General features: G+C 40.0%; 4 protein-coding genes across 14 annotated transcripts; 2 read left to right on the top strand and 2 right to left on the bottom strand.

Moving 5' to 3' along the window:
* Positions 1-27108: 27108 nt before the first annotated feature.
* Positions 27109-30857, top strand: FEZF2 (FEZ family zinc finger 2; the record flags this gene model as incomplete). Its single annotated transcript, XM_081317465.1, has 4 exons — positions 27109-27999; positions 28506-28640; positions 28819-28951; positions 30592-30857. The coding sequence occupies 4 exons, from the start codon at positions 27109-27111 to the stop codon at positions 30855-30857; spliced, it is 1425 nt and encodes a 474-aa protein (XP_081173591.1).
* A 26710-nt stretch (positions 30858-57567) lies between these two features.
* Positions 57568-86614, bottom strand: CEP15 (centrosomal protein 15). Of its 3 annotated transcripts, none has more exons than XM_081315626.1 (5): positions 86522-86614; positions 83585-83666; positions 80592-80715; positions 60550-60624; positions 57568-57993 (listed from the first exon to the last, which is right to left on the bottom strand). In XM_081315626.1, the coding sequence occupies exons 2-5, from the start codon at positions 83635-83637 to the stop codon at positions 57859-57861; spliced, it is 387 nt and encodes a 128-aa protein (XP_081171752.1). In that variant the 5' UTR covers positions 83638-83666; positions 86522-86614; the 3' UTR covers positions 57568-57858. The 3 variants fall into 3 exon arrangements, with proteins under 3 accessions (XP_081171752.1, XP_081171754.1, XP_081171753.1); XM_081315628.1 differs by having other exon boundaries at positions 60550-60690; XM_081315627.1 differs by having other exon boundaries at positions 86485-86607.
* A 405-nt stretch (positions 86615-87019) lies between these two features.
* On the top strand, positions 87020-91243 carry LOC308661525 (E3 SUMO-protein ligase KIAA1586-like). Of its 9 annotated transcripts, XM_081316480.1 has the most exons (4): positions 87096-87165; positions 87932-88034; positions 88656-88704; positions 89231-91243. In XM_081316480.1, the coding sequence occupies exon 4, from the start codon at positions 89245-89247 to the stop codon at positions 90604-90606; it is 1362 nt and encodes a 453-aa protein (XP_081172606.1). In that variant the 5' UTR covers positions 87096-87165; positions 87932-88034; positions 88656-88704; positions 89231-89244; the 3' UTR covers positions 90607-91243. The 9 variants fall into 9 exon arrangements, with proteins under 9 accessions (XP_081172607.1, XP_081172605.1, XP_081172606.1 ...); XM_081316473.1 differs by having other exon boundaries at positions 87100-87165; positions 87932-88070; positions 88656-91243; XM_081316475.1 differs by lacking the exon at positions 88656-88704 and having other exon boundaries at positions 87100-87165; positions 87932-88070.
* A 21146-nt stretch (positions 91244-112389) lies between these two features.
* PTPRG (protein tyrosine phosphatase receptor type G) lies at positions 112390-815039 on the bottom strand. Its single transcript, XM_081320042.1, has 29 exons — positions 814111-815039; positions 630819-630923; positions 423722-423901; positions 411454-411602; positions 319840-319935; positions 280731-280797; positions 252463-252620; positions 246733-246925; positions 216806-216990; positions 212885-212993; positions 210470-210519; positions 206428-207193; positions 192942-193074; positions 159244-159335; positions 146768-146859; positions 135132-135228; positions 133576-133658; positions 133222-133356; positions 130242-130376; positions 128600-128763; positions 125990-126125; positions 124696-124842; positions 122566-122659; positions 121666-121742; positions 120822-120950; positions 119994-120140; positions 117424-117566; positions 116569-116704; positions 112390-114499 (listed from the first exon to the last, which is right to left on the bottom strand). Exons 1-29 carry the CDS (start codon positions 814193-814195, stop codon positions 114353-114355), a joined length of 4230 nt encoding a protein of 1409 aa, XP_081176168.1. The 5' UTR covers positions 814196-815039; the 3' UTR covers positions 112390-114352.
* Positions 815040-881849: the final 66810 nt, after the last annotated feature.

The following is an 881849-nucleotide window of genomic DNA, read 5'->3' on the forward strand; positions in this document are numbered from 1 at the left end:
CTTGTGAACTCTCAAGCTTCCTCCTTCCATTATATATTCAAGATGGACAGTGATTAATATTTATATGTTTCTTATATGTAAGGGTGTAGGTCTATACATATGTTGTATAGAGTACATTTTAAATGTGTGTTATGTATATGTACACTTTGAGAGCAAGCGACTAAATTTCATTTTTGATGTGTGCCGTTGTGCCCACAGTAAAAAAAATGACAATAAAGTTATCTTATCTCTTATCTTATCTTAACCCCTGGGCAGAAATAAGAACTGCAAGTGACCGCCCCGCCCTCCCCCCCCAATAATCTCATAATGGTCATTCCTCAAAATGAATTGGGAAACCTAGAAAGGTCAGCAGGACTCAGGACTGAGCATGTGTTCTTGTGCATTCAACAGAAGTACAAGTATTTGGTTCCAATTCCTTTCTTACAAGCTGATCACACCCTGCCTCTCCTAGAATCCCTTCAAAGGCCGTCAATTAGTTACAATTGTAAACGGGCAAATGAGAAGCAAATCACATTTAATTAATTGGATTTGGTTGGACAGACCCTTCATTTACTGTATGGCTAAAATTATTCTGCTATTCTAATTCTTTCCAGGGGAGAATGTGGCTGCTGGCCCATTACTCAAAGACCAAACTACACCTCTCAGTAAGGACTATGTGCTCTGATGTTCCTCCAGTAGAGAGGTGCAATAGGTAAATAGGTAGCGTCTAATCCTACATTTATATATATATATATACATTTATATATATATATATATATATGTTTTCGTAGATGTCTGTATGTGTAGGTCTAGAGTCTCGGGTTTCTTCCCGCGTTCCTTTCATCTTCAGAAAGTTGTGGCGACGTTTCGACGAAATCCCATCCGTCATCATCAGGCCGGAGTGTTCCTCCTGCTGCTTTCAGGAGCAATGCGTGGTCTGTCTGTTCCTTTCCTTCCAACACAGCCCCACCGGCAGTTGGAAGGAAAGGAACAGACAGACCACGCATTGCTCCTGAAAGCAGCAGGAGGAACACTCCGGCCTGATGATGACGGATGGGATTTCGTCGAAACGTCGCCACAACTTTCTGAAGATGAAAGGAACGCGGGAAGAAACCCGAGACTCTAGACCTACATATATATATATATATATATATATATATATATATATATATATATATATATGTAGATCTAGAGTCTCGGGTTTCTTCCCGCGTTCCTTTCATCTTCAGAAAGTTGTGGCGACGTTTCGACGAAATCCCATCCGTCATCATCAGGCCGGAGTGTTCCTCCTGCTGCTTCCAGGAGCAATGCGTGGTCTGGCTGTTCCTTTCCTTCCAACTGCCGGTGGGGCTGTGTTCTGAGGCGTGGCTGTCTTCTGATTGGGTGGATGCGTGGTTGTCTTCTGATTGGTTGGAGGCGTGGCTGTCTTCTGATTGGGTGGATGCGTGGTTGTCTTCTGATTGGTTGGAGGCGTGGCTGTCTTCTGGTTGGGTGGGGTGTGTTCTGAATGGGTGGGGTTTTTTGTTGTGTTGTAATATCCTGAGTGTTGTGATTTGGTGTCCTGAGGAGTGGGCTGTGTAGTGGCCTCCAGAGCTTTGGTTTGGCTCCGAGTTCGAGGACCTGCTATGTATCTCTGGTATGGGTCAGTCAGGTTCGTGTGTGCATTCTTCTGTTTGGGTGATGGCACTTTTGCTTGACTTGTTCTGTCTTTTATGTGGGAGAGTTTTTGTTCTGGGTGTGGATGAGTCTTGCTGGGGCTGGTGGCATTTGGGGTTGTTTGTTGGTTTTTTAAATCCTTGTTTGCTGAAATTCGTTTCTCTATCAATGCTGGTTTCCAAATGGCATGTAGGCGGGAGGTGTCGTCTCGCTTGTTCATACTGTCTGGGTGTTTTTCTATTTCAATGGCTTCTCTGATTATTCTGCTATTGAGATGTTCTATTTTGGCGATTGTTTTTGTACCTTCAAAATTGATGTTGTGTCCCGTAGTGTTTATGTGTTGTACTAGTGAAGATGTGTGATCTTTCTTCTGTACTGAGTTCTTATGTTCTTCTACACGTACCTCTATTCTTCTGTTAGTCTGTCCGATGTATGTTGCTGGACAGGAGGCGCATGGGATTTGGTATATGCCCTGGTTTTCCAGTTCTATTTTGTCTTTGGGGTTTCTCAGGATGGTTGATATCTTTCTGTCAGTGTTAAATGCGGTTTTGATGTTATGTTTGCGTAGTACTTTACTGATTTTGTCGGTTGTTCCTTTTATGTAGGGCAAGATGGCTCGTCCGTTGTTCTGTTCTTCTTCTTGGATGTTTTTCTGTTTCGGAGTCCCCTGCTGAATCATATTGGTGATTTTGTTTTTTTGGAACTTGTTTGCTGTCAATATGTCTGTCAGGGTGTGTAGTTCTGTTTGTATATGTGTTTCATCCGCAAGGCGTCTGGTTCTTGTTATTAGTGTTTTGGCTACTGAATTTATTTGTGCTGGGTGATGATGTGATTGCGCATTGAGGTAACGGTTGGTGTGTGTTTTCTTTCGGTAGACTGTGTGTCCTAGGGTGCCGTTTTGTTTTTTGTATATAAGTACATCCAGGAAAGGTAACTGGTTGTTTGTTTCAATCTCCATGGTGAATTTTATTTTGGGATGTAGGCTGTTCAGGTGTGTCAGGAAGTTTTCTAGCTCCTTTCTTCCGTGGGGCCAGATCACGAAGGTGTCATCCACATATCTGAGCCACAGTTTTGGTTTGTTTGTAGTCTTTTCCAGAACAACCGACAAAATCAGTAAAGTACTACGCAAACATAACATCAAAACCGCATTTAACACTGACAGAAAGATATCAACCATCCTGAGAAACCCCAAAGACAAAATAGAACTGGAAAACCAGGGCATATACCAAATCCCATGCGCCTCCTGTCCAGCAACATACATCGGACAGACTAACAGAAGAATAGAGGTACGTGTAGAAGAACATAAGAACTCAGTACAGAAGAAAGATCACACATCTTCACTAGTACAACACATAAACACTACGGGACACAACATCAATTTTGAAGTTACAAAAACAATCGCCAAAATAGAACATCTCAATAGCAGAATAATCAGAGAAGCCATTGAAATAGAAAAACACCCAGACAGTATGAACAAGCGAGACGACACCTCCCGCCTACATGCCATTTGGAAACCAGCATTGATAGAGAAACGAATTTCAGCAAACAAGGATTTAAAAAACCAACAAACAACCCCAAATGCCACCAGCCCCAGCAAGACTCATCCACACCCAGAACAAAAACTCTCCCACATAAAAGACAGAACAAGTCAAGCAAAAGTGCCATCACCCAAACAGAAGAATGCACACACGAACCTGACTGACCCATACCAGAGATACATAGCAGGTCCTCGAACTCGGAGCCAAACCAAAGCTCTGGAGGCCACTACACAGCCCACTCCTCAGGACACCAAATCACAACACTCAGGATATTACAACACAACAAAAAACCCCACCCATTCAGAACACACCCCACCCAACCAGAAGACAGCCACGCCTCCAACCAATCAGAAGACAACCACGCATCCACCCAATCAGAAGACAGCCACGCCTCCAACCAATCAGAAGACAACCACGCATCCACCCAATCAGAAGACAGCCACGCCTCAGAACACAGCCCCACCGGCAGTTGGAAGGAAAGGAACAGCCAGACCACGCATTGCTCCTGGAAGCAGCAGGAGGAACACTCCGGCCTGATGATGACGGATGGGATTTCGTCGAAACGTCGCCACAACTTTCTGAAGATGAAAGGAACGCGGGAAGAAACCCGAGACTCTAGATCTACACATACAGACACCCGCGAGAATCTACGAAAACATATATATATATATATATATATATATATATATATATATATATATATATATATATATATATATATATGGAGTATAATACTTTTAGAATATATGAAATGTTAAAACATTGAGAGGGTCTATTTGAATGAAAAAGGTTGGATATTTAAAGGTAATGAATTTTGAGAAAATTATGACTGATAAGAGTGGTCTGAGGGGAAACTAACCATCAATAAGAATCTTGAAAACAGGACATATAATGACTTAATCAGATGACTTTTATAAATACAATGGAAACACAAGCTAGTTGAAAAAAACATGTTATATGTTGATGTTATTGTTATATGCATAAATACTAAAAAAATGTTTACATTCAACTTGGTATATATTGAAAATATTAAGAATTATATTAGGCAAAAGAAGAATATTACAGGAAGAAGAGAGGATCAAGAAATATATTACCAACATATTGATGAATTGTAGAAATTAATTATCATTGATTGTTTTAAATATAGGAACCCAGACAACACACTGTTCATGAAGCACTAAAGACTGTTATTTGTAAATAAAATAAAATAAAATATATTTTTAAAAAAGTTTTAAAAAATATATGTCGAGCCTGCTTCCAAATTGCCTGATTGTTTCTCTTCCTCCCCCAGATCTTTACCAAAAATATTCCAGAGAACACGGAAGTTTTGACTATCCTCAGATAAATTAAGGAAATCACACTAGTTAGTTCGGTACTCTCGGAATGCAGATATTGCTCCTTTTGGTGCAAAATGTTTACTTTTTTCAGGTTGTCAGAACCTGGAGGGTAGAAAAATGGGATTATATTTTTTTTATTTAAAAAAAACACCCTCTGGTTCTCTTTTCTTCTGCTGGCATTGGAGACTTCCACTCTGAAATCCTGCTGAGCATCAGCATCACTTGGAAAAGAATCCAGCCTCACACAAATGGCAGTAGCACCATGCTTCACTCTGTCAAAATCTCTTCCATCTTCTGAAAGTTGCATTAAGCTTTCTTTCTTCAACAGTATTAGTTCATGGGCCATGGAGATTGGAAATGCAAGCAAATTGACACATGTCACCATTTATTAGTCCAATTTGTTTCAAAAGTCCCAGCAGCTCCCCTGCTCTCTGCTGCACAAAGTAGGTAGTGTAGGATCTCGGTAGTGTAGGAGGCTACTCTGTTGTCACCTTAGTGACACAAATACACACTTAATTCCACCCCTGCCCCCATTTAAAATTAGAATTTTATGCTCCTTATTCTCAGTTCAAAGTGATATAGACTTATTGCTGCCACAACGGTTTGAGAAATGAATCAGGACAGGTTCACAGACTCAAACAGAGTAATTGTGTCAAGGAATGAGACAACATTTATTGGTCAAACACTACGGACTGCAACAAGGTTTCTCAGCCTTGGCAACTTTAAGATATGTGGAATACAACTCCCGGAATTCCCAAGGCAGCACGCAGCCTGGCAAATTCTGGGAGCTGAAGTCCACAAATCTTAAAGTTGCTAAGGTTGAGAAACACTGATTTAGAATGCTTGAGTCAATTAACTTCATTGGGAAATATACACCTACTTTGAAGAAGCAGTTCATCAAAAACACAATTTTGCAAAGGAGCAATGTCTGCGGGAAGAAATCCAGTGGAACACATGATGCTCATTGCTCAGAATATGCATATGGAGCTTTCACAGTTAATATTAGAACCATCCCATTATTAGGCCATTTCAACATCACAAAAGGTTGTGCAAAATTTGAGATTTTCAATATTTCTTTATCAATCAAGAGAAATAAACATTTTTCAGCAACAATAGTGGAAAAATGACTTACAACCTGTCCTTGCACTTAAGACCTGTTGCAACATCCCCGCAGTCACATGATCAAAATTTGGGCAGTTAGTGTTTACAATGACATGTATTTACAATGGTTGAAGTCTTTGGGGTCTCGTTATTTTCCTTTGCCTCTCCCGGTGGGCTTCCAACAATGGGGAAGCCAGATTCACTTAATGACTGTGACAAAAAAAGGTTGTAAAATAAGGTGCTGATCACTTAATGACCACTTAGAAATGGAAATTGGAAAAGGGCTGATCTTCAAGAAAGGGGGGAAAAACAGACCCAGGAAACTACAGACCAATGAGTCTAACATCAATATCTGGGAAGATCCTAGAAAAGATAATCAAAAAACAGATCTGCAAACAACTAGAAGCAAACAAAGTTATAATTGGTAACCAGCATGGGTTTGTTAAAAACAGATCATGCCAAACCAATCTTATTTCATTCTTTGATAAAGTGACCAAATTAGTAGACCAGCGAAATGCTGTGGACATAGTATACTTAGATTTCAAAAGTGGAATAGACAACATCACCACCAGATGGATTTGTAGGTGGCTGACAAACCATACTCAATGAGTAGTCCTCAATGGCACTACATCCACATGGAGAGAAGTAAGCAGTGGGGTACCACAAGGCTCCATCTTAGGCCCAGTACTTTTCAATATCTTCATCAATGACTTAGATGAGGAAATTGAAGGGGAACTCATCAAATCTGCAGATGATACTAAACTGGCAGGAATAGCCAACACCACAGAAGACAAGCTCAGGATTCAAAAAGATGTTGACAAACTGGAACAATGGGCCCTATCCAACAAAATGAGTTTTAATGTGAAGAAAGGCGAAGTTCTACATTTAGGCAGGAAAAATCAAAGATATAAGTACAGATTAGGTGAGACCTGGCTCAAAAACAGTAACTGTGAGAGTGACTTGGAATCCTAGTGGATGATCACTTGACTGTGAGCTAGCAATGTGCAGCAGCCACCAAAAAAAAGCTAATACAATCCTGGGTTGCATAAACAGAGGCATAAAATCAAGATCACGCAAAGTATTAATACCACTTTATAAAACCCTATTGAGACCACACCTGGAATACTGCAACCAATTTTATTCACAAAAAGATGTTGAGACCTTGGAAAAAGTTCAGAGAACAGCAACTAAGATGATCCAAGGTCTGGAGACAAAAACATATGAAGAACGGCTGCAGGAGTTGGGTTCGGCTAGTCTAAAGAAAAGAAGAAGTTTTTAGAAGCAACCTAGAATTAAGGAGAAAGTTCCTAACAGTGAGGACAGTGGAACAGCTTGCCCTCAGATATCATGGGTGCTCCATCACTGGAGGTTTTTAAGAAGAGACTGGACAGTCACTTGTCTGAGATGGTATAGGTTCTCCTGCTTGAGTGGAGGGCTGGACTAGAAGTCCTCCAAGGTCCCTGTTGTGATTCAGGGTCAGCCTGTGGGTTCGGCAGTTGGGTCGGAAGACTCAGAGGAGGAGGGGGGTGTTGAAGACCTTGCTGAGGGGGTTGAAGATCTTGCTGATGTGAGCCCTCAGCCAGGTCCCTCCCACTTGGTCACCACGGAGACCCAGCTGTGTGAGCCTGACAGCGTGGATGAAGATGACCCACAGCTGGCCCTGTTCAAGGACGCCCGACGCAGGAGGCAGTCAATTAGGAGCAAACAGAGGAAGGCAATGGGGCTTCTTGGAAGGAGGCAGAGAGAAGCCACGCCCTGAACTCTATATAAGGGGAATGTGTGGGGAGGGCTGGTTTGCTGAAGGCAACCGCTTGGATAGTTCGTGTTTCTTAAAGCTCCTGTTTCTTGGTTCGTGTCTTGTTTGTTTTTGTAGCTATAAATTTGGCAGGCATCATTCCAGCCTCTTGCCTTATTGTAAAAGGGGTTGTCCCTGCCTTTTCTGCAGGGCCGGTAGCAGGCTGGTACAGAACAGTCCCTTCCAGCTCTATTCTATTCTAAATTCCTATCCCAATTGTGGTCAATTGTAGTCAACAACCTATAAAGAAGGGGACAGAGGGCAAAGTCTACAATTTATAATGTTATATCTATTTCAATCAGCTGGAAGGGACCTTGGAGGTCTTCTAATCCAATCCCTTGCTCAAGCAGGAAACCCTACACCATTTCAGATAGGTGATTTTCAGTCTCTTCTTAAAAACCTCCAGTGATGAAGCACCCACAATGTCTGAAGGCAAGCTGTTCCACTGGTTAATTGTCCTCACTGTTAGGAAGTTTCTCCTTAATTCCAGATTGCTTCTCACCTTGATTAGTTTCCATCCATTGTTGCTTGTCTTGTCTTCTGGTGCTTTGGAGAATATGTTGATCCTCTCTTCTTTGTTGCAGCCCCTCAAATTCTGGAACATTTCTATTCTTTCACCCCTCATCCTTCTTTTCTCTAAACTGGCCATACCCAATTCTTACTATCATTCTTCATATCTTGAAGGCCCTTACTCATATTAGTTGCTCTTCTTTGCGTTTTTCTAAAGTCTCAACATCTTTTTTTGTAATGTGGTGACCAAAACTGAATGCAGTATTCCAGGTGTGGTCTTATTAACGATTTATAAAATGGTACTAATACTTCATGTGATTTTGATTCTATGCCTCTATTTATACAACCAAGAATTGTATTAGCTCTTTTGCTGCTGCCACACACTGCTGGCTCATGTTTAAGTGACTGTCCACTAGAACTCCAACGTCCCTCTCACACTTACTATTTTTGATCCAGGTTTTGCCTAGTCCTGGGGTAGGCAACCTTGGCTCTTTTATGACTCGTGGACTTCAACTCCCAGAATTCCTCAGCCAGCAGGAATTCTGGGAGTTGAAGTCCATGAATCATAAAAGACCCAAGGTTGCCTACCCCTGGCCTAATATGTACTTGTACCTTTGGTTTTTCCTGCTTAGGTGAAAAACCTTGCTTTTCTCCACATTAAATTTCATGTTGTTGTTTAAGTCTGTCAAGATCTTTTTGGATCCTGAACTTGTCTTCTGGGGTGTTGGCTATTTCTGCCAGTTTAGTGTCATCTGCAAATTTGATAAGTTCCCCTTCTATTCCTTCATCTAAGTCATTTATGAAGATATTAAAGAGTACTGGGCCTAAGACAGAACCTTCTGGTACCCCACTGCTTACTTCCCTCCATGTAGTTATAGTACCATAAGGACTACTTGTTGAGTGTGGTTTGTCAGCCAGTTACAAATCCATCTGGTGGTGATGCTGTCTATCTCACATTTTTCTAGTTTACCAAGAAGTAGTTTGTGGTCTAATTTGTCCAATGCCTTGCTGAAGTCCTAAGTATACTACGTCGAAAGCATTTTGCTGATCTACTAATTTAATCACTTTGTCAAAGAATGAAAAAAGATTGGTTTGGCATGATCTGTTTTTAACAAACCTGTGCTGGCTACTGGTTATAACTTTGTTTGCTTCTAGTTGTTCGCAGATCTGTTTTTTGATCATCTTTTCTAGGATCTTCCAAGGTATTAATGTTAAACTGATTGGTCTTTAGTTTCCTGGGTCCATTTTTTTCCCCCCTTTCTTGAAGATGGGAACCACATCAGCCCTTTTCCAATCCTCTGGTAGTTCTCCGGTGCTCCGGTATTTTTTAAAGACATGGTACAATGGTTCTGAGATAGCATCTGCCAGGTCCTTCAGAACTCTAGAATTAATCCATCAGATCCTGGTGATTTATCTTCCTCAAGGTCAGACAGGTGTGTTCTTTTACCATTTTCTTGGTTATTTTAATTTTTATTTCTAGTCTGTCTTTTACAGTTTTGTTTTTGGTAGGTTGGGCTATAGTTTCTTTTTGCATGAAGATTGATGCAAAGAATGAGTTAAGCAGCTCTGCTTTCTCTCTACTGCCTGTTACTTCGTTGACATCTTCTCCCTGTTGTCAACTTTTCCTTGACTTTTTTCTTGTTGTTTATATATTGGAAGAAACTTTTTTATTATTATCCTTGACTTTTGTTGCAAGTCTTTGCAGGTTTGGGCTTTCTGCTGATATTCTATCTTAGTTATGTGTTCTTCTTTCCATTTTTTTTGTACTTATCCTTTTTGTCTTTCCATTTATCAGAGAGACCTTTGTTCAACCATGCTGGTTTCTTCTTGGGTTTCTTGATTTTCTTTTTCAGTGGTATTGTGTTGAACCAGCTTTTATGGTTATATTTTTCAGTGTTTCCCATGCTTCTTGAGTTCTTTTCCCCTTTTGGATTTTTATCCATGAAATTTTTCTTCCGCTTTCTCAGGGTTTGTTAAAATCAGCTCTTTTAAAGTTTAAGACATTGATTGGATCTATACTTACTCTGTAGGGACGCGGTGGCTCAGTGGGTTAGGACGCTGAGCTTGTCGATCGGAAGGTCGGCAGTTTGGCGGATCGAATCCCGAGTGCCGCGTAACAGAGTGAGCGCCTGTTACTCGTCCCAGCTTCTGCCAACCTAGCAGTTCGAAAGCACGTAAAAATGCAAGTAGAAAAATAGGGACCACTACGGTGGGAAGGTAACAGCGTTCCGTGCGCCTTTGGCGTCTAGTCATGCCGGCCACATGACCACAGAGACGTCCTCAGACAAGCGCTGGCTCTTCGGCTTTGAAACGGAGATGAGCACCGGCCCCTAGAGTCGGAAACGACTAGCACTCATGTGCGGGGGAACCTTTACCTTTACCTTTATACTTACTCTGTTGGAATCTGCAGAATAAGGTGAATGCTACCATTCATTCATTCATCCCTGTGAATGCTAACAATGTATAAGCCATGGAGAAGTTATTTTTCTGACATTCTCTTATTGTTAATACTGAGCTCTGAAGTTATTTTTAAATACATTGCTTTATCCCAGAAGATGACAATGGCATATCATCTCTCTATTGTGCCAGAAAAGCTACAAGCAATCCTCCCTGAAGTTAAGAGAACACAGGAGACAACTCTTGCTATGAATTTTAAAAAGTGCCAAGACAGTTGCATGCATGTATCTTTTCCTGCAGAGAGAGATAATAGGAAAACAATGCCATAATTTATTATAAGTTTAATTGTGCTTTCAGCCTGCACCTCCTTTTTCCCATTACAGGAGGAAGGAACCAAGCTTGATGTTACTATACCTGTGTCTCCTAACAGGCCATAATAATTAAACTAAAAATTTAAACTAAAAGATATTTTTCCGAAGATTCCATTACCTGACAATATTGATATGATTTCAAATCTTGATATGATATGATTTCAAATCTTGGCCCTGCCAGTACAGCTGAGAAGAATCTTTGAAGTAGCTAATCCAAAGCTCTGATCAAAAGGACCATTCATGAATTATCACCCTCCTAACAGGTTAAAATAATGATGTCAAGGAATGCTTTGCTCATCTGAAACAAAATTTATTGGCCAAGCACTACCATCTAGCACAGGGGTGTCAAACTGCCGGCCCGCGGGCCAGATGCATCCTAGCAAAACCGTGCCCACCCCATTGCCGGCAATGGGAAAAAAGTCGTAATACATCATGACACGTCATGTGACATTGCGAGTTTGACACCCCTGATCTAGCACAGTGTTTCTCAACTTTGGCAACCTTAAGATATGTGGACTTCAACTTCCAGACTCCCCTGGCTGAGGAATTCTGGAAGTTGAAGTCCACATATCTTAAAGTTGACGGGGTTGAGAAACACTGATATAGCACGTTTGGATCAATGAACTTCATTCAGAAAATAAATACTTACTTCCAAGAAGCAGGTGGCCCAGCCAAAATGAAATTTTGCAAAGGAGCAATGTGTCCAGCAGCCTCTTCATGGGAAGAAATCCAGTGTAACATGTGATACTGAGAATATGTACTCTGTCTGCATTGGATAAGAACCTGGCCTTTGGTATTAATCCAATCAAACTATATAGAACCGTGGTGGCGAACCTATGTCATGTGTGCCACAGGTGGCATGCAGAGCCTTCTCTGTGGGCTCGTGCACTGTCGCCCCAGTCCTAGGCCTTCAGCTGGGTTTTATAAAACCTTTTTGCTTTAGGTCTCCACCGCCATGTGCAAAAAAAAAGGTTCAATCAATCAATCAATTTCAATGTCTCGCGGGAAATCGCAAAGTTGGAATTGATTGATTGAACTTTTTAGTTCCACCCAGTCTGCCGTTACCACCACAGTCATGCCCACCCAATGGGCCATGCCCACCCAATGGGCCATGCCCACCCAATGGGCCATGCCCACCCAGCACCCAATGATACATAAGTGGGGTTTGGGTTGCAGTTTGGGCACTCAGTCTCTAAAAGGTTCACCATCACTGATCTAGAACCTATCTCAGATGTCTTCCCGTGGGCTGAGATGAATTTATTGCCTTTGCTATTTAAATTCTGGCGATAAATTGTTACTGCTTTATCAGCAAACTGGTATGCAGTTTGGTTGCATATCTGAAAAGTATATGCAACCAAAGTAGATTTTAATGAAATATCTGAAGGGAAATTGTGGGAGAATAGCAAGTTGAACAGGAGGGTGGGGTTAAATGTGTCATCAGTTTGGAATCTTTGCATTCCCACAACAGACATAAGTCTCTTCCTCCCACCCCCATGAATTCCATTGACCCTTATTGCTAAGGTAGCTTTGACCCTTTGTTGACCAAAATCTTGTGTATAGGTAGCAAAAATTATCTTTTCTGTGCTTTGAACTCAATGAATGCTTCTGATTATTTGCGCCTGACAGAAGTATATAGAAAGGGATGTGATGGCACACCCCCAGTTGTTTTTTTTTTCTTGAGGAGTTGTATTTAAGGTCCCATGATTCCTAGCATGCCCACAATGAATAGTAAAAGATTCTGATTTCTGTTGAGAACAAAATTAGAAAATTATTTAAGGCAAGTCTACAAGGTTAAAATGCTGATGAATTTATGAATTGAAGTTTTTGGTTCTTTGGGCCATAAGTAAACTCTCATAATCAAATATAAATGCCTATATTGTCAAGTGCCGGGGAAATCAGGAGATTCAGGCAGTTCAAATGAATATAAAGATTTATTACAGGCTTAAGCTGAAGGGCAATGCACAGGAGATCAGAGGGGCATTCAAGGTGGGCTGAACTTAGATCTCTTGCAGGTGCACAGGGACTCATGACTTATGACCCATTTTACCCCTCCCTTGGATTCAGCCTGGTCATCTCCTATACAATATTTGCCTATATAAATACTTTCCCCCAGTCTTAATTTCATAATTTAGGGTGTTATTATTTTAATTCAATTTAATTTTAATTCATCTTCCAAATAAGCAGTAGTAGTGCGTCTCATCCTCCATCCTTACTCTTTTTGTGATTTGAGACTCTAAATCTGTATTTGCCGCAATAACCGAAATTTTATGGGAAATGAAATGCAGAGAGTACATACAATGTTGCAGAAGCCCTCTGCCAAGATGGAAGTGGCTTTTTGGGTCAAAACAAAGAAAAACACTCAGCAACAAACTAGACAGAGGCAGCAGGCTAATATGTAGATCAAACTGATTAAATACACACAACAGTGGGATGAGAAAACTTTAATCTGAACATGTCAGAAGATTAAGTCAACAACAGGTGCCAGAAGTACAAAAATAGTTTTGTGGTTGAATGGGAAGACGCTGAAAGCTGAGAGATGGGCAAGCATTGCAAAAGGCAAGATTATTTTGTGCTGTGCCCATCATAGACACATTGGCTCATTTGCAATGCAAGAGAGACAGTCACTGAAATAAACAAACATGTTATGACTTTTTTTTTCTGCCTGGAAGACAAGCCAGGTGGTTGGATGGAATCAGATTGACAAGAAGTTTGCTTTTTATAACACATAAAGTGTATTGCTGAATTTGCAGTACATTCATAAAAGGATGGATTCTTCAGACTAATTACTTCCTCCAGGATCCTGTAGAGACCATTGCATGCTAATAATGGTGGTTACCATTCCAGTCTATTTATTTATTTTATTTATTTTATTTATTTTAATTCCATTTATATCCCGCCCTTCTCTGAAGACTCAGGGCGGCTTACAAGCTTACACATGTATATCCAGGAAAAAAAAATAACTGCAGACAGGAAGTCCTGGTTAGGTTTCTGCACACGGCAGTATTATCATGTCATGGCTGATTACCGCCACAGGCGCTGCACACCACTTCCATCGAAGATGATGCAGAAGCTACCGAGCTAGCTACAGAGAATACACAGCCAGACAACAAGCACGGGAAACCCTATCTTGCAGAATAACAGCTACTTTATCAGGGGCATTGTGGAGAAGAGGTGGTCAAAAATGTCAAGATGGCGTTTGTAAGCATCCTGGGCGAAGCTACAGTTGTGCAATGATGGCCGCCATCTTGACTTTCTGAACACTTCTGAAAGACAATCCCACAGATTTCAATCACTGCAGTGACCACTTGTTGGCTTTTGGACCCAATTCAAAGTGAGGGGTTCAACTTGCAAAGCCCTACATGGCTTGCTATTAAGATAGATTAAGGATTGCTTTTCTTGTGGGGTCAGCTAAGGAGGATCTGCTTAAAGCATCAGGCCGTGAGAGGTCAAGAAAACATGGGCCAGTAAGTAGATCTTTTTTGTGGTTTTCCACAATCCTATGAACACACACACACACACACACACACACACAGGGACACATCTGGGTCTTTTGGTCTTGGCATTCTGAAGACGACTGAACAGTTTGTTTTTTCCAATGGGGTTTTGATAACTAAATTGATGGTTACTGGGCAGCCATCTTTTAACTACATTTCAAGCTGATTTTTACAAGTTTTGAGAGGTTAGTTATGTTGAGATGATTTTATGTTTTGAGTTGTCCACTGCCCAGTCTTCTCAATGGATGATTTTTTAAAAATAAAATTGTAAAATAACTGAATGCATGAACAAGTAGTATGTTACATGTGGTATCATTAAGGCAATTCGTAATGGAAGCAGCCTGCAAAAGAGCAAGAACATCTGATGAAGAAGAGATGGAGCATAAGCAAAAGAAATACAGAATGTTAGGTGTAGCCCACCAAAATGAAGTATAACATGATTCTAATAATCCTGGGGTTTTAGAGAACCTGAACCACTTAAAGGCTACGTTGACCTTAAACTTGGCCCAGAAAGCCCTACAAAATTTCCCAATAATTTGAATTTTTCAATAAGATGATAGGATAGGATAGGATAGGATAGGATAGGATAGGATAGGATAGGATAGGATAGGATAGGATAGGGCAGGGCAGGGCAGGGTAATGGAATGGAATGGAATGGAATGGAATGGAAGAATAGAATAGAATAGAATAGAATAGAATAGAATAGAATAGAATAGAATAGAATAGAATAGAATAGAATAGAATAGAATAGAATAGAATAGAATAGAATAGAATAGAATAGAATAGAATAGAATAGAATAGAATAGAATAGAATAGAATAGAATAGAATAGAATAGAATAGAATAGAATAACCCTAAATGCAATTAATCATTTTAATATTTAATTAAATTTAAATGTATTATGCAAAATAAACTTGGCTAATTTCAAAATAAAATTAACAGAATCTCAGAGACTCAATGAAGATGACAAAATGCTAATAGGCAGCAAAAGAAAAAAGAGTTATTCAATACCAGGGTGATGTGATTACCATTTGCGACCTTTCCAATAAGGAAAGTTAATGGGGGAAGCTGGATTCACTTAACAACCACATGATTCACTTAACATCTCCACTGATTCACTTAACAGCCATGGCAAAAAAAAGGTCACAACATTGGGCATGGCTCAGTTAGCAACCACTTTGCTTAGCAATGGAAATTCTAGTCCCAATTGTGGGTCGTAAATTGAGGGCCACTATAGCATGGCTGTGTCCTAGATCTAGAGGACAGGACGCAGTTCAAAGGTCTTGATAGTTTAAAGCAATGGACTGAAAATAACAGAAGGAAATTGGTCCAAATAAATGCTTCATGCTAAAACACAACTTACACACAATGTATGATGGCTTAATCTTTGTACCAGGGGCCTTAGTAACAAAACTTGTGAAAACAGTCTTGGGACATAGTTGATTGAGCGGGTATGAAGACCCACCCCCCACAAGAAAGATAAGTATAATTTCAAGGTGGCATCATCAGAGACAACTTCCAGATTACTAGAAGTCCTTGTTCCATTTCACTGGAACAATCTAGAACAGCAACTTTATCTGGTCTGTCCCCACCTATCTTCTGCTTGCAGAAAGTGGAGTGACAGTGAGGATGATCAAAGAACTAGAAACGGTCCCATGAGCAGAGACTGAAAGAGCTATTTTTCTACTAGAGGGGGGAAATCTTAAAGAAGAATATGGTCGCACTCTTCAAATACTTGAAAAGATAATGGACAGAAAAAAGGTGAAGATGGATTTTTCTTCATGATAGGGAGCAGGCTAGCTCCTGCGTGCCTATGCAAATCGGGCCTCTAGCACCATGTGGGTGTGCGTGGCCCCCTTTTCGCATGCAGGTGCATCTGCATGTGAAAATTTCCGAGCTCCTGTCTTTCCCTCTGGGCCGCCAGCACGAAAAGCTTGGTGACCTCTGGGTTAAGGCACCAGGTTAGAAACCAGGGGATTGTGAGTTCTAGTCGCACCTTGGACCAGAAGCCAGCGAAGTGATCTTGGGCCAGTCCCACACTCTCAGCCCTAGGAAGGAGGCAAGGGCAAACCACTTCCAGAAAAAAAAAACTTTGCCAGGAAAACAGCATGAATTTGACCTGGCTACAGAAATGTTGTAGCTTTTTAAATATAAGGTTATTTACATTTGATATCTTATGGACTTTTAAATGTAAATTAAGAGACCATTTAATAAACACTGATTTTTAGTGTGTAGATCGTATTTTAAGATATTATATAGATGATGCTATTTCTTTAAACCTAGAGAGAAGAATTTTATTCTGTTTGTTTATAAAATTTATTGGCTGTCCATCTTACCTCAGGGTAATTCTGGGTGGCTTACAATCATAAAATTGTACAGAGATGAAAACATAAATAAAATAAAATATAGAAGGTAGTTTTATTGTATATATATCTAGTAAAAAAAAGGTGGAAGTCACTTTTGTTATGCTTGTTTGATGGACTTTTTGTAAGGTAATTGTTTTGTCATTCCCTTTCCCTTTTACGTTAGTTAATGTATGATGTCAAAACTTTGCTTATAAAATTTATTGGCTGTCCATCTTACCTCTTAACTCTAGGTGGTTTACAATCATAAAAAATAAAACTGTACAGAGATTAAAAACATAAACAATAAAAATATAAAAGAGTAGTTGCATTGTATATATCTAGTAAAAAAAAAGCTGGAAGTCACTTTTGTTATGTTTGTTTGATGGACTTTTGTCCTGTTATTCTTTTGTCATTCCTTTTCCCTTTTATGTTACTTAAAGTATGATGTCAAAACTTAATTAAAATGTGTATGTATATTTCTCTCTCTCTTTCTCTCTCTCTCTCTGTGTGTGTGTGTGTGTGTGTGTGTGTGAGAGAGAGAGAGAGAGAGAGAGAGAGAGACTATGAGAGTAAACACATTCCATAGAAAGCAGACTCTGAAAGAGAAGGGTTTATCTGAACACTGGATTATATTTTTATTATTTTTTTTAGAGATTTTATTACGGTTTTTTTCCCTTACATACATATGTTTTTCAACCAGTGTGTAGTCTGGGTTCAAAAGCTCTAATACACAGTCAAGTCCTAATCTTTGGTTCTTTCCTCTAGCCATTTGTAGAATGACTCCCAGGTTTGGTAGTATTCTGTTTCTTCTTTATCTTTCAATCTCATCCATTTTCTTGCCTATCTTAAGATATGTGGGGTGCATCTCATCATCATCCAGCTAGAAAGGCAATTTATAGTTTGGGAGAAATATGTCGACGAAGATTCTCAGTCATCCAGACAGAAGTTGAGCCGTGGCAACTGGGCTACAAAGAGAAGCCCATTCGCCATGACTCAACTTCTAGATAGTATGGATAAATGAAAAGATCACCCAGCACATCCTGATGACAACAGGTGGGGAGAGATGTGCCACTTCCTCCCCCTTCTTTCCCAAGCCCCTTCCTGCAACCCATAAGAAAGCAAGTTGTTGGGCATAATTACAGATGCTACTGTTGTGGACACTAAGTTGATGTTGAATTTAATTACTGCAGCAAGACTTTTAATAGGTCAATATTGGAAGAAGGAGGAACTGCCGACTATAGAAGAATGGACTTTAAAAGTTTCTAACCTGGCAGAAATGGCAAAGATCTCGGCTTACCTGAAAGATCATTCGCAAGAACGTTATATTATGGAGTGGAAAAAATGGATTGAATATATCCAGAACAAATATGGGACTAAAAAGTTTCATTTAGCATTTGAATAAGTCTTCCTTTCTATTTTCTTCTTTTTTTTATATGAAATATTAGTATTGCTTGTAGTTATCTTATATGAGCTAGAGAGTGATAGATTTAAGAATTTATTGTTGGTAGCAAATGGATGCTTATGATTGTTCTTTGTTTGTATACCCTGTACTTAGCTCTGGGAAGTGGGGGGGGGAGGGGGGAAAGGGGGGAGGGGTAGGGAGGGATAGGTAGGGGGGGAGGGGGGATTGTTAAAGATAAAATGTATTTTAAATTTTTCAATTAAAAAAAAAAGAAAGCAAGTTTTTTTTCTCCCCGAACTTTCCTTGAAGTGACTAGCGAGGGCTCCGGCCAAGCACCTGTCTAGGGCTGACTTAAAAGAGCCATAAAAGAACAACTTCAGGACACGACGGATTTATCCCAAGAGCATTGCAAGCCGGGGATGGGTAGGTTTAGGTCCCGCCGCAGTTTCCACCCAGGCAAGCTGTGGAGGAAAGCGCCCCACGCAGGGTGGGGGGGGGTCGGGGCCCGAAATGCCTCTGATCTTGCCTCTTAGCTCTTGCTCTCCCAGCAACCTTTCCTTCTCAGCAGGAACCTGGAGACGACGACGGAGAAAGGGCCGGATCCTTTAGCGGAAAGTTGCAGGTCTGACTAGAAGAGTAGGCTGACATCCCTTCGAACTTAATAACAGGATGACCGAATGACCGAATAGCAGAATGACAGGTGAGTTGGAAGGGGATCTTCTAGGTCATCTAGTCCAACCCCATCCCCCACCCCCGCCGCCCAAGCAGGAGACCCTATACCATTTCAGACAAATGGCTGTCCAGTTTCCTCTTGAAAGCTTCCAATGATGAAGCACCCACAACTTCTGAAGGCAAGCCATTCCACTGGTTGATTGTTCTCACTGTCAGAAAAATTTCTCCTTATTTTTAGGTTGAATCTCTCCTTGATGAGTTTCCATCCTTTATTCCTTCTCTGGCCTTTAGGTGCTTTGGAAAATAGGTGGGTTTCCCTCCTCTCTGTGACAGCCCCATCAGATATTGGAGCAGGACATGTCACCCCTGGTCCTTCTCTTCACTAGACTAGCCATGCCCAGTTCCTGTCACCGTTCTTCATACGTTTTAGCCTCCAGTTCCCTAATCATCTTTGCTGCTAACTTTGGCCTGAGCTTGAGCGAGTTCCAGCGGGGAAAAGGCTATCCTTCTCTCCCGCCCCCCCCTTAAATGTTTGGCCAGCTGATCTCTTAGACTTTGGGCCTCGCTCGAGGGCCGGAGATGCTAAACCGGCGCTCTTCTCGTCCCTTTGTCCCATCCCTGCATTCCTCGCGAGCGATCCTGTTAGAAAGTGAAGCGCGCGACAGGTTCGGGGGAACCGGGGGATCCCTAAGCACTTAGTGAAGGAGAGGCAAGCATTACAGAATGGGGTTTTAAGAAGTCGAGGAGAGGCGGGGGGGAGGAGGGACGGGGGGGGGGGGAGGCCGTATGCAAGCAATGGGAAGAGGCCAGGAGGAGGCGGGTTCCCTCTCTGCCCTGCTTGGGGGGATAGGGGGGGGCTGCTGGATGATGGCAGCGAAGAGGCCCCCCTTCCCCGCCTTCTCCATCCGACGAGGGGCAAGGAGGAGGAGGAGGAGGAGGAGGAGGAGGAGGAGGAGGAGGAGGAGGAGGAGGAAAGACCAAGCGACCTGGCAGCAAAGGGCAGGCACACAGGCACACACTCCGCCCAATTCGGATTGGATTTGGTCAATCCAGAATAAGCTCGGGAGAGAATTGCGAGCTGGTCCAAAGGCTCATGGAAGACCTCCCCGAAGGCCCCCGTGCGGGATCAAACCCACTCTTTGCGCAGGTCCACAGGCAAGGAAGACTCTTTTGCTTGCTTCCCAGAGGAAGCCAAAAGGGAGGCTCCCAGTCTGCTTGCCCAAATCAATTGCGGGTCTCCCCCATCCCGGTTTTTTCCGATCCCCTTCGTTTATCTTCTCCTCCACCACCACCCCTTTTTAGCATCTCCTATTTCCTTTTAGGGACGCGGTGGCTCAGTGGGTTAGGACGCTGAGCTTGTCGATCGGAAGGTCGGCAGTTTGGCGGGGTCGAATCCCGAGTGCCGTGTAACAGAGTGAGCGCCTGTTACTCGTCCCAGCTTCTGCCAACCTAGCAGTTCGAAAGCACGTAAAAATGCAAGTAGAAAAATAGGGACCACTACGATGGGAAGGTAACAGCGTTCTGTGCGCCTTTGGCGTCTAGTCATGCCGGCCACATGACCACGGAGATGTCCTCGGACAAGCGCTGGCTCTTCGGCTTTCAAACGGAGATGAGCACCGGCCCCTAGAGTCGGAAACGACTAGCACGCATGTGCGGGGGAACCTTTACCTTTACCTTTATTCCTTTTTAGACGTCCCGGCGGCGTTCATTGACTTTATAGCCCGAATAACTCCAGCTGCGTTCAGGGGCGTTTGCTTCTCCCGCCTGGAGGTTTAGGACTTCGCTTTTTTTTTCTCTCTCTCTCTCTCTCCCCTACTTACTTTCTTTCCAGTCTGCTGTTGCGTCTCCCCACACCCCCGCCTCTGTTTCTCCACACCCCCCCCTCCCCTTCCAGTAACAAAACAGCAACCTCTGAAAGTCGCTTCTGCCAACTTCAACTCACAACCCCAACCTACAGTTTGTAAATATTCTTTGCGGGGCAGGAACCTTTACAGGAGACGTCGCCCCTTTTTTTACCAAAATGTCGCGGGCGCTTTTTACGTGTGGGGGACGGTAGAACTCACCCCGATGAGACGGTAAAAGTGTATTTCGCAAGAAAGAGACGGAGATCACCTTCAAGTCGAAGTCAACTGACGCAAATTTAATTGCGGGGTTTCCCCCACCCCCACCCCAGGGTGGTTTGTTTTAACCCCTTTCGGATACTTACGAGGATTCTCACGCGTGACACCCCTTGCTTTCTCGTCCCCTGGGGTTCCTCCTCGGGATCAAGCCTATAGGATGCCAGCACTTCAATACATCCCAAAAAAGAACACGGGTTCCAACGCAACGACCCACTTATCCCTCTTTCTCTCCCAAACATTGCAACTGCCCGGATACCCTCCGCCACCCCGCACCATTCATTACTCGGGAGTAGTGATTCACAACGCTTCCCAAACTTTTCAATCGTGTTCCGACCCGATTGTGTGAAAGGGCCCGAAATGACTCTTGGGAGCCCACCGGATCTCTTGAGAGCGGGGAATCCTTTGCGAGGGAGCGAGCGGTCCCCAGCTGTGGGTCCAGACAAAGTTAAGTTGGATAGTAAGGCGCCCTGGAGGAGGGGGGCTTTCGGCCGGGTGTCTGGACGCTGGAGAAGATAGGATTTGAGGGGGTTCTTGGTGTTCTCTGAGATTGGTTGGGTGTTTTTTTTTTCCCGCAGACGTTTCGTTACCCAAACTAGGTAATATCATCAGTGCTAGATACGACTTTCCAGGCAGGCAGCATCAGCCGGCGAGGGAAAGGATCGCCTGTTGTTAGCTGTTAGTAGATCAGAGCTCCGGGAGAGAGACTAGGAATCAGTCAAAGAATCAAGGAGCCGGAAGAGACCAAGGAGATCCCCTAGTCTCGACCGGAATCCGGTTAAAACAGTTTTGACTGCTGTACTGGATTATTGGTGCCCCAACCAAACTTCAGCGTACATAACAGGATGAGGGGAGTCCGGATTAAGCCGGGACAAAACTCCCAAGTCCATTTTTCAGTCCCTTCCCTTCCTTGGCGAGGGAAAGGCTGTGAACCCGCCGTAACGCGGATCTAAGCCACGCCAACGGGGAAAGGGGCGTCGAGGGGCCGCCGGTTGGACAGAAAGCGAAGCCAAACCGGGGTCCGACCGGCGCGGGGTAGGCCGAGGGAGGAGAGCTCCTTTCCCCCCCCCCCACTCCACACTCCCCCGAGCGCCACGGGGAGGTTTCAGGAGGACTCAGCGCCGGTGCCAAGCCTCCGCCCGCCGTTCCTCTTGCTTCGGCTTCCCCTCGTTTACAGCAAATATTTGCTCGCCTCCTTCGCCGGGCCCGAAGTTAATGACTCAACGTGTTAGCGGGGAGTAATCGGGAGAAAGAAAGGGAAAGGGAAAGAAAGAAAGAAAGAAAAAAGTCCGCGCCGTGTTTATTGTGTGGGTGAGCTTGTTGAGCGGCGCTCGACGAAGCTGCAATTAGGGTTAGAGGGAGATTAATTAACGTGCGAGCGGCGAGGTGCAAAAGGGGTCTCAACCCACCACTCGGGATAAGCGGCGAAGGCGGGGGAGAGAAGAGGTTGGCGGCGGCTGATTAAACGCTTCGCCCAACGCTTCGATCCTCTCTTGCCCAAGCCCAGGGGTCGGCAACCTCGGCTCTTTTATGACTCGTGGACTTCAACTCCCAGAATTCCTGAGCCAGCATAGCTGGCTCAGGAATTCTGGGAGTTGAAGTCCACGAGTCATAAAAGAGCCGAGGTTGCCTACCCCTGCCCAAGCCCGAAGCCGCCGCCCGTTCGCTCGCTCGCTCCGCAGGCCCCGAAGGAGCCGAGACGGAGACGGAGGCGGCCGGCCTCGGCGCTCGCAAACGGGCCGCACCGGGAGCAGAGGCGAACCGGACCACTCCGGGAGTAACTCGGAGGAAGAGGCTCCTGGAAGGGGTCCCGCCCGGCTGAGATTGTTGGGGGCAATTAAGCTGACTTTGTAATAATGCCGCTCGGGGGGGGGGTGTATGAAAGCCCTAATAAGCAGGCATATATTTATTTATTTTTATTTTTATTCCATTTATATCCCGCCCTTCGCCGAAGACTCAAGGCGGCTTACAAGCTTAGCAGTAGCCTTCATTCTATGTATATGCCTGCTTGTTAGGGCTTTCACACACACACACACCCCCAAGCGGCATTATTACAAAGTCAGCTTAATTGCCCCCAACAATCTGGGTCCTCATTTTACCTACCTCGGAAGGATGGAAGGCTACATAGAATGAAGGCTACTGCTAAGCTTGTAAGCCGCCCTGAGTCTTCGGAGAAGGGCGGGATATAAATGGAATTAAAATAAAAATAAATAAATAAAAAAACTAGTCTGGGTCTCGAACCGGAAGCAAGCGGGCAGTGGCAGAGGCCCGGGCCGCGACTGACTTTCCTTGAGGTGGCGGACCCGAGGCGGTCGGCTCTCGCTGGTCTCGCCCCCTTGAGCCCAGTCCCCGATCTGGGCTTCGGACCGGCCTGCCTGCCGGGTCCCAGAGCGAGACTCGCCCACTGCACCAGCTTCTTCCGATTGCCGACCCTTGGGCCCAAGCCGAGGAGGCGCTGAGATTGGCTCCCCCGTGCCCGGGATTCCCTTCCCCCTCCCCCACTCCAGCTCTGCATCGTAGCCCCCAGCTCGGTTCTCCGAGAACTAGATTCGGTTGGGGTCGTTCGCACCTTTTTCCAGCCACACCAGGACCACGCGCTGCCCCCAACTTTAATAAGTATTGCTTGACAACCCCCCCCCCTTCTATGGGAAGGGCCCTTCCGCTTCGTTGCTCGGGGCCCGAAGCTACCAGCCCCCAAATCTTACTCTTACATTCCCAAAAGAGGCCGGCAATTGGAGGTGGTTGTTTTTTTGCCGACCACAATTAAAAGTGCCACGTCCGGGGCTTGAACTCTGCGCCCTGAACGTCTTTTCAGGCCCTGAGAACTGAACTAAACTCACAAGGCTTCGGACACTCAAGATCCGCGCTTGGCTGCTTCTTCCCCACGAGCAGGAAGCCTTTGCAGTATATAGCTCACTCTTTTCTGCGGTGGGATCTAGCATAGGTAATCTCCCCTGCAAGCTGGATCTCAGGAAAGTGCCTCTGAGGAAAAGGACTGCAATAATACACCTTCAATTCCTTTGAGCCATGGCTGTGGATTGTGGGAGTTGTGGTGTGTGTTGCTAGCGAATGAGGAAAGCCATCTCAATCCTCAGCACCGCTCAGAGAAGCATTGGCTCTAGAAATGGCGGGGAGGGAGATGCTCAGAAAGCAACGGAGATCCGTTGCAAAGTAGCCGAAGGCCTTATGGAAAGATTCTGGTCGTTCTTTCCCCCCACCCTCCCTCCCCGATCTTTTTGGGCAAAAGGCTGAGATCTGACCTCTAAAAGTCACTTTAGACGTGAGATGTTTCATTAGAAACTGGGTCTCGGTGTCAAGCCCATCCGGCGGCTTATTTTGACACCAGGCTCCAAGCCATTCATCCGGAAGGGTTTTTTTTCTCGTAAGTAAGCCGAATTTTCTGCACCCCACAAGCCTACCCAAGACTCAGGACTGGAGACTTGCAAGCGCTAACTCGACCTGGCGGCTGTGGCCCAGCATGACTGGGGGAAAGCCCGACCGCTTCTTTCAAGCCTCAACCATAAGGGCTAGAAACGTGGCTTTAAAAAGAGAGCAATCAAACGCTCACTGCACTAGCAGCACGAATTGGGGTGTGTGTGTGTGCTTGGAGTGGGGGGGGGAGGGAGGAGAAGGCTGATGTTGTATCCCGACGAAGCCTTAAGAGAACCAGACAGCTGTTTCCCCCCCCCACTTCTAACACTCGGGGAGGGAGCCGAAGGGAGCAAACCCGCTGAAGTAAGCGACGCCTGCTCGAACTATGAAAGCCTCTCCGCTTTTTAAAACTTCAGGGCAGTTTCTAATTCGCCCGAGGCGTCCGCCGCCCTTTTTGGAAGGTGTCTAAGATCCGGGAACAAAACGGGGTGGGGGTGGTGGAAGGGGGAACAGCAGGGTCACACCCCCCCTTGCTCCTTTCTCTTCTCTCCCCTCTGAAGTTGGCGTTGTGGCCGATGCCTCCTCTTTTTTTGGGGGGTGGGGGTGGGGGTGGGCTCTTTGTGTTCCTCAGGTGAAAGCGAGAGACGGCAAACAGCCGCTCGGCCGGCCTTGGGACACCTTTCGCTAACGCTGCACTGAAAGCGAGCTTCTTCCGAAGTACCCTTCCCTTTAAAAAAAACCGTGGAAAAATTAAAAGAAGGGTATTCAGGCCTTACTTTACCTACTGCGGAAGCCTCTCTTCTCCCCCCCCCCACCCTTCCCCTCTCTCTCTCTCTCTCTCTCTCTCTTTCTCCCTCCTTCCCTTCCCAATAATCCGTCTCTTTATTGCTGAAAAAGAAAAAAAATCAGGTGTCTTGCAGCGCTTTAGAATCTGGCCTATTGAAGGAGTTTTGAGGCAGCTCCCAATCGCTGGAAGGGGGGGGCGAATCCCCGAAAAACGGGGCAGTCTCCCCTCTTCCCCCCCCCCCGCCCCGCTAGGTGGAACGTGGACAATTTCTTCACACCTCCCCCTCCCCACATACAAACATATTCAAGTTTCTAGTTCTCTCTGTTCTCTCCCTTCTCGGCTTCTTCTTTTTTTTTCCCCACACCCTTTGGTAATTGTAAATTTCCCTATTTGAAGTTGAGAAAGGAAAACAATAAAAAAACCTCTGGTGCATTGTTAGGAATATTTTTTTTAAAAAAAGGGAAACAAATATGCAACGACGCACACAAAGAAAGAAAGAATTCAAGAAAGAAATTTTAAAAGAGAGAGCGATAGCGAGGGGCCAGTGTCACTTCAGCCCTGCATTTTGTGAAAAAGGAGGGGGGGGACTTCAACGCCCCAGTGAAAACCCAACCTCGCTCTTGGAAAGATCTTGGGCGTGTGTTTGTTTGTTTACTGTTTGCTTGTTTGTTCGCTGGTTTGACTGGATCCGTTCGTCTTTTGCCAAAAGCAGGTGGCCGGTCTATAGAAACGCAAGACTTTGGGCGCCAGCCTTCAACGGCGTTTAATTCGTATTTACGCCTCCAGGACCTAATTAAAATTGCTGCTTTCGGCCGAGGCGAGCTCCAAAAGCTGGGAGGCGGGCCGGCCGGCCGGCCTTAAACTGAGACTGGGTTTTCCCCGGCGACTGACTTTCTTTCTTTCTTTCTTTCTTTCTTTCTTTCTTTCTTTCTTTCTTTCTTTCTTTCTTTCTTTCTTTCTTTCTTTCTTTCTTTCTTTCTTTCTTTCTTTCTTTTCTTTCTTTCCTTTTCTTTGCAAAAGATCTGATTGGAAAGACGCGCTGTCCCAATTGAACGAGGAGCGAGAGAACTCAACTCCTCAACCCTCCTTCCTCTCCTCCTTTCCCCACTTTTGGTTAAAATAAATACAGCTCCGCTCGCCTCTCCTGGGCGTGTTTTTTTTTCTTTCCGCTGCGCGATTTGTTTGGCGCCCAACTTGCGAATAGCACTTTCCGTCTTAATTTGCCACATGCAAAACGACTCTTCGGCGTTTGCAAGTTGCTCTCCACCCCCCCCCCTCTCTCTCTCCCCGACTCCCCCCTCCCCCCCCATCCCTTCTTCCCTTTGGAAAGGCTCTCGCAGAAGAAATCCAGGGTGTGCCTTAAATTGGAAAGGAAAGGGGGGGAGTTCCTTTATTCTGCTCACCCCTCCCATCCGTCCAGACCTGGGCCGAACGTTTGGCTGAGAAAAGAAAGCCTCGCTCGCTTTCTGCCTCCTTCTCGCTTCCCGCCTGCCTGCACGGTGGCCAAAATCCCGTGTCACTCGGCTTGAAGTGACTTCGTGTGATGTCAGCTTGAAATGCCAGGGACGTTGGAGAAGATGCTCGCTATCCAGGTCTGACCGGGCGGCTACACTGCGGGGCTCGGATGCGTCGAGCGAAGGTAACTCATCCCCAGGCCGGGCTCTCCCCCTCCCCTCCTTGTCCCCTCTCCGCCCCACCGCCTCTCGGGGGTCACGCCATCACTCTTAAGCGAAAAGAGGTCGCGGGGTAGGCAGGGGTGGGCAGCCTGCCTCCCTGCCTATTCTTTCTCTCTTCCCCCCCCCCCGCCCCACCTTCTCCGCGCAAAATATCCCAGGCCAGGCCGGCTCGGCTCGGCTCGGCACGGAAAGGCTGCGGAGTTTGCCGGCGACTTTTTTCTGGCGCGCGTTCTGCTACTAAATGAACGAGCAGCGGTCTGATCCCCCTGCGCTCAGCCGGTTCATTTGAATGTAAATGGGAGGAGGAGATGCGGGGATGGGGGAAGGAAGGAAGGAAGGAAGGAAGGAAGGAAGGAAGGAAGGAAGGAAGCTTATTAAATGGATTTGTCTCCTCTACTGAGCTCGGGAACGAGCCGAGTTGGGCTTGACTTCTCCGCTTTTTTTTCTTCTTCTTCTTCCCGGTTCTTCGTCTTCTTGCTCTGTCAATTTTATGGGCGACCTCCGGCTGCGGATCCCCACCTTTGCTGTCGTTCCCTTTCCTTCCCGCTCTCCGCGCAGATATGGCCTCGTCGGCTTCGCTGGAGACGGTCATGCCTTCCGCCTGCATCCGGACCGGAGCCGCCAACCCCGCCAAGAGCCTGGCCTTCTCCATCGAGCGGATCATGGCCAAGGGCTCGGAGACCCATCACAAACCCGCCGCCGCCGCCGCCGCCTTCGAGGCGAGGCCGAGCGAGTCTCCGGCCAAGAAGCTGCTGAGCCTCTGCTCGCCTCTGCCCGGCGTGATCCCGGTCCAGCCTCTGCCGGCCTACGAGGTGCCCTCCAAGGCGCTGCTCAACTACTCGGAGCTCTGGAAAGGGAGTCTGCGGCACTGCGGCGCCGCGGCGCTGGGCAGCTCGACGGGCGCTTTCTGCAAGAGCAACTGCGGCGCTTGCTGCAAAGGGGAGCTCCCGCCTCCGCCGCCTCTGGGCCAAGCCGCCTTGCCGGCCGCCGGCCGGGTGATTAAGCCCCAGGTCATCCACCAGACTCTGGCCCTGCCGGCCAACGGATCTAGCCTCTACTACTTCAACTGCCTGGACTCTTCCTCCTATCACCCGTCGGAGATCCTACAGGGCCAACTCTTCGCCTCTGGCCTTCTGCATTCTCCTAGCCCGGTTGCCGCGGCCGCCGCCGCCGCCCTGTCCGCTCATCAGAAACTTTTCCTGCTGGAAAATGCCAAGTTGGCCGCTTTGGCCCCGCCGGAGAAGTTCCCCAATCCCCAGTACCCCCACAAGGAGCGCCTCCCGGGCCAGCTGGACCAGGTGATGAAGGAGAACTCCAGCCTGGCCGGCGAGAGACCCAGCGGAAAAGCCCACCACGCCAAGCTGGGCGGGGGGTCAGGCGCAGGAGGAGGCGGAGGCGGCACCTCGGCCGACGGGAAGCCCAAAAACTTCACCTGCGAAGTGTGCGGCAAGGTACGGGGCGCTTAACGGGAAGAGAGGGCCACCCTTGGGCTTCTCCATCACTCCTACGGGACCCGAATTATTACGCGGTGGTGCTGAGGACTGAACTGGGGCGGGGGGCGCACTCCTCCTGCATTGGTCTGCCAGGCCATCCTTTTGGAAAACGAGGTTTCAAACTCACCTCCTTCCCCCAACCCACTCTGGCCGGTCGTTCTGGCCGCCTTGCAATCTTCGGCGGGCCGGCGGTTTATAAGCCGCCAGAAAGCTCATCGTTGGGTCGCCTAACACTGGCACCCCCCCCCCGGCTCCGCAACAACACGCGTGGTTCCGTTTTACAAAGGGTGAGAGGCGGCCCCGAGGTTAAGGGGAAGAGAGTTTGGTCCGGGGGGGGGCATTAAAACGAAACCGCAGACCCAGCCCTTTTAGCCCCCTTCGGACTGGCTGGCTTAAAGAGGCTAAACGTGGCGAGAACTCCGTACTTGGGCCTAAAAAGTTCCCTGCCTTGTCTTTCTTCGTAGGTGTTCAACGCCCATTATAACCTAACCCGGCACATGCCTGTTCACACCGGAGCCAGGCCCTTCGTGTGCAAAGTTTGTGGGAAAGGTTTCCGCCAGGCCAGCACGCTCTGTAGGCATAAAATCATCCACACGCAGGTACGCTGGGTCTTAGCAGAGATACCCGTCCGATTGGTGTGTATTTCCGTTTCCTTAAAAAAAGGGGGGGGAAGGGGAAACTTGAGTAAGTGCCACGCTTTTTCGGCGAGGGTTTTGAAGGCAAGAAAGCGCGACGAGTAATTTCAGAGCAGCGGCTAACTCCCCTTTCCACCAACAGGAAAAGCCCCACAAGTGTAACCAATGTGGGAAAGCCTTCAATAGGAGCTCCACGCTAAACACACACATTAGGATCCACGCCGGCTACAAACCGTTCGTCTGTGAATTTTGTGGCAAAGGATTTCATCAGAAAGGTATTTTGACCGGGCAACGTTCTTGACCTCTGTGCGCGCACCTATTCGTCTGAATCGCCGAAGAGCTCATTGGGGATGGGAGTTTGGGGGAAGGATAGAAACGTTCTTAAGAATTATTACCATTCTTTGGCGAGAGGAAAGCCAGCTTGCCTTTGCGCCATATATATATGTATATATATACATATATACATATATACATATACACATATACATGTGTGTGTGTGTGTGTGTGTGTGTGTATCTGGAAGAAACAAATTCGTTCTGGGAGAACGCCAAGTTGCAAACGGGAGATCCGTGGGGGGGAGAATAGAAGAAGGTTGGGGAAATAATTTGCCGCCCGATTTTTAAGCGCCTGATCAAATTTCGGCTTCCAGTCGGGACGAAGGTTCTTAATAGAACCTTGGCGAAACGTTCGGCATAGAATCTTGGAGTTTCCGGCAACGCCAAAAGGTAGCGGCGAAACGGAGCGGATTTTGACGTTACCAGAAGGTGACCCCCCACAAACGTCCCGGGGACTTAGCCTGGGCTGCAAGGAAGGACTAGTTCAGTCCTGTCATTTGTCATTAAAACTGGGAAAAATAAATTCGGCCCTCTTCGGGCACGATCCGGCAGAATGAAAGCACTTCGAAAAAAATAGTAACTCCTTTGGCGTCAGTGGGGGAGTAAAGTAAAGCCCTCGTTTCCGCGCATCCCAGTTTAATCAGGCAAAGGAGAAAGTGCCGAACCGGGACTGAATCGTGTCCTCTGCCTGAAATTGAATCGGCGGAGAGTGACTTTTTTTCCCCGAAGGGCGCCGCGGGAAGAGTTGCTCGCCAGTGCCTTTGTAGTTTTGGGGGTTTTTTTTGTCATTCTCCAAACTCTCATAAACTGGGAAGTGTTTTGGGGAAAATAACAACTTTCAAGCGAGCACAGCGCGGTTTCTTCCTGACTGGCTAGGAATTCCTCTCGCATTTAGCGATATGCAATTTGTAAGTTGGAGGTGTCTCGCGTCCCGGGCCTCTCCCTCCTCCCCACCCCCACCCCTCCGGCCGATCCCCATCCAGGTTCTCCCATTTGCTCCGGGTCAGGACGCTGACCCGGCCTCTTAATTTTTTAATTCGTTAGCTGGCATCGCGGCGTGGCCGTGACACAGATTGAGTTTGACAACTTCTTGACTGTCCCTTGCAGGACACTTTCTTAATGAAGCCGCGCAAAAGAGGCGGTTGCCTGCAACGCCGGGGAAAACCTTGCCCAAGAAAGCGGGGCGGGGGGGGGAGAGGGGGGGGAGAGGGGGGGAGAGAAATCTGCAATCTGCTGCCGTCGGCATGAGACGCCGAGCCCGCAGCCCCCTTCAGTCAACAAGAGCCACGGACATTTCTGAGATGTCAAAAACTTGTGGTGGTGGTGGGGGGGGTTGAACTTGGCTGGTTTGAACTTGGGTTTTTCGCTCGCTCGCTCGCTCGCTTTGTGGCGAGGCCGAGTTCCTTGGTGCAGGGCCAACTCAAGCACCAAGCGCCGCAAAAGGCCTCCTCTCTCAGGAATGGCCGGGTGATTGCGCCGCTTTCCGACCTTCGCCTCTCCTTTGCTGACCCTCCCTCCCACCCACCCCTCTCTCTCTCTCTCTCCCTCCCTCCCCCCCCTCTTCCTGCTTCCTCCGGCAGGGAACTACAAAAACCATAAGCTGACCCACAGCGGCGAGAAGCAGTACAAGTGCAGCGTCTGCAGCAAAGCCTTCCACCAGATCTACAACCTCACCTTCCACATGCACACGCACAACGACAAGAAGCCATTCACGTGCCTCACCTGCGGCAAAGGCTTCTGCCGGAACTTTGACTTAAAGAAACACGTGCGGAAGCTGCACGACCCGGCCGCCGCCGCCGCCGCCGTGCCTTCCTCCAAAGAGCTCTCCAGGACCGGACCGAGCTAAAAATGGCCCAGCGCAAGTACCCGCGCTCGGCACGGCCGACGGAGCGGAGGGCTTGTTCGGCCAGACTTGGAGAGACCGAAAGGCCGAAAAAGGCCAGAAAAAAAGCCGAGAGAAGGACCGGGTTTTTTGTGTGTGTTTTTTTTTTTGTTTGCCTGTCAAAAAAATAAAAAAGGGATGTACATATACATGCAGACATATATGTATATATGTATGTATGTATACATATCCTTGCAGGAAGGAAGGAAGGAAGGAAGGAAGGAAGGAAGGAAGGAAGGAAGGAAGGAAGGAAGGAAGGAAGGAAGGAAGGAAGGAAGGAAGGAAGGAAGGAAGGAAAAAAAATCAATTTAATTCTCTGTTGCTGCTACCGATTCTATGAGTGTTTCCAGGGCTGTAAAGTCAAAATACACCCGCAGATTGGTTAATAAAATATGTATATAGAGGACTGTAAAATTAAATTTTAATGTCCACTCGATTAATTAAGGAATATATCATCTCCGAGGCAATAAAAATCGCTTAATGTGAGTCGTATTTCCAGGTCCGGCCCAGAGCTACATTTTTTTTAAAAAAGAAATAATACAATTCTGGTCCAATTTATTAGTAATACTTGTGGTGGACTCCACAATTCAACCCTCAGCGACGTATATTCTCTACTATTAGTAGTAACAGTAAAAGAATCCGAAGCTTAACTCCCTCCCACCTTCAAGGCCTGGAAAAGAAAAATCTTCCCTGCTGTGTGTACGGGCCTTTCTCCCCCCACCCCACCCCGATGCCTCGGCTGCCTTTTCAGCAGAAATTGTTGTCTCAGCTAAACAGGAGTGGAGATTGGCGTGACCCCGAGTTCCTGTGTAAACCCAAAGCGATTCGGAGCAAAAGGCTAAAGTGCAGCGACCAGGCCAGGCCGGGCCAGGGGGCTCCCAGCAGAGGGTGGGACCACTAAGGAGAAGCCTCCTCCTTCCCCACCTCCATCGGGGACTTTTGAGGAGGAGGAGCGGGGGGGGGAGGGCTACTTCCAGTCTTTGCTCCAATGATTTCCCCCCCACACCACCACCACCACCAACTTTCCCTGGCTGTTCTATTGAATGGGCCGCTTTTAAAGACCGTCTCTTAAAGGCGGCGAAGAAGGGGGGGGGGTCGGCGAATCGAGGCTGGCGAGAAACGACGAGCCAAAGGATCGCTGCTCTCGCTTCTCAAAAGCGCCTGGTCGGGCCGGGCCTCTCTCTTTGCCCCGAACATCCCAGCGGCGGCCAGCCTCCCCAATCCCTTTCCCTCCACCCCCACCCCGCTAGCGATTCCGATAAAAACCAACCTTTTGGGATGGGGGGGGGCGCGTTGGCAGAGAGAAAGAGAGAGATTTTTGCAGCCTCCCCAAGCTTGGCTTCTTCCCCTCTTAACTGGGGGAAATGGGAATAGCTCGATTGAATTACGCATTTATTTGTTCCAGTACGGAGGAAGTCAGACATTCTGGCTTCCAGCAGATCACCGACGGCAACCTGCGAGCGCAAAAACGGGGCCCTCCCTTTCCTCCTTCACCCCCCCCCCCGCAGGCGTCTGCCACTAACACCCACCACTACTACTTCCTTCCTGGTTGGGTGGGTGGGTTGCGGGGCGGACTGTGTTTTTGTTTTTATCTTCTCGTCGGCGGGTTAGAGAAGAAACAGCTTCTCAGCTCGGTGGCATCTTTCCATCCTTGGTTGGGGAGGGAGAGACCCGGGGGTGGGTGGTGTGTGTGGGGGGGGGAGGACAGGGAAGCGATGGGAGACGATTATTCTTTAAAGTGGATATTCATCTCGAAATTGGAAGCTATAATGTGCCACCTTCTGGTCTCCCTCAATTAAATTCTTTTTTTTCCCCTCCTAAAAAGCGATTTCCCCAAATGTGGTGGTGGTGGTCATCATCATCATCATCATCATCATCATCATCATCATCATCATCATCATCATCCTAGCTGCTGCCCGTCTTCTAATTCCCGGACGCCAAGGAAACGATGTCATGCTTGCTTTCCGAGTAATGACCCAAATTAAGAGGGGAAACACAGACCCTCCAAAGCTATTATATTAATCATGTAATCATCCACAGCAGGCTCCAGAAATGTTCATTAAAAAAAAAAATTCAAGGGCTTGGATTAAGGGAAGGAGGATGCTTGGCTGCTCCTGCTACTCCTCTTAATGCGCTGATGTCTATTCCGCCCACAAGATCAGGCACCGGTGCCCACGCAGTTCCCGTCGCTCCTGCCCAGCGGCCAAGGAAAGCGGGAATTAAGCCGGACACCCTGGTGTCTGGGGACAACGTCCTCGGGACTGTTCAGCTTTCCTCTGCTTAATTGAGTGCTTAAAATGCTCAGAAGCGACCGAGTTGAATGGAGGGCGGTTTCTCCTAGCTAGCTAGCAGCGGGCAAGGCAAGGCCGCTTCGATCCGGCTCCTGCCTTTCGGCGGCTGTGCCAGAGTCACAAAATAAGTTGTGAAGTCTGTTCAGTTGCCAGGCCGCTGGTGCAAAAACTAGCCAGGCGGACAAGTCCAAGTTAGCGCAACTTGAAAAGGAACGCCAATGACGACAACAGAGAGAGAGAGAGAGAGAGAGAGAGAGAGAGAGAGAGAGAGAGAGAGAGAGAGAGAGAGAGAGAGAGAGAGAGAGAGAGAGAGAGAGAGAGAGACCAGGTTAGAGGGAAAAACAAATTCAACCCTAGTTAAAAAGTTCGATTGGAGAAAGGAAAACCACCAGTTAGTTTTGAACCAAAATGCTCGCCAGGGAAATAATGTGTCTTTTTATCTCTGTCTCTTCCATCCTTTCCAGGCCTTTGATTTGCGTTCCCATTTTCATGGTTAAAAAAAGCACCGCCCGCAAAGCCTCGGGTCCTGCAACAGGGTTTTCTCCTTCTGCTCTTACTTACTATTTCTCTTTTACTGCAGCTTGGCGTTCCCATCCATACCTCATTTCCACGATAAATCTTCCCAACGTTGCCTCCTTCGCTGGCTAATCTCATTCACCTTCACTTCTCGCCCCCGTGCCTCATTTATTGGCCACCATCATTTACAGGCAATCAAAATTTTCAAAACTTTTCCTCCAGCTCTTCAACGCCAGCCTCCCACCAGAGAGGAAGAAAACCAAGGCTTCTTCCAAAATCTTGCAGATCTTTTGAGGAGGGGGGAAGGGAAAAGGGACAGCCATCTCCACCGCTTGTTTGCTAGCTATGTAACCTGGCTATGCAAACTGTTGTTGTTGTTTGTGTGTGTGTGTGTGTGTGTGTGTGTATGCACTGCAGTGCAATTTCCTCAGCTTTATTTAGAATGGTGGAAATGATCTTTTGCAGGCTTCCGCAGGGATTGTGCGTTGATGTTGCCTGAATCAAACATCCAGGTGGATGCCAATATTTCAAGTTTAGGGATGGATGGATGGATGGATGGATGGATGATCGGATGGAGGGATCTGGATGGATGGAGGGATAATTTGCTCACTTCGAAAATCGATAAATTGCTCGCTTTGATGGGTTGTATAATAGATAACTGATCAGTATTCAGCCTGGTCAAGAAAGCAAAACGACAAGATTTCCCTCCTCAAACATTTGCTTTTGCATGCTGTCCTCGGGTGAGAGAAGAAAATCTAGCAGAGAGTCATTTGATAGTGAAATGGGTGGCATATACGTTTAATAAATAAAAAAATAAATTTAAAGTTAGAATATGTAAATAAAACTTTAAACTGGATTTGCTGTTTTGAGGGTGTTCCCTGTACTCAGACTCCTCTAAATGTTGCTTCCATATATTCCATAATATATTCCATACATATTATGTGATCTTGCTAGAAACTGGGTTTGATGTAGCAGTGGGCAATCGAGCTCTGAATGTATAGGAAAAAATAATAATGGCAACAATTATAGATTAAAGGTGGACAACCGGAAGCGTAAAATCAGTAGGACTCTCCATCTTGAAAAATGTTGAAGAATGGCAGATTTAGAGCTAAATGGCATGGTTCAAATCCAGTAATAACCCAAAGGAAAACATGTACTGGGATATAGAGAGTCTGATTCATAAGGTTTTGTTGCTTTGCTTCTGGGATTCTCTCTTTGCCTCTGGTTCCACTTGATGGACCTCAGAATTCTAACTATCAAAAACATGAAGTCCATCTTTCAGAAAGCTACAAGCTCTCCTCCTTTTCTCCAGATGTTTGTCTTGTCCTTTAATGACCAGTTTTCTAAAAGGCTGTTCCAAGATTGGTTGGGGCAGCATATAAGGATGGTATTCCTACCTAGGCAACTCTTCTACATCTGCTTCTTGATCAAGTAAGTGGTCAACAAGGATAAATTTGAGAGATAATTTAAGAGACGGGATGCGATCAAATAAAACAGGCTGCCACAAGAAGCAGGGCAGAAAAACAAAACATTACCTGCACCATGTATTTCTTAAGGACATTTACTTGTTGATGGGATTTGTTTACTCCATCTATGCGCTGCCTAACTCACCATCCAAAATGACTGTGGGTTTTTAACAGACTTCCTGACAGTGAGGACAGTGAGGGCAATTCAACCAGTGGAACAGCTTACCCCCAGAGATCTTGGGCACTCCATCACTGAAGATTTTTAAGAAGAGGCTAGAGAGTCACTTGTCTGAGATGGTATAGGACAGGTCCTCCTGCTTGACTAGGGGGCTGGACTAGAAGACCTCCAAGGTCCCTTCCAGCTCTATTCTATTCTATTTACTTCTGGAACAAACAAAAAAAAAACATTTCCTGTTCAAAACATCCTTTGACCTCTTCATAAGAATGGCTTTAGAATCTTGCAACTTGTTCCTTCAAATCTCTGGTATTCCTTACCCTGCCTGCCCATCAAGTCAATGAGAAAAAAGAATTACTTTTGTTTTCCAAAAGGGGAAGAAAAAAAAGAACACCTGAAGTTTTATTTGATAGATTAAGCTTTTGGAATTGTGGAATTGAAGGATCTATCCACCCAAAATATTGTTTTTATTAACTATCTTGCTATTATGAATATATTTACTCTAAAGTAAATTGTATTTTTATTTAATGGGGCTTGCTCTTTCTCAAGTGTACAGTGAGCTGTTCTCCAACTGTTCCTTACAGCAGATAGTATCACAAGAATCAGTAACTTCTTATTAGTCATCATCAGAATCCAGGTTACTATATCTTTCCAAAGGCGCTAATTTTAAATAGAGAAAGAGCCCCACAAAGTCACATGCACTCATCCAGAAAGATTGAAATTTACGCTATCAGGCAAAATACGAATTGGAAGCTTTCCGTTTCTTCTTCTAGGAGTACAGCTTCTATACATTTTTCCTTTGATTCCTGGAGAAATGTGTTCAGTTTTTTTACATTGGAACAAAACCCCTTTGACCCTCTAAATGATAGTGAATGATATTCTTCACCCTTAATAAAGCTGGCCAGGCTGCTAAGAATTGTACTTTACCTACACTGGGGTTAGCTACAGTATCTGGATTACAAAACCTCAGATGACCAGCAGATGGCAGTAAAGAGTTGGAATATTCTCTGTTTCATTGATATCCTCTAGTGGTTATCTAGGTTTTTGCAACCCATCAATATACCCTTAATAGTTGGACAACATGTAAAAAGTCACACTGTTTTGTACAAGGGCAACTTTCACAGTTCATATTAGATTGGGGCCATACTAGGGTAGCCTTCTGGAAAACAATGATCAGTGCTGCTAAACAACTATTTTTAAAAAGATGCAGCAGTTCAAATTTAACAGCTCTAGAATTACCTTCAAATTTTGAAAGATTTTGATTTCGCAGTAAAACCTTCTCCAACAAATGTGTTAGTCAGTGCATCATATATCTATATGTGCATATACATATTTGGAAATATTTTTGTGTGTAAAATGCTTTTAGAAAACATCCTCCTGTGAGTATTTTTCACTCTGTAAAAAGAACTCTCCTGATCCCCTAGATTATTTTAAAGGATAAAGTGCCAGTTTCTAGGCAGTCCTTGGTATAAAAATATGGATTTTTATCAGAACAACAAGCTTAGCTCAGTGGCAGAATTCCCATTAAGTGCAATAAAGCCAGGATATTGCATCTGGAAAGTTGGCTGGCAAATTGGAAGCTTCCATTTGGAAACTTTTTAGACTTCCAAGAGGTGCTACTACGGCATTTTCTGCCTCATGAGGGTCTGAAAAAGGATAACTCATTCCACGTTTTTTTAACACCAAGTCCTTGTCTCCGTTACACCTGGTAAGGTGATATTTCACATGGGGCTGTAATTGCAGGAACTCAAACTGAATGCCGACACTTCAATCACAATAGGAGAGATCAGGCAAAAATGCATACATCTCATCACACTGAGCAAACGACTGGAAAAATGGGGTATTTCAATCATGCATATACTAGTGGGAGCACAATACAGTTTCACATAGAGGAGACCTCTCCAAAATGAGTTCATGGCTCATAGATATTCTTCTTCTAAGCTAGGGACGGGCAAGGTTTATTTTCTTCTGCATCTGGTCCATGGTTGAGGCTGACTGGAATCTGGAATGGAGATAAAAGAGCCTGAGTTGAAAGCTTGGGTAGAGCCAACCCCAACATGTATAAACTTGGCAAAGGGGACTGAAGATCATGCAAAACTAGATATTTTAACAGCTCTTAATCTATCCTCAGATGCCTTCATTTGGCTCCCAGGTTGGTGTTCCAGATGACTTCTTTTGAGAAGGTCCTTTGACTATTAACTTTAAAATTAAGTGGAGTACTGGCATCCAAAAAACAAAATGCCAGATTTACAGCAATGCCCTTGTCTCTATTTCCAAATCCCACAGAAAAGGTTGAGATCATCCCTGCAGTGGGACTGGTGTTTAGTATTTTATGACTGTCCATACTCACTTGGTCAATTATTTTATGAACAAGGAAGTCTTCCCTAGCCACCATTCTAGGAGCATATCTTTCATGTGTTCCCAAACCGGCAATCGGCCTCCCAGCTCCAAAAAGCAACTTCTTTGTAAACCAAAGTGAGGTCTTCATCTGATTCTCAGGTTATTCCTTTTACATTCTTCCCATAGGCTGCTCCACAGAAATGCCCAAATGCTTTCTTTACACTGAACATACAAAACTGCCTTTTACCAAATTTGACCTCTGGTCTATTTATCCAGCTCTCCATTGTCAGGAACATAAGCAACCTCCTAGAGAACTGAAGAAATATTTCATGCCATTTTAGGCTGAGCTACATCAGCATCAGTGGAAGTAGCTTATTCTCAGTCCGTGTGAGATTGGGTAGGTTTTGCATTGTGCAAGTAGGGTCTTAAGGGAGGATAGGATAGGGTAGGATAGGATAAGGTAGGGTAGGGGAATAGAATAGAATAGAATAGAATAGAATAGAATAGAATAGAATAGAATAGAATAGAATAGAATAGAATAGAATAGAATAGAATAGAATAGAATAGAATAGAATAGAATAACTTTATTGTCACTTTGAATGTACACCAATTGGCATACATTAAAATGTAATTTCATTCCATACAGGTTACCTACAGGTAATATTAATGCATTAGATTGTCTTGTTTATTATGCCCTTCCTGTTGCTTTCAGAAGTCCTCCAGCTCTTTCTGGCTTGATTACATATTATCTCAAATAACTGGACCTTAAGAAATCCAGATGAATGAGATGTTGTGTATGTCAATAGTACAGCATGGGCCACAGCACACAGAGGGAAGACAAAGCAAACATGGATAATCCATCCCTTGTGATTTCTGTGTCGCTCTATATAAGGCCAAATTTAGCAAATGGCTAATAATAGCATGATACAGACGTAACTATTTCCTAGTTTCTCCAATGGAAATCTGAACCCATTTATATACAGAGCAATAAGAGATTTAGACCTAAGTGCTTTCCTAGATGTGAAAAGGCTAGACTACACTCGACTTGACCGAGATGTGTTTCTACACGTGTATATCCAGATTCTGAAATTTACATTGATTTGAATCAGGATTTCAGAAGAGTACTCACACCATTTCTCTTCCCTTTTTTAGTCTAGTAAAACTAGACTCCTTACTGAAAGCACTACGAATGAAGCTAAGGCTTAGGTTCTGCGAACACAAAATGTAAAAGTCAAGGAGGGGACTCTGAAAAATCAAGAGTAATTGAAAAAGAAACCAACTGAACACAGCATGATTAGATGTGGTCATTGACAACACAAGGGGACTCTAAAAAGGATCTCAAGAAACAATTATTGATAGACAAACCTGGAGAAATATTGCTCAGGGGATCATCAAGAGTCAGAAGCAACTGAATGAAGAGCAGCAAAATGTCCCAAACATATACACTATTCCTGAAAAACTATCCATAAACCTACACTGTAGCAGTGTAAAGTTAACAGTATTGGGCAGTCGCAAAAAAATGGAACTGGAATACACTGATCATCATTATCCAGAACCTTCATAAATAGCTATTCAAGTTGTAAGTGGAGGACCTGGCTGTAGACACTCTCTTACTTAAAGAATATTATTAGTTACAGGTTGCTATATTTGCAGTTTTTTTCTTTTTTCACTGCCTGTGCTGGTTGACATATTTCCCCCTACAACATGTATGCAAATTGCCTCCTTTATATAGGCAACGACCCCTTAAAAAAGATTGAGGACAAAAAAAAGGCATACAAAGGCTGAATTCACAACACACTTAACTTGTGAAAGACCCAGCAGCTACTCTCACACAACTTTTATCAGGTTGTTTTTTTGGCTTGTGTACTGTGGCTTAATGTGCACACGCAGCCCATTTGCTTAGTTTTATCGTTTCATGCATTGTGAAAAGCAGAAAACTGGTGACTAAATTAAGTGTGTTGTGCTAACCTGTGCATAGAATGGTTAGCCAAAGTTCACCCTGAACACTACAGGCAAAGTATATATTGAATGTTGTTGCTGTTTTATTTTATTATTTTATTTGTATCCCGCCTTTATTGTTTTTACAAAGAACTCAAGGCGATGATCAACTCAACAATGAATGGAAGGTCACAATCGAGGTGCAACTTTCCATAAACTATACCAGTGCAGTTTTGAATTGTATGTAGCTTTCATCTGAGTTTATAAGTGATCGCTTTGAACCAGGTTTACTCAAAGTGGTGAACAAAATGCAATGGATTGTTATACACATTCAGCCAGATGTTTAGACTGGATTTCCATTATCCTTATACAGATAAAAATATGAGATCACAGCTGCCAGTTCTTTAATTGGTTTTGCTCTTTATTTGCATCAAGTTCTTCCAAGAACCTAGGATGCCTTGATGTATCGGCAGGGTATATGTGCAGATCCAAGCCGTGTGGCCTTTTGTTAGTGACAGATGGAAATTTTGTCAATGAGCATATTTCCTAATTGGGATCCAGGATTTTTTTGGTATGCCACGCAGTGTGGCAGTGTGCGGATAACCGCTGGGACCGCCATGCCTGGTTTATGCCATAATCTTTCAATTTTGATTTTTCAGAATTTGATACTTTTGGGATCTTCCCTAATTCTTTGTCCTCTTTGCTACTATCGCCCGGTATTGCCATATCAGTTGTTCACATTTTCTTCTTTTCAGCCGCAGTTAAACCTGGTGTGTTATGACCCAAGATTTTATCAGTCTAAATCCAAAGATCTTACAATATTTTCACCCGCTCATTTCTTATTATTGAATATTATTTGACACAAGATATATTACTGACCAAGCCCTTGTGTTAATGTAACATATAATTTAGCCTGTTTGTATATACAGCATCTTCTAGAGCCGCGTCTCCTAAGCAATATAGCAAATGAAATGCTACCGTTCGTGCTATTCAAAACAAATTTGCACACAAGGGGGTATAAGTGCAAATTGTTTGGGAAAAGTTTCTGCAATATAAGAGCCGCTGTACAGAAGGAGTTTCACCTCTAGTGCCTACCAAGATTTATTTATTTGTTTAGAAATGTTAACACAGCTGCTCATCTTACACTGGAATTCTCTGCATTGACCATGAATAAGATACAAGCTAATAAAATTTCTACAAATCAATAACAACAACAAAAGAAACCAGGAAAAGCCACCTAGCAGAAATGAAAGTATGATAATAATCCAACTTAATCACACCTATATTAGTCTCCCCCCTAACTTCCTGGCCTTGCATCTCACAGAAAAGCCAAAACTTTCTGGAAGCCAGCAGGATGAAAAGATGGCGCCATAACGTGAGAAGATCCCATAAGATGATGCTGATCCTCACTCTCAGAAGATGTTGTTGGTTCATAGAGGTGCCTGGAATACACCCAACCCCTTGGGATCTGGTGGGATGGGAAGAAACGCTCACAGATAAGCGGTCCTACAAGTAAACGGCTTAAAGTCAGTTGAGATATGCTGGGAATTCCACAAAGCAACATCTAAACTTCATGCTGCTCTAGTTTATTGCAGTAGGTATATGCTCCTGAGCTACACCACTTGCATTACTCTAGACCAGCATTCCTCATCCTGGGATTCTCCAAACTAATCAGATTAGTTTCTGATTCTGTGGGTTGAGAATGTTGTGAATTGTAGCCCCCCCAATACATGCACTGGAAGATTATATGGCTTTTTTTTTGGAGGGGGACACACTGTGTGAACTGGAAGAATCTCAGCAGAGTTGGAGGCACTCTTTTTTTCATATATTTTATTGACTTTTTAAAACGTAAATCGCTTAATAGTTGGTAAACAGTGTGTTTGCTGGGTTTACGTTTGTAAAGAAAAGTCATTAACAATTGGCTTCTATAATTCATAATCCACACAGTACATTTAATTGATTTCCCCTTTTACCCCAAAATGTCTTCTTTGCAAACCTTGAAATAATACAGTTCTTATTATTTTGATAAATAACAGTTACATATATGATTCCCCCCCAAGATTCCTAGAAATAATGATCGCATCAATATGATATTTCTTTTCTATCTAATCATTCTGGTTGTGGAGGCACTCTTTATAATGACTAACTCTGCCACATTTGGATCCCTCTCTGGATTTCCACCTGGCCTACCTAGATTTGTTATTCCAAGTACAGTGTCTTCCAATCCCATCACAACCCAAGGAAAACGGGACTGTTATTTGGTTGCAGATCCTGTGCTGTTTCTTCTAATAAGATAGAATGGTGGGGGTTATGGTGCATGGTTTAACCAGAACTTTCTACCCTACCCCCAATTTTTTTTTTATAAAACAACACAATCAAGGTTCTGCAAATGTTTATGAAAGGGCACAACTCCAGCTAGAGGGGAAAACAAGAAATTTATTAAGTGGTAGTCTTTTATCAATTGAGTACATATATTCAGGTGCATAGGCATCGGGAGAGGGTCAAAAAAGTGAAGATTGGTGGCCACAACATATTCCTTTCTTGGTGCAATAAAAAAAAAGCAGGACTTTGATTACATGACCGTGGCTGCCATCTTGGATTTTTGATCCCCTCCTTGGGGACACCCCCTACTGGGATGGGGGGGCACCATAGATGGTGGATACAGCAGCTGTTCTTCTCCATATATTACGCAAGGCTTACATTTTTGTGTTCAATTTCTTGCTTCTCAGCCTTTCCCAATGGCAAACTGGGTTCTTCCATCCATTCGTTATTTCCTCCCGTGCAACTCTGGTAAATATTAAAAATGCTTCAATCGAGGGGGATAGCAATTCTGTTGCACATATACACAGGCACACAGGCACACACGCACAAAAGGCTCCAATTATCTTTTCCCTCTCAAGATGTTTCTTCTGTCCATGACTGCTCACACTTCAGCAATCTTGCCAGCAAGCTTCAAATAATGTAATTTCCCCCCACCCACCCCCCCCAAAAAAATAAGGAGAAGAAGGGGGTGGGGAAATTCTCTTCCAAAGCCGTAGTCATGAACATGAACAGCTTGAACAGGCCTAGTGCCTAAGGGGGGGGTTAGAGGTTCCTTTATGTAAAGAATGACACTTAAAACTTGCCAGCATTTGCAGGCGTGTGGTGTTTTTTTTTTAAAAAAAAAAGGGGGGGGAGGAGAGGAGGGTTGGAATCCTAAAATAATAAATGAAATCCCTAAGGGTGTAATATCCATTTGCCTGGCTGAGCCTTCCAAGGCTCCCCTCCCATCCAGCCAAATGTTCCTGTCTCTCTTCCCTTTGCGGAGGGAGCCCGGTACCAGTATGTGGGGTGCGGGTGTGTGTGTGTGTGTGTGTGTGCTGGGGTGTGTGCGTGCCTGGATGGGAGGGAGGCTTATCCCAGGTGCATCCCAAGGCAATCCTAAGGAGATGCTTCTTAACTTGCTGGGCTGGGAAGCAGGGAACCTTCAAGGCAGCGGCGCGGTTGCCCTTTTCCTGCACTTCACTCTCCAAATGTCTGAGCAACCGGGTTTGCTGCTAGAAACATGTTAATTGCCAACAGAGCTCATTAAGGCATGCACATGCAAAACACAGCAAGGGAGATTAAATGGACAAAAGCGCAATAATGAACTGTCAACAACTGAGCCCATCTACAAGACCAGGAGCACTCAAGAATGAGGCATTTAGAGGCAACAAAGGATTGTCTGGGACAGGAAGAAAGGACGACCTAGACTTTTGTTGAGTCAACACAATTGATTACAAATGAGAGATTAACAGGATAGCTTCAGAGTTTTTTTGAAGGAGGCAGAAGAGAAAAGTCCAATTAAGTCCACCGAATGTTAACTACATCTCTTTCCACAGCCAGCCCTGGAGAAATTCTCATTAAACCATCCCTGGCGATCCCCTTTTTGGAAAGTAATTTGTCTCCCTGATGAAGCAGAGAAAGGGAGAGAAAGAAGCGCGAGTTCTTGGCACAATGAGCTTAGGAGACACACTGCAAAGAGCCAAAAGGGGAGTTAATGAGCATCTGACAAGCCGCTTGGATCTGGGCTTGGCAGAAGAGTGATGAAAAGATGGAATTGGCCAACAACTTTTCTTTAGATCAAACATAAAAAGGCCAATCTGAAACAGGCCTGCTCAAAGCTGGTGGGGAGAAAGAAAAGAAAGGGCCCCCCCTGCTGCGGGGATGGAGTGGAGCCCTCAACTGCCCCGATCAGAATGGGAAATGCCTTGGCATCTCATCCGCCTCCCCTCCCCTCCCGCCCCCTGCCCCCCCCCCCGCCCCCCGGTGCTGCCGAATGGCCAATCCTTACACTCCTCCGCTCCTCCGGCAAGCTACACTGCAAAGCTTCCCAATTAGGCGATGAATGGGGATTTACAGACCCACTACATTTGGGGAGGGGAGAGATAATAAAATTCATACATGGGTGTTTCAAACTGTTCTTAAGTGTTGGAGATTAGAAGGAGGCCTCTGGGAGGGGCAAGTGCCCCCTCCCATCGTTTACGGCTGCTGGGTTCTCTTAAGCATGGCAGGGTCAAGGGGCAGGGCTGACTGGGAGGTCACCTTAATCTAGGTTAATCTCAGGCCGAGTAAGCTGGATTAAGGGATGGGTCCTTATTTCGAGAGCTCCAGGACAGATTAGCCAAAACGGCCATCTTGCCCTGACTGGACCTGATGTTTGTTCTATCATTTCCTAGAGAACAGATAGGTAGATATCCAAGCATCCAGTTTTTTGGTATGGGGGCAGTGGAGTTAAATCTGCCAAATAATAATAGGACAACTCAGCAGTCCTACAACACTTTGCTGACATGGGTGAAAACACTTTTCAGCTCTCGGTTGCAGCCAGAGCAATTTTAGCTGGTTGCTTTGATCAATAAATAGTCCTACCCCATTGGGGGGGAGGGGGGCTCCAGACATTACTGGGCCCCATTTTTAACCCTGCCTCGTTTTCCCATTGCTTCTTCTATCTTTTTCCTTTCCATAAAATATTTGCTAAGAGAAGAAGGGTAACGATAGCAGTAGGAAAGCCTCAATTTGGAAGCAGCCCAAAAGGTAACAGGATCCATCTCTGGCTTCAGAAAAATGTTGGCTGTAAGTCAGGGAAGAGCTTCTATCAAATTTGTGAAGTGTAAGGTTTTCCCAGGAAAATGTGGAATGTTTGTGTGTAGTGTTTGTTTATCCCTCAGTGAAATACATATTTTACATGTACATAAACATGCATGCTCACGTATGTGTACAGGAGTGGGCGAATGTGAATTCATTATGTACGTTTGGTGAATCTCTAGCTATAGGTGAATAATTGCATCAATCCACATCAAGGCATGACAAAGGACAGCCAGCAGTAGACAAAGTATACGTGAGGTTGTGCGGATTGCTCAGTCAATATGAATGGTTGCAGGCTGAGCATATAAGGGCCAACTGTGTTCCTGTTTGTAAAGTGTATTGGGCAATGTATAAAATCTCTCCTGTGAACACCAGACATGTAACTGAAAATTGTAGAAAACATATCTAATCAGTCTATCAATCAATAACCACCGCCGCTCCTTTGTTCTGATAACAGGTTTGAGCTGGCAAAGTGGGGATTCGCAAAATGAGAAATCAGGTGAGCAGGAGGTACACCAAGACCCAAAGTGTTCAATGAAAGGTAGGAGAAGGGGGTGGGACTTTTGGTTAGCTGGACTGCAAGGAGATCAAATCAATCAAGTCTAAAGGGAATCAACCCTGACTGTTCTTTGGAAGGTCAAATACTTTGGCCACCGAATGAGAAGATTAGGATTCACTGGAAAAGATCCTGATGTTGGGAGAGAAGGCAAAGGGAGAAGGGGACAGCAGAGGATGAGATGGTTAGATAGTGTCATCGAATCAGTGGGTGTAGGTTTGGGCAAACTCCAGGAGACCATGGAGGGTGTGGGGCAGTGGTGGGATTCAGCCAGTTTGCACCATTTTGGCAGAACCGGCAGCTAATTTTTTGTTGCCCAGGCCCAGAATGGACTTCCGGAAGCGGCATCCACACAGAGAACCGGTTGTTCACATATTTGAATCCCACCATTGATGGGGGCAGGGAGGCTGGCATGCTATGGTCCATAGGTTCACTAAGAGTGAGACATGACTTAGCGATGGGACAGTAACAACACTTTGGTGAATAACATTTAATTCAAGTTATGGGTATCACCTTTACATCAAAATAAAATAAAATCAGTTGCAATTTCTGTCCTACAGCACTTACCGTAATTCGTCAGGGCATTGTCTCCTTACTGGCCTGCCCTTATGCACTTTAACTTTCAGTGTGAAAAGGGTTGTGCATCTCTGGTTTATGCTTATTATCTATACCTGTAATCCTACTTGCTGTGTAGAATTTCTACAGAAGGAAAAGTTGGAAGTTTTTAATAGATTTTCCCAGGTTTCTGATGACAGCTTTGCTTGAGTTCTCCTCCAAAGGAGATTGTCTGGGTCTGCAGCCTCTTTGAAGTCCTTATGGAAGAGACGAAACCTATGCTGACATGGAATCTAGAGAGTTCTCCTATACTTTCTGCTGGGAATCATCAGAAGTGGTGGCACCTTCTCCCCATGTTAGAAAAGCTGTATTTATCACATCGGGAGGCTGTACTCAATTGCTCGGGTAAACAGCATCTACAATCATATGTGATGAAACTGACTTAATACAATCATGGCCTGATGGCATCATCACAATGGGAATTTCTTCCTGCTCTTCAAATTCTCTCCTTCTGTACTGCTGTCTTATATCTGTTGCCTGAGATACTAATCACACAAAGATATGTGATGATGCACACAAGGATGCAAACTTTTGAAGAGATCTTCATGCTGGGCTGACCTGGCATCTGTGATGCTTGATGAAGGAACAGAGATGAATGGTATCTGTCAAATCTGATAGCTATGTTTGTACATTTCCAAAATTTGCAGGTACTTAGGACCTGTTGTAAACATACATTAGTCCAGGATATACTTAGAAGGAGTCTAGAAAAGAATCTAGAGAGTTGATGAAATCTGAGACCGTTTTGAGGTGAGCGTATACACACAAATAAATATTGAAATTTTCATTCAGTGAAATATATGCTTAACGAACTTCAATGTAAACAGACTTCACATACCACTAGCCGTATTTCCTCTAAGTAATTTGCATGCTAAGTTCATTACACAAATAACATACATGCCATAATTTTAGTCAATTTACTAATTTTGGGTGATGACTTCAACATGCTAATAATATAAATCAACACAAATGATGTAATTGGTGTAATTTTGAGATGAAACCATCATGCTAATTATGTACATCCCTGTGATGCCCTTTGCAAGCCATGGTGTTTCCTATGATACTCTATGGAAGTGAAAGATGGACTTTAAAGAAGCAGGATAGGAAGAGTGTTTAATGCTTTTTAATTTTTGTTTTGGAGGAAACCCCTGAGAGTATCATGGACCAATAAACAAATGGATCCACAGACAAATCAACCCAGAACTCTCATTTGAAGCACAAATGACCAGGCTCAAATTATCCTATTCCGGACAGATTGTGAAAAGGCCTAGCTCTTTGGAGAAGACTAACGGACAGAAAAATGGAAGGAAAAAGAGAAGAAGAGGACAATCAATAGCAAAGTAGATGGGTTCAACTACACTAGCAACAAGTGCATATTTGAAAGGCCTGAAAGACCTGGTTAGAGACAGATTGTCACGGAGAAAAAACCTATACATATGGTCACTAAGTTGACACTGTCTTAGTGGCACTTAATCAGTCAATAATTAATTATTAAAATAAAATTCCAATAAATGTGGAGAGAGAGAGAGAGAGAGAAAGAGAAAGCCATTAATTGAAGTTGGGGGAAATATCAAGGCATGTCTGCAAAAGTAAGATAGGATAACTATAAAATGACCAAATGGCAGTTATGAGCAGAGAATTTGCTTGCATCGATAACTAATTGCATTGGAACTTTGAGGAGAAGAAAGATGTAAGGCACAATGAAGATGATGAGAGAGAAATGCTGTTTTTCTCATCAAGGTACAAGATGAGACATCAGACCAGCCATGACATTATTTCCATGGGATCTATTGTTGTCCTTCCATGATGACAATGAGGATTGTGCACTGAGGTAAGAAGCCATATTAATGCCATAAAAGATAGGAAATATCTTAAGGTATCAGTTAATCTAATCTATCTGGTAGGAAAAACAGTAATGTCTTCCTATCAGTCCAATAAACAAGCAAGATTTCATCTTCACATTCTTATAGTAGAAAACTTACATGTAACAACTGAACCACAGCCCAGAGGCTGCTATTTCATCTCCTATCGTGACCATAACATAATATGTACTATTAAGAGGTCAGGAGTGCTTTTTGCAACAGAAGACTTGGTAATTGAAGAATGCTTACTAGTTCTCTGGAGAATGATCCCAAATTGACATTTATTTATATCGGTACTGAAAAAAATAGAATAATTCTCTGGGTGTACTTGATCATTCAATCATTCATTCTATTATCTTTTATTGGTTTCCTACCATTTTCTTAACCAAGCAATGGTGGATTAGATTGTTGATTCATTTATCCCTGAAAGTAATATATTTATCAGTTTTGAAGTATGTATTCCTATTGTGGAAATTGGTCCTTGGATTAATAGATAGTGAGAAGAGGGTGAGCCTCAGTTTCTTTACTAGTCAATCCTTTCTCCTAGAGATAACAAAATCTACGCTGAAGCATTTTTTTCTTTTCCCAGACATGCAGACTGGGTAGCATGGAATGAAAACAAAGGAAGTTGACAAGAGGAAGAAGAAAGCAAAAGAAGGGGAGAATTAAAAAAACCCAATAAAGAATCTACAAATCAGTCTGTCTGTCTATCTATCGATCCATTCAGCTGTTTAAATCATTAATAGGTAGATGAGAATTGCTTATAACTCAACTGAATTAACAATTTTCTCTGTTAGGTCCTTTAGTTCTACTTTAATGGACCAATTTTCAGATTCTGAGATAAAATCCTCTATTAGCTTTAAAAGAGTTGGAAGGAACTTTGGAGGTCTTCTAGTTCAACCACCTACCAGAGCAGGAGACCCTATACCATTCCGGATGAATGACTGTCCAATCTCTTCTTTAAAACCTCCAGTGATAGAGCACCCACAACCTCTGGAGGCAGGCCATTCCACTGGTTAATTGTTCTCAATGATAGGAAATATATCCTTAATTTTAGAGGGGATCTTTCTTTGATAAGTTTCCATCCATTACTTCTTGTCCTGCCCTCAGGTGCTTTGGAGAATAGGTACTTTGCCACACAAGATCCATTGCAAATGTTAGGCATTCTACTGGGGACACCATCATTATTATTATTAATAATAATAATAATAATAATAATAATAATAATAATAATAATAATAATAATAATAATAATAATAATAATAATAATAATAATAATAATAATAATTTATTTGTATACCGCCCTTCTCCCGAAGGACTCAGGGTGGTGAACAGGGCAATACATATTAAGACAAAATACAAAAATTAAAAGAGATTAAACAAATGCCCACAACTCTTACAATAGATTAAAACACATTAAAAATAATAAAAACCCAACCCCATCCCATCAGGCCAGGCCAGCTTGTTCGAAGAGATACGTCTTTAGATCGCGCCGGAAGGAGCGCAGGTCGGGCGCCATCCGGAGCTCAACCGGAAGACGGTTCCATAAATCCGGCGCGCCCACAGAGAACGCCCTCCCCCTGGGGGCCACCAGTCGGCATTCTTTGACCGGTGGCACCCTGAGGAGGCCCTCTCTGTGGGAGCGTACTGGGCGGAGGGAAGTTTTATTTTATTTATTTTATTTTAATTCCATTTATATCCCGCCCTTCTCCGAAGACTCAGGGCGGCTTACAAGCTTAGCAGTAGCCTTCATTCTATGTATATGCCTGCTTATTAGGGCTTTCACACACACCCCAAGCGGCATTATTACAAAGTCAGCTTATTGCCCCCAACAATCTGGGTCCTCATTTTACCTACCTCGGAAGGATGGAAGGCTGAGTCAACCTTGAGCCTGGTGGGATGCGAACCTGCACTAATTGCAGGCAGCTGGTGTTACTTAAGGAGGCATTAGCCCACTGCTCCACCAAGGCTCTTGATGCCGGCCGCAGGTTGATGCCGGCCGCAGGTGCTCCCCAAGGTATTCCGGATCCATGCCATGTAGGGCTTTGTAGGTCAATACCAGCACCTTGAACCTCACCCGGAAGACAACTGGGAGCCAATGCAGCTCACGGAGCAGAGGTGTAACATGGGAGTATCGGGAGACTCCCAACACAATTCTCGCGGCTGCATTCTGTACCAGTTGGAGCCTCCGAGTGGTCTTCAAGGGCAGCCACACACCATGGTGCAAGGCAGTGTGTGGTAACTAGGAAGTAGCTCCTCTTCATTACCCTACTTCACAAAAAACCCTTTTAGATCCAGGAGATCCTAACCACCATACTGCAGTTATACTGTAAATGAGCTGGTAGGAACAAATTCTTAGAGAAGGCTATGGTAGTTCAACTCCAGGCATGTTTGTGTGGATTATATAACCCAATCCAATCTACGTTTAGACACAGCTTCCTTGTGATCACCTTGATTGAGGAACTTAAAGGAAAAAGATGGAGATTCTGTTTATTTTATTTGACTAGCTGGTGGCTTCTGCTGCCATCTTTAGTCAAAACTAAGGGTGAGGAAGGCACAAGAATATTATAGTTTTGTTTCTATCAGCAGGGATAGATTCAGAAACAGAACTAGGGCTTCTACATGATCCTATAGAACTTCCTTCAAAGCACCATCACTTTGATCGTACCTTTTAATATTTCCATGAAGTTCCTGGATGAGATCATGGAGTAGGGGATGGAACAGCACATTGTTACTATAATGGTGATACCTCCATTTTGATGTCATTTGGAGCTTATGGAAACACTGAAATTTTCTCTGTACCTGTACATGTGAAACATGGGGGCCAAAAGCTAAATCCTGATTAGAAGCTTCCACAGGGAATTACTTCCCATTTTGCAGTAATCTGAATCCCAAATAGTTTTCCTTAAGAAGTGACTTCTATCATCTTGGTTCCTTGGCAAGGCTCTGGAAACTTCTGAAGGGTAAAAAAGCTACAAGCTGGCGTGATGCTTTGCACCATGTCAGTTTCCTTCCTCCCCACCCCTCTTCTTTGGCAGTTTTCGATAATTAGAAACAAGCAGCACAGTGGGTTTGGGTATTGCTATTTATTAATATTAATATATTAAGTCTTTCCTCTTCATCCTCTATATCAGGGGTCCGTGGACCAGTACCGGGCCATGGCATGCCAGCAACCAGTCCGCACAAACAAGCAAAGCCCCATCCGTGAGATACAGGCAGCACACAAAACCACACACTCTCCGGTCTGTGGAAAACCCTCTCTCCACGGAACCGGTCCCTGGTGCCCAAAAGGTTGGGGACCTCTGCAATATATCCATGGTGATGAGTAGATGCACTTTCTTTAGAAAAATAGAATACAGGTAGTCCTTGACTTATAATCATAAGTGAGCCCAAAATTTCTGTTGCTAAGCAAGACAGTTGTTAAATGAGTTTTGTCCCATTTTACAACTTTTCTTGCCAGTTATTAAGTGAGCTCAACTAGGCTTTAGGCTCCCTTCACTGCAGTTAATAATATGGTTGTTAAGTGAATTTGGCTTCCCCATTGACTTTGCTTGTCAGAAGGTCACATGACCTCGGGACAATGCAATCATTATTAATATGAGACAGTTGCCAAGCGTCCAAATTTTGATCATGTGACCATGGGGATGCTGCAATGGTCATGTGAAAAATGGTCATACGTCACTTTTTTCAGTGCTATTCGTAACTTTGAACCGTCACTAGACAAATGTCCATAAGTTGAGGACTATTTGTAAGTGATTTGAGTAGCAATCAGAGATGGAGAACCAGCAATTCTAAGGGCCAACTAAACAGGAGGAAGAATGCCCAAGACCTTTTGATACAACATTCCTCAAACGCTCTTTGAATTGCCAAGATGATTCTTCCTTGCTTCCTTCCCTGTTTGTTTCTGGCATTTGCCAAGAAGTTCTGCAGAAATGGAAGCTTTTTACGTATGCAACAGCCTCTTCCTTCTGATTCATTCTGTTAACAAACCAGGGATGTCATTACCTTGGATGGTGCCATCGCAGAAGACATCCAGACAACAGGCAAAGCGGAGGCTGACTCAGGCAAAATAGCCAAATTGCACCCAAGAATGGCTCAGCAGCCAGAAAACAGTGTGTGTGAGGGGGAAAGGAAGCACTGAGAAACCGGCACATGGTAGGGCAATGCTTACTCTTCAGACATGCTCTAAACACCGTTCATAGACAACACAGAAGAACCACAACAGACTTCATTTCAGTCAGGGACCAAATCAGTTTGAAGAGATTAGATCTCCCCGTTTTTTCCCTATTCTAGTTTTTGTTCTTAAAGGAAGCCTAAAGCCTAAAGTTGAGCTCTTGTTTCCTTTGGATTATTAAGTGATTAAGAATGTACAATGCCGCTTAAGATGCTTCGCTTTCTCTCTTATTAATAGACATAGTGTTTCAGGTTGATGTCTGCTAAAACCTGAGGGAAAAGGTTGAACGGTGCAGCTAAGCATGGGTGAGAAAGCGGAAAAAAACCCAGGCTACTTTTAGGGGAGAAGACACAATCAGTGCCCCACAGATAGATATCTGAAAATCAAAACATCCCGAGCGCTGGCTGAATAGATGAGCCTTTTCCCACTGCCACCAAATACGGCAGCATAAAGATATTATGACGATTAGCTCCCCTTCATGACCTCATGGCACTGCTTTGAGCCTCGGCAATCTGTGAAGCAGGCTTAAGTTATCCTTTGCTGTTTTGGTATAAGAGTAGTATTTTCCCATGACACTGGCTTAAGAGTCATAGAGCAGCTTCAGTGACCTTGAAGGAAAATCAGGGAACTACAGTGACTCTCAAAAGAGGGATTGACAATAAGAAGTGACACGTTCCATAACAATGTAATTTTCCATTGACTGGAGGATGGGTGGATGGTGGTACAATTCATCCATTGTATTTGTTATTCATGTACTCCTCAACGTACGACCACAACTGAGCCCCAAATTAATAATAATAATAATAATAATAATAATAATAATAATAATAATAATAATAATAATAATAATAATAATAATAATAATTTATTTGTATACCGCCCTTCTCCCGAAGGACTCAGGGCAGTGAACAGGGCAATACATGTTAAAAGACAAGAATACAAAAATTAAAAGAGATTAAACAAGATGCCCAAAAACTATAACAATAAGTTAAAATACATAAAAAGCAATAAAACCCAAACCCATCACCCATCAGGCCAGGCCGGCTTGTTCAAACAGGTAGGTCTTTAGATCGCGCCGGAAGGAGCGAAGGTCGGGTGCCATCCGGAGCTCAATGTTGCTATGTGAGGCAGTTATTAAGGGAATTTTGCCCCGCTTTACGACCTTTCTTGCCACCGTTAAGTGAATCCCGGTAGTTGTTAATGACATGATTGTTAAGAGAATCTGGCTTCCCCGTTGACTTCACTTGTCAGAAGGTCACCAGAGGTGATCACATGACCCTGGGAGACTGTAATTGTCATAAATATGAGTTGGTCGCCAAACACCTGAATTTTGATCACGTGACCATGGGGATGCTGCAAGTCGTGTGAAAATTGGACATTTTTTTCAGCGTCATTGTAACTTCAGTCAGTAAATGAATGGTTGTAAGCCAAGGATTACCTGTATGTTGCCTCTTTATAAGTTTAAGTCATGCTCATATTAAAAATGCATTTATTCGATACATACCTGCATTCCAAATACACAATTAATTGGATTCATCATTCATTTGCTTGAGAGGATTTTGTGATGGTGATGACGTTAGTGGAGCAACTACGTCTATTTTTTTTAACTCCTCGGGCAGAGTGGGCTATCTGTACTTTCCTTGTTCTGTTTTTTCATTCATAACTGATGGCTGTGAAGGAATGCTCCGTGTGGAGAACACTCTTGAACAGAAGTGATGCACACCTTTTATTATTATTCATGCAATACACTCCAGGTTGTTTTCATACTGCTAAATAGTTGTTTAGTCAACACAAACTGCAGAAAAATCTGACTAAAGTGAGAAGGAAGCAAATTTGCTATGGGCTGGGGAAATATGGCTCCTAGACTTTGAGGGCTAACTAACTAGAAGTGAACGTTGTGATTCAAGTTTATTTTGGTTCTGGAACTATTGGAAGCAGCTAAATTCATACATGTGCAAAAGTCCAAATGTGTCTGGTTTTGACTTGTAACTCGCTAAAGCATGGACTGGCATGCAAATGAACCAAGTTTTGCCTTGGATCTCCTAATGAATGTGCTGGATTTCAGTGATGATACTCCAAATTAACTAATTTTTGTTATTAAGCAAAGAATAGAAACAAAAGCTTCCAATCTTTGCAGCCATGAGAGACGAGAGAAGGCATATGTAAGCCTAAGCTTGTTCTTGCTATGATAAACCATGGTTTATTGTTATAGCCAAACACATCTATAAGATTAGTTAGAACATTAAAAAGTAAACAAGAGTACAACCAGCTTATTTTTGTATTTTTAAATGCACATATATATTTATGAAATCACACTTAAGTCTGCCTTTCCCACAGAAGAATTGTGATGTAGAATATGGGTCAGGGAGAGGTGTGTACAGGATGTGTTTGCAATAACGGTAAGCTTTTGAGGTGCACATATAATGGTATAAACAATAATTACACCAGTTTCCCATCTTTCCTTTGTTTCTCATGACTTCCTATTTTCTTCTTCTTCTTACTTTTACCTATTACTCATAGCCAGTTTTGTATAGTGATTAAAGTGCTGGCCTAGTAAATAGGAGACTGTGAGATCTAGTTCGGCCTTAGGCATGAAAACCAGCTGGGTGACCTTTGGCTTGGCACACTTTCTCAGCCCAACTCATCTCATAGGGTTGTTTTTGTCAGGAATGTGAGGCGGAAAGAGTATTAGATACATTCACTGCCTCAAGCTGTTTATAAAAATTAATAGATGTAATCCTTGACTTACGACCACAATTGAGTCCAAAATTTCTCCTGCTAAATGACAGTTGTTAAGTAAATTTGCCCCATTTTGAGACCTTTCTTGCCACCATAAATGTTAAGTGAATCACTATAGTTAGTAACACAGTTGTTAAGTGAATCTAGCTTCTCCATTGACTGTTTGTCAGAAGGTCTCAAAAGGGGATCACATGACCCCGGGACACTGCAACCGTCATAAATATGAACCACTCCCCCAGCATCTAAATTTGATCACATGACCATGGGGATGCTGCAATGGTTGTATGAAAAATGGTCCCAAGTTACTTTTTTCAATGCCGTTGTAACTGAACGGTCACTAAACAAATGACTTTAAGTCGAGGTATACCTGAAAAGGCAAGATATAAATAAATGAAAATAAATGAATTTCTCCTAGGACAAAAAAGGCAACCATTTTAGGCCAAGGGCCATAATTGGAAGATGAACGTATTCTGCAACTCTCGTAAAATGGGTGCCAGGGGGAAAGGAATCTGCGTTGTTACAGAATTCTGGCAACAAAAACACTCCATGGAAAAGTGCATACTTTGTATGTGGATTCAAAGTTCAATCCCCAGGATCTTCAGGAAGGGAAAATATCTACTGAAAGCTTGCAGCACTGAAAACGTTGGCAATATGGACTAATAATCTAGATTCTGTAAAGATAGCATGTTGTGCTCCTATGTGCTGGAGCAAGCTGACATAGGAACATACCGCACTGTCTTCAAGCTCATGTGAGCAATGATGTATGTAACTCTCAAGACATGCAGTAGATCAGCTCTTCCTCTTTTCTTTTAATTCAACTGGGTGGCAAAGAACCAAATCTTTACAGAAGAAAACATTACCAACTTGTCTTCGTGACAGAACATTGAGTAGGTATAAAATCGCAATGGTCTCTATGCCAGGTTTTGTTTTGTGTTTTTTTTAAAAATCTTCCCTGCTTCTAAGATAAAAGCTTAATTTGATATTTTTATAGTTATATAACAGTAATATTTTGTGACATTTTGTATTGTGACACTATAGATGAAATTGTCATCGGACTGACACCCTTTACTGTTTATTACTTAATTAGAACTGTTAACAACACTGCAGAGAAGCGTGCTAATCTGCCATCACATATTATGAAAACAACGTTATTGTTACAAACACCAACACCCACTCAACAGGATAGTTCTAAGATGGCAGTTTCTGTTAAAAAAAAAAGAGAGAGAGAGAGAGAGAGAGAAAACCTGATTTGTTTAATGGACACTTTAGCAGTGAAGAAAAAGAAGTTGATAGCAACTTCTAGCAATTATCTTTCAAAATGAAAATATTTGGTGTAATAGCAGTTTAATGGGGATTTTTGTTTAACACGTTTTAGAATTGAAATTCACATAGTGGTAAACAGTAACCACCATAAATGTTGAGGCCTTGAAATTTCTGAAGGTTAAATTTGTCCTCCTCAAATCTTTTGAAGAAAAGTGGCAATAGTCCGCCTGCTCCCTCTGCTGGTCATTAACATGTTACTTGTCTGTCTAGACAATTTACTTGTCCCCATTGCTCTCTCTTCGGGGGAACTATATCTGCTTATTACAATCTCATGCTTAGCTGCTCATATGCCTCCTTTTGTCTTTCTCAGACAATGAGCTAAAGAAAAATGCCCATTTCATCAAAATACAAGGACCAAACCAAGCATATTGATTAGAAACAAAGTCATCCATATTATGGTAAAACATTAAACACCCCAGTAAATGCTTCCCTTATCTCTGAATTAACACAGCTTTAATACAACAAAACTCAAAGGTATTTATTTCTTGGAAATAGGTTCCAAATCTTCTCAAAGTCTGGTATCTGGCTCCCATGATTGGTGATGTATCAGCAATGCTAAAAAGCTCACATTACTACTAATGATTAAAGCATAGGAATGTACTGATTATGTTCCATCAAATCATTTGCAACTCTTAGTAACACAAGATTTTCTCCACGATGATCTATCCCTAACCTGGTCTTTCATTCCACCACTGTAACCGAGTCCATCCATTTTGCTCCTGGTTGTTGTCTTCTTCTCTTCACTTCCTCCATTCTAGCATGAGGGCCTTTTCCAGAGCGATAGATCTTTGCATAATAGGTCCAACTTAGAATAGTATGAACCTGTTAATATGTGCCCCAAGGGAGAACTCTGGATTGCTTTGTTTGCTGATCCATTGATTTTCTTGACTGTCTGTGGTATTCTCCAGAATCTTCTTCAACACCACAGTTTCAAAGTGTCAATGTACTGCTTAATTACGCAGTTCTGTTATTGGTAGTATTTACTGGTACAGATTAAGTCTCTAGCCCTAAATAAAAAGGAATCCTATCTTTCCCTTAAATTTTAGCTCTGAGGAGCTCCATGCTTCCCACCTACCAGAAATCTGTATCCCTAACATCACAGTATAGAAAGAGTAAATGCATAGTAATTTGTTAAGTATATTCCCTTGCTGTCAGCTATAGAAAAGTACATAAAATGAAGGGCTTGCGTGAATAATTTCAAGATACATTTGCTCTAAATATTTAACTTGACAAAATAACTCCACAATCTGATATGAAAACTTTTGGTGTACGATTAATAATTAATTCCAAACCCAAAGTTGGATAATTCTAACAAGCCTACAAAATCAAATTGTAAGCTGGATTCAACCTGAAATATTCTAAGGAAGCACTCAAATCTTTAGTCACAGAATTTGTGTTTCTTCAGATCTGACACAGGGTGTGCAAATTCGATGGGTCCTATTTGAGTCTTCATCACCTGATTTCCTACTGAGCTGTTAAGCCTATGCTACATATCAATAATCTATAAATGTCATGCCCCCTCATTAAGAAAATCCTTTTATGGGACAATAAGCCAAATCGATACCTTCTACACTTTTATTGGGGGAAAAGGCATCTCTCCATAGCAAAAATGAAGGACGAGTAACATTACATTATTTCTCATCTTAATAGAGTAACTGAACAGCAGAGTGTACATCTTGCATGGCGTTGTTCGTATTTGAGATCAAAGTCACTTCCATGTGGCTAACAGGCCTTTAGGGAAGAACTCTTCAATGCAGATTTAGAATTGAGTATCTTATCCAACAAATATTTTAAAAAAATATTTAACGATCCACCAATCTGAAGCTTGAATAAATTCCCCCATGGACATGCTTCTGTCTTTGCTTCCAGTTTATCTTGGTGCTGATTTTATGTGCTTTATTGTTGAAGTGATATTTTTTTTAAAACCAATTGGGACTTGTGTTCTTCCTAAAAAAAATGGCTCCCATTTAGGAATGGATTCTTCTACTTTGGCCCAGTAGAGAGTCTGAAAAAAAAATAAAAAATAAAACATGACATGCAATTTAACTGCTTCACAATAAAACCTATTATTTACCAGGACAACAGCAGAAGGATCTGAATATATGAAACATTATTACAGCTTGCTTTATGTTTGAAGTAATTTAGAGAAGGCCAAACTACTTAGTGGCTAAAACTTAAATCCCTCAATTATACAATATAATGGAGATTGGAAGGATCTCACTACTAGAGTAAATATGCAGTAATTGGATGTGCCCTCTTGTGGTGAATAATGTATTAAAAAGGTAATCCTTCAATTTCATAATTATTTCTTTGAGACAGATAGTTTCTTTTCTTAACCACGGTGTTATTCGCGAACATTTTCATTTTTAAAAACCTTGTCCAAAACATTATTCGGAGGCTAAAAATGGCTTGACATTTACATAAGCACAACCGTGAATTCTACTGGTTTAAAGAATGTTTTTGTTCTTTAAATCTACAATGTCAAACTCAGAAATCTGTTCAGGGTTCCATGAGGTTTGCTGGCATTAAAAACTGTGATATTCTGGGATCCACTGCTAAAATGCAGATCTTGATATTAAAGAATAGGTCCCTTTGTCCAATAAATTCAGACTTGCCCTACTATCCCCTGAATTAAGTTATTATTACCTTTTTACCTCACTTTTTTGTTCTTTCATTCTCAGAGGGCAATAAAATAATCTGAGTTATATATAAATCTCAAAACCAGAGCATTGGGGCTGGTGGAAAAGATCTTGCTCGATTCAGATTTCTGCTTAATAATTATTTATGGAAGTAGCCCTAACAAATATTCTCATTCGATGCCCAACAATAGCCTAATGTTTTACCTAATAAATATTTCTTCCTTGAAGAATTACCCAAACCATCAGTCTCATCCTTCCTGTCTCTCAATAACTCATTTTTTAAAAAATTGTTCTCCTGCATTCCCATTTCTAAACTGTCTCCACATCAATCATTTTGATGCCATTTTCTTGTGCAAAACCCACCCAGTGTTTGCAGTTGTGAAAATGCTGATTCATCCTCAAGTATTGCCTTTAGCTTTTGAAGTATTTAGAGCTAGGGGCGGGATGATGTCCCTCTACTCTCTATAGCTCTGAATTTCAGAGGAAACATGGAACCGACCCGTCTCTTTTTATTTAGTTTTTATTCAGATTTTTAAAATCTCACCTTTATTGTTTTTACGTACAACTCACAGCAGAAAACATATCTAATACTCCCATCTTCCTCCTATTTCCCCCACAATAACTTCATGAAGTGGGTTGGGCTGACACAGACTGACTGGCCCTGAATCACCAAGCTGGCTTTCATGCCCAAGATGGAAGTAAAGGTAAAGGTAAAGGTTCCCCCGCACATGCGTGCTAGTCATTTCCGACTCTAGGGGCCGGTGCTCATCTCCGTTTCAAAGCCGAAGAGCCAGCGCTTGTCCGAGGACGTCTCCGTGGTCATGTGGCCGGCATGACTGGACGCCAAAGGTGCACAGAACGCTGTTACCTTCCCACCGTAGTGGTCCCTATTTTTCTACTTGCATTTTTACGTGCTTTCGAACTGCTAGGTTGGCAGAAGCTGGGACGAGTAACAGGCGCTCACTCTATCACGCGGCACTCGGGATTCGACCTGCCAAACTGCCGACCTTCTGATCAACAGGCTCAGCCTCCTAACCCACTGAGCCACTGCGTTTTAGCACTGTTTCTAAACTTGGAAATGCGGGAGAGGGCAGAGAATTGTACCACATTCATTTGATACTTTGGGTCAGTTTTGAGGACCTTCAAAATGCAACATAGTGCAACCGAGAGGCCAAAGCTGAAACAAATACTGTAGTCATTTTGCTACAGTACAAGTTTTTTTTTAAAAAAAGAATGTCTTTTCTTTATTTTGGTGAAAAAAGTCCCAATACAGGTAGTCCTTGACTTATAATCATTCATTTAGCAACCATTTGAAGGTACAATGGCAATGAAAGCAGTCTTACAATCAGTCCTCACACTTATGACTGTCACAGCCTCCCTATGGTCAGGTGATCAAAATTTAGGCGCCTGGCATGTAGTAATGATTGGAGGGTCCCAGGGTCATGTGATCATCATTTGTGATCTTCCCAGCCGGCTTCTGACAAGCAAAGTCAAGGGGGGAACACCGAATTCTCTCAGTGATCCCATGATTCACTTAATAGCTGCAGTGATTTACATAACAACCATGGCAAAAAAGGTTATAAAAATCAAGTGTGATTTGCTTAAGAATCTCCTTGCTTAGCAAGAACAATTCTGATCCCAATTGTCATATGATGAGGCCGAACTGTATATAAAAAGAGAGTGGGAAAACAGTTTGGAAGCTTTCAATTCTCACAACGAAATGAACATTGCACTACATTACACTGAAATGATAGAATCCGATATTAAACTGAAACTGGATAGCAGCCTTTATTTTGATAAAAGGGACCTTAAAGTATACTATTGCATTTTTAAAAGACTGATTTCATTTAACAGCAAGATGAAGAAAAGAGCTGAAATCTCAGCATTAAAGCCAAATACTTGAGAAATTGTTTTAGACTTACTTCAAGGTTAACAATTTCAGGGTGGAGAAGCAAGTGCTCTCTGGATTGTAGCTTTTTCGCTTCTGCCTCTATATCCTGGAACATACAGAGAATCTTTTGAAAAGACTTCAGGAATTCACTTTTCTTTTTTTTTTTTTGCAACTATGGAAATAGAAGTAGTATTCTAGCCATACAAGTTGCAACTAATATAAATCACACCAGCAAACATAAGACAAAAAGAGACAGACCTTAGAATAGAATAGCATAGCATAGCATAGAATAGCATAGCATAGCATAGCATAGCATAGCATAGCATAGCATAGCATAGCATAGAATAGAATAGAATAGAATAGAATAGAATAGAATAGAATAGAATAGAATAATAGAGTTGGAAGGGACCTTGGAGGTCTTCTAGTCCGGGGGTTTTCAATCTGTGGTATGCGTACCACTGGTGGTACTTCAGCAGCTGGCAGGTGGTATGTGTACGATGGGTTGAATAGCACCGTAAAAAGTGTAAAATGGATGAGGTAAAGCGATGGCAGCGCCACACAGGCCTGTGGGCGATTCACCTGGAGCTGCGTGTGGTGTTGCAGGGGCTCTGCTAAAAGCCCTGGATTGGCGCACGCAGTTCCAGTTGATTGGCGCTTCCAGCACACCTGGAAGAGAAAAAGAGGAGGAGGGGGACAGAGGAGAGGATATTAAAGGAGGAGGGGAGAGAGAGGAGAGGATATAAAAGGAGAAGCACCAAAGTAGTGGTGAATATTAACAAATATGGATAAATTCATCATACATTTTGCCACTGCAAAGGGAAAGTGATTCAGCAAAGGAACCACCACTGAATAAATTAAAACCGGTAATTCCCCCCCCTTTTTTTTTAAATGGTTTGTAACATTTTATTAGATTATACAATAAAATACAAAAATACAAAAGCAAATAGTATGACACAGTGGGAAGGAAAAAGGGAAAGAAAGGTGAGGGGGAGAAGGGGGAAAAGAAAAGGCATTGACTTCCAACTCCCTCTGCTGCAATAGAACGAAGCATTAACATCAAATCTCAACTTTTTATTTTCGATAATAGAATAAACTACTAGCCACTTCTCTAAAAACAACTCAGTCTAATCCGTAAAACCCAAAATTCCTTTTTAGTCATCAAGTTTTTGACATCTTGCTAAGCACTGGTGGTATTTGAATACTGTCGTATTCTAAAAGTGGTACAATCTGTGAAAAGGTTGAAAAGCCCTGTTCTAGTCCAGCCCCCTGCTCAGGTAGGAAACCCTATAACATTTCAGACAAATAGCTACCCAGTCTCTTCTTAAAAATTTCCAGTGTTAAGAGCATCCACAAGCTCTGGAGGCAAGTTGTTCCATTGATTAATTGTTCTAACTGTCAGGAAATTTCTCCCTAGTTCTAGGTTGCTTCTTTCCTTGAGTAGTTTCCTCCCATTGCTTCTTGTCCTGCCTTCAGGTGGAGAATAGCTTGATTCCCTCCTCTTTGTGGAAACCCCATATCACGTCACCCCTAGTCCTTCTCTTCATTACACTAGACATACCCAATTCCAGCAACCGTTCCTTATATCTTTTAGCCTCCAGTCCCCTAATCATCTTCTTTGCTGTTCTCTGCACTCTTTCTAGAGTCTCAACAACTGTTTTACATCATGGTGATCAAAACTGGATGCAGAATTCCAAGTGTGGCCTTACCAAGGTGTTATAAAATGGTATTAACACTTCATGTGATCCCTCTGTTAATGCAGACTAGAACTGTGTGGGCTTTTTTGGCAGCTGCAGCACACTGCTGGCTCATATTTAAGTGACTATCCACTAGGACTCCAAGATCCCTCTCACAGTTCCAAGTTGCTTACAAGCTAAAGAGAGAAAAAAATGGGTAAAATCCTCTCCTTCCTGGTTCATCAGCATGATATTTATTAGATCAGTTGCAAAGGCTTCCAGTAAGGTTCTAAGTCTTTAACCACCCACCACCCCCACCCCCTATGATTTAGGACCAGTATATTTATTAAATGTATTAATTTCTGAGGCATAGTGCTATGTCTCTGTCATCAGTACAACTCTCAGCAGTTAATGTAGAAAAGGTTGAACGGATTGCTTCCTGTAAAATAAGCCTCTTCTGAAAATGGCAGGCGTAAACAAAAAGCATTTTGGTATTGCATAATGACAATATGGGATGCGCATTTTGTAATTTATTTTACATTGAGCTACACAGTTTTTAAATTTTCAATATATGTTTGCAGCATAGATTATTTACAATAAGACATATCACTTCATTATTTTATTAAATCTAGAGGCCCTTCAATTCCAAATAATTCTGGTGGCTTACATATAAAAAGTCACAAACAATTGAAACAAAACAAAACAGAGCAACAAAAATGATGAAGTCTGGAATAGCACAGCAACCACCCTTTCTCTGGGCCTGGAGGCAAAGCCACGTTTTCAAAGATAGAACACCTTCATGATGGAAGCCTTACACCAGGGGTCTTCAAACATGGCCTTTTTATGACTTGTGGACCTCAACACCTGGAATTCCTCAGCCAGGCTGAGGAATTCTAGGAGTTGGAGTCCACAAGTCATAAAAGGGCCAAGTTTGAAGACCCTTGCCCTACACCATCCCATTCTGTGGGAGGATACTGTCCCAAAGGACATGCATTGCAACAGAGGAGAGTCTCTGAGGTCCTGATTTTTCAATTGAAGGGACCAGGAGCACGTCTATTCTGCCCAACTTTACAGAGAAAGCAGAAACTATTTGAGATAATCGGTCTTTCAAATAACCAGGCCCTATGCCATGAAAGGTATTAATAGGTGATAATCTAAATTGCATTTGGAGGTCAAACTCAGTACAGGCAACCCAAAGACAGTGTTCTAGAAACCTCAGTTAGACCTGCCAATCAATCTGCTAAGCTTGTAAGCCGCCCTGAGTCTTCGGAGAAGGGCGGGATATAAATGGAATTAAAATAAAAATAAAATAAAAATCTTTATCTGCCAGCTAGCTCAAATATTCTTCACAGTGGCCTTTCTTGAAGTTCCAGCAAAGAGCAGGTCACCCTAAACAAGACTGCTTTACAGCTGTTTGCAGATGTGATAAAGGCAGAGAAATAACATTAAAATGCCCCTTATTGCCACAAGGTAATCCCAATCATGTTCAACCAGATTTGTTCTTTATCTGCCACCAATGGTGCTCCAAGGGCCTCTTTTGTCACTTCACCTCTCAGATGTCTATGGAGATCCTCAGTCATCCAGGTCACAGTTGTCCCAAAGATGCTTTTTCGTGAGGCAACCGGACTTTCTTGTTTTTTCTTTGAAGACATTTTGATTCTCATCCAGGAAGCTTCTTCAGCTGACTGGATGATGGGGAAATGGAAGGATTTATACTCCTTGCAGACAGCTGGCCATTTGCATTCTTTTGGAGAGACATTGAGGCCACCTGGAGGCGTAACTGTCACCTGAGTAGTGCAAATGGATGTGGAGCCTTCTTAGAACTGTTGAAACAACTGTATTATAGACTGGAGATAGATGATGTCGTATCCCTCCCCCTCTATTGAGAGAAGGCTGTTCAGTTTTGACATAGATGGCCTCCTTGACCCCTCTTTCAAACCTTTCTGTCCAAAGCTACATCTCCCTGAGTTCTTCGGGGGATCAAGGTGCCCCCAGGGATTGTCACATTAAGAAAGCTAAATGAAAGCAACATGGTCTAAAGAACTCCAGCACAAATTCATTCCAGGATGTGATTTAAGCTTCAACTAAACTGCCCACCAGGTTTTGGGAACAGTCCCTTGCTCGGCGGGCAAATTGGTGGTGCATGCCATGGTATGATCTTGGATCTGTTGGTGCCTGGGATGGTACAAAGTTTAGTTTTGATTCCCCTTATTTATTTATTTATTTGTTTGTTTTTATATACCGCCCTTCTCCCGAGGGACTCGGGGCGGTGTACAGAGCAAGGTAAGTATACAGTTAAACAATAGTAAAAAACAAATGAAACCCCAAGATCTATCAGGCCAGGCCGGCCTGCTGGTATCCCGCCTAGCAGCTCCCTTCCCCCCCCCCTATGGCAGACTGACATCTTGCAAAGCAAAACCATTTTACAGCAGGTATGACAATAATAAACAAAATAAGCTATTCCAGGGTGCCTAATCTATTGGAATCAGCACACCCATAGGAAATATTGAAAGCACATTACATGTATTCTCACAAAACACTTCTTATCTTGGCCATTACTCCCCACAAACCACCTGTAAGTAAGTAAACATTTACTTAAAACACAAGTCATAAGACACAAGCACAAGGAATCTCTCTCTCTCTCTCTCTCTCTCTCTCTCTCACTCACTCACACACACACACACACAACAAAGCACAGGGCTACAGTCCCCTTTCGTTGTTTGCTTTCCGAAAATGTTGCTGAGATATATGTAGCATGAAAAGAATTCTTAGAACTAACTATTAGGCTTGAGACTGGCCCTTTTAATTATTTCTTGAATTTACATGACACTAACCCCATAAAGATGCTTACAAAAAAATTAAAACACCGTTGGCATAACATACCGTAAATATATAAATAACTTACTAGCTTCCTACTTTAAAAAGAATATTTTTTTAAAAAAAATAAAAATCTGGTATTCGTATCTAATCCCTGCTTCATCCTAGGTTTGCAGGCACCTTTACAATCTGAAACTAACTCCACTGAGAAGCTGCATGAGGAAGCACTTGCAATGTTTGTTGTCAAATTCTTTTCATCTTGTATCCTGTGTTTAAGCTTTTGTTAAGAATTTATTTTCTTTTTAATTCTTCTATAGGATAATTAAGCAATGATGCCTCTGCAACTGAGGGAGCATATAAGGCAATTAAATAAACAAACTGCCTCAGAAGAGTGAAAATATAAATGCTAAGATGTAAAATATCTACAGAAAATAAATGAGAGCAAATTCAGCTATAATTATGTAATTTGGAACCCCCTGCAGTTTAAGGCAGCTTCAGAAACACATCATTAAGTGTACAAGTGGCAATTTTTTTGCTCTAATTCAGCAGCTCATCCAACAAAGTTAAAACCAACTTTTAAAAAAATAGGTTAAGAACTATTTTAAACTTCCACCACAGTTTTCATGAATCTCTTACTGGTGGGAAATCAAAATTTAGCAGGGTAGTCAAACGGTGTTCTGGTGGTAGTAAACATGGACTTTGGAGATTTCATACAGCTGATCTCAAATCTACTAATTACATGTTTGAGTTCAGACCTCTTCTGTCAACAAGAGCACTAGTACAGTTGGAAGAGAGCACAGAATCAGAAGAAGAAAAAATGTAGAATGTTTAATTATAAATGGTAAGTTGATTGGATTTGATGGCTATGCTGATCTAATGAATAGGTACTTAACGATGGGGTGTCGCCAGGAGAATTCACAACAATTCAGAGAAGAAAATTCTGAAAGGGACTTCCTATAATTCCCAAACCATGGTGGTGCCAAAGAATACAGATACTGACACAGATTTTAAAAGTACAAAACTGGCATGCTTATAACAAATAGGGTAACTGCTTGGAATACTGTTAGAAGGAAAATCTACTCTAATGGAAAGACTGAGGAATTTACTGCAGGTGGAAATGGAAAAATAACAAACAAAACCCGGGCCCTATGAGAGAGATTTTCAGCTCGTGGAGGGAGGGGACAGGAGTGGGAGAAATACAAACTAATTTCCTCCTTTCCATATACAGGTAATTCCTTGACTTAAGACACCATTGGGACGAATATTTCCATTGCTAAGCAAGTCAGTTGTTAAGCGGCCAATTTTAAGACCTTTTCGCCATGGCTGTTAAACAAATCACTGCAGTTGTTAAATGAGTCATGTGTTCATTTAAGTGAATCCAGCTTCCTCCATGGAGTTGGGCCTGTTGGAAGCTGGCTGGGAAGGTCGCAAATAGTGATCACATGACCACGGGGTGCAGCAAGCATTGTAAATAGATTTCCATTGCCCTTTTGAGCAAGTGATTATAGGGATGCTGTGATAAATGATAAGTGCAAGGACAGGCCATAAGCCACTTTTTTCAATGCTGTTGTAACTTTGAATGCTAAATGAATGGTTGTAAGTCAAGGGCTACCTGTAATACACTTCAACCCACATTGGACTTAAGGTTATCTCTTAAAAGGGATGGTTTGCAATGATATGCATTAAGTTACTGCATTACTATGTCAGTGATGTAGTTAAGGGTCAAACTCTAGAACAATGTTTCCCAACCTCGGCAACTTTAAGGTGTCTGGATTTCAACCCTGAGAATTCCCCAACCAGTATGCTGGCTAGGGAATCCTGGGAGATGAATTCTAGCCATCTTAAAGTTGCAGAGGTTGAGAAACACTGCTCTAGAAGCTAATTTCATAATTGCAAGACAAAAGCTGCAATCTGTCTGTGTATAATGGTGGCCAGAAGGCAGCTCTGCTTGGGTGTGCTTCATATGATCTCGTCAGCATTATGTAAATACTTGTTCCGGGGAACAATTGCAACATTACACCAAATATGCACCTTTGGAAAAGTTGTGTTTATACCATGACATATAGAAAAATGGGCTTTATTTGCATCACTGCAATAATCTAAATCTAGGATGATTATACACTACAATACAGAGGAGAACAGTAGCCATCATAATGGAAAACCACTTCCACTGTCAAATCTCAAAGGTGCTTTTTCAGGACTTTCTTGTTTTTCTTTGAAGACGTTTCGCTTCTCATCCAAGAAGCTTCTTCAGCTCTGCCTGGATGGTGGGGAATGGAAGGATTTATACTCCTTGCAGAAAGCTGGTCATTTGCATTCCTTCTATTCCCCACCATCCAGGCAGAGCTGAAGAAGCTTCTTGGATGAGAAGCGAAACATCTTCAAAGAAAAAAAAAGAAAGTCCAGTTGCCTCCTGAAAAAGCACCTTTGGGATAACTATGACCTGGATGACTGAGAATCTTCCATTGTCAAAAAGAAATTATAAAGGAACTGATAGAGGAGAAACATCACATGGCAGAGCTATTTTAACATCTCAAGGTTATTATACAATAGATTTGTCTTCTGCAACATAAGACAGGCCTAGATTGAATAGATAAATCACAGGAGTCTAGATTTCAGCTGAATACAAGTAGTCCTTGAAACAGTTTGTTTAGTGGTTGTTCGAGGTTACAATGGCACTGGAAAAAGTGATTTATGACAGTTTTTCACACTTACAACCGTTGCAGCATCCCTATGATCACGTGATCAAAATTCGGATGCTGGGCAACTGGTTCACATTTATGACAGTTGCTGTGTTCCAGAATTACGTGATCCCCTTTTGTGACCTTCTGACAAACAAAGTCAATGGGGAAGTCAGATTCACTTAACAACCGTGTTACTAACCGAACAGCTACAATAACTCACTTAGCAACTGTGGCAAGAGAGGTCGCAAAAATGGGACAAAATTCACTTAACAAATGTTTCACTTAGCAACAGAAACTCTGGACTCAATTGTAGTCAAAAGCCAAGAACAACCTGCATTAGGAGACACGTCCTGACATGGAGGCCTTGTTCAGTAATGGAACCAATTGCTGTACCCAGAAAAGAAAAAAAAAAGAGGAATCTTCCTTGCTGGGGAATTGGACAACTCTGGGAATGATACAGTACCTTGAAATGTTTTGCCACAAGCAAAGGGGCTGCATTATGTAGCCAGCAAAATCCCCTCATCTCAAGAAGTCTACCAAACCTAATAAATAGGGTGTCTTTAAAAAGGTAAAGGTAAAGGTTCCCCCACACATGCGTGCTAGTCGTTTCTGACTCTAGGGGCCAGTGCTCATCTCCGTTTCAAGGCCGAAGAGCCAGCGCTTGTCCGAGGACGTCTCCGTGGTCATGTGGCTGGCATGACTAGACGCCAAAGGCGCACGGAACGCTGTTACCTTCCCACCGTAGTGGTCCCTATTTTTCTACTTGCATTTTTACGTGCTTTCGAACTGCTAGGTTGGCAGAAGCTGGGACGAGTAACAGGCGCTCACTCTGTTACGCGGCACTTGGGATTCGACCTGCCAAACTGCTGACCTTCTGATCAACAAGCTCAGCGTCCTAACCCACTGAGCCACCGTGTTCCTTAGAGTGTCTTTACTTTCCAGAAAATACCTGAATCTACAAAGGTACCCAAAGGTGAGTACCCTCATTGACTTTACAAGGCGAAATCTTCATGAGGAAAATGTTAAGAATCAGATTAACCCAATGGAGGAATTTAAATGAACTTGTTGTATGCTGATAAATCCCTTCCCTTATTCTTACTGATATACAGTACTTTCTTCTGGAAATCCGAACCGCAGGCTTTGAATTTCGGATAAGCTGCAGTGAAGCCGATTCACAGCTTGGAGTGAAAGCATTCGGTGTGCATACGTGATGAAGGCAATACTCCCTCGTAAAGCCAGCTAGCAAAGTAGCATAGCTACAAGAGAGGCAGCAGTCTTGAAGCTCTTCCCTGCTCAAGACAAAAGATGACTCGCTAATAATGCATTCATAACATGTGCACAAAGATGAAGAAACACAGCAAGCTGTTCACCAGACATTCGGAACTTCAATGCAAACTCACCTCTATTTGCTTTTCTTAGGAAATGGGAACATGGGCTCCCTACTTCCATGTGCTCCACTTAGAGACAACTAGACTCGATTTAAGAAAAGGGGGGGGGAAGCTGCCGCTCCCCGAAGCGATGACAACCCTGCCTTTTTCTGTGGGCTTTCATACACAAACACCAAGCTTCAAGCGCAGGCCTTTTGGGCAAAATGAGCGCGCGCGGAAAGGGGTGTGGGAGTGGGGTGTGAAAAAGCCAAAACTGAACAGAAATGGAAGAGGGGAATATAGCAGATGGCATCATCAAGAGCAGAGAGTGAGTGTGAAGAGTAAGGCATTTAAAGGGGGGGGGAAGAGAAACCAGAAAGAAGAAATTCCCAAAGGGACTTCCTATAATTTCCAAACCAGGGCAGTGCCAAAGAATACAGATCCTCAGAAAATTTCTTTTTTAAAAAAAAAAAGAAATAGTACAAAAGTGGGATTCTTACAATAAATAGGGCAACTTGGAATACCGTTAGGAAGAAAAGCTACTCTAATGTAAATACAGGTTAGAGATGTGGAGAAAATTTATTACAGGTGGGAATGAAAGAATGGGTCTGTCAGAGAGTTTCTCAGTGTGCAGAGGGGAGGGGGGCAGGAGTGAGAGAAATGTAATGTTTAATTGGGAAAATGTGACAATCCTAGACCATGCCAAATCCAAAACTGCCAGGGAATTTCTAGAAGCCTGGCACTCTGACAAATCAGCCATCAATAGACACATAGCCATTAATAACATCTATAGACTATGCAAAAGAGACAATCAACCAGCCCAAAAGAGAGAAAGATTCCAGCACCTCTCCACCAGCAATCGGCACTCAAATCAGCAAGGTCAACTTCAGACCAACAATCAAGTAAGCAATACCCCAGTCAAGAAAGTGCCGAAGAGCCATTAGTAAACAGCCCAACCAAAGAATCCCTAAGACCGCCCCACCCACACAGACAGGCAAGACCCCAGAATATAAACCGACAGCAAACAGCATTCCTTACTACCGGTAGCACTGATGGATGTTACCTAGTTACAGTATTTATATATGTAAGGGTGTAGATCTATATGTATGTTGTATATAGTATGTGTAAATGTGTGTTATGCATGTGTACACTTTGAGAGCAAGCAACTAAATTTCATTTTTAATGTGTGCCATTGTGCCCACAGTAAAAAATGACAATAAAGGTTTATCTGTGTCTGTCTGTCTGAAACGTCTGCAAGAAAACAAGCAAGCTCAGAGAACACCAAGGACCCCTCTATTTAATATTTCTCCTAATGTTCCTCCTTCCCATCTACCGATAGTCCTCGACTTACGACGACTATTGGGACCACAATTTCCATTGCTAAGCAAGGCGGTTGTTAATGGAGTCACACCTGATTCTATGACCTTTTAAGTGAATTCTATGACCAGTTATATGAATCATACAGTCATTACGAGAATCTGGCTTCCCCCATTTTGCTTATCAAAAGCTGGCTAGGAATGAAAGATGACTCCCAGGGAGATTTTTCAATGTGCAGAGGTGGGAGGGGGGACTGGAATGGGAGGAATTTAAAAGTTCTCCTTCCCACATAATATAATCAGAGCAATATTGAGCTCCTGGTATTTCTTTAAGGAGATGGTTTGCAACAATAGGCATTCTGAAGTCCAGAAACAACATGACAGGGCAGATGGAGTACAAAATAAAAGTTCTGCTGCAGCCTGAACAGAAAAAGTTGTTGTAGTAAATTTCCCTGGTACAATTCATTCCTAATTTACTAGAGTTTCATCTGATTGATGAAACTTATTTTCATCCCAGCATTTTATGTCTATGTATGAATATCCCTTTAGGAACATTCCAGCCCACATCATTTCAATGACTGCCTGGTTTTTCCCCCCTTCAAAATGTTGTTTATAATAATAGGAAAGAAAAATACTTTAGGGCAAGAGGGGGAAAAACAAACAAACGAACGAACAAAAAAAGCAGCGCTGCTTTGCATTGATTTTAGTTGAGAAGGGCACTTTGGCAAGGCCTACGTACCAGATGTGTCTTTTTGTTGCTCCTCTCCAGTTAGAGCATATTCTGAAGTCTATTGTCATCCAGAATACTGATTTAATGACAGCCAACTGACAAAAATTGTTGCTGGAAGCTGAAAGGTACCTTAAGGGAGGAAAATGATGTCACTGAGATTTGATGGCATTTTTTTGTGTACTGCTAATAGCTGGAGGCAGCCATGCCGATTTTAGTTTTCCTTTGAGGTTCAGTGACAAGGTTTGCTTTTGGCAACACTTTTTAATCTATAATGGTCAATTGGACAAACACCTTTAGCATATTAACTGCAGATTCAGATGGGTGGCAGTGGCTCTTTGTATTTTAATCTAGGGCATTGGGGATTTATAAAAATATCAAAGACAGCTAGGAGTAAGAGAGCAACAAAGGCACCCAAAGGTGACTTTTGAGATTCCTACAGAAAGTTATTTATTCGTTCAGTCACTCCCTACTCACTGGGACCAACTGGATATCTTTTTTCTTTTTCTTTCTTTCTTTCTTTCTTTCTTTCTTTCTTTCTTTCTTTCTTTCTTTCTTTCTTTCTTTCTTTCTTTCTTTCTTTCTTTCTTTCTTTCTTTCTTTTTTCTCTTTCTTTCTTTCTTTCTTTCTTTCTTTCTTTCTTTCTTTCTTTCTTTCTTTCTTTCTTTCTTTCTCTTTCTTATTTATTTCATGTTCAATTTATTTTGCCACATCTGTCTGTCAGTAAGTGCTTTTCTGAGTTCTTCAAAACTCATGCTTACGTAATTGTGATACTATCAAGCCACTTTTACTTCTGACAGCCTCTTTTTCAATTTTTAGGCATCAAGATCTTCTTCATTGGTTGTTAATGTTCCCACTCACTCTCTTTCAGCTCAACCACCTCACAGGATTGTTGTCGGGAAAATAGGGGGAATATTAGGTATGCCCATCGCCTTTAGTTACTTACAGAGAAATAAAGGCAGAGTAAAAAAAATCTAATCAACCAATCAATAAAGTTTTGTGTGCCTGAAATATCTAAGCTTTACTTTTGTTCTTAGTGTTTCTAATAAGCAGCCTGTTTTCACCTCATCTAGTGCTGAATCTGAAAAACTGGATAGCAATAGCAACTGCATTTAGAATTACTGCCCCATAGCACTTTATTGCACTCTCTATAGACAGTTTACATATTGCATATTGCCCCCAACAATCTGGGTCCTCATTATACCAACCTCGGAAGGATGGAAAGCTGAGTCAATCTTGAGCCTTGTCAGGATTGAATTCCAGGCTGTGGGCAGAATTAGCCTGGAATACTACACTTTAACCACTGCACTACCAGGGCTCCTGAATACAGACAATCCTCAATTTACAACCATTAATTTAGTGACTGCTCAAAATTACAATAGGATTGAAAATAGTGACATATGACCGTTTTTCATATGACCATTCCAGTATCTCCATGGTCACATGATCAAAATTCAGGCAATCAGAAACTGGCATGTATTTAGGACAGTTGCACTGTCCTGGTGACCCCAGTGATCATCATTTGTGACCTTCCCAGCCGGCTTCCCAGCAAAGTCAATGGGGGAAGTCAGAGTGGCTTAACAACTGCATGATTCACTTAACAACTGCAGTGACTCACTTAACAACTGTGGTAAAAATGACAAGCAACTCACTTAACAACTGTCTTGCTTAACAACAGAAATGTTGAGCTCAGTTGTGGTCCTGAGGACTACCTGTAGTTCCCCAGCTATGATGAGAACTAAGAATACAAATTTTTATAGACTGCAGAACTTATCTATTTATTAGAAGTGTATGCTGCCTTTTGTACAAGAGTTCAAAATGGCAAAACTCTTTCCTCGTTTGTCTCCAAGTAGTTGTTTGGTGAGAAATGACTGGACTTATGTTGCCCAGTGTCTTCCCACTCCACCTGGTAACTTCATCTGAATACCAGAGTGTCAAAGCATCATCCATTATTGCAATCACCTCTTGGATCAAATGTTATTCAGCCATCAGATAGCAAACATTGCACAAGATTTTACCTCAACTTGGTGGGGAACAATATTAAAGTCTGTAGTGGGATAAGATGTTGGGACTCTAGAAAGAGTACAGAGAAGAGCAACAAAGATGATCAGGGGACTGGAGGCTAAAACATATAAAGAACAGTTGCTAGAATTGGGTATGTCTAGTTTAATGAAGAGAAGGACAAGGAGTGACATGATAGCAGTATTCCAGTACCTCAGGGGCTGCCACAAAGAAGAGGGAGTCAAGCTATTCTCCAAAGCACCTGAAGGCAGGACAAGAAGCAACAGATGGAAACTAATCAAGGAGAGAAGCAACCTGGAACTAAGGAGAAACTTCCTGACTGTTAGAACAATTAACCAGTGGAACAACCTGCCTCCAGAAGCAAGGTCCCACAGCAGAGAACAGCAAAGTCTTCTGCCATCAACATTTAAACTTAATAAATGAAAAAAAATCCATTCTACTACAGGTAGTCCTCGACTTATGACCACAACTGAGCCTAGAAGTTTTGTTCCTAACCATGGCAGGTAAGTGAATTTTGTCCCATTTTACGACCATTCTTGCCACAGTTCTTAAGTGAACCACTGCAGTTGTTAAGTTAGTAACACGGTTCTTAAGTGAATCTGGCTTCCCCATTGATTGGTCTTTCAGCAGGTCACAGAAGGTGATCACGTGACCGTGGGACACTGCAACTAATAAATATTAGTTGCCAAGCGTCTGAATTTTGATCATGTGACCATGGGGGTGTTGCAATGGTTATTAGTGTAAAAAATGGTCCTAAGTCATTTTTCCCAGTGCCTTTGTAACTTTGAATAGTCACTAAATGAACTGTTGTTAAGTTGAGGACTAACTGTATTTATTTTTTTATTTATTTTATTTAATCCCATTTATATCCCGCCCTTCTCCGAAGACTCAGGGCGGCTTACAATTTTAAGCACAAACCAACGTGCTTAGCAATAGCCTTCATTCTATGTATATGCCTGCTTATTAGGGCTTTCGCCCCCCCCCAAGCGGCATTATTACAAAGTCAGCTTATCGCCCCCAACAATCTGGGTCCTCATTTTACCTACCTCGGAAGGATGGAAGGCTGAGTCAACCTATTGGTAGCATGACAGTAAATATCCAAAGATAACAGAGCATTGTCTAGTTGAAAATTATTTAAGAAGAAATGCTACATCCTTTTTTTCTGGGAAAATACGCAAATTATAGGGAGTGATGCACAAAACCTATCAGGGGTTATGATTTTTAAATAAAGTTAGTCTTAAAAAGGTATAACTTAATAGGATTTTAACATGTAAATCTGCAGCTGGTATGTGTGGCTTTTCATGCATACAACCAGTTTCTTCAATCTTATTACTTGTCTTGATCTTTTTAAGAATGGTTAAGGGTTTCAATTTCTGTAACAATCTAGTATTCTGAAACTTAATTGTTTTGATGCTATTTGTACCCCAGTTTAGAGAGTATGAGGGGCCAAAATGACTACATTTCATTTTTTTTATCATTACACATTATTTATTCATTATCAACGAAAGGTGGGTTGTAGAGTAGGGGATTATTAGTTTTAGTAAAATGAGGGGAGGGGATAAAATAAGAATGTGTCAGTAGTTTTTTATTACATTCCAATAGTAACTCTTTCTAGAAATCTTATAAAGAAAACGTTGGATTAAATGCTTCATCGTTACTCAGAAACAGAACTTAATGAAGTTAGTGCTGCTTGCTCCAAAGTAAGTAAACATAGTACTGCTGCCAAAATAATTGCAAATTTCAAAGAAATTTCAGCCATTTCTCTGTTTTGGAAGTGTGTTTCAATTACAACTGAGAGAGGAAAAACAGCTCTTTTTATAGCTCTGAAATGATTTTACTCAATTTAATTTAAATATAGGCAAATACAATGACACCTCATCATGGCATCGGTGTTTTTCCAAGAAAACCAAATCAACAAATCTCCACATGGTAACTGTGAAATGTACAATGCCTGTTATTGGGAACAATTTTCTAAAGTTGGCACATAAATCTGAACCTTATTTTCAAGGTTCTAATATAGTGTTCTATGTAGATCTCATTCCTGTTTTATTTTGTTATCAGAAAGCATCTGCAGTGCTGCCTGCCTGTTAAAACCAGAATAGAACAAATACATCTAAAATCAGTAATGCTGTTCTTTCCTGCCAGACAATTCATTTTCATGGTCTTCTGTTTCTTTCATGAATTTTCTGATAGTTCTGGTATTCAGACTCATTACTCAGAACACCACAATGGCAGAAATAACATAAAACTTGAATTTTCCTCCTATAGCAGGGATGTCAAACTCAATTTCATTGAGGGCCGCATCAGCATTGCGGTTGCCCTCAGGGGGCCGGGTGGGTATGGCCAGGGTGGGCGTGGCCTACTGGGTGGGCGTGGCTAGAGTGTGTATGGCCTACTGGGTGGGCGTGGCCAGCTCTACATCGTTCGCATCAAGGGTGCCTATGGGGGCCTGGGCAGGAGTGGGACAGATCTGAGGGTCTCTGGCAGAAGGAGGGTCTCTGGGCCAGGGCCAAGGCAGTGGGGGCCGTTCCCTCACTGTTTCCAGGATGGCTTCGCGGGCCACATGAAACCACTTCGCGGGCCGGATCTGGCCCCCGGGCCTTGTGTTTGACAAGTCTGTCCTATAGGTTCTCAATTCTCCCCAGTAAGATAGAAACAATGGAGGACTTAATTGGAATGTAAGAAGAATGTACAGTAAGTTAGATTATGTATCTATGAGTGAATCATTGATCTCCATTATTAGCTAGCTTCGCTATAAAATATAGCGACAAATGATGAAGAAAAGGATGGTCACCATTTCTTCCTTCTTTGCAATTATTTCTTTTTAAAGATCACACTGAAATTTCTCCAAGTTTTTAACTGCTCATTCTGCCAAATGTAGCCAAATCCCAGTTCCTGTGAAGAACTCCGAGTCCCACTATGTGCAAATTTTTTTTTCTGATCCAACCAGAAATAATCTCAAAAGCACTCTACTGAAATATGCACAAGAAGGTTATAGAACCCTCAGCTCCAAAAAGAGCAGAGTGGGTGAGTGGGTGATCTGTCATAACATGTTTGGAACAAATCAATTAAAGGGAAGCAATTTCCCATATTTTTTTCCCCAAAAGAAAAAGTAACACATCTCTAGTCTTCAAAGCCATATTGCCCCATGGGATAACTCTAGAACAGAGGTCCCCAACCTTTTGGGCACCAGGGACCAGTTCCACGGAGAGAGGTTTTTCCACAGACCAGTGGGTCTGTGGTTTTGTGTGCTGCCTGCATCCCACAGATGGGGCTTTGGTTGTGTGTGGACCGGTTGATGGCATGCTGTGGCCCGGTACTGGTCCACAGACCGGGGATTGGGGACCCCTGCTCTAGAACAATTAAATAATGATAACTGCCACTATACAAACAACCTCCAATGGAAAGACAACATGAAAATTAAGGCATAATTGGGAAAAAATAATACTGAGAGAGATAACGCACATATGCCCATGTTTTAAAACATGCAAAATCAAAGACATTGATCTAAAAAGTTAGAGCAAGAGACAGTGATTCATGAGTGCGTGACAGACTATAAGGCAGTTGACAAGTAAGCTTCTTGCTGGAAGAATAAAAAGATTAACCTGCCATAACATAAGAAATAAGGGACGCGGTGGCTCAGTGGGTTAGGACGCTGAGCTTGTCGATCGGAAGGTCGGCAGTTTGGCGGGTCAAATCCCGAGTGCCGCGTAGCAGAGTGAGCGCCTGTTACTCGTCCCAGCTTCTGCCCACCTAGCAGTTCGAAAGCACGTAAAAATGCAAGTAGAAAAATAGGGACCACTACGGTGGGAAGGTAACAGCGTTCCGTGCGCCTTTGGCGTCTAGTCATGCCGGCCACATGACCACGGAGATGTCCTCGGACAAGCGCTGGCTCTTCGGCTATGAAACGGAGATGAGCACCGGCCCCTCGAGTCGGAAACGACTAGCACACATGTGCGGGGGAACCTTTACCTTTACCTTACCTAACATAAGAAAAACCCTTCTTATCTGAAAGGATCAGTGTGTCTATGCTCAACTAAGTCAGTAATCACCCATTTGGAAATGGTTTCCTTAGAGACAGTAGAACTTGCTGACTTTGAGCCAGAAGAAAAAGAAGGCATAAGATTTCTTACAACTTGGCTTGCTCCTAGAAAAATGTTTGGTCATAAAATTTACGGAGATAGCCTTTACTGACACGGGTGAACAAGTGTGAAAGCAATATAATGAGCCCATCAAACTTTCTCTGAAAGGCCTGTAGAAGCACTTAAGGATTGCTTTATATTTGGAGTGTAGAAACATAAGGTGATTTGTCTCAGTGCTGTAGACTAAAATATAATGGCAGTAAGTCTGCTAAGAGCTGCACCTTGTAGTAATTTCCAATGGGGAAAAAAAAGTTTTTAAAAAGAAGTTAAGAATTGCATCATACTTCTCCGTAGCCATTTTATTCTAGATTCGTTTAATAACCGTTCAAAGTTATGACCTTTGCAGCATCCCCATGATCATGTGATAAGAATTCAGGGGCTTTGCAGTTGGTTCACATTTATGACCGTTGTTGTGTCCCAAGATCGCGTGATCCCTTTTGCGACCTTCTGACAAGCAAAATCAATGGGGAAGCCAGATTCACTTAACAACCGTGTTACTAACTTGATCAGCTGCAGTTGATATTTAACAACTGTGGCAAGAAAGGTCACAAATGAGGCAAAACTCACTTAACAAATGTCTCATTTAATAACAGACATTTTGGGCTCCATTGTGATTGTAAGTCAAGGACTACCTGTATTGTAGGCAAACTCTGTCCACAGCTTGGAGTTTGATCCTGACAGGAGTCAAGGTTGACTCAGCCTTCCATCCTTCCTAGCTCATTAAAATGAGGACCCAGATTGTTGGGGGCAATATTCTGACATTATAAACTGTCCAGAGGGTTCCGTAAAGCACAATAGAGCAGTATCTAAGTCTAAGTGCTACTACTATTACTATTATTTAATCATTCTGAGGATAGTCTCTGGTTTTTCAGAAATTAATTTTCCAAATGGAAATTCATTGTACTATACCCCAATAGTATACCCCAATACTATACCTCGGGGACCACCTGCTGCCGGCGTCGACCCCCCTCCGCCCCATGCGTTCCCACAGAGAGGGCCTCCTCAGGGTGCCTCCAGTCAGAGAATGTCGGCTGGTGGCCCCCAGGGGGAGGGCCTTCTCTGTGGGCGCTCCGGCTTTGTGGAATCAGCTGCCGGTTGAGCTCCGGATGGCACCGGATCTCCGCTCCTTCCGGCGCGGGTTAAAGACCCATTTATTTGAACAAGCTGGCCTGGCCTGATGGGGAATTACTTAGGGTTTTAATATTTATATATATTTTTATTGTTTTTATTGTGGGCAATAATTTAATTCTTTTTTAACTTTTGTACTTTTAAGATATGCCCTGTTCACCGCCCTGAGTCCTTCGGGAGAAGGGCGGTATAAAAATTTAATTAAATAAATAAATAAAATAAATAAAAGATATCTATTTCAAGGCAGGAACAGTGTGTTTTGCACATACCTACCTTAGACTTTTTGAGTGCTTTAAAAAAAAAAGCTTGAATAAAGCAAAAGGCTTTAAAGTTCTCCACACATTGTAGTTTGTAATCTTTAATGGGTAGGAGTCATACATAATAGTTTTGTGGGACTGCAAATCACAAAATCAATGGGATCCCATCATATTTATAGGTTTAATTATGAGAGGAGTTTGGGACTTAAAAATATGTGATACATTCATGATCAATATAACACAATATCCATGCTCTATGGAATTGTCTTATTATGTCAAATTAATAAACATCATCTAGAATGAAGTTATGTCTCCCAAGTAGTTGGTTTCATTCTCCATAGTGGAAAACAGACAGTCCTACTTGCACTGATGTATCAAATAGGCTTAGCTCCTATCTCATTAATACAAGTGTACCTTTTTGCTTTCTTGTGTATAAATGAATAAACTGCAAACTGCAAAGAAAGTTCCTTCATTTTCTATAAAGAAAATGTGAAACATTTATTTTTTAAAATACAATTATGACTATCATAAAAATCATCCACTACACTTGGCTTAGAAAAATAATGACTCTGGGTGGGTCATGATAATAAAAGAAATTACAGTAAAAAAATAACACATAAAAATTAGGCAACACATATTACATTTCTGTGGATTTTCTTAGCATGGGAATTGGTTAATAGAATTATTATGCAATAGTGGAAGGATAAATCTGCATCTGAGATGCAGCAAAGAATATGTACTATTCATCAACATTTAAATTAGTCTTTTTTTTTGGCAAACAAATAGGATCTCCCCCCCCACCCAACCTTGTTAATTGGTATGTTTAAATTATATGAATCCTTTAATATTACTATATGCATTTGTATTTTTATTCTGTTGATTGTCTTGGCACAATAAAATAAATTAAGAATAAGAAATCCACAAATGGAGTTAGGTGGAAGGAGCAACAAGGATGAAAAGGCATCATCTCAGAAAAGCAAGAGGTTGTTGCACAGCTGAGAAGTGGAACTGCATAAAAAATCACACAAGATAACTTGTAAGAATGGAGAGAAAAGAGGTCAAAATCAGAAGCAGCATTGAATGTAGAGATGAATGTATGCAGGATCTAAAAGCAAACTGAAAAAAATGTGTAAACAATGGGGGCTACAGTATGTTGTTGGAACAACAAAGACAATTGTTTTAAGCCAAATGCTAAATATATGAATTCAGGAGCTAATGAAAGAATAGCGAGAAAGTTGTTGCTTTAACTAAGGTGCTAACAATGCAGATATTAAATTTAACTGATAGCAATAATAATGCAACAAAGCCTTAGTTGACATCTTAATAAAAAATGATGGCAATTCAGTAATTCTAAGAACAGCCAGCACACTGTTTTAGGAGCAATATTTTTAGCAGTATGTCAAGTTTTGGTCAAATCAAACCTATAGCTGAAAGCAGAAAGAAATACTTTATTGTCTCGTTAAATCCCTTTACTAGGCAATTTAAGAGACCATTTGTGAAATAGTCTTCTTAGTGAGCATTTTTGTGGCATTTGTCTATGATCCAATGAACACACTAAGAAAAGGGCTATTGGTTATGATTACACAGAACAGCTGACATGATAGGTTCAGATCAGCATATTCCTAGGTACTAGATAACAGGAAAACTAAGGACAATCATCAAAATAATGGGAAAAAGGCTTTTCAGGAACAGTCCCTATTGGGTGCAATGAAACAGAATTCTGATTCAGAGAAAGCTGATTCTCACGACCCTAGTCTCTCTAATCTTTTTATTTTGGTTAGAAATGTATATGCTTGACATGTTACAGGGCTACACTTCACTTTTGGCTGGATGCAATTAAAAGTGTTAATCACTATTTTCAGAATTCATCAGGAAGAGATGGTTAATGTTACACGGCTATTTTGCAGTAAAGTTACCGCTTCCAAGCCATGAAAACTTACGTTTAAAAGCGTTATATTTCTTTTATGAGCTGCATCAGCTTCTTGCGTGTGCCATGTCTGCTCAGCGTCTTTGTCTCTTAGATGACTCTCCATCTGCTGAAGCAACACCAATCTCCGAGAGAGTCTACAAAAGGGAAACATTATGATAAGTGGGCAGGCTTTTTTTCCCCTGCACAACCACCAGAAAAACAACAACCTTTTACCCTCACCCAATTTTTCTCTAATTATATTGAATACAGCGTGGGAGAACAAAAAAAGAAGGGGAAAGCACATAAAGTTCCTTTCGTGCTGTGCTCCCAGGGAGAAAGTAACCATCATGTTGTACAACAAGCAGTCTCTGCATAAATGAGACAATCGGCACAGAACACCTCAAACAAGATGGGCCTGCAAGGCACAAACCTTGGCTCTTTTATGACTCGTGGACTTCAACTCCCAGAATTCCTGAGCCAGCCATGCTGAGGGAAAAGAGAGGTTTCCAAGCTGAGCCATGCTGGCTCAGGAATTCTGGGAGTTGAAGTCCACGAGTCATAAAAGAGCCAAGGTTGCCTACACCCTCCTTTCGGGCACTAGTTAGGAGTTAGTTGCATTCTATTACTAGGGGTAATTCTGCAAATTTTAGAGATTTTGTGTTCAGGAGAAAAAAACTGTCATGTTTCTCATCCTGGTTATACATCTCTCTGCACAATTAAAAAAAAAAGATTCCAGTTTTACTCCCAATCCAGATTCGTTGAAAATATGTTTTTTTTCCTCTCAAAAAACCCCATCGTTCCAAACCTTTCCTATAGAAATGAGGCTCCGTTCTGTTCTCTGCATAGATTTTAAAAAGGCTTTTGGGAAAAAGTATTCAGTGATTTCAAGGAAACTCTCCTGGGAGGAAGCAATAAGACTGCAGTTTGCTGAGAAACGGTATTCTGTATATACACTATATGCACAAATGAAAATTGTAAACTGAGGGTATAAAATGCGGCTCGGCAGCCTTTTAATCTTACATGTGGGGAGAGTTTCTTTACAAAGGAGTTGGAAGAATAGTCTCAGAGATGAAGAAAACTGTATTAGCATCCAATATACAAAAGAAGTAAGGCCCTTATTACAAACGTAAGGCCCTTATTATTACAAAATTCATCAGTTTTGGGGGGGGTGTTGCTGGGTCAATTCTCTGTGCAATGAATACTGGGATATATTAAACCAATAATAGAGGAGACTGCTTTTGCTTATTTTGGCACAGATGTATTATGAACTTGGACTTAGTATGTGCATAGATTGTCCACAAGCTGTTTTTCCATTTTCTTTATTAATTGCTGTGTGGCAAATGACTACAGTCTTAGGGAGAAATCTTTACTACTACCCATTGTATCATCTCCATAAAAATGGCGAAATCTGAGATTGCATCTAAAAAATAACACATGCAAAATAGACATTCCACTATAGAGCTATATTCCCTCCATCAAACATACCCATTCAACTGAAGTTAAAGAAATATCAGCTACATTCAGATTTATGTAAACTATTCAGAGATTATATTAAATAACATTGTCAACCTATTACTTTCTACATTATTACCACACACTTATATTATGTCATTATTTTATTTTTTAAACCTTCATCAATTTAGACTGCTTTGTTATATTAGCTCTACTATTTCCATTTTGAGAAGAAAAATCCAGTAGCAGAAATAGATTCTTCATAGATTTGGGCATTACACTTACTACAATTTTGGCACTTTTCAAAAGCTTTTTCCCCCAAGAATGAATAACTTGTTTTTTCAACCACAGAAACAAATGGAGATGGAATATTTGCCCTTAGAAATCTAATTACTTCCATGTATTTTAATAATTTTTCTCCGACCAGACTGAAAGATTAGAAATGCACATTAGGTCATTTGAGGAGCTCTAGGAGAGCCTAGTACCAGAGATTGCACATTAGGATATAAATGGGGACAGCCTATTTAATCTCTCCACAAATGATCTGGATTCAGCTCTGAATAGTGAGGGATCACGTCTGTGGATGAGATCAAACTTTTAAATACAGAGATGCACACAAAAAAGATCTCCTCAAACAGAGAGAATAGAACAAAATGGCAAGTTGAGGTTCATCCTAGGATAGTATGAAAATGTGTGTATTAGTGCTAGAAATTTAACCCACAGAAAGTATATATTGATTAGGTTATGCATGCACAACAGTTGATCAGAAATAGGTTTTGGTTTTATGGTGATGGTTCAGTGAAAAATTTGCTGATGTGTAATCCCTGTTAAAAAGTAAATGTCAAGGTAGGGTTCATAGGGTGTGAAAGTAAAGTTGCCAATAACATACTTATTTGTACACATATACAGATAGCACATTATGCTATTAGCCACTGAGAAACTAGTATAGGATGCAACCATTTTCTTCAAATCCAGTCAGCATGTTTCCTACAGATTGCAGGAAAGCAAAAAGCTAGAATAGATTGATTTGGGGCTACATATCAAAATTCTGCCTTTTGAACAAGAAAATTGAGGTGTTTAAAACAAAGCTAGGATATTGCAGTAACCCTAAATATTCACTTTTTAAGGAATGTTTTAGTAATCTGGATAGAATCTGAAGTGTTAACTGCAACACAGAGAGAAATTCAATGAAACAGGACATTATACTGAATTTAGAAAAGGCGTATCAAATCATTAAGCTGTGGCTGGAATTCAATCAGAAAATTCAAGGTTGAAGAAAAGGAGTTCACATTATGGTTTATTTGAAAAGCAGCACTGGTGGACAGCTCCCCCTAGAGGCAAAATATGGCACTTCTTAATAAAAGGCAATACAGTATGCTATTTTTCCGTTATTAACATTTATTATTTTTCTAAAAGATGGTTATCTTTAATTTAGAATAATCACAGTTGTTCTCAGTTTGATAAATCAGTTCATAAATTTGGGAATAGTGCTTCAAATTCCTAAGCATTCATAATATATTTTAACTGTATTTTTCTAACATCTAAAACAGGACATCTTCAAAAACTACTTACATTTCTTCATGCTGCTTAGCAAGCTGAATTTCTTGTGTCAAATAGGATGCCATATTTGATCATATTAATAATTTCAATTACTCTATGAAAGAAAAAAGGTAAAATATGGATCCTTCAGAAATATATATTTTATGATATTTATTAAGAAATAATCCTAAATATAAATGTTGAATTAGTGATGGAAACATTTTGCTGTAAAAAGATGAAATCTTTTAACAATGTTAATAGCATTAGAGTACATCTTAATAATATTTAAGACAAAAGTTCAGTACTGCATCCACCTGTAGATATTTCTTCTTCATTCTTCCTTAGTTTTATTTTTGCACTTGCTTTATTTTCTTTCTTAATTCTGCATTTTTTAGCTTTGGTTGGTCAGTTTTTAATTGTCCAATAAAATAAAGAAAGCATCTGCAAACCTTTTTTATAGTAATTTTATTAAATATTGCAATTAAGAATACAAGTTAAAAAAGATAGAAAAACGAATACACGCAGAAAAGGAAAAAGGGAAAAGAATAACAAGAATATAGCAAAGAAAAAGAAATATATAAAGGTGTGACTTGCCACATTCATCATAACAAGTGCCAACATCCACTCTTATCTTTTCGATATTAGAAAAAATATTCAGATGCCTAAAGATTCAGATTGTTTGTTGTTGTTGTTGTTAAATAACTTTTTACTAATGCAAATGTCTTTTTAAAGACATAATTAGTCTGGAAAGCAAACTCTGTGCAGGTTATTTGTAGAACTTGAAAAAGCAACACATACAATGAACCTTTGATTGAACAAAGTCTAATGGGCTTATGATACAATGGGGCCAGATCAGGGAACATGAATGTCATCCCTGAAATAACGGAAAAGTCAGTTCTTTGTAAAATCTGTAAACAGTAATAATATCCCACACTTGTATCAATCATTTGCATAACTCTGCAATAGGTATTTTTATGTTATTTGCATTGATTTATGCCATGTAACAGAATCATTTCTACCCAATAGCCTGTTAAATTGAGCCTTTATAATAATAGTATTTTACTACATTTGGATTTTATTTTTGGTGCATTAAAGGGGACATGACAACATCACTTGGCTGCATGCCTGGATTAAGTTAATTTAATTTGGTATGGACTTGAATGTGTCTGTCCAAATACCAAGCACATACCTCACTATTGTGGTGTGAAGGCATTCAACCCTGAAGCAGTGTAGGAAGCTTTTAAAAATGCATAGGTTGAACAAAGCTTTTTACTGATTCTATTTCTGCATTCTAACCTAGGAATGGAATCTGCTTTAATGCTCACTCATTTTCAGTGCTTGAATAGACATATCAGCAGTAATAATTTCTGACCAACTGATTCAGTTTCTCAAGTCTCTTCTCATACTATATTCGAGTTCAAAGATCATGCTAGCTTAGTTTAATGCAAGTTACCATGTTAGTCACTGTTGCCTGCAAACTGATGTAGAGCATTTCATGAACCCAACTAACTGTAGCTGATTCATCAAAATGTTTAAAGTATGGCTTAGCATGAAGTTGCCTTGATAAATAAGGACCATGTATGGAAAGGCTACCGGTTACTGCCTGAGACAGGTTGTGATGTTATACAGGTAGTCCTCAATTTACAACCTTTTGTTTAGTGGCCGTCTGAAGTTACAAAGGCATTGGAAAAAGTGATTTATGACCGTTTTTCACACTTAGGACTGTTACAGCATCATCACGGTTATCTGATCACATTTTGCAACCTTCCGACAAGCAAAGTAAATGGGGGAAGCCAGATTCACTTAACAACCGTGCTATTCAGTTAACAACTGCAGCAATTCACTTAAGAACTGTGGCAAGAAAAATTGTAAAATGGGGCGAAATTCATTCAGCAACTGTCTTGCTTAGCAACGGAATATTGGGTTCAGCTGTGGTCCTAAGTCAAGGACTACAAGGGGACGGTCAGGAACACAAACAGCCAATAATTAGATGTATTACAAAACCATGAGTAGGCTTGGTCTGCTTTAGTGCAAAATCCAATCTAGGCAGCCACTACAATAAGCCCCCCTACAAACACGTTTTGTTGCCCTATAAAAGCAGACCAGATTTATGCAAATTGGGGAGGGGGGCACAAGATGTGACTTTCTGAACTATAGTTTACACCTTAATCGCAGCTTGTTGGATCGTTCAACAAGAAGCAACTTCGGCGGGAGGCGTCGACTCCAGCCCAAATCACTTTGCAGAAGGCAGCTCGCTTGAAAAGCCCCTGGGAAGAGCGGTTCAGGGACGGTGCGAGCTTGCTCCCCCTTCTCACGTTCCCTTGCACGCGCGCACAAGCCCCCAAATCTCTTGGCTCTTACATCTCTACTACAAGGATCTGGCGCTCATGAAGGAAAACTCGCGGAAAGCGAGTCGGGTTTTGAGTACGTCCGGTTTGTACGAAACTTGGCTCGCACAAAACAGATTTCCCATTTGCATCTGAGCTCCCGAAAAACCCCATGTAGGCTGGCTATATCACTCTACTTCAGGGGTCTTCAAACTTGGCCCTTTTATGACTTGTGGACTTCAACTCCCAGAATTCGTCAGCCAGGCATGCTAGTTGAGGAATTCTGGGAGTTGAAGTCCACAAGTCATAAAAGGGCCAAGTTTGAAGACCCCTGCTCTACTTTTTTTAGTACCTCCTCTTTCTTCCACCCCCCCCCTCCAACACCGCGAACAGAACGGTCGGCTCTCCCGACAGTTCGGGAGCTTCCAACTTAATAAAAGGGAAGGAGGGGGGGGAATGGAAGTATTTTGAGAAGACGCGCGGGAGACCCCATTCCGGAGATGGGAGATTCGTATCCATCGACGTGGGAAATAGGAACATACTATTCCGGGACGGATGTGGGGGTGGTAAACAGGAAAAAAAAAACCTAACAGGAGCCAGACGTACATTTCTGCGAGATGCAAATTTTAGGTGATGAAACTACCTTTGCTACGGAACCCTGCCACAGTTAGGAACGGCTTTTCAACCTCAACGGCCTCCTCATTAGCGCCATTAAGCTAACCCAGGGGTAGGCAACCTCGGCTCTTTTATGACTCATGGACTTCAACTCCCAGAATTCCTGAGTCAGCATAGCTGACTCAGGAATTCTGGGAGTTGAAGTCCATGAGTCATAAAAGAGCCGAGGTTGCCTACCCCTGAGCTAACCCAACGCTTTTCGCTCCCGGCAACTTGTTATCGCGGTACCATCAACGGGGAGGGGGCGGGGCGGGGACGGGGGGGGGAAGAGAGAGAGAGAGAGAGAGAGAGAGAGAGAGAGAGAGAGAGAGAGAGACAGCGCGCGCGCACCGAACCATCGCCGCTTTCTGATTGGTGTACGGTCTGGAGGGGGGGGCGGGGAGTAGAATAATTTAGGAATCTGCTGGCCTGGCGTGGTAACGGAACGACGTGAGGAGGGCGGGGCTTCCCGTTCGATATTTTGAAAGGGAAACGTTGGATGCTCGGTAACGAAATAGTTTAGGGGGCCTCTCCGGACTGTGGGGGGAGGGGGGGGAGAGAGAAATTCGCTGAGTTCGGGTGGAGCCGGAGAAAGCCTAAGTTCCTGAATTTGAGAAAGGCCTCGTACCTCTGGTAAAGTGATTGGTTTTGTCTCCTCGCCGCTCCTCCTCTAACGAATCACACGGGCTCTTCAGGCGAAGTTCAAGGGTTGTTATTAAGGGAGGGAGGAGGGGGAGAGGCGGTCCAAAGCCGTTCCCGCTTTTTGTACCCGGCTTGTGCCGTGTGTGTCAAACTCGCTTGCGTCATGTAATGTATGGTTTTGTGTGTGTGTGTGTGTGTTTTTGTTTTCTTTTGCCTTTGGGGAGCCCGGGTGGGCACGGCCTGTGTGGGCCCAGCCAGTTTGACACCCCTGCCCTATACTTGGTGGAGCAGTGGGCTGATGCCTCCTTAAGTAACACCAGCTGCCTGCAATTAGTGCAGGTTCGAGTCCCACCAGGCTCAAGGTTGACTCAGCCTTCCATCCTTCCGAGGTAGGTAAAATGAGGACCCAGATTGTTGGGGGCAATTAAGCTGACTTTGTAATAATGCCGCTTGGGGGTGTGTGAAAGCCCTAATAAGCAGGCATATACATAGAATGAAGGCTACTGCTAAGCTTGTAAGCCGCCCTGAGTCTTCGGAGAAGGGCGGGATATAAATGGAATTAAAATAATAAAATAAAAAAAAATACTAACTTTTTTTTAAAAAAAAAAAATGAGGGTTCAGCCGGTTAGCACTGGTTTCAGCAGAAGCGACACCTATTTTTTGTTGTTGTTGTTGTTGTTGTTGAGTTCGGCGAACCGGTTGTGATAAATCTTGTGTTTTCCAAAACGGGTTTGGTTTTCATTCCACTTCCTTCCAGGCGCGGAGGGCGGGTGGGTGAGGAGAAATTCTCCCCCAAAAGTCCGAGAGAGGAGCGACAGAAACCTAAACGGAGACACGGCGCCTTCCATCACGTTACTCGGGTGAAAAAAAACACACTAGGTGGTGCTTCTCAAGAGGTAATTTCAGAAATAGACGCTTCATTTCTGCTGCATAGGGGGGGGAAAGGGGGCGGACTTCAACTCCCAGAATTCCTGAGCCAGCCACGCTGGCTCAGGAATTCTGGGAGTTGAAGTCCGCGAGTCATAAAAGAGCCAAGGTTGCCTACCCCTGAGAGTGCAACTAATGATGAGCAGGAAAGCTCTTAAAAAGGGTTCTGGGATTTCGGACATTCAACTCTAATGTAGTTCTTTGTAACAGGATGGGCTTTCCTATTTTATACCCAGACCTATGGTTTAAGTTTAAATAGCAGAAATTCAATTTCATATAGCAAACCTTAGTTTAGTCGGTCTTTTAATATAATAAGCACTGTTTTAAGTGACAGGTGCTATTTCGGATGGCAAATAGCGGTTCAGTGGCAGCAGCCTGTGATTTCATATAGCAAATGCTTATTTAAGTTAAGCAATTTTGTCATTTTATGGAGTAAACTGTTGTAAGTAGCAAGAGATTTCATGAGTTGTTATTCCAGAAACATTGGTTTTAGCCCAGAGATAGGTCATTGCGTATACTAAACACTGATTTGGTCAGAGATCGCTTCTATACAGGTAGTCCTCAACTTACAACTGTTCATTTAGTGACCAGCATTGGAAAAAAGTAAGTTATGATCATTTTTCATAGTTGTAATGTGTTGGCATGTAACTTCCATTGTTGGTCCTTTATATTTTTTTCTTTTTTTCCCGATGCTCTGTGATTATATATTCTTTTGTTCCCTTATGTATTTGTCCTTTATTCTTGAAATACCTTATTTCTAAATACTAATACTGATGTAGTTTATACATTTTGTTTGAATCATGATATTTTTTCTACTTGAGCAATACCAGCTTATTTTTGTGATATTTTTGCCTTGTCCCAGCTATTGGCTTATCTTTTACGATTTTTCCTTTTGCTTTCATTTCTAATTATCGCCTACTCTTTATTCTATAATTTCCTCTGATTGTAGTAATATGTTATAAACCTTGCATTCTTTATTAAATATCCTTGCTTGGTTATTGATGCATACACCTTTCAATAAGTTTGTGTACAATATCTTGTACAATATATTTATCTTTGATAAAGAGTATTAAAGTCCATAACTAAATATTATTATAATATATTAAAACATTTTTTAATTTTTTTGCAGTAGCCTTTAAAAGGATGAAAAGGCAACAGAGTTTGGCAGATTTTTTCAATAAGAAACCAAAATCAGAACCAGTTGTATCAGAATTGGCCTTGGATGGTACAAAACAGTCACAAGCACAACCACTCCATCTTGAAGAAACCAGCACATCAGTTATTGAAATAAAAAACGATAACTCCAAAATTGAACATAGTCTTCCTGAATGTTGGACAGTGCAACAATATAACAATTTTAAAGAAAAATACAATGGACTGGTAATTTCTAACAAAAAGTTAGGTTGCGAGTATTGTGCAAAATATGACTTCACAAAAGAGAAAAGTGTTCATGTGTCAAAAGAATGGAAATGTTTTCAGATTGAGGCATCAGGAAAAAATAAACAGGTACAACAAGCTTCTCTAAGGAAAAAAATGAAAGAACATTTTTCATCAAAAGCTCATAATATTTGTAAAGAGAATTTAAAACAATGTGAGCAGGATTCAGTAACAAAAGTAATAGATACGATGAATGAAAAATATTTACGTACTACTTGTAGAGTATTTAATACAGTTTACAGCCTGGCAAAAAGATGTAAACCGTTTTCAGACATAGAAGCTGAGATAGAAATGCAAATTAAAAATGGATTAGATATGGGAATAGGATTACATTCACGTAAAACTGCTGTGAAAATAGTTGATTTCATTGCAAAGGAAATTAAAAAAGAAATATTTACTAAAATTATGGAAAAGAATCTGAAAATATGTTTGATTATTGATGAAGCCTCAACGATATCTTGCAAACCAGTTATTATTCTTTTCTTAAAAGTTGAGGATTCAGTTACATCACCAACAATTTTTGTTGAACTAGTTGAATTGGAAAAACAAGATGCAGAGACAATATGTTCTTCAGTTATGGAAAGTTTAAATAATGTTGGGCTTACCAAGAACTACCTAGAAAAGAATTTAATAGGATTTTGTTCCGATGGTGCCAGCATTATGCTTGGGAGAAAATCTGGAGTGAGCACTAGGATAGCAAAAGAGTTTCCAAACATCATAATATGGCACTGTTTAAACCATCGCCTCCCTCTTGTTTTAGATAATTCGATAAAAGAAATAAAGCAAGTAAATCATTTTAAAATATGTATTAATAAGATATATACTATTTTTCATCAATCCAATAAGAACCAAATTGAACTTACCAAGAGAAGTTGCCTAACTGTTTCTAATATATCAAACACAATGACTATTAGTCTAATCGGCCTACCTTTAAAGGAATGGGATCCTACTCCTACAGTGAAAAGATGGTTAAGGATAAATCACACAGCTGATGATGCTCGGATAAAAGTGAAGAAAATTGCAAGTGAGGATGCCAATCAAGAAGCAATATGGAAATATCTTAAATAACAGTTTTATTGCTTTTCCCCCTCAAGTATTATTTAATATTTTTCATTAATATTTTAAAACTTTCTTATAACAATCTAGTTTTGTGTATCTTTTATTCTTATTTAAGTATTAAATGCATGAAATAATGAACTACCTTTCAATATATCGTTCTTTTATACTTATAGCAGTCATTGGGGCAGAGAACTGTTTGTTAAATTATTTGAATCCCACCACTACCTTATAGGATACAGAAACAAATGAAACATCCGTTTGATACAAGTGATGTGTCAGATAATCAAGTAAGACAATTGATTAGAAAAAACAAATGCCCGTAAAATACGTTGCATCCCTTCATTTCCCACTCGGATTTGTTTCTTGCAACTGAAGCAACCAATGAAGCTTCCAGGATAGGAAGTGAAATGTCTCGTTTTTCCTCAAAATCAGTCCAGTTGCCTTTTCAAAATAACTATTTTCTTGTAACTTATAATGTTCAGAATGCAGTCTTCTCGTTTGAGGGTCCCTGAAAGGGCTAGTTTTTGCAAGTCAAAGGAAATGGCTTCCACTCCAAGGAAAAACATGGTTTCATCAACTACAAAAGGAGCCATAGACATCATAAACTACAAAGGGAGCTGTAGTGCTAATAGCTTTATTGAAATGCTAACCCTAAAATTCTCTGTAACGCTTTGCTTTAGAAAATTGATAGTAAAGAAAAGTACTGAAAAAAGTTTGTGTGCTTCCTTTGCCAAAAGTTCTGTGTGCTTCCTTTGCCAAACGTTTTATGTTTCAAAAAACTTTCTAGAATAAAGCTAAACTTGTAGAGGGTTAGTCCTGTGCAAAACGTGACTTTCCTAGCTTGCCAACTCTTTTTGTTCCATTATATTCCCCCTCCGTGTCCTGTTTATTCCCTTACAAGTAATCCCCGACTTACGAGCGTTCACTTAAAGCTCGTTAGAAGTTACACAATAAGCTCCCCATAGTGCTTATGAGCAATTCCCGAAATTATGACTATTGCAGCACCACAGAAGTCACTCGCCCTTAAGAGCGACCACATTCACCCTGGTTATTCCCCCCCCCCTCGCCCCGGGTCTCCCTAGGCACCAGGCCTTCAATACCCTGCAAAGATCGAGATCCTTCGCTTTCTTGGCTGCTCCAGGCCTTTGGTGCATTTGCAGAGAATGGAGGCCTAAAGTAATGCAAGATCATGCGAGATCAGTGGGGTGAGATCTCTACTGATCTTGCGTGATCTCAAGATAATTCAGGCCTCTGTTCGCTGCAACAGGGAATGGAACCGAAGCTGGGGGATGCTTCTGTGGCCCAATCTGGGTGCCGGATGCCTTTTCCAGGCTGCTGCTGCTGCCTGGAAACAGGCCACCGGAGGGTTGTAGAAGCATCTCCCGGCCTCAAATCCGGGCAGCAGCAGCCTGGAGAAGGCCGGCCGGAGTGCAGTGGAAGTGTCCCCCGGCCTCAGATCTGGGCGGCAGCAGGAACCACGGCAAAGAGGAGACGGATCTTTTTCAGGTGAGTCTGGCATGGCAGGAAGGGAGGGGAAGCATGAGGTATCTTAGTGGTTCGGGATGGCCTTAGGGGCCTATTCCATCACTAGGCCCTCCATGGCCTTTCCCACCCTGAGATATCTCATGTTCACTTAATGAGCCACGTGTGTCTTAACAAGCAAGGGAGTGATCTTGTTCGAGGTACAAGATTCACTCCCACAACTTTGCGAGTTACAAGTGGAATGGGCAGGCTCCACTAAACCCGTAACTTGACGGCTGCCTATATTTATTTCACAGATCACTGTTGGATGCTAAGTCACTTAAGCCAAACTTGGCTAATCTTAAAAGTAAGCAGGGTGGGTGGGACCTGGTAAGTGGTATGATAGGAGTGCCTGGTTAGCAGGAATATTTTGAAATCTTGAAGAAAAATATGGATGTCATTTTGAAGCCCCTTTCCAAGACATTTGAGAATTCATGAAGGTCAGATGTGACCAGAGATCTACAGAATAGCAAATATTTCTGTCTTCAAGAAAAGGAGAAAAAAGATTTGGTTAACCATTACTAAATTAGACATATATTACTTCCAGACAAGAACTAGGAAAAATAATTAGCAGTCTGTTAAGTATCTAGAAAAGGATATAATGCTTGGCAGGAGCCAACTTTGGTTTATCAAAAACAAGTCATGTCAAATGAACTTGAGCAGTTGATTAGACGTGTAGTAGACTTAATGAATCCTTTCTTTAGTGTGATAAGATCCAACTGGAGAGCATGGCAAAATGTGAGTAAATTATCACTAGTTGGATACAGACTTGATTCAATATGTCCAATGAATGTTGTATATATTAAGGATTCCATATCAAGCTGGAAGAAAGTAATGAATGGCATAGTAAAGAGTACCATTCTAGCCTTCTCTATATATTTAAAAATGACTTTGATGAGGGGTTAGAAATCACATTTACCAAATTTGTTACAATGCAGAGATGTGGGTGATGGAAACGCTTTTGAGAACATTGTGAAGATTCAAGAGAATTTTGACAATCTGGGACAACTAGCTACCAGAAACCAGCAAGATCAATTTCAAGAGACAAATCCAAAGTCTTTCAAATGGATAGGAAAAATAAAATGCAGGCATATAGGATTATAACATGGGAGAGAGTATCATAGTGTGAAGGAGTATATATGAAAAAATATCTGGGGTCTTGGTGGATCATGGACTGAATATATGCCATTAGTCTGATGCAGTGATGTAAAAACAGATGTACGGTAATCCTAAACTACACCAATGTGAATGCAATGTCAGGAGAGGGAAAAATAATTTTTGACACTATTCTGCATTAGTTAGTCTCTGTCTGGATAATTGTATGCAGTACAGTTCTGAGCTTCCCAGTTTAGGAAATATACTGAGAAAAAGGATGGTAACAAAGATGGTCTGGAAGAAGAAACTTAAGAAGAACAGTTAGAGGCACTTAATACGTTTAATTTAGGAAAAGAGGTCCCCAACCTTTTGGGCACCAGGGACCGGTTCCATGGAGAAAGGTTTTTCCACAGACCAGAGTGCGTTGTTTTGTGTGCTTCCTGCATCCCACGGATGGGGCTTTGCTTGTTTCTGCAAACCAGTTGCTGGCATGCTGCAGCCCTGTACCATTCCACGGACTGGGGGTTGGGGACCCCTGATCTAGGGAACATGAAATTGTAGGGAGACATGATAACTCCCTTCAAGTATCTGACTGGATGTCACAAAGAAGATGGGGATAGACTTGCCTATTAAAAAGCGTTCTTCAAAAATGTTCCAGAAGACAGGACAAGGAAGAATGGATTAAGCTACAAAGGTGTGATTTCAGTTGGATGTCAGGAAAACATTTGGAACAACAACAACAACAAAAACTCTTAGCACACATGAGTTTTTCAACAATGGAATAGATTTCCTTACATGGTAATAGATTGCTTTTCATTGGAAATATTCAGACAGAGGCTGCATGGCCAACAGTTAGGGATACTATAATAACGGATTCCTGCACTGGAAAGGAGATTGGGCTGAATGAACTCCTAAGTTCCTTCCATTTCTAACATTTTATGATTCTGATTCTTGTTTGAACTAAAGTTGAGTGTAGTTAAGTGCTTCAAGGGAAATCTTGTTTCAGAGTGTGCTACAGTGGTTTCCGTGGATGGTACTTCAGACATACATCACTGTGACGAAATCCATCTTCCCCAATGGCAGATCTTCCATTCCAATCAGTTCTGGGGGAAAAAGAGAATTATATTCCAATCAGTTCTGGAAAAAAAGAGAATTATATTAACTTTAGTTCCTTAAAACTGCTGCACTTTTTTTTCAAGCTCATGCAAAGGGAGATATTGTGTACAAATGAGATTCAAAGCAATTTCTTTAAATCATTTGTAAATAATGCACAGCCTTGTCTGTTATTTAAAGCTTTTCTCACCATTGCTGGGTCATAGGCTCGGCAGTATACAATATTCCCATTGCTTAACATTTTGGCTTAATATGGTTTTATGATTGAAGTTTTAAAAAGGAGGGGTGAATTTTATGATTGTTCTTTTGCAAGATCTAATCATCACATTACTGTATTGAAAGCAGTAGATAGGAAAAGGTAAAATATGTGAAAAATGGTTTGTAAACACTTGTGCCTGTCTCAGAAATGATTCTGAAATAGAACCTCATGATCAGGTTTAGTAAATTTATGATGATGGTGATGTAGAATTTTTGTCAGTTTGGTATGGTGCTGAAAAAGTTAAATAACCTGATAAATTCAGGTCATTTTAGAAGTTTGAGTGAATAATAATAATAATAGTAATAGTAATAATAATAATAATAATAATAATAATAATAATAATAATAATAATAATAATAATAATAATAATAATAATAATAATAATAATGTTGGAAGGGACCTTGGAGGTCATCTAGTCCAATCCCCTGCTTAGGCAGGAAACCCTATATCATTCTAGACAAGTAGCTGTCTAGTCTCTTCTTAAAAACTTCCAGTGTTGGAGCATTCATCACTTCTGGAGGCAGGTTGTTCCACTGGTTAATTGTTCTAACTGTCAGGAAATTTCTCCTTAGTTCTAGGTTGCTTCTCTCTTTGGTTAGTTTCCACCCATTGCTTCTTGTCCTGCTTTCAGGTGCTTTGGAGAATAGCTTGACTCCATCTTCTTTGTGGCAGCCCCTGAGATACTGGAACACTGCTATCGTGTCCCCCCTTGCCCTTCTCTTCATTATAGTAGACATACCCAATTCTAGCAACCGTTCCTTATATGTTTTAGCCTCCAGTCCTCTAATCATCTTTTTTGCTCTTCTCTGTACTCTTTCTAGAGGCTCAACATCTTTTTTAGATTGTGCTGACCAAAACTGGATGCAGTATTCCAAGAGTGGCCTCACCAAAGCATTGTAAAGAAGGGCAGCTAAAGTCTGGAGGGATGTCTGTCCAGAGGGATGTCCAGTAGGTAGAAAAGAAGAACATTTTCACTGTGTGTGTGTGTGTGTGTGTGTGTGTGTGTGTGTGTGTGTGTGTGTGTGTATACATACATACATACATACATACATACATACACTGCCCAAGAGGAGTAGAGGTACAAGTGATCTTCATGTTACAATAGCAATTTGGACTGGGAACTCCATCAGTAAGCAACACAATTGCAAAAGCATGACATCACATGGCTGCATTGCTTAGTGATGGATATTCTGGAAATCTCTGTTGCCACCATTAAATGAGGACTATGCAGGTTATTAAGTGAAGAACTGCAAGTTCCAACTTTCGTCTGGCTTCCCATTGATGTTGCTTGTAGGAAGCCATCAAGGAATGTTGACAAACACAATCATGTGAACACAGCTTGCTGTGATATTGTAATTATGAGTTGGGCATTGTGCACCCAGGCAACGATTTGGCTATGTTGTGATGGCTGGAACTCTGAGGATCTGCCATAAGTTCTTCTTGTTCTGCACTGTAACTTTTAATGGGGGCTGAACAAATGAATGTAATTCAATTTCTTTCTCTGAAGAAAGGGAAGGTCAAGTAAATTCAAGAAAAAGAAGGAAAAACTTAAAGAAATATAGAGTCATTGCTTAATTTGAACACTAGATGGCAGTTAAACACAACTGAATGTTGAATCCAGCTAGTTGAGTATTTTAAAAAACAATTGCTGTAACAGAACGATAAAATGCTCTCATTTAATTTGCTATTAATTGTATTCTTTGAAAGATGTCGTGGCCTGATATTTTCAGATTATAGAAATAAAATACAGGTAGTTCTTAACTTAAAACCACAACTGAGCCCCAACATTTTGTTGCTAAGCAAGACATTTGTTAAATGAGTAATACTCCATTTTATGACTTTTTGCCACAGTTGTTAAGCAAATCACTACAGGTTGTTAAGTGAATCATGCAGTCTTTAATCAAATCTGACTCCCTGCATTGATTTTGCTTGTCAGAAGCTCCCCAGGAAGGTTGCACAAGACAATCCCAGGATCTCAGAACCATCACACATATATATCAATTGCCAAGCACCCAAAGTCTGATCATGTGACCGTGGGGAATGCTGCAACGGTCATAAGTGTGAGAACTGGCCATAAGTCGCTTTTTACGGGACCATTGTAACTTTGGTAAATGAATGGTTATAAATTGTGGACTACCTTTATAAGAAAATGAAATAAAATATTTAAGTGTATAATGCATAATGTTTTTGGAATGTTGGATATGGAATCTACCACTCTTTACGTTGTTAGTTGCGAAGTCGTGTCCGACCCATCGCGACCCCATGGACAACGTTCCTCCAGGCCTTCCTGTCCTCTACCATCTTCTGGAGTCCATTTAAGCTCACGCCTACTGCTTCAGTGACTCCATCCAGCCACCTCATTCTCTGTCGTCCCCTTCTTCTCTTGCCCTCAACCTTTCCCAGCATTAGGCTCTTCTCCAGTGAGTCCTTCCTTCTCATTAGGTGGCCAAAGTATTTGAGTTTCAAACCATTCTTTATAGCAATCATGAATTAGCTTTTTTTAAAAAAACTTTTTTGCTAATATTTAAAAGCATATTTTATTATTTGGACCATTTTACATCTTTGATGTAAGTGCCATTTGGTGTATCTTTAAGGGTGCTGAACTTTTGTATAGGTAGTTATGAGCTATTTCTTAGAAATAAAGAGAAAAGGCACTCATTTTCCAAAGGAGCTTGCTAATGGGAAGCTGTAGGAATTGGAGGTTACTGCAAAGTTGCTTTTCAGCATGAACTTCATGGCAATCCTTCTGAGAAGCAGCAGCTGTGGGCAGCATGATTAGTATTCCCACTGATAGAACATTCAACTTCTACTGCCAATTGCCTTGAAACTATAACACTAAGACTTCTTGTATTTATGGTCTATGGCAGGGGTCTTCAAACTTGGCCCTTTTATCACTTGTGGACTTCAACTCCCAGAATTCCTCAGCCAGCATTCTGGCATTTGAAGTCCACAAGTCATAAAAGGGCCAAGTTTGAAGACCCCTGGTCTATGGTAAGATTGTTTCAAGCGATCAGGTGAACGGGCAGGAACAGGAAGGGAATCCTGGGCTGTGAATAAACTCTGAATTTCTCCAGATCTTCTCCATGCCTTGCATTTTTAAGATTTTGAACCTGGCAAGGTATTTATATCTGAACAGCTTGGAGAGGTAAATAAAAATGTAAATATGACATCCTGTCTTTCATACATAAAGGGGTCTAAGTTGCCCAGTTATTTTGATCAAACTGCAGCTTCGATTATGCTAAACTCCAAGAACTGCAGTTTATTAAAGCCACAGTTAGGAAATGTCTGAACTACAATATAATCTTGGTTTGAACTATTTGTAGTCAGGAAAAAAACACATTTACATTTCCTGCATTTGTATATAACGTAAAGCTAGTTTGTATAGAATTGTGGCAGAAGACTTATACAAGGAGGAAATAAAATGCATGCCTGAGACTTCTACTTATTAATCCCAGTTAATGTTATTTAAACTTGACTGTAAGATATGAAGGAGATTGTAACTTAAGATAGGATGCTTTTCCACTGTTAAAATCTATTTAGACAGAATTGGAAAAACCTATAATCAATAAAAGCTAATTTGCATGTGAATATTTCATATTAAAGGTCATCTATCTCCAATACAGGGACGCGGTGGCTGAGCTTGTCGATCAGAAGGTCGGCAGTTTGGTGGGTCGAATCCCGAGTGCCGCATAACAGAGTGAATGCCTGTTACTCGTCCCAGCTTCTGCCAACCTAGCAGTGGGAAGGTAACAGTGTTCTGTGCGCCTTTGGCGTCTAGACATGCCGGCCAAATGACCATGGAAATGTCCTCAGACAAGCGCTGGCTCTTCAGCTTTGAAACGGAGATGAGCACCGGCCCCTAGAGTTGGAAACAACTAGCACACATGTGCGGGGGAACCTTTACCTTTACCTTTATCTCCAATACATTTGTTTTATATTAATTTAAATGCATTATTGCAATCAGATATATGCATGTAATAGTAATAATCCTATAGAGTTATGGGCATTTCAGCACACTTGAATGTATGGAGCTTGAACAGGTATAATTGTAGAATGACTTCTTGCCAAATTCTAAGTGCTACTTAAATTAATTGAACTTGAGCATATTGCTTGCTTATGTCTTTTGCTTTCATTGGGATATGTACCTATTAAATGTTATTTTATTACCAAATAGCAGGTTTATGTAACAAGATAAAACTGCAAAGATTTAAAAAAGCGTACTTAAAAGCAAAACCAATACAATATATGGCAATATTCAACACTGAAAGAACATCTTGCTGATGTGAACTAGAGGGGGTGTTAGATCTACTGTCTTTTTCTTTTAAGGTTGTATGGCTAATGTGGATAAATAGAAAGTTTGGCCTAGATAAGTTTGCCTAACACTTTCGAGCTTGTGAACACACATATAATTCTGAGAATAATTCACAAGTGCTTTTTAAATACTGGTACTGGAGGTCTTGCCTATTCATGAGATAACTGCAATGGTTTTTCTATTAAATTATAAACCATAGATTGGGCTTGAATGCTATTGGGTTTGTTTTAGCATCTTATATGTATTGTTCTGAATTGTCTTTGCATTGCAGATATTTCCTTTCTTTCAAGTTGCCGTATCAAAGTAATGGCCATTTCGATGAGTACCCAGTCCTTTTTCCCAAACTGCTTCCATCTTAACCTATTACAAAAACTCTGCTACTGATAAGCAACCTTTGACTTGCTTTGTTGTTGTTAGTTGCGAAGTCGTGTCCGACCCATCGCGATCCTATGGACAATGTTCCTCCAGGCCTTCCTGTCCTCTACCATTTTCTGGAGTCCATTTAAGCTCACGCCTACTGCTTCAGTGACTCCATCCAGCCACCTCATTCTCTGTCATCCCCTTCTTCTCTTGCCCTCAATCTTTCCCAGCATTAGGCTCTTCTCCAGTGAGTCCTTCCTTCTCATTAGGTGGCCAAAGTATTTGAGTTTTAACTTCAGGATCTGGCCTTCTAAAGAGCAGTCAGGGTTGATCTCCTCTAGGACTGACCGGTTTGATCGCCTTGCAGTCCAAGGGACTCGCAGGAGTCTTCTCCAGCACCATAGTTCAAAGGCTTCAATTCTTTGGCTCTCAGCCTTTCTTATGGTCCAGCTTTCACTGCCATACATTGCAACTGGGAAGACCATAGCCTTGACTATACGCACTTTTGTTGACAGGGTGATGTCTCTGCTTTTTAGTGTGCTGTCTAGATTTGCCATGGCTTTCCTCCCAAGGAGCAAGCGTCTTTTAATTTCTTGGCTACAGTCCCCATCTGCAGTGATCTTGGAGCCCAGGAAAATCAAATCTGTCACTATCACCTGTCTTTTATAATGGTGGGATACAAATAAATATGCATATAAATATCATGTTTAAAAATTTGCACTGCCTTTTTGCATTGAACTGGAACTAATTCCCTTATTTTATATGGAAATATTACTTCAGATAGTGTGAATTCAAACAATGCGACCATTTTATAGGATTTGTTATTTCACTAATCAAGACCTAAGAGAGATACTGTGGTGTAGTGGTTAAGATGCTGAACTAGGAGCAAGAAGACCTAGATTTTAGACCTAACTTGAGGCAGAAGCCAGCTGGGGAATTATGAACCAGGGCATAACTGTTAGCCCCCAACTGGAATGTGAAAAAAATAATAATCTAACGTGACCATTGGAGTGAATTTCTAGCTAGAGTAAGTGGAGGGAGATAGAATGTATATAATTATTTTTCTAAGAATAATATAGAAAGCAGTACAAAGTGCGTGAATTTTGTTGCTTCATTCTATAGAGCACGATCAAAGCAATAAAATACAAGTCTAGAATAGTTTACTTCCACTTATTGCAATGAACTGATAAATTTTGTTCCTTAGATGGTCTCAGGAAAAGTGACACTTAAATGTCAACTGTACTAATTAATTCCATCAGAATGGTTTCATTCTGGAAGGTTACTTTGTAAACATTTTGAAGAAGTGTAGTAATATTATGAATCCATACATCCTCTAATAAACCAAAATGTTTCTCCTAAGATACATAAGTGATGTAATACCTAATGACTAATTTATATTCCTTTAAAGTATTTGTTTGTACAATCAATATTTGATCAATGAGAGGTAAAATGATTAAAAAACATGACAATAAATGAGCAGTTTGTGACATATATGGCAGATGATTGTTTAGTTCTATTAGGGACAGAATTGAACCTTGGATTTCGTGAAGGAGATAAATGTACTTGAACTACTTCTATTTAATGTCTTATGATTGCGGGATATTCCTTTTATGCTTTGATAGTCTTGATTTTTCATGGTCGTTTAAACTTAGATTTCACCTCCCCTACATATTTTTTATTATTGTTCTTTTGTTGGAGATGATTTGGCACACATAATTTGGGTTATTTTTAAAAAAGTTTTTTACACGATTATTGATTTTAGTTGCAACATTTAAGACTTCCTTGGAATTTTACAGCATTTAAAAATATTTTTCTGAAGACCTGTAAATGTAATATCTGTCATGGTTCCGATAGATGAGACCAATTAAAGCAGAACTCCGAGGCTTGAGTTTTCCTCTAAGAACATGTGTATTGGTTACAAAGTATTGGCACAGTCAAAAGTGAAACCAAGACTAAAGTTCCCTCCAAAAGCAACTGTATTACAAAGTTAAAATCCCCACCCCATAACCTATGCAATCAACTGCATTTCCCAATAGAATAGTTTGGCAGGCTTTCTGACATTAAGCTCAACCCTCCCCAGCCAAGAGAACAGAAATGACCTTGGTTCCCAGGGGATAGAGTATTATTTAGGCTAGCATAGAACTTCCCATTCCTCTTCCCCACAATCCTGTGGCAACCAAAAACAAGCAAGATGGCTTCAGTCAGGTTCATTGCAGGGTTGACAGTCGGATCCCCTAAAGAGAAAATAAATCCTGCAGAAAATAAAAGGTGAAATTAAGAATCTCCCTGAGGTTTTTGAGGATGCTTATCATAAAATTTCTTTATCAATTAGTTTGCCTTAACGTCTGTAGTTTTTACCCAAGTAGCCTCTGATAAAGGATATCCCTTCCACTGCACTAGGAATTGTAATTTCCCTTTTTATAACCTAGAGTCAAGGATTCATTTAATTTCATAATGAGTTTTCCCTTGAACTAAAAGAGGACCAGATGCTTTCTTAGAAATTGGTCACAGTGACGATTCTCTCAGAGGTTTTAGCAAACTGCAGTGGAAAATAGGGTGAATTTTTCCCAGTAAGGAGGAAGTTTTCAACTCAAATGTCATAGGATTCTAACTATAGGGAAAGGACCAAGAAATTTTGGTTCCAATTTCTTACTGGGCAATTTAAATCTTAAATATTTAGTTGAAAGATAGACTTTTCCTCCCCCCCACCTGAAACAGTCTCTAAGGGGACCGGTTCGTATCAGCTTGTTGCTTGTAAGTTTTTGCAGCTTGATTTAGAGCATTTTTACATTAGTCCAAACAGTTTGCCACAATGTCACCCACTGGTCTAATGTTTGTGAGGCAGGTGGTTCCTGGGGGTATTGAGACATAGGAATGAACTCTCGGCCGGTTGCTATTTTAAATGGACTAAGTCCAGTACTGCTGTGCACAGTATTATTGTAAACCACTTCAGCAAAAGGTAGGAAGTCAGCCCAGTTAGGTTGTTGGTAATTAACGTAGCATCTGATGCATTGTTCCACCCTTGAGTTAGCTCTCTCAGCTGATCCATTCATGCTCAGATGAAAAGCCGATGAAAGCCCTTGAGTGGATCCAATTAGCTTGAGAAAGTCTTTCCAAAACTTTATTATAAATTGAACTCCTCTATCAGACATGATCTTGTTTGTGACACCAAGGAGGGGGGTATATATGCTTCAGAAACATCTTAGCTAACTTCTTTGTGGAAGGGAGTCCTGAGCAGGCTATGAAATAAGCCTGATTGGAAAAGAGATCAAAGACATTCCATATTACTGTATTTCTTCTACTTTCTGGTAGCTCAACAATAAAGTCCATAGCTATGTCCTCCCAGGGTAGAGAAGGATCCACTACCTACTGCAACAATTCAGGGGTTTTCCCTGGTCATTTTTCATGGTGGCGCAAATGGCACAGCTTTTTATATAGCTTTCAATGTCCTTTTTCATCCCTGATCACCAAAACTGCCTCCCGACCAATTGCAATGTCTTTAAGAATCCAAAATACTATCAACCCTGCAATGAACCTGACTGAACCATCTTGCTCATTTTTGGTTGTCACAGGATTGGCGGGAGGAGGAATGGGAAGTTCTATGCTAGCCTAAACAATACTCTGTCCCATGGGAACCAAGATCATTTCTGTTCCCTTGGCTGGAGAGGGTTGAGACTAATGTCAGAAAGCCTGCCAAACTATTCCACTGAGAAATGCAGTTGATTGCATAGGTTATGGGCTGAGAATTTTAACTTTGTAATATGGTTGCTTTTGGAGAGAACTTTAATCTTGTTTTCACTTTTGACCATGCTGATAGTTTGTAACCAATGAAATGTTCTTAGAGGAAAACTCAAGCCTTGGAGTTCTGCTTTAATTGGTCTCATCTATCGGAACCATGACATTAAACCAAGACTCCTGAAATTTTAATAATTGGGGTCCTGAGCCCCAGTTGCCTACCTAACACCTGTAGGAGGACAACAAAGACTCAGGGAAGAATCTGAGATGGAGAAGAGATGAGAGGTGTCCTTGAGCTTCAGCATGGCATTGTTCCCTCCAAAGGAACTGTATTACAAAGTTAAAATTCTCACCCCATAACCTATACAATCAACTGCGTTCCCCAATAGAATAGTTTGGCGGGCTTTCTGACATTAGGTTCAACCCTCCTCAGCCGAGGGAACAGAAATGACCTTGGTTCCCACGGGACAGAGTATTGTTTAGGCTAGCAATCTGTCAAGATGCCATAAATTCTGGACTTTCCAAGTAAATAGACCCTATACTCGGAAAAAATTATGATACATCACTTAAAGGAGGAATTAATAGCTACTATAACAGTTTGTTGATATGTATTTGTTGACATTTGAATTATGTTTTTTGTTTACAAAAGTGCAAATATAGTCAGTTTTTTGGAGTTGGTTTTTTTTTGGTAGTGGAATTTCCTAGCCCTTTTTAAATGAAAACTATGGATTTGAAGTCATATTTATATGTTTAATATTTTGTTACACTTTTTCTTTTAATTAATTTGGTATAAATGCAAGAAAAAAATGAAGAAAAAAAAGAAGAAAAAAATGAATTCTTGAATAAAACACCAGAAATGGATTTGACATTTTCCTTTTTAAATACAGTACTGGAAACTTCAAGGCCCATTGCTTCAAGAAAAACCTAAAACAAACTCAAGATAATAAAGTTTGAAAACTATAAGAATCTAAATTTGTATTCGTTCATCCATCACATTTCTACACTGCCCATCTTGCCTAAGAGATCCTGGGCAGTTTAAAATAAAAAGGGACCAGGTTAATTTCTATTGATTCTAGCATGACAGCATTGACATACATTATTTTTTATAAGAAATTGTTTACAACATTAAAATTAATTGCACAAAAATCTCACATTGTTTATGGTAATTTGATAATTAAGACAAGAGAATCTGCAATCTTTAAAGGTTAAGCTTCACAGCCACTATTGGTGGAAAATACTGCAAAATTTTCTTCTCTGATACTAATTAATAACTTCTGGGATGACAGGTGGTTAAAGCAGTCTGGATGTGAAACTAAGCAGCAATTGCTCTGGTTAGCCTGTAGATGGCAAAGTACCAGAAATATCAGATTTGTTGCTAGAAAGTTAAAAATAGCTCAAAAAGTACTGGTAGCACACTTCTATATTGTTATCAGAAACCTACACAGATGTGCCCATGAAGTACTGGGGAATGAGCTCAATTGAAAATGATGTTAATTATTTATATTGAAAAATTTCTAATTCCATATAAAATGCTAGTGGCATGTCATTTACTCAAATTTTGAACAGTTCAATTCTTTGGGATTTGTTTTTCCCAAATGTATTTTGAGGTTATCAAGTATTCTTGTAGTCAATAAATATATAGAAAGATCTGCAAACTATCATCAATGATATTACCGATGCAGAGAGTTTCTGTGGATAAATCTTTCATCCTATCTTTAAATATATCACAGGGAACTGGCTTTCTTATTCCTTTATTTATGTAAAGTTTCATAGCTGTACTTGGGAATATCAGATTTACGTGGATCTTAATTTCTTACATTTACAGTTGGATCTGAGTTCATCTTCTGTAGGAATACAGATTAGCGGATACAGCTATTATTTTAACAGCCTTCACCAATATATAGTATTCTGTAATATTATATAATGTTATTTTATATAGTCCTATATAATATTTTAGGGACGCGGTATGGCTCAGTGGGTTAAGACGCTGAGCTTGTCGATCAGAAGGTCGGCAGTTTGGCGGATCGAATCCCGAGTGCCGCGTAATAGAGTGAGCGCCTGTTACTCGTCCCAGCTTCTGCCAACCTAGCAGTTCAAAAGCACGTAAAAATGCAAGTAGAAAAATAGGGACCACTCTGGTGGGAAGGTAACAGCGTTCCGTGCGCCTTTGGCGTCTAGTCATGCCGGCCACATGACCACGGAGACGTCCTCGGACAAGCGCTGGCTCTTCGGCTTGGAAACGGAGATGAGCGCCGGCCCTTAGAGTCGGAAACGACTAGCACGCATGTGCGGGGGAACCTTTACCTTTTTATATAATATTTTAAAAATATTGTTTATCAACAAAATTTAGTCATTATTACAAGAAATCATTCATCACTAGCACTCTGTATGCTACTATTATTATACATTTCCTTGAATGTTTTATTTGTTTTATAATATTCCAAGAAGACTGAAATGATTATGGGGAAGTGATGATGGTATGAAGTCACTCAAATGAGTGGATTCAAAATTGTTAAGAGTTTATAATTTATACGTTTCTTTTAGCAAATTGCAATATTATATGCAAAGTGCTACTTGTTTAGTGTTAGCAATATGTTTATAAAATTGTGGCAATGTGTATAAAAATAAGACCAATAGATTAATGAATTCATGTATTCAAAAAGTGCATTTTACTTCTTCTTTGGTTTCTTCCAGATCTTGGACAAGTTATATCTGCTTTCCCAAGTTTGTTTTGTAATTTATTTTAGCACTTATCTTGAGTTATGCCATAGATATGTGTTTAAGATCAGAGTGATGATTGTGGTAGTCACCCTAAAGAACTTGACAGCTAAAGGGCACATTAATGATGTTTTTGGACAAGTTCTTGAAAATTAATATTTAATATTAAAGATAATTTCATAAAGATAATTTAATTAAGGTTGGCAAGGAATCCTCATATTGGACTAGATGTTTGCATCCTCTAGATCAGGGGTCTTCAAACTTGGCCCTTTTATGACTTATGGACTTCAACTCCCAGAATTCCTCAGCAGGCTGGCTGAGGAATTTTGGGAGTTGAAGTCCACAAGTCATAAAAGGGCCAAGTCTGAAGACCCCTGATCTAGATCTTTTCTGTTTCATCCCATTGTTGGTCTCAGCAGGTGGCAGCGCAAGGCTGAAACTCAGTAGCTAGGCGAATGCTTAAAGAGAGGACTTCCAGGGAATCCCCCAAAGTGTAGGCTAGACCTGACAGGTGGAAAAGGTCCTAAAGGCAAATGGGTGGTTCCATGAAATGGATGTAATACAATTCCCAGGAGACCATCACTTTTTGCTTTGTTTCAACTTTTAGCTGCCAAGCCCCTCAGAGTTTGTCCCTGGCTTAATGGCTGGCACAGGGTTTTAGAATTGTTATGATAGGAGGTTTTCCAACTTTTGAAGAAGTAAATATGGAGGCCTGCTTGGAAGTGAGAGAAGGAATGGGAGGGCCAAATTATTTCTTTTTGCCTCCCTCAGAAGAGAGAACTGTTTCTCACTAATTAATATTACAGAATGTTTTTTATTCCTGTTCTAGTCTAGTTTGGAATGTGCACTGCACAACTGAACCATTTAAATAGATTTATCTCCCAAGAAAACCAAAATCCAGTTTCAATCAATAAGGCGTCCTTTTCAAGGAATGACTAAAATAGAAAATGGAATCTGACTTTCTAGTAAGTCTGGAAAAGGCAGCTTCATTCTAAGTTATGAAGGATAGTTTTTAATTTGTATGCCTATATAGATATATATAATTTATTTTAAAATGTTTTAAAAAACATTTACCCAGCAGTTGATTCATGGCAGCTTCACTAGTCCAAGAGATTAATTCTATATGTTGATCTTTTTGGAGACAGTTTTAATTTACACAGGACCTGTGCACCTATATTGAAATGATCAATCAACTATTATAAATACATCAAAAACCATACTTTATTTTATGTATAGCAATACAATTTACATATTAAATAACACTATAATAGAATGATTTAATATACTTTTAAACATAACAAAATGGAAATTCTTCAAGTTACAAAAAAGAAAAAATCAAAATTAAGAACTCCCCTAAAACCAAATACCACATTTCCCCAATGGGTCAAAGAGATAAACTTATCCAGTGACTGGTTAAGTCTAATTCCTATTGCACACACTGACAATGGAAATTAAAGAAAATCCAGCATCAACAATCACTGTTCCAAAGAAATAACCTGTGTTGAATCATTTTTGGAATGTGATGGCATTTCACTACTTTAGTACACATAAAAGATGTTGCACGTATCCACCACAAAAGGAAAGAAATGAAGTTGAAACTAGAAAAAAATTAGCTTTATATGAAAATATAAAATTCTATGATTATATACCATTGATACAAAGTTCCCAGAAGATGCTTATTCAAGCAACAAAATATTTACAGTTGTGATGATTTCTGTTATTTCAAAATGAATGAAATGAAAAGGATGGCTAGAGATGAACACTTAGTTCTTTAGAAACAATGGCTGCTTGCTAGTTTCAAAGGTTTAACAACAACAACAAAAGTCACCACCCCAAATGTTGGAGAGTTGTGACATTTTATAAAATTGATTATCTCCTCTTCTGGAGACGTGTTTATTCTTAAAACTCAAGACGTTTTTTCTTGAAATTAATTATCCTCTGTAGAAAAGGGTTCCATTTCAAATATCTAACAAAAATACTAAAAACAGTCAAATAGCTAAAACTATAATGTCTGAGGCCAAGTACTTTCACTGTGGTTTGTTTGTCCCCCTGTTTGTATGCCTGCCCTACACAGATGGGTGTAGCTGGTATTGTTTACAATGGCAACCAAAAGAGAAAGCTCAAACGATGCACAAGCCAGAGTAGAGAATTAAACCTGTAACAAAAAAGAAATGCATTTCCAGTTGATATAAAATTCACTGTCATGAGCATCGATAATGGGAATGGGTAGCAGAAGAAAATAAATTTTGAAAGCACGGCTGCTAAGTCATTCATTTCATAACATTTCCTGTTTTTCCCCCCTCCTATAATTGGACTATTATTTTTGCTAGGAATTTGTATTAAGCTTCTTTGGTAAAACTAATAGCTCTATTTTAAAAGAGAATAGCACTTTACAAGAAAACAGGCATTTATAACAAATCATTGTGCTGTGTCATGAAAAAGGAAAGGGAAAATAGTTTGGTACTTTCCAATCAGTCTTCTTCAGCTTAAAGAAGTTTAGAAGCAATAGGAAGCAAGTTTTGTTCTTCTCATTGTAATCCCAATTAGAATAAATTTGAATACTTTCTCTTCCTTGTATATAGGCATAAATATATACATAAGAATGATTGCGTTTATATTCTGAACTGAATAAAAAAGCATTATGAATGATTGATGAATTAATACAAAGGGCTACTAATATTAGCTGGATTCAACAATACAAAATAAAACATATATTTGAGATAGACTGTACACAGTGAGTGAGCTCAGATATTTCAATATTCTGGAATTTAGTAAAGAACCCAAGACCTTGGGGTAAGCAACCAAATGCATAAAAAGGTCACGTATTTGAGAATATCCATGTTATAACTATGTTTTCTTAATTCCAGATGACTTTTGAATAAAGCACTCAGGATTACAAATTAATCAACATTTAGAACTCATTTTATCCACGTATGAATAGAACTTGACTCTAGCAAGAAATACGAGTGACAATATCTCATAAGAATTGTGAGGCTACTTATTTGTTTGTTTAAAATTATAGCTTATATCTATCCTGAAGAGCAAGGCAGAGTATAACTGTAACATGAACAGTAAAGGACTAAACCCTGTTAAGCATTTATCTGGAGAAGCCACAAAATCGAGATGTTAGTTGTGCTTAAAGTAAATTGAACCTAATGGGAGTCAAATTTTGATCAACCTGCTCCATTGATTCCAATTATTAATTATGCGAATGTATATTTTAGTCACATAAATGCCTAATAACAAGCATGCATAACTGGTACTGAAGAGAGATGAGATGGTAGCAGTTGTTTTTACTATACGCTCTGCCATAATTCTGAAGAAAAAAAAAAGATTTCCCAAACTCCCATTTTAATGGTTGTTCTGACATTTGCAGAATAACTTTCTGTATCCCTTCATGGTTCTGAGCCTGCTCAGGCTTTTATGCTGCTATTTGCATAACAAAAATATAAATGTTAATTGAATTAGGCACTCACTATTTTTCTTCTACTACTGCTCTAGTTCTTTTTTGGGAGCTTACGTTACTGTCTTTTAAAACAAAATGAGAAATGTAACCCCAGTAGTGCAGTTTTTCATATCACAGTGAAATTATTTTGTGGAGTTCATTCTTACATTTAATCTTGAACAGCACCTCTTTCCCCTGAATCTTTCTCTATTATTGTTAATCTCTTTGCCTGCAACATTAAGCTTAACGGTCAAGAAAATGAATGAATATTAAGTGGAAGGTTATTACATGTTAAATGGAGGTACACAGCTATGGAGTAGATTCTACATGAGAACTGAACACCCAGTTCAAATGATATTTACTTTGGACTTCTGGGGAAGCAATAGGAGACTGAAGGCAGCTCCATGGAGAGTAGAGCTGGCAGAAAGAGAAGCCGATGAATGGATTGGCTCCTCAGAATTTCTCTCTGGAGCGAGGAGAGGTCAGGATTGCCCACAAGTGCTCCATACAGTAACTCCCTCTGAGGACACCATAAGCCAGCAGATTCAGGTGTATTTTAGTACTCTAGGAGCTGGGAGAAAGTCAATTTGCTTATGCCATGGTCCAGTGCCTTTAAATGGATACTGGGTTTGCAGGACTAGGAAGACCTCCAAGGTCCCTTCCAACTTGTTATTTAGTTACTTCCTCTCTTAAATACTTTAAAATTTCTTATTAATGGCTTTTTTGATGTTAAGAACCTTCACAAGGCAAGTTGCATTATACTGGGTGAGTTTCTTTATCCTTCATGAATGACGTTACATGAAAGCTTCAGGACTTTAAAATGAATTTCTTTTTTATTTTTGAATAAATAGCAACAGGTGATTACTGTATAATATTGATTTTAGAAAGTTATAAGATTAAAGGACTTGAAATAATTTCCTGCAGATTTTTTACAAGTTTATAGAAATGTATATGAAGAGTTGGAAACTTAGGAAAAAAACCAACACATGATAAGAGGGGACTTTCGAAGTTGACTAGAGGGAGCCAGAGAGAATTAAAGATTACAATGAAAGGAGAAAAGACCTATTAACATAATGGAGCAATATTATTTGAATGTAGGGTTCAAGGGTATTTGAGAACAATGCACTCAGAAATTACTCTTAAGATTGTCTATTATAAAAACGGATTTTAAAGGGGCTATAGAAGAGGAACAGATTTCACTGGACAAAGTGGTGATTAAGGGTTGATTTGAATGTGGATCTGAAAGTGAATTTAAAAATGCCGGAGAGCAAGAATAATATGGAGAAAGATGCCACACTGAATTTACAAATGAAACTGGCTGATGAGGGCACATATAACTAAATCAGAAGAGTGACTTGGATAGCTTTCTTATCTTGGATTTACAAAACAGACAAGTTATACTAATGAAGGAGTTTTTGAGGAGACAAAGAGGAAATAATAAGAAATCAATTGGAGGGACATCATTTGAAGGGATTAAAAATCAAGATTTTAAAAAATAAACAGAAGTAATATAAGATTTATTTGATCAAGTTTAAACTATATACATTGTTTCAGGTTAATGGGTTGGTTTTTTTTGACTAGGACCAAATGACAAAGCTTTAAGGATTTGTTTATAGATAACAGATAAGAGATGAGAAAATATTTCTTTTGTGATATTTTTAGAGAAAATGCTAAGCTAAGTTACTGTGTTAAAAGAATACAGTATTATAAAGTTGACTTATTTGATTAAAAAGGTAAAGGAGTCCTTGCGGATTTTACTTCACTAGTCATTGCTGACTGTAGGGGGTGGTGCTCATCTGTTTCAAGGCCGTTGAGCCAGCGCTGTCCGAAGACATTTCCACAGTCATGTGGCCAGCATGATGTCACGAAGCACTGTTACTTATTTGATTAAGATTAAAATATATATTTTATTTATCCCTGGTAGCTCTTAATTGACTTTTGCTGATTGGGACTGAATGACAAGATTTGACAAGTCTTTTCTTAAGAGATGAGATGGGGGAAGAGGAGAGCTTTTATTGAAATATCAGAGAATAAATTACTAAAGCCGCCTGTACTTGTACAGAGGAAGGGGAGATTCATTTCTTTATGTATCCTTTTTAATTTTTTTATTCTATTTTTTCTTTTCTCTGCGGTTTTTATTTTCTATGTTCTTACTTTGCATTGTTTTTGTATTCATAAATTTTAATAATTATTATAAAAAACGCAAATGGCATTGACTTTGAAAACCATCTTGCTTCAGTAGAGACTGATCTAATTTAAACTTACAATCCACATTCAGATTTACAGTTAGGAAATGGTGGCTTAAGTGTAGTGAAGCTGACTTCCTTTCCATCAAAATCAAACATTCAACCGAAAATGGAAAAAGAAAACAGAAACATGCATTTTACCTGTTAAACCAATATTTTTTGACACATAATTTGGGTGGGAAACAATTGACATTGTGATTGTGTTTAATGGTTGCAATTTTCTGAACAATGTTCATTGATAGCAGTTGAAATGCAGTCCTTGATGTGCAGTGTGCCTCTTAGTCCTAATAGATGTAATACAAATTTTATTTTATTTATTTATAAACTTTATTGTCCACCTATCTTACCATATGGTTACTCTGAGGGCTTACAATTATATCTTAGTTAAAACAAAAAAAGTTAAACCTTAAAACCAAAGACACATGAGGAGGGAAGGAGTGAAGTGGGAGGGAGGGAGAATCTGTTATTACTCAATCAGTTGTGAAATATTTAAAAATGGCGTTGGTTGATGTAAAACTGATTTGTTCATTATTAGAATCCTTAAAAAGGGGATTAAGTCTGCTTTCAATGGATATAAAGTCACAAAACACTATTTTATCAATGAGTGTTGGGCATTTATATCTGCTAAGAATGTGTGCATTTTATTTTTAATAAATAGTTAATATTCTAATTATATTTATTTACGTTAACTAACATTTTTCTGCAAATATGTATTGATATGCTACCTTATACTGCAATAACTGGAAGAGCAAATACCAGCCAAATACCTAGGAAAATGCTAAGTTATAACTGATTCTGTGATTCCTTCTATGGGCTAGGAACATTTGCCTTAAATGGAAGAATATCTGACAACCCATTTCTGTCCAGTTCTGGAGAGTCCAGTTTTTTTAATCTACTTTTACAAATTATAGTAATTTTTTGTTTTGGCTAATTCTGGATTCCTTTCCATGGAAGTGCAGCCACTTCTACATTGACAGCTCAAGGGAGAACATTTAGATGAGGCAACTTCACTTTGGTTTGTTACAATCCACCATTTCATACCTTGTTACCTTCATATGCTAGCACATTATTTTATCTAGTTTGAATTGGAAACAGAGATAAACAAACTCCACTCATTCAGAGAACACACAAACTGGTTTTTTTACTAAGCTAGTCCAGATAGCCATTGGGTGGAATCTAATGGCCTTCCTGAAAACATCTACTTGTCTGTTCTCTGATGTTTGAGGAACTCTCAGGAGTAGCTATCAAAACTGTAAAGGAGGATTTCTTTAGCTATTGAAACTAATGTTGTCATCTCTACTGAATTACTCTACATCTTCAGCTTATATAAAAAGATTGTATTTCACTAGAAGCTAGTTCAATTCTCATTTGTACAATGTAAAAACATAGGAAAACAGTACTGATAAAGATCAAAAGCTGTCTCTTCCACCAGTACCAATGTCACATCCGGAAGCATAATGTAAGCAGAAATAGTATTGCCCCCATCATTTCCCCAGTAACTGAAACCGAGAAGCCTATCCCCTCTGATATTGGAGATAATATATAGCCTTCATACTGAGTAGCCATTGATTCTCCATGAATTTGTCTCATAAAAGCCTTGTAAGGGGACCATATATTCAACTGAACTTCACAAATGGTTTGGAAAGCGCAACTTGTTAAAGTAATTTGGAACAAAAAATTAAATATTAAAGATAACGAGTGGAGGGTTTTTTTTAAGGGAGCGAAACATTAAGGTTGTAATCCTATATACATTGATTCAGTGTAATTTACTTTTGAGTAGACATAGGATTATTCTGTAGAATAATATGTATAGTATCGAAAAATGAAATTATGAAATTGGGAAGTACATACTAATTGTGTTAAAAAAAGAGGAAGAATGTAATCTTATAGGTAGTTTTTTTTATTAGATCGCTTCACCAGTAATATGGATCAGTACGTTTTAGCACTAGAGTATGAAAATTACACACCTGTAAAAACGGCATCTAACAGCTATCAAATTAAGAAATTCTTTTCTCCATCATATAACATACTGTAAAGACAGAGGTTCTGTTCCAGAAACTTAAGGAACTATACATGTAAATGTGAATAGTGTATGAATTGGAAATATTGCTAAATACTTTTGGAATAAAATGACCTGATTGAACATTGTTGCACTGTAATTAAATTATCCTTAGTGGAAATATGATCAAAATATTTTCCTGAAATGACAATGCGATAAAAATACCTGGGAATTAATGGAAGTATAAATTCGAGATCTGAAATTGAATCACAAGTCTGAGTTGCTTTGCATTTTGGGAATATAATTTTATGTGTTTCATAGAAAACACTCCATTGAACTCTGTCAAGTCAAAAGAGGAATTCCAGACAATGCAGAGCAGCTGTTCAACTGAATTTCAACAGCTTTCCAAAATTTATCTAGCAATCACTAGTTTGCGAGAGAAAATGAAGAACACTACTCATCCATGTTACTGGAAAACAAAAGGACTATAACAGTACGCAAATTAAACAATGAATATTGGAATAGGTCAAGGATACAGCATTTTTTTTTATGTAACTCAAAAATATTTCTCTGGCCTAGCATCCAAGATTGTAAAGCCAAGGCTTATGAGAATTAATTAAACATCATGGTATTTCAACTAATAAGTAGTGTGTTTGTTGTCATGGAATGTCGTCAAGATTTGTTTTCTTTTGTATTATATCTCTATAGGCAGTTAACACTGATCATATAGTGCAAACTAGATAAAATTGTGTTTCACTGTGTGAAATAAACAGAGGTGCAAATGCTCAGTAGGATACCATTAAGACGTAAAATGGCAAAAATAAATATCAAAACTTTTTATCAGTGTAAAAAAGTAATTGGGTTATTGTATAACCTAAGAGTCTGGCAAAAAAGGCCTCAAAAAGTTCAGTCTTCAGAAATTCCACAAATTAAGTGCCTTTAAGTATTCCTTTTAGACAAGAGATTCCATACTTTCTGCAGGATCTGATTCTTCACTGGCCATAACAACACCATTTTTGTCCATTGCCATGGTGCCATTTCCATTTTCTTTCGTGCTGATCAGGCTTAGCATTGCTTTGTAAAGGAATTGGTACTGCTCCTGGAACAAAAAAATCAAAAGGCGTTAAAGTACCTAAGATTTAAGCAGGCAGAATGTTTTATTTATTTATTAAATTTTTAGGCCACCCATCTTATTGATACAGCACCTCTGGATTATAATATAATAAAAAAGGTAATACAAGACAGTTAAAATTGGAAGAATTAAATAGGAAAGCTAAAACCCAAGACAATGGGCAACTTGAGGGAGGCAGAATCTCTTCTACCCTGTCAGCTACCTCCAATGTACATGCCCCATTGGGGCTCCAGGCCAGGTGGCGGAACAAAGTTTTCAGGCTCTTCTGAAAGGCCAGGAATATGGGGGCAGACCTCTCTTCCAACAGGAGAATATTCCAGAGGGTTCTCTGGAAGTTCTCCTAGACCCCACCAACCAACATGATTTGGGAGATGGAATCCAAAATAGGCCTCTCTCACTGGAACGAGTGAAGTGGGCTACTCCTGTCAGGATGAGATGGCTGCTCAGATACCCTGTGCCTTTCCCATAAAGGTCTTTAAAAATACAGGTAGTCCTCGACTTACAACCACAACTGGGCCGAAAATTTCTGTTGCTAAATAAAACAGTTCTTAAGTGAATTTCACCCATTTTATGACCTTCTTTGCCCCAGTCGTTAAGTGAATCACTGCAGTTACTAAGTTAGTAACGTGGTTGTTAAGTGAATCTGGCTTCCCCACTGACTTTGCTTGTCAGAAAGTCGCAAAAGGGGATCCCATGACCCCGGAACACTGCAACCGTCACAAATACGAGTCAGTTGCTAAGCGTCTGAATTTTGATCATGTGACCATCAGGATGCTGCAATGGTTTTAAGTATGGAAAACGGTCATAGGTGAGTTTTTTTCCCCAGTGTAACTTCAAACGGTCACTAAATGAACTGTTGAAAGTCAAGGGCTACCTGTAATGATCAACTAACTTGGAGCCAGAAGCAAACAGGTAACCAAATGCAGTTTGTGTATCAGCGTTGTCACATGTGCCAGCCGAGGGGTCAGTAGGACTGTCCATGCTGCTACGTTCTATTTTATGTCCAGATTGGATTTTCCAGAGTCAGTTTTGCCTGTTAAGATTCCAGTTGGAGTCCAAAGAGGTTTTCTTTCTTTCTTTCTTTCTTTCTTTCTTTCTTTCTTTCTTTCTTTCTTTCTTTCTTTCTTTCTTTCTTTCTTTCTTTCTTTCTTTCTTTCTTTCTTTCTTTTTAACTCTTCACACAACTCACTAAGCTTTACATTATGGCATAACTTTCACTTTCCAAAATGGTGCAACGGTTCATCTTTCATTTTTTAAAAAATAATTTCCGTAAAACTATATTGTAACCCCCTCCCCAAAAGAATGCATCACACTTTTCTTCAATATGTTTCTATTCACTTTCAATCATTAATGAGGGCGTTGTATAAATGATCTTGTCTGGACATCGAATAAGACTGTTTGCTTGCACGCAGGAAATCTCCAATAAAAAGCCTCTACAGCAGGGGTGTCAAACTCGATTTCATTGAGGGCCGCATCAGCATTGCAGTTGCCCTCAAGGGGCCGGGTGGGTATGGCCAGGGTGTGCGTGGCCTACTGGGTAGGCATGGCTAGAGTGCGTATGGCCTACTGGGTGGGTGTGGCCAGCTCTACATCGTTCACATCAAGCGTGCCTATGGGGGCCTGGGCAGGAGTAGGACAGATCTGAGGGTCTCTGGCAGGAGGAGGGTCTCTGGGCCAGGGCCAAGGCAGTGGGGGCCATTCCCTCACTGTTTCCAGGATGGCTTCGCGGGCCACATGAAACCACTTCACGGGCCGGATCCGGCCCCCGGGCCTTGTGTTTGACATGTCTGCTCTACAGGATAATATGAAAGAGAGGGCATGTTCACCCTCCCTACAGTGATCCTAAAGTTATGCATATTGCTGAAGAATGGCTCTTAGGATAGAATCCAATGATCTTATTCTACAAGAGCGAAAAGAACAAGTACAAACGAACAAGAACTTAGGACTGTGCACAAAACCTATGCAAGGATTTCAATTGTTTTTATTTTTTGTTGAATGATTTCTTGGTAAACCACAACTATCTTTCCCAAACTTACAATGTCTGTAAATACTCCAGGCCTCATCAGATTGATCATTTTTGCCACCTGGAAAACATCAACAGCATTTTCATTTTCCAGTTGCTGAGACAGGGTAGTCAGAGCACATAATGTTCCAGCTGCCACTGCTCCATACCTACAAACCCAAAGAATAATTTTATTCTCTATAAGAGATCCAGGGGATGTCTTGTCAGGCTGAATGGAAACTTGTATGTCTCTATGCCAGCTTTAATTTCTCTTGAATTTCCCACCTGAGTTTTTGTCAAGCATTTATTCTCAGAGGAATAAAACAAGGGAAGATGAGGATGAGTGCACATATGGAAAAATATGTTTTCTGTTACATTTCCTCAGAATGCAATTAAAAGCAGAACTTATACCTTTAAGCATGAAAATAAAATTCAGTGACCATAACAAATACTGGAATGGATTTACCAAAGATAATCTTACAGTGTTAAAAGCAAGCTTAATTTTTTTTGTCTGCCCAAATCAATAATTAGATTACTTTTGAAACAATTTCTAACATGGCAAGTTCAGCAAAATGACTACAAACCAGATGAACATTAAAACTAGCCATGGGGTAATACGAGTCAGCAAAAATATCTATTTAATATTATACAATATTTGTAATGTACAATAAAAACATTTTAAAACCCTTCTTCTCTATTCATATTAACACCATTTGTTATAAAATTGGATAGAGCAGAATTTTTTTTATGAAACTTTAAACACAATTGTAATATTCCTACAGAAGTCAATAATACCTTTTACCTCCCTCCTAGATGAATGTTCACAAAATTTTACATCTCTTATACCTTCTCCAATCTTTATAAAAATTATTTTAGTGAATATACATACTCATCATGAATGATGGTTGGGCCATCTCTCGTTAAGGCCTCTTCCTTGATTATATTGATAAGTTCAAAGGTACTGCTGATTGGGGCGTCCGGATTTGGCCATTTGGGGCACTGAAAATGGCGAACTTCCAAAACATAATCATCCTGAAATAAAAATCAGCCCAACTATTGACCATTTAAATTCCATTTCTAGATTTGAAATAACTAAAATTTATATCTTTAGCCCCTACAGTGTATACATTTTTCAATAATTTTTTTTGAAGGAGATGCTAAGATGACAACCAATTAGTGATTCCTTTTACAAGCTTCTGCTATGGACCAGCCTTATTTCCCCTGCTTCAGTCTCTCTCTCTCCCCTCCCTCCCCATTTTCAATATCCAGAGGGGGGGGGAAAGAAGGAAGGAAAGGAAAGAACCCATATAAGCCTTAGTAATAATATTGGGGTTTAAAACTCCAGTAAGATAGTGAAGCAGTGAGAATCAACTCCCATTTCCTCAATGGAGAACATATACTTTGAGTACCCTGTCTTAAGTAGGGGAGCACAAAAGATAACTTTTCCCATAGGAATCCTCTGAATCCTTTACAACCACATTACTTAACAGTAATCCTTTGATAGAGGAAGAATTACTTATCTCTCCAAGAAATCAGAAATGAATTCATTTATGATTCTAAAGAGTGTCTTCCCCAATATTACTAGAAAGGAAAAAGGTGATTCTTAGTAGCACCTAATGGTTGTTATGATCTCTCTTTGCTCAATTTTGGGGAGTCTACTCCAGATGCGATAGTGGTATCTCTGAGGTTGCTCCATACCCTGTTTTCTAAAATTTAGGTGACATTTCTGCATCAATAAATTTCTCTTATGGATGTTGCATGTCATTAGATCTACTGTATGCTGAGTCCAAATATAATACCTAAACAATGAGGATGGTTAGATAACACACTGCACATTTATTATGTGTGAAAATCCAAATGCAATTATTAATTACACCATGGTAAGAAACACCCAAAGCAAAACTTACTATCAACTAACAAAATAAGGAACAATGTTATGTTGCAATTATTTAAAAATAAAATAAAGGAGAATATTTGTAGCTCAAGATGGAAATGAGGGGTCACTGGTGCTCTCCGAGCTTGGTTGTTTTCTTGCAGATGTTTCATTGTTCAAACTAGGTAACTGCACTGATGATGTTACCTAGTTTGGGTAATGAAACATCTGCAAAAAAACAAAAAACAAAAACAAGCTCAGGGAGTGCCATTAAAAATAAAATAAAATAAAAATAAAAAAATGACATAGAAGTGATATATAATCAGTCCAAATGTCAGATAATCATTCAGCCAAAGATCCATACGTATAGGACATCCTGGCACTTTGCTGCAGAGCATAACAAAACAAATTAAATATTTTTGGAACAACAGCTTAGCTTTTCTGAAACTTCAGTTTCAATCCAAGCTTAGTTTCTTGTATAGAAGCATTACATAAATGTCAGCCATTTGTGATTTGAGATGACTGAACGTCTAACAATTAGAAGTCATTTCTTCACTGTAGCGTATATCCTAAAATTGCATGTGGAATGTGGAAAACATTTTAGTAAATCTAAATTTACTAAGGAGGAATATTAACCTTTGAACCAAACCTGACCGTTACTCTATGTCAATTCCATGTAGGACAAATTACAGCCTGAACAAGTTGCTCTCAACAGGATCTGGGAGAACAGCTAGTGAGTATGTGTTGTAAATGTTGCCCTAAATGGCATGGGTCCGGATTATCTTAGGGAGCACCTGCTACCAGCATCAGTTTCCCATTGTCCTGTGCGTGCCCACAGGGAGGGCCTCCTTAGGGTTCCGCCGGTTAGAGATTGCCGGCGGGTGATTCCCAGGGGGAGGGCATTCTCTGTGAGTGCACCCGCCCTTTGGAACGAACTGCTGATGGAGCTTCGGACTGCCCCCGACCTTCGCTCTTTTCGCCGGGACTTAAAAACCTGGTTGTTCGAATTGTCTGGCCTGGACTGAGGGATTTTAAATTTTAAAGTATTTTAATTAAATTATATGAAATTAATTTTAAAATTTTAATTTTTACTGTTATTAGGAATTGTGGGCTTTTATTAATTTAATTCTATTTAATTCTTTTTTGTATTGTTTTAATTGCCCTGTGAACCGCCCTGAGTCCTTCGGGAATAGGGCGGTATATAAATTCAACAAACAAATAAATAAATAAATACATAAATAATAAAATTTCTAAAGGAAAATAATGAGCTTTAAAAACGGCTTTTGTTTTTTTTAAAGAAAAATAATTGGGACCTCAAACCCACTGGGTTTTTGTTTGAGAAGTCATTCCATGCTTGGTTCTGCAAAAGCTTAAGTATTAAAGCTTTCTACGGCAATGGTATTCCGCAAGCAAAATTGGGATACTCTAGAAACAAGCTCTGAGAAGGAAGGAAATGAGATTAAGACCGAAGACAGGCATTGCCCGTATCCCATTGCAAAGCATTCATCTCAAATATTAACCAACATCAGCAGGAGTCTGAATGGCAAGCAGACTTCAGATTCGCCTCTGGAAGATATTTTATATACCTGAGTAGCCTCAAGGATAAAGTCATGGATGATGATCTGTTCTTCATTAGAGAGGCACAGCCGGTCCTTGCTGATAAGGGTGACGGTAAATGCCTCGCAGTTCATGGATTCTTCCCGACTTGGCCAGTATACAAACTCATCTTCTGCCTGAAGACAATTGAATCAAACGGAAAACACTGGAATATATTTCTTTAAACAGGCAGAATTCACCAGGTCAAAACTTCATTTAAATAGGCAAGATCTCAAACTAATTTTATGCAAAATTCTTCTCTTAGGCAAAAAAAAAAAAGCATACTGCCAGTATACTCTGTTCTTTATCACAGCAAACCTTAACCTTCATTTGGTTTCATGGGGAGATGCTTATTTCACAACATTGATATAATCCATATTTAAACGGATAAAATTTTTCCCAGTAATACAGTTATATAATTAGGTATTGTTCCATAATGCCATGCTCCGGGCATTGCTATAAATACAAAGATTATCTTATTTGTTTTCTACCTATAAAGCCATTTAGGTGTTGATTCAAAAATTTAAGATTTTTTTTTAAAAAATATTTTCACCTAAAACGTTAGTAAATAATCTTTTTCTACTGCTTGATATATAGGGCTCTTTTTGCTATACTGTGGCTGGCAGATCTACAAATTTTCCTGTCCTTAGCTATTTTCCCCCCCTGGTGCTCCCAAACTTCTTTGCATAACCTGGATAACAAAATTGTATTGTCTGGCTATAATTTTCATTGAAATAGAGGAGAAGCAGGTAAATAATCTGGCTTTTTCTTATTGTGCTACCATACAAATATGCAGTATATGAAATGTAATAACTTACTAAACTCTGGTTATCTGGAAGCATGACAATGATCTGTGCATTGTGATCCCAGATCATTCTCCAGAAGTCTTTAGTAGTATGTGGCAGGGGATGCTGTGTGATGATGAACTCATTGCTCCGATAGTAGCCCTTTAAAAGAAGCAAAACAGCATTTTTTCATAAATGGAATAGTTTGTAAACCTTAAATGCCTTGGGTGAAGACAGAAGTAATTAAATTGCTAAATTTTAATGACAACTTACTGGTTAATTTATCCGAATAACAATACTGAAGAACATTACATATTATCTTAGTTGTGTTTTTTTATTTTGTTTTTTCAGAATACACACTAACACGATCAACTGTACTTTTTTCAAATAATATGAGCAATTCACTTTTGGACCGAATATCAGATTCCTGCAGTAGAATTTATTGCTTATGTATCACTTGGTTTTCAGTGTTGCTTCAGTTTAACAATTCTAAGCAGCTTAAAAAGCAACAGACACATGATGAGCAATAATGCAAAACACACTATTAGTGAACATATTAGCCTAGATACCTGGCATACTTTATTGAACATACAAGCAATTCCTCCTATAGAACTGAACATAACTTTTTAATTACTGTTCAGCCTCTTCTTTCCATGGGGGCGTGGGACAGACTGTGCCTTAATTTTTAATTTATGCAAACTAATTTTTTTTAACTGTATGCAGAATCTACGTATAATGCTCAATACAGTTCTGTTATTAAGCAAAGGAAGCATATTTTTTACTGAAGTACAAGACAGAACAATCTACAGAGACAGAAGCATTTAATATTTGGATTTTTTCTCTTGTTTTACTTAAACATAAATGATTATTATCTTACCATAATGTACGAGGCATTAATGTAATCAGTTCCTTTCATGCCAGGTAATGGTGCTAGTCCTACCCTTGCTCGCTCAGCTGCAGCATTAAACAAATACATTATGTGTCAAATAGATCTTAATCATCATGGTAGGATTATTTAAACAAAATACAGTTTTCCTAGGACCTCATTTAGATGATAAAATAACACAGATTAAATTGATACAAAATTGACATGAAAACTTAATTTCGGAAATAAAATGTTGCTTGTGCTGTGTTCTACTGGCAAAACCACCCAATGAAAACTTAACTAACTCCATGAACCTTACTGAGAACAGGGATTTTCAAACTCTTTCAGGCTGTGGAATCAATTAAAAAAAAATTCCAGACTCTCTGTTTCTTGCCTCATAGACATACACACACAGTGTTATCATCAGCACAAACAACCCCATCTTTTTCAATGTACCTCAAAAAAAAAAACCACACACACACTTGTTAGGGGTGCCCTGTCCATATTCAACTGAACTTTTTTGCCCTGGAAACAGTTTTCAGGAAACTGTATGTACACCAACCCTGGAAGACTGCACTTGTTTACTAGAATGCATTTATAATTTATGAAAATCATTAGCAGTTCTTTACTTTATGCAAGGACCAGTGTAACTGAATTATATGCTATAATATAAGCATTCCAGAACTATTATATTTTGGTTTAAAAACAAAAGTATTTGGGACAAGCCAATTTTTAAACGGGCATCTCATATTCAAGTATTGGTGTTTGGTCTGTATGCAGCTTTGTCAACCTTGACTCTGGAATATAAAGCAATTGAATCCATTCCCTGTCCCACTTAATGCAAATATACTTTAAAAGTTAGTGGAATGAATTTATGCCGGGCAAGAATCAAATTCAAAGATGAGATCTTACATGGCACTACTGATGAGTTTCTGTTCTTCTCTTTGTTGCAATCTTTTTGGGCACTAAAGCATTCTATATATTTTGCATTGCATTGCATAACCAGCTGCAAAATTTAAACAGAAAAGGAACAAGATTATTTTTGATCAGTCTTTTAAAATATAAGTCTGCACATACTTTTCTATTTCTGAAAAAAAAAGAATCCTTAGAAAACCAAAATGTATTATCACTGTTAAAAGAATTCAGAATGCAAAAAACAATCAAACACCCTACATTAAAAATTCTTTATACAAATATTTATTGGTTCTTGCATGTATAATTCTCATTTTTAAATAAATGAAATTTTATTTCACCTTAGTTTGACAAGTTCCGTTTAACTTTTCATGAAGATATAAAGTCTAAATATGTACAATAAAAAGATGTCCCTGGAAAATAAAACCTTTTATTTTGTAAAATATAAAAAAGCTGTGCTTGATGATTTTTTCCTCCTACTTACTGGGAACCTTAAACATTGCAATTAATATCAACTTATTTAGGATACTAATAAAGGAGAATATTTGTAACTCAGGGTTGAAATGATCCCCTCCCATCTTATTTAGGATAATTTATTTTGTTTGCCAGATAAATTTTTATAATTTATCCATTGTGCAAAATGAATAGTTGTGAACAATTTGTGGGACACTTTGCAGATAAAGCCCCTTGCAAATATTTCAGTTTTGATTCCACAGCTGACTGATCCTGATAGATATATTTGGTATTTTCAAATTATGTGAAAATACAGGAAAGATCATTGGATCATTATATCTATGCCTAAATCTTACCTTGTAGGCCATTTTAGGCAGCCAGTATGCATTGCGAATGAATAATAAATACGGTATCTGTTTGACTTCTTCCAAACTTCAAGGAAGTGACCGTGAAACTCTGTTTTTTAAAAAGTATCTTTATACTTGCAATACTGGACAGGTAGACCTCACTTAATGACTGCCCTGTTTAATAACTGTTTGAGTTATGACTGCCTGAAAATGCAACAGCCTGTGGTCACATAATTGACATTTGAGTACTTTGCAACTGATAGGCATTAACAGCTGTTATGGCGCCCCATAGTCATGTGATTGCCATTTGTGAACTTCACAACCAGTAGTCAATGGAGAAGCTGGCGGTAAAATTGCAAGTCGCAATCACATGATGTCTTGCTTAATGACCACATAGGAAGAGACATCATAAGCATGTCATTGTCATGAGACAGCATTGCTGAGCGATGGAATTACCAATCCCAATTATGGTCCCCAAGCAAGGACTGTTTATATCATTGATTGGTAGGAAGAATGCATGTCGTGTTGCCCCTATAGCCCTCAAGATGACAGCAGAAGAGCAAAAGAATGATGTTTATGATGATGTGCCATTTTTGGATTAAATAAGACATTGAATCAATTATGTTAAGTATTTGAGAAGCTTAATCTAACCTATTTTAGTTAAAATAATATCACTGCACACACAAAGCACATTTCAAAAAATGGAATTTCTACCCTTTTCCCCCTTGCTATCAGCTTCAGGTTTCTGAAAATATATTTTAAAGACTCCTTTTCCTGATACTTACAATCCTCCCTCCACCTTAAGCTAGAATAGTCCCCTATTTAGTTTTAATTTTAGACTTAATTCCCTAAGGAAAAAAAACCCTCATTATGAGGGCATCGCAGAGGGCATTACCGTAGAGCGGATTCTGCAGGGCTGAACCATGACTCAAGGATATTATCAACCCTACCATTTCAATTTTCTTGAATTACTTGAATGACCTAAGTATCACAATGGTCAGGAAGGGCAGCAGTAACGATGGAAACCATTCAAAACTACAATTGATAAATCATGTAGGTATATTGGAGCACAGTGCTTGTGTGGTTAGGACACTTGGTTGGAGGTTAGCAAGCCCGTCTTTGAGACCCTAGTGCCGCCATGGGATGGGGTGAACTCCCATCCTTCACTCCAACCCCTGCTGGGGTCATGAAAGGGATCCCCAACTGGGCATCCCCCGGGCAACGGTGATGTCACCAGCTAATCCTTTCAACCCAGAAACGTCTCGGTGCTTCTGACACAAGTGCAATGAGATGTAGGTATCGCATCCATGTAGCAAATGTCTAAGTTTACTTTGAACTGTTTCTCCAGTCGAGTCTTGCTCCCAATGCCAGGTATGAGAATGCTGTTGACATAACTATGTAGCTGATTGGCAGAAACTTCAGTCTCTTTCCCGAGAATGGCTTCCAACAAGGCATCATGAATGAAAACATACTGCTCCTAGGAGATGCAAAGAGAGATAGGCATGTCTACCTCTGTTCTGAATGGAGTGCAAGTCCTTTTGAGTCATGCAAGGCAGGATATTTGCAACAACCTTGGATCAAATATTACTTACGTAGCTTTTCAGTTTCACTGATGGTTCTATTTCTGGAGTATTTTTCCTTTTTCCTCCTCTGCTTGTTTATTACTTTTTTTGTAATATCTTAATTTTGTAATATCTGTAACATCTGTAATTTTCTTCCATTCTAACATAAACCATCTCCTTTTCTTAAAATATTTCCCTTCTTTACTTTGATTAAATTAAAATAGTGTTATGAATGTTAAAAAGTGAAATTATGGGATGACTTCTATCAGCTTTTCTCTCTAACCTTTCTAAAAGGGATGGATGTGCATTTCAAATAATGCTAATAAAATGATCTTGACAATATTTAAAGTTTTGAAATTTGGGGTCTGTAGCTGTCCCCCCAACTCCATCCCAAATAATTTCTTAAGCACTTTGTTTACTCTGAATTTTACATACAGGTGGTCTTCAAATAATGATCGAAACTGGAATTTGAAATTCTGCCAGTAGACAACGCAATTGTTAAACGAGTTGTGCCTGAATTTATGACCATGGTTGCCGTAGCTGTTGAATGAATTACTGCAATTAAGGGAATCACATGATTGTTAAGGGACTCAGGCTTCACCCATTGACTTTGCTTGTTGTTAGCTGTCTGGAAAGGCTGCAAATGGCGACCACATGACCCTGGGATGCTGCAACCACTGTAAATACATGCTGGTTGCCAAGCACCCAAATTTTGATTTTATGACTGTGGGGATATTGCAATGGTCTTAAGTCATGTCACTTTTTTCAGTGCAGTTGTTGTAAGTCAAGGACTGCCTGTAAATGAAAAATAATCTGTCTGAATATACGCATTCGTAAGTATGGATGATCACATAACTGTGTGGTCACTAAGAAGCCACATTCACTTGCATCACATAATGATTCTTTATATATACCTGCAGAATGAACAGATACAGACACAACAATTTAACCTGCAAATTGTGTTATTTTAGCAGTAACTGCAATAAGCAAACTTCATATAAAAAAATTTAGTTGGTAGCGACTGACTGCAGCAATGACAACGAATACATTTCTGATTCTTACCTCCGTCTGGACGAGGTAGTTGCGCTGTGTCCTGATGTGTTTCAGGAAACCCAGGACATTAACTGTGCTTTTGTCTTTTATTTGTTGCAGCATACTGTCTATTACAATGTAGGTACCAGTCCTGCCAACACCAGCACTAAGCCCCAAACAAAAAGATAAAAAGAAATGAAGCAGTAGAAAACATAATTAAATATTAAGAAAGAATGCCTTGATGCTAATACTAATTTTCATAACAATCATGGAAGTGCTGTAAGCAATGTTCAACCTGAACCTCTTCAAATAGAATAGGATATGGCTCGGGATACTGGGAGTAGTCCCAAATTGGCATCCTAGAATATGCTTTGGTGATGAAACAAGTTCTCTGGGGAATTTTGACAAAATGGCTTAAGGTATCCTAAGTTTATATCCTTTAGAGATCTCATTGCCACCACCCCAAATGATACATGTAAATGGTTCTTATATAATTTGTAGTACTTCAACCAATAAACCTCTCTATGGTTGATTAAATGTTTGCTTTGCCAGAAGGACTTCAAGATGTTCCTTTGAAGATAAAAATGTCTTGTGTTTTCTTTCTCTTTCTCTCATGTTCAGCTGTCAAGTGCCTCTTTCTTCCTTTATCTTTCTTCTCTAAGATCTTTATTTGCATGCTAGCAAAACATTCTTTCATCACAGCCTTCACCTCACATTTGGGGAATCTTCCTATGTCACAGTGCATATTAATGTGCTTTTCAGGGAGGATCTAGCCTGCAGAGGGAATATATGGAAGCTATTTCCCTACTAGTGAAAAAGTCAGGATGATTCAAATCCGCTTTCCAATTGTTCTGTGATTACTGAAGTTTCAATTTTAGATCAGATTTTGGAATCTTTACTATTATTTAATTTCAAAGATGACTAGATGGGAAAGCTTAGTTTGCAATCAGTTAGCAATCAATTATAGTTGTGCAGCAACCTCAAAATGAATGATGCTCAGAACCTTGTTCTGTAATTTCTCCTTTTTGATATATCAAACATTTTCACTGCATAACATAATATCCTTTTTGATTCAGGAGAATGAACTTTACCAAATAAAGCATGTGGAAAAAATTATGAGTTCACGTACTGATGATACACCTTTCCAGATGGTTTCTTTTTTCAGATTTATAGGAAAAAAAATACTCTAAGAATGCTAATATCTACACATTCAGAAAACCCAAGCTCTTTTTTGGCAATCAGGATACATTAAGAAGTCTCATGAATGCAATTATACCTATTTCCCTGACAATGTGTTTTTTGTTTAGTTTTTTGCAGAATAGAATAGAATAGAATAGAATAGAATTAGAGTAGAGTAGAGTAGAGTAGAGTAGAGTAGAGTAGAGTAGAGTAGAGTAGAGTAGAGTAGAACAGAACAGAACAGAATTGGAAGGGACCTTGGAGGTCTTCTAATCCAGCCCCCTGCTCAAGCAGCAGAACTTGTATCATTCTCAGACAAGTGACTGTCTAGCCTCTTCTTAAAAATCTCCAGTGATGGAGCACCCACAATTTCTGCAGGCAAGCTGTTCCACTGGTTAATTGTCCTCACTTGCTCCTCTCTTTGATCAGTTTCCAACCATTGTTTCTTGTCATGCCTTCTGGTGCTTTGCAGAATAATGTGACCCCACCCCCCTTTGTGACAGCCCCTCAAATACTGGAATACTGCTATCATGTCTCCCCTATTTCTTCTTTTCTTTAGACTATCAAACCCAAGTCCTGCAGCCGTTCTTCATATGTTTTAGTCTCCAGGCCTTGGATCATCTTAGTTGCTCTTCTCTGATTTTTTTCCAAACTCTCAACATCTTTTTTGTGATATTTTATTTTATTTATTTATTTTAATCCCATTTATATCCCGCCCTTCTCCGAAGACTCAGGGCGGCTTACAATTTAAGCACAAACCAATGTGCTTAGCAACAGCCTTCATTCTATGTATATGCCTGCTTATTAGGGCTTTTGCCCACCCAAAGCGGCATTATTACACAGTCAGCTTAATTGCCCCCAACAATCTGGGTCCTCATTTTACCTACCTCGGAAGGATGGAAGGCTGAGTCAACCTTGAGCCTGGTGGGACTCGAACCTGCACTAATTGCAGGCAGCTGGTGTTACTTAAGGAGGCATTAGCCCACTGCTCCACCAAGGCATATGGTGACCAAGGTGTGGTCTTACTAGGATTTTATAAAGTGGTACTAATGACACAGTGCTTTTCAATACTGTTTCCAGAATAGTTTACATTAATAAAAAAGAAATAAAAAATCCAGAACCAGATGACATTGTAAGTATGATTGTGACTTAGAATGAAACCTTGGTTTAATCCTAGATTCCATGAATGAACTTGGAAAAATAATATTGTGTCTCAGACTTGACTCTCTCTGTAATATGTGTTTCCTGTTACTGTGGTAAATGAAGCTATTTATTTTGGTACCGAATCATTATGTTGCTAAATACATTTAGAAGCATGGTGATTTGTAAAGATGCCAGCAGTTAAAAGAACAAGTGATGCACATATAGATGCATTGTTGTAAATAATAACCAAACCACCATTGCAACTGTACATTAATCCACACTATGTTGTCAACAAGAATTGACAATGTCCAAACATACCTGCAATGTACAATTACTGGACCCATCTCAGCAGTTCTGGCTGCAGAGGATCTTCTCACAAATGTCAGCACGGGAAGTGCATATTCAGGTACTCCCATGTCAGGCCACTGTGTGTAATGGTACTGAATGAGCGTCCTTTCATTTTGACGTCCTTTGGGATTTCCCTTTTGATCCAGAAGTCGTGAAACATACAAGTAGAAAATATTAATATTAGTTAACATCAAGGTTTCTCTGTACTGCTGTTTAGCCCTCTCTGGACACCCTAGAGCAGAATAAACTCAGTGGTGCTGAAATTTAAGGATTTTATGTGAAAACCCTGTAAATTCTAATATAATACTATTATCTAACAACTGAGATACAAAATCAAATTTGGGTTGGTCACCAGGAACAGAGATTTACTCTTCTGAGCTTTCGGACTTATGCTGGAGCCCATCTTCAGGGAATTTCTCTACTGGAATATGTGCTCTGGGCTCTTTTGTGAGTTGTGTTTATGTGGTGGCTTCCTATTAGGTGATTGGTGTGTTGATAGCTGGCGTTTGGCTGTTGTTTCCTTGGACTGCCAAGCCCTCAGCTCCTAAGTGTTTGATAAGCCGGTGGTAATTCCTGTTATCTGACAAAAAGTACATCTCTGGTCCCGGTGACTGACCCAAATTCAATTTTGCCTCATTACCCTGGGAGACGTATATTTGCCTTCAACTGAGATACACTTTGCCTTACAAAGAAACCTTTGTAATTATTGGACTACCCTATCAGTTTATAAGAGGTAGCTTCCAGTAAGTTCTCACAGCCTGACATGAGTTGAAAATTGTACCCTCCAAAATGCAACTGAGTCAGGTTGAGTCTCTGAGTCTCTGTCTTTCAGGTTCATAGCTATATTTCACTTGACTTTAAGGAAGAACAGTAAAAATTGGCCCTCCCGAAGTTCCTTGACTACAATCTCTGTAATCTTTGGCTATAATGATTGGACGGATTGGCAATCTTTGTACATTTTTAAAATCTAACAAAACTCACAGACACAATCTTGTTCTTTTGCTTAATTTGCTTAGCTTTAATGTTGAGCCCACCCAGAAAACTATTATAGTAATTTATGATGCCTAATATGAATTCCTTGTTCAATAGTGTCAAATTTGAAAAAAAGATATCGATGAACTATTTTCTTTTTCATTTACTTGTAATTTCAATTATTGTACTCAATTCCTTTCATCTATTAAAATTTTTTAACTTCCCAAGCCTTGTCAAATTGTAAAAACAGACAATTTGATTTTCTGCTATGTGTGTTGCATTGTTCTTGGTTTTCTGGTCCTTTCTGCTTTATTGTACACCAGTGGCCCCCAACCGTTTGGGCACCAGGGACCAGTTACGTGGAGAGAAGTTTTTCCATGGACCGGAGGGTGCGTGGTTGTGTGTGCTGCCTGCATCCTGTGGATAGGGCTTTGCTTGTTTGTGCGGACTGGTTGCTGGCATGCCGCGGCCCAGTACTGGTCCATGGACCTGGGGTTGGGGATCCCTGTTGTACACTATAGAGTCTTGAGATCGCAACAATCTTCGAATATTGTATGCATGTATGAATGAGTCACATTAGTAGCAATATCCCAAATGGACATTCATTTTTGAACAAACATAGTGTAAAGATGTTGCTCACTTTTTTCATTTTTGCATTCCTCACTGTGAAGCGACGGACAGTGTAGCAAGCATGTACTTTTGTGCTCTTCAGTGTGACAATGATATGGCCATATTCCTCACTGTTTTCGGTTGGCCAATATTGGTCACATTTTCTCTGAAGAAAGAGGAATAACATAAAATGTTAAAGTCTGTATGATGCTAGAGGATATGGAATTAAGGAGGATTCAGTCTGACATCTGGCTGCATAAAAGAGCTATTTCTTTTTTTTTAGTTGTTCTGGAAAAAATGCTTATTACGTTTTTTTAACCCTTTGTTAAAAATTGTATATTTATTGATAGTTATTGCATGTAACAATTGTTAGGACATTATTTATGAAATATTCTTCATAATATAGATTATCTAACATACTTTTACACAAATTCATCAGTCCTCGTATAATTTAATTTTTGTTAATAGCTTATTATATATATATATATATATATATATATATATATATATATATATATATATATATATATATATATATATATATATACACACACACACACACACACACACACACAAATATGAGCTGCCACTGCTGTGGCTACTGCCTGTAGATGGCCTTGGGCTAGGCTGAAACAGGAAATAAGATTTCTCCCGCGTCTGGGACTAAGCAAGTGTATTCTGAATGCTTAACAAACATTTAATACACACACACACACACACACACACACACATATATATATAATGTCAGAATCCATTTATATCACATTTCATAATTGTATAGGTAGAACAATTTCTGGGGATTCTGCCATCTCTCCGAGGGGGGGGGGAGGATGGTTACTAAAGCGATTTTCAAACAACAGGGGATGTTTTAACTGGGGGAGGGAGGGGGACAGACAGGTCTGGATTGTATCTTCATTTACAACTGAAAAGGAAAGCAATAACCATAAAACCAAGGAGAGTTCCCTTTCCCATGGAAGGACCTGACACCTAGCAACTGATGAGAGCCTGACCAAATGGATGAGGGGAGGGGCTGAAATGGGAATGTTTTATATAGGATTGAAATGTAACTTTGTTAGATTCCGTCTTGTATTCCCACAATCGATTCCATCCTAGTAAACATTTTCCTTTTTGGACTAAACTTGCATCCAAGAGTTCTTATTTCCTAAGATGTGGATTGAGGTGGGTCCTGATATATATATATATATATATATATATATATATATATATATATATATATATATATATATATATATATATATATATATATATATATATATATATATATATATATATATATATATATATATGTTTGTCAGGCTATAATAATAACAATAACAATAATAATAATAGAGTTGGAGGAGACCTTGGAGGTCATCTAGTCCAACCCCCTGCTCAGGCAGGAAACCCTAGACCATTTCAGACAAATGGCTGTCCAGTCTCTGCTTAAAAACCTCCAGTGTTGGAGCATTCACAACTTCTGGAGGCAGGTTGTTCCACTGGTTAATTGTTCTGACTGTCAGGAAATTTCTCCTTAGTACCAGCTCCAAACTTAGTTCTCTAGGTCTTATTTTTCATGGGCTACAAACATCTTCAAAGTGTTTTTTAATTTCTTTTTCTAGCAGCAATACAGTTCAGTCAATGTTAGCTAGTGAAACACCTTTTTTGTCCCATTGTTCTTTTAAGACAGAGGTCCCTAACCCCCGGGCCGTGGCCCATTTTGAACTGGCAGCACAAAAACTGGCTGGGGAGTGTGTGCATGCGCAGCTCCATTTGCGAGAGAGTCGGGCATATGTGCCTACTCCTTGCACAAATGGAGTTTCCTGCACCTAACCCTTGCATGGAACCCTCCCCACTGGTCTGCCAAGCTGAGAAGGTTGGGGACCGCTGTTTTAAGACAGCTCTGTCTAATTCTCCTCTAAGCTTTAATCATCCTCAAGTAATATTACCCAACTTTGGGGATTTAAATTGTGTGGATTGATGGCTGGGAATTCTGGGAGTTGAAGTCTACACAAATGTGGTGAATGCTCCAACACTGGAGGTTTTTAAGAAGAGACTGGCCAGCCATTTGTCTGAAATGGTATAGGGCAGACATGTCAAACACAAGGCCCGGGGTCCGGATCCGGCCCACAAAGTGGTTTCATGTGGCCCGCGAAGCCATCCTGGAAACAGTGAGGGAACGGCCCCCACTGCCTTGGCCCTGGCCAAGAGACCCTCCTTCTGCCAGAGACCCTCAGATCTGTCCCACTCCTGCCCAGGCCTCCATAGGCACCCTTGATGCGAACGATGTAGAGCTGGCCATGCCCACCCAGTAGGCCATACGCACTCTAGCCACGCCCACCCAGTAGGCCACACCCACCCTGGCCATACCCACCTGGCCCCTTGAGGGCAACCGCAAGGCTGATGCGGCCCTCAATGAAATTGAGTTTGACACCCCTGGTATAGGGTTTCCTGCGTGAGCAGGGGGTTGGACTAGATGACCTCCAAGGTCCCTTCCAACTAATTATTATTATTATCTTAAAATTCCCAAGATTGGGAAACACTGACATAGAGTATATTCAAGGTTTATAGTGATAGGAAGTCGCTAAAGTGGTCTAAACAAATTAAGGAACCCCTAGCAAATGGTGTTAGTTATATTAGTTAAATACTGTTTTATGCAGGAAATAAATTACTTTCACATCATGCCTTTTATAGGTTATCCATGAGCAGAAATAAGATCTGCCTCATCTATATTATAAATATAGATTTATAACAACAACAACAATAGTAGTAATAATAACAACAATAATAAAGACCTTGGAGGTCTTCTAGTCCAACCCCCTGCTCACGCAGGAAACCCTATACCATTTCAGACAACATTATTATTATAGAATTATTATAAATAAAAATTATTATTAGAGTTTATGCTACAATGAAACACATTCAACTCCTTAACAAAACTGAAGAAAGATCACACATCTCTGGTGAGAACTGAGAAAAATATTATGATAATAAATGCAGACTATTCTGCTTACTCTTCCTTTTTCCACAAGATTTGTAATCATGATGATAATTCCAGTGTTTTGCTCCCAAATCATTCTCCAAAAATCTTCAAATGTTGACTTTAAAGGGCCCTGGGTGGCAATGTAGGCTTTCGCTTTGTTGTAACCCTTCAAAGGAAATCACAATAATATGTAAGATAAAAGTATCTGTAATAGCAATCATATTAATAATGTATATATCTCTGGAGCAGAGCTCTTTTCTACTGAACGTTTGAGGAGTTTGGAGTTGAAATTGAAAAATGGAAAGTTCTAATGCATTAAGAGTTTCTGTTTCTCCTGAGGGACAAGTTTTCTCAAGAGACCTGAGGAATTAACAAAACAACTTACATCAACATAATTGGCATTAATGTAATCGCTGTGCTTTGAATCCTTTCCTGGTAAAGGTCTTAGTTTCACTCGACTGTGATCATCTACAGAAAAGAACAAGGAAAATGTACATTTAAGAAAGTAAGCCTGATACATTTTTCTTTCTTTCTTTTAATATATGATTGACTAATGAAAGAACAAGGGACGCGGTGGCTCAGTGGGTTAGGACGCTGAGCTTGTCGAACAGATGGTCGGCAGTTTGGCGGGTCGAATCCCGAGTGCTGCGTAACAGAGTGAGCGTCCCAGCTTCTGCCAACCTAGTAGTTCGAAAGCACGTCAAAAAAATGCAAGTAGAAAAATAGGGACCACTACGGTGGGAAGGTAACAGCGTTTCGTGCGCCTTTGGCGTCTAGTCATGCCGGCCACATGACCACGGAGACATCCTCGGACAAGTGCTGGCTCTTCGGCTTTGAAACGGAGATGAGCACCGGCCCCTAGAATTGGAAATGACTAGCACGCATGTGCGGGGGAACCTTTACCTTTACCTTTAATGAAAGAACTGAAAAGCCAATTCTCACGTCAGAAAATGTTACAGAGGAATTGGACTGATTTAAAAATAGATTGTTTGCCAAATAGGAAGTGTTTTCTCAGTTGATAATCAAAGTGTTTTGACTGTTTTATTGGAACACTCGATAGTATCAAAGTTATTAATCAATTTAGGGTGCAATGGAATGCCAAAGACAATCAGGTAAATACTTTGGTGAGATCCAATTAAGTTTCTGTTAAGAGAAGTCACAGAAAGGGGAAACTTCAGTTCTGGAAAGTTGGAAATTTTCAGAGACAGGCATAAGAAAAACTACTTTTATGAGTGCATCAGAAATTTGGCAATGCTATCGTTCAAAATTGGTATTTATTTCAAATCATGGCAGGAAAAATGCATACGCCCCTGGAGACTGGTTTAATGCAGTTAAAAAATATAATGTGTGCAGGGGAAAGGAATATGTGAGTGTAAATTTACTTACCAGTATTAAATCCTATCCTTTTAATTAATCTCCATTTTATTAAAGACTTTCTGGAAATTAGTAGATCACATTGGAAAAAAATTAGTCTAGAATATCGAGCTGCGAATTTCTTCGAGTCGCTTTTCTAAATAAAATCTGTATGTTTTTAATGTCAAAAGATTATCATTATCTATCTCAGAAAACAGGCCTGAAAGAAGCATATTATCCATTTGTTTGAACTTTCATTATTTTATTTTATTGTAAGTATACTGATAGAAAGCCAGCTTGGTGCAATGATTAAAACACCAACCTAAAAACTGGGAGACGGAAGTTGTATGCATGAAGCCAACTGGGTGACATTGGGCCAGTCCCTCTCTGTCAGCCCTAGGAAGGATGCAACGTCAAGCAACATCCAAAAATCTTGCTATGAAAACTGCAAAAACTATTTCAGGCTGTCATATGGACTGAAAACTGATTTGATGGTACAAAAAATAAGTATACTGGTAAACTGGGACACCATTACAAGATACACAGTTATTGTTATTTATTACTTCTCTGAAGGCCATAATTACTCACAGGCTAAAATGTTGATGTATCTGTTTTTGTGCTTGTTGTCGGGGTGATTGGAATGTTCAGCGGTGATGTTCATGTCAGATGTACAACGCTGCACTTCCTGTTAAGAAAACAAATTAAAAGAGCAGATAAGTGCCAAACATTTTATTTGACTCATTTTGCAAACTGTTCATTCAGAACATATTGAAATGCTGGGAGATTCCCCCAGCAAAATACAATGTAAACATATTCCAGCAAGTTTTATGAAGAATATTTTCTAGTTCCAAGTATCTGATGAAATCTACAGTGATTAAAATTCAGTCTAGTGTAAAATCCCGGACATAATTGTACATGTAACTATTTCTCTCATAACAACACCCTGAAAGTGGTTCATTGTAACTATAAGCCATTTTTGTGGCTAATCAGTTGTAAGGGTCCAATATGAAACAGTAAAAAAACACTATTAAATAAAAAGATGAACTGAACCAGATTTGTATCTCAGAAATAAATAAATATGTATGTATGTATGTATGTATGTATGTATATAGTGGCTATTCCATAGAGTTTAAAAAAGATCAAATGACTACAAAGAAAATACATATATACGTTATATATTCATCATGCTATTTCCTTTTGTGTTAAGATTATAAAAAGGAAAAGAGTAAGTAGTATCAATGAAAAATAAAATACAGAAAAAAGACAAGGAAATCTAAGTAGATCTACTTTATACCAATATGATTCACTATACCAATCCATATTGTTTAATCTTTACAATCCGTTCTTGTTTTTACTATATCCATATACTGTTTCATACACCACTTTTGGTACTTTTAACCGTATCTTTCACTTTCTGAAAATCTCCTACTACACCTTGTCTTTCCTTTTTCTCTCAACTCTTATACTGTAATTAAATTCTCATTCTCTCTATATAGCCAAGTTACCTCACTGAACATCTTTTGTATAGGCACCTTCCACATTTATTCAGTACCCAATCATTTTGACTCTTACATTTGTCTTATTACCCAGTTCTTTTGTCCCTGTTTATATAACCCATTCTCTTTTAACACAGTTCATACGTAACCAGTTTCCATATAACAACTATATACGCTTTCACACAGCTGTTTTTGTTTCTTTTGATTGGTATTCATTACTTGCAACAGAACACATATTACCTGCCAGCTTTCTACTAGCATTTCATATCTTGAACTTTCTGCAGACATTTTTATGTCCATAGGAAACACTCTATCAAGATATACACATTCACCTGCATACTCTTATTTTTTCATTATTTCTATATAATTCATAGTCATTCACTCAATTCTATCAAACAAAGAAGAGGGAGTCAAGCTATTCTCCAAAGCACCTGAAGGCAGGACAAGAAGCAATGAATGGAAACTAACCAAAGAGAGAAGCAACCTAGAACTAAGGAGAAATTTTCTGACAATTAGAACAATTAATCAGTGGAACAACCTGCCTCTAAAAGCTGTGAATGCTCGAACACTGGAGGTTTTTAAGAAGAGACTGGATAGCCATTTGTCTGAAATGGTAAAGGGTTTCCTGCCTGAGCAATGGCTTGGACTATATGACCTCCAAGGTCCCTTCCCACTTTATTATTATTATTAAACCTATCTACTTTTATCTTTACTACATTACAATTGAGATTCATGGTTCTTCATACAATCTAATATTTGCTCCAAATCATTCAGATTTCATCTACATTGGATATAATAATAATAATAATAATAATAATAATAATAATAATAATAATAATAATAATAATAATAATAATAATAAATAATAATAATAATAATAACAATGATGATGATGATGATGATGATGATGATGATGATGATGATGATGGAAGTGACCGTGGAGGTCATCTAGTCCAACCCCCTGCTCAGGCAGGAAACCCTATACCATTTCAGACAAATGGCTGTCCAGTCTCTGCCTAAAAACTTTCAGTGTATTAAAGTGTATGTGTGTGTACGTGTGTGCGTATGTTTCTACCACCTACCTATCATCCATCCATAGATAGGTCTGTCTGTCTGTCTATCTATCTATCTATCTATCTATCTATCTATCTATCTATCTATCTATCTATCTATTGATCTATCTAACATCTAATCATTTATCATCTATTTCTTCATATCTACAACACATCTCTAATATCTTAACAAGTGTTTATACACTTGCTCATAAATTCCATCACACTTGTTTTATTCCCTGCTCACTGTTGATCACTAAGCATTCCATCTATCATTTCTTTTGTTAAGATCCATAGTAACAAAACTTGTTGCAACCTAGTGATTCTCTAGAGGCTTAGCAGCCATGGTTAAGAATCTTCCTTTAGTGGAGGGCAATTTTGAAAAACTCTTTTGGAATTCCTTTCTTGATAATAACACAGGTTTCCGTCACAACTGATCTACACCTTGCCATGACACAGTGTAGCCAAACTGTTCAGTGTATATGAAATACAACAGACATGTTGTTTTTTTAAAGAGGATCTTTCCTTTGACAAAATGGTATTGTCTTCCATCCTGTTATAAGACTTTCTGCCCAATGTTACAGAGACCATGAGAAAAGATAGCTTGTTGCTTATCTGTAAATACACAAATTTCAGTAGTCATTGTGTACTCACACAGCTATACAACTTTCTCAAGAGAGGCAGTACTTTGATACAATCATATAGTTGGAAGGAGTCATGTTGGTCTCTGAATCCAATTACTTACCCAGAGTCAGAATCTAAATTAAAGCATTTTAAGCAGATAGCTGACCTTTGAATACATCCAAAGTAGGGGAGCTATGACTTGACTAATTGGTTCCCCTATTATAATGCTGCCAGTGTTAGGAAGTTGTTTTCTATCATCCAATTGTAATTTGCTTTCCTATAACATAATATTCTGTATCCTGCAGTCTGAAATCTCTTTCTCTGTGATGCCCTTTGAAGAATTTGAACTGGGGGGGGCATATCTCAGTCATCTTTTCTCAGGCGTTAAGTACACAATTTCTTCAATCTCTTGCCAAAACATTTTGTTTCTAGTCCTAGTAATAATTAATTAGCAGAGTAACTCTATGTGATAAAAAAAATAAATCTGAAAATTACTATGGTACAGGGACAAAGATGACAAGGATTTCATTAGTGACATTGCCTGGATGACATATTCAAAGAAGGTTTATATCTAACATTTTTTGGACAGAGTGAAAGCTGACTTGGGGATCCTGAGCTGCGAGGCCACAACAGGAATGCAGACGATACAAGCTTGGACTTTGAAATGGCCAAAGTCCCACTAATTCCATCCAAAGAGAGAGGAAGGGTCTCTTCATCCATCCGCCAATCTCGTGTGCATCATTTTCCATCCTGCATCCAAGTGCAGGTCAGATGCAATGGTTTCCACTCTTCTGATCAACTTTGTATGGAGTATGCATGTGTGTATTGAGAAAATTTGTGTTGCTATGTTTAGTTTTGTTAAATAACATCAGATTCCCTTATCCACTGTAGACTAGGGTTGTCCTCAGACACAGGCTAAGTGTAAATCCCATGATTTAAACTGAGAAATGGGCGCAAATAAACTTAATCATAAAATTTTAAAAATTGTATGAATTTGGATATCTAGGGGAGGAGAGTGGCATGCATGTACTACAGGTAGCAAGAAAAGTGTGATTGTTAAGAAATAGGACAGCTCACATGAATTCCTAAGTGTATGACAGCTACTGGATCTGTGGAGTATTATGAGGCCATCTGGTACCTTCTTTCCCCTCCAGGTTACAAAGATGCCTACAGATATCTTAATCTTTATAAGTAGCAAAACTTCAAAATAAGGGAAGTCATTAGTACAGCACAGCTGCTGCAAAGAACAATCAGAGCTAATTGCCAGAAGGAATTACCAAGAGAAATGTTAATAATATCCACCTTAAATTGGAGTTCAGGATTATATAGTAATGTTACAAAGGGCTGCCTTGAAATTCAGTCACTGCTGCCCTCTAGTGCAAAGTATTCACCTATATTCACTATTTCTAACCCAGTGGAACAAAAAAAATATGGCTGCAGGATTAGGACTTGGTTTATCTATCTGTCTGCCCATCAGCAGGATGACACTTATCAACAACAACAACAACAACAACAACAACAACAACAACAACAACAACAACAACAACAACAACAACAATAATAATAATAATAATAATAATAATAATAATAATAATAATAATAATAATAATAATAAAGTTGGAAGGGACCTTGGAGGTCTTCTAGTCCAACCCCCCTGCTCAGGCCGGAAATCCTATACCATTTCAGACAAATGGCTTTTTGAAAGGGGCATAGAAGTTTGAACATCCATCAAAACAACTCTCCTAAAACTGAACAGAATTGGATTAAATTTGGTGTGGGAGGAGAGCCTGAAAAAATACAGATTGTGGACTCGTTCCTTCTCCAGAAAAAATAAAAACTCTTTATTCTATCCTCATTCCAATACAGACAGATAAGAGGAGGCTGGACTAATTCTATCATGTACATCAGATTGGAGGCAACGTATGTAGAAATGGAGAAATGTTTTAATTGTTATCCCTTTAGACTGAGAATATGGGGAATAGAATTTTCACCGGGGCTGGAGAGAAGTGAATACAGATATTACATCCTATATATTTTGTATAGGTCATTTGCAGTGTACATCTTTGGCCATGGATCATGTATAAATAATTGAATAATAGTAAGATACTTAATTATATATAGAGGGTATATTTATGATACATTCAAACCCCTATTTCTAGCATGAGTAAAATAGACACCCATTTATAACTCATCTCTCTTTTGTCTCTCCTCTATGGTTGTAAAATCTTTATAAGTTGGTTCTAATCTTTATTTTTTTAAATGATGAGGAAAAGAGAAAAGGGAATAGTATTTTATTCTCAACACTTCCATCTTTAATAACCCAATTAAACTCAATAATAGAAAATACAGAAGCAATTACATCCACTTAAATGAAAGAACTGCTTCCACAATTCAATTTTTATTCTTCACCATGAATTCCTATGTCACATTTTATATTTTAAAAAGGAATAAACTACAAAAGTGGCATGTAATTTGTAATTGTCATTATTTATGCAGAACAATGTCAGTTTGTACAACATTTTACACAGCAAAATAAATAACCCTGTTCATCTAGCATTATAATAAAACAACCTATAAAATAAATTTGATTCAAAACACTTATGATTTGAAATTCCTTAAAAAAATAACTTAATTCAAAGTGGGAACAACATTAAATATATGCCATGGAACCACTACAATGTTATATAATGCTCAGAAAAACATTATTATTTTTCTGAAAGGCTGTTCCAAGGTCAGGAACTTTAATTAGCCTTTCTAATGCTTAGAGGTAATGGCTCTCTTAATTCAGCTGAAGTCTCAGCTGGACCATATTAGGCTAATAAAGTAGGTGGCCTGGGAACAGATATTGTACACTACAATGAAGGAAGAACATAATGATGACTGATTTTCAAAAGCAATGACTGATTTTACAAAAAAAAAAAACCTTAGAAGACGGGAACTGAGGAAAAAATCTAAGCTTTTCAGATCCAAAAATGTGTATTTTATTATTCAACGCTTCAACAAAATATTCTTGTAGAAATATTTAAGATTGGACAAATGTAACGCACAAAATTTAGGCATGCTCATCTGGATATCTATTTTCTCATAGTATACTATAGCTATAATCTGGCTAATGAAAAACCAGGGTCAAACATTCAATTATTTAATATACCGAGTAGCTTTGGGTTAACTTGACTCGTGTTAAGAAAGTAACATGGGAATGGATACGGAAGAAGTATGCATTGCTCATATTTTCATATATGGTGGACTTGTAAAAAGGTTAAAGCTTTTTGGATTAAAATTTGGTGGAATATGCAAAAGATATTTAAGAAAAGGATAAAGTTTTCTCCACAATTGTTTTTATTGGGTATTATTACAGATACTACTGTTATAGATATTAAGTTGATGTTGAATTTAATTACGGCAGCGAGACTTTTAGTAGCGCAATATTGGAAGAAGGAAGAACTGCCGACTATAGAAGAGTGGACTTTGAAAGTTTCTAACTTGGCGGAGATGGCAAAGATTTCAGCGTATTTGAAAGATCAATCGCAACAGAGATACATTGTGGAATGGAGGAGATGGATTGATTATATTCAGAATTCAGAATGAGCCTTGGTGGAGCAGTGGGCTAATGCCTCCTTAAGTGACACCAGCTGCCTGCAATTAGTGCAGGTTCGCATCCCACCAGGCTCAAGGTTGACTCAGCCTTCCATCCTTCCGAGGTAGGTAAAATGAGGACCCAGATTGTTGGGGGCAATTAAGCTGACTTTGTAAAAATGCCGCTTGGGGGGTGTATGAAAGCCCTAATAAGCAGGCATATACATAGAATGAAGGCTACTGCTAAGCTTGTAAGCCGCCCTGAGTCTTCGGAGAAGGGCGGGATATAAATGGAATTAAAATAAAATAAAAAATAAAAATAAATATGGGACTAAAAAGTTTTATTTAGCATTTGAATAAGTAGTGGATCTATATGATGTATAACAGTACGCTCACACAGAGAGGGCCTCCTCAGGGTACCGTTGGCTAGACAATGTCAATGGCGACCCCCAGGGGGAGAGCCTTCTCTGTGGGAGCGCCAGCCCTATGGAACCAGCTCCCCCCTGAGCTTCGGATGGCCCCAGATCTCCAGTCCTTTCTCCGTGGCCTCAAAACACTCCTTTTCCACCTGGCTGACCTGGACTGACAGGGATTTTAATTATGTTTTTAATTTTTAACTCTTAATTTTTAATTTATTTTAATTTTAATTTTTATTTATTCTACAGGGGCCTTTAATTTTAATTTTTATTTAACTTCTGTATTTATTGTACATTATTGTTGTTAGCCGCCCTGAGTCCTTCGGGAGATAGGGCGGCATATAAGTCCCAATAATAAATAAATAATAATAAACCAGTTAGTAGTTATTTTATTAATATTTTGACGATGGTGAGTTAAAGTGCGATAGAATTTAATGTTTTATTGTTGTTAGCATATTTTAGATTATTTTTGCTTGTAATTTTATACCCTGTATTCAGCTCTGGGAAGTCGGGGAGGGGGGAGGGGAGGGGAGGGAGGGGTTGGGGAGAGGGGAGGGGGAGGAGGGGGGGTTTTGTATTTAAAAATGTATTGTAAAACTTTTCAATAAAAAAAGGAAGAAGTATGCGTTGCTGAGATATTCCTTGTAGAAAGAAGGGAGGCATGTCACATATTTGTTGTGACCTTTGGTTTTGATATCCATTCACACCAGAACCCTATTTATTATATTTCATTATCAAACCCCAGATAGACTCAGTGCAACTAAATTCAGCCAACCACAAAGTGATAATTAAAATCCAGAGATGAATGAAAAACAACAAAAAATAAACACTCAACTAACAATTAAAGTCAATCTTCAAAGGGCAACTTGAATAAAAAATGTCTTTGTCTAATGGCAGAAGGATAGTAGAGAAAGACCTAGGCCATTTTACTGTAGAAGCTTGAGGTTTTTGTTATAATTCTACTGGATTTATATTGGTGCAGCAGCATAGAGGCAGTATTCCCTGATGTGAGATTGCTCATTTATTCTTGTTTAGTTTATTTAAATGGGCAAAAATAAATAAAGTAATAGTTTGGGAAATTACTGGGAGAAAATTATAGACTGATAACAATAGGAAAAATGATCATTTCCAGGACTTTTATTAAATTTTGAGTTGTCGTTTAGTTTACACACTTGGAAATGTGTGAATTATTCAGACAATTCGCATTGGGACTCTGAATTTTTACATTTGGGCTGCCCTTCTGCAGTTGATGTTTGTGCTTCCACAAAGAAGTTGTTCAACTTATGCTTATTGGCAGCCATAGGCCAGAATATAAATAATGAGATATATCTTATCAAACCTATCAGTGCAACAGCTGAAATGATAAGATCTCTGTTATATCAGACCAAGGCTCTATTAAGTCAACATTTCTTTTTCTGCACTTAATCAGATGTGCAAAATGAGGAGCAGATTATTCCCCAGTACGCAATTTTCAAAGATGCTTACCACTATAGAGGAAACAAAGACCCATCAGTCTACTTTTGACTCACCAAGGAATAGCTAATATATCAACAAAATTGACATAACAATCTGAGAGGTATGAAAATATAAGGAAGCTATATTTTTAAATTTTAATTTTTGAGGAAGAGAAAGGTATTTTCCTCAGGAAAAAAGGTTCCCTTTTTGATAACAAATATTTTAAATAGAAAGAGGGATGCGGTGGCTCAGTGGGTTAGGACGCTGAGCTTGTCGATCAGAAGATCGGCAGTTTGGCAGATCGAATCCCAACTGCCGCATAACAGAGTGAGCACCTGTCACTCATCCCAGCTTCTGCCAACCTAGCAGTTCGAAAGCACGTAAAAATGCAAGTAGAAAAATAGGGACCACTATGGTGGGAAGGTAACAGCGTCCCGTGTGCCTTTGGTGTCTAGTCATGCCAGCCACATGACCACGGAGACGTCCTTGGACAAACGCTGGCTTTGAAACGGAGATGAGCACCGGCCCCTAGAGTCGGAAACGACTAGCACGCATGTGCGAGGGAACCTTTACCTTTACCTATTTTAAATAGAAGGGAAATTGCCAATGTAACTGAATCCAGAGAGAAATGACATCAAAACTGATAGATGAAAGCACTTCCTCAATAATAGGTGGGATTTATATTTTCAGTAGGATGACATTATTGTCACCAAGTCCTGTTATTCTGCTATTTTCCTTGTCAGGAGCAATTATTAATCTGAATTTATGCAAAACTCTTTTAATGGATGTTCAAATTAGAACGAAATCTCAATTTAATGGACTAGTTGGGGAGTGGGCAGGGCTGTTATTCCCGATTGTCTGTTAAATTGAAAAGCACACCATATAGTCACTTGCATAATATTGTTACAGATTTGCATAATATAATGATGCAAATGCTACAGGATTTTCATCTGCAACATCCACAGTCTGTGGCACCGATAGTCCACTTGACAGAGGTTTGTGGTGAAGAACTAGAGACTCAGCGAAACAATAAAATACAAAAGAGAGTGAGTAGATCATCAGATTGGTGACCAATTAGTATTTGTTGTCAAAAAGGATCCTTTTATTGATTACAAAGTTTAAGAAGAGTCATTGGATCCTCTACTCTCCTGAAATTAATTTCTTAAGAAGAGATTTGCAGTTCCTCCTTATCTCAAAGGGACTGTAAAGAAGGCTTAAAATCATAGGATCCAATTAGACTATTTAATACAATTTTCTACTCAATACAGTAATCATTTGTAGTAAACGGTTGCCCAGCCTCTACTCAAGTGGTTCCTCTGCTGGTTCCATTGTTGAATCTCTCTTATAATTAAAAGTCACAACTAATATTTCCATACTCCTCAGGGTTTCTTTCTTTCAATGTCTGATAAAAAAACATTTTCAATCACACAGAAAGGACGACAGGAACAGGACATTTTAAACTTATCTGCAGGGGAAAAAATTACATATAAATTTACTACTTCTTTTCAAGATATGACTTTTTTCAGAATGACCACATCATTGAAAAATAGTCTAAAATATAGCAATGTAGACTATAGGCATATGGAGTTGGCTCTTGTTTCATAGGGATGCCTTAAAAACACGCTATTTAATTCTTCTACAAATTCATTTTAACTTTATCATTCTGATAGGCTTTGGGGTTAAAATTTCAATTATAAAATGTACTAACTTTCCCTTTGGTGGAAATTTGCAATTCAAAAAGCCAGACAGGCAAACAATCAAAGGCAGCATTGGTCAATAAACATACTGAACAGTATTAGGTATGTCCATTGTCCAAAGCACACAATGACTATCCCCCTTTTTTGTTAATGGCAGTGATTTCAGACACAGCTGAAGCAAAGTTTCCAGATGTGTAGCTGATTACTTTGAATAATTAAATGGTGTCACAACCAGCTGTGATGAATTGGACTGGGGTCTCAATTCATAAATAATTGAGGAGACGAGACTGCATTTGATCAGTCCTATCAACTCCTGCTCTCCCGAGGATAAATGTTGGTCCTGAATACCACCAACATTGTTAAATACCTCAATGTTCCTGTTCAGTCATCCAGCCAAGAGTCAATTTGACTAAATCACTTTTAACACCTTGCACAGCCGCTGTCCTCATGAATACAAAATGCTCATGAGTGGCACAATAGGATTTTTCCCTATTATTTGGGGGTTGGTGTGTAAATTATGAGACAATGCAGCCAATGCCTAAGCGAATAAGCAAAAACCTTCAGGAATATGCTTGAGAGGATCATGTTGAAGAAGATGCTTGCTGCCTTGTTTGTACAAGACTGAACACAGAAATGCTCCTTATCAAACCAACAATCTTGTAACAGCCGTTTATGTGTAAGTGTAGCTGCTTTTTATGATTTAATCACGGTCCTTTTAACACCTAATTATTAAAATATGTTGGGCCCTGAAACCATATTTCTCCCTCTGGTCCTGAGAGAGATGACACAACAGCTGCATGCTATTTTTGGCTGTGAGAACTCAACGATCCCTCCTTCTTGACAGCTATTTCTAAGCCCAATTGTGCTGAAAAGAACACAGTATTCAGAACGATTAATACTGGCTTTTGGAAAAACTGTTTTTGCTGATTAGAGCCTGAGTCTGTCACTGTCATTAAGCATGAAGCTGTGTTTATCTAAGCCACATGATTTTATAAACCCAGGGAGCACATGGAGTCAGATGAACACACAGCTGCAGCAGGCACTTGTGTTTCAAAGCTGTAAATGTGTTCAACATGCATGGCCTTGGTTTTGATTGCTGATGGTCAGTGCCATATCATAGTTATCATACTATTGGTATTAAATTATTCCAGTTTTTTTTCCTTGAGTGAGATGCAGCTTTTTCAACTTTCTCAACTTCCAAACATTGTGGTTTAATACATATTATCAGACAGAATTGACTGATCATTCATTCATTCATTCATTCAGTCAGTCATTCATTCATTCCATTTATATAGGTATTATGGTAGCTCCAGCACCGGTTGTATAATGTCATGCCAGCACAGATGCCACATTTTTACTTCTCTGAGTCTCATAATCTCTTGAAAATTCTTTCAAAAGAATGTGCCCTCAGCAAGATGATTCTGCTTGCATCACACTCAAAGCACTTTCTTCTTTGGCTGAGAGATGAACGTTGCTAGATGCCAGCTCCCTTGCCCACCTGATCTCTCCACTGATACTCTCCAGGTTTTTCCAATAAAGGAGAATATTGTAGCTCAGGGTTGAAATGAGGGGTTCTTGGTGCTCTCCGAGCTTGGTTGTTTTCTTACAGATGTTTCATTACCCAAACTACAGTAGGTAACACCATCAGTGCATCAGTGATGATGTTACCTAGTAATGAAACATCTGCAAGAAAAACAACCAAGCTCAGAGAGCTCCAAGGGCTCCTTCAGTGTTTCTACTTCCCAATCAAAAAGTGTAGTGGCATGAGAGAGTTACAATCTTAAAGTAAGTTCTCTGAAGTCAATGGAATTTATTTCAGAGTAGACATTTTGGACTCTTCATGGAATCATAACCAATCACTTATATACTGAAAAGGAGTTTTCTGTTCTAAAAGCTTGCAACACATACCTCAAAATCTTCTGAAAACCCATGCTGGTTGTTGGCATACAATTCACCGATATGCTTCACAAACTGTTTGACAGGAATAGCTTCCATGTCATCTGCAAAATGAAAAGGAAAAAAAAATCCACTGTTTATTTTTTACCAACAAGGTTGATGTTTCCTCTATATCTGTTTATTACTTATCAATAATATGTTTATAAATATCTTTTAATCTGCATTCTCAAGTGAAATCAGCCCAATATATCATTCAGATTGTCTTACCATTTCCTTTAGCTCAGGAGTCAGGAAGCTGCAGCTTTCCAACATTGTTGAGCTGTAACTTACAACTACCAATGTCTTTCATCTAGCGTCATGCTTGCATGGACTGCTGGGAGTTGCAGCTGAACAGCATTTAGAACAAGGGTATCCAACCTTAGTCACTTTAAGGCTTGTGGGCTCATGCTGGCTGAGGAATTCTGGGAGTTGAAGTCCACAAGTCTTTAAGTGGCCAAGGTTGGACACCCCTGATCTAGAAGAAACCCATTCCTGCTTTAAATTTTGACAACATTAATAAATTTACTGCCAAAGTTCTCTGTGAGATGGGAAATACCTAAATTTGACAAAATAAATAAATAAATAAATGTCATGGCTCTGTTGTGTCAAGACAGGCTGATTGTAGAGAGCCCATTTTGTTGTATAAATATTTTGTTTAGTTGGATTTGTGTTTTCATTGGAATATATTTTGTTATTTGCCTAATTGCAGTCAATGCTAATAAAAACAGGACAGACTGCCTTGTTTTTGATGAACAAAAACAAGTGAGGTGTCTGTGTTTCCTTACTTTGGAATGTGTCTTGAAGGGAAGAGCAAGACTTTTTGGGATGAATATCATTTAATGATGCCATCACACAAATAATGTACTTTGGGCCATTTTGAAGATGACATCATTATGCAAGTGGGTTTACTTTTTGGTGCAGCATGATGCATGTGAATGTGATCGCTAAACAAGGCAAAGATACTTTCTTTTTGACTTAGTGGAATGATTCCAAAGCATGATTGGTTGCTGCCTTTTGTTGCAACTTTTTATTCCCATTAACTTCACTCTGTCTCATGTAAACTTCACTGATCCTTACTCTGTTTCATTATATTCTATGCAGCCATATTTTTTTCTCTCCACTATAAAATATTTTGCTTTTATTCTTATTTTTTGCAATAATCATTCTCTTACACGCATTTTTCTCCCCCATTAACTCTTTTACTTCATCATTCCACAAGGCATCTTTTTAATATTTCCATTAGCGTAACCTCACAGGCTTCTAGGGCATTTTGAACGATAATTTCTTCACTCTCTTCCACGCATCTCCCATATCCATTCTCCTTACATCCACTTTCCATTCATTAATCCGGATGGATTAATCTACCCTTCTATTTATTGCTATGCAGGCCTCATTTTTCTTCTTTCACCGATTTTCTGATCTTCTCCCGAATCCATTCTTGAGTCTATTAAAACCTGATCTGTTCCATATTTAGAATCTCTCTGCATTCTTAGATCCATTATTAATTACTTTTCCATCATAAAAAGTGAAATCAAATTAAACCATGGATCGTGTTTTGTGGATTTTGAGATTAATGAGTTTGTCATTTTTAGACTATGAATTTGAAAATCTTCCTTTTTTTGAGCAAATGCCACAAATCAACCATTCTTATTTTTTTTTTGTTTTTCAAAAAGCCCAATAATTTCTGCTGTGCTCTTTCCTCTTAATTCCACCCACTCATTCATATCAAATAACAGAATTTCTTTTCTTTTCAAGGTCATTTTTATGCCAAATGCTGCATAGTGTTTCTCAAAATTCAGTCCTATGTCATGATCAGTATTCACAGTATTCATCTTTGCCCTTTCTGTTAGAATCGCCTTCCTTCCTTCCTTCCTTCCTTCCTTCCTTCCTTCCTTCCTTCCTTCCTTCCTTCCTTCCTCCCTCATTTCATTTCATTTCTGACTTCACAAATGGACTAAATAAATAACTTTCAGAATGTCTCCATCTAATATGCATTTATTATGAGGGCAATAATATGGGAAAACATGCCTTCCTAATAATAGCAAGGCTCTTACATAAAAAATAGGTCTTAATAATTTGTATTTCAGTACAACAAAATAATAAAGTTAGTCAAGTGCTATGTCATCTTTATGTAAACTAATTTTTGACACAGTGACTGAAAGATTAACAACTTTTCAAAATTTACATTACAGCTACTTTTGTACATTATGGAATTTAAAACATGTTGGTTTTCTCAAAATGCTATTTTTTTCTGTCTTGTCTGACCTAACAATGGAATTGCCTCCTTTGCTGAGTGGTGCGTTGCAATGTTTCATGAGCATGCAAAATCACAAAATCAACTCTGACGTTTTGAAACATACAAGAATACGTCTATCTTCATGAAGTAGATGTTTAGCTATGTTTTGAGTAAGCCCACTGAGTTCAGTGAGACATGTTAGTCATGCTTGAAATTATATGGTATGAATTTCAATATATGTTTCTGTCAGTATTTTGCCTTTTTCATTGAATTCTTTTCTTTGCCTTTTAGCCTGAATTTATCTACTGAAGGCTTTTTTATTCTTTTTAGCCAGGACTCCACTGTAGGTGGAGTCAAAAGAGTCAAGATGGTAGGCACAACTGTGAAATAGAAGCCACGCCCCTTTTTAAAACAATCATACCATCCCATTTACCCACCTTCCCTGAGGACACCCCTATTTACAACCAAACAAATGCTGGAAATACATTATGTAACAGGGTCAAAACTTGTCCGTCTGCCAATCTGATAATTAATTGAACACTGATCAGAATGCAGCCAAATTGGATATAGGGAGAGTTGGAAACAAAACAAAGTTCAGCTGGAAAATGGGCCAAAGACTGCAGAGAAAAATGATCCTGAATAAAATCCTAAACTGACATGCATCGGGCAATTGCTTACAATGATTGCTAAAATCTTAAGCAAATTTAAAGGGAATTGCTGCATGGAGGTAATTTATTTAACTGCTGCTGTTAAAAACACCTAACATGTCAGGAAAAATGTGATTCAGAAATCATAACCATTTTAGTCTTCTGAAGAGATGAACAACATCCTATATCTAATAAAGAAACCTATTTGTTATTTTATTTGGGCAAGTTGTTTCTTCTCAGGAATTCATTAGTATCACAATCTAGCCCTACCATAAAAATCCAAAGGATGAAACAAATAGTTTTTATAAATGTATAAGACTCAGAACTATTTTGGTATTTTCCTCAACACTGTGCTAATAAATCCTTAAGTTGTGTCATTATGAATATAATGTAACCCTATTGTAAAATTAGCTTAAACATTAAATCTGATTGTTTTACTAAATATTAGGCCACATCACCTTTGCATAGCAACTGTGGTTCTGCCATTTACTAATCAAACAACCTGACCAATTTAAGGAACTTATAAAGGCCCTTCTCCCTTATCTCTGAATGGACAGGTCACATACAAGGCAGTCTTGATAATAAATCCTGTGCATGTCAAGATACAGTATGCTAGGATGGGGAAGTGACCAGACCCAGATTGAAAGCCAATATAGAAAAGTAAGTCCCTTTGTATTTACAAAAAAATATAAAGCTCACCCATTTAAGACTCCAACACTGGAAGTTTTTAAGAAGAGACTGGACAGCCATTTGTCTGAAATGGTACAGGGTTTCCTGTCTGAGCAGGGGGTTGGACTAGATGACCTCCAAGGTCCCTTCCAACATTTTTATAAAACTTTTATTCATTAAACATGAAACTCAGTCAAGTGAACACTCAAATTGACTGGCACTAATGGTTGACACGGGGTTGCTGCCAGCATCCTAGGTATCAACCAGGTATCTCCTTAAAATGTAAGATGTTCCGAGTAGCGCAGTTTTTTTGTAGCTTTGCTGGAGTTATTGCAGGAAGCTGCAATTTCTTGATGTATTTTGAAAAGTTTTTGGACATAGTTCCCAGTGCACCGATGACAATGGGTATTATTATTGTTGTTGTTGTTATTATTATTATTATTATTCAGAAATATACAATAAACTAATGAGAAATGGATTCATTCTGCTTAATATCTGGTCAGGCTGAGTGTTATTTTTGCTTTTTTTGAGCGTCTTCCTGAGTGGGCTAGACTATGTCCTGATGTGGAGCTGATGTACCTACTCCGGGTGTGTGTGTGAAATGTTGTGCTGCCTTCAACTTCTTGTAGGAGGCAGGTCTGGGATGGGAGACCAGCAGGCTGTGCAGCTTGGAGTAAAGTATTTTTTATTAGATCACTATAATAGACTGAAAGCTCTTTAACTAAGTGTGGGATGGAATAAGAACTGAAGTCAGTCTTCTGTGCTTGGGGTGGGTGGATGAGAATAAAGAGGGGGCTGACTGTTTAATGGAGCCTGTGTTTCCGGGCTTTGGCAAAGCCCTTGCCATACATTTGCAAACAAAGGGAGAGGGAGAGGAAAGAAGAGAAGTTGAAACTATGTAATGTATTTATTCTGATTGTGCCTTTATTATTATTAATTTTTTTTACAAATAACTCAAGTTGGCAAACACACCTAATATTCCTTCGTCCTCCTATTTTCCCACTCTGCGAGGTGAGGTGAGTGATTGGCCCACAGTCACCCAGTTGACTTTTGTGCCTAAGGCAGGACTAGAACTCACAGTCTTCTGATAATTGGCTCAAAGTTACCCAATCAGCTTTCATGTCTAAGGTGGGAGTAGCACTCATAATTTCCTGGTTTCTAGCCTGAACATAGAGTATAGGATCACAGGGCTGTGTCCTATGTTCTGTGCATCAGGCTAGAATGAGTCTAATGGCCTTAACCAAACTAGGTGATGAAAAATTGTAGAACTGGAGACTCCTACATTTTAAGTAACTAGTAAGACAATATTAAGGGACGCGTGGCTCAGTAGGTTAGGATGCTGAGCTTGTCGATCAGAAGGTCGGCAGTTTGGCGGGTCGAATCCCGAGTGCCGCGTAACAGAGTGAGTGCCTGTTACTCGTCCCAGCTTCTGCCAACCTAGCAGTTCGAAAGCACGTAAAAATGCAAGTAGAAAAATAGGGACCACTACGGTGGGAAGGTAACAACGTTCCGTGCGCCTTTGGCGTCTAGTCATGCTGGCCACATGACCATGGAGACGTCCTCGGACAAGCGCTGGCTCTTCGGCTTTGAAACGGAGATGAGCACCGGCCCCTAGAGTTGGAAACGACTAGCACGCACGCACCTTTACCTTTACTTTTTAAGACAATATTACCCATCCACCAATAGTTTTGGTGTCACAACCAATATTTATAGGTGTTACATGATGACAGGCTTTGGTTGTGACTCAGGTAATGGGAAGACTTATTTTTTCAGCAGCTTGTTTTTTTGAGATCTTTTTCTTGGAGAATAGTAGATAGGTGATAAGTGTGCATCTTGAGGTGTTCCCATGATATGATTAACTGGGTCTATGAGCCAAAAAATTTGATCTTTTCAGGATCTTTTGGTATTCCCAAAGTATAGTCTTCCCCTTATCAAGCTAAATATATTCTGGGAACTGAGCTAATATGCCATTGGTATCACTGTGCTCTCGACAACTTCATCTCCCAGAATTGCTAGCTGGGGAATTCTGAGAGTTGAAAATTGAAAATTCACACATCTTAATATTGCTGAGGTAGAACGACACTGCTCTAGAGGTCTGCAGTCTCTTGCTCCAAGAAGAGGCGGAATGTAAAGGAAACGTATGAAATAATTAATCACAATTTCTTCCAATTAGGAAATAATCTAATATGCTGCCATGCCACAATGACCACGGAGGGATACGTTAATTACTGATGTTACACACAGGCTTTACCTTTAAATTACAAGGAAAGCATACAATCGGTCTGTAAATGAGAAATGGAATTCTTTCCTGAACAATAGCAAAAAGTGTAATTTATGCTATGTATTTAAAACATTATTTTTTAAAATATTTTCCTCTCGTGCTAAGGAAGAATCCTGAGAATAGTTTATATAGTTCAGTTCAATCAGGCTAGGTATCTGAACAATCACCATTTGCTCTACAAACAAACACATGTTTGTAGATCATGGCTGACTCACATAAAGTTTCTTGTAAATACTTCTTGGGGAAAAAAAATCTGTTCCTTAAAGTTCAAGCCAACTTTCTGTAGCCCTGTTAATGTGATCCCCATTATATCTGAGCCCCATTATCTCCTGGTCTATGGCCCTTCCTCAGGGATGATGGAAGTTGTTCAAAATAATTTGCAAGACCTAGGTTTGGCAAAAGCCATTTAAGAAATTTCTTGCTTGCATCTGTTCAATTTTTTGGGGGGGGTGGGGGGGAGAAGCAGGGGAGAAAAACTACTAATATTAGGAAGCATTCTCAATGTTTAATGTATATTTTAAAAATGAAATTGCTTTGCCTTTTTGGAGAAGAGGAATGGCTGTACTGCTTTTCTTTTCTTTTTTCTTTTTTTACTTCTATGATTAGCTAGTAAAATGGTAATGGAGGTGTCTAAAATGCAGCAATCTAAGAAATGAAAAAAATTAAAAGAGGGTTAATAAACGTTCAGCAAGGCTGCCATTCGGGGACAGTTTCTTTCCCCTAAGGCAGACATGTCAAACACAATGCTTGCGGGCCAGATCTGGCCTGCCATGTGGTTCTGTCTGGCCTGGGGGACCTGCTCTGGAAACAGCGAAGGACCGGCCTGCAGCACCTCAGCCCTTGTTGGCTGGCACTGATCTACAACCTGGTGCCAGCCAACAAAGCCAGAACATGCTTAGCCTTAGATCCACGGGGCAGGTGCCACCACCCCGCCCCCTGGGCGCACATACAAGAGGTAGTATGCAGGTTCTCCTGTCCGCACACCCAGGGGGTGGGGCAGAGGCGGCGGGGCAGCTCCTTGCTGGTTCCAGGGCTGTCCTGTGGATCTAAGGCTGAGCACGTTCTGGCTTTGATGGATGCTAACAGGTTTTCGATCAGCGCCATCCTCTCTCCCACCAGCACCTACATAGGCCGCTCGCTGACCTAGCCTCGCAGCCACAAGGCTTCCCCCTTTCACCAGGACCGGCCCTGCCTGCGTGGGAAAGCGACGGCCAGCAGCAGCATGGATACCGGCACCATTGGCAATCTCTCCCCCTCTCATCTCCCCTTCCTGAGCGCGGAGGAAGGAAAGAGATGAGAAGGAGAAGGAAAGAAGGAAGGGAGGGAGGGAGGGAGGGAGGGAGGGAGGGAGGAAGGAAGGAAGGAAGGAAGGAAGGAAGGAAGGAAGGAAGGAAGGAAGGAAGGAAGGAAAGAGAGGCAACTTGGTTGGAGTTGCCCCAGTTCACGCAGTTCTGCTTCAATCCTGGATCCATTGAAACTTCAGCTCAAAGGAGAAAGCAATATTGTGTTCTCGTTTGTCATAGACAGGACTTTATTGGCAATCCAAGTTAACACTAGTATTCTTGCACTGTGAACTCTTAGGAAAGGTTCCCCTCCTTGTGTGTTGCAAACAGCCATTTCCTGTGGGGAAAGCAGGACAAAGCAGAGTGGGGGAAAATATTTTCCATTGCTATATTTCCAGTCTGAATTAGACCATGGCAGGGTCCCTGGCAGGAGAGCTCTTTTAGGGATTATGTATTAAAAGAAAAGCAACTAACTTACCTCTGTTCCTAAATGCTAAAGCTGTTGCACATAAAAACAGAGGAGCTCAGATCAACTACCACAGCCACCATTTTGACAGTTTTGTTGTACTGTCGTCTGTGGACACCCCCACTAAATGCAAGCATGGGATAAACTGAGCCTGGTTTGTTCTCAGTCTTTTAAGTGGCCACAGACTCCTAGCAAAAGTGGCGTCTGATCACAAGGTGAGGAGGCATCGAGAAATGTTTCCCCTTTTGCATTTGAGCATCGAAGAAGGGGCAGGAAAAGAGAAAGGGTAAGAGGAAAGACAAACAAAAAGAAGGAAAGAGGGGAAGGAAGAAGAAGGAAAGGAGAATGAAGAGGAAAGGGAAAAGAAGAAAAGGGGGGAAGGAAGGAAGGAAGGAAGGAAGGAAGGAAGGAAGGAAGGAAGGAAGATTATAATGAGAGGGAGGAAGGGTCTGAGGCAAGTCCTGCCTTAGCACTTGGCCACAAACAGCCCTGCTGCCCTTTTGCCATCCCCTTGTCCCCTCCTCCTCTCCTGGTGGTCTCCCATCCTATCACTGAGGATGCTTTGGTTACAAAGCTGGGTCCCCTCGCAGGAAGAGGGAGTGGGCCTCCCTCTGACCCACACATTTTGCCCTCCCGCACACACCATGAGTATCTTGGCCAAGGAGAGCGAGCCAATCAGCAGCAGCCTTGAGGAGGAGGTAAGCACAGCCGGGCGCTCCCTTGGGAAAGGCTGAACTGGGTGCTTGCCCTCCACTGCCCAGGGCTCCAGGTAGCCTGCATCACTGGGGGTCCTCTGCATGGCCTGAGAGGGACATCAAGGCTCCTCTGCTCACCCTGGTCTCATCTTTCTCGGCTGGAGACAATGACCCCCCCCCAGGCCCACCCATGACACCACAGGCACCCCCTACATGAGCGACGTTGAGCTGGCCACACCCACCTGGCCCCCCAAGGTCAACCACAACCCTGATGCGGTCCTCATGCCTAAGGGTATGAGACATTGTTTATTTATTTATTTATTTATATATGTGTTTAATAGCATAGGGGAAAGTGAATATATGATCCTGTCAGTGTTTGGTGTTTCTCTAGGTTGCATAGTTGAGATGATGATGAATTATAGAGAGGACTCGGAGTTTCAGCATAAATTCAGATAGATGAAAGCATACTTATAAGATATTTAATTTTATGTTCTGCAGTGAAGTAAATTTCCTCAGATGAAAGTAGGGCAGTTAAATTATTAGACAATTTCTGCTTTTGTGGACTTACATTAATATAATGTATTCTGTATTCTGGACATGTTAAAAATCCTCACAGGACTGATTTTTTTTTTTAAAAAAAGAGAAGTGCAGGATATTTTACAGTTTTAGATACACTGTCAAATTGCTTCCACTGTGTCATACAACTAAATCAAATTAGGTTCACTCAGCTCAATGAAATAGCAGTACAGTTCCACAGAGAGATATTTAACTATCAATTTAAAACTACTGCAGGGTTATCACTTGCAAATAAGATTACTATAAGGAGTTGGCATTTGTTAAAATGTCACATGTACTTTGCTTCCAGAATCAATATAGCATGAAAGATTTTCTCATGTTCTCATGTTTTCCAAAAGAGGGGGAAATGAATCAGAAGTGATAGTGTTTTATTAACAGTAGGAGACTATCAAAAAGAAGAATTTTTAGAAAGCTTTGGGGGAAAAGAAGTCCTTACCATAATAGGAATAAGAATTGATAGTCAGGCATTGGGAAGCGGCATCAGCAAATTATTTAGGAGGATGAACCTGGAAGATTTTTCTGGCTTGAGCAAAAAGCCCAGAAAAAAGCATCGGGATGAATTAGGCCCTTCCAACAAAACTTGTCTTTCTGTATTATCCAAATGTTTGTAGATACTGTACCTCATTCTGGGTATTCTACTTGAATAATCTACTTTGTTGTTGTTAGTTGCGAAGTCGTGTCCAACCCATTGCGACCCCATGGACATTGCTATTTCCTTAAAGCTGGAAACTTTCAGGGCAGATAGTAGCTCTACCAAGAGGCAACAATCTTCTCTACAGTTTATATGCAAAGTGGGAATAAATCAGAAAGAGGCACCTTCCCATTCATTTTGGTTGCTCTCTTCTGGACACAGTCCAGTTGATCATTTGGTGCCTTCAACGGGATGAAATATTATAAGTAGGGTCTGACCACTGCAGAAGAGAAAACAATGACGTAAAATTCCTGATTTCAATATCTGCTCTAAACATGACTGTATTCTTACATATATAAGACCCTTTCCCTTAATTTCGCTTATCTTATAAATTCCTAATGATTTTGTGTGTTTGTGTGAGAGACAGGGATTATGAAATTCTAGGGCACAGAAGTAGATAAAGAGCTTCAAGCCCAATAGGAAGATCACTGATTAATGAATTGCCTACCACTTATTTCCAAAATGTTGTTTAATCATCTGTTTAGATCACTCTACTCCACTTCTCCCCATAAAAAAGGGGAGTTGGTCAGTAGGCTCAAGAAAGTAAAAAAAACCAAACAAATGTACAGAGAAAAACTGCAAGTAGCCATCATTTAAAACACCCAGTCCTTCTTATGTGTGAATCCAAGATCAGGCGCTTCCTTTTGGTATGCAACAAGCCTGCTCTATTCCAGGGGGTCTGTAACCTATCCTCTAGTCATGCTGCATTATCCTTCTCATCAACCTCAATGGCCTTGCTGGTTGGAGGTGATTAAAGTTCCAATCTTATGTATCTAAGAAAGAAGTCTACTGCAGAAAGATGTTGTACAGCGGCTTGGGTTTCTGCATTAAACAGTAAGGGGGAAAGTTGTACGTTTTGAAATGTCAGCATATGAAATAAAGAGCTGGATCAGAAATGTATTCCCTAGCATTCTGGTTTTTTATATCTTGGTAGATTTTTAACTGGGAAAACATTAGTCAGTGTGAAGTCTTTTGTCACAACAGCTGAAAAGCTCCTTCCTTTGAATATGTAGCTCCTCTTGATCATTTTTATGAGGTAATTTATGTATTTCACAAAAAATATGGTAAACAGAAAGAACTTATAGTAAATTTATAGTTCAATGCATAGGAACTGCCAAGTTGGAGATGATTATTTGTGCAATTTCTGATATTCTCGGGGTGATTACATGATATAATGTTGTGCTACACAATAAGGTGAGAAGAATGTTATAGAGAAATGAAGGACATTAATACACTGCAATAACTTGTATAGTTCCAGACAATTCTGATATATATTTTACAGCTAGCAGGACAACATACGTGAAGAAAAGCTATGTCAGATTAGTTTACCCAGAGACCTTTCTTTGGAGACAATCTTATAAAGATTTTTGATATCCGGCTAACAAGATCAGCTTTCAGTGACATAATCCCAAGTGACTCCTCCATGCATGTATGCTCAGGTTAACAATTTAAAGAGAATATATTCCAATCATCAGTATTATAAAACTTTCATAATCTGAAGTGCTAATAGAAGTCATCAATTCATACAAACTTTGAATTTGTTTATCTTTATATGACATAATTGGATTGTAATTATTTTTAAGGATTTATCAAAAGAATCAAAGTTTTCACAGAATTTTCACAGTTATTTGTTTGTAACTTGGAGTGGATCACCTTTTCCCAAATTGATGTTCTTTAGATGTGTTGGAATTCAGCTCCCATAATTCCTGACCACCATGTTAGACCTGAGCTGGATGACCTAATAACACCTTTTCATTTTTTAATTATCTCTGAAACTGTTGATCGATTAATCTAGTAACTGCAAAACTCACACCACTGAGTTCTTTACCCAATATAGTACATTATATTCAAAAAGAAAGAAAAACCCATTAACATAATCTTATTACAATACCCTTTACAACCTGTTAGAGAAAAACCATGACTTTCCATAACTGCTTTGAAATATATATTACGCTTCATTTTTAAAGGAATTAAAAACAGTATACAGCAATAATCAAACCTTCCCATCAGTAGAATTCAATTCATATTCACACACAAAAACATTGTATACGGAATTATTTTAAGCTATCAAAAATAAAAGAATGAACAAGCTGTGAAAAGATAAAAACATGCAAATAATTCCTAAACAAAAATGACAGCCAAATCTGTTTATACTCAAGTAGAATAATCCTAAGTATATTCTTAGCATTGAGCTAAAACTGACAAAGTCCAAAAAGATTTACAATATTGAATGGCTGTAATTCTGCTTACCCCAAATAAAGCTACTTAGTTTGTTATATAAAAAGATGTTTACTGACTCTTTTTCCCCCCAGGTGGAACTAAATTAAAATGCTGGGACCTGATGACTACCTATATGGCAGTATCAAACCAAACAGAAATATATATCCAAGAGCTTGTCTTTCCTAAATCAGGAAATAGAATATTGTTTGTGTCAAAATCTTTATATATATTGAGATGGAAGAACTGGCACTGCATTGACCAAGGCTTTCTTCTTAGCATAAATACACAGGAAGATGCTGCCCATTCACCCTTATTGGACATTAAGGTGAAGATTTTGAACTTCAGTAAAAGAGTAAAGGCTCATTCAGGACAAATGGTGGGAGTCAGAAAAGACAAATTCTGCATGACATACGGAGGTTTCCTTTGTGAAATCATCAAGAGGGTTTCATCCAAAGAAGGAAAAAGTTAAAATGCCATACAAAGCCTTTTACTCTATTTTGAACAACTACTGTACAGAAACAGGTGTACAAACCACAATAGGCTTAAACCATATGAAGAAATTAGTGACTGTGAAGAGCAGCTGATTTTAATTATACCCAAACCAGTATAAATTGTTAAGCAAATTCAAATGGTTGCATCTATGATCAAACCAAGGCATAAATGAATGAGGCAAGGCCTTTCTTACCTGGGATGGGAATAATGGGGACGGTTTCGTTTGGTACCACCCGAGGAGAACTGCTGTCTTCTACGTAGAAATGAGCTGTCTGAAAACATTTTCTGCAAATGGAAGAGAAATAGCATCACTACCTCCAGGGTTTAGGGGTACTTTTCTACAGATCAGACAGTTCAGCAGGCCAGTTGAATAAGTCCACTTCCAATTGCCTCTTCCCCTAATGCTGGTTGTTGTTACTGTTGGTTATTTAAAGAAGAAAAAAAATTAGGATGCCAGGAATCTCCATTGGGGAAAGAACTGTTAATTAATTTAGGAGCACAGGATCTTATCTATTATTACAATAGGTAGTCCAAGAAGTTTAGCAGCTGTGAGGGTGAGTTTTGTTCAGGTTGTTCTTAAAATAAATTTCCAAGCTCTGCAATAGCTCCTCAAAAAGGGAATTAAGAGGGACAACCGCAGCCCCGTGGGAAACAGATAGCATCTAAAACTGATGCTGAGGATCTTCAATCCTTCAGAAAGTTGCCAACTTTCTAAAACCTAACCCAACTTCACCTCATTTCTCACGGAGCTCATCCCATTCCTCTATGCTGTACTTCCTAGGAAACGAGACCATGCTCAGCAAATCCAACTTTGCTGATAAGCAAGGTTTCCCCGGCCCCGGAAATGATTCGGAAGGCAACTCCGATGCCACAAGCCCACCACACCCACCAGAGACGCCCAAATCTGAATGAAGGAGTCCATGTGACCCAGGCTTTTCGCTGCTGTCTTTACCTGTACTTAATGCAAAGCAGTGAGCATAAGCTGGTCATCATGGAGAAGGCACTGAGAAGGAGAGCATCCAGCGCTCCACTGAGCCTCTGCATGGTGATGCTCAGCAAGACACGCTTTTCCAGCAGCAGCGTCACTGCTTGGTGCTGCCTTAATGAGCTGCCTGCAGCTGGAAGTGAATATTTAATGAGCCTTGCTCAGCATGAGCTGCTCTTGTGACGGGAGACAAGAGGGCTACTCTCAGCTGTTAGGAGCTCTTTGCCAAAACCTAGACAGAGCAGAGATCCCCTCTTCCTGGTCAGCTTGAAAACAAACAAAAATAACTTCTGCACTTCTGGGCAGAAAGCTTGCAACATCAGCCGGGTTAAGTTTCCATGACAAGCAGAGGGCTGCTTTTTGCTGGTAAATGTTTGCAAAGCATTCTCTGCTGGCCAGCTCGGTTTCTGGAATTAGGGCCAAGCCGAACAGCTCACCACCATCCCATCCACTCTGCTGACACGGTTAAAGCAATTTCTATGGGCATTGTTTGTAGCCCGGAGTTACATAGTAGGACACTTTGAAAAGAAAGGAGGATTAAAAACCCACAACACAACTCACAGCAGCTTTCAAAGGCCAAGGGAAACACTTAGAAGAGTTTGTGTTAGCTTGAATTGCGCTGACATCAATTCTGAGGCTGTCAGATCAAGATGTGGGCATAGTGGAATTCTGGTAGCATTGTTTGGTTAACTTGAGCCCTTCTCTCGCTCCATGTATTTATTTGACTGACTGCCCTTCAGTTCCCAGCCCAGTGCAGGCATTTCACGTGCAGCTTTGCCCATGTGAAGAAAAAGTGCCTATGAAGAGCTGTGGGACTGGAGCCTTAATATCCAAAGTTAATTTTGGAAAAGGAAGAGAATGCAGTCTTTCTAATACCTTGCTCCTAAAGCCATGCGCTGTGAATTAAGCAGGAAAAAGGGTTTTACAAGTTAATTTTGCAGTGATAAAGGAATCAAAGTTCATCACTAAACAAATTAAAGGCTAGTTATTGTGTTCAGCTGAACTTTGATGTAGAAAAAAATAACTTACTTATTTATATATCAAATTTGAAAATCACCCATCTCCCTCACAGGGCAACTCTGGGCAGTGTACAATGACAACATAAAAAAGCACACAATCCTATCTAAATAATATATTATTAAGCCATTAAAACAGGAATAAAAGGATTAAAATTGAAAGTTAAAAAAGAGTGGGAGGACCTTCAAGGCCCTAATCAACCTCACACCTCCATGCTCCTTATCCATCAGGTAAATAGCTCTCTCTCTCTCTCTCTCTCTCTCTCTTCTCTCTCTCTCTCTCTCTCTCTCTCTCCCTCCCTCCCTCCCTCCCTTCTCTCTCTCTCTCTCTCTCTCTCTCTCCCTCCCTCCCTCCCTCCCTCCTACTATATATGTGGTATATCTGTCCTAACAACACTCTTATAACAAAGATTGGGTGGAAATGACTATGCCACCCACTATGAAAGACGGCTGTGTATGGACTGGAATCCAGGTTTCCCAGTTTTAACGATTGACGCTCTATTCATTATACCACACAGACTTCCAGGACTATCAAAATAGGGACATCTGGCAATCCCAATTGCTGTGCACTTATGGCACTAGATAAATAATGAAAGCAACGGCCTCTATAGAACTGCTGAATCAATATGCAGGCACTGGAGGTTTCCCTCGAAGCAAATCACCTCTTCTCTTTTTTGGCAAGTATATTTTCTGGTTGTGTAACCTATAGAACCAAACCTTCCTATAGAAATGAGTTTCTCTTTCTTGAACATCTTGACTGCTCTTTTTTTCCCCTCCCTTCTGCCGAAAGAAGTACTTGGCTTCTATTTGGTCTGCCTTTATTTTAGACTGAACACCCTGGGGGCGCAAAGGGGCATAAATCAGTCACAGTGAAGGAAAGGTTATGAATATGGATCAGGCAGAAGGCGCTGGTATTTCATGCCTTCTGGAGTTTCTCTTCTGAGTGAAGAAAATCCATACAGGATAGCCTTAAGTATTTTTTTTCCTTCTAGTGGAGAGGGAGAAAAGGAAAAAGAGAACCCTGCACACAGTTCCGCTTCCTAAAGTATTCTGTGCAAAAATAATTATATTTACCAAACAAAAGACAACTCTGCATGTATTTATGCTGAACAAGTATAGGAGGACAAATATAATTTAATAAACAGAAGGTACATTAGAGCAGCCTGGTTTAGTTCTCTGCTCTCAGAAAAATCAGCACCCTAATATGCTGCATCTAAGTTTGATTATGGGTTTACAGGAAGATTACAGGATTCTGATATTTTTTATTAGACTAATAAGAAAAGCAAAGTTTACCTGCCACAGAGATAGCCACTCGCTTTTTACAGTGGATGTCTTGGAGAACAAAGGGAGTAAGAGAATACTTGCATGTTTGAGAGAGCAACTCTGATTTTATGTTGATATAATATTGAAACATTCCTATAATTATTAGACACGTTTTCATTAGAATTGATATCCAGATGATCTCTAGGACCAATGGGTTGTTTGCCAGTGATCTGGGAATGGCTACATGATTCAGCTTAGATTTAGCCAAGGTGCTCACGCTGTATATTTAGTAAAAACCAAATTGCTCTAATTGCTTCAGGCCATCAATTCTAAGCAGACACCCAGCAATGCCCAGCAGATTTGGAGCTAACAGTGGTTAGTGTTCCATGTACATAATTTGCTGTGTAAGTCTAAATAACATTTTATAAACTTACTTTGCCTAAGGTTGCAAACTATGCTACACAGTTAACTACAGTTATTAAGTTAAAGGTAAAAGATAGGGAAGACCCTAGAGATACAAGAAGCTGCTGGATGCTGAATCAGATTTTTGCCCGAGAACCGTCAACTCTTAATGAAGGCACAGGGCTAGGTAAAAATCTTTCCCACTCCTGCTTAGTGATGTACAGAATTGATCCTGGGCCCCATGAAGAAGGGATTTCAAGCCACGATATGGCAAATGGGTACTATTATATACTGCTGGAAAAAATGTTTCTGCAATAATTTTTTAAATTTTAAAAATATACTGCAGGAGAATAATTATTATAATATTTGAATTTTCTGATTACACAACTAAGACCTAGTCTATATGAAAAAAAACCACAGCCAAATTTAGGGTTGTAATGTACAATGCATGTAAATGTCCCCATTTTTGTTGCTTTAAACAAAGGTAGCTCCCTCTCTGTTGGCAGATCATTATGCCAATTCTGCACACCTACATAACTGTTATTAGGAAATAACCTTCTAATATTCTGGAGAATGGAGCTTTATCGCAGAATCCAAGAATACTCAGGTTGTCAGATCTCTGTAATAACAAAGACTGAGAAAAATTGGTTTTTCATCAAATATTGTAGTTTCTGAGTTACTATTGCCAAAAACTGTAAGGATGAACACTTTACCCTGGAGTTTCAAAGTACAATACCTTATTTATCAGGTATTACTGTACCAAAGTGCCGGGTGAAACTTCATTGATATTCATTGATGTAGGTCAGGGGTCTTCAAATTGGCCCTTTTATAACTTGAGTTACTTCAATTCCCAGAATTCCTCAGCCAGCGTGCCTGGCTGAGGAATTCTGGGAGTTGAAGTCCACAAGTCATAAAAGGGCCAAGTTTGAAGAGCCTTGATGTAGGTCCAAGAAAGAGAAACAGGAAGAAATGAAGCATATAGTTATCCCCATCATACCATTGCTTTCAGTGTAAGCAACAATATGACAAGGGACAAAAAGGAGTAAGAATAAAGTAATAAAGGCGGGATAAAAATCTAATAAGTAACTGATCAAATAAATTAAGGATATAAAATACGAAAGATAAGAGGAAATATATACATAAACACCATTCAGTATGCCTGTTTATACTTTTCTGTCTTCAAAAGGACATACATTAATGTATACACTGCCTTTTTTTTCTTCATATATTAATAAACTGTAAGATATATTCATTTGCCTTGTCTATAATACACTATGTTAGTGATTTTGGATTTGTTAAGTGAGACTGTACCAATTAAGTATTTGTAAAAGAAATTAAATTTTATATATTTAGATAAACTAATTTGCAATGACTTTGTGGCTGCATTATGGAGCATTTGTGTATTTCAGATTCTATGTTCTTATATTATGCATTGAATTTGTTTAATCTTCTTAAAAGCTGTTTTGAGAGTAATTTGGAAAAGCAGCAACAGAATTTAATGGCCATGAACACCAGATTATGGAAGTCTTGTTACAAAGTTGCACAATCGAAGAAATATTTTATAATTACAGTGGCATTCTACATTTCCAGAATAATTCATAAAGCCCACATATTTTCTATGAATCATTGAGAACTCTGTTGTCTTTGAAAGAAAACAGTGTGTTCCCTGAAGCAGACCCATCTTTCTCTTTCAACCACCATTCCTATCTCCATATGCTTTATTTCTGGCTGACTTTCCTCAGGGAATAGTAACTTTGTGAGATCTCAGACATTAGGCAGGCCACTGTGCATAGAAGCAAAATAATATACTCATATATGTACATGTCAACAGGACAACACTTTGAGATTTAAACCCTACTGAACAAGAATGAGAGGGATGCACATAAAACAGAATTATTGCCTAGAAAAAAACTGATTAAAAAAATTGTCAGGTAATTTCTCAGGAGCTGTTGTGAATTGGTGGAACTACAAGTCTTTAAAAATCCAGAAGCATGCTTCTTTAGTCAAAATAGTTAAAAATTCTTTTTTTAGAAAGATGGGAAGCTTTGATTTGTTTTGCATATCACTAAAGTTCAGCTTTACTATTCAAATGTTTTTAAGTAAGCTACGCTAAGGAATCATTCCTAAATATAAGATCTCCTTCACACATTGGGGAAATGAGAATGGTGATTCATCTGCACACCTGTTTTTTTTTTTAAATTACATACTTTGTTGTGCAAACCTGTGTGTGAGTATGCCTTGGTATCACATTACTGAGGAGCTCAATAACTGTGTCTTGAATTTTTCTGTTGATATTATGCAGTCAAGAATCATTTTTCTTTTCCTCTGGAAAAAACAGCAAAGATTGGAGGTAATGTTGCATTTAGTTTTCTGCCTTCCTTAAACTAGTAGCTTTTGGCTTGAATGCCAAACATGCTGGCCTCATTTGCAGGAAAAGAGGTGGAATTTGTACCTGAACCTTGCAATGTTGGAGACAAATGGATCCACTAGGTACAGTGAGTTATTTTTTTTTAAAAAAATTCCCTATCATTTGAAATGCTGTAGCCTGAGCACTATATAACCCAGATCAAAAGGGTGGGGTTAATAACTTTGAGAACTGTGAAATAATATCTCCTCTCTCTGAAATAGTTGATTGTTGAAGAGATTTATCAAAAGTTTCTGTTTGGGAATTTTCTGGAAAATTCAGTGCCAGCATAGTCTTGAGAGTGAGAAATCTTGAGATTCGTATAGAAGAGGTTGCAATTCCTTTGCAAAGAAAGTAGTTTGGGGATTTACAGAACCTGCATTCTTGTTCTTGAGTTTCTACAGTTGTACAAAAAAGTGGTTGTCCTAAAAGTATAAGTAACACTTTTTGTGTTCTGATTTTATTGAGGACATCAAAACATCATATTTAGAAAAACTGCATTCCAAAGGAAGAAAATATACAAGACTTGGTTAAAGCACAAAGTTAGAAGCCAGGAAACTCTGAATTCTAGTCCTGCCTTAGCTATGAAAGCTGGCTGAGTGACTTTGGGCCAGTCACTCTTTCTTAGCCCATCTCACCAAGGTTGTTGTTACAGGAAGGAGTAATAGATATGCTTGTCACCTTGAGATATTTATAAAAATAATAAAGGTAGAATAAAAATAAAATAAGGAAAATAAGGAAAATATGCGACAGCCCAGATATTTTCAGGCAGACAACCCAAATGCCTCAGTGCAAAAAAACATTTCTGTAATGTTCTGTAGAGCTTAAACTCAGAAACCAAGAGAAACATGAGAGAGAAAACTAAGCCAGTAAACATTCTTTAAAATCACACAATTAAAGTCGTGAGGAGAACAAGGTAGAATTACAGCAAAAAGAATAAGTGAGGGAGTTAGTGGTCCTCAGAACTCAGTTACAGGAAGACAAAGAACCATCGCTCTCCTGTTTATCTATTTAAATCTTGGAATTAATTGCCTGCAGAGCAGCTCTTCGTTATCATATATGCTGCTGATAACATAATACATACTCCCTCCCCCTCCCGTGTAGCAAACAACCTTGCAGTTAAAACATTTGCTCTTCTTCAGTTCTACCACAGCATCAAAGCTGGCAGCAGATCTTCAGGAGACTTCACCAGAAAAGCATGAATGATGTGTATCAACTACAATCCACCATCAAGCAAAAAATATATATGTTAATTTTAGGTGAGAAATGGCTAGTGAACGGTGCCTAAAGATGACACTTGCTTACTACCGAAAAGCATTTGATAGGATTATAGGTCACTGATTTTTATGAGCCAATCCTGTGGGCTCTCATAATTATGAAGCCAGTAGAGAGAGAACTCCCATGAACAAGTGATCCGCTGAAAAGGAATGAACAGCTAGCTTGCCTGGGTGACACTAGGCTCCACTGGGACAACATCTGTCTCTCCATTCATACAGGACATAATGGGGGGGAAAAAGGTAACTCTCTAGACAACTTTTGCTTCAAGGATTCCATTTAAAGTTTCCTAAGGTGACAAATGATCCAGGGAATAGTAGAATGAATTACAGCAGGCACAGCAAAGCAGCTTTGGATGTGAATTATCTGCTCTGAACAAGGTAACTAACCATCCAACCTCTTATTTGGATCCCTTTCCTCTAGATGTGCTTCTATTACATTGGGAAGAATGGCAGACATTATAGAGGGATCTATAAAAACTGGTTTTGATAAGAAAGCACACAGTCTCCGCTGTGGCCAGACCTCTCTGGATACTGACTGATGGAAGCTTTTCATGATTTTAGCCAAGGTCTTTTCCTCTTTGTATTTTGCCGGGAACTGAACCTGAGGCTTTTTCATAGAATCCAAAGTGTTATAGCTCTCTGAAATTGGAACTAGAATATCTTCCCATACAAGTTTGCTCATCCACATTGCTCACTGCACCAGAATTAATGGTAGGTGAACAAGCAAAAGATCTGAGATCTGATTATGGAGAACACAGTACTTATGTAGGTATTCCTTGACTTACAACCACACTCTGGACCAGAATTTCCATTGTTAGGTGAATCTCGCTTGATTCTACAACCCTTTTTTTGCCATGGTTGTTAAGTAAAACGCTATAGTTATAAAGTGAATCACAGAGTTGTTAAGCGAATCTGGCTTCTCCTATAGACTTGCTTTTTGGAAGATGGCTGGGAGGGTTATAAATGGCAATCACATGACACATTGTAACATGCGATCCAAGGCAAGGCAAGGCAAGGCACCCAAATTTCGATCGTGCGTCCAAAGGTATGCTTCAATAATTGTTAACTGCATGGACCGGCTGTAAGTCATTTTTTCCCCAATGTCATTGTAACTATGAACAGTCACTAAATGAATGGTTGTAAGTCAAGGACTACCAGTAAAGCTAATTCTGCAGCCATTTTATTTATACCTTGGAACTTCTAATAAATATTCTCACTATGCAAAATTGCATTGTTTCAGCTAACTGAATTGTTAAGAAAAGTATATTTTATGCTTTTCTTCAAATCAAATCATTTTTATATTATGAAACATATTGAACCCACTATTTTTTTTCACAGAATAACAAACAGTGATTCCTGAAATTAGTTGAAAAAATTCTCACAGAAAAGAAAGTTTGGGAAAAGGTGGATGGGGACATGTTGGGGATTCTAACTGCACAGGAAATGCTCATCAGTTGGATAAATGTTATTCAACATTTCTAATGTGATTCAACATTTAAAGTAACATACAATCTTTCCAAAACATGTATTGCTATTCTTTTATTATTGCTATGTCATCTTCCTTTATTCTCATAATACTAGAAATTATGAAATTGGCAAAAATTTCTGAACAGGATATATCATACTGAATTAGCTTCTGGAACGCAGTACCATTAGCTTTAGAGCCTTAAAATAATAGGTACATTCTGAGAAGAATGTAAATATCAAGGTCTGTTTAACAGCTCAGAGAAACTCCATGTTCCAAGTCAGTACAGTATAACTTTGATTTCAGAACTGTAGCCAAGATGGCTTATTACTCAGTGTTCTTTGTAATCTTCCAAGCTTTCTAGCAAGAATCCCCAAAATTGTAATTCCAACACACATTTTTTTTTAAAAAAAATAAGTAGGAAAAGAGAGCCTTCACCATAAAATCACAAAATTCATACTGGTCTATTAAAATCAACTTCACCTTCAGGTTTTCCTATGAAAATTGTTGGCCAGGAAGTTAATAATTTATATGGAAGATGAGAATATGCTGCATACATATCCCTATCCAATGTACTAAGTTGATACCAAAGAAACAATACTTCTTAAAATTAGGACTAATGCAAATAAACGGTTTTCCATAATTCGATTGTTCTAAAAACCTCCACTGTTTGGGCTAAACAGGAATTTTTGTAGGCCAAGCAGGAGAGAAATCCTCTATTACAAACACCGAAAGAATGCCCCATACGTTTGCATGGACTGCATAAGAACATGGTGGTGATAGGTTGAGACCTTTCCTCTTTCTCTAACAATATCCCCTGAGGATGGCAAGGACAATTGTGAAAGCTAATTTCGGATGACTTAATAACCTTGAATAGCAAGTAATTGCAGTTTTTGTGACCTCTGACAGCTAGGAGAATGAGAGGCCCTCGCTGTATTTTAATCAATACTTTGAGCATCTGTGCTACGCTCGGCAGTGAATGAAAGAGTTTACCAAAGAAATTAGGGCGTGCTCCCCATCCTATACGTTATCAAACTAGTGAAGGATTTCTTTTTTTCAATTTTTTTAACGTTTTCTTTATTTTAAAACCGCTTTTAGAAAGAGGAGCAAGTTGCTAAATGAACATCTGCCGTAACCTAACCTAAATTTATCAGTAAGCCTAAATGATTTCATGAACAGCTTTAGGGTTTAAATAGAAGCCTTAAGTCAGGCCTGGGTACCTTGGGACCTTCAGAGTAATTTCAAGGTGTCTATGCAAGCATAAATGTCTATGCGAGAGATTGGCTCAAGCTTCTGAGAACAGCTACCTGCTCTTCCTGCACTGAGAGAGAAAAGGGAGGATCAGAGGGAAAATGTTAACTCCACCCATTTTGACTCTAGGTCCACCCACAGCTTGCTTAAGCTTGGATCCATCGCATGGCCCATAATGGATTAACTGTGAAGGAACTGAGAAGAAATAGTGCCCGCTACTTCCTTGATTTAATTATTACACTGGTCTCGCTTTAGCACTTTTATTTATCTATCCCAATAAATGACCAGAAATAACAGGAATATATGTCTCAGAATGAGGAAGGTGTTAAATGCAACATCAAGAAAGGACAAGATATTACTAATATTTTGGTGGCAGAACTTGGATTGACAGGAAGGTTTTGGACTGAAGAAATTCCATAATGCTATGGGTAGATTAATGGAGTTCTCTGAGGAGAAATCCTTGTTTATTGCCAACCCTTGCTTTGAGCAACATAAACACAGATTTTCCACATGGATTACTATTCAGTGCTTATATCATTGGAGTGTGATGACTTCTGGGATATTCTTTTGTCCTCTGCTTTATTTAACATCTAATGAAACTGCTAGAGGGAAAACTGCTAGAGCTTTAGAGGAGGGATGCTTTCAGGATCATCAAACTCCAAGGAAGTCAACAGTAACTTTGAATTGTCCAATTTTGATATTGGGCTGCCTGAGTGACAGCCACTGAAATTAAATTTAGTCAAGGCAATATGGCAAGTGGGTGGGAAGTTCATCTTCATTCCGTGGCCACTGGCTTTGGAGGTGGCAGCTGTGATGAGGAACACGTTTGCATTACTGTAGCCACTGACTCAAAAATTATCCACCCTGAGGCAGTCTGCAATGCCTTGGTTACAAGCTACCATGAACACTATAATGGGCACAACTAGTGCAAAGTTTAGCCAGGCTGCAAAGTAAGTCAAAGGAAAGCAATTACATAATACTTGTACTGAAAGTTGTCTATTGGGCACTGTAAATTGTCTATTAAGTGCAATTTGAGCAGTTCTGTTCATCTTGAGTCATAAACAGATTAAAGCCTGCCTGTTTGAGAAGTTCCCTTTCCCATGATAAACCTCTCCAGTTATGTAGTTCAGAAAATGAAAGTACCACAGGCACTCATGCATTTTCTTTTTGGATTACTGCAATGGACACAACATGGGGTTGTCCTTGAAGAACATATGGAAGCTGCAATTGGTCCAGAAAATGATGGCATGAACTATTATGGATGTGCCTAAGTATACCCAGATTACATCTTTGCTTCATAAATTGCATTTGCTCCCAATAGCATTCCAGATGAAATTAAGGGTGCTAGTTGTCACCTATGAAACCCTACATGGCTATCGTTGACTCTCTTCTATCAGGTATAACAGGACAGTCATGGTCTGGGTCCCATCTATTAAAGAATACCAAGGTCCAAAAAGCCAAAAAAGATACACCTATTAATGATGTTAAAAATACTGGAGAACAAGAAGAAAATTAGAGATGCCTTTTAGATTAGAGAAATAACACAAAAATTTCTACAAAGAAAACCAAAGACAGCTGAAAATACTGTACTGAAAACTTTACAAATGGAAATATAGAATGACAGGCACGTTTGCAGAGTGTAAGTATGTAGGAGTTGATTTCCTTAGAGAGTTTTTTTCTAGGAGTACAGTCAGAATAATCTAGATTATGGACTGCAGGTATGACATACACTATACCTCTGAAGGACTGGTATAAATGTGTTTCTTCAGAACGTGGAAAGCTTCACTAAGATAACTCTAAAGTATATCTTGGGAGAATTAAAATACCATTGAACAACAACATTGAAATAAAGATCTCTGATTAAAATTGATGCACTTTAGAATGTTGCTGAAATGGGATTCTTAAATAATTCAATTAAAAAGCCAGAAATAACATTCATTCATAAAATTCATGGCCTCCATCGTCTATACAATAATGTTCAAAATATAGGAAATAAGTTTTTACTACAGAATGGAAAATATGATTTAATAGTTATAAGACATGATGGTGAGATGTCTTTCATAATTGGATTATAGTAACTGAAGGATACCATTTCTTCAAAAAGAATTAAAACAATAGAAAGGAATTGCACTGTATTTAAAACAACCAGGTTCTGCATACAAATCCAAATGAATAAAGAGTGAGTTATTCTATTTGTGGATGTTACAGAAATAGGTGGAATAGATAATCTCTAGAACAGTGGTCCCCAACGTTTGCAGTTTGGCAGCCCAGGGGGGGGAGGGGAACCAGGCTGCATGAGGGGTGGAAGGGCTGGCCCGCACAGGTCAACTTGCATGAGCAGCAGGCCAGCAAACACGGGTATGTGCGCACAGCTTGAGGCAGGAGACTCTATATCATTTCAGACAAATGGCTATCTAGTCTCTTCTTAAAAACTTCCAGTGTTGGAGCATTCACTGCTTCTGGAGGCAGGTTGTTCCACTGATTGATTGTTCTAACTGTCAGGAAATTTCTCCTCAGTTCTAGGTTGCTTCTCTCTTTGGTTAGTTTCTATCCATTGCTTCTTGTCCTGCCTTCGGGCACTTTGGAGAATAGCTTGAGTCCCTCTTCTTTGTGGCAGCCCCTGAGATATTGCAACAATCCTATCATGTCCCCCCTCATCCTTCTCTTCATTAAACTAGACATACCCAATGCCAGCAACCACTCCTTATATGTTTTAGCCTCCAGTCCCCTGATCATCTTTGTTGTTCTTCTCTATACTCTTTCTAGAGTACATTTTATTATTACAAAAATGGCACACATAGCCAGGTGCATTATTCTAAAGACAGAAAACAGTTAATCCAGGATAATATTAAGTAAGTCTTATGCCTCTCAATTTGTGGTTTTGGACTCTCATAATTTTTCATCTATATAGGAATAGAACCCCAAGGCATCTGGAATTTCTTGAGAAGACATAAGAAGTAGGTATGTATTTACATTTGCAGAAGGATGCCATGTTTGATTCTGTACCAGATGGAGGTGATATCAGCTGAAGGATTCATTGTAACACATTATTTGATGGGGGGGAATGCCTAATTTTTTTCAGTGCAACCTATATACATAAAACACAAGTCTCCAGGGCACCAGTCACTCAGTCTATAATGTTATGTCCTTTTTGCCTTACATTTATTCTCTGATGCTTCACAATGCCTCCATGAAGAAACAAAGAACCCTCAATCTTTTTTGTAAGAATGAAATAGAAGATAAACCTAAAATAGGCTTTAAAAAGAGAGGGGAAAATCACCTAGTATTCTTCAGAGAGCTGTGACGGTTAAGGCATCATGTTAGAAACCAGGAGATTATGAGTTCTAGTCCCTTGTTACGCACAAAGCCAGCTGGGTCACCTTGGGCCAGGCACACTCTCAGCTCTCTAAGAAGGAGACAATGGCAAACCACTTCTTATCAAGAAAACTGCAGGGACTTGTCCAAGCAGTTGCCAGGAATCAAGACTGATTCAAAGCCACTTACTAACTAATCCGAAAGGAGAAAAGAAATTCCACTTTGCAGCATTATCTTGGTGATACTTATTGCATCAAAATTATTAAGGTCTATTCCTGGAAACTAAAAACTCTCTTCTTCTGCTTTACACAGTAATTCTCACCCACTGCCTATCCAAAGATGTTTATTTGTCTACTTTCCGGCAAGCCGTGATAATATATTACATTTTAAAATCCAGCACGGGTTTTAAAGCCCCAATAGATGCAGGAGAATCTATTTAACACATTATCAGTGATTTCCTCTTTGAAAAACAAAACCTCTTTGATACCCTTTTGGTTTAGAAAAAGAACACAATGAGGTGCGAGACAAATACCATTACATACAGTATGTGTATGCCCTTTGCTACTTATAAGCCGACTGATTTTATAAATTAGGCATGCCAAACCCTATTTTAGGAAAGTATATAAATTATCTTTAAAAATATAGCGTAGAATTAGGGGGTTGACTTGCTAGCTAGTGGGTCAATTCTAGCTGTCTAATGTGAAGATGAGTTGGCTTGTGGATTGCACTGTGTTTCCTTATCATGTTTATTTAGCCAGAACAAAATTACCAAATGGAACATGCTTGGCGCCATCAGTATTGCCAATGTGCAGACAGATGTCAACTGAATCACAATTTGCTATGTTTTATGGAGAGATAATCGGGCTCATATAGCTGATCCATCATTTGGAAACGGTGTTGCTAGAATGCGTACACAAGAGACACAATGAGCTGGAAAGTTAAACATACCTATATCTAATCAGTGAAATGCATGCTAGTAAGAAAGAGAACAGTGCAAAATAAAAGTCTGCTACTGTCTCAACTCAGTGGGGAGATATAGCTAACACTTTCCCTAATTACTGGATCCATTTACTCAAATTTGACCAAGGTCCAACTAAACAGACTAACTAAAAGTCTAACTAGAAAAAAAAATTCAAACAAAATAAACTCATAAAATAGTTTACAGAATGTTGCTTGAATTTGAATGATGCCAGAGATATCATTCAAGTACCTGCCTATGTGGATTTGGAGACTGGGATATACTGTATAATTACTTCCTCTCCCTCCCACTGCCATCCAGCAGATGGTAAAGTTTATTTTAAGACCCATGCAATGTGTAGAAAAGAATTTTTCAGAAAATGGCCAGTACAATTATTTTTTTCTACACACAAACAAATCTTGCAGTAGCAAGAGGTTCGGGGCATGATAATTTCAGTAGACTAACAAATGAATCATTTTTTTCTTTCTTTCAGAGAGACCGTGTGGAAGAATATACAGTGTTTAATTAACATCCCTTTCCTTGTTTGGAAACACTTCCTCTTTCTCCTCCCCCTCCACAAGGCTCCCTGCTTGTAACCCGGTTTGCAGGGCATTGTCTGAAATTCAGAATTTGCAGGGATGGGGAGGTGTTCCCCCCCTTCAGCTGCGCAAAAACTAAATGTTGCTGTGTGCAAATGAGAAAGCATGTCAGTGTGTGGGGGGGGGAAGGGGGGGGAGAGAGGTCCCTGACTTCAAATTAGGCCCGGCTGTGCTATAATCACACAAAGCTGATAACCAGTTTGCTGACAATCTGCTGCTCAAAGACCTACAGTAATTGGAATCCCAGACTGGAGAGCCCGATGATGCAAACCTTGTGGGTTTTACACCCTGGTCCCTGTTGAAGCCACTTAACTGGATATTGAATTGCTATTTTAAAGAGAAGAGAAAAACAAAGCCCCTGCTTGCCGATTTTTTTTTTTACCCATGCACGTGGCATCATTAGCAGCCAACTCGTTAATGCTTATTTTCACAACTGAAACAGTGAGCTCTAAGCCCTCATGTTTGCTAATAAAAAGATCTATGGAAGAATACCCTTCCCCCCTCCACCCCTGCTCTTCCCCAAAAAGCAAATACGGGCTGATACTGAAGACCAGACAAAAGAATTTCAATCCTATGCCTGATTTGCTAATTAAGGAACTCAGGCCTGCAAACAGCTTATTTAAAAAGGATATCCAAACATGTATGCTGCTTAAAAAAGATGCTACCGTACAGCCAGTTCATACAGTAAATTGGCCTGTTCTTTAATATTAGAATATTAATGCTGTAAAAGTCACTGTCTGATCATCTCTTCATGGCCTTCTGAACAATAGGATCCAGTTGTATTCCCCCCCCCCAATCTAATGGGCAATGTTTGCTTCAAAGTTTATACTATTTGGCAGCTGAAGAAACACTTGGCGGAGGGAACCTCTCCCATGACATATCTGCCTAATGGGCATAGGGCTACAATGGATTCAAACTCCATGCAGAATCTAGACAAAGGCTGGATTCAGAAATCATACCAAGCCTCAAGGCAGTTGGCTATATTTTATCAGGAGGGCTGGGGGTTATTATTTTAATTTTTTATTAGTTTAATATTTTTATGTTGTGTTTTTATTTCCCGTAAGCTGCCTTGAGTCACCGTGAGTGAGTAGACAGCAATATAAAATTTTCCAAATAAATAAATAAATAAACATTAGAATACTATGTGAACACTGTGGCTTATTCAACAAACCATGGTCTAAAATGATAAGTCAATGCCAACTGTAAATATAGTCATAGATGGCCCAGCTAGGATGCTGAAGGGGACCCACTCCTGCAGACAACACAAAAAGGAGCAGCAGTAATCCCTTGTTGAAGGCAGTAACAGGAACAGTGTAATTTTTGTACAAATCCAGCCGTTTCCAAGTGCGGCTATTTTAATAAAATACTCTATGGTTGCACATTATCTTAAGATGTGGTATCTGTGGGCGGGCGGCTTTCAAAACAATGAACTATATCAATATTCATGTTTTGAACACATAATAGTGAAGTATGACAATTAATAGGGAAATATGAAAGTTATGGGCATATTTTCATTGCAACATTTAGCATCCCTGAGTTATCTTACGCATAATGCTTGTCAACACTTTATGTCAGGAACATAAATCACATCTTCCTTTACAAAAAATTATACTGACTGCAAGAATTACTACTGAGAATTTCAAGTCCTCTCAGAAACAGTATGCTTTCAGGAGCCTATAATTCAGTGTGCCTGAATCTCTCTCTCTTTCTCTCTCTCCCTCCCTCCCCCGCATCCATCCATCCATCCATCCATCCATCCATCCCATTTATATGGCTGCTCATCTCACAGAAACAATTTGGGGCAGTGCATAATAGTCTACTGGAAAAAAATAATCATAATACTCTATAACAGAAGTTAAGTTTTACTAAGAATAGTTGAAGAGATTCTAATTTCTGAAATCTATGTCAAAACAGGTGAAATGGCATTTCAGCAACATGATTAAAGCCTCACCCCTTTTGTACATGTGACAATGTTACACGCATGTAAAAATGGGTGAGGCTTCTACTACTGTATGACCGCACGTGCCACATTTCTGTTTTGATTTGTTCTTGCAGATACTAGCAATTGTGCTGAGTAATTCTCAACTCTTTATCTTAGGACTGTATGTGTGTGGTTTATGTTTACCCAAAGGTGTTTTTTCATGAGGCAACTGGATTTTCTTTTTTCTCTTTGAAGATGTTTTGCTTCTCATCCAAGAAGCTGCTTCAGCTCTGACTGGATGGTGGGGAATGGAGGGATTCCTTTGAGACAGCCATAACATGGAGGACTGAGAATCTCCATAGACATTTATGTTTACACAATTATGGGGATAATTAGATTTGGCAGACCATTTTAGCACATTTATAGTAATTTTTATTGACCATGATATATCCACACTGAATTTAGAAGATCTGTTTCAGCAATTTCAGACTCATAAGTAGGGGAAAACAGCTCATTTCATAATACAGAGTGAAGCAAGTACTACAAAGCAGCTGTTCAAAAATGGTTATACTGCTTTGTTTTACACAATAAAGTTCATCACAGGATAACAGCTGGCACAAATTAGCAACTTGAGACTTTCTTTTCTGTAAATGTAATGTAAAAATTAAGGGTAGCAATATAAAAAAAATGGCAGATGAACAATTGCAAAAAATAATATCACCTCAATTCTTTAGTTTGGATTAGGGATCTCTTTATAACAAGGTGAACATAAGATGGGTAATAACTTAGGAGTCCAAGAAAATATCAAGTTCCTAAAATTATGGCACATGTTTATCCTGGAATAAGTCGCTTGAATTGACAAATTTTAGATAGATAGATGATAGATAGATAGATAGATAGATAGATAGATAGATAGATAGATAGATAGATAGATAGATAGATGATAGATAGATAGATAGAGTGGTGGGATTCAAATATGTGATCAACTGGTTCTCTGTGTGGATGCCACTTCCAGAAGTCCATTCTGGGCTAGGGTAACAAAAAATTAGCTACTGGTTCTGCTGAAGTGGTGCAAACTGGCTGAATCCCACCACTGGATGGACAGACAGGCAGACAGATACTGGATACAGATACACATACTGGATTGTGAGGTCTTGAAAGCATCCACCTGTTTCTGAGAGGACTTGAATAGATCAACAGTGATTCCATCAGAAGAGTTTGCAAGCAGTATAATTATTTTTGTAAAGGAAGATGCAATTTATGTTCCTAGCACAAAGTGTTGACAAGCATTATGCGCAAGATAACTCAGGGATGCTAAATGTTGCAATTAAATATGCCTGTAATTTTCATATTTCCCTATTCTGTGTTCAAAACACATTTGTTAGGGCATAATGAAGAAAATTAATATATTTTCTAAACATGGACGAGTATATACATAAATTAGGATCAAGTTAAAAAGCAACTTTTCGTCCATTATTTTCTAAAATGTGATGTTTGTAATTAAAAAAAATTAATTCATATTCTCAAGTCTTAAGTTTGATTATTTTTTGTATGTACAGTAAACAATAATGTAAATTAAATCTTTTCTAGTTTATATTTAAATTCAGAGTCTGAATAGCATAAATGTTAATTAAGTACTCCATTTGATGACAAAATGAAGAATTGGGCTAATTTCAATTTGCAAAGTCCCCTAATTACGTTCTGTTTTAAAAAGTGAGCATTGTATCATACTTTTAAAGAAAAATGAGTAATTTAATTATTATTCATTCATTTTTAAAAACATACAAACCCCATACCCATTAATACTTTTTTCTATAATGAATTATATGGAGATTCCATTGATTTTCCTGATAAAAAAAGATTTTAATGTTAAATTAAATGTTTCCAAAGTTAAATTTAGTATGATTTGCAGATGCACACTTCCTAGGCATACTAATAGGAAAAATAACAAGATATACCTTTAAATATGAATACTTTCTATTAAAACTCAGTGTGGTTACTTATTATTTTCAGATCTGGAAAAGCATTAATTTGAAAGAACGGGTAAGAGACAGCCTGCCATATATGTGATTGCTAGAAATAAAAAAAAACGATTTGATGTCATTTTTAATAGGAAGATGCAATTACTGTCAATCAATTAGTAAGACATCTGTAGAGTCCACTTTCTGCATTGACCAACTTGATTTTGCCTGTTATTCTACCACAACCTGCATTTTTATAAGTTATCCGTCAATGCACATCCAAGCACGTTGGGACAAAATAGAAGAAGTTGTGGTATTATATTTTTTATTGCATCCTTTCAGGCATTTGAAAAGTGCACAGGTTTTTGTCTTCTCAGACTGGATCTTTTAATCTCTCTTTACTCAACTACATTTCTGAACACTGACCACTGATGACCCTATTTGCCCTAATTCTTCATGGGAGTGTAGTGCTAAAAAATTACAGTTCTCAGGTTGTATTCAAAAGAATGCAGAATAAGTTAGAAGTATTATTTTCTTTGATTTGGAAACTGTACTTCTGTTTAAGTCTGCGGAGATTCTCAGTCATTCAGGTCATAGTTGCCTCAAAGGTGCTTTTTTCCTTCAAAAGGCAACTGGAATGTTTTTTCCTTGAGGAAGAAGAAAACGTTTCACTTCTTATCCAAGAAGCTTCATCAGGTCTGATGGGAGGGGGATGGAAGGATAGGTTCTGATAGTTGGGGGTGGGGGAGAGACAGAATGGAAGGATTCTATTTCTTTGCAGTCATCTTCCATCTCAGAGAGCGCAAATGATTGGATGACTAGAAATGCAATATTTCCATTCTCCTTCGACATCCTATCAGGACCTATCCCTTCACCATCCAGTCTCAACTGTCAGTACCTGTCCTTCCATCTTCCCGCCATTACCTATCCTTCTATTTCCCCCCTCTCCATCAGAACTGATGAAGCTTCTTGGATGAGAAGTGAAACGTTTTCTTCTCCTTCTTCAAGGGAAAAAAACCCACTCAGTTGCCTTTTGAAGAAAAAATAGCATTTTTGAGACTTCTGTTCATGTAAACTATGTGCATTTGGCCTTTTCATTATTTGCAGTCATAGTTAATTTGAAGTTCTTTGTACTTGTGTAGGTACTTGATTTTTATTTCACAAATAAAGAACCTTAGATTGGTTTTTGCTAACTAATTATGTTATTTTCAGCCCACTTCTCTAGGTCATTTTACTTTTTTTTCTAGTGTTTTAAAGTATTGGCTATCCTTTACAATTTTATAACATCCAAGTCTTAATAAAAACCTCATTTAACAGAAGATTACAATGACCCTGACCTTATGCACTCCTTATGATGATACGCCAATCCATTTTGATAAGGAATCATTGATGGGATTCATGGTTCACCACAAATGTGGATCCAATGAATTCACTGCATAGACCAGGGGTAGGCAACCTTGGCTCTTTTATGACTCGTGGACTTCAACTCCCAGAATTCCTGAGACAGGCTGGCTCAGGAATTCTGGGAATTGAAGTCCACGAGTCATAAAAGAGCCAAGGTTGCCTACCCCCTGGCATAGACATTCCATCCAGCCTTACTTAATCAGTGTGCTAACATGGATGTCATGAAGTTTGAAAAAAAATAACAGTAACTTTCAAGCAATAATTCTAGGGCCCCGTTGTCTTGTAATAAATGTTGATTTCACTACGGCTAGGGATATTTAAAAAAATGAGTAAGCTGAATTCAGACATGAATCAGTGCAATGGCATAAATTTTTTTGAAAATGCATATAAAATGCATACTGTAATTGCCACAAAAAGCACAGAAAAATACTTAACCATAAAACACATTTAAATTTGTAAGAAAATGAATAACACTATAACTGCAAGTGGAGCAAAATATAATCATTCTACTCTTACTTGCAAATTTTTAACAAAATCCGCTTAGCATTAATGATAAATCTTCTAAAATGTAATGGCTACATTTAAAAAAAATACTATTTAATTGAAAATACATAGAGCTGTACTGTGAGAAGCATTTAAAAGAGTACTTTATAAAACATGTTAGCACCAAGGAAGATTCTTCAAATTGCTAAAACCCTACCTTGGCTCAAGCGCCTACTTCAAAAAATTATCTCTGCTTATCTCTATAAGCATGAGTGTGTATCACAGTATTGTGTTGCTGATCCCATTGTGTTGTGGGACTTGGGTTTGGCTAGTCTAAAGAAAAGAAGAAATAGGGGAGACATGATAGCAGTGTTCCAGTATCTGAGGGGCTGTCACAAGGAAGAGGGGGCCAGGTTGTTCACCAGAGGGAAGGATGAGAAACAATAGCTGGAAACTGGTGAAGGAGAGAAGCAATCTGGAATTAAGGAGAAACTTCCTGACAGTGAGGACAATGAACCAGTGGAACAGCTTACCCCCAGAAATCACTGGAAACTTTTAAGAAGAGACTAGACAATCACCTGTCTGAGATGGTATAGGTTCTCCTGCTTAAGCATGGGGCTGGACTAGAAGACCTCCAAGCCCCTTCCAGCTATATTCTATTCTTACAGCAGCAGCATTAAATATAGACATCCTGGGTTACCTTTGAAGCTGCAGGTCTAGCCAGGGACATAACTGCCGTAACATTTTAAAGAAAAGATTTGCAAAACATCTCATTCAAATCCTCTACTCTACCACCCTACTATACAGGTAGTCTTTGACTTACAACCATTTGTTTAGTGACCATTTGAAGTTACAACGGCACTGAAAAAAATAACTTATGACCGTTTTTCACACTTACGACCATTTCAGCCTCCCCATGGTCATGTGAACAACATTTGGACACGTGGCAATCAGCTCATATTGATGATGGTTGCAGTGTCCTTGGGTCATGTGATCACCTTTTGTGATTTCTTACAAGCAAACTCAATGGGAAAGCCAGATTCACATTACTAACTGTGTTACTAATTTAACCATTGCTCTGATTCGCTTAACAGCCGTGGGCAGAAAAGCCATAAAATGGGGCACAATTCCCTTATCAACTTTCTTGTTTAGTGAAACTATTTTGCTTCTGACATAATTGTTTTATATCTAACATAGCTACTGCAGAATTTAAATTTGCTTATTGGCTGAAATTGATATTCTTTTGTCAGAACTTTATAATAAGGCATTTTCTCCAAATACGTCAATTTTACAGGAAAAAAACCCAAACCAATGGAAGTGTAGTAAAATATCCACCCACTTGATCTTAACTCCCCTCACCTGTTCCCCTTCTTTCCTCTGTCTTGAGAAGAAGACACTTCATGGAAATATCGGGGTGAGCCCTTGGATTTTATTTTGTTACACCTTCTAAACAAAGAGAGACAAAAAAGTATATAAAGCTTATAAACAGAATTCCTATGATATGCCCTACACAGTAATGCAGAAATGTTTTCTAACTGAATTGACCCAAATTGCTGTGCTATTTTTTTCTAAACAACATTCCCTGCTAGTTTCCCCCCACCCCCAAGGCTAATTATATTCCCCGAGCTGTGATTTATAGGTATGTTAATGATAATAATAATGAAAACATTACACAGCTTTTGCTTGGCTGTCTAGTTTCTATCCATAGAGCCGAAATTAGAGGTTCTCATGGCTGAAAAACTGGGGAGGAACTAACTTTTGTTAGAATATGAGATTGACTATATCTCAAAAAACAGAAGAGAGATGAATACCATAGAAGGATTGGGGTATACGATTACATAGCAGGTGGGATACATTAGGGCTGTTCATCAGAATACAAAAATGTTTACTTTCAACAAAATATTTTTTACGAAAATAAAAACCACCTCCATACTGACTTTAAATTGTAACATGCCTAGAGAGCAATAGGAAGGGAGGTTGAGAAGCAGTAGTGCAACTGGATTAGCTTGAAGTCCAGAGTTTAAATAGTAGAATAAATACAGTTAGTCTTTGACTTATGACCACAGCTGAGCCTAAAATTTCTATTGCTATGTGAGTTGTGTATTTTTGCCCCATTTTACAATCTTCCTTGCCACAGTTGTTAAGTGAATCTGGCTTCTCCGTTAGTCACAAAAGGTGATCACATGATTTCCCCCCCTCCCCGACGCTGCAACTGTCATATATATGAATCAGTTGCCAAGCCTGTGAATTTTGATCACGAGACCAAGGGGATGCTGCAACAGTTGTAAGCAGGAGAACGGTCATAAATTGCTTTTTCCAGTGCCGTTGTAACTTTGAACAGTCAGTAAATGAACCATTGTAAGTCGAGGACTATTTGTAAAGCTGAGTATCGGTGAGATGGTGGTCATAAAAAATTTAATACATAAACAAGCAAATAAGAGAGTGTGCTTCTCTCCTCTGAAAAAATCCATAAACCCAGAGCAAAACATTACTCTGTGGCACAACTGCTGAGAGTCAGCTCTCTCCCCATGTGCTTAGCACAAAGCCTGAGGGTGTTTTTCAGAACATCAGTCAATAGGCTTTTGGAGAACTTTATTTCAGATTATTTCCTTTGCAGCACCTATAAAGTCTGCTATTCTATAGAATACATCTCCACAATGCATAAGACATGGAACTGGAATACATTTGGGAAACTGTAGATCGAGAACTACCAGATCAACCCTGACTGCTCTTTAGAAGGCCAGATCCTGAAGCTAAAACTCAAATACTTTGGCCACCTAATGAGAAGGAAGGACTCACTGGAGAAGAGTCTAATGCTGGGAAAAATCGAGGGCAATAGAAGAAGGGGACGACAGAGAATGAGGTGGCTGGATGGAGTCACTGAAGCAGTAGGCGTGAGCTTAAATGGACTCCAGAAGATGGTAGAGGACAGGAAGGCCTGGAGGAATGTTGTCCATAGGGTCGCGATGGGTCGGACACGACTTCGCAGCTAACAACAACAACAACAACAACAAGATGAGTTGCATGGTATGGGTTGATTGGTTTGCTTTTTTTTAATCTAGAGAGTTGGATAAGAACAGGGTCTTGCCTATTTTAAAAAATGATACTCTTAAGTAATTGGATAAGCTTTAAGAAATCCAGTTCCCATGTTTTTCTACAAAACTGACACTTCATGGCCTTGGCTGCTGTTGCCTCAGCTCTGAAGAATATCACCAGCAATTAAAAACGAAATTTTCACACACACTTCTAAGAAGTTACTCTTACGCTGGTTGTTTATGTTCAGACTGTTTCATCCATTTTCCTTATGGATGTTACAGTACTTGCATCTTATTTTCTGACTTGATATTGTAATGAAAATGGCCTACAGGTAGCACTCCATCCTTGCACTGTTATCTTTTGAAGCAACCTTTTAGCAATGGGGAGGGAGAGGATCAAATTTAAAAGAAACTGAGTGGCTCTGTGCATAAAAAAAACATGAAGTAGCATGTCAGGGCTAATTTAGCCACACGAGTCAGTTTCTATAACAACTAAAGAATGCCAGCATAGTACATATGACATTCCTATTCTTGAGTCTCTTCCCTAACAAAAATGGCCTTAATTATTACAACATGTTTAAAAGGCTTTCAAGAGAATGTTTAAGTCTGAAAACAGACTTGTGAGGCAGGTAGGTTATCGGTGAAAAAATCTTTAATTTCCACAACACAAGTACTCCTCGACTTATGACTGGTTGTTTACACGCCGAAAAAAGGGTACTTATGACCCAGATTTGAAGTTCTGATGGCTACACCTCCCCTCATGGTCAATGATCACATTTTGTGTGCTTGCCAATCGACCTGTGTTTATGGCTGTTGGCAGTTTCCCACAGTTACTTCTGGTTTCCGGCAAAAAACACTCGTTGCAGACAGTGGGCTCACTATCAGGTCCACAAATCCTTAATTGTCTCCCTCCCATATATATATATATCTTTTTGTGCTTTGCTTTGGGGCCTGCCACTGAGTTGGGGGAAGGGGGCATATTTGCTTTCACTTGGGATAACTTTTGCTTTCTGCTTTCCTTCTTCCACCTCTATCCACTTGAGAAAGAAATGGGTCTCCCTTATCAGGGAGACGGTTGCAGAGAAACGAAACTGGAGAAGACCTTGAGATGCGTGCCAACTGTGCCAGTTACCCGCACATCGTGCCACCTGTGGATTCACTGGATTTCAAATGGACATTATGACTTTGGTGGGAGGAGGAATATTGCTGGTTTAAATTATACCGCTCAAGCGGGATTTTCCCCAGATCTCGTCTTGACTTCCCTGCTGTCACTAACCAACCCCTAATAAAAGTTTCCTTTTGAGACAATGCTGTTTCAAGAGTTCTGCTTTCTTGGGTGGTTAGCTGAGATGGGTCTTTATACTCAGTTAATGGCCACAATGTTCGCTCAACGACCACAGCATTTGCTTTACAACTAATGAGTTTGCTCAACAACTGCTGTGGAAAAGGCTGTAAAATCAGGTGCATTCATGGGATTATCTGCTTAACAACCGGCACGACTTAAGACTGTAATTCCAGGCTCAGTTATGGTCTTAACTCCCCTTTTAGTACAAGTGGAAAAGGAGGACAGAAATAACCCAGCTACAAGATGTTACATAGGCTGAATTGCTAGAATTCCCTCCAAAGCAGCCTGCCTTGTACTTTGTGAAGTTTGTTGTAACACCACCGAGGGAAGTATACCGTGTTTCTTAAAAGCCACTACTGACATCTAATAACTCCTACTGACTGGCTTGATTCTTTTTTTTTAAAGTAATGAAGCTAAGCACACTCCCCTGTGAACCTACACATACCAATGAGTAAAATATGTAATGGAATGGTACAGTCTCAGATATCAGGCTTGATGGGCTGGAATAATTAAAATACGATTTGCACTAACCAGACAGGGGTGCAAATCAGAAACCTTTGTCGCTGGAAATGTGAATTAATTTCCTTCCTCGCTGGAAGTCAGGAGTGGCTGTAATTTATTTTCCATTTAAGAGTTGCTGTTGTCTGAAAACTAAAATGTTAATTGCCTCTTCCTATTTTTATACTCCTGCCCCCCCTCCCAACTGAGTCAAACTCTGTTTAGAAAGAAATGCTGCTAAAAAAATGTCACTTAAAGCAAGGAAACCATGTTAACTTTGTCTCTAAAAATAAGTTTGCAGTGACAGTCTTGCACACGTACAGAAAGGCACCATCCTAAACGGTAATGTGTTTCATTTGAATTAGGCTTAGCTTTTCTGGTCTGTGGCCCAGAGTTTATTATTGAGCATAATGTTTAGCGCAACCAAGTGGTCATTGACTCATGACTCCTCACTTAATGGTCATCTGAAGTTATGATAGACCTCTCCAAGGGGTAGCTATGACCCATATTTGAAGGTCCAATGGCTTCTCCCACCCACCCCATAGTCACGTGACAGCACTTTGGGCTGCATTGACATCCATTTGCAGCATCCTATGGTCATGTGACCAAGTTTTATGACAGTTTCAGCAAATGCTGGCATTTACTTCCTTTTTTTTTTTTTAAAAATCACGCCCATAATGAACCGTAAGTTCACTTAATGTCATGGCATTTGCCACTTAGAGATGAGTTTAAGCCCATCCTCTCTATATTCAGATCCCAACAACCTTCAGGCACTGCAACAGAATCTTGAAAGAGTCACTAGGTTGGCTTGGAGTCAAGATGCACAAAGTTTTGCATATTGATGATACCTGACTCCATGCTTTCAAGTTGACCTCATCCAACAGCTTCCCCAAATGTGTGAACCAGTATTCCCCCCCCCCCTCTTTGATGTTTTAAAGATACATAAAAATACCAATCTAAGACATAAGATCTTGGTATCTTGGATCACAGTTTGAGATATCTACATGATTATGTATTGCTGGCATAAGTTGGTTTGCATGTTGAGAGTCACCTGAACAGCAAGATGGTCGGCAAAGAAATTTGATAAATAAAATCTCACAGTGACGTTACTGGAAACAAAAAACACCTCAAATAAGGATTACATATATAGAGTTGCGGACTACACAGTAGGAATGCTGTTATAATGATGCTGCCAGTTACCCACCCGGCCAGCTGTAATAGTCACTGAATGAAAACCAATTCTGTTGACAGGTTGAATCAACAGAAGTATAGTTTACAAATTTTAGAAGCAATTTTGTGGTGCATTGATCTTGCTGCCTCTCCAATCTTGTATCCAATTTGGAGTACCACACTCAGGCAAATTGGAAACCACTGCAGTGATCATTAGAGTAGCAACAAAGTTCTATAAAGCAAAATGGAAAGAGGTGGGCATGTTTAGCCTTCAGAAGAGAAGATGGATGTGTGATAGGATAATAATGTTCAAATATCTGAAAGGATGTCACACAAAGGACAAGTCCTCTCCTGTTCCAGAGTGCATAACTGCAACTTTCTAACTAATATTCCAAATAATAACTATGAAGAATTGAAATGAAATAAAAGACTCAGATCTCTTGTCTCTAAAATGATCAGGCATTCCAAGAGGAAAATAAGACAGCAGTTGGTACAACAATATCAACTGGGTTGGAGCTGCAGCATACGCAGTTAAAAAAGAAAACAAGGAAAAAATGCCCTTTAATATTAATCACTGCAATGGTGTGTAATTATAACCCAATGGTAGTCATATTTTATGCGGGAATGAGGTAGATTAAGTTCAGACGGAACTTTCTAGGAGTCCCATTTCAGAAGCTTCCAGCAAAGCAAAGGAAGGAAAGGAAAAGGAAAAGGAGAACATTGTTTCCTACAGGGAAGTAAATATGCAAATATGCATCATTCAGAATAACAATTATTACTGTGTGTATGATGAACAAGAGTAAAATAGCAAGCAAATATTCTGCAGGAAAGCATAAGATCATATCCAAGTGGACCAAACTCTTAGAAATCAAAAGCACCATGTTTCAAATAACAAAGACCGGCAATTATGTTTTCAGGTTCTCTAACACATGTCATAGGAATACTGTGGTTCCTGTGGTTAGGACGCTGGGATGCAGGCTAGCAAGCCTGCGTTCAAGACCTGAGTGCTGCCGTGGGGCAAGGTTGAGCTCCTGTCCTTTGCTCCAGCTCCTGCAGGGGACATGAAAGGAGCCCCCAACTCAGCGTCCCCCAGGCAATGGTGATGTCACTGACTAATCCTTTCAACCCAGAAGCCCCTCAGTGCTTCTGACATGACTGCTAAAAAGACATATCATGTTAAACCATATTATAACTCAAAGAACTGTGATGAAACCAGGTTGATACCACCCAGTAACTCATTCCGGCAACAAACAGGACATGAATGGTGGGTGTGGGGAATATAAAAGCTTACCTCTGCCGAGACTTTCGGTTTGCTGACAGCCATAAATGGATGCCTGGAGGACGGCTCCCATCTTCCACGTCCAGATTCGCATCGCTGGGGGGTCCTAAAAGGACCAAAGAGTCGCCCTGGAGGGGTGTCCAGACAGAAGGGGCTTCTGCAGAAATGCGGGGGGGGGCAGCAACCCCCTTGTTAGTGCCTGCATTCCCTTTGTACTGGCGGATGAAAGACTGACCATAGGAATATGGCCAGCTCCTAGGCTGCAGACAGCCGAAGTCAAAGCTACAATCAGGCAACATTAAAGCAGCGTGGAAGAGACGAGGGTAAGATTTCTCTCTTATACCTTAATCATCTTCTTTTCACCTAATTAAGCTGCTAAGTACTTTCCCCCCTGTGAAGAGGGAGGGGGAATTAAACCCTCCCTTCGGAAGGCGGTGAACAAACTCAGGGGTGTGGGTTTTTTTTGGAAACAAAGAACGTTTAAGAAAGAAATAACAAAAGAAAAGAACTCTTAAAGTACTTGGGGGACACCCAGTGGCTAAATTTGAAATTGCAATTCTGACTTTCTCTTTAAAAAAACCAAGAAAATACTTAAGAAAATAAGATAAAGAGTAACCTTGAACATCAGATGTGAAAGCTTACAATAGAAGAGTTTCAAAAACAAATTCATGCTCTGTGGGAAATATCTTACCAAACTTGCCAGCTCCTTTCTACAGCTGGCGATGAAATAAGAGCTTTTGGAAAAGAATTAGAAAGTATCTCGATGAAACAAACTCAAATTCAAACTGTGACTACAGCTAATATTTTACTGGGACAGAACTTAATAGAAGAAACTGAACAATTAAATACACTGACAGAAGAATTAAATAGTCAACAAATACAGGTTTTTGAAGATGGTGATGGAGAAAATATGGAAGGAAGTTTATTTGAACCAGGACAATTGTACCAAGTGGTGAAAATAAGATCATGGCATCCGGCCCTCTCAATTCCTGGCAAATAGATGGGGAAGAAATGGAGGTAGTGACAGATTTTATTTTCCTGGGCTCCAAAATCACTGAAGATGGGGACTGTAGTCAAGAAATTAAAAGACGCTTGCTCCTGGGGAGGAAAGCCATGGCAAATCTAGACAGCACACTAAAAAGTAGAGACATCACCCTGTCAACAAAAGTGCGTATAGTCAAGGCTATGGTCTTCCCAGTTGCAATGTATGGCAGTGAAAGCTGGACCATAAGAAAGGCTGAGCGCCAAAGAATTGAAGCCTTTGAACTATGGTGCTGGAGAAGACTCCTGCGAGTCCCTTGGACTGCAAGGCGATCAAACCGGTCAGTCCTAGAGGAGATCAACCCTGACTGCTCTTTAGAAGGCCAGATCCTGAAGCTAAAACTCAAATACTTTGGCCACCTAATGAGAAGGAAGGACTCACTGGAGAAGAACCTAATGCTGGGAAAGATTGAGGGCAATAGAAGAAGGGGACGACAGAGAATGAGGTGGCTGGATAGAGTCACTGAAGCAGTAGGCTTGAGCTTAAATGGACTCCAGCAGATGGTAGAGCACAGGAAGGCCTGGAGGAACATTGTCCATAGGGTCGCGATGGGTTGGATACGACTTCGCAGCTAACAACAACAATACAAGAATGCTTTGATGACCCTGAGGTGAAGAAGCGTAAAATGGCATGGCAAAGGAAGAAAGCAAGAATACGATTGAAGAAATATGAACATTTTTAGGAGGTCAAATAGATAATATTAAAATAGACAGGATGATACTGGGATTACGAGAATGTTTTGATGAGTAGATAAAAAATATTAAGTAATAAAAAAATAATAAAAATAAAAAATAAAATACAAATGTATGAATATTAACATTGAAATATTGAGTTTTTCTAAATGATATGGGTTGAGATGTATATATGCTAAAAATGATAGAATATAACTAATATATTTGGATGCAGAGACATGAAGGATGCATTGAATGTTAAAATGGAACAAATTTTGGTTAATCTTTAATATGTGGAAACTATAAATGAGAAATATCTTATTGCCCTCCTCTTTTCTTTTTCCTTTTTCTTTCCTTTTTTCTTTTTTTCTTTTTTTCTTTCTTTTCTCTTTTCTTTCTTTTTTTTCTCCTCCCTGTGATTTGTATTTTAATGACTACTATTTGAAATATTGTATAATTGTTATAGATATGGAAATGAGATAAATGAGAACTGGATTACACTACTAGATATTGAAGAGAATTGTATAAAAGAAAAAGAGATTTTTTAGTGATATGAAATTGAGAAATCTTAAACGTTTTAATTTTAATATCAATGTAAAATTAAGCTAGAAAAAACAGATAAGGTGTTTGATGTTTTAAAGATGGAATGTTAAAATATGAAATATACTAAAAGACTGATGGATATATATTCAAAAAATAAAATAAAATAAACTATTAAATGTTTGATGGATAGCAATAAGAAATATGTTAATTTAGATAAGAGATAGCATATATCGAAGAAAAAAGAGAGAGGAAGTATTGGTTATAATAATGTGGAGATCTGTAATAATATGTATTTGTTTGAAATGGAAGTATTGTAACTCGGATACCACGCTGCTTCTTAAAGATATTATTGTAAATGTTGGAAAACTAATAAAATATTATTAAAAAAAGAAGCTTACCTCTGCCTACAGGTAGTCCTTGATTTATAACCGCTCATTTAGCAACATTTGAAGTTACAATAGTACTGAAAAAAGTGACCTACAACCGGTCCTTGCACTAATGATCACTACAGCATCCCCATGGTCACATGATCAAAATTCAGGTGCTTGACACCTGGTATGTATTTATGACATTGCAGCATTCTGGGGTTATGTGATTGCCACTTGCAGCGTTGGAAGCCGGCTTCCAACAAGCAAAGTCAACGGGGGATGCCATATTTGCTTACTGACCATGTGTTTCATTTAACAACTGCAGTGATTTTCTTAACAACCGTGGCAAAAAGGGCCATAAAATCAGACCCAACTCGCTTAAAAGCCCCTTTGTTTAGTCAAGGAAATTCTAGTCCCAATTGTGTTTGTAAGTCAAGGACTACCTGTATTATCTTGGTTACTTTTTGTTCAACTAGTTAGACTGAAGATAGAACAGAGTACAAATAGTCAAAAGAAAAAGAAACAGAGAAGAGCAGGAGAACCCCAGTTTTGGGAGAAGCATTTGATACCATCTTGCTTCTCTGTAATTTTCATGAACACTAGATGGATCTTTAAAATTAATTGCTCTTTTTCACTTTACTGGTCATCAAACCACAGTTTTGGTTATAGAATGTTTTAAGGTAAGTTGGGAATCATCAGTAACACAGGAGATACTTGGGGGACACAACATGTTAATTCCCAAGTATAGATTCTATTGGTGCCTGGATTGGCCATTTATTTATTAATCATTTGCTACTATTTGAAGATTATACAGCTTTTATTTCTCTTTAAAAATTTAGTGGTTTAAATTTATTTAGAATCTACCCATATAACTGGCTATTAGACAGATGGTGACAGTGAGCTTAATAATAATAATAATAATGCACCTATCCATGCACATATATATTTATCTCCCAGTTATATCCACACCAAGGACTGTTCTTGTTTACACTTATCCTCTTCATGGTGTGCTTCTGTGTGGCTTAAAAAGCAACTATGAGCAGCTCATGAGAATAAATCCACAGAGAATAAATCCCTAAAAAAATAGGTAAAAAGGTAAAGGTAAAGGTTCCCCCGCACATGCGTGCTAGTCGTTTCCGACTCTAGGGGCCGGTGCTCATCTCCGTTTCAAAGCCGAAGAGCCAGCGCTTGTCCGAGGACGTCTCCGTGGTCATGTGGCCGGCATGACTAGACGCCAAAGGCGCACGGAACGCTGTTACCTTCCCACCGTAGCGGTCGCTATTTTTCTACTTGCATTTTTACGTGCTTTCGAACTGCTAGGTGGGCAGAAGCTGGGACGAGTAACAGGCGCTCACTCTGTTACGCGGCACTCGGGATTCGACCCGCCATAACCACCATTTAAAGTAGATGCTTACTACTGATTTTTCTTAAGGATGAAAGGAAACCAAAGAAAAACCAGGACCATTATGTAAATCACAGCCTGATGTAATCAAAAATATGAACGTCAATATGAAGCAGAGTGATCTTTGTTAGAATAGATTCTTGTACACTTACCATTTACCTCTGATGGCCTTGAAATGACTGCCATTTATCTCTGGGCTAATGCACATATACCAAATATCAATGACTATTCAGTCACGATATTCAGACATGAGTGAGGGTTACAAGAAGTGCTGCATAGTTTAAGCTCATACACTCATCTTCACCTCTTTTCTGGAGACATTATGAGATTAGAAGCTTCTGCTTCTAATTTTAGACTAAAACTAACTTCAGTAGATACTAGTCAAGATATAACATGGGTTGGATGTTTGGGTATCATGGCAAACTGCAGCTAAAGGAAATGGCTGCATCGGAGGAGAGGATACAAAAAAAAAGGCCCACAGAAGCTTGTTCTTGCATTTCTGAGTATGACTCAGCATTTGGATGCAAACATTTTAAAATTATGTTTTATCCTGCCTTTGTTAATTTTTAAAAATTACTCAGGACGGTGAACATGAGAGAATAGCCCAAAATCTCATAGTTGGATGTGATGCCTAAGATAGGACTAGAACTCACCACCTTGTGATTTCTAGCCTGGTGCCTTAACCACTAGATTTGATCTTATGGACTCTGATGGGTATGTGTGAGAAATGATGCCATCAAATCAAAAAGGAAGCAGAAACTTTAACCCTAATCAACATTTTCCTTAACATTACCTATATTGTTCATTTCTTGCTTTGTCCTAAATACCTTCTTCCACCTTTTCCAATCTTAAAATCATCACATTTAGTTTTAGTCAACTTAGTAAAAATCCATGGTATCTGAGTAGGAGGTGTGTGGTGTGTGTATGTATGTGTGATGATGCATTTGTGTTTTATGGCCACGGAGGACTGTCCTGCTATTTGTGTTTATGGAAACTCACTAAGGGGGTGATAGTTGTGTATATATTTTAAAATGCTCATATTTTATTTTTTTAACTGATGGTTACCAATGTAATAATACATTCAATACTTCTTACATTGTTCGGTGATATAGTCAAAGATCAATTGCAAACAACTAAAAAGCTATCTCACCTGGGATTTATTCTGGAGTAAACCACTTATGATTGTTGCTGTAGATCAGTGGTTCTCATCCTTTTCTTCACCATGGACCTCCTTTAAATAGTTTTTGTGGCCATGGATAATGGACACAGACCACCAAGACTTAACTCAAGATTTAAATCATAACATTTCTTCAAGCCTTTGGGGCCCCCCAGGGGTCCACGGACCACAGGTTGAGAACAATTGTTGTAGATAATATAATCTTATGAAATGAAAGCTAACATAGTTCACAGTGATCCCAGATACCTTGGACCATTCATCTAATCTCAACTAGATGCAGCATTAAAATGATTTTTTCTCCATCTTTATGTTCTCCCATACTGTTGAGCTCCAGCTCCTGTAACCCACTGACTGTTACTCAGTAGTGATGGAAGCTGAAATCTAACAGATCCAAGAGGCAAGATCTCGAATCACTGGTCCAAGGTCTCAGATAATGGAGGACTTCCTCAGAATTTCTTGATATTGGAGTCCTTCACATACAAAGGGCATGTCTTTCTCCTGCATCATTTTCATGACATAAAATTGTTGAGCTGGAAATAAATAGCTGATTGTCAAAGGGTTTTTTTTTCCTCATGACAAAATAGGAAATAGCCCAGAGGGAACAAATTCACAAAAACATTTACCATAATATAGTTGAAATTATTTAGAAAGGCTCACCTCCAGTAAACTAGCACAGCAATAAGAAGGATTAGGCACACAAATGTCAAGGCTGAGACCACAATGAGGGGAATGATCCATTCCATTTTGCCACGAGTGGGTCTGTTGGTCATGCTGGAAATATTCTTGTCTGCTGTACAATAAAGCAAACAGCGACAATAAAATAGGTCATTACGGGCAAACTGTGATAAGTAATTTTTAGAGGTAAACAACACTAACGTATTGCCATTCTATTCCTTGCACAGAAGTGAAGCTGAACTGGTTATGCAGTGCAGCCCAGCAAGGCTGGAATCCATTCAGTGAGAAATTCCCACAGATTTATTTTCTTTTGGGTGAGGATACATCCTTAAACCAACACAGGCAAAAAGATGATAGATGACTTTTAAAATATCTGCTTTGTTCTACAGATCAAAGAGAGGTTGCAAAATGTTCAGATGAATATTCTGTAAAAAGTGGAATTCATGGTGAACACAAATTTTTCAAACCTCACTGAAAAATAGGCAGACACGTTATGAGGTGTAACTGCATGTTTTACTTCTTAAAACTCCTCCACATTGCGGAAACTGTCCCTGGTCTGGAGATATATAGATACACACACACACACACACACACACACACACACACACACACACTATAATCACAAATGCTTAATATTTTATCAGCAACGTATTTTCTGGGTTCCAACATTTAACTTACTAATACATGTTAAATTCCTTTCTCTCTACCTTTTCTTGCCATTGATAAAAAGTATAAAATATACTGAATCTTCTTTCTCTTTCATTTTCAGTGTCAATCTATCCATTTCTGCATAATCTAATTTTTTAAAATTAACTCTTCCTCCGTTGGTAAATCTTCATTTTTCCAATGTTGAGCGAATACAATTCTCGCTACAGTTAATACATGTAAAATTAGATATATACACTCTTTCTTATAATTTCCTACTATTACGCCTAACAAAAATAATTCTGGCTTAAAATCTACATGTTTTTTTAGTCATTTTCTCTAACCATATGTGTATTCTTGACCAGAATCTTTTGGCTTTGGGGCATGTCCACGAAAGATGTAATAAGTGCCTGGTTTTTGTCTACATTTCCAACAATTGCTATATATGCCTGGTCTGGAGGTTTTTAATGGCCTGCTCCAAAGGGGCTTTTCAAAAGTTTGCAAGTGGGAAGGATTTGAGTCACTGGTTGTAACATTTCACTGATAGAAAGGCATTGCTGCCTATGAATCAGTCCTACAGTTCTTGGCATGGATAAAAATGTAACACTCTTTTGCATAAACTGTCCTTCAGTGCAATTGGAATGTCTTAGATATTTTAGCAGAAGTACTGAAGTCATCATTTTGTACATAAACAAACAAACATACAGGGAGTCTTTGGGACTGGAGTTTCTGTTTTAAGTCGAAGCAATTGTAAAGCAAGTCAACACATGAACGGATCTGATTTTACAACCATTTTTACTACAGTTGGTGATCTTGGTTAGTCCTTCCCTTACAGATTTAGAAAGAAGGCAAGGACAAGCCACATCTGGAAATATTGCCAAGAAAACTGCAGGGACTAAGAGAAAAGTATATAGGTTTTATCAATGGGCTTTCTCCTCTAGCCTCACTGAATCAATTGGTTTTGCCATCACAAATGTACTCCTTAATATCTCGGTGTTTTCAGCCAACAAGGCATCTTTTTAAAGATAAGAAACTTTATATATTATATATACTGATTTATGTGAATCTAAGATCAGTTTACATTCCAGGTTAAGATAACCTTGATAGATATGCATCACACTGAATGTTAATATGGCATTTGGAGGTTTGCAATTTTTACCTTATGAAATTGATAACACAGGGAACATGGAGAGAACATGAATGTATTTACAAGACAGGGCATAATAATTTCAGCTGGGACACCTGATGCAAAAATGCAGCCTCCTGCCCATATTTGCTAACAAATTGATAAAATGACCTGGTATTTAATCAACCAACCTCAGTTCCAGGACAAACCCTCTTTTCACTCCACTAGATGGTTCAAAAGAAGGACATAATAAAGAAACAGTAAGAGAGCATGAGGAACAAGCAGAAGGACAGCAATATCCACAGCAATCACTTTTGCGATCCTCTACATCTCTTCGCTAGTATGGCAGTGAAATAAATTTGAAGATTATTTTTGCAGTCTGAAATGCAGAACCCCCAAATCAAGTTTAATTTTACCTGGAGAATCAATAAGGCACAAGAGCACATTTTATGTTAAAAGCAACTGTTACTGTATAATGCAACATATTTACTAAATATGCCTCTTCATACCGATTGGAATGCATACAACATAAAATCACGAGCCATGGGCTTAGTTGGACTTTACCTTAAACCAAGATACCCATGTCACTCTTAAATTTACACAGCTCTACCTACATATAAAACCTTTTTGGAAACTCTACTTAATTCTATTGTGTAATCCTATCCCTTGGCTACTTGTGTTTTCCGATTTTGTTTTCAAACAGCAGCAAATCTTAGAGAAACACAGTTGTCCATTTATGAAAGGAAGGAAATACAGAGACAGCAGAAGCAGAAAACAACATTGTCATCTGCCGGAAACGTTATAATAATAAAAATCTTGTAACTGTTACTCAGAGTGGACAATATTTAAAACTAACACAACATTAAAATCAGTTAAAAGAAAACTTAGGCAGAATAAGCAAAATTACAAAAAAAAAACCCATGAAGGTAGATAACATTCAGTTAAAAATTACAAATGGTTTCTGAAGTCAGAAGATTTTTAGTAAGAAACATTCTGCTATAAACATGCCCTAAGTTTAAAAAGACAGCCAATACATAAATATAAGAGAACAGGGTTGGATGAGAGGATGATTAGAATATGGAAGAGACAAATGAAGGAGAGATTAACCATTAGCAGACAATACCTAATAATGGAGGATGTGATGTCTTAAAAAGCCCTGCAGATTAAAGGATTAAGTAATGTTTTATGGGGATAGAGGCATGATTTGAACAATGGTAGGCAAACCACTGTGAAGGGTCTTCCAAATATCATTACCGTGATCTTTAGCTATATTTCTATCATTCAAGTTAGTCCACAATTTGTTCACTTTATTATTATGTTAGTCATTCCCAAAGGTCTGTTTATCATCTGCACCACAGACTGGTGTTTGTAATGTACTCTGTTTATTTGCACAAAGTAAAGGCAACATCTGGTTAAAAGCAATACAACTTGAAACTTAATTACTGATAATTTTCTTAAATGCTCCAGCAGGTAAAAATATGAAGACATCTTAAGGAAGAGTAGACCAGAAATAGATACTATAATACACTCCAAATGTTTTGCTGTATATTCGCTTCTTGTTAGCTGCACTGTCTGAGATCAATGCAAATTGATTCTAAAACACCTAGAAGATATCAGACTTGAGTGAGTTTATATTCCTGAGTCATAAAATTATTATTAAATTTCTATACTGCCCATCACACCTAAGAGACGCTGGGTGGTTTACATCATCATTACAGAAATGTATTCAATTGTTAAAAAGAGCCGTTTTGATTAAGGCTATGATAAGTTTTAAAAAAATATGATTCTATGAATTTATGATAAATCTTTTATGGGTTTTGAAATATAAAAACGTAGCAATATTGCCATTCAAGCTTGACATCTGAAACGTTTCAAATGTCTTAATATCATAAATACATTCATTCATTTCACTGAGTAGAATGAAATATATGTTTTAAATATGGATGAGTAGGAGAACAGTGTTGGAAATTTATGATCCACTCAATATTTTTCTACCTTCTGCTAAATAGCTGAGTTTAAATGATTAAGAATGAATAAAATCTCTACATTTAAAAAATAGCCTTAAATATTCCATATGATGGAAACAAAACACTGTTAAGTTTAGAGGACTCTTATTTTAAAGACATTTTGTTTGTTTGTATGTATGTATGTCACCTAAATCCCTGGATTCACATTAGGTGGCAAGGAAGAACTATGTTAACAGTTTGTAGCTAAAAGCTACTTATTTATTTACACAAAACATTTGCATCCTGATCCTTTTCATTAATTCCAAGTAATTAATATCAGCAAATAATTTAAAATAATAAATGAAAAAACCCTTCATTAAACCTAGTGTAAAACAATTAAAATATCTTCACACCAAAAATTTCAATCCACAAACGTTTGCTGAAAAACCCATTTTTTTTTGTTGCATTGAGAAAGACAAAAACTGTGATGGACATTTAGAAGTCAGAGGGAGAAAGACCACTCTTTAAGTCAGGACACTGTTCTAGAAAGAAGAGGCTAGTTGTGAAAAAAACCAAACATACACCCTGGTTGTGGGTCTCTTTCACATCCTCAGTAGAGGTGATCACAACATCTCTTCTGAGTTCAATGAGCATGAAGAACAGATTCTATTTGAAGAATATTCAGCCGTCTTCTCCCACCAGCACGATGTCTTTGACCACACTCAAAGCAGCCTTGAGTAGAGTTCAGTGCAATAACCTGTAACAATGTAACTTTTACTAGGGTCTCCCAGTCTAACTTAAACAGAACACAGCTGATAGACCAGCCCAAGTAAGGCAAAAGCTCTCCTGACTTCAGACTCTACCTGACAGTCCTAGTAGAGTCTGTAAATCCACGAAATCCACAAATCACAGACATGCTCTTTCAGGGGGAATGACTCTCTACTAAGAATCTGTATAAAGGACTCCAAATGGTTCCTTGGCAATAGCAACTCCATATTGCTGGGATTCAATTTTAACTAGTTTTGTTCCATCTGTCCTCTTACTGCCTTGGGACATCAAGTAAGGACCTCTGTTGCATTTGTTGCCTGACCTAGATTGGAGATATATAATTGATTATCTTTAATACGGATGACACCCCTTTTGAAACCCATTCATGACTTGCCCCAGTAGTTTCACATTAATGTTAAAAAGTGGGGGAAAGAGTCAAATCCTATGGCATCATATATAGCAGTGGTCAAGAGTCTGATCACTCATCTCCTAGGCTTATAAACTGGAACCACCCAGCCAAGAAGGAGTGGAACCATTACAATGGCCTATCACCCATACTTCACATATGATTCAGTGGGAGACCAGGGGCAATGATATCAAATGCCACTGATAGCTTTAATAGGACCAGAAAACCTGCATTTCCTCTATTAAATGCTGACTAAAAAGGAACAAAATAACCTCCATCCCAGGCAGTCTAACCACTTTTTCCATTATCTTTCCTTTAAGAAGAGAAGATGGTAGGTTGTGTATAATGTCAAATCAAGAGAGGGTTTCTTTACATGAGAGACACCCCACTGCCTCCCTGTTTTCAGAGGCCGTTAACAGATGTTTTCACTGTTCTTGACGCCTTCTACTGCCATTTCCATGTGCCTTATCCTTCAAAACATCAGGAAAAGCATGTTACCCATTTTTCAGCATCAGCAGCAAAAGCGGAAGCATTGCTACACTCAAATTTAGGTGTGATGTTCTTTTGCAAACATGGTGGAGCATATATGTATGGAGGGAGCTTCCCTTTACACCTGGATATGAAGTCCTTGGCCTGTAGGTCTCAGCTGTGACAGCTTCATCATTGAGAAGAGTGGGGAACAGTTGCCCAAGTTGCTTGCTAGCATTACAGATGGAGCACCCCCAAATACTCCATATGTCCATTGCAATTTAGAAACCAGGCTTAACTCTTTCTAGGTATATATTTCTATCTCTATCTGGCTACAGACGCATACGCACCATAAACATGTATCTTGAGAGAAAGGCAGAGAGAAACTTAACAAGACATTTATAATTGTGGACACGGGTAACAATTGCCTTTCTAAAATCTGAAATATTTTAGTATGCATAGAAATAGTATAACAACGTGTGTGTGTGTGTGTGTGTGTGTGTGTGTGTGTGTGTGTATATATATATATATATATATATATATATATATATATATATATATATATATATATATATATATATATATATATATATATATATATATATATATATATACACACATATATATATACATATATACACATATATACACATATATACATATATACATATATACATATATATATATATAAAATCCTGGAGAAATTGCTCCCAACATGAGTCCATTACTGACAAACTTATAAAACAGCAGCCTGTTTTGGAGGGGATAAGGGCACAATTGAAATATACTGCATACTGTTAGTTGTTATATGAGAAGAAATATAGGTAATAAAAATGTTCTCCAAGGAGTGGGTGCACTGTAGTATTTGTGTTTTTTATACTGCTTTTTTATTTAGACTTATATGTATTATGTTTGTATTATTTGTATTTGAATAAAATTAAAATTAAAAAAGCAGCCTGCTGTAGAATGTTAAAAACAATGCGTAAAATATATAGAAAAGCTTGCACATTTCTATTTCTCTGCATCCCAACAACTTTGCATAGTAATAAAAGGCTAGCTCTTTTAATTTTCAATTTTTAAATAAAGGCAATTCAGAAGCAAAAACATCCTGTATGGGTTGTTTTTTTTGTAAAATTGCCCATTTTTTTTAAAGAGTGAGGAAACTGGAGTTTTGCTAAGGAATGCAAACACTTTTTGATGGCATATGTCACTGCTACATTAATTCAGTTTGCCTTTTGCTTGCTTGGAATTCATCCCAGGCAGAGAATAGAGGAGAATGAATATATGTATGTATGTATGTGTAGACACCCAAACACACAGAGAAAAAGAGTTTATGCCTCAACAACATTCTACCTAGCTTAACCACCAACACTGGCAACTATTTGTCAGCCAAGTGAAATTAGTAAACTTTTTGATGGCAATTAGATGCCTAAGAAAACTGAATTCAATAGTTTTCACCAACTTTGAATCTCTATGAAGATAATTATTGCATTAAAGATCCCCTAGTATTATGAACCAAGATCAAAATGAGATTAACTAACCATGCTAACCTAACCACTCACAGTGTCAAATATGAATTTATTCTACATTATGGAATTTATTTATTCCATAATGGCTCTTAGGAGAGCACTTGTTCACTGCAGAGAACTATCATGAAAATATTTCCTTGAATAAAATCTTCCCTCAGTCATGTCTGGTTACCCCCCAAACCAAGGGCAGTAAATAAGCTTAATTCAGTGGGAATACAGACAAAAGGCATGAAATGAGAGATTACTAGGATCCAAAACACAGCCAAGTAGATCCATTTTTCCCAGAGATCCCTCTTTAAAGATGACATTCTGTGTCCTAATGAATAAACAGTGAAATAGAAACAGATCAAGATCCAGTGGTTTCCACTACAGCAGAAGCCATTTAATCAAATCCAAGATATTTTAAAGTTAACACTACTCTATTACTGTAGTGTTATACTGCAATATACCGTACAATTCTATAATATGAAAGGAGGTAATAAAATAAGCTAAAATAAGCTAGTTTTATTTAGTCACCGGTACGGCTCTCATTTCTCTGTACACCTTAGTATGTTTTTCCTGTTTCGACTGGCATCCCGTGTTCTCCTTTTGTAGTGTCATATTATGTATACACAGTCTGCCAGCAAAATCTGGTCTGAGTCTTTTGTTTACCTACATGCAAACTGGCATCTACAAGCTGCACTGCAAAAATATTCATGAATGACAAGAAATGATAACTTAATAAATCTTGCCACATATGGAAGAAGAGGGGGGACCCCCTCCATGCACAGATGCTTAATTATCCTAATGAGGTTATCTCTAAAGGTTTTTTTTGCACGAACTCCAACTTATTTTAAATACCGTACTGTGGTATTTTAAATACTATGCTGACATCTGAGCAGACTAGACCCTAGACATTCAATGTGAAAATCCATTGCTCCCTGATGGATATACTGAAATCCATTGCTTTCTAGGTGATGGATGGTGGTAGGAAATATAACTTTTGCCACAGCAGATCCTAAAATTTAAAGCTTTAGCAGTCTTCAAAAAACCCTGAAAACCAGTGTTTAAGGCACCAGGTAGAAGCCAGGAGACGGTGAATTCTAGTCCTGCCTTAGACATGAAAGCCAGTTGGGTGGATTTGGGCCACTTACCAGGAGACTATAAATTCTAGTTCTGCCTTAGGTGTGAAAGACGGTTGGATGACTTTGGTCCAGCCACCCTCTCTCAATCCAACTCACCTCATGACATTGTTGTAGGGAAAAGAGGAGAAGGAAAGAGCATTATGTTGTTTGCCGCCTTGAATTACTTATAAACATAATAAAGATGGGATATAAATAAATAAAACAAAAATAAGGGTGGTAAGACAGTGATACGTTTTTTCCTAAGGACAACCAGACTACGTGTGTCAGGGACTCTTTAAAATACACTATATTAACTCAATAGAAAGATGAGGTTTCCACCAGGTACCTGTGCTAATTTGGACACTATATTTTTTCTGTGTGCTTCCCCATTCCCATCTCCTTTCTTTTGGGAGCACATAATCTTAAACTCAGGATCTAATGTCTTTGGGAGCCGTGACTATAATGTGCTTTACATGTAACTATTATTTAGCACTGGGACTACTCAAAATTTATGTATCCCATTCTCAACCGTTCAAAAACAGGACCCCCCAAAACTTTTCAACTCATCAACTCCTTCATGAAATTTCAGACAATTTGTTACTCCACCAAACATTTATTATATGAAAATAATTTAACACTTACTATTTTAAATAATAACAACAACAACAACAACAACACCATTGACCCCTTAGATACTCCAATTGACTCTGGAGGGTCACTGTTGACCATTTTGGAGAAACCTGATCTAAAACGTCATCAAATAGCTTGTACTTTCCCAGCTATAAGCAGAAAGTCTAACAAGAAGGGGAGGGGAGGCAGCAATTAATTCATTACAAAACAATCTGCTCCGCCGGGCTTCCGGTTTGTGCGCACAGCTCTTCCGGATGCCAGGAACAGTCTGCTTCCTGCTGTCCATTCTTTCTTTTTTGGAGAACCCTGAAAAGGGTCAAAAATCACCCTGGAGGGGCAATTACCGTGAGGAGGCCTTCCCTCCAATCGCGGAAGGGCGGCAGCCCTCCGCTTGAATCTGGGACAATCTCCTCTGGCCCGAAGAAGAGGAGACTGGCCATAAAAATGGCCGATCACTAAGCTGCTCCCTGCCGAAAGCCAAAAGCACTACCTAGCATGAAGAAGCAATCTGAAGGACCTGGGTGAGCCTTTACCTTTCCTATTCCCTTAATCATCTTCCTGTGGGACTTTCCTGAAAATCTCTTTCCCTATTTTTTGAGAAAACGGTGAATATCTACTCTGGGAACAAATCTTAAAGCCTTAAAGAAACTCAATAAATTCAGCAAAGAAATTAAGCAATTTCATCTGTATTTACTAAAATGCTCCTATTTGTTGCTGGGGATCCACTATCCTATTTTCTCTCTAAGCTGTGAATTAAGGAAAAAAATTGGACTAATGCTACAAAAGTTCTATATTAATTTGGAAAAAAATTAAGTTTTTACATTGCATTTTATATGTTATTGATGACATCTTGTGGCAAAACCTGGTACAGCAAGTAAGTTTCTTTTTTCTGTTGTGAGAGCTGACCGAATAACAGAGCTGTCCTTGACATTATTTTTAAAGATAAGTGTGGGAACACCTGGCACTGAAAACAACTCTTTTATTAAAATAGCCTCCATGGAAGATTTAGCTGCAAACAATAATGAAATGGATGAATATATACCACCACTTGACTATAAACTGATACTGGACATGATTTTGGCAATGACAGAGCAAATTAAAGTCAAACTGCAAGAAAAATCAGACAACTCAAAGCCACCAAATCAAATTTTGACTTTAAATGAGGAAAAGATAATCCAAAACCAAATAGAAGAAGTGGAAACTATCACTAAAATAGGAGATTTCAAAGAACAACAAATGCAACCTACAGAAAACCTTAAAGTCCAAACTTTAGTGGCAACTACAAAACTTATAACTCAAAAAGCAACAGCACCTAAAGAAAGCAATACTAAGAGTGAAGACACTAAAGGCCTTCGAATACATTATATTGAGAGTTCAACTAATCAAATGACAACCGTAACACCAGCTACTACTTTCTACCTAACCCAGATAGAATTGGAAGAAGAAAAAGACTTGACTGATCTAACGACAACTATACTACATCAATCATCAAAAACTGAACTATCAAAGCAAAACTACAATGGTTACAAAGGGGACATTTTCCTTGCAAAATTGACATATGGATACGTTCCCTGGATTCAAATAAGGGGTATAGGGAGAAAGGGAGATACATTTGAGAATTTAAAGATGCCAAAAGGGAAGCCTGATTGGCACAAAAGGAAGGCAAGAGTTACATTTAAAAAACTGAACTTGTTTCTTTTTTGGGATTCCTAAAGATAGAGTATAAAAATACCTTTCAATGGATTAAGGGGAATCTCTAAAAAATATAACTGATTTTACATTTACAGTAGGTTTTAGATCTGTAAGGGAAAACAAAAGTAAGCTTTTAGAATATAATTCTGAACTATATTATATAATTTGGAATGATATATCAAAAGATAGTATTTTAACAATTGATGTACGGTTAAGATGACTTTTAGAATATATTAGTTGTTACTTTTGAACTATATTATAGAATCTAGAATTTTATATATAAAAGATAGTATTTTAATAATTGTTGAATGGTTAAGACAAAAATATCTTTCTAATAATTGGTGATTTGTTAAGATGAAAACTAGACTTTAATGGTAAAACATAAGAATGTTTTGTAATGAACAATGTAAGTTTTGTAGACAAGAGAACTATTCTTTATTGAAATAGGGAATTGTGGGTTACCCAAAAATTAAGCTTTCTTTTGTTTATTATAGGCTATTCTAGAATATTCTATTGCAATTAGATAAAATTTAAAAATAGGATATTGATATGTATTAGTGAAAATATATTGAAAATTTTGTTAATTGACTAGGTTACAACTAGAAGTGTACTAACTTGACTATTTTGACTATGTGATAACTAAGGGAATCAGAGAGGGAATCCCTGTTGATGCAACCTGAACTATTCACAACTTGTTATCTGTTATTTTGACTACCCAACCACCGTATTGCTTCACAAAAAAATATACATGTATACGTAAATATTTAAAAAATCAATAAAACTTGTACAGAAAAAACAACAACAATCTGCTCCACCCTCTGCAAATTCATTAGCAGTGAGGCACATTTTGCTTACATTCATTACAACTTGCATTGCAGAGCGACAACGAATGGGTTGTAATTTGAGTGCACATATACTTCTTTCATATTTTCTGGCTTGATGCCATTTCACCCATAAATCCTCAAGTATGGCTTTAGTTAATTATTACTAGGAATGAGAAGGGCGGGATATAAATGGAATTAAAATAAAATAAATAAATTTTCAAGCTTGCTCTGCTCTACAGAATTAAAACTATGCAAACCCTTTCCTGGAATCATGTATTTAGTAACCATATCTACCTTTGACTTTTAATGATTGGCCAAGCATTCCAATCAGATCGATCAAATTATTTGACCTTATCTGGAGTTAAAGAGATATGTGTGTCTATGAGTAAGACTCAGAAGAAGGGGCTTGGATGCCAAAGTGCCTATGCCATTTTCATATCCAGTGTTTTTAGAACATCTGGTTTTCTTGATTTGCCCTTCTTCAAATCCATGAACATCCTTCAAAATCTATTTTGAAAAGCAAAATGTCTTACAATTCATCACCCAAGAAGAATAGCTCAAGTGTTGGACCCTTTCCAACACAGTCCCTTGTTTAGATGATTAGATTAGATTAGATTAGATAACCTTTATTGTCATTTTTTCCTGTGGGCACAATGGCACACATTAAAAATGAAATTTAGTTGCTTCCTCTGAAAGTGTACACATATATAACACACATTTAAAACATACTATATACAACATGTGTATAGACCTACACTCTTACATATAAGTAACATATAAATATTAATCAGTGTCCATCTTGAATACATAACAGAAGGAGGAAGCTTTAGTGCTCACTAATACAGGTTAATACTGTATGGTACAAAACTGTGACTGAATCTGGATGTTCTGCTTTGGATACCACGGAGCTTCCTCCCAGAAGGTAACAAGGGACACAGATTGTGAAGAGGATTGTGAAGAGGATCCCTGACAATCTTGCGGACCCTGCTCAAGCGACGCTTATGTGCTATGTCCTGGATGGAAGGGAGGGAACTGCCAATGATCTTTTCAGCCATCCTCACCACTCTCTGCACTACCTTCCTGTCTGAAGCAGTGAATGTTAAGAACTCGTTTATTCTGTAGAATCCATTCTGGGTCAGTCACTGGGACCAGAGGTTTAGTCTTCTGAGCTTTTGGACTTGTGCTGGAGCCCATCCTCAGGGAACGTCTCTCTACTGGAATGTGTGCTCATTTATTCTATCATCTGTGAATGTGCCTGTCTCTTCCAATGTGGTAGTCCAATAGTCTTCTTATGTATTTGGAAGTTTTCCCTCTTTTAATTATAAGTTTTTCATTTATTCTAAACTAGCTATATTTCAACATTCCCTTTAAAACACACAGTTTACTAGTCTAGTCTAGTCTAGTCTAGTCTAGTCTAGTCTAGTCTAGTCTAATCTAATCTAATCTAGCTATACTTCAACATTCCCTTTAATACACACTCACAGTTTACAAGTCTACATGTCCATCTAATTGTAGGACAAAAATGGCAGAACTTTGGGGAGGAGTCAAAAGAGGAATCAGCCTAGAGTCTCTATGTAGGCACAAATGGACTACGTTCAACTTGTCTTGAATTCCGTTGACCCTTATCTAATGCCAAGGTAATAATAACCATTAGTTGAGCTGTGCATAGGCAGGACTAGTAATAACTAAGTTTAATCAGAACTTCATGTGTGGTCCTGATCTTTCACGCTTGACAAATTTGGATTCTGTTATTCAAAGGATGGTCTTTACTCCTTTAATAGTGTCTGATTTTTTTGGGGACAACTGTGCTATTGTTCAATTTTAACTTATTATTGTTCTTTTAATGACAATATGTTATCTATTGTTTTTGTAAAAGCTTAAGACTATTAAATATTTTGGAGTAACATAAATTACTAAAATGAAGGCTGTTATGTGGGGAAAAATGTATTCTACAGAAATAAGACCATATTCATGACACAATACATTCAAGTGCAAACTGGAAATGAGGAAAGCTACATTAGGAAAAACTGAAGAAGAATACCAAGCACCAGAGATTTCTGACCAGCAAATAAATATGTGCAACCTTTATTATTATTATTACTCTTTATCTTGATCAATTGATGTATGAAATAAAAATGAACTGTTTGGACTACAGTATGGAAATTTGCTTCTGTTACAAAATATGTACAGGCTATCTATATTTCTAATTAGTGTAATTAAAATATGAATCCCCCCCGAATTGGTAACAGTTGAAAAGCATTGGGGTTAATTTTGTTAATTGTGTTTTAATGATTGAAAAAAATCCAACCCACTTCCACAAAAACAACTCACCTGGATGAATGGTAATAAATCTATTATCTTTTGGTAAAGATGTTGATGCTGTTTCTGGTCTTCTTGGAATCTCACCAGTATATTGTTCATTTATGAATAGTGTCGGCACTTGGGTGGAACTGACTTCATTGAATTCAGTGTCTATTCCTGTAACTCCTTCTCCTCTTTCAGGAGTCCTACCTGTTGGTACAATATTTTGGCTTTGCTCATGATCAGATATAGTTTCATTTCCTCCCTCCTCCATAGTTCTGTTGGGAGAAAGAGTGGTGTTTGTAGCTTCAGTATTATCTTGTGTTTCAGCAGCTTCGGTCAGACCACTTTTTTCTTTTTTCTCGGAATCCTTTTCTCTCTCTTCCTCATGCTCTCTTTCGCCATCCTCGCTTTCACTTTTTTCATCTTTCTCTCCATCCTCAGCTCCTTCATTGTCTTTTGTGAGAGCAGAATCACTGTCTGGTGCTGGAGAAGACAATGCCTCGGTGGTAGCCACCACTGGCCTGGCCGACTGTTTATTAGTCGAGGCAGAGGTCGGGAGCCGAGTTGGCCAGACCGTACTAGGGAAAGAAGAAATACCACTGCTACTAAATCCTAGACCGGCCAGTAAGGTGCTAGTGACCACGGAAGCCACTGTAGCCTGGCTCCCACTAGAGGAAGGCCCCATCCCCGTTGCCATGGAGACAAAAGAAAAGGGGAGGCCTGAGGATGTCCAAGTAGAAGAACCAGAACTGATGGGAGCCATGTCGGCTGAAGGTGCTGGAGAAGCTGTCGGCTTGAAGAAATCACGAGGGGGAACAAGAGAAGAAAACACAGCAGAAAGAGCATCAGTAGAGGTACCTGACATGCTACCTCTGCTCTTTTTTCCTTTTGTTCTCTTTTTCTTTCCAACCACTCCATTCTGCCCATTATTCTGTTTAAATAAGACAAGTATATTTCAACCGTTATAGTTAAAGCTAGCTGGCAGCAAAGACAAAATTTACAAGACAAACAACACAAGAAGACATAAAACTGCTTATTATGTTTGAAAGAGGCCCTTCTGCTGTCCAATTACAGATACAATTACTTTAATCTAGAAGATTAAGAACACCATCCAAAGCATATTTACTTAAATTGAAGACCCGCTACAGTCACTGGTTGACCTCTAGGGAAATGAAGCCAGAATTGCAGTCTAAATAAGTCAAAAGAATGTATTTAAGGGAGTCTTGTCATTCTTCTGCATCGACAATGCAGCTAGCATCCAATCACTTAAGGAAAACATGCTTACATTTTCCCTATAGAAAACAGTTAGGTAATATGGGACCTAAGAACACCATTTTAGATTGATTGTACATGAATATCTTTTGCCAAATCTGAACAACTTTTAAATTACATAACGCTGCATTATTTTCTGTTATTATTATTTGTGTTCCATTTTGTAAAATGTAAAATATGTTTATAGAGTATGTGTGGATCAGTTGTAATTTTTCTCTTTTTTCCCAAGCAACTATTTTTAAGATACAGTAATAATGCCTTCTTAAAAGGTATGCAGTTTATAATATTAATAGCTTAAGAGTTTTCTTCATGTTGCCTTGGATCTTCACTGACAACGCTGAAGTATTTTGGTGTATGGTAGCTTTTGGTGTGTACATAGCTCCCAATTAAAGAGGAGTCAAATTATCTATAGGAAGTTTAGGCAGTTCCAAAATAGGAAATTAAGATTGCGGCAGCAGGTTCTCCATTATTTTTATGTAACATACTGTAGTTCACTGAAAAACCTTGACTTTTCAAAAGAATGGCATGTAGACAGGATTTTAAAGAAATAATAGAGAATGGGGAGGGATAATATTAAAATTAACTTTGTTATCGTCAAAATCATTAACATGAACTATAACAGATCTCCAAATCTATTTCACTCAACAATCTATATACTGCTATAACTTTACACACCACAAAGAAATTATTTATATATGTTGGGGAAGCAGAACTCCAGACTGAAAATTCTCTATTGTTTAAGATGGGGCCTAGATTGGCTGGAAACCCTGACTACTGTGGCCCATTACAGTTAGTTCTCAACTTATGACCATTCATTTAGCGATCATTTGAAGTTACGATAGCTCTTAAAAAAGAGACTTATGACCAGTCTTCACCCTTATGACCATTGCACTTTCATTGTGCTCAGGTGATTACGATCCTGGTGCTTGGCAACCAGGTCACACTTAATAACAGTTGCATTGTCCTGCAGTCATGGGATCATCAACTGGGACCTTCCCGGTCAGCTTCCAAAAGTAAAGTCAATAGGGAAGCTGGTAGGGAAGTTTGCATGTCAAAGTCATGCTTAATGACCACACTGATTCACTTAATGACCATGACAAAAATGTCATAAAATTGAGTGCGGTCACATGATGCCTTATTTAATGGTCCCAATTGTGGTCATAAGCCAAGGACTACCTGTACATTTGGATAGTACCAAACAGGAGAAGTGTGTCCTACAACACTGCCTTGCAGAGTGTTATCTATTCATTATGCCAGTATGAAATATGTACTTGGCTGTGAGTTGCATACATTTACAGCATCAATACTGGCAGTTTGGGATGAATTTAAATAAGAATAAACCTTAATGTTATTTAAATTAATCTTACAGGAATTCCAGTGTCCCTAATCATGGCATAAACATGGCTTAATGAGAAACAATCCACTTTTTCACAATACTTTGCCCATCTTAATTGAGTTTATAAAACAGTAATTAAATGAGGCTATGTAATCCATGGTAAGTACCTTGAAAGCATGCCATCACCATTATATTCCAAAATAGATAGTTAAGGTAACGACCTTGTAGGAATATCAAAGCTAGATCACCGCTAGAGGTGTTCAAGTCAATCTTTACACAAATTAATATGTATGTTAATGACTAGATTTGCTCAATCTATTGGTACAGAATGGATAGTCATAAATAACTAACATGATAAAAGCCAAATAGCAACTAGAAGGATCAATCAGATGAGCAATTTAGACCGGAATGATATGGAATGACATGCTTTAGATTTAAATGTGATAACCTCTGAGATATAAATATGCACATACACATATACACACATACACATTCTCCAGAGGTTCCTGTTATTGTGTTATTGTCTTCTGTCAAGCTTAATCCTACTCTCTTGGAACATAGAAGATAAATTGAATATATAATGCTGGTTCCTTCAGCGAAATGTGAAGAAACTTCTAGATGATCTCTTATTGCTAGGGTGCAATTCCCAGCTAGCATAGGGAGTGATATGGGGAACTGTAGCCTCAACACATCTGGAGGGCATGAGACTGGACAAGACAGATCAAACATTTCTGTCACAAAAGCTCAGCATAATTTTGGGTTCTTAATAGAACTGAACAAAATTAGCCACCAAATTGTCTGCCTGCTAATTTAGTCCACCGAGAGTTACTTGAACATAGTGCAATGTTCTTCGGGGCAAACTTTGGCTTACAAAAACTATTTTTATAAAACATTAATGATGAATTAGAATAGAATAGAATAGAAATGGAAGGGACCTTGGAGGTCTTCTAGTCCAGCCCCCTCCTCAAGCAGGAGAACCTAAACCATCTCAGACAGTTGAATGTCTAGTAGTCTCTTCTTAAAAACCTCCAGTGATGGAGCGCCGACGATTTCTGGAGGCAAGCTGCTCCACTTGTTGATTTTCCTCACTGTCAGGAAGTTTCTCCTTAATTCCAGGTTGCTTCTCTCTTTGATCAGTTTCCAACCATTGTTTCTTGTCCTGCCCTCTGGTGCTTTGGAGAATAATTTGTCCCCCTCTTCTTTGTGACAGCCCCTCAAATACTGGAATACAGCTATCATGTCACCCCTATTTAATACTCAGAGTACAATGATTTCAAGACGTGTGATCTTGCAATCCTAATCCTAATCAACCAGTGTTGAAAGATAGCTCAGAACACCCAATCAAACATTTTGGAATCAATCAGGCCACATTTTATGAGATATTTGTTACGCTATGCTGCCACCTACTGGAGAAGATGTTATAAATGCTTTACAATCATTTTAGTGAATCATCTCACTTACCACTCCTGTTTTTACTATTCTGGTCCCCTCAAAAATTCGAGTTGTGTTATCTGGAGGGAGGGAGGGAGGGAGGGAGGGGAAGAGAAAAGAAGGCTTGATTATAAAACCATAAAGTATTTGCCAAACATTAATTTAGAATCTATAACAAAGAAATACTTTAAAATCAAGAGAAGAGAGTGTATTTGTAGCTGATGGTTGAACTGTGGGGTCCTTGATGCTCTGAGCTTTAAAAATCCCATTGAGACTGTTAAATATTAGAACTACTCCTACTGAAGAATAACAGTAGTAGTACAAATAAATGATTCTTAACTGATCTGTGAAGTTTTTTAAAGTTTGCTTTTCCCATACTTATATTTCTAAAACTCATAAATCCATATAACTGGATTTTTATCCTCAACCAAAATACCTTCCTGTTATTTCTAACCTCCTTTATTTCTCTACCAGCCTATAAGTTCCAGAGTAGACTTTCCCAGCCTCTAAATATATTTGGAATTTAGGAAGCTGCAGTCCCAACAGATCAAGAGGCTGTAGATTGCGGAAATCGGCTTTAAAAATAAACAGGCGCCTTGCTATTTAAATCCGAGTGCCAATTAACTCTACAAAACACACAGTGAGACAATTTAAGATAAGTGCCATGAAAGCAATCTTAATGAATTTGGTACCGTGCTCCTTGTTAAACTAAGCAGGCTGTAAAACCGGATAGAAGACGCTACATTTTGATGCTCACAATATAATGGACAGTTCACTACATCTAAAGGTTTCCATATAAACAAAATAAAATTATAAGCCACAATTTATAAATTCTAAAACCTTAAACAAAAACATATTATAACTGTGCTTTTTTACATAAACAAGATTAAATAAATTAATCAATGGACTATTGGGGAGCAACAGAAATTACAGGTATTAGGTAACTAGAAGATGTTGTTAGAGACCTAGATTGGTCTTCAAACCACTGTTTCTGGAATTAAAATTGAGCAATTGACCTTGATCATCCTGACTTTGGAGCTTCAATGCGAGCAGCATCATAAACACCCATGAAATCAAAATGTTATCCTTCCTGATTTAAATACTTTAATTCTCAATGAAAGTAGCTATGCTCTGCATAGATTACTACCAGTCCCATTAAAAACAGGGCTGAAGAATCTCTTGTGGTGCATTTTTAACATGATAGAAAATCCAAAATAAAGAACCAGGATTAACTGATGTAATTCTGTACCAAAGGAATCCTTCTTTCCTTTCCAAGCTAACATTTCCCTGTTTTTAAGCATGACAGGCCCATTTATTTCAAACCAATTACACTACTTAGATAGACTTGGGATGTGACAAAAATCCATCAAGCTATTCATGTCCTCGATAAAAGAACAGTAGGAACATCAATTCTGCTGTCTGCTTCACTCAGTCACATATGAAAGAAAAAATCAGAATTTATTTGTTTGTTACATCCATCTTTTCTCTGTGAGGTACCTTTCCCTTACAGTATATTCATACAATAACATGCTGAGGTGAATTGGCCTACGAGATAATGAGTAACCCAAAATCACTTAGAGTTCTTTCTATCTGTGGGAACTTGAGCCTTGCTTCTTTTGGGAGCTGCTGAATGAAATCCAAAAACCTCTGTGCACACCAGGGTATTTCAATGTATACATGGAATCTTCTGTGACTTTTGCTTTTCAACTTTCTACAGTTAAGAAAATCCTTGCCTTCCAGGAGCACCTTTTCAAGATGGTTACATATCCTTGTTATAAATCTCCTGGGAAATTAGAAGCTTGCTGCTTCCTGGATCTGGCACTGTGCTTGTTAGAATTCACGTAGCATCTACTCTATCGTGAGTCCTCAGTGACATTGAGCTATAAAAAGGCTAATAGAGCTAAAGGTATTTAACTTAATGGTAGTGTTGTAGTTAAGCAAGATCACATATAGGATGCAAATACAGCTTAGGGAAAGTAGAGCAAGGAATTCCTCCCTACTGAGATGATCCTCAAGCACAGAGATAATTGAATGTAAAAATACATCTTTACTCAGGCCACTGAACCACAGGAAGCGATGGCTGCAAATGCACACTGGCTCCAAACTCCCAGTGTACATGAGTAGCCAACAATGATGAATACTGCTCACTTCCATTCCACTAGGAATAAGACTCCAAGCTTGGAAGGAAATTCAGTATCTTGTGAGCTCATGATACTATAACTTAAATAATGAAAAGTCTGTCGCGGAACAATTAACATTCCAACCAGAAGAGGATGGGTTTTCTCCCTTAAGCTATGTTTCTACTTGCCTTGAGTAGATGTAAGCACAGTTGGAGGTAAGCACAGATCCTAAGTCCTACAGCTGCTTGCAAACTTATTTTTTTCCTATATACTTTTGTTGGCTGAGAGAACGTTACAGGGGTATAGGAATTTTGGATGGTGTTACCTTGAAAGAGCATTGTCTGGCTAAAATCACTGCGCATGTCATTTCGGCAAACTGCTTGAACTCTGAACAGATAAAGGATGTCAGGTGAGACATGGCTAATGATGGCTTTCTGTTTAAAAAAAATAGATGTTATTCAGTTTTATCCCTCCCAACAGGATGCTGAATGATCAGTCTGTAAAACATAAAAAAATACTTGAATACATTTTATGGAAATGGTAAGTTTATTTGAATAGAGAGAAAGTCCATAGTAAAGAAATAGTGCCAAAGGATAGAGAAATCAACGCAATGTCACACTTTGGACAGGAAGAAGGATTACCCTTTCTGCAAAATAAGCAAACAACCCCCAATGAAATTGGAAATAAAATGATTTGAATAATGATTCAAGCCAAGTTAGCCAAATTTCATAATATTATAAGGGCATCTGCTGATGAAAGAAGAGGCAGCAGCAAATATCTGTCCCCATATACGGTGGCACCTTGGTACTCATCGTTAATTGGGTCTGGGAGACACAATGACTACTAAAAACGATGAGGACCAAACAAACCACGTTACTTAACACAGGACCCTTTGTTTCGGCTGAAAAGGGTAGCGAGTCACAAGGTACCTGACACCAACAAGTTCTAGCCTGCATGTCGAATACCAAACAAGGATTACCAGGACAAAATTTTCACATCAAAATGCACCGAGTACCAAATTCAATGGATTTTAAAGCAGTCAAGTACTGAGGTATGACTGCATGTTCCTACGTTAGGAATCTGAATACTAAGTCATTATGGGAAGATATTAGAGATGTACAGTATTTAGTTGCCAGCAATATCTGAAGCTGGCAAAAATAACATGGATCTAACGTGGCTAGCTTCAATATGTCTATAGGCACTGTTTTGGGGTGGTTTTTTTTGAACAATTCATACTTTCTCTTGGATGTGCATAGCTGCATGTTCTTAGGAAAATCTGCATTTGAAAACAAGAAGCATTACAGAGATAGTGACAGGGTGCATCTGCCCTGTCACTCCTTCCTTAATGCTTGCTGAACTCTTTGTAAATACTGGGTAAAAAAAAGGAAAAGAAAAGATATGGCTCTAACAGGGACGATGCCCACTCAAGATTCAAAACACCATGCCTGCTTTAGATCCGAGTACTGAACACATTGTAGGAGACATTGATAGTGGCATCACATTCCAAATTTCTCTTCCCAACCAGAAATTGCTGAACCACAATTTTTAGCATCCTTGGTCAGCATTACCTAGGGTGAATGATGAAGTTCTAATTTAGTGGCATCCGAAGGGCCCCCGGTCTATTTCCTTGTAGCGTACAACAGGCACACAAGTGTGCTTACAAATGTTTGAAGAAATTCGACTGATACTGCTGTTTGAAAAAAAAATGGCTATATGGAAGATTGATCTGGATTTATCTCTCTTGGCCATGAAGACCTATTAGATTTATAATGCTTTATTTATATTTGCCTTCATTCATGATTAATTTATACTCTACTTTTCATTCATGAGCATACATGATGCCATCTCCTCTAGTTAATTCCAATCACAACCACCACAATTGTGAGATGGGTTATGCTGTGAGTCACAGGACCAAAGTCGCCAGTAGGTTTGCATGGTTGGGGGAACTGGATCCTGGGTCTCCTTCTAGTCTAACATTTTGACTACTACACAAATACTGGCTCTATGGATCATTTAATGCAAAGCATCAACATGCTTTTCTAATACAGTTTATGTCTCTGATTCAACAGCTAGTACAAGAAAAATCTGAAAAGATGCAGAATTTCAAAGTGATGTCAAGTTTATTAGATCCTTGTCTGGGTTATTATGGTTTATTTCAGCCAAGGAATAATTCTACCTGGTCTCTTAGGCTTCCATAACAAGTCACCAAGACATCAAAAAGTTGACACATGCATCATGACATCATCATCTCACAATTGATGTAGTTATATATACTCGGGTTCCGACATCTGTCACAGACCTGTTTAGCTGTCTCAATTGTGTAATGATGCCACAACGATGACATAATGCACAGGCCGTCATGCCTTTCCTTCCTGCTAAACCTTGTAGCTGATTCTACAGGCTTTCTCTGAATCGTCCAATAACTGAACGCTGAACTGGACAAAGGAAATGTGAAAGGAAATTCTTCCTTTAAACTGTTATTTTCAAAAAGAATTTAGGGTCCTTTTACAAGTTCCTTAAATTCATATGCAAAAAAAAATGGCTGGCCCAAAGAAACAATTATTTAGTTTTTGTGGGAAGAAAAAGAACGCTCCTTTGGATTTTATAGTTCTCTGACTAGGGTAATTCAGCAAAAATGCCCCAACATGGATTTAAGGAGTGTATAACGTACTTAATTGTACAATACCATGAGAAAGACAAGCTGTTTGGGGGAAAAATGTGTACTTAAATGCAAAATTTATGAGGGTTAAAAGAAACTGAAATTAATGCAGAAGTGGGATGAAAGAGCCTTGCAAGTGGATGAACTAGAATGAACACATGCTACGTCAGGAACAAGACTGACCAGCTTAGGAGACTGGTCTTGCCACTCTCTCATAGCCTGATTGCCCACAGAAGGTGAGAAAGTTTGCATCCTACTTTTTATTTTCTTTCCAAGACTGTGGGAGTAATCTTTGGGGGATAACACACAGGAGGTACAGGAAAGGAAATATGCCTGTGTAACAGCTGAAACAGCCAGTTAAAATAGAAACATCCATTTGGATTGGCCACAGACTGGAGTTGGCTGGAAAGCCTGGCTTCTGAATGCCAATTAGTCTAGCATTCCTAACAGCTAAGCAATCAATCTTGAAGGAACCCAAGGAATTGATAATGGGCCACAGATACACCTTGGAAAATGTTCCAGCATTTGTGACTAAATAATTCTCATGATTAATGTTCACTGTCTTTATTATTCATTAAAAGGATAAAAAAAACATCTCTCTCTTAAGGGGGGGGAAGGATGACAAGTTTAAAATGATAAAGCCCTAACCGCTACATCTCCTTCTGCATGATTGCTTCATGATTTCATGAAGCACTAGATTCCTCCCCCCCCTGATAACAACTTCATGTGTGCGTGTGTGGGGGGGAATTGAAAGCATAAATGAAAAATTGAGTAAAAAAGTGCCTTAATCTAAGAAAGAATAAGAGACATATTATTCTAAAACTGAATGGCACCCAAGGAGGATGTATTTGCAAAGGAGAAAAGATAACTGTCATTAGAAATTTAACTCACTGGGGCTGCAGTTTTTATGTGCATCTACAATGACTGATTACATTATTCCAGAGACTTTCTTTGATTAACTGAGCCCTCACAAAATGGAATATGTCATTCTCCTTCTTTACACATCAAATTTTAAGGACTTTTGTAATTGTCGGGGAATTTTAAGGACTTTTGAAGTTGTTTGTCTCTGGATTGATATTTCAACCTACATGTGTATTTCCATGATTTGTGCTCATGTATCCTGTTAAATCTTAGCTGTTTCTTCATTACACAATCATATTAACCCTATAAATAAGGTGAACTTGGAACAGGCCCAGGGTACTGCCAATAATTTGTAAGATCACTACCAGTAGCTTCCCTTTAAGGAAAACTTCTCAGAGAGACATTCCAGATAAAGTGTAGGGAGAAAACATAGACTTTTAATACAACCATCTAAATTGGATTCCTAAGGGCCAACTTCTTAGAACTTTCCTGATATACAGGCTCTATGCTCTTCTAAACCATTCACAGAAAGAATGAGATTAAGGTGATTTCTTATTATGAAATGGGTTCAGTTCTCAATGCCATCCATGTTGTTAATGGAACTCAATGCAAATTTGAAAAATCAGTTTAAGCCCCTAGACATTTTATATCCATAATTTCAACTGAGGACAGAGAAAGTGAGGTTATCTTAACACTAATGGCAATGTCAGATGGCTGTAGCTTTACCAGGTCCTTGTCACTGTCCTTAGTGAATGTCTTCTCCTTTTCATCTTCGTTTTTACTCCAACTATAGGAAATCATATAGTTCATAATGGGTGGGTGATAGATAATCTCTGGTTGATTCCAGGTCACCAGCAAGGCTGTTCTGTTAACGAGTTTCACTTTCATATTGACAGGAGGGGTGCTGCAAACTAGACAAAAGGAGAAAAAGAAACATGATATGCTGGTAGGATATGAGATGAGACAAGTTACCAGAGAATTGTATAAAAATATAATTTTGGAGTCAGACTTGATCTTGAATTGTACTCAGCTGAGTGTCTACATACGTACGCTTATTGTGACATTCTGACAATATAAACTTGTAAACATCTAAATCTAGAATTTCAGTCATGCAGTTTCTAGGGTGCTTGTATCTCTATTGCCTCAAGAATTACCAAAGAGGAATTTGAAGAGAGTTGCTTAAAGAGGAGCTTAAGCTCCTCCGACCATGCTTTTGTTTTTGAAATTTTCATTTTGTATCACAGCAAGAGAAAATATAATTAACAGAGATCCAGTCAGTGGTGGGATTCAGCCAGTTTGCACCAGTTCGACAGAACCAGTAGCTATTTTTTTGTTGCCCAGGCCAGAATGGACTTCCGGAAGAGGCATCCACACAGAGAACTGGTTGTTTACATATTTGAATCCCACCACTGGATCCAGTGGACCAGGCATAAATAAAATAACCAGAATAACCATAATCACAAAGATGGCATAATTGCCTTACATTCTTTTAACAAAATGCAACATTATCAACCATGCTATGTCTGTCAGCAAAAGTACTATGAATATTGCTACCTGAGTATATTTTCAGAATGAAACGCTCCTTTTGACCTCTTAAATTTGGTTAACAATTTATGTGTCAGGCAAGGAATCTAGATGCACATTTCCCTTTCTCAGATTTAACAACAAATTGCCTAACAATTGAATCTGAAAGGCACATATTGCTCTGTCTGTCTGTGTTCGTCTACCTATCTCTCTATCATCCAACTTTCATTCATTCAAATTCTACAGTTGCCTATCTCAGGCAAGTGATTCTGAGCAGCAAACAATCGTAAAACTGTTATAGTACAATACAAATTAAATATATATGGCAGTCAAGAAAAAAAATCTCATTCTAGATTACAGTGTAGCCAAGAAGCAGGGCCCTTCACACCCTATGGGCCTCAGGCTTGGTACAAACCCAGGCCTTCAAAGTTCTACAGAAAGCCAGCAGGGCTGGGGTAATCCTCAACTCTGACAGGAGAATACCTCAGAGGGCAGGGTCTACAGCAGAGAAGGCACGTTTTTTAGTTCCTGCCAGTTGACATTTTCCTCTGGATCCTAAAAGTCATAACTGAAAAACTGGAATTGGGTATGTGTAGTTTAACGAAGAGAAGGGTGAGGGGTGACATGATAGCAGTGTTCCAATATCTCAGGGGCTGCCACAAAGAAGAGGGAGTCAAGCTATTCTCCAAAGCACCTGAAAGCAGGACAAGAAGCAGCGGATGGAAACTAGTCAAGGAGAGAAGCAACCTAGAAATAAGGAGAAACTTCCTGACAGTTAGAACAACTAACCAGTGGAACAACCTGCCTCCAGAGGTGGTGAATGCTCCAACACTGGAGGTTTTTAAGAAGAGACTGGACAGCCATTTGCCTGAAATGGTATAGGGTTTCCTGCCTGAGCAGGGGGTTGGACTAGATGACCTCCAAGGTCCCTTCCAACTTATTATTTTTATTAAAACGATTGTCTGTGCATCTAACCTGCAGTATTCCAGAACTATGGATTCCTCTATGTAATAGTGAGGCTAATCCATGCTTGAGTCACTGCAAAAATAATACTATGACAGGTTTCCGCCCCCCACAGACTGGAAATGATTTCCCAGAATTGCACTTATTGGTAGGGTATTTCTGCTAACTGTAGTGCAACAGGTATGAAGCACTTTCTGGAAGTCTATATTTTATAAATGTATTTTATAAATGTGGGAGTATAAATCATCATATGGGATTTTCAGCTCAGGAAGAAATCACTGCAACCACAGCAAATTATTTCTAATATTAAGGAACGGCCAGAATAGAGATCATAACTCAGCAACGATAAATTGATGAGGAAAACTCAAGTGTAAATATATACAGTACCAGTTCTAAGGGGAAGTCAGGTGAAAGGATATACCATGTTTGTGAAACTAACTGTTGAATCTCTGAATCGTTTTTCCCCCACACTCTTAAGTGACAGAAATAAATATATCTTAATGATGAACGCTAGATGGCACTAATAAGCTACTGATAAAAATCACATCCCCCCCAATAGTTATTTTAAGATAGGAATTCATGATTCATGGACATATCAGGACAGGCTTTCAGATGCTCTTGAAAAATTCTTAACCCATTGTCCCTGAGAATATCAGGTAATGAGGATCCCCTTGGCCACATCCCCAGGGTCAATAGGGTATACTCAGTGCTTTTTTTGTAAAAGAAAAAGGTGCCGGAACTCACACATGTCATACAACCCGCCTTGCCTACCCTACAAGGTTCCATCCAAAAAAGGTGCCGGAACTCCGTTCTGAGCATTCTATGAGAAAAAAAGCCCTGGGTATACTAGGGGTGTCCAATCTTGGCAACTTTAAAACTTACTGGATTTCAAGCATAGCTGGTTATGGAATTTTGGGAGTTGAAGTCCACAAGTCTTAAAGTTGTGTACACTATCGTTTTTATGAACACTGTCATTTTTATCATTCAAAACCCTTCTCCAGCATTGCTGCAGTGATCCTTTGGTTGGCCATCAGGATTCATATCACTCATACTGCAGCTGCACATCATGAGCTAGTGCAGAGGGTGGAGTGGCTATATTAGTAATCGTAGTTCACCTCTGAGGCTCAAGAAATATTTTTCTTTGGAAAGTTTATGACCCTTTAGGAAAAACAGCTGGGGCCTTGGACTGATTTTGGTGGAGTTATCCCAAAGTTAAGAGCAGTGTTGCTCTGAACTCTCCCATCTCTCTTTTAGAAAACAGAACAGAAGAGAACAGAATAGCAGAGTTGGATGGGATCCTTGAGGTCATCTAGCCCAACCCCCTGCTCAGGCAGGAAACCCCATACCATTTCAGACCAATGTTTAACCAGTCTCTTCTTAAAAACTTCCAGTGTTGGAGTATTCACAACTTCTCAAGGCAGGTTGTTGCACTGATTAATTGTTCTAACTGTCAGGAAATTTCTCCTTAGTTCTAGGTTGCTTTTCTCCTTGATTAGTTTCCATCTGTTGCTTCTTGTCCTGCCTTCAGGTGCTTTGGAGAATAGCTTGACTACCTCTTCTTTGTGGCAGCCCCTGAGATATTGGAACACTATCATGTCCCCCCTTACACTTCTCTTTGTTAAACTACACATACCCAATTCCAGCAACCGTTCCCTATATGTTTTAGCCTCCAGTCCCCCAATCATCTTTGTTGCTCTTCTCTGTACTCTTTCTAGAGTCTCGACATCTTTTTTACATCGTGGTGACCACAACTGGATACAGTATTCCAAGTGTGGCCTTACCAAGTCATTATAAATTGATGTTAACATTTCATATGATCTTGATTCTATCCCTCTGTTAATGCAGCCCACAACTGTGTTGGCTTTTTTGGTGACTGCTGCACACTGCAGGCTCATATTTAAGTGATTGTCCACTAGGATTCCAAGATCCCTCTCACAGTTACTATACTGAATGAGGTACCACCTATAGTGTACATGTGCATTTGGTTTTTCTTTGCATGTCCTTCTCTACACTTTCCATATTCTATATTATTCTATGTAATATATCTGAAGAGAGGGATGTCCATGCAATATGGCTCAGAACCATAACTTCCTTACATTAATTTAAGAAGAGAATGCAAAGCTTTATTGAAAGAAGTGAACAAAGCATTTTAATTATGCAGTGGTTACGTGCTGACATTCCATAAGGGAGAGGCTGTGAACCCACAATAGTGGTGAGAAGCGTGTGACTTTACGGCCTCCTCCAGCTTGTAAAACCATTACTGCACATTATATCTGGAAATCACATCCAATAGCTGTTAATTCACATACTCAAACTAGGAAGTTTCATTGTCCTTTTTTTCCCTTGTAAAAAATAGAAACCTCCAAAAAATGAGGGGGCTGGTGAAAGAATCTGAAAAATGAAGTCAAGGGTTTAAATGTCTTCACAGTATCTTCACATGGTCCCTCAATTTTTGAGACTTATCAGGAATATATTGTACAGTATCAGAATGGGCCAACCAAATCTAGGAAGAGGCCAGCAGGCCTTTTTTCCCCCCTTTCAGTAGTAGAAGTAGCTGGGAAACTGTAAAAGTTATGAAGGCTTCCTGCAGAAAATGAGAAGCCTGTCCTAATGAGGAGAATAAAACAGGAACAAAAGTCCTGGCAGAAATATTGTGCAAATGGTAATAAGACACGTAGAAAAAGAACCTAAGTCAAAAAAACCCCCCACAAACCATTAAGGAAAACTATCAGAAGCTTTTAAACATACGTTCAAAACAAAACAGAAAACCCCATCCAAGAAATAGCCATAGAGGGTGGTTGGGCCACTAGACAACAAAGAATGAAAGAGATGCTGAAAGACGACAAGAAGGCTACCATGAAGGATGCTGGATTGGCAACTGCCTTTCCTGCAGACAAAAGCAACAGATAGACAACCCTGTCTTGAAATTGGAACAGGGTAACATAAGCTTTCCTTTCACTGAGTCTATCTCTGCGAAGATCTTACCTGGAAAGTCAATACAACCCAGGTGGCCAGAAAGGTCCAACAGAGACTCTACTTCCTCAGGGTCTTGCGGAAGAACAGGGTAGAACAGGGGTGTCAAACTCAATTTCATTGAGGGCCGCATCAGCATTGCGAGGGGGCTGGGTGGGTGTGGCCAGGTGGGCGTGGCCTACTGGGTGGGCGTGGCTAGAGTATGTATGGCCTACTTGGGTGGGCGTGGCCAGCTCTGCATCCTTCGCATCAAGGGTGCCTATGGGGGCCTGGGCAGGAGTGGGACAGATCTGAGGGTCTCTGGCAGAAGGAGGGTCTCTGGGCCAGGGCCAAGGCAGCGGGGGCCGTTCCCTCACTGTTTCCAGGATGGCTTCGCGGGCTGCATGAAACCACTTCGCGGGCCGGATCCGGCCCCCGGGCCTTGTGTTTGACATGTCTGGGGTAGAACAACGACTAATGACCCTCTTTTACCAGTCTACTATAGAGAGCGTCCTCTCGCACTGTATTGTGGTTTGGTATGCCGGTCTGACAGCCTCGGATAGGAAAGCATTACAGAGGGTGGTGAGCACAGCACAAGACATCGTGGGCTGTCCCCTGACACCACTGGATGACATCGCCAGGGCTCGCTGCCTTGGAAGAGTGAGGAAAATTCTCAGGGATGACTCACACCCTGGACGGTACCTCTTTACTCTCTTACCATCGGGTAGGAGATATAGGAGTATAGCCAGCCGTACCAACAGGCTGAAGAACAGCTTCTATCCATGGGCTGTTAGGCTTCTGAACGGGAAATAATTTTATAAACTTTATGCATGATTGACTTGCGAGGCCGGTGTGTTGTGCAATTAGCTCACGTGGTGTAATAAGATGGAGGGTTTGTGTCACTGTGAGTTGGGGGTGGGGGCACGAAGGGAGGCTCAGCCAATCTCAATGTATACATGGTTGTACTTTGACAATAAAGGTTCATTCATTCTTAATCAGCTTAAAAAGCTCAAAGAATCAAAAGAGAGGGGCAATATTCTCAGAGAGAGGAAGGAAACAAGAAATAGAGTTTCTCAAAGATCTGTGTCCATAAATGATCGTGATATACAGTAGAGACTAACACTGAGCTGGCTAAATCCACAGATGACATCATAGTATTCAGGGTGGTGAAAAACGAAATGTGAAGCGTTCCAGACAGATCTCTTAAATTAGATGAATATTCATCTCAACGGCATACGCAGTTCAATTTAAGTAAGTGTAAAACTATCTCATTGGGGGAAAATATCTTAACTTCACGTATATACATGGGGACTGAGTTTATCTTTAATCATTCGGGGGGAAAAAAATCTTGGTGAAACTGTAGCTAGCTTAACTGAAGATGTAGAATTTCTGTGTGATGGCTGTGAAGCCAAGGAAAAAGGAACTGTCATCAGTGGAATGCCTTTATATAAACTGTTGGTAAATCCGTATCGGAGAAATTCGAAAAAGGAAACAGTAGAAACAGTGACAAAGAGGGCATTAAAAGAAAAAGAGGGCTGAAACATCTACTTTAAAACAATATCTGAGGTCCTTTTGCACAGAGAAAAGACAACTGAAGGAAGATATGATCAAGGTAAATGAATCATGCACAGTATGGAGTAAGTCAGTGGTCCCCAATCTTTCCAGCTTGGGTGGCCTGGCGTGGGGGAGTGGCAGGTGTACATGCACACAGCTTCGCTCGCACGAATGGCACTTTGAGCAAGCGCCTACCGCTTGCACAAAGCTCCATTCTCATGAGCGAAGGGTGCTTGCGCTCGTGCGTGAAGCTCCATTTGTGTGAGTAGAGCTTTGTGCGTGAGCGCAAGTGCCTGCCAATCACATGGCCCAGTTCCAAACCGGCTGTGGGCCAATAGTGGGCTGCGGCCCAGGGATTGGGAATCCCTGGAGTCCGGTTCTTCCACAAAAAATACAACTGGAGTAGCTTACTGGTCTAGCTTGCCAGAAGGAGATTTACAACAGGTAAAAGAAAGGACTTCTTGCTACAGCACATAATTAACTATTGGAATTCATTACCACATGATGGGATGACGACTATTATCCTGGATGGCTTTAAAAGCAAATTGGATAAATTCATGGAAGATCTACTGGCAGGCATTTGACTTAATGCCTTGATGTTAGCTCTGCTTTGAGGGAAGGCTATCTCCATATATCAAATGCATGGCAACAATAGTAGGAGAGGAGGATCTCCTACAATGTTTGGTTGGAAACATCCACAAGCATCTAGTTATCCACTGTGAAATTTCCACTTAACAAAAAAACAGGCATTATTTGAGACTTTGGTTCAACAGTTCTTGATTAAACTGAGATGTTAAATGCAAACTAGAAAGCAACTTCAATCTTATCTGTATTGAATCCCTTATTCTCTACTCAATGATTGGCTAAAATTATGCTAGACTTCAGTTGTTCTGAATACTATGCATTTTAATGACAGGCCTGCAAGCAACATAAGCATTTAAAAATGCTTATGAAAAACAGATATTTTCATATTAAATAATTACAATAATTATTCACGATACCATTTTCACCAATTGTTATGGCTCCATCATTCTTTTGCTAATTTAATTTTCAAAATGAAAACAATTAGTAAACAGTATTTTTCTTGCCAGTGCTCAGAAGACATGGAATTAGATATTGGTGCTCAGGGAATGTCTGCAGCAGAGGTGGTCCCCATTTATAAGTCTCCATTTTGCTTTTTTTTTTTAGAGCTCTGAGAATCATCAATTCTCAGAATAAATAACTGTATAATTTTATCTAATATGTGGGCTGGACAATGTAACAATGATAAGAATACAACCTGGTTCAAAAATCTTATTCAAAATGTGTTCATCATTGGTTCCTCATTAAGCTGGGAGAGGCAGGCTGCTGCAGAGTTCAGTCCTGGATCTTACTCTCCTTCAGTATTTCTATGATGACTTGGATGAAGAGGTGAGGGAACTACTTTTCAAATAGTGAAGTGAAAAAGATGCTACAGAATGTACAGTACAAATAGAAGAGAGTTTTTGTAGCTCAGGATTGAACTGTGGGGTCTTTGATGCTCTCTGAGCTTGGTGGTTTTCTTGCAAATATTTCATTACCCAACTACCCCTCAGTACTAGATGGGGTTATCTAGTTGGGTAATGAAACATCTGCAAGAAAACAAACAAGCTCAGAGCATACGGCAGTCCACACAGAATGTATAATACCCATGAGCAATGCCTTCCGCTATAGGTGTCATTTTTAGGATCTCATCTCAGCTACAAAGGGCAGCCAATAGGCATATGGCAGATACACCTTTTCTCTTCCAAATGCAAAGAACTGCACAGCCCTCGCATCAGATCTATTGATAGCACCAACTTTGATGGGGGTAGCTAATAACTTCTAAGTCAGAAATACCCCCAGTTCTAATGGGTAGGCAAAATCAGCTGTTAACAAATGAATGAAAATGCATAGAAAAAAGTACAAAGTTTTCCATTTAGGAAATAAACAGCAAATGCACCTAAATTATATGCAGAATACTTGGCTTAATAATATTACTTAAGAAATGGTACCGGAATTATTCAAATACTATATAATACTTCTCAACCTATACTTATCCTAAATAGACTCCATCCCTTTTTGTCCATTACATGATATAATGTTCTTACAAATAATCTTTCAAATTAACCAAGATCTTCGCCACCTCAACCAAATCAGAAAACTTTAAAGTCCACTCTTCTGTAATCGGCCGTTCCTCTTCCAGCACGTCTATAATTATTCCAAACAATAAAAAAAATTGCGAACAAAACTTTAACCTCCATTTGGAAATCTTCTATATATTCCACCAAACTTTAATCAAAAAAAAAACCCTCACCCTTTCCACAAAACCACCACATATAAAAAATATATTGCGTCTACACCCAAATCTTTTCCCACCTCCCATACTTGACTATGAGTACGTCGTAAAAATTCCATAGACTTCTGCAAATCCTGCTATTTTCTCTTCTTAGATCGTTTTGCAGCAGCACGCGTCACCCTCTGTTCCATAGAATCATCCGACGAAGTTGTAGCTTGATCTCTTCCAACACCGTTGTCTTCTATCTGACCATCTTCGACCTCTTGATGCACTCCTTCTCCAGATCCCTTTTCAGGTTTTTTCTTTTTTCCTTTTTTTTTCTGTTCTTTTTTTCTCTTTCTATTTTGGGGTTCTTTTTCCTGTTTTTAATGTATATTTAATATTATTAAGGTTTGTTTTATTCTATATAAGCTAGAAAGTATTTCTTTTTTATTTTAGTTTTTTATATATATTTAATATTGCCAAGGTTTGGTTTATCCTATATAAGCTAGAGAGTGATGGATTTTAGAATTTATAGTTGTTAGTACATGGTTGTTTATGTTTGCCTTTCTTTTTTTTCTCTCTCTCTTTTTATATATATACCTTGTATTCAGCTCTGGGAAGTCGGGGGGGGGGGAGGGGGGGAGGCAGGGGGGGGAGGAGGGAGGGAGGGAGGGGGGGAGGGAGGGGGGAGGAGGGAGGGGGAAGGGGGGTTTTTTAAAGGAAAACTGTATTTTAAAACTTTTCAATAAAAAAAAAAAGAAATGGTACCGGAATATTGCAGGATCCAATCTGAGTTGGTCACTGGGACCAAAGGTTTAGTTTTCCAAGTTTTGGGGCTTGTCTTAGAGCCCATCCTCAGGGAACCTCTCTCTCTCCATGCCTGGTTGTGTGTGGCATGTTGTTTAGTTGTTATTTAGGGCAAGGGTCCTCGACCTTGGCAACTTTAAGACTTGTGGACTTCAACTCCCAGAATTCCTCAGCCAGCAAAACTGGCTGAGGAATTCTGGGAGTTGAAGTCCACAAGTCTTAAAGTTGCCAGTCGAGGACCCGATTTAGGGTGTTGATAGCTGTCTATTAAGTTGTTAAACGCACTGAATATTCTTTGACTGCAAAAGTTTGTGTGATGTGGCTGGGCACATGCAATTTTAAACGGCATCGACAGAAGTATGGTTTCAAATAATAGAAAAAGTAACATCTTCATGTCATCCTTGACCAATGATGGCTTCATGACACATCCATGTAGTTTTCTTGGCAGCAATACATAAATGGGGTGCAACTGTCTTTTTCTGGGATATTTTATTTCTCTAATCTGGCCCCCACCCTGATATTTCCTTGATGCCAAGACCCCCACCAAACTGGGCCAAGGCCTGCCAGACCCTTGACAGAGCACAGCTATAATCCTTGTGGTATACTAGGATGAATCTACTTTAATCAACATAAAGTGGAGACACTTTTCACATCTGCAGCAAATTAATTACAGAGCTTCTTTCTCTTGCCTTTCCTATTACCTTAAAGCATATTTAACCTTGTGTTTCTCAGCCTTGAGCTGAGCAACTTTGGGCTGAGAAATTCTACTGTGCCTACAATATCTTCTTTTTCTAACTGTTCACCCTGTGCATATTTGAAAGGATCAGAAACCAACCTGGATCCAGAAACCAGATTCAGAATGGGAGGAGTGAGTCTTACTTCTATTTCCATAGCAATTACAGCTTATCCTCAACTTATAAATGATTTCCTAGTGACCATTAGCAGTTACAATGGACCTCCCAAAAGCTACTCACAACATATTTTCTAAGTTATGGTGGCCTCACCTGCCACAGTCACTTTGGCTGCTTGGCCAACCAACTGTTCTGTCCCAGCCTATGGAAGTACTTGCTCAACTGCTTTACTCACAAGGAAAACCCCTCTTCATGGAACCAGGCAGGACCCACAAGAAAAACAACCCCTTTTTTATTTTTACACACCTGACTCAATGTCCAAGACTTCAGAGGCAAACAGCCCAATCAACAAAACACAAAGCTGCAGCGTGAACAGTTGCCTTTGGCAACCAGCACCTCCCATACCTCCCCCTTATAGTCCAGCCAGGGCGTGGCTTCTTAATGGCCCTTCTTTTGCCTCTGGAGCCACCCCACTACCTTCCTGTGTCTTGCTCGCCTCTCCTCTCTGTGCCTCCATGCATCGGATTGGCCCCAGCTGTTTTTCATCGTCATCCAATTCAAGCTCCCAAAACTGCTGTGTCTCTGCCTCAGCATGAGTAGAGGGGTCAGGCTCCTCGTCTGACTGTGAGTCTTGGTTCTCCTCAGAGCCTTTCTCCGACTCCAATGTCACTCCAGGCCTCTCCTCCTCATCTGAGTCCTCAGACTCGGCTACTGGATCCACTGGCTGGTGAGGAATCACAACACCAGCTCATTTGTATGGCTTTTTGAAGTATCCTATGGTTATATGACTGTGATTTGTGAGGTGTTTTTTTTGCTGATTTCTGGTGTTTACTTCCAGTTTTTGGCAAAAAAACGCTCCTTGGGGAAAATTGAATTGCTCCACAACTGCCACAAATAACGTCAAAAAATTGGGACTGGTCCTATGATGCCTCTCACAGAGGACTGAAATGACTTACAACTGCAACTCCAGGCTCAATTACAATAATAAATCGAGGACTACCTACCTGCCCTCTGCTATGGATAAAAATGTCAAAGATCATGCCGAAAGTTAAAACAGGTTATGGCAAGCTGGCATTTTTCTTCTCATTTTTCCCACCCAACTATGAATGATGGGCAGAGACAGGTGACATCCAATAGCCAAAATAAGGTCTTCCAGAAATGACTATTATTCTAGGTTCCTGTGGTTTGTTCTAACTTCTATAGCACAGCAGAGCGAAGTATTTTTAGAAAAAAAATGGCTCCAGGTTTGATAGGCCTTTCAAATGGTCAAAAAGAAAACTTTCTTCTTAAAACTACGAGAACTTTGTTCAGCTATTGAGAAGAAGAAAATACACAAGGGAGGAAGTTGCCTGGAAACTCAGAGCAGATTGCTGACGTGCAACTCCCAAGGCGAAATCAGCCTGACTAACACAGAAGTGAGAAGATGGATGGGAGGCAAAGAAGCGAATATCTTGTTTGAGTTAATGCAAGGCTCATTTGGAATCTCACTGAAAGAGATACCCTTCTGGACAAGCCGAGCCAGCGATGCGAGAGAGAATCAGTGACACGGACAAATCAGAAATGAATTTATAGTAAACACTGGCAAATCCCAAGGAAGCTATACACCTTTGATAGTGTAGGAGCTCCCAAGATAAAATAGACTTTACTTTCACCAGATCTATCTGAACTCCTTCAGAGGAGATATAATACAGTAGCTGAAATAATATCCCAGACAGGCAGACTAAAGTCACATTTCTCCAGCGTAACGTAGAAGCTGCTTTTGAGGAGTTGTGAAAAACATGATCAATATGGAAGGCAGGATATCCAGAATGGATAAACAAATCCTCCAAGTAGACTAGCTAGAACTTGTCCAGGAAATAATGAAAAATATTGCTCATAAATCTCTCAAAGATTGATGAGCTATTTGCAAATCTGAAGGCCAATGTTATATATTCACACTTTCTGTAGTGACAGGCAATTTCTGTGGTATATCTGCAGTATGCCTCTCTTTCATATGAATGACACCGTCAGCTCTCTTGGAAGTCCAACTTGTAAGCTTTCTTGAAGATACAACCTTCTCATATTTCCAATATGAAGTTCTTTAATGATTAGAGAGTTCAACATCTGGTAATCAAGGACTGTACTTAGGGAACAATTCTTTGTGAGGAAAAAAGAAGACAGAGTTTCTTGAAATAATTTATTGATAAGAATCATAAATATGGTTTATGGTGGACTTGTAAAAAAGTCAAAGCTTTTTGGATTAAAATATGGTGGAATATGCAAAAGATATTTAAGAAAAAGATAAGGTTTTCTCCGCAGTTGTTTTTGTTGGGTATTATTACAGATTTTACTGTTATAGATACAAAATTGATGTTGAACTTAATTACGGCAGCAAGACTTTTAGTAGCGCAATATTGGAAGAAGGAGGAACTGCCGACTATAGAAGAGTGGACTTTGAAAGTTTCTAACTTGGCAGAAATGGCAAAGATTTCAGCATATTTGAAAGAACAATCGCAACAGAGATATATTGTGGAATGGAGAAGATGGATTGAATATATTCAGAATAAATATGGGACCAAAAAGTTTCACTTAGCATTTGAATAAGTAGTGGTTTTATATGATGTAATATTAGTTATTTGTTAGTAATATAGTTATGATTAGGGGGAGTGAAAGTGCGATAAAATTTAATGTTTTATTTTTCTTGTTAGCATATTTTAGCTTAAGTTTGTAAGTTTAATACCCTGTATTCAGCTCTGGGAAGTCGGGGAGGGGGAAGGGGAGGGGAGGGGAGGGTTGGGGGAGGGGAGGGGAGGGTGGGGAGGGAGTTTTTTTCTATTTTAAAAAAAATGTATTGTAAAACTTTTCAATAAAAAAAGAATCATAAATATGGCTGGAGTATGGGTGCCACGTGGGGATTTATGTTCCTGGAATAAGGTTATACAATCACAAAATCGATAGAAAGCAAGATGTGAGTTTCTCCTTCCCCTAAGAAATCTAACATATTTGGAAGGCAAGGATGACTAGTTCTTTTTTTTATTTCTGAATTGATTGGAGTCTCACCCCACCCCCTCTTGCAGGATATGAGTCTTGCATTCAGGGGCCATTGAAGGATGCCACTGTGCTTCCAATGAACATGTGGATTGTGTGCGTGAAGCCAGTCCATTTCTAGGAGTACTAAAACATGTAAGAGAAAGGTGAAGAAGAGCTTAAGGAGCTGGTGATGATTCCTGGTAGTGAGTTGTAGTGATTTACTACTCTCCACGACAGGACCTGAACATGACAGTTGGCCACAAATCATCTCAACCCTATCAGGAGAGTTGACAGGCTGAGTAAGAAGAGTACATTTGTATACACAGATGATTTAATGAAGTTGCCAGTAATGCCAAAATCTATTAGAGCCTGTCTTCTAGTGCAAAATGAGATTTGCAAGGTAACAGGAATGGCTAAATGTCTCTATACAGCTCTGCAGGTCTGGATTCTGCTGAAGCTCTAGTTACTGCAGCTATGGAACCTTTGGAGATAGAACCATCTCAATTCTGATTGGGAGCCTTTAGATCACCTGTTGGCCAAATGCTCTTCTTGCCATAATTAGAGTGCTCTATTGATGCAGTGGCACCCTCATGTGTAATGGCTAGATTCTCCACAGTACAGACAGAAGTGGATAGTAAGCAGGCTTCTGTTGAATCCCAGCTGCATGGGTTTAACTTCAGAAGTTTCCAATGTGTAGATGGAGTGAGAGAGGGAAGGGAATGAAAGGAAATAATAGCATCTTCACTTCCCATACAAACTTCCCCAATATCCATGCCCAAGAAGTGTGTAGTGGGGTGCCCCAGGGCTCTGTTCTGGGCCCAGTGCTCTTCAACATCTTCATCAATGATTTGGATGAGGGGATAGATGGGGAACTCATCAAATTTGCAGATGACACCAAGCTGGCAGGAATAGCCAACACTCCAAAAAATAGACTTAAGATACAGGAGGACCTTGTCAAAGTTGAACATTGGGCGCAATCTAATAAAATGAAATTCAATGGTGAAAAAAGTAAGGTTCTACATTTAGTCAAGAGGACTTCCAGTTTTGCGCAGTAGTGACTGGTTGAGGGTTTGCAGATTCTCTGCACCCCCACAGCTAATTTTGCCCTGCCAGGGGACCCTAAATGTGTCTAAGTCACCCTGGAGAGGTGGCGAAGAAAAAAGAGTGCTCCAGCAATTCTGGAATGGCGGTGGTCATACCGTTTGACTTTGGGAAAGCCTTCTAATCTGACAGGAGAAAGGCTGGCTGTACTGCATTGACCAGCCCAAGCTACTTGCAACCGAAGTCCAAAAGTATTAACCAGCACAACTGTGAACAGCGTGCTTGAAACTGGTTGAGGAATTTGATCTCCTCTTTTCTATTCTATATTTAATTTCCTGAAAAAGATCCCCAAGAAGCAAAATACTTCCAAAAGGGAAGGAGGGGGATTTCCGCCCCACCCTTATACTATGGAAATGGCAAATTAATCTTTTTATGGAGGATCAAAATTTATGGAAGTGAAATAAATATAAAACCTGAAATTTAAAAGTTAAATCTGTATAAATCTAAAATTGTTGAATTGTTAAGACTCTCATTCTAAAGATAATTGTTCATTTTGGAAATTGAAAAACAAATAGTTGCTGACATCTAGTGGTGAATGAAGACTATGACAGCTATGATTTTAATATAAGACTTGGCAAAACCTGGGAAAAGCTAATCTTTCTTTGTGACCTTCAAAGCTTTAACAGCAAAGAACAGCTGTGACAAAAAAAAAGACAATAATCTGGGCTGTAGACAAAGAGAGAATTATAAATTTTAGGAAAAAAAACCTTTTTTGAACTATTTGGATTACAAATATCTATTTAATCAGGTCTCTAAAGCTATTTGCAGAGAAAAGAAAGGAAGAGAAAAACTTGGTTATCATGGATCAGAGTCATGTAGAAAGAACATATCAAGAAAACATAAATACTCCACATAAGGAGATATATAGTATACCGCAACTAATTCAAACAACAATGACTTTAAACCACAAAAAAATCCAAAATAACTAAACCAATCTATTTCCAAGTTAACGCTACAGCAAAAAAATTCCCAGAAAACAACAACAGAGAAGGAGCAGATAAAACGGATAAATAGATATAAAATTGAGAATAGAGACTTAAAGATGGAACTTAACAAAACAAGAAACATGATTTAATCCTAGTGGAAAAAAATTCACAAGAATTGGAAAAAAACAATTTGTCCCTTAAGACTACAAAATAAATCTGAGGACAAGAAAACAGATTGGATAAAATGGACTTTAGAGATGTCAGGAACATCGGAGAGAAAGTAAATGATAAGAAAAGCGGAGAGAAAGAAAAAGATTTTCAACAAACATGGAAAGGCAGAAGCCCTGTACAAAGACACTTCATCTGATTTACTTTTTATATCTACAGTAACATTTACGAACTTATGGAAAAACCTTTTGATTCAGCAAAATACATTGATTAAGAAAGATATGGGAAGGGAAGGAAAAAGACCAAAGTGGAAATCAAGAAAATATATGATGGGACCTACCAGAGAGAATACTTAAAAAAGAAACATTTCTTTAAATATGGTTAAAGAAATAGAAAAGATTTGGAATATGTATGTCATTCTAAGAGGGATGAATCCCCTAAATAATATAGTATGCTTCCCCCCCCCTTTTATTCTATTTCTTGATATGAGTAATACAAAAAAGTTGAAATGGCTTAGATAAAGGAAATGTTTTAGATCTTTAAATGTGATTGAATTTAAGAAAATTATAATGGATAAAAATGTTTTGAATAAGAGTTAAAGGAATAGATGACTAGATGTATTAAATGGAATATTTAAAGATTAAACATATTTTTAATTACGGTTAAAAAGAATAAGAAATTTTGGACACAAATATATATTAGCTTAGGAGGGATATATATTTTAAGTAGTATGTTATTTTTAATGTTTCTTTACTCTTGCTCTCCTTTCTTTTTTTCCACTGTTTTATTGTATCTAGATGGTTCATATGGAAAAAAATAGAGTTAAATTTTTAAATGTAATTAATTTTTGAGAAAATCTTAACAAGTAAGAATACTTAGAATTTTGTGGGAGAAACAAATTAAAATAAGGACTGTAATAGGATCTACAGAGAAGACTCCTGCGAGTCCCTTGGACTGCAAGGAGATCAAACCAGTCAGTCCTAGAGGAGATCAACCCCGACTGTTCTTTAGAAGGCCAGCTCATGAAGCTGAAGCTCAAATACTTTGGCTACCTAATGAGAAGGAAGGACTCACTGGAGAAGAGCCTAATGCTGGGAAAGGTTGAGGGCAAGAGAAGAAGGGGACGACAGAGAATGAGGTGGCTGGATGGAGTCACTGAAGCTGTAGGCGTGAGCTACAGTCAAGAAAAAGCAAATGCACAGGTATAATATAGTGGTACCTCACTCAATATAGTAACTGTAAGAGGGATTTTGGAGTCCTAGTGAACAATCACTTAAATATGAGCCCGCAGTGTGCAGCAGTCGCCAAAAAAGCCAACACAGTGCTAGGCTGCATTAACCGAGGGATAGAATCAAGATCATGTGAAAAGTTAACATCACTTTATAATGCCTTGGTAAGGCCACACTTGGAATACTGCATCCAGTTTTGGTCACTACGATGTAAAAAAGATGTTGAGACTCTAGAAAGAGTACAGAGAAGAGCAACAAAGATGATGAGGAGACTGGAGGCTAAAACATACTGTATAAGGAATGGTTGCTGGAATTGGGTATGTCTAGTTTAAGGAAGAGAAGGACGAGGGGTGACATGATAGCAGTGTTTCACTTTCTCAGGGGCTGCCACAAAGAAGAGGGAGTCAAGCTATTCTCCAAAGCACCTGAAGGCAGGACAAGAAGCAATGGATGGAAACTACCCAAAGAGAGAAGCAACCTGGAACTAAGGAGAAACTTCCTGACAGAACAATTAATCAGTGGAACAACCTACCTCCAGAAGCTGTGAATGCTCCAACACTGGAAGTTGGACTAGATGACCTCAAGGCCCCTTCCAACAACTTCTTCTTCTTCTTCTTCTTCTTCTTCTTCTTCTTCTTCTTCTTCTTCTTCTTCTTCTTCTTCTTCTTCTTCTTCTTCTTATTATTATTATTATTATTATTATTATTATTATTATTATTATTATTATTATTATTATTAGCATATAAGTCACCATCAGCTGAAATAATGCAGTGTACTCCTGCTCTGAACACTTAAATCTATTGAAGATGGCAAGTCTCAAAGTTGGCTGCTATCTACCAGACAGAATCCTCAAAATTAACTCTAAAGCGGAGGTCCCCAATCTTTTGGGCACCAGGAACCGGTTCTGTGGAAAGAGATTTTTCTGCAGACCACAGGGTGTGTGATTTTGTGTGCTGCCTGCATCCTGCGGATGGGGCTTTGCTTGTTTGTGCAGCCCAGTTGCTTTCATGCCGTGGCCCGGTAGTAGTCCAGGGACCAGGGGTTGGGGACCCCTCCTCTAAAGTACGCTTTTGCCATTATCTAAATCAGGCCTCGCCAGCATGAGAAGAGAGGATGTATGGTCTGCAGCTCTCTCAATCAATAGACTCATCACGAAACTACAAGGATTTAATCAATAGAGAAGCTCTTGGATCTCAAGAACATACATAATCCACTCAGAACAAGGAAGGTTTGGATACACATCATATTTGTCTGGCAAGAAAGTGGGCATTTGCTTTCAAATGGTGCAGCAGCAGCAGCAGCAACTGTTGTTCTTGGGCTCCTGTTGGATGCGTGCTCATTTGCTGTTGTTGTGGTGGTGGCTGGCTCTGCCTACCTGCCAGTCAGATATTTGACGTGGTACAGCTGGGTAAGAATCTTTGCTGTATGATAGGATGAAGCTATTTCAAGAAGCTGATTGCCCTCTCACCTTATGAAGTAGAGGCAATGTGATTTTGGGTTGTGGACATAACTGACCAATCCTAGCTCCAAACGTAGCTCCCACAACGGAGTCTCCCATCCAAAGGCTAACCATTACTTTTTTCCCCCCTAGCTCAGATAAAAATAAGCCAAAGTAAGCTAAAAGGCGGTCGAGTAATAGGAGAAAAAGCATAGCGTTCCATAGAAATTTGGCGGTATACGGTCCCTTCCCAAAGATCAGAAGGAAAAAATCCCTTCCTCTTCATGCAGCTGAGTTGATTTCTCACACTGATAGAAGAACAATGAACATAATAATGCACCAGCTACTGTTCACAGGATCAATTCTTATTATGTCCTAGGACCTGGCTGAAACATATTTTAAAGCTGCCCCCCCACCTTTTTCTGACATGAAAAGAAATTATGATTATGATCAGAAAAGTGCTGGATATGCCTGTGTTCCAAAGGATTTTCTTCTTATTGTGTATATACCACCTTATCATTTAGAGTTAAAAGTTAGAGTTTAAAAGAACAACCTTTGAAAGCCACCCACCCCTCCAGGAGGGCTTGTGTGCAGCTGTGGGTTGTGCACCAGTTACACCCTTTCCTGGATCAACAATCCCTGCTGTCAGTAACCCACATCTGAGTTACCTCCTGTTTTCACTCTGGCAACACACTCTTACAGGGCGCTGATGTCATATTAAATATATTAGATACATTTATAACCTAATCCTTGACTCTAGTCATGTTCTACATGGAAGGACCTTAGGTGATATTTTTTTTTAATCCCATTTATATTCCGCCCTTCTCCAGAGACTCAGGGCGGCTTACAATCTAAAGCACAAATCAATGTGCTTAGCAATAGCCTTCATTCTATGTATATGCCTGCTTATTAGGGCTTTCGCCCTTCCCCCAAGCGGCATTATTACAAAGTCAGCTTATTGCCCCCAACAATCTGGGTCCTCATTTTACCTACCTCGGAAGGATGGAAGGCTGAGTCAACCTTGAGCCTGGTGGGACTCGAACCTGCACTAATTGCAGGCAGCTGGTGTTACTTAAGGAGGCATTAGCCCACTGCTCCACCAAGGCGCTCTCTCTCTCTCTCTCTCTCTCTATCTATCTATCTATCTATCTATCTATATATATATATATATATACAGTATATATATATATATACACAGTATATATATATATACACAGTATATATATATACACAGTATATATATATATATATATATATATATATATATATATATATATATATGTATGTATGTATGTATATGTATATGTATATATGTATGTATGTATGTATATGTGTATATATATATATATATATATATATATATATATATATATATATTCTATCAATGGGTTTCTATCCCATATAAAGATGTCTCACATCAGTATCACAAATAAGAGGGGATACTATATTTAATTCAGGTTGCAATAACACGTACTATATAAGATATTCTACACTTAATTCACGGTGTTAGATACTAAAGAAGAAGCAAAAAGAAAGCAGACAGAAAACATATTTGAAAAGTCTTTTGGGTTTCCTGTTTTTAACCCCATAATACATTTTGGTTATTAATAGAACCAAGAGAATGCAACCTTAATGTAGAGGTTCTGAAGCGTGTTAAACATCTGTTTGATAGTATAATACAAATAGAAACATGCCAATCTTATACTACCTTATGAATATTGTTTCTAGATCTGCTTATTGTTGTGGGTTGCATGTATATACAGGTAGTCCTCGACTTACAACAACAATTGAGCCCAACATTTATGTTGCTAAGTGAAACATTTGTTAAGTGAGTTTGCCCCATTTTACAACCTTTCTTGCCAAAGATTTTAAGTGAATTACTGTGGTTGTTAAATTTGTCAAACTTGTTGTTAAGTGAATCTGGCTTCCCCATTGACTTTGCTTTTCAGAAGGTCACAAAAGGGGATCACATGACCCCGAGACACCGCAACTTTCATAAATATGAGCTAATTACCAAGCATCTGAATTCTGACCACGTGACCATGGGGATGCTACTATGGTGGTACGTGTGAAAACCGGTCACAAGTCACTTTTTTCAGTGCTGTTGTAACTTTGAAGGGTCACTAAATGAACTGTTATAAGTTGAGGACTCCCTGTATGCATTTTACTTTATTTAAAGCTTCTATATAGACTATCAGGCCGTATCTCTTGTTTGTTTCCAGGACTGCTCAGCATAGCAGCATAGCTACTGTGGCTTTGCTTTCTTCCTTTGTGCGGGATGTAACTGTTTCTAGACTGAGATAGATGGAAACAGATGGTGACGGAAAGAAATCTGAGAGAAAAAATAAGAATAATGATCACTGATTGCCCTGTCTAAAAGGGGAGCGAGTGGGAAAGCAGCTCTTTTGTTCTCTGAAGTTCCCTAGGGGAGGAATCACACATCCTGCACACTTCAGTTGCACCTTATACATTCATACTGATATGGCCAACACATTTTAAAAGGATAAAACGGGTAAACTTGGAGAAGCTGTACATCCTTATGCCCCTCTGGCTGAGAAAATGAAAGTTTAAATCTAAAGAGCTGGATGACAACGATTTGGAGAAAAAAAGACACAGGTAGTCCTTGACTTAAGACTGTAATTGAGACCGAAATTGTGATTGTTATTCATGCCGGTTGATAAGCAGGTCACCACATGACTGTTCCCAATTTTACAATCTTTTTGTGATGGTCGTTAAGCAAACGCCACAGTGGTTAAGCGAATCCATTGTCTGCAATAGGTATTTTTGTTGAAAATTGTACATAAAGAGCCCTAGTGGCGCAGTGGTTAGAATGCGGTACTGCAGGCTACTTCTGCTGACTGCCGACTGCCAGCAGTTCGGCAGTTCGATTCTCAACGGCTCAAAGTTGATTGACACAGCCCTCCATTCTTCTGTTGAGGGCAATAGGGTGACTCTGTAAAACCACTTAGAGAGGGCTGTAAAGCACTGTGAAGTGGTATATAAATCTGACTGCTATTGCTATTGCTAAATACCAGTTTCCAGCAAAAAATGCAAATTGAGGTAATGGGACCTTGGGGTGCTGCAAATGGCTGTAAATATGAGCCAGTTGCTGAGTGCTAAAATACAATCACGTGACCATGGGGGATGCAGGTGGCTGTCAGAACTTTGAATCTGAGTCGTAAGTAGCCCTAGCGGAGGTCTGTTGTAGCTTTGAACCGTCACTGAGTAACCAGTCATAAGAGGACTACCTGTATAGTCAAGAAATAGTACTCAGCCTGATAATCAAAGAAACTCTATATAGGAAGACGCATGAAGGAAAAAGATAGTCCAAATAACCTAAATTCACACAAGAACTATCACAATACCAAAACAAACAATCACAAAGAGCGTTGCAATGTCATTAGCAATTGGGCAATGCTCCAGTTGGAAGCAGAATGCATTTTAAAGCAGAGCCTGCAACAGAGAGGATTCAAGGGGATACTTGAGAAATATTCCAGATACAGATTACAGCCAACACCACTTTGCAGGTGCTCAATTACAATCCTTCGTTAAAGAAGGCTAGGGTTACAATTAAAGCTAGCACATAAAGGCAAATCCCTATTGATGAGGAGCCAGGCGGGGCACCTTTGGGGAGGCAATCAGGGATCTGTGCCAGGAAAAAAAAATCTGATGTCAAGAGAACCTCTGGGGGATTTTTCGGGAAAATGTCGTAAAGCTTGCAACAGCGCACCTACTCCCAAAGCCTTAGTGACAATAAAACAAAAATGCTTCTGTAAACAACAGCTATTATTTTAAATCAAGAGATACTGAAACAGAGGACAAGGAGAACACAGGCTTTCCAATCATTGTATATTCCCTAGATGTGCTTATATGGTTGGGAAGCTTCCAGTATTCAATCCCCCCTTCCCCAAATCAATATCTGCTTCATTGATTATAGAAAAGTCTTTGATTATCTTGATCATGATAACCTCTGGCCCTGGTTGCTAAAATCTGTTTTACTGTAAAATAGAATTAAGTATCCATTATTATTTTTTATTCAGGACAATTCATGGAGAATACCTAATGGTTTTAGATTGATCTATATTACTATTGGTTTTTTCCAATTTGGAGGGGAGCTATGCCATTTAATATGCTGATCAATAAGTCACTGTAACAGAAGGAACATACAAACAGCATGCACATTTTAAGCCACAAAACTTATACTATCAGACAACAGAAAGGGATACGCAGATATTTAATTTTACTCCTTGTGAATAACAATTCAGCTGTGCTTGGTTGGCATTTATAGGGTTACTGGCTGTTTGTCAAGGAAAAATATTCTTTGTACTTTCTGTGTGAACTTGCAAATATGAGGTGGTGCTCAGTTGCAAGTGTAGATAAGAGGGATCAGACAAGAGATTCGGTGCTGTGAGCAGATTGTATTAGCAGAGGAACTCTGCATATGTCCCTAAATGCAAATTCATAAGATGGAAAACTAAAATCAGTTCCTCCAACAGACACGGTATTCCAGAAAGGAAAGAAGGGTGAGATTGGGCAGAAGCCAACTTGAATCCAATTATTTGAGGAACCTGGATAAAAATGTTTCAGTGCAGAAGAAAGAGAACAGAAAAGCCAATTACGGAAATATTTTTTGACACTAGTAGGGTAATGGGAAAGAGTGATACTCTGTCTACACCATCCATAGTCGCATATCAATTTATGGTATATTTTACCTGAAGAAAAAGATGATATAAGGAATATTGTTTTACTTCACCATATTTTTCTTTTCTGAGACAGGCAAAGAAAAGAGGTAAAAACAAGGGATCTAGCTAAGCAGAGTTTCAACATTCTTAATTTAAAATATAAAGCTTAATTTAAAATATAAAGATCGTGTCATAATTGCCTAGCAGAATGGGCAAATGGATTAATAGTCTATATCTGATATTATCTCTGGAGCTTTTTTGACAGCTGGAGTCCTAAGCATATTGAGGGCTATGGACACAGTGTTGTAGAGTTGACCAAATATTTCAGTCAGTGAAGCATCTTCAGGTAAGATGCTGTGTTGATAGTATTATCAGTAACATTTAACAGGAAATGACACTATAAAGAAGAAATAGTTAAATCAGTTCCCAGAATTCCACAGCCAGGCACGCTGGCTAAGGAATTCTGGGAGTTAAAGTCCAAAAGTCATAAAAGGGCCAAGTTTGAAGACCCCTGAGTTAAATGCTTATCAGTACTTCCCAGCCTTTACTTTGGAGTAGAGACCCAAGGAAATTATACTTTAGGGCACTAAAGGAGTTGGAGTCTTTCCTTATTACTAAATCTGGAATGTGTGGTTTTACTACTATATATCAGACCAGAATCAATAAATCTTATACCAGTTGAGTTATTCTGCTTGCCAGATCAAATTTAAACATTGTTTTGAGATCTATGAGGACTTAGCTTTTCACCTTTTAAACAATTTTAAAAATCATTTTTTATTTACTTTGACAAGAGAAATATTTTTGGGGGTGGGGTGGGGGGGAAGGTTTCTAAAAATCATTAAAGTTTGCTGAGATCTCTTCATAGCTTTCATCTTTATTTTTGATAAGGCCTTTTAAGTATTAAAATTATGTGGGATTTACCACAGAATATTGCTTTCAGTTCCCATGCCATCTCTCATAATTTGCAACAGTTGGGTGATCTAGAGCTGTCTTCTCTGATGGGTTCCATAGATAAACCGTAACTCAGACTCTCATATAACATAATAGCATTTATACTTATATGCCGCCCCATAGTGCTTTGGATGGCTTGCAATATAAGCATTATTTGCATATTGCCTCTGACAATCTGGGTCCTCGGAAGAATGGAAGGCTGAGTTAACCTTGAGCCCTATCAGGATTGAACTCCAGGCTATGGGCAGAGGTAGCCTGCAATACTGCACTTTAACTACTGAGCCACAAAGGCATGTTCTACGTAGATAACATAGAACAACCAAAGAAGAACTAAATCTTAGGTAAGAACTAGATTGTTCCCCAAGGGCCATTGTGTGAACTTTGATAATTAGTAGGACTACGCACAGATGCAATGATAAGGGGCAAAATGTGATATAGATAGAACACTTGTGATCATGCAATAAGGAGCACTTTAAAGCTTGTTTTTTCTTGGATCCATAAGCCCAAGAAAAGACAGATCTTTTAAGGTGTTCTTGACAGGTGCTGTATGCACACCCATGCAAACTCCAAGGTGAAGATTTCTGCAGGCTATAATGATTAGGAGTACCATATCAGGGCTGCAAAAATATTGACAAACACTAGGCGTCAGCAAGGGAGTTTTTGCATTGATTTGATAAAATCAAATCGTGGCTGAATGCCAAAATGTTACATGAGACTGCTGAAAACCAAGAGGATAAGGTTGATAATTAATTTCATGTATGATTTATGAGTCTCTGTTTTGGAACTCAGTTTTGACCTGCAGCTACAATAAAATGCGATTAGCTAATGTGTGACTCAGTGTATTTTGTGAATACAAGCTCGGTAATGGATGTATAGTTCAGTGGGTTGACTAGACCCAACCGACCAGAGAAATAAATAAATAAATAAACCATGGGTTAATAGGTTATTGAAAGACGTCCAATCTCTCTCGTTCACCCAAATGCATTTTGCTCCTAATTAAGAGGCTACTTCTTGGGTAAGCATAAAACAGAGCATGAAACACTGGATATCCTGATACCCTGAAACAACTGAACAGACAAGAAAGGAGATAATTAAAATGGAGCTAACTGGAAGACTAATCACTCTTCAAATCTCTGTTTAATCGTTGCAATATATAGCCGTATGGAGAAGAACTGTGTAGCACCATAACATACCCCATATAAAACTGTCAAAATATAATATCACAGGCTGCAAAAACAAGCAATAAAAAGAGGATGTGATTACTGAGAGGACAACAACAACAACAACAATTTGGCACATAGCTGCGTAAATGGTACAAATTATTTACAGGAACAGTGGGGGCAAACAAAATAGGGCCAAGCTTTGCCAAGGTATGGTCACCACCCATGGAGGACTGTTTCTGAAATAATCTACAGGAACAGCTATTTCAATGCAGAGATTTAGCCCCAGAATATCCAGCTTGAAACACCATTCATGGATCCCAACTTCCAGTTATTTAATTTTTCATGACAGTAGTTCACACCATTCAGCTGATCAGCTATTTTATTCTTCATCACCTTTGCTTGAAGCAAGTGCTGGAAAGCATCACCTTGCTGTTTCTCAGCAAGAAATTTAAGTCAGCTCTGTCACCTTCAGAGTGTTGTATGACCATTCATTTTAGATTGGTTACACTAGAAGAGAGGTGGGTTGTTTTTTTTTAAGTCTGTAAAAATCTACCAAGCATTGTTTCCCACTTAGCACTAGACAAGCTGGAGAGGTGCATGGCATTTGTCACTGTAGGCACAGTTTTAGCTTCAGACAGACCCTAAAGGAGGAACAAGCTTAAAATAAACATTCATTATCTTATTCAGCCCACTGAAAGCCAGAATAGGTGGCCTATACCTGCAAGCTGTTAGAAGAAATACTGGTATTTTACAATGACTGTTTTCACTGACCAGGAGGAAAGGATAATAGCAAATGCTAGTTAAATTCAGTTAATGAATCATGAGATGTAAAGTTAGTTCTAGTCCAGGGGTAGGCAACCTTGGCTCTTTTATGATTCGTGGACTTCAACTCCCAGAAATCCTGAGCCAGCCATGCTGAGGAGAAAGGGAGAGGTTTCCATGCTGAGCCATGCTGGCTCAGGAATTCTGGGAGTTGAAGTCCACGAGTCATAAAAGAGCTAAGGTTGCCTACTTCTGCTCTAGTCAAAACCAAAGTTGAAAAACCAGCAGTCTTAGGCCAGACCTCTAGGTGGATTCACATTCCAATTTTGGCTACATTAAAGATAGTTTTGACATCATAAACCTTTGTTACGCTCTCCTACAAGCATTACTCAAGACAGATTGAATCCATTTTGACATAAGCCGAGATTTTGAAAGAGTTCACAGTGCCATCCAATCCATGGTGACATAAACAGTAGCTGGAACAAAGAATAGCTCAGGGAACGAATCTTTCTGTAGAGCCATCTAGTCCAAGTTCATCAATATAGGCCCAAGAACAAATCCTGGCCAATAATTTTGCTATAATAATGGAGTCAGTACTATTTTAAAGGGGAGAAAAGTCTTTTAATGAGTCGTACTGCGATCCTTTTTGCAGAATTCGCATCTAGAAATTCTCAAATGAAATGAAATATACAATGAACCGGTGTCTCTTTCAGGCTGAGCTGCACAATTATACTGCAAACAGTGTGCAATGTACTTATGATTGCTAACTTCATGGCCTTACGGCAATCATCCAGAGGGGTCAATAATCTTAACCACACAAAAGTGTTTTGCATGTATCAGACCTTAAGAAATAGCTTTGCACTGAATACAATTATCCAGCTACTTAATGCTCCACACATAGCAAATATGAATCAAAGTGAATTTGCCCAGGAATTTTACAATTCAAGTCAGGGGTTTTAGTTTAGACAGGCAATACAGGAAACAGAGCAAGTCTTAAATTGAAGAGATCTGGATCATTATAATGGAGTAAAGTTGCCTATCACAATTTTGCTTTTCTTTTGTTTTAATTAACTATTTTCCTGCCATATTTATTTATTTATTTATTTATTTATTTGATTTATATACCGCCCTTCTCCTGAAGGACTCAGGGCGGTGTACAGGGCAATAAAATAAGAATACATTAGTTAAATAATTTTAAAACCCAAATCCATCAGGCCAGGCCGGCTTGTTCGAATAGATAGGTTTTTAGATCACGCCGGAAGGAGCGAAGGTCGGGGGCCATCCGGAGTTCAGCTGGTAAGCGGTTCCAAAGGATTGGTGCACCCACCGAGAATGCTCTCCCCCTGGGGGTCACCAGCCGACATTCTCTGACCGGTGGTACCCTGAGGAGGCCCTCTCTGTGGGAACGTACAGGACGGAGGGACGTTGACGCCGGCAGTAGGTGCTCCCGTAGGTAATCCTGTGCAATCTCATCAATTGGGAAGACACATTAACCCCTTAGTAGTGTCTGATATATGTTCTTTTCTACACTGGTGCCATTGGTGTCTGTCAACTCAAGCTTTCATTGAGGAAAAATTAAAGTACAATAATTTAAATATACCTATCCCTCATTTTGGGAGGAAGCATAAATTACAAATGTGGAAAATAGAAAATTCAAATGCACTTGCTTTAATTGATTGATTAATCATGTGTCATCAAGACGGGGTCAATTCTGAGTGACAACCTAGGCTCCCCAAGCCCTTTAGGTCTTCCAATGATACATCCATCATCGCTGTAACTGAGTCCATCCACCTTGTTGCTGTTCCTTCTTCCTATTTAAATTTTATCAGTCCATTCTCAAGACTGCAGCTATTCCTCCTTTCTGCAAGGCCATTCTTACGTACCATTACAGAAGGCAACCTTAGCAGCAGCTCAGTATTGTGTTCTAATGATCAACCTATTCTCCAGAGCACCTGAAGGTAAGACAAGAAGCAATGGATGGAAACTAATCAAGGAGAGAAGCATCCTGGAACCAAGGAAAAAAATTCCTGTCAGTTAGAACAATTAATCAGTGGAACAACTTGCTTCCAGAAATTGTGGGTGCTCAACACTGAAGGTTTTTAAGAAGAGACTGGACAACCATTTGTCTGAAATGGTATAGGGCATGGGTGTCAAACTCGCGATGTTACATGATGTGTCACGACATATCGTGACTTTTTCCCCATTGCTGGCAATGAGGTGGGTGTGGTTTTGGCGTGACGCATACGGTCTTTGGGCCGGCAGTTTGACACCCCTGGTATAGGGTTTCCTGCCTGAGCAGGGCATTGGACTAGAAGACCTCCAAGGTCCCTTTCAACTCTATTGTTCTATTCTATTCTATTCTATTCTATTCTATTCTATTCTATTCTATTCTATTCTATTCTATTCTATTCTATTCTATTCTATTCTATTCTATTCTATTCTATTCTATTCTATTCTATTCTATTCTATTCCATTCCATTCCATTCCATTCCATTCCATTCTATTCTATTCTTCTCACCAACTCCAGACAACATGATCTGTGATGAGGATCCTGGGAATTGTAGTTCAACAATATCTGGAGAGCTACACATACTCCATTATAGCCAATGCCACAAACCAAGAAAAAACTACCTAGGTTTATACATAATGTTGTAAGAAAATCATTTGCTGAATTAGCCATTTCATTGTTTTTAGATGTAATGCTAACCCATAAAGCAAAATTATTTAAATTTCTCGATGTATTACCCCATATTATTTATCCATTTATTTCTACAATGCCAAAAGTTGGCTTGTAATCTTTGCTCTCGATAGGATACAATTCTATGGAGCTACTTTTTATTTTGGGTAACGAATTCAGAACCATTCTTACTGAGCCCAGATGCCAATAAAATAAATAAAACACTCTACATAAGGGTGCCGTAACATTTTTGCAGCAGCTATTAACATGGGAATGCAGGCACTCATTCAAAGCAGGAAAATCTTTGTAATTCTATGCAGCATATTTCTAAGGGTTGCTCTGAAAATAAAAAAATAAAAAAAACCAAGTCCAATTTGCTATTTTATTCTAATGCAAGCTATTACCTTTCATGGGGGCCCATAGGTGGCCAACACATCAGCAATAAATATTCATATTTTCTGATAATGTTACAAAGCCCATTCCAATCTGCCACCAACACGCTGTCATTAAGGAGCCTGAGAACATTTATTCTGTTAAGGTAACCTTACACTAAAGACCCGGTTGTGCTTCTACCCTGGACTACCTCGCAGGTCTAACAATAATGCCTTTAAAGCTGTACTGAGCCAACCTACTCCAGCACCACAGATTTGAGTGTTTTCAGGTTTTTAATAGATACTTGGGGACCCACCTTAGCTGAAAAAGCAGGATGTATCTAAAATTCCTGAACTGATTAAATGGGGATTCATGTCTCTCTGGCATTTTTGTTGCACCCAAAAGGCCTCCTACAGAGAGCAGGCAGTTTAATGCAACATCATCATGGAAACACAGTAAAGTTAAAAGGTGGTCTAAAAACTCTGCTTTTTGATATTTTCACAAAAGTGCCTGGCCTCCCTGCCCTGCGGCAAAAAAAGTCTGCAGTTTCAACAAAATGATTGGTAGTGACAAAACAGAAACTGTCTCAGGAACAGTAACTTTAATTTTTGCTGTTGTGTTTTTTTTTCCATCTGAACCGTCAAGCCGTCAAATTTATATAACATTAAAAAAAACTGTACACAAGCACAGGAAGAGGGGCAATTCATTGGAAAAAGCACGACACGTGTGTATGTGTTTGCGTGTGTGAATCCCCCGTGGGATTTATTACTAGTTCATCTGTATGTATCAGTCCTTCTTTAGTGCCAGTTGAGACTGGCAACTTGGTCATTAAACAAATCAGACGCTAAGCAAAATCTCAACTGTGTTTACAGTCTTACTTCAGGTTTCTTTTGCTTTACAGATCTGCAAAGGTTGTAGATGTGACAATTGGTTGCAGAGTTATTTTTCCATCACCACTGTAACTATAAATGGTCGCTAAATGAGGCAGTGGCTAACCAAGATTCCTGAGCGCTGCTATTTGAGTGATGTGAAATGTGTTGAAAACAAAGTACATTGATCAAAAGCCTAATGATCACCTGTGCTTTCCTGGCCATGCTTCCCTGATCACTCCATGTATACAAAGATGCTGGCTCAGGAATTCTGGGAGTTGAAGTCCACAAGTCACGAAAGGGCCATCATTCCTCCTCCCCCTGCCCCTAGAAGGGATGATGCTTCCCCAGATCCTTAATGGACAAAGTCACTGTACCTTTGGAGGCTTCGGTGCCCAGTGGATTTTCGAACATGCTAGTTAAAAGTTGGTTCCAAGCATCCTTCACAGCTGACTTGGAAACAATCCTGTTGTTTAGACGCTGCTGAGGCCGGAAGTTATTCCGTAGGTATTCCACAGATTTCACATGATCTTGCTGTTCTGTGGTAAATATGGAATAGAAGGCTTCCAGCTGAAAGCCACGATCAGGATAAGGGGAAAGGAGGAGAAAAAAGACATTAATTAGAAAAACAATGTGGTGAAATGTGGGCAGCTGATAATAACACAAAATGGCAGGAAGTCCTGATGCCAAGACTGATAAATCAAACAGGAAAACGTCTGCCCACTGAACTCCCTGCCAGCAGCCTTATCTAGCCTCATTGCTATTCTGCCAGGCAGCCAAGAAAACGCTCTAGAAAGTTAATGTCAAAGAGAGTCAAGGAAAAGATTATTTCCTAGCCTCTCCTTACTATAGAGGCTTCAAGATATATATATATTGCGCTCTGTCTCCATTTCATTTTATGTTGTGTTGTGTTTTTATTTTACTACTACTATTACTCTGCCAAAGTGGGATACACAATCATTCCAGTGTAACATCAATTACAGCTCAAGGTATGACATATTCCCATATTCCCATTTCTTCTTTATAGAAGATCCCATACCCATGGTGTTGCAGGCTAGCCATACTATTAAAAAAAAGGAGTCAATGATAAAATGGTCAAGAAATTTTGGATATACGATTGAATTAGATAGATGGCAGCAATTGTGGGAAAGAAACTATAAACTGACAATGGCGACAGCGTATAAAGAAAATATGTACAAGATGTTCTACAGATGGCATATGTCTCCAGAAAAACTAGCTAAAATGTTTAAGGACAGATCTATGAAATGTTGGAAATGCCATCAAATACCAGGCTCTTTCTATCATATGTGGTGGACGTGTGCAGAACCAAAACCCTATTGGAACATAATCAAATCATGGATAGAAAAGATGATACATAGAATTAAGACCAGAAATATTCCTGTTGGGTATTTTACACAGAGAAATATAGCAAAGAGAACACATATTTGATTATTCATATAACCACTGCAGCTAGGATTGTGTTTGCACAAAACTGGAAGGCACTGAAAGCTCCTCCAGAAGAAGAGGTGATCAGGAAAATAATGGGATGTGCAGAAATGAATAGATTAACAATGATAATTAAAGATAAGACAGAGTCAGAGTATTATGAAATTTGGGGAAAATTTTATGAGTGGGTGAATATGCTTAAAAGACAGCTAACACTAATTTAGATGGAAGAAAAAATGAGGAGATAAGGATATTATCATACCTAATGTAGACATTGAAAATCCAAGGAGAGGAGCTGCTCGGACATCACCCCTGAATTGTATCGGAAGAGGAATGGGAGGGAAGAAAGGAGAGGAGAGAGGGAAGAGAGTAGAGGAGGGGGAAGGAAGTAGGAAGGTTGGAGGGAAAGAGGAGGAGAAGTGGGGAGAAACGGGAGGGGAGTGGTGAGGGAAAGAGGAGAGGAGAGGAAGAAGAGGGAAGTAGGAAAGAAAGGAGAAAGGGAGAAAGAAAGTAGAGAAGAGGGAAGAGAGAGGAGGGTGGATACAGTGAAAGGGGAAATGGACGAGCAGCACCCAAACTTACGTGTATGTATTTATGTATGGCGATATATAATACCTACAGCATTACTGATATAACAAATGTTAAATACCTGAAAAAATGTTTATATTTCATTGGTTAGTTTGTGGTATATTAAAGGAACTGTGAAAAATAAAATAAAATGGAAAAAAACAAACAAAAAAAACCCAAGGTAACTTAGCTCTAAGTGTTTCTCAACCTTGGCAACTTTAAGATGTTTGGACATCAATGCCCAGATTTCTCCAGCCAGCATGGTGTTGACTTCCACAAATTTTAAATTAACAAGGTTGAGAAACATGCTCTAAATGTGCAGGGGAAGAAAAAAAAAAGAAGGGCTGGGAAAGAAATCCACCTGCATACGTTTTGTCTGCAAGCAGAAGCCACAGCTGGAGTAAAAATAGAACTTTTGTCTATCAAGTTTCCTCTTATTTTCAGCCGGGAGTATTTAACATTTTCTGGAATGAAGGCCACAGTCCAAAAACTAGTAAGTAGGATGCATTTTAGAAAAATTGGCACATTAAAGGCATGTTCAGATTGGCACACTCCCCTTTGTAAAATACTTTCTATAAAAAATGCTGACGTTTTGGCTGCAGCCACAGAAATAGAAACTTTTTGTAAAAACATAATTTCTAAAAGGAGAAGGAGTCTAGCAGACAGAGAAAAACTGAGGTATGCCATCCTGTCTCACAAGGGATGAGCTATGTCTCCCTTTCTTCCAGTTTTTTCTTGTTTTCTTAAATAATATTTCTCCTTTGGATAATGTTCTTGTAAAGCAGGAATCCCAAATGAGTCTGCTTTTTATGACCAGCAGATGAATCTCCTTACCTTAACTTAAATATCTTGATTATGTAGATATATTCTAGCTATAAGACAGCCTAGGGGTAGGCAACCTCGGCTCTTTTATGACTCGTGGACTTCAACTCCCAGAATTTCTGAGTCAGCATAGCTGACTCAGGAATTCTGGGAGTTGAAGTCCACGAGTCATAAAAGAGCCGAGGTTGCCTGCCCCTGGCCTAGGAGATAATTGAACCTCATCCTTATAAGAATTTGATTCACATTATCATTTAAGGAATTTAATTGAAAATATCATTTAAAGAGACCTTCAGCATGATAGTCAAGGAGCAGAGAATCTTTTGTTTAACAGAAAGAAGGCAAAAGAGACACTGCAGATGTGTTTTTATAGCAAAGATGCATAATCTTAGGGACAGGCGGCCTACAAAAGTGAGCACATAAATCCAGGAGTGTGAACATTTTTTTTAATTTTTAAAGCTGCACAAGGAAACAGTCATTAAGTACATAAAAATCGTATTAGAGATATTTCATTCATTTATACTAAGCTAAATTTAATTTTGAGCGCACACTATTACACACAGAGAGAAAGAACTTGGCAAGTTTAATCTTTTGCTATCAATGTTCCACCACCTCTTGTCTTTCTAAAGTTTACTTGAGTTGATTTAGCAAGTGTTGCTAGAGAGCGCCACTAGGCCACATGTGATTTGTGAACTTTTCACTGCATTGGTGAAACTGCTATAATGTCAGACATTTGGGGACATTTAAAAAGCCAGTGTGAACTAGTGCTTAAGGTGCTGGATTATCAGCAGAGACCCAGATTCCCATCCTCTCTTATGTTTGGGGATCAGCAGGGTAATTTGGAACCAAATCTCTCTTTGCCCTAGACTGGGAAATTGAAAAATACCTATTTACTGACCCACATTAGACTGTATGGTACATTATGGGCCATATTCTTCAATTAAAGCGTTCAACCTGAGATATATTGATTTAACCTGCCAATAATAATACTCCTTTGACACTACTAGAATAACATACTATAAAGGCATCCCACAGTTATTCACTTCTAAGAATAACCCAAAGAGCATTACAAATATCATAATATTTGAACCATAACCAAGGAATCTTGGTGGCACAGTAGTTTGAATGAAGTATTGCAGGCTGACTCTGCCCACAGCCAGGAGTTTGATCCTGACTGGCTCAAGGTTGACTCAGCCTCCCATCCTTCCAAGGTTGGTAAAATGGGGACCCAGATTGCTGGGGGCAATATGCTGACTCTATAAACCACTCAGAGAGAGAGCAGTAAAGCACTGTGAAGCGGTATATAAGTCTAAGTGCTATTGCTATACACATATACATATATTTTCTTTTCTTCTCCCAATTACCTTGCCTAGTGTCTTAATACACTTTAAGAGAGCCTGGATGTCTTAAGTACTGCATAGATTTGGACACAGGTCCTCCCAAGTTTCCTCTGCAAACCACTTAGAGAGTGCTGAAAAGCACTGTGCAGTGATCTAAGTCAGAGGTCACTACTGTTTCTCGTTTGGTGGACTGAAGGAAAAGGGAGGGGGAAGCATTTTACAGATGTGGGCAAACGGGGTGGGGCTAGTGCCCTCATGATACTCACTAGCCCTGCCCTGTTCTTGCATGATGCAGTGCCTTGTTTTCGCACCCCGCGATGTGGCAGTGCCCCATTTTTGTGCCCCATGGCACGACGATAGTCCATTTTAATTCCCTAAGACACAGCGGTGGCCCATTTTTGCGGCATCTTGTTTTTGTGCCCCATGGCCGCAGCACTAGCACAAGCGAGGGGTGTGTGCAAGCAAACACACATGCACTGGCCAGCCTGTCCTGCGGTCCGGTGAACAGCAGGCCACACCCACTACCGGCCCACGGCCCACAGTTTGGGGACCCCTGGTCTAAGTGCTACTGCTATTGCCTATTAATGTGAACTCTGGGAACAAATACTGAAATATTTGATTTAATCCATTGTTTGACCTCATTGGATAGAGAAATCAGGACAGAACAATAGTCAAGGAAGACATATGAACTTGGTGTCCCTCTTGATTGAGAAGTAGTGGGATGGGTGACATCTTGATGTTTTCAATTGCTTCATATGGGTTATTGAAGATTTATACTCATTTATTCATGTAAATTGGTGACTTTTCCATGAACAGTTAATGTCTACCAAGAGGCCTTTGTTGCAATGAAATGTATTTACACTAGCAACTAAAAGAGGCAGGACAAGTGTTAACTATTTTTTTTTTTGAAAAGTAAGACTAAATGCCATTGCCTCTTTGATTGCTAAACAGTTAAATATTCTCTACATTAGGACTTCTCTCACTGAAATTATCTGTTGTTGCCTTGTGCTATTTTGTGTGTTCTCTAGTAAGACCTCCTATGAAACCCTTGTAAGGATCTGTATACCCTTTTCAGACCCAGCACAATGCAAGTTTCATGGTGTTCTAACAATAGGCAAAGACGGTATATTAGCAAAAACATTACTTTCTCAGCGCAATTATCTCAAACTATCAAATCTGTGTCTGTACACACCTAAAATGACTTAGCAGAATTTTCCAGCAGAAATGTGAAGATGGAAAAAGAATGAAAAATTCTGTGTAAATATTTATACCGTGGTTTAAATATATCTGAACAGAATAGTAATAGCTAAAATCATTTAAAAGGAAATAAGATGTCGCGTTCTATTATCTTCTTGTGTGGAGTGGCTAATGTTGAGCTTCAGAGAACAATAAAACAAAATCAGATTGCTTCCTTTTTCTATCAAGAATATATTTTGTTTTTTTTGTGAGACAGAGGTAAGTCTTTTCTACTCTCCCAAGAAAAGGAGATGAAATCTGGTTACAGCACATTTTATTTATTTTATCTATTTGTATCTTGCCTATTTCTATTTTTTAGAAATAACTCAAGGTGGAAAACAGATCCAAGATACCTTCCTTGTTCTATTTTCCCTTCAACAACAACCCTGTGAGGTGAGTTGGACTGGGAGAGAGAGCAACTGGCCCAAGGGCACTCAGATGGCTTCCATACCTATGGCGGGACTAGAACTCATGGGCTCCTGCTTTCTGGCCTGGTGCCTTAAACACTGGACCACTAAACCTTTACAATCCAGCACACTCCAGATTCAATTCCTAAAATTCTGCTGGCCATGTTGGGTGGGTGAAGGGATGAAGTCTCACACACATGTGGTGAAAAAAAATGGGTTAAATTAAAAAAGAAAAACAAAACAAAACAAAGAAAATAATGAATCAGGCAAACTGCTTATAATACCAACCTACCTGCCGATAAGAGATGGGGACAGGCATTCGGAAAACAATCCATTCCACAATTTCGCTACACGGAGGTGTAGTCAGCGACCCTGTATACCGATAGTAACTTCCCAAAGAAGCTGGCAGGAGATCCCGTAACACAAAAGGGTCCAAGAAGGTCTCTTTCTCTGTAAAATAAAATGTTTTGAAACACATAAAAGACAGAACAATGGGCATTGCAAGAAGGGCCAATATCTATTTTATATGAGCTCCAACACATTTATTTTCTGCTTGTCGAAGGTGCAGGTAGTCCTCAACTTACAACCACTCGTTTAGTGACTATTCAAAGTTACAACGGCCCTGAAAAAAGTGACTTCTGAGCATTTTTCACATGAGTGGCACGGCATCCCCATGGTCACGTGATCACCTTTTGCAGCCTTCTGACACGTCAAGTCAACGGGGAAGTCAGATTCACTCATAACCACACTACTATCAACTGCAGTGATTCACTTAACAACTGTGGCAAGCAAGGTCATAAAATGGGGCAAAACGCACTGAACAAATGTCTTGCTTAGCTACAGAAATGTCAGGCTGAATTGTGATCCTAAGTCAAGGGCACTCTGTAGATCTTTTAAATTGTACGTAGCAAAAGCGCCTGTTGCTATGGGCAATCCTTATCTTTCTTGAGGGTCTTATGAAGTCAGTGTAGGACTGAATCTTCCCTAAAACAATCTAGAACATTCCACATTTACATGACTTCCTTTTTAGATATACAGGCCTCTCCATCCAACAAAGTAGGGAATGAACAATCCAGTGTTATATATATATATATAATATATATATATATATATATATATATATATATATATATATATATATATATATATATATATATATATATATATATATATATATATATATATATATATATATATATATATATATATATATATATATATATATATATATATATATATATATATACATACATACATACATACATACATACATATATGGAACAGACAATGCTGTAATTTTTTTTAATAAAACCCAATGGTTGTTAGAATGAACAGATTTTATATCAGATCTGTATGTCCATGATACCACTGCCATTGCCACTAACAGAAATTCAGAGGTAATATTAGCGTATTTGTAATAAGCTCAACCTGCATAGCAAGTTACAGTGACAAATTGATTCAACACCAGAAATAAGACTGAAAGAGCATACCCACAAATCCATACTGAACCGATATTCAGATCAGGTTTCTCAAACACAGATCAAATCTTTCATCAACTAGACTCACGGTTAAAACTTATGACAAATATGATTTATATTATGCAAACCAGAGAAGAGCTGTTTGTTCAGCTGTGGAATAGTATTTCCATATCGGGTACGCATCGCATGTCAGTGGTCCAAGCCAACAGCATATTTCAAGAGCATATAATTAGTGTAATATATATTCTGTTTTAACAAATTCAAATCCAGTATACTTATTTATCAGCATTACTCTTCTGTTGTAAGTTTGCAATTTCAGGCAAAGCATTTGAAATGTGACAGGTATCAACAAGCCCTTGAAAATTGTTAATGCCCACACATATAAATATTTCGTCAAGTCTGTCAGTGAATGTTCTAATATTGTTTACAGCTGGAAAAAACTAGGAACTGCTATAATGTTTGAATAATATGTGGGCCATAAAACTGCCTCAACATCACATGAGACATCAGGTGCCCCAAAGCTGATTTTGAAAACAAGGGTGTTATGGTGACTTTCCTTCCTTTCCTTTCCCTAATTGCTTTGCATTGCAAAGCAACCTAAAGGTTTTTAAAATACATTATAAATGTGCTTTGTCCTAATTCATCTGGGGCAGGGGTTTTCAAACTGCTGGCCTGTGGCCCGGATGCATCATGCCGAAACCGCACCCACCCCAGCTTCGGCAATGGTGTCATTGCAACACATGATTGACAGTCACCTGATTGCACTTTCTGACATCCCCATGGGCTTCCCATAAGTAAAGTCAATGGAAAAGTGGGCAGGAAGTTGGAAGTTGCAATCCTGTGGTATTCGCTGAACAACCTCCATGGTCCTTGGGTTACTATGGCAACACCAGAATTGCCATCGTTAAGCAACATGCTCCCACGACATTGTGCTTTGTGACTACATCATTTGGTGATGGAGGATGGTGCAACTGGAGCATCCCCATCTACTGTGGTTGGAATAACGGCACATCTAAGGCCGAAGAGATTAAATTGGACAGGCTTCCATTTGGTTTGGGTGAAAAGCAAAGCTGCCTGTGTCACAGTAAATCTTGCACAAAACAGAAATATGAGCAGGAATAGAGGATTACTGAAGGGTGCACATAATTGTAGAAGTGTTTTAACTGGATTGATTATTCTATCAGAACACATTTGTCCGTATAATGTCCAAATAATGGTCAAATAGGTGCTCTTAAGTTTGGTATTATCAGAAGAAAACTGGATTAGATTTAGATAAAATAGTTTGTTACAGAATTAGAGGTCTCCTGAAAGAAGAGAGTTGTTCCGAACATCTGAGAACCTAATTGTATTTACATGCTCTGCCCCAAGATTCCAGTTCGAGCTTTTTTTCTCTGGCAACCTCCATTTTGTTTATTAAATTATTGGTAGTCCTCAACTTATGACAGTCGAGGCCAGAATTTCAGTTGTCATGTCCAATTTTATGACCATTTTTGCCATGATTGTTAAACGAATCACTGCAGTGGCTAAGTGAATCATGTGGTTTTTAAATGAGTCCAGCTTTCCCCATTGACTTTGCTTGCTGGAAGTTGGCTGAGAAGGTCATAAATGATAATTACATGACCCCGGGATGCTGCAACCATTGCAAATACACACCAGACTTTTGAAAATAAAATTTCTCCAGACCCTTGTAGTCTGGAGAATATCAGAGTGGACTTTCTTTCATATTACAGGGATACAAAGTCAGGATAAAGACAGAGAATCCATACTCTTGTCTTGATTATTGCGACTGATCATGCTCTCCATGGTGGCAGTGCCTAGCCAAACCTGACTGATCTCCAAACAGGGAAGCAGAGTGGGACCTGGTTAATACTTCCATGTAAAACCATCAGGACATGGATCAGGAAATCCATGTAAGGGGCAAAGAACCAAGGACCATTCATAAGGTTGCGGCATAAGTGATTTATTGAAGCCTATCCTCAAGAATCTAGTCAACTAATGGTCATCGTTAAATTGGTCCTAGATAAGGGTCAATGGAATTCAAGGGGAGGCTGGACTTGGATCTCTTGTGGCAATGCAAGGACTCCAAAGTGATGGCATGTTTAACTCCACCCTCTAGCTCTGCCTGCTCTCCTACAATCCTCAGGCTTCCCTCTAGGAAGCTGAAAAAAAGAATGGAAGGAACTGTGAACTACTTTTGTATTGTTGCCAAAAATACACTACCAATATGAACATATCAAAGAAACCAAGCTTGACTTGAGGATGTCTTTGTCTTCCCTATTTGTTGGGGGGGGAGGGGGATATTGAAGGCAACTGAGTAGTTTTTATTCATTGCTTTGTTAAAGCTGCTTCTGTATGGATGAAATTTATGTCTGGTTGTGAACTACTGCTGTTTTATATAATTTTTTTTATTCGCTGCATCCCATCCTCATAATTATTGATATAAAGTAGGTTAGAGGCAATTTAGCAGGTCAACAGAAAGAGATCAAGGTCTTCAAATGTATAAAACTATGAAACCCATTTCACCAGTAATGTATTGCAGCCCATTTGACATTAATTGTTTTTCAATTTTATTCCTTCTCCTGTTTGCAAATGTGGACTAAAAAAATACGTAATTTCATTTTCACGTAAAGACTTTTTTTTCCAGAAACCTCTATTTTCCGTTTCTAAAATTTACATTTTAGAGAAATAAAACAAAAATTAAAAAGAACAAGCCATTTGCAAAGACAGAGATCTTTGGTTCTTTTGCAATTATCCCCTGCGGTTCTGATGATTAACCGGTCAGATTCCACACTGTTGCCATAAAAAAGGGGAACAGCAAGGTTCTTATTAAATGCCTTATACCAAGAATCTGTCCCAACAAAGAAGCTTCCTCCATGCTGTGAAGGCTGATTTCCCTTGTGCTGTTGTTGTCTTACCTTCACCTTTTTTTTTATTGAGATATTTGGTAAATTTGCGTGGATAAGGAGCAATAACATAATCTGTCTTGACCTTCTAGTAATTTTCAGACTGATATGTTCCTAACCAGAAGGGAGGGGAAAAAAGGAGTACGGTCTTTGGGAATACAGGAAACATGCCTAACAGTCAGAAAAGGGAATTCAAAGCATATGTTCATCTAGTGCTTTTAGAAATTTCTTGGCAAACAGATTTGATAGTAACCTCTAATACACTGGCTTTAAAAAGAATTAAGACTAATTCCCGGAGAACATCCATGTTATTAAGCACAATGATAACTAAAACCACAACAGTTGTATTAAGAAGGAGAATAATTCGGATTGCTATGTGTCTGGCAATTCAGTTGGAAAGTGCATGTTAAGTTAATATGACGTCTTTTCACCCGGTTTTCACAGTATGGCCTAGATTTATTATTATTTTTTAAATCCTTCAGACCTTTTCAAGTATAAGTAATGCAGGTAACTCAGCTGAAAATGTTGTAGTTCCTCCGGTGGCTCTCACACTTCACACCTTTAACTTTTTTTTTCCTACAGAGAGGCATTCTCTCTGCTTAGCCAATGTGTGAAATGCAGCACAAGTGCTTTTCATCCTTCATTTCATTTTCCAAATAAGCTGCTAATTGGGAGACTTACAAATCTTGCCAAACTCAGATCATAAAAGGAGAGGATAAAAACCAGAAATGTGCAGTTGGCATATGTCTGAATATAATCCTGGCGATGAGGCGGAGAGTAAACAATGCAAAATGGCCAACGTGAGAAATAGACTTGTTACCTACTGGGCATGAAAATTGAGGGCAGCTGTCAATATCTCCTCTGAGATCTTTCTGGACCATAGAGGAAGCATCCTTCAGAGAAGACATGACAGCTGCCACGCACGGAATGCCACGTTGCAGTGGTTGGGCTTTCTGAACGTTCCTCGCTGCTGCTTAAATTATTGAAATGTCCCTCCTGATGTCTTTCCCACTCACTGCACACCTCAGTATTGTCTTTAGCCCACTGCAGGGAGCTCTTATACTTCTTTCTGGGGCAGTAACTCAGGGCCATATTCAATAATTTGTTACGGAGACACTCTCCCACAATCACAATGACTTCTCCCCAAGTAATGAGCATGTCAATATTTTTGTTGGCATCAACATGCTAAAGAACCTCATGTGGTTAAAGAACCTGCTGTGTATCATGAGAAGAACTAAAGTAGGGGCTTAAAGGTCTCCCTAAAACTGGCAAGTCCAAGATAATAATAGGTTTGTTTGTTTATTTGCTTCCTTACTGTATGGCATATCATACACAGACTTGCAATATATATTATTTTCCCCAAATTAAAAAAAAACACAAAATATGAAACTTTAAAAAGATCTATATTCACATATCAATGTCTAGGCCAGGGGTCTTCAGATTTGGCCCTTTTATGACTTGTGGACTTCAACTCCCAGAATTCCTCAGCCAGGCACAGTTGAAGTCCACAAGTCATAAAAGGGCCAAGTTTGAAGACCCCTGGTCTAGGCAATCTAACCACTGAAGAACAACACTGGCTCTCAAAATGCATGGCAATGAAAATAATAGCAGAGACAACGTTACTGAATTACATATAGTCTGTGAGTTACAACCATTCAAAGTTACAGTGGCACTGAAAAAGTGACCTACCACCAATCTTTGCACTTAACAACTGTTGCTGCATCCTCATGGTCATGTGTTCAAATTTCAGCATGTATTTATGATGGATGCAGAGTTCTGAGGTCATGTGATTACCATTTGCAACCTTCTCAACTGGCTTCCAACAGGCAAAGTCAATGGGGGAAGATGAATTTGCTTAACTACTGCATGATTTGCTTAACAAATGCAACGGTTTGCTTAACAACCATGTCAAAAACGATTGTAAAATTAGGTTTGACTCACTTAACTATCACCTTGCTTAGCAATGGAACTGCTGGTCCCAATTGTGGTTACAACTTGAGGACTATCTGCACTTAGTTAGAGCTCTCTTGTTCATCTTAAAGAGTTGCTTCCAAGTAAAACCTGATACCAGTCCCTGCTATAGATCTGTGATCAATCGTAAAACATGCTCCTTTGTGTTCCTCTTCTCAGAAATAAAATTTCAGCTTGGATGTTCTTGGGGTTTATTTGGCTTATTTTGTCTCTTTGCCCTACTTAATTCACATTTGAATTTCCTACTTAGAGCTGCCTAAATACAGTTCTGCCATTCACTAGCAGCCTTTCTACTCCATGTTTCACAAACACTGATGTCTTGCTTCAGTCTTTCTCTTCCTTCATTACAGGTGCCAGGAACAAGATGCTTTGGGGTTGGGATACCTAACCAAGCATTCTTCCCTGGTGTAAATGTTTTGGGATTATATAAAGTGCACATGACTGTATTTGTACATGTATGCCGCTGAGATATTTTTGGAGAGATATCTTGAAGCACGCTTTTCTTGTAACATATGCAACTTTGTGCATAGTAAATAGTGAGTGGCCCAACCAACTGCCATTGGGGTGGTAGAACGTCCAAAAACAGTGCCACCGAGCACTGTCAGGGCAAGCGAATAGAATAGAATAGAATAGAATAGAATAGAATAGAATAGAATAGAATAGAATAGAATAGAATAGAATAGAATAGAATAGAATAGAATAGAATAGAATAGAATAGAATAGAATAGAATAGAATAGAATAGAATAATTTAATTTTTTAATTTTAATCCCATTTATATCCCGCCCTTCTCCGAAGACTCAGGGTGGCTTACAATTTAAAGCACAAATCAATGTGCTTAGCAACAGCCTTCATTCTATGTATATGCCTGCTTATTAGGGCTTTCGGCCCCATCTCAGGCGGCATTATTACAAAGTCAGCTTATTGCCCCCAACAATCTGGGTCCTCATTTTACCTACCTCGGAAGGATGGAAGGCTGAGTCAACCTTGAGCCTGGTGGGATGCGAACCTGCACTAATTGCAGGCAGCTGGTGTTACTTAAGGAGGCATTAGCCCACTGCTCCACCAAGGCTCCAGAATAGAATAGAATAGAATAGAATAGAATAGAATAGAATAGAATAGAATAGAATAGAATAGAATAGAATAGAATAGAATAGAATAGAATAGAATAGAATAGAATAGAATAGAATAGAATAGAATAGAATAGAATAGAATAGAATAGAATCTGGAAGGGACCTTGGAGGTCTTCTAGTCCAGCCCCCTGCGCAAGCAGGAGAACCTATTCAATCTCAGACAGGTGATTGTCCAGTCTCTTCTTGAAAATTTCCAGTGATGGAGAGCCCACGATTTCTGGGGGTCTCCAAACATGGAAACTTCAAGACTTGAGAACTTGAATTCCCAAGTGTTAAAGTTGCCAAGTTTTGGAGACCCCTGCACTAGAACATCAACTGAGAGCAAACCCCACTCCTTACTAGTACTGATGATATTACCTAGTTTGGATAATGAAACCTCTGCATCAATACAAGGAGGCTCAGAGAGCACTAAGGACCCCCCCTCAACTTTGTGCATGTTGGGATACCAGCAAAGATGTTCCTCAGCTGTTTCTAGGACTAACCATCTGGATAGCAGGGAAGGCAAACTCAGCTGGGGATTGAGGAAGAGATTGCAAACTGGAAGTTGGAAATTGTTGCCTGTGGCCTGCGGAGGACCCATTACTGATTTACACCATCTGCAGTAGCTGACAGATGCAACAAGACCGCCTTAACTTGAGCAAGCTTAGTAGCTATGAATTTTCTATCTACAGATTAACAGTATTATCTTTAGAAATAAATTATTTCAGTTCAAATGATGGATAATACAATATCTGATCTCTGTTTTAGGAACACTTTCCTGAGGGTTGCTGGTTGATGGCTCTGCAATGAGAAATAAATCTGTGTGTCATCAAAAACACACAAGCCAACAAAAATGGTTCTATGGAACTTCCCTAAGACAGATTCCCTGAGGCTGTATTCAAATATGTTATCCTCATTAACTTCTTGTAACATTTTGTTTGCATGAGTTCCATATGTTCTGAAAGAAAAATTAGAATCATGCAGGAGTATTTTTAAATGCTGGGCCAATACATTATGTAAAGTACAATTCAAATATGTGTTACGGGTCTCTGAGAGGGAATCTCATCTTCTGTTTCCAAGGATTTTTTTCTCCTGTACCATATGCTGACAGTATTATATTTTAATAATTAATTGTTCATCAAAGAAAAGATGAGCAGGAACGCTAAATTCAACGTTATTCAAATTGCAAAAATGAATAATGCAAGATTTTTATATTAAATACACACTGAGATACGTACTCAACATCTCATCCAGCTCTGCCCGCCTTCCCTTTTTAAACACTGTGAAGTAAAATATGAATTTCCAACCAAGGGAAACGTATTTAGACAAAGGAGAGCTTTATTAGAATGCAAACTCAAAGATTCCTCTGATGATTAAATTTTGGTGATCAATTAAGTGGAGTTTATTTCATGTGTCTGCGAAGCCACAGTCAATTGCAGAAAATGAAACAGAAAAGAAAGCGTAGCTTCTTTTTACAGAATTAAATCTAATTTCTGCATCTGTGCTGATATTCTTGATAGACTCTCCTAAACAGATTGCATTGGCTAAGTAATGCAAAATAAACCTTTCAGCGGAATATGTAATGTTACGTTACCGCAATTTGTAGGAGAGCCATGCTGGACCACTGTGGTGAAAAATCATCAGTGTGGCAGAATGTTGTCTGATTAACAAATTTTATTAAATGTCATAGCTTTCATGAGCTTACTTCAGAGGGTTTTTTAAATCATTCATAGATTGTGGTACATTTGTATTTAAGTATAAATGCTATATATGAGAATGAGCAGTTTGTACCTGCCCCTGAGTATTCAGCTAAAATTCAGCATCAAATGTTCTGATTTGAGCTGGTATGATTTTTTTATATATATTTGTATAAAATAAGGCACAAAATAGATAGGAAAATAGAAGAGTAAATTATGTTTTAAATGTTGGCCAAGGTCAATATAGTAACTTTATTCTTTAACATCCCCCCAACTGCCCCATGGAAATAGTGATTCAAAAATATTGGCCTTGCCCACACTAATGATACTGTATTGTCATCCAGTCTTTGGAGATGTAAAAAAAACGGGAAAGAAAGATACAAAAAGGTTATTACATTTACTATATATAGTGGGCAGCTGGACCAGTTACTCTCTCTCATCCCATCCCACCTCACAGGAGTTGTTGCTGGGGGAAAATAGGAGGAGGAAGTTACGTTGGATATATTCATCATCATATTGAGTTGTTACAGTAATAAAGATGGGAAATAAATAAACAACTCATGATCTTCTTGTTAATATGCTATCAATCATATCAAAACAAACGAATCTTTATTGTACGTATAGACTAGCATATGGGAATGAAGTACAGCCATTAAGAAGAATTACAAAAATAAATTATAAAAAAACCTTAAAAAATTAAAGATATTAGTATAAAAGATATCAAAAATGAAAATTTTAAAAAAGGACAGGTAGGAGCATTGGGCATTCTTGAAAGTTTTAAGTTCAAAGGGGTTCTTGAAAATACTTTAAATAAGTGTTTCATTGAGTTTTGTTTTTTAAAAACAAAAACAAAAAAACCTTTGGTTGATAGTTACACATTTGGCTAAACTTCATTCTCTGAGTTTATCTACTGAGATGGTGTTTCTTAAATTGTCCTCTTGGCTAAAATAAATGTTGTTGCTATTGTTAGTTGCAAAGTCGTGTCTGACCCATCGCGATCCCATTGACAACATTCCTCCAGGCCTTCCTGTCCTCTACCATCTTCTGGAGTCCATTTAAGCTCACGCCTACTGCTTCAGTGACTCCATCCAGCCACCTCATTCTCTGTCGTCCCCTTCTTCTATTGCCCTCAATCTTTCCCATGGACAGTACCAAAAGGCAAAATAAATGATTGACCCTCAATTTTTAATACCTCTAATCTGGGTCCTTATGAATTCCCTTAGTTGTTGTACTACATATATTTATGTGTAATTGCAAACAGAGTCTCACCAGGATGAATGGCTTCTCATGAGACCTTAGGACCTGCAATCTAGTATCAGACCAGTGGTCTGATCATCTCAGTAATGTCTCTAATTGGGCACAAATTTTGGGGCACAATTTTATAGGCGGGGTTTAGGCAAGAGTCTTTCTGGATCTTGGTTTGAGATACCAGGGATTGAAGTTGGACTCTTTTGCAATAAAGTAGGGACTCTAACACTCAGAATTTGTTTGGAATGGAAAAGGTTGTTATCTGGAGCTGAGGCAAGGTCATACATTCTCTTAATGAGGATAAAGAAACCCAGAAGCACAGGAGATCAAAAAAGCTTGAATGTCCCAATCCCATGAAAGTGTTTGGACTAACACATTCATTCTTGCATTCAGAAAAAAAAATTGGCATGTAGGGGCGGGTCACAATGCACACCCCATCTAAATTTAACAATGATCTCTAACAGCAAATTATTGTTTGCTGTTAAAAAAAGATGTATGTTTGTAGGCAGATATGCTTGATGTTAATTTTCTATGAGGTAAAGATCAACAATTTGGGTAGTGTTATTTATCAATGGGCATTATCTTTTCTATGTTTCAATACACTGATGCTCCATGACAAAAGTGGTCAAGAGATAATTAGTGGAATATAGAGCTTTTTGTCTTCCTAGGCCATCAGTATATTGAAATCACAAGTGATTAATCTCTGTTTTGGGGTGACAGATGAAGATGGACTCTGACCAGTTTCCTTTGTATGAAAATCCCCGATCAGGAAAGCAACAACTATTGTTCTATTAACAACCTTAACAGGAACTGCTAAATAGCACAGGAACAAAAAAGCAGTGTGCCTTTATGCTCAAATAACTGTACGTCAGCAGTTGGCTATCTTAGGCATTTCATACAATTCCAAAAATCTTTCCAGTTCCGCTTAGCTTTTTTTTTAAAAAAAATAATAGCTTCTGCTTATAAAACAACTTAGGAGTATGATGAATATGGGTTCATTCCAGAATGCTCTAATGGTTATTATCACTTCCCAGTATCATCCTGCATTTGAATTCTGAAAGCTGAACAGTAAATTATTTCTGGAGGAATGTTTGGCTGAACTATTAAAATGGTCAGTGACCCACCTCTTACTGTCAATGCTGCAAACATTGTCATGTTTTTGCACTGACAATATAAGAGACAGCCTGTTACTTTAATTGCTTCATTTGGGAGGGAGGAAATCACCCGGAAATTGTGATAAGATTGCAAAAGCCCCCCCCCCTACAGAATGGGAAGTGAAACCTCATATGTAAAACTAATTGGATAATGTGATTTATGACGTGTAGATAAGGGCAGGGATTGTGTGTGTGTTATGGGTTTGGGGGGAGGAGATTTCAGATTCTGGCATCCCTCCATGAGTGCTGATGTTTCGTTTCATTATTAAGACTTTTAGATAAACAATGTTTGCATTTTTTTGAACTGTCTCATTTATCGGAACCATGACACTTACATTATGAAATGAACGCAAATGTCTTAATACCAACGACTTATGGAACCTTTAACAATTGGCGACTCTTTAGCTTTTAGCATCAAGACTAACACTGCAGAAGCTTTATAACACACACACATACACAAAAAGGAAGGAAAACTTATTTAGTTAGGCTGTAGTCATGGGCATGGTGTCTTGGGAGACAGGGACATAACTAGGTATGGCCAGAAGTCAGGACCTGCTACTTCATCCAAACATTCTGAACACAAGGAATTTTCAGGTTTCTGAAGCCTGGGTCCTCCAGCTGTCTGGACATTAAGACTCATATTTCTCAGCCAGCATGGTCCAATACATCTGGAGGATACCAGGTTGAAGACAGAACTTGTAAAATATGATTCTAAATAAAAACAAGAAAATAATTGGACAAATATTGATCTTTGAAGGCACCCTCTTCTTGATTCCCGTTGCAATATAAAATTAGGAACTTTCTGATAAGAGCATTTATTAAAAAGTGTATATCCACAGTAGTCAAATTTAACCCTTTCCATGCATCTGGCATAACATTTGATAGAAGAAGCTAAGAAAAGTTTTTATACGAGACCTTGGGGAATCTACTACCAGTCACCTTACTTCAAATTAGACAAGATGCATTAAGATTCTGACTCTAAGTCAGTCTCCTATACACACCTATTTCCCATGTCCCCATTATTCCAGAGAAATATCAGATTATCCATATTTCTCCATTCTCCAAAAATCAGGTCGACATCTGCAGTGCTTATCATGATCTAGCAAAACATGGATCTGTTCCCTTGAACATCTTGAGTTGGCCAGAAAGATTCCATCTCAGCAGAAAATCTTTTACAACACCCAAGCTGCTATTAATCTCCTTCAAGTGTAAAAAGTAGACCAGGTAATTTGGCATAAGATCTACTCAAGAGAGACAAGCAGTGAACACAATTAAAATACCCCTTTTTTCTTTTGTGTGTTTTTTCTTCTCTTGGGTTAGGAGAGATACAAAGATGCAGAAACTTGAACTTAAACAAGCAACTGTTTGTTCACATCTTTGGAACTGCTGATAGTCTGAGCTCACACAATGGTGATGGAGGGAAGAACTCCAGGTTCTGAGATGTACATTTACCCACTCAACAACTGTGTCTACCAACAGCGGGGAGGTTAGGGAGTAGGAAGGCAAGGTGGGACAGAGAAGTCCGTTGTTGTATCTCGGAGCCCTGTGGCTACCCTGGTGTGCATCATTTGTACTTGGCCTTTGATCCTTTCCCTTATGCTGATTGTCTCATTTTCTTTTCTATTTTTATTCTCATACATTGCCCTCCAGAGTCACCTGGAGTCTGGCAGCCTTATAAATATGCTAAATAAATAATTAACTGACACTGCACAGTGATGCTAAATGCTGCACTTAATTACATGAAGAGTATTTTTCCTTGAAATAATTATCTGTGAATTGGGAGATTAGGGTGGTTCTCACATTCACAGATAAGAATGGGAGAAGATGTAAAATAGCTGCAGACGGTGTTTCAGGTAATGCTTTTGAAGAATTAGCTGTAGCTCCAAAGGGATCATTTGTCTGGTGAATTTGACTTGTTTTTGTTTTTGTTTTAAATTTAACCAGGGCTTCTCTCTCGCTCTCTTTTTCCTACCTTTCTTCTTCATCCATCTGGAAGAACAAGGCATGGACAGTCTTGTCAACGTCATCTGGGAGGAATTTGATCCTGTGACTCCTAAGGAAGTGGACAGGATTATGAGGAGGTTGAGCTCCTCCACATGCTTACTGGACCCGTGCCCTTCCTGGCTGGCATATGCAGCTCGAGAGGGGACACGAGGCTGGTTCCTGGCGGTCATCTCCGCTTCTTTGAGTGAGGGTCACTTCCCCACCGCCTTGAAGGAGGCGGTGGTGAGACCTCTCCTCAAGAAGCCCACCTTGGACCCATCCTCACTGAATAACTTTTGTCCAGTCTCCAATCTTCGCTTCCTTGCGAAGGTTGTTGAGAGCGTGGTGGCGCACCAACTCCCTCAGATCCTGGATGAAGCGGTTTATCTAGACCCGTACCAATCGGGCTTCAGGCCGGGCTACAGCACGGAGACGGCATTGGTCACTCTGATAAATGATCTCTGGAGAGCCCGGGACAGGGGCCATTCCTCTGTCCTAGTCTTATTAGACCTCTCGGCGGCTTTCGATACCATCGACCATGGTATCTTGCTGCGACGCCTCAGGGGACTGGGAGTGGGAGGCACGGTTCTGCGCTGGTTCTCCTCCTTTCTCCAGGGTCGCTCGCAGTCGGTGTTGGCAGGGGGACAGAGGTCGACCCCGAGGCCTCTCGCTTGCGGAGTCCCTCAGGGGTCGGTCCTCTCGCCTCTCCTGTTCAACATCTACATGAAACCGCTGGGCGAGATCATTCGCAGCTTTGGAGTAGGGCACCATCAGTATGCTGATGACACCCAGCTTTTCATCTCAACTCCAAACAACATCAGTGATGCCCTCAACGTGATGTCCAGCTGCCTGAAAGCGGTCCGGGAATGGATGGGGAGGAACAGGCTTCAACTGAACCCGGACAAGACTGAATGGCTGTACGTACCGGCAAGCCGGGATACTAAGAACATCCCATCCCTTAACATCGGGGACAAGTTACTACCCCCTGTTGATAGGGCCCGCAACCTGGGTGTCCTCCTTGACTCGCAGCTCTCCCTGGAAGATCACATAGGAGCTGTGACCAAGGGGGCCTTCTCCCGGGTTCGACTAGTTCGCCAATTACGGCCTTATCTGGACCTGGATGCCTTACGTACAGTCACCCATGCTCTTGTGACCTCTCGCCTAGACTATTGTAACGCTCTCTACATGGGGCTGCCCTTGAGATCCACTCGGAAGCTTCAACTGGTGCAAAGTGCAGCGGCACGGACACTCTTGGGAGCCTCCCGATACTCCCATATCACACCTCTCCTCCGTGCGCTGCACTGGCTTCCGGTTGCCTTCCGTGTGAAGTTCAAGGTGCTAACAATGACATACAAAGCCCTACATGGCATGGGTCCGGACTACCTACGGGAGCACCTTCTGCCAATGTCAGCACCCCACCGTCCTGTGCGCTCCCACAGAGAGGGCCTCCTCAGGGTGCCACCGCTCAAGGAATGTCGGCTGGTGGCCCCCAGGGGGAGGGCATTCTCAGTGGGTGCGCCAGCCCTCTGGAACAGCTTACCAACCGAAATCCGGATGGCCCCCGACCTCCGCACCTTCCGACGCGAATTAAAAACTTACCTGTTCCACCAGTCCGGCCTGGCCTGATAGCTCTAATTGGGGTCCCAGTTTGTATTTTACTATTGTTTTTTTCACTATTGTTCATTCTGTATGCCCACCTTATTCTGTACACCACCCCGAGTCCCTCGGGAGAAGGGCGGTTTATAAAAACAAATAAATAAATAAATAAATAAATTATATTAGTCAAGATTCCTTTATGTTTTCTGCTGACTCAGCAAGAAGGAAAATGTGCGTGAGTGTGCTCTTGCATGTTTCGGTGGGCAAGAGCTGTTTGTGAAGGAGAGACAGAAAATGTGCAGGTGTGAGTTAGGCAGCCATATAAATTGATATCACAAATATACAAATTCATTTTAATTATTAGGTATTAATTAAACATATTTTTCTTGTTTGCCATCTTGTGCAGTAGCTTCTATCAGGTTGCGTATGGAGAAAGAGAAATGCACTAACGTACAGGTATATCTGTGTGTACAGAAAGAGGGATGCATGTATGTACAGGTGTGGTGTGTACAAAAAGAGAGATGCATGTATGTACAGGTGTATGTGTGTAGACAGAAAGAGAGAGAGAGGTGTATGTTTTACAGAAAGAGACAGATGCATGTATGTACAGGTGCATGTATGTGTATCAAAAGAGAGATTCATATATGTACAGGTATATCTGTGTGTACAGAAAGAGAGATGTATGTATGTAAAGGTGTGGTTGTACAGAGATATGCATGTATGTACAGGTGTATGTGTGTGTACAGAGAGAGAGAGAGAGAGAGAGAGAGAGAGAGAGAGAGAGAGAGAGAGAGAGAGAGAGAGAGAGAGAGAGAGAGAGAGAGAGAAGAAAGAACCATGACAGTATGTACATATACACATTTATAATGAGGAGCCTGCAAAATTGGTTTCATCTGGAGCTAGCAACCCCAAATGGGGAAGCAGAACATCCAACCCAATTTTTGTGGGAGTTTATAATATTCTTCTTATATATTCATTTTTCTTTACCATAGGGAGATTATTTTAAATTCTGTCCCATCATCTTTTTGCATTGGGTAGCACAACCATTTTCTGAATAGCCTTTCTCTCTCCTACTACCGTGTTTGCCGAAAATAAGACTGGGTCTTATATTTTTGTTTTGGACCAAAAGACCCATTAGACATCGGGGAATGTCTGACTCTGCGGCCACTCTCCCGCTCCCTCCCACCGTCTGCTTACCCGTGCCCAAAACGGCTTATGTCGCTTTCCAGGGCAGATGTTCGTGAGGCAAGGGCAGTGCCGGCAGAACACACCTTCAGAGAAGAGAGCAGCACGGACAGGCGGGGGAAGCCAAAGGACTGGGTGGCTCAAGCCTCCCCTGCTGCCTCCCTCTGCCTGCCACACTCTTTCCTTTTGCCAAACACTCCTTTTCCAAGTGCCCCTTAGGCGCCCAAAGACTTTTCACAGACGGACAAGTGACAGAGACTGGAAGCTTTGTCTGCTTGCAAATGGGGCACTTGGAAAAGTGTGCAGTGGAGCCAGGCAGAGACAGAGGCATTGGGGGGAGCCGCGCGTGAGGCAAGTGATCTGGCTCGCTGCCCACTCTGTCCCATTGGAGGCTCATGCGGCGACACCGGCAGCAGGTGGAAGTGTGGGGGGGAGGCAGAAGATCTCAACATGCTGCCCACTCTGTCCCATTGCCTCTTGGCTTGCCTGCGGCTGCACCATAACAAGCAGCTGTACAGCGCATCAGGATCGTCTGCCTACCCCTCCCCTGTGCCTCTGCCTTCTGGTGGTGCCTATACCTCTCTGGTGGTGCCAGCAAGTTTCCCATGAGCCAGGTGGCCATGCAGCACATTCAGATCGCTTGCCTCCCCCACCTTTGCCTCCACCTTCAGACTTACCTACGTAGCGCCAAGGGGCTGGTGGGCTGCTGCTGCCAGACACTGTTGCCCCCCACGCACGTGCCACATCTTGTTCTGGCCCTCACGCACGTGCCACATCTTGTTCTGGCCATGCCCACCCCTCCAGGCTTATTTTTGGGGTAGGGCTTAAATTAGGCCCACCCCCAAAAATCAGGGTAGGGCTTATTTTCGGGGTAGGTCTTACTTTTGGGGAAACACGGTATACTATTTTTTTATGTTATTTCTCTCTTGTAATGTCCTGTCATCCCTCTTGACAAATTTTACTTCTGCTCTTTCATCCCACATCACTTCAGGTTGTCTGCTTCTGCTAGAATGCAACCCCCAAAATAAAATTAAAAGAAGGATATTTCACTGAATTCAATAGAAATTGTTCTTAATAAAAGGTTTAGGGGTCTAATAATAAAACACAGTGGATTTTGACCAATATAATTCATTCTCCAGGAATTGTGTTCAGATTGCAGCTGTAATTGGCAGCCTGAGGTTTCTGCAGCTGTGGTAACATAATAATGAAAAATTAAAATTATGTGAATTGGTTGCTTTTAGTTGCAGATACTGCTTCCCCCACCAAAGTATGGAATGCTTACAGATTAAGATCCCAGACAAAATCAATGTATAACTACCAAGAATTTGTGCACTTCATTTATTTTTCCTAATTACCAGAACTCTGGGCATTTTCAAAAACCACTGAAGCTTGCATTATTTTGAAGTGCCTCCATTAAGGTTTCTAACAGAAAATTAATAAGTATTACTGAAGTTCTATTAACCATTTTTAAAAAATAACCATAAAATTAAGGCAATAACTTCAGTCTAAATGGACCAAGTTAATATGTTAACCCTTGTCCAGAAAGTAAGTTGGCTTCTCGGTGGGCATTTGAAAGATTTCTATTTTTTTTCAAGTTGTCATGAGGTTTAATTAATATGAAACTAGAAATGTTTGAAGACTGATGAAAACCAGTCCTTTTTTTTTAAGCTTGAATAGCGAAAGAGAAATGTTGTACATTAAAGGAGATTAATGCTCTCACTTTTAATCTCATTCTAAGCTACACTCATTCTCAAGTAGGTTGATTACTTAAAAACATTGCCTTAATGGTCCAGAATCTGGACTATTGCTTTCCTGAGTTCCATTAATGTGATAATAATGAGTTATAAACTATTAAGTGATCTGGCGCCAGACTTCTAAGGCTTTCCTTTTTCCAAGTTACATGATCTCAACATGACTCCAATCAATTCTGGATCAGTGTCCTTCCAACATGAGGACATATGACAACTCAAGCTTGGGTGACCTCTAGAAGTTATATAAAAACTGGAACTTAACAGAGACAGATCTTGTAAAGTGGGATTTGATCAAGGTTAACTGGCTACTTTAAAATGAACAATTTTTTACCTATTCGAGGCAGCTTGTAAATTGGATGAGGTGAGCTATAAATCAAATTAAATAACTGCACTGATGCAGTTAAGTTTGCAGTAAGCTCGCAATACTTATGGCTCTCCAAACAGCAGAGAACTTTTAATTCTCTCTTCCTTTTCTGCTGAAGTCAAATAGCTACATTAAAAAAGTACATTGCTAATTTTCACTGGAGTTTTTTCAGATCTGTCCTTAACACATACCAATACATTGCCACTGGAAGGTTTTGAGGATCATCTTATAAATCAGGGATTGGCAATGGTTATTCCAGGTAGCAGGTTCTCTTCCTAAGGATTTTATAAAATTAGTATACTAACAATCCTCAAGTTACAAATGCTGTCCATTTTTATGAACTTTTTTGGTGATCATTATGTGAACACCATGGTTATTAAGCAAAACCAATGGTTTGCTATGGGCAGTGCTTTTTTTGTAAAAGAAAAAGGTGCCGGAACTCACACATATCATACAACCCGCCTTGCCTCCCCTACAAGGTTCCATCCAAAAAAGGTGCCGGAACTCTGTTCTGAGCGTTCTATGACAAAAAAAGCCCTGGCTATGGGTATGATTTCGCCAAAAATCAGAAATGGTGTTTTTTGGCAAAACATTCATAAAATATAGTCATGTGACTGTGAGATGATGCAAACAGCCATAAATGTGGTCTGGGTGCTAAGTGCTGGAAATGTAGTCATGTGACAAGGGAGGGACAAATGCAGTGCTGGGATTCAGCAGGTTTGCACTGGTTTAGCAGAACCGGTTGCTAAATTTTGTTGAGTTCGGAGAACTGGCTAAATGCACACCGCTTCCGGAAGTCCGTTCGAAGCCTCAGAGGCCTAGAGGAGGCCTCCCAGGCCTAGAATGGCTGGCCGGAAGTGTGTGGATGCCACTTGTGGAAGTCTGTTCTAGGCCTCACAGGCCTGGAGGAGGCCTCACAGTCCTAGGACGGCTGACCAGAAGTGCCTGGATGCCACTTCCAGAAGTCCATTCTAGGCCTTGGAGGCCCAGGCCTGCATCCATGCAGAGAACTGGTTGTTCAGGTATTTGAATCCCACCACTGGACAAATGGTCAAAACTTCAAATACTTTGTAAGTATCCCCCAGGTAGGTCAGTCAGAACTATGTGAAATGACAAATCATAAATCAAGGACTATCCATATAGCTAAAAGACACTGAAATAATGCCACTATCAGAAAAATAATTTGGAAATATGGCTTACTAAACTCAGTTGGCATACTGACTAAAATCAAAATGTGGTCTACTGAGCTTTGTGCCTTCCACATTTGTGCATGACTCTGAATCATCAACATGAACTTGGAATTTGCTAGAGATAGTATCTGGTGTCTTATCAGAGCTTCTGTTATCTATGTCCTATACAACCACCACAGACATAGTGCAAAGCTGTCTAATGAGGGATACTAGATAACAAATGTGGTGACCAAATCTCTTATGCGTTCAACCAGTGACTTATTTTAAAACTTTGACACTGCCGAAATATCATAGAACTTTCTTTAAGGCTCATACTAGGTGCTTTTCCATCAGCTTTCTAGAGGACAAATTCAAATACATGATATAAAATGACCCAGTGGTGGGATTCAGCCAGTTCGCACCACTTTGGCAGAACTAGTAGCTAATTTTTTGTTGCCCAGGCCCAGAATGGACTTCCAGAAGCGGCATCCACACAGAGAATTGGTTGTTCACATATTTGAATCCCACCACTGAAATGGCCCCTGTGGATCAGGGACATTGAAACCGTTAGACATGTCCATTCTCATATGGAATTTATCTCATATTTCTCATGTGGAACATTTCTCATGTGGAACTTTTTTTAACTTTCTATAGGACTAACAAATCTTTCTGGGAGCTCCCAGAGTTATATTTTTCTATTTTTAGCAGACAAACACCTTGATATCCTTTACAAAATACTGCAGCCAAATATTCTAAAGGAAACTCCATCTCTGTTGTACATGGCATATAATACTTTTAGACAACTCCATTGCATTTTAAATGTATCTCATTTATGCAAAGCATTATGGAACTGGTTATTCTTTTCTGTGTTTGATCAGAACCAATATCAAATTCACAACTTCTGCTAGTTTGAGGACCACAAAGGTTTTATGAGTCATGTGGAGAATCAAATCCAAAAATATTTGAGGCCAGGATTTGACTATTTGGGGTGCATATGGAGTTTTTAAGAGGAACACTTGAGTGCTTTAAATCTTATGGCAACTATTATCCTCTTAAAAACACCTTAATGCTCCAAACTGTTTAAATTTTATCCATGTTGATGATCACAAAACTAGATGATGGTGAGGGCCCTGAAAGTCCATTTTGTACACTGGGAAATACTCAAAGCTGGTTCACACTTATCAAACTGAGTGTTGCTTTCTGTTCAATACGGTTAATGGGAAGATCTGAAAACACATAAATGACTCACACTGGAGATCCAAACTGGTCCATTTTGTGCTTCATCATATTCTTTCCAATTTGCTTTTAACAATTTGAGACATTCGAAGCGGCACTCATTAATATAGGCACGGCAGACACAGAATGTACAATCCATAACACATGAGAAGCAAGCATGATACATGTGAAGGAATGTCATACAGTACAAGAAATTCGAAAATCATTGACTGCTGTGGCCATAGAGTTTACATGGGGATAAATGGCATGCAATTACAAAAACCTGCCTAACATAGGAAAACTCAGATAAAAACTTTTAAGCATTACTTTCTACCTCAGTTCTGTTGTTTCTCATATTGTCTATTTTTATTCACATAAGATCATAGTTTAATTCTTGAAAAATTAAACTTTATGCAACATCGGAATTCTAAGAAATGGATCTCTAGAGAAGAGAAAAAGAAGCTTTTTCAGTGGCAGTTAATTCTGCATTGATCTTTTTATGTTGACATATCTCTATCATCATTAAGCTGGTGACAGTGTGAAGGACACAATTATTTATGTTCCATCAAATTAGTCAGTAATTCAAGCCCCTGACGAAATCTCTAGCCAAAATAGCTCTCACTCCTGCAGAATGTGATTCTAACATTATCAATCTTTCTTATTATCTAAAAGGGCACAGCAAAGTGAGACAACTTTGACAAAAAAAAAAAGAGATGGTCACAAGACCGCCATCTTGTATTGATACATACAAAAAATTCACAGATGGGGGGGATTAGAATTTTTTTAAAATCCCACCTTTATTTTTTTTAATAAACAATTCAAGCTGAGAACATAGCTCATATTCCTTCCTCCTATTTTCCCCACAACAAAAACAACCCAAAGGAAGTGAGCTGGGCTGAGAGTGTGACTGACTCAAAGTCACCCAGCTGGCTTTCATGCCTAAAGTTGAACCAGAACTCACAGTCTCCTGGTTTCTAACTTGATGCCTTAACCACTTGACCAAACTGGCTCTTTTTATAAATAGCACATTTAGTGCAGTTATTTGGCTGAGATTGTTCTGGCAGTAAAGAGGAGGAAAGAAAGCCTAAACACTAGAGAAACTATATATAAAAGAGCCTTCCAAATATACCCACCAGATATACTGGATTTTAAAAGCCATCATCTATTGTCAAATCATGCAAACTAGCGATCAATGGTGGCAATAGAATTTCAATAATTTGGAAGGTCCTATATTTGGAGACTTACTTATAGAACCTAAGATTGTACATGTTTCTATTATCTTTTTAACCTTTGAATTTGATTACTCAAAGAGTTTTGATTGAAATAATTCTTCTAAATAAATATCCTAATACTTTCCCTTAATTCAAGGGTTCCCAACTGGGGGTGCTCGAACCCCCTGGAGATGCAAGGGGGTGCAAAAACTTGGGTTTTCAAAATTATAGTGTATATGCATAATTGATTGCCGTTATTTCAAACTTTTGTAAGGGGTGAGAGAATATATCAGAAGCATTCTAGGGGTGCGGCGTATAGAAAAGGTTAGGAGCTGCTGCCTTAATTGAACATCATCATCATCATCATCATCATCATCATAGAGTTGGAAGGGACCTTGGAGGTCTTCTAGTCCAGGGGTCGGCAACCTAAAAAAGGAAAAGAGCCACTGGGAACCGGTTCCATCACAAATTAAAAAAAGTGGGAGCCGCGTGCGTGTGTCTATGCACGCGCATGCGCAAAAAAAGTTTTGCGCATGCGCAAAATGGTTTTTTGCGCATGCGCGGACTCACGCGGTTGCCATTTTTTTTAAAAGGTGAGATGGAACCGTTTCCCGGTTGCCCGACGGCGATGGCCCGTCTGCAAAGCTGCCGCTTTCAGCAGCTAGGCAGACGGGCCGCGGCAGCTTCCTCAAAGAGCAGCGCCCCTGCCCATTCGGAGAGGTGCGCGCGCACCTCTCCGAACGACCGGAGGTGCGCGCGCAGCTCCCCAAACCTTTGGAGAGGTGCGCGCGTACCTCCGCGCAAACGGGCAGAGATGCCGCTCTTTGAGGAAGCTGTAGCGGCCCGGCAGCTTCGGAGATGGGCCGCTACAGCTTCTTCAAAGAGCGTCATCTCTGCCCATTCGCGCGGAGGTACGCGCGCACCTCTGGTCGTTCGGAGAGGTGCGCGTGCACCTCTCCGAACGGCCAGGGGCGCTGCTCTTTGAGGAAGCTGTAGCGGCCCGTCTCCGAAGCTGCCGAAAGCGGCAGCTTCGGAGACGGGCCGCTACAGCTTCCTCAAAGAGCGGCATCTCTGCCCGTTCGCGCGGAGGTACACGCGCACCTCTCCAAAGGTTTGGGGAGGTGCGCGCGCACCTCCGCCCATTCGGGGAGGTGCGTACGCACCTCTCCAAACGGGCGGTGCCACTCTCCATTTGGAGAGGTGCGCGCGCACCACTGCCCGTTCAAAGAGGTGCGCGCGCACCGGGCGGCTGGGAGCCGCAGGAGACGGCTCAAAGAGCCGCATGCGGCTCCGGAGCCGCGGGTTGCCGACCTGTGTTCTAGTCCAACCCCCTGCTCAGGCAGAAAACCCTATACCAGACATGGCAAACTCGTGACATCACGTGATGTCACACAACATATCGGGACAGTTTTGCCATTGCTGGCAATGGGGTGGGTGTGGCTTCCGGATGACGCGTCTGGCCCGCGGGCTGGCAGTTTGACATCCCTGCCCTATACCATGTCAGACAAATGGCTGTCCGGTCTCTTCTTAAAAACTTCCAGTGTTGGAGCATTCACAACTTCTGGAGGCAGGTTGTTCCACTGATTAACTGTTCCAACTGTCAGAAAATTTCTTCTTAGTTCTAGGTTGCTTCTCTCTTTGGTTAGTTTCCATCTGTTGCTTCTTGTCCTGCCTTCTGGTGCTTTGGAGAATAACTTGACTCCCTCTTCTTTGTGGCAGCCCCTGAGATATTGGAACACTGCTATCATGTCACCCCTGGTCCTTCTCTTCATTAAACTAGACATACCCAATTCCAGCAATCCCAGCAAATTATGAGTATAATTTGAATGGATGTCTCATTTTGATCCTTTGCTTCTGGAAGGTTGGCATGCTTTGGTTGTTATCTGGTTAAGCCTCCTATATCTGGCCAACCAAGGAAGCAAGAGCTATACACATTTTTCAGAGAGATATACTTAATGTTGTTGTGGAGCATAAACACAATCTTGAAAATTGTAAATGTAAATTCCCAGCTGGACTTACAAAAGTAATTAAGGAGGACTCTCTTTGAAATGTTCCTCCTGTAATCTGTGTGTTTTTTACGCACCTGAACTCAAAATCCTCTACTTACTTCCCACAGTTCCTCATGTGAATTTATTAAGCAATGTCATCTTGTAGGGTGGCAAGGTCATTTTTATTGTTTTCTTAATAGGTTTATATTGCTGTATTTTTAAACCTTGCAACTGCTTCATGTGGGAATGATTAGCACAGAAATTAAAATTATATATAAATATCAAATTACAAATAGAATTTATTTTATTTTGTACATGAATGGGTTTGACGTTATGGTCCTGTTATTTGCAAATATATGAGGCCATGCCTATAGTTCATTTTAATGTGATAATTAAATATATCATTTCCATGACAATACAAACTTACAAACAGAAGGCAGAATTTGGTGGGATTTCTAGCATATGAGGTTCTCTATAAACCAGGGGTCTTCAAACCTGGCCCTTTTATGAATTGTGGGCTTCAACTCCCAGAGTTCTTCAGCCAGCTAGAGAAGGGAACTAGGGGATTAGCCATATTGGATTTAATTCTCACTAACAGAGATGAAATGATAGAAAGTGTCAAAGCCACAGGAACCTTGGGGGGAAGTGATCATGCAATATTGGAATTCAACATTATGGAAGCACAAGCAATAGAACACAGTCAAACTAGAATCTTGGACTTTAAGAGAGCTAATTTTAATAAACTTAGAGAAAGCTTGGTAAGGATTCCATGGAAAGGGGAAAGCAACTCAAGAAGCTTGGGAAATTTTGAAAAGTGAGATAATAAAAGCCCAACAAAGAAGAAAAATAACAGCTCTCAAAAGAAACCAGCATGGCTGCATAAAGAACTCTCTGATAAATTGAAAGATAAAAAGGACAAGTATAGAAAGTGGAAAGAGGGGCACATAACTAAGGCAGAATATGAGCAAATAGCCTGAGCCTGCAAAGATAAAGTGAGGAAAGCTAAGGCTCTAAATGAACTAAGGCTAGCGACCAAAATCAAAAATAACAAAAAAGCTTCTTTCAACAAGTAAAAAACAAGAAAAAAGTTAAGGAAATGATTGGTCCATTAGTGGGTGAAAGTGGCAAGAAGGTGACAAGCAACAGGGAGAAAGCAGAACTATTTAACTCGTTTTTTGCATCTGCCTTTACACAAAGGGAAAAAACAGACCAACCTATCAAAATTAGTGCCATAAAAAACAGAATAGAAACACAAGTTAAGATAGGCAAGAAAATGGTAAGTGAGCACCTGTCCAGCCTAGATGAGTTTAAATCACCAGGACCAGATGGATTACACCCCAAGGTTCTCAAGAAACTGGCAGATGTGGTCTCAGTAACACTGCACTATATTTTTCAAAGATCCTGGAGCACTGGGGAACTACCAGAGGACTGGAAAAGAGCTGATGTACGGTAGTTCCCATCTTCAAAAAAGGAAAAAATATAGATCCAGGAAACTACAGACCTATCAACCTGACCTCAATACCTGGGAAGATTCTGGAAAAGATAATGAAACAACGAATCAGCGAGAGGCAAACAAAGTCATTACTAAAAGCCAACATGGGTTTGTCAAAAACAGATCATGCCAGACAAATCTTACTTCATTCTTTGACCAAGTGACAAAATTAGTAGACCAGAGGATTGCTGTGGAAATAATTTTCTTGGATTTCAGTAAGGCATTTGATAAAGTAGATCACAACCTACTACTTGATAAGATAGAAAAATGTGGGTTGGACAGAATCACCACTAGATGGATTCGTAGCTGGCTGACTGGCCATACTCAGCATGTGGTCCTCAATGAAACTGCATCTACGTGGAGGGAAGTGTGTAGTGGGTGCCCCAGAGCTCTGTTCTAGGCCCAGTGCTCTTCAACATGTTCACCAATGATTTGGATGAGGTGACAGATGAGGAACTCATCAAATTTGCAGATGACACCAAGCTGGCAGGAATAACTAACACTCCAGAAGATAAGCTTAAGAGGATCTGGACAGACTTGAACACTGGGCGCTATCTAACAAAAAGAAATACAATGGTGAAAAAAGTAAGGTTCTACATTTAGGCAAGAAAAACCAAATGTACAGGTATAATATAGGTGGTACCTTGCTCGATAGTAGTAACTGTGAGAGGGATCTCGGAGACCTAGTGGACAATCACTTACATATGAGCCAGCAGTGTGGTGTAGCTGCCAAAAAAGCCAACTCAGTGCTAGGCTGCATTAACAGAGGGATAGAATCAAGGTCATGTGAAGTGTTAATACCAATTTACAATGTCTTGGTAAGGCCATACTTGGAATATTGCATCCAGTTTTGGTCACCACGATGTAAAAAAGATGTTGAGACTCTAGAAAGAGTACAGAGAAGAGCAACAAAGATGATTGGGGGACTGGAGGCTAAAACATATACGGAACGGCTGCTGGAATTGGGTATGTCTAGTTTAATGAAGAGAAGGGTGAGGGGTGACATGATAGCAGTGTTCCAATATCTCAGGGGATGCCACAAAGAAGAGGGAGCCAGGCTGTTCTCCAGAGCACCTGAAGGCAAGACAAGAATCAATGGATAGAAATTAATCAAAGAGAGAAGCAACCTAGAACTAAGGAGAAACTTCCTGACAGTTAGAACAATTAACCAGTGGAACAACCTGCCTCCAGAAGCTGTGAATGCTCCAACACTGGAAGTTTTTAAGAAGAGACTGGACAGCCATTTGTCTGAAATGGTATAGGGTTTCCTGCCTGAGCAGGGGGGTGGACTGGATGACCTCCAAGGTCCCTTCCAACTTTATTATTATTATTGTTATTGTTATTATATACAGTCAGTCCTCATTCAGTGATCATAATTGGGACTGACAACTGGCTAAGTGAAATGGTCGCTAAGTGAAACATCATGATTTTATTATCTTATTTCAGTTTTCCTTTGCTTTACAGACCTGTGAAGGTTATAGATGCAAGGATAGGTTGCAAAGTTAATTCTTCATCACTTTTGTAACTGCAAATGGTTGCTAAACAAGACAGTCATTAAATGAGGACTACCTTTCCCAATCAGACTGATATATGTGCAAAGAGTTCTGGGATTCATAAATTATAAATAAAAAAATTACACAAGGAGAGAAAGGCATAGAAAAGACACATTACTATGTTCTAGGAATTTTTTCATAAGACAATGAGGTAGATCTGCAAAATACAAGTATGATTAGGTTCCAATAGATATTCCAGCAGCAAATGGAAGTGGAATGGGATGATTTTAGTAATCTAGAGGTGAACTGAGTCCTTAAGCACAAAACAGACAGAGGATACAACTAAAATATTCCAGGTCACGTAAACCGTAGACACAATTTCTTCATCAAATTATAGAATTACCAAAGTTGCTCTTTTCACTTTTTCTAACAGATTCTTCTGTTGCCCAGCAGGCACTAGATAATAATATCTATTTCTGAAGAAAATAACATAGTGTTTAGCTCAGTGTCTAGTTTTTACTTTGAAGCTTAAGACTGATACTTATAAATAGCAACAAACCTAGAGGAAATTCCACAAATGAAGAACTTGGTGTTACATTATTTTATTGCCAGTAGATTTATTGTAACATTAAAAGCTTCTGAAAGGAAAGCAATTAATCTGGAAACCTATTTGTTTTAATCTAACACGAAAACTGGTTTTAGGTTTCCAGTCAAGAAGGAAAAAATGACGTTAAGCTCTACAACAACTTCTAAATGTCTAAAACCAATCTCCTTGAAAAGGAGTGAAAATAGTGTGCAGATAGAACTGAGATACATTGAAGTCTTCCAGTCTCTTCTTGCCAATTGTAATGGAATAATTAATACTTTGCAAATCATTACATTAAAAATCTGACGAAGCTGATTTTGACACAGCTTGCAAATTATGAATTACTGGTAATAAGACTTTCAGGATATTTCTTATTTTTTTTAAATAGAAACTTGTGATGTGCTGTATTTATTTCATTACTCATTCCAATTCATCCTTTGGATTATATGCATTAGGCTAAGAGAACTAGTTACATTTATTCCAGTGACAGAAAGATATCCTCCTAAAATTTATTCTGAGATAAATTAATTATCTGTGGAAGTTAAAGATCCATTATCAGCTTTCCAAAATTGTAGAGACAAATACTTCATAAAGAAATAAAACAATTAAGCACTTATTTTTCAATTATTTTCACAAGATCAATGTTCAGCAAACCAAATATTATCAGAAAGCACAAAATATAAGAAACCATAAAATGCCTATCTGGTTTTCTTTACAAAAAGAAATGTTCCAAATGAAATATTCCAAATGAAAGCTAAGAAGGGACCTCTTTTAATATTAGTCCAAAGCTGTTTCAGCTAATAAATGTTACTGAGATTTACAGCATCTGAAAAACAGCTTCAATACCCTCAAATATCATTACAGGAGACACATACGTACAACTCAGGTTGCCTTTTGAAAAGGTGACCGACCCACTGTGGGTCTTCTACTCTTCTTAGCACAAGTGAACTTTAAGAAACTACTTACCATGATGTACGACCCCCTTCAGCCCATGGATAATAGGTTCAAGTGCTGGGTTGTCCCTCTGACTGACCTAGATGTAAAGGATACGTACTTGGTTAAATTTATTATGGCATTAGACAAAAGAATCTCACTGTAATCTTCCAAAAGAAAGGAGGAAAAAGAGAAAATATACTCTGGGCACGTTACTTAGTTCAGATCTTTAAGATAATTTCTTCTCATCAAACAAGAAATGTTTAAGATGGATAATGCAACATAGCAGATGAAAGGGGCTAAATAAAAATAGAAAAACAGCCCTAAGACTTATATTCTGTTTCACAGTGCTTTACAGCTCTTTCTAAGAGGTTTAGAGTCACTATATTGCCTCTAACAATCTGGTTCCTCATTTTACCAACCTCGGAAGGATGGAAAGCTGAGTCAACCTTGAGCTGGTCAGGTTTGCAGTCAGCCTGCAATACTGCATTCTAACCACTGTACTGCCAACAGGCTCTTGACTCAAAAGAAAGTCCTAAAAGTCATTAAAATATTAAGCATTATCATCACATATCCTAGCACAGTTGAATAGTTGATAGTGCTCCAAGAAGCAACGGATGGAAACTAATCAAAGAGAGAAGCAACCTAGAACTAAATAGAAATTTCCTGACAGTTAGAACAATTAATCAGTGGAACAACCTGACCCCAGAAGTTGTGAATGCTCCAACACTGGATGTTTTTAACAAGAGACTGGACCACCATTTGTCTGAAATGGTATAGGGTTTCCTGCCTGAGCAGGGGTTTGACTAGAAGACCTGCAAGGTCCCTTCCAACTATTATTATTATTATTATTATTATTATTATTATTATTATTATTATTATTATTATTATTATTATTATTATTATGTTGTTGTTGTTGTTGTTGTTGTTGTTGTTGTTGTTGTTGTTATTGTTATTGTTATTACACAGCTACACATAAAAAATATCTTAGATGTTTTTACTTAGCTTTACTTGGAACAGCTTACAGCCTGGGATGATGCTTTTAACACCATTAAACAGTACCAGCTGCCTATTCCAAGTCCTTGGGTAGGTGAATAAAAATGCCAAATTCAGTCTAAACATCAGGCTGACTGTGCAGCCAACCATAATAAACACGTAGTAAACAATTGCAGTAACAATGTACAACTCAAAGCAACTTTATGAGCATTGTGTACAAACAAGGGCCAAGACACCTGGCCAAGTACAAATGCAACCAACTATCCCCGGCATTAAATGGTACTTAGCATACAGTTTCTTAGATCAGTGTTTTTCAACCTTTTTTGGGCAAAGGCACACTTGTTTCATGAAAAAAATCACGAGGCACTCCACCATTAGAAAATGTTAAAAAATTTAACTCTGTGCCTATATTGACTATATATAAAGTAATTCTCTTGAATAGGAATCAAATAAACACAAAGAAAGTATTTTATAATTACTTTTCAATTTTTCCCACGGCACACCAGGCAACATCTCGCGGCACACTAGTGTGCCGCGGAACAGTGGTTGAAAAACACTGTCTTAGATGACTGTGGAGAGGGGAGAAACCTGGTAAAAGGCAAGATATGCTCACCAAGTGCAATGGGGGGGAAGGGGGGAAGGGGGGAAAGTGTCTTAGGAATGACACTGTTCAGTAAGCTAGAGAATAGAGAAAGTCTGCACTAGGTTTTAAGTCATCATCATTTCCTATGCTACACAGAATACTTTCTGCTAATGATAAGAACAGTTTTGACATATTGCGGCCCATATTCCACAGGCACAACTAAAGCCATCCCAAGCGTGCAAAACTAGGAAACATACTGTTGCCCATATTCTACTAACTAGATATATCCATTGCATTGACACCTACTTAACAAGTCCTTTCATTTTGTTTCTATTACCAAAATGTAATCATTTCCCATATGCCAGTATAGTTGGTAGGAGGAGATAATTAGGCATAGATGTGACCATGCTATTTCAGTGTTACTAGGCAGGCATTACATATAGTGTACAGTGTTCATTTGCATCTCATTCATAATTCATGAACACAACTGTGTCTGCATTGACATCTCTCCTACCCCATCTATTTGTACAAAGATATGAATAGCTGGGAATGTAAGCCAGAGTAGATAAGGCCCATTCAAAGCAGCCACGGAGACAGAAGGATTTGTCCTGGAAGACTGCAGCTGATGCAGCGCACAGAAAAATGCCTTAAAAACATTTCTAAGAAGAATCAATAAGAAGTGAGAATTGAGGCACTGCACAGTATGAGACATCATGCATGGTGCATTATGCATCCGTGGGATTGATACTTCCATAAAAATGGCAGAAGTAGAGTTGACCCATGGAAATACTAGCCACATTCCTTTTATGTACATGACCCATATACAAAAGGGGCAGAGCTTGTGTTGTAATGGAATCACAATATGTTGATATCCCCTGTATATGTCTATTAGAGTACATTTCCCTTCCTAGATCCTGTTGTGCTTGTATGTATGTAGCTTAAGTAATAAACAGCAACAGTGATAAGGCTGCATTTATTTGTATCTTTCTTGAACCTCAAGATAAATGATGAGTAGAGAGAAAGGTGTAATAAAGACCCCCTTTATGATCCCCCCTGCGTGAAACTGTACACTTGATTCTTGCACAGAAAAAGATTATTCACACCTTGAATGTAACCCCTTGCTCAGCAGATTTGATCAATAGCGGAATTGCAAGAATCTAGAAATCCATTAAGCCTGGCTTCACAGTTACAGAGGAAAAAAAGAGGAGAATTTGTCAAGAGGGAAGAATGAACATTTGCACATATCATTTATATGTGCATATAATTCACTTGGATGGAGACAAATTTAATTTAATTTAATTTAATTTAATTATGGGACTTATATGCTGCCTTATCTCCCGAAGGACTCAGGGCGGCTAACAACAATAAAAACAACAATAAAAACAATGAATACAAATATTAAAAGAAATTAAATTTTACAAAGCCCCACTAAAACCTGTAAAAATCAAAAACATGATTAAAACCCCCAACATCAGTCCAGGTCGACCAGTTGGAAAAGGTATGTCTTTAGGTCGCGATGAAAGGACCGGAGATCTGGGGCCATCCAAAGTTCTCGGGGGAGCTGATTCCAAAGGGCAGGCACCCCAACAGAGAAGGCCCTCCCCCTGGGGGTCGCCAGCCGACATTGTCTGGCCGACGGCACCCTAAGGAGACCCTCTCTGTGTGAGCGCACAGGGCGATGGGAAGTCGTTCCTGGCAGCAGACGGTCCTGCAAATATCCTGGACCTAAGCCATGTAGGGCTTTATAAGTAAGAACCAGCACCTTGAACCTCACCCGGAGGTACAGTACAATGTCAAAATAAACACAGTCTTCAATTTAAAAGCACCATTACCCTATTTCCATTGCTATTAAGAACTTCCCACCTTAGGGTAACTAGCACAAAGGTAAAATGAACTGGTAGCATTTATTTGCTAATCACTTTTATGATTAGCTTCAATTTTTGTTTCTTAGCATACATACCCCTATTCTAGGCAGAGTAAAGAGCCAGCATTTTGTGTGCTGAACCTCTACGGTCCCATCCTATCCTATCCTATCCTATCCTATCCTATCCTATCCTATCCTATCCTATCCTATCCTATCCTATCCTATCCTAGGATCATACTATAGGATCATACTATAAGATCATACTATAATTTAATGCACAATTAATTATGTTCATATTTTTTATTACCTGCAGTCAAAGTGATAAGTGGACAGATTATACTGTATTGGTTATTGGAGATCTCAGAAAGCGGCACCAGGGTCCTGGATTGAGATAGTCCTGATTCAGCTTTTAGCTGACTGAGAGAAAAACAATGGCCCTTCCTCATTTACATGCTAAAATGCAATAATAATAATAATAATAATAATAATAATAATAATAATAATAATAATAATAATAATAATAATAATGATGATGATGATGATGATGATGATGATGCCATTAAAGGGGTATATAAAAAGCTTTCTGGAGATTGAGATGTTTGACTAGGTGATGAAAAGCTATCACTTTATGAGTTGATCAACGCACAAGGAAAAAAAAATCCTAATATGGATGCCAATCTGGTAAAGACCCAACTCTATAATTTTCTAGCCTTAACATCTGTAAAGGATGGAAGACATAGTTACAATTTTCTGGAGAGCTAAGGTAGAGAGAGGGGTAATTGGCATAAAGTGCTATTGATTCAAGTCTACTGAAACATGGAATTCTACTAAGTCATAAAATATTCAAAAAGAAGGCCAAGCTGTTGTTTGAGGTGGGTGCAGTGGGGAAGAAGAAAACAGCAAAAGAGTGTTTCTTTAAAGTTCATTCCTCCAATAATTCCATTAGATTAAAAAAGGAAAGAAGCTTAAGAGCTGCAAAACAGATCTTTAGCTAGTTTCACTGCCAGCTGGAAGGGATCAACTGTAAATTACTGAAAAGACATGAGAGTAAAAAAAAATAATACACCCAGGTTTTTTCTATTCTGAATTATTGGCAACAGCAATCCAAAGAAAGAAACATACAAACACATTGAGATGGAGCAAAAGCAGAATACCAGAATAGACATGTCTCCCAAGCTTCTCCAGAAATGCAAACATATCTGTTGATATTGAGTTCTACAATCATCTCAGACATAGCAGGAAAAAGGAACCCACAGCTCTAGTAGAGGTAGGACTTTGGCCAATGAGAATCCTGAAAAGAACAAGACATAAGGCTACCACCAGTAGGCAATTTAGGTTTGTAAACACTGAAGAAGATGCTTGTGAGTGCTCTACTATAACGTCCTCAGTTGTGAGTCCTCAGTTGTGAGAAAGTATTATCATTCAGTTCAATGAGCAGCTACAGTTGGTGGCAATCCCCTTTTTTCTCCAGCTGGTTACAAAATACGTGATTCTCTCCCAACGCCACACTAAAGATTCCGACTGTTTTCTGTGAGTCATAAATTGTGAAGCAATTGCTTTCAAGCCCATTAAAAGCACTCCAATATGGGATTATAAAGCATTTCACAAGAGGCAAGAAGAATGCCATCACCTAGTCTATCAAACTCTGAAAGGGCAGGCATTTTCTAGTCTAAAAGAGATGGCTATAATTTTGCGATGCTTTCCTCCCAGAAGTGAATTATAATTTACTTTTCTTTCACTATGCAACATTTGGCCCTTGACTTGGAAACCAATAATCTTCCATCTTTCAAAAGTTACCCATCTGCTAAGGAGAAGAGCCAAGACAACTGCCATGCCAAGAATGAAAAAGAAAAAAAACAACAACAACCAGCTGCTTGCTGAGTATCAATGCAGTGATATTCCAAGACTCTCTTTTGAAAACTCTACCCAGTCTTTTCTTAAGACATAGGTGGGAAACCTTTTCAGCCCTAAGGACTTCATCAGGCTCCATAGCAGGAGATGCTTTCACACATAAAAAAATGCAAAACCCGCTCCCTCTCTTATGAACTTATCTGGATTTCTGCTCTCATGTGGCTTTTTACAAAAAGGCAGCGGCATAAACAAGGCAAGAAGGCAAATAAATAAATAGATAGATAGATAGATAGATAGATAGATAGATAGATAGATAGATAGATAGATAGATAGATAGATAGATAGTAAGTAATAATCCTCAATCATTTCCCCTGCTGTATTTTGTGACCCTGCAGGATTCTTGCTGTCAGGAGCAATGAAAAACTGTGATCTAGGACAGGAGATTGGGAAAAGGGAGAAGAAACTCCACTGCTATCATTAGAAACAGGATCACTAGGAGATGGGAAGATTTGTTTCAAGGAATCCTGCTGAATTGCTTTTCCATTAGTAAAATATGCCCCCCCCTCCTTTTTAAAATAATATTAAATTGAAATTTAATGTTTGCTGCTTGCCAGGTTCCACACATACATAAGCTCACATGTGTTCAAACAGAATAGTTACTCAGAGAACTACTATTTCTAAGTTCTAATTAAGGTTTAATTCTCATTTTTATTCACAAGCATTAACATCAGGGAACAGCTACCTTAGATAACAAGTTTGGAAGCTATAGATGCTAGATAGGTAGGCAGGCTGACAGAGCACATGTACATACTTATAACTTTCAACTACAGAGCAAGTAAACTAAAGCAGCCTCTCAGGAATCAGAGGGATTTTGTAGTCTGTTCAACAATTCATAGCAGCACTGTATAGTTGCTGATAAACCTAGAACTGTATTAAACTTCAAAGAGAGAAAAGACTAAGAAAGGTCCTTCTGAAGCATTTTCTGAAGGAAGGAATGGTAGGTGCCTTGATGAACACAAAATTGCACTGCAACGGGATAAAGTGAAGTTCTGGAACTAATGGTAACAATAGACTGTGGAGTGAAATTTTCCCTAAAAGGAAATGGGGGAAAAAGTTTGCCCCTAATAATTTCCTTTAGAGAAAAAAAGAAAGAAACAGAGTTACCTTTCCATCTAATTTTAAGCATTTTCAAAATATCTAATGTCTTTGTTAGGCACAATCCAGATTTTTGCAGTCCAGAAATGGTGACGAGCGGAAACAAATAGAAGCTAAGTCACTATTAAGAACCCTGAAGTCAAACAATTTGTTTTAAAAACATAATTAAAGTAGGCAGTTATAGCTGGCTGCAATATTTCCTACAGATGTTCTCCTTGATTATCACAACCTTTTGGGTTCAAAGTTAACCGCCAACAGGATGGGGCTTCTCCCAAGCACAAGAATGGAAATGAGGGGAAGTTAAATCACGGAATGAGGCACTGGACTTATTGGGGGCTTTGTGAAAAAGAATTTGATGCTTTCTTTATGTTCCTTTAAAGTCAAAGTTTATATGGAATGGAATGGAATGGAATGGAACGGAACATAACAGAACAGAACAGAACCTCGGAGCTCTTCTAGTCCAGCTACCCGCTTAAGCAGGAGAACCTATACCATCTTAGACAAGTGACTGTCTAACCTCTTCTTAAAAATCTCCAGTGATGGAGCACCCACGATTTCTGAGGGGAAGCTGTTTCACTAGTTAATTGCCCTCACTGTCAGGAAGTTTCTCCTTACTTCTAGGTTGCTCCTCTCTTTGATCAATTTCCAACCATTGTTTCTTGTCTTGCCTTCTGGTGCTTTGCAGAATAATGTGACCGGGCCCCCCCTCTTCTTTGTGGCATAGGTTCGCCATCATTGCTTTAGGGCAACAATGCTCTTTTAATCTACCTCTGTGCGTGTCCAGAACCATCACCATCACTGTTTTATATATATGGTGATGGTGTACACACACACACACACACACACACCATATTCTCATGGCAATGTACAATAATCAATAAAACAATGGAAATCACCCTCGGATGTTCTCAGACTTTAAACTGAGAAGCAGTGATTTCACTAATGCAAGGAGACCTGGAATGCAATTGCTATTAAGCTCCAGTAAATAACACCAGATCCTTTAAATTCAGCATTTGGGGCATATGGAATAAATATATCCAATATAAATATTGAATGTGCCTGCCATGCTGTTAGGTTCCTGATCAAACAGAGTCAGCCTCGAAATGCTGCTGCTGAACGATTAACCAGCAGGCTACAATTCCTAAATGAGGCCTTCAAGGCAGGACTTTAGAGTTGAAATCTAGTTTCACTTCACAGAATTAGAATTAACTTATTACTTTATGAACACTTGAAGTTGTATCTTTGGATCTTTGGGTTATTTATTTCGCCTATTGCATTATGTTTATATCCCATTCTTTCTTTGAGAGTTCCCAGCGGCACATCTGATTTCACATAGTAAGTGGCTCTCAAAATATTGTGATGTTCTGGAGATGTTGAGCTTGGATTTCCAGATATTAATCCAGTGCTTTAACCACTACACTATATTGCACTGGCTTTCTTACCATCTTATGAAAACTGCCTTCCCAAGAAAACCATTGACCACATAGTTATATAACTGCACCATTTTTCTCCTCAACCAAGTAGGCAATGACCTGTTTTGGAATGTAACTAATTCTGTGGTCCTTGCTTAATCATCTGAAGATTGTGACTGAATTCATAGTTAAAAGTGCCCTCTTTGCTTGGAGGTTTTTCTCTATTTTCACAACTCAACGCTAATTTTTTTAAAAAAAAAACTTGAAAGGAGAGAGTATTGTTTCTTTTACAGAGTCTCTGACGATATTTTTTAAAAGACACTTACCGGCTGACATTTTTATCACCTAATCGCCTCTTAATCTAATTTGAGCAAACCTGCATATGAAAAACTCAATTGAAATGACAAGTAATCACGTATCGAGTGCCCGGGTTGTTATTTAAAAACCAAGAAACAGCAGAGGGAATTATAAAGGAGGGGTGCTGGTGGAAAGTGACCCTTCTAATAAGCTACAATCTCATTTGAAAAAATATTGCTGTGACTTTTGGTTAAAACAAACAATCCTTTCCTGTTGGTGGTAACTTAAACCATTACTATAGCAACATTTCAAAGGTGATTGCCCCAAAGGGAAACATTGAAGCATCAAAAGAAAAATTTCTGAGCTTCTTTATAACTTTCAGGTGTTGTTAGAGAATGCGTATGTGTTACAGAAAGATCCAGAAGCCTGAGGCTTCTATAGCTATCTTAGAGGTTTTCATTCAAGTGTATTCATTAAATAGAAACATAGAAACTGACAGCATTTAAAACAACAACAACAACAACAACAACAACAACATTGGTCCAACATTGAGCCTAGCCTTTGAGTTGTTTGTTTCTTTGTGTTCTTTTTATTAGTCTATTTTAATTAATGTTTATTTCATTCATTTATTTTTATGTTATTATTTTCCATTTCATTTTACTTTTCATTTATTTTTTTAAAATTTCTGTCAGACGATGGGCATGTTTCAACTCAGTTACTGATGACTGACCTACTACCTCCGCTGGAAGTTGGTGCCAAGCTTTCACCACTCTTTCTGTGTAGAAATACTTTCTCATACCACTTTTAAACTTTCCTCCTGTCACTTGGAAGTTATGCCCCCGCATTCTTGATTTTTGCTTGTGAACTGCTTTGAGTTTGGAAAGGCAGGCAGTAAAAAGAACCTTAGCAGATTATGTTAAGTAGAATAATGACTATACAGTGCATTGATCTTCCTAGCAAGTAATGTATTAATTTAATTCACTTCTTGTAGCATTAGGAAGAACATTTAAGGTGGGCAATGTCAAAGAGGTTACAAATATTTTCCAGGTGATGTTAAAATGGCTTTAAAAGGTATTGTGTTTGTTAATATAATTTAAAGAAGCCCAAACTCCTTTGAGGACTGAGAGCCCTCAAAGAAATGTGGAATGAATCATAGTATTTCATAATTTCATAAATGGCATGGGTCCAGATTATCTCAGGGAGCACCTGCTGCCAGCATCAGCCTCCCATCGTCCTGTGCGCTCCCACAGGGAGGGCCTCCTTAGGGTTCCGCCGGTTAGGGAATGCTAGCAGGTGATTCCAAGGGGGAGGGCATTCTTTGTGGGTGCGCCTGCCCTATGGAATGAACTGCCGGTGGAACTTCGGACTGCCCCAGACCTTCGCTCATTTTGCCGGGACCTGAAAACTTGGTTATTTGATCTTTCTGGCCTGGACTGAGGGGGTTTTAATTTAATTTTAAATTTTAAATTTTAATTTGTTTTAATTGTGGGCTAGTCTTAATTTAATTCTATTTTAATTGTATTTATTTGTATTGTTTTAATTCGCCTGTAAACCGCCCTGAGTCCTTCAGGAATAGGGCAGTATATAAAATCAATCAATTAAATAAATAAATAAATAATTTCACATCACATCACGTTACAAGGACACTTGGCTAGAAAAGTTGGTCTTCCTTTCTGTCTTTAGATTCAGTGCTGAAATGTGTAATCAGAACAGTTGGATGGTGAAGCTCTGATAGATTATATTTATATTATATATATTTATAAAAGCCAATGCAGTCTTAGGCGGCATCAACAGAGGAATAGTATCAAGATCATGTGATGTACTATTACTATATACTGCAGTGGTGAGACTACCCTTCCAGTTCTGGTCACCATGATACAAAAACAATTCTAGAAAGAGTCCAAAGAAGAACAACAAAGATGATTAGGATCTGGAGGCTAAAGCATATAATGAATGGTTGCAGGAACTAGGTATGTCTAGTCCAACAAAGAGAAGGATTGGGGTAACACGATAGCAGTCTTCCAACATTTAAAAGGCTGTCACAAAAAAAGAAGGAAAGACAAGAAGCAACAGACGGAAGCTTATCAAAGCACAATAACATCTATAAGTTCCTAGGACAGTATGTCTGGAACCCTAAATTAAATAAAACTTTTCAGTTCACCAAATCTCCTGAAATCTTGTTGATTTCTCCAACCTAGTGAGATGTTGACTTAGATATCTCTCATCCATATCACTCCCAACAAGCCTGGACGGTATCTTTTTTCTCTCTCCCAATTTTGCAATGATTTTTGTACGAAGATTCTTGAGTTGCAATTAAAAAGTGGCGGTGTTATATCTAGCCAGAGAATTCTATGTTAATGTCATATGATAATCCAAAATCACTGTTTGACCTGTTTCTGTCTTATGCCCAGTGCTTTTTTTGTAAAAGAAAAAGGTGCCGGAACTCACACATGTCATACAACCCGCCTTGCCTACCCTACAAGGTTCCATCCAAAAAAGGTGCCGGAACTCCGTTCTGAGCGTTCTATGAGGAAAAAAGCCCTGCTTATGCCAACCCTATTTTAAACAGTTCAGATATAAGGGAAAGTCTAGGTTATTATAAGCTGGAATCTTTGCATAAATATCAGCATAAGATAGTGGTAAGAGAAGGCGAAGCAGTTAGTTTGACTTCAATCACAACTTCATAAGCTTGACATCTTGAATGCTGTTCAACAATGCCACTGAGTGTCTCAGGAATATGTGATTTAAAGAATGCTCTTGCAAGGAGAGAAAACTGAACATTTATTCAAAGCAATTCCAACATCCTAGGATTGCTTTATTTCCTCTAAGAAAATAATACAACTTTCTTTTTCTCCCCCTGCATACCATCTACTTATTTAAGCAGCAGCATGCACCATTTCACAATGCACCAAAAGCTGGATTGGAAAACCTCTACATCAGGTGTTAACATTTTTACCAGGATGAAGTCTCCGTTATTATAAAAACAGCCACCAGCAATATACAGAGTTTTCAACACTTGCTGAGAGAGGATGGAGGAAGAGACACTCACAGAGGTCACTACAATGTGTCCAGTTTTTTTAAAAAAAGAGAAAGGCCAAACACAAGAACAGGTATTTCATTTAACCTGAAAGGGAAAAGCCGTGAACATTTCTTGATAGGAAACCATCTATATCTGTAGCTTCTTTGCCCTTAATGATGATTTTCCCAAAGAGATGAACATTGCAGTGTATCTACACCTCAGAAAAGAATGACTGTTGCAACTCCAAAGGTTAAGTAACAATTATAACAATTTATGGAGCACTGCAAATACATGTCTGCAGATCCACGAGAAGGACTTAAGTGAGAAAAATTGTTTGGCCTCCACACAACAAAAGCAATTGGGCCTGTTGATGGATAGTGTGTTACAACTGCATTTTATAAAAATTTATAGCAATTATTCTTGGCCCAAAGAATTAGAATCCAGAATGAAATGGGCCTTTCTTTTTAATATACTTTTGATAAGGTGAATATTCTAAGTAATTTTATTCAGAACTGATGCAATCTTCCTAAGACTTCCTGGATGAGAATTGGGGGAGTGGGGTTTGCATTTCAAAACACCCACTGCATGTTCACAGCAGTTCCTGAGCCTAGGAGAGATATTCTCTCATGGCATCTCCTGAAAATCACCCCTATTAACCTGGGGAGTAAACAGAACTGAAAAACAGAACAGAACAGAAAAAAAAGATTCAAATTATGAAGTGCAGGTAGTCCTCAAGTTACGAATGTAATGGAGCCTGACCCATTCCTACTCAAAAACCCGTGGGAGTGAATCTCATACCTCCAACGAGATCACTCCCTTGCTAGTTAAGACACACACAGCTTGTGAAGTGAACATGAAGTATCTCAGGGTGGGGAAGGCCATGGAGGGCCTAGTGATGGAACAGGCCCCCAAGTCCTCCCCATCCTACCAAGATGCCTCAGACCTCCCCCCCCCTTCATGCTGTGCCAGACTCATCTTGAAAATATCCATCTCCTCTCTGCTGCGGTTCCTGCTGCTGCCTGGATCTGAGGCTCGGGGAACCTTCCGCAGCCCTCCACAGGGCTGTTTCTGGGCAGCAACAGCCTGGAAAAGGCCTCAGGTGCCTGGATTGGTCCTCTGGAGGGCCACGGAAGCATACTCTGGCCTCAGATCTGGGTGGCAGTGGCCTGGAAAAGGCCTCAGATGCCCAGATCCAGCCTCCAGAAGCACATGGAAGCAGGACAAGAAGCAATGGATGGAAACTAGTCAAGGAGAGAAGCAACCTAGAACTAAGGAGAAACTTCCTGACAGTTAGAACAATTAACCAGTGGAACAACCTGCCTCCAGAAGTGGTGAATGCTCCAACACTGGAAGTTTTTAAGAAGAGACTGGACAGCCATTTGCCTGAAATGGTATACAGTTTCCTGACTGAGCAGTGGGTTGGACTAGATGACCTCCAAGGTCCCTTCCAACTTATTATTATTATATTATTATTAGATCTGGGGGGCAGCAGACTGGAAAAGGCCTCCAGCGCCCAGGTCCAGCCTCTGGAGGCATGCAGAAACATCCCCCAGTTTCGATTCCATTCTCTGTTGCAGAGAACAGAGGCCTAAAGTAGCATTAGATCATGTGAGATCAATAGCATGAGATTTCGCACCACTAATCTTGTGTGATCTTTCATTACTTTAGATCTCTCCGAACGCACCGAAGGCCTGGAGCAGCTAAGAAAGTGAAGGTCCTTGGTCTTTGCAGGGTATTGAAGGCCTAGTGCTGGCTCAGGAATTCTGGGAGTTGAAGTCCACGAGTCATAAAAGAGCCAAGGTTGCCTACCCTTGGCCTAGGGAGACCAGGGGTTGAGGTGGGGAGGGAGGGAATAACCAGAGTGAATGTTGCAGTGCCACTGTGATCATTCGTAAGGGTGAAAAACTGCCATGGTGCAGCTACATTTATAATTTTGCAATCTGCTCGTTAAGTACTAGGGGGTGCTTATCACGTAACTTTGAACATTCACTAAGGGAACGCTCACAACTTGGGGATTACCTGTAAAAGGATCGTGAAAAAGGGCTTTCTCCATGGTGGCCCCTTCTTTATGGAATAACTTTCTCCATAAAGTTCAGTTGGCTGCCACCCTGTTGCTCTTCTGAAATGCCCTGTGGTTTTGTCAGCAGGTCTGACAAATGGAGACAGAATCAATCAAGTGGTTGATCCAGCTGCATTAACAAAGGGGTAGAATCAAGATCACATGAAGTGTTAATACCATTTTACAATTTTTTGGTAAGGCCACACTTGGAATACTGCATCCAGTTTTGGTCACCACAATGTAAAAAATATGTTGAGACTCTAGAAAGAGTACAGAGAAGAGCAACAAAGATGATTGGGGGACTGGAGGCTAAAACATAATAAAGAACGGTTGCTGGAATTGGATATGTCTAGTTTAATGAAGAAAAGGATGAGGGGTGACATGATAGCAGTGTTCCAATATCTCAGGGGCTGCCACAAAGAAGAGGGAGTCAAGCTATTCTCCAAAGCACCTGAAGGCAGGATAAGAAGCAATGGATGAAAACTGACCAAAGAGAGAAGCAACCTAGAACTAAGGAGAAATTTCCTGACAGTTAGAGCAATTAATCAGTAGAACAACCTGCCTCCAGAAGCTATGAATGCTCCAACTCTGGAAGTTTTTAAGAAGACATTGGACAGCCATTTGTCTGAAATGGTATAGGGTTTCCTGCCTGAGCAGGGGGCTGGACTAGATGACCTCCAGGGTCCCTTCCAACTTTATTATTATTTGTGTGATTGCTCTCATGAGGGGTCTGGGGTAATTTTTCTCATATGGATTTTTTTTAATGTTGCAAGCCACCTGGAGTCACCTATGAGTGACAGCTATATAAATTTGTTTAATAAATAAATAAATACATATTACAGAATCTGGAAACATGGGATAGTTTTTTTGTTCAGCTTTCCACTTTTTATGCAAGCATGCCCCACTGAGTTATCTAGAGCTCCTTTTCCACCAGTGTTTCTCAACCTTGGCAACTTTAAGACAGATGGACTGTAATACACAAAATTCTCAAGCAATTGAATTTCACCTGTCTTAAAGATGCCAAGGTGAAGAAACACTGGTGTAGACAGGCAATCAGGTACACAAAAAATGCATGACATTGGAAGCCCCCATTGCCTTCTCGACCTTCACCTCACTGCATTTGTTATTTGTGGCAAGGTAGACTGGTGGAAAGGTATGTTTGTCTGGTATTCACTCCTGGCACTTGATACTGGTTTTTGTTGTTGTTGTTGTTGTTTCTGTCCTTGTTTTAATTGGTATTCTTCTCATTGCTTTCATTACCTTTTACAACATGACAAATCATACAGCTAAGAATAAACAAAAGAAACCTACTTTCCCTTATTGGCATGATTGCTGAAATAATATCCTGGAAGCATTTTTCCAAATGTACAAATGTAAATGCTGTTTATTCTTTTCTGCCCTTCTAAGGCAATCAGATAATAAGACTAATAACAAAAGCAGAGCAGCTATTTAGCCATTCAGCTAATGAGCTCTCAAAATAAATCATTCCAAAAACATGTTTTGATTGTGAACAGAAGCGCAAGTGCAAAAACAGCCCTTTTTCTTTGGCATATCCAACGGCAATTAGAGGCTGATCTTCTCTCCATCACCAGATCTCTGCCCCTTTCAAAATAAAATTCAAATTCAAGTAGGCATACACCATTCATAAATAACCCAAGCCAGTGTAATAATTCAATGTTAAGTTATGCACCCATTCTTTATATGCCTTTCTTCCAAATTTCTGTTCTCTTGTAATGTCTGCATTTAGATGTGAACCAGTCCCTGAAGCTTTACACAAAATCACCCTAACCCTGGACCCACTAATCATATGGCTATAAGAACAGTATTACTTTACACTGTGCTTCATCAAATGGAGAGCTGTTAAACTGAGAAATAAACAGTTCAGTTGCTTGAATTCAGAGTGACAGACTATATTGTTAGTATTTGTTCAAATATACACATTATTAGCTAATAGTTTAGTCGCTAGACTCATGTGTTATTACAGACATACATAGTTTGAGGCTTGAGAATTCCAAAGTTCGTACCAAGTTATAATTTTCAGTGTGACAAAATGGGAATATCCTTAAATATAATATGAATCTTACGATAATTGTATGAACTATGTTCAATTTTCATTAAATCTAATGCAAATGAAACCAAAGGCAGTTTTTGTCTGTCTCCCCATCACTCAACACACCATTTAAACAAAATCATGCATTCTTGCCCTAATATAAGATTATTTCTGTGAGTCCTAAATATGGAAGTTTGTGAATTCAGGAGTTATTAAAAGTGGAATGGAACTACCAGTGTTTTTTTTGTAAAAGAAAAAGGTGCCGGAACTCACACATGTCATACAACCCGCCTTGCCTACCCTACAAGGTTCCTTCCAAAAAAGGTGCCGGAACTCCGTTCTGAGCGTTCTATGAGAAAAAAAGCCCTGGGAACTACTATGAAAAGGCAAGGATGGCTATACAATATGGGGACTAGAGAAACAGGTAACTATAAAATGAAATATAGCTGTTTAGAGATGAAATACAGCTGTTTAGAGAAAGAAACAAATAAAAACATCACAGACACTTGAGATGATATTTTACTAGCATTACTTAGGCAACTTGGATGTAATTAATCTAGCTATAGTTTTAATATTTAATAATTTAATATGACAAGTTCATATATCTAGGTGCAGTCCTGAAACAATGGTGAGGCATATACTTCAAGCAAAGTCATAATTTGAATTTGGTCATACACTGGGACTTGTCCATGGTTTATAGCATAATGTGAGACAGCCAATAGACTATCATGGTGATTAAGAGAAGAGTAATTGAGGTTTAGACCCTATTAGAAATCTCTGAACTACAATAATTTGGTTTACAAATACATTTAAGAGATTGCTAAATGGTTACTCTAATTTGACAGCTTTAATTTCCCTCCTTGATCAGAAACAAGTGATTCAGATTGAAGAAATTATTTTTTTCTCTGGGTTGAGAAGGTAAATATAGCATCTGAGGAACCCATAAAGTCCAGCGTCAGTTACAGTGAATTGAGTATGATGAAGTCAGAGTGAATAGATAAAGAGAACTGAAGCCAAGAAAGATGTATGAATAGTTGAGAGCAAAAACCCAACAACTCATGCACTGTTGGTTTAGTACTTGTCTGCAGCAAATGCAACTTGTGAGTAAAGAAATAGTAATAGGCTTAGAAAGATCTTGACCTATGAATATCTGCAAATAGGACAAGAAGACTTGCCATCCAGACTCACTGTATTAATGAGATGGGAGGCATAGAAATTTAATAAATGACTAAATAATAAGTTGGGAATTTGTCTCCAGATGAATTGTGATCCTCAGATGTTTGAGCCTCATTTCAAAAGAAGGAAAGGAGAAGGTTTTGACTTTGGGATTTGAAGATTAGATTGGATTTGACCAGAGAAATATTATAACTTTTTTTAAAAGCATATTTACATTTGATAATTTACTATTTGTTAGATGAAATTAAGATAAAATTTTATGACTTTTAAGCACATTGACCATTTTTAAAATATATTTTATAGATTGATGTTGTTTAAACTAAGAGAAAGGTGAGTTATATTGTAATATCTCTGTACTTTTGTTCACTTTTGTTATATTTGATGTATAATTTTTTGGTCACTTTTGTTATTCCTTTCTCCTTAGGTTAATTTGTATTTTAATGTTTGATGTTGAAATCTAATAAAGGTACAGTATTGTCCCAAATATGAATTTTCAAAAGGCAATTGGATTTTCTTTTTCTTTTTTGCTTGAAGACATTTCACTTCTCATCTGAGAAGCTTCTTCAGTTCTGACTGAATGGTGGAGAATGGAAGGATTTATATTCTTTGCAGTCATCTGGTTGTTAGCACTCTTTCTGAGAATCATTGAGGCCACTTGGAGGTTTATCTGTGCCCTCAGGGACACCTGAATAGTGCAAATGGATGTGGAGTCTTCATGGAGCTGCTGAAAGGCCTGTGTTGTAACCAGGAGATAGGTGGTGTCGTATCCCTCCCCCTCTGCTAAGAGAGGCCTGTTTGATCTTACTGAAGATGGCCTCTTTGACCCCTCTTTCAAACCAGCGGTCCTCTCTGTCCGGAATATGGACTTTGCTGAAGGAAAGAAGGAGAAAAAAAGAAAAGGAAAAAAAATCTCTGGCTCTCCTAGAAGCCAAGGTATGGAGCAAAATGCATGGGCCAATATACCACAGATATACATATATACAATCCTGCCTCAGCCAGTTTTCATTAGAAAGGTCATCACTGCTTGATGTCTCTGTGGAAGCGTCTGACAGGCAAGCTTGATGTGTGCGTTCAATGCATGCAGAAGAGGGCTTCCCACTTCAAATACAAGAAGCGTGGTAATTGTATGTGACAATATTGCAAGAAGGACGAGATGAGAGTAGCTAAGATCTGATATACATGGTGAACATTTGCTTTAATAAACTAACCGGGGAAAGTTAGTGTTTGCTATTGCAGAAAGTCCACTGAATTGGATGGCATCACATTAGTTTGAAACAACTTGCCATGCAAACTGGTCCCCGGCCATCAAAATCTGGTAAAGCAAGGTTTTCTCTTAGCCCTGAGGAACTGGAACATGTAGTGAGCATTAGTTTAAATGCTGCCACCAATCAAGGGCCTTTATTATTTAGAATAAATTTATTTTCAAAAATGGCCAGGGCTTTTTTCCTCATAGAACGCTCAGAACGGAGTTCCAGCACCTTTTTTGGATGGAACCTTGTAGGGTAGGCAAGGCGGGTTGTATGACATGTGTGAGTTCCGGCACCTTTTCCTTTTACAAAAAAAGCACGGGAGATGGCGTATGTGCCCAAGAAAAGGCTCCTGCATATTCAGAACAGGAATTTATTTTTAAAAGCCACTTAAGGGTTCTACTCAATAGCCATTTTTTAAAATCATAAACTGCATTTTATTATCAAATCTTTTCTGCTGCACAATACAAACAATAACACTGTGAAACTACATTGAATCCCTTGTATTGTGCAGGGAATAAGGGAGCTATAAAGTCACTTAGTAAAAGAAGCAAGTGTACCTTTTGTGAAATATGGCCGTTGCTTCTCAATACCCCATGGTGAGTGTTATTAAATTTAAATATGGATACGGTTAACCACCGGATCAGTGCAAAAATTCAGAAAGTTTAAAACATATCCAACAAATTATTGGCTTTTTGTCCTGTCTATACAATCCAATTGCAGACAGAGCAATGAATATAGAACTAGATTTTCAAGGTTTTGCTGTGAATAACAGATTCATCAGATAGACAGAATATTCCAAGATAATCATACACCTAGGAAAAATTCATGTGGACTACACCAATGCCAATCACGGTATCGACTGCATTGGAAAAGACAGCACTGGTGCCATTCAAAAGCAGGCATTGCAATGTTCTGATGGTGTTGTGTTTTTTAAAAAAAAAACAACAATTGACCAAATACAGAAGGCAGTTCTGACAAGAATTAAAAATAATAATAATCTAATTGTAACCACTCAGTATTTTTCAGGAATATTTGCTTTTTAGATATGCACACAGCAAATAAATGTAGATGCAGAAAACCTTGCAAAGACCACTGAAAAATGTCTCTGGCATTTAGGAATTTGCCCAGAGGAGGCATTTATTTTCCCTCATTATGGGCTTAGTTTGTGGGTTGAGCTGAGGAAAAAAAAAACCTTGCCTCACAGTGGCAGACATTGCTTTACTTTAATTAAATTAAATTAAATTTAGCCCCAGTTACTAATGTCTCCTTTGGATATAGCCCTTGAGGTATTCAGAGATGCTACGTGTGGTGTGGCAAGGAGACAGATGAAGCAAGCAAGCACACAAACAACAATGCACAACACATTGAACAAACCATATCCTTATTTTTTTAACCTAACATTTTGGCAGAAATTATTAAGTAACAGAATACTACTACTACTACTACTAAGGTCTGAGCTGCAGGGCTAAAAATAAGTGGATATTTCAAGATGATTTCAGTGGATTCAGGCACTGGAAATTTGGTTTTCTTCTAGAAGGAAGTGGAGGTGATATAAAAAAAGAATTATTTACTTATTTGTTATTTATTTTTTATATGAAACTATGCCAGATTTTCATGGATAAAGAGTAGGGGTAAAATTCCTTAAAGCCACATTTAATACATTAAACAAATTTAAAACACTCAGAAATACTGCATGTTAAACCATTAAACAGTTTAAGCCATTATGGCACAAGATATAATGAGCAATAAACTTGGATGCCGGAATCAATCTTAAGACAAAAGTCTACAAACTTGCTGAGACTCTTTGGCAAACATTGCAGGCTTTACTTTAATAGGGCAAGTCAATAATAGTACAAAGTACTGGATGAAATTTAATAATTGATTATATTTACTGGAGCCAAGAAAACGATATAATTTCAGCTTTAGTTCTATAACTGATTTTGATATGAATGAGGAAAGCCACGGTGCACAAATGCAAAGGATATCAACTGGTTTTGAGTGTGTAACTCTACGAAGTGCTCCACAGCTGTTTCACATGTTTTATGTAGTTTTGTGCGTGAACCAGTTCACAACTAAATGTTTTGCACTTCCCGGCATGCGATAGATAGATTTCTGAACGTTTTGCCATCAGACCTCACTGTAATGCAGTCTTAAAAGTACCGTATATTGCAGGATCCAATCTGGGTCAGTCACTGGGACCAGAGGTTTATCTTCTGAGCTTTCGGACTTGTGCTGGAGCCCATCCTCAGGGAACTTCTCTCACACATTGTGTCAATAGACTTTCCTTGTCATTAGGTTGCAAAAGGAGATCACATGACCCTGGGACATTGCAACCGTCATAAATATGAGCCGGTTGCCAGGCGTCTAAATTTTGATCATGTGACCATGGGAAAGCTGCTATGGTTGTAAGTGTGAAAAATGGTCACAAGTCCCTTTTTCAGTACTGTTGTAATTTTCAACAGTCTACTAAACAAATGGTTGTAAGTTGAGGATCGCCTGTAGATGGAAATGTGTACATGTTGGCTGTTCTCCAGAAGAAAGTTCCTTCTGTTTCATCGTGAACCTTCTAAATAATAGAATTTCCCTATAAGCAACCAAATTGTTATTGCCCTGAATTATACTGGATTGTATTTATGCTTCTTAGCAATCGGCCAGACTCTAGGTTTATACTTCTATCTGGAACAAGAAGGATCCTTTATTTAAAATGTCAAGATAATGTCAATAGGGAAAAAAAATGCAAAGCAAAACTAATGAACAGTCCAACAATGTTCCTCTGTAACAACACCTCAGAAAAGTAACTGCCATGCTTCATTTTAATAGCAAAGCTGTATAAATGACATCTTCTGAGGTTTCTTCTAGGTGTATCACAACATCTTCAACTCTTACTCCACTCAAATGTATGGTTTAGAATTCTTGTCCTGTGTTATTGAAATACCATATAAAATGGAGAAACTCAAAGAGTCAGGATGTTCAGGCTTGTTTTTTCTTTCAGTGACCTAACAATATGTTCTCTCTGTCATTGACATTTCCACAGATTGTTTTATTCCCACTTAACAAAGGGCACTAAAAGAGCACCAGTATACGAAACAGGTCTATTTGTTGTTCTCCAAATGCAAACGCACCTGTGACTTGCATACTTGTGTATCTTGACAATTATCTCCAATCAAGTGTCTATCAGGTTATTACTATATATAGCTATGATATTTACTCATGGTTCCTGATATCTATCATTTGGATATCTTGTGAAACTGTAGCCTAGCATTACATGCTGGAAACACCTTCAGGTTTAAGTGTTCTTCCTTTTGTTCTACAGTGCAACTACTGTAAACAACTCCGCAACAGCTGAGGTGCTCCTCTGAACTCTATCCTTTCATTTGGATTGGCTATACTTTCTTTAAAAGTGGTCAGCTTTCTATCTCCTTATTCAAGTTGGCTTGTTGAAAGGTAACCTTCTTGGGGTTCACAGCATGTAACAAATTGGTTTGTTGAAAAGTAACCTTGTTGTGATCCACAGCATGTAGCAAACAGGATAATCTAAACCCAAAATGCAAACTTTGAAAAGATTCTTTTCAAGGCTGTAGTGGAAAAGGAGGGAGAAATGGGTAATTCTGATGCCTGCTTCCACTTATTCTTGTTACGGTAAGCTGTGAAAAGAGTGGTACAAGCATTTGACCCTACCTAGGTGCTAGACTAAACATAGGCTATTTATAGTCAATGAAGACCTCAACATCTTTGAAGCTCTTCTTGAAGGGATTCAGTAGACTGGCACTGCTGGCTTTTATTGTTTTATAACCCTGGGCTTTCTGGTTTCTCTTTCAAGAATATTACTAAAAGGCAAACTATGGATGGTGTTGACTAGAATGGCTAAATGCATGTTTTAACCCTGGGCTTTCTGGTTTCTCTTTCAAGAATATTACTAAAAGGCAAACTATGGATGGTGTTGGCTAGAATGGCTAAATGCATGTGACAGTCTCTTGCTGTGTCCAAGGGGGGAACAGAGTTGTGCAACGTGGACCCAAAGTACAGCAATTTGTCATACACTGAAATTAATGAACGAGAACTGGGTCAAGCATAGTTAGAGATTTTTAAGCCCAAGATGGTAGAATCTCAAAAATTGAGTTACTAGAGATCAAAATTTAGAAAAGTCTGACCATAAATTCAGGAAAGGCCTCCAAATCACCACAGCCCAGATGACAATGCCAAGAACATGCCAAGCATGGGCTGTTAGACGGAATAGTAGATTCTGTTAAAGTGGTCAGCCTTTTGAGACCTTCTTCTCATCCAATGGATTTGCACCTCTAACCACCCGTTGATGAGGAAGTTTCTGATTCCGATTTGTTAAAGTTCCAATTATTTTCTCCCAATTGTGACTATGGTAGATGTCTGGAGAAAAACTGATATGGAATATGTATTATGTGTAAGTAGCTGATGGATGGGATGGTCTTTGTTCTCCTTTCCTTGTATACCTTTATATCTTTACATTTTTTTAGATTTTAGATTTTATTAGATTTATATACCGCCCTTTCCCGAAGGACTCAGGGACCAATTTAGACCAATTCAATTATGCTTTTTCCCCCCTTAAAGGATCACATATGAACATGTGTTTTTTTAAGCCCTGTGTGCATACAAGGGAGGAAAAAAAACATGGTTTTTAAAAAACGAACACTATTGCTTCTACATTACATCATTATGAGAATGTGGAATACCAGAAGGGCAACCATTTGCTTAATGACATGAAAGGGAAGGGAAGGGAAACTGTTATCCTGAAATCTGATCTACTGTAGACATACAGGGAATATATACCTTACAAGATTAATTTAGATGTGCTACTATGACCAGGATATTATAGAAACAAAAACTATATACCTACAGTATAACCTTAATCTTGTTTCCTTATAAGTGAATTTTCAAATTATGCTGGAGACCTTGATCATTTAGAAGCATTATAATACAGTGTGTCAAGCTGTGAAAGACAATTTAATATGCAGATAAAAATAGTTAAGAATGGAACTGAAATAATGCAGTTAAGATATAAAGCATACGTTAGGAAACATTCACTGTTAAAAACTATTGAGTTTGTTATTATCTGTTTTCTGAGTTTTGTTATTATCATTCACATTTTTCCTTATCATTTGTAATCTGTCTAATACAATTTTCTCATGATACTCTTTCAGTTTTTCTAAGCTTTTGTCTGAATGTTGTGCTGCTGTCTGATTCTGTTTCCTCTTCAGTAATGTCACCACTACAGGCTCCACAGTTAAGTTACATACAATTCTGTAGGAGAGACGTATAAGGGGAGTAAGGAAACATCTTGGCCTCTGTCATATCATAGCCCCCACAAAATTCACAAGTGTCCTCTGATCTTTCATTAGAGAGATAAGAATATCTGTTTCCTGCTTTGCTAAATGCTATTTGTGTTTGCCAGGGAAAGAGAGACAAGCAAGATAACACCCCATTAGAAAGTGAAGGTTGGTGCTTCATCATTTAAGCTGAAAACAAACCAAACCAAACCAAATTAGAAAAACCCACACCCAAACCAAAACAAGGAGTTTACATGTCCGAAATGTGTGAAAAGTATCCATGGTGTAGGGAAAAAGAAGGCTTTTTCCACATGGATATGAATCATTCAATGCAGCTAAGTTGAGAGAATCAGAACACATAAAGCAAATTCTTCAGTAGTTCACATATTGAAGCTGATTCACAGTATTAGGAAATAATATACTCTGGTGCTTTAAAGTGAGATATAACAATTCATCCTTTATGGTTTTGCCTAAAGTCAAATGACTATTTACTATACACAGAATTTAATGGTACAACACTCTGGCGTTTGGTTCAATCAACTTTTTCGGTTCACTTTTGATGGAAAAAAAGCATGGCTTTGGCTAAATCATTTACTCAAACTTCAATGCATGTCAATTACTAAGATAATTACTAATACGGAGTTACTTTTTTAAAGATCACTCCCCATATAACATATTCCCACTGGAAGACTGTTTCTGAATAGTAAGGCCCAACCAAGAATGGAGGCGAAATGCCCAATTCCAGATTATTTGAAGAAGGAACAATAAATAGCAGGCTATCCTCTTGTATTCTGTTGACTACTCATAATAATCAAAAACAGTTTGTATCCACCCATTGTGCACCTAAATGTAAACACCTTGCTTACTAAGCTGGTCAGTTCTAATTTCTACAGCCCTTCCTAATATTGTTGAATGAACAGATAAACAATATATTCTCTAGATTAACTTGTGTGCAACATCATTCCACAAGAAATATTTATTTTTGCCATTTTCTTCTTTATGGATTCCAAGAAATTTTGCCTGAGGTTGAGATCTAAGGATGGAGATTTAAGAATGTAAACCTGCTAAACATATTGATGACTAAATCAGGAAAAGGATAGTAGGAGAGATTATCTCTATTCTGGAGTTTTTTTCCCCTTTTCCTTCAAAAAGTAACCTTCCTAGCCCACAAGGTTGTAAACAAAGCTTGTTTGATTCTGTCTCCACAGGGTTAGCCTGATCTTTTCCCCCCAGAAATTTTGTCTTACATTTAAGCTGAATTCTTTTTATTACAGTGTTCTGAAGAGTTCAGAGACGAGGCTCTTAATATGCTATCAGAATATGATTCATTGCCTTCCTGTAACTTGCTGTGCTTTCTTCAACCCCCTTCAGATATGTGAAGAAATTACTCCTCACAGTGTGACCTCACATATCCACACCAATCCCATATAAATCAAGGTTTGATTTTGTTACATTTCATAACACTAATGCAGAAAACTGCTCATCCTAGCCCCAAACATTGAATAACATACAACAGCAACTACCTAATTACTACTAAATGTAAGACAGTTTTCTAAATATTGAGTGGACCATTGAGAGGTAGATGCAACCCACGTCACATTCAAAAGGACACGTAAGAGGCTTTGGGGGGATTTGTACAGTGCATTGCATGGCTCTAATATTCTTGTTTGCAAAATAGCACTACCAATATTAGTATCACTAATAGGAGCTGTGATCGTGCACTGGTTAGCATGCAGTATTGCAGGCTAACTCTGCCTACTGCCAAAAGTTCAATCCTGACTGGCTCAAGGTTGACTCAGTCTTCCATCCTTCCAAGGTCAGTAAAATGAGGACCCAGATAATTGGGGACAATAGGCTGACACTGTCAACATCTCAGAGACTGCTGTAAAGCACTATGAAGTGGTGTATAAGTCTAAGTGCTGTTGACACTGGTAGTGCTATCACAGCTTGTTGCTATTACCTCATAGGTTTTAACTAGAGTATTACAGGTAGTCTTCAACTTACAACTGTAATTGACCTGTAATTATGGTCATGGATTGTGCTGGTCATTGTGGGTCATGAGTCATTTTACAACCATTTTCACAGTAGTCATCAAATAAACACAACAGCCATTAAACAAACCCATTGTTCACAATGGGTGGCTTTTGTCAAAAATGGAAGTACATGCCAATTTCTGGCAAAAAAAGTCATGAACCACTGTCACATGAACGCGACACACCACAAACCCATAAATGTGGGTTGTTGAGAGCCCGAAATGTGATCATGTGACTGAAGGGGGAGGGGAAGGTCGCTGATGGAACTCTGAATCTGGGTTTTGAGTACCTTTTTGCGGGGTCCATCATAACTTTCAATGGTCACTAAGTGACTGCTTGCAAGTTGAGGACCACCCGTACTTCTAAATGCACTTTCATCCATAATTGTTACATTGGCTCTAAAAGTCAATTTCTGACCACCAAACCAAAGCTTGATTAATATAAACTGGATGCATTTTATAACTACCGTAGTAATTAACTTGAAATATCTCAATTACACACATGGAAAACAGAATTAGTTTTCATTTTCATGGTTGCAGATAGAACAAGAAGAGAGTCTTGTTAATGCCTACAAAGAATTGGAATGAGTTCAGGGTATTAGACACTACCAGGCTAAGAATGAATTCATTCTCTAAGGCATGGGTCTTCAAACTTGGCCCTTTTATGACTTGTGGACTTCAACTCCCAGAATTCCTCAGCCAGCGTGCCTAGCTGAGGAATTCAGGGAGTTAAGTCCACAAGTCATAAAAGGGCCAAGTTTGAAGACCCCTACTCTAAGGAATTATGTTTTATGCAATCAAAATGCAACAGACCTCCTTTAGGTCAGCAAAACTCAAAGAAAAGCAGAAGAAAAAGCTTTAAGGAGGAAAATAAGCATAGCTCCATGAATCACTGTGTGTGTCAGTATCCATGGATGCCAACTAGGTACTCTATACACAAGTGTATATGTGTGGGGGGCATATGTATGTTTGTGTGTGAAGTGTGGAGGGGTGGAATGAAAGACCTCACTGGTTGTATATTATAATTCCAATCTTGTCTGCATTGCTTCCTCTTACTTGTTGGTTGTATTAACTAATTATCTTTTAATCATTGACTCCTTCATTCCTGCCAAACAGAAAGTATTAAAAACTTCTAAAAATAAATCACATCACATCAGAATCATGTATATAAATGTCGTGGATGTGTAATCTGTAGTATTTATTCCCCATGACAAGTTTCCAGGAACTGGCATAAGTTTGGCGCAAGAATACAAAACAGTCTATTAATAACCAAATTAGTTTGGAAAACTTGCCTTTTCATTTAGTTGACTACTAAGCAACAATGTTTATAAGGGGTTAAAACAAATGAATATAATTTAAGGCAGGGATCTTCCTACTTTTTCAGGCAAGGAAAAAGAATCCAGAGCCCCAGATCAAAAAGGGGCCAAGAGTAAGAAGTGGATATTAGAAAAGTCTCTACTCCTGGATCATCATCCAGCATGCATCCACTTCCAAAATATCTGCTTTGCAGAGAAATCACAAGCAAGGACAATCTCTATTGTTCAATTAAGCTTTTGATTTTTCTCTACTCGAATCTTACCATGACATATTTATTTATTATTATTATTTTTTAATTCCATTTATATCCCGCCCTTCTCCGAAGACTTAGGGCGGCTTACAAGCTTAGCAGTAGCCTTCATTCTATGTATAAAGGTAAAGGTAAAGGTTCCCCCGCACATGTGTGCTAGTCGTTTCCGACTCTAGGGGCCGGTGCTCATCTCCGTTTCATAGCCGAAGAGCCAGCGCTTGTCCGAGGACATCTCCGTGGTCATGTGGCCGGCATGACTAGACGCCAAAGGCGCACGGAACGCTGTTACCTTCCCACCGTAGTGGTCCCTATTTTTCTACTTGCATTTTTACATGCTTTCGAACTGCTAGGTGGGCAGAAGTATTCTATGTATATGCCTGCTTATTAGGGCTTTCACACACACCCCAAGCGGCATTATTACAAAGTCAGCTTAATTGCCCCCAACAATCTGGGTCCTCATTTTACCTACCTCGGAAGGATGGAAGGCTGAGTCAACCTTGAGCCTGGTGGGACTCAAACCTGCACTAATTGCAGGCAGCTGGTGTTACTTAAGGAGGCATTAGCCCACTGCTCCACCAAGGTTCACCAATTTTGGACTTTCCCAAATATGAGAAGAATACAAACATTGGTTTGTTTGGTTTTTTTAAAAAAGAACCATACGGTAAAAGTAAATTTCTTTTACCAAGAGCCAAATTCCTAAACTGACAAGAAATATAATTTATGGTAAGGTATAAAACACACAAGCTAGACTCCAGCAGTATGTGGATCGAGAACTACCAGAAGTACAGGCAGGATTTCTAAGAGGCAGAGGAACTAGAGATCAAATTGCTAACATACGCTGGATCATGGAGAAAGCTAGAGAGTTCCAGAAAAACATCTACTTCTGCTTCATTGACTATGCTAAAGCCTTTGATTGTGTGGATCATAACAAACTCTGGCAAGTCCTTAAAGAGATGGGCATACCAGACCATCTTATTTGTCTCTTGAGAAATCTATATGCGGGCCAAGAAGCAACAGTGAGAACTGGATACGGAACCACTGATTGGTTCAAAATTGGGAAAGGAGTCCGGCAAGGCTGTATACTGTCACCCTGCCTATTTAACTTATATGCAGAGCACATCATGAGAAAGGCAGGTCTAGATGAATCAAAAGTTGGAATTAAGATTGCCGGAAGAAACATCAACAACCTAAGATATGCAGATGATACCACTCTAATGGCAGAAAGTGAAGAAGAACTAAAGAGCCTCTTGTTGCGGGTGAAGAAGGAGAGTGCAAAACTTGGGTTGAAACTAAACATTAAGAAAACCAAGATCATGGCATCCGGCCCTCTCAATTCCTGGCAAATAGATGGGGAAGAAATGGAGGTAGTGACAGATTTTATTTTCCTGGGCTCCAAGATCACTGCAGATGGGGACTGCAGCCAAGAAATTAAAAGACGCTTGTTCCTAGGGAGGAAAGCCATGGCAAATCTAGACAGCACACTAAAAAGCAGAGACATCACCCTGTCAACAAAAGTGCGTATAGTCAAGGCTATGGTCTTCCCAGTTGTAATGTATGGCAGTGAAAGCTGGACCATAAGAAAGGCTGAGCGCCAAAGAATTGAAGCCTTTGAACTATGGTGCTGGAGAAGACTCCTGCGAGTCCCTTGGACTGCAAGGCGATCAAACCACTCAGTCCTAGAGGAGATCAACCCTGACTGCTCTTTAGAAGGCCAGATCCTGAAGCTAAAACTCAAATACTTTGGCCACCTAATGAGAAGGAAGGACTCACTGGAGAAGAGCCTAATGCTGGGAAAGATTGAGGGCAAGAGAAGAAGGGGACGACAGAGAATGAGGTGGCTGGATGGAGTCACTGAAGCAGTAGGCGTGAGCCTAGATGGACTCCAGAAGATGGTAGAGGACAGGAAGGCCTGGAGGAACGTTGTCCATGGGGTCGCGATGGGTCGGACACGACTTCGCAACTAACAACAACAAATAAAACACACAAAAAAACATCATGGCCTGCCATTGTTAGGGAATGCCTAACTAATTTCTTTTATCCCAATCATTATGATCAGCAGGCACTCCAGTTATCAATCATCTCCCAAACCTCACTGGGACGAAGGTAATACGACTGCTGTGAATGACTACTATAATTTGTACCTATTAGCTATCCAAGTATTATATGTGAAAGTCTGTGGTAATGAAACGTACTCATAAACTGTTGGCTACCCAATTAGATATCTTTTGCTGAACGAACACAAAAGTCATTTCTATTAAAAGCAAAGCTGATTTAATTCAGAGGGTAATAAATCAATGCATTCTAAATATGAACATCAATAGATTCTATAAATATTCTACTGCTAGCTTCACTTCCCAGTACCGAGAAAGATGAAAAGAGTATCTTTCCAATGAACAATAAAAAACATTTCAAAATAATAAAAAAGGGCATAGCTACTTGGAGAAAAAAAGGAGTCAAGGAAGCAGAGGACAATGTTAACATAGACACACACACACCCCAATACTAAATGTATATTGTTAGCCTATCAATTAACAACAAGTGCTATCATAATTAAGAAGCATTTTGAAGAAAGATAACAATTTATGTGACAGAAATGATATACAACTGAAATGTCCACAAAAGCTGCTTTATGTGAGAATCTTCCTTTATTTTTATTCCCACAACAGCATCCCTAGAGGGTAGCATCGGTAAACAACTATGAGACCAAACTCACGGACTTAGTTTCCATGAGTAAAGTAGAATACAGTATGAGCCTGAATGGGTTTTTATTTTTGGTTTTTTTTTGAGAGCAGGAACACATGACATTATTTATACCTGCCCCACCCTGTTGGGAAGGTAGTATCTCTCCGTTTTTCCTTGCTATGCATCAAAAATATTATTTTCTAACTTGGTTTATGTGACATGGTGTGGTTTGTCTACTGTACTTCATTTTATTGTAAATGCTTCCAAGTCCAACTGGCTAGGGGATCTTATGGTAGGAATGCTGCCTCCCTTCTGATGTGTAGATGATAACTTTGATGAAGGAATGTAAAACCCATAGGAGTAAGGATGTGAGAAAGAAATGCAAAGGTAGGCCTGTCTTGATTTTCTTTCGCATAAGGCCTACACTATCTTCTATCTTTCAGGCCCTGCACTGCAACCCAAGTTTGAGAGGGAGGGGTAACTAGATGAAATTGACACACTTATTATCACTTTACAATGCCTTGGTAAAGCCATACTTGAAATACTGCATCCAGTTTTGGTTACCATGATGTAAAAAAGATGTTGAGACTCTAGAAAGAGTATAGAGAAGAGCAACAAAGATGATTAGGAGACTGGAGGCTAAAACATATAAGGAACTGTTGCTGGAATTGGGTATGTCTAGTTTAATGAAAAGAAGGACTAGGGGTGACATGATAGCTGTGTTCCAATATCTCAGGGAGTCAAACTATTCTCCAAAGCACCTGAAGGCAAGACAAAAAGCAACGGATGGAAACTAACCAAACAGAGAAGCAACCTAGAACTAAGGAGAAATTTCCTGACAGTTAGAGCAATTAATCAGTGGAACAACCAGCCTCCAGAAGCTGTGATTGTTCCAACACTGGAAGTTTTTAAGAAGAGACTGGACAGCCATTTGTCTGAAATGGTACAGGGTTTCCTGCCTGAGCAGGGCGTTGGACTAGAAGACCTCCAAGGTCCCTTCAAACATCATCATCGTCATCGTCATCGTTGTTGTTACAGTGACAGAAATGAGGGTAACACTTTCCTTTTCTTATTGTCCTTAAACTTTGCTGATGGAGCAGTAAAATGGTGACCATTTTTTAACCAGGTACATAGCATGACCTCACTGGTCTGGCATGGTGGGAAGGATAAAGAAGCGTGGGAATCTACCAATCAGAAGCCTTGGTAGGTATAGTCCAGAAAAAAACATTAGGCCATCACTATGATGAAAAAAGAAGAAGAGGTTGAAGTTGAGCTGAAGGCTCTTGAGCAGAAAAGACCCTGGTCCACATAATAGAACTCAAGAAAATTGTAACTTAACATGATGTGTTAGCCCTCCTTATTTATCCACTGAATCTGTGTCTGCAACTCTGAAATATAGGAGAAGGAAAGGCAGAGCCTGGGGGTGGAGTCAAGAGAGGAATCAGCCTGGAGTTGTTACGTTCCCACAAACGGTCCAATTCCAGCCCCTCTTGAACTCCATTAACTCTTATCTAGCACTAATTTAGTGGTGACTGTTAGTTGACTAGATTCTGGTGTATAGGCATGACCAATAAATCAGCTTAACTGGAACTGAAAACGTGATCCTGATTCTTTCCACCTAACATGTAGTTTCTCTATCGATATAACTGAAAGTCTTTTCTTATTTGCTACCTTTTCCTCTTAACCACAGATGCCAAAAATATGACACCATAAGCTGACTTTCTCTATTTCTTTCATCCATCCATCCATCTTTCCTAAACTTGCAGATCTCTAATGAGATTTCGTTAAAAGGCAAAAGTGAAGGGCAATGTTGAGGTCAGTAATCAAGTGAAATAAATCTGAGCCAAACGGTAAAGCAGACGCTATAGAGCAGCTCATAGCTGAGTTTTAAGGAGCCAGGTTAAGAGTACAGGAGGATCCTGTCTCAATTTGCTATCTCTTTCCTATTTTTTAATGAGTCCCCAACATTCTCTTGGGATGGGCAGATTGGCAAGCTCTTTCAAATCATGATTTTTACATAAAAATTACTTCCAGTTGCTTCTGCTGCTTTCTGAGCTAAGATCAAATAGACTCCACATTTCTTTATATGGGCAATAAACTTTCTCGTTGAACACAATAGTTCTTGATGCTCTCTGAGCTTGGTTGTTTGCCTTGATACATTTCATTACCCAACTAGGACACTGATGTTAACTATTTGGATAATGACACATCTGCAAGCAAACAACCAAGCTCTGAGAACACCAAGAACTCTGCAAAACACTTTATAGAAAAGGAACTGCTATTGTGCTATATCTGCTACATCTATTGTGTCTGTTTATCCACTTATCCATCTTTTGTTAACCTAATATTCACTTCTTAAAATAAGTTTTAAAAGCTCAGTTGAACTATTTTAAGTGCAAAATGACAAGGCAACAGTTTGTAATCTTGTTTACTTACTTCTGTCTCATTAAAAGTATTATGTGAAAGCCTCAGTTGATTAAAGACATGAGAGATGGCAGAGACCAGTAACCAAAGACTAGGGGTAGGCAACCTTGGCTCTTTTATGACTCGTGGACTTCAACTCCCAGAATTCCTATGCTGGCTCAGGAATTCTGGGAGTTGAAGTCCACGAGTCATAAAAGAGCCAAGGTTGCCTACCCCTGCCATAGGCTCTCATCTGTGACAAATATTTCCTACTCATTTTCTCTGTTTCGCATAACTTTGCTTACTGTTAGAGGGAACAGAGCGATGGATATATAAGCACTTCACTTCAACACCCATTATACTTCTCTGTTTTTATCCTACATCTTGTATCAATAAAAACTAATGACATTTATGCCCTATAGGTGTTATCAGCTGAATTAAAAGCCCCAGCCCCGGAAAATCCATGTGCATCATGACCTTCACTACTACAGAATATAAAAAAAATAAAGAAAACTAGAGTGACTTTTAATTTACTCAATGTGGCCCAGCGTATTGGCTCTTGGCAATCATCCTTGAAATCTAATGAACTTGGCAAGAAAACTTTTTATATAACTAAAGCTGAATTATTAAATAAGGGTAATAAAAATGAGGGTTTTCATTATTAAAAGTGACACTAATAATTACACGGTATACTGTAACTCACTTAATTTAGAATCTAAAGGTAAAAAGAGAATGTCTGGATATTATTAAAGGAGATAGACTGCGAGCAATAAAGCACATCAGCTAGGAAGGAGTGAGTTTAAATCTCATCCCAGGTAAAAAAAACACATTAGGTGGATTTAGGCAAGCTATTCTTCCCTCAGCTTCCATTTCCCCTGATCTACTCTATAGCGCAATTGGGCTTATTACAATAATGAACACAAATAATTTTGTTACTCTACTCATAAGTGAATCACAGCAAGTTCTCACTGCATTCACTGCAGCTTATTACCAGCTAAGTGATTATAACAGATTTCTCCTACCTGATGACCTCTTATGTTTTGGGAATATATCTGTCAGTTTCACATCAGCATGGCTGTAAATCTTGCCTCTCCAGATATTCATCTCCTTATTCAAGAAAAGGCTTACTTGGCAAAAGGCTCACAGACGCAGCTGGGCAGGATTAATTCCTTTCTTGCAAGCAAGAATGAAGCCAATCAGATGCACACAAACGATCTGTCCACCACAATTTCCAAATTAAAAGTCTTCCATAGGTCCATACACTTGGGTTTAAAGGCTTTTAACTCCTGCCTTTCCAAATCAATGGATACTTGGACATTCTCTAGGTCCCCTTGGAATGCACCTCATCAATGCAGACATAGCAGTTCTCCCTCGAAAAGTCAACACAGATTCCTTCCTTGGAAGCTTCATGCCTTGTATCATCTTTCAGAGGAACTTGGACAGGCCTTCAAGATTCCTTCACTTTCCCTTATTACAATAAGGAACATTGCTTCGAAGGGTTGACATCAGACTTGAAAGCTTGAAAGAAGCCTTAATGGCTCTCTTACATGTCCCCCAATATCAGCTCTACATTTCTTTACATCGCCTTAGCAATAACATGAGATATTAGAAATATCTATGGGAGGAATTCACAATGTCTTCTCACTGGACTGAATTCATCTTTAGGAAGCAAGGGAAGCTGTAGCCCACTGGAGAGCAGAAGAAGAAAGGCTAGGACAGTCACATCTCCTAACCAAATAAATACAGCCCAAACCGTGAGGGTTTCATTGAAATCAAACTGAAGGAGAAATGATACGTTTTTTTTAAAAAAAACATAGGAAGATAGACCTCCCTATCTTCTCAAACATTCTGTTTCTTGGAAAAAGGACTACTATAATATCATTATCATTTATCCTTCCTTTGCTGGCTTCTTCAGTAAAGAAGATCAGAGAGATGGCTCATGACGAAAAAGTACCTGGTTAAGGAAATCTGATCTGTGGATTAATGCAGCAGATTTATATCCTGCCCTTCCTCCAGAAGTTTAAGATGGTTTATTTTGTACTGCTGCTATACTTTTATTCCAAAAGCCACCAATGAGAGGCAGGTAGAACTGAAAGATAATGCATGGCCCAATATCATTCAGTGAACGTTCATGGTGAAACCAGCCCTGAAACTGTATCTCTGTGGTTTTAAGCCAATACCCTACCTATCCCACTAATCACTGCTAGTAAATACACGAAGCACCTAGATACATTACATTACATTACTCACAGCTGGTTACAACAGACCTCCCTAGAGCTACTTATGACCCGGATTTGAAGTTCTGATGGCCGTTCCTCCGTAGTCATGTGATTGCATTTTGGGTGCTCAACAACTGGCCACACTGACAGCTGTTTGCAGCATCTGTGCTCATGTGACTATGATTTATGATGTACTTTGTTTTTATTTCTGATTTCTGCCAAAAAAAACACCCATTGTGGACAACGGATTATAGATCACTGCAAAAAAGGTTGTAAAATCGGATGCAGTCACATGTGACTTGCTTTAATGACTGGCACAACCATAATTATGTGTTTGATCATGGTCATAAGTTGAGGACTACCGGTACTGACTTTATGTGGCAAGATGTGCAGAATATAATTTGCCCTTGGCATTTGTAAACAAATGAATGATACTTAGTTTATGACCTACCTGTTCTCAGGTATGTACACACATACAGCATGTATACACAGAAGTGAGTACTGAGAATGGTTTTACCAATAGAAAAGACCAAAAGTTTATTAAATGGATTTTTAAAAATCTGCTTGGTTAAAGTAAAGGTAAAGGTAAAGGTTCCCCCGCACATGCGTGCTAGTCGTTTCCAACTCTAGGGGCCGGTGCTCATCTCCGTTTCAAAGCCAAAGAGCCAGCGCTTGTCCGAGGACGTCTCCGTGGTCATGTGGCCGGCATGACTAGACACCAAAGGCGCACGGAACGCTGTTACCTTCCCACCGCAGTGGTCCCTATTTTTCTACTTGCATTTTTACGTGCTTTCGAACTGCTAGGTTGGCAGAAGCTGGGACGAGTAACAGGCGCTCACTCTGTTATGCGGCACTCGGGATTCGACCCGCCGAACTGCCGACCTTCAGATCGACAAGCTCAGTGTCCTAACCCACTGAGCCACCGCGTCCCTCTGCTTGGTTAAAAGAAGTCAGAAAGACATCTCAGGAAAACACTAGTATTTTTTTTAGTTTACAATTTTTCAGGCAAAGATCACAGAGGAATCTCAGCAATATTAAGACATTTCTGTCATGCCACATAAAACGAGGTTAAGGAGGAAGAGTCAACCGATAATAGCTTAGGGAGAAAAGTTTTATTTCATAATGTCTTCCGAAGACCCAGTTCTACTTTTGGGTCGGTACACCACACAATTCACAGGAGAGAAAACATCTACAAGGGAAACCAACCAGAGCATAGGAATACCTACACAAACTCCTAGAAATATATTTGGGGATTCAAAATAGCTTTCAAAAGCCTTGCGATATTGAAACCCTCAATACTGGTATGCTTTAATTATACTGTGGTTTTACTTTTTACTTTCTTTTGGAGACAAAATAAGAGAGAGAGAGAAAAAAAAAAGATGCATGGAATCGTACTTCTCAGCCTCAAAAGAGATTCCTTTTGGAGCAGGTAGTCAGCGTGTTGCACTTTCTCCCTGAGCGGGAGGTAATGAATTGTCTGTCTAATATATATCTTAGCTGTCAGATAGAATATCAAATGCGAACACCCTTCTGGTAAGCTGATAAACACAATTTAAAGTTTGGAGTGGGCTGGGGAAAACGTCTTGAGTGGTGCAGCAAAGTGAGTGGAGCCACATCACACATGGGGTTGCTATGAGATTTTCCATTTTTTCCTAGATTTGTTTTAGCGGCATTGAGCCTTTTTAAAGCTTTCACTACAGCTTTTTTGCGATTCTTCTATCTGAAAAGGCAAGACAGCATGTTCATAAAATGGGTAGTGGGCTCCAAGGGTATTTATTTATTTATTTTTTAAAAAGAAGCTTCTACACCACATATGCCCTTGAGGTCAAAGCTTTGTCTTTCTTAATCTAGTCAAATAATTGGTCGGGAAAACTGTTCAAAGATGAATGCGTGCAGTTCAACAAGCAATGAAGCACAGGGACATGTTATTTTTACTGGGCTGTATCCTACGTATGGCTACGTATAGCTATAACTAAGTATTGTACACTTATTCCTTATTCCTAGATTCCAAGAACAACAGTGATTATAATTTTTCATCTCTTTCAGTGTACTATCCATCTTATATTATAAGTTGAAAGTTTCAGATATGATGCCCAATTATGTCATAATTATCCTGGTACAGCGTGACAGATATGATGAGCCTTCAAAGCTCACTCTTGCTCAATTATCCAATAATTAGTGGGCTCAGCTTGCTACTTATGGTGATACTGTGAGTCTTATTCAACTTGTAAGGGGCGATAACTTTGCGATAACTCCACATGAAAGCAAAATACAAGTTGTAGTTAAACTGTATGAATGGAAAATGAGAGATAATGCTTGCATCTTGTTATTCTAGTTTGATGTTTTAAACAATTTCTCTCCTATATAAAGATAGTGGGGGGGGAGGCCAGGTTCGCTTAATGGTGACGTGAATCACTTGACTGCAATGATTTGCTTAACAATCCTGGTGAAAGAGGTCGCAAAATCAGGCGTGATTCACCGAACTCACTTAACGACAGAAATTCTGGTCCCAAATAGCTACCCAGGGTCACTCAACGTTTACATGGGAGGCATATAAATTTAATAAATAAATAAATAAAATGGTGGTTGTAAATTGAGGATTGCTGGTACTTGAAGATTTTGATTATGCAGACAAAGAACAAATAGCCCAGTGGTCAGGATGAGAACCATATCTTTCCTTATATGAATGAGGTTATTTTTGGAAGGTTTCTGGTATGTCCCCCAAGGCCCTGAGGTCTAGGGACTGAGTCTTGGGGTGGTGGGTGAACTGCACTTAGGCTTTTGAACTGTCATTAGAGGAAGGCCTACCTCATCTCCTTGCTAACAATCGTCCAGAAGTTGTGAAGATATTTCTTTTGGGGACAGTCTCTTTTCATGTACAACACTACATTTAGGCAGGAAAAATCAAATGCATAGGTATAGTATAGGTGGTACCTTGCTCAATAGTAGTAACTGTGAGAGGGATCTCGGAGTCTTAGTAGACAATCTTAGTAGACAATCACTTCAATATGAGCCAGCAGTGTGCTGCAGCTGCCAAAAAAGCCAACACAGTGCTAGGCTGCATTAACAGAGGGATAGAATCAAGATCAAGTGAAGTACTAATACCACTTTACAATGCTTTGGTAAGGCCACACCTGGAATACTGCATCCAGTTTTGGTCACCATGATGTAAAAAAAATGTTGAGACTCTAGAAAGGGTACAGAGAAGAGCAACAAAGATGATTAGGGGGCTGGAGGCTAAAACACATAGGGAACGGTTGCTGGAATTGGGTATGTGTAGTTTAATGAAGAGAAGGGTGAGGGGTGACATGATAGCAGTGTTCCAATATCTCAGGGACTACCACAAAGAAGAGGGAGTCAAGCTATTCTCCAAAGCACCTGAAAGCAGGACAAGAAGCAACAGATGGAAACTAGTCAAGGAGAGAAGCAACCTAGAACTAAGGAGAAACTTCCTGACAGTTAGAACAATTAACCAGTGAAACATCCTGCCTCCAGAGGTGGTGAATGCTCCAACACTGGAGGTTTTTAAGAAGAGACTGGACAGCCATTTGCCTGAAATGGTATAAGGTTTCCTGCCTGAGCAGGGGTTTGACTAGATGACCTCTAAGGTCCCTTCCAACATTATTATTATTATTATTATTATTATTATTATTATTATTATTATTATTATTATTATTATTATTATTATTATTATTACTACTATTGCTGTTTTTATCAAATTGCGGTTTTGACTATGTCAATGGCTGCACATATGCAGCATATCTAGCCAGGATCCTGAAATAAGACATTTTCCTGGGTTTATGCAATACATGGAACTATAAATTAACCAAGGGTTGGTTTCACAAAACGCATTAAACTATAAAAAAATGTAATCCAGATAGATAATAAAGTTTACCACATTGTACAAATGCAGCTGCTACATCGTTAGCCAATTGATTTACATGTGTGTGGTGTTAATACAGCCACTGTGTTTTGTTTCTCTGCTACTATTTGTTGCTTTATATTTCTATATTTTGCTGTGTGATGTTTAGATCTCTGTGGGAGGATAGGCAGGATGTAGATAATTTAAATAAATAAATAGATATAAAATACTCCAGATGGTAGAGGACAGGAAGGCCTGGAAGAACGTTGTCCATGGGGTCGCAATGGGTTGGACATGACTTTGCAGCTAACAACATAAAATACTCCAGATTTTAAATGAGAAAGCAGAAAGAATGGTTGCATGCATAGTAGTTTCTCCAAAATCATAATCTGTTTTTGTCATGTTGTATGTTTTCTTTCCTGTATCTTAGCACATTTTTATTGCTGCACTCTCCAATCATAGGCCTTAGGCTAGTGCTGAAGATTAATGCAGATTGATAGAGAAACAGATACAGATATAAAGAGACAGCTACATTTCACATAAAATAGTTTGAGGTTCCTTGTTCACACTGAAAGATATATCGTTTATATGTGTGGCAGCCTTCCGGAATAAAGTCAAACCATCACTTTCCCCTCAATTTATCCTTTAAGTCAGGAAAGGAAAACCATTTCTCCAATATAATGAGACAAAGGAGCCGAAGACCACTTCAATTTGGCTTGGCCTATCAGCCATCACAGGCAGGGCCCCTGGAAAATTCAACAAGTCCTCAGGTGTGCTGAACCTGTAAATGAGCTCACCGAACATTCAGTCTGGTGAAAAAAACCCCATCACAAAAAGGAGTTCCATAAATTCACCGAATTGGAAAAAACAGTTTCCCTGAGAAATTTAGTTACTGAATTTAGAAATAAGATGCCATTATGGGGGGGAGGGAGGGAGGGAGGGGGGAGCAAGGCTGTTGAGAGGAAAAGCGCTAACAATGTCAATTAATAAGTTGCAACCAAATTTCAAGTTTTCCTCCAGCTTAACTGGCCAGTTGATATTCTGCAAACCTGAGCAATGTGCTCTGATAACAAGGTAACTTTTATGATAAATGTGCTCTCCAATCTGTGCACCAGTCAGGCAGCTATAAAAATCAGAATAATTCATGCAAAGGTTTCCATTATGTTTCTAAAAACACTTATTTACATTTTAAATTGCAGAGCAGACAATATGAAATATCCTTCATTTAGACAGGTGTAAGTGAGAAAACAGATGCATTCATTAAGCGAGGAACAATTCCACAAACATTAACAACAACAATCATGGAAGGGGGATGGGAGTACTTTACCACTTGGCTTAAAGACTAACAGGCACAAAATAACTTACCTGAAAAAACACAGCCATGGTTCCTATGATCCTTTTTTCTTGGATGGCTGTCCCGAAGCTGTCAAAGTCATCGGGGTTGTAGAAATAAATCTGCATCTGTGAAAAATGGGGAGAAAAGGCATTTTTGAGGACCTGAAGGCAAGATGATACGTGGCTTTGGTCAATCCAGGAGACAAAAGATTAAATCTCTGGCTTTGTCATGAAGTTTACTGACTAAATCTTATTCTCTTTCCCTCTCGGGCTACCTCACCTACAGTTATGTTATTTTATTATTACTGTTACTTACAGGTCTAGGAGGATTCGATAATGTCCAAGAAGATGTATGAAAACGCAGTTTCAATTTAAATCCCATTTCTCTTAATAATAACACAGAACTTTTGAGACCAAGCTATAACATCTACTTATAATAGGTATCCAAGAAGATCAAGGTCAGATGAGAGATAATAGAGTCATATGACAACTTCTGGACTCCAGAAGATGATAGAGTACAGGAAGGCCTGGAGGAATGTTGTCCAAGGGGTCGCAATGGGTTGGACACGACTTCGCAGCTAACATCAAATGTCAACTTTGAATCTTGAAGTTCCTTTTTGATAGATCCCTGCCTCATTTAGACACTTACACCAGGGGTTCCCAACCACCCCGTCTGTGGACCGGCACCGGTCTGTGCCATGCTGGAAACTGGGCTGTGCAAACAAGCAAAGCCCCATTCATGGGATGCAGGCAGCACACAAAACCACGTCTCCTCCAGTCCACGGAAAAACCTCCCTCCCACCACAAAAGCTTGGAGGCTGCTGACCTACATCATCCCAGTTGCTGGCTGAATAACACGTCAATAGTTCCCTGGTTTTAAATATGAGTTTATATGTGATGAAGAGGCACACATGTCATTAACCACTGATGGTGACAAGGACTCCCTTGAATTAAAAAAATTGTTTCCCTATCGAATTTCTACACAGGTTCATCTTTTTTTGTTCTTGCTGAACAAATTGTTAGGAAAACACTTTTATCTGAATTACTCAGTTGTATTTATATCTACAGTGTGTTCTGTACCAGCCTGCTACCGACCCTGCAGAAAAGGCAGGGACAACCCCTTTTACAAGAAGGCAAGAGGCTGGAACTAAGCCTGCCAAATTTATGGATACAAAAGCAAACAGAACAAGACACGAACCATGAAACAGGAGTATTCAAGCGGTTGCCTTCAGCAAACCAGCCCTCCCACGCATTCCCCTTTTAAACAGTTCAGGGCGTGGCTTCTCTCTGCCTCCTTCCGAGGTGCCCCATTGCCTTCCTCTGTTTACTCCTGATTGACTGCCTCCTGCGTTGGGCGTCCTTGAACAGGGCCAGCTGTGGGTCATCTTCATCCATGCTGTCAGGCTCACACAGCTGGGTCTGCGTCGTGACCAGGTGGGAGGGGCCTGGCTGAGGCTCCCCTCAGCAAGCTCTTCAACACCCCCCTCCTCCTCCTCTGAGTCATCCGACCCAACTGCCGAACCCACAGGCTGACCCTGAATCACAACACAGTGGTACCTTTTAACAATTGTGACAATGATTTAGTTTTTAGGTTAAACACTGCATCACTTTTCTCCAAGGATTTCTCTCTTATGGAAAAAAGAAATACATATACAGTATAAATAAGGCAGAATGTTTGAACAGTTCTGCCTTCAGAGAAGAGAGACTGGTTGGTATGGAAGCATATTAGCTAGGCATAGTGATCTACAGCTTATACAAATATGAAAGCAATCAAACCACAGCTTTACTCCATCTGCTTTTCTGCAGCAACTGTCCTAATTTATGAACTGAAAGGCATTACAAATTAGGGGCAGGCATTCACACAGTAACATGTGGGTGGCCTTCTGTGTTGAATAACCAACATCTGTGCATCAACCGCTGTTCTATGATGATAAACCTTTGCTGTGTTAGTAACATCTGCAGCTGAGTAAATTACTTCATCCGCATGGGTGTTTTCAGCAGTCGCATCACCTGTCTTCGGCAATTTCCAAATAACTAAGCGTGCTAGTCTGCAAAAGTGAAATCCTAATAATTGATGATTATTCTGGATTGGGATTCAGCTGATACAAAAACTAATCTTGCTGTGTATCGAGTTATCACAATGTTTAGCATTATAGTAAATTAGATCATCAATTTACTGGTAGTCTGTAAATTGCTAAATGAAGACTATCTGTCTCTAGCTCGGATCTGTAAACTAGCATCTGGCAGTGGTTCTCCAGATTCTTTAGCCTTTCTTGTGGATGCTCATAATTGAAACTATTTGCCAGAAATCTTGGATGAATTTTTAAGAAGAGCATATATGCCGCTGAGCTTCCAATTAAACCTGCCTTGTGAATAAAATATATATACTGAATCTATGAGCATTAGGTATTCTAATATTGTTTGCCCCACCTGATATTCCTACAGTTCTTAGCTAGTGTGGCCTATGATGGTATTAGTTGGAGTTACAGGACCTTTGTATCTGAAAGGCACCAGGTTCTACTACTCTGATCTCCAAATATGGAACACATGTTCTTTGGAAGCTCCAAATCATTATGATTCTTTCCTCCCAGGGCTCTTAGTATGAAAATAATGCAGCAGAGAAGTTATGGTCTGTATAGTAATACTCTAGTTTAACCACCCTTTATAATATTCCCTATAATCTAGAGTTACATCCAACTATTTCAGAAAAAGTCAGGGTACTTTTCTTTACCTTCTAACATTTCAGACTAATCTAGTCAATGAATTTTAAATCGATTCAATCTCTATAGCCCAAATTAGCACATTTTCATCTCTAATCTATAACCCTGAAGAGCAAAAGTGTGTGTTGCTTTTAACTATGAAAATAAAAGTGTTCTGAATTATGAAAATGGCACTAACAGGGCATTGTTCTATAGCCAACTGCTTGTGTTATATTCTGGAATCCAGTGATGCCAAGAAGCTGGACTTTCAGAAAATGAGGCCCTCCAAACGAAGCAGAATTTCCTTTCAAGATGTAATGGCCAACGAGAATGTCCCTGAGAGATAGGAATAGACGGGATTACGATCAGATAAAAGGCAGTTAAGAAGCAATGGGGGTATAGCAAATTCTTCCTAGTTTCTTGGACTGTAAAGGTCAGGGAACAGAGATGTATTTTCAGACTAGTAAGATTCTGTTACCTTTACAATAAAGGTGGCTTTAATATTCATGGCTGGTACTTCTTGTCAGGACTACATCTAAGGGCTGTCATCAGATTTGAAGTGAGTGAAATATTACAAGATGTTGATATAAATCAGAGTGGAAAGTTACACCAACTGCTCTTGCCATCCTTTTTTTTTTATTTATTTCCTGAGGAAGAGCATGGGAATTTAGGAGATAATACATTGGGGCTAAAAGATAAGTGTTAATTATGTTAACTTCTTATTCCCAGCCTCATAGATCATCCTCATAAAAAATAACAGCCTCCAGGTTTGGGAAAAAGTCAATTTATACAAAAACAAATTCACATATTATACACTGATGTTCAAATTAAACATAATTTGGCCTTCCATTTGGACTGCTTCAATTCCATTTACCTGAAATCAATAAAACCATCAATAAGGATACATTACATTTTATTTCTCATTCACAATAAACTAAATCCCATTTTTTTTTTAAAAAAAAATCATAAACATATTTTATAATACAGTATATTATGGTAGAATAATAATATTCAATAAATGCCAAACAATTTGAAATCAGATTGATCATATTATAAGGAAATTCTTGTTTTTATTTGTGTCCCTAGATATAAAGAAGGGCATTGATATATTTTATACATATAATATTTGATATCAGGAGGTCTGCCTGGATGTGAATAAATTTTTGATGAAGATGTTCCCTGAAACTCATCAGGAATTTCCTTTATCTCCTTTTTTCAGAAAATTGGCACTGGACTTATTGGCCTGCTTTATTGTCCAAACCAAAGACATTTCATGTATAACTGTGACTCAGCGTAAAGTATTATTGCTGACAGGTCTTATATTTATCTTCCATACAAAAATGTATTGATATTGTGAAGCAATTCAGAAATTTATCATATATTAATTGGAACAAATTCCAGCTGTTCCCTGTAGGTTCTCATATCTCTATATAAATGTGTAATAAATGGGAGATTCATTGTTTATTCATCGCATTTCTCATGGGACTCTGAACAGTTTCACAATACAAATATGAAGCAATCATAATCTAGCAAAGTCAAAAGGCAGAAGATACACAAATCCAAAAAGCAATTCAGTAGAACCATTGGGAAAAAACAGGTGTCAGCCCCCAAATATCCTCTGAAAGGGCTCCATTTTCACTGTTTCTGGAAGATGACTAGAGTTGGTGAGAGGTCCATTGAAATGTGGGCAATGCTACAGTAAAGCAGTGTGTATCTGTGCCTCGATATCCTACACCTCTTGGAAGTGGAGAAGCACCAGTTACAGATCTAATAGGTTGGGCTGATTCAAGAGAGTGAATGTAATCCTGAAGATAAGTAAGTTGCTAAGCCATAAAGACTATTATGTTAACACCACAGCTTTGAATTACACCCGGATGACAAAAGAAAGCCAGTGCAGAGTCTGTCATACAGATTCAATATGATCTGCAACCTAGAACTAAGCAACCTAGGACTAAGAAGAAATTTCCTGACAGTTAGAACAATTAATCAGTGGAGCAACCTGCCTCCAGAAGTTGTGAATGCTCTAACACTGGAGGTTTTTAAAAAGAGATTGGACAACCATTTGTCTGAAATGGTATAGGGTTTCCTGCCTAAGCAGGTGGCTAGACTAGAAGATCTCCAAGGTCCCTTCCAGCTCCATTCCATTTCCATTCCATTCCATCCTGGACTGATGAATACTAGATAATAGACTAATGGCTCCATTTTGAATCTACTGAAGCTTCTGAGTGGCATTTAAAGGCAGCTCTATATAGTGCATTTCAGCTTTGCAGACCGGCAAGGAGGGGGGAAGGGGATGGTTCCATGCGAGAGTGCAGCTCTATTTGCACAAGTGGCTGACACATGCACCTGCTGCTCACGCAAATGGAGCTGGTGTGTGGGCTCACCCTCTGCACACATAAGTAGAGCTGTGTGTGTGCTCACACAACGCTTCCACAGCCTGGTTCTGAATGGGCCATGGCTTGTGTTGTGCTCCCCTGGTTTAGTCAATTGGTGACAAGGGCATAAGTCATTGTACTAAGATTCTCATGTCCGAGGTTGGTCTACAACTGGTGATAATTCTTGATGGAATTACTTTATGGATTTCAAAATGATTTTCCAATGAGCCTTTCCTCAATTAAAGATGTCTTTTTAATCATCAATTATCATCCATGAAATATGATTCTCACAGACCACAAGTATTAATCATTCAGTATTGTAAAAATGAAGTTAAACCAAATTTACAATCTTTGATCTCTATCCACTTTCATCTTCAACACTGGTGCTCCCTCAACCCAATGGGAAAACTGATGAATACTACTTTGTCTGATGAAGGGTTTAATGACTTAAAAAAATAATCTGAACGCTATCTTCTATATGTAAAACAGAATGATTTTATATCCCTGTCTTTCTTTTGAATATAATCCATTTTTTTAAACTAAAAAGTATTTTCCCATTGGAATCAGTTGAGACAGTAGCTATAAAGACCTAGATTTAAGAAGGGTATCTATCATATTTCTCAAACCATAAAGACCAACATTTATCAAATCCAGGATACAGAATCACCTGGCAAGTGGACAGTGTTATAAATTGAACAAATAAATAAAATCCTGTTTCCAGTACTGGCAAGCCAAATGTCTTTGGAAACATTATAATACTGGCATGAAAAGAATAGCTCTTCTGCAGTGTTTGGCTCAGATATGCACCCTGTTCAAATATTATAATAAGTCACAAAGCTTGGTTAGAGCACCCAAGTCAATGATAGCTGCCTCCAAGGAAGGCAGTTATAAAACTGTGTACTCAGACATGGGAATTCCAAGTGTAGTTAGTTGCATACAATAATAGCCTTGATTGGCTACCTTGTTAAAGTACATGCAGGTGTTTTTGAAACAAATGAATCAGTCCCAAAGGACTATTGAGTGCACTGTCATATTTGGATTTGGCATGGAACTATAATTTTGATTCTGAGGGGTCCTTGGTGCTCTCTGAAGTTGGTTGTTTTCTTGCAGATACTTCATTACCCAAACTAGGTAACATCATCAGTGCTAATTCTGACTCTTATTCACACAACCATTTGGTGTGAACTGACAAACACCCAATTTGCAAGTAGCAAGTAACAACTTGCTACTTTTGAAATCCTGGGTCATTAATGGCACTGACATTTTAAATCAGCTCATTGCAAATTAAGTTTTTAAGCCATCAGAGTTACCAGTCATTAGGAAAACCAATGGTTTCCTGCTGTAAGATGAAGTGAGCTAAATTCCTCTCCTTACTTAGCCTTGTTCATATGTACTAAAAAGGGTATGAAATTGTGTCCTCCAGGTTCTGAACTAACTACAGTTACCCATAATGCATAATGCCGGAGAGATTTAGTTTGTTCAAATTCAGGATCGTTAAATTCAGCTAGGATCAAATCAACTTTCACAGACCTTCATAAGGTGGCAGGCCTTGTAACCACACTAATTTTGCATCCAAAAGCTGCTTTTCCAGACAAAGAAAAACTGTGGTTGGACTGCAGTGGAGATAAACTGAAAAATAGGAATCTGAGTTCCAATTTATTTACTGTTTTTCTCAACTCCCCTGTTTTGTTGTAAACAATAATTTGTATCCAAGGGACTCCCAACTGTACCATTTTTTCTACTCAGCAAGGTGAGGAATCTCTACAAATTGCCTGGAAAGCACCTATAATTCAGATTTTAAAAAGCAAATCACTAAAATACATTTTAACTTTATCTGAAGTTACTCCTTCAGTCAATAAATACAAAAGCATAAATAGGAATCATGATATCCAGGAACGCTGCACCATTTTTTCATTATTAACTATATTTAACATTTTAAATATCCATATAGTAGCTATCATAGATCATAGAAGAATAGACTAGACTAGACTACAGCTGGAAGAGACCTTCTAGTCCAGCCCCCTGCCATCTCAGACAAGTGACTGTCCAGTCTCTTCTTAAAAACCTCCAGTGATGGGGCACCCACAACATCTGAAGGCAAACTGTTCCACTGGTTAATTGTCCTCACTGTTAGGAACTTTCTCCTTAATTCCAGGTTGCTTCTCTCTTTGATCAGTTTCCAACTATTGTTTCTGCCCTCTGGTGTTTTGGTGAATAATATGACCCCCTCTTCTTTGTGGCAGCCCCTCAAATACTGGAATACTGCTATCATGTCTCCCCTATTCCTTCTTTTCTTTAGACTAGCCAGACCCAAGTGTTTTGTACCAGCCTGCTACCGGCCCTGCAGCAAAAGCAGGGACGACCCCTTTACAAACGGCAAGAGGCTGGAATAAAGCCTGCCAAATTTATTCACATAAAACAAGAGCAAGACAAGACACCAACCATAAAACACGAGCTAAGACGCAGGAACAATCCAAGCGGTTGCCTTCAGCAAACCAGCCCTCCCACACATTCCCCTTAAATACAGTTCAGGGCGTGGCCTCTCTGTGCCTCCTTCCGAGGTGCCCCATTGCCTCCCTCTGTTTACTCCTGACTGACTGCCTCCTGCGTCGGGCGTCCTTGAACAGGGCCAGCTGTGGATCATCTTCATCCACGCTGTCAGGCTCACACAGCTGGGACTGCATCGTGACCAGATGAGAGGGGCCTTGCTGGGGGCTCTCATCAAGCTGTCCAATCCCCTCAGCAAGCTCTTCAACACCCCCCTCCTCCTCCTCTGAGTCGTCCGACCCAACTCCCGAACCCACAGGCTGACCCTGAATCACAACACCAAGTCCTGCAGCCGTTCTTCATATGTTTTAGTCTCCAGGCCATGGATCATCTTAGTTGCTCTTCTCTGAACTTTTCCCAACTTTTAGAGCTGGAGGGGACCTTACAGGTCATCTAATTCAACTCTCTGCACAAGCAGCATGCATTCCCTAGCAATTTATAAAACTGAAATGTACATTAAAACCAGAATAATATGCAAAAATGCAATGCAATAATACACTTCTTTTGTCATGATGGGCGCATTTAAAATAATGTAAAAATGCTCAGCCCATACATAATTACACTAAAGAGTATCAGTTTATTTTGTTCAGCATCCCTAACCTGGTTCTTCTTGGTGATACGATGCTGACTCCAGAGGATGGGAACTGTAGTCCCAACAATATGGTTTGGGAAGGCAGCTCAAGGTTTTTACCCAGAAAAGCTGTTTAAAAACAGTAAGCCTTTATAATGAACCACCAACTAGCCGCAGAGGCAATAATTAAGCCGGCTGATAGGAAGCCAAATTATTTGGGGAGGAATTCAGGGGAAAAACGGATTCCAAGTACAGAATATTGGAGGAAGTATTTGGGATGATTTGCTTTGATTCAGTGAAGCCAACTATTAAAGAGACTAATCTTTAATTATTATTACCTCTCTCGGCTGCAGTGTGGAAAGGAATTATCCTCAACTGCCATTTGCTGCAGAATATTAAATCCTTACTCAGAACCAAATTGTATGCAAAGTCTCTATATCCATGTAACAAATATCTTTGTGAGGTTTTAAACAGGACAAAAATATTTAGGGGAAGGCTAAGTTTTATCATAGTGCATTTGATTTCTTGTTGCTGGAATTTCAAAAGACTTTGCAGTTTAAATATCACTTTCCAATTTTAAGGAACCCGTGATATAAATGAGTTTACGAACACGATTCTGTGGGCAGAGAAATATGCTTGAATCTATTGCTTTCAACTGGGTTGTGTTGGGGTGTGATTTATCTTTTTATATTGCTCCAACTGACCAAATATTAAAGCTAAAGGGCTAGAAACTTAAATGTTTTCAGAAGATAAAAAAAGACTAAAAAAAGAAATCCCTAAACTCCGCTGAAGATGTTACCTAGCCTGGTAACGAAAATTTCGGAAACCAACTACAAGCTCGGAGAACAAACCCTAACCCTCAAGCAAAGGCTTTCTCTATTTTCTTCTTCTTCCGTTTTAAGGGCAAGATGATTAATTCTTGCACATGATATAACATCCCAAAGAGCATCTTTTAGTAACCTTCATTAAGAATGTGAAACTCATGTAGGTCTGTTTACGACTGAACTACACGTAGTTTCCCTCTTGTTTAGTGGTCAGAAAAATATTTCTAAGGAATTGACATTTATGGGAACAGATCTTTCCTCTCATTTATTTTCTGAACATTAGATATATACTTTCTTGGCACTCCATGAATTGAAAATTAATTCCTCGTTACCGTCTTGTCCATTTTTAAAAACCCACTGAAGCTCATGGCTATCTTTTGGCTGAGTTGCCATGTTGTAAGAGTGGGAGAGAAAATGTCTCACTCCTCTGCCTCCAAAGAATTAATAATTTAAAAAGCCACAACAATCTATCACTTTCCCTCTTACTCATCTTTTTATGTCAAATGAAAAGCCGCAAATGCTTCACGTTAGCCGTAACCCTTTGAGAATTTGAGTTGCTAATTTCTGTAGCTTGTCACATACTATTTAAGTATTTATCATGCTTCTTCTGAATTACCCTTGGGCTAAGGCAATTCACAGTTTGAGATGATGACAGATAAACCACCAGATAAATACAAAAGAAAAATGGATGGAAACCAAAAGAGGGACGTTCCAGTTTTTTACATATGATTATGACAATTAGGTTGAACAGATTATGAGCATTTTTATGACCGAAAGGGCCAAGTGATACTGTTTATAACTGGACTGGTAGAATGGGACCTGCTATTTCATGTTTCCTTTGATCCATCCAGGTGGAATTAATCTTCTGTTTCCTTCCCCTTTCCATAAATCTCAGGGTGAAATGCAATCAATAAAACAAACCATCTTAAACTCCTAAAACAATAAATCATAAAATAAACCTACAAACAAACACGACTATTAAGCAATTGATAAAAGTCAGAAGCTTGGGAAGCTAGCCAGATCTTAGCATGGCAGAAAAATGAAAATATTCTCAATGCCAACTAGATCAATGGGGCAAAAACATTTCATGATTAAGGTGCCACAGTCAAAAAGACCCTCTTAAGTATTTTATAGTACAGGTGGTCTTCGACTTACGACCACAATTGAGCCCCAAGTTTCTGTTGCTAAGTGAGACATTTGTTAAGTGAACTTTGCTCTATTTTATGACCCTTCTTGCCATAGTTGTTAAGTGAATCATTGCAGTTCTTAGTAACACGGTGGTTAAGTGAATCTGGCTTCTCCATTGACTTTGCTTCTCAGAAGTTCACAAAAGGTGATCACATGACCTCAGGGCACTGCAACCGTCATAAATCTGAACCAGTTGCCAAGCATCTGACTTTTGATCATGTGACCATGGGAATGGTGCAACAATCATAAGTGTGAAAAATGATCATAAGTTAATTTTTTCAGTGCCGTTGTAAGTTCAAATTGTCACTAAACAAACTATTGTAAATCAAGGACCATCTGTATAGTTATGCCACAGCAGGGATTAGTACACAGGGAGATCTTAGCATTGAGTAGACAAGCTGCTTGCACAAACCATGAGCCCCAAACTCTTTAGGGTAGAATTTGACCACACAGCACCTATGAACATCAGAACATTCATTAGTGCAGGGGTCTTCAAACTGGACCCTTTTATGACTTGTGGACTTCAACACCCAGAATTCCTCAGCCAACATGCCTGGCTGAGGAATTCTGGAAGTTGAAGTCCACAAGTCATAAAAAGTAGAAAGTAGAAAGCTGAACAAAAAAACTATCCCGTGTTTCCAGATTCTGTAATATGTATTTATTTATTTATTAAACAAATTTATATAGCTGTAACTCATAGGTGACTCCAGGTGGCTTGCAACATTAAAAAAAATCCATATGAGAAAAATTACCCCAGACCTCTCATGAGAGCAATCACACAAATAATAATAAAGTTGGAAGGGACCCTGGAGGTCATCTAGTCCAACCCCCTGCTCAGGCAGGAAACCCTATACCATTTCAGAAAAATGGCTGTCCAGTTTCTTCTTAAAAACTTCCAGTGTTGGAGCATTCACTGCTTCTGGAGGCAGGTTGTTCCATTGATTAATTGTTCTGTCAGAAAATTTCTCCTTAGTTCTAGGTTGCTTCTCTCTTTGATCAGTTTCCATCCATTGCTTCTTGTCTTGCCTTCAGGTGATTTGGAGAATAGTTTGACTCCCTCTTCTATGTGGAAACCCCTGAGATATTGGAACACTGCTGTCATGTCACCCCTCGTCCTTTTCCTTAAACTAGACATAACCAATTCCAGCAACCGTTCTTTATATGTTTTAGTCTCCAGTCCCCTAATCATCTTTGTTGCTCTTCTCTGTACTCTTTCTGAAGTCTCAACATCTTTTTTACATCATGATGTCCAAAACTGGATGCAGTATTTCAAGTGTGGCTTTACCAAGGCATTGTAAAGTGGTATTAATACTCCACGTGATCTTGATTCTATCCCTCTGTTAATGCAGCCTAGCATTGTGTTGGCTTTTTTGGCAGCTGCAGCACACTGCTGGCTCATATTTAAGTGACTGTCAACTAAGACTCCAAGATCCCTCTCACAGTTACTACTATTGAGCAAGGTATCACCTGTACTATCACTTGGTTTTTCTTGCCTAAATGTAGAACCTTACTTTTTTCACCACTGAATTTCATTTTGTTAGATAGCGCCTAATGTTCAAGTCTTCAAAATCAGTGGTCTCTCATTGCCATCCTTAATTCTGAATCATGAGGACCATTGATACCATTCCTTCATCATCACATGAAGGGAGAGAAGGAGGATGAATCTTGTAGGAGTATTTAATTATGAGGCCAAGCTCATAACAGCCTCCAGTGTGAGAAGCACTAATGAGTGGTAACCAAGTCCGAGAAGAGCTCAGATCTTTACTATCCACCCAGAAGGTTAGTCCAGTTCTTGGGAACCACATTTGTGCCAGCTCACTCAGAAGTTCCCTCTTTTTTTTAACCTTCCTGAAGGCCAAATAGCTTCCTGGCTATAAAGAACACTTTACTTTGCTCATCCGTCATCTCCTCATCACACTTCATATATTCATATAAAATACATTTTCTGAAACACCTCCCTGATTCAGTAAAACTGGTGGTGGTTAAATGGATGGTAAGATGTGTTTCTTTTCATATTGACTGAGCCAGTGTCAGGGCTTAAATATTTAAGTCCCCATTATTCAAGTTCTGCATGCACATAGTGTCTCTCCTAACCAAAACCCAACACAATAGAAAAAAAACATTTAAACTGTGTGCATTGTGTTGTTTCCCTTTGCATAGGTCTTATGCCAAACTACATGATCTACTTTTTACACTTGAAGGAGATTAATAGCAGCTTGGTGTTGTTGAAGAATTTCTGCTGAAATGGAATTTTTCTGGCCAACTCAAGATGTTCAAGGGAACAGATCCATGTTTTGTTGGATCATGATAAGCCCTGCAGATGTTAGCCATATTTTTGGAGAATGGAGAAATATGGATAATCTGATATTTCTCTGGAATATTGACATAGGACATATCTGGGCTGCCTTAGAGTCAGACCCTTAATGCATCTTGTCTAATTTGAAGTAATTTGACTGGAAGCAGCTTCCCAAGGTCTCATATGAAAACTTTTCTTAGCTTTTTCTCTGAGATCTTATGCCAGATGAATCAGATTAAATAGTGGATTTTCTGCATGGAAGGCAATGCAATTACTGGTGGTTTATGAAGAAACAATAACCTTAGGTCAAGACAGCTTTAGATATGGGGATCAAGAGCTACATGCCAAGAAAATTATAATGAATTCATCTACTTAGTCATACCCATATCATGGTACAATCATGTATGACATTGGCATCGATCTATAAGAAGACAATTTTCTGAAATAATATGCCTCTCCATCCTAGTCATGAGTTCTAAGATACTTTAGTTGGATTCAACACTTCACATTACATCCATTTGTATTTCTGTAATGAAATTGCTTTAGTGTTTTTGTTTTTCATGACATGAAACTTTTTTTTCCAGCCCAAAATTGCTTTGTACTCAGAGTAACAGCCATATGATTCACCATGAAATGAAGTCTGGAAAATCATTTTGGATAAATGGAACTATAAATTCAATACTATTTCCATGACAACATAGAATAGATTGTAACACTGTGAACACCAGTAAAACCTTATAAATCATTCAAAACCAACAAGAAATCTGCAATACGTTTTCTATTTCAAAATATACAAGAGCTGTGAATTATAGCATTGTAGCTATTACCTCACTAGAAACTTAACTTTCATCTCTCTTTTACCTCTGAAAGTCTTGTATGGATCTTAAAATAATTCTTCCAAATGCAGGCCACATTGATTGGAAAGAAAAATGACTTGTTACCTTGTAAGATTAACATGCTAAATCATATACATTTGTAGATCAGATCCTGCATTCTATGGGAAGAGATATATATGAATAGTATAAGTAAGGCATATTTGGTTTGGGCAGAAGCTACAAATAACAATTTTTGGAAGGGAGCCCTATAGTAGTGGGGAGTAGTAGATGGAGTTTAAATATATTCAACCTAATGTAGTATGCTTATATATGATGTACACACATACATACAGCCTACTGCATGCATGTTTATTATCTTAAAATGGAAAATATTCCACCAATTTTCAGTGATAATGGCCAGAGGAGATTTTTGGAGTCATTTTTCTCATTAAGCTTGTTTAACTCACTGCACTTCATACTATAGCATATAGTGGCACATTGGAAGACATTCAAAGAGTTGCCTCACATCCCCTCACATCACTATTGTGGAAAAGAAAAAAAAGTCTAATTGATTGGTATTGCAATACCAGGTGATGCACTAATTGAAGAGAAACAGCTAGAAAAAAATAACAAAATATCAACCAAAAGGGCCGCCCAGATACACAGACATTTTGAACTTAGTAGACCTGAATATTCTGATTTTGCCAAAACCCACCTTACTCAGTACTGCCTATATACTCAGATGTTACCTTACAGCTCTTAGCTCTTTGAAGATTAAAACAACAAAAATAATAATAATTAATAAATAATAATAATAATAATAATAATAATAATAATAATAATAATAATAATAATAATAATAATGGTGATGATGATGATGGTGGTGGTGGTGGTGGTGGTGGTATAAATAAGTTTTAAAAAGCCATTAGGAATAGCAGAAGGAATCGACAAAGAGTCCCAGAACGCTGCCCAGATATATTGTCTTTACACTAACCACAACACCAGGATTACAGCAGACAATGTTCTTAGTTACCATTAGAAAGTAATGGAATGTATATTCCTGAATGCCAAGATTAAGAAGGGAAAATGTGAATCATGCACCACTGAGTTTGATTTTTAAAAGGATGTTTAAACATATTTTCTTTCTTCATCCTGTCTAAGCCCAGGATGTGGCATAGAAGTCAAAATAAAGGTATTGTTAAGATTAATATCCCAGAACTTCATCTTTTTTTAAGCAAGCAACAGTTGAATATATTCTCCACAAATTTCCCACAGACTCATTTTGGAGTTACAGTGCCACATGAAGGCTTTCCTGCCAGGAAACAAATAAGCCTTCAAGCCAGCCAAACCCACAAAGAATATTACCTTCTTTGAGAAAAGGTAGATTCATGAAAAATGCCACAGCGGTATGAATATTTTGATAAAACTCAATGCTTTGGCAAGAAGGAAGGAGGTTAGGTGAGGTGAAAACTTGCCGTTGATGGAATCTGTCTCTAGTGTCAACAGAAACATGACTCAAAATACTCAAGACTCCTTTGAAAGTGTTCAATTCCTTACATGCCAAGCCTTTCTCAGAATTAAGAGGTTTGTCTCTGAGGGACACACCTCTTCCTAAAATGTCAAAAGGAGACAAATAATGTTTCCTGGAACAAAGGCACAGAAAGAATCCAGAGACTTGTCAATATATATATATATATATATATATATATATATATATATATATATATATATATATATATATATATATATATATGTGTGTGTGTGTGTGTGTGTGTGTGTGTGTGTGTGTGTGTGTGTGATATGTTAACTCTTAGATTACCTTGCTAGGCCCCAAACATGGGGCAAATCTTTATTTCCTGTTTTCAGCCTTATCTCAAAGGCCATCGAACAGGCTGTAGTCACACCAGACAGTTCTTTGTTAGTAATTTACACACACACACACACACACACACACACAGACATATATATATATATATGAGTCAAATTCTCATAAGGGTATGACTGACTGATGAAGACTAAAGAGTCAGAAATGCATCTTAGTCTCCTTTAATTCTTTGTTAGTAATTTACACAAATATATCTGTCAAATGCTTGTTAACTATTTTTAGATTACCTTGCTAGGCCCCAAACATGGGACAAATCTTTATTTCCTGTGTCAGCCTAACCTGACACACACACACACATACACACACACACATATGTCATATACTGTGTGTGTATATATATATATATATATATTCGTAGACTTTCACGGGTACAGGTATGTAGGTCTTGGCGTATTCGGGTCTTTTCCCATGTAAGATTGAGGGTGTCTTGGTGACGTTTCGACGAGGTCCCACTCGTCATCTTCAGGCTCACACAAGCACGAAGCCGAAGACACCAGCCTGAAGATGATGAGTGGGACCTCGGTGAAACGTTGCCAAGACACCCTCAATCTTACACGGGAAAAGACTCGAATAAGCCAAGACCTACACACACACACACACACACACACACACACACACACACACACAAAGACTAGGACAATATTTTTTCCTATACTTTTCTTTAAATAAATAACTTTCTGCTATCCACTATCAACCTCTTAACTTCAGGGCAATTATCTCAAGCCTGTTTATTCTTAGACTGGTCTTGAGTAGCATACTTAACATTGTTACATCACAGAATGATGGTTATTATTCTCCAAAGTGTTATTTCTCACCTAGGACTAACCCAGTTATGAGATATACAAGTAGACCTTGACTTACATCCATTTGTTCTTTGACCATTCAAAATTACAACAACAGTGAAAAAAACACTTGCTACTGGTCCCGGCACTTATGATTATTGCAGCATCCTCATGGTTACATGATCAGAATTTGGGCAAATGGCAACCAGCATGTATTTACAACAGTTGCAGTGTCCCAAAGTCATGCAATTGTCATTTGTGACCTTCCCAAACTTCCAACATGCAAGGTCAATTGGGGGGGGCTGGATTTGCTTCATGACTGCATGATTTACCTAATAACAACAGTGGTTTGCTTAACAATTGTGACAAAAAGGCTTATAAAATTAGGCATGACTCGCTTAAGAACCACCTGGCCCCAGTTGTAGAATAGAAAATGGAATGGAATGGAATGGAATGGAATAGAATGGAATAGAATAGAATAGAATAGAATAGAATAGAATAGAATAGAATAGAATAGAATAGAATAGAATAGAATAGAATAGAATAGAATAGAATAGAATAGAATAGAATAGAATAGACCAGACTATTTAGTCTACAGACCAGACTAAAGTGATGCAAATAAAATAAAATAAAATAAAATAAATGGTGAATTTAAAATGCTATACTCAAATGTTTATGTTCTTCACGAACTGCATTTTAGATCTAGGTCACGCACAATATACAGGCATAGTTTCACTCACAGTGTACTTGGTAGAAATGTTATTTGTATCTCTTGCAAACTGTTCTGGGCTTTGAGAAAGGGGTTATTATTGTCTGTTGAACTGCAAATTGTACGAGCAATTACAGTGAAAGAAGTTTGTGGGAAGAGTTATTTATCTTCAGCATTTGATTGATACTGGTCACAGTATATCTGTCTCTGCATTGACAGAATCATCATTTCAGTAATGATAGAACAAAATTCTAAATGGCAAGAAAAATATCTGTAACGAAGAATGTAAAAGGACAAAAGGTAATTGGATTTTGCGTGAGCTCTCTTTTGGTGACTATTTCAGATTTCTAATACAATGGAACAATAATAACAGAAGGCTAGCAGTTAAAAGAGAGTTCAGAGATGCCAGGCCTTTGTTTGTGAGTAGCGGTGCCTGATACCTTGAATTTACAATCCATTTTTTTCCAGACAGAGTAGCAAGGCCAGAAATGTGGACGAGAGCTGGGAATACAAATACTGCATGAAGGACTGAATGCTTGTTGTCCATATGACTGTTTCTCTGATTTGTGTATGTACTTTCTCTCTTCAGTAGATTAAGGGGAGCTACTCCTGGAGAATTATCTAGCAGGAGGCCTTGTCACCTCCCAATCTGGTAGCTTTTTATGGTACACGTCTGCACATGTGGCTTCTGTCAACCAGTTTCAAATCATAATGAGCTAAGAACTATAAATCCCTTTTTCTCTGACTTGAACCCTATCATCGCTTTGAGTTCAGGAACCAACTATCACACTTAAGATGCAAAGAATAGCCTGAGGTTTGTAGAGCTGAAGGTCAGACTAGATGGACGCCAGGGCATAAGATGAAGTCATTTTCTTTAGGAACCAGGAATGCAGGCAAAAATCAGGATTTATAACCAGATGCCAGAAGCCAAGAAAACAGTTGGCAAAGCTGAGGAACATTAGCAAGGATGATGTTGGCTGGTTGAAGATGAAGGTGATAACATCTTATAACAGAATAACAGAGTTGTAAGGAGCCTTGGAGGTCTTCTAGTTCAATTCCTTGCTCAAGCAAGAAACCCTATCTCATTTCAGATAAATGGTTGTCCAGTCTCTTCTTAAGAACTTCTGGTGTTGGAGTACCCCCAGCTTCTGAAGGTAAGTTGATTGAGTCTTTATTTTGCATATTCTGGAGGCCAGCCGTTCCACTGATTAGTTGTTCTAACTGTCAGGAAGTTTCCCCTTAGTCCTAGGTTGTTTCCCTCCTTGATTAGTTTCCATTCATTGCTTCTTGCCCTGCCTTCAGGTGCTCCAGAGAATAGGTTGAGTCCCTTTTAGATATTGCAACACTACTATCATGTCACCCCTAGTCCTTCCTTTCATTAGACTACTAGACATACCCAATTCCTGCAATGGTACTTCATCATATCTATTATTTATATCTTATCTTTTATTTTTACTTCAGTCTCCAGAGAGAACTTGGGCTTCTAACCTATCACCACTATCACCCACAAAAACAGGGAACGCATCACAGCATGCTTGTGAGTTTTAGCTCAATATTAAAATTGACTCAGTTCCCTTGGTTGCCAGCATTATCCCTTGTTTTCCTTCTTCTATGACTGGGTCCTGCTCTGATGACTTGTCTTCCTCTCCATGGTGTCTATTTCTTTTTTGGATATTTGTTTGTTTGTTTCTGCAATGTGTAGTCCACCCATTTATGATTTTACCATTGCTGAAGTAGATATACAAATTGAGACTTGTGTTTGCGTGTGTTTGGGATGAGAGGGAGAAGTAAAAACTTTGCAGCTGTTGAACTCACATAATTGTCTGAGCTGTTAATTATCCTCTACTTTAAAAGACCTTTTCTTCATTTGTGGAAATATCACGCATAAATTTGTATGAATGTCAGCTTTCTGGCAAACATCTTTCATTTTGCTGTTGGCCCTATACGCTTGTATGCAATAAATCTCCGTCAAGTGGCAGGTGGTAAAAAGTGATAGAGAGCCCTAATGAGACAAAGTGAACAGTGCCGTATCACTCAGCTAACTTCTTGCATGAATCACAAGATTATGCCTCTTCTGAGTTGAAATCCTGATGAGAAGAGATTTGGGATGGGGGATGGCAATAATATAGAAGTGGTTTGTCAGTAGCTTCTGCTTTTTTTTTAACACCCTAACCTAATTCACTATCATGTGATCTCCTGGTGGCCTCCCATCCAAGTACAAATTAGGGCTGACCCTACTTAGGTTTTTCAGAACAAACCAGGCCACACTTAATCTATATGCTACATTCAAACATTTGCAAAGAGAGCTTGATATAATTTTATACATTTTTCCTCTCCTTATTGAAGGAATTTCTCTCTTCGGCAAGTCTCCTGGAATGTCTTGCCCAAATACACTGTGGAAAAACCTGTGCAAAAATAGTCCCATAATCTGAGAAATAACGTAGTTTGCAACCAATGAAGCACAATCTTCATTACATAATCAAATAAACAAAGATGGACAAATTGTGGTCATTTTTTTCTACAGTCCTCAGTGTAACAACATATTGATAACGCGTAAGTAATCAATCAATGAATTAATTTTCAGTAGGATAAATGTATACAATCTAAGTTCATAGAGACATATGTTGCCTATGAACACTTTGGCTACGCCTCCTTAAAAACCTCTAAAATTTCTCACCAAGTAAATGTTTACATGAGGATATAATTATTAACTACATGATTATGTACTCAGATTTGTATCCAATTTCAATTACATATAAATAGCAACAGAGTCCCTTAGCAGATCATGGTCTGAGTGTGGTCCTACATCTGCCAAACAGTTGTGCCTAATTATGGTAAAGCAATGCTCAAATTTTGAGAATTGGTCCTCTGAAGTACTTGCTAACTTTTCTAAGTACAGATCCAGGCATTTTCAAAGCTAGTTTCTTCATGGATAGTAGGGAAGTTTTTGTGAAACATTCTAGTTCATCAGTTCATGAAATGACATGGCTTAGGTGTGTGTCCTATGGATTATAGCAAATTTAATAGTCTGCAAATACCACGGCATGGTCCTAATTTATACAGCATGCGCCACTAATGAAATTCCCAGGCAAAGTCATGTCATTTCATGAACTGATGAACTAGAGAGGGGCAGGAAAATATTTTGTCAATCTGTTGAAACTTCAAAAGAGTCTGGTCTGCACAGCCCACAAGAAAAATCTCATTTCTAGAAATGTTTCCAATTGTTTCTTATCAAATGTACATTCAGGTCAGTTGGGTCTCAGATCCTCAAAGTGTGATCCCCAGTTTCATTTCATCCCATGGTACTTCCCTTCTAACTCTGCTGTATTTCCATAGAATACTATTCAAAACAAATTGCTGTTATTTACTCTTTAATGAGTTCTCATACTCCTTTGCAACATCAGTTTTTTAAAAAAACAATTTGCAAACAGAATGATAAAAGCAGTAATTTAAGGTAATAAAAATACCACCATGAAAACCGTACTTCAGGGGAGGATGCTAACGCATCCAATCTTATAATCAAGTATCTTTCTAATCCCAATAATACCAAAATCTCCTAAGAAAATATCCAATTGGTTGGGAGCTCTGAAATGTATTTTATTTATTTAAATTGATTTATACGGCTGCCTATGAAAGGTCCGGTGGCGAAAGGATCATGAGAGACAGCAGGCTTGGTTCTTGAAAGTTTATTCAGGGAGAACACTGGACGGCTGACAGCGGGGAGGAATCCTCCTTTTATACAGGAGCTGTCAAACTTCTGCCCAATACGAATGGCGCGTTCTCCCGCCGCGGTTGTGGTGGCCAATCGGCTTCCGGCAGATTTTGACAGCTCTCGCGTTACTGCGCCTGCGCAACTCAGCCGGTGGTTTTGACAGCTGTCACTGTCAGCTGGCTGTCGCGCATGTGCGTTTGGCTGCTGGCGGCTTTTGACAGCTGTCAGCTGTCAGCCGGCCGCTGCGCATGCACGATTGGCTTGCGACAGCCTTTTGACAGCTGTCATCTGTCAAGCGGCTGCCGCGGCGCCTAATCCTTGGCGGATTTACCTCACGGGTTCAGAATGCTTAACTATAACGTTATAACAGTAATAACAATATATAACACCCCTTCCCCCCCTGTAACAATTGTGGCTAGACTGAGTTTTTTCCCTTCAGTTTGTTCCCGGCCCATTCAAAGTCTGCGAGGTAGGTGGGGGCCCTTGGTCCTGCTGGATCGGCGGAGGAGGGCCTCCCCCTGGACTTGTTCCCCTATTGTCTCCTCAGAAAAGGGTGGTAGCGGTGGTGAATCCCTATTCTCAGCTGGTGGAGAGCTGGGTGGGGGAGTCACAGGGTTCTGGATGTTTGGTGCTTGTGTGGAGGCGGGGGGAGGGATGCGTCTTAATGGCCTGATGGATCCTGGGACAGGAGATATGTCTTGGGGGTGGTTCTGGATCCCCCTGGACCGGAGCTGGTCTATATGCCTTCTGATGAGGTTCCCGCCCCCCTAAGTCCACAATATAGGATATGGGGCTGGTTTGTTCCAGGATGACTCCTTGGATCCATTTGTCTCTTCCCCCATAGTTCCTTGCCCAGACGAGTTGGCCGGAGGCGAATGTTCTAGGGGGAGTGGTTTGCTCCTCTTCGGCCGCTGGCCTGTCTGGGTGCAGTCTGTCCAATTTTGTAACTAGCCGGCGGCCCCAACGCAGTTCAGCAGGAGACTTTCCAGTAGTTGTGCAGGGTGTGGAATGATGAGCCAGGAGGAACTGTGCCAGGCGGCGGTGCCAGTCCCCTGTGATAATTTTGCGGAGGGCATCTTTGGTGGTCCTCACCATGACCTCTGCAAGGCCATTCGACGATGGGTGGAAAGGGGCCGACGTGACGTGTCTAATAGAGTTGTTCTTGGTAAAGATCTGGAAATCATGACGGGTAAATTGTGGGCCGTTGTCGGAGACCACGTCGTCTGGAAGGCCATGCGTTGCAAAAATTCCTCTCAACCCCTGTATGGTGGCAGCTGTAGTCATGCTGGTAACCGGGATGACCTCTAGCCATTTAGAGAAACTGTCTACAACTATGAGGAATACTTGTCCCTGAAAGGGCCCAGCGTAATCTATATGGACCCTGGACCAGGGGTTCCGAGTCACCTCCCACTTGTGTACAGGTGCCTGAGGGTGAGAGGGTCTGGTTTGTTGACATAAGTAGCACCCAGCCACGTGTGCTTCTATGTCCTTATCTATGCCAGGCCACCAGATGTAGCTGCGGGCCAATGCCTTCATTTTGACGATGCCTGGGTGACCATCATGTAATGTGTGTAAAGCCCTTGTTCTGTGCTTGGGTGGGACTATAACCCTGCTGCCCCACAGTATGCAGCCTAAGTGGGAGGACAATTCATGGCGCCTTGTGAAGTAAGGCTGGAAATCTGTGCCCGGGCTGATGGCCTGCCACCCTGATGTGACCCATGCCAATACCCTGCTGAGGATTTTGTCGTTATTTGTTGCTGCAGCAATATCTTTTGCTGACAGGGGGCACTCGGGTAGTTCCTGGATGGCTAGGAGGTGGCCTGCTGGGGCTGGGTCTGAGTCTGTGCTGGGCATGGGCAGTCTGCTTAGACCATCTGCGTGGCACATTTGCTTCCCTGGGTTATAGACCAGCTTAAACAAGTAGGCAGATAGGAATGTGGTCCACCTCAACATCCTGGGAGACAGGATTTGAGGGGTCTGTCTGTCCCAAGTGAACAGACCCAACAGGGGCTTGTGGTCAGTGAAAATTGTGAATGGGCGGCCGTATAGGTAGTCATGGAATTTTTTTATGCTAGCGCCTCTTTATCGATCTGTGGGTAGTTGCGTTCTGCCCTTGAGAGAGTTCTGGAGTAGTAAGCGACAGGTGCTTGTGTCCCGTCATTTTGCAGATGGCTCAGAACTGCTCCTATCCCATATGGGGAGGCATCGCAAGCTATGCACAGGGGGTTGTTTTCCTTATAATGGGTGATTGTTGAGTTGTTTGAAAGTAATTATTTAAGTTGCCTAAAGCTGTTTTCGTGGACTGAAGTCCACTGCCATGGGGCTCCTTTGTCCAGCAACCTGTGGAGTGGCTCCGCAATTGTTGCCTTTTTGGGGAGGAAGGCATGATAAAAATTCAGGAGCCCAAAGAAGGCTTGAAGCTCAGTTTTGTTTTTGGGGGCTGGGGCAGCTTTGATGGCTATAATTTTTGATTCGGTGGGGTGGATTCCCAGAGCGTCTATTTTGTAACCTAAAAATTCAGTGGAAGGCACACCTATGGAGCATTTCTCCCATTTTAGCTTTAGACCTGCGGTGCGGAATCTGCTGAGCACCTCCTGCAGTCTTTCAGCTAAAACATCCTCAGTTTCCCCTGCGATCAATACATCATTGAAATAGGGGCAAACCCCAGGAATTCCCTTAAGCGTTTTTTCCATGACTTCCTGGAATATGCCAGGAGCCACTGAGATGCCGAATTGCAGGCGTGTTACTTTAAAAGACCCGCGGTGAGTTACGATTGTTTGGGCGTCTGCCGTTTCCTTGGTGACCGGGAGCTGCAGGAACACATGCGCCAAATCAAGCTTGGCAAAAATGGTGCCAGACTTGATTTCAGAGAGGACGTCCTTAACAGCGAGGACTGGGTAAGCGTGGGGGCTTAATGCACGGTTGAGGGTCGCCTTGTAGTCATCGCAGACCCTCACCTCTTCATTAGGCTTGATTGGGGTAACTATAGGGGTTTCCCAGGTTCCCCCGTCCGTGGGTTCTAATACTCCTAGTTTAACCAGCCGGTCCAGTTCACTCTCAATTTTCCCCTTGAGAGCGAAGGGGACCCTTCTGGCCTTGATTCTGACAGGTAAGACCTCAGGTTTTAGCTTCAGGTCTATCGGGGGGCTGGTGTATTTACCTAACGAGCCATCGAACACGTCTGCAAATTGTTTGCAGACTGCTTCAAGGGCTCGGGTTTGTGTAAGGTTAGTGCCTTCTAATCGAATTCCAAGGGCTTCAAACCAGTCAAGGCCAATGAGGCTGGCCCTAGTCCCTTTTGTGACCTGGGCAGTGAGTTCCCTGTGGAACTTTTTGAATTTGACCCTAAGATTGGTTTGTCCCCTTAGCTTTATAGGAGCCCCTTGGAAATCGGCGAGCAGGATTCGGGAGGGCTGAAGGGGAATTTGACGCTTGCTGCGGCATCTGATTCCCTGGAGGGTGCCCCATGATATAATGGAGACTGAGGACCCCGAGTCCACCTCCATTTCACAGGGGACCCCTTGTAATCTGACCCAAATTTTCACTTTTGGTCTTAAGTGGTGGATGGCTAGGGAGCCCTGGTCCGAGAGTACAGTTAGAACTGAGGGCCGAGGGAACTCCTTGGGCTGGGGGGGTTTGTCCTACCTGGCGGCGATGCCTCTAATTCGTGGAGGTTCTCCCGGTTCTGGCTGCGGCACACAGCGCGGATGTGTCCGGTCTTCCCACATCTGTGACACTTGGCATTCCTGAAATGGCAGGTGGCTCTGGCATGTGACCCGCTGCAGCTGGCACACCTTGACCTTGCGCCGGGGGGGTTGAGGTTTTTGTTAGCGGTCCCGGGTCTGTCTGGCCTTCGGTTTCCATCGCGACGTGTTTGGAACTTGTTGAACCTTGGGAGGATGGCGTCGACTCCAGTGTCATCCTCAGGTTCCGTGTCATGTTCTCTTATGCTGTCTTGGTGGACCGACCCGTTGGGACCACTGCCAGGCGAGGACGAGTCTTCCCGGTAACTGTCCTCATACGCCATAATCTCCAGAGTGACTTCAGTGAGGTCCATCGTTGGTTTGGCCACAATCTTCCGCTGCAGCCGTTCGTTCCGCAACCCGGCTATTATTTGGTCGCGGACCCTGTCCTCTAGGTCGGGTAACTGGCATCTGCGAGCGGCGTGTCGAAGCCCCATGATGAAGGCTGTGGCTGACTCACCCGGTTGCTGACATCGGCGGGCGAAGTTTAGCCGACAATATAACTCTGACTGCCTAGGCATGAAGTGTTTGCTGAGGCGATCTGTCAGTTCTGCGTATGGGATGGTGGCAACCGGGTCCAGGCTACAGAGTCCAACAGCAATATCGTAGACTGCTGGCCCGCTGAGGCATAGTAATGCCGCAGCCTTAAGGCGGTCTTCGGTGATTTTATTCACAAGGAGGTAGCCTTCGACCTGCCCCCAGTGCGACTCCCAACCTTCTGGGTGGCTGATGTCGAACTCTCGAATGTGACCGAGATTGGCCATGCTGTCTGGGTCCGCGGTTCTGCCTTGACAGAGTGAAAGGTTCCCTTTCCCCAGCCAGTGACTTCAGCAAGTGACTACAGCGGCTGGCGGAATTGGTACTCCTTCCTCGGTTCGTGACTTAGCTCAGTGACTTAGCTCTGAAGAGACCGCGTATCCCACCTTCGTCGCCAAGTGAAAGGTCCGGTGGCGAAAGGATCACGAGAGACAGCAGGCTCGGTTCTTGAAAGTTTATTCAGGGAGAACACCAGACGGCTGACAGTGGGGAGGAATCCTCCTTTTATACAGGAGCTGTCAAACTTCTGCCCAATCCGAACGGCGCGTTCTCCCACCGTGGTTGTGGCGGCCAATCGGCTTCCGGCAGATTTTGACAGCTCTCGCGTTACTGCACCTGCGCGACTCGGCTGGTGGTTTTGACAGCTGTCACTGTCAGCTGGCCGTTGCACATGCGCGTTTGGCTGCCAGTGGCTTTTGACAGCTGTCAGCTGTCAGCCGGCTGCCGCGCATGGGCGATTGGCTTGCGACAGCCTTTTGACAGCTGTCATCTGTCAAGTGGCTGCCGCGGCGCCTGATCCTTGGCGGATTTACCTCACGGGTTCAGAATGCTTAACTATAATGTTATAACAGTAATAACAATATATAACAGCCTATCTCACAGTGCATACAAATTATGCTGTGGCTCAGGAAGCTTGAAATATATTTAAATCCTGACAATGAAATTCAAAACACAGATCATACATAACAGATTGCCGTGATCTTTGGACATTATATTGAAGTGTATTCCATGCCAGTGTTGAAAGGCTGACTTCCTTTTATACATATGTATTAAAAACACTGTAAACTCACGTAATCTCATGGTCATATGATTTTGGTGGACCAGCACAAAATCTCTCAGGATGTCAATAACATCACTGCAGTTTCATCAAATTTCAAAGACCTACTGTAAGGTCCTGCCTCAGCTAATTCTCCCAAGAAAGCAGAACTCTTGAAACTGGCATTGTTTCAAAAGGGACTTTCATTGAGAGGCAGTGAAAACAGGAAAGCTAGGCAAGATCTGAATAATTCGTGTGAAACATTACATTAAACCCCTCTCTTCAAAACCCTTCCAAGGTGCCCAACTGTTCAGTCCAAATCCAGCCAATCCACAGGTGTGAAGGTCTTATGGGAAATGGCAGTTGAAGGAGTGATAAAGCTCTGTCCCCAGGCATTGCAACCTTTTCTCAGTGGAGCAGAGATAAGGCAGGTGGCCTTGGGCACATTCCTCCCCCCTTTCACACCCAAGGGGATACATCAAAAGTTGAAAGCAAAAGAAACACATCCTAGAGCCCATGACCTCCCCCCTAGCATTAGACTTATATACTGTTCCATAGTGCTTTATAGCAAAGGTCCCCAACCCCCAGGAACTGGGCCATGCAAGCAAGCAAAGTCTGACCTGTACACATGTGGGATCCAGGCAGCGCACAAATCCATGCTCCCAGTCCACAGAAAAACCACCCTCCATGGAACTGGTCCCTGATGCCCAAAAGGTCGGGGGTCACTGCTTTACAGTCCTCTCTGAGTGGTTTTTACAATGTCAGCCTATTGCCTCCAACAATCTGGGTCCTGATTTTACTGATCTTGGTAGGATGGAAGGCTGAGTCACCCTTGAGCCTGATAGGATTGAACTCCAGACGTGTGGGCAGAGTTGCCTGCAATAACTGCATTCTAACCACTGCGACACCAGGGCTCCCGATGATGGTATTGAAACCCAAAATTGTGGCCAATACCTCCTTATTTACTCCCTTTAGCTTGGCCAGGATAGATGCCACATTCCAGAAAAGAGGGTTGGTTTGCCTGCGGGATACTTCATTTATAACCAACTTTGTTACTTTGGTATAGGGACGCGGTGGCTCAGTGGGTTAGGACGCTGAGCTTGTCAATCAGAAGGTCGGCAGTTTGGCGGGTCGAATCCCGAGTGCCGCGTAACAGAGTGAGCGCCTGTTACTCGTCCCAGCTTCTGCCAACCTAGCAGTTCGAAAGCACGTAAAAATGCAAGTAGAAAAATAGGGACCACTACGGTGGGAAGGTAACAGCGCTCTGTGCGCCTTTGGTGTCTAGTCATGCCGGCCACATGACCATGGAGACGTCCTCGGACAAGCGCTGGCTCTTCGGCTTTGAAACGGAGATGAGCACCGGCCCCTAGAGTTGGAAACGACTAGCACGCATGTGCGGGGGAACCTTTACCTTTTACCTTGTTACTTTGGTAAACAGAAGCTTCTTGTAAGCTGAGATGTTTGCTTTGGCTCAGCACTAATGACTGCAAAGCTGCACACACGCCTAGCTTCAACTTTCTACCGACCGGCCTTATACAATCAGGGCCTTATCGGAATAATCAGGAAAGCAGCTTTCCAACTTAATTGCCAGACTGTTGGCATTTGAAGCTGCTTATGCTCGGCCTATAATGTCTACCAAGAGGAGCATGCTGTTTTTCTTGTTTACTTTAGGCAAGTACAGAAAGAAAGGATCAAGGGCCTGAACAGCCAAACTCCAGGAGGCGACAATAGAGCACCCTGAATAATACATAAAGCAGCTCTACTCTTATCCCTAAAACCACAGGTGTGAACCAGATGTCACCCTTATCTCCTCTCCAGATTATAGCAAACAAAATCCCTGCTTGCTGCATACAAATTATACGGTAGCTCTCAGGAAGCCTGAAATATATTAAAAAGCCTGATGCTGATGTTCAAAAACACAGGTAATAATCACCAGCAGACTGCCAAGCTCTTTGGAAAGTATGTTCAAGTGTGTTCCATATCGGCCTTCAAAGGCTGACTTCCTTTTTTTTTTTGCTTTTTAAAAAATTGGTTCTGAGAATTCCGTCTGTACAGGTAGTCCTTGATTTACGACCCCAACTGACCCCAAAATTTCTGCTGCTAAGCAAGGCAGCTGCAAAGTAATTTTTGCCGATTTTACCACCTTTTTTTTTTTGCCACTGTTGTTAAATGAATCATGTGCTGGTTAAAATGAATCCGGCTTTCCCCTAATTGACTTTTCCTATTGGAAGCTGGCTGGGAAGGTTACCAATAGTGATCAGTGCTGACCCCAGGATAGGCAAACGTCATAAATACAGGCCAGTTGCCAAATGCCCGGATTTTGATCAGGTGACCATGGGGATGCTGCAATGGTCGTTAAGTGTGAAAAATGGTCATAAGTCACTTTTTCTTTTGAATGCCATTGAAACTTCAAATGGTCACTAAAGGAATGGTTTTCATTCATTTCATTTTATTAAATTTTAAGTCAAGGACTCCCTGTAGTGCCTGCAGAGGCCACAATGGTAAGGTAAACTGGCTAAAAACTGAGCAATAGTGGGGAATTTCCCAACAAGCTCTTGTTTCTTTCTACTTTACTACTTTTGCTATTAAATAAATAAAATGAAACACTAATGAGCCAGCCTGACATTTTGTTTTCTAGCAGCAACTGTATTCTGATGGGGCATCCATAATTTAGTTCAGACCTTGTAAGCAACGCTAGCTGCTTGCCACAGACAATGCAAGGTTATTTTTTGTGTATCTTTGCCACTTGGCTCTTGTCTTTATTGTAACTTGCATTGATCACTTCTTCTTCTTATAATATTTGCTGTGTTGAAGGTCTAAAGATTAGGTACCCAGACTAGGCTTCTGTTTGAAGCAAGCAAGGGGAAAAAACAAACAAAAACACATTATGCAGGAAAGGCTTTGGTATGCTTCCTCCAAAGTAGATTGCCCTGCCAAAATGCCAAATCAGAAACGAAGACTGACTATATTTACACAATTCTTCAATCTTTTTCCTTATCTCCTTGCAAAAGTAGTCTCTTGGAGACTCAGGGTATTTATTAGCAAAAAGGTTATAGCTGCTCAGTTCATTCAATATTTATTTTTCTCAAAAGATGATCCAGGAAATGGACAGGGATCAAATCCCATTTTCAAAAACGTGGCCCTTAATTAATTCTACTCTAACTCTCCTCCTGACTCATCCTTCACCCTGGTCTCCAATCTATTGAAGCGGAAGACTCTATTCCCAACTCAGAGGATGTTTTCCCAACTACACAACATCCTTTTAAAGACAGACTCTTTTCCTTCCCCCACCTTTCCCCAGATGTGATACCTTGCATGGGTTTGCTGGCTTAAAACTGCCTTCTCGGGTTACTAAAATTTACATAATTGCTTTTTCATTTTTAACTGGGGAACTCAATCCAAAGAATGGCTGTCTCATTTTCACGCAAAAGGAAACTACCTTGTAGTAGCCGTACAGGGTCAGAATGACCCATGAGCTCAGTCTGAAAGAAGAACAGATGTTTTCCTGTGCCATCTGGGAAACACATTTATCCTTTAGGATAAATACTTCTTTTCCTAAAATCTGCATTGCATGGACATACCCTGCACTACAACTGGTCAAGGAAGTTCCTCCAAAATGAAAATGGCAGAATAGGTTTTTGAAGTAGTAAGCTACCCTTTTTTTCTATGTTTCCAAAATTACCTTTCTTGTATCCTTTTCATTCCAGCTGCAGGTAAAGAAGTGTGTGTTTATTATAAAAAAAAATGTACACCTCACCTTCCATCTCCAAAGTGGATGGATAACAGCCTTCCATGTGTTATCCTTACAACAACAACAACCAGATAAAGCCGTATAAGTTGATGGATGTTACAGGTCAGGCCAAGGGCCTCACTGCTGACATGGGATCTAAACCCAAGTCTAGTCTAGCCACAGACTCTCACCACAGTGCCATTCTCTGCTATTATAGACAATTATTTTTCTCACAGGCCATAAATACAAGTTAGGGGGAAGGGAAAGATGCCAAGAGATCAATGCAGTCCCTTCCCATCAGTATCACGTCAGCAGTGTTTGAAGCTAGTGGAGCTGAATCCGAACAGATTTCCCACAGTGATTATGAAGTTCCAAAATGAGGTTACTTTGTCCTACTTATAATTCTATATAAGAAACTGTTTTGGGGAAAGCATGATCTTGAGAAGAGGACTATTAGAGAGAAGAGACTGGTTTAAGCTGATTTGGAGAAATCATCTGAGGGTTTTTAAGAGCATTTTACTCTACCCTACTAGCAATAAAGACCTTTTTAGGAATTGTTTCCCTGAGTTTGCCAGCCTCTCTGGACCTGATCAAGAAATTCAGTCTTGAAATGTAGACTGAAATCACTTCTACCTTCCTCTCTGATTTACAAAAAGACTGGAAATCAGATGGACTTCTCATAACCTTTCTACACTGGATTGGATCAAATCACATCCACTTTCTGTAGAAAGAAGACAGAACTGGGCCATCTATTGACTCTGATCTTTTGATTCCTGCCATATTTACCATTCTTGAGCTATTTATTAAGGTTAATATATCAAGAAGGCCACAGGTTGAATTTTCTTAAAACTTGAATATCGTGCTGAACTACTCAAGGTGTTTTTATCCTCGGTGAATTACTGGAGCACATAGCATATTAATTTCTTCACAGTCAGTAGAGTTGGCACTAATAAGTACTGACTGGCCTGTTCTCTTGAGTTACCTAGATAATGCTGAGACAGGAACTTACATGTGAATGCTATTAATGGAAATGTACTATAATTTTAAATATCCTTGTGTAAAAGTTTTCCTCACAAAAGTCTCTTAGTGCTTAAATACTTCATTCACTGAAGGCATTTATAAAACAAGGAATGAATTTTCAAATGCATGTCTTTGAGTAATAACCCTCTTGAGACAACACCAATTGCTAAATATTGCCTCAATTTAATAGCACACAGCTCTTAGGAAATGAAAAAGAATCGAGGTCTATTAAATCATTCACAAATGTAACAAAGATTATGATAAATATTGCAGGCTAGGCTTTAGTACTTCACTGGATAAGAAGTGGAATTATTTTGTCTCACCAGTCATCAGACATCTCATAAAATGTAATTCAAAAAGAATAATGAAAGAATAATCAGGAAATTCCTTCCTTCAGAATGGAGCAGCATCAATATAATATATAATATAATATAAAGAAATATAAAGACTATAATATAAAGAAACTGCATATCTTGTTTCTTTGTGCATTTTGTACACCACATAAAGTGTGAAATCCAATTGAGGCCTAGATGTACTTCCCTGATGACCATAGAAATACTGAACAAGGGTATGCTGAGAAAAAGTAGCCTTGATCCCATAAACTCCTAAAAAAACCTTCTAAGTCTGTGATTAGCAGTTCTACATATAGAAGGCCAAACTCTCTGGATACAACCTCCGAAGAGGGTGTATCTGGCACTCAAAGTCATACCACACTATCTGCAGAATGTGATCTCTGGTTATTAGCTACATATATGTCTTAAGGATCTTAACTTTAACCAGCAATTGCCAACTGCATTTTACAAACGCAGTGATAACCTATTTCAATGTTCTACTTTCTCTGCCTCCAAGTTATCTGAATTAATTTACAAAACATAAACAGGAATCAAACCAAAGTTCTATCATTAAATCTACAAACTAGAAGAAGAGGCAAGGAAAACACACACACACAAGAATATAATTGGCTATTCTAAGATACAGAATATTCAACACAATGGTCTTTGATCTACGAATGTTCTTCTTGATTTTTGACTAGTGTTCTTTTCCAGGACTCATGTGTAAGGAGTAGTCAACAAATAAACTCTCCTGAAGATCCTTACTCCTATCAATGTCACTCAAATAACATTAAGAGAGAAGAATAGCCTTGCGATTCTTAGCCCTGAAGGTTCATTTTAGATCACCATATTTGTAGCTCACATTAGCCAACCGGATGCCTTTGTGAGGTTCATAAGCAGGAGGTGAAAAGCTACCTCTTTTCCGATCATTGCAGCTGTTATTCAGAGACTTGGGTGTAGATTTGTCCTCCATCAGTGTATCCTTTTCTCTGTTACAATCTTCATAAATAGACAAGTCCCTAACACCTCATGTGTGTTCTGTGTTGCATAGAGGCTGATGTTATCCAAGTGACTCTTGCAAAGTTCTGGATGCAGGATCATGAAAGGCCAGCAGCTCATACAATATAAACCTCTCTAAAGTGTTTGTCAATGCTTTAGCAACTGATTTTGCAGCCACCATCACAATAATTTTATTCCATGTTGACTGTAATCTATTCTCTGCTATTGTTTCATTCTCATGTTGATGCAAGCAAGATGTAAACACCAGGAAATTATTCAAGCTTACAAAAACACTAGAAAGAGTCTTCCCTAAGTAATTCTTTTCATAGCTTCAGAAAGCTGTCATAACCTTAAAACAGCATCTACATGAAACACACAGAAATCAAATAAAGCAGTAATTTTCTTTTGGTACAATTAATGTTTTGTGATTTATACAATAACAAACTGTCAAATCACGAAAAGCAGTGCTTTAAACAATTAGGGTTTTATTTTTTGAACACGGCATTACATGTGATATTTTTTCTTCTCAAGTTTCAAATCCACTGCTGGAGGGTAATGAAAGAATTTATTCTACTGCAAGTACAACTGTTCAGAAGTTCAGTGCTTGGAAAATACTCTCAGGTGTGCTGGATAATCCTTTCTCTGCTTTTTTCAGAACTATTTATCCTCAAAAAAGGAAGATAATTGCTAGGAGGTAAGTCGGTCGAAGCTTACAAAAATATGGCCTTATTTGAAACACAAAGCAGTTGATAGCGCACAATATTGCCAATGCTTCAAATGTTATTCAGTTGCTATTTTATTATTGGATTGCCTATCCTTTCAGTTGTTTTGGTTGGTAAGTGACAGGACTGCATTATACAACTATCAGATCTGAATTGCAAAATTCTGTACAATTACTGCATGGAAGGAAAGAGTGAGCATTTTCTCCTTGCTATCCTGTTCTAGTGATTGTCCAGATTTTGTAGGCAGGTATGGCAGACCCCACAGAGTCTCTTTGGACTTTTAAACTGCACAATAGAATCTCCCATATACTGGCTCCATAACTGAAAAATAATTTAGGATTGGGGGAAAAACAAAACCCTATACGATCAACTAAGAGGAAAACTCATTTAAACGCAATGCCTTGCAGCAATTTATGAAACTCTATGTAGTTTCTTACAGGTTCAGGTTTAAATAACTTTTATTGATAGAGATTTACAGAATAGTGCTGCCAAATACTTTACATGATGGGTAGACTATCATTAGTTTTATATCTATGCCTGCAAGCCCCAACCTTTTTTGCGGGGAAGTGGGCAGTGGAAGACCCTCAGACGTTCTCCAGTAATATTGCCCAATAGACTAAGATCATAGTTTTCTACTATTTTGAGGTAAAAAAACCCACGTGAGAAAAGCTATAGTATGAGCTATAAAATAATCTTGCATTGCTTATGGATACTTTTTTTTGAACTTTCTAACAGACTGCCTGAACCATCATATAGTATTCAGAGATGTTCTTAGAAAAGAAAGTTATGACAGTAACTTTGTGCTCATTGTGCTAGAAAAGTGTTTTTGAAATACCTCATTACCATTTTTATCATCGATGCCTATCTCTGTAAACCTAACCAATTGCTTGCATTGGTAAATATTACTTTATTTTGTCCTGGGTGATTTTCCTGCTTTTTAATCCCTGGAATTCATGAAAATTAAAGGGGAAAAGATCTGCAAAGTCAGCAGCAATTAATAATTTATGCTAAACCCTAACCAGGAAAGAAATAGTTTCTTCTTCTGCCTTCCAAGGCTGAATGTGTAACAATCAGTCTTGACGGTAGCTTCTGAACCCACAAGTTGTGGGTTCATTTAAATTTTCTTTACTCGAGTGATTTCCCAGTTGAGAAAATGCTATTTTTAATGAAATCGAATAACATTAATTGGTTGAGATGAGAAGCAAACTCTGCATTAAACACTGCATCAGTAATTCACATCTTTCCATCTGGGAAGCTTCGTCTAGAACAGGGGTGTCAAACTCAATTTCATTGAGGGCCGCATCAGCATTGCAGTTTCCCTCAGGGGGCCGGGTGAGTGTGGCCAGGGTGGGCGTGACCTGCTGGGTGGGCGTGGCTAGAGTGCATATGGCCTACTGGGTGGGCATGGCCAGCTCTACATCGTTCACATCAAGGGTGCCTATGGGGGCCTGGGAAGGAGTGGGACAGATCTGAGTGTCTCTGGCAGAAGGAGATGGGACCGGGGCAAGTGCCAACGCAGTGGGGGCCGTTCCCTCACTGTTTCCAGGATGGCTTTGCGGGCCACATGAAACCACTTTGTGGGCCGGATCCGGCCCCCGGGCCTTGTGTTTGACATGTCTGGTCTAGAACTTCAGGAAGAAGAAAGTGTCTAAACTAAAATAAAACTGACATTGTGTGACTATTAATTAAAAAAAACTGATCAATTTGAGAAAAGTATGGCCATTTATTGGGTGCATTTGCATATTTTTAATATCGAAGTTGCCTTCAATTGATATCATGTGCCCTATTTTTTCATGCATTTTATCTCATCTAAAAACAAAATGCACAAATATATCCTATACATTTTTTTGTTCTGCCTGTATAAAAACATAGGCTTTTGATTTATCCAGCCAAGTTGTGCTGGTTGTGTTTCTTAGGGATTTCACTGTTAGAAGTTTGCCCAGTCCAATTTCTGTTTGCAAAGAATATGTCTTCCTGAAACTATTCTGTCACTTACCATTTTAACATGAATACAACAATCAAGAAGAAGTTTTCATATAGACCAGGGGTGTTAAACCTTGGCAACTTTTAAGGCCTGTGGACTTCAACTCCCAGAATTCCTCAGCCAGCCATACTGCCTGGGGAATTCTGGGAACTGAAGTCCTTAAATCTTAAAGTTCCCAAGATTGGATCTAGACCAGGGGTGTCAAACTGCTGACCCACGGGCCGGATGTGTCATGAGGAAACTGCGCCCACCCCATTGCTGGCAATGGGGAAAAAGTTCCGATATGTCGCGCGACGTCACAAGTTTGACATGTCTGATCTAGACCATTTTCTTGAGCTCTGATTTTTTGTAACTCTCAAAGATATTCCCAAAATTATGTGACTGAAATGCAGCTTCTATAAAAACAATCTTAGAAGACTCTGAGCAGCTTAACAACATTCTCAAATGTTGAGTTAAATCACAGGAAATTGCCATTCTTGGTTTCTATTTCATCAAAAATGACAGTTTCAACAATATCAAGCCAATGGAATGGAATATCAAGATGATATCGTTGCACTTTGATAATATTAGAAGTTGTATTACAATTTCTAAACCTCACTATAAAGGCAAATTTAGACTGAATTCTTATGGCCCAGAATTTAATTTAACCTATCCTGTCTCAGAATAGCTTCTTCAATCTGTCAAAGAATCTTGAAATGTAGAGGTCAATCAACATTCTCACAATCTTCATTTCACCAATAAAAATGTATTTAATTTCACAATTTAAAAGTAGAAGTATACTTGTGCATTTTTCAGTGGACATTCTTAAAACTTTGATTTCAGCTCTATATGTATCCTTCCTAACCCATTCAATAATAATTATGAAACATTAATTATTACATGGAAATACCATTAAGGAAGGTAGTGGCATTGTACCTTGGTTACATTAATTTCCTTGACAGTTAATCTAAGCCAACATGCACCCGTAACTCCTCCCTTCCCAAATACTGTCATTCAGCAGCAGAGTTCATGGTTTGAGAAATAATTTTTTTCTGGTATAAGCTAGGTTGAGAAGGAGTAACTGACTCAGTGCCTTAATTCGGATTTGAAACTGACTGTTCCCCAGTCTTAATCCAATTCTCTCTACTTCACACTATAATGGTGTAACTGAAGAGGAAATGTGATACCTAGAGAATTCTGATACCTGTGTGTATATACACACATTTTATGTGTGTCCTTGTGTGTGTGTTTAAGTATGCTTGACTCATTTTACTCAAACAGCAAAACCTTAGCACAATTTTAATCGAAGACCAGGCTTAGGTAACAGGACAAATTCTTTAAATACTATTGTTAGAGAAGAGGTCCCCAACCTTTTGGGCACCAAGGACCGGTTCCATGGAGAGAGGTTTTTCTGTGGACCGGAGAGTGCGTGGTTTTGTGTGCTGCCTACATCCCGTGGATGGGTCTTTGCTTGTTTGTGCTGACCAGTTGCCAGCATGCCACGGCCCGGTACTGGTCCACAGACCGGGGGTTGGGGATCCCTGGGTTAGAATATATGCATGCAGGAAGATGGTGGTGTAACTGATTTATAGGTATTTTACAATAAGATTACTTACTAGCAGTAAAGCTGACCTATTCATTTTTTTTCTGCTCTTCTTGATCCCAGGGTATCAATATAAAAATGGGGAAAGCTTGTCTCTAAAATTACCCCAGTATGTAAGAAACATATTCTACTGAAAGAAGATCTTCTATCTTGAAGGTTATAAAGGGTGGAAGGAGACACTCCTGGGAACATGTGGCTTGTGAATCTCTACCTTACTTCTTGGCCATATCACTGCAATCAGAATTTTTATTTTCCCCAGTGAAGTGTTGCAGATGGGTGGCTCTCAATAAGATGACATCCATGCATTTTGCATTTCTAGATTATATAGGAGAAAGTTGAGGAGGTGGTAGGCTGCTCATTTTGGCAGCAGCCAAGTCTCATTCTCAGAGTAGGTTCCAAGCTAATATTTTATATATATATATATTTTTAAAAAGAATCTGAAATAAAATCATAGGACTAGTGGTATTTCCTCCCATTAATACTAAATAAATATAAAAGCGTAATGTAAGGAAACTTGTATTCTCTGTCCTCTTCTAAAGAAAAAGATCCAAGAGAAAATGGAAATGAGTTTGCCATTTCCCTGTGCCTCCTGGATATCAAGTGATACTTTTGGAGCATAGCACTGCTTCCTTCACTTTTTGAATGCAGACTTCAAAATAAACAATTTTGGGATGGAGTAGAAGAAGGAGAAGTTCTGTGCTATATACCTCCTCAATAAAAAGACGTATCAGAGAGTGTCCTTGGGATAAAATGGCCCCAGGATAAAAATCATTCAACTTCAGCCCATCAATCAAAGCTGCAGATTCAATCACCACTGGTTTCTGACATTCCAAGAAGGGTCTGCTAAACACTTAAAACATACTCATTCATTCATTGTTTAACACAGAAATTTTAAAAATCCTTTTAATAAATTTCCATAGGATAGTTTAGAACCCGATATAACAAAGAGCACAGAAAAATATACTTTGAATGCTGCTACGCTAGCCGGTCCCATTTAAACATTTATACAGCTTTTCTCAGTCTGAGTTCTCCCAATGAGGGGTCCTTGGTGCTCTCTGAGCTTGGTTGTTTTCTTGCAACCGTTTCATCCCCCAAGCAAGGTAACATCCTCAGTGCCAATAATGATTGGGGTTTACTCTGGAAAGAAAGCAACCAAGCTCAGAGAGCACCAAGGACCCCTCCTATTGTTTGCTGCTTGGTGTTAATCTCTACTTATCTGGTGTGGTCTTAGAGGTTCTTTGGTTGGGCTGTTTCCTATTAGCTTGTTTGGCAATTCCTTGTCTGGGGTATTTTTTACTTCTTGATTATTGGCCTGATGTTAATCTTGGAGTTAATGTATGCACCCCCACCAACACTGACAGGGTTAGCTACTGCAATATGAACTGAGTACAAACCCCACTCCTTACTAGCACCGATGATGTTACCTAGTAACATCATTCATCATTACTGTCAGAATCCATTTATATCCCATTCCTAAATCCCTATCTGTATATTCCCAAATCTCACACCCCTCTTTCTGGATTCTGCCATTCCCAAGGAGGAGAAGAGAAAATGTTAATTGGACATCCCTATCCATTAGGTGCAAGGTTGTTTATTCAGCCTGCCTGGAGGCCATCATCAAGGACCAGGGGAAGAGCCTTTGAACTGAGAAGAACAAAGAAAGAGGGCGGGGGAGAGATTCTGGTTTGTATCTCCGATTAGAATCTGAAAGGAAGGAAGTAAATGTTGTAAAGGCATGAAAGATCCCTCTTCCCATGGAAGGTTTTGACACCTGAACCTTAATTGATCCGGGACTGACCAAATGGACTGAGGGGTGGGGGTTTTACTGGGGGACACTTTAAAAGTATCAGTCTGCAACACAGTTTCCAGATCCTGTCTAGATTTCCCACTGACAATCATGTTTTAGTAAAAGTTCCTGCTTGGACAATCCTGTCTCCAAGAGTTCTTCTTTCCTAAGATGTGGATTGGGGTGGGTCCTGACAATTACCTAGTAATGAAATGTCTGCAAGAAAGCAACCAAGCTCAGAGAGCAGCAAGGACCCCTCATTTCAGCCCAGAGTTACCAATAGTCTCTTTTATTAGTTCTTCCAATGTATCGGTTGCGTGGAGGTTATGGCATTCCAGTGGCAAGAACTGCTGCTCTTTATCCACCTCGGCTTTGGGGCGAAGACAGTGCTAGCAAAGGCCACCAACAGTATCCCAAATGGCTGGACTCCCAGGAAAATAGTAAGTCTGTGTTGTGTCCCTGCTCTTCCACTTCAAAGGTTTTGCCAATTAAAGATATAGCCTCTTTTGGAAACCAAAAGCAGCTTGTGAATGCAGGGTGGGGTGGAGAGACCCATCTTAACACTTTTCCAGCTTGATGAAAACAAGGCAATTGCCACCATATACTTGCAAATTCAGCTGAAGAAGAGCATTCAGGTTCCAGCTTCTCTCCCCCCCCCCGCCTCCAATTTTTGCAGAAAATGCTTTCAGGCAGAACATCTGTTACTAAGCAGACAGCTCTTTTCCCTGAATGATTCCTATATTGGGCACAGCCATTAATCAGCACCTATGGAGACTAATATACCTAGACGAGACTGTGCACACACAGCTCTGAAGGTATACATTTCCATTCTAATTGTCCCTTTGCCTATTTATCTTTGTCTAGTAACCTGTGGACTTGCAGGGAGGGAGTGCCTCTTAATTACTATAAAGCTCTTTCTTTTGAAAAATCTAGGGATAGTGGTGGTGATGGTTGTAATAATCTTAATAATAAACACTCATATTTTCTTTATGGCCCTCTCGCTGCTGCTACACAGAGCACTGGCCTACACAAACATCAGCGCAAACTGGCCATTTTGAATTTGAATACATTTTTGGTTTTATTTCCTGGTTTTCATACACTTAGGATGTCTCAATCTTCTCCTCTACATGCGCCCCCACCCTACGAAGCAATCTTGCATATTCAAACATTTATTTATCATATTTAGAAACCACCCATCTCTCTCCTTCCTTAAATTTTGGTTAAATTTAGTTAAAGAAAAATTAGCAAATTTCTTGAAGGTCCCATCTTCTTGCGCTGATATCTGATTACCACAAGTACGAGCCCTGTGCAGTGGCAGATAATACATATGTGTTTATTCAGAAATAAATCCTATGGTGTTTAACAGAAAAGACCTAGAGGAATAATACAGGGAAATGATAGGAACTTGCTTCCACACAGTATCTTGAGGAGAAAAAAAATCCTGGGATTTAAACCATTTTCACTATTCAGAATGCACATAAGGCATCTTTTTAATTATCTGTGACCACAGAGAACTTGGCAACATAAAAGGAAGTTTGGATATTTAGCTTAGTCTCGGATGGAATACCCCAGAATGGAATAGCAGAATAGGTGGAAAATATGATAGTAGGTAAACGAGGATCCTGATTTCATAACTCTGGCAATAATGCAACAGACTTGTAACCTAAGGCTTGAGAGATTCCTTTCAGATAGTCCTAACTGGATTATCACTAATGCTTACTAGTATCCTGAGAGAAATTCTCCCAATTTTAAATAATCCAATAGCAATTACCAACAGCTTTTCTTTTCACTGGTACAAATAATGATTTTTTCAGAGCTTGTCAATAATAGAGATAAAGATACGATTTATCTAAGAATGAAATGCATTCTTATGCCCGTCTAATGTTTTTAAGAGTCAGGCGCTATCCATACAATTCCAAATGAGGGACCAGGACTCTTACAAGTAGACATCCAGGAAAATGTATTTCTTGTTAGTTTTATGCAGCTGATAAATCACTTGAAAAATAAATGGAGACTAACAACCCAATCCTCTCTAGGAATAGATGCGATTAAACTCAGTGACACAATTACCCTTGGTGGAATCTAAAGAAGTAATATATAGTTTACTCTCTTGGTTTTAAAGCCAATCACAAATAACAGATTTAAACTAGATTTATATTTACCTGCTAGGCTAAAAGGTGCTGATCTGTTGATGAAGACACAATTACCTGAGTTTATGTACTATAAGTCACAACAATATTTTATAAAACACAGAGACTGAGTTTTGAGTGTGTGCAATCCCAAGCTTATTCTCAAAGAGCAAATAAATAATAAAGATGATTATGACTTAGTGCAATTTGTGTGCCAAGCCATATGCTGGGGTTCATTGACCGCACTCAGTAATAATGCGGTTCCTTGGTTTTAGCATCATGTAAAATGTCATCTTACAAAGTAAGTTTTATGGCTTAGTTTTATTTATGAACCTATGAACTATGACTTGTTTCATAGACCATATTTGGAATAAATCGTGGCTGTAAGTGACTTGTGAATGCGGCCATACAGCTGCACATATTTATTATTTATTCATTTTCTATACCGCTATAATCACCACAGACTTTCTACTTTCTGACATCAAGAAAACTACCTCTAAATATTTGTAGCTCAGGGCTGAAATGAGGGGTCCTTGCTGCTCTTTGAACTTGGTTGTTTTCTTGCAGATGTTTCATTACCCAAACTAGGTAACATCACCAGTGCTAGACTAGACTAGCACTGATGAAGTTACCCAATTTGGGTAACGAAACATCTGCAAGAAAACAACCAAGTTCAAAGAGCACCAAGGACCCGTCATCAAGAAATCTTCAAGGCATACCTCAAATATAGTAATACATATAATTCCTGATTGCATCAACTTCATCATCTAAATATTACCTGCCAAAGTTCAGTATTTTCCCAATTTCTGGAAAATCATTGGGGGTAGCTTTTCCATAAAAACACTGTTTTGTGGTCTCATCTACCGACCTCTCAAAAATGGGAAACCTCTCATAGATTTAGTCTAAAAGAATGTTATTGGGTGGATTGGTTCACTTGATAAAGGTTATGATGCCCATATTTAAAAGCCAAAGGATAAAGCATAGTACTTGGGAATTGCATCCAGGAACTTTGTAGTTAGGAGCACAGGACTCACTACACAGCTAATATGTGATTACAGTAATAATCACTGCATTTCACATCAATTGCAATTTTCTTCTTCAAGGATTATTTCCTTCTTCAAAATCTTCAAAGATGTGTCAAATGTCTTTGAACATTTGTCAATGTTCAAAGTCAAATTTGTCAAAGTGTCGAATTTATTGCTGGAGTCAAGGTATATGATGCTATGGGTATCAGTTCCTTTGTTCTGCATATGGGTTGTAATAAAAACGCCTGCCTGGATATCAATTCATACAGAAGTTAAAGTTTTGGTTACATTAGTTTACTGTTCTTAAACATCAGCCAGGATTATGACATTATATGATGATGCTAATTCAAACTGTGTTTCGTTCTAGGAGTCTGGGGAAAAAACAGATCTAGTTTTTAAGAAGGTATTGGACAGCCATTTGTCCAAAATGGTATAGGGACTCCTGCTTGAGCAGGAGATTGGAGTAGAAGATCTCCAAGATCCTTTCCATCTCTGGGTTTTTTTGTTTTTTTGTTTTTTGGGATTCTGTACTTCTTGTCCATTGTCCTTTACTACCCAAATAACATGACCTGGTAAAGTCAGTGATGGGATTCAGCCACTTCGCACCATTTCGGCAGAACCGGTAGCTAATGTTTTGTTGCCCAGGCCCAGAATGGACTTCTGGAAGCGGCATCCACACAGAGAACCGGTTGTTCACCTATTTGAATCCCACCACTGGGTAAAGTCTGTTCTGATTGTTTATAAAAGAACAGCATCATATTTCAAGGCTCAAGCTGTACCATCCACTGTTTACAAAAGCACATTTGGGAAGAAAGCGTTCATATATTATTACATAAACTAAGCTTTTACCTTCTTTCTCTCCTTCCCTTATGGAAAAGCCTTGGTCTTACCTTTCACAGTGTGTTAATTAATTGCTTGCCAATTTCTTTTCCTCCCCCAGTAACCTATCATAAACCTTGGATGATATGCCAAGGAGAGAAAGCAAGCTGTACTTACTTTATTCCATAAAGGGTTTTGGAAGTCTGTAACACTGCAAACTCCTGGTTTATAAAGGCTTGATAGAATCATGATCAAATAAGTAAGCCAACCTGTTCTATAATGTTTCATCTCAATCTTTTCATGCATGACCATTGGGGGAGCAAGTGATGAAACAGGCATGACGCCGTGATGCAAATAAAGGATGCTACTGATATATAGCAACGGTTTGTATGTATTTACTTAGATGTACCTTCCTTCTTCTCTCAGGTTGTCAAGGAGAAATACATAGTACAGCATTCCATTCCCCCAACATAGTTAGGCTCAAGGAAACTGAGAGTGAGTTGGGCAGCCATATAAATTTTCATTAATAAGTAAGTAACAAAGCAAGTTACCCAGTGAGCTGAGGGTAGGCTTCTGTCAGACATTGGGGTGCACATATGGAAGGGCAAAATTTGACTCTTGACATCCCCAAGCCAATCTCAGCATTTTGACATAATCTCAATTTGGATCTCATCTTCTCACACCCTTATCTTCCCTCTGTTCCTTCACAACCCAGTACTTAATTTTGTGAATTTCTGGAGACAAAATTAAGGAAGAAAAAACAGGTGACAGTTGATTTAGGCAAATCTTAGTACTGCTTGGACTCACTATTTTATGTTCAATACCACAAAACTGGATTTCTCTTGATCACAATTTGGTCACTTCCCAAGAGAGTTTGTGCAACTTGTGCCATGGCAATACCACCAAGTCATGTGGTATGACAGATTTCATTTGAACAATTGTGAGCTTGCAAAAACGTATGTAGTTTTACAGAAAAACTACAGTACATGCCATTGTTCAGCTACTTCTGCAATTATATCTTTCTATTGAGCCATGGCAGTGCAATGGTTAGAATGCAGTATTGCAGGCTGACTCTGCTCCTGATCAGCTCAAGGTTGACTCAGCCTTCCATCCTTCCAATGTTAGTAAAATGTGGAGCCAGACTGTTGGGGACCAATATGCTGATTCTGTAAATCACTTAGAGCAGGGGTATCAAACTGCCAGCCCACAGGCTGGATGAGTCACCTAGAAGCCACGCCCACCCCATTGCCAGCAATGGCAAAACTGTCCCGATATGTTGCATGACGTTACATGATGTCATGAGTTTGACATGTCTGACTTATAGGGTACAATAAAGCACTATGTAGTGGTATATAAGTCCAAGTGCTATTGCTATTCTATACTTGTGAAACAGAGTACCGAAACTTCATTTAGAGACCAGATCACGGGGAATAACAGAATAACAGAGTTGGAAGGGACCTTGGAGGTCTTCCAGGCCAACCCCCTGCTCAGGCAGGAAACCGTAGACCATTTCAGATAAATGGTTGTCCAATCTCTTCTTAAAAACTTCCAGTGTTGGAGCATTCACAACATCTGGTGCCAAGTTGTTCTACTGATTAATTGTTCTAACTGTCAGGAAATTTCTCCTTAGTTCTAGGTGGCTTGTTGCCTTGATTAGTATCCATCCATTGCTTTTTGTCCTGCCTTCAGGTGCTTTGGAGAATAGGTTGAGCCCCTCTTTTTTGTAGCAACCCCTTAGATATGGGAACACTGCTATGTCACCTTCTCTTCATTAAACTAGAGATACCCAATTCTAACAACTGTTCCTTGTATGTTTTAGCATCCAGTCCCCTGATCATCTTTGCTGCTCTTCTCTGTACTCTTTCTAGAGTCCAAACATCTTGTTTACATCATGGTGACCAATGGATGCAGTATTCCAAGTATGGTCTTATCCAAGGCATTACAAAATGGTATTAACATTCTATCCATCTGTTAATGCAGCCTAGGACTGCATTGGCTTTTTTTTGCAGCTGCAGCACACTGCTGGCTTATATTTAAGTAATTGTCCACTGGGACTCTAGGGAGTCACTGGTCTACTAGGGAAAAATGCATGCATGTTGTCCATAATTTGCAATAGCAATTAAGTGATTAAGCAAAGCAGTTATTAATTGCAACTATGTTTGTGATCTTACCTCAACTTCTTTTACTTTCATCTCTCTTGTAACTATGAAGAGTTGCTAAATGATGCAGTTGCTAAACGAGAACTACCTCTAGTTGCAAATGATTAGAAGCCAACAGCCACATTTGCAATAATAATAATAATAATAATAATAATAATAATAATAATAATAATCATAATCCAGAATTCTTCAAACTCCTAGTTTATTATTCACCAACCGATCTACCCTTGGTTCATGCTGCAGATAGGAGTAGTTCTACTAACCAGAAATTTACTGGGTGAAAAGACTTAAAACATACTTAAACTGGGATTCTAGGCTTTTCACTCTGGTAGTAAGTTAATAAGCCTATCCATAGCAGGGGAAGTGATAAAATGTTTGTCATTGTCAGTGACAATGCAACACAAACATTACCTCTTCTGGACACACATGTGATGATGCAACACAAGTATTTGTTTTCTGATATCCTTTTGGCATTGGTGCGGCTAGCTGAAGACATCTATGCGTGAGACCTTGAAAACAGGACTTTAAGCCATGAGAATCAACAAGCTGGAGTCCAGATGACTGTAAAGCTAAATCTGTCCACCCTATCACTTTCTGATAAATTTAAATAGCCCCATTAGCAGGGAGAATTAAGTAGAAGCAAATGTCCTAATTATTTTACAGTTCTATAACGAGTTTAAACAAAGTAGACACATTAATAATTTAAAACTGCCTAAAAGATAAGCACGAGGTAGGTGCATTCTCATAGCCTTTTTTCTGTTGATAATTTGTTACAGTGTGACACCAGGAGAATCCAGACCCCTTCATTGGCTAGTGATATTTAATTTTTACTCATCCTTAACTCAATCCTACATAGAAGTCTGGCATCCCATCTGAAATATGCATATTGGTAGGGGAAACTTTTCTGTTTCAAAATAAAAAGCTAATGTTCCACCAATTTCCACCAAAAAGACAACGCTCATTTGTTCGTTCTCGCAGGTGTTGTGTATGCAAGTCCAAGGTTAACCTTTAATTTGTGCAACCTGAACTAGAATTCCCCTGAGCTATTTTACCCCCGAGTTAGTGCTCTGTACTTCTGCGCTATGTAAAACCATGTTTTCGGAATTTGGCAGGCAAGCTGTTCTGTCTACCAGAATAATTTACAGATGGTGTCTATGTGACACAACATATTTATTGTGCAATATTCTCAGGCTATGTAATTTTCCCTATGGTTAACATTGCCTCGGCATTTGGCAAAAGGTAGATGAAATTAGTTACACTTCTGAAATTCTTCATTCACAAAACAGCTTCTTGAGGAGGGTGAAAAAAAACCCAACAGGCTAAATAACAACAATAAGAAGAAACTTCATCTTTTTTGAACTGCAAATCAAAATATACTGGATTAGATCATTGATTGTTGGTGCTATTTCTGAATTTCCATATGGTTAGTGTTCTTTGCTTATCTATAATTTCTGTAGACTATATTTCCTTCCTTTTTTTCCTTGAACCATCTCATAGCATTTGAACGTCTGATTATTTATGGCTTTTCCGGGATTGAGGAGTCAACAAAAAACATGTAGATAATCTTTATTTTACTTAGGTATTAAATTTATATCCCACCTTTATCACTTTATAGGTAGCTCAAGGTGGTGAACATACACAATACTCCTTCGTCCTATTTTCCTCACAACAACAACAACCCTTTGAGGTGGAGTTGGGCTGACAGAGAGAGGGACTGGCACAGAACCACCCAGCTGTTTTCATGCCTAAAATGGGACTAGAACTCACAGTCTCCTGGTTTCTAGGCCAGCATCTTGACCACTACAGCAAACTCTTTGTGTGTCTGTGTGTGTGTGTGTGTGTGTGTGTGTGTGTGTGTGTGCGCATCAGGTAATTGCATGCTTAAGCAAACCATTAACATGAAATCAGTTCCCTGAATCAAAATGACAAAATAACTAAATAAATCTAGAAAATCATGTTACATTTTCATTTGATAAAAGTTGGTCACAGGTTCATAATTCCTAGGGCTCTTAAGATGACAGAGAAGTATTTGATTTCTGAAGTTATAAAGCAGCTTCCCCCAAACTGATGCAATTTACCCCTCCTCAATTGTACTGGGACCACATCTCCAAGAACTGCCATCAAGCGCGAAGGCTGGAGACTCTGGGGTTTGCAGTTCTAAGCAGTTCTGAAACTCCTAGAGGGCATCAAGATAGGAAGGCTGCCCTAAAAGTAGGTCACATGTATTTTATCTATTTATTTTTTTCAGAAATGCAAAGCAACTCACAATATCATATTTGTTGTCAAGTTTCTGACATATGGGCTTTTCAAGTGACTCTGAGGCATTGTTTACCTTAAAAGTCCTTTATTAGCCTAATACACCAGCAAATGCTTGCTCGAAGGAAGCTGGAATCTGAAAACTCCGCCCCTTGCACAATATATTAAAACACAATTCTCCACCTTTCTAATTTTGTCATAAATCATATTCTCCAATTAATTTAAAGAATCAGTTTCCCTTCCATTAGGAACCCCGCAGAGGTCTTATCTTCTTTAGTTAGAGATGGCCTTGAAGGTACAATCCTCCTCTTCCCCCCCCAACCATAAACTCAATCTCTTAAAGCAATACACAAGTTTAACATAGGAAATGGCTACTTCTTCATCTCTTGTCAAGCAATAACATTTGATGTTAGCAGCGTTGACATCTGTGCAATTATACCTACACAGCACAACAACCAACAAAACTGCTGAAATCTCCCAAACCGAGAGAAGATGAAGAGAAAGGGAAGCCTTAAAGTTCTCATTAACTTTTTGAAGCCAGCATCTACTGTAAATCAGGGGTGTCCAATTTTGGAACCTTTAAACCTTGTGGACTTCAACTCTCAGAAGTCTTCAGCCAGCAAGAATTCTGGGAGTTGAAGTCCACAAGTCTTAAAGTTGCCAAGGTTGGAAGACTCCTAATCTAAACGTTCTGTTGTGTCGTTGTTTTCATTTTTAAAAAATCACTTTTTACGTATTGTAGGTTATTTTTAGAATGTTTTGCATTATAATTATTTTAGTGTTCGGTTCCTTTGTCTTTTTTGTGTGTTTTTATTTTAAAAGCAGTAAAAACGATTTTAAAAAGCCAACTTGTAAGTGTGCCAGGGGTCAGGGGTTAGTGAACGACAACCACCATCAGCAAAGATCTTCTTTATTGTCCTGTCATATGTCAACTGAAATATCCGGGAGATTGCATGACCCCAAAATCATAACTGAAGTGGAGAGAGGTAGAACATAGGATGAAAACTGGCAATTCTGTGAGGAAATTTCATACTTTTTATACACATACATCTTTTTCTTTTTTTTTAAAAAAAGGAAAAGGAAGCAAAAAAGGGGGCTAAAAAAATCCTTATACTGCAATGTTAGCAGATTTGTATGACAAAAATAAATCCTGAACTGTCTCACTTCGATTCTTCAGAGCTCGGACAGCTGGCTAATTTTAGCAGTACAGCAAACCTATTAAGGTAATGGCTAGGTGAGTGAAGTCGGGGGGGGGAGGGGAGGAGGAAAGGCAGGGCATGCATAATTGCTTTTTCATTTTTTTTGGCATGGTTTTCCAATACTGCAGATGGCCGGAGTGTTGGCGTTGTTGCTGTGGCGTTACTTCAGGGATCACACGAAGCTCTTTCATCTAGCAGCTACTCACACTGCCTATTGGAGGCTGATCTTCTGGTTCACTGAATGACAGGTCTTTCTTTCTTTTTTTTTTTTTACTCAGTTACCTCCGCCTTGGTATGTCTTTGCTTCTCACCCACTGGTGAGTTGTAAATGATGGGGCACGTCTGAAGACGCCTTTGTCTGGCTCCTTTACAAAGCATAGAGACAGCAAAGGAGTGGGTGGGGATACAGCTCTAGGTCACTGCCTCTTGATAAGGAACAATGGCTGGGGTTGGTACATCATGGTATCCTAAACAAAGCAGAATTGACCGGTTTTCCACCTTATTCGACACCAGGGACTGAAACCAGGTTATTTAAGCACTTTGCATCAACCAAGGAAACAATTTTAAAAATACTGTATTAAAACTTGTATGGTTCTCAAATTTCATGAGTTTTGGGTTAACTCAGGGGTGTTAAACTGGCGGCCTGCGGGCCGGATGCGTCATGCCGAAACTGAGCCCACCCCATTGTCGGCAATGGAAAAACAGTTGCGATACATCGCGACACATCACGTGATTATTATTATTATTTATTGAACTTATATACCGCCCTTCTCCCGTAGGACCCAGGGCGGTTCACAAGCAATTAAAACAACATTACAATACAAAAAGTTAATAACAATTAAAATAGATTAAATTATCCTTGATTAAAAATCTAAAACCCCTATAACTCTGATTTTAAAAACCCAATTACAATAAGTTAAAATTAAAAATTCTCAGTCCTGGCCGGAAAGCTCAAAGAGCCAGGTCTTCAGGTCCCGGCGGAACGAACGAAAATCAGGGGCAGTCCTGAGCTCTACGGGTAACTGGTTCCAAAGGGCAGGCGCGCCCACAGAGAAGGCCCTCCCGCTGGTTGTTGCCCACCGGCAATCCTTTGCCGGCGGCCCCCTGAGAAGGCCCTCCCTGTGGGAGCGCACAGGACGAAGGGAACTTGATGTCGGCAGCAGGTGTTCCCTCAGATATTTTATTATTTTATTTATTTTTATTTTATTACATTTATATCCCGCCCTTCTCCGAAGACTCAGGGCGGCTTACAAGCTTAGCAGTAGCCTTCATTCTATGTATATGCCTGCTTATTAGGGCTTTCATACACACCCCAAGCGGCATTATTACAAAGTCAGCTTATTGCCCCCAACAATCTGGGTCCTCATTTTACCTACCTCGGAAGGATGGAAGGCTGAGTCAACCTTGAGCCTGGCGGGATGCGAACCTGCACTAATTGCAGGCAGCTGGTGTTACTTAAGGAGGCATCAGCCCACTGCTCCACCAAGGCTATCCCGGACCCAAGCCATTTAGGGCTTTATAGGTCATCACCAGCACCTTGATGTTGCGACTTTGACACCCCTGGGTTAGCTTGTACTGAAATCCAGAAAGGGATCCTTTTTAATCCTTACTAGAAACATTTAATTTAATTTAATTTAATTTATTAATATTTCTATACCGCCCTTCTCCCGAAGGACTCAGGGCGGTGAACAGGGCAAGAATAAAAACACAGTTACAAAAGTTAAAAAGTAATTAAATACATGCCCACTAAAAAACAATTAATACATAATAAAAACCCCAATAAAATGACAATAAAAACCCCACCAATCCCCCCTCAGGCCAGGCCGGCTTGTTCGAACAAGTATGTTTTTAGATCGCGGCGAAAGGAGCGAAGATCGGGCGCCGTCCGGAGCTCAACTGGTAACTGGTTCCATAGTTCTGGGGCGCCCACAGAGAAGGATCTCCCCCTGGGGGCCACCAATCTACATTCTCTGATCGGTGGCACCCTGAGGAGTCCCTCTCTGTGGGAACGCACAGGGCGGAGGGAAGTTGATGCCGGCAGCAGGTGTTCCCTAAGGTACTCTGGACCCCTGCCATGTAGGGCTTTAAACACCATTACTAGTACCTTGAATCTCACCTGGAAGACAACTGGTAACCAATGCAGCGCACGGAGCAGAGGTGTAACATGGGAGTATTGGGAGACTCCCAACACAACTCTCGCGGCTGCATTCTGTACCAGTTGGAGCCTCCGGGTGGTCCTCAAGGGAAGCCCCATGTAGAGAGCGTTGCAGTAGTCTAGACGAGAGGTCACAAGCGCATGAGTGACCGTGCATAAATCATCCCGGCTTAGATAGGGCCGCAACTGGCGCACCAGGCGAACCTGGGCAAAAGCCCCCCTAGTCACAGCCACTATGTGATCTTCCAAGGTGAGCCGTGAATCTAGGAGGACTCCCAAGTTGCGAGCCCTATCTACGGGGGGTAATAGTTCACCCCCCATAGAAAGAGATGGAATATCTGAGTATACAGGTAGTACAACAGTACAACAGTTCACTTGGTGACCAAAGTTACAACAAGACTGAAAAAAGTCACTTCAGACCATTTCTCACACTTATGACCATTGCAGCATCCCCATGGTCATGCGGTTTACACATTCGGATGCTTGACAGCTGACTCACATTTAGCACAGTTGCAGTTTCCTGGGTTGCATGCCGATCCCCTTTTGTGACCTTCTGACAAGCAAAGCCAATGGGGATGGCAGATTCGCTTAACAACCATGTTACTAATTTTAACAACCAGTCAACAAATGTGGCAAGAAAAGTCGATAAATGGGGCAAAACTCACTTAGCCAATGTTTCATTTAGCAACATAAATTTTGGGCTCAGCTGCGGTTGTAAGTTGAGGACCACCTGTATTCAAATCTAGAAATCTGTCGATGCCTGGAATCCCAGGACCCTGGTTGCTTGTCCACACAACATATCATAATCTTGGATTTCTAAATTGGTTCATACATGCAAAGGCAAGAACCAAATTACGTTTGGATTTAATATCATGTGTGATTGTAAAAAGCAAATTCTCCCACCAGGAATGCATGTCTTGTGACACGTGGACAAGGACTTGTCTGGAACAAGGGCGGGGGGAGCTGAAAAGTATTAAAAAGAGTCAGCTGAGACCTCACAGCGGAGGAGATCTGTTGTTACAGAAGGATCTGTTCTCTTGAGTTCCCATCCTCAGGAACTTTAAGATGTGTGGACTCTAAAAACTCCCGAAAGGCTGAGAAATTCTGGCCACTGAAATCCACACATCTTTAAAGTTCTAACTTTTACGTGCACACATCCTTAAAAAAAAGGAAAATAACATTACAGTAGCAATTTGGAGATGTCTAGAGAGAGAAGAGAGAAAGCCAAAGGAAAAGGAGGCGATCGGAAACCACAAAACCCATTGCTTAGAAGGTTTTTCCAGGAGGAAAAGGATGAAAGAGTGAACTGAGGAAGAGCTTGGAGGAGGAGGAGGAGGAGGAGGAGGAGGAGGAGGAGGAGGAGCAAGGGCTGGAGCAGGAAGTGTAAGAGGAAGGTGTGTGTAAGTGACAGATGTGAAAGAGAAATAATAAGCCATCTGGAAAATTGGAATGAAAATTGTATGCCATAAAGTGATTTGGGTGAGCAGAAGAATGGTAGTCTCTCCAAACCTTTGGCCTTATGGGATTCAGGAGGGACACTAGGACAAGGAGAAAAATAGAGCTGGCAAGAGATATTTGGAGTTCACCCAGAGGAAAGCTCCCCTGGGAAGGATAAAGCCTGGGGGATACAGGAGATGGAGGACTCCTGAATTTTATTACAAGAAATGACTTCAGACTAAATGCTTGCTGGAAGAAACAGAACAGCTTAATCTGGAGGAAAGAGCAGTGGGTGAGAGAGAGGAGACAAGAGTAAAAGTAATGAAAGTCAAAGAACTAACATGTAGAACAAAGGAAACCGAGGGCCAACAGTGAAAACGTTTCAGGGTGAAAATCTAAAGATTATTTTGAAAGAATTAAATTGCAGTAAGATACAAAATAGGGACGCCGTGGCTCAGTGGGTTAGGATGCTGAGCTTGTCGATCAGATGGTCGGCAGTTTGGCGGGTCAAATCCCGAGTGCTGCGTAACAGAGTGAGTGCCTGTTACTCATCCCAGCTTCTGCCAACCTAGCAGTTCGAAAGCACATAAAAAATGCAAGTAGAAAAATAGGGACCACTACGGTGGGAAGGTAACAGCGTTCCGTGCGCCTTTGGTGTCTCGTCATGCCGGCCACATGACCACGGAGACGTCCTCGGACAAGCGCTGGCTCTTCGGCTTTGAAATGGAGATGAGCACCGGCCCCTAGAGTTGGAAACGACTGGCACGCATGTGCAGGGGAACTTTCACCTTTACCTTAAGATACAAAAGAACAACCTAAAGCGATAACTATGATGCAGGTGTTTCAGACACTGTTAACATCCAGTATATTTTGTAAATGTCTGTAATAAATCTAATTTCTACCAAACATTTCTTATAGAAAAGAACCCAGCACAGTGTCTCTATCTGTAGCCATAGATGAAGATATTCTACAGCAAGCTGGTTAATTGAGCCCTGATTTGTATGACACAAGTATTAGGGATTTTGTGGGGTAATGAAATTAGAACTCATATTAAACTAACAGATGAAAGTTGGAATTTCTACCAGCACAACTGCAGTGAATTTCAGCCTAGAAGCTACTTGTGCTTCTCTTATAAAATGATAGATGCTGCAATCATAATCAGAATGTTACAAGGGTTTCTGTGCTTTTACTTTCGTGCTGAAAGGTCCAACAGCAATAAAGCAATGCAAGTAGTAGGCACTTAAGTTTATGAATGTCAGATGCAGGGCTTCACATATGTCACTGCACAGTATTGAACGCTACAGCCAAACATTGGTATTTTTATTATTTATTAGGATGTAGTCAGGGCAGGAAATGCAAGTAAAGTGGAAAAGAGAAATGACGGCAATGCCAATGAATCAATTCCCCTTTTGTCGTTTTAATGCATTATTGGTCTAATCATTCCAAAATGTTCTTAAAGGATTCTCATGCCTAACTTGAACTCTGGACACCATTTTTCAGTGGCTTTTTGATTGGCTTTTCTTCCTCCCAAAGCTATCCTACCTTCTAGTGAAAATAGCTTGAAGAATACACCTCCTGCAAGATTTGGATTTTCTGTGTCAGAGTTCTTCAATCAGCTGCCCCCACATGTTACTCTATCATCCCCCTAATTCTCAGCCAACATACCAGCATGGCTTCAGTGCAGGTAGTCCTTGACTTATGACCACAATTGATTACCAAATTTTTGTGGCTACATGACAGTGGTTAAGTGAGTTTTGACCCATTGTATGACCTTTCTTGCCACAGTTGTTAAGTGAATCTCTGCAGTTGTTAAGTTAGTAACACTGTTGGTAAGTGAATCTGGTTTCTCCAATGATTTTGCCTGTCAGAAAGTCGAAAATGGGGATCACGTGACCCCAGGTCACTGGAACCGTCATAAATATGAGCCAGTTACCAAGGGTCCGAATTTTGTTCACCTGACCATGGAGATGCCGCAACAGTGGCAAATGTGACAATGATCATACATTACTTTATGCTGATATAATTTTGAACAATTACTAAATGAGAGGTTGCAAGTTGAAAACTACCTGTCTACGAAGAAGGAATCTTTAGGGAGGATTTAACGGGACAAAGCAGGATGAGAAAAAGAGATCCACTGAACATACTAAACAGCTGCTGAAGCCATGTCAACAAGAACAGTGAGAAAGATGCTAGAAGATCAAGTAGCTATTTTTGTTCCCTTCTTTAGGTTAGAAGCAAACTCCAGAATCAAAAGTAGTGAAGCTATGCAATTTAGTGAGCATATTGTGACAAGGAATACCTGTGTGAATCTGCAGGATGGATGCAAAGTGCAAAAAGCTCTATAAGAAATATAAATTATTAAGCTGACATCCCTGTGTATGGGAGAAAAAAAACACAAATTATTTTAAAGCATTAGTGCATAACAATAAGCATAACTAGTTTTGAGAAAAGCTCCGTCTAACCATATGGAAAGTTCCTGTCCCTTTTCCCACTCTGATAAACCTCCAACTGTGCACATTCTTTATCTGAAAAATTCATTCATCACAAGGTATAATATGATTCACCTTCAGTGGTTAAATGCAACGGAACTGCTCTGGGAATTCAACACATATACTTTTGAACACAAAAGGAAAGCTAAAGTGAATGTAATTTATTTAAAGGTGGCCACAGAAAGTCAAATAAGTGAACAAGTTGTTAAATCTGGAAATTGTATTGTAGATTTCCCAGTTGAAGGTCACATAAAGAGCGTTAGTAAAAAAAAAAAAGAATCCTTAGAAGCCAGCAGATCAAATTTAGTTAGAAAGTTTGGAAACTGTGAGAGATTGTTCAGTTCGCTCGCAATAAAAAATAGTTCCATACACTGAGGGAGAATTGGAGAAACCACAATTCCTATCTAACTGCAGGAAATATCCATGCATCAGTGTTGGTTCTCTAACCAGGTTTGGGGTTCAATGGACCACAACTTCTTGGATCTCCTTCAGATGGGCAACGAGTTAAAATGACTGAATGGATAGGAGTAGGACCATCTCCTTATGCATGCAACAAACTCACCTCAATAACTTTATTTTTAAAATGCCTAGTGGTTAAGGCACTAGGCTGGAAAGTGGGAGACCATAAGTTCTAGTCCCAACGTAGCTATGAAAACTGTAAGTTCTAATCCTGCCTTCGCTGGGTGATCTTCTCTCAGTCTGTCCCTCTCAGCCCAACCCATCTCATAGGATTGTTGTTGTGGAGAAAATAGGAGGAGGAAGGTGTGTTGGATATGTCTGCCACTTGGAGTTATTTTTTAAAAAATAATAAAGGCAGGATATAAATAAATAAATGCCTTGTATCATTTAAATTAGCTTTCATTACTATAGGCTATTTATAGCAAAAAATGAAGTACTGTACAGTTTAGAGCTCTTTCCAAACATGATTCAGATTGGCGATCAAGTATCCACTCAATTGGTGACTATGAAAATGTGCTAAAGGGAAAATTTTCCTGGTTTTTTTTTTAAATGTAACTCATAGCGTCTTCTTTCAGCGTTATGATGATGCACCTCACTCTTATAGTTCAGAGCTGATGAATTATATTGTTCCCTTAGACAAACTACTAAAGAAGACTATGCTCCGGTTACTTTGAGCAAAGTGGAAAATGTTGATTTTATCTCTCACTAATACCCACTCAAATTGTACAAACGAGTGGGTGGTTAAAGTGCCTTAAGAGAAGGCTAATCTCTTGCAATCTTGCCAATACTACCCGATAGCAGCAATTTAAAGCACTTATATTACTCTTAGAAATGGTTCATATAGTTTACAAAAGCCACAAAAGCAAAAACACCTGTTACTTATACAACCACTTTCTTCATTTCGGTTAGGGCCAGAAAACTTGATTTGGAAAATTTCATTCCTGGGACCTGCACTGTTTGAGCTACAAAACAGTCCTCATTTATTTACTAATTAAAATCCATTATAGGTAGTTCTCGTTTAGCAACCACAATTGGGACCGGTAACTCAGTCATTAAGTAAAGCAGTTGCTGAGTGGAAACCATATGACTATGACTGTGCTTCTGATTTTACCTCAGTTTTTGTTTGTTTCACGCAACCGCCTACAGCTGAATAGAGATTGTTTTTCTTTCGTTTTGAGAATATTTTGAAATGGGGTAAGTAAACAAGTGAAAATGAGAGGTGGTCATAAATGTGAGGACTGGTCTCTAAGGTATTTTTTTTAGCACTGTCATAACTTCCAACAGTCACTAAACAAGGCAGTTGCTAAGCAAGGACTATTTTCAGATGCAGATGTCCTATTTTCTCCAAATATGTGAGTTAAGCCAAAGATTTAATCAATGGATTTTGAAGGAGATGAGTTTTTCTTTTTCTTTTTGAAGCTGACATAGAGACAGACCGAATCCTTCTTAGTATGAAATATAAAATTGAATTACAATTATTTGGAAGGTAAGGAGAAAGCCTCCTCAACCACCTCAATTTGATTTGGAAAGAACTGCAGCTTTGCTTTATTGATTTTTCTGTGTATTCTTTTAAAGGAGATCAGAAATGACTTAAGCTCTAACCAAGTACAGTATTCAAAAAACAAAAACAAAACTAAACTAAATACTTTCAGAGAAGACAATCTTAACTATGGAAAATATAGCCACGACAATCCATGTTATGTGGAGAGCATCCTTCTGGAGAAAGTTTAAAAAATGTCCCCATCTTACTGCGGGCTTCATACTTTGCCAAGAGACTGCATTAAGGTGACTTTTCAACCAGAAACAAATGCAACAATTCTTGTGTTTAATAAGGACGGCCAGTGCAAGTGCTCACACCTTGTTACCATCCAGTGAGACATGCCCCTTCCTGGATTTTTGGTAAAATTGTGTCACACTTTGAGAAAGAAAACAAGCAGATGTGTTAAAATTGTCTACAGGTACTCGTCCCAGCTTCTGCCAACCTAGCAGTTCGAAAGCACGTAAAAATGCAAGTAGAAAAATAGGGACCACTCCGGTGGGAAGGTAACAGCGTTCCGTGCGCCTTTGGCGTCTAGTCATGCCGGCCACATGACCACGGAGACATCCTCGGACAATCGCTGGCTCTTCGGCTTTGAAACGGAGATGAGCACCGGCCCCTAGAGTCGGAAACGACTAGCATGCATGTGCGGGGGAACCTTTACCTTTACCTTAATCCTCCATTTATAACCACAATTGGGACCAGAATTTCTGTTACTATAAACAAGCTGGTTGTTTAAGTAAGTCACACCTAAATTTACAACCATTTTTGCCACAGTTGAAAGGCTGAAGAGAATCACTGCAGTTGTTAAGTGAATCATGCAATCACTAAGAAAATCCAGCTTCTCCCATTGACTTTGCTTGTTGGAAGTCAGCTGGTCACAAATGGAGGTCACATGGTACACTGCAGCCATCATAAATACATGCCGGTTGCCAAGCACCTGATCTTGGGGATGCTTGGGGATGGTCATAAATGCAAGGATTTGTTGTAAGTCACTTTTTTCGGTGCGGTTGTAACTTCAAACAGTCATTAAACGATTGTAAATTGAAGACTATTTGTACTCCTAGTTCTTACATGGTCAGATTTATGACATTGATTTAAATCACACTGCTGGAACAAAATATTTGCACTAAATGAGATCTATCACTTCCCATCATGCTTTAAAATACATTAATAATAATGGGCCTTCAGCAAAGAAGGTAGTACGAAGTTTCATCCTTCCTGGATTGGGAATGTAGCCAAGAATTCAACCACCCCTTTCCACTTCTATCCGTAATACAGCTTTATGACTTTAGAACTAGCAGAGGGAAAGAGAGAGAGATGTCTGGCAGAAGTGACCTTCTCCATCAAACCTAACTTCAGTATGCAGAAACTTTTTTTTTGGATGCTCAATTGTACTCCTCTAAGGACATCTCTGTCTTTGCTTTTGTACAGCAAAGATGTCCCTCTGAAGATGACCCAGAAACTGCAGCTGGAACACAGCAGCCTGCCTCTTGGCAGGTGTGAAATACTCTTCATGCCCTAAGTTCTTCAGGGATTGCATTGCCTACCAATAACTTTCTGAGTAAAATTTCAAGTGTTGGTTTCAACCTATAAAATCCTGCATTATTTGACTCTTAGATATGTGACAGTGAGAACAATTAATCCATGGAACACCTTGACTCCCGAAATTGTGGATGTTCCATCACTGGAGGTTTTCAAGAACAGATTGGAGAACCATTTGTCTGAGGTGGTATAAGTATTACTGCCATAGGTAAAGGGTTGGACTAGAACAGAGGTGTTAAACTGCTGGCCTGCGGGCTGGATGCGTCACGCAAAACCGCACCCACCCCATTGTCGGCAATGGAAAAAAAGTCACAATGCATCTGACAAGGATGAGCAGAGCAACTCTTGAGCGAAAGAGAGCTTGCACAAAAAAAGAGGATACTGAGAGTAGTTAGGTTTACACAGCAACCACACAGATACACTGAGGTGTGTGCAAAAATTTTACTTGTGGGATAAGACAATAGCACAGTCCAGGAAAAAAAAAGTCCAGATCATACACGAGTAATGAAAAAGATAGCAGATAACAACAGTCCAAGGATTATCCGATACAGAGTCTTCTTACCAGTCCGTAAGTCAAACACAGTTCTACAGATTTAGCAAAACAGTAGCAATTGGTTAACGCTATACGAAATATCTGGCCTAGACCAATTACTAGTTATGAAAGACTACCAATCAAAGACTGATACACCGTTTTGTCAAATGCAGGATTTTTTATATTAGCATGTTTAAAATCCTGTGCCACTGGAGTCTTTGCAGGCTTACAGAGTTCCATGTTGTATTGCTTCAGCAGTTGGCTTATTTTTCCAGCTTGCGATATCTTGTAACCTTTATCGGTCTTTACAATATCCAGACCCAAATAGTGATTGATCTCACCTAGATTTCTAATCCTGAACTTCTTTTGCAGTTGGGAAACGATGTTAGTTGCATCCTGTTCAGTCTTAGTAATAATTGCTATGTCGTCAGTAAACAGCAACAACAAAGAAATTACATCATTATCTTCCTTCTTAAACAAACATGGATCTGCGATGCTGGCAACAAAGCCCATTGCAGCTAACTCGTTTACAATACACTTGTTCCATTCATATCCTGATTGTTTCAAGCCATAAAGACTCTTCTTTAGTTTCCAACAATCAGTTTTCTGGTCTGTTTTTACACCTAGTGGTTTTGTTATATAGATAGTGTGTTGTAAAGGCGCATGCAGATATGCTGTTTCTACATCTACATGGTTTATTTTGTACCGATTCTTAGCTGCCCAAACTAATGCTGCTCTCAACATAGTAGGTCTCAGACTAGGTGCAAACACTTCATCATAGTCCTTGCTGACTGAGCAAATCCTTGAGCAACTAAACGTGCCTTATGGGTAACAGTCCCATCTACACCCCTCTTCAGTTTGTAGACCCACTTGCAACCAATTGCACGCTCTCCTGGTGGAAGTCTAACATTTTCATATACATGTAGATCCTGCAAGGATTTCAACTCTTTATCCATTGCAGCCTTCCATGCACTCTGATCCTTTGCTAGGATACAGTTTAATCTCATCAAAGTTAGAAGGCTCTATATTCACCTGACACACGATACTAGCCTCATACCTATCAGGTTGACGCCTATCACGAGTCGAGCGTCTAGGTAGTACAGGACATGGTGTTGGACTCTCCTCTTCTACCTCCTCTACCTCCCCTATCAACTCCTCCTCTTTTACGGTTACAGAAGGTTTATCCTCACTTCTGTTTTCAGTATCAGGGTTATCACTAAAAACGATAGGATCAACACCAACACTTTCCTGCTCCAGTTAGCACTAGCACTACAGTACACGCTAGTGGTACCTTGTTCCCAAAACATAAATGACCTATGGTTGGACTCATAGCCAACAAAAAACATTTTCTTTGCTCTATGTTGTCCCTTTCGCCTCAGTGGCGATGGAATATGAACCCATGCTGGGACTCCAAATGTGTGTAAGTAACTCAAATCAGGTTTCCTACCATGCCAGCGTGTATATGGCAATTCACCGGTTATGGAATTAACCACAATGTTTAAGATGTGGTTAGCACACATTGTCGCCCCTCCCCAAAGTTTTTTGGGCAATCCAGAATCAGACAACATTGTTCTAGCCATAGCCTGCAGCGTTTGCCCTCGTCACTCAATAGGTAAAGGTAAAGGTTCCCCTGCACATGCGTGCTAGTTGTTTCCAGCTCTAGGGGCCGGTGCTCATCTCCGTTTCAAAGCCGAAGAGCCAGCGCTTGTCTGAGGACGTCTCCGTGGTCATGTGGCCGGCATGACTAGACGCCAAAGGCGCACAGAACACTGTTATCTTCCCACCGTAGTGGTCCCTATTTTTCTACTTGCATTTTTACGTGCTTTCGAACTACTAGGTTGGCAGAAGCTGGGACGAGTAACAGGCACTCACTCTGTTACGCGGCACTCGGGATTCGACCCGCCAAACTGCCGACCTTCTGATCGACAAGCTCAGCGTCTTAACCCACTGAGCCACCGCGTCCCTAACTGACAGGTAGCTTCATTCAACTTCTACAGGAACAAGAGCCGCGAAAGCCTGCATAGAGATAATCAGCCCTGCTTGGATTGCCTAGAAATCCTCACCCCCTTTTTCCCCCCTTCCTTTCTGGTTTTAAAGAACTTTTCCCCCTTCTGCCTCTAATTCCCTCTGCTTTCCTGGAAGCTTCCTTCTCTCTTCTAATTGATGGAGCTGCTTTGGAAGCCATAACATTCTGAAAAGTGGGATGAAAATGCAGCCAATAAATAATCCGCGCAGCTTATGCAAGAGAAAACATTTGGAGTCCCCAGCAGACCTTCTGCCTATAATTGCTGGAAATTCGTGAAATAGTTTCCCATTGTTTCAAACTAGGAATCACAGAAACACTGTTGTGTAAGCTCTGAAAAGGCATAAGCAGCCACCAAAACCCCACCAAAACCACCCTCCTAGACTATCTCATAGACTATCTCCAGTTTAAACAAAAAAATGGAAAAATTCCAGTTCTGCTCCCATGTGAATATGACACTGTCGATGACACACCATCATTCCTTCCACTATGTTGCTCTATTTTCCAAATCAATTCACCTGGTGAATTTAACCAAGGGCTTTAAACTGCATCAGCGAGCTCGTCAGAACTGTTGGTTATAGAATGTTCCAAGTGTTTATTTCAACTTAATGAATGGGGCTGCATTCCTGACATAATCTCTGCTTATCTCTACAATCCCACAAAATGTCTTGCTTTTCCATGAAAAATTAAAAACCAGCTAGTCGTCTATCTCAGACACTTTGAAGGTACCGATCTTATATTTATTTGTCTCTCAGCTCCCCATCTCAGAAGAAGACACACAACCCAACTTGGCAAAAAGCTCCATGTGTGGACAGCGTGTAGCCTTATTATTGCAATTGCTCATCACCCTTCATCTTCCTTCTTCATCCTTCCCTTCCACTTTTCTCAGTCTATTTCTAACAAAAGGGCTTAATGAAAACCATACATTTCACAATGCGTGCCTTGGCCACGCACGCACCAGATTTGTTTGAAAAGAAGATTACGCCTCTCTAGGAAAAAGATGGGAGATGAAACCATTAAAAATGCACGACACATAATTAGTTTATCGCTGCCAAAACTGGCAGGGGGTAAATCTAAGAAAACACAGGAGATGTTAGTAAGGGATTCCTTGGAAAGATCAATGAGGCTGCTACCACCAAGTAGAGAGAAAACTCTAGTTTATCTGAACTCTCCAAACTGTAAGACTAGAGGCTCTCTCTCTCTTTTTTTTTTTTTTACAATGTCAACTTCTGAGGGCTTCAGATTTCTGTCGGATCCATCTGCCTTTCAGTTGCATTGCAATATGCTCCACAGCATGTGGTCCCCACTTGCCTATGTTATCTTGACTGGAGCAGTACTGTGATGCCTGCACATTCTGAAAGATGCTGTGATGTTGTATAAAAAGCCAAGCGAAGAACGGAGTACTTCCAATCTTCCCAAGTATATTTACAATGCAATAGCCGTTATACCATCCACCTTCCAAGTACGCATAGTGTTTATGCTCATCGCCTCAGAAAGACAATCCTGAGACAAAATTTCAAGATTCAAATAGCTTATGTACATACTAACAGGACAAGATTAAACATGTCTTTCAGATTCTGAAAATACTGATATTTTCAGGATATCAGAGAGAGGGCATGGGAGAGGGAGACCGAAGTTCACTTGTTTTTCTTAATCACCCTTCAGTTTGGCCTTATTGACCAAAAGCAAAAATCCTATCCATAATGTTTCTTTCTGATACCTTGAAAAATCAGGAAAAAATAAATCTTTCCATGAAAAACTTCTTGTGTGTGTTATTTCCCCCCCCCCCAATTCTGCTATAAAAAGACTTTGTACAAATTTTTTACAGACAGACCCAGATTTCCAGTCGTTTAATCATCAACTTACATTACTAGTAACTTTGGCTGGATGAATGCTTTTAGAAATCAGGTTTATTGATCTCTTATGGCATGAAACTGATTTATTGGCTTATAGGAGATTTTGGCTATGACTCCATCAGGCTTTGTGAAAACTTTTGAAAGATGAATTTTTATTCTTGGTCTTTAGGGTGAAAATGCAGCAATACGTGCATCTTAATAGTAATTATTTATTTGTCTTATACACTGTTAACTTTTCTCATGCTTTGCCACGTCACGAATCTTTGCAGATATTCATAACTGTAAGTATCAAAGTCTTCTGCAACAGATAAGAAAAGAGGAAACAGCATTGTGCCACTTAGATAAATGAATTTGCATCATTAAGGGAAAATCAAAAGCAACTTAATCTCTGTGGTTGCACACATAGAAGATGTTAGAAAGTTTCAGTTCAACAGCATAGCATTCAAATAGGAATATGTGTGCTATTTTGAACATTTTTTCTTTTGCTTTGTTTTTTTAACAAAGCTCAAACAATTTAGCTCATGAAGTTAAAATTCAAATTTCAGCAGGAAAATGGCTCATCCATTTCAAAGCACCCAAAATGTTTCCCAGTTTACATACAGAATAAAAAGGGTAGAATCCACAGCAGTTACAGTGGATCCTCCCCCAAAAGGTATTTATAACCATCTTCTGAAGTACTTAATACTTCTGAGGTACTTATGATCCTCTTCATCCCCCCCCCAACAGTCACATGACCGCATGTTGGGTGCTCAGCTACAGGTCTGTATTTATGGCTGTTTGCAGCATCTCACTGTCATATGACTGTGTTTTATAATATTTTTGCCAAAAATGGGCATTTACTTCTGGGTTTGGGCAAGAACAGCCCATAGTGAAGAATGATACTCACTTTATGACCGTGGAGATCACTTTATCAATGTGGCAGTTGCTTAATGACCATTACAGGGGAAAAAAGTTGTAAAAATAGATCACATTGTGACTGCTTTACGACTGTCATGACTTACAGTTGTAATGGGCAGGCTCCATTACGGGCATAAATCAAGGACTACCTGTATTATAAATTCTCAGTGTATATTTTCAATCTATTTTTTGGCATATTTTGCGTATTGGGGGGCAGGAGAGATCCCACACCCTACCCAGACCTCCAGTCACAATTGCAACTGGGTTTCTTTTTCTAGAAATAAGGAAGGTTTAAAATAGAGAGTAATTAAGTTGTGGAAAGCATAGCCATTGTTATTTGTAGACCTTAAGTTCAGCACTAAAGCTAAACTTGGAACAGAAGAAGTGAAGACAACAATTATGTGTGGAAATATAGGTAATTTCCAAAGATCTAAGGCCAGAGGGAATGAATATGGAAGGAAAGTGAATGAGAAAAGACCTCCATGTCTGAAAGGGGGTACATGAATAATGTTTGTGGCATGCACACCACGGTCTACAAGAGCTCTACAAGTAATGCAAAATATTCTATCACAATTAGGCAAAGCTGCTATTATGCAGCACCTTTTGTATGGTGTCAGGCAGTAATTAACTTGTTCAAGATAAAACAGTAGGCAACTGTGAAAATATTTAAACACCATTTTTTCCCCTGACCTAAGTGCCACTTGCACAAAAGAATGTGAATGTGAATCCAACTGGCACAGAGATAATTGTTATCAGCTGAATAATACTTAGGTCTAACACTTACCCCTTGCTTACTTGCCACTGTTTCTACTGCTAACTTTGCTCTTAGACACCCCTAAATGGATTTGTTCTTATATATTCTCATGTGTATTTTCCCCATGGGAGACATTAACTCATAAACTCAGCCTAGCACTAGCATTCTAGGGGCATTCAAAAAAACAGTAGCGACCTTTGAACACCAAGGTGTAAAAGGGCAGGGCTAGAAATGCGAGGGATGGCTAGAAAAGAGTTGTCGCTGTAGAGCAGGGCTCTCCAAACTTGGCAGTTTTAAGACTTGTGGACTTCAACTTCCAGAATTCTGGAAGTTGAAGTCCACAAGTCTTAAAGTTGTCAGGTTTGAAGAGCCCTGCTACAGACTAAGAAGAAGCTATTAGAACAGTTCACTACCCTCTGTCAGCAAGAAGGTGCCATTCGATCATTACTTTAATTTTGGTATCTTCCCATGCTTTAACCAGCTTGAAGTTAGGCAAGTGTTGCTTCTTGAAATCGCTGCCTAGAAAAACGTGGCTGCCACAAAATCAGAACTACCTCTTTCTCTGGAGATCACTAGCAACCCATAGTAAATACGTAGGCCCTTCTTCCTCCTTTTCTAAGCAGCAGTGAAAGCAAGATGCCTACTTGACCTTTGAAGGCCACATTTATTGGGTAGGCCAGACCAAAAGCTGGCTGGTAGTCCTCAACCTAAACCCACAACTGACACAACTGACATTAAACACTGATCAGAACCAATTCTATGATTCCCTAAGAGTTAGTTTATAGTTTATAGTTTATTTGATTTATATACCGCCCTTCTCCTTGGTAGGGACTCAGGGCGGTTCACAGGGCATATATAAAAAAGACAATACAAAAATTAAAAAAGGATTAAACCCATGCCCAATTAAAACAGTAATACAAATTTAAAAAACAATTAAAAACCCATAATCCCCCATCAGGCCAGACCAGCTATTTCAAACAGGTGGGTCTTCAGGCCCCGACGGAAAGTTCGGAGGTCTGGTGCCATCCGGAGCTCCACCGGCAGTTGATTCCATAATGCCGGAGCGCCCACAGAGAAGGCCCTCCCCCTGGGGGCCACCAGTCGGCATTCCCTGACTGGCGGCACCCTGAGGAGGCCCTCTCTGTGGGAAGAGTAAACTTCCAAGCCTACTAGGTCACAATCCCAAACAACTCCCTTTGCAAATGCCTTTATTGTTGAAGACTTTTTCCCCCCTCTTAGCCTGAAGGCTGCTCTATGGAGATGCACAGCAGCATCGTTCAGAGTTATTTCATTAATATATATATTGAAGGAGCCTTTTTAACTCAGAAGAGGTTCACAGAGGTTCATTTAGCAGGTATGGGGCCAGGTAGCTAAAGTCCATTTGACTTTGTAATCAAACAGTTTAAATCATTTTTCAGGATGAAGCACATGAGTAAAAATGGAGGGGGAAAAAATGACATAGCACAATATATGCCCACAGATAAACATTTGCCAGCTGTGCTTCTGTTATGTGTCTCCAGGCTGGGAATCCACCTGCAATATGTAAAATGGTGCCTGGGGAGCTCAAGTAGCTGTGGCACAGCAGCCAAGCGAGGGAGAAAACACTTGATAGAAAGTTATTGCATCCACACAACGCAGGAGGAATTGCTAATCTTGCTGCCTATTTTAGCAAATCTGGTGAATGGAAGAGAATGTTCTTTGCAGCAAAGGGATGAGATAAATAAAGTACACACACACACACACACACACACACACACACACACACATTCGAATGTCATCAAAACATATGATGTGTCCTTCAAGAGAATCCAGGTCAGCACAGTACAACGCTGCTACATATGTCATTCGCACACATGTAGTCCTCAATTTGCAACTGGTTGCTCAGTGACTGTTCAAAGTTATGATTGACCTGAAAAAAAAAGGGACTTACAACTCGGATTCAAAGTTCTGGCAGCCATTATCATGGGACCAAAGTTTGGGTGCTGAGCAACATGACCATATTTACAGTGTTTTCAATGGCATAAATGTGGGCATGGTCATGTGGCCGTGTTTTACAATGGTTCTGCAGAAAACCAGCATTTACTTCCAGTTTTTGCCAAAATCATGTCCATAGCAAATTATTGGTTCTCTTAATGATCATGGTATTTGCATAACGACCACCACAAAAAGGTCATAAAATTGAGTCAGTCACATGACAGACCTGTTTTACAACCATTATCACATATGACCTTAATGGGCAGGCTCCATCATGGTTGTGTGTTGAGGACTACCCCGTGTTACATTGTTTCTGGACACTTATGCTACTACTTCCTGTTCCTGTCTTTTTGTAATCTTCCCTGCTGTGCAAATTTAACTTACTATGCCTTTGGGATAGGGAATCTGTTCTTTCCTGCTCATGCAATTGTGTTTACTTATGGCACTGCATGAATAAACTAATAGTAAACCTACATAACTATGGTGGATGATAATTGATCTTCAGAAAGTGATGTGTGTGTGTATATATATGTACGGTATGTGTGTGTGTGTATGCCTTTAAATATGTCTAGTTCTGAGGATTGTGTATGTGTGTGTGTGAGAGAGAAACAGAGAGACTTTTTTTGTGTTAAATGCTTTTTGCTTTTTCTACCATGTTGGAATGAAGGGAAAGAAAATGTTTCCCAATTGGACAAAAAGGCATTGGAAATTTGCAGTAGATCACCAGCTGTAGAGCTCTACCCAAAAATTTAAAATACCTTTGAGATGAGAGGGCATCCTATGTGGCAGAATGAAATGTGCTCCAAAAACCAAGAGCTTGATTTGATTTTAGCCTGAAATAAAATAAAGGAAAGGAGGCTTCAAACAATCAGGGGAGATCTACCTATCTTAAAGTGACACATGTTGCCATTCTTTTATTTGAGTTTGGTTATTGCTATTTTCACCCAAAAGGAACGTTATTTGTTGAGTTTTTTCCTATTGGCTTTCTTTTGCCTTTTTTTGTCTAGCTGGTACAAGTTTTAATGGTAGATCTTCTGGCAGCATGAAGACCTGGGAGGCAGCTATACAGTAGGTATCAATTAAATTGAGCAAATTTATCAATTTCTAGGGTTCTAAGAACGTTCAAATTTGGTTATAGAAAACAGAACTGAAAAACAGATTTGTTTTTACTTCTCATGTATTTCCCCTTGCACCCTAAGTAAGTTTTGAACATAGGTAGGAACAGGGTGGTAAATCTGCTGAAACTTTTTTCCCCTTTTGTTATTTCACAAATCAAAACTCTCCTACTGTCTCCCAGTTGTTTCTCAGTGTGAAAAATATTTTTTATCTAGACATATTAGCTCCAGTCAATGGAAGGAAAGGGGGCACTGGGGGCGAAGGAAATACTTGTAGATTCTATAAATAGAGATAAAATGATGAAGCAGGGTCTCTGTCCATCTATTCCTTCCCAAAAGCGTGGCAGGCTGCTTTAATGCAGAGCTTTATGGAATATTTTATTTGGTCCTAAAATAAAACAGCTATTTCTACTCTTTCTGGGACTGCTCAGTGCCTTTTAAAAGCAACGGTTCTTTTTGAGTTAGTTATGGAAAGTATTTTAAATTAGAAAATGCTTACCCAAAACAGCAAAGTAAGAAGAGCAGATAATCCTCAATTTACAATTTACAAATTTACAAGCCATTTGCTAGTGACTGTTCGAAGTTACAACAGCACTGAAAAAGTGACTGTTTTTTACACTTATGGCTGTTGCAGCATCCCCGTGGTCATGTGATCAAAATTCAGTTGCTTGGCAACCGACTCATATTTATGGGGTCATGTGATCACCTTTTGTGACCTTCTGACAAGCAAAGTCAATGGGGAAGCCAGTTTCACTTAACAACCGTGTTACTAACTTAACCGGTGAGTCACGTAATAACAGGAAGGGCATAAAACGGAGCAAAACTCACTTAACAACTGTGTCGCTCAGCAGTGGAATTTTTGGGCTCAATTGTGGTCATAAGCCGAAGAATACCTGTAATTACTTGTTATTGTTTCCTGGGTTATAGTCATAACAGTTATCTTTGTTACCATGCAAACAATACTTTGTACTAAGTTTTTCTTTATCATTTATAATTTTCAAAGAAAAACAGCGAGGGAACAGACGAGCAAAAAGCAATAAAAAGAAGAAAAATAGCATTTCCTTATCCTTTTTTTTACATTTGATAGTGCTTCAAGAGCTGTGCGCTTCAGATATAACAATATTTAGATAAACACATATGATCTGCATAGTTCACTGTTCTTTTTATTCGTTGAGTATTTATTATTTCATACTATGTTAAACAATGGCTAAACAATTCCCTCCTCAATCTAAAGTACAATATTATGATTGGTATACATTATATCTTTTATACAGCCCTGTATTACGAATCAGCCATTCAATAACTATTCAGAGTGGCATTGATCTCTGGAATGGGATAGATTTCACAGTCAATGGAGTAAACATTTCCCTTCATACTTACAGTAGACATAAAATGATTATATATTGACATATAACTCAGGTTAATTAACTGTGAACTAGCCAGTATGGTTTCTGCCTATTCAGTATCAAGTCTTTTCAAATGGAGGTTTATATTCTTGTCCTACTAAATTAATATACAGACTTCAATGGCCTCACCTCCACATCCCATCCAATTAAACAGCTTCTATCCATAGACCTTAGGTGCCATCTTATGGCAGAGCATTGTTCAATAGAAAAGTGAAATATGGTATGTGGGGAAGACTTTCCCTAGATTAGGTTGCAAAGAAAATGGAGGTATTATTGTATTCTCATATTTGCAAGGTTCCTTTAATGTACCTTTATAATACAGTAGAATTAGGTTATCTGGTTATGTTTCCTGCCTGGTGTATCTGATAAGATTGACAGATATTTATTTGTTTGTATTCTGCCCTTATTATTTTTGCAACTAACTCAAGAGCCAGTCTGGTCTAGTATTTAAGGCAGCAGGCTAGAAAATAGAAGATCAAGTTCCAGCTGTGTGACGTTGGGCTGGTCACTTCCTCTCAGCCCAGCCTACCTCACAGGATTGTTGTTCTGTGGGGAATATAGGAAAAGAAAGGTATGTGGTTCCTAATAATTTCTGAGTACTTATTACACTTGGTACTATATATATTTATTTTCTAATGCATTGTTTTGTTTTTAATTTGCTTGAAATTGTTTTTATATTCTATGATGTACACAGCCTAAAGTCACTTGTTGAGATAAATATTCACAGATTATCTGATAAATAAAGAATGGTTTAGTGTTTTATGCTATTCAGGATAATCATTATGCATAATTTCAGTGATCTGCCTATGGCTATTGTCTTTATAAGTTTATTTTTGTAAAAAATAAAAACCCTACTAAACAATCCTGTGTTTGTATACAAGGATAAAAAATTAAGAACTTGATTCTGTAAAACCTCTGCAATTTGTATTTTGAAGGTAACTATCTGAAAAATCAAAGCACCTTTCCCTTTTAATTTTATTTAAATTCTATGGGCTTTGCTTCTCAATGAGAATGCTATGATACAGATAAAATGTAAAGCAGTCCTACTTGTATCTAAAATATGAGCCCCCCCCCAAATCAAGTGAAACTGTACTATCTTTTTTATCCTCATTTTATCCATACAGATTTTTTTCATGAATAAGAATTAACTAAGAGAAAACACACTGCCTTACCAGCATGTCAAGTACAAGATGCAGTAGAGGTACCTCTAATTCCAAAAAAAGGTATGTCACACCTGATTTTGCACATTGATTTATCCCTTGTCTAAAATGCCTATCACTCCCTTAAAAGGCTTTCCTTCTCCCTATCATCTCAACCACAGCCCCATCTCCTCTCATAAGAACATTACTCTTGTCAAGTAAATTGAAGGTCCTATTCAAATCACAGCTTCCTGCCAACTCTGATCTTACATCCCATCTTTCACGCCATAATCTGTTTAAATGGAAGAAAAACTGCTACAGAAGAAATGCTGAAGCTTCTTTCCAGTAAACTTGCATGGAAATGGTATTTGTCATTTTCCATGGCTCAGCAAAGAGGCCAGCCATAATGGAGACTGCAGATTGTATTATGTTGGGAAAATCAGTTGGTGTTTTCTGAAGACTAGCAACATGTCAGATATTCCATTTCTGGGCTTATACCGTAGCTGGCTCCTGATCAACTCCTCTTCTGGAAAATGAAGCATATTTTGTGCAAAGTCCACACATGACTGGATTCAGATCAACCTTCAGCAATGCAAGTTCACAGAAGCAAATGCTGAATTATTTCTTCAAATTTAATCCAATTCACAGGAATCTCAATTACAAAAGTGAACTTTTGATACCTCAGAATACTAAGAAACTTCCATCTTTCTGGAAGTCACCTGACTGATTACAAAATGCATATTTACCTTTCAATTAAATCTAATCAAGTTTTAAAGCATTATGATTAACATTTTTTAAAAAAAACATTTCACATTAATATGTAATACTATGTAAACAATATTACAAGAGTTACAGATTTATTTCAAAGAGACAAGGAAACTTTATGAAGAAACAAATTACTGAAAATATGAAGAAACGCCACCATACAATTAAGGCGGTAGATAATTAGCAAAATATTTTGATTGCAAGATGCCATGTAGAATTCAGCAGCCATCCCAATTCTCTCCCTCAGTTGGGTAATCAATCCATTTTCTTTTCTTCCTTACATTTTCTACATCTGTTTTGCCCTTATTAAACCATTAACTATCCACTTATTCTGCATGGCAAGTGTAGGATGAATATCTTATGAAACCCCTGTAGTTGAATTAAAGTGAATACGTATCTGCTTTAGTAACCGTGAGGATCCATATCTACAGTACATCACAAGGAAAGCTGTGATAAAAGGAACATAATTTAACAGGAAGCTGTCAAACTGTGAGTCCTGTATGGATGCCAGAGAGGCATTATTACAGCTGGCAGGGAAACAACGAATCTCCTAGGCTAATCTACCTACAGGTTTAACAGAAGACCTTCATGCCACATGACAACATTCTTCTGGAACTGCTTTTCCATGGGGCATATGCTGTTTTGAGATAACAATTCAAAAGATGCTTTTTGAACTCAGATCACTAGTGTTGTAATTGCTAGGATCAGAGGGAATGCATTACCAATGACAGCATCATCAGCGTATAATAGGCATGGGCATAGAGTGGTCCACCAGATATTGTTAGAAAATAAATCTCAACAAACCACACCACTAGACATTCTAGCTAAAGATGGAGCTTAAAGTGCTGTTATGCTAGGTAATCCTCATTTACCAACTGCCTTGTTTAACTGTCATTCAAAGTTATGATTGTGTAAAAACAGCACCTTTGCACCAATTCTTGCATCTGAAATTGTTGCAGCATTCCATTGGGACGCTTCACAACCAGTGTACATTTAGGACTGCTACACCACCCCAGGATCATGTGAACTCTGCCATTTGGGTGCTTCACAACCAGCTTCAGACAAGCAGAGGTAATGGAGAAGGTGGAAATAAAATGGTTACAGTCATGCAATGTCTTGCTTCATGGCCATGATGACTTGCTTAATGACCAAATAGAAGTTATAAGCCTGTCACAGTCATGTGATTTTCCACTTAGCAAACATGACATATAGCAATAGAATTGCCAATTTGTTTGCTAAGCAAGGACTACCTATTAGACATATTGCCTATACCAGCAATCGGCAAGCTAATGTTTTCCAGATGCTTTCAATTTCCATCAGTCCTAGCTAACCTGGCTAACAAGTAGCTGAACTGTAATCCAAACATTTGGAGGGATCCATTTCCCTTCCTGAGACTGATTAACAAGGACACATTTCTGCCCCAAAATCCTTTAACTAGAGTTTCCTTTAGGATGGTTGATCAGAAATCAAAGGAAGGAGAAACAAGATATGCCAGAAATAAACACAGCCGTTGTCTCCCTTTGAAGCTAAATTCAGTGGATTAAACTATAGGGTTAATTAGAGAATTATGGGCTGAGCAGAAATTTTGGACCATGTAGATATCAAATATTAAAATTTTAACTAGTAAAAAAGGACAGACCTGTTTGAGAAAGCACATACTTTGATGAAGTTGACAGCAATAAACCTAGGCATGAAAATAATGGAAAGCTTTAAAAGAAAACTCACTTGCTTCTTCATGCTATAGGTTCTGCCAAGTAACCTAACTAGCTATTTTATGCAATTGGTATATCTTGTTCATTGTAACCTTATGCTCTTGTAAGCATCATTGCTCTAGTATATCTTATTCTATACCTGGCATGCATTATAATCATTTGATCATCATCCCATTATAAATAGATATATAACTCTCACTCAGCAAAACATTAAATTACAAGTTGGATACCTTAAGTAAAAAGCAAAAGGATGAAGAATTGGATGATTCCAGGATTCTACTTATTGTTGTAGAGAAGAATAGCAGAAACACATGTGTGTGTGTGTATGTGTATGTTTGTGTGTGTGTGTGTGTGTGTGTGTGTGTAACAAAATGGAATTTTTTAATTTAATTTTATTTTATTTTAATTCCATTTATATCCCGCCCTTCTCCGAAGACTCAGGGCGGCTTACAAGCTTAGCAGTAGCCTTCATTCTATGTATATGCCTGCTTATTAGGGCTTTCACACACACCCAAGCGGCATTATTACAAAGTCAGCTTAATTGCCCCCAACAATCTGGGTCCTCATTTTATCTACCTCGGAAGGATGGAAGGCTGAGTCAACCTTGAGCCTGGTGGGATGCGAACCTGCACTAATTGCAGGCAGCTGGTGTTACTTAAGGAGGCATTAGCCCACTGCTCCACCAAGGCTCATTTTGCTAGCCATATGACTGTGGAAATGTCTTTGGACCTTTCAATGGCCTTGAAATGGAGAAGAGCAGCATCGGCAATGACTAGCAGAGGAAAATCCACAGGACTCCTTTACATACATACATACAGGAGGCCATAGCCCACAGCTGCATAATGGATGGAGCCAGAGGCTCAGAAAAGACCATCCCTAATGCCTCAGCATTGCCATTACCCTAACGGCAAAGGAGACAGTAGGACATTTCTACTTTTAGACTTGCAAGATTCCATTAATGTAGCCTTACAACAAAGGAGAAGTAGCTCAACTGTTTGTATGTCCTGTCTGGTTTATCTGGGAAGGCTGACATCAATTTTGCAAGTTCATACTCTTTTCCAAAGAGAGTAATTTCTGGAATAGCCTCCAATCCTCAAGGAACTCTGCTGAGCATCTGGTTGCTACAAGGTCACAACATCAGCAGCAAGTAGATGCACAAATATGTGGAATGCCATGATACAACTAACACAATAGCTGGAACATAATTTGTCTCAACCTGCATTAGCACAACAAATGACAGCTCAACCAATGCTACTGGGTTCCCATGGGAGCTGGGTTGAGGAGACTCCTGAGACTCATTCTTCATCCATTATGCAGTTGTGGGCTATGCCCTCTCTCATCTGGCTATGGCTTGGACAGCACTTCTTTCTTCCATTTTTCAAGGCCTTTCTCAGATACTTCTTAGGACTTGTTGCCTTTTCGATTCCCTTAAATGGTTCATTGCTCTCTTTCCCTTTCCCAAGGCTATAGTATATTGCTTCATAGGAATTCAGAAGAGTATTTCCTTCACTAAGGAACTTTAGTTGTTTTTCATGCTAATACAAACTGCATAGATCAGGGGTGTCAAACTGCCGGCCCACGGGCTGGTTGCATCATACGGATGCCACGCCCACCCCAACCCCGACAATCTGAAAAAAGTCATGATATGTCGCGACATGTCATGTGATGTGGCGAGTTTGACACCCGTGGCATAGATTATGCTGCCTGGCTTCATGAATAAGTAGCATGAATAAAACATCATTTGTTAACGTTTTCTTCAAATTGGGGTCTTTGCATTGTTCCTCTCAAAACAAGCCAGAGAAAGAAGACACAGCTTGTTTTTCCCTTTTAGACTAAGCCATAGAAATCCTGATTCACACTAAGCAAACTGTGTTGGAGACATCCATAGTTTGTTGGCCCTGCCAAACATCAAGAGGAACCAGTAGACTGGATCAAAATTATATTATGGCTTAGCTTGCCATGAGAACTGATGGAAACTGTATGCCAGGGGTCTTCAAACTTGGCCCTTTTATAACTTGTGGACTTCAACTCCCAGAATTCCTCAGCCAGGCATGCTGACTGAGGAATTCTGGGAGTTGAAATCCACAAGTCATAAAAGGGCCAAGTTTGAAGACCCCTGCTATATGCCATCCTTTGGAACTTGGGGTTGTATTACTCAGCTGAAACAAGTAAAAATTAACTAGAGAAGGGAATACAATTTTAGAGATAAATCAATGATGAGTTCATTTTTAAAGCATGCTTATCTAATGAAGATCTTTCATTGTCAGGTAAAGCTTGCTCAAGTGTGATAAACCTGTGATAATGTCAATGAGTTCTGGAAAACTATCCTTACTAATTATACAAAAAAGGCAGTTTATCTGATTTTGACATAGAGCTAACACTTCAACTTCACATGAACACACATGCATGCTTTCTTTGCCACTGTCTCAATTGTTGCAGATGTTCTTTTGAAAACAGAAGATGGAGATGAAGAGTGATAGGGCCCTCAGTCTTGTTTCTCATTCCTCAAATCAGTCTCAGCATTCATCATTATTCCAAATTCTAAAAGGGTAGGACAGCTCACTGAAAAAGTCTTTAATTACTATTTGCCACAAGTGCATGTAATTTTCTTTAATACTAATCAGGATTAGATTTAGTAGGAAAAATGAATGCCATCTAATGGATTTAATTATTTGAAATCAAGTTGACAAAAGAAGGTCAAGAGGCAACTTGATTATTGTGGATAAGGAGCTGCAAAAACACTTGTGGAAAAATTATTTTAAAAAGATGTAAACAATCCTGCAAGCCGTGGGCAGATTAAAAAATATCTATGCTATGCTAGATGAGCACAGCATTCATTCCTTGGCATGTAATGGGATATTTCCCGGTGAGACTATCAACATATTGGCAGACACTGAAGTGATTTCTCAGACAAAATATCTTTAATGACACTTAAATAATTTCCAGGTCATATTTTGGCATGGCTGCTATCAACTGACATCAATTCCAGATTACATCATTTATCTTTAGGGTTGGGGTTAGGTTTTTTTTTTGTCCTGAGGACATTTGATGTCTTGCAAAGAGAATGTTTACGTATCTTTTCTCTCATGCCCCCTGAGAAAAAAGGAGAGGAATGATGGGAGCAGGGGTGGTGATTCAAAGTAGGAAGCATATATTTTTATATGGGTTAGGGGTTTCTTGCCTCATAATAGGGCCCCCAAACATTATGCACCAGTAGGAGGAGATCAAGGATAGTATGAACACTCTGATCAAATGGCTAACATAGCCATCAGAGGAAAATCAGAAAAGATTCATTTATCAAAAAGCAAAGTCACTCCCAAAACGTTCTCTAGCATCCCAGTTCAACCCCCCCTTCTTTTCTTTTCTAAATGAGTAAGAAATACCATTTCCAGCTCACTGAGCTCTGAGATTTTCTTGGAAATAAACATCATGATGGAGATTGGTAATTTGCTTTCTAGCATGCTCGTTTCCATTTAACTGATTTAATTAGAAGAATATTTTTAACAAAACAAAACAAAAAACTTTAGTGGGACCGTGTGTTGAATATCATGGGAAGTGTTGGCAAGTTCACTGGTACCCACAGGGACCATACTGGTGACCCAAGGACTGTAGTCTTTGGACTTAGTTAAAAAGCAATCGTTATCTTAAACAGAGCACAATGCCCTGCTGTTAAAAGCTTTCAGGATAAGCTTCAATGCTAAGAAAAATAGATGCAAGGCACATAGAGAAATGATAACTGGTGGCTGTTTCAGTTATTTGTACTTAAATTCAATATAAGCTAATTTACAGGTGGGACAGATTGTACCAAAGGTTTCCTGCAAATGGCTACTACAAATCTGGAATAGTTTAGACTTTAAAGTCAGTTTGATCAAATGGTAAGTCCATGTTTTTGGATCTAAAGAAAGAGAACAACACAGAAGAAACTATCATACAATGACCTGGTAAATCAGATGCAAAGACAATTTAAAGGCCTTCTTGAATTTATCACTGCAAACTTTTCCTGTACTCAACTCAAGACTTCAAATGTATTTCCGAGGATTAAATCACATTACACGCTTGTTTACTATTTTAAAGGTAATATACTTTTCAAAATTGTGTTTTCTTAGCATGGCAAAACACAAACAGCTGCCTAAATTTCAAAGAAGGCTGAAAAGGTGGATACATTAACAGGCAAAGGTGTCTGGATCCTATTCTAGACTACAGAACCTAGAATCAACTCTAGTGGACAACTCTAGCTGGGTCAACGTGTGCTGGGAACCTGCTGCTGTCTGAGCAGCCGGGTTGCTGGGAACCTGCTGCTTGTGAACAGCCAGGTTGAGAATAATTAGCTGCTGGTGAGGCTGGGCAGGGGCTGCTCCCGCCCAGGGTTGGCGCCCATGAAAGAAGGACACAGAGAGTTCTCGGGATGAGGGCCCCGCTGCTCCTGGGATGAACACCGAACCACGAGGAGCGGTGTACCTCGTTTATTTATAGTTCAAATTAACCAATCATGATTACATAGTTACATCGTGCCAATCCTGCGTGCTCTTCTAAACCTATCCTGAAAGGGGACATTGGTGCTAATAGTAGATTCAAATACAGTAATGACCAATCACCTGCAGGAGGCGTCAGAATTTGCCTTATATGGAATAGCCAATGGTGTGAAAGATTCTGTAATTATGCCCTTATATGGCTGTAGCCAATGACATCTCTCCAAGGTTTTTTGTTTACTTCCTTATTCATGATTCACTGAAGACTTTCCACGGTAGAAAAGTACTAGCCAGCTTCATGTATAGGAACAGAGATCATGGTTATTCCAACAAACGTGGGCAGAAAATGCTTTTTGATTTATAATAGATTTCAAGACCATTACAGGCATAATGACACAGTGAATGCCTCTCACCCCTCGTCCTCAAAATGGCAGGGAAACAGCTTTCTATGTCAGTGTTTCTCAACCTTGGCAACTTGTAGATGTGTGGACTTCTAGACTCCTATGCTAGCTAGGGAAATTTGGGGAAATGAAGTCCATACATCTCCAAGCTGCCAAAGTTGATAAGCCCTATTCTATGGTTTGTTTTCAGTTGGTCTCTACATGTACTTCCAGTGCCACTAAAGAGAAAGGATCCACCAAAACACGCATTTAAAATACTGTAGATAAGCTCAAGTACTTTGGCCACCTAATGAGAAGGAAGGAGTCACTGGAGAAGAGCCTAATGCTGGGAAAGATCGAGGGCAATAGAAGAAGGGGACGACAGAGAATGAGGTGGCTGGATGGAGTCACTGAAGCAGTAGGTGTGAGCTTAAATGGACTCCAGAAGATGGTAGAGGACAGGAAGGCCTGGAGGAACGTTGTCCATAGTGTCGCGATGGGTCGGACACGACTTCGCAGCTAACAACAACAGATAAGCTTGGAAGATTCCAAGCAACCGTGATGGTCACTTTAGGAGAGGACCACATATGTGAGTCGGCTTCTCCTTGATATCTCCTAAATATTCCATATTTTGTCATTGAAATGTTGTCAATATTCATGCGTATTTTTCTAATAATTAGGATTGTAAGTTTTCACTGCTTTTTTTTTCTAACAGTGAAGGGAAGCTTTCCAAATTAAATCTTACATTTTCTTCCATATCCTGAAAAAAGCATATCCATTGAGATTTGTCATTATTGAAATTTATTTAAATGAAATTGATTAATCAGATTCAGAAGCACCAGGTGATTAATCAACTAAAATCCTTTAATCGGTTGACAGCCCTCCTAATTACACAAATAATAACCCTAGGGCACATTTATGTGGGAGCAGACAGATCAGATCAGACTGAGCGATAAAAAAAATCATCTTTTAGCATTAACTATTCAAAAGGTTTGTATACCTTCTAAAAAAGTTTAAGGCTTTTCAATTGTAACTTCTATAGATTTAATATTAATATATTAATTATACTTTTTAAGAAAATAAATATGTTTCTCAATAGTGCCTGATTTGTACCTATATTTATTAATATTTCATTTCATGCTTGTTTTCAGAACAATCTATTTTTAAAGCAACAGCACTTTCCACTAAATAGTTCATATGTTTTTTTGACACCCCCCCCCTTTTTGGAATAAGTCTTTCTAAAAGGGCCTTGCTGTTAATGTCCTCCATTGCAACAATCTTTCTTCTTTATTACACTTCCTGAACCCAACAAGAATTGGATAAAACTAGTAGAAAATTGGAATTAGGTGAAAATAAAATATCTAACGTTTAGTGTATTTTCATTCCATAACTGCAGCATCATAGCATTGACATACAGTTCTAAAGTCTTGAAGCTTAGGGGAAAAAGTAAACACCCACATCAATGTCAAACTGGAGCTCTGCTCAATGGATAGATCTTTTTAAAAATAAAATTCTGCAAGTACCCTGACATCTGAGTAACTGAAATCAAGTTGCCTCTGGCAGGCAGCAAAATGACAATATCATAAAATAGACTAAGCTGTTCTTAGTGAGTTTACATGGAACTAGTCTTGCTGACTGTTGGCACATTTCCAGGACAGAATATAATTTTAGACACACACACACACACCCCATTCTGACTTCCTTTCAATTACCACAGAACAAGGAAGGAAGGAAGGAAGGAAGGAAGGAAGGAAGGAAGGAAGGAAGGAAGGGAGGAAGGAAGGAAGGAAGGAAAGGAGGGAAGGAAGGAAGGAAAGGAGGGAAGGAAGAAAGGAAAGAAGGAAGGAAGGTAGGAAGGTAGGAAGGAAGGAATGTTTCTCTAATGGAAGTTGAAATATTGTGTTGTATAATGGAACTTTCACACTAATGGAATTACTAATTAAAGGTTCAACCACTTATGTAGGTATTGATAGAGGAGGAGATTTACAGTTATAGATTTATAGCTCAAGGTTAAAATATGGGGTCCTTGGTGCTCACTAATGGACTACAATAGCCAATATATAGGACAAATAGGCAGAAAAATAGCAGAGAGCATCCATGAACACAGTGGTGGGATTCAAATAATTTAACAACTGGTTATCTGCCCTAATGACCGTTTTAAGGAAAAACAGAAACAGGAAAAAATTCCAGAGCCACAACCCCAACTAATACTTGGTGGTGAACCTTTTAGAGACTGAGTGCCCAAAAAACGGCCTCGGCCCCACCCTGCTACCCACTCCCACTTTGCCCCCACTCCACCTGCCCCGCCAATGGCCACCATGGCCCACTCTCAGCCTGCCCCCACCCCGCCGTCTGCCCTGTCCACTCACAGTGCCACTCACCACTTCCACGGCCCACACAGATCGCCCAGGTGGCCCAGCAGCACCCAGGAGGCCACGCCCTCCTCCCACGCCCCACAGCATCAACTGCACATGAAGGGGCAGGAGGGTGGAGTCTTGTCCCTGGTGCCTGGCTGCCATGTCCTTGGCTGTGCTGCTTTATGGGGGAAGAAAGGGGCCACGAGGAGAGGCAGAGCTGGGGCAACAGTGCTGGTGCCCACAGAGAGGGCTCTGAGTGCTGCCTCTGGCATCCATGCTGTACGTTCTCCACCACTGCACTAGAGTTTAGTTTAGTTTAGTTTATTAATATTTCTATACCGCCCTTCTCCCGAAGGACTCAGGGCGGTGTACAGGGCAAGAATAAAACATAAAGTTACAAAAATTAAAAAGTTATTAAATACTTGCCCATAAAAACAATAAATACATTAATAAAACCCCCAATAAAATGATAATAAAAACCCCTGCAATCCCACCCTCAGGCCAGGCCGGCTTGTTCGAACAGGTATGTTTTCAGAGAGAGAATTCCTGGAAGCCTAGCTCTCTGACAAATTGGCCATCAATAGGCACATAGACATAAACAACACCTACATACTGTGCAAAAGAGATAACTAACAAGCCAAAAAAGGAATAAAAAGACCAAAACACCCTCCCCCCCCAAGCAATCAACACCCAGGTGAGCAGAGATTAACACTAAGATTAACATCAGACCAACCATCATGAAATAAACAATACCCCAATCAAGGAATTGCCAAAAAAGCTATCAGTAAACACCCCAGCTAAAGAACCTCGGAGACTACTCCTACCAACACCCAGAAGGCAAAAAGTAAGGGGTTCCTGTGGATTTTACTGTGCTAGTTGCTGCCAACAATAGCGGGCAGTGCTCATCTCCATTTCAAGGCAATTGAGCCAGGGCTGTCTGAAGACATTTCTGCAGTTATGTGGCCAGCATGACATTGCAGAGTGTTCTTACATTCCCACTGAAGTGGTACCTATTTATCTACTTGCATTTGCAATTTGCAAGCTTTCAAACTGCTCGTTTGGCAAGAGCTGGGGCAAGGATGGGAACTCACTCCGTCGCCACTCGGGTCTTGGAACCTAGGCTGCTGGCTTTCCACTGCTTATCCACCGTGCCACCCCTACCGACAAGGCAAGCCACTAGAAAATTTATTTATTTATTTATTTATTTATTTATTTATTTACTTATTTATTTATTTATTTATTTATTTAATTAATTGGATTTGTATACCGCCCTTTCCCGAAGGACTCAGGGCGGTTTACAGGGAATTAAAACAAGAAATGCAAAAATTAAAAACAATTAAAAAGATTATAACAGTCCCTGAAAGAGTAAAAACCCCAATTAAAATTAAAATTAAAATTAAAATTCTCAGCCTGGGCCAGAGAGCTCGAAGAGCCAGGTCTTCAGGTCCCGCCGGAATGAACGGAGGTCGGGGGCAGTCCTAAGCTCCACGGGCAGCTAGTTCCAGAGGGCAGGCGCACCCACTGAGAAGGCCCTACCCCTGGGCGTTACCCGCCGGCAATCTTTTACCGCCGGCACCCTGAGAATACCCTCCCTGTGGGAGCGCACTGGACGAAGGGAACTTGATGGTGTTCCCTCAGATATCCCGGACCCAAGCCATTTAGGGCTTTATAGGTCATTACCAGCACCTTGAATCTTGAGAGCAAACCCCACTTCCTACCAGCACTGATGATGTTACCTAGTTTGAGTAAGCTCAGGGAGCACCAAGGACCCCTCACAAACACAAGAGGGAAAGTGATTGACTTTCCAATGCTATTTGTCATGCTCCCCCTCGCCCCCCCCCCAAAAAAAAAGAAAAAAAAAGAAACAGGAAGCCATATGAAAATACCAGTCTAAAAGGATGGTGGCTTTGGACAGAACAGAGAAACAGACAGACAATTTATCTCAAGGGTTTGTTTCTCAGGCCACAGGAGAATTGAAGAGAAATGGGTAGAGGGGAAGCAGAGAAGACGAAGATATTTCCTTGTTTCACTGGAGGTCTTATTAGCAAATACAGGGCTTAACAACAGGTTTGAGTAGCAAAACATAATGTAGTTTGGGCTGCTTGTTTTATTGCACAAGAAGTAGATTTACAATTGTTATATAATGGTGAACCTTACACAAACTATTTCCATAAGATAAGGTTAATATACCTAAAGTTCAAGCAAGTGAAAAGCAATTAGTCAGAAGGGTTAACATACAAACTCAACTTAAACCCCGTCTTCTTCGTGTGAGAAGGTAGAGAGGGCAAAGTACTTCCTTCCTATAGAAACAGGGTATCGGCACCTGTTGGTCTACAGCAGATTATGAAGCTAACTTTGAAGAAGGAGTGCAAGAATACGGTTAAGCAAACATCAGCTCAACCCTGAGACAGAGGAAGAGAAAGAAACTCAAAAAAAAAAAAAGCGGGGAAATCCTGCCAGGCTTTAAGAACCTATTATTATATCAGACATACAGCAGTAAAGTAGAGTTTTAGCAATTCTTGGGGTATCTGTTTCCTGAAGGACTCTCAGTGGGAGATCAAGGGGGTGGGATGTGTAGATAGTTGGAGAGGAGAATTTGTATTAGTGGATCTGTTAGTGTTGTGTTGTAGGGAGTTCTGAGAAGCTTTTGAGCTTCTAAGCATCCTCTAGAGCAGGGGTAGGCAACCTTGGCTCTTTTATGACTCGTGGACTGGCTCAGGAATTCTGGGAGTTGAAGTCTACGAGTCATAAAAGAGCCAAGGTTGCCTACCCCTGCACTAGACATACCCAATTCCAGCAACCGATCCTTATATGTTTTAGCCTCCAGTCCCCTAATCATCTTTGTTGGTCTTTTCTGTACTCTTTCTAGAGTCTGAACATCTTTTTTACATCGTGGTGACCAAAATTGGATGCAGTATTCCAAGTGTGGCCTTAACAAGGCATTGTAAAGCGGTATTAACACTTCACGTGAGCTTGATTCTATCCCTCGGTTAATGCAGCCTAGCACTGTGTTGGCTTTTTTGGCAGCTGCAGCATACTGCTGGCTCATATTTAAGTGATTGTGAATGTGTGGATGTAACTACAAGACTCCAAGAGCTGACCAACTAGCCAAAGCTGGCTGGCTAGAATTCAAACTCTTTCTTCCATTATATATTATGAAAGTCACTGAGATGTAGATGCTGCTAAATGAGTCAGAATGTTCAGCACATGACTATGAAGTTATTTCCCTTCATTTGCCTTTTCTGCTCAATTGCTTCCCTTTGGAGCAGAAAAAAAATCATTCAAAGGAATATTTTTAAGTCATTTAAGAAACCAAGCCCTCTCTTTATTCCCTCTACCAGGCCAGTTTAAAAGTAATTTTACAGTAATGGTAAAGATAGAAGAGAATATCTGTAAATCAGGGTTAAACTGTGAGGTCTTTGGTGCTCCTTGAGCTTGGTGGTTTTTCTTGCAGACATTTCATTACCCAACTAAGTACCATCATACCACTAGTGTTATTATCTAGTTGCGTAATGAAACATCTGCAAGTAAATCAACTACAGGAGAGCACCAAGGAGTCAACAGCAATGGTAAACCCTGGTTAGTTGCCCTACTTTCTACCATAACTTTAATTGGATAACACAGGATGGTCTAGAATTGATCGATTACATTTTCACTGGAAATGATAGTGAAAATTTGCAACAAGTTATCATAATACAGGTACTGCTCAACTTATGGCCAGTCATTTAACATCCATTTGGAGTTATGAAATCCTTGGAAAGGGCACTTTGCAGCTCGCAAACCACTTCTAGCAATCATAAAATATAGTGCTGTTCCCACCCGGGTATGGTTCACTTTTATGACTGGTTGCAGTATTCCGTGATCATGTGACTGTAATTTGTGATTATATTTTGCCAGTTTCCAGCATTATTTTGCCAGGTTTTGGGAAAAGACCCACCCATTTTAGAGAATGGATTTGGACTTATGACCACAAGTCACTGGATGACCCACCCATTTTAGAGAATGGATTTGGACTTAAGAATGCATGATTTGCTTAGCAACTACTGTAAAAAACAGTCATAAAACTGGGTCTGGTCACGTAGGTGCCTCAACTTTATAAACATTACAACTTACGAGCAAAATTCTAGTCCCAACTGCAGTTGTAAGTCAAGGACAGCTGAATGTCTGAACCAAAATGTTCCTCCTGCATATCCCTGACAGCTTCTCCATCACTGTACGTGGAAGTTACATTCCTCTGGTGAGAATTTGGAATATTTGCATCTTCCAATAGCAGAATCCCTATCTCATGCATAGAAACTGAAATTTTGCTGCATTTCAGATACAGCTTATCAAATAGGGGTTATAGCTTTTATTACAGAAAATGAGTCCATAGCAGAAAGAAATATATGTCAGACTGCTACATAAACCTCAACAGTCCCAGGAAAGGTATGTGCCTGTAGGTTTGTGGGTGGTTACTGTTCCTTTTTAAAGATATACCTCCAATCCACACTTAACTGTTTAAATTAGAGGAGTGAGGGAGAATATTGACCCAATGTTATTTGTTCAGCTTCAAATCTTAGCTTGGTAGGGTTTTCTGTTCTCTAATTTTTCCCTAAGAAAAGCTGAACTATTTCTTGACTAGTTCCTAAATAATCAAGCCAAAGTCATCTAGATATTAACCTGCCTCCATGATGGAACACAGAATTCATTTTAATGCAAGTCCTAATTAGATAATCTAACAATTTAAGTCATGCTAAATCAAAGGATTAAAGGAGATTAAGTCTTCATTGAGGACTGCAATGTGGTCCTTGGAACAGGATTCCTATTTACTTAAGTAAATTACTATACATTATTCTAAAATAGTGTTCACATTATAACTGACAATTAAAACCATTAACACAAAAGCTCATAAGTGGCTAAAAGCTCACATCAAATAAATATAGCCACGATTGAAATACTGCTTCTGATTTTTGCTCTTCACAGACATAATCAGCATCTTGCACGGAAATGAAGCAGGCAATCAGCACCAACACAACTATGCAAAGATACATTACCTAAATAAAGATAATTGAATACCCAGCGTCCTTTTCTACAGATATTCTTTTGATATAAAATAGAAAGAACTCTGTTACTGTTAACTGGGCATTGCTAACTGGGCATGCTGGATGCAGTTCCTACAATTCTCAGGCAATGGGCTACCATATCTCTAGATCAGACATGTCAAACACAAGGCCCGGGGGCCAGATCTGGCCCATGAAGTGGTTTCATGCGGCCTGAGAAGCCATCCTGGAAACAGTGAGGGTACGGCCCCCACTGCCTTGGCCCTGGCCCAGAGACCCTCCTCCTGCCAGAGACCCTCAGATCTGTCCCACTCCTGCCCAGGCCCCCATAGGCACCCTTGATGCGAACGATGTAGAGCTGGCCACGCCCACCCAGTAGGCCATACGCACTTTAGCCACGCCCACCCAGGCCACACCCACCCAGCCCCCTGAGGGCAACCGCAATGCTGATGCGGCCCTCAATGAAATTGAGTTTGACACCCCTGCTGTAGATGATAGGTTAAGGAATAGTCTTCAAAGTCTTGCAGAAATCAACAAGTTCCTAATAAAGGAACTGGAGATTCTTCTCAAGCTTAGCAAAAGCTAATTTAATACCCCAGCAAATCCTTTTTATTCATACACTAGCCCAAAGGGATTAAAGTGTGGAATTTCATTTAGTAACTCAAAGTTACCAAACAAATATTGGTTACAGACTCTGCATATATAATTTTGAATTCAATGTTCGATAACCCATCATTTATATCTGGAGGCACTTAAAAGAGATAAATGCACAACTGATCTGTAATGCTTGGAATGGGCTAAAAGATAATGGTTTCTCTGTCAGTTGTGTCCGACTCTAGGGCACGGTGCTCATTGTCCAAAGACAATTTCCGTGGTCATGTGGCTGGCATGGTTATATGGCAAAGGCACATGGAATGCTATTACTATCACACCGAAGTGGCACCTATTTGCATGCTTTCAAATTGCTAGGTGGGCAGGTGCTGGGGCAAATAATGGGAGCTCCTGTCTCCTACCTGGGCTGTCAGCTCTCCAGCTGACAAACTCAGCATCTTTATGGGCTATGAAACAATTATTTTAGCTACATTTCAATGCCACACTACTAGAAGCATTGTTGAGTAGCTGTTTTCTTCTTTGGCTAGTTTCCTGGGATTAAATCCAGACTGGATTCAATTTTATTTCCCAATGGAAAGTATGAAAAAAAATTATCATGACAATTGTGGTTCTGTTAAAATCAATTCAAACCTACTCAGTCTGGATACACCTTGGTTAACCTGCAGCAACTCAGATACTTTGGCCACCTAATGAGAAGGAAGGACTCACTGGAGAGGAGCCTAATGCTGGGAAAGATTGAGGGCAAGAGAAGAAGGGGACGACAGAGATTGAGGTGGCTGAATGGAGTCACTGAAGCAGTAGGCATGAGCTTAAATGGACTCCAGAAGATGGTAGAGGACAGGAAGGCCTGGAGGAACATTGTCCATGGGGTCACGATGGGTTGGACACGACTTTGCAACTAACAACAACAACAACTATGGTCAGGTTCTGCCATTGTGAACCTACTGTTTAAAATCCAATCCATCACAGTTTATAATTACATGTTTACTGATCTCGTATGCTCTGTGAAGCCAAATATGCTTGTTCCACAAACTATGGCAGCAGAGTAATGAACCCTGTCAAGGTAAACACAGCAGGAAACAGTATCCCAATGAAAGAACTACCAGTTCAGGCAAACAATCAAACAGCAGCCTAATCAAGGAACTACCAAGAAGAAAACAACATTCCCACCGACACAGACAGGACAAGCCTCTGTATATAAACCGAGAGCAAATCCCATTATCTTCTAACCACAGATGATTTTACCTAGTTGGGTAATGAAATGTCTGCAAGGAAACAACCAAGCTCCAAAAGCACCAAATACTCCACAATTCAACCCTGAGCTACAAATATTCTCTCCTGTTGGTAAATATATTTTGCCTTCATTGATCTAAAGAAACATGAAGCTAGTAAGACCTGTCCTGAGACATCATGGAATCGAATAAGGCTACTGCAAAGAGTAGCCTTATTCCTTGATCACTCCTTACTGAGTGCATAACTTAAGTTGCATAAAAGTTTCATGTTAGCAAAGCTAACAACAAAACGTGGGATGCTGGAAAGGACAGCTTGCAGTGGATGGCCAAGAGATCCTAAGCAATATGTTGTGGAGAGAATCTTATAAATAGACACAATAAATGTTATTGTATCAGTGCCTTATAGAACAATAAACCTACTCTGAGTCTGAAATGTTTGCATTTAAAACACTCCTTCCAATCTAGGATTGTCTCACTGACTTTTTATTATACTCAAATGAGGGCAAAGTGCACAAAGTTTTAGAGCAAGAGACTCTGGCTAATTTTTCCAAGAGGGATTTAGGAAGGAAAAATACTTATAGCATTCCACAGGCTTCCCTGTTGCCAAATGTGGCTTTTGATCTGTGAGTAAAAAGATGTTTCTATTGATTCGGCAGAGAACCGGGACTGGAAGGAAGGGTGTTAACTTTTTTACTTAAAATCCCTTTCCTTCCTCGAAGCAAAACATAAACCGAACATGATTGCATGTGAGACCAACATTTTCTTCTTTATTTTTCTTCTGCTTGAAAGATAACAGCTATTGGATAAATGCTATGCCTTTGATCCAATCTCTCGGTAGAGAACGTAATGAAAAGGATGTTCTCATGTATCCTATCCCCTAATTTAACATATAAATCACTTCCAAAAATACAATCCAGATGGGCTGGAAGGAAGGAAGCCAATTAACTCACACTGCCTTACCATCTGACACGTTACTTGCGATAATAAAAATACAAACAACATGGTCAAACAATAAGGTTCTCTCTTATATCTGACATTTCCAATTAGTTTTCAAATTTGGTGAGCTCTCCCGCCCACTCCTGCGGCAAGCATTCTGTTTTGCAGTCCATATTAGCTCTATATTTAAGGGGGGGGGAGAGAAACCCTTTGCAGCTGAAGCAGATTTATTGGCATCTCCCAATGGAGCCTCTTTGGAACTGGCACATACCGTCCACATCTGGTTTCCCCATTAGATTTGCAGCACATTTGGTTTTCCAGTGCTCCAGTGACCGAGCCACTGCCAAGCCTGGAGGGTAAAGTTCTCATGGGCAGTCTGGAAATGTTTTTGATCTGTGCCTGTGGACCACTGCGGATGCTGATGCTTCTTCCTTTCGATGGGTTTCCTAGAAATTTAGCCTCTGGCATTTGGCAAGGCTCTGATTGGCAGGGAAGTTTTCACAGTGATATAATTAACACTGCACAACCAGACCCTGCCGTGTTGAACTCTCTCTCTCTCTCTCAAAAAAACAACAACCCTATAATGCTAGAAAGTTTGGAGTTGTTGCACAGAATACCTTTATCCAGAATATATCTGGGGCTCAGTTTCAGAAGGAGCTAAGGGGTAGGCAGCAGACAATCAAGCCATTTAGGACCTTCTCTTTTCCCTGACTTTGGAAAAGAAACATTTAACTTTCCTGGTCAGAAATATAACACAAATGAGCCTCAAATATTCCTCAAGAAGAGGTGACTGTGAGCTAGGCAATGCAGTTCATTATTTTTGCTATCGTAATTGCTATTTTAAGTATTCTGTGTGGCTTATGCCTTGATTTTAGGCTTTTTCTTTTACCGTAAAATACGGTATGTTAGATAGTGCCAGTCAGTTAATTTTTTAAAATATTTATTATATATGCAAGTGCCTTCAAGCCAGTTTCTTAGTCAGGCAACTGCCTAAATTAATCCCTGCAGTTTTCTTGGCAAGGTTTTTTGGTAGTGATTTATCATTGCCTCCTTTCTAGCAATAAGAGAAAAGGACTGGCCCAAGGTCACCCACCTGGAGTTGTGCCTCAGGCAGGACTAGAACTCACAGTCTCCTGGTTTCTAGTCTGGTGCCTTGGCCAGTAGACCAAACTGGCTCTCGATCAATTTTGGCAATTGCTTCTCAGGAATAATTTTACTCGCCAGAAGATTACTGTTCTGTACCAGCCTGCTACCGGCCCTGCAGAAAAGGCAGGGACAACCCCTTTACAAACGGCAAGAGGCTGGAATTAAGCCTGCCAAATTTATTAAGATAAAACAGAGCAAAACAAGACACCAACCATGAAACAGGAGCTATGAAACAGGAACTAATCAAGCTGTTGCCTTCAGCAAACCAGCCCTCCCACGCATTCCCCTTTTATACAGTTCAGGGCGTGGCTCCTCTCTGCCTCCTTCCGAGGTGCCCCATTGCCTTCCTCTGTTTACTCCTGATTGACTGCCTCCTGCGTCGAGCGTCCTTGAACAGGGCCAGCTGTGGGTCATCTTCATCCACGCTGTCAGGCTCACACAGCTGGGTCTCTGTGGTGACCAGGTGGGAGGGGCCTGGCTGAGGGCTCTCATCAGCAAGATCTTCAACCCCCTCAGCAAGCTCTTCAACACCCCCCTCCTCCTCTGAGTCATCCAACCCAACTGCCGAACCCACAGGCTGACCCTGAATCACAACAATTACCTGGCCCAGCTTGGATAGATTCACCTCTTTACTGCGGGCAAGAATGAAGCTGAGACACAACAGATACAGTACAAAGAAGTTGAAGAATGTGTATATGTCTCTACTTCAGAATTTAATCTGAAACTATTTCTTCCCACGTTGCCAAACGGATGTACTTTGGGAGGTAACTGTACATTACCCAGAGTCACTCTGAGAGTGAGATTGGGGGGGGGGGTACCTAAATTTGACAAACAAAGAAATTAACTAGGTTTACATAATGATTCTCTCCAACCTGGAAATTTCTGTTTGCCAGATCACTAGACCCAACTCTTAGAGATGCAGCTAGTTAGATAGAAAGGATTGGTTTTCCAATCAGTGCTACTTTCCAGACCGGTTGAAGTACAAAAAAAGGAACAAAGGTTTCTTTCTCAACCTATAGGGAAGGCCACAAGATTGGAGAAGGCTACTCCAAGATTAGCCAATGTTTAATCTTATTAATTAAGAGGGATTTTGAAAATTGCCATCAAATATACTAGAAAGCACCAGGTTGAGAAAGGCTGGCGTATATTGCCAAGGAAAGGAAAATAAGGATGTGTATCCAGTTCTCTTGTGATCGCCTTTTGCAACCTTCTGACAAGCAAAGTTAGTGGGGGAACCAGATTCACTAAACAACCATGTTACTAATTTAATTTCTCTCTCTCCCTCTCTTTCTCTCCCTCTCTCCCCCTCTCTTTCTCTCTCACCCTCCCTCTTTCTTTCTCTCTCCTTCTCTCTCTCCGTTTCTCTCTCTCCCTCCCTCTCTCTCCCTTTCTCTCTTTCCCTCTTTCTCCCTTTCTCTCTCTCCCTCTCTCTATTTACCTCCCTCTTTCTTTCTCCTTCTCTCTCCCTCTCTATTTCTCTCTTTCCCTCTTTTTCTCTCTCCCTCCCTATTTCTTTCTCCTTCTCTATCTCCCTCTTTCTCTCTCTCTTTCTCTCCCCCTCTCTATTTCTCTCTCCCTCCCTCCCTCTCTTCCATTGTCCCTTCCTTCTTTCCTTCCTTTCTTCCTTCCCTCCCTGTTTGTCCTTCCCTCCTTCCCTTCTATTGTCATTTCCTTCCTTCCCTCCTTCCAAATCCATTTTTACCAAGAAACCTGATGCCCACTTAACTCTTTATGAAGCACCGGAGGAAAGTTGGGGAAGATCTATCAACGATACTTGGAGGTTGCTAGCTCATTTAATAAGCTTTATTCCAGCAACAGGAACACCTCGTATTCGCTCAGAGTAGATCCACGCACGCACACAATGCTGCTGTGGACCACGGGGCAGGAAGGTGCCCTTCACACGGGATGGATGGAAGACACGCCAAAACGCCCTTCGCTCCGTGCCTTCTGCAGACGCAGCCGGAGTCCCGGGTGGAGGGAGATCCAGGGCTGAGGCACACTCGGGGAAGCGCATGGCAGCAAATCACAACCAGCTGCTCTTGGGGGACGGAGGCACAAAGCTGGCCAAACAGGGCTTGGAGCAGTTGACTGTCCCGGACTCTACAGCTGCGCTTCCACCTTTCCCAAGGCAGCCCCCGCAGACAGAGCACAGCGCAGGGAAGACGCGCCAAAGCTTCTCTCAGAGCCTCCCACTGCCAGAGGCCTGTGGCGGCAGCATAACAGGGCTTGCAAAATGTGGGGCGGGCGGCGGTGGCTGCTCAAGGCGCTGCCCAAAAGCAAGCATGGCAAAAGCAAGCAGGCAGAGCCTCCTGCTGCTGGAAGCCTGCTTGCAAAAAGTGAGGCGGGCGGCGGCAGCTGCTCACAGCACCAGCCAAAAGCAAGGCAAGGCTGCTATCAAGCCCCGGGCACGAAAATCAACTGGGTGTGGGGGGGAATACGTGCAGCAACCTGGCTACATGGCCTGCTAGCCGCTCATTGCTCTGCCGATCAGTTGGGTGGTTGAGACTCCGGATTTGAGCTGCCGACAGAGCGCACCGCAGGGAAGACGTGCCAAAGCTTGTCCCGGAGCCTCCTGCTGCTGGAAGCCTGCGACGGCGGCATAACAGGGCTTGCAAAAAGTGGGGCGGGTGGCGGCAGCTGCTCACGGTGCTGGGCAAGAGCAAGCAGGGCAAGGCCGCTATCAAGCCCCAGGCTTGACAATCAACCGAGTGGGTGTGGGGGGAGGGAATCCGCGCAGCAAACCAGCTGATCGGCAGAGCAATGAGCGGCTAGCCTTGGTGCGTCTTCCCCCGCTGTGCTCTGTCGGTAGCTCAAATCCAGAGTCTCAGCCTCCCAGCTGATCGGTGGAGCAACGAGGGGCTGGCAGGCCAGGTAGCCGGGTTGCTGCACGGATTTTCCCCCCCAGTTGACTGTCAAGCCCGGGGCTTGATAGCGGCCTTGCCCTGCTTGCTTTTGCCCGGCGCCATGAGCAGCTGCTGCCGCCCGCCCTGCTTTTTGCAAGCAGGCTTCCAGCAGCAGGAGGCTCCAGGACGAGCTTTGGCATGTCTTCCCTGCGGTGCGCTCTGTCGGCGGCTCAAATCCGGAGTCTCAGCCTCCCAGCTGAGGAGGCGGGGGGAGGCTGGGGGGAGGAAGGCGACGCCGCGTACCACCAGCCAGCTGCTCGCATATCACCAGTGGTACGTGTACCACCAGTTGAAAAGCCATTTTATAAGGGACCTTGGATATCTTCTAGTCGAACCCCCTGCACAAGCAGGAGACCCATGTTGCTGTCCAATCTCTTCTTAAAAGTTGCTGTCCAATCTCTTCTTAAAAACATCCAGTGATTTCCGGGGTCAGCAATCATGCAAAACCCAGAAGCGGGAAGGCCTAATATCTTATTTCTGAATGTAATATAAGCAAGATTTGGGGCAGGAGAAAAGCTGGTCTGAAACAAACAAACAAACAGACAAACAAACAAAAAACAGTGTAGCTTTCCATGCTGACATCTTTCATCTTTAGCGGAAGGATGCAAGTCCTTTTCCATTGGAATGCCAATTGGGATAGTTGGATGATAGGAACAAGGGAACTGAAAGGAAATGACCTTAAAACTGTGTATACCTGCTGGGACCCTCCAGGCATTACTACTATAGTGGCTGCCTTTACGTTTGTTCCAGAAACTTTCATTAGTTTAAAACCCAGCTCCCAGGCTAGTCTCTGAAATAACTCCACATCATATTTCTTTCCAAAATCATATGGAATTTATCATAATAGGCTTTTACAATTTACCACTGAATGCTGGATTATTTGAGTCTTTTTTGGATAAACCGCCTCCCTGTTACATTAAGTCATCCTGTGTCTAAATTTCACTCTCTTTTCTGTCGTTTAATCTATGTCAAAGGTATTTTTTTTTAAAAAAACATATTTGAGGGTATTACCAACATACTCTCACATTTCTAAATATGTCTGCTAGATTCCAAACTTTAAGGATAACTATCTGGCTCTTTTCTGTATAGGAATGCACTGTGATCCTGCTGCAGAGAGGTTCTCTGGATGTAAAATTAAATATCCACTAAATGTCCTCATGGATCTTCCTTCATTCTGAAGCATAATTTCAGTAAAATAACTTCTTATGTGCAAAAACAAAAGGTACACAAATTGTGCCACACGTTTTCATAAGAAGCTCAGATCAAAGCAAGAATTTTTTTTCCATTAAAATAAGTTCACTTTTCTTGACCAACCTCAACTGGGAATCTTCTCCCATTGATGCTATGCTCTGAGCCAGCAGATCCATTACTCTGGCCCCAGTGAAATTCAACTTTTTCTGCTTTGAATCTTCCTGGCAATCCAGCACCGCTGATGAAATAATCATCCTTTAGAAGGATGGCAACTGGAAAGAGAAGAAATGAAAAAAGGAACAAGATTGATTTTTTTTCTTTGCCATACGTATCAGCTTCACATTTATTATTGTTTCATAAACCACTTCTTAAAAAATCTTGTCAAGAAGACTGCAGGAATTATCCAGGCAGACTTTTGAGTACTGGACACAATAGAAGGAGAAGGAGAAGGAGAAGGAGAAGGAGAAGGAGAAGAAGAAGGAGAAGGAGGAGAAGGAGAAGGAGAAGAAGAAGAAGAAGAAGAAGAAGAAGAAGAAGAAGAAGAAGAAGAAGAAGAAGAAGAAGAAGAAGAAGAAGAAGAAGAAGAAGAAGAAGAAGAAAATGGATCTAATATTTCTAATACAAGAAACTCAATTTTGCTTTCAGGTATGAAGTACAGGTACAGTTATGGCTAGTCATTCAGCAACCGTTCCAAATTGTGATGGTGCTGAATGAAGGGACATATGACGTGCCCAAATTTATAGCTGCTGCAGTGGCCCCATGGTCACCTAATAAAATTTGGGGGCTTGGCAGCCTGCTCGCATTTATGACCATAGAGGCACTGCCTACCTCTCCCTTTCCCATCTCAGCCAACCACCTGGGAGAGGCCTTGGCCCACTTCCCGACTCCTCCCCTTAATTCAACCAGATCTTCGCATACCTTTAGATTTCTCAAGTATGTATTCAACAAATGTACATGACTTGAGAAGATTCTTTGGCAGAGTACTCTAGAAAGAAAACAATCTGACGCAGCAAACAGGTCTCTCAGAGGATCTTTTATACACTGACTCCAGCAGATCATTTTCAGCCCTTTCTGCAAATTACAAGGTGAAGAAAATAAGGTTGCACTCCAGCACCTTGTTATATATGAGAGTCCCACTGAAATTACACAACAGTTTGCCATCATGACTTGGGAATTAATTAAGCCAGAAAGTAATTCTGCCTAAGAAGAAGGTGGGAAAAATCTTGTTACTGCAGATCCTTGTATCACACATACACACTAATTTGTGTGTGCGCGCATCCTAATGAATGATGCAACAAAGAATTCTACAGTGTGGTGTATCTACAGTGTATTTCTGCACTGTGCTTCAATAAAATGGGACACAGTTATTACAAAGACATACATGCAGGTGGCTAAAAATAAAATTTCTGAATGATACATACATGAACAATTAGATAAGACTGAATGGAAGAAACAATGATTTGGGGATAAAAATAGATCCAGAAGGTAGCTAAATGGGCAAGTGAGCTGTGGTGGCACAGTGGTTAGAATGCAGTATTGGAGCTAACTCATTGTTCACTGCCAGAAGTTCAATCCTAACCAGCTCAAGGTTGACTCAGCCTTCCATCTTTCCGAGGTGGGTAAAATAAGGACCCAGATTGTTGGGGGCAATATGCTGACTTTGTAAATCGCTCAGAGAGGGCTGTAAAGCATTGTGGGGCAGTACATAAGTCTAAGTGTTGTTGCTATTGCTATTGTTAAGTGTGGATCAAGACTATTCATAGCAGTTTTCCTTCAGTGTTCTGAATTCTTTATTTCATCTCTGGAAGTATTCTTCTAACAAAGGATGTACATAGGATATATCTCCCTACATGGCACTTAAGAAGCTTAGATACTAATACTATTAGGACAAAACGTACCAAAAGATATGGGGAATGATAGCTTTTGCTGGCCAACTTACTATTAATTGTACAGTCTAAATAATCTGGACTGTAATCTCATTGTTTGATTCAATGTACCCTCAAGTCAGTGTTGAGTCCTGGCAACTTCTTGGCAAGATTTTCGGGAGTGCTTTGCCATTGCTTTCTTCCTAGGGCTGAAGGAAAGTGACTGGCACAAGGTCACCCAGTTTCTTTTGTGCCAAGGTAGAGCTAGAACTTACAGCCTCCCAGTTTCTACCCTGGTGTGTACACCAAACTTGCTCTCTCTTGGCAATTAGGTACACATTTGCATGTACCAACAGCACCTACAATTAATTCATTAAGAAAACAAACAAATAATGTGACAGCCCCTTTATTGACTTTCCAGGATCATTTCCTTGCTAGCAGACTTTCTAGATACAAGGCATGCTTTATCTAGATCTTGGTCTTAGATAAAGACAGTACAATGAAGAACAAACATGAGTTAGTTCTGAGCTGTTCTATAACAGCTTCTCTATAAAAATGTTTTCATAACAAATAAATATTCTGAAAGACACTTTGACCCAAGACCTTCCGAACATTGAAGACCAGTAGGAGTAACATATTGACACAAGTCCACAAATAACAAAAGCTCATATATAATTATTGCATAGGCTGAAATGCCATTTGGCTTATCTGAATCCAGTTTGGTTTCTTAAGAATAACGTTAAGAATATTTGTGTTGTTTCACTAATGAAAACAAAGCTAATCATTCTATTATAAATTAAATGTATTAAACATATGGTGTGGAAATGGAGCGGGTCATGATTAATACAGCATTTTTGCAGATTTTCTATGTCAGAATGAAAACATCTATTAAAATGTACAAACATGGATGAGGGGGAAAGAAGCCAATTAAAGAGAGTTCTTTCCCCCTTTCTTTTTAAAAGTGACATGTACTAGGAAGCAAAATGAGATTTAAAGAGGGTTCCCCCCCCCCTTCTTTTTAATGTGACAAATGGACAATCCCACAAGAATATAGGCTCCTCTGAATCTGTTACAATGCACAGCGGGATTCAGCTGCATTATATAAATATTTGATGATAGCTAAATCATTTATGCTCTGTCAGGGGTCATTTTACTTGTTTTAGATTAATAATTAAAAGGATAATTAGGAGTATGTATAATCTGAAATGTTCACCTAATTGCTCGTTTTACAGTTATCTCTTACTGGATTTTGCAGCATCTCTCTCTCTCTCTCACACACACACACACACACACACACCTACGTATATGTGCCTGCATTTTGGATCTTGGATGTCTCTTTTTTTCTAGTAACACCATCTCCAATATTTTACAGGCATGAAATATTCCTGGAGTTCTGCACTAATCTATTTGCAGATACACCCGTCAGGCATCATTCTGTGTATTAAAAGTGGCACGGATTACCTGGAGAATTTTTTATTGTGCTATATACCTTAAAAAAGAAGCACCTGGATTTTCTTACAAAGATCAGTAGCGTGACAGGTCCTATCTTCCAGTTTAAAGAAGACGTGAGACACAAGGAAAAAAACAATGAAAATCCAGAAAAAAGCAAATTCAGACACCTATCTCCAAATTCCTGTCCTCTTTTTTTTGACAAGTGAGTTGACTTTTGATGAGTGACAGTCACAGTGTGTCTCCTGAATTCTTCCTTCTGGGAGAAGGATGTGAGGAATGAAAACAAGTTAGTCTGACAACCAGATTCATTGTAGCCAATCATATATTTCTACATTTGGAACTTGGGATGTTCCAAATGTTTCTTTGTATTTATCAGCCATTGCCTGGGCCAGAAACCGCACATCAGACTGCATTCCTGAATTAAATTGAATAATCCTTTGGTTTATAATGTCTGTAAAGAACACTGATTCTCAATTTTGGCTGACTTTTCTCTACTCTATGGTCATCGAGCCTCTGTGGGATGGAAAAAAAGGAAATGGAGCAAAAGTAGCTGATTTCTCAGAAGAGATAATATTAATGTTCAGTTTTAATTTTTTAGGGTTTTTTATTCTGCAGCTTAATAGACTCAAAGCCCTTAAATGATGAAGGGTGAACCAAACAGAAAAATAGGACAAAATGAAAAATTAACACATGCCCCCCCTGTACAGTTTTTACCATACCTTTACAATAAATTATGTGGACATTATCTCTGGAATATAGGCATATAATTTTTTTTTAAAAAAAACTATCCATAAATTTTGAATTTTGCTTGTCAAGTCCAAATATTATTTTGTTTGTCAAAATCATAATTCTGAAATTATGTGAACATTATCTCTGGAGTATAGTCACATAATTTTTTAAAAAAACTGTCCAGAAATTTTGAATTTTGTTTGCCAAGTCTAAATAGTATTTTGTTTTGTCAAAATCATAATTCTGCCATTTTATAAAAACTTGAAAAATAATGGAACAAAAGGTTTACATAACCTCATAAATGAAAAGGAACATCAGAATAGTTCAATGCTTTTTATAAGTGTGTTTTATATACTTAAATTTTGTCATAAGCCTTAAAGCACTGAAATGAATGAATTGTAGCCCATGTGCTATGCTTTTGCTTGTTTTTAATATAATCCAAGTAAGTTTGGCCTGGTTATAATGGCAAGTTTTACTTGCTAGTAATCTAGAAAACTTATTTGATGTATAAGTCAGAATCAGAACTTGGATTCATTAACAGTGTATTTATTGTAATCATCTATCTTTATCATAGGAATTTGTAAATAAAACTAAACAATCCAATAATGGTGACATCACATGGGAGTATAAAATGATCTCTTTTTTATTTATTTGCCAATTTTTACACAATTTGGATTTGAACAATCTTCACAGAACATTAGAAATATTTTTTCGATATAGCTTTTAAATGCATTTTGTCTGTTAATATAGTTGCTGTGCTTTTTTTAAAAAAAAAAAAGAAAACCCCTATTCTTAAAAATGTTAGGGGAAAATAAAAAGGTAACCTCTCACTTTGATCAAATTTTCTATTTTTAAAACCATTTTTTCCTTTAGATTTGTCTGAGTGATTGCTTAGCCTGGGAAATGGTTCTTTATGGATAATCTGTTATTTTGAACTGCTTATTACAAAAGGCTAGCAAAATACTGTCTGCTTGAACAAGTATTGGCTATTACATTTTAATAGGTTTAAGCATTTAACAGAAATAGCTTTACTGAAGCCCATCAAGATGAAGGAATTGGATGACCTAATCTTGGGCATCTTTTTTAGTACTAAATGGAATCAGAACCTGTGAGATAGTTATCTTCCAACCTTCCACAATGTAAGTACGATACCAAAAAATAATAGAAGTTGGTGAGCTAAAATCATTAACTGGAATTATAAAGTCAATTCTGAAAAGTGAAAGGTGAACTATCTATAGTCCTAGAGCTGTATAGAGTCCCAAACAACTATTCTGGCATATTTAAAGTATCTTGGGATTTGGGCATTTTAGAGGAGGGGGACTGGTTGATTTAAGGAAGGGATGTATTAGTGTCCTATATTTTCTTTTTGCTTTTTAGCCTTCGTCTTCTCAAAAATTTAGAGCTCCACATTAGAGGGCAAAAATATGTTTTTAACTGTACGGCTCATAGCCCATTTCTGCCTTAAATACAGGTAGCCCTTGACTTACGATCGTAATTATGATCATTAAATCAAGGCACCCCTGTGACTAGAAGTAATTTTCTGGACTTTTTCACAGGAGTCATTAAGTGAACACTACGGTCATTAAGAAAACCCATTCATTTTTTGGTTTTTTTTTGTCAGAAACTGGAAAAAAGATAGCAAAACATGGTTACAGGAATGTGGAACACTATAGTGGTTTATAAAGCTGACCCACCCAAAATATGGTCACATAACCATGGGAAGAATGTAGAGCACCACCGATGATGATTGGTGGTGCTTTACAGGCTGTAAACTTTGAATAATGGTAAAACGTCTTTAAGCAAAAGCTACCTGTATGGATATTACAAGGATCCAAAAGTGTGTTCCTTCTGTTACCTCATGTAATACAATACTATTGAGATGTTAGGATAAATACATTATTTATTCTAGACAGCATGTTTCAAAACAAACTTGCAGGATTGGTGTGTAATGAAGAGAACCAGAAAGAAGCAATTCTTTGCTACAGATAAACACACTTTGCAAATAACTACACAACCAAACCAGATTTTGATGTGTCCTGTGTACAATTAAACCTTTAGGCCAGTGTTTCTCAACTTTGGCAATTTCACAGTGGCCATGCTGTCTGTGGAATTCTGGAAGTTGTAGTCCATACACCTGGAAATTGTCAAGATTGAAAAATTCTGCTCTAGGCACTTCCAAACCACAGACTGCAATCGGCAGAAGGCTTTTGCTCTATGTTGGATTGCTTAGACATTTTTATAAAAACTCTCTAAACCAAATGGGATTTTTTTTAGAATCTCAAGTCTGCATAACCTGAATCATTGAATAAGGACAATGTCCAAGGCATGACTTGACATAATCTTGTGCTTAACATAATTGTGATGTTGCAACAAAAAGGCAAGTACAATTTTAGATTACATCAACAAAAGTGATAATTTCCAAATCAGGGGAAACAATTGTGCCAATTTATCCTTCATTGGTGAGATCACCTTGGCTATTATGTTTAGTTCCATTTGTTTTCTGCATTTGTTTATTGTATTTTTTTTATTATGTTATACTATTCCATTCTTGTTCACCACCCAGAGCCTTAATTGACTGGGACGGCTTGCACATTTATAGACATATACACACACAATTTTTCAAGTACAGCAGGGTACTAGAAAGTTTTAGGGAAAAAAAAGACTGAAGGAACTTGGAACATGTTTTGCCTTGAGAAGAGAAGACTGATGGAGAACACGACAGCGCTGTTCAAATATTTGAAAGAGATGTTATGCAGAAGAAAGTCAAGATATGTTCTCTATCACTGCGGGGTGCAGGACATGGCATAATGGATTTAAGTTACAGGGAGACAAGTTTTGATTAAATGTAAAAAGAACTCCTTAACAGTAGGAGCAGCTCAACAGGAGAAGCAATTACCCAGGGATGTGGTGGGCTCAGCTTCACTAGATGTTTTTAAGTGGAGGTTAAACACTTCCCTGTCATCATTTGGGAATCCTTCACTGCCAGAGGGTTCAATGGAAGGGTTTAAATAGTGCCTTTCAACTCTATGATTATATTATTGCCTCATAATCCCCCTATTAAAATTCTACTGCACAAGATTTGATAGAAAAGTGTGACCCACTGCCTGGACAGCTACGGTTATTTCTGACTACAGCAGAAAACCGTCTGCTACGATCAGTGCTTTTTTTGTAAAAGAAAAAGGTGCCAGAACTCACACATGTCATATAACCCACCTTGCCCTCCCTACAAGGTTCCATCCAAAAAAGGTGCCGGAACTCCGTTCTGAGCGTTCTATGAGAAAAAAAGCCCTGGCTACGATTAAAAAACAAAACAAAACAACCGCAATTGTTTCTACCAACTTTAGGAGTACACATCTCCTTTCCAGATCTATTAGATCTGTTTGTTACCCATCTCGCTTCGAGGTGACTTTTTGGGTTGTGTAATTGACTGACTGAAAATAAAGCAGAGTCAGACCAATGTTTTTCAGTCTGTCTATATAGGATATGGTTTCCTTCGTGACAGGATCAATAAAGGTGCCCATCTTTATGCAGAGGGAAAAATGCAAGAATAAAGTTCCAAATTTATGGAACTCAGAAAAGAAGGTAGCAGTGAGGGCTGTAATGTTTCTTTCCCTAGGAGTAAATCTATTCAGCACAGCACGGCTTCTTGTTAATAAACATTTATGAGCTTGTTCTTAATAGTGCGATTCATACAAGGTTTCTATGAGGAATGACAGGGGGAGAAGCCTATGAAACCATAGATATAAATAATAAATTCTCTTGGGGGAACAAGCGCTACCATAATAACATCGTATGGGGAAGAAGGTATCAATACATTGGTTTTGTAAAAAAGAAAAAAAGGAGATCTTTATTGAGCCCAAAGTTTTAAATGGAATGAAGATACATGAGTGTTGCACAATTGAGAGATAGAGGGAAAGAAAGTGGATAAAAGGACCTAACATGACTGGGTGACATTTGAGACTGGAAAATAAATAGGACAGTCTTTTCAAGTGATTCAACTAAATAAGTAATATTTTTTCCAAAAGTCTTCTGATGACACAAATGGATTTCCCTTCCTCCAGTTCCCTTTTAGATTCCACATGGTGAAAGCAGACAACAAAGGGGTTATAGGCATTTACAAGTGACATTTCCAGAATTGAAGGTATGGGAAGCGAGCGGGAGAGAGAGAGTGAGAGAGAGAGTGAGAGAGAAAGAGAGAGAGAGAGAGAGAGAGAGAGAGAGAGAAGGAGAGGGAGAGACAGAATCATGTTTAGAGGCTGCATATCTCTCTATATATCTAATTTGAACATATAAATAGATGACAAGGTTTGCCATCTGTATACCCAAGCTAATGCTATGTTTAATGACTTCATGAATTTATAGTATTCAAATTTATAAGATGTGCAGTACGGCACAGCCTGTGTCTGGGAAGGCTCACTGAGGTAATGCCAGGTGTACAGGAAGGGCATTTCACTGATGAGTTAGTTTCCTACCTTTCTTACTTTGTGCATGGTTATAAAAGCTTTACAAAGCATTGCCTTGGCATGGATAGACCATGACAGAATACCACATACGTACTTATTGCCCATCACAGAGAACACTGAATGCTTGCTCCTGAAAATATTTACCATTAATAAAACTTGTGATGCTGACGCTAGCTTTCAGTGCCTCTGAAAACTGAAATTTTCTGGAAAACTCTTGGGGAAACTGACTCCGCAGGGCAATTAAATTTGGACAATAAACACCTTCACAATACCATTTCCCTTCTCGCATGATTTTGTCTGAAATACAGGCAACCATGTAGGGGCGCAACAAGTGCATTTTGAGACAATAGATGCAATGTATTTATTTATTAAGACATACGCAAAGTTATCATGACTTACTACTGGATGGCTACAAACTTTTTCTGAGGGGGAAACAGGTATCTCATTTTCAGCCATAGATTTACTTATGCAAAGTACCAAAAAAATTGTTGTTCAGTCGCTAAATTGTGTCCAAGTCTTCAAAATCCCATGGATTATAGCACACCAGGCCCCTGTCCTCCAGTGTGCTGTTGTTCAGTCAGAAGAAATATACATGAATAACTACCAAAGATTTGGAAAATATGCACTAGAATGATAACAATGCAACCATTATCTGAACCCATGACATTAATTGCTATTTTTATTTAATACAATTATATTTCAACACTACAAAATTTTTTAAATATGTAAGTCCTAGAATTCTTAGCCTTTAGAGCAGACATGTCAAACTTGCGACGTCACGTAACGTCGCGCAACGTATCGGGACAGTTTTGCCATTGCTGCCAATGGGGTGGGCGTGGCTTCCAGATGACGGCATCCGGCCCATGGGCGGGCAGTTTGACACCCCTGCTTTAGAGAAACTCACAAAACATCTGTTCTTTTAAGCTTACTTCTTTATTGCATTTAACACTACCCACTGTAGTGGAATGAAATAAAAGGTAAAGTTAATGACCTGCACTATATATCCTTACCTTTTAAACACATGATTTACAACTTACATAACTTCTGAAAGATGTGTTTGAGTACTAAATGTTTATACTGCAACCTGCCTTCTCAAAAGAAATTCCCGACTCACTTCAGTGAAACTTATCTTCCACACAACCTACCCGATGTTAAAATTAAGATCAATGTTGACATTCATAAAATTCAATGGGGCTTACTTATGAATTCATACCATAAGCTGCAAAGTATGTTTTTGATTGATACCAGGGTATCCTCTATATTTGTCAATGAAAATGTGCATCTTCTATTGTTTTAGTTTTAACACTACAAAAATAGCCTTAAGATCTGTGAAAAGTAAACAAAGCTGGTACTGAGGGCTGCAGAACTTATGTTTTTCTTTTCCAAATAATATTTTGGGGGACCAAGTATATTTATGAAAAGTATGCTATCTATAGGATATTAATAGTAGCATCTAGAAATAAATTACTACATAAACGTAGTCTTTACAAAAACATGGCATATGGACAAATAAAAATGCCAGTTTATTAAGAAGAAGTTGTTGCTTATGTTCCTCTTGAATTTTTATTAATCCTTAAAGGATTCTTCTCATAAACAGTTCCTTTTCAGAATTCCAGACCCTGGTTAATAAATGAACTATAATTTATTTTACAGCATAAGCTTGTTAACATAGTTAGAGCTTTTTCTTGCTTTACATATTTGGATATAGATTTCCACAATGAGTCCCAGGATAATACACCAATATTAAAAAGCTTATAAAAGCATTATTACAATATGGGGGGAATGGTGTTTGTGTGTGTGTATTCTGATCTGTGTAAACCACAGAGTCACTCGTGGGAGATGGGCAGCTACATAAATCATATAAATAATGAGTAAAATAACACAGAGATTGGGCTCGGTGCAAGCAGCCGTCAGTTAATAACGGTTAATGTCATGCCCAAGCCCAGAGACGAAATTATAAGATCCAGTCGAGTCCAATTGCTTGTTAGCTTTCACCTAATGGGCAGAATCTTGACAAACTAACGCTATAACTTTCTAACCCAGAGGTTCCCCAACCTTTTGGGCACCAGGGACCAGTTCCATGGGGAGAGGTTTTTCCGCAGACCAGAGGGTGCATGGTTTTTTGTGTTGCCTGCATCCGGCGGATGGGGCTTTGCTTGTTTGTGTGGACCTGTTGCTGGCATGCCACGGACCGGTACTGGTCCACGGACTAGGGGTTGGGGACCCCTGTTCTAACCTACTAGATATATCCTGGGAGATTCTAGGTCAGTGATGGTGAATCTTTGGGGCTTGTCATGTCAAGAATTCAGAACATGCCTTCCTTGATTCTGCTGGCATCTCTCTCTCTCTCTCTCTCTCTCTCTCTCTCTCTCTCTCTCTCTCTCTCTCTCCCTCCCTCCCTCCCTCCCTCCCTCTCTCTCTCTCATACACACACACACACACACACAAACACACACAGAGAGAGAGAGAGAGAGAGAGAGAGAGAGAGAGAGAGAGAGAGAGAGAGAGAGAGAGAGAGAGAGAGAGAGAGAGAGAGAGAGAGTGAGTCACATGGCACTTTCTCTCCAGACTTTCTCTCCTCTGGACCCTCTGGAAGTCATGCAAGAGGGCCCTGCTCTCCTGCAGTCTCTGGAGCCTTTGAAAATTTCTACTGTGAAGGGAAAGTATCCTTCCTTGGATACTTCATATTGCTCTAGCACAGTGTTTTGTTTTGTTTTGTTTTAAAAAAGCGCTCTGAGAACCCCTGCAAATCCCCTCAAGGTCCACCTCTCAGAGATTAGTGAAATCAAAATGATTGGCTAGATATTGAAGATATTGGAAAAAAAGTGTAAAACAATGCCACTCCTCTCATTATAGTTTTTATTTGGTAAAAAAATAAAGTTGTCTTCTTGAAAAGTATTTTATTTATAAGTACAGGATACCCAATGGGTATCACATTGTTATTTTCACATGTCAATAAATAAATAATGTATCATTTTTCATTTCTAATAAGGTAAATAAATATAGCCCATACAAAAAAAAAAGCTGTTTTGGGATCCTTCATATTTTTTTTAAAAAATAGGAAAGGGTCCCAAGATTGAAAAGTATAAGGATCTCTGGTCCAGCAGAATTTGTTTTAGCCTCTAGATGGCAATATAGAGCAACCACCCAGCCAGTTGGACAAGCCATAGGATACCTTAAAGTACAACAGAAGAGATAGATAGATAGATAGATAGATAGATAGATAGATAGATAGATAGATAGATAGATAGATAGATAGATAGATAGATAGATAAACATTTATTGTCATTTTTTACTGTGGGTACAACGGCACACATTAAAAATGAAATTTAGTTGCTTGCTCTCAAAGTGTACACATACATAACACACATTTAAACATATTATATACAACATATACACAACATATGTATAGACCTACACCCTTACATATAAGTAATATATAAATATTAATCACTGTCCGTCTTGAATACATAATGGAAGGAGGAAGCTTTAGAGTTCACAAGGTTAATACTGTCTGAAACAAAAGATAAAATACAAGTGCAAAAGGGACACCACCTTGTTCAATGATAAAGCTGCCTTCCCTAGTGCAGTTGGCCATCAAACCTTTCTAAAACACGATCTACATAAAGCTCATTTAACCATCCACTGCATAGGGAAATTCATCTATGGAAGGAATTTCAGTACTATCTACAGAAACTGAATCCAATGCATGAGTATAGTGTATAGCATTGGGGTGGTGCTCAGGGCTTACTACCACCACCTTCCAAACTTTCCTTGAACATTTTTCATTGTGTCAGTGGCTGCCAGAAGCAGGCTAGAAGTAATGACAAATGGAAAGCAATCAAGCCCAGCAAATGAACAGTCAAACAGAGCAATCCTTACCAGTTTTCCCAGTATTTTTCATCCAAGTCTTGTTAGAAGATTCATTATCGAAGCCAACCAGGCGTATTTCCTGATATTCTGCCCCAATGTGTGCCTGGTGATCTATGATATCGATTGGGGACTGGTGAGTTCTCCCACAATCCGCATTTGAAGTAACCCAATGCTCAGGACCATATGCCCCTGGTTCCAAAGAGATAAAAATAATTCAGTTATTATTATTTTATTTATATCCTGCTATCATCATCATCATCATCATCATCATCATCATTATTTTACAAACAACTCAAAGTGGCGAACATGTCTATTACTACTCTTTCCTTCTATTTCCTGTACAACAACTTCCCTGTGAAATGAGTTGGGCTGAGAGTAAGAGTGACTGGACCAAGATCACCCAGCTGGCTTTCATTGCTAAGATGGGACTAGAACTCACAGTCTCCTAATCACTAGACCAGACTGGATCTGTACAATTGGCTTGTATAGGTTTTTTTTAAAATGAACTATAACAGGGGTAGGCAACCTTGGCTCTTTTAGGACTCGTGGACTTCAACGAGTGATTCAGGAATTCTGGGAGTTGAAGTCCATGAGTCCTAAAAGAGCCAAGGTTGCCTACCCCTGAACTATAATATTTGTAGCAATGATTCAACCAATAAAGAGACCAACCTGAATTACAAAATGGCGACTTTAATCTGAATTGCATTCTTGGCATAAGTCATTACAATATTTGTAAAGAATGAGCCTCTTCTTTTTTAACTGCTTTTTTTACTGCGAGGACAATTCTCCCATCCCTTTTTTACAGTATACAACTATTGTGCGTGATATTCAGAATACAATGCCAAATATCTTCCAAGTGAAAAAGAGTTAACAGCAAAATTAGCATACAGTTTCAAACTATGGGGAGGCATTAATTTATACCTAACCCATTTTTGAAGAAGCAAATATTTATTAGCTGGGATAATTTAATATTCTATGGAATCTCTAAACAAGGTAGTAATTTGTAAAGGAATCTTTTTATTCACTGCATGCCACCACAGCGTTTAGAGCTGACTAGCTCCTTGCCCATGAAAGCTCAAATGTAGTTTTAATTGAAACTGATCTTCCACTACAGATTTCAAATTAATCCTTTTTTTCTAAGTGTCTCATGCTCCAAATACCATTGCCTAGAAAGGGAAAAAAAGATATCATAAGCCATTAGTGGAAGAAGCAGAGCACTTTTTCTAGCTTGTGGGATATTGATTATCCATTCGCTGTATCCAAGCTCAATTGCCACTCTACTTTTTTTAAAAAAATAAATAAAAAAATCCCTTCCATAACAGACATTTTATGAGTTCTGTTTCCAGTCATTTTTTATTTCCATTTGGCTGGGCAATTGATTTTTAAAAATTAATATGAATATTCAATTATGTTACTTATATCATTTCAAATCATTTTAAAAAAAAAATTGTACTTTTTAACAACTGATTTTTTTATATAAAAAGTATAAAGCACTGAAGGATCGCAATATCACAAAAAGAAAAAACATCCATATTTATTTCAGCTCCTTTTAGTATTGCTGTCACCATCAAGTGGAACCGAGATTATGCCTACTCAAAACTATTGACAAATATCGTAGAAATAACACTATTTTTTCTCCTACTACAAGCCACCTTGTTCAGCAACCTTCTCCATGAGCCTTGGGGGGAGGGAGGAAACATAATTTTGAATCTCCGTTTGGTTATATAGGCAAAAGGCTATAGAATCCTTCCTTAAACACAGATAGCGTATGACCAGACCCAAATTCAGAATTTAGACTACTGTTAAAAATATCCTTTCCAAACTATGACCTATGTCAGACTGAAAGATTGAGGGCAAGAGAAGAAGGGGACGACAGAGAATGAGGTGGCTGGATGGAGTCACTGAAGCAGTGGGCGTGAGCTTAAATGGACTCCAGAAGACGGTAGAGGACAGCAAGGCCTGGAGGAATGTTGTCCATGGGGTCACGATGGGTCAGACACGACTTCGTAACTAACAACAACAACAACATGTAAGACTTCCAGAGAGATCAATACAACCATGGATAGAATCTATATTTTTAATTCATTCATTGTAGGACAGCAACAGCCATTCTTCAGCTCACGTGATTAGACCGCTGGACTAACCATTAACAAGCCTGCGTTCAAGACCCAAGTTCGACTGCATGATGGGGTGAGCTCCCATTACTTGCTCCAGGCTGCTGACGTAGCTGTTTGAAAGTGTGCATCCATGAGTAGATAGGTAGATAAGATAGGTACTACTTCAATGGGAAAATTTACAGGGACATGAAAGGAGCCCTCAACCAGGCATTCACCGGGCAATGTCATCAGCTGATGCTTTCACAACCCAGAAGCGCCTCGTCAAGGTGCTTCCGACTTGAATGTAGTAGTAGCCCCTCAATTTTTTTTTGTAGACCTCTCAATTCAATGACTGGTTTTCAGCAATACAATTGCCCAAATTTGGTGGTGAAATTTCCCATTTTGACAGTGGAAGGTACAAACGTTGCACCGGAAAATGTAATATTTAAAAGACAGTTAAAGCACGGAAAATTTAAGGTAAACTTCCCCACCAAGGTCAGGAAACAAAAGATAAATCTAGTTGGCTCTCTCAGTTTACACCATAATTCTCTCCAACACAGCCCTCAGCCTTTCAAGCCTTAAATAAAATAAATTATAAATAAATAATCATTCAGTGTTTGGGGAGACGTTGGAGAAGAAACGCTAGAAGAGAACAGTGTGTTCTCCAGAGAAGAAGAGAAGAGCCAGTGATTGGGAAGAAAAGGCAACAAGAAAATGGAAAGTTTCTTTGTGGAATCCACTGATGAAATCTGCAGTACCTACACATCCTTCTAAATCTTGGATGCGATCTGAATAAATAAAAAAGTAACATTACTAGTCCTTTAAAAAAAGAAACTTAGAGAAAATATGCAGATACTATTTTCCCTGATGCTTCGTACAGTCAAAAGCGAAATAAAATTTGCATATAGAACAAAATGCAAGAATAATCATACCTCTGAAACAAGACACTATGAAAACTGTTTACAGAGTCGTGGCAACGTAACATAAGAATGATGGTAAGTGTCTGTAGAGCCTTTGTCAGACCTTATGAAACACAGAGAATAACTCATCTACATCTCAGAGTTCAATATCCCTGCTCCATTATATTGCCTCCGCCGCCGTGTGCAAAAAAAAAAAGGTTCAATCAATCATTCAATTTCAACTTCTCATAGGAAAAAAAGATCTCGCAAAGTTGGCATTGATTGATTGAACTTTTTAGTCCCACCCAGTCTGCCGTTACCGCCATAGCCACGCCCATCCAGTGGGCCACGCCCATCCAATGGGCCATGTCCACCCGGCACCCGACGATACATAAGTGGGTTTTGGGTTGCAGTTTGGGCACTCAGTCTCTAAAAGGTTCGCCATCTTTAGGAAGCAATAACTATCTGCAGTGGAAATCCTTTTCTATCTACAGAGGTTCTCTTCATTGATTCTTAATTGACTGGAGAAATTTTCAGGGAGAAGATAATCTTACTACGGACAGCTGCTTTCTGCAGATAAAAGGCAATGCACAGGTTAACATACATCCACATGGATAGATAGTCCCTGCTTTCATAATATCTAGTGAGAGTTTTTGATATAAAGTACTGATGGTCAATGCAGTGGAAATTTGCATAATGGACTCATCCAGTTCAGAAAGAAGGGGTAAATTTTTTACAACTGAAATTCATTGAACTGTCAGCTATGTACAATTTTAGAACTCCTGAGGTTCATTTTTTCAGGTATTTCTGTTAGATTTTAAGATCTATATTCTACTTTGTAATCTGGTAAGAGGGCTTGTCCTGTCAAAGTATAACAATCAGGGCTTTTTTTCTCATAGAACACCTGGAACGGAGTTCCGGCACCTTTTTTGGATGGAACCTTGTAGGGTAGGCAAGGTGGGTTGTATGACGTGTGAGTTCCGGCACCTTTTTCTTTTACAAAAAAAGCACTGATAACAATAAACACTTTTAAAAAAAATTGTGCAAAGCCATCATGTGGGATGCAGAATGCTTAACGTTGGAGCCAAAAAAACAAAACAAAAAACAAAACACAAAACCCAAGAAGGTGAGAAATGTAATGACCTATTTCAAACTACTCCTCCTCCTCCTTCCTCCTCCTCCTTGCTACTCCCCCTTCCTTCTCCTTTTAATTCCCTCACCCTTCCTTTGTAGAAAATAAACAGTCTGCTTCATATAAAAAAGTGGGAATATTATTTAGGGCTACAATTCAAATGTTGGTGTTTATCCTTCCTTTAACGAAAAAATCTTTTTAACAGCACTTTTAATAATAGCCCCTTTATTGCGTAAGCCATCTTTAAATAGAAGCCAAAAATTAGCTTATTTTGCTACTTGCAATTGTACATCCCAAATAATGACTTCACCTCACTAATGGAATCCATTAAAAATAATGAATTCCATTTAAATCTAATTAAACTTAATATAAACTTTCACAATTTTTTGGTGCAACAGTTAAAAATATTTTACAGAGCGCCTATAGATTAGAAGTACAATTTTTAAAAAGAGATATTTACACCCAGGCACTTGACTTTTCTTTGTCTCCATTAGCTTTCCAATTACTGTTTTCGTTGTTTTTCTAAAAAAAAATGTCCTGCACATATATTTTTTAACACAATAGCAACTGTTAATTCCCAAGTATCTATGCATCTTTCATTTCTTGCGTGTTTTTAATATGTTTTTAATTGCCAGAGAAGGTGTCTTGGAAAATATATTTATTCTTTGCATGCCTCCTATTATACATGCAATATTTTAGCCAGCTTTTCATTAAAAGCAGTCCTTCTGAGTAGCACGGTTTTCTGATGACAATTCTTCTTACTTTTATGCTGATTTAAGTGAAATAGCAAACCAGAAAGAGCTTCAATTTTCAGCTCTTTATGACAGTCGCATTGGCAGAGTAACCCTATCATTTTATACTAACCAATGTCATTAAAGAGCAATTATGGCAAACACATATTATGAGCAGCCGAAACCAGGAAGAATCGGGCCTGAGGATGGATAATACGGATCAGTGTGTTATAAAATGAGATAATGAAGCTACTAGTTATACTAACACTGCTGTATCTTTAATTCAGGACATTCTGCACTTAACTAGGCATTCTAGCAAGGTTTTCTCTTACTAGAAGACAACTTTAATGTCCCTTTACTAATGTGCCCTTACTAACTATAGATTGCCAGAAGATGGCACAGTAGCAAATGTCAGTCCTTTCCTATTCTACACATAGTACACAGTCACATTTTGTAGTTTTGATATGTCACACAAATATCTCTCTGTAGACTTCCAGAAGCCTCTACCGAAGAACCAGGAGTTGGTACGTTTACGTGTACCACCTTAGCAGAAAAGAGAGTAAGACTACGGGTTTGCATTCATACAACTCTACTAACATGGTCTATCTAATCATTTTGCCTGATAACATGGGAGAGACACTTCATCTGGGCCACAGAGATAATCTTCTTCTCTGACGCACCATAAGATGCCTCAGCATAATGACACATAATTACTGAAAACTTCCTGAAAGAACGTCATTTTTAATCCATTTAAACTGCTGTACGTTCATACATATGGCCTCCAGAGTCACTTTTGGTGAGATGGGTGGCTATACAAATTTGATTATAAAATGTCTATATGCAAATGTTTATAACTACTCAATGCAATGCTGAGGAGGACAAAATTAAATTCTCAGGGACAACATTATTATTTTTAACAACAACAATAATAAAGTTGGAAGGAACCTTGGAGGTCATCTAGTCCAACCCCTTGCTCAGGCAGGAAACCCTATACCATTTCAGACAAATGGCTGTCCAGTCTCTTCTTGAAAACATCCAGTGTTGGAGCATTCACAGCTTCTGGAGGCAGGTTGTTCTACTGATTAATTGTTCTAACTGTCAGGACGTTTCTCCTTAGTTCTAGGTTGCTTCTCTCCTTGATTAGTTTCCATCCATTGCTTCTTGTCCTGCTTTCAGGTGCTTTGGAGAATAGCTTGACTCCCTCTTCTTTGTGGCAGCCCCTGAGATATTGGAACACTACTATCATGTCACCCCTAGTCCTTCTCTTCATTAAACTAGACATTCCCAATTCCAGCAACTGTTCCTTATATGTTTTAGCCTCCAGTCCCCTAATCATCTTTGTTGCTCTTCTCTGTACTCTTTCTTTCTTAAATTGTAATCTCAATTTAAGTAGCTTTTAAACCTATTGTTAAATGAGCCACAAATGACAACCTACAGTTTTGTAATCAATTGCCATTTAAACCAGGATTTTAAGAAATTGTATGTGTTTTAAAAAAGCTAAATAAATATATTCCTATTGGCAAAAGAAGAATGGGATGGACTATGCCTTGTTCAGAAATTTACCCCCAGACAGAGAGATGTTATCATTTAAGATGTCACCCAATGTAGTGATTGTTCTCTTTTATTCATTTGTGGCAAAATTCAAGAACCAAAGGCTGTAACCTCTTACCATATAAAAGGCTTGTGTTTTTAATATCAATTCCACCAATGAATAATTCATAAATAATACCACTAATTGCCATGAATGAATAAGAGAGAACAGAAACGGAGTGTAGTATTCTGATTAATAAGATCCTTCTGCCCATCTAACTGTCTCTTTTCCAGTAAAGATATGTCTTCTCTTTGGTAATCATTTTTTGCATCCCATATTCAAAAACAATTCTTTTCATTTTTGTTTTTGTGACTGGAGTTATAGAAATATTCCCTAAAGTGGAAAACAAACCATTTCTTTTGTTCTTAAAGCACAGCGCTCTGAGTATCTGAACAAAGCTATGAAAAAGGTATTCTCAACGTATTTATGATGATTTAGTCTGAGTCATCCATAATTCATTTTATTCAAATTTGTACTACTGTTATTAAATTTCAATTAAATTAAATAACTCGACATTATCCTAAAGAGTTATCACATGGCATCAGTACTGGAAAAATAATGCATTAAGAGACAAGGTGTGCAAAATGGCTGAAATGAACAATCCATCAGCGTTTTAGAAATAATTTATTTAAGTCAACTCCTGATAATTCAACACTTAGAAATTCAAATAAAAAAGGATATGTGCTATTTACAAGGGCGGAGAAGCTTCAACTCTTGAAGGACACTGAGTTGCAAATAATAGGGAAGGACACCTGCCTCACTATCCTTCTTTACTTCCCCCACTTCATTCCAGTATTCTGCCCCATTTGCTCAAAATATGTGGGAAGTTCTACCACATTACACAGATCATTGCAATGAGCAAAAACTTTAAGGAATTCCCAACCTCTCAATGCCCAGACACAAGACCTCCAAAATGAAACAGCTTCTTCTGGCATCATTCCTTGACAGAAACAATGAAAGATGAACACAACTGGCCCAGCTACCACCTCAAAGTAGTGGTGCTTCACTCAGAAGCCAGATATGAATATAATCCTCACTTTCTTAATGGGAAATAACAAAGAGATACAGAAACTTCAGCTTCAAGAATAGCTCAGACAGAAATTGATCTTCTGTCCTTTTTTGGCTTCGTGGAGGACTTTATTGAAGAAGCTGTGCAGAGAAGAGCAACAAAATAAAGGGTCTGGAGGCTAAACTGTACAATGAATGTCTAAGCCTTAGATACGTTTAACCTAAGAAAGAGAGGGCTTAGGGTGACATGATAGCTGTCCTTCAATATTTGAAGAGTTGTCACAGAGGAGTCAATTTGGAAACTACTCAAAGAGAGAAACAACCTAGAACTAAAGAAAAATTTCCTTACAGTGAAAACAAGTACTCAATGGAAAAGCTTCCTCCTGGAGTTGTGTGCGCTCCATTGCTAGAAATTTTCAAGAAAAGTTTGGACAGCCATTTGCCTGGGATTCCTGCCTTGGGTAGCGGGTAGAAGACCTCCAAGGTCCCTTCCGGGCCTATGATTCTCTTATTGTATAAGGAGATCCAACTGGCCATATTTACCTTGTACAGAAGTTATTGAGATAAAGATGGCTTATAATTTACATTTTATGGCTTAGCATAAAGTCTTAATCTATATATTCAAGGCTTAATCAATAACCCTGGATGTGCATCTTTGAAGTGAGTATGCAAATTATTCTGTATTTATTTGACTCTTCAAAGAATGTTATCAGAAAAGATAGACTGTCGATGTTCTCTGTTGGCAATGTAAGAAATGTGAAAATATAGTAACTCATATGATTAGATCACGTCTGCTTTTGACTTCTTTTTAGAAGAATATTGTAACATCTAGAAATAGATCTATGGCACAGACTATCAAGTTAAGATGTCAATGCTATTTTGAATTATATTCCAAAATTGTACAAGCTGACTGTTTGAATAATATTGGTTATAATCAAGCATAAGGAATAGCCAAGAGAATTATACTGATACTGGAAAAATACTATTGTCTTAAATATCAAAGACTCCATTCAAGCAACATATAATTTATCAGTTTTTGAAAAGGCTTTCTTTTTCTTTTCTTTTTTTTAAATGACACAATACATTTAGTTTTGACATAGGTTTCATAATATTTTACAAGTATAGACAATTTTAAAGTGTAATTTGATACATTATCAAATGATGAAATGGATATATATTTAAAAGATTTATCATCAATATAGTGTGTTAATTTTCAGGGCTTTTTATTTCGATTTTATTTTTTCACTTTTTATTTACTTTGCTATTACAATTTCAAAACCAATACATTTGTTGGATATTACTGTTTTTGTTTTAATCAGTATTTTACAGTATATTGTTTGTTTGCTTTTCTTTTTAAAAAATTGCTATTGTTTTTGTAATATGATGTGCAAATCCATCCACTACATAATAAAACTATAAATTTAGTCACCAAATAGAACACGTTTCTTAATATTAGGATTTTTTTTTTGAGAAACAGGTTGAAAAGAGCAGCAGTACTGTAAATAACTATAAGACGGCAGAAAACGATATTGAAAATGCTAACACTTTGCTGCCATCTAGGTCACGTGGACACTTACCTCCAATATTTTGCAGCCCCTTTTAGATCAGGGGTCTTCAAACTTGGCCCTTTTATAACTTGTGGACTTCGTCCCTGGCTGAGGAATTCTGGGAGTTGAAGTCCACAAGTCATAAACGGGCCAAGTTTGAAGAACTGTGTTTTAGCTGAACATCTGGAGGACTTCAACCTGTGTAACCTCCCTGACTTAAATGCGTTCACCGGAAACTCTGCAGAAGAACAGTACTTCCATTTACCGTATATACTTGAGTATAAGCCGAATTTTTCAGCCCACTTTTTGGGCTGAAAAATTCCACTTCGGCTTATACTCCAGTCAACAAAAAAACTTACCGAGGACTTGTGCGCGGCCGAGGCTTTGGTGCTTCCGGGATCGCGCGCACCTCTCCCAAGCCACCGCCGTCCGAGACCTGCCGAAGTTTGGGGAGGTTTGGGGAGGTGCGCGCGCACCTCCCCAAACCTCCCCAAACGTCGGCAGGTCTCCGTTCCTCCGCGCCCTGCCTGCCTGCTTCTTTCCGCAGCGGAAAGAAGCAGGCAGGCAGGGCGCGGAGGAACGGAGACCTGCCGACGTTTGGGGAGGTTTGGGCGCCTCCCCAAACCTCCCCAAACGTCGGCAGGTCTCCGTTCCTCCTGCCGACGTTTGGGGAGGTTTGGGCGCCTCCCCAAACCTCCCCAAACGTCGGCAGGTCTCCGTTCCTCCTGCCGACGTTTGGGGAGGTTTGGGCGCCTCCCCAAACGTCCCCAGGTCTCCGTTCCTCCGCGCAGACCTGCCGACGTTTGGGGAGGTTTGGGCGCCTCCCCAAACCTCCCCAAACGTCGGCAGGTCTCCGTTCCTCCTGCCGACGTTTGGGGAGGTTTGGGCGCCTCCCCAAACCTCCCCAGGTCTCCGTTCCTCCGCGCAGACCTGCCGACGTTTGGGGAGGTTTGGGCGCCTCCCCAAACCTCCCCAAACGTCGGCAGGTCTCCGTTCCTCCTGCCGACGTTTGGGGAGGTTTGGGCGCCTCCCCAAACCTCCCCAGGTCTCCGTTCCTCCGCGCAGACCTGCCGACGTTTGGGGAGGTTTGGGCGCCTCCCCAAACCTCCCCAAACGTCGGCAGGTCTCCGTTCCTCCTGCCGACGTTTGGGGAGGTTTGGGCGCCTCCCCAAACCTCCCCAGGTCTCCGTTCCTCCGCGCAGACCTGCCGACGTTTGGGGAGGTTTGGGCGCCTCCCCAAACCTCCCCAAACGTCGGCAGGTCTCCGTTCCTCCTGCCGACGTTTGGGGAGGTTTGGGCGCCTCCCCAAACCTCCCCAGGTCTCCGTTCCTCCACGCAGACCTGCCGACGTTTGGGGAGGTTTGGGGAGGCGCCCAAACCTCCCCAAACGTCGGCAGGAGGAACGGAGACCTGCCGACGTTTGGGGAGGTTTGGGGAGGCGCCCAAACCTCCCCAAACGTCGGCAGGTCTGCGCGGAGGAACGGAGACCTGGGGAGGTTTGGGGAGGCGCCCAAACCTCCCCAAACGTCGGCAGGAGGAACGGAGACCTGGGGAGGTTTGGGGAGGCGCCCAAACCTCCCCAAACGTCGGCAGGAGGAACGGAGACCTGCCGACGTTTGGGGAGGTTTGGGGAGGCGCCCAAACCTCCCCAAACGTCGGCAGGTCTGCGCGGAGGAACGGAGACCTGCCGACGTTTGGGGAGGTTTGGGGAGGCGCCCAAACCTCCCCAAACGTCGGCAGGTCTCCGTTCCTCCGCGCCCTGCCTGCCTGCTTCTTTCCGCAGCGGAAAGAAGCAGGCAGGCAGGGCGCGGAGGTCCGGAGACCTGCCGACGTTTGGGGAGGTTTGGGCGCCTCCCCAAACCTCCCCAAACGTCGGCAGGTCTCCGGACGGCGGTGGCTTGGGAGAGGTGCGCGCGATCCTGGAAGCACCGAAGCCTCGGCCGCGCGCAAGTCCTCGGTAAGCTCCGGGCGGTCACTTGCTTCGCGTCTCCTGAGGGAAGGGGGGGCGACTGGAGCGGGCGTGTTTCCTCGCCTGCTGGGCGCCGCGATTTGCCCGGGGAACGCGCGGGCCCCGAATGGCAGCGTGGAGCCAGGAAGCAGGAAGCAGGGAAGCAGGGAAGCAGGGCTTCCCCGAGAGCCGCGGCCACACAGGGTATTCCTGTGTATTCAGGCTTGCAAAATGGCGGATCGAGCCTCTGCTGGCGGCAGAGGCTTGCAGAGCGCGGATCCAGCCTCCGCCGGCGGCGGAGGCTTGCAGAGCGCGGATCCAGCCTCCGCCGGCGGCGGAGGCTTGCAGAACGGCGGATCGGCTTATACTCGAGTCAACAACTTTTCCCAGTTTTTGGGGGTGAAATTGGGGGTCTCGGCTTATACTCGAGTTGGCTTATACTCAAGTATATACGGTACTTAAATATGAGTACAACTCTATATATGATCCAGAATATACATATTAAGCTCAAAGAAAATAGAGGAAACTAGATTGGCCTTCAAGCCCAATGCAATTATAGCATGGACTATAACACATGGTTGCATGGGTGGAATTGTGGTCTGGATCCATTCTGTATCCATACATTCAAGTGAAAGCCAAGTGAGAGTCAGTAAAATACTTGTGCAGCATGTCCTTAAAATCTTTCATGACACAAAGCATCTGTTAACTAGAAGCTGAGATACAAAGAATCATAGGAACTGTCTATCCTGAAGGAATAGGAAGGCAGCCTCGAAAGAAAGAAAGAAAGAAAGAAAGAAAGAAAGAAAGAAAGAAAGAAAGAAAGAAAGAAAGAAAGAAAGAAAGAAAGAAAGAAAGAAAGAAAGAAGTCACATAATAATGAATGATATTGTATAATCTTAATGTAATAATTTCGATTTTAATTATGTTCTCCTGCTTCTCCAAATAATTCAGAAAAAAAGCCACATGTGCGCTACGTCTTCTGTATCCCATTCCCAGGACAGTATAAAGTTGTTGTTTTTTAAATCTCATTTATATCCAGCCCTTCTCTGAAGATTCAGGGCGGCTTACAATCTAAAGCACAAATCAATGTGCTTAGCAATAGCCTTCATTCTATGTATATGCCTGCTTATTAGGGCTTTCCCCCCCCAGCGGCATTATTACAAAGTCAGCTTATTGCCCCCAACAATCTGGGTCCTCATTTTACCTACCTCGGAAGGATGGAAGGCTGAGTCAACCTTGAGCCTGGTGGGACTCGAACCTGCACTAATTGCAGGCAGCTGGTCTACTTAAGGAGGCATTAGCCCACTGCTCCACCAAGGCAAGTGTTGATACATACTCAGCATTGGCTTGAAACAAAAATCAAGATTATTTTTGGTTTGTTAGCTTGAGTTATTAGCTCACAATGGACATAACTAAAGGGACAGGAAAGTTATGAGTAGCATACATATATTGGTAGTCCTTGACATGTTGAACCGGACTTAGGGGATAATATCAATTGTGAATGTGTGCAGATGGCCCCTGTCTCTCTGGCCACTTGCAGGCCTATGAATGCAGGGTCATGAAAGGACAGCAAAGGAAACAGCCAATATCCTAACCCACCTGGGAACATCTGGTGTCTTGGGGGAACACCCAAAAGGGAACATTTTAGCTACTTCTGCTTTCTTCCTTCTTATCTACAGTGTGTCAGCCTTAAAGGGCAAAGTCTTTATCTTATGTTTGTCAGCTTTGCTGGGTGAATTGCTTATGTAATCAAAGAAGGTATAAAAATAAGGCTTTTCTGATATTTGGGGCTTTTTCTCTCTTTTAGAGAGGCCCGTCTTTGTTCAGCTGAATAAAAACGTAAAGCTTGAAGGCAACTTCTGGTTTCCTGCATTTTTTTTTCTCAAGCAAAACCTCAGAACCTGCACAGCAGACTTACAACAGTTCATATAGCGATCTTTCAAAGTTAGAACAGCACTGAAAAAAGTCACTTACAACCATTTTTCACACTTACGACCGTTGCAGCCTCCCCATGATCACGTGATCAAAATTCAGATGCTTGGCAACTGATTCATATTCATGACGGTTGCAGTGTCCCAGCCCCATGTGATCCCCTTTTGCGACCTTCTGACAACCAAAGTCAATGGGGAAGGCAGATTCACTTAACAACTGTGACTCTTGACAACTGTGGCAAGAAAGGTTGTAAAATGCAGCAAACACATTTATCGAATGTCTCAGTTAACAATCAAAATTTTGGGCTCAATTGTGGTCATACGTTGAGGACTACCTGTAAATTTGATACAGCTGAAAAGGTCTATAAATACACGGAACCAGCTTCAGTGTTAAATTTAGCCATAGTTCACAGATATTACTGCTGGAAAAAGGAGAGATTCTGGAATAAAATGTTGTTGGATTAAGACAAGAAGTATCCCTAAAATGTATTTCTGTAAGAGATAGCTTGTCTGTGCCAGTTTTTTTAAAACAAAGTTTTATGCTTGTACCTGAACAACCCTTTCACAACAATAGATATAAGTAGAACTTACTAAACAGGAAAATACGTTACTCTTCAATATTAATAGCAACTTAAGAGTCACTAGAGCAATTTACTTTATTTTTCAAAGTGTCCTGCATGAGTAATATCTAGAAAACAAAAAACCCACATGGACCTGATATGTATGCAAAGTAATTTCTTGTTCCAGTGTTATTCTCAATTGAAACTGGAAATTTAAAACAAAACACTGAAACGGTGGCATGCCCTAAGAGAGCTTCCCATCAGATCGTATACCTAGATTTGCAATGCAGAAATTGAATAAGGCATAAATATTAGGATCTACATCTGTCTGGCTTTGAAGGAGAAAAGGTGATATAACGCTCACAGGGGTGCACACGTGAATGGGTAGCTTCCTTCCTAAAGAAGCTGGGTCTTTTGCTGAGTTCACACAACTGGAAAGGTGAATTTTATTTAAAGAGGTCCCAACAAATACAATGTCAACTTTTATATCAGCTGTGAATCACCTTTACCGTTACTGATCCAGACAGATGCAACAGCCCTAATCAATATTCTACCCTTGGAACCACCCCAGGGCACAGCCAGATGTCTCTGATAATAAGGGAGAAAGGCAAGAAGATGTCAAACTTGTCCTGACATTTCTCTTCAGGGTCTAAAGTTTATTCTCTTGGAATAAAAGAATACTAATTTGTTCCATGAGTAATAGCTTTCAGTAGGCTTGTGCTCCATGAAAATGTACTCTAACATCAGGTCTCCTGGATACTTTGGGCGATAATTCGCAGAAATCCTGAGCATGAGTTTGGAGAAAGCCAGTGTTCTCCTAAACTCTGGCAGCACTCACTATTGACTGCTCCGCCATCACTACTCTGGCAGCATTTTAAACAATAGTTTACATCAGGGGACCCCAACCCCCGGTCCACAGACCAGTACTGGGCTGCAGGATGCCAGCAACCGGTCCACAAAAACAAACAAAGCCCCATCCATGGGATGCAGGCAGCACACAAAAACACGCCTCTTCCAGTCCATGGAAAAACCTCTCTCCACGAAACCGGTCCCTGGTGCCCAAAAGGTTGGGGACCTCTGGTTTACATGATAAGAAGAACCTGATTGGATCATGCCACAAATCTATCTAAACCAGCATTCTGTCTTAACAGTGGCAACTGGAAGCATTGAAAAAGCTCACAAATCTGCCATGGAGGGCAATCATCTCCCTCCATTGTTTTACTTCCCAGGAATCAGAACCTCTGGCTAGAATACAGGAAGTAGCCATTAATATTAGTAGACCCTGAGTTGTTTGAAGTTGAGCTCTTCCATTCCTGTGTGAGCTTGGTTTGTTTGAAAGATAATGATGGTTATGTTTGGAAAAGTATAATGCTGTGTAGGAAGAGTTGCACCCAAGACACGATTAAATGCTTCTTGTTTTAGAAGAGAAAAGATAACTAATTGATAGCAAACTTCAGAAGATTAACCACTGTTAATAGAAGTATAAGTAAAGATTGCTTGAGCTGTAATTCCTTGTGTATCTCATCAATGGTATTATCATTCAGCAAATACATAAAGCTTGAGCGAGTCATTGTTGCTGGGCAAAACCATCACATCAGTGAATGAGTGATCAGTAGAGGAATTGTTGTATACATTTCCTACCCCTGAAAGGAACCATATTAAAATATAATCTGATATAATACTTATATTTCATTTTTCCCTTTATCTCAGCATTGGGCTTCAGTTTCACACATTACCTTTCTAGAGAACCATGTAATATTAATTCAGAAATCAATCATCATGATCCAATGTTACATTTATTCAATATTGTCCTACCAAAATATTATTATACATAAAACCAGTGATGATTATAAAAATTCTGGATCATCGTCACAAATAGTGTTTTGTTAGCATTCAGCTTATACAATTAAACTAGTCAAGGTTAAACTCTTCCAGATAACTTTGGAGACATGAATATTCATCATCATTATTGTGTTTCTATTGTTTTGGAACTGATGTTTATTATATTATTATTTTTACCATTGTACTTCTTTCTTCTTTACTGTAGATGTTTTATTAAACTTTATCTTATGTATGCTGCTAGCCTTGAATGAACTGCTGGCCTGCACATTTAATAAGCAGTCATAATTGTCCTAAGAATTGTATTATTTCCCTAAACTTATAGCATTTATGAACTTTGAAATAAAAAATGTACTTTTAAATTTAAGAACAGCTTCTTAAAGGAAGCGGGAAAATATCTTCATTAGAGAATAGTCTTCTTGGAATTTCATTTTAAATTTGGCAATTAATGATCGACTGGTTTTTAGTCTCATTCCTGGTTGCTTGTCCAGTTTGCAAGCATCACTTGAGTACATATTGAACTGACTACAAGGAAATAGCTAAATGGAAGACAGATATTTCACTTCATCTTGGGACTTTTAACTAGTGTCAATGTGACAACAGATGATACAGTCCAACTGTTCCTCACTCTAATATTCCAAAATGCAATTGTTCCCAAGATGTCCTACAAGCAATTGCCATCTCCTACTTAATGACACTAAACACTTCCCAGAGCTCACCTACCTCTACTATTCGTTTCATAGCCTAACCACTGATGCAAAAGTATCACTGGCACAAATATTAAGTGACTGAATAGCACTGATCAGCCCAAGCCTTTATTTTAGACTCCATAATGGTCTGTAGCAGATGTGACTGTAGTAGCATCTCAGCAATTCATCGTTAGCATAATTTTCAGCAATGAGTATTCCTCTCTGGAACTTTCAAGCTAGGGGTGAAGAAACTGTTTTGGATTAAGATGAAATTGTTAAGCTCTCTGAAGGATCTTAACCTTTACTTTTCTTGCAAATGGCAGAGAGCTAGGTGATAGGAAGAAGCTCCGAGGTCCAAAGCCTTCTAGAATTGAAGCAGGACTCAGCCAACCCTAATCTTAAGGGGAGCTTATGTGCATACTTGAATTGATGCCAATTATGTGTTAGTCGTGATAAACTACCAGTATGCCTTTTACTGTTTAGAGAGGGGTGCAGTATCTGTAACCCTGTTCCAGAACCTTCCTAAAAGTTGCAATCTAATGGAAACCACATGCTAGAAACTCAAAATGATAATTGAATATATGTCAACTGCATCTAACCAATTTAATTCATAGTCACATTTAAATTAAATTTAGCTTTCATTCTAGTCTTGCCCATTCTTTAAATTGCATTGATTGATGGACTGATAAATTTGAAGGGGGGAGGGGTTCTGGGACACCATTCAAAGGCCAAGGTCAACCCTCTACCCCAGGCCAAAAAGCATATTCTGACTCTAGAAAACTGGGCCTAATCTGAGGTCTTTCACACATTTATTAACCAAGCATCCCCCCCCAAAAAAAATTTAATCAAATCTTTTGGTCAGGAATGCAAATTCTCTATCCTCAGCAAGGAAAGAGAACTAGAGAAAGAGACCAAAAATGAATAAACAAGTTCACATAAAAATTGAAACAACTATTTAAGACCTCAGATCTTGCCCTGCAGGTGCCACCTATTTCAATAAAGTGCTGGGAGAGAAAAGGAGGAGATGTACTTCCTTTTCTATGTCTACATAATGTACATATGAAGGAGTTACACCATTCTGGCCTTTTCATCTAATCTGGAAAAGGGAAATGTGGGATTTAGTCATCCTTCTTGTGCTGACAGGCCAAATCTCCTTTCTGGTTTTATCACAATAATAATAAAAGACTAACTTTTTTTTTTTAAAAAAAAAGTATGGAGCCTTGCTCAGTATCAGAATTTGAATCACACAGATGAATGGGATCAAGCTATCAAAACTTTAAACTGAAATTTGAGATCGTTGTGCAGCTTCAGGTCTTAGCTCCAACTCTTGGTGAACCTTGCCTTGCTTCTTGCCTCCTGGATTTGAAGTCTAAAGCTAGGCTTTTCAACGTTTTCACCCACTGTACCATTTTTAGGAAATGGCAACATCCAAATACCACCAGTCGCCTAGCAAGGTGTTAAAAACTTGATGACCAAAAAAGAAATGAAAAGAAAGAAAAAAGTGATGAAGTACAGGTAGTCCTTGACTTACAACAGTTCGCTTAGTGACTGTTCGAAGTTACAATGGCACTGAAAAAAGTGTCCCCCAAGCCACAGCCGAGCAAGACACCTGCCTGCCCGCCCGCCCAGCAGCGCTCCTCCTGCTGTCCGAGGTTTTCATTGTTGTGAGCATTTCTGTTGAGGATTGGGAGTGGGGGTGGGTTGGTTTTTATTCTCCCCCCCCCCCGTCTGCTGGGTGATTGCAACAGGTTTTGGTCACTTCACATGACCCTGAGATACTGTGACCGTCATAAATATGAATCAGTTGCCAAGCATCTGAGCCTTGGTGGAGCAGGGGGCTAATGCCTCCTTAAGTAACACCAGCTGCCTGCAATTAGTGCAGGTTCGCATCCCACCAGGCTCAAGGTTGACTCAGCCTTCCATCCTTCCGAGGTAGGTAAAATGAGGACCCAGATTGTTGGGGGCAATAAGCTGACTTTGTAATAATGCCGCTTGGGGTGTGTGTGAAAGCCCTAATAAGCAGGCATATACATAGAATGAAGGCTACTGCTAAGCTTGTAAGCCGCCCTGAGTCTTTGGAGAAGGGTGGGATATAAATGGAATTAAAATAAAAAAATAAAATAATAAATAAATCTGAATGTAAATCACAAGACCCTGGAGATGCTGCAACATTCCAGCCGATTGGTGCTTCTTCTGGGTACAGCAGAAGCGGCAGGATCAGCGCCGAGCTCCAGCTGGAGCCTGGAGCTGATCCTGGCGCTTCTGCTGAGCCCTGACAGCCCGGCAGCTCCAGCCATCTCTCTCTCAGGCTTGTGCAGTGCTGCCACCGGTTCAGCTCATTCCCCTCCCCTGCTACCACTTTTCTAGGATGGTCGCGTACCACCTGCCAGGTGCCAATGTACCACAGATGGTACCCGTACCACTGGTTGAAAAGCCCTGGTCTAAAGGTCTAAACCTTTGGGAAGGCTGCTGTAGATAGCCAACTTGCTTTGTGCCATGACAAAGTGATCTTGGTATGGAGTTTTCTCTTCAGTCCTTTTCTACACTACTTTCTACTGCAGCTTGGAAGCATTAGCCAAACTCGGTTGATCCCAAACCCTGATCCCTTGGCCAGGATTAGTGCTTGGAGAGGGCATCTCAAGGGTATCCTCAAGGGCTTGATTGGAAAATTGGGGGGGCAATATCTGGGAGAAAATTTCTCCATAACTTTAACTTACTACTTCCTCCCTGGATTGACACCACACCATTTTTAGAAGCTGAAACAAAGTTATACATGGCTTCAGATCTTGGGTTCCCCCCCCCCTATCTTTCCCAGCAATAAGATGTTAAGTTTATTTCAGGGATAGTATCTTAATTCTAGATTACTTCAACAGGTAAATGTTTTAAAACTCAAACAATATCACCCTTAATATCTTCATGGTCTCAAAAGAGTTTTCATAACACATATTCAAGTGTTCCAAAGTCACGTTTGGAGGGCAAATCAAAGTCAAAAGCAGAAGTGAGCTTTAAGGAAAGTAAATTGAATAGTTAAGTGCAACAAGCAGATTCTTTCCCGTTAAGCAATCCAGGCCCTGTTGCTGACACGGCAAGTGTGTTGGTGTCCTGCTTCCTCCTTTTAATTAGCTTGTCTGAGAGACTCCTCTTCAGGGGTGAGTAAAATGGATACTAAATATAGCACAGCTAGTAGGAAGGCACCAAGCGTGAAATGAAGCAACAAATGCTGTGAAATGTAGGTCAGTATCTTGGGTTTCTTCTACATGTAAACTTGACTCTGACTTTTGAGACCAGGTTAAGAACAAGAGACATTTGGATAAATACCAAGTTGTTTTAGCCCCCTTCTGATGACAGAGTTTTCTCCCTGGGCCTACAGAAAACTAAAGTCCAGAATGCAGTACGAAAAAAGCTTCATGTGCCCGAGATAATTTCCTTTCAGGTTGCCCGGCGTACTTAACCTCTAGAAATTAGTTTCTTCTTTTAGATTAAACAAGTTGGTGTGCTTTAAAACAAAGAGCCTAAGTGACGATTCTTGAAAAAATAAAAACAATGCTCCGCTCACGTGCACACACCTACAGACATTGTGTGCGTGCCACAAACCGATCTCAAGTGGAAAGGTGCATTCTGGTTTGGAAAAGGGAATTGGATATTGGAGTGGGAATATTGAAGAGAAGATGCCCACAATTTTATTTTATTTTATTATTGATTCCTCTCATTTATGTAGCTACCCATATTGCTGAATGGGAATCTGGGTGGTGTACAGTAAAAAATAAACATTAAAACACATCATCATCATCATCATCATCATCATCATCATCATCATCATCATAATGTTATTAAGACTAGCAGAGATTTTCTTTGGTGTTGCTGATAATGTGGCCATCTCAACAAATTATCATTTCCTCAAGATCCCCAAGCCTGTTGAAAAGAGCCTTGTTTTGAGGGATTTATGGAAGGCTACCAAGGATGGGGCCAGTCCAGGAGATTGTTGTGCTCTTCTGGCCAGAGTCACCTCTGGTGGGAGAGAGGGAAAGAAAGGAGGGAGGATTCCAAAGAGACGTTGTGTGGGCATAACAACAGAAAAAATGCAATCTTCTGGGTTCTACTAACTGTAATTCCTTAACAAATGGAATCTGTGCCTGACCTGATGGGATGGGCAGAAATAATTGGAAATAGGCTGTCAAGCACTGGAGAAATCAGAAGATTCAGGCACTTCAAATGAGTGTGTAAAGATTTATTGCAAGCTTAAGCTCTCTACAAAAGATTTGAGCTACTAATAGTCAAAGGAAATGATCGGGAATGAAGTAGGCATTCAAAGTGGGCTGGACTTAGATATCTTGCGGGTGCGCAGGGACTCATGACTAATGACACGTTTGACCCCTCCCTTGGGCTCAGCCTGTCATCTTCTTCATAGGCAGCCCCTCAAATATAATTTAGCCCCCTACCATGAAAGGTTTTAAAGGTCAAAACCCAGAAGCAAATTGGCAACCAACAGAGCTCTTGGAGCATGCCTAACTGCCCACACTGCCTCATTTTGCAGCAGCTGAAGCATCTAAATACTTTTGAAGGATAGTCCCACATAAAGCACATTACAACTGTCCACCTGGAAGATGACCAGGACATAAGTGACCATGAGCAGAGCCTCTTGATCCAGGAATGGACTCAACTGATGCACAATACAAAGCTATGCAACGGTGTTCCTAGCCACAAGAGCCACCTGCTTCTTAAGCAGGAGTTGCAACTCCAGGACAAACTCAACTGTGCACCAGGTATACCTTCCAGGCAATGAATACTTTATGATTGGCCACACATCATAATGGAAGACATCTGTGAATGGCTAAATTCCCTACATGGTAATCATTTTATGAGACTACGTAAACCAGATTCCCAACTCTAGATAAAAGGGGGCAGAGAGAAACTTTGACCAGCTTTCAAGATTCTGTTATTCTATCCTGTCATGCTAAAGAGGCATTCTTGGAATCTCTGCTGTCTGGCTCTGGATCTTGCCTACCTCAAAGGGCTGACAGGATTGGATGACAGCTACCTTCGTCCCTTGCTCATGCAAACAGCTTTGCTAGCTGAGGATAACAAATCCAACACACAGCATGACCTCCAGGAGGCTCATACTAACCAACTGGTTAAATTAATTACATTTATCCAGAGTCTGAAAGACACATCACATCACTCTTGGCATTCTTCCTTGAAAAAATCTTCATTATCATCAACAAACATTATGGTACAACTCTATAGAACCTCGGATTTCCCTGTAATTTAGGGAGAAAAAGACAATAACAGTCTCGTTTTGGTTGAGAGCCTAATCTTCCTATTGGTATTACACTTAGAGCCATAGCTGGCCTTATCAGCATTACTGATTCCCAGCTGACTGGGTAGATTCATTAACAAAACAATCTCTGGTGACTGAAATGAAGTCTCATTCTTCCTATCATTGGTGCCTTGCTGTTTGTTGTTGCCTCTTGCTGTGCACACAAGTAATTAACTTACCATGCTCCACTAGCTCCTGACACATTACTTGGCATCAAAAAATTCACCGGCAGGTAGTTAAGTATGCAGCCCTATTTCTAACTCTACAAACTTTGTCCGAAACCATCCACTTTTCAGGGGATATAGCTACCTCTTCTTGATTCAAGCTGAGAGGGAATGGGGGTGGGCACGCCACAAAGCAGGGCAACTGGGAATGGTAAGAATCCTACTTTATCTTTTATATGACCCTTTGGAATATTTTGTGCATGTATTGTCTCAATGACCTTAACAATGAGCTTTCAAGAAAGCAGAAGATAATGGATCTTTCAGTGCTGTTAAAAGCACAATGGCTTGCCTGGGGCCATCTTTAATTAATGTTACTGGTTCACAGTTCAACTGCTTCAAAATAACTGTCCTGTGACTGTCCTTTCCCATCCTGCATGACTGATTTCCTTAACTTCTACTTCTTGGTGGAAAGGCAGGTTATAAATAAAATCACGCCATTCATAAATAGTATAGCCCTATAGCTCAGCTATAAATAAACAGAATCTGTGTCTCTATTTCCTGCCAGGGTTATGCCAAAAAACATAATTTTATTTTAGTGGTTGTGTAAACACTTCTGCTCTTAGCAACTATGCAAAAATAATGGAAGAACAGAGAGTATTTGAAAAGAGATGACTGCTCACGTCATGAATTTAGGTTTCCATAGATGGAAACAAGAAGTGAAATGTCCACTGTGGTATCATTGTAGGAACCCCAGGACTTATTTGTGACTATCATCAGATGCACATATAAAAGAGCAGGGACTCCATTATGTCATCATTTCTTGGTCATGTTTCTTTGTCATGATAGTTGCTTGCAGACACCTGCTCCATGAGACTACTCTTTGAAATTCCTCATGGAACACAGTGATGGTATCTCTTCTGAGTTTAAAAAATAAGAATTCACCTAGAATTCATTTTTGCAAGGACTACTGATACCTCTTTCTTCTTTTTCTTTGTTACCATGTTGGTTTAGAATGGGACAACTCACCACGGCCAACTTCCTGCAGCCAATTCACTGCGGGAAAACTCGCTGCACCCAACTCGCTGTGGGACAACTTGCCACGCGACCATTCAACAAATACAAAAAGTTAAATTAATTTTGACGGAACAAAAAATTAAATTAATTTTGACGGAACGGAATGAAGAAAGTCAATCCAGAAACACAAGAGTTACAATAATTTGGACAAAAACATGGCCACCGACAGAAAAAGTAACTGAATGATTAACAATTAAAATAGCATCAAATTGTCCTGTGGAGAGTTAGCCATGGTGAGCTGGCCGTGGCAAGTTGTCATAGACTAGACTCTTCCTAAATTTGGGGGTTCTTATTGTTCCTTTGCCTTATGCTATTTTTGAGTTTTTATATTGTTTTGTTTAATAGTGTTTTTAACAACTTTAAATCACCCAGAGTTGCTGAGAGTCAGGATCCATATCGAGCTAATAAATAAATGTTGGTTGCACAGTCAGTCAGATGTTTAGTCAGGATTTAGCATTTTTGCCGGTAGGTCTGTCCTGATGTTGCTCCTATGATGTCTTACTATAGGGGCCCACACTGACACATCAGTAATGCTGTGTTATCAGGTAACAACATCCTTCCACAGATGGATAAATCTGAAGTACATTTTTAGTGCTGCTGGTAGCAGCTGTGGGAAATGATGCTTAGCAACACTGGAAAGGCCACATTTCTCACAGAAGGGCCACCCTTTAGAAATGCCTCAATGGTATTTAATATGCCCAGGATTCTAATCTACCAATCAGCCTTCTCCAATCTGGTTGCCATCCTGGCTTTGATCATCTGAATTTCTGACCACTGACGTTCTTGTTGAGAATAGTGATGTTGAAGGTCACACATTTGAAAGGCATCATGACTGGAGAAACCTGACCTAGATCTAAAACGAACACAAAGCAATATGTGAGATCTTTTCCAGTTAAACTAAAGGCACGGCTCATAAACTCTTCGCCATCACGAGAGCTAAGAACAGTGAAAATAACATTCCCATTAAATTATTAAAATTATCCAAGCCGCTGCAACTTTAAGGAACACTTATGATCACAGAAGTGAAACGATACAATAACGCATGTTAGCACCACTCGGCTCCAGAGAAACTACCAAATACTTTATTTTAATCAACACCTTGCAAATTTACTCAAAATACAGGAATCTACTTTTTTTTTTTTAAGTGAAGAAATAGTGTAAGGGCTGTCACTGAAACGATAAATATAGAGACCGCTACGCAAAATGAACTTGCAAACATAGAGCTGTATTATAACAAGAGAAGAAGCCTACAAGAGATATACTTGAATGTTGCTGATTTTAATCAGGTTTTTCAGAACAGAGCACGTACATTTTGTCTTTGAAAGAAAATGCAGCCTGGCATTTCAGTAGTACTGAAGCTTCTTCCCTACAAATCCAAAATGTAAAATGGATGTGTTACTTTGCACATTCATATCATATCATTATCATCATCATCATCATCATCATCATCATCATCATCTGTTAAATTTATATGCCATCCAGTGATTCTGGGCAGTTTGCAATTGTTAAAACAAATACAAAACAAAAACCCCAGCAGAAGACGAAAGCTAATGGCAAAGAAAACAAACTAGAAGAGAGCAAAAAGGGAGAAAGAAGCATCAGTCTTCTCTCTCGTAGATCTATGGACAAAAATGCATTCTATAGAAATATCCTGCCAAGCTCTGCAACCAAGGCCTGGCAGTAAATCTCAGAATTGACATTTCACAGCTTGGCTTGGCAGAAGTCTCACAAATGCAGCTTAGCCAGTGAAGAATCTCTGCTGCAATCAAGAATGAAGCCATGTAAAAGTTGAGTCCCTACTGCCATTGAGAATATGTAAATGTCTCCTGCTTGCTGTGGTTTAAACTCATCGCTTCTTTCTCCTTCCTTTGCACAAACTGAATGATGACTGTGAATCCAAGAGGTGGTACATTTACATAACTCCCCTCTTTGGCCTAGGAATTGCTGGTTCTCACTTGAGGACCTAATCCCAAATTTCAATCTATGCAAACTCTTTTTTTTTATTGAGTGACATCTCCCTTGGCTGGTGTTCATCAACAGTCCATTAGTTCAATTTTATAACATCTTCTATGTCAGTCCATGTATGATTTTAACAGAGGTAGACCATATTTAACATTTGGATGAAAATGACCACAGTGGATAGGCTGATGGTTGGCCATTTCATACACCCAGGTGGACTTGGGTTTTTTAAAAAAAATTATCCTGGGTCTATTTTTGGAAGAAGTTTTTAATTTGTGGGTTTTTAAAAAGTCCATGTTAAGGCTATGTTTATTTATGCATTTTATTTATTTATTTGGAGTTCTTAGCTGCCCAACTCCAATGGACTCTGTGTAGCATATAAAAGTAGAGACCTTGCATTAGCTCTTTCTACCTGAAAAGGCATCCACACTGAAGTCAAGTGGGTTTTCTAAAAGGAGTTTTAAGATATCCATCATTAGATTAAGCTCATAGCTGTCAGGCCCAAGAACCAGGAAAGATATGTGGTGATTCTTCTGAGCAGAGTCCTTTATTGCTCCACACTTGTAGACAGAATCTTGCCGGGTTAAAGCACTCTACTATCTACTTCAAGCATATACCAGAGTATATGTATTAGGGAGGAGCTGTCTTTACCCTCTTTCTCTCACACAAAATATGTGGACTGAGGTCCTTCTTTCTTCTCTGAAATACACTCCCTCCCCACTGGTTATCCAGACTACTACATTCCATCACATCACATTGGAAGGCTCAGAAGTACGTATTTCCATTCCGTATTGATAGACAGAGGAAAAAAGTATTCTCTTGTCCCTAGTTATACCATTGAAATAATGTGACCATTTTTCAAGACCAAAGTGCCACTGACTGATCAAAACACCATAATTTAATATTTTACCCTTGGCCATCAGGATAAAGAAGTAGCTAAAGCAAAGGGTTACTGTGATTGAGCACAATTTCACCTTTATAATGATAAAAATGTTACTGAAAGGAAAAAAAATTCAAAGACCTGGCATAAAGGAGCTAAAATAATAAATTCCTATCAAATCTTGCTTTAACTTTATGAACCTCAGGTATTACTTTCCTGTAAGTATTAACTAGGTCATCTCAAGATAAGATTATCTGACAATGTCTAAGAAATGTCCTATTTCTTATACACTTTCCTTGATCTATGATAATTTTCCACATGGTAATATTCAACTTTAATAAACCTTGGTTTTCTAGGTTTCAACATTTTTCCTTCATGTGAGAATTTGTCTTTTCTTTTCATTTGCATATACATGGCTTTGTTTGATTGAATAATTGTTGCTTTGAAATTCTCTTGAACAATTTTTATTTGAATCTCTCATTCAGGCCAAAAAATGTGAGGGCCTAAATTTGAAACCTCAAACTTCAACATCTACCTGTTTAGCCATTCCGTAACAGGCAAAGGTATAGCTATTGATTGCTCACTGTTTTCTTTCCAAAATCTTTCCAAAGCATGCAATCAACTAATATACATAGCACAGCGGGGGAAGATAGGATAGAAATTAAATCACTAAATTTAACTTTACTGCAAATGCTGGGTAGAAGTCTCTACATTAAGAAGAGGAGGATCAGGATTAGGAGAAGTTACTGCTAAGTATATGTACCATAGACTTCAAAGTCTGAAAATTATACAGAGATATCCAACCTTAGCAGCTTTAAGACTTGTGGATTTCAGCCCCAGAATTTCCCAGACAGCCTTGGTAAATTTAAGTCCACAAGTCTTAAAATTGCCAAGGTAGGATACCCCTGATTTATACCATGCCCTTGAATGTCTGCTGTTATTTGTTGTTCAAATGACTTTACATATTTTCTTCAGGATCAAAGTCTCTGTTCCAAGAGTTTCCATATCTATATATATCTATCTATATCTATCTCTATATCTATCTATCTATCTCTATCTCTATCTCTATCTCTATCTCTATCTATCTATCTATCTATCTATCTATCTATCTATCTATCTATCTATCTATCTATCTATCTATCTATCTATCTATCTATGTTAAATGCTTGTTAACTATTTAGATTACCTTGTTAGGCCCCAAACATGGGACAAATCTTTATTTCCTGTTTCAGCCTAACCGAAGGCCATCGACAGGCAGTAGTCACAATAGTGACAGCTCATATTTGTTACCAATCTAAAAAAATTACATATATACATACATACATACATACATACATACATACATACATACATACATACATATATATATATATATATATATATATATATATATATATATATATATATATATATATATATATGAGCTTGAATAAATATTCTTGGCAGGAAAGTTTCAGTGGGTTTTGGTAGAACGTTAGACGGCAGACATTGAGTGTTAAAATCCTGTGCAGAGGCATGTCTTTCTGATACAATGAGAAAATATCAAAATCAGATATTCAATGGACTGTGGTTGGATCCACTGTTATTCCCAGGTTGGGACTGGCCACATATTAAAGCAAAAAAGAAGTCAAAACTGCTTGGTCATTCTGGATATCTGTCTACAAACATGTTCCTCTACTGCTGGACTGCCAACATGAATTTGAGCAATCTGAACAATTTTTAAAAATAACAATATCTTGTTATCTTCATTGTCTCCCATTCTTCATATTTTCAGCAAGACCTCATCAGCACACAGGGCAAGAAAGCTTATGTTCTCTTTCTCCATTCGATATGGACAGATGGAGTTGCAAATGTTCCTTTAATCCTTGACTGTGGCACTGGAATAATATGACTGTTTTTCCAGACCATATGTCATTGACTGATTTGTCTGGAAAAAAAAACCTCCACAATGATTCTACATAATTTCTTTTGAACTATAACTTATTGAAGCAAATGGAAAATGTTAAAGTGAGATAAGGTAAGCATTCATTGCTTATTTTACTTAAAGGACTTAACACAGACCAAAAGAAAGATTCATGCTAATGTCAGAATAGAAATTCAAATCTCCAAGGCTTAAAGTACAACTTTTATGCAGTTTGCACAAGAGAGGCTTGATTAATAATTCAAATAAACTTGACAGCATAGAGTCTTATTTAAAGTTCTAATCTGAACTAATGATGACCTGGTCAGTTTTGGGGCAATACTTCGATTCTCTGAATAGGCCATTCTTTGAACTAAGAAATCTTTGTCCAGATTAAAACTTGTATTAAAATTAATACATTTTAACCAAGGCATTCTTCAATACATTTTAACAAGGCATTATTCAATCAGATGTTTATATGTTGCAGGACAGAATTTAAAATGGAACCGGAGACAGGAAAAACAGAATAACAAGAGTTGGAGGTGACCTTGAGGATCTTCTAGTCCAGGGGCAGGCAACTTCGGCTCTTTTATGACTCATGGATTTCAACTCCCAGAATTCCTGAGTCAGCATAGCACTCGAATCCCGAGTGCCGCGTAACAGAGTGAGCGCCTGTTACTCGTCCCAGCTTCTGCTAACCTAGCAGTTCGAAAGCATGTAAAAATGCAAGTAGAAAAATAGGGACCACTACGGTGGGAAGGTAACAGCGTTCCGTGCGCCTTTGGCGTCTAGTCATGCCGGCCACATGACCATGGAGACGTCCTCGGACAAACGCTGGCTCTTCGGCTTTGAAATGGAGATGAGCACCGGCCCCTAGAGTTGGAAACGACTAGCACGCATGTGCGGGGGAACCTTTACCTTTACCTTTACCTTTACCTTAGGCATCTTCTGCTCTGCCTGAGAACTGCACTTTGAAGGAAGAGAAGGAACTTTGCAAGCTGCAGTGTGATCATAGAACTTAAGATGAAATCCAGTGATCTGCCCATGGGCAAGTTCTGAATTTCTCTAAAGGAAGAGCTTGTTTGTTTGCTTTTTATAGCCTCCCATCTCAGACAAGGACTCTGGGCAGCTTATCGTGCCAATCGTAGCAAATTTTGCTGCAGTTTTCAACTTGTTACATATGTCCACAAGCTTTCCCATTTAAAAAGCAAAGCCAGAAATCATCTTATTTCAATTGTAGAGAAAAATCCAAGTTTGGCCCAGAACTGAGTATTTGTGCAGAAAACAACAAGCACAGTTGTTAAAAGAGGTCATTTTCATTCTTCATCTTTAGTTTAAAAACTAAATACACATTTATGAAGTTAATTGTTAAGAAGTTAATGCAAATATAATGTATATGATACATATATACAGGCCTACACATGAAACAAACATACAAGTAGTCCTCGATTTGCGACTGTAATGGAGCCTGCCCATCATCGGGGTAACATCATCATCATCATCATCAAAAGTTGGAAGGGACCTTGGAGGTCATCTAGTCCAACCCCCTGCTCAGGTAGGAAACCCTATACCATTTCAGACAAATGGCTGCCCAGTCTCTTCTTAAAAACTTCCAGTGTTGGAGCATTTACAGCTTCTGGAGGCAGGTTGTTCCACTAGTTAATTGTTCTAACTGTCAGGAATTTTCTCCTTACTTCTAGGTTGCTTCTCTCTTTGGTTAGTTTCGACCCATTGCTTCTTGTCCTGCCTTCAGGTGCTTTGGAAAAAAGCTTGGCTTCCTCTTCTTTGTGGCAGCCCCTGAGATATTGGAACACTTGTGAGAGTCATAAAGCGGTCAAGCACCTGACCAACTGGATTTCACAACCTTTGTTGTGATGGTCATTAAGCAAATCACCATGGTCGTAAAGCCAATAGTGCAATTGTTAAGTTAACCAAGAGTTCTCAATGTGTACGGTTTTGACAAAAATCAGAAGTAAATGCTGCTTTTCGACAAAACTGTCAAACAAAAAAAATGTTCATTTGATTGCAGAACACTGAAAACGGCAATTAACGCGGCCTGACTGCTGAGTGCCCAAAGTGACCCTGGGGGTGGTAGTGGTACCATCAGAACTTTGAATCCAGGTTGTAAGTATCACCCAGGGATACTTTGAATGGTTGGAACTGTGAAGTGGTAGCTAAGCAACCAATCATTTTTCCAGGAACACTTGTAATAGTTTTATAATTTCTGGCTATATTTAAGCCTGAATGTGCAAGGGTTCTCCAAGAACTGAAAAATATTTCAAGGGTGCCTCTAGGGTCAAAAAAGCTGGGGGGGAAAAGGGGGGGAGATGTTGTAAAATGCCAATGAGGCTCAAGTGAGCCTTTTGCAAGTTGGCAATGTCCATCAGGCACAAGGATGTGGTATATTTATGCCTGAATTGTAGGCAAATCAATATCATAAATAGTTCTATAAACGGACATCAAATTGCCTTGCTGGACTGCTGCACCTTGTGACTCATCATGCAATGTTTTGGCAGTTGATAATAGGCCAGAAAAAGAGAGAGCAAAGGCAAATGCTTGGCTAGGAAGAGCTGCAGTTAACAAAAAAAAGGCAAAGTCAAAATAGGTAGAAATAAACGTGTAGGTAGCAAAGGATAACAGAGACCCCAAAAAAGGCAGATATCAAGAAATAAGGCCTTGAAGAGAAGAAAGGGTGATGGCTCCAAGAGTTTTTTAAAAATACATCTGCTACCATCAAGTTAAGATTTGTTTTCACACTCCACCCAGCATTTTGCAGTACAGTCTTAGCAAATTTCTCAGTTCCTGTTCAAAGAGCTTGGAATTCTTAGCTTTTAGATTCTCAAACTGGCCGAGGAATTCTGGGAATTGAAGTCCAAATGTCTTAAAAGTTGCCAAGTTTGAAAAACACTGTCTTAAGAGGAAAATCCCACAATGAAACTACTGTGTAAGAAGAGTACTCTCCAAGAAGCTATTTATTTGCACTTGTCCAACATGACATAAGGAACTAGAGTTGAAGTGACATAGGCACTTGGAGGCTAAGAAGCTTTGGCTAATAACACAACTTGGGAGAAACATCACAGGACTGTACATGCAGTGACTTGATGCTTTTGAAGACGATGGCTTATGAAGATCATAGAGCATTTTGGAATAAATATTCCCATTTGGGTTCCTCCAAAACTTAATTGCATTTCCAGAGACTTTCTTTTCTTTTCATGCTCCTTCAGTTTCGAAATCTTGAGAATATTTTTCGTGGCAGTGACAAGTTGGAAAATGCTCTCCAAAGAAGCATACAGGTAGTCCTTGACTTACGGCCACAACTGAACGCAGAATTTCCATCGCTAAGTGAGAGGGTTGTTAAGTGAGCTTTGCCCCATTTTATGACCTTTCTTGCCACACATGTTAAGTGAATCACTGCAAATAGGTTAGTTAGTAACCCGGTTGTTAAGTGAATCTGGCTTCCTCATTGACTTTGCTTGTCAGAAGGTCGCAAAAGGGGATCACATGACCCTGGGACACTGGAACAAGAATAATAATGTTGGAAGAGACCTTGGAGGTCATCTAGTCCAATCCGCTGCTCAGGCAGGAAACCCTATATCATTTCAGACAAATGGCTGTCCAGTCTCTTCTTAAAAAATGTCCAGTGTTGGAGCATTCACAGCTTCTGGAGGCAAGTCGTTCCACTGATTAATTGTTCTAACTGTCAGGAAGTTTCTCCTTACTTCTAGGTTGCTTCTCTGTTTGGTTAGTTTCCATTCGTTGCTTCTTGTTGTTGTGATTCAGGGTCAGCCTGTGGGTTCGGCAGTTGGGTCGGATGACTCGGATGACTCAGATGAGGGGGAGGAGGGGGGTGTTGAAGAAGAACTTGCTGATGATGGCTTGGAGGCTCCGCAGAGCCTTCAGCCAGGCCCCTCTTACTTGGTGGAGACCCAGCTGCGTGAGCTCGACAGTGTGGATGAAGATGACCCACAGCTGGCCCTGTTCAAGGACGCCCGACGCAGGAGGCAGTCAAGTAGGAGCAAGCAGAGAAAGGCTGTGGGACTTCTCGGAAGGAGGCAAAGAGAGGCCACGCCCTGAACTCTTATAAAGGGAGTGTTTGGGGGAGGGCTGGTTTGCTGAAAGCAACCGCTCCGATAGAGGATCAAAGCTCCGGTATCTTGTTTCATGTTTTGTTTGTTTGTGTAATAAATTTGGCAGACGTTTTCCAGCCTCTGCCGTTTGTACAGGGGTTGCCTTTCTGCAAGGCCGGTAGCAGGCTGGTACAGAACACTTGTCCTGCCTTCGGTCGCTTTGGAGAATAGCTTGAGTCCCTCTTCTTTGTGGCAGCCCCTGAGATGTTGAAACACTGCTATCATGTCACCTCTTCCTTCTTTTCCTTAAACTAGACATACCCAATTCCAGCAACCATTCCTTATATGTTTTAGCCTCCAGTCTCCTCATCATCTTTGTTGCTCTTCTCTGCACTCTTTCTAGAGTCTCAACATTCGTAAGTATGAATCAGTTGCCAAGTGTTTGAATTTTGATTATGTGACCATGGGGATGCTGCAATGGTGGTACAGAAGTATGAAAAATGGTCATAAGTCGCTTTTTTTAGTGCTATTGTAACTCTGAAGTCACTAAATGAACGGTTGTAAGTTAAGGACTGCTGTAGATTTTTTTTTGTTTTCTTTTTGATCCCAGGACCTAGTCTGGGGTTGTATTATCATGTTCCTTTGCATATAATCACTGCAGATATTGGTTAGCTTTTAAGTCTTTAATTGGTATTTTGAGGAAACATGTCTCATAAAAACAAGTTAAGGAAAAAATAATATTTTTTTTGCAATCATACAGTATAGAATAAAAAGGATTTTATTTCAAAATAATAGAGTTATAAATCCCATGCCACTAGCCTGAAAGTATTTTACATATTTTTGCTTCAACAAAGCCATTTAACGAGAAAAACAGCATTAAAATAGTGCAGAATAAAATATTATGCAGAAAACTATTCATTACTTGATACCTAATTGCTCATGCATCTGGCAATGAGGTAGTACTTATTTTGACACAAAAAAACCCACCCCACCCAATATTGGAATATTGCATTATTTATTTTGTTTGCAACTTGAAAATCTGACTTCATGCAGGTAGTAAATTCTACCCCTTTGCAGTAAAATGCTTCCCACCCAAGAAGGAAACACTTAACCCGGGCTAGGCAACCTTGGCTCTTTTATGACTCGTGGACTTCAACTCCCAGAATTCCTGAGCCAGCTGGCTCAGGAATTCTGGGAGTTGAAGTCCACGAGTCATAAAAGAGCCAAGGTTGCCTACCCCTGACTTAACCGATATAGGTTGTCCGCAATTTACGATCACAACTGAGCCCAAAATTTATGTTGCTAAGCAAGACGTTTCTTAACTGAGTTTTACCCCATTTTACAGCCTTTCTTGCCACAGTTCCTAAGTGAATCACTGCCTCTGTTAAATTAGTTAACATGGTTGTTAAGTGAATCTGGCTTCCCTGTTGAGTTTGCTTGTCAGAAGATCAAAAAAGGGGATCCGGTAACCCCGGGACACTGCAACCGTCATTAATATGAGTCAGTTGCCAAGTGTCTGAATTTTGATCACATGACCCTGGGCATGCTGCAATGGTCAGAAGTGTGAAAAACGGTCATAGGTCCCTTTTTTCCAGTGCCATTTTAACGGTCACTAAACAAACTGTTGTAAGTCGAGGATTACCTGTATTCAAGAATAGAAATATTGATTATAAAGATGAAATTATTCAGCACAGGGATTCTGAAAACTAGCATTAGAATATATAGCTATAACCAATCCAAGTTGCTTACTACGTGTGCTTTACACATCAAGGCGCCACCATATCTTCATACAATGATTATTCAATTTTCATAAGGACATTACTGGAAGTTGGCAGTATTGCACTATTTCTGTTCTAATCTGTAACCACATTTTAATTGAGAATGAACTTTAACTGCTTGTTGTCAATGAGCCCAAGAGTTTGCTAGAGGTTTCAAGGAAACTTTCGGGGTCCCCCCCCAACCAAACCTCCTGTTGTTTTGCAGTTTAAGAAATGATTAATGATTAATTCCAAGAAATGATATGATCCACTTTCAATGGCAGTTCACCAATATCTGGATGACATATTTTAAAAGTATTGACACACATGTTAATGGTTGTCGACACATCTGAACACCAACTCTGACAAAGTAGAAATGTAGAAATCTATAATGCACAACTTTTTAATCTAGAAGGGACTAGGAATATTAACTTTATTAATAAATCCAGCAGGGAAGCATTACAATGTAAAGAACCTGCCTCTGAAATCTTGCTGCCAAAATAATTCTTTAAATGCTCAGAGAAATTAACTTTATCACCTTGCTAAAGCTGTTTGCCACTTTGAGGGATATTTCATGATTGCCTTTGCTGGGGAATAACTTGAATTTCTTGGCCTCAATTACTTCCAGTTGCCTTCTTTCCCATTTTGGCCAGCCGGCTTTGTGAAATGTCATTCTCTATTAAAACTATATACCATTTCTGCATCTGCTGACTTGAGGTCACTAGAGGCACCTCTGCAAAAACAAGACAATAAAAGAGAAGGAACAAGCATTTGATGAATGTGAAAGGCATGGCTTTTATTTATTTATTTTTTCTCCTTTTGCTGCACAGTCAATTTTTATCAATCATAGCTTTCATTCTAATTTTCCGAGCATCGCTGCATTTAGTTCTAATGCAGAGGGAGAGAATGTCAAACTGCTACAACTGAGACATCGCAAAATAATCTCCCAAGAGTGGACATAAATTTGCACTCTTCTGATCTTGGATTTTGTGCAAGTATGAACCTCAACAAAGAACACAGGGACAATGCATTTATTTTCCCAAAAAAGCCAAGTGTTTGTTGGTCTGTAGAGCTTCAACACTTCTACTGCTGGCCTATGAGGACAACTCGAACAAGAATAGTTACTTAGGCACCATTTACAGAACAAAGAATGATTGTATTAGAAAAGCAGTAGCTTTTGCAAATGCAAGCAAATGCACCATCTGTCTATAAGTTCCACTTACATTGCAACAAAACGTATTTATCAAAGCTTCTAAGGGGGAGATGCTCAAATAATCAGGACTAACCTTCACAAAAGTGGGATAAGTTGTGAAATTCACTGAAATTTAATAGGATCTTTTAGGTGGTTTTGAAAGGGAAATAGATAAATTCATGGAAGAATGGAATTCATGCAAGCTTCCAATGGTTCCTCGTTCTGATGGCTACTTCAAAGTCCTTCTATAATAGCTGCTAGGGAACAAGAATGGAAGCAAATGCATGATGAGCTGCTTGGAAGTTCTTGAATACACAAAAGACAGAGTAGTCCAGAAAGGATAGAGCTGGGCACTGATCTAGTGGATGCTTGCTATGTTGTCATGGCAGCCATTCATAGTGTCCACTATGGTTTCTGCAGCTGCTGCTGACAAAGCACAATCCCTTGTTTGAATGGTTTTTGGGTTATACTCACGCATTCCTGAAATCTTGCTTTATTTTATTTTAGTAGCAGGTTTATATAGCTGCCCATCTACCAATATAACTCTGAGTGGAGAACAACACCAAAACCACAATGTAGGAATCAATCAAAATAGCAAGTTGAGACAATTTAAACACACACACACACACACACACACACACACGCAATCTTATCAGCATACCTCATACACATAAACTGGGGTCCATGAACTTTCAGACCAGACCACAGTGCCTGGGGGCAAAACCAAGACTTTGTGGCTTTGTGGCCTTCCAGAACACCCTGAGGCACCATGCCATTCAGATCTTGGGGAGAGGGTATTTTACAAAGCAGGAGAAGATATGCTTTCTAGACCCTTGGTGACACTGCTTCATCACAGTAACCCAGATTATGCCAAATCTGCATAAAGGCAGAACCCATTAGAGATAGACTGTCCATTTCATTCTGAGACTTTTTGGAACCAACGTTATCCATTTCAGGAACAATTCTAAATTGTCTAAATCTTCCCACTTGAAATACGAGTGCTTCTCTAGATAAAGGTGAACTCCAATAACAGGTAAGATGTGGCTTGGCATCTCGATGACACTTCTGAATAAGGTGAGACACAGAAATATATTGGGCCTCCCCCTAAGGTACAGTGAGGGGAAAAATATTTGATTCCCCTGCTGATTTTGTAAGTTTACCCACTGACAAAGAAATGATCAGCCTATAATTTTAATGGTAGGTTTATTTTAACAGTGAGAGACAGAATACTGTATTTTAACCTTAGCATTTGTGCTCGACTATGAATATTGTTTTCAAACGGTAAATTCCATGTCAAAAAGCACCATCTGATTAGAAACCAAATGATTCATGGTAATGACTGACCAAATTTCTTTACTAAGAAAGACCCACAAACATTTTTGTAAGGCAAATGTTCAAATGAAACGAATGTACTGAGCGTCCTTTCTACAGGACAACAATTCAACTACAAGTAAAAATAGAAGTCCAATTCTTGTTCCATCAAATTGAGCATCTGGTTATTTCTCAACTAGCATATTGTGGGCTTGATTATGGCCTCTATAGTTATCACTCTCTTTACTAGGTATGCTAGGTATCCACTACTGTAAGGTAACTAGACCTTACATTCTGATTGTCATCTATGAAAGATCTAAATATACAGAGATAGGGAAAACTGTTGTAACCATGCTGCAAGGGATCAGTCCTCACACTCAGTGAACCAGTAATTTTGGCCAACAACTAACCCTTCTCATTTTTCACCCCCAACTCCAAAGAACGGGGCTCCACTCCTAAAAAAAAAAATCTGGGTTGCCTCATTTATGACTTAATTAGCAAGAGTGTTTTAATCAAATTGTATAGTCTTCCAAAGGTTGCCTTAGCAGCAGATGTCACCATTGCTGAACTGTTTTATGTCATTTTAAACCTAATCAAAGATGGTGCCATACAGGTGAAAGCACACACAGAATTCGTTTCTACAAAGGGAAACAAGAAGCTTTGTTGTTGAATAAGCGCCTATTTACTGTTCACCTCAATAGCAGGAAAGTTTTCATCCATCCTTTGCTTCTTGAGCAATTATTTCCTTGAATACAGTTTTGAACTATAAATTCCATTCTATTGCTAAGAAGGGGGATTCTTAGATTGCTACCTTAATCCTTCCTTAATATATTAACTGGTCCTCTTCTAACTAGGTCTCTGTCATGCTTGGAATCTTAACTTATGTAAATTTCATCTAAGCAGAAAAGAGTGTCTGAAGTTTCATTAGAGTCTCAACGTGCATTCATAAGACACACCGCTACTTTTCTATTTGTTTTAAAAGGTGTTTACTGTTCTAAATATGCTCATCATAGTAGTCATTACCTAATGGCCTGATCTTTCTAAGAGGCAACCCTAAACATTAGCGCTTGTTTTACTTAATGTTTATTTTCCCTAAAACTGAAAAAGGGCAACCTAATCTAGGGTTACAAAAGAAATGAAAGTCCCATGTAGCATACTCTCTCAAAGAGTAATGGTATACAGATAGTCCCCAACACACAACCATTTGTTTACAGTCCGAAGTTACAATGGCATTGAAAAAAGTGACTTATGACCAGTGGTGGGGTTCAGCCAGTTTGCACCGGTTCGGTAGAACTGGTAGCTAAATTTGGTTGAGTTCAGAGAACCAGCTGAATGAATACTGCTTCTAGAAGACCAGTCCAGGCCTCGGAGGCCTGGAGGAGGCCTCCCAGGCCTATAATGGCCCGCCAGAAGTGCATGGATGCCACTTCCGGAAGTCCGTTCTAGGCCTCAGAGGCCCAGGCCTGCATCCGAACCAGTTGTTCAGATATTTGAATCCCATCACTGCTTATGACCCTTTTTCCCAGTTACAACCATTTCAGTATCCCCATAGTCAGGTGATTAAAATTCAGATGCTTGGCAACTGGTTCATATGTATGATGGTTGCAGTGTTCTGGGGTCATGTGACCACCTTTTGAGACCTTCTGACAAGGTAAGTCACTGTGAAAGCCAGATTCACTTAAAAACCGTGTTACTAAGTGAACAACTACAATAATTCCCTTAACAACTGTGGCAAGAAAGGTTGTAGAAAACTCACTTAACAACTGTCTCGCTTAGTGACATAAATTGTGGGCTCAATTGTGGTTGTAAACAGAAGACTACCTGTATTTTAAGAGATGTACATCAAAGTAAATCTTTTTTTTTCAAACAATGCTTGAGGAAGTGACATTCTAATGCAACTCTCATCTTTTTTTTTTACACATTTAAGCACATAAAAAGCTGACTTATATTTGGTCAGACTTTTTACTTTCCAAGCTCAGTACTTTCTATCACAACTGGTAATGACTTCTAAATCTATTTGCATATCACATACTGCTTAACTCTCTTTTTAACTGGAAATACCAAGGATAGAATTTAGGAACGCAGAACACCCAAAACGTGGGAGCTAAGCAACCATCCAAGTGTGCAAAACGTAAAGCAGCCTTGAGTGTTCCCGACCATCTGTTCTAAATTTTTAAGCATCATTTACCTAAATCTGAGCATTCCCATCTTAGAAGAGTTCAAGTGCTTTTTATGTATGCACAAGCGAGCGTAAGGAGGAAAGGAGAGGAACCGGCCCATCTGTTTCCTTAATCCAGTAAGGACAGAGCTGAATGTAATGACTGCAGTTCATGGCAGGCTGATTCACCAGCTATGAGAAAAGTTTCCAATGCCTCCCCTGGTGTTTCTATTGTTTATCAAACCACTGATAAACGAATTCCTTCATTTCCAGGGATTTCTTTTCCAGGTTTTTCCTTTCCCACCTTGATTTGTTAAGTACAGATAGTCCTCGACAACGGAGCCCCCAAAATTTCTGTTGCTAAGTGACACAGTTATTATTAAGTGAACCATTTTACAACCCTTCTTGCCACAGTTGTTAAGTGAAACACGGCCATTGTTAAATCAGTAACATGGTTGTCGAGTGAATCTGGCTTCCTCATTAGTTTGCTTGTCAGAAGGTCTCAAAAGGTGATTACATGACTTTGCAACTGTCATTAAGTATGAATCAGTTGCCAAGTAGCTGAATTTTGATCGTGTGACCCTAGGGATGCTACAACGTTTTTTAAGTGTGAAAAAATGGCCATAAGTCACTTTTTCAGTGCTATTGTAACTTTGAAAGATCACTAAATGAACTGATATAAGTCTAGGACTACCTGTACCTCAAAGCCCACATTTTGCTGGGGGAGTTTCCAACGTGGTTTTAGTCTTTCCATGCTTTCCCCTTCAGCTTTCACTGCAGGATATTCATTGGGCAATTGCTGCAGCTTATTTTAGTAGTTTTAAGGGGTACTGAATGAAATGCTTTTAATTATTCTGCAGGAGTCTTGCTTTTACAGTGGGCGTTTAGCTCTGCGCGTGCCGAGACATAATGATCTGGAAAGCATGGAAAAATCCATACTCCAGTTGGTCTCTGACAGCTGTGACTGTCAGAAATTTAAAATTACATAGAAATAAAATAAATCCCCCCTGCAAGATCCCTATAAGCCAAATATATGCACAAAGATGCCTGACCCATTCAGTCTGTCAGGAAAGAGATTTTTCCCTTGTTCTGGCAATCCAGTCTAGCATTTCTTATCCTTGCAACTCATTCTGCACGTTGAACCCAAGCATAATCTAGGCATAGGAAGCTGTGACTAGCAATTTGGGAGGAACGCAGAGTCTGAATCCAACAGAGATGAAGCATATTGAGTATCTTTACAGATCAAGGGAGAGAATAGTAAACTAGCGAAGGGGGTGAAACCAAATGACATTTCCTGAAAGGAGACATGGATGGATGGATAGATGGATGAATGGATAGATGGATGGGTGGGTGAATGGAAACTTTAAAATTAATATATTGCACCAGATGGCACATTTGTCCTTTCATATTTGTTTGTCTGTTTACTTATACCCCACCTTTATTATTAAACAACTCAAGACAGTGAACATACCTAATACTCCTTCCTTCTCCTATTTTCCCCACAACAACAATCCTGCAAAGTGGATTAGGCTAGGAGAGAATGACAGGATGGCTAAAGTGGGATTAGAAATCACAATCTCCTGGTTTCTAGCCTGGTGCCTTGACCACTAAACCAAACAGAGCTATAACTTTGGGATGTTGGTAGGGATGAAAATAATGCCACCAGGAACTTAGAGTGTCTATGAAGATTCTAAGTCACCCAGGTCATGGTTGTCCCAAAGGTGCTTTTCTAAAAGGCAACTGAACTTTCTTGTTTTTCTTTGAAAACTTTTCGCTTCTCATCAAGAAGCTTCTTCAGTTCAAGAAGTCAGAGGGTTTGCCACATGAAGTGTAATGTATTGGCCATAACTGTTTTAAATCACTTGCTTAATGTCCGATCACTTGCTTAATGTCTGACCTAGATTTCTCTGTTATATAATGGTTGCTGTTACTGAAAGCCAGACTTGCTGTCTCCAGGCTGATAATTAGGTTTGGGGTGGGAAACTGTTACTTTAAACCTATTGGTCGCCGCCTAGAGGCTAACCGTATAAATAGCTGTGCAGCAGCCATTAGGGCTGCTTCTGTTCTGAGTTAATAAACTAGTTTGCTGTTTCAACCCTTCATCTCGCTTAATGCCTAAAGAACTGAAGATATAACATAAAGCATTTGCCTTGTCTCGGTTCAGCTCCAGGTTTTTCTGAAGCCATTGTTTAAGTCTACCATTGCAACTGAGGTGATTTATTTCCACAGCACTCCAGTACAATCAAAAGGTTGCCAGCCTATATTTTTCAGAACTGTAAAATCTCTGTGTTCTAAAACCATCTTGCAGATTATTTGCTAGAGATATCCACTGAAAGCACCAACAATGTTGATGTTTAGTAAAGTGTTGGCTGTGTCCAGAACTTTCTTTGTAACTTGGCACAATCCAAGAATATTGTATTTCTAATGTTAATGTTTTTCCTTAATATTAGGATTATGGAAAACAGTAGACTAAGTACCTCCTAAGGGATTCCAAGCCTAATGAAGCTACGTTTTTCACTTGTAACAAAGTTTGTAACTTGGGAAGATCCCATTAGTTTGGATTTTACAACACACACACACACACACACACACACACACCAAATGCAGTGGTTAAAAATGTCTTTTGTAGGCTCTCAGAAATGTAATGCAAAATATGACATTTTTTTAAAAAAAAGAATGAAATCAGTTGAACCAAATTGGGTGATTTAATTCACTGAATCTTTGATATCTTCCCAAGAAGATACCACAATTGAGCCCAAAATTTCTGGTGCATAGCGAAAGAGTTGTTAAGTGAGTTTTGCCCCATTTTATGACATTTCTTGCCACAGTTGTTAAGTGAATCCGGCGTCCCCATTGACTTTGCTTGTCAGAAGGTCACAAAAAGTGATAACAGGACACCAGGATACTGCAACCGTCATAAATACGAGTCAGTTGCCAAGCATCTGAATTTTGATCACGTGACCCTGGGGATGCTGCAACGATCCCAAATGTGAAAAACGATCACAAGTCGCTTTTTACAGTGCCGCTGTAAGTCAAGGACTACCTGTCTTTAGAATTATATATCCAACAGACTGCACTCTTAATGCTGGACAACATATATTCACTGATGTTATTATTTATACGTAAACCAATGGCGAACACCACAAAGAGTGAAATAATATATACAGGAAATAGCTTAGTAGCATCTCTTATTAACCCATTCTTGGAAGGACTAAGGGCTAACTGAACCAGACAGGAAAGACATGTCTGCTTTTCTGCATGACAGATAACCTCACTACAATCTTAACAGCAGTTAGTGCAAATTGCCCATAGTATACTATCCTTTCCCAAACATCCCACTGCTTGTTTACTGGGTATTAAGACGCTACAAATAAATGAAAACGCTTAGCCATACCAACAAATACAAATAAATTATAGTTTCTCAAGAATGCACTGAAAACAGGGTGGGAGAAAAAGGTTTTCAGAAATGCAATTATGCTGTGTTTTGGTACGTTGTAATTACTTACAACGCTTTCCCTGTTTACAGTCATCATCCTTCCATCTCTCCTTCCTGCATCTTTGTGTAAATAATAATAATGACACTATATGATTTCTTTAAATAAGGGAATTCAAGCAATCAGGCACTTCACTTCTCTGAGCGGTGCAGAGGACTCCCATAGAGGTGCCAAGGTGACTGAACAATAGCAGTGCTGAATACATCTCTCCCTGAGGAATTCTTCACAATCTAATCTGTATGCAAAAACCTAGTTATCTTAAATGTAAGCCACAACTTCACAATTGCATGCACTGAAGGGTAATGCAGGCCACTAATTTCCCATCTAAAGTTTTTTTTTTCTTAATTGTAAATGGGAGATCACCCTTTGACAGGAAACTCAAGCCATTAAAGTTCCAGCTGTTATTCTATCAATTGCGGATTGTGATAGAGGGGGAAACAAAGCCTACAACGATCTGAGGGGTTAGGGTCTGCTGCCATCTATCTCAACACAACAAAAACAAAACACCCAACCAATTTGTATTTGCAGCCACGTTTATAATAGCAAACATCAGGGTATAAGAAGGCCACAAACATCTAATTACTTTTTGTCTTCCAATATTATAGATTCAAAAGTTCATGGCAGTCAGTTAGTCTCCATTTTTAAGTGAACCTGGTCTACTTTACACCTTGTGAAGAAATATAACATGTCTCCCAGCTAAGTGATGCAATCTTGAATTCAACCTCTGTAGAAAAATGTGCAGATAAAACCGTATACACCCATGTATATTTTTGAAGGAAACTATATATACCGTATATGAAAATATTATTTGGGGGAAATTGCACATAAAAAATTTAAAAAAAACTTTATTCTTTTTTTCCTGAATTCCAAGCTAATTTGGAATTGGATGGAAGAGACTTCCAACTGATTCCAGATGAAGTAACACGAACAAGCCTTAAACTCATGCATTCTCTCTGCCTTTTTTAGGATTATAAGAAGATACAAAGCATTTGCTCGGGTTTCAATTAAATGAAGTCTGTTGCAATGGCAAATAAAGAAAAATGTAGCTGCTTTATAAATGAATTGATGATACAAACAAGCCTTATCCTATACTTTAAAACCCTTGCTTGTACATAGAAACTGTAATTAAAACAAAAGACAGTTCCAAATTTGTGGGTATATTCAATAGCTCTAATTTTCTCCTTACAGCTGTGCTGGAAAAAGAAACAGGCTCAAAGTCATAAATGTTAGTCCTAACACAACTTCTGAACCTGTCACTTGGTAGTTCATATTTGATTAATGTAGAGTGATAGCTTCATAGAGTTGCATATTATGCACTTTCAAGTATAAGTCAGCTAACATAAGCAGTCAAGTTATCTGATACTATTAACTTAAGAAGTCACTGCTTCAAAGAGAACTATATAATTTGAGTTAATCCTACTAGGAACCTTGGCAATTATCTTAATTCCTCTCCTTGTATTCTGATTTACTTAACCATTCATTTGGTCAGTGCTCAAGTTCTTATCTCATGTTTCTCTATTCCTTATATTTAATCAACTGGGTATCTTTTTAAACTAAATTCTGAAACTGGAAACAACCACACTGGGAAGAAAAGAAATGGAAAACAAAGGATACCAAAGTAAGTGATGGGATGGCGTCAACCTTACCAGGTAGACCAAACAGGAAACACAATCAGATAAGCTAATTCTATTTTATTGTAAACTGAATCTTGCAAGTCTGAAAGTACAATACACTCATTGTCTCCTTTGCAGTCTGAAAAACTAGGGAGGGTTTCTCCTCAGCCTTTTGCCCCACCCACTATCCAGCTGCAGGCTATGCTGTCTCTTATCTGTTCCCTAAGCAATATCTCCTCACTCCCTCTCCCAAGGTCTTTCCTATATTCCATCACAGATGGAATTCAGTCTCCCTATCTACCCACCCCTCCTACTGTTAAATCACGGGTGTCGAACTCGTGACATCACGTGATGTGTCGTGATGTATCATGACCTTTTCCCCATTGCCGGCAATAGGGTGGGTGGGGTTTTGGTGTGACGCATCTGAGCCATGGGCCAGCAGTTTGACACCCCTGTGTTAAATGGAGCTTCCTGCTTCTCTTATTGAATGGGAGAGTTTCAGCTTCTGAATCTGCTAACTCAGGGATCTTCAAACTTGACCTTTTTATGACTTGTGGACTTTCAGAATTCCTCAGCCAGCATGCCTGGCTGAGGAATTCTGGAAGTTGAAGTCCACAAGTCATAAAAGGGCCAAGTCTAAAGATTCCTGTGTTAATTGTTGACAGCAGGCAAAAGTCTACATGTTAAAGGGACCAAAAATGAGCTGCTACATTAGCAGATTCTGCTGCCTATGTTGCCTGGGAGACCCCCAACAGGGAAAAGCTCCCCTAAATGAATGGTAAAATCCTGGAATTAATGGCTTATTAATGGCTTATTTAAATTATTTCGTCATACAACTGCAAACATAGAAATCTAGTTCTACTTAGGTTGTTGTTATAGTTAATAATAAATAAATAATAATAATAAATCACATTCTATTTATTTGGAAATTAATAATAATAATAATAATAATAATAATAATAATAATAATAATAATAATAATAATAATAATAATATGAAGAAGAAGAAGACGAAGTAGTAGTAGTAGTAGTAGTAGTAGTTGGAAGGGACCTTGGAGGTCATCTAGTCCAACCCCCTGTTCATTTCAGACAAATGGCTGTCCAGTCTCTTCTTAAAAACTTCCAGTGTTGGAGCATTCACCCCTTCTGGAGGCAGGCTGTTGCACTAGTTAATTGTTCTAACTGTCAGGAAGTTTCTCCTTAGTTCCTAACTCTGATTATAATTACTCTGAATACAATTAATCACAGTTTCTGCAAACAGCCCAGAAAGTACCAGTGGGAATGATATATGATGTTGAGACTTTGTCAGGAATGTCAACAGATTCAGCCCTGGACAAACCAACCAGAGAAATAAATTATGAGCCAAAGGGCCTTCAGTGTGTAGATATTCCCCTTGAAACAAAACCAACAAAAAGAGCATCAATAAAAAAAAAAGCACTGAACCATTGACACACGCCAGTCTATCAGTTCCTGTGACACTCACTTACCCAGTCCCAAAGACATTGTAGATCAACAGGAGAAGTTTGAATGGTTGCCTACAGCTCTACATGTATTAATCAAAAAGCATTGTTTCTAGTTCTCATCGCCAAGCAAGCTTTTCTAATATTTCTTTTTCTTTTTTTCTTTTTTCTTTTTTTGCTGACAGCACAATTGGCTTCACAATGTGAAGTATGTGCAGATGCAGCTACCTTTATTCTTCATTTGTACTCGAAAGCTTCACCTGGACCCCTTTAAAAAGTAAAGAAGTCAACTCAGTTAGAAAACAACAACAACATCACATTGTGATGAACTTCTGGATGCCCAGAAAAGTGGGGAGCGGGAGGGAATGCCCTTCAGCAGAACAACAGAAATGCATGGAAACGGTACAACAGGGAGAAAGCACATGGCAGAAAGCAGAAAATGTACGTAAAATAAAAATGTGCTAAACAGATCCGTTATCAGTCTTTGTAGAGCTTTGGGTAACTTTTAGAACAAAACTTTTCCTTTACCTGTAATAAAGAAAAGCAAATAAAATACTTGTGTAATAGCCGTCAATCATATCCTCTTTGAATTCTGCTGTAAACCCTCCAAAACATGAGCCTGGTATGTTCATAGATGTGATGAATCCTTGGGAAACAGTCAAGGATATCCACTGCACGCACGCACACACACACACACACACACACACACACACACACACACACATGGTCTGATTACTGGAAGAACCGATGTGCCCCCCACTATTTACATTCCCACTTCAAATCTACCAGGATCACTCCCTGAACTCAAGGAAGAAAGCCAATATTCTGTTTGGGAACCATCTGGAGTCAGAGATGCAGTGCTCATCCATCAGCACACTAGTATCCCCAAATCTGTAAGGAGAAAACATGCTCTGGATCACAGCCCTAATGAGAAGCTATTTGAAGTAGAGTAGAAATTCTGCCTAAGCAATTGTTCGTTTGGAACCTAGCAATCTTTTTTTTTTTACTGCACTCCAAGCTGGGCAGCTCCTCTGTGAAATGGAAGTCATATCCTTGACCTGTTGGTCCACTCTGAATAAGGCTGGTCTGGTTCACTTACCAAGGCTGACAAGGAAGGAAGGAAGGAAGGAAGGAAGGAAGGAAGGAAGGAAGGAAGGAAGGAAGGAAGGAAGGAAGGAAGGAAGGAAAAAAGAAATGTCTTCATGGAGGTATTACTGAGAAATAGGGCAGCCAACTATGTTTTATTTATTTATTTATTTAATTAAATTTTTATACCGCCCTATTCCCGAAGGACTCAGGGCGGTTTACAGGGCAGCATAAAATACAATATAAAAATAGTATAAAATTAAAATAAATTAAATTAATTAAGCCCAACAATTAAAACAATATTAAAAGCTAAAACCCCTTCAGTCCAGGCCTGATAGATCAAAAAACCAGGTTTTCAGGTCCCGGCGAAATGAACGCAGATCAGGGGCGGTCCGAAGGTGGGGGTGGGGGAAGCTTAATAAATGGAAAGATACCATATTTGCTTCCTCCAACTTTTGCAAATGATTATCCAGCACACTTCTTGCTGAACAAAGAGGAGAATCCTCATCAAAGGCTAGAAAGTGAACCAATGAGAGAAGATGAACTCATTAAACACAGGTAAAGCTCATTACAACTATTAACATCTAGTTTACTCTCCCTAAACTGATACTCTGCAGATGAGTTGGACTCCCTGGTTCCCATCCATTAAGGCAGGCATGTCAAACTGCTGGCCCGCGGGCCGGATGCATCACGACGAAACCGCGCCCTCCCCATTGCTGGCAATGGGGAAAAAGTCATGATACGTCACGCGACGTCACGTGATGTCGCGAGTTTGACATGCCTGCATTAGGGCCAATCCTTTGGAGACAGTTGCCCTAAATTTAAAATGAATTGCCACCACAATTCTATCAATGAATTATGAATATGTCTTAGCAACTGAACAAAAGAGTATATAATAGCAAGGATCTGACTTAATTATAAGAATTATTTTTATAAGATTCTTTCTTATAATTACAAGAACTTGGAAGGGAAGAGGGACTGAAGGACGTATTCCCTTGATTTTTACTCACATGGTTAACTTGCTTGTTATATTTTTACTTCCCCATCACCTTTCTCAAAAAGATGAAAATATGAGTCTTGTATAAGGGTAATACTTTTACTCATACTTTTACTTATACAAGACTCCTGGGTAAATTAGGTTAAAATTTAGTGTTTCATTTGCCAAGATCACTCAACAACCTTTATTGCTGCATGGGGAATTGAAGGAAAGCCTCTTTGCACAAACTCTAGTCTTTCTTTGAACTTTGAAAACTGGGCTAAATGTTTAAACAGGAGGGAAGGAATTAGATCTTACCAGGTAAGCATTAGCCACAACATAATGAGAAGATGAACAGTACAAAGCACAGGAAAGGGACGAGGAAAACGTGTAAGAACTATTGTTAAATCTTGGGGTATTTTGCAGGAGGTAGACTTTCAATTTTATAACAAGAGAAAAACCAGCAAACTTCCTAATAAGTCCTGTATCCCTACAGACCCAATTATACTGTTCAAAATGATGTTTAGGAGGAAAACCTGGAGTGGACTTATCTGCAAAAGAACTGTGAAATTGATCCCGGTTCTGATGATAAATTCTAGGATAAGAGTGTGTTCAGAAACGCCTTGTTGTTTTATTGTCTCACTTGAGAGACCAATTTGCACCTGGTAAAATCTTAATCTTTTGAGTAAAAAGTAGGTCTTGCAAGCCTACTGCCTGTCCGTCACTTGTATGAGAAGAGCATTTCTTTCTAAGAAAAGAGGATATTATTTTAGCAGCATTACTGCAGAGATATTCTAGTTTTAGAGCAGTTCCTTAGTAATCCTTATTGATGTTCAGTCACCTTACACATTCTTAATCCAACTTTTTAGTATTGATTTAAGAGGTTCTTTAGTTGGACCTAATACACCTTATTTTAATCAATGTCTAACAGAGAGAGTGGATGAGAATATTTTATGTCTTTGCAATATTCAGCTTATATAACTTAAACAATACTGTATCTCCTTGTGGTGGAACGTAGTCTGGATTCCCGGGAGAGAGGGTCTGCATTCCAGAGGGTGAAGAAACAGTGAAGGTTAGATAGTTTTGTCAGGAGAGAGTTAAGAAGGCTCCTCCCTAGCAATTCTCAGAATATGTATTTAATCATGCAAATAGTGGCTTCAGTTTGGCAAGATTTCTGTGGATAGATGAGGAGCAATAACGGAAAATACTCAGAAATATAACAAGCAGGTACTGAAGCGCATAACGCCAGACATGTCTGGAAGACAAAATCACAAAACTGTGTCTCACTTATTTTGGCCATGTCATGCAGGGAAATTCACTGGAGAAATCAGTTATGCTGGGAAGAGTTAGCAGTAAAAGGAAACCAGTCCATCAAAGCACGTAGTGAATGGATACCACCAAAGCTGACACCAGCCAGAGCACAGAATAACTCAAAGAAGTAGTTCAAGATCAGAAGATGTGGAAAGACCTGGCCACAGATCGCCAAGAGTCAAGACATGATTAAATGGACTTCATCATCATCATCCATCCATCCATCCAAAAGTAAATCTACATGTCTTTCTTGATTCTTGGAAGCTGACATTTCTATTGAATCAATTGTAACTATCTGAAAGGTGCATATTTTTGAAGGCATCCCACAAGCAAAGAAAATAAAGAGGATTACCTTTTAATCAGCCTGAATATTTAAAAATCTGAAAAAGATCAAACTGATCTCGTTATTTTTGTTATGAGAACCTTTTTTGAAATAATATTATTCAGACAGAGCAGATCAAATGTGTACATAAAGCCCTTGAATCAAAAATCTCTTATAATAGAAACTACTGTATAGCAAAGAAGCAAAAAGGGTAAATAATAACTTAGGACAAATAGAGTTCAATAATAAACCTAGGACAAGTAGAGTTGTAGTGATTAAAATCAGCAGTTGCAGGTCACAAATGGCCAACAAGCATTATGAAGCCCTCAAGATATTTTTTATATTTTCTGCATACAGTTAAATTACATACATTAAAATGATACTTATAGAGTGGCAAAACTACCTGAAAAGTTTAAATGGCACCGCAAGTTTAAAAATAACAAGGGTAAACTATAAATTGCCTTCCCTGACCTGTTCCTGTTTAGATGTGTTGGATCAGAATTCCTACCGTCTCTAAGTGACACACAAGCTATGGACAAAAAAGTTGGAATTCAGGAAATTGGGGAGTTTGCAAAGTTTTTCAGCTTACTCTTTTTTTTACATTTGAAAATTGTGGTTTCTTTCCACAGAAAAATACTATAAATCTAGTGCACCCATGCCAAATAAATGTTTGGTTTCCACCAGCTTCATGAGAACATTCTGAGCATTTGGCATGCATATTGCCAATCACATATTGTTAATCAAATTGTTTCTATTTCCTTTGCATCTACATGCACATTTGTGTGTGACAATAGAAGAGGGTATTCTATGAGCATCCCCTAGCCTGGAAAATTATATCTTATTAAAATTCCAGTCTGGCTGATTGTCTAATAAAAGGGACAAACCAGACATGACATTAAAAGCATCTTTGTAACATGCACAGTGGGTGTTATATTGTTGTTCCTTCTATTTTTGAGTGCAAGCAGAACTCATTGATACCAATGAGGAATTTATTCCAAATGTTTATCTCTAAACATTTCTATGAGTATATTGCCAGAGTGACATCACTAATGGAAACTCCCTCTTCCCCAGCTGCTGCAACCCCAATAATTTTTAGATCATCAAACCACACCCTCTGCGTCAGCTATTTCCATTTTCAACTATCCCAATGAAACTCTTATTCAGTTTTTTTTTGTTTGGATTGAAGGGGGAGATGAAATAGCATCATAAGTCAGTAGTGGGGTTCCAAATTGAAATAAAGAGGTGAGAGCTTCATTCAACTTGTAGGGCACAGGTTACTACTACTACCGTGTTTCCCCAAAAGTAAGACCTAACCGGAAAATAAGCCCTAATGTGTCTTTAGGAGCAAAAAGTAATATAACACCTGGTCTTATTTTGGGGGAAATGTGGTACAACTTCCTCCTCCTCCTCCTCCTCCTCCTCCTCCTCTTTCTGAGGGTTTCTCACTTTTATTTTCTGTATCCCAGCAAATCTTTTCCTCTGTTGACGTAAATATTGTGTTAGCAAACCTCAAACCTGTCCTACAGATGAGACCTCCCTGAGTGCCCAAATTAAACAACTTCTAGAAAGATGCATTAATTTTAATTATGTCCCATTAAAGCTAACAAATAGTTAGTACCAGTGGTGGGATTCAGCCAGTTCACACCAGTTCAGCAGAACCGGTAGCTATTTTTTTTTTGTTGCCCAGGCCCAGAATGGACTTCCGGTAGCGGCATCCACACAGAGAATCGGTTGTTTACATAGTTGAATCCCACTAGTGGTTAGTACCCAATAGTTTGAGTCTATTGATGGAAGTACTGGACTGACGCACTGACTGCATTCAAGCTACCATTTGCAAAAATAGAATTTTGACACTGAAGTCTGGCAGCTAATTCACACAAAAGACAACTTAAATAACATTGCAGTCTAAAGGGTAATTTCTCTCAATTAAAGATGTATAGAAAAAAAGAGTAAATTGTTCACTGTGCAAAATAAATGCTTGTCCCTCTATCTTGGGAAATAACTTTAGGATCAAATGGCTGTTGAATACAAAATACAGGATCAAAATGGTATTGAATTGCTGTTATATATCACTTCTACCTGTATTTCCCTTTCAGATACAATAAATTTCCCATAAATTACTTTTTTTCAAATCAGGGATTATGCCCGACAGTCATAGATAACCTGAAAGAGGTTACTTTTATACAGGACTCACATTTGATTTGTGTTATTTCCGCAGAATAGCTCTGTTTACACTTCATAACCATTTGACATATTTAGGTGTCTAGATATGGTAATAGGAAATGTCAGGTTAAACAAGTGAAATTGCAAAGGCAAAAATAGCTTAAGAATGAAGATTGTGCAGAAACGTTCAAATGACTTTGATTATACTGGCAATCATTCAAAGGGTTTCGGGCATAACTGTGAAATTTTATTATATCTGGAAAATGTCATGGTAGACTTGATGTCTTTACAGAAACTTATAAAACCTGAGAACATATATGGCATTTTGATATTCATTCCTTTATTAGGCAATGTATCAATAGCCATGTAAGAAAACCCTAAGATCTAGGAACAGAAGCATTTCTTCAGTCACACCAGAGTTATTTTGAGCTCTAATTGTGCCCATTTCTTTCCATTGTTTCAGTTTAAAACAAATTAAATTCAGATAGACCTCAACATATGACCAGTCACTTTATGACTGTTTGAAGTTACAACAGATCTCCACAGAGTTACGTAGAACCCATTTTTGGAATTATAACAGGTGTGTGTGTGGGTGTGTGCGCGCGCGCACACACACACACACACACACACACACACACACACTGCAGTCACACTATCACATTTTGGGCGATTGGCAGTTGGCTCATCTTTACAACCATTTGTAGTGTCCCATGGTGAAGGGACTGTGGTTTGCTGTGGTTTTTGGCTGGTTTCTGGCTTAGCAACCATGGTGTTTGCTTTACAGCCATGTTAAAAAAAACAGTCGTAACTTTGAATCCAATCATGTGATGCCTCTAGTTACTACTGCCAATAATTTACGATTGAAATTTCAGGCTCAATTATGGTTGTAAATTGAGGACTACCCATTCTGTGACCTGTTCTATTCTATCAACATTATTTTTTGAGGGTTGGGGCAGGAGGAAGACTCCAAAATACTTACTCAATCTGCTCCCATAAGACAGCCCACTCAGTAGCCCATCACACCCAGTCTCAGAAGTAAGTTCTTATATTTCATTTAGGCTGCTCAGGACTTATTACAACAGCTTAAATTAATATTTTTTTATTTTTTTTTATTTAATTAAATTTTAATCTAAATCTAAAACCTTATCAAAGGCCAGAAGCATTCCAGGACAAACCAAGCCCACTATATCTTAAAAGCACAAAATGTCAAATGACAGCCAACAGGATAATATAACATCAGTGCTGAGAGTATTGCCAATATGTTTTTAAGCACCATTCTAAGAGCTAGACCTCTCCTATAAAGCCCTACTTCCAACACTCCGTGCTTCAAGTAGAACCAATGCTATATATCAGAGGTCTCCAACTTTTCCGGGCTCACGGCCCAGAGGGCAGGATAGCAGCTTTCAAATTGGTGCGTGTGCGCACGCAAACAGCATCACGCACACTGGTGCGGCACTAGCGGCCCGGTTCATGCCTGCACTAGTGGTCCCATTTTTGCATGCGCAAATGGGCCACGCACACCCGCCCAGTGCTAGCGGACCTGTTCGCACCCGGCCAGCCTTTTCCGTGGCCCACTGGCCAAGAGGCCATAGCCCATAGGTTGCTATATATGTACTACTTGGCGATGCAGAGGATCCCCCATTAATATTTGAGGAAACAGGAAATTTGATTTGATTTTGAATTTATTAAATTTATATGCCCGAGGACTTCTCCCCGAGGACTCAGGGTGGCTCACAACCATAAAAATTAAAAAACATAAAGTAAAAAATTTAAAAAAGAATTAAACAATAGATGCAATAAATACAAGACAATTTAACCCAGTAAAAAGCCTAATTAAAACCGTAGTCAGTCCAGGCCCACTTGTTGGAACAACCGGGTCTTCAGGTCACGGCGGAAGGACCAAAGGTTTTTTAATTCTCACTCAATCCTTATGGAACACTACAACCCCAGAGATTCAGGAAAAACATGAAAGTATTTAAATTAACTGTTCCAAAGAAAATGCAACCTATAAAGTTGCTAGGAAAGACACTGTTTTATGGTTTTAGAGATACATGAAAACCATCAGAACTCTGTGAAGCCAGAAGTATAAAACAATTATAATATTCAATTAAATAAAGATAAGGGAATAACTTAACCACAAACAACAAGAGAGACATAACATGGTAAAAGAGGTCAGAGTCATTTGAAGCACACAAAACGTGGTCATTGCCTTCTTGTTTTAATCTAATTTCTGTCTCCACATGGGGACATTTATTTATTTATTATTTGGAGAGTGGGGGGATGCTTAAGTAGGACAACGTTTGGTAGGAGATCGTTAAAAAAAAGGGCACAAAGTAAGGACAGAGAAGAATGTAAGGTTAAATATTAATACTGATTTAATTTAAATTAATAAAGTTAATGAGACCATTCCAAATGAAATGGAATGGAAATGGTAATCCTTTATGATGTGAAAAAAAATTACTATTTGGGAGGCTATTGAGGACTACATCTGGCCCTGGAGCTGAACATTGCATCTCTGTCTTCCTATACAAACACAAGCAACACTTGGAGTTGAGAAAATTTGCAAAATCAAGATACATGATTTTAAGTCTCCAAAGTCCTGTAAGCAATCAACCTTATTTGCTTGCCGATGTTTTATTACCCAACTAGGCAACATCATCAGGGCTTTACTCCCTGTTTCTATATAGTGGTTTGCCCTGCCTATGTTGGTTAAGAATGTGGTTTTCTCCATGGTAGAACACAACCAAGCAAATACCAAGCTCAGAAAAAAACAGGACTCCCACAGTTCAGTCCTGAGCTATGTAGTTCTCTTCTATTTAACAGGTCTGATTGTGCTGTCAAACCAAAATGGATTAAGCCATTACAATCTGGTTCACAGAATAGTAATATATTGCCTTGTAGAGGTGTGTCTTGAAAGCTGTTGATTATACCTTGTGTTGACTGAATGACTACTTCCTGCTGAGAAGCAGACACTGTAAGAAGAATATAAGGCAGCCAGTTTGGGGGAAATAATTCAGCAAACAAGCAAACAGAGAGAACAAGTATGAGTCTGTGAAATTTGGACAGGTTCCCCCCCCCCCCCCGACCAAGTAAACAGTGCTTTAGGGTTACCAAATGTGGGCTGCAAAGAGAGGTCTTTGGAACAGCACTGATGATGTTAACTAGTTTGGGTAATGAAACATCTGCAAGAAAACAACCAAGCTCAGATAGCAGTAAGGTCCCCTCAGTTCAACCCTGAGCTAAAATATTCTCCTTTATAGGCTGCAAAGATCTGGATAATCAGGAGATGGCAGAAAGGAGTTAGAATTTTCCGATATCTCACTGACATGTAATAAATCACTCAGATTTTTGCAGTTGAAATATAATACAAATGTTGATGGAATAAGTGAAAGCTGGGAAAAGTTATTAAGAACAACACCGCATACAATCATCATGCGGGAGAATCAACATGTCAAACGAAAAACATTTTGGAAATCTTAGCTTCAAAACACACCTATCTTTGTAATTTTTAAAAAAGGCGGCAAAAAGTCCAAGCACTTGTAAACCAGACTGGTTTCAAAGGCTAAATTCCTGGAGGCTACTTAAAATGAGTTGAAAGTGGCAAATAGAATGAATAAGAATCAATTTTCTCTAAAGCTCTCCTCTAACCAATGAGAGTACCTTCTATTGCCTTCTCCCTCGTTCTCTCTTTTCAAAGAAAATTGTGATTGATGAGATATCTATATAGCAGGAGCTGCCAAGCCATATTTGCTTGGACTACACACCCAAGAACCGAATTTCCCAAAACCCCTGGGGGAAAAAAAAAGAACACCAAGAACCAGGAGAAAAAGTAGAAATGACTTTACTTAAATTAGCCTTTAACGTTAAGTAAAATATTAAATTAAATTCCATCAATGCATTCATTCCCCGTGGATTTCATAATTTGTCCCACTGTGACAGTAACATTTACAACTCAACATCAACTTTCAGAGCAGCTCTGGAGAATGTACTCACAAGTTTTGGAGGATCTGAAGGTACCCTGGAGGTCTCAGAATGTATATTTCCCTGGTGTAAACTGCATGTGATCTCAAAGAGCTATCATTAATGCCTTTCAGCAATGTCAGTGTTAAGCCCCGTGCTGGTAGAGCGAATGAAAATGGGAACATTAATCCAAAGAAGATAGGAGGGGAGGAAATATAAAATTAAAATTCAATTTACTTTTGTTTCATCTACTTTTTAACTAATCTTTGAGGGGATGCCACAAAGAAGAGGGGAGGGGGTCAACCTATTTTCCAAAGCACCAGAAGGCTAGACAAGAAGCAATGGATGGAAAGTAATCAAGGAGAGAAGCAACCTGGAATTAAGCAGAAACTTCCTAACAGTGAGAACAATTAACCAGTGGAACAACTTGCCTCCCAAAGTTTTGAGTGCTCCAACACTGGAAGCTTTTAGGAAGGGACTGGACAACCATTTGTCTAGAGTCTCCTGCTCAAGCATGGGGTTGGACTAGAAGACCTCCAAGGACCCTTCCAACTCAGTTACTGTTCAGATACACTAATCAAGTAATAGATATTTAAGCTTTACTGATTTTACTCAGGTACCAGAAGACCAAGGAATACCTGTAGTTACAAATGCCAATATGTGTCCATGTTGACTGGTATGCCTGTATTAGTGATAGGTGAGAATATCTATTGCCTTTTTCATAAGAGTTCACAACTCTCTTGATCAACATGATGGAAAGAATCTGAGATTAACAGAAAAATGAATTCCTCCATCCATTGAAATAAGATGGCACTGTTTTTCTTTAAATACTCATTTGACAGATATGAAACAAAGCAAGTACAACACAATCCACACCCAGCTGGGAACAGATGTATTTATTGAAATACACGTGTGTCTCTCTCTCTGTGTGTGTTATGTGTGTATATTAAAAAATTAGCAAATATCCTCTGGTCAACTTGGGCCAAAAACAAATGACATTATTTTCATGCAACAGTATTAGCTTGACAATTATTTGTTATTTTGATGCCATTTTAATTAATTCCAATAAAGGTTTTACCCCCTGTGAGAAAGATACTTGTCATCTAACTCAGTTTAAATCCCGCCCCAGTGTATACTCTTGTATGTTAACTATTTTCAACATACTTAATCCAAATATGCTTATCCAGAAACCATATATTTTGATGAAGTTAATCCACTTAAACATCATGTACCAAATGCAATCCATTCCTTTGTGTGAATTTAGCATGTAACATAGGAGTGGACTATAAATAAACAGCAACATCTGTGTTAAGAGTGGCTTTAAGCTTTAAAATAATCTTTGAATTGGACCAATATGTGTTTACTTGAAGAACCTGAAAAGCATGGAGATATGGGGTTAGTTAAAACCATCACCCATAAGAAAGAAGATCAGATATTTGGCCCAGTCGCTTCATTCTTTCTGGCGCTACTAGTACTAGCCCTCTGCTCTTCCCCAGTAGCATATTGGATGCCTTCCGACCTGAGGGGCTCATCTTCCAGCATCGTATCTTTTTTTTCCTTTTGGTACTGTCCATGGGGTTTTCATGGCAAAGATACTGGAGTGGGTTGCCATTTCCTTCTCCAGTGGATCGCATTTTGTCAGAACTCTCTGCTATGACCTGTCCATCTTGGGTGGCCCTGCACGGCATAGCTCATAGCTTCACTGAATTACCCAAGCCTCTTCGCCACAACAAGGCCATGAAGGGGAAGATCAGATTAGTATTTGATTTATGAAAATCCCTTGTTTACTTCGTTGAAATTACTGCTGTTAAAATCATTTGCCAAACAGTTGTTGTAATGGAAAGTTATTACAGAAACCAGATGGATGAAAGGATTGCAGCTATTGGAAATCCAGAGCCATGGAAATAGATTTCTTCCTATATAATAGGAGTCTTCGCTTTTTTGCTGCTCCCTATTCTTTTCTTCACAGTAATCCAGAACAAGGATTAAGAGTATCAAGGGGAAAACCTCTCTCGGTTCCTCAGATAATACATAGGATATTTTTTTATTTATTTATTTATTTATTTATTTATTTATTTATTTATTTATTTATTCATTCATTCATTCATTCATTCATTCATTCATTCATTCATTCATTCATTCATTCGGTTTATATACCGTCCTATTCCCAAAGGACTCAGGGCGGTTTACAAGGCAAAATTTAAAAACAATCCAATATAAAATTAAAATAAATTAAAATAAATTAAATTCAACAACAGCAAAAATAAATGTGTTATGATTACCTATAAGCTGCCTGTAAGTTTGTGTGCTGTACAGAGGAATCTGGATCAATACTTATGGTGAAAAATTGTAAATTAGATACCATAAGGAGTGCCAGTTTGGTTTAGTGGTGAAGCCATCAGGTTAGAAACCAGGAGACTGTGAGTTCTAGCCCTGCCTTGGGCATGAATTCAGCTGGGTGAACTTGAGTCAGTCATTTTCTCTTGGCCCTAGGAAGGAGGCAACAGCAAACCACTTCTGAAAAACCTTGCCAAGAAAACAGCAGGGACTTGTCCATCTCCAAGAACCAAAACTGATTGAATGAATTTTAAAAAAAAAAGATATAAAAATTGGGCAGGATTTTCCTCCATAAAATTCCACAGTGGGAGTTTTGATCCAAGGAGGGAGCATTTACAAAGTGAGCAGATGTCCAGCTTTTAGCATTTCTCAGCGAAGGGCTGTTTTCCTCCATATCGGCTGTCTGTGGAACTCTTTGGATATTCATCTTGTGTGTATGTTTATTTTGTTTGTGTTTGATTGATTTTAGATTGTTATGGAGCTTTTGTTGCTGTATGTTGTATGCTGCCGAGAGTCATGTTTTTGTGAGATAGGTGGGAAAGAAAGAAAGAAAGAAAGAAAGAAAGAAAGAAAGAAAGAAAGAAAGAAAGAAAGAAAGAAAGAAAGAAAGAAAGAAAGAAAGAAAGAAGGAAGGAAGGAAGAGGGAGGGAGGGAGGATTTGCATGAATGATAGACATCTTTGAAAAGAAATGCATACTTGTTCCACTTCATATCTAAATGATCATACCAATTCAGTGGATGCTGAAACATTTATCACTCAAACTGCATTAATCACATTACTGGCTATGCTTCATAATGAGTTGTTAACCCATATTTACAGCATCTAGCATATCGACCCCAATGACTCTTAATGGTTAGGAAGCAGGGAAGGATGAATGCATTATTTTACTAATCCCTTTCCAGTGCACTGGGGCTGTGCAAAGGCACACCACCAGTGTTTGGCTGCCAAATCCCTCTCCTTGTTATTTTGTTTGACAAAGGAAATGCACCAATGACCTGGAAGTGATCCTTCCCCTCAAAAGGCTTTTCCTCTTTACACTTCACAATAAGCCTTAAGAGTAGCCCACTGCATAGAAAAATGGATGTGACTGAAATTAAAGAAAACCTCACCTAATTCTCACAGGCTGCAAGCTATCAATAGCCTTATTTATAGCTCAGCAGTTGCTTTAGCCAGTAAGAAAACGAACAAGATACCCTTTGTGGCTCTCTTGTCTTTCCAAAGGAAAAATGAGGCAAATGATCAATTTACAAGAGAAATAGAACTCAGAACCCGGTTGCTTCACCCCCACCCGTGCACTTCTGAAAGCTAAGGGTGATACTAATTTTCTCTGATGTCTTTTCCAATAATCCATGCCTCTGAGCTTGAGTGCTGACAGGAAGAAGTGTTGTATTTCACAGCCCTATTGCAGGAGACAGTTTTAAGATCATTTATTTAATTATGCAAATGCCACTCTTGTGACAGGCCAGAAGCGGACTCAAAGTGAACCCCCCCACCCGTGCTTAATAATAAAAATCCAGACCCTATCGAAGAAGATTCATTATCTACCGCATAGGCAACTCTGACATCATTATAGCTCTGCAAGCAGCAGCGCAAATCTAAGAGTTGAGGCCGCACTTGAAAGTTAAGCCATTATTTTTAGATTTGGGGTTGAATCAAACTGTTTTTTGTGTACGCAGCTTTAATTGGTCGGAGGAGACTGAAAGATGCAGGAAGAAAGTAGGATCTCACTTCATTTTGCTTGAATACCCGGGCTGTTCTGCATGCAGAGGACAACACTTTTATTGAAAAGAAGAGAGAATCGGAGAGGGTATAGCTACTTGGGAGTTGTAAATCTTCACAACCGCAAGGACTGTAAGGTGTGCAAAGAGAACCAGCTGCAAGTTGTCCTAAGATGAAACGGTTAGTCAGCACCAACCACCATAATAACTGAATGGTTCTGATAGTCAGACCTTGCCAGTCACACTAGGTCAGGGGTTCCCAACCAAGGGTGTGAGACGATATTCCAGGGGGTGCGAAAACTTATAGTTATAGGCATAATTCGTTGCCCTTATTTTGAACTTTGGTAAGGGGTGCGAAAATATATCAGAAGCATTCTAGGGGTGTGAAAAGGTTGGGAACCACTGGACTAGGCAGACCAAATTAGGAAACCAATTGTGTAAGTAGAACAATATTTCAATAGAATAGAATAGAATAGAATAGAATAGAATAGAATAGAATAGAATAGAATAGAATAGAATAGAATAGGATAGGATAGGATAGGATAGGATAGGATAGGATAGGATAGGATAGGATAGGATAGGATAGAATAGAATAGAATAGAATAGAATAGAATAGAATAGAATAGAATAGAATAGAATAGAAATCTGGAAGGGACCTTGGAGGTCTTCTAGTCCAGCCCCCTGCTCAAACAGGAGAACCTAAACCATCTCAGACAAGTGACTGTCCAGTCTCTTCTTAAAAACCTCCAGCGATGGAGCGCTCATGATTTCTGGAGGCAAGCTGTTCCACTGGTTAATTGTCCTCACTGTTAGGAAGTTTCTCCTTAATTCCAGGTTGCTTCTCTTTTTGATCAGTTTCCAACCCTCTGGTGCTTTGGAGAATAATTTGACCCCCTCTTCTTGGTGGCAGCCCCTCAACTACTGGAACACTGCTATCATGTCTTCCCTATTTCTTCTTTTCTTTAGACTAGCCCAGGGGTCAGCAACCTGAAACAGTGAAAGAGCCACTCGGAACCGGTTCCCTCACAAAAGGAAAAACTGGGAGCCGCAAAAAATGTGTGCACATGAGCATACATGCGCACATGCGCAGAACAGGGTTTGACTGAAGAGTGGATCCAAGGCGAGATATGCACCTATCCTGCATATTTGAATTGATAGGTTGAACTTTTTTAGTCCCACCTTTTGGGGGGGGGGACTGCACATGGCAGAGGACTGGGAGCCGCAGGAGACGGTTGAAAGAGCCGCATGCGGCTCCGGAGCCGCGGGTTGCAGACCTGTGGACTAGCCAAACCTAACCCCTGCAGCCCTTCTTCACGTGTTTTAGTCTTCAGGCCTTGGATCATCTTAGTTGCTCTTCTCTGCACTTTTTCCAAAGTTTCAACATCTTTTTTGTAGTACGGTGACCAATAGACTACAGGTAGTCCTTGACTTATGACTGGTAGCTTAATGTCTGTTCAAAGTTAAGATGGATCCCTTAAAAGGTACTTAAGGACCCAGTTCTGAAGTTGCAACAGTCACCACCCCTGCAATCACACAATTGCGTTATGTGTGCTCAGAAACCAGCCCACATTTACAGCCTTTTGCAGAGTCCCAGGGTATGTGACCATAATTTATTACGTTTTTGCCAAAAACCAGTGTTTACTTCTGGTTTTCAGCAAAAATACCCCATAGTGAATGATGAGTTTGCTTAAGGACCATGGATTTGTTGGGGTTCATTTACTGACCATGGATTCACTTATTAACCATGGTGACTCAGATAATGACCACTGCAAAAAAGGCTGCCAAGTTGGGTAGGTCGGGTAGGTGACCTGCTTTATGACCGTCATGACTTTTGTCTGCAACGGGCAGATTCAATAAGGTCATAAGTTGAGGACTACCTTCAGTTTTCTTCCTGCATTATACAGGTAGTGTTTGCTTACCAGATTCCCGTTCAGTGACTGTTCAAAATTACGATACTGAAAAGGAAATTTATGACCGATTCTTAACATTTACAACCAGTTCATAAAATTTATGGTGCTGCTGCAGCATCTCTCACAATCTGAGGGTCAAGACTTAGGTGCTTCGTAGCGGGCGCACATATATGATGGCCACAGCATCCCGTGGTCTTGTGAATGCCATTTGCAACCTTCTCGGCCAGATTTCAGCAAGGGAAGTCAATGGCAGACACGTGCCCATTGCACTGAATGAGCCCCAGTGAATCCCTTAATGATCCACAGCCAGAAGTAATGTCACAGGTTGGCATGATCACATGACATTTCACTTAATGACTAGGCCGCTTAGCAACAGAGTTGCCATTCCCAATTGCGGTCAGTAAGTGAAGGCTACCAGTATATACAGGTAGTCCTGGGCTTACGAGCACAATTGAGCCCATACTTTCTGTTGCAAGACATTGGTTAAGTGAGTTTCGCCCCGTTTTATGATCTTTCCTGAGACATTTTTTTAAGTGAATCACTGCAGTTGTTAAGTTAGTAACAGGGTTGTTAAGTGAATCTGACTTCCCCGTTGACTTTGCTTGTCAGAAGATTAGAAACGGGGATCAGAGGATCCATAGATACTGCAACCATCATAAATATGAGTCGGTTGCCAAGCATCTGAATTTCAATCGAGTGACCAATCAAGTGCTGCAACGGTCGTAAGTGTGAAAAATGGTCATAAGTCACTTTTTCCAGTGCTGTTAAACAGTCATTAAATAAACTGTTGTAAGTTGAGGACGGAATGTATTTCACGCTCTGTAAAGCCATGGGATGATAACCTTTTTTATTATTTTAATGAGATCGCTAAGCACTCTCAATTTCCTTCAGTTCCCCCACAAACCTGCATCAGAAAGTTGCGAAGCTACTTTGGAGCAGATTTTAGGAGCTACTCTAAGAGTAGGAGGGCCTGCAATAAGAATAGGCAACCATGTCCTTACCACTCCATCAGTCGTGGGAGTCAGCCGGTTCGCACCAGTTGGGCAAAACCGGTAGCTAATTTTTTGTTGACCAGGCTCAGAATGGACTTCCGTAAGCGGCATCCACACAGAGAACTGGTTGTTCACGTATTTGAATCCCACCAGTGCCCTGAAGTGTTTCTTTTCGAATATACCATTGGATTCTGCCTACAAACATAGCAATAGCACTTAGACTTATATACCACTTCATAGTGCTTCACAGCCCTCTCTAAGTGATTTACAGAGTCAGCCTATTGCCCAACAACCTGGATCTTCATTTTACCAACCTCAGAAGGATGGAAGTCTGAGTCAACCTTGAGCTGGTCACGATTGAAGTGCTGGCAGCAGGCAGAATTAACCTTCAATTGTTGTTGTTAGTTGCAAAGTCGTGTCCGACCCATCGCGACCCCATGGACAATGTTCCTCCAGGCCTTCCTGTCCTCTACCATCTTCTGGAGTCCATTTAAGCTCACACCTACTGCTACAGTGACTCCATCCAGCCACCTCATTCTCTGTCATCCCCTTCTTCTCTTGCCCTCAACCTTTCCCAGCATTAAGCTCTTCTCCAGTGAGTCCTTCCTTCTCATTAGGTGGCCAAAGTATTTGAGTTTCAACTTCAGGATCTGGCCTTCTAAAGAGCAGTCAGGGTTGATCTCCTCTAGGACTGACCGGGTTGATCGCCTTGAAGTCCAAAGGACTCGCAGGAGTCTTCTCCAGCACCATAGTTCAAAGGCCTCAATTATTTGGCACTCAGCCTTTCTTATGGTCCATAGCCTGCAATACTGCATTCTAACTAATGTGCCACCACAACTCTTATAGTATGACTCAAGTATTTAAAGTAATAATAATTGCAGGCAGATATTACAAAATGAGTTTCTTCCGATTTAAATGAAGTTCATTCACACGGTGTCGAAGCTGAGTTTCTGTTATTAGAATTTCTAATGTTCCCGGGGAAGGGATTTGCATTCCCTGTGTGTCTCTGTGTTGTTGTTATTTGTAAAGAAAAGAGTGTTGCTACTCAATCTCCTTGTAATTGTATTCTTTTTTTTTCCAGAATACCTCAATCCTATGTAAAATGTCACAACCAGGCACAAAAAAAAGCCCTGTTTGACTAATCTTTTGGTAAGCTGTTAACATATTTTTTACAAAATTATCATTCAGGGTAAAATAAATTAAAAAAAAAGAAAAGAAAAAAGGATTGAGCTTTTGTGTCTAAACCATTGTTTAGCTAATGTGGGAATAAAATGTCTCCATGGTGTCAAACAGAATTACAGTTCATTGGGGTCTGCTCAAAGATAAAGCCTTGTATTTCTATTCTAAGTTGCTGCAAAGATGATAGCAATGTAAAAACAAGGAGGCATTTCTTTACTTTTGGATTTTAGCCTCACTAATCCAAGGGAGAAAGATGGAGAAAATCACCGGGATCTAGTATTGCTTTCTTCCTGCAATGGGTAACAAAGTAAAACTTGCTCAATACAGCTGAACGGCAGTGAAATTAAAAACAACCACCCCAGAAAATTAGAACAGCTAACCGTGTTAGTTATTCCAGAGTCAGTGGAACAACAAAGGGCAAGTGATTGACAAGAACATACGGGATTTGACCAAAGAATGAAAGTCTATAAAAATGCTCCAGAAGTTCCAGTTAAAGGTCAAACACTAGTTCCTTCTCATAAACTGTGTTGCAAGCACCCCTCGGCTTACAGACATTCACTTAGTAACCCTTTGAGGTTACAATAGCACTGGGAAAAATGATTTATGACTGGTCCTTACATGTACAACCACTGCAGTATCCCCAGGGTCATGTGATCAAAATTCAGGCACAATGGCAACAGGCAGCAGTGGGATTCAGCCAGTTTGCACCAGTTCGGTAGAACCGGTAGCTAACGTTTTGTTGCCCAGGCCCAGAATGGACTTCCAGAAGCGGCATCCACACAGAGAACTGGTTGTTCACCTATTTGAATCCCACCACTGGCAACAGGCATGTATTTGAGGAGTCCTGGGGTCATGTGATCACCGTTTATAACCTTCCCAGCCGGCTTCTGACAAGCCAAGTCAACATGGGAAGCTGCATTGACTTAATGACCATGTGATCCAATTCACAACCACAACTGCTTCTAACTGTTTGACATTAGGGTTGTTAACTGCTTAGCAACTGCAGCAAGGAAGGTCGTAAAATGACTCACCAAACAGCCACTTTACTTCACAACACAAATTCTGGCCCCAATTGTGGTTGTAAGTCAAGGATTACCCCCTGTTCTGTACCAGCCTGCTACCGGCCCTGCAGAAAAGGCAGGGACACAACCCCTTTTACAAGAAGGCAAGAGGCTGAAATTACGCCTGCCAAATTTATTGCTACAAAAACAAACGGAACAAGACAAACCAAGAAACAGGAGCTTTAAGAAACAGGAACTATCCAAGCGGTTGCCTTCAGCAAACCAGCCCTCCCACACATTCCCCTTATATAGAGTTCAGGGCGTGGCTTCTCTCTGCCTCCTTCCGAGGAGCCCCATTGCCTTCCTCTGTTTACTCCTAATTGACTGCCTCCTGCATCGGGTTTCCTTGAACAGGGCCAGCTGTGGGTCATCTTCATCCACGCTGTCAGGCTCACACAGCTGGGTCTCCGTGGTGACCAAGTGGGAGGGGCCTGGCTGAGGGCTATCATCAGCAAGATCTTCAACCCCCTCAGCAAGGTCTTCAACACCCCCTTCCTCCTCCTCTGAGTCATCCGACCCAACTGCCAAACCCACAGGCTGACCCTGAATCACAACACCCCTGTACTCTCACTTCCTTGGAGAGACGTTGCCAAAGGACTGACCTTGTCCCCAGCTGGGGACTCAATCCCCTCCCTTTGAACTTCAGCACTCAATTACGAAGTAAAATGGGGCAAAACTCACTTGACAAATGTCTCAACTCAACAACAAAAATGTTGGGCTCAGTTGTGGTGGCAAGTCGAGGTAAGTCCTATATTCAAGAAAGAGAAGATGATACGTTTCAAGCCTGCCAGTCCTCTTGTTTCAGCCGCAGAAATCACCTCGTTTCCGGCTCTAATGCATTGACATGCTCCTGACCTTGATGAATGCTTTAGCAAAACTGCACAGGTCGATACTGATGCAACAATGATGAGAGAAAACCTAAATCAAAGTCTTATCTCTGGGCTCTTTTCCCAAGTATCTGAGGATGCAAAGACAGCTACAGATTTCTTGCTATATTGCCAGGATCTTCCTTGCTCCTCCGATGCTATTGACCCTTTCTCTGCCCCCCACTCTTTCCTGTGTGAAATGAGGTTGATCCCCAATGTATGAAATCTGCAAAACCTTGAAATTTTCTAAGACCCATCTTTTCCCCAAACTGCAGCTTCCATGGCACATATGTCACTTAATCCCTTAATTTTATTCCAAGGTACCCAAGTGATCCTGGTATTTATTCTAATTGGATTGTCTGCAATGAGCCTACTTAAGTGGCTAAATGCTGCAAATTGTTCAGCATGACATAACAATGGAGTGATCTCAACCACTGTGGGGTAGGTAGGAAGCTCTCTCAAAGCCTGAAACAGAATGAGGCAATGCACATCTCTATCTGGCATGAATCCATTAATCCAAATTCATTTTCAAGCAACAGCTGCAATACTCCCAAGAAAGCTTTAGGTTAATATTTTAATATTGCAGGCAACTGCAATCAGTAAATGCATCTTATTAAAAAGCAGAATGTGCAAAATTTTAGCTGCACGTTATGAAAGGGACAAGAACATAATTGTATTATCGATGCCAGGCGCAGGAGAAACATGTTATAAATGCTACACTATCATGTGAAATGTTTTTACTGGGTAAACACTTTTCTTTTACTATACTTATTTATTGGGATTCCTCTTATGTGTGTCCCAGACTGGCGGATTGTATCCCAAATGAAGACAGAAGAACATGACGTAAACTTATTGAAGCATTGGCTTAAAAAATATCCGTACAGGTTGACTTACAACCATGTATTTAGCCACCATTCAAAGTTACAGTGGGACTGAAAAAAGAAACTTATGACTAGTCCTCGCACTTATATTCACTGCAGTATCCCCCCTAGTCACATGATCAAACTTTGGGCACTTGGCAACCAGCATGTATTTATGACGTGATCATCATTTGCAACATTCCCAGCCGGCTTCCAACAAACAAAATCAATTGGGGTAGCCAGATTTACTTAATGACCGTGTGATTTGCTTAATGATCACAGCAAAAAAGTTCGTAAAAATTGGGTGTTGTGGAAAGTCAGCTCCCCAGAGAAGGAAATATTAAAAAGGCAGAAAAAATATATTTCCTCAAAGGATCTTGATGAGGCAGGAAAGCATGCCCAGTTTTCTTAATAGTCCCAGGTCTCCCTCCCCCAAGCAAGGACCAGCTCTATAGAGATGCGGATGTAAATCCAGGGAGCTAGGAGATTAAGAAGACAAAGACCTAAAATCTACATACCCATCCAAAGAGTCATCAGCCCAGCACCAGGGAAGCAGGACATGAACTTTGGACATAATAGGATTAACCCATCACCATCAGAATACCAAAAGGCACACTCAGACTCAGGTCAAAAGTTCATGACACAGGAAATAGCCTCAAACAGGAACAGGAAATCACTCCAAACAAAAGGCTCAAGAGAGTATAAAAACCCATTCCCTACATGTGCTCAGTCCTTTTTTCTGCCAGACCATCTTCCTGTCTGGCTCATCTCTTCAGTAAATTACAAACTTCTTCCTAAAGCAGTCACCATGTTTATTCCCAGCTTGGATGGAACCATGATGAAGACTTTTCTTCCAACAGTGTGATTCACTTAACAACCATATCACTTAGCAACAGAGGTTCCAATTCCAATTGCGGTCATAACTCAAGGTCTTACATGTAGCATCAATTCAGAAAACACATCCAGGGGTGGAAACAGACTTCTAGTTTACCGTAGTATAAACATTTTTCTGGATGTTAATGTAAGACAAGACAAAGAACGGTTTTCTCAAGTTTTTCTTATTAAAAGGCCACTTTTGGCATTCAAACTGGAGCTTACCCTCTGTAAGAGGAGTACATACACTGATCTTTCTGTATAAAACACAATTCCCAGGGTATTTTGTTTTTTTTTTTTACTATTCTATGTGATTTTTCCTCCATTTGGGTCACTGTGGCTTGTATAGCTGTATCTGTAGTGTTTTACTGTCCTTGTAACTCAGCGTTCTATCTCAGAAGAGGCCTGACTATTAAGATGAAAAGAACCATGGCAATTAAGCTAGAAAATTAATTACATACGGTAACTATCAACAGTATACAATACTGGTTAATCAAAAGATTTCCAAAAATATTTTAACACCAGGCCAGTAGTGACCAGTTGTCACACTTACCAGTGTTGCAGCATCCCCAGGAGTCAGGTGCTTGGCAACCAGTATGCATTTATGATGGCTGCAGAGTCCCAGAGTCCTGGGATTGTCAGTTGAAACTGTCCTAGGCAGCTTTTGACAAGCAAAGTCAATTGGGGGGGGGGGCAGATTCACTTAATGATATTCTTAACAACTGTCAAGGGCTACCTGAATTTACCATCCCCTCTAGTTACCAACAAACCCTGGTATATACTGTTTCAGGAAAGCAGACAGAATGTACCCTCTCCAGAAGCAGGAATCACAAAATCCTGGCTGAGAAGAGACATCCCAAATAGTTTGAGATCAAGTGGTGGATAGTCATAGCTGGGCTTCAACAGCCTGTCCAACATATGCTATTTACCACGAATCGGTTTTCAGGGAGTGAATCAGAGCAATCCGATTCAAAGGAGCAAGCTGTTCTGAAAACACCACGGTCTGATAGTCATGCCGGGGGGAAAATTCCAACTCCACCCAAGACTTCAGATAAGTCTTTTCCTAATCAAAACACAGATGGGCTACTTCTGAGCCAACCCCTGCCTTAACTTGGAACTCAGCTTCCCAAGAGTTCAGTAGTGAGAGAAAAGCAACTTGAAAAGGAAAGAGTTTAAGAATTCCAGGGTTGGGGGGGTGGGGTGGGAGCCAAGCATGAATTTACAAAAAGAGAGAGAGAGAGAGAGAGTGAGAGGCAACAGCATATTATACATGCCATTCAAAAGAGATAATCAAAAAGCTGCAAGGTCCCAACACTTCCTGACCAGCAATCAACACCCAGATAAGCAGAGATTAACACCAAATAGCAAACAATATGATGGGTCCTTGGTGCTCTCTGAGCTTGGTTGTTTTCTTTCTCTTCTCTTTCTCTTTGTTGTGATTCAGGGTCAGCCTGTGGGTTCGGCAGTTGGGTCGGACGATTCAGAGGAGGAGGAGGAGGGGGGTGTTGGAGAGGTTGCTGAGGGGGTTGGAGAGCTTGCTGATGAAAGCCCTCAACCAGGACCCTCCCACCTGGTCACGACGCAGACCCAGCTGTGTTAGCTTGACAGCGTGGATGAAGATGACCCACAGCTGGCCCTGTTCAAGGACGCCGGACGCAGGAGGCAGTCAATCAGGAGTAAACAGAGGAAGGCAATGGGGCACCTCGGAAGGAGGCAGAGAGAAGCCACGCCCTGAACTGTATAAAAGGGGAATGTGTGGGAGGGCTGGTTTGCTGAAGGCAACCGTTTGAATAGTTCCTGTTTCATGGTTCGTGTTTGCTCTCTTTGCTCTCTTTATGTTTTTATGTTAATAAATTTGGCAGGCTTAGTTCCAGCCTCTTGCCTTCTTGTAAAAGGGGTTGTCCCTGCCTTATCTGCAGGGCCGGTAGCAGGCTGGTACAGAACACTCTTTCTCTCCTTACTAGCATAGATGATGTTACCTAGTTTTGGGTAATGAAATGTCTGCAAGGACACAACCAAGCTCAGAGAGCAGCAAGGACTCCTTATTTCAACCCTGCTACAAATATTCTCCTTTATTAGCAAACAATGTCCCATCAGGAAACTACCAACTCAGTAAACAACAGCTTAATCAAGGAACCTCCAAGAACAGTCCCACCAACAACGACAGGGAAGCCATGTGTATATAAACAGAGAGCAAACCCCTCTCCCTTCTAGCACGGATGATGATACCTACAGTAGTTGGGTAATAAAACGTCTGTGAGAAAACAACCAAGTTCAGAGAGCACTGAAGACCCCCCATTTCAGCCCTGAACTACAAATATTATCTTCTATTGGTAACATATTTGTTCTATGCAGCGTGTCTTTTGTCTATCTTGGATGCAGTAACTCTCTTAGACCCTCCCAGTCTTCACGTTTCATGTCTCCTGCTTCATGTTACTCACTGCCTCTCTCCTAGGATTCTGATTATAACTCCTCTAAAAGTCTGGACAAGTTGACTTCACATCTGATCTACAATTTGGTTTCAGCTTATCTCATTTCTTCACTTCAACTTGATTGCTAATCTGAAAAAAAGAACTCTGACCTTTATAACTGTTTGCCTCTTGGGGAAACTTTATTACACATCTTCTTCAGTTTCAGGCAGAATGATTATGTTAAACGAAATAATGGGTGAGTAGGTGGAAGCTGAAGAATTCTAGGGAACCCTGACTGGGTTCACCAATCATACTAAGCCCCAATGTGATTTGCTAGGTTTTGGCTAAGCCTATTCTGCACAATTCTGATTTGTAAACTATGCGTTATGCCAGCATGCATTGTGAGAACCCAGCCAATTATAATTTTAAGAAGTCAAGGTATATAATTTAATTTAATTAACCAAAGTGTGATGTATAAAGCCAGCCTTTTTATTCTAGCTGGAAAATTAATTCATTTTCAACTAATTTCCAAAGTTAAAGCAATCAGCTCTGCTGTAAGAGCTCTAAAAACTGTTAATTAAAACAAATCCTTGTGTTTACTACACCCCACTTCTCTTCTGCTCTAAACCACAACTTTGGGATTTAGAAGGAGAATCAAGTTAGCTATCAGCAAATCCACATAAAGTTCAGAAATGCTTAACACACCTCAGTGCAGGAAATCCAAAATGAAGACAAGGCTAACCAGTTGGGTATCAGACTGATGGGTTTCTATTTACTCCTAAGTCAAGAATGTAGATGTGGTTCTCCCTTTAAATGGATTATTTGCAGAATCAATATTAAAGCTGTTTGTCAGACAAAGGCTTATCTTCTCAGGGGAAAGATAAAAGTCACAGCCAAAGTATTACCTGTGAATGGTACACAAGCAGAACAAATGCAGCTACAAGGTAAACCATTCCTTTTTGTTTCAAGCAAACTTCATGTACAAAAAGGTCAGCAAAAGAGCTATGTGGCTACCTAATTTGGTAGTTATCTTATCCTTTTTTTAATGTGAAAAAGAATCAGAGCAAGGTGCATAGGGATTACAACAGTTAATTACTTGGTGCCCTGCCCAAAATGAAACTCCACCAACCTTCATCTTGAGGCTACAGAAAATGGTATGCATTTTTCCCCCTTTTATAGCCAGGTGATCCTGGAAAGTAAATGTGATGGGGAAAATGTAAGATTGGCCCAAGACTTTTTGGAAGGACAGCAGCCTTACTTCCTAAGTAGCTAAAATGGGACACCTCTGTTTTTTCACTAATTATCACTGGAAAGAGGCACGGTGGTTCAGGGGCTTAATGAAACTGGATTTGGTCTTTGTTCTGGCTGTTTGAGTCCTAGCACTGTGCGGCAGAGTGAACTCCCGTCACTTACTTCAACTTCTGCCTACCTGGCAGTTCGAAAGCATGTTATATGAGAGTTGTTGTTGTTGTTGTTGTTGTTAGTTGCGAAGTCGTGTCCGACCCATCGCGACCCTATGGACAATGTTCCTCCAGGCCTTCCTGTCCTCTACCATCTTCTGGAGTCCAGTTAAGCTCACGCCTACTGCTTCAGTGACTCCATCCAGCCACCTCATTCTCTGTCGTCCCCTTTTTCTATTGCCCTCAATCTTTCCCAGCATTAGGCTCTTCTCCAGTGAGTCCTTCCTCCTCATTAGGTGGCCAAAGTACTTGAGTTTTAGCTTCAGGATCTGGCCTTCTAAAGAGCAGTCAGGGTTGATCTCCTCTAGGACTGACCGGTTTGATCGCCTTGCAGTCCAAGGGACTCGCAGGAGTCTTCTCCAGCACCAGAGTTCAAAGGCCTCAATTCTTTTGCGCTCAGCCTTTCTTATGGTCCAACTTTCACTGCCATACATTGCAACTGGGAAGACCATAGCCTTGACTATACGCACTTTTGTTGACAGGGTGATGTCTCTGCTTTTTAGTGTGCTGTCTAGATTTGCCATGGCTTTCCTCCCTAGGAGCAAGCGTCTTTTAATTTCTTGACTACAGTCCCCATCTGCAGTGATCTTGGAGCCCAGGAAAATAAAATCTGTCACTACCTCCATTTCTTCCCCATCTATTTGCCAGGAATTAAGAGGGCCGGATGCCATGATCTTAGTTTTCTTAATGTTTAGTTTCAACCCAACTTTTGCACTCTCCTTCTTCACTCGCAACAAGAGACTCTTCAGTTCCTCTTCACATGCGAGCGTGAACCAAACAGGGCTAACAGGCAGCTAGTCTACTACTCTACATTAGCATTGTAGCCTCCTCGCTCATGTATCATCACCATATGCTAAATAAATAAATATCACTGGAAAGGGAATCAAAGGAATTAAAATTGATGTGTGAAAGGATTTTGTTATTCACTGCTGGTCACGTTAGGTGCACACAGGGATGAGCTGAAATATTTAGAGAGGCAGGAAAGGTCTTTCTGTAACTTGAGTTTTGCCAAATAGGCAATCGTGTATTAAATAAATGGACTTTGCTGGAAATGCTAACAATGTGAAATATCATATACTGACCAACTACAAGGGCAAAACTCAATAGTAAAAAAAAAAAGGTTGTCAGGCTTCTCTCAACAAGCCAGGTTCCAAACAAGCATGACAGACATTCAGAAACACAAGAGTTTCTGAGAAATAAGTGATCATAGAAAAGGTAATAAAAAGCGTTATGAACGAATTCCAACAACTGGTCGGTATCAAACACAAGCCCTAATACTAACCCATTTCTATTTTTCACTTGTCTTGGTAATAGACCAATCTTGTTTTCAGGCTTTTTCTTCTGATCTTGTGAGAACTATCATCCCCAAAAGTGTTATTTATTCTCCTTGTGTTAAATAGGTCTGGTTTCCCAATGCACATAAAGAAGGCAGTGATGCTGGGATGTCATCTGGCAGCAACTGATCTTTCTTTCCAAAGTAAACTTTATTAAGAATTTCAAGTTATACCCATATGACATGACCAAAATAGCAACCTCTTCTTCACTAGTAGTAACTATATTTTAATGAGTAAAAAGTGGAGATGGAATATGACTACCTGACCAGAAAACAAAACAACCCAAAGGCATATGAACATATACAAAAACCATATACAAAAACATAAGAAGAACTGTTGCAGGAATTAGGTACAGTGAAAAGAAGGACTAGTGTTCCAATATTTCAGAGGGAGTCAAGCTATTCTCCAAAGCAGCAAAAGGCAAGACAAGAAACAATGGATGAAATTAATCAAGAAAAGAATCAACCTAGAGCTAAGGAGAAATTTCCTGACAGAACAATTAACCAGTGGAATGAGTTGCCTCCAGAAGTTGCTGGTGCTCCAACACTGGAGTTTTTTAAGAACAGAATGGACAACCATTTGTCTGAAATGGTATATAGGGTTTCCTGCTGAAGCAGGAAGGTCCTCCAAGGTCACTTCCAACTCTGTTATTCTGTTATGCAAAAGCAAGATGGGTTATTGGACAACTTCTTAAGGCACTCCAAAATGTTCCGGAGACCAATGTTAGCAATTTGCTTTCTAGTAAATGAATATTTTGTGACGGGACCTGCTCATGCCAAGTGGGACCATCATTTTATGAACAGGCTATCCCTCCACAGCCCTTTCTGAGAGTGAAGGTGCCAAGCTCTCAAATTCTAAATGTACCCACCAAGCCCAAAGTTTTCCTTCCTTGGTCTAGCAACCATTGTGCATTGCGGAAAGAATTGTGTGCATAACCTCCTCTGTAGAAATCAGCAGTGCACATAGGAATAGGTCATCTAACTAAGATTAGATAAAGCATGATTTGGACAAGGCTAAGGGGACAGCTGCGTGCAGAAATGCAGTGTGGCAAGATTCCACTTCCCCCAAATTTGGCACCCAAGTTTAATAAAAATCAAACCATATATTTCAGAACAGATAGAACCATTCCATACCAAGAAGTGGCAAATTAGAGGAGATTCCTTCCTAGCGCGTCTCTTTTCTTCTTACTAGATTCAGAGGCCAGAAGCTTCGGAGTTGTTTGATGGCTTGCCCATATTCTGAAATATGAGGACTTTGCAAAACAGAGCTTCACAGTGTGGGTTGGCATGAGGTAAGGTGGCTGTATCCCCTGCCAGGATTGGCATGTCTGCTTCAAAGCTTTCCTAGGTTATCTCCACTAAGCTTTCATGCAGAGCCACCCTGGCTCGCCAGAAGACTCAGCAGAAGGGTTGACTATATCTGTGCCTGTACACATAGATGATCTGGGAAAAACCACTGAAGTTCTATACTGAATCCACAGAGTGCCTCATGCCTTGAAGAGAAATAGCGTACTTGGGCTAAGGTGTATCACAAAGTGCCTTTTCAAAGACAGACACAGTCGTCTACTCTACAGATTTGACTATTGTTAATATCTCATTAATCCTTTATGCCAATCTTAAATAAATGTCTCATTGTACTCCACCAGATTTATTTCACATCCAGAATAATCAGGATTCTTATGGTGGATTGACGTGTTTATTTAGAAGCGAAAGTCTGTTGCATTAGATTAGTTGCTTTTTTTTCCTTTAGAAACTCTGTGTACAAGGCAGCTTTAGTCATTTATTTTTCGACAATTTTTTGGTTCACTTTGAGAACAAAAGTCTCCCTATCTCATATAAACACACATCTAACCACGCAGAACTTCCCAAGCTGGGTGTAAAAATGCAGAGAAATGTACTATCTACAAATATATATTTTAATAATTCTAAATTCAAAAAGATACTGTGATGGAATCTGGTGTTGAGTTATGGGAGGGCAAAGGCAAACATCACCCTTGAGTCATTACTAAGCAGGAAGTGTACAGACTGGATCCTCCCCAATTTCTTCTCAGCATTTATCAGACAGTTATGCACAATGTGCTTTAGTCTGGCAAGATGTTGTCAATTGGCAAAGAGCAATAAGGAAACTGCTTTGAGCATTTACATGTGTCGCTCTTGGTTCCCCATGCCTGATAGAAATAGCTTCAGTATGAAAGTATGCATTTGATCACATAGGTCAGGGGTCCCCAACCCCCGGTCTGTGGACCAGTACCAGGCGATGGCATGCCAGCAACCAGTACGCACAAACAAGCAAAGCCCCATCCGCGAGATGCAGGCAGCACACAAAACCACGCACCCTCCAGTCCACAGGAAAAACTCCACGGAACTGGTCCATAGTGCCCAAAAGGTTGGGGACCTCTGACATAGGTATCAGGGACGGCAGGTCCATATCCATGAAAAAAAGGGAAATTAGGGGTTTGTGCTAATATAGGCTTTCCCTGACATAGTATTATGCTGTACAACACCCAACTTAATGTAATCTGCTGGTTGATATATAAACCAATATTTATGGTTTAGCTCACTGTGTAAAGAAAACAAATGTTATTTGTTTAAGCATGGTTAAAATAAATTATGGCATAATAAAAGTTATACATTCAGATGAGAGCTAGTTTAATGCAGTGGTTATGACATCAGATTAGAAACCAGGAAACCACGAGTTCTAGTCCCACCTTAGGCACAAAGCCAGCTGGGTGACCTTGGGCCAATCATTTTCTCTCAGCTGGGAAGAAGACGATGGCAAACCACTGCCGAAAAACCTTCCCAAGAAAACCGCAGGGACTTGTACCTTAGTGACATGTTATCAAAACTAGGCATGACACATCAAGGTTCAGAGTTCAGCTTTGATTCTTGACCTTTTTAAAGACTCTCTTCACATAAATAATGGAGGAAGTGGTTTCCTACTTTTAATTACCTATTAAGTCTGCCTTTGTACAAAAAAGGACACATGAGCGTATCAGTGTAGATAAGCAAAATATCCCCAACAGCTTGTTTTGTTACTCTATATTAAAGAGACAAAAATTCAAACACAAAAATGAAGAACAGTGGTAGAAAAAGTCTTTTTCGTTTGTTCTCCTAGAAGACTCACTGAACATAGTGAGAACTTACCATCTGGCAACATCCATCTGACCTCTCTACATTTCCTGAATCCATGGATATATACAAACAAAAAGTACTATTTTTTTTGTTGATGTGATATCCTACCTTTCATTTGGGAGCTTAAGGTGGCATACCCAGATTCCCTCCTTCCGTCCATAACAAGGAGTTGTGGGCCAATCCAAATAATGGCTAGAAGTCATTCAGATTCACAGAACAATTTTTTTGTATTCATGCTTTGATTTTGCCAAAGGAAGAAATAATTTAAGGAGCATCCAATACTAAAGTTAATGGCCATTCCTAAGACAGAAAGACACTTGTATAGGATATTTTGAATTTCATGCCAGCCCTACTTCATGTGATAATGCCAATGCTGTTAGAAGTGTTGTTTTGAATCTTGCAAAACTTGCCCAGGGCAAATGCCAAGATAGGAGGGCTATTCAGTGACAAGATGAAAGGAGACAAACAGCTTTTTGCCAGGGGCTACCCATTCTGAAGCCAAACCTTCTGACATGAAGTTGGAAATTACATCATGAAAGATAAAGAAGACAGAAAAATATCAGAGACCGTGCAGTGTACTTTGAGAGAGTATTAGGATCAAAGGCTTAATAGATTCAGATCTTTGTATAGGAGAACATAGTACCATGTAAAGATATTTGATTATTCAAATGGCCCATTGTAGTGGCAGTTTAATGTTAAGTAAAGAAGCCATTTGTGAGATTAGGTGAGTTGCATCATGTCAGACTAGTAAGTGAAACCTAATTTCAAAATAAGCTGGCTATAGTTTACATGAATTCTTAATGATATTTAACATTAAAATATTAATATGAAAAAGTAACATGGACTTAAGACATTCATTCATTGAAACAATCTTAATCTGAAGAGCAAATGAATGTCTTACATTATGCTACTTTTGAGATTGCTTTTTTTAAAAAAAATAACATTTCTATATTTCTAATACACACACACATAGAGATATAGTATTTATAGATCTAGACTTACATCTAGATATATTTTATTGTAGCCTCAACAATGCTTAAATAAAATAATTACTCAGTGCACTTAAAGAATAGACACTTCCCAGTTTCACTATTTGACAAAGATAATTATCTTTGAAAATATCAGCATGAACAGGGGCAGAGTAGTAACAGCTTACCAATTACAGAATAACAGCTTACCAATTACGATTTTAATGGTAAAAGACCTACATTTGGTTTCAGGACTATCAAACAAAAGAAACTGAAGGCATATAATAGTAAAGATGCTACCCATAGCCCATAACTACTGTACATTAAAATCAATGTTATAGCTTGGCAAGATATGTAAACCAAGTCAGTATGTTTATAAGGTTCTATGTCATACACTGATTATTACCTTAACAATAATCAACTATATCTTAACAGTTCCAACTTTATGCTTCTCATCCTTTGCTTGTACAAAATTTATACATAGTGATTGACTGACCAGTCAATTTCATTCCTTAAGTCATTCCTTGGATATGAATTCCATCAGTATTTATGACTCCAAAACTTAAAACATGGGATTTGATTATTTATTTTACTTGTTACACATATTTTTAAACTAGATTCAGGGCAGTTTAATATGCTATCACGAGGACTAAAAACTTAACATAGTCAACGCACAACTCAAAGCAACTATAAAAAGGTAAAGGTAAAGGTTCCCCCGCACATGCGTGCTAGTCGTTTCCGACTCTAGGGGCCGGTGCTCATCTCCGTTTCAAAGCCGAAGAGCCAGCGCTTGTCCGAGGACATCTCCGTGGTCATGTGGCCGGCATGACTAGACGCCAAAGGCGCACGGAACGCTGTTACCTTCCCACCGTAGTGGTCCCTATTTTTCTACTTGCATTTTTACGTGCTTTCGAACTGCTAGGTTGGCAGAAGCTGGGACGAGTAACAGGCGCTCACTCTGTTACGCGGCACTCGGGATTCGACCCGCCAAACTGCCGACCTTCCGATCGACAAGCTCAGCGTCCTAACCCACTGAGCCACCGCGTCCCTAAAAACAAAAAGCAACTATAAAGAGAAGCAAAACTCTGGCCAACAAAAGAACAAACTACTGTACACATCAAGAAGTCAGCCAATATAATAAAATTCTCATTATAACCTTTGTAACACCTGCTAAGACACCTTTGTAATACCTGTCAAGACAGAATAGTCTAAATCAGGGGTGTCAAACTCGCGACGTCACGTGACGTCGCGCGACGTATCGGAGCTTTTTCCCCATTGCCGGCAATGGGGTGGGCGCGGTTTTGTTGTGATGCATCCGGCCTGCGGGCTGGCAGTTTGACAACCCTGGTCTAAATGGAGAAGGACAATTAAGAGATAACTAGGAGGAACTCAGGGGAAAAGTGATCCCAAAGGTGTAACCATCTTCCTTTGACCTCATGGAGTCAGAACCCTACGGACTTGCACAGCATGGACATCTCAGAAGAGAAGGATTTGTAAGAAGAAATAACATACCTGTGTAAATTGTGAGTTCCTTTAGAGATATATTTCTTCTTAATCTACCTGATCCGACTTACCAAAAATATATTCATTTTCACTATTTGATTTGGTGATATTATCTGCAGCCCAAAGGGTTTTCAAAACAGCTTACAACAATATATAGGGCAAAATGATACGGGGAGCAAAGAACTTTAGTTTTGCACTTGATGTTCTTATATTTCCTTCCAGCTCTAAACATGCTTAGCTTGTTTAAGACAATTTCCTATCAACATTTAGAAAATTTGTCCAACAAATAAGATATATTTGTCCATACTTTGATTCTTCTGTTCTGTCCTCTTTCCCACCAACTAGGACGAGTAGAGTTGCGTGGCCTGGTCCCCAACCAGGATTTGACAATTCAAGTCACATCAATATAGCTAACGTTATTTTTACATCAGTATCATTCACTTTTATGTAGATTAATAATAATAAATACATGCCATTATCAACAGATTTTCCATTACGGTCCATTTAACCTCATAAAATGTAATTGATTCGTATTTGCTCTGTATCTGATTTGTGCTCTGGGCTAATTTCTGAACTGTGCCATGAAAAGGATAACTAACTAAAACAGCACCATTATTTCTCTGTGGGATGGAGAAGCCTAATTTTAAAGTCTATTGCTTCTCTCAGTCAGTTTACATATGCAGACTATTAGGATCCTAATTCCTTCCTTCCTTCCTTCCTTCCTTCCTTCCTTCCTTCCTTCCTTCCTTCCTTCCTTCCTTCTAGATTTTCTTTTCTCCCAATTACACTCAAAACAAACCACTGCTCTCTCTCTCTCTCTCTCTCTCTCTCTCTCTCTCTCTCTCTCTCTCTCTCTGTGTGTGTGTGTGTGTGTGTGTGTGTGTGTGTGTGTACATCTTAGCTTAAATGATGAATTCCAGCCTTTTGGGATGCCTTGAGTTTTATTTTATTTTTATTTATTTTAATTCCATTTATATCCCGCCCTTCTCCGAAGATTCAGGGCGGCTTACAAGCTTAGCAGTAGCCTTCATTCTATGTATATGCCTGCTTATTAGGGTTTTCACCACCCCCCCAAGCGGCATTATTACAAAGTCAGCTTATTGCCCCCAACAATCTGGGTCCTCATTTTACCTACCTCGGAAGGATGGAAGGCTGAGTCAACCTTGAGCCTGGTGGGACTCGAACCTGCACTAATTGCAGGCAGCTGGTGTTACTTAAGGAGGCATTAGCCCACTGCTCCACCAAGGCTCCTAAGTTGGCCTTCTCTCAATTGTCTTTCCCTCACTGTTTATTTCTTCATTGTCCAATTTTAGGTGGAGTATTTTTGCTTTATTGCCTTTACTGCTAACCAGGTAGGCCTTCATCGCAGCTCTCACCTGTGCTTGATCGAGCTCATCCCTTGTCAATCACCACAGGTGCTTGAGACATCAGTTCCCATGTTTCATCTTCTTCAGCTTTTCCATAAAAGAGAGCAATGAAATCCGCAAGAGGACAGAGGTCGCACAGGCATGATCTGGTCCAAAGCTCAGCCACCCTCTCATTCCAAGCAACAATCAAGAGCTCAGCTGGACCATGGAGCATATTGCCAGGAACCCACCAGTTCCCCCTGGAACCCATATACACCGTTTATTTATTTATTTATTTATTTATTTATTTATTTATTTATTTATTTATTTACTTACTTACTTACTTACTTACTTACTTACTTACTTACTTACTTACTAGATTGATAAGGCCACCCAACCAATATGACTATGGGCAGTGTTCAACCCAAAAAACAAAAATACTAACCCAAACCCACATAACAATAAAAGACATCCTATAAACAAATATAAAATCTAAAACAAAAGTTGGCGATCAAGCTATGTTTGTCTCTAGATTAACTGGGAATACTACAAACCTACATGTTTTTTTTTAGTTAAACTTTATATGTTTAGAAAGGAGAACATTATGGAGAAAAGTCTTGTTAATATTGATGTGCAAACAATAACCCTTAGTTTGGATAACAGAATGATAAGGTTTAAAGTACTTGCTTTAAAAAAATAGCTCTTTAAAAAGGCAGCTACATGCTACAGAAGTCCAATTGATCAGTGTGCTTCCTCTACATCTGTATTATTCTTTAGGAAGCTGATGCTTCGAATCTATGTAATTAGGGTACTTTGCTGACTTATCTGGTTTTGTACAACCCTAAGCAAATCTGAATATATGTAGTCGGGAGTCTAATTAATTTTGTAAATGAGCTACCATTTTTACAAGGAATTAATTTCAAACAATGAGCATTAATTAAATCATTATTTTTCTCTTGGTGTGCATACATACAAATAAACACACACACACACACACACACACAGAGAGAGAGAGAGAGAGAGAGAGAGAGAGAGAGAGAGAGAGATCTCAGGCACACACTTATAGGTGTTCCTAACCTTAGGACCACAACTGGGAGCAAAATATCCATTGCCAAGCAAGGCAGTTTTTAAGGGAGTGGCATTCAGTTTTACCATCTTTTTTGCCACAATTGTTAAGCAAATCACTGTAGTTATTAGGCAAATCCAGCTTCCCCCACTGACTTTGCTTTGTGGAAGCTTGCTGGGAAGGTCACAAACAGCGATCACATGACCCCAAGACATTGCAACTATGGTAAATACATGATAGTTGTTCCTGAAGTTTAATCACATGACTGTGGGGATGCTGCAAAGTTTGTAAGTAACAAATGTGTGAGTCTCTCTCTGTCTCTCTGTCTCTGTCTCTCTGTCTCTGTCTCTCTGTCTCTGTCTCTGTCTCTCTGTCTCTGTCTCTCTCTCTCTCTGTCTCTCTCTCTCTCTCTCTCTCTCTCTCTCTCTCTCTCTCTGTGTGTGTGTGTGTGTGTGTGAGAGAGAGAGAGAGAGAGAGAGAGAGAAAGAAATGGCTAAAATGGTTGAAAAAATTGCAAATTACAAAAGTCTGTGTGGGAACTGGATTGTACTTCTGCCACAAAGAAGAGGGAGTCAAGCTATTCTCCAAAGCACCTGAAGGCAAGAGAAAGAAGCAATGGATGGAAACTAATCAAGGAGAGAAGCAACCTGGAACTAAGGAGAAATTTCCTGACAGTTAGAACAATTAATCAGTGGAATGACTTGCCTCCAGAAGCTGTAAATGCTCCAGCACTGAAAGTTTTAAAGAAGAAATTGGGCAACTATTTGTCTGAAATGGTACAGGTAGTCCTCAACTTACAACAGTTCATTTAGTGACTGTTCAAAGTTACAACGGCACTAAAAAAAGTGACTTATGACCCATTTCTCAGTTATGACCTTTGAAGCATCCCCGTGACCATGTGATCAAAACTCAGATGCTTGGCAACTGGTTCATACTTATGACTGTTGCCATTTCCCAACCTTTTGGCAATCAAAGTCAATGGGGAAGCTAGATTCACTTAACATCCAGGTTACTACCTTATCAATTGTAGTGATTCACTTAACAACTGTGGAAAGAAAGGTTGTAAAATGGGGCAAAACTCATTTCACAAATGTCTCACTTAACAACAGAAATTTTGAACTCAATTGTCATAAGTCGAGGACTACCTGTATAGGGTTTCCTGCCTGAGCAGTAGGTTGGACTAGAAGACCTCCAAGGTCCCTTCCAACTCAGGTATTGTATTGTATTGTATTGTATTGTATTGTATTGTATTGTATTGTATTGTATTGTATTGTATTGTATTGTATTGTATTGTATTTCTATTCTATTCTATTCTATTCTATTCTATTCTATTCTATTCTATTCTATTCTATGCCTACTTCTCATTTATTCTTCATTTTAGATTGGAGTCAAAAATAAGAATCCTACTGAAATTCATTTTTCCAAAAATTGCTGGCCATGAGGCCAATACTGGCTCTAAAGAACAGGATACAGACCATCTGGTTAATATATGTCCACTATTTAATCTCTTAGCAAAAATAAAACTTAGATACTAAGATACTTAATTAAGTATCTAATATTTAATGAGGCCCCAATGGTCATGTGAACCCATGCACTGGAAACTGTAAGGATAAATCTTATTTTTTAAAGTGAAAAGTTCTGCCCATTTGCATATACCTTGAAAATGCAGTATTTTCAATTGTTTGAAGGACAAGGACACGCATGAACCTAGTGACAAAACAAATGGAAACTTCCCCAGTTGTGACAGCTCCTATGTTTGTCACGTACTCTTGAACTAAAGGCAAAAAGAATCACAACCAGATGTCAGAAAAGCTATTTCTAGAAGCTAGCCTCTTTTGCCAAAAAAACATGAGTAAGATTAATCACTTTAACCTGACAAGTTTAAGAGACTGTGTCAGCAAATCTGTGTTGCTCTGATAGTGGGTTATGGAAAACTATAAGGAAGACATTGGGATTTTATTATTTCCAGTAATTCCTTCTAAACTAGAATATTTTTTTTTCTAAACTAGAAAATCAAACTGTTTGCTGAACAGAGTTTTGTATAGGAGTAAGAACGAAAATAATTCTCATTTCACAAAGAAAAGGCATTCTTGTTAACCTTTCACATCAGCACTAAATAGTCACTGCTGATGTGAGTTTTCCCTAGGAAAATCTAATTTAATTATTTATTTATTCATTTATTCATTCAGTTTGTATGGCTGCCCATCTCAAACAAGTAACCTTGGGTGGCAAACAACCCTAAAATTTTATTCCCAATATTCTTTTTGTTTTCAGTATTAGTAGCAGGTCATTGTTCCTCTCCTGTTAGCTTGTGTTCTAACAGCATCCTTGCCCTTTGAGTAGAAACATATCAAGTTATGGCCTTGTATTTCAAATGCTGGGTAAATGTGTTATGAAATGAAGGGATTATTGATTTTCTGCTGAAGACAATGGGTCCTAAACTCTTCTAGAAATCCTAGCTCTTAATAATCATAAGCCTGGTAATCATTAAAATATTTTGACTAGCTAGCAACCCCTCAAATGCAAGAAGTATCACCAAAACTAGGTTCTTTTTTCCAATCTCTTAATATAGAGCTGGATTGTCCTTGTATGAGAATTCAGATTTTTATTTTCGCCTTAATACAAGTTTTAACTCTGGAATTTCCTGGCATTTTGTCACTTTACACAGAACATTAGTTGGAAGACATCTGGGCCCAATTCATTACTTTTCAAAATGTGTTTTCTCTCTCCCCTTAAATTGCTACAAACAGGGATTATTTGAATTTATAGTGAACTTGCATGCTGTATATTACTCTCCTAAACATCCTAAGCAAGCAAAAATCCACAATTCTCATTAAAAAAATGTTAAACATAGTGATAATGCCTTCCACTCTTTATAAAATGTGAACCACCAAGGAAATAGCCAGCATTTTATGTGTCTAGAAAATAATAAAAATGACTTATTCCATCAATCACATCAAGCCACAAGGGCTTTTATAGGATTGCCCTGTGAATCCAAAAGTTTTATCTACTCTAATGTGGACTAGGCAGATTCTGAACCTGACAAGAAATGTAACATCCAGAATGCAAACAAACATTACTACCCATTATTTTCTTGCCAAAGTTAAAAGCAGTCAGTTCCCAACGACAATAAATCTACCGTTTAAATAATATACCTTCATTCTACTCCAAATAATAACATTGCTTTGGATTATTTTACACTAGGGATACATTACATTTTGACTTATGACAGCAAATGGGGCTGGAATTTCCACCACTTAGTGATATGGAATCCTGTAGCACATTTGCCTCACTTAATGACAACAATCCTTGAAATCCTGGTTGTCATTGTTCGCATTATCATTATCATTATCATTTCACGTCTTGAAATAGGATCTCTCCAGTTTTAATCCAATCTTTTACCCTTAGCTCTCTGCCCTTATCTTATAGCCTTTATTTCCAAGAAGAAATACTTGGGATCAAGTAAACATTTTCCAAATGTTTGTCACCATTATTTTCCAATGCAAGGTATAGTTAGTAACTGATATCAAAGGGAATAGATTCTGACTAATTTTGTTGGATTCCATGCCTTTTACCATATGGATTTGTCAAAATTCATTACGTACCTTCTAAGTTTGTGAAACTCCCACTATATGCAAGATCAGTAACTGACAGTAGATCTTTCTGAGTGACCGTTCCTTATCTGGAATGTCTTCAGAGAAATCTTTCTCTTGCTCAGAGTTTAATATTTGTGAGGGATGTTTTTCCTTTGTCCCTGTATTCCAGAACTCCATAAACTAGGTTTTACTTCTTTGAAGGCTCATGTGATTGTTTTTTTCTACATGTTTCTTTCTTTGATGAACAATTCTATGCTGTTTATTCTGTACACTTTATGCTGCGCTGGCTATTTTTTCTAAAAAAAACTTCTAACAAATGTACTAAATCCATTTAAGCGTTTTGCTTAAAGCAGAACAATTCCACCTTTCCATCATTCCACCTTTTTTTAACCAACCTTATAAAACACAATGTTACACATCAGCCGATCTAAGAGAATTTTGATATTTTAGGCAGATAATGCGGTGCTAGAAATATTTAGGACTGGGTGTAAATTTAGTCACTGAAAGAAGAAGTAGGAAGCAAACTATATGTGAATATCTCTCAACTTCATGTTAGCTTGTGAACAAGACATCATGCTGGGACAAAGTGCGGGTAGAATTTAGTTCACTTGCCAGTCCTGACTAATTCAACTATCACTACAGAATATTTTCTAACACTGAAGATTTTTGTGGGAGGAGATGAATTCTGTTTCCCAAAATATACTAGTTCCAATACCCAGATAACAGGTTTTTACCAATTTTAACACACACAAATGGAAGTGTTTTCCAATTAGAACTTCTACACCTCTACACAACATCATGTCTCCAGGGTATTAGTAAGCAACTTCATCAACAGTTGTTGATAATGATGTGTCACCTATCAAGATAACAGTCTGGATTCTGTAACAACATCTGTTACATTTCTGTATTAGGAAAAAATGAAGAGGAACATAGTTTTGAAAACATTTCATTTTACTTTTAATCACCCAGCTAGACCTTCTGTTGTTCTGTAAGCCAGCATTAACCCAGAATGTCACTGCCAAACAGGATGATGCAGAAATGGCCTTCTGAATGTTAGTATTTCCACTAGAAAAACAACAACTGAAAATGGGATTTTCATGCAAATATTTTCTGTAATTTTGGAGCCCAGTTCTAATGAATTCTCCTACTAAAGTCTATAAAACCAAATGCGTAATCTTGAGGCAAGGAGCTAGGGAACAACCGTACTAAGAGCAAGTTGCAGATTTGCAGATCTAATGCAAATCCAGTTCTGTTATTAAATAAATGTGGTGGGTTGAATTATGACAGGATTTTCTTTTAATCCAACACAAAGCTGATAACCAAATTCTAGACATTAACATTGAGAAGTGCTTTCATATAATTCCATTTGCTATCCCATTCCATAATATTCTGAACCAGAACCACCAAACTTTCTATTTATGATCTTCAGAGTATGGCCTAATTCGAAACAACTATGAAGCATTTATTCTCACTTCCCTAACGGTTCTTATTGTGACAGGAAAACATAATGTCTTATTTAAATGGAGATGAGCTTAGAAATGGAAAGCGGAGATGGATAGTTTTAGTCGTCCTACAAGAGAATTTGTGTGTGTGTGTGTGTGTGTGTATTAATTGGAGATGCAATAGCTCTGGCAGATCGCTTCCTTTTCTGCAGTTCTATCAAGGAACCGTTCCCTCTGCTATGTTTGATGTTCAATCTTGCTTTAAACAGTCCCAAGTGATTAAACTTTAACAGCCATGGATTTATTGACTTGGTTTCCACTTTTTTGCTATTAGTAAGGTTCTGAGAACACGACTGAGGTCTCAACGAAAGGCAATTTTGCACTGTTGAGCCACAGCTATTCTTATTTTTAAACTGAACAGGGGCTGCAAAAGCTGGTTCTTTAACAAGCTGGTACAACTGGAATTCAAGAGCTGATATGAGTGATAGTTGAAATGTAGCACTGGTTCCGAGGAAATCTAAATTCCAGTCTACCTTCACCAGGAAAGCTGACCTGGAGATTTAGTTAATCTAACTCCCAGGTTGTTATTACAGAGAAAAACTATACTTTGAGCTCCTGAAGGAAAAGTGGGATATAAATCTAAGCAACAATTCAACAAACAATGAAAAATGGAAGTGATCGACCAGACCTCAAATCTAACATCTTGCAGGTCAGGATTCCAATTTTAAGAATTTTTATTTATTTGTTTGTTTAATTTATTTGCCATCTACCTCACCATGGGGCTAGTCTAGGCAGCTTACAACAATTAAAAGGAAGAAATGAAAAGGAGTGTAAACAGAAGAGAAGTAAGATAACAGAACAATAAAATAAACAATGAAAATGAACACAACAAGATAAGATAACCAAAAATATGGACAGGTGGAGAGCAGAGAAGAAGGCAGGGAGATGGAATGTGCCATCAATGCAGCAGCCACCTCCAGAATCCATGACAGATGGATGTTTTGCCACACTGGACTTGCCTCTCCACAAGTAATCAGTTCCACTGCCAAGCTATTAGAACAGGAGTCTTCAAACTTGGCGTTTTTATGTCTTGTGGACTTCAACTCCCAGAATTCCTCAGCCAAGCATGCTGGCTAAGGAATTCTGGGAGTTGAAGTTCACAGTTCATAAAAGGGCCAAGTTTGAAGACCCCTGTATTAGAAGGTTTTCAGCCTTCCTTTAACTACAGTTTTTACTGCCCTACATTATGCTCACCTATAGCTGTAATAAAAATTTGATTTGATGCTGTCCTATATTACATGGTTTTCTTCTGGAATACATTTTCAAAGCACCTGAACAGCACTATCACATTCCCCCCACTTTTCCTTTCTCAAAGCTAAGGATACAGTACTTCTCAGAGAACTTAGTTTTCCATTCCTTGCTCATTTTTTTCTTCATTGACGCCATTTCACTTTTCTAAACCATTCTTAATCTCCGGTGTTTAGACCGAGACAGAATACTCAGGAAAGAGCTCGATTAACAAAGAACCTAACTGAACTATGATTTTCATTATTTTGAATCAATACTTCTATTGATTCAGCCCAAAACCACATTTCCTGTTTTGGGGGAAAATGTAACAGAGACATTTATCTTTTGATCAACTACAATCCAAAGCACACCTCGCACTTACTGTTACTGAGCCACACGCTCCACATTCCTTCCTGTATGTCTGTTTTCTGTTTCTCAAGTTAAACATTTTGCATTAATCTCTATTATACTTCATTCTGTGACTAAAGTTACTTTTTTGCTAACATATTCATACTGAGTTTTGTTTCTTCTAAAGTTTTAGCTATCCACCTGGTCGTCCGTCTGTCTGTCTGTCTGTCTGTCTGTCTGTCTGTCTGTCTGTCTGTCTGTCTGTCTGTCTGTCTATCTATCTATCTATCTATCTATCTATCTATCTATCTATCTATCTATCTATCTATCTATCTATCTGTTCTGAACCAGCCCTCCTCTGGCCTTGTAAAGGCAAACCCCTATTTAGAAAGAAGAGACTGGAGAGCGTCCAAGGCTAAAAGGCATCCGCCAAGATTTATTACGCAGTTAACAAAAACACTAGAGCTTGTCTTCTCAAGCGGAAAAGTTGCTTTCAGCAACCAGCCCCTCCCCAAACACTCCTTTTATAGAGAGCTCAGGGCGTGGTCTCCCTGTGCCTCCTCCCGAGGAGTCCCACATTCTTTCTTTGTTTGTTCCTGCTCGACTGCCTCCTGCGTCGGGCGTCCTTGAACAGGGCCAGCTGTGGGTCATCATCTTCCGCACTATCGGGCTCACGCAGCTGAGAAGAGGGCCCCGGCTGGGAACTCTGCCAAGCCTCCACGCCATCATCAACCGGTTCGTCTCCCACACGGTCCTCCTCCCCCTCATCTGAGTCATCCGACACATCTGAGCCGGCTGCCGAAACCACAGGCTGGCCCTGAGTCACAACACTATCCCGCACCGCAGGGCCCTTCCCCCGGGTCTGCCGATCCGGATGCGGTCGGGATGGGAACTGTTCGTGAAACGCAGTCACCAACGCAGGGGCATGAACGGCGGTCGCGTCTTCCCATGTGAAGTCCTCCGGCCCGTACCCTTTCCACTCGATCAGGTACTGGAAGCGACCTTTCAGCCAGCGGGAATCCCTGATGCTGGCGACCTCGTACTCGGGGGTGCTGCCTCCATCACGAGTTCCTGATGGGGGAGGTTCCGCTTGGCGAAGTGGACAGTCCGGTTGTTCGGGGACCAACAAGGACCGATGGAAGACGGGGTGCACGCGCAGGGAACGTGGCAGAGTTAAACGATAGGCGACCGGATTGATGACGGCCTCGACTGGGAACGGTCCAAGGTAACGGTGGTCCAGCTTCCTCGCCGGCCGAGTGGATGGTAGGTTCCTGGTGGACAGCCAGACCCGATCCCCCACCGATAGTGGAGGCGTATCCCTTCTCGACCGATCGGCGAACCTCTTGTAGTCGGCCTTGGCCTTCTCCAGCTGCCGTCGCACCAACCGATGGATCGCCTGTAACTCCGCCATAAATTCGTTCGCTGCCGGCTCCGATGAGTCCACGGGAGAAAGGGGGAAAAACCCGGGGTGATAACCCACGTTGGCCAAGAACGGTGTCATCTGCGTGGAGGTGTGCTGCGAGTTGTTAAAGGCAAACTCGGCTATGGCCAAATAGTCCACCCAATTGTCCTGCTGCAGGTTAACGTAGCAGCGCAGATACTGCTCTAAGATGCCGATGACCTTCTCGGTACCCCCGTCGGTCTGAGGATGATGCGCGGACGAGAGGCAAACCTTAATGTCCAACGCCCGCATCAACTCCTGCCAAAAGCGGGCTGTAAACTGGGCCCCCCTATCGGAGACGACTCTATCGGGAAGGCCATGCAGCCGGAACACCTGTTGGATGAACATGCGACTAGTGGCGCGAGCTGACGGTAAGCCGCGACAGGGGATGAAGTGCGCCATCTTGGTCAACATGTCCACCACCACAAACACTGTCGTGAAGCCGGAGGATGGGGGTAGATCCGTCAGAAAGTCCATGGACACAGCCCCCCAGGGTCTCTTGGGTGTTGGCAAGGGCTGCAGTAAACCAGGCGGGGCCCCTGTCGCTGACTTGGCCTGCCTGCAAGGAATGCAGGAGGTGACATAAGACTGGACATCGTGTCGGACTCGGGGCCACCAGAAGGTACGGGAGACCAGGTTCAGAGTCTTGAACAGGCCAAAATGCCCCGCAGCCGGGTTATCATGACACTGGCTGAGGACGAGTCCCCTGAGTGGCCCTCCTGGAACATAGAGCCGGTCACGATAATACAGGAGTCCATCCGCGACCGACCAAGGCGAATCTGGCCCCACCTCTTCCTTCCGCTGAGCCACCCACGCCTCCTGCTGCTGCGCCTCCCGGATCCGAGCCCGTATATCCACCGGCTCCCGCACCGCAGCAAAAGACTCGACGGGGATCACTGTCCTGGGCGGAAGCTTGTCTTCCGCTCGGGTGTATTCGGGCTTTCTGGACAGAGCATCCGCTCTCTGGTTGTGCCCGCTTGGTATGTACCGCACCCGGAAGTCAAACCTCGCAAAGAAGAGGGACCACCGGATCTGGCGTTGATTCAAATTCCGAGCGGTCTGCAGGCTTTCCAGATTCTTGTGGTCCGTCCGGACCTCGATCTGATGCCGCGCCCCCTCCAGATGATGCCTCCAAGCCTCGAACGCCGCCTTGATGGCCAGCAGCTCCTTCTCCCAGATGGTATAGTTGCGCTCCGAGGGGTTCAATTTCCGAGAGTGATACGCGCAAGGGAAAAGGGTACCGCTGGGCGTCGTTGCCTGGAGTAACACGGCCCCAATGGCAATGTCGGAGGCGTCCGCCTCCACGACAAACGGCCGTTGCGGGTCGGGATGTTTCAAGATGGGCTCCTTCATGAAGGCGTCCTTCAAAGCCTGGAACGCCTGTTGTTCGGGGGCGTTCCACTGGAACCGAGTCTTCTTCTGCAGGAGCCGGGTGAGGGGGGCTGTCAAGGCAGCAAAGCCAGGGATGAATGTCCGATAGTAGTTGGCAAATCCAAGGAGTCGCTGAACGTCCTTCACGCGACGCGGGGGTTGCCAACTCTGCAACGACTCGACTTTACTCGGCTCCATGGCGATGCCCTCAGGAGAAATGCGGTGACCCAGGAAATCGATGGTCACCTGGTAGAACTGGCACTTCTCCAACTTGGCAAACAGCCGATGTTCCCGGAGGCGCTGCAGGACCTGACGGAGATGCTGATGATGCGCTTCACGCGACGGGGAGTAAATCAGGATGTCGTCCAGGTAAATCACGACAAACTGGTCCAACAGATCCCGAAAGATATCGTTCATAAAATGCTGAAACACAGCGGGGGCGTTGGTCAGGCCAAACGGCATCACCGTGTACTCGAAATGTCCATAGCGAGTACCAAACGCCGTCTTCCACTCATCACCCGGCCGAACCCTGACGAGGTTGTAAGCTCCACGCAGGTCCAGTTTCGTGAAGATCTTAGCCTCCCGGAGTCGGTCCAAGAGCTCGGGGATGAGGGGAAGCGGGTAGCGGTTACGCACCGTGATGGCGTTGAGTTTCCGGTAGTCACAGCAAAGCCGTAACTCGCCCGACTTCTTTTTGACGAAGAGCACGGGCGCAGACACTGGCGAGGACGAGGGCCGGATGAAACCACGAGCCAAATTCTTTGTCAGGAAGTCCCGCAATGCAGCCAACTCGGGCTCCGACATGGAGTACAAACGCCCCACTGGGAGAGGCGCATCAGGGACTAGATCAATGGAACAGTCATAGGGCCTGTGCGGGGGTAATTGGTCCGCCTCTGACTCGCTGAACACATCAGCAAAGTCGGACAGTTCGGGAGGCAAGGAAACCCCTGAGGAACCCTCCACCTGGCCGGCACAGATATGGCGGGTGTGGTCCACGCACTGCAAACTTGGGAAGGTGACCAAGTTCTGAGACCAATAGATCTGTGGATCATGCGCCCGGAGCCACGCCAGTCCCAAGACCACGGGCAAGTGCAGATCCGAAGTGACGTAAAACTGAATGGCCTCCACATGGGTACTGATGGCCATACACACGGGTTGCGTGGCGGCCGTAATAGGCCCGGACAGGAGCACTCGACCATCGATGGTCTCCACAAGCATGGGCGGATCCACTGGACACTGGGGAACAGCCCATTTGGCCACAAAGGCCGAATCCATAAAGTTAGTGGTAGCCCCAGAGTCAATTAAGGCATGGACCGGAATCCCCTCTGGCTTGCCAGGAAGGATCAGTCGTGCCTCCAGAATCAAATGCCGTGGAGGTTCACAGGCACCGTCGGAACGGCGTCGCTCGGCGTGGTCGTTGTGGGTCGCCCGATCTTTCACACCGTCTAGATCGGGCTCGGGCCGTTTCCCGATAGCAAAGCAGGGGACTTTCTCGGGGCAGGCTTGGTCACTGACGCCCGCTGACGCTTCTTCGGGCAAGAAGCAGCCAAATGTCCAGGGTCCCCACAGTAAAAACACAACCCCTCCGATCGTCGTCTGTCCATTTCCGTCACCGATAGACGGGACCTGGCGGCACCCAGCTCCATTGGCTCCTCCCTCTGGACTGGGGGCTCACGCACAACAGGGGCGGCAGGGGTCTGTGGGGTGGCACGGCGACTCTTACGCTGCTGCAGCCGGGCATCGATCCGCAGACAAAGATGGATCAGCCCATTCAGGTCTGAGGGAATGTCCACGCGGGCCAGCTCATCCAACATCTCCTCTGACAAGCCATCCTGAAAGGCATCCACGAGCGCAGCCTCATTCCAGGCGGAATCCTGGCTAAGCAGCCGGAAATCGCTGATATAGGCCTGTAGAGGGCGCTGACCCTGCCTCAAAGCTTTCAGGCGTCGGGTGGCAGTCTGCGCCTTAATCGGGTCCTCGTACATGAGGCGCATATGGTCACAAAACCCCCCAAAGTTATCCAACAAAGGGCTAGGCTGTGCCAACAGAGGCGTGCCCCAACGAGCTGCATCTCCCGACAGAAGGCTCAACATGAATCCCACCTTATCTCGGTCAGTGGGGAAATCAGCTGCTCTCACGCTGATATAAAGCTGGCATTGTCCCAGGAAGGCAGGAAACAGTTCTGGTTTACCAGCAAATTTATCCGGCATAGCTATCTGACATTTCCTCCTGGGTGGGGGTGCAGCATGTACCTGAGCTTGCAGTTGTGCCACCTGAGCTGCCAGCAAAGTGAGTTGCTGGGTGAGCTGGGCATTCTCGGCAAGAAGCTGCTCCATCGTAGTAATAAGGGGTGGGTGGCTGAAAGCAAACTGTTCTGAACCAGCCCTCCTCTGGCCTTGTAAAGGCAAACCCCTATTTAGAAAGAAGAGACTGGAGAGCGTCCAAGGCTAAAAGGCATCCGCCAAGATTTATTACGCAGTTAACAAAAACACTAGAGCTTGTCTTCTCAAGCGGAAAAGTTGCTTTCAGCAACCAGCCCCTCCCCAAACACTCCTTTTATAGAGAGCTCAGGGCGTGGTCTCCCTGTGCCTCCTCCCGAGGAGTCCCACATTCTTTCTTTGTTTGTTCCTGCTCGACTGCCTCCTGCGTCGGGCGTCCTTGAACAGGGCCAGCTGTGGGTCATCATCTTCCGCACTATCGGGCTCACGCAGCTGAGAAGAGGGCCCCGGCTGGGAACTCTGCCAAGCCTCCACGCCATCATCAACCGGTTCGTCTCCCACACGGTCCTCCTCCCCCTCATCTGAGTCATCCGACACATCTGAGCCGGCTGCCGAAACCACAGGCTGGCCCTGAGTCACAACACTATCTATCTATCTATCTATCTATCTATCTATCTATCTATCTATCTATCTATCTATCTATCTATCTATCTATCCATCCATCCATCCATCCATCCATCCATCCATCTATCCATCCATCCATCTATCTATCTATCTATCTATCTATCTATCTATCTATCTATCTATCTCAGTTAGCTGAAAATAAGCACTGATAAGGGGGCTGGTCTCAAGGGGCCTAACTCTATAGTTCTATGAGAACTGTGGTTCTCCAAAAAGAATAGCTGATGGCTTTATGATACTGTAAGACTTCTTTCATGCTCCTAATTAATTAATCAATCACTTTTGGGAATCTAAGCTGGCAACCATAGGGAAGCAACAAGTCATGTGAAGTTGTCTTCTGGCTTCTGAAGAAACAAGAATTTAGAGTTTTGAATATATTCTCTCTTTAATGTACTGCTTTGCATCAGACTAGCAATTTACAAATCGAAAGCACTGATGTTCCCAGCATCGTTTAGTGACATGCACGACGGCTCAGCAGTTAACGATGCTGAGCTTGTCAGCTGGAAAGCTGACAGCCTGGGTTCAAGACCCAAGTGCCGTGCAATGGGGTGAGCTTCTGTTCTTGCTCCAGCTGCTGCCAACCTAGAGGTTCAAAAGCATGCCAACGCGAGTAGTTAAATTGGTACCACTTTGGTGGCAAGGTAACAGTGTTCCATGCGCCTTTGGCATATAGCCATGCTGGGCACATGACCACAGAAAATGTCTTCAGACAACACTGGCTCTCTGAAGTAACAAACAGAGATGAGCACAGTGCCCTTGAGTCAGACACGACTGACAAGGAAACCTTAATCTTTTTACTAGTGGGGAGCTTTTATTTATTCATCTCTACCATTTGCTAAAGGAAGATATTTTTTTCTTTCATATGCATCTACTGAAAGCATGCATGTCTCCACTACTTAGCATATTGTAAATTAGCAAGAACTGCTTGAAATAGAATACATATTAATCTCAAAATGTTTATGTTCACAAGAAGCAGCTGCCTTATTTTAAAAATAGCATTTCTGAATTTAGGGACATTCTGAATAACTGCCTATTATTAGACATACATATAACTAGATTTGAGGGTTAGTAATCTACAATTACTGGGTGGTTTATCAAATATGAGAGAATTTTCTACATTAAAGTTAAGCTGAAAGTTATTATTACCTTTCCATGGTTATTATATTGTAAAACACCTGAAAAACCAAACAGATTTGAAGTAAGATAAATATGTCACCCAATCATAGATTGGCTGGATTAATATGAAATAATATTTTAATGCAAAAATGCTGACGGGCAAGCTACATAAAAATGATAAAAATACTAAGCCTTGAAAATGTAAAAATAGATATATGAATAATGAACATCTCTCCATAAAGCTGAGTTATGAAATCCTAAGGCAGCATTTACTATCTTTAAATAGTTGTAAATTAAGAATAATTCACATGAATGAACCAGGTTTAAATGACAGTCAAGAATACAATAATATATTTATACTATAATATGGACACAGGAGAGCCAATATGGTTCAGTGATTAAGACATCAGGCTAGAAACCGGGAGACTGTGAGTTCTAGTTCGGTCCTGGAGAGAAAGCCAGTTGGGCAACCTTCGGCCAATTACTTTCTCTCAACAGTAGGGAGAAGGCAATGGCAAATAACTTCTAAAAAAAACCTTGCCAGGAAAACAGCAGGGATTGGGTCCAAGCAGTCTCTGAGAACTGGACACGATTGAAGGGGGGAGAGGGGAAATGACCCATCCAGAAGATTTGATCTCTTTCCAGAAGATTTGCTTTCATTACCTAAAACTGTAAAATGACAAAACAGGAACCTAAAAGAATTTGCTATGAACGGATTTGTAAGGCAGCACATTAGAGGTATTGCTGGATTCAACATTTCAACAAGGATGTGGCTAACATGGTGATAAAGCAAAATGCTAAAGGTGAAAAACTCGCACTGGTTTGAAATGTACAGGTACAGTATAGGGGGTACCTTGCTCACTAGTGGTAACTGTGAGAGGGATCTCGGAGTCCTAGCAGACAATCACTTCAATATGAGCCAGCAGTGTGCTGCAGCTGCCAAAAAAGCCAACACAGTGCTGGGCTGCATTAACAGAGGGATAGAATCAAGATCACGTGACGTATTAATACCACTTTGCAAGGCCTTGGTAAGGCCACACTTGGAAGACTGCATCCAGTTTTGGTCACCACGATGTAAAAAAAAATGTTGAGACTCTAGAAAGAGTACAGAGAAGAGCATCAAAGATGATTAGGGGACTGGAGACTAAAACATATAAGGAATGGCTGCTGGAATTGGGTATATCTAGTTTAATGAAGAGAAGGACGAGGGGTGACATGATAGCAGTGTTCCAATATCTCAGGGGCTACCACAAACAAGAGGGAGCTAAGCTATTCTCCAAAGCGCCTGAAGGCAGGACAAGAAGCAACGGATGGAAACTAATCAAGGAGAGAAGCAACCTAGAACTAAGGAGAAACTTCCTGACAGTTAGAACAATTAACCAGTGGAACAACCTGCCTCCAGAAGCTGTGAATGCTCCAACACTGGAGGTTTTTAAGAAGAGACTGGACAGTCATTTGTCTGAAGTGGAATAGGCTTTCCCGCCTGAACAGGGGGTTGGACTAGATGACCTCCAAGGTCCCTTCCAACTTTTATTATTATTATTGTTGTTGTTGTTGTTCTTGTTATTGTTATTATTATTATTATTATTATTATTATTATTATTATTATTATTATTATTATTATCTGCTGATTCGGGAGTTGCATGACACAACATGTGTCTAAATGGAGTAAAAAAAAATCCTCCTTCGTAAGAAAGGCGGGGAAAAAAGAAACCTACCTTCTATTTCAAAGTGAAGAAATCTGAATTACCTTCTATAACACTCTATTCTCAGCACAAAAGTGACACTGAAAAGAATACACCAACATCCATTTTTCATAGACACACAAAAAAACTGTGTGATACATGCCCGAAACACAATTTGTACATTTCTAGGTGTTAGAGACAAAAAGGATTACACACACACACATAAAAGGACAACATACATACTTTAGGAACCTGAAGAAATATATACAGTATATAAGCAAGAACAATCTGGGGAAATTTTATTTATTTATTTATTTATTTTTATTTATTATTGGGACTTATATGCCGCTCTATCTCCCGAAGGACTCAGGGCGGCTAACAACAATAACATACAATAAATACAGAAGTTAAGATAAAATTAAAATTAAAGGCCTCTGTACAATAAATTAAAATTAAAATTAAAATAAATTAAAAATAAAAACATAAAAAATTAAAAACATAATTAAAATCCCCGTCAGTCCAGGTCATCCAGGTGGAAAAGGAGTGTTTTGAGGCCGCAGCGAAAGGACTGGAGATCTGGGGCCATCCGAAGCTAAGGGGGGAGCTGATTCCATAGGACTGGCGCTCCCACAGAGAAGGTCCTCCCCCTGGGGGTCGCTAGCCGACATTGTCTAGCCGACGGTACCCTGAGGAGGCCTTCTCTGTGTGAGCGTACTGGGCGATGGGAATTCGTTCCCGGCAGCAGATGGTCCTGCAAGTATCCCGGGCCTAAGCCATGTAGGGCTTTAAAGGTAAGTACCAGCATTTACATTTAAAAGGGTTCTTTTTTTGAGAATTTAAGTTAGAAAGCACCTTCCTTTCTCCTACCTACCTATCTCCTACTTACCTACCCAAATTACATAAACCGTGCTGAGGATGATTCAAAAGACAATGGATATTTTTGAAACTTTTTAAAAGATAGAATATTGTTCTATTAACCAGTGAATAAAGATCTAAATATGCTTATATGTGATACAAGAAAAAAAATATCTTTCCGAGCCTGTTGCTTGTAATCCTTTAAACTAAGTATTGAATATGACATCTTCCACCTGTAAAATATCTACTCTGCCACTTAGCTGTAAACCCTCCAACTGGGCTGGAATTAATTCAGTGGAATAACCTAGGAAATGCAATTTGCTAAATGAAGGATTAGCTACTTCATCACAATGGTCTGTTTGCACATGGTGCTAAGCAATAATCTAGTTTGTTTGGTTTTGGCTTAGTGGGTAAACCACATGATTTAATTATATATGCAAACCAGGCCACTAAGATTAATTTCAAAAATACTAAATAAGCACTATATGTAATATAATGCTCAATGTGTCAGGTATTGCTTAGTATCTCTGGGACAGAAAAGAGCTTGATCTAAAGTGGGAATAACTTTTGCCATTCAGAATAGACAATATTCTGTTTGATAAATTAATGGTATATTAATAAGCTAACACTTTATCTGTTTGTATGGTGACCAGTGCTTTTTTTGTAAAAGAAAAAGGTGCCGGAACTCACACATGTCATACAACCCGCCTTGCCTACCTTACAAGGTTCCATCCCAAAAAGGTGCCGGAACTCCATTCTGAGCGTTCTATGAAAAAAAAAAGCCCTGATGGTGACAGGTAAATAAGCACCCACATGTATAGTGCTCTAACAATATCTCCTAGGTAGAGGAAATGCCAGACATTCAAAAACACAAAATAGTCTTTGCTTTCATCCTTCAAGTTCAACTACAAATATAAGGAAAATGAGAATTTCTGCCAGTAGTAATTTCAGTTCTGCTAACAGACAAATGCCTGGAGTTAGTTAACAAAGATCAAAAAGCAGGTCTCTTCCCCTGTACAGAAGAAAAATGTGGCTGCTAAAGCTTGTTAGGATTTCAAACAACCTTTTCTAAGTTACCTCAAGGGTGCTTTTTTTCAAAAGGCAACTGGACTGTTTTTTTTTTCCTTGAGGAAGATTGTATTGCAAATCAGGGCTGTTTCCAGAGGAGGCAGAGGAGGAGAGGACCTGGAGCTTATGGAGCGAAGGAACTGGATGAGGCTGTCGGCAGGCCCAGAGGAAGAGAGAGAGAGGCTTTTGGAGGAGTTGGTGGCAGCAGCAGCAGCGTGCTCCAGGGGCGAAAAGAAGCAAGGCCTCTTAAAGGAAAAGGTGGAAGAGTCAGGATCAGAAAAAGGAAAGAAGGCGAGGTTGTCAGAATACAAGCTAACTTGAGGACTAATCCACATGGAGCCCCATTTCCATCTGTCCTGTTTGCCATCGTTCACTCCCTAGAGACTAAAATGGACAATGTGAAATTTGAGTGGGCCACGAACAAGGAGTATATATTGGAGGTGGTGACCCTTTGAGAGCTGTATGCAATGAAATTTCATTTTGATGTTTGCCGATTGGTGTACATTCAAAGTGACAATAAAGTTATCATTAAAGTTCATTAAAGAAGAAGAAAATGTTTCACTTCTCATCCAAGAAGCTTCATCAGTTGTGATGGAGGGGGGGGTGGGGGGATGGGAAGGAAATGGAAGGATAGGTAGTGACAGATGAGACTGGATGGTTGAGATTGACAGTCAGAAGCTATCATTCCATCCCCCCAGTGATCCACTCTCAGTCGTCAGTAGCTACCTACCATTCCACCACCATCACAACTGATGAAGCTTCTTGGACGAGAAATGAAAAGTTTCCTTCTTTTTCCTCAAGAGAAAAAACAAAACACAAATCCTGTTGCCTTTTAAAATAGCACCTTTGAGACAACTATGACCTGGATGACTGAGAATCTCCATAACTTTCCTAGTTTGTGGTCTCCAGGTGTACTCAACCATAGGTCTAAGCAACATAGACCCTCTGTACTTTAGGCACTGATTGTCTCAAATATCTAACAGCAATTCCAATATATAAAAAAGCTAGATTTACCCAAGTTCCTATGAATTGGGTTTATTGCAAGGATAAAACTGGGTATGGCTACGGAATTTTGGAAACAGATATATGTACTTCAGCTGTTATTTCTCAATGAGTATGTTAAAGCAAAGCCTCATTAAGGCCTTTGATCTGCTTTCCATTTGTCTCTTGAGTCAAAGGAGGCCATTACCTGCTTAAGGGATGCAAAAAAACAAAGTCCCATCTCTTCTCCTTCTGTAATATTTTGGAAACCATTTATTTCTGAGGCCAAGATAAATCCATCACATTTCCACAATGATCTCATGACCGGTGTGATGTTATTTCCCCTTGCCAAAGATGCCCAAATGCACTTATTCATCTTTTGTAACTGTTGGATACTGGGTTCGTTGCTTTAATGACGAGACGAGGCGAGTGAGTTCAGCAAAGATCATTGTTTATTGATTGCAGGATCTGAACTGAGAAACAGGGCTGCGAATGCAGCAATTTATACCCTGGCCTCTAGGTGGCAGCCAATAGGTTTAAAGCAACCTATTGCTGCCCTAGAGGTAGCCAATGGCGGTGCTGGAGACGGGTTGTCTGAAGAGCTGGGAGCCGTTAGCCAGCTTCCCTACTTAAGCACCTTCCAGCAATTAACCCACGTGGTGTTCCCTTAACAAGACAAAGCCCAATACATTACAGTAACCACACTTCTTTACAACTCCAAACCAGTCTCATTCATATGGCCAGGTTAGAATTATACAGGTTAGAACAGTGATGGCGAACCTTTTAGAGACCGAGTGCCCAAAAACCACCCCACACCTCCTGCCCACCCCCACCTGCCCACAGGGCCACCCACTGCCTCCACAGCCTGCCACAGCAGTTCACTCAGGTGACCCTGCAGTGCCATGGTGGCCACACCCTCGTCCAGTGCCCTGCAGCATCATCTGCACATGACGGGGTGTGAGGGCGGATTCTTGTCCCTGCTGCCCGGCTGCCATGTCCTTGGCTGCACTGCTGTGCGTGGGTCGCGCCTGGGGGTGACTCTCCTCTGGGGGGACTTCTGGTGAGGAGGGGGCTCTGGGGGGAGGTGGGGCTGGGGCAATGGTGTGCATGCCCACAGAGAGGGTTCTGAGTGCCGCCTCTGGCACGTGTGCCATAGGTTCGCCACCACTGGGTCAGAACTTCAAAGTAGGATTTGGGTTTTACTTCTAGCAAATTGTGGTTTGAAAGGGAGCCATTTGAACTACCAACTTGCTATGTGGAATGGAATGGAATAGAAATAGAATACAGGTAGTTTTTAACTTACAACAATTTCTTTAATGACCAAATTTTAATGTTCAAAGTTACAATGGCACTGAAAAAGTGACTTATGTCCAGTTTTCACATTTACGACCGTTATAGCATCCCCACGGTCATGTGATCAAAATTCAGATCCTTGGTGACTGACTCATATTTATGATGGTTGCAGTGTCCCTGGGGTCACGTGATCCCCTTTTGTGACTTTCTGACAAGCAAAGTCAATGGGGAAACCAGATTCAGTTAACAACATTTTGACTAATTTAACAACTGCAACGATTCACTTCACAACTGTGGCAAGAAAGGTTATGAAATGGGGCAAACTCACTTAACAAATGTTTCACTTTAAAAAACAAAAACAACAACAGAAATTTTGGGGTCAATTTGGGTTGTAAATTGAGGACTACCTGTATTTGATTCGGCCAAGTGTGGTTAGACAAACAAGAAATTTGTCTCCAGTACAGAAGCACTCAGTGTACTTGCAAAACAAGAGAGAAAATTATAATAATAAAAATGTGCAAGCAATATAAGGGGGTATATAAGAGCTAATAAAAGGATAAATAATGCTATAGCTACACTCTATGGGTTAACATCAAATTTTAGATGCCAATGAGCGGGTATTTCACAATGGAAATGAAAAATATCATTTTAAAAATGAAATCTGGAGTAGCCTGTTGTAGATGCTACATTTCCCAGCATTCATCAGCATTTCCCATCTCAAATAGTCAACACTTCTGTATACAATGCACTTTATTTCTAGCACTGTGGTTTATGTAAATATTCTGTCATTATAGTCTTTTATGGAACTTTGCAGCAGCTTTAAAAAAAAATGCAATATTTTAATCCTGCAACTGCAGTCTCATGCTATGCTTCATTTTTAGGACACTAACATTATTTTGTTCTACTGAGTTGGCATTCTTCTCTCAGTATTAATCAAAGCTGTGATTACTTCTGTTTTATATTTTGTGATGTTCTTTTTATTTTCCTATTTTAGCTGAAAACTTTCATACGGAATGATTGTTGCTTGTTATGCATCTTTCTAGGCTTTATTCACTGAGAATGAATGCAAATGGAAATTCAGCATATAAATAAAAGGAACTAAGATGATGAATTGCTGAAATGCTGAGCTATTGACAAAAAAACTCAATTACTTTTTATTTTATTTTAATTCATTTTATCTTAACTTAATTTACATTCCCCAAGCCACTTAACGGTAAAACTGGAAAAAAAAGAAAAAAAGACAGCAATAGAAGTCTACTCTTATACTTGAGACATTATTCAAAAGTAGCAAATACTCAGCCGGAAAAACAGCCAGATAGGCACAGTAGAGCATTCGTTAGCCGGAAGTCTCATACAATAAATGAATTCAGATCACCATCTTTTCAAACCTACAGCTACCTTCAGCAAAAAATGTGGAAATGTCACATATTTTTATACTGGTTTTCTTGCTGTCGCCAGGGACACTTTTTCAAATTTCACTCAATCCCTGTGATTTTGTTTGCCTAACCTGAACACACCTGCAAAGGCAACACTCTAATCTAAAATGCACAAGCAGTGCGACATAATTTCTCTTTTTCTGAACGAGATTAATTTGGTTTAAACTACCTAAGACATCTATCTCCCACCTCTCTTTCTCTCTCTCTAATGTAAAATGGAAATAAACAGGCAAGTTGCTCTAAGAGGTGTCAGGCTATTTAAATGGAAAGTGTTATCATTCGTCTTGGCCTGGCAGTGTGAAATCTCAGAAGATGGGAAATTCAGTGCAAATAAATGACAAGGTATATAGGTGCCGTCATTTTGTCTGCTACTTTGAAATGTCAGTCTAGCAATGAGCAAATGGGCACACTATTTCTCTAAACCTTTTATGCACAGCCCGCACAGCACAAATAGAAAGCCATGCCTTCTTAAACAATAACAACAACAACAACAACAACAACAATAATAATAATAATAATAATAATAATAATAATAATAATAATAATGGTGCCTTGGAGGTCATCTAGTCCAAATCAAATATACCTAGTTACAACCTTTCTTGCTGCAGTTATTATTAAGTGAATCACTCGTGTTGTTAAGTTAGCAAGATGGTTGTTAAGTGAATCCGGCTTCCCTGTTGACTTTGCTTGCCAGAAGGTTGCAAAAAGTGCTCAGATGAACCCTGGACACTGCAACCATCATAAATATGAGTCAGTTGCCAAGTGTCTGAATTTCGATCGTAAGTCACTTTTTTCAGTGCCGTTGTAACTCAACAGCAACTCAATGAAGTAAGTTGAGGACTATCTGCGGAAGAAGAGAGAGGTTGATTTTTTTTTCCAATCACCCATACAACAACTGTAGTTTGCAAATATTTTTAATTATTTAGAAAATGATTGTCTAGTCGTGGCCCACCACTAGGCTGTGAGCTGTTCGGAAGCAGCGGGCAAGAGTCTGCATTAGCTTGCGCATCCCCACTTGTATGAACAGTGGGCAAGACACACGCTCCATCTGCACGAACCAATGGAGCTGCATGTGTGCGCTTGACAACCATTCACACAGAACCATCTCCTCCCCCCCCAGCTGGTCCACAAAGCTGGAAAGGTTGAGGAACTCTGGTCTACCTGTTGCATAATTCAAAGATAAAGCACAGATAGAATTTTTTTTAAAAAAAAAACCCAGTATAAATCCTTATTAAGTGCAAACAAATGTAGCACAGCAAACACGGATTACCAACTTCCTAAATCATCCGGTTTAAGAATTAATAAAATGCACAAAGCTTGCAGGTAGTAAAACAGCAGTTGAACTATAAAAAAGAAATCAAATGCATGAATCTTTAAATTGTTTGAGCTTTATAGTCTCCTAGTTAGATTCCTGAAATGCATTGTTATGCAAAGGGTGCCTCTCAAAGCAAGCTGGGAAACTCACAAAGCCTAAACAAGGTAGCTAGACTTGCTACCTGAAATTGCTCAATGTTACACACTACGAGTTTCAACTTGTAAGAAGGGGTCCCAATTGACAAGATATTCACACTTGCAAATTCATTGGAAGGAGCGAATTGATAAAAGCTCAAACAGTGGGCAAGAAGGTTTTAGAATTTATTCTATTAAATTTTAATTCTAACAAAACTAGAAGTTCAGATACTCAGATAAATGAGTCTAAATAACTGCAAATGGGAATTAAGAATGCTAACCGGTTAGATCAGGGGTCGGCAACCGGAAAAAGGAAAAGAGCCACTCAGAACCGGTTCCGTCACACAAACAAAAAAGTGGGAGCCGCAAAAAGTGCGCACGCGTGCGTCCACTCACGCGCATGCGCAAAAAACATTTTGCGCATGCGCAAAATGGGAGGCACCTGCGCGGCGACGGGTCTCCCCTTTGGAGAGGTGCGCGCCGTCCCGTTAGATGAATACATTAGCTTTATTCCTAAATTATATACATATGGTTGAATAATCCATCCTGGACATTGGTGGTAAGCTTCCTCATCCAGAAGACCAAGTAAAAACAAAAACATCCACAGAAATACTGTAGCAGAACTAATCAAAGTCTAGGAAATTAGAAGCATGAGGAGTGAAAAATTAAATGCAGGGAAATGTCATCCTTACAGATAGACCTGTTCTAAACAATTAATCATGTGGATATAAGCAATTTGCTGCTATCCTTGTATGTACTGTGAGAAAGAGATAAACAATACGTAAGTACATTCATCCACTATTCCTGGGAGATAGAATTTTTTATTTCACTGCAAAAATGGATAATTACTTAGAATTTGGATTCCATACGGGTGTACAGTTATCGTGTACAAATTTAAGATTAAACTGAAGAACTCACTATTTTATTAGTGAAGAAAGGACAGCATCTATCTATCTATCTATCTATCTATCTATCTATCTATCTATCTATCTATCTATCTATCTATCTATCATCTATCTATCTGTCTGAAATCCAAAGCTCACAGTGGAATATTTGGATAAATCCTGTGATAACTTCTCCAATTCTCCTCCCCTCCCAACCCCCATCTTCTGCTTCTCCAGACTGAAATCCTAATTTTAACAAAAGAAATCTTAGGAATTACTTCTGTAAGCTAATGAGCCCTGTCAGCCATTTGAAATTAAGTACTCTATTGTGCAAGAAGCTAATTATGCTGAGATTAAAGCCAGGAGTGATGGGGACATTTACAGTATTTCTAGCAATTAGAATAGCTTGCCGTACCAAAGAATACAACTTGTATCTCATAATATTGAAAGAAACCACAGCTAATCTAATAAAAACCCTTGTATATGAAGAGTTCGTGCATGTGCTTTCTTTCTAGAATTTCTTTTTTTATTCATTTTTTTTTACTCATGATATCTCATTACTAGTGTTAACTATAGCTGCTTTGGCATGATTCCAGATGATGATAGATAGATAGATAGATAGATAGATAGATAGATAGATAGATAGATAGATAGATAGGACAGACAGACAGAATCCAAATCTTGACCTTTGAGTACATACATAAACATAGTTGTTACCCTGAAAGCATCTTGCCTTTTTTGATACATCCCCGCTTTATTTAATTTTACAATTTTTAATATTGTATCCTTGATGCTTATTTACTTTTTATTTAAGCTGCAATTCATTTTTTGTATTATTGACTGTCACGTGGCTTCTTGTCAACCACAAAGAGTCTGTGGATAATGACAGGTATAGATACCAGGAATGAATGAGTGAGCGAATGAGTGGATCAAGATTTTGTCTACTGCAATTTAAAGCGTATTCCAGGAATTGGTTTTTTTTTCATCCTTCCTATTTTTCTCTGTCAGGATAGATAGACTATGAGTAAATAATAAGTGCTCTCAGGTTGGACAGTTAGAAAATTCAGATACGGTAAAGCACATTTTATATTTTATTAAATTTAGGGGAATGTTATTAGCAGCAATCTCACAGAAAGTTCACTGAGTGCATTTTAAGCCTTTTGTTCCTTCATCTGACAAAAGAATCTTTCATGTGTTATCTCTACCTTTATTCATTATGCTTACACTTCAGCAAAATCCGATTCTTTCTTCTTTGACATTTCCCAGAATAGATTTCAACCTCCCTGTTAAGCATTATTTAAAGTAGTTCTCATGTATGATGGGTATTGCATTATTATTTTTCCTCCCCCTATATTAAATAACACAATTTCTTTTGTATTTCACATATCATTTCAATCTGTGACCCCCATAAACTTAATTTTAGTAATCCCAAGGGCCTGGTACATTAGCATATCTCTTGCCTAATTTTCCCTCTAAATCTTCTCTTATTATAAATGAGTTAATATTCTCTCTTATGTTCATGTATTTGTATTAGTATATATGGATCAACTGATTCAAAATCACTTTTATAATTCTAACTAACATTAACCTGGAAGTTAAAAATTAATGCACAGTGTTATGAGTTTATATTACATTACCACCACATAAATTACACCATGGAAGAAAATTAAAGTTGTTAATCAATATGACCTCTATAGCTCTGAAAAATTCTATAGATATTTGGAGATACCAGATCAAAAAGAGTGAAATTGGAACAGAAATAATTCATGTATAGACAGTCCTTGACTTATGACAATTGGGACCAGAATGTTCATTGCTAATCAAGATGGTTGTTAAGTGAACTGTGCCTAATTTTACAATATTTTGCCTGTTGTTAAGTGAACCCAGTTACCCTCACTGACTTTTCTTGTCACAAACTAGCTGAGAAGCTGCATCTCGGTGCAGATAGGGCCGCAACTGGCGCACCAGACGAAGCTGGGCAAAAGCCCCCCTGGTCACGGCTCCTATATGGTCTTCAAAATTGAGCCGTGAATCCAAGAGGACGCCCAAGTTGTGAGCCCTATCGACGGGGGGGTAACACCTCACCCCCCATCATTAATGATGGAACAACCTGGTTAACCCGAGATGCACAGCCACTCAGTCTTGGCAGGATTGAGACGAAGCTTGTTTCTCCCCATCCAAACCCGGACCGCCTCCAGGCAACAGGACATCACGTCGAGTACATCACTGGGGTGGTTTGGGGTGGAAAGAAAAAGTTGGGTATCATCAGCGTACTGATGATACCCCACCCCGAAACCACGAATGAGCTCGCCCAGCGGTTTCATGTAGATGTTGAACAGGAGGGGAGAGAGGACCGACCCCTGAGGGACTCCACAAACGAGAGATCTCGGGGCGGACCTCTGCCCTCCCGTCAACACCAACTGCGAGCGGCCCAGGAGGTAGGAGGAGAACCACTGAAGAACTGTGCCTCCCACTCCCAACCCCCTGAGACGTCGCAGCAAGATACCATGGTCAATGGTATCAAAAACCGCTGAGAGATCTAAAAGGACTAGGACAGAAGAACATCCCCTGTCCCGAGCCCGCCAGAGATCATTCACCAGTGCAACCAATGCCCTCAATCTTTCCCAGCATTAGGCTCTTCTCCAGTGAGTCCTTCCTTCTCATTAGGTGGCCAAAGTATTTGAGTTTTAACTTCAGGATCTGGCCTTCTAAAGAGCAGTCAGGGTTGATCTCCTCTAGGACTGACCGGTTTGATCGCCTTGCAGTCCAAGGGACTTGCAGGAAACTTCTCCAGCACCATAGTTCAAAGGCCTCAATTCTTTGGTGCTCAGCCTTTTTTATGGTCCAGCTTTCACAGCCATACATTGCAGCTGGGAAGACCATAGCCTTGACTATACGCACTTTTGTTGGCTGGGTGATGCCTCTGTTTTTAGTGTGCTGTCTAGATTTGCCATGGCTTTCCTCCCAAAGAGCAAGCGTCTTTTAATTTCTTGGCTGCAGTCCCCACCTGCATTGATCTTGGAGCCCAGGAAAATAAAATCTGTCACTACCTCCATTTCTTCCCCATCTATTTGCCAGGAATTGAGAGGGCCAGATGCCATGATCTTGGTTTTCTTAATGTTTAGTTTCAACCCAAGTTTTGCACTCTCCTTCTTCACCCGCAACAAGAGGCTCTTTAGTTCTTCTTCACTTTCTGCCATTAGAGTGGTATCATCTGCATATCTTAGGTTGTTGATGTTTCTTCCGGCAATCTTAATTCCAACTTTTGATTCATCTAGCCCTGCCTTTCTCATGATGTGCTCTGCATATAAGTTAAATAGGCAGGGCAACAGTATACAGCCTTGCCGGACTCCTTTCCCAATTTTGAACCAATCAGTGGTTCCGTGTCCAGTTCTCACTGTTGCTTCTTGACCGCATATAGGTTTCTCAAGAGACAAATAAGATGGTCTGGTACTCCCATCTCTTTAAGAACTTGCCACAATTTGTTGTGATCCACACAATCAAAGGCTTTAGCATAGTCAATGAAGCAGAAGTAGATGTTTTTCTGGAACTCCCTAGCTTTCTCCATGATCCAGCGTATGTTGGCAATTTGATCTCTAGTTCCTCTGCCTCTTCGAAATCCTGCCTGTACTTCTGGTAGTTCTCGATCCACATACTGCTGGAGTCTAGCTTGTAGGATTTTAAGCATAACTTTACTAGCATGTGAAATGAGTGCAATGGTGCGGTAGTTTGAACATTCTTTGGCACTGCCTTTCTTTGGAATTGGAATGTAAACTGATCTTTTCCAATCCTGTGGCCACTGTTGAGTTTTCCAAATTTTCTGGCAAATTGAGTGTAGTATTTTTACTGCATCATCGTTTAAGATTTTGAATAGCTCAGCTGGAATACTGTCACCTGCACTAGCTTTGTTGTTGGTCAGTGACCACCTCATCATGGTTATCAGGGACATTAAGCTCATTCTTGTATAGTTCTTCTGTGTAATTTTGCCACCTCTTCTTAATCTCTTCTGCCTCTGTTAGGTCCCTGCCATTTTGGTCCTTTATCATGCCCATTTTTCCATGAAACGTTCCCTTCATCTCTCCAACTTTCTTGAAGAGATCTCTGGTCCTCCCTATTCTATTGTTTTCTTCTATTTCTTTGAACTGTTCATTAAAGAAGGCATTCTTATCTTTTCTAGCTATTCTCTGGAATTCTGCATTCAATTGGGTGTATCTTTCTTTTTCTCCCTTGCCTTTCGCCTCTCTCCTTTCCTCAGCTATTTGCAAAGCTTCCTCAGACAGCCATTTTGCTTTCTTGCATGTCTTTTTCTTTGGGATGGTTTTCATTGCTACCTCTTGTACAATGTTCCGAACCTCCGTCCATAGTTCTTCAGGCACTCTGTCTATCAGATCTAATTCATTAAATCTATTTGTCACCTCTACTGTATATTCATCAGGGATATGATTTAGTTCATACCTGAGTGGCCTAGTGCTTTTCCCTACTTTCTTCAGTTTAAGCCTAAATTTTGCAACAAGAAGCTCATGGTCTGAGCCACAGTCAACTCCTGGTCTTGTTTTTACTGACTGTATAGAGCATCTTTGGCTGCAGAGCACATAGTCAATCTGATTTCTGTGTTGACCATCTGGTGATGTCCATGTGTAGAGCTGTCTCTTGGGTTGTTGAAAAAGAGTGTTTGCTATGACCTCATATTCTCTTGACAAAATTCTGTCAGCCTGTGCCCTGCTTCATTTTGTACTCCAAGGCCAAACTTGCCTGTTATTCCAGTTATCTTTTGGCTTCCTACTTTAGCATTCCAATCCCCCATGATGATAAGGACATCATTTTTGGGTGTTAGTTCTATAAGGTGCTGTAGGGCTTCATAGAACCGGTCAATTTCATCCTCTTCAGCACTGGTGGTTGGGGCATAGACTTGGACTACTGTGATATTGAATGGTTTGCCTTGGATTTGAACTGAGATCATTCTGTCATTTTGGGGATTGTATCCAAGTATTGCTTTTCCTACTCTTTTACTGACTGTGAAGGCTACTCCATTTCTTCTGAGGGATTCTTGCCTGCAGTAGTATACCTGATGGTCACCTGATGATTAAATTCACCCATTTTAGCTCGCTGATTCCTAAAATGTCAATGTTCAGTCTTGTCATCTCTTGTTTGACCACGTCCAGCTTGCCTTGATTCATGGATCTTCCATTCCAGGTTCCTATGGAGAAAAAATCTTTACAGCATCGGACTTTCCTTTCACCACCAGATACATCCACAGCTGAGCGTCCTTTCAGCTTTGGCCTAGTCGCTTCATTCTTTCTGGCGCTACTAGTACTAGCCCTCTGCTCTTCTCCAGTAGCATATTGGACGCCTTCCGACCTGAGGGGCTCATCTTCCTGCGTCATATCTTTTTGCCTTTTGGTACTGTCCATGGGGTTTTCATGGCAAAGATACTGGAGTGGGTTGCCATTTCCTTCTCCAGTGGATCACGTTTTGTCAGAACTCTCTGTTATGACCTGTCCATCTTGGGTGGCCCTGCATGGCATAGCTCATAGCTTCACTGAACTATGCAAGCCCATTCACCATAACAAGGCAGTAATCCGTGAAGGGGTGAACTTTCTAGCAGCCCCTAAATGGTAAATTCTGTCTATCTAATAATATGTTGCAGAAGGGGTTCATCTCTATAAGATCCCTTCTTTGAGAGTTTATCATCTTTGCGGGGGCCTCAAGGCAACTTTTCCAACTGCTGACCTCCTTCTTTGGAACCATGCTAAGCAGGGGTCCCCAACCCCCAGGCCACAGAATGGTTAGGAGCTGGGCCACATAGCTGGAGGTGAGTGGCAGGTGAGTGAGCAAAGCTTGATCTGTATTTGCAGCCACTCCCTAGGACTAGCATCACCATCTCAGCTCCACCTCAGATCATCAGGCATTAGATTCTCATAGGAATGCAAAGTCTACTGTAAATTGTGCATGCAAGGAATCTAGGTGGCACACTCCTCCTACCCTCCCCCCCCCCCCCGATCCATGGAAAAATTGTCTTCCATGAAACTGGTCCCTGGTGCCAAAAAGGTAGAGGCTGCAGACATTGAGATGTAAACAGGATTTCAGAAAGTTCATCAAAACGTTTTCAACAGGGCTTGTAGATGAGAATGTTGGGAAGATGAATGAATGTATATTTTATTAACTTCTGGTGCTGGGCTTTGTATACTCTTTTAATCTTAAAAAGGTTGATAGGATATACAAGCCACTGAGAACCGTGTAAGTCGGATGGATGGAAATTTGATTTGAATAGGAGTGAAATTAAATATTTTGCTGTCTGAGTAAGGCCAAAAGGCTTTTTACCTTTAATTCCATGTGCAGAAGCTGGTCACACTAGTAGCTGAATTTGACATCAGCACTAGCCAAAGAACAACCTCAGTCACAAGAGCCTAGGTAGGACAACAAGCTGGCTATGGACTGGATCAAGGAGGGAACTCACGAGCATAAATAACTCTGCCCTCAATCATATTAGTTTTCCATGCAGAGTTCTTAAGTTCATGATTAAATGTCAGTCCTTTGAACTCAAGTAAACTACCTCTTTGATCTCAGAGATACATTGCTGATACATTAATATGCGAACTGATCAATTGCTTTAATACTTCATTAAGTAAAAGCATATAATTTTCATGTGACATTTTACCACCAAAGACTCCTTATTAGCTCCTGGGTATTTCTAGTGATCCTGGATTTCAAAGTTTTACATCTGTTTATTAGAGACAGAAAGATTCCATTCCTTCTATCCTACAAAAATGTCAGGGTAAATAGTTGGATAAGAAATCGTACACTGGCTTCATCTCTTAGCCAGATGGATAAGAATAGGTGGACTATTTAAATCCATGTGTGTTTGCATGTATCCATTCATGTGTATATGCCCATGTGTGGACGCACGTGAAAGAAGACATGAGTTTTTTGTTTTGTCTTATAATGTATTCATTACTGAGTTAATACTATCAAAAGGCAGGAAATGTAAATCTTACATGCATGCATACATATATTTTAAAAGGCAAACTGAGCTAAGGAGAATGAATGAATAGGGACTGCAAACAAAGAAAAAAGCATTGTGATTTCCTTCTTTTGTAAAAACATACCTACTTTAATATTTTTTTCCCTTGCATACTGTTTATTTGTTCAGGTTTCAAGGACTGTTTTTCCCCCATCATGTTACCATTGTCTTATGTCTAGTAGATCATGAATAGTTAATAGGATGTTCATGCAACACTATAAAGGAATGACATACATACACTATCAAGATCCAACATTTTAAAAGATAAATTAAAAAGGAGTCGTATTTTCTTAATCCAATCTTTTTTTTCCCAAATAAAGGAAACACTTTTACTTACGCCCTCTTTGTCTAAAAGTTGAAAGAAGTTGAATTCCTAGTCACAGTGAGATTGGGTAGTACATAAATTTAATGAATAAATAAATAAATAAAAATATGTTTTTCAGAACAAAACAGAACAATCCATGGATTCAGAGGCCCCCAGGTTTCTGAGACTAGAGAGCATATTTAACATTCTCTGAACATCTCTTGTGCTCCCTTCACAAAATGGGAGTCATGGCACTTATTTATGATTGATATGGCTACTCCTCCCTCTCTCCCTCTCTCTCTCTCTCTCTCTCTCTCTCTCTCTCTCTCTCTCTCTCTCTCTCTCTCTGTAAACTGGCTGCTCCCTTTACTCAACTTTCTTTGCCCCTATCCCCACGTTTTCTCTATCCCCTCAGTTTACCTTAGTCATTTTTTTCTGCTCCAAAGACTTCAGTTATTCTTTTCTCTGATCCAGGACTGCAGCCGCTACTTTTTAAACGTATTTTCTGAGGTGGCTGATGGGCCTTTGGAATCATCATGGGCACTTTTTGAAAGTAAAGGTAATTCTGGAGGGTGGTACTTTTCTTTGTTGGGTCCTTGGGGCTCTCTGAGCTTGGTTGTTTACTTGCAGACATTTCATTACCCAACTAGGTAAGTTCATCTGTGCTCTGCTGGTGTTACCTAGTTGGGTAATGAAATGTCTGCAAGTAAACAACCAAGCTCAGAAAGCATCAAGGACACAAAGTTCAACTCTGAGCTACAAATATTTCTCTTGTATTGGTACTTTTCTTGTCCCTTGTTATATTAAAAATTAAAATAAACTTTAAAAGGAATAACAATAGGAGAACAGACTTGCAGGTACCAATATAATGCCTACTAGTGCCATATTGGACATCACAGCTTCAGTGAATTTTAGTAGAGTGGATTATAAATTGGGAAGAAGAGTGACTGTAGATAGTAACCAATTACTATGGATAGAAAATTGTTTGCATAGATTAACCTTCAAACACCCACTTCATTATTGTGTTACAGACTCATAATTTTACATCATATATTATAATCATAACCTATTAGTATATTTAGAAGTTCTGATTTGATTTTATGTACTCTGAACATTAGTTAAATTACGTGTAAAGGATATAAAGAACTTGGTAGTGTCAAGATATCTTGTACAATAAACATAAATGATACAAATCTGTACTCATCCAATAGGTTTCAGCCATATTTACCTGTCATCATAAATCAGCTATTCAATCACATTTATGCAAGTACTTGAGTACTTTTTTGGTGTGTATTAACGATCCTTCTCTCTTTCTTCTATAAAGCCATTCATGTACTTCCTTGTTTTTCTTTGAAGACATTTCGCTTCTCATCCAAGAAGCTTCTTCAGCTCTGAGTGGATGGTAGGAAATGGAAGGATTTATATTCCTTGCAGGACAGTTGGTCATTTGCATTCTTTTAGAGAATCATTGAGTGCAAATGGGTGTGGAGCCTTCTTGGCTGCAGTGAAGAGACACAGGGGAGAAAACATCCTGCAGCCAAGAAGACTCCACACCCATTTGCACTACTCAGATGACCCTGAGGACACATAAACCTTCCAATGGCCTCAATGATTCTCTAAAAGAATGCAAATGACCAGCTGTCTGCAAGGGATATAAATCCTTCCATTCCCCACCATCCGGTCAGAGTTGAAGAAGCTTCTTGGATGAGAAATGAAATGTCTTCAAAGAAAAACAAGTAAGTCCAGCTGCCTCCTGAAAAAAACACCTTTGGGTCACAAAGGTGATTACATGACTATCCAAGACAGTGCAACTATCATAAATACATGCCAATTGCCAAGCAACCAATTTTTGATCACATGACCATGGAGATGCTGCAACAGTCATAAATATGAAAAATAGTCAGAAGTCACTTTTCTAGTGCTGTTGTAATATTGAACGGTCACTAAATGAATGATTGTAAGTCGAAGACAACCTGTATGTCTTATGATTGAAAAGGCAGTGGATTTACTTACCTCATACAGCAAATTTGTCCTCTCTGAAGCTTCGTAAACTTCAAAACGTCTGGAAAACCTACACCTTTGTTGTTAATACAAAGAACAGACCCAGTGTTTTGTTTACGCTTTCAAAATAAAGACGTTAAACACTGACAACGGCAAGAAGTGAGCTCTTACTCAGAAACCACTTAACCATACCCCTGAATTTTGTCTTACAGCTTCATCAATCCATTTCTAATTCATTTTGCAGCTTTACTTTAGCAGCTGAACTAAAGCAAACTGTAATTACGGGTAAAATGAAAGCAATTAAAATTAGTTTACTTTCAAAGACTTCAAACCCAGACAACTTTTGTTTTTCAACACGGAAGACTTGAGGGTAATCATTTTATACAAAGTGAAAGGATTGACTCATGAGGTTTCTTGTGAAGATTTAAAAAGTGTGGGTGTAAACTATTCATTTGTGTTCAACATCAAAATAGATTTAGGATACTTCATAACGTAAAATGACAACAACAAACTTGGACCAATGTGATTGAGCTTAAGTTATCAGTGTGGCCCATACTCTGACCCATAACAATGAGAACAACCATCTCTTGGGGAAAAACACAAATGAATAAACAACATTCCATAAATTTTAAAATCACAAACAAAATACTTTTAAAAATACCCAATAAATAACATCAGTTCCATCATCCTTGCCAATCCTGACAAAGCGACATCAGGCTATCCATACAGCTTCAGGGAAGGAAACAATCAGAACAGTAGCTGAAATTAGTACAAGCTTGGTTTTTTGTTTTTTTTCTTATTTAAATATTTAGACTGTAACCCATTTCTCCATAACACAGCTTCTTCAATGACAGCATTGCTGTAAAACAGTTTACAAAGGTAAAACATTTAGTTTTAGAAAGACAAATCAAATGATCAATTAAAAAACGTAAAGTACATTGAAAAGGATAATTATGTCAGCACCTATCCAATGGATGGTGACAAATTTTAAGGGAAGTTTCCTCATTAAGTTGAGTCTGCTTTTATCATGTGGGTTTTACTCGGAGCCTAGCTTTAGGAAGAATTACACAACTATATTCAACACGCAACACGCTGCCATTCCTATCATTTTACAAAATTTCTACTCACAATCATGTATTCACTCCCAAGCTGCACTCCTATTCTTGGCATTCATTCACTAGTTTTTCATATTAGCTTAAGCTGATTCTTTTTAGATGAATGCTTCAAGGCAAATTAGGAAAATAATTCTTTATAGCAAAAATTAGCGATGGGGAGGGAAGGATCAGTTTTATGAAAGGCACATATTCAAGATTAAAGCTTCAATGAAAGAGAAACAAGACACTCATGTTCAGGTAATCCTTCATTTACAACAGTTCATTTAGGGACCATTCAAAGTTACAACAGCACTGAAAACAGTGACCTACGACTGTTTTTCACACTTACAACCGTTGCAGCATTCCCCGTGGTCACATAACCAAAATTCAGATGCTTGGGAAGTGGTTCATATTTATGACAGTTGCAGTGACCTAGGCTCACGTGATCAGCTTTGGCGACCTTCTGACAAGCAAAGTCCTTGGGGAATCCAGATTCATTTAACAACAAAGGTACTCACTTCACAAATGCAATCATTCACTTAACAACTCCGGCAAGAAAAGTCATAAAAAGGGGCCAACTCACTCAAGAAATGTTTCACTTAGCAACATAAATTTTGGGCTCAGTTGTGGTCATAACTTGAGGACTACCTGTAATTTCTATTCTACGAAGGAAATATTAAAGAAGCAAAGTTCTAGTCCCAGAACAGGAAACATATGACCACATGAAGGAAAATGGGGGATGCAGGGTTGGAGATTTTTTGTTTTTTAAAAAAAGCCCTGATAGTGCTGATCACATGACCTAAAACCAGGGGTGGGCAACAATTTATTTATTTATTTATTTAGATTTATATACCGCCCTTTCCCGAAGGACTCAGGGCGGTTTACAGGGCATTTAAAAGACAGTCAATACAAACGTTAAAACAAATTAAAAGAGATTAAATAGAACCCTGAGAAAATTAAAACCCAGTTAAAATTAAAGTTAAAAATATTCTCAGCCTGGGCCAGAGAGCTCGAAGAGCCAGGTCTTCAGGTCCCGGCGGAATGAACGGAGGTTGGGGGCAGTCCTAAGCTCCGCAGGCAGCTGGTTCCACAGGGCAGGCGCACCCACTGAGAAGGCCCTACCCCTGGGTGTTACCCGCCGGCAGTCTTTAACCGGCGGCACCCTGAGGAGACCCTCCCTGTGGGAGCGTACTGGACGAAGGGAACTTGATGCTGGCAGCAGGTGTTCCCTCAAATATCCCGGACCCTCGCCATTTAGGGCTTTATAGGTCATCACCAGCACCTTGAATCTCACCCGAAGGGCAACTGGAAGCCAATGCAGCTCGCGGAGTAGAGGTGTTACATGGGAGTATCGGGAGACCCCCATCACGACTCGCGCGGCCGCATTCTGCACCAGTTGAAGCCTCCGGGTGGTCCTCAAGGGCAGCCCCATGTAGAGAGCGTTGCAGTAGTCTAAACGGGAGGTCACGAGCGCATGAGTGACTGTGCGTAGGGCATCTCGGTCCAGGTAGGGTCGCAATGGCGCACCAGGCGAACCTGGGCAAAAGCCCCCCTGGTCACAGCTCCTATATGGTCTTCAAAAGTGAGCTGCGAATCCAGGAGGATGCCCAAGTTGCGAGCCCTATCAATGGGGGGTAACACCTCACCCCCCATCGTTAGAGATGGAATAGTCTGGTTGACCCGAGATGCCGGTATGCACAGCCACTCAGTCTTGGCAGGATTGAGACGAAGCAATGGCTACTTTATGACTTTATGACCTGTGGACTTCAACTCCCAGAGTTCCTGAGTCTCTTAGTTCCTGCCTAAAACCCACCTCTTTTTCATCTGTATTGCATGAGGCATGGAGAACCATTTGTCTGAAATTGTATAAGGTTTCCTGCTTGAGCAGGGGGTTGGACTTGAAAACCTTCAAGGTTCCTTCCAACTTTGTTATTCTGTTTCAGCTGCATGGCCATGCACTTGCTGTTTTTGACTGCTGTATGCAGATGTCCTTGGGAAAGCATGTAGCATAGTCTAAACTAGTCAAGTGCTATTATTCTCCTAGGTGATGCATTAACTCGTGGCATGACAAGATTCATTTAAGGATATTCCATTAAATAAGATATGTTCAATGTTCTTAATCCTTCAAGAGCTAAAGGAGGAAAAAGCCCATGAAAGTGATCAGGATTAAGCAGATAATCTACATCCTCCTGCTTTTCTTCCCATAATCACAATATTAAACTTATTAACATCTTAATTGAAAGCAGGGCTTCGTTTAGAGCAGATTGTAAGAAGGGGCTGCTCAGATCAATATAATCACTACTATTACAGGAAATTCTGAATTTATGACCAGTAATTGGGACCAGAATTTCTGCTGCTAAGCATAGGAGTTGTTAAATTGCACCAGATTTCTGCCATGGATGTTAACGAATCACTGCAGTTGTTAAGTGTATCATGCTGTCATTAAGCAAATTCAACACACCCACACCCACACACATTGACTTTGCTTGTCAGAAGCCAGCCGGGAAGTCGCTGGCTTCTGTGATAGTGATCACGTGACTCAAAGACCCTGCAACCATCATAAATGCATCCCAGCTTCCAAGTACACAAATTTTGATCACATGATTTTGGGAATGCTGTGACAGTCATTAAGTGCAAGGACCAGTCATAATTTGCTTTTTTGGTGCCACTGTAACTTTGAATGGTTGCTCTTTAGGACAAAGAGATGACTAAAACTCCCCATGGAGTGTACATCAAATTATCTCTGTAGTATTAGACTGCCAGTGGCTTAGCAGGTGGCTTCTCAGTGATAATATATGATAAATATGTGTGAATCAATCATAGAACAAGTGGAAGAAGTAACAGAATTAAAGGCTAAAAAAGACCACCTCTTCTTAAACAATGCCACAGTCATGGTCATTTATCTATCAACATCCAAATATAATACAATTTACATGCAATCCAAAAATAAAATACAGCAACATTTCCTGATGGTTTTTGAAATAAACTAAATCATGAGTACTTAATGCATGGATCACACACATTTTATGTAAATGAGCACACGATTTGATGGCAGAAGACTGATAAAACTGCTGCAAGAAAAAGAAATGTACAGCAGTAATATGAAATAAAGGAAACATTCATTCTAAACAGATATGCACACTATACCCCTAAGTGTGGGGTATATATCAAGCATGGTGGATATTTGTACACATATGAAGCTTTAGGAAATTTTAAATTTGCACTGATGTACTTATTGTTCGAGGGACGCGGTGGCTCAGTGGGTTAGGACGCTGAGCTTGTCGATCAGAAGGTCGGCAGTTTGGCGGGTCGAATCCCGAGTGCCGCGTAACAGAGTGAGCGCCTGTTACTCGTCCCAGCTTCTGCCCACCTAGCAGTTCGAAAGCACGTAAAAATGCAAGTAGAAAAATAGGAACCACTCCGATGGGAAGGTAACAGCGTTCCGTGCGCCTTTGGCGTCTAGTCATGCCGACCACATGACCACGGAGACGTCCTCGGACAAACGCTGGCTCTTCGGCTATGAAACGGAGATGAGCACCGGCCCCTAGAGTTGGAAACGACTAGCACGCATGTGCGGGGGAACCTTTACCTTTACTTTACTTATTGTTCATACGAAGCAATGTTCCATTTCTAAGCATTTTCTTTTTTAGTGCTGGATTATTAAGATTTCGCTGTTCTCCAAGGAATCTAAAGAATTCATTTTTAAGTCTGGTGCTTTTGAGTGGTTTAGTTTTGTTAGTTGCTTTTTAACACTTTAATCTGTATTGCATTCTATTGTGTTGACTTTAGCATTTCTGAATTTTAAAGTTAACATTTTCCCTCCTCACATTATTGTTCTTTTAAAGATGATTATACTGTACAATCCTTGGAGAATTTGCCTTATTTATTTGTAAATACTGAATAAATAGAAATAATAGGGTAAGGCTTAGATGTTTCATGGATTTTCTTGTAACATTAAATTGTCTTTCTTGGACAATATTAATACAAAATTAAGAAGATAATGTAAATTAGTTAAACACACACAGAGAGAGAGAGAGAGAGAGCAGATGGGAATTCTAATGGAAGAAAGAAAAAATGTGGTGATTAACAAGTATTGCTCTAAGGGTATAAATGTAATGCTAAATATATATAAAGGTAAAGGTTCCCCCGCACATGCATGCTAGTCGTCTCCGACTCTAGGGGCCGGTGCTCATTTCCGTTTCAAAGCCGAAGAGCCAGCGCTTGTCCGAGGACGTCTCCATGCTCATGTGGCCGGCATGACTAGATGCCAAAGGCGCATGGAACGCTGTTACCTTCCCACCGTAGTGGTCCCTATTTTTCTACTTGCATTTTTACATGCTTTCAAACTGCTAGGTTGGCAGAAGCTGGGACGAGTAACAGGCACTCACTCTGCTACACGGCACTCAGGATTCGACCCGCCAAACTGCCGACCTTCTGATCGACAAGCTCAGCGTCCTAACCCACTGAGCCACCGCGTCCCATTAAATATATATACGTAACCACAAAAGCACATGCCCCGAGTTATGCCCACTTTGGTTTTAAATTCTGCTCATTGGCATCTTATATGTTCAAGATATAAAAATAAGTCTGACATTCAAGCAAGAATGTAATGAAGTAATATAATTGGCATTAAGAAACATGTCTCTGGCTACTGCAAATATTCCCTTTTCTCCCTAATTGACCTAATACATTCAGCAATGTGTAATCTGAGCCAGATGTAGAAGGTACATTTTGCTTGCTGTTAAAACCATCTTCAACTTGCCTACAAATTGGTTTCAGAAGGTCCAAAGCCCATAATACAAGCAATCCACTCAGCCAGTTAAGAAGGTGCCAAGAGAGCATTTTTCCACATTTCCCCAGACTTCTCATCTGTAGAACTGTGACATTCTAAGTAAGAAGATTAAATTAAACTGATTCCTTGAGTTTTCTTGCTTGGCGCTACATGAACCCTCTCACTTCTTATCAGCATAAACCAGATATTTATTGTAACAATAAGGATGTTTTGGTCTGTTTCACTTTCACTGAAGCCTCCAGATATTAAATGAGATCACTTACTTTCCTACAATGCAATTTGAAGAGACACATTGGGGGGAAAAAATGGTAGGTGTTAAAAGGTTAAGTTCCATTAATTCCAAGGAGTGTTATTTCCTTCTTCCCCTTCAGTTCTTAGCCATCAATCTGCACATTATAATACGATGGTCCAGTTAATTCCATAATCACACACAAGAAAAGGGGAAAAAATGAAGAAGGAGATTATCCAGCTTACATTTTCTCTTCCTCTTCTCTAAGTCCAAGAAAGTCCACCCTACACATATTGAAACATCAATTCCCTAAACCTGGCAGTCTAAGTTAAGTACTGCATCATGCCATTTTTTTTTAAAAAAATGTATCTTTATTTAAAACATTTATGTAGCCATCCTTCTTCTAACCAACTCTGGGGGGTTTTTAATCAAAGGGAAGACTGGGCAGGTCCCAATCAATCAACAAGTAAAAATAATTTCAAATCAGGTAAACCCAATCCTCCTCTTTCTTTTACATCTTGTAACCCTTTATATTTAACTTGTGATTTTTTTCCCCTGCCACACAAATTTAGATATATCTTTCTGCCACTGTTTAATTTGTATATCAGTTGTCAAAACAGGTATTGTCTGAAACAGAAACAACATTCTAGGCAAAACATTAATCTTAATCACAGAAATCCTCCCCAACAATGACAGCTTAATTTTCTGCACAATTTCAGTATTTACAATCATGCTGGAGACGTTCTGCAGCAAGCTAGCATCTTTTTCATTGTTTAAAATTTAAGTAATAATTAAAAAAAATAAAATCCAATTGAATACTGAGTCCACTGGCGCCTACAGGCACCGTGGTGGAGACACGTGGTGTAGGCTGTGAAGGTTAAAATTTATTTTTTCAAGTTGTGAGTTCACTTCCCCGCACTGTATGCTTGTTTCACTCTAGAGCAAACTCACCATGTGACGTGACGTGTTGTGACGTATCGTGACTTTCCCCCCATTGCCGCAGCTAGGGTTGGCGCAGTTTCGGCATGGTGCATCTGGCTCGGGGACCAGCAGTTTGACACCCCTGCTCTAGAGTACTTTACACAGTATTATTTTAAAATCATTTAAAGGCCTGATAATACAAGTAGTTCTCGACTTACAGCCTCTTGTTTAGTGACTGAAGTTACAACGCACTGAACAAAGGGACTTATGACTGTTTTTCATACTTACGACCATTACAGCATCCCCATGGCCCGGTGATCAAAATTTGGATGCTTGGCATCGGCTTTGGCTCTTATTTATGATGGTTGCGGTGTCCCAGAGTCCTGTGATCACCTTTTTGGAACCTTCTGACAAGCAAATTCAATGGGGAATACAGATTCACTTAACAACCGTGTTACTAACTTAACAATGCGAAAAGAAAGTTTGTAAAATGGGGCATAGTTCACTTAAGAACTGTCTCACTTAGCAATGGAAATGTTGGGCTCATGTGTGGTCATATGTTGAGGACTACATATAACCATATTATATTGCACGGTTCACCGTATTTAAACATTCAAGTACAGACAGAATAAGCAAACTCTAAAAGCATTACTTAGGGTTGATGTTGCATCTATTTAATCCTGCATGATTCTGGGAGAACAGTCGTTTCCTGTTCTAGGGTGTTGTCCAGAATCTCCACAAGGAAAGTCAGTAAAAATAACCTGCTGAGTTTTGTTGCAAGACAAAAAGTTTGGGATATTTCCCATTTGAGGAGGAAGTAAACTTGTCTGAACCACAGCCATTTTTACTCCTTAGAGAATATAAACAATCTAAAGTGCTTGAAACCTGTTTTATTTTATAGGAAGTACCATAAAATGAAATAGCTTTTTTTTTTACCCAGACACTATAAATTTGCTTTAAGAGTATTGTCTCTTTTAAATAAAACTTGTTTAAATTAGAGCTCAACCAATGTAATCAGTCTAATATATAGTTGTAAAGAAAAGGAAGTCTCATTTTAAATAAAATAACACAGAATATTTCTGGGAATAACCACGAACCTTTAAGAGATAAAATCACACTCTTTTCTTTCCTACGAACGGAATACAAATGTTCCCCCCCCCATGATTTGAAGGGAAGCAACTACGAACTAAAAAGGTCTGCCAGGAAGAAGAATTGTTTAATATTTGCAGTAGCTTAATCTTTCTCACTTGCTGTGATGTATTACCAGAGATCTTTCTAACATTTCATCTGCTTTATTTGACAAGCACATTACAGAAATGAACTGCAGAAGGACTAGGTACACAACATATGAACTACAGCCGCCATCAAAAATGCTTGTTGTTTGCGTGGTATGCTTCATCATGAGAGCTTGCAAGTATTCAGTGTGTGTCCTCAACAGTGATCCTACATGACAGTGTTCATCAATCTGGGCGCACCCCAGATGTGTGAGGTTCCAAAGTGACTATGCTGGCTGGGGAATTCTGGGACTTGAAGTCCAAATGCATCAGGAAAGAGTACCTTGACAATATAGTACAGGTAGTGCTCAACTTACAACCGTAATTGAGTTTGAACAAGAGAGTTAAGTAAGTTTGCCCCACATTATGACCTTTCTTGCCGCAGTTGTTAAGTGAATCACTGCAGTTGTTAACTTAGCAACACGGTAGTTAAGTGAACCAGGCTTCCCCAATTGACTTTGTTTGTCAGAAAGTCGCAAAAGGTGATCAAATGATCCTGGACAATGCAACCGTCATGAATACATGAAGTGGGAAAAAGGGTCAAGAGTCATTTTTTTCCAGTGCTGCTGTAACTTCAAATTATCACTGAATGAATGGTTGTGTAAGTTGAGGACTACTTGTACCCTAGTATTGCAGGTGTGAATAATTCTCTTTTCATAAAAAGGGAAGAGCTAGGACATCTGGCAAAAAATATATATATATATAACCATACTAAGAGAGGACAAAGATAGGAACTATTGAGGGCAAGCAAAAAGAAAAAAAAGGTGGTGGGGGGAAGGCAGATAGGGTGAGAAGAAGAGATGACAAGGCTGGAAGAGAGATTTTTGTTTATTTATTTAGAAATTTTGTATTGCCGCCTACTCACACATGACGACTCAAGGCGGCTTACGTAAAGGGAAAAACACCCTATTAAAAATAATAAATAAAAAGAGGTAAAGTAATAAAATAATATGATAACCCCCACGCACCCCCACTCCAGTGACAACACACAGAATGGTAGGACCACCGGAGGATCAGAGCTGGATATGCAAGCAATCCATCCTTTACATTCCTACCCCTCATATATTATGTATACAAGATTTTTGCCAGGGAAAAAAAATTGCATACAATCCATTTGTGTAAGCTTTATGGAATGAAGAAGGAAGAAAAATCAGTTCCTTAGCCATCTGGGGCTAGGGAAAAAAGTTTGCAATAAAAAGAAAGTGGTTCTAACTAAAGGAGAATGTTTGTAGCTCATGGTTGAAATCAGGGCTCCTTTGGTGTTCTCTAAGCTTGTTTATTTTCTTGCAGACGTTTCATTACCCAAACAAGGCCACATCATCAGCGCTAGCGCTAGAAATAGTGCAGCCTGCAAGAAAGCAACCAAACGCAGAGAGCACCAAGGACGCCCACAAAATGGCTCTCTCCAAATATTTTTATTTATTTCTATCCTGCCTTTATAACTCAAGGCGGAAAACAAATCCAACACACTTTCCTCTTCCTATTTTCCCAACAATAACCCTGTGAGGTGAGCTGGGCTGAGAGAACCAGACAGGCCCAAAGTTACTCAGCTGGCTTTAGTGGCTAAGGCGGAACTTGAACCCACCATCTCCTGCTTTAAAGCCTGGTGCCTTAACCACTAGACCAGACTGGTTGCCTTAAGAAGGAAAGCTTCTGAATTCACAAAATGGCAGCAGAGGCAACTCACAAGATATCCATTGATCAGAAAGCAAACTGATTAAAAATTTTCTTGCCATACATACCCCTTCAACTTTTTGCTCTCTCCTAAAGCCAACATATATTCTTAAAAAAAGGATAATAAAATCTGATTTGATTGTTAACCTTCAGGAGTTATTCTTGATTAAAGAATTATGCAAGTGTAATAAATATATACATTCATGTGCATTTATTACACTTGCATAATGCTTTAATCAATCTTGATTGTTTTTGGAGAAGAAACAGTTGGAGCAAGAGCTTTGTGGAGACTAAAAAATCATATTCTTTCAGAAGTGAAGCTCCAGATAGAATCCCCACAATAAATCCCTACACAGCTACCATTCATTTAACAACGATAGAAAGTTACGACAGCCTCTGAATGACTTATAACCCTTTGTCAGGTATTACTGTCCTATCACCCCTACAGTCACATGACTGCAATTTGGGTGCTTAGCAACTGGCTCGCATTTATGATGTTGCAGCGTCTTGCAATCACATGATCACGATTTGCAACTTTCCCAGCCAGCTTCCAACAAAAATAGCCAATTGGGTAAGCCAAATTGGCTTAACGGGTTGTGGTTCACTTAACAACCAAGTGATTTACTTAATGACCGGGATAAAATGTCGCTTGTTAGTGAGACGGGTGGCATATAAATTTAATAAATAAATAAATGAACACAAATACAAATGATCACAAAATTGGCTCCTCACCACTTCACTTAGTGATTGAAATTACAGTCCTAACGGTGGATATTAAGTCAAGGACGATCAGAATAAAGAACTAGGAGAATTTATCAGCATGCAAACTACCGTAAGTTCTAATTCCCCAAAGGCACCCATTCCCCTGAGTTTCTTCACTATCCGAAATAGCCTGCAAGCTGTCTTAGCTTGCTGAAGCTTTTCAAACAATCATCTACTTTAAATTTTGAATAGAGTACAGTGAAGGTACTTATGTGTTGGTTTGTTTTTTTTATTCCATTTTGATTTGCCTTTCTTTTTTCTTTTCTAACATTATTTTTCCATCTGGAATTCTCCTTTGCTACACTGTTCCTCCCCTACCATTTTCCTTTTTGAAAAAGCATTTTAAATTTACCTTGGCTTTCGCTGCAAACATTTATTTGGCAAATGTAAACCAATAACATAACAAGGAGAACTCCTGCTTCTCACTGACATGGTACAATAGTTTTTCTTTTCTTGTTTTTATGAAGTGCAGTACATTATAAATAATGTATTCCCTTTGCAACTTCTAATTACTTACTTCTCTCTAGTGTTTGGTCAATACTTAAGACCACAACTTTCAATGGGGATGCCTATTAATTTGTTTCTGAGTTGCACTCACTTCTACCATTTTAGACGTTCATATTATTATATTCTTCCCCCAAAGCTGAGGGAAGGAGGGAAAGAGAGGCACACACATGTAGACACTCACGCGCTGTATTAGCACACTACATGACTACTTGTAGCAGAAATAAAAATCTATAAAACCACTGCGGGCAAACAAGAGGGTGATCAAAGAAAGATTGTCACAATGAGGCTTCTACAGGTTGAAAATATATAAACAGACAAAGAAACAAATGGAACGTTATTGATCCGCTGGGACCAAAGCCACTGAAGACTACACACAGGTTCCAGATATTAAAATGCAAAATGAGCATGTGAACAATAATATCTTAATCTGTAAAGATGTTACGCATTATGGGTAGCCCTCAACTTACAACCGTAATGGACCCTGCTCATCAGGGTCATTGGTGAGGATGGTTGTAAAACAGGTCAGTGACATCACTGGCATGATTTTACAACCTCTTTTTTTAATGAATTGTTAAGGAAATCTGATGAACCGACGGTCTGCTATGGGTGTGGTTTTACCGAAAACTGGTACTAAATGACAGTTTTGGCCCAAACCATTGTAAAATATGATCCTGTGACCACAGGATCCCAAAAATGGTCATAAATAAGGCCCAGTTGCCAATTGCCTGATGTTTAGTCAAATGACTACGGGAGGGGAGGCACAACCATTGGAATGTTAATTCAGATAGTATGTATCCCCCTGATAGGTTCATTGTAATTTCAAACAACTGTAAGTTGGGGGCTACCTGTAATATATTTTGTATGTCACTTTTTTATACAAAGTACAAAGTACCTCCAGGAGATGCAATGAGTACCAAAAATGATGAGCGAGAGCACCAAACAATTTTTCCCCATAAGGAATATTGTAGTGAGTCACAAGACAGTGGACACCAACAAGTACTAGGGGTGACATGGTAATAGTGTTCCAATATCTAAGGGCTGCCACAGGGAAGAAGGGGTCAAACTATTCTCCAAAGCACCTGAGGGCAGGACAAGAAGCAATGGATGGAGACTAATCAAGGAGAGAAGCAACCTAGAATTTAGGAGAAATTTCCTGACTATAAAACAATTAATCAGTGGAACGACTTGCCTTCAGAAGTTGTGGGTGCTCCAACACTGGAAAGTTTTAAGAAGAGACTGAACAACCATTAATCTGAAATGGTATACATTCTCCTGCCTGAGCAGGGGTTTGGACTAGAAGACCTCCAAGGTCCCTTCCAATTCTGTTGTTATCATTATTATTAAGTTCTAGTTTATGCACTGAGTACCAAACAAACGATGAGTACTGGGACAAAATTTTGTCAAAATGCGTTGAGTACCAAATTTGAGAGGTTCAAAGCAGTTGAGCACCACGGTACCATTGTAAGATAATGAAGTTGGTGCAATTTTTTTTATCACCTTATTGTTCCGCTATTGGACTTCTCAATGTGCATAATCATTTAGGAGTCATCGTCTTCACCCAATTCATGAAATGCTATCATGCAAGGAAAGTATCAAACTTTTGTTGTTGTTGCTCAAAAACAAAATCTTTCTTGCCAAGGAAGAGAACAAAAATGGCACAGATGTTTATCATTTGCTTGGGATACAAATAGGAGTATTTGTAATCAAACCTGATGGACAATGTCTCAACCTCTGAGTGAATTTATAAGTAAAGCGGCCCTAAGAAGGAACTGTGAAAATTAAAGAGACAAAAGAAACCTACTTATTCCTCTTAGTATTATTTGCTTGTGGCTAAACAGTCCTCAAGAATAAATTTTCTAGTAATTTAAAATATCTGGAAAATTAGTTCATTCTACAATTATACAGTAACTGCATTGAAAACTTGTTTTAAAAATTTCTCTTCATCCCTGACTACAAAAAGCTCTTTTTTTTCTTTTTCTTTATTCCACTGCAGAAGGCAAACTGCCCTTTGAAGAGAGAACAGCTAAAAGTGCAGCGGACGGAGAAGAAGTAAGATGAGGTAGCAACTTAACAAACATTGCATTTTCTTCATCTAAGCCTTGACTGCGAATGACCATTGCCTCACTATCTCTTTGCCAGCCATCCAGAAGATGGTAGGGTGGACAAAAACTGGAGGACAATCACAATTTAGCCAAAAAAGTAGTCAGCAGAAGCTCCCTGCCCTTCCTTTTCAACCACATTTACACAAGGTTGTAAATTCTGTGTTAAGTCAACGAAGGCTTACATGGAGAACAACCTTGTCCAAATTGATGACCTTCAGATGCAAGGGAAAGGTTGTCCTATACGACCACAACGGCACTGAAAAGGCCATAACTTTGTGGGTCAGATATAAGTACCATTTGTTCAGTGCTGTCATAACTTCAGTCACTGAATGAATGATCTAAAGCAGGCATGTCAAACTTGTGATGTCACGTGACATCACGTGACATATTGGGACTTTTTCCCCATTGCCGGCAATGGGGTGGGTGCGGTTTTGGCGTGATGCATCCAGCACGCGGACCAGCATTTTGACATGCCTGGTCTAAAGTCAAGGACTACGGATGCTAGTTTAGAGGCTGAATGCCAATTATCAAATGGATTGAAACAAGCAGTGAGGAAGCTCTGAGTAAATATGGCCGTCAGTGTTCTACTCTTTTTGTCTCCAGGTAGCCATGGAAGCAGATCTCAAGGTCAAAACTTCCAGAAGATGTACAGAATAATTACCCATGCTAAACATATCCTCTATCATTTCAAGACAAGTGCCATTTAGCTGTAAAAAATAACAGATAAATGGTAAAATACTATTTTCCTCAACATTATTAGATGAATATTATATTTTACACAATTGTTGCAAATAGAGACCTCAACAACACTGATGTTTAAGATCAGTTAATGTATTTGCCATTAAATATTTGAAATACATATTCAGTTTTATGTCTCTTTTATTAAATGAGCCTGTTGTGTGCTTTCCTTTCACTTTATGAAATTAAAAAAAACATGATAGGCATAGTGTATGTTCTGCATCACACAATAAACAATAAGAAACTCTCTGCTCCTGTACTGATTAGACAGCAACAACACAGCTAAGAATAACTAGTCTTGACCTTTTCAGATATTGAATGATGGAAAGACAGAAACTCTTTTCTATTTACAAGATTGTTAATAACCTTGAAAATCCAGTAATTGAAAACTCAAGTCACATTTTTAAAAACTTGGGGGTAAAGATAAGAACCAGATATCGTAAAATAATAGGAGAAACAATAATGAATACATTAATGCTCTGTGGATGTAAGGACTGGGTGTAAAGGGAAGTTCATCTTTAGCCTATAAAGCTAAAGATGAACTTCCCTTTACACCCAGTCCTTACATCCACAGAGCATTAATGTATTCATTATTGTTTCTCCTATTATTTTACGATAGAGTTAGGCCAACTGAATCACAATGCTCCCCAATGTCAAAGCCTCCCTGAAGAACGTGACCTCTTTGAATAGTCCCAGTAAGAAGACTGGCTTTATTTACACTCGAAAGATCAAAGAGAGAAGCAACCTGGAATTAAGGAGAAACTTCCTGACAGTGAGGACAATTAACCAGTGGAACAGCTTGACTTCAGAAATCATGGGCACTCCATCACTGGAGGTTGTTAAGAAGAGGCTAGACAGTCACTTGTCGGAGATGGTATAGGTTCTCTTGCTCCTCTCCTCTCCTCCCCTCCCCTCCCCTCTCCTATTCTATTCCATGTTCTCCACTTCTTCTCTCCCCAATTTCATATCCTCTCTTCTCTTCCCTTCTTTTGTATCCTCTCTTCTCTCCTTTTATATCCTCTTCTCTCCCCCCTTCTTTTATATCCTTTCTCTCCCCTCCTTCTTTTATATCCTCTCTTCTCTTCCATTTTATATCCTCTCTTCTCTCCCCCCCCCTTCTTTTCTCTTCCGTGCACCTCCATCTGATCCTCTCAAGGCTGCACTCCGTCTCTCTTTTGCAGTCCCCTTCTCTTTCTCCCCCATTGTCATTTTTCCCCTCTCCCTCTCTTGCCAAAACCTTCTCCTTTTATAGCCTCTCCTCTTTCCTCCCCCTTTCTCTTCTGTGTGTGCCGGAAATGCTGATCCTGGGGCTTCTGTCTCGCCCCTGCATCCCTGGAGAAGCGCACGCTGATCCTGGGCTCCTGCCCAGCCCCCATAGCCCTGCAGAAGCACCGATCAGCTGTAAGCTGCGTGCACCGATCCTGGGGCTTCTGCCTAGCCCCGACAGCCCTGCAGCTCCAGCTGTCTCTCCCTCAGGCTTGTGCAGTGCTGCCACCACTTTAGCTCATTCCCCTCCCCTGCTACACTTGTCTAGGATGGTCAGGTACTGCCTGCCAGGTGCCAATGTACCACAGGTGGTACCCATACCACCGGTAGAAAAGCCCTGCTCTAATAGAAACACACCATTTGTTGTGATTACTCCGGCATCAACCATACACACTTTTTTATCCACTTGAATGCATTACTGCAAAGCATTGTCTGCAAGGCCACACAAAGTTATGTGAATTTGATACAGTGCTGAGACAATCATTCTTTAAATAACTTCTTATAATGCATACCCAATAGTAGAGCTCATAGGTTTCCCCCTTCTGAGTTACTTTCTAATTTTGTGTTACATTTCTCATTTGTACCTCCTCTTCAGTGTGACCACAAAGCTTAGTACATTTCTTTGGCACGCTGAGCCGGAATACCTTCATCCTGATGTTATACTTGAGGAATTTCTAATATGAAGTTAAGCAGGGAACAGTTCCACGCATAAAATGCCTAGGGTTAGTTCAATGCCCCATTAGGCCATTTAATAGCTTCTTGTCAGCAAGCTTTTCTGTGTGAGCAAAAATCCTGGGGGAATAATAGATGCAACTGGAAATGTTATTAGTACCCTTCTGTTTTATCCCATTTCTGCACAAAGAACATTTTGATAGTGCTGAGGAGCAAGTACAATAATTTTTAACTCTCTCATACACAAATATAAGGTTGTATTTTTCTCCAAAATGCATAATTTCCCTTTTTTAATCTACTTTTTTTCTGAACTTCTGAGATTTTGTATGCCTAAGAGAGTAAAAACAAAAACAGAGAAAAAGAAGGGAAAAGGTATTTAGTTTGAAAATTATTGCCTAATAATTTGCCTCCATTAATGAGGAGTATCGGTAGGAGTATTTGTAAAAATAATGTATATGTATAAAAACTTCCATTTTATGGCCCTGTAATCCCTTAAACTGGGGTAGAGTCGGGATGTCTGGATGGAGCTGAGCATTTACTGGCCGGATGCCCTTCCTGATGCCACACAGAGTTCACAGCAGATGTTTTTTCTTTGTGCCCTGCTACCTAGGATTGAAATGTATATGTATGTGTGTATGTGTACATATATGTATATACCTAGAACTTAAGAAAATATAAATAAGCATTTGTTAAAGATTTTTCTCTCTGATTTTCCCTATATTGTACAAGTAATACAATTTTTTCTTTATAAGAAAAAACAAAGATGGAGGAAATGTTATTCATACCATCCCAATTTCTTGTCCATAGATATTTTCAGTGTAAAGTCAATACAAGTGATTTAATTACCCAATTCCATTCAAGTAACACTTTTATGAGTCAGCACTGTGTTTCAATCTTTTTCATTGTTTTCTAGTGGACAAACTCACAAAAAATGTGTAGCAGAAAACATGAGCACAGCAGAACAGTAGGAAACCATCTTTTAGCTCCTGGTCGTACACAAGTATGTGTGATCTGACAAATGGTACACATTCAGTCAAAGCGATAAGGAAATTAAGACTTCTAATTGTCAACAGAAGAAGTGCCATGGTGCAATTATACATAGTTATTTATGGTTTGCACTATATCTTTTGTGCTAAAAGAAAATCCATTCCTTCCAAAGGAAATATTACATGCCAAATTAAAACACACTGTGAAATGTGTTGTTCAAAGCAAGATCCACCTAAACTAGTGGCCAACTAGACTGCTATAACCTCTACTGATTTATTATCCACCATAAATTTGTTTCTGAATGTAAGCCAATACCAATAGTTAGAAAACATATACTATTTTGGATAATTAGAGACTCAATGTTCCATGCTCATTTAGGAGCAATCCAAGAATGAATAAAAGGGTTTTGATTAAAGAAAAATGTTGCATTCATTTTTCAGGAAACAAATAATTGTGTTTGATAAGTGCAAAAAAAATATCTTAAATTACTAAATTACTAACAGTTTTCTGAACTCTCTGAAATTATCCATATTGCTATATGATTTACAATGTAATTAGAACTCTGAGGGGTCCTTGGTGCTCTCTGACCTTGTCTGTTTTCTTGCAGACGTTTCATTTCCCGAACTAGGTAACATCATCAGTGCTAGTAAGTGGTGTTGTTTGCTGTCGGTTTATATTCTGGGGTCTTGCCTGACTGTGTGGGTGGGGCGGTCTTAGGGATTCTTTGGTTGGGCTGTTTACTAATGGCTCTTCGGCACTTTCTTGATTGGGATATTGCTTACTTGATTGTTGGTCTGAAGTTGACCTTGCTGATCTGAGTGCTGATTGATCTGAGTGCTGATTGCTGATGGAGAGGTGCTGGAGTCTTTTTCTCTTTTGGGCTGGTTGATTATCTCTTTTGCATAGTCCATAGATGTAGTCTATAAATTAGAACTCTATTTAAGCCCAATTTATGAATAAAAAAAGATTCTGGTTGAACAAACACTTAAAACAGCCACTGTCAACATTCACTGGGTTTGTGGGTAGGTGTAGGATAACCAGCTAAGTTAAGCAGGAATGTTGAGTCAGAGATGCCAATCAATGAGATGACAGATGTGAATTTGAGGGGCCAGACAGATATAAAGGCACCTGTTCTTATCATCACAGTCTACTCTGTACAACAAGGTATTGTGGAAATGAAGTGAAAAACACCCATGGTGTTCTGTGAACGTGGTTGTCTGCTTGCAAATGTTACCAAGTTGGCTAATGAAATCATCTTCTTCATTATCCTAGCCCAGGGGTAGGCAACCTTGGCTCTTTTATGACTCATGGACTTCAACTCCCAGAATTCTGGGAGTTGAAGTCCTTGAGTCATAAAAGATCCAAGGCTGCCTACCCCTGTCCTAGCCTAAGTTGGGTAACGAAAAGTCTGTCAGAAAACCACCAAGTTCAGAGACCATCAAAGATTCCACAGTTCAGCTCCGAACTACGTCTATCATTTTGTATTGAGATGAACTGGAAAGGAATCCCATGAACTCTGGACTGTACCAGCACAGAGGAATGCCAGGGTTTGTGCTTCTCAGCTAAAGCTTATACCAATGCAGCATGGCACCGATTGTAAACCCAGACCCAAATGACTAAAACAGAAGAAACGTGCTTTGAACTGGATGTGTCCAAACGCTGGTCTTCACCCATTGAACTGTTTTGGCATGACCTGAAGCGAGGGTGCTTGGCAACTGGCAAGTACTTATGACACATGCTCTATCCCAGGATCATGTGATCACTATTTGTAACTTTCCCAGCTGTCTTCCAACAAGCAAAGTCAGTGGGGGAAAGCCAGACTCACTTACCAACTGGGTGACTTACTTAACAATTACAGCAATTCGTTTAACAACTGTGGCAAAAAATAGGGCCACAACATGGGATGCACTGAATAGCCGTCTTGTTTAGCAACAGAAATTTTGGGCTAAGTTGTAGTTGTAAGTTGAGGGCTACCTATATTCAGAAAAAGTGAATGTTGCCTACTGATGTAATCAAGACTTCGTAGGAGGGGAAAAATGTCAAAACAAATATCCACCACTGGAAGAAAAAATCCTCCACTCTTTTTATACATCTATCACATTCCATACACTGTATGTACGCAAAAGGGTACATGGTCCATCATGCTATTGTGCCAAAGGAATCATATATAAAAGGAGATGAGAAAAATTGAACTTGTGGATTTCAAGAAATGGACCAAATGAAGGCTGGGCTATCTTCTTTTAATTTTTAAGATCAAGCTCAGAATTTCAGGATAACCTTTATTGTGAAAGATCACATTGCATTAAATTAATTAAGCTAACCAGAACTATGGACAATCACTGCCGAATGTAAACAGCCAGTATCAAGGAAGATGACATTGTCTCAGATAAAAGACATATTTAATTAATTGAGAAGGGAAACAGCAACTTTTCCTATGGAATACACCAAAGAATGTTTATTTACTACAAATAAATAAATTTGTTTCATACAGAGATGTTTGATTTCAAAACACGAAAAGCAGAATTTAAATATCTTTAAATGAAAATTGCTTCACTCCATCTTGATTCACTCAAAGCCTGCGACGTTTGTGGTGAAGTTCTGAAGCTGACATCAGATCACTTGGTTTGTTCCTGTAATTCATTCATTTTTAGCTGGTGTTAAACAAGGCCGCTATTTTTTCCTTCAACAAATACAGTTTTAAAAGTGCTGGCACAGCAGAATGTGCAAACTATATTCCTTGAATATTAAGATTTTAAATTGGAATTTGTATATATAATATGTTAAAGGATACCATCATAGGAATGCAGATTTATATTAAATAAATCTGCGTTTTATGGATTTGATCTCAATATTGATGCACCCAAACAGCCACAGTTAAATTAGACTTCCCTAATTGTCTTCTCTAATCAAAGAATTACCTGACTTACACAGGCAGCTTTAACAATCAAATTGGACAATGAGGTTTACCTAAGGGATGCTACATGAAAAAGTCCTCACTGCTAGCTTGATTACAGAAACTGAAAGGGAACAATGAAAAGAAAAATCAACACAATCGTCAATCTGCTTCTCTCTCTTTCTTATCTGCTATGCACATAGTGAATTTTTCATGATATGGTTTGAAAATTATGAAACTACAGCTATTTCCTATTATTTTCTCCTTCCCAGACATTGTATCTATTATTAATAGACACACCGTGGATACAGGAAAAAATAAGAATATCAGTTATCATTCTTGGTTCAGAAATGAAGTCATAGGTAGATAATGTTAAACTTCAACATCATGATTAAAAGTCATTATTTTGGGATAAATGGCTGCCTTTTGTTTTGATGCTGAAGATTACATACTAAATGAATAGTCTTTACAAAGAACTATGGCTAAGTTTACAACCAGTAGTTATCATTTTTGACATGTACATTCTGCCCCCAGTCAGGGACCTGTTACATATGACTGCATCCAGTTTTGATCACCACGATGTAAAAATGATGTTGAGACTCTAGAAGGAGTGCAGAGAAGAGCAACAAAGATGATTAGGGGACTGGAGGCTAAAACATATAAAGAACGGCTGCTGGAATTGGGTACGTGTAGTTTAATGAAGAGAAGAGTGAGGGGTGACATGATAGCAGTGTTCCAATATCTCAGGGGCTGCCACAAAGAAGAGGGAGCCAAGCTATTCTCCAAAGCACCTGAAGGCAGGACAAGAAGCAATGGATGGAAACTAATGAAGGAGAGAAGCAACCTAGAACTGAGAAATTTCCTGACAGAACAATTAATCAGTAGAACAACCTGCCTCCAGAAGTTGTGAATGCTCCAACACTGGAGGTTTTTAAGAAGAGACTGGACAACAATTTGTCTGAAATGTTATAGGGTTTCCTGCCTGGACAAGAAGACCTGCAAGGTCCCTTCCTATTATTATTATTATTATTATTATTATTATTATTATTATTATTATTATTATTATTATTATTATTATTATTATTATTATTATTATTATTATTGATGTAAGAAATGCAATCTTACTCGAGGATGTATTATGCATTAGTGTATAATGCTTAACATGAACACTAGATAAATTAAATGGAAGATATAAATGCAAGTGCTGATTGTTTTCATTACTTTTGCTGAAATACATATGTGCAATATTTACCCACATTTAAAAATGTTGGATAGCAGCTATGACTTAACTATTATACACATGTGGAGTCCTGTATTTTCTCTGAGCTTTGTTGTTAGTTTTCAGATGTTTCATTGCCCAACTAGGTTTCATTACTCAACTAGGTAACATCAACACTGGCACTGATGATATTACCTACCTGGGTAATGAAAAATCTGTAAGAAAACAACCAGGTTCAGAGAGCACCAAGGACTGTACAATTCAACCTTGAGCTACAATATTCTCTTCTATTATATACATTTCTAAAAGCAATGAAAAAGAGAACTGAGTTCAAGTTACCATATAATCTTTCCATTTCATAATATCATAGTCATTAAGTGACACTTTTAAGTTTGCCAAACTTTGAAGACGAAGTACAAAATTAGTTCCTGCAACTTGGGAAGGCAAGAAAGTAAGTTGTTTCAGTTGGGCGATGTCAAAATCAAATTGGAAAGGAAGGAAAGGAAGGAAAAAAGGAACAAAAGAAAGAGAAGTAGAAAAAAAATCTAAGATTCATAGCTTTCTAACAAGCTGTGTGGGAATTTGGGGAACTGAAGTCCTGACATCCATAAGACAACCACTTTGGAAAAACTATTGCACTAATACAGTTGCATTTTAAAGCTACCTAAATCCTAAATGTAAAGATTGGGCTGATTCAAATAGGTACAGGAATAGTTTGGGATGGAACAAAATCTACCTTTAGGTTTGCTTTCTTTTTTTGTTCTGATAAAAGGATTATAATATTGAACCCAATGCAGGAATGCCCAACAAGGGCAAACACACCTGTGTCTGAAATCTCAGTGTCAAGAGTTGGAGCTAGTTAGTTCTGCTCTATTTTATGAATGTCTTCCTTAACAGATTAGAAAGATCGGTAATTAATTTGAGAGTTACCAGGAATCAACCCTGAATTTCTTTTCACTGCTGGTCCTCAGCCTGGTTAATGAAGCAATGGCCAAGAAAAATGTAGCACTCAATTGTTGACGATGTGACTTGTTAGTCGACTGCATGTTTGTTTTTCAGCATTTTTATTATCCCACAAAGCAAAGGAGGTGAGATGTATGAGCAGAAAGGCCTTTTCTCTGCTAGGGCTTCCAAACTCATGATTGGAAAAAAAATATAAGCATTGTTTTTTCCAACATTGTTCAAGAGTTTGTTTCAGAACTGGTAGTGCAGTGGTTAGAATGCAGTAAAAAGGTAAAGGTAAAGGTTCCTCCGCACATGCATGCTAGTCGTTTCCGACTCTAGGGGCCGGTGCTCATCTCCGTTTCAAAGCCGAAGAGCCAGCGCTTGTCCGAGGACGTCTCCGTGGTCATGTGGCCAGCATGACTAGATGCCAAAGGCGCACGGAACGCTGTTACCTTCCCACCGCAGTGGTCCCTATTTTTCTACTTGCATTTTTACGTGCTTTCGGACTGGGACGAGTAACAGGCGCTCACTCTGCTACGCGGTACTCGGGATTCGACCCGCCAAACTGCCGACCTTCTGATCGACAAGCTCAGCGTCCTAACCCACTGAGCCACCAATACTGTAGGCTAACTCTGCCCACAGTCTAGAGTTCAATCCTGATGGGGTAGAGGCTGATTCAGCCTTCCATCCTTTCGAGGTCAGTAAAATGAGGATTCAGATCGTTTGGGGCAATATGCTGACTTTATAAACTGCCTAGACAGTGCTGTAAAACAGGGGTCCCCAACCCCCGGCCTGGCACTGGTCCGCGGCCTGCCAGCAACTGAGCCATGCAAATAAACAAAGCCCTATCTGCGGGATGCAGGCAGCATGCAAAACCATATTCTCTCCAGTCTGTGGAAAAACCTCTCTCCACAGAACCGGGCCCTAGTGGCCAAAAGGCTGGGGGGCGCTGCTGTAAAACACTATGGGGTGGTATATAAGTCTCAGTGCTACTGTTATTGTTATTTGTGTGTCAGGCAATATTAATTTTTATGCAGGGGTCTCCTGAGGCTTGGAGATTATTTTAAGGGTTCGTGCAAGGTAATAAGGTTTGAGAAAGGCTGCTTTAGAGAGTTACTATTAAGTAAAAGACAGCCAGATCTCATCAGCCAATGATTACCAAGATCTTCTGGGACTACAGGCCTGCATCTCCTGAAACTTCCTTAAGTGATGGGAACATGAGGACATAACTTTCTCTGTGGTGGCAGTTCAGCTTTGAAGCTCTGCTTTCAAAGGTATTAAACTGGGTCTTTCTCTGCTTATTCTCCAGTGAACTGTGAAGATGTTTTGATTGGTTGAGATCTTTCATCAAAACATTTAAAAAAGTATTTTGATTAGCAAGCTAGTTAAGCATGGAGTGGATGACATTAATAAGTGAGTATCTAACTGGCTTTAAAACCACACTCAAATGGTTCTCATCAAATTGGACAGAGGTATTAAGTGGGTACTACAAGAATCGACTCTTGATCCTTTTACTCCTCAGAATTTCTATTAATAATTTGGATGAAAATGTGGAAATAATATTTAGAAAGGTTTGCGGATGACACAAAATTGGTAGGATAGTTAAAAGAGAAAAGTGCAAGTATCTTCACTTTTAGCAATAGCACTAGGACTTAGACATTTAGCTTCATAGTGCTTTACAGCCCTCTCTAAGCGGTTTACTATCAGCATATTGCCCCCAATAATCTGGCTCCTCATTTTACTGATCTTGGAAGGATGGAAGTGTTGTGTACTGGGTTCTTTGGTTGAGAGAAGAGACGAGGCAAGTGAGTTCAGTCAGGAATATTCTTTACTTGCTTGCGGGAATCAAACTGGGAAACAGGGCTGCGACTGCAGCTATTTATACCCTGGCCTCTAGGTGGTGGCCAATAGGTTTAAAGCAATCTATTGCCGTCCTAGAAGCAACCAATGGCAGCGCTGGAGACGGGTTGTCTGAGGAGCTGGGAGCCATTAGCCAGCTCCCTGCTTAAGCAACCTTCCAGCAACCAAAACCCACGTGATACACTCAGTAAAACAAAGCCCAATACATTACAGGAAGGCTTAGCCTTATGCTGACTCTGTAAACCACTTAGAGAGGGCTGCAAAGCACTATGAAGCGGTATATAAATCTAAATGCTATTGCTATTGCTATTACTAAACCCTCACAGCTGCTCCTAGGTTTGAGCTACAAAATCAGCAGGCATAGGTTTCAGAGAAGCTTCAGCTCTGCGGCCAGTCAAACTTAAGCTCTCAAAAGTCTATAAATCAATTTGGCTCTTAATGTTGCCAGCAGTAGAGCTGTGCTAATGCTATTGTACTATTTTATAAAGCAATAACGTTCTTTTCTCATGGGGAGAAACTATTAGGATGAACAAGGGCTAAGTTATGGGCTTGTATAACAGCACAACAACTTTATTCTTGCAGAAACTGGTGACACTTAGCATTCTTCGCCATTCTTACACATCCCGTGGTGCATGAAGACCACACTTTACATTCTCCACTTATTTTACAGCAGGTGCAGGAGAAAAGGAGAGATGGAGAGAGGTCAGCAGTTTCTTCAGTAATGATAGGCAGTGTTACGGAGCCCTGGCTGATTAAGGTTGTGGTTTTTTTTCTCAAAAAAGACAAAAGACCAAGTTGCTAGCAAGCACCCATGAAGGAGAACTTAAGGATTTTTCTAATTTCAGTTCAAAGGAGCTGGTGAGAGACACACTGCTAATCTGTCAAGTGGTTTGGAGGATCACACCTGCAACCAGCTCTGAATAAGAAATCACTAACTGCATAGGGCTTATAAGCCGTGTCTTCCACGTGGAATTTAACGGGGAGTTCAGTTTTGTTCATATTCACTTAACCAGTGCTTTTAGCCAATCACTTCCTCATTGGCAGCCTTAAGCTCCTTTTTTTTCTTCTAGTCTCAGCTTTCAGTGAATAAACTCTTGTTAACCATTTTCGTGTCTGAACGCCAGCTGATAACCTCTGTTTGAAAGAGTACTGTTATTTCATTTGTGCATTTCTGGCACATTTATCTATTTAATACTGCTTTTCAAAGGATCGTTCAAAGAGTCGACCAATCGGGCCAGGCATTTCCAAGTCCCTGGTTGATAAATTTGCTCTGATTCTGCAAAGTTAACTTTAAATTATGGCAGTGGGGATCCCAAGGTAGGATTTCTCCAATGGTAACCCATAAAAGCATCGATTCTATGTGTATGCAAACCAGTGAGAGCCTCATAACGCAAGGTCAAGATATTTCCCTCAGTGGGGCTGTTTGAGTCAGTGATTAATATAAGTGAAGCGTGACAAATAGCTATCACTCTATATCTGCCGCCAACAAGACCTATGCAGGTCTGTTGGAGGAACGGAAAGGTCATTCATTAGTCAGAGGGAAGAAACACGCGGAAGATCTGTGATAAATAACAGTCATTACAGCATTACAATGCACCCTGGGCTTCCTTGCTCCAAGCATGTACAAAGCATGACATTAGCCATCTTTCTCCTTTAAAGAGAGCTGGGAAGAAAATTGCACACATAACTGGTCATGTTGTACCAAGATCTGTCCTGCAATTTTGGTAAAGCTTGCTTCCTCTGTCAAATGGGCTGCTGTAACTTTCTTTTGCTGGATATTTCGAGGATACAGGTAAGTCCTCGACTTACAACAGTTCGTTTAGTGACCATTCAAAGTTACAACAGCAAATGTCTCACTGAATTGTAAGTTTATACAAATGTTGGATGAAAGGGAGAGAGGGAGAGGGAGGGAGGGAGGGAGGGAGAGAGGGAGAGAGAGAGAATTTCTTCCAAATCTTTTCATCTCTTTACAGCCTCCCCAGCTGGCTGTATTTCTGGATTTGAGAAAGACCCATAAAATGGGGGGACAGACAATATGTGCCAAAGTAGATACAGAATCTGTTATGACCTCATAGACTCATAGAGATGGAAGGTACCTTAGAAGTCTTTTAGTCCAACCCTCTCTGCTCAAGGCAGGAGCCCTTATACCATCCTTGACAAAGGGTTGTCCAATCTTTTCTTGAGAATCTCCAATAATGGAGTATCCACAACTCCAGGAAGCAAGCTGTTCCACTGATAAATTGTTCTCACTGTTGAGGAAAGTCCTGCTTATTTCCGAGTTGGATCTTCTTCTGACGCTTAGAATGATCTTCCCTTCCAAAATAATTAACTTTATTAGGGCATAAGCTTCTGTAAGCTGGCTAGCAATCCTTGAAGCTCCTATCACACTCAGCAATCTGCTCATGAGATCACAAGGGAATGAGTGACTCTAATCAGTCTTTTGTTCCAGGAATAGTCACAGGTGAATTTGCACAACTGAAACCTAGCGAAGACTTCAGTTCAGTTCCTATTCCAGCACAAGCTAAGAATTCAGAAATGTTCCCAGATTGAGCACCAGCTCTTTCCTGGGAAGCTGTACCCAATTCTGAACTAAAGTATATCCATAAACAATCACGGACATATTTTGAGTACATTTTTGTCCACAACTCCCTCCAACTTTTGTATGTTTGTTTGTATAAAACTTTTTCAAACGGAAAAATTGTTTCCAAATATATGGAGCTATGTGCACAACCTTTCCAAATCTCTGTATTAATTTGGAATAAACATTAGACTCCCTGATGTGCCACATGAGCTCTGAGAAAATAAAAGCTGGATCAAACTCAGCCTTGTAGAAGGATTTAAGCTCGATAAATCTTACTAACACTTTATATTATGAACAGGCCAGATTCTTAATTCCTGCCATTTACTATTTGCCAGTGATCTCAACATTTTTACTGCAAGGATAGTGGTAGAAAGGGAATTCTACAGTGAAAGAAGTTAGTCGTGTGACTCCATCCTAAGAATTAATATCTTAAGCTTAGTTCCATTCTTCTGGATGTCAACATCACAGAAATTAAAGGAAAATTTTTCCAAAGGAAATAAAAATATCCACGGATGTTATGTCTAAGAAGATCTAAGCCGATTTTCTTCCTTGGAAATGGTTTCAATACCATTTTATGATGGGTGGGAGGATGGATGGACAGACAGATGGTATGTTCAACCAAAGAATAAATTTATAGTTTATAATATAAATTCAAATTTTAATAGAAATGTTATGGACTTCAGTAATCCTATATCCTTAAGTATAGGATTACAGCGTTAGCCATTAAAGTCTGGAAACCCTTTTTTCCCCATATTTTCACACAAAAAAACAAAAAAAAAAACCCAGACATTCTGTTTCTTATATTCATGTTTCACTACATAAAAAGAAAAACATTTCTTTTTCCTAGTCTTTGGAAGAGACTGGTTCTGAGTAGGCTTCTGATTAATAAGTATTTATGGGCTGCTGCTACGTCTACCCAAAAAGCAGTGATGCTGAATTTAACCCTCATCTACTAAGGGGAATACTGAACAAAAAGGCATTGCAGATTTTATTATTATATTCTCATAGAATATGAGTGTCACCACTTCCTTATCTTATATTACTTACTAAAGATGTGGGTTTTATTTCAGGAAAATACAGCATTTATTCAAGCACAGTTTGCACCTCTCTCTCCCCCCCCCCCCTCCCTCCTTGGGACAGGATGGTGGAAATAACTCGGAGATTTGCAAAGCCAGAATTTACTGAAATAGTTCTAGTGATTTCCAAATGCAACAGGCCATATTTTTCCAACATTCAGAAAAGGAACCACACAACTGTCATCCAAGTTAAAGGTTATTGAGCAATTACACTTAGGAATGGAGGCACGGTCTACTTTCTTAGTGTTTTAACTGTTTTCTCGAACATTGTACCTAGCCAGAAACCCAGATATTGTGAATTCTAGTCCCGTCTTAGCCATGAAAACCAGCTGGGTGACCTTTGGCCAGTCACTGTCTCTCAGCCCAACCCACCTCACAGAGTTGTTTTTCTGGGGTAAATAGGAGGAAGCTGTATTGGATATGTTCACCACCTTCTGTTATTTGTAAAAATAATAAAGGCGGAATACAAATAAATTAATAAAATTGCAGTTGTGTTGATTGTTTTGGCATTAATGTTTGTTTACTGAATGAATGAACCTTTATTATCAAAATACAACATGTGTACAGTGAGATTGGGATCAGAACAAATTTTATTGGATTGATTAGTAATTACTGTGATTTTTATATTATTATTTATTTTGTACCCTACCTTGGAGGTAAAAAAAAATGTTTGTTTGTTTGTTTTATCTTTCATGTTACTGATATCTAACCCTGCTTTTCAGTATCTAATGAATTGGGAGAAACTACGAAGACATTAGACCAGTATTGTACTTGATAAAGAGGAAGGATGGAGGCCAATGCACTCAGGCTGAAACTTAATAAGATGGAACTAGTGTTAGATAGACAATAATTGAGAACCTCCTTTTCACTGGGTTGCATTGTGCTTGATGGAGCAAGTATGAAAACAGCAACTGTTATTTGGTCCAACATTATAACTGGAGATCAGGTTGCCTTAGTCACACGAAACACTTTACATTTCTTTTGATTTGTTCTTGGATAGGCAGAGCATTTTAAAAAAAAAATCCCTCTTAAATCTATATAAGAAGTGAGTATGTCTCAAGGAAAGAACTAATAACAATAATCCTTTTGGAACACAGTATCCAATGACTCAATTTATGTAATAGTAAAATATGAAAAACATGTTGGCAGAACATGAGTGAAAAAGAATGAGGTCCAACATTTTCTTATTGCTAGGGAGAAACTGAGAGACAGTAAATCCCTGGGTGACTTTAAGGCTAGTCACACTCTCTCTGCCCTGGGAAAGCAGGAAATGGCTTCTGAAGCATTACCACAAAAATGCAGAGACTTGTCCAGGCAGTTGCCAGGAGTCAAGACTGACCTGAAGGCATATTTCTTTTTCTCTTTAAGAGGAAACTTTGAGTCTGTACAGCCAGAGCCTCATTTTAAATATAAGCCTCTAGAAAAAAAAACTCAATTTAAACTTGGCTGATATACACTGTGACAATATATTCTATATTTCCAGCTTCACAACTTCACCAGGGATACTTTGAACCCATTCAAAAAAATCCCTTTTATTTCTCGAATGAAATAAGAAGGTTGCTGGAAGCATATTATATAGAGGATAACTCAATAACCTTAACTAAGTTTTTTTACAATAGGTTTGGCTTTATATACTTCACTTCCCGGGTTGAAGCCATGGCCTCTAGAATTCTGCTTGGATACCGGAAAAATAGATTAGCCACGATAACCAGTTGGAACGTGGGTAATGAAATGTCTGAAAGAAAAAAAAAATCAAGCTCAGAGAGCACCCAGGACCCCTCAATCATAGTAGTAAGGCTGGCCAATTGTAGCGGTTCTGGCATTTTTGGAGAATTCCCTGCATTAACCAATGGCATCTCTAACTTCAAATATGAGCTACCATTATTGCAGCTCTCGTTCTTGAAAGACCAAATGGAAGCATGAGGAGACGACAACATAGTTTGCATGGATTGCAACGGCTTCCTGTACTTTTACATGCTTGACTTATCTTTAAACACATTTCCAATTTGGGGCCAATTTCTTACAGAGATAGTTGTCTCTCTCTCCCCACCCCCACCCCCACCCGCCTACCTGTAAGGTTGTAATAGGGACTAGCTCAGGGGTAGGCAACCTCGGTTCTTTTATGACTCATGGACTTAAACTCCCAAAATTCCTCAGTCAGCTGAATGAGGAATTCTGGGACTTGAAGTCCATGAGTCATAAAAGAGCCGAGGTTGCCTACCCCTGGACTAGCTGTTAAAACAGAAACATCATTTTTTCTGCTCTCTGGAATAAGCTATTAATGGTCATCAAGACAAATGTTTCCTTTACAACTTCCTAAAAGAACCGAAAAAGTATTTTATTTCAGTAATTTTTATGACAGTAGGCTTAGGGCTGCTAATTTGTTATTTGTTTCATTATTTGACTCGTTTCAAGGTATTGTTTGTTTACTACAGGTAGTCCTTGAGTTATGACCGCAATTGAGTCCAAAATTTCTGTTGCTAAACAAGACATTTGTTAAATGGGCTTTGGCCCATTTTACGACCTTTCTTGCCACATGTCAATGCTGCTAACATGGGATGTTTTTGCATTGACAACAGATGGAAATGTAGCCATTTTTCCCTTTCGCTTTTAGAGTTAGATGATGCTGGGACGGGGGGATGCGAATGAGAGTCTAGCTAGACATAACTAAACTTAACGTGAGAATCAAGGTTACTGAACTCAGAGCTGATAAAGAATTGGCGGGCTGGAGAGCTGGGGAGGAAGCCCACACTTCAAGCTAATTGGGAAAATGTGATTTATGAGTGTTAATTGGAGGAGGGAATTGTGCTTTGATATTATGTGCCCAGGGGAGGGGAATTCAGTTTTTGGCTTCGATTATGTAAGTGCCGATATTATGCTACTCAAATAAAAGATCCTTTAAGGTAAACAATGCCTCGAAGTTCTTTTGAAGGGTTTCATCTGTCAGAACCCTGACACCACGGTTGTTAAGTGAATCACTGCGGTTGTTAAGTTAGTACCATGGTTGTTTGTTAAGCGAATCCAGCTTCCCCATTGACTTTGCTTGTCAGAGGGTAGCAAAAGATGATCACATGAACCCGGGACACTGCAACTGTCATAAATATGAGTCAATTGCCAAGCGTATGAATTTTGATCACATGACCACAGGGATGCTACAATGGTCACAGGTGTGAAAAATGGTCATAAGTCATTTCTTTTCAGTGTTGTTGTAACATTGAATGATCACTAAAAGAACTGTTGTAAGTCGAGGACTACCTGTATTAACTATTTTGAGCCTCAGAAATATTAGCTACTCTAGTAACGGGGAAGCAAATAAAGTTAGTCTGCTCTCTGGTCCCTTAGATGACCCTGCTCAATTCACATACCTACATACCTATGTTCTCCTTGTGGAATGCTACACATCTAGCTTAGCTTTCTTTATCCTAGCATACTTTAGAGGCACAGATGGGAATTCTGTGCACAGCAACCCCACTGCAATACATAGATCTAGGCAGTGGTGGGATTCAGTTGGTTCACACCGGTTCAGGAGAACTGGTAGCTCAATTTTGCTGAATTCGGAGAACTGGCTAATGGACACTGCTTCTGGAAGTCCAGTCTAGGCCTCCCAGGCGTGGAGGAGGCCTCCCAGGCCTAGAACGGCCCACTGGAAGTGCATGGATGCCACTTCCAGAAGTCCGTTCTAGGCCTCGGAGGCCCAGGCCTGCATCCAATAAGAGAACCAGTTGTTCAGGTATTTGAATCCCACCACTGGATTTAGGCCATTATAAATACCACTAGACAACCTATGGCACAGTGGTTAGAATGCCGTACTGCAGGCTACTTCTGCTGACTGCCGGCTGCCAGCAAATTCAGCAGTTCAAGTCTCACTGGCTCGAGGTTGACTCAGCCTTCCATCCTTCTAAGGTCAGTAAAATGAGGACCCAGGTTGTTGGGGGCATTATGCTGACTCTGTTAACTGCTTTGAGAGAGCTGTAAAGCACTGTGAAGTGGTATATAAGTCTAAGTGCTGTTGCTATTGCTATGACCCATTGGGTCATTGTTTCAGAGATATTTTCTTACTTAAACAAAGAAAGAAAGAAAGTAACCCAGGGTAAGCAAAGAGAGAGAGAGAGAGAGAGAGAGAGAGAGAGAGAGAGAGAGAGAGAGAGAGAGAGAGAGAGAGAGAGAGAGAGAGAGAATTTTCCTGCCAATCCCCAAGATGCTTTTCCAAAAGGCAACAGGACCTTGTTTTTCCTTGAAGACATTTCACTTCTCATCCAAGAAGCTTCTTCAGTTCAGTTCTGACTAATAACCAATGATGCACTATTTTGCCAAATTGAAGGTTACAAACAATCAAACAGACCTGAGAGTTTTAGTAGTATATAGATGGATTGTCTTCCTTACACTTTTATTCTAAAATGTAGTCTTATTAAGCAGAATTCATGGTTGAAAAAATGCAAATTGAGGCAGTTAAAGCTGCTTCTTAGAGTGCCTGGAAGCAGAGAAAGCAACAATTATTCTGTCTTGACTTTGCTATTCATTAAAAACATGCTGCAATCTCATTAAGTATTAGGAGGTTTGAAAAGATGAAACAAATCTACGCTTTTTAAAAAAAACAAAACATGTACACAACACCATGTATGTTAATATTGTTTGCTTTCCTATTAGTTAATTTTCTTGTTATGTTCTTGCCCATAACATTGAAAGTTTTATTTCATTTGCACGAATCTATGATAGCAAATGAAATTATAAAATTGGATCAAAGTGTAGTGTAGATCTGATGTGATCTCAGAGTCTATCCCAGGGGTCTTCAAACTTGGCCCTTTTATGATTTGTGGATTTCATCTTTCCAGGCACACTGGCTGAGAAATTCTGGGAGTTGAAGTCCACAAGTCATAAAACAACCAAGTTTGAAGACTCCTGGTCTATCGTATAAATGTGAGCCAACTTGGTGCAGCGGTGAAGGCAACAGACTCTCTGCCCCAGGAAGGAAGCAATGATAAACCGCTTCCAAAAAACCTGCCAATAAAACATCAGTCACTAGGAGTCAACACTGAGTCAAAGGAATGCCCTCTAGACCAGCAAAATGAATGAATAAATGAATGGTAGGCAAATCAACAAAGAACGGAGCCATGTTGCTGATTCAACATACTGGAATAGTAAACATTAATTAAGAGTCTTCAAAGATGAAATGTTAGAGATTGCTTTCTTATACCACAGCATCTTCCAATTCCTAAAAGTATTTATTCTAGAACACAGAACATCATCAGAGTTGGAAGGGACCTTGGAGGCCTTCTAGTCCAACCCCTTACTCTAGTAGGACACCCTATACCGGTATCATTTCAGACAAATGTTTGTCCAGCCTCTTCTTAAAAGCCTCCAGTGATGGAGAGCCCACAACTTCTGAGGGCAAGCTGTTCCACTAGTTGATTGTCCTCACTGTTAGAAAATTTCTCCTTAGTTCTAGGTTGCTTCTCCCCTTGATTAATTTCCATCCATTGCTTCTTGTCTTGCGTTCTGGTGCTTTGGAAAATAAATTGACTCCCTCTCTTCTTTGTGGCAGCCCTTGAACTGGAATTCCTCAAAATCTAAACATAGGTGTCTTTTGGCTTGCCTGGGCTGCATTGAGTGAAGAGGAATTATCTTAGTCCATGTATAAAATATCTTTAATGATATAAACCACAAAATAATATGAAAATTTTATGATTTTGTGGCGCTGCATGTGGCCCATGGGCCATGGGTTGAACATACCTGGTCTAACAAATGTTATGTTGATTTAAGCTTTATTACACAAATTCAAATTCTAGGATACTCCAGAATGAAATTTCCCATCACTTTCTTCTTATAAACATGATTGACTGCTTAAGACAAACAACAATCGGATGATAGAATAAGATACATTTAACCTTCATATGCAGGGACGCGGTGGCTCGGCAGTTTGGCGGGTCGAATCCCGAGTGCCGCGTAGCAGAGTGAGCGCCTGTTTTTTGTCCCAGCTTCTGCCAACCTAGCAGTTCGAAAGCACGTAAAAATGCAAGTAGAAAAATAGGGACCACTACCGTGGGAAGGTAACAGCGTTCCGTGCACCTTTGGCGTCCACATGACCACGGAGACATCCTCGGACAAACGCTGGCTCTTTGGCTTTGAAACGGAGATGAGCACCGGCCCCTAGAGTTGGAAACGACTAGCACGCATGTGCAGGGGAACCTTTACCTTTACCTTTAACCTTCATATTTCCCGTAAGTACTTAAACATCATAATAGGTGTTTTGATTATATTTTCAGGTAACCCAAATATTGCTTTGTGTTCTGAAAGGTTTCTTGCCTGTCTGCATTTCAATGTTAAGGACATCTAACTGTTTCTGAACCCTGGTAGGTAATGAATTAATTAAGGAAAGAAAAAAAACACCCTACTATTATTCAAAATGGGCTGGTTTTATAATCAGAAGGTCAGATCATGTGATTCCCTAATTGTACCTTAGAAGGAAAAACAATTATTGCTAGGGTGAATAAAAACTATCTATCATTCTCATGTTTATTTATGCAGGATTAAAAAAACTCACCAATTCATAGAACTGCCTGAGTTCTAAAATGCAAGGACAAATCTTTGTGTGTGTTTTTTAAAGCATTTGTTGTCAATTTAACTCAGTGGGTGATTCTTCTGACAGAAAGCTGATGTGAAACGTTGCTCAAAAACATGAGATGTCTTTAGCTGGTGCAGCTTGCTTTTTCTGTAAACTACGCAATGGTCCATTTTCTCATCTAATATGGGTGAAAAGCACTACATTTTGTTGACTCAAAATCGCTAACTTTCCTGCTTCCTCCTCCCAATAATTTGGACCAACCTTCAGAACATTAGATACTACTCTAGAAGTTCATTTACTAAAAGCAATGCTGACATTGTTTGTGTCCTCCCCCCCACTCCCCATTTCTAGCTTCTATTACAGGCACTCAGCTTCATTTCTGGCTATGAAGCTACATCTTTTTCTATCGACAGGCTTGGCCATTGTGTTAAACCATGTTTTAATCAGTGGAGTGTTCTCTGAGCTGAGCTGTTCTCTTGCAGACGTTTCATTGCCCAAACAAGGCAATATTATCAGTGCTAGAAAGAAGTGAAGTTTTCTCTCTGCGTATCTAGAGATGGCTTGCCCTGTCAGTGTTCATGAGAATATTCTTGGTGGTTCCTTGATTAGGTTGTTGTTTACCGTTTGATTGTTCGTTGGAGTTGGTAGTTTCTTGATGGGGGTGTTATTTTTTGTGGAGCTCTTGGTGCTCTCTTTCTTATTCAAATAGGTAACAGTGCTAGAAAAGGTAATGCAACCTTACAATGACAACTCTTTCTAGCACTGATGATGTTATATAGTTGGGTAAGGAAGAAAACAAGCAAGTCAAAGAGCACCACGCACCCCACGGTTCAACTTTAAGATACACATATTCTTGTCTATTGGTATTCTTTACTGTTTGATTGTTGGTCTGCTATTAATCCTAGTGTTAATCTCTGCTTATCTGGGTGTTGATTGCTGGTGAGACAGAGGTGTTTTAATCTTCTTGCTTCCTTTTTTTAGCTTTCCCCCCTTTTCTTTCCTTTTCATGTGTTAATCACTTTTAAATAATTCATTTATTTCACCCAGCATGATAAGCCAAAACCAAACAGCTCCCATGCCGCTGTGTGAACTCAGCCTGTATCTATATCTTTTCACATCTCTCCTTCTGCATAAGTATCCAGCACACATATTTCCAAACAAAAAGAGTTCTACTCACATTTTTTAACAACCCCCCCAAACTACAACCCTCTCTTCTTCCTTTTTTTTAAATTTGCTTTCACAAAACAGCTAGTACACAAGGGTTGCTTAGGAAGTCGATCTAAGCAGCAAGGGAGATGACATTTTCTCCTGTCAACTGGCAGCTATCAAAGACAGCGGCTTCTCAAACAAGCCCTGGAGGCAACTTAAGGTGAAGTGGAGAAAGCAGCAAAGCTGTGGCTGTTACGCCTATTAAGCCACCGCAGACAAAGACCTTACCAGAGAAAGCAGCTCTTCTGGCAAATGGGTGGCTATTCCTCAGGTATAGGATGGCGGTGAAGAACAGGCAGAGGAGAATAAAGGAAAACCATCCACTGTTAACTGGCTCAGGAAATAAGATCTCCCCACTTGAGCCTCTGACTATGTGGCATTACGTGACATATGTCAATCTTGTTTCCAGAGCCAAGGGGAGGATGCATCCCCTGTTGCGATATAGGCATCCGCACAGTTCATAGATGTGGTGTCATCACCAGCTGAAGGAGAGGGGGGTCTCTCTTGGGGAAGTAAAGAGTCATTCCCTTTTGGAGTTGACTCAGAAGAGGAAACATCAGAAGTCAAACCCCTAAGGTCTATCTGCCATTTCCCAAGAGAAGGCAGGCAGTGTGGCGAGATTCTTGTATTATAGGTGATCAACAATAAAGTATCTACTTGGCCTACTCACCAGTGGATCTGATTGCTTGCGCCTGACATACCACTTTGACCAAAATTCAAAGGACTCAATTTTTGCAGTCAGTCAGACAATCCTCTTTCCTCCCTCTTCTCTCTCTCTCTCTCTCTCTCTCTTTAAAAAAAATGATAATATGCTGATGTTATAAAGAAAGATTGTCGACAATCTATTATTTAGATAGCTTAAGAGTACTGGAAATAAAGAAGAATAAAAAACAATTTTATCAATATTATCTTCAATTTTAGATATCAGTATTACAAAAATAACATTATTTAGCCTTTCCATCTAAAATTGAATATAACATTAAGAAAAGAACCGCTGTGATTCACATCAAACTATTTGTTATAGGACAAAAGGCTTTGAACTGAAGTTAATTATTTAATATTAACATCTCTGTTGCATGGTTGTATGGGATGTGAATATGCGTGTGTATTTCTCTCTCTGTGTGTAAATGGAGTAAATTTAACAAGACCTGAAATATTCAAAAATAGAACAAAAATAAAAACAATAACAAAAATAAATCATTGAGTTTCTGCCTTTCCCCTTTTTATATATCTGTTAATTTGTAATATTTGTAAACATTTAAGCCCCCTTAGAAACCAAACAGTAAGTGATTATATTTGATGTGTTGTATCTATGGGAATCCCCTTCATGGATTACTGCCTTGTCGTGGCGAAGGGGCTTGCGTAATTCAATGAAGCTATGAGCTATGCCATGCAGGGCCACCCAAGACGGAAAGGTCATAGCAGAGAGTTCTGACAAAACGTGATCCACTGGAGAAGGAAATGGCAAACCACTCCAGTATCTTTGCCATGAAAACCCTATGGACAGTACCAAAAGGCAAAACGATATGACGCTGAAAGATGAGCCCCTCAGGTCGGAAGGCGTCCAATATGCTACTGGGGAAGAGCAGAGGGCTAGTACTAGTAGCGCCAGAAAGAATGAAGCGACTGGGCCAAAGCCGAAAGGACGCTCAGCTGTGGATATGTCTGGTGGTAAAAGGAAAGTCCGATGCTGTAAAGATTTTTTCTCCATAGGAACCTGGAATGTAAGATCCATGAATCAAGGAAAGCTGGACGTGGTCAAACAAGAGATGACAAGACTAAACATCGACATCTTAGGTATCAGCGAACTAAAATGGACAGGAATGGGTGAATTTAATTCAGATGACCATCAGGTATACTACTGCGGACAAGAATCCCTCAGAAGAAATGGAGTAGCCTTCATAGTCAATAAAAAAGTAGGAAAAGCAATACTGGGATACAATCCTCAAAATGACAGAATGATCTCAGTTCGAATCCAAGGCAAACCATTCAATATCACAGTAGTCCAAGTCTATGCCCCAACCACCGGTGCTGAAGAGGATGAAATTGACCGGTTCTATGAAGCCCTACAGCACCTTATAGAACTAACACCCAAAAATGATGTCCTTATCGTCATGGGGGATTGGAATGCTAAAGTAGGAAGCCAAAAGATAACTGGAATAACAGGCAAGTTTGGCCTTGGAGTACAAAATGAAGCAGGGCACAGGCTGATAGAATTTTGTCAAGAGAATACGATGGTCATAGCAAACACTCTTTTCCAACAACCCAAGAGACGGCTTTACACATGGACATCACCAGACGGACAACACAGAAATCAGATTGACTATATGCTCTGCAGCCAAAGATGGAGAAGCTCTATACAGTCAGTAAAAACAAGACCAGGAGCTGACTGTGGCTCAGACCATGAGCTTCTTGTTGCAAAGTTTAGGCTTAAATTAAAGAAAGTAGGGAAAAGCGCTAGGCCAGTCAGGTATGAATTAAATCATATCCCTGCTCAATATACAGTAGAGGTGACAAATAGATTTAAGGAATTAGATCTGATAGACAGAGTGCCTGAAGAACTATGGACAGAGGTTCGCAACATTGTACAACAGGTAGCAACCAAAACCATCCCAAAGAAAAAGAAATGCAAGAAAGCAAAATGGCTGTCTGAGGAAGCTTTGCAAATAGCTGAGGAAAGGAGGGAAGCGAAAGGCAAGGGAGAAAAAGAAAGATATGCCCAATTAAATGCAGAATTCCAAAGAATAGCTAGAAGAGATAAGAATGCCTTCTTAAATGAACAGTGCAAAGAAATAGAAGAAAACAATAGAATAGGGAGGACCAGAGATCTTTTCAAGAAAATTGGAGAGATGAAAGGAACGTTTCATGCAAAAATGGGCATGATAAAGGACCAAAATGGCAGGGACCTAACAGAGGCAGAAGAGATTAAGAAGAGATGGCAAAATTACACAGAAGAACTATACAAGAATGAGCTTAACGTCCCTGACAATCGCAATGAGGTGGTCACTGACCTCGAGCCAGACATCCTAGAATGTGAAGTGAAGTGGGCCTTAGAAAAGCTGAGCAACAACAAAGCTAGTGGAGGTGACAGCATTCCAGCTGAGCTATTCAAAATCTTAAAAGACGATGCAGTAAAAGTGCTACACTCAATTTGCCAGCAAATTTGGAAAACTCAACAGTGGCCACAGGATTGGAAAAGATCAGTTTACATTCCAATTCCAAAGAAAGGCAGTGCCAAAGAATGTTCAAACTATCGCACCATAGCACTCATTTCACATGCTAGTAAAGTTATGCTTAAAATTCTACAAGCTAGACTCCAGCAGTATGTGGATCGAGAACTACCAGAAGTACAGGCAGGATTTCGAAGAGGCAGAGGAACTAGAGATCAAATTGCTAACATACGCTGGATCATGGAGAAAGCTAGAGAGTTCCAGAAAAACATCTACTTCTGCTTCATTGACTATGCTAAAGCCTTTGATTGTGTGGATCATAAAAAACTGTGGCAAGTCCTTAAAGAGATGGGCATACCAGACCATCTTATTTGTCTCTTGAGAAACCTATATGCGGGCCAAGAAGCAACAGTGAGAACTGGACACGGAACCACTGATTGGTTCAAAATTGGGAAAGGAGTCCGGCAAGGCTGTATACTGTCGCCTTGCCTATTTAACTTATATGCAGAGCACATCATGAGAAAGGCAGGGCTAGATGAATCAAAAGTTGGAATTAAGATTGCCGGAAGAAACATCAACAACCTAAGATATGCAGATGATACCACTCTAATGGCAGAAAGTGAAGAGGAACTAAAGAGCCTCTTGTTGCGAGTGAAGAAGGAGAGTGCAAAACTTGGGTTGAAACTAAACATTAAGAAAACCAAGATCATGGCATCTGGCCCTCTCAATTCCTGGCAAATAGATGGGGAAGAAATGGAGGTAGTGACAGATTTTATTTTCCTGGGCTCCAAGATCACTGCAGATGGGGACTGTAGCCAAGAAATTAAAAGACGCTTGCTCCTGGGGAGGAAAGCCATGGCAAATCTAGACAGCACACTAAAAAGCAGAGACATCACCCTGTCAACAAAAGTGCGTATAGTCAAGGCTATGGTCTTCCCAGTTGCAATGTATGGCAGTGAAAGCTGGACCATAAGAAAGGCTGAGCGCCAAAGAATTGAAGCCTTTGAACTCTGGTGCTGGAGAAGACTCCTGCGAGTCCCTTGGACTGCAAGGCGATCAAACCGGTCAGTCCTAGAGGAGATCAACCCTAACTGCTCTTTAGAAGGCCAGATCCTGAAGGTAAAACTCAAATACTTTGGCCACCTAATGAGAAGGAAGGACTCACTGGAGAAGAGCCTAATGCTGGGAAAGATTGAGGGCAATAGAAGAAGGGGACGACAGAGAATGAGGTGGCTGGATGGAGTCACTGAAGCAGTAGGCGTGAGCTTAAATGGACTCCAGAAGATGGTAGAGGACAGGAAGGCCTGGAGGAACGTTGTCCATAGGGTCGCGATGGGTCGGACACGACTTCGCAACTAACAACAACAACAATCTATGGGAATCATTTCTGCTTAAATGTTACGAAGTTAAACTTCTATTATATTATTCTACTTATATTATTAATTTTGCCTCTGTTATGTATTTTCATGAGTTTAACTTTCCAATCAATATTGTCAGAGTTGTGTCTTTCTTCCATTGTTGAGCAAAGTTTATTATTGCTGCTGTAAGCGTCCTATCTCATAAAATTATGATTTTTCTCTTGATTTTTTTCTGAGGTTAGACCTAGTAACAGGAGTTGTAGTTTCATTTCAAATTTAAATTCCAAGATGTTCTGCATTGTACTATGTATATATTTCCAATAATGCTGAGGGGTTTTTTACATGTCTACCATATGTGGTAAATTGTTCCTTTTCTTTCCAACATGTTCACTTCCAGGAGTTCAGTTCTGACTGAATCAGGTTCACTCAGCCTTCCATCCTTTCAAGATCAGTAAAATGAGGACCCTTAATTTCAGTTTGCTTCTCTCTTTGGTCAGTTTCCAACCATTGTTTCTTGTCCTCTGGTGCTTTGGAGAATAGTTTGACTCCCTCTTCTTTGTGGCAGCCCCCCAAATACTGGAATACTGCTATCATGTTGCCCCTGTTTCTTCTTTTCTTTAGACTGGCCAAACCCAAGTTCTGCAGCCCTTCTTCATATGTTTATATATTTGTATATATATTTATATATTCCTTACTGCAACACCACTCAGTGCCAAGACCCGGATAGCACCTAAAGCTAACATACTATGTACAGTACAGCAGTCTAAAGAGTTAGGGTCCATGAGTTCAGTATCTGGCTTACTTACACCTAGCAAACCTCAACAGGACAAAACCAATCCTAGTGCCTGTTTCTTAAAGGTCAGTATAACATAAATCTTCTTCTGGAGTTTTAAAGGTGATTTTCATGGTAACAGACGGTTACCTTGCATATCTTAAAAGCTACTATGACAAAGATATCCACAAATGGTTTACAATTTTACAAGAAGTTTGGAGCAGAAGGCAATATAATTCACCGCCTCCCCCTTCAACTTCTTCACTAGCTGGAAAGGAGCTTGGCCCACATAAGGATCTCTTACAGTAATGTCCTGTAAGTGCATTTATGAAAGAATATGAAAACAAAACCCTAATCTTTTTAATGCTTTGTCCTCTTTGTGGCCCACATCCTAACATTTTGGTTTTATATTTATCCATCACTACCCAAATCAATACAAACCTACTGAAAGGAACACTACTATAAGAGGGCATTAGCAAAACAACACAGAAATATTTCCAAATATTCCCCTCACAATATTTCCAATCTACCATAATCAGATGACCACCAGAGGTGTTGGATTATCAGATTACTCTATCGAGATTACTCTACTGGGGATGACAGGACTTGTAGTGAAGTACTGTTGGACTGTTGTGTGAACTGCTTCAGTTGACTATTTCCAAAAGAGTCAAAAAGCAAAATTAGAATTGATGCAAAGCACTTTTTCGAAGGTTAGATATAAGACACCTCCTTCAGATTTGATGCCAGTCACCAATACAAAATTCTCTAATTCAGTTTTAATTATCATTAATTCTCCATCTTAAACACAATTCTACAAAAGAAGCCAAGGAAGGGCTGTGCGTCTTCAGAAAACAAGGGAAAAAAGAGACTACACTTAATCCTTTTTTTTGCTTATGCAAATTCTTGTGATTCACAGAAAGATTTTTTGTTTTGTTTTTTCTTTCCTAGTGCTTGTCATCTCTGACAACATTTCAGGAAAAAACTGTTTAAATTAGTCTATATAAATTGGCTTCCGAGTGCCTTGGAAGCAGAGACAAATAAGGGGATTTTGCAATTCTATCAATTTAATAAATCTAAGAGAAGTAAAGTATTTGTAGCAGTGTTAAGTTCAGATCTCAGAAGAAATTAACAAGTATAATAATGCATTCACTTTCTAATCAAGTCATCCACCCAACTACAGGCAGTTCCCAGTTAACAATCACTCATTCAGTGATCACTGAAAGTTACAATGGCACTGAACAAGTGGTACTTACAATCAGTCCTTGAAGTTTCATTCATACAAATATTGCCATGGTCATTAGATCACAATCCGGGTGGCTGTCAACTACTTTGCACTAATTACATCTGAAGTGCCCTGCAATCAAATGTTCACCATTTGTGACCTTCCTTGAAACTTCCCACCCACAAAGTCAATCAGGGATCTCGTACTCAGTAATGTGTGCATGACTGCAGCAACCCCCTACTCACACTCTGCAAGCACATGCACACGCACCTGTGTGCAGCCACCTGCACCTCTGCAGCCACCTGCACACCTTCCTGCACCCAGCAGCAGCCCCTGATGCCCCGCACTGCTCACACTGCAGCAGTCACTTACCCACTTGCTGGCCTGTTTGTGAGCTGCCTGCAACTTACTGCTGGCTTCCCCATTGACTTTGCATGTTGGAAGCACGCAGGAAGCCGTAAGGAGATTCTTGCTTAATAATAGTAACTGAGATTGTCAAGATTGCCCTTGCTAAGTGACTGACTTTCAGTGAGCAAATAGGAACTGACATCCTATGGAGAATGAGGGGACATTATGGCTGAAAACAGCACCTGGATCTGTGGTGGGATTCAGCAGTTCGCACTGGTTCAGCAGAACCGGTAGTTAAATTTTGCTGAGTTCGGAGAACGGGTGGAATGCACACAGCTTCCAAGGTCCAGTATAGGTGTCGGAGGCCTGGAGGAGGCCTCCCAGGCCTAGAATGGCCCACTGGAAATTCGTGGATTTGACTTCTGGAAGTCAGCTCTAGGCCTCAGAGGCCTGGAGGCCCGGAGGAGGCCTCCCAGGCCTAGAATGGCCCTCTGGAAGTGCATGGGGCCACTTCTGGATGTCTGTTCTAGGCCTCGGAGGCCCAGGCCTGCATCCAATAAGAGAACTGGTTGTTCAGGTATTTCAATCCCACCACTGACCTGGATGCTAAGTTTTGGACCACCAAAATCTCTCTGGAGAAAGGCTACATCTTGAGATCACCCATACATACTCTGGACAGCTATTTTTCATGAGTAGACAAGCAAGGCAGAGATATTTTATATTGGTTTGTTTACAGCAGAATTTGTGGGATTCCATCAAGCTCACACCCGAACCGAACCTGTTCATCACTGGGAACGAAGGGGAAAGTTACTTCTTTCTCTTTCTTTTCTTTTTTTGCCATTTTTTCTTTTTATATTTTCATCTTTCGCAGTTTGTATTATTTTATCTTTATAACCCTTAATAAAACTATTACAAAACAGAAAAGGACAGTTTGTCATTGCTCAGCGTTGCAGTCATGTGACATCGTCCTTTATGTCCCATGTTCCTAAGTGATGGAAATTCCGGTCCCAATTTTCATTGTCAAGTGAGAATTGCCTGTACACATGATACTCTGATAAAGCAGCTTAGAACACTTGGTGAGCTATATCTAGCTACCCTCTGAATAGCACATTGGAAGCTCTGAAAATGATCCTCCTCTCTTGTAAGCAATGGGTGGAATTAACCTTTGACCTATTCTTTAGATCAGTGTTTCTCAACCTTGACAACTTTAAGATGCAGGGAATTCAACTCCCAGGGCTTTGCTGGCTGGGAATTCTGGGATTTGAAGTCCACACATCTTGAAGTTGCCAAGATTGAGAAACACTGCTTTCCATTATTGTAATTTACTCAGTATTTGGGGATATGGAAAAAAACAAATCAAATTGATTAGTGCTTAAGTAGAAATTGAACCATCATGCTGATGCAATGTCATTATTGGGTCTGCAAAAAGTAAAAAGCTTGTTTCTCTAGAACAGGGGTGTCAAACTCAATTTCATTGAGGGCCGCATCAGCATTGTGGTTGCCCTCGGGGTTTGGGTGGGTATGGCCGGGGTGGGCGTGGCCTACTGGGTGGGCATGGCTAGAGTGCATATGGCCTACTGTGTGGGCGTGGCCAGCTCTACAACGTTCGCATCAAGGGTGCCTATGGGGGCCTGGGCAGGAGTGGGACAGATCTGAGGGTCTCTGGCAGAAGGAGGGTCTCTGGGTCAGGGCCAAGGCAGTGGGGGCCGTTCCCTCACTGTTTCCAGGATGGCTTCGCGGGCCACATGAAACCACTTTGCGGGCCAGATCCGGCCCCCAGGCCTTCTGTTTGACATGTCTGCTCTAGAAAATAAAATGTGGATAGAGACCTATGCATCTTGTTAAGATGGTAAAAAACCCATCATTTTCAATGGTGGAATTAGCAAAAAAGTTACTTAATATGAAGTAGCATTATCCATTGTTCTAAAGCTCTCTAGTAAAATTATGTTCAGTGATCTTACATACTGTAAGAGTTTAGTTTATTTTTTTTTTACTTTCTGTGCAATTTATCACAGTTATTTTTAATTAAAGAGAACAAATTTAAAATTACTGTCTGCACAAAAAGATTTTCACATTTCTAAGAAAGCCACACATTATCATAGTGAATTGAAAAACAGATGTGAACGTCTCCATATCAGTAGGGGAAAAGATGTTTCAGCAAATTGCCCACCTTTCTGCCTGAGCCAATAAATAAGAGTTTATTAATCCTTAAATGTTGATCAGATAAATCAATCAATAAAAAATTAAAGATGATGGAAAAGAAGAAGATAATCTTATGAGATGTTCTTAGGTGCTCTTTATCCTGGCTGTCAAGAAGTCTCTAGAGCAGGTTTGTCAAACTTGCAATGTCATGTGACGTGTGTTGCGACGTATCACGACATTTTTGCCATTGCCAGCAAAGAGGTGGGCGCAGTTTTGCTATGATGCATCCAGCCCACGGGCTGGCAAGCAGTTTGACACCCGTCCTCTAGGGCAGGAAATGATTTCTATTTACATGGCTTCTAAGTCAATAAAAAACATTTGAAAGACATTACTGACTGATAGATGCTAGCATTTTATTGCTCAGCCAACGCCACTGATGTGATCAGAATACTGTTGCCATGTGTACTATCAAAGCACTCAATCAATACACTGGATATTTTCTATACATAAAAGCCTGCATCCTAAATCCATTCAAATTCAAAGATACAAAATGTTAGCCATGTAGAATCTTCTCTCAAGAACTTCAAAGATTTTGCTAACTTAGGAATACAGTGAATAAAGGCCCAATATATAGGAAGAGCTTCAAGCTGGAGAAAAAAAGTATATGCTACAATTAGATTGACATTTTGCTGGCTTGGCTTCAGACAAGAAACAGCAATAAACATTTTTTTCTAGGAACAAAGCCACCATGCAGGAATAAGCCAGGGAAGAATAAAGCATGAGACTCAGATAGATAAGTTGCTTTTATCGTAGATACAAAAAGTCCTACCATGAACAGATGATTACTACGGAATCTAGCAATCCAACATTCTATATATACAGTATAATAATTCTTGGGTTTAAATATTATATTTAAAGCCAGGGCTTTTCAACCTTTTCACCCATTGTACCACTTTTAGGATATGGCAACATCTGAGTACCACCAGTCGCCTAGCAAGGTGTCAAAAACTTGACCAAAAAAAAAGGAAAAAAGTGATGAAGTACAGGTGGTCCTCGACTTACCACAGTTCGCTTAGTGACTGTTCGAAGTTACAACAGTTCGAAGTTACTGAAAAAAGTGCCCCCCAAGCCACAGCCGAGCAAGACACCTGCCTGCCCGGCAGCGCTGTTCCTCCTGTCCGAGGTTTTCATTGTTGTGAGCATTTCTGTTGAGGATTGACAGCGAGGGTGTTTGGTTTTTATTCCCCCGTCTGCTGGGTGGTTGCAGCAGTTTTTGGTCACTTCACATGACCCTGGGAAACTGTGACCATTATAAATATGAATCAGTTGCCAAGCATCTGAATGTAAATCACAAGACCCTTGGTGTATTATTCGGCGGGTTCCCGGTTAGAAAAAGGACAGCAGGCTAGTATGAGATCAGCTGTTTATTCGCCTCCACAGGAACAACTTAGCGCGTTTCAAACCCCCTTATATAGTCCCGCTAGTGGACTTCTGGCCAATCCCTGTTCGGGGATTCTCCCGCCGTTTCCACTCAACCAATCCCGGCTGACCGCATGCGGAGCTGTCAGGTCGCAGCTGTTATTGGTAGCTGTCAGTGGAAACCGCATGTGGAGCTGTCAGCGGGAGCCGCGTGTGGAGCTGTCAGCTGTCAAAGAACTGTCAAATCTGTGAACTCTGTTTATAACTATAAAAATCCCTTTTACAACATATATTACACTTGGGATGCTGCAACGTTCCAGCTGATCGGTGCTTCTTCTGGGCTCAGCAGAAGCGCCAAGATCAGCACCGAGCTCCAGCTGGAGCCTGGCGCTGATCCTGGTGCTTCTGCTGAGCCCTGACAGCCCTGAAGAAATGCTGATCCTGGTGTTTCCGCTGAGCCCTGACAGCCCTGCAGCTCCAGCCGTCTCTCACTCAGGTTTGTGCAGTGCTGCCACCAGTTCAGCTCATTCACCTCCCCCACTACCACTTTTCTAGGATGGTCGCGTACCACCTGCCAGGTGCCAATGTACCACAGGTGGTACCCGTACCACTGGTTGAAAAGCCCTGTCCTAAGCAACTTCAATCCACACATAAGCAATTGGGAAAATATTGGGAAAATGTCAGTGTGCATGGTGACTTGCTATAAATGAGGCTTGATGTACTGAGACACTATAAGCATACTGGGTGCAGTGTGCTTTAATGCTAACCTCATGGGTTTGGTTTTGACAAGAGCATAGATTTGAAAATTAGTGTATCAAAGTCTAAGGTCATTGGTTAAGGAAATTAAATTTTCCCTAGTGAAAAGTAAATATTATAGGTAGATCTTGACTTACAACCACAATTGAACCCAAAATTTTCATTACTAAGTAGTGTTAAGTGAGTTTTGGCCCTTTTTTGCCATAATTGTTAAGCGAATCACTGCACTTTTGAGTAAATCATGCTGTCATTGATCAAAACTGGCTCCTCCCCAACCCCCATTTGACTTTGCTTGTCGGAATCTGGCTGGGAAGGTGATCACATGACCACAGGGTAGTGCAACTGTCATAAATACATGCCAGTTGCCAGGTGCCCAAATTCTGATCAATGTGAGTGTCATGGTTCCAACTGAGGAACCCAACCAAGTAAACATCTTTAAGACATTTCAATCTCTTAATGTAAAATTTTACTGAGTACCTCACTTTGACACATATGAAAGCAAAACCAGCTCTGGCAAACCCCAAGCCAAACCCCTATAATAAAAGTATAGATTTCCCCCTCCCATCCTTGAACAGGTCACATTGCCCAATTAGTAGCAAATATATTGTTATGAGAAAATGTCTCTGCGTCAGGTCAGACACCTGGTGCCTCGTCCTTGAATCTCATGAGCTGCCTTCTTTATCTTTGAGCCTGAAATTAATTTCCCCATCCTCCCCCTAAGTTCATTGGCAAGCTAAGAAGCAATAATTGTTGCATCAGAAAAGCGAACGTCAAGCCTGACAGGATGATCATAAACATGAAAAATGGTCAGAAGTCAATTTTTTCCAGTGGCATTGTAACAGTGAAGTCACTAAACAAATGGCTGTAAGTTGAGTACTACTTGTAGCACATTAAGCCATTTCAAAAAGAAGGCTAAATAAGAAAAAGTGTCTCAATCAAATTTGAACAGATTGTAATAAATAGAGCTCCCATTTGTTGTTCAGCCACACAGCAATTACTGAATTTTTTTTCATAATGGGTATATAGATTTACAGTAAAAAAAATCTACTTATTTGAGTCTTCTGGGAAATATATTCCTAAAGTATTGGGCATGAAAAGCCTGCCATTGTGAATTATGGGAAAGATAAAGCAGATGATGCTAATGTTATACATAAATGAGGGGGAAAAACTAGAGCAAATACATGAATTTCTGTATTTTAGTATGGCATTTGTTAAAAACAGGAAACTGGATAAGTTTTAAGATTTAAATGCTGGTAATTTATGATCTGTTGCAAGGAATATATATTTATTGAAAGAAGCAAAATGGCTATATTTAAGAGTAGTGCTTATGTCCATTTTGTATCATGAAATGAATGAAAAAATCTGGAAAGATTATATTTATAAAGATTGAAAAGTACTGCGAGATACCATGAATAGAGTTGATATAAAATACATTTGGCTGTTTCTTTTTTCTTATCTAAATACTTTAATTTTTTTAGCTTACTTTGCCTGTGTTATACATAACATTGCTTATTCCAAAAGAGAATATGGGTTGCATTATAATAATCCCTAGGAGACTTTTAAAAAACCAGAGATTTATTTCTATTTAAATCATGCAGAACTCGTTTTCAAGAACACCAGTCAAGACAATTAAACATATAATCTCAATAGAAAAAAGATAAACAATATTTAAATTCTCTCTCTCTCTCTCTTCCTCTCCTTTGAGGTGGAAATTGTTGTTTCATTTTGGCTCTCCTAGAATTCATGCAAAAGTCAGTCTGCTATAAGTTTTCCTTGAATAAACTTCACGAGACTTCATGTCTCATCCAATTTAATGTACTAGTCTAAAACAAATGTACATAACTCCATTCTCCCATCCTCTGATAAAAGTTTGACACAACCATTTTGTGCCCTTGATACTAACAACTTTTCCCCATGTCCCCTCGTCCCTTCACAAGCACTTCTCAAAACATCCCACAAAGGACATATAATCCTTTACCTATAAACTAAAGATATATACCTATTTCATCCTCTCATTTTCCTTTGAGCTGTAATTCTTAGTTCAATGTATAAAGCAGTCTGCCTGGACTTTGGCCATGGATCCTTCTTAGCAATAGCACTTAGACTTATATACCACTTCATAGTGCTTTACAGCACTCTCTAAGCAGTTTGCAGAGTCAGCATATTGCCACCAATAACATGGATCCTCATTTTACCAACCTCAGAAGGATGGAAGATTGAATCAACCTTGAGCCAGTCAGGATCAAACTCCAGGCAGTGGGTAGAGTTAGCCTGTAATACTGCATTCTAACCACTGTGCCACCACCGCTCTTATCTAGATCTGTGGCTACCAGAGGCCATCTAGATTTTCAATAGAGGCTGTGATGTAAATAAAGATTCCAAGGATATTATATTTCTAGTAGAAACATATATCCCACTCGTGAGCTATTGTCCATTCCCAGAGCTTTTTCTTAATTGATTTCATTATTATAATACTGACTACCAAGAGATGGTTTTCTATGCACCACCCCTCAAATACAAAAAAATATCAGAATTAAAACTAGAGGTATTAAAAACTATGAAAATCAACAGAAATCCTATTTTGAAAAGAAGCTAATAAAGCTTAAACAGGTGATAAAGCTAATGAAGAAGTTAAGCCTCTCAACTCAACAGGGATTGCATGCCAAAGAATGGGGTGATTATAGGAAACTTGATCCTGTGTTGACGGGAGACAGGCTACAACAGGGGTGTCAAACTCGCAATGTCATGTGACGTGTTGCGACATATCACGACTTTTTTTCCATTGCCGGCAATGGGGTAGGCACGGGTTCGCTATGATGCATCCGGCCCGTGGGCTGGCAGTTTGACACCCCTGGGCTACAACACTTGTGAGTCTCCTCACAAGTGTTTATTTGGACCCAGGCTGAAGCAGCCATTTCTGCTCTCTCTTTGTCTTCCTCCTGGGACTCTGAACTTGGAAGGATGGAAAATTGTAGTACTCCTACCAATGCAACTGGACGCAAAGAACAGCAAAACTGCTGTCCCCCCAACATCTCCCACCCAGAAGGTAATCAGATTGCAATATTTCAAGTCATCTCACTTCCACAACCAAGACCATCACAGTCCTGTTTGGACACTGTTCTTGTATAATCCTAGAGATCAAAAATTATTAGGCATCCCCATAGAGTAATTGACTCTGTGTCAATGTTGACATCCAGAATAGGCTGCATGCAAGAGATTTTATCTGTGAAAAAAACAACAATCCTAAATTAGAAGAAGCCACCATAATGGAAAAGTCTGATAAGAGAAGGAGGTATAGGGGTGGGGCAGTTCCCTCACCACCGGAAACATCACAGTAGATTAAGCTTGCAATTAGAATATGTCTAGGGAACGTACATTTTCTGCTTCATGGCATAAAACTTGAAATGGGCTATGTGCTCTACCATATCAGCTTTGAGTCAAATTTTCCTCCATCTGCCCTTGGGCTTCTAAAGTTCATTTATCTACTCTAGGGCCATTTTTGATCAGAAAAAAAGCTCAGGTGTGCCAAGTGTCCTATCAAGTCCACAGTTCCTGTTATGAAAAAGGAATGGCTAGAATCACTGGTGGGACCAACAGTGACTTCCAGAAATCTGTAAGGATTCAATAATCTTTTGGAGCAGAGTATGCACCAGATCCACTGCCCCTGCAGAGATTAGATGTAAGCACTAATCTTTTCACAATAATGGGAAGACTTAAAACATTACCTTCTTCTTAGAACAAAAGGTGAAGTAAAAGTATTTGATCTTTTGTATTGTACAATATATTGATCCTGTGACCCATTGTTTAATGCTATCTAATGTTGTCATGGCATTACGTCATAGCAGACATTGGCCAATGAAAAGTTGCTAATAAATACTAATAATGATATTTTCTAACTTTATTCATTTTTAATGCATGTGCTATTTTAAAAAGCCACTCCTTCTCCACCAAGATTACAGCACATAGTTCTTTATTAACAATTATAACAGAAGATGAACGGAAGAACCAAAAAAGTTCCCTGCAAACTCAAAATTAAAAGGAAAGTGAATAATAATATATTAAATTATCTTTTCCCTTTTAAAAGATCTCACCGCCAATAGATGATAAGCATATAAAATTCCATTAATATCTAAGCTTCTTCACAGTAATTAACAACTTCACAACCACCTTAGCAAGGATAAGTCGATATGCTTCAACACAGCTCAAAAAGGTGTTATTTACTCTGGAGGAAGAAAGGAATTATATGAAAGAAAATGACCTATTAAAGCTGTTGGCATCCTCAAATCTCAACTAAAAGTGATGAATTTATTTTCAACGTAGACTACTATTTTTTCTTCTCTTTTTTAACAAATATGTGTGTGATTGAAGTTATTAATTCAACACAGTTTCTCTTTCATGGGTACCCACGTTTCACTATATAAGTAAATGACTGTGCCAATTCTGGGTCCCATATTTTAAAAATACCAACAATCTGAAATGGGTTGGTAGAACAGAGACTTGAAACTAAGCTCTACAACAGAGGTGGGGAATTATGGCCCTTATATGACTTGTGGATTTCAACTTCAGAATTCCTGAGCCAGCCATGCTGTCTTAGGAATTCTGGGAGTTGAAGTCTACAAGTCATATAAGGGCCATAGTTCCCCACCCCTGCTCTACAAGGTTAAATTTGGCAAACTCATATACTGAGCCTTGGAATTGAAAAATGGAGGGATATATAGGAGTATCTGAAGCTAGACCATAAATCGTTGATCATTGTCAAGTTACAATTGAATATTAGGAAAACAATGCAAAATAGTAAGAATAGTTTGGCAGTGCATTAAAGTCCCCCAACAGAATAACAGAGTTGGAAGAGATCTTAGAGATCTTCTAGATCTAGTTCAACCTGCTGCTCAGGCAGGAAACCCTATACCATTTTAGACAAATGGTTGTCCAATCTCTTCTTAAAAACCTCCAGTGTTGAAGCACCCACAACTTTTGTAGGCAAGTCATTCCACTGATTAATTGTTCTAACTGTCAGGAAATTTCTCTTTAGGTCTAGGTTGGTTCTAGTCCTTCTTTTCATTAAACTAGACCTAGGCCTAGTTTAGATCTACACCTAGACATATTTGTGCACAGCCCAGAAAGGCACCAGACATGGAGTTTTAATATGAATTATTGTTCAGAACAAAAATTGAACCCAGGAGCCATTACTATGTTTCTATAATTCTTGGAATCTGTATTGAGTTCAAAGGGACGTATTTCCACATAAATGTTCATTTCAGCCTAAACAATTTGTTTTCGCTGTTTCTTGATGAAAGGATTTTTCAAGGCAGTACACAAAAACATAGAAGTATGATTTAAAAATGCAACAGATTTTAGCAATGCAGTGCAATCGGGCCATACAAATATGAATATGTAATGCATCCTAAAATATTAATTTAGAGCTGAAGGCTCTATATTATTGGAAACAAGGCAAGAGATTAAAGAAGCATCTCTAAGTGGTACTTTAATTTAACTTGCTGTATCCAGCTGCTCTACTAATAGACTGAATGCTGGACTGAGATTTGTAAGTCATTGAGTAAATCTATCTACAGGTGGGACCATAAAAGAGACAGGAGAGACTCTTCCAGCATATTAAGGTTTTGTCCAGCTCATATGTGTTCCCACAAAACTGCTGATGAAGTATAAAACACTTCCAATACACTGTCTTCATTCAATAATAATACATACAGTAACAGCTTATGCAGTAGAGTCAACTCCAATGGTTTAATTTCTGCAAAATATCTCCTAGTGTAAATTAGTCCTTTCTGACTGTTTCTGAAAGGAGAGCATAAAAAAGGAAAGGAAACTTCACCTACTGTGTTCAGTGGAGCTTGTATCTCCATTGGCTTTCCTTCAGTGCCAGATCTGAGCCAGATCTGATAGGCTGCCTAATAACACTGTAATGTGGCCAATTTTACGAAAAACGGAACAACACCAAAGCTGTAGGTGGCGAGGGATGAACAATGAACTGAAACAAAAGTAATAAAAGCAGTATTGGAAAGCATTAAGGGCCCCCCAGATCTCTTTATTGCTCCTTTAAAAAAAAGTCTGTTCCAAATGCTTTAGCATCATTAACTGTGATATTTAGAAATGTAGGCTCTACGTAGGTGGCATTGTCTCGTTTAATACTACAGAGTAACATAACAGAGAGTAAATTTCATAGGAGAGTCAGCTTGACACAGAGGCATAAAACTGATTTTCCTCTGCTGTTTTTGAACGATTACAAATGACAAGCATTGGTGATATGTCCAAGTATCGGTCAAAGAACAAGAGTGGTAAAAAGTAACCTGTGGTTAACTCACAGAGAAACGCAAGATGAAAAATGAAAATACACGTATGCAAAAAAGAAAAAAAAAGAGAGGAATAACATGTCTTTAAAAAGCTATTACATTATTTTTAATGTTTGAAGGCACAGAAGCAACTCTCCAAATTTATTTATTTATTTATTTATTGAATTTGTATACCGCCCTATTCCCGTAGGACTCAGGGCGGTTTACAGGGCAGTTAAAACCATAAAATACAAAAATTAAAATCAATTAAAACAATTAATTAAATTCAAGCCCCAAAAGTAAATCTAAAACCCAATTAAAATTAAAAACCCCTGTCTGGGCCAAACAGCTCGAAGAGCCAAGTTTTCAGGTCCCGGCAAAATGAGCGAAGGTCGGGGGCAGTCCTAAGTTCCGTAGGTAGTTGGTTCCATAGGGCAGGCGCACCCACAGAGAACGCCCTTCCCCTGGGAATAACCCGTGAGCATTCATTAACCGGCGGTACCCTGAGAAGGCCCTCCCTGTGGGAGCGCACAGGACAATGGGAAGATGATGCCGGCAGTAGGTGTTCCCTTAGATAGTCTGGACCCAAGCCATTTAGGGCTTTATAGGTCATTACCAGCACCTTGAATCTCACCTGGAGGGCAACCGGAAGCCAATGCAGCTCGCGGAGAAGAGGTGTTACACGGGAGTATCGGGAAGCTCCCATCACAACTCGCGCGGCTGCATTCTGCACCAGTTGAAGCCTCCGAGTGGTCCTCAAGGGCAGCCCCATGTAGAGGGCATTGCAGTAGTCTAACCGGGAGGTCACGAGCACATGAGTGACTGTGCGTAGGGCATCTCGGTCCAGATAGGGCCGCAACTGGCGCACCAGGCGAACCTGGGCAAAAGCCCCCCTGGTCACGGCTCCTATATTTTAAATGTACTTTAAAATTACTGGAATATACTGTCTTATCCTTTTAAAAAATGGATCTACAAATTCTTTTTTTAATAAGTTTTTTATTGATTTTCCAATGTTACAATAGTATCTTTGAAAAGCAACGTGGTGTCTGGGTTACAATAGTTCCTTTCATACAAATACATATTATTACAAATCTCCAGTTTGTTGTAACCAGAATTTCCTCTCTCTTTTCCTTTGATACATATTATCTCTTATCTAAATTAACATACTTCTTACTGTTATCCATCAGTTATTTAGTAGTTTTCTTACATTTGTCAATACTTTTGTATATTTTATTTTTAACATTCCATCTTTAAGACATCGAACACCTTATATACTTTTCCAGCTTTAATTTTGCATTGATATTAGTTAAACATTTGAAGTTTCTCATTTTTATATTTCTAGGTGACCTCCCTTCCCTTTACACAATTCTCTCCAATACCTAGTAATATAAATATGCTTCTTATCTATCTCATTTCCATATCAACAAGTTGATAATACAATATAATATTTTTGTTTTCATTATAATTTCCACATATTAAAAATTAGCCAAATTTCTCCCATTTTAACATTGAATACATCCTTTCATACTTTCATATCACTACATCCAAGTATATTAATTACATTATATCATTCTCATATATACATCTTAATCAATTTCATTTAAATAGATCAATATCTCAATTTAACTGTTAATATTCATACATCTGAGGTGTTTTTTTTAATTACCCAGTATTTTTATCTACTTATCAAAACAATGTCTCATAATCCAAGTACAATCCTGTCTATTTTAGTATTTTCCGTTTCTGGCCTTTTAAATATGTCCATTCTTCTTCAGTCTTATTCTTGCTTTTTTCCTTTGCCATATCATTTTTCGCTTCTTTGCTTCAGGGTCATCAAAGAATTCTTGTGTTATTGTATCGTATTGAAGTGACCCTCCAATTTTCCTTTTTGAAGGGTTGAGGGGTCTAATAAAAGCATCAAATCTTCTCATTATTTTTAACTCTTGATATAATTGTCCTGGACTATGTATTTTTTATTCCATCTGTTTCTCATTTTGATCTTCAAATGTCTGTGCTTGTTGAGTAGTTAATTCTTCTGTCAATGTATTTCATTGTTCAATTTCTTCTGTTATGTTCTGTCCCAATAAATTATTAGTTGTAGTCACAATTTGAGTTTGCTTCTCCAAGACACTTTCTAGTTTTTTTCAAAAAGCTCTTATTTCATCACCGGCTGTAGACAGGAACTGATAAGCTTGGTAGGTTATTTTCATCATAGCATAGATTTGTTTTTGTATTTCTTCCATGGTGGAGTCTCACATATGGTGTTCAAGGTTAATCTTATCTTGTTTTTCTAAGGAATCAGCCAAGTCTCTTCTCTTCTCTTCTCTTCTCTTCTCTTCTCTTCTCTTCTCTTCTCTTCTCTTCTCTTCTCTTCTCTTCTCTTCTCTTCTCTTCTCTTCTCTTCTCTTCTCTTCTCTTCTCTCTCTGAGTGTCAGAATTTCAAGTTTAGCCACTGAGTGTCCTCCAAGTGCTTAGAGAATTCTTTTCTGTTTCTTAACTATCTGTTAATCGCTTTTCAATTATTTCTTCTATTTTAGAAGAGCAGAGCCAAATTTTCAAATAAGAGTAGGAAGTAAGGAATGGGTAGTCAAAAGCTTTTAGTCCACAAATTATAACATTCTAGTTGAGGTCAATTCGTTTTTTAAACTTTTTTTTAAAAATAAATACCCTGTAGGCTTGATCGCCGCTATTTTGAAGGAAGGGTTGAACTCCCTCCTCCCTCTCCACAGATGGGAAAGTACTTAGCAGCTTATTTAGGTGAAAGGAAGAAGATTGGAGTATAAGAGAGGAATCTTACCCAGTCTCTTCTATGCTGCTTTAATGTTGCCTGGTGGTAAGTGTGACTTCGGCTGTCTGCAGCCTAATAATAATAATAATAATAATAATAATAATAATAATAATAATAATAATAATAATAATAATAATAATAATAATAATAATAATAATAATAATAATAATTTAATTTTTATACCGCCAACCCATCAGACCAGGCTGGCTTGTTCAAATAAATATGTTTTTAGGTCACGTCGGAAGGAGCGAAGGTCGGGAGCCATCTGGAGCTCCACCGGTAAACGGTTCCAAATGTCTGGCGCGCCCACAAAGAACGCCCTCCCCTTGGGGGCCACCAGTCGACACTCTTTGACCGACGGCACCCTAAGGAGGCCCTCTCTGTGGGAGCGCACTGGACGAAGGGAAGTTGATGCCGGCAGCAGATGCTCCCGTAAGTAACCCGGACCCATGCCATTTAGGGCTTTATAGGTCATAACCAGACCTTGAATCTTACCCGGAGGACAACCGGAAGCCAATGCAGCTCACGGAGTAGAGGTGTTACATGGGAGTATCGGGAAGCCCCCACCACCACTCGCACGGCTGCATTCTGCTATGGCCAGTCTTTTGTCCACCAGTTCAAAGGGAATGCAGGCACTAACAGGGGGGTTGAAGCTCCCCTGCATTTCTGCAAAAGCCCCTTCTTGCTGGTCACCCCTCCAGGGTGACTCTTCACGCCTTTTAGGACCCTCCCAGTGATGCGAAACTGGATGTGGAAGACGAGAGCCGTCCTCCAGATGTCCATAATGGCAGTGTTGGCAAACCGGAAGTCAGATCTACAAATTCTATGCAGTTGCATCAAAGCTTGTTGCAGAACTTGTGGGAGAAATTATACAAACTTCCAAAAGACATTTAATGTGTTGGACTCATTTTCTTCTTCAAAAAGTGACTGCCACATTTCCAGCTAAACATATCTTGAACTCTATGAAGAGATGCCTTATCCCTTTGATCCAGTGTTGCTCAGTGGCATTTAAATTTATTTATTTATTTATTTATTTATTTATTTATTTATTTATTTATTTATTTATTTTATTATATTTATATACCGCCCTTCTCCCGAAGGACTCAGGGCGGTGAACAGGGCACATATAAATAGAGAATACAAAAATTAAAAAGGATTAAATAATAGCCCAGATAAAGACAATAACAATATAAAAAACCCCATTAAAAAACCTAACATTCCCCATCAGGCCAGGCCAGCTTGTTCAAATAAATGGGTCTTCAGACCGCGTCGGAAGGAGCGAAGGTCCGGTGCCATCCGGAGCTCGACCGGCATCTGGTTCCATAAAGCCGGAGCGCCCACAGAGAAGGCCCTCCCCCTGGGGGCCACCAGCCGACATTCTCTGACTGGAGGCACCCTGAGGAGGCCCTCTCTGTGGGAACGCACAGGGCCGAGGGAAGTTGACGCCGGCAGCAGGTGGTCCCTGAGGTACTCCAGACCAATGCCATCCGGACCCAAAAATTTAAAAACACCCCCAAATTAAATTTAATCCTGGAGAATAAAGAGGCATAACCATGAAGATTTTTTTTTGCAAGCAACCCTACTACTGAATTAGGCAATTCATAAACCACAGCAACCTTGAGCACAAAAGAAGACATTTCCTTTACGTTCTATACACAAATTGTAAGGAGGAAAGGAGCTGATCATTTAAAGGAAACTTGATGATTATAGCCCACTTATAATGGCAAGATCCCAATGACCCATTTCCTATTTTAACAGACATGAGCCATGTACTGTTTTTGTAAGTGGAGAATGTGCAATAAAGCATCTCCTCCACCCTTTGCCTCGCCCTTCACATCCTGCAACCCAGTATTTTTAGAACTCTAAGTAACCAATCCTATAGATGGCCATAGAAATTAATTAATTAAAATAGTTGGTTATTTTCTACAACTACCGATAAAGGAGAATATTTGTAGCTTGGGGTTGAAATGAGGGGTCCTTGGTGTTCGCTGAGCTTGGTTGTTTTATTGCCGACATTTCATTATTCAAACTAAATAACATACCAGCATCACTAGAACATCGTCAGCACTAATGATGTTATCTAGTTTAGGTAAGGAAATATTTGCAAGAAAACAACCATGCTCAGAAAGCACCAAGGATACTTCTCCTTTATGCAACTATTTAAGGGATCAAATTAAATTGCCATTGTTCTAAATGTAGAGGATGAGATGCTCTGTCATGCCACAGGTGGTGATTTACGGTAGCATGCTCTCTTGTGACAAGGACATAGGTATAGTACAATGGCTTTTGTAATTGCCACTAATGAAACCACACAACTGAAGGGTGGACTCAGCTACACAAGCTTGTTTGTTTAAAAAAAGATATGCATCAATCAACTCCTAGAAGATAGGATTATATTGTGGCATTTTGGGTAGCCTTTCCTGAGTTTTTTCTCCAGATCACAGCAATCAGCTTACCTCCATCTCTATTAATAAGACAAAAGTAGAAAACTGCACCGTGGTCCTCCTGTTATATCTTGAAAAGCAGACCAGAACAAAATATTGCTCTGCAAGCAGGTGGGGTGACAGTTCCTGCTACTGCTGTTGGGGGAGTAAAGAAAAGGGAAGGGGTTCTTCCCCTTATCTGCCTCTCTCTGATTCAACCCTCACTGCCTCATTTCTTTGATATTAGTGTAACATTTGCCTTGCAACAAGTTGTCTCATGGTGAGTTGGCCATGGCGAATTGTCCGGCAGTGAGTGGGCCATGGCAAGTTGGCCGTGGTGAGTTGGCCATGCCGAGTTGGGTCGCAGTGAGTTGGCTGTGGCAACCTGTCAAAGACCCGTGCTTTACAGCACTCTCTGAACGATTTACAATGTCAGCACATTGCCCCCAACAATCAGAGTCTTCATTTTACTGGCCACGGAAAGATGGAAGGCTGAGTCAGTCTTCAGCCATCAGGATCAAACTCCAGACTGTGGGCAGAGTTACTGTAGCTTGCAACACTGCATTGTAAGCGCTACACCAGGAAGGTGAGAGAAATCAGTATTCTAATTGGAAACAAAAAGAAAACTCTGATTGCTGAGAAGGGCTCTTGTCTCTGTGATAGACAATGGTCATTGAATAGCAATAGCACTTAGACTTGTACATCACAGTGGTTTACCGCCTTCTCTAAGTGGTTTACACAGTCAGCCTATTTCCCCCAACAATCTGGGCCCTCATTTTACTGACCTCGGAAGGATGGAAGGCTGAGTCAAACTTGAGCCGGTGAGAATCGAACTGCCGAACTACTGGCAGGCAGCAGACAGCAGAATTAGCTTGCAATACTGCATTCTAACCATTGTGCCACCTCGGCTCTTAGACAGTCCCAAGACCAGCTAGGAGAAAGCAATCCTTCAGCAGGCCAATTGGAATCTTGAAGGTTTCTCAGTCTCCTCCTCCATGTGCCTCTGAAATTTGCACCATGCCCCTAACAGTGCATATGAACCAGATGCTGATTCAAAGTCTCATTAATCAGGTTTAATGTAAGGAAAAAGTGATCTGAATTATATACACTTAGAAACAAGGTCTACTTATATACCTAATTAAGTATATATAGGTGGTCCCTTGACTTACGACTGTAATTGAGCCTGGAATTATTGTCATAGGTTGTGCCAGTTGTTAAATGGGTCATCACAAGACTGCAGTTCATTTTATGCCCTTTTCTGCAGCAGATATTAGGCATATGCCTTGGTCATTAAATGAACGCGACAATCGTTAAGCGATGGCAATTTAATTAGAAAATGGGAAAGTAAATGCCAGTTTATGATAATAAATGTTGTAAATCTTGGTCATGTGAGCCAGGATGCTGCCAATAGCCATAAATGTTCACTGGTCCACACAATGCGATCACATGATTGGGCAAGGGGGGGTTGAACTTTGAATCTGGATCATTACACATTTGAGGAGGGGCATCTATTGTAATTCTGAACAGTTGCTAAGCGATCAGTTGTAAGTCAAGGACCACCTGTAGTCTAATCTTCAATTTAAATTAAGGTTGGATCCTTGCTAGTGATCTGATCCTTTTTCACAGACGTCTTTGTTAGTGTTTTTTAATTAAAAGTTTTACAAAGAACATAAAAATTAACACAAACTAATAAAGAGTAAAAGAAGCAAAGACAGAAAGAAGAAAAAATGCAGAAAGAGAATAAAAGGAAATAAAAGAAGCTTCTGATTTCCTTTGCAGCAAATGTAACTCTAATTACAAAAATCATCTCTTACTGATTACAAAATGAAAAGCTCATTTTTTTCTATTATCCAATCTTTTTTTAAATCATCAAAACCATAAGAGCATAAGAGCATTCCATTTCATGCAAAAAAGTCTCTAAGCGGTTTCCAGTCAGGCATAAATGTAGATATTGTTTTTTCTTGGATGAAATAAATTAATTTAGCAATCTCTGCAAATTCCACCATCTTCACTAATCCTTCCTCAATTATGGATAGTATGTTTTTCAAAGATTTCTTAATAGATGGCCTAATTACTCATTTAAGAAATAACGTTGGAATGTCCATGTCATTGTTTGCCATGTTTTGGCAACATCCTTTTCTGGTGAATGGTAATATCAAATCACTATAAATTCAAATACATTTATTCTAGTTATTCTGTACAAATCAGATAATGTCTCTTAAAACAAACTGCAATTCACTTAAGATTATCAAATTATTATTTTAATCAACTCAATCATAAAGGTCAACTCAAGTTGGATAATGCATCTCAATTCCTTTCCCGCCCCTCATCCCTTTATCTTGTAAGGGATACAGTTTCCCATTTTAAACAAATTCTGTTCAATATTCTGTTCAATTTTGTTCAATCCTGTAAACTGCCCTGAGTCCTTCGGGAAAGGGCGGTATATAAATCTAAATAATAAATAAATAAATAAATAAATATTTTTGCTCTATTCTGGCACTTTAAAAAAATAATTGGATTATTTGTTTCCCTCTATCTCTCCCTCCATCCCTCTCCCCCCCACCCTCTCTCTCCTCATATACAAATGCAACAGCTATAAAGAAAATCAATGAAACCTGGATATTTTGGCTCCAAAGAAAATAAATATTATTTGGAACAGCAACTGAGTTTCCTTCCTGAATTCCTTCCTCTAAGACAACCTATGGCCATATGGCTCTCTTGTCATGGAAAAGCATTTCTTTCTGTCAATATGCTACCAAGTATCTTTAAACTATAGTTGTTTTAAGACAAACTGGAAGAAAAGTTAATTCTTCGCCAAAATATATAACAGTGGTATCAATCTTGTCGGTCTGGGGGCATGTATCCTTAATTCCCAACCACTTAATTTGAAAATGGAGCATCCCTAATTTAAACAGTAAAAATAATTTTGTGTACCCTAATAAGAAAATTAATAGCAAAAAGGTGTAATCTGAATTCTCATAAATAAAGCTCCATTTTGTAATTTCTAGAAGTGGCCTGAAATACAAGGCCATTAGAAGACATTAACTAACCATTTGTAATAGATAAGTTGATAGGCAGATCAATAATACTAAATAATACATTGAACCTTAATCAGTGTAAGCACTGAAAGAAGGGATAGTAAAATAATGTTTACAACAGAGATCATGCTTACTTATTAAACTGATGTACCAAAAGAAGAAAGAAAAGGGAAGAATCTTGCTAAAACATATTAGAGAAAATGATAACTATGGATAATTTCACTGTGTTTGAGCATATTTGTTTTTTAACAGAGAAAGTCTATTGATGTGCTGTTTGTCAACAGTCTAGAAAAACAAAGAGTTAGATTCAAAATGCCCATCATAGAGAACTGGAATATTGTTTTGTTGTTGGTTAATATCAAACAATGATCTAATAGTATACACCACGGACAAAGGTAAAAAAAATGTTCAATTATTTTTTTCCCCAAATTAATTTCTATTAAAGAGACCTATCAAGGTACTAGAAAGTAGCTCTAAATATTCCCAAATGTGCACAAAAGAATTGGCTGCAAGTTGACCAATGAAACCAGGCAAACAAAATAACTTTATCTTAGTGTCCACAGTATTATACGTCTTTTTAGTTAAAAAATAACCCTAGGAATAGAAATTACTGCATGTATATATGTATATGATATATAGTACAATAATACCATAATCATGAATGAAGAGCTTCCTTACCAGAATTCAGCTTTACCATCACTGTCTGTCAAAATAATAAATTTCACTTTCCTTTCATTGAAACTGATGGGTCACAGTGAAAAATACTGGTCTATTGTACTCTTAGGAGGCAGATATATGAAGATGAATTTTACATTAATTGAGTCCTCACTGTGGGCTTCTGACATTCAGCTCTTCCATTTAAAATTGTTTTTATGCAATTGTACTACTCCATATTTCATCCTGAAAGCAGGCAGTTCCAGGCTATGTTTTTTCATGGGTTTGAATCAAAACAAGCAAGACAGTAAGAATCAATGAACTTTTTTTTAAAAAAATATATTTATGGAAAAACAAAAGTCTTTGTAATAAATTGAAAGCTAATTTTGAGAGAGTTTGTGCAGTATCAGGGAAATCCATGACTTTCTGTCTCTTATTTCCTTTGAGGGCCTTGACCATAGTTTTTTTGATGACCTTATTTTTTTTTTAACCATCAAAGAGAAATCATGGTAGCACCCTGGAAGAAGAGAGAGAGGAAGAAAGGAGAACAAAAGAAACAAAAGAAGCTGATAGAGCATTTCAGCTGAAATGTGGAATCTTTGATGAAGCCCAAGAACATTGATCATTACCCTCAAACCCCAGAGCCTGTGCTACTAGGCCAGGGGTAGGCAACCTTGGCTCTTTTATGACTCGTGGACTTCAACTCCCAGAATGGCTGTCTCAGGAATTCTGGGAGTTGAAGTCCACGAGTTATAAAAGAGCCAAGGTTGCCTACCCCTGTACTAGGCAGATCACAGAGCCAGAGTAATAGTGACAGGAGCTGATATCTAGAAAGCTACAGTTGAATCAAAACTGAATTCAGATGCAGGAATAGCAGCCCTGCTGCAAACAAAGGTCTGCTGTGTGGGAGCAAATATGACAATGATTAACACTATCAGAACAACTCTTGGTTCTTAAAAACATCTGGCTTGGTCTGCTAGCCACTGTCACATTTACTCCCACAGCTGTTCCAGAGCAATGAAAAAGCAACTGGCAGCCTTAGCAAGAGGGTCCTGAGGGCTGATCTCCCACCCAAAATGCAGGCAATAGTAGAGGTCACTGACAGTCATCCCCACCCCAATAAAGCCACTGACTTAAGGACAGCGTGAGCAAGAGAGGTTTGGCCACCAGTTTCAAGAACCGTCAAGGAAAGGGCCAAAATTAGAACAAGCTAAAGTAGAACATACTGTAAGAAGCAAATGGGTAACACACACACACACACAAATGTATGTTTGCAAGAAAGAGAATTGTTTTGCCTCTCAACTGATTGGGTCACCATCCCTCCCCAAGTCAAACCCACAACGAGAGAGAGAGAGACAGACAGGCAAACAGACAGACAGAGACAGACAAACAGACAGACAGACAGAGAGAGAGAGAGACAGACAGACAGACAGACAGACAGACAGACACAGAGAGAGAGACAGAGACATGTTAATGTCTTGAGATTCCGTACTGGGAATCGGGGTCCTTGGTGCTCTCTGAGCTTGGTTGTTTTCTTGCAGAGGTTTCATTACCCAAACTAGGTAACATCATCCGTGCTAGCACAGATGATGTTACCTACTTCAGGTAATGAAATGTCTGCAAGAAAACAGCCAAGCTCAGAGAGCAACAAAGACATCCCATTTCAACCCTGAGCTACAAATATTCTGTTTTATTGATACTGGAAATCTCCAAACATAAAGGTTTCCTTGATATTCAAACAACATAATCTACTGAGCAAACTCTATATGTTACTCAATAGATTTACCTCCATTTTCAGTAGCGTACTAAAAACTCAGTGGTTTAGAATTCTGATCAAAAGCAATGCTTTCAAGAATTATAAATTCACCTGGCATGTATCTCTATGCCTGATACTTGCCTTTTCCACCTTGATCTGAAGTTACTTTTCTCTCACAGTGGTATCATTTCAGTGCTATTTTTCAGGGGAGGGGAGATCGATGTTTCTTTCATCACATGCCTATTATGTATCACATAATGCACATGATGACATAATGAATCAGATTTAAGTATAGACAACTCACTCAAACCAAGCCAAATGTGCATAAGGGCAATGTTTCCCAGACAACTTTTATCTATTACACCAACCATAAAATCACTAATTATCCTTATTCGCCATCCCTTGCTTATGTCCCTGAGAAATCGCTGAAAGAGGTTAGAGATTATTAATAGCAAGTAACCATTCTTTTTAACTCAGTTTATTGTTCATTTTCTAATCCAGTGAATACTCAAAGCAGCTAATTAAAAAATATCTATAAATCTGACAATATAAGTTAAAGTTAGTACTTTGTTAGTACTAAAATTAACTAATAATAACTCACAAAAATGCTATCTTTACAGATTTTCTAAACCAGGGCTTTTCAACCAGTGGTATGGGTACCACCTGTGGTACATTGGCACCTGGCAGGTGGTATGCGACCATCCTAGAAAAGTGGTAGCAGGGGAGGGGAATGAGCTGAACCGGTGGCAGCACTGCACAATCAGCACTTCTTTGGGGCTGTCAGGGCTCAGCAGAAGCACCAGGATCAGCACCAGGCTCCTGTGGTAGCACTGCATAAGCCTGAGCGAGAGACGGCTGTCAGGGCTCAGCGGAAGCGCCAGGATCAGCACTTCTTTGGGGCCGTCAGGGCTCCAGCTGGAGCTCGGCGCTGATCCCAGTGCTTCTGAGCCCCGAAGAAGCACTAATCAGCTGGAATGTTGCAGCATCTCCAGGGTCTTCTGATTTAAATTCAGATCCTTGGCAACTGATTCATATTTATGGCGGTCAGTGTCCCAGGGTCACGTGAAGTGACCAATACCTGCTGCAACCACCCAGCATATGGGGAGGGGGAATAAAAACCAAACACCCCACCCACCCCACCCCCACTGCCAATCCTCAACAGAAATGCTCACAACAATGAAAACCTCGGTGGGCAGTCAGGTGTTTTGCTCGGCTGTCGCTTGTGGGGCATTTTTGTCAGGGCCAGTGTAACTTCAAACAGTCACTAAGCAAACTGTTTTAAGTCGAGGACTACCTGTACTTCATCACTTTTTTCCTTTTTTTTTTGGTCGTCAAGTTTTTGACACCTTGCTAGGCGACTGGCGGTAGGTACTTGGATGTTGCCATATCCTAAAAGTGGTACAATGGGTGAAAAGGTTGAAAAGCCCTGTTCTAAACTAAAAGCCCTGTGAGAGATTGAAAGCCAAATGCAAGTTTTATTTATTTATTTATTTATTTATTTATTTATTTATTTATTTATTTATTTTTATATACCGCCCTTCTCCCGAGGGACTCGGGGTGGTGTACAGAGTAAGGTAGGTATACAGTTGAACAATAGTAAAAAACAATAGTAAAAACAACTGAGACCCCAAGAGCTATCAGGCCAGGCCGGACTGCTGGAACAGGTAAGTTTTTAAGTCGCGCCGGAAGGTGCGAAGGTCGGGGGCCATCCGGATTTCAGTAGGCAAGCAGTTCCAGAGGGTTGGTGCACCCACTGAGAATGCCCTCCCCCTGGGGGCCACCAGCCGACATTCTTTGAGCTTTAAGGGACTAAACTGCATATGCTGGGAACATATCAGAAAGATTACCATTTTTATCTTAAAGAAGTTTATACAATCACTCAACACATTTATACAACACATAAGTGATTCTGGGTAGCTTACAAAATTTTTTAAAAATCCACCATATAATAAAAACCCATAAAAAAGCCCCCACCCCATACCCTCAAAGTTGGACTATTCAACCTTCATCACTATTTTTTTATTTCTTAATTGAAAGACTGATGAAAATACATTACAATGTGTTTAGGTTTGTATTCAGCTGAATCCAGTGCAAACAGATAACAAAGAACATAGACAACAAGGATGACAATTGGTAAGTTTCTTCCAGATTATTGCTAATAATCAAAAACACATTAAGCCATTCAGTCTTTCTCTCCTATCACGAATAATCAAAAGCACATTAAACTGCCATTCTGTCTTTCTATCCTTAATGGATTATTTCTATGGTGGGCAAATTTCATGTGAAACATTTCCTTCCTTCCCGCTTCTATGAATAAAGCAGAGTTATGGCATACGACACCCTTGCAGGCATAGTTCAGACATGATCAAAATGGTTCATTAAACAAATGAAAACCAGTCCATGGTTCAAAACGCAGGTCTTATAGCTGGCCTGTCACCAAAAATAAAAAGTCTAATCAGGAATAGGCATTTTAATGCATAACATTAAGTAAAAGTTGCCGCACGGTTAAAAAAAATGAAGTATTTTTACTTTAGAGCCATCCCTAGGACTAATCATTTAGGCTTAAAGAAATCTGCAAAGTTTGCTATTTTATTCAATTATTTTCATTAGTATATCTCCCCCCACCTTTGTAATATAAAATACTATTTATGTTACAAAGACAATGTGTTGCAACCATTAAGGCGAGCATATTTTTGGATGAGCACAAAAACTATTCTATTCTATTCTATTCTATTCTATTCTATTCTATTCTATTCTATTCTATTCTATTCTATTCTATTCTATTCTATTCTATTCTATTCTATTCTATTCTATTCTATTCTATTCTATTCTATTCTATTCCCATTCCCATTCCCATTCCCATTTCAATTGAACAGACTGCATACCTCTGACATATCCTTCAGGCTTATATCCTAAAAAAGAGACCAGTGTATAAGAGATATCATTTTTAAAAAGATTGGAAGAAAGTCCCCTCCTCAAATGAAAGATTCTCTGCATCAAAATGAAAATTCCAGCATCAAATTCCTGGGTGTGCAGCTAATGAGTAGGCTGGCTTGGTCGCTCAACAGTGAGAAACTGGTGAAGCGGGCACATTAGCGCCTGCATTTTCTGCGTTCCATGAGAAAAGCACGTCTTCCTCCCCCTGTCCTTACCACTTTCTACAGGGGGACGATCGAGAGCATCCTGTCATACAGCATCACAGTCTGGTTTGGAAGCGTCACTGCTTCAGACAGGAAGGCGGTGCAGAGAGTGGTGAGGATGGCCGAAAAGATCATTGGCAGTTCCCTCCCTCCCATCCAGGACATAGCACAGAAGCGTTGCTTGAGCAGGGTCCGTAAGATTATCTGGGACACTACTCATCCTCTTCACGACCTGTTTTCCTTGTTACCTTCTGGGAGGAGGCTTTGCGGTATCCGTAGCAGAACATCCAGATTCAGCCATAGTGTCATTCCATACAGCATTAACCTTGTGAACTCTCAAGCTTCCTCCTTCCATTATATATTTAAGATGGACAGTATTTAATATTTATTTGTTATGTATACGTAGGGGTGTGGGTCTCTACATATGTCTATACAGTATGGTTAGGTGTGTGTCATGTATGTGTTCCACTTTGAGAGCAGGCAACTAAATTTCATTTTTTATGTGTGCCGTTGTGCCCACAGTAAAAGAAAAATGGCAATAAAGGTTGTCTTATGTTATCTATCTTATCTGTATCCCCCTTTTTACACTAATTCAATGCCATTACAAGATTAGAACTAGGCTGTTCCTCAATCAAGGTACGAGCAAGATTACATCATCTAATATTTTAGAAAAAACAAATCAATTGAGGAACCTCATTGGTACATGTCACTTGATATGATATACATCAATCTACTCTGCAAAAACAAATTGACCAAGATCTAAGATAATACCAGACCTATTAGCTTTAGATCTAGAAAAAAAATCTTAGTAGAAGTTAAGCAGAGAGTAGGGGACTTCAACATTCAAGTAGATAGAATCAATTTTTCCACCTCTCATACAGACAAAATGCTCCCCGCCCCACTAGACAAACCCTCCGCAAATTACTTATATAATATTCTGTATGCCCCACATAGAAAGCTCTTGTCACAAACCCTTATAAATGCTCTACTCACTAAGGTGACAGGTAGTCAATATGTAAACCTGCCATATGAAGATTGAGTATGTATCCCTTTAAAAATAGAGGTTGAGTCAGTTTTGTACATTTCTTTAAAGGGCCCATTGTACAGGGACTGGCAATTAGAGCTTATACATTTGTTTTTTTAGTTCGATAAACGTGACTCATGATGAGACTGAGGTATTCTTGTTAAATGACCAATGCCCAGATGTTTCTAAGGCAGATGCTGACATTCTTATAGTCTTAATTTATAGGAATCATTTGGACCCTTCTATGCAGTGTGAAGTTTATACAGCTTCTCATGTACATATATGTTTGTGTGTATGTTCACACTTGTGTACGTATGGCCATACCCATATACACACATATCCAAACTGTGAGATAATTAAAAATATTCTGTGATTTGGCCTTGGTCCATTAATCAATTAATTATCTTTTGCACCAATTCAAGATCCTATCAGAGTTCCCTTTAATTCAGTCAGGAATGATAACATTGGAGAGAAATTAGAATTTTTGCTCTGATAGGAAAGATTTTTAAAAAGAGGTTCCTATATATAAGCAGGGGTTAGGACGCTGAGCTTGTCGATCAGAAGGTCGGCAGTTTGGTGGGTCGAATCCCGAGTGCCGTGTAGCAGAGTGAGCGCCTGTTACTCGTCCCAGCTTCTGCCAACCTAGCAGTTTGAAAGCACGTAAAAATGCAAGTAGAAAAATAGGGACCACTACGGTGGGAAGGTAACAGCGTTCCGTGCGCCTTTGGCGTTTAGTCATGCCGGCCACATGACCACGGAGATGTCCTCGGACAAGCGCTGGCTCTTCGGCTTTGAAACGGAGATGAGCACCGGCCCCTAGAGTCGGAAACGACTAGCACGCATGTGCGGGGGAACCTTTACCTTTTTATATATAAGCAAATAAAGCTATCTATCACATCACCAAAACCTACCTACCCTCCTCCCTCCCTCCCTTCTTTCCTTCCTTCATTCTATAAAAGTACTTCACTTTTAGGTTTTCACCAGACTGAACTTCTAAGAATATTACTTTATTTTTTAGACTATCAAAACTGTGACCTAAAGTTAAATTTCTGAATCATTGAGGAAGGAGGGGTTGCCAAACTGAGATTAAGCCACAGAAATAATATAAATTAATTGTTTTATAGCTGGGGAGGGCACAGATTTCCCTTTGCCTCCTCTACAACCACAAAGTAGGACAGACACTGAATCATTTAAAAGTATGTAGTAAAAAAAACCCCTCTTCAATAGTTACAGAAATGTACTACGAGCATATACTGTTAAATTTTGATTTTATGTCAGCAGGTGTCTGAAAATTTATTCAAGCAGAAATTCTTGTCTTCTTTCAAAAATTTATCCAACACAATATAAAATATGATAAATACAGGCTAGCGCACTTTATAAACTTGAAACTCATTCCCACTAGAACAGTAATCACGTTTGATTACCCTGGAACCTTATTCAAGTCACAGGTTTTATCTGCTTTCACAAATGGCTGGACTTCTTTTGCCACGAATTGCTATATTTTATATTCAGTATTTTTAAAAACTCATGCAACATTCAACAGGAAGGATACGTGGCACTGTCTCTCAACATACACCCAAGGCATTTATCTAATTGAAGATTTCTATTTAGATTTTTTTAAAAAAATCCTCTCCTTTCCTCTCATTTATTCATTCAGAGTCATTGCTGCTAGTCTCATACACCCACTCCCATTATTGTTTTCTGAAAGAAATAGTGACATTACCTAAATAGAATATTCAAGTCTGCCCAGTTTGAAAGAAACCGGGGGAATGGAAGCCATATAAAGGGAAACGAGTTCATGAAATTGGTTTTGCTATACAAATCACATTCAGTACAAAGTGTATCCCTGCCTGTGTGTGGGGGGGGGACAAGGAGGAAAGACATGTGTAATCCCACTCAAATTCTCAATTGTTTTTATTGATATTGTGGTATAAAATACCTTAAGGTATGATTTTATTCTTGCAATGTTAACAGGAAGCTTGCAAGGCTATACATCGGACTCATTATTATTATATTATTAGCGTACGGTATTGTTACATTAGCCAGAAGACCACGATGCTATTGCAGAGTATAGTTTGGCTGCCAATTTACAGTTCTCTGATAGGACATGATCGCGTGTTTCCCAAGGTGCGCCAAGGAGGGCGACAAGTGGCTCTTCCTGCAGCATCATCCTAGGCTACATTCACCGGAGCCTCCTCATAAACGGGCACCTGGGAAGGTTCAGAACTGGCAGGAATCTGATTGAATGCATGGAGCACCAACTCGTCTCCCCACTGAAGTGGTACCTATTTATCTATTCACACAGAACATGCTTTCAAACTGCGAGGTGGACAGAAGCTGAGGTGATGACGGGAACTCACCCCGCCACACAGTACTAGGACTCAAACCACTGGTGAGGAAACCAACTCCAGAGTCATTAAGCCACTGAGCCACTATGCATCTATCTGTCTTCATATGAAGGGTTTTCCTTCCTGGGGCATTATTGCTCTGTCACCAAATTAGTCTCTGGGCCCTGGTACAAGGATCAGTTTTGCAGTGAATATTATGCCATTGTTGTTGTTGTTGTTGTTATTGTTGTTGTTTTCCTGACCATTTAGCAAACAAAATAATACAGCTAGGTTTTCTTTTATTGAAAATGGCCTCATTGTGATACGCTACTGCATTAGACACCTTTTCCCCCACTTTTTTTCTCCCTCCAATCCATTGTATATTTCCTTGTAGATGTTGATATTTACCACTACAAACATGTCACTTTACCAAGTACAACAATCATGTTTCCTTTTAAGATTTCCCAAAAAACTCTCTTCATAGTTTCTGTTCAATGACAAGGTGCCGCTCCCAGTTATATGCAGTTTGTGGCCATCACAAACCCCTAATCAGCCCAAATTAGAAGGGGAGTGGTCCAAAATAAACAAGGAAATAAAAATAAGGACATTTTTGACAAGATTTAAGCTACTGAACTGGGAGATCCTTGGCAAGTTGCAAATTGTCAATAGCTGAACCTATGAGAGAGAAGGGCTACGCAGTGTCGGAATGTACCTTGGGAAGTCAAGCATTGGCAAGGCTTCAGCCTCTCTATTGCATGGGAAAAAAATCTCATGCTGGACTAGAGAGCATTAAAAAACAGATGCACAGAATGGGGCAAGTATCCTAGGTGTCATAGAGGAGTTTTCAGAATGGCCAGGTCATTAGAAGCTTCTGAATCAGGATCAGACTAGAAGGGACCTTTGAGGTCTTCTAGTCCTACCCCCTGCTCAAGGAGGAGACCCTATACAATTTCAAACAAGTGGCTGTTCAGTCTCTTCTTAAAAACCTCCATTGATGAAGCACTCACAACTTCTGAAGGCAAGCTGTGCCATTGGTTAATTGTCCTCATTGTTGAGAAGTTTCTTCTTAATTCCAGGTTGCTTCTCTCCTTGATCAGTTTCCATCCACTGTTTCTTGTCCTGCCCTCTGCTGCTTTGGAGACTAAGTTGACCCCCTCCTCTTTGAGGCAACCTCTCAAATACTGCAATACTGCTATCATGTCTCCCCTAGTCATTCTTTTCTCTAGACTAGCCAAACCCAAATCCTGCAAACTGTTCTTCATATGTTTTATTCTCCATGCTTTTAATCATCTGGGTTGCTCTTCTTTGCACTTTTGCTTCTTCTCTGCAGTTTGCTTCTGTTTATGATGCTTTCGAAAAGCCCCATTCTCTCCAGGCTAAATCAAAAGGAACTAACCACTGTTGATGGCATAAGAACCCTAACACTAACATCCCAATTTGCTGACTGAGCACCTATATTGCATTTGGAGACTTGGTCCTTGGTTGGCTTGCTGCCTGCCCCAACTATCCTATGCTTACTGCATTACAGGATGGCAACTCAGACTGATGCTTATTTAGATAATCCTCGACTTACAACCATTCAATTAATGTCCTTCAAAATTACAATGATACTGAAAAAAGTAACTTTACAACCAGTAGCTCCACAGTCATGTAATCAAAATTTGGACACTTAGAAACCGGTATATATTTATGGTGGTTGCAGCATCCATGAGTCATGTGATTGCCATTTGTGACCTTCCTAGCTGGCTTCTTACAAGCAAAGTGAACAGGGTGAACTGGATTCACTTAATGGCTGCATGGTTTACTTTACAGCTGCAGTGATTCACTTAACAACTGTAGCCAAAAAGGACATAAAATTGGGCATAACTCACTTAACAAATACAATGGAAATTCTTGTCCCAACTATCCTCATGAGTCAAGGACTACCTGTACAGCAGCCAGCTAGCCAGAAGTTCAGTGATGGAGTTACTGCAGGAAGAAATGCCCAAGCAAAGAGAAGCAGAAAACAAAAATGGTCAGGAATTGACTGGAAGAAATGGAGTATCCTCTTTCAGTTTCCAAAGATGAGCCCTGTCAACTATACTGTCTGCGGGTAAATAGGTTCAGTGTAGTATTGAAGAGGCCTTTTATGTTATGATCTTTTTTATTTTAACTTAAAGATAACCTAACTTGGACTGCAAGGCGATCAAACCGGTCAGTCCTAGAGGAGATCAACCCTGACTGCTCTTTAGAAGGCCAGATCCTGAAGCTAAAACTCAAATACTTTGGCCATCTAATGAGAAGGAAGGACTCACTGGAGAAGAGCCTCATGCTGGGAAAATTGAGGGCAAGAGAAGAAGGGGATGACAGAGAATGAGGTGGCTGGATGGAGGCACTGAAGCAGTAGGTGTGAGCTTAAAGGGACTCCAGAAGATGGTAGAGGACAGGAAGGCCTGGAAGAACGTTGTCCATGGGGTCGCGATGGGTCGGACACGACTTCGCAGCTAACAACAACAACAACAACCTAACTAGAGACAAGATTTATTGACCAGATGCTAATTAAGTAATCTGTTGTCTTCTTGTCAAATCAATACCACCAGTCCACTGTTTTTACTTCTTTCCATACAGGGCACAAGGGTTAAGGAGGACATTAGGCAATTTAGGGAAACAATCTTTGGTCCAGGTCAACCTCAACTTTCAACCTGGAGCAGTGGGCTAATGCCTCCTTAAGTAACACCAGCTGCCTGCAATTAGTGCAGGTTCGCATCCCACCAGGCTCAAGGTTGACTCAGCCTTCCATCCTTCCGAGGTAGGTAAAATGAGGACCCAGATTGTTGGGGGCAATTAAGCTGACTTTGTAATAATGCCGCTGGGGTGTGTGTGAAAGCCCTAATAAGCAGGCATATACATACAATGAAGGCTACTGCTAAGCACATTGGTTTGTGCTTAAATTGTAAGCCGCCCTGAGTCTTCGGAGAAGGGCGGGATATAAATGGGATTAAAATAAAAATAAATAAAAATGAGGACCCAGATTGTTAGGGGCAATTAAGCTGACTTTGTAATAATGCCGCTTGGGGGTGTGTGAAAGCCCTAATAAGCAGGCATATACATAGAATGAAGGCTACTGCTAAGCTTGTAAGCTGCCCTGAGTCTTCGGAGAAGGGCGGGATATAAATGGAATTAAAATAAAAATAAAAAAATAAAAAACCCCTCAACCTTCTCCTTAAAAATATAGCTTGAGGTCTTCAGAGAATCAGTACCAAATAACACTCCATCTACTTTTCACAAATCCAGCCCAATGTTGTCCTTTATTCCTGATCCCTTCTCTGTTCCACCTGAAGGTGCTGATAAGACAGTCAAACATGATCTGTACTTTGCAAACCTCAGACAATGAAGCTGTAATCATCATGTAACAAAACCAATGTGTCCAGATGCAATATTTCATTTGGATAAAGCCTTTCCTCATTTGGAGAAAAAAAAGGATAAATAATGCCACATGTGCAGACTGCCTCTTATGATTCAAACAGGAAAGCATTTTCCTCCATACCAGTGTTCACTGATAGATTAAATAACAGCTATCTGTAAGTAATTCATCAAATCCCTATTACAATTAGCTTTATTTGCTCATATTTTCCTCTTCCCCAAAGAGAAATGCTTGATAATGCTAACACAGACAAGACTGGTGTTTTATAAATCTTTTTTTAAAAAGCACTAGATTTTCTTAATCTATCCAAATTCTCTTTTGGATAGAGAATTCTAATGTCTGCTAAAATGAGCGATGCCATGGTGATTTTATAACACAGCTCCTGTTAGCTCAACGTTCTGATTTTCACATTGCTGTTAATTCAGTTGGAGGCAATGCAACCATCGCGATTTTAGTCCCAAAAGCAATGTCCTGAAAGGACATCCTTAGCATTCTGCTAATGTTGCTTTTAGCAAATGTAAAGAAGCTTACTACAAGTCCAGGGAGGATTAAATGGTTCTGTAGTTTTTGTTGCCCTTTCTCACCCCCAAAATCTTGCTGTTCTCATTCAGACTGTGGTCTAATAAAAGGAGGTACAACTAACCCCCAGGCATGGAAATAGGACAGATTATATATTTTTTCTCTCTTTTTCTACTGCTGACAGCAATAGCACAAACAAGTGTCAAACAATACAAACATACCAATATACATTTCCATGAGTAGTGATTCTTTTTAAAAAATAAAAATAAAACCTTGAAAGTTGGATTCTCTGTTCAGACTGACAATGCATTAATTATCCGTCCATCCCTTGATTATTTTTTTCTGGATGATCAGCTTGAAGTATTTACATATCCATATTTCACACGTTGGCAGACACAGCAATCATCCATCATTTGCTACGTTTCTAATCACAGCATTCCATGCCCCAGTTCATAGATCCATACACTATTAAAAAGCTTTCTCTTTCATTTTAAAATGTGATGCATAATTACATGTAAAACAACAACAACTCCTGGCTAATCCACTGAAGTGCATTTTTGACAAATACAAAAGAATTATCTTAAGCGTTTCATCCCCCCCCATTCAATTATGTCCGATTCCTGGAGAGTGCCAGGACAAGTCCTTACAGCTTCCTTGGCAAGGTTCTTCTGATGTGATTTGCCATTGCCTCCTTTCTAGGGCTGAGAGAAAATGACTGGCCCAAGGTCACCCAGTTGGCTTTGTGCCTAAGGCAGGACTAGAACTGACTGTCTCCTGGTTTCTAGCCTGACGTCTTAATGACTATACCAAACTGGATGCATTAGATCTGAGTAATTTAAAAGCAAAACATGCTCAAATGTCCTCAAACAGGGCTTTTCAACCAGTGGTACAGGTACCACCTGTGGTACATTGGCACCTGGCAGGCGGTACGCGACCATCCTAGAAAAGTGGTAGCGGGGGAGGGGAATGAGTGGCAGCACCACACAAGGCTGAGCAAGAGATGGCTGGCGCTGCAGGGCTGTCAGGGCTCAGTGGAAGCGCCAGGCTCCACCTGGAGCTTGGTGCTGATCCTGGTGCTTCTGAGCCCAGAAGAAGCGCCAATCTGCAGGAATGTTACAGCATCTCCAGGGTCTTGTGATTTACATTCAGATGCTTGGCAACTGATTCATATTTATGACGGTGACAGTGTCCCAGGGTCATGTGAAGTGACCAAAACCTGCTGCAACCACCGAGAAGACGGGGGGGGGGAAATAAAAACCAAACAGCCCCCACCCACCCACCCCGCTGCCAATCCTCAAGAGAAATGCTCACAACAATGAAAACCTCGGACAGGAGGAAGAGCGCCGCCGGGCGGGCAGGCAGGTGTCTTGCTCGGCTGTGGCTTGGGGGGCACATTTTTCAGTGCCATTATAACCTCGAACAGTTACTAAGTGAACAGTTGTAAGTCAAAGACTACCTGTACTTCATCACTTTTTTCCTTTTTTTTTTTGGTCATCAACTTTTTGACACCTTGCTAGGCGATTGGTAGTACTCAGATGTTGCCATATCCTAAAAGTGGTGCAATGGGTGAAAAGGTTGAAAAGCCCTGTCCTAAAACATCATTGCCATCCCCAAAATACTTGATAAAGTGGTATATGATCACTTAGGAGGTTTTGTTTGTTTGTTTGAATTCTCCCTGTAAGAAAACACAGTTGAAAGATGCGGAAATATGCTCAGCTTACAACCAATCATGTAGTAACCGTTTGAAGTTACAACTGTACTGGAAATAATGACTTATGATCGTTTCTGCAACATCCCCATCAAAATTTAGTCACTTGGCAACAGGTTCATATTTACGACGGTTGCAGTGTGCTGGGGCCACCTTTTGTGACCCTCTGACAAGCAAGGTCAATGGGGAAGCCAGATTCACTTACCAACCATGTTACTAACTTAACAACGGCAGTGATTCACTTAACAATTGCGGCAAGAAAGGTCATAAAAGGGGGCAAAACTCACTTAACACCTGTCTTGCTTAACAACAATAATTTGGGGCTCAATTGTGGTCATAATTCAAGGACTATCTGTACTACATGGAATTCTCCTTTTTTCCCCCCTTGCATTATAAATCAGACGGCACAGTGACCTCTGAAATTGTAAGAACTGTGGTTAGCTCTTATTACGATAAGCTATACATGAAATTTTGGATTTATTGTTTTAAATCAGTTGGCGAAAAATACTGTGAAGGCAGTCCTAGAACCGACACAATTTGCCTGATCTGATACATATTATATCTATAGAAAACAAGCAGGAAATAGGAAACATATGGTTAAGAAAACAGGGAGAGAGAATACCTACTCTGCAACAGAATATCCTAACCGCCCACTTTTTTGTTATTAATGTCTGCTTTCACTGGCAAGTCATTCTAGGAAAGACTGGAGCCATAATGAAAGTTTCTGGTTTTCCTTCCTGCAAATATGCCTTTGTATTTTAATTATTTCTTTTGTTGCAGGCTGTAAGTAGCTATGTAATTTCCTGTTATCGTTCTATGCTTAATGTAGCATTAATACATATAGAAATGATGTATATTAATAACATACATCATTATTAATACCAATTATTTCTGAATTGGTTCAAGTTTCCTGTGTTGTATGATTGACCTGCCCAATATGGGAATTAAACATGTCGAGGATATCTGTTTGGGGAAGGCTAGTAAACCAACACTTAACAGACTGCATCGCTCTTCTGCTTGACTTTCATCCTTCTAAATCAAAATTATTATAATCATTTTACAGGAATTGCCAAATCATTCCATGAAACCAAGTCCCTCAAGATTGACAAATATCAAGTATGTGCCTTGCCCACATCATAAAGAATATTCATTTTGGATACTTAGTGTAGGTTTCACTAGTATATGAGATTTTCTGACATAATAAATACCTAATGTTCTGGAATGTTCTCATTCTGGCTCTATTTTATTCTCTCAGGCCTTTAATTATTTTTTAATATTTTAAAATGTGATTATACTAATCTTATTCTCTGTTGCTTTAGTGTTTATTTGCATGATCTCTTTGGATTTTTGCAAATACTACTGTATTAAACAAATGATAAAAAATACACAGAATTTTCTTCTATGTTACATGGTTATAAAACTCCCAAAGAAATTGATCATAAGCAAAAAAAGTCAGTATTTTTTAAAGGACGTGGTATGTATGTATTATTCACAGATACAAAAATATTTTAAAGCTTCCCTGAAGAAGAAACTAACCATCCTTTGGTTTATGGAATCTTATTTTCTTTTATGTTGCCATGTTTACATCATAGCCATGTCTTTTCATACCCTTGAGATATGAATTGTAACTATGCTAACTGGAAACTAATCTAGTAAACACTGGTAATGTATTTCCCAGAGGATATTTATCAGTGAGTTATTCACAGCTCCATAAGATGCATCACTTTCTTTTCTCTGATAAAAACTGGTCTTTTTGTGTAATAGGATTTTGAAACTGAGGCCCTGTTCAGAGAATCCAGAGCTATGTTTTTTTCTTCTAAAATGCTGGTTTTGAAGAAAAGAACATTTGCTCACATCAAAGATGAAGCTGTGTTTGCAGTGACTAACATTCTGAAATTCACAGCATTACAAAGAACAGAACATTCTTTCATGTTTTTCCCCAGTTATTTCTATTTCTCCATTTGAAACCAAGATGAAACAGATACAATATTTAAAGCAACAATGGAGAATCCCAAAACAAAAGCCATGAGAAAAACTAGGCCTTATGTGCAGTCAGATTAGTTTCAGGTGTTAAGGAGTAGATCCTTCCAGATAAGAAGGGATCCACTCCAGAGGGTAAGATGAGATGGAAGTTTTCCAAAGACCAGATAAGATTTAATCTGTTCAGTTGTTTGATTTCAGTCCAATTTGGCCTTTAGGTTTTATAACCGGTGCCATAAATTGCTGCAGAAACAAACCATAATTAATGGATCTAGGGTTAAAACCTTAGCTGCCATAGTTTAGGTCAAGCATGATTTCCCAAAAGTTTTTAAACATATCTAAGGCCCACTCTAAAAAAAGAGATATATAGCGCTGTACGAGATGACAAGCACAGTTAAAGCCAAACTCCGTAACCTATGGAATTAAATAAAACATTAGGGTGAAGTACACCTCATTCTAGTGTGCATTAAAATTGAGGGCTATCCAGATAGTCCTCAATTTATGACTGAAAACTTAATAACAATAGCACTAGCACTTAGACTTATATACTGCTTCATAGTGCTTTCAGAACCCTCTCTAAACTATTTACGGAGTCAGCATATTGCTCTGAATAATCTGAATCTTCATTTTACGAACCTTGGAAGGATGAAAGGCCGAGTCAACCTTGAGCCAGTCAGGATTGAACTGCTGGCAGTTGGCAGTATTAGCCTGTCATACTGCATTCCAACCACTGCACCACCATGGCTCTTAATGATCATTCTTAATGATGATTTGAAGTTATGACAGACCCCCAAAAGGTACTGGATTCAAAGTTCCAACAGCCGCCTTCCTTCCCTATGGTCACATGACTACATTTTGGGCGCTCGGTGATCAGCCTGTGTTTATAGTTATTTGCATCCCACAGTCACATGACCGTGATTTATGACACTTCTTGCTGGAAACGTACCTTTATTTTCAGTTTCTGGCAAAAAACACCCATTGCGGACAATGGGTTCGCTTAACAACTGTATTGCTCACTTGATGAGCAGTGCAAAAAATGTCACAAAATGGGATCGCACACATGATGACCCACTTAATGACCAGCATGACTTACAGCCATAATTCCATGCTCAATTACAGACATAAGTTGAGAAATACAGTACCTGTAGATATTCCTTCACATCCCTCCATATTCTACTCTCACATAGGCAGGGCAATTTCCATCCCAGACATTCTTGTTTGCCAAATTAAACAAAATGCATTTATTCTCCTTTGCAAACACTATGCCAATGAGGTGGACTCACTGCTTTTCACCCCACTCCTCATGGCAAAAGTATGGCAAAGCTGCTACTTTGCTCTCAACATCTAAACTGCAATCACCAAGGTAACCAGGCTTAATTCAAACAGCGTATCATGGAGCATTGCTTAATTCCATTTCTGTATATCAGAAAGACATCTGCCATTCACTTTAAATCCTGTCAATTCTTCCTACTATTTCAGAAATAAATCAAGCATCTGAAAACCCTGTCTCTTGACCTGAAAATGGTTCTACAAAATTCTTGGAAGTAACATAACTTAACCATCTTTTCTCTCAAGCACCCTTCCCCTCCTTTCTTTTCTTTCTTTGTAAAAATAAAACCTATTTTCCCAGATGCATAGAATCAACAGATTGCTATCAAAAATAAAAATCAATAGCAGCACAAAACTAGCTAAGTTCTGTAACAGAAAAACAATGAGTCATCCAGAAATGATTCAAATGTCTTCAGGAACCTGCTTCCAAAATCCTGCCACCAGCAGCAACGAAGCACACTGATAGAAATGTGTCTAAAATATTTTTGAGGGTTTTTTTCCAACCAGGCCGGAAATAAACTGACAAAGTTATGTGCCCCAAGCACAAAACATCCATTTCAATCTCCCAACAGTATTGTTTCCAGCTCAGAATACTTCTTTCAAGGTTAGAGTTGTGTCAAAAATCTTACTGTATTGTAAGATCAAAGTAGCAGTCATGAACTTGAAACCCTGGCATTCTTTTATTTATTTATAGCACATATACATTACCTTTTGTCTGGGGGAAAAAATGGAAGACTGGATTTTTCAAGCCAGACCCTTTTCTTTCTTATTGAAGAGCCTTGGTGGAGCAGTGGGCTAATGCCTCCTTAAGTAACACCAGCTGCCTGCAATTAGTGCAGGTTCGCATCCCACCAGGCTCAAGGTTGACTCAGCCTTCCATCCTTCCGAGGTAGGTAAAAAGGGCACCCAGATTGTTGGGGGCAATTAAGCTGACTTTGTAATAATGCCGCTTGGGGGGTGTATGAAAGCCCTAATAAGCAGGCATATATATAGAATGAAGGCTACTGCTAAGCTTGTAAGCCGCCCTGAGTCTTCGGAGAAGGGCGGGATATAAATGGAATTAAAATAAAAAAATAAAAAATAAAAATAAATTCATTTATCTGTTCTCCATCTTGGCCAGAATATACTATAATATTAATTTGTATGTTTCTTTCTTAAGCATGTGTAAAAGTTTTCAACCATATACTTTGCTGATCAACATTGTGGGGCACATGGTAAACAAGCATCATATGAAAGACCTTTTAAACACATCATTGTAAAATATTATTTTTAAGATTTGTTTCTTGATATGTAATTAAGAATATAGATTATTCTTAATCATTAGGACTTAAATTTTAAACTGCTATCCAGATATTATGGCCTTCGGTATATTACAAGTTTGGGTTTGTTTTTTCAAGTTAGCACTTATTAACTTTTTTTAAAAAAAATCCAAACTTCTAACAGACCAAGAAAAAAAAACCTTGTACCTGGCAAACCAACTAACTTTTTGACATACTTGGATGACATTTTATATAACTGGATGATAGCTGCAGAAACAAATACAAACATTTTATTAGATTGCACCTACTGAATTTTAGACAAATAAGTGCAGAGTATCCTGTTCTATGTATCTTTATTTTTTGCCTTTTTTTTAGAACACTGTTAACTTCTAGTTTATAACAGATGAAATTTGCTTGCAAAGTTGATTCTTTGAGGTTGAACAACCCTGCCATGGACCAGCTTAATAGGTTTAGAGAGGTAGAAGAGCGGCATTTACATTTTATTTTTTTACAAAATAGGCCTTTCAAATGTACTTTTTAAGTGCACTTAAAGGTAAAGGTAAAGGTTCCCCCGCACATGCGTGCTAGTCGTTTCCCACTCTAGGGGCCGGTGCTCATCTCCATTTCAAAGCCGAAGAGCCAGCGCTTGTCCAAGGACGTCTCTGTGGTCATGTGGCCAACATGACTAGACGCCAAAAGCGCACGGAACGCTGTTACCTTCCCACTGTAGTGGTCCCTATTTTTCTACTCTCATTTTTACGTGCTTTCGAACTGCTAGGTTGGCAGAAGCTGGGACAAGTAACAGGCCCTCACTCTGCTACGCATCACTCGGGATTCGACCCGCCAAACTGCCGACCTTCTGATCGACAAGCTCAGCATCCTAACCCACTGAGCCACCATGTCCCTTAAATGCACTTAGGAGTACACAAAACATTTCATTAAAAAAATACTTTGCAACCTCCACAGTTTTGTTTCAAGAACAAAACTTTTCCATACTAAGCAGTGTTATTCCCTGTTTTCTGACAGTGACAACACAGCTATTGTTTTGTGTCTTGTGACTGGGCGGTTTCTCTCTGTTTCTCTCTGTCTGTCTCTCTCCCCCCCCCACCCACCCACCCTTTGTCCAGTCTATTCAAATTATGCTCTTTTGCTAGTCTTACCACACTGATGACTAAGAAACAGTTAAATGCATAGCCAGAAGAACAGCCTACTTGGTAAATTACGTGTGTGTGTGTGTGTGTGTGTGTGTGTGTGTGTGTGTTTAAAATTTTCTCTGAGAAGTTGCTAAAGTGTGGGTGGTAAATGATAAGGTGCTTTTTTTCTGGAGGCGCAGTCTTGCTACCCAAGGAAACAGGTAAGAACAAACAAAAGAAGATATATACAAAAGTCTGCAAGGAGCTAAGCATATAGCAAGAGATTTTTTTTTTCTTCTGAAGCATTTTGAGAGCTTTAAAAACATCTCTTCAATCCTCTCTGTGCAATCAGAAGAGCCAACAGAAGTAATGACAAAGCTTTAATCTCCTGTTCATATGGCTCATGGGTGCCAAGCTACAGAACCTGGGATTCACATTGTTTGTTATCTCAGGAACACTTGAAACATTTCATTTTTACTTGAAACGCACCTATCTCAGGATATTCTGATTGAGTATTTATTTAACTTATTTGTATCCCACCTTTATTATTTTTATAAACTATTCAAGGTAGCTAAAATACCAATACACCTTCCTCTTACTATCTCCACAACAACAACCCTGTGAGGTGGATTGGACTAAGAGAGAGTGACTGGGCCAAAATCACCCAGCCAGCTTTCATGCTTAAGGCGGAATTAGAACTCACAGTATTCTGGTGATCGGCCCAAAATCACCCAGTTGGCTTTGATGCCTAAGGCAGGACTAGAACTCACTGTCTCATAGCTTCTAGATAGTGCCTTAACCACTGGGCCAAACTGGCTCTCATATGAAATATCTCATTTCATATACATTAGGTAAAGGTAAAGGTTCCCCCACACATGCGTGCTAGTCGTTTCCGACTTTAGGGGCCGGTGCTCATCTCCATTCCAAAGCCGAAGAGCCAGCGCTTGTCCGAGGACATCTCCGGGGTCATGTGGCCGGCATGACTAGATGACAAAGGCGCACGGAACGCTGTTACCTTCCCACTGTAGTGGTCCCTATTTTTCTACTTGCATTTTATGTGCTTTCAAACTGCTAGGTTGGCAGAAGCTGGGACGAGTAACAGGCGCTCACTTTGCTACGTGGAACTCGGGATTCGACCCACCAAACTGCTGACCTTCTGATCGACAAGCTCAGCATCCTAACCCACTAAGCCACCACATCCCTTTCATATACATTATCTCACCGTTTAACACTGAGCAATGCCCACAACGCTGGGATAACAGAACTGATGACCTGTGTAAATTCTTGCAGCAGTGAGCAAAGAAATAAGGAGATCTTTACCCCCCCTACTTAAAATGCAAAAGGTCGTTTTTATCATAAGTAAGGCATTAAAGATGTAAGACTTTTAGACGCGTTAGCTAATAAAAGTTATATATGTGGCACTGACAAATTAAGCAAATGAATTAGATAGACCGGGGGTAGGCAACCTTGGCTCTTTTATGACTCGTGGACTTCAACTCCCAGAATTCCTGAGCCAGCCATCTCAGGAATTCTGGGAGTTGAAGTCCATGAGTCATAAAAGAGCCAAGGTTGCCAACCCTTGAGATAGACCAATAGAATGAAAGGGTTATCGTCACAAATAAGAACAGCTATCATTATGAAACCCCAAAGCACTGAATGACTATTGCAATTATTTAATTTATTAATGGTGAATAGCAAAACAAAACAAAGCTTATTCGATGTCCAATTAAGAAAAAAGTCAATGCATTATCCAGTCTGCTATTGCTATATCCACTCTTGGTTATTTACTTTCTTGTTTCCTCCAAGTCGGAATCACAAAGTAAATCTTTATATCCCATTTAGTAAGCAATACATGTTGGCTGGGGAATTCTGGGGGTTGAAGTCTACAAGCCTTAAAGTTGCTAAATTTGGAGACTCCTGATCTAAACATAGATTCATTAAGGACTACATATCGGTTACAGTTTTTCAGACAACTGAGAATCCATTTGGTTAATAAGACAATCCATCCCATATTGTTCCATGTTATGAAGAAAGAAGCGATGGGTCAATTTTACTTTTTTATTTATTTAAAAAAATTACCAGCTCACACACAGGTACCCCAGGCAGCTTTCAACATTAACATTCACAACATCAAACTTTATTCAATACCTTCATAGGAAAGTAGACATTTACTATGAAATGCTGGTGGGAAAAGATCTTATGATCAACTTTTCTATGCAGATGAATACCAGACAAGACAATATGTTCAAGTCCCTACTAAAATGAGTATTAATCTAATTAACATTCTCTTTGAGCTCTTCAGCACTGCATGTCCACCATTAAGGCACATGAGTATTTCATTACTTTCTGCAAGGATATTTGAAGGCAAAGAAGCAAGAATTTCTTTCTAAATACCATTCATTTTACAGTGAAACATTCTCAAAGAAAAAAAAAGAAATTATTATCAGAGAGTATATTAGCATATTAACAATAAAAGAAAGTATTTAGTATTGCAGGAAAATTTCTCTATCCTGAAAACCTGGTTGGGTTTCTCTCCAGTTTTCTCCCCCATAGAAAAAAAAGATCCATGTCCCTACCCTAAATAGATTTCTGCTAATTTCCGCTTATCCTTGTGTAAATGTTACACAATTGCTTTTGTTGTGGGGTGGTGGGATTCTTCACCAAATCCCACCTATATATTTTCATGCTAAGTAACTGACTTTGAAGACTGAGGATTTTATCAATTTGCAATGCGTCACCTGGAACAAATCTTTAAGATAGGAAGAAACGTGACATTTACAACTGAAACTAAAGCCTCTCTCACTTGTTGCTTGCCCTGCAATTGAAGATGTAAAAGATTAATGCAAATACAGATAATACTCTAATTCCAGGTTACGCTGTCACCTAATATGTATGATTACAATTGGTATCTGAATGTGAACAACTTAACCTTTGGGGAGAGGAGGTTTGGAAAGCATTACTGACAAAAGGCCAGTATTGTAGCAATTTCACTAAATAGGATTAAAGTATAATCATAGTGGGATAAGATGGAGATACACACCCCAGAGTGAATGGCTTGGGAAGGGTTACCAATGATTCGTGCACTCCAAGAAGAGCAGAATTATTGGGCCTGCTCCAAATAACAGCTTCTTTGAAGTGATCACCCACAGACAGAAACACATATTTCAGAATTATGACAGGACTGAAAGACAGACTACAAAAATAGCAACTACAGTATTCTCGGCAAGGTTGAGGGAAATGGAAAGGAAAAACATTGGATAAGGTGGATGGGCAGGATTAAGGAGATCATTGGAATGTCCTTGGAAGGGTTACAGATTACTCTCAGGGTCGGATCAAGATGGTTAATCATAGTACCCAAAAGTCAAACCTAACTAAACATCCCTCAACCAACTAAGCATATAATCACTCTATCAATCTATATATTGAGTCCTAGGATAAGGTGTTGCCATCAGAAAGCTGCTTCTTAGTTAGACTCTTACAAAGAACCTTTTTTCATGGGAATGGGGAGGGGGGAAAATCATAGATTCTTTCATAAAACATTCAGATATTGTAATGGAATGCATGGATGACCCTCCAGGCCTTCCTGTCCTCTACCATCTTCTGGAGTCCATTTAAGCTCACGCCTACTGCTTCAGTGACTCCATCCAGCCACCTCATTCTCTGTCGTCCCCTTCTTCTATTGCCCTCAATCTTTCCCAGCTTTAGGCTCTTTTCCAGTGAGTCTTCTCACTCACTCATTGGAGTCAACTAATGGTCAAAGCTAAAATGGAGCTAGTTAAGGGTCAAACGAATTCACGGGCAACTGGTCTTAGGACTTTTGTGACAATGCACTGATTCCAAAACAATGACACATTTAACCCCACCTTCCACTCAGCCTCTTCTTCTCCTACATGTGCTGTTTTTTCACTCAACTCCCTTGAGTTACTTCTTTGGTTCCTGGGTCAGTATATAACCAGATATAACTCATCCCAAAGAGAGCTTTTGAACTCTAAATGCAACTTTCCAGAGAAATGGTGCATTCTGAAGTCTATTCCAGACATTATTTTTTTAAAAGATACATCAAATAAAAACCATTGATTTGGTTAATATTTCCTTTCTTGATCACTGGTATAGATAATGATAACTGGAAAGCCCTTCCACCCTTTCAGCTTCCCCACCTTCAGTTTCTCCAGCTTATCACTGTACACATCACATCTCTAATGAAAGGAAATAGCTTCCTCCAACCATACTCTTCACAATCTTTTTTTGAGATCACAGAAGCTAGCAGTGTCAGGTTGACACGATCTGCTTAATATCTGTTGAGGCCAGTTAATAGTTGGACAGGATGGTCCCCATACCAGAAGGTAGTGTAGGCTAGATTATAAAATGAAAAAGCATTGCAGACAAGCATATCTCTTTTATGCTGAGAAAACCTTCAATCATTGTATTCCTGAAGTCATGAGGAGTCAAACTTGGTGTGATGGAATCTTCAGCCTTCTCTTTTTTTAAAAAAATATATAACATTTAAAAGCCATAGACAAGGAAAAAAATAATTTTAGGTTATGTTAGTGTAATGTATTGGGCTTGCTTTGTTAAGAGAACACCACGTGGTATTGCTGGAAGGCTGTTTGAGCAGGGAAGCTAGCTAATGGCTCCCAGCTCCTCAGACAACCCGTCTCCAGTGCTGCTATTGGTTGCCCCTAGGGCAGCAATAGGTTGCTTCAAACCTATTGGCCGCTGCCTAGGGGCCAGGGTATAAATTGCTGCATCTGCAGCCCTGTTCTCCAGTTCAGATCCTGCAAGCAATAAACCATGATCTTTGCTGAACTAACTCGCCTCGTCTTCATTCCTGCGCAACGAACCCACTACACAACAGTTAGCATGTTGAGAATATGTTACCAGCACTGTTAGAATAAGGGACTTTCTGTTCAAAACCAAAATTATTATTGATAGCATCCTTTTAAAAGTATCTGCTTAATTAAATTTTAAACATTTTTTTCTAAGAATGGCCAATTGATACCCAATATTTGAACTAAAACATTGCCTGGGATTTATTTATCTCATTCACATCTCCCATGGGAAAAGACAGTTGTGTAGCGTGACATATGAACTATATGCAACTATACTGACAACTGTTAAAATGTTTCCACTATAGAATGTTTATTATGCTGTTTGAATGCTATCATTATTACAAAATGAACACCATTATTTTTATAAAGGCCATTTCAAGCTGCTGCTCTTTCCCGACACCTAGATAAAATAAATTGTCTCTTATTGCCTTTGCAAGAATTGATAAACTTTTCTCTCATGTTTTGAATATTATTCTTGTTTTTTAAAGCATCAAAAATAGTAAATAACAAATAGGGTTCCAATCAGACAACAGTAAGCAAGTGGAAACATATTTGATAAAAAAAAACAGAAAGTTTGCTATCAATGCTTTGTGAAACAAAGAAAACAATATTTTTTTCCCCAGGCCCTACAAATCTGGACTAGTCAACAGACAAGAGAATAGCACATCTACGAAAAACTATTCAGCTCAATTGCAGATTTCTAAAAGAGTAGCAAAGAATATTTTTCTGTTTGAAATGGGATGGGGAGTGCAGTTATGAAATAAAATTTAAAACAGAGTTTAAATGAAACAGAAGAAGCCTACCAAATAACAGAGTTAATAATATACAGCCCCAAACAGCAATAAAACATCCAGGATAGCAAACCATTTAAAACAATTTTGAAATAAATGATTAAATCCTTTGTATGGCCATTTTTCCTTTAAAAAAGCTGACATGAATCTTCCAGACACTATTTCAGTAATAAAAGCTAAATAAATATGACATTCATTATTTAAGATCCCATGTTCATTCTGATAATGAATCAACTGTTTATTTAAATTGTGGCTTTTGCTTCGGTGTATAATTTTCGTAAAGCAAGATATATTTAAGGAGTAATATAGATTTATATTGACAATGGGCACAGTTCCAAGGAAGAGCGAAGTACATTTAACATCTTATTCATTTCTGCAGAATTTAAACACCTGTAGTCTAGATTTTTCTTATTTTTTCCCCTCAATGTCTAGACACCCTCAGTTGCCACATGTCACTTAATATACAACATGGAAGCAAGATTTGTTTAGACAATCAGATTCACAACGCAGACATAGATTCCTTCAGTTATGAATTCAGTTAACATGAATAAATAAAAAAGATAAAATGAGCAGGATGATGGCAGGATATATAAGATGGCTGGTGAGACAAACCCATACGGTTGAAAAGTAGGGTAACTCCTGACTACATTTCTAAAGGTTCCTTAATCAGAAGCCAACAATCAAAATTATAAGTATGATTTTCTCAATACAACACTGGGCAAAGCTGAGGTGTGGCACAACTAAAATGAAAATAAAATGAAGATGACAGTGAGCAATGTAGCACCTGAAAAAAAAGAACCAAGTTTGTACAGATACTCCTTGACTTACAACCAGTTGCTTAGCGAATGGTCAAAGTTACAACAGGCTTACATGGGGGAGTACTTATGACCCGGGTTTGAAGTGCTGATAGTCAGCCCTCTGCAGGGACATGTGAAACATTTGGCAACAAGACCAAATTCACGGATGTTTGCCATGGCATTTACTTCTGGTTTTAAGCAAAACTGGCCCATTGCAAACCATTGGTTCACTTAAAGACCATGGCATTCACTTAATGGCTGATGCAAAAAAAGGTCCTAAAATTGGGTCAGTTGCAGCTTTACAACTCTCTATGATTACAAAGATGGGCAGGCTCAATTACAGTCGTAACTCAAGGACTACCATTATTCCTCCCCATCCATCCCCCAATGGGATCAAATTTATTCTATTTTGATTTCTACTTTCTTGCTTGCATAGTTTGCTGAAGACAGTTTGGTTCCTGAAACAAAAATCCAGCTACGTACTTCATTTTGTTCTACATCACACAGAATATAATTGAAAACACAGAATATAATTGAAAATGGAATCATTACCCCTTGAACTCACTTGCCGTTTCATCTCAAAGCACTCGGTTACCACAGTTAAACAATGGTCACTATGATCCCTGCTTGCTTTCGTCATATTATTATTGTTGTTGTTGTTGTTGTTGTTGTTGTTGTTGTTGTTGTTGTTGTTATTATTATTATTATTATTATTATTATTATTATTATTATTATTATTATTATTATATTTATATACCGCCCTTCTCCTGTAGGACTCAGGGCGGTTCACAAGGTATTAAAAACAATACGACAAATTACAAAACTTAAAATCAATTAAAAAGATTATATTGCCCTTGGAATAAAACCCCAATTAAAATACCTTTAAAATCCCAATTAATATTCTCAGTCCAGGCCAGAGAGCTCAAAGAGCCAGGTCTTCAGGTCCCGGCGGAATGAGCGAAGGTCAGGGGCAGTCCTGAGCTCTACAGGCAGCTGGTTCCAAAGGGCAGGCGCACCCACAGAGAAGGCCCTCCCCCTGGGTATTGTCCGCCGGCAATCTTTTACCAGCGGTACCCTGAGAAGACCCTCCCTGTGGGAGCGCACAGTACGAAGGGAGCTTGATGCCGGCAACAATATGCCTATTGTTCAACCGAGGTATGTATTTTACAAGATGGACCAAAAGTATTTTCAGCTTCTGAGACACCAGAAATATTTGTTAAATCCTTGACATCTAAAAAAAATCTATTTGTTTCTATAGATATTTATTATGAATAAATCAATTTGATAGGCTGATATTAATAAATGAGTGGAATGAAGAACTAGGGGTTCATATATTGCTTAGGTCAGTGGTCCCCAATCTTTCCACCTTGGCGGCAAGGCTAGGCTTGGGGGGGAGGGCGTGTGAAGGGCAGGCGCATGTGCACACAGCTCCATTGGCACGCATGGAGGGTGTACACACGAATGGAGCTTTGTGCGTGAGTGCAAGGGCCTACCATTCACACAAGTGGAGCTTTGTGTGCGCACACATTTGCCTATCACTCATGCGGCCCTGTTTCAAACAGGACGTGGCCCGGGGATTGGGGATCCCTGCCTTAGACAATAGGAAGGTGTCTTAACTTCTAATTTCTTAACAGCAACAGTGTCAATGGACCATAAACTATGATTTTCTCTTTTTGTAAAAAAAATGCCGTTTTTAGAAGACACAGCATTAAAATGGTAACTAAAACTGTCTCTTCAGGTAAAGAAAAACATATAATCAAACTGGTATTCTAAAATGACATTGTTTAAGGGGAACACAAATAAGAGAATTTTCTGTAATGGTTTTACAGTAAAAATGTTCTGTAACGTTCTCAAGGTAATGTTTTACAAAACTGATATTTCCTAATTAGAACTTGATAGAAGGGTGATCCTTTCTTTCTCTCTATTCTCTCTTTCCATGCCTTAAGGATATATTGTGATTCCTTGTTTCTAAAGACAAGGGAAGATTCCCTCAAGCCAAACCAATTTCACCTCGAAGTTGTTTTCTTAGCAATTAAACAAAAGTGGTTTGTCCATGTCTTCTACAGGGATTTCCACTCCAACCCCACTTTCCCACTCTAGCCTACCCCCTCCTGGCATGTTCCGATGATCCACCAGGGTTAATCAGATGTATCTGATTCTGCTTACCTTTCTTAACATTAGCCAAGAAAGACATGTTTCTGCATGCCTCTTAGAGTCATAAGCTGATCCCACACAAACAACAGGGAGCCATTTTTTCCCCATGAGCTTTCATACCTTCACAGTTCATCTGCACCAGACTACATCCCGGGGAAGATGTGGCTAAGGCCAGAAGTGTTTAGGACAACTCTTTTTCATCTTCCTTTCTAAAACCTCTTATCTCTTCCCTCTGGACTTATTTCTATCCTGCCATTATCCAAAACACTGGTCTTGCATTGTCTCTCGCTTCATATCAGCATACATCTAACCTGTAACAAAATGGTGTCTCCTACAAGCTTACACCTGCACTAACATTTGAATGCTTGCCTGTGTTTCAGGTTACGTAGAATTTAATACCTTTTTGGTGCCTAACAATAAATAATTGAATACAATTGAATAAAATAACACAAAAAACAAATTAATATGGATGAAATGAGCAACAATCAATATATAAACATCTGGACAGAGAAGATTAAGGTTCAATATTGCAACCTTCCAGCTTTTTTTTTAATTTATTTATTTATTTATTTATTTATTATTTATTTATTTATTTATTTATTTATTTATTTTATTGGATTTATATACCGCCCTTCTCCCGAAGGACTCGGGGCAGTGTACAGGGCAATTAAAACACAATATACAATATACACTATACAAAGTTAAAATAAATTAAATTAAATTAGCCCTAATAAGTAAAACACATTCTAAAAGTTTAAAATTAAAAAAATTTAAATCCCAATCCCTCAGTCCAGGCCGGCAAACTCCAATAACCAAGTTTTCAGGTCGCGGCGAAAGGAGCGAAGGTCGGGAGCCATCCGGAGCTCAACAGGGAGTTGGTTCCATAGGGCAGGCGCGCCCACAGAGAATGCTCTCCCCCTGGGGGCCGCCGGTCCCCTGACCGACGGCACCCTGAGGAGGCCCTCTCTGTGGGAGCGCACAGGACGATGGGAGGTTGACGCCGGCAGAAGGTGCTCCCATAAATAATCCGGACCCATGCCATTTAGGGCTTTATAGGTCATCGCCAGCACCTTGAATCTCACCCGGAAGACAACTGGAAGCCAATGCAGCTCGCGGAGCAGAGGTGTTACATGGGAGTATCGGGAGACCCCCATCACAACTCGCGCGGCTGCATTCTGCACCAGTTGGAGCCTCCGAGTGGACTTCAAGGGCAGCCCCATGTAGAGAGCATTGCAGTAGTCAATCCAAGAGGTCACGAGCGCATGAGTGACTGTATGTAGGGCATCTCAGTCCAAATAGGGCCGCAACTGGCGCAACAGGCAAACCTGGGCAAAAGCCCCCCTGGTCACAGCTCCTATATGATCTTCTAAACTGAGCTGTGACCAGAGGGGACCAAGGAGGACACCCAAGTTGCGAGCCCTATCTACGGGGGGTAACACCTCACCCCCCCATAGTTAAAGATGGAATAGAGTGGATAACTCGAGATGCCGGTATGTACAGCTACTCGGTCTTGTCGGGATTTAGACAAAGCCTGTTTCTCCCCATCCAGACCCTCACCGCCTCCAGGCAACGGGACATCACGGCGAGGGCATCACTGGGTTGATTTGGGGTGGAAATAAAAAGCTGGGTATCATCAGCATACTGATGATACCCCACCCCAAAACCATGAATGATCTCACCCAGCGGCTTCATATAACTGTCCATATAAAGAGTTCTTTATAACTTTTAAGGCAGGGGCCCCCAATCCTGGTCCATGGACCAGTACCGGGCCGCAGCATGCCAGCAACCCAGCCGCACAAACAAGCAAAGCCCCATGCGCAGGATGTAGGCAGCACACAAAACCATGCCCTCTCCAGTCCACAGAAAAACCACAGAACCGGTCCTTGGTGTCCAAAAGGTTGGGGACCTCTGCTTTAAGGAATGCCTTTGAGAACATACATACAGGTAATCCTCATCTAGTGACCGCAATTGACACCGACAATTCAGTTGTAAAGCAAAGCTAAATGAGGACTCTCGGTACAACTTTCACCATTGGCAATTAGCAACCAACAGTTAGAAACCCCCTGCCAGAATGCTTGTAGGAATAAAGCAACATCAGTCTTGTATCAACTTACATTAGTTAGCAATTTGTTTCCATGCTCAATTGTTCATGTTTGCATTAATTTTTAAAGTGCTGAAGTCCAAGCTCTTGCAGAGGCATTTTTCATATGAACAATTATAACAGGAATAATGAAATGGATACAGAACTTGATTGACAGAAACCAAGCGCAAGACTTTTGGTGAAGCAAAACCATACTACTGACAAATCTTTCTTGGAATACTTAGTAACTCTTCCGCAGCCTTTTTTTTTAAGAGGGCTAAAATCTTTTATTATGAAATGTCTCAGGTAGCTCATTCTGTTGCTTTATAGGGTGATCAATTTTATGCTGCATTTAAGGCTGTTATGGATCAAAAGTCAGATATAATATAAGATTAAACAAACTACATTTAGCAAAGAGCTATTTTATTTTTAAATAGCTACTCTATTTGAAGCATAGAGATAAGAATATGAAATACTGTCCTATTTATCAATTTTTTTACGAGGGTGGAATGACATCTTTTTTAAAAAAAAAAAACTGTCACCATAAGATGCCAAACATACCTTACTGATTTATTAAGGACAAACATTCAAATTTGCCAAGTATACAACAGTCTCACAAATGAATAAAAGATGTACAATTTCTGCTTAAATGTGCACCCGCTCAGTTCAGATGTAACCTCTTTCTGGTCCCCGTCTTCCTTCCTTAGCATGTCACCATCAAAGTAAATTCATAACAATTTTCCCTTACATCTGAACCAATAAACATTAAACTAAACCTGATAACTACTCTTTCCTTTTTGGATTTATTGGGAAGTTATTATTAATTAACTTAAGAAGCTTTCCAAATCAGCCCATTGAAAGGGAGAACTAAGTCTGGAGGAAGGCTTGTGATGATCTCATCCCTGAAGTGAAAGGCAAAGATGCTTTGACTGAAATTCCACTCCTGGTTACTAGGTGGCGCTTGTTCAGCAACTCCCTCAGATAGCGACCATTTGCAAATACGATAACTGAGTTTAAACTTGCTTGGGATAAACATAGGTCCATCATCTGACAAAAATTAATAATAATAATAATAATAATAATAATAATAATAATAATAATAATAATAATAATAATAATAATAATAATAATATATAATAACAACAACAACAACAACAACAAAATCAAAACAAAAAAGCAAATAAATTTAAAGGACAGACTCGATGGACCACAAGGTCCAAGAGACTATTTCTACCATCAGTTTTCTATGTTTCTACAATGATTAACAAATGGGAATTTAAAAAAAATCATTTTTGGAACAATGTGGCATTTAGGATCACAAAAGCCTTTAATATGAAACTGATTAAGGTCTGGTCAGTCTCCACGGCAGGAGGGTTCTATTCAACTAATTAAGATCGCAGAGCTGAGCTTGTTAATTTGTGGTGAGCACTTTGTAGAGAAGCACTTCAAAGAAAGCAGCTCGGGAAGAGAGAGTTTGAACAATCTCTTCACCCTGTGAGGGGGCACAAAAAGGTGGAGCAATGGGTCAGGCCCAAGACAACTGTAGCAGAGAATTTCATCTGAATGGGATGGCAGCAAATAGTCACAGGGTTGGTTTACCATGTTATTTGGTGACTATTTCACAGGAACCAATAGCCGTCACTAAACAAGGACTGTATAGAGTCTTGGCTATGTAGTTGTCTTGCTAGTATTTTCTCCTGAGAGGTTGTTTCAGCAATACAACATAATAGGACCTTGGAAGAAAGATGCAATCCCTCTGCAAATCTTTGCAACCTCTGATAATCTCACCATACTCCCCTTGTCTGTCCAATGTTCATGTTTTAATTCTGCACAGCAGCAACTGCAGCAATTCTATACTGTTTTATTTAAAAAAAAGAAAGAAAAAAAGTAGTACCATATGAATCAGAACTTGCCAGCCTACTAATGTATTGGTCTACAGTCCTTATTAACCATGATGACGGGAGGGATTGCCCAAAATATGTGGATGGCTTCGGACTGCTTACTCCTGCTATATTACAAAAGTGCTTTATTTAAAAAAGCAAGACGTTTTGCTTCTCATCTAAGAAGCTTCATCCGTGTGGCTACATGGGGGCGGGGGGATAGATCACAACTGATGAAGTTTCTTGGATCAGAAGTCGTCTTCTGGTCTTCTTTCTCAAAAAAAAAACCCAATGCAGTCCAGTTGCCTTTTTTAAAAAAAAATAGAGCAATTTGGGGACAACTATGACCTGGATGACTGAGAATCTCCATAGACATTTATTCCTGATATAGTTTCTGGCAGTACCCAATCCATTCCAAAACAACATAGTTAACAAATAATAATACTTTTAATGTCTGAAACCTGGAAGGATAAATAATACAGAAATTACATGGGACTAAAAAATGGAAGCAAAGGCCTATTGATTTCATTCATTCGTTTCTAAATCTTTCAGACTCTTTTTCATTACAAATAATTGCAACTACAAGCCCATAATAAGGATAATGGCCTGAAAGGGCCATAGTTGGGGATAACAATGACAGTAATATAATAAGCATGATGGGGGGAAAAGAGACTGACTGATAAAAAGCTCAGGCTAAGGCACTCTGAACTTGAAATCCATTAGAGACAAAGAATATTCTCTTTCCACAGAGTATAATCGTCTTAAGTATAAACCATGGAGAGTAAAGGGCAAGGACCTTCAAAAGCACAATCAAGATACGCCACGCTGACAAAAAATGAACAGCAAATGTCAAAATACTTTACTCACATTTTAAACTATAAATCAGCAGAAGTGGCAAAATAATCTGAGAAGCAGTACAAAAAAAAGAGCCTTTCTCTGTAACATTTTTAGCAATACCAATGAACTGAAATACAATGTTCTAACAACTGAATTTCTTTTGTCACGTTTCTCTGTGGCCCCAGAAATGGCAGCCACCAAATCAACATGAAAACTACACAATTTGGGACATTTTGTTCCTTGGATATGGGCATCCGCAGGTGGTGGCTGCAACTGCAGGATTGATAGCCCCACTCCCTTTTTATGTGTGCTGCATATACACCACATATAATAAAGGGGAGAGCTTTGACCATGCAGTTGTGTCCGCCATCTTGTCTCTATGTCTCCCTCTCCTGGGCATCCCAGTGCCTGAGAGGCAACAGCAAATGGTATCTATGTGCACATTCCCCAGGCAACGTCCATGGTATCTAAGGCTAACCAAGTTGCGTTTGTACCTGAGATCAAAAATCTCACTAGTCTGTTTCCTAAACAGCATCAATGCAATAACAACAACAACAACAACAACAACCACAACAACAACAATCTACTAAACTAATCACTGGCTGCCCTTTCAGGCTATTCAAAACCAGCTGCCCATGGTAATGTTTCAGTCTACCTAATAGCAATGTTGGCCCTCAAGATGGCGAGTGCTGTTCTCCATCAAGCAAACTTTTCACAGTGAATGAGCTACCTGCAAAGCTGGCCCAGTTCTTTTTACCTGCGGTACTCTTCTTGTTCAGCCCAACTCACCTGAATATGCCCAGTAAAGATCTCCAGATGCTTTCCGCCTCCGGATCTGCACCAAACTGCCATGTCGACTTTCATGCAGGGGGCCATCATAACCTTCAGTCAAAGCTGGGGAGCAGAAGAAGAGGAAAAAGCAGAGGCAATTAGCCAAGTGACAATCCCTGATAGAAAATTTAAATTTTTAGGTGTTCTTAGAATGCAGTTAAAAAATACCCACTGCTTCCCCCAACCTTTGTCCTCCCGTTTCCTTGTTTACAGGTGAGGTGATACGTTCTGCACATTAGGCTGATGCAAATAAACAAACCAGCAACTATTGCACTGATAAAGGTAATGACAATTCACCTGGCCAGGGAAACCAACACTCAATCAAAGGGGTTGCAGGTGATATGCAACCTGTAATTCTGTGCAGCCTATTGAACAGGTCTGACGATGTGATAACTACTGAACCGAATTGTTCTCTAAGCCAGGGTTCTCCAACCTTGGCAACTTTAAGACTTGTGGACTTCAACTCCCAGAATTCCTCAGCCAGCCATTCTAGGAGTTGAAGTCCATACATCTTAAAAGTTGCCAAGGTTGGAGACCCTGCTCTAAGCCACAAATTTTCAGGATGTTATGGGCAGGTCCCTGGAAATGCAGAAGAGACACGCTACACATTTCTAACATTGATTTACTTATTTCTGAGAAAATGTATAAGGCCGTCCAACTTAGTTACAGTGTCTCTGGGTGTCACTGTATTAAAAAAAATATTAGAAAATTATTTGTGATTATTTGTAATAACTATTTAATTATTTGTAATATTATTAAATAATTGTTTGTATTACTTATTAAATAATAATTATTATAATTAAAAATATTTATTACAAAAATAATACCCCAATACAAAAGCCATTAAGCCCCACCCTCCTAGTGACAATAATCAGACCAACCCCTCGATGGATTCCATATCACCCTGAGGTCTCCAAGCCTGTTGTCAGAACCACATCTTCAGTTCCTTTCGAGAGAATGTCAAAGTGGGGGCCAACTTTATCACCACAAGGATGATCTTACAACAGGAAGGGAGCCACCAAGGAGAAGACCCTCATACTTAGTCTCACTAGATGGACCTTCTTAACAGAGGAGACCCATAACATTTCCTGCCCTCCCCCTCAGATAGGTCAAATAGATATGACTGGTAAAAGACAATCCTTCAAATGACCTGGTCCCAGGCCATGTAGGGTTCTAAAGGTGACAAGCAGCATCTTGAATTGGACATGGAAGCAAATTGGCAGCCCATCATGGTATAACCATGTTTCCAGATGCTGGAGACTATTCTCACAGAAATGTTATTTCCTGCCCACATAATTTGAACATGGGTCTTTCTTTCTTTCTTTCTTTCTTTCTTTCTTTCTTTCTTTCTTTCTTTCTTTCTTTCTTTTTCTTTCTTTCTTTCTTTCTTTCTTTCTTTCTTTCTTTCTTTCTTTCTTTCTTTCTTTCTTTCCTTTCTTTCTTTCCTTTCTTTCTTTCTTTCTCTCTCCCTCTCTCTCTCTCCCTCTCTCTCTCTCTCTCACACACACACACGCACACAGTTTGGATACTCCAAGAGTGCTCATTATTTTGTAAAGCTTCAGTTGATATACAGCCTTGACTTAATAAGGATATAACTCCTTTTGTTTTGCTTCCTGTGGTCAGCACAAAGCAGTCCTCACTGTTTCTTGTGCGCCTGTGCTCTAAGAACCTAATTTATACAGATCTTATTCTTTCTCTTCAGAAAGGGCTTTTGCCTGGAAAGGGCAACAAGAAGATTAATCTGATCATCAAAGAATTCAAAATGATGCAGAAGGGGGGGAAACTGGCTGTAGCTTGTAAGATTTTGGAAAGAAGGCTCTTAAAAAAAGAAAACGTCAGATGGAACAAGGCCACTTTAGAGCCAAAACCTTAAAATTATTTGGTTTTTAATGCTTTATTATACTGATCAAACTGTATACCGCCAGGAGCTTAAAAAATTTGAATGGTAGGTAGGTAGGTAGGTAGGTAGGTAGGTAGATAGATAGATAGATAGATAGATAGATAGATAGATAGATAGATAGATAGATAGATAGATAGATAGATAGATAGATAGATAGAAAGATAGATAGATAGATAGATAGATAGATAGATAGATAGATAGATAGATAGATAGATAGATAGATAGATAGATAGATAGATAGATAGATAGATAGATGTTGCTGTGTAAATTATCATCATGAGAACTGGTCTGATTTTTTCCCCTCAAGGTGTCTTTGTTTTGGAACACATTTTACTATTACTCATCTCTGCTTCCAAATACCTACTGACCCTCTGCTATTCCAGTGGCCTAATTTCTGCTCAGCTTTTCCTTATATAGCAACACCACGGCCTCCTACAAGCACTCTACTGACCTTTGTCTTTGAAAAGGACTCCGTTCACTATTGCATATCGTATCTGTCCTTCTTCAGATAATTCCCTTATGCATTTCTATCTAGGGAGATAGGATTTCAAGAGCACTTGGCAATTTTCATAATTGTACAAATCAGCCTTGTGGCCTTTGGACCTGCGGTTTCTAGCTGTCTTTAAAAAAATCATTTTCTACATTCCCCTCTTGGTCTTGGAAAGCCCCTTGCACTCTTGTGCGCCATTAGCCTCCATCAAAGGTAGGGATGGAGGAATTTGAGTTAGAATGGATTTTGGATTATCAGTAGAGGAGGGTCATACAGTAATAGTGGATTCATTTGATGAGCTATTCAGACAGTGTTGATTCTTGGCAAACCATTTCATGGGTTACCTCTCTTCTGACTTCCATCTACAAGCTGCTCAATTACCTTTCGTCCCTGCCAGGAATTCCCATTCTGAGAGAAAAGCACACTTGTTTGGAGAGAACAAGTGCAGAGAAACTTCGTTATAGCCAACGAGACAAACTTCCCATCCAAAGGTATGACTGGGAGATCCAGAATGGGAGAAGCTCCTGATAAACAAAGAGAAGAAACTGAAATTCCTCCCATTCTTGCTGTTCTGGGTTGGGAAAAGTAAATTGAAAGGGTGGAGCTATCTCCAGTTCCAGACAATGGGAAAAAGTGGAAAGGGAGCAGAGAACATCCTGCAACTGCACCCTATTAAAAGGAGGGAAGGGGACACCCCCGGATCAGAAGGGGAGAGAAAGAAGGAAGTAGAGAAAGAGAAGGTGCAAGGAATAAAGCTGGTGAAGCGGAAAGCACTGACTTCCAAATTAGCAAGAACCATCAAGTGAACAAAAGTCTAAAAGGCAGTGGTTTTTTAAACTGTTTCACCCAATTACTCCTTTTCTTGAGCTCAAATAATGTTGTTATGCACAGACACACAAACACACAAAGACTCTTGTTTTACGCAATTATCTTGGCAATAGCAGTCCCTCACTGGATCTCCAACTCACAAATAAGCAATTACAAATTGCTCCATTACCCCCAGGCTATGCACAAGTCTAAGAACTGCTTTTAGGGATGTGAACAGAACACCCCAATATCTGTTGACTCAGAAATGTCGGGGGAAAAAGCAATATGATTTAAATGCTGGAGCAGAGATCTGTATAGTTGTTTGTTCAGCTGGAAAAGGTAAAACACATCCAAAGCTGTGAGTCACCACCTTCTCACATAGACTAGATATTTTTATGAATATTCAAATTTCTAAGAAATACATAAATAAGAGCTTTGATTCATGCAAATACAAGATATAAATTTGTGCATTTATGGCTTCAATTGTGTCTGCAATAAAGAGGTCCTTCCTCCCTCCCTTCCTTCCTTCCATCCATTTTTGTATGGTTCCTCCCCCTCATCTGCCACAGCATCTGAGTGTCTAACAACACATTAAAATCATAAAATAAGCAACAACATGTTTAATCCCAAATCCACAGCAGATATATCTAGGTGTTCACTAACCCTAACCCTAACCCACAGCAACCATGAAAATCATGCTATCTCAAAACCTCAAAGCAATCTCACCCCCATGCCAAGGAGCACAACCAAACCTTTTAAGGTTTTCTGAAAAGCTGGCAGGGGCAAGGTGGTTGTTTCCAAGACTGGTACTGCAAACAAAAAGAAAATTCTACCTGGGACACCCCTCCCCCCCATGACAATCTTTTATCCACAGGACCTGTATCCTTTCATTTGAACTTATGGGATGGACTAGAACAACTGAAGAGAAGCTATCCTGCAAATAACCCATTGCTATCCGACAGGTGACAACAGACACCTCAAATCACACTTGGAGGCAAATCACAAATCACAAAACAAAGTTGTAATACGGAGGTACCAAGGTGAACCCATCACCACCCACCCTGGACCAGCTGCAGCTCTAGGATGCTCTTCAATGTAGAATGCATTGTAGTCATCCATTTTGGTGGTGACAAAGTGATGTCCAGGAGCTTCTGTCGAGTAAGCTAATTCTCAAATAAGGAGTGAAGTGTTTGGAGAGTTGTGATTTACAGCTCTGCCAAATGGGGAGTTTGACACACTGCCTACATTAAGTGCATACAAAAGCTGGATGTGTTTTTAAAATGAAAAGGAATAAATGTGCTAGCCTGAGCATGACTGACACAAAAGCAATCAGAAGCTCAGTCGGTTAAATGGGACGTTTGAGTGTAAACATATTGAGTGACAAAACTTTCCAAAAGGCTGTATTGGAGCAAATCTAAAGTTAGAGTTCCCACCATAACAAAAATAGCCAAGAAAGATAAGAAGAGATCTTCAAAAAAGACATATAGATGCTAACCATCTTGGGGTCTATCAATTTTCTATCTATGCAACCTATATCTTGGAGGGGGGGAAAAATCTACCTTCTCTAGCTTGAGGCATAATAAAGTGGTGATCACTTGGAAGTGGACAAGAACTTTTAAAAACAATTTATAGTTGTGTAAAAGATATATGCAATAGCAGCATATACTTATCTGGGAATATTATCTATGATTTGTGTGATGCATTTCCATGATGTGCTAGGTGTCAACCACCTAACGTGGCTTATTGAGGAAAATAACCCTGCTTTATAGTGTTAAAATGTATCTGTGAGAAAACAATGAGTTCATTACAGTAAGATTAAATCAATTCTTACCCAATATTAAAGAGAAAAGCAACAAACTGAAGATAGATATTTAAAAGATTATCTTTAATTACAGAGAAGAGACAGCTTCTCAATGAATTGTCTTTTATAGTCAGTCACACTAATTAAACTATTTTCTTCATGTGGGTTGCGAAAAGAAATGCAGTTAGTACTGAAATGGAATAGATAAATCCAGAAAACCAGAAATACATAACTGGACCGTTTAGAAGATCTGTTGAGTTCAAATAAATGGATTCAGAGCATACCAACCCTGTACAGCCAAGCAAAATTAATTTTCACTAGTACACAGAGAACACCAGAAAAAATTACTGATACCATAACAACAGTTCTCTGATAGAAACACTACAGGTAGTCCTTGCTTAACAACTGATCTCTTAGCTACCATTTAAAGTTACAATGGATCTCCCCCCCCCCAAATTATTTATGACCTAACTTATTATTGTGCCCCCATGACCACATGATTGCACTTCAGATGCTTGGCAACTGGCTCGCATTTATGACCAGTAGCAGTGTCCTATGGTCACATGACTGTGATTCGTTTTAACAACCACATGATTCACTTCATAACTGTGGCAACTCACTTCATGACCATTGTTATGAAACTGAGCTAGATCATGTGGTAACCCACTTAACGATGATACTTGGTACTCTCTGAGCTTGATTGTTTTCTTGTAGACATTTCATTACCTAAACTAGATAGCACTGACCGTGTTGCCTAGTAATGAAACATCTGCAAGAAAATAATCAAGCTTAGAGAGTGCCAAGGACCACCCCATTTCAACCCTGGGCTACAATTGTCTCGCTTATTGATACCATTTATCGACTGCAAAATTCTGGGCTCAACTGTGGTCACTTAGTGAGGACCACCTATACGGAAATGTTTGTGCCAGTACGATCAACCTTGTTTGTCTCACTGGAAACAGAGAGCACAAACACAAGTACTGCTGGATTACATTTAAGTTCCATCCTTAAAAGCTTCCCAGGGAGAGTTGGAAGTTCTCATGCAGTCATTCCCTAGTGTGAAAGACGTGCACACAAAGAGATGAATGTAAGGCGCCAGGAATCTAAAAAGCAGGGATTTGGCCAAGAGATACTTTACTTGCATCCTACCAGAAGAGAACTTTGCACTTCTGTGCAAAGCTGGAGGAAGTCTTTCATTGTAATTATCAGCTCAGTATAAATACGGACATAAGTGTCATAACAGTCCCATGACACAGTCTTTGCCAGATATGTTGAACAATTGCTTTTATGTATATATATATATTTTAACATGTTGGATGATGGAAAGCAACTTTTGTGTCAAGTTCATCTTTCTGGTCTGCTCCTCGGATTGAGGAAATTCTAGCTAAACTAGGAACTAAGGTCAAACAGGGACACAACTTTTAGATCAAGAGTTTCCAAGGTTCAATGGCACTACAGGTAGTCCTTGACTTACAACAGTTCGTTTAGTGACCATTTAGTGACCAACAGCACTGAAAAAGTGACTTATGACCATTTTTCCACACTTACAACCAACTGCATCATCCCTGGGGTCATACAGTCAAAATTCAGAGGCTTGGCAACCGACTCATATTTGTGACAGTTGCAGTGTCCCAGGGTCATGTGATCACCTCTGGTGACCTTCTGACCAGCAAAGTCAATGGGGAGGCCAGATTCACTTAACAACCATGTTGCTGAATAACTGCAGTGATTCACTTAACAAACGTGGCAAGAAAGGTTGTAATATGGGGCAAAACTCACTTAACAACTAACTCACTTAACAACTATCTCACTTAGACTCAATTTCTTGAGTCCAGAAATTTTGGACTCAATTGCGGTTACAAGTTGAGGACTACCTCTATAAGCTCTGAAAACTGTTCAAATATTGTGGCTGAGGGACTTCATCTCTCATTAATCCATTGCTACTGACAATTACCCCATCAATTGGAAGGATGTAAAAAAATAGATGCATCCAAACTTCATCTTCTATACTCCTTCCCCCCCATGTCCACTTCAAATTTAGACTAGAAAAGAAAAGATTAATCTAAAGCAATAACTGAAGGCTCAACATGATATCTAACACTGGTACAATTTCTCTGTAAAAAAGAAAGTCTGTTGCTAATAATTTCTTAATTCCATGTCTCTTTTAGATTTTCCAAAGGCACAAGGGTAAAGAGAGCAGATTTAAAGACTTTATAGATTCTTAGGAGAAAACACTCTGTCAGCACTCAAAATTTAATCGATTGTAAAATCTTTTCTACTGTACTTTTGAATGGCAGCATGGCTTTTCTATGATATGGCTATGAATCATGCTATTGATTTCAAGTATCTTCTGTGCGGAAAATTAAATTATGCAAATCCAGGCCTTTATGAATCCTTTACTACAGTGGTGTAAAATTGAGCACTTGCTTAAGTCAGCATCTTATTTACGCAATTAAACATCTGATGCACCTCTGAAAATGGCCAACTTTCACTCATCTTGTGGTAGGTTCCCGAAATGGTGATAAATCTAACTTTGAAATGGGTAAGAAGCTGAAAGCACTTGTAACACATAAGGTGTTCATCTGTTAAAGAAACAGGGGAAAAAGAGTAATACAGCCTGGAATCTTCAATGAACACCTGCGCTGTTTCTAGTAAGGTGCAACATATGGATGAAATATTAAAAGGAGTACAAATGATTACTTCATTTTCTTGGATGTGTGTATATGTTTGTGTGTGTATATGTTTGTGTGTGCAAAGCAAAAGTGTAAGTATGTTATAAAAGTATTTTTCTTTAAATTTACACACATTCCCACACATACATATTAAAGAGAGATCCTTCCCTAGCCCTATTTTAAGTGACCTCAGCACATTATAATTTTCACATGATTTTTATCTTCATTCTTAGTTTCTTAGTTGGAGTGCCTTTTGGAGTGCCTTTTGGTCAATCTTGACTCCTGGTAATTTCCTGGAAGTCTCTGTTATTTTCTAGGCAACATTTTCAGAAGTTGCTTGCCATTGCCTTCATCCTAGGACTGAGAACGAAGGAGTAGCACATATACTTAACATGAATTTAATGATAATTTTTACTGTAAGCAGACAGAAGTAGAACCTCTAATAAAGCATTCTAAGCACAATTCCAGCTGTAGCCCATCACTCTTCACACACACACACACACACACACACACACACACAGACACACAAACAATAGTCAATTCTTTCATTACTTTCATTTTTTCCTCTTTTTCTCACTAGTATTTCCTCTTTGTGAAACTCTTTGGTTCTTCTCATTTTTCCCTTGAGTAAAAGGATACTTTCCCCCAAGTGTTCTGCGACCTCCCTTTGTATGTGATGTGGTGATCTTCTAACTACTCTAAAAATCCATATTCTGCAAAGAAATCCTGTTTTAGGTTGACTCAGCCTTCCATGTTTCTGAGGTGGGTAAAATGAGGACCTATATTGTTGGGGGCAATAGGCTGACTCTGTAAACCACTTAGATAGTGCTGTGAAGCATTATGAAGTGGTATATAAGTCTAAGTACTATTGCTATTGCTATTTAGCATGCTAGATACACACTGGGAAGAGAGTTTGCTGCTGTAATCAATCAATCAACAGAACATATTCAGTGCCTTTCCAACCATAGAAATTATTATATAGATTCACCAAGCTAGGCTCTACCCAGAGAACTCTGTAATCTGTAATTATAGGGAAGATATTTGTAGTTAGGGATTTTTAGGAAAAAAGATTCTGAAATACTAAATAGTCTATGGCTGTTCAGAAAATCAAAAGGTAGCATCTCCAAGACACTTCATCTATGTTATACAGCCACTATGGAAAACATTTTCAGCTGTACTCATATACATATACATACACATATATACATATACACACCATATACTTATGTATACATACATACATACACACACACACATACATACCCAAATTCTCATATGTATCTATCAGCAAATACCAAATCCTATAATATTTCCATTTTGAATATTTTAAATCTATGAGATTCTGCAACCTAGGACCAAAAGATTTCTAGAGATGTAACACAACTCACCCTTATTGGGGATAAGATTAAAAAAAAATCTGTAATATATTTCCTAAGCACCTGTAGTTGCTAGGAGAGCTATACGGATGACTTTATTTTAAAGATAAGATGTATAGAATCTAAAACTATTCTAAACATATTTCAGAAATAATCCATAGAATCAATGGCTCTATGGCTGGATTAAAGCATCATGCTAAGCCAAATGATCTTTTTTTTCTGTTTGGTTTAGAGTGTTATATAAATACAGCAGCTGAGTCTTCAAAATCACCCTCAATTGACAATGGTGGAGTCCTTGGGCATCTCTGAACTTGGCTGCTTTCTTGCAGATATTTCATTACCCAACTAGGTAACATCGTGATGGCTCTGAAGAACTTGTGAAACCTGGACTGGGTTCCAATATTCTGCTAAACCAGTGTACTTCAAATATGGCAACTTTAAGCTGTGTGGACTTCAACTCCCAGAATTCCCCAGCCAGCTTGCCAAGTTTAAAAAACACTGTGCTAAATCATGGCCTGCTTAATTATAATTTATTCTAAGTAAACTATAATTTATCTACCAAGAGAAGAGAATATTTGTAGCTCATGGTTCAACTGTGGGGGTCTTTGGTGCTCTCTGAGCTTGATTGTTTGCTTGCAGACATTTCATTACCCAAACTAGGTAATCTCACGATGATATGAATTCTGGCAGTTCATACTTCTTTAAAGTTGCCATGTTTGAAAAAAGCAGAATGTTGGAACCCAGTGGAGATTTTACAGATTCTTCCGAGACTAAACCAGCCTTCAGTCTATGTGGAGAGACAAACAAGCAAGCATCAAGGGAGAGTGGTTTCTTTGCAACACACACTTCCAGAGCTGTAAACAATTCCTGCTCCCCAGCTGAACGTCCTATTATCTCCTCTGTCAGCTGCTACCAATGCACACCTGTACAACCCCATTACTGACACAGCTCCTGCAATATTAATGGTTGCTTATGTGGAACAATAGTTTCCCTCACAGTTCATGGAGTAAAGTATTCTTATCATGCCCAATTTCCTTCTATTTTAATCAACAGGAAATGTCAGATCCAACATACTGAGTAAAATAACTCTCTCTTTATGTCACACAGCCACCTTTAGCTGAAGCAATGAAATCTCATACTATTTATTTAACATTCTAATCTGCTTCCCATTTGCTCTGTCTCATATTGAAAGTTTTATTCAAATGCATTTGATAAGTGCCCTCAGAGGTATAGCAAAGCAAATCCTCCCTGAATATCTTTCACAACTTTTGGAGGTTAAGTTAGAGATATAAAGCAAAACAAAAGTCAAGTGTAGAAATTGGTTTTCTCTGCACACCATTTCCTGAATAAACTGTTACTCTATGTTACTATTCAAACACTGTAACTGAGATACTAGTGCAAAGGGAAAAACAAAATATTAAAGCTAACCATTCAGCCTGTAATACTACATAATTTCACTTCTTATTTTTTATTTTAGATCTCTTGCTATGTTTCTTACCAAATTGAAATCTTGCTATTTTGAAATCAGGTTACTGATTATTAAACAGATTCTTAAGCCATCTCAGAACCAGAACGTAATTTACCCAACTTAAAATAATGGGAATTTATTGTATACAGAGATCTAGACCTACATTTTAACTATTATGCCCTTATGAGTTAGACTTGTCTAAGATTAACTCAGTTTACAAGCTATTTGTGGTTGGCACATGTTGCATTGGCATATTTTTACTATAGTATTTAATTAGGTCAGCACTTATTTTTATGATGTAGTTAGGATTTCAGACTCACCATGTTTCCTACATTTTAAATGAATATAGAACATACAAACCTACAAGCATATGATAAGCATATACAACATACAAACCTACAAACACACACAATATACAATAGGGAGTCCTGAATGTGCCTTTTGTTTCTATTCAGTTGAATTTATAATAGGAAACTCAATTATTTTTAATTTGGTGTTGCCTCAAGGTTTAACATGTTCCCTTTATTAGTTTCATAATCGGTCCTGGCTAAGATGAGTGGACATATAAATTGGCTAAATGAATAAATAAATGTATTTACAAAGATAAGCTTCCTCTAGTGCTAATCACCAAGTTACCAATGATTAAAGCTTAATATTGTGTGATGTTTCTTATCTCTATTGGCATGTATGTTGTTACTCCAACAAATGTTAGACATAAAAGTTATTTTTGATCTCCAATTGCCGAGCACATTGACATAGCGCCTCTAAGAACACCTGTTAATGCAAACTGGCAAAAAAGAACTTTATTATTAGAAGCCAAAATCAAATGCATATAATAATTTTAATCTATAACTTAGCAGATTTCTGCTCAGTCATGTTATCCATATTCCCAACAGATATAAATATGGATAACAATAACAACAACAATAATTATTTATTTATTAGTCATATCATAAAGCTAAAACAACAACAACAGAAAATAACGGAACATATTCAGGATATTTTATCATCCCTGAATTCAACCAGAATTTGTTCTAGATAGTCTATCCTCTTCAGATTGATCTTTGACATTTCAGTTTCCCTAAGTGTGTCCCCTCGAAGAAGTATGACAGCTTATCCAAAGTGTCATACTTAGATTTTAAGTAAGGATCTAAATGCACAGCCCTTTCCGCAAAGTATAATTTACAATCAAACAGATAAGTGCAATCTTCAACATTTGGTACACTGTATACTCTCGGTTTATCTTCAGTTGAAGTCCATGGAATTTTCATATATTACTATGCAATTAATGCTCTAGAGAAAGCTCTTCTAAGATTTTGGGTCTTATAAACTGGGAACAAAGAAAAAGGCCATTACAGATCTAAATGAAGATACTATGAATAGGTAGGGTGGAATAGATAAATACAGTATATGCAGGAATTTATTTTAGTTTAAATGATTAGATTTATTATGGCCATTCAGTCTTGAAGACTCTGGGTTGGTTACAAAATCCAAATAATAAAAACTTTTGCAGTCCAAGTAACAGGCAGTCTAGAATGATAAATATAAACACAACAGAGCCCCCACAAACACATAACAAACACATTAAAGTTAAGATCTACCTTTATTAAGGATGGGAAGACGAAATTGTATGTCAGAAAGAATAAGGTAATGTTACTCACGTTGCTTTACATGCATATAAAAGAAGGAAACCAATATGGTTTACACTATTATGAATTAGAAAATCTCTAATTTGGGACCTTTGGGATCTAGAACAGAGGTCACCAACCTTTCTTGGTTGGTGGATCGGAGGGAAAGGGAGAGGGAAGCATTTTACATGCGTGCGGACACGCATGGGGATGCGAGCACACATGCATTGCAAACGGGGTGGGACTAGCACCCATGTGATACCCACTAGCCCTGCCCCATTCTTGCATGGTGCGTTGCCCCAATTCCATGCCCCGTGGTGCAATGGCACCCATTTTTGCATCTTGCAGTGCAGCAGCAGCCTGTTTTTCTGCCCTGAGACGTGGTGGCATCCTGTGTTTGCACCCCGTGGCATGGTGGCACACAGCTCCATTTACAGAAGCAGCAGGCATGCACGGCCCGCTTGCGCAAGTGGGGCCGTGCATGCGTGTGCTCACCTGCCGCTTCCGTGACCCAGTTCCGAACAGGCCTCAGCCCAGTACCAGGCCACAGTCCAGGGATTAGGGACCCCTGCTATAATGTATTCATACAAGAAAGAAATGGAAAAGATTTTAACAAGCAGATCAAATGCAATGCAATTTCACAGAAATTTTAAAAAAAACAAATTGAACACATGAAAGAAAGTCTCAGTAAGGAACTTCCAGCAAAGTGAATATAGAGTCAAAAACAAAAATGATCAAATGATTTGGGATGAAACTGAAGTGAGAGAAAAGTGAAAGGGGTATTTTAGAGGTTTGTATGGAATGTTAGTGATATACTGAAGAGCAGAATTGGAGAGATAATAATAATAATAATAATAATAATAATAATAATAATAATAATAATAATAATAATAATAATGATGATGATGATGATGATGATGATGATGATGATGATGATGTTGGAAGGGACCTTGGAGGTCATCTAGTCCAACCCCCTACTCAGGCAGGAAACCCTATACCATTTTGGACAAATGGCTGTCCAGTCTCTTCTTAAAAACTTCCAGTGTTGGAGCATTCACCACTTCTGGAGGCAGGTTCTTCCACTGGTTAATTGTTCTAACTGTCAGGAAGTTTCTCCTTAGTTCTAGGTTGCTTCTCTCCTTGATTAGTTTCCATCTGTTCTAGGTACCCCCTATACTATACTGTGCATTTGTTTTTTCTTGCCTAAATGTAGAACCTTACTTTTTTCACCATTGAATTTCATTTTGTTAAATAGCACCCAGTATTCAAGTCTGTCCAGATCCTTCTGTATCTTAAGCCTGTCTTCTGGAGTGTTGGCTATTCCTGCCAGCTTGGTGTCGTCTGAAAATTTGATGAGTTCCCCATCTATCCCCTCGTCCAAATCATTGATGAAGATGTTGAAGAGCAGTGGGCCCAAAACAGAGCCCTGGGGCACCCCACTACACACTTCCCTCCATGTAGATGCAGTTCCATTGAGGGCCACACGCTGACTATGGCCGGTCAGCCAGCTACGAATCCATCTGGTAGTGATGCTGTCTAACCCACATTTTTCTATCTTATCGAGTAGTAGGTTGTGATCTACTTTATCAAATGCCTTACTGAAATCCAAGTAAATTATATCTACAGCATTCCTCTGGTCCACTAATTTTGTCACTTGGTCAAAGAATGCAATAAGATTTGTCTGGCATGATCTGTTTTTGACAAACCCATGTTGACTTTTAGTGATTACTTTGTTTGCATCAAGGTGTTCACTGATTTGTTGTTTGATTATCTTTTCCAGAATCTTCCCAGATATTGAGGTCAGGCTGATAGGTCTGTAATTTCCTGTATCCAATTCCCCCCCCCCTTTTTAAAGATGGGAACTACATCAGCTCTTTTCCAGTCCTCTAGTAGTTCCCCAGTGCTCCAGGATTTTTGAAAAATATAGTTCAGTGGTTCTGAGATCACATCTGCCAGTTCCTTGAGAACCTTGGGGTGTAATCCATCTAGTTCTGGTGATTTGAACTCGTCTAGGCTGGACAGGTGCTCACTTACCATTTTCTTGCCTATCTTGTGTTTCTATTCTGTTTTTTATGGCACTATTTTTGATAGCTTGGTCTGTTTTTTCCCTTTGTGTAAAGACAGATGCAAAAAAATGAGTTAAATAGTTCTGCTTTCTCCCTATTGCTTGTCACCTTGCCACTTTCACCCACTAATGGACCAATCATTTCCTTAACTTTTTTCTTGTTTTTTACATGTTGAAAGAAGCTTTTTCTGTTATTTTTGGCTTTGGTCGCCTTAGTTCATTATGAGCCTTAGCTTTCCTCACTTCATCTTTACAGGCTCGGGCTATTTGCTGATATTCTGACTTAGTTATGTGCACCACTTTCCACTTTCTATACTTGTCCTTTTTATCTTTCAATTTATCAAAGAGTTCTTTATGCAGCCATAATAGTGTTGAAGAAAAACCTATGCAGCCATAATAGTGTTGAAGAAAAAATAGGATGAAAATGCACATTGCAAGAACCTTGAAAAAAATGGTAAAGATACAGTACAGATGGTATAACTAGAAAAATGTTCAAATATAGACATGGTTTATTATGAAGTGATCTGCAAATTATTTAAAATGTGCTTAACAGTTGAAGAGTTGACATTTTTCTCCTATATAAAGGGAAGAGTAGCAAAAATTAATGGGGATGGTGTGTTCCTGGGAAAATGTAAGAAGTGACAGTGAACAAAATCTGGTAACTGCAGTGAGTCATTATAATGGGTAGGAATGTGGATATCGTATTACTGATCATGAGCAGGTCACTGAGAAATGAATGAGTATGAGAAAAATGTTCATTATATGTAGGCTGATTTGAAGAAAATCTGAATTATAGAATGCTTTGTGCAAAAACTGAGTTGATGGTTCGTTGCCTAGGGCCATAAGAATGTTATATGATGGAAGTACAGCATGCATGAGAATAAATGAAATTCTTATTCAATGGTTTAATATTCAGCAGGGAGAAACCCAAGGATATCTGAGGCACCCTTGATTGTTGAATGTATTTATGGATATACACCAAAAGAATGTCTATGGAGATTCTCAGAACACTGACAGTTGCAGTGTTCCGGGAGATCATGCGATCACATTTTGTGACCTGCTGACAAGCAAAGTCAATGGGGAAACCAGATTCACTTAACAACTGTGCTCCTAACTTAAGAACCACAGTGATTTGCCATGGCGAGTAAAGTCGTAAAATAGGACAAAACTCACTTAACAAATGCCTCACTTAAGCAACAGAAATTTTGGACTCAATTGTGGTCATAAGTTGAGGACTCCCACTATGATGGTCGACAGAATATTAAAAGTGTTGTTATGGTGTTGCTTTACGGACTTTGCTTTAAATGAGCAATTCTGCTGAAGATATTGTGGTTTCATTCATTTGCTTCAAGTACATACATTGTTCAAAGATAATGCGGTATGTTGCTTGCTAATCATAATGCCGTCCATTCGATCTAATTATCAGCGGCTCTGTGGACCAGCTCTCTCCACATTTCCCAATCTTGTACAGCTTCTGTCAGTTGTTTTATGCTCTGGCTAGTATTGGCTTTGACGGTGTCTAGCCAACATATTTTTGGGGTGACCTCATTTACTTTTACCGCTGACCATTCTGAGCATAACTGCCTTCTCCAGTGAGTTTGATCACACATCATAAAGTAAAGCAGAATTTCATAATGTTCGCCTTCCAGAAAGATGTCTGGTTTTATATGGTCCAGTACATGCTTGTTTGTCATATCTGCTGTCAACGAATGCGCAGGAGCCTTCTCCAACACCACAACTTAAAAGATTCAATTTTCCTCCTGTCTAATTCTTTCACGGTCCAGAGAGCTATGGGAAGCACAATAGCCATAGACTAATCTGCTTTTATTTCCCAGGCTAATGTCCTTGCTTTTCCCTACTTGTTTCGTGTTCATCGTTGCTGTACGACCCGGTATAATTCAACACTTTATTCTGGACTGCCTTCACTGTTTTGATCCAGCTGCGATCCTAGAATCAATAGAATCCTAGTGATTCTAGAATCAATTAGAATCTTAACCTAGGATTCTATTGATTATGCCACTCAGTGTACTACAACCCAAAATGCCTTAAAAACACTCTTAATTAAGATTTCCACTTTCTCCACATTACCTAAGAATCCACCAACCTTATGATAGAGATATTTATTGAATGTCAAACTTCTGGTGTATAACAGATCATAGTAAGTGGAATTCCTTCACTTATTTTCAGTGTTTGACTGAAACATTTGCCAAAACTTGAGAATGCAGTGATAAAACTAAGCAGGACATAAATAGAAAGACGCAGGCCTTTATGATACAAAGCCTGAGATTTCGACTGCAGTCCTGCACGCAGTTCATTAAGATGAAGGATTATGGAACTCAAAAGGCCCTTACTTGGGAGAAGAATTTTAGGGCTTTACATTTAATATTTAATCTACTTCAACATTAATGGATTCCCCCCACCCCAAATGTGCAACATCTCTAGTATTAAATTGCAGGATTATCTGGAACAAAAACACCAATCTGGCTTTTCATTATGAGAGCCCAGCTCCCTTTATTTAGACATAAAGAAGAACTTGGTTTGTGTTAACAAAAACAGAAGCCAGTGCTGAATTGCATTACCAGTCAGAAAATGAGACAATCATGTTGGGTTGAATTCCTTCCCCTCTGCATGTCCCCAATCGCTCTGGAGGGTTGAAAGACTATTTAGAATAGATTTGAGAAATAAGCAGGGATGATGCATGGTAGAAGAAAACAAATGGGGAGGGACGGGAGACTCCTAAGCTGAATAGAAATTTCCCCAAAATGAACAATGGTTTGATGACACTTTCTTTCCCATTTATTCTACAGAAAACATTCTATGAGAGAGAATATACCATACGATTCTCCCATCAGAATATATGTTGGATTCCAGTAGTTTTTTCACTGCTTAAGACCTGAACATTTCTAGAAAAAAATAAATTAGCTAAAATCATTTTTTTGCAAAAGATTCTGCCTGAAGAATAGTACTAAAATACATTAACATAAGGCAGATGGTTAAAATTCATTCCCATAAGGATAGATGGAAATAGAAACCTCTTAGAGCAGAGGTTCCCCAAACCTTTGGGCACCAGGGACCGGTTTCTTGGAGAGAGGTTTTTCCGTGGACCAGAGGGTGCGTGTTTTGTGTGTTGCCTGCATCTCACAGATGGGTCTTTGCTTCTTTGTGTGGCATGCCGCGGTCCGGTACTGGTGGCATGCCATGGCCCGGTACTGGTCCACAGACCGTGGGTTGGGGACCCCTGTCTTAGAGCATCATTCATGATATAGTATTTCTTCTGATTGCACATTCATAGTATTTCCAGGGTTTTCAAGATGAAAATGCTAGTCTGCTAATTCAACATAGAGTTCCTCTTATAATTCAGAATTGGGAAATACATCCATAGGCATAATTATATGTCTGTGTTTTTAAATGTATGTGGTTTTAAAATGTTTAATGTTATATTTTTATTCTGTTTTTAAATAACTTCCCCCTGGCTAGCATATATTTTTATTACTATTAACAGCTTTGAGATTTTTAAAATAACGAAACACCTCCACCAGACCCGTGTGTGTGTGTGTGTGTGTGTGTGTGTGTGTGTGAGAGAGAGAGAGAGAGAGAGAGAGAGAGAGAGAGAGAGAGAGAGAGAGAGAGAGAGAGAGAGAAAGAGAGAGAGACAACCACTTTTGAAAATAAATAAGCAGCTTTATATGCTCATATGAGATCAGATGCCTCGGCTATGAGTACAAATGTTCAGGCATGCAGAACTGAAATGTTTTATCAGCACTACAAGAGGCTGTTCTCAGATGCGCAGGTATTATTATACAGGGCAGGGGTGGGTTGCCCATTGTCAGCAAGCATCTCCCTACTCACAGATGGCAGGTGTGGGTAAGGTGGGTGGCCCCCAAATCTTAATTTATGATCCATAAAAACAAAGATATTGTCAGAATCCATTTATATCATATTCATAAATGGAATGTTTCAAACATTATTCCATGGATTCTGCCATCTCCCGAAGAGAATAGATGTGTATTGAACCGGCAATAGGCATTTCAAAGGAAAGGAGAAGCCTTTTGAACTGGGGAAACAAAAGGGGGGGGGCTAGCATCTGGTTTTTGTCACGGAAGACAGCAATAAAACATGAAGGGTCCTAAGTTCCTTTTTCCCATGAGATGGATGATACGAGAGAAAGGATGGGGGACTGACCAAATGAGGTTAAGGCGGGTTAAACCAGGAACTCTTTATAAGGGTTTACTTCGTGGAATAATATTAAGTCCTGTCTCGTTCCTACAACCAAGCATGTCATAGTAAAGATTCTTTTTTGGAATAGATTTGACTCCAAGTATTTTGTCTTCCTAAGACGTGGTTTGGGGTGGGTCCCGACAGATATCCTGCTTTCCTTGATTGAAACAAATCACTCCAGAAAGATGAGAAGGGAGCAGGATCTGATCTTCCTTACAAACTTTTCTGCCCAAACTTCCCCTAAGCAGAACTGAGCAGATCCCTTACAGCTCCTGTCTTGCTATCTTCATCCTTGATTAGGCTATGATGAGATCCCTTCTTGGAACTCCTTTCCAGATTTTCTCATCTGCTATGTTGTTTTTTTTTAATCCTCTCAAATCTAATAACAAGCAACAGTGACCCCACCCAACAGACCCCTGTGTGTAGGTATGGGATATAATTTAGCATATAATTCCTGAAATGTATCATTATTAATGCATTTGAGGTAGTTTTGCTACATATGCTTGACCAAACTGGGAAAATGTATACACGCTAAGCTAAACAAGTCTTTTTTAAAAACAACAACAACAACCAGATCTATAGCTGATGATAATTAATTTAACAAACAACTCATCAATTAATATTCAAAAAAATGCTGATAATAAATACAAATATATCCAAGTAAATTCCTTTTTGAGTAGATTATGAGCAACTCCTGTAGTAATTTTGGTGAAATAAATTAAAATGTAGTAAATTACAAGTAATTAAATATGAGGCAATTTATGCAAGCCTAATTTAATGTTTTCTCTTTTCTATCATTGTTTATGCAGTATGTTATTTTCCTTTCCATACATAAATAACAATGGTTCACTGAACAGTCCTGTTGAGATACAGAACTATTCTTTTAAAAGAAAGCAATCTAAAAGGCAATTTGTTAGGATCAAGATTTCAATTTAATAGGTGAAATAATTTAACATATTTCAAATAAACCAATAAACTTTTCAGTTTGAACCAAATTACTTTTGAAATAAAGTTATTACAAGTGAACCGTTAACAATATCCTAATATAAAAATTGATCAACTTTTCTTCGAAAACATATAGGTACACAAATACACATCTGTGTTTATTTCCTCTATGGGAAAGTATCCTATAATATGCTGAAATGTTTCATGGCCACTAATATGAATGAACAACCACAAGGATCAGACTTGGTGAATAATATGATTCAGAATGACAGATGGGAAGTGGATCTTGTTTTAATTAATAATTAGAGCTAAGTTATTAGAATAATATCTGTATTAAGTGTGAAACTACAGGTAGTCCTTGCTTAATGACCAGTCACTTAACAACCATTTGAAGTTATGGCAGACTATCCCAAAGCTAATTACAACCCACTTGGAAAATGGCAACTGCTTCTTGGGGTGCACCATGTAGCCCATATTACACCCCTCCTGCGTGAGCTGCATTGGCTACCAGTTGCCCTCCGGGTGAGATTTAAGGTGCTGGTACTTACCTTTAAAGCCCTACATGGCTTAGGTCCGGGATACTTGCAGGACCATCTGCTGCCGGGAACAAATTCCCATCGTCCAGTACGCTCACACAGAGAAGGCCTCCTCAGGGTACCGTCAGCTAGGCAATGTCGGCTGGCGACCCCCAGGGGGAGGGCCTTCTCTGTGGCAGCGCCAACCCTAAGGAATCAGCTCCCCCCTGAGCTTCGGATAGCCCAAAACCTCCAATCCTTTCGCCGCGGCCTCAAAACACACCTGTTCCACCAGGCTGACCTAGACTGACAGGCATTTTAATTAATTTATATTTAGTATTTTTAATTCATTTTTAAATTCTCTAATTTTTTATTGCACTGATGTTCTCAATTTCATTTTATCTTGATTTATGTACTTATTATATGTTTTGTTGTTAGCCGCCCTGAGTCCTTCGGGAGATAGGGCGGGATATAAATCCCATCAATAAATAAATAAATAAATAACCTTGCTTACCTTCACTAATGCTGCTCATTTTTTTGAATAGCCACTTCCGGGATCGAGCTGCATATCCCGGTAATGAAGCAGCTTGCCACTGTGCAATCCTGGAAGCACCCTGTTTCCCCCAAAGTAAGTCCTATCCTGAAAATAAACCCTTATTTAAATAAACCTACTTGGGGGGTGGGCCTAATATAAGCCCTACCCAAAAATAAGCCCTAGCTTTGGGGCGAGGCACACACCTAAAAATCAAACAAGGGTGGGGGATGGTATGGAGCTGCCCCACGTGCCCCACACCCACTCACCTTGCAGCCAGGCCTCTCCTCGCTAGCCCACTTCTTTTGTGGCATCTTCTGCAGCCAGGCCTGCATTTCTCAGTCACAGGCCTTTCCGGAAGGCCACTGCAGCCAAGAACTGAGTTATTTTATTTTATTTATTTATTTTAATCCCATTTATATCCCGCCCTTCTCCGAAGACTCAGGGCGGCTTACAAGCTTAGCAGTAGCCTTCATTCTATGTATATGCCTATGAATTCAATCCATAGTTTGGTACTCAGCTGCATAGGCCTTCCAGAAAGGCCTGACTGCAAAATATAGCTGCAAAATGAATGCTCCTTCGGTCAGAAGAAGTGGGCTGGCTGGGCGGAGTTGTCAGTGCCAGAGTTGAGTATAAAAGACACCCTCTGAAAATAAGACCTGGTGTCTCTTTTGGAGGTAATAATAATAATAATAATAATAATAATAATAATAATAATAATAATAATAATAATAATAATAATAATAGTAGTAGTAGTAGTAGTAGTAGTAGTAGTAGTAGTACCCGGTCTTATTTTCGGAAAAACACGGGTAGCTGCTCAGAAAAGGGTAGCTATTTGTGGGATTACAGCACAATCCCAGCAATAAATTGCATGTTGGTTTGCTTGACAGGGAAAAGCCTAAGGGGATCCAGTGGAATGGGAAAAACAGGCCCAAGAGCTATGGGGACCCAAGGGGCAGGAAGCAGAACATGGGGTGTCTCAGGGGATCTGGGAGGCCTTGGGAGGCACAGGGCAGGCAGTCCTACATCTGTGCTAGGTCTCCCAGGTTCTGCTCCATCCAAGATACCCTGTGCTCTGCTTAACAAAGGCATCAGGAGACAGAGGTGGGAGGATCGTTAATCAAGTTATTGACCGGGACTCTAACGGTCAAAATTCTGTTAATGATAGGGAAATACTACCAGCAAAGTTTGGTTCCTGTATGCAGGGCTTTTTTTCCTCATAGAACGCTCAGAACGGAGTTCCGGCACCTTTTTTGGATAGAACCTTGTAGGGTAGGCAAGGCGGGTTGTATGACACGTGTGAGTTCCGGCACCTTTTTCTTTTACAAAAAAAGCACTGCCTGTATGCCATTCTTTTTAACCATCTAATTGAACTGCAACAAATCAGAGCTAACAGGATCATGTCTACTTTTCTTTGCATTTTGTCTGCTCTCTTGCCACTTTCAAATAAGGGAAGAAGCAGGCAAGAAAATGTCCTAGCTGATAAACGAGACCTTAATATTGGTGAAAATAAGCTTATCTATCCAGACTCAATTTACAGGCATCAAGGAAAGGTTTATTCCACTACATAGTTCAGTAACACTGATGCTGCAATCAATCAGCAAAAATACCAGCATTTTCAGGAAATATAACCTTTGCAAGAAGGTACGAAGCTTGGAAGAGGACCTAATCAGCAACTCTGGAGTGGAATTAGTTCATTCTCTCCATCTATAGGGTGATACATAAAAGGTGCATGCTTTACACATATCAAATGATTTAGGACAGGCTGTCAAAAAGAGCAAATTCATCCAGAATCTCTCAGATCTATGCAATCTACTGATCTAATGGCCCAGCATTCAAGGTGAAGAAATAAAGCAAAAGTGATCTAAAGAGAAGCTATAAAGCCACATATTTAAAAAGGGCCCTTTCAGCGCAACAAGCATCATCCATTGTGAATCGAGCCAACTTTCTATTTTTGAAACAAAGAAGAAGATCTCAAAGGCAGGAAATGTAAAAAGTGAAGAAAAATCCCATACAGATTTCTGGAAATGTTTTGGTGGAACTGATATTTCTATTCAGGAACAGTTCTTTCTCATGAAACTGAAATCAACATTACAGGTTTTATGAAATGGCTGGTTTAAATTTGATCAGTCTAAGGATTCTGCCAGACATCTGTGCTATACAGATAGTCCTACCTAGAATTCTACAACAATTCATTTAGTGACTGTGTGAAGTTACAAGGGCACAGGAAAGAAGTGACTTACGACAGTTTTTCACACTTGCGACCATTGCAGCATCCCCGTGGTCACGTGATCAATATTCAGACACTTGGCAACTGACGCGTATTTAAGAGGGTTGTAATGTCCCGTGGTCATGTGACTGCACTGGATCTTGATCACATGAGCAGGAGGGACGCTGCAACGGTGGTAAACACGAGGACCAGTAGTAAGTCACTTTTTTCAGTGCTGTTGTAACCTTGAATGGTCTCTAAAGGAATGGTTGTGAGTCAAGGATTACCTGACACAGTCTTTCAGTGCAGTAAACCAAGTGCTTCTTTTTCCCTTAAGGCAAAGATTCCCTTATCTTACGTTCTCCATATATCCCAATATGTAGAACGTGATATCCTCATTCTGCCTCTAACAAGCAGAAATTGAGGCCGCTTATCCATTCACCCAAATCGGTGCTATAAAACTAACAAGAGGCAGAACAAACAAAGCAAAAATGAAAAAGGTATTTAGTAAATTACATTCTAGCCCTTGCTAAAAATAGACCTTTTGCAAATGCCTTTTGAAGTGATATGAGGGAAACAATGCTTCTGGCAGACTTTCTGACAGCAGAAAAATTAAAAAGGTTGTGAGGCACACATCCATATAAATTGTCAAGGTCAAAATTATGTAAAGCAAGCCACTTTTAATAAAGATAAATAATAGCCCAAGTTTATTACAGAGAAAGAATTCACGTATGTACCAGGGTTCCTGATCATCTATTGTCCTTTTTCTGGTAGTTTGTTCTTTTTGCAACCCATTTTTATTATTTTTTCAACAATGATGCATACAGGCTTAATAGAATGCTCTCCAAAATAGCTCAGTTTTTAACATCCCAAACATCATTCTAGAGGAGGTTGTTTGATTTCAGTTGGGAGGCTATTCCACAGAATGCAGTATGAACACAGGTACAAATACACACAGCATCCAGCGTTGGCTTCCCTCGCCTGCTGGAAGAGTCAGTCACACTACAACGAGTCTGGCTGTAGATGATTCAGTAGGCCAGACTATTTCAGGTTTGATTGATGGTCCTGCAGATACCCAGATACTGAAGTGTAAGCTCTTATCCACCAATCTAATAACATGTCAGGACATTACAAAACAAAAGATGGCTGCGTTTTTCAAACACAGCAGTCCACCTGCTCTAGTAAAACAGAATCCTACCTTAAGATCTGTAGGGAATGTTCTGCTACGTTAATCATATTACAATCAGTACTAGTTTGCAAAAGGGGAGTTAGGATCATAGTTATCTTACCTTATATAGGTGGCCCTCGATGTACAGCCACAACTGAGCCCAAAATTTGTGTTGCTAAGTGAACTTTGCCCCATTTTACGACCTTTCTTGCCACATTTGTTAAATGAATCACTTCAGTTTGTTAATTTAGCAACAGAGTTATTAAATCTGGCTTCCCCATTGACTTTGCTTGTCAGAAGGTCGCGAAAGGTCATCACATGACCCCGGGATACCGCAACTGTCATAAATATGAGCCAGTCGCCAAGCCTCTGAATTTTGATCACGTGACCATGGGAATGCCACAATGGTCGTAAGTGTGAAGAATGGTCATAAGTCACTGTTTTCAGTGCCATTGTAACTTCGAACAGTCACTAAACGAACTACCTGGAGTATTCTTATTTTTAGCAGATAGCATAACTTTTTCCAGTCAGTTTAGAGAATGTGAGGGCTTTCCTTTAGTTATTTTATACCTTAAGAGCTCCTAGATTTATTAAGCCAGCCATTAATTAAGGTATAGTCTCCTGTATCTCCAGTTTCACACTGAAATCTCACTGCCTTTAGTAAAAGAACATTCAGCTTTTTCTATTAGGCTGGGAATGGATTCTCACCCCAAGCACCTTAATAATAACACAGCTGTGCTCCTATGAACAATGTATTCTCTGTATAGTATCTGCTTTACAGATGTAATACTTATTTTCGAAGTACACGTTTAAAGTTCATAAATGAACTTCTGCAAGAAAGCTTAAGTGCGAACCTGAAAAATTAAACCAATTCAAGTTCAGTACAATCCCCAGTTCATTCTGAAAGTTGCCCAGTCTGACTGAGTTATGTTTTGCTAAAAAAAAGGTCTCCCTCTGTAGATCTGAGAATTACTTGCCCATCATGTCTGAAATTGTGCTGGGAAGGGAACACTTGATGCTTCAAGCCAAATCAGAAATTCTAATCCAAATCAGTTTAAGACCAGAGAGGGAACAAAGTCTAGATTTGAAACAAGGCACAAGGGACTTATTAATGAACCATCCAGATCTACTAGTTATTGCAATGAGCCTGTTTTTTTTAAACTGCTTATAAAAAAAGAAAGTTTGGAACACATGAATGGGAGAGACTGCCAGGTTCACTTGGAGATAGATGCCTCTAGGCAATTAGCTGTTGTACCACATACCTAGTTCACTCGATATTGCATGGATAATGATATTTGGGACCTGTGAGTATTTGGGACCTGGCATCGCCACAGGAATTGGCACCAAAGCTAGATAAAGTAGCCCAGACAGCACATCGTGCCAGACAGAAATTTCATTCTTGCCATTTAATCCACAGAATACAATGTTTTAGTGCTAACCAAAGGTGCCCCAATTTACAAATTGTATTCCAAGGACTATTCCTTATCAAGCGGATGCAGGAAGGACAGTTTCCATTCTGTATACAGCCTTTTCCAATCTGTTGATCAGCGGATGTGCTATTAGTTACAAATTTAGGAAACTAATGTTTTGAAACAGGTGGAGAGCTCTCCAGATAGGGAAGGTATAGATTCATATTCTCCCTCTGTGTGTGTGTGTGTGTGTCTCTCTCTCTCTCTCTTGCTTTTTCTTGCTTTCTGAAATTTTATATAAAGCCCAACTTACTTTCAGTGACTCCAAGTGGCTTAGAAAGATAAAATCCCTGTAATAAATCAATAACACCATCCCTCTGGTGACAGCAACTAGACCATCCACTTGATCACCTCCATATCACTATGACTTGGTGGGGAAAAAAAAAAGAAAACCTTTTTCTTGGTCCCACTAGATGAACTTCCTTAGGAGAGAGGACCTGTAGTATTTCCTGCCTTCCCACTCTTGTAGGTTGGTAGATATGATTGGGAAAAGACTGCATCCTCAGGGCTGATGAACTGCTTCTGGTATTGCGCTGACACCATGCAAGTACCCAGAAATTCAGGATAATGCTACCGTTATTCATCAGAAAAACAGTTAAAGGAAGGATGACATAAAAGAGCTGTAGAAATCAAAGAAAGCATCATTTCAACCACTGGTTTCTCCTCACAATTTGTTTTCTGATGTGATCCTTCTTCAAAGTGTTGGGGAACAGAGGAAAAGCATAGATTACCATATAAAGGTAAAGGTAAAGGTTCCCCCGCACATGCGTGCTAGTCATTTCCCACTCTAGGGGCCGGTGCTCATCTCTGTTTCAAAGCCGAAGAGCCAGCGCTTGTCTGAGGACGTCTCTGTGGTCATGTGACCGGCATGACTAGACACCAAAGGCGCACGGAACGCTGTTACCTTCGCACCGTAGTGGTCCCTATTTTTCTACTTGCATTTTTACGTGCTTTCGAACTGCTAGGTTGGCAGAAGCTGGGACGAGTAACAGGCGCTCACTCTGTTACGCGGCACTCGGGATTCGACCCGCCAAACTGCCGACCTTCTGATCGACAAGCTCAGCGTCCTAACCCACTGAGCCACTGCGTCCCTAGATTACCATATAGCACAATAAAATCAGTATGAAGTTCTGGCTAAATATATTTTATTTCTATTGTAAAACAATGTCCTTTTGTTCGGTTTTGGAAGAACCGGCGAAGAAAAGGAAAGTTAACCACAACACATCATAATCTTAACCCACTTTAAAAAAAAAAAACCCTACTACTAAGAAACAGAGCAAATCAGCAATCAATAAAAACTAATTCTTTAAAAAGCGAGCAATATTTTAAAATACAGCTGTATGTGCCTACTCTGTAGCAAGCTTCATTAAATGCAATCAAGCAAATTCCAAGGCCTGTTTTATAAAATGACAGACGAAAAGCCTGAAAATAAACACTAAAAAGCGTAGAAAATTAAAACATCACTTGGTTCCAAAAAAATGTTAGAATCAGGGCTACGAGACATCTCCAGAAATAAACCGCCTTTCCACATTCCTTACTGAACTTAAAAGCTTCCATCGTGGGAGATCAGTAAAACATACCATGGACTTGAAAAACAAGAGCACCACATTGAGAATTCCTGTATATTCCAATTCATGTAAAGAGAGGCCATTCCACAGAAAAGAGTAAAAACTGTGGAGCTGTCCCCTTTATTTTCTGGATGCAGGGATCTTCAGAATATTCTGATGGGGTATATGTACTGGGCAGATTACATGAGTCACTTCTATGTAAGGGAGGCATTCTGTAAGTAACTAGGTGCCAAGTCATGTAGGACTTTGAACTGCACTCAGAAACTACCCATAACCAGTAGGCCAAAAACATGAGATTTAGATCATGTACTAGAGCAGGGGTGTCAAACTCAATTTCATTGAGGGCCACATCAGCATTGCGGTTGCCCTCAGGGGGCCGGGTGGGTATGGCCAGGGTGGGCGTGGCCTACTGGGTGGGCGTGGCTAGAGTGTGTATGGCCTACTGGGTGGGCGTGGCCAGCTCTACATCATTCGCATCAAGGGTGCCTATGGGGACCTGGGCAGGAGTGGGACAGATCTGAGGGTCTCTGGCAGAAGGAGGGTCTCTGGGCCAGGGCCAAGGCAGTGGGGGCCGTTCCCTCACTGTTTCCAGGATGGCTTCGCGGGCCACATGAAACCACTTCGCGGGCCGGATCCGGCCCCCGGGCCTTGTGTTTGACATGTCTGTACTAGAGTTTGGAGCTCAATTGCTATCTTTAGGTGGACTTCAAAGGCAGTTTCATGAAGAATACATTCTAGTAACCCAACCAGGAGATCATACATTCATGAGTCACCACTGCTAGGGCCTCTTGCCAGCTGCAACTGGAACATCCAATGAAGCTGATCAAAGCCTTTCATTCATGGATTTGCCTACTAGGCAATATAGGTAGTCTTTGACTTAGAACCATTTGTTTAGTGACCATTTACTTAAAACTAGTTGTTTGGGGATTTTAGAAGTACAGGTCAAGCTACCTGACCCTTCATGTTTTTATCTACAGGAGCTGTGTGGAAGACTTCTAGTAAATTTCCTGGGATATAATCTTTTCCATGGGTTTTTCTGCCAAATTCTTTCTCCTGGTCTCATACCTAACTATACAACATGCTATTCTGCATTCTCCATCAAAAAAAAACCACTAACTACAGGTAGTCCTTGACTTAGAACAGTTTGTTCAGTGACCGTTCAAAGTTACAACAGCCTTGAAAAAAGTGACTAAAAAAGTGACTAATGACCATTTTTCACAGCTACAAGGGTTGCACCATCCCCATGGTCACATGATCAAAATCCAGATGCTTGGCAACTGACTCGTAACAGTTGCAGTGCTCTGGGGGATCATATGATCCCCTTTTGTGACCATCTGACAAGCAAAGTCAGTGGGGAAGTCAGATTCAGCTAACAATTGTGTGACTACCGGTAATTTAACAGTTGCATGGATTCACTTAACAACTGTAGCAACGAAGGTTGTAAAATGGGGCAAAACTCACTTGACAACTGTCTTGCCTGGCACTGTAAGTTTTGTGGCTCGATTGTGGTTGTAAGTCAAAGATTATCTGTAGCTGTGAGTCCAGGAGGCTAATTGCAGGCTTACTCTTTTAAACCCATATGGAGTTAACATCAGGACAGAGAACCTTTCCACAGAAACTCCATCTTTTGTCCCTTCCTGATCTATTTCATTCATGGTCCTTCTAGACCAGGGGTGTCAAACTGCCGACCCACGGGCTGGTTGCATCAGATGGAGGCCGTGCCCACCCCAGCTCCGGCAATGCGAACAAAGTCACGATACGTTGCAACATGTCATGTGATGCGGCAAGTTTGACACCCTTGTTCTATCTAGACCAGGGTTCAGCAACCTGAAACAGTGAAAGAGCCACTCGGAAACAGTTCCCTCACAAAAGGAAAAACTGGGAGCCACAAAAACTGTGTGCGCATGCACGTACATGCGCGCATGTGCAGAACAGGGTTTGACTGAAGAGTGGAGCCAAGGCGAGATATGCACTTACCCTGCATATTTGAATTGATTGGTTGAACTTTTTTAGTCCCACTTTTTTTTTTGGACTGCACATGGCAGAGGACTGGGAGCCGTGGGTTGCAGACCTGTGATCTAGACCAATAGCCTCCTAGCCTCTGTTCCAGACACCTAAGGCATCACTGTCTCAGCCTAGAAATGTACAGCTGAGAATCATCATAGTATTGGTATCTCACCACAAACAGATAAAGTCTCCTCAGATGGAAGAAGCTTTCTCTCTCTTCCAACATATGATGAGTTAAATGGAGGAAGAACAAAACAACAACAAAAACAAGGTGTCCCTCTACCCCACAGCTAAGTAGATACAAAATAAATTAGGGACTTTATTGAAGGGATCAGATTCCATACCCTCCACCTTCCCACACATGCAACCTTAAAATTGAAGAAACATTATACCCAGGCAAAGATGTTCTTAATTCCTATTGGTAGCATGGCCTTTGTCCTAAGTTCACCCTGCTGTAATTAAGCACCATGGCACATGTTGTTGCTTGACAACTTCTGGAAAGATAATAATGTGACCTTAATGGGATTTTCTGTGGCTTCACTTTTAACTTTCTCTGCATTGCAAAATTGTGCTTATTCTCACTTCACTTAATCTACGAAGCTAATAATGCACACAGGCAGAGACAAACCTCTTAGCACAAGAACCCTTCTGTTAACCTTTGTTCATACATATCGAAAAATACTTAATGAACGGAAGAGAGAAATGGAGATTTATTTATTTATTTTTTTAAAAAATAATAATTCCTGCCATCTCTAAATACCCTCTAAGATTTCAGCAAAGCACAATACACTCAGCAAGCAAATAAATCACACAACTAAAGAAAGTTTCAAAAAGAAAATGGATGTTCCGGTGATTGCTTACATTTGATGCTACAAGGCAGTATGTAGGGCAAAAAAATGTGATGATAGATGGTAGCAAAGAAGAAAAAAACCTGAATGCTAGATAATGTCCAGTTTTTTCTATCTCTTTGCAGTCATCTTGTGATAATCCCAAATTACATATAACTGGATGGATGGATGGAAATTGTGGGTTAAGTGTCTGGATTTTTTTTGTTTTTGCACTCTGTAGTTTTATTATTGTTGCAACTCACTGAGATTTGTGTTTTACAAGATGGAGAGCCAGATACAGGTGGTCCTTGACTTACAACCAAAATTGAGCTCAGAAATTTGGTTGTAAGTCACTGCAGTCATTAAGTCGAGTCAACACATGACTGGATTCAACTTTATGACTGCTCTTACAATGATTAAATGACTCATTGCACTCATTGCACAAATCACACGGTCATAAGTCCAAATCCAGTTTACCCAATGGCCCTTTTTTGCTGGAAAATGGCAAAACACTTAACAAAACACAATCACGGGATGCTGCAACTGGTCATAAATTTGAGCTGGTTGTGAAGCACTGGAAATGCAATCTTAAGAATGTGTCCAGATCTTGAATTCATCCCAGAAGGAGCCTTAAAAATGGTGACAAGAGGCTGCATTTTGGTGATCTGTTTTGAGACTGGACATACCCACTAAAGCAGCTTATTTTTAAGATTGCTGAAACGCTTGTCATAGATAATGAAACTACAATGGCCAAGTTTTATAACATCTTAAGCCAAATCAACCAAGCCATATTTATGCCAATAAAACTTTGTTCTCCTGTTTAAGAACTTCATTAATATTGTTAGTCTTCTTAGTGCTGAAAAAGTTAAGGCAGAACTAATATTGATATTAGCAGTTCTAAAAAAACCCATGACATGAGCCACTATAAAAAGGGGAGAGGGAGAGAGAGAGAGAAAGATTTTTTTTCATGTCACATTATTGTGTTTAACCAAAAGCCTTTGAATTCTGGCATTCAGACTGGAGTCAAATTTCTGAACAAGGCAAGCAAAAGAGAACTTAAATATTTTGCAGCCCTAAAAGTTCAGATTGAAACTGGGAAGAATTCCATTGACAGAATTGAAGTGATAAATACTATGGTCTTGAAACTCAAACATTCTTTCACCATTCAGAAATTTACAATATTTAATGTCTGTTGCTTTTTTGCATTCTTGGCAATGAAGGTGTGCCATTCTCAAATTTACTGCCTGCTAATTACCATTTAGAATATGTCACCTGCCTTGGCATCAGTTAGTGTCAAATTAATAGGGTTTTCCTTTTTTCTCTTAGCTTCATGCACAATAACAATTGTTAGGTCACTTCCCTTAAAGCTCAGTCTGAAGGAGAAAAGAGACAGCAGCCCAATTCCTAAAAACATCTTGAAGTCTCTGATCTGCCTTCCCAATAATTAAGGGTCTCTTTGTCTTGTTCAGATTGAGTTTCCACTTGTTGGCTCTAGCCCAGTCCAATATAAATAGAGGCTATGAACTCAGAATTGTTTTCTTGGATTGAAAAGAAAAGCAAGGATAGAGTTATACGACAACATACTGGTCTAGCATGAAGTATCTACTCAGGCCGTCTGATTTCTTTAATAATCAGTAATTACCAACTGTAATTGTACCAACACTAATCAGTAGAGACCAACTGATACACATTTTGTTTCATTGAGGCATTGTTCTGAACTGCTATCCCTTCTCTGGGAAAATAAATAAATAAATAAATAATTGTTTTATTGCAGATTGTACTATGGCAGACCCCTTCATGGATTACTGCCTTGTCGTGGCGAAGGGGCTTGCGTAATTCAATGAAGCTATGAGCTATGCCATGCAGGGCCACCCAAGACGGAAAGGTCATAGCAGAGAGTTCTGACAAAACGTGATCCACTGGAGAAGGAAATGGCAAACCACTCCAGTATCTTTGCCATGAAAACCCCATGGACAGTACCAAAAGGCAAAACGATATGACGCTGGAAGATGAGCCCCTCAGGTCGGAAGGCGTCCAATATGCTACCGGGGAAGAGCAGAGGGCTAGTACTAGTAGCGCCAGAAAGAATGAAGCGACTGGGCCAAAGCCGAAACGACGCTCAGCTGTGGATGTGTCTGGTGGTGAAAGGAAAGTCCGATGCTGTAAAGATTTTTAATCGATAGGAACCTGGAATGTAAGATCCATGAATCAAGGCAAGCTGGACGTGGTCAAACAAGAGATGACAAGACTGAACATCGACATCTTAGGTATCAGCGAACTAAAATGGACAGGAATGGGAGAATTTAATTCAGATGACCATCAGGTATACTACTGAGGGCAAGAATCCCTCAGAAGAAATGGAGTAGCCTTCATAGTCAATAAAAGAGTAGGAAAAGCAATACTGGGATACAATCCTCAAAATGACAGAATGATCTCAGTTCGAATCCAAGGCAAACCATTCAATATCACAGTAGTCCAAGTCTATGCCCCAACCACCAGTGCTGAAGAGGATGAAATTGACCGGTTCTATGAAGCCCTACAGCACCTTATAGAACTAACACCAAAAAATGATGTCCTTATCATCATGGGGGATTGGAATGCTAAAGTAGGAAGCCAAAAGATAACTGGAATAACAGGCAAGTTTGGCCTTGGAGTACAAAATGAAGCAGGGCACAGGCTGATAGAATTTTGTCAAGAGAATGCGATGGTCATAGCAAACACTCTTTTCCAACAACCCAAGAGACGGCTTTACACATGGACATCACCAGACGGTCAACACAGAAATCAGATTGACTATATGCTCTGCAGCCAAAGATGGAGAAGCTCTATACAGTCAGTAAAAACAAGACCAGGAGCTGACTGTGGCTCAGACCATGAGCTTCTCATTGCAAAGTTTAGGCTTAAACTGAAGAAAGTAGGAAAAAGCACTAGGCCACTCAGGTATGAATTAAATCATATCCCTGTTGAATATACAGTAGAGGTGACAAATAGATTTAAGGAATTAGATCTGATAGACAGAGTGCCTGAAGAACGATGGACAGAGGTTCACAACATTGTACAACAGGTAACCATCCCAAAGAAAAAGAAATGCAAGAAAGCAAAATGGCTGTCTGAGGAAGCTTTGCAAATAGCTGAGGAAAGGAGGGAAGTGAAAGGCAAGGGAGAAAAAGAAAGATACACCCAAATTGAATGCAGAATTCCAGAGAATAGCTAGAAGAGATAAGAATGCCTTCTTAAATGAACAGTGCAAAGAAACAGAAGAAAACAATAGAATAGGGAGGACCAGAAATCTTTTCAAGAAAATTGGAGAGATGAAGGGAACGTTTCATGCAAAAATGAGTATGATAAAGGATCAAAATGGCAGGGACCTAACAGAGGCAGAGGAGATTAAAAAGAGGTGGCAAAATTACACAGAAGAACTATACAAGAATGAGCTTAACATCCCTGATAATCACAATGAGGTGGTCACTGACCTCAAGCCAGACATCCTAGAATGTGAAATGAAGTGGGCCTTAGAAAAGCTGAGCAACAACAAAGCTAGTGGAGGTGACAGTATTCCAGCTGAGCTATTCAAAATCTTAAAAGACAATGCAGTAAAAGTGCTACACTCAATTTGCCAGCAAATTTGGAAAACTCAACAATGGCCACAGGATTGGAAAAGATCAGTTTACATTCCAATTCCAAAGAAAGGCAGTGCCAAAGAATGTTCAAACTATCGCACCATTGCACTCATTTCTCATGCTAGTAAAGTCATGCTTAAAATCCTACAAGCTAGACTTCAGCAGTATGTGGATCGAGAACTACCAGAAGTGCAGGCAGGATTTCGAAGAGGCAGAGGAACTAGAGATCAAATTGCCAAAATACGCTGGATCATGGAGAAAGCTAGAGAGTTCCAGAAAAACATCTACTTCTGCTTCATTGACTATGCTAAAGCCTTTGATTGTGTGGATCATAACAAACTGTGGCAAGTTCTTAAAGAGATAGGCGTACCAGACCATCTTATTTGTCTCTTGAGAAACCTATATGTGGGCCAAGAAGCAACAGTGAAAACTGGACACGGAACCACTGATTGGTTCAAAATTGGGAAAGCAGTCCAGCAAGGCTGTATACTGTCACCCTGCCTATTTAATTTATATGCAGAGCACATCATGAGAAAGGCAGGGCTAAATGAATCAAAAGTTGGAATTAAGATTGCCGGAAGAAATATCAACAACCTAAGATATGCAGATGATACCACTCTAATGGCAGAAAGTGAAGAAGAACTAAAGAGCCTCTTGTTGCGAGTGAAGAAGGAGAGTGCAAAAGTTGGGTTGAAACTAAACATTAAGAAAACCAAGATCATGGCATCCAGCCCTCTCAATTCCTGGCAAATAGATGGGGAAGAAATGGAGGTAGTGACAGATTTTATTTTCCTGGGCTCCAAGATCACTGCAGATCTGTAGCCAAGAAATTAAAAGACGCTTGCTCCTAGGGAGGAAAGCCATGGCAAATCTAGACAACACACTAAAAAGCAGAGACATCACCCTGTCAACAAAAGTGCATATAGTCAAGGCTATGGTCTTCCCAGTTGCAATGTACGGCAGTGAAAGTTGGACCATAAAAAAGGCTGAGCGCCAAAGAATTGAGGCCTTTGAACTATGGTGCTGGAGAAGACTCCTACGAGTCCCTGCGATCAAACCAGTCAGTCCTAGAGGAGATCAACCCTGACTGCTCTTTAGAAGGCCAGATCCTGAAGTTGAAACTCAAATACTTTGGCCACCTAATGAGAAGGACTCACTGGAGAAGAGCCTAATGCTGGGAAAGATTGAGGGCAATAGAAGAAGGGGACGACAGAGAATGAGGTGGCTGGATGGAGTCACTGAAGCAGTAGGCATGAGCTTAAATGGACTCTAGAAGATGGTAGAGGACAGGAAGACCTGGAGGAACGTTGTCCATTGGGTCACGATGGGTCGGACACGACTTCGCAGCTAACAACAACAACAACTATGGCAGAGGAAAGAAGCATAATCTTTGGAGTCACTGTCATGAATGGGCTAGATAGTTGCAATGTCTACAGCATAACAGTTTGCCCACAACTCTAATAAAAAGAATAGAATGACAATGAGTTTCTGCTTGATACAGAAGTAGAACACATACTCCACTCAGTAATGTTTCACTTATAAAGCCACACACTGTATCTGTATCATTACCCAACAATCCCTTTAAATTTGGGTAGGAAATCAATTCATGTAGCTCTGTAAAATGCATTCATTCTTTTTCCATTTTTTAAAAAAAATTCTTTCTTTTTTTTACAAATGAATTATTAGGAGCTTCATAAGGTTCTACCAATAAATAAAAGAAGTCTGAAGGAATGAAGTGTGATGCTTGCTTCATTCACTCCAGAAACAAAACAATCCATATATGTTGTGTAAGTATGAAAGAATCCCAAAAATGCTTTTTCAATAGGCAACTGGACTTTCTTTCTTTCCTTCTTTCTTTTTTTAAGACATTTTGCTTCTCATTCAAGAAGCTTCAGCTCTAACTGGTTGGTGGGGAATGGAAGGATTTATATTCCTGGCAAGCAGCTGATCATTTGCATTCTTTTAAAGAGTTGTGGAGGCCATTTGGAGGTTTATCTGTGTCCTCAGGGTCACCTGAGTAGTGCAAATGGGTGTGGAGCCTTCTTGGAACTGCTGTTGTAGACTGGAGATAGATGATGTCACATCCCTCCCTCTATTGAGAGAGGGCTGTTCAGTCCTGACACAGATGTCCTCTTTGACCCCATGACCTGGATGAGTGAAAATCTCCTGTAGCTGATGATCAACCCTTTCACATTGCTCTGTAGGAGTTTTGGTCCATTCTACACTTCCAAACCATAACAGTTGAGGGTTTTCCAATATGAGCTACTTAGTTCAAATCCCATCACAGTAATTATATGGAGTTCAAAACTGAATCTTTACGGGGCCATTTCAAAACACGGAATTTATTCTTCTCTATGCATTCTTTCATAGGCTTGCATGTATATTTGGAATAAATGTCTTGCTACCTTCCCACAGACTTCAGCTATGACAGACGGTGTCATAGTCTCCTGTAAAATTGTCTGATGTGAAATTTGCCATTGTTGTCAGCTGGCAAATGGCAAGTTGTCCAGGTACCCAAACTATGCCAGCATGAACCCCACACTTGGCAGGAGGCTCTTCTTGTAGAAGGCAGCATCTGGTTTGCACTAGGTGGAAAAATACCCATGTAGACCATAAACTTTAACTGTGGACCATATGTTAATAAAATATTCCATTGTAAATCTTGGGATTTACCCAAGCTTGGGGTGGGGTGGGGTGTTGGCAAGCATCCATGTTCTCCTTAGTGACCAATTAATTCCATCTTGGCCTCCCTTAGGAAGACTCACTATTGCCCAAGCTGATAGTCATCAGTGATGATTTTTGTAATGTCTTTTCACTGTAGATATACCTCTAGAAAAAAAGATCAGTGATGAAGAAAGCCAATGTTTGTGAAATAATTAGGGTAGGGCTGGGCTAACACATTTCTGGTTGTTGACTAAAATACTCACAGAACTGGTCCTAACATAATTAATTAAATTATGGGGTTGCTTACTTTTTTTTACACTGCCATATCACAGGTTGGATGTCTGTGTTTATGAAATAAATGACATAAGCACAAAACATTAGTGCTATTTGCTCACTCAAACTTTTTATATATCAGTGTCATCCCCATGAAGCTCTGCTAACATAACCTGAACTAAACTGTGTTGTTTCTCTGTGTCATATAATATAGGTGGGTATATGCATAATTCTGTATTTATTTATTTGTTTGTTTATTTTATTTTTGTCATGTTTATGTAATGTATATCGGAGGTGGTGACCCTTTGAGAGCTGTACGTAACAAAATTTCATTTTAACTCATGCTGATTAGTGTGCATTCAAAGTGACAATAAAGTTCTTGTTCTTATTTTATTCTATTCAGTGGCAAAGACATGGGGACTTTCAGAAAACTTTAAAAAGTGAGAATACTTTTCCCCTCCCCACAGAACTAGATAACTCTGGAGAGTCCACCAGTAGGAACCCAAATGTAACGTGTCCATATTCTGCCAACTAGATTGAAGCCAGTTTTTACTCTTACAGGCTGGCTTGGAGTTAACTCTGCCTACCATGTTGCTGCCAACAGCACTAGTGTAAAGGGCAGAGATTGGCCTGTAAAACTCAGCAAAGAAAGACTACATTAGTTACAGCAGCTGCCTTGACATTAAAGGTATGCACTGGGTGACTATCAGCCACCGCATCTCTGGAAGAGAAGGCAGCCATTAAGTAGATATTCGCTGCCATCTGTTGGAAGATACGGACCATTTCGTTCTACACAGTCAAGCAATGGCAGAGAAGCTGACATTTGTTTCATCGTTGTTGTTGTTTTTTAAAAAAAAATGGTAGAAGATGCCAATGACCAGGTGGGAGAATGGTGCTCAAGAGAAGCATATCAGAAACTTGAGTGAAGAAGCATATGGAAAAGAAAGGCAAGATTAGGTAAATAAGGTAAAAAAAAATCAACACAGAACTAAAACAGAAAATGACTATCTGAGAACTTTTTTAATGACAAAAAACCCCCACAAAATTATATAGGCAATGTGACTTGGGAGGGCAGAAAGAATCAGAATGGAGTGACAGTTTCAAAATCACAGAAATTGGCCTGGAACTTCTTTGTGCTACTGGGAAGAAAGCAAGAGATGTAAGACAATTTCTTGATGGGATGAATGCATTTCTTTCCAGCTCGCTATGCCAGAGAGTTTATATACACGCACCATGTCTTGCAGAAAATCCAAGAATCTTACTGAATATTAAAATCACAGAACACATTATTTATGGAGAAAGGGAAGTACTCAAGATTCCTCGGGGATCCTAGGAGCAACAAATCTTTCCTATCACTGAGACTGTCATGCAGCCTTGTTCTTATTTCCCCCCTCACTGAAGAGGCATTTTTCAAACAAATGCCTAACATTAATCTTAAGTTAATTTCTTTATTTCCTCCCAGACATTTACACCCATTTTTTTTCAAGAATGTTGCTAAGTATCTGCTCTTTTGTTTCCAGTGACTCCAGGAAAGTCACCCACATTTGATCCAGAGCTGAGAATGCTCTGGCTTTACTCTCTCCTTACTCAGCCAAGTAATTTGCCCCTTGCCCCATTCATGTATTTGTTCCAGCAGCCTGGGGAGCCGTAGGCAGACCTAATTTCCTTCTTCCTTTATTCTAATGGCACAAACATGCTAACACTCTCAGCCCTTTTTCTGTGGAGGTAGAGAGCAGGGGGGGCGCGTAGAAACTTTGAGTAGTTGGCAAAGAGCTGCATCTTTGCAGCCTTTTGTAGCTTTTAGTCAGCTGGAATGAATGGAAGGGACTTCCATTCCCAGCGCTATTAATCTGGTTGTTACTACAAACATTTAATTCACTTTACAAAATAGTGCTAATGAACTGGATGCCTACCCCACCCCCTCCTGCTTTTGACCCTCCCTGCTGCTACCAACTGTTCCACAACCACAATGCTTGATGTGCAAGTCACATCCTTCTTAAAGAAGCGGTGATGCTCTCCTTCGGTTTCATTCACACTTAGACAACACGAGGGCTGCTGTTAACTTCAATCATTGCACACAATTAGTTGTTTTTTGGGGTGTTTTTTTTTTGCACAAATCATAGCCCTCAGCCAGGAACACAGCCAAGCAAATCTGTCAACAATGGGGAGGGGAAGGGGTTCTCCTTTTAAAAAGGAAGCTGGGTTGAAGTTTAAATTACAACGCCCTAACCCCTATCTGGAAGAGAAAAGCATCCCAAATGAATTCTGTTACCCTTGGAAAGTTTCCAGTATATAATTTGTTCCAAAGGCAGGCAATGATGAGCTAATAAAGCATACCAAAATGAGCAAGCTCCTCTTACATACCTTTTGGCTATCAATTATTGCTATTTCTCTTTTGCCTCCCATCCACCTCAGGCCATGGACCATCCCTTCTTTTTCCTTTATTCATTTCTACTAAGTTTAGAACACAGAAGAAGAAGAAGAAGCAACAGGAAGAAATTTAACCATGGGCCTTGGTGGGAGATTGCCCTGGACAAATACCTTATAATAAATCCAGATTCTCGTCGGTCTTCAAGCACTGGTGCATACAGTGGTTGCTATAACACAAACAACAATAGTACCAAGCTATTAAGATTTCAACATAGGTTACTGATTAGGAAACTCTGAATTCCCTCTTTTTATTCCAATAGATAGCTGCCAGACTCCCCAAAAATACAAGAGACACCGAGTTTCTTCTAAGCAGTTTCCTTGATTGTTCCTTACCTATAGACAGAAATCTTGCCAAACTAAAGCAAACAACTTGCATCATCAAAGATACAGTCTGAGAACTTCTGGGGAGGAGCCCTCTTAACTCTCTTCCTCCTAACAACCAAACTATCAAAATTTCACTGTCTTTTTAGTCCTCTAGAATTCAGCCCCTCCCTCCTGGGAATCCAGACTAAATTCCACCACAATACCAGAATTGCCAGGTTAGGCATTTTTCTCCCCCAATTTGCAAGATAACTATTCCTTTTCCTTCCTACATCTGGTGCAAGAATGCAGTGTTCTTTTTCAAGAAATAGAAAACATTATGTCTTTTAGCACTAACAAAACACAAAGTTCTTAAGATTTAATAGCACCACTATGATTAAAAAAACATGACAGGTGTGTGTTGTAAAACCATACTGAAAAGAACTATTTTAAGAATCAATATTGTTCCTACCTGTATGCTAACAGAACTGTACTTATTGTTAAAGGCAGCATATGTGGTTACAATCCCACACTCATTAACTTGGGAATAAGGCCTATGAAGACAAATGGTCTAACTTTGACTAAAGAGAAACAGAGAGCATTAGAAATGGACTGTTTTTATTAATTGTCCAAATTATTATTCTTCAATTCTGCAAGTATATTTACAATAGCATACTTAAGTTTAGTAATATATATCGCTAGCAATTTCTTGTATTTCACCCATGCTTTGCATGGTTTTATTTTATTTTTGTTGCTATTTTATTCAACTTTTTGGTCTTTCTTTTTTCCAAGCATCCTTGAAACCTTGATGTATATTTTTTTTTATAAAAGATGAACTGAAGAAAGTCAATTCTATTTGGAATTGCTTCCTTGGTCCACAATATAAGAAAGCTTTCTCCCCTGCAAGAGACAGAGTGAAAGCCTTTTACTATACAAATAATTTCCAAAGAGATAACAATTTAAAATCTGTAATTCCTGGAGAATTTATGTAGCATTAGCCTTGGTGGACTTTGATCAAAGAGTAGTTTTACTAACATAATGTTTTTAAACGGAGGAAAAAAGGACATAGCAATAAAGTTGGAATTTAACTTAAAGAGATTTTAACTCCTTTACATTAATCTTCCTCAAACTGACTGGAATGCAATTCCAATAATTTTCCAGCCAATATGTAGAATAGAATAGAATAGAATAGAATAGAATAGAATAGAATAGAATAGAATAGAATAGAATAGAATAGAATAGAATAGAATAGAATAGAATAGAATAGAATAGAATAGAATAGAATAGAATAGAATAGAATAGAATAGAATAGAATAGAATAGAATAGAATAGAATAGTTGGAAGGGACCTTGGAGGTCTTCTAGTCCAACCCCCTGCTCAAGCAGGAAAGTCTATATCATTTCCGACAAATGGTTGTCCAATCTCTTCTTAAAAACTATTTCCAATAGCTGTGCTTACTGAGATGTGATGAAAAGACACTAAAAAAACCCCAACCTACAGTAGCTGGTCAGACAGCAACCTATCTTCAAGACTCTTTTAAAAAATACAGTTTGTTCCCTTGAGGAAACCTTACCCCATGAAGCACAATGAGAGGTAATAAGGTTTTGGGGACCAGGTTAGAAACTACCCCAAGTCATTCCTCAGAAACCAAACACACCTTGTCATTGATAGAGGCAATATTTGTCAGAAGGATTAGAAATTAGAAAGAACAGTCATTTTTTTTAAAAAAAAGCTCACGCAATTCCCCTCCCTTTGTTTATTTATTTTCTTATTAAATAGATTTATACCACACAGTAACTCCAGGCCCTATCCAACAAAATGAGTTTCAATGTGGAGAAAGCAAAGTTTTACATTTAGGCAGGAAAAATCAAAGGAACAAGTACAGATTGGGTGAGACCTGGCTCCAAAACAGTAACTGTGAGAGGGAACTTGGAGTCCTAGTGGACGATCACTTGACTATGAGCCAGCAGTGTGCAGCAGCAACCAAAAAAGCTAACACAATCCTGGATTGTATAAACAGAGGCATAGAATCAAGTTCATGTGAGGTATTAGTACTGCTTTATAAAACCCTAGTAAGACCACAGCTGGAATACTGCAGCCAATTTTGGTCACCATATCACAAAAAAGTTGTTGAGAGTTTGGGGAAAATTCAGAGAAGAGCAACTAAGATGATCAAAGGCCTGGAGACTAAAACATATGAAGAACGGCTGCAGGACCTGGGTTTGGCTAGTCTAAAGAAAAGAAGAAACAGGGGAGACATGATAGCAGTATTCCAGTATTTGAGGGGCTGCCACAAAGAAGAGGGAGTCAAACTATTCTCCAAAGCACCAGAGGGCAGGACAAGAAACAATAGTTGGAAACTGATCAAAGAGAGAAGCAACCTAGAATTAAGGAGAAACTTCCTGACAGTGAGGACAATTAACCAGTGGACCAGCTTGCCTCCAGAAATCATAGCCACTCCATCACTGGAGAGTTTTAAGAAGAGACTAGACATTCACCTGTCTGAGACGGTATGGGGGCTGGACTAGAAGACCTCCAAAGTGCCTTCCAGCTCCATTCTCTATTCTATTCTATTTTTGAGCCTTAGCTTTGAAGACCTTTTTATTTACTTTAGTGAAAGAAATAGCAGACGGCTGTGGCCCTGATCTTTCATTTGAAGGATTTCAAAAGGCCTTGACAAGAAAGAAAGAGAGAGAGAGAGAGAGAGAGAGAGAGAGAGAGAGAGAGAGAGAGAGAGAGAGAGAGAGAGAGAGAGAGGGGGGGGAGAGAGGGAGAGAGAGAGAGAAGCTGGCAAGAGTGCTAGGCATAGTATGAGAAACTAAAGAGGGTGTGGAATGAATATGTAGAACAATAATTTATAATATAAATTTTTCAGCACTCTTTCATTTCAATCTTGGGAAAACATAAAACTCAATTAATTTTTGTGCCAATATAATTGACCTACTAAGCTAAAACAGGGGGTTTAGATTTACACGATTCTTTCTCTATCTCAAGGGGAGAAAAATCACCATTCCTGGAAGGGGTTTTTTTCCTTCCTTTTTTCAGAGGGAACATGAACCTGAAATTTTTGAGCTATGGGTCATTATTCGTGTTTTCTATATAGAGTGAAGAGAGTCTTCACTCTGACTTGGCTCGGTGTCACTATATTCCAATTCCCTATTGTTGTGCATTAGCTCATTTTAAGTGATGACAGGAAATAGCCACAAATACTACCTTTTGGTACAACACTGGCTTATTTGAAGTTATTTTAGGATGACAGTTTTGTTTTTAAACCACATTTCAAAAGACTGCAGATGGAAAAAAAATACTTACAGGGGAAAAAAAGATCAATAGAAAAATAGCATGCTCATGACAGTGAGCAACTTTATCATATCTATTTATTTATTTGAATCCTGCCTTTATTATTTTTACAAAGAAGTCAAGATGGCAAACATATCCAACACATCTTCCTTCCTCCTATGTTTTTGGGAAATTTCGATACTTTCATTGAGTCTGCTTAGGATCTTTCTGATGCATTGCAATTTCTGATTACACATAATATTTCTCAGATAACAGTCCATAAAAGATAACACAAAGAAATTAGAATCGGTCATTAAGGAATGGCCCCATAACTTTCACAAGCTCGGAGATAGTCTTGCATAAGGAATTGTCACCCCTTATTCGTAGTAGACCTTCCAAACCATCAGAATAACCTTTTACACCTCAGATTCAGGACTGTTTCCAAAAAGAACATGTATCACCTCCCAGTTCTAAAACACAACACTTCATACCACAGTAAGATTTTATGGTTCTGCATGGCTTTAATAACCCTGTCAGATTGGCCAAATGTTCAGAAGAAATTTGCATCTGCCACGACAGTGTCCCTCAATCTGAACAACTTTAAGGTATGTGGACTCCAACTCCCAGAATTCCTCAGCCATTAGAATCACTGTGCTAGAACTGCTCCTCTTCTGCACATGAGCAGCAGAGCTAGTGCTCTATCCAAGGTGCTGAAGAACAACATCTACTGAATCTAGCTAAACCAAACCTTTGTTATTTAGGCAGCCCAGGCTTTACACTGTCCAAATTTTCTTTTGCATTACCTTGTAGGCACTGCATTATACAGTAAATTTCTAAAACAGCTGTTGGTATTCTACCCACATATCAAATGCAATAACCTAAAGCTTGTTTCTTGGAAGCTAAGAGGTTAAAAAAAAGCTGGAGCACCCACTGCGTAAGAGAAGGAATATCAAGCCATAGGACAGCTACTATCATTAGTACATTTCTCTCTCTCTTATTTTACTCCTCAGAGAATAGTTTGAAATAACTGTGTAGCGTATTGTACCTCTGTCCCGGATTTATTTGCCTTGTTTTATAATAAAGATCAAATTTAAAATCCAGACATTAAAAACAATAGTTACAGTGGTAAATAAAACAAACAACTATAATTAATAACTAAAATTAGCAGTTAAAATTAGCACTTAGAAGTGTGCACAAAACGATCATTTTAAGGGCTTCTGGAAAACTAATAAAGAAGGCATACTATTTAGTTCTGCAGGGGGGTGCATACCAAACAGCTGTGATGGCAATAAAGGAAATTTAGTTCCGCACTGCTGCCAGACGAGATTGTAGCAACTACAGCTAGTCCTCAACTTACATCTACAATTGGGACCAGAATTTCCATGGCTAAGCATGGCAGTTGCTAATTGGTTTGAAACATTTTGCTGCTTATCCAGGTAGCTTCTTCAGTCTCAAGAAAACTAAAGAAGCTACTTGGATAAGCAGTGAAATGTTTCAAACTAACAAGAAGTCCAGTTGCCATGACTCAACTTCCAGACAACTCTATCTGGGTGACTGACAATTTTCCTTGACAAGGCAGTTGCTAGGTGAACCATGCCCAATTTTATAGCCTCTTTCGGCATGGTTTTTAAGTGAATCAATGTAGCTGTTAAGTGTATCATGTGGTCATTAAGCAAATCTGGCTTCCCCCCATTGACTTCATTTGTTGAAAGCTGCCTAGGAAAGTGGCAAATGGTGACACTGGGACTATGGGACACTGGTTGCCAAGCACCCAAATTTTGGTCAATAATATGAGGTCTGGTCATAAGGCCCTTACTAATGAATGTTTGTAAGTCAAGAATCTATAGGCAAAACATAGTACAAGGTTCCTATCAACGAGGTACTCTCTCAAACTATTTGAAACAGTGTCATATTACAGGATCTTTCTGAAATTATAGCCCCTCTTAAGAAGCACCTCCATCTCGTCTGGATTCAATTTCGATTTCATGTCCCTTATATACAGCCAGTTACTGAATGCAGGTAGAGATTTAGAGGAGCCACACTATCTCCTGAAGATTTCATTGGTAGGTCTGAATGACATCAGCATTCCAACAGCCTCTACGTCCAGATTTCCTGACGATCTCCACTGGTAGCTGGATGTAGATGCTTAAAAGCACTGGAGACAGAGTGGCACCCTGAGGGACCCATTGCAATATATTTCCCATTCTGAGAAGCATGTATCTCCTAGGAGACCATGTGAAATGTATCTGAGAGACAGAAGCAAAGTCACTTCAAAGTCATGCCTGATATTCTAATGCTTTTCAGGCAATCCAGAAGGATTCCACACTTTATAGTTTGAAATCCACTAAGAATTCAAGAAGCATCATCAGAGTTACACTTCCTTTGCTGATACCCGAAGCTTATACTCTGGAAAGAGTACAGAGAAGAGCAACAAAGATGATTAGCGGTCTGGAGGCTAAACCTAGAACTAAGGAGAAACTTCCTGACAGTTAGAACAATTAACCAGTGGAACAACCTGCCTCCAGAAGCTGTGAATGCTCCAACACTGGAAGTTTTTAAGAAGAGACTGGACAGCCATTTGTCCAAAATGGTATAGGGTTTCCTGCCTGAGCAGGGGGTTGGACTAGATGACCTCCAATGTCCCTTCCAACTTTACTATTATGATTATGATTATTCCTCATGCCAACCAAGCCAACCCTGAAGCCAGTTTGAAATGGTGAAGATCATTTGGTTCCTCAGGGATTGCCTGATGTTGACAAGCTATTACTCTCCCCAAATGTAATAATAATGATAGTGATAGTGATAGTGATAGTGATAGTGACAATGAGAAGAAGAAGAAGAAGAAGAAGAAGAAGAAGAAGAAGAAGAAGAAGAAGAAGAAGAAGAAGAAGAAGAAGAAGAAGAAGAAGAAGAAGAAGAAGAAGAAACAACCTTGGAGGTCATCTAATCCAACCCCCTCCTCAAGCAGGAAACCTATACCATTTCAGAGAAATGGCTGTCCAACCATTTAACCAACCATTTTAAGTTAGAGCTGCTTTTAATGCTTTTCTCTATCTAATAAATGTTTCAGAGACACACTCATGAAATTAACTAAGTTAACATAACCTGAGGGGTCCTTGGTGCTCTCTGATCTTGGTTGTTTTTCCCAGACATTTCATTACCCAAACAAGATAACATCATCAATGCCACCTAGTTTAGGTAATGAAATGCTGCAAAAAAAAACCAACCAAGCTCAGAAAGTACCAAGGACAAATATTCTCCTTTATCGATTAGCATAACCTCCCAGTTAAAAGTTCCAAGCCAAATAAGAGAATTATCCAGAAGACAATGGTGAAGTATACCGTAACAAGGAGCTTCTTCTTCCTCCAATATCATGAACTGAAACTGTTCCAGTTTAACCATACAAGTTGAGTAACTAGATAACATATTTAGCTCTATATCAAGGTCAACACAAATATGATGGATTTTATCCACAAAATAAAACCACTGAATGCTTAACAAGGAGTTTCTTGAGGATTCGGTAATAAAAGTCTGGGAGATGAAACCAGGATATATGTCTATGGAGATTCTCAGTCATTCACCCAAATCATGTTGTTAACCACACACTTTTTCAACACACTTCTTCCAAAGGTAGGATATCTCCTGCTCAAGTTCGTATAGGAAATGCAAATTGAAAACACACGCAGACACACACATACAATAAGCATAAGGAATAATTATCATCCTGAAACACCTATTTGGAAGGAGGGGGTTCCCTTTTGGGGAGGTTGTTTTTCATAACTATTATGAGTGGCATCAGGAGAGACATACACTTAGCTGCAAAACCTCATGTCATGACAGACACCAACTAAAAATAGCTAAGAGGTCCTCACCAAGCAACCCAATGCTTGTTTTCTTTCCTTGTTCAATGCTTACTTTGTAGACAGATCAGAAGGCATACCGCTTCCCCCAAAAAAATGACAGCTGAAGATGGTCAAAGTGATAAGTGTGAACAAGCAGAGGAATCACACCTAACAAGTAAATGGAATTTTTTTTTAAAAAAAAGTGGTGCAAGGAAGACTTTATTATAACTGAATCTTACCACATTTTGAGGAGATGCCTCTTCATCAGGGGAATGGTATAATCCAGATAGCAAAAGATGTTATTAGCGTTATTAGCAAAGGATGTTAAGTTGGTGTTATTCAGCGTGATGAGAGAGGTTGGTACAGCAACGAACACCAAAATAGGAGCTATAATTTCTCGTTCAAGGTCAACCTCCAGTCTGAATTTCAACTTGTTTAAGAAAAAAGATGATTGATGTATCGCATGCTAAAGTATTGTAGGCCTTTCTCAAAGCTATTCTGGGATGATTGCCACCTACACTCTAGTACACCTGTACTCTAGTACAGTAATACATTAATGAAAAAAAGCACTGAGAAATAGTAACGTACACCCCATATTAGAAAAATAACAGAGATCAAAGGCTTATGAAGTCCAGGTTCGTTTCTCAGAGCAACCAATCATGCACCTGTGGAATCTTACAAGTAGGACATCAGTCCTTTCAACCTGAGGCATTGTTGCTCTAATTCTGAACAGCACAATTATTTATTTATTCATTCATTTATTAAATTTATATGCCACCCATCTCGCTGTCCAAAGGACTTTTTATTTAATTGAATCTTACCTACCAATATATGCAGATGCTACAATCTGCCTATACCTAACAAAAGCTCAGAACAGGGCAAGCAATGATCTTCTTCAAACAGTCATTCATGGCTCCTAGGTCACCTCATGTCTCAGCTACTGCAGCATGGTCTATGTGGACTGTCCTTGAAGACTACTCCGAAGCTTCCAACTGGTCCAAGCTTCACATATTTGTGACACATATTATTGACAGTTTGCTTCTAGGTGCAACGCAAGGTATTGATCATTACTTACAGCATAGAGATTGATTACTTCAGGGATCACCTGTCTTCCATAGTTTCTGCCAGGGAGGGTTGGGGGGCCCCCAGGTCCCTTTGCTTAAACAATGTCATCTATCAGGACTCTGGAACTGGACTTTTCTGTAGCAGCATCTGATCTCTACAAAGAGATTCTTCCTGAGAGATGAATGGTCCTCACACTGCTCATATTTACAAAGAGCGTTGAAGACCTGGGTCTTTGCCCAGGGTTTTAAAAGGTAATATGGTTTTTCTTTGTTTATTGCCATCTTTTATTACAACATTATTTCATTGTTCTTCATGTTTTTATGTGTGAACACCCCGGGGTTGCTGGGTATAAGAAGGCATAAAAATTAATAAAATAGTAATCATCATCATCATATTATTATTCCATGTTCCACTCTATGGAACTTTGAAGAAGCAGGATAGAAAGAATATTGAAACTTAACTGTGGTGCTGGAGAAAACCATGGAGAGCCAAAGAAACAAAGAAATGGGAACATCAAACTAACCAACCCAGTTTTCTCACCAGAAGCACAAAAGATTAGAGTCAAATTGTTCTACTCTAGACATACGATGAAAAGATCTATCTCTCTAAAGAAGGCTATAATGCTGGGAAAAGTGGAAGGTAAGAAAAGGTGATGACCAGCAGCAAGGTGGACTGATTCAGTTAAAGCAGCAATGCATGCACCATTAGAATACCTGAAGATCCAGGTTAGGGAACAAATTGTTATGAAGAAAATCAATTGATATAGTCACTAAGAGGCAACAATGACTTGATATAGTATAATCAATCAAATTCTGAACTGAATTATTACAGCAGCTCTCCTTAGTTATGGGGTGCCAAGAATCTCATCTACAGTACCTTATACACTGACAATAAGCTTATTCTCCAAGTGCATGAACAGAGGGATAGAATCAAGATCACATGAAGTGTTAATATCACTTTATAATGCCTTGGTAAGGCCACACTTGGAATACAGCATCCAGTTTTGGTCACCACCAGGGCTTTTTTTCTCATAGAACGCTCAGAACAGCGTTCCGGCACCTTTTTTTTTTTTTTGAAAAAAAAAAGCTTTTGCACAAGCTGTGCTGCTATTGGCTTAAGCCTATTGCAGGCTTCGCTCTTTTATGACTCATGGACTTCAACTCCCAGAATTCCTGAGTCAGCTATGCTATTGGCCTTTGGAAGCCAATAGGAATTGCTGCTGAGCTTGCCAAAAGACCCAGCAGGCAAATGTTGCACAGGCAAGTTGCAGCGAAGGCTCCCCAACTCCTCCCTGCTCCCCAACTACACCATCTCAACTAGGTAAGTAAGATATTATTTGCAAATAGGATATCCAAGTATGACTCAAGGAAATTTTCCCTGCATGGAGGGAGTAGTGGTTTGTTTCACTTTTCAAATTGCTGTAGGGAAGAAATGATGATTAGAAAAGGGCAGGAAGTTATTTTTATTAGGAAGAATTCATTTATCCCATGCTAGATCTTTGGGAGCTTAGTACCACCAGCACAGAACATTTGCTTTTCTGAAACTTCATTCAAATTCAATTCCTGATAGGGGCATTTTAAAAAAAAATGTTAGTTATTAAATTTATATGCTGACTATCTCACCAGGATGACTCTGAAGTCAAGGAGAGGGCTTGCAACTTCTGTTTGTAGTTATCCTAACCCTAACCCTGAAATAGATTTGGAAAGAGCAAGGACTTTGATTAAATGGAAATGTTCCTAAGCATAGAACTGTTGAGTTAATTTGCAGCTGTTTCTGCTGTTTTCTTTTTATGTGCTTATGATTTCACATCACATTTTAAAATCAGCCAAATTGAATAGGAATAAGATTGTGACTGAAAGAATACTAATTCTGAAATATAGTAAATATCTTTAACAAGTAACGTTAAATTTAGCTTTAGTGTAATTTGCTTGTTTACTGTAGCTAAAACTGGAAATTATATTTCTAAAGCATTAGTTTGGATCATTGGAAAGAAAAAAGATTTAATATTTATGATTCAAAAATATAAATATGTGAGAAACGTGTTTTTAAAGACCTTTGCAGCTTGTTCTCATATATACCCTGCCACAAAGGAATAACTAAAATTATGAAATTTAGAATCTACCAAGCTTCCCTCCCATGGACAGAAGACAATCCATGGGAAATGTGAATCCATAATCCATAGCTTTAGCAGCAATAATAAATCTAATTATGCTATGCATATTTAAGTTAGCCAAACCCTGGAGCAGTGGTAGCAATCTTCTATCACAATGGCAAACCCTTTAAGATTATATATTGTTAATCATATAAGTGAAGAAATGAGGAAAACTGTTGCATTTGATACGGACTCTGAATACCATTCCAATTTCTTCAAGTGAATGTGAACATGGGTTTTCACAGATGAGTCTAATTGCCACCGCAACAAGAGCTTCGTTAAAGACTAAGACAATTTCAGCCCTTTTGTTCATCAAACTTGTTGGACCACCTCTGAGACTTTTCGATCCTTCAAAGTACGTTGATCTGTGGTTACTCAGAGGACGACATTCGGCCATAGATACTAAGAGCAAGGAAAGGAGTCAAGAAGATTTGGCAGACGAGAATTGGACAAAAGTTTGGAATTTTCTATGAACATTTGCCTTAAATACAATAAATTAAATGTATGTTAAGAATTGAATATATAATTGTTTAATTATATAAATAAATATATAAATAAAATTATATAAATAAAAGATTAACAAGATGAGAGTTCCAGCACCTTTTTTTTTTTTTAGAAAAAAAGCCCTGGTCACCACGATGTAAAAAAGATGTTGAGACTCTAGAAAGATTACAGAGAAGAGCAACAAAGATGATTAGGGGACTGGAGGCTACAACATATAAGGAACTAACTGTTGCTGGAATTGGGTATGTCTAGTTTAATGAAGAGAAGGACTAGGGGTGACATGATAGCAGTGTTCCAATATCTCAGGGGCTGCCACAAAGACGAGGGGGTCAAGCTGTTCTCCAAAGCACCTGAAGGCAGGACAAGAAGCAATGGATGGAAACTAATCAAGGAGAGAAGCAACCTAGAATTAAGAAGAAACTTCCCGACAGTTAGAACAATTAATCAGTGGAACAACCTGCCTCCAGAAATTATGAATGCTCCAACACTGGAAGTTTTTAAGAAGAGACTGGATAGCCAATTGTCCGAAATGGTATAGAGCAGTGATTCCCAACCTTTTCTATACCCCACACCCCTAGAACGCTTCTGATATATTCTCGCACCCCTTACAAAAATTCAAAATAACGGCAGTGAATTATGCATATACACTATAATTTTGAAAACCCAAGTTTTTGTACCCCCTGGAATATCGTCTCGCACACTCAGGGGCTGCCAGCACCCCTGGCTAGGAACCCCTGGTATAGGGTTTCTTGCCTGAGCAGGGGCTGGACTAGAAGACCTCCAAGGTCCTTTCCAACTATTATTATTATTATTATTATTATTGTTGTTGTTATTATTATTATTATTATTATTATTATTATTATTATTATTATTATTATTATCATCATCATCATCATCATCATCATCATCATCATCATCCTTCCCTGAGGGCAGAAAATCTCACAATCTATCCAGAAGAAGAAAGTTGGAGGAAGTTTGTGTCCCTATTAATTCTAAAGAGAGGGGAATGGGTATACAATGTTCTAAGTTGGGAAAACCTGGGAGGGTGGAAGATTATATTCAGAAAGGATATGTTCAGCAATGCAAAATTTAATCTAAGATCCCCTCCCCCAAAAAAGGTTTTTCAGAATGTAAACGTTATGCTCCTCTGAAACAATACCCAACACATTAGCATGTAAAATTTGAAGTATGCCAAAACACAGCATTTCCAGATAAAATTGAAAGTTGGCATCTCTCATTGAATGACAGTCACCGAGCCCAAGGATGTTTCAGGAGCTAAACTTTCCAAAATAGAAAGCTTTCAAATCAAGAGTCTTTAATCACTGAGTTTTTAGAGTCAGTATTTCCACAGAGTATTTTTTTCCCCAACTAAAAGGCACATTTCTTCCTCTCAAACACCATTTCTATGCTTTCAGCCCTACATTTCATTTTTTTATAAAAAGAAATCAGGCAATGCAAATCACTACTTTTGAAAGCAGCATTATGAACATGTCTTTGCAACATTTTAAGGAGCCTCCCACATGGCTTTCTTTGTGAAATGGATCAAACCGTTGTGTACTGAAAACAAATTTCAAATTTCCAATAGCTAGGGAATCACACATAGGCAAATTAGTCCAGATATTTTGCAGCTGTACTGTGAAATTGGAATTTTCAATGCCCATAAAACTGAATGTGGAGTTAAGTAGGATATCAAATTATCTTGGTAATAGCTGGTCAATACAGCATCTTCCAAACCAGTTGCTTTTATCAAATTTTGTTTGAAATATTCTTTGTGTATCCAATGACACCTGGGCAAAGTTATTTGCTGGCATCACCGTCTAATGGATTAAAACCCTGCCAGATTCCTGTGAATTTGCTCTGCATGTTTGCTACTTTTTACTAAATAGTAAAAGAAGTATCCAGAGTAATAAAAGAAGTATCCTGATAGCTTTGTGAAAATTGCCTAAATTACTGAAGCTGCATCATTTTGATGTTATGTCAATTTATGCCTCTTTCATGGTGAAGATGCCTGCATACCCATGAAAGCAAGAGTGGTTTATTTAATTATTAAATAAATAAATGTCAAGTCACCTTACACTCATATACACATACATGCTTGCACACATATTCAAAGGTGCCACCCTAGTTGCTTGGCTTTCTAAAACAGGCTACAAAGTTTGGAGTCTTAAAGCTCTATTGAAATTCAAGATAATTTCTTGAAATATCAGAACCTCCAGCTTTATCCCTTCATGGCCTTCAGATATGTGATGGCAAGAACTTTTTTTCCCCCTGATAGACGAATACCTGGCCAGACTCTACTAAAACTTTAAGATATATGGCACCAATTTATCTCTATATTCTGGGTGGTGGCTTTATTTGCCCTACAGTTGCACCCTTCATTCTTCTTTTCTGTATCTAACCTTATATTCTAATCTTCTTCATCCTTTTTCTATATCAGGAGTCTCCAAACTTGACAACTATAAGACTTGTGGACTTCAACTCCCAGCCAGCCAGCTAGTCCACAAGTCTTACAGTTGCAAAGTTTGGAGAGCCCTGTTCTATAGTGTACAATGGGTTATCCCCATTGTTATTTCATTGTTTAGATTCTTATCCCTAAAACAATTCATATTTAACAACAAAAAAACAACAACTTAAGACTACGTTAAGCAGGAAGAAATGTTAGCACCATTCTTAAGAAAGCCAAGAAAATACTACTTAATGTTTTGGCCTTTAGACAGAAGTATGAATTTGCAGAATGATTTGTACTTTGCAAAGACAATATTTGACACCATAGCAGTAGTTTAAAATGTGAGCAATGAGTGAATGTCTGCCCCATCATGATTCTTCCACTACAGAAGTATCTGAATTCAGACTTTGTGGGAATCTGAAGAGTCACCAAACAAACACAAAAAACGGGCTCTGTATATAGGAATGTGTGTGTTTGTGTGCCATCTGAAAAATGGGAGATCAGCACATAAGAATAACTACCTACCACAATCTTCTTCCCTCCTGTATGCGGTTATTACAGAGCAAAGCTTCCAACATTAAACACCAAAATTTTCAATTCCTACATTAATGGGAGTCAGAAGCTCTTGAAGATCTAATGCAAATCTCCCAGAAATCTTGCAATAAATGTCTAGTTGCTTTCTGCCTTACCCATTACCAACAAACGTGAGGCTGATTTGTCATTACTGCCATTTGTTAAATGGAGTTAATTGTTCCCCACAAAGCAGCAGCTAATGCATAAACTATTTTGCTATCTGAATTCTTTGGGGAAGGCTGCAGTAGCGCTCAACATCTGAACCACAGAAAGCAGAACATTTTTAGCAATCTGCATATTCTGAAATGGCATATTTTGCTTCAGGCTACTGCTCTGCTGCTTCCAGAATGTTTGGGAATTTACTGGACTCTTGAGAACAAGCTGGAATCACTTCCGAGGTGGAAAACACAGTACCTAACGTGGATAATCTCTGGCCAGTTCACAACCATCCATGTGAGATCCTTCTGCTGGAACAGCAGGGAATTAAATACTAATAATCCATCTGTGGCAAAACAAATAGCTCTTCTGACAGAGAGTTGCCTGGCCCAGAGTGCCGATCTGGCAGCTAGAAAATGGTACCTAAGCAGATGGGATCTTTTAAAATTCCCCAAGCATATTTTCCTTTGTTTATTATTGGCCTGAACTTCTGGTTTCATATATTCAATTACATCTATTTATACAAGGTGAACTATCTGCCTTTTCTTGATCTTCTGCTAAAATCTACCTAATTCCCAGTCCACGTGGCCTTGGCAACAGGTTGCAGAAGCCTGCTCCAGAAAATAGCATTAAATTAATCAGGACACTTTCCCATTTTCTTTTTTTTTTTAAAAAAAGAAAAGAAAAGGCCAGTGCAATGGCTTAGCAGTTAAGTCAGTGAAAGCTGAAAGCCCAGGTTTGAGACCCAAGTGCCCTGTGATGGGGTGAGCGCCCGTCCTCGCCCTAGCTCCTGCCAAACTAGCAGTTTGAAAGCATGCAAATGTGAGTAGATAAACAGGTACTTCAACGAGAAGGTTACTTCATTCTGTATTTTCATGCTGATCACACGATGACGGAAGAATCTCTCGGACAACACAGGCTCCCTTGGCTGAGAATTGGAGATGATCGCTTGAGTCGGTCACGACTGAACAGGAGAAACCTTTCAACTTTTGTTTGTTTGTTTGTTTTTTAAAAAAGAAAGAAACCAACATATCTTTCCAGGGCAGTTTAAATGTGATGCTACCATGTGATCTCGATATTCAAGTTAATAACGGACATGCCGTACCATTCTTTTTTTTTAAAAAAAAAAGAAATATCAACTGCAAGCAACAATAATAAACAAAACAACTTAAGCAAGTTAAGCCAAATAGCATGAAAATCCACTTTTTTAAAAAAGGATTATTTTAAAATGTACAAAAAGAATGCATGTTAGCAATCCACAACAGTAGTCCTCGACTTACGATCACAACTGAGACCAACATTTCCATTGTTAAGAAAGATGGCTGTTGAGTGGGTTGTACCCAATTTTGCCATCTTTTTTGCCACAGTTGTTAAGCAAATTGTTGCTGTTGAGTGAATTGTGCGGCCTTTAAGCAAAACCAGCTTTCCCCATTGACTTTGCTGGCCAGAGTCTGGCTGAGAAGGTTTTAAATGGTAATCGCATGACCCCAGGATGCTGCAACTGTTGTAAACGCATGCCGGATGCCAAGCAACCAAACGTGATCACATGTCCGTGGGGCTTCTGTACTGGTAATAAGTGCAAGGACATGTGTGTGTGTGTGAATGTGTGCGCACACACGCGCATTTGTGTGGGTCTCTCTCTGCAACGTAGTTCAGGCCGCCCTGTTTGGAATCAGCCCGTCCAGAGAAGAGGGAGCAATGATTAATCTCCTAGCGATGAGTACTAAAAAGGATGAGTCTAAAACAGCCCATGTGATTTACCACGTAACCCTTTGTTTCAGCCAGAAAGAAGTTTTTGCCTGTCCCTTTTCGTATTTCAGCGATTTTCCCAGCATAGCCGACTTCCTGTCTGTGGTCATCCCCCACCTTTTGCAGTGACCTTTCCCAGCATGGCTGACTTCCTGTCTATCCTCTGGGGTCGCCCCCCTCCTTTTGCAGTGTCCTTTAACAGCATGGCCGACTTCCTGTCTGTCCTCTGGGGTCGTCCCCCACCTTTTGCAGTGACCTTTCACAGCATAGCTGACTTCCTGTCTGCCATCTGTGGTCCTCCCCCACCTTTTGCAGTGACCTTTCCCAGCATGGCCGACTTCCTGCCTGCCCTCTGTGGTCCTCCCCCACCTTTTGCAGTGACCTTTCCCAGCATGGCCAACTTCCTGTCCACCCTCTGCAGCTGTCCCCCTCTTCCTATAGCAAGGTTGACAAGTCCAAAGAAAGTGGATTTGTGTTGTTGAAATGGTTGATGTTAAAGGCAGATCTTCTGTCTGCAAATGTTTTGCAATGAGGAATCACGGTTTGTATAAAGTGTAGTTAATATGTTAGGTTTTTAAACTGTGGCTTCCACAAACCAATTTCTCATACCTGGGAGACTGTGCAGTAACATTGTTACGAAACAACCGAACCTTTAAATCTCTTCTTCTTGTGCATGAAAACTGGAGGTGGGGGGGAGTACTCAGGATTTGCTTTAGCATCACCTCATGACCCTAAATCATAGCAGAACATCTGAATGCAGCCTAATGGGTTAAGAAATGTTTCATTTTAAACATGCCTTTCAGGTCATTTTTTTTCTTGCACAATTACAATTTAGGTTTTAGGAGCTATGATAAGCACAGTGGTTAGAATGCAGTATTTCAAGCTGATTCTGCACACAGCCTGGAGTTTGATCCTTACCGGCTCAAGTTTGAATCAGCCTTCCATCCTTCTGAGGTGGGTGAAATGAGGACCCAGATTGTTGGGGGCAATAGGCTGACATTATAAACTGTTTAAAGAATGCTGTAAAGCACTATGAAGTAATACATAGGTAAGTGCTAAGTGCTATTTAGTACCCAGAGAGTTTTAATAAAAATCAGCTGTAAAAATATGCATGAATGCATCTAACAATTCCAATGTGTCATCCATCCATCCATCCATCCATCCATCCATCCATCCATCCATCCATCCAATTAACTACCTATTGGTTCCTGGCACTCATGGCTAAGAGCTTCATCACATTATACTAACTTATAAATATGACAGAACTTACTAACAAAGGGGGGGGAACTCACCATATTTAAATGGATCGATATAACAGAAAATTTGCAAAGGAAAAGTAATTTCCTAGTGCCAACAGGTTCTTTTCCCTCCAGGGCCAGGTAACTCCATTTAAAAGAAATAGGTTCAAATTAAAACAGAAACCTGGCATTGATTCCACACTGCTTAGACTTACAAGTTCAATGAGAAAATACTAGCTGTGCTCAACGCTTCCAATGTACAATGCAAAACAGAAAAGAAATGGAACTGGGGAAGGGGGGAGGCAGCATCCAGCTCATTCCGCAAAGTATTTATCTACTCCCTATTTCATATAAAGCAGCTTTGCAGCTGTAAATTTCTTTAACTCAACCTTGGCAAGACACAACGGATTTGGAGCTTGGTCCCTCAGGCTGAGGCAGTAAGCCTTTTTCACCCTGGATGGGATGGCATTCCCCCAGACTGAGATACTGCCCAATTTGATCTGGACTCACAGCTTGTTTTCTTGTGCACCAATTGTACGTACCTTTCCTGGATTGGGGGGGGGGGGCTTGCTTACGGTCACACATGTTTTGGTCACTTCCCACTTGGATTACTGCAACATGTTCTTCATGAGGCTGCCCTTGAAGACTGCCTGGAAGCTGCAACTGGTCCAGAATGTGGAAGTGTGAACTGGATTGGGTACCCCTAACTTTGCCCATGTTGCATCCCTATTGTGTGAGCTGTGCTGCTCCCAGTTTCTCCTGGGTGCAAATAAAAAATTAAACTGCATTTAAACTGCTCTCTTAATACAGAGAACCCAGCATTCTGCAGGGACACACACACACACACACAAACACAAACACACACACACACACGTCAGATGCAGAATGAAAAAGACAGCTTTTTGACACTGAAAATTCCCATGAGATTTCTGCATTTTTAGAAGCGAACTTGGGTGATATTGCCAGAGGGCACCAAGCAAAAGGTATCAAGGAAGCCATCAATCGGACGTGTCCCCAACAGAACGTGTCACTTGTGGTTAAGCTCAATGGAAGGAGATTCGGTTCCATACGGCCATTAATGTACTAGTACAGGAAAAGGAAAACTGTTGGAGAAAACTCTTGAGAGATCCAATCAGAAGAGAGAACTCACTGGAAAAGACCCTGACGTTGGGAAAGATGGAAGGCAAAAGAAGAAGCAGAGGATGAGATGGTTAGATATAGTGTTATCAACCTAGTGGGCATAGGTTTAGGCAGACTCAGGGAGAACAGGGGGCCTGGCATGATGTGGTCCATGGGGTCACAAAGTGTCAGACATGACTTAGCAGCTGAACAACAACAACAGGCAGAGAGTTGCAAATTTCACTATTCCATGTCTAGGTCCCGGTTTTGGCCCTGGATGCAGAGTCCAGCTTGATGAAGATACTGATGTTCACTTATGAAATACACTACATTTCTACCTCTTATGACAGTGCAGGGAGACTTCAAGTACAAGGAAATCCCAGAGATTTCAACGGACGTTGCAGGATAATCTCAGAAGACAAGCAGACTGCTGAATAAGAAGAAAGGGGAGGATGGTCATTTTTTGCTCCTTTGATAATGCAAGATGAATTTCCTACTTAATTAAGGACAGAAACTTTGTTCTATGGCAATGTAATAATTGTTCAAAGAGCAAGTTTAAAATAAACACTTCTGACTGCTTTGAAGTAGACCTCTAAGTAGCAGAAAACATTAGCTCATCAACCTGGATTACGCTATCAATTATTGTTTCCTATTCTTGCTTACTCAGTCACTTCTAAAAGCTGGAGGCTTAAACATTTGGGCAATGGGCAAGTAAAAACATGTGCACGTGACACAGCTCCGCAATTTTTCCACTGCAGAAGTTCGTCTTACCACAAATCGAGACAATCCTACTAGATCCTAACCAGAGGCGAGTGAAGGTTGCTAGAGACCAAGCAAAGGGGAGAATTCTTATTCAAAATGCTGCAATAAAAATTGAAATAGGAGAAATAGATCTTAAGTTAAAGCCATATTTATGCTGTTAGAAGTGAAAGAAGTTTATTTTAAAAACAAACGTATGAAATGCCTGTCAGTCATTCTAGTCTACTGCACTTTTCAACCGAACAACTGGATAGACTGCACCCTGAATGCAGATATCATGTTTCCCCAAAAGTAAGGCCTACACCAACAATAAGGCCTAGCTTGATTTTGGGGGGTGGGCCTAATATAAGCCCTATCCCAAAAATAAGCCCTAGTTTTGGGGCAAGGCACAAACCTAAAAATCAAGCTAGGGAGGGTGTGGGAGCTGCCTCATCTGCCCCACACCCACTTACCTTGCATTCCGGCCTCTCCTTGCCAGCCCACTTCTTCTGAGGTCTCTTCTGCATTTCTCAGTCACAGGGCTTTCCAGAAGGCCTGTGCTGCCAAGAACTGAACTACGGATTCAATCCATAGCTCAGTTCTGCAAGACCTCAGCAGCCGAGCACCAAGCCGTATACTGAATGCATAGCTCGGTACTTAGGCCTTCTGGAAAGGCCTGACTGCAAAATCCAGGCCCAAATGCATCTGTAGAACTTTGGCCCCAGAAGAAGTGGACCAGCTTGGTGGGGCTGTCGGTACTGGAGGAGAGGTAAGGCCTACCCTGAAAATAAGACATGGTGCCTCTTTTATTTTTGGGAAAACATGGTAGTCCTCGACTTACGACCATAATTGAACCCAAAATTCTTACAGATAAGCGGGACAGTTGATAAGTGAGTTTTGCCCCATTTTATGACCCTTTTTGCCATAGTTAAGTGAATCATTGTAGTTGTTAAGTTGGTAACATGGCTATTAAGTGATTCTGGCTTCCCCATTGACTTTGCTTGTAGAAGGAAACAAAAGATGATCCCAAGACCCCAGGACACTGCAACAGTTGCCAGTTGGCAAGCGCCCAAATTCTGATCACGTGATCATGGGGAGGCTGCAACAGTTGTTAAAGTGTGAAAAACAGTCGTAAGTCACTTTTTCCAGTGCCACTATTACTTTGAATGATCACTAAATGAATGGTTGTGAGAACTATCTCAGTTCCCCACATCTAACCATGCCATGGCTTTTTGTTTTTTTTTTAAAAAGCCAGACATGACAGCTTTGCAAATGAATAAAGCATGGCTGAGGAGTTATAGTTTGTGGCATAGGGCTTAATGTGTTGTATCACTCTGGTTTCTCAGGTACTCATGAGAGAATAACCTATGACTTAGCACAATATACAAACCAGGCCCCCAAAGCAGCTTCCCCACCCCTGGCCCAGATTCTCAGCAGAATTACTGAGAATTTAATGCTGTTGTCAATAGAATAGAATAGAATAGAATAGAATAGAATAGAATGGAATGGAATGGAATGGAATGGAATGGAATGGAATGGAATGGAATGGAATGGAATGGAATGGAATGGAATAGAATAGAATAGAATAGAATAGAATAGAATAGAATAGAATAGAATAGAATAGAATAGAATAGAATAGAATAGAATAGAATAGAATAGAATAGAATAGAATAGAATAGAATAGAATAGAATAGAATAGGAATAGGAATAGGAATAGTCTTTACTGTCATTGTGTAACTCACAACGAAATTAAGTAGCAAGTGAATAGAGTGATCTGCGGGCCTGGGTAGCTCACCAGCTGCCCTAACCTCTGGCGTTATTATGGGAAAGGCAGATTCACATTTAGGAAGGTAGCAAGAACGTTGTGGCCCAACAACCTTCTCCACGGCCTTCCTCCAAAGATCTGAACCCTTCTTAGGTGGCCACCACCCATCTTGCTCAGGAGACGGCTTTGCCCTCTCAAGGCCAAGCAAAAAGCCAAGTTTGATGCAGTCATGCAGAGCTGCTTTCCAAATGTCACCAAAGTTCGCTTTAATCTCGCAGGCTGCGGATCTTTTCAATGTGCATTTCCAGGAAAAGCAACCCTGTTCTCTTTTTCGTTTGCTTTTACAAGACCATTTTGTGTCTGAGAGCCAAGCACAGACTCCACCGCCTGGAATCCTCATAGATGGGACAAAAAAGGTGAACTTCACTATATTGGTGTGTTTTTCCCCAAAAAGGATAAATTCCCTGTGCAAATACAAAATGATGTAGGGAAGCCCATGTGAAAGAGAAATATATTCAGTGAAGGAGTGGAATTTGTGGTGGTTTTGGGTTTCTTCATGCAGTTTCCTGCATGGGAAATACTTTCTGGTGGGAATTTGGGGAAAGTGAAACAATGCTAAGAAACATCTTTGATCTGCATTTCAGTCATTAATACACACAAACAGTATTGCTTTTTCATAGCTTTTTCTCGCTGTCTCCTTCCTGCATTAATAATCACTCTATTTCAGACTGGGTCTTGTTTTGATCAGCCAGTCTTTTTAACTAGGTACTCCTTAACCCACTGGACTGCAATTCCCATTATTCCCAAGAAATATATTTGAAGATTGCTAAGTCCAGGAACCCCTTCATGGATTACTGCCTTGTCGTGGCGAAGGGGCTTGCGTAATTCAATGAAGCTATGAGCTATGCCGTGCAGGGCCACCCAAGACGGACAGGTCATAGCTGAGAGTTCTGACAAAACGTGATCCACTGGAGAAGGAAATGGCAACCCACTCCAGTATCTTTGCCATGAAAACCCTATGGACAGTACCAAAAGGCAAAACGATATGACGCTGGAAGATGAGCCCCTCAGGTCGGAAGGCGTCCAATATGCTACTGGGGAAGAGCAGAGGGCTAGTACTAGTAGCGCCAGAAAGAATGAAGCGACTGGGCCAAAGCCGAAAGGACGCTCAGCTGTGGATGTGTCTGGTGGTGAAAGGAAAGTCCGATGCTGTAAAGATTTTTTCTCCATAGGAACCTGGAATGTAAGATCCATGAATCAAGGAAAGCTGGACGTGGTCAAACAAGAGATGACAAGACTGAACATCGACATCTTAGGTATCAGCGAACTAAAATGGACAGGAATGGGTGAATTTAATTCAGATGACCATCAGGTATACTACTGCGGGCAAGAATCCCTCAGAAGAAATGGAGTAGCCTTCATAGTCAATAAAAGAGTAGGAAAAGCAATACTGGGATACAATCCTCAAAATGACAGAATGATCTCAGTTCGAATCCAAGGCAAACCATTCAATATCACAGTAGTCCAAGTCTATGCCCCAACCACCAGTGCTGAAGAGGATGAAATTGACCAGTTCTATGAAGCCCTACAGCACCTTATAGAACTAACACCAAAAAATGATGTCCTTATCATCATGGGGGATTGGAATGCTAAAGTAGGAAGCCAAAAGATAACTGGAATAACAGGCAAGTTTGGCCTTGGAGTACAAAATGAAGCAGGGCACAGGCTGATAGAATTTTGTCAAGAGAATACGATGGTCATAGCAAACACTCTTTTCCAACAACCCAAGAGACGGCTCTACACATGGACATCACCAGACGGTCAACACAGAAATCAGATTGACTATATGCTCTGCAGCCAAAGATGGAGAAGCTCTATACAGTCAGTAAAAACAAGACCAGGAGCTGACTGTGGCTCAGATCATGAGCTTCTCCTTGCAAAGTTTAAGCTTAAACTGAAGAAAGTAGGGAAAAGCACTAGGCCAGTCAGGTATGAATTAAATCATATCCCTGTTGAATATACAGTAGAGGTGACAAATAGATTTAAGGAATTAGATCTGATAGACAGAGTGCCTGAAGAACTATGGACAGAGGTTCGCGACATTGTACAACAGGTAGCAACCAAAACCATCCCAAAGAAAAAGAAATGCAAGAAAGCAAAATGGCTGTCTGAGGAAGCTTTGCAAATAGCTGAGGAAAGGAGGGAAGCAAAAGGCAAGGGAGAAAAACATAGATATGCCCAATTGAATGCAGAATTCCAGAGAATAGCTAGAAGAGATAAGAATGCCTTCTTAAATGAACAGTGCAAAGAAATAGAAGAAAACAATAGAATAGGGAGGACCAGAGATCTTTTCAAGAAAATTGGAGAGATGAAGGGAACGTTTAATGCAAAAATGGGCATGATAAAGGACCAAAATGGCAGGGACCTAACAGAGGCAGAAGAGATTAAGAAGAGGTGGCAAAATTACACAGAAGAACTATACAAGAATGAGCTTAACGTCCCAGATAATCACAATGAGTTGGTCACTGACCTCGAGCCAGACATCCTAGAATGTGAAGTGAAGTGGGCCTTAGAAAAGCTGAGCAACAACAAAGCTAGTGGAGGTGACAGTATTCCAGCTGAGCTATTCAAAATCTTAAAAGACAGTGCAGTAAAAGTGCTACACTCAATTTGCCAGCAAATTTGGAAAACTCAACAGTGGCCACAGGATTGGAAAAGATCAGTTTACATTCCAATTCCAAAGAAAGGCAGTGCCAAAGAATGTTCAAACTATCGCACCATTGCACTCATTTCTCATGCTAGTAAAGTCATGCTTAAAATCCTACAAGCTAGACTTCAGCAGTATGTGGATCGAGAACTACCAGAAGTACAGGCAGGATTTCGAAGAGGCAGAGGAAATAGAGATCAAATTGCCAACATACGCTGGATCATGGAGAAAGCTAGGGAGTTCCAGAAAAACATCTACTTCTGCTTCATTGACTATGCTAAAGCCTTTGATTGTGTGGATCATAACAAACTGTGGCAAGTTCTTAAAGAGATGGGAGTACCAGACCATCTTATTTGTCTCTTGAGAAACCTATATGCGGGTCAAGAAGCAACAGTGAGAACTGGACACGGAACCACTGATTGGTTCAAAATTGGGAAAGGAGTCCGGCAAGGCTGTATACTGTCACCCTGCCTATTTAACTTATATGCAGAGCACATCATGAGAAAGGCAGGGCTAGATGAATCAAAAGTTGGAATTAAGATTGCCGGAAGAAATATCAACAACCTAAGATACGCAGATGATACCACTCTAATGGCAGAAAGTGAAGAAGAACTAAAGAGCCTCTTGTTGCGGGTGAAGAAGGAGAGTGCAAAACTTGGGTTGAAACTTAACATTAAGAAAACCAAGATCATGGCATCTGGCCCTCTCAATTCCTGGCAAATAGATGGGGAAGAAATGGAGGTAGTGACAGATTTTATTTTCCTGGGCTCCAAGATCACTGCAGATGGGGACTGTAGCCAAGAAATTAAAAGACGCTTGCTCCTGGGGAGGAAAGCCATGGCAAATCTAGACAGCACACTAAAAAGCAGAGACATCACCCTGTCAACAAAAGTGCGTATAGTCAAGGCTATGGTCTTCCCAGTTGCAATGTATGGCAGTGAAAGTTGGACCATAAGAAAGGCTGAGCGCCAAAGAATTGAGGCCTTTGAACTATGGTGCTGGAGAAGACTCCTGCGAGTCCCTTGGACTGCAAGGCGATCAAACCGGTCAGTCCTAGAGGAGATCAATCCTGACTGCTCTTTAGAAGGCCAGATCCTGAAGCTAAAACTCAAATACTTTGGCCACCTAATGAGAAGGAAGGACTCACTGGAGAAGAGCCTAATGCTGGGAAAGATCGAGGGCAATAGAAGAAGGGGACGACAGAGAATGAGGTGGCTGGATGGAGTCACTGAAGCTGTAGGCGTGAGCTTAAATGGACTCCAGAAGATGGTAGAGGACAGGAAGGCCTGGAGGAACATTGTCCATAGGGTCGCGATGGGTCGGACACGACTTCGCAGCTAACAACAACAACAAGTCCAGGAAGAGTAAAGTTACCACATCTGGGCCTGCTAAATTCTAGATAGCAAAGACTGATGCCATTTAGCAGTTGTGCAGATGTTTTTCATAAAACTGGTGGTCTTTACAACCATAATTGGGACCAAATTGCTTGTTGCTAAGCAAGGCAGTTGTTAAGTGAGTCACGTCGAATTATAGATCTTTTTGCCATGGTTAAAGCAGTTCATTGCAGTTGTTAAATGAATCACATGGTCATTCGGTGAATCCAGCTTCCCCCCCACTGACGTTGCTTGTTGGAAACCGACTGGAAAAGTTGCAAATGGCGATCACGTGACCCTGGGATGCTGCAACCGTTGTAAATACATGCCGGTTACCAGGCACCCAAATTTTGACCATGTGAATGTCAAGGATGCTGGGATGGTCATAAGTGTGAAGATCAGTCGTAAAGTTAATTTTTTTTCAGCACCGTTGTAACTTGGAATGGTCACTAAATGAATGTTTGCAAGTCAAGACTACCTGTAGAGATAAAATATCCTATATAGAATAAACTTGACTACATGGTTGAAAAAGAAGCTGAGTAATAACCATTTAAAAGGGACACGGTGGCTCAGTGGCTTAGGACACTGAGCTTGTCGATCAGAAGGTCGGCAGTTTGGCAGGTCGAATCCCAAGTGCCGCGTAACAGAGTGAGCGCCTGTTACTCGTCCCAGCTTCTGCCAACCTAGCAGTTCGAAAGCACATAAAAATGCAAGTAGAAAAATAGGGACCACTACGGTGGGAAGGTAACAGCGTTCCGTGCGCCTTTGGCATCTAGTCATGCCGGCCACATGACCACAGAGATGTCCTCGGACAAGCACTGGCTCTTCAGCTTTGAAACGGAGATGAGCACCAGCCCCTAGAGTTGGAAACGACTAGCACGCATGTGCGGGGGAATCTTTACCTTTACTTTTTAATAACCATTTGTGAAACTTACACTCAGCCATGATACCATTATCATTAAAATAAAAAGATGTACAAATACAAAACCCAGTGCTTTGAAAACCATTTTTTTTCCCTGTAAAGTCAGCCAGCATTTGTCCGTATTTAAGAAATGGCAAAGAGATTTTGCAACAAATCATTATCATTATTAGTTGCAGCTGGTTCAGGCATTTATGTGTGAAATCTCCTGTTTTATATTTATTTATTGGGAGACCCATCACAGACCCATAAATCTTCCTCCATAACAGATCTGAAGGCTTTGCCTGAAAATCTTATTAACTGATGGGGGAAGGCAGCCTTATGGTGTAGAAGACAGAGCTCACCACAAGCAGATATAGAAAAAAAAGGTGGCTGGCTGTGATAAAATGCAGGTTGCAGGAAGGAAACAGCACTTCTAAACAGTAGAACATGTGTATCTATAGATTATTCATTAAAGGCCTGAATGTACTCTGGCACATTTCTAATTACTGAAGTTCATTAAAGGACAGCCTTTTTTGAGCTAAACAAGAAAACTTCCTTCTGTATCATTACAAGAATAATTGAAATCTTCTTTCCATTAAAGTTTAAGTTGGATTTAAATATCTTTCTTCTAGAATATAAACACCACATAATTTCATGCCTGCGTGGGCCAGGGAGTACAAATTACATAACCAATATTTGAGAGGTCATCCATGCCATAAAGCAAATTAAACACAAAACAAGAACTCGATGCTAGAAAAAGTGACACCAACCAGAAAGGGAAATAGAAAAGCAGATCAAAACAAGGCAGGTAAGCTCAGGGAAAACATGATTTGTATAGATCTGGTTCATGCACTATACTAAGCCATGATCCAGTTAACTGTGCTTTATGGCAGGGGTCCCCAACCTGTGGGTCGCGGCCTGATACTGGTCTGTGGCCTCTTGGCCACCAGAAGAGCTGGCAAGTGTGCCCACATGCACACGCACCCTCCCCACTTGCGCTACTGCCACCGTGCAGGTGCTAGCAGCTCCATTTGCACATGTGGGGGTCACTAGTGCTGCTGCCAGTATCACATGGGCACTAGCGTCCCATTTGTGCATGCGCACAGGCGCTACTGCTGCCTCTCTGTGCACGCCCGTTTTGTGTATATTTCCTTGCTCCAGAAAGGTTGAAAAGCGTAAAACTAGCACCGCCATGGGTGCGCATGGCCTGCTTGTGCATGCACACAGGTGTTAATGCCGCTGCTGTGCACACGCCCGTTTTACATATGAACACGCCAGTACATATCCTTGCTCCAAAAAGGTTGGGAAATGTAAAACCAGTGCTGCTGTGGGTGCGCGTGGCCCACTTGCATACGCATACAGGTGCTAGCACCACCGGTGTGCATGCCCGTTTTGCGCATCCACACGCACATACTTTTCCCTGCTCCAGAAAAGTTGGGGAGCTCTGCCTTATGGAATATCAGAATGGCTGAGACATAACTCCTGGCTTACAAGCCACAATATCTGGATCCACACTACAGTATGAACTAGTTAGTCCTTGACATACAACCACATTGGAGCCCAAAATGTCCGTTGCTAAGCAGTACACAGTTGTTAAGTAAGCTGTGCCCCATTTTACAATCTTTTTTTTGCCAGAATTGTTAAGCAAATCACTGCACTGCACTTGTTAAGTGAATCTGGCTTCCTCCTATTAATTTTGCTTGTTGGAAAGATTAAAAAGCGGTGATCACATGACCATGGGACAGTGCAAGTGTCATAAATCCATGCCAGTTGTCAAGTGTCTGAAGGGGTATGGGCAACAGTTATAAGTGCGAAGATTGGCCATAAGTCACTTTTTTCAGTGCCCATCACTGAACAAATGGTTGTAAATCGAGGACTACGTGTAATCCAAATCCAAACAATAATGATAACAATAATGTAATAATAATAATAATAATAATAATAATAATAATAATAATAATAATAATAATAATAATAATGATGATGATGATGATGATGATGATGATGATGTGAAAAACCACTGCAAGACAAAAAATTTAGCTGGATTCCTAGATTTGCAGCCTAATGCAAGACATGCTAAGAAGAATGTAGCATTATTAATCATGACTAATAAATTGTTTGGCCAAAAGGCCTGTATTTCAACAGAAACTATACACAAGGAATGCTGAACCTGTATGAAAGGGGCCTGACATTCATTAGTATGGAAATACAATTATTTGGTTAATTGTGAAGACAGGCAATGTTTACATAACAAAAGACAGATCCCCCAAAACACCAGCATTAACTTTTAAGAAACCAGATTTCTAGAGCTCATCATTGCAAAGAAAAAGCACTTGTAAATTGCTTCCATAAATTTTCAGTAAGTATTACTGAAGTAAGCAAGGTTTCTGGTTTCTGTTCTTTACATTTAAATATCCTTATTTGGCCATTACATTTAGAAGATTGCCATTTATCAGTGCGATTTATTTAGTTGATTTTTTAAAAAAAAAAAATCCTTCCTTTATTGTTTTGTTAAGTAACTCAAGGCAGCAAACGTACATAATTTATTTTATTTATTTATTAAACTTTTATGCCACCTGTCTCCTCTGTAAGGGGATTCTGTGTAACTAATACTCCTTCTTCCTCTTATTTTCCTTACAACAACAAACCTGTGAGGTAGGTCAGGGTGAGAATGACTGGCCCAAAGTCACCCTAGCTGGCTTTCATGCCTGAGATGGGACTAGTACTCACAATCTCCTGGTTTCTAGACCAGCACCTCAACCATTATGTTAATTGGTTAACATTTATCTAGATAGCAAGCCTACGTACCATATCAAAACCAACATTGTGAAAGCAGCTGCAAATTGTTCATTTCTTAAACTTCTAAAATCTGGTTTTTTAAAACACGTTTTTCATACAGATTATTTAAATCCAGCCTTAAACCCAGTCTTTAGCCACTCACCCAGAATGGAGAACATCTGCTTCTCGGCAATGTATTAAGAGTATAAGTGCGTTACAACATTTTATATGTTGTAACGCAGAAATAATTTTAGTGAGTTCAGTGAGACTGCTAGGTAAATGTATACAGGATTGTAGCCAAAGCTAACTTGCAGATAAATAAAAACATTTTAAACTGCAAAAATGTTTAGTGAAGCATAAGAAAGTGTTTTGAATTTTTAATCTCTAAATTCAATAAACTCCATCTTTTGCAGATTTAATAGGACTGTATATTTTGGTTTGCAAACTTAATGAACTGCGTTGTTAAAGATAACATCCAACAAGCTAAAGCAAAACATTTATGCACCCAGGATTATATCTGTACTTAATATGTTAGAATCAGGAGGTCCAATCGGTTGATCAGCCACCATAGAAGGGAAAAGAATAAAATATATACCTCTACTCTCCCTATGATCAGTGGAGATTACTGATCAAAAAAGTATTGCTGCATTAACAGGATTCTGCATGAGCCTTTTAGCAGTTTTTACTGCATTAATTATCTTTTTTTCATTTCGCACAAAAGCTTCCAAAACAATGCAAGGTGAGTAAAATGAAGTTAAGAGAGGAGATCTGCTGCCAGCACTTTTATTTTATGCACACACAGAAACCTGCACATAGACATGAAAATAATTAATAAAATAATTTTGGATTTAGCTAAAATGAAATGGGATTCTGTGCTGCAGGGATGTGTGGCCTTTTGGTAGCTCAGAATGATATATTTCAATTAGTAATTTTTTTAATGAGGTCAAAAGCTGTACCGACAAAAATGACATCAGAAAACATACCCCAAATAATCAATATTTTTCTTCCAGCCAGGGCTAAGATTGTTTTAAAAATTTCTTCCTAGGTGCAAATGGGACACACACATCCTTCCTGCAGCTACACCCATCCAGCCCAAGGTCAGCTATGCTAGCTATTTATTTAAATTGTCAGAGCAAACCACATAATAATGGTGCATCTAATTTGACTCTAAGGAAGAGTTTCAGTAGAATTATAGTATCTCCAAAATATGTCCATTACACACTGAGTAATTCAAAGAAAGATTCTGTGTATTTATATAGAAACCTAGGACTGTTTTTTACCCAGCAAACCAGTATTATATCTTCTTCTTTCCCTGAGTTTGGTTGTTCTCTTGCAGAGGTTTCATTACTCAACTAGATAACATCAGCAGTGCTATAATGGAGTCTCTATTTATATACAGATACTCTTCGACTTTCAACCACAATTGAGTCCAAAATTTCTGTTGCTAAACGAGACAGTTGTTAAGTGGGATTTGCTCCGTTTTACAACCTTTTCTGCCATTGTTGTTAAATTGCTTCATTGCACTTGTTAAATTAGTAACGCATTGTTAAGTGAATCTGGCTTACCCATTGACTTTGCTTGTCTGAAAGTCACAAAAAGGGAAATCACATGACCCAGAAAACTGCAACCGTCATAAATAGGAATGAGTAAGTTGCCAAGAGTCTGAATTTTGATCACATAACCATAGGGATGCTATAACAGTTGTAATTGTCATAAGTCACTTTTTCCAGTGCTGTTGTTACTTTGAAAAGTCACTAAATTAACTGTTTTAAGTTGAGGACCACCTGTACAGTGGCTTGCCCGGTCAGTGTTGGTGGGACTCTTCTTGGTGGTTCCTTGATCTTTTCCCTCTCTAAAGTGGCAAATACTTGAAACATCTTAAAAACCACGCAACCAAGAGAAGTAAAGGCTGGCAAGGCTTTTAATCTCAATGAACCCGTAAGGAAAACAGTCAAATCCAAAGCAATATTAGAAGAAGAAGGAGAAGCTTCCATACTGGTATCACAACAGATCGTGCTTTTGTTCACCCCCAACTGATCCAATAATTTAAGCTGGGTAAAGATCCCCTGGAGGAGAATTGTGCTTTAGCTGTTGGGATCCTAAGCCAAATCAAATCAAAATCTTTATTACTTTATGCCAGAGAGGTGCTAAACCATTTTTGAGATTGAAATTCATCATCTGCATTTGGAAATGCGTCACCAGCAAAGAATGCAATGCCCTTGTAAGGAAGAAACAGGATTTTATGCCTAGAGGAGATCAACCCTGACTGCTCTTTAGAAGGCCAGATCCTGAAGCTAAAACTCAAATACTTTGGCCACCTAATGAGAAGGAAGGACTCACTGGAGAAGAGCCTCATGCTGGGAAAGGTTGAGGGCAAGAGAAGAAGGGGACGACAGAGAATGAGGTGGCTGGATGGAGTCACTGAAGCAGTAGGTGTGAGCTTAAATGGACTCCAGAAGATGGTAGAGGACAGGAAGGCCTGGAGGAACATTGTCCATAGGGTCGCGATGGGTCGGACACGACTTCGCAACTAACAACAACAACAACAACAACGATCTGCTGACCATCTGCAGATAACAATTGGAACTTGGGACAAGGAAGCTACATTAGACTTAACATTGGCTACTGTGGAAAAAGAGACAGGGTAAAAGAACAGAAAGGGGTGGAATGTAGAGAAATAAAGAAAAGGTCAGAAACAGGACGAAGAAGAAGAGAAAAAAGATGAGGAAAATGAACACACAAAATACATACACTGAATAACTGCAGAAAAACTGCACGTTTCGATAGATGGGCCTGTGGGTAGGTATGTGTGTTTATTAAAGTTTATTATTTTTTACTGGATTAAATGAATAGATGACAACCTATAATAAGACATACATGTGGGGCATATATTCTCTTCTATCAATAATTATACATGCTAAGCACACCTCATAATCAACTCCCACACAAAGGCAAGAATGTATTTTACTTTTTAATACCATGCTGATATTTTGAATAATCGCTTTGTAAAATCACACAGATTCAGTTCTGCCACGTTTATCACTATTGACCCTGGTTATTATTATTATTATAGAAATTCAAAGCTGGTTTTCGGATAGGAAAAGTAGGGTGTTTTTTGTGTTTTTATCTTTCTAATTTAAATTATTTTTGGCTGTAGCTTATTTTAAGAACTGCTAAGTTCCTGACTGGTCTTGCTGGTCTACCACAGATGCTTTTGACTATTCTGATGGATTTTCTTCTTTGTTCTTTCCTGTTATCTTTACGTTGTTTAAATTCCAATAAGTTGGGCTTATCTTTGGCTTTTTATTTCCCTACAGTAGTAAAACTCTATTATAATGGTTGGCAGACAATCTAAACTGCTGCAACAATCATCTTGGCAAAGCAAAATCTGCCTCCAAGAAGAAAAAAGAAAAGAAACACCGTTCCTCTTGATGAAATATTCTATTTTAAAGAAAAGGGAATTTGACTGTCCTCCTTGGAATCTTAACTTAATTCTGAATATCTCCCCTGTGAGGCTAGTTGGGCATTTGGGGTATTGCAGTTCAAACACACCTCAAGATTGGGGGTGGTATCCTTGGTGCTTTCCAAACTTAGTTGTTTTCTTGGAGACATGTCATTATCCAAACTAGGTAACACCATCAGAGGTAGTAGCACTGATGATGTTATCTAGTTTGGGTAATGAAGCGTCTACAAGAAAATAACCAAGCTCAGAGACCACCAAGGGCCCCTCATTTCAACCCTGAGCTACAAATACTCTCCTTTGCTGATCCCTCAAAGATGCTAGTTGAGGGTAGGGGTATCTGCAGTAGATGGTCAAAAAAAGTCAAGATGGCATCCATAACAATAAAATTGAAGTCCCATCCCCTTTTATGTGTGACAAACATTAAGATGGACCAAGCTTTGGGCACGCTGGCATTCTGACATTTTAGATTACCTTTCTGGAGGCCCCTGGTTGAAAGGAAGAATTATTTAATGCCTTTCTAAGTTTATCTTCCAATGATGAATTCAAGTCTGACATACCTTGAAGCTCATGAGCAACATCTCAACTGTTCAACTCACCCCCCCTACTTAGCTTCAAAAATGTTTAAAGGATAATTCTAGACTCCCAAACTGATGCTCCTTTGGCCTTGGTCAGGTTTCCTATTCTATGGACTTACATTTGAAACATCATTATTCTAATTTTAAAGATAAGAAATTGGCATGGTGCAGCTCTTAAGAGGCGGCCTCCAGACCCTTATTTGTTTTCCAGAAGACCTGAAGAGTAGCTGAAGCCCAATTTTTCAGTTAAAATATTAAGTCATTCATTCTCTTTCAACCCACCTTGCCTATATCAGGCTGAGAGTAAAATGAGGAAACACCATTTTATGTACAGGTAGTCTTTGACTTACGACCACAATTGAGCCCAAAATTTCTGTTGCTCAGTGAGACATTTGTTAAGTGAGTTTTGCCCCATTTTACAACCTTTCTTGCCACAGTTGTTAAGTGAATCGCTGCAGTTGTTAAGTTAGTAACATGGTTAAGTGAAGCTGGTTTCCCCTTGACTTTGCTGGTCAGGTCACAAAAGGGGATCACATGACCCTGGGACACTGCAACCATCATAAATATGAGTCAGTTGCCAAGCGTTTGAATTTTGATCATGGGACTATGGAGATGCCGCAACGATTGTCTGAAAAATGCTTATAAGTCACTTTTTTCAGTGATGGTGACTAAACAAACTGTTGTAAGTTAAGGACTTGTATATGGATGTATAACTAACTAGACCAGGGGTCTTCAAACTTGGCCCTTTTACGACTTGTGGACTTCAACTCCCAGAATTCCTTAGGCAAGCTGGCTGAGGAATTCTGGGAGTTGAAGTCCACAAGTCATTAAAGGGCCAGGTTTGAAGACCCCTGAACTAGACCTTATACAAAGAAAAACGTTAGCCTCTTCAAAGCCAAGATCTCCTGAGAAACACTGGTTCAACAATAGAAATTAGAATGATGGTTGGTTAGTTTTATACCTACTTTTTAAGGGTTTCAGGATGGTTTGCATAGGGCCTTCATTTTCCCTTATTCCCAAGTTTTGGTCAGATCCCCAAATCTCACATTCAGTTTCCATCAATTTGCGTTTCCTCAATCCTAGCACAGCACCTTGACCACCAGTGCATCATAGGACCTCTAAGGCAGAATGAACTTACAATACGAGGCCAAGCCAAGAAAGCACAAGATAGATCCTTATTGGCTGTATTAGTCCCCATGTCTTATTAATATCAATACTCTTAATATCTCAACTGAGAGTGTTGATGGGGTTTTTTTTCTTTCTAAATCAGAGATGGGGAAGTTTGTTGTTGTTGTTAGCTGCGAAGTCGTGTCCGACCCATCGCGACCCTATGGACAACATTCCTCCAGGCCTTCCTGTCCTCTACCATATTCTGGAGTCCATTTAAGCTCATGCCTACTGCTTCAGTGACTCCATCCAGCCACCTCATTCTCTGTCGTCCCCTTCTTCTATTGCCCTCGATCTTTCCCAGCATTAGGCTCTTCTCCAGTGAGTCCTTCCTTCTCATTAGGTGGCCAAAGTATTTGAGTTTTAGCTTCAGGATCTCGCCTTCTAAAGAGCAGTCCGGATTGATCTCCTCTAGGACTGACCGGTTTGATCGCCTTGCAGTCCAAGGGACTCGCAGGAGTCTTCTCCAGCACCATAGTTCAAAGGCCTCAATTCTTTGGCGCTCAGCCTTTCTTATGGTCCAACTTTCACTGCCATACATTGCAACTGGGAAGACCATAGCCTTGACTATACGCACTTTTGTTGACAGGGTGATGTCTCTGCTTTTTAGTGTGCTGTCTAGATTTGCCATGGCTTTCCTCCCCAGGAGCAAGCGTCTTTTAATTTCTTGGCTACAGTCCCCATCTGCAGTGATCTTGGAACCCAGGAAAATAAAATCTGTCACTACCTCCATTTCTTCCCCATCTATTTGCCAGGAATTGAGAGGGCCAGATGCCATGATCTTGGTTTTCTTAATGTTAAGTTTCAACCCAAGTTTTGCACTCTCCTTCTTCACCCGCAACAAGAGGCTCTTTAGTTCTTCTTCACTTTCTGCCATTAGAGTGGTATCATCTGCGTATCTTAGGTTGTTGATATTTCTTCCGGCAATCTTAATTCCAACTTTTGATTCATCTAGCCCTGCCTTTCTCATGATGTGCTCTGCATATAAGTTAAATAGGCAGGGCGACAGTATACAGCCTTGCCGGACTCCTTTCCCAATTTTGAACCAATCAGTGGTTCCATGTCCAGTTCTCACTGTTGCTTGACTTTACTAGCATGACTTTACTAGCATGAGAAATGAGTGCAATGGTGCGATAGTTTGAACATTCTTTGGCACTGCCTTTCTTTGGAATTGGAATGTAAACTGATCTTTTCCAATCCTGTGGCCACTGTTGAGTTTTCCAAATTTGCTGGCAAATTGAGTGTAGCACTTTTACTGCACTGTCTTTTAAGATTTTGAATAGCTCAGCTGGAATACTGTCACCTCCACTAGCTTTGTTGTTGCTCAGCTTTTCTAAGGCCCACTTCACTTCACATTCTAGGATGTCTGGCTCTAGGTCAGTGACCACCTCATTGTGATTATCAGGGACTTTAAGCTCATTCTTGTATAGTTCTTCTGTGTAATTTTGCCACCTCTTCTTAATCTCTTCTGCTTCTGTTAGGTCCCTGCCATTTTGGTCCTTTATCATGCCCATTTTTGCATTAAACGTTCCCTTCATCTCTCCAATTTTCTTGAAAAGATCTCTGGTCCTCCCTATTCTATTGTTTTCTTCTATTTCTTTGCACTGTTCATTTAAGAAGGCATTCTTATCTCTTCTAGCTATTCTCTGGAATTCTGCATTCAATTGGGCATATCTATGTTTTTCTCCCTTGCCTTTCGCTTCCCTCCTTTCCTTAGCTATTTGCAAAGCTTCCTCAGACAGCCATTTTGCTTTCTTGCATTTCTTTTTCTTTGGGATGGTTTTGGTTGCTACCTGTTGTACAATGTCGCGAACCTCTGTCCATAGTTCTTCAGGCACTCTGTCTATCAGATCTAATCCCTTAAATCTATTTGTCACCTCTACTGTATATTCAACAGGGATATGATTTAATTCATACCTGAGTGGCCTAGTGCTTTTCCCTACTTTCTTCAGTTTAAGCTTAAACTTTGCAAGGAGAAGCTCATGGTCTGAGCCACAGTCAGCTCCTGGTCTTGTTTTTACTGACTGTATAGAGCTTCTCCATCTTTGGCTGCAGAGCATATAGTCAATCTGATTTCTGTGTTGACCGTCTGGTGATGTCCATGTGTAGAGCCGTCTCTTGGGTTGTTGGAAAAGAGTGTTTGCTATGACCATCGTATTCTCTTGACAAAATTCTATCAGCCTGTGCCCTGCTTCATTTTGTACTCCAAGGCCAAACTTGCCTGTTATTCCAGTTATCTTTTGGCTTCCTACTTTAGCATTCCAATCCCCCATGATGATAAGGACATCATTTTTGGGTGTTAGTTCTATAAGGTGCTGTAGGGCTTCATAGAACCGGTCAATTTCATCCTCTTCAGCACTGGTGGTTGGGGCATAGACTTGGACTACTGTGATATTGAATGGTTTGCCTTGGATTCGAACTGAGATCATTCTGTCATTTTGAGGATTGTATCCCAGTATTGCTTTTCCTACTCTTTTATTGACTATGAAGGCTACTCCATTTCTTCTGAGGGATTCTTGCCCGCAGTAGTATACCTGATGGTCATCTGAATTAAATTCACCCATTCCTGTCCATTTTAGTTCACTGATACCTAAGATGTCGATGTTCAGTCTTGTCATCTCTTGTTTGACCACGTCCAGCTTTCCTTGATTCATGGATCTTACATTCCAGGTTCCTATGGAGAAAGAATCTTTACAGCATCGGACTTTCCTTTCACCACCAGACATATCCACAGCTGAGCGTCCTTTCGGCTTTGGCCCAGTCGCTTCATTCTTTCTGGCGCTACTAGTACTAGCCCTCTGCTCTTCCCCAGTAGCATATTGGATGCCTTCCGACCTGAGGGGCTCATCTTCCAGCGTCATATCGTTTTGCCTTTTGGTACTGTCCATAGGGTTTTCATGGCAAAGATACTGGAGTGGGTTGCCATTTCCTTCTCCAGTGGATCACGTAAGCTATCTTATTTGCAGAGATATTTTACAAGTTAACTCACCAGACAGCAGTACATATGGTTTTATATTAATTTTTTAAAACCTTCAAAAAATGTTTTCCTAATGCACTTGTCACATAATAGGCAACTAAGTGCATCCAGCTTTAGTCTAATGGAAGAAATTGTGTAAACATTATTATAAAGAAAGCTGTTTCCTGGAATTCCACTGGGCTAACACCTTCTGTCAAAAGTTTCTAATCAGAAAATGCAGAATACAAAAAACAAACAGAATACAAAATATAAATGTTGTGCCACAAACATGCATGCACGCATAGGGTTTTTTTAGTTTTAGAAGACTCTGAATACAATGCGTTCCCAAACCTCAATCTGTCCAGAAGTGATAGAGTTTCTCATAGAAAGTATGAGAAAGTAATAAGAATTGTAATAGTACATATCTAGATGTTTGAGAAATAGGGGCTATGATGCCTGTCTAAAAGTTGTTGTTGTTAGTTGCGAAGTCTTGTCCGACCCATCGCGACCCCATGGACAACGTTCCTCCAGGCCTTCCTGTCCTCTACCATCTTCTGGAATCCATTTAGGCTCACGCCTACTGCTTCACTGTCTAAAAGAGCTAGTGTTAAATCTCTACTTAGCTATGCAGTTTGTCAGATGTCATCTGCCTACCACATACTGCTGTTGTGAGGACTGGAGGAGAACCATGCACCCAGTCAGAAGTTACAACTGGTCCAGAAGGCAGATGTGCATGCAATGTTGGGCACATCTAGGTAACATTCCTATTGTTCAAACTGCACTGGCTTCCACTTTACTTCCAGATGCAATTCAAGATGCTGATCATTAGCCTGAACCCTCTACCTGGCACCTAACAGGGCTATTTTCAGAACTGCCTTTCCCTGGGGGCATCTGCTGATCCCACCAGATTGGATAGTATGGATATACTCAAGTTCCTTCCCTGAAATACTGCCTATTGTCCATGATTGCCCCTAACTTACAGAACATCCTCCTTCTGGCATTCCAGCAGGCTGTGCTATCCCACTTACTCACACATACACGTAATGGTGGGTTAGTGGATTTATTAATATTCCCCAGCAATTCCCTTCACCAAAAACCCAATTTCCAGCTAAAAGCTGACCAAGGCTAATCCATTCAGCAATGGCCAAGGAGTCCATAAGGCACTTGAAAGTTTCCCAAATGAGATAAACCCACCAGGCAAAATTAAGTCCACGCACAAGAGAGCTCACAAGGCAAGAAAAGTGTAGAGTTCACAAGGCACAGTGTCAATCAAAGCAAGGCAGGAATCACAACGACCAGGAAACACTCAGCTAGGAAATGAACATGTTGTTCCCAGCATTGCCTCCATCTGCTGTGCTAAATAGCCAGCTTCTCGTGCAACCAATCAAGAAGGGCAAGGCTGCCTCCTCATGAATAATCAGGCTGACCTTCACTGTTCCTGCCTTTTCTGTGTCCTACTTGTTTTCAAATCCGGTGCAAAAGGCAGCTCCTCTTCCTCATTATCAACATGCTGTAGCTGCGCGCTTTCCCCACCTGAAGCCTCAGGGCTGTCCTGCTACAGCTGTCCTTCAGCTAGCTGCTAGGAGCCTTTGAGAAACTTCCCTCCAGATGTGCCTCGAATTGGTTCATCCTCCTCAAGCTAACATCTGGAGAGTTATCTGGGGAAGTGTTCTGGGGAGTCATCATATAGGCCAGGGGTAGGCAACCTTGGCTCTTTTATGGCTTGTGGACTTCAAGTCCCAGAACTCCTGAGCCAGCCATGCTGAGGGGAAAGGGAGAGTTTCCAAGCTGAGCCATGCTGGCTCATGAATTCTGGGAGTTGAAGTCCATGAGACATAAAAGAGCCAAGGTTGCCTACCCCTGATATAGGCCTTCACCCTCTTAGCCTTCTGGAAGGCCTAAAACCCCCTCATTTTTATCAAGGCATTGAGGTATAGTGCTAAAACCTTTGGAGGTTTGTTAGGGTCCTGGGAGGTTGATTGAAGTGTTGGTTGTTTAGTTTTTCTCATAGGATTCAAAGGTGTGGCTCTGCTCTCCATTTTCTTGGCCCTAAACTTAGAATTCTTCTTTCTGGAGGAAAATGAGTGTTACAGCCGCTTCCCAGACCTCTTCATGCTACAAATAGCATTGCAAATGGTCACGTCTCAACCAAGTCAGGGTTCACTTCAGGAGGAAACAGTCCTACAACGCAACTATTCACAGACTCGGAGCAACCACAGTTTTATGAGTACAATTTTCCCAATCTGTTCCTGACTGAGGGAAACTTTCCACCTTCCCCAGGGCAGACAAGTCCTATCAAGTAATATGCACAGAAAGACAGTTGTTTTCTTAAATAAATAAATGGATGCTTTTCACAGCAAGGGTAGATAAGGTGGAGCAGAAAGTCTGCCCAGTAACCTTGCTCTTTACTGAATTTGAAACAAATTGCTTTAAATTGGTGACTGTCCTGAGTTTGTATGTGGGAAGCAGGAAACGCAAGAAAACAACAGAAAAGGCTTCAAATAAGCTCTCACACAATCCAAAAAAACAGAAATAAGCTCTCACACGATCCAAAAAAACAAAACAAAAAAACCCCTGGCTTCCTACGAAAAGGGATGTGGCGTCTCCTTTCTACCCAATGATTCACCCCACAGTAAACACAGACTGGATAGAGCATTCTAGTTTCCAAAATTCCTGATCTATTTATTTACTGGAGTGGATTGGTATCGCTATCCAACTTGCAAACCAACTTTTATTAGGCTTACAGAGCACGGACAACTGGTACAAAGCTAACACTGTCCAGATAGTGCAATAGCTGTGTGTCAGTCTAAACTGAATATTAAACTTGGAAGGGACCTTTGAGGTCATCTAGTCCAATCCTGCTCAGGCAGGAAACTCTATATCATTTCAGACAAATGGCTGTCCAGTCTCTTCTTTATATATATTCATATTCATATATTCATAAATTTAATGACCATCAGTAATAGTTAAATTTCTTTAATTTTATAATCAATATGTTAACTGGAAATATCTTTCCTTGATCTTCTCTTTTTCCAACATTAAGCAGATATAGTTCTTGGTACTTTCAATACATATAAAGTTAAGTATAAGCATTTTTCTAGCGTTTGTATGGATAACAATAACATCAGTATGTAACACCTGTTCTAGACATATGTTATTGTACAATTATTTTTGCAAAAAAAAAACCATCTTATGTAAATCGCTATAAGTCCTGTTTTCAAAGTTCTTATTTAGGCTTAGTTTCCCCTCAATAGTCAAAATATTTCTTATCGATTAAAGTTTTCTCAAAATTGATTACATTTAGATATCCAAAACATTTTGTACATTTGTTAACTATTCTTTTACCCCATATTCAAATAGGTATTTTGTCATATAGTACTCCATCCAGTGGTGGGATTCAAATATGTGAACAACTGGTTCTCTGTGTGGATGCCGCTTCCGGAAGTCCATTCTGGGCCTGGGCAACAAAAAATTAGCTACCGGTTCTGCCAAACTAGTGTGAACTGGCTGAATCCCACCATTACCTCCATCTAGTAATTCAAATCATCTCTCTTAAATTTGGCTCCAGACTATTCTTGTTTGAGCTTAGTTTCCCCTCAGTATTCAAAACATTTCTTATCAAATATAATATTTTCCAAATTGATTACATTTGAGTATCCAAAAATTTTATTCATCTAAGTCATCCCATTATTTTTACATTTCCCATATCATAAAAAATACTATACTACATATAAATCACATTTGCCATAGAACCCATTCATATTCAAAATTTAACTATTCCTTTAACCATATTCAAAAGGTGTTTAATCATGTAAAACTCCATCTGGTGGGTTGAGTCATCTCTCTTAGGTCTGGCTCTCACCTTCTTTTGCCAAGAAACTTTCCAAATCAGTGTGTTCAGCTTACCAAGGGGTTCTTCCTGTATTTTTATAAATGTTATGGTAGATGGGAAAAACAAATTTGGTGAAGTGCTTTTAAGTAGGGATTTCACCCATTTGTATTCACTGAAAAGTTTCCATATTCCTTCTCCCTCAATTTCTCTTTTCTTTTTTTGACTCTCAGATTAGTGGTTCTCTTGACAGTTCTATAGTCCATTTTGTCAAATCTTTTTTCTTATCCTATTTTATTTAGAGATCCTGAAAAATAAGATTTCCATTTTCAATATTATAGCAAAATCTGGCAAATTCTCCTTTATCTGTGTTAAACTATATTTTTCTTTGTTTGTAGCCTCCATCTTTAAATTACTTTCCTCTGGGTTTTGTTCCATTATCTGATTTACTTGTTCATTCTTTATCATCATTTTGTGGGAATTTTTTAATTGTAAGTTTAGGTCAGATATGTGCTCATTTAAGTCATTAAAATTATTTTTAATCTCATCATGATTTGAGACAATTCTCTTTTGAATTAATTGCAACACATCATGCATTTCCTCCTGGAAGATCTTTGTCTTGTCTTGAAGTGTTACTCTTGCAGATTGTGCTGTTTCTGGGTGTCTTGCCAATTTCTGATGCAGGGTAGCTATAGTTCTATACTTTCGTCCACCACAAGATGGCAGTAACTATTTATTTTTCAATCTCCAAAACAAAACAAAAATATTTTCTTATAATTTCAACCATATTTTTTTCAAATGAAAAGTCTTGCCAATTTCATAGTGTTCAGTTTTTTTCCAGATTATAATTTTACGTTAGTCCATTTCAATATATTTCTGTCCCCTAAAAAATTAAATCCCTGCTTCCATCTATGGAGGGATGGGGTTGTAATCCCTTTCCTTCACTTTCAGGTGGTTTTTTTGCTTCTTGGGGATCTTTTCCAGGAAATCAGTTTCAAATTAAAGAAGAGAAGATCAATATTCTTACCTAGGTTCCATCACACTGTTCACTGTTGTTCTTAGTTGGTGCTTTTGGAGTTCTGGTGCTGGTAGCTCAGGCTAGACACCGGGATATGGCTGGCCTTTCTCCTGTTGGGTTGGAGGGCTCCCCCTGGATCAAATGGAAAGACCGCCAGCTTTCCATGATTGACAGAGTGCCTTCCTTCTTTGTCACCTCTCTGGATGACTTTAGACCCATTTAAGGGTCCCCTGGCAGTGTAAAAACCAGCTGTAGGGTGCGGAGCCCTGCAATCCCTCGGCTACGTTGATACTGTGCAAAACCGGAAGTCCGACTGCCCAGTCTTTTCTTAAAAACTTCCAGTGTTGGAGCATTCATAGCTTCTGGAGGCAGGTTGTTCCACTGATTCATTGTTCTCACTGTCAGGAAATTTCTCCCTAATTCTACATTGGTTCTCCTCTTGGTTAGTTTCCATCCATTTTTTCTTGTCCTGCCTTCAGGTGCTTTGGAGAACAGATTGACCCCCTCTTCCTTTTAGCAGCCCCTGAAATATTGGAACACTATTATCGTGTCACCCCTAGTTTTTCCTTTCATTAAACTAGACATCCTAATTCTTGCAAGCGTTCTTCATATGTTTTAGCCTCCAGTCCCCTAATCATCTTTGTTGCTCTTCTCTGCACTCTTTCAAGAGCCTCAACATCTTTTTTATAGCATGGCAACCAAAACTGGATGCAATATTCCAAGTGTGGTCTTAACAAGGCATTACAAAGTGGTATTAACACCTCATCTTGATCTTGAGAGCGAAGTGTACTTGCAAACATATCTAACCATCAAAAACAAAATTGTATGTCATGTTAGCCAGCTAAATCAAGATTGACAATCAATGTCTAAACACATCATGGGGGATCCAATGACTCATTGAAAAATGAGAAACCCCATTTTGCAAAGGGAAGGGGGGGGAAATAAACAAAGACACCAATCTGATCCACACCAAAAATATTTGTTCTCCACATTCTAAATGGAGCTACTGAAATGATAATCTGCTGAATCCCATAAATATTAGCTTGATCTAGCCTCTCCTTGTCAACTACCCCAAAACATAAGTCTTATGGCAGGAAATGTTAGATCCAAACAATTGTTAAATATTGCAGTGCACATTAATGATTTCCACTGAACGATAGCTGTGGGAATAGACCAATTAGCTTCTACACATTTGTGACATGCTTCAGTCATTCTGATGGACGAGAAGAATATAGAAAGGAGAAAAGTCAACTGACTACATATTATTTGCCAACCTGCCTTTTTTAAAAATCAGACATTGAAATTATGTTAAAACTTGCTTCAAATGGCACGGTGATGTCACTGATACCCCAAGAATAAATTGCAAATGGGAGGTAAGAGGAAAGAAAGGGTTTTCTCACATAAGAAATGCTATTGGTGTTTTGTACTGAAACAACTAATTGGGAGAAGACAGAAACCAAATTCAAATTAATGTAAGAATGTTAAGAAATAACAACAGCACCAGCCTAAACAGAAATACTTAGCCTGGCAATATTTATTTCTGGGGAAAAAAATCTTAGAAGAATATTGGAGCACAGGCTGAATGACACATACAATGGCTACCACAACCATAGGACAATGCAGTTTGAGGGTAGATTAAACAGAAATATGTTTCTAAATCAAAGCAATTGTAGTTCTGTTCTCTTCTATGATACAAATACAAATACAAATTTTGCGGGTGCCGCATTTCAAACAGGGTTTGAGAGAACAGAAATACGTTATTAAGAATCTGGATTTGTTTCACCTGCAGTGGTCCTCTGCAACTAATGGAAGAATTCTCACATAGAAGAATGGAATGATTTGATTTGATTATCCTGAAATGAACGGCACAGCGTAACCATCCTAAGTTCTAGAAAGGCAGATTCCATTTGAAAAGAAGAAAAACATTCTTATAATACAGGTAGTCCTCATTTAGTGACTGCCTTGTTTATTGACCATCCACAGTGATGACAGTGATGAAAAAGTAACAACAGGCCTCACACTTATGGCCTTCACAGGTCTGTAAAACAAACAAAAGCTGACGACTGCAAGCTGTCATGGTTTCATTTAGTGACTGTTTCACTTAATGACCAATTTTGCCAGTCCCAATTGTGGTTAATTTAAGGACTACTTGTACAGCTAATTATCCTGCGAAACGCTGGGCTTCTCTTTGCAGAATGAATTTGACCAGATGCTGTCAATGCTTTAATTGGGATTCCTGTATGAAATAAAAGGTTGAACATAATGGCCCAAATGGCCCACATTATGATCTTATGATACATTTTATAAAAAAATATTTGTATATAAGCAAGATCTTTGATATGCTGGAGCTCAGTTTATTGTTTTCTGGAATGGCTTCTCCTCTATTGCCTTAGTTTTATCTCTGTAACTTTGGCCATCCTGTACAGCCAGAGCTGATTCTGAAAATATGGCAGCAATTCTCTTATGAATTTCAGCTGTCTAGCTTGCATTTGCAACATCCTGTTTATGGTTGCACTTGGATGGCAGGAGGAACAGATGCTATAAAAGCTCATAAAGCAAATAAATATAAATAAACAAGATTATGTCACAGCAAATGAAATGACTCTAACTGTGCATGGAATATGTAATATGGGAAAAGCAGAAGAAAAGCTAAACACTGCAGGTCTTTAATGCTCAGTGCAATGGCCCAGCAGAAAGGAAAAAGGGGATTATTTATTTAGTGTATGGCATCTACAGAGGTCATGGAATCACTGATGTACAAATTTAGTTTAAATAAAGCATAAGCCATAATAAAATCACCATAATATGGAGGCATAGAATTGCAGTGGGATAGATGTTACAATTAGATATTTAAGGAAGCTAGCCATCTAACTGCTTCTGATGTGGATACAATAAGATCATCCCAGGTGCCTTAAAATTTCCTGATTAGACATTCTTGAACTATATACATTATGGTGTATGGAGTATAGATTAGTCTACCTCCATGATGGTATATTTGGGCAACATTCTGTTTTAACAGAGCGGTTAAAATCTATACACATGGCGACTGAACTGGATATTGCATGCCTCATGGTTAAAAACTACAGAGGCAGCAATTACACAACAGTTCTTTTAAGAATTCACTGGCAAAAGATATTGGATCCATATCTTGCAACTAAATCTAGAAGACTTAAGTAGAAATAAAAAAGGAATGGTAACAGTGCAAGTGTCCCATTGCTCTATTCACAGAGAATATTTGTGGCTGTGTTGAAGCTTCAACATTGATTGCAATATTGAAACAGTTACTATGGAAGCACCAGTTCCTACACTTTTCCCTTGCCTGTATTTACACTTACTTGTTACTCTTTCCTTTGATTACAGACCATTCTCATTCATACATTCATTCATTCATTCATTCATTTCTAATACAACTCTTCCCACAGGAAGCTTCATCTGGCTTTCTTGCACAGAATTTGCAGAGTTGCTGGTTTCCAGGTAAAGTTCTGTGGCATACTAGATGTGTCCAAAATGGCAGACATGGCACAGCAAAATGCATGCCAACCAGCGTTTATGGCAAAAGTCTTTCTGGGTAAAGAAGATAACAAGAGAAAGCCTATCAGTACCTTGGACAGCTGTTCCTCACAAGGGATGGAAGACTTAGTCTTCTCATGAGTAGAGAGGCTAGATTTCACAGGAGAAATGGCTGGCTTATTCTACCTACACAGCCTTTTAAACCCTCACTTTCTTAATCGCTTGGGGATATAATCAATCTACAGTTGAAGAGAGGTCTTTGAAAACAGCGGAACAAAGAACATTTCCTAGTGAGCCAGCCTTCCTTCCAAATTACAGAAAGTAAAAAAACAAAGTGGAGCATAACACTTTCCAAAGGCTTTAAAACAACAGCAAAGAGCTTAATCAAGGTTTTGACTAAGAAAGTTACAAAGGGATAAATGGGCCAGTATTAATTTGAAGATAAAGGTTTTGCCAAAAAATGCTCCTGACATTACATGGAAAATTAACGGACCAGACCTTCCTGGGAATGATGACTGTCAGATATCATATCAGAAAATATAACTGGTGGAAGTTACAAAATAAGATGGTAAGTATAATATGCACTGGATCGTGTCATTAAAACTATTGAAAGACAGAATGGACTAAAGCCTTAAGGGTATAAAAAGTGAACAGGGGAAAAAGAGAGAGAGAACCTTGTTCAAAGCAATCTGCATCTGTCAAGTCTCTTAAAAGTGAGCTGGTTGTGGAAGAGAGAATGGGGGGAAAAATGGACAGAGCTGCTAGATGCATGAAGACACAAAAATGGTGATGCAAAAATGTACTTATTTTCAAGTATTTTTCAAGATTTTTTTTCAAGAATATTTTGGATATCTAAGAATTTGGCTACTAATGTTCACAAAGTGGGAATATTGCCAAAGACCTTTTCCAGACCACAATCCAATGACTTTAGTACTTAAAAGGAAAACTAGTTTCTTTGGAATTCCCCCCCCTGCCCAGTATATTTAGTGCCAGAGACACCACATTGTATGCAGAAAGTGCCAAGTTTGACTCTAAGTATTTCTAGTTTAAAGGTCAGGAAGCACATAATGGGAAAGATCTTGGCCGGATAGTACAGAAAGATCCTATCAGAATAGAAAGTACTACTCTATATCTGGTGGAGGTTTGTTTTCTTTTTATGTGCAGGTCATTCTCTGGGGTGTGTAACTTTAGTAAGCACTGAAGTTAAGGATAGGTAAGGACAATTTACTACAAAACCACTCAGAGAAAGTATCAATAATCCAGTCTTCATTATACAGGCAGATCATTTCAATGTCTCAGGGCCAGTCCTTTCTAAGCATCCGGCCTCAGTAACCAGATGTTATTTCAATGTTTTTAAAGTGGCTCTCCTCCTTCCTGTATTTCCTTCCTGTCTGGTGGCCGCCCAAAGTCAACTAAAAATAGGCAGTTCTCACCTCCTGTTTTGGCAGCTGAGATTAAAACTCAAATATTTCACAGTGAGCAGAGAAAAACGTGGTCCTTGGTTCATTTACTGGTCATAACACAAAGAGGGTTTCAGTTGCATTCCAGCTCTTTTTACCACAAGGCAAAAATATTGCTGTGGTTCGATCAAAATGGATGTCAATGATTATTCAAAGATGAGAATGTTTTTTCCCCCCAGTAGAATCTATTACTAGAGATTTTCTTTCCATTTCTTGGCATTTTAGTACTGTGACATTACTGCAAAAAAAGAGAACTTTTACATCAGGAACACATTTTGAGCCTTTAGTTTCACTTGAAATGATCCGAAAGTCCCCAAAATGGATGGTAAGAGAAATACTGCTATCCATACAAATACAACTATTCAGGTGTCCCTGAGGGCACAGATAAACCTCCAAGCAGCCTCAACAACTCTCAGAAAGAATGTTAATGATCAGATGACTGCAAGGAATATAAACCCTTCCATTCTCCACCATTCAATCAGAACTAAAGAAGTTTCTTGGATGAGAAGTGAAATGTCTTCAAGGAAAAAAAGTCCAGTTGCCTTTTGAAAAAGCACCTTTGTGATAGAAATCCAAGGTGCTGTAAGAGTCTAGAACAGGGGTCCCCAAACCCCTGTCTGTGGACCAGTACTTGGCCACGGCATACCAGCAACTGGTCCGCACAAACAAGCAAAGCCCCATCCATGAGATGCAGGCAGCACACAAAACCATGCACTCTCCAGTTTGCGGAAAACCTCTCTCCATGGAACCGGTCCCTGGTGCCCAAAAGGTTGGGGACCTCTGATCTAGAAAAAGTCAGGTTACAAATGTCAGAAGATGGAATCACAGCAACTGGATTTATTTTTGTGATGGTAGTTTGAGATGTGTTGCCACTCATCCAAGCAGAACCTTTGAGGGGAAGCCTTTCATCAGTCAGAACAAGTTAGTTAGACAGAAGTCATTGGATGGTACCAACTCCAACCTCAGGGCTTTCCTCCTCAAAGAGTGTTGCAATATGTCGATAAAGATTTTCAGTCACTTTTTTATTAGTTTGAAATGTTTTGCCACTCATCCAACAACTCTGCCTACTTAACTTGTTCTGACAGATGAAGCTGCTTGGATAAGTGGCAAAACATCTCAAGCTAAGAAAAATAAGTCCAGTTGCCCTAATTCAACCTTCGGGCCACTTTAGCTAGATGATTAAGAATTTTCACTGACAGGTTACAAATGTTATTCTTGTGAATCTAAATCAGGGGTCTTCAAACCTGGCCCTTTTATGACTTGTGGACTTCAACTCCCAGAATTCCTTAGCCAGTGTGCCTGGAGTTGAAGTCCATAAAAGGGCCAAGTTTGAATACCCCCGATCTAAACTATGTCTATTTTCAACTGCTACCCATTGTACCATGTAAACATGTGTATTCTCAGTGTAACAGAAGAAATGCCATATGTATTTTTGTTCTGTCTTCCATCTTTGCAGGTTGCAGAAGGCCAAGAGTAGGTATCCAACAGGTGATCTGTTATTTTAAAGGGAATCCAAGCTATTAAGATAAAAGTAAGCTGACAAGGGGAAGGGGAGTACACCATGCTTCTTATTTAACACAAATCACCCATCTACACAAAATCCATCTGAGGATCCCTAAAAGAACAGAGGTGTGAAACTGAACTTCCAAAAAATATATGCTAAGTTTTGTAATATGATGTTTTGCTACTTATCCAAGCAGCTTCATCTGTCAGAACAAGTTAGGTAGGCAGAATTGTTGGATGAGCGGCAAAACATTTCAAACTAATAAAAAAGTGACTGAGAATCTTCATAGTTTTGTAATAATTCTTAGGGACAAAAAAGTACCACCGACTTTCAAAATAATTTGGTGGAAAATATTATGATATGTGCTTACCTGTAAGACCATATAGGCCTGCAATCTAAAATTCCTCATTTTAACATGTTGATTGAACAGGTTTTTTATATTAAAAGCCTTAATTTTTTTTGTGTCACAACGCTATTTACAAAACAATAATAATCTATGGGTTGGCTGAGCTAATGTATTTCAGAAAAAGGTCCACATGTCATTGTTTCACTCTTATCATGCAAAACAGTGAGAAAACCTACTGAGAAACAGAGTCTATATTTTGTATTTAGTAGATCCTGGGTATGTAGAACTTGCAAAAAGCAATATGCTGATGCAAAAAGGTCTATGAGCACTTGTCATATAATTTGTGTAAGGGTTTTTTAAAAAAAAGCATGAACCAATCCAAAAAGTAGTAACCAACAAATCCATGCCACATAATATACAAATGTTCGAGGCAAAAAAACCCCACTGATAAATCCATCGATCTCTATTTAGTTAAAAATTTTCCCACATTATAAACAATCCAGAATGCTACTTCAAGTCATCTGTTATTTAAGCCTTTCCAGAGTTAGATTTTTTTCCTGAAAGCTAAAATGCAACAGCTACCTGACTTTAAAATCTGATTTTTAAAAAAGAACACCTATGTTTATAAGACTTAAGATCAAAGAGAAACTTTGTGGTTTCTTATCTAGCACCTCACTTTCACTTCAATTCACTGAAATAACCAATATTTAACAAACTACCTATTTCCATATTCACTACCCTAGTTAACTTATATCAATGGTTTAGTTTTGTTAATGTTCCTGATTTATAATACTTCACTACCAAATGCAGCTTGATTAACAAATTGGAAGATCTTCATCAATAAAATGGATGAAATATCATTTTTAGACTCAATATGCAAAGCCAAATTATTATTGGGGGGGGAATCATTCCTTTTCGAAAGTACTAAAGTTCAAAGAAATAATTTCAAAAGTAGCCTAATCTTAAGTACCAAATAAATATTCTGCCAATTAGAGATGAGCAAGTAAAAAGTTTTACATTAAGCTTAGAGCTATTTTAGATAAAGAGCTAGTGTGGCGGAGTGAATCCAGCTAATAAATAAATGATTTAGAGTAACAAAACATATTTTTATTGCTAGATAGCAAACAACTTGAGAAATATTTAAGGAGTGTAGTTTATTGTGTGTTCTTCTGAGATCTCATTAACTTTCAAGCAAGAAACTTTGACGTGCAATACTGAGCAAGGTTCATATAGTAAAATTTGGGGAACAGTGATGAAAGCAAGTAAGGAATTTTTCCTTCATAGGAAAGAAATCTGCTGCACTGTAACACAGAGCTGTCATGGGGTATAGTCCCTTTAAGAACTGATAAAAAATAACCTGTTGCTAAAGATCATTTACAACTTTTTTCTAAATCTTCTATTTTTAGAAAGGCCCTGATGTGATAAATTGCCTAATCTAGAAATAGCATTGCAGAAAATGTTTTTTCCCCTGATTTATGTATAAACAGAAAAAGCAGAACTAATTAAAACATGATTTCTCCAAACGCAAGCAAAAAGCAGCTCTCTAAATGTGAAATTAAAATAGTTTCAAACCATGAAACTTTTTTGAGGGTGAAGGTTCGTTCTCCGAGCTTGTGGGTTGGTTTATGGAACATTTCGTTACCAGGCTAGGTAACATCTTCAGCGGAGTTTAGGGGATGTCAGTGTCAGTGCTCCTCTGTTTATAAAGGCTTGGTGTGGTCAGTAGGTCTTGTGATGAGTCAGGTGTGGGTGTGTTAAGTGAGCGTCTTGTAATGGGTCTTGGGATGGGTCAGGTGTGAGATCAGTGAAAGTCTTGTGAGGGATCTTACATCAGGTGAGAGTCATTAGGAGGCAAAGTGCTGGTTGTGGGGGGGGGGCTTGCCTGGGTTGGTTGAGGGTTGGTGCTGTCTCGGGTTGGCTGTGCGGTTGATTTGATTCTGAGGTGTTCGTAGGCTGGTGGTGGGTCAATGTGTCTGGAACTGCTTCGATGAACTCATGAGCATGGCTGATTTTTGTGTTGCTCCAATCAAACTGGTGCTCTTTGGTGTCGGTGTGGGCAGAGATTAAGGATTTGGGATTGTGGCATTTGACCAGTGTTCGTGGGACCTGGTTTTTAATTGACGTGATGTTTGTTCCAGAATTGGTAGAATGGTTTGCAAATGTTACAGTTGATTTCTGTATCTTGCCCTTGGTTCTGGATAATTCTTGGCGGTGTGCGGCTGTGGGTCTGTGAGCTATTGCTATTCTTAGAGGTTGGAGAATTCTGGCTGTCATTTCTGACATCCCTTTAGTAAATAATAATAATAATAATAATAATAATAATAATAATAATAATAATAATAATAATAATAATAATTTGGAAGGGACCTTGGTAGGGTTAGTTTTTGTGCGGTGGTTGGCTGTGTGGTGTGTTGTGGTTTGGGTGCTGTGTATCGAAATACGAAGTTTTGGGGATAGCCGTTACGGAGAAAGACATCAAGCGGCCGTTTCTCTTCCATTTTTCTTAGTGTTGTGGTGCTGAAGAGGGTCTGGATACAGCTTCTTTTGTGTGTGGTGGGGGGTTGCTTGTGAAGCTGGTCCTTGTGCATGGGTTTGTGGCAGACGCGGGTTTCCAGTTCTCCTTGAAACTTTTTTCAGAAACCAACCCTCCTTGAGTGCTATTACCCTTATATTACTCTAAGCAGTTGCTGACAGTTAGTTGAGAAGATTCTTCTGCATAGGCTATAACAATAAATCATTTAAACTTAATCTTCACATGTAGACCTGGTCTTTATGTGCCTGACATTTTCAGAGACTTATATGAATATTTCAAGAAAAGATACATTCTATAGGCTTCTTCTTCCCACACACTGGGACCAGTGGAAATTTGGTGGGTCACCTGCTCACCTTAGACAACTGAGCAATATTAACATAATGTCAATTTGCAGCTTTGGAATCACCTATTGCCTTTTCATCCTCAACTGTACAGTAAGTCAAGACCAGCTCTGTCAACAATATTTGTCATTGTCTTCTCCTGTGTTTGTGTGTGTGTGTATGGTTTTTCAATGTATTCTGGAGACTTGAGAGTTCCAAATAGCTTCCCATCTAACTACTTATCTGGTGCAGCCTTGCTTAGTTATTTTAAGTATTAGCTAAGGTCAGCTTAATGCTGTCATCTGCAATGTTCAGTTCCTCACTTGCTGATGGAGCTGATTTCTGATTTGGGACTACTTAGTTACTTTCAGTGCATCTTGCCTATAAAAGATGACCTTAACTCATATATGTTGCTTTGATGTCCTCAGAAGAAAGATACAATATAAATTTAATAAATAACATACCAATAAACTCCATGCCTAGCTGGTAGTCACTAGCTCCTTCTAGTTTTATTTCTAAATAAGAAAACCATGGAAACAAGTCCTTCGTGAACACTTCTGAATTGAGGCACTTTTAGGCTACAAAGGCCCATTTGTATTAGCCGCGCAGCAAAGAGGATGGATGCTTAAGGGGAACTTAAACTTCATAAACAAACAAATACTCCCAAAGTAAACTGTTACATATAAGCTCTGCCAAAGTATTTTCAGAGAACAGAATATTAAAGAAAACCACCGTGAGAATGAAGCGCAATCAACATCAAAAATTCCACCATCTCATACAAAGGATGCATACCAAAAACTACAATATTTTATTAGTGAACAAATCATATTTTTTTAAAAAAACTTATTTTAGAGGAGCATGAAATCAAAAAATACTATTTCTTTTCTGTTCTATTTCAGACTATCCCCGAGAATTCAAAATTTTCCACATTGTCTATAAAAGGATCTGAATCTTTAAGGATTCTACATGGAGCACAGAGTATACTGACTGTAGTATCTCAGTCTCTTGATACCCAGTTGAACCACAGGCTCACTCATCTTTTTTATTTTTAACATTTTCTTTTATTTCCCATCTGTTCACAGGGTTGCCTTGTTTAGATGAAGATGATCATTGGAACGAGAGACAGATCTTAGCTCCAAATTGACAGGTGCTACTCCAGCCTCACATTCTTGTTCTAAGAATATGTGCTCACTATGAGGCCTCTCTCCTAGTAAATATATTGTATTAAGCCTATTTTTGACAAAATCCACTACTAGGATACTATCCAAAGACCAAAAGGAAAAACAAACTTGGCCTGAAAAACTTGAAAGCAAAAAACCAACTGTTAGCAAAGGCTGAATATCTTCCAGTTGGCTTCAAAGGCAGTTCTTCGTTCCATTAGATATCCATTATTATGTGCTTAGTTGCAGTAAAAAGCACACTTATCGTCTGTGGGATCAGCAAAGAAAAGCTAAAGTGGTCAGAGTTTCTTTCTTCCTCTCTCTCTCTCTATACACACACACACACACACACACATATATACATACATACATACATACGGTATATATATATATATATATATATATATATATATATATATATATATATATATATATATATATATATATATATATATATATATATATATATATATATATATATATATATATATATATATATATATATATATATATATATATATATATGTATTTGTCAAGGTTTTTTGAATGGACCTTGCTAATTAACTCTTAAGATGAGAACATAAATAGTTCGAAATGATCATCTTAGCCTCCCAAATTCTTTATTAGCAATTTGAATAATTTGCACAAATAATGAGCTGTCATAAGTTGACTAGTTCCTGTGGATAAGCCCTGAGCCGGGCCAAAACAGGAATGAAAGAGTTAATTAGCAAGGTCCATTCAAAAAACCTTGACAAATACTTAAACATACATTTGCCTTGCCTTCCAGCTAATATAAGAGAGAAGGAACCCGTGGCTCAGGAGGTTAAAACACTGCCTGATATATAATCAGCCCGGGTTCGAATCTCAGATAAAGGGTATGACTAACTGATGAGAACATAAATAGTTCGAAATGATCATCTTAGCCTCCCAAATTCTTTATTAGCAATTTGAATAATTTGCACATATATATATATATATATATATATATATATATATATATATATATATTGTATATATATATGTATATATATATATATATGTATATATATATAAAGGGACGCGGTGGCTCAGTGGGTTAGGACACTGAGCTTGTCGATCAGAAGGTCAGCAGTTTGGCGGGTCGAATCCCGAGTGCCACGTAACAAGAGTAAGCGCCTGCCGGCCACATGACCACGAAGATGTCCTCGGACAAGCACTGGCTCTTCGGCTTTGAAACAGAGATGAGCACCGGCCGGCCCCTAGAGTTGGAAACGACTAGCACGCATGTGCGGGGGAACCTTTACATTTACCTTATATATATAAATAAAATAAACATAGGTCAAACTGATGAAAAAAATCCACATGGTGCGGATTTCCTAAACTCAGAAATTGGGGTAATGAAATAAAATTGGGATGACATTTAAGCAAAATGAAATCTGCTATGTGGCTGACATTCTGTGCTAGCCATAGTACAGTTTATTTCTTAACACAAATTATATTAGCACAGCTATTGCAATTTTTTAAACCAAGGTTAATGGCAAACTTCTACAAACAAGGATATTCAGCAGATGTGTGGATTTCAACTCCGAGTGGCATGGTGGTCTAGTGGTGAAGACGCTTGCCTCCCACTTGGAAGGTTGAGAGGTCAATGCTAGTTAGTGGCAGATATTTCCCTCCTAGGGCTCAAAGAAAAAAAAAATCTGCTGTGAACTCCACATGGTATCAGAAAGGCATCGACCAGTAAATGCTCAGCTCCATCCAGTTGCCCCGACTCTAATCTGAATTAAGGGATTACAGGGTCAAAAAAGGGAGTGGTGCTCATCTCTGGCTCTTAACCGAGGGAGCTAGTGTTGTCTGAAGACTGTTTCTGTGGTCATGTGGCCAGCACAACAATACACGGAGGTGCACAGAATACGATTACCTTCCCACCGAAGTGATATCTATTTATCTCCTCACTTTTGCATGCTTTTGGACTGCTAGGTGGGCAGCAGCTGGGGCAAGAAACAGGAGCTCACTCCATTGCATGGTGCTCAGGTTTCAAATCTGGTCTGTCAGCTTTCCAGCTGACAAACTCAGCATCTTTAACCACTGAACCATCGTACACACCCCCTTATTAAAGATACTAATCGCTTAAATTATATCATCAGTTTCAGACTTCAGCTATATACATCTTTCTCTCTATCCATTCCATCACCAGCTATCCTTTGATGAGCTGTAGTGGACTTCTTTTCACTTTTTTTCTTCTACTGGGTTTTGTCTGGAGAAATGTCATCCAAATTTTGCATTTACTGGCACATATCAACATACACTCTGATTTAGGAGTTCTTGGGAATTCCAATAAAAATACTTTTGTTGGGAACCAGTCTGGGAAAGACTGTCATAGAGCTCTGGATATCTCACAGTATTACGCAGTACAAGTAATCTTTGCTAAATGAGAGGTCATTTTATGACCATTTGAAGTCATGAAGGCAACAGAATGAGTGCTTTATGGCCCATAAAGCACCCTCGGCCATCATAATGGCCGCCATCCCTGCAGTCACATGACCACGTGTCCAGTGAGTCAGTTTTATGGCACGTTGTGGTCACATGATGTATTTTGCTCATTTATGGAAAAAGTTTCCCATTATTCAAATTAATGGGTTCACTTAACAGCTACTGCAAAAATGGACGTGAAATTACTTTGCATTACACGGGTGATCACTTTGGTCACTCTGATGACTTGTGACCAAAATTCCAGACTCTATTATGGTTGTAAGTCAAGGATTACCTGCATAAGAATTAGTTGAAATCAGCAACTGTCCTGTAACACAGAGCTTACATGTCTGTTGTATCTCAGTTTCGTTCTGGGATAAGGACACCTTACAAACTCAAAATTTAAAGTGCACTTACTTACTAGTCTCCACTGTTCTCTCAAAATTGCATTAAGTTTAACTAATTCACAGCAAGTCAGTGTGCCTTTTCGTTTTAATGAAATGAAATACACTAAACGTTGTTTCTAGGAACTGTTGCAATCATATGTTCATTTAGAATTTATTCCTTCAGATCAATTAACCTAAAGTGGTTAAATAAATGAACCATAAACTGTTGGCCGAATGGAAGTTCACGACCCAATGCCCTGAATGCACTTTTTAAAAAGGTGGAACTAGAAATCTACTTTTAAAAACATGATACAAGCACGACTGTTTGAACAGAATTGTGATTTAATGCATGAAGCAACTCAAGCAGTGAGTACATCTGAAAAACATGTCAGTTGAGGAAGGCTTAGTATGAAGGTACAGCACAGAGCTGAGATGAAAAAGAAATAAGGAAGCAGGCAGCTTTCTTAAACAGACAGTGTCTATGGAGATTCTTTCTTGAAGTCCAGGTCTCAAAACTGGGCAAGAAAGTCCAGTTGGCTCGTAAAAAGCATCTTTGGGTTAAATAGGCAGTAGATCTTAGGAACAATAAAAAGTGGAAAGGAAATGGAAAATTCAATCAAATGAAATATACTGGGAGGGGTACGCTTATAAGATAGTTACATAATACAAAATAGAAGTAACCAGAAAGTCAAGTGGGAGCTATTACTGGACTGCAACTTAAGAGATTTATTTGTGGGCCCAATTTTAGGTCTATAGGCCAGAATAAACAACTTCACTATTTAAGTTAGTGTTATGCCAAATATAAGGGACGCGGTGGCTCAGTGGGTTAGGACGCTGAGCTTGTCGATCTGAAGATCGGCAGTTTGGCGGGTCGAATCCCGAGTGCCGCGTGATAGAGTGAGCGCCTGTTACTCGTCCCAGCTTCTGCCAACCTAGCAGTTCGAAAGCACGTAAAAATGCAAGTAGAAAAATAGGGACCACTCCGGTGGGAAGGTAACAGTGTTCCGTGCGCCTTTGGCGTCTAGTCATGCCGGCCACATGACCACGGAGACGTCCTCGGACAAGCGCTGGCTCTTCGGCTTTGAAACGGAGATGAGCACCGGCCCCTAGAGTCGGAAACGACTAGCACGCATGTGCGGGGGAACCTTTACCTTTACCTTTACCTATGCCAAATATTTATCTAAAACTCATTTCCAACATCCTCATTCTACCTGATGGAAAATAATTTGCTTTCAGACATTTTTCCAAGGTCTCAAGCAGGTACAGCATCTATGTTCAAAACTAACCACGGTTATTCGTGGCATGTTTTTCTACCTGAGAATTCTAGAGTGGTTGACTAGAATGATTTTTTTTTAAAAGAACTTATTGAAGTAGGCAATGGTAAATCATCTTCAAAATGATGCCTGGAAAACTTCACGGATGCCACCATCAGGAATCAATCACATATACCTACAACCATATGCACAATAGTCTCTCACAAATATTCACAATGTAAGCAGGAACTCAAAGATGCTTTTTCATGAGGCAACTGGACTTTCCAGTAAGTCCAGTTGCCTCATGAAAAAGCATCTTTAGGATAACTGTGACCTGGACGATGAAAATCTCCACAGACATTAAACCGGAACTCCTTCCCTGCCTCTTTGCTGCTATCGTAGTCATGTTGCAGTATGCTGGCTGGGGAATTCTGGGAACTGAAGTCCACACATCTTAAATTCGTCAAGTTTAAAATCTTTCATTGTATTTTATCTTTCCAGCAATGTGCAGCCTCTTTGATTTCCTACTCTTCATTTCACTCTCTAAGGAAAACAATGTGGAAGCTCTGGAATATTTTCCAGATCAAATCAATGTATAAGTGATTAGGCAAATATATAAATAAAATTCTCTTATCACCCCTATGAGTAATATGTGTCTTCCTTAATCTCGGATCTTCTACCAGAGACCTGGGTGTTTGAAGGTTCTGCTAAGTTTCTTAGATGTTCTTAGTACTACTCTTGTGGACAGAGAGAGCTCATACTGTTCTTGGGATCTATATAATTCCTGGGGTCTACATATTTCTATAATTCCTGGGATGATATAGTGGCAGGATAGTTCAGTGGTTAGAGCTCCCACCTTTGATGTGGGGGACTTGGATTCAAATCCCAGCTGGGGACTAGAACCACCACCAAAACATCAGACCATCAACAAACCTCAAAATCACCAGGAATTCTAGAGGACCAGAAAAATGAGGTAGAAGAACAGCAATGATAAGCCAATAAGAAAATGTTTTATTATTATTATTTTCAGAGAAAATGCTACTGTAAATTTAGGAATGTTCAAAAGACCAGCGTAAAGCTGGTAAGGAAGTGAGTTGAATAAGATGACAAACTAATTGATAATTTAATATAATGTATATAATAAACTGTCTAGGAGGCCCAACTTGTCTACTGGACCTGGCTTTTAGTACACCCTGTACAGGTAGTCTTCGACTTACAACCACAATTAAGTCCAAAACTTCCGTTGCTAAGCAAAGCAGTTTAAGTGAGTTTTGTCCTATTTTACAAACTATCTTGCCACGGTTGTTAAGTGAATCACTGCAGTTGTTAAGCTGGATGGTAAGTGAATTTGGCTTCCCTGTTGACTTTGCTTGTCAGAAAGTCGCAAAAGTGGCCCCGGGACACTGCAACTGTCATACTTATGAGTCAATTGCCAAGCATCTGAATTTTGATCATCTGATCCCAAGGATGTTGCAAAGGTCATTAAATGTGAAAAACAGTGCCGTTGTAACTTTAAACAGTCACTAAAAGAATTGTTGTAAGTCAAGGACTAGCTGTATATGAATATTTCACATCTCTCTCTCTCTCTCTCTCTCTACACACACACACACACACACACACACACACACACACACACACACAACACACTGTAATGTCTGACATGCCATCCACCCTAATTCCACTTCTTGTCATCTCTGTGTTGCAAAGCAGTAGTAAGACATGACCTCAGTGTAGTCAATAATGCTTTGGCCACGTAGCAGGGTAAAGGAGTGGCAATACACAGCTAATGCCAACTAAAGTTCATTGACAAATGAAAACATAAGATAAAAGTCATGACAGGCAGATTTCGAGGCAACTGATTGTTGTTGTTGTTAGTTGCGAAGTCGTGTCCGACCCATCGCGACCCTATGGACAACGTTCCTCCAGGCCTTCCTGTCCTCTACCATCTTCTGGAGTCCATCTAGGCTCACGCCTACTGCTTCAGTGACTCCATCCAGCCACCTCATTCTCTGTCGTCCCCTTCTATTGCCCTCAATCTTTCCCAGCATTAGGCTCTTCTCCAGTGAGTCCTTCCTTCTCATTAGGTGGCCAAAGTATTTGAGTTTTAACTTCAGGATCTGGCCTTCTAAAGAGCAGTCAGGGTTGATCTCCTCTAGGACTGACCGGTTTGATCGCCTTGCAGTCCAAGGGACTCGCAGGAGTCTTCTCCAGCACCATAGTTCAAAGGCCTCAATTCTTTGGCGCTCAGCCTTTCTTATGGTCCAGCTTTCACTGCCATACATTGCAACTGGGAAGACCATAGCCTTGACTATACGCAACTGAAACAACCACTAAAAAGAGCAGTTAGAGCTGGAATGAGTAACTAGGATTGCCTAAGACAGAAAAGACTCATCTTGAGCCCTGGAAGTCTGAACTGCAAATAGCTGAGTTGACCTGAATAAATGTAACTGTGTAAAACTAAAGTGCCCTTCATTACGCAGGCAGGAGATCAAAACGGAATTATAATTATTGGTGACCTCATTTGACCTCTCACAGGGCAAGTACAATAGCTCTGATTGTTGCCAGTTAATAACCCCTACAATATCATTGCTCTGGCCTTCCATCAGCAACTTGGTGTCCGTATTTAGCAAGTCATAAATGTCCCTTATGCTCAAGAGTAAGTATCTGAGAAGGCTTTTAACTTATTAACTCTTTTGTCATCGTGCACACTTATGATCCACACGTGCATTCACTATTGATTGGATCTTTGATTTCCATCCTGATGTAGATCTCAAAACATTGGAGCCACATCTCCAGGGAAGCATTCTGCAGAATGCTTGATGTGCTCATTAACAGCAAGAAGGCAGAAAAGAGATAAAGTTATTCATCATCTGCATTATGCATGTCCTGTAGTTGTCTACAGCTGTCACCCCCAATTTCTCCAGCTTTTCCCCACCCACCTGAGAATCATATAACAGAAGAAACTGCAGTCATCCAGCTATATAAAGGCAATGGGCAGCTGTACAATCTGAGGGTGGTGTGGATTTAGAGTGACAAATGCTGTAATTGAGTACCAAATTACTGTCACACATGGACAGGAAATTATAGTGTGCGCCTAGTAATAATAATGATAATAATGTCATAATAGTGTGAGAGAGATCTGTTTGGAGAGTCCAGGAGTGTATCAATCTTAGAAGGTGAAAGGGATGTAAATTGTAGCCTCTCCTTTGCTCATCTTGTTTAGGAAAACTCAGTTTCCTATATTTTATTTATTTTTTTATTGCTGTCGGGTCACAAACAGTGATTCTAATAGTCAAGTAGTCCTCGACTTATGACAAACACTTGGAACCAGAATTTCCATTGCTAAACAAGGCAGTTGTTAGGAAATCATGCCGGATTTTGTGATCTTTTTTGGCACAGTTAAGCAAATCACAAGGACATCAAGAAAATCCATGGACCTTGCTTGACAGAAGCCAGATGGGAATGTCACAAATCAGGATTACATGGCCTCGGGACATTGCAACTGTCATAAATACATGCCAGTTGTCAAGCACCCAAATTTTGATTACATGACCATGGGGATACTGCAATAGTCGTCACCTTTTTCAGTGTCATTGGTTGTAAGTTGAAGACCACCTGTACAAGATTAAAACAAACCACCACCAACACCCCCCAAAAAATAGCCCTATAATGTTTCACACAGGAGTCATAACTCATAACACTTCCAAATTCTGCTCCAATAGTGTCAAAGGTAATCAAAAGAATCAGAAGGAACACACCTATTTCCAAGTACCGTTTTTGATGAGAGAAATGTGACAATAGGGCTTCCGCTTATTACTGTAGAAACAGGAATGCACATGGGCACTGAATGGCTTTGAAACATATTTGGCCACCTTCTCTAAGCTGGAAAATTCATCTCTCATAATCTGCAACCAGCATAGTTGGCAACCAACTCCCATAATAGTTCTTATGGAACTGAGTTTTAACACATCTGGAGGGCATCAGTTTGGGAAGCAGACACATAAACAAAGGAATACCAGCCCAGGGATGATTGCCCAGCTAATTGGCAACGTTAGCTGGAAAGCCGCTGATCTTTCCTGCAATCTGGTTGCAATTTCTGGGGTACATATGGCTTGCTTCACCACATATCTTCAATTTATTTTCACATTCTTGGAGTGGATTGAATCATATCCTTCCCCATGCAGGCCCTTTGTCTATATGTTCTGATTCAGTTCTTTGTGCAGAGAGATTTTTTTCCTTGGAATATAGAAGGACTGCCACTGCCACGCCACAACCAGCAAATCTGCAGAGCGTAACAGACCATAACATCTGATGGAGGACTTGTGTATCTTGTCCAGAATTTTTAAAGGAAAAAAAAAGTAAAAATACTGCAGTTGTTTTTTTTAAGATACTCAGAAGCAGCATTTTGACGCTTGAATATCCATTGTGCAATCCAACAGAGTTCTGTTTTTAGCTAGAGACATTTTTTGTGCCTTACTATTGCTTAAATTTGCAACATAAAGGAAAGGAACGCCACCAAGCCAAAACTAAGCCCCACTCACTTCAACTAAAATCAATGAGACACACAGCCAGAGGCATTTGCAAAATCCAATGGGTCAAAATGATAAAGGCAGCATCACAGTGCTATAAACAAGCTCCAGCCTTTTCTTATGTCCTTGCTACGACATATTTTTGCTTTCAAAATTTGTCCCCATTTGAGCTCGCCCTTATCCCATCTGCAGACTCCTGTTCAGGGCAACCCTTTCAGAGATAGTCACATGTGAAAAGTCACATGTGATGCTGCAAAGTTTTTTTTTATACAAAGTAGCTCATATCTGCTCGTAGTCTGCCTTGGTGGAGCAGTGGGCTAATGCCTCCTTAAGTAACACCAGCTGCCTGCAATTAGTGCAGGTTCGCATCCCACCAGGCTCAAGGTTGACTCAGCCTTCCATCCTTCCGAGGTAGGTAAATGAGGACCCAGATTGTTGGGGGCAATTAAGCTGACTTTGTAATAATGCCGCTTGGGGGGTGTATGAAAGCCCTAATAAGCAGGCATATACATAGAATGAAGGCTACTGCTAAGCTTGTAAGCCGCCCTGAGTCTTCGGAGAAGGGCGGGATATAAATGGAATAAAAATAAATAAATAAATAAATACTTCAAAAAATGATCAACCCAATATCCTGCAGGACCATCTGGGAGTTTTTGAACTAACAAGAGATTCAGGGTATAGAATATAGATGAAGCTCTTTGTAGCACAGGGGTGTCAAACTGCTGGCCAGTGGGCTGGACGTGTCATCGGGAAACCGCACCCACCCCATTGCTGGCAATGGCGAAAAAGCTCTGATGTCATGAGTTTGACATGTCTGCTGTAGCATAAACTCAAGCCACTGATATGACTCATCTGGTTTATCTGTGCAGCTGGTAGGATTATATGCAGCTGGATTTAGGAGGTGATTAATATGTCACCAAAATAGGGGGTGGTACAAACTGACTTGAAAGAATTGGTAGTGTGCTCCTTTTTGCAAAAGCCACCTCTCGGTTCAAAGGTTTTTTTGGGACAATCTCCAGCCTTTTCATTTTGAGGAACATTTTGAAGAATGTATTGTAGTTTCAGAGGATGCTTTGAACTGGGGAATAATCTTTCACCAGGGTGTTCTGTTCCCCCCTCCCGGAGTACAAACAGACAAGACTAGCAAGAGTTAAATCTACAGACTTTAGTTAATTGCCTTCTGATAAGGCCTTGGCAGCAAAATAGGCTCGTTACCTCAAACTTACGGTCCAGTAGCAGATGTACAGAAGCATTGCCAAGAATGCAGACCAGGGTTTCAAACACAAAGCAAAGTTCCAAAGCTGTGACCAGAAGTTGTTTAAACTATTGTTCGTCGCAAAGTTCTGAGAGCAGCCACACCCACTTTATACCTTATGGGGTGTGGCTCAATGACTCAGCTACTCCCTGGCCCTCCTACCCAACCTACGTTGCTGCAGACGCTTGGCCCTGCGTCTTTCTCAAGGGTCTAGCCATGACTCATCTTCGCTAGACTGCTGCAGCTGTTCGAGCACCCTCCCAACCTGGCTGCTCCCCGGCTGTTCCTCTCGGCCTCCAGATGGAGACGGAGGCCTTGCCAGAGAGGAGGGCCCCGGAGAGGGAGGCCTTGCCAGTTCCTTCCCATCATCCTCAGAGTCCTCTTCCTCGGTTAGGACAGGCGCGGGGGTCAGGGCCACAACACAGGGCTTGAAGAGAGTATATATTCCTTCTGATCCTTTTGGTGACTTTTGATACCATCAATCATTACATCTTCAGTGCTAGCAGGAAGTGGGGCTTGCTCTCTCTTTATATATAGATAATCCTTGACTTACGACAACTGAGCCCGAAATTTCTGTTGCTAAGCGAGACATTTGTTAAATGAATTTTGCCCCATTTTATGTCCTTTTTGGCCACCGTTAAGTGAATCACTGCAGTTGTTCAGTGATACGGTTGTTAAGTGAATCTGGCATCTCCGTTGTCTTTGCTTGTCAGGAGGTCACAAAAGGGGATCACATGACCCCAGGACATTGAAACCATCATAAATATGAACCTGTTTCCAAGTGTCTGAATTTTGATCACATGACCGTGAGGATGCTTCAACGGTTGTTAAGTATGAAAAGCGGTCATAACTCACTTTTTTCAGTGCTGTTGTAACTTTGATCGTTAAATGAACTGTTGTAAGACAAAGATAACCTGTATTCCCATCTCTTTGCATGCGAAAAGATTTTGTTGTTGTTATTGTTGTTCTTCTGCTAAGCATTTGATCACTGATAATACTTGGATTGCCTACTTAGGTTTAGAATGGATTGTCATTTGTTATCTTTATTACTATTACTTCAGTTTAATCGTGTGCCACAGGCAATGTTTTCATACATCAAGCTCTATCTAAGGGCATGGGAATTGTAAAGATACCATCTTTTGTTGTTGTTCCGTAGATAAGTCATGTTTAACTCTTTGTGACCCCATGGAACATAGCACACCACACACACACACCGTCCTCCACTATGTCTCAGAGTTTGCCTAAATTTACATTCATTGCATTGATGACCCTATCTAACCATAAAACGGGTAGTATCTAATTATGTACTGTTATTATTCTAAAAGACCTTGACTTCTTACGTGAGCCACCTATAAGTATTATAAATAAATAATTAAATGATCAGAATTAAGTCCTATCGACTTCAATAGAACTTCTTCAAAATTAAGCCAGGAACAATTTTCCTGTATCCTACAGATTGCTCGGTGGTTCAATAATTATACTTTGTCCAAAGGTGATACTCTAGAGTCTAGAGAAAGTTGAATAAAGATGAATTGGTATCCCCTTGCTGTTAAAGATGACATTCAGAAATGCATACATTAACTCTCACGTGACTTGGGCTAATCCCATTATTGTCATACGAGAAGTCTTTTGACTTAAGAGTTGGTTCAAAGTTGGTTCAGTTACAACAGTTTTTTTTTTAAAAAAAGCTACAGTACTTACAACCCTTCCTTGAAGCTATGACTTCTCCCTCATGGTCATGTGATCACATTTCAGTTGCTTGGCAACAGGTTCACATTTACGAATGGTTGCAACATTCTGTGGTCAGGTGACTGCAACATTTTTGCAGCTTAAGGACCTTGATGACTCACTTTACAACCATCATAAAAAAATCAAGTCTGGTCATGTGGTGCCTTGACTTATGACCGTAACAAAATTCTGGGCTCCATTGTAGTCCTAAGTTGAGCAGTATTTTGAACTGAAATCCAACGGATAGTTAATTTGAATTTAGACCAATTGTTCTATGTTAAGAATACATATGCTGTTCTTGGCTATATCCCCAGTATTTAGAATCTATCCAATCACCAAGAATTATGGAGCTTTTATGCCTGAGGCATGTCAAAAAAAGAATTATTACATGGCAGGATAAATCTATCCATTATTTGCAATAATTGGTTGTTGATTCTTATTTGACAGCATCTGAATTGGTCCCCCTTCCTTTTTTGGCAAAAGGGCAACAAAAGAACTTTTGAGCAATTTGGTAAAGTGCTGAGAATGGTTTTTTTAATGACATAATTCTCTAGCTTTATTTCTTTTCCTTTCACTTTACTATTATATCATGATTAACACACACACACACACACACATATAAATCTCTTTCTGTACGTTTAATGTAATAAGATACATTTTAAACATTTTAAAAGAAAGTCAAAAGCCATTCAATTGCCTAAACATAACCAATCATTTTTTTTTTAAAAAAAAAACCTTAATCATTCACATTTAAAGTCTAATACTTAATTAGATTAGGCTACAATCTTAGGAACAAATGGAAGCTGCATTAAATTCACAGGAGCAGTTGATCTGTAAGACTCCATTCACCCTAGCAGTTTAAGATGGCTTTAGCCTTTTAATTACAGCTATAAATATTTCTGCTATAGTAACGTGCATGCTGGACAAAAGTCAATGCTATATTAAATAGGATGTTAAAGCAACACAAAATCATATAATACAGCAATGGTATTTTATTTGTAACTTCTAGACATAAACAAAACTAAAAGTTCTGCACAAGTCTATTTGCACTGTCATCCAAACAATCTACCAGAGTGGATGAGAACTCTGCCTAAAGCAAAGATGTAAACATTTTCACATTAAATGTTAGGTGAAAGATGTTAGTTACCGGTATATTCTAAAAACTGGACAGCTAGCGTAAAGTAATGAGCATTTTAAAGTGATTTAGCTAAGGAACAACGCTGGTGCCTATTTTAAGATTCATACATTAAAGCAGATATTCCCAGGCCCTTAGTGATCATTCAAAGTTATGACGGACCTCTTTGGAACACTTATGTCCTAGTTCTGAATTTCTGACAACTGGGCTCCCCACAGTCATGTGACTGTGTGTCAGGCACTCAACAATGGCCCTGCATTTAGTTATTTGTAATGTCCCACAGTCACATGACCATATTTTACATGTTTGCCCCAAACTGGAATTTACTCCCGGGTTTTCAGCAATAAAAGCCTGCTGTAAACCATTGGTTCACTCAATGCCCACAATAAAAGACTGTAAAATCAGGCCTGTCACTTGGGTGGCCCGCTTATCGGCAGTCACATGTACAGGAATATAAACAAGTCTCTCTCTCTCTCTCTCTCTCTCTCTCTCTCTCTCTCTCTCTCTCTCTCACACACACACACACACACACACACACAGAAACACACACACAGAGGAAGATGACCATGCATTGCAGTGTTGCAGCTTGGCATTCAGTAAAAAAAATACATTCACTGGTTATTTAAAATAAGATTTCAAGTACTGGAAGTACATGTAGCTTAAGATTTCTACATAGCAGTTTCAAGAACTAACGGGAGACTTTTCACTAAAGCAGGAAATTAGGGAGAAAAAGTTGTCTAGTGACCAAGTTCATGAATTTTAAAATGGGCTAAGTAAAATATTCATTTTGGAATTTAAACAAAACAGAATAAAAGTGGAACTATCATCTTTCATTATTTGAAAATTATACTTCTCTGGATGCTGCCTAAAATTTTCTTCATGAATTACTTAGATATTGCAACACTGCTATCGTGTCATCTCAGTCCTTCTTTTCATTAAACCATACCCAATTCCTTCATCCTCATATATTTTAGCCTCCAGCCCCTAATCATCTTTATTGCTCTTCTCTGTGCTCTTTCCAGAGTCTCAACATCTTTTTTATATCATGGCAGCCAAAACAGGATGCAATATTTCAAGTGTGGTCTTAGGAAGACATTATAAAGTGGCACTAACACTTCACGTGATCTAGGTTCTATACTTCTGTTAATGCAGCCTAGGATGCCGTTGGTTAAACGCTTTCGATTTGTAAATAAATTGATGCCCTGGATGCCCTTTTGGGGTGCTTGGAGGTTGTGAAGGGCTGAAAGAAACAATTGAACCCTAAGACAGAGTGGTTATAGGTAAGAGGTTTCTCTGTATCCATGGGCGTATCACACCTAGTCCTTCTTTTTATTAAACTAGACATATCCAGTTCCTGCAACCACTTTGATCTGATCAAGAAGTCCTTCTTTCAATTACTCATCCCTGGTCACCTTCCATATGGACGATTGCAATGCATTCTACACAGGGCTACCCTTGAGGAGTATCCAGAAGCTGGTGCACACTGGTGCAGAATGCAGTGACACAAGCAGTCTTGGCTTTTTATTTTTTATTATTTTTTTTAATCCCATTTATATCCCGCCCTTCTCCGAAGACTCAGGGCGGCTTACAATTTAAGCACAAACCAATGTGCTTAGCAATAGCCTTCATTCTATGTATATGCCTGCTTATTAGGGCTTTCCCCCCCCCCAAGCGGCATTATTACAAAGTCAGCTTAATTGCCCCCAACAATCTGGGTCCTCATTTTACCTACCTCGAAAGGATGGAAGGCTGAGTCAACCTTGAGCCTGGTGGGATGCGAACCTGCACTAATTGCAGGCAGCTGGTGTTACTTAAGGAGGCATTAGCCCACTGCTCCACCAAGGCTTCTCCTAGGGTTGCAACACCTCTGATATGGCAGCTGATATGGTAGCTGCATGATATGGCAGCTGCCTTCAAGGTGTTGGTCATCAGCTTTAAAGACCTTCATGGCAAGGGACCAGGTTACCTGAGGAACCATCCCATCCCAATGATATCATTCTGTCCTATCCTGTTAGGCAGGGAAGGTATGTTGCAGATCCCATCAATTGAAAAGTTTCTCCTGGCAGGATCCAGGGAAAGTGGGATGGATGGATGGATGGAAGGCAGGAAGGAGGGAGGGAGGGAAGGAGGGAAGGAAGGAAGGAAGGAGGGAAAGCTCCCATCTAGCCATGCCATGTCATGGATCTGAGTAGATTCTGCTAAGTTTAAATCAAACAGCCATGAGCCACTGCTTGATTAAATGACTTCAATATATTAGAGTATAGAGGCATAGGAGATCTGAAGGAACCAAGCATAATTCTTGGAAAGTATGAACAAATCTGGATTCAAATATCACAAAGTGACTTGGAAATGAAAGAGAGAACAGATTGTTATGCTAATAAAATTGGCAGTAATTTTAGGAGTGTTAAAAGATTCAAAAATCTCCCTTAATACCAAAAATCTTCACCAACAAAACAGCATAACAGTTGCAGAATTTAGATAGGTTTTATTAACACTTAATGGACTTTCTCCAGCTCTGGTGAATTATTTCTAAAATACAATGGAAGGACAATACTCTTTATTTTCTAATAGAACTCTCACAGGTAGCTACAGGCACAGAGAAATCAGGGAGTTACCTTAATCTTTAGATGTGACCTAAATTATACCGGCAAACATCCTTCGTATTCACAGCCACAAAAATCTGCCCAGTTCAAAACGAAGAGACCAAAGTCTCATAACTCAGCATCTGCACATAAAAGGCCATGATAAAACAGAATTCAATTCTAATACTCACAAGCATTTACCTTTTATCGAACTATTCATTATCAAAAACCAACTCAGCACTGCAGATAAAACAAGGATCATTGTTTCTTATTAGTCTCACTTCTTCGCAAGAACCTAAAAACAGTGCTTTAGATAAGACCGAAGACTGTTTTTAAGCTACGGTAATACTCTTTCTCACAGTGGCCAGCCAAGTGGTCACAAACGGAAATGGTCACACATCCTTCACCTATCACCCTTCTCTGCCACAAATCTTTAGAAGCTGCCCCCAATTTGCAAGTATCACTGAATCTCAAGACAAATAGCTCCTCTATGAAATTATCTTTGAAAGCCACCCAAGTGAGTGGACCTCAGTTTTGTGGTGTTAAGCTCCACTGGTGAACGATGTGAGAAGAGAGAGAAGAACTTTCCAGTTGCTTCACACTGTTCTCTAAATTATAATGATGTTTGTTACAGAAGTCAGTTGCGAACGATTTACAAGTAGCCCACATTTAGTGATCACAATTGGAACTGGCCACTTGTTAAAGTCAAGCAGTCACTAAGTGAAACCATGATTATGCTTACAATCTTACTCCAGCTCTCCTTTGCTTTACAGATCTGCAAAGGTCATAAACGTGGGCATTGGTCGCAAAGTTATTTTTTCATCACTGTTATAACTACAGATGGTTGACGACCTATAGATGTTTTGCATGTGCAGCTTTTTAAAAATTCCTTACATGTCTCTTTCTTTCTTCCTCTCAGATTTACCTAGGTGTTCCTCATTAAAATTCTGTTATGTTCATTTTATTGGAAAGTTTCCCTACTTTCTTTTCTCAGTGTTGCTTTTAACCTAGAGAACAGAATGGGAACAGGAAAAAAAAACTCTTTCCAAGCTTCTAGAACCTCTGCTAAGTTGTATTCACTGACAACCGGTCTATTCTTTCCAAAATATGTGTCTTAATTTTTATATTTATAACAGAAACTTGTTTTTAATATATTTTAAGATTGCTCATCACCTAGAGTCACTGGGTGAGACGGCTGGCAATACAAACCGAATGAGTGAATGAATGAATGAATGAATGAATTGCTGCAGTCTTTTCCATCAGCCAGTTTGTTCTGCAGATCTCTAATCCTGCTTGCTTTTGAGAAATCCTCAGCTGCAAATTCCAGCTGTGCTGGATTCACACACAATATCCAGTCAACACAACAACCATCCAATACTTATAATATCTAATAGCTAGAACAACCTCTCCCACTGTTATCAATTCTGTCTCTTTATCCCCATTTACCAACCACAACTGGGATCAGCAACTATATTGCTAAGCAATAAGGTCATAAAGAGGAATGTTATCTGACTACAGATTGATTTAAAACATCAATTCCAAATGAGGTCATAACCACCTGCCACTGTTAAGCATGATGGCATGTGACTGCAACTTCTGACTTCCCCATTGACTTTGTCGGTTGGAACCCAACTGTGAAAGTCACCAATGGCAATCATGTGATTGCAGGGACATTGCAATGGATGCAAACATGAGGACCAGTCATAAATTTCCTGTTTTGGTGCATCACATCTTTAAATAGTCACTCGGTGAGTGGTCAGCAAGCAAAGAAGTCTGCATTTTCATTAAAAAAAATAGACAGGCATGCCTACCCTTAAAAGAAAAGTCCCCTGAGTTTGGGAGAAATTATGCAATATTCCAAAATGGAAAAAGAAAGAAATTTAGGTGGGTAATGTGAAGAATGGATGGGAAGAGAACAGAAAAAGGGGAATTTTGACATTTGGAAACTCAGGAATGAATGAGTATAATGACCACTTGCTTACCAGAGTCTATTTCAAATATGCAGTTTAAGCATGTTCAAAGGTACGGTAATTGCAAAATCCAAGACTTTTCTCAAAATGATAAACCACCTGACATGGGCAACAGAAGTAGAGCTTACTCTTAAAAAAGGGATTTGAAGATTAATTCTACCTGTTGACAGTTTTACTGTTGAACAGAGATTGGACCAATTTGATTATCAGACAAATGCAGGGACATTTTTTTATGTAATATAATATTTTTCTCAAGTTTTTTGTCAGGAGGAAAGGTTTACAACTATTTGCAGACCTGTTATGTGAGGGGAGAATACATTAGATTTTTGGCATATCTGTCAGCATTCTGCCAGGGTCGATTTTTTATGTTTAATGTTAATATCAATGATGTATTTGATATTTGTGGGGCTTTTTTGGCCATATGGGTTTTCGTTTTGGTGGTTGGTGTCAGATGTATGTTACTTTATTTTCTCCCCCCCCCCCACTTTGTTTTGTATTTTATCTTTGGAGATTGATGATGATGATGATGATGATGATGATGATGATGATGATAATAATAATAATAATAATAATAATAATAATAATAATAATAATAATAATAATAATAATAATAATAATAATAGAGAAATTGGAATGGCACACATCTATTCATGCGTACATATGCAAAGGAATAAATATAAAGCTAAAGACAGAAGTGTTTTTATTCTTTATGGTAAAAGATTGAAAAGATATAATAAAAAGTACAAGGATGATGAGATTCTGAATGTGAAACAGACCGTTTTCTTTTAAATCTTAAGAGCAGACCTTGAAAACGGGGAATAAAAAAGATCTTTTTTTTTAAAGAAGAGTAAGTAGAATGACTACATAAATAGCATGAAAAAAGGATCAGAAGATAGATCTCAACAGTCTGAATGAACATGAGCGATAAATATAAATGGAATTATGCTAACAGGAAATAAGAAAAAGAATGCTTGGTGGTAACAAAAGTACAGGAGGCTATGGATCAGAAAAAATGGTTATAAGATAATGATTGCTGCAAAAAATGAAAATGAGAGAAAGATTTGTGTAATGGCTATCCCATTCTAAGACACACTTGGAATACTGCATCCACAATGTAAAAAATATGATCAGACTCTAGAACAGACATGTCAAACACAAGGCCCGGGGGCCGGATCTGGCCCGTGAAGTGGTTTCATGTGGCCCACAAAGCCATCCTGGAAACAGTGAGGGAACGGCCCCCACTGCCTTGGTCCTGGCCGAGAGACCCTCCTTCTGCCAGAGACCCTCAGATCTGTCCCACTTCTGCCCAGGCCCCCATAGGCACCCTTGATGCGAACGATGTAGAGCTGGCCACGCCCACCCAGTAGGCCATACACACTCTAGCCATGCCCACCCAGTAGGCCACGCCCACCCTGGCCACACCCACCCGGCCCCCTGAGGGCAACCGCAGTGCTGATGCGTCCCTCAATGAATTTGAGTTTGACACCCCTGCTCTAGAAAGAGTGCAGAGAAGAGCAACAAAGATTATGATAGACCCTTTCAAACTGAATACAAGTATAATTTCAGAATGATTGCATCATGTAGGAATCTTGAGAAATATGAAATTAACTTTCAATGACTATAATGCATTTAATTACATAATGATTCTGACACACGGCAGGACTAAAAGTGTTTTGCTTATTATTTTCATTTATAATCAATCTTGCTGCAGTGTTTAACAATAGTCAGCCAGCATTGGTGGATTCCAGTTGCCCTGATACCATTTTTCCATTGTGGCAAACTCCTGGTGAAAACTGTTAACCATGTTTGTCACTGACCGCACTTAGATTTTCGGGAAATCTAATGCAGAAAATAAATCTTCAGTGACATATTGTATTTCATGGTCTTGTATGCTGTAAGAAGTTTGTCAAACAGCTGCATGTAGTTTGGTGGCCTGTAGTTGCCAACAAAAATTCTCAATGGCATCCTTGACTGCCAGGAGATTTTCTTTGGCCCCACTGACAGATCTTCAGTGCTTGTCATTGATAATGCATCTGATCTGCAAACCAACAAAACATCTTTCCTTAACCCCGGCATCAGTTATTCTTGTAAACATTTGTCTCAAATAACAAAAACCTTCACCTTCTTTGTTCATTGTTTTCACAAAATTTTTCATCAGTCCGAGTTTTATGTGAAGCAGAGGCAAATATATCTCTGTTGGGTCAACAAGTGGTTCACATGCCAGTTTTTTCTGTCCTGGAATCTAATTCTTTTGAAGTGGCCATTTCTTTTTCATGTAGTGCAACTCTCTTGCACAGCTATCTGATTCGCATATATATTTGGTGTATCTGAGCTGCGTTTCACGCAGCTTTTACATCTCCATAGATATTCCAGTTGTATTTGGTGTACTGGACATACTTCAACCACACTTCCATGTTTTCCTATGTATCTTTCATGTGTGCAGCATAGCCAACAGGTACTGAGAAGGGAAAATTATCATTGTGTAAAAAGAGAAGATTTCTATACAACTGTAGGTGATAGGTTAATATTTTTTTATGGTCAGCTGCCAAAATCTGTAAAATACACCCAAAAGTGTTCCAGAAGCAAAATCTTTGTTGTCTAGTGTTTCCTCTGACTGTAAAACTGACTGTTCAATGCAACAAGGAATACAGATCCAGAAATTAACATCTTAAAAACCAAGACAGTTGATTCTGACAGGATAAATGGAGTGAATAAAAACAAATCATATATACATTAGAGCAGATAGATGAATCTGTATAATTTGATAAGATCTTTATTAAACGGGGGGGGGGGGGGAATGAATGAAGAACTTTTAAGACAGCCAAAGACAGTACAGAAGTAGGCGGTTGTAAGCGATCCCTTGTAAAGGAAGCAAATTGCACATAAAGGTGGGCTTTTCCCATCTTGTTCTGTGGAATTAGGTGCTGAGTAAGCTAAGAAAACATGAAAGCAGTAGAAATTGGCTATTATGAGGGGTGTATGCTTCAACAAGAAAAGAAAATGTGCAAAGGAAATCAGTACTGAATAGCTGTACATGATACATGAAAGAGGATGATGGCCAATATGAAAGAAATAAGCTAAGATGGTATAATCAGAGAGAGAAAAGGAAAGAGGGCTCACATTGCAAAACAAATGATGAAGGGGTGAATGGGTCAAGAGGAAGGGGAAGACCAGATATGCTGCGGTGGGATAAAATTGCTGAGAAAAAACAATATTTTACAGAGCTAAAGGCAGTCAATGAAATGATGAACGAAAGTGATGGAACCATGGATGCTTTGGAAGCACAGAAAGGTAGAGAGAGTGGATGATATTAAACTAGATTTAAGTGTGATTTACATTTGTTTTATAACCTTAAGACTTTTTACTTCCTTGACCTACTATTTCTCATTCCTTCTCAATACTCTGCACAATTGATTTCCTCCAAAAGAAACAGTGTGATAGATACACATATACCTAAGCATGAAGTAAATCTCCTTTGTACTTATGCAGGAATAAAATCCCAATCCTCCTTATGGGTAGGTATGTACTGGAAGACATCTTTAACTCTGTTAGTAAGGTGGCTGATAGTAGTACAGAACACATCCTTTTATTCTACTGCATGCTTTGATTTATGCCTGAGGGGTTAAATCTGCATGAGTCACACATCTGCAGGTATACCCATTCATTCACACATGCAGGCATACGTAGCACATATGCACAATCTCCAAATGTTGGTGCGTCATCCGAGTGGTGTTTACTTTGCCAATGTAATACTGTGGAAGCTTTGTTGAATGAGCCAATTTCAAGCTGTTGATATAGTTCAGACCTTGACAGCTCTCTAATCTCCTTGAAGCTTTACCATTTGATTGCATTTGTTTGCCCTGCAAATGGTCAACTGCTCCAGTTATCTCAAAGTGCGAATATATCTAAAAGCCAGCATTTATAATAGATGAGTTTCACAGCTTAGCAGAGACCTGTAAAATACAGACAAGGGATTCTATTTTTCTCCTCACGAAATGTATATTAAAACTCAAAAGCTTTCTCAATCTACAGTAAGCCCCCAGCTCTGAAAAGTTTTTAAAGAAATCATTGCACGCTAAACCAAATTGCTGCTCTTCTGCTCTTTCCTAATATTGGTCAGTTCTTCTGACCTCCAAATTAAAGATGCCAGCTACTGTTATCTACAACACCATTAAAAGCTATTTGGCAAAAGAGAAGATAGAAAGGCTGAGTAATTTCTATATTGGTTAGAGAATGTATGCAAGATAAAACGTTTTGTATTACATTGCTGCACATATTCAAGGCATGCAGGATTATTTTTTTTATTCTCCAAACCAGATGTTGGCAAGAAGTTTGGAAGATTTTGGTTTTGGCAATTGTTCAAGTGCCCCCTCCCCCCAAAATAGGCTTGGTTTTGCATGATGGATTAGACCAGACATGTCAAACTCGTGATGTCACGTGACGTCATGCAACAGGTGATTCATGGGGATCAAACGGGGTTTATTAGTGGTAGGCAAATGAAAAATAATGTGAGGCATATAGTTGATGTGTTAGAGTTTTTGGAAAGGAACAACCAGATTGCTGCGGTGCTAATTTTTTTAGATGCTGAAAAAGCTTTTGATCAATTGAATTGGAAATTTTTGTTGAAAGTTTTAGAAAAAATGGATTTTGGGGAAAATTTTTTACAACCGATTAGGGCATTATATCAAAAACAAACTGCCCGAATTATAGTTAATAATAGCTTGACAGAAGCATGTAATATTGAGAAGGGCACAAGGCAAGGGTGTCCGTTATCGCCCTTGTTATTTGTGTTGACATTAGAGATATTATTGGTTAAAATTCGGAATTCGGAAAAAATTAAGGGGATTCAAATTGGAGATCAGGACTACAGATTGAGAGCATTCGCAGACGATCTGGTTGTTACAGTGACCCAGCCAGAGAACTCTGTTGTGGACCTGATGGAGATAATAACACAATATGGGAAGGTTTCTGGATTTAAGGTTAATGTACAAAAAACAAAAATTTTGGCCAAAAATATGACATCACCGCAAAAGGCCCTCTTAGAAGGATTAACTGGATTTGAGATTGTTAAAAGGGTTAAATATCTGGGGGTGATTTTGTCGCCCTCTAATACAAAGCTATATAAAAATAATTATGAAAAGCTATGGGGGAAAATTCAAAAAGAATTGGAGAGTTGGGAAAAATTGCAATTGTCTTTGTTGGGACGGATTGCAGCAGTAAAAATGAATGTCCTGCCTAAATTTTTATTTCTGTTTCAAATGATACCGATTCTTAAGAAAGATTCTAATCTGGAGGAATGGCAGCGAGGTATCAATAAATTTGTGTGGGCAGGGAAAAAACCACGAGTTAAACTTAAGATTATGCAGGATACTCGTGAGAGAGGTGGCCTTAAATTGCCTAATTTTAAATTATATTATGAAGCTGCTGCATTAGTAGGAATAAGTGACTGGATTAATTTGACGCAAGGGAGGTTATTAAATCTTGAGGGCCATGATTTGTTGTTTGGCTGGCATGCATATTTGTTGTATGATAAGAAGGTAGACAACGTGTTTAGGGTGCATATTTTAAGGCAGGCATTGCTGAGAGTTTGGAAGAAGTATAGACATAAGTTAAGTTGCAAGACACCATTGTGGGCAATTCCAAAACACGCAATAGAAAATATACATGCTGGCTTTAAACATGATGTGACTACGTACAAGGAGATCCTCAGTTTGGAAAGAAATGTTTGGTGTTTGAAATCATATAGCCTCTTGCGAGAAGAGAAGGTTGTTCAAAATTGGTTTCAATATACTCAGTTACGGGCCAGGTGGAAAGAAGACCAGAAAAATGGATTTACAATGACTGATGAAAATTTGATAAAGCAAATTAGAAATCAGGGACCAGCACATATCAAACGGATATATCTTGCATTGATAGAGATTGACTCAGAAACAGAGCTTGTTAAGGATTGTATGATAAAATGGGCCCAAAACATCCAGGAAGTTATCACAATGGACACGTGGGAAAAGATTTGGGTGAGGAACGTGAAATTTACTCAAGCTCAAAATCTAAGAGAGAACTTTTACAAAATGTTTTATAGATGGCATTTAGATCCTAAAAAGCTTGCAAGTATGTATCCGAATTATCAGCCTAAATGTTGGAGGTGTGGTGATGAAGATGCAACATATTTTCACATATGGTGGACATGTAAGAAGGTTAAGGCTTTTTGGATAAAAGTCTGGTGGAATATGCAGAAGATTTTTAAACAGAGGATAAAGTTTTGTCCGCAACTTTTTTTGTTGGGAATAATTGCAGACGCTACAGTTGTGGACACCAAGTTGATGTTGAACTTAATCACGGCGGCAAGACTTTTGATAGGCCAATATTGGAAGAAAGAGGAACTGCCGACCATAGAAGAGTGGACTTTAAAGGTTTCAGACCTGGCAGAGATGGCGAAGATTTCGGCCTATTTGAAAGATCATTCGCAAGAACGCTATATTATGGAATGGACAAAATGGATTGAGTTTATCCAGAACAAGTATAGGGTTAAGAAGTTTTATGTAGCATTTGAATAAGTCTTCTTTCGGTTTTTTTTTCTTTTCTTATCTTAGTTTCTTTTTATACATATTCAATATTATTAAGGCTTGTTTTATTCTTTATAAGCTAGAGAGTGATGGATTTTAGAGTTTATAGTTGTTAGTATATGATTGTTTATGATTGCTTTTTATATATATACCTTGTATTTAGCTCTGGGAAGTCGGGGGGGGGGGGAGGGGGGGAGGGGGAGTGGTAGGGGGGGGAGGAGGGAGGGGGAAGGGGGGATTCTTAAAGGAAAATTGTATTTTAAAACTTTTCAATAAAAAAAAAAGCTATTTGGCAAAAGAGAAGATAGAAAGGCTGAGTAATTTCTATATTGGTTAGAGAATGTATGCAAGATAAAACGTTTTGTATTACATTGCTGCACATATTCAAGGCATGCAGGATTATTTTTTTTATTCTCCAAACCAGATGTTGGCAAGAAGTTTGGAAGATTTTGGTTTTGGCAATTGTTCAAGTGCCCCCTCCCCCCAAAATAGGCTTGGTTTTGCATGATGGATTAGACCAGACATGTCAAACTCGTGATGTCACGTGACGTCATGCAACGTATTGGGACAGTTTTGCCACTGCCCGCAACGGGGCGCGGCTTCCAGACGATGCGTCCGGCCCGTGGGATGGCAGTTTGACATTAGACTTCTCTGTCATTACACTGCAGGGAATATACAGGTAGTCCTTGACTTACAACAGTTTGTTTAGTGACCATTCAAAGTTACAACAGCATTGAAAAATGTAACTTATGACCGTTTTTCAGTTGCAACTTTTGCAGCATCCCCATGATCACATGATCAAAATTCAAAAGCTTGGCAACTGGTTCATATTTATGACCATCGCTGTGTCCCAAGGTCATTTTATCACCCTTTTGCAACCTTTTGAGAAGCAAAGTTGAGGAGGAAGCCAGATTCGCTTAACAACCGGGTTACTAACTTATCAACTGCAATGATTCACTTAACAACTGTGGCAAGAGAGGTCGTAACATGGGGCAAAACTTGTTTAGCAAATGTCTCGCTTAAAAACAAAAATTTGGGGCTCGGTTGTGGTCATAAGTTGAGGACTACCTGTATGCGCCTGTCATTCAGAGACGGTTGTGAGCTGTTGCATTCATACCTCAGCGAATGCTCGTTTTGGACAAGGGGTGCTCAAAGAGCAAAGCACAGAACAGGAAGTTGGATCAGTCAGCAGGCAGGACATGCACCTCCACACCACACAGTTGGGATTGGAAGGTGTGCGCTTTGGCATTTTGTCTGCAGCCATCTTCAACCTACACTTACCCATCAACTCCTTCACAGCATAGGTATGTAGCAACACCTACTGTGTTTCCCCAAAAATAAGACTGGGTCTTTTTTTTTTGGCCTCCAAAAGAGGCACCAGGTCTTATTTTTTGGGGGGGTGTCTTTTATACTCACCTCTGGCACTGACAGCCCCACCCAACTGGTCCACTTCTTCTGACCAAAGGAGCAGCTTCATTCTACAGCTGCATTTTGCAGTCAGGCCTTTCCAGAAGGCCTCTGCAGCCAAGTACTGAGCTATGGATTGAATCCATAGCTTGGTTCTCGACTGCGGTGGCCTTCTGGAAAGCCCTGTGACCGAGAAATGCAGACCTGGCTGCAGAAGAGGCCTCAGAAGAAGAAGTGAACCGGCGAGGAGAGGCCTGGCTGCCAGATAAGTGGGTGTGGGGCAGCTCCACCCCCCACCCCAGCTTGATTTTTAGGTGTGTACCTCGCCTCAAAATTAGGGCTTATTTTGGGGGTAGGGCTTATATTAGGCCCACCCCCCAAAAAAAATCAAGCTAGGGCTTATTTCCGGGGTAGGCCTTACTTTCGGGGAAAACAGGGTAGATGCAGTTGGGGGGCAATTCTAAATCAAGCGTAACTCTACTTCACTGCAGCTTGTCAAGTGCTGGGAAATGGTGCAGGTGAGAAATAAAGTTTTCTGCATAGAAAGTAGTGAGAACTCAAGATGACAAAAGCCTTTTCCACCCAAACAAGCAACTGTTGAACAGCTGTGCCCTGAAGTAAGGTTGGATCTTGTTTTAGTTCAGCATTTCATTAAGGAGTTTTGCTTCTTGTTATATGTATCGCTGATTGTTATTAAGATTCTAATTATTTATATGTATAAAGGGGCTAGAGTCTGGTGAATCAGATGGCATTTATATTTTTAAAATAAAGTAAATAAAGGCAGAAAAATTCCAGAGTCATAGCAAAAAAAGAACAGCATGACGTTAATAAACTGGTCAAAATCTAGACAAACCCTAGATGGCAGTGTTATTCTCTGGTTGTGTTGTTGTTGGAATGTTTTGTTTTGTTTTGTTTTTTAGCCTTACAGGAGTCATCCTATTTCAGTCTAGGTGAGACAGTCCTATTCTTAAAAGTGCAATTTATTTGCACTTTGATTTGAGAAACATCCAGAAGGAGAAGCTTATTGTTTAATTCTGTTTCTGATGTAGAGCTACTTTGGCTGCCATCAGAAATGTCTGCAAGATTTATTTGGTAATTAATTAAAAGATGATGCTGATAGGACACATTAGAGGCATCACATTGAGTTACAAATAAAAACTGAGAGTCTCATGAAGACATAAGGGAAGACCTCTTTCGTATCTATTTTGGATAACTACTTTAGTCAAACTAAGATATAATTAGCTCTTCGGTTATGCATTAAATCTCTTCACCCAAGTGAACAAGCCATGAATTCCTGTATTAACTATGTTTCTTGATTTATCTAAATAAGAGAACTGTAATTAACAGCATTGGGATCAGTTAGCATGCTAAGCAGATATCAAACTATGATTAATGTCAATAATTTGTTCCCAAGCTAAATAAGTTCTGTGTTTATTTGTACCCATTGGAAAGAAAGGAGTGGGTTAAATTGATATAGGAATCTCTGAGCTCAGTTGTCAGCTTAATCCTAGTGCTTTCATAGGAGAGAATGGAAAAAAAATGAGTTTAATTAAGGAATGTGAACTGTTGAGTTATTCTGATAAAAGTATACTATTTATTTATTAAATCTGTCTGCTGCTTGACTCCCAAAAACTCCGACATCTAAATGCACAATTCCCATTATTGACTGCTGACCTTATCTTAACTTCTGCTTCAAATAAAATATAAATTATGTTTGTAAAAATAAATTTAAGCCGGGAAGGCAAAACAAATTAAGTGATGTTTGCAAACTATGATTCACACTAGCTCATTTTGTTTTTTACCTCTGAAGAAGATGGCCGCGGCCCGCGGCTGAGCGCCAGATGCAAGAGGGTGAGCTTCGGCCTTTTGGACATTGATGGGGCTGTTGACTGCCATGCGGGGACACGGCAACCCCTTTTGAGGCCGGTGGAGGATAGAGGTGGGGCGACCTGGGCGGTGAGGCGCCTGGGGCCTGTGTCGCCCGAATGCCCGACTGACAGCTCGATCGGTGAGCTTTCCTCTTCGGGGGAGTTTCCTTGGAAGGTGGAGACGAGCCGATCGACGGGCCAAGAGCGAGCTTCCCCCTCCGTGGAGGCCCTTTCGGGGCCATTTTTGGAGGGTGGAGGCACCCGACGAGGCCGCTAGAGGATGGAGGCGGAGTGAGTCGGATGGCGAGGCACTCGAGGCGTCCGAGGCCTGAGACAACTGGGGCTTGCGGCATCAAGGCCGCGCCCGTGGCTCGTGGCACCGAGTTATGAGCCGGACGGCGGATGGCTTCCCTCTTCTGCGAGGGCCCTATGGAGCTGTTTGTTGGCGCCCGATGCCTAGGCCGCCTGCGGCTGCGGTGGCCCCTTAGGGACCATATTGAAGAACAGAGGTGAGCCTCCTCCATCTTCCATGATGACATCCATGATGACACCTGTGCCCTGAGGCTTACCACAGCCCCTCTTTGGTCGCGACTTATATTTGAGAGATGGAGATGGATGACTGGGTCGGATTTTGTTGCCGCCATTTGACATCTTTGGCGGCTTTGGAGGTGTTGGCAGGGGGGCTCGGCGATGTTAGGCAGCAGGGGGGGCCCGGCTGTCGTTGGCTGGGCCCGGAACCTGAACCCCGAGACTTGTTTACTCCAGTCCAACGCCGGAGCTGTGGATGCCCTCACCGATAAACTGACTTTATTATCTTCACCCAGTCATCGGACCTTTTCCTCTCTGCGACCTGCCCGGAGCTGGATAGTGGTTCTCCCTGAAACCGGAAGATCATGGTCGCTGTGAGAGGGCGACCACGCCCGGGAGTCACTGTCCAGCTTTGTGGATTTATTATTAATATTTATTTCATTTGTCCTTGCCGATCCGTTCCTTCCTGCTTTTTATTTTCATCGATTGCTTATTCCATGGGTGAATTGTTTGCCCTGAGGGACTCCCCCCTCTCCCTGGTGTGGCCCTCTAATCTATGCCGCCGGTTCCTTAATGACGGGTATTGGGACCCTGAGAGGTGGCATGGCACAAAAAGGAGGCTTCGGGGTTTTCTTTTTAAACTTTTTAATGGGTTAGGGAGGGGGAGGAATGTAAGGCCCAGCAGAAATATGGGGGAGGGGTTCCGCCGGACCTAATCCAGTCCAGGTTGGTTGATGGTCATAGCGGTAAGAGGGCCGGGGGGGTCATGGGGACCGAGCGGTCAGGGTGGGGAGAGCAATCCCCACGGTGATTGGGAATGGCGACGGAGGAACAGCGGGACATATCGGAATCTGGGATCGCACCCCCGCTGTCTTCGAGCGGTGGCGCGCTCTGACCCTCTGGTTTCAAACTGCTTTCCTGGGGGTGGGGGAGGGCAGATACCTGAGCTCAGGCTGATCTATTTGAATGCCAGGTCTGTGGTGAATAAAGCTCCCCTCATCCGGGATCTGATTGAGGAGGAAGGCGCAGACCTCACATGCATTACGGAAACTTGGTTAGGCCCAGAGGGAAAAGTCCCTCTGATTGAATTAAGCCCACCAGGTTTCCATGTGCTGCACCAGCCTCGGGCTCAGGGTAGGGGCAGTGGGGTGGCAGTTGTCATTAAGGAGGCCCTTTGTCCGCGGGAGGCCACTGCCCCTCAGATAGGCGGATGTGAGTCCCTCCTCCTGAGGTGGGACCCTGGAGGTCAGTTGGGCTTGTTGCTCGCGTACCTTTCTCCCAGCTGCGTGGCAATGGCTCTGCCCGGGCTACTCGACGCTCTCTCGGGGCTGGCGGTTGAATTTCCCAGACTTATGGTTCTGGGGGATTTCAATCTGCCCTCCCTGGGGGGGATGTCAGGGGTGGCCCGAGAGTTCATGGCTTCCATGATGACCATGGACCTGACCCAGATTATTCAGGCTCCGACCCATGAGGGGGGAAACACGCCCGACCTTTTTATCTCCGGGCAGTGGCTTAATGGTCTGGGTGGATTCTCTCCAACTATTCAACCCCTTTCATGGACAGATCATTATCTCCTGTGGCTGGGCCTCCATTACGCCACCTCCCGCTGCTGGGAGGCGGAACCGACCAGGTGGTTCCGCCCCAGGTGCCTGATGGATCCAGAAAGGTTTCAGATGGTGCTTGGATTGATTCCTGCCTCCCTTTCCCACAGCCCGGTCGAGACCTTGGTTGACGCCTGGCAACGGACTGCTTCTGAAGCTCTCGACCGCGTTGTGCCTTTGCGGCCTCTGACCCGGCGCAGGTCCGGGTTGGCCCCTTGGTTTTCCGTGGACCTACGGGAGATGAAGCGCCAGAGGAGGGGCCTAGAGAGCATTTGGAGATCCAGTCAGTCCGAATCTGACCGAATACAGTTAAGATATTTTACCAGATCTTACCTTGAGGCAATGGAGGTGGCGAAGCGTGCCTACTTCACCACCCTCATTGTGTCCGCAGATAATCACCCAGCCGCCCTGTTTAGGGTGACCCGTTCCCTTTTAAATCAGGGGACTGGGGAGGACCCCTTGCGAGGACAGGCCAAGAAGTTTAGTCAGCATCTGCTGGACAAAATCGCTCAGATCCGGACCGGTCTAGACTCCGACTGGGCAGTATCTGACGAGGGGGAAGCAACGGGTCTGGCCATTATTTGGGAGGAGTTTGACCCTGTGACTCTGGATGAAGTGGACAGGATCATGGGTAGATTAAGTGCCGTCACGTGTTTGTTGAACCCGTGTCCCTCCTGGCTGGTTTATGCAGCTTGGGAGGTCACACGAGGCTGGCTCCTGGCAGTGATTAATGCTTCTTTGAGTGAGGGGTGCTTCCCTGCCGCTTTGAAGGAGGCAGTGGTGAGGCCCCTCCTCAAGAAACCTGCCTTGGACCCAGCTATTTTGAATAAGTTTCGTCCTGTCTCCAACCTTCGCTTTCTTGCGAAGGTTGTTGAGAGTGTGGTGGCACGGCAGCTCCCACTGGTCCTGGAGGAAACTGAGTATCTGGATCCATACCAATCGGGTTTCAGGCCCGGGTACAGCACGGAAACGGCATTGGTCGCACTGGTGGATGATCTCTGGCAGGCCCGGGATAGGGGTTATTCCTCTGTCCTGGTCCTATTAGATCTCTCAGCAGCTTTTGATACCATCGACCATGTTATCCTGCTGCGACATCTTGGGAAGTTGGGAGTGGGAGGCACCGTTCTACGGTGGTTCTCCTCCTACCTCTCGGGCTGTTCACAGACGGTGTTGGCAGGGGGCAGAGGTCAACCCCGAGGCCCCTTGATTGTGGGGTGCCCCAGGGGTCGGTCCTCTCTCCCCTCCTGTTCAACATCTATATGAAGCCACTGGGTGAGATCATCCGTGGTTTCCGGGTAAGGTATCACCAATATGCTGATGATACCCAGCTTTTCATCTCTACCCCGAACCAACCCAGTGATGCCCTCGATGTGATGTCCCATTGCCTGGAAGCGGTACGAATCTGGATGGGGAAGAACAGGCTCCAACTCAACCCGGCCAAGACCGAGTGGCTTTACGTATCGGCATCTCGTGTAGTCCAGGATATTCCATCTTTGGTTATGGGGGAAGAGGTGTTACCTCCCGTTGATAGGGCGTGCAACTTAGGCGTCCTCCTGGATGCACGACTCAGTTTAGAAGATCATATAGGAGTCATGGCCAGGAGGGCATTTGCCCAGGTTTGCCTGGTGCGCCAGTTGCGCCCCTATCTGGACCGAGATGCTTTACGTACGGTCACTCATGCACTCGTTACCTCCCGTGTTGACTACTGCAATGCATGGGGCTGCCCTTGAAGACCACCCGAAGACTTCAGCTGGTGCAGAATGCGGCCGCGCGGGTTGTGATCCCGATACTCCCATATTACACACCTCCTGCGTGAGCTGCATTGGTTACCGGTGGCCCTCCAGGTGAGATTTAAGGTGCTGGTTCTTACCTATAAAGCCCTACATAGCTTAGGCCCGGGATACCTGCAGGACCATCTGCTGCCATCGCCCTGTGCGCTCACACAGAGGGCCTTCTCAGGGTGCCGTCGGCCAGACAATGTCGGCTGGCGACCCCCAGGGGGAGGGCCTTCTCTGTGGGGGCACCTGCCCTGTGGAATCAGCTTCCCCTGGAGCTCCAGATGACCCCAGACCTCCGGTCCTTTTGTCGTGACCTTAAGACATTTCTTTTCCAACAGGCCGACCTGGACTGATGATAAGGGGTTTTTAATATGGTTTTAAGGTTTTATTGGTTGTAGTTGGGGCTATAGATATAGTTTAATTTTTAATAGTTGTATTTTTAGTTGTATTTTACTATTGTTAGTCGCCCGGAGTCCTTCGGGAGATAGGGCGGCATATAAGTCCCATTAAATAAATAAATAAATAAATTTCATATTCTGACCACTCGGAATAATTTGTTCAACAAATACATTTTTATAAATAAATAAATAAATGTGCAAGTGGACTAAATACATCCACAGTCTCTTAATTCAAACCTTGTCAGGTTTCTTTAAATATGCATAGGTAAACAAAAGAGTTCTGAAACAAAGACAGCATATTCCACAGCTTTACTCATTAGTTTTGTTTGCATGAAAATATTAGAGCACATCCTTTAAAACTAACAGTATGTAAAAGAAAAAAAAATCCCTGCAACTTCTAGTTCCAACAGCTAGAATCCTGGCACTTTTCAAGGGTGAATGCTTGCATTAAAATTTTTAATCCCATTTCTTGCTAACTGTAATTTCTTGTGATTGTACATACTAGATAGCAATAGTTATGTATATAATCTTGGACAATTTAATGAGTAAATAAAGGAAGCAAAATAGCCAACTCCTGCAAGTGGAATTAGCTATTTGCTTTTGGTCTTCTATTCATTTGTTCTCAATAAGTAAGCTACTTTCTGAAATAAAAAGTTCCCTGAGCTAAAAGGTCACAACTGCAGAATTGAGCTCCCTCTAGATTGAGCATAAAAAAAAGAAGAAGGATGAGGGCTAGAAGATACTTCTTTTTCCAGAAGTGGAATTATAGGCTACTTGGAGACTGCATGACAGCAATTAAATTTTAAAAAAGCAATGTCAAGTTCACAAGATTATTCATAACAGCAAGCAAATGTGCTGTGTCTCAGCTATCAGACAGGATTGGGTTCTCCAATATTGCCCATCTTCTACTGAGCACTGATAAATCAACAATTTCCTGGTCCATGTATCATTGTAGAGTGGCTTTACGCCTCTCTAGAGCAGACATGTCAAACACAAGGCCCGGGGGCCGGATCCGGCCCGCGAAGTGGTTTCATGTGGCCCGCGAAGCCATCCTGGAAACAGTGAGGGAACGGCCCCCGCTGCCTTGGCCCTGGCCCAGAGACCCTCCTTCTGCCAGAGACCCTCAGATCTGTCCCACTCCTGCCCAGGCCCCAATAGGCACCCTTGATGCGAATGACGTAGAGCTGGCCACGCCCACCCAGTAGGCCATACGCACTCTACCCACGCCCACCCAGTAGGCCACGCCCACCCTGGCCATACCCACCCGGCCCCCTGAGGGCAACCGCAATGCTGATGCGGCCCTCAATGAAATTGAGTTTGACACCCCTGCTCTAGCGCCTCTGTTTACCACTCTACCTATTGTCTGGAAATGTCAGATGGATTTTCTGGTTAAATAAAATACTGGGTGGGGCATTCCAATGTTACATTGATTGGTTATGTGCCATCAAGTTGTTTATTGACTCCTGGCAACCACATAAGATTTTCTCCATGGCAATCTGTCCCTAACCTGGTCTTCCAATGGTGCAGAATTGTAACCATCCACCATTCATCATTCATATTTATATGGCTGTTCATCTCATAAAACATTACTCTGGATAGCATACAATTAAAAATACCTATAAAACAGGTAAAATCTATTAAAGCTATGATCAAAAGGCAAGGTCAAGGCAACAGATATTAGCAACATTGGAACCACCTGAGCAACTCACGGATCCCTTCAGACCCTCCGTACTTGATGACATAGCCAAATTTTGAGGGGAAGTTATGGAAAATTAACAGGGATGGAGACAATCTCACCTCTAGAGGATGAGGTTCTCATAGGGCAATTGCCATGGCAAAAAAGGCCACCTTCTTAATCTTGCCAGATGTTGTTGCTTAGTCTGTGGGATCTACAATCTACCTCTTCTGCCTGATCTGATGGAACTGAGGGATGGAATTAGGAAGAGGTGGTCTCTCAAATTAACCGAATGCCACACCCTGAAGGGCTTTAAAAGGTCACAACTAGCACCTTAAACTGAACCCAAGCAATACAGCTCAAAAAAAAAAAACAACCCCATAGGTGTAACATGAGACATTCAACAGGCATATGTAAGTGCCACAGCCCTGCATTCTGTAGCTTCTGGATACTCTTCAAGGGCAGTCACATGAAGAATGCCATCAGCAGTCCACCTGGGAAGGGACATGGGTATGACACCATGAGCAGACCTTCCCAATCCACATAGTGGGAACTAGGAAATTAATCTGGAGGTCATTTCTAGGAAATAACTTGGATTAGGTGGCCTTTGCATCTTGAAGGGGGGAAAGATATTTGCTGAAGCTTTTTCTTCCCTACGAAGAGAAGAAATAAAAGAGAAGAAAAATGTATTATCTGTTTGCTATCTAGGATATACTTCCATCAAAGTCCCAATGCTACCAACGATTACAAAACAATCATATTAAGGCAGGGGTCTTCAAACTTGGCCCTTTTATGACTTGTGGGCTTCAACTCCCAGAATTCCTCAGCCAGAGTGCCTGGCTGAGGAATTCTGGGAGTTGACGTCCACAAGTCATAAAAGGGCCAAGTTTGAAGGCCCCTGTATTAAGGTAAGTGCATTGTTAGGCTTCTGCTAGAAGCTTGAACTGGAAGAGGTTACTCCCAAGAGCAAGCCTCACCAGAGTTCTGACTAGTAGGATTAAGAAGAAAACGAAAATAACAGCACAAGAACTCAAATGAGCAGTCTTACCTTCAAATGAGAAAACAGAGATACAGGGAGTCCTTGACTTATGACCACAATGGAGCCCAAATTTTCCACTGCCAAGTGAGAGAGTTACAGGAGTTTTGCCCCATTTTATGACCTTTCTTGCCACAGTTGTTAAATGAATCACTGTCATGGTTAATAACGCGATTGTTAAATGAATCTGACCTCTCCGTTGACACTGCTTGTCAGAAGGTCACACCGGAACACTGCAACCGTCACAAATATGAGCCAGTTCCTAAACATCCAAATTCTGATCACATGACCAGGGGGAGGTTTCCACAGTCGTAAGTATGAAAAACCAGCCATAAGTCACTTTTTTTTCCAGTGCCTTTGTAACTTTGAGGGTTCACTGAAAAAATGGTTGCAAGTCAAAGACAACCTCTGTAAGTAGCTTAGAGTGGGTGGGCTCTGTGTCTTTTTCTCATGCTTTTTCTATTCTTCTATTAGAATAGAATAGAACAGAGTTGGAAGGGACCTTGGAGGTCCTCTAGTCCAATCCTCTGCTCTGGCAGGAAACCCTAAACCATTTCAGACAAATGGTTGTTCAGTCTCTTCTTAAAAACCTCCAATGTTGGACCGCCCACAACGTCTGGAGGCAAGTTGTTCCACTGATTGATTGTTCTAACTGTCATGAAATTTCTCCTTAGTTCTAGGTTGCTTCTCTCTTTGATTAGTTTCCATCTGTTGCTTCTTGTCCTGCCTTCAGGTGCTTTGGAGAATAGCTTGACTCCCTCTTCTTTGTGGCAGCCCCTGAGAGATTGGAACACTGTTATCGTGTCACCCCTAGTCCTTCTCTAGGAGTGACATGATAACATTGTTATCATAGGGGACCTATGGATTGCTTTGGGGCTGCTGGCTATCAAATTTCTTATCAATATGGGACGCAGCTTGTTCACTTCTATAAAATCTATCTTGTTTCAGTTCTACACAGCCTGTGATATTTAGCAAGTGTTATTGTAATTACTCTCCTGTCTTCAACACAATGTATTCATTTTGAAAATTACTTCTTACAATAATCAGCTACTGGATACCTACATACGTCCTCTGATTCTTCTTAATAAAACCTCTGGCCCTGCTTTGTTTTGTAGGGTCACGACAACATGCATCTATGCTCACAAATCCATGTTTACAACAGAGAGAAGGGAACTCAGCAGTTACTCTATTCACCCAACTGAGAGTGTCCCAATATAATGGTGACACAAACAGCGTTCATATATTAGCAGGAATGAATTTCTATCTCCTGATATTAATAAACTTTAAAGTATGCTAACCTGCCATTTTAATATGCAGAGGCAAATAAAGTCTCCCTGAAAATAAAAAATGGATATTTGAAGCCAAAATAAATGAGTTCCTGTAGCACTTAAATATATGACAAAGCCTGGAGCTGAACCAACTTGATGTTACTGAAGTAAATAAAAGGAAAAAAGAGTTGTGGCTCTGTTATGCAGTAATGTCTTCTGTTGCTCATAAAAGTAGTAAGTAGGATTTATAGGTGCAATAATCCATACACTTATGGAATATTTTTAAAAAGTTGGGTTTACATATATATTTACATCTATAGCTACATCAGTATCCATCTATTTATATAGCTGCCTGGTTCTTTTTGGCTAACAAAGCAAAAGACTGCAAAAATGTATTTGCTGGAATATGAAGGCTCAGCTAAATAGAATTATTATCATAAAACTACGAAGCCATTAAGAAGGTTTGAAGTGGCTGCTGTGAATCAGAGACAAGCATTATTTATGACAATAAGACTCACATTTCTTCCACCTTTTTCTCCTGCCTGCTCCACATAAAGGATTAGAAGCTAATCTCCTTTGCATAGGAGATAGTTTCTTACTTGTTTGGGCTTCTACTATTCAGTTGCTTACTTTTGGCTTTGTACTAACTTTCCTTCAGTGATTTGAACATGTAAATGGAGATAGTCACAGTAGCTTTCTACAATAAACCGAAACCATTAAAATGAAATTTATTAATTCTGAATGAATGAAAACTCATAATGGGTAATCTGAACATTGGATAATTATCTGATCCTTCCCCTGTCCATGGTGCAAATTCTCTGCATAAACTATACAAACCTTTGTTTATAAGCTTGCAGTAGTTCCCATGTTGTCATTTTCAATACAAACCAGGGTTCCTATCTGAGCCATTATTTGAGTTATAAATCAAATCATAGCTGAAAAGAAAAGCACGGTGCAAGATTCAAACATCAGGCTAAGCAATTCCACACAGGTTTTACTCTAATATTCAGCCCCAAACTCCTTCCCTCACTGCAAGTCAGAAAGAATGCAGTTCTGTCAATTTTCCAGAACCTGTCAACTATTCTCGATACTGTTGTGTTCTGATGTGTGGCCTATTTGCGACACTGATCTTCTTTCTCTGGTGATGCTCAACCAAAAATGAAGGTGGAATAAAAAGCAAGTGAGCAAATAAATATGCTATCATTTCCAGAGTCAACTCCATTTGGTTAATCCTGAAAAAGTCCAGTCCATCCTGTTGTTTTTCAACATCTACACAAAGCTCCTGAGTGATGGCATCAAGAGCTTTAAGAGTCAGGTGACGGCGGTACTTTGATGAGATCCCTTTTTGTTTTCCGTCACCAGAGTCAGGGAGATGGTATGGGCATCAGAACAGTATCTGGATGCTCTAATAGGCTGAATAAGAATTAACATGCATCCCAAACGATGGAGGCATGATGAATTGAAGGCTTTGGGTCCAGGAACTGCGGACGTCTGTTGTTGTGCTCCCATGAACAAGCAGGTATTCAGCTTTCTGTATTGGATTTACTTCTGTGATATAAGTCCCAAGAGACATCGGTGACCTGGACTGTATTCAATCTGCTGTCTGATCTGGGGCTGTAGCCCCTCCTAGTTAGGAATGGCCTTGCCAGTTGTTTATAAAATCAGAGAAATTCTGGTAACCTCCCATTTGGAATATGATGATAACTTTATTGTCACTTTGAATGTACACCAATCGGCAAACATCAAAATGAAATTTCATTGCATACAGCTCTCAAAGGGTCACCACCTCCGATATATACTCCTTGTTTGTGGCCCGCTCAAATTTCACATTGTCCATTTTAGTCTCTAGGGAGTGAACGACGGCAAACAGGACAGATGGAAATGGGGCTTCATGTGGATTAGCCCTCAAGTTAGCTTGTATTCTGACAACCTCGCCTTCTTTCCTTTTTCTGATCCTGACTCTTCCACCTTTTCCTTAAAGAGGCCTTGCTTCTTTTCACCCCTGGAGCACACTGCTGATGCCACCAACTTCTCCAAAAGCCTCTCTCTCTTCCTCTGGGCCTGCCAACAGCCTCATCCAGTTCCTTTGCTCCATAAGTCTAGGTCCTCTCCTCCTCTGCCTCCTCTGGAAACAGCCCTGATTTGCAATACAATCCATCACTAGGCCAGCAGTCAGATCTTGCTGCTGGTAGAACAAATTCAAACAGCGCCAACAACTTTTAACGGTCTCACCAACAGTTCCAAAACAACTAGAAACTTGCCATGCCAGCAAAGATTGTCGGTCGTATGTCGTATGTTACCTTAGTTCCACCATGTTGCTCAAACACATTAAAATCTTCCTGATCATGTGGCCTATAGCCCTTACTATCCTTCCCAAAACTATTCACCTTCAAGAGCCAATGCAGCCGCAGCCATTCCAGGTGCCGCCATCTTAGAATACACCATATTTACATCGTTTCATCCTCGAAGATGGCTTAATAAAAGCTACAGCTGTAGGTTGTGATAGTGACACTATTATCCAGAATATCCTTCAAAGACTAAGCAGCATTAGTTCTAAAAGAACTGTATTGCTGCCTGTAAGAGTGGTCAAACATCAACCTTTTGCTAAAGGTACTTAAAACATCTAATCCTTCGGGGGAAACCTTCTTAAGCGTTACATTCATCATCATGCATTAAGTGAATCCACCATATCCAAATTACATTAGACTCCCTATTTGTCATCTAGTATCCTGAATGAACAGTATTTATTTATTAAATTTGTATGCTGCCCATCTCACTATCAAGCAACTATGGGCAGCTAACAAAGCCATCCAATACCCCAAAATATGGTACTGGGGAAAAAAATCAAAATGCCTGGTTGAAAATTAACTGCATGAATTTGCTTCTTCCATCATCAATTGAGAAACACTTGTAGAGATAGATGACCAAATTGAATCTTCATATGAAAATGTATACATTTCCTTCAAGACATGCCTCCCAGACATTTCCTCCTAGACTCTGTATCTTACTCAATTAACACAAAGTTTGAGGCTTCAAATGAAATGAGATTGCAGGGTGGGGTCCCCTGTATTTCCTTGGAGCCCATATAAAAGGTCCCTATCTTCTTTTAACAAATTTTAAAGGTCTTCTTGACAACATGGTGCAACCTGACATGTATGACAAAGGTACCAAAAAGCTAAAATCTTTCACTTTACTGTTATGTTAGTATCAGTAGACTCACTAAGATCAATTTTAATCTTCTAGCTATTCCTATTTCAAAACCTGACATGTCTTCAAGACAACCTCCTTGCCCTTTTAATAATTCCTTTAGGCCTGACATCACATAAGTAATAAAACTCACCAACTTTAAGAAAATATTCTTTTTCTGTCGATTCAAGATCGCTTGGCACACAAAAAGTACCAGGTGTAACATTGCTGAGAAGCTTTTCAACTTTTTCAATCACAAAGTAAAGCAAATGAGGAGCTGGAGAATGGGGTTAATTTGAACAAAATCATTTGGTGGCTCTCTTCTGTCCCAATGCTTTGTGTCCTTCTTCATAGATCCTATATATGTTTGATACACATCATATCTTGTGCAGAGGTAAAAATAAATAAATCTAGCTATATATAGATGGCCTTGTTAACTCACTCCTCCACGGAAGGAAGAGAGTTGTTTAGATGACAGTTAATATGATTCCCCTTAAAGTATGTTCAGGGACATATGGGGTATTTCATACTGGAAATTAATAAAGTAACAGATCCATATCTCATTAAATAACCTCTAGCCCACACATATAATATTTTCTGTTTCTACTGCAGTAGGGGGTCTCTAACTAATATAGCTTAATACGTAACTGTATATAACTCTGGGAAATAAGGGGAAGAAACAACAAGCAACAGAAGGGATGAATAAAAGTGATGAAAAAAGTATGTGCAAACACTTGAGGTTTAAGTATTGTAAAAATACAAAGGAAAAAAGCAGACCACTCATCCCTAATGTATTGACATATTATCAAATCACAAACGTTTGGAAATTGACAATAGAAACAAAGAGAGATTCTAAAATGTATACAGGAAAAGTTGCCTTCAGGGTGAGCTCAACATCTGATGGCTCCATGTAGTTTTCTTGGCAACAATAAAGAAATTGTTTGGTTCTCGTCAAATTATATGGTATCGTTCCCCCCTTTTGTGGTTGGAAAAAACTAACCTCATAATTCATGGGGGGTAATGTCAGCCTTTCCAGTTAGACCAGAAATATGCTTCTACAAACACCTTGGCTTATCAAGTCAAGATATATAAAACACCTTTTCTTTCATGGCAATGCCTATCTTCCTTTGGGCTATCATTAGCTTGGAGTCTTGGAATCACCATCCTTGTTTCCTTGAATCCGGAAGTTACAGGTACCAATTTTGGTATAAACCAGAATAAGCTTCAAATAGCTTGTCCTGAAGCGATTACGGTAGTTTTCGATAAAATATGAAGTTGTGGTTAGTCTGTCTTTGCAGTCCAGCAAAGCCTGCAACAGAGAACTGATAAAATTACCTCTTTGAACGCAACAATTCTTGCCTGTCTCCGTTTAGTAACAGCCTATGCTGGATTAGAAAAATCCGTCAGAACCCTTTTATAGAGACTATTTTAAGTTTATCCTCTTAAATAGCCAGAGAAGTTTACTAAATTAATTTTTAAAAATATTGGAACCAAGCCAACAACTGGAATAAGATGACAAATCAAAAAGAGCTTTAGCAGCAGAGAAGACTGCACTGGTTCTCTTTTCAGCCTCACATAGGCATGTCATCTTAAACTGAGATAGTTTTGAATAACAAATTACAAATATGTGTTCTATAATGTACACAGCCATCACAAAGTTATTATTGCTATGTGTACTAAAGTAGCTGTGTATCTGACATTGCTTTTGAAAGTTAAAGTACACATATATTTTAATCAATAAAGGCTGGATTATACACCTGTACATCTGGTGTAGAAATAGCACAGGTTTTTCTGTAAAAGAATAAAAGGTTTTCACTTTGCCTTGTGTTGTTCACCATCCCCTTCAGCTGTGGGTTGTTGCTAACTGGTTGTCGCTAGCTGTGAGTTCTCTAACTGGGTGTTTTGTCTTAAGTTCTGACTTCAAGAAATCCAGTACGGAGTTTGATCTCAATGTGTATGAGTTGTTTCATTTATTTTCAGTATGATGGTGGATAAGGGTGCTGCAAGCCTGGTACACCAATTCAAAACATCGGTCTAAGCCAGTGATGGCAAACCTTTTAGAGACCAAGTGCCCAAACTGCAACCCAAAACCCACCTATGTATTGTAGGGTGCCGGGTGGGCATGGCCCATTGGGTGGGTGTGGCTGCAATGGTAACGGCAGACTGGGTGGAACTAAAAAGTTCAATCAATCAATTTCAACTTTGTGAGATTTTTTTTCCCTGCAAGAAGTTAAAATTGATTAATTGATTGAACTTTTTTTTTTTGCACACAGCGGTGGAGGCCTAAAGGGAAAAGGTATTATAAAACCCAGCTGAAGGCCTACGACTGGGACGACCGTGCGTGTGCCCACAGAGAGGGCTCTGCGTGCCACCTGTGCCACGCATGCCATAGGTTCACCACCATGGGTCTAAGCTGTCCAGCAGTAGGAAGGTATTGTTTGAGAATTACAGAAGGGCGTTAAATCACCTCCATACACTTGGGAAGTATCTGGCTATGTGTCGCTATAATGCTATCCCACGCATCTTAAATGAAACTCCTTTTCCAGGATCATGTGATGGAAGAGGTTCTTTCAAGCAGTAACAACTATCATGTTGCCACACAGCAGGATTGTTAACTAAGGGCACAAGAATTGTAAGAAGTGCATCTCTCGACCAAAAAGGAGAATTTGAGATAAAAAGAAAAGAAAAAAAAAGAAAAACCACCAATTTAGGCCTCAAGAAATTTTTGTGAATTTTAATTCTTTGTTTATTCTTCATGTTTAATTTACAGGGATTTTCTTCTTCTATTAAAAGGGGAAAATCTTAATGCAGCTAGTAATAAGTTTAACAACTAGGTCCTAAATATTGTGGGCTCTCCAGATACACGTTCATTTAACTGGCAGCAGAGGCTTCTTCTCAATGTTCAGTTCACTTGGAAACTGCAAAAAGGTCTGCTTTCCCTCTGCAAAAGTAAACTGAGAAATGTGTAATTTTCCAATAAATTAAACATGAACCTGTCAAAGAACGAAGTAGATGTACAACTGTGTTTGTGAAAATTAAGAGGTAGCACAGATGAAATTTGGAAACATGCATTTATTCAAATGAGACACATTATTGTGAAAACATTCTCTTGCATTAGGAAGCCTGGAAATACGCACTGCCAATCCATTCTTCAGTGCCATAGCAGAGAACTAAGCTAACAAGAAATCCAGCAGTTTGAACAGTGCTGGATGAGCAAAAATAGTGAGGCAGATGCAATATCTTTCTTTCCTATTAATACCTAGGTCCAGGATGGAGTTTGCAGGTGCAAATATTTAGAGGCAAGTCAGTGTAGGAGGACACGTTCTTCGGAAATGTTCACTCATGGCTTCAGATCCCTGTAATAAAAATGAACCAAGCTCCCTCCCTCAGTGCCAACCTTGACTAAAGAACAGTCCTACTGAGTAGCCTATGGTGATGAGACGATTTTATGGAAATGGCAAATGGTGACTAATGAGCACAGAAGTGCAACCACATCTGATTAACACATGTATTATGCTGCCTAACAAATTTTAGAACATGACTGATTGATTGACTGATTGGGCTTATATCCCACCTTCTGCTCAGAAGCTCAAGGTGATATCTACCATGTTTCCTCCTCCTGTTTTTCCTACGGCTACTACTCTATAAGTAGACTGGGGGGACTGTAATGTATTGGGCCTTTTTACTTGAACTGTTTCCAGGTGTCTTTGAATGCTGCTTGAGATTGCCTAATTAGGGTGTCTGTGTAACGGTCACCGGCTGCCCAGACATGCAGTCTCCAGGACGATCATTGGTTGGCTCTAGGGCGGGAATAGGTTCCTTCAAACCTATTGGCCGCCGCCTAGTGGCCAACTGTATAAGTAGCTGCGTAGAAGCCTCGGTTCTCAGTTCTGTTCCTGTTCTACAATAAAGCAATGTTCCTGTTTGAACCCTCTCGTCTCGCCTCCTGCTTGCAAGAAACCCAGTACACAACAGGGACAGAGACAGTCAGTCAGTCAGACAGAGGATCAAAATCAGCCACTGAGCTCCCATAGCTACCTGATTTAGTCTAGCGCACCACCCCTTTTACTGGTTTTTTTCACAATTAGGACAAAAAATGTACCAATAAGGGAGAATATTTGTAGCTCAGGGTTGAAATGAGGGCCCCTTGGTTCTCTCTGACCTTGGCTGTTTTCTTGCAGCCGTTTCATTACCCAAACTAGATAACACCATCAGTACAAGTAAGGAGTGGGGTTTACTCTCAATTTATATTCTGGTGTTGGTGGAAGTGGTTTCACAGGTTCTTTGTTGGCTTGCTTGGCAGTTCCTCAATTGGGGTACTGTTTACTTCTTGACTGTTGGTCTGATGTAATCTGGGATTAATCTATGCTCACCTGCACGCCGATTGCTGGCAGGGAGGTGTTTTGGTCTTTTTGTTCCCTTTTTGAGAAAAAAAAATGCAACGAATATCGGATAATCCAATATCCAACCTGCATCCCATATGACTCACCAAGCATGCTGAAGTTTGACTTAAATTAAAAGCCTTCAGGCTGGATATATCCACAACTAGCCCTCTTGGGTTAGGCAGGTACCTTGCTCTATTTTTCCTTCATATCCTTTCACTCTCTACATTGGCAGAAATATTATCCTGAGGCAGAGAGCAATTAAATATGCAATTAGATACCCCAAAGCAGCCAAGATTCGCAACACTCCTTGAAACATGAAAGTAATGAAGCGGGCCTCTGTGAACTGCAAGGTCTTGGCCAGACTGACACTGTTGCCCCATCATGCATTGTGTAATTGACACACGTAGATTAAGAAGAGCTCATTTTATCAGTCTGTGCTTCTGAGAGGTAATCCTCAAAGGAAGTTTCATAACTTTTATTAAGATCTTTAGATAATCCACCTGCTTATGGCTTTACAGACAATCTTCGACTTACAAATCATTCAGTCACCCTTCAAAGTTACAACAGCATGGAAAAAAGAGATTTATGACCATTTTTCCCCACTTACAACCACTGTAGCATCTCCATAGTCACCTGATCAAAATTCAGATACTTGATAACTGACTCATATTTATGACGGTTGCAGTGTCCCGGAGTCCTGTGATCCCCTTTTGTGACCTTCTGACAATCAAAGTCAATAGGGAAGTCAGATTCACTTAACAACCGTGTTACTAATTTAACGACTGTAGTGATTCACTTAACAACTGTGACAAGAAAGGCCATAAAATGGAACAAAACTCACTTAATAACTGTCTCGCTTAGCAACAGAAATTCTGGGCTTAATTGTCATTGTGATTCAAGGACTACCTATATCATAAGTCCAAAACAACCCATGGGGAAGAGATGGGATCCTGTTAACAGCATGCAGGCTACTCATTGTGGGCCAACCCAGCTTATCATTCTGAGGCATATGAAATCTACATAATTTTTATTTTTCCAAAGCAGACAATCAGGGGAGAAAGGAAGAAGCAAAAACAAACAACCACTCAAAATCGATTTCAGTCCCACTGTTCCCAATTTAGACTGTAACCATATCCCATCTTCCTTCTGCAGATTCAATTCCTACACATGGCCCCGTATATCATTGGGTCTTATGTTTGATGCCTCAGGTTTTAAAACAGAATAGAATAGAATAACAGAGTTAGAAGGGACCTTGGAGGACCTCTAGTCAAACCATTTGCTTTGCCTCAGGTTTTAAAACAGAACAGAATAACAGAGTTGGAAGGGACCTTGGAGGTCTTCTAGCCGAACCCCCTGCTTAAGCAAGAAACCCTATACCATTTCAGACAAATAGTTATCCAGTCTCTTCTTAAAAACTTCCAGTGTTGGAGCATTCACAGCTTGTGGAGGCAAGTCGTTCCACTGGTTAATTGTTCTGTCAAGAAGTTTCTCCTTAGTTCTAGATTGCTTCTCTCCTTGACTAGTTTCCATCCGTTGCTTCTTGTCCTGCTTTCAGGTGCTTTGGAGAATAGCTTGACTCCCTCTTCTTTGTGGCAGCCCCTGAGATATTGAAACACTGCTATCATGTCACCCCTCGTCCTTCTCTTCATTAAACTAGACATACCCAATTCCAAAAACTGTTCCTTATATGTTTTAGCCTTCAGTCCCCTGATCATCTTTGTTGTTCTTCTCTGACCTCTTTCTAGAGTCTCAACATTTTTTTTCACATTATCTTTTGATGATGATAATAATAATAATAATGATATTAATAATAATGATAATAATAATGATAATAACGAGTTGGAAGCAACCTTGGGGGTCTTATAGTCAAAACCCCCTGCTCAGGCAGGAAACCTTATAGTATTTCGGACAAATGGTTGTCCAGTCTCTTCTTAAAAACTTCCAGTGTTCGAGCATTCACAACTTCTGGACTACTTTTAAAAGAGGTATGTTGTGAAAAGATTACTGCCAACCTACCCTAGCTAAAATGCATTTTTATTCTCAGGTTGCACTGGAAATAGGAAGAGGAACCGGTAAGGCAGACAAATGCAGATGAAGCCTGTTACCTGCCCTCTATTACCCCTGTGACACCGCAGTGCTGTCTGTCACAAGGCCTGTGCGCAGGAGGGGGGGGGGAAGAGATGTGTGGAAAAAAGCACAACACCGCCTGCCAGTCAAGAAAGGTCTTCTGTTGCAGAGATTTTCAAGTCACTAACAAAGCGTGGCCAAATTAAACCGTGATGTTTTTCTACAGGAGTTGAGAAATGACACCGACACCGACTTTGTTTATTAATGACATGCTTTGTAAAGGAATCAACCAGGCTTTGGCAGGGAGAGTCACAGTAGACAGCAGCATCCTTTGGGGGAACGAGATCATTCTGTATAGGAAGGGGATAAAAAGGATTTGCCAGCTGGGTCACGAAACTTGCTTATATGGCAATTAAGGATGGAATTTTTAAGGGTTCGATGCTTCATTCGCTGTCCAAATCACCTCTGAAATCAAAATCCATACAGGGCACTAAACTCAGCAAGCAGCAATAAATATTTTGAATGCTGCTGTTAGCCACAGTTTATGCGGAGATAAAAGTATCATCATATTTTAACAATGCAATTCTCTTATAATAACATGGTCATGGGTATTTAGGTTCACTCTTTTGACGATCACTGTTAAATACATCGTTCCACTGTAACTGTGGAATATTTAAGGTCTCAGCAATGGCTAGACTCCATGTCAGAAGAGATATTAATGCAGAGTTGGTGTCCAATATCTGTTGGGCTTTTTTGTCATTCACACACAGTTCACAATCACCTTTTTAAATTATAAGGTCATCTCCAAAGATTTCTAGCCTTTGGAGATAGTAATCTTCTTGTAATCTTTGAGAAAATATCCAGGGCATTTATGCACAATGATTGCTCCAGACAAGAGCTCATTCACAAAATAATGTATCTATCCATCAGCAAGCTATATTTGCAATGCACACACTATCACTTCCAGCCTTCATCCTTTTCTCATATGGGCAGTTATACTTCCAAGCCCATCACTGGGAAGCAATCCCTCACAGTTTTTATTTTGTAGGTCAAAATATGGGTCCACTGGTAGCGCTACCATATTTTGGCTACAAATTCCAAATGAATAGTAACTAACAGCAAAGAGATACAGAAAACACTATGGTGATGGTGATGATGATGATGATGATGCGTAATAACCAAATAGATTTTTACACTGCTAATATGGTACCCCTACCTGGTAGGGGCAACATTTCACTCCGCACACTTTTAGAACCAGCTTTCTGCAAATATTACCTCCATTTTTAAAAGTTTTGCATCAGTTTTCAAACAACATTGTGTTAACTGATGCAAGAAAAGTTGTGGGTTTTTGGCCATAATACCTTTCTATGTGTAGCACTGCCTGGTGTTTATCATTGCAGTAACTAGAGAAAATCAGTTAACTGGGTTAGAAAAGAAAATAGGAAAGATACTGAAAGCAGCATGCCCATTGGCTGTATAAAATCTGAAAACAATGCATCCCGAAACTAATGCTAAAGTAGGTAACATGATCCTAACCTGCAGCAATTATGGAATCCTAGCCCAATTTCTCCAGAGCTAATTGCATAATGTGGCGTTAAAAATACCATGCATGCAGAAATCAGAGAACTTCAGACTAACAAACTAAATTTGCTATATTCAGAAGTTTGCATTAATGCATTGCCTGTGGCTGCATTAAAAAAAAAGATATTGGGGAGAAGTGGAAGAAATCTTTATCCGTTATTTGCAAGGCTGCAAAAGAAAAATTTCTGATTAAGTCTGTACACTTTCACAAGAAGGTGGATGGAGGCTATTCTGCCCAACAAGATCTATAAAATGATCGTTATTGTGGAACAAAAGTCAATTCCTCCAGATTCTGGGGGCTTGGATAAGGCTACAATCTAAGCATGCTATATGCATAAAAACACATTACACTATGTCAATATCAAACCCAGAAAAATATATACAATAGATCAAGAGATATCCACCTTCTACTAAGTTCTTACCTGGAAGTCAAACTACACAATGATTATTTGTCTTTAAAAGCAAAGAAAAGCTTCTTCGTGAGATAAATGTCTCATTTTTCTTCTGATTAAACATCCTAACAGTACTCAATATGTTTTTTTCTTTTACACAAAAGGTACTGATTATACTGGGTTGCTTAAATTTTTTTCAAAAAATCTAATTTTATATTGCCATATTTTTCTTATCTAATTTAAGCAGTGCCTTTGTTATGAATAAGCACTTTTGATTAAAAGGTACTAAATAGCCTCTACTCAAGAAGAAAGGCAGGCCTTGAAGTTAGAGAGCAAGTCTGAAGTTTTCTAGTCCACCAACAGGGGAAAAAATTATACTTAACACTGAATCTACAACCCTATATTCTTATAGTCTGTTTCGCAAAATATAATCCACATTTTTTCTCATTAAGAAGGAACCAAATGTCTTCCATAGGTTACAGGATGGAAGGCACATAGGCTGTAGAACAGGGGTCCCCAACTCCTGATCCAGAGCCTGGTGCCGGTCCACAGCCCTTTTGGAACTAGGCCGTTAAAATGCTGGGTGAGCACACATGTATGAAGCTGTTGTCATGCTTCCGATAGAGGAGACCATGTAAAGCAGATCTCCGCGGAGGCTCTTTTCCTCTAAGAACATGTTTATTGGTTACATAGTATCAGCATGGTCAAAAGTGAAACCAAGACTAAAGTTTCCTCCAAAAGCAACAGTATTACAAAGTCACAATTCCCATCCCATAACCTATGCAATCAAATGTGTTTCCCAATAGAATGGTTTGGCAGGCTTTCCCCCCAATCGAGGGAAGAGAAACAACCTTGGTTCCCACGGGACAGAGAATTGTTTAGGCTGGCATAAAACATCTCATTCCTTCACCCACCCACCCCAATCTTGTGGGAACCGAAAACGAGCAGGATGGCTTCAGTCAAGTTTGTTGCAGGTTTGACAGCTGCATGTGTGAAAGCGATGTGCATGAAACCATCCCCCCTCCCCCACCTCCAACAGCTACCTAGCCAGAAAGATTGGAGACCGCTGCTGTAGAACATGAGAACTTGCTATATGAACACAAAACCTATTCTGGTTTGCTGCAGGACTCCTGGCAAAGATTTTTAGGTTAGTTGCATCATTGTTGATTTATCTGCTGATGAAAAAACAAGTGGCCTTACTCATATCCATCTTAGCTACCACACTATGGGATGCTGTGACTTGTTCCTTAGTGACTTAGAACTGGGTCTTGCATTTATGTCCATCACAGCATCCTCAAGGTCACATGATCAAAATTCAGATGCTTGGAAACAGGCATGTATTTATGACAGTTGCAGTGTCCCGGGGTCATGTGATCACCATTTGCAACTTCCCAAGACAGCTTCACACAAGCAGTCAATGGGTGAAGCCAAATTCACTGAATGACATTGATTTAGTGATTCGCTTAACAACTATGCAAAAAGGGTCATAAAATCAACACATTAACAACCACCTTGCTTAACAATGAAAATTCTGGTCCCAATTGTGATTATAATTCAAAGACTACTTATACTTCCTTCTCAAATTTTCCCCAACCACCATCATGTGGCTGGGCTAAGAGAATAATTACCCCTGTGTCTCCAAATGAGTCTCTGTGTCTTGGAGTAAATCTAAATCTGGGTTTCTGGTCCTAATTCAGTACCTTAATTATTAATAAATTCCTTGGAGCCCTGGTGGCACAGTGATTAAGAGTCGTGGTAGCACAGTGGTTAGAATACAGTACTGCAGCCTACTTCTGCTGACTGCTGGCTGCCTTCAATTTGGCAGTTCGATTCCCATCTGTTCAATGTTGACTCAGCCTTCCATTCTTCCGAGGTCGGTAAAAATGAGGACCCAGATTGTTGGGGGCAATAGGCTGACTCTGTAAACCGCTTAGAGAGGGCTGTGAAACATTGTGAAGCAGTATAGAAGTCTAAGTGCTAAATCTAAGTGCAGGCAAACTCTGTCCATAGCCTGGAGTTTGATCCTGACAGGGCTCAAAGTTGACTCAACCTTCCATCATTCCAAGTTTGTTAAAATGAGGACCCAGATTGTTGGGGGCAATAGGCTGACTCTGTAAACTGCTTAGAGAGGGCTGTGAAACATTGTGAAGTGGTATAGAAGTCTAAGTGCTATTGTTATATTGCAGGCAAACTCTGTCCATAGCCTGGAGTTTGATCCTGACAGGGCTCAAAGTTGACTCAACCTTCCATCCTTCCAAGTTTGTTAAAATGAGGACCCAGATTGTTGGGGGCAATAGGCTGACTCTGTAAACTGCTTAGAGAGGGCTGTGAAACATTGTGAAGTGGTATAGAAGTCTAAGTGCTATTGTTATATTGCAGGCAAACTCTGTCCATAGCCTGGAGTTTGATCCTGACAGGGCTCAAGGTTGACTCAACCTTCCATCCTTCCAGGTTTGTTAAAACGAGGACCCAGATTGTTGGGGGCAAATGCAAATAATGCTTACACTGTAAACCACCCAGAGAGCGCTGTAAAGTGCTAAGGGGTGGTATATAACCCTAAATGTTATTGCTATTGTTCCTATTTTAAGTAGACACGCCTGTTTCCTATACAATTAGCCAGTAATCTATACAGCAGAGTCTTGCCACTGAATTATCTAAAATGATACGTGTTAGAATCATTGTCGGCACACAAAATAATGTGCATTCCAATCTAGGCACGTACATGACTTAACATGCCACCCCACCTTTTCTAGAGCAACTCGTTATTGTGCAGAAATTTGATATTCTCTGGCAAGGAGTAGAGTACCATGGAGACTATAGACCCACACTGGGCTATACAGAAGAAAAGAACAATGGCAACAGTCAGCAAGGTGAGCATGCCCATATGTTGAAAACAGCAGCCATTCTGCCCACGTATGGCAATGCCAATTAAGGTTGGCATTTTAATGTGTGTGCTTTTTTTTTTAACGTGCCGAGTGACAATCATTTGGAAGGTAATTATTTCCCTTTTATTTCCTCTTCCAAATCCAGCTCAGAGCCGTTTTTTGGTTATGATCATTTCTTCTCTTCCCAAATGTCTTCTTTCCCAAACCACGATGCAGACAAGTCATTTCAACATGCTGTTATTATGACAGCAGATAAATCATTTTAAATTGCCGATCCAGCCATGGGGAATATTAATACCTAAACATTTAGCACATCATGAAACCTACTTAAAATTGAAAACTTAGCGTACAAGAAACTAGCTCTTCCTACCTGGCAAGGAATTAATACTTCCTTGTGCCCAGAAATATTTTGCTTTCCACACGCAAAACACTCTTGAAAGAATGGTGGGGTTCTATTGATACCACTACATAACAAATTAGAGAGACTTTGTAACTACATGGACATTTGATTTTCATTTCATTTCTTGCCATTATGCCTGAAAAGATTCACAGATTATCTTTTATTTTCTCTGTGCAATTTCCCCCAAAAAAAATGAGACGGCACCGAACATATTTATCTCATTCTCTACAAAGCCAGAGTATTTTAGCCGATTTAAATTGCTACAAATGTATTTGGATCAATGTCCCTTCGTACAGAACACTAAAATTATGTAAAAATTACTGACAACCCTTTAGGATTTTTCCAACTCTGCTTGGGAATGATTTCAAATCTTTGCTTCTTTCTTGACAGCAGTTTTTAGGGTTTTTCTTTTTAAAGTATTCTCAAGTTTGGTTAGCTTCCTTTTGTTTCACACCACTCTCTCTTCTTGCATGCATAATGCTCCTTTCACAGGACTATATAACACGCGATCATTGATTGCTCAAGTACACAAAGCTCACATCTGCTTTTTATTTAATTTTTAAAAAAAAACAGGACAGGCCTGCCAAAAGCGACTCAGCCCCATTAGCATTGTTTTTACTAGTACTGCTCATTAGCATTGTAATGTTAATTTAACAGTCCAATTATTTGTTTTGAAATAATATAATTATGCAGCAAATATACTGCTAAAGCAGCAAAAGCCCCAACTCTATTTTTTCTAGCTAGGGAAAAAAAAGGGGGGGGAATACCTGACAACACTCAACTTTCTACACTACTGTGGTACCTTGGTACTCAACTGTTTTGAAACACATCAAATGTGATACTCAACACATTTTGATGCAAAAATTTTGTCCCGATACTCATCATTTGCTTGGTACTCAACACCCAAGCTGGAACTTGTCACTGTCGGCTGCCTTGTGACTCACTACTTTATTACTTATGGGGGAAAAATTGTTTGGTACTCATTGTTTTTGGTACTCATTGCACCTCCTGGAACCAATTAACAATGAGTACCCAGGATATCACTGTGTCTACCCAGAAATCTGTTCAGGATTGTAGTTGTTGCCTACTACGATTTTACAAGTCGTAGCTAAACAAAGCTGTTGCCTGTGATTCCCGTTGCCCACAACAATTCAGCAAACTCAGTGCATGCAATCCTAATACAGATGTCCTCAACATATGACCACCAAGCCCAAAATTTCCACCATTAAGCAAGGCAGATATTAAGGGAGTTTGCCCCATTTTACAGCCTTTGCTTCTTTCTCAACAGCCGTTTTTAGGGTTTTCCTTTTTAAAGTATTCTCAAGTTTGATTAGCTTCCTTTTGCTTCACACCACTCTCCCCAGTTGTTAAGCAAATCACAGCAGTTGTTACGTTAGTAACATGGTTATTAAATTAATCTGGCTTTCCCATTGACTTTTCTTGTCACAGGTTACAAGGCGATCCCAAGGTGATCACATGAGCTTGGGACATTGCAACTGTCATAAATACATGCCAGTTGACAAGCATCCAAATTTTGATCATATGTCCACAGTGATGCTAGGACAGTCAGAACTGTGAAAAACGGTCATAAGTCACTTTGAACATCCACTAAACAAAAGTCAAGAGCCACCTGTATCTAAGCATTAACTTGCAGTGACTCAGTGGAACTTGCTTCTAAGCAGACATTCCACGGACCGTGCTCTTTAACATTATTTCCACTTGGAAGAAATTTTGAGAAAGAGGACAAGCCATGCACACAAACACAATTTTCCCATCTTGGCACAAATTATTTTATCTCCTTTTGGATTTAGCCATAAGAATAAAACATGCAGCCCAAAATGCAGGGAGGGGGGCAAATGTAACAGAGATGACATCCAAGTTTTTAAAGAAAACTAGCATATCTGTATTTCAACAAAGTTTTCCCTGCTATTAATAAACTTCCAAGCCAGTGAAGTCCAAGGCATCTTCATCATGCCCTTGAACAAGGCAATAAATACTTCTAAGCCTTATTTTTTTTCTATTTTGGGTACTGGGGGAAAAAAAGCTGAGACATTCTGGCCCAGTTCAGCCATAACAGGAAATCAGTGTTTCCTGCTATGCGAATGAACTTCTTGCATCCTCCTACTCCCACAGGCCATAAGAGATCAAACCTTCTGCTTTCAATTTTAACTAAGCACAGTTCCCTAAGATAAACCCAAGGAACTGTAATTTATTTAAGCCATGAATGGAAATTTTCTGACCACAGAAGACCCCAACATCTATGGGGAGGATTATAATAAATAAGGAGACGACAACTTTTGGCTAGTGGACAGCAGAGAAATTTCTGGGAAGGTCCTAGGACAAGAAGCAACAGATAGAAACTAATCAAGGAGAGAAGCAACCTAGAACTAAGGAGAAACTTCCTGACAGTTAGAACAATCAACCAGTGGAACAGCCTGCCTCCAGAAGCTGTGAATGCTCCAACACTGGAAGTTTTTAAGAAGAGACTGGACAGCCATTTGTCTGAAATGGTACAGGGTTTCCTGCTTGAGCAGGGGGTTGGACTAGATGACCTCCAAGGTCCCATCCACCTTTGTTGTTGTTGTTGTTGTTGTTATTAATTATCCCACAGTCAGCCAGATGTTCAGACTGGATTTGGCATTTTTGTCTACCTATCGAGTCCTTACCAAGGACCTGGGATAGGCAGATGTGGATGTTTGATGGTATTATAGATATCATCGCAGGATGGAAGCAGTTCCTAGTAAGGCCGCCTTTTGCAATTGACTAATGGTGAATTTGTCAATGCCAATGGTGTTCAAGTGGTGCTCCAGTTGTTTTGGGATTGCACCCAAGGCCCCTATTACTATTGGTACTACCCTTGCTTGCCTTTGCCACAGTGTTTCTATTTCTATTTGTAGGTCTTTGTATTTTGTTATCTTCTCCAGTTCTTTCTCATCTCTTCTGCTCTCTCCAGGTACTGCCACGTCCACTATCCAGACTTTTTTGTCTTTCTAATCGACAATTGTTAAGTCCTGGGTGTTATGTTGCAGGTGCTTGTCTGTTTGAATTCTGAAGTCCCAGAGCAGTTTAACTTTATCATTTTCTATGACTTTCTCTATTATTTTTTTATTATTATTATTATTATTATTATTATTATTATTATTATTATTATTATTATTATTATTATTATTATTATTATTAATTTTATTTGTATACCGTCCTTCTCCCGAAGGACTCATGGACTTTATGACACCACCAGTTCTTGCTTACAGGCAAATGATATTTCTTGTAGATCTTCCAATGCACCATTGTTGCTACTTTGTCATGCTGCTGCTTGTAGTCTGTGCAATCTTCTTGCAGCAGCTTACCAGGTGGTCCACTGTTTTTTCAGCTTCTTTGCATAGGCGGCACTTACTGTCTGTTGCTGTCTTCTCAAGTTTGACTTTGTATGCATTTGTCCTTAAGGCTTGGTCTTGTGCAGCCAGAATTAGTCCCTCGGTCTCTTTCTTCCACTTTCCTGCTCTTAGCCATTGCCAGGTCTTTTTATTATCTGCTTTCTCAGCTATTTTTTTAATGTACTGGCCATGTAGTGCTTTCTCTTCCCATGCCTCTATTCTGTTCTTCATTTGGTCTTTCTTGTAGGTCAGTTTGGTCTCTCCAGTAGTCAGTAAGCCTTCCTGATATACTAATCTCAGTGCATCTTCATCACGGTCCTTCAGATATTCTTCCAAAGCCATTTTTTCTTCTTCAACAATCTGATGTACTTGCAGCATTCCACGTCCACCTATTTGCCTTGGTAGATAGAGTCTGTCAATGTCACTGTGTGGATGAAGGGCATGATTGATTGTTATTATTTTTCTGGTCTTCCTATCCATTGCTTTTAGTTCTGCTTGAGTCCAGTCCACTATTCCAGCTGTGTATCTAATGACTGGAATTGCCCAGGTGTTGATTGCCTTCACGGTATTTCCTCCATTGAGTTTGGACTTTAAGATCTTCTTCACTCTCTTGATGTATTCACCTCTAATCTTTTTCTTGACTTCAGTTTGCTTGATGTTATCAGCTTGAAGGATACCCAGGTATTTGTAGTAATCTTCCTCATCCAGACTTTTAATGTTATTTTTGTGGAGCATCTTGATTCCTTCAGTTTTCACTATTTTTTCTTGTTTGAGAGTAAGTGTGGCACATTTGTCCAAGCCAAACTCCAATGCAATATCTTGGCTATACATATGGACAGTGTTCAGCAGCAATTCTATTTCAGATGATGTTTTTCCATACAGCTTCAGATCATCCATGTAAAGGAGGTGGGAGAGTCTGGCAGATGTTTTTGATGTTTGATAGCCATGTCCTGAGTTATTTAGTATTGTTGACAGAGGAAACAGTGCAATAACAAATAGTAGTGGTGATAATGAATCTCCTTGAAATATTCCTCTCTTGATATTAACCTCTCCCAGTCTTTCACCATTGACCTGCAACTGTGACTTCCATTGTGCCATTGAACTTTGCACAAATTTTCTGATGTTTCTACTGACTCCTGTTATTTCTAGGCACTTGATTATCCAATCATGTGGCAGAGAGTCAAATGCCTTTTTGTAGTCAATCCATGCCACATTCAGTTTGGTCTTCGTTTTTTGCAGTTTTCCAAGATCATTTTGTCTATTAGAAGTTGATCTTTTGTTCCTCTGCTATTGGGGAAGTTTCCTTTCTGTTTGGGTGGAAAGAGATTGTTTTCAACTAGATGCTATTGTACTGCATCAGCTACCACACCAGTTAGCAATTTGAAAGTTGTTGGTAAGCAGGTATTTGGCCTGTAGTTGCCTGGTGTTGCCCTTTTTGCTGGATTTTTCATTATTAGATAGGTTTTCCCAGTTGTTAGCCACTTTTCAATTTCTCCTCCTTGTAGTATATTGTTGAACTGCTTGGCAATGAGTGTGTATATAACAGTTAAATGTTTCAACCAAAACCCATGCAGTTCATCTTCACCTGGTGCTGAACAATTTTTGATCTTCCTTGCTCTTTTTTCTACCATTTTTGTTCTTATTACTCATTCTTTCATTTCAACTTCCATTTTATTTGCATCCACCTCTTTTAACCAAGCCGCATCCTTGTTGTGTTTCTTTAGGTTATCCCATATCTGCTTCCAGAACTGCACTGTTTCTTCCTTGTCAGGTACTGACTGATTCACTACAGTTTCCCCATTGATGGATTGGTAGAAACATTTCTGATTGGATTGAAATTGGAGGCTCTGCCTATAATTTGCAATTCGAGCTTTGTATCTACTGATTTTCCTGGCTATAGCTGTTATTTGCTGCTTTATTATTTCCAGTGCTTCCTTGACCTTTCTTGTTTCTAAGTGGTATTTCTTGATTATGTATTCTTTGGTCTTCTTGTTCTTCAGCTTCTTTTCTTTCATCTGTTCTAGCTTGCTTGCATGTGATCTTAACTTGCTGATCTTATTTTCTAGTCTAACCTTCCATTTTTGTGGCACACTGTTTGTTTGTTTTTCTTCTTTGTTGATTTTGCATCCCAGGTATTCAGTTATAACTGCAGCTGTGCTGTACATTAGTTGGTTTGTTTCTTGCAGTGAATTGGTGCTTATACTTGATATTGCAGTATTTGCATCTTTTAATGCTTGTGCTAGCTGTTTCTTTGGAACAAGCTTCAATGCAGGCTGCCTTATTCTGTTGTTTTTGTGCTGTTCTAGATGCTCAGTTATTCTTTGTTTCAATTCTTTTATTTCTTTAGTTAGAAGGCTTTGTTCTTCCTGAGGAAGAGGTGCCTGGTTTCCAAACAGTTGTATATCTCTGCTGGATTCCTTCACTGTCAATACCCCCTGGCTTGCCTCTACATTCTGAATTACTTCTGGCAAAGCTTTGATTTCTTTGCTCTGGGTAAACCTTTGCAGTTCGTCCAATTCTGTTTCTGTGAATACTTTATTTTGTATTATAAATCGGTGTTGATCTGCTAGTCTCTGTTCTGTTATTTCTGATTCTGGATGTTGTTCTTTCCAGAACTGATGCATTCGTTTTAGATATCCTCTTCTTGTTGGACTTGATCTGTAATAACAGATCATTATTTCTTTGTTTTCAATCACTGTGTATTTGTGATGGGTAAACACCTTTTCTTCCAGTAGTTCTGCAGCTGCTGGCCCTGGTTGCTCAGCCAACAGTCCTGAGTCCTATAACCCATTTTTCACCAGATATCCAGGAACTCCAACATCTGGCGCAGACCTTGTTAACCAGGGTGACATCCGAGCTGGTATGGCATTCTGAAATTTACGTCTCACCATATTTTTTATGGGAGAGACACTCTTTGTCTGACTCCTCTGATGAGACCTGTCCAGTATGGTTGAACCTCTGGCATAACTCTCATCTTCCTCAGAGTACACAAGCCCCACAACCACGTCAAGGTAGTGCCTCACTGGGGGTTTATTATTATTATGAGATGGGTCCAAATTACAACCTTGCATTCCAGATGGACCTTTGCTGCAACCATGAGTTATTGACATTGGACGCATGAGAATAAAGTGATTTGTTTATTCCCATTTCATTTGAGTTTATTCTGGCTGTTTCAAGTGGGATTAGCAATCACATCTCTACTTTATTAATTATTATTATTATTATTATTATTATTATTATTATTATTATTAATAATAATTATTTTATTTTATATTATTATTATTATTATTATTATTATTATTATTATTATTATTATTATTATTATTATTATTATTATTATTATTATTATTATTATTATTCCGGTGTTTTGCACTGGATTTAGGGAAGCGTTTAAGCCTATCTTACAAAAATCCTTATATTTGTTTTGTTGTGTGCTGAAAATAAACAGGAAAGAAAATTACTGATTTTCACTCATTTCCTGCTGGAGTTTGATGCTGTAATTTCATTTCAAAGGATTTGGGCACTACTTTTCCTGATAAGACTAGGTTTCAAAAACACATCCCAGAAAGAGAAAAATGCATATCTTTTCCATGTTGCTGCCAAGAAAACTACATGTATATGTAATTATTTATACAGTGAGGGCTCAATGCTAAATACTGTCAGCCTTTCAAAGTAGACTGGACTAAGAAACCAAAGTCACCCATGCTAATACTATTTTTATTACAGATAGTCCTTGACTTACGATGACAACTGAGCCCAAAATTTCAATTGCAAAGCAAAACAATTGAGTGGGTTTTGCCCCATTTTACAACCTTTCTTTTCACAGTTGTTAACTGAACCACTGCAGTTGTTAAAGTTAGCAACACAGCTGTTAAGTGAATCTGGCTGGCTGACTTTGTCGAAGGCTGCAAAAGGTGATCATAGACCCAGGGACACTGCAACCACCACAGATACATGCCAGTTGCTAAGCATCTAAATTTTGACCCCCATGGAGATGCTGCAATGGTTGTGTGAAAAGCAGAAGCCACTTTTTTCAGTGCCACTGTAACTTCTAATGAATTCACTAAACGAATGCTCGTAAGTCAAGGACAACCTGTATAATGTTATAGTAACATAATCTTGAACGTCTGAATGCATTTACCTCCACCTACCCTTCATTTTCATAAGAACGAGTGAGAGTCTTGTCTGAGGCACTTTCTCAGGTTACAGTTCTTAGAATGAATGACTCTAAGTTGAGGAATACCTGTATTTGGTTTTTGAATACAAAGGGAGCCAAAGAAAGAGGATAAAACATTACAATATACAGTAGTGGCCAAAATTGTGGGAACCTTTTGGGAAAAGTGTATTTTTGAGGTTTGATGGCTAATAACACCACTTTTCTTTAGAGTAGTACCATAAAATTATATATCAATGGAAAGATAATCAAGAATGTAATGCAACAAAGTTTGTTCAATTATCTGTACTGTATTCTATGAAAAGATCTTATACTCAGTAACTTGGAAGTATGCCTTCTTATGCCAAGTTAAATTTATTGCTACAGACCCATGGATAAGGAAATAAATCCAACTGAACCCGCAAAGCTTTACTTTTTATTTATTTATTTATTTTAATTCCATTTATATCCCGCCCTTCTCCGAAGACTCAGGGCGGCTTACAAACTTAGCAGTAGCCTTCATTCTATGTATATGCCTGCTTATTAGGGCTTTCACACACACCCCAAGCGGCATTATTACAAAGTCAGCTTATTGCCCCCAACAATCTGGGTCCTCATTTTGTTTAAATGATTGAGATTTAAGTGCAATTATTAAATGTTTAAAAGTACATCATTCAAAAATCAACTCAGAATGCATACAGTAGTGGCCAAAATTTGTTTAATTATCTGTACAGTATTCTATGCAAAGTTATAGCCAAATAACCAGAAAAAGGAAGCACAACTTGCTTAGGTTGATGTCAGGTAGCTTTCCTTCCTCTGATTGTAGCCAATGAGCATGAGTGTTTAGAGAGCCAATTAGGTGTCATCTTGTTTTGGCAATGAGCCAATCAGATCACAGTAGGATTCAGTTATTGATGTCATGTATTGAAGCTGAGAGGAGGACATTTGTCAGTGTGTTATGTGATCGCTATCAAGTTGTTTGGGGGTTTTTTGTGTTCTTTCCTTTAGTGAGCTTGTAAAACGTAATAGAATAGTGCAGAGTTGACTGGTTGCCCAGAAAGCAATGTAAAATAGTATTATTAAGTGAACAAGGCTATAGTTATAAAGAAATTAGAAGCAAAATTGATGGAAACTTAACCAAGGGTGGCATTTCTACTGTACACTTTTCCCAAAAGGTTTCCACAATTTTGGCCACTACTGTATAGTCCCTTGGAAAGAAAAGAAAAACAAGAAAGTACAGTTGCCTCTTGAAAAAGCACCTCTGGGACAACCATGACCGGGATCAGGGGTCCCCAACCTGTGGGCCGTGGTCCACTACCAGGCCACGGCATATTGGCCACTGGGCCGTGTAAGTGGCTGGCCACTGCATGTGTGTGTGCGCACACAGTTCCACTCGCACATGCATTGCCATGAGCACTGCGTGCGTTTCCAGCCCTACTCGCATGAGAGTCACGAGCATCATGAGCATTCACAGCCTCACTCACACAAGCAACAGGTGTTCGTGCGCACGGACGCACACATGCATTCACACACACCCCAAGAAAACCCCATCCCTTCTTTCCCTCCTCCCCCCACTCCGGGCGCCCAATTCTGAAAGGTTTGGGAACTCTGACCTGGATGACTGAGAATCTCCATAGACATTACAATATATATTTAAAAGGAAGGCATCATGAAGACAGTTGGATTTGTTAGCGAATTCCCAGCAGACCTAAAATGATATTCCTATTTTAAAATTATGATAGGGTGCTTCTTTTCCACTTAGGTCAAAACAGCACAAGGGGAAGAGAAAGGAGGACATTGCAAACAGTTGTTCAGTAAGTCTCAACTTCAGCAGCTGTGCCAATTGAATTATTAAATAGAATGAATGAATGAATGTACAAATAAAATACACAAATACAAATGTTGATAAGGGGTCCTTGGTGCTCTCTGATGATGTTAGTTTAGTAATGAAACGTCTGCAAGAAAACAGCCAAGCTCAGAGAACACCAAAGATCCCTCAGTTCAATCCTGAGCTACAAATATTTTTCTCCAAATGTTGATAACTCTCTTATATTTGTTAACGGCTTTAAACAAAACTTTAAAATCACACTTCTGAGGAAAGTTGATGCTAGAAACGCAGGGAGAGGCAGTGAAGGTCTCACTTTAAAGCAGGGGTGTCAAAGTCAATTTCATTGAGGGCCGCATCAGCATTGCAGATGCCCTCAGGGGGACGGGTGGGTGTGGCCAAGGTGGGCGTGGCCTACTGGGTGGGCATGGGTAGAGTGCGTATGGCCTACTGGGTGGGTGTGGCCAGCTCTACATCACTGCATCAAGGGTGCCTATGGGGGCCCGGGCAGGAGTGGGACAGATCTGAGGGTCTCTGGCAGGAGGGTCTCTGGGTCAGGGCCAAGGCAGTGGGGGCCATTCCCTCACTGTTTCCAGGATGGCTTTGCGGGCCACATAAAACCACTTCGCCGGCCGGATCCGGCCCCCGGGCCTTGTGTTTGACATGTCTGCTTTAAAGTTTTTAATATGGAAAATATTGTGAAAAACTTGGGATTATAGTACATTCAACTTTAGGCAGGACAGCCATTTGAAAGGGCTGAGACCCATGCTATGTCTTTCTTCTGACATACATCACGAAATAAACCCAGAGGGAAATATGGACTAATTCATCAATGATTCTAGCTAGACGGGGAGAGGACTAATGGCTTTATTGATTCTTTGCTCTATGTTACAAGATAGACTAAATCCAATGGCACATACCGGAAGAAGAACTGAGGCTTCTGGCAAAACAAAGTAATTTGTTTCCAGTTTATCAGAAAATTTGAAACAATCTTCTATAGAAAGAACCAAGAATATATTTTCTGGATGTAAAACTGAAATGACAATTCAAATTATAGCTCAAACGTCTATACAGGTAGTCCTTGACTTACAACAGTTCATTTATTGACCAGTCAAAGCAACAATGGCACTAAAAAAAGTGACCTATGACCGTTTTTTACACTTATGATCATGGCTGCATCCTCACTTGTCATGTGTTAAAAATGTGGATGTTTTTTTATTGAGATGATATAACAAGAACTGTATTAGCTTAAATATGAGACAGTAAATGTTAAGGAAAAAAGAGACGAAATATTTGATGTTGTAACTTGAAATTTGTACTAAGGATTTTGTTATCGAACTATTGATTAACCAGCCACCACATTGCTTTTTAAATACTTAAATGGAAAACTGGAAAATTAATAAAATATTATAAAAAAAATTGGATGCTTGGCAACTGGTTCATACTTATGACTGTTGCAGCATCTCAGAATTATGTGATCACCTTGTACCAGCTTCTGATAAGCAAAGTCAATGGAGAAGCCAGATTCACTTAACAACCATGTTACTAAATTAACTGCAGTAATTCACATAACTATTGTGACAAGAAAGATCATAAAATAGGGCAAAAATCACTTAACAAATGTCTTACTTAGCAACAAAAATTTTGGACTCAATTGGGATTGTAAGTCAAGGACTAACTTTATTCTTCCCTTAGTTCTTAAACTTCTCTTTAACCTAGTTCAGCCTATTTTTACCCAGTATTTTGTAAAAATTGTATTTTTAATACGTTTATGTGTACACAAGGATTATCAAATCATTTTATTTTATTCAATTTATTTGCCGTATTAACAATTATGGAGGACGTCCAATGGAAGACAAACTGAAGAATCAAAGTTGAAGCTCTTGAATTTTAGAAAATAAAGACTTAACAACTTCCCCCTTAAAAAAAACTCTCAAGCCACAATGTATTAAAAATGCCTTGAGTTTAAAAACTTCACATTTCTTCAAACTGTGATGGTACCATAACATATTATGGTTTTTCAAATAAGCTATATGTTACTGCTCAAATTGTAGTTGCAAGACAGGTAATCCTCAACTGACAACAATTTGTTTAGTAACCATTCAAAATCACAACAGCACTGAATAGAGTGACCTTTAACCATTTTTCACTCTGACAAGCACTTCAGTGTCCCCATGTTATGTGAGCAAAAATCGAATGCTTGGCAACTGACACATCTTTAAGAAAGTTGCCATGTCCCGTGGTCACATAATCACCTTTTGCAACCATCTTGACAAGTAAGCTCAATGGGGAAAACAGATTCACTTAACAACCATGCTACTAACTTAATATCTGCAATGATTCACTTAACAACTGTACAAGTAAGACCATAAAGTGGGGCAGAATTCACTTAGCAACCGTTTTGCTTAGCAACCAAAATTTTGGGCTCAATTATAAGTCATAAGTCAAGGGCTACCCACAGTAATCAATTCTCCCTAAATGAATTAGGAATACACTCCCCATGATACCAACCTATGCAACCTAAAAATTCTGAGAACAGTAGTCTTTCTACGTCTGAGATTATAGAAGTCTACAATCAAAATAGTACAAACAGAGTGCAGCCATCTTAGCTGAATACAAAATACCATTTTTTAAAAAATTTAAGATACCACACCTACAATATTCCTTGTAAATAATGTCATTTTTTAACTTTACTGGTAAACAATGTAATAACAATGTGCATATTTAAAGCAGGACATTTTCAATCATGGATGAGGGATTCTTACATGCGGGGATGAAAGCTCCATGGAAAATTATTTAATTGGAAGCCAAGCTGTGCTTCAAGACAATGGGAATGGCTTGTACTTTCCTCCAGCAAACTGCTCACAGCTCCAAGCTTTTTTAAGAGACAGAAGAGCACTTTCAGGAGCATAAGAGATAAGAAAGTGTGCCGTCATCAGGAAATGGAAGGCAAGATAGCCATTTTCTTTTTTTAGGAAAAGGAAGTTGGCCTTGCATGTGTTTTTTTTTTTTTAAAAATAGCATGCCAAGTACTTTACTCCAAAAGAGGGCTTTCTTTAATATAATTCTAGGGCTAAGATGAAATTAAATTCACTTATTATACTATGCATTTGTTAGGGTTTTTTTTCTTTTGCCTTTATAAAAAAAGCAATTTGGCAACAACAAATCAGGACTCGAGGCTTTTAGAGAAGGGGGTTACCTACAACCTGGCATCTCAGATTACACACTTCTGATTTAAGTAATACAAACTAATCAAGGAGAGGAGCAACCTAGAACTAAGGAGAAACTTCCTGACAGTTAGAACAATTAACCAGTGGAACAACCTGCCTCCAGAAGCTGTGAATGCTCCAACACTAGAAGTTTTTAAGAAGAGACTGGAGAGCCATTTGTCTGAAATGGTATAGGATTTCCTGCCTGAGCAGGAGGTTGGACTAGATGACCTCCAAGGTCTCTTCCAACTTTATTATTATTATTATTATTATTATTATTATTATTATTATTATTATTATTATTATTATTTATTATTATTATTATTATTATTATTATTATTATTATTATTATTATTATTATTATTATTATTATTATTATTATAAGATATAGGTTTGATCAATAAAACCACATTACTAATAAAGCTTTAATTAAACCAAGGCAAAACTCAATCTTCTATTTATATGAAGAGTGAACCAGGGTTGTTTTTTTTTCCTACCTGTGCACACATGCATAAACACACAAACTTTCTCTACCCTCTCAGATAAGGACCCAGAAATCAGAAACAAATCAAATCCAGCCGTTTAATAATTACACAAGAGCTCAACTTTTCCAACTCAACTTTGCACTAGATTTTATTTCCCTTTTTTTTTAAAAAAAAAAAAAACAAAGCAACCAAAAGAACAGTAAAAACAAGCTATGCTCTGGGTGCGAGGAGGCAAGAGACTCATTACATTAAAAGTGTTGGGCTTTGCTACCCCAGGGAGAGCCGCAGCTCCAGTAACCCGCAGAGCTGATGCTACATTAGCAGATGACACGTTTTCACAAATACGCTCACAGCTCCATCCATAGTTCTGGGAATTAATTGTCACAAGGACTCTTGGAAAGCTTTCAGTTAATTTCCAATGGCCACTTTAGCCCTTTATTCCAAGGGGCTACATGTTACAAATGCAGATCTGAGGGACATTTAATGTGGCATTAAACTAAAAGAAGCTACTTTATCACACAAGACTGGACCAGGCCTTTTAAGTTCAAATGAACAGAATCCAGGGGAGACTAAGAGTAGAGGTGGATTTCTGTATCTCATTAAAAAAAAAAGCACGAAAGGGTATGCGCCGTAAGATGAACAAGGCAGACTATAGTAAGGATCAGGATAGGATTGTACAACTGAAGTTATTTGAAGGGTTTGTTTTAGATGGTGACAACTGTATTTAATCTGCTCACGAAGAACCTTGTAGAACTTGCTTGTTTGCACACTGGAAGCAGTCCACCTTGCACTGGCTTTCATCCTCATCTCTGATGTGGGGCAGGTGCTTTTTCTGCACACAAAACCTCTAGGGAGGTTTCCACCCCGTATCACTGAATGGTTGATGGCAGGGCAAAGACACAAGCTGTGTAAGCCTCTGGGATGCATTAGACCAAGCAGCAAATGTACCTGTTTAAATTTTAACCTTGGTGTTTATGAGAAGCCTCAGCACAAGGCTGTCCGCTGCAACATTCACTACGTATCTAGGAAAAGGAAGACAGCCTGTTGTGAACGTAGCCTGCATGTTAGACTGCACAAATACAGAATGTATATCCCCACAAGGGATAGATGACTTTTGGTCACATATGCACTGGCTCCTCTTTTTACTGAATCCAGGTAGCTGAAACATAGCAACATTTGCTATTTCTACTGTATTTCTATAGACATAGGTTGATATGTTTGTACCCATTTTTTTAAAATTTCTACTTGCTGTATAGTATGGTGCTAAATTTAATCTTATTACTCTAAAACTGGACTCTTATTCATACCTCAGGAGGTATTCCTGAAAACATTGTTTCTTCTTTGTGGTTTCTGGTACCAATGTTAATTCTTTCTTTTATCTTTTTTTGAAGATTCTGGCAAAAAGCAGTTTCATTGTAGCAGATCGCTGCCTCCTTGTGGTCTGCCAGAGAAATGTAATCTTCTCTTGGATTACAGCCAACAGCTGACCAGGATTGTTTTGTATTTATCTTTTTTGTACACTGACTATTTGCATTGTAATATTTAAAGTTCGATGTTTGGGAAGGGGGGTTGAAATATTTTATGTTTTCTTATTTGTAATAAAACTGCGCCACCAATGTGGCCACCAGCTCCAATGCTGATAAAAGAAGACAGGAAGATTAATGGTTGATATATCAATGCTCTTCCAAAGAGAAAGAAACTAGGGGCTATTACAAAACTCTTGTGTGCCAATAACCTGCCAGTAGGGCCTCCTTAATTTGTCCAGTATTGTTGGGGTAGATTGGAAGAGATGAGGGCTTGTTTCTGACAGAAGCCAGAATACATGACCCCCATCATCCTGTTTAAATTTTTACTACAGACAGTAGAAAAATAACCTGCTGTTAGATCAATAATTTTCATTCCCCAGGTTCTTTTCCCATAGGGACAGTAACAAGCAGTTTCCTCTAAACTATGTTTACTGTCTTTCTCCTTTATCAGTTTCTTCCAACAGTCTTTCAGAAGTTCAGATACAAAACTTCATGCTTGTGTAAGATTTTTAAATTGCAAATTTGAGATTCTCTTTTTTTAGACAAATCCCTCTCTTCTTGGACTTTTATTATTCCTTGGATTTTTAGTTGTTTGGAATTACTAATTTGAAACTAATTCTGGGTTCTGGGGGAATATGCTCTATAGAAACACACACACACAAAATTAATATTTTTATCCTGCATGCTGACTGGCCCAATTTTTGCTGTTTCAACACCAAAGAGCAAAAGAAAAAGGAGAAAGGCTTAAGCATGGTTAACACACATACAAAGAAATGATAATTCCAAATATCTAACAGATGGGAAAACTGTCAACCCCCCCCAAGCCCCCCCCCCCCCGCCAACCTCCCTACCCTCCATCTTTTCAGTCAACATCAAAAGCTTTCTTGTCTTCTTTTGTCTTAGTTGCGGACTTTGTGGAGATAAAGAGACAGGTAAGCAGACCAAGTCCCATACAGCAAAGCTATCAAGGATTATGAAGGAGATAGCCTTGGGCAAATTTCAGATGGGGGGGGAGGAACAGTAAATCCCTGAACACTTCAACTCATGTAGCAGAATGAAAAGAATAATTCTTCAAATGTTTTATTTACTTAGATATAGGATTTAATCCCACCTTTTTGCCCGGAAGGGCACTGAAAATGATTAACAATTAAAAAGCCAAACCATCACGTTTTGTAACAGTGCTATAAAGTCACAATTAAATTGAAAAGGCCAAGCAGGAAGGTTAACTAATGCAACTAAATTTCATTTTTAATGTGTGCTGTTTTACCTACTGTAAAAAATGACAATAAAGGTTATCTATCTATCTATCTATCTATCTATCTATCTATCTATCTATCTATCTATCTATCTATCTACCTACCTACCTACCTACCTACCTACCTGAGAAGGATCTGATTTCTTTCCTAACAGCAGAAAAAAAATGCAAACTGGACAGTAGCACAATCCTCTCCTGTATGCTAAAATATTCTGCTCCTGGACTACTAAGCATTTTCATACACCTAACTTTGTGCATGAAAACCTTCCTTTTTTCAGTCAACCCCATACTTGGCCTTTAAGGAACTATATACACACTGCAATAATTGCCTGATGCCAGGGCAACAAAATATACATCATTAAAATCAGAATGAACTAAAATGAAATGACACTAATTTCAAAATTACCCCCTTTGTTTTATTTTATTTTCCCCTTCTGAAACATTAAATAACATGTCTTGTGGACCACATTCAAGAGTTCTGGTGGGGCCATAATTTTTAAGGTCTCGTGTGTAACGTCGTCTTATGTAAGGCAAATGATTGCATTTTGAAATCTGTTTTGTTTTAAAGGAGCTTTTTAAGTATTACTCAAGGATTCAAAAGGAACCTCAAGAATGTTGCTTTTATGGATGGACGTAGAAAAAAAAGACATTAAAATATTTTGCTTCAAGTACTTTCTTCTAAAGTACTTCCTCCTCCTCCTCCTCATGTTACTATTGTAAAAGAAAAGAAGAAAAGTAGAAACTGGGCCAAACTTAGTTGACTAAGTTGACTAGAAGTGTTTGCAGCCAGGTGAGAAATTGAGCCTACGTCTTAATCGGTACAGCCATTCTTTTATCACGTTTTACCAATTGCAAGTAAACTTCCATGTGCAGAGTAACACAAACCCTTTATTCCATCTAACTCACTTGCCTGCTACACTCAATCTGTAGGAGAATTCAGGGTAAAAAATGGGATTCATTCAATCGGTAGATTCCACCAATACATTTTAACTAAGATTTAAATATATTTTAGCTCGTAAAACTATTATCTCTTGGCAATGTTAGAAATTAAGGAACCCATTAAAATGAGTAGATTCTTAAAGGATAAGGCATAATATTGAACACAACTGAGCTGATGTGAAGACATGCTTTCATCTGTTGCTCCAGCATTTGGGGTTCTATTTATATATTCCGATTCAGACATTTAAGATGCAGTAGCAGCCTTCTTCCAGATTCTTTAAGGCTCTAATTTACAAACAGAATCAAGAGAAGCAATTAAATGTTAAGTGCTATCAGCATGTTCTCCCGGAGTGGCACCAACATTGCATGCACACACGAACAAGACGGAATTGAATGAATCCAATCTTGACACAGACGAGTGGGTTACAAATTGAAATTCTATTTCATTACCATTAGTCTTAAGCTCTGTGTAACAGAAAGTAATAAGGGAAGGCATCAAAGGCTTCTTCTAGCCAACACTGCATAGGAAGTCTTTTACCTATTACAAAAAGTCACAACTTTTTCGGGGGGGGGGCAGGAGCCACACGCGAAAAAGTAGTACCTGGAGCCAGGAGAGAAACATAATGTTGTTAACATTTAATATGAATTAAAAAGAAATAGGACTATCTCACTAGTTACTGTAAATACTGTAAATCAGACATGTCAAACACAAGGCCCGGGGGCCAGATGCGGCCCGCGAAGTGGTTTCATGTGGCCCGCGAAGCCATCCTGGAAACAGTGAGGGAACAGCCCCCGCTACCTTGGCCCTGGCCCAGAGACCCTCCTTCTGCCAGAGACCCTCAGATCTGTCCCACTCCTGCCCAGGCCCCCATAGGCACCCTTGATGCGAACGATGTAGAGCTGGCCACGCCCACCCAGTAGGCCACGCCCACCCTGGCCATACCCACCCGGCCCCTTGAGAGCAACCGCAATGCTGATGCGGCCCTCAATGAAATTGAGTTTGACACCCCTGCTGTAAATCATCTATTTAAGTCCTATTTAATTAATTAATTCAACTTCTGTCACATTGAAGCCTAAAGTCTACAATACTTTTGCAGGATTCTGGGAGGTAGAACCAACCTTTTTGGTTGTTTAGGTGCAGTCCTGTGATCTCTTGCTGGGCTCTCATGATTTGGTCCTTGAAATTATAAATCATAAAACCTAATTACCTCTTATGTGAAACTCCATATAAGCCAACCTCATATCTTAAGGAAAAAATACATTTGATGTATTTATCCACTTGTAACAAATTGCTTTCTAAATAGCATACTTTTAGGAGAGAGAAAAAAAGCTAGAAATCTGATTTCCTCTCGGTAACATAAGACATCCCTTCAAAAAAAGCCCAAACTGTACAAGAAGGCTGCCCAAAAGAAAAAAACCCAAAACATACAGGAGACATTCACATTGGAATACATCTTGCAAAAATCAATAATGTAGAACCCAAAAGGAAATCCATTGTGTTCCATCATACGAAGCAAATTGCAGAAAGTATTATAGGCCATTGGCTAAGCTATTTAGCAACTCAACCAGGAATTGGTGATTTCAAACCTATTCTCAAATTCTTTGGTATCAAGCATGCATGCGTGTGCACGCGCACACACACACGCACAGAGGCAAGGCATCTTAACATTTCCTTAATAGATTGGCTTATTTTTGATCCCTATCCTTGGTTGCTCCTTTCTTGGATTGGTGGTAATCTACTTCCTCTACTTCTGATTCCGCTGATCAATCTCCTCTTACGTCTTAGGCTACAAAATATTTTGAAAGAAGACTTTTAAGAAGGCAAAGATTCCTCAAGACTCAAGTCCTGATGACACAATAGAAACATACGGTAGGTATAATTTTCTTAAAAACAATACAGATGTGGTTGGCCGTTATTTTCTCCAGGGTGATTTTGAAATCCCACTTTAGCCTACAGTCCTAATGTCCTCCTGAATTTCTTCCACTCCAAGTACTAAACAGGCCCAACTTTGTTATCTTTCAAGGCCAGAAAAGGTAGGCCAGATGCTACCACCTGCTTCAGAAGACTCCCCACTATTATCCATGTCCATGCACACCCAATGTGAAAAGATGTCCATGAACAGCTTCTGAAGCCACAAGCAGCCTCTTGAAAGCTTTAGATGGCACCTTCTACGTGCCTTATCCTAAAAGTGCCAGTGGGCTGTCATTCATAATACAGCAGAAAGGAATTATTAAGTATACAGTATGTGAAACGTGATACTAAATATGAATATTATATTTCACAGTGGTTAGAATGCAGCATTGGAGGCTAGCTCATTGTTCACTGCCAGAGGTTCGATCCTGACCAGCTCAAGGTTGACTCAGCCTTCCATCTTTTCGAGGTGAGTAAGATGAGGACCCAGATTGTTGGGGGCAATATGCTGACTCTGTAAACTGCTTAGATAGGGCTGTAAAGCACTGTGAAGCAGTATATAAGTCTAAGTGCTATTGCTAATATTAATTAAATTTCTGAAAAGAAATGTTATTATTGTCTTGACCTTACTCTTCTCTTGATCCTGGTTTCACCAACTTTGTTTTTACATGTAGGCCCTTATACTGTCAAAAAAGTTCAATCAAACTTTCAGCACACCAAGTTATGCAGCCCTGACCCGAAACTGAAACTCTAACTCAGGGGTTCCCAACCGGGGGTTCTCGCTCCCCCTGGGAGTGCGAGACGATATTCCAGGGGGTGTGAAAAATTGAACTGAAACTCTAACTCAGGGGTTCCCAACCGGGGGTTCTCGCTCCCCCTGGGAGTGCGAGACGATATTCCAGGGGGTGTGAAAAATTGGGTTTAGAAGTTTCAAAATTATAGTGTACATATGCATATATATATATATATATATATATATATATATATATATATATATATATATATATATATATATATATATATATATATATATATATATATATATATATATATGCATAATCAGGTATGACTTTTGTAAGGGGTGCGAGAATATATCAGAAGTGTTCTAGGGGTGTGGGGTATAGAAAAGGTTGGGAACCACTGCTCTAACTCAAATAAAATGAAATGTATGGCTACAAATGGAAAGTAGAGGAAACTCAATGATTTGGATCAAAAACACAATGTGGATATCCTAATTTATGTCAATGTAGCCACCATTTGGCAAATTTAGGTAGCACCTGGACAAAATCTAGTAACAGCCAACAATATATTCTTTCTGGAAAGTGGAGATTCCATACACAGTGGTTTTCGTGGCCTGTAGGGAGGCAATAAAATCTTATTAATCCTTATTGTAGGAATAATGTAACATGTGAGCCAGTCCTTTCATATCCCTCGCCCCACATGGACATAAATATTCCAGAAAAGGATCCAAAGAAAACTACCATCAAGCAAGATGGACAGAAGGGGATTCTTTGGGGCCTGGCTGAATTATATCCCCATGCAAGTGAGTCTGAAAAACTCATGACCACTATGTGCCTCCTCCCAGTGCCACCTAATGTTAATTTGGTTCAGATTATTTTTGCTACTTCATAGATATGCTACAGAATTGTCAATTTATCCCCCTGAACCCAGATTCTCTGAAGTGAACCCACTGGTGAAAAATGTATTTTCAAAGTAACCTTTCTTTTGGGAAGGTTGAGAAATTTTTGTGTAAACCTAGAGATATTAATCCCACTGGGAAAAATCATAATTTTATCCACATTGATGGGATATTTACTTCACCGACTTGGGATTTCAAAAATCAAAATGATCTAAAAGCAAATGTTTATCCATTTATTTGGGGCTACGGGGGGCCTGTGTTTAACCTAAGAGAATAAACATTAAAGGGTGCCACATTTTGCAGCCACGGTTTACAAACATAACAGTGAATGTATTCACTGTAAACAATAAAAACACTTCTACTGTGCATTAACAATGTAGTAAGAAACAATCTGAAGGCAGATCACAGCTTCTGGAAATGCTGTCACTTAACCTACACGTTAACACTTACTTAAATAGTTAAAGAAGAGAAAAGGTGTTGAATTGGAATACTGACATGCAAGCCGTATAGTCTGATGCAAGACCCTTGGGCATGGAAGAAAAGAAAAACAAACAACTAATTTTAGAAACTCCATTTAGTTATTCTCACCAATTAGAATATGATGCAAGAGCCATCAACAGGCAGGATTAAGTTACGGCTTTGAAAGCTGCATTTGGAATAGGCAAGAATGCCGTTTCCTATATAGGTTTTTCTTTTCATCCATCAGCCATTGCAAATAAATGATATTTATTTGTCTAAATTGACCTTTCATAATGCAGATCGATTTATATACACAATAGAGTACAAATGGTAGGAGAAAATGAACTCTAAATGTGGTACTTTTGAGAATCTGAAAAGTGTGGCTCAACTCAACATCCTTGTTCTAGGGTTTAACAATCAAATATCTATATCCCAAGTTTCCTTTGTTCAGAAAGGGCCTCTTCCACATGCCCATAGGTCAAAGCTGGTATAAGCATTAACAGAGAAACAACTACACAAAAACACAAAAGAGAAAATAATAGCAAAGAACAGGTAAGACAAGGCTTAACAGGAATTCAGAGACTAAATATCAAAACCAAATAGCACTTGCCCCTTGTATCTAAATGAACAACTCCATGGGGTCCTTGGTGCTCTCTGACCTTGGCGGTTTTCTTGCAGACGATTCTTTACCAAACTAGGTAACATCATCAATGCTAGTTCAGGAGTGGGGTTTGATCTCTGTTTATTTACAAGGGGCTTGCCCAACTGGTGTTGGTGGGAGTGTTCCTTGATGGTTCCTCGATTAAGCTGTTATTTACTGTAGGATTGTTTGTCTGAGTTAGTATACCAATCAACTAGAATATACCTCTTATATATAAACAGAAAACAAATCCCACTCTCTTCAAGAACCGATGATGTTACAAAGTCGGGTAATGAAATGTCTGCAAGGTCACAAACAAGCTCAAAGAGCACCAGGGACCTCCCCGCCCCCAATTCAACTCTGAGCTACAAATATTCTCTTCTGTTGGAACAGAAGATAATATTTGTAACTCAAGTTTGAATTGCTGGAATTCTTGGAGCAAATCCATCTATTGAAATTATTTTCATTTGAAGACTCTTTCCTGGACAATCCACACCTATTCTCATAAGCATGGAAAATTTTTTTAAAAAATGTTTTCAATTGCAAGATATCTCCCTAGACCAGGAAATTTTGATTATTTGGTATTTTCTCTACACAATTTTTCTTTTGAGACTGAATTCTATGCTGCTCCTTTATTATCGTGTTATGTTACAATTGTACTGGTTTCTTTGTTATGTTGCATTCTATATTTTTATTGCAAACTACACTGGGAAATGTTTTTAAATGTTTTAAATACAAACGGGCATACCCATCACGCGATTCAACCGTGATTATTTGGAATCCAGAAAAATTGGGAGGGGGATAGCAAGCCAAAAGAGGAGGTAGGAAAGAAATATGAAAATAGGGAATACATCTACATTTTATTTACAGCCTTTGTAACACTTGTCATACCCTTCTGCTCTGAATTATATTTCTTGTTTCAACTATGGTCATGCACTACTTCATACAGTGCCTTTTCTTTCTTTCTGAGGATGACATCAACTCCATCTAACCATGACACAATCTGCCTCTCCCTTTCAACCCATTTCCTCTTCCTTTATACCAGGGGTAGGCAACCTTGGCTCTTTTATGACTCGTGGACTTCAACTCCCAGAATTCCTGAGCCAGCATGGCTCACTATGGAAACCTCTCCATTTCTCCTCAGCATGGCTGGCTCAGGAATTCTGGGAGTTGAAGTACACGAGTCATAAAAGAGCCAAGGTTGCCTACCCCTGCTTTATACTGTATAGTTAAGATTAAATCCTGTGCCCAATACATCTCAATCCATTATTTTTGTACTGGACACCCATTTTCCTATTCAGCCCATATGCATTTCAGCACCCATTGATTCTGGATCCTTTAATTACGGTACTTCACATCCTATTCCAATTGCATTCAGCATACTTTTATTCAACTTGTTTATGACAAAGTAGGCAGAAAAATAATCTCAATCAGCATTTTTTGATTATCATGCATATTTCCATCCAACAGACCACAAACTACATACTATCTTTCCTGCCTGCCCGCACTGAAATTTCATTTTCTCATCTTTAATTAACAGTTTATCAAGCTACTCACATCTATTTCCTCTAGGCGTTTTTTTAAAAAAGCCACCACTGTCAAATACAACTATCTTGGTTTCCAATACGTACATTTTCAGATCCATATAGTTTACCAAATGGCACAATCTATCTAAAATCCATTGCAAATCACTGGAGTTCTTATTTGTTTGCTTTATTTTATATATATATATATATATATATATATATATATATATATATATATATATATATATATATATATATATATATATATATATATATATATATATATATATATATATATATATATATATATATATATATATATATATATATATATATTATATATATATATATATATATATATATATATATATATATATATATATATATATATATTATATATATATATATATATTATATATATATATATATATATATATATATATATATATATATATATATATATATATATATATATATATAATGTTTTCTGAGGTTTTCGCGGGTGTTTGTATGTGGATCTTTGGTCATTCGGGTTTTTTCCCCACGTAGAATTGAAGGTGTAAGAGCAACGTTTCGACGAAATCTCATCCGTCATTCTCAGGCTGGTGGCTTCAGCTTCGTTAGAACGAAGCTGAAGCCACCAGCCTGAGGATGACGGATGAGATTTCGTCGAAACGTTGCTCTTACACCTTCAATTCTACGTGGGGAAAAACCCGAATGACCAAAGATCCATATATATACATACATACATACATACATACATACATACATACATACATATATATATATATATATATATATATATATATATATATATATATATAATTTATTCGGTTTATATACCGCCCTATTCCCAAAGGACTCAGGGCGGTTTACAAGGCAAAATTTAAAAACAATCCAATATAAAATTAAAATAAATTAAATTAAGTCTAGCCGCAAAAATTAAATCACAATTTAAAAATATTAAACCCCTCAGTCCAGACCAGATAGCTCAAAGAGCCAGGTTTTTAGGTCCCGGCGAAATGAATGAAGGTCGGGGGCAGTCCGGAGTTCCGTTGGTAGTTGATTCCATAGGGCAGGCGCGCCCACAGTTATAACATATATAACTCAAAGCAGCAAACATATCCAAGATAACCTCCTCCTCCTCCTATTTTTCCCACAACAGCCCTGTGAGGTGGGTTGGGCTGAGAGAGAGTGACTGACCCAAGATCATGCAGCTGGCTTTCATGGCTAAAACAGGACTTGAACTCATGATCTCTTCTTTCTAGTTTGGTGCCTTAACCATGAGAACCCAACAGAATCATCTGCATACAAAAGTACACCTATGTTTACATACCCAATTGACAAATCTAACCAAAAGCGCCCTTTACATATTCATATATCAACGTATTTAACAGTCACAGAGACATTAAGCTTTGTCTTAGTCCATCTCAGCTTTGAGCCAGCTGCTAAGCATTCCATTTATTTTCATGCATTCCATCTTATCACCTTTTCGCATTCTGTAACCAATCCTCATTTTCATATTTGTGCAGAATATTCAAGTCTATTCACTTTACGATACGCCTTTTCTAAATCAATTCATGTACAGAATGCTTTCTTTCACATCTCACGCTCATTTCTCAATGACCCCCTGAAGATTTTAAAAAAAAATGACTTGTATACCTCCTACCCAGCATAAAGCTTTCGTTGTACTTCCCAAATTTCCCACAATCACCAACATACCCTCAGTCAGAATTATGTCCAAATCTTCATAGATATACTTAACCAGACTTTATATTCATTCTTGTCACCTTCTCTTTAGGAATAACAGCATCCTTCTAATCACCAGGCAGATGCAGTCTTCACACCTATATTAATTGCACAACCATTCTATGCTACATTAATATATTAACATTTCTTTAATTTTCTCTATAAACACCATTAACTTTTTCCCATCCTCATTTTTTTACAGCAAACGTTCCCTCATACTGGCTTGTGACCGGCACTGGTATCCCCATGAATCCATGCTCCTTACCCGGGGTTTCCGTCAGTTCCCACTTTAACCAGCATTATCCTGGGGTTACAAATAGCAATCAGGACTGCCATCATTAAAAGTGATGCCGGCGCATGACATTACACTTTGAAACTGCATCACTTAGCAATGACAATCCTGCCACCCAGGGGTCTCCAACCCCCAGTCTGTGGCCCATTAGCAACCAAGTCGTGCAAGTGGCGGGCAGCAGATGAATAGCACAGGAAGCTCCATTTGCACAAGCTCTGTGCAGGTGCATGAAACCATCCGCTCCTCCCTTCCTCCACTGCCAGTCCATGGAGCCGGAAAACTTGGGAATCATTGCTATAACCCAACACTCTTTTCTTTTTTTTCTCTTTACAATTTTTCCAAGATCCATGGTTGACACTATCAAATAATTTTACATTCCACCCTTATATACTGTGAAATTCTCTCAGTCTTTCACCGCAAAGAACAAACTCAACCCACATTTTTGTATGTTTATTTACTCCCTTGTCATGCATATGTATGAGTATTCTTAAACTAACGTAGTCGAAACCATGTTCGTCCGATCTTTGGTTTGCCTGGGCCGCATTGAGTGAAGAGGAATTGTCTTGGGCCGTATATAAAATATATTGTTAATTAATATAAATCACGTGATGATGTTAAAAGCTGATGATCTTGTGGGGCTCTTTTGCTGTCCAGGGCTGCCTAGGCCATGGGTTGCGGGTTGGAAAAAACCTGATCTAAAAATAGATATTTTCTAAGTCAATGGTTCAAAAGTCACCATTTGTAGTGATTCTTGGAATTTTGAATGACCCAGTCATTATTTCTGTACCTCATTTCACTCTCACCTATCCATTCATGTCAGCTAATAGAATATTTTCCACCCAGATTACATTCACTGATTCATTATTCGATGGAGCATAATATATACGCTATGGGTTCCTCTAATCATAGGCATCAATTTAACTGACACCCATTCGTATCTTCTCATGTATGTTTTAGATTTTTCATTTATAATTAAGACTGTAGCTTCCCTGCATGTGTGCTCATCTCTACCCCAATGGCTGTCCAGTCTCTTCTTAAAGACTTCCAGTGTTGGAGTGTTCACAACTTTTAACTGTAAGGAAATTTCTTCTTAGTTCTAGGTTGTTTCTCTCTTTGTTTAGTTCCCATCCATTGCTTCTTGTCCTGCCTTCAGGTGCTTTGGAAAATAGCTTGACTCCCTCTTCTTTGTGCCAAAGATGAGATATTGGAACACTGCTTATCACGTCACCACTCGTCCTTCTCTTCATTAGACTAGACATACCCAATTCCAGCAACTCTTCATTAAACCAGACATTAAAGTAGATATGTCAGTATTACTTACTTAACATTAAGAAAACTTAACATTAAGAAAACCAAGATCATGGCATCCGGCCCTCTCAATTCCTGGCAAATAGATGGGGAAGAAATGGAGGTAGTGACAGATTTTATTTTCCTGGGCTCCAAGATCACTGCAGATGGGGACTGCAGCCAAGAAATTAAAAGATGCTTGCTCCTCGGGAGGAAAGTCATGGCAAATCTAGACAACACACTAAAAAGCAGAGACATCACCCTGTCAACAAAAGTGCGTATAGTCAAGGCTGTGGTCTTCCCAGTTGCAATGTATGGCAGTGAAAGTTGGACCATAAAAAAGGCTGAGCGCCAAAGAATTGAGGCCTTTGAACTCTGGTGCTGGAGAAGACTCCTGCGAGTCCCTTGGACTGCAAGGCAATCAAACCGGTCAGTCCTAGAGGAGATCAACCCTGACTGCTCCTTAGAAGGCCAGATCCTGAAGCTAAAACTCAAATACTTTGGCCACCTAATGAGAAGGAAGGACTCACTGGAGAAGAGCCTAATGCTGGGAAAGATTGAGGGCAAGAGAAGAAGGGGACGACAGAGAATGAGGTGGCTGGATGGAGTCACTGAAGCAGTAGGCGTGAGCTTAAATGGACTCCAGAAGATGGTAGAGGACAGGAAGGCCTGGAGGAACGTTGTCCATAGGGTTGCGATAGGTCGGACATGACTTTGCAGCTAACAACAATAACAATTGTAGTTCCTTGATTAGGCTGTTGTTTACTTTTGTTTGTCTGGTTTAATCTCTGCTTATCTGGATGTTGACGGCTGGTGAAAAGGTCTTTTCCCCCCTCCTCTTACTTTCCCAGACATATAGCATATCTACTTCTTGTATTTCATTTGTTAATTTACATTCTTTACTATCTTTTTAACTTCGAAGTCAGACTACCATATTCCACAGTCAGCACCAGATGGGCCCATACGTACTGATCTCCGCTGTCTATTAAAGACTGTAATCAACTGAAGCTTGAAAGCATTTTCTATTATCATACAAAAATGAGTAGACCAAGTTACCAGTTTTTCCCATACTTATGCTACATGCTACATTCCTTCCTAATAAAGACAAGAGTAGGCACGTTTTACACCAGGCTCACTCACACAGTTCTATGAGTTTTAAGATTTTTAGGGACTACCTTGCCCATCAACATAGTGTTCCACATCACCACGCACTGACCCAGAGGTTGTTTTTAAATATATAAATCTAACCAATAGTTGTTCATATTGCAAAACCTTAAGAGTCGCTTTGTTCTGGCTTCAGTTTGCTGAATGGGTCAATTTTACAGCCAATCTCGGGACAACCCATCACCTGACTGTTGCCTAATTGGGACCTGTTCACATAGTTCCAGATTATCAAACATCACTAAGCACTATGAACAGCACGGTGAACACTGTGATGAGACTTGGTGAAGCCCTCCATCTCTCTGTTGCATTTAGAATCAACATATACATTGTGCTTCTATTCCGAGCGTGGGCTGAGGAGAATAAAGCTGGAGAAGTTGCCTGAACGTAGGTTCAGTTTGGGTCACTTCAAAGTGGAATGCAGGAACTGGTCGTTACCTAACAAAAGGACACAACCACAAAATTCAAAACAGACCTTGTACGTTAATCTAAAGATGGAGGAAACAGTCAAATCTAACAGGATTCTTTTAAATCTTTTCTCTTTTAACTTCTTTTCTGTTTGCCAAAATCAGGAATAAAAAAATAGCCAGTGTCCCCCCCAAATTAAAGGAAGATATTTTGGAAGCACCAAATTTCACACTGGCATTAGGTTGTAATTATACTTGTTCCTGTGGTTTTTTTTTCCCTTCTGAAACAAACTTTGAAGCCTGATTCTCTCACTGTAGGTCCTGATCACAGAACTCCTACATCAAAGGTACTTGTGCTCGTTTAGTAAAATGCCTAACAATGAAGCAGCCCATGGCTTGGATATTTTCACACACACACACACACACACACACACACACACATATACACACACGGCACAATGACATAACAAAACAGCCGCCATATCTTGTGAAACACTGGCCACATTGTAATGATGTTGACATTGTTCAGGAATTGGTATCCAGGAAACTATGATCTTTTGTTACAGGGATATTTTCCATGGGTACCACCCAATGATGCTTTGGATGCTTTCACATTCATGTGAATCGTAGTTAATCCCAGGGCTAGTTTATACATTCAAATAATGTGGTGGTCAATTGTTGATACATATTTCCTTAAAAAGCAAAAAGTCGTATCAGGCTGATAGGAAAACCACCATTTTGAAGAAAGCCATAAGGCAAACAAATAGAAGACATGTTTCTACAGAGAACGACCTTGGACAGTTTCATTTACTGTGGCTAGACTTGTCTTCCTAATGAAATCAGTCTTGGGGGTGCACAAGCAGACAAAATCATCATGTTTAGTGCAATATATGTTGGAACATCCATTATAGGTAATCCTCGACTTACAATCAAAATGTAGACTGCCCATTATGATGATACGTTGTGACTGTTGTAAAGCGGGCCATCCATGTGACCAATCCAATTTATGACTTTTTTGTAGTATTAAGCAAACCCATTGATTGCTCTAAGTCGTTTTTGCTGAAAACTGGAAGTTAATGCCAGTTTTTGACAAAAACGTCATAAATGCCGTGACATGACCACAAAATGCTGCAAAGACCCATAAATGCAGGCCAGTTGACATGACCTGGGAGAAGCAATTGGCAAAGATAAAAGTTTCCCGTCCATTTGTGTCCGGCACAGCGCTCATTTTGATTTTTTAGCTGAAGAAGCCAGCATTGTCTGAAGATTTCTGTGGTCATCTTGCCAGCATGACTATACATCAAGGCACGCCGTCACCTTCCCACCAAAGTGGTACCTATTTATCTACTTGCATTTGCATGTTTTCGAACTACTAGGTTGGCAACAGCTGAGGCAAGTAATAGGAGCTTACCCCATCCCGCTGCGCTCAGGTCTTAAACCTGGACTGTCAGCTTTCCAGCTGACAAGCTCAGTGTCTTTAACTGCTGAGCCACTGTGCCCCACAGCAATAGGAACTGGGTTGTGAATACCCCTGGGGAGGTCCATCATAGAACTATGAAAAGACATCTTAAACTAGCAAAAAATTAAAAAGCTAGTGCCTGGATAGAACTGTTGCGGTATGCTGTCTGCCCCCCATCCATTCCTGAAGGAAAAAGACCATTAGTAACAGAATGACATCTGCCAAAGAGATTTCATTGATAATCATTGTGAAAAGCATTTCACTATTGATGGACAACCTATCCACTTCCTTTTCGGAAACAGTGGCCTCTGATAGTGCATTAGCAGAAGGCAAGATTTTCCCATGGTAATATTTAGAAGCAGGTTTTCCTAACGTTACGAGAAACGGGCTATGGATTGCATGTTCATTTCTTATTACTGCAAAGAAAGCTAATAAAGAGAAAAGCACAAAATGTAAGGAATTTTTTTAAAACACAAAAGTATAACCTTCAATATAGGTTCCAAGATTTTTAAAAGCAGCAGCAAATGGGAAAAAGCAAAAGGCTGCAATTTCAAAGCCCGTGTTCTTAAGCCTTGGCCAAAACTTGCACACAGAACTCAGGACGTTAACCTTTCAAAATGGCTATTTTAATAGCTAGAAAACTGAGCTCTGAAAAAAGGAAGCTTTGGGTTGAACCTGGCTTCCGCTACCTCAGAGCACTAACAACAAAGGGAGACATCAAACTATATTTCTGTTTTACTATGGCAGGGATGGTGACCTGATGGCCATCCAGATGTCAATACGGTTGCCAACAACATCACCATTGGCTCTGCTACTGGATGTTCTAGGACCGTGGTGGCGAACCTATGGCAGGTGTGCCACAGGTGGCACGCAAAGCCCTCTCTGTGGACACGCACACCGTCACCCCAGTCCTGGGCCTTCAGCTGGGTTTTTAAAAACCTTTTCGCTTTAGGCCTCCTTCGCCGTGTGCAAAAAAAAAAAAGGGTTCAATTTTTCTCGCAGGAAAAAAAAAGATCTCACAATGTTGGAATTGATTGATTGAACTTTTTAGTCCTACCCAGTCTGCTGTTACCACCACAGCCACGCCCACCCAATTGGCCATGCCCACCCGGCACCTGACGATACATACGGTAACTGGGTTTTGGGTTGTAGTTTTGGCACTCGGTCTCTAAAAGGTTCACCATAACTCTTCTAGGAATTGTAGATCAGCAATACCTGTTATGTCTAATTTTAATAAACAATTTTAAAATAACTACCCAGTTGTTTACAAAATAAACTGATATGTTTTCTAGATTATATACATTAAAACCTACAGAAGGTGGAACCAATTACGTTTTGAGAGTATTCATGTAAGCTTGTTTATTGAGACTTTACTGAATTTTTTTCTAAGATAAAAATACAAAAGGATACAAACTAAGAGAAGGGTGCAAAGTGAAAGGAAGACATTTTTCAGAGTAGAGTACAAAAAAACCCTCACCCTTTTGCTTTAGATTTCACAGTATTTCAAGCCAAGTATAGCAACAAAATCATTCTAATCCTCAAAACCTAAAATCAAAGTTTCATTCTTTTTCAGTTTCAAATCGAAAGTCCAGAAGCAGTTTCCATGCAGAAACACAGTAGCTAGGTAAATTCTTCTCTTTAATCGAAATAGTCAGTTTTGCCATCTCTGCAAGAAATAGTCAGTTTTGTCATCCCTGCCAACTCCAGTGTAAGCTTCTTTGTTTTCTCAAATCATATAGCCACCCATGCATGAATGGGCTTTATTTAAATTTAATTTAAAAACACTTTGAAAACAAATTAGTCATTTTATATGTAAAGCAAAGGACCCTTTGTTTTTATGGTCCAATTTTAAAAAATGAAAGGGGAAAATCTAAGGGCCAGGGCTACAACAGAGGGGGTCAGATCTAGTAGTTTAGCAATCTTTGGTTAACTTTAGTCCTTAAGACAAAGTATCTTAAGAAGAGCAGTGTTTGACTCTATTGAGAGCAGCCACCGTAATCTTGAAAAAAGCAAATTTGTTTGGATACTGGCAGAGTAGCCAATCACCTAGAATTATGTTATCGAAAGCTAAGCATCTTATTGTCAGACTCATATAGCTACTTGGATTAGAAACAGTTAATCCGATGCATTAGTCTCTCAGAGCTTTGATTAGATTAGAAAGAATTTTAAGATTATAATACAAGAATTCCATTGAGCACTTCACCTTCAAATGGAAACTAACTAAAGAGAGAAGCAACCTAGAACTAAGGAGAAATTTCCTGGCAGTTAAAGCAATCAGTGGAACAACCTGCCTCCAGAAGTGGTGAATGCTCCAACACTGGAAGTTTTTAAGAAGAGAGTGGACAGCAATCATCATCATCATCATCATCATCTATATTTCAGCAACTGGATATAGGAAGGAAGACCAACCAACCTCTTTTCCTCATTCCCTTTTGTAATGGCAAGACGGACTTGGAAGTTAGTCCTAGCCTTATCAATATGATAACCAGCTTCCACACTTACCAAAGTAGTTTGGACTAGCAATGGAAGATTTAAAATCAGAACTAGCAGGATTTCTGAAACCCACTGGTATGAAAAAGCAGGTCTGATCACACCATACAGAATCTTAGTCTTTTTCTCTTACAACTGAATGCAAAGTACCAGACTATATGTTGTGATTATTATTATTTTTTAAGAAAGCAAAGGTTTCCATTAAAAGAGCATTTGGCAATACAACATCCTAAATCCAACTGGTAGAACATTGGTACTCCAAGCATACCATGAGTTATGAGCAGGGTTTTTTTTCTAAAAAAATAGTTGCCGGAACTCAGAGGTGCTGTCACTGGGAGCCGGTGCCTTGCTGTGGCGTCGCCGCCCGTCCTTTGCACCCCCGCCCGTGGCTTGAAGCCACATGCTGTGGGGATTCCCCTCCCCACGGCCACCGTGGGGATTCCCCTCCCCGTAGTTGCCACACCGCGGCCCGTGCTGAGCCCCCACCCGGAGCTGCTCTGAACCCCAACCCAGAGCTGTGTTCCTCGTGGCAGTGGTCTCCGGCACCAAACAGCTGATGACCTCTGGCACCGGCACTCATTCACTTACTGCCCCGTTGCTTCCAAATGCAGTAAGTGAGTGAGCAAGCAAGTAGTGTTTGGAAGCGTTTGGAAGTGATGGGGCAGTAAGTGAGTGTGTGAACAAGCAAATGGCGTTTGGAAGCGACAGGGCAGTAAGTGAGCGAGTGAGCAAGAGGCCTTTGAAAGAGACGGAGTGAGTGGGGGAGAGATTGAATGAGGTGCCTTTGAAAGTGAGTGAGAGCAACTGGAGGCTTTTGTGAGCAAAGTGTGAGTGGGTGGGTGGGGCTTTTGCGAGTGAAGGGTGAGAGAAAAAGGGAAAAGTGAGGGGGAGAAAAGTAAAGGCACTGACTTCTGACCTACAGGAGTAGAAGGAAGCATTAACACTGAACCTCAACTTTTTGCTTTTCTATAATATTATAAACTAGCCATTTCTATAATAATAAATGAATCTAACCAATAAAACCCAAAATACCCCCCCCCTTTTTTTAGTCATCAAGTTTTTGACACCTTGTTAAGCACTGGTGGTGCTTGAATATTGTCATGTCCTAAAAGTGGTACAATTTCTGAAAAGGTTGAAAAGCCCTGATGTAAATGCAGCCTAAATTGTTTATTGTCATCCTATTTGCAAATAATATCTTACTTAGCTAGTTGAGATGGTATAGTTGGGCAGCAGGGAGGGGTACAAACTTCCTGCCTTCGCTGCAGACAACTTGCCTGTGCAACGTTTGCCGGCCGGGTCTTTTGGCGCGCTCAGCAGCAATTCCTATTGGCTTTCAAAAGCCAATAGGCCAGGCGTAGGCAACCTTGGCTCTTTTATGACTCGTGGACTTAAACTCCCAGAAGATGTTACATAACATAACATCAACTGGAAGATGTTAAAACTGTCCTTCTGTTTCTTTCCTTCCCAAAAATTGTGTTAATGAGTCCTCTCTAAGCTCTGATCAGCTTGTCCTAGATTGTTTTGCCGCAAAACCAAACGGTTTGCAAGTTGCAGTTGAGACAGCCCATCTCATTTTAGATATATCACATATAATTGAAGATTGTAATTAGCTGCATGTGCACGTTCAGAAAGTGTGATGTATTTGTGCTGGCATTTCTAGGCCTCTTTCCAACCACATCCAGAAAAAATTGTAACAAACACTGAAATTCTCAAGGCCATCTTTGGTATTTCCCAGCAATCTGTTACTGGAAGGAAAAAGCAATCCCTGCTGCGTTACTGATCCCAGAGAAGCATTTGCATGTATGCAGGTACTGTATCCTTAGGGTACCATCGTTATGGATGAGAAATGTTGGTTGCAAAGTTGGCATTTCTGGATGTAATACAGATATTTTGGACTTATTTTTGTTTCTTTGCATGTTTGATATTTTTTAAAAAGGCATATGCTACTGACTACACTTATGCACATATGTAACATCTTTTGCTAGGATACATGACCACTGCTTGTCCAGAATATGAAAAGTGAAAGATTGTGACTAAACAAAATTTTAATGTACAGATAATACCACCAGAAATTATTTTAGCCTTTTAAATAAATGTTGTTATTGATGTTAAGCTCACCATGGAAAACATCATATATTGTTATGTATATACTAGGTTAATTATTTAAAGACTGAAGTGCAACATAACTAGATTCTAAATAATCTATTTTTCTAAATACACAACAGTCCAAACAGTAAAAGTAAACTCCAAATTAAGAATATTTCATTCTTAAGAACTGTTTAATTTAAAGTGGTTTAGTTGTAATAGATCATTATAGATTCAAAATAGTTTTCAAGAGTATATACAAAATATACTATTTTTTTCTAGCATCAGCTAAATTAGACATATTACATTGAGAAAAATGTTTCTCATTTCTTTCCTGTTACCTTTATTGATTTCATTGCAGAGATGTTAACATAGGAAATAGATTGTTTTATTATCTAATTTTACCTTCCAAAAGACAGAAGCAGATGAAAAATGTGAGGTTCTTTCCTGGCTTTTTTGAATTAGCTGTTTTAGATTCTAAAAATTTAGTTCCTAAAGAAGTAACCTTGTAAATAATTTTAATGTCCTCCTCTAGTCCAGGTAGGCAACGTTGACTCTTTTATGACTCAAGGACTTCAACTCCCAGAATTCCTGAGCCAGCATGGCTCAGCTTGGAAACCTCTCTCTTTCCTCTCAGTGTAGCTGGCTCAGGATTTCTGGGAGTTGAAGTCCATGAGTCATAAAAAAGAGCCAAGATTGCCTACCAATAGAGGGAGCTTTTTTTGCAAAAAAAAAGGTGCCGGAACGCCATTCTGAGCGTTCTATGAGGGAAAAAAGCCCTGGTTATGAGCATTTGTGATGTTGTATCTGATAATTTTTCTAATGCTAATTTCTCTTTCTCCTCTTCCTGCTGAGACCTAAGCATTTCATTTGTTCTAGCCAAAATATTGCATCAAAACCATCAAGATCCTTGGCTGAGGCTGAGGCTGATGGCTATTCCATGTGGAAACTCAATCTTCAGCAAAAAAAAAATCTCAAAGAAAAAAAAACTGAGCACTAAAAAGTAACATTTTCAAACAATGGATCCTATAAATAGGTCAGTAGGCATGGATGTATAGATATAAATGCTTAATAATAAACTCCACAACTAGCAATTATCTGTTCCACTCCTTACATGCACAAACCAAAAAATGTAACATTTTCACACTAGCCTGGATGCAAAACCCCTTTTCTCACTTCCCATGCTATATTTATTGTGACACTCAGCTTCTAACACTGTGCAAGGGTTTCAAAAGATACATCCTCGCATCATTAACTACAAAACCAGCTTCCATAAACTTGCTAGGCAATATCAAAAGTCTTCCCTCAGCCGCTTCTTCTTCTGAAGTCTGCTTACAAGTTCACGTCTACTGCCTAGGAAAGAAGACAGAGATACTTGACATTCTTAATCTTCAAGGACTTCATTAGACACTTCCAGAAACACGAAGAGCATGAGGAGAAAAGAAAAAGCAGTCATTAAAATGTAAGATCTGTCATTTCCATCAAGCTCTCAGGCCAAAATAATTCTTGGAGGACCCTCTGTTCTATATTCCATGCTTTCTAATCTAAAGGACATCCCAAATCCTTTTGTTGTTCAAAGGTCTAAGTAAATCCGCATTTCAAGCACATTTGTTAAAAAGGAACTTAAATAGCTTACGTGAAGGTAAAACTTCAAAAAAAAATATCTCGACTAGGCAGAATCCCTCAAATTGTAATAAATCTGTCTCAAAAACTGCATACATGCTCCAAAACAATTCAATAACAGTTTCCAAGGGAAAGAGTGAAATAATAAATGAAGTTGCTAAGAAAATATATACTGCAAAGGCAATGCTTTTTTAAACTTTCCACACAAGCTGTAAGCCAAATCAAAATTATTTAAACTGATTTCACTAGATTTAATCTTATTGACTAGGAAGGGACACAAAGTCTTTTGAACTGAGTAAACAGAAATTTGCACAAAGCTTTCCTGACAACAGCATGGAGCCGGGTTTATCATGCTGTCTTCTGGGATGATTTTCAACTTCCACTCAGGGTCTCTCCTCTAGGGTTTCTTAGTGGTCTCCCATCCTAATACTAGCCAAATCTGAAATCCTATTTCTTTTAAAAAAAATCAGCCAAGGGTGGCTAGATGCTGCCATCTGCTGAAAACTTTTCTATACAAAAGAAATTTAAATTTAAGAATATTTAGACAACTGACTCCAAGGGAGGATCTACATAATGTGCCAAACCTCTTCGTAACCGACATTTGTTGAATAAACTGAGTTTGCAAAATCATGCAAATCACACTATTTAACATGAGTCATTGCACTATAGTAACACATACTCTTTAGTTTTACTTTACTGTGGTCTCTTAATGGACAGATTATCATTTTATAATCCATGACTTACAGCTGAATATATGATAAACTAGACAACTGATTTAAAAGGCGTGGCTTGGTACAAAACCTGAAGTTATCAATGTCTTCATCCTATATAAAGCATCTTGCTCAAATCCCTTTGATCATAATGGACTGTACCTAAATGAAACCGTGCCCCAAAATATTCTAAATTAGAAAGAATCAAAGAATTAAATAAATAAATGACTTCAATTTCCCATGACAATTTCTGTTATTATTGTTAATAATATTTTAAAAAATCAAAGCAGGTTAACAAAATTCAAATGTATTGTTTTAATATAGTTGTTTACTTGTTATCGTTTAAGTAGCTCTTTATCTCAAATAGCTATTTACATTTTTTATACCACCCCAAGCACAAACAAAAATTGCATACATTTCCAGCACAATTTAAAAAAAAAATTAGACAAAGACATTTTATCTTAAGAACGATGAACTACAGGTTAATCTATAAAGATTGCTCCTTTTAACTTTTTAGGCAAATAGCAGCCTGCTATTTCTTATTTACCAGCCTTCTGTCTCTCCTCTCACAGCCAACTCCAGGATCTTATACTTCCTTCCACCCACATGTGCTCACATTGCAATCTGTTTTTCCAGCACCTGTTGTCACGTATTTTACTGTGCATTTGTAAAACTTGACATCTTCAGTGGTATCTTGAACAGTTTCTTACTGAAAATTCCTCCATGCTCACCTATTTTCACTTTTTACCACTCTTGTACTCTAGTTTTTCTTTTTTAAAAAAAGGATAAAAGTACTGTGGGAATCTTAGCATGACTGTTTACAGCAGTGTTCCTCAACTTGGCAGTTTGAAAAAGTGTGAACTTCAACTCCCAGAATTCCCCAGCCAGTGTGTTGGCTGGGGAATTCTGGGAGTTGAAGTTCGCACATTTTCTACTTGCCAAGGTTGAGAAATACAGATTTACAGTATTCTACTGTGATGTAAAACCATTTTACATCACAGCAAGATGTGTCTGCAAACAGTGAGAGTATGTACTCACATATAATATGTATAATTCTGGATTGATCTCCTGAATACCAAGTTGCCTACTTGCGCAACTCATCTGTTTTACAAACCATAAACTTTGGTTTACAAACCACAAGGGCTGGTTTCACACATGGTATTATACCACCATGCTTGGTTATGAGATGTTACACAGTGTGAAGCCAGCTATTTGGGTTTACTCATGGTTTATGATTCAGCACTAATTAAACCCACCCAACTGTGATGTATTAGACAAGCCATAGTTGAAGAAGCTATGGCTTATGTTTCTTTCCAGTGACTAAACAGCTGTATAAATTTAAAGTATAAATACACAAATATATACATATATATCAGTAATATGGCGATTCTTTAACTTCCTACAGTAAGATGCCCCTGCATCTGGCATCATTTCTTATTCCAGGACTTTAACAGAGATGGCTTCAGAACAGTGGTGGGATTCAAATAGGTGAACAACCGGTTGTCTGTGTGGACACCGCTTCTGGAAGCCCATTGTGGGCCTAGGCAACAAAAAATTAGCTACCGGTTCTGCTGAAGTGGTGCGAACTCACTGAATCCCACCACTGCTTCAGAAGCTGTTCCCCAATCTGACTGCCCTCCAGTAGTATTAGATCACAACTCCCATCATGCTTAGCCTGCAGGCTCTTCATAAAAGCCTCCAGATGCTCCGGTTGGCCTCACCAATTCAGCCATTCAAAAAAAAAAAGTACAGCTTCCAAAATGAAGCCTTTCCACCAAAGTAGGAAGGTTGAACCTAGCAGTCAACTGCAAGGCAGGCCAGAGCAAGTACATTTAACAGCCTAAAAACTATGGAGAAAATAAATCGTTTTGTCATACCAGCCAAACTACCTTCATCTACCAAAGCTGAAGAAATAAATGCAGCACTATAAAAATGTGAGGTTGCCGTTATCAGTGCCTATTCAAGGTTAGATACTTTCCCCAGCCGAAGACTGAAGCAGAGGTTGGTACCAGGCTTCTATCTGCTAAATGTTTTAACTCTTAGCGCCAAACCCAAAAGCTTCACTTCAGCAACACACTCGCTCTCATTTTATAACCATGAAAACACACCATTAGATACTACTTGTCTTTAAACAAAGATGCACTGATTTCTGTTAAGAGTCTTCCATTTTAATATTGATCCTTCACTTAGCCAGGAGTGTTGTTAAGTGTCATTTGTCTGTATAGATGTTAAGCTGTACCTTGCACAACGTGTCCATAAAATAAGCACCAAATGTTCTGCTGCAGAAAGGGCTACTTAGATTCCACCAATAAAACATTCACCAGTCTTCTACCAGTGTCATATTAAACTTACATCAGTGCTTGTCTTCTTGTAGTGTTCCCACAGCCTGCCTTCTAGATGAAATTACTGTACAATATATAACAGCGTCAGAAAGAAAGGCGTCACTTGGAAGGATGAAATCGAGAAGAAATCAATACAAAAGAAGATAAATGTTCCATCTTACAAGCAGCAGAATATCAAAAAGAGAGGAGGTGTTTTTTTTCACGCCTTCTCTTTTCTGTCTGGCTTATTCTGAATTATCTGAAAAAAGGTATTAAAGGATATGCTTCCGGTAAGATGAAACTTTGCATAGTGTTATCGATCTCTGAGTTGTTAAACCTTTATAGTACAATCCTGGGTGCATTTTTTTAGAAGAAATAAGGCTACATTCAACATGGCTTTACTCCTTAGCCAGAACATTTCATCAAAGAATTGCAACCTTAGCTTCTCAAGTCTTTTTTCCTATCGAACTTTTATTTCATCTTATGCATATATTACCTATAAACAATGACATCAAAAAGATCTGTGTTGTTCTGCCTTTAATCATAGCTATAAAGAGGTGCTAATGAAAAGTAAAAAACTTGAGCCAACTATAACAAAGAAAAAAAGTTGTATCTCAAATTAGCATATTCATATTAAGTCTGCCTATTAAGGGGAAAATGCACTGGGGTTAAAATCAATGGAATCAGGAAAGAAGTGTGGATGCTACAAATATGAACAGTATAGTTTGATAAAGTTAATTTTTTTTTAAATTTAAGGAAGCCATTCTAAAATACATGGTATGAATTATGGAATGGAAAGAAGTCCCATTAAGTTTTCTGGGGTTGGAACAAAGTAATGTGGATTAACTGCTTACAGTTCTCCTAGCCTAAGGTTCTTTGACAGATTTTTAAGAAACATATTAAATGATTTTAAAGCTTTCTTTTTTACAAGACACAAGCAGAAAGTAGATGCTTGTACCAGTGACAAAAAAATTCAGTCAAATTTGCTAGTCATCATCTCTTTCATAAAGAAAAAAGGGTAAATTGATAAAACACTAGAGCAGTTGTTACAAAGCCATCTTTGTGAACATTTTATACACTGTTAATAATAAATAGGCAAACTCCAAGCATTCATCATCTGTCCAGCTGTGATGTGCAAGACTGTACTGAAATTTAGAGCAAATGGCAAGAGCAGCTGACGCCTTTCCTTCCCTTAAATAGAGAGGCTTTAGGAACTGTTCTGAAATGTAGTATTATCTGATCAGTGTACACATGTTGGGAGACTTTGGGATATACATGCAGTTCAGAAAAGGCAGCAGCTCAGCAGTGCCTCTACTGGCCCATTTGTGTTACTGTATTCAGTATAAAGGTTGGGTGAGAAAATCATACACGGAGAAACATAAGCTTCCCCGACATTTTTAACTTTTCCAGGCTCTGGACTCAGATTAGAAATGGAGAAGGGTGAATGAAAATCCATGCTGCACTACAGAATTTTTCCTCCAGTGTTTCCACCATGCACGTTTTCTACCAAGAGAACAAGCAAACACAATGTCTGCTTCTCTTTCTCACACACACATACACAACCATTAACCCCTGCATGTCAGAAATCAGATGAGTCAAGCAAAATGCCCATCATCCTAAAATGACTTTGGCTAGACTCCAGAACTGCCCCAAAGGGAAAGGCTGGACAAGGTTTTAGGCCATTATCTAAAATGTCAGAATTCATACTTCTCTCCACCCATGAGAGTAGGATCTGACCTTCTTCTAACTCTGTGCCTCCCCTCTCCATCCATACCAAGGTCAACTGTTGTGACACCTTTCAAGTTTCATAGAATAAAAACGCACAGACAGCTGTATAAGAAAGCCAAAAGTCAAGGTAACTGATTTCCAAAATAGACACGATCCACCTGATTTCCACCTGAGTGATATGGCTAGTTTGCACACCCAATTTTTGAGAATGGGGCTTTTCAGTTTCCCCCCCCCATACACACACACACTCTCTCTCTCTCTCACACACACACACACACATACCAGCACTACCAAGCACACATCCACAGCTGGCATTTTGTCTCTGCCACACTCAGGGTCCGTGGAGGAAGCACTGCACCAATGCAAGACCTCAGCAGGGCAACCAAAAGGCCAAAAATAAAAGCCAGCCAGGTCTGATGATGCAGAAGAAGCACAAGAATTTCTGGCAGGGAGATGCATGTTATGGCAACAGACTTTTTTTTTTTTTACAAAGGCTGAATCTCCAACATTCAAACGAGGGAGTTTCTCTGCCTCTCCAGCCAAGCCTACACATTTACCAAGCTCAACCAGTAGTTTGGGGAGGGGAGGGGGGGCGGGAAGAAGAAATTAGGAGAAAAGAGACAGATATTATCCAGTAGTCTATTGTGGCTACTTCAAGGAGAAAGATAATGGAAGGCAATAGGCAGCACCCCAAGGAAGAATTGAGTAGTAGCAGTCGTGGCAGATAAAACAACACAGGGAGAGAACCAACGTTACGAGCACAATCGGGCACATTCACTTTCTATTAAACGCAGGGATGGAGGGAAGCCCATTACTCCGCATTCAGCGCAGCAAGCAGCCGGTTTGAAGCTCTCCCACCCACACACACACACCCCACTCCACATCGCTCCAACCGAAGGGCGAAGGCAGCAGAGGAAAAAAAGAGGGGAACCGCTGGACGAGGAAGACTGCGCATCTCACGAGCAGAAGTTGTGCGGAGAACGAACGGCAAAGGGCAGCCAGCCAGGCTCAAAGCGGTCTTTTCTCTCCTCCTCGCCAGCTCTCCCGATCCAAACGGGAGGTCCCCCCAGTCCTTCCGCGGGAACGAAGGCCCCCCTCATCTCTTTTTTTTTTAAAAAAGGGGGGGGGCAAGCCGGTTTCTTCTCTGCCCGGGAGGAGAGGATTGGGGGGGGGGGTGTTTCTGGCTGCGGGAGGAGAGAGATCGGGTCCAAGGAGGAGGGGTGGGATCTTGCAACACATTCTCTGGTCCCTGGCTTTGGATGCCCAACTGCCTGCACCCACGTCCGCAACCCACCGGTCACAAATGACGGCGAGCAGACAGGCGTGCAAAAGCCAAGCGAGAAGCTCATGCATCGAAGGGGGGAGAAAAAAGAGAGAGAGAGAGGCGGGACTCGGGGCGACATTTGCGGGGCTCCTTGGCGCCCTCGCCCGCCCTCCTTCCCTATTCCCCCCCCCGCCCTATCCCCAGCCTCTTTCCAGCCCTCCATCCCCACGCCTCGGTTGCCACTCACCGGGGAAACACACCACGTAATGGAGCACGGAGAGGGTGATTTTCAAGCAAAAGATCCAGCAACACGGTTGTAGTAGCCTCCGCATGTCCAAAACCGCACATCGGAAAAAAAAGGAAAAGAGGGGGAAGCTCTCTCGAAACGGATTTAAAAAGAAAAAAGGAGAGGATTCCACATACGCACACGCATTCCCCCTCCAAAAAAAACACACAAAAACCCACGAACACACAGACCAAAAAAAAAACCCCCACAAAACTTGTGGAGGGCGACCAAACTTGTACGCTTCCCTCTCCCTCGGCTGGAAACAAAAGGAGAGCAATAATTCTCGGCGTTTTCTTTGGACGCCCCCCACCACCACACAAAACACCCGGCGCCGTTCCCTTCGCGCACTCCGAAGCTGAATAAATGCAGCGGCCCGCGCTTCGCTTTTCCACTCCGGGTCGCAAGCTCGGATCGTCGCCGCCCGGGCGCAAAAGACGCGAGTCCCAGAGTTGAGCAAGCCGGCACCGCTCCAGGCCTCGGAAGCCGAAAGGCTGCTGCGGGGGAGAACTCGGGCGCCCGGAGCTCACAACTTCGCTCTTAACCCGCCAGGAGCTCGGCGGCGACGGGGGATCGCTGGAGAAAGAACGCCTCGGCCAAGGCTCGGACTCTTCAGGCGGGCAGCCTCTCGGCAGGCCGAAGGGAAAAAGGCATTCCTGCGAACGGCAGTTCAGAGCGCGGCGGCGGCGGCGGGACGATTTTTCTCCCCCTTCCCAAAAGACGGGGAGCCCGGAGTAAGAGGGGAAGCGGCGGCGGCGGCGGCGACGGAGCTGCTTTCAATCCATCCCGCTGTTGGAAGTTGGGGCTCCGGCGAAAGCTGGCGAGGCAGAGTCAGGCAGGAGCTGCTGCTGCTGGAACCTTTCCATTCTTCCATACAGGAAGTAACATGTGAGCCTGGATCCTGGCGGAGACTTTAAAGCGGAGAGGGAGCGGGAGCGGAAGGGAGAGAGAGAGAGAGAGAGAGGGAGCGAGGGAAAAGGAGAGTCGAGAAGGCGGGGGCGCGCGGAGGGAGAGGAGGAGGAGGAGGGCTTTGCGCGCGCACTCGAGGCTCTTAAAGGGGCAGCGCAGACGAGTCTCTGGCAGCCAGCGGTGCCGGCAAACTCGGTGCCGCCTTTCCAGCCTATTCCAGGCGTCCCTTCGCTTGCGTTGGGCTTCCCACCTTCTCGTCGTCCGCACCCCTCGGGTGCTGCGCTTCCCACGGCTTAAAAAAAATAAAATAAAATAAAAATAAGACGCTCCGCCGACGAAGCATGCACACGGCGTCCACTCCCGCAAGTAGAGAACACGTGCAGACACTCTCCGTCGGCTTTACGGGCGTCAGAGGCCCTGCGTGTCCGCTACACACGCGACCACCGCCCCGTGTCACGCGTGCCGGAGTCACTGACGACCACCACCAGCAGCAGCAGCAGCTCAACCTCGCTCGGAAGGAGGGGTTCATTTACACGTGCAGCGATATTGATAAAAAAAGTACCTCTGGCGTGGCTACCACCCCCCTCCCCCCGAATGTGCAAACACGCTTTCTCCGAATGCGACCGCACCTGCCTCGCCTCTCTTGCAACCTTATAGTAAAAATTAAAATTAAAAAAAAGCCACCGCGTAACCTTTTAACCCAAACACGTTGTGTCCCTCCCGAGCGCCCAGACCGCTGTTTTCCTCACAACTCTATTTAAAGCTCTTCACACATTACAAGCATTTATCTCACACCTTTATTTTACAGCCTTTCCCTTTTTCCGGGGACACGCGTTCTGTCGTCCCCCCCCCCAACCACCACCAATACACGCTTCTCCCGCGCATGCGCACCCGGCCTCTGGCTGAGCGCATTCGCTCCCTTGCCATCCACCGCGCGGGTTTGCGAACTGACGGACAGGATCCCGAGTCCGCAGCGAACGCGCCCGGACTGCTTTCCCCTGCGCGTGCGCTCTCGTTTTCTGTCCGGGAAAACCTGCAAATCCATTCTCACTTCTTTTTTTTTTTTTTGCTTTGCAAAAAGTAGGCTGACTTCTTATCTTTTTTCAATTCTCTGACAGCGGGGAGGGGGGCTTAAAGTAATATAGATTTAGCATCGGGGCGCCTCATAATCAGGAAAATGCCATAGCTCTCATTTCTGTGCCTTTTTTTTTCTTTTTTACTACGGTCCGATCATGCATCCTAAAATTACTGGAAGTACCTTCTCAGTCGCTCTTCTGCTTTTTTTTTCCCCCTGAGGTGGATTGTTTCTTGATCTTTGTTAGGCGCCGTTTTGGGTGGTTTTTGTTGATGTTGTTGTTGTTTAGACCAGCGTTTCCCAACCTTAGGAACTTGAAGATGCGTGGACTTCAACTCCCAGAATTCCCCAGCCAGCTATGCTGGCTGGGGAATTCTGGGAGTTGAAGTCCACGCATCTTCAAGTTCCTAAGGTTGGGAAACGCTGGTTTAGACGATCTCAGCATTTGCGATCCGGGGAGAGGCGGGGAGGTTAAAAGGACCTTTCTAGCTGTGATCAGACTGAAGCAGAGCTCGGAAGTTAGGCTGATCCTGAAGGAGATAAGAGGGAGCGGTTTCCTTTTTAGCCCGGCGTTTAAATAAAAAGCAATCCGGGAGAAGCGTTCTGAGGGAAATCCCTTATCTGTAATGAGTTTTGTCCCTTCCTTTAGACTGCGAGATTTTTATCGACTTTTAGTTATAAGTAGCACCGTATTTTCCCTTTATGTCTCTCCTAACTGCTGTCTGAGAGCTAGGGTTTTTTTTCCCCCCTGATGAAAAGTGTAATTGAGTCAAGATAATTTGGCATTGGTAATACTTTTTTTTTTTTTTAAAAAAAGCAGCCTTATCTAAATTGTATCTGTTTGAAGGTACTTGTACTATTCTATCCCCTTTCGTATATATGCTTGTCGATGTTCTATTTCATTTTGGGGGGGGGGGGCGGGAAACAGTAGAAAAAAATGAATGGAACTTACCATAAAGTTAGTAAAATCAGGGAGAGAAGGATTAATATATTTGGGGCGGGGTCACATTGAGAAGGATTTTTTCCCCAGGAATGTGAATTGTATGTCATTTAGAAGATGGTCTCTGTGCTGCCAAAGTACAAGACACAAATTTATTGAACACTAGAAGAAGAAGAAGAAATCCAGACAGTTCAATCAGGGTCTGCTAGCCATCTGTCAGTGATGTTTTGATTTGGTCTTTCAAAGCGAAGGGCTGGGCTCGGTAACCTAAAATACCTCCTTCAGTCTGATGGATCTAGATACGCTTGGATTAAATGAGGCTTCCCTGATATCAGTGAGGCCACTTTAGGGCTAAATCTGAATCCGATCCATTCTTTGTAACTGTTTGTCTTTAATTGATTATGTGTTTGCCGGTTGTGAGAGAGTAGGATAAAATAGCTGTAAGTAAATAATGTAATTGCTGTAATTGGATGCAACAAGCTGCAAAATTAGGGGTATTTTGAAAACTTGCCTTTTTTTCCTCCCCACTTGTATTGAGATAATATAAAGGTAAAGCTTCCCCCGCACATGCGTGCTAGTCGTTTCCGACCCTAGGGGCCGGTGCTCATCTCCGTTTCAAAGCCGAAGAGCCAGCGTTTGTCCGAGGATGTCTCCGTGGTCATGTGGCCGGCATGACTAGACGCCAAAGGCGTACGGAACGCTGTTACCTTCCCACCGTAGTGGTCCCTATTTTTCTACTTGCATTTTTACGTGCTTTCGAACTGCTAGGTTGGCAGAAGCTGGGACGAGTAACAGGCGCTCACTCTGTTACGCGGCACTCGGGATTTGACCCACCAAACTGCTGACCATCTGATCGACAAGCTCAGCGTCCTAACCCACTGAGCCACCGCGTCCCTATTGAGATAATATACCTTTCCTCAAAAAAAAATCCATATATATTGTAAGCCAGAGGTCCCCAACCTTTTGGGCACCAGGGACCGCTTATGTGGAGAGAGGTTTTTCCGCAGACTGGAGGGTGCGTGGTTTTGTGTGTGGCCTGTATCCCACGGATGGGGCTTTGCTTGTTTGGGCGGACCAGTTGCTGGCATGGCGCAGCCTGGTACCGGTCCACAGACTGGGGGTTGGGGACCTCTGTTCTAAGCATATTATCTGGATAAGGATAGTACGGTGGCTCAGCAGTTAAGATGCTGGGCTTGCTGGTTGGAAAGCTGGCAGCTCAGGTTAAAGACCCAAGCACTACGGGATGAGGTGAGCTCCCATCCTTGCCCCAGGTCCTGGCAACCTTGCAATTTGAAAGCATGCAAATGTGAAGTACCAGTTTGGTGGGAAGGTAGCATGCTCCATGATATCATGCTGGCCATATGAGGGTAGAAATGTCTTTGGACCATGCTGGCTCAATGGCCTTGAAAGGAAAATGAGCGTCTCCCCTATAGTCAGCAACGACTAGCGGAGTAAAATCCGCAAGGACTCCTATCCTGTTACAGCATTTGGATAGTCAGAGCTCCCTACCCCTATAATTTAAAAGTCCCCATAAATAATCATGAGGTTGGGTGTTTTCATGCATCTTTGCCCCAGATCTTATACTCAGTAACTTGGAAGTATGCCTTCTTATGCCAAGTTAAATTTATTGCTACAGACCCATGGATAAGGAAATAAATCCGACTGAACCCGCAAAGCTTTACTTTTGTTTAAATGATTGAGATTTAAGTGCAATTATTAAATGTTTAAAAGTACATCATTCAAAATTCAACTCAGAATGCATACAGTAGTGGCCAAAATTGTGGAAACCTTTTGGGAAAAGTGTATTTTTGAGGTTGGATGGCTAATAACACCACTTTTTTGGGGGGAGTAGTACCATAAAATTATATATTAATGGAAAGATAGTTTAATCAAGAATATAATGCAACAAAGTTTGTTTAATTATCTGTACAGTATTCTATGAAAAGTTATAGCCAAATGACCAGAAAAAAGAAGCACAACTTGCTTAGGTTGATGTCAGGTAGCTTTCCTTCCTCTGATTGTAGCCAATGAGCATGAGTGTTTAGAGAGCCAATCAGGTGTCATCTTGTTTTGGCAATGAGCCAATCAGATCACAGTAGGATTCAGTTATTGATGTCATGTATTGAAGCTGAGGGGAGGACATTTGTCAGTGTGTTATGTGATCGCTATCAAGTTGGTTAGGTTTTTTTTGTGCTCTTTCATTTAGTGAGCTTGTAAAATGTAAGAAAATTAAAGTAATGGTGCAAAGAGTTGACTGGTTGCCCAGAAAGCGACGTAAAAATAGTATTATTAACAAGGCTACAGTGAACAAGGCTACAGTTATAAAGAAATTAGAAGAAAAATTGATGGAAACTTAACCAAGGGTGGCATTTCTACTGTATACTTTTCCCAAAAGCTTTCCACAATTTTGGCCACTACTGTAGGTTATTATAAGATATTGCTATTAATACCTTCAAGATAATCACCAATATAAGGTCTAGGTCAGGGGTAGGCAACCTCGGCTCTTTTATGACTCATGGACTTCAACTCCCAGAATTCCTGAGTCAGCATAGCTGACTCAGGAATTCTGGGAGTTGAAGTCCATGAGTCATAAAAGAGCCGAGGTTGCCTACCCCTGGTCTAGGTAGTCCTGACCTAAAATTAAAATTGAGGCAGAATTTTTGTTGCTCAGTGAGACATTGGTTAAGTGAGTTTTGCCCTATTTTACAATTTTTCTTGCCACAGTTGCTAAGTGAATCACTGCAATTGCTAAGGGAATCCGGCTTCCCCATCGACTTCGCTTCTCAGAAGGTCGCAAAAGGGGATCCCATGTCCCTGAGTCACTGTAACCATCATAAATATGAGTCAGTTGCTCAGCATGTGAATTTTGAACATGTGACCATGGGGATAGTGCAGCAGTCGTAAGTGTGAAAATTGGTCATAAAGTCATAAAGTTTCAGTGCCATTGTAACTTTGAATAGTCACTAAATTGTTGTAAATCGAAGACTATCTGTATATGCAGGCTTTTGTCAAAATGTTGAAAAGTTTCTACCGTCACAACTCACGTTTCATCCCTTTTGGATGTGCCTGAAATATCATAACCTGCATTCAAGGAGAGCAGAGTTTGCATCCCAATGACACAACATTGGTTTTATCATTTGCCTTCCCCCACTCTGCAGAGAGCTTGCCAAGAACCATACAGAGCTACTATTATCATTATGTAAATTTTTCTGTCAACACCTCTTCCAAGGAGTTCCAAATGATGAATAAACCTCATGACTCATCTTCCTGATGTCTTAAATGGAGGGAAAGCATGGCACAATATGCTAAATCATGGTTTATAAACCATACAAATGGTGCTGAGATATGGGGGGGGGGGTGTTGACTTAAATTGCCATGTGAATTCAACCACTTATTTTGTAAATCCTGGTTTATGGTTTTTCATATTGGACAAAAACAAAACCAGCCAACTATAGTTTGATCAATAAATCATGGTATGTTGGGTTTCATAATCTCAGCAATGATGGATAGAACAACATCTAGCAAGTGTCATGGCTGAGCAGGAACTTGGATCTGGATTTCAATATACAAATAAGATCAATAAAATTCCACTCTACTTTGTTTGCACGCATATGCTACTATATACTATGGTAAATAAGTGAAAGAAAGGAATGGACAAACATTTGTCCGGTGGCATAAGGACTCCTGTCTTGGACCTCCAAGGTCCCTTCCAGCCCTATGATTCTAGGATAGATGTAATGAGCAAAAGGAACTACAGGTTTAATAGGAAAGAAAGGAAAAAGAAACACTGACAGATCTACTTTACACCCAAACTATTAACTATATGTCCCCATATGGAATGTTCTTTACAAAATTGCAATGCAAATTCTATTACACACTCTCTCTCATGCACACTGCAGTGTAATCATAGAAAGTGGAGTTTGTCATTTTGCCATCTTCATGATTAGGAACAGATGCCTATGACCACACACACACTTCTTCAGCAATCAATCTATATTGCATTCAAGTTAACTTTTGCATGCCTCTTAAAGGTTCCCAACTCTCATTTCCCTTTTAAAAACAGATCAGAAACTCACTGTCATACACAGCTATTTTCACTTTATTTTGCAAAGGTTCATTTTGCTCAATGGACCACCTACAATCTATTACATTTCTGCTAACGTTTGCACATTTTAAACTTTCTTCGTTCCTTTACCCATCCCTTAATAAACATTCCTAGGTTTGATCTGTTGGCTACTACCAGGATAAGTTTTGGAGAAAATATATCCTCTTGCTGGCATTGTCCCACCTAAAATCAGGAGAGAAGTAGCAGCAGACACCCAGAGAACTAAGCAAGGGAATGACCCTTGACATCCTCTGAACGGACATATGCCCTAAGCCTGCCAACTCATTTAGGAACAATTTTATAACAAAAACAAACATTCTTGATGGTACACAAGGACAACATCAAATTCAAACATGGAGGAAAGAGACCACTGAGCAATGAATAACATTAAAAGAAGATCTGGTGGAAGGATCCAACCTCCCTTATACTACTTGGAGGACCTGAATAGGTTTGAGAGTTGGAGTGCCTAAGTGTAAAACCAATATGCTGAATGGAAGCTCTTGGCAGATAACACACTGTGTGAATGTGGAGAGATGCAGAGCCCAGTTCATCTGCTGGCATGTTAGCTACTACCAGAAACACATACCAATAATGGCTTGTTTTCTGGCCAACAACAAAGCCAAAAAGATGACGTCATTCTTGAAGTTTAAAATTTGATCTAGACATACTCTAGGGTTGTTGGGGTTTTTTTGCCTTTTTTGCATAATATGGAATTATAAGCACTTTTTAATCTGGCAAACAGAACTCCTTTGCTGTTTGATATATTAATTTTCAGAGCACTATTCCTTGTTGCATCATATAATCTGATATTCATTGGAAATCATTCAGTTCTCAGCCAGCTACACAGCATTGTCTGCATACAACAGTATAAGTACACTTAGACCTAACATTTATTTATTTATTTATTTATTTTATTACATTTATATACCGCCCTTTCCCGAAGGACTCAGGGCGGTTTACAGGGTGATTAAAAAAGCAAGATACAAAAGTTAAAAACAAATTTAAAAAAAATTATATTTGTCCCTGCATAAATAAAACCCCAGTTAAAATAAGATTAATCCTCAGCCTGGGCCAGAGAGCTCGAAGAGCCAGGTCTTCAGGTCCCGGCGGAATGAACGGAGGTCGGGGGCAGTCCTCAGCTCCACTGGCAGCTGGTTCCAAAGGGCAGGCGCCCCCACTGAGAAGGCCCTATCCCTGGGTGTCGTCCGCCAGCAATCTCTTACCGGTGGCATACTTCTAATATAGTCACTGAAGCAGTAGGCAGTAGGCGTGAGCTTAAATGGACTCCAGAAGATGATAGGGGACAGGAAGGCCTGGAGGAACATTGTCCATGGGGTCGTGATGGGTCAGACATGACTTCATAACTAAGAACAACAACACTTCTAATATCAAAAACATTCTTTAAATATTTTTCCATAAATATTAGATGTAAAGGAACATAACACATCACCATTTCTGCCAAATCTTACAAATATATTTCTCAGAGACCTGCTGAAAAGATAAATTTAGTCTGCACACCTGCTGCTCAATGAAAAATTGTGCATCAATTCTTAAAGCTTTCTTATTGTTACTTTTCATGTCCTTTCAGTCAGAAGCCTATAAAGCATCTTCCAACCCTTACTTAACAAACTACCAAAAGATGAGAATATAAGTAGCTCATGGTTGAACTATGGAGTCTTTGGTACTGTCTGAGCTTGGTTGTTTGCTTGCAGATATTTCATTACCCATCTTGGTAATATTTAGTCCAGAGCTCCAAGATCAAGGTCAGGGTTGTCAGCTAGTCCAAAGTTGAGAATTTCATGTTGGGGAATCCACAAAATGTCATGCAAGAGCCAGATGATTGGGCAAGTGTTTCCAAGCAAAGGAACATGGGTCAGGACTGCTTCTTAAATCAGGCTGCAGCCACCTGTTTTTAATCAAGGGATTTACTCCTTTGCTTGGCAAGGAATCACATAGAATGTCTTTGCTCTGTTTTTCACTCTATCACTTGGATGCAGAGGCCGGACACCTTACATGAAATTCAGTGGTGAAAAAAGTAAGGTTCTACATTTATGCAAGAAAAAACAAATGCACAGGTATAGTATAGGTGGTATCTTGCTCAATCGTAGCAACTGTGAGAGGGATCTTGGAATCCTTGTGGACAATCACTTAAATATGAGCCAGCAATGTGCCAAAAAAGCCAACACAAAAGCTGCATTAACAGAGGAATAGAATCAAGATCACATGAAGTGTTAATACCACTTTACAATGCCTTGGTAAGGCCACACTTGCAATACTGCATCCAGTTTTGGTCATCACAATGTAAAAAACATCTTGAGACTCTAGAAAGAGTACAGAGAAGAGCAACAAAGATGATCAAGGGAATGGAGGCTAAAACATATAAGGAACGGTTGCTGGAATTGGGTATGTCTAGTCTAATGAAGAGAAGGACGAGGGGAGACATGATAGCAGTCTTCTAATATCTCAGGGGGTGCCACAAGGAATAGGGAGTCAAGCTATTCTCCAAAGTGCCTGAAGGCAGGAGAAGAAGCAATGGATGGAAACTAACCAAAGAGAGAAGCAACCTAGAACTAAGGAGAAATTTTATGACAGATAGAACAATTAATCAGTGGAACAACCTGCCTCCAGAAGCTGTGAATGCTCCAACACTGGAAGTTTTTAAGAAGAGATTAGACAGCCATTTGTCTGAAATGGAATAGGGTTTCCTTCCTGATCAGGGGGTTGGACTAGAAGACCTCCAAGGTCCCTTCCAATTCTATTATTACTATTATTATTACTATTATTACTATTATTACTATTATTATTATTATTATTATTATTATTATTATTATTATTATTATTATTATTATTATTATTATTATTATTATTATTATTTGCTTATCTGACTGTTCCAAAGGTTTGGATGGTTTCTGTATTTGTTCAGCCTCAGGTGATTGTTGGCTTTGTGTCTCCTGAGGTTGATATTCTATAGGTTCTGCTGGAGCTTCTTCTTAAATATCAGAGTCATTGTCTGAGTCCTGAGCCATGACGCATATACAGCATGGCCATTTTTTTCAACATTCTCACATAGAGCAACAAACTGCAGTAATACCAACATTATAAGAAAGGACAATTTAATCCAGCAAATTCTGAATTAGGTACTTGGGTCAAGACATCCCATGCATATCAAAATTTGCCTGTTCTTGCTCCCTCACAGATTTTCACATTTTCATGGTATTTACTACTTTACATCAAATTTTTCCAGGACAGTAACATTTATTGCATTCAGCTATTTATTTTCTTATATATTTCTTTTTATATCTATTATATGCCTGAAGGCAATATACCTAGCACTCCTTCAATTTTTCTGTATAACATCCTGTGAGATAAGTAGAGCTAGGAGAGGATGACTGGCCAAAAGTTAACCAGTAAGCTTGCATAACTAAAACTAGACTTAAACCTGGATCTTTCTGGTCCTAGTCGAATCGTTAATCACTATCGGCAGTGATTTTCTGTTTCCCATATTACTATTATTCCATGCAAAACAGCTCCCTCAATTTCTGGATGAAGTGGACTATCTAGACCCGCACCAGTCTGGTTTCAGGCCCGGTTACAGCACAGAAACGGCATTGGTCGCACTGGTAGATGATCTCTGGCGGGCCCGGGACAGGGGTTGTTCCTCTGTCCTGGTCCTACTTGACCTCTCAGCGGCTTTTGATACCATCGACCATGGTATCCTGCTGCGACGGCTCGGGGGGTTAGGAGTGGGAGGCACTGTTCTACGGTGGTTCTCCTCCTACCTCTTGGGCCGCTTGCAGTTTGTATTGGCAGGGGGGCAGAGATCTACCCCAAGGCCCCTCACTTGTGGGGTGCCTCAGGGGTCAGTTCTCTCCCCCCTCCTGTTTAACATCTATATGAAGCTGCTGGGTGAGATCATCCGTGGCTTTGGGGTGAGGTATCACCAATATGCGGATGATACTCAGTTGTTCATCTCCACCCCGAGCCAACCCAGTGATGCCCTTGACGTGATGTCCCATTGCCTGGAGACGGTGCGGGTCTGGATGGGAAAGAACAGGCTCAGGCTGAACCCCTCCAAGACTGAATGGCTGTGGATACCAGCATCTCGTATTGTCCAACATGTTCCATCTCTTCTGATGAGGGGGAGGTATTGCCCCCTCAGAAAGGGCCCACAACTTGGGTGTCCTCCTGGATTCATGGCTTAACTTGGAGGATCATCTAACTGCTGTGACCAGGGGGGCCTTCGCACAGGTTCGCCTGGTGCGCCAGTTGCACCCCTTTTTGGACCGAGATGCCCTATGCACGGTCACCCACGCCCTTGTCACTTCTCGCCTGGATTACTGCAATGCTCTCTACATGGGGCTGCCCTTGAAGTGCACCCGGAGGCTTCAGCTGGTGCAGAATGCGGCCACGCAGGTGCTTATGGGAGTTTCTCGATACTCCCATGTTACACCACTCCTGCGTGAGCTGCATTGGCTTCTGGTTGCCCTCCGGGTGTGATTCAAGGTGCTGGTAATTACCTTTAAAGCCCTACATGGCTTAGGCCCGGGGTACTTGCGAGACCACCTGCTGCCATTGTCAACCTCCCATCGCCCGGTTCGCTCCCACAGAGTCGGCCTCCTCAGGGTTCCGTTGGCTAAGCAATGCCGGCTGGCGGCCCCCAGGGGGAGAGCCTTCTCTGTGGGCGTGCCGACCCTCTGGAATGAGTTTCCTCCGGAGCTGTGGATGGCCCCTGACCTTCGGTCCTTCTGCTGTGACCTGAAGACATGGCTGTTCCAACAATCGAGCCTGGACTGACTATAGTTTTAAATTAGATTTTTTTTTTATTGAAAAGTTTTATCATACATTTTATCTTTAACAAACCCCCCTACCCCTCCTCTATCCCTCCCTCCTTACCCCTCCCCCCCTCCCCCCCCGACTTCCCAGAGCTAAGTACAAGGTATAAAAAACAAAAAAAAAGAATCATAAACAACCATATGCTAACAACCGTAAACTCTAAAATCTATCACTCTCTAGCTCATATAGGATAACTACAAACACTATTAATATAAAATATATAAAAAAAAGAGGGAAAAAAAAGAGAAAAGAAGGGAAGACTTATTCAAATGCTACATGAAACTTTTTAGTCCCATATTTGTTCTGGATATACTCAATCCATTTTCTCCACTCCATAATATAACGTTCTTGCGAATGATCTTTCAAATAGGCCGATATCTTTGCCATCTCTGCCAGGTCAGAAACCTTTAAAGTCCATTCTCCTATAGTCGGCAGTTCCTCCTTCTTCCAATACTGACCTATTAAGAGTCTTGCTGCCGTAATTAAATTCAACATCAACTTAGTGTCCACAACTGTAGCATCTGTAATTATTCCCAACAAAAAAAGTTGCGGACAAAACTTTATCCTGTTTAAAAATCTTCTGCATGCTCCACCAGACTTTTATCCAAAAAGCCTTAACCTTTTTACAAGTCCACCATATGTGAAAATATGTTGCGTCTTCGTCACCGCACCTCCAACATTTAGGCTGATAATTCGGATACATACTTGCAAGCTTTTTAGGATCTAGATGCCATCTATAAAACATTTTGTAAAAATTCTCTCTTAGATTTTGAGCTTGTGTAAATTTTACGTTCCTCACCCAAATCCTTTCCCATGTATCCATTGTAACTACTTCTTGAATATTTTGGGCCCATTTAATCATACAATCTTTAACAAGCTCTGTTTCTGAGTCAATTTCTATCAATGCAAGATATATCCGTTTGATATGTGCGGGACCCTGATTTCTAATTTGTTTTATCAAATTTTCATCAGTCATTGTAAAACCAATTTTCTGGTCTTCTTTCCACCTGGCCCGTAGCTGAGTATATTGAAACCAATTTTGAACAACCTTCTCTTCTCGCAAGAGGCTATATGATTTCAAACTCCAGACATTTCTTTCCAAGCTCAGAATCTCCTTGTACGTAGTCACATCATGTTTGAAACCAGCATGTATATTTTCTATTGCGTGTTTTGGAATTGCCCACAGTGGTATTTTACAATCTAGCTTATGTCTATACTTCTTCCAAACTCTCAACAATGCCTGTCTTAGAATATGCACTCTAAACACATTGTCTACCTTCTTGTCATACAACAAATATGCATGCCAGCCAAACAACAAATCGTGGCCCTCAAGATTTAATAATCTCTCTTGTGTCAAATTAATCCAATCACTTATTCCTACTAATGCAGCAGCTTCATAATATAGTTTAAGATTGGGCATTTTAAGACCACCTCTCTCACGAGTATCCTGCATAATCTTAAGTTTAACTCGTGGCCTTTTCCCTGCCCAAACAAATTTATTGATACCTCGCTGCCATTCCTCCAAATTAGAATCTTTCTTAAGAATCGGTATCATTTGAAATAAAAATAGAAATTTAGGCAGGACGTTCATTTTCACTGCTGCGATCCGTCCCAACAAGGACAATTGCAATTTTTCCCAACTCTCCAATTCTTTTTGAATTTCCCCCCACAGTTTTTCATAATTATTTTTATATAACTTTGTATTAGAGGGTGACAAAAGCACCCCCAAATATTTTACCCTTTTAACAATCTCAAATCCAGTTAATCCTTCTAAGAGAGCCTTTTGCGAAACTGTCATATTTTTAGCCAGAATTTTGGTTTTCTGTATATTAACTTTAAATCCAGAAACCTTCCCGTATTGTGTTATTATCTCCATCAGGTCCACAACAGAGTTCTCTGGCTGGGTCACTGTAACAACCAGATCATCTGCGAATGCTCTCAATCTATAATCCTGATCTCTAATTTGTATACCCTTAATTTTTTCCGAATTCCGTATTTTAACCAATAATATCTCTAATGTTAATACAAATAACAAGGGCGATAACGGACACCCTTGCCTTGTGCCCTTCTCAATATTACATGCTTCTGTCAGACTATTATTAACTATAATTCGGGCAGCTTGTTTTTGATATAATGCCCTAATCGGTTGTAAAAATTTTTCCCCAAAATCCATTTTGTCTAAAACTCTCATCAAAAACTGCCAATTCAATTGATCAAAAGCTTTTTCAGCATCTAGAAAGATTAGCGCCGCAGGGATCTGGTTGTTCCTTTCCAAAAACTCTAACACATCAACTATATGCCTCACATTATTTTTCATTTGCCTACCACTAATAAACCCCGTTTGGTCCCCATGAATCACCTGTTGCAGAACCCTCATCAGTCTATTAGCCAACACCTTAGCAAATATCTTGTAATCTGTATTTAAAAGCGATATCGGTCTATAATTTTTAACTTGAGTAGCATCTTGGTCTTCCTTCGGAATCAAGGAAATAAAAGCTGTTCTCCAAGACGGTGGCACCTTTCCCCCCCTCTGGATTGTCTGGAACAGTTCCTTTAACGGTTTCATCATCTCTAATTGTAAATTTTTATAATAAGCCGCAGACAAACCATCCGTACCTGGTGCTTTATCCATCTTCAATTCCTTAATTGCTGTAAAAATTTCTTCTTCTGTAATTAATTGATTAATCCCCTCTTTTTGTACTTGCGTAAGAACCGGGATGCTAGCATTCTCCAAATATATATCAATGTCTTTTTCATTAATCTTCTCCTTAGCATATAATTTAGAATAAAAATCCACAAAAGCATCCTTAATAAGGTCCTGTTGAAACACAACCCTTCCTTTATGCTCAATTTTGTCTATATTAGAAGCCCTTTGCTTTTTCCTCAATCTATAAGCTAACCATCTACCTGGTTTGTTGGCGTTGCAAAAGGTATTATGCCTGGCAAACCGCAAATTGGTTGCCACTTGGTCAGCCATTAATTTATCAAATTGTCCTCTTAACAGTTTAATAGCCTCCTTAATCTTCACATCCTCTGAATTCAAAATCAAAGCCTTTTCTTTTTCCTTTATTTCATTCTCCAGTTCTTTACTCCTAGCTTCCACAGCACGTCTATGTTTATTATTCATATATATCAACACCCCTCTCATGTAGGCCTTACTAGCATCCCAAACCATGTCCATAGAGGTGCCCTTATTCATATTAATTTCAAAAAAATCCTTCATCCGCTGTTTGCATTCTTCCACATTTCTCTGATTTCTAAACAAATTCTCATTTACGCGCCACGAGCGCCTATCTCTATTCTCCTTATCAATCTCTAGCCAAACTGGGCTGTGATCAGAAATAGTTCTTGCACAAATCTTCACCTTCTTAGTCCTTAAAAAAAAATCATTAGTCAACAAAATAAAATCAATCCTAGAAAAAGATTGATGTCTGTCAGAAAAAAAAGTATAGTCCTTTTCCTGCAAATGTCTCTCGCGCCAAATATCTCGCAGTTCCAAGTCATCCTTCATTTCAAAAAAGGATTTAGGCAGTCTAGCATGACTTGGGACGCGCTTAAAAGCTCCAGCCTTGTCCATCTGTACATCCAAAACACCATTCCAATCCCCCATAAAAATAAAAGATTTATAATCCAACTGGGTAAGCTTTGTATGAAGTAAACTAAAAAAGTCAGCTTGTTGTTGATTAGGAGCATATAATCCAACTAAAAGCGTCTTTTTACCTTCTAGCAGCAGCTCTATCATAACGTATCTTCCATGCTTATCTGCTTCAATTAAGTCTGCTGTTAAAGCACTTTTAACATAAACAACCACTCCATTTTTCTTATTCATTGCAGAAGCAGCAAATTGCATACCCAGCCTTGAGTTCGATAAATACTTTTGATCCACAACCCTAATATGCGTTTCTTGCAAACATATAACATCTATCTTGAATTGTTTTAAATATTGAAAAACTTTCTTCCTCTTCTGTGGTGAATTTAGTCCATTAACGTTCCAAGTTAAAAATTTAGTTGCCATGCATATCATCCCAAAGCTCTTGGAGCACTGCTTTGATAGGACTATCTTCTTTAGGCTGTGCTCCTCCCACTGCTTGGCTGTAAGTACGTTGTGGAAGTTCCATAGACTTCTGCTGATCTTGTTCTTTTGTTTTTTTTGATCGTTTTAAAGCAGCACGCGTCACCCTCTGCTCTCTAGGATCATCCAAAGAAGTTGTAGCTTGATCTCCTCCAGCACCGTTCTCCTCTGTCTGTTCATCTTCAGCCTTTTGATGTTCTCCTTCTCCAGATCCCTTTGCAGCTTCCAGAAGTGATAATGAGGTTGCTTTTAAAACGTTATTGTAAAAATCACGCGCCTGCATCACAGTAACCTTTTACCTTCATGCATCACCATCAACCCAACTGGAATCTCCCATCTGAACCTTATATCTCGTTGCTTGAGCTCTTGCACAAGAAATGTAAAATCCTTCCTCCTCCTTAAAATCTTTGGAGGGATTTCTTTTAGAACCAAAACTTCTTGATCAGCAATCACCACTTTAGAATCATAGGCAGCTTGTATAACTTCATCTCTAATTTCCCTCTTTGCAAAATAAACCACCACATCTCTAGGCAGCTTTCTCTGTCTAGCAATCCATGAATTCACACGAAACACTTTATCCATGCCTCCCTTTATTTCAGATGCTGGCTGATTCAATACCACTTCCAGAGCCTCAGAAATCAGCTGCTTTAAATCTTCCTTAATATTCTCTTTTAAGCCTCTGATTCTAACAGCAAACTGCATCTGGTAATATTGAGCAAGACTCAATTCTCTGTCCATTTTGTCTCTTAAATCTTCATTCTCCAATACTTTTGCTTCTAATATGGCATTCTTTTGAGTCAAATCTTCCACTTTTTCATCCAGATCTTCCACACATTCAGCCACTTTATGCACTGAAGACAAAATGTCTACCTTCATCACACTGAACTTCTGTTCCATCCTCTCTTCCATTCTCTCCTCCAATTTCTCCAATTTCTCCTCCATCTGTGCAAATTTATCACCCATTGATTCCAAAATTACCTGGGCATGTTTTTCAAGAGCATCTTGTAAATGCTTCGGTGTCAATACATCAGGAGGATGCAACGCCTGCAATGATGATTGTTGCACCGGAGAAGTTCCACCACTCCGAAGAGTTTTTGGGGGAGGTTTAGCCGCCATCTTTTACTTTCACTTGTGACGCACTTTCACTTTAAGTTTAAAAAGTCCATCAAGCTCGAGAGTAAAATATAATAATCCTCTTCACCTTTTCCTCTTGTACCGCTCTGCCTGCTCCTTTTATTCCATAGTCCTTCCTTCAGGCAGGGGTGGTCGCAAACGCCTGGCTCTGCTCCAAGAAATCCGGAGCAGAGACGCTGACCAGCTGGGAGCGACCCAGGCTACGGGGGAGTTCAATCCTTCAGCCGCCCAAGCTACAAGCTCAGGCGGCCCTGGAGAACTCGACCCCTACCTGGGGCCTCACCCCCTCCTCTTCTCCCGAGGAGGGGGCTTCAAATTCACCCGAACAGCTGATCGGCGCTGTTTTGGGTGAAAATTACTCAGCTGAGCCGCGGGCAGCCCGGGAAGGCTGTCTCCGGCGCCGCGCAGCCACCGGAAGTCGATTTTATTGGGTTAATTGTTATGTATTTATTACATTTATGATTTAATTCTTTTTTAAATTTTGTATTTTATGTTTTTTAACTTTTTATTGTTGTGAGCTACCCTGAGTCCTTAGGGAGAAGGGCGGCATATAAATTTAATAAATTCTAATTCTAATTCTAATTCTTTCCTAAATGTTCTCACTGTTGCCAAGTCAGTCTTCCTATTTAGCCCTTTTCACTCATTTTCAGAACAATGTATTATTTCCATCAAGAACACTCTTTTATGCCTCTTACTACTGACACTTCCATGCTTTTTTTCTTTTTAACTATACCTGTTGTATCTATTTTTTTCCCTATGTACACATTATGCAGTATATTTTTGTCAACATTTTTGGCATCAATTATTTTCCTGTATGCATTTTTTCATCCACAGTTTCTTTCACTTCATTTTCATTTCCTCTAGGCATTCTTTTTCATCCCTCTTTCTTGACCATATTTTTCATTAATTCTATTGAGAAATAAATCTCTCTTAATTTTGTTTCCATGCATGTCCTATTTTTTTCTTAGTCTCATGGTTCTACTTTAATTATTTCTTACCTTTTCCCCACTCTTGACAGGCAATGCAGTGGCTCAGCATTTACGCTGCTGGGCTTGTTGGCTGGAAAACTGACAGCTCAGGTTCAAGACCTGAGTGTTATGCAACGGAGTGAGCTCCTGTTCTCACCTGAGCCTCTGCCCACCTAGTAGTTCAAAAGCATGCAAATGCAAGTAGATAAATAGGTATCACTTTGGTGGAAAGATAACAGTGCTCTGTGACATCATGCTGGCCACATGACCATGGGAATGTCTTTGAATAGCACCATCCCAATGGCTTGGAAATGGAGATGAGCACCGCCCCGCCCCCCCATTAGTTTTACCTTTTGACTCTTGACATTAGGTTTTGAAATATTTATCACTCTTCAATCCTCACTAATTCTCTCGTTCACCATAAACAATCAAACAGTTCAAGCCTGTTGATTATTTCCTCTTCTATGTGCGTGTATGAATAGAAATTTGCTTAAGTTACATTTCTAAAGATAACATGCCTTTTTCTAAGCAAATGGTCACTAGTCATCACTTTGATTCTGAATGGATCTCTGAATGGCCTAGTCATGTTTCCACCCATCCATTTCTGCCACATAATTGAATATTTTTCCCCACTGGTTCCCATTCATTAAGACTGTTGCACAGTTTTTCTAATTTTCCTAACATCGGTCTATGTGTTCTGATTTCCCTATGCAGACAGAGGATGTGATGACTCCCTTCCTTATCACTTTAAATGTGAGTTCTCCCAGTCTTCCTGCTGCAGTATATCCATTCTGTGCCTTCTCTGCAACTCCTGAGGGACTGCTGACTGGTTATGCTGCCCATCGGTCACATTACTGCAGAAGAACCTTTGACCTTTACCCAGGGAGGGGCAGCTGACAACATCTGTTTTTCAGAAGCCTATGGTGACAACGAAGGCTACCTTCTGTTCAAATTGAACTACTCTGATTCGGAGATAATTTCAATCTTTGTTCTACACAGCAAGGTCAGAAACCTAGACCCTGAAAAGATGAAGAAAAGAAAAAAGGAGCGAACAGACACTTATTGACCAAGTTGATCTCAGATTCTGAAAAAACTAAGCACTATCCCAGAACAGCACACATACAAGATTTCAGTCCGTGAAATAAAACAAAATCTACATCACAACTAGCATCGCTGATTCCTCCGCTCAAAGCTCAGTAGATCCAGTTTTCTTGCTGTTAGCCCTTCCTTTTCTTCCAGCCAGCTTTGGAGGACAAAACACAACCTCTGCAAACTCAAAGACAAAATGGAGTCTGCCCTCTCCTGTTATAAAAAAAAATCCACTCGAGAGAGGAAAGCCACCCTTCTGATCGGTGTCTCGGCATTTTATTTTCCAGGGCTTTGGTTGTTTCCATCTATTTACCTGCAAGCCAATTTTCCTTTAATCTTTGCAGCATCAAGATATTCAATCTTGAAATGGAATTTTCCCATATTCATGACAATTTTATATGTACACCAGCACGCATGCATTTATTTCAAGCCAAAAGATAACGTATCTTTTGAGTTGAATATTTTTCGATCACTCTGTGAACACATCCATGTAATTTTCTTGGCAACAACAATATAGAGGTGGCTTAATGTTACCTATCTCTAGATTTATTTATTTATTCATTCATTTATTTATTTATTTACTATCTGATCTAGCCTAACTCTCTCCCAATTCTCAAGTTGTTTTTCCATCCAGTGCTGATCAAATCTAACTTAAGAGGGGTTGCAGTACAGACAAGAACAGCTATTAGTAGTGGTATTGTTTGTTTTGTTTTTCTCATCTGTCAGAGGAAAGTTTTCCACAAACTTTTTTAAAAACACAAAATTATTGAAGATGTAAAATAAATGCAGCGTTTTGTGCTATTTTGCCTTGGAAAACAACACTAAAGTCATGAGTGGAGCAAAACAAGATTAAATTGCTGGCTGTTTCTTTTCCAGTATCTCATTGCCTAAGGCTCCTTTCCCATTAAGAAGTAGGTAACAAATTATTCCTTTAAGACTTCAAATAGAGGAAGCTGCATAAAGGCCTTGTTCCGCTAGCGGCTTTGAAGCTTTGCACCTGGGATGATCTGCTCTTGCTGAGGTGTGCCAATTCACTCTCCCGTGATTAAAATAATAGTTTTCCACGGTATATCGAGATGAGGGGCTGAAAAAAATGAGAAGATGACATAATGACATCTTGCTTGATGAGCAGGTTGCTAACATTGCATTATATTACAACCCAGGAAGTAAGTATAGTGGAGAACATCAAAGGGGAAAAAGTCAACTCAGCATTTTTCTAGGTTGCTTTCATGCAAGAGTGGAGAGCATGCGATTTCTTCTTTAAAAACTTTTGAAAACAGATGTCTGCATTTGAGTATATGTAGAAATGTACACACATATAAGACCAGCTCTATCAACAAGTGCACTTTACTTCTGGAATGGAAGAAGCAAGGCAAATTCTTGTAATCAAACAAAAGGATAGAAATCTAAAACCAGTGTTTGTCATATGTAGGAATCGATAAGACATATTTGTAGCAGTCATGGTCAAAAAGAATTCCATGGGCCATTTAAAATCAGATAGCAGAAAGGTTGCCTGCAGTATAGTATGCCACCATTCACACAACAGATAATCATGATTAACTCACTAAAATGGTTGTGTTCACAGGAACCAAATATAACTTAATATAATGGCTTGGTTCCTGAACCTTAATTAGACCTATTGTTTTTGACCCAGCCCCTGTAAAGTACTAGCCATAGATTATGGTTTTAGAGGTGCAGTAACTCAGTGGCTTAGAAAACTCTGAAAGTCTTTACTCTAGTGTCTCAAGCCCTATCCCCACATGACGGGAGTGAGTACCTGTCATTTGCCTCAGCCAACCTCGCAGTTCAAAAGCATGTAAATGCAAGTGCAATTAATTAATGGAACAGCTTGCCTCCTGGGGTTGTGGGTGCTCCATCACTGGAGGTTTTCAAGAAAGGATTGGGCAATCATTTGTCTGGGGTCATATAAGGTCCCCTGCCATGGGCAGAGAGTTGGGCTAGAAGACCTTCAAGGTCCCTTCCAGCCCTATGATTCCATAAGTAGATAAATAGGTACCACTTCGGTGGGAAGGTAACAGTGCTCCATGTTTTGCTGCACACCCTGCACGGTGGTGGGATGTCATGCTGGCCACATGACTGTGGAAACATCTTCAGACAGCACTGGCTTACTAGCCTAGAAATGGAGATAAGCACCGCTCCTAAAGTTGGCTACGGCTAGGGGAGGGAAATCTGTTGGGACTCCTTTACCTTTTTACATTTTAGTTTATGCTTTAGTGTATTGTGCCTATTTATTGAAGGAATAAGTGTCCACTCTTCTTTTACATTTAAAAAAACCTACTGAAAATTTAATTCAGAAGCCATGTTCTCTTCTAGCACATTTTCTAGAGGAACTTCGTTTTTTTATGACAACTAAACATGCTCTTAGCCTATAAATTGCCATCTTTTTTTCAAATTCAGTGGAACACCTACTAATTTACAGCAAGAAATATGCAGCTAGATTGGTAGCGAATACTGTCTTTGGAACCCTTCCATAAGGCCCTCTACTGTGTCTGTCCGATGGGAAGATACCATCCTTATCAAAATGCCTGGATGGTCAACAGCTTCTAAGGGAGTGGTAGATTGACCTACATTTGCTACTATATGTGTAAAATGGGAGGTTGCTTTTTAAGCCAATGAAAAACTGCCCATTTTTATGAGATAAATTTATTCTCTCCATCCTTCCCCACAAAGATACTTGCAAAATTGAAACTAAAGCAGCTCTCTTTTCGAAAGAGCTCTTATTTTAAAGCTGGTCAAAAAGAACTGACAACCAGGAGAGAGAATGGATGCACATCAAGATTTTTTGAGCAAATGAACTAGTTTAGCAGCATGACAGATGAATGGAAGGGCTGTAGGAAAGCTCTTGGAAGGGATAGTTGATGAAAGTCTTGAAAAATGAGAGAGAAAGAATGCATTAGACAAGAATTCAATAACAAAAAAAACTCCATTTAGTGCAGAGTGGAGGAAGTCATAAAGTTAGGGCAACTTCAGCTCTCCTATGGTGGAACTAAGCAATTTCTTTCCATTAGTAGCAATAAAAAACTTATCACAAAATAATATTGTAAAAGGAATTGTGATGGTCACTGTGTTTATTGTTCGGAAATGGTTTCAATAGCCATCCATAGGAAAAAAATCTCTATAAATAATAATAATGCAAAGAAAATGAAGAAGCTAAAGTGCTTTGGGACTTTAAAATTCAGACAGATCAGCCCCTGCCACAACACCCCAGACTTAACAACTCTCAACAAGAAAAACAAAAAAGTCTGGATAGTGGATAGAGCAGTATCTGGAGACAGTAGAATAGAACAGAAAGAACTGGAGAAAAATCACAAAATATGAATATTGTGTAGTGGGTTCTAGACCGCATGGTAGACAGCAGGCAGATGAGTACAGCATCAGCTCTTTATTGTGGGTAGGACTGTACTGAACAAAGGGGGTTACCTGTACCCCTTATATACCTTGCCGGGTACGCTTTCAGCCAATCCGTTCATCTGAATCTCCCGCTGAAAGCTAACCAGCCAATACGGTAACAGTACAGCGCCACCTGGTGGTATTTGCCAAGCTGTTGCTTAAACCCCATACATAACAATGAAGACCTGCAAATAGAAGTAGAACAACTGTGGCAGAAGAAAGCAAAAATAGTAACAATAGTGATAGGCACCTTGGTTGCAGCCTCAAAACATCACATCAACACACTTGAACCATCAGCATTGACATAAACATCATCAGTCACTTGGAACAGCTTACATCCTGTGACGATACCTTTAACACCATCAAACAACAATATCTGCCTATTCCAGGACCTTGCAGAGGACTCAATGGGTGGATGAAAATGCCAAATCTAGTTTAAACATCTGGCTCATTCTGTGACCAGCCATAATAATAATAGTGTTTTAAATATTCAGAAGTCCAGGGATTATATCAATTCAAAAGCTTTCTTGGAAGATAAATCTTTCTTAATATCTTAGCTTCAAAAGTCTTTGCAATTGAAAAGAGCATAAGAATATTTTTATATATTTTTACATTTAAAAAAAACAACTAGACCAGATTCTTGATTGAAAAAAAGCAAAGGAACACAACAGCATCGATATGTACTTTTATGTTTTTAACCTAAAAGGGGATAAATGATATTAAAGTAGCCCGCATTTAAATTTTAATGGTCACAACTGGTTTTGGGAAGGAAGGGGAAAAAATGGAACATAAATGAAAGACAAATGTTATGGTCTCTTGGACCAGTCAATAATAAAATATGTTACTAGATCAAATGAATTCACTCCATGTCTGCAATGTGTTTGTCTTGAGATAACAACAGCAGCAGCAGCAGCAGCAGCAGCATCTAGTTGAAAACAATCTCTTTCCACCCAAACAGAAAGGAAACTGCCCCAATAGCAGAGGAACAAAAGATCAACTCCTAATAGACAAAATGATCTTGGAAAACTTCAAGAAAAGGAAGACCAACCTGAATGTGGCATGGATTGACTACAAAAATGCCTAGAAATAACAGGAGTCAGTAGAAACATCAGAAAATTTGTGCAAAGTTCAATGGCACAATGGAAGACACAGTTGCAGGTCAATGGTGAAAGACTGGGAGAGGTTAATATCAAGAAAGGAATATTTCAAGGAGATTCATTATCACCACTACTATTTGTTATTGCACTGTTTCCTCTGTCAACAATACCGAATAACTCAGGACATGGCTATCAAACATCAAAAACATCTGCCAGACTATCCCACCTCCTTTACATGGATGATCTGAAGCTGTATGGAAAAACATCATCTGAAATAGAATCGCTGCTGAGCATTGTCCATATATATAGCCAAGATATTGCAAAGGACTTTGACTTGGACAAATGTGCCACACTTACTCTCAAACAAGGAAAAATAGTGAAAACTGAAGGAATCAAGATGCCCCACAAAAATAACATTAAAAGTCTGGATAAGGAAGATTACTACAAATACTTGGGTATCCTTCAAGCTGATAACGTCAAGCACACTGAAGTCAAGAAAAAGATTAGAGGTGAATTCATCAAGAGAGTGAAGAAGATCTTAAAGTCTAAACTCAATGGAGGAAATACCGTGAAGGCAATCAATACCTGGGCAATTCTAGTCATTAGATACAAAGCTGGAATAGTGGACTGGACTCAAGCAGAACTAAAAGCAATGGATAGGAAGACCAGAAAAATAATGACAATGAATTATACCCTTCATCCACGCAGTGACCTTGACAGACTCTATCTGCCAAGGCAAATAGGTGGACGTAGAATGCTGCAGGTACATCAGATGGTTGAAGAAGAAAAAATGGCTTTGGAAGAATATCTGAAGGACAATGATGAAGATGCACTGAAATTAGTGTATCAGGAAGGCTTACTGACTACTGGAGAGACCAAACTGGCCTACAAGAAAGACCAAATGAAGAACAGAATAGAGGCATGGGAAGACAAAGCACTACATGGCCAGTACATTAAAAAAATGGCTGGGAAAGCAGATAATAACAAGACCTGGCAATGGCTAAGAGCAGGAAAGTTGAAGAAAGAGACCGAGGGACTAATTCTGCCTGCACAAGACCAAGCCTTAAGGACAAATGCATACAAAGTCAAAATTGAGAAGACAGCAACAGACAGTAAGTGCCGCCTATGCAAAGAAGCTGAAGAAACAGTGGACCACCTGGTAAGCTGCTGCAAGAAGATCGCACAGACTGACTACAAGCAGCGGCATGACAAAGTAGCAACAATGGTGCATTGGAAGATCTACAAGAAATATCATTTGCCTGTAAGCAAGAACTGGTGGGGTCATAAAATAGAGAAAGTCATAGAAAATGATAAAGTTAAACTGCTCTGGGACTTCAGAATTCAAACAGACAAGCACCTGCAACATAACACCCCGGACTTAACAACTGTTGATAAGAAAGACAAAAAAGTCTGGATAGTGGACATGGCAGTGCCTGGAGACAGCAGAATAGATGAGAAAGAACTGGAGAAGATAACAAAATACAAAGACCTACAAAAAGAAATGAAAAGACTGTGGCAAAGGCAAGCAAGGGTGGTACCAATAGTAATAGGCACCGTGGGTGCAATCCCAAAACAACTGGAGCACCACTTGAACACCATTGGCATTGACAAATTTGTCATTAGTCAATTGCAAAAGGCGGCCTTACTAGGAACTGCTTCCATCCTGCAACAATATCTGTAATACCATCAAACATCCACATCTGCCTATTCCAGGTCCTTGGTAAGGACTCGATAAGTAGACAAAAATGCCAAATCCAGTCTGAACATCTGGCTGACTATGCAATGATTAATAATAATAATAATAATAATAATAATAATAATAATAATAATAATAATAATAATAATAATAATAATAATAATAATAATAAAAGTTGGAAGGGACCTTGGAGGTCATCTAGTCCAACCCCCTGCTCAGGCAAGAAACCCTATACCATTACATACAAATGGCTGTCCAGTCAGATGGTGGAACTGTTGCGCTCACTTTCAGTTCTGCCTATTGGCAAATCTGATCCAAAGAGATGCATATTTACTAAAGAACTTCAAAGGATTATAAATATTCTAGAAGGCAAAGCATACCAAGAGAAGAATGCCTTAAGAACTGAATGGTTAAGAAGTTTTAAGTTTAAAATACAAAAGGAAAATTGGGTTTAAACATTAGAGAAAAAGTTCTTACAGTAAGATAAGTTACTTCAGCAGCAGGCTAAGTGACTTAAGGATATCACAGAATCTCCTCTTTTAGCAGTTTTAAAGGAAGAAGTTAAAAGGCATCGTGGGTGGGAGAGATATCTTGTCTCATGGAAAACAGGCTGGATTAGATTCAATATTGAGGCAGAGCTCTACGCTTTAGCAGACCCTGCCCTAAATGATCTCTGAAGTCATCTCCAATGCTGATTCTGGGAACTCTTCAAACAGATCTAGATGAATGATGGGAAGATGCTCATGAAAAGCCCAGGAAATATTATCTTACCTGCATATTCCTTTACTGTCCTTGAAGACGTTGAAGAATAAGAAGCTATCTATATGACCCCCATTCTAAGCTTACTCAAACTTTTTTGCTAATCAAACTTAGGACAAGAACGAGCATTTGTCAAACTCCTGGACTGTAACTTCTTTTCTCAGGCATAAATCACACAGAGAACTCGTAACAGGATTCATTAAAGTGAAAGGAATTGGGGTACAAAAAATTAAGCAAATAAACCGGTTTCCCTTAGAACTGATTGATCATCTCAGACCATTTGAACAGAGTCTTTTGCAATTTTTATGGAATGGCTTTAGTGCAAATTGGGGAAGAGATGACTCTTTTTATGGATAATAGTTGATTCTGCAGGGGTCCATTTGCAAAGCCATCTTCTGAATCCTTATTCTGCTTGAGAACTAACCCTTACAGTACAGCTAGCTAAATCTGTGATAATATCCAGTGGTGTAAATACAATAGACCTAGGGAACTGTTTGTCCTTGTGGGTAGTCAGCAACCCCCACCCCACCCCATGAATGAAATATTTTGGGGAATATTAAAAGAGGCAGGATAGAATATTTCTCCTGAAATATCTTTGGCAGAAACAGCCCGAGTCTTCCTTTCCTCAGGCAGAAACCTGAGGAGGCCAGCCTTTAGAAATGGAGGTTTGATAATTCATTCAGAAAGAGTGGGGCACAGTAGTCATAAGCAAAACACCTTCAGCCCCCATAGCTGATGGGATTAAGAATTTATATTCCCCCACCCAGCTCCAAGGACAGGACAGGGCTTCCAAGCCACAATGGGAGTCAGGCAACAATAATAAGAATACCAAAAGGGCACACTCAAGCACAGGTCGAAGTACATTTCACAACCTGCATCTCAAACACAAAGCCCCAAAGAAGGTATAGAAAGCCAGCCATTCTCAACTCCATTTTGTCAGCTGTCCCAGAACTGCATGCTGTTGCTGGTTCTGCTCATCAATAAACAAGAACCTTCTTTCCTAAGCAGCCTCCATTTTATTATCAGTATCTTACTCCTGGCTTGGACCTGATTTTTCTTTCAACATCCCATTACATCAGCCCATGCCATCTGGTCAGGCAGGGAAGTTATGTTGCAGGCCTAACTGTCAGATGTCCAGAAAAAGAGTGTTCTTTGCTGTTACTTCGGCCCTATGGAATGTCCCCCACCCAAGATGAGCTAGGCCTCTACTCTCCTGGCCTTCTGAAAGGGAGGGCTGGTTAATGCCCTGCAACCCCTCCTTTTGCCCTTCAACTAATTTTAACAGTGTTTAATCACTTTTGCCTCCTAAATTTTTAGCCTTTGTACATACCGTTTGTACTGTATATCTTTTACTGGATTCAGAGTCCCTTTTGGGGGGAGATGGGCAGTTCAGAAATGTGAAAAATAAATTGTAATAAACATAATAAAAAAAATAAAATGAAACAAAAAATAAAATAAAATAAAATAATAAAATAAAATAATAAAATAAAATAAAATAAAATAAAGGGAGGGAGAAAGAGCTGCCTTGGAGCTTGTAGACATAAGCCCACTAGGCTGCCCCTTGCCACTCAGTCATTACCCAATGCTTACAATAAATTGGATTGCATAGGGTACTTACTGTCTACCAAATCTGTAAAATCTTTAAAAATGTAGAGATGGAAAATGGCAGCAAAGTTTTCTGAATTCTTTGGTGCTAATAGGAGGAATAGCAGAGGCATGATATAGAAGGAAGAATGGAACAGCAAGGAAGAAGATGCTTAGAAGATGGTCAGCTATATAAATGTTTTTTTTTTTGTTATAATATCTAGTTTATTCAATGAAGTCAGCAGAATTAGCCTGCAATTCTGCATTCTAACCACTACGCCATCATGTCTACCATTTTTGGGCAGTGCCCATAAATTGCTCTCCTATTTTAAATTTGGTCTATGGAACCAAAAGATAGGAAACCCTGTTTTAAAATATCACGCAGTAACTGCTCATAGATGTCCCTCAGCCTACCCTGATGCTTATTTTTAAATTGGACTGCATAGCTATATTCTTAGGCATTAATCTCAGTGCTGTAATATAAAAATGGATTTCTCCAAGTTAGCACATTAGGCCATTTTTGTTGTTGCTGGCATGTGCTGCATTAGCTAGCTAAATCTTCTTAAAATGAAATAATTCCATCCCTGGGGCACATATTACATAGAAACATTCAGAGAAACAACACAGAATGGGGATATTCTCAACCATTGCTGTATTAAAAAATAAAATGAAGGACTTTAGGGAGAGGAAGGCTTGGCAGACATTTGATAGGAGCAGAAGCTACTGTACATTCACTCTTACTGCCTCTCCAGTTTGCTTCACTGTAATGGACTTTCGACAGATTTATTTATTGCTTAAAACTGTGTTGTCTGCCTTTGCAAAGCTCTCCTGGAAGCATTTTCAGAAACCGAAGAGAGGTGAAGGGAAATACATTTCCCAAGATCGTAGATGGCCTAGAAGTAGAGAAACATTGTTTGAATTCACATTCTGAGAGCCAATTTGATCTAGGGGTGAAAGGCACCAGGCTAGAAAGAGGGATGCCATCAGTTCAACTTAGCCATGAAAGCTGGCTGGGTGACTCTGGGTCAGTCGTTCTCTCAGCCCGACCCACCTCACAAGGTTGCTGTTCTGGAGAAAATGGGAGGAGGAAAGTGTGTCAGATGTATGTTTGTTGCCTTGAGTTTTTTGTAAAAATAATAAAAGGTGAGATACAAATAAATAAAATAAAAATAAATACATATGAATGGGAGTCATTCCACATTGTCATGGTTTAATGTATTAGTTTAATGTATTGCAATACATTCCCCAAACCACAGATTATGGCATGGCTGAATAAACTCTCCCAGATCGATATTTATGGCTTCCCATCTGGCCAAAATTGTAATTTGATTTTTACTGCAGTATTCTGAATTTTTGTAAAAAAAAAAATTTTTTATTTTATTTGAGTGAAAATACATTCAAAAGAGGTGAGCTAAATGTCTGGGAGCTTAATGTATTTACTCAATGTGATTATTTCAATTCTTTCCCCTGAAATACAGGCTTGTTTCAGCCTAGAAATGACATCAAGGCACCATCACATCCTTTCAACTTCAACTTCAAGATGTTGAAGATCTATTATCTATGTCTATCTAATCTGTCTGTCTAATCCAGAGGTGTCAAACTTGCAATGTCACGTGACGTGCTGTGACGCATCGCGACTTTTTCCCCATTGCTGGAGCTGGGGTGGGTGTGGTTCGCATCCGGCCCGTGGGCCAGCAGTTTAATACCCCTGATTTAATCTGTCCATCCTCTCTCTCTCTCTCTCTCTCTCTCTCTCTCTCTCTCTCTCTCTCTCTCTCTCTCTCTCTCTCTCTCTCTCTCTCTCTCTCTCTCTCTCTCTCTCTCTCTCTCTCTCATTTGTTGCAGCACATTATTGGAGACTCAAGATTCATGCCACTGATATGAAGGAGCGAGTAAGGTCATAACTGTATCACACTGCCCTGAATTGCCCCCAAATCCAATAGTTTGCAAAAGAAAGAAAGAAAGAAAGAAAGAAAGAAAGAAAGAAAGAAAGAAAGAAAGAAAGAAAGAAAGAAAGAAAGAAAGAAAGAAGAAAAAAGGAAGAAAGAAAGAAAGAAAGAAAGAAAGAAAGAAAGAAAGAAAGAAAGAAAGAAAGAAAGAAAGAAAGAAAGAAAGAAAGAAAGAAAGAAAGAAACTATTTGGGCAGTTGAAAATAAAATAAACTGGGACCAATGGGGAGATTGCCCTGATTGATGGATGTGCAGAATCTTCCATAGGTTATAGGAAAGAGGATAAACTACAATGCTAGCTAAACCATGGTTTGTTTCAATAAATCATGATACATAGATTGAGCAAGTAGCATGGCTTATAAGTGAGTTCACAAAACAGAAAGCAAAACAAATGCCATTGTGGCTTTCCACAATAGGAGTATGGATGATCCTAGTTGTATATTGCAACCTCTAGTACAGCGGCCCCTCAAAGCAGAGAAGGGTCTTGAGCATACCAGCTAGGCTAGTTGGCCCTAATCTTATTTATTAATTTATTTTTATCCTGCATGTATTATTTTTTTTCTAAATAACTCAAGCTGGAGAACACACCTAATATTCCTTTTTTCCTCCTATTTCCCCCCACAATAACAACGCTATGAGATGGGTTGGGTTGAGAGACAGTGCCAAGACCCAAGGTCACCCAGCATGCTTTCATGCCTAAAGTAGGACTAGAACTCGCTGTTTCTTGGTTCCTTACCTGGTGCCTTCACTGCTAGGCAAAACTGTCCTAGTCCCAAATCCTCAAAGAGAGATTCTATCATTTTATTTCAGAAAGCACCTTATTTAAAGGGTGTTTTTTTAAACGTAATTGCAAATTTTTTGTATAGAAATAATGGGGTTGTTTTACTTTTTTTTTTAAATAAAACCTCCGCAGGGTAATAAATGTAAAAACGGTGTCCTCATCCATCAAAGAGGCCAGTTTCCAAATTAAAGAGAATTGGCAAGGAGAAAAAGAGGGTTTGATGCTGTAAAATATTAATTCACAGAAATGAAATATTGAGATGCCGTAGCTGTTTCTGGAGGCAGGTTGCGGCGAAAGGTTACTCTTTAAACCCACAAAACGTGGCATGTAATTTTAAACTGGCAGACAGTCTAAGCAGGGAGCACTGCTGATTCTTAATTCCCGGGATTTTTGCTTGGTGCTGTGACTGGACCTCACTACTTGACTTTCCAGAAGTTTTCATCTGTTTGGTAGGAGACTCGGAGGTGGCAGATCCCGGCCACCAGGGGGAGTTCCTGATTGACTGATGAAGATTCACATTCATGTAAAAAGGCAAGGGCTATTTTGAATTGGTTACGGGAAGTCTCTTTTTAGCAGCTGTCAAACCAAGGAAGCGAAAAACTTAAATGCCGTTCCATATTATTTAAATTAAAAAGACAGCAAGGTAAGAGGAGAGAAAAAAAGAAGTGCAAACGAGAGTGAGGTTTTTTTTTTAACTAAAGAAATTTAGATAGTTACTAAAAGTCAAATTTGATTAAAATGTTTTGTTCAGCATTTGTTAATTGGACCGGCTATCTACTGTAGTTCACCTGAAGGAAGGAAGGTTAAACTCTTGAGGAACAGTCGTTGTTTAAAGGATCACATTGCCCACATTTGAGGATAATAGAATATCAGGCTTGTTCATCTTTTTTGCTCTGTCGTAAACTCCTCAGAAGCCGATGCTATCACTTTATGGAGTATCATCAAAGACTGCCTGGAAAGCCACCTAACTAACTCCAGCTGACCTATTGATTGTCTACCCATATCTAACAGTATGATTCTCTCATAGAAAGGCAGACACAAGGGCTTTCAGTAAAGCTGTTGATGGAATTGGATGATGAAGACCCTGAAGTTATTATTAACTACAGATAGTCCTTGACTTACATCCAGTATGGGGACCAGAATTTCCATTCATAAGCAAGGCGAATGGTAAGCGGGCTGTGCCTAATTTTACGACCTTTCTTGCAACATTGTTGAGTGAATCTCCTAACAGCTGCTAAATGAATCACATGGTCATTAAGATCTGTTGCATTAACGTCTGTAGTGATGAAATGCTTCGAAAGACTGGTTCTCCAACATCTTAGGACATGCCTCCCACCGGACTTCAACAAACATCCATTTGCCTACAGGGGGAACAAGTCGACAGACGATGCCATAGCTACTGCTCTACACTCTGTAGCAAGCCATCTAGAGAAACCTGGAAGCTATGTCAGGATGCTTTTCATTGATTATAGCTCAGCTTTCAACACCATTCTGCCTAGCATCCTTATTGAAAAGCTGACTGACTTGAATTTTCCCCCCTCCATCTGCGATTGGATTAAAGACTTTCTAAGGGACCAGCTACAAACAGTGAGGGTTGGGTCTGTTTTATCCACCCCCCTGAAGCTTTGCACTGGCTCGCCACAGGGCTGCGTGCTTAGCCCCTACCTGTATTCATTGTACACATATGATTGTGTATCGTCCGACCCATCTACTGCAATAATTAAGTTCGCAGAAGATACCACCATAGTGGGTCTTATTACAGGTGGAGATGAAACAGCATACAGGGGGAGGTACAAAAACTATCCTCATGGTGTCTAGCAAACAACTTGCACCTGAACATCGGCAAGTCAAAGGAGATGGTGCTAGACTTCCGGAAGAAAAGAGAGGAACCTGCCCCACTTTACATTGGGGAGTGGGCTGTGTGGAGAGAGTTCCCTCCTTTAAATTCCTGGGAGTCTACTTCTGTGAAGATCTTACCTGGAAAGTCAGTACAACCCAGGTGGCCAGAAAGGCCCAACAGAGACTCCACTTCCTCAGGATCTTGCGGAAGAACAGGGTATTTTTTTATTTTTTATTTATTTTTATTTTGGTGGAGCAGTGGGCTAAAGCCTCCTTAAGTAACACCAGCTGCCTGCAATTAGTGCAGGTTCGAGTCCCACCAGGCTCAAGGTTGACTCAGCCTTCCATCCTTCCGAGGTAGGTAAAATGAGGACCCAGATTGTTGGGGGCAATAAGCTGACTTTGTAATAATGCCGCTTGGGGGCCTGAGTCTTCAGAGAAGGGCGGGATATAAATTGAATAAAAATAAATAAAAATAAAAATAAATAAATTCCATTTATATCCCGCCCTTCTCCGAAGACTCAGGGCGGCTTACAAGCTTAGCAGTAGCCTTCATTCTATGTATATGCCTGCTTATTAGGGCTTTCGGCCCCATCTCAAGCGGCATTATTACAAAGTCAGCTTATTGCCCCCAACAATCTGGGTCCTCATTTTACCTACCTCGGAAGGATGGAAGGCTGAGTCAACCTTGAGCCTGGTGGGTAGAACAATGGCTAATGACCTTCTTTTACCAGTCTACTATAGAGAGCGTCCTCTGGCACTGTATTGTGGTTTGGTATGCTGGCCTTACGGCCACGGGTAGAAAAGTATTACAGAGTTTGGTGAGCACAGCACAAAACATCGTGGGCTGTCCCCTGACACCAGTGGATGACATCGCCAGGGCCCGCTGCCTTGGAAGAGTGAGGAAAATTCTCAGGGATGACTCACACCCTGGACGGTACCTCTTTACTCTCCTACCATCGGGTAGGAGATATAGGAGTATAGCCAGCCATACCAACAGGCTGAAGAACAGCTTCTATCCATGGGCTGTCAGGCTCTTGAACGGGAAATAACTTTATCTATGATTGACTTGCGAGGCCGGTGTGTTGTGTTGTGCAATTAGCTCACATGGTGTAACAAGATGGTGGGTTTGTTGTCATTGTGAGTTGTGGGGGAGGGGGTGCACGAAGGGTGGCTCAGCCAATCTCAATGTATACATGGTTGTACTTTGACAATAAAGGTTCATTCATTCAAATCCAGCTTTCCCCACTGACTTTGCTTCTCAGAAGCCAATTGGGAAAGTCACAAATAGCAATCCCACGATCCCGGGAGCTGTAACTATCATAAATACATGCAGATTTGCCAAGAAGCTGAATTTTGATGAGACTGTGGATATTCGGTGATGATTGTAAGTGCAGGGACTGGTCCTAAGTCACTTTTTTCAGTGCTCTTACAACTTTGAATGGTCACTAAATGAATGATTGTAAGTTGAGGACTACCTGTATTGATAGAGCTCTGGGTTCCTGACTGCTTCCCTTCCTTGCATCTTGGGGCTTCTCTCTGTATCTTCCTTCAGAGAAATGTCTATGAAGATTTTCAGTTAAGAGTTGTGGTGGCACAGTGGTTAGAATGCAGTACTGCAGGCTACTTCTGCTGCCAGCAATTCGGCAGTTCGATTCTCACCGGCTGAATGTTGACTCAGCCTTCCATCCTTCTGAGGTCGGTAAAATGAGGCCCAGATTGTTGGGAGGCAATAGGCTGACTATAAACCGCTTAAAGCACTGTAAAGCGATATATAAGTCTAAGTGCTATTGCTATTGTAATCCAGGTCATAATTGTATCAAAAGTTTTTATTTTTATTTTGGAAAGGCAACTAGACTCATTTTTTTGTGGTTGAAAACAAGACATTTTGCTTCCTATCCTGGAAGCTTAATAATAATAATAATACAACTGATTATTAACTTAATAATCAATACAACTGATGAAGCTTCCAGGATAGGAAGTGAAACATCTTGTTTTTCCTCAAAGTCAGTCCAGTTGTCTTTTCAAAATAAAAAATGCTTTTGATATTCTTTCAGAGAAGATGGGCAGAATCTGGTGGGTGGCAGACTGCCAAGGTAGCACCTGAATCACCAGCTGGGACTAAAGTAGCAATGGAGTACGTGTATTGCTTCTTTCCAAAATCGCTTCCTGTGCAACTTGTCTTTTCTTGCTTAAAGGTGGGCCTGGTTCCGCTTTTGACAGTGTCTCAACTTGAATTCAGGATTATTGCAACCAAGTCATCACCTTTTTCCACGTAAGGCTAGACAAGCTGATATAAAGCCCAAGAGTTCATAACTATAATTTCTCAGAATTATTGCTCCAGAGCCAGCTGAATTGTTGCCAAAACCATCAACGACTGTTTTACAGAAAATGTAGGGTGGAGAGAAAAATGACAGTGCATCATCTGAAGTGAAAACTGGAATAATAATGATCAGATGAACAGCGGTAAAGACAATTCTATATAATGGAATAAATATTAAAGCAAATCAACATGACATCCAATGCATTATGCAGGAGCCCATAGAGTTAGTTTTGCATCTCAGCATGCGTATACTTGATAGGTTTGTTGTAGAACCTGGATTATGGTGTACAGGCTCAGATTTCAGTCCTGCAAATCAGTGGTGGGATTCAGCCAGTTCGCAACACTTTGGCAGAACCAGTAGCTAATTTTTTTGTTGCCCAGGCCCAGAATGGACTTCCACACAGAGGACCGGTTGTTCACATATTTGAATCCCACCACTGCTGCTTATACTGTATTGAATGAATGAACCTTTATTGTCAAAGTACAACCATGTATACATTGAGATTGGCTGTACTTATCTCAAAAAGTACCCCAAATGTATTTCTGGTTAGATGTACTGTGAAGAGAACCAATTTGATGTAATGGTGAACCCACCATACTAGAAATTGGGGGACTATGAGTTCTAGTCCTGCCTGCAGCACAAAGTCACTGGGTGACCTCTTCCCCTGGTAAGCAGGCAAAGGCAAACTATTTCCAAAATTGTTCCAAGAAAACTTCAGGGATTGATCCAGGCAGCTGCCAGGAATAGCCACTGACTCGAAGGCATCCCTCAGATGTACCCAGTGCTTTTTTTGTAAAAGAAAAAGAAAAAGGTGTCGGAACTCACACATGTCATACAACCCGCCTTGCCTACCCTACAAGGTTACATCCAAAAAAGGTGCCGGAACTCCGTTCTGAGCATTCTATGAGAAGAAAAGCCCTGGATGTACCAAATGCAATGCTGAACTGTAAAATATTTTCAAATTAACCCAACTCAGAATTTGTGCAATTGGATAGAATGTAATTATGTAAATAAAGCAAACAAACCCCCCCTGGCTGAGTCCATAGAGTGCACCAAACCATGATTTGCTTAATAATCTATATTTAACTAATCTATTTTGCTATGTGCAGACATAAGTGTGAGCAATAAGCCACAGTTTATACATTGAAATAGCTGATTTCAAACATCACTGAAATTCTAAATCAGACATACTCCTTTATACAGTAGTCTGTACATGTATAAAAGGCTGTGTGTGTGTGTGTGTGTGTGTGTGTGTGTGTCCTTTCTTCAACAATACTAATTTAATTGAAAATATTCCTGGCACAGAATTCAGAATCTGATCCTGTTTTGCTTTGGCAGAAATATCAGAAATAGATGTAAGGGATAAGACCTTAGCTATTAAGATTACTTTTTATGCCTGGTACATTTTGATCTTGGTTGGTAGCCTGTAGAGCCTGATTGGTTTTTATTTCTGATTGCAGCATTCCTTATTGATTCTATTGAACAGCACTTAGAAGCTGACCTCCAGAAACTTATTACTGTAGACAGAATAAGATAAATATGTTGGGTCTCTTGCTTCACCTTTAACAGGTGTTCCACTTGCTGTTGCTGTCATAACCCCCCATACTTCAGCCAAGGAGCTGGTGATGACCAGGACTTAGGGGACAGAATCAATTGTGAATACGTGCAGATGGCCCCTGTCTCTCTGGCCACTTGCAGGCCTATGAATGCAGGGTCATGAAAGGACAGCAAAGGAAACAGCCAATATTCTAACCCACCCGGGAACAGCTGCTGTCTTGAGGAAACACCCAAACCACCCAAAAGTGAACATATGGTGTCTTGGGGGAAACACCCCAAAGGGAACATTTTTAGCTACTTCTGCTTTCTTCTTTCTTGTCTACTGTACAGTGTGCCAGCCTTAAAGGGCGAAGTCTCTATCTAATGTGTGTCAGCTTTGCTGGGTGAATTGCTTATATAATCAAAGTAGGTATAAAAATAAGGCTTTTCTGATATTTGGGGCTTTTGGTCTCTTTTTTAGAGAAGCCCGTCTTTGTTCAGCTGAATAAAAACGTAAACCTTGAAGGCAACTTCTAGTTTCCTCTTTTTTTATCAAGCAAAACTTCAGAACTTCCATATCACCGGTAGCATTAATATTATTTATTTATTTATTTATTTATTTATTTATTTATCACATTTCTGAACCGCTCATCTTCCTCAAAGAGAGCTGTTTGTCATCAGGCCAATAGCTTAAGTCAATGTACTTTGTACACCTCTGATATTAAACTCAAGGAAAAGGCAGGCATTATGAGTGTTGATAAAGAAAAATAGAAAAGAAGCCTTAAAGTCTAGTTTATGGCATCGTTCATAAAACACACTATGGTTGGTATGGCCTTGACTTAACAGGCTGTGTGAACTCAGCCAACAGTGCATTAATTAGTAAACCATGACTACATAAACCATAAAAGGTAAAGGTTCCCCCGCACATGCGTGCTAGTCGTTTTCAACTCTAGGGGCCAGTGCTCATCTCTGTTTCAAAGCCGAAGAGCCAGAGCTTGTCCGAGGACGTCTCCGTGGTCATGTGGCCGGCATGACTAGACGCCAAAGGCGCATGGAACGCTGTTACCTTCCCACCGCAGTGGTCCCTATTTTTCTACTTGCATTTTTTTACATGCTTTCGAACTGCTAGGTTGGCAGAAGCTGGGACGAGTAACAGGCGCTCACTCTGCTACACGGCACTTGGGATTCGACCCGCCAAACTGCCGATCTTCTGATCGACAAGCTTATATGATTTACATATAAGGGACGTGGTGGCTCAGTGGGTTAGGACACCCACTGAGCCACCACGTCCCTTATATGTAAATCATAGATATATGCATAAATCCTGTCTTAGTGTGATATATGATTCCCATCTGTGCCCAAACTCTTTAGAAAAAGTAAATTTCCTTAGCACAGAGAAATGCTCCATTCTGATATAAACTCATATCTTTTATTAAATCCACATGGGATATTCAGAAGAAGGACATTTACAGTGGCATGCTCTTAGTTTTAGTACTGGTTCTTCCTTTAGGATGATAGGCACATTAGAGACCATCTAACTGGGCCTGTATCAGCCACTGGCTTCTGTGATCATTTTGATTCAGTTATGATTATAGTTGTTTCTTGTTATAAGTTCTATTCTTGTTTTAATTCATATTAATTCTATTTTTGTTTTATCTACTTACCTTTGAAGTAAAATGATACTCAAATATCATTCTCAAACGATATCCAAATTCAAATATTTAATTATACAAATAGATGGACAGACAAATTTTACAGTTAATTAATTATACACATTGCAAGTCCAAATGTCTACAGAAGAATTTGTCCCACCTCCCAAAAATAAATGGTTCCATGAAAAGATTTAGCCAGTCTTCCTGAGTATTCAAGAACACTCCCCTGCCTTTTAATTATTTTATTCTTGTTTTTATTTTAATATTTGTATATAGCTTTTCTATTTTTATGTCTGTTTCTACACTGCCCAGAGTTTCTCTATGAGGGGGATGGGCAGTCTCTAAATATGATGAATGAATGAATGGAATGAATGAATGAATGAATGAATGAATGAAAAACTTCATTCATTCATCTTTGGACCAGTTTGTTATAGGATATCTTCTCTGTTCATATCACCAAGATTCTCTCCCATCTTCTTTGTTCATTTGTGAATTCTTGTGTGATGTTCCTGAGAGGCTGAATTTGTCTAACCCAGCATTTTTTGAATTTTTGAAACTTGGCAACTTTCAGATGTGTGGAACTCCCCCAAATTCCCCAGTTAGCATTTCTATTGATTCTTTAATTCTCTTTATTCTCCTTCCTTGTTCCAAAGTCTTCTCTGATCTATGTGTTTGCTTCAAAGGTTGCCTTTATTTCCCAAACCTGCCTTTCTCTAGATCCCCTGCTCTGGTTTTGGTGAATACAGTACCCATTTTTTCCCCCAGAAACTAAGAAGAAAAAGCTGCATTGGGATAAATTTCCAGTGCTGCACCCAGCTCTCATCATTTCTTGACCTTCTCATCAAGTAAACTCTGATACTAGTCAATTGTAATTTATTTAATAAATTCTGTTAACCGAGCCATGATAAGGACATAAGTTAATAGTCACAACAAGCCAGAATGGACTAGACAAGAATTCTGTCTATTTGGTTTCTTCCTGTTCTGTTTCTCTTGCCGGTGGAAGATTTGTTCTTAGGCTTATGATTTTGGCCTGAAAAGAGCAACCATTTGTTCTGGAGAATTAGGAAAAAAAACACCTTTCTTATTTGTGGACTAGCCCAGAGAGAAAATGCAGTCCCCAATATTGAAATGGCCCTTATTTATTGACAGAATAAAGTAGTTTTTAATTAGATAGACCAAGCTATTGGCACACAGTGGGGAGGAAGATAAAGAAAAGGTTATGTGTATCACTCACTGTAAACTCTAATGTTGAAAAAGACAAAGAGAGAAGGAGGGTATATATAAAAAGGGATCAACTGAGTAAAAAAAAAACAACTGAGCGAGATTACAATTAGTCAGAAGTGTATATAAAAGACGCTGTTTTCTGGCTGGATCAGAAAATGCCTGCTGTGTGAGGGGGTTCAGAACTTCATTAAATTGTAATCTGTGTACACAACACTAGTACTGTGCACATAAACGTTGTGAAACAAAATAAATAACTTTTCAAGAATGAATGGAGCTGGCAGAAGTTGGTTAATTAATTAGAACCAAGAAGAGAGCTGTCAGGCATCAGCTGAAGAAGCAATAAAATAAATGCGAAAGTGGCCCTGAGGCTTTGCCCCTCCATGTTGGCTTCGCTTTTGTGGCTTTTGTTGACGTTATAGGAGATGATCTTGATGGAAATAGGCAAGAACTGTTGCCAGGCAAAATGGCTGAAGCTTTTCTTTCCTTTTTTTTAAGTACAGAGAACTGAGGTAACGTTCAGAAGCAGGTACAAGGAGAGAAGGATGCCCAGCACAATCAGATTTTCAAGATACTGCTGCTATAGCCAATTTGTAACAATGTTAATTTTAGCTTTCCTCTGGAGCTGATTTCCTGGTTTGAGTGGAGCTAATGGGTTTCCCCTTGTTCAAAGAAGACGACAGTCCCAGGATCCAAGTACAGTTTGAGACTGGAGTGAGGAAAATAAAACTAGAAGTGGTATAAGAATGAAGGAAGGGGACATGGCAGAAAATAATGCTTAATATATGTTACATATTTTCTCTCTTTTTTGTTGCTATACTATGTCCAGGGCAGCTCCGCGGAAGGAGGTCATTACAGATCCTTGACTTATGACCGGTTGTTTAGTGACTTTTCAAAAGTGTGAACTAATTGAAAAGGGGGTCTTACGATCTCGATCTGAAATTCCAATGGTCACCTCCTCCCCCCATCACATGACTGCACTTCAGGTGCTTGGCAGCATGACCACATTTACAGCTGTTTGTGGTGTCCTATGCTCATATGCCCTCATGGAACAATGGTTTGGCTGAAAAGCAGCACTTCCGGTTTGGGGAAAAATTGTGCATAGTAACCATGGAGCTCTCTTAACGACCACCATGTTTGTTGAACAATACTGAAAAAAAAATCATAAAATTGGACTGGACATGGGGGTTGACCAATTTTACAATTGGTATGACTTATGACAGTAATGGGTAGGCTCCATCAATGTCGTAACTTGAGGGTTATCTGTATGGAAAACATCTTTTCCAGGCAGATGTCTTCCGGTTGGTTTGCAGAAGATCCCATGTTGGTTTTGGATTTCTTTATTTAAAAGAAATGAAAGAATTAGGGGTGGGAAGGACATTTATATCATGCCCTGAAGAGTTACTACTAGTAAGAGTAGTTGACCCTCAAGTAGATGGGCACACAGCCTGATTTGGTATATCTCTGCTGCTAAAATGACTAATTATTAGAGATCTCTGTCATGTTTACTATTAGATCCAACACAGACACTAGGAATGGCTCCTTCTGTGGCTTTACACTTGATAAGACTTTTTATGGGCTACTCCATTTGTACTGCAATAGTTTCAGTAAAAAAAAACATTTTTCTCCATTCCAGAAATCACATTTTATTTCATGCTGAAGGTTGAGAAGAAAATAATATCTTGAAGTAAATGGTAGTGAACATTCTGTGATAGAAACAATTGACTACGTCTTTCAACTTGTTTAATATTTGCCATGAAACTGGAAAATTCTTCATTACTGGCTGAGGCCCCAGGAATACGCTGTGGGCAAAACACATACTGTCTATTGCCTACAAAAGCTCCATATTAATAGGATGGAAACTACTAAACTCTGGGCCAGATATAAAGAAGTGAACAGATTCCTGAAAAGCTAAGTCAGATTGGACTGGTTAGTACTCAGAGGGAAGACCACCAGCCAAGTTACTATATCTGGACTACAAAAATCCAGATGCCTGCAACAGGGCAGCAAAAATATCTTTTTAAAAAATCTTACTGCTGCCATCTACTGGTGTTCTGAATTTTTGCAACCCAGATATGATCTAACAAGAAGAGAATTCCTAAAGGAATTTTCCCCGAGAAACTGGGGAAAAAACACTGTAGGAAGAAATTGGTAAATGACATCTATCCACAAATTCATGAGTGACTTCATTTGAAAGCTACTTTACTTGAGATGCAGATAAGGTCATCTTATAACAAACAGTATCCTACTGTTACAAACAGTAACAGGGAAAATAGTGATACAGGCAGTGCTCAACATATGAACCCAATTGAGCCCGAAATTTCTGTTTGCTAAACAGAAATTGAGTTTTCCCCCATTTTTATGACCTTTCTTGCCACAGTTGTTAAGTGAATCATTGCAGGTCTTACATTAGTAACACTGCAGTTTGTTAAGTGAATCTGGCTTCCCCATTAACTTTGTTTGTCAGAAGATTGCAAAAGGGGATCATATGATCCTGGGACATCGCAACCGTCATAAATACGAGTCAGTTGCCAAGCATCTGAATTTTGATCACGTGACCCAGGGCATGCTGCAGTATTTGTAAGTGTGAAAAATGGTCATAAGTCACTTTTTTCAGTGCTTCTGTAACTTCAAACGGTCACTAAATGAACTGTTGTAAGTAGAACAGTTAATCAGTGGATCAACCTGCCTCCAGAAATTGTGAACGCTCCAACACTGGAAGTTTTTAAGAAGAGACTAGACAGCCATTTGTCTGAAATGGTATAGGGTTTCCTGCCTGAGCAGGGGGTTGGACCAGATGACCTGCAAAGTCCCTTCCAACTTTATTATTATTATTATTATTATTATTATTATTATTATTATTATTATTATTATTATTATTATTATTATTATTATTATTATTATTATTATTATTATTATTATTATTATTATTTATTAATTATTATTATTATTATAGATGAAAGGGAACATGGTGGGAGGCAAGAAGGCAAGTAGTTGAATAAAAGTAATAAGTTATGCAGATGGTCCTCAACTTGTAATCACAATTGGGACCAGGATTCCTGTTACTAACCAAAGTGGAAGTGAGTTGCACCTGGTTTTACATTTTTTTTGCCACAGTTGTTAAGCAGATCAGTTGTTAAGTGAATCATGTGGTCTTTAAGCAAATCCAGCTTCCCCCATTGGCTTTGCTTGTCGTGAGCTGTATGGGAAGGTTGCCAATGGTGATCCCATGATCCTGGGTGAATACAACCATGGTAAACACACACACTGGTTGCCAACATCCGAATTTTGAATCACATGACTGTGGGGGATGCTGTAATAATTGTATGTGTGAGGACCGGTTATAAGTCATTTTTTCCCCCAGTGCTGTTAAATGACTTTCAACGGTTGTAAAACGAATTGTTTATGAGTTGTAAGCCGAGGACTACCTGCAGTAGGTAAGGATGTTATGGAAATGATTTCATTGAGGCAGACCATTGGAAAGCAAGACTATAGGTGAGTATGACAAAAATGTTTTTCTGGAGGAAATGGAAGAGAAGGAAGCATCAGCAGTGGATAACCAACAATGCCTCAAAGATCTTAATCCTGTAAGGCGAGACTGATGGATGTAGGGGAGCAAAGAACATAATTTATCAGGGCTATCACAATCAATATGGCACCTCTTTCCAAAATGGACAAGGCCAAATTGTATTTTCCCTTGCTTCATGCATATTCTTTACCATGAAGTGTCCCCAAAGGTGTATTTTCACGAGGCAACTGGACTTTCTTTTTTCTCCTTGAAGACATTTCGCTTCTCATCCAAGAAGCTTCTTCAGCTCTGCCTGGATGGTGAGGAATGGAAGGATCTTCAAAGAGAAAAAAAGAAAATCCAGTTGCCTGGTGAAAAAGCACTTTTGGGACAACCATGACCTGGATGACTGAGAATCTACCTAGATATTTACCACAAAGTGATTGTATTTTGTCTAGCTCTTGATTTCCTTTTTTTAAAAAACAAAAAAACAAAAGGCTTGTCTTCAACATAGGACAGGATATCCCAAAGGTGCTTTTTTCAGGAGGCAACTGGACTTTCTTGTTTCTTTTGAAGATGTTTTGCTTCTCATCCAAGAAGCTTCTTCAGCTCTGACTAGATTGTGACGAGTGAAAGGATTTATGTTGCTTGCAGACAGCTGGTCATTTGCATTCCTTTAGAGGATAGGATATGTAATTGTTATCTCACGAACAGTGACATAATATTACAACAGCTTCCTTAGATATTTCCACTAGTTCTCATTTTTGTATATTCATTGTAAAATAGGAATATAATTATAGCTGCTGCAGAAGTGGCATGAGATAAAAATTTATATAATAGTTTTTTCCCCCTGAATGATGATCAAACTAATCATAAGTAAATAAACAAAGTTCTAACAATATGCGGTGCTTTAAAAATATAGAGGATGTGACATGTTTGAATTATATTTTTATTTGGGATTGATTATATGATACAAAGATAAGATATAAATATGCAGGTATATGAAGAAAATTACAGCTTGGCTATTGGAAAATGCTATTGCTGAGTTGTTAGGTTTCTGCATTGGTCAGTGAACCGTAATAACAAACTGAACTGAGCTGAAATTTCGAGGCTGTATTTATCTGTGTAAGTTTGTGAATATTATTTTTGTGCTGGAAGTTCCTAAGAAATAAATTACTGTTATGGCATTTATGTGATTCAGCTTTCCCTACAGTTAGTTTTAACAATACATAGTCTTCCTCTCTTACAAATTACTTTTGCTATAGCTTGGGAGTGCATTAATTTATTCCCCTATAAACCTGGTAATTGTATTTCTAGGCATTTGGGTGATGATTTAAAGGGGACAGTCGCTTTAATTACTCTCAAGATAAGTTTTTTTGGGGGGGGGCAACACATGCTTTCCGATGCAGTCCTCAACTTGTCTGGGTGAATGGGTCCAAAATGACTAAGGGCTGGGGACCAACATTTCAGCCCCCTTTTTCCCCTGGGTGGGTTAGTTAATGGGCACCCTTCTGCATTCCATAGGTTTAAGACAGAGTTTTAAAATACTAGTTTTATTTCTTAGAAACCCCAAGTCCTGCCTTGATACGCAATACATTTTTTTCTAATAGAAGTGGTACATTCCTGATTTTGATTTTGCCCAAATTCAAACCTCCTGTACAAGCCACCTGCCTGGCAGTCATCGCACTGGATCACACCTTTCCCAAAGTCACACATTAGTCCAGACCTATCCACAATTTGTTACGCACCAGTGAGTAAATCATGACTTTCCTAACTTACAGGTTTCTGCCTGTGTTTTAGGTTACATTATCAATCTATTTGGCTTGAGTTTGGCTTATTGTACTGAATAAACCCAGGACCACGATTTCTTAATCAGGGGTTGCTGTTAAAGGGGAAGCTGCCAAGTTTTTCAGGAAGCAGGAACCAAGATATTTTAAAAGGGTTTTATGAAACTTGCAAGCTCACAAAAGCCTGCACATTTTCAGCAAATGCATATATCAGCTTCTGACTGGTCTTGTGAGATTTCAGACAAGAATGTCAGAGTCTTGCTGTGAAATTTGGCACTCATGAAGTTTCAGATATTTATATTGCTTCAGTTTGTAAAAATACATTACACAATTTAACCATTTGTGATTAAGTATAATTAGATCTTCTATAGCTTTGCGCGCTATGAACCAGTTTTATGTAGAAACATTAGGAAGTTTAGGAAGTTCCAGCAGTTATTCTTGGTGATAAGCAGAAACGTTTACTGATGTTTTCCAACCATGCTTCCACTTTGTGTGACTAATATATGTTGACACTTTTTTTGTGCTGTGATAATTCATTTGTCCACCAAATATAGAAACTACTCCCCCAAAAAGGTTCAGCATTTGCTCTGTCAATGCCCTCCTTCTTACAATGAAGAAACAGCCTGATAAGCTGGCCTAATCAGAAGTAATTGCTGAAAGAAGTCTTTCCTATCTCCTATACCATTTGAAGGAACTTCCTCTTGTCTATTAGACTAGGGCTTTTCAACTGGTGGTACTTTAGCACCTGGCAGCTGGTATGCAGTGGTGGGATTCAGCCATTTTGCACGGGTTCGGGAGAACCGGTAGCTAAATTTACATGGATTCAGAGAAACGGCTGGCTTCTGGAAGTTCAGTCTAGGCCTTGGAGGCCTCCCAGGCTTAGAACAGCCCACTGGAAGTGCATGGATACCATTTCCAGAAGTCTGTTTTAGGCATCAAAGGTCTGGAGGAGGCCTCCCAGGCCTAGAACGGCCCACTGGAAGTGCATTGATGCCACTTCCAGAAGTCCGTTCTAGGCATTGGAGGCCCAGGCTTGCATCCCATAATAGAACCGGTTGTTCAGGTATTTGAATCCCACCACTGGTGGTACGGGACCCCTAGCCAAGTGTAGCAGGGGAGGGAACCAGTTAAAGCACTGAGGCACAGACCTGGAGGAGGTCAGCTGGAGCTGCAGGGGTGGGCAGAAGCCTCAGGATCTGCACGCATGGCTGCATGGTGATTGGAGCTTCTGGCACACCCGGGAGAGAAAAGGAGGAAGAGGAGGCGGAGGGAGGAGAAGCTATAAAAGGAGCAGGTTTTGGCGGGAGAGGAAAAAAAAACACACAGAGAAAGAGAGAGAAGAGAAGAGGCTTTTGTTAGTGAAGCAGTGGGAAGAGAGAGAGAGAGAGGGGCTTTTGCGTATGAGTGAATGGAGCAAGAGAGAAGCTTGTGCGAGCAACGTGTGAGTGAATGAGAGCAAGCTAGAGGCTTTTGCTAGCAAAGGGTGAGGGGGGTTGCGGGAGAAAAAGGGAAAAGTGAGGGGGAGAAGGGAAAAAGAAAAGAAAAGCCATTGGCTTCCGAGTTCCACTGTTGCAGTAGGAAGGAATCATTAACATTGAACCTCAACTTTTTACTTTTCCACAATGTTAGAAACTAGCCATTTCTATAACAATAAATGAATCTAACCAGTAAAGCCGAAAATCCCCTCCCCCTCTTTTTTTAGTCATCAGGTTTTTGACACCTTGGTAGCACTGGTAGTACTACCTGAATATTGCCATGTCCTAAAAGTGGTACAATCTGTGAAAAGGTTGAAAAGCCCTGTATTAGACAGTCCACTTGACTGTCAATGGGACAGTCAAAAGCCAGAAGATGATTGTAATCCAGCCTTTCCCAAATTTACCAAGGAGTTGACGAGGCTACAGTACCCCTTACAGAAAGAGTATGCCTTCACTCACCTTTTCTTGAACACGTGGCACATCTCTGTTTCATTTTCCTTTTGTGGCACCTGCCCTGCCATATTTGACTTTCCTCCCCCCGTACACACCTTTTGAAAAGGGAAAGTTCTAGCCAATAATTGCAGGCTTGTATATTCTACATTTATTGAACTGTACAAAATAGAGAAGATGTTGTAACATTCTGCTCAATTAAAAAACCACACACATAAGACAGACAGGACCCAAACCAACAGTCCAAGGATCCAAAACTGTTCAGTTGCTTAAAATGCTCCAAACAACCTTATTTATTTTAAATTGTTAAAAAATTTCATGAAAGATATTGCAATGGCGATAGTGCTGTTTCGTGTTGCATTTCGTCTTCCCTTCCCTCTACTTCACTTGAGATTCCTAAGTGTCTATGGAGATGCTCAGTCATCCAGGTCATTATTGTCCCAAAGGCGCTTTTTCAAAAGGCAACTGGACTTTCTTTGTTTTTCCTTGAAGACGTTTCGTTTCTCATCCAAGAATCTTCTTCAATTTCTGGCAGAATGGTGGAGAATGGGAGGATTTAGATTCCTTGCAGTTGTCTGGTATGTCATTCCTTGCAGTCAAGGAATGTAGTGATTCACTTAACAGCTGTAGCAAGAAAGATCGCATAATGGGGCAAAATTCCCTTAACAACTGTCTCGTTTAGCCACAGAAATTTTGGGCTCCGTTATGATCACGTCAAGGACTACCTGTATATGTTTTATCATTTTTCTTTTCAAAATAGTCTATTTCTCAATAACAGAAGGGTGAACCCTGTTAAAAATTAGTTTAGTTTCCAAGCAGCAGCAGCAACAGCCAACTCCATTTTATTCCTGTAATGAAGGTTTGTGCAACAACATTGGGTCTGCCTATGCAGAACATTGGCCCATTAAATGATTGAAAGTGTGATTTTATACAGCACTAGTACACTGACTGTAGGTAAAAGGATTCCAAAGAGCAACCACATGTCATCTGGAATCCGGAGATGGCATTTTCTACTCTACATCTCTAAATAATGTTTCCCTTTGGCCTAATCTGATTCCTGACAGTAATTCTTTTTTTAGAACATGATCCTGGCTCAACAAACCTATTGACCTAAATGCATTGAGTGTTTTGGTAGATCAGAACTACGGGAAAGGATTCATAGATAAATGGATTTTATGTCAGGAACGGAGATTTTTCACATATTGAACTGCAGAGCATAGCAAGTTCATTTAGGCTCCTTATCCTGTAATAAACCAACAGTGAGTTTAGCTATCTGCCTGCCAAGAATTTGAAACTTGATATTGATTATATATATATATATATGTGTGTGTGTGTGTGTGTGTGTGTGTGTGTGTGTGTTTGTGTGTGTGTGTATGTGTAAATTATTCAAATTGCTAATAAAGAATTAAGGGAGACAAAAGACTTGACAATACTTACACACACACACACACACATATGCTAAAGCATGGCTTCATGGCAGAAATAACTATCTCAGAAAGAAGGATGAAATCAAGTTTGTGTGTGTGTAATGGATTGTACCTATGGACAGGGAGGTAGTGTGATGGACCACAGTGAAGTGAAGTGGCAATTTCGTAGGAAGGAGGGAGTACGTTCAAGAAGGGGTGGTGGTGAGACAAGAGGCAGCATAGCCCAGAGCTGGATAGGAGACAGAGAAAGAGTTAGAATAGTAACTCCTTAGACACTCCCAGGGTTTGTCCATTGGAATGAGAGATATGTCTATGGAGATTCTCTATCATCCAGGTCATAGTTGTCCCAAAGGTGCTTCCCCCCCACTGTAAATGTCCACTCAAGGCAGTGGACATACCTAACACTCCTTCCTTCTCCTATTTTCCCACAACAACAGTCTTGTTTGTTGGGTTGGGTTGTAAAAGAGACTGATCCAAAGTCACCCACCTATGCCTAAGGCTAGATTCCTGGTTCCTAACCTGGGTGCCTTAACCACTAGACCAGGGGTGCCTGGCTGTCAAATTCTGGGACTTGACGTCCACAAGTCATAAAAGGGCCAAGTTTGAAGACCCCTGCGCTAGATCAAACTGACTATATACCTGTTCCCTTTCTGGGTATGCAAAGTCATACAAAGGGCAGAAAAGCACTTAGAAGTAGCAAGCAAAAGAAATTGGAGGCAGGAGATAAAAGAAAAATGAGGGGTCTTTGGTGCTATCTGAGCTTGGTTGTTTTCTTGCAGATGTTTCATTAACCAAACTAGGTAACATCATCAGTGCTAGTTTAGGAAAATGTTACACTGTATCTCTCGATAATATTTATCCTACCAAACTATCCTTACTTCTCCCATTTCTATAAACTGATTTATAACCATACTCTGTTCCTTGAATTTCTCACCTCTCTCTCTTTCTCTCTCTTTGAGGATCTTGTCAACAGGATCTTAAGCTTTCTCTTGATCCTTTCATTCTCGCTTTATATTTTTGGTTTACTCATTTAGAATAACAAAATAACAGAGTTGAAAGGGACCTTGGAGGTCTTCTAGTCCAACTCCCTGCATAAGCAGGAGACCCTATACCATTACAGACAAGTGGCTGTCCAGTTTCTTCTTAAAAGCTCCCAATGATGAAGCACCCACAGGAAAGTCATTCCACTGGTCAGGAAATTTCTCCTTAGTTCTACGTTGCTTTTGTCCTTGATTAGTTTCTATCCATTGCTTCTTGTCCTTCCTTCAGGTGCTTTGGAAATAGCTTGACTCCCTCTTCTTTGTGGCAGCTCAAAATTTGGAACTCTGCTATCATGTCGCTCCTAGTCCTTCTTTTCATTAGACTAGACAAATCCAGTTCCTGCAACTGTTCTTCATATATACTGCTAAAAAATAAATAAAGGGAACACTTAAACAACACAATGTACTGTATTTAATAGTAGGATGTCTTATCTTGTGTTCCCTTTATTTTTTTGAGCAGTATATTTTAGCCTCCAGCCCCCTAATCATCTTTGTTGCTCTTCTCTGCATTCTTTCCAGAGTCTCTACATCTTTTTTTTATAATTTGGTGATCAAAACCGTATGCAGTATTCTTTCTACCTTTCTCTCATTCTTTCCACCTCTCTCTCTTCCCATCTCCCTCCCTGTCTTCAAATCAGTCTTGACTCCAGGTGACTGTCTAGAGTCTAGACAAGGGCTTGTCAACTTCTTTGGGGGGAGAAGAATGAAATTCTGCCTTAGCACTTGTCCACCAGCAGCCCTGCTGCCCTTTCGGCATCCCCTTGACCCCTCCTGGCCTATCCTGGTGGTCTCCCATCCTATCGCGAAGGATGCTTTGGTTACAAAGCCGGGTCTCCTCGTATGGAGAGGGACTGGGCCTCCCTCTGACCCACGCACTTTGCCTTCCTGCACCACCATGAGCAACCTGGCCAAGAAGAGTGACCACAGCAGCAGCTGCCGCCTCGAGGAGGAGGTAAGCGCAGCCCAGTGCCCCCTCAGGGAAGTAGGGCTGGACTGGATTGAGCTGCAGGGTCCTGGTGCCTCGGGAGCTTGAGGGCTGGGCTGGGCACTTGCCCTCTGCTTCTCAGGGCTCCGGGCAGCCTGCGCCACCATCTGGGAGTCCCCCGCATGGCCCAAGAGGGACAGTGAGGCTCCTCCAGTGGTCCATGCCCTGGTGCCCATCCCAGTCCCACCCCCCCTTCCCTGGAGACCCCTGGACCACCCTAACAGCCTCACCTGCCCCCACCACTGGTGCCTCCAACGTGAGAGAGGTTGAGCTGGCCACAAACCCCAGCCATTGACTTTGCAGAAGGGAATCACATGACCCCAGGACACTGTGACCCTTGAAAATACGAATCAGTTGCCAAGCTTTCTAATGTTAATCACGTGATCCTGGGGATGCTGCAACAGTCATAAGTGCGAAAAATGGTCATGAGGCACATTTTTCAGTGCCGTTGTAACTTCGAACCATCACCAAACTGAACTGCTGTAAGTCAAAGACTACCTGTACTTTATCACGTTTTTCCTCTTTTTTTTTGGTCATCAAGTTTTTGACACCTGGCTAGGTGACTGGTGGTACTCGAATACTGCCATATCCTAAAAGTGGCACAATGGGTGAAAAGGTTGAAAAGCCCTGGCCTAGACCAGAGGTCCCCAACCAGCCCTGGTTCCGTGGAGAGAGTTTTTTCCGTGGACCAGAGGGATGCGTGGCTTTGTGTGCTGCCTGCATCTCGTGGATGGGGCTTTGCTTGTTTGTGTGGACCGGTTGCTGGTATGCCACGGCCCAGTACTGGTCCACGGACCGGGGGTTGGGGACTCCGGTCTAGACTACTCTCTTACGCTGATAGGTCTCTCTTCTGTTAGTAAGTATTTATATATTAGCATCCCTTTGTAAATCGGTATTTATACTGAGGGAGACAGTGTGAACTGTATTCATTACAGCCAGTTATTAATAATCTCCCAATGGGTTTCTTTTCCTGAAGAATGGTAGTTTTCTTGGCAAGTTTTGCGAATGTGATTTGCCCTTGCTTTCTCCCTCCTAGGACTGAAAGAGAATCACTGGCTCAAGGTCACCCAGATGGGCCTGTTTTTAGCCCAGTACTTTAACCATTACACCAAACTGTCTCCCTCAGTATAAATACCGATTTACAAAGGGATGCTAATATATAAATACTTACTGAAAGAAGAGAGACCTATCAGCATAAGTTAAATGGCAGAAAATTAAGCAGCACATATTGACACAATTTAAGCCTTAAAGCTCAGATGGTTTTGAAACAGGCATTTAATTTTCAAGTCCAGAAAGCAAATAAAAACCCCAAACAGGTTACAGTGACATGAATTTAAGGAATGTAAGGAAAGGAACTTACACTTTTAACATTGGTCTTATCTGCAGAAAACATATAGAACGGTTGATGTGATATATTCAGTTTCAAAATACTCAATATATGCACCTGGTGTCTGGATGAACTGGTGTTCCCACTTTATAACAAACCCACAATAGTCAGGTTTATTGTGTGAACTGTATTCATTAGAGCCAGTTATTAATAATCTCCCAATGGGTTTCTTTTCCTGAAGAATGGTGTGCATTCGTAATATTTTTTCTCAGAAATATAGAAGGAAGCATAACTTGAGGGTGTTTGTCTGAGATATGAAAGACCCAGGGGCTTAATTATCTTTGGATGAAAGTGAATTAAGAATATATGAGGCTGCCTTACACTGAAAGCATTGATCCAGCTAGTCTGATGGGGGTCTCCTTCCCTGCCTTTCTCCCCAGGATATTTTTGGTTGGATTGCATCTGTGAGAAAAACAGGGGAAAACAATTGCTTTGCTACTGAGCTATAGCCTGAAATCCATACGATGTCTTTGCAGTATCAGGTCTTATTCAATGACCCCTCTGATAAGACCCTCTGCCTGCAGCCATTCACAGCAGGAGGTGGAGGGGCCTTGCTTATTAACTCCAGCCTGCATTGCTCTTTGTGCAATGTTTGCAAAAGCTCTCCACTGTTATTACTAATTCCCATTACGCAAGAGGAGGGATGGAGCCCCACAGAGGAGTGATCCTTGGAGGACAAAATTAAAATATTGTATAGGAAATTAAAAACTCAGAATTATTAAGTGAAATGGAGCTGGATGTAGTTGGGCACTCAAGACCAGAGAAGGAGATTTTGCCCAGTATCTAGAGGTACTGGTACAGAGCAAGCAAACAGGTATGTCAAGGACTAGAAGAGGTCTACATTGGATAAGTCCTTGGTTGACTAAGATCCAAAGACAAACAGCTGGGCCTTGGTAAGTTATGCAAGTAGAAGTCAGAATAACAGTTGGAAGGGATCTTGGAGGTCTTCTAGTCCACCTCCCTGTTCAAGCAGAAACCCTATACCATTTCATACAAATGGTTGTCTAGCTCTGCTTGGTTATCTCTTTGATTAGTTTCCATCCATTGCTTCTTGTTGTGCCTTCAGGCACTTTGGAAAATAGGTTGACTCCCTCTTCTTTATGGCAGTCCCTTAGATATTGGAACACTGCTATTATATTACCCCTAGTCAGTGGTGGGATTCAAATATGTGAACAATCGGTTCTCTGTGTGGATGCCACCTCCAAAAGTCCATTCTGGGCCTGGGCAACAAAAAATTAGCTACCGGTTCTGCCGAAGTGGTGCAAACCGGCCGAATCCCACCACTACCCCTAGTCCTTCTTTTCATTAAGCTAGATATATTGTTCTTCATTTGTTTTATCCTCCAGTCCTCTAATCATCTTTGATGCTCTTATCTGCACTCTTTCGAGAGAGTCTCAACATCTTTTTTATATTGCGCCTGTAACGTCGCGTGCTTCACATAGAGATGGACACAGAGCTGGGGTAAAGATGAGTTTATTCTGAACAGAACGAACTGGGGAAACAGGGAAGCCTGGCGTCTATTTGTACCGGCCAAGGTACAAATCCAATCAGTTCAAACTTGGGCTTCCTGCCAGTGCAGGTGACAATGGGTGTAGATCCTGGCTTCCCACCAGGCTGACCATGCCTGGGGCTGTCAACAGCTTAACTCATTAGGCTTATCCTGAGTGAGCAGTTATCACCCGGAGCTGTCCAACCCCTCTGCTGATCTGCACCATCAGCCTCCTGCTGTGCTGTCCTTTGTGTATGCTGGGAGGCATACACTGCACCCCTTCCCCCATAGTGAGGAGGATCCTCTGTCGTTCCTTCTTAACTATATACAGCTTATTTACAATTTTTACATTTAACCCTCCAGATTCCTCCTCCCCCCAGGCTTAAGAGCGAACATAATCACTGAGGTAGCCGGGGGCTCTGTGTGTCCTGTTTGATCTTCTCAGGCTTGGCTCTGTAGTGGTTTCGGTTCTGCTTCCTGTTCCTTGATCTGGTTGTGTTGGTCTGATTTGTGTGTGTGCATGTGTTTCTGTGTTGGCTCTTTGTGACCTGCTGCCCTCAGGCTCTTGCCTACTTTTTCTGTCAGCTCCCTGACAGGCAGATGGATGCCCCAAAACCCTTCCTGCTGTTCTTCTGGGTAACTGTGACTGTGGCTGTGTGTGTGTTTGTGTTTGCTCTGCCTCCTCCCTTGCTGTTTCCATTGATTCTCCACCCGTCCTCTCAGGGGCTCTCTTCCTTAGTTGATCTAAGTGTCTCCTCCACAGGATTCCCCCCTCCACCCTTACTCTGTAGGAGAGGGGGCCTGTCTGTTCCACCACTTCACCTGGCACCCATGGATGGCCTGTGCTGTAATTTCTGGCCCAGATCTGCTCCCCTATGTTGAAATTGGTTTTGAGGGTTGGGGGTTCTGTGTCTGCTGATACCCTGTCTGGGTGGAGTCTGTCTAACGTAGTTATGAGGCGTCTGCCCCACCTGAGCTCCGCTGGGCTCTTTCCTGTGGCTGTGCAGGGTGTTGCGTGTTGATGGAGGAGGAATGTGGCCAGTCTCTGTTTCCAGTCCCCTTGTACTATTGGTTTGAGTGCATCCTTGGTAGTCCGCACGAACCTCTCTGCCAACCCGTTACTGGCAGGGTGAAAGGGCGCTGAAGTGGCATGCCTAATCCCCAAGGTCCTCAGGTACACCTGGAACTCCGAGGAGGTAAATTGTGCTCCGTTATCAGATACTACTACATCTGGTAGCCCATGTGTGGCAAACACTCCCCTTAGTGCCTGTATTGTGCCCGCTGATGTCATGTTGGACACAGGTACCACCTCTAACCACTTGGAGTGACTATCCACGATGACTAAGAAGGTGTGTCCCTGAAATGGCCCCGCATAATCTATATGGACCCTGGACCAGGGGGTGTGAGTTTGTTCCCACTTGTGGACTGGAGCATGTGCCTGCTCTGGGCGAGACCTTTGGCATGTGTAACATCCTGCTACCAACCCCTCTATCTCTTTATCCAACCCAGGCCACCACAGGTAACTCCTGGCCAGAGCCTTCATCCTTACCACTCCCGGGTGACCCTCGTGAAGGGACTGAAGGACTTTCTCCCTAGGTTTTGTGGGGATGATGACCCTGCTCCCCCACAGCAGGCGGCCTTTATGGGTTGAGAGCTCGTGCCGCCGCGTAAAAAATGCTGTGAACTCAGGTCCCGGTGACTTGTCCTGCCACCCGCTGCTAACCCAGGACTGAATTCTGCTAAGAATCTTATCCCTGGGAGTTTTGGCTGCTATGTCGCTAGCGTCTAATGGGAACTCAGCCAGCTCCTGTATTGCTAATATCTGATTAGCAGGAGCGGGATCCGGTTCAGCCTCCCTTAGGGGAAGTCCAGCTGAGTCCATCGGCGTGTCCCATTTCCTTTCCTGGTCTATGGATTAGCTTACAGGAGTATGCTGAAAGAAAAATGGACCAACGGAGCATCCTTGGTGAAAGGATCTGTGGCGTTTGCTTTTCCGTGGTGAATAATCCCAGCAGGGGCTTGTGATCAATGTAAATGAGGAACTCCCTCCCGTACAGGTAGTCATGGAACTTTTTTACCCCCGCGACCACTACCAGCGCCTCCTTATCTATCTGCGCGTAGTTTCTCTCCGCCGCTGACAGGGTCCGGGAATAGTATGCTATGGGAGCCTGTGAGCCGTCCTCCCTTAAGTGGCTGAGGACTGCCCCTATCCCATAAGGGGATGCATCGCACGCTAGGCAGATGGGCTGGTCCTCCCTGATGTGAGTGACCATTGCATCCCCGGCTAGCATGTTCTTAAGGGTCCTGAACGCGCTTGTGTGTGTGGCAGTCCAGTCCCAGGGTGTTTGTTTGTCTAGGAGCCTGTGCAAGGGCTCCGCGATGGTCGCCTTGTGTGGCAGGAATGTATGATAAAAATTTAAGAGACCAAGGAACGCTTGCAGCTCCGCTTTGTTTTGGGGAATTGGGGCTTCCTTGATAGCCCTCACCTTGGAGGCTGACGGGTGGATGCCCTGCGCGTCTATCCTGAATCCCAGAAACTCCGTCTCCGTAACCCCAATTTTACACTTGTCCCTTTTCAGTCTTAGACCCACATCCCTAAAACGACCGAGTACCGCTCTTAGCCGTGATGCCAGGACGTCCTCCGAGCTGGCCGCTATAAGGACATCGTCAAAATATGGGCAAACCCCGGGGATCCCCTTTAGCGTTTTTTCCATGACTTCCTGGAAAATCCCCGGAGCTACGCTCACCCCGAATTGCAGTCGGTTTACCCGGAACGCCCCTTTGTGGGTGATGATGGTCTGGGCCCTTGCTGCCTCGGGGTCTACCGGCAGCTGCTGATAAGCCTGGGCAAGATCTAATTTCGCGAATACCACCCCACTTGCAGGGATGCCAGGATGCTGCTTACGGCGGGAACCGGGTACGAATGCGCACTTAACGCCCGGTTAATTGTCCCCTTATAATCTGCGCAGATTCTAATGTCCCCATTTGCCTTTAACGGGGTAACTATGGGGGTCTCCCAGTCCGCCCCATCTACCGGCGTCAGCACCCCCTGTTCCACTAACTTATCCAATTCCTGCTCAATCTTATGCTTGAGCGCAAAGGGAACTCTCCTCGCCTTCATCCTGACTGGTGGGACTAGGGGGTTTAATTTAAAAGAAATCGGGGGCCCGGTGTACTTCCCCAACCGTTCGTCGAAGACATCCGCGAACTCCCTGCAGATGCCCTCCAGGGAGGTGTGGCTCTGCGTTTGGTGGATCCCGGTGATCCCAATGCCCAACGCCCTGAACCATCTTAGCCCCACAAGGCTGGTCCGTTGCCCTTCAACGACCAGTATGCTCAACTTCCCCTTAAACCCTTTGTAGTGGACCGTCACCGACGCCTCCCCCCTGACTTTAATTGGAGAGTTCTGGAAGTCTGAGAGGGTCAGTTTGGATGGCCTCAGGGGAACCCGCTGGCCGCTCCGCTTGCAGATCTTGCTGAAAGTCCGCGCGGAGATAATGGATACGGCTGACCCAGAGTCAAGTTCCATTACACAGGGGACCCCTTGAATTTTAACCCTCAGTTTGATTTTTGGAATAAGGGGTGGGTGTCCCCCGGTTTCGCAAACAGCCGACCCTCCCTCCGTGTGGCTAACCGTAAACCTCGGCGGCCGCTCCCCTGTACCTGTGGCCAGCTGGAAATCCACCTCCACCTCGTGCAGACTGTCCCTTGGCCGGCTCCGACAGACCACCGCGATGTGGCCGGTCTTCCCGCACGCTCTGCACTTCGCCGACTTGAACCGGCAGGTAGACCGGGGGTGCTGTCCTCCGCAGCTGGCGCAACGGGTAGATCGGTTGGAGGTTCCATACCCGCAGCCAATGCACGGGGTAGACCGCTGTTGACCAAACGAGCCGGGCTGGGTAGACCTGGGGCCGCTGCCGCACTGCTGGGTAGACCGGGAGCGATGAGCGCTGCTGCCGGAGGGCTGGGTAGACCAGGGGCCGCTCGTCCCGCATCTGCACTCCTGATACCGCTGCTCGGCTGTCACTGGGCGTTGCTCCTTCACGCGGTCCCGGGAGTAGGTGGTCGATCGCTGTTGGCGGTGGATGGCATCTACCTCAAAGTCTCCCCCTTCTGCGTCGTCGTGGCCGGACAGCTGATGGATGGCCCCGTTCTCCCTTACATCGGACTCCTCCGCTACGTCCCAGGCTAAGAACTCCTCCTAGACGTCCCGAAGGGTCAGCTTCTGCTTGGCAAACATCTTCTGCCGCAGCTTCCGGTCCCTTAGCCCACAGATGATCCGATCCCGCAGACGGACTTCAAGGTTGTCGAAGTTGCAGAGTCTTGCTGCTTGTCGCAGGGCAGCCATGTACTGCTTCGCGGTCTCGCCTGGACGTTGCTCCCATTTCTCGAAACGGTACTGCCAAGCTATCTCTGATGTTTCGGGCTTAAAGCGTTCCGTTAGCTTGGATATCAGCTCGCTGTACCCGATGGCGTGAATGTCGTCGGGTGCGCACAGACGGACCGCCAGCTGATACGTCTCCGTGCCACAGCTGCAGAGTAGCGCCACCGCTCTCTGTCGGTCGTCCTTGACCCCATTCGCCCGTAGGTAGCACTCGAGCTGACCTACGAACGCCTCCCACTCCTCAGGGCGGTTGCTGTTGAAAATGGGGTATTGTCCCAGTTGTGCCATTACCTCGGTCGGGGTTGTCCTGCGTCGGTTCCTGAGCTGCCGATGGCGGGTTCGTCCGCGGCGAGCGTTTTCCGGAGCAGGATCCCACCTTCATCGCCAGTGTAACGTCGCGTGCTTCACATAGAGACGGACACAGAGCTGGGGTAAAGATGAGTTTATTCTGAACAGAACGAACTGGGGAAACAGAGAAGCCTGGCGTCTATTTGTACCGGCCAAGGTACAAATCCAAACAGTTCAAACCTGGGCTTCCTGCCAGTGCAGGTGACAATGGGTGTAGATCCTGGCTTCCCACCAGGCTGACCATGCCTGGGGCTGTCAACAGCTTAACTCATTAGGCTTATCCTGAGTGAGCAGTTATCGCCCGGAGCTGTCCAACCCCTCTGCTGATCTGCACCATCAGCCTCCTGCTGTGCTGTCCTTTGTGTATGCTGGGGGGCATACACTGCAGCACCGACCAAACCTGGATATAACATTCCAAGTGTTGTCTTGCCAAGGCATTATGAAGTGGTATTCTATCCCTCTATTAATGTAGCCTAGGGCTGCATTGGCAGCTGCAGGACAGTATGGTAGGACTCCAAGATCCCTCTCGTAGTTACTACTGTTGAGCCAGTCCAGAACTTAAGACCATCTTGTACACAAGCTTGGACAGTCATTAGACTGACCTCGATTTCAACATGGGTCTATTTATTAATGACTCCATTAATGTTGTCTTCTGCCTCTATTCCCTCCGCCCAAGTATTTCCTTCAAAGAAGGGCCAAACCTTCATTTCCACAGGTTTGGGGTGTGCAGTGCTACTCAACATGTTAACTTCCATGCTACTTATTAGATGAGGAACGCCATAATGTATTTTGAATTGGGGAAAGAGTATCTATTCTACCTCCACTGAGTTAAAACTCATTCTAATTGACCTCATTTATCAACCCTAGGAAGTCTTCACATCCACCCATGCATTGATATGCCAACAGGCTTCTCCATTAGGGAAGTTCCCCAGCCCTTAATTTTCTTATTGCTAACAAGAAAAACAGCTTTTCCTGAGGCTAGCTTGCCAGATGGACTTTGTGCCCATTTAACTTTGGCAGATAAACCTGGTTGCCATTTGTACTTGTCTTGAGACAAGTTGGCAGATAGATTTTGTACTCATTTTGTGATTTCCAACCATTATTGCTGAAAAGTAAAAGCAAGGAGGATTATATTGGACACAAACAGTTCTATTCATTAGCTATATAAATTGAACTGCAATTAAACAAGGGGCCTAAGCATGCTTAAATCTCAGAAATTATACAGGAAGGCTTTGAAATGTTCTCCAATAATACAAGGAGCCCTTGACCTACAACCACAATTGGAACCAGAATTTTCATTGCTAAGCAAGGCAGTTGTTAAGTGAATCGTACTCGATTTTATAACATTTTTTTGCCATAGTTGTTAAAAAAATCGCTGCAGTTGTTAAGCAAATCCAGTTTCCCCTATCGCTCTTACTTGTTAGAAGCCAGCTGGGAAGATTGCAAATAGTGATCACATTTACCCCAGGATGCTACAGTCAACGTAAACACACGCCGGCTGCCAAGCACCCAAATTCTACTCATAGAGACGCTGTGATGGTTGTAAGTGTGAGGAGCAATTGTGAGTCACCTTTTTCAGTGCTGTTATGACTTTGAACAATCACTAAATGAATGGTTGTAAGTTGAGGACCATCTGCATCTATAGCTCTGTTTCAATAATACAGGAAAGGACTAAACAGCAGTAAAGAAACAGACTTTTGATCGGAATCCTCTGTTGTGTTAAAGCAAAGATTATTGCCTAAACCACAGTTATGTGGATTTATGCATGAAATCATAAACTATGGTTTCTATCATCATAGTGGCTGGGATTAATATAAGGTATTAAGATGCAAACAAGCAAACTTTCCTTTCCTTCTTGGGGCAGAATTGAGAAGGAATCACTTGGCATCTGACTTTTCACCTCTTTTCTACTTCAGCATATATAAAGGAATTAAGGCTGGAAGGGGGACTGTTCATCCTAATTAGCCATTGCATTGTTTCCAGTGGCTCTGGAAAATTCTGTTTGATATCGAGATAGTGATGTGAATATAAATGTAGATACAATGTATTTTTTTGCTGTTATTCAATAATTGTCTGTCTTCCAACTTTTTGTTTTGTTTTGCCAGTTGACCATTTCTGATGGTTGCTGATACTTAATAAATGAGCATTTTTGCTAGTTGAACTGAGTGGCTTATGTTCTGATTTGGATACAGGGATTGACTGAGAATGTCCTGAATACAAGCTAAATCTGAAATAAATTTGTGTTGTATGAAAGCAATCAAACCCATCATGCCGTTCAGTCTTCCCTCTGTGTCTCTCATTCAAACCTCCTTAACAGTTACATTTGAAACAAAGGTAACAGATTTGACAAAGTGGTTAAAAATGGCCAAAGCCCATTCAGATAAATAGTCTTCTTAGGATAATAATAATAATAATAATAATAATAATAATAATAATAATAATAATAATAATAATAATAATAATGATAATAATAATAATAATAATAATTGGAAGGGTCCTTGGAATTCATCTAGTACAACCCCCTGCCCAGGCAGGAAACCCTATACCATTACCGACAAATGGTTGTCCAGTCTCGTCTTAAAAACTTCCAGTGTTGGAGCATTCACAGCTTCTGGAGGCAGGTTGTTCCACTGATTAATTGTTCTAACTGTCAGGAAGTTTCTCCTTAGTTCTAGGTTGCTTCTCTCCTTGACTAGTTTCCATCCGTTGCTTCTTGTCTTGCCTCCCTCTTTTTTGTGGCAGCCCCTGAGATACTGGAACACAGCTATCATGTCCCCCCTCATCCTTCTCTTCGTTAAACTAGACATGCCAGAGATTCCACCCATTTATAAACAAAAGACCCCCCTTTTCTCCATGAGGCTGCCACTTCTATCTGTAATGTGAATTGAGCAGGGAGTAGCTGAAAACTACAGTTCAGTGGAGTATCTGATGCTAGAGTGCTCACTTTTGGAGAACCGGACAATTACACTTTCGAAGAAGTCTGTCAGCACCCTAATTTTATAATTCTCTATATTTTCTATGTTTACGCTGTTTGGGTTCTGCCATTCTCCTAAGGGGGGAGAGGGGAGGTATGGGTAGCTTTGTAGTGCATGTAGAACGCTTCCTCTATCTCAGTGGTGGCGAACCTATGGCACGCATGCCACTCAGAGCCCTCTCTATGGGCACGTGCACCATCGCTCCAGCCCTGCCTCCCCCCACAGCCCCCTCCTCCTCACCAGCAGCCTCCCCGGAGGTGAGTTGCCCCCGAGCACAGTCCACGCAGAGCAGCACAGCCAAGGGCATGGCAGCCAAGCAGCGGGGACAAGACTTTGCCCTCACGCCCTGTCACATGCAGATGATGCTGCGGGGCATGGGCTGAGGGTGTGGCCACCATGGTGCTGCTGGGCTGCCTGGATGATCTGCTGCGGTGGGCTGTGGAGCCAGTGGGTGGCCACACGGGTGGGCGGGGCACAGAGCAGGGATAGGTGAGGAGGCGGGGGCAGTTTTGGGGCACTTGGTCTCTAAAAGGTTTGCCATCACTGCTCTATCTGCTTTGATGTATTCTCTTCGGGGTGTGAATGGAATGCCTCAGGCCCTCTGCCTTATCTCAGTGCAGAGGGAGGAAACAGTGAAGAACTAACAATCCTGAGAGAGGCACCTTATCAGTTCGTTTCCCACAGTACGGTGTCACTTATGGATTGGCCTGTTTGAACTGACCGGATGGACTGTTGGGGTGGGGTTTCTATTGCACGGTTTAACCTATTGATTCGGGCGGGAAAGCCCTCAGATCCTACTCAGATCTCCTGCTGTCTGTACCTGCCAATAAAAGTTCCTGTTGAAATGACACAAGTTTCGAGAGTTCTGCTTTCTTGGGAGGGTCAACGGAGGCAGGTCCTTACAAAGTCCTTTGATAAAAAGCTAAAAAGGGAACAGAAAGACCAATACTCTTCCTCACCAGCAGTCAGCACCCAGATAAGCAAGGATTAATACCAGACCAACATCAAACAGTATCCTGGCCTTTGAACAAACCAGATTTCCTTCTAACAGTGTAATTTTCCAACCAATGTAAAGTGTAAACCCAATTTAAATGGGGGTATGTAGCATTTGCTAAGTAAGGATAGTTCCTTTAAGAATAATTTAATGAGCCACAAGTGGTGGGATTTACATGGCACATTAAATCCTGCTCCCCAGCATGGTAAACAAAGTACTCACCTCCATCTCCCTTGGTGCTTGCAGGGTTCTTGGCTTCACCTGTTTCCTCTTTTTTTTGTTAGACTCTGATTTAGGAAAAAAATGAAAATAAGTTGGTAATAGCCTGCAGAGCAAATGACCAGAAAAAGAAGATATATTTCCAGCAGTGCTTCTGGGTCCTGCAGGAGCTTCTTGAACCTTCACAGAAAAAAGAAATGGTGAATGGCTGCAGCCCAAGGCTGGAGATGTGATCAGCATTCTCAGCAAAAGAAAGCTGAGATGATAAGGAGCACCTTCATGGCCAAACAGCCTTCCAGGTTTGCCTTCTCATCAATGGGCTCTTATCTCTGGCCACGTAAGGATGCCTCTCCCATGCTCTGAGAATTCCAGATGTGTCCAACAACCCCAAAAGTTTGTAGATTCCTGCAATAGCTTACTAACATCTGGGTTCACAGATTTAACCATCCCCTTAGACGCAGGGGTCTTCAAACTTGGCCCTTTTATGACTTGTGGACTTCAACTCCCAGAATTCCTCAGCCAGGCACTGTGGCTGAGCAATTCTGGGAGTTAAAGTCCACAAGTCATAAAAGGGCCAAGTTTGAAGACCCCTGCCTTAGAGTATAGCTTGTCAAGCAAACAAGATGTCTATGGAGATTCTCAGTCATCCAGATCATGGCTGTCCCAAAGGTGTTTCCCCCCCCCCCCCGAAAGGCAACTTTATTGTTTTGGACTGTCTTGTTTTGCTAGAAGACGTTTCGCTTCTTAAGCCAAGAAACTTCTTCACTTCTGACTGAATGGTGGAGAATGGAAGGATTTATCTGTGCCTCAACGACTCTCAGAGAGAGGGCTAATGACCAGAGGACTGCAAGGAATATAAATCCTTCCATTCTCTACCATTCAGTCAGAAATGGAAGAAGCTTCTTCAATGAGAAGTGAAACGTTTTCTAGCAAAACAAGAAAGTCCAGTTTCCTTTTGAAGAAAAACACTTTTGGGACAAGCAAACAAGGTCTTCTTCTGCTGGTGGCCCCAAGTCCTTGTTGGTATCTCATGATGGGAAAGAATTCTTTCTCCTTGATGCTCAACAATGTATGTTGGAGTGAAAACAATAGTGATGTGAATGTTGTGATTCAGGGTCAGCCTGTGGGTTCGGCAGTTGGGTCAGACGACTCAGGGGAGGAGGAGGGGGGTGTTGAAGAGCTTGCTGAGAATAATATTGAGGCTCCACAGAGCCCTCAGCCAGGCCCCTCCCACCTGGTCACGACGCAGACCCTGCTGTGTGAGCCTGACAGCGTGGATGAAGATGACCCACAGCTGGCCCTGTTCAAGGACACCCGACACAGGAGGCAGTCAATCAGGAGTAAACAGAGGAAGGCAATGGGGCACCTTGGAAGGAGGCAGAGAGAAGCCACGCCCTGAACTGTATAAAAGGGGAATGCGTGGGAGGGCTGGTTTGCTGAAGGCAACCGCTTGAATAGCTCCTGTTTCATGGTTCGTGTCTTGTTCTGTTTGCTTTTGTATCCATAAATTTGGCAGGCTTAGTTCCAGCCTCTTGCCTTCTTGTAAAAGGGGTTGTCCCTGCCTTTTCTGCAGGGCCGGTAGCAGGCTGGTACAGAACAGTGAAGGGAGAAACAGGTTAAGGTACTATTCTCTATGTTTAGAGTGAAGACCTTGGGAATACAGAAGAGGCAGTAAGATAGTTAAGGGAGGAAACAGGGTTTTTTTCAGGAGATGTTTCCATTTATCCTGTTTCTGAAATGTCTGGATGTCTCTAGTCATTTGAAAACAAGGGATAGAGCACTGGCTTGTCTTAAACACAGTAGACATAATTAATGTCTACTGGAACAGCAAGATTGTTTCCTGAAGTGTTCATATGTCTTCATGGAAGTATTTAGTTTGATTGTGGTTATCCAAGATAATCTTTGTGGTTATGCTTATGGAGGAAAGGAAGATTATTTTGTTACCCTAGATTATATGTATGATTATATTAGCAGAAGGTAGATCAGAAAAGGAAGAGAAATATGGATTGGCTACAAAAAGGTTGATTATACTTTCAGTTATTTATAACAATGACATTTTTCCCCAGACTCAAGTTACACCGAAGCATAGTAGATTATGTCCCGCCTGAAAGACAAATATATGAAGATAGTTGACCTATTTTTGTATTAGCTTTTCCCATATGACCAAAATACTTGACTTAACCCATCTTTATTTTCATTTATCAGTGTCTCAAAACATTAAATGTGATTCCTGGAAGAGCTCAGTTTTGATCCACTCTTTTCCCTTGCCTTGTTTCAGCCACTTTACGTGTAATGTAAAATCATTGCTCTATTAAAAGAAAGAAAGAAAGAAAGAAAGAAAGAAAGAAAGAAAGAAAGAAAGAAAGAAAGAAAGAAAGAAAGAAAGAGAAGGAAATTCATCTATGTTGGAAAGCACAGAATAGTAATAAGGCTCTTTCTACAAATTAATAATCTCGGTAATAACAACTATCTCCCAAGTAAGTTATGACATGTAGTAATGCTTTCTCGACAACCTTGCATGTATATGTAGACATTTCTTTTCCTTTTTGGCATTTAAAAAATTGAATGAAGGGATAAACAAAGCAAATAAGCCACTGATAGGAACACAAGAGAAAAGTATGCTTAAAGCTCATTGAAATCAATGCAGTTAGATCACACAGTTAAATCCTGAGGTCATAGCTATTGAGTTTTCAGGGCAAATCTATCGTTGAAATAGACCTGATGAGTGAGGACAATATCACTGTGTCATTCTACAGCATTGGTAGAACTTAATGAGAACATAGGAGAGTGGATTGATAGAAATGTTGTGTTATTGTTGTGCTGTCAGTGGGCCGTGCTGCATGAGCAGCACTTCATTTCCACACCCAATTTAAAGATCTGGTTGTACTCTATCAATCCCTAAACGACTAGAGAAGAACTACTTTATTTCTTTATTCATGTTTTATTCATTGAGGCCTTTTAACACCTGATGGGCATCCAGATGACCAATCTTTCCCTTACTCAGGCTGTCTGATCAAACAATGAAGATAAAACAGGGCTTAAGTTTAGTTGATAAATTTCTAATAATTTAAAGTTTTGGGATGCTGCTGCAGTTGGTATGGTTGCAACTTTGTGAGTTACAGAGATTGCAAAGAACCAACAGCCAATCAGAGCTTAGGTTGTTATTTAGTTAGCTAGTTCCAGCCAAGTTTACCTCATTTCCTTGTTTTTCTACCTAAATCCAAATTTATTTTCTCCCCTATAAAAATGAAAGTATTTCAAGTGTTCATCAGTATAGCAAGCCATCAAACTCTAATTATATTGACAGGTAGTCCTCGGCTTACGACCTTGGTGGACCAAGGCAGACATAGAATGGATCCCACCGGATAAAAAGCATCCAGGAAAGAGACCTAAAGCAAGATGGATTGACAACATCAGTGAGTATTGCAACTGGCAAAAGATAGCTCAGAACCGCATTGGTTGGAAACATGCGGAAGAGGCCTTCATCCTTCAGTGGATAGACAATGGCTAAAATGATGATGTACATATACATGTATATATGTATATGTATATATTGTATGTGTAAATGTGTAAATCATCTAGATCATTATTCAATAAATCATATTTCAAGAAACTTAGTATTTGTAGTGTATGCTGCTAAGCATACACAGGAAATACCAGCGCAGCAGGGGGCTGGACAGCTCCAGGCAATAACTGCTTAGGCGGGAAAGCCTGAACAGAGTGAGTCATTGACAGCCCAGGCATGGTCAGCTCTGGCGGGAAGCCAGGGTTTAAACCTATTGGCCACCTGCACTGGTGGGAAGCCCAGGTTCAAATCTATTGGTCACCATTCACCTGGGCAGGTATAAGAAACGCCAGGTAAACCCCTTTGTCCCCAGCTTCATTCCTGAACCAAAATAAAGAAGTACTACCCAGCTCAAGTGTCCATCTCTCTGTGTGACCACGCGACTTTGCAGTATTATAATACAGAGGTCTCCAACCTTTCTGGGCTTGAAGACCGGAGGGAAGGAAAGCAGTTTCAAAATTCAAGAGGGATCTTGGAGTCTTAGTAGACAATCACTTCAATATGAGCCAGCAGTGTGCTGCAGCTGCCAAAAAAGCCAACACAGTGCTAGGCTGCATTAACAGAGGGATAGAATCAAGATCAAGTGAAGTACTAATACCAATTTACAATGCTTTGGTAAGGCCACACCTGGAATACTGCATCCAGTTTTGGTCACCACGATATAAAAAAGATGTTGAGACTCTAGAAAGGGTACAGAGAAGAGCAACAAAGATGATTAGGGGGCTGGAGGCTAAAACATATAAGGAACGGTTGCTGGAATTGGGTATGTCTAGTTTAATGAAGAGAAGGGTGAGGGGTGACATGATAGCAGTGTTCCAATATCTCAGGGCCTGCCACAAAGAAGAGGGAGCCAAGCTATTCTCCAAAGCACCTGAAAGCAGAACAAGAAGCAACGGATGGAAACTAGTCAAGGAGAGAAGCAACCTAGAACTAAGGAGAAACTTCCTGACAGTTAGAACAATTAACCAGTGGAACAACCTGCCTCCAGAGGTGGTGAATGCTCCAACACTGGAGGTTTTTAAGAAGAGACTGGACAGCCATTTGCCTGAAATGGTATAAAGTTTCCTGCCATTTATTTACTTATTTGCATCCTTTCTATATGGCTGACTCCACAGGGGGAACTAGTTTACCTGAGGCTATGCTATGGACGATGCAACATTTCTATCCAATCGTGACTAGGCGGATAACGTAGATTAAGTGATCCCATGCCTCCTGAAATTTCTACAGCATCTCCTACAGTACTTCTGCTTCTGCTTCTGCTTCTTCTTGGTCTGACACTTCCAGAAACAGTGTTACTTTATCTCCAGTTTACACATTTCACTGGAGTGCTCTTGCTGTTCTCTGCAGAATTAAAAAGCTTTCCTCAAGTGCCAGCCAATTTGACATGACATATTTACAGCACACATGAGATGAGCCTTAATTTACAGGAAGTCTTTACAAATGGAAAACTTTGCTAAACCCTTTTTAATGAATGGATATCTTGTCATGGCAGGATCAATGAAACTTATTCTGTGGTTTAAAGCTAATGTTTGGCTTCTTTGATAAATGAAACATCTCATGATTAGGCTTCTAGTAATGTTTCTTGATATAGAATGTATTCCCCACCCCCACCCCATTCTTTGTTGGTTCATAAAAGAGATCCATGATGGAAATCAATATAAAGGGTAAAAATAAGATGGATTAAAAAAGTAATAATCCTACAAAGGGCAAAGAAAAGGTAAGAATTTAAGACATATTTATTACCAAAACACATGAATGATAATGGTAGATACTGAGGTTAGCAGATGCTTTCCCTGAATAAGGATATTAATATTTTTAATTAAAGACATGTGGAAAGTTAAATCATTTAGAAAATAATCACCTCACGAACATAGTAAAACTTGAAAGGTTGAGATGCAATTTAATCTCATATTAAGCTATGCTTTAGCTATGCTGGTGGAATAAAAGATCTGAGTTAATAGGTAACCCTGAATTTTTAAACAAGGGTTGATTAATCATATCACTTTAAACCAAGATTAATCAACAATGGCTAGAATTGTCACCAGCCCTCTTTGTCAGTCACAGAGCAGGCAATTTGGATCTCTGAAGATACCAACTACCAAATAATTAGACCGTGGTCTATTAGTGTGGTATCCAGCACCATTGGACTGATGCTGGCTGTGAAATCCTGCATCAATTGCTGGCTGGGGAATTCTGGAGGTTGACATCCACCTATCTTAACATTGCTAAGTTTGAAAATCACTGCTTTAAAGCAGTACCTTCTTTAAAGCTAAGGTGACTCTTAAAGCAGTGCTATTTTATTTCAGGTTCATGAAGGAACCCTGAAAAATGTTGGCCTGTATTCATGAATAAGATGGAGGTGCTGCTCTCATATTAGCTGGAAGATTTTATTTTTCCTGAGTAAATTGCAGTACATGCACAATATAGATTATTTCCCTTCCAATTCTTCAATACCGCAAGCAACTCAACTTCTTAGTTCCCTTATTTATTCTGTGCTGCAATTCAGCACCCTACCCACTTGGACTGCTTTGGCTATGGACATTTCAGGTGCTTATTTATTTTATTTTATTTTATTTATTTTAATCCCATTTATATCCCGCCCTTCTCCGAAGACTCAGGGTGGCTTACAATTTAAGCACAAACCAATGTGCTTAGCAATAGCCTTCATTCTATGTATATGCCTGCTGTCCTCTTGT

The sequence above is a fragment of the Vipera berus genome (genome assembly GCF_964194415.1).
Source record: "Vipera berus genome assembly, chromosome: 2".
Classification (NCBI taxonomy): Eukaryota; Metazoa; Chordata; class Lepidosauria; order Squamata; family Viperidae; genus Vipera; species Vipera berus.

Excerpts from the sequence above, each read along its gene's own strand:
- LOC308661525 (XM_081316481.1), top strand. The coding sequence starts at position 89,245 with ATGAAAAGGCAACAGAGTTTGGCAGATTTTTTCAATAAGAAACCAAAA.
- PTPRG (XM_081320042.1), bottom strand. The coding sequence starts at position 814,195 with ATGCGGAGGCTACTACAACCGTGTTGCTGGATCTTTTGCTTGAAAATC. Across the intron at positions 193,075-206,427 it reads ATTTATTACCATTCATCCAG|CAGACAAGAATATTTCCAGC; the intron begins GTGAGTTGTTTT and ends TTTATTGTACAG. Across the intron at positions 114,500-116,568 it reads CTGGAGTATTTACAGACATT|GAGCAGTACCAATTCCTTTA; the intron begins GTAAGTTTGGGA and ends TTTTTGTTCCAG.
- CEP15 (XM_081315628.1), bottom strand. The coding sequence starts at position 83,637 with ATGGCATCCTATTTGACACAAGAAATTCAGCTTGCTAAGCAGCATGAA. Across the intron at positions 60,691-80,591 it reads GAAATATAACGCTTTTAAAC|TTGCAAAAAAAAAAAAAGAA; the intron begins GTAAGTTTTCAT and ends CTATTTCCATAG. Across the intron at positions 57,994-60,549 it reads CTGAAATTGTTAACCTTGAA|ACTCTCTACTGGGCCAAAGT; the intron begins GTAAGTCTAAAA and ends TTTTTTTTTCAG.